The 1,153,433-nt window shown below is 39.9% G+C and overlaps 3 protein-coding genes, 4 long non-coding RNA genes and 2 pseudogenes across 29 annotated transcripts in view; 3 read left to right on the top strand and 6 right to left on the bottom strand.

Moving 5' to 3' along the window:
* The window catches only part of LOC118528435 (uncharacterized), a 1,879,419-nt gene extending 1,607,140 nt beyond the window's left edge, over positions 1–272,279 (top strand). Inside the window, exons 7-9 of the long non-coding RNA XR_013446214.1 lie at positions 6,286–6,448; positions 119,131–119,211; positions 272,197–272,279. This is a non-coding gene — a long non-coding RNA (uncharacterized LOC118528435). The remainder of the gene's footprint in view (positions 1–6,285; positions 6,449–119,130; positions 119,212–272,196) is intronic.
* A 97,968-nt stretch (positions 272,280–370,247) lies between these two features.
* On the bottom strand, positions 370,248–373,263 carry LOC144381425 (uncharacterized). 3 transcript variants are annotated; one of them, XR_013446671.1, is made up of 5 exons: positions 373,125–373,263; positions 372,436–372,535; positions 372,168–372,266; positions 371,822–371,965; positions 370,248–371,643 (listed from the first exon to the last, which is right to left on the bottom strand). It is a non-coding gene; the product is annotated as an uncharacterized LOC144381425 (long non-coding RNA). The 3 variants fall into 3 exon arrangements; XR_013446670.1 differs by lacking the exon at positions 373,125–373,263 and having other exon boundaries at positions 372,436–372,683; XR_013446672.1 differs by lacking the exon at positions 373,125–373,263 and having other exon boundaries at positions 372,168–372,261; positions 372,436–372,683.
* TENM3 (teneurin transmembrane protein 3) lies at positions 372,146–974,510 on the top strand. Of its 18 annotated transcripts, none has more exons than XM_078069852.1 (31): positions 372,146–372,282; positions 530,121–530,427; positions 550,706–550,984; positions 788,434–788,671; positions 814,127–814,365; positions 839,290–839,412; positions 857,770–857,984; positions 863,473–863,683; positions 864,124–864,225; positions 864,421–864,615; positions 865,800–866,000; positions 872,397–872,582; positions 896,421–896,447; positions 898,020–898,037; positions 898,953–899,099; positions 910,143–910,359; positions 911,380–911,499; positions 912,069–912,330; positions 917,491–917,758; positions 919,067–919,210; positions 923,345–923,594; positions 924,437–924,457; positions 933,452–933,684; positions 934,775–934,929; positions 935,715–936,589; positions 952,763–952,938; positions 953,480–953,715; positions 960,824–961,120; positions 964,212–965,823; positions 968,516–968,646; positions 970,892–974,510. In XM_078069852.1, the coding sequence occupies exons 2-31, from the start codon at positions 530,196–530,198 to the stop codon at positions 971,645–971,647; spliced, it is 8,166 nt and encodes a 2,721-aa protein (XP_077925978.1). In that variant the 5' UTR covers positions 372,146–372,282; positions 530,121–530,195; the 3' UTR covers positions 971,648–974,510. The 18 variants fall into 18 exon arrangements, with proteins under 18 accessions (XP_077925978.1, XP_077925979.1, XP_077925975.1 ...); XM_078069853.1 differs by having other exon boundaries at positions 898,017–898,037; positions 933,455–933,684; XM_078069849.1 differs by having other exon boundaries at positions 898,017–898,037.
* Positions 629,810–640,668, bottom strand: LOC144381426 (uncharacterized). 2 transcript variants are annotated; one of them, XR_013446673.1, is made up of 4 exons: positions 640,217–640,668; positions 632,467–632,672; positions 631,118–631,213; positions 629,810–630,386 (listed from the first exon to the last, which is right to left on the bottom strand). It is a non-coding gene; the product is annotated as an uncharacterized LOC144381426 (long non-coding RNA). The 2 variants fall into 2 exon arrangements; XR_013446674.1 differs by lacking the exon at positions 631,118–631,213 and having other exon boundaries at positions 629,810–630,654.
* LOC118528441 (T-complex protein 1 subunit zeta pseudogene) lies at positions 772,823–773,943 on the bottom strand (annotated as a pseudogene).
* On the bottom strand, positions 867,032–871,294 carry LOC118532696 (uncharacterized). Of its 2 annotated transcripts, XR_004915858.2 has the most exons (4): positions 871,061–871,294; positions 870,555–870,816; positions 869,931–870,081; positions 867,032–868,919 (listed from the first exon to the last, which is right to left on the bottom strand). It is a non-coding gene; the product is annotated as an uncharacterized LOC118532696 (long non-coding RNA). The 2 variants fall into 2 exon arrangements; XR_013446213.1 differs by lacking the exon at positions 870,555–870,816.
* Positions 974,511–1,033,469: 58,959 nt separating the features above from the next.
* Positions 1,033,470–1,033,775, top strand: LOC118532693 (NADH dehydrogenase [ubiquinone] 1 subunit C1, mitochondrial pseudogene; annotated as a pseudogene).
* Positions 1,033,776–1,036,183: 2,408 nt separating this feature from the next.
* On the bottom strand, positions 1,036,184–1,060,441 carry DCTD (dCMP deaminase). Of its 2 annotated transcripts, none has more exons than XM_036087408.2 (6): positions 1,060,342–1,060,441; positions 1,058,694–1,058,808; positions 1,058,194–1,058,329; positions 1,040,259–1,040,375; positions 1,038,839–1,038,935; positions 1,036,184–1,037,517 (listed from the first exon to the last, which is right to left on the bottom strand). In XM_036087408.2, exons 2-6 carry the CDS (start codon positions 1,058,799–1,058,801, stop codon positions 1,037,439–1,037,441), a joined length of 537 nt encoding a protein of 178 aa, XP_035943301.1. In that variant the 5' UTR covers positions 1,058,802–1,058,808; positions 1,060,342–1,060,441; the 3' UTR covers positions 1,036,184–1,037,438. The 2 variants fall into 2 exon arrangements, with proteins under 2 accessions (XP_035943301.1, XP_035943300.1); XM_036087407.2 differs by lacking the exon at positions 1,060,342–1,060,441 and adding an exon at positions 1,059,493–1,059,852.
* Positions 1,060,442–1,114,683: 54,242 nt separating this feature from the next.
* Positions 1,114,684–1,115,064, bottom strand: LOC118522361 (cytochrome c oxidase subunit 5B, mitochondrial-like). The gene has a single exon (XM_036071349.2). The coding sequence runs from the start codon at positions 1,115,036–1,115,038 to the stop codon at positions 1,114,727–1,114,729; it is 312 nt and encodes a 103-aa protein (XP_035927242.1). The 5' UTR covers positions 1,115,039–1,115,064; the 3' UTR covers positions 1,114,684–1,114,726.
* Positions 1,115,065–1,153,433: the final 38,369 nt, after the last annotated feature.

Below are 1,153,433 nucleotides of genomic sequence, written 5' to 3'. Positions count from 1 at the left end.
GAATTAAAATCGCTATGCAAGCAATTTCTTCCCGTTACAGTTATTACCATGGAGGGAAGGTAGAACTTTATTTTTCCTTGACTTCTGAAGATAGATAAATAGATAAATATTGATACATGTAAATCGACATAAATGTATAATTAAGTCCAATCTTCTGAAATCTATTTATGTTAAAATATGACCTTATGATGGAGTTATTTTACAGAATCTTCTCCATAGTGAATTTAGGTGTATCTTTGAAACCCTTGGAAAGCTTACCTATCTTTATAACCCCAGCTGTTGTTTATCTCTGTAGACTGGTGTCATTTTTCTGTCATCATTTTCTCAGGAAAGGGTGACTGGATTCACTGAGTCTCAAGAGAAGTTGTTAATTCATGCATCCTCTTATGGTTTCGTTTTTAGCTTTTCATAATACTTAAGCACTTTGAGGTCCACGGGTCAACATCAATGCTGTCCCTAGATGGCCATTTCCTTTTGTGGGCATCACGTGTAGTTATTGGCATGTTGTAACCAGATCTGAACTAGTTTGTAAAAGGCAGAAAAAGACAGAATTTCTGCGTATCTTATGGGGCAGAGGGGTAAGGAGAGGGGAAACTCCAAAACTGAGATCAAAGCAAAGATATTTTACTATTTCAGGCACTTGGGAGTCTCTGAAACAGTTATGTTGTTGAGTGTTTTTTTCCCATTCTTTGTGTTTTTTCAGAATCTTTTGGATTGTACTTGAATAATAATTCAAGACTCCTTACCATGAAATTTTGGCATTATGCATTTACAAAAATGTAAAATCTATTAAATCCTAATATGCTGTGACTCAAATCTTGGAAAGAGAAAGTTCTTTGTTTGCAGCGTGGAACCTGCCATTCTATTTTATTATTGCAGAAGTTCCCAACAGGCATATTCACGCAGATTTAATTATTAAGCCATGAACGTATCTTTGAAAATTTCCTTTTATACTGAATGCCTTGGAGTAATTTAGAATTGCTTTTTCAATCATCTTAGGTGGCAAATCAAACTTCAACACAGAGTATGTTTTCAAATGTTTTTTGGAAAATGAAAATCACCAAATTGATAAGGGCATCAGGAGGCCATGACGCATAAAACAGATAAAAGAGGAGACCAGATCAATGTATTGAGGTCTTAGGGAACGACTCCATCTACACATCTACTGGAAGAGAAGCTCAGTGAGGGCAGGGTCTTCATCCGGTTTGCTCATTACCTTATTCTCAGAACACAGAAGAGTGCTGGGCACTTACATGGGGGCTAAATAAAAATTCATTGTATAAATACCTGTGTGAATGAGCCAGTTAAGTATCATTTACAACCCCCACCTCATCGCCACTCACACACATTTCTGAGACAAAGGGAGATGTTGAAGGTTTCTACGTGACATTAAACATATACATGCAAATATACAGAAATATACGCATATCTGTATATACGTGTGTGTGTGTGTATATATATATATATATACAATCTCCAATTATAGACTTGGGTGATGTTGACTGTAGGAGACCAATATTCAAAGTGATTCATATTTTATATGAAACTATAACTGACTCTCAGTAGGACCCTAATATCTCAAGATGTTCTAGATCGCTGAAAAAAAAGTCTCTATTGTTTTTCTCCTTGATTTGAGTTACTGAGAATATGAAAACAGGAGAAATAAGGCTTTACTGTTGATAGTAGAAAAGGACTATAGAATAACCCAAAGCTCTTTTAAAAAAATATCCCGTGTATAGTTTCTACAGGGATTTTAAGGAAATGGCCTAATAAAAGCGAAGCTTTCTGTACACAAATACCAAATCATTATGTTCTACACTGATTCTAATATAATGTTCTATGTCAATTATACCACAATGAAAGAGTGAAGCTTTTCAAATGTCATGACATTTACAAGCTTATTTGGAAATACTGAATATTTGTTGAATATTAAAAAGTTCTCACTCTCAATCTTTCATTTAAATTAATAAAAATGTAATTAACAGGTGTGGGTGGTGTATGCTAATATGCCCATATATAGAACCCACATGAACACAGAAAGAGGAGAGTATATGAGAAAACATGCTGTTTAAGAATATAAATGACTATGGACTTCCCTTACTGTTTTTCACCACTTGGGTTTTACCTGTAAAGTGTCTAAATAGTTTCACTAACTGCCAGACTTTTCATTATGAGGGACTGATCTTTAATCCCAAGATCACATTCAAATATATTCTCAATAGAATACATTAACTACTGCCCCCTTTTATTATTAAACTTGTAGAAGAGTTACAGGAACACAATTTGGTACTTGAAACATTCAATACAAGTACATATTAGTTGGTGTCACTTACATAACCTAATGCCCATGAAACTGTTGGAGGGGACTCTTCTCCGCCCGGTAATTTAGATGTCAAGAAAGTAACTAGAAACTAATTTTCCTAAGTCAGAATTGGGAAAAGGTTTAAAAAATATGAAGCTTACTACAATCCTGACATCAATACTGGACTAAATCATCATTTATTTATTATTCTGTCTTATATCAAAGCAGAAAACCTCTAGGCTCATGTACAATAAAATATTTTAGCATTAAAACTAAATAATAAAATGTCAAAGATAAAAGACTGATAACCCACTCAGACATCTCTCCTCTACGGCTTAGGGAAAAATCTATCTAAACAAGTAGATTTTGCAGAGCACTGACCCAGTCTCAGTCTCCAAACCCACCCATTGTAAGGACACTTAGACTTGCTTTGTCTTTCCTTTGCTTTCCTAGGTTGAATTCGTATCTGCCAAGTTTTTTATATGGAGTCTCATTAATGGAAATATGAAAATATCTGATAATGCATTTTGTAATTGCCAATGTGAATTATAAAATAAACTCAGAGTTGGTGTTTTTGTCCTTTGCAGGCTGCTGGAAGTCCCAGTTTATACTTTATTGATATATGTGTTTTTGAATCCAGTGTGCTATTTTGATGTCCATATTTTTTCTCACGATATATTCAAAAAATGAATTTCTGTTCCTTCTAATATAATTTCTCAGAAAGAGTAGAGGAGGTCAGACAATAAACCTGTTCTTTCACACTTAATCACCAGTGATAAGACAACAGAGAACTGGGTCATTTTATCGACAGCTTCATTATAGTTTGCCTTTGGATACGAGTCCCATGAGTATAGAAAATGTAGCAAATTAATATATACTAGTTTGACCGATTTCACTGAAGGAATTAACTAAATGTTCAAAAGAATTTACTGGCCCATACATACTAGTTTCACCAATTTCACTGGAGGAATTAACTAAATGTTCAAAAGAATTTACTGGCCCATACATACTAGTTTCACCAATTTCACTGGAGGAATTAACTAAATGTTCAAAAGAATTTACTGGCCCACCTGGTAAAAACTATTCAATGAGTAAAATGTACTCTAAGGCTTTGTTTCCTGGACCACATAGCTTCATGTGACTGTATTCACTCAGATATAATTAATAAAACAATAATGCCAACTCCAACTCTGCTATTCTTACATAGCAAATGAATTAAAATTGAAATTGAAACAAATGGAGCCTAATGATGTCACTACCAGGGCTCGCTTTTTTTTTTTTTTTTTTTGGATGAACCCCCAGTTCATCAAATTATACTTTTCAATGACCCCTGCCAGAATGCCAGGAAATAGGGGAGGCTCACCAGAACCTTTGGAGAAGAGACAAGGCCATGTATTTTCTTGTCCTGCCGCTGTCCTGGTGGCCGCTAAGGGGAAAAGATGAGAAGTGTGTAGTTGGTAACACAGAATCATTCTCGGAGCATAGGAGAGTCTTGGGCAATGACGTGGTGGAGTCGCAAACTCAGAATCTGAAAAATGATGTGATTTCTTATAATAAGGTAGGGCAGAAGATGAAGCCGGATCTTCCATCGGCTGCCATTCCCCACACACAGACCAAGGTTTCTTCCTTGGATTGCCATTGCACCACTGCCAGCAAGTTCAGAGCAAAGCACAAAGCCTAGTACGGATCCATTGTTCCAGTTACTATGTGAGCTGGTTTCTGCTTTAGCCGATTCAACAGGTGCCATTAAGTGGAGAAAACGGCTTATAGAAAAACAAGGAAATTTCATTTAGGAAAAGGCTTCCTTCTACCTCCAGCAACATCAAGTTGGGTTCTGTTGAAGCTGCAAATTAAGTAGTAAGAAAATTCATATCTTTGGCTAAAAGCACACTAATTTACTACCTGCTCTGAAGCCTATTCCTTCTACCAGGCGCTTAAGAAACACAGCCCATGGAAACTGACAGGGAATGTATAACAAAGTTGCCATGGTCAGTGTTGGGAAAAGGTGCTTTCATATCACAAAACTAATTGCAACTGATTTGGGGGAGGGAAGCATAAAAAGCTGACAGCTCAGGGAAAAACACATCATGGTGTATTTCTTCGAAAACAATTGTACTAAATACTCATTAACTTTAACATGTTCTGTCCTCAGTCTGTCATAAAGAGAATTTAAACATTGTTTGGAAAACAGAGTCCTAAGGTACACAAATTGCACACAGTCATAAAACACAAACTATGTATATGAATATTACCATTTAGACATCCTTTAGTATAATAAAAGAGTAATTTGGCTCAGTAATATACCTTGGCTTAAATGCAAATAAAAAGATGCATTGAAGGACACAAAAATGGTACTCAAATGCAGGATGTTGTATTACATAAATTTTTCAGGCGCACAAGATTGGTGTAACCAGCACAATTGCCAGTTTGTATCTGGGGAGTACTACTCTATGTATTGTGCAATAAACATTATACAGCACAATAAATGAGGCAAAATAGCTGGGAAAATATGTGAGGGGAAAGAGTAGAGAAAGGATTATAAAATATCTTTATGAACATTAACATAAATGATGAGTTACAATTTTCCAGCTTTATTCTTTTGACAAATTTTCTACATAGTAATGGTTTCCTCATATACTATCATTTAGAAACATACTGCACAACCATATACCTATAAAATCTATAGTTTCTTTTGTCAGGTTTGTTGCTGTTATTCAGTCTGCGTCAAGTATGCTAGCTAGTTAGGTGGTAAATTTATAGCATATACACTAACTGGATTTTCTAAACACCCTCCCTTAGAAAAACAACATGAAATATAATAGCAATGCAAAACACTGGAACGCAGTTTCTGTTATGTTGAACCAGGGAGCAGAGCATCCCTTGTGTTCTGTGGCATCTGCCCCTGAGCCAGTCGTCCCTGTTAGAAACCCCCTTATAATTATTACATCATTTATTTTGTGCTCCTCATGCATGGGTTTATATTTCCCCATTGTCTACAACCTTTCTGAAAGCACGAAATTTGCATCCCTACTTTTTCTGGGACTGATTTTTTGGAATGTTTTAGCTTGGGTAATGTATTCATCATATCTGTGACTTACGATGGTGTTTTATCGTTTGTTTGTTTGTTTTTCCTTTTGCTGTCACTATTTGATTTTTTTCTTGACATTGGCAAGCTCATTCGGTTTTGTTCTCCCAAGCATGCATTCTAACCTCCCCACCTTCATTATGATGAGGGAGGGGTTAATAGCTATTAATAGATATATTGCCCTTCTAGATTCCAAACTAGCTTTTAAAATTTGTTTCCCTCCCTTAATTTATAAATATTTTAATCAATAATGTATCTATTATTTCCCAAGTGAGCCCTAAGGAGTGTGTTTGATGGCCTCACACAAGCCATTCCAAGAGAACAGCCTCTCTCAAGCAGCTGACACCAGCGAGCCCCGCTAGTTTTTACCTCTCGCTAGTCCCTGTATTTTTGGGTTAGTGAATAACGGCACACTCACTCCATCGCTGAACCAATGAAATTGATGTGCTGTGCAAGTTCCCTCACTCTTGTTTTGCTGAACTTGCATTGTATCGCCCACTGCATATTCAGTCTGAAGCTAGCCGGAACAAAAAGCCAGCCATCAGAGAAAAACACTGTCTGTCCTCAATGCTGTAATTCCACTTGATCAGCATCAGCTCTGCATCAATAATTAGACAGGGGTCCAATAATTATGTTGGCAATGCAACAGCACAGTCAAAACTTTAGTTATTTCCATGAAGTGATTTCCAAGGGCCGAGACCAAGGTTTGAGATGGATGCTCCCCCCGCCCCCCTTTACCGATAACATCGCAGATGATTGAAAACGTGTGCCCTTTGTATTGTTTGGAATACCCCCTTCCAGTTGTTGCTTCGCATACCAACTAAAGAACTATACTTGCTTTCATATATGACATACTTGCTTTTAAAAATCTAATTAAAACTTTCTTTTTGGTCCTTAGGTAGAAAGATGGCTCTGTTGAGATGAGCTCTTAATTAATGCACTGAGAGCTTACGAGTCCCACCTCTCAACAGGAATGATTGACGTCCAAGGATACATAAATTACACTAATTGAGCTCTGCCTCTACACAGGCTTTCCACAGCCAACTCATCAGAGAAGCTAGGTGAGTAGACCAGCATAAAGAGTTATTTCAATATGTTCTATGCTTTCCCAAAGGGGGAAACAGAAACTTTCCAGACTGTTGCACATTTATTATCACAGAAGGCAGTTCTTTTCTTCAGTTTTAAGATGTAAGTTTTGTGTTGTAGTTTTTTTTTTAATTATAAAAATTAGCATTTTTAACATAGCCATTTAAATTTAAATAACCGCATTCTCTTTGCAATTTTCAAGCAGCAAAGCTCGCAAGCCAATTACAGTATGCAAAAATCACTTGGCATCATTTGTTGATATTAAATTGTGTTGCATAGCAACCAACGCGTATGCTACGGAGGGATTGTTTGAAATCAAACCCAACCTTAGTCCTTGAGTTTGGTTTTGAGAAATGTACCTAATTGTAAGCACACCTAATCCCCAGCCTCACCAAAGACCATACTGAAATGTTTCTTTTATGTTCATTTCATTCTGAGGCTTTCAGTTCATCCATTTCTTCTATGCTGTTATAGGTATTCGGAGGCTCTGACTTTCCTAAGATCTAATAAACCACTTGGTATAAACTAGATGGCTTATTAGTCTAAAATAAAATTAAGAGACATGCTATTTGATAGAAATGAAGACAATTATATCATATTAAACATCTCCATCTATATCTTAAATTTTTATTCACAAATTTTTAAAACTGTCTCAACAACTGTGAAAAGCCCACCATTTTAATTATTTTCAAGGACAATATGAATAATATGGGAAATTTAGGATATTGAATTATTTACTTAAAATTTATCACTAAAAATATATGTGTCATTCAGACAAAATGAAAATAGGGCCTGAGTTCTACTGTGTAAAATTTTAAATGGCAAGAGTAAAAGGATGAAGACCACAAGAAACCTAGATGGAGAAATTATCAAGCATAAAGTGGATACATCAAAGTGAGTAGAAGTGGAAAAGCAAACAGTGAGAACAAAAGGGAAAGAAAATCCAAATGATAGAAATCGTGAAGTAGGTTTTAGAAATAATAAATAAACTGCCAAACCTAAACATACCCCCAAAATCAGTACTGGCAAAGGTAGAGAAAATAAGTGATAAAAGGAAACAGGACTGGATTCAGAAAATATTTCGGGGGACCATCGTGTCCTAGTACCAAAAATCAAACAGAATTTTTTTTAAGATTTTGGGTTCCTAAAACATTCCGGAGAACATGTTGCCCCCACACTTTCTCTCTTTCTATTCCAGCGCACTTTGCTGTGCCTACTGTTCCAAATTGTGAAAAATGTGGAGCCCCACTTAAAAAGAAAATCATAAGATGGCCACATTTCTATCAAATAGCTATATCATTACCTGGGAGAAAACCTGAAGTGGAGAAAAATTGAGAGAGATCAGAAAATCCTGAGCTTATAATCTCGTAAAAAAAAAAATAAAATGCTTTTAACATCAAGACTATCTTGCTAAGACTGAAATGGAATAAAAATGGAACAGTTTCTTGACTGTTAGATGCTTTTATTATCTGGTGGCTACCAGGACCCAAATATAATGTATCGAGACCATTGAGGTATAAGTCATATAACATTTTCTGCTTAAAAAAAATTATTTAGGTGTAATGAGCATGAAGCATGTCTCTCAAAAAATCCAAGCCTTTAATTTTCTGTAATTATGTGTTTATGTCCCATTCTTTCATCAAATGATATGTGCTGAGCAAGGTAAGGTACATAAGGTAGTTTTCTATGAAGTTGTGCTTGGAATGACCTAAATCTATTCATCTCTCTTGAGAATCTATGTATTTAATAATCATGAAAAGGCAGTATCACTGTGTGCTTCATTAGTCTCTTATCTGTAGAAATATTTATTAGGAGAAAAAGTAACCATATGCTCATCAGTTGGCAGATAGTCCTACTTGAATTCACATATTTTTAATGCAGTTCACAAAAAACTCAACATACTTTAATAATACTATATTAACAATACCTTTGGATTTAAATCGGTAAAATGTACCAGAATTAGTATCAACGTTTTTCTTCATAGATGTTGGGTCATCAAAGTGCTGATGCCTGCCAGAAAACCGTAAGTCATTATGAAATGGAGTAGTCAGCACGGTGGTGAGCCAGGGCCACCGTGCCTCGAATGGAACCATTAATGTAATAGCCTATCACTCAAGCTAATAAAATCAGCTCTTACTCTAATCTGTTTCCGAACGTGGGCTATCAGATCCAAGTTTCCAGTGACTATATTGCATCATAGTCATATTATTATTATTATTTGATACATGAACGGACAAACCCAGAGACGTGTTGGTTATCCTCTACTATTGTACTATATACAGTAAAATAAAACCTCAGTGAACTCTTCTCTTGTCTTCAAAACAGAACACTTTTCATATACTTATTGCTTCAGTAGGTTGATAGGTTTCTTAAACTCTTTCCTCGTTTAGAATTCATGTCATTCTTCAGATGTGGGACTATTCAGTTAGCTGGACAACTCATTATTCTACCACTGTTTGGTCACTGGGTGAGTTGCTTGTTTGTAACTGCAACAGCAGTTTTAAAGGTTTTGTGGATTTATGTAAAATAAAATTTGTTACATTTTTTTAAAAGACAGAGTATACAGAAAAAAATCAACAAATACACTATAATATCCTGTAATATCAATGCCAACATAGTTTTGGTTATAATTTTAAATAACAAAAACTAACAATAGAAAAAAAGACACATTTATAAAAGCCTCTCCCCTCTAAAATAATGGCTAGTTATAATGTCTTAATATTTCCTCCACAGAAATGCAGAGCCCTTTAATTATCTACATACCATTTATGCCTCCACTCTACAAGTTTTACTCATGGATTTTTATGTACCAAGCACTATTTTTAGTGCTAGGGTTGTAACCGTAAGCAAAACAGATTAGAAAAAAACAAAAAAAAAAAAAACAAAAACACCCTGGCCCTCATAGGTCATGCATTCTTGTGTGGAAAAACAGACTGTAAACAGAATAAATGTGTGTGTGTGTGTGTGTGTGTGTGTGTATGGGTGTGTGTGTGAGAGAGAGAGAGAGAAAGACAGGGACAGAAACAGAGAAATAGTGGTAAGTACTCTGAAGAAAAATAAAACAGGGGAGGATGCTTGGAAGTGCTTTTGTCAATAAAGAAGGTTTTATTGAGAAAGTGATACTTGAGCAAAGACTTGAAGGAGGTGAGGGAAAGGCCTCTGTAGGCAGCTGGGGAGCATTCCAGGCAGAAAGAAGAACATGTGCAAAGCTCTGAGAAAGGACACTCGTCCCGGAGGCAAGTGGCACGAAGGGGCTAACGGCTGGAAAGCAGGGGTGTAGGCAGGAGAGGAAGAACATAGCAGACTCCTAGAGACAGACGGCTAGAGGCTACTAATCAATTTTAGCTTTTAATCTATGTAAGATGCGAAGCTTTTAAAGTATTGTATTTTGTTCTGTGTGTGTGTGTATGTGTGTTTTGTTGTTTGTGTTCTGGATGTAGAATAATACTGGAGGATTTTGAGGAGGAAGATGGCATGAGCAGATGTATGTTTTGCAAGGACGGCCCTGGATACTGTGCTGGGAATAGATGGAAGAGGAGAAAGGGCGGCAGCAGGTACACTAGGTAGAAGACCATTAGAATAATCCAGGCAATGGCTCGGACCAGGACGGGAAAAGAGACCGTGGCGATACGTGGTTTCACATTCCACATATGTTCTGGAGGGAATACCGACAGAATTTTCTGATGGGTTGCGTCTGAGATGAGAGATCTAGAAGAGCCAGAGATACCCAAAGTTTTTGGTCTGAGCAACTAGAAGGATGGAGTTGTAGGTTGTTAAGGTGGGGAAGGAAAACGTTTGTAGTGTCCTGTTTTGGACCCATTTACTTTGAGATGCCTATTAAGTGTCCAGTCGGAAATGCCAGGAAAACAGCATTAATACAAGAATCTGTTCTTTAGGTCTTGGTTAGAAATAGGACTTTAGAAATTCCCAGCATAAAGAAGGTATTGAAGTCACCAGACTGGGGGGAAGTCACTGAGGGACCAGTCATGGGTAGAAGCAGAAAGGAGCATCAAAGGCTTAGACATGGGCACCCCGATGTTTAGAAGTCAAGATTCTGAGGTGTAGTCAGTGAAGGGGGAGGAAACCGGAAAAGGATGGTTTCCTGGAAGTCCCGTGGAAGCCATTTGTAAAATGCTGTCCTCACATCAAGGAACATGAAGATTAGATGGGATTAGCAATGTTGGATCATTGGTGGTGTGGTGGGAGAGAAAATCTAACTGAAGTTGGCTCAAGAGAATGAGAGAAGAGAAATTGAAAGTTCTCTGTACAGACCACTCTGAAGGAATTTTGCTATAAATAGGAACCAAAAAAAATTACATGGTAGCTATAGGCAGAAGGTTTTTAACCCAAAAACTTTAGTATCACTTTGTCATATTAAAAAATGTTGATTTTTAAATTTTTATTGAATCATTGTTAAATTCATAGATACATTTGTGAAAAATCAATACCTTTCTGCTCTGTACTTTTCTTACTCATGTGTATGCTTGGTTTTATCATTTGCTCATTCTGTCTGAATTCTTCAGAAGAGTTTTAAGGTTTTCTTATATAGAGCCTACACATTTATTTATTTAAATTTATTTTACAAGTATGGGCACATAAGCAACATCCTTAGTGTTTACTTGATCAATAATAGAGCAGAGAAAAGAAACTGTTATACTCAGAGGCCCTCAAATTCATACATCAATTTGCTTTATAGATATTGGACTGTTATTTCAACACCTAAATTACTAATTTCTAACATACAATATTTTGCCCATGTTTTTGCAAGTGGCAATTTGTACGGTAGCCAGAAAGTAAGTAAAGAAACAGATTTTTCATATTTTCAGAAGTAGATGTACCTGAAATGAGCATCATGTGTACATAAAAAGAGTAAGTTGTAAAAATAAAATATGCTAGGTTGGATAATCATCTATAATGTTAACAGTCCAATTGCTTGTCATGTAGAGGAAAGTTGTGCTTTAATTAAGCAATAAGACATGACAGGGTGTGAATTATGGAGTAATAATTCTTGTCTAGTGTATTGTTAGACAAGAGGCCAAGGGCCAGGTGTCATTGCATACACCATGCATAAATTATTACACTGTAATTTAAATCTAGAACTTTGTAGAATAACTCTAAATTATTTTTCAAATAATTTTGCAAAATAAGAAATATATTGACTATATTAAATTCTGTGTTAGAGACTATATTGTAATGTGGTAAAATTAAGAAGCTGAAAGAAAGCACTTATTTCAGGGAGGGATGGAATATAGCAAGACAATATAGTAAAGTTGGCTTCATAATTTGTTACTCTCCACACAATATTTTTACAGAGATGATTCCTAGGAAGTTGATACATTAATTTGACATTTCTCCCCATGATTAGAAAACAAATAGTGGGAGCTAAGTTTTGAGAAATTTTAAGAGGGGGTCCTTTGGGGCTTTTTTTTTTTTTTCCTTTACAAAGTAGTGCTAACTAACAAATAACTCTAACATAAATCTTCCAGAAAAAAAGTGCATCTCTCTGAAAGAACTTGGCAAGGGGTGGAGCAATTCTACAGAATCTGGGGTCCTTTTAAAATCAGTGTGATTTGTAATCCTAACGCTTTCCCCCTTAACATACCATTTTGAAGGTCCTCTTTTATAAAGACATTAAAACAGATCTCTTATCACAAGAAAACACATTGTTTGAAATACTGCTTTTTTAAAAAAGAAAACTCATTTCTGCCCATTCAAAAGAAAAATGTTTGAGGGTGTGATGTGATTGTAATAAAGAGAAAGTCTACTTGCTTTTCATCTGTAAAGTAGTGTTTCAAAAGACCACTTCCTTTTAAAGTCATTATATTTTGTGCTCCTATTGCTAATATTGTATACTTTCATAATGGTTGAGGGGTTAGCAAGTTCGACTTCTTTTATGAATATCGCAAGATGGGTGTTATATATTACAACCTGAGACTGTTACTTTTGTCTCAGGATTTCCTTTAAATTAGTACATTTTATCATCAAATTTGATCTCTTTCTGTAACTGTGATAACCAGAGATAGCTTAATATATAGATCAAATATAAAGTATTTTTGAAGGGTTCCAGAAACACTCACCTGTCCAGAATATATCCCTTAATATCTTATCACAGGATCATTAATATTTACTCCTCTGGATTAGTGTTTGTGTCTCAGTCTTTTATTAAAATAAAATCCCTTCCAAAGCAATGATGGAGAATCCAGTTATCAGTTATTAATCCCTCAATCTATCCATTTGATAAACCAGTAGATTATTTATCTATAATTGCTTTAGTCCATGACAGAAAGCAGAGAGGAAATGAGACACAAGAAAGGAATATTGTAATAGATATGAGACAAGAAAATTTCCAGCATGAAATGTGGGCAAGGTATTGGTTGGCAGGCCCTTAGGTACTAGAAGGTGGCTTGAAAGCACACTTTTGACATGGTTGGGGGTAGAAGAACCCTAGGAAAGGGAACAGAATTATGAGTTCTTCAGGCAAGGATGGACTGTGTCTTATTCGGTGCCTAGTATGTGTCTTAAATGAGGAAAGAGGTGGGAAAAGCCAAAGAAAATTTTATCTTCAGTACCGAACAGTCTCACCCACTTTGTAACTTATATTAGGTCCGTAAGTCTATCACAATGGTTAAATAAAACCCATTTTTTTGTACGTTTGTTTGTTTCTGTTCTAACTGAATTGGGCAAGGTTGACTTTTCTACTCAGTGGCTTCAATTGATCCTTTTCTGGAGATACATCTCAATAGGATTTTACTTTATAATTCTTGATATGGGAGACCACAACTTTCTTTCAGTCCTTCTCCAAGGTTAGTTGGGTCAGTTTTGGGCAACTCATATAATGGGTGGCTTTTAAAAAGCATAACAGCCACCCAGAGAGTTATCTTTAGAGGACAGTATTCTAAAATTATGCCATTAGCTCACAAAGAGTGTAAATGAAGAACACCTATGTATTTTAAGAAAAAGGTAATCAATTACTGTGTTTTAATTTTTATACTGTCATGTCCTTGACTTAGGCTTTATCTACTTCTGCACAGACTTAATTATTTTAAGATATTTTAGGAAGTAATAATTTGTGAATATAATCATCTCATTAGTTGGTTGTCATTGGGTCTACAAGCTTATTCAAACAGGCACCAAATGTACGTTGCAGCTGGCCACACCACTCAGTAGGATGGTCAAAATTGCTTCCTATAGATTTATGTTTATTAGGATAAATTCTTTGTGCTTACTTTGTAAGAGGCTCAACATTAGGGACTCTGCATCACTGCCTCATTAATGTTTACAATAACATTGCAGGATTAGCGTTGATTTAGAAACTGAGACACAAGTTCATAGGGTTCCTCATTAAGTAAGCAATGGATACAGTCTTTCAACCCAAGACTATGATTTGAAAGCCAGAATTATTTCCAGTGAACCATATTGTCTCCTGCTGAAGTTAGAGTCAGAATGTTGTTTGTTTGTTTTTTTTAATTAAATTTAGCCCTTACTAAAGCCTTCTAAAGAAAACAAAAACAAAACCAAAACCAAACTCAATTGCCCAGTCAGCAATCCAAGACTCTTAAATTCCTCCCAGTGACCATTCTAGGAACTTTCTCCTCTCATGTTGCTATATACCCCTTTTCCGCTCTAGAACCCTTACACATTTTCAGAAGTGCAACAGCAGAAGTAAGTCGTGAATTAACAGGCATGAGCACCGACTTCATCACGTGCAGAACCAACAGTCAGTTTAACAAAAAGGACCCCATGATTCTGGCACAGAGCAGGAGCATTGCTAACCTTCACTCACGTTTCCTTGTAGTCCATTTCGATGAACTGGTGTCACACCTTGTTTGTGCATTGGAGTAGGGTTGGGAGTTTTGATTATTTGGGGGAAAAACAAGTACTCCCCTCTAAATTAAGGGCAGATAAAAGAAAGAAGACACAGAAGCAATATCAAAGTGTTTTTGCCCATGCCTGAGCCCATCCCTTTCTACCAGGTATGCTTAACATGTTTTTTGTAATTCATCCACTTGACCCCTATCTTATTTCCTAACACGGCTTCCCTGCTTTTTGTTTCAGTTTTCTTCCCTATAGTTGCTGTTTCTAAGGTTTTTGGCTTAGAAAGCAGCAGCCCGGGCTCCTATTCCTAATCTCTCTCCCGTATAGACAGTTACTTCTGATATTGACAACCTCAGGGCTGTCCCAATCTTTGATTCACTCCACCGTAGCAGCTCAGTGGAAAGGACATGAGTCCTCCTTTGTGACAAGGTCACTCATTGTGTAAGTTGGCGAGGTTCCTTGTCACTGCATTTGGATTTAAAGTGCAATGTACGTATCAATCAAGACCAAAGTAGGGAAAGGAATCCTTCCTATCTTGCACTACAATGGTATCATTTTAGCTTTTGGGGTGAGAATTATTAACAACATACCCCAGCTTTCTTTACTCAAAAAACCCCTGCTACAAAGCCAGCGCAGAACAGAAAGCAAAATTATGAAAAACTAAGGTCAACAGTTGCTAGAAATTTCTATTTCTGCTTCTAAAACAGAAAAAAAAAAAAAAAAACCCTATCTTTCAAATCATGGCATACAATATAACCAAGAAAAAAAAAGTACTGAAAAAAATAAGACACTAAAAATAGCTCAGTGGCAGTTTAATAACTGACAAGACTTATTCCATCAGCTGGAAAGAGTTTAAAGCCTTTACCTGCTCCACTCACATGATAGAGATTTACAGTTCATGGCTGAAAGCTCACATGTGATGGGGAAGTATGCGATCATGATTCATCTGCGGATGCATTTTTCTGCTTAATAAGTGGGATACTGTTTGTTTAAAGGAAATTAAAAAATCCCCAAGTTTTCAGGTGTTAAAAAAAAAAATAAGACACAAAGGACAGGAAGGAACGAAAATACTTGTGTACAAATAGCAGTAGGACACCTGAAGGTAATCAGAGCTGCACCTGGTACTCCCGCGAACTCGAGGTCAGGTGTTCTTCACACAGAAATACGTTGGAAGAGAAGAGGTGGGTTGGAATCCTCTAGCATAAAAGAGAAAAACATCTCCCCTGTGAAAGCGAGCGCAGAGACAACCTATGCCACCGAGTCCTTATCTCTCGGATCCCCCTCCCAGCACTCCGTAATTCAAAACAGACAGGCAGCGGGGCTGCACAGATGGTGAGACAATACCCCGAGTCCGCGTGGAGCATCATAGATCTGGCTAGTTGTCTAATTAACAGTCAGCTATTTTTGGATAATACCCACAGTTATTTTACAAAAATGAAAAAAAAAAGATGGATTTATCCTGAGTTCAGATATAAAAATATTTGTACAGGTTGGTGCTTGGGCTTGCGCCATTGTCCTCACATTTCGACTACTGGCCGATTACTCAAACCGACTTCTTGGCGATCGGCAGCAAAGAGACTCTGTGGAAATGATACCTCGCACCATATTAGTGGCATATGACAAAATTTTCGGTCCCGAAAGAAATGTTGGAGGAGGTGATTTTTTTTTTTATTTGCACGTAGTTTTGTTTGTTTTTGACTTTGAACAAGCAGATGGCGGAGAGGCTTTGAGACTTCTTGGCAAGTCGTCCCAACACACAGTACTAGGTTAGGTACAGAGGAGACATTCTGTTAAGTATGTGCTCATCAAAATGATGACCGGGATTCCTGAGTCAGCAGACGATGTTGGGGAAAGTTCTTCAGTTAATGGAATGTGGGGGTTTAATGAGGCTTGATTCGTTCATGTAGAGAAACAGTGTGGGGAAAGGAAGCAACCATATGAAACCGACCAAGTATGTTCCTTGTAAGATTTTTTTTTTTTTTTTTTTTTTGAGAGAGAGAGAGAGCCAGAGAGAGAGAGCACAAGCAGGGAGAACAGCAGAGGGAGAAAGAGAGGCAGGCTCCAGAGCCTGATGTGGGGCTCGATCCCAGGACCTGGGATCTTGACCTGAACCGAAGGCAGATGCTTAACTTACTGAGCCACCCAGGCGCCCCCAAGTATGTTCCTTGTAAAACACTTTTTACAGATGTAGTTATATTGGCAGATATTAAGCTACCTTTCAAGCTATAAATCAGTTTACTAATCACAAATCTTCAGTCTAGTAACAAGACCAACAATCACAATAGCATATTTGACAAAAGCAACATTGAAGTTATCTGTGCTCATTTTAACAAAAAAGGAAGAGATGATAACAATTCATCATTTATTGAATGCTATTACTTCCCGGATTGTGTTCTATATTCCTAGTGATTTGCATTATGTATATGTGTGTATATATAATTATCATATAATATTATGTATATTACATATATATTATTACACACATGTTCATATATATAAAATCACACAATCTTGCTTTCTCAAGTTGCTTATAATACAATAGATAAAGACCGATGCAAAGTAACCTGTTTTTGTAAAAGTGCAGATAGCATGTGTTAAAAGTTCAATAGGGAGAGAAATATTTGGGTGGAGAAATGAGAAAATTTTTCGTGGATAAAAAAGATTATGAAATCTGCCTTCAGAAGATGGATACCATTTCAAATGGTGACGAAGAGAAGGGCATTCCAAGAGGAAATGGTATTAACAAAGGAATAACCATGTGAATTCACCAAACTTATTTAATAAATAATGACTAAGCCAATCTGGTGGAACATGAGGATTGTGGCTGGGAGGTAGTTAGAGCAAAGTGGGAACAGTAGGCAGCATTGAATCCTGGAGGGCCATGGATGGCAGGCAAACAGGACTGTGGTCATGATTTTTATTTAAGAACTGGACAATTTTAAGGAGTTTTGTTTTTGTTCCGTTTTTAATTATTTATTTGTCAGAGAGAGAGAGCGAGCACAAGCAGGGGGAGTGGCAGGCAGAGGGAGAGGGAGAAGCAGGCTCCTTGCTGAGCAGGGAGCCCGATGTGGGACTCGATCCTAGGACCCTGGGGTCATGACCTGAGCTGAAGGTGGACACTTAACCAACTGAGCCATCCAGGCGTCCCTGTTTTGTTTTGTTTTGAGTAGGCTCCACTCACGACCCTGAGATCAAGACCTGAGCTAAGGTCAAGAGTCGGACACCCAACCGACTGGAGCCATCCACGTGTCCCAAGGAGTTTCTAATGGTCCCATAACAATCCATGTCTGACATTTGTATTCTGTTATTAGTCAAGACCCTTAATTAATCTAACCTTTCTGGGGGTTCCCAGAAAACTAAAATATTAATTGTACGGGCCAACAGGCTACTCTCTACCCTTGGTTGTTGTTACCTTTCCAAAGGCATTATCAAGGTCACCAGTTTTGTTAGATTTTAGACAGTCAGCCCTCAATTGCAAACCAGGGTATTTCTTCGTTGCCAGTGAGCACTTCCCAGTTTCTCCTGCTTCAGATTTCAGGTTCAGCTCAGTGACAGTTGTTTGGACAATTCTCTCACTAAGATGCCAGTAAATTAGGGCAATGATGTCCTTGGTCGTCCACACATCTCAGACACCAGTTGTTTTTTTAATGCTTTTTATACTGATGCTAATTAAAAGGAGAAAAAAAATCCTCCTAATCTTATACCTAGTTTTCACAGTTCAGTTATTTGCAGAGTATTCAGTTCATTATTTTTTTAATTGTGTTCTTTTTAAACTTTTAAAGGTATTAGTTTCATGAAAATGGTTTCCTTTTTTATAGTCTTACTCTTTTTTTGCTCAATAAAATATAAATGAAAAAAATATTTTCCAGTATAACATGATTGTAGAGAAAGAACTCAGATTGTTCTAGTCATAAATCCATCATACCCTTGAATGCTAAGAAGTTTGAGTCAGCCCATTTAAAAAAAAAAATTGAGTATACACTGTGCTAGCTGGTTTGAATCTGAACATAAGAAGTTGAAGTGGCCTTTCAGAAATCAGACCAATTAGTTATATTTATTATCTTAAATCAGCTTATTTGGCCAAAATTGGGCAAATTTTAACCCAAACAAGTGGTCCAAAAGAGATCCATGAACACATGGCCAAGTGACATCAATGCATAAAATTCTGTCACTTCACTCCTTGGTGATGTCTCTCTCCGCCCTGCTCATCCTTTGTGGATCATTGTGAGGGTAAATAGCAAGCAAGGTTTGTTGGATCTTCTTGATGAGTTCAATACTAGTAGTGTAGACAAGACTGTTTAGATTTCTCTTCCTTGTGGAGGAAGCATATAGCCCCTGATCACAGTCTCTTAATGAGCAAAAAGCAGACCGGTTGTAATCCCTGGTGTCTGTCACCTCATCAGCTCCAGTGGAGAGACCTTTCCTGGGAAATAGGTGATGACATGCCCAATATCTAACTACTGCTCCGTGAGCACCTCCGTGCCAGAGGAGTTGGTCCCTGACCAGGGTGTGGGACTCTCCTTATTTCACAGATCCGAAGAGCAAATACACGGATGTAAGGCTATCCCAAACAAAGGGTGAGTCGGGGAAACACTGCTAATGTCTTTTCCCAAATGCTCCCTGTAATCAAGAAATAACAGATTCTCTTCTGATGTGTTGTCCTCATGGAATAGAGGTGTTACCGCTCCCCTTCTCCACAGCACAAGGAAGGAGATAAGTAGCCACAGTTTGAAGAGGGAGGAGAAAGCAGCCTCCTTCCCATCTTGGCTTAATTCATAATTGATCCATCTCAGCATTATTGCTTTAACAAAAAAAATAAATAAATTTCTCTGATTTTTTTATTTCATCAGAATAATGTAGCTTATCACTCTGTGGCCAAAAACCCAGTGGACACCTCTGAAGCAAGCGCGGTGGGGAGGGTAGAATTGCACGCTGTGTGCATCAGGGTGGCCCGTGAAGGCAACAGGAGTAATAGGAATGATTAAACCCTGTCGGACAGGGTGAGGTTGAGAGCTATCTTGCCTCATGACAGGCTGTGACAGTCAAGTGGCATTGAAGCAGAACGAACAATAGTGGCAGTTTGCTGAGAGCAAGGCAACTGTCAAAACTGCTGTCCAAAAGCAAATGTTGGTGCTCACCACCAGCAAAGTTTGCAACCTGGTGACTCAAATGCTGATGGCCAAGATGTCTTCCCAGTAAACTCCAGGTTTTCATCCTTGTCAAGGGCGTCCTGTGGTTATCATCCTGACCGCCAACTCTCCCTCTCTCTCTCTCTCTCTCTGTGCTCTGGGTATTGTCCACTTTCTCTATTAAAGAAAGCCCACCTTCTTTTAGAAAAGTGCTAACCGACCACCACACAACCCACGTGGCATGCTCAAACTCCTCTCCTGATGTGTGATCCACGTGTAGCTTACCATGTTCTGCGTTTGGAGCGGTTGCACGCAATCCACAAAGAGAAAGCCTGTCCATGTGTGAAGTCTTGTTCCAATTATGTTGTTGTAAGAATAGGTTGCAGCACAGATGTAAACCTGCCATCACAAATAGGGTGAAATACTTCACACCCAAAGCTAAAACAGCGAACTTAGCGTTGTCACCCGGTTCTTGAAAAGTTGGAAAAAAAAATTGCTTTACACCCATGTGGTTTCACAGGTTTTTATTAGAAGCCACAATAGACACTTTTCACCAGCAGTAAATGAGAAACCTTTCAACATTGTAATAACATGGGGAGAGTTTCTCGGCCTCTATCATCCTACGGGAATTCTCCCATTGAGTTTCCATAGGTTGAAGGGATAGGGAAGGTTGCCCATGGTCTCTCTATCATACACGGGCTCAATTTTAGACTTGCACTCTGTCATATTTTTCATGTTTGGGGGAGTCCAATAGAGAAGGTGTAATTCAAGGCTGCAATCTTCAGGGTGCTAGGTGTCTTACAAGACTCTGATGAGGTCAGATTGGCCAGGTGTCTCACCAGCTAGGAATTCCCAGATCCGAAGATCCATCTTTCTCTCTGAGAAATATAATCTGAAAGACCTCACGAGTGCCTCGCTATAGGCTTTAACAAGCCGGTGCGCTCAGCACAGTAACACTCAGAGTAAGCAAAAAGGTTACCACTTACATCTCTATAGTAAAATTAGTGACTGTGGATTTATCAAACACCCCTCACCTGAAAAATCATCTACACACACTTAGGTACCTAAAATAGTTCATCAGACCTGTGATGTGGAATTTTCATCCTCCTTACCTGCAGCTGCAGAGGCAAACAAAATCATTCCACTTCTACTGTTAGGAAGGAGAACATATTTTTTAAAAGGGTAGTAAATTAGCTTGTGCTGGAAGCATCTGTTTTCCTGCCTTCATCGCTGCCAACTCCGTCTGTTTCCTTTGATCTATGGTTTGCAACTACTGTTATTATTTATGTGTTCTACAATTACGACCAGTGACACCTCCCCTTCTCCAGCCCTAAGCCACAAATAGGAAAGGAATAAATGCCGTTTACTGGGACAGTCTGCCTTTTGTCTGTGGGGCGATGACAAACGACAGCACCGACAACTGGCTACTGTTTTTATCCTGCTCCCCAGCTTACTTCTCAAGTGTTCTCCGGAATGTGGCACTAGATGGACTTGAATAAAAATGCCTAGTGAGAATCTTTTGCATTCATTTACCTCACAATGAGCTCCTGTGGGGACAGATAGTGGCAAAAGAACAGAAGGTCCAGCAGTATGAGGACATTTTAAAGATTTTGTACATCTTTTAAGGGAGGGAGGGAAGAGACTCCCTAGCTTAACAGGGATCTCTAACCACGAATGTACTTAACTTTTTAAATGTATTTAATTTTAAAATCACACAGTCTACAGACAGTGTGAAGAGGGAATGCAGATCAGAGTCGTTCACGAACTTTTGGAACGGTTTCCATTTCCTCAGCCTGGGAACTTTGAGCCGAGCGGCACACACGCAGAATGATTGGAAGAACCAAAATGAGGTTTTCCGAAGGGCCTGTACTAATTAGCTTTTGAAGCTGTGTTAAGATGATATGTTTACTGGATAATTGCGCTTTACAAAACAGAATAGATTAATAAGTAAAAGAGTCGCTGCAATTTTTGCAAAGGCCCAACTTTGAGCTAAGTGCAGGCTTGTAAATATTTGACAGCCAGCCTGCTTTCGTCTGGTGGCGTTAGTCAGAAAAGGTCACTAAAAGCCAGCACCTACTATGGTCTCAGAGAGATTGCGTTTAGGGACACGCGGTTCTGTTTCCTCTTGTTTTTAGGGGTTGTTAACAAAATATTCACCACTCTCTGGAATTCCGCTCCTAAAGAAGTAATTTTTCTTTTTTTTTTTTGTTTTCTAAACCGACTGTGTTTTCTACCAAATTTCTATTTTAGGAAGAAAAAAAAACATTAAAAAAAATCAGTAACGGTTTTCTCCATTGTTAAAAAGACGCTCATAACTTGCAAAAATTGTTTAAATGTTTTCTCTTGTTTTCATTCTTTGATCAAAGTCTTCTAGCAGCAGCTTTTAAATATCTGAAGTACAGTTTAACCACATAAAGTCCACCGCATAGAGAGTCGCCTGGCAGAATTCTCATTTCTTGGGGGAGGTGAATGGAGAATACAAGATGAATTAGAAGAAAGATGATTAAGCAGGCAGACGTAAGAATGAGGAAAAAAAAAAACAACAAATCTAAGCCATGTATAATATTAGTTAATAGTTTGTTCAAGGGAGGAATGGAATTAAATCGGCCACGTAACCGTAAATGGAATGTTAATGTTCCAGTAGAGAGCCAAAGACTTTCAGACTGGGATGAAAGACAAAATCCAACTGCTTATAAAGAGCACGTCTAAAATGTATTTTTTTACTGTTTGGAAATACAATCATAAATAAGATGTGCCTGGTAAATGTAGAATAAAAACAAAAGTTGGGGTTGCCTTACTCATACCATCGAAAGTGGAATTTCAGGCTCTACCCATTAAACAGAACAAGAGAGGTATGTAGAAGGAAGTAGGAAACTTTGTGTTCATAGGAAAATGAAGAATTATAAACTTTTTTGTACCCTGCAATGTAGCTGTGAATACATAATACAAAAATGCACAGAAATACATTTGGATAAAACCTAATGATAATGGAGAATTGATTTGCAAAATTCTGAAAGAATTATAATTAAGTAGAGTGAAAAAAACAAGGATCTGAATAATACAATCAGCAGATACCTGTGTGTATATGCATATGAATAGACAGTAGATGGCTAAAATGCTAGATATTTAATAAACAATGACATCATGCTTACTACGTGCCAGGTACTGTTCCAGAGTTGGACATATTAATTCATGTAATTCTCATAACAACGTTTTACAGATAAGGAAACTGAGGCACCAACAGGTAGCTTGCTCGGGGCTCCCTGGCAGAGAGAAGTTCTCTGTTTTTGTTTTTTTTTTTAATTTTTTTAAAGATGTTATTTATTTATTTATTTGAGAGAGAAAGAGCATGAGAGAGGGGAGGTCAGAGGGAGAAGCAGACTCCCTGCTGAGCAGGGAGCCCGATGCAGGACTCTATCCTGGGACTCCAGGATCATGACCTGAGCTGATGAGACTCCAGGATCATGACCTGAGCTGAAGGCAGTCGCTTAACCAATTGACCCACCCAGCCACCCCCAAAAGAGGAGTTTTAAAGGAGGATTTAACCCAGCTGGTCTGGCTCTAGGGCCTCTCTGGTCTTAAAGACTCTTAAAACACAGCTTGCTGCCTACAGAGAATCTATGTGTTGTTTTTGGTTTTTTGTTTTCTTAGTCCATGAAAAAATGTGAAACTACTCATGAACTGATCAAAACAAACTTTTACAAATTTCAAAACATAGAGATTTACAGATAATATTTTCTGACCATAACCCAGTAAAACCAAAAGTCACCAACAGAAGATCTCCCCTTCCTCCAACAACAACAGAATCTCCACCTATAGATTTAAAAACCTATTGTAATTATTTCCAGGATCAAAAAAGTATCCCACAACTAAGATTAAAGATAATTTAACAATTAAACATGCCACAATTATCCCTCTTAATACATGACACTTTTCACTCACCATTCTATTATTTTTAAATTGCTAATAAAATTTCTAAATATTGTCCCTAATTCCCTTTATTTGTACTAATCTAGTCACTTAGGTATATCTATGCTGAATTTGATAGACCACAATTGGATAATTTCCCACTATTAACACAGAATTAATTTTATACCTTTGTAAGTATATAATATTATTTGTAATTTAATTTCTCCTAAGTTGGATCCATTACGGTTATGATAGTGAGATGTGTGACCTAAAAATTTTAATCAGTCCAATTCCAGAAGTCATTTTGTAGCTTCAAGGGAGGAGGTGGGGCTTCCTAGTCACTACCAAGGAGTTCAATAATGAATAGGATATGGCAAATTTAACCAATTAGCTTTTAGTTCTCATGATTTGCCAACCCATGATTGTCCATTGTATGGTTGATGATTATCTCTTCTCACATTTTACTACCTTCTTTACCTAAGGTTTTGACCCATGTGAATTGTTATACTTTCTTTCATTTTTGTCCCTTCCATTATGTTTTTTCATTATGTTTCCATATATAGCTAGAGAGATCCATAGATACGTGTCGTGTGCATGTATGCATGTGTACACACAATGAATAACTTTTTTGGTAAGTCTGGTCTATGAAGAATCATTCATAATTGATTTAATTGTCTATATTTTAACCAAATTACTCCAAACATCTCTATATCATCAATTGCTTAGTCAAGGCAAGAGTTCACAGTTTTGTTGATTTTTTTTTTTTTATATTTACTATTAGTTACACTAAGCTGGTTGAAAAAAAGCCTCATCATTATCAGTCTTAGAGTGTATTATTATTGTCATTGTTAATGATGGCTAAAATAAAAAATGTGTTCATACAGGGGAGATGAATCATCTCTCATAACTGCCATATAAAGTAAATAGCAAGTTGGAGTAGTGATATTTAGGAATGAGGTCCAGCATAAACAAATGTGCAGCATTGCATCCGTTGTTAGGTCACTTAATTTGTGCACAGTGGGATAAGCACTGGTAATTGGTGTGCACAGTCCACTATTGAAACAAAATGGAGAAATCTCATATTTTCTAAATCTTTATCACTAATAATAGATTAAGAGAAAAAAAATGATCCTATGGAAACTTGATTTTAAAGTCTTCTTTCCACAATCGTATTCCACTAAATGTATATATCTAAAAATGTATTTGGCATTCTAAGATCACACCTAAAAGTTGTTTTTTTAAATACCAGAACCATATTATAACGATTTTATTATACCCCTCACTCACAATTATACTTGAAAAAATCCTCACAGTCTATGTATGATTTACTAAAATGTTTTCAATTACATGCCGCTTCCTGTCAAGTATTCCTAAGCATTGGATATATATGTTAAATTTCTATATTTGGGAAAGATTAGAGATAGTCTACTTTAAAATGCCTAGTAGATTCTCTGGCACACAGGGTTTAAATTTAAAGCATGAATGCAATTGTCCAATATATTTTGACATTTGGAATATGTCACTCATCATCTTAAATATCAATTCAAGACAATATTTCTAGGATATGGTGATTCTTCACCATAGTATCTTCCTTTTCATTGGTAGTAGACAAGTTTCAGTGGCCACTTTGTTAGTCTGCTTGGGGTCATTGGATGATAAGCTCTCATAAGAAATTCTTGTTTACCAGCACACCTGAGGAACACAGGCCCCTCCAGTTAGTATCAGAGCTCACTATACATTTTATCTCACAATCCTGTGAGAGCAGTTGAAAATGCCTCCCAGGTCATTTTGTAGTGATGTGAAAAATGAACATCTTCTGGTCTAATGGGTGGTATTTCCTACGAGGGAGTTGAGATTGTTAGTAGTAGAAGTTGACGTCATGGTCCTAGACCATCTCTTCCTCACTGCCAAGCAGGTAATAGTACATGATAAATACATGGATAAGTACATGAATGATGCAAAGGGTCTAGAGTGTACATATATTCATTTAATTAGCCATAATTGCGCCTCGGATAAACCCTATTGGCTATGATACTGCCACCTGGACTTCCTCCCACTTCTCCCCTCCACACCCCAAACTGTTTTTAGGGGCGTTGGTGTTTAATGCATTTCCACTAATGCTTCTCTCCATTAGAAAAGGTCAGCGTGATGCCAAACTGGATGGTTTGAGACTCCAACATAGTAGCAGTTGATTTGGGATGACTATTTTGCCTTAGGCAACCAGATCAGCTCTGTTTTATACCAGCTAAAGATATAGCTTCGAGTTTCACATCAGCTGAAGTCCAGCTTCCCCAGTTCCTGGGTGAGGAGTGGGGAGGGACAAAAAATTCTGTGTCTTTCTTCATAGCATCAAAACTGGTCTGGTCACTACTGCAAAATGATCTAAATGTTCCCCCCATCATTAAGACCACTTCCTCACCAGTGACTTTTGCAGCTCAAATCAACTACCAACAGAGTACAGCAACTGGGGAATGGTATAGCTAGACATGCAATACCAAATTCTCGCTTAGTTTTTAGTTTGATTGCATTTGAACTAGGGTGGGGAAGGTATTATTACTTGGGGGAATTTCAGGTGCAATCACAGGTAGATACCAATAGTTCTGCCTTACAGTATGTATATTAGAGACAATGGTAGCTTAGAAAATTAAATTAATTATGTTCACTAGCAAATTGTATTCAACTTTCAGTGGAAAAGAATTCATCAAATGGAAACAATATAACTTAAAACCTGTGGAACAAATATGACAAATGTAGAATACTTTCTGTTGCAAAATCTTGGCAAGTGGATGATGATAATTATGAATGATGACATCCATTTACATTTGATATGAAAATAGGAGTGTGGACTACTGTGGAGAATTAAAAGACCATAATAAAAAAATAAGAAATTTCTATCAAAGGAATCATAGTGTGACCTCAAGAAATTTGACCTTCGTATTATAAATGGCGAATGCATTGGATTGTTTCTAGTGTTCACACCAATCGCTTTCTTAGTTGTCACCATCAGTTAATCGTTTTCTTTGTCATCATAATCATCCACATAATATTTATCATAGCTCATAAAATAATTAGTATAATTTCCTAGATAAGGGTCGACAAACTCCAGTCCTTGGGCCAAATCTGGCCCATTGCCTCTTTTTTTTTTTTTTTTTTTTTTTTTGTAGCTGATGATTTAAGAATTGTTTTTCCATTTTTATATGATTGAAAAAAGTTAAAGGAAGAATAATACCTTGTGAATTGTGAAAATTATATGAAATTCAAGTCTCATTGTCCCTAAACAATGGGACACTATCACTTAGATAGCCTGTGTCTACTATGTTTGCTACACCTTCAGAGTTGAGTACTTAAAACAGACACAGCGTGCCCTACGAAGCCTAAAATATTTACAGTCTGGCCCTTTACAGAAAAAGATTGACAACCTCTGTCTCAGATGATTCATATCCCTTTTAGTGTTAACTCTCGAATTAATTCAAAACCAGAGTCAAAATTATTTGGTGAAATCAGGTTACTGTTTAGTCTGGGAATGTTTTATTTGGGAACTTTAATTTGGTTTCTTATTAAATTGTGGAAGGTTTCATGAACACAGAGAGTGTGTTGACATGCACATTGGCAGAACTGTTATAGATCATTTTGATTATGACTTTCTATAGAGCCAGCATTTATTGGTTGCCTAGAGCTGGTTTGTCCAACTGAAAAATATAAATGAATAATTGTTATTATTCTTTTTCCTTGCTTATAGAACAGTGTACATGTAGTGGAACAATTTTAATTTGACTCAGGGCTATATTATAACATTCTGCTCCTCTAAAAGAAAGATTTTTCAAGTGGAAAATTCAAATTAAGATTTCATTTGTCATAGCTTTTTTTTTACAAAAGAAAAAAATCATATTACATTCAAAAATTAAAAATGTTTTAATAATTATAAAACATAGACTAAGAAAGAGAAACATGAGAAGACAGAATTCTGTCCCTTGATGGATGGCAAAAATGGTAAAATGAGTAATCTATGAATGCTTTTTCGTTCGTTTCCTTGATTTACCTGCTTATACTTAATTGCATGTTACCACCTTTTTAAAAGTATGACTTAGGGACACAGAATATCCTATCATGAGACTGTAAGCAATAGCGTTTTCAATGTTTTCATTTAACAACAACCGAAGAAGACCATTAATTTCTGAATGTCTAAGCTTTGAGTAGTTATTTTATTTTATTTTTTTTTTAAAGATTTTATTTATTTATTTGACAGAGAGAGAGATAGCGAGAGCAGGAACACAAGCAGGGGGAGTGGGAGAGGGAGAAGCAGGCCTCCCGCCGAGCAGGGAGCCCGATGTGGGACTCGATCCCAGGACGCTGGGATCATGACCTGAGCCGAAGGCAGACGCTTAACGACTGAGCCACCCAGGCACCCAAAGCTTTGAGTAGTTATTTTAGAGTTGATACTTTATCTGGTCATTCTGTGGGCATGTGGCTGGTAAATCACTGTAATATATTTATTTTCTCTATTTAATTTTAAGAATTATTTTACAGCAACTAAACTATGGCAGATGGTTATTTCATATTTATCTACAATTCTTATGAATTATTAGAGAACAAGTGTAAATATGTGAGTTTGGACATGACCCAGAATCATCACTTTTTTTTAAATTAATTTATTTTTTAAATTTTATTATGTTATCTTAATCACCATACATTACATCATTAGTTTTTGATACAGTGTTCCATGATCCATTGTTTACATACAATACGTGCCCTCTTTAATACCCATCACCAGGCTAACCCATCCTCCCACCCCCCTCCGCCAGAACCCTCAGTTTGTTTCTCAGAGTCCATAGTCTCTCATGGTTTGTCTCCCCCTCCGATTTCCCCCCCTTCATTTTTCCCTTCCTACTATCTTCTTCTTCTTTTTTTTTTTTTTTAACATATAATGTATTATTTGTTTCAGGGGTACAGGTCTGTGATTCATCAGTCTTACACAATTCACAGTGCTCACCATAGCACATACTCTCCCCAATGTCTATCACCCAGCCACCCCATCCCTCCCACTCCCCACCACTCCAGCAAGCAATCATCATGCTTCTTAAAAATGATTTGCCAAGTTAAATTTGCTTAGGTCTTTCTTTTTGAGGAAAAACAGAATGAGCAATTTTTAAATTTATCCTGTCCCATTTGATTCACAAAGATTGTCTGAGCTTTATATCCCCCCTGATCCACAAACTTTTATTTTGTCATATAATACTGTCCTTCACTTTTTCTTTACTTTTTTATTTGATTATGAGGATTGATCTCTTGGGAAGTGGTTAGTATTTATTTATGTGTAGAGTTGACACATATAAACTTAAAAAGCAGGATCTATGATGTAAAGTTCTTTAAGTATGATAATGAAAAATATGGGATTATTTCTTACTTTATAAAACTATTTCTTTGTTGCTCATTCAAAAGAAAATAAGCATTCATAAAATTACTTCATTGATATTAATGATTACAAGAACAGCCTTTCATGAATCTCTGACTCCTTGAATGACAGATAGAAAAAGAAAAACTCGATAGGTTGCTACACATAGAATAACATTATTTAAGATGACTTCACAAATGTTGATTCAAGAAGAAGCAAACTGTTTTCAATGACTTTGGGGAAAAACTGTCTCCTCTCCAGTCAAGTCATCATAACATACTGTTAAGCTTTCCTTCCCTCATCAGTAAGAATTGAGAAACATATAAATAATGAGACACAATAGATACACACTTACACTGCAGAGGATGTGAAATTATGTTCAGATTAAACCCCTAAACATCACTGCCAAAATGAAGTACAGCTGCAGTCGTAGAGGGAAAGGGTTTAGAACGGAAAATATATGCTGTTGTTGTTTCTGTTACTATTTGCCATGACTTAAAGACATGGTACAGTGTGGAAGATGGACTAATGTAGTTTTGTGTATATATGTGGGTTTGGAATTTATAAAGTGTTAAATTAAGTGGACAACTGGAAAAAAAAAATGCAGATCTGCAGGAAGAAGAGGAGGACAAGAAGACTTTGTTAAAAGGGTAGTTTTCCTTCTGAAATAAGATTGACCCACCTAGTTGATATTAGAAAGAAGCATGGGAAATAGAATCCTGGTGGGAAGGGCCAATGTGCATAAATAAATTGGTGCTTTTAAGTTTCTCCCCCTGCCGGGGACCCCTCATTTTTACCACCAGATGTGCCACCATGCCTGGACTTCAGGGATCATCCTAGTTCCTCATGAAACGCTGCTCCCCTGAAGGATACGAGCACCCAGCCACCCCATCCTTCCATAAATCCTCTTTTAAAACAGGGGAGAGAGAGGGAAAGAAGAAGGAGAAGAGAAGAGAAGAGAAGAGAAGAGAAGAGAAGAGAAGAGAAGAGAAGAGAAGAGAAGAGAAGAGAGAAGAGAAGAGAAAGAAGAGAAGAGAAGAGAAAGAAGAGAAGAGAAGAGAAGAGAAGAGAAGAGAAGAGAAGAGAAGAGAAGAGGAGAGGAGAGGAGAAGAGAAAAGAAAAAAGAAAAGAAGAGAAATTAGTGAGAGCTAGACAGAAGTAAGTACCAAATTCCAACAGAGCTTCTGCCATTGCTACAAGCCGGTGGATACAGAGAATGGGGGAGCACTTAAGTGATTCAACTGGAAAGAGAAGCAGGACAGACGAGATCACTCTCCTGAAAGTCCAATACTAGTTGCCAAAATAGTAAACACAGGTCTGGAACAGGGAAGTTCACAACAGCAGTAGTTATAAGAAGAGGCTCAAGAGTCAGCAGAGCAGAACTACAAACGTTGAAAATGTATTTCTTCTGAGACAACAGGAGATGAATAGGAATAGGAGTAGTGCCCCTGAGAAGAATTGGAATGACAGAATTCAGAGGGGGATGAAAAATTCCTCAGAAACATAAATGAAAAGAAAAAAAACAAACAAACACTAAACTGACAAAAGAGGGTGCCCTTGAACTAGGAACCCTGCCACGATATACACAGGTATTCAAAGGAAAAAAAAAAAAAAAGTAGACTACCATGCAAAACACATACAGAGAAAATAGATGATGTGAAGCAAAATAATACAGCTAATAAAAAGCAACCACAAAGCAGAAGAGAGTTGTTAACACAACACTTCAACTTGAATTTAAGATCCTCACACAAGAATTTGGAGGTACTTTTAAAAGTGGAATCAGAAATTCAGAAATTAAAACTAGAAATGGAAAAAAATACAATGAAGGTTGATTAAATTCAGGAAATATATTTAAAAAAATCTTAAAAATAAGGAATAATTTATTAGGTGCCTTAGGGAGGATATATCCAAATGAAAATCTAATAAAGGACATCAAAGGTAGTCAGGAAAATAACCAATAAAATTAAGCTGAATAAAGAAAAAACAGAAAAAAAAAAGAGAGCGCGAGAGACAAAGTAACTGAAGTGGAGGGTAGGAAAAGAAGTCCAATATACATGTAATTGAAGGAGCTGAATAAGAAAAATATAATAGTGGAACAGAGATGATATTTATAACTACAGTCTAAGAAAACATACCTGGAAATTAAAGAAACCTGAACCGTACTAGATTGAAAGACCTCACCATATATTCTTGGGAAAACTGCCATGAATTAATCAACTCCAAAACATATTCTAGCATTCTAGACTTTAAAGATTAAAAAAAAAAAAAATCTCCAGAACATCCAGGAAAAAAAAAATCAAATTCATAGGGATACAAATATTCAGATAGCACCACACTTCTCAAGAGCAAAATTTTCAAGTAATTCAAAGAAAAGTATGAAAAAGGATTTTATATCAAGGCAAACTTTCAAGAGTATTAATTTCTATATTTTTTCTAGACTATAGAAAAGCAGTTTTAAATTATAAGAACTCAGAGAATACTATACTCATTAACCCTTCCTTACAAACTACTTGAAGATAGGTTCTCTACAACCAAGAAGTAACTGGGGAAACATGAACAAAAAATTGATGATGGACATTTATTAATTTTTATTTTTTTAACTTTTTTTAGTATGTTCAGTTAATACATTTAATTGTAGAACAAAGACTAAAATGAGTATGGTGACTCAGGTGGGAAATAGTATTGAAACACTGTATAGGTTATATTATATTATATTATATTATATTATATTATATTATATTATCTGTCATATTATATAGTCTGTCCATATTCTTGACTCTAGTTTTGTGCCTGCACTTACTGGATTAAAATTTATTCTCTCCCTTTCATTATTTTCACCAGTCTTAGCAAAAAGACTATGTAAGCTATCTGGGTTTTTACAAATTATTGTGGTACACAAGGGTACATTTTTCTAAACTTGGATTAAAGAGGAAAAAGTGGAAAAGCTCCCTCTCTTACTCTTCCTCAGAGCCACCTAGAAGCTGTCGGGTTTCGGTGTGAGACAGTAATTGTCGTCTTGCTCTTTTACTTAAGAGAGATAAATGGAACCACCCACGCATTAAAATATGTCTTTTAAAAATTTTACATAAACATTAAAATTATAGTTAGCAAAATCGAGTTTGGTGCATGATTATCTGAAATAACTTAAAATTGGAAATGTGACATGGAAAGAGGAACTACGAATATTGGAACTTGGCATTCTTAGTTTCTTCGAATTTTCAAATGAGTATTTTTAAATAAAAGGTAATTATTGGTCTAATGTAAGTCAATTGCAAAAATTTTCATAGACAAGCAATTATGTTACTGTCCATTGGGGAGCTTAAGCAGATCAATAGACTTTTAGTTCAAATGTTACCTGACAAAGGAGTAGCCTTATGTAAGTGAACCAAATGAGAGTTCATCTACTCCATGCCCAGCAACCCAATAAAAACTGATGCCAAGCTTTTGCAGTGAACAAAGATAGGCTATTTACTGGTGTGATACCAGAGGACAGAGAGCTAATGCTGGAAAATCCTGAACTCCCTGATGGCTTGGAAGTGAGGGTTTTTAAGGGCAAAATTTGGGGTAGGGCTCTTCTGAGAATGTGGACGCCATTGACTGGAGGCCCATGAGGTCACACTAGCAGGTGTCTTGGTACATCTTTGTCTGGTCCCTTGGAGGTCTTAAGAGACTTGGAATCTAAAAAAATATTTTTATTCTTTATGTTAGAGTATTTTTTTAAGGGGTTGAACTCACAACCCTGAGATCAAGACCTGAGCTGAGACCAAGAGTCAGACACCTAACAGGCGCCCCTGTGTTGGAGATTTTATTAGGTACATCTGATGATCCTAGTTCTCAGGTAGTGCTGATTAACTGCTTGTCCTGCAGGGTCCTTTGAATGATAATCAAACATCCCTATCCCTTGAGCCTGGGCCTCTGTGTTACTTGGTTGGTCAAACCATGCCTGGGGTTGATGTGATCTCTAGTGTTCATTCTTCCATCTGAACTGGTAAGGTGGACACTGGCTTTACTTCCTAAAGGACACCTATCTTAAAATTTGGTGAATTCTAGTGAAAGATCTCAAGTGTTTGTTATTAATCACCATAAAGTAGCTAAAATATCTTAGAATCAGATTGGGTCCATAAAAAATAGATGCATTATAATTTCCATTGAATGAATAACTTCAGAAACACATTGCTTGGAGCATCTGGGTAGCTCAGTCGGTTGGGCGTCTGCCTTCCGCTCAGGTAGTGATCCCAGAGTCCTGGGATCAAGTCCTGCATCAGGCTCCCTGCCCCTCGGGGAGCCTGCTTCTCCCCCTGCCTCTGCCTCTCTCTCTCTCTTTCTCTCTCTTTGTCTTTCATGAATAAATCAATATTTTTTTTAATTAAAAAAATAAATATATTGCTTTTCTTGTGTCTACGGCCTATGTCCATGACTATTGAAGGTGTGGGTCTTATTAAACTATGGAACACTGGATCTTGTTCCAGAGAGTGTCACTCAGTATAACGGCGGAGGAGACCAATAATCCATAATATTAACAGGCATCGCAGGAAATCCTGAGACAGGATACTTTTGAGAAACCCCAAGATAGGTGTTTATTTTTCAGAGAAATTGTGATTTTTTTTTTTTTGGCTAATTCAAATCTGCTTATCTTCAGGTCATATTTTATATAGTCTATCAATTTAGATGAGAAAGAGAAAGTCATATTGACCTAATTAAAAAGATTAAGAGAAATAAGTGCATATGAAGGTATTTATGAGGATGGTTAGGCATCCTCAGATTTAAGAAAAATCTATATGTGTAATGGATTAGAAATTTAAATTAATGCATATTGACAAATAACGTCATCCTAAATGTAGACGACAAATGCTCATTCAGTTGGAAACTCTGGAAAAGTTAATTTAATCTTTGGTCCCGTGACCTGCAGACTTGAATATCAAAAACTAGTCACTTTGAAGATTATTTCACAGAGTTTTGGACAGAGAACATAAAGTGCAATTATTTGATCTTGTAGGCTATCACTTTCAAGCAGATCTCAACAAGGGGAAAATTTGTGCCCCAGGAGACATTCCCAATGTCTGGAGACATTTTTGATTGTCACAACTGGGGCAAGTGTTTTTTGTGTGCTACTGAATCTGTCGAGACCAGAAATGATGCTAAATATCCTACAATTCACAAACAGCTCCTCACATTAAATTATCCATCCAAAACGTCAATAGTGCTGAAGTTGAGAAACTCCGCTTTACAGTTTTAATTATTATGTGTTAAAACAATCCTGTCTAAAATATTCAGACTCTTTACTCATTCGTTTTTGTAGAAAAATATTTCTGATCCTTTAAAGGTAAAAATGTAATACTTTAGCAGTAAGAAGGATGTACCAAACACTAGGTAAATTAAATGCCATATTTACCATAGAATTTTTAGTGTTTTTTTTTTAACCTCACTTGTATGTTTCAATATGTTGCAATATCACTAGCGATTTATAGTAGAAAACACTATGTCTTTTTTCCATCAAATCAAAAGTTATTCATAAGTATACTTTTATTACATTGGTTACATTCCCATCAAAGACACAAATATCAAATGATTTATTATGATGTGATAGCAGGAGACATAAAATATTTATGGGCATAGATGTTTTCACAATCTTATGGGCAATTAAAACATAAGAACAACATGAAAACATAAAATATCTAGAGAAGATGAGACCCATCTTGCCATCCCTCTCATTTGCTTTATCTCCATGTCTTTCCTTTTTTTGAATCATGACTTAGAAATTTTGTTTTGTTGTGAATGTTTGAAAGCTTTCAAGAAAATGACCTTCATTATAACTTAGTTCATGTTTTCAAGTGCTTTCTCCTCTTTTAGCAAGGGGTGCTTATCTAAGCTTTTTGATATGTGAATTTCATTATGAAATTGATAATAGTTTGGATTTTATAGAGTAGCCACCATTTTAAGGAGCTCATTTAAGTCAGCTTTACTCATTATCTATAAAAGATATTAATGCAAACAATCTAGCTCAACCCTTGTGAAGAATCCCCTGGAAAAAGCATAGGGCTTATAGTCATGTAACATAAATTAAGCCTTAGTCCATCGCTAACAAATTTATATAACCCTAGATATTAAACCCTTCGGGTTTCAGTTTACACATACAATGAAGAGACTGTGGTGTTTAAAATTTAGACATTAGAATCACACAGTCTAGGTTTTATCTTGGCTAAGCCACTTGCTTTAGTGTGTGACCCTGGGCACATCACCTCTCTAAACCTTCATGCCATCGTCTGCACAATGAAAATAATAATAGTTTCTCCCTCATGGAGTTAAATCATGAAGACTGTTTAGCATTTAGACTATAGTTAGCATTTAATAAAAATTATTTGTGGGCGCCTGGGTGGCTCAGTCGTTAAGCGTCTGCCTTCAGCTCAGGTCATGATCCCAGGGTCCTGGGATCGAGCCCCGCATCGGGCTCCCTGCTCTGCAGGAAGCCTGCTTCTCCCTCTTCTACTCCCCCTGCTTGTGTTCCCTCTCTCACTGTGTCTCTCTCTGTCAAATAAATAAATAAAATCTTTAAAAAAAAATTATTTGTAATGATTATTAAAACATTTTGAGTCTAGGGGCACCTGGGTGGCTCAGTCGTTAAGCGTCTGCCTTCAGCTCAGGTCATGACCCCAGGGTCCTGGAATCGAGCCCCACATCGGGCTCCCTGCTCCGCGGGAAGCCTGCTTCTCTCTCTCCCACTCCCCCTGCTTGTGTTCCCTCTCTTGCTGTCTCTCTCTCTGTGTCAAATAAATAAATAAAATCTTTTAAAAAATAAATTAAAAAAAAAGACATTTTGAGTCTAAAATCTGATAATTCACCAATGGATTAAAATGTTAAATACCTACATAAACCTATTAGGTATATTCGTATCCAGATATAAATAGTTGAATTGGTTCAGATCATTCCTGTAAAGCTTCCAATATCTAATTCATTGGATTTTTTCCCCATCATCAATCAATTGTTTTGGCAATGAGATATAATCAAAATGCACTATTATTCACAGACATAATTATGGGAGGAGTTGGATGTTACTATTACTTGTCTGATCATCTACTATACCCCATTCTGGAAGAGAATAATCATAATTATTGAGTTAACAAGCATCTGTTAAATTTACAGAGCATAAACTGAAGGGAAAACATGACATCTATGTTTAATATTTAAGAATCTGTGCCTGGAACATCAAAGCTCTTAAACATTGCATATGTAGAGAACGACGTGTTACGGGAATGCCTGGTGGGATGCGACTAATTCTGCTTAGGAAAGGTTTTGTGGTGGCAATATACTTTAATGTGTGGCTTTAAAGTTGTGAAGAATTTCCACAGAAATAGAAAGGAAGAAAGGAATCCCAAAATGAGAAGACAAGAGTAAGGCACATAGATGAGAAACACAGAGTATTTTGAGTGATCTTTCGGGAATGGAGGGTGGATAGAGAGCAGGAAGATCCGTTAGTCAAAATGTAACATGTGATGCAACTGGAAATGTAACTATTACATTTTATATGTTATAATTTATGATATTTATAATTTGGCCACTGATTCCCAAGGGGTGAACACTAGCAACCTTGGTTAAAGTGGATCCTAAGTACATGAGAAGTTTCCAAGTGGGATTCACGATAACAGGGGGCCAGCATCGATGATAGGAAAGTATGGATCCCTCCCTCCCGTGGAAAACTACAGCCCTGCCTTCTCAGACATGCCTGGCAGGCACATTCTGCATCTCAGCCCTGCTTTGACTGAAAACCAACTCTCCTCTACTAAGAGTTCTTTATCACGACGCTTCTAAAACTTAAATGTGCATCCCAACCCACTGGGTGTCCTTTTTAAGGCAGGAGAGAATAGCCAAGCATTAAATGCAATGGACATTTTTACATAGGCACTGAGATTTTCTCTTAAGATCACATTAATTATGTAAGTGGCATAACACGTACTGTGTAACAGGTATTATGCTAAGAAAGTAATTTATGATATTGCTGTACCAAATAATAATTGTAAAAATAGAAAATATTTCAAACTGTGTGAAATAATAAGAAAAAAAAATCAGTGATATCACTCTAGCTTCTTTCTCAAATATGTGAGGAGAGTGACTGATATAATACATTGATCTTTAAAAAATTCTTAATGTGTTATATGAATTAAAATATAGAAGCAACTCCATGTATTGTTCACCGAGACATATTTTATCATTATAATCCCTGGTTTTTTCAAGTTATGTAAAAAAAAAACACTCAGTTCTGACCTTTAGGGGAGTAAACCATTTCTCAGATACTAGAATTAGACAATCAGTGTCCTAAAAATTTTTGAGAAACCAAATGAGATCACAGCATCATCAGCCAGTCTCCCACAAATCTCGGTTATTTTTCAAGATGGACCTACTTTTGATTCCATATGTTATCTGAATTTTCACCTTATTGTATATTAATACAGTAGAAAATATCATGAGGTCATCCAGGACTGCACTTACATCTGGCAGAGAATGCCCTGCAATTTTTCTTAAAACCTTCAGATAAGTAGATTAGTCAACATCCCTGGTAACATATCTCATTATCTCAAAGATACTTAGGGACATAGGGATGCCAAAAAAAATCGCTCCCACATTACTCTAAATCCTTTTCTCCTGTTCTGCTCTCATCTAACACAAAAAAACATCTGCTCACCAGCACCCATGTGATTTCCTGTGAGTACATGAGTACATGATTATCGTTGCGAAGTGGGATCCAGACTTTGCTTCTTCAGGTTAAACCTTAGCTCCTTAGCCTTCCCTCAAAAACTCCTTAGCCTAAGGAGTATTTCCTTTAATGCTTCAACATCAGATAGATTCAAAATTATCCATTTCACTTTACTTAGTGGAGTCACGGAACTCTCAAGGATATAATCAATAACAGTACAGTGAGAGCTGTTGCTTTATAAAATAGGCTCCTATTTCTACATCCCAGAACCCTATGAGTATTTGCTACGGTGGATAGCAAGGATTTCAGCTATTCTTTAGGACAGAACTACTTATAAATTTATAGAACTGAGACTTTAGATATACCTTAAAGGCCATCTGGTCCAACTTTCTCATGTAGACGTGCTATATGAGAGGCCTCACAGATTTAAATTACCTTCTGTTCCAGATCACAAGGTTTTAGGATATTGAGGCTAAAACTCTTAACTTTGGATTTTTTCTCCACCAAAACTCTATTAAAATTATTTTTAGGAACAATTTCCCCTGCCTTACTCTATACAGTTGCTTCTGTGGTTGATTTTTTGTTGCTTTATAGATGATGGGTCTAGTTTTGTGTTGGAGTGGGTTTCTTGTCTTCAAGTAGAGGATTTTATAGGTATTCCAATTAGATTTTATTTCATTGGTTACAGCCCCCAAATCTCAAAAGGTTGATATATTTTTCTATAATTTGTGAATTGGCCATGTATTAATTTGACTTAACAATATGGGGAAATTGAGTAAGCATACTATGTTTTCTACCAAGTATTGATAAGCCGAAGACAAAGGCCATGAATCTGCTATGGATTCCTCTTTACAAGGTGATATAGAACCATCATTCAATCCTGTTTTGGAGTTTGGTCATTTGCACAATTACAAGTTCACCTTCACCATTTTGTTACCCAGTCTACATTCCCTCCATGTTGTCACCAAGATTGCTTTGTAAAGCTTCCCCAGGTATCTTGGTTTTTAAAAATTGACTAGTTTGGGGGCACTTAGTGGCTCAGTCAGTTGAGCGTCTGACTCTTCATTAGGGCTCGGGTTGTGATCTCCGGATCCTGGGATGGAGCCCCGTGTCGGGTTCAGCAGGGAATCTGCTGGGGATTCTCTCTCTCTCTCTCTCCCTCTGCCCCACTCCTTGCTCATGTACTCTCTCCCTCTCTCTCTTTCCCCCACCCCCTCTCTCTCTAAAATAAAATAAATAAGTCTTTAAAAATTGACTACTTTCTACACTTAGTAACTCCATAGTTATTTTGGATAAACATGTGCTGATTTCTATTACTAATTGCTCTGATTTCTTAAAAATCACTGAATATACTCTAATAATACCATATGGAAATTTTTGGATGATTTATGTCAAATTGATATCTATAATTTGTGAAATCCCTCTTCTTCCCACTTTGGAAATCATGACAGTGGTTCCATTCTATCCTATCTAACATCTATCTTGTTCGCCTTGGTCCCTAAGAGAATACAAGTAGATCATGCATAATCTCCTTAGCAAATTATCTCCATACCCTAAAACACAGCTCATTTGGGACAGGAGAATTGGCTTAGAAGATCATACAGTTAAACTTCCTTTTACTTTCTCTTCACTTATGCTGGAACTAAGCTCTCTCTAAAGTAATCCTTCTCTGCACAGGAGCCAAACCAAAAGAGAGAGAAAGCGGGGAGAAAAAAAAAAAAGCATTTACTCAACAATATACATTACACTTTTATTTTATTTCAGGTACTATTTTGAGAAGTACATTTCATTTTTTCTTTCCATTGAAACAGGTAATAAACCCATGAAAAAAATCTATCTTCTTACAACTTGCATGCCCTATTTAGCATGATGTTTTCTTTTTTTTTTTAATGTTTTTTTTTATTTATTTATTCATGAGAGAGAGGCAGAGGCAGAGGGAGAAGCAGGCTCCCTTCCTAGAAGGGAGCCCGATGCGGGACTCGATCCCAGGACCCCGGGATCATGACCTGAGCTGAAGGCAGACGCTTAACCATCTGAGCCACCCAGGCGCCCCCGTAATGTTTTCTTTAATAATGCTTGTTGTCACATAAACTACCTAACTCAATGCTGACGAAATTTCTACTACATAGATATTACCCTCCTTACTTACAGATGCAGAATGTGAGTCTCCAAGAAATTTAGTGATTTGCTAAAAACCACAGTGCCTCAGTGCAGGAAAAGATAGTATCCAATCTAGCGCATCCTTATTTCTTATTCTTAGTTTAAATCAACATTTCCTAATGTATTGGCACTTACATTATTATTAGTGATTTTGCTGTAAGAAATATATCGTGTTGGTCTTACTATAACAATTCTATTCTTGAAAGATTTCCTTCCTTTGGTCTGCCCACCGTTTCAGGGAGTCAGACTAGGAAAGCTTATCAACCTTTTTATCTAAGCAAAAATAAAAAGTTCCCCTGCCATTTCGGCCATGCATCTGATCTTGCCCCATTTCCTTGTCTTGTCTCGGTGTTTTCATAACGGGATGGCCACTTTCTCCTAGAATCCCATTGTTTCCACTCCACTAGGCAGTTTTGACTTGGAAGTCACAATCCCATCCAGAAATAAGTCTTTTCTTCCTCTGCTCAGACATCCTTAGCGAGGCAAGAAAAAACATTGTCAGAATCTTTGCTTTGAGCTGGATCATAAAGTTTAGCTCACTATTCTCGCTGTAAAAAGAGATCTGGTGCATGTAAGCAACATCCATTTCTCTGAATAAAATTACCTCTGTTCCTTAACCTTTTCTTTTGTATCCAAGAACTTCTCACAGAAAGTCTGCCCTTAGGATGTCTTTCCTGAGTGCCGGAGTCCAGGGTTCAATCAGGGAAGCAGAACTACTGGAAGTATCATGGAAGAAGGGGTTATTCTAGGAATGAGGCTGGGGCAGTTGGAGGACTAGCCAGCCCCGAAGCAGGCATATCCACTTGCTGGAGTGGGTCTACTCTACAGAGGAGAGTAACAGATAGATCTGAGGGGATTGGGGTAGAATAAGGACAAGCTGGAACCTACCAACATATTTGCATCTGTTCTCACTGCCTCTCCAGATTGCACTTTAGAGAGGAAAATCTGCCTTCTTACTTTAACCTTCCAACTTTTCCCTTTTAGCCAATGGTCGGTTTTCCCTTTTAGCCAACTCAAAACCAGAACAGGGAAATGGATTCTGGGAAGTATAATTCCAGTTTAGCCAAGTGGACATGGTACAAAGCCACCATACTGGGATGCATCTTCAGAATATGGAGTTCTACACTCTCTCTTCTATCAATTCTGGTTCTTTGGCATGTATTTTCAATTAATTTTATATTATAATTCTGATTTTATTATGTTACACATTTAAATCTTCAACACTTGCGTAATTTTCTAAATCATGAAGGGAAGTGTTCTGCCTGTCTAATTTAAAATAGACGTTGAACCATATACCAAATGTCCACTTGAATCTGTCTCTTTTGATTACTCTGTTTTCTTTGGTACTTTATTTATCAATTCCTGGGACAATACCATACTGTTCTACTCACTGCATCTCTGTAACACATTTTAAAATCTCCTGAGGGAATTTCTTCCCTCAACATTTGAATTATACTTTTTCTTTGTGGCTGTCGTCATCCAGTTCCTCTTCCATATGCATTTCAGAATCATTTTATCTTTATTCACCCCTCACAAGTGTTCTATTATTTTTTTAATTTTATCAGAATTACATTCTTTTAGATTAACTGTGAAAAATTTATCTCTTGAAAATATAGAATGTTTGGAATCAAAAAACCTGCATAGATTGATCTGGCATAATTTTTAAGGTTATTACTAGATTACTAGATTTCTGGAGGTGACAGTTTTTGCTACTATGATGAATCTCCTGTTTCTAATTTATTTTCTAACCAATTATTATTTTTAGAATATTAAAATTAAAATTTAGCATTAATAAAATTGAATTTTAGAATAATAAAAGTTAATATAAAATTAAAATCTATATATTAAAATATATTAGAATATTAAAATATTAAAATAGAATATTAAAACTGACTGGGTGGCTCAGTCATTTAAGCATCTGCCTTCGGCTCAGGTCATGATCCCAGGGTCCTGGGATCGAGCCCCGCGTTGGGCTCCCTGCTCTTTGGGAGCCTGCTTCTCCCTCTCCTGCTCCCCCTGCTTGTGCATCTGATCTTGCCCCATTTCCTTGTCTTGTCTCTAATAAATAAATAAATTCTTTTTAAAAATAAATAAATAAATAAAATTGAATTTGGCTAACTCCTTGAACTCTTATTTTTCTAATGGTTTTTCAGATGATTCCTTAAATGTAAAATCACAGCATTTTCAAAAATGTAATTTTATGTATTATGTTTTAATACTTCAAATTTACTTTTCTTATTCTATTGCTCTGGCAAGGACACCCAGAACAACAAAAACTAATGGCTGCAAGAATGGCCATTCTTTTACTCAAATAGGAATGATTCTATTATTTTACCACTAAGTGAACTGTTATTTCCTGAAACATGCCCTTTATCACTTAAGAAATGCTTCTTCTTTATGTTTACAGAGTTTTTGTTTTTATTTTAATCAGAAATGAGTGGTGAGTTTTATCAAAGGTTTTTTTTTTCCAGTATCTATGAAAATAATCATGTGATTTCTGTCTCTGTACTCCCCAATATGTTATATTAATAAAATACCTTAATATGCATATTTACTGCATTCCCTCAACAAGACCTATTTAATCACATTTTCTTCATATATTGTTAAATTAGATTTGTTAATATTTTATTCATAGTTTCTCCACCTTATATTCACAAGTGACATTGGCGAATAGTTTTCAGGTTTGTTTTTCTCTCTGTTGTGTTTTTGTTTTGTAGTTATTCTAGACTCGTCAAATGAATTGGAAAGCTGTCCAATTTATGTTTTTTCTCTTCCCATGATTTCCTGCTGTGGATTCCTGGGCATCAAATTCATTGTTTTTTGAATTTTCAGTATCTAAAAAAAAAGTTTCTTTTTTCTTCTTCTCCTTCTCCTTCTCCTTCTCCTTCTCCTTCTCCTTCTCCTTCTCCTTCTCTTCTCCTTCTCCTTCTCCTTCTCCTTCTTCTTCTTCTTCTTTTTCCTTTTTCTAATGGGGAGGATTTTTCCCTGTCCTTATTTTAGATAATCATTTCCTGCTAGTTTCTCATGAGGGCTTTATTATTTGGCCAAGATCACAATCACCCCATTGTGATAATCCATGATTAGAAAGTACATATACTCTATTGCCCCATAGCCATTTTTAAGTTTATTCAACTAACACTGCTGAGTGTGTAAGGAGTATCATAATGGAATTTAAGGTATGGGAGATAAATTATTTTAAGATAGACTTGAAAGACGTCATCTGGCCTTTAGAGACTTGTGTTTGGAAAAATGACATGCACTCCTGAAGTAATTTAATGAAAGTACAAATAAATGTATTCATAATATTTCATGATAAAGCATAAAATGAGTATGGAAATGCAGAGAGGATGTGCCCAAGTGATGAGTTACAAAAGTTAAGAGGAATTAGTCAGAAAACACTTAAGAGGAGAGGTAAGTTCTGAGCTGAATATTGAATTAGGTGGTACACATGAAGTGGGAGCTCTGAGATAATATTCTGAATAGTATGCGAAAAGGCAGGAAAACAATAATAAGCAAATCTGTGGGCAGATGATAATATATGTTAGTTTACCTGAAGCTAAAGGAAGCATTTTAGAAAGCTTAATAAATGAACCCAGAAAGCATGTTACGGCAATCCTGTGGTGGATCCAGCAGTCTAGGTCAGACCCTGACTGCACCAGGAGGTGAGTGGTACTTTCAGATTGTCTCCTAATGTTCCACTGGGCTTTGTTCAGGTCCAGCAAGAAGTAAGCTGACTATGGCATACCTGCAAAAGTTGGTTTATTTAATTTTTTTTAAGATTTTATTTATTTATTTCAGACAGAGAGAGTGAGAAAGAGAGAAAGCAGGAGCGGAGCGGGGCCGGGGGAGAAGCAGACTCCCCACTGAGCAGGGAGCCCATTGCCGGGCTCCATCCCAGGACCCTGGGATCATGACCTGAGAAGGCAGACATTTAACCAACTGAGCCACCCAGGTGCCCCAAAACTTGGTTTAAATGTGACCTTGAGTTGACATATATTATCATAATGAATATGTACAAATAGATGCACATTTCGCACACATGTTCTGTCTCTGGAATAGTCTTCCACTATCTTATTGTATGAGTGGCGGAACAATTGACCTTAACAAGTATGACTTAAGTGTTATCATACATAAATGAAACAATGTCTGGATATAAACCGGTGTCATGAAAGGTATGAGGCTCTCCTCGGTATAAGGAATAAAACTATATCTGATATCATTTTGCCACTTTGTGACCCCATACTTATGTCAGACCATATGGGATGGTAGTTATTAAGAAAGGAAAGAAAAACTCTAACTGATATTCTCATGTCATTTTTGTGATTCCATACTTATGCCAAACCATGAGAAGCATGAGGGGGACAATGGTACGCCAGTTGAATTCTCAGAGAAATCCTCTGTCTCAAAGAAAAAAAAAATCTGATAGTAATTATTAACTCTGGTACTTCAAAAACTTTAAAGAGTTACTGCACAAATGTGGCCTGCTTCACAAAGTTACATGGTACCAGGAGCCCGCGTACTTTTGACAACCATAAATTATCACAAAACTGCACACAGATGAATCTGCTCTCAGCTTTCCATCGACCAAAAAGGGCTTTCTACGTATTGAGGAGTGTCCTAAAAAATAAGTTACCTCTGCCACACAGGAAGCTGTCATGTCCCCTTTCAATTAAAGAAAGACCAGATGAGGGAGTAGTGTAGATCCGAATCTGAATCCTGATCATCCCCGTATCCTCTTCCGACCTTGGGTGATTATTATGAACAATGTATGCTAAGTATACATAGCACTGTGTTGGAGCATAAGAGCTTCATGAATGGTAAATCTTTTATTTTCTTCCTCATTATGAAGGGAACCATTTAAAGAGCATTCGCTGGATGCCAGGCACTGATCCAAGCACTTTACAGGCGTGTCCTTATTTAACCGTCACAACAGCCTGATGGAATCAGTGACTATTAATACCCCAACTTGATGAATGGGAATTTGCCTGAGGAAACCCAGTTAATAAGGGGAGGAGCTAGGATCAAAACTGATGCCATCTGGTTCTATCATCACCCCTGCCTCACTACGCTTTCTTGGTACCATGCAGAAACTGCCTCTGATCTTTTAATTTTGATCATATCATATCTGCTTAGCACATAGCAGAGTGAAGGTACCAGGTCCACCTCTGGCAAAGTCCAACTGTCATTAATTCTGATGTTCAGGTGCACAGGCAAGGTCTGCAGACTGTTAGAATACTGGCCGGTGCTTTATGAAGCATCTCACTTTATTCCACGTATGGAAAACAATTTGATTTGCTAAGCATTAAAGGGAAAGTTGCTACTAAGAATATTTTCAAGGTACTGTGTTCAGTGTGGTGCTTTATAGACGTAAACTCTAACAGTAAGTCATTGCATTGTACATACTATCAGTTAGCATTACTTCTTAAGTTTCCCTCATGGTTAAAGCCAAGACTATGAAAGTTACGAAGTATGACTCCCATCTTAAATGATAGGAGAGAAAGGAGAAATAGAAGATGGACTGCTTATGAGTAGAAAGAAACAAGCAATTTCTTAATAGAGAAGTGAATCTTTTGGAAGGAAGCTCATCCATCCCATCACAGACATTTCAATCTAGGCTCAGGAGAATGAGGTTTTCTGAGTTAGTTCATTCCTAGCATTTTTTAGGCAAGGACAATAAAACATGCAGAGGCTTCTAATATCAAGAAGTGATCCTAGACTGAACTGTATTTTTCTTACTCTGTGCTCATGGAGTGGGGAAATGGAAGCCATCTTCAGTGGTCATGGAGAATATTCCTCAGTGGGCATTTCTAGTGATACTTAGTGACCCTTTCTTATTTACTCTGTGTCAGATCCTTTACTTGTACCTGGGGGTCAAAGATGAATAAAACCTGGCTGTCCTCTAGCAGCTAAGAGTCTAGTTGTGGACACAACGATTACAAGATAAGTGTGTGGCCACATGATCAATGTGTTAGTAGAAGCATGTCCAGAATATACTGAAAAGCCTAAGGAGAAGGGTCCAGTTTCCTTGGGCAGAGTTGTTAAAGCTTAGGAGCTTAATAAGCGAGATAAGCTGCAGAGTGGGCAAATCAGCTTGAATAAAAGAACTGTGCCGGGACACCTGGATGGCTCAATCGGTTAAGCGTCTGCCTTGGGCTCAGGTCATGATCCCAGGGTCCTAGGATCGAGCCCCATGTCGGGCTCCCTGCCCAGCGGGGAGCCTGCTTCTCCCGCTGCCCCTCCCCACACCCATGCTCGCATTTTCTCTCTTTCAAACAAATAAAATCTTAAAAAAAAAAAAAAAAACTAGAAAATAAATAAAGGAATGATGTTTCCAGCATAGTTGTTCGTAAGAAACGTGGGCCTCTCTCAGCCCCTCAAGCTTCTGCTCTCTTTATGCCTGGGTCTTTGTATTTTATATTACCACATTTACAAGATTCCTTTTACAAATTCTTTTAAATGTGTCAGAATTTTCCTACTTAATGAAATAATGGAAATTTAAAATATTTTTTTGAAGTTTTTACCCTCCTTTGATTTGCTCATAATAGCAGAAATTGAATTACAAACCATAAATAATACAAATCATGATTTTTAAAGGTGAAACATGGAGATCAAGTCGGGCATCCAGGGAGTTATCTGTAAACGTCACGTGAACTGTTTTAATGTGAGTTCTGGCCATGTTGATGCTCCAACATAAATCTCAGAAAAGGAAAATAAAAATAAAAGCAGTTAGTGGTCTTGGCCTACCTTTTACCTCTAATTCTTCACCTGCCTGATACATTGTAGGAAAGGAGAGTAGAAATAGCATTGAGCACTAAGGACTTGGTTATCATTGGGAGCTATGTTGAGTGTGAATGCAATTTTACTCAATTAAGCCTTAAACAACCAATGTAGGCAAATGTGGTCCGTGCACTAGAGACCCTTATTATATCTAATATAAAATAGTTAATTGCTTCCAAATGAATCTCAAATCAGACAGAGAAATGTCTAGTCTGACTAATAGTAAAATAAAAGTAGGCAGTGGGCACTGTTGTGTTTTTGCTTGACTCTGTGGATTCTCGAGAATATTCATTTACTTAATAGGCAAAATTAAGGCACGTGTCCTCCAGGGATGGCCACTCTTGGGACACGTGGACAGAAATGCAATTTTCTCTGTAATTTCTTCGATGGATTTAGTAAAGATCTCTATTAGTCCATATGATAACAGTGTTTCTGGGCAGTGTTGCTTACTGAATTTTGGCGTAAATATATTAAACACATTCAAATATAAAACTTTACTATCAAAATAATCTGAAAATCTTTCTCTTTATTATATTGTGAAGTTATCATTTGAGCTATAGATATAGTCTCATGTGATTTTTCTCTTAAAATTGTTACGATCAAGGGAATACCCTAAAGATTAACTTTATTAGAAGAAAACCATTACAACTGCTTATAAATAGGGAAACAAAAAATCCTGGTGTATTTTGGAGCTTTTATTTTGTCCAAAAAAAAAAAAAAAAGGAACTTAAATTGCCATAGAAGTCACAGAATGCCAAAAGGAAATCCTACCAACAAATTCACAATTTATTGGTAAGCTCGTCATTGTGAGTTATGTTTACTAAATCTCAAGAGCATTACAGTGGAAAAGAAGATAAAGACGTAAATAAGTCTAGATTGTGGTATTAAACTAGATCCTGTCAACATAAATTGATAGAGGAAAAAATAAGTATTTTTTCATCTACAATTATGTTTGAAAATTTGATTGCTAATGGATTTCTTTATTCCTATTAAGGTCAGATGGGCATTGTTTGTGAGAAATCTGAAATCCCTTATAGCCTTTTCCAACAAGTTTTATAGCATCTATTCATGTTAGACATTTTGCCATTTCGAATGTTTCTCCCTTCTGTTTTTTTTGTTTTTTCTTTTCCATAAGAGCAACGCGGTACATTTTATCAATTTTGCACTTGTTTTCAAAACCCTCCTTTATTTTACTGGAGAGCATGCAATTAACCCACTTCTCCCTATTGAGAAGCATCTTTATAATAACAGCTTTCCTGGCAGAGCTTTTGTTAGGCAGATTTTAAAATCAAGAGCCCATAAAGGTTGGAAAAATTCCAGTCATATTAAAGTTCAGCAAATCTCTTTCAAGGTCATATCCCTTAAAGTTATAGAGGTTTTGTTCCTGTAAAAAGATTGCCAAGTCATTTTCCACATTAAAAAAGAGAAGAAGACAAACAGTGTTACCTGTTTTACCAAATGTTGAGAGAAAAGCTGAGGTTTTACTTCTGTCAATGAATTGACAAGGAAGAGATTTTCTGCTCCCTTTGCCACTTTGAAGCTTGGTTGTAGGAAGGGCGAGACTCTGTAAACTGCCCTACAGACTCATTCATGCAGCCGGGGCCGGCCAGCGATCCAGCTGCATCCAAGAGCTTAATAGTCAAAGGGCATGGTAATTCCCTCCATCTGCCTTTTCTTTCTTCTAAGGCAAAATCTTCACCTGGTGTTTTTGATTCATGTGTTCTAATTATGATGGCTGCCATCAGCAGCCCTGTGGGGGACACCACAGACTCGCTGAGCCCACAGAGCAGACTGAAGCTTGTTAAGAGACCATGTCAGCCTGATTTTAGGGCCCATTTTGCAGCTCTCCACAGGCCTATCTAAAAGCATCAGGAGTCTCAGTCTTGCAGGACAAGTGCATTGTCTTTCTAAATGTCTCTTCCTGATAAGCAAATCCAAATATGGTTCATTCACTGTGGCTTTGAAGCCACAGTGGGGAACTTGGCTTGCATGGTGGATACAACAAAATGCTTAATATTATCACTTGGTATAGAGCTAAAGAACTCAATTTCCAATTCCAAGATAAAAACCTTTGCTCCCCAGCTATGATCAAGAGTTTGAAATTTAAATCAGGAGTCTTGAAAGCTATTCTAACTCTCGAAAGGGCTGGCTTTCCCATACATACAAAGAAGAAAATGCTGTGCTTGCATTAGGATCTGAATCAGGAAAAAGCTCACATCATTTTAGAAAATGTAATACTTGCCTCTTTCAATTGAAATGCTGTTGAGTATTTTCAGTGTTTTCAGTTCATTTGTTTTATTGTATTTCCCATTATTTAGATTATGATTAGGGCTGGTCCCATAGTCCTTTTTTATTACTTTATATACCTCCTATTGTTTTAGTATTTCCACACTAATAATACCTGGCCACATCCAAAAACATTTTGATTTATTTCAATATAAGTACAAAAGCAGCATCAGAAAATAAACTTAGCAACATCCTCAGCACCACACAGACCCCTTGTCCACATATATTACATGTCTTGAGTCAATACTTTTAGTTACTCTCAAAATAAATGCCAAAATGAGAGTTTCTTTATGTATGTGGTACTTTGAAGAATGTTCTAGTTCTGTTTAGGTCAGGTTGGATAAAGGAAATTTAGTTCAAATGAAACCTAAAATCATCCCCAGTGATTTGTTAAGTGGTGGTTCAAGGTACTTCACGACTTCTCATTGGCTGTCATTCTTATCCCCACTCCAACTCCTGACTTCATTAGTCCAAGGATTCAAAGAAGAAACTCACCAGCTTGCAAGGTAATTTGGGTTGGCAACCCATCCTATATAGTTAACATCTAAATTAACAATAGCGACAATGACTTGAAATTCCTTACATTATTGGTTATTCTGGTACTTTATTTTGGGTAAGAGTCATTACTACCCTTGCATGCTTGCTATTGGTTCTTTGTCTCTGCTTTTTTTCTTTTTTTCTTTTTAAGATTTATTTATTTGAGAGAGAGAGAACATGTGCATGTGTCTGCGTGAGTGGGGGGAGGGGCAGAGGGAGAGAATCCCAAGCAGACTCCCCACTGAGCATGGAGCCTACACAGGGCTCCATCCCACAACCCTTGAGATCATGACCTGAGCTAGTTGGACGCTTAACCAACTGAGCCACCCCGGTGCCCCTATTTCTTTGTCTTTAAATGCTCACTTTGGCCTAAATGAACAGTTGTGTGATGTGTTGCATCCAACCATCTCTCTTCCAGGATGACTGATGCCATTTGCTGAGCTACTGAGCCATTACCAAGTGCTTGATGCAACAGGGTCATATCAATGGTAAAAGCAGATGTTTCCTCAACCAATAGATAACTCAAAAGAAAAATAATACATAAATACATGCGTACACACACACTTCACTTCCAAATTGAAAAATTCTCAACGATTTCACCCCTAAATATTTCTCAAAACCACTTCCTTTCTCTTCTCCACCATCACTACTGTATTTCAGGTATTCCTCATATCTGGCCTTAATGCTGGTAGCATCACCCAATGGATCTGTCTGCTCTTAGTCTTCCCCTTTAGACTCACCTTCCAAACAGATACCAGATCAAAGGGAATAAAATGCAAACCTACCATGTTCCTTCCTGTTTGGAATCCTTTGGTGACCACTACCTGGCCCCTGTCTACCTTTCCAGTCTCAGCTCTCCCTGTCCACCTGCCACTACCACACATACCTTACACTCCAGTAACCCCAGTGAAGCTGGTTTGAGGCATATTAATTTTCTCTGCTTTCTAGTTATTTTACATTAGTTTTATCAGTGTTCGCTTGTTCCCAGTAATAAAAGTTATGTTTGATTGTCACTGTTTAGATAGCTTGTATTCATACAATATTGTATTAACGTTCATTCATTCACCAAAACATCACTGAGCACCTATTACGTAAGGTATTATGTACAGGCACTGCACTGAGCCTTAGGTATTCAAAGACAGAAGCATATCATCAAAGAGCCCAGTGACAGATTTCTAGGCAGGTAATTATAACAGATGGGATATATGCAGTGATGGGTATGTGTACAGGGAAGTCGTTAAGAGAGGACCTCATGGGAGTCTGAAGTCTTGAAGAATGGAGGAGAGAAGGTATGTGGGAATAACTTTGTAAAAGCTAAGATTCTCAATGAATAGAAGTTAGCCAGATAGTGACCATTTGTTGTCAGGCACTCAGAACAGAGGAAAATGCGAGAAGACTGTCAAGGTAATAAACAGCATGGCACGGGGCACCTGGGTAGCTCAGTCGGTTAAGCGTCTGCCTTCCGCTCAGGTTGTGATCCCGGGGTTCCGGGATCAAGCCCCGCGTCAGGCTCCCTGCTCAGCGGGGAGTCTGCTTCTCCCTCTGCCTCTGTGATTTCTTTTGCTCTCAAGTAAATAAATAAAAAAAAATTTTTTTTTTAAAAAAAGGGATAAATACCTCAGGAAAGGCACAGAGGAAAATTAGTGGTGTTCAGTGGAAGAATGGTTACTTTCAGCTGGGGGTTCAGCTGGAATAATGGAGGAGATAGTATTAAGGAGACCCTTGAAGCTTATATGGGACTTAGGTATGTGGAGATTGGCCTGAAGAGCTTCTGGGTAGCGGGAACCACACTGATGGGTGTTGTAATAGGTTAGAACAAAGGAAATGAACCCCTGCACTAGAAAAGTGGGATGACGTGAGTAAATCAACAGGATTACTAATTACTTGAGCATGAGGGGCAAGGGAGAGGGTCAGATACGATGCAACGTGGACACACGATAGGATCGAGTCCGTAAGTCACGGACACGACCAGTTTGGAAGCCACCTAGACCAATGACGCTGGGTGTAAACTGACAACCACAACTGTGCTATTTATCCTCCATTCTAAAAGGCCCTATTCCGGAACCACTGCAGCTGGTCTTACTCAAAGATATCAATCCACTTTTCAATCTTTTACTTTTGAGTGTCGCCGACGCAGTGTTACATTAACTTCAGGTGTGCTGCATAGTGACTCGAGAAGTTTATACATGACGCTGCGCTCACTGCAAGTGTAGCTAATATCTGTCACCGTGCAACACTATGACAATCCCATTGACTATATTCCCTCTGCTGTGCCTTCTATTCTGGGACTTACTCATTCCGTAACTGGAAGCCTGTATCTGCCCCTCCCCTTCACCCAGTTTGCCCATCCCTCTCCCCACTCTTAAGGAACTGTGCCATCCTGGAAGGGCAAGTCCGGAGACTGCCTTTCGTATTTCTGTTAAATGATTGTCAGAAGTTACGCTGCTTTCGTTTGGGGGTTTCATGTATTTGAGATGATGGTGGACGGGGGGGCGTTCCACAGCCCAGTTCTCCATCCTGGGCAGAGTAGGATGCACTGCCCCGCCTGCAGCCGTCTTGCTGTGTGAGCCAGAGTGTGGGCCCTCCCCCTCCAGGCCCCATAGTGCCCAGTCCCGCAGGCTTTTACTGTCTCCAAATATGTTCCCGCCCCTTTTCTTTGTAAGTCTGTTTTTATCTTTTTTCCCTCTTTTTTTCCTGCTCCCTTCCTCCCAATCCTAAAAGAATTCTATGAAGCTTACCTTGCTACTGATGATGTGACCCCATTCCTCACCATGGTCAACATCCCTTTCAAAGTGTTGAACTGCGGGAAGGAAAAGAGTACCCAGCCGCATAATGGCAAAAGGGGCACCCCAGGAGAACAGAGAAGGGGTCTTGGACTCCTTGCCCTTTGATCCAAGCTGACCCACCTTCTACTTCCTCTCCTTTTCCCTCTGGTTGCTTTTGATTTCTGATTTAGTACGATAGACTCTATGGGCCCGGCTAATTCAGTCCTTCAGTAAAACATACGTATGTGTATATATGTGTGTATGTGTATATAAACGGATGTATTTATCTCTGATGCTCTCTGCCTGTGTTCCCCCCATCACAGTATATCCAACAAATTGTAACCTTGTATTTAGTTCATGGGCATGCACAAGTAAAATTTGCAGAGGTAACTGGGAACAAGAAAAAAGACACACTGTATCTGAAGTGTCTGAATATGTGTTTTCAACTCATCGCCATAGGCTTATGCAGTGATCATTTATTTTTAATGAAGTAGCACTAGGAAGAGCTGGGATGCCAGTGAGTATTCTGTTATTGCCATACATCATACTGTGATGTGGGGGCTTCTCTCTGGCACAATCATAGGGTCGCCTTGATGCTATTTTGGTAACAGGCAGAACTACGAGGCATTAGCCCTACCTATGTTCTGTGACTATGAGGGTAAATCGGGAACCAGCTGTCTCTATGTATGTTCTCTGGGAGACTTTTATGGTTCACCTAGGAAATAGGAGAAGTAGATGATAGGATCTACATTTTTCGGCAATTCTCACTGTTCCATCCTTGACCACGATTTTCTCTTTCTTTCCCAGTTTCTTTCCTCTCTTGAAAGAAATATGTTAATGCATATATTAAAATAGGAGTGTGTATACAGTATATTTTTTCGTTTATTTTGACTCTTAGGTATCAGAATTATAGAATTTAGGAGCTGATAGTACAAGAGCTAATTCTTTAACCAATCCTTCATTACATCAATGAGGAGACTGAGGCCCAGCCCAGCCAAGCGAGCCAGCTTGAGTCATACCACAGCTGAGGCTGAGTTGGAATCCAATTCTCCTGACTTCATATTGGCTTCTCCCAGCACAGCTGGGGTAGGGTCACACAGTGATTGGGAAAAGACTCTTCTGGGCTTGCAGGAAAAAAACCCTACATAAACATTTACCTTCTCTTCTGAATTCTGAATGTTTTAAGGTGCATTCCTTCTCACAAGTAGAAATCCATTCAGGCTGATGTAATTCTGTTGTTCCACATTCTGGTTCCCAAGTAATTGTTTTTATTATTATTATGTGGACTTTCATTTCCCTTCTTTATAGATTTGGGTTAGTGTATATTACGTTGCCTTGTTGGGCTGTCATTATACATCAAGACTGGCATGAATCCAGAGGCAACAAATTAGAAATATTGACTTTTCTGCTGGGCTATAAAAACAATGGTGTGTGAGTTAACAAATGTAGTTTTAATTTTATGAGAAATGTAACAGTGCCTGCCAGGGAGATCCCTGCAAATACAAGAAAAGAAAACCTTTCTAAATAGGAAGAACCGGAGGAAGAAGCTATGATGCATAAAGAAAGGTCAGCCTGAGTCTTTTCACGGGAGTAACCCGCTAAAACAAAATTTAGAAAGCCACTTATGCACTATTTGCCATAGAATATATGTAAGTTATATGGAGTAGAGTGGAATAGAATATGTATAAAAATTGGAAGCCTCTCTCTTCCCAATAGCAAATCCACCATGCTCAGGAGCAATAATTCCTCAAGAGAGATAGTGTAAGTGCATTCCTGGTTTCTCAGCTTTTGAGCAGCAGCAATTAGATAATCTTGAAACCAGTGGCTATAATCCTCAAGGTTGGATCTGATTAATCAAGCGAGTGATAGCCTGCTGATTCTAAAATAAAAAGCTAAATAAATACATGTTGCCATTTTCAGCAATAAAGTAATAAGCAGTTTGCAGTAAATGTGATTGGCATAAAACAATGTAGAAAATAATGCCAAATACATTCAGGAAACAGCTATTGCTGTCAAATTTACAAAATAGGATGTTGCTTCCGCAAATGTATCTACAATTTAAAGCTATTGAAAGAGGTGGACAGTTATGCTAACAAATTATTCATGCCATATTTAAATTGTGTACCTAACTCCTCAATAGCATATTTATTTAATCAAAGCATGATCATTTCTGACAATTACTTTTATAAACTTTCGTAAAATATACCAGAAAATATCCACAGACATGTATTACCTAAGTCACGTAAGCAATAAGAAAGCTGACACAGCTATTCAAAACAGCAAAGGAGGGGCACCTGGGTGGCTCAGTCGTTAAGCGTCTGCCTTCGGCTCAGGTCATGATCCCAGGGTCCTGGGATCGAGCCCCGCATCGGGCTCCCTGCTCAGCGGGAAGCCTGCTTCTCCCTCTCCCACTCGCCCTGCTTGTGTTCCCTCTCTCGCTGTGTCTCTCTCTGTCAAATAAATAAATTAAAAAAAAAAAATCTTTAAAAAAAAAAAAAAAAAAAAAACAACAAAACAGCAAAGGAATGGGAAGAGTCTAGCACATTAAGACCCTGCCAAATGCTTCCTTAGCTAGTAAATGCCTGGGATAATAATAGATGAGTACAAAGGAAAGCATGGGGAGGTTATTAAATTATACTACTAGGATGTAAGTCTCTAACATGGCATGCTTTGACTGTGTCTATAGATTTTCCAGAAGAATCACAGCACAATGTGCTTTATTTGGGTGAACAAGTCAGCAGCAGTGTGTCTGTTAGGAGTTGCAAATTCAAAAGCCTCAGAGCGAGGCAGATAATGCCAAGCAGTAGTGTGGTCTGTGGAGACAGGCAAACTGGAAAGCACTTGCCCAGCATAGAGGCAGCTGATGGAGCCGGTTATCGTTCTGCTAGAATGTAAGCCCGGATTGCAAGATCTTCTGATACTTCAAGAAGAGCTACAAATTAAGATTTTTCCTGTGAAAGTGTACGTAGTTATTAAAAACAACAACAATTATAGCAGTATGGACTAGATTCAGATGGGAGCCACCTGTTTGGCAACTCAGGGTCCTATAACGATATAACCAGGATATCTTTATATTCTACGTAGACGGTACCATGATCATTCGTTGAACAACTTATGACCAAAACCACTTTGGAAACAATCATACTAACAACACCAGCCCAACCAGAGTATGGGTTGGGCTTTGAGGAAATACGAAATTTCTGTGAACGAGAATAACTTAGCTATAGTATGGTGTAGAAGGAGAAATTCAAGTGACCGTCGCTGATCCTTGCCCCTCACTTCCTTTTCTGTAAAATGGAAATAATAGCAATATCTACCTCTTCAGATTGTTGTAAAGACTGTATGAGTTACTTATACAAAGCACTTAGAACACTACCTAGCATATAGTAGGTTCTCAATAAGTGTTACCTTTTGTTGCTTTTATCATTATGAATAAAATGTGAGCGCGCTCCTTGAATGTTAACGGCAAGATGCCATATCCAGAATGTGGCAACTCAGTGTCACAATACTTAAAAAAAAAAAAAAACCTCTTAAATATAACCTCTGCCAAAAAGAAAATAACAGCAAGATATCTAGGAATTGTGTTATGGTGAGTTGGGAAGCAGCTGAGAGGCGAGAAGAAATAGTTCAAGGTTACAATGAAGCACGGTTTCCAATAGTGCTCTTTTGGACAACGAGGTAATTATAGTAGACGGGCTGGCTGGGCATGCCATCATTAGCAGTCATTAAGTAATATGTATGTGTATGTCTGGGAGGGAGCGTTCTCAACTTTTTGGTGGGCTTTTGTGAAAAAATCTTTTTTTACGATTTTTGTTTGTTTGTTTTGTTTTCTCTAAGACCCTTTACAAGACTGAGAGAGATAAACAGCGACAGGTTTTGCAAAGCCCAGAAAGTCTGCAGACGCGCGCAAGAAGAAAAGTACTATTGCCTGCATTTATTTTCCAGCCTTGCTTCGTGGAGTTAGCCTTGGATACTGTTCTCAGGCATTGGTCTAAAAACTAGAGATACCCTCCAGATCATTGTTCCAGGTGGATGGGGACGGGGGGTGTATAGGAGATCAAAAGAGACTTTTATTAAAATTCACAACTTGTAAGCATTCATATAAATCAGGGGTCTGCAGACGGCACACGGCCAAGTGGCTGGCCCATGGTCTGTTTTTGAACGCCTGGTTTTACATTTTTTAAAGGGGGGAGAAAAAGAATATACAGCAGTGACCGTCTATGACCCAGAAAGCCTAAAATATTTGCTATATGTCCCTTTGTCATTTTCATTTACTATTACAAAGGAAGAGTAGCATCGGTTTTCTCTATAACATGATACGATAGAGACTAGTCACCATTCATATTTGGACTTTGTCCTTGTTCATGCATTATTTCTTTTTAACCAGGAGGCAGAAAAATGCCCAGATTTTTTTTTTTAATATAATGTCTATTGTACCTCGTTGCCTTAAAGAAAATTTAGTTTAGTTAGCCAAGTGACTTTAGTTTTGATAGTATGTACATGCTGACTTACCACCAGGATGGCCTGTTCTTGCGTGGTTGCAAAATTATGGCACAAATACTTTTCATTGATCGCGATTTAACAGCCAATCAAGGCATAGCTTCATCCCCACGATTTCACTGTGCCCTTACAATTGAGAAGAATAGCGGCTATAATGGGTATTATTATGGCCATTGGGTTCCTTCCAGATGAACTCTGAGACAGTGCTGAAGCTGGACAAGTTATATAAATGTCTGCAGCCGGGACGTTACGGAAAGAATTATATAACCTCACAGGATATAAAGATTTTGCCATAACTTTGCACTCCCTGGAATCTCCTCTAGCCCATAAAATCTGTTGTGTCCACAGAAGACTCTTTGTAACACAATACTTCTTATCATGATCACAGTTTTCGGAGCCAAGAAATAGTCTGAGAGGAGAAAAAAAATCTCCTTTTGGATCAGAAGTTGGAAAGGTTTATTTTGAATAACTAGGTCTGAGTTTGAAAGTAAACTTCAAATTTCCCAAGGTCAAAAACTCAAAAATGTTTTACCTTTTGATATTTTTCTTGAGTCTCTGTCTTGATGCATTTTTCCCCTGGTCTCCACATTGTCAGTGAGGTACTCAAACTTAGTTGATTTTTTTTTTTTAATCTTACACATTTAATTATCTGTTTATACCTTTGTGAGTCGTCAGATGCTCTAGCTACCTATTTTTATCATTTGAACTCTTAATAGTTCTATTTTTAGAAAATACCAAGATTCCCAAAGATTCAAAAACATGATTTATAAGCTTTAAATTCCATTTTATGCATGAAGGTGTTAAATTAATTAAATAAGGAGGCCATTAGACTGAGGTGATTCTAATACCTCCAACACCCAAGCAGGTAAACCAAAACTTAAGCCTGCAATGCTTCAAGGTTAAGAAATAAAAACCTAAAGACAATCAATCACAAGCAGCCAACTAGGCTTTTCCAAATAAGGCAAACACTTAAGCTACGGCCAATCAAATAATTTCCTTGCTTTCCTTCGGTATCTTCCCTGTGATGAAAGTCTTTCCCCTGGGTCCTATCTGTGGAGCACTAACCACTTATGGTTTGGCGCTGCCCTATTCAAGTCAATTTTTGCTCAAATTCTTAAAAGCTTAAAAGTTTAATATGCCTCAGTTTATCTTTTAACAGGAAAGGATGCTTAATACACAGGAATGTCAGCGAATTTTTAATTCCTTCTGTAATTACTCCATTTTAGAGGGTTTTATTTTTACTTTCCTCATCCACCAATGGATGGTGTTAAATCTGAATCATTTGGATGAGCATATCATTAGAAGAGAGGTTCTTTTTATAACATTGGAGCACAAGGAATTAAGAATGATATATCCTTATTTCATCGTTACGGATATGTGTTAGGAAGAATTCCAAACTGTCAAGTTTCCATCACTAAAACCAGTTATTATATGTACTTGTAAGATATTCCAACTCTCAGACAAATACCAGGTATGGAAGCCATGCTAACTCTGCTGTAGCAAATTATCTACAACACAATCTCCATCAGGTAAAATCCAGCCTCCTACCTCATGGTTACCACATACATCCAAAAAGTTATAAAGCAAGCAAGCACTATGCTGATTCAATCAAGAGTTTATCCAGCCTTCTGTTCCTTCCTCACATTTATATTTCTTTACACTGGAAATTGAGGTTTAGACTAAGGACAAAGAGGTCCTATCAGATTTTGCCTATATGCCTCCCTCCCTCTAGTTAAAGGCACCACCATTAAAAGAAGATAATAACCCTAAAGTGATATTTGACAAATTTTCCTTCAGATGACCTAAATAGTCAGCCCTGGATTAAGTAACTCAACACTCAATTGTTGGTTAAATCCAGTAGGAATTTTATAGCCAGGATCCCAAATTCAAACACCTGCAGCCCAGGCTAGTAATGTAAATTAATAGACAATAAGGTATAGTGAGGTGGGCGATCACAGGGCAGATGGCTACTCCAGCTGATGGCTTTTCTTCTCAAGAGAAGATGAAAATCTGAGTTTTTATGTGAAATTAATTAGGAAACAATACAAAAATTTCAGCAGCGTCAAAATCAAATACTGCAGGGCACCTGGGTGGCTCAGTCGGTTAAGCGTCTGCCTTTGGCTCGGATCATGATCCTAGGGTCCTGGGATCGAGCCCCACATCAGGCTCCCTGCTCAGTGGGGAGTCTACTTTTCTCTCCCTCTGCCTCTCCCCCTGCTTGTGCTCTCTCTCCCCCACTCTCTTTCAAATAAATAAATAAAATTTTTAAAAAATCAAATACGGCTGCAGCCCATCTGCAGCTGGTTGCAGGCTTTGGCATCAATAGCTAAAATATAAGATCTGCTCTAGCTGCCACTATAGAGGAGGGAGACAGACACACAAATGATAATATAAGGGGGAAGTGTGAAGAATATACAAATAGAGGTATGTGGATCATTAAAGCTGACATAGACATGATGAGCAGAGGAAGGGAGGAATTATTTCAAATTCAGTAAGATTTCATGGAGGAAGTGACAGTGGATCTGGGACTTAGTGAATGGACACCATTTTGAGATGCAAATACCGAGAAAAGCAGTTCCAGGGAGGTTGAAACAAATAGAGGAAAGGCAGATCCATGGAGAGTGTTCAACAGCTTAAAACGATTTGAACTGCACTTTGGGGTAAGAGCAGGATTTGTGTTCCTCCCTTATGGTCCCATATACCACCATCCAGCCTCCTATGCATCCTCAAAAAACATGTTTCTGTCTAATTATGCTGCCATCGTGTAGCCTAAATCTGGACCTAGAGTGGCCCTCAGAAAGACTCCCCCTATATTTACTTTCTCCACAGAGTTATCTGTAAATAAAAATCTGATCATATCAACCGCACCCTCCATTAAAACCTTCATTGACTCAGTGGCTTTCCATGGCTATTAAGGTAAAGACCCAAATCCTTTCATCCTTCACAAAAGCCCCTGCTCCCCACCCAACCCCCTGTACTCTTCTTTCAAGAGTACAGTACAGAGCACACTGGCCATCTTTACCTCCCTGCCATGGAAGCCTCTTGCCACAGATTTTTACTCTACTTTTAGTCCCCTAGCCTGGAAGGCTCCTCTGTAGCCCTCCCCCATACCATTGCCCCCCTCCCCATCACCTTGCCTCCTCTGCCTTCATCTAAATGCCAACTGAAAGGTCATCTCCTCAGGGAAGAGAGTCCTGATTCCCAGAGCAGCTTGAGTTCTGAGGTTCTATTCAGAGGTTCTGTGTTCTCAATGTTCCATTGTTCCTTACAGACAAACACTTTATCCACCAAGCGCTCTCCACTCTGAGAGCTGAGACCATAAATACCTCACTGGGCGTTTATAATCCATTGGAAGTAGACGCTTGGGGGAGTTCTGCTATGGAGTGTGGTGGAGTTGGGGCTGCATTCTGAAGCAATATGGAGTCAGAAGTTTGCATTTTTGCAAATTTTGCATTTTGCACCATCTCACATCTCGTTTCCTTTCTCCAAATTTCACTGATATGTTTACATTGATGTAAAATTATCCACTTAGTTTCTAGCCAGCCCTGGCCCTGTGCTTATCCAGCTCTTCATCTATGGAAGTATAATCTAATCTCTTTACATCTCTTTTTCAGTAACAGTGATTCCCCTAGATTATAACCCAGCCTAAATATCAGATACCCTCTCATTTTCCCAATGTAACCGTTACATACCTGCAGTATTATTTTAGGGAACTCATTCAACTTTTAAAATCTTACTTCTCAATCTGTAAAATAAGAACACTGCGGGTTAAATGAGGTAATGCATGTTCAAACCCTGATATAATGCTGGACCTATTGTTGGGGACCAATAAGGAAGAGTTCACTTTCCCCCTTTTCAGTCCTGCTTTCCAGAACCATAAATTCTTATGCCGAGTCATGAATTGCATGATTCACCGAAGCTCCGGAGAGTTGTGTTTACAGTGATCATGGCAGCCATTTTGTACGTGTTTTGGGACAAAGTGGATCTTAATTCTACCCATCTTTCGTTCCACTTTGCTATCAATCTCTTCTACTTCTGGCTATCCCCACACCCAACTTCACCACCACATAATCAGAGAATCCTTAAATTAGGGCCTCTGGTTCTATGTGCTCATCAAACCCTGTGATTCCTCATCGACTTATTTGTAATTCATTAATTTTTGTGCCAAGTCTTATCTAAGGTCTTTCTCCCCTGCTGGACTCCCTCTTGTCCAGCCCTGCCAGACACAGTGTAGGTACTCATCAGTGACTGTTCAGTACTCAGTCATGTCATCACAAATGCCCCTCCTTTATGAAGCCTTCTCTGATTCCCATTCTTTTTCTGAAGATACCCCATCCCAGAAAACTGATGGTTCTTCATTTATAACTCTGTTAAGCCATTTGCTATTTTCTGCCCTGCAATACAGTTATTTGTAAGCACGTCTCTTTCCTCTTACTAGATAAATTGTAAACTCCTGGATAAGAGAGGATGTAAATCCATCACCCTCCCATCACTGTGACTATGTTTCAACATTAGCATATCCTTAATAATAAGTGTGGATAAATGAGCAAACAAAAATTAAAAACAAATAAATTCTTAAAGGTGACAGTTACTTACCTAAGACACGTTGCCAATCCTGGGAACACTTTTATGATAATTTTCAGCATAGTATTGTTTTCCTTTCATAATCATCAAAATAGCATTATTGAGACTATTGCTTGATGTCAAATTAGTATGTCCCCACTGGAATGGCAGGTAAGGTTACATGATGTAAAATTGTACACTGAATTAAAATAATAATCAAGGGTGAAGCAGTAAGTCCCTCTGGCTTCAGTCATGCAGTAGAAGGGTGTTCAGTAACCAGAGGAGAGCTATACCCCAGAATCCCCCAGGGAAAGTGACTCTATGAGACAAGAATGTGTTTGTGGTGAACAGGATACAAAGAGCAGATTTTTCACTTCCTAATGTAAACAGGCTCAATCTAGGTATAGTATTTCCCATGGGGGCTCCCTAAATATTTTAACAAGAGGACGAGCGCATTGAGGACAGAAAATCCACCACTGACTTCCACTGCCTAACCACAGATAAAAAATTGATTGCATTTCTGTAGATTTGAGAGGTTTCCAGGTAATGATTTTTTATTTCTAAACTGCAGCAGACCATTGAAATTGTAAGCTGATGTAATGCCCCCTACATTGCAATGAAGGACCATAGCAAAATCAATATGCTATATCTCTTCATTCACAGTTGTTCATGGATTTGAGCATATAGATAATGAAGTTTGTTTATTCAAGTATACACTGCTGTCCCTAAATAATGGGCCTCAAATAGGTTTGTGCTGCCAAATAGTTTGATGACATATGGCATTTTAGATAGGTCATTATATTCCTGATTATGGAGCAGAGCAATATTTAAATAGTAAAGAAAAAAACTGATAGAAGCATTTAGGTTGGAAGGCATGGAGAAGAATATTACTTTCTATAATCAACCTTTAAAAATAAAGCCTCACTGGTGGCCTGAGATGTCTAGCTATATATTTTGTCCTGCATCCACTACAAAGCACATGCTCAGAATATATAAATTTATTTTCCTAAACAGCTAGATGTCTGCCCACATATTCCCTTCAATTCATAAAGAAATTGCATGTGAAAATGGGTTACATGCCAGCAGGCAAGTGAACAGCTCAGAAGCTGAATGTATATTGGTATGAAATTTGAAAACACACGTAGATTGGTTCTAAAACACTTCTCCACAAGCCACGGAATGGAATTCTATTACAATCACATAGTGGATGCGCACAAGGGGGTATATTTGCTTCTCAAAGCTAATGGGCGTTCATCAGCAACAGGATAATATGTCCCATCATCCTTTTCCACTAACAGGGGAAAGGTATTCTAGATGAGATGGGTGAAGAATTGGACAAGGTAGTTTATATTAGCATCTAAGCAATTTCTATTTTAGGAAGGAAAAAAAAAATCCACACCAAAGATTTGACATAAACCAGAGAACTATTCAATCTGAAAGTTACTGTTGATGTGACTGATAAAAACATCTTGACATTTGAGTCTTTTAACTGCCAGTCTATCACATGAGTGGCTCCAATGATTAGTTCACTTGAAGAAGCTAACAAAGAAAGGACTTAAAGAGAGCCATTTTACCATTCAGATGAGTAGGAGACAACGTTAGAAACACAATACATGTACTTAGAGAAAAAGTAAGCATTTATGTGGGGGATTTTGACCATAGGGCATTTATTTAAATTCAAAAAACACCACTACATAGCAGAATGGATTAAATAACATAAATTTCTTTTTTTTTAAAGATTTTATTTATTTATTTGACGGAGAGAGACACAGTGAGAGAGGGAACACAAGCTGGGAGAGTGGGAGAGGGAGAAGCAGGCTCCTGGCCGAGCAGGGAGCCCGATGTGGGGCTCGATTCCAGGACCCTGAGATCATGACCTGAGCTGAAGGCAGACGCTTAATGACTGAGCCACCCAGGTGCCCCAACATAAATTTATTTTCTAAAACATAATGGCTATGGAGCTTTTTGACCACTTATATGCCACTACACAAGTAACATCAAATTGATTTTGAATTATATGGAGTCAGTAGTCCTTAGGTATATATTTCACGATTATCCAGAATTTAGGTGTCTGTTTAAACAAGTGTCTCTGTTTGTGGCCACTTGCTTTGCTGTGTGTTAGTTAAACCATGCTACTTACAGAGCTGGAAATTCCTGGTTCAACCCCATGGTTGACCAGTTAGCTTCCTGCACTACTACACTGAAGAAAGATCTTATTTTACTAATACACATTTCAATAATAAAGGTGTGGTAGGTTGAATAACCCCCAATGTTGCCCATATGCTAATCCCAGGAATTTGCAAATGCTACCTTATATGGTAAGGGACTTTGCAGCTGTGATTAAATTAAGAATCTTAAAATGGGGAGGGCGCCTGGGTGGCTCAGTTGGTTAAGCGACTGCCTTCGGCTCAGGTCATGATCCTGGAGTCCCGGGATCGAGTCCCGCATCAGCTCCCTGCTCAGCGGGGAGTCTGCTTCTCCCTCTGACCCTCCCCCCTCTCATGTGCTCTCTCTCTCTCATTCTCTCTCTCAAATAAATAAAATCTTATAAAAAAAAAAAAATCTTAAAATGGGGAGATTATCCCAGATTATGCAGGTGGTCCCAATGTAATCAGAAGGGTTCTTATTAAGAGGGAGGCAGGAAGGTCAAAGGCAACAGAAAGCCCTGGGTTGGCAAAGCAGTGACTAGAGTGATATGGCCCTTATCCTGTAGAACCCAGAATGTCCCCTGGAGCTTCCAGAAGGAATCAGCCTTGCTGACACCTTGATTTTAGCTCCTTAAAATCCATTGTGGATTTTGAACCTCCAGAACTATAAGATAATACATTTGTGTTGTTTAAGCTATTAAGTTGGTAGTAATTTATTACAGCAACAATAGGAAACTGATACAAAGAAGGATGAAGAAGAAATAAGTAGATTACAGGGACTGCATTACCCATTACCATGCTCAGTGGAAGAAGGGGGTTGTGGACAGGGTAATTCACATAAAAGGAAACAAGCACAGGATCCACTGTTGCGGAGTGTGGTAGAAAAGCAGTGCCCTTTAAAGTCAAACAGAAGCGGGGCGCCTGGGTGGCTCAGTCAGTTAGGCGTCTGCCTTTGGCTCAGGTCATGATCTCGGGGTCCTGGGATTGAGTCCCACATCGGGCTCCCTGCTCAGTGGGGAGCCTGCTTCTCCCTCTGCCTGCTGATCCCCCTGTTTGTGTTCTCTCTCTCACTCTCCTCTCTCTCTCATATAAATAAAAAAAAAAAATTTTTTTAATAAATTAAAAAAAATAAAGTCAAACAGAAGCAAGCTCAAAATCTCTTGGCTTATTTACTGGTACCTTGCCCTTTGGCAAGTGACTTGAGCTGTGATCCTCACTATCTGCAAGATGAGGTGGGACCAGCAAGCACAGCTATGCAAGATTGTGGCAAAAGAAACACCAAATCAGGGGACGGGCACATAGTGAATAATGAACAAATCTAAGTCTCCTTCTCCCTCTGTCTTAAAAATCCAAAATTATTAGACGTCTCACAGGTTCTGGATTTCAGGGGGGCAAAAAGTATGTTTGCACTGTAACAGGTTTAGAATCAGCACATCTTCTGTTGGTTGTTATGTTATTTATAAAGGCCCTGTACTTAGACTTTGGGAATCAAAAGCTCATTGAGACCCAACCCCTAGACCCTGCAACTTATGATCCCATAAGAGAGAGATGTGTGCATGTAAAATGAACAAGACGTAGACAAAAAGAGTTATAATACATTCACAAGGGCCCATGAAAGTATGGGGACAGAATTGTGGAATTTAGATTAGGAAACTCAAAGATACCAACACAGGGTCAGTGGCTCTGGAAGTAAGATTTGAAGGACGAGCAGCCTTTCTTCTAGTAAAATGTTTTTGGAAAATTCTTGGGTTAAAGAACTGCATATACAAAGCCAGGAACCTAGGATGTTCAGGGGCAGGCAAGTGGTCCCGTGGGGTTGGAATTACAGAAGGCAGGAAGATGAGGTAGGCTTCCCACTTTTCCGGTGTGGGTGACTAGATGGAATTATCAATACATAGAGAGACTGGGAGAGGAAGGATGAGTTATGAGGAAAGAGAGGAAGAAAATATATCCAAATTTGGATGACTTGATTTTGGAAGACTGGCAGAAGCACCATATGGGGATATGCGGCAAGCAGTTAGGAATTTGGAGTAGGTTGGATTATTTTGACTCAAGTAATTTGTCTGCCAAACCAAATGTCCTTCCTATAACTATATGAATATGCACCACAGAATATTTTAGAGATAACAGCCTTCAAAATTGAAAGAATCACTTGCCAGGCTATTTTTCTACCCCAAGAGTTGAATACCTTTGTTTCTAACTGTTCTTATTTATGTATCTTGTGACTATTTCACACACATTCACTGTTATATTTGTTTTATATACCTGTTTCAGATAGCATGGAAAAAAATGCATTATATAGTTCTTCTCAATTACGCCCCACAGAAGTGATAATTAAGGCTGTATCTTTCTAGATACACTAGTTCCAACATTTTGGCCAAAAAGTTCTTGGGGAATAAATTTATGCAAAAGTTCTGAAAGTACTTTCAAAGTCAAGAAAATGAGTTATGAGTTAAGTTGGCCTACAGAATACTGTGGGTTTCATTGTCTTAAATATGTGGACTGCGAATTACTTGTAGAAAACTAGATAGAGGGTGGTTAAGCATGAATGTTTAATGCTCAGGACAAATATTGTTTGTTGATGATGGTTGATTTCTCTTCCCTTAAAAATAATGTGTCTCATTGGAGTGAACCCCATTTTTGTTTCTTTCTTTCTGTTAATTCTAGCCAACAGGAACTAAGAGGTCTGGGTCAAAATGACATAAATCAGACCAACCAGTTTGGCTAAATTAAAGTGTCCTGAAAATTTCTCCATAGAGCTGGTGGCCTTTATTAAGCTTTGAGATATGATAAAAACTATAGAAACACTAACTTCTTTTTTCAATATCTTAGAGAATAAATAGGGAATTTCCAGTTACTGTTCTAAGGATGCAAAAACTAACATGAATAAAATATTATTTTATTCATTTTTTCCATGCTGCTTTTAACTCTAGGAAAACTTTAACTCATTATTTATATCTACCTGATGCTGCTCCAGAGCTTACATGGTCAAAATTAGTTCTGCTGGTAATTTATACTTGCAGAGAGTCAAGTCAAAAAAACAAAAAGTCTTTCTGAAAGACCACTTTTGTATATGTTTTCAAAAGCATCACGTGGAGAAGATTCTGAGAGACAGTGTCCGGGCTTTAACAGGCCACTCTCTCTTTACTCTGAATGCCAGTTTCTCTGGCATTCAGATGCTGGGCTTGTGGACATATGGGTATCATAATATTAGCAATTAAGAATCAAGCACAGTAACAAACACAACAAAACAAACTGACAGCAAACAGAACATTAAAACACATATGAAGGTTATGACTTAAAAATCCAATGGGTTGTTTAAAGAAGAGAAACACAGGGGCGCCCAGGTGGCTCAGTTGGTTAAGCGTCTGATTCTTTGTTTCAGCTCAGGTCATGTTCTTAGGGCCGTGATCTCAGGGTCGTGAGATCAGCCTCCAGTCTGTGCCCCTCTTCGGGCCCCTAGCTCAATGAGGAATCTACTTCTCTCCCTCTGCCCCTTCCCCTGTCTTGCATGCTCTCTCTCTCTCTAAAATACATAAATAAGTCTTTGAAGAAGAGAAAGATAGCATTGACATCCAAAGTGGTGCACTTAAAGAAGGGTATTTTTTTTTATCTTAAACCCAGAGCCAATGTACACAAATGAAAATATGAAGGAAAAGATAAGAGAACAGGAAGTGAGATCCAGGAAGATCAAAATGTCCACAAGTGGTATTCCAGAAAAGGAAAAGGGAATCAACGTAAGAAATATGAAAAACAAATTCCAACAAAACCTACAATTTGGGGGTGTCTCTACTGGGGAGGGAGACTGTAAAGATGGGAAAGAGAGAGAGAGGATTCTGCAGGCTTCATCTCACAGAGGTGATGGGAGGGGAGGGGAGTAGTTAGTATCTTGTTTTCAAAGAACAGTAGTTAAATATGGGTCTGCATAAGTGTTAGGGAAGGGAAAGCAACCTTTAAGGGAACAGAAAATGAGAACTTCCAGTTAATAAGGGAAAAACTGGAGGAAAAAAAATAATAACTTGATGAAAGAATAAAAACTGAGAAAGAAGAAATACAAAGTGGGTGCCTGGGTGGCTCAGATGGTTAAGCATCTGCCTTTGGCTCAGGTCATGATCCCAGGGTCCTGGGATCGAGTCCCGCATTGGGCTACCTGCTCGGCGGGGAGCCTGCTTCTCCCTCTGCCTCTCTCTCTCTCTCTCTCTCTGTCTCTTATGAATGAATAAATAAAATCTTTAAAAAAATTAAAAAAGAAGAAATACAAAGTAAAATATATAATAGCATAGAGAGAAATGGAAAGAACAAAATCAAGTGTCTCAATTACTACACTAGGTGCGCATAAAGGAACACCTCCCATTAAAAGGCAGAGGCTTTAGAGAAGGTTAAGAAAGACAATTCAGCTTTATGCTGCTTGTAGGAAACACATTTAGGGGCCCCTGGGTGGCTCATTCGGTTAAGCGTCTGATTCTTGGTTTTCAGCTCAGGTCATGATCTCAGGGTCGTGAGATCGAGCCCCGTATCTGGCTCCGCACTGGGCATGGAGGCCGCTTAAGATTCTCTCTTTCCCTCTCCCTTTGCCCCACCCCCCTAAAAAAAAGGAAACATTTAAAACAGTGATAAAAGAATCTGGAATTAAAGAAAAGGCAATGCACATTGGACATAAAAAAAGGCAAGAGTAGAAGTACTAATGATACATGGGGAACAGGTGACTTCAAGAGAGAAGGCGTCATGAAAAGATACAACATAATATGTAATTTACAAAGACAAAACTTAAAATACTGGCCATAAACCAGTATGGACAAAAATCCTTCAGCAGACAGAGAAAAACATTAGAAATGCAAGGATAACTTGATAAAAACATACACTTTGTGAACATTTTTTTTAAATGATTTAAGTCTTTTTTTTTTTTTAAAGATTTTACTTATTTATTTGAGAGAGAGAGACAGATAGTGACAGAGAAAGAGAGAGCACAGCGGGGAGGAGAAGGAGAAGCAGGCTTCCCTACTGAGCAGGGAGCCTGATGCGGGGCTCGATCTCAGGACCCTGGGATCATGACCTGAGCCAAAGGCAGACACTTAACTGACTGAGCCACCCAGGTGCCCCGTGAACATTTTTAAATATACATCTTTCTGTACTGAAAGATCAAGTAAACAAAAACGAAGCAAAGACATGAGAGTTGAGCAATACTACCAATAAGCTTTATTTAATAGTTATCTGCAGAACTCCTCAAATAAAAAGGTAGATTTTTAAATATATATGTTTTTAAATATATGTGTGTATATATTTATATGAAACAATTACAAAAATCCATTGTTTATTTGGCCAAAAAAAAGAAGCCTTAACACATTTTTTTAAAGTAGAGATTTTATATGGGCAACTTTCTCTGGTCATAATCAGATACAATTATAAAACAATTTACAAAAAGATGACCTCCCCCAAAATATCTTCCCCCCAAAAAAATATCTTGGCCTTATTGTCATATAAATCATTTGGGACTTAGCAACATTTGTAATCAGAGAACAAGCATAAGAGAAAAGAAAAGAAAAAAAAGAAAAAGAGGAAGGAGGGAAAGAAGAAAGGGAAGATGGGAGGGAGGGGGAATTTTAAAAACAGGCAAAGTGCAAAAGTTTAGGAAGGACAAAATTACAAAGAAAAAGAACCAAAGAGAAATGTGATGATGATTAAAAACTGGTGCTAGTGAAATTTACCAGAAGAGTAGAAAGCATAATTAAATCTTGAAAAGACCTATACAAGATGAGAGACACCTGATTAGGGAACTTACGAAAAGAGAAAGAAGAAAACATGTCTAATGATGGTTAGGAATTAAAGAGGCATAACCAGAGATGCAGAAGGGATGGGGTAAAATGGTAACGGAATACGACATTCAACTCTGGCAGGAACACGAAAGCAGAGCAGACATGCATGATGTATCAACAAAATAAAAATTACCTACGTTAGTCCCCAAATGCAGTGAACTTGAACAGTGGAGATATTAAAAGAATATGGAAGATTATTAGAAACATAGTCCACCTCTTCTTTGAATTGGGTCTTGGAGTCTTGAAGGTGTTGTGCTCTCCAGGAGTAAGGGGTCCTCAGACCACACCCCCGCCCAGGTGACCCAAGTTTGTTGTCCTCCCAGGAACTAGACAGAGGGTGCGGAGGGGGGTGCTCAAATGAAAATTTCAGAAATTCAGATCCAGAAAATCTAAATTAAAAATGAAACTTGTCTCTTTAGTGCACTTTTGAATATGTGTCTCACGTCCAAAAATAAGTCTTCAGAAACATTTCAACTGTGAAAAACAAACCTGTGAACACCCAGCCTTTTCAGAGCTCTTCCTCAGAACAGCATGCTTTACATCGCTATTGGAATGAAATAACATCAATGTTCCGAGATTAAAATGTGTCTCAGTAAATGCGTTCCTAAAAAGTTATGGGTAAATCAAAAAAATTTGTTCATTCATATCTTTCCATTGATTTGCATTATCATTTCACAGATGACTTATCTTCATTGCAATTTTTTTTTTTGAATTGGCAATGTGTGCTAATATTTTTGATTCAAGTTTCTCTCATCCCCTTTGTTCATGTAGTTAACGATCTGTAAAGCATTTCCACTTAGAGTGTCCTCACCAATCCATACTGACCTCTCCAGGTATCTTGTCTAGACTCATCTCCAGAGCCTTCCTGAATGTTCCAGTCTTCCTAAACCTCCACAACCTTTGAGGAGCAGGTGCAACCCCTCACAGACAAAACCCACTAAAATAAACGCGTGTCCCTACTTGTTTGCCAATCTCACAGCCGGCATTTTCCTTTCTAAAATCTATTATTGAGAGTTGGAATCAAGAAGAATGGCTACCCTCTATGGTTTTCATGGTCTTGAATAATTCACTTGGCCTCTCTGAGCCTCAACTTTGTCATCGAAGGAATATAGGTAATAAAGCCAGTTTGTTTCATCAGATTGTGGTGAAAATCAAAGTTTCAGTGGAACAATACATGTGCAACATCAGTATCCCACCATGTTTCCATCCAGCTGTCCTGACATTATGACACCCAAGACATTATGTGTCTGAAACTGATTTCATCATCTTTCCCCCCAACAAACTGGGTCCTCTTGGTGGATTTCATATCTCAGTTCATGGTAATAGCATCCATCCACCATCCCCCATAATCATCCTTGGCTCCTCTTCTCCTCTCTTCTCATCCACCTCTCCATTCAACAAGTCTTATAGATTCCAAGAGATATTTCTAAAGTCGAATCCCTTCTGCACAGTAGATCATTACTTAATTTATGGTCTTATCCTCTCTTGGCTGTGTTATTGCGGAGCTGCTCAAATGTTTTCTCGGGGTAAGAGCAATATTTATCTGGTAATGTTATTGAATTCTTTGAATAACAGGCTGAGAACGGTATTTTCCTCATTGTACAGGTAAGTTTATTGAGGCTCCAAAAGGTTAAGCATCCTGCCTGAGGTTCACAGGGGAGGTAGATGTCAGAGTTGGCTTTGAATTTAAGACACTTTCACTCTGAATTCATGCTTCTTCCACACTCTTCCATAATGCCTCCAGAGACATCAGAGGGCTGATGCTGCTTCTTTCCTCCTCATCTTCTTTTCTTCTGCATAGCTCTGTAGATAGTCAATAGTCATATAAAAGTTAGGAATTCATTTAGACTGAATATCAAGTACGTTCTACCTATATTCATTGTATTCTAGGGTTTGCAAACTTGGCCTATTGAGGCTGAATGATTCTTTATTGTGGGGGCTAATACCGTGCATTGTAGGAATTTTCATCTGCATCCCTGGTCTCTAATTACTTAATGTCAGTAGCACACACCTTCCTCAATTTGTCACACCAAAAACGTCTCCAGACATTGCCAAATGTCCCCTGTGGGGCGGGGGGGTGACACAAAATCACCCCTCGTCCAGATCTGCTGCCCCACTCCTAAAGATCTCCTTGTACTGTAGATTGTACTTTTTAAGCCACACCTCCAGATGAAGACTCAGGGACCAAACATTCCCATAGGCTGGGGTTTTATGAGGTTTCACAATTTTGTAGTGGTTTGTTGCTGGTGTCTTTGGTCTTGATATCGGGTTTTTGACCCTCTGTCCTCATTTGCTAGCTCCAGTAACTTTGTCCTTAACTCAACAGACTTAGTAAAAGTTGTACATTGTTTCAGCTTAGTTGTGCTATTTCTCCAGGACTGGGATATCCTACCTTGCCTTTCTCAGTTCTGCAGACATGAATTGTGACTATCAGTTTTGGCTGGATTATACTCCCCAGTTATTCATTCATACACTAATCTAGGCATCACTGTGAGGGTATTTTGCAGATGTGATTAAAGTCTATAATCATCTAGTTTAAAAAGTGTGGGAGATTATCCAAGATAATCTGAGTGGTCCTTATTCGATCAGGTGAAAGACTTAAAAATAGAATTGTGGCTCCCCAGAAGTTTTGCTGGTGGACTGCAGTGTCAGTTTGTGCCTGGTTGTTCCCTTGCTGTGATAGGACTACAGAATTTGGACTCGCTTAGCCAACCCCCACAATCATGTAAGACAGTTCCTGGTGATAGATCTCTTATTTTACGTCTGCTGCTGGTTCTGTTTCTCTGGTTGAACCCTCACTGATAGGTGAGTCTTCTCCTTAGACTTCCATGTCCATGGTTAGGTCTTCCCTACCTGTTACTAGAATTTACCTTACTGCCAATCATCTGGCTCTGGAGTTCCACTTGCCCTTGGCAGTAGCCATTGAAGGACTCACCTGCCTACCTGGCTGTATCTGTTGTCACCTTCCATGAGATTCCTTCTGATGTCAGTTGCACAACCAGTGATATTGCCTTTTGGAACTATCTTCCAGAGCTATCCAAACCACCTCCTCTAAGTGGTGGGTCTGTCCATTCTCAAGTTATTTCCATTCCAAATCTGTCTGTTCCCATCCAAAATGACATTCAACTACTAACTTCACATATGTAAATTAAACAAGGTAATTAGAAGTTCATAGAAAAATGAAAGTCCCATTTCTTATGCAATATATTTCAGCCCCCAAAAAGGAGAAAGAACATGGGCAAAGAGGAGGCAGTTTTTTGCCAGTGCACTTCCCTAGCCACTGAGAAAGGTTGCTATAATTTCATTGACACTCCATCGAGATCATTTGTAATTTTCCCTGGAGAATCACTTACACCATCCAGAAATAACTATGGTTCCTGGAATTTGTATCAACAAAACAGAATTTGGAGTAATATTATATGTTTTAAGAAAAATTTCCCAGCCTCTACTAATGGCAACACTGAAGAATATCCATTGATGAATGCAATTCTTGAGCAAGTTAATTTTTTTATAAAGCATATTTATTAAAATGGGTTTTACCTATGCTTGTGCCCAGTAGATGTGTGGCTATCCAGGTTTGTGGAGCTTGCAAGTTGTCCAGCAGGAGTGTGGGGCATCTAGATAAGAAGGCTGGAGCAGCTTATAACTCAAAATTCTGAGATCACTACCTTGGCTGTGCTTTCAGTATAGAATGGGTAAGGAAGAGTATCCACCACTGGTCAAGTGATTTATTTCCCAGAACAATTTGATTTAGTTTTTGACTAATGGGGTAAGCAAATGTTAATCTTATTAAATTAAGAAGTAAAAAAACACCATTAATTTGGACTATTTTTTTTCAGCAGACACTTTCACAATAGATTAAGTATAAAAACGTTTCATATTTCCTTGGTTGCCATGATTAGCAGTAATCAGCACAGTTAACAACAAGTGTTCTAAAAACAGTCATTTGGGACAAAATACATTTACTCCTCAACATCAGCTCTGATCATACCATTTCCTTTACACCATGTGCCATTGCTCACCAAGCATAATAACTTAAATATTTGCAAGGAAAACTTGCAATCCCATGGCGAAAACACCGCTGCTGTAAATATTTTCATGTTCTAATGGGAACCTTGGGGTGTTGTTCTCTGAAACAGTATCCCTTCCTTATGTACCAGAGCTGGAGAACAGGGTGTTTGGGTCTTTTTTTGTTATTATTGGTTCAGTATTTTCTTGAATGCTAGTGTCAGCACATGCGGTTAAGTGGATCATGTTTTTCCTTCCATATTTCATATCATTGCCTTTTTTCTGATTCTTCCCTCCTGTAGGATTTTATACCCTATTCAACACAACCCAAATTCCAAAAACAGTCAGATACAAGTGCATATTTTAAAACGTTAAAAGAAAAAAATGCAGTATAAATAGCCATAGAATTGACACCTTTGTTTTAAGTTTCCAGGTTGGGCAGTCCTACTAGTTGTATAGAATGTTCCCTGAGGAAATTCGGATTGGTCCACTCCGGCCACGGCTAGATGGCAATATTTAGGGTGCTTGCTCTGGCCTTGCCTCCCATAACGTCCCTTCTCTCTCCCCCACGCTTGCCAAACTGGACACCCTTTTGTTCTTCGAACAAATTCTGTGCATCTTTCCTTCAGTGTCTTTATATCTGAACCAGGTAGTATCCAGGAGTTCCCTTTCCCTTCCCATCCCTCCAGGCCTGGCTGAAATGCCACCAGTTGCTTAGAGCCCTCCAAGAATCTGCTAGGAGGAAATCATCTCTTCTCCCTTGAATTCCTTTTGGCATCTTGTCACTGTTTTCATCTTATATCCCACATTATAATCATTGGTCTATAATTAGATTCCTTGAAGACACAACTCTGTCTTAATTATTCTTTAAAATGCCACAGCACCTAGCAGAGTGCTTCGTACTACTGAACACTGAGTAAATATTTATAAATTGAATGAATAAATGAATTTGAGGCACAGTTTACCTGTTTGTAGCAGCCTTGTCCTATTTGCCAAGAAGTGGTTTCCATGTGAGATATTTAGACAGCTGTTTTACAAAGAGGTTTAATGGAGTAGCGTATGTGTATGTTGAAACAAAAATAACTTACAGAGACTGCAGTGATAAACCACTTTAATGAAATTCATCTCTTGAAGGCCTACTATGTCTAAATTACTCAGAAAATTTGGCCAGACACCAATGGGTAATGATAGTATCTCACACGTGTACGGTGCCACGGAGTTTCCACGTGAGCGCCTATGACGTGCGAGCCTTTGTTGGTTGAATTCATACTGTTACACAGTAATGTTTCTACTATTTCCGTGAATTTTTTCACTCAGAATTATTTTTATCCATCTCATACAAAAAATGATTTGGGTCAGAATTATTCTACATATCCCATTATATAATGAGAGCTGAAAACCACCAAGAGAGCTTTTCTTTGGTAAATGAATAGGAAACTAGAGAAGGTGTATTATTTTGAAACCATAAACGTTACTCTATCAGGTTTGTGTGTGTGTGTGTGTGTGTGTGTGTGTGTGTGTTTTTCCTTCAGGTCTTTGATATCTTAGGAAATCTTTCGCCCTTCTCCCACCCCCCACTTCCGGCTGCTCACCAAAAATTACTTGTCAGTGGAAATTTGCTCACACAGTGAAATAAAAGCCCTAAGCAGATAAAGGAAAAGAGATAAATCACTTGCCAAGCTAAATGACTTAATAGTGAGTTTATTACCTCTTGTTTCTTTTTGATACTTTAAAATCCTCAAACTTTGCAACTGAGACAGCATAACTGATTGGGGTTTTTTTGGTGAAGTATTTGAAGTTAGAGTCACAAAACCGGGGGATTTTACACTCTGTTATAAGCTTCGAAAGGAAGGGATTTATTTAAAGGAAGACACTGCGTGTCATTAATATTTGTAATCCGTACATTTTCGTAATTTTAAAACCCAATGTATTTGTTGAATTGAGCCCTTACAAAAACTAAGGTGTAAATAAAGGCTTTATCAAACTTTATCTATTCATTCTCCATATTGTTCAGAATGATGGTTTAACATAGTTTTTCACTTTTCCCCGATGCACCTGAGTGAGGCGACGCAGCTTCCTATCCCGATTATACTGCCTAATGTATGAGAACTAAGTATGACACTTGCAGGATGTCTTTGAGGAGAAGGTAATGATTGTCTTTAATGCACTTTTACACAGAAGACATCTACTGCTGTGGCAATTTTGGAAGACAACTTGAGCTCTTGGGAATTTCCAGGTTTTCTGTGCTTAAATTTGGGAACTAAAAGAGGGAGTGCTAGCTCTCCTACGTGATTCAAGAAAATATATTTCCCCTAATTCTATATAAAATGAATTATTCTATAATTCACTTTAGTTAGAGCGTTGACATATAAGTGTATGTAAAATTGAAGCAAAACATATACCGTTTAAGAAAAGGTGAAAAAGAAAAATCTCAAGAGACAGTAGAGGGATTGAATTGAGGTAGGTGAGAAGCAAGCAATGAGCATTTTGCCTCTTACAGGTGATATTCAAAGGATGAAGTCAAGCAAGATGGTGGGTTTTTGCTAAATATTTGGAAGGCATGAGCAAAGCATGTCTGTGGAATGAAGAGTGTTTGGGTAACAGGTTAGTCAACAGTGATTACTTTCTTTAGCCAGAGCTGGAATGAGTGAAGAAGCACCAAATGCTTGAGTCTTCTTTTTTCAGGGATGGACCTTAATTACCGCCTTCCCTTCCATCCTTGTCGCCCCACCCACACACCCCCACACCCCCGACTACCCTGCTTGGTGTTATTTTGGTGTCTTTTTCTCTCTCTCCTCTGTAAAGTTGTCTTGAAAGAGTTATTGTTGAAGGATGTGAACCATTCATATCGAGACCCTCCTCCCATCCAAAAGAATGGCCTTTTTGAAGTAACTTCAAAACTATTCTATCAATCAGAAATTTGCTTTTTGAGTAGGAGTCACAAAGGCATCAGGAGGAAAATAGTCACTTAGATCTCTGTTTTGATTGGCTGGACCCCTTTAAATAATTTATATACGACTTGTAATCACAATATTTCTTGCCTGATGAGCTTCTATACTTGAATCAGTGATGGGGAAAAAAACCAATACACTATACTAAATTGTTGATAGTAACTCCTGGGGAAAATATTTCTCTACTAAAGCATTCTTACTAAAACTATTGGAAATCTGGAAATGTAACAAAAAAAAATTGAAATTATGAAACCACTGAAGGAAACTATTGCTTGTAATCGTCCTCTTTCTCACAGCTTGACTTGATGACAGCTTGATGGGTTTATTGCAGTTGGCATTGGATTGCTTTGGCTCACTAAATGGCAGCTATCTCGTATGCCCTTGATTGTGCTCAAATTAATCAAAGGCTTTTGAAGCAATGGCTTTTGTGTACAAGGTGAAACAACATCATTTTAAAGATTGTTGCATTTTGAAAAGATACAGATATATGAAGACACTTAAAGACAGAGTTTCTGCTAAGCTTCCTGCTTAGCTTTACAAAGGGCTTCTGTCTGTGGCTTTTTCATATAATCCATTAAAAGTGCCGCGAGTATATTAGCCCAATATACACATTGCTAAGAGCAGTCCCTCAGCAAACATTTTTTTGAATATGATATAGCACGAGGTGAAACAATAACCCCAACTGTCTTGATTCTACAACCAGAAAAGTATACGCACTCAAGTGCCATTTCTTTCCATTTTTATATGTCAGGAGGGGGAAAAGTGAAAAATGGCTAAATTGTAACAGCATGAGCTGCTGATCAGGCCAAGACTTAATATTCAAAGCACCTGTAACAATGGGGGAAAAATCAAAATTAATGAAGAACAATCCTCTACCTCACTGGACTCTATTGTTAGTGCCCTCGCCATGCTGTGACAGGAAATAGATTGCTTAGGGATGGACATTAATTATTTCAGGCCAGTAGGTTACAGTGCATTAAGACCACTGGGCACTCACTGACATTTAAGAACAGCCTTAGTCACTGGGCATATAGAGTCCATTTAATTGACAGTTATGTAAAGTTATGGGCTGCCTGTCACATCTTTAATTTAATGCTCAGAAATGACTTCAGTGGCCTTAATAATATGTTTTCCTATGTATAATTAACCTACGGATTTGTAGTATCTGACTAGCACTATGAAACTATTACTTTAAAAAAATTCAGGGGTACCCGCTGGCTCAGTCGGTAGAGCATGCAACTCTTAATCTCGGGGTTGTGAATTCGAGCTCTGCTTTGGGTGTAGATGTTATTAATTTTTTTTTTTAATTTAAAACATTAAATAAAATAAAAAATTCAGATTAGTTGATATTAATATCATTTTCTCCAAAAATGTGAGTAAATGAAATCAGGTATTTATCCACCATTATATTGGTAGATAAATTGACATACAAAGAAAATATTTCTTTGGAAAGGGGTTCCAGCTTGTAGTATCAATTGTAGCAGATTGGAAAAGGTTTTATTAACTTGGTGTTTAGATATCTGGTAAACTTCCGAAAGGAAATCTAATTCAGCAAATGTAATATCGTATTTTATTGACAGTAACACCCTCAATTATAAAACACACAGTTAACATAGTTTTTTCAAAAAGAAAAAAAAAGGATTAATAAACTTCCTTTTTTAGCAAAAAGTATGGAAAACATATGCCTTACAACTCAAAGAATGTCTCGATTTGGAGATTCAAGACCAAAAGTATCTTTTTAATTAAGAAATGGCTTGCACAGACTCAATGAGAAATCAAGTCCTCCTTAATGTCGTTGTCTTCTTCACTCCTATTTATTTATTTATTTATTTGAGTGAGGGAGAGAGAGAGAGAGAGAGAGAGAAGTGTGTGGGGGGTGGGTCAGGGGGAGAGAGAATCTCAAGCAGACTCCACGCTGAGCTTGAGGCTCCTTTCGGGGCTCAGTCTCAGGACCCTAAGATCATGAGCTGAACCAAAATCAAGAGGCAGAGGCTTAACCAACTGAGCCACCCAGGGGCCCCTTCTTCACGCCTCCTTTCTGATATCTGCATAATAGCATTTGCCTCTCATAAGGAGACATCCGTAGGGTATGCCTATGTGTGGTCCCAGAACCCAGGACAGGACAGGACACAGAGGTAAGCTTGCCAATTAATGAATATTTTAAAGAATTCCATAACAAGAAACACAATTAAAGTAACAGAAAGGGAATTTTTCATGTAAATACCCAACACAAATTTGGTGGTAATAGATTAATTGTAAAAAATATATATAAAAGCATTCCAGTTATATATACATATTCTTATGAAGCTTTAACTCTTCAAGAACGGGATGTGAGCAAAAGCTAATTACTAAGTTAACCTTGAAATGAATAAAGGTAGCTATTATTATTTGAAAAAAAATACGCAGGGGAAAATCAACCACTAGTTATTTAATAAAGAGAAACAATGGTTACATGTTGATAGCATTATCAATGATACATGTTAATTTTCTGGTCATCAGTAGTAAAACTGTTAAGGTAGCGTAATTAAAAGGTGTGAAGGAATCAGAATGTAATTTATTTAGCCCACAAAGTTTCTGGATTGACAGCTCTGCTGTTGCAGATCCAGGCTATAAAAGTATTTCCTTACCATCTCATCTGTCAGTCAATCTCTGGATAAATTTGAATCCCTACTAAGAACCAAGGTCAGGGCCTATCTTCTGAGGCTGCTAGTAAAGTTGCTATTAGGATTTCTCATTACTATACTCCCAGAGTGGTTTGAAATTGGAAAAATGCAATTAGTGTTTTGTTGATTATGACTCCAAAGCAGTGAATCTCAGCCCCAGCTACACATGAGAGGCACCTCGGGAGCTTTTGAAAAATACAGATGCCTAGGCCCGCCCCGAGAGATTTGGACTTAATTGGCTTGGGGTGGAGTCCCAGCAAAGGTATTGTTTAAAAGCTCCCAGATGATTTTATGTGCGAGCAAGGTTGTGAACAACTGCTCTACAGGAAGATAATGTTAACTGATTCCATTGCTCATCTTCACTGAAAATGGAAAATTTGAGCCGCACTTAGACCCTCCTCTCTTCCCCAGGATGGCATGATGTTGTAGAAATGGGATAAAATTTGGAATCTGGAGGCCTGGCTCTGATCCCATTCCTGTCATTTCCCAGCTGGGTAACACTGGACAAGCGGGTCTTATAAAACAGGAATCACAGGAATGCTTCTCTCCCTTACTTTCCAAGATTTGGAGTAGAATGAAGACAAACAAGGTTATAGATAGGAAGGCCCTGTGGAAATGGCAAAGCCGTGATTGGTCTTCCAGGCTGACTGCCTAATCAGTCACTAGCTAGTCCCTATCTGCAAACAGAATATCACCTCAATCATCCCCAGCACTAATTGACAGGTGTAATAGGACCCCGTGAGACCAGGATAACTTAAAAATCAGGACTGGTGAGTCTTCAAATGGAGTATTTTGTCAGATCTTTTTTGCCCTCTCCCTATTAATTCAGGGCACACATATTTGCAAAGGAGAAATACACCGCATAGGGTTCAAGTTTGGCTGCATTCCTCTTGCAAGCAGCTGGGAGCACGCTGCAGAGCCCGAAGCAAGCACTGCTCCCTGGGCCACCAGAGGGGTCTCAAGGGAGCTCTCTGAAGCCTCATCCAGTGGGAGCGATGCTCTCTGCAGCTGTTGTGTCTCCAACACTGCTATCTGCAAACAACGTCTGCTCTTCGGTGAGGACCGGCCGAGGGACCCATGCATCACCAGGCTTTGTGGCCGATGGAGGAAAGCCCCGTGGCAGAGTGCCTCGCACCAGGGACGAGAAAATCTTAACCAGGCCACGAAACAACCCAAATGAAATAACTAGAGAATGGGACAAGGCCTAACCAGGCTATGAAGTCTTTTGTAGAGAGAGCAAGTGTGAGAGCTGTTGCAAAGCAGACCAGCTCTTTGCACGTTGACTGTTTTCATGCATGAAAACAAGACAGGAAGAAGGGAGTGTTTACTTTTGGAACAGTAATAATAAGCAATTAATTAAAAGAACAAAGAAGTCCCTTCCTTTTACTTTTCTGTAAGGAATATCAACTTTGGTATTGATGCCCCGACTCAGGCTTCCAGAAGGAAAGAGAATGCCGCTTGCTTGGAAACTGGTTTTCTGGGAGCTTAGATCTGGGCCTTGAACCTTTTTTTGAAGGAAAAAGGGCAGAGCCATTTTCTCTGACTAAACCAAACTTATTTGCAGTCTCCTGGTTAATGGTCTGGTTTCAAGAGAACACGCTAGAGTAAAGCCGCTCCTGCCATGATATGGCCATTGATGAGCTTCCGTAACTGCCAAGGATGCAGTCCTGATGAATGGACACTCTGCATGGTCCAAGCCGAAGGCTCCTATACCAGGAAAGCTCTTTTGGTTTTCTTTGGTATTTGGAAGATACTGAATGGCATTTCTTCTCATTTGTTCTCATGCTAACAATAGTTGTATTGTGCTTTAGAGTTTACAAAGCCCATAATTTGCACCAGTCCTTGACATATCCCAATGAAGTGGCCTATTCGATCGATGCAGAAATTAAGCCTCCAAGAGTTCATGTGTCTTGTCCAGGTTTATACACTTAATAACCAACAAAACTCTAGCCACATGCACAAAATAGTGACTGATAAATCAGAATGATAGTCTCACTCAACAGATGTTCATTGCATATCTATCATGCCATTGGAGGATTCTGTAGCAGATGCTGCTGGGCCCACCCTATCCCCTCACCCTTACCACTTCAGACACTGGTCTTACTATCCTCCCACTTCCAAATGCCGGCAGCTGTGTTCCTTGCCACACAAGAGCAACCCTCCATCAATTCCCAGTGGAAAGTTGGGGGTGGGGCGTGATGGGGTGGGTAATGGACTTGTGTGTTGGACTTGGCTCCCAGAGGTTCCCTAGCATGAGTAAGCTCCAGTCACCCACAGTGATGGCTAGTTAGATAATGCACCTGTTACTGGTTACATTCCCTTCCTTACCTTCCAGTGACTTATTCACCTTCCAAGTAAAGGATTTACAGGGAGTCATTGTCTTGAAGTGTGCTTCTAGGGCCCATGGGGACCAAGACTCAGCCCTTTCCTTCCATGTCCTAGTGGAAGAGAGAGTATATTATGCTGGTAAGTCAGACCCTGGGGACACATTCTCACACATTCTCAAGTGTGAGCAGAGCATGCCATGGGAAAATGTTGATGAGCATCTTGGTCTTCAAAGAAAGCTGTCTGTGGAGTGGTAGGTTTTTTCTACGAGAACCGTGGCATCTAGCGTACATCTTGTTCTTTCACCCTCTCTAATCTCAGTTTTCTCATCTATAAATTAGGAAAAATAATATTGCCTCAGAGTAAAAAGATAAGGATGGAATGAGGTCATGTTATTATATAAATTGCCTTGCATGGTGCCTGCAACATAGGAAGCATGGGACAAATGTTTAATAATTTTGCCTTTCCCAAATGGACTGAAATACTTAAAGTCTTGATAGTCCTGGAAAGACTCCTTGGGTGATCTCATCATCCAGGTTTTCCCAGGGAAGGCCATTCCTGCAGATGTTAAGCTTATCCACACTGATTAGATTTTTTTTTTTTTTTTTTAATATTTTCAGTTTCAGGGTATTTCCCTAACTTTGTGCCTAAATTCTGGGGGGATTTTTTCCCCTATAAATTCTCATTCATATGCAATCTCAATTAGACATTAGCCTAATGGGAATAAAAATTATTCTTAAATATCTTTCCCCTCTCCCCCGCCCAAAAGTACTTTTTCACAATCTATAAAAATGTTTTTCTGATTCAATATAAATGATGTAAGTTAAAGCAGGAAATAACCTTTTTTTTTTTACTCTTGCAAATTATTTAAAAATAGATTTATTGTGACTTAGAGATATTTCTCTCATTCTTATCCCTTGCCCACCACGTATTTTAAGAATCTATGATTAAATTCTCTACTTTTTCCTAACTTAAGTTTAAAGATTACAAATTTACAAGGTGATTTTTATCATGTACAGGTGTTAATTCTAATGGGTCCATCCTTGATAGTCACAGAATTTTTATTTCTCCAGTTTGGTTTTCTGCTATAGAAGTTAGAAAATCCAAATGGTTTATCATTTAATATAGTTCCATCAGTTCTTCGACCCTTAAAGCATTAACCCACATTTTAATTAACATGTGCCTAATGTGCCAGTAAAACTGATTTTTGAGAGTTATAAAAGGCTAGACAGAAAGAAATATTATCTCTACTGTCAAAAAATTAAAATAAGATATCCCAGTCTTCTTCAAAGATCACTAGTCTTAATTTCCATATTTTGAAAAATATGGGAAAATGTCATAAAAATCTGCTTTCAAGCACATCAATCACAGGGCATTGGGTAAGGAAGAACAAAGCTTTGTAGAGAACAGATTCAGCTGGGCTGGTTGAACTTATCAAGTGGTATTGCTGGTCTGGAAACCAGCCAATATTTAATCAGTTACACAAAGGATAAAATAGGGACTACCAAGATGATATTACAGAGAGAGACAAGTTATTTACCAGTAGTGATAAACCAAGAGTCTAAAAGGATCCCAGAGTTAACCCAGCACACTCTGGGCTGGCCCTGCATGGAGCATGGGTGATGTATACAAATGTATACATATATACACAGGTGATCAAACATGGCTCCTGCTCTCAGGCCATTCATGGTATAGAGGAATTTGAAGAAACAATAGGAAACAATTGGCAATTATATGGGCGGGAGAGAAACAATAGGAAACAATTGGCAATTATATGGGCGGGAGACTTGGTGTACTTCTTTATAGTCTCTGATTACATGATGCCTTAACTTCCCTGCCTAGTTTTCAAGACCTTCATTCAACCTTGTTTCTCTTGGCCCCCCAGGGGGTAGACGCTGCTCCAGACAAGTCCACTTCCTAACTGCGTCAAAAACATAACACGCTTTTGTTTCTCTTTCTCCCTTCACTGAAATACCATCCAGTATCCTACCTGACCAAAAGCTACCCAGCATCCCAGGGCCAGTCCTTCCACACCAATCCCTTTCATCTCTGAGCAGCCATGACCTGACCTATGCTGTTTGCAAAGTGCATGGTGTACAATAGGTGTGTCTCTTGTCTTCCAAACGACATTATGAACTCAGAGTAGAGAGCATGGCTTTTCACCTTTATTTGTGTTCTCCACAGTGGGTGCCAGAGTGCTGAGCACATGGTGGATTAAAATATGGCTGTAAACATGCCAAAGCAATGAAATAGGAGGCTTATAATGGGGTCTTCGTTAAGAAAAGAAAAAAGGAAATATGACATCATCATGTGTCCATGAGAATATAATACATAAAAATTCAGTTTCTTTTAGATGCCTACTAGTGAACCTAATTCTAACTAGCTTAAAGCCCAAGAAAGCCGATTGGTTCACCAAATAGCAGCACAGAAGTAAGGGTGGAGTTTCAGTGTTCCATTAGCCTTATAGCTCTTGGGTGCATCTTTCTGCAATCCTCTTGGCTCTCCCTGCCTCCATAAACCAGCTTCTGCCTCAGGACAACAGCGAGCTGGCTATTTCTAGGCTTCACATCTATGACATATCTACCTCCATGACTATGAAGTATCATCCTTAAGAACACTAAGAGACTTGTTATTTCTCTCAGAGGAGCCAAGAAGAACTTTCCCAGCTGCCTCTAGAAAACCTCATCTCATGCTCTCAGACCCTGACCAACCACTGCCCATTGGGATGGGATTACTCTTAGATTAATGGGACAGCCCCTCCTGGGACAGGCTGAGGGGTGGGGGAACAGGTGACATCACGTGAGGCACATGGGTTGCAATGAGGGTGGATCAGTGCCTGAAGAGAGGCAGAGATACCCAGTGGGCAATGAATATTCTTCACTCTAACATCAGATTTTTCCAAGGCATGGTGATGCAAAAAAATGAAGAATGTCCTCAAATTAGCGTGAGAGACAATCATTCCAGATTTGACCTGGACATGTGAAAAACTGATGTGAATATGCAACAAACATTGAGACAAAGAACAAAACAAATTCAGTACACTGCCCTAGCTTCGGAAGAATTGAGCCTGCATAATCTAGACAAGGGAAGGTCCAAAACAGTTGCAATAAATGTCTTTGATTATTCAACCGGTCTTGATGAGCATGCTGAGTATCTGTTTTCTGTTTCTCCAGGGAACTCAACAAAGTCTTATACGAGATCAGAAGTGGGTGCAGTTTGGTATAGGAATAAACTTCCCAACCATAGAGGTGACAACTCCAGGAGAGTCTGTCAGAGATTCTTAAAGCTGGCCTTGCCCTCCCTCGCCTCTCAGGCCTCAAACCAGTGATCACCAGATCTGTCTGTTCTAGCTAATAAATCCCTTTCCTCTTCCTCCCCTTGTTCTCTTCATCTTGAAGCTCACTGGTTTAACTCAAACTTCTACTTATTATTTTTCACCTGGGCTACTGTAGTGACTTCCTGACTGGACTCTTCCTCTATTCTGTTTACATTAGCCAGAAAAAATGTGGAGTTAGCTCACTAAAAGAGAAAAAAAAATCTGACCGTGTCACTCCTAGGCTTCAAACCTCTGAATAGTTCCTGACTAGCTTTAAGATAAAAATCAGACTCATTTACAAGTTTGCCAGGCCCTCCCTGCATGGCACCAGGTCTCCTAACTCTCCTTTCTTTTTACATTCAAGCATGACACATTCACACTCCTAACAGGAGGGAAAATCTCTGTTTTTACACCTTTCATTTCACTCTCCCCGCTGATCTTCTATGGGTATCTACTCCTTTTGCAACTTTTTCTTGCTCTCTCTGACACAATTAGTGATGTTCTTAACAACTTGCACTAACCCGTGTATTTAATTAGATCAGAATTACTTCGTTATCTGTCTCTTTCCTCCGTAGGCTCTTTGCTTCTCAAGGGCAAGGGGTGTCCTCCTCTCTTTATCTCCCTGACTCCTAACATAGCACCAGGTACCTGGTGGAGAACTTAATAAACCTTGGTTTAAAAATCTATCTAATTCACTAAGGCAACTCCAATTCGGAGAATGTTAAAATACGGGATTTTTTTTTTTTTAAGTCCGCTTTAGATGTTTTAAGTAAAAGACCAACTGACATGCATTTTAGATACACACATGCAGCAGGAGGAAGACTAAACTTACAAGAAAAAATAAATATGCCAAAACGAACGAAGGGAGGATGGAAAGGAATTTGTATTTGCCCATTGTGTTCACCCCTCCCACCTCACTCATGGTGGTTGCTCTACAACTTCTTATTGAATCAAACTTTTTATTCTCCAGCTCAGACATATGGCATTTTCAATACCATATTCCCATGTCATGTTTGTTTGTTTTAGACTAAAGAGAGATGCCCAACTTATTCAACTAAATCTGTAAAGAAAAGTTGTGCTGTTATTTTAAATGCATTGTTTTCCTGTCCTGTCAGTCACAAACCATTTTAAATATGGGCCTAATCACCAGTATTCCAGGGGGCTCGCCACGGAAGGGAGCTGGGAGGTAGGAAGGCTCAGAATCACAGCGAGTGTGTATCTGGACTCCTAGGCGCCAACTGGCATGTGAGCAGCGTCCAGCTGGCGTGCACCTGCACCTGGGATGCCACCTCCCCAGGACAGATTCAAGTTCAGCCTTGGCATGGGGTGGAGGGAAGAGTTGGCCTCTAAGCCAACCTGTAAGTGATCCTGTCAGGTGCTCATGCACAGGCTGCTTTTTATGAGGTGGATTTAAAAGTCAGGCAGGTGGTTATCCTTTTATCAGAGAACGAGGGCTGCGTACCATCTCTCAGCTAGCCTGATGGGGACAGATTTGGGGGGTTGGCCCAGAAATAGATTTTTTTTAAGAAGAACTCTAAAGAAAATGATTTCTTGTTCCTTTTTTTTTTTTTTTTAAGATTTTATTTATTTGCGAGAGAGAGAATGAGAGACAGAGAGCATGAGAAGGAGGAGGGTCAGAGGGAGAAGCAGACTCCCCACTGAGCAGGGAGCCTGATACGGGACTCGATCCCGGGACTCCAGGATCATGACCTGAACCGAAGGCAGTCGCTCAACCAACTGAGCCACCCAGGCACCCCCTCGTGTTCCTATTGTTAATTTCCAAGTGCCATTTTTCAATTCAGATAAACCAGAATTTTGATGTTTACCTAAACAGAAATCAACATAGAAATCAACACAGAAAGTTATATAATATATTTTCTTAAAAGTATCTTTTTGACCAAGCATTTTGTTTCAGGAAGGACAGACATTAAACTGTGAGGGAGAAAGTGGACACCCAGCAAGCCAGTAAGATCAGTTGAAAAAACACTGGTGATCAGTGGGGTGGCTTGTCATAGCCAGGTCACCCTCAAATTTTAAAATGTGTCAGCATATTAGGTCACCTTTGTGAATTAATTTATTTTAGATTCAAGAAACTGAGCTAGATTTTCCAATTTAGTCCGTTAGAGAAGAGTTATATGTACTGGGAGTATTCACTGCCATATGGATTAATTGTATAACTAAATTTAACCAGGGTCACTCTCTGGTTATACTCACTGGTCATGCGCATACCCTACTGATATTGTCATCTTGGTCCTAATTTCTCATTTTTAACAGAATACCAAAGTTTCATTTCCCATTTTGTATACTGTCCTTTCATGGACACATATTTACACTTGTTAGTGAATTAATTTCACACATTTAGACTTCAACAGTCATTAGTGTCATAATGATTATAGTAATTATATGAATAATGAGGCCCAAGTGATCAAAGAAAGATGACTTCCTGTAGGTGATGAGCAAAGTCAGCCACTGTTGGTGACCAGTGTAATGAGTTTCAGTTTGCTTAGTATGCATTTAAAGATGTTTTTCTGTGATCCAGGAAAGTATACTGTATATTCAGCTAAAATTTGATGGATCTGATGATTTAATACTATACTGATTTAATGAAGAGCATGATGAGACCTGCATGTTTACTAAACCTTGTTGTTTTCTAGTTATCAGTACTAAGACCATTAAGGTACATAATTAAAAGAATTAAAAGGATGTGCGTGTAATTGATATAAATACTACAAGTGATCTTATCCAGTAGCCAGTAATTATACTCAGTTAATTGTCTGATTAAGAATTCAAAACAATGGATTCATTTTTTTTTTTCTTCAGAAAGGTTCTGTGTGAGGTCATATTTTCAGGGATCTATTCTAGGTGATTCCAAAACCTTGGACTTTTTGACTTTTGTAACTACATTTGACTCTCTCCCCTTTCTATATAGCCTTTGATGATATGGAGGATGGAGGATGACGGTGGTGATCAAAATAGCCAATCAAGTTTCATGGGTAGTATCTGAGGGACTGTGAACCACTTGAGGACAAACTGATTCTCATGCATCTTCTTCAACCATTATAATCATGTTTGTTACACTCTGCTTACATACACACATACCCCACCTTCCCTTTAAAAATGCCCTAAGTAATACTAATTCTAGTCACAATACTCATATTCTTAGTGGATGAGTTGACATACTTGTCTGTATTTAAGATGAAATAATAGCCATTTACAATTTCACACGTGTATACCACTCCTGACTCCTAACTTCACGTCAAGGCCAAGTATAATGCACCACTGCCACTTAAAATTTTTATAATAATATATGGCATAAATACATTTAGATCTCTCATCAATCTGGAATTGGATTATGTGTGCTGTACATGAGGGATGGGTCCAATTTCTTTTTCATGTGAATAACTTATCATAATACCATGTATTGAAAGTCCATCCTTTCCTCATTGATTTCCAATACCACCTTGTCATTTGTCAGTTGTTCACCTATATGTGGCTCTATTTCTTGGATATTACTGTATTTCACTGGTCAGCTGGTGCCAATATTAAAATATCTTAATATTCTAGCTTCATGATCTGCCCCAACCCTATTCTCTTGCAAGTTTTTTGTTTGTTTGTTTGTTTGTTTTAGCTATTGTTGGAACTTTTCACTTCCATATACGTTTTAGAAGCGGTTTGTCAAGTTATAGAATAAAAAATGTTCTTTGGGAGAGGGGAATTTAAACTAAATCCATAGTTTAATTTGAAGGAAAATTGACATCTTTAAGACACTGATTTTACCATCTATAAGCGTAGTCTATCTCTACATTCATTTAGGACATTTTCATAAATTTCAATAATATTTTGTATTTTTTCTGTAAGTTTTGTATGTATTTTATTATATATTTTTCGTAAGAATTGTAAGTTTTTGATGCTGTTGTGAATGACGTATTTTAAATTTAGGTTCTATTTGCTGTAATATAAAAATGCACATAATCCTATATAATAACTCACTTTCTGGTAACCTGACTAAAACCTCCTGTTTATTCTGATAGTTGACATTTGAAGAAATACAGGCAGGCGTATCATTTGTTAATAGGAACATTTTTGTTTGTTTGTTTTTACAACTTTTTTTTTTTCCTGTGATCTTGATTACATTTATTTGTTTATTTTCTGTTTTCATCATGGAACGCAGTAACAGGGGAACCAATGTGCCATGGCACATTGTTTTTACAACTTTTAAACTAGTTTTTCTTTCTTGTCTTACTGGAACATCTACAGCTTCCAATATAATGTTGAATGAAAGTGGTTTTGGTAGCCACTCTTAAAGAGTGGGCTTAAAAAGAATATTTTCAATGCTTCAGTATTTTGTATGATACTGTTTTTTTTAAGGTACTTCTCCAAGTTTTTAAGAGTTGTTTTTTTGTTTGTTTGTTTTGTTTGTTTTATCATGAATGGACATTCAATTTTATCACAAGCTTTTTTTTTTTTTTTACGTGTATTAAGTTTATTATTTTTCTCCTTAATCTGGAATGTGATGAATTCCATCTAATGTTAAATCAGCCATATTGCATCGGTCATTACAAATTAGGCTGTGCTGCATTAATAAGCGTCTCTAAAATCTCAATTAAAACAATGACTGCTACATGTCCAACAGGTTTTAACAAGGGACCTATGTTTATTTTAGTCTTATTCTAAGACCTGAGCTGGTGGACGAACCATCTTGACGCATGCTTCCATTATCATCATCGAACAGGAACAGAGCATCAAAAGATCTTTCTTTGGCAATTCTGGGCTCTAGCGCAAGAGCAGTTCATGTCGCTTCTTCCCACAGCCCTTTGCCTAAGCTACTTGTGTGAGTGTGGGAAATGAAATTCTGCTGTGTGCCTAAAAAGAAGTGGGGAACCTGGTATGAGTGAACACTAGAAGCCTCTGCTACATTTGCATTTCTACAAACAACTCCACTTTGTCATAAGAGGTACATTTCTCTACGTTACTAGATGCCTTTTGCATCTATATTAGTGAGTGGAACTGATCTGATATTATACTTTTGGAGGTAGGTTTTGGAATCAATGATATGTGAGCTTCATAAAATGGGTTTCAGAGTTTTCCCTCTCTACATTCTGGAGTAAATTGTATAGGATAGGTGCTATCTGTTATTTGAATGTGTGGTAGAACAAATAGGTATAAAAGACTAGGCCTAGACCTATCACTTTTATTAGTGAGAAGATTTTTAAGTGCAGATTACATTTCTTACAAGACAATGTTACAAGATTTCCTATTCTTTCTCAGGTTAGTATGATAAGTTATATTTTAGGAATTTTTTCATTTTATGAATTGTCAGATTCATTGGCACAATTTATTCATGTGTATTAAATATTTGTATCATTCTTATTTTTTTATTTTATTGTTATTTATTTTCTCTTTCATTTTTCATGCTGAAAAAGTCCCCTGAAGTTTGGCAATTTTATTAGTTTTTTAAAGAAAAAAAATGGGGTTCCTCTCTTTTGATTTTTGATTTCATTATTTCCCCTCTTATCTTTATTGAGTTCTTTATGTTTTTCTTATTTTGCTGTTCTTTTTACAGCTTCTTAAAAATGCATGTTTGATCCATTAGTTCTTAGTCTTTCTTCTTTTCTAATATAAACATTGAAGACTACAAAGATCTCTAATGCATCTTTCCCAGATTTATTCGTTGTTAGCATTTCTCTTTCTCTTCGTGTGTGTGTATGTATATGTGTGTGCAGATATATATGTGAGTATATATACATACATACATATGTATGTATGAATATATACCTGTGCATATACATACACATAGGCGTACATACACATGCATATACATACAGACATATATAATTATATATATTATAAAAATAATTGCACACACTTGTAGAATTACTTTTGTTGTGGGTATGCAGGTAGTAAACTCAGTTTTTGTTTGGAAATCTTTATTTCACCTCAGTTTTTTTAAAAACTAGGATTTTATTTTTTTTTTTATTTTTGAGAGAGAGAGAGAAGGGGCAGAGGGAGAGGGAGAGAGAAAATCTCAGGTAGACTCCCCATTGAGCTCAGAGCCCAATGCGGAGCTCAGTCTGACAACCCTGAGATCATTACCTGAGCAGAAATCAAGAGTTTGACACTTAACCGACTGAGCTACCAAGGAACCCCTAAAAATCTAGAATTTTAGATTGAGAAGCTTTTGTTTTGTTTTCCTCTGTGCACAGTAAAAATATTATATCACTGTCTTCTTTAGTGTATTGTTTCTGATGAAAATTCACAGGTTATTCTAACTCTTGCTTCCAAGGTGTTTGTCTTTTCTCTCTGGCTACATTTAAGATCTTCTTTCTGTCTTTGGTATCTTGTAATTTCACAATGGCATGTCTAGATACAGATTTCTTCTTATTAACACTACTGGTTATTCACTGGAATTCTGGAATCAGTGGATTGATAGCTTTCCAATAGGTTTGAAAAATTCTCAGCCATGATTTCTTCAGATCCTGTGTCTGCCACCTTCTTTTTCTTCCTCTTCTGAAACATCAGGAAGTATGTTAGACCTTCTAACTCTATTCTCGATATCACTAAAACTCTTTCATATTTTCACTGTCTTGTGTCTCAAGGAGGATTCCTAAAATATAAATATATATAAAATATATATAAAATATAAATTCGTGTGTGTGTGTGTGTATACATACATATATATATATATATATATATATATATATATTCTTCAGTTCTATTTCCAAGTCACCTGTTCTCTCTTTGGCTGTATCTAAACTATTGTTAATCAACTGATTTTTTTTTTTTTAGTTATTACTCTCAGTGTTAAGAATTCTTTTCTTCATTAGTTTTCTTTTTGATTTCTTGAGACATTTTAAACATAGGTATTTGGTATTCTGAGGCTGATAATTCTGATACCTGAACATTTTATAGTCTGAATTTGCTGTTACTTCTGCTGGCTCTTGATTATGATGTCTTATTTTTCTTATGTGTTTCATGTTTTATCTGTTTGTTGTTTTTACTTTTTGGATTGTGAACTATTTTTTTTTAATTTATAGTTATTTTTTGAACATTAAAATAGATTTCTTAAAAAAAAAAATGCAAAGTGCTAGATTTCTCCAAAATGATTGTAATTGCTATTGGAACACTACAAGTCTGGGTCTATTCTAAACTGAATTCTCATTTTAAAGTTTTTGAGTAAGCCTCAAAATTATGAATTATGGATATTCAGGCTGCAAACATTGGTGAGGTCTGTCTTCTGATTATGAACTGCAGGGGTAGGTTTCCCACCCTACTCCTGCTTAATTCCTAGTTATGATGTACACAATTTTGCTTGCAGTCTCAAGGGCTGGGGGTTATTTATTTATTTTTTTATTTCCCGTTTGGCTGAAGATGTCCAGGTTCATGGATGGAGGAAGATTTCCTATTAGAATTTACACTGTAGGTGAGCCTTAGCTTTAGAACTCCTCTGCTTCTAGAAATTAGATCACAAATCTCAAGGTCACAATTTTGACATAAGTTCCCTCAGGCAAAAGCATGCTCTAATGCTTTGCTTACTTTTCTGATTTTCACCTTCACTCAATCCCTAGCTTGAATATTTTCTGGAATGACTATAATTGAGAAAAAGATTTATTTCCTTGTTTGCTATTATTGTTATTTTAATTTTCTTTTCTGAGAATCCATGTTGTCTTAGATAATGCCATGTTTAACGGGCACTTTAGTTCAATCAGTTTCTATTGTAAATTTAGAAAGGTTCTAAACAAGACTAGAATTAGAACAGATTCTTCTTACGGTGTGTAGATATACTTATCTAAGGGCTAAAGTCTATGTATTTTCATTTGAGAATCTTTGTCTTTATAATTACCTTCTACTATTTGAAACTGCAGGTCTTAAAATGAATAGACTTATCTTTTTCCTACTAATGATCAAAAACATTGTATACCTTAAAAACAAGTTAAAATTCAGGGGACAGCAATTTGTAATACCTCTTCTTTGACTGTATAAATATTCACATTTTAAAATTGCATTTCTCAAAGTGTATCAGCTGCATCTGAGAATCTTGAAAAGGTAATTTAAAAATGAACATTTCTAGGTCCCTCCTCAAATTTGCTGAATCAGAATCCCCTTAATGATGCATTTAATCTCCATTTCTTTTAAATATTTATTTATTTATTTTGAGAGAGAGAGTGAGAGTGAGTAGGGGGAAGGGCAGAAGGAGAGAAAGGTATCCTGAAGCAGACTCCCTGCTGAGCATGGAGCCTGATGCAGCTGGATCCCAGGACACTGGGATCACGACCTGAGCCGAAATGAAGAGTCGGCCACTTAACCAACTGAACTACCCAGGTGCCCCTATAATCTCTATTTTTAAAATAATAGTGTACTTTGTTTCCATATATCATAAAGTTTGAGAATCACATGCCAACATTTGTTTTAGGAATACAGATTTGGTTTTATAAACGTATTTTTCTAGAACATACATACATGCTTTCCATTCCTTACAGTTTTTTTTAGTGTTTCAGTTCTTTTATATTTTTGGTATTTTTTAATATCCTTTAATACTACTTCATTTGAAATAGAGTGTTTAAATGCCATTTAAAGCTGTAATAATATACTCCAGATATTTTCTTTGTCCATTTATTTTGAATATACAGAAAAATGAAGCATAGAGCTTCATAGATTTGTGGACTTCTTGAGAAAGCCAAAAAATTCTGTCAATGTATCAGTTAGTTTATGTGCTACTCAACATGGAAAGAAACCAAAAATTGACATCTATAAAAATAAGGCCCCTTGAATGTTAGTATCAGACTGAGTTTAACTGTTGAAACCTAAGGATCCAAATCAACTCAAAGAGCATTGTTATAGATAAAGTAACCTTCAGTTTCAATGTATTAAGTACATATTTAGTGATACATGTGATTTTTTTCTTCATCTTTCATATCTACACATATGTTTACTAATTTCTATTTATGAAGGGTTTTTTTTTTTGGAGACTGTTGATTACATGTAACATTATAAGAATATCTTTTGCTGATAATATTTTTTAATTTATTACTAAATAAAAAGTTTAGTTAAATGTAATTATTTTTAAATTACAAAATTAATCAAATAATAACTAAGAAGCTTTGTAAGATCATCTGTGATTTTCTAGAATGGAAAGACTGGAAATTTGAAATATTTTTCTTTTTATTATCCATGAAAATCAAGGGGGGAAGAAGGTACTTTTACCCTTTACAATATTATAGTTTCGCTTGATTAATAATTATTTTACTCTAAGCCTCTATTCCATCTTGAGCATCTAATTCTAAATCAGGCTGCTTAATTTATTTTCTTGTTTTATTCTTATAACAGTCTATTTAATTAGCATGATTTAAGTGCATAACTAACCAATTCCCCATATATGAGTTTTATAAAAATCTTTTAAAACTTAATATTTGCACCCCATAATAAATATTTCTCTGCAACTCCCTTTTGGCTAATCCATTTACTATTTAATGCTCAGGAGTAGCAAATCATGCATGAAGCAGGTGTTCTCTGACTGAGCATTCCATAGCTGGGTCAATTAGCTTAAGATGTTAAGAGGTCACCAGAGCATAATCACAATTGTTTTATGATAGACCAAATCCAGATATCTCTAAGGTGAGTTGCATAGCATGGTATGAAGTATGCTTCAAATTCTCTTTTTCAAGGAAATGTTAACATTGAAATTGTTTATGTTGATGTTATTGATCACTAATGTATCATAGACAGTATGACGGCTGGACAAGGAATACCACTTACATCTTTCCTAATTTTTAAATGAGCCCACAGAATCATAATTCAGAAGGAAGCTCGTAAATGAACCATTGAGGATAGAATGGAGTGAAGGACAAATCTCTATTTTTACTTACTCTACATCCCCCGAGTGTTCTGTTACAAACAAATTCCATCTTCTCTAAGTTCCTTTGACTAAAATCTTCTCTTCACTTTTAGGGACTATATTAGGTGAACTCGTTATTATATTCCCTGTTGTATTAGCTAAGCTTTTCCTTCAGTAACGCAATTTATTTTTATCTTGAAATTAGTAGCAGCTTTATGACTTTTGACAACTTCATATCACCTTCAAACTCTCATCCTTACACTCACCTTTAGATACAAAATGTTCAAATTCAAACTATATTCTCTTTTGAAATACCAATTAAATTTAGAGGTGATATTAAGGTAAAAAATGAAAGTAGAAAACACTAGAGCTTTACTTAATAATGTTATCATCAATCTCCATGCCTAGGGACCAACTTATGGTTAAAACATAGTCCTAACAAGTTCCTTCTGATTTGTTCAATAACTCACTTCCCTTGGATGGGGTCCAAGGTAGCCCCTGTCATATACTAACTTCCGTGTAATATTGACTTTTGTCAGGATGAGGATCCAGAATACTAAGAAAGTCGAGTCTTATCTTTTAGGCATGTTTTTAGCTTTCATCACATTAGGTGCTATCTGCAGAATGAAGGAGATGTTTTTTTAATTAAAGTGCATAAAACTTGAATACCAAAAAGAAGTGTGCTATGGAGGAAAACCCCAGATCAAAAGACCATTATTACCAGTGATTGTATATAACTGCTTCAAATTAGTTCTACTTTTTCAACTCATAAAACTTGTTATGTAAAGAGTACAAGTTATCTAACCAATGTGAGTTTCAGATACAGAAGGAAAATCATGACAATCTCCCAAGATGCTCTTCGGGGTAAGTGGGATCTCCTTGGGAACCACTTCCCAGATCAGTCTAGCCTATCCATAAAGACACGTTTAAATTGCCCTCCGTGAGCCTGCTGCTAACAGTTGTGTTCTTACATTATGTATGAATCTCTGCTTGTTGCATGAACAGACTGCACAATGTTCCATTAGTGATTTTCAATTTCATGCTAAGCTTTGCAATTTATTAGTGTTATTTAGACGAATGTACTATTATTTTGCATATTTTATATCATTTGTTATTCATGCAATGTGATATTTAAGTATTGGGGATCAATAAGTCTTCTGCATGGTTTATAAATTTGTACGCTTAAAAAGTAAATCAATTAAATATACTACTGCATTGAATTTGTTTGGGGTGTTGTTTTCTAGACATACATGCTGTCCTTTTCTTTTCAAAACTTGGGACTATTTTTTAGTAAACAGCATTTTTAAATATTTTAACATGAGTACTTGAGTGGCTGTATTGAAGCTATATGGTTATAGTTTACATTTGAATTATGAGGTGCTAGTGATGAGTGAGATACTTTGGTCTAATTTTGCTATTAGCCAGTAAATCCATAGAATACTTACACTTTCTTTTTTACCTTTAACCACCATTATAGTGCTTGTTTTAAATGTTGGAATGTAGAATGTATTTTTCAGACTAAATGTTAGTGGATGGGGAAGGAAATATATTTCATATGTTATATATACATATACACATATACATATACAAAAATACATATAATGTTGTAAAATTAAGTGTTTGAGAAATCCCCCTATCTAGCACACTTACCTTGCCATTTTTCTCTATTAAGTGCATGGGTGGGTACATAGGTCCAGGTACAGAATTTACACCTGGTTTGATCTTAGGACCTAGTGATTGGTAAGACCTGCCTGGGTTCATGTGTTTATTAATGCTCTAGTCAGGACTTGTGACAGCAAGAAATTTAGTTAGTCCCACCATGAAGATAAACCATTCCGAGTCTACTGCAAAACATTGCTCGTTCCATCCTGAGTTCCTGATCCCTAGTCAAGCAGGAAGAGGGCACGTGTGCTTCACTCAGGGAGGATAACTCAGTGGCTTAAATCTGTCCTGTTGGCATATTGCACCTTCCTTCACTTCCCTGCTTCCCAGCTTTCCGAGTTTCGTCATTCCTCTTTATACCAAGGGTTTTCATCATTTCTGAAAAATACAAACTCTCTTTCTCACATGCATCCTCTCTTTCTCCACTGTATAGTTCAGTTTTTGCATTTGAAGTCATTTTCCTACTTTTATTTATTTATTTTTTTTACTATATTTCAATCTCTTTCTCCTGCTATTCTTACTGCTTTCCTGGACTGTATGACTTTCGATGAGTAATTTTAAAATGTTAGAACAGTTCATTGTCCAAAACTCCTGAATCACTTGAAGCCTGTCTATATGTAATTTTTGAACACATGTATACAAATATTACAAAATTTTTAAATGCTATGTTACATTTTTAAACTCTAGCTTTGGAAAAGTATAGAATATTGCTAAAGATTTGAACGTCTCTGCAGGAATGCTACTGAGAGAACTTCTAGAAAGAATTAGATTGTTTAAAAGAATACTTTATGTCTTTATAAGATTGTCTCCAGGGTGGATTATTATAAAATAAGCCTAATTTTCCCATTGACTCAACTTAAAGATTTAGTAGGAATTTTCTTTGAATTATTTTGGTTTCAATTTTTAAAGATTATTAATGGTAACATGACAATTTTGCTTGGGTTTGCATTTGCTCACTTGGGTTTTTCTCTTTACTATAGAGTAATGGTTCTTCTTCTTTACTGTTCATTCTTTGAATACATATTTATATGAGCCCATTTGTTAGGCTCAGGCCTGGATGCTGGGGACCTATGAAAAGAAACTCCACACATAATCTCTGCTGTGATCCTGGGCTTGGAGCCCAGGAATCTGTATTACAACCACCACCACGGTGATTCTGATGCTTATGGAACGTGGACCACCCTTTAACAAACAATATTCTAGTGACAAATGCATTGAAATATAGAACTGGTAAATTGCAGGCTATGTAATTACTATTATTTTTTTAAAGAACAGTCACACTATTTCAACCAAAATGACAGCTGAAACCAAAAAATAAGTTTTGTTCACAGCAGCAAAACTAGGAACTGCCCTCCCCTTGCGAGGTCCTACCCGCCAAGGTACAGCAACAGTGAATAAGTTTTGTTCACAGCAGCAAAACTAGGAACTGCCCTCCCCTTGCGAGGTCCTACCCCCCAAGGTGCAGCAACAGTGGGCTTTGCAGTGTCCTTGATCTCCTGTAGTGAGACATTGCTGCTTGCAGAACACCTGCAGTTGGAAGCTTAGCTGCTACATCAGGAGGAAGTTCATGGTTCCAGAATTTCCATATGGATATATTTTAAATATGAAAATCCTACCCATATGGGAGGCATTATACCAGGGAATACAGCGAATTAGTAATTTCACACTTTTACATACCTAAACCTTTAGCATCGAGGTAATTTTACCTGGGTTAAATAAAAACTTAATTAATTAATTTAAAATAAAAAATAAATAAATAATAAAAAATTTTAAAAAAGGAAACCTGTCTTGCTATTGAGGTACAATATCTCTTAAGCAAAAATAGCTCTTGTGCCATAATCATATGAAAGCTTAAGGGATAACTCTTAATTTGACTAGCTATCGTTTGTACTGATCTCTCTTCACTCTGTCCCCAAAACTACCCCACGCATGGGCTTTATATGACCCATATTTTTTCCAGAAAAAGCTAAATCCACTTAGTAACCAAAATCTTGCATTTACTTTTTCTCTTTCCCCCACTGAATTGGGTGAATTAATTGTCTTGCTTATGACACATATGTTAATACACTGTATATTAGATAGAAAAATGTGTATATAAATCGGATGTATGTATATTTACAGATATACTGAATATACAATATATAAACAAGAGAGGCATTTTTGGTAGATATACTAATATATGTATGTGTGCATGTGCATGTATACACACACATATATAATATTAACAAGGACTTCCTGAGCTTAAAAATTAAAACCCAGAAATTCTACACTGTGTGACAACATGGACGAACCTTGAGGAATTATGTAAAGTAATGCTAGTTCAGCCAGTCATGGAAAGGCAAATACTACATGCTTCTACCTAAACCTGGGAGGTAGAAATACCCAAGACTCGGTAGAAATACCCAAGACTGGGTATTTCACACAGTCAAAATGATAGACTCAAAGAGTGGAATGTCTGGGGCAGGGGGAGGGGAGAAAGGAGAACTTTCTTTCTCTTTCTTTCTTTCTTTCTTTTTTTTTTTTTTAAGATTCATTTATTTGTGAGAGAGAGAGAGCCCAAGCAGGAGAGTCAGAGGGAGAGGGAAAGAATCTCAAGCAGACTCTGCGCCCAGCACAGAGCCCAAGTAGGGGCTTGATCTCACAACCCTGAGATCACGACTGGAGCCAAAACCAAGAGTGGGACGCCGAGGAGATCTGATTAGAATGGAGAGCTTTCTAATCAAAGGGCATAATTTCAGTTAGGCAAGATAAATACATCCTGAATATCTGCCGTACAGCATTGCGCCTATAATTTATACTACCGTATCGAACACTTAAAATTTTGTTAAGGGGTAGATCTTCTGTTATGTGTTCTTACCATAATAAAGTAAAATTTAAAAATAAAATTATAAGGGAAGAATAAAAAAATGAGAGTCCAAAATAAGATTTCCTTCAAAAATTATTATAATTGCTTCCTTCAAAAATTATAAATAAACTTGAAAAAACTCCTATATTAGACTATAATTGTTAAGCCAGAAAATTCTATTCCAGTGTATGTGTAATTAGAGAACTTTTCTTTTCAAGACTAAAAAAAAAATTTCACAGTTTCAGTCCTTACTTAAAAAGTGAATATTATTTGAACCTAGACTTAGTTGTTTTAGTTTTTTCCAGGCATTGTTGTTAACTGGATGCACATGGAATATATGAGCACTTTAAAAATTGTGCAGTGTATTCCTTCTATTGCCAATAGACAGATCAATGCATTCCTATTTTTAGAAATTATGTGATTTAGAATCTTATCTTAAAATTGAAGTGAATTAAGAAAGAATACAATCTGCCAATGTCTATAGTGTCCTCCTATGAAGCCGTAAACCTACACTCCAGCATACAGGGCCCATATGGGCTGAACATTCCAGCTGGAAGATTCATAGGTCATCTAGTGACTCTTACTTCACAAATGAAGAAACGTGGACACAGAGAAGCTTGCTCTAAGATTGTTTGTAATGAAGCCAGAAGTAGAATCAGTTTTTAGATCCTACCAATGAGACACAGCATAAATGTGATTTGATAGAAAAGTTTATATGCTAATATGTTTATGAATAACCTCATTGCAGTATGAGATGGAGCGAAGTAGACACTCAATTTATAACTCAATTATTATTAATCCAAAAACAGTGTTCTACCTGCACTGACCTGCACTAACACTGGACATAAATGGAAAGCTGAGTGCTCTACCGTGACATATGCCAATCATCAAATCAATCCCAACATTCCTCGCAAACTGAATACCAGGGTATTTATTACCAGGATTCTTGGTGATAATAAGAATAATAATATGATAAATATTGGAAATACCCAAGGCCAAAAGAATATATCTGTTTAAGGAGGAAAATAAATTGAGGGGCTTAGGAATAGATTTGCGATGGAAACCTGATGAATTAGCGTCAGCCCTGGATCTCCAAGGTTAATTTTCAAGTGCACAACATAGTTTCAGGAACCTAGAATAACAAGGGAGCCCTGAACCTCCTTGACACAGGAGTGTTGGTGGAGGGTATAGGCTGCTGTTAGGGGCCGTACGAGCTGATGACACAATTCAAGAGGAAGATCACAGATTCCTTTGTGAGTCAACTGGCTCACCCATTTAGAACAACCCACACATCCATTTGTTTTGTGAGCTCCAGATGGATACGCAGAAAATAGCCATGTGGTACTAAAATTTACAGTTCACTCATAAACAGTATGAACAAACATTCACATTTCAGCTACAGTAAGGGGGTCTTCCAGATAATTAAATCAGCACTGAAACTGTCGTGAGAAAACTGCTTAATATTTGAGTCTATAATGGGGGAACATCATTCCCCTAATTCACAAATGGGGAAGAAATCAATATAGTTGAAAGAGCCAGTAAATCAGATTCTTGTTTTAAAAGATAAAGAAATAATGCCTGTCCTGAGAAAGATGTAAGAGTCCCTGGCATCTCAGCTGGATGGTTACTTTCTTATGTAAATTGTGTGAACATAACTAATAAAAATGTGTACAAGCTTTCACAAAATTATATTGTCGCCCCAACTGAAACATTTTCAGTGGTGATGAGCAAAGTCATTTTTCTATTGTTGTCACAACAGTTGTCTTTTTAAAAAAATCTCCAGAGAAAATGATTAATTAGATTTCAATTATGCTGCAGGGGAAAAAAAAAATGTACTTTACATACTCACACACTAAAAAGCATTATAGTGTTTCTTTAATGTGTTTAAAAATTCAAAAATGTTTTTAAAAGCCACTTAAAAAGTCAAAGCAAAAGCAAGCTAATGGAATATGGTGTCATCCTTCAAGTTGATGTATGTTGAGTTTTCCCAGGTCCTTTTGTATGACATTACACAGACATTGTTGGAATTCTTCTGAATTTTCTTTGAACATTCTGAAATACCCATTATGATCTGTTGATAGACACAAAGGTAATCTCTGTAGTTTTGCCATGACTTGCAGGAAACGCTGAAATAAATGTTGCTCCTTCTTCAGAGGAAGGGGGTGCGGTTGGCAAGGCAAAGCTGCTATTTGGGGCATGTCTGCATACTGGGATTAAAAGTATTTCCCCCCACCTCTCTTATCATTTCATTAATGAGGTATGTCCTCTCAAATTTCATTTCCCTTTCTCCTTTCTTGCATTTTTCTTCTCTCCTACTTCTTTCTCCCTCTTCCTCCTCCTTCTCCTTCTCTTACTTCCCCAGTTTGTCAGTTTCTTTTCCCCTTCATTGTCTCTTTTCATCTTTATTTTTATTTATTTTTAATTTTTGACTGAAGTATAATTGACATACACTATCCCATTAGTTTTAGGTGTGTATCCTAGTTATTCGATATTTCTATACAGTACCAAAGGACCGCCACGTTAAGTGTCGCTCCCATCTGTGACCATATAAAGTTATTACAGTATCGCTGACTATTTTCCCTGTGCTGTGCATTTCATCCCCATTTGACTTATTTATTTTATAACTGGAGGTTTGTGCCTATTTCTTCCCTTCACCTGTTGCCTGTCTCCCTGCACGCCTCCCCTCAGGCAACCACCAGTGTGTTCTCCGTGTGTACTAATCAGTTTCTGTTTTGTTTGTTTTCTTGTGTGTGTTTTAGATTCCACATGTAAGTGAAATCATATGGCGTTTGTCTTTCTCTGATTTATGTCACATAGCATAATACCTTCCAGGTCCATCCGTGGTGTTGGAAATGGCAAGATTTCTTTTTTTTTTTTTTAATTTTTCTTTTTATTTCTTTCCACTTACCTCTTAGCCCTAATTCTCATTTGTTCTTGCTTCTCAGTATAACCCCTTCCTTGATTAAGTAAGGATTACAAATATATTTCTAACAGCTGTAGCTGTGCTTTGTTAGTCAATATGGCTTGATGAACAAGATAAAGTTTTAATAGCACAGAATAAATCATCTTATATGCTCTTAATAGAAACTTGATACATTTTTGTATCAAGAGTGTCTAGAAATAAATTTTGGTATTTACTTTTTTCAGATGACATTTAAAGTATTTTTAAATGGCATTTGTTTGAAAAAGCTACACAGGAAGCTTTATTTCTCAAAACTTGTTTTCAAAGTTTAACAAAAATCTGTATTTCTACAGTGTAGTAATACTTGTTATATTGAGAGTTTTAACATTTTCAGTTATTATGCTTACAAATCTGCAAACCATGTTCCTATAATAAAAACCCTGATTTGCATGAATACAGTTATTCTCCTTAAGTGTTTTTTTAAATAGGTGAGTTACTGCTTTGGGGATATGTTCTATATGTTCCAAGTCTTAAGTTTTAATGTCAAAATATTCAAAATATCATTGGCAACATATTTTTCTTAACATTTCCCTGTTACCCTAATAGAGCATCCTTGATTTTTTTTAAGGTTTTTTAAGACACAGCTCAAATTACCTTTCTTTGGAAATAGCCCTTAAGTATGCTGCCTTATTTTCAGTTTCCTCCTTCATTCCATTCCGCACATCCAAAATTATTTAGGTTCCAAATTCTGTTGCCACTGGAAGGGAAGCAGTTTCATCTCATATGGCCTGGTTAGCTGTTAGAAGAACATGTGAAGCCAGGAAGCCAAGCCAGGAAGTACACAGATGCATCAAGAGTTGAGATCATGGAGGCAGAGTAATTATTTTAGACTAGTGAAGATAGAATACTTCAAAAACGAATGGAAGTTCATAGATAGCCACTGTTGTCGTGTCTACATACTTTTTAGCTTTTAGAAAAACTTGAAGTTTATATATTCGACTTCAAGTAACTTCATTGTTTATCTGATCATTAAATACAGACCTCCTGCACATGTGTTATATGCCCGATCTCTGAGAAACAGAAACATATCTCCATGAACTGAGTAGAGTTTTTCAAACAAATATCTAAAATACTCTATTTTCTGATTCCCACCAAAGTACTCTGTTTTATACTAACTTACACTTTTAAGAGGCCAAATGAGAACTATTCATAAAATCCTTGAGGCTATGTTGGGTTATGTGTATTTAAACCATGGTCTATTCAAAATAAATAAATAAATGACCCCATAACATTTGCAGTCTAAGCGTAATTCATTTCATAATGGCGATCTCAAAACACGTTTGTTAATTTTGTTAATTATATCACTGTCGTTGACTTTCTCAGCTCAGTTTCGCTTTTGGTGAAGAGATACTGATGACATTTAGTGTTTAATGTCATTAGTTGTTATGTTGGGTTTTTTTTTTTTTTTTTTCTGACTGAGGATGGGAATATTGTTTGTTAATTTTGTGTCTCGCAGGAGTAAATGCAGGATATGAACATACATGTTGACTGTGTACATGCTAAAAATCATGCTTGGGAAGACTTAACTGCAGTCTGAAAGGAACGGAAGTATACTGGGGGAAAATGGTCCGGGAGGGTTAAGAGGAGGTTCTCTGGCAGATTGCTTTGCCCAGCGTGCTGTAATATCTCTTTCCAAAGCATATTGGCAAACAACACTGAACAATCTTGATAAAGGAGATTTAATTAAAATGCTGTAAGCATAAGATCTCTGTCTCCTTACTATAGAAGGTTTCATCTAAAGAATTTTATTACAAACCTAGCAGGATTTTTTAAATGTTTTATTCACTTTTAGCCATCCCACTGATTAATTTACAGTTGGAAGTATAACACAACCAGTCGGTTCTTAATAAGGGCTTTTAAAAATCACAGCGTGTTCTTCAGTCCCTCAGTACAGGATGAATGTGGCATCAGGGACACAAATATCATTACCTTGATAAATTACTGACGGCATAATGATTATGGAAATCGTCATCGACTGATCATCAGTCACAATTTATTTCAAATCAATGTCTACAATTTGTAGCCTGGATGGAAGTTTTATCAAAACCCCCTCTGGTATAGAACGGCTCTTCCTAGCTAACTTCCTCCTAAGAGCATTACAGCTTTGTCATGCATCATCTGCTGTTCATGAATGGAACCACTCAATGATTCCATGGCCTCCAGCAATCCAAATTAGTCAGGAGAACATTGGGCTACCACACACTCATAGACAAACTCGTTCAGAAAAGCAGTTTAATTTAAGAACCAGCAAATGTGCCAAACTATAGAATCCCTCCCTAGACACAGAGTTTCCCATTTTTTTCCCCTTTCCAATTGGCAATAAATGGTAATGTTTGACTTTACTCTGCTGTTAAATTGCAAATAAATTGTTGCAGAATCATGACATAATAGGCATTTACATCTTTAAAACAATCTCTGTAACAGGAAGCATAATTTGCATGTGTTTGTCTGAGAAGTAGTATCTCATTACTCTTTTTCTAACACACTTAACACCTCAAGGAATTTTAGGCCAGAAGGGCCCAATGACTCAATCCCTGTGGTGCTTTTCTATAATATTTATCTAATTTTTAAGTTAGTCATCATTTATTAAGTATCACAAAATCATCATTGTTAATGCTAGCTAATGATGAACTGATAGAAGGAAACTTTGTCCCCAGAAGGTCGCCTTCTCAGAATAACATTATAGATGGTGGATTATACTTTAGCTAGGATGGAGATTTAGTCTGAATATAAGCAAGACCATTTTTGTTTTGTTTGTTTTGTTTTGTTTTGAAGAGCTGCCTTTTCTACTTTTGCATCTTTACCAGACAAATGAAATAATTTACTGAGTATCCACTTTGGTTTGGATAGACAGGCTGACATGGAGAAAATACAACAGAAAATAAACACAGAAGCACTGAGTTCAGATGTGCTTTGTGAGGTAAAACTGATGACAGTGTTTCTTGGAGAGAAAAAAATAGTAATATCTGTATAAATTGGCCAATGCAAGTAAGGTTGAGGTAAAATGTAGTGTTTAAATTGTCATGTTACTAAACACTGCATGCTTTCTTTGTGCTTTAGAAAGTGTTTCATGGTAGTAATATTACTCCTTAACTTTATAGTTTTACTTTCAAACCATGACACGCAATTAGACACGTAAGAGATGCTTTCCCATAAAGATAAGATTACTAGTTCAAGAGTGATGCATACTTCTCTAAACGTGTATAGCAATTGTCAAAAAGCCAAAACAGGTAGAATTGAAAATGAATACTATTAAAGACTTATCACTTATTAAGCATCAGTTATGATTCAAGCATCCTGCTAAATGTCCCAAGTATATTATTTTTCTGTAACTCTCACAAGAACTCTGCAGAGGTTGGTTTAGCCTCATTTTCAAATGAGGAAAGTGAATCACAAATGCCTGAGGTTACCAGAAGTGTAGGAGGCAGGATGGTTTGCCTCTAAGGTCATCGTTCTTCAGCTTTTCAAATCTCCTTGGAATATGGGTAGTAGTGAAGATACAGAGTCTAGTTAAATTTTGCTTTTGGAATCTTTATGGGTCTGACATTTATGAATGGTTTCTCATATAAATAGTTGCATATGAATTGCTATGGAGAAAGAAAGAAAAAGGTAGGAAGATGAAAGGAAGGAAGGGAGGAAGGAAGGAAGGAAGGAAGGAAGGAAGGGAGGGAGGGAGGGAGGAAGGAAGGAAGCAAAGAAAGAAACAAAGAAACAAAGAAAGAACAAATGGAAGGAGCAGACAGACATGGTCTCAGACCTTACGGAATTTACAGTTTCCCTACCTCAGTTTTCTCCTTCCTCCTAAAGAACATGCATTTCCCAAGGGGAAATGAGGACATTGGACAAATCTTTTATGAGCACTAACAACATGCCAAAACCAGTACGTCTAAATCAAGGCTGAAGATATTCCCTGGCTTCATCAGCTAAACCTCCTCTCCTTTCTAAGTGTCCTAGCTCTGTCGACGACACCATCATCTTCTTAATCAGCCTGTTTTGTGACTTTATTGTTGTCTTTGACTAGTCTGTCCAATATCTAATGAATGAGTGCATGTTGTTGACTTAACTTCTTTTGTGTACTTCACATAGATGTTTTGCCTTTTACCCATTCTATCCATTCTCCATGCCTTACACACTGGGGATAAACACTTTTTTCTAACACTATTTGTTAGTGTCCCCATTAATAGCATATGATAGCCCCTCCAGCTGACACTGATGACTTCCTAGTGTGTGATGAGGTCTGGGTCGCAGTTTTGTCAGAATGTCTGGGCCAGGGTGATCTTCCTGGACAGACAGGCATACTGACTTTCTCTGGTGTCTTTATCTTAAGTCTAAGGCCTCTGTTCTGTATATGCCAGGGCAAGTTAGCTCTCAGCAACAAGGACGGTGAAGCAGATATTTGTGGCGGAGTCAGCCCTGGACAGAGTGTGGGGAGTGCCATATTGGTCAGAGAGATAGACGGACTTGGGTCTTGGCTAGTCCCATCACTTACTAGCTGTGTAACTTTTAAGTTTACTCCCTTGACAAATAATAATTGACCACACACTCTGTACTAAGTCATTTTCTGGGGGGTTCAGTGGTGATCAAACAGACATGGCCCCCGACTCAGTGGTATTTACTTCGAGTGGAAGGCAATAGATACAGGCAAGTAAACAACAAAATAAGATTATTGCAGATACTAGTAGGGGCTATTAAAAAAATTGAGTGATGAGAAAGAGAATGTGGTGAGGAAACGGGAAACACTGAATTTAGATTTGGTGGTAAGAAAGGCCCTATAGAGGTGAAATGTTTGAGCATGGCCCTAGGGATCTGCCAGGAAAAGATTGAGGAGCACAGTGTGTAGGTCAGAGGAGCTGTAAATGCAAAGACCAAGGAGCAGAAAGAAGGCCAGCGTGGCTGGAGGGTGGCTGATGAGGGGAGGGATAGTGGAGGGTGAGATCTCATCAGCAGGCCTCGTAAGTCATGGAAAGGGACTGGATTTGTACTAAGGCATGTTGGGGAAGCCATTGGCAAGGTTGAAGGAGAGGCATGACATGATGTGATTTTATTAGAGAAATATGCCTGTGTGTGCTGTAAGAAGGATGGATGGAAACAATGGGCCCAATTAGGCAGTTGTAACAAAGAGTTGTCTCCTCAAGCCAGGTCCTACCAAGAGCTGAAACAGAAACCAGTAATTCTGATTGCACGGTGTACTCAACTACTTTGGAATATCTGAAGTATTGTTTATTACTATTTATAACATAATTCATTAGAAGTATTTAATCAGGGCATATATTTTAAGGTGCAATAATTTCGATTTAGATTTCTCACAAAGTCAGCCCAAATACTTGGGGAGATTTATGTGCTTTACTCTCTGCCTTACTCTTACTTCAGAGAGGTTGTAGAAGAATTTGAGAGGGTGGGGATCCTATATTTTGGTCCTAAAACTGGCTATTTCCAAATGACACTGGTGAGAAAGATCAGATGTTGTGAAACACTTGGCAGTATTGACAGGGTTTTGGAATATAGGTGAGGTTCAGTGTGGTGGAGTCCAGCCGACAACCAAAAAAGAATTCTTGAGACATCTTTGGTGCAAATAGGTGGTTTATTCTTAAAGCAGGGGCACAGGACTCAGGGGCAGAAAGAGCTGCTGCCCCAGGGTTGTGAGGGGTGGCTGATTATATACTATGCAGTTGGGGGAGTTAAGGAGAAGCGAGGTTTCAAGAGAACTTTCATATGCTAAGGAGGACCTACAAGATACCTATAAGATATCGAGGCCTTACCATTGTCAAGTTAAGGTTGTTTTTCCCCCTCTAGCAAGGCGTTAACATTAAGATAGTTGGGAGATTCCTGGAAGAATGTCACACATGTCCCACCCAGGAGTGGGGGGTGGGGGGAAGTTGCAGGGTGTCAGCGTATGCTTGGTCTTCAGCCAGCCTTCTGTCCCTCATCAGTTATCAATCAGTAACTACTCATCGCGTGCCCCCATAACATGCGCGATACTGCGCTGAGAACGTGGGAGACACACAGGCTCTACGAAGAAGTACAACGAAGTACAAAATCCCTCTCACAGGGAGCCTGCAGTCTCACACAGAACCTGTCTGCATTAGTTGACCCGGTAACCTGTGACCCAAAGCAGTGCTAGAGGACGCAACTGAGTAAAGCCGAGAAAAGGACGAGGGGAACACTTTAGGCAGTGAACAGCTTGAGGAAATAACAGGAAAAGAAGGAGGCGTAGAGTCTTTTCAAAGGCAATTGAGTCGTCTGGAGCAGAGAATTCACGGGGCCCACCGCATTATAAGGGAAGAGTGGGAAATGAGGGCAGAAAAGAAAATTGGAACCAGATTGTAAAGGGGGCTTAATGCCTGGCCAAGGAATGTGGACTTTGTACTGTTGGTATTGAACAGCTATTGAAGGATTTTGAGCAAAGGAGTGACATGCCGAAAAGGTATTTGGGGAGATTAGTCCAACAGCCGTCTGCATCTGCAGGAAGATAGGAGGGGAACCGATCTGGAGACAGTTGCTGTAGGTGATCTGGCGGTGAGCTGTGTTTTGATTGTGTTGGTTCTAGGTTTTCAGAGTAGACTAATTTTATGAGTGTGTCAAAAATCCTCCTCATTTGTGCTTAGACTGTGAATTCTCTGATGATGTGCTGGGTTTTTATCAAGAAGCGTTCTTTCTATATAATTAAAATGAATATTCCCCTTCTAGAAAAATTACCCTTTTCTCCATTCTTTTCTTGATTAATAGTGACAAGCTAACTAAGAACTGACGAGGAAATAGTAAAAGAGTAGGAAATTATGAAAACAAGTGAATGTTTTGCTAAGGAAATGTTTATTACTGTGGTTCTAATCAGTATGAGTTAATTACAGGCTCTCAACAAATATCCCATTGTGAACTCAGAGGTGCAATATGTTTTATTTGAAAAAGTGAAATAGCGATTTCCTTTCCAGTATTCAGTTGTGTTTCCTGCTATTTTAAGACTACTCAGTGGTACCAATATACTTTGACAACCAATTATCCCAGCATGTCTTTGCCGTGTATCCTAACTACAATGCTTTTTAAATTCTTAAATTGCAAAAACAGAATTCTATCTTAATTGATCAGATGTGCAACTAGAGTCGCCTGAACACTATTTGTGTAATATCTGAATAAATTAACCGGCTTACAGGAGCAGAAACAAACAAACAAACAAGCAAAAAAAGAACACCTGTTAGAATAAGACATACTTTCTTTGAGGCTTATATTTACATATTTCCCCCCAGACTTTCTCTTTTCCAGTGTCTTGACTCTTGGGGAAAGATGACACATCGTCCTTGAGTTCTAGCCATACTGAAGAATAGAATGAACCATAGACCATCTCTGGGAGTTCATAATCTGATTTACTGAGGCCAGTAGCCTTCTGTCTCGTAGAGTTACAAGCATTCCAAACCTTCGACTTTGCCCATATCAACTTATTCTGGCAAACCTGGTTCGAAGAATAGCATGGTACACATTCTACAAGCAAAAGGTGACTTTACAGAGCAAGAATTCTCCATGTGAATGTTGCGCTCACTCCTGTGAACTACAATTCATTGTTTAAAAGCTGATGTCTGTGATTGATTTAGGCACGGGGCCATTGCCTAATTTACTTTGGTTTGATTTTTTTTCTTCACCCTCCCAGCTGGCTTCTCCAGGGGAGGAAAGTCAGACAGTAGTTACTGCATTGGAAAGAAAAGATAAGCTGAACACTTTGGAATGCATTTTTCTAACACCCCAACGCCAAGTGTTACATGACTCTATCAAATTTCTTTAGACTTTGATAATGAGAAACAGACAATTCCATAGAAAATACAACCAAGAGATTTGCAGTAATAGAGGATTTCAGAAATACACATGGTTCTAAATGGCACTAAGATTATGTGCTTTAGAGTTCTGAATCTTTCATTTTTTCCATGTTTGAGTAGGCACTATGGTTGATTATCAGGTTGAAGAAGGGCAGAGGGCCTGCCTGCTGATTATAAATGTGCATGTGTGTAAAATTTTCACACATAATATAATATTTCAAAGTTATTTTTATGGAGGCTCAGGGGCCCCAGAACTTAAACAAAACTGCTGATCATTGGCTCCAAGAAATACTTAGAAGGAATCATAGCTTTTTTTTTTTTTTTTTTAACATCATATAGAGTCATTTGCAGACTTTTGGGCTACAGATCACGTAATGTTTATTTATTCAGCTGGCTTTGGAGATTTGAGGGATATTTGGAGACACAGGAGTCTTTGCCTTGCTTAATAAAAAGTATGCTCAAAGTTATAGCTACAGAATTTTTATATACAAAAGGTTCTCACAAGCAGAGGTTGATATTGACAAAAATGTAATTTTAAAATCAAAAAGACAACTAAACACTCCAGGAAAAAATTTGTCCAGCATTGTCTTTCTTAAGCAATCTTTGGCAGACCTTACCTCCTGAGATCTTACTATAATGCTTGAAAATACAAGCATTCTTTCTGTTCTTTCACAAGAACACTGTAAACAATATTTACATTATTCTACTATGATCATCTCCAACAAACAGGACCTGGTTCACCTTCTAAGAATAATCATTTAACAGAAGATGTGTAATTTTGTTGGTATTAGTAGAGATTTATGTCACAGAGTCAACTCATTCTTTTCTATGAAAGAAGGGGGAATAAATATTTCATAGCTATAGCTTTTGAGGACCATTCCGCCTTTCAATCTTGAGGCAGACTTTCAACATATATGCCAATCAGAAGTCTTTAACAGATGTAAAATGCATCCTGTCTACTTGTCTTTGAAAAATATAAGGATCTCAAGATGCACCTGAAATATTCATTATGTGGACACTATTCCTAGCAGAGCTGGAACTTGCTGAGTGTTTCAGTCGCTGCTTATTTATTCAGATTTTTCTTTCTTTTTCCTTTCTTCCATCTCCTAATAATTCCTTAATTTATGAATTGTCAAAAAGTCTTTATAATTTAGCTACATAACTAAATTTATTGACAGTACTCATCATCACAGTTTTATTTGGTTAGCTTAACGATGGTTTGTTTAATGGAAGAATACTTTTTGTACCATGAATCATTTCTGTTTCTTTTGCTTCTGTTTCTCTTCTTTTTCTTTTAACTTACCTGTCCCTATCAGTTAAAGAAAGCAATGAAATTATCCCTTCTATGAGTTTCTCTGTTAACATGGACAGTAAGAAGATTAATTTGCACAGTTTGCCAGTGTGATAGTTATACTTTGCTTTGAGCCTCTTGAAAAACGTGCCCAGAAATTGAATCCATGACCCAGTCTTCTGATCCATGCTCACCTCTCCAGTATTGATTTATCTTTGTTTTGGGTGAAAACTATTACATTTTATGTTAATGTTTAAGACTTTTTCATAGAAAGTGATGTTATTTGATAAGGCGTTTAAAAGCAAAGTCCCTTAAAAGGATTCTTTAGAGAAAAAGTAGATATGTAATTCAGCATTAAAAGGATCAGGGCAATGTCCTTTAATTACACAAATTCCCTTACACACAGACACATACACACACACACACACACACACACTCACGCTCCTCTATAAATACTAGACTGGGAAGAACTGCATGTAAAAGAGCTTAGGATCATAGAAGACCACAAGCTAATGTTAGTTTGCCATATACTACTATATTTCTTGTGAAGTGCAGTAAAACATTTATATTTCCAGTGAATCATTTCATTTTTTTCTGATGAGGCACTAAAAAAAATATTTTCAATTTCCCTTTTCCATCTTTTTTTTTTTTTTTCCAATACCAATGCTTTCTTTTGGTCACCTCAATCTGAGCTTCTTTCAAACTTCATAAACAGAAATGCCTTCTTACAGAAAACATATATGTGTACATATGTATGTATATACAAAGCTTTGTCATGGACCAAACTGCTGTGAGAAACAAGTCACAAAAGGGGAAAAATGAAACACTTGGGGGAGCCTTATGACATACTAGACACTATAGTAGATAACTTTTTACATGTTTTCTCAAAAAATGGAATAAAATAGATTTTTTTTTAAATTGTTGCTTCATTATATTCTATATACAACTGCATTATGTTTCTTTTATTGTTACCTGATTATTTTGATTACTGAATTACCGTTTCCAGTTTGGAGCAACAGACCTCTGTTTCCAGAAGAATAAAACGTAAGAAACATGAAATGGAACCAAATGAATTTAATTTGTTTGTAGAGCAGTATGTTTAATAAGAATATCTCAGTTCCCAATCAAGTTATTGTAGGGATAAGTACAGGTACAAACAAAAGAAATTTAGCTCAGACACCAGGAAGAATGTTCATGTGAATAATGTAGCTCAGAAATATGTCATGAAAAATGTTGGTAAGTTTTTGATATTTTTATGGAAAACTATACAACTGTATTTATGGGCTGATTTAGATACACTGTTGCCTAGATGACTTTTTTTAGATACTACTTTAACCCTGGTTTCACACTTTTAGAAGCTGAAAAGAATTGGAGGTCAGAAAAAAATTAACCATTCAGCTAAAAATATTAATTTCACCAATGCAAAGATGAATTAAATTCCTTCTGTGACGGTATCTGTTCTTTTGTTTGATTGTTTGTCTTTTTAGCTGAACATTCATACTTCTTCAAAGAACTGTAAGCCATGCATTTTTAACACAATCACAATGACTCTGTTACTTTCATGAAGATTTATTAATACTGACTACAAAATAAAAATGTCAAAGACACAGTAAATATCATGCATAAAAAGCATAAAGAAATGCTACATTGGTTTGAGGACAAATAGGAAACATAATTTACATTCTGAGTAGAAAATGAATTTCTAGTAACATTAGGCAGAAACAAATTATGGGCAAAATGCTAATGGTCCTCATGATACCTAGATAAGAAGGCAAAATTGAAACAAATTTTGGTTCTCTGTGATGTACAAACAAGGCTGACCCTGGGCAAGACTTCAAGTGATCGCCTGCCCTTGACATCGTTCCTTGGGTACCTAGCCCCCTGAGCTTCTCTCCTGGATCCAGGCATCTACAAGTACTTGGTCACAAACAAGAATTGTTATTTTAAATCCCTGCTCAATGAAACTTTTTCTGCCCTCATTTCCATCCTTTTATGGCAGTCGTGCTCAAACCTTTTGACCATGGTCCACTTACGGATTTCTATATCCTAGTCTATTTCTACTCTTCAGAAGAAAAAGACATAATAATAATAATAATAATAATAATAATAATAATACATAGTGGAGAGGGACAAAATAACAGTTAACATATTACCAACCTAGCAATTATACAACAAACAAATGATGAACAAATATCAAGTCAGATAGTAATGTTACAAATACATTAACTCATATCAAGACCAATTCAAAACAGTAGTATTAACAGTATTATTAAGAATAGTATTAACCACATATCCCTTCCCAGATTTCGGGAATTCTAACAATTTTCACGTGAACATGAATAGCAGGAGTATTGCAAGGCATTGAGTTGCAGTCAAATGGTTTTATGGAATACTAATTTAGAGTTCTCAATTAATTCTGGTGACATGCTAATATTAGTTTATGAGTAGTACCTTCTAGCAACTCAGCAAATACTAGTGAGTATCCGTTAATCTCTATGAAATTGCATATTATTCAACTCTAGGAGTCAAAGATGAGTTTTCTATCCATCAGGCTGAACTTTGAAGTTCCACAGAAGTCCATAGGGCATGCTTTGAGCTTTAGGGCCCCAACATCAGCTCACTGATAATGAGCTGATAGAGTTTGAGGCTTTCCCAGATAGAGATTACATTTTCACCCTTGTTCTCTAGGGTGCTAATGACTATAAAGTTGATAGCCCCAGGCTACCAAAAAGAAAAAAATGGGGGGGGGTAGTGAGAAAGACAGAAAAGAAAAAGAGAAAAGAAAGAAGGAGAGAAAGTTGTATCTTAGTAAGCCACAGAGATATGTCTGATCTTGAAAAAACATCTTATAATTGGGCCCTTATTAGGCCACAAACTGGGGAACCAGTGCAGGGAATGATTAAAGTTAACAGCAATATAGTCACTGGTCAAATCAGCCAAGATATTGATCAGGATCAAATAAAATTGAGGGAGGTCTGATAGGAAGAAGATGTATCAGGAATGATTCAAGATGGTGGGTAAACCACCTTTATAGGTTTGAAGTCTGAGATCCTAGAGCCCTAATTTCCAGACGGGGAATCTCAATATGCAGAGATTCCTTAAATGCAGCAAGTTGCTCTTACTCATTTAAGTCAGTGTTTTTCAAAGGCATCATCCTTTTCCCAAGACTTTGAATTATCAATGCCAAATTATTGGGCTTCTTCTTCCATTTATTTTTCTTCACTTGCTCTATGGTGAGTTGATCCTGTGACTCAGTTAGGGATCTGATGACATCTACTTGTCTGAACATGTCAAACCATCTGTACAAAGTGATTTAAAGTGTGTTCTAATGTGAGATTACTATTTTTTTGTCCTGTTATAATTTCTAACGTTATTCAAGTATTACCAGCATCCATATACACACATCTTTCATCCATATGCAGACTTACAAATGGGAACATGACTTAATAGATTTCACCTGAGCTATAAAGTAAGCTTTGTTGGCCGTTGATTAGCAATGTGTTGTTTGGATATCAGCTTGGAGCTTGGGATTTAGATCTTACTTACTGTTGTCAGTAGTTGTTGTTATTCTATCGATAAATGTTTAAAGGAAAGATTTGTCTTGAGCATTATAGATTTTATTTCCAAGGAAGCCAAGGACAAATGTTAATATGGTTATTGGTTCTTTTTTCCTTCCTTCCTTCTTCTTCTTCCCTTTTTTTTGTTGTTCTTGATGATGATGGCTTTGAAGGAGACAAGGGGTCAGGAAGACATAAAATGCATTATTTGGAGTAGGTTTTAGACAGTCTAGATGTTCTGATAAAAATTCTGGTTTAGTTGACCCTGAATGCTCTTTGTGTTTGATCTTGGACACCCTGACAGTAACATCATCCACATACTTACACAGAAGATGGTAAAAATAAGGGGTTGAAGCCTTGCTAAAGCACTTTCCTCATTGATAAAATTGGCAGTGACCTTAATCAGTGACTCTCTAAGCTTTTTAGCACTGACAGAAATAACCATTTCTTTCCACTCCGTCTATTTTCATCATAGACACTTTTTTCCTGTGATCTTCAGATATGATACATGTCCCTAGGTTTGTAGAGCTTTAGAAATCTGGTTGCTTCACTCTTCTTCTGTTTGTATTCTGATTCTTACCAGAGTCCTCCCAAATATAAGGTTAAGGAGACTTAACTGGAAAAAAAAAAAAACTCAGAATGTAGAAAAATTATGTCAGTAAACATAGAAATTCGTAAGTTTAAGGCCATTTAAAATAATCAGTTTGGTTACCACTGTTTATAAACCTGCACAGAATATGTATTGCTCTAAGTTATATATGCTATATCCACTTTTTTAAATCCCTAGATCTTGGTTATCTTCTAAATATTTGTGAGGCATTTAAAATTACTGAAAGCCGAAAATAGTTTTTGCAAGGGTAAAGTTAATAGTAAATGATTATTTTAATTCACTTGATATTTGGAAACTATAATCTTGATTACATGGCTAACCTCAGTAGCACCCTTTAGTAATTACTCCCCACAAATTAACATGCTATTTCTATCTTCTGTAATTTTCAAGAAATCAAGGCTGTTAACTATAAACTCTAGGTAAGTCACCTAAGTTACAGTCAATCTGGAAGTTTCTAACACCCTCATGATTAACTCTATGGTGATCAGGTGTATGTCAGTCTAATTCATGATTTGTATGGATGGAACAATCCCACCAACTATCCCACTATTGAGTTATTTATTTTAAAGATGGTGACTTGGGTTATCTTTTGGCATATAATTACACTTAACAAAAATCCTATAATTTTAAGACAGTGGGAACTCACTGAAACTACATATTTACAATTGATAACTTTAGGAATGATTATATTTTAAATTAATTATGCTGACCTGTGAACCCCAGGAAGGTTAAGTCCTGAATCACTGCATAATGTTCAAGATCAGTCTGATGGAGGGCTGCTTTCCGGGAAAGAGAGCTATGGTTCAGCAGTGATATTAAGTGCTAGGACCGTATAAGAAAATAATTAATATATTCTCTAAAATGATATAATTATAAGCAATGAAAGATTGATATTATCAGTATATCAAGGTTAAATAATTACAACCAAAAGCTATTGTGTTTACCTTTTTTTTTTTTAGATTTTTTTTTTTTTAATTTATTCATTTGACTGAGATACAGAGAGAGAGAGAACATGAGCTGGGGAGAGGGAGAGAGGGAGAGGGAGAAGCAGGCTCCCCGCTGAGCCAGGAGCCCAATGTGGGGCTCGATTCCAGGACCCCAGGATCATGACCTGAGCCGAAGGCAGACGCTTAACCATCTGAACCACCCAGGCGCCCCGTGTTTACCTTGATATTGACAGGACTCTTAATGGAGAATGCTTTAATATGATGTTTGAGTAAATAAAAATAACATGTTGACAAAGTCAGTGGTAATCATTATCAATATTTAAAAATATGTACTTGTATTTTTCAGAAGTCATAGCAACCACAAACAGTAAAATCTCCTTCAACATAGTTGGTCAATATCTCTGACTGTCTGTCTATGCTGGCCACTAATTGTAAAGAGCCAGTGATACCCTTTGGGCATAATAAAGGAATCTCTATAAAAAAGGAAACTGACAGAGGTTACCCACAGTGCTACTCAGGGACACAGCAAGATAGGTACAGAGCTGCAAACAAGAGGCATCATGGTCTTAGTGGAGAAAGCATGTTCCTCAGACTCAACCAAGTTAAGCTTCAAAACAGGGAAAGCATCAGCGACTTCACAGAATTGTTGTGGGGACCAAGTACATTGCATGTGCCCAACATCTACCAACGCCTGACACAACACATGTGCCATGTTCTCATGAGTTCATTTCTTTCTTTGCTACCCATTGCTCTCTGTATGATTGTTCTTGAGTAACAGAAGGTCAGGCTTAGACAAAAATAGTAAGTGGTCCTCTAGAATGCTAATGGCATTTTAAAGTGTCTTTGCAACTGGCACATTTAGAAGTTTACTTAGGCCAGTCACCATACTTGTTTTTGCTGAGCACCGGATAAACAGTATCTGTCTAATACAGTGCCAGGGACATAACTGATGTGCAATAAATATTTGCTCGATGAACAAATAAATGGGAACCGTGGAATTTTCTCATAGAAATAATCTTAGATGATATGACTGGATTCTTGTGCCAGATGATAAAATGTACAGAGCCAATAAGATAACTAGGAAAGAGTATTTAATCAGCACAGCTATAGAATGAGGCCCACACATTTTTATGTGGAAACACATTTAAGTTTCTTCCGTTGGAAATCCAAACAGAAGAGCCCATAGCTTCTCCCAAATGCAGTGGAACCAACGGCTTCCTCTCCCAGGCATTTCCAGTAGTCACGTGAGAAGCAGAGATCCTCCAGTGCCAAGCCATTTGTGCCAATTTGTAAAACCCAAGGGCCTGACTCCAGAAAGAAGAATAGCACCATTCTCCTATAACTGCAGTCTTTGGGGTCACAAGTGACCATGACTCCCTAAACCTAATTGGGGAATTGGCTTGTCCCCACCCCACCCTCTGCCATGGCACTATGTACCACCTACCCTACCATCCCAGGATCTCAATGGGACGTCTGATAACCAGGAATGGAAGAAATAGAGTGTCAGCTACTTAAACTGTAAAGCATAAGCCATGGACCTGTGTGTTCCACAACATAAAAACCCAATTTTTCATCAAGTTAGAGACGATAAAGAAATGTAACAGGAATCCACTTCCTACTTGTTCCAGCTCAGGATGCTCCAGCAAGCCCCAGGATGGCACCCTAGTATGGGACTTGGATCTTAATTGGAGAATTGTGTAGAAATCAAGAGAAATACTGAACAGTAGTTCCAACTCTGACCAGGAGAAAAAGCACTGATCAACGCTGGCTTTGGGAAGAGTGACCTTTGGCAAATTCCTTAAATTTTCTCATGTTCAGCTACCTCCTCTGTAATATTTGGGTAAAAATAGTGCTTGCCTTATAAGGTTGTTATGGAGATTAAATGAACTAATCTTGGGGTGCCTGGGTGGCTCAGTCGGTTAAGTGTCTGCATTTGGCTCAGGTCATGATTTCAGTGTCCTGGGATCGAGCCCCTTGTCGGGTTCCCTGCTCAGCGGGGAGCCTGCTTCTCCCTCTCCCTCTGCATGTTGCTCCCCTGCTTGTGCTCTCTGTCTCTCAAATATATAAATAAAATCTTAAAAAAAAATAAATGAACTAATGCTCATAAAACACTTAGTACTAACATGCTCAATAAACATGAACTCATCACTTTGCGGCTATCTCTAGGGTTCCATGTCCAAATATATCCAAGTTGTGGGAAAGAGTCACGGTGCTGGGGGAGGAAAAAACACTTTAATTACCTGCAGGGACCCCTATCCACTGAATTTAATCGTTTGCAGAGATCCTTGATGCGCTAAGAAAATCTGTAAAATTGGTGCTGATGTTTGTGTGCAATGGCCAAATATTACGTCAGCTTCCATCGCCCCACAATTTTTGTCATCAACCTTAAATACCTTGCACCTAACCAAGTCAATAAACAAAAGAAATAAACCACTTTTTCGTATTAGCCCTGATTGAATTTCAAAGCATTCTGCTCTTGAGCACAGTGTCCTCCATAAAGTTTTTTCTCACTCTTCTTTCCTGTTTCCTCTCTGATTGCTTCCTCGCTTACCTTTTCCTTTCCAGTAAATGTAACTGAGTCTGTCCCTATCCCTCCTTCTCTGTACTCTAACTCTCTCCCTGGGTGACCGCATCTAACACCATTGCTTTTGTGATCACTTCTCTGAGACTTGTAATTGTTTACCTCTGACTGTTGGACCTCGATTGGTTTCTCTGCTACCCACTCCCAAAGGAACCTCTACAGCTCGCCACACGTTGTAATAATCTTTCGGATTGGCTTGTCCTGATGAGCTGGGAGCTTCATGAGGCCTGGGCTCCCATCTTTCTTTTTCACAGCTGAATCCCTGAGTCTAGCTAGTGCCTTGGTCATTGCGATTGACAACCTCTAGGCTTAGAGCTTCACTGATTCCAAATCCTCTGAAAATGTTCCCCAGTGAAACTGAAATGCATTCAGCTCCCCTGCCCCCTTTTCCATTATGTTCAAACTCCGTACTTGGTCATTTTGTCTCATTTACCTGGATTGCCCTCCCCATCCATTCTTCCCTGTTCGGCTCCTTCCCACCATCTTTAAGAAATCAGATTCTTTCTTAAGGATCAGCTTAAGCCCCACCTCCTCCACAAAGCTTTACCCAGTCTCCCTCTTGGAAGTAACCTCCTGATTCCCATAACATTTGATCTATTCCTCTTTCATGGTATTCTCAAGTTTGGCACATTTTTTATACTTCTTTATTTACCTCATTTCTCCTGTACCACCTGGTACGTGCAAAGATACTTAGCAATTGCTTGTTACATGAGTGGTTAGGTGAATGAGTTATCATTTTATAGTTATACATATATTATAGTATAATGTATACAGTGATAGTGAAATAAATAGAACAATTTTTCTATTTATACTGTTTCTCCAGGTTTGTAAGACAACCAGCGTCTTTGCTTGGCAACGCTAATGAGCGATCTGATACAAAATTGAAGGAGAATACACCTTTTTGGTAAGTAACATTTAAATTTTAAATCTGTAATCAAAAGCTAATGTTGCGTCTCCATTTTGTTTAAAGCCTATTTTATAAATTTTTAAAAATACTCTGCTGTATTTTCTTGAGGATTAGAAGAATTGGTGAGGAAAGTTTTCAAGAAAATTATTGTCTATTATAGACACTAGCATACTACCTTTCATTTTTGACACAATGCTGAAGTGATTCCCTATAGTTATGGAGGAATTGATGTTTTTGTGTAAATTTTATTGAAGTATAACATTCAGAAAAACGTGCAGGTTGTAAGTGCACAGCTTGATGAATTGTCGCTATGTGAACACACCCATAAAACAGGACACAGTTAAGAAACAGAATGTTACCAGCACCCCAGTAAATCCCCACAACCCTGTGCCCTTTTTAACATTCCCCCTGCCCCCACCTTTCCCCCATCCTCACCAACGTTAATTACCCTCATGACTTCCAACACTGTGAATTAGTTTCCCCTATTTTTAAATGTTAGGTGAATAAAAGGACTATCTTCTTAAATGACTTAAAAATAAAGACAAAATTGAAAAAGTGAGCAGGCCAAGTGATTTTTCTATTTATGTAACAGCTGTTTTTCCAGATGATTTGACAGCTAATTGGAGTCATATTGCTTTTATTCTTAAGCCTAGAAAATATCACCTGTTTTAATTGTGGGTCACTGCTGATTAAGCACTCCACTCGGGTTTTTCCTCATATTTGTGCTTAATAAATTATAGCCTGCCCAAGATCAGGAAAGGTACTCACCACGTCAAATGTTTACAGCAACTGTCTTTTATAATTAGAGCAAAAGATTTTCTTTTAGCATTGACTGATTAAATTGATAATTAACGTAGGATGAAGATTTTGCACGGTTTCTTAAAGGAACCAAGAAAACAGATAGAGGTACACTTAGATCAGCTAAAGGCTTAATGACACGTTTGTTAAAGGCGTTATTGTATTTAGCATAATAAATGAGACATGGAATCACATTTATTTCAAGAGAGATAACTGCCTTTCCAGTTATCTATTCAAGGGAAGGCCTTACTAAGAGCCTCCTAATCTCTGTTAAATTTTAGGAATCTTCCCAAGAAATAGTAATTAAACCTTAACACTTCAACTGTTTCACTTAATGACTTAGATAGTATCTTATTGATCAAGATCCTGGAGACAAAAATATTAGAGTTTCTACCTAGCCTACATTTCCCAAAAAACTGTCACTGCTTGATTTCTTGTATACTGTTATTAAATGTTATGACTTGTGCTACTTAATTAATTTTCATTTTAGGGCAATTGGTGCTGCTTTTAAAAATAATTTCTGTAATTCAAATCATCTTTTTATTTTACCTTTAGTGTCATTAATTATCTGCATATTTTATCTAGTCTTGTCCATTATGTATTATTTATCTGTTACCCAGAGAAACTTCTTGACCAGCTCCTAAATTTTAAGATACATTCCAGTTTAGAGAGACCTGTGGTCTTCTATATACCTCTATCACCTCAACCTGTTCTTGAACATGTACTTAATTGTCTTTAATTATGTGCATTTTGCATATATGAAAAACATTTAAAGTAATACTTCCTAACCATCTTATTTAAAACACTTCAGTGGTTTTTCTATTTATTTTAAAGAATATGTATGTTATAAAGTATTTACAGAGTTGCAAGATTAAAATTGGCATAAAAAATGCAATTCGGTAAACTCTCAACTTTTTAAAATGTTGGGAATTACAAAAATAGCTACTTGGTATATGTTCCATTCAGTTATTAATATGCATTAAGTGTGAAAAAAAAAGGAGTTCTTTCTGTCGTAAAGACAGGGTCGATCCCTAACCACTCTCCCTCACCAGTACGTTTCTATCTGGAGATAGTTTTTGCCTACCCTTGAACTTCATTTAAATGTGGTCATGCAGGGGCGCCTGGGTGGCTCAGTTGGTTAAGCGACTGCCTTCGGCTCAGGTCATGATCCTGGAGTCCCAGGATCGAGTCCCACATCGGGCTCCCCGCTCAGCGGGGAGTCTGCTTCTCCCTCTGATCCTTCCCCTCTCATGCTCTCTGTCTCCCATTCTTTCTCTCAGATAAATAAATAAAATCTTTAAAATAAATAAATAAATAAATGTGGTCGTGCGGTGCGTGTGCTTTTCTGCTTCTGGCTTCTTTCATTAAATGTAATGTTTTTGAGTCTCATCTCTGTTGCTTAGTTTAAAAGTAGTTTAAGTTCACACTTTTTTTTTTCTTTTACTCTTCAGTAGTATTTCATTAAATTAATATACCGCTATATTTATTTTTATCATTTTCTCATTGGGCATTCGGATTGTTTCCGAGTTTTACATGTTATGAATAAAGCTGTTACAAACATTTCTGTAAAAGTCTTTTGTGGCCATATGTATTCATTTCTCTTGGAATAATATCAAAGAGTGGATTTCTGGGTCATGGAGGAGGTGTGTATTTAACCTTAGAACAGACTGCTCTACAGTGCTTCAAAGTCTTTGTCCCATTTTACATTCCCACCAGAAATGTATGAGAGCTCCATTTGTCCCAAATCTTTACCAACATTTGATGTTATTAGTCTTCTAATTTTTAGCTTTTTTGTGATCTCACTGTGGCTTTAATCTGTATTACCTTTGTGATTAGTGGTGTAGGCACATTTTTATGTGTTTGTTAGACATTTATATATCTCCTTTTCTTTTGCAGTGTCTATTTGAGTTGTTTGCCCATTAGCTGTGTTTGCCTGATTTGTGGGAGTTTTTATTTTTATTTTTATTTTTTTTTAATATTTTATTTATTTATTTGATAGAGACACAGCGAGAGAGGGAACACAAGCAGCGCGAGTGGGAGAGGGAGAGGCAGGCTTCCCTCGGAGCAGGGAGCCCGATGCGGGGCTCGATCCCAGGATCCCGGGATCATGACCTGAGCTGAAGGCAGATGTTTAACCACTGAGCCACCCAGGCGCCCTGTGGGAGTTTTTAAATACGTTTTGGAAATAAGACTTTTGTTAGATTTTATGTACAGTGAATCTTTTCACTCAGTCTGTGGCTTGTCTATTTTCTTAACTATCTCTTGATAAATAGGTGCTTTTATTTTGATGAATTAGTCACTCTTTTTTCTTTTATGGTTAGTGCTTTCTGTGTCCTTTCTAAGAAATATTTGCCAACATCAAATTTGAATTCATTATAGTTTTGGTTCTACATTTGGATTTATGATGATCTTGAATTAATTTTTGTGCATGGTTTGAGGTAGGGGTTGAGATGCATTCTTTTCACATTTTTATGCAATTATTCCAGCACAATTTATTGAAAAAATAATTCCTTCCCAAATTGAGTCGCTTTGGCACTTTAGTGAAAATTAATTGATCATATCTATTTCTGAACTATTTATTTCATTGATCTGTTTCATTATCTCTATACCAATACCATACTATCTTGAATACTGTAGTCTTGAAATCAGGTAAGGTTAAGTCCTCCGATTGTGTTATCCTTTTTCAAGATTGTTTTAGCTACTTTAGATCCTTTATATTTCCATTTATATTTTAAAATGAACTAGCAAATTTGTACAAAGAAGGAAAAAAGGAAAGAAAGTAAAGGAAAGAAAGGAAGGAAGGAAGGAAGGAAGGAAGGATGAAAGAAAGAAAGAAAGGCAAAAACAAAAAGTCCTGTTGGGATTTTGATTGAGATTGCATTGAATCCCTAGTTCAATTTGAAGAGAAATAACTTTTAACAATGTTGAGTCCTCTAATCCATGAACATGGTAACTCTCTACTTAGATCTTTCTCTTTTTTTTCATATTTTATGCTTTTCACTACAGAGCTTTCACATATTTTTAAAGCTTATTCTTAAATATTTTGCTTTTTTGCTATTATAAACTACATTTAAAATTTCATCACTTGCTGTCAGTACACAGAAATACAATTGATTTTTTACATATTGACTTAGTATCCTGCAATCATTCAAATTGACTTACTACTCCTAGTAATTTTTCTACAAACTCCTTTGGATTTTTATGTAAATTGTCATTTTGTCTATGAATAAAGAATTTTACTTCACCTTTTCCAATCTTTATTCCTTTTATGTCTTTCTCTTTGCTATTGTATTAATTTGGGCTACCTGAACAATATGACGTGGAAGTTGAGAACAGACATCTTTGCCTTGTTCCTGGTCTCAGAAGGAAAGTTTTCAATGTTTTATCATTAAGTATGGTGTTAACTTTAGGCTTTTTGTACATGCCTTTTCAGACTAAGGAAGTTTTGTCTGATCCAAGTTTAAGTGTTTTTTATAATGAATAGGTGTTGAATTTTGTCAAAAGCATTTCTTCCTGTACATATTGAAATGACAGGACTGTATGGCCTTTCTTCCTTCCCTGATGATTTGGTGGATTGAATTGATCTTTTAAGTGCTAAACCCATCTTGCATCCCTGGTATAAATCCCCACTTGGTTGTAATGTATGACTGTTTTATGTAATCCTGGATTTGACTAGATATTTTGTTCATAGAACTTATCCAAGTCTACATTCTGGAGGACATTGGTCTCTACTTTTCTTTTCTTGAAGTATTTTTGTCAGGTCTTATTATCGGGGTACTGCTGACCTCATTAAATGAACTAGAAGGTATCTAAGTATTCCCTCCTCCTGTCTTTTCTTGTAACTTTTCTGGATTCATTTATCCATAGAACTTTGATAGAATTCACCAGACAATCCATCTCAGCTTGGAGTTTTCTTGGTTGGGGGAGTTTGTAATTACAAATTTAATTATTTAAGAGATACAGAGCTTTTACGTTGTTTTCATTTTTTATGTTAATTTTGGTAAATTGAGTTTCTCAATGTACTTATTTCATATAAGCTGTCAAACATTTTCCCACAAATGTTCATAATATTCCTTTATTATCCTTTAAATCTCTGTATCATTTGTAGTCATATTTCCTCTGTCATTCCTGATATTGGTAATTTGTGTTTTTTTTAAGTATTTTTTCTTGATCAGTTTTGCTAAGGTCCATTCAATTTATTAGTCTTTTCAAAGTACCAGTTTTTGGATTTGTTAATTTTCTGTCTTTTTTAAATGTAATTAATTTTACTTTTATTTTTACTATTTTTCTTTTCATTTTAATATGATCTTCTTTTTCCAGATACTTAAGACAGTAACTTAGATTATAGCTTTAACTCATTCTTCTCTTCCTATATAAATATTATAATAATACAAATTTCCCTTGAATCATTACTTTCGCTGCATGCCACAAATTTTTATTCATGATATTTTTATTGTCATTTAGTTGCAAATATCCTCTGGTTTCCTTTATGATTTACTCTTTCACTGCAGATTATTTAGAAGGATGTTGTTTTAATTCTAAATACTTAGAGATTTTTATAGATCTCTTATTCTAATTTAATCCCTCTCTCTTTAGAGATGTATTTTGTGAGATTTCTATCTTTTGAAATTGTTGAGACATTTTATTTTGTAGCTGATAACATCATAAGGTATATCTTGGTGAATGTCCTAAGTGCATTTGAAAGAAATGCATACTACGAAATTGTTGGGTGTCATGTTATATAAACATAAATTTCTTCAATTTGTTTGATCATGTGGTTGAAATCCTCTTTATCCTAACATTTTTTTAAAAATCTATGTGTTCTATAAAATACTGACAGAGAGGTGCTAACAGTCTCTAACTATGAATATAGACTGATCAGTTTCTTTGTTGTTCTGTCAACATTTATTTCATGCATTATTGAAGCTCTATTGTTACCTATATACACATATACCTGTTGTTAAGGTTGTTGTAAGTTCCTAAAGAATCAGGGCTTTTATTTACGAAATATTCCTCTTTTACTCTAGCAACATTTTTTATCTTCCTGTCTGCTTTGTCTCATACAGATAGAGCCATATCACCTACTTTTGCCTACTGTTTACATGATGTATCTTTTCCTAGTCTTTTACTTTCAGTCTGTCTGTATCTTGTGATGAAGGTGAATTTCTTGAGATAATATATACTTCTTTCTTGTATTTTGTCTGGTATGCCTTATAATTGGAGTGTTCAGCTCATTGCATATAATAAATTGTTGGGATTTAAATCTACAATTTTGCTATTTATTGCATTTGGTTTTTATTCTTCAGTTCCTCGTTTCTTTGGGGAGTAATCAAAAAAATTTTTAAGATTTATTTATTTATTTGAGAGAGAGAGAGAGAATAAGGGAGAGGGAGAGAGAATCTCAAGCACACTCTGCACTGAGTGCAGAGCCCAAGATGGGACTCCATCTGGCAGCCATGAAATCATGACCTGAGCTGAAACCAAGAGTCCACGATTAACCAACTGCGCCACCCAGGCGCCCCAACCAAAAAATTTTTTTCAATATCCACTTTAATTCCTTCATTCAGGCTCTTTAGTTGTACCTAATATAACTTTTTAAATGTTTACAATATGCAATCTTATCACAGTTTACTTAGTATGCTTTGAATAACATGTTAAAACATTATAAAAGTAAAATTTCACTTGAACCCTCATTTCTGTGTTTTTTATCATATATTTTGATTCTACACACAGTAAGACACTGCAATGTAATATTATTATTTTTGCCTTAGGTCAGTTGTTGTTTAGAGAAACTAAGTATATTCGTTTGCTAGGGTTGTCGTAACAAAGTACCACAAGCTGAGTGGCTTAAACAAAATCAATTTATTGTCTCACAGTTCTGGAGGGCAACAAATCCCAGATCGAGGTGTGAGCAAGGCCGTGCTCCCTGTAGGTGCTGAGGAAATGCTCTGTTGCAGATCTGTCCCTGAGCTTCTGTTAGTTCCTGGGCTTGTGGCAACAGAATTCCAATCTTCACAGGGTGTTCTTCTCGTGTCCATACGCATGTCTCTGCATCCGCAGTTTTCCCTTTTTGTAAGAACATCAGTCATATTGGAATAGGGTCCAGCCTGATGATCTCATCTTAACGTGATGATATCTGCAAAGACCCTATTTCCAAATAAGGTCAAATTTACAGATACTGGGGTTTAGGATCTCAACATATGAATTTAGGGAGATTCAGTTCAACCCATAATATTAAGAGAAGAAAAAAAAAGAGTGTATGTGTGTGTGTATGTGTATACATACATATGTACACATATGCATATATAATTATATGTAATAATATATAATTATTAAGTTATAATATATAATCGGTCAATATATGTATGAAATATCAGATATATATATATATATCCCCGTGTATTTATCATTTTACACATTCTTCATTCCTTTCCATAGATCAGCTTTCCATCTGGTATCATTTCCCTTTAGCCTGAAGATACTTCTGTGTTATTTTTGGCAGTGCAGGTTTGCTAGTGACAATTTTCTCAGCTTTCATTTATCTGAAAATCTTTAATTTAATCTACTTAAAAGAATTTTTTTTTTTTTTAACTGGACGTAGAATTCTGGGTTGAGTGACTTTTTTTCCTGTCACCTTAAAGGTGTCATTTAATTATCTTCTGGCTTCCATTGCTTCTGATCTGAAGTTGGCCATCATTCTTATTATTATTTCTTATAGCAAGATTTCTCAGGTTAGTGCTTTATATATTGTAAGCCACACAATTCTTTGTTGTGGGTGGCTTCCCTAAGCATTGTAGGATGGTTAGCAGCATCTCTGGCCTCTACGGGCTAGTTGCCATTAGCACCCCACAACCACTCCCAGTTGTGAAAATCAAGTATGTCCCCAGAAATTGCCAGATTTCTCCAGCAGACAAAATTGTCCCCAGTTAAGAACCATTGCTTTATGGGGCACCTGGGTGGCTCAGTCGTTAAGTGTCTGCCTTCGGCTCGGGTCATGAGCTCAGGGTCCTGGGATCGAGCCCCACATCAGGCTCCCTGCTCAACGGGGAGCCTGTTTCTCCCTCTCCTCCTCGCTCTGCTTGTGTTCCCTCTCTCGCTGTGTTTCTCTCTGTCAAATAAATAAATAAATAAATAAATAAATAAATAAATAAATAAATAAAAAAGAACCATTGCTTTATATGTAATGAGTCTTTTCTCTCTGACTAATGTCAGGAGTTTCTCTTTATCCTTGGTTTTCAGCTCTGATATGACTGGGTACCTCTTTTCTTGTTTTTGTTTTTGTTTATATTTCCTGCATGGTTTTTGCTGAGCTTTTTGGATCTAAAAATTAGAAAGTTAGTTTATTAGTGTGTTAAATATTTTTTCCTTGTTTTCAAGTATTTTCTCTTCTCTCCTCTGGACTTCAGTGAAATGTATGTTAGATTACTTGATATTTTCCTATAGGTCACTAAGGTTGTGTGCATTTCTTTTATTTTTTTTAACTTTTTTAAATTTTGAAACAATTATAGATTCAAAGGTTTCAAAGAAATTTACAGGAAGGTCTGTGGACCCTTCATCCAGCCTTGCCTGTGTTTGTAGCTTGCATAACTATATTGCAATATCAAAGCTAGAAAATTGATACCAGTGCAATCCACAGAACTTATTCACTAGTTACATATACACTCATTTGTATGTACGTGTGTGTCTGTAGTTCTGTGAAATTTCATCACATGTATAACTTTGTGTACCTACCACTACAACCAATATACAGAACTGTACCATCAATTAAAATTACAAGTAATTAAAAATACAAGGATCCTTCATTTTACCTGTTGACAGCCACACCCATCCTTCCCCATTCCTAACCCCTGGCAGCAACTAATCTGTACTTGGTCTCTATAATTTTGTTATCTAAAGAATTTCATATAAATGGAATCATATAGTATGCAAACTTTGACTTTTTTTCCTACCATAATTCTTTTGAGATTCATCCAAGTTATTGTATGTGTCAAGAATCCTTTCCTTGTATTGCTGAGTGGTATTCCATGTTATGAATGTACCACAATTTATTTAACCATTTACCCTTTGAAGGACAGTTTCCGGTTTGGAAACTACTAAAGCTTCTATGAACACTTGTATACAAATGTATATGCATGTTTAATGTTAAAAGAAAATGTCAAATACAGCCACTCTGGAAAACAGTGTGGAGGTTCCTCAAGAAGTTAAAAATAGAGCTACCTTAGGACCCAGCAATTGCACTACTGGGTATTTACCTCAAAGATACAGATTTAGTGGAAGGAAGGGGCACATGAACCCCAGTGTTCATAGCAGCAATGTCCACAATAGCCAAACTGTGGAAGGAGCCAAGATGCCCTTCAACAGATGAACGGATAAAGAAGATGTGGTTCATATATACAATGGAATATTACTCAGCCATCAGAAAGGATGAATACCTACCACTTACATCGACATGGATGGAACTGGAAGGTATTATGCTAAGTGAAATAAATCAATCAGAGAAAGACAATTATCATATGGTTTCACTCATATGTGGAATATAAGAAATAGTGCAGAGGATCATAAGGGAAGGGAGGGAAAACTGAATGGGAAGAAATCAGAAAGGGAGACAAACCATGAGACTCTTGACTCTGGGAAACAAACTGAGGGTTGTGGAAGGGAAAGTGGGGGGTGAGGGGGCAACTAGGGTTTGGGCATTAAGGAGGGCATATGATGTGATGAGCACTGGGTGTTATATGCAACTCATGAATTATTGTACACTATATCTGAAATTAATGATGTACTATATGTTGGCTGATTGAATTTAAATTAAAAAAAAAAATGTCAAGCTATTTTCCAAATTGGCTATATTATTTTACATTCCCACTAGCAGTGTATGAATGGTACATTTTTTACATCCTTCTCAGCATTTGGCATTATCAGTATTTTATTTTAGCCATTCTGATAGGTCTGTAGTGATATCTCATTATGATATTAATTTGCATTTCCAAAATAGCTAATGATATTGAACATCCATTCAATGTGCTTATATTCTAGGCATATTCATCTTTGGTGAAATATTTTTTTCCTGTCTTTTGCCCATTTTATTATTGGGTTGTTTTGTTTTTTAATGCTGAATTCTGAGAGTAATCAATATATTCTAGATGCAAGTCCTTTGTTGATATGTGATTTGCAAACATTTTCTGTAGTCCTAAAGGAGTCTTTCATAGAGCCTAAGTTTTTCATTTTCATGAGGTCAAATTTATCAACTTTTCCTTTCATGGGTAATGCTTTGGGGGTCAAGTGTGAGAATTCTTCACCTAGTTTTAGGTTCCAGACTTTTTTCTATGTTGTTCTTTTTTTTTTTTTCCTAAAAATGTTATACTTTTATATTTTACATTTAAATCTCTGATCCATTTTGAGTTATTTTTTGTACAAAGTGTGAGCTTTAGGTTAAGACTAATTTTTAAAAATTGCCTATGGATATCTATTCATTTATTTTTAATCTTTTTTTTTTCTTCTGTGTTCTTGAGATTGGGTAATATCCTCTGATCTCTTTTCAAGTTTACCAACGCTTTATTCTTCAGTCTCCAATATTCTGCTAAGGTTATCCAGTGGATTTTCACTTCAGATATTTTACTTTTCTACTTAGAAAAGTACTTAAATATTCTATTCTCTACTGATAGTCCTCCATGTGTTTAATCATTGTGTTCCTATTTTCATTTAAGTCCTTGAGCATATTTATAGTAGCTGTTTTAGGTTATTGTCTGCTTACTTCAGCATCTAAACTAATTGGGGTATGTTTTGATTGCTTGCTTTTCCTCTTGATTATGGATCACATTTTTCTGCTTTTCCACATTTCTAGTAAATTTTATTTATTTTATTTATTTTTTTAAAGATTTTATTTATTTATTTGACACAGAGAGAGAGAGAGGTCACAAGTAGGCAGAGCGGCAGGCAGAGGCAGAAGGAGAAGCAGGCTCCCCACTGAGCAGAGACCCCAATGTGGGACTCGATCCCAGGACCCTGGGATCACGACCTAAGCCAAAGACAGATACCTAACCAACTGAGCCACCCAGGTGCCCCTAATAATTTTTAATTATACACTGGACACTACTGGTATTTGTCATAAGGAATTATGGAATCTGGTTTATGTTATCTTCCTTCAAAGGTGATGGGTTTGTTCTGGTAGACAGTTAAATTAAGATTATTTTTAAACTGTCGGGATGATTTTACTTTTTGTTAGGGTAGCTGTATCTCCTTTTTGTCCTATGCCTTAGGGCATATCCTCTACTCTAAGTCTTCATCTTTACTCTCAATTTGTAGCCTGTCTATAATTTCAATTCAGTGCTTTGAGATACTCAATGCATTCTTACCACTCAGACTCAGTTGGCTTTAACATCTCTCTATCCTGCATGATCACAGATAAAAGAGATAAACAGAGATATTAGTTCTCAGCCTCACAACAAATAGCCCACTCTATTCCATCACCTGGAGTGTCGCCCTCCATATGTGCAACCCAATCCTTAGCCAAAGACCCCCAGAGAATCTCCATGCAGACTTTTACTCCTTGCTTCTCCTATTCCTACCCTGCAGCATACTCCTTCTGGTACCCTACCATGCAAGTTCTAGAGGCCTCTGCAGTCCTGAACTCTGACCTCTGCCTACTCTGACTAATGATAACACAGTGCTCTACTTTGGCTCTACTTCCCTATATGCATTCTGGACACTGCCATAAGGCACGTAGCCATGACAAATACTGAGTTACCTTTATATGCTTCCTGTCTCTCAAAGATCACAGTCGTCTGCTGCCTCAGAACAGCTGTTTTATATATTCTGTTCTCTTTCTTTGTTGTTTAGGGTGAAAGATCATGCCCAGTGACCGTTATCTTGTCATGGCCACGTGTAGAAGTTCTAATTCATTATAGTTTTCCACAATAGACAAAATAATTACAATGAATCTGTTTTCATTTTGGCAGAGTTAAAGGACATCTCATGGTCTTTAACTACAGCCAAATGAAGTACCCCCCCCCCCAGTCTCTTATAAATAGAGTGAACACATCTCTTGGTTTTCTTCACATTGTCCCAAGTAATGCCTATTACTAATAGTTCCCCATTTTCCTCTCAAAAACTCTAGTTTGGGCAACAAATTGGCTACTTTATTTATAAATATTAATAATGTTTACAGCGAGAATCCTATATAAGCTAACTTTCTTTATTATATAACCATTTTTATTATGTAGTTTACCTTCCCTGAATTTAATGTTGTTATTTCTTTCTAGGGCTTTTTTTTTTTTTAACCAATATGTAAGTTTGCATGCCACCTTCCTGTCCACTCACTAGTGCTTTGTAATAAGTTTCAAAGGTAGTCAAAATATGTTTTGAGAAAAAAGCTTCACAACACAAACCATACTTTTATTAGAATATTTCTTACATAAGCAAAGTGTATCCTGTTTACTCACAGTTGCTTTTATTTTTTCTTTTTAGAGGCTTTTTTATTATCAAAAGATAGAAGGTTGCTCTTACTCACCATGGTTGGTTAGGTTAACTCCGTGGACCCTGTGTCTAGAGCCCTGGCTTAGTACCAGAATGACAATGAACAGAGGCACTGAAGAATTTTGGGGAGGAGGAATTAAGACTTTTTCTTCTCAAATCTCTCTTCTCAGTTCCTCTAGCAGTCATTTACATTTAGCTATGTGACCTGGCCTTCTGAAAAACACATAGGGACATGGATATGCTCAAACACTCTACAGAAAAGAAAGAAAAAAAATTATGCAGAGAAAAATGTCCTATATTTCCTTATATTTGGAAAAGAATGAATTACTTGAGTCAGGCAGAATTCGAGAGTAAATGTGGTATCTCTCTGGCCATAAATATGATTCCTCTTATTTAAGAGTATCGTGTTTTCTGAACTGCATTTCTGGCCATGTAGTCAATGCCTTTATAGCTTAGTAAACATGATGTAAGGCGGGTACTTTTGTTCATTATTTATTTTCTTTGACTATACACCTAGTTAATGCAAACTGCCAACTTGAATAGTCACCTAGTTATTTTTCAATTGCCAAGTTATATATCATATTGAAGATGGTAATAAATGCTGAACTTCCAAATCTTATGCAAATGTGTTGTATTTCCTATATCTCCTGTTCAGCAATTTATTATTTTTATGTTTTTATATTGAAAACTATTCATAACCGATTTAATGTCAGGCTGGTATCTGCAATGATATATGGAAAACGCCTTTCATTAACTGGAAGGTTTTCTTTTATGATAGTCCTTATAGAAGATTCAAACTGTCAGAGACACTTATTTTGAGAGAGTAGCAGCTTGGGTGCTGTAATACGTTCCCTCTGTTTTAAAACATCCCAAAGAAAGCTGTCAGCTGGAAGTTTCCATACCTAGTATCTACTAAATCATATCAGACCATTTTTTATTGTTATGTTAATCCCCATACATTACATCATTAGTTTTAGATGTAGTGTTCCATGATTCATTGTTTGTGCATAACACCCAGTGCTCCATGCAGAACGTGCCCTCCTCAATACCCATCACCAGGCTAACCCATCCTCCCAACCCCCTCCCCTCTAGAACCCTCAGTTTGTTTTTCAGAGTCCATCGTCTCTCATGGTTCGTCTACCCCTCCGATTTCCCACCCTTCATTCTTCCCCTCCTGCGATCTTCTTCTTTTTTTTTTTCTTAACATATATTGCATTATTTGTTTCAGAGGTACAGATCTGAGATTCAACAGTCTTGCACAATTCACAGCGCTTACCAGAACACATACCCTCTCCAGTGTCTATCACCCAGTCACCCCATCCCTCCCATCCCACCCCCCACTCCAGCAACCCTCAGTTTGTTTCCTGAGATTAAGAATTCCTCATATCAGTGAGGTCATATGATACACGTCTTTCTCTGTTTGACTTATTTTGCTCAGCATAATACCCTCCAGTTTCATCCACATCGTTGCAAATGGCAAGATCTCATTCCTTTTGATGGCTGCATAATATTCCATTGGATATATATACCACTTCTTCTTTATCCATTCATCTGTCGATGGACATCTTGGCTCTTTCCACAGTTTGGCTATTGTGGACATTGCTGCTATAAACATCGGGGTGCACGTACCCCTTCGGATCCCTACTTTTGTATCTTTGGGGTAAATACCCAGTAGTGCAATTGCTGGATCATATGGTAGCTCTATTTTCAACTTTTTGAGGAACCTCCATACTGTTTTCCAGAGTGGCTGCACCAGCTTGCATTCCCACCAACAGTGTAGGAGGGTTCCCTTTTCTCCGCATCCCCGCCAACATCTGTCGTTTCCTGACTTGTTAATTTTAGCCCTTCTGACTGGTGTGAAGTGGTATCTCATTGAGGTTTTGATTTGGATTTCCCTGATGCCGAGCGATATTGAGCTCTTTTTCATGTGTCTCTTGGCCATTTGGATGTCTTCTTTGGAAAAATGTCTGTTCATGTCTTCTGCCCATTTCTTGACTGGATTCTTTGTTCTTTGGGTGTTGAGTTTGATAAGTTCTTTATAGATTTTGGATACTAGCCCTTTATCTGATATGTCATTTGCAAATATCTTCTCCCATTCTGTCGGCTGTCTTTTGGTTTTGTTGACTATTTCCTTTGCTTTGCAAAAGCTTTTTATCTTGATGAAGTCCCAATAGTTCATTTTTGCCCTTGCTTCCCTTGCCTTTGGCGATGTTTCTAGGAAGAAGTTGCTGCGGCTGAGGTCAAAGCGGTTGCTGCCTGTGTTCTCCTTTAGGATTTTGATGGACTCCTGTCTCACATTGAGGTCTTTCAAACATTTTGAGTCTATTTTTGTGTGTGGTGTAAGGAAAAGGTCCAGTTTCATTCTTCTGCATGTGGCTATCCAATTTTCCCAACACCATTTGTTGAAGAGACTGTCTTTTTTCCATTGGACATTCTTTCCTGCTTTGTCAAAGATTAGTTGACCATAGAGTTGAGGGTCCATTTCTGGGCTCTCTATTCTGTTCCATTGATCTATGTGTCTGTTTTTGTGCCAGTACCATACTGTCTTGATGATGACAGCTTTGTAATAAAGCTGGAAGTCCGGAATTGTGATGCCGCCAGCTTTGCTTTTCTTTTTCAACATTCCTCTGGCTATTTGGGGTCTTTTCTGGTTCCATACAAATTTTAGGATGATTTGTTCCATTTCTTTGAAAAAAGTGGATGGTATTTTGAGGGGGATTGCATTGAATGTGTAGATTGCTCTAGGTAGCATTGAGATCTTCACAATATTTGTTCTTCCAATCCATGAGCATGGAACGTTTTTCCATTTCTTTGTGTCTTCCTCAATTTCTTTCATGAGTATTTTATAGTTTTCTGAGTACAGATCCTTTGCCTCTTTGGTTAGATTTATGCCTAGGTATCTTATGGTTTTGGGTGCAATTGTAAATGGGATCGACTCCTTAATTTCTCTTTCTTCTGTCTTGTTGTTGGTGTATAGGAATGCCACTGATTTCTGTGCATTGATTTTATATCCTGCCACTTTACTGAATTCCTGTACGAGTTCTAGCAGTTTTGGGGTGGAGTCTTTGGGGTTTTCCACATAAAGTATCATATCATCTGCAAAGAGTGAGAGTTTGACTTCTTCTTTGCCAATTTGGATGCCTTTGATTTCTTTTTGTTTTCTGATTGCTGTGGCTAGGACTTCTAATACTATGTTGAATAGCAGTGGTGATAGTGGACATCCCTGCCGCGTTCCTGACCTTAGGGGGAAAGCTCTCGGTTTTTCCCCATTGAGAATGATATTTGCTGTAGGTTTTTCATAGATGGCTTTTATGATATTGAGGTATGTACCCTCTATGCCTATACTCTGAAGAGTTTTGATCAAGAAAGGATGCTGTACTTTGTCAAATGCTTTTTCTGCATCTATTGAGAGGATCATATGATTCTTGTTCTTTCTTTTGTTAATGTATTGTATCACGTTGATTGATTTGCGGATGTTGAACCAATCTTGCAGCCCAGGGATAAATCCGACTTGGTCGTGGTGAATAATCCTTTTAATGTACTGTTGGATCCTATTGGCTAGTATTTTGGTGAGAATTTTTGCATCCATGTTCATCAGGGATATTGGTCTGTAGTTCTCCTTTTTGATGGGGTCTTTGTCTGGTTTTGGGATCAAGGTAATGGTGGCCTCATAAAACGAGTTTGGAAGTTTTCCTTCCATTTCTATTTTTTGGAACAGTTTCAGAAGAATAGGTATTAATTCTTCTTTAAATGTTTGGTAGAATTCCCCTGGGAAGCCATCTGGCCCTGGGCTTTTGTGTTTTGGGAGATTTTTGATGACTGCTTCAATTTCCTTAGTGGTTATAGGTCTGTTCAGGTTTTCTATTTCTTCCTGGTTCAGTTTTGGTAGTTGATACATCTCTAGGAATGCATCCATTTCTTCCAGGTTATCTAATTTGCTGGCATAGAGTTGCTCATAATATGTTCTTATAATTGTTTGTATTTCTTTGGTGTTGGTTGTGATCTCTCCTCTTTCATTCATGGTTTTGTTGATTTGGGTCATTTCTCTTTTCTTTTTGATGAGTCTGGCCGAGGGTTTATCAATCTTGTTAATTCTTTCAAAGAACTAGCTCCTAGTTTCGTTGATCTGTTCTACTGTTCTTTTAGTTTCTATTTCATTGATTTCTGCTCTGATCTTTATCATTTCTCCTCTCCTGCTGGGTTTAGGCTTTATTTGCTGTTCTTTCTCCAGCCCCTTTACGTGTAGGGTTAGGTTGTGTACTTGAGACCTTTCTTGTTTCTTGAGAAAGGCTTGTATTGCTATATACGTGCCCCTTAGGACTGCCTTTGCTGCATCCCAAAGATTTTGAATAGTCGTGTTTTCATTTTCATTGGTTTCCATGAATTTTTTTAATTCTTCTTTAATTTCCTGGTTGACCCATTCATTCTTTAGTAGGCTGCTCTTTAACCTCCATGTATTTGAGTTCTTTCCGACTTTCCTCTTGTGATTGAGGTCTAGTTTCAAAGCACTGTGGTCTGAAAATAGGCAGGGACTGATCCCAATCTTTTGGTACCGGTTGAGACCTGATTTATGACCTAGGATGTGATCTATTCTGGAGAATGTTCCATGGGCACTAGAGAAGAATGTGTATTCTGTTGCTTTGGGATGGAATGTTCTGAATGTGTCTGTGAAGTCCATTTGGTCCAGTGTGTCATTTAAAGTCTTTATTTCCTTGTTGATCTTTTGCTTAGACGATCTGTCCATTTCAGTGAGGGGGGTGTTAAAGTCCCCCACTATTATTGTATTGTTGTCGATGTGTTTCTTTGCTTTTGTTATTAATTGCCTTATATAATTGGCTGCTCCCATGTTAGGGGCATAGATATTTACAACTGTTAGATCTTCTTGTTGGATAGACCCTTTAAGTAGGATATAGTGTCCTTCCTCATGTCTTATTACAGTCTTTGGTTTAAAATCTAATTTGTCTGATATAAGGATTGCCATCCCAGCTTTCTTTTGGTGTCCATTAGCATGGTAAATGGTTTTCCACACCCTCACTTTAAATCTGGGGGTGTCTTTGGGTCTAAAATGAGTCTCTTGAAGACAGCATATCGATGGGTCTTGTTTTTTAATCCAATCTGATAGCCTGTGTCTTTTGATTGGGGCATTTAGCCCATTTACATTCAGGGTAACTATTGAAAGATAGGAATTTAGTGCCATTGTATTGCCTGTAAGGTGACTGTTACTGTATATTGTCTGTGTTCCTTTCTGGTCTATGTTGCTTTTAGGCTGTCTCTTTGCTTAGAGGACCCCTTTCAATATTTCTTGTAGGGCTGGTTTCGTGTTTGCAAATTCCTTTAGTTTTTGTTTGTCCTGGAAGCTTTTTATCTCTCCTTCTATTTTCAGTGACAGCCTAGCTGGATATAGTATTCTTGGCTGCATATTTTTCTCATTTAGTGCTCTGAATATATCCTGCCAGTCCTTTCTGGCCTGCCAGGTCTCTGTGGATAGGTCTGTTGCCAATCTAATGTTTCTACCATTGTAGGTTACATATCTCTTCTCCCGAGCTGCTTTCAGGATTTTCTCTTTGTCTCTGAGACTCGTAAGTTTTACTATTAGATGTCGGGGTGTTGACCTATTTTTATTGATTTTGAGAGGGGTTCTCTGTGCCTCCTGGATTTTGATGCCTGTTTCCTTCCCCAAATTAGGAAGTTCTCTGCTATAATTTGCTCCATTATACCTTCTGCCCCTCTCTCTCTTTCTTCTTCTTCTGGGATCCCAATTACTCTAATGTTGTTTCATCTTATGGTATCGCTTATCTCTCGAATTCTGCCCTCGTGATCCAGTAGTTGTTTATCTCTCTTTTTCTCAGCTTCTTTATTTTCCATCATTTGGTCTTCTATCTCACTGATTCTTTCTTCTGCCTCATTTATCCTAGCAGTTAGCGCCCCCATATTTGATTGCACCTCATTGATAGCCTTTTTGATCTCTACTTGGTTAGATTTTAGTTCTTTTACTTCTCCAGAAAGGGTTTCTCTAATAACTTCCATGCTTTTTTCAAGCCCAGCTAGTATCTTTAAAGTGATGATTCTGAACTCTAGATCTGACATCGTACTAATGTCCATATTGAGTAGGTCCCTGGCAGTTGGTACTACCTCTTGTTCTTTTTGTTGAGGTGATTTTTTCCGTCTTGTCATTTTGTCCAGAGGAGAATAGATTAATGAGAGAACAAAATGCTAACAGGGTAACAACGTTCCCAGAAAATATACTCTAAACAAATCAGAAAAGACCTGAAGCAGTGGGAAAAGAAAGGGAAAGAGAGAAAAAAGAAAAAGAAAAAAAAAGGAAAAGAAAAAGATAAAGATAAAAACAAACAAAAACAGAACAAAACAAAAAAAAAAACAGAATGTGATCAAATATGATCAGGCTGGTATATAGATCAGTGCCACACACTAGATTTTGGATGTATTTGGTCTGTTAGAAGAAAGTGCCTCCCAAAATTTTAAAGAAAGAAAAATTTATATTGTACAAAATTAAGGGTTGATATGATGAAGGGATGGAATATGACTGTAAAGATGGAAATTATAAAAAATTTTATAAAAGGAATTGATAAGAAGTTGTTTGAAAAAAGAAAGAAGAGGATTTAAAAAAAAAAGAGAAAAAAAAAGGGAGAGAATGTGATCAGGCACGGGAGTAGAAAAAAATGATACAATAGAGATTTAGGGTATATTTTGATCTGTTAGAAGAAACTATCTCAAAATTTTAAAGAGAGAACAACTTATATATATATGCCAAAAATACGGGTAACTACTATGAAGGGATAGAATATGACTCTAAAAATGAAAAGTAAAAATGAAAAATAAAAATTTTTTTTTAAAAAAGGGATTGATAAGATGTTGGTTGAAAAAGGGAAAAAGAAAAATTCAAAAAAAAAAAGACAGTTAAAAAAAAATTAACTTTGAAAGACTAAAGAATCATGGTAAAAAAGCCATGAATTCTATGTGCATTATTCCCCTAGCACTGGAGTTCTGCCGTTCTCATTGATCGGTAAACTTGGTCTTGGCTGGCTGTTCTCGCTGATCTTCTGGGGGAGGGGCTTGTTGCCGTGGTTCCCAAATGTCTTTGCCGGAGGCGGAATTGCCCCGCCCTTGCCGGTCCAGGCTAAGTAATCTGCTCGGGTTTGCTCTCCGGAGCTTTTGTTCCCTGCAAGCTTTCCGTACAGCCTTGGAGGCGGAGAGTGAAAATGGCGGCCTCCCAATCTCCGCCCGGAGGAGCCGAGAACTCGGGGCCCCTGCTCCTCAGTGTGCCCCCAGAGAGAAGCTGTCAGTCACTCCCGTGTCCCCGGTCTCCGCCCGCACTCCGTGCTCACCCGGCCTGTGACCGAGCATTTCTATCTCTGGCACCCGACCCCGGGTGGAGTCTCCAAACCCAGTAGATCCCCGCGGTGCACTCCCGCCGCTCCTCCCGGGGGAAGAAGGTGAGTCTCCCCGGATCTGCCGCTTGTTGGGTCCCTGCTGGAGGAGCAGTGGCCCGACTGTGCCGCGGATCACGGTTTATGACAACCCCGAGCTGAGAGCCCGCGCCTGGGCTCCGTCTCTGCAGCCGGCTTCCCCGCTCCGATACCTGGGAGCTCTGCCGCACTCAGGCACCCCCGCTCTTTCTGTGACCCCGAGGGTCCTGAGACCACACTGTCCCGCGAGGGTTCCACCCCCCACTTAGCCACCAGAGTGACGTCCGTCAGCGGAGCAGACTTCTAAAAGTCCCGATTTTGTGCTCCGCGGCTCTATCACTTGCCAGAAGCGGCCGACGGAGGCCCCTCCCCCGCCATCTATCCTCCCGAATATCGCCTCGGATTCACTTCTCCGCACGTCCTACCTTCCAGAAAGTGGTCGCTTTTCTGTTCAGAGAGTTGTTGCTCTTCTTTTCTTCGATCTCCTGTTGAGTTCGTAGCTGTTCAGATTGGTTTGATCCCTATCCAGCTGAATTCCTGAGAGGAGACGAAATCCAGGTCTCCTACTCCTCTGCCATTTTGCTCCGCCTCCCCCCCCAGACCATTTTTATATAACGGTTGCAAATGTGTTTTTTTGAATGTTAAATCTGTTTCTATTTTTCAATCAACTTAAAATGTGTAGAAAAAGTGTTCTGATTGTATATTATCCAATTTTCATCAGCTGCCGGAAGGAAATGCTGTGAAAATCTGTGATTTAAAACCCTTAAAACTTCTGCTTGAAATGCATGTTTTGTTAAGAACATTAGCGATGCAAAGTATGTTAAACAGAATTTTGATGTCTTTATTAATAGCATTTAAAAGTTTTAGGATTTCAGATATTCATAGATTTTGTTCTCCTTGATTTACAAGGTCATGTATTTTAGACCTTTGTTTTTCATGTTTTGGAGATAGTTGGAACTGTGAAAAAAACTGGTAAAATAAATAATTCCATTATTAATAATAAGGCTATCCTTTCTAAGATTTAATGGGAAAGACATTTTACATAGGACAGATAAATAACCATAAATACCAGTAACATTTAAAACCCACTGTGTATATAAATCACTTGCCTATGAGCTGTGTGAAATACTAAGATCTTGTCTTCCATGAGTTTATAATCTAATTAAAAGTAATAATAGACGTGTCAAAAGAAGGATACATACACAAGTGCTGTTTGGGTTTGGAGGAGCAAAAAAGCAACTGTCTTCTAAAATGTCAACATAGGGCACCCGGGTGGCTCAGTCAGTTAAGCATCTGCCTTCGACTCAGGTCATGATCCCAGAGTTGTGGGATCGAGTCCCACATTGGGCTCCCTGCTCAGTCAGCTTCTCCCTCTACCCCTCCCCCCTGCTCATGCTTTCTCTCTCTCTCTTTCTCTCTCACGTGCTCTCTCTCTCTCAAATAAATATATAAAATCTTAAAAAAAAATTTAAAAAATATAACATCAACATAAAGGAATGAAAGTAATGCATAATAGTAATTCATGATGAAAATGCAATTGAACAGTAGCAAATTTAAATGGAATATAATTTTTATTAAAACCAAGCAACCTACGTGGATATGAAAAAAAGGTGAAAAAAGTAACTAATTAGAACAGATGCTTTTCTCTTTTATAACTATATTTGGTGTCATACTAACAGAAAAAAAAACAAAAAAACAGAAGCACTGAAACTGTGTTAATTAGTACTTTAGTTTTTCATGTTTACTTTTACCTACTTTATCAGTATTTGTGTTCATCCTCAGGTAAGAGATTGCCAAAGATTTGTGACTTACCTATCCAGGGATTTATTTTTGCACTAAAGTAAGTCCCAGGTTATGGCAACTCCATAGTGTCATTTGGGTTTTTTTATAACCCTTCACCCTTCTGCCACTGAGGTATTGGATCAGGTCCGAAATAGCATCTCTCTTCCTGGCCTACAGTAAGTGGAGGGGACAAAGCAGGATGTCAGCACATCCTTTAAGAAGGCTTCAAGGAAGTAAAGCACTCTGCTTTATGCGGTATATCAGTGGCCCAACACCGGTCATATCAGCACATCTACTGCCAATGCATCTTTTAGGTGGGTGCGGGACTGCCTAGCCTGAAGGTAGTGCTTGGTTTTTTGTTATGGGGAGGAAGGAGATCACTGAAGCCTAGGGTAAGCGTATCACAGTGTCTGTCATTCCTGCTAAACATTTTTAATGTCCATGTGGCCAGTTGTAGCACTGGCCAGTCGAAATGAGCCTGGCTGACTCTGTCCTCTAGTGAGGGATATCTCTTGTGGGGGTGATTACTCCAGGCACTGGACTCAGGGCTTAGGTTGGTCCCACCCATGTTAGTCACTCGGTTTTATGCAGATCATGAAAAATGTCCTCGGAAACGGCTAAGGAAAATGATCAATGTCCAGAATGTGTAGTTAACACGTGCAAAGGAGCTTTGGTGTCTTTGAGTGGATGGATAGACAGGTAGGTAGGTATATAGGTAATAGATTGTGTAGTTAGGTTATTAGAAAGAAAGAGGAAAGGAGATGAGAGGGCAATGGGGGGAAAAGAAAGAAAACTAAGGAATTGGAGGGAATGCTTAGCAGTCTGTTAAGGATGGTCTAGTCTAATCAAAATGTACATCTCTGTATTGACCTACTCTGCCGATCTTTTATTTTCTCAGTGTGACACATCACTCTGCTCTGGCATGCTTTTTTGTTTGTGATCCTTACTATTATTTGTAGATGATCCTGTATTTCCACATTTGTAAATGCTGAGCGTGTACCTCAAACATAGCCCTGAGGAAGCTTTTTTTCCTAATATTTTATCATATGTTAAGTTCCTTATTTACTTCTTAACAAGGAGATGACTCTCTCTTCTGAGTGCTTTTCTGTGGCTCTGCTTGTATGTCACCCTCTTTGTTGCTTCTGTCACCCTGGTGGAAGGGTGGTGCTGGAGTCTCCTCCCCCCCTTTATTTTTTAAAGATTTATTTATTATATATATAGAGAGAGAAGGAGAGAACACGAGCGGGGGAGGGGCAGAGGGAGAGAGAGAGAATCTCCAGCAGACTCCCCACTGAGCCTGATGTGGGGCTTGATCTCAGGACCCTGAGATCATGGCCTGAGCTGAAATCGAGAGTCAGTCCCTTAGCCCACGGAGCCACTCAGGTGCACCTCTCCTCCCTTTTCACAAGAAGAATCAGCTCTCCTCACTTAGCCGTGGATGAAAACAGGTCACCTGTGTTGGGCAGCTCCAGGATACTCGGTGGGTTATCCCATTAAACATCTCTCTGCCATGGGAGAGCAGGACTGTTACCGTTTAACTATTACATACACAGAAATAGATGGGCCAGGCTACAGAAATCAACACTGTCTGCTGACCTACATTCAAAAGAATAATATTCTGTGCAATTTGCACAATGAACTACTGTCTTCGTACATCAGAGGGGAAAAAAAAAAAGTTCTCTGCAGAATTTTCAGTGAAAGAGATTACCTCCAACCACATTAAAATGTTTTCAGTGACCCTCTTAGCTGGTTTTGAGGAATGTAAATTCCCCATTTCTCTCAGCAGTATGTACCGTCTAGTAGAAATTAGGGAGCATTGAGAGAATGTCGAACAGCCATGAAGGGGAACTTAGAAACAAAGAGCCAAGCTAACTTAGAAAACAAAGAGCCAAGTGAAGACACTGCTCGTAATCTATTCTCATGGGAATGCATTTAATATCTGCAGTACCATTTAAATTTGTGAAGACATTATTTTTAAATTCTCGTGTACAGCAGTAACAATAGATAATGAGATAAGTTTTGCTTTTTCTTTAAAATATCCTATACTCATCTGATTCATTTTGCGTTAGAGATCACTATGTGGAAACCCCAGATGTGATTCTTGTGATGCTTAGCAGACGCTCCTTAGTCTTATTCCCTCTTATAAAATTAGTAGACACTCTTGCGGCGCATAGTTGATTGCACATTCCGAAGTGATCTGTCAAATATCGGCTCCTGCGAGCATGCCTTCGTGCACATTCTGAAGAAAAAAAATAGGCGATTTGTTTTTTTGTTTTTTTGTTTTTTACTTGCTGAGCTTGGATTTTAAAAATAAAATAAGTGAACTTTTTTAGTGTGTCTAAGTTAATTTTTCAAAATTCAAGTCTTGCATAGTCAATGGGGATGGGATAAATATTATGGGATTTTCATTTGCATTGCCCTTCCTGTTCTCTGATATAATTTATTATAATTTTCATGAGACTTCATAATATTATTCATTCACTTCATAATTGAAACGTTGTTAAACGCTGCCTCATGTTGATTCCTGACCCATACCAGCCAAAGGCACCTTCCTCCACTCCTTCTCTCCTTTCCAACTAAAGAAGTTAGCAAGTCTGATAGCCAATGATAAACTACATAGATGATTCCGGTCTTATTTCTTTATAAAATGGACTTGAAATTCCGGGCTTCTTAGAAAGTTACGGCAGGTGAACTGATTGAAAATGATTTCAAATGTTAGGCAAATATTAATAATCATTACTGGAAAAAATGTTTAAAGATAACAAAAGATATTGGGGAATTCAAATGTGATTGTAATTTCATCAATGACAATTAGTTTATCGTTCTGACTGGCATAAAAGATGATGTAGAAACAAATGGTGGCAATTTATTGTATTCATGTTTACTACCCAACTTTTAGCAAGATAGCAGAAGGAAAAGTAATTTTTTTTTAAGGTCCTAGAATGTCAGGCAAAATGTCAACAACAAGAAGAGTGCCTGGTACTGAGTAGGTGCTGGAAGAAAAATTACTTAGTGAGATCTATCTCCTGGACTTTGAAAGCAGATGAGGAAAAAATATGTACCCTTGCTTCAGTAAAAAGTTTATATAGACTCACAAAGGAGTTCCAGTTAGCCTGGCAAGCCCTTTGTCTCTTGATGAAGTTGGTAAAATCTACAAAACATTGAGCATGGCTCCTCCTCTGGCCAACTTCCAGCACTAACCCAAATGGGTCTAATAAAGACTAGCGTCAGATCAAGTCTTCTGTCTCTGAAACATAAGTCATGTTTTTTTATTTAATTTTGTCATTCTGTTATTTTACCCAAGCTAATTTGGGTATGTGATGAGATTAACTCATTTAAATAGTATATGATACAACAGCCTTGAACTAGAAGCTCCAATTCTAGGGGAAATCCCAGATGTGAACATCCTCCTCCCTACTCTCCCTATTTAACCATAATTGGCTCTACTTCTGCTCCACATGCCCAGGAGGATTTATTCATTGCCCACATGTGTTTAGAAGGGTAGCACAATGTAGGATACTGTTTGGGGACATGAAGTTTTTCCAAAATCTTCACAGAGGCAGATGCAATAAATCGATCGGTGATGTTACATCTTACTAGTTTTCTGAACCTGACACCAATAAGGGGAAGGAAACTCAGTAGAAGTCATTAATAGAGAGAAGTTAAAGAAAATGAGAATTTAAAGAGAATAAGTTTAAATGTATTAGTCCAGAGGCGCCTGGGTGGCTCAGTCGGTTGAGTGTCTGATTCAACCGTCGTGAGTTCAAGCCCCACAGCATGTAACCTACTTAATAATAATAATAATAATAATAATAATAATAATAATAAATAATAAATATATTAGTCCAGAAGGCAGACAAGAGGGTCATGAATAAATATATTATGCCAGGGAAAAATGATATCTGAAGCCAGAAAGAGGAGAGTAGTGTTTATTGACCACATATTATTTATGAAGCATTATTCTAGGTCCTGACATGTATTCACTTGGTCTTAATTTCTGACCCCCTTAGCTTATTTTGCTTTACTTTTATTAGCATTCATAGCACATATTAAAAGTGGGACAAGTCAATGAAATATAACTGGGTCTAGGTGTGTTTCCTGTGCCTTGTAGAACTGTGCCCCAGACAGTGCGGAAAAACTTAACTATCAGATATTAACCCTTGAGCGGCCTGTGTTTTCTGACTTCAGCAGCCAAATGAAGTGATTGCAGGAATTCTAACATATAACCGAAATGATTCATACATTCATCTCCTTGCCAGGCCTAGTCTAGACCATGAAATTCGCCTAATTTTTAGTTGCAGGCTTTGATGACATTCTTCCCAATTAGAATTACCTTTTAAATTATTCTGCATCCGTGTAACTTCTATGGTTTTGTACACTTTGGATGGAGGGGGAAATATGCATACAGTTCAGAAAGTCAAAAAATGCAGGGTGGAAAGACTCTAGTGTAATGTTGAGTTAATTCTGGAAGTTCAAGGTTTTACTTGAAAGCACATGTGTTTTCAAGGACTTCTGCAGTCCCGCTGTTTGTCTGCAGAGTCAGGTGGTAGTACCCGGACTCTCCAGGCTCTGACTTCATTATGAGGAAAACCCTTTGTAGAGGGCATCTGCTCAATTCTAATAATAAATTTTAAGGGAGGTACAGAATCAAAATGAGAAGCAAATGGATTAATTATTCCTCTACATGGGGCCTGGGAATTCATTCATTACCTTTGTTCCTCATCACTTTGTGTACTCTTAGGTTTCTGCAGAAAAGAAATGTGAAATGAGAAATGAAAGGGGTGAGCCTTTATTTCTCGGTGTTGGAATTTCAATTTAAGCATTCCAGAATAGATAAATATCCCTATTGGGACCTGTGTACGGTCTGGCACTTAGGTCCTCCTCTCAGGATTGGAGTTTGAAGATGCGTGAAAGATGGTACCCATCGGGCGCCTGGGTGGCTCAGTTGGTTAAGCGACTGCCTTCGGCTCGGGTCATGATCCTGGAGTCCCTGGATCGAGTCCCGCATCGGGCTCCCTGCTCAGCAAGGAACCTGCTTCTCCCTCTGACCCTCCCCCCTCTCATGTGCTCTCTCTCTCTCATTCTCTCTGTCTCAAATAAATAAATAAAATCTTTAAAAAAAAAAAAAAAAGATGGTACCCATCCTCAGGTACACCATAGTCCAGCTGTGGGGCGACAAAGGTGAGGGGCAAAAGACCCGGATTGCAATCCAGACCTTGCCTGTGGTGACAATGATAGCACCTTGGACACTTAATGTCAAAGACCTCAAAGACCTCACTTGTAAGATGAGAGGATTAGAACCAATTATTTCTGCTCTCCTCTAATTCTAAAATTTTGAATTCCCGTATCATTATAGACTTCTGTTTTAGAAAGGACTTCAGTCATAATTTAACAGTCTGGTCACCTAGTCCAATGCTTTCTCCCAAATTGGCCCAATAGGTTAGTAAAAGTTGAAAATGGGACTTGTAGCTTGAAGTCATGAGCATTAAGGTAATTACTTAAAATATCAGATTGAATCAGCCCTTAAAAGGTATGATTAAGAGAAGCAGGGTGTGGAATGATTGCAAAACAACCACCAAAGTGAAAGTTAACGGTGATCTACCTCGCACATTGTTAACCAACAATGTTTAAACTATGATATGAAGTTTAAAAAAAATATGCACATCCCTGGAGATTTTATCCCTATTCAGAGTTATGGCTTGTTTTTTTTTCATTTGTATGCATAAGCAGTTGTGCTTATCAGATATTTTTGTTTAATAACAGCTCTAGTTCATCTAACATTTCCAATAATGGGTAAAAAGGCTGTTTTTCTAACCAAATTGTGAGCTTTCTGAGGGCAGCACTGAGGAAATGGGACACAGAAGGTTGGACTAAGTATGTGTGTATGTGCGTGTGCACATATGCATGTGTGTGTGTTCCATTGAGTTGAGTTGAAGAGGTTCACCAACTCATCCAAATCATCCATTTAGGCATGCTCTGCAAATTTAATTAGCATACTCATAATATTAGATTCTATGCCACTGCTCAAACTGCATTATTTTTTACAACCCGCCTCATTTCACAAAGAATTTGAGACAATATCCAGTTTTTTCAAAACCTCCAGTGAAATAAACTATAAATGGGGATAGAAGATTAGTACCAGGGACAAGGAGAATAGAAACATGCCAATCATAAGATAAGTCTAGTTGCTGAGCATCCTATTTCGTTTGAGCTTTCTGGTAGCCAGAGGAAATAAATGGAAGCATGTTCAGTTTAAGTTCTCATTTGTGGATAGGAGGAAGCATACTGGCCCCTCAGGGGAAATAACACATTTTGATAAACACAGTAAATAGTTGTGTTCTGCAGACAAAATCCTGTGGAACTATCTCATTATTTACACTTAATTTTAGATGAATTGATTATCTCTTTATGGCACACTGATCATTTTATTTACCAATTGGGCATCATACAGAACCTTGCTTCCCAGGTAACCAAGTAGTTATTTGGCTAACCCAATTAGTTCAAGGCCACTTGTCTTGAAAATAGGAATAATAAGATTAACTGACTGTAATTTATAAGAATTCCTCTTTCTTTTAAAAAATTAATTTTTTTTATTGTGGTAAAATATATACAGTATCAGACTTACCATTTTAACCATTTTAGGTGTACAATACATTGGCATCAAGTACATTCACAATGTTATATAACCATCACCACTATTTCCAGAACTTTTTTTTTTTACCATCCCAAACAGAAACTCCACACCCATTAAACAATAACTTCCCAATCCCCCTCTCTCCAGCCAGTGGTAACCTATGTTCAACTTCCTGTCTCGATAAATTTCTCTCTTCCATATACCTCATGTAAGAGGAATCATGCAATATTTTGCTTTCCTGTCTGGCTTATTACACTTAGCATAATTTTTTCAAGGTTCATTCATATTGCAGTACATATCAGAGTTTCGTTTCTTTTTATGGCTGAGTAATATTCCATTGTATCCTTTCTTTCTAAAATATGTAAGTTTACCTTTTCAGTCTTAAGGTTTTTCCCTGGGTTTTTTTTTTTTTTTTGAGTTGTCAAAATGCTAGCAAAAGATTCTAAAATGGCATTGCCAATCTCTTAAGTACCCCCACATTATAAATCATTGTTTCAATTATTTTTGTTTACCCCAAGATTTTACTTTGATATTATTTCCTTATGTATTATAATTTGACTTTAAAAGAAAACACTTTTTATCTACTCACAACACTTCTGACACTAAATGTGTGGGTTTTCCACACCAAACAATTCTCCAATCCTCTATAGACACCAACTGGGTATCTTACAGTGTAATTCATTTCTGACACTACCTACGTAGAGTAGGTGCAGACCCCACTGGTTAAGCTTTCAGTCCCATAAGACTCTCCCCCAGATTGACATGCCAATATCAATTAGTGGGTCCCCAGGTTACCCACACTCTGTCCAACTTGCTACGAATCAGGGTTTCCCATGACCCTCTCCTCAGATTTGACAATTTGCTGTAACAGCTCACAGAGCTCAGGAAAACACTTTACTTACTTTACTGGTTTATTATAAAGGATATTATAAAGGATACAGATGAGCAGCCAGCTGAAGAGGTATATGGGATGAGACCCAGAAGTGTCCCTAGTGCAGGAATGTCTGTCCTTGTGGAGTGGGGGGTGCACCACCCTCCCAGGACATAAATGCATTCTCCAACCCTGGAAGCTCTCTGAACACCACTGTTTAAGATTTTTATGGAGGTTTCATTTTGCAGGCATGATCGATTACATCATTGGCAGTTGGTGATTAACTCAGTCCCCAGTCCCTCCCCTCTCTCCAGAGGTCAAGGTTTGGGGTTAAAAGTGCCAATCCCCTAATCATATGGTCTGTCCCAACCAGCCTCCATCCTGAAGCTACCTAGAGGCTTTCAGCAACCAGTCATCTCATTAACATCAACTGAGACATGGTTGAAATGGGCTTATTATAAATCACGAAAGATGCTCCTCTCATCCCTATCGCTCCAGAAATTACAAGAGTTTTAGGAGCTCTGTGCCAGGAACCAGGGACAAAAATCAAATATATATTTCTTATATCACAGTATCACAGACTTAGAACTTGCATTGTAAGCAAGCCTTCCTCCTTTGTCAAATCTGAGGAGAGGGTCATGGGAAACGCTGATTCGTAGCAAGTTGGACAGAGTGTGGGTAACCTGGGGACCCACTAATTGCTTCCTCTGGCTTCTGTGGACAAAATTTAAAATTCTATTTTTGTTTGTTTATTTTTTAAATCCCAAACTTCCTAGATCTTGGTATCTAATGTGTTTCATGTGACATATTCCTGAGAACTCCTATCTGATCAATACAATTATCAAATATTTTCATGTTGCCCTTTCTGTAGTTCATAAGCATTGCAAGTTTGTATTTTGTTTCCCCTTGATCTGAACAGCTACTTCCCTCCTGAGAATATCCATGAGCTCTGGATATTGAAATCTTCTGTTAATTCCTACAGTCTCAGAAGAAACTCTACAAAGTATAAAGAGTATGGAGGTTCAAGATTTTTAAACCATGATTAGAATTTAAGCAACATGACCATTTCTTGTGCCTGAAAATAAATCAGTCCTGTATGCCTCCATTTTACTTGATTGAAGTAAAAACAATGCATAGAGACCAAGGCTTATATCACATAGCAATGTCTTAAATCAAGTTGAAACTATGAAATGCATATTGAATGCTAATTCAAAAATTCAATATTTCAAAAATTACTGTTTATAAAATATTTTTATTAGGTATACTCACTTTATAATCTGCTAACATGATAATAGGATGTATATTTTCACTGAACCCTTAGAGATAAAATTTTTGAAGAACTTAATGAAATTAAGCTTGTTATTTTTCTAAATATGGATTTGAAACTATAGTCATTTATATGTATTTTTGAGTCACGTCTTCTTTTCTATGAGCACTTCAATAACTAGAACAACCTGCTAGCGAAATGTCTTGCAACATTTGCTCGTAGAACTTTTGCTTCATTATGTTTTGCTAATAATTTTGGAAGTAGCTAGATATTAAATTAAATACAAATGTATCCTAATTTTGAAGCAAACATTTGAAAGAAACGTTAGTCCAGTACATGTAAATGCATTAATTAAATGCATTTTAATCATTTAAATTCTTAGAGATTTTTTTTTCTGAAGTCTTAGATTTTTGGATTTTGGGAAGGATTCCTTGATTTGTGGTGTTAATAACATATATGTAATCTATCTAATATATGTGATACAAATCAAGTACATTATGGACGTGTACTTAATATGAATAGTCAGCTCTCCATTACCATTGTTAAGGACAATATCTTAAATAACTTTTCCTAATTTTTTTTCTCATTTTCTAATTTTTTTCTAATTTCACATGCCTTCATTTCATATTCAAATCAAAACCTCAAAGTCATAAAAAAATGGTTTAAAAATCTCACATTGTTACCAGTTTAAGTTTGCTATTACACCTTACTAATAAACTTTTGGTTAATTATCAGTTTTAATTCAGTTTAATTCCATTTTAATTCAGTGATATTTCTAAATTGGGTAATTAATATCTGACATTATTCTCAGTGCCTGACACCTGCTTGAATGTCCTTTACTATGAGGAAAGTTTTCCATTGAGCCAATGTAAATAAAATCTGGAAGGTAGAGAAAATAGCTACCTTGAAGAAATTTGGCACTTAAGAACCCAGCAAATACTTTAAATACTTTCCTGTTTTATTTCATGAGTTCCTACACACTACACTTGAAAAATTTTGCTTCCTGCTTGCCTTATTTACCCTAAGTGCCAGTCTGATAGACTCAGTTATAGTGGACACTATGAAAATAGACTGTCTATTCTGGATGCCAGACTTGAAGCTTCAGTTCTGCTTGGATCTACCCAATTTAAGTAGCTATTGTTACATATATTTAAATGGCTTTTTTTTTAAAAGGGACATTTTTCAGCTAGAAAAAGAACTTAAAATATACAGGATGGGTTAATAGCTAATTGTGGTTTCCTGGGTTGTTAACATAAGCATAATGATATACGCAACAAAATACACTGTTTCTAATGAATATTTCTAATTCCTCTTCATTAGGAAATTTGTGATCCCCTTTAATCTAGATGGCTACAAGTCTATCCCAGTTCTTCCAGGTTCTCATTTTTCATTTTACTTGTCTTCATTGTCCTTCTTGTTCAATGCCTTTCTATCCAATCTGTACTGGAACGGACGCTTCCTTGAGTCATGCCTTAAATAATGCCTGCAACTGCTTCAAGTATTTCTAAAGACATTTGCTTTCCTTCAGTATAATTCACTAAAAAAATCCCAAGTCTGCTGTGCACACTCATCAGCTCCTGAGACTCCACAACGCACTTGATGATTTATACCCCTTGGCTTTTTGAAGATAAGATGCAGCTTCAAAATTGGAAACAACCTAGAATAGGTTACTGTATGGTATAAAAATCCTGAATTCAAATCACTCTTTCTCTTTTAAGCTATCAAGCATCCTCCATTGATGGGAGAACCTCAGATATTTGGCTTTTAGCTATCTCATGCCTATGACATACACACTGTAGAGGTACATGTGAGAAAGAAAGCAAACTATCAAAGTCACACAATAATCCTAAACAGTTTCCCAGATCAGGCTCAGCTGTGGTTTGTCGTTTCCCAACCCTGCTGTCTGAGAGAGCCCAGGTTAAAAGGACAAATTCAAATCAAATCAAATTCACCAACTTTACATGATATGCATTTGGGGCATTTGTTGGCACACAGTCAATGCTATTTAATCGTGGTGGTAGTGATGGTAGAGAAGAGACGTGAACAATTAATTGAATAGGTATAGGTATAACGATGCTCCTCTTGACTGTGTTTTAAACAACAGAGATATACAAGGCTATAATCTTCGGAACTATGCTCCCCATTGCAGTATTTTCTGGTTGCATTTTGGAAGAGGGCTGAAATCCTTAACTTCCTTTACTGCTAATGGAATCTACGTATATAAATGTTAAAGTTATACCCCAGTATAAAAGTAATTTGCTTTTATTTTTCTTCTTGATTATTTTAATTAATTGGGATTTTCCATATAAACCAAAAATCTGAACTCCACTAGCTCTTAATGAATGATACAGGAAAATATAATTTCTCTGTGAATGTTAGGTTGATTGGAAAATGTCATCCTCTGACCTACTCAGCCTTGCTAATCAAGGGAAGTCTTCGGAGGAACTCAGAGTTAGATTAAACAGGCTGCAATCCATCTGCTACCCCCTTTATTTGTTTAAATTACAGTTTTTGTCAGATATCAGGTTTAGTGTATCTGAGGAAAGCCACGCCAACGTGGTTGAGAGCGTATATGCCATGTCTCGGGTAATTGGATAGTGCGCTGAGTTTCACCTTAAGCTGTTTTGAATTAATGCAAGACAGCCGCTGGCTTTAGGTGGTTTAATTATCAGAATTGTCACAGTTTAGTTATCAGCCCAAAGGGTGCATGCTGGGGTTGATTGTGAACATGTGGTACTACCTGATACAGGTTACCTGATGGCCAGATATGGGTCACTTCGGGAACAGACTTAATTTAAAGGAGCACTGTCCTGATTTCGAAATATTTATGGATAGGAATCAGATTTTCAAAGAAAAAGAAAGACTACTTGAATACAAAGCTGTTCAGTGGGAAGAAGGAAAAGACATCAGTTGTAATCTCGGTCTCTTATATACAGGATTTATGTTGAAATTAAGAGGTATCTAAATGTCAATATTCATTGTGGGTTTTTTTTAAATTTTTGCACTTAAGACTATTAAATTCAAGCCATTTATTCTAATGTGTTAGACTAATCCATGCCCCACTCTATTATTAGAAAAAAATCAGTTCTTATCAGAAGTCTCTGTTATAAACCAGGTAGAATATAGTCCTACCTTTATTCTTAGTTAAGGGAACCTGAGCCGTTTATCTGAAAAATCTTCAGTGTCTGAAGAGTTGGTACAGTTTTCAGTTCTACGAGTTTAACTGTACTTTTACAGAAATTCTGTAGTGGGAATGTTCGATTGTAGAGCATAGGATCCCAATGACCACCACGATGCTCTAAATTCCATTGTTTTCCTGGATGCTATTGCTTTCCTGAAGCCTCAGTAAAAATAATGGAACTAATTCTTCTGAATCACTGCACTCTTAATCCCAGTTCAGTTCTAACAGTATTGACTACAATCTAAGCATTTTTGCTTCACTCAACACAGCTCTTAAAGGGCTTTCCCTTTTGAAGGCATACTCTCTGTGGGTGGTCAATACCCTTATGAAATTGTCAGACTTGAAAGTAAGATGGATTGTTACTGGAACATTAAGTAGGACAGAGAGCAGATGAAATTTAAATACAAAGTTGCAGCTGTTCATAAGCTCAAAAACTTAAATTAGTTCAGCTAAACTGCTGAATTCCAGTAAGAAACAGAAATGAGTTGGTTACTCATGCCCTAATAGGAGGAAAATGCATCTAAAATATAAATTGAAACCTTGCCATTTTAAGAAACTAACATTTGTGCTAAGTGATCCCTCCTGAATCAGCCCCTTTAATCTAATTTTTACACCCCCGTAGAATAAAGAACCTTAAATCCAGATGGCCTCTCCTTACACCCTCCTCCCCCTACCTCTGAGGCTTTGCACAGGTCGATCCTCTCCTTCTTAGCAATCTCCTCCTTGCCTTCCCTTAGATCTTCTAATAGCTTTCTTATTTTCTCTTTATTTCCTTCTTTGCTTCTCTTTCTACTAGATCTCTTCTATGAAATTCCCAGAGTTTCCATTTCTGCTCCCTACTTACTTACTTACTTACTTACTTTATTTATTTATTTATTTATTTAGGCCCCTATCCAGTTTCTTGGATTGCTAATCCACTCTTACACTCTTAATGGTGACCTAGGTGCTCATTATTAAACTTGCAGTTCCTGCTCAAACCTTCTTAATTTATTTCCAGTTGTTCACAGAACATGTCCAACCAGGTGGCCGTGTTTGTGAAGTCAAGCTCGAGGGTTTGCCATAATCAAGAATGCAGCCCTCATCTAACCTGCTGTTCCTATCCATGGCTCCCACATTACCTGCTTCCCTGAGCTGCATGATTTCAAGTCCCCTGGATTGCATCTCCCTCACCCCAAGCCTGGTTAGCCACTGAGTCCTAGAGTGCAACCTCCATAAAGTTCTGCGTTTGTTTCTTCCTTCCTGCTTTTCTAATTTGGACAATCATCACCTCATTTCTCCTTCTCACTAGTTTACTACCTCGTTTCTGGTTGTTACCACTTTGCTTCTTGCTGGCTATCCAGGTTAGCACTGGAGTCTATTTGCAGATAGAGCAAATGTAAAACCCCCAGTCCAGCATTAGGGGCCTGTCTGAACTGACCCCATTCTACCTTTTCAATCTTACCGTGTTCAACCTAGAGCTTCTTGCCTCTGTACAATGCTCATACACGGCTTAGCGCTGTAGCGTGCTCACATTGACCTTTGATTCTGTTCCTCTCTTCCCCCCTCGACTAATAGCAGTCCTGCACGTTTTTAACACTCACACCATTTGCCTTCCCCACAAACGTTGCCTGAACTAACACCAGCCCACGGTGATTTTTTTCATCTTCTGAATTGTCTCAGAATGACACATACAGGCTGAAACTCTCTATAAATTTTATAAGTTGCTTCCAAATTGTTTTCTAAGTCATCATGAATATATGAATTTCCTCTCAAACAAGATGTAGCATTCCTAAAGAGGAGAAACTGTGAATTGTACCATTTTAAAGGTGTGAATTCTACCATTGAATTTAAAAATAACTATTCCTAGTTTCTGGGATGTTTCCCCAATTCAGTTATTTCTAATCCCTGTGTGAGTATCAGAGGAACTAGGTCTTTAATGGCATAATCAGATCCCATGTCAAATAAATGACATTAAGAGTGTTATTAATATAATTCCGTATTCCCAGAGATGTTCTGGAAGGTTTATATGTACCCTCATTTATTATAAATACATTGAAGCATGCTTAAATTAAAAAGACTGAATAAAAATGAATTTCAAATGACAAAAAAAAAAAGATGTTCTGTAAATGGAAGAATTAATGTCTACATTCTCATGTAACTCTAAGCAAATATATAGAACTGTGATCTTGCTCATTAAACCACACTCTGAACTCATTTCATGTTTTTCTGCCCATAAAAATTGCACAGCTGTAGAACAGACTTGACCATTATCCCACCATAATGTAGCTAATGAATTCTAGATATCTAGGATGTATTTGGGAAAATGTGAGGGCAGAACTTATTTACTTCTCCATTCCTCTTCAGACCCGTCAGGTATTTTGTGGGTTCCAAATTGCGGATCAGCAGATGCAAAGATTTTTGCCTCCTCAATTGTGTTTATATAAAATTCATTGACATTTATATTTGTGATTTTATGAAACTACCAATCTCAGATGAAGTGTTCTCGAGAACACAAAAGGAAAATGCTTTTGTTAATATTTGGGCCTGTTTTACATTCCATTTGCATTAGGCTTGATAAATGCTTCATCAGAATAAGAAAGCACAATTGTAGGTTCAAATGTTTCAGCAACACAAGATGGTCTAACCCTCCTGGTGTGTCACTAAAACTTTTGAAATAATTTATAAGCTTTCCACACGCTTTTAAAATATGTGTTGTAGAGTCCTACACATGGAGCAAAGCATTTTTATTGCTCATAAAAATACCAATAAACAAGCATCAGACATAACATGTTATGTTTTATACGTAGGAGGAAAAAAAAGCAGGCTCATTAATCCTGTATATATCTTGCAGAAGTTAAAAAAAAAATGTGTTCTAACAGATCAGAAAGATAGTTTTTAAACCGGAAAACCTACAAAGAAAATGCCACTGACTATAATTTCTAATGTTTTTGGCCAATGAGCTGAACTTAATTAATTAATTGGATATGCAGCAATGGTATTATTACCAAAGTTCCTAATGGCATAGTAAGATCACCCTTTAAGAACATATATGGACTGGTCATCATATTGACAAGTATTCCTTTATTTTTTTTAAAGATTTTATTTATCAGAGAGAGAGAGAGAACAAGCAGGGGGATAGGCAGAGGCAGAGGGAGAAGCAGACTCCCCACTGAGCAAGGAGCCCAATGCAGGACTCGATCCCAGGACCCTGGGATTATGACCTGAGCCAAAGGCAGACTCTTAACCGACTGAGCCACCCAGGCATCCCGAGAAGTATTACTTTATATACCCTAAATATATGAGGGCTGAGGAGACAGACACAAGCATTAGGATAGTTCTAATTCTGTCAAATGTCCATGCCTTGGAGATTCACCTGTCATACTCAGACTCCACACAGGGATGGTCTCATTTATAGGCCTGGCATGACCGGCTTCACTGAATAGTTATCCATTATTTGCTGGCAGCCGATAAACCCATCAAAAGGTAACCAATAAGCAAGACCTTATTTGAAGAGTGACATTATCTTACTACTGTCAGGGAACAGAGCAAAATAGCCCTCGGTCTATCGTATTTACAAAGACAAGGGGTGTTTGGAAGTAGAACTTATTTTTTTAAGGTTAGAATCCTTACTCCAAAGCTGCAGAAGGAGATTTGATGTTTTGTAAATAGTTGCTTTTATCAGAGATCTGGTCAGGGGCTTTGCCAAGTAAACTGTCGCCAAGTCAGTGACAGTAAAAAAAAAAAAAAGAAAGAAAGAAAACACAAAAAACAAACAAAAATAAGGAAATTAGAACTTCCCTCAGCTTAAGATGCAATGATATGGCAGAATACACAGATGCCACAGAATAGATATCTGAGCATCATTTGCATCCAGTTACGGGCGTCTCTAGTTGTTACGCATGCATATTTATGCACACAGTGTACAAACAGGGGCTAATGTTCATAAACATGAAAAAGATTAGAAAATTCATTAATTAGGGTCATTTGTACAATTCCATTGTCAACTTTAATCACTTGTTTCAATTGATGTCTCCTTTAGAAAGTCTGTCTGCTAGTAGTTATTTATTTATTCAGCAAGACTATGGTGTAGGGCCATCTTCTGCCTGACCTAAAATGGGATTTCTAATAATGCGTTCATTTCATTCTAATAAGCAGGAGGTGAGGATTTAACACATTAACATAAACTGTTAAATTAATAAATACTTATTAACTCTGTTAGATTTCATTTCCTGTCAGTAGAAATAATGTGGCTGCATTTTACAAGCATGTGTCAATTGGCTGCTTTGTGTCTTTTAGTGAGAACCTAACCAAAATTAGCATTTTTACAAATTTAAACATTTCAAAAAGGCTTAGGTCGCTCTATAATAAATTTCCTTCTGAATCCCTATTCGTTTACCATTATTATTACTATTATTAATTTACTATTTATTAGCTATCCCATTTATAAATATTGACTCACCATACACGGGCACATAACAAAGCCTAAACACCTTCATTTACTACACACTCACTTTTCCAGGCAGCCATTATTTTGTTTCTATGTATGCAACATTCTCCGACTGTATTCTTTGTATATGTCTTCTCTTTCTCTCTGTCTCTTTCTATACCCATCTCAAACTTCCATTTATTTTACTTAACCACGTCCCCATTAGCAAAATTCTATTACATACTCTTGCTTTCTTTGGCTTGCTTAAAGGTAATTGTACTTCATAAGCTTACTCTTTGACTCCCCCACCCCCCCAACCAGTCTTTTTTCTACTATTATTCATGTTGTGTTTAAAATGTAAGAACTACTTTTAGCGTATACTCTTCAATAGGATGCCCTCCCCCCCTCCACGTACAGTCAAGTTCTGGATCAAGGGAACACTGGGCATTGGGAGAGAGCAAACTTTGAACTCGGGAAGATGGAGTGAGTGATTTGTTAGGAAGTGAATACAGAAATGGTCTTCTCTCTCTCTCTCTTTTTTTTTTTTCCAATCTAAAATTTAGAGAATTAGTTCAAGACTTTTTTTCCCCATTTTTATGAAAATGACCTAAGGCAAGTCACTTAATCCCTCTAGACTTCCATTTCATTGCCTGTAAAATGAAAGTGTTGAATAAGCTCATCATGATCCCTTTTAAAATTAAAATTCGTGTTTCTGAGATATCATGCAAAGAAGTTTTAAAAGAACTGAAAAGTTTTACTGAAGTAGAGAACAATGTTCTCAAAAACACCCTGCTATTTCTACCAATTAAAATTTAGCTTCTGCTTTTCATATTGGAAAACGGCAGCTCCAGCTTTTTCCCAGATGTATCTGAAAGCCAGATGGGAACATTTAAGTGTGAACATTCTGGAGCCGTAGAACACACGAAATATGCACACACGAAGGGTGAAGATTCTTACAAAGGGGGCAGAGATGCTGGGGCTGTTTCTTTAAAAGTGGACAAGTTTATTGGATGGTGGGATGTATTTCATGAAACTGGAGGACCTGGGTTTATGGATTCCAGCTCTCTCTTCTTTGTTGCCACAGCGGCTGGGTCAGATTTTCTGAAGGAGTGTTATCTTTATTTTTTTATTTTTATTTTTTTAAAGATTTTATTTATTTATTTGAGAGAGAGAGAATGAGAGACAGAGAGCATGAGAGGGAGGAGGGTCAGAGGGAGAAGCAGACTCCCTGCTGAGCAGGGAGCCCGATGCGGGACTCGATCCCGGGACTCCAGGATCATGACCTGAGCCTAAGGCAGTCGCTTAACCACCTGAGCCACCCAGGCTCCCAGGAGTGTTATCTTTAAATAGACACCAGCTCTCCAGGCCCTTTGCTAGCCTTAGCCTGGATGTTACATCTATTCCCCTCCACGCAGCTGGGTCTTGATTAATCCCAAATGGCCCTGCCTGGTGGTAATAATTTGTGGAGTCACAGCCTGTTGCAGGATGAGTGCCAACTGGTAAACACCAATATTAAGAAAACTGAAGGTCCGTCTCGGTACGGGGGAGCACTCTTCTTGGAATTCCTCCTTCAGAAATGCAAATTCCTGTTCCCTGCCTTGGGCAGCTTTATTATTCCTCACAGGCTAAGAAAAGGTCTCTCTTTTTCACCCTGATACCCCCATCCCCTTCCCGAAAAATTCCGACATCGGTTTTCACATAGGCTCATAGTTCCTTCTCTCTTTCAGCTTCCAATTTCAGAGCTGGCTAACTCGATGTTTACGAGTTCCGTCCCCAAATCCGTAACCCAGAATTTCTGTGTGTGAACTCAACATTTCAAACTGATTATTTTGCCACAAATGTCATGTTTAAGTGGAATGGTTCTTCTTGGCATATTCCAATATTCATCCCGTCTTTTATTGATTACTCATGTATTTCAGCTTTGACACAGATGTAAAGACATGCTGAAGAGCATGGAATGTATTATTAGTCGAAAGAAGAGCACCTCTATCATTCTTTCTGGCTGTGTATCCAGGAACACATTTGCAAGCAACTACATCCAATCAGTCTCTTCTGAACCAGTTTCGTAGTAACCAAAGATGGTAACTTCCAACTTTGAACTAGGCATTCCTATGATACCAGCTCTCAGTTAAAATTTAGAAGGACTGTGGTTTTCCCACAGGTCTGCTTGTGCTTCAAGAACAAAATTCGTAACTTTGATCAAGGTCTTTGATTCAAAAAGCTTATTATCTACATCTGGCAATATTGGAGGTCACTGGAAATACTGAGCTTTATCTTCTTTCAACTTCAAGTGTTTACAGAATCCCTCTTGGGTGAGGAAAACCTCAGTGCCGTCAATGGTACTGATAGATTAGTGTAAAGAACATATTTAATAACTGTATTTAATAACTGTATCAATGGCACCTTCTAATGCTTTCAGCATTATACTACTGATCATGAAATATACTCAGTCTTCTCCTGCCTTTTCAGTCTTTTTGTCTTAACCTTATTCAATAGGTATATGGTTATGCTTCCATCAGAAATGGGCTTAAAAGACTTGCTTTGCCCTCATGGACTCTTGTACCTTCAAAATACTCACGAAAGCTCTCATTGTATTAGATCAACTTAGTAGCCATATGACTCATCAACAAAGCTATTTCTCTAACAACTGTGGTCAGTGACGTAGGTGCCATTAGAAATTCTCACTTCATCTGCTGTAGTCTGATAAGATCAAGTAAAACAGCCGTATTCTGTTCATGCAATCCAACTTCATGAGAAGAGAAAATGGAAAAGGAACAGTTCATACTAAAAATAGTTTAGTGTTACTTCATCACTTGTTTTTAAATATAAAAAGTGGATAAGCCAATATGTCTGCGGTTAAACACACAAGTGCGCTTGCGTACACACACACACACACACACACTAATTTGTGGTAGTTTTAGCAACAGATAATATAGCAGTTACCCCTTCCTGTGTTTTATTTTAGGGTTTTCACTGTTTTGTTCCACATTTTTGCTCATCACTGCTATGTTTACATCTAATGTCTGTTGATGATTTATTTGTCCATTGCTTAAATTTCCTCTTATTATTAACACGAAAGGTGAAGGGTTATGTAAGACCTATCATCTTTGCTCATAACCTTTACGATATTTTCTAGTCCCACTGAAATCTACATTGCTGGTGTTTCTACTCAGCAAATTCAGTATCTTCCCACTCATTAAGCTTCCTGGCATTCTTCTTTTTTAATTAGGTCACCTAAGGTTTCAATATAACCCAAATGATAGCGGGCCAGATCTCTTCCTAAATATTTGCTGGGGAAATAATCCTCCTTTCATATTTTTCATCCATCAGGTGTATCCAGTTCCAAGTGCCCAGACTTTCAGCTTGCAATAATATTTCAAAATAGTCACCCCTAAATATGTTGTATCCACATTTTTTTCAATAAAAGTAGTGTTTTGAAGATATTGCCACTCAATAATTTTGTTGTCTACTGGTTCAAAGGAAAAAACATTCAGCTGAAAAGATGAAGCAGTCACTAAATTATGAGATAATATTTACTGGATCATTTAACTTTTGTTTTATTTTTTAATCAAAAAACTCTCTTCTCTGGGGATAGTTTGCCAAGAAAAAAAAAAGTAACAACATTTTTACCTTACTGTATTTTTGCATTTTAACAGAGATTTTAGTGTTTACATATTTAAATATTCATGTTGAATATTTCCAAAGATTTGATATTAAAATAACACAAATTATTGGGCTATTGTTTTTCTCAGAGAAAATGTGAAGTTTCTGTAAAGTTACTTTTGATACTGTCCCTCCTCAGTTCACAAAAAATTTTGTTTTTTTAACTAAAATTACTAGATTTAATAAAAGACTAGTCCTAGGTCCACATGATATCTGAGAAGTAAAAAAATCAAATATTTGGAAATACATTATCTTTGTGTCTTTGAGACAGGTAAAACAACTCTGTTGTGTGTGTGTTTGTTTTTTGTTGTTGTTGTTGTTTTGGTAGTTATTTGCTTACAGATGAAAAAATAAAGGGGTCGTTAAGAACTGCAGGAATTAGAGAAACACAGAAAGAAAAATACTTGGTATCATGTATACAAAAGTAAAAGAAAACCAAGAAAATTTTATCAATTATTAAACAAATTTTATTAATTATTAAACAAATATTAAACAAATTTTATCCAATTCTTTATTTTTTATATAGGATTCTAAAAGTATCTCATCAACTGCCCTGCATATTTTATTGTTGAAATAGACCTCATTTTTTAAATTTTAGAACAAATTTTCCAACATTTCATTTTATATTGGTTGTAGTATTTATTTCTCTAATTAATTTAGTACACAGATGTTCTCAGACACTCATAATTTCATGAAAACAACAACTTCCATGCTAAATTTTTTGACACTTCATCACAACCCAAGTATGAGTTTGTCTTCAAAATTTGAGGAAGATCTTAATTCTTAATGGATTTATTTATTTATTTATTTATTTATTTTAAGATTTTATTTATTTGACAGAGAGAGACACAGTGAGAGAGGGAGCACAAGCAGGGCGAGTGGGAGAGGGAGAAGCAAGGCTTCCCACCGAGCAGAGAGCCCAATGTGGGGCTTGATGTGGGGCTCGATCCCAGGACCCTGGGACCATGACCTGAGCTGAAGGCAGACGCTTAATGACTGAGCCACCCAGATGCCCCTTCTAAATGGATTTATGAGAACATCTTAAAGAAGGCTCTATTGCCAATGCCAAAAATATTTTGGCTGTTTAGATTAATTCAAATTTAAATATAGCTTAACTTAAACTTCAAATGTAGTATATACACTTTTTTCATTAACTGACCGAAAAATGTGCCATTTGCTATCACTTTACCTGGTTTTCATCTTTCAAAAATTCATAAAAATCTAAAGGAAAATAGCAGCTCAGGATGTATTACAATAATGTTACAATGAGAACTTAGACTCTTCTTTCACATAACATGTTTAAATGGTCCATGCTATCTCATGGATGATACCAGATGTCAGCAGTTCCAGTATGTGGATTTGTCCTTTGTTTCCCATTCAAGATATATATCTCCAGTTCATAACAGACAAATCCAGAGATTTAAAATTTCAGTCTCTGCCTGAAACTGACCCTCTTGCAGTATACTCTTAGAGACCCCAAATCCCTTGAGTCCTCTTTTCCCTCCAGTGCAATTCAATACATTCAATTCCACAAGCATTAATTGGGCTTCTGCTGTGTGTAAAGCACTCAGTGTGAAGTACAACAGAGAATAAGCTTTGGTCCTTCTCCATCATTTCAGCACAGGAGAGGTATGCTCCCTTGCTTTCCCCCTGGAGAATGAAAGCTTCCAGTAATATTACTGGGAACAGAAGTAAATATCGGAATATTGCTAGTTTCTTTATTCTCAAGTGGCAGATCACCTCACTGAGTGTGCGTCAATTTCTGCCTGAGTTTCTGTGCACCTGCACATGTATGCACACATACTCATCTCCATCAGATTCTCCCTGGCAAATAGGCTTTCCTATTTTTAATTTTCTTTCAAATAATTCCCTTCTTACAGGCCACCAGTTATTTCTCATTTCTGTGGTCATGGAGACTCATTCAAAACACTCTTAACATGTCAGAGAGCACAGTAAAAATTACTTTCATTAATTTGGAGAAATAGCAAACCCTCTACATAGGATGACAGGTTGGAAGAAAGTAGAAAGAAGAGTGAAAATTAAAGGCATCAGACTCCCTCAAAGCAACATTAGGGTTGCCATTTTTAGTCTGATCATTAGACGTTTTCTATCTATCATTATTACTCGGCAGAGTGGTAGAAAACCAATCTGAATAAAATTTACAATGACAATATCATATTTGCCCATATTTTTAGTTAGTATACATAAATGCACACTGCCATCAGAATAGTTTCTATTCCGGGTAGGAGAGTGCAACTCTGTGGATATCCATTCAAACTATAAATAGGGTTGGACGCTAATAATATTTCAAAATGGCGGAGAGGTAACCCATGACGAGTGCACTCCCTGCCTGGTGTGCACTGACACTGGTTCAGAGAGTGATATTCTGCCAGGAGAACTGGGTAATAACTCTTGTACAAGTGCACAGTTAAGACTGGAACTCAATTTTGAAGTACAAAGTGGAGACCAGGGATGCTGACTTCCAGCATCCCTTCCCAGTCATGACAAGAGACAGGAAGAATTTGACACTAAGCTTCCCCCACCAAATCACAACCCTTTCATAACCAAGAAACTTGTACTCTTGTGAGGGGTCACATCTATATTCTACCTCTATGCCAAAAATAGATGCATCTGTCTGTAATGATGAGTCAAAATTACGGGATGGGATGGAATACCATGGCTGAAGGGATCTGGTGAGTTTATTCATTGAGTGACCACATCTACTGTCTGTGCCACCCCAGTAAGAATCTGGGAACAAATGTTTAAATTCCTTTGCTGCCAAGAAAACAACAACTAAAAAAGAAATAAAAACAAAAAAGCATCTCTTCAGTTGTTTCGCTGAGGCCCCCGAGAATATGATCCACTTTTGAGGCTAAATTCAATATCTGAACTGCCAAATCAAAGGAAGAGGAATCCAGGTTAGCCAGAAATTCCTTAGGTGAGTCTCCCATCCTGTCTACAAGAATTATTTGAGAGATATCCCATGGAATCTGTGCATTAGGTGGTGAGACTCTATAAGCTTTGTGATCTTTCTCCCAGGGTACGTCCTTTATATGACTTGCAGATATTTACCAAAAATACTCACAGCTGAAAGCTCCTTACACACCCCTCACAGCATCACACGCATTTACACCCTTTCCAGCTGCCCGCTATATTTAAAATCATAGAATTTTACCACGATGTTTTCCCACTTTTGGATCTTATTTTGTGAAAAGTCATGAATTAAAGTATAAAATCCCACCAAAACTACTGGTTATGTAAGAATCATCCAATTATTATTATAAAGTGAATTTTTATGTTTCCATCAAGTTTTCTCATCTTTCACTTCCCTAAAACAAACTGCAAAAGGATCATTATAGCAGTTCTTTTTTTTTTTTTTTTCCTGCTGCTGTAATGGGAATTCTCACTCACATGATTTAGATAATGTATAACAAAGAAGCACGCCACAGGACTGGATAGTTTTAATCATATTTGAGCCATATGATGCCAGACAGAAACGTATGGCTTGGCATAAAAATCTGTAAGTCCATATGTTCTAGATAAAGAGGTAACTGTGTGTGTGTGTGTGTGTGTGTATGTGAGTGAGTATGTGTGTACACACATACACACACACATAATCTGGATATGCTGTCATCTTTCAAAGTCTCAGATGTTTCATTTCTTCCTTTTTGACAATTTAGATCTGTTTGATGTTCGGGGACTAACATAGATTTTATAGCCACATTTTTAAAGTCATTCTCCAGTGTGAGAGGGAAGGATTGCCTTCGTGTCAGAACTAAAAATTGAAGGGACTTCAATGTAAAGAGTAACTATGGCCAAATAAAACAAAACAAGTAAACGAAAACAATCAACAACAAAACTAACTAAAGAAAGAAAGGAAAAGAAAAAAATACACTAAAATACTACAAAATGATCCCCAAATATAGTCATAGTCAGTTTCTGTCAGTGTCATTGGCTTTCAAGCCCAACACCCCTGCTCTGTGATGCAGGTGCACACATATTTAGATATTTAAAGCATGTGCTCCAGGACGACAGAGGGATTTTCATGTGATATGATATGATAGAATGAAGGTTAACTGAAAGTAGTCATTTATCATAGAATATTTAAGAAAATTCTGTTTTACAGTAGGTATTATGCTTGGCATCACCTGGATGAATATAAATTCTTAATTTGAAGTTCTTGGAAAAATCCTTATGTCCTGTCACAGTTTGTTTGCTTCAGCCCATTAGTGGTCTCTTACTGAGAAGAAGCAAAAGGCATTAATCTACTCAGTAAATATTAATTGGATGCCAAATCCTGTGCTAGTGAACCTATTCAGTGTACTCTTTTATGGAAGCATCCACATTGCTTGCTTTAGGGTCTACTTCATTTCTGATTTTTTAAAAACCTAACTTCTGAATTAGTTTTTATGTGAAAATTTATGTTCGCTCTAGATTGTTCACCTCTTCTACCAATTAGAAGAGTAAAAATCTTGGAGGAGAGAACAATTGTCTTCCTCCTCGGCAGCTTACCACTGTCTGAATTGTATCATACTACCGAAAGGGCTTCATACAAGCTTGCTATGGCTGATCATTGGGAAGGAGTGTTTCTGAGAAAAAGGATCCACATCGGATGCCTGTGACTGTTCCTGGTCCCTCCCTTTCCTGCCCAGGGATGGGAGTGACTGTTAACAATTCCAGCTTCATTATGGGATACTTGCCTCTGGCCCAGTATTTTATCCCTCCAATTGAAAGCATGATCCCTAATCAACTAAAACCGATTACTACATGACTGTAAGGGATTAACCTCCCCAGGTTCCAGTCTCAACTTCTATAAAGTACAGGGATTGCAAAATATCACTGCTAGGATACTTTTATATCGAAAATGCTGTTGGTGTAAAATCACATGACCGTGGAGGACAAGCTTGCCTTCCTCACATATGAGGATATGAACACAATCTGTGGTCCAGCTGATGGCCAAACTCCAGGGTTTCCTCCGACTGCACTGGCCACTCCTTCTCATCTCATCTGATGGATCTTCATTTTAGGCCTGACCACAAAGTGCTCAAATAGCTCGGGGCTCAAGGCTCATGCCTCTTCTTTTTCATTTTATAGGATTTCAACCAATTCCATGACTTTAAATGCCATCTCTATAACGTAATGATTTCCAGATATGTATCTCCAGCCTTCATCTCTCCATGGAACTCCAGACTTCTATATAACTTCCTATCCAACATCTCCTCTTAGGTGTTCTTTGGGCATCTAAAACCTAATGTGTCTAAAATGAACTCTTGATATCCACTCCCACCCTCACTTCAAATGCTTGGCATGCTTCCAGTGTTCTAAAACTCATTAAATCTTACCGTGATCCAACCAGTTTCTTGGGTCAAAAACCCAAGAGGCATCATTTGCTCTTTTCTTTTGCATACACCCCATACTCACCAGGAAAGGTGCTGCCCTAATAATCCAACCATCTCACACCCTCCACTGTCACCACCTTTGGCTCAAGCCACCAACAGCCCTCACATGGTACATGGCAACACACTCCTGATTGATCTCAGGCTTCCCCACCACCTGTGATCCACGTAGCAGGCTTTTAGGACAAAACAGATCTTGTACATTGTGCAATTCAAATACTCCAGGGTTTTCTGATCATAGTTAGAACCTAAGTGTTCACCTAAGACCTACAACATAATATGGCTCCTAGAAAAATCTCTAGCTATCTGTCTCTCACTTACTGGTCTCCTTATAATTGATTGTAACACCCAGCACACTCCACTCTGGGGACTCTGCCCCTGTTGCCAGCAAAGCTCTCCAGTCAAGTGCTTCTGTGGCTCTCCCCTCACCTCATTCATCTCCCTGCTTGAAACCACCTCCGTAGTCCACTCTATGAAAGAGTACACACCTCCATTTTTTCTCTACGCCTTTGCCTTGCCTTACTTTTTACAACACATATTGTTCCTGGCATAATATTACATAGTTTAGTGTTTTTTTTAGTATTTATTGTCTCCTCCTCCAGTATGTAAGTTCCATTAGAACAGGAGATAGGTCTGCTTTGTTTGCAGTATAAATACCAAATGTCTAGAATAAAACCAGGTAGACAGTCATTGTCTATTAAATATGTATTAAATGAGTGACTCACAGTATTAATTCATGAGTTCCAGCCAGTTAAGATCACTTGTGTGAGAGCTCAGTTCAAAAGAATTTCTCAACTTTAAACGTGGTCAGGAGAGTCCTACCATCTATCATTTACTATGTGCTCGTTATGCTGCAGATAATGTGCTAAGTATTTATTATTAACTTGCCTTACTTAATCCTCAAAAGGAAACTACCTGGGGCGCCTGGGTGGCTCAGTCGTTAAGCGTCTGCCTTCAGCTCAGGTCCTGATCCCAGGGTCCTGGGATCGAGCCCCGCATCGGACTCGCTGCTCAGCGGGAAACCTGCTTCTTCCTCTCCCACTCCCCCTGCTTGTGTTCCGTCTCTTGCTGCGTCTCTCTCTGTCAAATAAATAAATAAAATCTTAAAAAAAAAAAAGGAAACTACCTGGGATTACTTCCACTTCTGAGATAAGGGACAAGAAGTATGGGCTTCACAGTTAATAAGTGATAAAACAGGTATAAAATCCAAAGGCTACCCAAGGCTACACGGACTATGTGGTTCAGTTTCCTACTTTAACACAAAGCCCAGACTCAAATGCCTGCAAAGGCCAATCCATGTTGGAAACCATCCAGTGGCCTTCTTGCTTTCCTTTGTTGACTCACTTTTGATAGAGATCTGGGCACAGATAAATATTCCTCTGCCATGGGACAAAAAAAGAAACAGTCATGAATCCATGATGATGCTTCAAAGTAGGTTTCAACTGTGAGCCCGGAAGAGAGCACACAGACACATCCTAAAAAGGGAAGCCACCACTTGGCCCTAGCCAACTGTAGGATGAGGGAAGATGCATCCAGAGCTGTACAATTTCCCACTTCCTCAAAAGAAAGTAGAAATCCTGATTTTTAAATGAAATTTCCCAAAGTTGTACATGATAGCTGAACACTCTCAAGCCCCCGAGACCATACAAAGCCCACAGATCCCCTAGCTGGACATCCTGACCAAAGTTCTGTGCCAAGTATTAGAGTTGAGGAATGAAAGGTGGGGATAGGAAGGGGGAAGAGAGAATACGTAGGACACGGTCACAGACACGTGATAAGGAAGGAGGAGAAAATGACACAAGGTCACGCCATTGCCATATGAGATAATCAAGTCCCAAAGCTTTAGGAAGGGAATTACTCCCATCCGGGACAGTCAGAGAATCACAGAACAGGTGCCATCTGAACAGACCCTGCTTTGTGTGAAAAGATACTTACGTCACTGTTGCAGGGTTCAGATGAAATCACGAGTTACGTGTAAAGCTCCGAAAAGCAGGAGGCGCTTACACGTTTCAAGAATCTTAATTACAAACTAGAGCTGGCATCACAGAAAATATTTGCAATGTACATAAAATCAGATGCTTGCACAGAATGATTCTGTCACCATCTTTTTAAGATAACGTGTATTTCTTAGGTTCTTGATTGTAACTACATTTTAGGACTAGGGCATTAAGCCACGCAAGTTCTATTTTTAAATAAAATCTTTGGATCTTTCTGTTTCATACCCCGGGGGTGCAGGGGACTGCATTTGTTTTATCTCTTCCTCCTTTCATTTAGTTACAAGTTTTATGTTGAAAAACTAAGTTGATTCTCATTTTGTTGGTGACATGGAAACAGCTTTGAAAATTCATTGTGCCCATTTCTTGAAAGTGACTTCTAGTGATCAGGAACTGATTTGAGATGTCCAGCGGTAATGGTCTCTCTCTGGCTTTTCGTAACCTTCCTCTCCTCAGTCCAATAGCCGAAGGTTTTCGGTTTGTGGCTTTTAAAATGATGCTAGCGTACCTATTTCTGCACATGAACAGATCTGTCCAACCACATAGCCTAACTACACTGTGCTCCTGCAATTATAAATTAAATAATAATTTAATTTTAAAATATTTAAATTTAATATTTACATTCCATATTGGACAATATATTTTGAAGACAGCCATTTTCTGATGAATGTTTTTAATTTGAAGGACTCTAATATAAGGAATAATAAAAGTGACATTTTAGACTATTCTGAATTTAGGAGCATAAATAGGAAACTTCAGGCCTAGTTTTCAAGAATAGACGCTAACAGGATCAACAAAATTAAACCTGTTATTATGCAAAAAATGCTTTTTCATCCTGCACATATTTTAAGATGCATTTTTGAGGTTTACAGAGAGCTTAATTTTCAGTTTAGAGTAAAAGATAGTGTTATCCAGTGTAGGTGATAGATTAGGTTATCACAGTTATTTGCATGACCCTTAAAAGGGTTTGAGCAAACCAAATACACCTCAAAACAGAGCTATTAACCTTAAAGTGCATTACAGATTTGATCTGTGGGGAAAGACATGCAAGCAAATGTAAAGGATTTTGTTAATACTCCCACTATTTGGTTACCGGTATTGGAATATTTGGACATAACATCTGTGGGCTAGCTCAATAGTGTATACAGGGAATTTTTATCTGTTTGGTTTTCCAACTTGACTTCTGCTTTTCCTTTCAGAATTCATTTCTCACTACCTGACAACTAGTACCTGGAGGAGCTTATTTCTACTACTTTAACAAGCCTTCAATTGGCTGTTTTCTCTGTATACCTTTTTCATTCCCACTTATATATCTTTGGTCATATTATTGAGGCCACCAGCAACAAGGGGAGTCAGACTTGAGTTTAAATTCTGCTATTCATAAACTGTGTCTTTGTACAAAGTATTTAATGTCTGAGTTTCCTTATTCACGAAATAAATACCATATACAGTTATCATAGGGACTAAATCAGGCAGGTAGCTTATCACAATGCCAGATGTATATTTCATGCTCATTAAGGAAGACAGTCACTCTCTTTAATGCAACTAAAAATTTAACTTCCCGGAAACCTGCTAGTGACTCAGCTTGAGTGCAGAACGTGTTTTGCGTGGACAAGGTATTATACTGACATGGGGCAGTCAGAGACATAGTCCATATTCAGCCCATCTCGTTCACCTTGACAAACCATCAAAATTCCCTGGGTCCAACTACCCTATCAAAAAACTCAAGGGGTAAACGCTGAGGCCTCTTTCAGCTTCCAGAATCCTGTGACTGGGCTCCAATTATTATTCCAGTTCTGCAGGCACTTTTTACCTAGGGAGAATATTCCCATATTCTGCTGTATTTTTTCATATATTACCTAGTAACTATTCTTCAGATTATAAAAACCAGTATAATGCAATGAACAAGGTTATGCCTTTTGTGCCTAAAAAGTAGGATTTTGAGAGCAAAGGGGAAAAATAGGTACTCAGAAAAACCTAATTACATGAATATTCTCCCCGTGACCCAATCCCCAATAGCATTAATCTGTTCAGTGCCATGTTTTTACAAGCAACACATCTTCTAGACTTAATTCTTGGAGTCTACTGCTGAATTTTGATATTATTTGTGTGATAAAACAATCTTTTACATCAATATACCCATTGAAATTTTATAAAATTTCTTATATTTATTTTTAGATAATAGGTATTATGTTTCTTAAACATATATAGAGGAAAAGCAAAAAGTCCCATTATTATATTATTCACACAACACTTGCTACTTTATAAAGAAAATGAAACACAAACAGGGGTAAAAAGGTGTAACACGTCAGGGTGACACCTCCCTTGCCTCAATTATTCTACCCTAAATTGGTCATTTTATCAGTTTTCCGTTTTAGTCCAGAATGTCTATGCAAACCCAGCATATGTGCACAGATTTTTTTTTTTTTACAGTGTATAATGTCTATATAATGTATATGTCTACATAAGGTCTCTCTCCACTTTTCTTTTTTTACTCTTAGTTCCACTTCTTGGAAATATTTCCTGATAAGCCATGCAAAACCACACGACTTTTAAAGAATGGCTCCATAGTATTCCATTATATGGATAATCTGCAGTTTACATCCAATACCTTTCTAATAGGCCCCTTAGTTGCTTCCAGTTGTTTGTTATCATGAAGAACATAAGAACAATGGAGAACAGCGTTTTACTTATATCTTGGCAAACCTGGGTGAATATATCCTAGCTCTGTGATTGGGCTCAAAGGATATGCAAATCCATTTGCAATTTATTTTATTTAAAAAGAGGCCATGTAATCAGTTTTAGTCTCTGATCCTCTCAGAATCAATGTCCATTTTACAGATGAGAAAAAATGGGGAATTCAGTAAAAACACTTGATTAGTAAGTGTAGAAACAAAATTAGATGTTACACGCAAATAATGAATCATGGAACACTACATCAAAAACTAATGATGTACTGTATGGTGACTAACATAACATAATAAAAAAAATTAGAATAAAAAATAAAAGAGGAATGATAATGATAAAAAAAATAAAGAACTTTCCTGTCAAAACAAAACAAAAAAAACAAAAGAACAAAATTAGAACATATCCCTCCCTAGGTTCTTCATCTCTTTCTATCACCTCAAACTGAATTTTCAATGAATTCCAAAGAAAAGGTCATTTGAAAAATTGAGCATCTTCAACAGATGGATTAAGGTGGTGGCTGGTAGGCCTTTGAAGAAATGCATAGAAAGAGACGCAGAGAAAGACACACTGTGCTTTTTTTCTCCCACACGGACCTCTTTGGAGTTACAATAAAGCCAAGCTTTTCTCTTTCCTTGTTTACCAGGTTCTATGAAAGAGAATAGAGAGAAAGATATTCCTGTTGATGAAAATGATGACAGATAAAATGTGTTTGAAGGCTATAAAAGCTTCTTACATCTGGAGCAGCTAGCAGCCTGGGATTGGACTCTAAGGGAGCTCATAGATATCTAATTTGAGCAATGGTTAAAAGTAAACTTGGGAACAGCTGATTCAGTGCAGTTATCTCTGGCTCTGGGAAGTTTTTGTTATGTTCGGAGCCTGGCCCATAAAAATCCACATGACACATATTTGCTGAGTCTAATATCCTTATGAAAATGAACAGGAATGATTTACAGGGATATATTAGGCACAGCTGTTCTTATATATACCAGGACATAACATGCTAGAGCAGGTAATGAGCCATTAAAATGGGCAGAAAAAACATGCTAATGTTTCGATAATTATGTATGTTAAAATATACAAATAACATACAAATACCAGTAGCACAGAAATCAGACTGGATAAATTGCTAGTCGTTCAGCAAACAGTCATGGCCTACCACGAATAAAGCATTTTGCTGAGATCCAAAAAGGACACAGAGTCTTTGTACCTCAACTATATTTCAGAATCACACACCAGAGATGCTGTCTACAAAGCGAAGCAACTTAGTGCTATAATGAGAACAGAGATGGAGGTGGGCCAAGGCCAAGCACCAAGGTCATTTAGTCACAAAAGCTGTCTTTTGGAAAGCTATGACATAAACTATGGTGATTTTGAGCCCCAGAGATATCTGCTCGAGTCCCACATCAGAGCTTTCAGGGATGCACACAAAGAGGAAAAGTCAAGAGAAAGAGAACACTTGGTTGGAGAAATTTACATGACAGGATTCTAGCATGACGGGCCTCCAAACTTCATTAGGAATGTGGATCCTAGGCCTGAGAAATGCTTTCCTCATGATGCTCCAAATCTAGATATGGATATGATGTACATGCACCAATTTCCCTAACAGGAAGCAACATGCAACAAATGTGATTTGGGGCAATGGACTAAGCATTGCCAGGCAGATAAAGGTGAGGGCAATAGACTCTTCACTGAAGTGGTCAGAGACAGTATTATTGAGAAGTGTACTCAACTGAGCCCTGAAGTGTACTAAGGTTTTTTACAGATATTAACGATGTTTGAAAGGAAAGGTAAAGAAAATAACATAAGCAAAGTCATAGAGATAAAATAGTACAAGGCATATTTGGGAGACAAGGAATAGTCCAAAATGGCTAAAGTATAAGAAATATAGTAAGAAATCAGACTCTAAAGGGTTTGGGGCTGTCAGGCTAAGGAATTTATATTTTAATTGAGCAGACAGAGAGTTATTCAATATTTTGATCAGGGAAACAATGTGATTATAATGGGCACTTTTGGAAGATTACTCCTGTGATTATGAAGTGGTTTGGAAAGAGGGAGTTCTGGAGCACGCCTATTAAAATAATCCAAGGAACAAAGCTCAGAGCTAGAACAGTAGCAGTGGGGATGGGACTGAATGGAGTGAGGAAAGAACTGTTGCTCGGGAAAAGGCAACGTGAGACTTTAAGGTTGGTGAGAGAGAACGAGAAGAAAAATAAGAGGCACAGCTCATCACGTGGTTTTGAAGCTCAACTTAATAAATGAGGAGTTAGAGAAGACACGAGGAAACGTGAGTCTGAAGGAGATGTACATCCTGAAGTTGCTACGTTGGTGGGGCTTCTATGCAGAGACATCCAGCAGACCTATAGAAATATATCAATGGAGCTCAAAATCAGTAACACGGCTGGGATTGTATGTTTGGAATTGATTTTGCTCTGCTTAGAAATGATACTTGAACACATGGATGAGGGTAGGAGAATATGCAAGGTAACACAGAAAGGCTAAGAAAACAGGGGCGCCTGGGTGGCTCAGTTGGTTAAGCGTCTGCCTTCATCTCAGGTCATGATCCTGGGGTCTGGGATCAAGTCCTGCATCAGGCTCCCTGCTCAGTGGGGAGTCTGCTTCTCTCTCTACCCCTTCCCCCTGCTCGTGATCTCTCTCTCTCTCTCTCTCTCTCAAATAAATATATAAAATCTTTTTTAAAATGTCTAAGAAAACAGACCATCTCATTGGATCAAGAGGAAGAAGCAGCAGTCAAGGAGTCAAAGAATGAAAGGGATGTAGGGACAGCGAACCTAGGTAATAACACAGTTGCCAGGACAGAAAGGAAGGGTGAGGAGAACTAGATGATTCAAGGTATAAAATATATCATGCACACAGGAGAGGTAGAAGTCTGAGGAAAGACCACTGAATTTGGTCTGTAGGGTATGATTGGTTTAAGAAAATGGCGGCAGCAAGAGCAAAGAGCATCTCAACCATATTCTTTGAAATAACCTTTCAATGGGGCTTCCTACTCTAACCTTTCCCTTATCAACCATCCTTCTTTCTACCCCAAGTTATCTTTCTAAAATCCAAATTTAGTGATATCACTACTTTGGTGAACATTTTCAATGGCTTCCATGACCTACAGACTTCAAGGCTCTTCCAACTGGGGCCACACCCAACTGACACCTTTCACTGAAATCAGCTGCATTTTGTTTACCTTTCTTAAACAGGTGTCAACTTTTTATACTTTTTACCTTTGCTAATGCTGGTGGGCTTTTGTTTTTGTTTTTGTTTTCCAAAATAGAATACTTTCCAATGTCTCCCAGCAGCCTCATGGTCTACCTCGGTCATCTCCTAGCTGAAGCCCTCCGGGCAGAACCGATTCCTCACTTCAGTGCTTCCATAGGCCTTTTCAGGGGTCCCACCTATGCTATTAGATCACATTTACTGAACAATGATTTGATCATGCACCTTGTCTCCTCTACTGTGGTGCAAACTTAAAAACAGTGTCATATTCTTTCCTAGAGTCCGGAACCTAGCATTGTCCACATATGTTAGTGTTCATTGCTTTTGAATGAAGGAAGGACAAAGGGTATAAATAGCTACTAAAATGCAGGATGTTTGAGGATGGGGAGAGCTGAGCATGTTTGAAAGTAAAGCAAAGAAGGAGTAAGTAAAGGGAAAGAGACATCTGATGCTAAGAGAGAAAGGAGGAGATAACTAATGGAGCTACGTCCTAAAGAAATCAGGATGTTTCACATAAATAGTATAGACGCCTGAATGACTATTGGAGAGAGAAAGAAGCACCTTACCACCTGAAGCAGGGGAACATGGACGGGGCCCATAAGTAAAATGATGTATCAAGTACTGTGATAGGTGCTTTAGATACCTGTGCTCATCATTTATCATTATAAGCCATGTAACCTCTCTATTTATAGATGATAGGACCAACCCAAAGGGTTTTAGAACCTGGTCATAATCACAAGCTAAAATTTGAATCCAAGGCTCTTTCCTCCAAGGCTCATGCTCCTTACATGGAAATACAGAAAAATTGGCCCTGGTTGGGGGCATCATAGGATATCAGGAGAACAAGGCATTTTAGATTATTAGAAGGCAGAATTAAAATAACCTACAATGAGTCCACACTGGGTTTGTTTGAAGGCAAGTGAAGCCAGAATGCTACTTGTATGAATGTAATCATTTATTTTACTACAGTCACCAAGTTGAACTAAGAAACAAAAAGGTGCCTGTTATGTTTCAAGGTGTGCAATCATTTTCTGAATATTTCCAGCATTTTTGCTTAGATTCAGGAAGAATGTATTGGTTAATTTATTTTACAAATACTCAAGAAGCGTGTGCTGTTAGTGTTCAGTATTGTGCATTTCCTATGAAGTACCAAAGCAGAATTAGGTATAGTACTTAACGAAAAGATATTTTAATGGTGCTTAGATATAAACAAAATCACTATGTCATGAAGTAAAATATGCATGCCATAGAGTGATTCAAACGTAAGTGAAGACGATGCGTTAATTGATTTGAGCCTAAAACTTCAGGTGGGATATATGCCATTGAGAAGCAGGTGGGTGGTATAGGCATTCCATAAGAAAGAAGGGAAGAGAAGGGGAGGGGAAGAGAAGGGAGAAGAAGAAAGAAAATATGGGACAAAGGCTGGGGTGTGGGCAGGTGGTCCTGGGAGCCAGAGCTAGTCCAGCGTATAGAGCAGGAAAAGGCTAGGATTAATGACAAGGTCCAAGGTATACAGTTTTTCATTACAGCTAAGTTGTTAGTAAGATCTGTACTCAACAGGCAATAGGGAGCCATGGAGGCTTGAAGAAAAGTCCAACAGGAACCAGGGTGATTTTACAGTTTGGATCAAGTTTCTTCACCCACTAAAACCCTATAGCAGTTTCTCCTTGGTGTTAGAGTAAAGGTTAAAAATCTGTATCTGGACCCTCAGTCATACATCATCGGGTTTCCACCTGACACTCCGGGTATAAATCATGATGCTCTACCACTTCTACCTCAGAGCTTCAGCATATTCTGTTCTCTCTCTCTCTCTCTCTCTTTCTCTCTCTCTCAAATTTCATCTTATACCCCACTTTCTCGGAAAAAGATTCTTCTCTGAGATTCTAGGCTAGATTAGTTCTCTATTTATACTATCTTCCAACACCAAATTACAATTGTAATTCTATAGAATGTGGGTCATTACTTGTTAACACCTGTATCCAAAATTAAATTATAAATTCCACGAAAGCAGGGACTGTGTAAAACCCCCAGATCTAACACGGGAAAGAAATACGTAAATTGGTTTGAGACTGTGGATCATTGGACATGATTTATTTGATGTAAGGACTAGAGGTGAAAAAAACAGGACATTTTTGAAATGTCCAGAAGAAGGGTTATTGGAGATGCGATACACATAGAAAAAGAGAGGTATGTTTATGAGGTATTTTAGGATTAAAAACAATAGGGCTTGGAGATTAATTGGATGGATTATGTCTAAACTTGGGGGGCCCTATAAATAAATTCGATAATAAATATTTAATATTTTTGTAAAGATTTTATTATTTGTCAGAGAAAGAGAGAGAGAGCACACAAGCGGGGGGAGGAACAGAGAGAGAAGAAGAAGCAGACTCCCCACTGAGCAGGGAGCCAGATATGGGGCTCGATCCCAGAACCCTGAGATCATCACTTGAGCTGAAGGCAGACGCTTAACCAACTGAGCCACCCAGGCATCTCTAAATATTTAATATAATATTAACATTTTATGTTCAATATAATATTTAAGTTCCATTATTTTCCCAACTTGCCTGATTTTGAAGAAATCCTTTCTCAGATCTACAAAATCTCTGAATAGTCCAATTTTTTTTTCCTATGTATCTTTTATAGAACTTTATGCAAATATTTATTAAGAACCTATGCCAGGCACTCTTCTGGGTACTTGAATGTCAGTGAACAAAACAAAGATCCCTACATTCATGGAGCTTATATCATTTTGCAGAAAATAAAGAGTAAACAGTATATATGAATGTATTATATTGTCTATTTGAAGGCAGTATGTGTGGGACAAGGAAAAGTAGAGTGAGGTAAGGCGGAATCCATACAAGTAGCCCAGTGGCATGACACCCATTATCTATAGCACATACCATATATTAATTTTAGCATTTTTGTTTTATTGTTTTACTTCTGATGAAACCCAGAAACTTTCCAATTGTAGGTATTCGATGAAATATAATTGCTCTTTTTCTCATCTATGTCCTGGAGATAATATCCTCAAGAGCAGGAAAGGAACAGTAGGTAGAAAGCTTCCTTCCTGGGCAGCCTGTTGGGGGCGGGGGGCCGGGGGCCGGGGCGGGGTCCCACACCAGCACCACAGCTTGCCACTCCCCCGGCCTTTGGTAAAGGCGCAGCTCTCAGCACCTCCCCCGACTTAGCATCGCAGCCTCTGTCCTAACACTTCTGGATGATTCCTTGATTTTGCGATCCTGAAAATAATAAATTTTTTCTTAGGCTACTTTTCTACTTGTCACTTTCATCAGTTCCTTGTCCTTATAATCTTTCATGGCCTTATTTACTCACATGAAAGCACGGGACAATGTATTTCACATGTAGGTTAAATTTGTTTTCCAACTAGCTTGTTACATTTAATTTTTCATTCATGAATTATAATTTTTTCATGGCTTTCTGAATAGCATTAATAAAATTTGCATATTCATCATAACAGTAAATAACACAATACAAGATGATAAATATTTAATAGTTTTTTCTCAACTTTTAGAGAACAGTTGGAACAATTCAAACTGTTGAGACACTGTTTACTTAGAAACTGACTTTCTTGAAACAGAAGGTAAACATATTTTTTAAATTTGTTCATAGTTTAAACAGTAGGAAAAGAATAAATTAATCCTTTAATTTATCCTCTTTCATGAAAATTTTGTCATCCTCTGCAATGTACACTCAGAGTCCACAAGAAGTTTATTTTTTTTCAGCTGAAGAAATTTGTTAAGTACATCCTATTATTTAAATTAATTTAAATTAATTAAAGCTTAACCACAACAAGTTTAGAAGTTTCATTATTATTTTCCTAATTCCCCAAGAGCGAAATGATATTTTTTCATAATAAATTAAATGTACTGATTATTTTGGCTTTATGCAGACATGACTTTAAGGTGTCTATATGTTTTCAATTAATGAATCAATCAGTTCCACAAAATTCTAGATTCTTGGCTTCTCTTTAAAAATAAAAGGTAACCTCAATATCTCTCATTCCATTTCTGGCTTCCTCATTTAGTCATATATTTATATCACCTTCTGTCTCTGAAGGCATATAAATTGACAGTCCACTGATCCAGAAAATAAAGTATAAGAAGTGTCCCCCCACTTTCTCAAAAAGCTTGCAACATAATAAGAAATAAATATAATCTGTAAAAAATAAAGACAAAAAAGGTTTAATGAGTTAATAAATGTATTTCCTCTGCTTGTACTAATTAGACACCCCACCCCCAAAAAAAAACCCTGAAACCAATGCTGTAGATGTGCAACCCCCTTAAGGGTATAAAAGGGAAGTTGAAGATTGATCAGATCAGAGAGGATAAGAATTCCTTTAGAAATGGTACCATGACACTCAGGAGGGGAGTGTTTCTCATAAACTGAATCCAATTGAGGGGAACTTAAAGATAGTCACCCAGAAAGTTGAGTGTATGTCTCCTGGTGTTCGAGGGGCCCAGGGACTGAAGTCTGACTTTTTCTAGGAGTGTTCTAAAGGTTAAGGGCTGCTGGAGTGGCCAACCCAGACAAAAAAAATTGAATTGGAAGTGAGCTGTATACTCTTCAACAGGGGCCGTCCCAGCAGCAGGGGGCTGGGAGGAGATATGTTGAGGAAGGGGGAGGGAGCCTTCCAGCGCCCCTACTCCAACTTTAGGCTTCCCAACATCCCCAAGGGTGTGTGTGTGTGTGTGTGTGTGTGTGTGTGTATGTATGTGCATGCATGGGCCTTGGGAGGAATAAGTTAGATAGATTTGAGGTTTTCATTTTACACTGAATTCAACTTTTTAAAACCTCACCTAAGGGATTGTTTATTTATTATCTGAGAGTAATCATAAAAGGTACAAAATTACTTGAAATTTTAGCCCAAGTCCTAGAAATACAGCTTGCTGAGAGTAGGTTGAAAGGTGGCCAGAGAAGGAAATTATAAAGTTTTCTTTCAGTGCCCTTCCTAGTCCCACTCATCCAGTGAAGTTATACAACACAAGATGTGGCGCAGGGGACCACCAAGGCTGTTCATCGTGGAGTATAGAAAATTAGTTAAAGCAAAGAAATGAACATGTATTGCAGAGGATGACAACATTTTCATGAAAGAGGATAAAGAATTGGAAGAGAGCTGGGCACTGATTACAGATCACTGTAGCCTTTTTTTTTAAGATTTTATTTATTTGAGAGAGAGAGAGAGAGAGAAAGCAGGAGAGGGGGGAAGGTCAAAGGGAGAAAGAGACTCCCCGCTGAGCAAGGAGCCCGATGCGGGACTCCATCCCAGGACCCTGGGCTCATGACCTGAGGTGAACTAAGTCGTTTAACCAACTGAGCCACCCAGGTGCCCTCATTGTAGCCTTTGACATAGGAATTCTGTGGGTACATCAAAGTGTGGCCCCATTGCCCAAATATTTCAGTGGATCACTCTGCATAACTCACTAAAAGCTGGAGATTGTCTTTGGATGTGAGAATAAAAATACATTATGGCTTCATGTGTTTTGCTTTTTCTTTAAGAAATATGGATATAATGGCCTACCAAGCTTCCTTATCAGCTGCCGCAATTAAATATACCAAGTAAATCAACATAGGAAGAAGCATATCAAACCACCGTTTCAGTAAGAGTAGGATTCTAAAGTTAAATGGATAAGAAAAGTGAACTGAAGCCAGGAGGGGAAATGATATGAGTAGATAGTTTCAGAGTAATAACAGACTAGAAGCCAGTCACTTGAATAGTAATAAAGAGAAGAGGTACATCAAACGATAGCTCTCCAGGAGTTTCTTGTGTCATTTTGAATAATATTTAATTAAACACATGGAGGTAACCATGGTCCTGGGAACAGAGTATTGAACTTGAAACCAATGGATGAAGGCTGTCTTTCTACCTAGTTGTCCATCAAATTCCTGAATACGTGTATACTGATTGTTGAGAAAGACAGTCTTCCACACAGGTCTCCTGGGCTCCTACATATCTTACTGACTTTGTCAATTAGGCAAAGCCTTGACTGCTCTCTACCCGAGCCATTTCTCAGGGTCGTGTTTACAGACAGCAACCTTAAGAGATGATGTAAAGTCTGCTTCCGAAACCAAGAACAGGTTTGCTTACTGCTTGCTATAAAAATGATGCATTCCCCAAGCACAGTGTTCCTCAGCTGAGGTGCAAACCCACTATGTGTATAGCATCGGTCTGGGCCTTTCCACAGCACCCCCATGCAAGGATGAAGGAAACCAGCACAAACATGATGATGTTCATGCTGCTTGCTGTGCTTCGAGTGACAGTATCACTGACATGGGTATCTTGTATCTTCTGCCACCTTCCATGAAACATTAACAGGCAAACTTACTAGCTTGCAAGTAGGGTAAAGTCTCTGACCCAACATTTGTCACTGATGTGTAGTCTCTGCTAGCTTTCCCCTGGCTGGGTATAACATTCAAATGTATTCAAAATATTATATTTGGAATGCTCTTATGTTGCTAGTCTAAACTGTCCTTAATTTTTGGAACACTGTTACTGTTAATGACTCAAACAAACTAATAACATGAGTATACATGGGTAAGTCAAAATCCTCTTTTTACTTGTTTGTTTCTTTAGTACTCATCCTTTAAATATTCATCTTTAAACTAAGCTTCAAGATATTCTAAATTCAGATCAGCATGTTCTTATCATCTGGACTTTCCAGCTGCCCCCCTTCTACCAACTTCTGTTAGTTCTTTCTCCTCCAGAGACCTGTTCATACACATCCACACAAGTACACATGACTTGAGTTCAGGACGGAAAGATGATCTGCTGGTCTTTATTCATCCTGTGACATTGATTGCAACTTGCACATGTCAAGGAGTTACTTCAACATGAAAGCAATCTATAACATAATAAACAGATGCGGCAATATAAAAACTATTACTAGAGTCTTATAAGCAGCAGGCTGCAGTAGGATAATTATGAGGATGAATGGCCTTATTAACGTCAAACACAATAGTATTTTCAATAAACTTACAACAAAGCATCTCCTATTCCTTTGCAACCAACATTGAAGACTTGTGGAATTATGAACTTTTTCTCAGATTCATAAGGGCCTAAGAAGAGATAGTGACATAATTATAATTATAGTAAGAAACACGGTTGATTGGTTGTCAGCATACTTTACATTTAACAATCCTGGCTGTTTTTACGTGATAATGGCATAATGACAGTAATGAACTTAGAAGTTATTCTTAGAAGAGTATCACAGCAGAGTGCAATCGATTTCTGCATAAGCTATAAATGCAATCCCCAACCTTATAGGTTATTGTAAATGCAAAGCACAAATTCTCATTCATAACTACTTAATTAAAGAACATTATTGGTTTACCTGTAATTGCTTTAATTTATCACAGTGTTACAATTTATAAGTAATGTGTGTTATTCTTCAGTAGTTTTATTGTAATTACACATAATTTACAATTCACATTACTGGATTTCTAATTAGCCTCTAAATATTCTTGGTTATAAAAATGAAAATACTATTTTAAGGAGAATAGGATAATTAACAATGTATTAAATCTATTGGCTATCAAGCATTTACCAAACAATAAAGTCAACTAATTTAGGCTATTTAGTTGGTGAGCTGTAAAATTTTATAAAGTTATGGAGTACAACCTAGTCACTCCTTGAGGTACTAACATTGATAAGTCTGTTTCAAATTAATCTCGGTGGCAGTCTGATCCACATTATACTTAGCGAAGCAACACATTTACTATCTCTTTTTGTGTTGGGCTGGATGGTGCCAGAGAGGGGGCCAGGATACACACCCATCATGATATTCTGAAATGCGATTGTCTACTTTTACAGTTTTCAAGTTACTCTACTCTGTAGGTTGAAAATTCAGTTAGTTCAATCTTCTTTGTTCCTGAAAATTCAGTGAAAAATTCAGTCAGTTGAATCTTCTTTGTTCCTGAAAATTGGGAAAGATCATGTGGTTTGTTCAGTAAAACCACTATTTTGAATTTTTGTTGGAGTTTCTTAAAAGCCTTGTTTTGGCATGAAATATCTATAAGCCAAAGTCACATGACTTGGCCATTTTACTTAAAGATGACTAATGAAAGACACATGACTGGCTCTAAATGTTCCATAGAATATGCAACCACCTGTACAATGTGTTTTGAAAGGTCTTCAAACTCCAACATCTCCTCTGAACCAACCTGCCATTTCTACTAATGGAAACGGTGCTTTGGGTTAGGCATTTACCCAGAAAGTTTCTGTAAATGCAAATATGCTATGTAGCATGGATGAAACATGAATCACTGGTCCTTATTACTGAATTCAGGACAATTCATATTTTGGATGAGCTAGTATCAGGCAGAAAGGGCAAGAGACAGAGGGAAAAAAAAAGTCAGAAAATAAAGAAGAAGGACAATAGCAAGGAGTTGTGTTGAGGGCAGAAGCCTGGGCACAGTAACAAAAGGAGCATGCATGGTGGAGGTCTCTAGGAGCCCAAAGGGCCCCGCAAAGTCTTTAGGTACCAGGACGGAATAGAAAAACATTGGGAAGAATGGAGACTGGCACCAAAAACACATGTCCCTTGCGTGGCAATTTTGCCTAAGGCCAACCTTAAAATCACCCTGCTAAGATTTTTCTTTTTGTTCCAGCCCTTAAAACTGTGGCACTTCTGTATCTTTAATGAAAATGGAGCTTTCCATAATGCAGAATAAAAATAATTGGCTATCATTTTGTAAATTGAATCAAAAGATAAAATGCTGAAATCATAAATATCATTTACATTTCAAGCCATATCACCAAAACTGCCAATCATCTTCTAAATACATCAGCATTAAATTTGGTTCTATATTCCAGCTATAGTCACAGCCATCGGCAGATACGAACCATTCGTGGGGCAAGTCTATTCTGGGGATTTTTTGTCTGCTGATATTGAAAATACCACATCCCCACCCGGCATCATTTTATATTCGGAGACTAAGTCAAAGATTCCAATGACTGTGGTCATTTCAAGCACCCAAGGGTTCATAGGTCTGTCCTAGGCTCTTCCATTAGCAGTGTCACTGTGATGAAATCAACAAAGCTCTATTCTGAGGACTTTGGGGACTGGCTTGGAAGCATTTTGTGATAATGGTGCTCATTGTAACTGGATTTGACCCATGGTTAACTCATAGCAGCAACTAAAAATGCATGCATTTAACCACACTAAATAGACTTCTAGCCCAAACCAAGCTGTGTGTATCAGCCTACTGATGTCACAAAATATACTGTGAAATTGATTAGCTAGCTGCATTCAGTTGGACTCAATATATTTTTTGTGTGTTTTTAGGCAAGAAATGTGCAATTAAGATTTGTGGGCTGTCTGCTTTTCCTTCTCTTCCAGACTGTCTATATTCAATATGTTCAAGCCAGTTATTAGTTTAGATTATAAATGTGTCTCACTTACTCCTAGAAACAGGTTGATTGAGTTGATTTTTCAACAGCAAAACCCCCTTTTCTTTCTGAGTGTGTGTATGTGTGGTTTTAAATCATACTTAAACATATATAGGAATATGATGTTGGAAATCTGCACTAATCGAAGCAAAGAGTTTAATGGGCCTTATAAAGGGTAAGAATATGCCATACCTCAGTTGATTGCTGCTCAATTAGGACTCAGAATGCTACCCCATTCTTCCTTTTGGGTATGACTTGAGTCTGTACAATGCAGTACATAAATGATTTTCCATGGCTTTTTAAAAGGCGGTGCATATTAATATTTTAAACTGAAGTAATTGCTTCTTGCTCAGCAATGGGTTTCATTTATGAGTGTTTATCCTCAGCAAATGGAAAGTATGGTTAATCTAAGTTAAAAATGGGTTCTTTAAATAGCTCTAATTACATTCTGTTTATATTTGTATGTATTAGACACTTAAGATTTAATCGGTAGCAGTTCTAACAAACCATAATGTTTATTAGCTGGTTTTAAATTATTGTTATGGATGGCAGTTGAATGAGAAAATAAATGATTTGTCTACTATAAAACACAGTAAATAAAAGATGGACCAAGGTTAAAAAAAAATGATTTTTAGCATCACTTCAAATCTTAAAATAATTTATCAGAAAGAGGTTATATGAGATAGATTCTTCTTTTTTCTTTTTTGTTTTTTAATACTTAAAGATAAAGAAGTAAGGTGGTTTCTAATGGTATGAAATTAGTGGGAGTTTTGTTTTCAAAAATCATTAAGATCTTGGTGTTCAAGTATCAGAAGAGAAGGGACCAAATTTTACCTTTTAATTTATATTTATTTTACTTTGAAGTGGAATAAACATCCGAAATAAGAGGTTGATTTTAAAAATATTAAAAACCCATTTGTTTTAGATTGATGTGACGCTAGATGAAATCAATTTAACGTGCTTAAATTCTATATTTTCATGAAACAGAAAAGGCTTTGTTGGGTTCTGTTTCCTCTCTAAGAAATCTGTGAAAGGACTTCCCTTATCTTTGGGGAAAACTTTTCAATTGCACATGAGTATTACTCAGTGAATTAGGAGACCCCCAGTCATTTTCTTGACATTTCATTTCCCATTCATTTTATTGGGATTTTCAAGATATGCAAAATGAAGTATAAATCAAAAGACGATTTATTAATAACAACACCCATGTCTCTGTGGGACTACAAGAATTTATCATTGTTTTTAAAATGTGATAGTATTCCCAGAAAAGAAATCTGTAAAATTATTAGCGTCATTTTATAAATAAGAAAGAAGTGACAGAAATATTATGACTTCTCTACATGGTAGATACGTTTAAAAATTAAAAAAAAAAAAAACAGAACAAGATATTATAGTACACTTTCTCATTGACAAATATTTAGTTAGAAACCTTGGTCCATCTTTTATTTCCTGTGTTTTATAGTAGACAAATCATTTGTTTTCTCATTCAACTGCCATCCATAACAATAATTTAAAATCAGCTAATAAACATTATGGTTTGTTAGAACTGCTACTGATTAAATCTTAAGGGTGCTGGGCTCCCTGCTCAGTGGAGAGTCTGCTTCTCCCTCTCCCTCTCCCTCTGCTGCTCCCCACTCTTGTGCTCTCTGTCAAATAAATAAATAAAATCTTTAAAAAAAAAAGAAAGAAAGAAAGCTGTGTGACCTTGGGCAAGTCACTAAACCTTTATGTGTTTCAATTTCCCTATCAATAGGAAAGTAGGGAAGTAGTAGAAGTAGGGATAATAATAGCACCCACTTTATAAGGCTGGTGTTAGAGGAATGTAAACAAGCACACAAAATAGTGCTTTCATAGAAACATTAGGTATTAATATTGCATTCATATTATCTCTCCGTCTAGCTCTGAGCTCTGTCCCAAGAGCTAGGAGCTACCATAGTCTGCCAATTCTTTCTTTGCAGAATCTCTCTCATTCTGCCTTTCTTTTCCATTCTGGTTGCTGCTTTCTGGAGAGTGCCCTTGATCCCTCATGCCTAGAATGTAAACCTCTCAAATACAATGTCATGTCTCCCTGCCCAGCTCCCCTACTGCATTTGTCTCCCAAAGCACCCCCAGCCAGGCCACCCTCAACCTCAAACCGGCTAAAAGTTTCCTCTCTCTGCTGAGTACAATCCCACATGCTCATCTCAGCACGCAGGGTGCTCCAGTATCTGGCACCTTCGCCTTCCCTTCCAGACTTATACCCCAAGGTCTACAAAACCCCCACATCCCAGCCGGTCCTCACTGCCCTGCTCTGGTGTTCTCTCCTCCACACTCGTACCTTTGCATTTCCTTGGATTACACTCTACCTACATCTGGCCTTATAGAAGAAATGTTCCCATCCTCCAAGAATGCAACACATGCCATTTCCATGACCAAACCTTTCCGTATCTGCTCTGGGTTCTAAATACATTTGTTTTACGCCATTCATATGCCACTTACCCTATTTGCCTCTTAGCATAAATATTCATAAGCATGTCTCTTCTCCCTACTGTATTGTATTCCTGTTCATATCCCCAACAGGTAACTCGGGCCTGGCACATATAGCTACTCAATACATGTGTATCAGTAGGTGTTTGTTACATGACTAAAAGTTGCTCGGTGCTAAGTGCCGTATCTTGCACGATAGGAATCAGGATATGAAAGTGGCCATCAATAGGTCATATTCGGAATTAATTAGTGGATTAATAAGTTAGTCAATTACTTAAAAAACATTGTGAAAGCTTTATCTCTTTTGCGACTTTCACACTGTCTCTCATGGACCATTTCTTTCTAATAATCATTTCCTGATTTCTTACTACATGTCCAGTATAACGTTGGTGCCCGTGATCCGGGGCCCCAGTGAACACGTCACTACTGGGTCACTACCGATAATAATCTCGGAGGATAGCAAGGAGGACAAGCACAGCAATCATGACAGTGAAATGTGATGAGCGTTATGACAGTAACTATCCAAAGGATTATGGAAACAAAGAACGGGGATCTGACTTAGTCGGGGGTCAGGGAAGTGCTCTCTGAGGAAGCGACTTTTAAACCAAAACCCAAGGAAAGCACAGGGTGAGCCCAGCAGAAAGGGAGGGAGGCAGGCCAAGATAATTCCAGGGGCCCATACTAGGCTCCAGGCACAAAGGTGAAAAGAAGAAGAAGAAAAAAAAGCCCCCGCCCTCCCCAGGGCTCATAAATAATAAAACAATTTGCAATAACTACAATGAAGAAAGCAAGAAGCAAGCAGCTTGTTATAAGGAGGTAGCATGTGGGGGAATGACATCTCATTACGTAGGGTGGCCTGAATATCACTTTCAGAACAGGTGCCATTTAACCTGAGATCTGTACGATAAGAAAGAGGCAGCCATGGGAAAAGTAGACATGAGAGTCTTCTAAGCAAGAGGTTTAGCCTGTGCAAAGCTTTGATGGTGGAAAAAACCTGGACTATTCAAAGAATAGAAAGAAGGCCAATGTGGCTGGAGAGCTGAGCTGGCCTGGGATGAGGTTAGGAAGGTAGACTTCACCACACCATGGAGGACCTCATAAGCCAAGAGAAAGAACTCATTTTGTTTTAGCACCCTGGGAAACCATTAATGGTCTTTCAGCCGGAATGGCATGACCCAGCTTATATTTCAAAGAGTTTGTTTCTGCCAGATGGGACGGAAGACTAGAAGCAGGACACGAGGTTGACGTGACTTAGATGAGGGTGGGAAGTGTAGAGATCAAAGTGGAAGACTCCCACACATGCTTGGGTAGAATATTGAGTGGGAGATGGGGATTGGACTGGGGTTTGGCTGGAAGAACACTGAGGAGCTTAAGAGCAGTCGTGATCATTACTGAAAGAAGGTCTTTTGTCTCACTCCTCCCTCTGGGCCTCTTTGTTCTAGAGTTGTTTCTTTTTTAACCTGGCTCTACAATAAGGAAAAGAATTTTCTTGGAATCCTTATTATAAATTTAGCTCTTAAGACCTTAAAACCAGGGATGCCTGGATGGCACAGTAGGTTAAGCATCTGCCTTCGGCTCTGCTCATGATCCCAGAATCCTGGGATTGAGTCCCGCATCGGGCTCCCTGCTCAGCGGGAAGCCTGCTTCTCCCTCTGCCTGCCACACTCCCTGCTTGTGCGTGCTCTTTCTCTCTCTCTCTGACAAATAAATAAATAAAATCTTTAAAAAAAAAAGAAGACCTTAAAACCAGTGCGGAAGAGAAGGGTTGTGAATTCTGGTGTCAATGTCACCATCCGTCTTAAACGTGGCTTCTCACTTATCCTGGTCACCTTTCTCCCAAAGTGGAAGTTGAAAGGAGCCTCTTCAGGCTGCCTCCATCCCCCCATGAAAAGACTGTGACCTCACTTACTATGTGGTTCTCAGGTGAGCTTGAAGGGATGCCTTTGAATGATTTCCTCCATATTTCATGCAGGACTCCCTCAGGCCCCCTGCATGTGGCAAAACCACTGCGGACAGCGGCTGGGCCACGTACAACAGTCTTGCCCCTTGTTAACTTCCAAGTCCTAGCGTACTTTGACTCTGGTTGTATGAATAAGAAAATGCAAGTGAATCCTGATGTGGAACTAAGCTTGCTTTAATTGATGTTTGCTCCTGCACGAGGCGCTGCTTATCTTCTGGACTTTGTAACGTCTTATAGCTGGAAGGAGCCTTAGATGCCATGCTATCTAATACCTTCATTGCATAGGTGGGAAAACTAAGATGCACAAAATTAAGGTGATTTGGAGTACATCATGCTATTCCAGAAAAGCATAACCTTTGGAGCCAGAAATATCTGGTTAGATGTCTAATCGTATCTCCTATTAGCTGGGAAAATTAATCTCTCTACCCTCCTTCAATGTCCTCATTTTCAAGCAGAGGTAACAATTCCTATTTTGCAGAATAGTTGGGGGTGGGGAGCACAGTTAGTACCAGTGTGCTTATAAACACTCAATAAATGCTAACCATTATTGTATGTTCTTACCATTGTCTATTACTAAAGTGCCCGGCCACCTGGCCGATGCGAGCCTAGAACCCACATTTCATAACCTAATCCATCTTTCTCGATGCAACATACAACCAGATAGAAATTTTCATGGGTTCATGGATTCTTCTCAGGTCTCTTTAGGAATAACAAACAAATGTATCCCCCATTGTGCACATTTCAAGCCCTTTGAGACTCCTCTGGGCCCTGGAGAATCGGGTACACAATTTGTAATTTTATTCAGCAGTGAAATGCCCCTGTGGTAGCAAAGAGGCTAAGGCAATATTTCAACCTAAGAACCAGGTCTGGCACCCAGAATAAAAGACTCTTTTAATAGGAAGAATAATCTATCAATTTTGTGAAAGAGCTGTTAGAAAAGGCTTGAAGTCCTGCTGCAATATAGAACATAAATGGTGCATTGTCCTAGTTTTTTTTTTTTTTTTTTGCTGGAAATTGTATGTTACCACTAAAGAACAGAATTTTTTTTTTCTTTTGCCTCAGCCTGCATTTTTAGAACATGCTACACAGACAACTCTATTTTCTAGGGGTTAATAAGCAATATAAGAAAAAGAGATGGTATGGAGTAAATGAAGATAACCATAATAATTATAATAATAGTCTTGGGCATTTCCACACTTAAAGTGTAAGAAAAATAATCTACGTTTGTGCACATGAAAGAAAAATGCTCCTTTCATTGCGGCTGTTTTGTGTACTTTATGGTGTTTTACTTTACTAAGGTATGGCTAGAGTCCGAGTCCTGCAGGAGGGCAGGCAGTCCTGTGTCCCCGCGTCGGGGTCTAGGCAGCTCATTTCTGGTATCAGCCACTTGAGTGTGCTCTAGAGTAGGCCTGTAGCTTGTGTGGTCACCAAAAAGGTGGAAGTATTCCTCGGAAAAGCTCCCGGAGATTATGAAGTCACGTCCTCCGTGGGGAATGAGCCAGGAGGATGGAAGTAAGAACCCCAGAGAAAGAGCTGGGCCCATGTTCATCTTTCAGTGTTTTCTTATAGTCAGGAGTGCCTCTAAGACAAGAAGAGAGCAAAAATGGTAAGATTAGAAACTCATACTCTAAAAGCAAAATTGTTTTATGCTTCTTACAGGGTATCTATGTATTTCTCCATTTTTTTCCCCTAGTTTTTAAGCGCTCCAACCTCGGTGGAGTTAAGAGGATGGGGATGTTGTCTGTTCTTGGGTGAGCTATATAAGGGAAGAGAGAGGGAATACAGAATGTGCCTGGATCAAGGTGACGGGAACGCTCAGCTGAATTAGGGAACCCAAGGCAGAGAGGTACCAGCAGCATCCTCCATGGTCAGTCTTTTAGGGTCTTGGTATTGCTTTATTAATTTATTAAAGCTAGTGTTCTTTACCAACCAGTATTTCATCTCAGTGCTTCCAGTTATATTCCTAATATTCCTTCCTTTTTCCTTGACCTCAGTAATAAACACTTTCAAAATAGAGCGACAAGCAGTTGACTAAGGAGAGAAGCATTGAAAACTGCAGGCATTTGAGCAGAGTTGCACATCTCATGTAGATGTTCTTTATGTTCTAGCTTAGATTTCTTAGGGATTTTTGTTGCACTGTTTTGAAAGGAAGCCTTCAATAAAAAATAATGTTAATAATAATTTTGAAATACACTCAGTTAAAATATAATATCCCTGAATACACAAGTTGTTTGGTTTTTATAATGTGGAGTTGGTGTGTTCCTTGTAGGAGTGTAAAATATCCAGTTCCCCTTTTCCCCATGATCTGAACATTAATATTTTTTAACTTATGAAATTTAAATTAGCTTTACTAGTGAAATACTTCAAACATATGGGAAAATACAGATGTCTTCTAAACAACTGGGTTGTATGGCATGCATATATTTAGCTTCTCAGAACTATTGATTCAATCAATTATCTATTGAGTGTTTACTATGTGTTGAGTACTGTTGTACTGAACAAAACAATTCCTGTCCAGTAGAGTACACATTCTGATAGGAGAAGACCGATAATAAATAATGATCATAAGGAATGAATTATACAGTATACTGAAATATGTAAATGCTCTAAAAATAAAGCAAGGTGTAGGGAATTGGAAATACCACAGCAGGACATGGGAGTACGGCTGCAATTTTATATATGGTAGCCTCACTGAAAAAGTTACATTTGTGCAAAGTCTTAAAAGAGGTGAAGGAGTGAACCATCTACATGCAAAGGCCCGGTGGTAGCCAGCTTCCAAGGCCAGTGTGTACGGCATGAACAGAGTGAAAGTAGATCAAAAAGGAGGTCAGAGAGGTAACTGCCTTACAAATTATTGAATGGTATTGTACTCTATTGACCTGATAGCTCATTGTAGGGCTTTGCTTTTAGTCTGAGTGAAAAGGGGAGCCACGGGGGAGTTTTAAGCCCAGGAGTGACATAGTATAACTCTTATTTTTAAAAATTCATTTGGGCTGCCTGTGTTAAGAATAAGGCAGAATTAGAGAAATCTATGTGGAGGGTATTACAGTAATCCAGGCAAGAGTTGATGAGGTCTCAAAACAGGGAAGGTAGCAGCGTTGGCCTTAGGAAGCGGTCAGACTCTGGATGTGTTTTGAAGATGGACCCATCCAAATTTCCACATAGATTGGATATATATATATATAGGGTGTGAGAAAGAGAGAAATCGGGTATGACTCCGTGGCCGTTGGCCTGAATAACTGGAAGGATGGGGTTACCGTTGCCCAAGGTTCAAAAGACAGTATGATTGGCAGTGGGAAGCAGAACCAGGTTAGACATTGCAAGTAGCTTCTCTAAGGAGTTTGGAGAAACTTAACACTCCCATTAGACATGTATGAGCGTGCATTATGTATATCCCTACATCAGTGTTAATTTCTATAATATGAGAACTCCTATCTTTAAATTCTGGTATATCCATAACCGTTACCACTCAAATATCACCTCTTCCCCATTCTCTACTCTCTCTTTCCAGAACTTTTATTAGAAGTTTCTATATCTATTAAGCCTTCATTCCCTATTTTATCACTTCTTGATTTCTCTGCACTGCATTCTGGATGATTTCCTTAAATATATCTTTTAAATTAATAGTTCTCTCTACCTGTTGCCTGGTCTGCTATTAAGCTCATTTACTTTTAATTTCAACGAGTATAATTTTCACTTATAAAGGTTATATTTGGTGTTTTGATCCACCCATTCTTTTTGTAGATCAATGTGTTCTATTATTTGTTTTATCACTTTAGTTGTTCTAACCAAAATTATTTTCTGTTTTCTTAGTATTCTATTATCTCAATTCCTTGAGATGCTCATTTTTCCTTTTCCATACCTCTGACCACTCCCCCTCATTGTGAATGATTCCCTCTAACCATTTACAGTTTCTTTGTTGTCATTGTTGTGAGGTTATCAAGAGTATAGTTGTCCCTTGGACCTGGATCGTGGAAATGATCCTATAGGTTTGGTTTGGCCTTTGTATCACTTAAGGCCCCAGTGGCTTTTACACGCTTGAGATGAGTCTTTTAATTCATGTCTCATGGATTGGAATTGGAACTTCCATACCCTGAGTAAATATTGTCAATCTGATCCCCACACCTGCACTTCAGGGAAGATTGGAGTTAAAATTTCTCACAGGAGACTTTTCCACCAGACCACCAGAAAGACACAGATTGCCTTGCCCCTTCTTGGAGAATGGGAAACATTTTTGTAGACTATTTCACAAAGGGGCAGTCTTCCCAGTGTCCTGCTTTAGGTAGTGATCTTGGTTCCCTTCCCCTTTCAGTGTGAGTACCCTGACCCCGTAGGAGCCGTGACCTTCAGCGGACAGTCCATCTCAATCTCTAAATGCCAATCTGCCAATGTGTGCTTGATACTCCCCAGAGGACTTTGGTGTCCAATTAAGGTCCTTTTTTCCTTTCTTTTTTAATAACCTAGAAATTCCTTATTCTTTCTTTGAGCAATATGTGGTTTATTTTTTAAAGTTTTGGTTAGCTTTTATCCAAAATGCCCATCTATTTGGAGTTAGAAGTTGCTAAATATAATTTATATTTAACAGTCTGTATGACACATAAACTTCAGGCCTCTTGCATCCGTAAGGCATTAGTGCGTCAAGCATTCCAAAATGTCTGGATTGTAGGGAAGTCTGGGATCCTGAGGGAAGGACCAGGGTGGTGGCCATGGACCAATCAATACCCAAGATTTTCAATATTTGAACCACCAATACAGTTTACATGGATGTGTATCAGCCAAATATCAGACAGCATATAGTGAATTTTCTTTATTGTTCTCTACTCATAACTCATATTGTCATTTATTGCAATTAGCTAAAGAGCTCAAAGGAAAAGCACTACCCCCAGGGGATAAAAGACTTGGGAAAAATATTTGGTCATTAAATTATTCAAAACTACACAGAGCTATCTTAAAGTGTGTTTAGACTGTTTTGTTCTTGAAAGAAGATAGGATGGGAAAAAACTATTTTTAAGACTGAAAGTCAATTTCACGTACTCATTCTGATGCAGAATAAAACACACATGGTGAAGGTATTTAGGATTATAGTTGCTTAATTTTAATTAGTTCCAGGCACTTCAAAATTTAATTACAATAAAAAAATCATTAAATCTGTACCTTTGAAAATAGGTTAATAATGTTAATACCAGTGCTTATTTTCTAGAAATTATGAAGACAGTTTTGGCCTGTTCAAAGAATCACATAGATTACGGCTGTAAAAACTGTGATTCCAATATTTTTGGGTATTGGAATCCAAAGACGTCCAAAAATATCTTTTGGATAAGTTTTTGTTTGTAGTCAACAAATATAATTTGTAGATTGTAGTAAGGGTTTTGGTTTGCAGGCTATTTTACATACTGAAAGTGTTATAGTCCCTGGATCTTGAGTAAATTGTAAAACCCCTGTGTATTTAAGCATAAAACATTTGAAGATTAATGAGAAGGTTGTCAATTATACCTGGAGGTGGGCGATATTGTGTTTGCATTATATTGGAAACTGTTTTAAAGGACCTATCCTGTACAAATTTTCAGTTTATAACTTTTAAGGCTCTAATGTATATAGTATGGTGACGCTAGCTAATGATACTGTATTGTATACTTGAAATTTGCTGAGAGTAGATCTTAAAACATTCTCCTAAAAAATAATTATGTGAGGTGAGGGATATGTTAATTAACTGAATTACGTGAATCATTTCACTATATATATGTATATGTATATATATATATATATATAATCATGTTGTACACTCTAAATATATAACTTTTTATTTGTCAATTATACCTCAATAAAGTTGGTGGGGCGGGGGAAGATCTGTCCTAGATTGTTCCTACTTGTCAGTTATTTCCAGCCCTCCGCCAAACAGACTGCAAACAAAGATTAGAGCAAGAGTTGGGTTCATTTAGATAGTCCAACGTGTTGTCAAAAATTGTCTCTGGCTCCAAAGATCATTCTTCTAGCGTTAATAAGTTATGAAAACCCTTAGGACAAAAATATACTATGAATTCAGTAATTGTGGTAGGTGAATTTTCACTTCAATGTAAATTCAATATGTATTTGAAAAATAGTGGAGTGTGCAAACCATTATTAATTAAATCTATTTATTTAATCTATTTCTTTGGTAGATAAACAGATTCTGGGGATTCCTGCAATAACTCTTTGCCTGCCCAGGATCTGGAGTTAAATGCTGAAAACTACTGTTTTACACACTGTAGAAACAAATGAACAAATATGTAAAGGCTTTATAATTGATATTCAGTCTTGGTTCAGTTTTACTGTAGCCTGATCAGCTGACACTGTGTAAGAGCCACCACCCCAATTATTCAATTGTTTAATATAACAAGTTTCTCCAGGGCACACAGTCTGTGGCTACAGAGCGGATACCGACAACCATAACCACTCAAACTCTGTTCCTTTCCTCAAGTCCATCACACAGAACCTCAGCCTCCGATAAAATGCTCCTCAAATGTCTGAGGGTCCCAAGCTGTGTCTCTCTTATGCTCGCTAATAAACCGGATCCCACAGAACTTTGTCCAGTTCTGTCCACTGCGCATACCCCATTTGTTTCAAGGCATTGACAGGGTATAAAGTTATCCTTCGAATCTGCCCTGTGATGGCCAGGCGGATGGTAAATGGCGTGCTGGAGCTTCATGTTCCTCTCCGAAGTGGGAGCAGCACCTGCCTTCCCATTCACTCTGTACTGCACTGTCTTTTGTGTTCCTGTGATTCTGAGTGACCTGCACATTCATAGCCACTTGACTTTTTCCAAAAGCCCACCCTCCTAAGCATTTGCAGATAGAACCTGGGTCCCAGGACCGGACAGATACTATGCTGTCCTTCCTGCCGCCTCTTTCTAACACCTACATTCAAGTGTTGGTTTTTCTTCTTTCTCTTCAGTCCAAAACAAAATCCTTACTGCAAAATTCCTCATGGAACCCTCTATTTAAACAGCCCATTTATTTGTCAGATGACTGAAACATGTTTGCATCTCAGGGAAAACACTGTCATTGATTTGACATAATATATTGTTGGTAAGAGAGTTTTCGCATTTATTCCCCTACTGATAACAACCTTAATGTGATTAAATCAGAGGGAAATTACCATTTCACTTCCAGTTTTGGGAGGCGATAATTTTGAGAAAGGGAAATTGAATGCCTTGTTTAAATAGTGATAGGTAAGCAACTTAGTGCTTTGGGAGGATGTATAAGGTATAGAAGGCAACTAAATTTGAAATTAGGAGTTAAGAATTGGCTGATTGAGCTCACCTCAATAGGCAGTAAATATTCCTAGAAAAAAAAATGGGCAAAACTGCCTGAGACTCATGGGGAAGAGAGAGCTAAAATCATTCAGAACAGAAGGTTTCTGTTTTCATCTGAAAAGCAAGATGGCAGCTTAGACATAGGAATGGGATTATGGTTGGGAAGACTTTTCTTTCCTCATTCACATTGTGAGTTGGCATGAGACTATTTAAAGGATGAGGGCCTAAACTACAAATGTAGCTGAATCATGTCTATAGTCTGGTCCTGCTATCCTGAATTTTAGCTCAGATTGCCTGAAGGAGACTTCAGGAGATGTACAGCTTCTGTAATCAGGTAACTTAGTCAAAACTGCTTACATCTGGGGTAGGAGGACCAGAGCAGGAGGCGGAGTGGAATCAGGGAGCTCTGTGAAACAAAGCAGCGAAGGTTCTATTCTCGCACTGACAGAGCATTGACATTTTATCTTTTATTTCTTTAATTACCGGCAAAATACATACGTGCTATCGGGGAAGAAAATTCCAACAGGCAAAACAGAAGTTCTTGACTTGTTCCCAAAGGTATGTAATCAGTTCAGTTAGTAAACATCAAGCAATCTGTCCTATGCCCATCTCTGTATCCACACATGCACGTGCTTGGACACACGCCCACACAGTCTAGATGATATCTACATATTTTGTCATTGTTGTTTTGTATGTGTGATAGCTTTCTATTTTTTTTTTTTTTTAAAGATTTTTATTTATTTATTTGAGAGAGAGAGAACGAGAGACAGAGAGCATGAGAGGGAGGAGGGTCAGAGGGAGAAGCAGACTCCCCGCTGAGCAGGGAGCCCGATGCGGGACTCGATCCCGGAACTCCAGGACCATGACCTGAGCCGAAGGCAGTCGCTTAACCAACTGAGCCACCCAGGCGCCCTCTATTTTCTATATATGAATAGGCCCCTCTTCTATAGCTCAGGCTTTTTGCTGTTTATCTTAAGGATAATTCCATGTTGTACATATTCATTCTTTGTAATAATTCAGGTCACTTAACTGTCACCTCTATAGGTCGTTCTTATAGTTCACCTTTACAAATGATAAAAACTCTCATATACCCATTTGGGTATACTTCTAGAATATATTCCAAGAAATAAATTGCTAAGGCAAAGGTGGTATGTATCTTAGCTTTAATCAGCGACTGCTAAATTTCTCTCCAAAAGGCTCTATCAATTTACCCTCACATCAACTGTGCATAGAAATGCCCATATAATAGTACACTCTCACCAAAAATGGATCTTTTTAATCTATCTTTTATCTTTCTTTTTACCTTTTGGCAATATGAGAGAAAAATATTCCCCACTTCTGTGTTTATCAGAATCTACTTGTCTTTCACAGCCTGGCTTGAATGCCATTACTTTCATCAGCACCTCCCCTGGCCACCTGGAACATCGCTGAATTACTGCTGCGATTTGTCCAACCCGTCCTCGTTACATGTCGCATTCAGTTCTGTACTATAGTTATTATTAGTGTGTATTCCTAACTCTGCCTCTGGGTTGAAAGCAAGGCCAGGTTCTATGTCCAGTTGGTCTTTATATCTCTCTCAGGCCCTTGTTTTAGTGGCTTATACAAAGCTGGGAGGTAAAAAAAATTATAAATGCACAAACAGTCCAAGAAAAAAGGAAAGAGTGGAGCTCTATTCTAAATGAACAATGTTTTGGGGCGTCTGGCTGGCTCAGTCAGTAGCGCGTTAGTTTGACTCTTGACCCCGGGGTTGTGAGTTTGAGCCCCACATTGGCTGTAGAGATTACTTAAAAATAAACTCTTAAAAATTAAAAAAAAAAGACTAATGTTTGATAAGGAAATTTGGTTGCATACATTTATGATTTATCCTGAGAAGACCAAGCAAACAGTGAATATAAAAAAGAATCATCTAGTCAGAAGAAACCTCAGATAAAATCCATCCCAAGGTTCTTATCTCTAACTATAACTACGTGTTAATTTACGTAGAATAAAATATCTAACTTATAAGTCTTTTATTGTGTATGAAGTGTAGTGAGCACTGTGGTTGGCACCAGAAACACCGAGTTCAAATCCTATGTAAATCACTTACTATCTTGTGACTTCAGAAAATTCATTACCCGCAAGATGATACTTATTTTCTTTTTTTTTTTTTAAGATTTTGTTTATTTATTTGACAGAGAGAGACACAGCGAGAGAGGGAACACAAGTGGGGGGAGTGGGAGAGGGAGAAGCAGGCTTCCCGCGGAGCAGGGAGCCCGATGCGGGGCTCGATCCCAGGACGCTGGGATCATGACCTGAGCCGAAGGCAGATACTTAACCGACTGAGCCACCCAGGCGTCCCAGATGATACTTATTTTCACAAGAGTAGTTGACTAGGTGTCTACCGTGAGTCAGGCACAGAGGCAATAAATATGAATACATTGTGGGAATCACAAGACATGCACGTGAACACACTTTTAGAGTAATTGATGTCTATGCACAAGGAGGTATTATACACTTGAGACAAGGTCTGCTCTTAAAAAAAAAATTGAATACATAGTCTTTTATTGAACATTTTCAATCCCATTAGAAAAGACAAATGTTTATTGTTTTAATAGCCAAGTTTTTTGAACCACAAACTAAATATTTTCCATGAGTGTTTTTGGTTCAGAGACCTATGTGAGTGCTGGCACTTCTGCAGTCTGTTTTCTTTATTTCCACTTACTTTTTTTTATTACATATTTTTAAAGATTGTAGATTAAAGCAATGAAAATGCTGAACGGTATCTCCATTTTCTTCTTTACGTGTTAAGCATCTCGTGTGTTCGGAAAACAGTATTTATAAAACTGCAGCAATGTGAGGTCAGTGAATGGGATAGAAAATAATGAGGTTTCAGAGATATTTCCATCTGTTTTGATGGGAAGTCTTTGCTCCTCAAGTTCTCGGGAGGGAAAAAAAAAAGAAGAAAAAAAACCCCGCCCTTTTCGCTCTAACATGTTGACCTTTGAGTCTGAATTAGTGCAGTATCAGTGGCAAAATCTGAACTGTAAAATGAATCTGTTAGGATTAAGGGTTTAGCTGTTGCATGGCTAAATGGGTCAAGCTCTCTTAACTGATGGATTTACCCGATGCCACCCAAAAGACGAAAAGTTTGGATTCAGACAAACCTGCCAGTTTTCAATATTTCTAGTATATCACACTTTTTCCACGAGACTCACAGCCTCTCAAGCTTTGGAAAGAAAAAAAAAAAAAACTTCACACTCCCAACTTCTTTTCTGAGCCAGCCTTATTAAAGGAAAGTGAGCACTCACTCTCATAATACCTAACCGCTCGGGAGGGCACAGTTTTATTTGGTAACTGAAGTTTGAGAAATGTAACCAGTACCGCTAATCTGCCTTCAACCCTACAATAATTTATTCCAGCTTTGTGAGTGCTCCAAAATGTACTTAACTGGTAGGAAGAATATGAAATTCTTCATTTGCCAAATTTGATTCACAAGGGTAAAAAATAGAGTACAATGCTTCTATTAATCATATGCAGAACATTTTAATAGGACAAACGGGTATAAATTGAATTCAGTTTCTTGTAGCCTTAAGAATAAAGAAATGCTTAGACACATTTATCAGCTGATGTAGGCAGCTGGTAAATGGTTATCTTAAAAAAGCGAAATCTTTTTATTTCTAGAGCCCACACTAAATGCCTGTATCATCCCCATAGTTGTTTCATAGTTTTGGAATACATCTCACCTGTCTGTTAATTATAAGTGCCAAACCTAAGAAGTCGCCCAGGCCTTGCTGATATCCCCCGCAATTCTCTATCAATTTGCTTACAATAATGAAAATTAGAATCAGATGTAATGGTCACTGTCAATTTCTCTAAACAACGGTAGGTAAGCGCGCACCTCTGAATGGACTTAGGAAAATTATCTTTATGAAAGCTTCCTCTCAAGAGACCTAGATTCTCTGGTGGCTGCGCTGTACCCCCCACTGTCCTCACCCTAATGTAAGTGAAATTGTGGATGAATGCAGATTTTTCCATTTAATTTCCATGAAGTGTCCATTCTCCTGCATGGGTTTATATTGCTGCCTAATGAAATAATCAGATAGTATGCAGTGGGGGGGTGGTAGCACAAGAGGGGAGGAACCATCCTAAAAGGTCTATTATCCTGTCAATATGTGCACAGAACTCTCATTAATGTTAATTAGATTTACCCGCCAGTACAAAGGGGAGGCTAGACCTTAAACAGCAAGTTTGAGAAATCCTATCTAGCAATGCAAAACATGGGGAAAAAAAATTAGAAATCCTTCCTGCCTCTAAGCAACCTTAACTCGTGTAAGAGACATTTATGTGGCCATTAACTCAAGCAGAAATTGAACTTGTCAGCATTACATGCAGAATGTATAGAAGGGTAACTGTTTATGAACAATTTCTCCAATGAATTAAATACAAACTGGATTTGTTTCTTGTCAGTAGATGTACTCTGTCCATCATCTTCTTAACAGAACAACTGCAAGAGCTATAGGTTGGATAGCGCTTTTATTCATGCGTGCCTTTAAGGTAGAAGACGAGGGATCAAAAGACAGAACTGTTGTTGAAGATCCGGCTTATGAATAAAACCAAAAACCTGGGGTCATCCTTGTCTCCTCTCTTTGTCACATAGCCCATATCTAACCCATCAGCAAATCCTATTATTTTCCTTAGAAGAAATGTGAAATCAGACCACTTTGCTTCACCTGCCCCTCTCCCACCCCGGGTTGAAGTCAACACATGTCTCACCCTGATTATTCCAACAGGCATAACTGGGACTACTCTCTACCACCATGTAAAGGCCACACTATCCCTTTTAATATGAAAGTCAAAGTCTGTCGTTCTCTCCTTACTTCCTTCACTGGCTGGCTGTCTCATTCAGAGTGAAAGCTGCACAGTGGTCCTCAAGGTAGCCCCCACCCCCACCCACAACCTCTCTGAACTCGCCCACTTCAGATCTCCTTCTCAGTCACTTCTTTCCAGCCACACTGCTTCCATGGGATTCTGTGGGCATGCCAATCATTTCTGGCCTCAAGGCCTTTCTATGTGCTGTTCCTCTGCCTTCCTCCCTGTTTCCTTACTCCCTCTGCCTTTCTCTGTCTTATTTGGCTAGATGGGACATGACACCGTAATAAGTACACACTTACCATCTGTTGGCAACTAGCTGCCCCCCGTAGGACGTAAACTCCATGAGAGTACTTTGTCTAGGTTTCTGCTGCTGTTGACCCAGAACCCTGGACGTTGTGCATAACGTAGTAGACACTCAACAAAAATTTCTGGAAGGAATGAAATTAAATATTGTGGCAGTTGAAAATACACTATATTCATTCTCTATTACTAACAGACAGTGTACCCATTTTCTTAAGCATCTGGAAATTTCTTCATACTACATCAAGAGATTATGTAAGAAAATATAGCCACAGGTCAGCTTTGGATCCCAGATTTCTTTATTGGGTCCCACACTGGATGCTTCAAAATATCTTTTGCACTCAGTACCTTTTATTTTTAAATATCTTACTTGAAGGTCACGCATTTTTTTTTCCATTCCAGGTTCATTGAACAAAACCTTGCATAGACATGGTAACCTCTTTTTTTTTATTTTTGTTAACCCTGGACCTGTCTCAAAATCAGAGTTGCAAAGAGAAAAGAACCATTATCTTCTATAGCATAATCACAAGTGCTAGAAACAGGAGCTTTAGCATGAGTGTACAGACCTGAATTATGCAACCTACCAGTTTTTGTATGTGACATGTTGACAGAGGTTGACACTTAGTGGGTGAGTACCGTGTAGTTGTCAACTGGCATTAAGACTTGCAGTTCATTCTGCAGTCAAAATAAAGGAGGAATGACAAAGTCCATATTTGAAATTTATACTCCAGCACTGTGGCAGCCTAAAGCATTTCTGATTGCGCTATAGAACCCAGTGCCCCTCTGCTTTGCTAAGCACAGAGATGGATGCATTTAAGCTTAAACAAGGTATCTATTAACCATCCACATTTAAGTGCATTTTGCTCATTGTGATAATTAAAAGTACATTTTTTATCACCAAACTTTTACGTCCTTTTGTTAATTACAATAATATATAATAGAAAATAAGCAAGAGAGAAAACCAGGGAGCGAACGTATCTACAAAAAGAGAAGATGCCTATTATGATTTTAATAGTTCAGAAAAAAAAAGTATAATGGAAAGCTATAAAGCTATGGTAAAAGAGTTCAAGGGGTGGGAAATTTTCTTTATATATTATAGGGTTTTTTTTTTTTTTAATGCTTGTTGCTTGTCTAGTAGGATTTAGTTTTTTGTTCCAAGAAATATTTACTTGACAGTCTACAATATTACCATATTGTATTGTGTGGTATTTTAGTCACAGAATTAGACTTTATAAAGAACTGTGGTTTATTCTATCCTTGTCATAACACTATCATGAGTAAAGCAAGCTTTTAAACTCATAAAAGTAATTAGGGATTGATTTGTGGAAATACTTTTACATTGTTATAAAGCTATTTGTGTTGCCTTTCTTTTAGAACTGAATTACTATGTGTTTCTAAATTGGGGTCTTTTTCTTCTTGTTCTTCTTCTTTTCCTTCTTCTTCTAAATCATAGAGGTTGTGCTTTCTTTGTTTGTATAATGAATAAGAGCCTTATCCGGAAATTGTTACATAGCCATGTTCCATTTGAGGTAGACTTGGAAATTCAGTTCCTTCTTTCTCCTCCTAAGTGAATGAATAGACCAAGGAAGCCTTCTACCTGCCTGACGCTGGTAATTGAATTACCATACAACACATTAAGCCAAGAAAATCCAGAGTGGCAGCAATTAAAGTATGTGCTCATGTTCCTGAGAGTAGGCTCTCCATAGACAGAGAATGAGGAGACAAACGGGTATAAAATGATGGACGCCAAGATCGAGAAGCGAAGAAAGAAGACATTAGGTTTTGAGCTGGGCCATCTCACAAAGGACTAAAAAGAAGAGACTCAGACTTGGCTGAAGTTGTTTCCTCTCTGGGCTACTTTCGATTCAGCCAACAAACAGTGCAAAGGATATCTGAGATCAAGATATAAGTTCCTAGGTTTTCCTGGAGAAAGATTTTAAGTTTGGGGATCAGTTGAGCTGGCACAAAGTGAACCATCAGCCAGGCAGGAACATCCAGAGCAGAGCTCTTACTGTCTTAACATAGGCTTCTCAGCTGGGGAAGGAACCTTATCAGCACTGTCAAGTCTTCCTGCTACCTGAAAAGGCTTTTCTGCCCTGGGCCACAGTGACATACATCCCGCAGTCCTGCTAGCCATGGCCTAATGGGGGCTACTAATGCTCGTAATTTCACATAAATAACTTATTTGAACTCATTTGACTCATGTAACGACCTTGAAAGGTAGATTTTTATTTTATTTTTATCTTAACATGGCATATAAAGATACTGAAGTATAAGTGACATCGGATTAATAAAGGTAGTTGCCATTTATGATGTATTTACTAATTGCTAGGCACTGCTCTAAGCATGTTGGATCTGCTATCAAATTTAATCCTCAATATAACCCATGAGGTGGATGCTCTTATCAGTATGTGGGCTTTGGTTCTCCATCATCATCATCATCATCATCATCATCATCATCACCACTTTTGCAAAGCCAGGGCACCATACTTAAGCACCCCCCAGGTGGATGGATGCAGCAAAATGCCAACAAAACAAAACCTATTCATATTTAGCTCCACATGCCTAAGGTAGAAAGTAAGGTATGTGAAGATGTTTTATAAACCATGAATGTAGTACAAACTCAGGTTTGTATTGTTTAAAAATATTTTATTCAACTTCATTGAGGTATAATTTACATACAATAAAATTCACTCATTTAAGTGTATATTTCACTGAATTTTGGCACATTTGTACAACGTGTAACCACTACCACAGTCAAGGTATAGCACATTTTCATCCCCCCAAAAATGTCTTCTTTTGATCCTTCCCAGTGAATTCTAGCCTTCTCTCTTTGCAGACAGCCATTGATCTGTCCTCTGTCACAATGGATGGTCCTTTTCTAAACTATCGTTAAAATAGACTTATACTGTATATACACTTTTGTGTCCATGGAGTTGTATGTCAGTATCTCATTCCTTTTTATTGCTGAGTATTATTCCACTGAATACGTATAACACAATGTGTTTACCCTTTTACTTGCTGATGGCTAGTCCATTGTCTCCAGTTTAAACTATTGTGAATAGAGTTGCTGTGATCTTTTGTATAGAAGTCTTTGTAGGACATACATTTTCACTTCCAAATGGCATATCTAGAGGTGCAATTATTGAGTAGTATAGTAAGTCTGTGTCAATTTTATAAGAAACTGGAAAATTGTTTTCTGAAGTAGTTGTACCACTTTGCTTTCCCACCTGCATTCTATAAGAGTTCCAGCTGTTTCACATCCTCACCAACACTTGGTACGGTTAGTCTTCCTTTTCGTTAACTTCTTTTTTTGTGTTTTTTTAGGTATAATAGACATGCAACATTATATTAGTTTCAAGTATGCAACATAATGATTCAAGTATTTGTATATATTCAAAATGGCCACCACCATAAGTCTAGACGACATCCATCATCATACTTAGTCATAGAATATTTTTTTCTTGTGATGAGAACTTCTAGGATTTACTCCTTTAGCAACATTCAAATATGCAATACAGTATTATTAACTATAGCTGCCATGCTGTACATCACATCCCCATAGCTTATTTATGTTTATTTATTTGTGTTTATTTTTTATTACAAACAGAAGTTTGTACCTTTCGACTCCCTTCACCCATTTTACCTACTCTCCACCTGCACCTTTGGCAACCACAAGTCTCTTCTGTATCCTTGAGCTTAGTTTGTTTATTTGTTTTAGATTCCGCATATAAATGAGATCCTATAGTATTTGTCTTTAGTATTTGGTTAATCTTTTTAATTTTAGCCATCTAATGATTATGCAGTGGTGTTTCAGTATGGCTTAATTTGCTTCTCTCTGATGACTAATGATATTGAGGTTTTTTTCTCATGTGTTTATTTTTGGCTATTTGTGTATTTGCAAGTGTCCATTCACATCTTTTGCCCTTTTTTCTTTTTAAGTTGTCTGCATTTTGTTAGTAAGTTAAAAGCATTTGTTATATATTCTGCTGAATACTAGTCCTTGGTTATGGGCTTAACTTTTTATTTTCTTAATGATTAATTTTGATGAATGTTAACTTTGACAAAGTTCAATTTCTTTTCCTTTATGGTTTCTTCCTTTTGTGTCCTAAAAAATAATTTACCTATCACACAGTTGTGAAGATCCTCTATATTTCCTTCCAGAGGTTTTATAGTTTAAATTTTTATTTTTTATTTCTATACTCTACTTTGAGTTAATTTTTGCTTATCCATTATGGTTAGGGTCTAGATACATATTTTTTTTTTCCATAAGGATATACCATTTTCCTAGCACCCTATCAAAAAAAGTATTCTTTCCCTATTGGATTACCTTCACACCTTTGTCGAAAATCAGTTGACCATGTGTGTATAGCTCTATTTCTTAGGTTGGTATTTTTAGTTTAAACATTACAGATAAATATTGGATGAGACTTTTTTAATCTCCTTAACCGTTAACTGAGAAATTTGTCTCACAGATTTTGAGTAGGCCAAACTCAAAAGTCACAGTTTTCTTATCCTAGGATATTAATAAATCCAAGATTTGGAAGAATTCTTATTACTCACATTTCCAGATAAGGAGATTGCCACTGATTATCCCATTGGGGAGGAGAGGGAAGAATTTCATTTTTTGCACACATTTCTAGTTTCTCTTCTTACCTCCTTTTTGCCCTTCCCTATCACCGAGATTGTAGCTAATTAAATTGATGTGAGCCTGAGGCCCAGGCCTCTCTGAACAAGTGATATCTGGGCCCACACTTGAAAAGAATGATTTCGGAAAATATCTGTCAGACGGTCCCAAGCAGAAGGATAGCAAGTAGAAAGAACTAAGTCCTCTGATCAGCTTGTGAGGGCATCTGTGGTAGAATTACTGGAGGTGGATCTAAGCATGGGGAAAGGAGCTAATGAAAGAAAGGATGGTTTTACTGTAATAGACAAAACTATGTGGGAGGTAGAAGGGTAAGAGTTTGGAAAGACCACATGGGTACAGTTAGGAAGGGACATGAATACCAGATTTCGCAGATGAGTTTGAATCCCGAGGCAGTGGGCAACCACTTACCTCACGGTTGCCATGATAGAAAGGGTATTTTAAGAAGATTAATTCAGAGCCATCTTGTGTATAGTCACCACTGAATAATTAACTCTTTAATTAAATTGATTTTCTAAGTGAGTTTGAATCAAGAAAGTGTTAGGTGGTATCCCATCGGGAGGCTACTACAATGATGGAGACTAAAACAATTTCCATGGAGACTAGGATGAAAGGAATCAAAGAAGGTGGAATGATACGTCAAGCATCAGTATCTCTTGATAAATAAAATAAAAGAACAACATTTTATGTTATTATAATATCCCATAAGTTTCTTCAATTTCCACTGGACACCCATGAACGACAAAAGTTGTATGCCCATCTCTCAAGGTATATCTATACCTTTTAATGTATTTTTCATGAAGGCAGGTGATTTTTGTTGTTGTTGTTGTTGTTCTTTGGTTGGTTTTTTGTTTTGGTTTTTATTTTTGTTTTTGTTTTTTTGCTGTTTGATTCACTACTATATTCCAAGTATCTAGAATAGCACCCAGCACATAATAGTATTCAATAAAGGTTAGATGAATGGAAAGTATTCAAAAATTAGCTCAGTCATCTTGAATCTGAAAAGGGTACTAAAAAATGTCGGATCATCATCACTGTGCCAGGGGCTTACAGAATGTTTCTTTGGTTGATTGCACAAATGTAAAGAAATCATCATGTGGCATTCTTCAGATTCCCCAAGTTAAAACTTGTTTTCTTGGTCTTGGCCAAGAAAAAAAAAAAAAAAAAGCCACACTGTATAATAGATTTCAGATGCTATAGGCATTTGCTTTATGATTAACCCTGCACATGTGTTATATTTACCTGGACTACATACATTTCAGAGCAACAGGCCACACATATTTATTAATTCAAATCCTTCTCTTATTTAGAAAGGAGTCCAGTTACATAAGAAGAGCTGATGTTCTAGGGTAATATCTAAAACAGCAGAAAGAACTAGTCAGTTTCTTTTCAATGTTAAGTGATAGCACGGCTTTGTAAATCATTCTTACTAAGATAACAATATTTGGAAAGTAATATTTTTCGCTTATTTACTTCACTTGGCATTGCTGGAATGACCTACCTCCAGTGTAATCTCACACTGCAGGACTGGATGCCAACGCACATGCTGCATTATGAGTGTTTCAGACCGTTTGCTCTAGTGTAAATCCATGTGGACTGTGTAAAGATGCTGTTCTGCATAGTTTATTTTGTCTCTCGGCCATAGAGCACTAAACCCTGGACATTACTGTGTACAATGGGTTTTGAATTCCTTGCCCATGGACCACAGCCAGCATTACACACAGAAGTTAATGACCGATTGTTATCTTAGCCCATAGCTTGCATTCCTTTTGATAAGACTATTTCAGCAAGGGGGTGGATCACAAAGTACAGGATTAATTAAGGTCAAATCCCAATGAAACGTGCAATCTATTTTCTCAAGGAAAGAACTTGGAAGAATCACAGGGTGAATTTTATATACCAAAACCCAATTTTTAAAATAATGTTTAATTAAACTTGAAGCTTAATTTCCTTCTTGTTAAAGAGACAGAATAGTCATGCAACATAATTTAAATGTGCCCGTATATCAGCAGACAGGAAACATTTATCATTGCTGTGAACTACTGTCATTTACAATGGTGATGAACCACCCTGAACAGCCTAACAATCCAGGCACATCTAAATCATCCAACTATGCTGACACTAGTTTATTAACATCTGACAGTAAAAATTGGTCTCTGGGAAACCATTGCATTTGGGTCCAGTGGTGTACTGTTATTTAGAAAATGTGGGTTTTGATGGAGAATGATCGGCAAAGTCAGCCTTGTGGCTCAGTGCACTAATCATTGCTGTTTTAATGCATTGCAAAATGCCAATCCCAACTGGGATTCTAACTCAAGATTGTGCTGAATTTCTGGATCTCTTATAAGGTGTTTTTCTTCCGGGATTGTAATGCCATTTTCTCCTCATTATCTCTGATAATTTTTCCTATCATATTATGAAGTCCTTTAGAAGAAATCAGTTCTCTTTGTTGAAACTCCATAAGGAAGCGCCATTGAGCTTAAGCCCTTTGCACATTTCAGGCTTTCTTTTATGCTGTTAGAGAAGGTAAGTTATACTTAAAGACGATACTTAAAATAAGAATTTTTAAATGAAAGTTGTCTTCCTTCATTCCTGAATATGGTCACAAACTCCTTCCTGTCCTGATTCCATCTTCTTCCCCACGACGGGTAGCTTGCAGGGATCATTAAGTCCTCCTGTGGAGAAAGTTGGCGTGCAAAAAAGTTCAAAGCTAGATGTTAGGTTTACGGGTCTTTTTGTTTATGTTTATTTTTGTTTCTAGGACTCTGTTATCAAACAGTAAGAATCTGCCTTTCTAGCTGCCTTGTAGTTTTACAAACTATGTAAACTGGAATGTAAATATCATCCTAAATTAAGATTAGATTAACTATACCAATCAGACAGTAATGATTTGAGTAAATAGTACTTAATTCCCTCTATCTCAGATAAAATGTTTAAAAAATTTGAAACTGGGCAAGTCTTCTATCTTTCATGGGCTTCAGTTTCTGCTCCTGTAGAATGAGTGTTCTGGTAACTGCCTCACAGGATGTGTCTCCTGACCTCAAGCCAAGAATGCGTGGCCCTCCCATGTGCTCCAAACCACCCTGAGTTCATCCCCAAGAGGAAATTTGGCTCATAGGATCTCCCTACCCCTTGTGTGTCTACTAGATTGCACGTTATGGAAGCCAGCGGCAGACTCTCCTTCAATATCATATTCCCAGAATCCAGCAGAAAACATGTTATGACATAGAATAGAAAATCAGTATTGATTAGACAAAAAACTACTCGTTACCTACTCAGGGCACAGGGTTAATGTACAGTTAAGTAGGAGAATATATATGAGGGTGTTTAGAAAAACTCTGCTTATAGAAACTACGCACTAATTCATTATTAAGATTCTACTACCCAAGTATAATCATAAAGATCCTTGAGGGTAAGAATCAGAGCTTTGCATGTTTTTTGTTTATTCGTTTGTCTTGGTCTGCTTTTTGGCCATTATCAATTTTAACATCAGAACTCAGCACAGAATCCTGTACATATTATATCCTCAAAAAATTGTTTTTATTGTTATTTGGTAATAATGCACTATACTCAAACATCCTTCTTCAGAGAAGCCTTTCCTCAACTCTTCACCTAAACCAGATGTTCTGGTGTACTCATTCCTGGTCCAAGCAATTTTCACTCTGACTCTTACCCCACTTTGTAATTGTAGGACTTTATGAATATCTACTGACTGTCCTTCTCTCACTGAATGACTAGGTCCCCGAGGGTGGGGGCAGCCTCTGTTTTGATAACCCCGTGGCTCCCACATCTGATACAGTCCCTGTTACAACAGGAATTGTGCAGGATGTTAGAAGGAAGAAGGAAGGGGAGGAGAGAATAAGGTGGGGAGCTGGGAGGGAGAGAGAAAGGAATAAAATGATATGCTTAAATTTAAATTGTTAGTGAATTTGATAAATCCAGGCTATTGACTTTGTTTGTGCATTACCTGCATGTGAGCAGCTTAGACCTCACCTACACTCTTCTCTCTCTTTTTGTGTAGGGGTGGGGAAGAACTATATACCAACAAAAAGTTGAGAGAAAAAAAATTTAATTCAGATTGCAAAGTGTACATTGTGGGTGATATATTCTCAGGTGAAATAGTCCAAATAGAATTTTTTAAAAGCCTTCAGAAGTAGAGCAATATGGAGTTTGGAGAGGTAATAGATGTGAGCCACATACAACTTAAATTGGTACTTAAATTGTCCATATAAAATGGACATTAAGAAAAATAAGTACCGATACCCTAAAAATGCAAAAACAAAACCAAAACCTAACATTTACATCCTTTAAACTGGAATCTTGGACTTTATATTGCAAAAGCAAATGAGAAATGTCAAATAAAGTTCAAGGGCAAGTAATGCAAATGGAGAATTAATGGCTTTATTTTTCTCTGTGTTAGGCATCATTTCCTAAACATTTGAAGCAAAGTGTATATTTAAACCACATTTAGATTTATCTTTGACATCTTTTTTACAGAAAAAAAGGAATTATAATGCAATTTGTGTATATTCTTGCACTTCATACTCTTTCTGTCTATTATAGGTTTAATGTAGGGAGAGCTATTCTTTTAGAAAATGTCACAAAGAACAAAGTACTCAAAATGGTATTGTTGATTATAAGTAGGCTGTTTGGCCTTAGACTAATATAATGAATTCTCTCAATAATAGAATTTTTTTTCAATTTTTCAAGATAATTTTAGTGACTCATGATCAGAAAACTGAAGGATAAGGAGAAAGTTATCTCAATGTGAAATATTTCAGTGCACTTATATACCAGCTAGCTATTTCTTGAGGGCAACTTTAAATCTAAGTCAAGTCACAAATGGATTGAGACTGGTGATCTCACTTCGTCCTTTGGAAAACTATGTATATCACAAAATCAGTATACATTTTGACATAGTTGGCAGCGTTTGCTTGAAATAGGCTCTGAACCAACTGAGCATGGAAACTCAATTTGCCTGGGGATATACTGGCCTTTAAATAAAAAGGGTTGATATTCTCTGGGTAGAACAATGGAGCAATGTACCAACATCTATAATTTTGTGTATACTATAACTGTAATAGACGGTCTTGGTTTCAAGTCATCAGCTGCTCATAAAATGATTATAGATACTTTTTTGGGCCAGAAGTATAATAAATGGGCTTTTAAGCTTACTTGAACACATATCTTTTTTTAGAGTACTGATTTCATTACATATTTTCTTTTATTTCTCCCAGAAGATTATTTTTGCGTTATCTCTCCAGCAACCGTGGTCATGCAGAATACCACCTGCTGATCCCAGAGCTCTGTGACAACCATTGCACATTGCTAATGGTAACACTGTACTCATGAATAGATGACTTTGGATGTCTGATTTAGCCCAGGGGTGCAAAGGGCCTGCTCAGAGAGGGTATGATGAAGCTACTTAGGAACAGTGAGACCCAAATTAGGAATAAGTAAATGTGTAAGCAATTATCCATGGGCACATACTACCTTAAAATAATTGGAACCACTGTGCACATTGCTTAACGCTGCCTGACGCCGGCTCTCAACTTGGATCCTCACTTCTATGCTGGCACGGAACAAAATAAAAGAAGAAAGGGAAAAGCACCACGTATACAAGCCAGACTTCAGTGGGACTATGGAACTATTTTCAGTGGTTTTCTATGGTGCCTTTGATTATTCTAGCATTTAAAATGACTATGGATCGTTGCACTCAGAAATTTGGGCGGCGAAAAAGAACTTATTTTTCAAGTTACCAAACATGATTTTAAAATAGATTTTTGGAAGTTTTTTCAAGATAGCTGAACAGTAAAAGTGTATTGTCTCTATAGGATTTCCTATAAAATCTCTTATTTGGGATATTTCAAAAGTTTGGTTCATACAACTTCAGGAAGGTGGCTTTGAAAGAGTAAAAATCTTGCTTGCTCTACACTTGGCCACCTGCTGGCAGATTTCACTTTTTCTTACGTAATGGTGACCTGTTAACATAGCTCTTGGAAAGATAAAATTTTAAATTTTAAGCCAAAATCCTTATTCGGCGGAAGTGAAAATATTAAACCAAAACCCATGACAGACTGGGGAGGTTGGGAGTGGGAGGAAGAGAGAGACAGAAAGATTGAAGGAATAAAGGAGGAAAGAAACTGGTCTGCTGCCATGGTTAGATTATGATTTTTACAGTAACTGTGTTTTCACTTTGCAAAAGACCGTTTAGAGACGGGTTCCACTCTACTGAGGTCGTACTCCAATCTATATGTACGTATAACTAAGTAACTAACATAAATTAGTCATAGGCAAGGCACCTAAAATAAAATACTCATAGTGTATTTTAAATTATTCTAATTGCCTCTTCCACCCTAATTTTAATGCATCCAAATCATTTTTATCATATAAATGAAGTTTGAAAATGTCAGCCAAAATCCAAATTCCAGCATTTTATTAACGGCAAATAGTTGAGTAAAGTACTTGTGAGATAGGTAAGCAGATCCCTTCCCTCTGCTTTTCGTACTGTGACTTAGCATCTGTCTTATCTGTTTCCCGCAATCAAGGTGTCAGTGTGTTGGTGTTAGCAGTCTGGGTATTGTTGTATCTGTGGCTTGAAGTAGAGATCATGCAGGAAAGTTTGCTTCCCAGCTGAATGGGTGAAGAACAGGAATTTGGTTTCGATTAAATGGGTTGTATCGCCGCCAAACAATATCCTGCCGTACAGCTTAAGAGTCCATTATCTTACGTGTGACAAAACCAACCAGCCAAAATTATATGGCATGATGATCGCTTTTAAACTTGCACACACACACACACGCGTACGCACATGCGCACACACACGCACACAAATTAGCTGCTTGCTGTCCGCCTCCAAAGCTTACAGTCTCAGCTAACTGTATATAAGACACTTGAGTGGTGCTTAAAATAAGAGGTACTTTGTTCTTGCCAGGTTTTTAGCATCTCAGAATTCAAATGCCAGCACTCAAATACCAATTTCCTTATCAACACATAGATGAAAGGAAATGAAATAAAACTAAATAAATGGTACGTGAAGATTTTTTAAGTGAACGGACATCTGTCTACTGAGTGATTAGTGATTTTCTTTGATATTGAACTGTTATGGTGACTCAAATGAGAGCAAGCTCATTTTTATCCCAACCCTCGATTTTTAATGTATCTCAAGACTTATCCAGACAGCAAAGTTTATTTTATTGAATGCTTTGACGTGGATGGTGGGCTGGTTTCTTTGAATACATTTTAGAATCGATCGCTTCTGAAGATACAGCATATTACCGCTGTAGCAAGAGAAATAATTAGATTTGGTCATACCACTTGTTCGAGAGCTGTCTCAAGCAGATGGGGAGCCCAATCCTTCAATAGCTATGAACAAATAAAATTCAAAACAACACTGTATTTCAGTAGGACAAGTAATATATTAAAATAAATCAATGGCTACTTGAATATAAAGAAGATTCTAAATGCATATTTCTGTTTTCTAGACTCCACCCCCCCCAATTCTTTCTCTCCCTTTTAGTCTGTTATATAATTCTTTAGAGCTAGTGCGTGCACACAGCGATATTTCTTTATGTTAAATTTCAAAGCGCAATTTGCCCAGAACAAAGCAAGCTGCTTTTAAACTTTGATCTCATCATAAGGTTTCCATTCTAGAAGGGATATAGACACTGCAGGCCAAATTTGTCCCCGATTCCCTAAGAAAATATAGTAGTTTCAATTCAGAGAGAAGTGGAATTTGGGGGATGTGTTGGCCTCATAGCTTCAATCAACAAGCTCTGAACTCGTATGGCCTAAAGTAAGTCCTTCAATGAACTGCACATATGAAATCCAAATCTCCATCTTCAAAGGCCTCTAGCAGTGGATGGAACACAAAGATGAAAGGCTCAGGAGAAGAGATAATTAAAACTTAATGGGTCCTTGTTGTATAAGCAGGTGCAAAGAAAAATGATCACTTTAGGTATTCACACGGAATTTATAAAGAGTTCTATGTGTTATGAGTAATTAATTTTGGATAGTTAACACTAGGAAGATGACCCTTAAAAGATGTGGGTCAAGGCTAAGTGCCCAACTCTCTCTTCTGTTATGTTTTATGGGGTGTTTTATACTCAATTTAAGAAAATGACACTAAATCCAAGAAAGCCAGAGAAAACCTGACCTCTTCTGAAATTTTCTGTTGAATTGATTCAGATTAAAGCAATGACCTTTTGATTTTATGAGGTCTCTCCTAAAAAGCCTCCTAAGATTAAAGGGCAAGGTACATACCTTGGGGAGGGAAAATAGACTGATTAGGACCTCTGAGCTGATGGTTCCAGGAAAGAGAAGTATCTCTTCCCTGAGGGGGTGGCCACAGAGGCATTTGCTCTGAGGGAACCCAGCCATGGTCTCTCAGGAAATGGCTGGTCCACCAACAAAGTAAGATATGGATGTAGGGTGTCAGCAAGATGCGGGATAATTTTACAAAGCTCTCAGAACTTCAATCTCCAGTGAGCAACTGTGTCTGTCTAGTGGCAGCTACTTTTGTTTGTGGGTGTCAGATGGCTCGAGCTGGAATGAGCTTTTCATGCACACTCCGTTTGAAGCCAAGGCTTGCTGTGCTTCCTTTTTCATTTCTGTGTCTGTCCAATGGCATTCCTTCTCCCAGCCCAGCCATCTCTCCTCGGCTCTGCTCCTCCTCTCATCGTCCCTCAATTCTCTTTGAAGTTCCTTAATGTCGCCTGAAAACAATAGCCGTTCTGATATCCAATCGTGAATATGTTGATGGAGTTTCTTTTCCTCTGCACAGCCGTGCACTGTGACTTGTGCGCTGCACGCACGGCCGGATATTGTCAACACAGGACAAGCAGCAGCAGGAACTCAGCTCTAAAACATGTATTTGCCACAGGTGAGAGAGTAAACACAGATACGGGGGCAAACACTGAGGAAAACAAACAGGAAAATTAAAACAGAAAGGGGAAGAGAATGGAGAATAAGATTTGCATTGATTTGCTGGGTTTCAGGATTTTTCCATCTGGAAAGCAAAACACCGCCTTCATGAAAAAGTTCAATATGGTCTCTGTATAAATGACCTTGATTGAGGCTTTTTCCTAACAACCTGAAGACTCTAAGCCAATGAAACCTAGGCATAGTGAGTGGTTCTTCAGGGAAGTAGGGGTCAGAACATAAAAGTTAAAAAATAAAATTCTCAAACTTAAAAATCATGTTTTTTCCTGTTAAATGTCTTAAATATTTCCTGATGCAAGTTTCCTCCTGTAAAAACTTAATTACAAAACTATGAAAATTAATCCATTTACAGAGGTAAACAGGCCGTAATCTGTGCCTGCCTTTGGAGGAAAAGGTGAAATGTTACTTCTTACTTTAAAAAAAAAAAAAAAAAAAAGGGGGCAATCACAAGAAGTCCCATTCTGAGCACTGGGTTCCTCCATCTCCTTGCTTCTCTTTATGGGTAAGAGGCCACAGGACTTCTTCTGGGCGTGAGTACTTTGAACAAGACAATAAAAGCCCTGAATGCTTTAGCTTTTATTACGAACATTCTCGAGTATATACAAAAGTAGAGAGTATATTTTGCAAGTCTCATTTCATTGATTCTGTCCCCATTACTTATTTATTATGTTTTTATTGCTGAAGAACTTTAAAGCAAATCGTTTCATTCACAAATACTTTAACGTGTCAGTAAAGACGCTTCATTACTACGTTACTCGTTTGTTTTGAGAATACCACCAGGCCGCTATCACACCTTACACAAGATCAGTGCCTAGTACCAGCTAATGCTCTGTCCATATGGAAATTTCTCTGATTGTCTCAAAAATGTCTCTTCACAGTTTGTTTAAATCAGGATCCAAACAAGAGTCATGCAGTGCATTTTTTTTCATCCTGCCTTTTGTATTCTGTGATAATCTCCTTCCTTTTTGATGTCATTTATTTGTTGATGAGATTCAAGATTCTTTTTTTGAAAGGCCAAGAAATTCCATACAGGTGGACTCCCTTGGAGGGATGCTGAGAGTGCTTGGCGGGTTCTGGTGCCGTCTGCCTGATCCGTCCATTATAGACGCCCTTGTCCTTTTACCCAGAGGTCCTAGTATCCTCAGATGATTATTGCCTAGACCCGTGATTCCATTAGGAGTTACAAAATAGTGACTTTCTGAATCCGTCATTTTTTATCAATTCATTAAAATGCCTGCACCCAGTTTGACTGTAAACCATCAGCTGTGTCCCTCTTTCCAAAGATAACAGAGACGGCAGTTAATTTTGCCACCAAGGGCGCCTGGGTGGCTCAGTTGGTTAAGCGACTGCCTTCGGCTCAGGTCATGATCCTGGAGTCCCGGGATCAAGTCCCACATCAGGCTCCCTGCTGAGCAGGGAGTCTGCTTCTCCCTCTGACCCTCCTCCCTCTCATGCTCTCTGTCTCTCATTCTCTCTCTCAAATAAATAAATAAAATCTTTAAAAAAAAAAAAAAAATTTTGCCACCAAATGAAGTCACAGACCTGGTGAGGTGTCATGGTACGCAAACCTCAGAAGGGTTGAGGGGAGTGGGTTATCGAGGAGATTTCTTCAACAGATATCAAAATGATCTCTGTGTCATTCAATTTGGGATGCTGGGGATGAAAAAAAAAATCATGCCCCAGTCGTGAGTCTGTCCTCTAGCTACTTGGTAAAGGGCCATATGGTGGAGTATTTTTCTTTACCTCACTTACTATTAGGAAGTTATTCTCAGGGCTCTCCACAGGTTTTCTCTATTAGATTATCGCAGAAGGCCACAGCTAATGCTGAGCCTATTTCTCACTTTATATAAAAGTCAGGCAGGCAGAAGGCTGAGAAATCCATTCAAGATTTTGCTTGGTGTTTTCTGTCTTCTCCAAGTCAAGCCGATCCAGAAGAATAAAATGTGAGCTGAAATGAGCTTATCTCCCAGAAGGCCTGAGGGCAAATGTAAAGTGCTGGCAAAGAATTAGTAAAGGCTTAGAGAATGAAATAAATGCTTGTTTCAAATACAATTTAAGGCATTGTGGACTAACACCAACCTAATCTCTGAGAGTATAAAAACAAGTCCATCTCTTAAATGGGTGAGGCCCTTTCCACAATAGCCAGCAAATTGACTCCCGGCTCTATAGTGCCACTAGACACAAAGTAGCAAAACATTATCTTTACTTGACTGATGAAGACTCTTTTTTGACTCACCTGTGCCACCTATTAGAGCTTTTGAGGAACACAGTATTGTTTCTTCGCCCCCTGTGGAACTCCCTGTGAAGACTCCCTCTCTCTCTCTCCCTCCCTCTCCCTTGCCACACCAGTCCATATACATGGATTCATATACATATATACTTTTTTTAATGCAGCTATTTAAGTAGGAGGTACTATGTATGAAAAGCTTTCTTCCACTCCTTGCTTATCCAGTATCTACAATTACGGATGATTTGTCTATTTGTGAATGCCATGCTTCTCCTCAATTTTGCAGTTTCATTTGAGATACTAAAAGGCACATAACAGGATCTGCGCACAGAGAGGATGGGGCTTTACTATTAGTTCAGCATGCCAGCGGACTGTCACGTGACCTTACCCAGTTCCCTCGCCTGTAAAATTGTGATTATAATATTTACTTTGCAGGATTATTACAGAGGCTGTATGCTATGTGTGCAATGTACCTAGAGCAGTGCCGAGAACATAGACGATACTCAAGAAACGACCCAATAAATGTTATTTACTACTCTTATTTTTAGAAAATGTTCAATTTCTAGAACCAACTTAAACTCTGTTGTTTCTTTTACCATAAAGCAAATCTGGTCTTGAAGCAAGACCTGCCTTTCCCATGCTCACTTTCTATGGGACAGAGGGCATTTGCTTCCTTATCATTACGTTTCATTGCTGGCTTGGACCTTGATGATGCTGATGGTCTCTTCCTAGGAGGAATAAGAGAGCCAGGTTAAAATCTCTAAAATATGCCCCTACGACATAGCACAAACTCAAACCTCGGAGATTTGTAACTGTTGCTCAGTAAATAAGGTGAGGTCAGAGTCTTCCTACTCAGAGCCGCTGACAAGGCTGGGGCTACTCAGTTCAACCCGCAGGCTCAAACCTACAAGATTTAACCAGTTTAGGCTGCCAGGCTGCCCTAGTCCAAGTGCTTTACTTGACATCATTGGACTTTTGCCTTGTAAAGCCCAAACTCATCCTCTCTATAGGCAGGGATGTGCCTTATCCTCCCCAGTCCCCTAGTTCTAGTCCATTGGTTTGAGCCTTACTACATGCTGACAGATTTCCTCAAGGTCTTGGTATTGAGTATCTGAGGATCACCTTGTTTCCTCTGTCTCTCAATCTACAAGGATGGATGGAGAGTATCAAACCCCTTCACTCACCTGAGAATCTGTTTGCCTGGTCTGAGATCTCTTGATGCCATACTTTCTGAAGACATCTCCTGGACTAAAGCTTCCTTCATCACCTGCAGGGGAAAGTGGTTGCCCAGAACCTATAGGACCCTTCTTGGTGGGCAAGTTCCTGGCTTGGCTTTCCTCAATAGGTCCTGTCCAGCCATACATGAGTGAGCCTTAAGGCAGAACATCTAAATGCAGAACTAATATCTGGGACTCATATGTTACTGGCTTTTGCCAGGTGGGGGTCATCTGCTTTTGAGATATGAGATATAGTGGAGGACTCTGGGTTAGGAATCTCTTCATCCATGATGACGCCTCTGCCAATGGCAAGAAGCAAGGATAGAACCTAGTTCTTTCCTTTCTTTGGTTTGCATCAAGTATTTTTACCTGGCTCGTTAAAAAAAAAAAAACCTCAATGATGAAAAGCATCTAGAATGCTAATATTGGGATTAACCCAAAAGAAAACCACAGAGAATACAGAATTTTTGCTAATGAAAGGAAGAATGGCCAATAATAATAAATGGCCAATAATCATTATCATAGTTACTACTTCAGAGTATCTTTTTTTCAATTTTACAGGTATAAAATTTCAGATATGTAAGATTATAAGTTCTAGTGACCTGCTGTACAACATTGTGTCTACAGGTAATAATACTGTATTGTGCACTAAACTTTTGTTAAGGGAGTAGATCTCCTGTAAAGTGTTCTTACTGCAATTTTTTAAAAAAATATTTGGAATCATTACATACACACACACTACGAACACAAACCACATTCATATATTTTTGTACATACATCTTTTGAAAACTTGATATTAGTTTATAAATTTTTTTAACTTCAAAATAAGAAATGAAAAGTTACAGAAAATCCAATTGAGTACATTGTTCTGCTGCTAAACATGTTAAAAATGTTTACTAAAATTGATGCCTATTGATAATCAGTTGGAAACTTGATCATTAAGAATGATTAAAGGCATTCATTTTTTAAATGATTTATTTATTTGTTTGAGAGAGAGAGAGAGAATGAGAGAGCGAGCAGATGGGAGTGGGATTAGGGAAAGAGGGAAAGAATCTCAAGCAGACTCCCTGCTGAGTGCAGAGCTGAACCATAGGGCTGGATCTCATGACCTGAGTGGAAATCAAGAGTTGGTCACTCAACTGACTGAGCACCCCAGGCGTCCCAAGGCATTCATGTTTCAAGCAATTTTTGCAAATATTTTTATTTTTTCAAAGATTTTACAGTTAACTAATTGGAAAGTTCTAGTTTAACTCCTTTCCCTTTCTTGTGATATGAATCAAATTATTAAATATTTCTGAGTTTCTGGGCCTCCCTCTTTTAAAATTGGAATATTGGGGGCACCTGCGTGACTCAGTCAGTTAAGCGTCAGCCTTTGGCCCAGGTCATGATCTCAGAGTCCTGGGATTGAGTCCCTCCACCGGCTCTCTGCTCAGTGGGGAACCTGCTTCTCCCTTTCCCTCTGCCACTCCCCCTGCTTGGGATCTCTCTCTCAAATACATAAATAAAATCTTAAAAAAAAATAAAATAAGTGAAAGAAAATTGGAATATCGATATAACTGACCACAAAATATGTTGGTATATGTGTCATCAGTCTTTCTCAATTTTTTGCCACCATGAAATGCGTGACACATGACATGTTCATGCGCATCACATGCCCTGAGCATTAACTGTAGTACCCATATTGTCTCCCATGTGAGGTATGTTAAATGCAAATGAACGTGAACGAGTTCAAGATACCTCAAATATAAAGTCAGTAACATTTTTTTTCTAAATTAAACGAAGATGCTGAAATCTATAGTGTTAAAATACATAATTAATTGGTCAGTGCCAAACCAAATAAGGTGCTATTATTTCAGTAATTACATGAAAGTGGAAGGTCTATTTCTCACTATGCAAAAATCTCACTCAGGTGGGTAAATATATTGCAACTTTGGATACCGCCTGAGAAAAAACAATTAGGAAACTCACTGTTTAATTTATTAATTTGTTACCCGATTTAAATTAAAGATAAATTAAGCTGTGTTCTTTAGTTATTAGTGAGATTCAAGTAAACAAGGTTTAGAGAAATAAATAGTATTGAGTTTCTTTGTGCCTGATTTTAATAATGAAATCACTTTCAAAGACAAGCTCCTCACTTGTTCCACTTAGAATAATTTTGAAAGCAAATCTCTGAGCCATAATTGATAGCTTTCAGATAACACCTTCATCTCAAATGCTTGCTTATTGTAAAAGCTAAATAGTCTTCTTGTAGGCATAAATTCTGATTTTATTGATTCATAAAATGAAATTACCAGTAGTCATTTAAATAAGAATGAGCATTAAAATATGTAAATAAATAATGGCTATATGTGAAATTTCTGAGATATTTAGAACTGAATTATAATTAATGGGAATTCACTGTCAATTTCCGTGGCATGTTTACTAAAAGGCTACACAGCAATATAATTAAGCTTTTTAAACCACCTAAAATTATTTTTTATCATTGCTGACCTTAGACTTTTTGGTAGAAACTTTATCCTAACCATCAAAGAAAAAAAAAATACTCTTTTGTCTATCATCTTAAAACTTTCACTTCCTGTGGTTCAATCCAAAGGATAATGCATCTGCTTAACATCAAGCAGTTTTTAGAACTCTCCTTGAGAATTTTTACACCATCAGTCATTCATAACCACCTCCTTTATGTGATCGTATGATATATCTTTTAAAGTCTACATTTTAAAGTTATTTCAGGGGCCCACTTAATCAGAGTTACAGAGCCCCGTGGGCTCTCCTTCATCTTTTCTTCACATGCATTTTGTCTCGGCATTCCTGGACCTTGTCTGCTGCTGGCCGCTCAAACCATGGTTTGCCAGCATGCCTCTTTGGCCAAAAGAATAACTCTGGGTTTGATCTATAGCATGCATTTGAGGATTTTCAAATAAATAAAAATAAACACTATTTTTAGTGAGCTGCAAACATATGTCCTACAGTAAATGCTTAAAATTATGTGTGTTGGAGGGGAGGGTGTTAAAGATTTGTTTATGGTACAGGTTCCTCATTGGCAATTTTTAAATGATACTCGGGAGGTAAAAAAAAAAAAAAAAAGAGAGCAAGAGACTGCCAGAGAAAATGAGCATTTATTATCCAACACAACAGGTAATATTTTTAGATAAGGAATGCAGTTGGAAAGAAGAAATGAAGCCCCCCCCCCAAAAAAAAGAAGAAATGAAGCCCCATGAGGACAGGGATTAGATCCGTTCTGTTTGCCGCTTTATCCGCTGCACCTTGTGGGGTGCCTGTGTGTAGGAGGCACTCAAAAAATATTTGTTAAAGAAATAAACAAGCAAGGGTTGGGGAAGGAAGAGGAGAGAGTGAGAAATAACAACCACAAAATATTATCCTCCTCCAAAATCATGATGCAGCCCATGTGGAAAAATTCATGGCTATTTGCATGCAATTATGGTCATAAATATCTAATGGAGTTAGCAAAGGTTAACATAAACAGCAGATAGAGTTGTTTTTAAAATAATTAATAATTGCTTCATCCCCGTGTCCATCACTTGTGTTATTGACCATTTCCAGCCAACCCTCTCCTTTTACCTCTGCCCTTTGTTTGCCAGGGTGAGACCCAGTGCAGAAATCCTGAAACCAAGAAGGAGGAAGTGACTTACTCAGTGGAACCCAATTATAAAGTTCAACTGTGAAAGTCATAGGGGTTATCCTGGAGGTACACACGAGGAAGAAAGCCACCCGCAGGATCCTGCCCAGCAGCCTTCCCCCATTTTCAAAGGAGAAATGGAAGTTATTGGGGGGCTAAGCCCTCCCTTTTACTCCTCTACCAAAAACAAAAACAGTAACTAGTGGACTAAGTGAGGCATCAGATGTATAAATAAGATGGTTTGGGGGAAACTGTTTTAAGACATTTTGAGGTGGGACGCCTGGGTGGCTCAGTCAGTTAAGTGTCTCCCTTCGGCTCAGGTCATGATCCCAGGGTCTTGGGATCAAGTCCCGCATTGGGCTCCTTGCTCAGCAGGGAGCCTGCTTCTTCCTCTGCCTGCCGCTCCCCCTAACTGTGCTTTCTCTCTGTCAAATAAATAAATCTTTAAAAAAAAAAAGGCATTCTGCAGCTGCTGTCATGGAAGGCAGAAGGCGTGCGCCATGGCTGTGAGCAGGGCCAGCGAGGCAGGACTTCGGTGCTAATGGAATCTGGTTGTCATAAGTACTTGAAATTGTGTGGCATCTTCTGGCTGGGGTTCCCGTCGACGCAGTCCCTGAGGCAAGATTGGAGTGGTTTAATTGGGAAGTGATCCCAGGAAGCCCTCCAAGGGAGGTGGGAAAGTGAGACAGGGAAAGGGGGAAGGAGACAGAAAGCACATTAAAGAGGAGGTTAACTTGACTACGTCGGGTGCCCCGGGTGCCTGGCACGGACCCCTAACGCGGACCTCTACCTCCGAGAGGCTGTGTGTGCCGAGCTGTCCCACCCGAGGGGCAAGGAAGCCAGTTCTCGTCTGTCATGAGCTCCATGGCATTTTTGGCCGGTCCAGCACGTTTCCCTGCCGCACCCCTGCCTCCAGGCAGACAGGTGCGAGCGCAGTAAGAAACCCAGTGTAGGAACTGTGGGCGCCCAAGGGGTGCGGGCGGAGCAGGGGCGCTGCCTCTTACTTGCAGCAATACAACCTTTTCACTTTTTACAAATAAACTTGGTTTCTAATTTCCTTAAATCATGAAATCTTGGGTCATCGATCAATAATAACAACAGCCATGACAACTGCAGCAGCGAATACGCGGTGCTTATCTTCAGGGAGTGAGTCTCCAAAAAAGCTGCCAGCGCTTGTTACCCCCACATCTATGTGGGGGGCACTCTTTACCTGGCCTGCCAGGGCCCCGCCCGCATTGCTACTCCTGCAAACCCCCCTTCTCTCCTAGTTCATTCTGCTCCTGGTCCTTTATCATCTCCCAGCTGCCCTTCATCGTCAGGGCTGCTTACCTGCATCTGGATGATCATAGTCGTCTGTGGGCTGTTCTTCGTGCTTACACCAACCCCTGCACAGCACAGCACGCTCATGAGCACAAGCACGCTCATGGCCAGAATTTACAGAGCTTTGTTACTGCCTATGAATCAACCCAAACTTCTCTGACTGGCACACGGGGTCTCTGATGAGGCGCCCGATTCCCCTCTCTCACCTGCTCTTCCATTGCTCCCGCCAAGCCGTTCTCTGTGAACCTCCAGCCGCTCAGTCTTGTCACCATTCCTTATTCAGAATCCTTTCTCTGTCTCTGCCTCCCCAACCCGTCCGCAATGCTTCCCCCAACTCCTTTCCTTGTACCAGCTGTGAAAAAACTACATCCGTTTTTAAACTGATGGGCTTTTTACATTCTATCGATACTCTTCTATCAAAAAAGACCTTTCTCCCTTTAGTAAGAAGCCAGATAAAGTCAAGGTTGGTAATGCTTGACCAGGGCAAGAGAGCTGCTATGGACTAACTTAACAGGAACAGTTGGGAAGAGAACCCCATCCTCTTATCTCTTAATAATGTGGAATGTCCAGGGGTGGGGGAGATGACATAGCTGGTGAGAAGCCTGTAAGTCTGATATAATTGGATTAATTTGATCATGCAAAAGGGGCAACTTCCATGCTGCCATTTTGGTAGGTGACTTGTGGTTCCATTTGGAAAGATTACTTAGCAAACTAGCATTTTTTTTTTCTCTCTTCATGCTACAGAGGAAGTGGAGCTAAAAGGCATGGGAAACCACTCTCCAGAGACTTAGTAGAGAAGGAAAATAGCATAATCTCTCTGTGATAAAGAATGCAAACACATTATCCCATCGTTAGAAGCAGAATACTCTTTTGAAATGTTAACGTTGAAATATTAGTTGGTGTTCCCCAGGAAGATCCTAGAGAGTATGGCTGGATGACACTTTTAGCGAGGCTAAACTTGTAGCAATGAATTCCAGTCTCCCTAAAAATTCTCAAACTTGATATCCCAGAGACCCGAGACCGAAGAAGACCATAAACCTAGGGAATATCTGAGACTGGTGCCCAGTGATTGCAGGATTCACTCCAGTACCTTACTGCATTGTAAGACCCAAGGTCTTAACGTGATCTTGACTGAGATCCAGTCTCCTGATCCCAAGGATAGCATGTGTTGAATTCCAAATTAAGTTGATATAGAGAAAATAAAGAAATGCAGTATTCTATGCTCAACTGAGTCTGTGGATTAAGAGCATATCCAGTAGACATTATTATACACATTAATTGATTCGCCTGCTGTTTATGAAAAGAGAACTTAGTTTTGCCACAGAACCATCCCTGACTGGAGGGGAAGTGTTAAGCAGACCTTAAGATATGAATCCAGCCCATCAGTAGTCCAGGTCGAGTAACATCTTATGGGCAAACCTAGAATGAAGAGCTATAAATAGATTATAAGGAAGGCAGTCAGCATTGTTATCTGTTATAATATCAACAGTAATGGTGCAACATCAAAATGTAAAACCCGATATCACAGTTAGAATAGTAATTGGTTTTTAGCTCCTTCCTCTTACAGTAGAGTTTTAAACATATGTGCAAATAAATGGAAGATATAAATTTTAATGTTTTTTAAAAATTTATTTTAGAGAGTGAGAGAGAGTCGGGGGGGGGGAAGAGAGGAGGGAGAGGGAACAAGAATCTCAAGCAAACTTCGCACTGAGCACGTAGCCTGATGCGGGGCTCAATCCCACCACCCTGAGATAATGACCTGAACCCAAACCAAGAGTTGGACGCTTAACCAAATGAGCCACCCCAGGCACCCCAATTTAACATATTTTTAATTTGCTGGCATTGGTCTAGGTACTGGGATACATCAGTGAACAAAAGATAAAGATTCCCACATTCTACTGGAGAGTGTAGAAAACAAGATAAATAAGTAAATTATAACAAGTTAAAAAGTGACAAGTGGGGGGAAAAAAGCAGAAAGTAGACCTGAGCACAAGAATCCGAGCAGGGAAGATGGAGTCATAGCACTGTTTTGAGCAGAGTGAGTGGTATTTCAGCAAAGGCATGAGGGCGACATGGGGCCAGCCTAGTAGGTAACTGGAGGACAAGCATTCTGGGGAGAGGAAATGCAGGAACAGAGGGGGAAACACCTGTGAAGAATCAAGGTGAGGCTAGGCAAGAGGGAGAAGGGAGAACCTTCCCACCACAGCACTGCTTTGATCCCTGTGGAAGGACAGAGGGAAGGAAGGAAGACCGGTTACGAAGAGCGTCAGAGGACACTACAGCTCTGAGGGGTTTCAGCGCCCTCAGTGGGGAGCCCCCAAGCACACCCTGCTCATGAAAGAAGTCACACATGCAGAAGAAACGTCTGGCTCCAAAACTCCTGCCTTGCTCAGTCACTGGCTGGGTGGGAACAAAGCCTTGACCTGAGCCTCACTCAGCTGGGAGCTGGGAGCCCAGGTTCTCTTCAAGACCTGGCATGTTCAAGTAACAAAAACAAGTCGATGAGGCTAGAGCAGAGCGAGCAAGAGGGAGAGCAGTGGTGAGGTCAGAGAAATAAGGGGGTCAGGGGTCAGATCAACCATGAGACCGTGGGCTATTGTAAGGACTTTGGCATTTTACTGAGTGGAATATATTAATGCCAGTGACAAACTCTGGGCAGTTTTGAGCAGAAGGAAGTGACATAATCTTACTTCTGTTTTAGGAATATAAATTCTGGGGGCACCTGAGTGGCTCAGTCCTTAAGCCTTTGGCTCAGGTCATGATCCCAGGGTCCTGGGATCGAGCCCCACATCGGGCTCCCTGCTCGGCAGGAAGCCTGCTTCTCCCTCTCCCACTCCCCCTGTTTGTGTTCCCTCTCTCACTGTGTCTCTGCGTCAGATAAATAAAATCTTAAAAAAAAAAAAAAAAAAGGAATATAAATTCTGGTTACTCTACTCTAGATTGTGAGGGGGACAGGGTAAAAGTGGAGAGACTAGTTGGGAGGCTATAACATTGATCCAGTGGTATGGGGTTTGGGTAGCAAAGGAAGGCATGAGAGGAAGTCCAATTGTGGATATAAATGGAACAAGGATATAAATAGAACAAGGAGGTGAGCTGAAAGATTGTATGTGGAATGCAAGACAAAGAAAGAAATCGAGGATGTATCAGTTTCCTAGGGCTGCCTTGACGAAGCGCCACGAAACGTGTGTCTCACAGTTCTGGAGGCTGGAAATCTGAGATTCAGGTGTTGGTGAGGTTGATTCCTTCTTAGGGCTCTGAGGGAGCATCTGTTCCTAGCTTCTGTTAGCCTCAGGCATTCCTTGGCTTATTTATACCTGTGTTCCTGTGTCTTCACATTGTCTACAGCTAAGTGCATGTCTCTCTGTGTCCAAATTCCCCTTTTTGTAAGGATACCAGCCATATTAGAATAGGGCTCACTCTGATCTCATTTTAATGTCATCATCTGCAAAAACCCTACACTCGGGTATGGTCCCATCCGCAGATACTGGGGATTAGGACTTCAACACCTTTTGTGGGGGGGTGCACAATTCTGCCATAATGAGGATGAATTCAAGAGTTTGGCGCTAACCCACTGAAAGGATGGTGTTGCCGTCAACTGACATGTGGAAGGCTGTGGCTGGTACAGGTTTGCATAGAGTCAGCTTGAGGTGTTATGAGACATCGAGTGGTAATGGCAAGCAGTGATGTCAACGTGGACAAAGGCTCAAGAGACAAGTCTGGGCTGAAGATAAGAATTTGGGTGTTGTTAGTGTAGAGACGGAGTAGATTTAAAGTCATGATCCTGGATGAGATGGAGACTTAGCTGAGGACCAAGCCCTCTGATACTTCAAAGTCAAAATAGGAGAGAAGAGAAGGAACCGGCAAAGGTGATTGAGGAGGAGTGAGCAATAAGAGCAAAAACAAGGAGGATATGATTTGCCCTGTATTGGGAGCCGATGAAGGAGCAAGCACTGGGCCATACGTTGTGTACATAGGATCTCTAATTCCGACAGCACCACTCAGAAAACGTTATCCTCCTTTGTTCAGATGAGCGCACTGGGGCTCAGAGGCAAAATGGTATTATGCTTAAGAGCATACCCTGGATGGCCTGCTTTCAAACCCCATTCTCCTCCCTCATTAGCCCTGCCATCTTGTGCAGGATACTTGATCTCTCTGTTCCTCAGCTTCCTCAACTGCTGAATGGTAACAATATCTACCTCATAGGATTGGTATAAGGATTACATACATAGATAAATTAAAAGACTCTTAAGAAATGAATTATTTTTCAAGTGTTTTGAACAGTCCTTTTATATGGCAAACACCGTATCATTGCCTGTTAATTAAGAAAACTTGCTAAAAGTCCCACTGCTCCTCAGTAGCAGAGAGAGGATTTGAACCTAAGACTTTTTGTATTCAGAGCCCATCTTCCTTCTATCATCTCACAGTGAATATGACTCTCTCCTTAGCATTAACATAGATTAATTAATCTAATTAAGGGAATTGATCATCTGGAAAAATGGAGAGACAGATTTGAAAGGCTGCATTAGAGATGTTTCACTAAATAGGAAATGAAGTTTTGAGAGGCTACGTCATGTAAACGTGAAAGCAATAAAAGGGAACCGTGCGAGAGCCTGAGGTACCCGGGCGTCAGGTGGGAAAGGCCAGGTTTATGAGAGTCTCTCGGAAAAACAGGACCCGCTGTAGATGTTCACAGGGCCAAGGAGATAAAGGATTTTGCTTCCTTCCTCTCTCACCTAGAGCTGACCCCTTTCTTCTCCACCCCTTCACCCTTATCATCAGCGGTGGGATCACCAGAAATATTTGTGTGGAGTTCATACTGAAACCGATAATCAGAGAATCAGGAACCGGTTGAAAAGGATGGAGGCTCAGAACAATCAGCCTCAAAGACACTAGCGAAATCCAGGAGAGTGGCCGCAGGGAGTCATGTGATGGTGAGGAGGCCAAAGGTCATCCAAATAAAGTTGCAGGAAAGTGCAACACATCATGTCACTGTCCCAAGATCTGTAAGCAGGACAGTAGATGAAGGCTAGAAGCTTCATCACGGAGAGCGGAAGTGGATGGAATGAGTCATTATAAAGTAGCCAGAAGAGAACATTAAGGCAGTGCACCTAGAATCCTAAAACTGTAGGGCTAGAAGGGGCCTGGGGCGTCATCTACTTGAATGTTTTGTACTTGAAGGAGAACTGAGCCTCCCCATGAAACCAGCGACTTGCCCAACTTCTCAAGTAGTCCCAGCTGAAGGACCAGCATGTGGAAGGCCTAGAGCACATGGAAGGATCCACTGTGACAGGGGAAGGGACTTGACTGACTAATAGTTCTTTTCAAATGGGAAGAAAGACTTTACAGCCTAGGTGGAAGGTTCAAGTAGGAACTAAACAACAAAAGGACACTTCACTACCTGAAATGGGAAAGTATCAAATAAGGCACAGGAGTGGAGGAGGGAAGCAGGAATCAGGACCTAAAAAGACTTTGAGAAGTGGCATGATGTCCAAGGGCTTACAAAATTTAATATTTGGGAGTGGGGAGACTTTGAAAACCATAGATTAGCTTGTCAAGTAAAAAAAAATTTGATGCTTATTTGTACAAGGAGAAATAGTATAAATATTTGTGGGGGTTTTTTGTTTTTTTGTTTTTAAGCTTACTCTTCCACAGTTTTTGTTGAAGAAGCAAAATATACACTAAATTAAGCCTGATTTTATATATAAAAAAAAGTCCTTGGATGACTACTATGGTACGGACTAGGGAATTCAGCTCAAAATTTATAGCACTTATATAGAGTTTTTTTCCTCCGTATTTCTTATGTTTGTATTGCAGTAATGAAGAAATATGGAAGCCGTCTGGTGGCCAAATAATATCTGTAAATTCCCATGGATAAAGCTTCCCCTTTATATTTCAAAGTTATTAGGTTCAAGTCCTCTTATGGTTCTACTTTTATTGGTTTTTTTCCCCATCAACACAATTATTGATTGATTAATTCTTATTGGCTTTCTAAAGTAGAAAAAAAATTATGGCTGAAGTAAAACACTTCATAGAGTGGAAAAAGTAAAGTACATAGAAGGTGAAAATCTGAGAGGGGTGGTAAAACCTTCATTCTAGCCATGCTGCTCTCCTGTGCCCAGAAGATTGGAGACGGATGGGGAACAGGGGAAACATTTGGCCCAGGCACAGGCTGGGAGGGACCAGGGTGGCCTGCTTGGGAACTAGTGTTGTTTGTCAGGCTTTTGGCCAAATCATGACATTCAGCACAGGCACAGCCCTTGAATGATGTACGGTGTACAAAGCACGTGTCCTCACTCAGCCCGACAGTCTGTGAGACCCATGTGGCAAATTGTGCCTTCTAAGCAAACTGAGGTTCAGAGAAGTCAAATGATTTGTTCAGTATCACACAGCTAGACATGACAGACCCAGAATTCAAACTGAGGTGGGTAGTCTCCTCCTCCCGCTGCAATCCTTTTTTTCTTTCTTTTTCTTGTTTAACTCCTGACCCATGCGAAAGGATGAGTTCCCCGAAAGTTATGGCTGGGGTTCTATGGGGCTAGCAGGTCCACCAGTCTCAACCAGGATCCGAAAAGGACTTGGGAAGCCAGGCAGATTGAAACCTTTTTGAAGAAAGTTGCCTTGGCCACAAACAGAAACTAGAAAGCCTTCTTCCCTGAGGTCCCGGATGTTTCTTATCAGCTTTACCTCAAAGGTGACAACTTCTTTGGTTGAAAGGAATAAGTCTTTTTTTTTTTCTTAAGGTTTTATTTATTTATTTGGGGGGGGCATTAGCAGGGATGGGGGAAGTGGTAGAGGGAGAGGGACAAGCAGACTCCCCACTGAGCAGGGAGCCTGACAGGGGGGCTTGATCCCAGGACCCTGAGAACATGACCTGAGCCAAAGGCAGAGGCTTAACCAACTGAGCCATCCAGGTGCCCCTAAAGGACTAAGTCTGGAGTTTAAAAATAGGGATGGAGGGGTGTCCATTTCTCAATGTCAAAGGCAATAATTTTATCCCTTGGATCACATGTGATCTGTGTATGTAGGCAGTTATTTCTCAGATACATGGCGGTCTCATCTGGGGCATTACACGCCTCCTTGTGTGAAAAGGTTGTTTTCTACATAACTCATCTCTCCCACATTGGAGACTTCTTACTCCATGGTCCTATTTCCTCTGGGAAATTGGGGTCTAGAAGGAGAGCCCAGACCAGGGCTGGAACAAAACTACATCTATAAAATAGATTTCATATCCAAACATGATTATTTAAAATGTCTAACTTGAGGGCGCCTGGGTGGCTCAGTTGGTTAAGCGACTGCCTTCGGCTCAGGTCATGATCCTGGAGTCCCAGGATCGAGTCCCACATCGGGCTCCCTGCTCAGCAGGGAGTCTGCTTCTCCCTCTGACTTCCCCTCTCTCATGCTCTCTCTCAAATAAATAAACAAAATCTTAAAAAAAAAAAAAAAGTCTAACTTGAACCCTACGAAATTGCTATTTAGAGAAGATCAAAAATGGTTGAATGGTGGCAATCTCATATGCTCGATCTAATAGTTACATGTACCATAATCCCACTTGGAATGCTTACTAAATGGTAGAGTTGGGCCAGATCAGCTTACTCACATTAAGTCACGTAATCTTAAAAATCACAACTCTTTCCATATGTCTAATTTCTAATTTTTAAATCTAAAATGCCCACTAGCTATTGAACAATGACTAGAGAACAGAAATGAAAATATTTACCTTGAATTAGGTATGGTAACTCCTTTGCTGCTATATAAGACAGCATTTGATTTTGGCTCTCATCTTTGCAAAATCTTAAAACTTAGCCCTGTTGTTTTCTTTGGAAATTGTTTTTACTCTGATGAATTAAATATACTCCAAAGAAATATACTGAACTAAGCATTAGATGGTATTTCAAGAAACATGGAGAAACACGGTAAAAATGGATGGAGATTGAGTAAGTCCCATCATTGTACAAGAGGAGGCCCATGGCTCCTGGTGCTCCAGTATGTGCCATACTCATTTCTACTGTCATGCTTCTCCTCCTTGCACTGTTCCTGTCACCTTTTGTGACCTCTGCTGTCTATTCTGCCTATCCAGATTCCACTGTGTCCCAAGTCTTTTCATGAAATATTCTTTTATTATTATAGCTGATATGCTCTGTTGTCTTGCTCAAAAGTCTCTACGTAAAATTCAGTACCAATTTCTCCCTTAGGTGCACTAACTTACGCATTCTGTTACTTCAGATACTTGATGCACGTTTTGATTCTTCTGTTTGCTTTTGGGTCCCTCCGGTAGTGTTGGGCTCATCCGCAGAGAGACTTTGAGGGCCTATATAATGAATAACTATGATTAAAATGTAATAGGTATGGTTCCTGTGCTTTAGACATTGACATAATACAAGCCAGCATGAATATCCAAATCTATTGATACCAACACGTGGACGTATCAAAGATTATAGACAGATTACACAAATATTATATAAGCCTTTTAATATATAATTCTGTTTTTCATCAAAATAGATAGAAAAGAAGTATTAAATCACTGCCCTTCAGTCAGGTAGTTGGAATTTGGTTGCTTTTTGGAGAAATGGATAGGCAAAATGAGAATTTCTCATCAGACATAAAAAGGGAGTCAGTAAAAATAGTCCAAAGTGACCCTGAATGAGAGAGGAATGGGGACATTCACAAGAGATCATCGTTAAGGGTAGGCAAAGAAAAAAAAATGTGGGAAAAGGTAGCAAGTCCTTGACCAGCTGGCTTTATGAGGCAAGGAAAGGTTTAGTTTTATTATCAGTGTGGCAACTACTCTAGGCTTCTGACAGGTGCCCCGTGGCTGTAGAAGATGAGACGTGATGAGTTGATCCATGAGAGAGGCTCCATGTTTTCATTATGTGCTGAACCAGTGGTGAGACACCTAGTTGAAGATAACCCATAGACTCAAATTGAATCTCAGATGGTATAAAGCGGGAAGTGGATGGTTGCCTGGAGGAGTGGATCACACCCACATAAGACCCTGAACTTGGGAGAGATCAATAAAGCCCTGTGGGTATAGATACCGGGAGGGAGCCAAGCTGGGGTCCATAATAAATATCAGTGGGGATAGAAGAGAAAACAATATGAAAGAAAGACGATGGCTATCAAAGAAGTAATAGGAAAAGCAGTAAGGGATGATTTCAGAGGAGGGAATTTCAGAGAAGCGATTAAAGCAGAATGAAATCAACTGTGCCAAAATGACAAAAAGACCACGTTGAACTAATAGTTACTGTGATTTTTTTTACAGGGAGAGGGGTCAGTGAAAACCTTTCCAAAAATAAACCTTGTCTCCGATAGGAGAAAAAAAAAAAAATTCAAGTCCTTTGTATGTATGCTTTGGGGAGGGAATGGGTAATATTGAAAATGAAGGTAACTTTATTTTAAAGAATTGTAAAGAATACCTCCTTTTACAAAGAAGGATTAGACGCAAGCTCCTTCCATTCAGTCAGATGCTCTCCCTGAGAGGAACTTAGGCACTTCTAGAGCTACATTAATCTTTTTCGGTCCCTGGAGCACCATTACATGCAGGCAGCGGTAATTTACTAAATTGCATACTCGAAGCCTGAAAGAGTTAATGCGGCTCCAGAAGTGCCTAACATTTACCCAGGGAGTAATTTACACACTGGAAGCATCTGGCTGAATATGGATTCAATTGTTTACTGTACTGTGGGTCTCACGGAAAGGAGGTCACATGCTTTCTCTTATTGAAAAGTTCTGGGGAACAATTTCTTTCATTTAAAAAATGTGCACCTCCTGCCACATTTTCCTTTGGTAATCTGTTTTCCTAGGACTAAAAGAAACGATGTTGCCAGAAATCAACTTAGATTCCTTGAGTTGCCAAAGCAAACTACTTTATTTTAATTTTACCTTTGTTACCTGAAGGTTGGGGGTTTAGAGGGCTGAAGTGATACCGGGGAACTAGGAGATATTTGGGAGCCGTCTTTATTTCCGCTCTGGAAGGGGTCATTCTGGAGATTTGTACAAATGTTTGTATTTTGCCCCTCAGCATACCAGAACATTTTAACACAATGCTGCTTAATAAAGAATAGAAGAATAGGAAGACAGTCACACACGAATCAATGCCAAGTTATTCTCAGCCAGAGTGCATCACCGTACGTGTGCAGGAGTGCTCCGACGTCCACAGAAGCACCTGAGTAGGTATTAATTTTTTTTAAAGAATTCCTTCTGCATGTTCTCTGCCCAGCACCGTGGACAGTATGTTATACTGTCACATACTCTCAAATGCAAAGAACTTGTGACCTAAGGAAAGGGATACCCACAAACGAACAAGATTTGATAGGATACACTTCCCAGATAGCTTTTAACTGCCGAGATAATCATATCCTTTCCCAGGATGAGCGAAATCCAAGACTTAGTATATAATTGCTTATACATCTCAAGTGGTTATATTCGCAATCAACATCTTCTAGCTCAGCAACAGAAACGCATGATCATTTTTACTAATATTTTGTCCATTTGCTTAAAACCTGTAGGGTTGCTAATTCTTATAGTTTCTGGTTTCTTGTTTTTGTTTTTTGGTTTTTGTTTTTTAATTTTGGTTCCCTATTGAGGTCAAAGTTTATTTTACCTTTTCCACAGACTTATTAGGGACAGTAGTTACAAACATACGCAGAGGTTGTGATGTTGGAGGATTCAATTTTTTAAACCATTTCCTGTTATTTATCAACTATATTTCCTACATGATACTCTACTTCCACTGACAAGTCTATATCCACTGGGATTGATTTTTTTACAGCTAAAATAATGTTTATTCTTTATATCTACTTGGAAAAAAAATGTTCTATGGGACACAGCTGAGTTTAGTTTTAATATAATAAACTCTTCTCAAAATCCCAAATCTTTGTACTCTGTATCAGTGCAGTCAAAAAAAAAAAAAAAAAAAATTAAAAACCCAATGAAGTGTTTTTTTGTTTGTTTGGGTTTTTTTTAAAGATTTTACTTATTTATTTGACAGAGAGAGAGAGACAGCGAGAGAGGGAACACAAGCAGGGGGAGTGGGAGAGGGAGAAGCAGGCTTCCCGCTGAGCAGGAGCCGGATGCAGGGCTCGATCCCAGGGTCCTGGGATCACGACCTCAGCTGAAGGCAGATGCTTAATGACTGAGCCACCCAGGCTCCCCTCAATGAAGTGTTTTTAAAACATGTGATAAGATGCCCCCTTGACCTCTACTTCTTGAAAAGAGAAATAATTTTTTTTCACTCTGATTATCCTAGTCTTTGCGAGTATAAATTCTTCCGTATATTTTAAGTGTTATTCTGCCTTTTCGGTGATGGAATAATGCTCCCTGTTGCTGCACTCATTCTACCCACTCCTGCTTCTCTCTGTCCCTTTTTACTATGGGTCTCCTAAAGCTTCCTGGAGTTCCTTTAATCCTCCTCGGTTCTTTGCATTTTCCTCTGATCTCACAACAGTTACACAGCATCCCTTCTTTCCTGACAGCCCTCGGGCCACTGTTCTCTCCTTTGGACTCATTCTATTGCTCACACGTTGTATTTAATACAAATACAAGTAAATAAATGTACACACCAAATTTACTGGAGCATATATATGCATGTTTCTTTAACTGTGAAATCCAGGGCAAGTAACAGAAAAAAATGTATGCCTATAATAGTCCTATAAAATAAATGAAGGCAGAAATGGCATTATTTTCTGTTTTGTGGATTTTTAGACATTTGCACAAAGAAAGAAAAATTGACTTTTTCCTTTCTGGAATTCTTGAGAGTTGTCCTGAGTTGCTTTGAGTCATGCATTCTGCATTATTTGCTCACATTGGTGTTTATACGTGTTTCGTTTTATTGTGTATTTGAAAAAAAACCTTTTGCAAAGGATTATAAACCATATATTTTTTTCCCCATTAACCTAAAACCAAAAGGAGCAGAGTAGCATGTTCTCAAGCAAAGCAATCTCTAGTAAATTGTGGAGTAACAACATTTGGGATTACTGCGACATTAATGTACCAAGGCACGAATTTTACATAAAAGGAATGCCAAAATCATATAGGCTTTTGTGGTTTGCTTTCTGCCTAAAAAGGAGTCAAGGTGTGTGTCCCTTTAAAAGAAAGAAATGATTTTCACTCTAAATATGTATGCTGCTAGGTGAAAGTAAAAATAATTCACTAGAGAGATGATTAGGGAGAAACCTTATAAACAGGAGAACAGAGAAATAGAATTATGCTGGGGGAAAAAAAATGACCACTTCACAATGGTTGCACTGGCCAGTTGTGAGTGCCACTAAGGGGAACACATTGGATAGAGTCTTTAAGAAAAGAGGAAAGAGATGCTCATTCACTTAAGTGTCCTGGTTCTTCACCTGAATTGCAGCTCATTTCTTTCAGAGGGGTAGCAATACATAAAATATGCACTTGGGTACTTTGAAAAATTTCATTCGAGAAAAAGAATTTTTTATAATTGCATCATTTTACACGGTAACATTCATGAAAGAAAAAAAAAATCAAACACATTTTAAAATCCCATGCCCCCAGAACATCACTCGCCCCCCGGAAGAAACATCCCAAGCCTTTACCGGAGCAAATCGGCTAAGGTTCCCATGGAGGAAAGACAATGAACTAATATAGGAATCTCGGGACACGTACTTTTTTATCTGCAAGAAGCTGAGACTGCTGTACTGATATCAGGTCATTAATCATCACTAGGTAAAATAATCCTCATCTCTGAAACAGGCAGAGATTATTCTCTTCGTTTTATGAATGAGGGGAATGGATCAGAGTTTAAACGGCTCACTGCAAACCACATCCTCGGGCAGAGCCAGCAAAGAAACTGATGATCTAAGTCCGAAATCTACACGCTACCCACCTTTGCTTTCATTTCTGCATAAGCAGAACAATGGGAGTAAACCTCACTTTGGATAATAGGCATGTCTCAGAAAAATGCTTGCAAATTGAGTTTTTGTCAGGCAAATTGTATTTTAAATAAACAATGGACCAGGGAGAGAAATGAGGGGTGGGTTTTTTCTGTAACATAAAGAATTCTTTTATAATGTGAATAATACTCCATCGTGTATCTATCTTACAACTTTGTGTATGGTATAATGTTTGTTTGTGGGTGTGTTTGTTGACAGTAACTGCAGCATATATAGCATATAATTCAATCCTTGTCCCCTTGCTCTGCCAGTTAAGGTCTCCTTTTCTCTCTCTTCACCTGCCTCTAATTACCTGCTTTTTTCTTTCAGGCATTTTTCACACGCCTGAATCTAAGATTGGCCCAGTAGTTCCGGCTCTACCCAAATACTTAGCAAGACTCGCTAGCCAAAATGCACTGATCGGACGGGCTACAAATTGACATTACCCTGTTAGGACTCTGACTGGCTGAACGACTGTTGGTTTCGATTTGTTGAGTACCTAATGCCTGTTTCACATGGCTCTTCCACTCACCTCCTGTCTGCCAGCCTGTCGTAGGTCTACTCCCTATTGCACTGACAAGATGAAGCCAGCAGATTGCCCTCATCTTTCCCCTTCTGCATTTCAAACATGTTCATTTCAGCTCACCCCCTCTCCTTCCTTTACTCTTGAGGAACAAAATGCCCCCACTGCTTGCAGAAGACAACTTTTTTGTGTGTGCCCTTGACCCCACTCCATGCTGCATTCCCCACGCTTTTGTTTCATCTTTATCCTATTTCTCCAGCATGTTTGGTGTCTTCAGCGTGTTCTGGCTCTGCTGTGTTACTGCCAACATGTTCAGAAGGTCGTTTGTTCCCAATCCCAAAGGTGACTGTTTTCCAAAAACCATTAATAACATCCTTACCTCCAAATCTGGGAGTGGTTTTCCTCGGCATCAGTCTCCATGAGCCCTCTACAGTATTTCCTAATGTTCATCCCAACCTACAGCACTATGCGGGCTTTGGTCTCCATCTTGCTCTAAGGGTGTCTTCTCCCCGCCCTTCTTCACAGCCCATTCTCATTTCTCCTATCACCCATGTTCTCCCTCTGCCTGTTTTCTCCAGGATCATACCTAGAGCTTCACGATCTCCTTAGGTTTAATGGGGAACGTGAGAAGTTACATGCAACCTTTAAAGAATAATATAAACATTCATCTGGAGACACAAAAGGGTGTTTATTGCATAGTATTAATGAGGAAAAACCGAATAAATTGTACAAAGAAATTCATAAAACTATGATTCATGAGCAGTCTTGGTGCAATGATGGGGGAATGGGGGGATTTCATTTTCTTCCAAAGCTTTTCCAATGCCCATGACCCCTAAATCCATATCTTTGATTATAATATCTCTTCCTTGAAGTCCCAGCAGAATTTCAACACCAACTTATCTTAAAACTAAATTCATCAAATTCTGGCCTAAACCAGGCCCCTTTCTAATGTTTCCTGTTTTACCCTTGGTCTCAATTTCCTCTTCTGGCCATGCCACCATCTTAATCTCTTACCAAGGTCATGGAGTTAGTAGGTGGCAGAGATGGGATTTGAATTTAGGCTGTCTGACTCCAAATGTCCTGCTCTTTCCACCGTCCCAAGCCCCTGGCAATCAGGAAATGTGAACAAAGCTTTCCTTGCAATTGTGTTAGGGCATCCAATAAGAAGAAAAACCAACGGAGCCCCTGAGAGAGGGATAAAAGACCATTCCCCCTCTTCATCCTGCAGTACACCTGACTGTAAGGCTAAACAATCTTTTTCTCAGTTTGATACAAATTCAAAGGAATTGTGCTTCCCAGTTTCTCTGGTTGACAGTTCTTTTACAGAGCCTTGACCATTATTCACTTGATCCGCTTGGCCACAGGTTACAATTGAAACCTGAAGAACCAGAAACTCATTCTTTAAATATGCATACAGCGCTGTCCTTCAGCTTGCCACTGAAAATGCAGAACTCTGGCAGAATCACCTTTTGGTTTAGTTATTTTTCTAAATTTCTGTCAGACAACAGCTTAAGGAAAATGTCATAGCCAAAGTACGCATTGCTGGTTTCCTTTGGCTTAATGGTGCTAAGTGAAAAAAAAAATCTTTTTTTCTCTGGGTGAGTGACAGCGTTTAAGCAAATGTAATGAGGGTGGGAGGAGGAGCTCAGGGGGTAAGGCATTCATAAACAAACACAAGAAGGAACAGAAAATGGGATCATGGGATCAGTATCATTGGAGAAAGTGGAGGAGGATGCTGACCTGGAGGAAGACAAAGGGGCAATCGAGAAATGGAAACAGTGGTTGGTCAGTAATTAAATGGGGGTAGGGGGTTAAACAAGGAAATCAATTTTTTTTTAAGAAAAATGAGAGTCAAAAGAAATTAAAACTCCCAGCCCAATTTCCAAAAGAAATAGGATCTCTCCCTTGCTTCTTGTCCTCATGCCCTGGGTATCTCTGCAGCCCCCCTATCTCATTTCATCTGACTCCTTCCTTCGCTGTCATATCTTTTTACTTCTTGAACTTCCTAATGTTCTCTAATTCCTCGTGCTTTATTTTATGTTGCCCATATCATATTTCCTGCTGTGCCATTATTATCATAGCTTAGTTCTCTCCACATAACCGAATATAGTGGCTTAAATTCTTCCATTGGTAATCATCGTACTCCGCTAGGACCCCTTAGCCATCACTTTTTGCTAACCCTCCAGTAAGCTGTAGTTGTTCACTTCTTTGGGGCTTCGACTCAGCAACAGCTCTTCCCACACCAATGCCTTTGCGGAATGCAAAACTGCAAAAACTCTGCGCTTAAATCACACAGTCTCCTTCTAGACTGGTATTGTAATTACTCCCAGTTTAGAAAGGCAGGAATACAAGTATGTTAAGTGACTTGCCCAAGGTCACACAACTCTGCTCGTAGCACCAGGGGTCTAATTATTTTAGACACCCAAAAGGGAGTCTGCTCCTATTTTTAGAGTGTCCTCTCTTGGGGACATTGGGACAAGTTTATCAGTACTGAACTGACATGCCGGAGACGGCTCTCCCTGCCAAAAACATAACAGTATCCTGGGACTACCCACATCAAGTTTCCTAATTTGAGGGTGTTTCCTACACAGTGGAGCCCCCTTTAGTGATTAGGGAACATCTTTCCCTTCCTGTTTTTTTTTTTTTTTTTTTTTTGAAATTCTACCCCTTGTGCACTTGGCTCTGACCTTAATTGCTTGAATAGCAATCCTGTATACGCAATCAGATTGAATAGGTGAATACCACATCCCAGCCGACAGATTTACAGAAACCAGAACTGTGTTACTTTGACCCTGAAAAAATTGCCCTCTTCACATCCAGGATGTGAGGCACTTGATGCTACGGAGTGATGGGGGGCCATTCTAAAACCACGGAGGGAATTACGTACAAAATCCCACTGAACCGGCTTTTCCCCATTGGGTTAATGTCATGTCCTCGTAAGTGGCATGAAGGAGGCTTTATCGGTAGATGGGTACTGCTCCCAGCAGCCCACCACAGCCTACTCCCTGAGGTCTGCAACTAAAGGAACCTGAAAATTAAAAAATAATAATAATAAATAAATATCAGTACTGAGCCATGGCACCCCTTGCCTCCTTACCTGAGAGAGCCAAGTAGACAATTTGAATGAAGGGAAAAAAAAAAAGGAAAAAAAGGCAAAATACCTGTGTCGTTGACTAGCATCATTGATAGGAAACAGGTTGACAAAATATTTACTAAGAGACCCAAGCAGACAATAGATCAGTAGAAAACAATTTCATGCGGTAAAAGCGTATCCGAATAAAATAAACGAGAAGAACATTCAGCAAATTGTTAACAATAATTTGTCATCTCTGCACTGGGATTATAAGCATTTGGGGGAGGCTTTTCTGTATTTTCTGAAACTGCAGCATTAAGCATGAGTTGCTTCCCTAATTAGGAAATAATTTTAAGGCAAAAATACATACGAGTTAAATGAACCATTCTGCCAAATATTTTCTCATGGAAGAAGGAGGAGATCGCCTCTTTTAATTCTTCTTAATCAAAAATTGAGAGGGGACTTTCTGGCCTCTCTTTCAGAGTTGACTGACCCTTTTTCCCTTCCACTGGCAGACAGGAGCAAAAAAAAAAAAAAAAAACCGATGAAGCCACTCTCAGCTTCAATATTGATTTGCACGAGCTTGCCTTTTCCATTTCGGTGATCCTGGTGGGCAGAGCAGTGGAAATAAGTTATGTAAAAAGGTTTCTGCCTAGTTGTTGTTTTAATTAATCTGGGTCCCTGAATGACACACAGGCTTAATGGGGTGGCATGGAACCTGTCGCCGTTAAGTAATTGGTTTGAACCCAAACACAGGTTGTGATCAAAAGTTGTCACCGTCCAATGGCTACTCATTGGCCCATGTGAAATGGGTTGGTGGTCTCAGTCTCATTCCTTATGGACTAGTGTCAGTCTCATGAAAAGCATTACGTAAAGTAGCGCTAATTGGTTGACATTCTCAGCATGAAAGGGTGAATAAAGAGACTGAAATCTAAAATAGCCTTCAAAGTTAGGCTGAGGGTGGAAATAGGCAACATGGCACTGAAGAGAGTGACTTCCGGTGCCGGCCATGATGCCGGACTGGAATGGCAGCACCCGTTTCTGACGATTTTAGCCCAAGCCCTGTTTTCATGGGCAGTGGAACCGAACCCAAGGAAACTGAAACTCTTGCGGACTTCCAAAATCCTCAGCCTTACCCCATCACAGTCCTGCCTTTTACTCAGAAGTCCCTGGGGCAGTTTGAGCAAAGATTCTACTAAAAGGCAACAGGCTGAAACAAACTTTGCTAAACCTTTAAAAAATTCTCCAAAGGAGATCTGGCTTCATTATGACCAAACAGTGTGTGTTCATCACTTTAATTATAGGAAAAATCGATAGGGCATATAAAAGTACATGGCATATTTTACCTGACATTTGTGCTTCTTCACTTTATTAAGCATGCCTTTCTGAGCAGAAATAACAGGCTAGAATTTACCGAAAGTCTCAGTATCTGAGGGCAAAGATTTCTCTTGCACTCCATTCAGCCCAGGTGGGTCTTTCCCATTTAAAATAGCGTGTTTTTAGTAAACGAATATGAAAACAGATTGAAAAGACAATAATGGATGCATTCTCCCATTAGTGCAACCAGCCAGATTACTAATTCACAAATATTGAAACTAGCACTGATTGAGATGAATGAATTTTCTATAATTTAATAATGCAAATCACACTAACAGCAGAGACCTCCAGGAACTGGTGGCTCTAGAAGAATGACTACAAATGCCAACTGATAAATGCACCGCTGATAGGCTTATTTATCTTGTGGCTTTACTCAAAATCTTTTCTGCCTTTTATGATATTTAGTGTTTACTCCGTGTCGCTTTACCTTTTACATGTTATAAACGACTCTTTTCTTCTGAAGATCAGATGCCTGGAATTACGGCAGCTAAATAATACTGCAAGTTCATAATTTTGGGTTTTTATCAGGTATATTTCAGCACATGACACATCGGAGAGCCAGCAGCTGTTTTAAGTGTGTAGTAAGCATCACTAGAAGCTATTTTTCAAAAATTACCTTGCAAAAACAAAACAAAACAAATCTGGCAACGTCACTTTATCAAAACAACAAAAAAAGTGGGGTAAATGCAAAACCTGGTTTTAAAGGGGAAAAAAATCCATCGAAAAGCCTTTATTTCTAGACCTTCTTGACAGATAAAATGTACTATTTAAGACATGGTTTAAGTAGCTCTATGATTCCAAACTTCTACCATGAAGCTTCATTAAAGTATATAAATTAGTCCTACTGTCAGAGATGGCATTAAGTATTCAATAAGAGTAGACTTAATGCAATTAATAGCAATTAAAATTATACTTTTATGATGTCAGCCCCCAGCATTGTAAAGACATAATTGCCTATAAGGACTTTTGTACCATATTTATCCTCTAAAACTGTCCAATTTATATGAAAAATGCCAAAAACATATCCCATATGGGTACCATTATCTTCTCGGATTTTTAGAAGTAATCTGTCTTATCCAGCATGTGCACATTAGGCTAATTTGCTTTAATTAGTTTTTTTCTCATTTTGTTAATAGGCATGTTGATGTTAAGGTTTTATTTCGGAGGTACAAATGCTAACTTGACTCATTATGTTCCTATTAAGGGGTCAGTATACTTGGCGATAAGCTGGACTCACCAACTTAAATAGCATCTTTCTCCGAAATATTAGATGACGGAGCTTATCAAACGTAAAAACTATATTGCTGTTATAGTAATCGTGAGCAACTTGAATTCTTGCTAATTAATTAGTAGTTAAATATGAAAGAACAGCTTCACTGTTTCTGCTGTGGCAAGGCATTTCTGTATGGCCATAAAAAATTAGATAAACTAATGAACTGGTTTCAGAAACACAGTCATTTGTGACTCCTCAAAGCAGCCATAAGAATTACCATGAATCGATGCCCATGTTTTGCATTTAAGCCGGGAGGCTTAAAAAGCCAAGAGGCTACAAAATAAGAAACTCTCTTCTCTTTTTTTTTTTTTTTTCCTCAACACCCATTCATGCCTCATGCCTCAAAATTTAAAGATATTTATTTAAAACTGATCTATGAAAATAATTATATTAATTCTTATCATTGGTTATCTGATCTGTAAAATTTTCTAACACTGAACTCCCATAAAGAAAAATAATTACATATATGCAAGGAGCAAAACATATAATTAAAAATTTTGTCAGTTGGCTCTCTGAGGACAGATTTTTTTTATATACAAGTAATTTAGAAGGTTCAGCAGAGTCCCCAGATGAAACTTGGAGGAAGAAGGGGAAATATTAAGAGTGGGTGTGCTTTTTTCTCCATTTGATGGATATGTTTAACTCCGAGTTTCTATATATGCCTTTACATCATGAAACATTCATTATATTCATACAGTCATTTTCTGTTCTTAGGTTACTTTTCAATTTTTCAATATATCAATTTCTGCTGTCATCATGAATAAACTTAAAATGCCATCTTAAAATTGTAAGATGATAATAAAATCATAGAATTTATTTAAAATCAGAAGTGCATTGTTTCACAATAAGCAATAAAATAATTATATTAGTTCAGGTGAGTTTGTTTCAGGAAATTTCCCATGTAAAGAGTATAAGTTGGGTAGTTGAATGGATAATCGAGGGAGTAAAAATTAAATTATTCAGATAGGCTTGACTAGGAAGGAAATACAGTAAGAATGTTGTTAAAATGCGTAATTTTTTAAAATAAGTCACAAGGTATACATGCATTATTTTATTCTCAACACAAAGAAACGTACTTCTTTTTTTTTTTTTTAAGATTTTATTTATTTATTTGAGAGAGAGAATGAGAGAGAGAGAGAGAGCACATAAGAGGGGGGAAGGTCAGAGGGAGAAGCAGACTCCCTGACGAGCAGGGAGCCCAATGTGGGACTCGATCCTGGGACTCCAGGATCATGACCTGAGCCGAAGGCAGTCGTTTAACCAACTGAGCCGCCCAAAGGCCCCAGAAACGTACTTCTTCATATAGCTGTCAATAAAAAGAGAGTCTCAGGATAGTATTACAGAATCATTTAGGAGCTTCCTGAAAAAGCAGCTTCTGTTGTTTGTTTGTTTTTGCTTTGTTTTTTTGGTGAACTCAATTTGTTCTCTAGGAGGCCTGAATTATCTTCTTGAGGCAGCCCGTAGCTGTATTGATAAAAATCTATACATTAAACATTTTCGTGCAACTAAAGGAAATAATTAAGAACTCAACAAAACTGAAAGACGCAAAAACTCAATTGCATGCTGCATCCTTTAACTGTTAGTCTCCAAGATTAAAGCAGCTTTCACAAGTTAAGAATGTTTAGCTAATGAAAAATAGAGTAAATAACAGAAAGTAGAATAAATTAGGATGTAATGCTTCCTCACAGCCCTACCACATAAGGCTTTCAGATACAATTTGAATGTAACAAGTTTTTCTGTATTCCTTTTGTCTCAGTTGGATTATAAAGCATAGTGATTACTGTTCATTGGAATTGAATTACTCTTGTTTATATTTAGTTTCTGGTTTCTTAGAAAAGTAGAATGAATGACACATCCGCCTTTGTCCCATTTGTACAGTGAGCATACACTCTAAGTCAATTGTTCAGTAACAATGGATGGGTGCTAGAAAAATAGGACTATGAGAAAGTGTATACATGGAATCAGCTTGGAGACAAAATGTAGCACAAATATTTTTCATTACAAGTAATTCTCACATTGAAACCAGGTTGTATTCCAAAAGGCATTTATAGGGAACTTGGTTGTTCAGGTATATAATTCCCCATAGAAACTATTTTAAATGGCGGGCTTAAGCTTAATTAACCCTGGATATAATTGAATTCCTAAAAGCAATCATCTGTGTTTTTGTGTGTGGTGGGTGAGCGGGGTAGGAGAGAAGGTTTTTTTGGGTTTTGTTCTTTTTTTAATTGAGCACTTGCTATAGATTAGCCTCTGTGGCCAGTATTTTATTCCCATTTACAGTCCTATGAGACAGATAGTATAGATCTGTCCACTTTATAGATGGCAGAATCGATATCTATTTTAGGATTCAAACGCAGATCTTCATCCTTAGCTCAGATGTGGCTCAAAATTCAAAATAAGTGGGATTTACTGGTCCCAGATGTCTCTAGACTGAGACTGTGTTTGGTCCCCACAGTGACAGCTCGGACTTTTCTTTCCTCCCTGAAGAGCTCCATACTCAAAAGTGGACTTCCTTTTTTCCTCAGGCAAACTCAATAACCCAGAGTAGCTGATCGTAGCTGGGTAGTGAGAGGAAAGCATTGTGATAGTGGACCGCTGTTTACTGAGCACTTAAAATACATCAGGCTCCATTGGAGAAACCAGGGACACGGTGGTAAAAACATAAAATTCCTGCCTTCAAGTTTACCTTCTCTTGTGGGCAGAGAAATAAGCATAGAAACAAAGAAACAGACAGGGAGTGGTCAGAGGCATGCAGAAAATAAAGGGTAGGATGACTGGTCGGGGTAGGAGAGCAGGAGGAGAGGAAGGGAGCCCACTTTCCCTGGTAGAGTTTGAGCCGAGACTGAATGAAGGAGAGCGACAGCCATCTGAAGACTTGGGTGAGGGGCTTAAGGGCAGAAAACACCAGGCACGGAGACTCTAAGAGGTGAAAGAGCCTATCCATTTTAAGAAACAAAGAGAAAGCCAGTAGGGCTGAAGCAGAGAGTGGAAGGGGGACGGTGGAGGAAACCAAGTGGGGAGAGGAGTCTTGGTCGCCATGGGAGCAGTTTTAGGGAAGAGCTCCTGACCTGGCTTGCCTTGCTTTTGCCCCATTGTTCTATCTGTTAATGGAGAACAGACTATGAGAAAACATTTCAGAGGAGGATGGAAAATTCAAGCTGAGGCAACTGTGACTTAGATCAAGATCACTCCAGCGGCACTTAGAAGTGTTCGGCTTTGGGTGTATTTTGAAGAAGAATACACAGGAATTAATAGTACCTGATGTTGTACTGGATATGGGATCAAGAATGGCCACTCGCTTTGTGGGGTGGTCTGAAAAATAGTGTGTGATGGTGGTGTTGACAGAGAAGATGCGTGAAGGTTCGGGTTTGGATTGGCTCCTCAGCGGACTGGATTATGATGGAGTGACCCATGATGAATGGATGACTCATGGTCCTGGAAGTCTCCTTTGTAACTAGTAAGTTCTGATGCAAAGACATCATTATTTGATGGAATTTTCACCATTATGGTAGAGAAGTAAATATAGATTTAGAGGATAGGATATAGATTGGAGGCTGAGGGTAATTATAGAGTTAAGTCTCACCTACTATGTACACCAGTCTTACTTTACATCTCTAATTGTTTTCATTCATTCCACCTCCAACATCACAAATTATCAAACATCTCCATTCGATTTCTGAATAGTGGGCATTTATTGGTGTCAGGTGGAACAAAGCTTACAGTAGCCATTCTATCTTGATGGGTTATTTCACAGTCCAGTCCTTGGTAGGTAAGAGAGAGGCTGCCTGTGTAAGAGTGATGCCTTTCAAGTGAAAAGAAAAACAGGAACCAGCTAAATGGGGTGGGTGAGCATGTGCATCCACACATATGCTTAACGTCCCCGAAGTGCTGTCCAAAGGAAGGTTTCTGTTTAGTATCTTGGCCTCATATTCTCTAAAGGGGAATACGGATGCCTACTTGTAGGGCTCTTTGTTGAAGACCAGTTCCATTGCATGAAAGACCCTATCAAAATGCCAAGAGGAGAGAAATAGGATTAAGGCATGTTTGCCAAACTCATGGAAGTCAAGTCAGTGACAGAGCATCTCACTGAGGTAATCCACAGCCTGAAGGGTGTCTTGCTGGGAGTTTTAGTACAAGCTGTGGTAGAGATGTATTATATAACACAACAGAAGTCATAAGCGCTCTGCTCCTCAGTTTGTTTATCTGTAAAACGGAAACTGTAACACTCACCTACTCCATAGGAACTTACTTTTTTTTTTTTTTTTAAAGATTTTATTCATTTATTTGACGGAGAGAGACAGCGAGAGAGGGAACACAAGCAGGGGGAGGGGGTGGGAAGGGGGAGAAGCAGACTCCCCACTGAGCAGGGAGCCAGATGTGGGGCTCGATCCCAGGACCCTGGGATCATGACCTGAGCCGAAGTCAGATGCTTAACGACTGAGCCACCCAGGTGCCCCCATAGGAACTTTTATGACTAGCTAACAAAAAGGAACTAAGGTATTTATGGTGCGCACACACAAAAAAATGAAAGCCAGGGGCACCTGGGTGACTGGCTCAGTAGGTTAAATGTCTGCCTTCAGCTCAAGTCATGATCTCAGGGTCCTGGGATCAGTCCCACATCAGGCTCGCTACTCAGCAGGGAGCCTGCTTCTCCCTCTCCTTCTGCCCCTTCCCCCTGCTCGTTTTTTCTCTCTCTCTCTCTCATTCTCTCAAATAAATAAATAAAATCTTTAAAAAAAAATGAAAGCCAAACCACTTTTATTGCTGCAAGAATAAGGCTTATGATCTTGCTTAAATAGTTAAATTAACTTGCATAGACATTGTGCTCTTTGAAAAGTTATCTGAGATTTCATCAGGGCAAGAAGATCCTTACAGATGCTTCTAGTTCAAGGAATAGATAGGCAAAATAATAAACAACTGGTTTCTACAACAGTTCTTCGAGTAATATTGTTGTTTGCCACTAAAATTCTTTAAATCACTGAAGAGCTGTAGAATATATAATTGGTTTTCTTTTCTCAGGAACATCTGATGAGAGTCATTGTCATTTCCACATTTATGACCCTTTTGAAAATCATGCACAGAATGCAAAAGTTTTTATTAGCTGATGATTGCCTATTGATCCATGTGTTAACTGGGAGTGATTTGGGCCATATGGTAAAGATTTTGCCAAGCTAAGAGGGATCACTCTTACAAGTAGTATTTAGATGAACATCATTTGCAGAGGCCAACATTAAAAATTGAAAAATAAAAGTATGAAGCTCAAAAAGTTGAGCAGTTAGGCTTTGTTCTCTCCTGTACCTAAATCCATCTCCGACCCCAGGATATCCAAGAGAGAGACATTGTTTCCCCTAGACCCCAGCTAAGCATCAGTACCAAACAGTACCTAATTAGGCTAACTGGATAACCTTTCTCCTATTTATGATGTATAATTAACTGCCTGGTTCCCTATTCAGTAATTCCTGGATTGCCAAGGTTCTGAGAAACCACTTAAACCAGACCTGCCAACGCAACCCCACCTTGGATGGTGAGATCAATTCCTCTATGTGATCTCAGTGGTTAGCACAGAACTCACCAGGCCCTCAGTCATCATTAATCTACCCGTGTTAGGATCTCCACCATAGTCCAATAACTGTATTCTTGCCTCTTTTATTGTCAAAAAGCCTTGAGCCTTCTAGAGGTATCTTGAGGGAGCATACCATACCATTTAGAACATAAGCTTTCTATCAGACTGACCTGATTAGATTCCCAACTCCATCAATTATTAGTCTGTGAACTTGGGAACAATATTTAACCTCCCTGAACTTCCGTTTTTTCAAAGGTAAGATGGTTATAATAGACCATTCTTCACCCACTTCTGGAAAAATTAGAAATGCTGCGTGGAAAGCATCTAGCAGAGCTCTTGGCTCATGGTTAAACGCTAGTGACTATTCTGATTCTTTTACAAAGACTTCCTTTCGATCTCCTGAGTCCTTCCATTTAAGCTGAGGTTTTGAGCCCCTGTAACAATTGCCAGATTTTTCTAGCACCAACAATCTTGTGTCTCATCCTCCTAGTATAGGATATGCGTGATTTCATTTATCGTGCTATATGCCCTCCTACTAAAATCAGACTCTTTGAATGGTGAGATGAGCATGAAAAGAAAAAGTCAGAACTTAAAGACTAAACAGGTGCTCCAGGACATAACAACTTGGATGAGGATGTCCAATAAATACTGTTGACCATATGTACCATGTTGAACAATGTAAGGGTTAGGGGTGCCGACCCCCCCCATGCAGTCAGAAACCTGTGTATAACTTTTGACCCCCCAAAACCATGTAGATGGTACAAAGGAACCAGGACAGACAGGCAAAAATCTGAGGTTGGCCCAAGGTATTGCCTGCTCTGACTCATTTGCGCCGTGCGCTTCTTGGACATTGCCCCAGAGTGTGCTTTGCCATTGACTCTTTTAAGTGACTTTGCAGAGATGAGAAGGAATGTTACACGTATACAAAACTTGTGAAGCAATGAGAATATAGTGCTTGCATGGAAGAGAGTCAGCGTCATGGCGTTCCAGAGATAATATGAGTTTCTATTAGCATATGAAAATGACAATATGGCATGAGTTACTAAATGTCATACAAAAACATCAGAAGTAGAATGAGGGAAAAAAACCTCCAGTATTCTTCAATATAAAAATAGCTTATATCCTTCTTCAAAATACAACTGATCCATATGTCTACATGACAACAAAGTCTAATAACGATGTTTTGTGTTATGGAAATGGTAATAGAACAATGCTTTATTCACCATAGGAATAATGAGGAATTTATTTTCAACCTAAAACCGAGTCCTCCAATTTTGATATAAATTCATTATGGAAAGGAGCAGCAGATCATTAACTTCTAGAAACTTTATGCTTATTAAGTATTTAATGAGTTTAACCTTTATGTTAAATATAAAATACTAAGAAACCATAGCTTCCAAACCTGCAAAACTCCTAATCCGTAGTCACTGTAATCCATGTAATGGGAAGTATCGTCTATGAACTTTAGAGATTTTAATTTGGTGAAAACTTAGTCTGCACTTTAGCTTGGGGCTGTCTACCGCACGCCAATGGGTTGTATTGTCTCTCTTTCACTGTGGTCAATTAGATGGGATTATTTCATTTCCAAAGACTGTTTTTACACAGGCTGTGTAGCCGTTCAGTGAAATATAATCCAACTCGGCCCCTTCTGCATCCAATAAAATCGTCAGTCAGTGTTGGGGGAGCAATCATTGAAATGATGAAATAGCAGTAGTGCTTGAAAATAAGCAATGGAAAATTCTGCAAAAGCTGAAATTATACCACCGGGACTTCCTTGATCACCACAGCCCATCTCTGGCCGAAAATCAGTTCTCCCTAAGAACGGAAAACCTGTCCTTAGAAAGGAAAGTGTTCTCGCGCGCTAAAATCACCTTCTAGGGGAGCATTCTCCTTGACGTGACTATGTCTGATATTTATAAGGTGGTCTCCACTTATCTCTCTCACATTATCAAGCATCTGCTCTTGCTTTGAGGTGCTACTGTTGTCAGAGATATTTGGTTCGATGGGTTATTTATTAGGAACCCACGAGGTCTGGGCATTAGTTCGTGCTTTGTCGTAGGCAACCCTTGGACTGTTTAAACCAGTACAAATGTGACATTAGGATAAACACGTAAGAAACAATATATTTTTAAAAGCCTAAAATGTTTCTTGCTTCCTCTCTGGAAACAAGAGTCTACAGCTGATCTGGGAAGGATAGAAAAGTTATCATTTCTTGGGTTGGAGAAAAGCATAAAGGAAGATCAGTAATAAGTTAGACTCTGTTAGAGCTATCTATTAAGTCCAAAAGACCATTATCTTGCCTTGATTAGAGAGAATAAGTTGAAAAAGGGTGACTGATTGCATAATAAGAAAACCTAAGATAATAATTTCGAACACGAAAGTTGAAAACAAGAGCAACGTCAGGAATGCTTTGAAGAATTAATCAAAGTCGTCTGAGGACTGGCCAAAGCAGGGACAGTTTTCTTTCTTTTAATTTTTTAAAAAAATATTTCATGCAATAGAACAAACCAGAAAATCGTATTTGTTCTAAAGCTTCAGAACTACCACCATTACCACAACCCACCACAGTATTTGTATTTAAACCCGTATCTAGAATGTCTCACTTTCATCCTGTTATATAACCTGTTTGTGGTCAACCAGTTCGGCATTAGGTAGTTGAAAGATAAAATATTTCCCCTAGCTTAATGGACCTTGGTGCTTTTAAATATAACTTTAAAAAACAAAAACAAAAACAAAACAGTGACATTGGCTGCACGTTGAAGAAACAAAATAACATAGTTAGCGGGTATGGGTGGTCCTTCAAAACTATCATTTGTCTTGGCATACAAAGAAGCCGTCTCTGTTTCTTGTTCTCTCTTTATGCTGTGGATGCTGAACATGAGTGGACTCTGGGTGTCAGCATGTCCAGCTGTTGCACGGAATCTGCCTCAGCTTGAATGTGGTGTGTCACACCAAGTTACCGGGCAAGAACTAACCAAACACGAGAGGAAATCAGACCTTTCTCATGTGAAAGCTGTTTGTTTTAAAAGCTGTCAATGACGGGCTGACAAATAGGGTAGAACAGTAAGTTCCAGCTCCATCAACCACTCCCTACTTTCCCCTTCTGAGAAAAATATAATCGCCGTGGCAAGTATGTGAGGAGCAATTCATGCACTTAGAGAATTCAGGGGTTTGTCTCTAAAGTGCATTGGGTTTCTTAAAAGAACGTTAGCATATAGATACATATTCATTACGAATTCTGGAAGATAAACAACGTATAAAAGGTGGAAAACAGCCTCTTCCCAACACTATTTAGGTGAATTTTATTCTATATGCAAGATGTAGAGTATTTCTGAAATGAAGAAAAAAGGGCTAGTTAGATTAGACAATTGGCTCATTGTTTGTGACTTCATAAATTCCAGAGATCATTCAGCATTAGGAACCTGAATTCCATTTATAATAGTATAAAATTCACATACCGATAAAGGAACTTTTCGCAAAGGCTTTAAATAGCACTAATGTTTTCCCAAATTCCAATTGAGCTTGTTGTCTGGCCTCTCTGGGTTTGGGGCTTCTTGAGGAAAAAAAGTTAATAACATTTCTTTTACATTAGGAAAATATATAAATGTCTCAAAAAGCAACCTCAACATCCTTCTGTTAGATCCCTGCCAAAAACAAGCTCTTTTAAAATAGACCAAGTTTCCATAGAGAGAAAGCACATTTACTTCAACTCATTTCTTGATATTTCATTAACACTGAGGTGTAGGAAGCTGTGCATGAAGTGAGTCTGAGTTGATGAAGATCAGGGGTTCAGATAATCACTGGAGGTGGAGAGAGAAAGGGCTTCTTCCTTTGGGTAAAGACTCATCACTGACAGCAGTAACGGTCTTTGTATTGGGGCTTTTTGTTCTTCATACCTGTAGGTCATGGGGCACCTGTCCTTCCTGAGGACTTACCCTCACGTCTCAACTCTTGAGTGCTTTTCCCAAAAGCAACCAGCATTTGCTTGGCTTTCCTGTCATCTCTTAATACCCGGCCTTCTTACAAAAGCTCATATTGGCCTTGACTCTTGACTTTGCCTTTCTTATGACATAGACCATTACATTGAGTCTGATACCAATGTCAATAGACTTCATTTTTTATATAAACTTTGTCACTGGATCAATTGACATATTATACTTGTTCAAGTGAATACATTGGTTATTTTTTCGTAATTGGATGGCCACTAGTGATTTGAATAATGGGTATTTTCGAAATACAAATAGTGGATGCACAGCATGTAGGTAACTTAAGTACCAACTCTACCTGGGAATCAGCAGGTATTCTTGATGACTAAGTACCCACATTTACCTTCTGGTACTTCAGCATCTCTCTAATTACAATTATATTTCATGTCCATCTTATCAGGTTCTTGGAAAAGAATACTATATATAAATCACCATAAGCAGGTGGGCTACCAACATTTTCTTGTAGTTTAGAATAGTGTGATCCAAGCCTGTGACCAGTGCTTCCTCCCAAATCTCCTGAAATTAGAAAGCTCGGTATAAGGGTTTGGAAATAAAATTAGACCTAACATATTATACCCATGGGTCACCAGCTTAAAACTAACTAAACATACACGCATATTAATTATTTTGACAAAATATCTCATGGTTAATTATAAGAATATATTTTAAGTTAAGTAGCATTCAGATAAGACTGTAGGCTTTCCCATAATGATTTTCTTTCTTTCTTTTTTGGCTGCAGTAGATACATACTGTTATGTGCGCAATTGACATATTGACTTTGTTTTCTTGTTATTTAGTCATTGTGTACTTGAGGTTGACAAGGGCAATTATGTCCCACAATGTTTACCAGTCACTACATGTGCCAACTCTCCCACTTTTTATAGGGCAATGATTAGATTTATAATCCTACTCCCTTTTATTGCTATGTGCAATTATCTTAAAACTACTTTTAACCTTCTGGATCTTTGAGTTTAAACAATATTTCCCAATAGACATGTTTGCTGTTCCAATAAGCATTTTAAAGATAACATATGGTTTTGTTTAGTTAATCCATTCATGAATACTGAAAAAAGAAATAAGACCTTTTAAAACTTAGCTTGTTTTCTTATCCTCATTATTTTAACGCCAGTGGAAAAGAACATTCATTTTTGTAAGTAAAGAGATATGAGGAATATTGGATCTATAACCATATTGTGGTTCGCTTATGTTAAAAATGTTCTAGTCTTGTTAAAATACAGCTCTTTATAAAAACATAATGAAGTATTACTTTGTTCTTCTCTTCAATTTTGAATCACTGAATTGGATTTCATTCTGAAAAAGACAACATTCACATTATGCTTACTGGTTTCTCTGCATGCATACAAATATATATATACTTATATATATATACACACACATATATGCAAATATATTAAAAATTGACCAACTGGAAATAGAAATGGGCTTTAGAGTAATTATCAGAATATGGTTGAAGAATAATTTATATGTTGACATATGTTGCACCCATAATTACACATATTCCAACATATATAGGAGTTTCCAGTTTAAAAATAAACGTCTATCAACTGATGTGTTATATAAAGTGCTGTAGGTTAAAATCAAGTAATGAAAACCTGACTTTTCAAAGAAAAGATTAGTATTAGTATGGTTAAGTTCCTGAGGAAACACCTGATACTCTACGTTGAAACATTCTCTTACTTTCTGATGCCTATAATGGAATAAATAATAGTGTGCTTCATATAGCACAGTATTATATTATGCTTTATGAAATTCATACCTTTTTAAAGTAATTCCTCTTCTATTTTTAGTGTAAAATATTAGAAAATGGAAAACAGCAACGAGGGGTGCCTGGGTGGCTCAGTCAGTTAAGCATCCGCCTTCAGCTCAGGTCATGATCTCAGGGTCCTGGGATCAAGCCCCCCATCGGGCTCCTTGCTCAGCAGGGAGTCTGCTTCTCCCTCTCCCTCTGTACTCTGTCTCTCTCTCTCTCAAATAAATAAATAAAATCTTGAAAAAAATAAAAGTAAAAACAGCAACAAAAACTCTAATGTATTAACCAAGTTTCTGTATCTCATGCTTGCATCCCAGAGGTCATTAAATCCAGTGAACATGTTTAGACCACGTGTGATGTGAACTCTTGCATTATACACAGTCGGTGGTGACCTGTCTCCAGCACCCCCTTCTCTGGCTCTGAAGACACCACTCTGTTCAGTTTCCCTCTGGTTTCTCTGCTGTGTCTTCTAGCTGCTTCGCAGAACTGTCTTTCCACATGCAGCTGAAATCCTATACAAAGTGTTTACACTCTCTCAAGAAAATCTTATTCATGCCAGGCCCTACAATTATGGCCTATACCTGCGTGTCTCAAATGCATATCTCCAGCCCTGGCCTCTTCTTGGAAGCCCAGCCCCATGTACCGCACTGCGCACTTGCACGTGTCCGTTCATCTCTCTCTCTGAGGCTCAAAACTGAGCTCATGATCTTTCCCTTCAAGCCCGGTATGTGCTTCCATTTTTCCCTTCTTCCGATGGACGCCGCCATCTTCAGAGTTGCACAGCCCAGATATTGGGAGTCGTATTTTATACCACCCTCTCTCTCACTTTCCATAACCAGATCCACATGATTTTATTCACGCATTTTCTAAATCCATTCACTGCTCCTTCTATCTTGCCACAGCCTTGGTCCAAACACCCCTATACCTTGTCCTGTTTGTCCCCTGAGTTTCCTAACTGGGCTCCTCACACCCAATTTCACTTCTCCCTCATCCATTTTCTATGCTGTAACAGACCATAGTTTGATATTCATGTGCTTTTACTTCCTGAAGACGTTCCATGTGCTTTAGAAAAGAAGACTGACGTTCTTAATGTAATACACAATATTGTGAATCATCTGACCCCTGCCTACCTTCGTAGTAGCTTCGTTTTAAGCCACCTTCCCCATGGCTCCTGCACTTCAGTTGCTGTTGCACTGTCTTCCAGAAGTAGCCACTCTACTCTCTCTAGACCCATGCTGTTCTAGAACCTTGCCCTTCTCCATCAAGACGTGGGGTCTCTTCACCTTTCTTGGACGTTGAGTAGGCTTGTGGCTATTGCAAATAGTAGATGAAGGTGGATGTGATGCTGTGTGACTTTCAAAGCTAGGTCATTTTAAAGGAATGATGCTCCCACCCGGCTCCTCACTGGAGAATGCAAACCCAGCCCTTCCAAAGAGACTTCATGGAGAGGCCTAGATGAAGGGGAACTGAGGCGTGAGGCCAACAGGCAGCATCAGCTCCCAAGTGCGTGAGTCACAGGTCTTCAGATTATTCTAGTTTCCAGCCTTCAGGTCTACCAGCTAAAGCCCCAGAGATCATGGAGTGGAGACAAGCCATCTCCACTGTGTCCTGTCCAAAATTCTGAGCCCCCCAGATTCATGAACATAACACATGGTTGTTTTGTGCCATGAATTTATGGGGTGAACTGTTACGCAACATTAGATAATTTAGAATGACCATCCTGGCCTTTTTCACTCCCCTGCTCTTATGATACCATCTTCTGCTCTAGCACTTTCCCTCTCCTGGACTTTTTTACACAAATCCTCCCTAATCACTCAACAGTTAGTGTTTCCTTATCTTTTGGAAATCAGCTCGTGTTTCAGCAAAGAGCAGTATAGTTACGGAGCATAGGAAGAACACATTACCAGAAGACCATGCATCCTGCACCGAAGGAATAGATGTAAATAATAGTGGAATTATCTGGCATGCCATGGCTCTCAGACACAGGCCTCGAGGGTGTCCTGGAAGCTAAAAATCTTACTAAAACCTAAGAAAAAAACAACAGGAAATAAACTCGAATTTCATGGGCCATGCCCGGGAATATGTGCCAGATAACACTTTTGGGGTCATTTTTAAGTTCTTAGTAATTTCTTTCCCCCTGCAAAACACTCTTGCTCACCTCAGGTCAATGTTAGGATAAACCACGGCCAAATAGTGGCAGCCGTGGCACCCTCCCTGTGGCCGGAGGACAATTCTTACAAGGATCTTGGCACATAGAGGAAGGAGCTTTGTTATATTTAGAATATTGGGAATAACTATAAGAAGATACAGGACCATGTAATAATTTTTTTACCAAAAATCTGTTTTATTTTTGTTTGTGCTTTCTTTTCACCAATTTTCCCATAGCAAGCGTACACGGTTTCTTCTTACAGAGTCTGTATATCATCAGAGCAGTTTCACATTGTATCTTTATGGTATTTTAGGCATTTTTAGCCTGTCAAATAACCCTCCCACCAATTTACTGGTCCATCATATCAAATTTCTCCACTTTTCTTTCCAAATAAATGGTGGGTATGCAAAGAGGTATGTTTGATTCAGAAACAGCATCCAAAGAATTTTGTCTCAGTCTTGAGCCCAGTACTTTGCCTTATCCCAGATTGCTGCTTGTTACTCAAATGGAGCTTTGGTTTGGTGTGGTTTGGTTTGGTTTTTCAATTTTTTTTAATTGACGTATAATTGACATATAACATTATATTAGTTTCAGGTATATGACGTAATGATTCGGTATTTGTATATACTGCAAAACAATCACCACAATGAATCTAGTTAATATCCATCACCATAACATAGTTACAATTTTTTTTCTTGTGATGAGAACTTTTAAGATCTACTTTCTGAGCAACTTTCAAGTATGCACTACAGTACTATTAACTAGAGTCATGGTGATGTATGTTACATTTTAAAATTGAAAGTTTGTACTTTTTGACCGCTTTCATCCATTTCGCTCACCTCCAGCCCCTGCCTCTGGCAATCACCAATCTGTTCTCTGTACCTATGAGCTTGGTTTTCTGTTTCGTTTTGTACCTTTTAGATTCCACATATAAATGAGACCTTATAGTATTTGTCCGAATTATTTCACTTAGCATGTGCCCTCAAGGTCCATCCTTGTTGTCACAAAGGGCAAGATTTCATTCTTTATGTGGCTAAATCATAATCCATTATCTAAATAGACTACATTTCCTTTATCCATCATCCATTAATGGACACCATGTCTTGCCTTTTATAAGTAATGCCACAATGATTGTGGGGGTGCAGATATCTTTCTGAGTGAAAGATCTTCTTCAGATAAATACCCAGAAATGGAATTGCTAGATCATGTTCTATTTTGATGAACGTCCATACTGTTTGCCATAGTGGCTACCCCAATTTACATTCCCACCAACACTGTACAAGGGTTCCCTTTTCCTCACGTCTTCATCAACACTGGTTATTTCTTGTCTTTTTGGTAAAAGTCATTCTAACAGGTGGGAGGTGATATCTCATTGTGGTTTAGATTTGCATTTCCCTAATGATGAGTGATGTTGAGCATCTTTTCATGTGTGTTTTGGCCATCTGGATGTCTTTGAAAAATTTATATTCAGATCTTCTGCCCATTTTTTAAATTGGATTTTTTTTTTTTTTTTTTTTTTTGCTATTGAGTTGTATGAGTTCCTTATGTATTTTGGATATTAATGCCTTCTCAGATATATGATTTGCAAGTTTCTGCTTCTTTTTGAGATAATGTATAAGGATCCAACTCATGACTGCAATAATAACATGGACTTTTTTCCTAGTAGATATGCTAGGGCTTATACTGTCAAATAAGTGCGCTCCTCCAAACTAGTCTGCTTGGGCAGCCCTTGTCTTGTCAGTCTGTATTACCTTTGTTCAATGCACGTTGCAATTGCCATCAGAGAGTAGATTTCAGTTACAGAGGAGTATCATCAGGGGTTTTTGGGTTTTGTTTTGTTTTGTTTTGTTTTAGAGAGAGTGTGTGCATGAGCAGGAAGAGGGGCTAGGGGAGGGAGGGAATCTTAAGCAGGCTCCATGCTCAGTGCAGAGCTCGATCCCACAGTTCAGAGATCATAACCTGAACCAAAATCAAGAGTCAGATGCTCAACTGACTGAGCCATTCAGTGCCCCAGAGTTTTATTACTCTGGATTCATCGAACACTTTTCCTTGTTCTGGTATATTTTTCTTTTTTTCTTTCTTTTTTTTTTTTTTTACTCCCGTCCCTTGTTCTTCTGGGCCACTTTACTCCAGGCCTCCCTTTCTCCTCTGATGCTGAAGTCAGCAGCTCAAGGACTTCTAGGGACCAGTCTAGAACCGAAAGCAACACCTCTGGGAAGAAGAGCGATGAGGCTCAAGGAGAATCTGTTGGATCATCATCTATGAATAACATGGATACAATTAACTGAGCACTCTGAATTTGACCAGTAGAAGTCAAATTTTGTCTAAAGTTACATTTTCATTTTGATGAAAGACCTAACCTTTCTCTGTGAGTCAAGTAGTCTACATAGAATTTTGAAAAATTTGGTTACCCTAAAATTAGTAAAACTGGGCGCTAATACACTAACACACCGCAGCTACCTGCCATTAACCTCCTGCTCTACTGGATAGAGCCAGGGCAGCAAATCCATGGCCTCCATTCTCGACCTATGGGGACGTCACTAATCAATCAAAAAACCCTTTCCCAAAAAGCCCCAGCTAGACTTCACCATCCTCATCACAGCCATCCAGCCAGGCTCCGCCAGTCAGTATAAGCTGGCCAAAAAAAAAAAAAAAAAAAAAGGAATTTCTTTGCCATTTCAGAAATAAAGATAAGCCCATTTTCTCCAGAAACGTATTATGACAATTGAGAGATTTTCTGAGGAAAAGAGGATGCGAGCAGGGAAAGAAAGGACCTAGAGGTGACAGGAGGGCCCCTCCTGTGGTTCTCACAGCAGCACATTAGACTAAATTAGATTTATTAAATTAGCTAATTGTCACGTTGGAAGGCCCAGGCAGGCTGATCCTGAGATGAGGAACAAAACAAATAGGTTGCAGCCTTGCAGATGCGGCACCGGGGAAGCATTTAGCCTCGCTCGACTCCGGGCAGCCGGGCCTAATGAGGTGCACCGGGGGCTGTGGGCTCCCTAGAAGTCTCTGAGCTCCAGAGGACAGGCCCCGGGACCCAAGACCCGTCTCAAAGGGGTCAGCCTCTCCAACTGACATGCAGAGAGATTAACAAAATGTTTAATTAATGGTAAAGTTCATCAAGCCAAACAAGCCCATCCCGGCTGTACTTACAAGAGCAAAAGTCTAGTCTGCCAGGAAACATTTTTGCACAAATAGTCAAAATGAGACTTAGGATTTTTAATTCAGGGATGCAGGACATACCCATTTGTAAAGGGGAATTCAGGGGAATTAAATTCCACTCTACTTTTTTCTTTCTCCTCTGTCACTACAACTGGTGTTCAGGGCAAGCTCTAAGGGTCAGCTGATGCATGATGCAGGAGGGGTCTCGGGGGGCTGGTGTGGGAGCACAGGTCTCCTCGGGGACCGCCCACAGGGGCCCCCACCCTCCTGCAGAGGCCATTTAGTTGTCAGCAATGACTGAGAACCCAGCTCTACATAATGGCAGCCAGGTGGTCTTCCAGTCCTTAAATCCCCTTACCTCTTGTTAGAATGTTAATAGCAGGGGAAAAAAGAAAAGTCACACTTAAAAATAGCATCCTGAACATCTTTGTTTTTCTCCCATTGGACTTCCTACTAGATTCATAAAATGGCAGCACTCACCAAACACGGCCGTGTCTTGTGCAGGTGTCCCAAAACCCCCATCATTTCATTGTGGTGCTTTTTTAATTCCTGAGTTTCACATTTTAAGGTGACCGCGTTAATCCTACCTTGCCCCGAATATCTTAGAGAACACTGGCATGGTCCTTAAAAACACCGAGTTTGTTCTTTAAAAATCTTGGATGTTCCTCAGCATGTGTCAGGGAAAAGTTTCATAAATCAGTTAGTCTTTACTGGTGATTTGGGGAGCCTGATATTTCTCAGCCACTTAAAATACCTGAGTGGTTAAAGATCCCTCTCTGATGATTCAATTTACTGTGGGGTATGGTTTTTCTTGCCCCCTGTCCTAGATACATGGATACTTCCATGTGATATTACACAGATGATGGAGATAAATAGGGAAATGTGTAGAAATGTGCTATATAAAACAAATTATTACATCCATTCTTCTATTTTTCTTTCTCTGTAACGAATTTCTTAAATTTCTCGTGCTACGTTCGAGACACTTGAGGTTATCTGATCCAGGGAAGCTTTACTGGCAGTAAAACTCTTTGCTCTATTTATAAAAAATGTACTTTATTCTCAATCCTCTCATAGTAAAACATTATTTGCTCTTACTGCCTTGTTAGCTTGGCATCGTTTTTGTTTTTTAGATTTTTACCTAATGCCGTATTTTTTTTAAGATTTTATTTATTTGAGAGAGAGAGAGAGAGAGCACGAGCAGGGTGAGGGGCAGAGGGAGAAGCAGGCTCTCTACTGATCAGGGAGCCCGACACAGGGCTAGATTCCGGGACTCCAGGATCATGACCTGAGCCAAGGGCAGACACCTAACCGACCGAGCCACCCAGGTGCCCCCCTAATACCATATTTTTAAAGGCAGTTTTCACAACTGCTTTGTGCTCAGCCCCATTGATGTCCCCCATGAAGCTCTTTGAGTCTGGTCTATGTGGTCTCTGGAAAAACCCTTGACTTCAGGAGGAAACTTGAGAGCAATTAAAGCACTGAGGTCTAACTAGAAAGTGTGATAAGATCCACTGGCCAAGCTTTTGTCTCCAACATTCTCCACAGGCACCGTCTACTTGCCTAGAAGAGCATAGGGAGTATGTGATTGAGTCCATCCATAATTATCTTTAAATAATAATATCATCAAGTAAGAATTTTTTTTTTTGCCAAGGAACATAGGTCATTAGCATATAAAATTAGATACTTTATTTCTTTTTTAAAAATTATCTTGAAATTTGTTATTAATATTTATTTTAGGTTGTTTTCCAGCATATTTTTATGTAAAGCAATAAAATAATTTGTAATGGCACTGTATGAATTAACCTACAATTTTAGAACAATTTAAAATATAAAATGTAGCATTTATAATTTGGGCCCTTTCAATTTTTCCTGGATTCTCTCAGGAATTAATTTACCAAATGTCATAAAATCCTCCAAGTATGCCCTCATTGTTTGCCTTATAATTAATACATATTCCAAATATAGACAAGATGATATGCAAAATTAGGTGGTCTGTGGATTTTAGATATAGGCCGGAGAGAGCAAGTTTTGGAATTGGCTACCTTCAGCCAATCTCCCTCACAGACAGCCCTGCCTCCCCAGATCCTCCCTACCTTGCCAGTGTGCCCTGCTGCCATCCTCATCCAGTCCCCTGACCTCCCAACTATGGCTGGCACTATGGATGAAGCTCTACTCCAACCCAGTCCTGCCAAAATACGGGTATGAGCAAAGCAAGAAGTTTGGTAGATTATGGACCTAGGTTGTTAGAGAGGTTTGTTTGTCTTTAATCTTCTATCACACGGAGTGAAAAGTAGCTTGGTGGTATGTATAATAAAATGGGCTTTTTCCTGGATTGAGTTCTACATGGTAATGAAGATGAGTGTTGTAAAGATCAGTGTTGAAAGAGGTGGCGCTCTTTCTGCTGGTAAGCAATATTCAGCCTGTTCTGTTTTGAAAGGGGAATATGATTTCTGAGACTCATTTCTTCACTCTAACCTCTTTATTAGGAATTTTAATTGTGGCAACATATAAAATCCAGATACAGGGGCGCCTGGGTGGCTCAGTCGTTAAGCATCTGCCTTCAGCTCAGGTCATGATCCCAGGGTCCTGGGATCGAGCCCCGCATCGGGCTCCCTGCTCGCCGGGAAGCCTGCTTCTCCCTCTCCCACTCCCCCTGCTTGTGTTCCCTCTCTCACTGTGTCTCTCTCTGTCAAATAAATAAAATCTTTTAAATAAATAAATAAATAAATAAATAAAATAAATAAAATCCAGACCCACACACAACTTACTTAGATAAGAACTTAAGAAATGCGGTTCCCACAGAATAAAATAATGATTCAGGCTTTTTAAGGCATTTTTCTTCTAGTCATTGTATGCTTTGCATGAGGACCATATGAAGGGAGTGGTAGAAGCCCGTAAATTACCATAGTATTAATTTGCATAACAAAATTCCATCAGAGACCCAACTGGAACTTCTTAAGAGACATTTTCAGACAGATGGACTGAGATGATTTTCTCTTGCTCTTTTACAAGCTAAGGGCACACGTTATGATTTATTTGTGATGTCTTTAGAGGAAGAGAAAACAGAACAGAGATCTTAAAGCTTCTGAGCAAGGAGCTTATGATGTTATATCAAATGATAATGCAAACCACATGAAATTTATGGTGACGCAGGAAAATACATTGTATACTTCCCGAGAGCTGGGAGTGGCGTTATGAACATCTGGGGTTAGGGAACATCTAATTCTGAATGAGTAGTTATTTGGTTTACACACCCAGATAAAGGACCATTTAGTTCTCTTCTGGTAGGGGATGATTCTTTTGGTTTTCAATATTAATTAATGTATGTGGAATGAGATCAATTTGCTAACTTTCTCCTGGTCACCTTGTGAATTTATGCCGAGAATCCTGAGCCTTCGGTCCTCTGCAGCCAACCACCCTGGTGAGGGGCGGCCACCATCACACAGACTTGTAGTATTTTTTTTTTCTTAACTATTTGCTTAATTCAGAGATGTGAGCTGAATGGGAAAAAATGTGGCTGGGTTGTAATCACTTGGAATGTTTGAAATGCTTTGAATGGACGGAGATATTTTGCTTCAGAGAACCTTTATTTAGCAGTGTTCGTAGGCGCTGAGAAAGCCAGCATTCCAATCTCAAACTCACACGTTCTTTGACAAGTTACTTGAGTCCCCAGCATCACTCAGACCTTTGTGTAATGAGGATAATAATATTTATCTAGCTTGGATGAAACCTTCTGTTGCACGTTTCATAACACTTCACATTGACCAAGTGGCATTCCCTTTAAGATTCTACGTGCTTTACAAATAAGATTGATTGGATAGTTTGGCGCTTCCTATCACAGAGTTGTATAAACAATAAACAAACAAACAAACAAAGAAATCACATTTTACCCCAGATCTTGAGATATAAGAATAGCTAATATTTGCTAAGCGGTCATCTTGTGCCAGCCAGTATACATGATCTCATTTAACTCTCCAGCAATGCTGTGTGGATTTTATTCCTATTTTTATTATAAAAGATGAAGAAAGTTCCCCCAGGATTGTCCAGTAAGTGGCCATGTTCAGGTCATGGCGCAAACATCCGCAACCTCCCAAGATGGCCAAAAGCCAACGATGTCAGAGTTGTCTCTCAGCAAGGGCCGCAGGAAACAAGCTCATGGAACAGCTGGATTTGGATTTCGTCATCCAGTTGCCCGAGCCAGTTACCTCATTCATGATAATATATTAGGGTATTTCCCTTTGTACTTCTCAAACTACTCTGACGGTGTAATGTTTGGTGGCTGTTTGGTGTTTCTTTGGCTGCACGGCACCCTATTGTCCTAGTGGTGGCCACCCCTGGCCCCGTGGTTTGGAGATCTGCCCCCATCGCTCCAGATCCATGTGGAACTGAACATAGAAATAGCAGATCCCCTCTGAGTCATGTTCGCCCTAGCCTGCCAGTGTCCCATGGGCTGCTTCCTTGGTTCCAGCGCCCCTGGCAAGAGCTGCTTCTCATCCTGTGCTCTCATGTCCCATGTGGGGGCGTGAAATGAGGCACGAGGACTAGCGTGTTCACCGCGTGGGCACCTCCTCCTTTACTCTACACACAGGGTCTTCACTTCACTACATTGTATGGCCAATACCTCCAGTTCAACTAGTTAGACCAGTTCCCACAGTGTTTTTCACTGAAACGTCTTGCTTGTATGTACCGATTCTGTTATGAAAGGATACCACCAAAGGAAGACTTAAAAACTAAATAAAGGAGCCATTGAACCTCCAAACCAGAACTGACCTGTAGTCTTGACCTCATTTCTCTTGGAAATATTATAGTAGAAAAAATATTTAAATGTTTGGATTTTGGGGAGAGGGGAATTTATTTTTGTTTTTGGGGTTTTCTCGTTTGTTTGTTTTACTTTGTTGTATAAGACTCAGAGGCCTGAAGGAGCCAACAATGAACAGTTTCTGTCATTGCAGGGAGCTGAGGCTCTCTGACCAGCTCCATTACAAAAGTATCCGTAGCTTCTGCTCTGCCATGAAACGTCTGGTGAAGCTGTGGGGACAGCTTGAACATACGTAACTATGTAACAGTTTAAAGTGATCATTGGAATTGAATCACGAATCGTGTTATCTACCAACTTCAAAATCTTCCAGTGGTTTTCCATCACTCCCAGGATAACAAAAATAATTTTCACAGTAGGTCTCAAGGCTCAATGGGGGCAGGCTCCTCCCCCCACGCTCCAGCCTCACCTGGCGCCATGTCTTCCTGGCCCATCAGTCCTGCCGGTTCCTGACCCTGCAGCAGCTTCTGCTGCAAGATTTTTGCACACACTGCTGTCCTCTTTCTCGCACTGCCCTACTTCCCCTCAGCATTTCTTATTTGTCAGCTCTCATTCCAACTTCCACAAGAAAACTTGAAAATGCACCCAAAATTAGAATAGACCCTCTGTTATACCCTCCCGTACAACATCGTTCTTTTCCCTGAAAAAACTTACCAAAATGTGTAATTATCATGTATTTGCCTACTGGTTTAATGTTCTTCTAGACTTCTTGGCCTGTGAGAGCCTTACCTTGTTCACCGCTGTGTCCCTATCACCTCGGAATATTCTGACAGACATTAAGTGAACAATGAATATTTGGTGAATGAAATAAATTTAAGTGGGGAAATGTAATATCCAAATGTTAAGAGTAGTCAGTCTTTTACTTTCTTCCTTAAATGTGTACTTATTGAAAAGAAAGAACATGTATCATCTTTCTAACAAAAAAAATTAAAAAGTTCCAAAAGAAAAGAAAGAAAAAGAGCCACTTACCGAATTCCTAAACATTGGTCTCCACAGATGAATACACATATTCTAAAAATATGTTTAGGCTAACAAATTCATATTTTAATAAATATAAAGCTGAACATAATTCCTACCATGCTCTTCCCAATTCATTTTATTTCTTTTTAAGTCTACCTTGTTCACAAAGCATTCCAGAGAAGGAAAACAGTGTGACCATTTTCTAGCCATTTCTTAACTATCAAATGCAACATGGAATGTTGAAATTTGTGCTCAGAGTATGAATCAGAAAATTATTTTCAACATACTTTAAACATGTATAAACTGTAATAGTAGTTCTTCACTCAAACCATTTTAGCAATATTAACAGCATTTGTGGGCCGAAGTGGATAGTGGCTGAGGGGAGGAGGGCGGGGGTACCACCAGAAAACAAAAAAACAAAAAACAAAAGCCCTCTTCCAGCTTTTTAATTTTTTTTTCAAATATAAAAGCTTGCCCTGAGCAGAGGCATTTTTCACAGTGCTGTCAGCAGCAGACCTAATTGCTTTTCATGTAAATTAAGAATATGTACCTTTGTTTAAACAGTAATCTAGGTCAAAGTGAGGTGGTTTATTTGTTTTAGCCTATTTGGAGCTTTGAAGTGGCACTGAAAGCATGCCATGAAAGTTCCTCCTGAGCTGCATTTATTTAAGTAAGAAAATGTTTCTCTCTTTTTTTAAAAAAAAATGTTTCTCTTTTTAACTTTTTTTTCCTCCAACTTCCACCAACCAATAACTGCGATCCACTCCGTGCAATACTTAAAGATCCCCAACAGCTTTGTTATTTGAAAAACTTGGGGTTTGGGGTGGCTGCTATTTATTTTTTAATATTTTATCTTTGTGGAAGCTTGATGAATCTGAAAATGCCTGCAGAGGGGAAATATTGACTTAAGACCATTTGCGTTTGAGTTTGCCTCGGTAGAATTATGATAGGTTTTTCCTGCCATCCTGGATACAGACACATTTGGGTTTTCTTGTCCAAAGAGATAGAGAACTACCCTGATTATCAGAAAAATTTTGAACATAGATTATATCACAGGGAGGAATTTCTGACTGACCCCTTCTGGTTTATGGCACCAGTGATTGTAAGTGTGTACGACCGATCATTGGCCCCCTGCGTACAGAAAATTGTGTCTCAGCAGGTTTTTCTACCTGGGATCTGACAAAAAGGCTTGTTCGTTTGTTTGTGTGTTTGTTTTGAACATTTCATGACAGGGGAGTATTCTGTGGACAGGATGCCACAAAGGGAGCTTATTTTTAAAGATCAAAGAAATGTTTTCTCACTTACATAATTTGTAGGAGCATAAATTCTCATCTGTATCAGAAGTCATTGTCATTGTGATCTCTTGGTTGTCATGCTCTCATGAATATGATGCATTAATTAAAAAAATAATTTAGAGGCATTCCAGGTCCCGTGGAGGTCACAGAACTCTAAGTCTAAAATATAGGCACTTTATAGAGAGGGAACCAATTCTTCACTGCTATGGGATTGTCATGTTATTTCACCCACCATAAGAGAACATTACAATAATGCAGTCCTATTACACATGTCATTCTCTGAATATGTGCTTAATAATGAAGGAAAAATATGGAATGTAAACTATAGCTCTGGGGAAAAAAGCAGTCATTCTAAAGATTAACTACTGGTCAGAAAGAAAATGCAGAATCAGGATTCTAAGAGAAATGTTGTTTTTTTGTTTTTTAAGAGGCTATAATAATTTTTTTTACCAAAAACAAATAAATAAATAACCCACATCTTGTTGTATTTTGTATTTGTTTTGTTTACCAGAAAGTGGATATTTTTGATGTCTATACTAAATACTTCCGTCCAGCAAAAGTTTAATAATGGGGGTAGAGAGGAGGACAGAAAAGTTAAGACACTGTAGCAATTTAATTATGAAAGAATAATTCTTCTGGGAGTGGGGTGGATCTGGATAGTGCTTGTTTGTGTTACGTTTATGTATGTGGTATTTATTTATAATCCGCCTTCAAATAAATGATGTACAGTGTACTTATTTAAACTCAACTTTCTATCAAAAATGTTTAGGGTAGTTAATCTTGCTGTCACTAATTTATAAAGTGAACTTCTGTTTTTATTCGTAAAACTGTGAGATGCACGTGGAAAACTGAAAAACTCTTCATGTTATCCTTATATTTGCATGAAAAATGAGAGTTGTGAAAGGAAAATATACTGGAATGGAATATGTTTAACATCATAAGATTAGAAGAAACTAATAGAAGTTCCAAAGATGCGTAGTAGAAAATTGAGGTTGAGTTGGATCGTTCATAATACCCAAGTGCTCGCATTCTTTATTTTGGACAAATGCTCACATTGGAGCTGGTTAGCAGGTTCCATGAACAGTCTAAATGGTAACTTCGTTTTCAGCAGAAAATATATTTCATATACTCTTGTAACGTAGTGAAATATCCTACAATAACATGTTGCAAAGTTTCAAATATCAAGAAACCTGAAGGTTTGTTTCTATCAGGAATCACGCAGAGTTCGGTTTGTTATTTAAATTATTTTGTTCTGCATATTGAGTTCAAAGTTTACATTTCATTACTACTGCATTACATGGAATTGAAGACTTGGTAAGACAACCCAAGTGAGCAGGTTGAACTTGTTATCAAAAACACCAGCAAGGCGGCGCCTGGGTGGCTCAGTCGTTAAGCGTCTGCCTTCGGCTCGGGTCATGATCCCAGGGTGCTGGGATCGAGCCCCATGTCCAGCTCCCTGCTCAGCAGGAAGCCTGCTTCTTCCTCTCCCACTCCCCCTGCTTGTGTTCCCTCTCTCTCTGTCTCTCTCTCTGTCAAAAAATAAATAAAATCTTGAAAAAAAAAAAAAAGAAAAAATACCAGCAAGATAAACAACTTAGTTCAATGAAGTTGTGGCTGAGAAGCAATCTTGTTTTAATCAGCAAAATCAACGGCATTTTTTAAAATCTCACTTGCCATTTTAGTACTAGCATTTATCCTCAGGATAGGCAACAAACTTTAGTTTTTGAGACTTTAGCATGCATAAGATGATAAATTCTGGAACTCACCGCCCTCAGAATTAACAACTCTGAAAATTCTGCGCGAGCTCCCCATGTGTGACGTTATCTATGGACTGTTGTTAATGTCACCTCCTCAATTTCACCTGAATCCTTTTCATGTTTTTCATCTGTAAGGGTGTCTGTCGTTTTTATGGTTCTCTTGCTTCTGCTCTGGCTGTTCTGGCTTGGCGTAGTTCCAAGCTCTCCAAGTTGTAGCCAGACTAATATTCTCAGAACACAAATATGACCATGACACCTCCTGCTTACATCTCTTGGAAAATTCCCATTGGAATCAGGATACAAACTAAAATCCTTACGGTACCCTACCTTGTGCTGTCCGGTCTGGCCCCCTTGTGGCTCCCCGGCCACCTGCTGCCCCACCTGAGTCCCCTCCATCGGCCTTCTCAAGTCTTCAACCTCACCCTTCCTTCCATCACAGGGCCTTTGTTCTGTCCGGATGATGCGCCACTCCCATTTCTCACTCTTGCACCATTGGGTTCAAGTAAACCCTACCAACTTCTTCATAGAACCTTCTCTGAGCTTCTTAAGTCTTTCTGCCAAGTGGTCTTATAGCACTTACCCTTCCTTGTTGTATGTCTACAGCTATAGCTCTGTGATAGTTGGGTTAATATCCATCTCAGCTGCATGAGGACAGTGGCCATTGTCAGCTTTTGTCCATCTTTATATCCCTAAAACCTAAAACAGTGCCTGACCATATGCACACCATCATATCTGCTGAGCAAACGAATAAATAAGAGGCTAGCATTTCAATCATCTAGTTTTGTCTTTCCAGCATGCAAAGACCACTTGAGCCAATATATTTTAAAATAGTTTTTAGAGGATCCACCACCCTCACTTTTTTTCATGTGTTGGTGAAAACAAAAAGTGCTATTCATTTGCTGAGTAGAAATACATTTCTTACTGCTTGGCCACAACTTTATTGGACTAACTTGTTTAGTTTGCTGATATTTTTTATAACAAGCTCAGTTTGCTTTTTGCAGTGGTTTTGACAGTCAGCAGACCTTGGTGTGTTGTTTGCCAGGTTATTTCTTACTGTGTTAAAAACAGCTGTAATCTCCTAAAATGTACCCCCCTCTTGGTATGTTCTGTATTTCATAAACAGTCTTCCTCATGTTTATCTACAATGATCAGATAGAAAAAACAAAAATAAGATGAATAGAGTTCTACATACTTTCTTTCATTCTGTTGAGTTATAAATATTTCAAGCTATCCCCATCTCCAAATTTCTTTACTGAATATTTTGTATGTACGGTTTTAGAGTCTTCTCTGGACTACATTACTGAAGTTTTCTATCAGTTGTATTTTCATAGTAGGTAATTGTCTGATATCAGCAAAATAAGGTTTAATAATTTCTCTGCAGGAGTGAGCTGCCCCTCTAGAACAAGGCCGCAACTCTCTTTAAATGATGTTATTTGTCTTTTTGCATAGGCAGATTTAAATGCCGTTTGCACCTATTTCTTATCTATGGTGTTAAGCTAATCAATGGACACAGAAGGAATCTGCCTCTTATTGTTATGCTCATTGTGCTTTGTTTCAAGAAAAAATGGAAGCCTGGCGGGGAGTATAGGATATATTCACTACGTAAAAACCTTGAAGATTTAAGAAATTTTTAATCACCCTAAAAGATGAAACCTAATGATACAAATTGTCATTATACTTTCTCTATTTTACCCGATTTTGCATGAGCATTCTCAACACAACTGTTCCATCCTGCATTGTGTGTTTCAGGATGCTCTATACTAACTGAGAAGGTAGTTGGTTCTGGAAAGAATATGAGTAGTTTCATTTTGAATCCAACCAATCTCAAACGTTCCTTAAAAAACCACCTATTGAAAATTTCCCGTTACCAATCAAGATTCTGTTCCTAGTCTTAAAAACAATAATTTCACCTAAGACAAAACTTGTATTTCAATGTATAGATATAAATAATGATTACAGTGTAGAATTTAAAAGTATCTCAAAATATTAGCCCTCGAAGTGCTTTACAAATATTAACCCTTTATATCCTCACAACAAACCCAAGGGAAGGTGTCCTTTTATCCCCATTTTAGAGATGATGTAATTAAAGCACAGAAAGATGAAGTGTCTTACTCAAGGTTATCTAGGCACCTGGCTGTTCCACGGCAGAGCTCAGGCGCATTCCCCAGCACTTTGGTTTCAGAACCTGCATCTTAGGCATTCTATAAATGTGAGGTGAAGAAAGTAGCACCAAAGAGATCACCGTCAAGTAGCCGTGAGACCATCAAGCGTTAGCCCCAGAGCTGATGGTCTGAGCCCAGCCCTGCGCCTCGCTGGACCCGCTACCTGCATGCTCTATAGCAAGGCTCACGCGGCCCCAGTGACACACGAAACATCTGCCCAGACTTGAGTTCAAGACCAATGCAGAGCTGTAAACTTCTGGAATCTCTACAAGAAACTAAAATATACATTTTGAAAGATGAAGTTCCAAATCTGACTCTCTAGAAACCCTACAACGCGTCCTCAAAATCTGGCTCTTCGGGGGCCATTTGCGGTCCCCTGAACCACACAGCGCTAAAGCGCTCGCTCGCCCAGCTCACTCTCTTTCCACGGCACGGTGGCTCCAACATTAATGCCATCAGATGCTTGAATCCTCTTTTCCTGGGTAAAAGATGATTTTATTTTATTTTTTTCTTTCAATAAAGGAATACTGATCTGTAGGCATAGACTACCACAGACCGGAGTTGAATTACTTTTCTCCGCTCAGAAAATTATTTCCACTTTCAGGATGCCTCCTCCCCCCACCCCACCCCCCACACTTTATAGAAAGCTCCCTTCCTTTGGGATCATCTACAGCCGTTATTGGCTGTGCAACTGGAACACTATTGGCAAACAGCATCCTTAGATACATAGCAGTCAGTCTCAAGGAGTACGGAGGGGTCAAAATGAAAATACTGAGGACCTATAGATGATACCCACTCTGCGAAAAGATGAGATGAATTAACGTGAGACAGAACACAGACACGAATAATGCTATCTTATATATGTATGCATATACACACATATTATACACTTACATATATGACACATATATGGGAGCTAGATGAATGTTGCTGACATGATTCTGGTGAAAAATGTGCTAAGAAGTTACCTCATCCCCCCTTCTTTCTTATCTGGTGCCTAGCCCAGTGCCTAAAAGAAAAAAAGGACTCAGTAAATATCTGAAAGAAAGAAAAGAAAGAAAGAAAGAAAGAAAGAAAGGGAGGAAGGAAGAGAGTGGAGGGAGGGAGGGAGGAAGGAAAGAAGGAAGGAAGGAAGGAGGGAGGGAGAAAGAGAGAAAGAAAGAGGGGAGGGGAGGGGAGGAAAGACTGAGAGAGGCAGGGAAGGGGAGAGAGGAGGGAGGAAGACAAAGGGCTTAGTTAACTGATTGAAACCCCCAACCCGATCTCCAAGTCATCCAGTTCTTTACTCTTTTCCACGTTTTGTACGCCCCCTTGACTTCCCAATTTTTTTTGTTTTGTTTTGTTTGTTTTGTTTTTTCTGTTTGCCAAGTAGATCCCCAACTTTGGGTTAGCCTCACTTTGATTTTCTCAGATGGTGGTTCATGCAGTTTCTTGGGAAAATCATGAAAATCTTCCAACGAGATCCTGGATAACCCTATCCCACTCGAACTTTTGTGTTAATTTATTTTTAACACCTAACCATATTGCCCAAGCAGCCTCTCCAGTCCTTTCACATTTTACAATTTCTCAAGTCACAAATGACTTTCTCTTTCCTGCCTCAAATCAAATGGCATCCCTCCTCCTTCACAGCCAAACTTCCCACCCACACTTGATCACAGTTTCTCTCCCCCGCACACACACCCACCTCACCTTTCTCTAGCATCTTCAGCTTTTCCCTTACCATTGGGCTTTACTTCTGTTTCATCAGCATGCCCAGGATGATCCATCCTTAAGCAGCCCAAAGCAAAATGAGTACCAAAACACTATTTTCGTCAACTCTAGCATACTTTTTTTTTTTTTTTTTTTTCCCATTCCTGTCATGATCTGGCTTTCCTCCTCATATTGGCTGGCTTTTGTACCCTCTCTCTGACCAAAATACCTGTCTCATAAGTCACAAGTGTTTTTCCAAAATCAAATCCAACAGCTTCAGACAGTTCTCATCCTTTCAAATCCACCTATATAGTATTTAAAACTGTGGACCAATTATTTCTTCTCAGAACATTCTCTCCATGGCCTCTAATGTGACTCCTTGATCCTGAGCCCCTTCCTCTTGCCCAGTTCTCCTGTCTCCTTTATGGCTTATTCTTCATCCCCCACCCCCACCCCAACACTCTGTTAATAGGTATTTCCCAAGTGTAGACCAGCTTTTCCCCATCGCTTAAAGAGTTACATCCGTTCCAAGACTCCCACCTTTATATCTTAACTTTTCAGCTAATATATTAACTAGACAATGATCTGGCCCCTCAATATATTTAAACAAACAAACACCAGCTTTCTGTAAAACTAGTTCTATCTCTCCACTTCTCTTTTTCCCATGATTATATCAATTATCTCTTAGTCAACAAGGTTCAAAACCTAAAAGTAATCTCTTACTTATCTTTGCCTATCTTAAACCCTCCATGTCTTTTGTTTGTTTAGTTGGCTTTATTTTTATTTTTTGTTGTTTAGTTTAGAGTGAGGAAAAGGGAAAGAAAGGGAACAGAGAGAATTGGACTGTTTGACACTTAGAAACTACTGTAAAGGACTGTGTAATGAGAAACTCAAGCATTTTCGCTGTGATTGCTCTTTAAAATGACTAAATAAAATGGAAAAACAAGAAACTCATGCATTTTTTTTTTCCCTTCAACAGAACCAGAAACAAGTATTTGTAAATTCGCACAGTAGTAAACGTAATCCTGGGCTCTGGGAATACGATCTGACTAAAAATATCTCCTACTGTTGACATAATTCTCACAGCCCTGTAATCAGAACTAGCAGCAGAGACAGAGATGGGAGGGGCTTTTAAACAAGATAGAAAGGTGGCAGATCTCAGATAAATTCAAAAACATTTCACTCTTCCTCGAGATAAATATGCCATAAATTTCTTACTTTTACTACAACAAAAAAAAAGCAAAAAAGATTACATGGACATGTGAAATAAACTTTAGCTTAAATTACTAGGGTAGCCACACATTCTTTTTATGATTATTAGTATTGTTTATGTTGAATTGTTATAGATCAGTATTTTTTATTATAATGCATGTCTTAATATTTAAAGGGTTTCCGAACTGAAATTATTCATACAAAACATCAGATCAAGTTTTCTTTCAGTTTATATGTTTTATTACTTTATTCTAGAATTCCTGCTCTTCTAAGACAAAGGGATTTGCAATTTCTGCACAACCCAGACAACCAAACACCTCTTTAAAGAAGAAGAGAAGGTAAGTCCCAGGCACTAAAATGTCTCCAGACCTACCAAATGAGACAAAAAGGCTTCTTAAAATATACAACTTGTTTGTCTTGACAAGATACACTTTTGCTAAGCTGCACTGTACTCTAGCCCATTTCTTAAGGTATTAACTTCCATGAATCAGCTCTAGGAAGATGTTTCTAAAAAATGTAATTAATCTGATTTTCATATTCTTTCTGATAATATGAAAAACAAGGGCATTTCTACAGTCTTTTTTTTTTTTTCCTGGAAAATTAGATGAATGAGGACATTCTAAAATACAGAATCTCTACATTTTAACTAGAGGGAATTTTCTACCAAGATGGAGCGGATCAGACGCAATGGGTTATAGAGCATGTGTGTGTTTCCCCCACTTTGTAAGCGATGTGTTTGGGAGCTCTCTTGTTCTCAGGAAATCTTAATCCTTTTTGAGCAGCACTTACATGGCAACCTTAGAGAATTAAACTTGTACCTGGTTTTTTTTTTCCTCTCTCTGTCTGTCCTTGATACAGCTCAGTGCCTCTTCTCAATGGTAGCCATAGCCTAGTAATTTAAAGCTTTTGAACCTTGTGAACGGATCCATTTAAAACCATATTCTGAGGGGTTTCCACAGAATGAAAAGCGTCTTCTACCAGGAAGCTATAAAAGAATTTACAACAGAAAACCTGAGAAGTGTCCTGCTCGTGGTGTGTGTATAGTAATGTACCCGCAAGATCCAGTTTCCTGGAGAAAATCCGTCACCAAGTGCCTCTTTTGGCTTTATGGGTGGAGTTCTTTGAGTTTCTTTGCCTTCTTCTGATTGATGTTTTCATTTTTCTTCTTGTAATATAAAATTCAGTGATAAGTTCTCCACGGAGGAAAGGACTTTCTGAGTTGTGAAATAATTATGAAATACAAATTTGTAACATTTTTACGTCAGAAAAACTGAGTTACTTGAGCATATATCTCTTTGATGTTCTTCATTCAAAGACAATATTTGGCTCTTTTTTAAGATAAAAAAAAGTCATTGCAGGAGTTTAGAGGTGAAGTGCCTACTTCTTAAGGGTCTACGACAATCGCTGTAGTGTGTTGCTGAGGTGATTTTAGATTCAGGTTACTAGAGTTGCATTAATTTTATATCTAAAACAGGTCATCTTCCCCCCCCCCCCACATTAAATTTGACACAAATTCAGCACTTGCAGAAGAGGATTTTGGTGTTCAGCTTACGGAAGGGCAAAGAGAATAGAGAAGGATGTGTTTTTAAGAACCAAACTGTGGTTTCATTGTTAACATAGAATAGTAGCAACTACGCTCGTTTTGAGGATCGCTCTCAGGCACTGACTTTTTTACTTTTCCCTGAAGGGCATCTCAGTGAAAAGTGATAGGGGAACCCTTCGAAAAAAGTTCTCACATGTCATATGGTTTCACTTATTTGTGGAACATAAGGAATAGCATGGAAGACACTAGGAGAAGAAAGGGAAAAGTGAAGGGGGGGACATTGGAGGGAGAGACGAACCCTGAGAGACTAGGGACTCTGAGAGACAAACTGAGGGTTCTAGAGGGGAGGGGGGTGGGAGGATGGGTTAGCCTGGTGATGGGTATTAAAGAGGGCACGTGCTGCATGGAGCACTGGGTGTTATACGCAAACAATGAATCGTGGAACACTACATCAGAAACTAATGATGTAACGTATGGTGATTAACATAACATAATAAAATAAAATTAAAAAAAAAGTTCTCGCATGTATACCCATCCTTACAAACTCAATGGGTAATGAGTAGAAACTAAAGCTCTGGAAAGAATGGCTGGACCATAAGCCATGTCCTGCATGCGGGCTCTCTCTCTTCCCTGGATCTCAATTTGGGTAATGGTGAGATTTTCCCGTTAAGATAAAACAAACAGTTCATACGAAATAGACTTATAATGTACCTTCAAAAATTTCCTCAGTTACCGTTCTTTTAAGAGCCTCTCAGAGAATTGTAGCATCAGGTTTTGCAGTCTGTGGAAGCAAAGACCCTAGAAATGTATGTGCATCATATATCGCCGGGATAAGAAGTGATTTATCTAAGTTGCTCCGGGGGTATTTTCCTCAAATCCTCCCCCTGACTTTTCTTTTCATTCAAATGTGAATCACGCCAAAGGCGCACACTGTGAAAAACCTATCTGTGTAGTTTAAGAGTAGACTTCAAATAAATTAAACTTCGGGGATAAATTATGGCGGAAGTGTCCCGGGAATTAGGTGCACAGCTCCTCTTCCTAACGGGAGCCACGCACCTCATTTCAGGCACTCTAAGCTGAAATGTAATCACCTGTGTGGTTTCTCCTATAAAAAGGTAAGTCCGTATTCAGTGCAGAAGCAGGACTTGGTTTTGTGCGACCCACTGCTGATGAGGGTCCTTCCGCTGTCCAGCATTTCGCCTTAGAAAAAGCGCTGCCTATGAATGCCGCGGTAATAAAACACGTCAACCTCCTCTTGTCTTTGAAGTACACTCTCTTCGCACTCTTCTCTTGTCAGTTCACGGAAAGCACTCTGCCCATCCTGGGAGGTTCTCTAGGACAACCATTTAGTCTTTAATAGCTAATACATAAACTCGAATGTTCTAGTGCTCCTCTGAGATACACATTGAATGGTAACTTTTATACGAGACAGTCGCTGCTCTGTAGGTAAGCTCCAGCCTTCAAAGCACACCTCTCAGCATCCATCCTGATGAAGAAACAACAGTTAGCATTCACAGACCCCCCAACTCTTTCTACATCAGGCAAAACAACATTTTCTAACATGGGAAGAAGATCCCAACAAAAATAAACAAAGCAAAACTACTCAAAGAGACTGCTCTCCAAACTAGGAGATTAGCTAGGAAGGTTTCTTGGGTTGGCCTGGGCTGATTTATATGAGTTACAGTGAGTGTGCTTTTAGGGCATTCTAGTATTTTTTCAGTGTGATTGTAAAGCCACTTTCAATTTCCTAAGGTTACCCAGATATTTGAAGTCAGCCGAATGAATACTCAGAAACATTTCCTAAATGTAAAAATTACAAAATAATGTTTTGCAAAAAAATGGCCCCGAGGGCTACATATCCCAACTTCACGGCACGGAATCCTGCTATTGTTTAAAGGAGTCAGTTGGAAGAATGGAAAACATGTAAAATGTTCCGTGGTCTGCTTTGGAAGTGGAGAAAGGGACCATTATAGACAATTGAAATCCACAGATAAACCAGAGCTATCATTTTTAGTCAGCAAACTCCACCCTTTTCCAGGCCTTTGTAAAATTAAACCCAAAATTCCACAGCCTTTGACTTGTATAAAATTTTTATCTCTTGTTTTTCCTGCTGGGTCAACATTGACCAAAAGGGAAAGGGAAAAGCAAAGAACCCACAAAATCCCCAAACTGAATTGTCCCTCTCTGCCGCCACTGGGACTGGAGGCTGATTGTATTACTATCCGGCAGATAATCAAAGAATTGGAAGAGATGAAAGAAACACTATAAATTAGCAACGTCAAACCACATTGTAAGCACCCCTGATGATTATAAGTGGCTCTATGTTTGCTGTCTCGTGGATCAAAAATCAGAATGGCTGACTACAGGTTTTACTTCTCATCTGGATGTTTTGGTATTTTGTAGACACAGCGTTTGGTGCAAGGGGAAAGTTAGGGTTTTAGATTTGAGACGCTGCGGTAATTTTCCACTGTGCTTCTTGGTCCCTTCCTCCTGAATAAGCAAGGTTCTCTCCGAGCCTGGACATAAGCTGTGTGGTTCAAGGCCACCTGTTTGACCTGAGACGTAGAGAAGAATGATTCAGCTTTCTGAGGCTGCCTGTCTGATTGCAGAGTTTTGGGAAGCCTATACCCAAGGGACTGTTTAGACTGATTGGGTGCTTGGACCGTTCGTGTTTGCATCTGACTTATAGGAGGGGGTCTGAAGTATGATGTCCATGTCTGTCTTCTGTCATAGAGCCAACGTGACACTTTGCTTCAGTTAAAAGAAAAAGAAAAACTCTAAGGGGGCACAAACAGATTTTCTTGCTAAAATGTATAACCTACGGGGGAATAAGAATAAGAGACAAGAAGTTTAAGAAAAAAAATTCCTCTTTTTAGGTCACCCGTTTTTGTTTGTTTGTTTTTTGGGGTTTTTTTTTTTTTTTGGTTTTTTTTGGAAGATTTTATTTATTTATTTGACAGAGACAGAGATAGCGAGAGCAGGAATACAAGAAGGGGGAGTAGGAGAGGGAGAAGCAGGCTTCCTGCTGAGCAGGGAGCCCGGTGTGGGACTCGATCCCAGGACCCTGGGATCATGACCTGAGCTGAAGGCAGACGCTTAACGACTGAGCCACCCAGGCGCCCATGGTCACTGCTTTTTTTAAATCATAAATTCAAATTGCAAAGCAATTCATCTGTATTAAGAAGGTAGTGAGCAAAATGGATTTGTTGGGGCTGTCCCAGGGACAGTGAAGAAATGGCAGAAATAGCTGTTGAAGACAGAGAGGTCATTGGCAAACTCACTTTAAAACATGCGAAAAAGTACCATGCTGAAGTTTACTATTTCAGTTGAATCTTATATCGGATGTAAAGCATTGCCCTCACAGAGTTAAAGTCAGTAGAGATTTCAAGACCCTCTAAAGACTACATTGTGATTATGCCTGGACATTGATAGGGACCGTACTATAAAATGATATAAGTAAATAAATGATCCTTTAAAATGTCATCAGCAGAGAACAGTTAGAAGAGGGACAAAGCAAGAGGTCTAAAGGGAAACGAGTCTATTTATTAACTCAAGGATCAGATAAAATATTTCCTCAGGGATTCTATGGACAATTGTGTGTGTGTGTGTGTGTGTGTGTGTGTGTTTCCCTAATAGGTGGTACCTTTTTGCCTTCAGTTTTCCAATCAGTAAAAACAAATAAATAAGTGCAATACTACATGGGGACAGTTTGATATAATGAAGACAGCATGGGCCTTGGAACTGAATAATTTGGGTTTAAATTCTCATTCTATCACTTTCTAACCTGGAAAACTTGGCAATATCATTTCATTTCTCACTTCCTGAGGTTCTTGATCAGTAAAATGGGAATAATAAACCTCCCTACCGTGGGGGCGGAGCAAGATGGCGGAGGAGTAGGAGACCTGGATTTCGTCTCCTCTCAGGAATTCAGCTGGATAGGGATCAAACCATTCTGAACACCTACAAACTCAACAGGAGATCAAAGAAAAGAAGAGCAACAACTCTCTGAACAGAAAAGCGACCACTTTTTGGAAGGTAGGACGTGCGGAGAAGTGAATCCGAGGCGATATTCGGGAGGATAGACGGCGGGGGAGGGGCCTCCGACGGCCGCTTCTGGCAAGTGATAGAGCCGCGGAGCACAAAATCGGGACTTTTAGAGTCTGCTCCGCTGAGGGACGTCACTCTGGTGGCGAAGTGGGGGGTGGAACCCTCGCGGGACAGTGTGGTCTCAGGACCCTCGGGGTCACAGAAAGACCGGGGGTGCCCGAGTGCGGCAGAGCTCCCAGGGATCGGAGCAGGGAAGCCGGCTGCAGAGACGGAGCCCAGGCGCGGGCTCTCAGCTCGGGGTTGCCATAAACCGTGATCCGCGGCACAGTCGGGCCACTGCTCCTCCAGCAGGGACCCAACAAGCGGCAGATCCGGGGAGACTCACCTTCTTCCCCCGGGAGGAGAGGTGCGGGAGCGCACCGCGGGGATCTGCTGGGTTTGGAGACTCCACCCGGGGTCGGGTGCCAGATAGAAAGGCGCGGTCACAGGCCGGGTGAGCGCGGAGTGCGGCCGGAGACCGGGGAGACGGGAGTGACTGACTGCTTTTCTCTGGGGGCTCGCTGAGGAGCGGGACCCCGAGTTCTCGGCTCCGCCGGGGCGGAGACTGGGAGGCCGCCATTTTCACTCTCCGCCTCCAAAGCTGTACGGAAAGCTTGCAGGGAACAAAAGCTCCGGAGAGCAAACCCGAGCAGATTACTTAGCCCGGACCGGCAAGGGCGGGGCAATTTTGCCTCCGGCAGAGACATTTGGGAACCACGGCAACAGGCCCCTCCCCCAGAAGATCAGCGAGAACAGCCAGCCAAGACCAAGTTTACCGATCAATGAGAACGGCAGAACTCCAGCGCTAGGGGAACACTGCACATAGAATTCATGGCTTTTTTACCATGATTCTTTAGTCTTTCAAAGTTAATTATTTTTTTTAACTGTCTTTTTTTCTTTTTTCCTTTTTTCTTTTTTTTTGAATTTTTCTTTTTCCCTTTTTCAACCAACATCTTATCAATCCCTTTTTTAAAAAAAAAACATTTTTATTTTTCATTTTTAAAGTCATATTCTATCCCTTCATAGTAGTTACCCGTATTTTTGGCATATATATATAAGTTGTTCTCTCTTTAAAATCTTGAGATAGTTTCTTCTAACAGATCAAAATATACTCTAAATCTCTAGTGTATGGTTTTTTTCTACTCCCCTGCCTGATCACATTCTCTCCCTTTTTTCTTTCTTTTTTTTTTTTTTTTTTTAATCCTCTTCTTTCTTTTTTCAAACAACTTATCAAATCCTTTTTTAAAATTTTTTATAATTTCCATCTTTACAGTCATATTCCATCCCTTCATCATATCAACCCTTATTTTTGTACATATATAAGTTTTTCTTTCTTTAAAAGTTTGGGAGGGACTTTCTTTTAACAGACCAAAATACACCCAAAATCTAGTGTGTGGCACTGATCTATAATCCAGCCTGATCATATTTGATCACATTCTGTTTTTGTTTTGTTTTGTTTTGTTCTGCTTTTGTTTGTTTTTATCTTTATCTTTTTCTTTTCCTTTTTTTCTTTCCTTTTCTTTTTTCTCTCTTTCCCTTTCTTTTCCCACTGCTTCAGGTCTTTTCTGATTTGTTTAGAGTATATTTTCTGGGGACGTTGTTACCCTGCTAGCATTTTGTTCTCTCATTAAACTATTCTCCTCTGCACAAAATGACAAGACGGAAAAAATCACCTCAACAAAAAGAACAAGAGGTAGTACCGACTGCCAGGGACCTACTCAATACGGACATTAGTACAATGTCAGATCTAGAGTTCAGAATCATCACTTTAAAGATACTAGCTGGGCTTGAAAAAAACATGGAAGTTATTAGAGAAACCCTTTCTGGAGAAGTAAAAGAACTAAAATCGAACCAAGTAGAAATCAAAAAGGCTATTAATGAGGTGCAATCAAATATGGGGGCACTAACTGCTAGGATAAATGAGGCAGAAGAAAGAATCAGTGAGATAGAAGACCAAATGATGGAAAATAAAGAAGCTGAGAAAAAGAGAGATAAACAACTACTGGATCACGAGGGCAGAATTCGAGAAATAAACGATACCATAAGACGAAACAACATTAGAATAATTGGGATCCCAGAAGAAGAAGAAAGAGAGAGAGGTGCAGAAGGTATAATGGAGCAAATTATAGCAGAGAACTTCCCTAATTTGGGGAAGGAAACAGGCATCAAAATCCAGGAAGCACAGAGAACCCCTCTCAAAATCAATAAAAATAGGTCAACACCCCGACATCTAATAGTAAAACTTACGAGTCTCAGAGACAAAGAGAAAATCCTGAGAGCAGCTCGGGAGAAGAGATATGTAACCTACAATGGTAGAAACATTAGATTGGCAACAGACTTATCCACAGAGACCTGGCAGGCCAGAAAGGACTGGCAGGACATATTCAGAGCACTAAATGAGAAAAATATGCAGCCAAGAATACTATATCCAGCTAGGCTGTCATTGAAAATTGAAGGAGAGATAAAAAGCTTCCAGGACAAACAAAAACTAAAGGAATTTGCAAACACGAAACCAGCCCTACAACAAATATTGAAAGGAGTCCTCTAAGCAAAGAGAGAGCCTAAAAGCAACATAGACCAGAAAGGAACACAAACAATATACAGTAACAGTCACTTTACAGGCAATACAATGGCACTGAACTCCTATCTTTCAATAGTTACCCTGAATGTAAATGGGCTAAATGCCCCAATCAAAAGACACAGGCTATCAGATTGGATTAAAAAACAAGACCCATCGATATGCTGTCTGCAAGAGACTCATTTTAGACCCAAAGACACCCCCAGATTGAAAGTGAGGGGGTGGAAAACCATTTACCATGCTAATGGACACCAAAAGAAAGCTGGGGTGGCAATCCTTATATCAGACAAATTAGATTTTAAACCAAAGACTGTAATAAGAGATGAGGAAGGACACTATATCATACTTAAAGGGTCTATCCAACAAGAAGATCTAACAATTGTAAATATCTATGCCCCTAACATGGGAGCAGCCAATTATATAAGGCAATTAATAACAAAAGCAAAGAAACACATCGACAACAATACAATAATAGTGGGGGACTTTAACACCCCCCTCACTGAAATGGACAGATCGTCTAAGCAAAAGATCAACAAGGAAATAAAGACTTTAAATGACACACTGGACCAAATGGACTTCACAGACATATTCAGAACATTCCATCCCAAAGCAACAGAATACACATTCTTCTCTAGTGCCCATGGAACATTCTCCAGAATAGATCACATCCTAGGTCATAAATCAGGTCTCAACCGGTACCAGAAGATTGGGATCATCCCCTGCCTATTTTCAGACCACAATGCTTTGAAACTAGAACTCAATCACAAGAGGAAAGTCAGAAAGAACTCAAATACATGGAGGCTAAAGAGCATCCTACTGAAGAATGAATGGGTCAACCAGGAAATTAAAGAAGAATTAAAAAAATTCATGGAAACCAATGAAAATGAAAACACAACTATTCAAAATCTTTGGGATACAGCAAAGGCAGTCCTAAGAGGAAAGTATATAGCAATACAAGCCTTTCTCAAGAAACAAGAAAGGTCTCAAGTACACAACCTAACCCTACACCTAAAGGAGCTGGAGAAAGAACAGCAAATAAAGCCTAAACCCAGCAGGAGAAGAGAAATAATAAAGATCAGAGCAGAAATCAATGAAATAGAAACCAAAAGAACAGTAGAACAGATCAACGAAACTAGGAGCTGGTTCTTTGAAAGAATTAACAAGATTGATAAGCCCCTGGCCAGACTTATCAAAAAGAAAAGAGAAATGACCCAAATCAACAAAATCATGAATGAAAGAGGAGAAATCACAACCAACACCAAGGAAATACAAACAATTATAAGAACATATTATGAGCAACTCTATGCCAACAAATTAGATAACATGGAAGTAATGGATGATTTCCTAGAGATGTATCAACTACCAAAACTGAACCAGGAAGAAATAGAACACCTGAACAGACCTATAACCACTAAGGAAATAGAAGCAGTCATCAAAAATCTCCCAAAACACAAAAGCCCAGGGCCACATGGCTTCCCAGGGGAATTCTACCAAACATTTCAAGAAGAATTAATACCTATCCTTCTGAAACTGTTCCAAAAGATAGAAATGGAAGGAAAACTTCCAAACTCATTTTATGAGGCCAGCATTACCTTGATCCCAAAACCAGACAAAGACCCCATCAAAAAGGAGAATTACAGACCAATATCCCTGATGAACATGGATGCAAAAATTCTCACCAAAATACTAGCCAATAGGATCCAACAGTACATTAAAAGGATTATTCACCACGACCAAGTCGGATTTATCCCTGGGCTGCAAGGTTGGTTCAACATCCGCAAATCAATCAACGTGATACAATACATTAACAAAAGAAAAAACAAGAATCACATGATCCTCTCAATAGATGCAGAAAAAGCATTTGACAAAGTACAGCATCCTTTCTTGATCAAAACTCTTCAGAGTATAGGGATAGAGGGTACATACCTCAATATCATAAAAGCCATCTATGAAAAACCTACAGCGAATATCATTCTCAATGGGGAAAAACTGAGAGCTTTCCCCCTAAGGTCAGGAACGCGGCAGGGATGTCCACTATCACCACTGCTATTCAACATAGTATTGGAAGTCCTAGCCACAGCAATCAGACAACAAAAAGAAATCAAAGGCATCCAAATTGGCAAAGAAGAAGTCAAACTCTCACTCTTTGCAGATGATATGATACTTTATGTGGAAAATCCCAAAGACTCCACCCCAAAACTGCTAGAACTCATACAGGAATTCAGTAAAGTGGCAGGATATAAAATCAATGCACAGAAGTCAGTGGCATTCCTATACACCAACAACAAGTCAGAAGAAAGAGAAATTAAGGAGTCGATCCCATTTACAATTGCACCCAAAACCATAAGATACCTAGGAATAAATCTAACCAAAGAGGCAAAGGATCTGTACTCAGAAAACTATAAAATACTCATGAAAGAAATTGAGGAAGACACAAAGAAATGGAAAAACGTTCCATGCTCATGGATTGGAAGAACAAATATTGTGAAGATGTCAATCCTACCTAGAGCAATCTACACATTCAATGCAATCCCCATCAAAATACCATCCACTTTCTTCAAAGAAATGGAACAAATAATCCTAAAATTTGTATGGAACCAGAAAAGACCCCGCATAGCCAGAGGAATGTTGAAAAAGAAAAGCAAAGCTGGCGGCATCACAATTCCGGACTTCCAGCTCTACTACAAAGCTGTCATCATCAAGACAGTATGGTACTGGCACAAAAACAGGCACATAGATCAATGGAACAGAATAGAGAGCCCAGAAATGGACCCTCAACTCTATGGTCAACTAATCTTCGACAAAGCAGGAAAGAATGTCCAATGGAAAAAAGACAGTCTCTTCAACAAATGGTGTTGGGAAAATTGGACAGCCACATGCAGAAGAATGAAACTGGACCATTTCCTTACACCACACACAAAAATAGACTCCAAATGGTTGAAAGACCTCAATGTGAGACAGGAGTCCATCAAAATCCTAAAGGAGAACACAGGCAGCAACCTCTTCGACCTCAGCCGCAGCAACTTCTTCCTAGAAACATCGCCAAAGGCAAGGGAAGCAAGGGCAAAAATGAACTATTGGGACTTCATCAAGATAAAAAGCTTTTGCAAAGCAAAGGAAACAGTCAACAAAACCAAAAGACAACTGACAGAATGGGAGAAGATATTTGCAAATGACATATCAGATAAAGGGCTAGTATCCAAAATCTATAAAGAACTCATCAAACTCAACACCAAAAGAACAAATAATCCAATCAAGAAATGGGCAGAAGACATGAACAGACATTTCTCCAAAGAAGACATCCAAATGGCCAACAGACACATGAAAAAGTGTTCAATATCGCTCGGCATCAGGGAAATCCAAATCAAAACCTCAATGAGATACCACCTCACACCAGTCAGAATGGCTAAAATTAACAAGTCAGGAAATGACAGATGTTGGCGGGGATGCGGAGAAAGGGGAACCCTCCTACACTGTTGGTGGGAATGCAAGCTGGTGCAGCCACTCTGGAAAACAGTATGGAGGTTCCTCAAAAAGTTGAAAATAGAGCTACCATATGATCCAGCAATTGCACTACTGGGTATTTACCCCAAAGATACAAAAGTAGGGACCCGAAAGGCTACGTGCACCCCGATGTTTATAGCAGCAATGTCCACAATAGCCAAACTGTGGAAAGAGCCAAGATGTCCATCAACAGATGAATGGATAAAGAAGATGTGGTATATATATACAATGGAATATTATGCAGCCATCAAAAGGAATGAGATCTTGCCATTTGCAACGACGTGGATGGAACTGGAGGGTATTATGCTGAGCGAAATAAGTCAAACAGAGAAAGACATGTATCATATGACCTCACTGATATGAGGAATTCTTAATCTCAGGAAACAAACTGAGGGTTGCTGGAGTGGGGGGTGGGGTGGGAGGGATGGGGTGACTGGGTGATGGACACTGGGGAGGGTATGTGTTCTGGTAAGCGCTGTGAATTGTGCAGGACTGTTGAATCTCAGATCTGTACCTCTGAAACAAATAATGCAATATATGTTAAGAAAGAAAAAAAGAAGAAGAAGAATGTAGCAGGAGGGGAAGAATGAAGGGGGGGAAATCGGAGGGGGAGAAGAACCATGAGAGACGATGGACTCTGAAAAACAAACTGAGGGTTCTAGAGGGGAGGGGGTTGGGAGGATGGGTTAGCCTGGTGATGGCTATTGAGGAGGGCACGTTCTGCATGGAGCACTGGGTGTTATGCATAAACAATGAATCATGGAACACTATATCTAAAACTAATGATGTAATGTATGGGGATTAACATAACAATAAAAAAATTAAAAAAAAAAAAAATAAACCTCCCTACCGTTATTTTATGAAGACAAAACTTAATTACTATACTAAGGTAGCCGTATAGATCATACTCAGTAAGTTGTGCCTATTGTTATTATTGGGGGTAATTATTTCACAAGGGCACCATGTTTCAGTGTTTCTATAACAAACAGATCATTTCAGTGCTCTTATATTTTATCATATTTTATTGACAGAGAAGGGGCAAAATTCTAAATTTCATGAGCGGAAGAAAACTATGGAAATAGACAATGCCGAGAATATTTTTTTATTTATTTTATTTTATTTTATTTTATTTTATTTTATTTTATGTTTAGTAAGGCAGCCACAATTCAAGGAAGCCACAGTCTACCTCTTGGATACACTGCAATGAGAAGACTTAGGGAGGTGCAGTGAATGTTGAAAGTTTTACCTCCAGGAAACGTAGCCAATCGCCAGTGTTCTCTAGAAGTCATCTTTCTTGTGAGACTTGGAATAGAAAGCTCTGCTTTCTGGAAGATTACCAGAAGTAAATAAGGCTGATAAATAGGAGGGTGAGAATGGATAGCAACAAAGCTAAGCTTCCATGTCTAGCTTCAGAGAACGCCACTACTCAAAAGGTGGCGATCGTTCTGTTTGCTACTCCATCCCCAGCTCTGCAAAAGGACAATGTCAAGTACATAGTAAAAGTTCCATAAGTATGTGTTCAATGGATGAATAAGTGAACCGTTTTCCTGGGAAATAATAGACCAGATGGTCTCTATTCTAGGAGCTTAGAGACAGATTCTAATAACAAAGACTAATATCCTTAACCTTGTGTGGAGGCAACCACTCACAGTTACTTGACCTTGACTATTTTGGATTTCAACGTTGCATTTGTGCATTGTCGCCCCACCCTTCTGCTCTGTGTGTCTGCAGACTGAGCCTGATTAGAGAGGGCCTCCTCTTTCCTTTGTTTTACGCACGTCCTTTACCGTTATGGAGTTATTTCTAAGCATAACTGATTTGTTCTTTGCCTGGTAAGCCTGACCATATAAGAAATGTCATACCAAAGGAACCCAGGGATCCATGCAGCCAGCAGTGGCCCCAGGGAATATTCCACATGAGATTGTGGTTACCATCCAACTATGACCTAAAGAGACTTCATCAACACCCCCTGATAATTCATCAATAGTTGATCATATCAGAATTCATGTAATCATTTTGAATGTTATGAGCTGAAAGTTATTTTTCCTATGTTTCCACCCCTGATTTTAGTAAAGTTCCTTATCGTGCAAATTTAGATATTCTAGAGTTTAAATAATGATGAATACAAAACTGTGATAAAATGTGATGGTCCGGAAAGGGATTGTTACATAATAACACAGTATTTTTAAGTAGTAAGTATTACAAGTATAGGTGAATACGTAAGTAAAATACTGATTTCATGGATTTCTACCTACTTCTGTTCCTCTTTTTCTCCTTACCCCTTCCTCTGAGAATATATAGGATTTCTTTAGTTCACAGGTATTGGGATTTTTGCTTTATCCAGATACGTAGATATCACCCTCCTTGTTGATTTGTGACATCTAGACGAGACTAACAGTGATAAATTACGCCACTAGAGAAAATTCTTAGAAGAGTCAAATGTCAAAAATTTTTTAAAAATCAACTTTGTGAACATAATACAACTCAGCTGAATTAACAAAGGTGACTTCGATTGAATAGCATGTTCAGGGTAAGAGGTTTTTTTTTTTTTTTGTACCTCTATAAAGGAAACTTTCTTTTTACACATATATCATTCAAGTGCCAAAAAATAAAAACATCTCTCTCAGACACTGTTTATTGAAAAAATTTCACAAGAGCCAACTCACTTTTCCAGCAGAGCAGCAACCTCTCTTTGTAAAAGGGGAGCAGGTGATACTTTTGAAAACACTGCCTGCATGTTGCAAGGCATTTATTTAAAAATACCGCTTCTATTCTTCTTCCACACGCAGAGTAAAACCTCATTGTAAATGGTATTATCGCCAGGAATGCTAAGTTGTTTTCATGCAAGAAGTTCAAACCCTCCTCTGATGTGGTCAATTAGGGGAGCTTTCTGTAACTCCTTAGGACCAGCTTAGTACATTTTGCTGTGATTCTTTTTTTTTTTTAATATTTGGGTTCTCATATCCTTCTGACCTACATAGCATGGGGGAGTCAGCCGTCAGCTGGTGTTTCTCAGAGTTGCTCAAGGAGAGTTTCTACAGTGGGGACTGGGCAACTTGTGAGCTGGCTTCTATGCGCGTCTATTTATATGTCCGGCTACAGATCTACCTATCATCCCTTCCCTCTGTTCAGTTGCTTACCATTGACACACTTCATGAACAAAAGTTCTTTGGTGTGAGCATGTTCTTAGAGTAGATTTAAACAAAGTGGAATAAGCCTTTATCCAAAGAATGAGATGTGCAAAGAAAACCCCGCATCAGGACTCCCTCTTCTGTATCAGATTTTGACCTTAAGACCTACCTTAGTAGAATTTGGAGCCGGTTTGAAGACTTCCTTTCCTCTATCCTGGAAAGGGACAGTGGGAGGCAGGCGGAGGAGGCACTTCAGCTATTCTTCTCTGCAGAGCAGTCAGCAACCTAGTGCCTCTTGGAATTGCCTCCTATGAGCTCCACTCCCATTCGAACACCACCCGTTAGATTCAGCGAGGAAGTTCAGTGTGCAAAGCACGAGAGTATGATGCACTTGCATGAACCATATTCCTGTTCTTGATGGATTTTTCAGATCACAATTACATTAAATGCCAAAGTTGAAAATCCAGATAAAGTGATACTCAAAAAGAGATCTGATCACTGCTGAGGAGGAAAATGGCCGGGGCGGGGCGGGGAGGGGGGGGGGTGCGGCGGGTGCCTGGCTGGCTGAGTCAGCAGAGCATGTGATTCTTGATCTTGGGATGTGAGTTTGAGCCCCACATGGGGCATAGAGATTACTTAAAAGAAAAAAAAAAAAAAGCTCACTTTCCTAAAAAAAAAAAAAAAAAAGAGGAAAATCTAAGAAGAATTTGAGTGCAAATAATCGATGACAGTATCTTGGTCTGCGTGTGAGACCTGTGGTCATACAGAAGTATCTCGTGGGGAGAATCATGTATAAGTCAAGGAACAATGAAGAACTTGATGTTGGTCCTTCCAGACTAGAAGTGTTAAAACTCAGACATTGGTAAGTGCGGGTTTTGTCTGGCCTACATTTGGGGAAAAAAAGAAAAAAATGGCTTAGAACAGAAATGGAGTCCTTAAAGACAAGGGCACACCCTTAAATATGTATCTATTTATTTTTGTGTGGCATTGTGCTAGGGCCTTGGAGAGATACAGAAAATGAATCAAACATATATCTGACCCACAAAGAGCTCTCAGTCTGTTAAAGGGAATAAGCCATAAGCAAAACACATCAAATAAAGTGATTCGTGACACAGAAGTCCACATGACATGCCATGGGAATTAAGAGGAAAAGGAAGATTAGTGCAGAATTTCTTAAAGAAAATTCTGTTGTGTAGAGCATTTGTCACAGGGATATTCAAATGGTCTCCAGAGATCACTGGCTGAAGCCAGTGAAGTTTCTAGCGGAAGGTTGGGGACGAGAAATGCCCACACTCTTTGTATCCTTAGTTCATGTCTGCTCTTACGCCATTTAACAGAGTATTTTTGAAGACCTCTAGGACCAGAGTTAAAAGCAAACGAGGCATTTTCCTGTTCTTAAAGTGCATCATTTACTCACTTAACAAATATTTCCTAAGTGCCTACTTCTGAGGAACAAATGTGGTATTGTCTGGACAAATAATGTATAGTTATAGTAAAGGTCGCCCTGTATAATACAATTAAATAGTTCAAAATTTTAAAGTTGAAATACTTTGAGTACTTAAGATCATTGGAATAATCCCATTACCTCATCAGAATGTCATGTCACAGATAAAACACTGAGGGTTGTTCTAAAGTATTGTTTCCAATTGTTGGATTAGGTAAGTGTCCTCAGCCCAGGACCGTTTGGCCCTTTATGGGGCATTTTGCAATATCAGGAGACCTTTTTGCTTGTCACTCTTGGGGAGTGGATGCTACTGGCCTCTAGTAGGTAGAGGCCAGGGGTACTGCTAAACATCCAACAACGCACAGGACAACCCCCCACCCCCACCCCCACCCCCCAAAAATGTCAGTACTACCAAGGTTGAGAGACCCCATAAGTCACTAATCGCAAACAATGAAGGTTCCTCATGGAGGAGCCTGATGCTCATCTACCCCTTATGAAGGAACAGGCACCCCAGTTAAATAGAGAGTCCAGCTAGATTTTGATCGTGTCATCAGAAGGAAGAGCAAATTGTCAAAGAGATGGAGAAGAGAAAGAGGCAATAAACACAGAATGCAGACTCTGCCGGGCTGGAGAGGTGGGCAGGCTGAGGTCCCAGTCAACAGGCTGAAAATGGGCTTCCAGACGGTAGTGGCTAGCAGTAGAGCTAAATTAAGAGGCATCATTTCTCAAGGAGCAGCTGGGTTGTTGAATGCTCACCAGCCATTGCTGCTTGTTTATTGGCGGCAAAGATTCACCTTTTATTTTCATAGCTGCCAACCACGCTTCTTTGCCCTTCAATGATTTCATTCAGACCTTCACCTCAGAGCTCCTGCTCTGAGATCCTCCCCATTCGCCCTCACCACAAGACCCCTTGGCTCCATACTTCCCCACCATGCCCAACCTTCCCCCTGCAGGGTCCTCTCCTGTGAGCTCCTGAGTCACCACATGATCATGGCAGATGGGAAATGAGAACAGAAGGACCATTGGGAACAATGTGCTCCTGTAAACCAAAAATGGGAATATGGACTCATTTCCCCAAATCAGTATTTGTACACATGGTGATCAGACTCTGGTTCCATTAGGACATTATAATACTTGTGTGTTTGTATATTTCATTGTATTTTAGGTCTCAAAGACCTGACTTAAAGATGGCATTTCAGCAATATTTTCTGTGACCAAATGATACATAACACTCCCAGGCTGCTTTGGGCAGCTTTGCAGGCTCTCCTACCAACTTAAAATAATTCACACTGTACACGGATTTATGGTTGGAGAACACATTTCCTCTCCATTACGTCATTTGTTTCTCCTATGAGCCCAGGAAATTTGGGCCTCTTTCAGCACTGTGCTTGGCCATTTAGTGGATGCATAGCAAATAGCTGATAAATTAACAAATGCCCAAGTTTGGAAATGGTAAGGCATGCTGATCATTAAAATGACTTGCCCAGTGAAACGTGGTTTCTTAGTGACAGATCGAGAGCCCTGGGCAGCTGATCCGTCATCTGGGCTCTTTGATGCTTCCTCTCTGGGTGTGTCTGGACCAGGCCAGACACACAGCCATAGGGATCTACAGTGGGACCAAACTAGTTCCTGGATCCCAGAGTAGCCAGGTCACTTCACAGACAGTGCTCTTTAGGGAGGGGTCCTGGGTACCTGAGCTTTGCCTGATTCCCTTGCGCACCTTCAAGTGTGGAGGTCACTCCATTAGAGCTAGCTCTCTCCTGCTCTTCAAGGTTGGGGAACCCTGCTTTTGATTTATTTTGTATTTCACCACAGGACTGAGCACACCCTAGAGACATTTAATCTGCTGACTTGAATTGATCTCAGATGCTGGGCTTGGCCTGATGTGAACCTTCACACTGTAGGACTCAGCAACTCATTGGAACTCATTTCAGTCTAAATTCAAGACCCCCGACAGCTCCAGCTGACTCTCTCTGAGGTCCATGGGTCTGACCAAAAGCTCAGAGCTTTGACCCCAGATCTAGTTAAAGCAAAGAAATGCTCTTCCTTCCAAGTCTGTAGGTTGAGGACCCAAGATGTTCTAGGGGCAATAGCATCAGTCTCCCACTCAAAAACCATCAGTTACCTGAAGAGTAAAGTGCAAAATCTGTGTCCCACCATTCTGATTCCAATTAACCTTTTCAAATTTTTTTCTCATTATTCATTTTCATCTTCCATGTGTTTCAGCCAAGCCGAACCATTTTCTCAACTCCGGATTAGAAACTCTTACCATTTGCTCTGCCAGGAATGGCTTCTCCTGTCCCCCTCCACTCACCTCCACCTACCTCTATATAACCCAGTCCATCTGATTCATTCACTCTCCTGTGTTATAAAGCATATATACACACACATGCAGTGAGAGCAGAAAGGTTTGAAGGAAGGTAAACAGAACAATGATAGAAGAAAACTCGTTCCCAGGATAAGAATGCAGGCTTTGGAAAACAAATCGAAGTCACCGGTAAATAAAAGAGTTAAAAGCCATAGCATGAAAATTGGTTTCATAAAAGAACAGTGTTCTGCAATTGCCTTGTTATGATATTGAATTCTACTTGAGTAAATTAGGAGTGGTGTTCTCTTGTTTAGCTGTCATTAAAGAACTCAGTGGTAAATGTCAGTATCCCCACCAAGATCCCACTGAGTTTTGTAAAATTCTCCAAAAACCTCTCCACCAGGAGAATTTATAAGCCTGCATGTTCGACCGTCTTAATGTGTGAAACTGACTGAGAGATCTAAGACTAACGGTACACAGCTCAATTCCAATTTGTTTGTTTTTTAACAATGTCTTTGACACGTTACATTATGACACGTTCCAATTTGATGGAAAATGACTTCCTGTGTCCAACAAGAAATACATTTTAAGAAGCATGCCAACTACACTGTTATTTTCCTTGCTGTTTTCAATGGCAGGCACTTTGCCACATCTTTCTTCAGAAGATCATTTATCAGCGCCAGAGTTAGCTCCTGATAAAGCAGGCTGGCTTAGGCTGGTGTCCTTCTCATCTGCCCCAAGTCTTTTGCATTTTGCACACTCTAAGCAACCTTCCAAAAGACTCCACAACCTGAGCTCCAAGAACGGTGTGAGAAAATTTGCAAGTATTCCTTTTAAGAAAGGGCAGTTATCCTTTTGTGGGCTAAATGCAGGTAGCCACGTGCGGCCTCCTCTCAGAACAGCAAATGTCCTTTAGCTTCTTTTATCTGTGGGCTGCCTTGGCGTTAGGCGCTGTTAATTCTTAGCAGCATAGAACGAACCTTTAGAGGAGCAAAGACATTTCATTCAACCCCAGTCAGTGAACTGACAGTGAGGGGAGGAGTGGCGGGGGAGGGGGAGGTAGGGCTGGGAGGAAGAATAGGAATTCTCACAAAAGTTTGGTCATATCTAAAACTGAGTTAGGGGTCCTAGTGGGATTCCTCCCCTTTCAACAACAAAGTGCAGAGTGAAAGAATATGCTCAGCTCACTTTGTCTTCCTACTCCATTTGATCTGAAAGAACAATCAGATACGGCTGATTTCTGAAGACTGCTCAGAATAGAGAGGTTTCGGATGCCCCCAGTGATAGCCCTCGTTGTCAACAGGACGCACTGCAGGTAAGGATGCGAGCACCTGAAAACACTCAGATGCTCAACACTTTCTCTTTCATTGTAAAATCCACCGCTGGGAATTCTCTTTACACAGCGCATCGGATGATAAGTGTTTAGAGGAGGAATGATCCTGAAGGAGAATAAAGCCTGAACCTCAGAGGCCGTGAATGGACACTAGAGGAATCACATATTTGAAGGTTGAAGTAGAGAAATTTCTTGAGGGGTGAGGGGAGGTGGAGATTGAAAGGAAGGAGCCGCAGAAAGAAAGAAAATGAAGAGGTTCCATCCAACCGGAACCGAATCTCTCATCTGACCTCTGGTTGTTGGTGGTTCTCTCCCCACTTGCACCCCGACGAGCCTCATTAGGCGATCAGACAGGTCGGAATAAATTTCACCCTAATGAGCAGGACGCTCCACCTCAGAGGAGTCCAAGACAAGCTGGAAATCCCGTTGGAGGGTTTCTGCCAAGAAATGTGGCACCTTCGTATCCCAGGTAAAGGCCTGGAGGTTTCAGGGATAGCGCCGATGAACCATTATTTTAAAAACCCGTTTTTAAAGATATATATGTCACTGACTCTGTTAAATAATCGGAAGAGCCATCTTAACAAAAGCACAGGATTGGATTTCATGCATAATAAAGTCATAGAACAGGTTATAAGGCCTTCGGGCTTTGCTAATTCTTAATTCGGTGGGAAAGGAATGCCCCTCAAAAATAGCAGTGTGGTTCTTTTTAGTGATATAAGAGGATGGGTGTTTTTTGTTTGCCTTTTAGACAAGAACGCAATTCCCCTGGGATACATTTGATTTTTATCTCCAAATAGGGCTACTTCTAGGGTATAGGTTGTTGTATGGCTACCAATTAATTGCATATGAAAATGAAGAGATAGGGTCTATTTCCTCTGGTGGCATACAAACTGCACTTTTTTAAAATCCAAAACTTAGTTTAAGAAGAGTCAAAAAGCCAGTAAGATTTTAGGTCGTATATTGACCCTGCTTTATACTATCCAATTCAGTAACTTACTGAATATATTTCATAAAATTCCGGTTTGGTTTTTAGATTCTTGCTGGGCATAAAACTGGTCCCAGACATAGAAAACCAAAAAATCACCATATCTTGAATAGTAAAGTAAATGGGTCACTAGTCAATGTGCCCTTGCACCTTTATTAATAAAGAAGTGAAAACTATAATAAAAACGATAAATATGCCCTCCTTCCACTATCTTTATATATCTGTGATTCAACTCTTCAATTATATCTAAACCTCTAAGAAATACATCAATTTTTTTTTACCAAACTGATTTTTAGTTAGTTTTTCATTCCCTAAGAAACTACTTCAAGCTCCTAATTTGTGATTAGTAAAATTTTCCTTTCCGTTTACGAAGGACAACATTTTAATCATCGAAGAAGTAAAATGATTAAGATGCTCTGGGGTATAATAAAAGCAGATGATAGAAATTTGAAATAGGTTTCCTTTTCCTATTTTTGAAGGAGCTAAAACAATAATTTGGGGGAAGAAATCTTAGCTCTTCAGTGCTTTTTTCTGGGAAACTAGAGCTGGCCAAGTGAAGAGATCAGAAATAGTATCCAGAATCAGACACTGAGTGTCTGGAGCAGCATTGAAGCAGAAAAAAAGTAGAGAGGTAGGTGGTGCACGCTGGGATGTGTGGGTGCCACCAGCAACAGTAGCGAGGGATGAAAACTGAAAACGTGGTCCATTTTATAAGCAACTAAATGCAGTCTTCATGCTGCAGCTATAAATTTAACCCATATGTCTTCAACGTATGATCTCCTTGATTTTCCAGAACAATAAGCTTTAGTACACTTATTATCATATTGATTTCTTTAAGCTTCGACTTGCCCTTATCAAAAAGATGTGAATTGTTACAGCAATTGAAGCAAACCCTGTCTCCTAAAGGAGATCAATGTCAAAATTCCTAACTGGTTTACCCAAACGCACAAAGAGAATCACAAATTCTTTTTGCTATGTTGCTTTTTTTCTTAATTTCGGTAACATTTCTAAAATAAATATTAAGGTAATTTTACATAAAATGGGAACAAATGTTTTGGTGCCCTGTTGGAAGGGAGGTTCAACTAAAAGTATAAGGGATTACATACAAATGCGCCCATTCATTTTGAGGAAAATATTTTCAGCACAAGTACGATGGCATTTTCTCAGGGATAGTCCGCGAGGTGCCTAAAACAATCACCTAAACTCATTTTCTATAGCAAATCCCAAATTATAAAAGTTCAGCTTGCTACACACCCACACACACTGAAGATGAATTTTAAGATACTATGAAGCTAAAATCACTGACATAAGCCAAATGCATATTTCTGATGCTCACTTGCTAAGGAATTAAAATCCCCAAACTGGGGCGCCTGGGGGGCTCAGTCGTTAAGCGTCTGCCTTCAGCTCAGGTCATGATCCCAGGGTCCTGGGATCGAGCCCCGCATCAGGCTCCCTGCTCCGCGGGAAGCCTGCTTCTCCCTCTCCCACTCCTCCTGCTTGTGTTCCCTCTCCCGCTATCTCTCTCTCTGTCAAATAAATAAATAAAATCTTTAAAAAGTAAAATAAAATAAAATAACAATCCCCAAACAATGACCTTGAAATATTATACATCACATATACTTAGAAATTAAGAAGCATATGTTGCCTAGGCAGGTATACGCATTACTTCAGCTTTGTGGCACCTGTAATAGACAGCATTGGAATGTATTTGTTAGCTCACTGTTTGAGGGCCAAATAAATGCGTTACATATCTCGATGTGTCACCTGTCTGTGAAATTTCAGGATGTAGTTCAAATTTTGTCTCCCAGGTGAAACTCAACCAAAGGAGATTTCACTTGCCTGATTCCATAAAATTGTCATTTTCTACAAATGCCTACATTTGGGTTGCGCTGCACTGCTGACCAGAAGTCCTTCAAGGAAAAAGCAGAGAAATGGTTTAAGATGGTGTTGGAGCTGATTTTTGTCCTTTGACTTATCTTGGCCACCTCTAGTTTCTTGTACAGCTTTCGTATTGCTAATGACGGGCAAGTGGGCTCCTGATAAAGATCAATGACCTAGGGATGGAGAGCAGTTGTCCCAGCTGATGCGTAAGACTTCAGCTGGTACAGACCCAGTCCTGGGACAGGTGGCGCTCCCTTCCTCCTAGCCACTCACTTTCCATCTTAGAGCACTTCTGCCTGCAGTTCATTGTTTTAAAAAAAGAAAGGAAAGGAAAAGAAAGAAAGAAAGAGAGAGAGAGAGAAAGGAAAGAAAGAAAGAAAGAAAGAAAGAAAGAAAGAAAGAAAGAAAGAAAGAAAGAAAGAAAGAAAGAAAGAAAGAAAGAAAGAAAGAAAGAAAGAAAGAAAGAAAGAAAGAAAGAAAGAAAGAAAGAAAGAAAGAAAGAAAGAAAAAGAAAGAAAGAAAAACTGCAAAGTTATTTAAAAGACTCCTAAGTTGTTTTTGTACCTTTTTTTTTCTTTCTGGGATGTCACCGCAGACCTTGTGTGAATTTCACACATCAGTTTTGATTACCCTCAGTACTGTACAAATAAGCCCTCTTGCAAGACATGATGAGAGTCTAATGTGATTATATCCTCCTCCAACTATTTCATGAAATGCTCCCCGAAGTATCCACATTTGTATTTATTTAGTAATTGTCCCTGGGTTAGGCAAAATCGATCGCAATTAATTTTCTTCTTACTTAGATCTGCTTTTAACCTAAAAAATAAAACGAAAAATGAAGTATTTGATGATCCTGTCGGTCAACAGTACTGTGTTATATACTTAAAAACTGGTTAAGAGGGTAGATCTCATGGTAAGTGTTCCTACCACAATAAAATAAAAATTTAAAAACATAAATATCTGTATTTTGGGGGCTTTTAATATTTTTGCCAGTAGGTATCCTAGGGACACATTTCAGGGGTTACTTTTTCAATCCACTCCACTGGGACTATCAGCATGTATCTGACCGCATAGCCTAATAGTATGCCAGCCTTTCGGGCTAACTTATATTTTGTGGAATATGTGTCCCATAAGCAGCACTAAGATAAGAGCATCTGAAGCATCTGTAAAGAGGACTAACCCAAGTTTTGTATACAAGCCTCCTTCACAGTTGGGTATTGGTGTATCCGAGTTAAAGATACAGCCGAAAGCGTCCATGTCAAAATAGAGCAGTCAAATTTACATATATTTCCCATTTTCGCTATAAAATCAGTCAATACATGTCCACGCCGATTCGTTGTGAATGACATTGATTTAAAGACTGTCTTGTTTATTTTTCACATGATGACTGAAATATCTATTCATAGTATTACTTTTATATGTAAAGTTATACCGTGTTGATGGATTTTGTAGTCTTTTTATGACAAGGCAGTAAGAAAAAAACCTTTCTTTCCATGACTACTACAGAAAGCACCAGGGTTAGATGACAGTGCTCCCCTAGCTATTTATCTGTCACAGAGAACGGTAAATTGCAGCCTGTCTGAAGGTTGGTGTTTAGACACATTCTGAGATTAATGGTTTTGCATAGACACTTTGGACTCCAAGTGATTTTGAGATGAGCTCTATCAAAAATATCCTCTGGTCAAAACTAAGCCGAAAGGCTTTTTGAAGTTTAATATTATGAGCGGTATGTAAATTATTATTATTATTATTTTTTTTGGTCAACAGGCTGCACTGACATTGAAAATTATATAGCTTCCTTTATGTCTTAAAAAAAATGAAGAAGGATCTTTAGCTAAACCCATAGTAACTGGCCTCATTAAGGTCTTGCTTTTGTAAATCCAGACCAGAGTTATTTTATTCTTCTACTGAACATTTTCAACAAGCTTGTGCTTTTGTACTCAAAGAAGCAGATGTCCAAAGAAACTTTTGATATGATAAATGAACAATCACAAAGAAAAAGTTAGTTAAGTAGTATGGGTCACATGAGAAAACAATGCAGCTAAGAATGTGCTGACTCATTCATTTTCAAGAACATCAGTTTATTTTTAGTGCTGCTCTATAATCTGATAAGTATTCTTACAGCTGGTGAATTGGAACATCTTAAAGGTGATGAACTGAATATTGAAATATGCAGAAGTCACACAAAGGAAAAAGTGCATAGTAGTTCATGCTTGCATTTTTTAGCAGTTCTGCTGACTACTTGTGTAAATTAATTTCTCTATATGGACCTATCACGAAACTCATGAGAATAAGAGGTTTAAAGTAACAGATTTACAAAGAGTAATCTCTTTTCCCTTTAGTCTCAATGTTGGTTCAAGTAAGCACTTGGATAAAAATAAGTTTTAGCACTTAATATTTTAAGCACTTTAGTCATATGTTAAAATTAGGAATATTTCGCCTAACGTTCACCCTATTTATTTAATGCTACCAAAGCATCAAAAATTACATTTAGTAAAAGACTGAGAAAATAAAATACAATTTCATGAAGAAGTTTTAACAAACAACTCTATATAAGAAAATGTTTCTCCTGGCAGATAATTTGTAAGAATCTTTGAACAAATAATTACTAAACTATTGTGAACAAGGTATTGTGCTAGACAAGGTCAGAGATATAAGTATTAGACATGGTCCCTTGCTCTCCTTAGTACTCTCACAGAATTAGTAGTGCGATGCTTAGAACAAAGCAAAGACAAATGCCAGCGAGACAGAAAACATTTGTGTTCCAATGAAGAAAAGACCCTTCTGACGAGAGTCAGGGATATTTGTTGGAGAAAAGCAGGAGAGTGAAGGAAGCCATTCTTGGAGGTGGCATTAGGGATAGACTGGAGGAGCAGAACTTAGGAAAACAGAAAAGGAAAGGAGAAAGGAGAGGAGAAAGGGGAGGAGAAAGAGGAGGGGAGGGGAGAGGAGAGAAGGGGAAGGGAGAGGAGAGAAAGGGAGGGGAGAGGAGAGAAGGGGAAGGGAGAGGAGAGAAAGGGAGGGGAGAGGAGAGGAGAGGAGAGGGCAAAATCAAAACGGATACCTAAAACCACAGGATTGGACACCACGCAGACATGGGTTCAAATCCTGACTCTGATCTTCACCAGTTATACAATTTTTTATTCTCTCCAGCTACCATTTACTCACTTGTGTGATACCTAGCTGGTCCCGCGTTGCAAAAGTTAAGAGAGATGAAGTATGTAAAGCGTGCCTCATTGGGCCTCGCATAAAGTAAGTTTTCAACAAATGTTAGCTATTGCCTAATGGTGTTATTAAAAAAAAAAAATTGTTGATTTGGTTGGAACTAACTCCCTAGGTATACCTTCTCCTCACTGAAGCCTTCCTCTGCAAGTTATGTATGTGGCAGTCATTGCAGACAAACAGCAACAGAACCCTGATGGTGTATCTTCTTGGAGATGCATGTTTGTAAAAGAGGGTGGATGAGGAAATGTCTCTCCAACGTCCTTCCCTGGGTTTCTCCCTTCATCACACACATCTGACATCCCTCGGAAACCAAATACTGATGGAAGATTCTGTAGCTCAGAGGAGGATGAAGCAAGACACGCCTTCGCCCTTATTCCCACTCTTGTTACCAACCATTTTTCTTACCGGTTAATGCAGTGCAGACTGGTAGGGAAGGCGGTCTTCAAGTCTTGGCTAGGACTGGGCTTCCTGCCGACATGCTAATGGCCAATGGGACTTGGTGGCAAGCGCCAGTCATTTTATGCCTTCCTCAAAAGGCATATTCCTATATTTCCTATCATTTGTCAAGTCCCATTCTGAATATAATGCCATGTGTCCTGCTAGAACTAATATATATTTCAGTGGGAAGAATACATCTGAAGAATGGGGGAAATAGTGCCCACATCACAGGTGGATCATATGGATCAAATAGTTTCCAACTTTTTTTTAATTGAGGCAAAATTCACATCATATAAAATGAACCATTTTTTTTATTATGTTCAGTTAGCCAACATATAGTACATCATTGGTTTTTGATGTAGTGTTCAACGGTTCGTTAGTGACTAATTTGATGGCATTTAGGGCATTCACAATGTTGTGTGACCCGCACTTCTATGTACTTCCAAGCATTTTCATTACCCCAAAAGAAAGCTCTGTATCCATTAAGCTTCCTCCCCATTGCCCCTTCTCCCCCCTTAGCCCCCGGCACCCACTCATCTGTTTTCTGTCTCTACAGCTTTCACTCTTCTGAATATTTCATATAAGTGGAATCATACATTATATGACCCTTGAATATGGCTTCTTTTACTTGGCATAATATTTCTGAAGTTCAGCCACATTATAAGATGCATCCGATTTTATTCTTTTTATGGCTAAATAATATTCCATTGAATGTATATACCACATTGTGTTTATCCATTCCTCTGTTAATGAACATTCAGGTTGTTGCTACCATTTTGTTGTTGGGAATAGTGCTGGTGTGAACTTTGTTTCAGTACCTGTTTTTAATGAAGGGTATGTACCCAGGAGTGAAACTGTTGGGTCAAATGCTAATTCCATGTTTAACTTCTCGAGGAACAAGGTGGCTTACACCATTTTATACTTCCACCACAATGCACAGGATTCCAGTTTTTCCACGTCCACGCCAACACTTTTTCCCCTTTTCTGTGTATGATAGCTGTAAAAGTGGGTATACAGTGATTTCTCATTGTGGTTTTCATTGGCATTTCCCTAGTAACTAATGATGTTGAGCAACTTTTCACTTGCGCTGTCCATTTGCTTATCTTCTTTGGAGAGATAACTATTCAAGTCAACTCAGATGTTCTTATGTATAAAAAGTACTCAGCATACTGCAAAGAAAACAGCAAGCAGCCTACAAAGATTAACCAGTTATAACAAAATCAGTGATAGTGACAACAACAATAATAACAAGAAGGTTTGGATTCTGGTCTGTGTTCCACTGCAGCCAAGATCTGTGCTGTTAGCCAAGTCCATTAGGAAATAAATTTAAGAATAAAGACTGAGAAAGTCCTATCTAGGGCTCTTTTAATGTCTATTTTTTGCACATGTTAAAATGAGGATTATAGTAAAAACATGCGCTTGAAAACAGAGGACACATTAGCAGAACCAGCCACATTTTCCAGGGGCACTTTGATAACCCTTTTCACGGACCAAGGCTCTTTTGGGACCTACGGTGGGTCTCTCTGTTCTGGGAGCCTTCTTATCTCCAATCTGCCCTTTCTGTCTTTCTCCTCTGTCCTCCATCCTCCCTTCACATCTGCAGCTCTTCAGATCTGAAAGAAGGACAGCAAGATTTCAGTGATGACAGTCTAACAGCGTTCCGTCTGGGAGCTTTCAGAGATATCACCTTATCTGTTTGTCACTGAGTGATGCTGAGTTACAACTGCAGAAGTTAGATAGAACATCTAGCGCAGGGACCCACCTCACAAGCAGGGAGTATTCACTGAGGGACCTGTTGCTGGCGGGCTGCATCAGCCACCAGCAGCTTATTGGTGGCCAGAAAGAAGTTCGCCCACCCCCCAACCCCCACCCAGGGTTTAGACTATCTCAGTGAAGGCTACTCTTACTTACTGAGTTTGGTGATTAAGCCACTATGGTGTGCGTTATCACCAACGTATAATGTGCCTGACCAATGCTTTGAAGATAGGACCCAAAGCAATAATGAAAAAAAAAAAAAAAAAAAGAATATTCCTGTCTATATTAAATCCCAGGAGTTGCGAAGGAGAGAGGAAACCCCTAGTGGGCTTTTTAAGAGCTCTGAGTTACCTTGAGAAACCTAATTCTGCCTCCTGAGATGAAGCCTACTCTCCGTTGCTGGAATATTGGTGATTTCTCCAAGGCCCTTCAAAGTGCTGAGACTCCCTCACATGGCTTAGAGACTCAGCATTCCTGGTCTCCGCAGTATAGGATGATTTTAATCTACTTACTTTTAAATATTTTAATTACGGTTAAAAAGTTTGTGTCACCGTTAACTGACAGTCTGATTTCTCTATTTAGGACTGCTTTTTTAGGGTTGGTTTTTTTTTTTATTGTTGTTTTTTTCTTTTCTGTTCTGTTCAGTGACATTACCATGATTGTAGCTATCGTTATTTACATCGCATTCGTTGACTGCCAGGAAAGGAATGAGCAGGTGCTGGAGTACCTTCTGAAGCAAGCACCATGCAAAGTATCTCATTCCTGAGATGATTACTTGAGATGGGCAGTGACAATATCACCACTTTAACCAGAAGCTGAGGGTCAGAGAGTTTCAGTAGTTCCATCGGTGGTGGGTGGCAGAGTAGTGATTTGCATGCACTTCTGTCTAACTCCAAAGCCTTCGTGCATCCCACCAAACTCTCTGCTGTAGAAGAAAAACACCTTTCTAAAGGACTTGGAGCTGAGAGTGAGCTGGGCAATGACATCCGTATTTCTTTTCACCTAAAGGCCACACTTGTACAATTTTGCACGAGTGCAAAATTCAGAGTTTGAGAAAGGCAGTGGGGCTTATTTCTTGAGAAGCGAGAATAAAAGAAGCTTTATCTTTTAACATTAAAAAAAAGACTTCTATGTCGAGTTTCATTATGAATCACATTTTTTAAAAACCTAGATTGCTTCTACTAAGCAATAAAAGCCTTTTGGTCCTTAGGATGAGAATTAAGGAAAGTTTTCATTATGGCAATTACACCGTCGATATGCAACTGATAAATGAAAAAATAATCAGGAAATATAATATTTTTCCTTGTTTGATGAAAACAGGCTCCAGTGTTATCTTCTTAAAAGAATATTCAATTAACTTGTGAATAACAGCATAAATTCTACTTTCCTTTTTATTCTAAGTTTTCCTAAAAGATTTTGGTAATAGGTCTTTCCTACCCACACATACGCACAAAGATGTTGTAAATAAAAACACATTTCTGGCGGTGCATTTTGATGAATCTTACAAAACATTTGAGTAATAATCTATAAACATGAAGAACTTTGGTAGTTAAAGATGAATAAATGTATTAATGATTTAGATTAAAACTTGATGATATGCATTATCTATGAGTACAAACATTAAAAATGAACATTTTATAGTATACTGAAATCAACGTTGTAAATCAATATAAATGAATAGGTGTTAGATTTTATACAAGCCCCCACATGGAAATTGGATTTAAAAATTAAAAGAATATGATAGAAAAAATGAAATAAATCGCAAGATGAAATAAAATATAGAATTAGAAAATCTCAACTTATCATCAGTGCAAGAGTTCTTCCTCTTAAAAAAAAAAATAAAAAAGCTTCATAAGTGCAGTTAAAAGTAATAAAGCAAAGTAACTAGTTCCATGTCAGTGATGGACCTAGTAATAGGCAAAGTAAAAAAAAAATGAATTTAAAGTATTTCCAGAGATAACTTTGGGGAAAAAAAAAATAAATGAGGAAGCAAAAGTACAATTTGTTTCATAGGGAGCTGAATATTCCATTTTCAGGTATGGCATTGAAATATCAGCATTCCATCGCACAGTATTTGATATTATATTACATTGTTTTGTATCCTAACATCGTAAAATGAATTCAACCATTCTCAGTGCCCCCTTCCCCTGGCCTTTATCTTGCTCACTGTAATTGGAGGAGCCTCGCAGGAAGGACATGATTAGAACCAAATTTCCAGGAAATCCTCCCAGCCCCTTTCTGCTATATATCACTAATGCCTCCTTTTGGGGCCTCAATTTAAATGCACACCCCATATTTGCTTACTTGTCTAGTGTGCAAACGCTTTATATCCAAGGTTTGCCAGCTGTGTTATATACCAGGTGAATGTGAATTTTTCCCTGTATTCCAAAAATCTCAGAAAAATATATACACGCATGCAGACACACACACACACGCGCACACACACACACACACACACACACTTCGCACATACAAGATAATCAAGTCATGACAACCCTCCCTCTACTCAGAAATCTTGAAAAGCCTCCTACCTCCTTACACACCAGACGCTGGGACTGCAGATAAAGGAGTTTCTGCCCCTTATACTTTATGGTAAAGACAGCCTATTAAACAGACCTTTGTCATCCAAGGCATTATAACACAGCCTGATATTTAGGATCACTGACATCAACCTGGGATGTCAGGGAAAGGCTTCCCAGAGGTCAGATTGAAGGTGAATGTTAAATCAGAGTTTGGTGAGGCAGGAAGGAAGCTGAGAAGGTTGCTAGGCGGGGGCTTCAGAATGTGTGGAGATACAGAGGCAGGACGTGACCCACTCTATCATGGGACTGCAAGAAATTCTGGATGGCTAAATCTCGGAGTATGGGCCGCCGGGGAAGACAGGCTACAGCTGTGGGCAGGGACAACCCCCTGTTCTTTGTTATCCTCCTATCCTTCTCCCCTTGACTCGAAGTGCTTTAGGCACAGGCAAAATATCTTATTTGTTTTTGCATAGCTCAGCTGATGCTTTACAAATAGAAGGTATTGAGTTGAAGATTAAGAATACACGTAGACAATAAAAACACAGAAGGAGAAAAGTACTTTAAAGCAGTGGAAGATGAGTCAGTCACACAAAATTCTAAGATCCAAAGATGGAGAATTCCGGTTAGTAAAATGTAATTATGGAGAACACACTGAGGCTGAGCAGAGGGGAGGAGGGTTGGGGGATGGGGTGCAATGGGAGATGGGGATTGAGGAGGGCACTTGTTGTGATGGGCACCGGGTGACGTATGGAAGTGTTGAATCCCTATATTGTACACCCGAGACTAATATTACACGGTATGTTAACTAATTGGAACTTACATAAAAACTTTAAGACAAACAAGTAAATAACCTGTAACTGGTATTCAATTACTTTCTGAGAAATGATGCTTCTTCTTCTGAATCTCAATAATGGTAGAATGCATTATCTGGAAGACAGACTCTGGTCTGAGTCGGATGCAGGTATGTCCCAGCATGCTCTCATTCTGTGACCTGGCCACTGCTTCTATTCATCACCTCCTGAATCCACTCTTGGTTCCTTTGAGACAAGCCCTCATCCATTGTTTTTTGTTGGAGAGGTCTGCTCTCTGCTTCTTCCAAGGACCTGAACCTAAGACCTCCTTTTGCCTTCATTCCAGCCAGTGCTCTAGCTTTGTCTTGGTGGTGAACCCAGAAATCTCAGGATCGCCTTTCAAAGCCAGCTACTGGCAACATTGGTCCCTTATTCCCAAGAGAAAAAGAAAACTCTGCAAATATAAATTCAGGAAGAGCATACTATTCAAAGAGTATTGATACATTGGGGGTATAGTTCAGTGGTAGAGCATTTGACTGCAAAGAGTATTGATACATTAATGTAGATGGCTGTTTTACTTTCAAAACATGTTCTCATTTTACCCAGTGCCTGCCACATTGCTTGGTACTAATAAATCTACACTGAAGATCAGGGTTACTGAGTTATTTCAGGAAAGGCTCAAGGCATCTCCAAATGTAAACAATTGTAATTATTCTAATACCTGGTTAGCCACCTCTTGGATCCTGCCTAATCATGCATATTTATGGCAGAGTCAACATGTGTCTGGATCTTCTCTCTGTCCATTCCCATTATTCTAGATTTAAACAGTGAACACCCTCAATGTCTCTTCTTAATCATTTCTTTTTTTTGCCCAACTATTATACTTCAGAACTTTTAAAATGTGATCTTATGGCTACAGAGAGCTAAATCATATTCAAATGATGGGGGTTTTGTTATTATTTAGAAGTCAGAAGAACCTTAATGTTTGAGTCAGTATCAACACATTGCAGAAAAATTTTCTTACTCATTAGGAGTTCATTTCAGCAAAAATGATAGGTAATACTATCATGGTCTGATTATCCATACACAGCTTGAAGACATTTCTGGCCCCCCAGTTGTCTTATCTTAATGCTTTTCTTTCTGTGGAGGTATTCTTTACTACTTAACTGCCTTTGGGATAATTTTCAACTATCAAGCCTGTCAAGTCCATCTGGGATCTCTCTCTCTCTCTCTCTCTCTCTCTCTCTATGTCTCTGTCTCTCTGTAGACAGAGAGAGAGATGTTGACATACTGGCTTTAATTATTTCCATTATTTCTCATGGAAAACAATAGCGTAGACATTGTTCCTAAAATCAGGTAGCAGGCCTCAGATGAGCTGATGATGTGGCTACACTCCCCAGTTGGGCGGACAACTGTCAGTTGGTACCTGCTAACAGAGTACCAGCTGTAGAAGCAAGAGCTGTTTACTGCAAAGGGATAGGCACTGGACAGCATCCCTCTATGCAATGTTTCTTGTCTTAGAAAAACGAACTAAGTCTAGAAGCTGAATAAATTTCTAATTACTAATAATAAACCAAAAGAAATGATTTTCAACAATGTTTAAAGAATTAGACACCCTATTATGGGCACAATCAGGTATTTTACATAGTAAACTTCAAATTTATTGATTGCTGCTTGCTTTCTTGTCTTAAGTATATAATGAGGGTGAATGCTTTCTTAAGCAATACATCCTTTGGGGTGTTCATGTGCTCCTTGGGGCTGTGCAGGGAGCCAGGAACTCTGTCAGGTGCTTTGCATATGTCATCTCATTTTGCTCTGTCTCATCTCCACAACAGCACTCCAAGAGAGGTGTTGATAACTGAACTGTGCCCCCCCCCCCAAAAGTCATATGTTGAAGCCTTAACCTCCAAAATGACTGTGTTTGGAGATAGGGCCTTTTGGGAGGTCACTGAGGTTAAATAAGGTCATAAAGGTGGGGCCCTAATCTCATAGGACTGGTGTCCTTATAAGAAGAAGGAGAGACACCAGACATCTTTCTCCATATATGCATAGAAGAAAGGTGACATGAGGATGTAGGGAGAAGGTGGGTGTCACCAGAAACCGGGAAAGAAGGCCTCACCAGAAACCAAGCTTGATCTTGGATTTCTAGCCTCCAGAACTGTAAGAAAGTAAATTTCTGTTATTTAAACCGTTCAACATGTGGTATTTTGTTTGTGGCAGCCCAAGCAGACTAATGCAGTAAGTATCAGCCTCATTAGCAAAAGAGGAGACCAAAAGGCAGAGAAATTGAATAAGCAACATGAGGTTGAAGAACTCAAATAGGGACCTCAGTGTGTCTGAGGTCAAAGCCTACATTTTTTTCATCACACAGGCTTTCTGTATAAGCACTCAGTCTTGCCCCATCGAAATCCTTACTCCAGGGAGAAATTGGGGCTTTCAACAGCTTTTTGGTCCAGGCACTGTGGCTCAGGCATCGTGAAGACCTAGGTTCCCTGTGGACAGATACAGCTCCACCATCCATCTCTTCACTCACAGCTGGCATAGAACACCTGAGGATCATCCACTTTAACCCATTCAGTATGCAGACAAGACAGGGGAAAGTTAAGGTCAGAATTAGGTCAGTGGCTATCCTTTTCCAACTAGGATGAGACCTTGCCCAAAGTGTTGGGTGCTCAACAGCTCAGAAATGCTGTAATATGCATTTTTATAAAACACTAAAAATTAGTTATTAAGTCATCTGGGCAGGATCCCAACTCTGTAACAGCCTGCTTTTGACACAAAATTCTGGCCTGAACTGCTCTGCAAGGGCCAAATCATTTTTCTTGAAACATAAAATACATGTGCGCGGATCGCAACCAGGCTTTATACGTACACATGTGTCTATAACACTTGCTCGGCAGGATACAACGTAGGGTCTGCTACCTCGTTATAAAACAGTGCATCGACAGTAAGTTCAGTGTCCCAGGTAGGGGTAACAGGGAAGTACCCCAGTTCAGCAGAAGGGCAGATTAACCACCATTTATAGCACTTCCTTCCCTTGGAATCACTTATCATCAAAAGTTATATTGAAATGCACTGTAGTCTATCTTTAACAGCCAGGCAAAGGGAGAAAAGGATCCTAAATAATTTTGGAGGGAATGTACCATAAGCTACCCTCTTTAAAAAAACTTTCTTGGAGGAATAGTTTTTGACTGAGGATGAATTAAAAAAAAAAAATCCTAAAGAAATGAGAGAGCCTGTTTGGCAAACTGAGAGTAGCTTAGAGCAGCCCCTCCACCTCCTGCCCAGGACAGGGAACTGAGACATAGCCCCACCTGCTGTAGAGAGTGTCTTCTGACCTGTCCCACCAGAAGGGCTAGTGAAAGCTGCACAGCCCAGCAGTACTTGAGCTGAAAGAAAGGAAGACAGAGCCAATAGTTTGCAAAGCAAATCAGTGGCCCAGTTTGACCAAGGAACTGGGGGCACAGGGTCAGCTTGAGTTAAGACAACAAAGCTTTACCAGTTTTAGAGCTGCTTTTTTCATTGTGCCTGGGCAGGGCATTTAAATCATAGCCCTACTTATTGCTAAATATAGCCCTCAGTCTGTTCAACTGGGGAACCTAACCCAAGCACATAGGAAGCTGCATGGCCCACACAACAGTCCTACGTACAGTGGCACTTGAACAGAGAGCACAGCCTGTAACTTCCCCCCAGGTGCAGAGCAAAACCAGTGGCCTCACCTGACCAGAGAATTCAGGTCCACAAACAGTAAGCTGTACAGGCCCTGAGTCCCGTCCTGCTGCCTTGCCAAGGCAGGGAAGCTAATTTTTAGCCCCGTTCAGTAGGGAATATAGTCCTCAGCCCCACCCCTCTAGTAAGCCTGACAGAGAATCCAAGGAACATGAAACCCATCCTTCAGCCTCACTTGGATAGGGAAGCAAGCCAGCAATCCCATCCAACTGTTGTCAGCTAGTAGCATACCCTCCTCCCATCTTCAGAGCTCAAAGTTGCCTTCCTCCAAAATAGACCATAATAGCAGGTCCCATCTGCCCAAGGGTATTACCAGCAGACACACCCAGAAACCCAAACTAAGCTGTCTAGTGAAGAATTGTCTCTGCCAAGGCAAACCTATAAAGTCTGGAAGAGGAGCCCCATTACTCAAATGCACAAATACCAGTGTAAGGAGTCAAGGATCATGAAAAAATCAGGTAAACATGACACCACCAAAGACATCAAAGGAAACTAATAAGGCTCCAATAACTGACCATAAAGAAATGGAGACCTATACACTGTCAGACAAAGAATTGGGAATAATCCTCTTAAGGAAGTTAGTGAAATACCAGAAAACAGATAGATAACTCAATGAAATTAGGAAAACAATGCATAAACAAAGTGAGAAGTTCAACAAGGAAATAGTAACCATAAAAAAAAAAAAAAAACTGAAATCATAGAGTTGAAAATGTAATAACTGAACTGTAAAATTCAACCGAGTTTCAAAGGTAGACTCAACCATGCAGAAGAATCAGTAACGTGGAGGATAGGACATTAGAAATCACCTAGTCAAAGGAGCAAAAATCTAAAAGAATGAAAAAGAGTGAAGAAAGCCTACTGGATTATGGGACACAATAAAAAGGAACAATATTCACATTATGGGAGTTCCAGAAGAAGAAAGCATATTTAAAGTAATAATGGTTGAGAATTTCTTGAACCTGGGGAGAATATGGGACCTCTAGATCCATGAGTCCCAAAAGACTCCAAATAGGTTGAACCCAAATAGGGCTACACTGAGACATATTATAATTAAATTGTCAAAGGTCAAAGACAAAGAAAGAATTTTAAGAGCAGCAAGAGAAAAGAGAGAAATTACATACAAGGGAGCTCCCATAAGGCTACTGGTGGATTTCTAAGCAGAAACTTTTCAGTACAGGAGAGAATGGGATGACATATTCAAAGTATTGGAAGAAAGTAACTATCAACCAAGAATTCTATACCCGGTGAAGTTGTCATTGAGAAATGAAGAAGGGATAAAGACTTTTTCAAACAAACAAAAGCTGAGAAAGTTCATTACCCTGAGACCTACCTTACAAGAAATGCTCAAGAGCGTTCTTTAAGTGGAAGTAAAAATGCTAATTAACATCATAAAAATGCAAAAAAGGAGCCTAAATCTTGCTGAAAATGGTAAATAGTCATAGTTAGAGTCTGTAATATGGTTATAATGGTGCATAACTCACAACTCTAAAAGTTTTTTTTAAGGGTATAGCAAAAATAACCATAAGTACAATAATCTGTTATGAGCTACACAATATAAAAAATATGTATATTGTAACAGCAATAACCTAAGATTTGAGGTGGAGAAGAAAAAGTATAAAATATACTAATTCTATTGAAGTTAATTTATTACCAGCTAAAAATAGGGTGTTACAAGTTTAATATATTTTTGTAAGCCTCATAAGGAAAAATCTTGTGGTAATTACACAAAAGAACATGATAAAGACATCAAAGCATACTGATACCAAAAGACATCAAAACACACAAAAAAAGACAGGAGGATAAGAAACAATGGATTTACAAAACAACCAGAAAACAATTAACAAAATGGCAGTAGCAAGTCCTTATCTCTCAGTAAATGCTTTAAACATAAAAGACTTAAGTTCTCTAATCAAAAGACATAGAATTGCATAATGAATAATAAAATAAGATTCAACATATGCTGCCAACAAAAGATTCACTTTAGCTTTAAAGACACATGTAGACTGAGAGTGAAGGAATGGAAAAAGATATTTCAAGTGAATGGTGACCAAAAGGAAAAGAAAAAAAAAGCAGGAATAGCTCCACTTACATCATACAAAATAGACTTTAAACTAAAAATGGTAAAAGAGACAAAGAAAGCCAATATATAATGATAAAGCATCAATACATCAAGAAGATATAATAATTGTAAACATTTATGCATGCAGGATCGGAGCATCTAAATATATAAAGCAAAACTAACAGACTAAAAGGAGAAATAAACAGTAATATAATAATAGTTAAGGAATTTAATACCCCACTCTCAGCAATGGATAAATAATCCAGACAGAGAAGCAGTAAGGAAACAGTGGATTTGAACAACACTATAGACCAAATGACCTAACAAACAGATACAAAGCATTGTGTCCAACAAGAGCAGAATACACATTCTTCTAAAGCATTCATTCATGGAACATTTTCCAGGGTTGACCTATGTTAGGCCACAAAACAAGACTTAGTAAAATCAAGAAGATAGAAATCATACCAAGTATCTTCTCTGACTACAGGGGCTTAAAACTAGAAATAAATAACAAGAGAAAAATTGGAAAATTCACAAACATATGGAAATTAAACAACATTCTTCTGAACAACAAATAGATCAAAGAATGAATTAAAGAGAAATAAAAAAAGTCTCTAGACACAAATGAAAATGGAAACACAACATAGCAGAACTTATGGGAAACAGCAAAAGCAGCTCTAACAGGGAAGTGATAGCAATAAATGCCTGCATTAAGAAGCAAGAATGAACCCAAATAACATAACTCTGTCTTAAGGAACTAGAAAAAGAGGAACAATCTAAGGCCAAAGTTAGCAGAAGAAAGGAAATAGTAAAGATTGGAGCAGAAATAAATGAGAGAATAGAAAAACAATAGACAAGATTAAGAAAACTAAGAATTGGTTCTTTGAAAAGATAAACAAAATTGACAAACTCCTAGTTAGATGAAGAAAAAAAGAAAGTATCCAAATCAACAAATTATAAATGAAAAAGAAGACGTTAAAATGGGTATCACAGAGGGGGACCTGGGTGGCTCAGTCATTGAGCGTCTGCCTTTGGCTTGGGTCATGATCCCAGGGTCCTGGGATTGAGTCCTGCATCGGGCTCCCTGCTCAGTGGGGGGTCTGCTTCTCCCTCTCCCTCTCCCTCCGCTCATGTGCTCTCTTTCTCATTCTCTGTCAAATAAATAAATAAAATCTTTAAAAAAAACGGATATCACAGAAATAGAGAGGATCATAAGAGGCTACTATGAACACCAATATACCAACAAACTGGACAACCTAGAACAAATGGAAAAATTCTTAGGAACGTACAACATGCCAAGACTGAATCAGGATAAAACAGAAAATCTGAATAGACGAATTATTAATAAGAAAACTGAATCAGTAATCAAAAATCTCCCTATGAAAAAAAGCTTAGGACCAGATTACTTCACTGATGAAGTTTACAAAATATTTAAAGATCAATTAACATCAATCCTTCTAAACTCTTAAAAAATTGAAGAGGAGGAAACACTTTCAAACTCATTCACAAGGGTAGCATTACCCTGATACCAATACCAAAAAAGGACAGTAATAGAAAAGTACACACCAATATCCCTGATGAATATAGATATGAAAATTCTCAGTAAAATACTAGCAAACCATATTCAGCAGCACATTAGAAGAATCATTCACCATGATCAAGAGGGTTTTATGCCTGGGATGCAAGGATGGTTCAACATACACAAATCAAGCAATGTTAATAGAATGAAAGAAAATAATCATATGATCATCTCAATAGATGCAGGAAAATCTTTTGACAAAATTCAACATTCATGCATGATAAAAACTCTTAACAAATTAGGCATAGAAAGAACATATGTCAACATAAGAAAAGCCATATGACAAGCCCACAGCTAACATTACAGTTAGTGGTGAAAGCTTCAAACTTTCCTCTAAGATTAGGAAAAAGACAAGGGTTCCCACTCTCACGACTCTTATTCAACATAGTACTAGAAGTCCTAGCTAGAGCAGTCAGGCAAGAAAAAGAAATAAAGGGTATCAGAATTGGAAAGGGAAAAGCAAAAATTTCTCTATTTGGAGATGGCATGATGTTATAGTTATATATATAAAATACTAAACACTCAACCAAAAAATTGTTAGATATAATCAATGAATTCATTAAAATTGCAGGATAAAAAATTAACGTGCAAAAATCAGTAGCATTTCTGTACACTAACGATGAAATTTCTGAAAAATAAATAAATAAATAAATAAGTCCCACTTATAATAGCTTAAAAAACAATAAATACTTGGGATAAATTTAACTAAGGAGATCTCTACACTAAAAACTGCAAGGTGTTGATGAAAGAAATAGAAGGTACAGAAAGGTATCCCATGTTCATGGAATTGGAAGAATTAATATTGTTAAAATGTTAGTACTACCAAAAGCCATCTATAGATTCAATATAATCCCCATCAAGATTGCAATGGTATTTTTTACAGAAGTAGAAAAATACTACTAAAATGTATATGAAGCCTCAAAAGACTTCAAATAACTAAATAAATCCTGAAAAAAGAACAAAGAGGTCTCAGACTTCCTCACTTTAAGCTATACTGTAAACCTATAGTCATCAAAACAGTATGGTAATGGCATAAAAACAATCAAATAGACTAATGGAGCAGAATCAATAGTCCAGAAATAAACCCAAGCATATATAGTAAACGAACATCTGACAAGGGGGCCAAGAATACTCAATGGAGAAAAGACAGTTTCTACAATAAATGGTGCTGGGATAATTGGATATTCACATGTAAAAGAATGAAACTAGACCCCTACTTTACACTTCTCACAACAATTAATTCAAAATGGATTAAAGAATTAAATGTAAGAACCAAAAACATGAAATTCCCAGAAGAAAACATAGGAACAAAGCTCCTTGATATGGGTCTTGGTAATGATATTTTGGATATCACACCTAAAGCTCCAGCAACAAAGTCAAAAATAAACAACTAAGACTACATCAAACTAAAAAGCTTCTGTACAGCAAAAGAAACCATCAAAAAAGTGAAAAAGCAGGGCGCCTGGGTGGCTCAGTTGGTTAGGTGGCCGACTCTTGATTTCTGCTCAGGTCATGATCTGAGGGTCCTGGGATTGAGCCCCATTTCAGACTTTGTCTGGGCAGAGTCTACTTGTCCCTCTCCCTCTGCTCCTCCCTCCGCTCACACTCTCTATCTATATATCTCTAAAATAAATAGATAAAACTTAAAAAAAAAAAGTGAAAAGCAACCTACAGAATGGGGAAAAAATATTTGCAAACCATTCATCTGATAAGGGGTTAATATCCAAAACATTTAAAAAACCTCATAAAACTCAATAGCAAAAGACAAATAACCCAATTAAAAAATGGGCAAAAGACCTAAGTAGACATCTCTCTAAAGAAGATAGATATATAAAAGGCCAACAGGTACATGAAAAGATGTTCAACATCGCTAGTCATTAGGAAGATGCAAATTGAAACCACAATGAAATATCACTTCACACTTGTTAGAATGGCCATTATCAAAAAGACAAGAGATGACAAATGCTGGCATGGATGTGTGCTGTAGGTGGGATTATAAACTGGTACAGCTAGTATGGAAAACACTATGGAGAATCCTCAAAAAATTAAAAATAGAGCTACCATATGATTCAGCCATTCTACCTCCAGGACTATACCCAAAGATAACAAAAACACTAATTCAAAAAGACATCTGCATCCCCATATTCACAGCAACATATTTACAATAGTCAAGACATGGAAATGACGTAAGTGTCCATTGATGGATAAATGCATAAAGAAGTTGTGGTATATGGGGCACCTGGGTAGCTCAGTCGGTTAAGCTACTGACTCTTGATTTCAGCTCAGGTCATGATCTCAGGGTTGTGAGATCGAGCCCCAACAGGCTGCATGCTAAGCAGGGAGTCTGCATGGATTTTCTCTCTCCCTCCCCCTCTGCCCCTCAGCCCCCCACCCCGTGTCTCTAAAACAAATAAATAAATCTTAAAAAAAGAAGTTTTTATATATATATATATATATAGTGCAATATTATTCAACCACAAAATATGAAGAAATCCTGGGGCACTAGGGTGGCTCAGTTGGTTAAGCCTCTGCCTTTGGCTCAGGGTCCTGGGGTCGAGCCCCGCGTTGGGCTCCCTGCTCAGTGGGGAGGCCAGCTTCTCCCTCTGCCGCTCCCCTTGCCTGTGCTCTCCTGCTCTCTCTCTGTCAAATAAATTTTTTTAAGAAATGAAGAAATCCCACCACTTGCAACAAAATGGATGGATCTCAAGGTCCTTATGCTAAGTGAAATAAGTCAGACAGAGAAGGACAAATACTGTATGATCTCACTTATATGTGTAATCTAAAACAAACAAACAAACAACTCATAGAAAAAAGGGATCAGACTTGTTACCAGAAGCGGAGGGTGGTGGTGGTCGGGGGAGTTAGAAGAAGGGAGTCAAAAGGTACAAGTTTCCAGTTATGAAATAAATATGTGCTTGGGATATAATGTACAGCATGATGACTACAGCTAACACCTCCCAATGATATACTGGAGAGTGAGAGAGTAAATCCTGAGAGTTCTCATCACGAAGATAATTTCTTCCTTTTATCCTTTTCATCTTTCTTTTCTTTTCATTGTATCTATATGAGAGGACTGATGTTAGCAGAACCTACTGGGGTCATCATTTCATAAAACACAGAAATCAAGCCATCATGCTATATACCTTAAACTTATGCAGCGATTACTTATGCAGTCAATTATTTCTTAGTGAAACTGGAAGAAGTAAATTTAAGAAAAAAAAAAAAAAAACACCTGTACCGGGAAGCATGAATGAAATTGTTGTGGTTCTTTACAAAAGAAGAAATCGGTGGAAACTATAATATTAGAGGATGGAGAGAGGGCTCAGAAATCCCCAGCATCTACAAATGAAGGAGGTAGATCTTCCGAAAGCTTCAGGAAGAAGTCAGTAGATACGAGTTCAGGGCAGAAAGCGAGAGGTGAATGTGGTGGCTCCATTCCAGTTAAAGACTTTGTCAAACTTCATGTCAAACTTCACATGGCAAGGACTAAAGCCCCAAGTCCCAATACCCACAGGGGTTATGTTACAAGATTAAATGGGGCTTACTCCGGCCAACTCTACACCGCACTGCTGAGCTCCCATCCATTGCTGCATGAAAGAATGCAGGCCCGGTGTTGCCAGATGCTCGGTTATTTTAAGAAACCATACAAAGCTAGATTTTTATGTAAAATATCCTTTAATAAATGTGTACAGCTATATATTTTTTTAATGTTCAAATGCCATGTGGTCAAAGACCTGTCTATAGGTGAAATTTACTCTCAGATTTCTAATTTCTTCTGTCCCCCTCTGTGGTCTCCCTGATTACCTCCTGATCCAAGTCATCAGACTCAGACTCCAAAAATCTATTCCCTTCCTTTGTATCATTGCACTAAACAAGAGTCCCTTCATTACCTTTATGGTGAATTTTAAATGTTTCAGCCTTACACTCAAGTTTCTCTGTATAGTTCTCTTAGCCTCATTCAACGAAGTTTTCACCCTGCATTTCCCAATGGGAACCTGGGATCCCAATTGGAAATTATGTTTATTCCCCACCCCCAAGTGAGATTTGTTCATTACTGCATTCTTACCTTAGTTCTTAGTGTATCCTCTTTTTCCTTCTTATTTTGTTATAATCAGTTCCCTACAGATCATCTGATCCTTCCAGACCTCACTCACACTCCTGGACTCCCTTTCCTGATTAAGCTCTTCCTCTTTAATTACTCTTGCATGAAACTTCCGACATAGCTTTACTCAGCCCATATCTCATACAATTTTTGGTGTTTTATGGCTATCTCTCACATTCAACCTGGAGATTTTAACTCAGCAGTAAGCAAACCTTTTCTATAAAGAGCCAAACAGTAATTTTTTTTTTTTTTTCATTTTGTGAGCCATGTGATTTCTGTCGCAACTACCCAGCTCTGCTGTTGTGGTGGGAAAGCAGCCATAGACAAGATGTACATAAATAGATGTGACTATGTTCCCATAAATCTTTCTTTACAAAAATAGGTAGCTAGCTTTGGCCTGAGGTCTACAGTTTGCCAACGCCTAATCTACCTGGGCAAGGACTGTGTCTTAGTCTTGTTGTTACATAATAGATACTTAAATGTTTGTTAAAGAGTGAATCCTTCAAAACTCAATTCAAGTTTACTTCTTTTATAATCTTTCCTTGCCGCTCAAGGACACGGCAATATTTTTCACTTCTGAACCTCTCAAGTACTGTTATCCAGATACTTCATGTGACTGTCACACTCGCTGTGTGATAGTCACTTAATGCTGCTATGATGAGTGAGGGCTGATCTATATTATTTCTAGGGTCCTTTGTTCTAAAATTCTGAGTCAATCCATCATCTTGTGCTGCCACCTACTTGTGTATTTTTGTCTTTTCTTCTCCCTCACATAAATTATAAGCTTCTAGAGAATAAGACCTTATCCAATTTTTCTTAGGATTGCTAAAATGCCTAATATGGTGCTCTTGTCACTGTTCATTCATTTATTCATTCAACACATATTTTTAGATCAGTACGGTATGTGGTACAGACACAAAATTAAGCAGAATGGAAAGAGTCCTTGTTCCCATCGAAGTCAAAGTCTAGTGAACTAATGATTGAAAGATCATAACTAAGATAAATGCTCTGAAACAAGGTGCATGGCTTTATAACAATATTTCATAAAGAAACTGAACAAATCCTGGGGTAAAGGCAGAATGAAGGGCAGGCAAGTTTTCCCTGGGGAAGTCATGCTTGAGTCGGGACTCATTCAGACAATATTTAGTCGGTGCCTGTTATATATGTCAGACACTGTTCAAAGTGCTGGGAATACAGCAGTGATCTGAACAGACAGAAGTCCCTGCCTTCTTTGAGCTTGTTTTCTAGTGGGATCTGAAGAATGAATAAAAATTGAATAGAACAGAAAGAAGGTTTGGAAAATATTCCAGAAAGAAGGAACAGCATGAACAAAAATTCTGGGTGGGAGGGAACATGGCACATCCCAGGAACTGCTGGGCAGCGCAGCTATTAACTCAGAAGGACTCAGCTACAGAGGCAGACAGAGGCCGGCCGAGGTGAGGTCTCATAGGTAATATGACCATATAATTTATTCTCTAAAACACAACACTCCTGAGAGCAACAGAGGCATTCTTAATCATTACAGCAAGCAAAAACTGGTATGGTTCCAGACAACTGGGAGGTATTGATATCCTACTCATAGGTCACATGAAGATTTTTACATGACCACAATACATTTTTTAAAAAGATCACTTGATTCCTGTGGATAACTGATATGAGGAGGAATGGTATCACTGTGGGGAAGCCAATTGCTATGTCATTGCAGAAATCCAAGCAATAGGTGAGTGTGGCTGGAGCTAGGCAGTGAGTAGCAGTGGGAATGGAGAGAAATCAACTTTGTAGGTATTTAGGAGGTATTACTCTCCTCTTTATATATATATAAAACTTGTTAAAGTTTTAACAAGACTTTGTTGATACTCATTATTTGTTGTAGAAACGAATGGAGGAAAAGGTGTGATGGTGGGGAGGAATCGGAAGGTTGTATTAGAAAGAAATATAGGCACGGAGACCTACTCTTAGCATCAGGGTCTAAGCCCCCAGGGAGTGTCACAAACGCTGATCTTGATGAATCTGGAGACTGCGATGAGCACCACCACTTCCATTAGTGATTATTATTAGTGAGAGTTATCACTGAGGCTTTGATACTGGAGAAAAATGGATAGAGCTAAGTGTTCCCACTGGACAACGAGTACCCATGCATGCTTTCATCACAACTGCAGACAGAGTTCATATTCTTTGAAGAAAACTGGAGACCTTGGCAGCTTTTGTGGCTCAAGACAAAGACTGAAGAGCAAGGCTAAGGATGCGGAGGGTGGTTAAGTACTGAAGGTTCAACCCTCGGTGCTAGAATGTCAGGGTCAAGAGTAAAATGTAATAGGAAATGACAACCGGACCAGCAAATAAGAGAGCCAGAGCCGTGATATGTGGACATTGATGTCTCAGAGACATTTAGCTGAAATAGTCAACCAAAGCTATATTTGGGAGCTGAGTTTAATACATAATTCAAAAGCCACCTTAACTCACTGCAGTTTTAAATGAGATGTTGAAATGGTTGTCCGTTAATAGTGCAGAGTGACTCTTCATGCGTCATTTCTCCGGCCAGTGTGGAGAGAATTCTGTTTAGTTCTCTGAGAGCTTTCAGTCAATCTGATTGCATCTGACCAGGGAGGCCTCAGTAAAGATGTCACTTCCTCCCTCTACCCTCAGGCACAGTCAGGGAGGAAAGCAAAAGAAACTTGAGTGAACCACGGCTCTCAACGGAAGGTCAAGAATCCTCTACCCCTTGCTTCCAAGGCTTCACACCGCTTCATTCTTAGCCAATTATTTTATTCTGTTACCGACGAGTGCCCGTTTACAATACTGTTATATGTAATATGTCCCTTTTTCTTTCCATGCAAAAAATACTAAAGGAAAAAAATAAGCTTGAATAGTGAGTATTTATGTGTGTCCATGCGCTGTACTTGTTCTTGCAATATCCTCCTGATCCCCTCGCCCCTCTGGAAAACCGCCACTTTAAAACTCTCTTGAAATAAAGATGTGACAATAGTTCTACCTGAGACCAGAGGTGAAATGCAGATTGAGGCTGTAAAGTGTGGTACCTTGACTGTTCTCAGAATCAAAATATTCAAGTACACAGCCATTTTAAAAGATGTTGAATATATTTCAAAACCTTGGAAGATGTTCATGATAAATTATTAAGTCAAATACTAGATTATAAAAGAATATGCTCAGTATGATTAAATTTTTAGTCTTCAAAGAGGTATAGAGAAGGGATTGAAGACTATAAAGTAAAATCCTAAAAGTAGTCACCTCTGGGTAGTGAAATTAGTAACAATTTTTACTCTCTTCTTTTGGATTCTCTCATCTCAATTTCTTACAATCATGCACTACTTGTGCTACAAGAAAACATATATCTTAAGATCTAGCACTCAATATTTATAAATATGCATGGGAGCCTCACCATAATGCCATCCAGTAGGTGAAACAGGACCATTACAAGGCCAATTTAGTGTAATGACTGAGAACATTGACTCCAAAATTGGGCTGCCTTGCATTGCCTCCTTTGGTAATTTAATTAATCTCCTGGTGCCTCAGGTGTCCCATTTATAAAACAGGGATCCTAATAGTTGCTTACTCTAGAGTCGTTACCCAAATAGATGAAAAACGTGCTTATAAATTCTTTGTATATAGTAAGCTCCCAATAAACATTAGTTAACCTCACTAGGACTTAAAGTTATATTCATCTTGAATAGGTGTCAAAAAGGTTCTACACTGGTGTGTTGCATTTTTTGGACAAAAAGTAATTTAAAGAAGGCAGGCTCCAGGGAAGACTGATGCCAAGCACATTGTAAAAGCAGTGGTTTATGGGAATCGTTAGCCAGAGGGACTGACATTCCTTGCCCCTTGCATGCAATTATCTCTAAGCCTTCTTGATACTTTTAAGTAGCTCTGGCTGCCCACAGACTCTTGATCCATCCAGTGCAGAAATTCCAGCACTCAACCCAGTGCAGAAATTCCAGCACTCAACCCGGAAAGCACGTTTTTCCATGCCTGATTTTTTAAGGTCACTCTACCCTGAACTGGGGCCTCTATTTTTGGACTGTCCTTGATGACTTCAAGGACAGTAATTGATAAAAACAAAACCTTATTGGCTCTGTCATTTTGTTGGAATGAAAGAGAGTTTGGGGTAAATCTATATTTGTGGAAATATAATTTCATAGGTTTTTTTAGGGCTATGTTCAAAAACAAATATATTCCCTGAAAATTTCCGAAGCACAGTTAGATAATTTCCCCCCTTTCGTATCTGACTGGAAAAGTGTGGGAGGTGCATCTGAGTTTGGAGCTGGTCCGGCAAATCTTGTCTTTGACCTCCAATGAAATATACAGCAGTTACTGGCCAGTCTTACTACCAAGGGCTCCTGAATGCCACAGACTCAACAGCTGGACATTGACAGCCTCCAAATATACAACAGTTGGATGGGAACGTGATATTCTCTGTGTTTTCGATGCCAAGGGCACACAGGAACCTATGTTTTTCAAGAGATTCCAAAGCATAAACATGCCCATGAATATACAGTACTCAACCCACTTCATTCTGACTAAACTTAATGGACTTTATTATGGTGAATTTTATGCGGATTTTGTGCAGTAGAGAAAAAAATTTCTACTTCTTGACAACGTAATATACTAGACCCGTTCTCTTTTTTTTGAGATGTCAAATACCTACTTTATTATAGTGAGAAAGTGACAGTCAATTTAAATCAGAATTTATGGAGAACATTAGGAGCTGGAAGGACTTTGGCTAATCACTGTAATGTCCCCAACAAATGGTAAATGAAAGCATAAGGAAATTGAGTTAACACAAGTTAAAAGTTCACATACTTATGGAATTATATTAGAAGACCTACAACTTAATTAAATTATCTGAAACTGCTCATTTAGCATCTATTGTACTAGTGAACATTTATGCAATTTTACTGTTAGATATATATTAAGTAATAAGTTTGGATTGGGTCAAATTGGGAGAACCCTAATGAGGCAGAACAGGGGAAAGTTTAATCCATCATGAAACATCATTCTGAATCTTTATATTGAATATTATTAGGCAGAGATTTCCCTAGTTAGCTGGTTACTCTCTTATATCTATCACTCTGACATTATGAATAATTGAAAAATCAAACAAGAATTTTGTACATGAAAAAAAAATAATCTGATGGAGAAGAAATGTGTTATTGATCACCTAATCTTTTATTTTTCTAAGTCTCGTATTTGCTTTATTAACTATAGAAGTTCAAGAAGTGGTGAATGTGTGCAATTTAAAAATTAAAGACATAGTTAACAGATTTTACACCGACGATAATTTGGTGAGATGCAGAAGACAGAAATTTTCATATAAAATCACATAATTAATATTTGATCCTCAACTCTGAATTCGTTTTAGGCTGGTAAATTCTTTTGTTGTTGTTTTTAGAAATATTTTTTGGAGTACAGTTGACATAATGTTTCAGGTGTAGGACTTAATGATTCAACAACTCTGTATGTTTTGCTAGGCTCACCACAAGTGTAGCTGCCATCTGTCACCATGGAACGTGGTTACGATTCTTAAATCCAAGGGACTATGCTGTAGAATTGTTACTTTCAGAACACTTTTAAGACACAGTGCAGGATATTCAATAATGGAATAGATGTGGCATTTCTTTCTCGTATGGCTACTAACTTAACTTTGTTGAGAAGAGTAGAAAGCCTTCATTACTGAGGTTTACCACAAATTACAAGTGTATGGCTTTTTCAGAGGAGATTCGCAGTAAACCCAGAATGCCAAGGCAGCTGGGAAGCTTGTGCGCAATTGAAGAAATGTGACCTTTAATTCAATCTTTCATAAACAATTTAGTTGGAGAACCGTACATATTTTTTTTTTTTTTGAGTCCTAAAACGTTTGGGGGAAATTCTGCCATATTTTGTTTCTTTTCTGATGCAACTCTAGGTAGAGGATAAATTAATTGCCATAATACTTGGTAACATATACATGCACACACTAAGAAATGAATAAGAAAAAATATGGTCTCCCGCAGACTTGTTTCTAGCTGCTTGCTGGGGGGAAAAAAATAAGCTGCCTCCTCTCCACTGCATTTAGAGAATTAATTCTCATATGAAATGAAAGGTCCCGTCCAATCCTATTTCACGGTAGCTTTGAGCGCTTGACTGTACCAAAGCAAAGGGCATTATTTGATTGCTCACTGTTGACATCACTTTACACCAGAAGGTGGCAATTGTTTTAATAATCACACTAACAAATCTGTTTTGCCTTCAGATTAGATTTTTAGAGATAGCGTTCACTTGGTTCTTGTCAAGAAGATGCCTTTTAAAAGTAGTGTTCGGTCGTAGGTTTATTTTCTTAAGATCGTTGTTCCGCTCCCACTAACTGGCTAAAAATATTGTACCTTTTTTAGGACAATGAAAGCTGCAAAATGTCTGTATTTCTCCTTATTAAACCTTGCTTTTTCCACCTGGAACAATTAAAAGAATGCCGCTCAAGGTGATAACCTAGTGAAGTGATATCGTGATAAAGTTTAAGTATAGAGTAGCAATAAATAACATGAAGAATGCACTGCATTTCTCACAAGGAAAACTGGTGAAGAATTTCTTCAGTTGACCATGGCATCTGCGAAGTGTAGTATACTAATAAGATTTATGTCAATACACAATGACAAATCGTTCACATATAAATCACACGGCATTTATGCCTAACTTACCTCTCAAGGTGGCAAAATCCCATAAATTCCTCAATTAAAACTGAGTGGAAGATAAAAGCCTTCTCGAAGCTCAGCGGTTCACAAAAAGCCCATCAGCCTCCTTCCCGGTAGGACAGAATGCACAGAAGCATCCAAAATACCAATACACCCTTAACTGCCTGAGGATTTATCTCCTAAGACAATTTTCCAAAATCTGTCATCCGAACACTGCTGTCCATAATGAGGGAGGAAGAGGAAGGGGTAGAGACCCGTAGGCTCTGTGAAACCGCAGGATTCTTTCCAGATGGTCTTTTTCCCCAGCTTAGGTTACCTACATGACAAAAGAAGAGGAGGCCAGGGGTGAGCACTCCTTTTTTGTAAAACTGAGAACTCCAGACATTTGTCATCCAGAAAAAATGCCTGCCTCTCAGCAGGATGGATTTTGTAAAATTTTTCTCACTGCCTTTCTCTAATTGGGCTTCCTCGACTTTTCATACATCCGTTCCCCCCACAAGCCCACAAAAGCCAAAGTTCTCCCACACCTAGTCACCAGTGGCAGGCCCATAAATCACACAGAATTGCAAAGAATTTTTTCACATTATGCAATTAACGCCTATAATGTAGAAAAACATTTTATAATATATAACATATTAAAGCAATAGGACATAGCATGTCAGATTGCTCATTAGTAAATTCTAATAATGGCTGACATAAAAATGTAACTATCTATTAATATTTTTCCTCAATTTACGTTTAAAAGAAAAATATTGCAATGTCTTTTAGTATCCGTGCAATAACCATGTAGGGATTTATTATACCAAAATGATCTGGCGTGCCTAAACTAGCGTGAGCAATATGAAAATTTAAAGATAGCTGAATGCCCATTCTTTAATTTTACTAAAATAATGAAAAACATATATTATTTGCGCTTACAAAACATGTAAATACTAATTCAAACGAAGCATCTATTTTGCACATATATATTGCATTCTTCTACTTAGTATTAAAAACCATTTCTCTTTTTATGCTTTGCTTGCTTTTATCCCTTAAAAGTAACAAGAAATATGAATCTTGAAAATCATCCCCCAACCCTTTCTAACCTCTGTCATATTTAGCAAACTTTTCTCTTGAACTTCGAGGAATTACTCTGAATTGAAATGTGTAATCTAAATAATAGCTTTTAAGTTTGAATAGCATAAGTGGCTTCTAAATAGTTGTTCTTCCTTCAAAATGGGTTGGCATCAAAAGTTAAGGTGGTTGAGGGGTACCTGGCTGGCTCAGTCAGTAGAGCATGTGACTTAATCTCAGGGTCGTGAGTTCTAGCCCTAAGCTGGGTATAGAGCCTACTTAAAAAAAAAAAAAAAAAAAAAAACTGAAAAAAAAAATGTTAAGGTGGTTGGGGGGGTTGTTTATTTGGGGAGAAACACATAGATGTAAGTATTAAACTATTAAAATGAGACATAGAGCAAGAATTGTCTTTTGCCTGACCCTGACTCAGGCCTCCCAGAGAAGCCTTCTCTGGAGTCACATACAGATTGTGACACACCTAAACAGGACATCTCCCAGACACCACACACACACACACACACACACACACACACACACACACCTCCTCAGGGCCCCAACCCTGCAGGATGCTAGTGAAGACACCATTACCCAAGGATTAACATTTGCAAATTCTAAAAATCTCTTAATGTTAAAAAGAAAAGAAGAAGGGGAGAGAAAAATTTGCTACCTTCCATGTTTCTTCTTCCTTGTGCATGAGTATACTTGCCGTCACGCACGCCCCTTTAATACTGCATGAAACAACAGCAAAGCAGCCCTGGCTGAGGAAGAAAACTGGGAAGATCTGAAATATATTCATTAGTTGTCTTTCAAATTCATTTTATGTGCTTATAGGATGGTGTTTTCTCTTAGTTTTGGTTGTTGGGTTTTTGTTTTATCTTGGGTTTGTTTATTTGGTTGGTCGGTTTTTTTCTGGCATCAACTAGGTTTGAGTGTGCTGTTGAGTAAGGAAGGTTGAGTGGTAGATTACAGGTAAGGTACAGCAATAAAGCGCAGTAGGATTAGGTTATAGTTGCAAAAACCTTCTTACTCGCTTGCTTTGTTTTGGGTCTGAGCACTCTTAGAGATAAATTAAGATACATCTTCTAAATATAAAGACCGCTGCACTGAAAGGCAGAAGGTCTTGGAAGTTACCAACTTGGCCAGTTACTCACTGAGTATTTGTGAACAAGTCATACAACCTCTGTAGGCCTTGGTTCTTTATTTCTAAGATTATTCTAATATTGTAAGTGAATATTTTGAGTTCTACCCAAGTGTATTTGGTCCAAGGAAGAAATATAACACAATTTTTTTCTTTAACTTGTGTTTCACAAAGAAATTCAGGACAGAATTGTTAATCTGTCATGGATAGAGTCATGAATCCTCTAGCAGGTCACTCAGATACATTCCAAATTTCCTCATGTCCGCAGGACGTTCATGCTCGTGGGCTACAGGGTTATAGCTCCCATGAGTGAATTCAAAGAATACAAATGAAAATGCACTGATTTTTAAAACTGTTTATTTTATGCTGATTTATGAAATTAGTCCTGTAAGCTAAGTCTGTTTTCATTTAAGGATATTGTGGGTCAGTACATGGGGCAATTGTTTAAAAATTTAAATAAGTACACTTTGGGGGAAACACCAAAACCATGACTGTCACCTGTTCATAACTGAAGGGAAATTCCTCTGCAATGGATAAAAATGAGGGCACATGATACAATATGAAACCATTTGGTGCTTGATGGCAATGAATATATAATAAGGAAGCCTCAGAACTATTTTTCTTATATTAAGCTTTTAGGCTATGTTGTGCCAACATGCACCGGTTGAAGAAAAGCATTAATATTAATGAAGGATGGAAGTCTGAGATTTAGTGACTGTCAATGCCCGACCCCACCTTACTTCCTTTCATGCTAAATCCATTAGTATAGATGGATCGACATTAATAAACAAGAAGGACAAAATAGCTCTCCATTCAAGGGACAGTTTTACTTGACCCTTGGTCTGCATTGCCCATCCATGGCCACAAGATGTTTGACCTATTCAATGTCATTTATTGATTGATTGATTGATTCTATGTACTTTAAGCCAATGTTTCCCTAGATACCTCACACTTCTTATACTTAAAAATGTATTAAAAAGTTAAAATCTCTGACAGGAAATGCTTCAAAAGTAAATTGAGGAAAGGGTCTGCCATTCATCTCTGTAACCCTCGGGAGCCTTACATACAGTTTTGCACAGTAGTTTTTGCACAGTAGGTGCTCCATAAATGCTCACCGAATGGAACTGAACTGAATTGCATTGTCAGATTCTGAACCATTTCATATGATCTTCTTATCTCCTTTCTATCCCCCTGTAGTTATAGACACATACCTGAAGATATATGTGTATGTACACATTTCTAAAAATAATTTTACGGCAGCAAATCCGGACAAAACATATAGTGAATTTTTCTATAATAAGCTGATGCTGAATACTTTAAACCTTATATTTACAAATGACTTTTGTTATGAATATGAAAATAACCATAGGGTTTTCTGGATCAGATGTAAGCTAAAACTCTATCTTATAATTGGAAGGGAACATATAGATCATCTGACTTTATGGTTTTCAAAAGGTATTCCTTATCACATAGAGGTTTCTCCATGTACCTCAAGGACCATCAAGAGGCAAGAAGACAGATAAAGGGACACAGGCAGTGTTTAAGGCACTCAGGCTCTGTCTACCCCTTCAACAGAGAAAGTTAACTTCAGTGCATTTGATATAGTAATGCATTGGGCTTTTCTGTAAGAATGCATTTGAACATCAGTATCCACTGCTTTAAAAATATTAAAATTTTTAATATAAAGAGAAGGAGAGAGAGAGAGAACACCTCTCACCAACAAGTAAGCTTAGGCACAGAGACTTTAGATAGCTTTGTAGGTTACATCACATCGCTATGGAGTGTATGACTCATGACCAGAAATCAAGTCTCTTGGCTCCTGGTCCAGTCATAGCTTACCTAGGAAGCAAAAAAACAAAAAACAAAAACAAAAATAAAAATAAAGCAAAACAAAACAACAACAACAACGAAAACGGGCAAGAGAAAAATAGACATTCACAGATTAGCCTGGGTTACCCCAACATGAATCTCTACAGCTATGACCACAGGAACTAAAAAGGAACTAAAAATCAACTAATAATCAACTAAGACAGTCACATTGACCTGCACTCCCTGCTAGTCACAACAGTTTGCAAGAGGCTCATGCCTAGTGAGACTTCATTGACTGTTTAAAAACTATGACTCTCTCATACTGCAAAACACAAAATTTTTCTGCTTCTTAACCCTATGGCTACTATGGCTACTAAAATATATATACAATCATTCAGTTACTTCAGGATGCTAGGATATTGTTTTACTTCATTCCGTGATGTCCAAAATACAAAATTTTGCTTAATTTATAATTATACCCTTCAATTTGATACTACTTGTACATGAGGTTTTATTTTCATAAACCAGTATTATATTTATCTAGTGTCACATTATTTATTAAGAGTTTTTAGCCAAAGCTACCAAATATAAACTATATAATATATATATATATATATATATATATATATGCACACACACACACACCCCATATATAGTATTAGCTATAAGTATCTTTGAGAAAAAAACAGTTTATTACTTCATAGTAAAATTTAATACTTTTAATATGCTATCGTATTTATAAAGGCAATTTTGACTCAGTCTATCTGATACTGGGCTACAACAAAAAAAAAATCATTTTTATTATTAACCAACTGAAATCTCATTAGACTTTAAGATTTTCAGTATCTGAAGAATTATTTATTTGATGTTCAAGCTCATGCTTTTAAACTCAGAAATGCTCAATGGCAATAAACTTTAAATTCTTTATATAATATCTTAGGTTAATTCACATTTACCTAATGATTGCTTGAAGTGACTGGTAAAAAAAATACTTTTAAATAAAACACTACCCCCATCCCTGGGAATATGTAAGGGTGTGCTTTTGCAATGGACAGCAAAAGCAGTCATGTTTAGCAACAGACCACCCCATAGTGGGAACCGCTTTCCAGCCTGCTTTTTGTCAGACCAACAGCTGTTCCATCAGTCAATTAGTGACCAGGGACAAAATGCATTTTTTTTAATCAATTAGCAGCCCCTCCAACTGAATAAAGATCCCTGGGTATGCTTTTCACCAACAAAAACAAGAGCTAAGAGTGAATAAAGCTGAGGAGATCATAAATTCTTGGAAGTACAGTCCTAAAACCTGAGAAAGCCATACAGAGGTTAGCAGGTCATACCGTGCCCTTGGCAGGACTCTAATAACTCATCCCCGGCAGACAAGAAATATATATATATTTATACACACACACACACACACACACACACACACACTCACTATATGTATATATATATATATACACATATAGTGTGTGGTGTGTGTTTATATTTTATGTTTGTGTGCCTCCATTCAGGGAATCGGATGACCATTAATTCTGATTAGCTGATTTTACCAACAACCTTCACTATAAGGAATCCATTGTTATTCAGTCTCTATTCCACATTCAGCAGCAGAAATGCAGTCAGGTGTCATTCTATGATGGATATATAGACTAGTTATTTATTACCTTCCAGAAAGTCATTCATAATTTTAGTATTAAACATCCTTTCTGCCTTCTTTAGAGAAATAATGACAGTTATTTACTCTTTCTTCTTAGGTTTTTATCTTCTAATCCCTTTGTCCTACTTCTAAAATAGCATGGTTATCCTAAATCTAATTGTCTTAGTATCATGGCTTGAGTATGTTAAGATGATTTAAGAGTACTGAGTTATAAAATTATAATTTCCCTTTGTGAGAATATATTTAGTATTCAGATACCTGTCTATAAAAGCTCTCACTAAGCACACATCAGTTGCCCAAGTATCCGAATGGGGAAAATTGAAGCACGTAATTCCCACTCAGTGAAAAGAAGGGCATGAGTCTGCCCTTCCTGCCAGCACGCCAGCATGTGTCCACTGGAAAGTGTGGAGGACCAATTTGAGAAGAGCAGCTGAAAAACCAGTAGCTCTTGCAAAACCAGTTCAAATAACCAGTCAAGAGAACAAAAACTATACTGGGTATTTAGAACTGAAGAAATGTCATATGAGGAATTAGTGGGAAGGATGAAAAGCAAAGAAGGGAATACTGAGATAACCCGAACAACAGCGATCACTAGAAACAACTATAGCCCCCAGAGCTGAGGTTGTCCAGGTAACAGTAACTACAAAAAGAAGTTTGCAGCCCTAAGCTAGGGGACCAAAGGAAAGAGGTGACATTTCTGCAACCTAGCAGCTGAAAGGAGAGGCCCTGCACATGTGGTGTTCCACCCCTGAGGTAAACCAGTAGAGTGGTGGTTCCAGCAGCAAGGAGCAAGTAGCTGGCAATGGTACCTCTGAAGGGCTCAGCATGGCTGATCCGACAGGGCCAAAAGAAGCTGGAGGCTGGAGCCGCAGCTTTCTTCTTCTACTGGGTTGGTGCTAACAGGATCTGGGGATCAGAAGGCAAGGTTTTTTTCCCTTCCTCCTGCCTTCCAGTTGTCCGCCATTTGCAGAACCTTACAGGAAGCCAAGCACAAGGGAGTGTGGGAAATGTAGTTTGTAGACTCCCACACCTGGCGCCACAAAGCAAAAATGTGGAAGGCACTGGAGGCCCAGAGACAGTTGGTAAATATCCAGCATGCATTTGTGATGGAAACAACTTGCCTGGACTTGATTTTGTTCTCTAAAGAGACAGGTCATAGCCAGGTTTACAGTTGCAGATCTACCATTTGGCCTGGCAGTTGGCGAGTTAAATAGATTACTGCATTTTTTGAGGAGGCACAAAACATCAAGAGTAAGCCGGTATCTGTGCATTGTGAGTTTTTCTGCCCGCTGGGTGATATAGGCAACCACCATTCCAACTACCAGGGGTAGAAATGCAATCTTCAGTCAGTACAAAATATTTAGTGACGTAATGCACTACAAGTCAAAGTTAAGGTGGAAACCTCTGGTCTGCATAAAGGCTTTTCAAGTATGTAGGGCACTCTGAGGTTTGGCTGATGATAGGGAAAATTCAAAGAATATAAAGTATGTCTAGTGAATCCATGCTTATCTTAAAATCCCCACCCCTTGTCCACTGTGTACCCAGAGGCTGGATCTCTGCCAAATGTCCCAACTTCAAAATTATCTCTCATCTCCCCCTCGCCTTCAACTCTTAATGCCACTCTTCAGATAGGAAAGCCAAGTTCTCTGAAAACAATTCGCTGCATGTTAGGAATTAACTGATTACTCTCCTGTAACCATTTCAAAGATACTTGCATCTTAAAGTATGCTAGGTAACTCCACATCAATCCTTATTGTCAGAATTTTAGAAAGGAGGGCATATTGGAGAGCCATCGAGTCTTACTCTGGATTTATTGGCAAGTGAGGAGGTTCTCCTCAATTATTGAGTTTGGAAGTTTATTAAAAGAGAAGGATGGTGGTAGTGTACAGGTTTTCTGTCTCTCTAAATCCACACGTAAAAGCAGACAGAACAACTGGATAGCAAAACCAAAAATCCCTGGACAACATTTACCGCAGAGCTGGCTGATGAGTTATCCCATGCACACTGCAATACAAGCAGGTGGAGACAAGCCCCTGACAGCCAAAGACGTGCAGGGTCCTAACTTCTGCAGAGAGGGACACAGAGTGCACAGACAGGGCGGCATCTGGGGAACCTGAGAACATGAGTACCCCCACGATAGCCAATGTGTCAACTTGTATTCACTGGAAGGCATGATGGACCACTTTGAGAGGTGCAGCTGAAACTGAGAGAGTTTGGCACAATCTGACACCAGGTGACTGGAGGGGCTCCCACAGGCTGGAAGGGGTTGGGCGGTCTGGCCACTAGGAAGGCTCAAAAATGACCCACTGGGGCACTCTTCTAGGACAGGGCCCATCCAGGGCCAAGTCATCCACCAGGCACAGTAGCCCCACCGTGCCAAGGGCCCACTGTCCTTTTAGGTACCCGTGGAATGTTTGTATTTCTTTAAGATCAGAAGGAAAAAAAAAATGTGCTTTTAGGTCAAAGAAAATGTCTTAAGATATTTATCTTCATATCAACACAGCTGTAAAATATAGTTTTGGACATTTTTAGTGGAGGAAGGGACTCACAAAGGCCTGGGGCTCACAGAAGTCATAATGCAGCCCCGGGACCCCTTCAGAGTAGAAACAGCTGGGGGTGTGACCCATGGGGAGCAGGACAGGGACAGTAGAGATGAAGTCAAGGAAAGTTCAGACCCAAGGCGAGATGAGAAGAGAGCCAGGACCTCTCAGAAAGCCAGCCACCATACTTATACAGAAAAGCAACAGAAGAGGGAGCTCTGTGAAATTAGAAAAACTGCCTTGAATGCAGCCTCCTTCTTGAAGTTTAAGAAAACTAATTTCAGGTAGAAATACACAACAGAAACGTATCAAGGTTAAATCCCACATAGTATTATGATGAGAGAAAGAAGAGAACAAGTAGCAGAATAACATCCCAACAGACAATGAAGGCACACTAGAAGGATGTGTCCTCAAAAACGATCCTAACAGCAACCTGCTATTTCAAAATAAGCTAAGAGACATTAAGAAAAGGATCCAGTACATGAAGGAACACGAATCAGAACCAGAAAATCTCAGAAATGAGCTGACAGACTTTAGGAAAGAATGCTAAATTAAAGTAAAAATCATATCAGAAACGAAGACTCAACCAAAAGGAATGCGAGAGCTTATCAACACAATAGACTGTGTTCCAGGATAAATGGATAAAGTGAAAAAGAGGAATTTTGAAACATCAAAAAGAAATGAAAAAATAGACAATAGACAAAAAGGGATTCAAGAGAAGATGATCAATACTGAAGAGAAGAAAAGGAGATCAAACAAATGGTCAATAGGAAGTTTCTGAAGAAGCAAACAAGAAAGTAGAATAAATACTGAAAACACTAACTCAAGAGAAGTTCCCTGAAATAATAATTTTAGAACTGCATCTTGACAGAGCACACTGCATTCCTGAGAATCCAGAATGACCAACATCACCACAGAGTTTAGCAAAATTACTGAACTGTAAATATAAAGAAAAAAAAAATCCTTTGGGCATCTTAGAAAAAAAATCATGACTTATAAGGAAAAGAAAATTAGGTTATCATCAGACTTCCAATAGCAATGCTTTATGCCAGAAGAAATTAGAGTAGCATATTTAAAATATTCAAGGAAAGAAAGTGTGACCCAAGGATTTGATATCTAGCAAAACTGCCTTTCAAGTATAAAGGGCATGGTTAAACTGTTATCAACATACAAGAACTCAAAGAATATTGTTCCCATGAGCCCTTCCTGAAGAATCGAATGGAGAGAATGAGCTTATGCCTAGAGAGACATTAACTTAAGGGCTAGTGGTAAGCATTAAATATATATTTACCTGGAAAAGTAAGAGGAAATGAGGGTTAAAAGGCAGAGAGTACATTGTATAATGGTTATGTACTCTGACAAGGTAGATACGACTATTAAAAAGTGGGGGGAGTATCGGGAGAACATATGCAAAAAACTTTTTTTTTTTTTAATTTTCAGTAATCCCATTAGAGGTGATATATGTGTTGTTATTTTGAGACTGTTGTGTGATGAAATAAAAACAGGTGCGTGATTATGGGATTTTCTAATTTTATCATTTGATCTGTCTTTAAGAATTAAAATTCAAGGTATTAAAAAAGGAATAAGGTATAATCGACAGGCACCTACAAAAAGAAAGGAAGAGATATTGATACAATAAAGAAGTTAAGTACAAGCTCTATAATCTCAAGTTTGAATTAAGGTATAAATAGGAATTCATAAAATATTTTATCTTTAAATGTCTGTATATATTTCCTAGTTTTGTGCACTAAAAAGGACTAGAAACAGTGATCAGTCTAGTAGCAGTGAGTGCCTTGTGGCTTTGAATATCTCTTCTCACTGAAAGGATCTAGAATTTCTGGGACAAATGGCTAGGGGGAAGAAATGTACAAGATCAACCTGGAATATGTTATATTATAATAGGAAGTAGTAAAGAAGCTATCAAAGACTACTAAGGTCATGTCAAAGGATTCAAGGGCCAGCAAAGAGGCCCCACCAGCCAAAGACTAGACAAATTGAACTCCAATAATGATAATCATTGCTATAGATTTAAACTCATAAGATTTGTTTAAATTTATGAGTTTGTGATAATTTTTTTAAAAAACATTGGTTATCTTCTGAAGATAAGGAATGAACTCATTATCTTGAAAAATAATAAATGGAAGAATCCACTGAGTAGCTAAATAGCAGATGAAGGGAAGTATCTATATAAGTATTCCAACTAATAAATGAAAATAAAATGACAGACTAGCACTATTTTTGCAGCCTTCATGAATGAATGAGTATATATGGGCATTTAGTATCATTGGCTGCTAAGATCACTGAAAGTGAGAGAACCAGACATTGTGTGCCTCATACAGTCTTGCCAAAAACCATTATGGAAATGATGACTAAACTAGAAGGAACACTAGAGTACATAAAGACACCTTCAGTCTTGCCAGAGGGATCGAACCTGGGTCTGATCCAGTCTCTGCATTCAGCTGCCAATCTGTAGGAAATTCAAAAAACAGAGGAACGTGTTGAACGGCACCAAGAGTACCAGTCAGCAAAACGCAGACGATGGGAAACTCTACAGGTTAAACAGCCCACGTTCTTCAATAAAGCGTTAAGAAAATGAGAGGGAGCTAGGAGAAACCTAGAGATTAAAAGTGACTTAAAAGACATATCAATTTTTTTTAATGGGCAAGACTAAGCTACAATTTCTAGGAATGCACATGAGCAAGATCAAACTATGAAAAGAAAGCTCCAGGGAGAGATTAGTATAAAAGTCAGGGTAATAGTGACTTCTGGTGGGGCGCCTGGGTGGCTCAGTCGTTAAGCGTCTGCCTTCGGCTCAGGTCATGATCCCAGGGTCCTGGGATCGAGCCCCGCATCGGGCTCTCTGATCAGCGGGAAGCCTGCTTCTCCCTCTCCCACTCCCCCTGCTTGTGTTCCTTCTCTCACTGTTGTCTCTGTCAAATAAATAAATAAAATCTTTAAAAAAAAAAAAATAGTGACTTCTGGTGAAAGAGACTGTACTATGATTGGGACGGGTCACATGGAAGGGCCTTCTAGGGGGCTGCTAGTGTTCCATTTCTTGACCTGGGCGCTGTTCACCTTATAATAATTTATAGAGCCGTGCATTTGATTTGTGTGTTTTCTGTGTCTCTGTTTTGCTTTACAATGAAAAGATTTTAAAACTTAGAAAGTCCTTAAAGCAGCTTTCTGTTTCGCTGTTACTTCTCTTGCTAACACAATTTTGTTTATGTCAATGTCAACAACTCTACCCCTTCCATACCTCCCTATGCTCCATCCTCTGAAATGTTTTTTGTTCCCCTCTTCCTTATTATATTAGATGATCAATGAATATGAGTCATGTTCATAGACCCCAGTATGATGGCTTGAGTACTGGCCTGCCCACATACCCCTTCTCAGAGAGCTATAACCTGGAACAATTTATATGTAGGTCACTTTGCTTTGTTTCATGGATCTCTGCTGCCCTACTCATAGTTGCTAGAACTAAGGATGTATAGATTAGTTCAACTTATACTTACCAAGTTCCTAATACCATGCAATAGAGCAGTGAACAACACAGACCAAGGTCTTTCTCTTCTGAGCCTACACTGCGTAGGCTCATAGGTTGTACCTGTTGGAGAGCCCTGAGAGTCACCACCACCACCACAGCTAATATCTACTGGGTGTTTACTCTGTGCCACGTACTGAGCTAAGCACTTCAACACCTTTGTATCTCATGTGATTCTGACACCAATCCACAGAATTAGTGTTAACACTATCCTCATTTTACATAAGAAAAAAATGAAGCCCAGAAAATCTAAATAAGTTGCTTTGGATTGTACAGCTAAATAAGTGCTAAAATCTGGAATTAAAACTCAGGCAATTCAACATCAGAGCCCAAGAACCTAAACATAATCACTAGTTAAACCAATAAATATCCTCCCTGTTGGAAAATAAGAATGTGGATTAGAGAAGGATATAGAGCAATGATAGACAAAGGACGGCCCTCTGACCATGTCCATGTATGCCATCAATTTTTATATGGGCCACAAGTTAAGAATGGTTTTTACATAGTTAAATGATTAAAAAATATATATGAAGGGTAATATTTTGTGATGTGTTAAACTTACATGAAATTCAAATTTCATTGTTTATAAATAAAGTTTTATTGGTACACAGCCATGCCCATCTGTTTACATGTTATCTGTGGCTGCTTTTGTGACACAGTGGCAGTTGAATAGTTGCAACAGAGACCATGTGACCCATCAAGTTTAAAATCTGTACCTTTTAGAAAAAAAGTTTAGTGACTCCTGGCCTAGAGAATAGATGGGCGAATTTAAAGAAAAAGGAGAAAAGGGTAGTAATCCAGAAGCAGTAAGGCAGTGGAATCCTTGAACAAACAGAAGCTCTGAGAAACAAACTGAGGGTTCTAGAGGGGAACTTCTAGGGGGTGGGGCGATGGGTTAGCCTGGTGATGGGTATTAAAGAGGGCACGTACTGAATGGAGCACTGGGTGTTATACGCAAACAATGAATCATGGAACACTACATCAAAAACTAATGATGTAATGTATGGTGATTAACATAACATAATAATAAAATAAATAAATAGATAAATAAAGAGCAGAGCAGAGGCAGGGTGGCCTGGGAGCAGCAGGAACAGTAGAAGAGAAGGCAAGAGGAGCTGAGGTACCATAATTATAGAGGAGCACATAACACTACTTACCCTTGTCCCATAAGAGTTACTCTACAGTGGTTTTACAGTGGTTAACTATGGCAGAGTTAGTCTTCTATCTTATTTCTGTTTCCATGTAATAAACTCCAAGTCAACTGGGGATAAGTTAAGAACAACTCTGTTTCTGATAACATGAAAAAGTCTAACACATAACTTGGCTTTAATTCTCTTCTCTGACCCCAGATTCCCCTGACTCTGTCACCATGACCACCAATGATAAAGTCTGATTTGAGTGCATGACTGCAGAGGTTGGTGAAATGTTTACCAATTCTCTGAAATTAAGGATCATAAGCCATCTCTTCCTTTCCATTCCAGTGCTCCCACCCAAGATGAGATCTTACAACTTCAGTTTAAATTGTCCAAACATCCATTTCTTCATGTATCTCCCCTACTCCAAATCGTCGATGACTATACCCACTGCTTATAGAGTGAAGCCCAAACTCTAAGCTCTTTTCCGTAGCATGTTGCCCTCCCACCCTCTGACCTTAGCCCAACCCTCCAGACCTTTTTTTATGGGAGCCAGACATCAGAACAGTTAAGACTGTTGTGGGTAGAGTCTGGCAGTTGGGGTTGGGTTTACAGATCTACCCTTATACACTGTGGCCCAAAGGGAAACTCAAAAGTAGAAGCAACTTGGCTGGTACATCCAGAGCTCAACTCTAAGGCTGAAGCATTCCTGGGGGGAGGGGAGCTAGTTCTCATAGAGCCTGGGCAGAGGCTGAAAGTGTCTTGGGGTCCAGCCACCCTAGTACAGCACCATACAATCAGGAACAGTATCTGACACTGAACATGTGGATATGAACTACGTGACTGCAATCATCGGTGGGACATAGCTGTGCAGGTGCCCAAGACTTTAAGAAAATTCTAGGGAGTAGGCTGTGGAAGGAAACTTTGACCTTCCAGCTAGTAAGAGAATGGAGGCTCCAGCAGTTCATTAAAATAAAAGTCATAAATGATACTTACTATTCATAATAATCATAATAATATTTAATGAATAAATTTTAAATAAAAGAGTCATAGCCTGTTGGTGCTCTGGAGAGGTGAAACCAGTTTTGACTGTGGCAATCAGACAACCTCTAATGGGAGTTATCTTTCCACATGTCCTCACGAGATTGGAAACTCCATGAGAATGATGCAATTGAGTTGCTAGACTTGTCGATTGATCCATCCATCAATTAATCACTAGCAACGATTAGGAGACAAAGATTGATATTTGAGTGTTTGGGATGCCTCATCTAACATCATGGCCAAGACTCAAAATGCTCTTTTTAGGAATTTCATCTCATTTTAGCAAATGATACAGGGGAGGTCCTTCCTAGAAACTCCTCAAAGTGAGCTAAAATTGTTTCAGAATCACACGTATGTGGTGAATCAATTCTGGGATCTTCTCTTGCGCCATAGGGTCTGGAGTCTGAGATGAATTAGGAAGAGAGTTAAGAGCACAAGCTTGGGTATCAGACTGTCTAGGTTGGGCCTGCCTCTGCCTCTCAGAATCTGTTTGACCTTGGCCAGTTTCTTAGCCTCTGTAAACTGCAGTCCCCTTATCTGAAAATTGCGATCAGAACTGTGCTTATCTCCGAGGGTTAATGGGAGGATTAACTGAGAAAAGCTACATCAAGTCCTTAGGAGAGCATCTCCCACTCAGTAAGTGCTCAATAAATGTTCCCTATCCTCTCAACAGCATTATCTTTTACACCAGAAAACCATATTAGGAGTGGCCGTTTAAGGAGATGGCATTAAAGTGAATTAGCTTTATGAAAAATTATGACAACTTTTGTTTTTCTCAGTTAAAAATAAGGAATTTCCAAAAGAAATCTCTTTTTACAAGTCTAAAAGTTGACACACTTCAAAAAAGTATTTCACAAGAGACGAGAGGCTAACATAGAATTAGACTCGACCGATGATATTTGTAAAATTTTTATAAATACATATATTAGTCTGAACAATTTGTAAGAAGTAGACTCACCATCTAAAAAGTCCCTGGTCATATAAATATGCCTAGTGAGTTCATTTCAGAGAATTAAAATGTAAGCCCAAGTAAGACACACATTTAATATTGCCCAAGGCATTGGATAAATATTTTAAATACTAAAATCTGGTAAGAATAAAGGCAGAAATCAGTTTTTCTTTCATTTCACCTGTAAGATCATAATTAAGTGCAAAAAAAAATTGTACATTTATCCAACAGCATTAGTTTTGAATTCAATCGCCCTGATAATGAAATTTCTTAACTCAAACTTATAAATTACAATGAAAGATGAAATAGGATGGAATACCCAGTGAACATACAACCCTTGGCTCACTTACATCTTCACTATTAGACAAAACTTAACTCTCAAAGACCTGCCGTCCAAGTCTCCTCATCACTTATCACATTCTTCTAGGAGGGCCTTTTTTCTGCTGACAGCAAAGCCAAAAGAAAGGAGTCCCCTTCAATCAACTTCAGAAAAACTCCCCCCTTTGAAATCAAAGCCTGACTGTTAAGGCTCTTTTTAAATGATTACGGCTGTACCATTATAATAATGGTTATAAGAATACTGAGTGACAAATAATACTTGATATCCAAATGACCCCTTTCAAGTTTTCTGTAATGTCACTCATAAAATTAAGATGAGCCCTGTCTTCCTCAGATTGACACAGATATGCAAACGACCTTTATTGTGGCAGGTGTCCTTTCTGTTTGCAGATACTGCACTCTGCATTCTTCTGGAGTCAGATTCTGATTTTTGAAAGTAAATCACGGCTCTCTCACTCGATGCGTGTAAGAGGATGGGAAAATGTCAATGCCTCCCTTTGGCACCAGGCCAGGCTTGCACGGGTGAAGTGCTGGTAAATATTTAATAGCCAGTGGGGTTGGGGCCTGATTGTGTACAATTTGCCCATTTTTGTGACCAACGTCAACCTTCCATGTGATGTCACTGAACAGGAGAGTGGGAAAAGATACATCTCCTATACAAAAGATACGTACACACAATCAGTCAGCTCCCAAACATGCTGTGAACCAGTGCCAGCACATTACTGGCTGGAACCCAAATTCTTGCCTGAACCAGTGTGTTCCGGTGGGAAACGTGACTTCAGACTGGAAAACCAGAAACCCCAGTGAAACCAGGTGTTTATGATTCAATATGATCCCTTGAAGCAGAGTCCAGCTGCTTCTATTTCTGCTCAGTAAATATCTCCACTGTAGGTGAAGCAGGGACCTAGAAAGTGACTATCCCCCTTTTCTTCGAAAAGCCAGAGAACTGAGAAAGGACTGACTCTTCCCTGGAGGCTTTCTACCGGATCACCCAGGGTCATCACCTTTAGCTCTTCTTTTACACGTTGGATTATTTTCCAAGCACTGACATGACCCAGGAAACGGAACAGGTGAAGATGCTGGGAGTCCTTCTTCCCAGGATTTTCTGGCATCTTTGTTGAAGTGGGTCAGGTTAATTTCTTCTAGGATTGGGTCCTCATTCTCTGGAACAGTGGTACTCAGCTGCAGAGAGCATCTGGAAAACTTGCTAATAATGCACCTTCCCAACCAACCCCCTTCTGATTCGGGAGGTTTAAGAAGCAATGGGAAGCTGCATTTTAAACAGTCACCCCAGGGACTTCTATTCCTGGGGGTTGAATCTGGGCCCACTGGGAAGAGTTTTGATCAATTGGGAAGTTTAAAGGGAACACCGAACACAAGACTACGCTCAATTCTGACACCAATTGCCTATTCAGGGGGTTCCCAAAACCTCTGCCACTTCTGATAACTCCTTAGAAGGACTCCTAGAACTCACTGAAAACTATTACACTTGAACAGTAGCAAAAACCCAGTTATGGTTTATTACAGAGAAAGGATAGAGATTAAAATCAGCCAAGGGAAGAGCGCATAGGGCAGAGGCTGAGGAAGTACCAAGCACGGTGCTTTCACCGTCCTCTCTCCATAGAGTCAGGACTCCCCAGTATTGATGTGTGACGGTTCACATGGCTACTGCCAACCAAGGAAGGTTTGTATTGTATTGGAGCTCCATTATATAGGCAGGATTGATTGCCCCGCATGGTTATCTCAGTCTCCACGTCTCTTGACCCAAAACTCTCACCCTAAGTCCCTGGGTGGTCTCTCTAGCTGCCTAGCCTCCACCCTATGGTGTAGTCAGCTCCCACCTAAATCACATTGTTACTATCTGCCAGCCCAAGGTCCCCAGGCAAACAAAGATCACCTTCAGGGCAAAGGACAGACTTCTTCCAAGGCAAGGCTATACTCTTTACTTGCATACCCCCCACCTTCTTTGCAAAACACTCTCAAAAAGTAACTTCGACCTTCCCTCCGGAGTCAGACTTTTTTGACTTTGAAAAAAGCTCCCTGGCCGTCTAAAATAAATTTGCTGTAGCTGAACCTATCTCCTGAGGCTGGTGAGGGGTTTGCTCAGATTTTGTTTCTTCTGTGTGGTACCAATCCATGAGCCAAGATCTAAAATAGGTTGTTTAGAGTTTTCAGGATTATTTAATAAAAATATCAAATATCAGATCCAGATCTCCGTACCTGTTAAGCTTGGCACATAGTAAGTGCTTTGTAAAATTGCTAAGAGTAGTATCAGCTGTGGAAAACCGCCGGAGTTGGCTTACTATGTACAGCAAGAAAACCAGAACCATAGTCCAGATCATGGATGAAAACGGGGAGTCAGCCCAAGGACCCTGCTACAAGGCAGCCACAAGGATTAAGCTAAGATTTGCTTGCATAGAGCAGGGACTCAAACCCACACTTCTTGGCTCACCCCAACTTTTGACCCTCTGCATCTAGATTGTAGTCATCTGAAATGCATTCTACCATAGGGACCTTTCCTTACTGAACAAGAAATAGAAACCTTGTCCCTCTGGAGTCACACAGCTTGTTATTCCAATGAAGGATAAGCCCATCTGTGACACGTACCTTTTTTTTTTTTTTCCTGTTAATGACATTTTCTGAGTGAGTTAAAGAAAATCTGATAGGAAGTTTCTTGATTTACTGAGTAGGCTTAGATATTCTCCTTATGATGCTTAACTTCAAGAGGCAGGTTCAGTGGGAGTCACTGTGTAACTAAAGGACTTATTTCCAAATAGCTGTGCAGCCCTTAGAATAATTCAATCGTTACTTTACCCATTTTTTAGATAGGTAAGTGCATTACAATGAAATGCTTAGCATTTTCAAGGAGCATAAATCAAAGTTATTGAAGTCACTTTACATTTGTTTTGACATTTTCTGTACTTTATCACCATCGAAGAAGCACCTCATATATAGTACGAGGAAAACAAGCGACGTAGCTCTTGATTCTGTGCATTAACCCCTCCAATAGCTTGAATCTCTTCAGACCTGGCAGCTTAGAGGAAAGTTTCCAGTCTCGGCACATGCAGTGGGCTGCATGTGGGTACCCTCTGCCTTCCACATTTTGCTCTCACCCACAGGCTAGTCAGAAGTTACAGAAAACTTTGTACCTGCTGCTAAAATGTCTACGGTTGTGACAGTTCACATTTAGATCTTTAACATACCTGTATTATGAAGTCTTGATGGTAAGACTCTAATAAAGGAACTTGAGATAGAGGGAATTTGTCCTTAGCTTCATGGAAACTCTTAGGCCAAAACAACCGAGTCAGGATCACTGTTTGCTCTATCAAAAGGTAGAATCGAGAATATAAGCTGGTCTTGCGATTCATCCAAATAAGGGTACTCGCAAAGTAATGCAATTCACTCATTCTATAAGAACGTGTTAAGCATTTCACCAGTGTAAGCATTTTGCTCAGTCCTGGGAGTATGAAATGAGTAAGACAGATGCCCTCCCTTGCAAGAGCTTGTAGGCTAATATAGGGAGGGATGGGTAGACCATAGAAGCAAATAATTCCAAATATATTGGCCAGTTGCTATTCAAAAAGGATTAAAGAGAAAACCAAGAGGTTGTAGGATGGAAATTATAACTACTTGTGAGACTCAAAATATAACCTCTGAAGTCTTTCTGTTTATGTGCTTTTTATTAAGCAACCTAGGAACTGTCATTATTAATCATTTTAACTAAGGGATATTCTTACTTTGTTTTCACATTAGCATCATAAAATAGAGAATTTATCATCAAAAAGCATATTAATGGTCATATTTAATTCAATTTATTATACCTAAAGTATTTTACTGTCTACTAATATTTCTCATATTAATTATTTCATTAGCATGCCTATCATACTAGCTTTAGAATCTGAACTTCATTGATACAGCCAACATATTAGGCCCCAATTCTACAAAATACCCATGTAGTAAATGGAATTTTGGATGATTTTACCAACATTTTGACGAGGAAGTATTTCATATCAGAATGTTGCAAATATAGTGATTATGCTGTAATTTATGTAGAATCAGTGAGATTTGGACAACGTAGACAAATAGTTTCAGGTCTGGTACACTCTTACCACAACAGGAAAAAAAAAATTAAACTTAACCTCACACACTATGAAAGCAACTGTAATTAATTAGAATTTTGGGAAAAAGAACTGATAAGGAAATCAGTGCATTTCAGCGTAAAGACAAGGTGAAAAGAGATACACTATCGCTTCCCCAGTGTGGCTACAGTAATGTAGCCTAGGACAGGTGCACATGTGCACCTCTCAGATGCCTTGGTTATGCGACGGAAGTCGGGACACCATATCGAGGTTGGATTTTCACTTTCCTCCTTGTCCTCAAGATCTTGTCACAGGGGCACCTGGGTGGCTCAGTCGGTTAAGTGTCTGCCTTCGGCTCAGGTCATGATCCCAGGGTCCTGGGATTGAGTCCCACATCGGGCTCTCTGCTCAGAGGGGAATCTGCTTCTCCCTCTCCCACTCCCTGCTGCTCCCCTTACTTGTACTCTCTCTCTCTCTCTTTGTCAAATAAGTAAATAAAATCTAAAAATATATATATCTTGTCATAGAAAGTACCCTATACAATGTGTTGGTGATTTACAAACGAAGGTGAATTAAAATTAATAATCCTTTCCTCTCAAATAACATGAGTAGATGAGGCTTGAACTCATTGTAATTGCATCTTCAAGAATAGGGGTTGGCAAACTATCACCCATGGACCTAATCCAGTATGCCACCTGTTTTTGTAAAGTCCCTGAGAGAAGAATAGATTTTACACTTTTTAAATGGTGGGAGATAAAAAAAGGATATTTTGTTGACATGTAAAAATTATATGAAATTCAAATTTCGGTGACCATGAGTATAATTTTGCTGGAATACAGCTATGTTCCCTCATTTATATGTTATCTATGATGGTTCTCATGCTATTATGGCAGAGTTGACTAGTTGTGATAGAGATCCTATGGCCTGCAAAGACAAAAACTATTTACTATCTGGCCCTTTATAGAAAATGTTTGCTGACCCCTCTTCAAGAAGACAGATAATTTGAGCCTCTCTTCTAGGATCTAGAAAGCCTAATCCGGAATTAAGGAATGGGGTCTTCAATTTTGGCAGGGGGAGTAATGGTAATAAGAAAAATCTTCCTATATGTGATGTTAGTATAATGCCTGATGTGCTTTCGGACTAAAATAGTGGAATTTTCTAAAGATGTGAGAAGACTGAACAGACACCAGCAATTTGGCATAATCTAGATTTAGGCTTGCCTGAAGAGGCAGGGCTGAATCCAAGGACCGAAGAGATGACCCATACCAGAGCAACTCTAAAACCATTATAACTTATTTAGACTAAGCAACTCTTAGACTATGATTTTTGTGAAAACATATACTTTCCGGGCCCTTTAATCAGCTAAGAAGTGAAAGTGACATTGTTAGCATACTGAAAGCTTCCACATAATTTTTTGTAGGCATTCTCAACTTTTCATGATCTAAAATATGTCCACCAATAATGGAATGCAAATGGCTACATACAATTTTCCTCATAGTTTCATAGGAAAATTATATAGATTTTCATTGAAATTTTTGGAAGAAAAGGACTCTAAATCTGTATTTACAAGTTTTCTTTCTTTTTTTTTTTTTTTTTAATTAGCATTCCTTCAGAGCCAATTTAGTCTGACAGGTAAATCAACATTTAGGGACTTCTATCGTTCAGGCACTAATGCCAACTTCTCTTCACACACACTGTAGTACTTGGCTCCCAGAAGCAATAAACCATAATGGTCTCACTCACCAAGGCCTTTTAATTCATGTATCATAGACATGATAAATCATAAGAACTCCTCTGGTGCCTTTTCGTCTAGAATGGCCAGATTCTTGAAAGCCAAACATAGAACACCTTTTTAAATGGCATCCACCAAGCTGAATAAGGATGTTCATGTTCAAGAACAGAGAGAAAGTGTTTACGGATGCATGTGTGATAGAAAGATAATACATTTTGAGACAAATGTTGACCCCCAAATAGCTATGCTTCTCTGGATACATGACAAAGGAGCTTTTTCCTAACATGCCTTTGGGATTCTGCTACCATCCCCTAAAGTGAGTTTCCCCATTTCAAGGAGGCTGCAAGGGATTCGTTTTCTTTTCTTAATGGAAAGTATTTGGTTTGTTTGTTTTCAACTTTATTGAGGTATAATTGAAGTATAACATTGTGTAATTTTAAGGTGTGTAGCATGATTTGATACACATAAATATTGCAAAATGATTACCATAATAAGATTAGTTAACACATCCATCACCTCACATAGCAAAACTTTTTCTTTTTGTAGTGAGAACTTGGCAAATCCATTTTCTTAGCAACTTTCAAGTATATAATATTATTAACTATAATTGCCATGATATACGTTACATCCCTAGAACTTATTCATCTTATAACTAGAAGTTTGTGTCCTTAGATCATCATCATTCATTTCCCCTCGACCCCCACCGCCTGCCCCTGGCAACCACCAATCTACTCTCTGTTTCTAAGAATTCAATTTTTTTAAGATTTCACATGTAAGTGAGATGATACAATATTTGTATTTCTCTCTCTAACTTAATTCACTTGGCCTAATGCCCACAAAGTCCATCCCTGTTTTTGCAAATAGCAAGCTTTCCTCTTTTCTGTGACTGAATAATAATCATATTCATATATATACACACTGTAGTTTCTTTACCTATTCATCCACTGACAGATAAAGGTTGCTTCCATATCTTGCTACTGTAAATAATGCCGCAATGAACATGGGGGTGCAGATATCTTTTCGAGTTAGTGTTTTCATTTCCTTCAGGTTAAAACCTAGAAGTGAAATTGCTGGATCATGTAGTAGTTCTATACAAAAATTTTGGACGCCCCGCCATACTGTGTTCCCTAGTGGCTGCACCACATTCCCCCAGTGGTGCAGGACGGTTCTCTTTTCTCCACATCCTTGTCAGCGCTTGATATTTGTTGTTTTTTGATAATAGCCATTCCCACAGATGTAAGGTGGCACCTCGTTGTGCTTTTGATTTGCATTTCCCTGACATGTAGTGATGTTGAGCTTATCATGTACCTGCTAACCAACGGAAATAGAAAAATATCTATTCAGAGCATTTGCCGATTTTTCAATCATTTATTTTAGTTTTGTTTTTTCTTTCTATGAGTTCCTTATATATTTCAGATATTAACCCTTATCAGATATATAATTTGCAAATATCTCCTCCCATTCTGTAGGTTACTTTTTTGTTGTTGTTGATTACTTGTGCTTCTGATATTGTATCTAAAAATCATTGCCAAGACCAATGTCAAGGATCTTTTTCCCTACATTTTTTTCCCCCTACCATTCTCCATGTGGATTTCCAGCCTTGTGACACCATTTATGAAGAACTCTCTTTTCCCCATTGAGTATTCTTGGGTTCCTTGTCCATTATTAGTTGACCGTATACATATGGGTTTACTTCTGGGCTCCTGATCTGTTTCACTGGTCTGTTTGTCTGTTTTATGCCAGCACTGTGCTGCTTTATTCACTATAACTTTGCAGGATAGTTTGAAATCAGGAAGTGTGATGCCTCCAACTTTGTTTTTCATTTTCAAGACTGCCTTTGCTATCTGGGGTCTTTTGTGGTTCCATATAAATTTTAGGATTTTTTTTATTTCTACAAAAAATGCCATTAGAATTTTGAAAGGGCTTACCTTGAATCTATAGATGGCTTTGGATAGTATGGGCATTTTAAAAGTAATAATTTTTCCACCCCATGAACATGGGATGTATTTCCATTTATTTGCATCTTCTTCAATTTCTTTCACCAGTGTCATCATTATTAGTGTACAAAATTTCACCTTCCTGATTAAGTTTACTCAAAAGCATTTTATTGTTTTTGATGCTATTGTGAATGTAATTGTTCATTTTTTTCAGATAGTATGTTGTTAGCATATAGAAATGCAACTAATATTTGTACATTGATTTTGTTTCCTGCAACTTTGCTGAATTGGCTTATGAATTCTAACACTTTTTTGGCAGTCTTTAGGGTTTTCTATGTATAAAATCAGGTCATCTGCAAACAGAGACAATTTTATTTCTCCCTTTCCAATCTGGATGCTTTATTTATTTTTATTGACTGATTTCTCTGGCTACAACTTCCAGTACTAAGTTGAATAGGAATGATAAGAGTGAACATCCTTGTTTTTTGTTCCTGATCTTAGGGGACCATTGATGGTGATGTTAGCTGTGGGCTTGTCATATACGGCTTATGTTATAGGTGTGTTCCTTCTATACCCAGTTTGTTGAGAGTTTTTATCATGAAATAATGTTGAATTTTGTCAAATGTTTCTCTGCATCAGTTGAGATGGTCATATAGTTCTAATCTTTCATTCTGTTAATGTGACATACCACATTTATTGATTTGTGTATGTTGAGCCATCCTTGGTGTGGAACCAAGGTAGGAACATGGTGTGTGGTCCTTTTAATGTGTTGTTGAATTTAGGAGCATTTTGTTGAGAATTTTTCATCTATATTCACCAGGACCTATAGTTTTCTTTACTTACAGTGTCCTTATCTGGCTTTGATATCAAAGTAATGTTGGCTTTATAAAATGAGTTTGGAAGAGTTCCTGATGGAAGAAGTCTTGGCAGAAGTCAGGACAGGTCAGAAGATCCAAGTTTACTTTGCTATAACAGATAGCTTCAAGAGGGTACAGTAATAGAGGAAAGATCAGTTAACACTCTGTTGTAAATAGAATTAACATTTAATTCATCTTGTCTCCCAGACCATATAGACCCCAGGCTGTGTCACAAATAACATAGTTACTTGGTTTAAAAAAGTTCTGTCTATAAAGCTGGAGAAATTCTACCCATGATATACAATGCCATATCTCTTTTTCTTTCTTCTATTTTACATCAATAAAATTACTACATTTTTCTCCTTTCTTTCAAATATTTGACTTTTTATTGACATGACCACAGATAGAGTTTGAATTCCCTACCCGGGGGGGCTGCCTTGTCCTCTCTTTGGGAGCAGTTTCTTAAAGCACATTCACAGACTAGCTCCACTTCCCCAACTTCATCATCTGATGGGGAACACAGTTTTGTACACACTACTCACCTGACTAGGTTCTTCAGATGAATAATAATAAAAAAAATCACCATCAATAACAGTGTTTTAAAATATTCTGACCCTTTGTAGCATCAAAGTTAACGCTAGTTCATAGGATTTCACTGGGTCTTCACAAAGAAAGTGATCAATGACTATTGACATCCCACAGCACAATGGGTGTTAAATTATAGTGTACTTTTCTATGTGTCTGAAAGGATTTTATTTTACTCTTTATTTAGTGAAGATTTTTTGGGGGGGGAAGCTAGTTCTGGTTCCCATTTTCCTCAGTGTTCAATAATTATCAAATATAAAAACTGTATACAAATTTGAGCACATTTGTTTCACACAGTCATTTCATTTTTACTTTTATGCTAATCACCATCCAGAATCTCCACTCAGTGATGTTCTTTAGGATTAGCTGTTAAGACCTTGGAGTTTCAGCTCGATATCGATTCCTCATTGGATAAATGCTGTTCATACTTAGGAAAAAGGCCAATATTATTGCTAGTTAAGGAAAGGCTAGGAAGCCTGTTCTAATAATGACAGTATGGATAATATGTTTGTCAGACTTTGTTAATTCTATTTTAACAGTGTTATTAAATAAAGACTTGCTTGTCTTCTTCATCTGCAGATCATAAAATGTATAATGATATTCACATTTTAAAATTTAACTGCTGTTCTCAAGGTTAAGGCACATTTATGCTTATCTTATAAGAAGCTGGCTTTTAAAATGATTTTATGATTTGCAAAATAGTTGGCAGAGTTTAATAAAGAGCAATCAACTTTTATCTAGAAATGACCCATACTTCCAGAGACAGTATTTGAAAAATCATCCCAGTTTGTTTTCTTTGATAAATCATTAGAGATTTCATTTGTTATCTTCATTTTAGGAAAGGATTTAAGATCATCTTGTACTTTGCTTCTTTTTCTCTCTTGGGTTGCTTTTCTTAAGGTCATTCTACAATTGAAATGAGTCTACAAAGCAGGGGAAAGGAAGTATTGCTGTCTTGTAAGGAACTCATAGAGAAGAGATTGAAAGCTGTGTTTTGGGACTAGGAATAGACTCCATCCATTCATTCTGTACTTACTCTCTATTACCAGAGATAATTGAGAATTGACTGGACTTAAATGAATAATGAATATACACCAAGGCATCTTTTAATATATAAATAAAAATGTGAGATTACTCTTAAGGAAGTAAAATCTTATTAAATTTGTATTTTCTTAAAATATAAGCCCACCGTGCTAGCAAAGTTAGTCTGAAATAAGTCAAACATCAAATAAGTACTATAAATAAAATAAAATGTGGGTGTGTGTGAGCGTGTGTAGAAGAGGAAGGAGGGAGAGAGACAGAGAGGGAGAGAGGGTGAAGGAAAAGGAGAGAATGCGTGAAAGTTAAATTTTTGCACTCTTAAGACATCGAGAAGTGATTCCCTCTGACTACTTTTAACCATTTTGATGGGGCTTTCTCTAAATGAACTGTTTCCAAATGTCTTAACCAGAATATGCTGAGATATATACATAATGTAACCTTTTCCTAGGAATGCAGGGCCATCATTATAAATATCGCACAATGTCGCTCTTGTAAGATACTGAAGAACGTCCAGATAGTTGCCCTTTATTTTAACTAAAGTCAGACAACCAGCTTTTTTGAAGAACTGTCTCCTTTTAATATTGTTTTTGGTCAGTGTTCTTCTTCTTTATCTTTTTAAAGATTTTATTTATTTATTTGAAAGAGAGAACACAAGCAGGGGGAGTGGCAGAGGCAGAGGGAGAAGCAGGCTCCCCGCTGATCAGGGAGCCCGATGCGGGACTCGATCCCAGGACCCTGGGATCATGACCTGAGTGGAAGGTAGATGCCCAACAGACTGAGCCACCCAGGTGCCCAATGTTCTTCTTTTCAATGCCTATAGGTAGACTCTCTAATTTTCTCTCTAAACCACTACACCTTTCAAACCCATATAACGAAGTTTATTAAAAATATACACAAAGTTAAAGCAGTTGCTGAGAAAGAACTTTAAAATTTCTTGTGAGTGAGAGGCACCTGGGTGGCTCAGTTGTTAAGCGTCTGCCTTCGGCTCAGGTCATGATCCCAGGGTCCTGGGATCGAGCCCCACATTGGGCTCCCTGCTCGGCGGGAAGCCTGCTTCTCCCTCTCCCACTCCCCCTGCTTGTGTTCCCTCTCTCGCTGTGTCTCTCTCTGTCAAATAAATAAATAAAATCTTTAAAAAAAAAAAAGTTCTTGTGAGTGAAATGCAGAGAATTTAGACTGGGAACTTTGAACCAGTTAAAATAATTCCTTCCCCTCCTTTCCCCATCCTCTTTCCTTTCTTTTTCCCTTAATCATAGTCCAAATTGCTGTACCATTGAATTCCATATATGAAATTCAGTGTAAATTTGGGGTGAGACTGACAAAGGGAAAATTGCAATAAGGTGACACTAAAGACTGTTTATATGATATATGCATATATAAAATAAGTGACTCTCAGTAAGAAACATATACCTGTGTATAAATGTACACATATAATGGCATATAATTGATGTGTAAATAGTATACATTTTTATTAAGTAAAATTAATCATGATGAGAATGAGAATAAATGAAAGTTCCTGTTGCTCCACATCCTCATCAGCATTTGGTATTGTCAGTGTCTGAGATTTTAGCCATTCTCTTAGATATGTAGCGGTATATCACTGTTGTTTTAATTTGCAATTTTCTTTTTTTTTTTTAAGATTTACTTATTTATTTGAGAGAGAGAGAATGTGAGCAGGTAGGGGGAGGAGGAAGGTAAGGGAGAGAGACAAGCAGCCTCCCCACTGAGCACAGCGATCATGATCTAAGCCTAAATCAAGAGTCAGTCACTCAACCAACTGAGCCACCGAGACGCCCCTGAAATTCTTTAAAGACATATGATGTGGAACATCTTTTCATATGTTTATTTGCAGTTTTGTACAGTTTATGTACAGTTACTACTGTACATCTTTGGTGAGGTGTCTGTTCAGGTTTTTTGCCCAGTTTTTCATTTGGTTATTCATTCTCTTATTGCTGAGTTTTAAGAGTTCTTCCTATGTTTTGGATAACAGTCTCTTACCAGATTTGTCTTTTGCAAATATTTTCTCCCAGTCTGTGGCTAGACTCCTCATTTACTTGATGTTGTCTTTCACAGAGCACAAGTTTGCTGTTTTATTTTTTTTTTTATTTTAATGAAGTTCAGCTTATTAAGTATTTTATTCATGGACCATGTTTTTGATGTTGTATCTAAAAAGTCACCGTTTTTATATGCAAGGTCATTTCGTTCTCTGCTATGTTATCCTTTAGGACTACTGTAGTTCTGTGTTTTACATGTAGGTCTATATCCATTTTGAGTCAATTTTTGGGAAAGGTACAGGACTGTATCTAGATTCATCTTTTTGCATGTGGATGCTTAGTTGTCCCAGCACCATTCGGTGAAAAGACTATCTTTGCTCTATTTTACTGCCTTTGCTCCTTTGTTGAAGACCAGATAATTATATTTATGTGGATTTCTGAACTTTGTATTCTGTTCCCATTGATCTATTTCTCCATTTTAAGACCACACTGTCTTGATGACTGTCACTTTATAGTAAATCTTGAAGTTGGGTAGGGTCAGTCCTCCAAGTGTGTTTCTTCTCCTTCAATATTGTGTTGATTATTCTGGGTCTTTTGCCTTTCCACATAAACTTTAGAATCAGTTTGTCAATATCCACAAGTCACTTCCTGGGATTTTGACTGGGATTGTGTTGAATTGATAGATCCTATGATAGAAATCAGTTCATTCAACAAATACGTATTGTGTACCTGCTCTGTGCCAGTCTCCATTCCAGATGTTTAGGATGCTCCTGTGAAGATAACAAAGATTTCTATCCCATGGTCCTTACATTCTTGTGGAGGTGACCTAAAAAAATAAACAAACAAATGCATACGTACGTGTGGTATATGTGTATATATACATAGACATAAAAAATAGGTAAATTATCTGGACTATTATAAAGTATTAAGAGTGATGAAAAGAATATGTACAACAGAGTAGAGTAAGTGAGATCAAAAGTACCAGTGGTTAGGGGAAGAGTGATTTGCAATTTTAAATATGAAAGTCAAATGAAACCTAATTGAGAAAAAGGAATTGGAATAAAGACTTCAGGGAAGTGATAAAAAGAAGTGAGGGTGTCAGTCAAATGGGTTCTGAGCAAGTGAAGGGTGCCAAGCATGCCTGGTGAGTTTAAGGATCAGCAAGACTAGGATGTGCACAGTGGAATGGAAAGAAGGAATGTTTTAGAGACCAAAGGGGTAACAAGCGTTCAGATCATGCAAGTCCTCGAAGGTCATTATTGGGATGTGGCTTTTGTGCTGAGTGACGTAGAAGCAGCCACAAGACTTTGCGCAAAGATGTATTATCTGACTTATATTTTCAAAGATTGGCTCTGGCTGCTGGGTTGAGAATTGACAGTAAGGGGCAAGTGTAATTACAAAAGAATAGTTAGGAGGCTATTATAATAACAGGCAACAGATTATTGTAGCTCAGCGTAACAGTGGAAGTGTAGAATAGCTCAAAACCTGGATCTATTTTTAAGGTAGAGCTACAGATTATTTCCTCATAGGCTACAGAAGGGGAAGGAAGAGGAAGAGGAGGAGGAGAGAGAGAGGAAGAGGAGTCCAATATGACCACCAAAGGTTTGGGCTAGAGTCACTGAAAGTGTTGGAAGTGCCATTGGCTGAGCTGGGAAAGACTGCAGAGGTAGATTTTATAGTTCAGGAGTTCTGTTTTGCACATATTTATTTAAAATTACCTAGTTAGGCAACCAAGTAAAAATGTTGAGTAGATAATTGCATATATGAATCTGAATTTCAGGAAGCAGGGTAGGGAAGGGGAGAGAGAAAGAGAGAGAGAGATCTGAACTGGAAATGTCAGCATGGGACATGTCAGCATATCAATGGTACTAAAGCCTCGAGACTGGAGAGTTCCCCAAGCGTATGAGTCTAGAAAGATAAAGAAAGAGGAAGGAGGACTGGGCCCTGGGATACTCCAAGATTAAAACGTTGGGAATAAGAATCAGTGAGGGAGCCTGAAGTGGAGTGGCCTGGGCATTAGGAAAAAAATCATAAGAATATGGTATCCTGAAAGAGGAAAATCTGTCAAGGAGAGGGAAGTGGTAAACTGTGTGAAATGCTGCAGATAGACTCAGCACAATGAAGACTGAAAATTGACCTTGGGATTTAGCAACGTGGTGATCTCTGGTCACCTTGACTAGACTGGTTTCTTGAAACGGCAAGAATGAAAGCTTGATTGCATTTAAGGAAGACAGATGTAGAACATTTGGAGACATCAAGTATAGGAAATCCTGTAAGGATTTTTTCCTACAGAGAGAGCATTAATTAATTAATTAATTAGTTAATTAAATTTAATTAAAAAGAGGCAGCTGCTAGCAGGGGAATCAAGATAGGACTTTTTGTTGTTGTTGTTTCAATTTTTTTAAGATGGAAGAAATAACTACATCTTTAAGAAAATGGCCAAAAATAAGTGATTTGATAATGTTGACAAAAGGGTGAAATTGCTGATAGTAAAGTATGATAACATATTTTGGGGGATTTGAAAGACTATGTCTAAAGAAATTTTTAATTACTAAGTGACAAAGTAAGGTCTAGTCTGCAAATTTACCCTTTTTCTTTGCATCCCATTCAAAATTCTGATCCACTTAAGAATGATACATGTTAAATAATGATCTCTTATCTGATCAAAATAACTAATATTGAATGTGTATGAGGCTTAACATACCATCTAAAGTCAATTATATTTTTAAAGATTTGCAATAAAATGCATCTGTAATTATAAGTGGCATTTTTGACCACTTGCGACATTACTCATTCCACAGTTAGCTTTTCAGAAAGTAAAATAGGTTGAGTCAGCATTGTTATCCAAAGTAAAAATGCCCCAAACTCAACCCCAGACCCAGGAGCCGGACACAACACTTTAAAATGAAAACACAGTTCCACACTTCTCCAGCACACTCACGGCTAATCTCATCCCCACCCTAAGTGACATCGAGCAGATTCTTTCTAGAGTCCAATACCACACACGAAAAAGTCTATTTGTAAGATCAAGGAATCAGACTGGAAAGAGAAGGCAGGTGCTTTAAAATGAAGAATGTCCTAGCTTGGGTGTAGGTATAATCAGGTGGATTCAGGAGGCTTCTCACTGAGCTCTCTTTCAGGGAAGCAAAACATTTTCAATCCGAAAGTATATTTGTCCTAAAATAAAGTTATCTTCTTGCTTTGCCCATGAAAATCGGTTGGCTGAGCCGGGACCTTATGCACATAGATAAAATGGCTGCCTTTTTTTTTTCTTTCATCTGAAATCACTTTGTTTTAACGTCCATGGATGAAATTAACCATTGAGTTGAATCTCCAAAAAGAATCCCAAACAAAACTTTGCCTGGTTGACCATGACCATGACCCATAAAGTCTGATCAAAAACTCTACCTATAGACTTGACACCCCTGGGCACAGGGAAGCCCAAGAACTAACCACTCCCACCACATTGTCCACACAGACGCTTCTAAAGAGAGCTTTCCTGGGCAGATTAGAGCTAGCATACTACATTTCATACTACCACAAATCACCAGTCTCTTTTTACAAAGGGTGCTTTTCTCAAACAAGGCACAGCATATGTACATTTAAATGCATATGTGGTAATAAACACATGTTAATGAAATCAATGCAAGGGAACTTATTGGTAGGATAGCACATACTGCACCTATGCATAAAATCATATGAAAAATCAAGGACTTTCCATGTACATGATTAAATAAAAATGACTTCAAAAATATTTACCCATGCAAGCTGCCTTTCTGTTTCTTAAGAGTGTGCGCCTAAAGGGTTAATATTATATACAAGGTAGACATTTAATGGATAATTTTAAAAGCAGCTAAGAACATAGCATCCTGTGTATAACTTTCATAATTGTGCGTTCCTCCAGAGATAATGGATATCATTATCAGCGGCGCCTGTCCTAGGAAACTTGGCAAGGTTATGATTGTTTGTTACAGCTTTGGTTATATTAACATACACATTAATATTTATAAATATTTGATGTCATGTTAATTTTTCATATAAGATGATTTATGTAATGTTGTGTGCCCTGTTAGAGGGCATTTGCAATATGCTTCAAAAGGGAACTGAATTGATGCATGTTCTTTAAGGGAACTTGCCTGTATATCACTGTTCTTACAATGCATTATTCTGAACAAAAGTGTTTCAAAATAAATTATGTGAATTGTGGATTTACTCCATTAACATTTTAAATAAAACCTAAAGGAAAAGATCATGCTGAAACTATCCGCTGCATTTTAAAAAGGAGCTCTGTTCTCCAGAAGCAGGACAAAGTTTACTGAAATACTCTTTTTCAAAAACGAAGTCATCAAGTAAGCAGGGCTTTTGAAATTTAGTCTTAAATATTACATAGTCTATATAGCATGCAAACTAGAATATTCAGTAAAGGATATTAACTTGGGATGGAAAAAAAAAACATACAATACTCTCCCTTTTCTTAGTTTTCTTTTGCTAAAGTATATCTTGCTGTGACCAAATCTGAATAGTAAGAAAATTGAATATAAAGTAGGCAGGATATGTATAATAAATAAATCAGCTATAAGTTATTAAATGAATATTTGCCCTCGGTGAAAAAAATTAATTTGTTTTTAGAAAGTTTAGGCAGTTTTAAGCAGAAAGTTAAGCTTATGTATTACAGTGACTTGAAACCAATAATATATAGTATGAAGAATTATAGGTTTACTTAATATTACAGTAATGTTTCATAATATAGTTCATCAGTCCACATTACCAAGTGGTATTATTAATAATGCTTTAATTATTTTTTTCATTTAGGTCAAAAGTGCCATTGAATAAAATCTGTAGAAAAATTCTCAAAAGCCCTATTTTATATGATAATTCATTTCCCTATTATATGATTGTTATCTATTTATTGTTTTTCTTCTATTTAGACATTTTTCAGTACCAACTATAGTTATGCTATTAGCAGAAGAGCCATTAATAAAATTTGCGTTTTGATGTACTTTTATCTTTTCCAACATCTTTAAATATCCCTTTGTTTCTTTCTGCCTGTTGAGATTCAAGTTTTCTTTAATGAGAACAGTTCAACATGAACTTATTTTTCTCCTTCTGTATATCCAAAATGAGACATTAGCCTGTGGTATAACAATAAGAATCTATTTAGTAAATTTCAGAATTTTGGAAATCTTGATGTAAAGTATATATATGCCTTGAATTGACCATTCTTCTATATTTATCATCAAGTAATAATAGTTACTTTTCAATTCATCTCTCACACTATTTTAAACTTTGAAAAACTGATAAGATCAACTTGAGAAATTAGCTTTGATTTGACATTATAAAATTCGTTAGCTCTTACTATCCAGTTCACGAAATTAACAATTAATTTGAATTAAGTGTAATGACTTTTTCCCTCATATTTTCATACACAAATTAACTCTGTCATCACAATTATTCACATTACAAAAAAATTGCAACAGGTCATGAGGGAGAAAAATGCTTTAATTTGAGGTTACCCAGAAAAATCTGTGACAACAAAGCATGTGGAAAAGATGAGAATAAGGGTTATATTCCCAGGTGACAGACAGCTAACATTCCACAAAGTATATAACTATCAGTCATTTTGAATTCACATAATAAATACCATGTGAAAAAAAGGTTGCTAAGGTAAATAGTCAAACAAAGCAGTAAGCAGTGTATATATTTTGTTAAGCATAAATAATTTGAGCTTAGGACATTTATGTTACAAATGTGGAAATCCACTTATATTCCGTAATGTGTAATACAAAGAAAAGGCAAACATGGACATAAGTATTTTTAGAGCACCACAAATCTGTATTGTCAAATATTTATCATAATTCACTGCAGAATTCTTGCTTCTTGAATGAAAAAGAATCAAAATTTAAGAAGTACAATATTGTGTGTGATCAAAAGATTCCAAAACAGAGTAATTGAAATTCTCAAACACATCAACAGAACCACCTTGTTTGAAAGAGTATAATACATCATCCATTAGGAAAAACCCAGAAATTAAAAACTGTAGGTATAAAAGAATAGATGACTGGAAAAGGGTAATCAATGAGTGGATCCCACATAAATGTTAGTATTTTACTTTATATTTGCTGAAAAAAAAAAGCTTTGAAACAATTGAGATTTACAAAGAAATCAGATTGACAATTTTCTATGTTGCATTGATTCTTTTATACATGTAAATATATATTAAGAAAATCCTAAAGATTATCAATTGTAGCATTTTTAAAGCATCTTCCTTAAGAGATTATATGCTGCCAAGAGACTGGGCTAGCTTAATTTATTTAAAAACAAAGGTTAACTTTAAAACTATTCTAGAAATGTAGGGCGCCTGGGTGGCTCAGTTGGTTAAGCGACTGCCTTCGGCTCAGGTCATGATCCTGGAGTCCCAGGATCGAGTCCCACATCGGGCTACCTGCTCAGCAGGGAGTCTGCTTCTCCCTCTCCTGCTCCCCCCTCTTGTGCTCTTTCTCTCTCTCACTCTCTCTCTCAAATAAATAAATAAAATCTTAAAAAAAAAAAAAAAACAAAAACTATTCTAGAAATGTAGATATAACACATCTATCTATCTATCTATCTATCTATCTATCTATCTATGCTTACACAAAGATACACACACACATGGATATATATGCATATTTGTGGGCATCTCCAAATATTCAAATTTATATTGAGTTAGCTATTATTGGTCCAATGGTAAAATTTCTAACCTAGTCATAATATTTCAAGGAAATAAAACCGTAATCAGAATAGTTCACCACTGCAATTAGATTGTATTGTTTTTCTAAGTTTAAGCAAATAAACTTTTTTCTTAAATATACTTCAAAAAGAGAGAGAGGTCTGAGAAATCATATTTATAAAAATAATGTACAATTTGATCAGAACCCAGATTTTTGTATTCAGGGACAAGTTAGTTATCAAAATTAAAGAAATGATGGCACTTCTAGATAAAGATTTAACTGACTTAAAATACTAAACTGCAAGGCAGTTTTTTAAAATAAACATGAAAAAAATTCCTTTACTGGTATTCTCACCAAAATTTGGTATAAAAAAAGATAACCCATAGCAGATCAGTACCAGTAAGATTAAATGGATCAAAGTCACATACGTACAAATCACATTTCTTTTTCTAACTGATTAATACTCAGCCATACAGTGTTAACTGTCACCAAAATGTCATACCAGGTGTTTGAGTAATAGTGTAATAAATTAAGGCTTCAGATGAAATGCTATGTAGGCCACTTTTTGAGAAGCATACTTCCCTAGTCCAAGATACTAAACTCACTCAGGTGGCACATTTTCATCACTAATTAAAAGAAGTTGTGGAATGAGCATGGAGGGCTCAACATAATATATCATTACAGGAAGAGAGAACAAGTTTATCAATCCTGTGTGCTTTGTTTTGCACCTTTAGATCTGTGCAGATGGTCTTAAATAAATGTTTAAGATTAAGACAAACCTGAAAGATAGTAGCATCTCTTCGCACAAATTATTATATTAACCCTAGGCCTAAAATATTTTATTTTGGTTTTTGCTACATGAGTTGAATGAAAGAAAAATTGCTTAGCAAATGAAAGATATCAATAATAAACTCTAACCCTTTAAAACTTAAAATTGCTATTTCATTTGGTTCTCACGATATCTTATGACATAAGCAGGTATAGAGAGGACTTTCTGTTACTTCTTGTGTGGTAAATTGAACCCCAAGATGAAATGGAATTGTTATTTGACAAACAGCTCAGTGTGTTGGTGATGATAGTGATCATTGGTGTATCGAGTGGATTTTTGGCCATGATCATCTTCATAAACTAGTCTAACCCTTTAACTAGTTCTCTATTACATGAATGTGTTAACATAAATGTAAATCTAAAGGTGGGGGGTGTTGAGGGAGTGAAGAGCAGACAGAGGAATTATTTTTCTCCAGTTTAACTCTGAACATACAGCATGTCCGTCACATGTAAAGGTAATGTTGGCCAGTACAATCATATAATAGTTTATTGGTAATTACAGATCACAACAAAATATGTTTATCTGTACTAATATGCATCCATTATGAAGATAATCAAAATTAATAAAGTAAGATCAGGCCATGGTTCACTTCTGTTCCAATTTATGTTTGTTCTTTTACTAAGTCCTTTGTAAAATAACTTTCCCATCATCAGATATTATATCCATAAAAAAGCAAAGATAATGTGTTTATTTTCTACTCCAGTTTCAGTTGTTTATACTAAATTCTGCCTTGAGGAAGAGCTATGGGTAATAATTTTAGGGTTAATCTGTTACTACATGATTAAATACAAAAGGAAACCATTCAAAAGTCACAAGAATGAATACTAACAGAATGCACAAGGGGTCAATAAGGACGTGTATTTTTTTTCCACTGTGATCTATTGCTATTCAGAACAATTGATTAGACAGGTTCATTATTGTTTTGCAACCACATATAAACCATTATTATCCACATTTACTCCCTAAGGTGTTCTCATGGACAGTTTTTCAATGATTTGTAATTTCAAGGAGCAGCAAGCTTACAATTCACTCTGCTTAACTTTCCTGTCCTTTAAAGAGGATTTTACCAACTTCTGCAAGTTAAAAGCCATTGGAACAGCAACAACCTTCCTGAAAATGTTGTATCAGAGTCACAAATGTTTATCATCCCAAAACTATATCGATTCCTTAAAACAGTGATTTAACTCTATCTTGCATAGATTATTAAAGAGAGAACCATCATTCTGGAACTGAAAGCTTTTGCAGGTTTAGCCTTAAACCATCATTTTAAAATATGTGCTGATGGTTGCAGTAATTTTGTTTAGAGAAATAGGGGAATTGTGAAATATATTCTATTTGGGGCAATTTTATTTTAAATCTGTACAGTACATAAAATATGGAAAGATGAATAATCTTGCTGTGGAACAAGACCTAAAGATTTGTCAAGTTCAGTTTTTCACATTGTAAAATAACTAACTTTTCTCAAAAACAGACTCAAGCAACAAAAAGATATCACCTTTGTGAAATTCTCATTAGGGTCATGTTGAGTTTTTTTTTTTAAGAGGTAATTCTCTTCCATTAAGGTCAAGTTTCTATTTCTGATGGTATATGATTTTATATATGTGTATAAAAGGTAAACTAACTGGGGCACTTGGGTACTCACCTGGTTGAGCATCTGGCTCTTGATCTCAGGGTCATGAGCTCAAGCCCCACATTGGGCATGGAGCCTACTTAAAAAAAATTAAATAAAATAAAAGGTAAACTAACTTATGATCAGAACTGATTCTATTTCTATTTCTGATAAAGAGGAAGTATATGTCATTATTAAGTGTTTGGGGTCTGGAATCAAGCTTATTAGTCCTGGCTCTTCTACTTACATTGGACAAATTGCTTACTGTTCAATTTACTCATCTTTAAAATGGGGAAATAATAGGAACTAGTTTTGAAGTTACTATGAGGATTATGTGAGATAATGCATGTTACATGCTCAGCACACTGTCTGAATGTATGCAGGCACAGTGAGTCAGGAGGAGTCAGAGGAGAAAGAGGACCAGGTACACTAGCAATAATTATAGTAAAGACAACATAAAAAGACTTATTTTTAATGTTTTCCCCACTATCTGCAATAAGGACTTTAAATTTGTAATGTAAGGGAAAACAACATCACATCCTTCATATATTAATAGCACTTCGTTAAAAGTCACATCCTTCAGAGAAGGAAGTGATGTTGGCAGGGTAGAAATAATGATATACATTAAAACTTAAAGACTTTTAATGTGAGCAATACTTCTGAAAACCATCCTAGAAATAGTGTGGGATACTGACCTTTAAATGCATAGCTTCCAAACGAAGCTTTTAAGTTTCCCCCGCCCCAGTTTCGTTGAGAAATAATCGACATATATATCACTGTGTGACTTTAAGGTATACAGCATGGTTTGATTTGATCTGCATATGTTATGAAATGATTAACACAATGTGTTTAGCCAACATTCATCTTTGCATATAGATACAATAGAAAGAAAAAGAAGGAAAAAGGGAATTTTTTCCCTCGTGATGAGAACTCTTACGAATTACTCTTTTAACTTTCCTATACATATGACATAGCAGTGTTAGTTATAGTCATCATGTTGTACATTCCATCCTAGTACTTATTTATCTTACAACTGGAAGTTTGGACCTTTCGACCCGCTTCCTCCAATGTTGGGCACATAAATATTTACAATTCTTATATCTCCTTGATATCACTTATTAAACATTACATAATGACCCTCTTTGTCTCTTTTTACCATTTTTCGTTTAAAGTCTATTTTGTCAGATGTAAGTATGGCTACCCCAGCTTTTTTTTGGTTACCATTTGCTTGACGTGCCTTTTTCTAACTTCTTCACAGTCAGTCTACATTGTCTTTAAGATAGATAGCATGTTGTTGGATTTTTTTTAAATCTATTTAGCTATTCTGTGTCTCTGAATTATAGAATTTAATCCATTTATGGTTAAAGTAATTACTTACTATTGCTATTTTGTTAATTGTTTTCTGGTTGTTTTGTAGATTCGTTGTTCCCTATTTCTTATCCTGCTTTGACTTTTTTATTGTGGTTTTTTGTTTGTTTGTTCGTTTGTTTGTTTTTTGTATAATAACTACAAGATTTTCCCTTGTGGTTACCATCAGGCTACATAAAATGTTTTGAACTTGTAACACCCTACTTTAACTGATAGCAACTTTACTACAACAGAAATTGTAAATTTCATACTTTTACTTCTCCCCGTCACATTTTAGCTTATTACTGTTACAATTTTAGGTTATTACTGTTTTATACTGTGTAACTAATAACAGATTATAGTAATTATAATTATTTTATTACATTCTTTTTTTTAACTTTAAAGCTAAAGTAGTAAATGATTTATGCACCACTATTACTATATTGCACAATCTATTATGACTATATATTTATCAATACCCGGGAGATTTACACTACCTTTTTGTGGTTCTATGATGTTAATTAAAGCATTCTTTCACTTCCATCCAAAGAATTCTCTTTAGCATTTCTTGTAAGGCAGGTCTGATGATAATGAACTCCCTCAGCTTTTGTTTGTTTGGGAAAGTCTTTATCCCTCCTTTGTTTCTGAATGACAGCTATGCGAGGTATAGGATTCTTGGTTGACAGTTACTTTCTTCCAGTACTTTGAATATATCATCCCATTCTCTCCTAGGCTGAAAAGTTTCTGCTTAGAAATCCACTGGTAGCCTTATAGGGGCTCCCTTGTATGTAACTTCTCTCTTTTCTTTTGCTGCTCTTAAAATTCTTTCTTTGTCTTTGATCTTTGACAATTTAATTATAATATGTCTCAGTGTAGCCCTATTTGGGTTCAACCTATTTGGGGTCTTTTGGGCCTCATGGGTCTGGATGTCCCTTTCTCTCCCCAGGTTCAAGAAATTCTCAGCCATTATTGCTTTAAATATGCTTTCTATCCCGTTCTCTTCTTCCTCTGGAATTCCCACCATGTGAATATTGTTCCTTTTCATTGTGCCCCATAATCCATAGGCTTTCTTCACTCTTTTTTATTCTTTTCTATTTTTGCTCCTCTGATTGGGTAATTTCTAATGCCCTATCCTCCAAGTCACTGATCCTTCTGCATGGTTGAGTCTACCTTTAAAACTCACTGTTGAATTTCTCAGCTCAGTTATTATATTTTTCAACTTTAAGATTCCTGTGTGTGTGTGTGTGTGTGTGTGTGTGTTTTGGATGGTTGCTATTTCCGTGTTGAACTTCTCATTTTGTTTATATATTGTTTTCCTAATTTCATTCAGTTGTCTCTGTGTTTTCTTGTAATGCACTAAATTTCTTTGAAAGGATTATTCTGAATTCTTTGTCTGACAGTTTATAGATCTCCAATTCTTTAGGGTCAATTTATTGGAGCTTTATTAGCTTCCTTTGGTGGTGTCATATTTACCTGATTTTTTTCATGATACTCAATTCCTTACATGGGTTATCTCTGCATTTGAGTAATGGGGCTCCTCTTCCAGATTTTATAGGTTTTCTTTGACAGAAACGGTCCTTCACCAGTCAGCCTAGTTTTGAATTCTAGGTGTGTCTACCGGTAATACCCTTGGGCCAGTGGGGCCTGCTATTATGGTCTGTTTTGGGGCAAGGAACTGTTCGAGCTCTGAGGATGGGGATATGGCAGTGTGCCACTGGCTGAGAAGAATTGGATAGGACTGTTAGCTTGGTTCCCTACCCAAATGAGGCTGAAGAATGGACTCCATGGTTTCCTGGATTCTCTGGTCATGCTTATTAGATGGGCTTAGCCTCACCCCCCTGCCTCCATGTTCTAGAATTTACTCAGTGATGTCCTGTTCTTGAATAGTTGTTAGTTGTTCTTCTTGTGAGGGAGAGTGAAGCCAGGAACAACCTGTGTTGCCATCTGGATGACATTGTTCTCCTAGCTCTTAATTAAAAAAATAAATTATATATATATATATTTTTTTTTAAATTTCTCTTAAAAGCTACACATGTTGAGTCAGTTCCTATACCATCTCACACAAAGAATTGTTTAATTTCCAGTAATAAATAGAACTAATACATATTTAAAGTTTCATTCAAAATCTATATAAGTTTGGTCTCATACATATGCTATTGAACAATATAGTCAGCAAAAATTTGTACCCAATAATCCAACTACAGAAGAGAATTGAAAATTCTATTTGAATTTACAACTTATTGATTTTACTACTCTTAGAATGATTCAAGATCTAATTTTGAAGTGTCACTGAATTTTCAGCTGACAGATATTCTCACCCTCTTAATATTGTAAATTTTGGTTTCTTCCTTAAATGGAAATGTGTCACTTTTGAAAATAATTCGACTACATTTATTTGCAACAACCTCTCTTTAATAGGCTTATGATAAAAACTGAAATATCTATTTGCTTTATGCAAAATATTGAGCCCTGGCAATACTTCTCAAACTTCCCTGCAAATAGGAATACTCTGGAAGCCTTGTTAAAATCGCTAATTTAGTGGTTGCATCCTTGGAGATTCTGATTCCATAGAGCTGAGGCAGGACCCAGGAATGTACATGTTATTAAGAACTCCCAGGTGATTCTGATATAGGTGGTCTAAAGGTCGCAATTAGAACACTGTTGATCTAGGGCTACCATAGATTTTGTCACCCTGTTTATTATCAAGATAATCTTCACATTTTAATATAGAACCTCTTTATTATCACAATTTCCTTCAGAGTATAATAAAGGTTGATTTCTAATAAGTTTGAAAATAAATATTACTCATACCATGGCCTGATTTAAATGTAGCTTCTAAGGAACACTATAAACTCTTGAGGCAAGTTTCCAGGACTCACTCATCGGTGTAAATAGACCAAAGGTGAATGCAGAACTCCATTAAACCAGAACTCTAACCTACGAATTTCACACACACTCTCTCTACCTTTCAGCATCCTCGTGGTTTATCTTCAGTTTAAGCTGGTTCTCCCTTCTTTCTCCCCTAACTCAGATTCTCTCTCTGCCAATTTCTTCCCTCTTTATAGACTCTTAGCTCATAATCTTCTCATGGCCTACTTTTTTTTTTTTTTTTTCTCTCCTAGATATCTTATCCAAGGATAAAATAGGGGAGGGTACATCCTGGCCTTTCATAGATTTTGTGGATTAAAACTGGTGGATCTGGAGGCACGGGCTAGGAAAAAAAAGTGTTAGGTAAACAGAGAGAAACTTGGATGGTTCCAATGGCCGGCCCGGACTCTTCTCCCAGTCTGCTTGAGAAATGCTGGCTTCTTACATTTTTCCCTAAACCAAACAAAACCCAGAGTCACATCTTCCTCAGGGAGATGAAAACTTAGATCATATGGCCTGTCAGAACTTGCTTATTCCAATCTGAGTCCTGTAGCCATTTCATGGCCTTAATCTACAATCCTCCTCTCTTAGGGATTTATCATACCACTGAGCAAACCAGGGTTTGCTGTCTTAATGTAGTGTAAGGCAAGTACACTGAAGTTTCAGCCAGAAGAATACCTAAAATGTTGTTAGAAATACCTTTCCGTGCTCCATTGGGAAAGCTTGTACTCTGAAAGTAATGCTATCTCGGGTGTCATCTTTAAAACAAACAGACAAACAAATCAACAATTCCACAACCCATGAAAATGATTGCTTCGCCTTCCAGACACAAACTCATGTGAGTTTGATCTAATTTACTTGTGAAATCTGGGTTTATGAATGATCCAGTTTCAGTCTCTTAGAGAAATCAGTTCTGAGTCAAACACAGACTTGGAGTGAAAATAAAGAAGACACAAAATACCAAAATCCTGTGTGTATTTAAATTTTCTGAAGTCTTAAGGAAGCCATGTGTCTCACCATCTCCATTTCAAGTGGGTACAATGGTCTATGATATGCCTTGCTATTTTGAGAAAAGAGGGTCTGAACATGAACTGCATCATAAATGTGCATGTTGGGAGTAGCAGCAGCATCAGTGATGTAAACAGCTTCTCCTTCCTGGAATTTTCAGACAGAAATGGGACTTCTGAAATCAGTCACATACACACACACACACACACACACACACACACCCGTAGGCAAAATATGAGACTCACCTCTCTGCTTACATGTCTTTAGCTGATATTTCACAGACAAGACGTTTTGTGAGCCTGAACCCTAAGTGATCTGTTAATGATTTGGGATTTTAAACAGTGCCCTCTGAAAGCTGGTTCTTGTAATCAAGTTTGACATGAAAATAGTACTGTCATTAAATTCAAGGAAATGCCATAGTTTAATGCTTAATCACATTACATTTGAGATAATTTGTATGTCATGAAGCTGTATTTTGGAAACATGAATGCGAACTTTACTACTGAGCAGACCATATATCTACCTAGACTTTTAGCCTCAGAGCACTTCGGTATTGGGTTGTAGTTGCAGGAAGTTGGTGTGGAAAAAATACCTATTTATTAATTATACTTAAATGCTTTGGAGAATACATACATGTAATTAAAATGCCAATGATGACAAATAATAGTGCCATGATTAATTTCTTGCAGAACCAGTGTCTTTCTTTCAAGGGAAAATTCTTGCCCCTTCACCTGTCTGATGAATTCCCAGGAGTATTCCTAGCCTCCGATTTGAAGCCTTTGAAGGTTGTTCTTTTTTTCAAGCAGTTCTGATTGTTTGTCTTACACATTTTTGTGTGTAGATGTTGTCTGGATGATGGAAGGTAGGGATTAAGCTGGGTTTCTTACAAGGTCAATTTACAGGGTAAATTCAGAAAGGACTGAGCAGATGATTTACATTTTCAAGCTAAATCATTAAAATTATGGTGAGTAATGCATCTTAGGAGGATATTAACATACACCTAATAGGTCACCCACACCCACAGCGGAGTTTTAGTACTTCTTAGTAATTCCATTTACTTGACATAAATGGTTTTGTCTGATTGCTCTAACCTATCATGATACCTTGAACAAAACAACTGATGTCATTCAATAAGAAGTTAGGATCCATTAAAGAGAAGCCCATTATAACATTTTATACAATCTACAATGCAAATGAGAACACTGTTTAAACATAAAAATGGGGAAGAAAACCTGAAGGAGGCTAAGTATTTTCTAAATTAAAAAAAAAAACAAAAAACTAGTCTTTACTCCTAAGATTTTAAAAATATTCTTCACAATATCAACCCAAAATTGTGGAATATGTCTTTGTCTTCCCAATCTAAGGATTCAAAGTTCTAATAATGCATAGAAAGATCTTCCAGTAAGAACCCCCCTCTACACACAACGTTGTGTTAAACTTCATCCAATTGTTCAGCTAATTCTTATGCTTCTCCAATTTTACTGGATATGATGTTTTTATTGGGGTTCAGGGAAGCATGGCTAATGACATCAGCAAGCTTTGTAATTTCTCACTGCCAGTTTTCTACACAACTTACACTTTTGTCACTCAAACTGCACCAAATTGCTCCAACAATTAATCTTAAAGCGCAGGAGCAGGGGGACTTTTAAATGGACCCCTTCTTGGGATTTTGTGTTAAAAACAGGAAAGTTCCCATGAGTGAAGGGGGGAAAGTGAGCTTCTCCAGCCCCTGCTCTCCCCCAGGTCTCACTCTTCTCTGCCAACCCCCAAAAGGAATGAATTACATTTCTCTTCTTGTCCTTTAAATGAATAGCATAGTTTGGGTGAAATTATCGGGCAATTGCATGCCTTTTATGCAGATAATGCTATTTGATGAAAGCGGTGTTTTGATCTGCTAAGGATAATACAGATCCAGGGTTGGATTCATTGGTGAGAGTAAAGCTGTCTTCTGTGATAACTTCATCTCAGCATGAGGTCAGACGGGGAAAACTGGGATGGGGGATTAAAAAATGACACAGTCGGAGCAGTATTCAGTTCCCTGCTGTGCTCCTGGCTGCACACTATGGCTTATGTTTCTGATCTGTTATGGTATTGTCTGCCTTTCTCTCTCAGAGCAGAAAGAGATTGCTTAAAACTTTTCTTTTTTCAGCTAGAGGGATTAGTTCTGTGCAGCTTTTTTAATTAAAGAAACTGTATCTTTTTCAAGGCAATTTAAAGCTGCAAGGGAAGAAGGACCATCAACATCCATAACTCAGTACTATTATCTGTAACAAAGTGTGAACTCTAAATTTGATATTCAAAAATAGGAGAAGGAAGCTCTAGGATTCTGTTGTGTTGTGAACCTTCTGTGATTGTGCGGATCCCTAAATGAGGAATAGCAAATAAATTATTTTGTATAAGTCCTGAATATGTTTCCATAAGTAGCAACTTCCAGCCGCTTTGCTTTTTAGCGTAGCTGAGCTTGCTTAATTAAATCTTCATGATGATAGCGAAGTGCACTTGAAAATTGTGTAAGAGGAAATAGGTTTGACTATATATCTTTTTCTTTACCCAGAGATCATTTTTAAACATTTCCATTCTGCTGAAAGTGATAACAGTAGAAAATGTCTGCTTAATAAGGGCAATTTGCATTTAAACAGTGCAAAGTACAACATTATGGTACTTTATCACAAAGAACCTCCGCGTTTGTGATAAGTGGTCATCATCTTTATTAATCTGAGGGGAGCACGGATTGGATCTATCCAAAGTGATGATGAATTTGTCAGGACGTATACATTTGAGTTGAATTTATAGCTCAATTTAACCCAGGTTAATGTCGAAAATCCTCAAATGTTTCAAATAAGGCCCATATGGTTATCACTTTACAAAGCACACAGGCTCTGTGCTTTGGTTGCTACATACACATCTCCAACTAAATTCCATGCCAGATCAATTAGAAACAGTCCTCCTGAGCAGAGAGGAACAAACAGAGATTGTTTCCCCCATACCAGCTGAACCCTTGTCTTGAAGAAATGAAAAGCAGTCATCTTAGGCTCTACACTTCTTACCATTAAAAGTCCAAAGGAATTCGGTAAACAATAAGGGTGTCATAGGATCATATTTAGTGGAACATACTTAGAGTATCTGCATTTGATCAGTGCTCACTACCAATTTTTCCAAATTTCCGTATATGCTACGTCTTACTGAAAAAGAGGAACACAAAATTTGATCTCTTTCCTTTTCCCCATTATTTTTGTCTTTACTTCAAACTGTGTGTCTGAGAAGTCAACCAAGTGCAGAGGTGAACTGATGTGGCTTGATATCATAACTGGAATTTTTAAATGATGTGCCATTAAAAAATGGATGGGCAGAAAAGTGGAAAGGGTACTTAATAAGTATATTCTTGAAGTCAATTTTATTTATGACCTATCCTTTAAAAAAAAAAGTTGGAATGACTGAATAGGGTGAAAATATTTTATTCATGCATTCACTCATTCATTCAACAACCACTTAATGAACATCTTCTGTATGGCAGCCCTTTGTGCTGGACCCTGTGGTCTTAAAGAGCTATTGCAAAAGGCCCATTTAATAAAATAGTGCCATCGTTTATTACATGCAGAAAATACTATGGAAGCACTTCCAAGGGCTTAATGGGTGCTCTAATAAATAGGAGTTCCAGAGGCTGAGAGTACAGGACGTCCCGGACTCAGGAGTCGGCAAAGGGAGGACGGAGTAGGACACTCCTGGGAAATGAGAAGATGCTCAGTGGGTCTGCAGCTGAACGTAGTCACTTGATGCCTACGTTTTTCATCTCTGTCTGCAAGTTAACTTATAGACTGGATCCCGAAACATCTAAAGGACATCATATTCTTAACAAAATTGTCCTCTGTCATGAATTTATAAGCCTTGCACAGCTAGCGTCTGCCTTAAATACACCATAGACTATATGTATATAGCGTATACCGTAAATATGGTATATATACTGCTTATCAAAAAGCTGTCCACAGAAAACATGACCGATTTTATTTTATTTTTAAAGATTTTATTTATTTATTTGACAGAGACAGACACAGTGAGAAAGGGAACACAAGCAGTGGGAGTGAGAGAGGGAGAAGCAGGCTTCCTGCGGAGCATGGAGCCCGATGTGGGGCTCGATCCCAGGACCCTGGGATCATGACCTGAGCTGAAGGCAGACGCTTAACGACTGAGCCACCCAGGCGCCCCAAAACATGACAGATTTTAAAGGGTACTCCATGGTAACTATTAATTTTAAAGGTTTTTTATCTTTCAGTGCGGGAAAATGTGGCATGCTTTAAACACACATGTGGACTGAAACCAAAATTGAAAGTGCCACGTGTGGCAAGACACTTCTGCGTCCAAAATCCTTCGAGGAACTGGGTTTTCTATGTGACTGAAGCAAAACCAAGTCAGCAGTGGGGCTGGGTTCCATGCATGCCTTTTCACCAGAGATCAGAGCCACGTGGAGGCTCTGTTTACGCAGTGGAACACAAACCAATGTACTGGAAAAGCAGGGCCGCATTTAAAGGTTGGTTTGTCTGATCACCAGTTCACTGGGTAGCTCCAAAATGCATGTGCATTGAGAGAGGCCTGTCGTGCTTTAATGAAGGTAATGAAAGCCTGTTTTCCACCGCCAATAGTCATTTAACTTTATGACTTGATCAGTGATCAAATCAGAATATTTGTTTTACAGTTTCCCTCAACCTAACGGCCAAGGGAAATCAGTTGATTATTTTCCCAGGAGAAGAAACAACAAACACCTGACAGTAACTTTAGAGCTACTCGAGAGGCTTCTGTGTAAAAGTTAAGTTCTAGTGCTGTGCATTGTTCTAGGTTAGTGGTCTGCTACCTGCAAACTGATTTGTTTAACCAGCATCCTCCAAGTGCCTGGGACTCACCTTCTTCTCCTGACTGCCAGCCTTCAGGCTGTTTTAAGCTGCTCATCACTTACTGTTCTCAATTGAGACATAACCTCCTTTTGGAAGTATATAGATTATTGGCTTGCCTGATCTTTTCAAAGGGTCAGTGGGAAGGTCTAAGAGTCCCCACTATGGCTCCTTCAGTCATTTCCCGCCTTCCTTCTCAGTGCCAGAACCCTTCAGGCCGGAGAGGTTGCAGCCGGATTTGAGCCCTACGGTCAGGCCATTCTTGCCTCCGTTTGCTAGAGCCGATGTAGTAAGTCCCAAGAATGCCCATGAAGTGGAGCGGTGCCCAGGAGCCTCCTTGGAGAGCCTCCTACCTGCCTGACCCGTGCCCCCTTCTGCACGCCTGAAAGCCCCGCCTGTCAAAGGAGGATGTAGCCTTGGAGCCCCGCTGCGCCCCACGGGAGGGAGGCCCAAGCGGCGGCTTCAGGCTCGACCTGGAGAAAACCGACAGTCCCCAAAACATCAGCCTCCAGGGAAGGCTTCCGTGATGCTGACTTACATGGATAGGCATCCCCTTCGAGTGGGGAGCGACCCTCGCCTGAGGTGGGGAGTTGATGGCGCGACAGAACAGCGCTGTGGGCCCAGCCTCCGCAGCAGGGCAAAGCACCGGTCCCTTTCCCACCCCACCTCAGTCCTGAGGGCATGGTCAGTTCCTAATCCCAAAGTGGTTCGGTCCATTATCTTCCTCCCCAAGCATCCTGTAGAGGTTTGCAAGGGCCACAGGCATGCATTTCCAGGGGTGGGGTGCGGGCTGCAAGGGGAGCTCGGCAACATTTTTTTTTTTCCGGAGAGCCGCGTATCACTGTGACAAGGGGGCCCCACGGGAGGGCGATGCCGCCAGCTCAGCCCCATTATCCTGTGCAAGACCGGCTGCCTTCACGCGGCAAAGTCACACCAGCCGCGCCCGGCAGAGTTTGCTGTGAGCGGCCAGAGGTTTGCAAAACAGCCAGCCACGTCTTGCATTTCTTCTCCCGCTCGAGTTTTTATTGCAGCCGAGGGCACGGCGTGATCTACCCACCATCCCCGCCCTCCCATGACAGGAGCTCAGCGAGGCAAAAAGCCTGATGGTCACGTAGCAGGCTGCCTCTCTGCTTTCCAAGGATGCATTCGGAGGAGAAAGCGTCTGGTATAGTTTGGCACTGTACAACATCAGCTTTTCCTAAGGACCTCGAATGATGGAACTTCTTTGTTAGTGGGGGTAGAGGTTGGGGGGGTGGGAACCCAACCCACGAAGCCTCAAACTTAGCACACATAAACTGCCTGGATTTCGGGCTTCGCCTTGCGCTCACAGACGGTCGTTGAGGACACCCTGCGCGCTTTGTCCACCAGTGATGCCTGCCATAGAGTGCACGGGGCTGTATGAATGAGTTCTAGAGTATTTTGTCTGCATTGCATACAATTCGTGTGAATGTTCAACATCCCGCACTGAAAAACTTTGAATATCGTGTAACAGGGAGCTGGGCTAGAGACAAGCTTCAAGATTTATTACCATTTCTAAATTTTATGAGTTCTATTGTTTCCTATGCTCATTACCAGCTTTAGCTATAATGAGGGCTGAAAAGAGAAAAGAGCTGCAAAGAAGAAACATGCCACTCCCCCGACCCCACCTCCTGCCTGTTCTACCAGCAATTTAGTTCTTCTGTTCTGGCCTCTTTAGGATGTGTCTTATCTCTTTTTTTGTGTGTATTCCTAGATAGTAAGGTACGAAAGAGCAAGGGGGAGTGTTACATGGACACTTAGCAAAGTTTTGAACACTTAAGATGTTTTTCTGGGAACTGGGCCACAAAGGTGATTTATGAAACACCCATCAAGTTTCCTTTTGATCACATCAGGAATGCAAATTTTAAGTAGTTGGTGTGACTGTCATATAATATCTGGGGTATGCCTCCACAATTCAGGAAGTTTTCTTGAGACAATGAGGATGGTTAGAATGAGAGGGGAATAATCATTCGTTTGCCCCCGCTGCCTTACTTTATTTTATTTTATTTTATTTTATTTTATTTTTTCAAGTGTGAAACACACAAAGCAGGAAAGAGACTGATCCACCCCAGGGCGACTCTAGATTCCTGTAGTGCTTAGCGTCACTGGCGCCCCAGGAATGGGGTCGTGGTGGTCACGCATTACCGTTATTTCTTAACGAGTAGGTGAAGTGCGTTTGGTCATTTGACAACTTCGGGAACTCAGGTGGTGGGACTGGGCACACTAATTCAAGGTCAGGGACTCTCCTTGTCAGTTCTCCCGAAAACTTTGGAGAAACTCTATCCTGAAGCCTCAGGCTTTCCTAGGAGGCACTGCTCTTGTTTTCAAAGCGCTTAGTCTGTTTCGTGTTCTGCACGTAGTTACAAATACAGGTGTTTTCCTTCCAGCCCGAGTCCCCGTTAGGTGCAGGTCGCTGGAATCCTCTGCTCTGAAGTTGAAAGTGGGAGATGGAATGAGAAGGCTGAGAGCTCGCTAGTTCCTCTGCCACGCTTCCTAGGTCAAGTTTGCTAGCGCCCCGTTAAGGCCTGGGGAACAAATTCAGAGCTCCTCCCGGGGGAGGGGGAGGCAGGGGGGAGGACGCTAGGGTGCCCGGAGTGGAGCCCATCGGGCTGGTCCGCCCCAAGCGCGCACGCCCCAGCCCTGCTGCAGCTGGGTGCCGAGCAGGTTCCAGAGCGGCAAAGAGCCGGAGAGCGGCTCCGCGAAGGTCGCGGATTGGGTGTTCCAAAAGTCCGGAGCAGCCGGAACTGCAATCTGCCTCGGTGGGCTTCCTTTAGGCCGGGGCAGAGGGGCTGGGGAGTCGCGAGCGAGGGTGCTGAGGGGAACTTAAGCGAGTAGAAAGTGGCAGCGTCTTGTGGAGAGCAGTAAACTTTTATTTTCCTCCCACAGCAAACAAAGTCGAGGTAGAGGTAGCGTTTGGCTGCTAATCTGAGGGGAGAACGGGGATGGGGGGTCGGAGAATGCGGGGTGTGGAGCCTTTAGAGGACTCCAGAATCCGCCCCCTGGCCGCTGCGCGCTTGTTGGGGAGGACCTGGTGCTTGAACCCGAGGGCAGACACTTGTTCTCCGCCAGCCCCGAGTTGGGGCTTGCAAGGAATCTTGGTGTTCAGAGCCCCTTCCCGCGTGCGAAGGTCATTTGCGCTTTTCAGTTTCGGACGAGAGGACACTCTGGAAGGGAAGGCGCAGGTCATTTTCAGAACCTCTTGTAAAGGACGGGCCGCCTACCGAGAGTGGAAATCCTTAATTACACCCTTCTGCCTCGAAATCCATCTTCCCGGCAGTGTCTTGCACTCCTACCTCTTCGGGTGACTCCGCTGACCTGAAATGCCCACCCTATGAAAGATCAAGCAAAGTAGTTTTCTAAGAAGGTTAGAGGTGTGATTACATAGAGAAGTGTTTCCACTTTGGTCCAAAGCAATTACCCGCCCCCTCCCCCGTCCCTCTCCCCCACCCCCATCCCGCAACCCAGAGAAGAAAAGGACAGACGCCCCCCTCCCCGGCACGCACGTACCCCTGCACTTTGTAGGTGCGTGTGAATTTCAGATGGCGCTGTAAGTTCATTAGTGTTTGCAATCAGCGGCGGGCAGACCCCTCATCAGAGCCGAAAGCCGGCAAGAGCCATTCATCAGGGTGAAGTGTTATTCATGGATGACCCCTAAATCACGGCAAGAGTAGTAGATGCACTGATTGGTCACAGCATGGGAGCCTTGGAGCTTTCCCGTACCCGACGCGGCCGGGAGGAGGGAAGAAGGGAGGGGCGGCGAACGTGGTTCAGTCCGGCAAATCCCATTTGACAGAAAAAGGCAGTAAACGGGGAATCTCTTTTTTTGAATAAAGAAGAAGAAGAAATAAAGTACCTGTCATCTTGACAAGTGGCGGAGCGGAGGAGTCCAGGATTATAAATGATCGCAGCCCGGTCCAGCTCGCCCTGTGATTGGGCTCTCCCGCGATCTGCACTGGGGGAAGCGCATGGTAGGCTCCTCTCCTCCCGCACACACACTCGCACACACACACGGACACGTGTACGCGCCTGTCTCGGGCACACTCGGCCCGGCGCGTCCCCCCGTCACACAATTAAGGTCCTGGATGCTGCTCCCTGGCACGGCGCCCTGCTCGCCTCCTCACCTTTTCCTCTTCCTCTTCCTCCTCCCTCGCCGCCACCGTCCTCCGGCTCCCCCGCCGAGAACCGAAAACTCCGGCGCGGCCTCTCGGGCTGAGCTGGAGGCTTAGAGGGGCCGGCGGGAAGGGAGAGGGGGAGAGCGCGGGGGAGAAAAAGAAAGTGAACTCATTGGCGCTCCGGCGCGCGCTGCCCTCCCCTCGCCGCGTCCCTCGCCCGCCGCGGCCGGGCGCTGGGCAGGGAAGGAAGTTGTAACACTTGCTGTTCTCTCCCCCTCCCGCCACCCTCCCCCGTCTCCCACGCTCCGCTCCCTCGGCGGGGCCCCCTCCCCCGCGCCCGGCTCCTTTGAATTTGGCCAAGTGCTGTGTGTGCGCGCTGCTCGGGTGGACGCGGCGGCTGCGGCCGGGGAGCGAGCCGGAGGCGCGGGCGAGCCGAGCGCGGTAAGTGCTGCGCCGCCGCCGGCGCGCCCTCCTTCCTTTCTGGGGTCCTAGTGCCCGGGCCGCGGCGCCGGGAGCGGGAGGGCGGGCGGCCGGGAGCCGGCGCGGGCGGCGGCGCGGTTCCCCGCGCTGCTCGGGCAGGCGGCAGCAGGTGGGCCAGCCCGGGGTGGCCCGGGAGCATCTCCGCGGCGTGCGGTCGCCCCGGGTCTGGCCTCCCAGTCCCGGCCTCTCCGTCCCCGCCCCTCCCTCGCGTCTGACACCTCAGGCTGCCTGCTCAGGTGGGAACTTCGCCGGCGCCTGGCGCCGGAGGAGCTGCGCACGGCGCTGCGGTTCCGGGGAGCCCCGGGCTCGCGGGTAACCCGAGAAAGGCAGCCCCGGGGGCTGGGCGCTCAGTGGGGGCAGGGAGCCTAGCCCGTCTGGCTCTGGTCGGGGTGATCCCCAGTTTTGTGGCGGGGCGCCGCGTCCTCAGAAGGTGTCTGAGAAGATCTTGGGGGCTTCCAGCGAGCGGGAAGCCCTGAAATGTCACCACTTTCCGGGGCAAGTGAAAATGAGGCTTCAACTACCAGGCAGCCAAGTTGGGAATGGAGAAGGACGGGAACGAGGGGCTGGGGTGCCGTGGGGAGGGGTAGATCTCGACTGAAACTTCATCTGGAAACTCCGGATGGGGCTGGAAACAAACAAATACCCTGAACTGGGCATTTGAACAATTACAGATTTACGAATCTGCAACTCAATCTCCGGCCGTGTGGTGTTTTCCAACCAACTGGAAGAAGCTTCAAATATTTTAGGTTGAGGTGGGCTATATCTGATCTCTGCTGAACACCTTATGATGCAGTTTGGATTCCATTCTTACTGCCTCACCTTTAAGGTAGTTGTAATGGTAACCTGCTACTAATTCTTACTGAGGAGGAAGGGTACCAGGTAATTCCACCGTGCAATGCAGCAGATACATTTGTTTTCTGAAGTCATGATAATCTAAAGCTAGAGAAAAGTTTCCAGGTACTTTTGGGTAAGTGCTGTGGAAGTGAAAGGGTGAGGGCTGTCCAGGCACTTTTTACAGGGCCCCAGACAGCTGGGATTCCGGAGAACAGGACTGTCTCTTCATAATGCTCTTACTTCTTATCTTCTGACAATGTATTTGTCAAACATTTGGTGGCTCTGGCAGAATCCACTGGGTGGTCTTTTCACTAGAAATACAAATATGTTCAGGCATTACCTTTCCTTTCTGTTGTCAAAAACAAAACAAAACAAAAAGGCAGGACTAGCATCTTTGGAAAGCCTGGAAGGGTACCCCAGAAGGTGGTATTGCAACTGAGCAGAACTTGTGATTTGATTCTTTTAGTGAATTTGCTTAGAATACGATGCATACCCCCCCCGCCACCCGGGTGCCTACCTGGAAAAGTATTTGTGGTCTATCTAGGATATTAGGAACAGAGTTGAGAATATAATGAAAACTCATTATAGATTTTAATATTTCAGTTGAAACAAAAATTTTACAAATACACCAACGATCTTGCTTTGTGCACTCCTTAATACATTCTTAATTATCTAAAACTTCTAGCTTTTATTTCTTAATATATGAAATGCTTGTAAGAGCCTTGAAACTTTCGATTTGTGATTCTAAATGCAGAGCAAATATTTAATTCTTGCTCTAAGTGTGAGAGGTTAGTTCAGTAATAAGACTTGCTAATCCCACTTTAAAATGTCAAGGCATTCACAAATTATTCCTAAATTCTTCAAAGTTGGGGTTTATAATGAGTTTAGTTAAGTTATTCTGTTGTGTATTTCAGGATTGAATGTATCTCTCTTCCTGTTGCATTTTCCTTAACAATCTGCCTTTTTTTCTTGTTTGAATTTTAGTATTCTTCTTAACTCAAAGATACTGTTTTTTGCTAGTGGTCAATATATTTTATTTTAGACAATTTAAAAGAGAATATATATTATGAGAGAAAGTAGTTCCTTTAAGTAAGACAGGTATATTTTTACATATACTACACAATTTTTATGAAAATGTACTAATAACTATACCAGTGCTTATATATTTGAAAAATACATTAGTATCCTATACCAACAGCATTAATGTTAGCAACTCATTGACAGGGAGTATCGACCCTAGTGAGGATTTCTTAATTATGTAAAATAAAGCAGATAAAATTATAGTAGAATTCTGACTAATTTTTTTTCCAAATTGAATCATTTTGAATGGCTGAGTTTATTTTCTAGAAAGAAATGTTATAGGTAAATTATAGAGGCTTTTCTTACTCTGATCTTGTAGGCGTGTCATGAGTCTTTTGGTTAGAAAAGAGAACCTGCTTTATTAGGGTGAAGACAAAGAAAGATAAGGATGCTTATCTTTGAATAGAAGAAAGCACCTAAATAGAGTGAAAAGTTTTACATTTATTCGGAAAGAAAACCTAGCTAAACAATAATAATCCAGTTAGCAAGTTCAAGCTACTCTTCCTTAGCTTTGCTTCTGAAAGCCAAGAGTTAAAATTATTTCCTTTGTAGAGAGTCAAGCAGATAAGAAACCAGGCAAAAGTGTATGGCTATCGTTGTGAGTAGAATGACCTATCAGGAATACTTGATCAACTTTGAGCTTCATGTACCAAAAATGTTTTTCCCATTGCTGTGAAAGCATGTTTGGAAATAGCCAAGTTTGTTCTGCCTACAATGGTTTTGGGAAGTAAGTCCTGAAGATAGTCATAGTCTAATATAAAAGCACCATAAAGACAACTTTGTTTATTAATATTGATCATTTTAATAAATACATTACCTCCTTTTTATTAAGCTCTATTTATCCCTTTAAAGTTTTTATTTCTGGGCAGCTGAGGAATGTCATCAAGGTATTTTACTTACGTGAATCAGTGTATTCAGCAGTGTTAATGAATTGTCTGCCCTTTTCCTGAAGATGTGCTGTAGAAACCTGTTAGGCACGTCCATTGACGCATTGCTTATCTACCCAGTGTTTTATTTGATAGCCAAATGTCTACTTTGACTTTTAGAACATACTCTCTTTACTTCAATTGAGAATGTGAGCAAAAAATACAGTAATTTGCTATCAAACTTTTACTCTGATCCACACCCAATTATATATCTCTTTGAATTTTCAGTTAAAGCCAGTGTTAATGATAGTCGAGAAGAATTTAACACCCACTCAAAATAAAGAAGTGTACTGAAAAGACAGCATAATAATGTTATGCTACTTAAAAGTTTTAATAACCGAGTCCTAAAAATTATGTCATGTTAGCTTCTTTCAGAACACATTCAAAACCTTATTTTGGAGATAACAGATGTTTTAAGAATCCTGATGGACATTTTGTACTTAAAAAAAACTTGTAAGTTTCAAAACTGATTAATTGTTGTGTCTTATAAAAACTGATTTATTTCATACTTTTTTATATACCAAGCATTACCATTATGAAGCTCTCCTTCTAATTGAGATTAATGTTTCTGAGCAAAGAAGTGGTTTAGAGGGCTGCATTCATTTTGAGTGCTGTTGTAATCAATTTTAGATACAGCATTCCACAGTGGGTCAGTTTGCATCCAAACCTGCCTTATTATGTAGAATTAACTTGTTGGTGATTGATAGTAATACTTCTACATCTTGAGAAGTCATTTGTTTCCAAACAAGTGTGATGGCTTGTATGAGTTTTAAAATATTGCTTCTTATAATTAAAACATCCTTTTGGGGACTTAATTTGAACTTTCTCTAAGAATTGTATAAAGCATGAGGAAGCAATTCATTAATACATATTCAACTGCAATAGCCTTTTTTCTTCCAAATACAATATGCCTCAGGTGTATTTTCTTGTTCGTCAAAGCGCTTTGTGGTCTTTTGGAGTCATAAATGGTAAACATTATACAACTAGGTTATTTCCTTTTTTGTTTATATCAATATTCTAGTTGAGTTTTTCAAGGAATTCTTAGAATTATAGATCCACGTCTTGCACATGCGTTACAACTTTTATTTTATAAGGTGGTAGGTATAATCTTGACAATGAAAGGTAATGCATGTGGAGGTAATTCTTTATCCTCTTTGGAAACCTGGAAAGATGGAGCCTATGATCATCCCTACGACGATGTTTGCGTTTGTACATTAGCTGTGTCTGGTCTCAACTTTATCAGCATTTTATTCTCTTCCGAAAGACCGTGTGAAGATTTTCTTGGACTTTGGTCCACATTGCATTGCTTACTGTGATGTATGCTTATAGTCTCAATAAAATAAAGTATCAAAAGCACAAAATCGAAGATTAATATAGATAACTCTTCTAATATAGCCATCATCTCTAGAATTTTTAAATAAAGATGTGACTGCTTTATAGTGAATATAAAGTTCCCACAGTGCATTGTTTTCTGCTTTCAGAAAAAAAAAAAAAAACTTGGTAGGAAATATGTTTATTATATTTTAATTTTCTTCACTGTAATGATAGATTATGTACACTGAATTAGTGTTGTTCCATTTAAAAACATTCACTAAAAACAGTTCGAAACGCTAAAATAATGTACTTAAAATGCCATTTTCAAAGCATCATCTTAGCCCCCCATTAGAATATAAACTTTCAAAATGCAGAAATATGCTCTAAGATATAGAGCTGTTTCAAACACCAAAACCATAATAGGATTCCTTCATTGGAAGGAATGTTGGTGTGTGTGTGTGTGATTTCGATTAAATAACTCAGGTGACTGGGTAGTTAGAATAGCTATGTAGAATTCCTGTAAAAGATAATAATCTACTGAAACCTCCTTCCTTCTACTTCAGATAAGTTACCGAGCAAATTAATGTCAGTATCCTAGAACGTACTCACAGCCGCATGAATATATGATTGAAACCGTATAATAATAAAAAGGAGTTTTTACTACCCTGTTGACATCCTTGCAGTCTAGAGGTAGCACTAGGGTAGTACTGACTTTTCTAACAAGTTTGGGATAGGTGGCAGTCTTAACTGAGTTCTAAGACTTCAAGGAGGTAGTAGACGGCTTTAATGTTTCTGCAGCATCTGTAGAATACAGCGTACCACATCCCCAAACTATGGTCATCTTCTTTCCTGTGAGTTAAGGAGTGGATGATCACTTATGGAGAGATGGCAGTTTTGAAAATGAAGTGTTTTGAGACAATCAAGTGCCCATATTCACACTTGTATTGTCATATTCAATTATATAAAAGTTCCTGTGAGATGCTCTCTGTTGATAAAGTGATTTCCAGTATGGTGGCATACTTTTTACTTCGATTACAGAAGTTGGGGAGCAGTGGGATGCTGTGATTTGGTTTGCCCAGGGGTGGGGTCATATTATTTAATAATAAGCAGCTATTTTATAACTGGGTCTACTGGGTCTCTGCCTCAAAACCACTGGGAGATACAGAGAGAGAAAGAGGTGGAGAGGGAGAAGTAAAGAAGAGGAAGAGAGAATATGAACATGAAAATCGTTTATAAAGAGTGATGGTTCTTTGAGCATTTTCTGTGTGTAGCAGTGTTTTTGACAGGAAAGGCGATCTATAGGGGGCAAATTTGGTCATTGCAAGTTAATTGGGTAAGTACAGGAGAAAATTAACTTCTAAATTTTTTCACTTTTAAGTATTTGCATTTTAGATCCAAGAATACGAGCATCATTAGTTTTTAAAAATTAATCCAAGAAATTCCAAATATTGTTTATGGTTCTTCATATTGACAGAGAAAAGAAAATGTGTTAACAGTTCTATTTTATAGGTATATTTTCTTTGTATATGGGACTGAACACCAAATTATAATTTTATAATTCTCAGATTTATATAGACTTAAAAACAAACATTCTGATTATTTTAAATGATAATTTAGGAGGTGACTTACAAGGTCACTTTGAAGATAAAGCTCATAATCAATAGATTTTAGTCATTCTGTCATTTCTTCCATTATTAGTTACACTTACCAGAATCTTGTGATAATTCTCTTCAGATTGCCATAATTTAGAAAGAAATAACAGCTTGGTAATGACTCTCTGCCTTCAGCCATAGTCTGAACCACTTCTAAATAGTAGGATGACAAAAAAAGAAAGGAAGGAAGAAAAGGTATTCTTTTATGAGAGTGGATTATTTCATCTCGAGTTCAGTTAAGTTCAACTAATACTTTACAGTTAGAATTGCGGACCCACTATCATTGCGAGGAAGTGAGGTGTCTTTTTGATGACAGGGGCATTTCCGAAGAGAGGTCCTTCCTTCCCCCAGGAAGCTCTAGCATCCCTATTGTGGCCAGCATTTGGCTTCCGTACTAGGGAGCTACCTTAGGAGAGCTAAAATGCTGGGACAGCACGTTGGAAGGTATGTTATGCAGAGACTGAGGAGACAGGACCGGAATTAACGTAATTTACAATGAGAAATGCATGAAGTATTTTAATGGGTTTGCACGAAGCACTTACAAATATGTTAATATTGGGATATGTTTATTTCGGTGATTATGAAAGCGATCCTACTGAAAAGTGTACTTGTTTATTCTCAGTCTACCAAATGCTCTTTTAAAATGTGACATCTATGCTAATACCTTTATCAGAGAATTTGAAATTTGTCAACATGTAGGTGGAAAAAATTGGCAAGGGACTGGTCCTTTTTGCATAGCTCTTTTCAAAAAGAAAAAAAAAAGCTGGCACACGGCTTGTCATTTAAAATAATTATGAAAGCCAGAAGACAGCTGTAAATTTTATTTCCTTCAGAATTTATAATAACTTCCAGCTAAAGAAAACTGTCAGACCTATAGTTCTTGAAGAGCAAACCTGACTTTTTATTTCCTCTGAAGAACAACAGAAAAAAGTCTCTTAAACCTTTTTCTATGTTTATAATAAAAAATGAAATGAATATTTAAAATGTAAACTTTTTCACTTAATTTTGTGTAATGATAAGGATAATAAATGTCGACAAAAACACTGCAAGTCATAACTAATTTAAATAAATACCGAAAGTGATTCACTGTAATATCGAAAAGGAGTAAGAGCTATTGTACACAACCGTATTTTGTCTCTTGATTGTCACAAAAATGAGACATTCTTCCTACAGCAGTCTTGCTGAATTTTATGATAGCATCAATAATAGTTTGGAGGATAACTTGACACAATCAAATTAACGAAAATATTAGTCCTCTTCATGTTCTCTTTAGGAAACATTTCTAGAGAATTAGAAAGCCCTCGAAAATAATCATGCCTTCCAGCAAAAAGATGTTTGTTGCCTTACAAAGCTGTCGATGAATTTGGGTTCAGAAAGGGGTGAAGGTCGAGGAGAACTTCTGCCAGAATGTTATCATTCAAATTAGAACAGACGTGTTCCATCTGTAATATATTTCTAAGTGGATATTTCGATCTTAATTTTCAACCAGTCTTTCTCTGATGACGCTGCTAGCATATTTAACATTTAAAATAAATTTCAGTTTAAACAAAAGTTAAAGTTCTTACTCATAGGTCATGTGTACTGTCAAACCAGAATTAAATCCTCACATTCAGAGTAATTTTTATGCTCCCTTCTAACTTTTTCTTGCCGAAGAGAAATAGAATAGCCTATTCTGCATTTCCTGTGATTGAAAAATTAAATGGAACAAAATTCTCCCTTACCGTTTACTTTTGCCCTAGAGTATACAATCTCTGAATGAGAACCTGGCATTACAAAAAATTTTATAAACAATATTGGCAAGTTAAGTTGATTTGCCAAAAAGATTTCTTTCTTTGTTACTAATTTTAAACATTACATGTGTGGCAGAAAGAAAACTTTTTAAATGTTTTCTCTCTTGTGTTTTGATTGTGGTATTATTTTTTAAATTGTGTTTCAATTTGTATGATATTAGGTGGTATAGTATATGTTTAGTGTTCTACCTTTGAAGGAAAATAATATGGATAATAAGGAGGTAATTTAAAAATTAAATAAATGTAAAATTATCCATATAGGATTTGAAGCACAGTACATTATAGTTAAAAATGCAGTGCCAAACAGAAATCTTCATTTTATATGTTCAAATTCAAATACTGTTTTATTGATGATGTAAATAATTAGATCTCAGTAATTTAAATTATTTACACTTACAGCTTTTATCTTTTACATGGTTCCACCAATCAGAACTTCATATTTTTATTTAAATCGGTATTATGCTCTATAGTCCACAGTTAAGAAATCCAAAAATATTAGTAATCAAAACAAACAGTAATTCCAATATAAGTTTTTAAAGAGCCTAATAGAAATTAAGATGATTAGGTAAATCTGGTGTTCTAGATATCATAGAAACACTAATGAATATCCCCATCTTACATAGTCTAGACACTGGGAGACTATTCATTAATATATATGTATGCAGTATCCACACAGGTCACCAAAAAGTTATTTATTACAAAACTGAAAGATGAATGATGTATTGATATTATTTTCTTTAAGTCAGACAGCAGGAATGCATTTGTAAAATAAAAGTTACATTTTAAGATACATCATTTATTGGTATTCTGGTTTAAAGTTATCTCAATAAAATCCATATTATCTTTCATTTCATTTAAGTATGATGTTAGCAAGTTGAGTCAGCCCTCAGTCAGTAGAGCCATGGCAGAAGTCTAATCTTTTTTACTTCAAGTTTTATATAAAACCTGCACTTTCCAGTGACATACTTCATCTCCACTGTGCAGGTGTTTTCTGAGATTTTGACAAAGGAGAGATCTGAAGGAGAGGACCGAGTGCTTGTTTTAAGAGATGCCATCAGTTAATTCTGTTCACATCATCTGATGAAAGTAGCATTTAAAACAGTATTATACTTCAGATAGGAATTTTAACATATCAAGCTTGGTGAATTTCATATTAAGCTATGAGCAAAGGCTAATTTCGAATTACTTAAAACAAATCATTAATGTATCACGTATTTCATTTAAATGTGATATAAGGTATATGAATTGGTAGTGTAATTACCACTTGAGCTTTGAAAAGGCTGTAATTCACATTAAAAATTTTAAATGTTGAAGAAAGCAAAGTACTAGTAATTCTCAGTCTTGGAAATTGTTATCAATGTAAGCCTTCTAGGGACTGCATTATTTTTTTGTTACCTTGCTTTTACCTTTTTTAAAAAAAAATTGTACCTTCTGTGGTATTATCACTTAATTTTAAGTCTGAAACATAAACATTTGACTTAGGAATAGATGTCAATTATTAGTACACATTATGTATTTTTTTTTCCCAAAGGAAAGTTTCTCAAGGCTTTCTGGGTGAGGTTCTGGTTCTTTTAGGATTAAGAAGCACTGGTATAAATGGCTAATTTTGGTAGAAGAGTGTTACATAGTTTTTAAGTCCTCCTTATTACTTTTAAAAGAATATCCCATCAGGAATAGGAAGCTTTGTGGATAAGCTGCCACTCTTTGATGAAGGATTATGCATTCTCCCCTAAATCTGTGATCCCAGAATGTGTTACACAATGGTTTTATCAAGTAGCACTGGACTAGCTTGGCCATCATTTCATTTCCTTGAATAAGTTAATTGCTTCCTTTCCTAAATCTAATATTTATGTAGAATTTTAGTCTAAATATACATTCTAGGCATTAATAGATCCAACTCCTAAAATCCAGAGGTTAATAATTTGATGCAAGATAATGAAGCCAGAAAAGTTGGGAAGGGTGCTTTTACATTTATGCCAAATGACAAGTGAATTGATTATTGTGAGGTACCCAGTCACTTAAGTGGTTTGCCTCCTCAGTCCAGTCTGCAGGGTCCGTGACCTGATTGAAGTTCCTTGTAAGCTTTTCCCATGTTAGTGATATTCAAAGCAACTTGAGACAGAAATAACAGCGTATAAAAATGAAGCCATCACATATTATTAGTTAATTTTCTCTGAACATGTATGCAAAAAGTGAGCATATCATAGCATGCTTTGGTTATGGGTTAAAAAAAAAGAATGACTATTTTGTTATGTGATTATATTCCCATTAGCATGAATAATTTCATGCAGAGCATTAAAAGTATGATAAAAAATGTGTCATATTTTAGGAAGATTTTTTTTTTAGTAAAAGAAATATATTAAAAATGGAATGGTCAATTCAGCCTATTAAATAATCAAGTATCAAATATTGGTTAATTAAGACACTAACTGTAGGATGCAGTGATGCCACATAAAGCATAATTTATTAGAAAATTAGTGTTCCTTAATAAATGGGTTCTTATTTCTGAGCCTACTAGCTTTTAAAAGTTTTTTAAAAAAGATGGCAAAGTTTACTATAAAAATTGCAGAGTGCGGAAGTAAGTAAATTTTTTTGCAATTTAAATAATTCTAGTTTTTGTATACTTATTCATTGAATCATACTATGTAAACTTCAGAAGATGACTCTATAATGTTAATATTACTGTTCTGAGTTATTAGCCTCCTAAACTTTGATACATGCATAAATATATATATCCATTGCGGAAGACATATGAATCTAAAAAAATGGTTTTATTTTTAAATATTATATAGAACATATTTATGAAAAGCTATTTAAAAAATATCACTTTTAATGATCACCTTAATAAAACAATTGATTATGTAAACCTTCATAAAAGATTCTAGGCTTTTATAATTGGTATAAATATGAGGTTAAAAAATAAACAGTACTATTTGGAAACTAGCTAGATGTAACCAAGTTTCAAATACTTCATAAGATTTTTAGAAGAATTTAATTAATAGCTTAAAATATTTTATGTAGATATTTGTCCAGATTTCCAATTTGTTATTTTTAGGAAAACACAGGGTTTAATACACTGCAAAATAATTGGTTGAAAAACATTTGTCATCTTGTTTCCTGTTTTTAATTTTTAGAATATATGTGTTTTAATTTCACATGTAAAAGTAATACAGATTAAGGATTTTGAGGAGCAGGGGCTTTTTTTTTTTCTATTTTTCATCAGCTCTGTAGCTGAACCCTTACAATCTCTTTCTTCATTATTCTAAGCCACTATCAGATTCTAATCTTTGCTGTGTCCACAGCTGTTTGAGGATTTTTTTTTTTTTGCAAATGTAATTACAAATACATGTGTTTTGTGCACCTCATTTCCTATAAATGCTTATAAAGGAAGATGAAAGGGCAGAGGACGGGCTGCTTACAGGTGCATGGGTGATTCTATTTGTTTTCAAATTGTTATGTCAGTGGTTATGAGGAAGAATTGCAAAGATGGAAACCCAGCAACTTTAGCTTCAGTGATGTTTGGCAATAAAAATCACTGAAAATTTAATAATTTCTCTACAACGAGTACCTTTTTATGGAGTTAAGTACCACCGAATCAAGTGGTTTCCATATTTCTTTGGGTCACGTGTCTACAGTGATGGTCATAATTTAAACTCTAAGCAAAATATGATAGTTTTTTTTTCACTTCTTAAAAACCCATTAGAAGATGACATTGTAGAGAGAGATTTATTAATCCCTCGCATTTATTTGGATGTGCCAAATTGGAGAATGATTGATGTCACATGGGCACTTAACAAATGTACAGTGATATAACCCTGAAGAAATTAGAGTGCTTTCTGGAGAAAATTCAACGTATTTGCTTGCATTAATATTATTTATAGAACAAAATTGGAAACTAGCTATATATAAACCCTAAGAAATGTGAAGTGTGTCAACTTTTAAGGACAACCTGTCTTCATTATTTATAATATCTCTCTTTTGTACTATCGGGATGTTTCCATCTCTGTGGATGGTGGGATTGGCTCTCTCTAGGAATAAGTAAAGGTACTTTCTGTGATTAGAAAAATGTAGAAGATGACTGAGTTCAATACTTACTACTTTTAGGAAGGTGTCAAAGATATTGCAAAGAAACACAATTATTTTTGTTTTCCTCTCATTTGAGATTCTAGAGAATATCTGTTGCCTGATAAAAATTCTTTGGAGAACAGGGCGGGCAGGATGAGGAGTGGGATAAATCAGGCTTCATTTGAAAAAGATAGCAAAATGGTCTGCCACTTTTCATGTAAGCGTCTTGATTGGGGAAGAAGGTCTTCAAAATGAAAAGCAAAAATAGGAAAAAGTGCTTTAGTTTCCAGAAAGCTTTTGGGAGTTGTTCAGGGGAGGAAATGTACTGCTTACCCATCAAAACTTGAAAATTTTCCCCTTTTATATTTAATATAATAGAAATTAATAGTGAACTGCTGCCAGTGAACCTATAAAAATCACGAGGCTGTGCAGATGTAGTAAAGGTCTGCCCTGATTTGAACGTCCATCTTTATTTTTAACGTGTGCCTCACTTCCACAGGCATTTTTCCCTCTCCCGATTCATTTAAATCAAACCCCAAGTGTTTTGTCAGTGTTCTGTGTCCAAGTGACTGTGTCCTGGGGAAGATTAGAAGAAACAAGACATGATCTCAGACCCCTAGGAAGTTTTCACTTCTAGCTGAGGCATGATGTAAGAGATAACAGACAGTTATTAAGGTTATTAAGAAAGCTGAAAGAGGTATTGGAAGAATTACTGCTTTGGGCACATCGTACTCTAATAGCCCATGGGTCTTTGAAATGGCAGAGAACTGAAGGGAGTACAGCATCTAAGGCTTTCAGCACACAGCTTTCCTGCAGCCTACAGACATTAGCAGAGCCTTGAAACTCCATGGACGTTGGGAAGGACACGAGGCAGTAACTACTGAAAAACAACAGAAGTGCCCTGGGGTTCACAAGGGTTTAAAAGGATAGACAGCCGAGTGAATCAGAACATGGGCCTAACACTTCTCCACACAGGCATGGCCGTAGACATCCATCAAGAAGGATCATGAAGAGCCACGGACCTGGGAAGAACAGAGAGTGGCCATTTGCCTCCTTCCCTGTGGAATAACTTGGCAATGTTCGTTGCAGGCTTACCCACAAAAGTGCTGCGAAGGCAGAGACCCTTCTCTCCCTCTCTCTCTCTCGTTCTCAGCACAGCTAGTTTCGAGCACAGTGCCTGGCCCATCGGTAAACAAGCGACGTGGGAATGAAATCTTCCCTCCCTGCATGTCAGTGTCAAGTGTCCTCGCTAAAGAATAACTCCTCCCTACAAAAGCTTTGTGGTCTCTAGACTTAGGTCGTCCCCTAGGACCACTAAAATTCTCAAAGTGTATATTCTGTTATTTTAAGATTGCCTGTGATTCATGTTAAGTGTGTAGTACCAACAATAAGTTGTTGGCATTCAAATGAGAACAAAAGATACCACGGTAGAGGATAGATCTCTGAAAAAAATTAACCGTCGACACGGACAGGTGAGGGGATGCCGAGACAGGGAAACCGAATGAGCAACAGAAATCAAGCACAGCGAGCCCAGATTAGCGAACAGGTGATGACAATGCGGGCAGGTAAAGGGGATGAATGGAATTGGCCATTGTTAGTTGCGTATGGCATTTGCGCTTCTACACAGATACACGTTCTTTCCTATTTCCTAAAATATGTAGTTCTCTTTGTCTTTCATTTTTCCACTTTTGAAAGAGACATGCACACAGAGAAATGTTTCCATACCATTAGAAAAGCAGCAGAGCGTGTTTGATAATAAATAGCGTTGGCATTGCCTCAGAAACGGAGACACGGGGTGACGGGAACCGGGCACGGAAGGACACACGCTTCGCCCAAAAGGAGACACCACGTCACACCTCTAGACTGGTTGTTACCATGTGGGGGTGAAACAGTGTAGCCAGATTGCAAGAATTTTCAAGAAATGCCAGAATATGAATTATGTGAAATTTCTAGATTTTGAAATGTTGGCTCATTAAAAAAAAAAAAAAAAAGGCAACGCACAAAACACACAGATAAAACAAAACACGTCTGCAGGCTGCGTTTGGCAGTTGGGCCCCCAGTTTGCAACCTGTGATGTAGATGCAGAGATCTGCATGATGTCTTTGGGAGATCGTGGGTGAGCAGCAGGAATGGAGCAGAGGATCCCCCATAGAAAAATCTGTGATGAGCTTGGAGAGAGAGCTTGGGCCCAGATTGTGGATTATCTTAAATGTCATCCTCTTCTACCCATTTTTGAGGGAAAAAAATGTTTGCAGTTTGTGGTACACTTTTTCCAGCTTTGAAACAGAAACTCAGGTTGCCAGCAAGCCTTCTAGAAGCATTATTCGTGCTAAGTCAGGAAAGGGTTAAGTGACAGTAGCAGTTACAACCCATACTCTTGACCTTTCACTCAGATCCTTCAGATCCTTCTCTCCCAGTCCCCCGTCTTCCGCCCACCAGGGACTGAATGTACGATGAGCAAGCTGTAGCTAATCTCGTTTTCTACTAGCATTTGAATATTACCTGAATCCAGATGCTAAATTCTATAGGAGAGGAAAATCCAAAGTTAAAGATGACATATTGGATTAGGTCATACCCATTACATTAATTGAATAAAAAAGAACACTTTAATTCTAGAGAGGAATTTAACTAGAGAAGGCTGCTCTAATCGCATTTCTGTCATTTATTTCCTGTGTGACCTTGGGTAAAGCCACCCTGTCTCTGAGCCTCAGTTCCTTATCTGAACAACGGATGGCTAATAATGGTTGGTGGCATTGCTACCTATTGTCGAGAGCCTGGTACTGAGCCCTGCACACTGTAGATACCACGGTGCATACAAAAATCGGGGTTGTTGACATACCCACTTGAGGGGTAGGTGAGAAGATGAAATGAGCTGAAGCACAGAGAGGGATCACGTGGTGTGTCCGGTGTGTCGTGAGACGTCCTATGTGCACGGAAGAGAGTAGGGGACGCTTACCCAGCAGCGAGACCACTGCAATATCAGCTCTCCGAATTAGCCAAGAAGAACCAAACAGGAGTGACAGAGCTTCTTCTCTTTACTTGGGCTGTCACCTTAGAAGATCTCTCTTAATTAATGGACAGTTTTTAACAACATTCATTCTCTGGCTTGCCACGATACTGATTAGAAGTGCTAAGTTCAGGGGGAGGAGGAGTGGAGATACCCTGCTCAGGTGCGGGCTGCGGACAGCCAGCAAAGTAACGGCGCGCAAGGGCCCATCGGAGAGCAGCGTGCGCAAGAGCGCTGATGAGAGTCGTGAACGCTCATCGTGATGGTACAGAGTCACTTGAAGAGGAAGAGAGGGCAATGTCTGTGATATTTTACAAACATTTATAGGAAAAGGATGAAAAGATTTTTGACATTTCAAGGAGAATAAGACTTACCTCTAAAAATTTATTCGAAGACACATTCTTTAATGATGTCAGATAACTGGACTATTTTGTGTGTGGGGGGCGAACCCGTTTTGACAGGGTCAGCATTTTAAGTATATTCTGGTTCGTATTTTTAAAATGAAAGTAGGGGTGCCTGGGTGGCTCAGTCGTTAAGCTCCTGCCTTCCGCTCAGGTCATGATCCCAAGGTCCTGGGATCGATTCCCACATTGAGCTCCCTGCTCAGCGGGAAGCCTGCTTCTCCCTCTCCCACTCCCCCTGCTTGTGTTCCCTCTCTTGCTGTGTCTTTCTCTGTCAAATAAATAAAATCTTTAAAAAAAATTAAAAAGAAAAAAAGAAAATAGTCATTTTTTCCATGGCTGTTGGAATTATATATGTATATAAAAATATCCATAAAAGAATAATAAATAGCATTAATTAAATAATATGATATAAATATAAAAAAATAAAAATAAGCTATATAGATATGCATTATATATTTATAAATTATTTTCTATATTATATATAAATTGTAATATTTAGAGATGCCAGGAAACTTCTCATGGAAATTTTGTGCTCAAATTTAAAACATATATTTAAAACCTATTGATATATTAAGTAGAAATAATTACAAAACAAACCGGAGTGTAGTGAAAAATGTTTCCGTTTAATTAACAGAATTACTTAGCATTTGGATATATCTTGTTTGTTTCTTTCAAAAAGATAGGATACAAAACATATCCACTAGCATATTAGTTAGCCCAGTGGATTTCTCAATGTTTTGCTGAAAAGCAAATTTTAAACATTTGTCTGAAATGTTCGTTGGCTGCAACGGAAGGTGGCCGCCTGTGTTCTTTTTTAGCTCTGATGTCTTTATTACATTATCATTTATAAAGCATCTGTTTTGAGTCTAACATTGGTTTAGGCTTTGTGAGGAAGGGATGCAAAAATAAAGAGGATGTATATTTTAGAAGCCCCAAAGAAACAGGCGCTAATTAGACAGGAGTACTAACAACTCAGAGCTAGAATGAAATCTGAAGATGTCACGCAAACTGTCCACCCCACAGGAACTCAAGGAAGAGAGAGGGACGTGTAGGGTGGGAGCCGTTCTCTAGCACTTCAACTTCATCATTTCCAGGACAATATTCTTGGCGGCTTTTCTTTCAGGCTGGAGGACTACAGCTGCCCCTTCAGTATCCACACCACCATCCTCTTTGATCACACAAGGTAGAAGTCTAATAGCCATCTTCAAGATGATCCCATTGCTCCCTACTTACGTCTGACCCGTCCTCAGATCCTGCTGATTCTCCCTTTGCTGAGTTTCAGTGCGCTGTTCCTTGCCATCCTCACTGCCAGTTTCCTACTCTGGGCTCTCATCATCCCTCATCTTCATTACGAATGATGTCTTCTAACTGGGCTTCCTGCCACCCAACTCACATCTCTCCCATCCATTTTTCTAGATTGCCCCCAGGGAATATTCTTCCTAATGTCCTGATCTGGTCATGTCACTGGCTCATGAACTCACAGTGGCTCTCTTTTTTCTGTAGGGTGAAGCCCAAACTCCTTAGCGTGGCCGTCGGGGTATATTCTTCATGGTCTAGCCAAGACCCTGTGAAGCCCACCTCCCAGTGGGGTTCTCGTGCACAGCATGCTTTTACACAGGTTGATATGCTGGCTAGTTCCCCATGCACCAGACAAGCCTTCCCATCTCTGTGCCAGGTTAAATATTCTCTGTGAAATTGTTCTTGATTTTCTCAGTAGAATTAATTGTTCATCTCTCTCTCTCTCTCTCTCCTATACTGTTATCATAGTATATGTCCACCTATATATCATTTAGCTCATTCTGCATTGTCTTCTAGTTCAATAGAATGAAAATGTTCCAGGAGTAGGAAGGAATTTAAAAGATCATACAGGTGAAGCACCTGATTTTAAAATGGGACGAAACTGAGGCTGGGATAAATAAGGAGCCATACCCAGTGTGTACTGCCAGTCGTCCTTGCCTTTGACTTCAGTAGCATCCCCTGAGAAGCTCGAGCTTCCCTTTGCTCTGTGGCACGCTGCTCCCTGCATCTTAGCAAGTCTCTCTTTACTGCATTGGTGTCTTGTCCTCTTCTAGTTGGTCTGCATATACTGGAGTTCCTCAGAAATTAGCCCTTAGACATTTAGCCGTCCTCGTTGTGGCCGCTCTCCCAACCCTGTGATGTCAGAGATTCCCAGGGCTTCAGTGATCCCCTGTAGGCAGACAGTTCACAGATATTCTACTCTAAAGCTCTCCTCTTAACTCAAGATCTACATATCTGGGGTGTGGGGGGCTTATAATCTGTCATCCAAATGAGGCTTGGAGTGAAAGTGGGCACCAAATGTCAGGAAGCCAGGACAACTGGTATGAACTGTCCTGGGCCAACAGATCCCTGTGGTTCCCGTAGGTACATTGAACCATCTGACATACACTCTTGGATTTCACTAATGCTCCTAACACAAACATTTGATGTGAACTTGTGATCTTTCGCTGAAAACCTCAGCCTCTCCGGGTGGGCTCAGACTCAGTGAATGACATGAGTATCCATCAAGTCATCAAAGAAATCTTGACTGCATCTTTGGCTGTTTCTTTTATCCCATCCCATATATCACAATACCTAGTTTACTTTTTTTTTTTTTTTACTTTCTGAATACCTCTTTGAAACCATATACATTTTTTTGTCTCCACCACTGCCACGTAAATCCAAGTGCCCATGACATTTGGACTGGACTACCGCATTAGCTTTCTAATTGATCCTCTGGCATTCGATCTGGACCTCTCTCCAACTCACTCTCCGCATCCCAGCCAGAGTGATTATTCAAGCATGCAAAAGGATCATATCATTCCTTGTTTAACACAATACATAATACAAAACCCCTTTTACATCTTCCTTTTACACTTCACTGTAAAGCCCATAAAGCTGGGGACCTTGTTGGCTTTGCCCCCCTTCGCTTTATCGGTAACGTGCATAGTACCTTATACATAGTCCTTTATAAATACCAAATGAATGAAAGATCCAGGACTCTAAAACCTGACTTCAGACTACTAATTCTAGAGTCTCTATATTCTTTTTTTCTCCAAAAGCTTTTAACCATCTGAACGTGGAGGCTATGCCATTCTATTATTTACTGTTCTCTTCTTTCTCATTTTGGAAAGCAGGATATCCCCATCTACACTTTGTTTATTCAGTACTTTTCAACCACAACTACACTTTAGAATCACCTATCTCAAAAAATACCAATGCCAGGATTTCATCCCAAACTAGTTAATTCAGAATCTCTGGGGTTAGGGCCTGGTCATAATCTGTAACTTTAAAAAGCCTCCCAGGGGTTTCCAACACATAGTCAGGGTTGAGAAACCAGTGCTTTGAACCTAACTATCTTTCAGATGCCATCTCAAACACCATCTCCTCCAGGGAAACTCAGAGATGGCTCATTTTTTTTTCTTAGAACTTAGTAGTGTGCAGTGAAGCAATGATAAGGTCAAGACTTATTTCATTATTTTAGGATTTCCATTCATATGTTGAAGGCCCATTAGGGCTGAGATTGTACATTATATTCAGAAAGTTGCCAAGGCTTGAGAAGTTACTTGGTACTACCCTTTGATCCAACTGATGACTGCTTGTCACGTGGCAAAGACTTACAGGTAAAGAGCCAACATCAGCCTTCTGATTTGTGACTGCCTCTACCATCGGACAGAGCAAATTTTTCTTATCTGTCCCATCTCATTCCTGCCCCTCTACTGGGCTCTCTTGAGTCACGTGATCAGCTGAGGCATAGATGCACTTGCTCTTTTTTTTTTAAGATTTTATTTATTTGACAGAAAGAGAGAGAGAGACAGAGAGACAGAGAGAGAGAGAACAATCAGGGGGAGTGGCAGAGGGAGAGGGAGAAGTGGGCTCCCCGCAGAGCAGGGAGCCTGATGCGGGGCTCGATCCCAGGACTCTGGGATCATGACCTGAGCCGGAGGCAGACGCTTAACCTACTAAGCCCCCCAAGCGCCCTCACATGCTCTGTCTTTAGGTAGGAGGAGCAGGGACAGATGTCTTCTTATAGGACTTAGATAACCCACTTTCCATCAAAAGCTCTGAGGCTTTTAGGAAGTGTTCATCCCGCTGCTACATCTTCCCTAAAGTTTTTATCCCATTGTTGTAGATGCAGCAAACTGATCGAAACTAAAATGCACACTCGGTAACTTCTTCTTGCTCTCAGTCTGTGGGGTGGGGCCGCGGCGGGTGTAAAAGCACCTTCTTAAATGTATGCATGTGTTTGTTGACCCAGGTACTCCACTGTCCCCTTAGTAAAGATCACCAAATTTTAGTGTAGTTGCTTTGCAAGGGTATTTCTCCACAGGCTTGGGAAAACAGGAGGTTCTAAAACAGTTTCTTCAGGCAGTTGTAGCTTTCCACGGGAAACTAAAAAGGCAGACAACATCACATACACCTTTTTATAAGTCACTCTTGGGCGCTTCAGCACTGATGCTGTAACTAAGGGCAGAGGGAAGCGGCACTGACCCACGCCCCTCACCCTGCTTCTGCGCTGACATGGAGGGAGGATGACACCCCCGAGTCCAGCCTTTCACGGGAATCTTGGAATATCCTTTTTAGTGGTGTCATAGGCTGGAAGAGATTTTGCCATCATTTTGTGGCTGCCAGGGGAATCTCTGTGGCACTTCCCCCCCAAACCACAAAACATTCAACAGAAATGCCTAGAGTATGGGAGTAATACCTTTGAGTAGTTTTATAATGGACTTTGACATTTATTTCTAATCAAATTTCTGCTACCCTTTTAAAAAAAAAAATCCAGATATTTACTCCTGTGTGATTATTTAGTGTAATTGTTAAATTCTCATTTCTTGAAGACTGAGAAAATCGCATAAAGGTAAAGAGAAAGAGCAAACTATGTTCTAACTTCAGCTAAATTTGTTTTGTGGATGTTATTCGGTGTTGGAATTAAAATGGGGTTCAAATGTGGATTTCGGTGTGCTCTATGGTTGACTGGATCCCAAGAAAGCCACGTGTACTTGGAGTTCAGTATTTATGTAAAACCACTACGATAACATCTCACTCTGCAATCTTTGCTGGGGCTCAAGCTGACTGACTACAATGGCTGGCATTTTCACTGTTCTCACACTTACAAAAATAAAATTAGGAAGCAGGAGAGGATACAGAAAGACATCTGGTAGTACAAAATGAAGACATTTATCAGAAAGGATGCCTTTTTTTCCTTTTAAAAACTACAAAAAGTTTGTTTCATCCAATTATGCTTCAAAATGTAAGTTTCACATAATTAGAAAGTCGAATGAGTAGCAGGGTTGAAATAAATATTTTCCTTTGTATTAAATCAGAGCTTAACTTCCTTTTTCTGTTAAATATCTTGCTGCAATACATGGATTATCCTAATTCACAATCTAAGTGTATAATTAGATTCAGGAAGTGTATCAGTGGTAGAATTTGATCAAGAATGGGAGTGACACACTGAGGAAAAAAGAACTCTGGGGTTTACCTGAGTCTTTCAAAGAAATGACTTGTTACTTCCCTTGTGCAGCCACTCTTGTTCTATGAGAGAGGACATCAGTCATGGCAATAAGTTTGGATATTATTATAATGGTATGTAGGACAAGGAACAAGCTTGAATTTCCACTGATGTTGTTATGCCTCTCAGCTAGAGATTACAGTTAGACTTACAAATTAGACAAGATTCAGAAGCTGCACGTGAAACTGACTACATCATCTTCCAGCTCTCTTTCAGTATCCATGAATGTCTCTGTTGTTAACATATTGTAACTAACCAAGAAAAAAAAAGGTCATCTTCAAAAAGTCATTATAGTGTATGTAAAATATAACTTTACAGGCAATGCGGATTATATGGGTAAGCGTGTGCTCTGATTTTGGTAATTTGTGTGAAATTTTCTTCTCTACACTGATTCCTCTTTTATTGCTGCTAATCAATCAGCCTATTTTATCTTTTCATTTATGTGGGCCACTCTTCATTTACTACATGTTCTGAAAAAAGAACATACTATGTATCATTATTAATTGTATTTGCCCAATTTTTTCAGAACATTTATTTATATGTATATTTATAGGCTTAAAATTATTCATAAAGTCCATAGTGATTAGAGTTTAAAAACGAGAATTATATGGGGGGGGCTGTGTGTGTGTGTGTGTGTGTGTGTACTTTTGTGTTGATGAATATCATCTCCAAAGATCTGTACATTTGACTGCCATTAATCAACACTTCTTGAAAATTAGATTAGATTAATTCATAAATCAAGTGATTTTGAAGCCTGCAGTCTAGCTAGTTAGGTTGGTTAATTCTGCTCTCTTAGATAGATTAACTGAGCACAAGAGTCACAGGGCAGCATTTCCAGAAACCCTGCTGACTTTACCATCATTTTGGAACACTTATTGTAAAGATCATTTTAAACTCTAATGGAAGAGACACCAGGATTCTCCCAAAAAGTCAAGTAAAAATCTGCACCAGGAATAAAAAAAGCCTCTTGAGGCAGATTGAATTCTTCTGAAGAGAAAAATATATAATTTACTACCATCTAAAATATTAATGAAGATATATGTGAGGGGCTTTTTAGAGGAGGATTTATCTTATATTATGAGGAAGTGCTGTGCATTTAAAATCTTTCTCTTGCCCCAATCAATTTCCAGTAATAATGAAAAACTTTTGATCCTTGACCATTGTGTTTATCAAATACGTAGTGTGAACTCTCTCTACTGGAATTACAACTTCCGGTGTAATTTACACTAGCGTTTGTTAACAGCAAAAGACCTCTCCATTGGGGTTTAAGAATATTTAATCCTTTAAAGCTGACATATATAACATGTAGCTATGTCAGCTACAGCTGTTTCTAAACATCAGTAACAAAATTATAGACAGGTTTTGAAGCTTCTGTGGTGGGAATGAATACATCTGAGGATTCAACTTGCTGACAGTGTTTATGTAATTTAATCTTACCATCTGGTAGAAAGTAAACATTTTTTATAAAATTAAAGTTTATAAAGTGAATCTCTTATACTTTCCAATTGTTGCAAATGATAAATTCAAATGTAGTTTCATGAAAAATAAATGGAGATTCTGTATCCACCATTTCGAGATGAATACCGATGAATACCGGCTGCAGTTGGTGTTGCAGCTGAATCCGCATTAGCTCCTTTTACAGTCAACAATTGGGTACTTTCATCTCAACTAAAGATTCTGCATTTCACGCTTCTTGCATTCCTCTAAGATAACATGCATGTTTTTATTTCTATCTTACACAAAAGAAACCAAGACTCAGCCGTGTTGTATGTCAGTAATCTCAGAATCAGTGATGTCACAACTATAATGCGTGTCTGACCTGAAATAAATGATTCCTTCTTTTCATTTTTCCATAACATAATAACCTTTGTATATTGTGCATTTAGCTATTATGTAAATTATTTGGCATAATCAAGTGTGTTCACTTTGCAGGTAGCACCTTTCCCTTTTCCTTAGAAGTCGGCAAATTAGTACATTTGTGAAACTGACAAATTAGTCTACAAGTCCTGCCAAGTTCAAACTTTATAAATCTGACCTGGACATTTTACTTGAAATAAATAGGCAGGCTGCTAGACTCTTGTGTTTATAGTTGTGCCCTGTGTTAAATTGGAAGTCTATGCTCTATGTTGATGTAATAAAATTTAATTAGTTGTAAGTCAGGTTTTGGTTTAGTGGTAATTAGTTTAGTGTATAATTATTACGTCTAATAGCAGTCTGAAATCTGCAAGTATTTTGATCTTTTTCCAAGTTAAAAAAAACCTGTAAGATTTATAACAGAAATAGCAATAATAAAATCACATTAGCTAATTTCGTTAGACGAATTATGGAAAATGTTAAGTGGCAAAGTAAAATTTCAGTGATGATGTACATGTGTCATGTTGAGCTAGTACATAAAATATATTAAAGTGGGTTTTTTTCTAATTAAATTTAAGGCAATCTAATGAGACTTCTGATGTTTCTTACTTTTTAAAATGTACTGTCTATAATTTGCATAACAAAATTCAGTGTTATTCATGTAAAAGCTATAGTAGAATGATCATCAGGCTCAACAAACCCATTATAAATTAAAAAAAACTTGAAAATTACCTTTAATTCATTGAGTTGGTAAAAAGTGTCTAGAAAATTTTACATATAAGTATTGCCTACTTTCAACACGATGCAAAGTACTTTTCAGCCAACAATACAACAGTGCAAAAATATGCAATATAAATAAACCTACACAACTTGTTAAATTGGTGAACTTAATAAATTTTAAAATGTAATGTCTCTCTGTGTTACGTAGATACTATTCTGTTTAAGTAGTCTATCAGAGTCCTGGACTAAATTGGGGACTGATGACATTTATTTGGGGCATTTTTGTACTTCTTTCAATCCCTTTCCCTAATGGGAACCTTCTTTCTTGTATGAGCCAAGTGCTATCCCACTTCTGTTTTCCAAATTATATTTAGCAGCTTTTTTTATTTTCCGCAAAGTTATTGTTACTTTTAATTTAAAATTTACAACCCAGATAGATCTGTTGTAAATCACAACACAGTTCAGTACCAACTGTTTTCCACATCAAAGATCATGTTTCTCATCATTTGTCTGTTTCACTTTAAAGCATTTTAAAAAATGAAAAATTTAATAAATAGTGTGTATTGTAAATAGTGAAGTCTTAGTAAAAGCATGCGAGTTGGTATCACATGGCTATTAAATAGTTTAAAATGAATTTTTGTAGCTTACTGATTTTTATGAGCAGAACTTAGGCTTACTACAAATATACAGAAAACATTAAAATTTGCTATTTCTTTGATAATTTTCTGTCATTCTACTTTATTAGCAAAGGGTCTACTTTGACTTCAAAAGAGGTCTTATGATCATTTCCATTTGGCAAGGAGAAAGAAATGATTTGAAATAAAATATTCATGAACTGACATAATTAAAAATATTAACAGAGACATCTGAATTGACTTTTATAGTATACCATTATAAATATTTATTTAGACCTTTGTGAATGTCTGTCATGATATATGCCTTTTACATAGGATATCATTTCAGTTTTTTTAAAAATATGAATTTATATTTATTTATGTTGAATTTGTATTAACATGTTGATTTGGCGTAATGCTGAGTATTTATTCAAGAAGTATTTACTGCAGACCTAGTAGATACACAGTACAGAACTGAGAGGAGATGGAAAGAATGCTAAGAAGGAAACCCATAATCAGCGGACAGTCTTCAAAGTGATAAGACATGCCTGTTAGAGTTTTCAATACAAAATAATATATAGTTCGGAGTCAAATTAGAAAGATTAATAAAATATGAAGTTGGATTGTTGCTTTAGGCTATTTCTGAATAGAGTTACCACCCATTTTTAGTTTGGTAATCAACCTTATAGAAATTGACTGCATCAGTTCCCTGGCTGTGGAAATCAAATGCACAAGATATTCTTTACTAAACAAATGATCAGTTTACTAATTTATACTGGGGAATAACCCTGTGTCCAAAAAAATTTTATTGATTACTTTAGGCACTGGCAATCAAGGAACCCGCAAAAGAGAAATCTATAATCATAAAGTTACTAGGTAAATTTAAAATTATTCCTAAGTTCATTAAATTACCAAGTCCTACTATGTGCAAACACCCATGTTAGGAACAAAGAGAAATAGAAACATACAAGGTGGTGAAGATCTCATATTAAAATATTATAAGCAGAGTCCAAACCCAATGTAATGACTATAGTGTTTTGCTGAATATTTTACCTGAACTATATACTAGAACTTACTGGAGAATCCTTACTGCTCTATTATGAAGTGGATTTGCCTGATGGGGACTAAATTTAATAATTCTGTCCTGAATATCAACATGAATAAACATTCACAGTTGTCTAGACTTCATGACCACGTGAATAGGGATGAAAAAGAACCCAGAGAAGATTCTTAGATTTTGTCCTAGGTCCTGAAAGTAAATGTTAAAAAAAAAAAAGGAAGGAAAAGAAAAACAAAGAAAAGTTATTTCTATTCCTAATCTCTCTAACTTTCATGGTTCTATCAAATAAGCATGGAGAATGATAAGCAGTGTTTAAAATATTCAAATGTACCATGCATATAAGGATTCAGCACCTAAGAAACAGCACTTGGGACACTTAGGGCTCTGAACTGAAATTTCAAGACATTTCTGCCCTCCTGCCTTTGCAGGTGACGGTGGGACATCAGAGTAAAAATCCAGGAAGATTTGAAAATTCACGACAAGAGTTTGGGGAAAATACATCAGATGTTTTAGTGACAGGCATTTAGAAGCTAAGTCCTAGTTAAGCTTTGAGAGTGGAAGTGTCTCTGGAAAGAGATAAAAACGAGGTCGTAGGGACGAAAATTTAAGTACGGCCTTCAATGAGGGAGCCATGAAAAGGTGAGGAGCCAGTCTTGGGAATGGAACTTATGTCTACGGAGTTTGGAAAAGCGTCAAGGTCACATGCACGGACATTGGCCTGTGTCACCTGAAAATTTCAAAACAGGAAGATTGAGAGATAATACTGAAAGACTCTAAAGAAGAAGTTTGGAGGCAAGCCTTCCTCCTTGATTAGGGGGGAAGAGCTGTCTTCTGCCTGTGGACTCCAGGACCAGTGGGTGACAATGAGACATGGAATATGGGAAGTAGGGGGCATCGTACATATAGCTTGTTACGAGAAGCCAACAGTAAAAGGAGAGTGACAGCTTGTAAGTGGAGTATCTGTGAGAGGTTTAGAAATAACATGTGGACAAATAGTTCTCCTTGGCCGTGTCTGGAGTACTGATTAAGATTTTTAACATTATATTTCCTAAATCTTGACTTTCGGATTCCTTCTTTGGTGGTACTAAATTGAAAAAATATTGCTATTTTTATTACTATGTTCTAGTTACTTTTTTGTAAATCATAAAGCATCATTTGAAAAGGACACTTCATACAAATTGATAACTCAGAAATAAAGATTAATTTACTCAGAGATTGTGATCTGTGTATCTAGTTTATCTTGATGACCAAATTATGTTGTCTCAGGAAATGTCTCTTGACCCGTTAACTAAATCAACTTTGATGCCAAGGGCAGTATCTGTAAGAGTAAGAATTGCTTCCTAAATTAATAGGTTCTTGAAAATAAAAGCAAGCTTACATATCATATTAGAAATTTAATTTACGTACAGTATAAAATTAGAACTGGTTTCTTAATTTCCCTCCTTATTATTTTGGGATTCTTGAAACACATATGTAAGCGTATATGGCTGCAAAGCAGAAGTTCTGGATAACTGCCTACTTTCATTCCATAGCTGGCATTCTTTTTGTATTTTTTCTTCTCCTGCTTTGTCTTATGATTTCATCTAAAGAAAACCTCCTTAGCTACTAATTCACGCATGCACGTGCACACACACACCTTTTATTTTTATTTATTTATTTATTTATTTATTTTTTACACACACACCTTTTAACAAAGAGGTTGTAGCCTTCCAATTCAGATTACTTGAGTGACCCACTGTAGTGGAAAGAGTCAGTTAAATACTTTGGGGCAATAGGAGTCAGATTGAACCCCACCAGGGAGAGGGGGGCAGTTGAACTGAAATTAGGAAGTAGAGAAAATAATTGAAATGGAAGAACTCTAGTCCATTAATCTGGAGGTTCCTTGTATAACCAATGAGCTTTAATATCCAATTTAATGAAAGATGCTTATTTCACTTTCCAGAGCAGGAAAATTAATTGGTAGCTATAATTTAAGTTTGGTCTCCTTTCTAATTGAAAGAATGTCTAAAGGGAGGGAGAAAAGAAAAAAAAAAGAAAAAACATTTTCATTCTACTCATTTTCATTTTTTAATTTCTTTTTCTAAGAAAAGTTTTATTACAAGTATTGACATTTTCATTATTTCAATTGGATATTTAATTTGTTACACACTATCTGTAAGTAGGAAAAAAAAAACCTTTAAAGACAGCAAACAGTTTAATGAGCTTGCAATCTATTCTCTGGATTTGCAAGGTGTGAGGATTAAATTTGTCTAGGAACAATCTGGCACATGACAATGTTTCCGAAAATACATTTTAAAGCAGATAACATGATCGAATCTATTTTATCTTTTCTCTAGATATTAATTCTATGAGTGACTCTTCACAAGCTACTGTGGTATTTTTTCTGAAGGATGTCACGAGCCAAGCCCCGAACCTGTATTGAGTTACTGATGCTCACACTTTAGAGGCATGTTTCTGTTTTACCTTGATCACTTCAGGTCTCTGGTCTGCCTAACTTAAATATATGTATGTGTATATAAACGTATACATATACATACATACACACATATTTGCAAACCACAAAAAGTCTATATGCTAGTGAACATACAGAAATATTTCACACCCTGGTTTGTCTGTTTGTTTTTTCTAATGCTGCTCTTTTCCTATTCCACTGCCTAATTCTAAAATCAAGACAAAATGCCTCCGAGTGCTTGCACAGAAGTGCCACCAGAAGAAAGAGGCCCATAGGAGTATGGCCTACTTAAAACATCTGAAAATAACTTGAGAGGAGACCCTCCTACATTTTCCTCTGCCAAAGAGACACCGGCAGCCCAGGAGAGCTGTTAGCTGTTTGACTTGTCAATTTCTGTCCTGGTGTAAGGACATACGGTGCTAGAATGATGTGTCCATGGACAGTGATGGTTTCTGTAAGGCTTAGCCAAGTCTGTCTTCATGAGGGCAGTGTAGGGAAAGTCAATGTTGCTGGTCTGCAGAGCCCCTAGATTTGAGTTAATGAGTTAATCGTCTTCTAAACAAAGCCAACATGCCTTTGCAAGTCTTAACGCACATAGGTGCACACGAGTGCTTATGGAACTCGGGAAGGATGCCTCCGTGGCTCTGAGAATATGGTTTTGTCTACACAACTGAAGTGACCCCCTGTCCAACAGTTAATGAACTGCTGTATGATTGCTTCCACCTTTGTGTGTTGCACAGTGAATGGTTTATTTTGCCGAAATTAACAATGCCTTAAACACATTAGATGTTGTAGTTAATGGTTAGGTCTGAGGAAATGTACAGGATAAGTCTCATTCCGTGTGGCCGCGTACTATTAGACCAGCATCGTCATACACAAAAGACATGATGCTTAGGATAGAGCCTGGTTTCCAGGAGGCATGTAATAAATGGTAAGAGAATGAAGGATTATATAAATGACCCATGGGAGAGGTAATACAGAATAGTAGTGAAGAGTGTGGGTATTTGAATTACAGTTCTGCCACTTACTGCCTATATGACTTTGGGCAAATTACCTACTTTCTGTAGTCCAATGTCATGTACCTCAAGTGGACATAATCATAGTATCTACCTCATAGATTTGTAGTGAGGCTTAACGACTTTATACATGTAAAGATATTATAATCATGCCTGGCACATAGTTAATGCTGAATAAGTGTTAACTATTTTTATTAATATTATAGAAGTGAATACATAGAATATTCTTTGGTTTGAAAGTGAATATTTTTTTTTAGAATCACAAGTTTAAACTGTTGTAATTGTTTGTTAAAATGGTCACCGACATTTGAGTGGTGTTTTATAGTTGGCAGAACTCTTTTCACATATATATTTTTTAAATGTAATACACCATCTTTTCAAGCCTTTTGAGATGGGCAGGAGAGATGTTCAGATTTTAGTGATGACTATTTTAAAGTTACTTCCCAGAAGAAGAGGTGACCTATGAGAATCAATCATGAGTGCCATGAGGCCCATGAGAGGCCCCCCTGGGGTCAAGCCAGGAGCAGAGGACTCTATCCCATGTTCATGCAGCATGGCCAGTGCTGGTGTTCACGTGGTGCTTAATAAAGTCTCATTGTTTCGCTTTGCCTTGTATGAGGTATTACCATCCTATCATCAGATTAAAGCACTGAGACTCAATGATAAGTTAAATTGCTTTTGATGTGCATTTGGGATGATCCAAAACTGAGCCAGATGAAGGAGTCCTAAACGTTTTCCTTTTCTCAATGTGAAAATAGATCTAACAAATCCTTTTGCCCAGCTGACTCTGGAGCTCCCACTCAGCATTACACTTGGAGCTGCTCAGAGAATCACGTCTCCAGGCCCTGTTTCCACCCACTATCCTTTGGCTTCAGCCAAGCTGATGCTTCTGATTCACTGTGTTTGGGGAAATTTTCTGCTATGAAAGCACCCTGAAAAGTCTCAAGTTAGGTGATTTCAAATCATAATTGAAATAAAAGATGATTTTTTCTTTTATTAACATTATAAAATATTAGGCATATATGTTTTCTTTTGTTCTGCTCTCAAAACTACTTTAATCAGTGTTGTGTATAGAAAGTTTTGAGGTTGGGGCACCTGGGTGGCTCAGTCGTTAAGCGTCTGCCTTCGACTCAGGTCATAGTCCCAGGGTCCTGGGATCGAGCCCCGCATCCGGCTCCCTGCTCCAGGGGAAGCCTGCTTCTCCCTCTCCCACTCCCCCTGCTCGTGTTCCCTCTCTCACTGTGCCTCTCTCTGTCAAATAAATAAATAAAATCTTTAAAAAAGAAAGAAAGAAAGAAAGAAAGTTTTGAGGTTCAGATGAGCCAACAATTAAACTATTCCAGGGAAGTCGTACGATTTAGTCTATGGGCAAAAGACACAGGCTTCCGTACAATACTTTGGTATACAGTTTTTGCTCTGAGGAGAGTCCGCGCCTGTTAAAACACTTTTTAAGTGTTTTATGTATGCAGAATGTACGTATCTTCCTAACAGATTACAAGTACTCCATGGCCAAGAATGGTATTTTGTAATTATCTCTCATCCTACAGAACAGAGCACCATATTTAATACATATCAGCTATTCGATAAACAGATGATGGAATCACACATCCGTAACTTAAACTTCTGTGCCTCTCATAACCCCCAATGTCTCCGAGATTTGTGGAGGCTGAGTACGTTGAGATAACTAAATTGCCCACTTTTATTCTTTTAGATAGATGGCATCAATTTCTACTGCCTCTCCAAAAAATTATGTAGGCCAGGGATAGAACTTGCCTTATAAATTTTACAACCAGCTCCAGAGAGGCCAGTGGAAGATCATTACCTTCACAGCACTGTTGATCTTCTCCATGGCTTTTGCAGTGATTCAAACAATGTGACGGTAGCTAAACCCCAAGGAAAAGTTTAATAGAATTAAAGAAATATGAACCTACACATAGACATACTAACTCTGCATAAAATCCATGTCTTACATGTTCAGGAATTCTCTTTTTGTAGGCCTTCTAATTTCTCATAACATGCGTGTTTCCCTTCTAAATTTAATAACGCTAATTTTGTTAGCTATGGAATATGTTAGTTGAGTGGTTTAACAACACTAATAAGTTGAGCTCATTACTTGTTTCTCTGGAAAAAAAAAACAATTTCATAATCATTTTCCTATAGTTTCTGTGAATCTTTCCACTTTTCCCAAATAATTATGACTACTTATTTTATCCTGGGACCAATTAGGCATCCTAAATTTTTTTTCTACTTAATGTCTATAGATCAGCATTTTACACAGGTGATGTGCTTATAATACTTCATCTAGACGTACCTGTAACTTTTTCATTCCAGATAGTTACAAGCGAAAGTCAGTACTGGAATGAAGGAAATGTACCAGAGTATCTATTTTATAGCAGTAAGTGAAATCATTTGTTCTCAGCCATGTCCTTTATACGATTTTAATTCTTAAGTATTCACCGACTGAAGAACAGTTTAGTGTCTTCAAGGTGAGAATTTTTGTATTAAGTAACTAAAATAAATCGTTAAAAATGCTGAGCAAAAATGTATCTAAATCTTGTATTTAAGTTAGATTTACTTTCAAACCGCTTTTAAGGACCCCTTTTACTTATTCTCTTGGTGGTCTTTCAAAAGCCAGGTGTCTGGGATTGTCTCCAGCCTGCTCTAAAAGCACCCCAGGCTTTGGATTAATACACGAGGGCTGCCTTTTATTTAGCAATGCCTATTTACATAATGCCTGTTCATTTAAACTCACTTGGAATGTATGGCCAAGATGAACCCCGACCAGAGTGTGTCAGCGTGCATGCTCTTGTTTTTTCCTTGAATTAATTTTAAAATATCCTTCCGTCCCACAGCTGGAATGAGAGAAAAGTAATGCAGAGGCATTTCTTAATTCAACTGCTGCATCCAAACTTCAGAATAAATACTGTGTAATAACAATATGTAATAGAACAGGAATTTTTAAAAATCAATGTCTGCTATTAAACATTTCATTACTATGAACTACGGCATGGTAATTTATACAGTAGAATAACCAAATGTATCGCAAACCTCAAAGTACTCTCCGCTCTGAAATCGTCACTTCCTTCTCACAGAATACATTTACTTAATCCTCTGATTCAACTTTCAAGTTCAAAAAGCGTCTTTGTGCGTGTATGTGTATGTGTGAAATACGAAGTTTTTAAATGTGATCTCTGTCTTCTAAATATTGTTTCTTTTTAAAACACAGTAAGTCACTTTGGATATTATGGGATAAAATGCTTCTTTAATTTTAGGCTTTTACATGAGTTTTGAGTATGTTTGAGGCTTAGTGAAGAAACCTTAACCTTTGTCATTATTTCAGACCTCACATTCAGATCCACTTTTGTGTTCTTCCCCCGGAAGGTTGGATCGTCTCAGCTTTGTATTGTGGGTAGGAATCCACTTCACTAAATTACAGCTTGTTTTAAGTATTTACTTAAGTATTTGTGGGACTGAGGTCCTTAATAGTTGCAGTTGCACGCACACTAGAAATTTGGATAAAACCTGCTTTCAGGGTAAAAACAAAAAACAAACAAAAAAAACACCGAAGGGTTTTCTTCTTAAAATAATGTGAACTTTGAATTAGGAAAATGTGGCTTTGAAAGGTTTGTTTTCATTTGTAACATTTTAATGCTTGTTTTTCCTTGGTTTCTACCCAATGACTTGAACTTGAAAATGTTGCGATTTAGTTACATGTTTATGGAGAATGATAATCCCACCCATGCGTCTGCATTGCTTGCCTGTGTTTTTCCCCAAGCGTCGAGTTAATGTGATGTTTATCTGCTGTTATACTTTAGTTATCTTTTCGAAATCCTACGTTGACATCTTTCTTTAGCATACATTTATGCAGTGATTAAGTCTTCTTGTCTTCCTTTATAGCATCTCCAGATGCTACATGGTAGAGAGAGCATTTTTTTATACTTCTTTAAATTGAATAAGTTTCATAAAGTCATTGTATGTGAATAAATGTCCAGGCCTTTTTATCTCAATATGATGCTGTAGGCATGTAACATATAAATTATTTTCTATTGTGCTCCTTGATAGCAGTCATTTTTTTCCAGGAGTATTTTTATTAGGAACCTAACACTTGTTAAGTTACACTTAATTTCACTTTCTTTGATTTTAATGAAATCTCATTGTTCTTCTTCATGAAACACATCAATTGTTTTATCTTATTTTATTTTATTTTATTTTATTTTATTTTCTTCTGTTGTTTCACTTATGGGCTATCATCTGGTCTTAGAAAACTTCCTGATGAATTTGTTTAAAAAATTTATTAGAGATAACCTCATTTTTTTATCTGCATGGATATATGAATTAGCCAGCTTGTGAAACAAATCAAAACCCAGCAACCAAATAAAGTAACAAGGCAATTAAGATTTTGAAAGAATAAAACAACTTTCTCAGGAATTGCAATCTAGTATTCTGTATACATAAACTAATCAGGACTATTTCATTTCTTCCTTTACAATTCCCCTTGAACCTTGAACCTAACAATAAGAAATAATAGAAAACCAAAGCCCTGCTATGGCTCACTAAACTAACACCCTTAAAAGGCATTTGGCTGTGACTGGATATGAATGAGAATGTTCCCCAAATCTTCTGCTGAAAGATGGGGCCTCCTGTGGGAGTCTTTAATTGTTTTCCTCTTTTTTCTCTGCGGGAGCCACGGAGCTCAGCTTCTTAACAAAACCCGTATTAGTGAGGAGATCAAAACCAAACCTCTAATATGGTCAGTATTTGACCACCTTTTTATAAAGTTAATCAAACCTGTTAAGAAAAAAAGTAAAGTAGCAGAATGTAATATTCTGGAAGGAAATTCCAGAATATAATATAAAATTCCAATAGTTTGACCCTGTGGTGGGTGTTTAGTTAAAAATAATTAACTGATTTTCATCAAAGTCAGTCGGTCAGTTAGGTTGAATGGATTCCTTCATTTATGTGTAGGTCATCTTTATAAATTTAAGGCAACTGTTTACAATATGAGTATCAGATTGTGTCAGATTATGCTCAACATTGCTTTATTTTCATATCACCTTTGACAAGTGTAAAATATAGTACAATGCATAATCACCAATATTATTTCATTAAAAATAAATCAGTTGTAAATGTCGCATTACGATTTTGGTCAATGTTTTTGCTTGCTTGTTTATTTGTTTTAATTTGGTCATAAAAAAAAATTAGGGATTTAACCTAGGTAGCATGTGCTTTGGCTTTAGAATGTAAATCAGGGGTCTCATGTATGTGTGCTCAGATGTACACAGTTATCTGACTGATTTAAGGAGATCCTAGCATACATGTATAAAATTCAGTTTCTCCTTTTGAAGAATTATTGCTGATGAAAAATATTGCATTGTGCAATTGGGTATTTGTACTCTCCTAGTTCAGCAATGAGAAAGGATACGAAAATTTTAGACTTGGTTCTAACAAAGGGCCAGTTTTTTGTTTTTTTCTTTGGATATGATATCATTTGAAGGGCAACTCCTTCCTTTCAGAACCACTTGTATTATTCTGTGATGCCTAAATTATCCCGATAGAATTTCATTCCTATTTTGTGTGAATGAACTACTCCTTATTAAAATGTTAATATCTCCTGGTCACTTATGTCTAATATCTTCTGGTCACTTATTTCTAAGCTTTGAAACTGTTAAGTATTGAATTTTGTCCTGCGTGAAGGAGAGAATAAGTTCAGGGTGATAAAGTACAGAAAACATGAAGGCATGGATTTCTTGGAGTTGTGTAGAAGTTCCAGGAGGTAGAATAAGGGTACCAAAGGGGGAAAATGGGCCATCACTAATAATAAGATTGCCCTAATAGAAAATTTTGTTGTGGCAAGTCCTTGGCACAGCAACAGTGCATTCCTAGACTGACAGGATTATTTTTCAGATTACGTGCATCTCTTGGTGATTTAGTTCTTCCAAATGGCAAACAGTATGAGCTTGCCTACTAAAGCGCACTAAAGCAGCGATATTCAGGAGCGTGATTCTGAACTTAGACCCCCTGGGTGAGTTCTGAGCCAAGCTGCATTATTTATCTGTTGTGTGTTCTTAGGCAGGTAACATCTATGAGCCTCCGTCCCACCTCTGTAAAATGCCTACTTGCTAGGATCGTTGGAAGAATGAAGTGAGACTGTGTGTGTAAAAAGACCCTACCAGGCGCATGGCTAGTTATTTTAAATCTGACTTTTCAGATTATCCAAATGTTGCGGACAAACAGCCAGTATAACGTAAACGCAACATACCACTAATCTATTACGATGAGCTAAGACAAACCCTTTTTCATACTTGCATATGGGTTTCTTTTTAATGGAATTATTTTAATGAGGAAAAACAAAAGACTGAACTCCAAAGATAATCAAGTAAGTGTGGTCCAGAATGGAATAACTTAAAACTACATATGTTGTGATTTGTTACACAAAAATATTAGATTTCATCATACCTTCAGGGACAAGCTTGCTGTTCGGTGTCAGACATCTGGAGGTTTCCCACCAGAGGTTAGAACATTTAGTTAACTTCATCTGACTTTGTGACAGCTCTTTAGTGAATCCTAAGCAAAGCAGGATTCATTGCAGAGATAACTTCTATATTCTGCAATTTTACTAATTATAATATTTTAAACATTTTCTTTCAGTATTTTTCACCTGTATAAGTATCACTATTAACATTTTCGAGGGGTTAAATGACTAGCTGAAAGTAAAAAAAAAAAAGAGAAATCAGAGGTGCCATCACATTTCTAAACACGACATGTTTAACTTAAACCCAACTAGAGGCAATTTACCTCATGATGTGTGACTTATTGTTTTCTCCAAAATGTTTTCACTTCAGGAGACTAAAAAAGAGATAATAGCAATCACTATAGGAAATGCCAAAAAGCTGTGGAATTTGAATTAAATGTTTGGTTGGTTTGCTTTTGTAATCTATAGAAAAATAAGACTAGATGAATAAAAACATGTTTATAGAACTGAATCTTTCTTCCCATGAGGAGGAATATCCATCAGTTTGATGAGAATATTAGATGGAACTTGAACAGTTAACTTATATTAACAACTGAAATAGTGTGGAGTTGCAGAAAATTAAGGGTGAAATCGGTTTTCAAAGATTAAAACTGCATTTTAGAGGAAACCAGAATATCCTGAGAAATAATCAAAAGCTACCTTCATCACTAGGGAACCCACCTAGGAGATGTTGCATTGTTTTTAACCAGTTACCTAAAGGATTTGGTGCTTTTGTGCTCCAAAAGGAGGAGATAGAGGTCCTTGTCTATATTTCTTGGTTGAGGAAAGGACCTTGATTATAATTCATTAATATGCAGTTGCAGAACCAAGGACTACTTTGATAGAAATAATTTCTACTCCCATGAACTCAGGGGAAGTCTCCAAGAATGATAAGAAATGGATTGGGGAAGGATAATTTCCTTTCCTTCTTTTCTAGTTATTTCAGCTGAAGTTTAACATACTGAGAGACCAGATAACATATGTCCATTTTTTTATCAGCATTTTCATTTCTACCATGTCCTGAACCATGTGCATATTTACAGAACTGTCCTGAGTAGAAGCATGCCAAGATTGTAGGGTTGTTTTTTTGTTTTTTTGTTTTTTTTGAAAAACCAGCAAACCTTACCTAGATCATAATCTATTACTACAGCATGCATTTATTTTAAATATTTGTTTCTATTTTTTTTTATTTAAGTGGTCTAGTGTACTTGATCTTTTGTGGAGAATAAATAACAAACACCTAAGTATCCCCCAGCATCTGAGTTTATAGTAAAGTTGAAAATATATTCTATATTAAAACTAAAAATGTAGTTTGCTACATTTATATAAAAAAACCAATAGTTATAAGTTTTCATCTTGATACAGAATGGTAGTTGTGCCTATTTTATTATTCCAAAATAAATGTTTTATAAATTTTGTAAAATGCTGACCAGCAGTTTGATTCCTCAACTTCAAAAAGTTCAATATTGTAAGAAATGGTTTGAAATTACAAGAGTGCTTTAGGTTAGACAAGCAGAATATTTTTGTACAACAAAGATTTTTAAACAGGCTGTACTAGAAGATTATTACAATTGCATTCCCAGTAGATCCCCAGGTTTTTAAGACTGAAATTTCTGGGATAGAAGTTAATCAAATCCTTTTATTGCGTATGCAAATCACTCTACGGGGCCTCTGGGGACTTACGTGGGATGTTTCTTTCCTTAAAGAGTTTACAATTGGATATAGAAGCAAGATAAGATCATACGAAAGCACCAAAAATCTCTAAAAATGACCATTATATCAAAGATGTAAGCACTTTAAAAAACGTATCTGATGATGCTGAAAATAGCATTACGACAATAAAGGGATGTATGGTTGAATATATTTTAGAAAAGGAGTCGATTTCTGATGGCTTTAATGCAGATTTTTAGTGTCTGAAAGATTAAAGTGTGTTTGAAGATTTAAACAAATCTTTTCAAAATAAACAGAGCCAGTCTGTTTCTATTATTTGCCATTATATTACCCAGTATTCGCTGTCTTCTTTTGGAGGAAGTATAGGTTGAACTTCCTGTATAATCCTCCCAGAAAAGAAATGATACGGTCTTGGCAAATGGAAATATTAGTCTCTTTTCTTTCTTGATTTAAAATTAAGTGTGTTATAGTCATGTGGAAACCATCTATTTCATTCGGATCTTTGGAAGGACAGAAGCTGTCAAAAGAAGGGTGGCACTTGGGGTATATTCCATCAGTTTTTTTCTCTTCTTTCTCTTTCTTTCTTTCTTTCTTTTTCTTTCTTTCTTTCTTTCTTTTCTTTCTTTCTTTCTTTCTTTCTTCTTTCTGTCTTTTTCTTTCTTTCTTCTTTCTTTTTCTTTCTTTCTTTCTTTCTTTTTCTTTCTTTCTTTCTTTTCCTTTCTTTCTTTCTTTTTTTTTTTTTTTTAGTAGGCTCTCCGCCCAGCATGGAGCCCAAGGCAGCGCTCGAACTCACAACTGTGAGATCAAGACCTGGGCTGAGATCAAAGGTCAGACACTCAACCCATTGAGCCACCCAGGGGCCCCGTACCTTCTAGCAGTCTCAGTATCATTTAATTTACTCTTTTTTGTATCTATCTGGTCACTGAAGCAAAATAACCCATTTTCTCACTTCCATTAACTTCACTGCCATCTTTGGCTTCTGATCAGCAGCTGAACAAAGCTTTAAGTTGATGGCACCATCGCATAAACAGAGAGTTCTTTTCAAACACTTAGCACTGTTTGAACAGAAACTGTTTTACATATTTTTTACAATGATCTGTTATTTAGACTATAGTGGGAACCTGATCAAAGGCGGTGTGAGTCACACTGAATCTTTGGCTTTTCTGAATTTGAGGTCAGCATTTGAGTGAAGAAATCAAAAAGGAAAAAACAAAACAAAACAAATCAACTTTCATTCTTACCTAGACAACAAAGGCCCTTTAGCCATCGCTATCCTGTTAGTCTTTTCTGGGTAGTCTCACCAGACAGAGAGCTCATCAGTTACAATTCCATCATTACTCTTTCTAACAGCCCTTCAAGCCCCGTGCTCTTCTAAGTAGTGCAGAGCGGTGCAGAGTGCTGTATGCATTTGGTCCCACCACTCAGAGCAAGAAGCTGAAACAAATTGATGCCAACTGACTTTAAGGCAATTTCCTTCCCTCTGTGGAAATTTCTGCTTCTCATATTGAATCGATTCACTGAGTGAAACTTGACCTCTTGTTACAGTGCATACACTTTGCAATGTGCTCAAGTAATTCAAAATGAAATACCAGTTGTATATAGAAAAGACAAAACCTGACTATAGTGGGTCCAGCTTATTTTGAAAATGAAAATGCCTTTAAAATCTGCTTTTCTATTAAGAGAGCTACACTTACCGTACATTAGATTTTTCTGTTCACTGTAAGATAATTAAAGTAATGGAGTCTAGCCTGAACTATAATTGTAAGCACATAGTTAAGCTTCCTTTATATATGGGAGCTGAGATGGGAAAATGATGCAGTTAATTCAAAGAAAAGAAAAACTTTCTCTGTTAAATGGTGGTTCTGACCTCAAGAATTATGATGATCAGATTTCCCGTGCGTGTGTGTGTGTGGACAGTCCATAGGAGATGTAACACTCGTGTTAACTTTTTGTCGGTATCTGTTAAAAGGCAGGCAAAGTTGGTAGGTTTAAGTGTGCAAGAGATAGTACTTTGATAAAATTGATATAGTACCACTTTAAAATATGTACATTGTTTAGATTATTCCTTCTACAGAATTTTCCTATTTCAAGCAATAACTTCTAATATTTATTGATCAATACTGCTGAATTTATGCTGCAGGAAAACAGGCTTATGTTTTTAATAATAGATGATTACTTGCTTGTTTTTAATAACAAATTACTTCTCTGGAACTTGTTACATTTATTACGTATTGCTTATGTAAGTAAAGCTAAACCACACTTACATGCACAGAATGAACGGGTCTCAGGGCAGCCAATTTATTGACCTCTTGCTCAATACTGATCACTACAGTTGTGGTAACTGAGTGCCAATTCATGCCAGTGAGATTTTTTTTTAATTCTGTTTATATGAGCTCAAATAGCTTGGGTAGGAAATATACTAATGTATCTCATAAATAGTATATATATTTATATAGAATTTTACCCTGTTGAATAATTTGTGTTAGGCATCTCGTTTCTCCAGATTTTTCTAATATCCACGCAGTTGGTGTGAGGGTGGAGGTAGGAGGTTTTGGCAGAGAGAGCACTGCTTCCTCAGATCTTTAATAAAATTAATTAGTTGAGTTCTATGCCTTGCCTTTTTTTTTAATAGTGAAGCAATTGCAGTATAAAAAAGAGCAGTTGTTTGACTATATTATTTAATTAAACAGACTTTCCTCCCTTATTCTTTAAAAAGAAAAGCAGTTATTCAAAGCATAAAAAGAAAAAAGAGATTAAAAGTAATGGTCTGTAAACTTTGCAAAATACATAAGGAAACCTCATTAATTCTAGATATTTAAAGTATAATCTAAAATCTAAAATAAATATGAGAAAATACAAGAACAGAAACTTTTTGAAGAAAACAACATTCTGAATTCATTCTAGGTTTTTTTTAACACTTTAATGAATAATTATAAACAAAAGCAAAGCTATTATCAGAAGTCATATAGTAAATTTATTAGTAGCAGATGCTTCCCTATAGGACCAAGTCTGTGAAGCTGTTAATATCTAAAAATGGTTACATTTCTGTTTCTGAACACTGTGTCCCTCTTTGAAGAGCAAAAGACCTAAATGTTTCTAGAGGATCATAATTATTTTCAACTCTCCTCAAAGGAAGAGCAACACCTAAATGTGGAAGTACCCTTCTTAGAAACGTTTTTTACCTTCTGTGCCTGTTTTATTTTATTTATTTATTTATTTATTTATTTATTTATTTATTTGAAGAGTAGAGCTCAGAAATGGGCTTGCTCATTTTATGACGGCACTGCTATGATAGCAGAAGCCATAAAAGGAAAGAATTCTTTGGTTGAACAGAAATTAATTAGGAAAAAATGAGGAAGGAAAGGAAAGCTCTTAAGTCAGTGGCTTAAAAAAACGTTCTAACAGCTGTAATATGAGAGAACACACTAGCACATTTTTTAATATAATTATATGAAAAAGACATTTTTATATTTCCCTCTTCTAGCATAAAAAGAGTTTTTTGTCAAGCAGTAACAATTTATTCCTTATGGAAACTGCTGTATTATTGTCTGATGGCCATTTTAGATCCATAAAACGAAATGGATTAAAGAAAATTAAACAGTATTTTTGAGTGTCTACAGCTTGGGCATGTTAAAACAACCTATGCGAAACAGCACCAAAAATTAAGCTTGTGTTTCCAAGGCTCTTTTGTACTGTAATATAATACTTAAATGTTTAACTCTGAAAGTTTGTTTTAAAATATAATTGTAAAAGCCTCGATAACTTAGGAGAGATGAAATGAGATATAACCAAATGTAAGCATGTATTATACACATGTTATGTATCACATATAATATATATGTGTGTAAAAATATTTTTTTTATTCTGCCTCACATGATTTGTTATAGGTATTTTAAAACTTAGATAACTACGATGAAAGACTTTTTGAGAGTCAGGAAAACTGCATTCTAACTCAATTTGTCACTAAATGTATGCTCTTAGCTAAGTCAATTAAACTCACTGGGCCTCAGTTTCCATTTTTGTAGATGAGAGGATTGGATGCCTCTTTGAAAATCTCAGGATACCTCCAGATTTTTATTAGTATTCAGGTCATCTTCCAACATTAAGTTAAAAGCCCAGAAATGGCTCAGTGTCTCTCAGGACACTTAATGCCCTAGTAAAATCCTGTGCTTGTCCCCCAGAGGTGTGTAACCTACTCTAGGTGGGTATCACTTACATGTTGCAAAGAATGGCTAGGGGTAGCTATTTTGAATTGGATTGAGAATAATTTTGTGAGCTGCTATGCTTTTGCATATAATTAAATGAGCGATTAAAAAAAGTGAAAGTGACAAGAAATAAAGGGTAATGACTTGACCGTATCAAATGGTCAGGGTGTCAAAACTCTAAGTAATTGCAAAGAGGAAAGCATGATATGGTACGTGAGACCTCTAGTAATTAGGGCTCCTTGGGGCAAGCCAGCAGTCTTCTCCAAAGCACTCAGTCCTGCAGAGTATTCTAGATGTGCAATGACTATTTGCTGATTGACTTACACCCACTTTGCTTGTCACATGTCCGTATGTCATGTCCATGTGAAACTTGAACTTAATTGCTAATCACTCAGCAGCTTTTTAAAAACTGGATGCAATAATTAAGAGAGGATTGTGTTCAATATTTATATGGTAAAGCATATTTAAGGAAAAGCTGTAAGACTTTGTGAGAATGAAAGTCAATTGAGAATCTTGTAATATGAAAAAATCAAAACATTAAAACTGATGTAGTTCTGTTATGTATGTTTGAAACCCACCAAAATTTACTGTGACATACCAGTGTTGTTCGTCTTCTTTTTCACATGCTAGAGTGTAACAGGCGACTTTGATGTGTGATTCTTGGTGGTCCTCCTTTTCCTTGTACTGGAAGACTATGTAAGTCCAGCCTGGTGAGGTTTTTCTGGATTAAGTGGGTATGATCGTTCACATGTCACCAGTACATCAGTGCTTTACAGTTTTGTCTCCTACAACAAAAAAAAGTTGTATGACACATAGACTCCATAATGAGTGGGCAATTTTAACTCGAGACACTACACCCATAGTATTACAGCACAACCAGACACACTAAGGTGTAGATTTTTTAGATGTATGTATATAAGAAAGTCAAAAGTTGAGGGAGAAGATCCACTAGGAAACCAGACCTGGGGACTTTGCGATGTGTGACCAGGAGATAAGAAGCCCGATTTTGTGTGTGGCACAAAGTTTCAGGCTCGCCCCAGACTCATTACTGAAGATTTTCTAGGCACGGGTCCGGGTAAACGTGGTTTCGGTTCGCCCCCTACACATCTCAGAAGTTGGTGCATTTGGTGGTCTGGAATCCTTGCAAAAGGGTGTGAACTGCAGTTTTTGCATCATTAGTCATGCCTGTAATTCAGCTGGAGTGCGCGCACACGCGTGTCGGTGTGTGTGTGTTGTGTGTGCGTGCGCACGCCAGCCTGCGTGAGTGTGCTCCCACAGCCCACACGGCGGGCTGGCCCGGTAGGGGGCCTTACTGCGAACCGAGTGATGCTCAAGTCCTCTCCGTCCAGAATTCTGTCACCTACTCAGAGTCAGACTTATGAGCGGGGAAGGCAGGTATCTTACCTTCTCAAGTTCACTTTTGGGGGTTTTACCCTGAAGAAGTTTTCTTTTTAAGCACTTTAATTATTCTTAGAAACTGTTTTATGGTTTCCTTTAAAAAAATCACTAAAAATGACTAATGAGATGGGAAGATTAACGAAGATTATACTTTGAGTTCTATAAATATATCATGGCATGCATAGACACTTCCTAATAAAAAATGAATGTAGTCGCAAATTTCAAGAAAAAGAAACTTACTGTTCCCTCATTTGAGTCCTTCAATTTTATTTCCCCTAAACATTAATTCTAGACGCCTAGAATAGGCTCACCAAATACTTCCTAAATTAATTTGCCCTGACAGTACAGACATTCTTAAGTATTTCTAGTATAGCTCTGGGTATATCAGTAACTCAGATAAGCACAGAAAACAGAGTCACAAATCAGCACACAAGCAGTTGAACAAATATTCACTGTTTCCTATGTACCCCTGACCTCTGAAAGCTTGCGGTAACATGGGAACACAAATAGAATTCCTGGCCTCTCATTCAGTGGAGTTATAATTGGACGTCCTCTAAAACGTGTCATTTCATATGGTTTATTATAGTACAGTGCGGTAACAAGGTTCACACAGCGGCTGAAGCCAATAATCCATTTATAACTGTACTCTGATGACAATGAACAGACCAGTGGATATTTGAGAATTAAAGTTACCTGGAGGTGACAAGTTTAAATGTTAGGACTGTTTCTAAGCTCTAGCTTTTTTTTTTTTTTTTTTATGTGCCGTGTCTTACTAAACGAAATTTTTCGTTGAAAAAAATTAAGGGCGATATCATCAATGAAATAACTGTGGGGTAATTTACACTTTGCCTATCCAAATAAATATGTTGAGAATGGGGATTATTTGAGGTTCCAAGATTTTCATATCATATCGAAGAAAACATTTCTTTTAGTTTCTCTTCAACTTCAAAATTAGATTTTATTTCATTTGCCTGACGTTGGCATAGATCTGAAAGGTAATATAAAATTATTTACCTATTTATTGAGCACCTGCTCTGTGCTGGGCCCTATTCAGAAATCCACAGATACCTCGTTCAACTGTTTTAACCCTGTGTTATAAAAGCCAAGTTGATTTTTATTCAGAGCAGTACCAGAAGGATTTTAGAAATAAATGTATGGTGTTAAATTATTTTATGAAAGTTTTCATTTTGTGATTAGAGTATTATTGAACTTGGGTTGTAAAGAAGATTTCAGCTCTCCTGAAATTTCATTTGTATAAGAAGAGCTTGAAATTCTTGGCATTCATTTGCATAAAAATTGAGTCCAAACTTTTCCGGGTAGTGTTCAAAGCCCTCTTTAATACAAATCTATCCTTATTTCTTGCCTACTACCAACTCAGCCCTTGAGGTGCTCTGAGTCTTCCTTGACTACTGTGTGCTCCCCATTCCTTTGCTTTTTCTCAAGATCCTTCCTCTGCTGAGACTGCCCCTTGTCTTCATCTCCACTCAAGGGCATGCCCATGATCACCAGTCTCAATGGCTGCCTCCCTTAAAATGGCAGGACAAATCATCCCATGGGGAATTATCCTTTCCCAGCACGTGTTATATCTAAGTGGCTAAACTTCATGCAGTTGGTTTTATCTAGAATCATTGAAACCAGTATTTGTTTATCCTTTTAGGATGGTTGGAAACCTAGACTATAGGAACAGTTCCTGCTAGTTCACCTCTACATCATGGTGACCAATAAATGCTTCACAATTTTGGGGAAATCAATATGGATTTCCAGCCTCCTGTGCTGAACTTGAGCCTGAATACTCCCACCGCATGCCAGGGACTCTGCTATATATCAAAGATCCAAAGCCCTTTTTGTATTGGGGTTCCATTTCCAGTGTTGCCACCAGAATAACCGTATTGTCTTCAAAGGGGTGATAACAGCCTTTTAGATTAGACTATAGTAAATCTACTTTTGCATCCCTGATGGCTTACACTTGAAATTTTATGGTGGTATGAGCCAAGAAATCATTATGGTATTACATAATTATTTTAGAGAAAGGTTCAGCAAACTATGGCCCAAAGGTCAAATCAAGCCCTCCACCTGTTGGGTACGGCCTCTGAGCTAAGGATCAGTTTTCATTTTTAAACAGATGAAAAGAAATTGTAAAAATGATCATATTTTGTGACGTGGGAAAATCACACGAAATTCCAATTTTAGCGTTCATGACTAAGTTTACCAGAACATAGCCACCTGCGTCTGTTTGCATATTGTCCGTGGCTGCTTTGGTGTTCCAAGGGCTGAGCTGTAGCGTTGTGACAGTCCTTGTGACCCCCAAAGCCTAATTAACTCTCCGGCTCTTTACATAGAAAAGTTTTTCCACCCTGTTCGAGAGTCCCTGGAAGACATTTTATTAGATTGTAAACTCTTTGAAGACAAGGGCAGTCTTTCTGTCTCCCACTGGCCCCTTCGAAGGTATGGCTTTTTGGCACTTCCTTAAATATTGATTTATTGATCGGCTGGTTGACATTTGCTGGAAGGCAAGTCAGAGCCCCATGGAACAGCAAACAGGGCTATTTACTTCAAGAAGATTTGTGCCTTTCATTACCAATGGGCATAAAGTGAAAGTCAGCAGAGACCCAAGTAATGTTTGGCCTGCAACATGTTGATTATTCTTTGGCTACTTTGGCTACTTTGCTGACATGTCATTCTTTCATGTTTTACAGAAAACACTAATTCTCACTTTGCAATGTGGTTTCCATTTATTCCCAAGGGGGTTTCTGCATTAGTTTTTGATTAATGGAATGTTTTCTCCTCTCCCAAGATAAGTGTGGGGGATGCAACCTATCTAAATTGCATCTGGTGTGTATGTAAGGGCTGAGCAACTGCTTTGTGAGCTAAGCACAGTTAAGTCCACGGATTTAGGTTAAAAAAAAAATAAGTAAATAAATAAAGAGGCCCTGGATCTTTCTTCTGTAGGCCAGCCGCCAAGCGATCCTAAACTTTTCTCCGTCACTAGAAAAATAAAGACAGAATTCCTGTGAAATCTCCTTCTATTCAGGCATAGGTATGGAACAAGGAATTACTCACCTAATCCTCCTATCATTACCATGTTTTGTTTGCTTGCTCAACTTTAGCAATAGGGTTCCAGTCTTCCTTTTATCCTGACATTAAGGTAAGCATTGTATGTGTGTCCCCGAGTGCGCTGTTTGCCATTAAGTACACCATCGAGGGCTTGGAATGTGAGGAACCTAGGAGACTGTTCTTAGGGAAGTATGTTTCATTGATAAACAAGGTTCTGAAAAATGAATGGGAAGAATATGTCAGCAGTATAAAAAAAAAAAAAGTGTGTAACATTCATTAAAGTGTTTGTTAAATAATGTATTCAGACTGACTATGTTTCCTGGCCCCTTCTTTGCCCATTATATGTTCTAGTAAATTAAAGCTCGGAAACCTTTGTCAGAGTTATAATACTCAAACTGACATCTAATTCCCCCAGACAATAGGTACAAGTCTGCAAGCCTCTCTAATTCTTTCCAGTCTTTACATTTATTGATTCTTTTGTAGACCTGTTTCATTCAATCTATTACAAACAGCACTGGTTAAAAGTGTGAAGTTTACCACATTTGACCGGAGGCACATTAGAAACAATGGCATCCTGGCACACATTCTATGCATCCCAGGGGTATAGCTCTTAATCTGAACAACATTTTCATCTATAATTACTACATTAGATTTGAAGTGCTGGCTTGATTAAGAAGATTGACATGTTTATTTTTTGGCTGACCTATTTGGGTAGATGTGGATTTGATTCATCTATTGTGTGTGACCCCGTGTTACAAATATTTTATTAGTCGAGCAAGAATCCTGTTTTGTCTTGAAGTCACCATTTTGTCATAGATTTGAAATCCTCTTATTACGGTTATGCAAGAAATTGTGTGTGCAGGGATTCTTACATACCTAGACATTATAAATAAATATATATTTTAGAATGCTTTTTTAGAGTTTAGTATTATTGAGATGGTTACTGAAACCTTTATAAATACTGCATAAAATGGCCTCCACAACTTGATGGCCCATGTTAAGCTTTCACAGAATTAACATAATATACTTTTTATTGTATGCCATTCCTCAGGATTATGCCTTTTCTACACATCTGATATTGTAAAACATACTGTGTAAATAATTGATAGTAAACAAACAAATTCTTCTTCTTTTGCCCTGGTATACTTCACCAGTTTCAAGACTTTGAAGTTCTGTAAATAATTTATGGCACTTATTAGTGCAGGCAAATCAAACGGTATCCTTGATCCGAGAGGCTTTTTGTCCTCGTTGTTTCTGAGCAGAATTGTTAAGTGATCCTTCTGATTGGTAACTAAACAGAATGCTGCTGAAAATCACTGTGGCATGCTTGCTGGTGTATATCGATGCGCGTAATGTTGCCAGGCCATTTGTATTTCCCCTCCTGGAATTTGTAGAGTAACCAGAATATATTCGGAAACTGGAACTTGCTCTATTTCTTGAGAAAGAGAAATGCCTTTCCCCATGCTTTTAGTTTACCTATGACTTCTTGCGTGGCGCGTGTGAAGAAGAGAATTTTGCCTCAGTATGCATTCCTTGGCAAAGATACAAGCTTGCTGAAAAACATGAACCTAAATATCAAAAGACAGATTATATGATCTTTTTTTAACTCATAAAAGCTTGGGCAGTATGCCAGCTAGCCAGACTAAATAATCCACAATTGCACAATAGTCTTGCTTGGGTGTGGAAAATGTAGCCATGTGATAATGAGTAGTGAAGTTTCAGAAATTATGAAAGATTTATGACTGAAACATTTTTTCCTCCTCGTGGTCTTCTGTGTTATTTATAATTACATGAATCTTAACCAAAGGTTCCATTGATTTCATAATGAATTCAAATAAAGATTTTAGTTCCTGGCTGACCTTTAAAGGTTAGGCTGGTTATGCATTTTTTTTTTTCTAAAAGTTTTCTGTTGTGAGGAAATTTATTTTTTACCCTGGAACTATTCATAATAGATATGGTCACTTTAGACTGTGGTTATAACTGCAAGTCAGATGAAATAAAATGTAATGAATGCAATTACACGTACACATGTGTACTCACACATATATTCAGAAGGACTTCTTTATAATAGTTTCATTCAAACAAGGCACATAGGAGAAATTTTGTTTCTTTTTGAGGGGGTCAGTGTAAGATGAGCAATCTATGATACATTACTTTTTATGGTACATGCCACCTCTTAGAAGGGTTTGATTTGCAAGGAAAATCCCATGGAAAGTGTCTTTTCCTGCACCCTACCATGTCAGTGATAGCCCTCTTCTAAATGGTGGGGCCCGGGTTGTTGGGGAGGGTCAGCTGGTCAACCTGTTCTTTTGAAGTGAATAAGAGAGAATATTTTAAAGTGCAATACCACACTAAAGCATGGCTTTTAAAAAATATCTTTAAAACTCTTGAAATAACAGTATAAATACAGCTTCACTACATTTTGAATATTAATTACTAATCAGAACCCTAAATTAATGTGTCATTATGCTGTGTAAAGACATTTTAAAAGAAATGCAAATGCCAAAAAAAATAAAAGATTTGCATTTGTTGTAAGCATTAACTCACTTAACTTCAAACACTAATTATTACTATTTATGAAGGAAATCATGGTTCTCCTTTATATTCTCAGAAAAATCTCTAACCTTGAAAACCTACCCAAGGCCCTGGCTAGACCTCAACTCCTGCAAGCAGCTTGTAGCTTTGAAATCAATAACCCTTCTGGCAACTTCTTTTCAGGGCCAAGATTAACTGCCCTAGAAAGAGAACTTATCTTGGATTGAACTCCAGAAAAGAGCTAACAATCCTATTTGGGCTCTACTTCTCTGGTGTTTCTCTGCTTGGGGCCTCCGAATATTTCTCCCTGAACGGGACTGCTAGAGAACAGTGTGTTCTTTCTCATGGCATCCCCTAGGAGGAATGAATTTACTTGGACTGTGGTAGGCACCATGTAACTGTTTCCCCAAGTCTCTTCTGCCTTGAGGCTCAGAGCCAAAGTGAAAGCTTTTTGCATAGAGTTGCTGAAGATCATCTATTTACTAGATGTAACATTCAGGGATGCCTGGGTGGCTCAGTTGGTTAAGCGTCTGCCTTTGGCTCAGGTCATGATCCTGGGATCCTGGGTTCCTGTGATCAAGCCCTGCATCGGGCTCCCTGCTCAGTGGGGAGCCTGCTTCTCCCTCCCCCTCTGCCCCTCTACCCTGCTCGTGCTCTTTCTCTCTGTCTCTCTCTCAAATAGATAGATAAAATCTTCAAAAAATAAAATAAAATAAAATAGACATAACATTCAGATAGGTCAGAGAACTGAAGCATGTCCAGTTGCAGGACAACTTTGACGGTGTGGCATCCGGAAAGTCATTGTGGGATTACCAATTCAGAAGGTCAGGAATAGGCCAGATCTTATCTGGGAAGCAGGAAATAAAGCAAACGAGAAGGACGAGCCCCTTCTCAGGGATCACTATGAGCAAGGACTAGGGTGGCAGGAGGTAAGCTGGTCCTTCGCACTGGGATCCTCACCTTGTCCGTCTCTGTTTCATTGTGATCCTGCTGTCTGGTATGGAACGCTCCATATGGACTGGAGTCCTCAGGTACTGAAGTGAGTAGGGCTGGAAAAAGAACAGAGGGCTCATTCTTGCTTCTGCTAAAGATTTCTAGCGGCTCCTTTTAGCTAACCTGTTACTTTCAAAGGACAATTCTGATCATTGAAGACTCTTTCATATATATCATTTCCTACACATTTCAAAGAAACAGACCAGGAAGTTTTTACAGACAGTCATACCTTGTTAGTCTCACATCTCCGCACCAAAACAAAAAAACCTTTAGAGCATCACTTCTTTCAAACCAAATATCGTTACTTGCCTTGGGCCTTTGGGTTTCTGCATCTCTCACTATGACATGCTAAGTATCAGTTTTGGTCGTCTCTACCGCGGCAAAGGGACTCCACACCTGGCTGCCGAGAAGTCCGTCTTTAGCTTCTTTACCTTCGGTCACAATTTTTCCCATCCTTAGAAGCCCCCATGCAATCAGTGTCAACATGTTACAAGTCAGCCACTTAAATTCCTTCCAGGAGCTTCTGGAATCTGCCTTCTGCCCTCCTGCTGCTTTCCTTGTGAATCTATTTCCTGTACAAATTTCTTATTTTTACTTTCTACAAAATCTTTAACAGAGGTTGCATTGAAGAAGGAGGCTGGGAGGAATGAATTTCCGTGGCACCACATCACTATTTCCCCAAGTCTCTCCTGCCTTGAGGCTCAGAGCCAGAGTAACTGCTCTGGCAGTGGGGATAAGACTATGTCATGGGACCCTCTCCAGCCAGATGAGGCTGGAATTGGGAACAGCCAGCTGTGTTCTGGGAGTTGCACTCCCCATTCATACAAGAGCAGTTCTGCTTTTTACCCCCTAAGAGTTCATTTCATCACAGATATTATCCAGAGGGTAAAGAAGAGTCTCCCAACCACTGCTTTAATTACCTAATAAGTACTCGATAAATAATTATCCCGACATGGTATGGCATCAGGAAATAATAAGTTGCAGCTCAGATAGCCCCCTAAAACGTTATAAAGGGCCATCAGCGGGTACTAGGGTAAAAGTAAGGATCTTTTGCATATAAATGGTTGAAATAGTGACAATAACCTTAATTTAATTATTTCATCTAACGTATTAGAGCAGCTACATACTTGCCTATAATCTGGGGTGGCCTTTCAGTAGGGGTTCACGGCTTCGTAGAAATGCAGTGCTGGCTTCGTAAAGCTGTTCTCCTATTTGGCAAGGAGATGAAGAATCAGCGAGAGGCCCGGAGTAGATTCCTGATCCCAGAATGTTTACCCTATTCCACCATACATTCTACAGATCAGAGATTCGTTTGCTCTAATAAATTCCCGAAAGGACTTCCTGTAGAGATGGCTTATCAGCTTATCAGTCATGTACACCTTAGTGTGTGTTGCTTTAACCGGGTGATCAGATTACTTTTACTGAGGGAAGAGGGGCACTGTTGAAGGGCAAGGTGAGGGGAGGCCGTATGTGAAGTCAAGGCAGTGAGAAGGAAGGGCACCCAGGTGGAGTGCCAAAGCCAGCCAGGTCAGCTTGGGGGGGCGGGCGCTGGATTGGCTTTAAGGCCCAACTAGGCCTTTCGGGTGTTGGTGGGAACTGTGAGGGAATGTTGCTGACAGCCTGCCACTTTGGTGAGCAGAGAAAGACAAATAGCATGAAATTTAAATGGCTTGTGGCCATGGGTGACAGACAGCAGGGGAATGAAGCCGATGAGCAACCTCAACGGCAGTGGGGATGGGTGCGAGCGACAGAGGGAGGCAGGTGTCAGGGGTGCAGAGTAGAAGGGAGGATGTTTTCAGCAGCTCAGTCGGGGCCAAGCTGCATAGACACTGAAGAGCCAACAGAGAAGGACAGAGAAAACGGAAGAAAAGGAGTCCTGATAAAAATGTGATTTGAGAGATGTGTGAACCATGGTCTGAGATATAACGTAAAGGTACCAGGGGAGGTGGGAAAGAGCTAGATTGAAGGGACGAGGGGCATCTACTCCAGCAGGAAGAAACCAGAGTCCTATCACAACCTCAAAAAGTTCCGAACAGGTACAGGAAGATGATGGGCCCTTGCCTACTTCTGTGTTTATCTCATTTTGAAAACTCTCTGAAAGTGCATGTTACTCACATTTACAGGAAAAATTTAAGTGTATTTTAGGAAGTGTTGGGACACAGTGGAGAAAGCTAGCCCGTAGAAACGTCACCATAAACCTCAGAAACAATAGCGTGGATAATTGATGGTGGTCGATCAGGTATGGAGGAAGAAGAGCGCACATTTCATTATTCAATAACTTAGAAGCAAAAATCGTTGATGGTTAGTGAAGAAAATTACATTTACATAGACAAAGCTTTAAATGAGTTGAAAATTGGTGGAAAACTATTTGTGTTACTGTTTCTGTTTGTTTTGTTGGAAAAAATAATGGCTCAGCATCCAAGTTTACTATGGGTGTGAGAATCCAGGTACAAACCTCAAATCACTGGATGTATACTACTAGTATATGTATGCACGTACGTAATATAAACATAAGTAGATGGCTTTTATAAAACATCATCACATAGTTTAAGGTATATATACCTTATACTTTGTCTCCGTTTTCCCAGGATGTAATTAGATATTTAGCTTATGAAAATATTATATTAAACAGACAGAGACGTCAAAGGAAGAGCTATACAAAGTCTAGAAATGATGCATGTGGGACAAAACAATATACGAAAATATCAACATTTCCCGCATGATCATGCAAAAAGGATCAGGTCACATAGTCCTTTTTTTTTTTTTTTTGCTAGAGATAATAGTACAGAAATAGAAACTTTAAGTATTAGCAATAGTATTATTGAGCCCAATTCATCTTTAAAACTTGTTCCACTAACTCAGAATCAAACACTGAGGATAAAAGGTTTAAAATAAAAGAAAATATATCCAATTCACACTTCAGGAAAATGAAAATACTACAGACCAAGAGAACATTCTTATTGAGCTTTTTTTCAATGCTCTCATTTTAACCAGCTGGAATTATTTTTAAAGTACATCCAATTCAACCTTTTAAAATGACAGATTTGCCTTTTAATGGGAAATATGTATGTCATCAGAAAGATGGAGCACGGTGTCCTTGGCTAAGTTATTCTCTACAGAAGGATGCTCTTTTTTTTGTACTCTAAGCTTCTCCTATAAGGAAGAACACATATCCTAGAAAATTTGCTCCTGGCATGGTAGATTAGAAGAATACAGACAGACTAATAGAGAAAAATTAAAAATGCGCACTGTTTCTTCCAGTATCCTGGATTCCATATGTAATGTTAATTGTTATGTAATGAGCAGTCCCTACAAAACAGAACCAGCCAAGAAGAATAACCTTAGAAACTAGCGTTCCTTTGTAATGAAAGAAGAGACAACGGCAACTCTAAGCAGCCAAAGAATACATTAGCAAAAGTATCTTGCAAGTCCCCTTACTGGGAGACAGACTGTCTCACCCAAGGAACCTCTTAAATCTATATTCGCTACAAGTTTTCTTTTGGAGTAAGAAAGCATCTCCAGTTTCTAAGGAAAAACAAACAGTTAGCTGATAACAATGAAGCTGGATTAAGCTATCTCAGTGTTTATGTTAGTAAAACTGACACATTTTCAATTACGATTGACATTCCTGAGACATAGGCATGACTGATGCCCTTTGACAGAACAGCATCTGTGAGCAGAGGATCAATATGCCAGGACTGTGTACGAGAGAGAGGGCTGAGGTCAGCCAGAGATGCTTATCCAAAATAGGGCGTGGGGGGGGGGGGTTGTGGGGTTGTGAGCTGGTGCTTTAGAGCTGAAATGTGGGGCCAACTGGGGACGAAAGGAAGGGAGCAAAAGATCCCAGAGTGAGGGCAGCAGCAGGAGGGTGGTCTGAAGTCACGGGGGGGACTTCAGTCTGGAGGGGAGAGCCCGATTGCCACCGGAAGCCCTCCCCTCTGTGGGAAACAAGTGGACCACGTATCTCATCATAGAGCTCTTTTATAAAAAGTGGATTTATCTCAGAAACTGCTGCCTCTGAATTCCAAAACACGGAATCGGGTGCATCGGTATGAGGCGTGCCGTCTTACCAATTTAAGCACTAAAATTGAGTAAAAGCGCCCACGGGTCTTGTAGGAAATCGAATAATAACTCCGCATTTGAAGACATTTGATGGAGATTCGGTGTGTCTACACAGTCTCCAAAACTTGTTTGCAATCACGGAAAATGAACTGTGCTTCTGCTTACACCATGTAAACAGAAACACTCGGTTTGTGGGGAACGTTCATTCATTTGTTCCTCCATCCATTCATTCATCAGAGGGAACATTGTGTCACACGTGCTAGGTTACAAGTGCCGTCAGACCAGGAGCTGATTCCAGCTGAAGGATCCAGCTGAATTTGAAAGCTCTATCTGGCAGATACTTGGTTGTCTGGCAAGCGGGTTGCAAAGGGGAAACTAAAAGTTTTTTTTAAAGCAGTTGGAAGTTCCTGGTGAATTTTGAATGTGCAACCAAGGCGTGTGAACTGTACTTTTTTTTTTTTTAACTTAGGTATTCAGTCCTGCCTTCTCCACTGTGCCCTGACCTCTGCTTGGGAGCGGGGCCTGGGAGCTGGAAGACAGAGAGGATGCTGACGGGCAAGCCCACAGGCAGACAGACAGGAAATGTAGGTGGTAGATCCAGAGAGACCAGGCACGCATGCGGAGCCTAGGCAATGAGAGGAAAGATCAAGAGGGTTTGAAGAAGAGGGTGGGTGGGAAAACCTGCATGACTTTCCTAAGCCTTGGGAGGTAGTGGCGTCATTATTAAAAGAGGTTCAAATATAATGTCTTGTCCCTTCTCCTCCTGCCCCCACCTAACCATTAACAGCATAAACTCACACCCCCAACTCCAAGGCGACAGGTAGGTTTGACTAAACGTGGTTAATGTTTAGGGCATTGTAGAGAAAGAGATTGAGTCTTGGCTTCCTTCACACACATCCCCTCCCAACCTTGCACACTGGTAGAAGGGAAGGTAGTGGAAGGAAATCTCCCAAAGAACACAGGGCAAATGCCTCATGGTTTAAGGAGCCCTGAGAGCTGCCGTAAGGTCTTCAATAAATGACAAAGGCAGTTGGGAGACTTGTGCTACTGTTTCTGGGGCCAAGAGTTTAAGCCAACAGACTTGGCTTTGAGCAGAGGTTGCTCTTCAGAGGCCACATCCCCCAGCTTTGCTACGCCTTCCTCCTCCTTCCTTCAGAACTCACTATCCCCCTAGGCCGCGAGCGTGGGCTTCCATGGCTGCATTGGAGGGATTTGCTGCAGTTCCTGCACCGGTGGACTGTCTTTGGCAGGTGGCCTCTCGCCGTGGGGACAGCCTCCTAGCCCCTCCGGAAGGACATCTGCTGCTAAATTTCACCATGGCCCGGGCATATGGCCCTAGGCCTCCTTCCCGAATATGGTGGAAGCCCAAAAGACCTCCTGAGGTCATGAAAAGTTTTAGAGCAGGGGAATGGCAGAAAAAATGAGCAGGGTTTCAAGAAAATTAATTTCATCCAAGGTGCAAAATGGATTCAAGGAGGGAGGAAGTTCAGAGGCTATTGCTGTCAAGGTTAAACACTAATGAAGCATCATCGAGCCGCTAGAAATGGATAGAGGGCAGCGATCCTGAAGGACCAAAATCAAGTGGATTCAGTAATTAGTTGGCTGTGGGGGACGAAAGAAAGAAGAGGGTCAAAGGGTCTGGTGAGGTTTTGAGCCTCACTATGATGACAAAAAGTAAGGACAAAGAGACAGCTGGACGTAGTGTGGGAAGAAAAGAGTTCAGTCTGATACAGATTTCAGAGGGTGTTACGCTAACGCTAACTGGCGGGGTGTTATCTTTAGGCTCACATAAGGAGTTAAAATATTTTCAGAATGTTTAAGAGCATTATTTTAAGTGTGGATGGTACAAGAAGCCTAAAACCTGTGAAAACAGTTACTCCAAACTGATTCATACTCGGCTTATTTTATTTTATTTTATTTGGAAAGAGTTCATTTTTTTCGGAATGAGTTCATCTTGAAAATACACTTGAAGTAAATATGTGATCACGTTTGAGTTTCCCTGCAGGATTTTGTCAGACACTGTGCACGCGATTGTGTCTTAATTCACCATTTCTTTTTGACTCGGCTTCTCTCAATCATTGTGTCCCAATCTGTTCTGCTTGATGACTCAATGTAATCAACACATTACTGTCTTTCCATTCATTCATTGACTTTCCTGGCCATTATTTTAATAAGAGACACATTAAACGGCTCTTGCAGATTCCCAAAAACGTCTTCCTACAAGGCTTATACAGAAGTCAAGAGTTAAATTCCCTTTCGTGGAAAATAATAATTAAATGCAAATTGGAAAGAACTCTACCAAAAAAAAAAAAAAAAAAAAGGCAGAACTCTCTGTTCAATTAAAATTATAGCTTTACTCTTTCTTCATCCAAATATATATGTTTGTATTAAATGACCTGGTGAGCGATTTCTCTAAAAAATAAATTCACATAAGATATTAATGAAAATTGAGTCCGTATTGTTCCCCATTTCCAAGCAAGCTTTGTGACTCTTCAGTTTTCAGCAGCCGGGGATCAGCTGATTCCTAGTCCCATAGGATTCACACTCTTGTTCATTCTCTTTGGCTCCTCTGGATTTGGGAAAAAACCCCAGGAAAATACAGTTTGCAAATAATTCTGTAATGCTCACTGGGTCACAGAATTTGGACTTAAGCTGGGACTCTGAGCGCGCACATTGGCCATGGTTTACAAAACAAATGTAAACTCTCCTATAGCTTTTCTGCTCTCACCCTCTTGCCAGCCAAATACATTTCACAACTGCTCCTTCCTTTGTGGAATACTGCTGTCCCAACTTAAGACAGTTCACATAAGCTAAATGCTTCCTTACATTTGATTAATAAATCGTCGAAGCCACTGACTTCAGCTATTTGCGTGATCACTTACAGAAACGTGGGCCCCCCCTCTTCCGGCCCACCTCTCACGTGTGCATCTGATAGGCCCCCTTCCCCCCACCTCTTCCCCCCGCCCCCAGCCGTGTGGTTGATCCCGGGGCCCTGGCACCCTGCTCCGAATTCACTGGGACTCTATCTCCTTCGGGCCCCTCGGGTGCAGCGGAGCATTTGTAGGACTGATTTACACCCAGCCTTTCTCCTCATGGGTGCTCCCCCGGGCCTCCCCAAATCACCATGCTGCATCTGGCAACCTAACTCATGCTAAAGCTTCACTTCTGTTCATTGTGCCCTTGACACATTGTTTTCATGTAGACGTGTCATGAACAGTTTTATTTATCTGTCATTTATTTATTTGTAAATTCTTGTCACATTTGGCTGCTCTCGGGGCCCCATGTAAATTTTCCCCCTGCAAGCTCAGGGGAGACCCTGCGGAGTAGATGTGGATGCCCTCAACTCACATCAGGCTCGGAAGCTCCCTTCATACCCTTGTGCAAGTTAACATACAGTAGGTAGACTATTACCCAGTTAAACCCACTGACAAATAATCCTGAGAAATCATGCTTCACGTTCGAAATGTGGACCACCTTGGGTTTATTCTTCCCTGAGGCTGGCCAAAAGACCTAAAAGCAACTCATTGGTTTGGACAATTCATTGAAAGAAGGAATACATAAAATGAAAAGAAAAAAAGGGGGGCCAAACTAACATGGGGTGTCATAAAAATGGTTGCTTGAATTTTTCGTACATTTAAAATGTCTGCATTCATGTTTAAAAACATTCCCTCAGAAAATAGAGCCCGATTTAATTGTGATCTAACCTGATGGGATGATTACCCTAGCTCCTCAGAACAGATTTCCTAGGTCCCTCATGCCCACAACTGTAGGGACTAGAGAAGCCCAGCCCTGCTCCGCTGTAAGTTTTGTTTTCCTGTTGATTACTTTCCTCACGGTGTGCTCTCACTCTTCAAAGGGCAAGGGCTCCTGTCACCCTGATTCTCCCCACTTTAGAAGCATCGCGGACTCTCTTTTGGCCCAGTCCTGTGAGAAAAAACCAGGAGGCTGCTTACTTGTGATTCGAGAAAATGTCTCCCTCTTCCAATCTTCAGGCCTTGAATTCCAGACACTGGAGAGTGATTCCTTTATGAATGCCTAACCCCCATTCCTAACCCCTCTTATTCATTGAGAATTCGGCCAGCATTCTTTATGATGGGGCTATTTCCCATATGTATCATAGACTTGGATTCATTCATTCAGCAAATATTTGTTGAGAACCTTTCATGTTCTGTCCTGGCCGCATGTCAGTTACTAATGCTCGAAAATCTCATGATTTCTGCTCTGTTCTTCCTTCCCTGGAAGCCAGTTCCAGATTCTTTTGTCCTTTCAGCTTATTTGCTCAAGGAGTACAAAATTAGCAGGAGTTACTGAGTATCCATTTAGGGAACTTCTTTCTAGAAAGAGACTTTGGCTTATCTGCCTAAGTTCTCTGGACCTTAAAATTCTCCATCCCCCTCTCTTTTCTTTTTAAATTCGTAAAACTCCTCTCTCCTATTATGATCTCTAAGTCTCCTGCATGTTTTCTCATGTTATGCACTCAGCCTAAGTGTGAGACTCTCAGAAATTTGTTTGCTAAATCATCTGGCAAATGGTCTTGTTGATGTCTGCTGGGCTGCTCAGGCCTACAGTTGTTAAGTACTTATTACGGGAATCCAGCCGGGCAAATTAAGAAAGCTACATGTTTGCTTGTTATTTTAGGACTATTATGCTCTGCTTCTGAGGGGGCTCCATATTGGACCTTCTGACTTGAAAGGACTTGCTGTTCTTTAGTCAGAGGTTGCTCTGTGGAATCTCAATCTTTGACCTGGCAACAATAAAAATGATTATCTTCCAGGGGGAGAATGTCCGCTTGTTGCTTTCTATAGTTTAGCCTGCTGGAAAATGTAAAACACTTATTTAAGCAGCTCGAGGTTCACTTGGTATGTCATATTTTATAACTAAGCTGGGAGCTTTTTACACTTACAGATAAAGTTATTTACTTCCTTTTTTTAACATAAGTGCTTTATATAAACAGTACTCCAGCATTTATGCTCCCAGCTCAAGGTGAGCATCAGCCCCCGACTCCAGTCCACACAAAAAGATCTGTAGTGTGGTAGAGCTGTTATGTAAATTATAGCCAATGTTCCTGGTGGTTTTCTTGGAAGTACACATTACAAACTGAAGCTGCCATGTAGGTAACTTACACATCACATAGGGTGTGTTAAGAAATAACTAAGAAGTTCTGTTAGCCTTTCGAAGAACCATTATTAAAGCAGATTTGGGATGTCTGAAAAATTTTGCAGTATGTTAAAGATTGGGAAAATATGATGAGGTCATTTAAGTGTATTAACTGTTGGGGTCCCTAAATATGCTGCTTTTCTAGAAAAACAGGAATTTATTATTGTCATCATTTTCACATTTCATCTTTTGTGTGGCATTGTATTCTACCCAACGCTTTGCCTTTGGCACCTCCTTTCTGTGTAAGAAGCATCACAGCTGTGCCTGAAATCCCTCCCCATCAGTTTAAGTGGTTGCTTGTAAGTTATTTCTAAACGTTCATCTGGTTAAAAATGCTGATGCTGCCTCGATTTGTAAGAGAATACCCTTGTAGTGGGATATCAGTGTGTTTCCCCACAACAGCCGGGTCCATGAGCTTTAAAAACCTAAGTGATGCAAAAGAAAGTAGGTTTTTTCCTGTCTACTGTAGGCCTTTTTTAATAATGCAGGCTGCTTAAGCCCAGAGTTCATGTCTAACATGCCTTTTTCTAGCAACAGACTTTGTACTTTATGAATGCTTTATGATGTTAAATATTTGTGATAAGTAAAGGAACTTGCCTTTTCAAAATAAAAAGCATCAGATAATCTCGCAGCAATCACATTATTAAGAAGTCAGATGCCTGGGGCGCCTGGGTGGCTCAGTCGTTAAGTGTCTGCCTTAGGCTCAGGTCCTGGGATAGAGCTCCCCCCCCCCCCCAACCCCGCCGCATCGGGCTCCCTGCTCCCCGAGAAGCCCGCTTCTCCCTTCCCAACTCCCCGTTTGTGTTCCCTCTCTCCCTGTGTCTCTCTCTGCCAAATATATAAATAAAATCTTAAAAAAAAAAAAAAAAGAAGTCAGATGCCAAATCTGAATGTACCTACCACATCATTTTCTGTGAATCTGCCCATTGTTCATTCTCCATAAATCTGCCTGTGGTTCTCTGGGCTGGAGAGTAAAGGTTACTTCTCATCTAGGCTCGAAGGCTGTTTCTGAAGAGAGCTAAAGTGTAAATATTTGGGGCTTTGTGTGTCAAGATTCCAAATCAAGGATAGTATGTAGGTACTAAACAAAAGAGAGAAAACAAAGTTCCACAAATTTTTTTTTTTTTTTTAAATTTTATTTATTTGACAGAGAGAGACACAGCGAGAGAGGGAACACAAGCAGGGGAGTGGGAGAGGGAGAAGCAGGCTTCCCGCTGAGCAGGGAGCCCGATGTGGGGCTCGAACCCAGGACCCTGGGATCATGACCTGAGCTGAAGGCAGACGCTTAACGACTGAGCCACCCAGGCGCCCCTCCACAAATATTTTTTGACAAAATTTAAAATATGGTAGTAATAATAATAAAGTATACTCTTTGTAATACAGGTCTACTATTGGGATGAATGGGGTCTTTTGTGGAGGAGTTAACATTTCTTTGGGGTTCAAAGTTCGTATTCTCTAGCATCAAAACTATTGCGATGCCTGGCGGTAAAAACCCTTCTTATCTCAAGGGCCATACAAAAGTAGGCAGCAGGCTGGATTTGACCCCAAGACAGTAGTGGGTTGACTCCTCTAGGATGTGGTTTTTCTTAAAGTGCAGTCTTGGGACCGTCTGGTGACCCATCACTGAATTGGTTTATTGAACATGCTGATCCTCGGGCCTCCCTGAATATTCTCAAGCTCATCTGAGTTTGTCTTTCCTTGTTGCTCTTGCAACCTTGGTTTAATTGGCAGAGTATACCCCCTATCTTTAGGAAATCCAGCTTGCCCTTCCCATAGACTCTTTTCCTTCAGCCTTCAAATTGGCTCAGCTCCCACTTCCCCCTCCTTTTAAAAAAAGGTCCAGTATACTTAATATACAGTCTTATATTCATTTCAGATGTACAGTATAGTGATTCAACAATTCTATACATTACTCAGTGTTTATCATGATAAATGTACTCTTAATCCCCATCACCTATTTCACCCATTCCCTCCCCCCCCAACCTCTTCTCTGATAACCATCAGTTTGTTCTCAATAGTTAAGAATCTGTTTTTTGGTCTCTTTTTTTCTTTGTCTGTTTGCTTTGTTTATTAAATTCCACACATGAGGGTAATCATATGGTATTTGTCTTTCTCTAACTGACTTATTTCACTTAGCATTATACTCTAGATCCTTACATGTTGTTGCAAATGGAAAGATTTAATTATTTTTTATGACTGAGTAATATTCCATTGTGTATATATGCCAATTCTTCTTTATCTATGCATCTATCAATAGACACTTGGGCTGCTTCTGTAATTTGGCTATTGTGAATAATGCTACAATAAACATAGGGATGCATATATCTTTTCAAATTAGTGTTTTCGTATTCTTTGGGCAAGTACCCAGTAGTAGAATTATTGGACCCTATGGTAATTCTATTTTTAATTTTTTGAGGAACCTCCATACTGTTTTTCCCAGTGGCTGCACCAGTTTTCATTCCCACCAACAGTGCACAAGGGTTCCTTTTTCTCCACATTCTCCCCAACACATGTTGTTTCTTGTGTTTTTTTATTTTAGCCATTCTGACAGGTATGAGGTGATAGCTCATTGTAGTTTTGATTTATATTTCCCTGATGATTAGTGATGTTGAGCCTCTTTTCATGTGTCTGTTGGCCATCTGGATGTCTTCTTTGGAGAAATGTTCAAGTCTTCTGCTCATTTTAATTGGGTTATTTGTTTTCTTAGTGTGGAGTTATATAAGTTCTTTTATATTTATATTTTGGATATACTAACCCTTTGCAAATATCTTCTCCCATTCATTCCATTGTCTTTTAGTTTTGTTGTTTCCTTCGCTGTGCAGAACCTTTTTATTTTAATATACTCCCAATAGTTTATTTTTACTTTTGTTTCCCTTGCCTGAAGAGACATACCTAGAAAAATATTGCTACAGCAGCTTCCCCCTTTTAAAAAAAAAACAAACATGATTTTGACCCTACTGTACTCCAGCTACCATCCCGTTACCCCCATTCAAAGCTAGACACTGCAAATGTACTTTCCATGCTCATTGCCTACACCACCAATATGCTTTTCACGTCCTTCTACAATGCAGTTCTTGTCCTCACCATTCTATCAAAACTACACCCCAAATTTGCAAATCCTTAGTCTTTGTTGCCCCAGACCTCTCCACATCATTGACACTGGTTGCAAGCCCTCCCTTGGCCAATTATCTCCCCTTTGTTGATTCCTATCATGATATAGCTGGGTAAGGTCCTTGAAAGAAATGTTACCTGATCCTGTAGATTATTTCTTCAGACTCTGTTAGTCATTTTGGAAATGTGTCTTACACCATTTAAAGGGAGTATTGACTAGGCTTAAGAAGATGGGAGATGAATAGGCCCTTGCTTGGGGCAAGAGTCCAGGGCTCTGAGAGGTAGCTGGAATCTGAAACATTTGAACATATGAACATATCTGCCCCTGTGTGTCCTAAAGTGTATTAAGTACTCAAAAGAATGTGAGATCCAAGACCAGATCTCTATTTCCCAGCTGATGAGACCTGGGTGAGTAAAGTCTCCCAGGGAGCAGGTGGGGCAGAATGAACTAATTCGTGTCTCAGTCTGTGACTTCTCCAAGCCCTGGCTGCTCAAGACACATAGAATGGGACGTGGCTTCACAGCTGTCATCCACCAACCCCTTAACCTGCCTCCTTCCCCATCCTCTGTCATTAGATCCTTCTGCTTCCTCCAGCCCCCCTCACCCGCCCCAGCCCCAAAGTGTGGTGCTTCCTGCCCCTCCCCGCCCCGTGTGCTGCACCTGCCCCCATCTCTCTTCTAGCTTCTTCTACCTGTGCAAACCCGCCTGCTCTTCTGCCTTCAGTTTTCACCATGTAGGTTGACTGCACATCTACAACTTCAGCTCTGACCCCTTACCTGCAAAACATCTTATTTTCAGTGGTCTGAGAAGCAAAAACAAACAAACAAAAAACAAAACAAAACAAAAAAACCAACTTTACTTGGATTCTGAGCAGTTACCTCTAATTCAATTTATCAAAACTGGAAGAAAAAAAAAAAAAGGCCCTTCAAAATACATGTCTTCCCATGTAACTCATTCTATTCAGTGGCTTTCCTGTGATTTTCATCTCAAAACCCAAAAACTTGGCAGTTATTCTTCACTCTGCCCCATTCCGTGTTTGGCATCCCAGTCCTTTGAATATTTTATTTGGTTATTTTAATTATTTTCTATTTCTTACCTTATGTAATATTGCGATTATGTTTATTTTATATTTATGTTTCCTGGGGGTCATCTAATTGCTATGATGTCATGGGTTTGCACACAATTTTTAAAAGAAGTCTTGCTCCATTTTCTCCCTCTCTAATTTTATGTATTATTGTCACAGGAGTTGTCTAAAGCTCTTTGTTCATCAAGCTCAGTACCTACTAAAGCTCATTATTACCCGGTTGGTACCAGAGCCTCTGTTTCTCAACTCATTTCCCACTGATCCCCAAACTGCACTCATTCTTCCAAGCACATATCCCTCGTCCCCCCACCCCTACTCCACACTTACACCCATGCTCTTTCCTCAACTAGACACCCCCACACCATAGATTCTGCCTCCTAGCAAAAAGAATGACCTGGCCAGGTAGAGAAGGACAGCGTTTTTGCATAGGGCATCTCATCTGACGTCTGTTGTCTGCACGTGACCCCAGAAGGGCCACCACTCAGGATGTCTAAGCCATCCACTTCCTCGGTGACCTCCAGTAAGTGGGGTGATGTGTGGTGAGTCAGACAGGACCAACCATGGTCAACACTGGCCTTCCACTATCATGGCCCCTCACTCTCTCTTCTGGATTTATAATCCCATCCTCAGACAACATGCCATCAAAACTGGGCAACAGCCAAGAGCCAGGATTCTTTTAAAGGGTAGAGATAATATTCATGAAACCATTTGAACCCATGAAGGAAAGATGTGGCTCTCATTTACAAGGAGTATAAATATAGTGCGTGCATTGTTTTTATACTTTTGTCTTTTTTTTCTGGTAGAAATCGAAGATGGCATTTTGGGGGAGAACATTAATAAATTAGATTCATATGAGCGTCTATGATTAATTATGCCATAATTAAATATTAACCACCACAGTATGTCTTATATTTATGCAGTGGCTTCCTTTTCTATTTAAAATTGCTTAATTATATACAGGAATATATCTAAAATATAGGCTGTATTCTGAAACTGAATTTGAAAAGAAACTTGATGTGTATATGAAAATAAACCCCCAATGTTAACCACTTAAGACTTGGTAGATTATTCAGAAATTAAATCTACTGCCACCTATAAAAAAAATCATTATCAAATAATTCAGCCTCTTAATTTTTTAAAAGATCCAGAATCCTTGCATCGAGAACGTGTACTAAAATTAATTTTTTTTGGCAGTGCTGAAAACATTTAATTTCCTCATGATGAGGCAGATGCAGTATACACTCTTGAAGTGCTTTCTAATTTACCAAAGGAAATTCATTTTATTTCAAATATATGTACCTGTTGTTTTGAATTCCGTGGAAGTTGGTTCTTTATTTACGATGGACTCTGCACAAATTCCTTCATCCTTGCAGGGCCTCAGTTTATCTACCTGTAAATTGAAGATAGAACAGGTACTGGAATGTCGGTTGCTAGGATTAAATGGATTATTGTATGTAAAGCATGCAAGCATGGACCCTAGCACATATGAATCACAGCAAATGGGAGCTCTAACAGATACTTATTAAACTAAAATGCACAGTTAACTAAACCCCATCCACGTCTCTCCACTGCTAGCAATAAATATGCATTTTCTGAATTCTCATGATTAGACTACTCTAACACATGGAAGGAGAGATACAAATGGACGGGGATTCCCTTGTCTCTTTCATAGCATTTTCAAAAGTTCTGCACATTTTCCAAGTGAAACCAGACCAATCCTGAGTTGTGCCTGGCTCCCTGGGAGCATGCAGCAATGTGTCCCTTTGCAGTTAAAGTCCAGACTTGACCACCACGTGGCTCCCACACTGCTTCCAGAGATAAACATCAGATACCTGGAGCATCGGGTGGTGAATGCAACAAACAACGTGAACGAGAGCAGGGCGGCCACAAATATGGCAGGGACAGCTAAGAACGTGCCCGGTCGCCTTGCGGGCGCCTCGTGGCCCCCCCTGCTCAAGTACCCAGGGCTCTGACTAATAATAAAAGTCAGCCATTGGAGGCTGTCTCAACTACTGTAAAAAAAAAAAAAAAAAAAAAAAAACTTATGTCAAGTGAGCACTTTACATGTGGTTCACCCACTTAGCCAGTGCTTCCTCTGAAGCTGAAATAGATTGCTTACATAAAATGCTCAGAACTGCCTCCACAAAGTCTTCTCATGCTGCTTGCTTCCCTTAAAGCTGCGCTTCCTAATCCTTTGATCCCCACACCACTGAACTCTTTGAGAGTGTAACAGAAAGGACAGAGTTGAGATTTTCGTGTGACAAGTGGAAGAAAATCAATTTTGACGTCCCAAAGATAGAACTAGTGGTACAAAAGATCATCAGTCACAAATAGATGTTCTCTACCATTGTCTTGGGTGACTAAAAATGCCAAAGAGGCTCAATGCAATGTGCACAATAGGGAGGCAATAATCTTTTTCTTTACTCAAAGAATAAAAGAAATGAAGTCTGATGTTGAGGGCACATCATAAGGATCAACAAGCTGTCCATTCTACTATCTCTTGTATTTTTGCTTGATGTTACAGATTTTAAGCATACTAGCATTCCGTGAGAGGATTTGCACATTGATTAGCAGTTAAAAGCATTTGTCTGTAAGTTGAGTTGGATGACTATTTCCTATTTCAGGAAAACCAGATCTTCCCTGTAATTGGCAGTCCTATTATAAGTGGATATTCTGTTAAGCTTCTGAAGAACTTCTGAGAACTTATTAAGTAATTGAATAAAGCAGAGTGCATTTAGTCTTATAGTTGCACCATATTTCAGAATATCATATAACCTATGAGTCAGTTCAAATGTTATATATGATTGATAAAACATGGGATAAAAAGCAATACGGAAAAAAAATGGCACAAATTACCATGCCACCCACTAATACATTCCGTAGCAATGTAGTCATCCTTTTTTTCTAATTATACGGTTAAAGGTTTGGTTACAACTATTTTTATCCTTGGAATAAAGCTATTATCCCTGAAAAGGTGTAAAGAAATTAAGATAGGTTTTCCATAATTCATAACAAACACGGTTGTTTTGAATGTGCTTAATTATTATCATGATTCAATTCAATACAATGGTGATTTATTGCCTTTTGAGAGCTGCTTGTGAATGTCTCATTAGGAAGAGCTACTAAATGATACAGCACAATCCATAGGAAGGCATATTTAATGTCATCTCAGTAATAGAAACACTGCTTCTTAAACTCTATTTGCATGCCCAAAATTCTAAGCAACAAAACAAACCCCACTACGATAATAGAACTTAAAAATTAGTCTATATTTTTTGGCTGTTGTCTAGAGATAGGAAATGCAGCTTTTCTTAAATGAGAGGAAGAAATACGTGCAGTTTAGGTAGCCAGGGTTTAAATCTACATGAAAATGTGAATGTATTAGGGAAGCATAATACATCACTTGTTGGAAATAAGAGAGAGAATTCTAGTTTCTCGACCCCTAGTGTTTCTTAAATATGCACTTACTTTGTGATCTTCAAGAAAGTGAAATAAATTTCACTGTAACATAACGAGTAGATTGTGTGGGCCTGACATCTGATCTGTAATTTAGCTGCGTCTTTTGTAAATTTGAAAACTTGAATGGATATCATGGCTTCAAACGTGAAGACTTAATTACCTTCCCTTCTTGATCAAAAACACATATTTAGTACTACCTTTGCGGATGCCCACAATTAACCTTCATTTCAGGAGCTTATATTTTATTTATCATATTAATTTTTTAAAATTACCCCACATGAAGTAATTCTTCCTAAATTTTTATAAGGTTTTATAGAAATGATGTAAATAGCACACCAACAGATTTTGACAGATTTTGATGGCGGTTATATTGTTCACATAATCATATTTTAATGACAAAGGACCATCTTTCTTACAATTAAATTCATCTATAGAGCTAGAGTAGACTAGGTGTTATCAGTACACAAAGAATGCATTGTAGATTTTCCTAATTTATCCACATTCTTGGGACCGAAACAAATACGTTCATTTTCTATTATACCACCCTTTAACTAAACCATGGTACACAAATGAAATTGCGGCCAGAGATACGGAAGGTGTCTGCAAGACTGTAATCATTTGTCATGATTACAGGCGTGAAACTCTGCGGTAAAGGAACACATCAGAAACTTCTGGAGAAATGCTCCCAGCTAGAGTGCATGTGAAGTGCAGAGAGCCATTCCTGTCACCGGGGCAGCAGGGTTGTAAATGGTATTTTCAAGAGCTTTAATAGTGGACAAGGACAAGCAGTTAGTCTCGTTGACTCCTTAGAACAAATGTCATTAAAGGGAAAGGGTTGTGCAAGTGACTGACTCAATCTTTATTAATGAAAAAAAAGAAAAGAAAAGAAAATATGATGTCTCCAGAATGAGGCAGTTACAGCTAAATTGTGGTGAGCTCCATCTTCACTGACTAAATGACCACTTCACTCTCTAGTTTTGAAAAAAGGATGCACCGAGGTCAGAGAGAGGTGTTCTGTTGTTCTGCTTTAAAAGGCTGCTTTCTCAACATATATGATTTAAAAAGAAGAAGAAGAGGAGGAAAGAGTTGCCCAGTTTCCTATAGCCAATCAAAATGTATTGAAAATATCTTTATCTATTCTTTTTTTATAATAGTAGCAGTCATGGAGAGAATATTTGAATCACGGTGTGTGTAGACAGTAGGATCATGGAAATCCGTGGATTCTACGGGTCTGAGGCATAAAAGTGGCAACAGGGATTTCCTTGAATTTGGGGGGAGATTGCAGGTTTTTGTATTCAGACCTCGAATACGTCAACAGAGAAATCTTTGACTGCCAGGGATGCTCTTCCACTTACATTCTCTTCTGACTTGCAATCAGGTGTCAAATTCCATTGATCTCTAGATACCTGTCTAAGATTAGGGCTCTATGTCTCCATGAATCCCCTATTAAAATTCACTTTTGCAAGTAATAAAACATTAATTGGAAAATGAACATCTAATAGTGACTGAGGCAAGGAAAGACAGAGCTGGGGGAAAGGACTCTGCTCCATCTCCCTCCACCCCGTGGGTGGTCTCAGAGTCTCTAGAGAATTTCCTGTTCTCTGCTAAAAATCGCTTTTTCTTTGGTTTTGCTTATTTCCCCCCCTTGTTGATTTCTCCAAAGGCTGTTGTACAACATGCATGTAATCATTACAAAACAGTGGAAGTTCTGCTCTGTGTCTGTCCTCGTATTTACCAACCAGAAATGATTGCCAGCACATGGGCCTCAAAACGCATGGTTTCCAGCTAAGTCAGACCACATCCACAAAGGAGACAGAAATATTCCTGACGCCACACCTTCTGGCAGTTTCCTTTTGGGTTCAAACGACCGTGCTTGCGTAAGAGGTACTAAGCGGTTACCAGGGGGAAAGCATTGGTGCCTTCAAGGTAGTGTGGCCTGATTCCAGCTCCTTCCATTCTCACCAGACCTTCCCACCGGTCCTTGCAGGGCTGCAGCATCGGTCAACAAATTCATGGTCAGTCTGATGTGCCGCTGTCCTTGATCCCCATGGCCATTCTTAAAAAGCATGAATCATCCTGGCAGCAAAGTCTGGTGCATATAATACCCTGTCAGTTTGACTACTCTATCTCCATCATCAATGGTACCTGAAGAGGAAAAGTAAAGATTTTGTAGATACAAGCCTCATTCCCTTTGAAAGAAGGGGATATACCTTGCTAGGAATGTTGTTGTAATGTAGACAATATTTACTGGAAGCTCTCTGAGAGTAGACTGTATCTTTCTTAATTACCCTTGAATTCTTAGCTCCTGGCATTTTGTCCGGCACGGAGTTGGTGTTCAGTATGTTGAACCGAGTATTGATCCCTGGTAATAGCATTTTGCCCCAGTTTTCAGACAATGCTGACATATTTTGAATCCTGTAAATGATTTAGGCCTTTTCTAGAAAAATGGCAGGCTCGCATTTCATTAAAGAACTCCACTGACCCATCTTTCTAACCAAAGTGTTTATAGAATGAAAATGGGTGTGATTCAGACCATTTCGTGGGTAAATACCAAAATCAATGTGTAAGTACATTTTTTTGTTTTACCATCATTTCTATTCATGACTTTTCAGCAAAAATTGTCACAGCAAAGATAGTGGCCTATGTGTGAATCACTACATCAGATCAGAGTATCCAAAGTACATATTAAATATGATTATGGTGTCGGAGTATTTTTAAAGAAAACTATTTAATGAACACTTGCCTGACTAGTACCCATGATAAGAATAACTAACATTCATTGAGTGCTTACTGTGTGGCAGGGACTTGTTCTAAACACTTTACATGTATTAACACTTTTATTCTTGTAATTTTTAGATTATTTTTTCATTTTAATTCCAGGTGGTTACCATACAGTGTAATACTAGTTTCAGGTGTACAATTTAGTGATTCAACACTTCCATACATAACCCGGTGCTCCTCACAAGAGCCCTCCTGAATCCCCATCTCCTCTTCTGCCCATCCCGCCACCCACCTCCCCTCTGGTAATCAATCATCAGTGTGTTCTTTATAGTTAGGAGTCTATTTCTTGGTTTACCTGTCTCTCTCTCTTTTTCCCCTTTGCTCTTTTAATTTGTTTCTCTTTCCCCATTTGAATGAAATCATAGGGTATATTTCTTTCTCCGACGGCTTATTTTGCTTAGCATAATGCTCTCTAGCTCCATCCATGTCCTTGCAGAAGGCAAGTCATTCTTTTTGATGGCAGAAATCACTTCACACCTGTTAGAATGGCTAAACTCAAAAACACAAGAAAGAACAAGTGTTGGCAAGGATGTGGAGGAAAAGGAACCCTCATGCACTGTTGGTGGGAATGCAAACTCATGCAGCCACTGGGGAAGACCGTATGAGGTTCCTCAGAAAGTTAAAAATAGAACTACCCTATAATCTAGTAATCACACTACTGGGTATGTACCCCCAAAATACAAAAATACTAATTCGAAGGTATATGTACTCCGATGTTTATTACAGCATTATTTACAATAGTGAAACTGTGGAAGCAGCCCAAGTGTCCATCAATAGGTGAATGGATAAAGAAGACGTGGTTTATATGTACTATGTAGTAATGCTTTCAAACCTCAAAACACTCCTGTGACATGGGTGGTACTGTTATACCCATTTAAAGATGGGGAACCTGAGGCACAGAGATATTAAATAATTTGCCCAAGGCCACAGAGCCAAAAAAGATAGAATTGAGACTTGGATCCAGATAATCTGGCCTTATTTGGGTGCTTTCAACCTATTCACAATATGACTAGTATTATTTTATGATATTATTTGGGATTTCCCTTTTAAATTATTCTTTATATCTTTGGGACAGAAAAAAAAATGACTAATAATGTTACAGGTATTAAAGCCCCATAAAGAGAAAGGTATTTTGCCTAAGAAAAATAAAGATTTCAATTAAATAGGGAAAGCATGTCAGTAAAGATAAAATTGTTTTCTTGGAATTCAGCCACAAATAAAGGACTTGGGTAACACAGCCATCATGATAACGATAACGAAAAGTTAAGTAACAGGTAATATTTATTTAGTACTTTCTATGCAGTGGGCAATGTTGTAAGTGCTTTAGGTGCATTTTCTTATGTGTAATAAGTCCTATTTTTATGGACAACCAAGTTAGTTGCCCCGAGTCACATAGGTTATAAGCAGCACAGCAGGGTGCCCAGTCCAGATGTATCTGATCCCAGACTCTGTTTTGAACAACCAGTCTGTCCTACCTCCACGCAACGGTGAGAGAAGACAGCCTGAGGGTTTCTTATTACAGCTGTATCTTGGGCACGTGGAAGAAAGGATGTTTAGTGTTTTGATGAACCTATTAATCCTTTAAAGATATTTTTAACGTAATTATGATTGAATGTGTTATATAGGCTACTGTTGCTCTTCCAGTTTTTGCAATAATTTGTAGTAGCTTACTGGGTGTTAGTCATTGTCCAGATTTCATGCATTACCTCATTTAAATTGCCTAATGACCCTGATGAGTAGGTATCATCAACCCTCTCTTTTAAGCATAGGAATTGAGGCTTAGAGAGGTCATTCACTAAGCGACTTTAAAGCCCACAACTTTTACTGCTTCATACATAACGTTCTACCAAATTATATTAAGCCATATAAGAGTGCCATTTTGGTAGGTCAAAAAATGTTCAGTTATTGGCAATTTCCTATTACACAACCTAATTAAGGAATGATAATTAACTTAACCCTTCCCTATATTTAACTGCTAAATACACTGAGGGAGCACCTAATATATTTGCAAACATAATGCATAAGAAGAAAAGAAGTCGTTAAAATTTGACAGGTGTACTGATTAGCGTGAAGGTGTACTGATCTTAATAAAAAGGTGATCAGAGATTATGTTAAAATTCACTTCATGCACACATATTTCATATGCGGCATTGTATTTTTTAAAAACTATGACAGGGGCGCCTGGGTGGCTCAGTTGGTTAAGCGACTGCCTTCGGCTCAGGTCATGATCCTGGAGTCCCCGGATCGAGTCCCACATCGGGCTCCCTGCTCGGCAGGGAGTCTGCTTCTCCCTCTGACCCTCCTCCCTCTCATGCTCTCTGTCTCTCATTCTCTCTCTCTCAAATAAATAAATAAAATCTTAAAAAAAAAAAAAAAAACTATGACAAATTTTGAGTAGGAACTAAGTAATTGAAAATGAAGAAAAATAATTCATTTCTATTAGTTTGAATATTGTCCACAAATACATTTGCTTAAAATCACATATTATGAGTTAAAATCTGAAAGCTTCAAATACTGGCAGTAAAAATCCAATCTAAGAAAACACATATGAGTCTGCTTTTTTAAAATCCAATTTTAAAATACCCAAGTGATGGTTTAAAATAATTGTTTCAGTTTACATTGCAAACTCATGCAAATTGACATTTATCAAGTTTCGCTGTCAGTCAGTCTAATGGTGAAGTCTGCTCACTCTCCTTGAAAAAAGAAAGTAAGCAAAAGAAATCTCTGATTTGGAAAATCATTTTTTAATTATTTGTCACGGGTTTTTGTATTGTAGATGGAATCCTTACTATTTCTCTGTATGTACTGGGTTTTCAATTTTCTGGAAAACGTTTTGCACAGCTCAACTTTAAATTTGGCCATATTAAATGAAAACAGGTATGGCCTTCGGCCCTTAGGAGCATCTTCCATTTTGGTGGCTTGTAAAAACTCTGCTTGAGAAAGAAGGGCAGTGACTGGTCTCAGCTCTCTAACGCTGAACATTGAGGGCCCTAATGGCTGGACCCTTTCCTCACCCTTTTATTCTTCCTACAATCTCCTCTGGGATTGTGCAGCGGGCTGCCCTTCCAAGCAATGTCCAAATGTGGGAGGACAGGACTGGAACCAGTGTCCCCACAGATGGATAGTAAACTGCTCTGGAGGAGGTTCGTGCCACCTGCTAGGCAGAGATCACTTGACAGGTAGAAATATTTACTTACAAGTCGAAAACTTAGGTAAAAATAGCAATTTTGTGATTACATTACATGATCTTTTTTATAATTACTTAATAGCTGGCAGATGATAGAGTGTACATTTTATGTGTTTACTGAGACCATAATTTTTCCCGTTTGGGGGTTTTCTTTAGTAACTGGTAATGAATAGGGTGTGATATAGAACACTAATGGACAGCTATACGAAGGTCATCATGTGAAGAATATATTTTTCTTTTTATGTTATTATTGACAAGTTATTATTATATGTTTAGGTGTTATTATTAGAAGTTATTATTATATGTTAAAAGTGTTATGTAGAAGTTATTATATGTTATCTTTTATATAAGCTATTATTATATGTTATAAGTGTTAAGTAGAAGTTTTGGGTTCTAGCTTTAAGAGACTGAGAAAGACCTCTCTTTGCTGATTAGAAAAATGCCAGTGGATTTTACCCACCAGCACCATCCCAGCGATAGGGCTTTAGAGTGCTTTAGCTTCTGTATCTACGAATCTTCTAGCAGAGTTTTGTTTTACCCCTCCACTTAATCAAAAATAATGAAGATTTATGTATGTCAAGTTACTCAGAATTCTTGATGAAAGGCGTGATTGTTCTGTCTGTCCTTAAATACCTGAGCTCAAATCCAGTTACACTGCTGCAGGAAAAATGTTAACATTTTTAAACAGTTCTTGATTTCATTTGCACTGATTTTATCAAAATAAGGGGTGGGGGCAGGGGAAAAGGACACTGTGCCTTTATTACACACCCTAAACAAGCACTGTTCCCTTTAAGAGCCCCCTGCTAAAAGTTAGCCGCTTTAAGCTCAGGGAACCAGGTAATAATACTAGAATATTGGATCTTTGTAAGAATTTGCCATGACATTTATTTTTTAAAGACCAGAAACTTTATTGAAATTGAACTTTAGAGAAGTGGCCTTAGCACTGTGTTGCTGTCCCCAAATGAAGAGATAATCTAAGGATTGATAAAAGGTGACCCCAACAAAGCTGGTGGTGGGCCACACGGGAGAAGATTTTAGAATAAAAATACCAGAGCTAAAATCACAAAGACGCTGGCAGCCTAACAGTTGAAACTATATTATATTGCTACCTTTCAAACCACATCTTGTGTAATTAAGACCAGTTCAGCCACCTTTCAATGCTTACTCTATCTTCAGGGGATCACGATGCCATATGTAAATTTAACATTTAGGTAAATGTTTAATTAGAGAAAGACATCAAGAAATATTTTTAAATCTAAAATTTTCAATCCTTTTTCTTTCTTTATCCTGGCATTTGATGTCATATAGACTCAATCTACAAGTAAGACATTTTGAGCATATCATCAGTGTTCAGCACATATTGTATGCAAATGTCATCCCCGCTTTGAAAATACCTTTTGCATTTTAAGCAAGATCCTATTTTGACAGTTCTTTATGCTTTTGGGGGAGAGTTCTCGTGGAGAGTTTGAAAAAAAAAAGCATCTTGAGTTTTTGCCTTGGCATATTCATTTTAATTTGCTCATTTCTGTTCTATCAGAGTTAACCCCTCAATCAAATCACCTGGGAACCCTTGTTAAAGTTCAAGGCTTCCATCAACCCCCATCCGTGATTCCAAGCAGGAGGTTTACACATGTTAAACCACCAGAATGTAAGTTGTTCTTCAGGATTGCCCTGGGGAGTTTTCTACTGCATTTTTGCCAATTGAATTACGATGTGAGATGGCATGAATATTGATCAAATTTCTAAACTGAATTTCCCAATTTTTAGACTGTGGGGTAAACTAACCCACAGGTTGTCATATCCAATTCAGTATGTTTTTAACAATAACCAGTGTAGCATGGAGGTCTTTAAAACTCATTGAAATGTACAAAAGTATCTGCACAGATGCTGTCCCCAAACCCCCTTAACTCCTTCTTCCCCACATATCAAAACAACGACAAAATTCCCATACCCAGGGAATTGGTCAGTGTGTATGTGGGCACGTGCTTATGTGTGTATTTTGCTTGTTCATTTGTTTTTTTCTTTCCCAGTCATGTATATTTAGAAGTATGGGGGAAATGTGTTTATACACGTGGTGAGCACAGACGTATTCTCCAAAGGTTGGGTAAAGGAACCTACTATTGCACCTGGAGACTATTTCATCATTGCAAAGCGGGTTTGTTTCCTCTAAAGAGAAAAAAAAAAAAAAATCACACGTCATGAGGAGCTTTTATTTTCAGAGGCAGGTTACATATTTTAGTTCTATTAAGAATTTTTCTTCTATCTTCCCCATTTTTTCTGACTTTTAGCTCTTTTCTTTTAAATTTTATTTATTGATTCGAGAAAGAGGACGCGAGCAAGAGAGTACAAGCAGGGGGAGCAGCAGAGGGAGAGGGAGAAGCAGGCTCCCCACTGAGCAGAGAGCCCGACGCGGGGCTCGATCCCAGGACCCTGGGATCATGACCTGAGCCGAAGGCAGATGCTTAACCAACTGAGCCACCCTAACTTTTAAAAAGCTCTTTACTTTTTTGCCTTGGCATATTCATTTTAATTTGCTCATTTCTGTTCTATCAGAGTTAACCCCTCAATCAAATCACCTGGAAACCCTTGTTAAAGTTCAAGGCTTTGTATGTCACCCTAACTTTTAAAAAGCTCTTTACTTTTTCTTTATTAATATACTTTAATTTGCAGCGGGATGGGAGGAGGGTCTTCTACAACTCTACGCCCGCTCTGGAGAAGTTTGCTCACGTGACAGCGTGGATTTGGGTTTGCTGTAAGGCATGGTTGCACCAGCCTGCTCCTGGTGTCACCCCCAGTGACCACCAGCTCACCCCTAGGAGATTTCTGGAACAGCCATCCTTTGGACAGGGTTAGGCACTGTTGATCTTCCAGACCTCCCCCAGGGGTTGATCCAAAACAGCATGATCTCCAGAAATGGGCAGGGGATTCTGAGGATCTGAACAGTGTTTCCATGCACTGAGCACCTTGCCAACAGAGAGGGGAAAGAGAGACAGGGAAAAGAATGGAATAAATACCTGTGAGAGAGTGTGAGGGAAAAATGAGATGGAAAGAGCACAGTGCCTTCCATTCTTTGGTAAAAACCAGTTAATCACTCTTAATATCCCTTTTCCTGCCCACCTAGGTTCTAGACCTATCCGCCGTGCCACCATGAATCACATCTTCTCCTCAAAAAGGAAATGTACATATAAAATCAGTACTACATTTAAAATATAACAAAAATATGTTACAGATACTATGTTTAATGACACTTTCGTTTTCTGCCTATGCTGGCATTGGAAAAGAGCAGAATCAGCCGAATAAATAATAATAATAAATGTATATGTTTTATTACATGCTTCCACCTTGCAGTTTATAACCTGCTTTGACACACCTGGCATGATCCTATTTGTTCCCAAAAACAAAAAAGCGTTTTAGGAAGTGAGCAAGTATGGGGGCACCTGGGTTGGCTAAGCGTCCAACTCGGTTTCGGCTCAGATCGTGATCTCAGGGCCCTGGGATCCAGCCCTGCGATGTCCTCAGGTCATCGGGCTCCGTGCTCAGTGGGGAGCCTGCTTGAGACTCTCTCTGCCCCTCCCCCTGCGCATTCTCTCTCTCAAATAAATAAATCTTTTTTAAAAAAGAAGTTAGCAAGTATTATCTCCCTTCTATAAATAGGAACACTGAGGCTCAGAGATTAAGTGCCATGAATAAATCTTCATAGTCGCCCTTTGCACTGGGTGTTTCTAGAATCCTGAGAGCATGTGTTTGGGTATGTGTGTATGAATGTAAGCACAGAATGTGGCATAGGACATTGCCACAAATGGGAGTTAGATTGGTACAAAAAAAGAATAAGAAAAAGAAAGAAATTGAATCGACGGGTAAATTATTAGTATTTCTAGATACCACTTGGCAGCTAAGGGATTGCCCTCGGTGTGGTAATATAAGCAGTAGAATGTCCAACAGATCCTTTCAATCCAATTAAAGTGATCTGTTATGACTGCATTTGACTGGAGGCAATAGGAGAAAGATGGTGAAAACGTCCTTCCAAGGTTATCCTTCTTCCGAATCCAAAACTTGATAGAATTTTTGTTGAAAAACAATTATAGCGTGACTTATTTTATGTACTCCACAATATATATTATTAACTCATAAATCAAGCTGCTTTCTAAAAGATGTTAAGTATCTCTGGATAAATTCTTTAATATTGTAATTGAAATACAAGGCAACCACTTGTCACAGTTTGTATTTCTGATGGGCATACAAAGTCCTTGAAATAGTTTATCCGTACTTTTTCTTGCTGAATATTCTCTTGAATAAGAATAAAAGTGGCAAAATTAGACAGCAAACGGAAAAGGAACTCCTGGCTTACTTGTTTTACCAGAGAGAGTTTCCAGACCCTATATTTCTGGCTGAAATTCTCAAATGGGAAAAAAATACTTTTCCAGGCATGAATGGTGTAACAGTTGTTTATGTACCTTGTAGCCTAGAACACTCTGTCAGAAGTAGTCCCCCAGGGAACTAAGCCTCTGCTCACCCATTGCAGAGGTAAAAATTGTGTGTATAGATTTTTACATTTTATTTCTAAATTTCAAAATTATTTTTATTTACACACATACATTAAACATTTTTGCATTGTAAAATTGGGCATATAAACAAACCGCTTCCCGGCCCCAGGTAAGACGGGGGAGATGTTAGGAGCTATGTGTACCTGTCATAATAACCCACATCCTGCTGAGCTTGTATATTTCTTCAGGAAGGCAGCGGAGCACAAAAATTAAGAATATTAGCTTTGGAGTCAAGACATCCCTACTCGTTGTGAAACCTTCCAGAAGGTATTTCACCTCTCTCTCCTGACTTCTTCACCTGAAGAGGGAGTTGCAGATACCATCTTGTCGGTTCGAGTTGTGGACTGAAGAAAACAAACTCTGAAAATCATGTAGCTCGGTGCGTGGTATAACCTGTTTGCATACTTAGTACGTGACAACAATGATTATTGTTTTGATCTCAGGGTATATCTAGCTTTTAAGTATAGAAATGGCCCCTGAGAACAGATATTATTTGGTTTCGTCACAGAGATAGGGACTTCTAAACATGGGAAAGATCAGTGTAGAGGGGAGGTGAGGTGGGGCCTTGTCAGAACGTCAGCTCGAGGCATGAGGCCCTTGGAGGTTTGCCCTCAAAATGGAGTGGTCACTGTGGTCCTAGAGGACCACAGACAGAACAGCCAAGCTTCATTGAGAGAGAGGACATGCCAGCGTAACTGGTACTGCACACTCCAGAGGTAAATCGTATGGTAGATAAGAAACTGACTCTCTACAGTGTGTGGAATGGTTAGGACCTCCTGGAGCTGGAACCATGGGGAAGTCAATGAAGAGCAGAATGGACACTTGGAGATGAACTCAAAAGGATCTGATGCCCAGGGGGAACATCTTGGGGTCCTTGGAAGAAACGATCTTCCTCCAGAAAGAGGAACCACAGACAGTCGTAGGATTTAAAAGAGCCAACTAGGGAGATGAGAGGTATCTCCAAAGCCAATGAAGAGCTTCTTGCACCCCATGGGGAAAAGCTTTGGGGGTCAGGAAAGAGGATGGCTTTCTTACCTAAGACATCCATTAGTCTGACAAAGTGCTGGGCCAAGCATGGCGTGAAGGTCAGAACATACGGTCTCTCAGGGCTCAGAACTTGCTAGATTGAAGCAGTGGCAACTTTTAAATCCACCATCACAGAGCTCAGCCTCTCAGCTTGGTAACAGGCACCATTTCACAAAGACCTTGGAATATCATCTAAGAAAGGAATCATCAGGAAATACAGATCAAGCACAATTAACCCTGAGTATTTTGTAATATACCGGAAACTTTAGAACTTCCTCTTGTCTGTGGCTTTTGTTATTCCATCCATAATTCTTTGTGAGTACAATCCTTACGTGAAAAAGGCCTGTGTGCGTATTTTCAGAGACAGCAAAGACCTAAAAGCTGGGTAGGATGTCCTCCTCCATAGCCCGGCCAAGAGATAGGAAATTGGAAAAGTAGAGAAGGTGGCAGCTAATAGGACTGAGTTCCTGAGAGCCTATGTTCAGGAGGAAGGCAGTGCGTGGCGAGCCAGCCCTTGAAGGAGACATGAGTTCAAGGGCCAGCGATCTATTTTATTCCTGACTGCCTCAATCTAAGGCACCAAAATTGTGCAAGAAAGATGACTAATAGAATTGAATGAATGTCTATTTCAACAATGCCCAGATAGGCTTCTTCATCTTGGTTTGTCAAGAACAAAGATGTTGAGAAAAATGAAAGTACCATTAAGATAAACTGGAATCAAGCCAGTTATGAGCAGGTTTAGATAGATGTGTAAAGTCACTATATTATATACAACGTAGCTGTGAAACTTAAAAATCACCAAGCCCTATTTGGTGACCAAAGGATGGAGAGGCTGAGCCACCCTCCACCTTGGCTGCATGCTGGATTGTTCTGCTGCAGTGACTGGGTACCATCTTCGGTCATAATGCATCTCTGCAAGAGTTACTAGAATCTTCCAGCAGTTACTTAATGGCATCTTAAACCATTCTGTCTTAACTCACCCTTTCTACCATAACTCCTACCGTTGTGGTTCTTCTTTTATCTTCTAACAATCTCTATCCCTTTGAATTTGTAAATTCAGTTATTGCAGAAGAGGACTCAAGCAGTAGACACTTCTTCCCATGGAGCAAGGGTGTAATGACTTTTTCTTTAAACTTTCCCACTTTGCATTTGGTGAGCTTGATTTCTCTCATGTGACCTCAGAGAGTGGGCAACGCAGTCCTCTTTGTCTGGTTTTCCCCACTGGCTTCCACATCCTGGAGTGTAGGTCTACACTGTCCTGGTACCCTGAGGCCCACTGATAGTCACGTGACCACAGGGTCCCTGTGACTTCATGGTTCCACAGTACCTCCAGGTAATATGGCCACTGTTGGCCTCACAATTACAGCTCTGTGATCTTTTCTGAATCTTTGGTGTCAACGATCACTCCAGTCTCCACCTCGAGCACCTGATCTTTGAGTGAGAAGCAATGGTTTCTGTGAAACTAGATACTTGGAAGACTACCTCCAGTCTCACGTTTTCTTTATGTCTGTGTGCAGTTTTGTTGATTTTCTTTTTCCTTTTGTTGTCCTTCCAAAGCACTCCTTTTTTTCCATGGCTTCAGGACAAAGAAAAAAATAGTCATGCATCCAAACCACTCCTGTCCTGATAGAAAATTCCTTTTCAGCACTTTTTTTTTTTTTTTTTAAGATTTTTAAAGAGAGACAGTGAGAGCAGGAACACAAGCAGGGGCCGAGGCAGAGGGAGAAGCAGACTCCCCGCTAAGCAGGGAGCCCGATGGGGGACTCGATCCCAGGACCCTGGGATCATGACCTGAGCCAAAGGCAGCCGCTTAACAACTGAGCCACCCAGGCGCCCCTTTCTCAGCACTTTTAAATCTACTTTTTCTTGTTACACTAGCTCCAAGGTGCAGGGCTTTTGAAATCTTCCTTAAAGGAAAGTGTATTAAGGGTAAGGCGAGTGTCTCAGTATTCTGTGAGAATGGGCAGAACAGCAAAGAGGCACCTTCTAACTCCAAGCAAATCGCTTGACTTAGCGCTGCCTTTAAGCTTTCTTGAGAGTGAATGAAGGTGGACGTGGTGTTCTTTAAGACCCATCTCAGCTCTCCACTCCACGACTCAGAGGTTGCATATTGGAAATTGGACCACCGAGTCTTTAAGAATAGCTATTTCCCTTCACATCCCACCCTATTGATTTCTCTCCCAGTGCCTCTGCAACGACATACCAGCGCCTACTGGTTCGAAGATGAGCGTGAGAAACGAAGTCAGCCTTGTCACTGCTAATTGGTGTCTTCCGTAGATAAATTATCTAGTTATCAGGTGTCTCTTCGCTTTGTGACAACATAGCGTCAAGAAAGTTCATTAAGAATGCATGGAGAATGTATTCTTATACTCCCAGATATTTTTTTAGGGTGAATTATCAAGCTTTTGAGGCATGGGAGCAGATGGAAGAAATTCCACTTTCACTCCTAGCATTATGGTGGGATTTCTACCTCTGTCTCGTTCTGGGGGATGAAGTGCCTTTGCAGGCTTTAGCATGGAGGCACCTATGCTTTCTCCTTCGTCGTGTAGAAGCTTCAAGCGCTGATGGGCAGGCATGCCCCAGTATCTGCGTATCCTGGAGGTCACGGTCAAGCTACCCTCAGGTGGGCTGGTAGACGGTGCTGACTGCCCTGAGTCCCCCCACCCCGACCTCGGCCGGCTTGGAGACTGGCAGCTCCGGGGGGGGCAGTTTGTGTAAATGAGTTTTTCATAATGTCGGTGATGATGACTCGAACACCCAAGTAGATTTGCTTTCTCTTCTGTTTCCCTGCACTTCAAAAATATGCTGTGGAGAACAGCTCGCTGGAGTTTCATTGAGACTTCCTTGACTTGGTGCCAACAGCATTTTTATCTCAGCTTTAACCTACTTACTTTTTTTTTTTCCCTTTTCAGTAAACAAATACAGTGCCTTATGTTGAAGCGAGGGTTTGGGAGGAGTTTCAGGAAACTCATTCTTCACATTTTAGAGGTTGTTTGTAATAACTTTGCTTATGCTATAAAAATGTTAATAGCTTTTGAAGAATAAAAGCCCTGTAATAATTGCCCATCTATAAGCAGAGTCTTATGGTTTTAGCTTCAATCTATGGTCCCAAGTGTGAAAGAGTAACATAATACCTTCTATTTATGCATGGTTTATGAACTGATTTGCACAAGGGACTTTGTATTTATAAAAATGCACCTTACTTCATATGCATGCTAACCATTTAATATTTGATTTGCCAAGAGGGCAAAATTTTGTTTTTAAAATGCAGCCGTATGACCTGAGACTATATAGATGCCATTAAGTGCATCTCAAAAGACTTTTGAAAGATGACTTTGTAAGATCAGACCCTAACTATAGGGCCCTCAGGCATTTTAGAAATTCATGTAGCTTAATTCCATTCTTCTTGCTGATACGTAAGTCATAATAAGAGTAACAAAGACTTTCCTTAATGAATTGATTGAATATAGTGCCTATAACACTGAAGAATGTTTCCAATTCTAAAATTTGGAAGGATGGTGTTTAAAGGCACTGTAGTTAACTATCTCAACAGGTGGTAGCTGGTAATTGATAATTATATTTAAAGTATGTGCATTCATTGTGGTTAGTAGTAATACAGCATTTTTATCCACAGATCTCAAAGCATGTGTGAATAAATATGCATTATTTCCCTATTTTAAATAGCCAGAGACTCACTGAACGTTAATTAGATATAAGCAGACAGAGAAACTTCATGTCCCCTGCTTGCTTGGAGCTACTAAAAAAAAAAAAAAAGAAAAAAAATTCTTCCCAGACACTGGGATAAAGAACACAGTGTACCTGATCTCTAAATAACTACTCTTCAGGGACATGGTTCCAGCTCCAAGCGCGGCCCCATGGAGTGCAAAATGGCCCTGTGCACATCTTCCTCCAAGCTCTTCACACCTAGGCCAGCAAAGCAGTCTTGCAAATCTCAGCCAGAAGAGACCTCAGTAATTATTCTTTTGAATCCTGGTCTGTTACCTCTAGCTATGCAGCCGGTGAACCAAGGACGGGGAGGTGACTGCATTTCTTCCACCCTTCATAGGACTTCCTTCTGCAACCCGCTTAACTTCCTGATTAGGAAAATATTTATTGGAATACCCACTATGTGGCAAGCTCCTTTCTGGGTCAGACAGCCCCTGCTGCCGTGGGACTGGCGATCCAGGATAAAAAGAGGATCTGCATCCTTCTATTATAGCTTTAACACTTCCATCTGCCCCCGTCCTCCGCCAGTGAAGCTGTCCCACCTTCCTTAACGAACGCTTTCCCATCCTGTTTTCCGCGTAGCTGCATCAGAGAGGGAAATATTTTTGAGCCTTATTTCTGTCGCTTGTATTATTTTAACTTTTTCAAATTTGTGTTATGAAAACAACAGCTATATGAAACCTGGTTTCTCAAACTATACACACACCCCCCCACCTTCTACCTCCTGGTGTCCCATAATCATAGCAAATGAAGAGGCACATTTCCCAGCAAAGGAAGGGGTGCAATCTTGCCTTATGATTTACCCCGCAAACAATGAGGGTCTTTCCTGGAGCAGACCAGGAGGTCTCTCATACTCGGTGGCTCCCAGCCCCCAGACCCAAGGCTGTTCTGTGCTGGAAGAAGGAGAGACTTGGCCACCAGGCACTTCTTGTGTTGCAGGATCACAACAGCCCCTGAATCGCTTCCTGTTTTCTCATTCTCCTTTCTTCCCAGAAGATTCCAGAAATGTTTTTTTCTGATTTCAATTCCCCACCCTCCATCTTCTTTCTTTGTTCTCCTCAGTATTGTTTTCGCTCACCGAATATGTGATTCTCCAAGGAAAGGACCTGACTTATTCTGGTCCAGTCCTTACCGAACCACAAGGTGTTGGCCTTGGAACCAAGAGTTGGGGCAGAAGAGCTTTGATTATCAACTGAGATGACCCTGGGGTGGGGGGGAGGGGAAAAAAGCAAGGAGTGGTTACCTTTGGGCCCACAATGTCTTCTACCATTCATAATTATGTCTATTATTAAATAGGGATCAGCCCAGCTTCGCGATAAGCTTTTTACTTGAGCGCAGGCAACTCTGGACCTCTGTGTTCAGTTGCTCAGGTTCATGTTTCACGGGCAGTTGTTCACAACCCTAAAATGTGGAGTGAGTGCTGATGGGCGGCAGAGAGAGGTTTTGGCCAAAGGGAGATGCCCAGGGCAGGAATGTTCCTGGCTCTCACTCCATGAGGACCTCTCAGCTGTTCAGGAGTGGTTCTCCTCCTAGAATAGCAGTGACGTGCAGCTGAAGGTTGCCAGCCATCCCATGCCCTTTGTACCAGGGCTGGACTCCTGGAACAGCTCTATGTTTGTACATCACCGACATTCCAAGCCTCAGATGCACTGGGGCTTGGGCAACAGGGAATTACTGGAAGATACCCAGCCTCTCCCAGCAATTTCAAAAGATCTGGGTGGGATCTGAATCTGTGGGAGAAGATATAATAGCTGGAAAGCACCTTAGAGATTAAATGGGCCACAGCCCTGCCTAGTTTGCATAGTTTCTGTATGTGTCTGTGATACGCATTTCAAATCACTTGCTTAAACTTTCCACTAACTCTTCAGGAGAATTCAGGATTCTCATTCCTCTTGTTGTCATCGTTGTGTTGGGGTCTTGGGAAATGAATCATTGGGAGTTTATATTCAGATGTCCATTCGGGCAACCGGCTTCGTAACTCGCCTGCCCTACTGGCTGAAATAGCTTAGAATTCCACTTTTCTTTAGAACCCGATCTCTTGCTTCTCACCTGGCCCCAGCGTTGGAGAGAACTCCTCCTTCACTGCAGGCTGAGAAAGTCAAGGAAGGAAGGGAAGAAGTACCCCAGCACCTGCCACCACTATTACCAGACTAGGTATATGGAACGTTAAGAAAAGGTCTGTTGTGTACCGATTATGTACATCTAGTAGACTGTTACTGGTGAGTCGTTAAGGACACGTAAGAGATATTCCACATCGTAGTCTCAGAAATACGCAAAAGAGGGGTCTCCAGGGGGAAGGAGTACCTCTGTACACCACCTTAGCGGCTCCTCCAAAAATAATCCACTTAAGAAAGCACCAGCATCGAGAAACTGCTACCAGGGACCTGAAGCATCCCTACCTTTACTGGCTTGGCAAACCAGGAGTAGGGGGAGCCCACACAGCAGCAGGGAAATTCCCCAATGCCTCCGACCAGTTGTCCAGCTGGAGACAGTGTGATGTCCACCCACATCCCCACAGTGGCATTGTTCTGGAGGCTGGCTCCTGGCTTTTGCCAGTTGCATCTACTCCCTGCACAGCGTGGGTTAATTTCACACGGGAAACTGACCATCTCGTATGTTACAATTTCAGTGGGAAATGCACATTCCAGATTCTCCCAGGACTGCCTCAGAAGCAAACTTCTGAAATACAACCTGTTCGTCTGTTGTGGACTGCCTGTATTTAATACTTTTTTTTGGCAGTACGACCCACTTTGGAAATGTTATGCTTCTTATGGAAGAGGACGTTCTGGAAACTGTTTAAAATTCACAGAACTTTGGATTCTCTCTCTAGCATATATTTCATTTATTCTTTGGCTATATATTTGACACATGCTCAGGTCACCATCATGCTTAATCTTCAACAGATATGCCAGCATTGCTGTCTTCAGAATGTATCAAGATGAGCTTGGGTAGATTCTTTTACCAAAGGACAACATCCTAGGTGACAGGATACTCCCAAATGTTTTCCACTGAGCAAACAAAGGATCACCCTAAGAGGGACCTTCATCTCCTACTTCAGAAGAAGCTGCAGGTATGCAGTGTCTGGTAGAAATCTCTCATATTCTCTTGGATGGAAGCACAGGCTTTTGCTCCAACTATCTGGGAGTGTTTTATCTTGCTAAAACCACTCTTTACACTTTTCCAGCTTTTCCAGGTTTCCAGGTCTCTGATTTTGTTATCACGGTTTCCCTTTTAACATGGGGAGTTGTGACATGGGTGGTTGATTACTTTGATGAGTCTGAGTAGCCACAGGGGCAGATCTGGTTTAGAGTTTCTGACCAATGCAGAAATGTCTGAGTTCACCGGGAAAGCCCACCTGTTTGTTCATGGGACCTGTCCGTTCTTTCCGCTTCAACAGCCCTTGGACGTCAAAAGTCCATCTTTTTCTCCAACCTCTGTCTTAGAGGTGAGAATACAGGCTCAGCTTCCCACAAAGCTTTGTCCACCCCCTCCGAGCCAGTGGCCCACGTTTCACACGGGATCAGCCCTGCAGGGCACAGTTGCCTTCTTAACCACGGCGTGGCCTCCTGCCCCTGTCTCACTGCTACCGGCTATTTTCATGGGAAGTAAATTCAGCGACAATATCCATTCATTCCTTCCACCCGCAAGCCTACTATGTGCCACATACCGTGTTAAATGCTGGAGTTGGAAATACGAGTAGGACACAGTCTGTGTTCTCAAGAAAGTGTCAGTGACCTAGGCACAGAGAGAATGATCGTAGAGCCTCAGAATGCACTGATAGAGATGCCATGCAGAGTGCTGCTGAGCAGGAGAAACCAGCTTGCAGGAGGACAGGATCGGGGAGGCTTCCTGGAGGAAGTAAATTTAGTCTGAGTTTTAAAGGATGCATGCAGAACAGACACGGGAAGGACATTCTTAGACAAGAGGTCACTCTGAGCCAAGCAGAGACTGAGTCAGGGCGCTGGCGTGGAGGGCAATGAGAAGCACGTCGCCTGCTGATAGATAAAACCTCTCCTCAGTTACCCCTCCCCCCCCACCCCGCCACGTCCTGACCTCACTGGAGGCCAGTGGGCCCCCATTCAGCGAATATCCCTAGTGGCCAGTACCACACTTGTTGGCACACAAACACCTGTGCTTATTATAGCTCTGAGATGCCTCTGGGGCATAGTAATGATTCTGGATTGAAAGCATATGGGCTTAAATAGGAAAAAAATAGTAATCGGTTAAAAATGCTCTCCGAGTCTGTGATCTCAAATATCTCAAAATATATGTGGTTACACATGGTCTTTATATGGGCCTTGCAGCCTTCCTAGTGGTGGTCCTTCGGGAAGATTGCAATATGCAGATCGCCAGTATTAATCAAGAGAAATGTTGTCTAGTGATTTGTGCACAAATTCTGAGTTCTGAGCATTCTGCAGTTTCTAAAGAGTAAAAGAACTGGCCTCGACGTGCTCCAGGATTTGGGGTTAGAGTGACAGAGGGCAAACTTGCAGAGAGTGTGTCTGTCCTGGAACCAAGCACACACATACACAGCCATCTTTCGTGGGCAAATGCACACAACACTCATCCCGGTGAGGTACGTAAGCCCAGGCACCAGAGGGGGGAATGAAGGCTGATCAGTGCTTTCATTCATTCAGCACATGTGTGTTGAACTCCTACTGTGTGCTGAGAGAAAAAAGGACAAGATCAGTGTGGTCCCTGTCCCCCTTAAGCTTACAGTTTTGTGGGGAAATCAGACGTGGAGTAAGTCATTGTAAAATCACGACTATTTCAGTAGGGAAGGGAAGGAATAGAGCAGGAAATGGTAACACAGAAAATTAACCTCGTTTGGGGTTTCAAGGAAGACCACAGTGATGGACGTGAGGACAAAACATGATTGATGAAATGGGGAATGGGTTATGAGGAAGACATTGTAGGCAAAGGGAACAGTCCGAGCCCCACCACGAGGCAAGGGAAAACGTGGAAGGGGCTAACGCATGGACTCCTTTCTGTACTGAAGCATTCAAGAAAGACTTGTTGAGAACCTAATTAATATGCACAAGCTCTCCCCTAGTCACCGAGGATAGAACGGTGAACAGCAGAGTCTAGAAAATTCTCTGTCCTTATGGAGCTTCCTCTTTGGGGGAACTTTGTCCCGAAGGCAAAGAGAAGGACTGATGAGTTCCATACAGACAGGTGACACTATCAAATTTGCATCGACCTTGGCTCATCATATGAATACATGTTAAGGAGGCACTGTTTGTGAATAAAGGAAGAAAAACTAGCAGAATCCCTTTTCACTCAATACATTAACCAACTTACAAGCTTCAACATGGTATGTACTGTTTTCTCTGGGAACAACAATTTACAGAGAGTTTGTGGCTGTTTTTTAAAGATACCAAACAAGGGATGTATAGCGATCTAAACGTTCATGCTTTACACTGAATAAGATGTCATATTTCTGAAATCAGCACTTCCGGAATGACATGTTTAAGGAATGCCTCTTAATGGACAGTTGCCTGCAAATCTGCCCTCGGTTACTCTTATTCCTCCTGAATCAGTGCGGTTGATAAGAAATGCCAAACTATAATATGTTTGGTTAAGCAGGCCATCTGCCTATTCATAATATGGACATTAATTCTCAGAAACAGTGACTTCAGCTATGTGAAATGCCTGATTTCCTTTCATGATATGTTTATTCATAGGCAATTACTTCTCTTTCATGTGATTTTATAACGGGCCATACAAACTTTTTTATCCCCCAGTATAAATTTTAAATAATCTTATTATTTACATGAAATTTACATGTAAAATGTTTATGAGTCAGATCATTTATATGTGAAATGTTTTCACAAGGTCGTTTTGGTATGAAGTAAGATACCTTTTTGATGAAGTAAAGTATGATGTCCAGAAGGGTTTGCAAGGGTGACAGACAACCACAGGCATTCAAACGTGTGGCAGTATAATTTTAATAGTCGTTAATAAAGTGGTAGCAGTACCGTTGACCTTGCTAAGAATTTTGGATACAGTATTAAGCCCTGTGGTTCCTTGCAGAATCCTTTAAGCCCAAACTCATTCAGAATTCAGGATTTTTGGATTCTAGGAAGGTAATTGTCTACTATATAACACAACTAATGAAATCTAGGGCCACCTCTAACAGTTAAACATAATTAGCACAAATCTCATGAATATTCAAAGTTGGTGAGATAAGAGTATAAGGGAGTGTAGGTTGTTTTATCATGAAATGAATTTCCTTCATCCTGTTTTCAGAGCTTTCCAGATTTAAGAATACAGAGAAGAGATTCTGGACCTGTCATAGAATCCCAAAGAAATTTTGGAAAATTCCCAAGTCCAGTCTGTGGCATTCAGACCAAGAAATGACAGATATATGTGGAAATACTAGTTACCCCTATTGGAATATACAGATTTCTTATGTTTTCCGTATAGTATGACTATAGGTGGCTTGGTTAATAGTGTTAATTTAAAGAAGTTGAGGGGGCGCCTGGGTGGCTCAGTCGGTTAAGCGTCCAACTCTTGGTTTCGGCTCAGGTCATGATCTCATGAAGCCCCGCATGAGACTGAGCGTGGAGTCTGCTAAAGTTTCTCTCTTCCTCTTCCTCTGCCCCTTCCCGCCTCGGGCACACACACACACTCTCTCTCTCTCTCTCTCTCCCCCTCTCCCTCTCTCTCCCTCTCTCAAATAAATAAATCTTCAAAAAAAAAAAAAAGTTGGGGAAAAAATAAATGACTGAGTGAATGAATGTGGGCATGAAGGAACAGTGACAAGGTCCCAAATTGTAAATATCATCCATGCCTTCTTTGTTTCTTAGCTGCTTTATCCTCAGAATTGAGGTTCTGGGACCACATGAACCCCAGACTCTTCCCTGCCGTATAGGGATTCTGCGTCAAAATGACTTCTCAAAAGTGTTCCAGCAACTAAGTACCAAAGGAAGAATTTTAGGAACTAGAACAAGTCAAGCTCATTCTTTCCTCAAGACCTTTGTGGTTGCCTTCCCTCTGCCTAGAACCTTTCCCTCCTAATTTCCCATGGCTAGCTCCATATCATCTTTCAGGTCCCAGCTCCAGTGTAGTCCTCAGAGTCCGGCCCTGCGCTGCTAGCTGCTGGCCCCTTACCTAGCTTTAGTTCCTCATCTCTCTCTGACGGTCTCATGTGCGTCCCCTCCCAGTTGATCTGAATCCCTCGCTAGCATGTGACTCCTTAGGGCAGGAGCTTTCTTTCTGGGCTGAATCCCTTAGGGCCCAGGACAGTGACGGACACACAGTAGCTCTCAACAACTATGTATTAAATGAGTAAATAAGTGAATGAATGTTTCCATTATCACCGGTACAGAATAGAGACCTGACCTACGTGTAAGGACCGAATCATCTTTTCATTTGTAACATTAAACTTACAATTTGAGAGGAGGATGACAGTATTACAAAAATTATTAAGGGTTTTTTAAAAATTCAAGCACAAATAATTTTTCTCCTCTTTTTTATTCACTTAGCTACTCTAGTGACTCATACCATCGTCTAAGTCTTTTTATGCCAAAAACAAACAAGAGAAAAGAGAGACAGAGATAAAGGGCTGAGGTCGTAATTTTTGAACAACTCTTTCTTCTAGATAAATGCTCTTTCTGTTAAAAACAAAATGAAACAAAAAACAACTCTCTGAGAATATTCTAAGATGTATGTGGGTATTGAAAAATCTCCCTTGTAATCCCCTGTAATATTACAACTGCTGCTCCTATTAGTGTTGGATTCTTTCCATTTTTAGTAAATGATATTTTTGTTAGTTTCTTAAAATTGAGTAAAGCTTATTACAATACTACAGTCTAATGTTCAGTATGCTGCAAAAGCTTGGATATCTGTGTCGTACAAAAAGGTGGTTTCCTCAAAAGTTAAGTTTATCTTGCAGTGGAAAAAAAAATTATTTACTTTGTGGAGTTTTTTCCTTGAAAGAGAGCTAGTTGAAAATTAGATTGAAAAGATTTAAAACCAAATAGAGACAGAGGAGGCAGAAAACAGCATTGCTGGCACTTCAGATGAAATAAGGAAGAAGGACACTAATATCTGATGCTTGTTGCTTATGGCGATATTATATCCCAAATAATCCTGAAGAGGTTTAATGGAAAAAAATCATTCCGCATATCTGATTATAAAGGAAAACCAAAAATTGATGAATAGTTTGCTACTTTCAAAGGGTGAAAATAGGGTAATTAATTTTAGATTGCTTGACACGTTTTGGCTTTCTAAAATTAAATTTCTCAGAGAAATAGACTCAGAAGAAATTTCGCAAAACAACATTAATTAAAACGGTTAGAAAAACCAATAGTATAGTAGCAGTTGTCGAGTGTGAAACTGAGGAGAAATGGAGTAGTGTTTCTGGCTTTGCTGATGACTTCAGTGAGGGAAGCTTCTGGGGAGCGGGGAGGCCTTGCCTTAAGTTTATTATTTAACAAGACCGGGGACAGCCATAGCCACCAAGAACTTCCAAAGCGAGAGTCACTGTCACAGACCCCAGGTTTGACACTATAAATAGACCCCCTTATGTCAGGCTTGTCATGGCCGTCAACTGGGATGCCCGAAGGAACCTGGGAAGCCGGAGAGAGCTATGTTCATATGAGCAACCCAGAAGCACGCTCGCCACATTCTTTAAATATTTTCTCCTGACTATCATCATAACCTCTGTCTTATCTGGATTAATCCTTTTCTGGCTGACTTTGATCCCAGTCCCCCATTGGGCCCCTCAGATGCTGAATAAATTGTGAAATTGTGGTGTCAGGATTAGAGATAAAAGAGGAGATGTAGACCATGTGTCATCGGCATACTGATCTCAGAGTGAAAATACCTCCGCTTTTCCTCAAGTTATCTCACATGAACTTGGAACAGGTGGGTGATTACCATCAGATCCTAGCGGCAAGCCCTGCAAGGGTGGGTCTGGCAGCCCGCGCTAGCGGGGGAGGGAGGATGGGGGGGCGAGGATCTGGGTGGGGGGCAGTCTTCTTTTGTGCCGGTCCCCATGGGGGCAGCTTCCTGGGTTTCCCTGTGCACTCATGGAGCTTTGAGTGCAAGTACAATAAATACCCCACAGAGACTGCAACTCAAGAAGCCCCTTGTTTGCCTGCTTGTGATATGAATACCCTGTCCCGTGGCTTAGAAACCAGCCCCATTGATGGCCCCTCAGATTTGGCCTCTGAGCCCTTGGGCAGTAGGGCACTTTCACTGTGTCCTTTACACAATTATTCTACCAGTCTCTGTTCATTATTTCCTCCTCCTTTGAAGTCCACTTCCCATCATCATCTACCAGCCTCAGTATCATCCCCTTGTGTTCTTTGAGGCTTTGGGCATCTGGTTTGAAGGTTTTCTTTACACACGTTTCCCTGAATCTGCTCCCCTCCTTGGTGACTTAACATGTGCTGAAATCTTATCACCTGGAGAGTTGCAATCTTCGTAGGAATGGTGGTGGCTTCTCTCTGGTTTACCACCCAGTGCTCAGCCCATAGGAGACACTCAATAAATACATGTTGAATCAATTAATTATCCAAACACTTTGATCTCTTCTGACAGCTTTCTTTTCCATTTCTGATACTGTTTCCTTCTAATTCACTAAGGCGCGCCTGGGTGGCTCAGTTGGTTAAACGTCTGCCTTTGGCTCAGGTCATGATCCCAGGGTCCTGGGATCGAGCTCTGCATCGGGCTCCTTGCTCTGCAGGGAGCCTGCTTCTCCCTCTCCCTCTGCCTCTCCCCTTGCTTGTACTCTATCTCTGTGTGTCAAATAAATAAATAAAATCTTTAAAAAAGAAAAAAAAAGAGAGAAATTTACTCCATCTCTTTCTCTCTTCTTTATCAAAAAAAGATATCCCTTCATCCATTCTTCTTCTTTAGTGATGCTCCATCTTCCTGTGCCCTGGATGGGACTCCCTCTACTTCCTCTGAATACTTGTGGATACTTGTTCTGTTAATTCTCCCCCATGCTCATAGCTTCAATGGTTTCCTTTCCCTGTCAGGTTATAAAATGCACAAATCTCAATCATCCTTTGAAAAATCTACCTTCAACTCTGCGTCCCCCAAAACACCTGTCTCATTAATTTCAGAGCTATATCCTTGAAAGAATAGTTTGTACTTTATTACTGCATTATTCCATTGTCATTTTACCTCCACTTCTACTTTTCTTCTGAGGTCTCAGAGGTCACTGGTGACCTCCTCATTCCTAAATCCAGGGGCCTCTTTTCAGTCCCGATCTAAAACACAGTTTCCATTGTTGGGCACATGCCCTTTCCATCAGTTTGTCTTCTTAAAACTTTCTTGGTTCTCCTGCCTGACCGCTGTCTCCCTCAGTCCTACCCTGGATCCTCCCACCCTCAATGCCCAGGCAAGAGATGATAGTGGCTTTTATTTGGTTAGTGGTTATCAAAGACGGAGAAAAATGGCTGGTTAAAGAAATATTTAGATGACAAACTTGACAGGAGTTGATGATGGATTGGAAGTGAAGAGTAAGAGACGGAGATAACCAAGATAACCCCTAGGCTTCTGACTTGTGCAATTGTTGCTGCCATCAGTCACTGACTTAGGAAGCACTCCAAGTGGACCATGGGATGGGAGGCTACCATGAGTTCAACTTTACATAGGCTGAGATTGAGATGTCTTTAAAATCTCCAAGAATATATGTCAAGTAGGCCTTCAGTTAGGTCTGGAGGCTTGGAGGAGCAGATTGAACTAAGGGTAAGTGAAGGATATATTGCTGAGTCACCTGAGTCACCTAGATAAGTTAGGAATTGAGGGCAGGAATGAGACAGTACAGAGTAAAAGGAGAGGATGAGAAGGGGAAAGGATCAAGTCTAAAAAATTGGAATTCTGGGTGGGGCAAGACAAGTCTAAAGGGCAGACTGAGAGGTAAACAGAGGTGTTGGGCGGGGGGGAACTTGGGCAGTGTTGGGGCATGGAAGCCAAGGAGAAGAGTGTTTTGGTTTTTTTTTTTTTTTGAAAGTCTTTTTTTTTTTTTTTAAGATTTTATTTATTTATTTGACAGAGAGAGCAAGAGAGCACAAGCTGGGGGAACAGTAGAGGGTGAGGGAGAAGCAGGCCCCCCACCAAGCAGGGAGCCCGATGCGGGGCTCGATCCCAGGACCCTGGGATCATGAGCTGAGCCGAAGGCAGACGGTTAACCATCTGAGCCAACCAGGCGCCCCAAGAGTGGTTTTTAAATGAAGATATTTCATGAAGATATTTAAAATGAAGTACAAACCAAAAATACTGTTAACTAATTCAGCAAGTTGTGCTTCCTTCTGTAAAACGTAAACTTGATATTCACCTCAGCAAAATAATTTAAAATATATGCCTGTTGACTTCAAATATTGTTTTTCTTTTTATTACTTGAGCTTCCAGAACTGAGATTAGGAAATCAAAGAAAGGCAGGCCACTCTTGGCTGACTCTCTTCTTCATGTACAAACTAAAAGACCATTTCAAGAATGAAACCATCTGTCTTTTCTAGTATAATATACAACCAAGAGTATTAGAGTATCGTGGTGGTCAAGACAATCAAAAATGGTTTTAACTGGTTTGCTTTGGGCTGACTTCACTTTTTAAAAAAAATTATTATCTTGACCAATGGAATTGTTAGAACCAGCCGTACATGTCTGAATAATTCACAAGCTACTCATTGGAAGGGTTGTTCTGGAACATGAGTACCATGCAGATCACTGGTGTTCATAATCAGGTGCGCTTATTTACATGACCTCCAGGTTAGCTTTTATATCTGCTTTCCATTCTGCAAGTGGTACATATGTTAGCTTTGGCAATTGGCCTGGCTCCCAGACTGATAAGGAAAAGGAGATTATGAAGGGGAAGACATGGTCTTCTGGAATCCCTGACTCCCAAGCTCCTCCATCCAGGAGTTCAGGAGCTCCATTGTGCTTGTTGAAGATTGGTGTAACCCCTGTGGTGAGTAACATAGAGAAGAAGACCAATATGGGTGCAGCCTCGCAATATATAAACCGTTCAGGAAACTTCTACTACTACAAAATTTTCTAAGAGGTGGCAAACATCACTTGATTTCTCATATTAATATATCTTCTTGCAAATCAAATCACATTGAACCTCATTAACTATGCTTGATGTTATTTATGTTCTACTTAAATTAATGAGCAGCTTGCATTTCTTCACAAAATTAGATTTCCAGAATCTCATTCTATGTGAATGTCTGCATTCTATAATCAACGAACATCTTTAGTCCCCTTAAATGATACGATACTCTCCAGTGTTTGGGGAATGAGACAGGGGCTTCAGAATCATTAAAAACAAAAGCAAAAACAAAAACAAGCCATCGACTTTCACACTATTGTTCCGTTTAATGAGCAGAGGTCAATTGCTATGGGGATATTGACGGTCTGTGGCCTGTTGAAATCATTCTCTTTTTACCCAGAAATGGGTTATTGGATGAGTTTACTTAATCTGTGGGCTTTGTTCCTAAAAACTACTTCAAGGAACAGATAGAGTTGTTTCCAGCAGTAGAGTTCTCTTGAGAGCGTGAGCCCTAGCAACTCTGTTGTCTCCTCTAAGATAGCATCCTCCAGCTTCGTTCCGCAAAGTGGAAGAGCAGGTGGCCAGGAATTTATCTGATCTTCATCTCTTTGTTGTTGTTGCTGTGTCTTTGTGTCACATACTGCTTTTCAGGTGGTCCCGAGTGTAAATCACACAGTTTTCGATGGAGGTTGTAAATTTTGTTTTGATTTTTACTATTGCTTTTCGAGTGTGCAGTACTTTTCTTTAAATTCTGCCACATCTCCTAAATAAAGGCAGCGCAGCGGCCCAGTTTATTTCTCTGTTTAGCAGCTGTGGTCTTTCTGAACTGCGGCGAACCAGATGTTATTTAGAGCCTGTAGATGAATGTGACAAGTGTGCCTCCTCCCTGCTACAGCCTGTTAGAAATAGGTAGTCTGGGATGCTGACATGCGACATGGCCACAGGACAGGAAACTCACTCCATTCTGGGGCCAGCCACACGGGGGAGAGAGGGCTCGAGAGGCCGCTTTGTCACGTCAACGCTGAGTTTGCTTTAGGACTCTGAGCTGGTCCCTTAACTTTTCCATCATCAGTCAGTAAAACCAGTAGAGTAATAACTGTCCTCCTTGATTTTATAGAACGGTGGTAATTGAGGAAACCAAGAATTTGGGGAAAGCAATTTCTGATTTCTGTTCCGTACCAACATAACAGTTTAGTGGAGGAGCTACTATTAGATACTCTGTAGTTACCAGGAACTCCTTTTCCTGTGTGCCCTCACTGATCCTACAAAGAACAGCAATTACCATAAGAGCGAACTTGTGTCTCGTGTTGAACAGAGACGGTAACAGGGTGGTGCTGACAGGTATGTGGATCTCATAAGCGCCTGTGATGGGGTTCCCAGGAGTGTTCTCATTGATGCATGCTAAGTAATCTAGGTGTCAGTGAATATTTAACCCCAGGATCACCAGCAGGGTTTCCGACCACCACCAGCAGCCCGAAGGGATAGGGAGAGAAAGAATTAGAGGGAGAAGGAGGAGAAAACAGAACAGTGTTTATGGATCAGACTCATGCTATAACCCACCTTAACCCCCTAGAATAACATTTTTGATACAGTTAAGTATCTACATAAGTAGAAACTTAAGTGTCTACATAAGTAGACACAATGCATGCCTCGCTTGTGAAAGAGTCCCTGAGGCGGAAATGGGCATATGTGTTGTAATTATCAATGTCTTTGTTGGCAGGAGGTAGGTAGAGGTAACAGTGTTGGGTGAGAGAATCAGAACCGAGTTAGGCTAATGGGGCTGAATCCAACAATTCCAGCCCTTGTCTAGAATTCACCAGCACAAGCATGTCAGGTATGTCTGTGCATGAAAAAGGAACGGTTTTATTGCCCCAGTTGAAATAGCCAACGTGGTCTGAGTGCCAGTCTTTTTTTTTTTTTTAAGATTTTATTTATCTATTTGAGAGAAAGAGAGAGAGAAAGCACAAGCCAGGTGGGCAGAAGGAGAGGGAGAAGTAGACTCCCCGCTGAGCAGGGAGCCCGACACGGGGGCTTGATCCCAGGACCCCAGGACCGTGACCTGAGCCGAAGGCGGGCGCTTAACTGACTGAGCCACCCAGGCGCCCCCTGAGTGCCAATCTTGACCGTATTCATAAGACATACAGTGACATGGATCCATACAGGTCTGGCGCAGAGTCAGTTCCCTCCTGCCCTTTCTTTCTTCCATTTGCCTGGCACTGTTCTAGGCTCTGGCAGTGTGGGACTAAATAAACTTCCTTTCTAGGGAGGAAATGGCCAATAAATAAGTAAACAAATAAGCAGGGTAAGTTCAGAGAATGGGAAGTGTTAAGTTGAAAATAAAAGAGAGATTGGGGTGCCTGGGTGGCTCGGTTGGGTTTCTGATTCATAATTTCAGCTCAGGTCATGATCGTGGGGTCGTGAGATCAAGCCCCACATGGGGCTCTGCACTCAGGGGAGAGTCTGCTTGGGGTTCTCTCTCTCCTTCTGCTCCTCCCGCGCGCTCTCTCTCTAAAAATAAATAAATAAATCTTTAACCAAAAAAAAAAAAAAAAAGAAGAAGAAGAGAAAACAGAGTCACAAGATAGTGACTGGAATAGAGAAGTTAATGAGTTAGGATCATGAGGGATGCCTCTCTGAAGGGGTGATTTGTACGTGGGAGCTTGAAGGATGAGAAAGAACCAACCAAGTGAGAAGCTATGGGAAGACACAGAGATGGGCAACTGTAAAGATTCACAAGTTAAAAAAAATGGTGTTTTTGAAGAACAGAAAAGTATCAGCTGGAATTCAGTGAGCAAGGAGACCATGGTTTGATATGCTAGATGTTGGAAAAAGGAAGACAGTGCTTTTCCCTGTGTGCTGATCAGGACCGAGGTGCCCCAGCAAGCACTGATCTATCGATGTGAACACAAAAATGAGGAGAAGTTACAAAAACCTTATGCATGATGTCTTTGTTAAAATTTGCCAGGGATCGTTCTCTTGAAAAGAGAAGACTGGCAAGAAGAGCCATGAAAAGGTCTTGGAGTGTTTGCCAAGTGTTCCATTGGAAGACTGCATGGGTGACGGCTGCACAGAGTAACCTGGGGCCCCTGGATGGGCCCATTGCACGGCAGAACTATACCACTGACAGGGAAGGACTTGACCCCTCAGCCTTATCCAAAAGTGAAACGAGCAGCCCCATAAGACTGTTAGTGTTTGGTCACAAAGGGTTGTCAGGCAGGGCTGGACATGAGATTTTTAAGGCCAGTAATTATTATATTATGTATGCGTGCGGTCACTCCAACACAGTACATGGCGGGTTGTGCTTAGTAAATGTTTGCTAAAGGAACAAACAACTAAAATGCAGCAGCAGTTGTTCCAAGGATTGATCTGGGTTGACCCCTGAGAACACACCTAATTCTAGGATTTTATAATTTAGTGATATGAGTAAAGTCAGAATTGTTTTCAATACTAAATATATATATATATATATATATATATATATATATTGGGGGAAAAAATTATTAACTTGGGTGGGAAGTCTTAAATACTAACCTCTCTAACTGTTGTAGCAAATACTCTATTATTCTTTTCAGTCCTCAAAGCCACCCAAAGCAAACTCTCCTCCACTTCCTAAAGCTATAGACAACAACACCATTGCTGCTTGGAAATTATATCAGAAATCTTATTTAACTTACAGGGGATTTCCTGATCATTTGGCCTTTAAGTGTGGGGTTTTGAAAGTTGATCTGAAACATACCACTTATATTTGCCTTTGGGCTTTTAACCAAGCACACATGAAATAAATTTCACTATTTTATTCATTATACTTTATTAGTTAAAATTTGCTTTTAAAATATGCTGTCACCCCCTTTTTTAAAAAAAAGTATAATTTCAATAGTCTTAGCCTTAATGTCAAAGAAAAAAAAAACATTGAAATTCTTAGACTAGTTTCATAATTCAGAGTATAAAGAATGTTGACATGTACTCTATTGTACGTTGATCAAAGACATTATTACAGTATGTTCTTTAATTTAAGGTGATTCTTCTAATGTGTAGCACCAATTATTCTGATCTCTGCTGAGAAGGGATGACATGTGGTATTTTTATTGAACATAGATCTAGTAAGTTGGATAATTTAAGTAGATGGTTAAATATACCCAATACCTGAAATAAGCTTGCATATAGGAAGCCTTCGTTTGTGGAACTGGCTGAGACTCCATCAGTAAGAATATCATTTAAAGATAGCATCGGCATTGAATGGATTACAAAGGAGACCGTGATTTTCCTTCATTCATTCAGCAAATATTTACTAGCCTGCAGTGTGCCAAGCAGTGTTTGAGGGCATGGGATAGAACAGTGAACCAGCAGGTGAAGCTTCCTGCGCCTGGAGAGTTCCTCGTAACTATAGAAGCTCGCAAATGAGCGATGAACGAGCTGTTCATTAGAATCCTATGGGCCGTGTGTGTCTATGTAACACTTTATAGTTTACAAAGTGCTTTCCCAAAACTAGTAGCTTAAAGCCTCCCAAAACCTACAAAAAAGGAATAATAATAAAAACAATACAACAATAATCTAATCAACCTGTGCTGAGTGTTTACCACGTGCAGGCACTCCTCTGAAAAGTTCACATGTGTTGGCTCCTTCACGTTTTACAACAACCCTGTGAAGCAGATAGTATTATCCCCGCATTGCAAATAAAGAAATTGAGACACAGAGCTAAGAACCACTTGCCCATAACTGTGCAGCTAGTAATTGATGAGACACAGCCTCGGATCCGCTACACTGCGGCTGTTCAAGGCTCTGCAGTGACCCGGGGCACATGACCAGATGGATGTTGGATTTAGGTCTCCAGATTTTCAGGCCAGTGCTTTCCTGAGCACCCCACAGCTGCCTAGCACAGGCAGTCACGCCATCGGATGAATAATGAGCTTTGGCTGTACTTATGCTATGGGAGCAAACAACTACACAGTCTTGTGGCTTACAACAACAAAGGTTTATTTTTTTTAACTCATATTCCATGAGGTACAGGGGTGGCTGTGGTTCTTCTCCGTGTTGTCTCCATACGAGAAGGACAAGCTATTCTCTCAGGCATGCTGCTCTCCCGGCAGAGAGAAAGAAAGATGGCGGACCATGCAATGGCTCTTAAAGCTTATACTTGGAAACAGACTGCGCCACTTCTGGTCACGTCTTGGCCGGAGCAGATCATACAGCCAGTGGGGTGGAAAGTGTCCACGTCCCCCAAGGAGGGCACCAGAGAGGTACCCTGTAGGATGAGTGTCAGACAGAGGAGTTATAAATATTTGAGCAATTGTGACCAATTTTTTTAAATAAACATGTTAACTTTTGACAATAATTTGTTTACACACTGCAAAGTGCCTGGTGCTGTTCTAGTCCTTTTTCAGCTGTTACCTCTTTGATTTGACCCAGCCCTGCCGGCCACCTTATCCCCAGTTGATAGGTGAGCAAACTGAATAGGAAGAGAAACAGAAAAGTTGCATAACTTGCCTTAAGTGACACAATTCTTAAAGGATTGAATCAGATTTGGAACACAGGTTTTCCTTTCTCAAACCCTACACTTTTCACTTCAACATACTGCCTGTTGGTGAAGAAATTGCTAGTAAATTTGATTCAGGTTTGGGCAGATGAAAAATTCTTGTACGTGAGTATTTGCCAGCTAATGGTGAAACCTAAACTGTCTATAACCCACGAGGCGATTAGTCATTCTGGCTGAGTTTTCCAGATTATTGAAGACTTACTCTTTTAAAATAAGAACTTTTAGATTTCTGCTGAAAAACATTCTATCTCTATTGAAAAACACTGAAAAACAAACATATTTGTGAGGAATTCTCAAGTAGTCTTCAGGAGACTATACGTGGAACAATTAATTGGTAATATTTCTTACGTCAAAGCCCACTTAACTCTAGCAGAAGCTTTAATGGTGCAGAATTTTCAGCTGGGTGTCATAATCAGCTGTGCAAACACGGGTTTGTTTACCTGTGATTGTCTTAAGTACCTAAAGGTCCCTAAAACAACACAGCAGATTTGCTCAGGATGATGAGGACTTTCTCCATCAAGTCAGAAGTTTCTTCCCGATGTCCATAGTCAAAAAGGTATTTGCATCTGAAGAGATCTGTGGCCTTAATTAAATGGCTGCCTTTTGGGATCTGAGTTTCCTGGTGATTCTTCTCCAGGGGTGTCAGTTTGGGAATCGAAAAAGCTCTTCCACTGAGAAAGTCATCCTGAGAAGTTGTATTTACTGTTAATATGGAAGGGTGTGGAGACAAAAGGATCCTCTTCTATGCTTTTCCAGTATAATAAGAGTCACCATTTTACGACTCTGAATTTAAGATATAAAACGAGGTGCTTGATTGTATAGTAATCACAGCTGTATAGTAATCCTATAGTAATAGGATTCTCTAGAATCCTATTTTCCCCCAAGGCAAAGTTTTATCTTCTTTAATGGGGAGAAATCTGTCTGTGTTCATAATATATACTAACATAGTTTATATCTTACACGTAAAGATACTCTCTCAAATTTTGAGTTAAAATGAGTACAGGACATAAAATTATAGTTCACTGTGAATGAGATCGATCGATGATAGTGATTTCTTTTAGTGATATTTTATTAATTTCAGTACATTAATTGGAATACTTGCATTTGAATTAAAATATGTGATAGCTGATAATGTCACATGCCCAGACTAGTCAATCACTCTTAATTATTTAAGTAAAGACACAACTTTCTTTTATTATGCTCCTTCTAAGTCAAACAAATATGAAGTGCAAAGCTTTTAAGACCTCTAAAATCTCTCCATCAGATGTATACTGCTGTGAAAGTAGAAATTGCTTTCATGGAGATTTGGAAGGGAAAAAAATTTAAATAACGATGTGATTTAGTGTGCAGTTGGCAAATCAGCATACTTAAAATACATGAATATTAAAATAAAGAATGCAATAAACATAACTACTGACTTTCTAGTTATTGAGCAGCTGACTTTTAAATAAGATCTTTTTCCACTAAAATTTTCTCCGTAGACCTTCAGAGTTCCTCCTATTGTTATTTTTCAAGATCACTGTTAGGTGAAAGCTGATTCTATTCACAGGATTCACCTGCATATTTAAATGGACATAATTACTGTACGAAGGCTCGGCATACCTTTGGGCTCAGTACTTTGAGACATTTTATCCATAAAATGACATCTAGCTAATAAAAGGAATCAAAATGGCATTTACTCTGTGTGTATTAAGTCCCAGGAGCTTGGCCATGTGTCTCAGTTAATCACACCTCAGAAGTCCTTGCACTTTAGAATGATAGCTACCCTTTGTATGGCACACGAGGAAACCTGGTTGTTGTAGGGTAGAGGTCTGTCCCAAGTCACAGAATCCGTACAGCGAGACTTTAGACTCCCGATTCCTGGCTTCAAAGGCCTGGCTATATACTTCCTTATCACCACTGCTTCCAGATCCCATGTTACCTTCGGAAAGATGACGTTATTTTTATTTTCTTACAAATAAATAAAGCCTTTGATCTCTCTTGGGTTGCACATTTAATTTTAGGGTTTAATATGGCCTGTGGACATCCAAAGGCACTGCTGTCTTTTTGATCCATTATTCCCAGTAAGAACCAGACAGAGAAGTTGATGGGATTATTCAAAATTTCTCAGGCTTCAGGCTAATTGGCTTCAGGCAATTCCAATATCTGAGACAAAGAAACATTTTCATTGATCCCAAAAAGCATGAGACTCCCCTTATTTGTTTTCTTCAGCTGAGTTCCTGTTTTCTCCTCCTCACAATCTTCAGGCTCTGAAAAGTAAATGATATTATCTTTTTTTAAATGGAAGCACACATTTAATTTTTTACAATTAATCACCATTATCTAATCTATTTTGTTGAAACCAAGTTAATACTTACCAGAGGGATTGAAGACGACGTGACATTTGCCTCAAAATTGAGATAGGAGGTGTCACACACCCAGCCAATGCTTTTTTTTTTTTTAAATACACTTTATAACAAAGAGTGGACATGTCTGAGTCTTCTTGAAATGACAATTCACTTGACTGCCTTTACAACAGATGTGTACATTTTGTGTATCTGTGTTTGCTGTTAGCCCAGCTCCGTTTCCTCGGGTCAGGCTGTAGGCTCATTGCCAGGGCCTCTGGTCACCCTCCTGTGAACCTTTCCCTGTCATACTAGTCCTGCAGGGAAAATGAGGTTTGAATTACTGGATCGTAGTGGACATCAGTTTCTCAGTGCCAATGCGCGTTCTTTCTGGTGGAGCGTGTTTTCTCACGAGCGAAAAACCCAAGGCTTATTAATGCCTCTGTGTGAAGTTGACAAGTGTGTTGTAAAACAAAGGACTGTCCTGAGTTCTGGGAAAAGCAAGGGATGGATTTTGGATGGCTTCTTACTGCCCCCAGACGACCCTCTGAGCCAGCCACCTTCAGCCCTTCCTTGTTCTCTCTTTCTTGAGAACTTTCTTCTTCTTCTTCTTCTTCTTCTTCTTCTTCTTCTTCTTCTTCTTCTTCTTCGTAGTTATTGAAGCTTTAAAACATGATCTAAAAAAATTTCTCATTTAAGAATTTTTAAAAGAGAATAAGATAAAAATATTTCACAAGAATATCAGTCAGCTTAAGAACTAGATTGGAAAGTCATTCTCACGGTATTTAGTACTGTTCAAGTACAGATGCCTTGAGGAAGGCTGGAATACTTCTTATCCTTTTAGGTCTTTATAAGCAGCAGAAAGCTTTGGTTAACAGAGCAAAATTTCCCTTATTTAGGTAGATGTTACACTGAAAGTAGTAATCCTTTTGAAGTGCAAATTTTTTTTTCGTTTAAACATATTAAGCTGGAGGAATTCAGACGTGCGTAAAAAGCCTTTTATTTCTTTGGTCACAACCTATTATTTTCTTTAACTTTGGGATCAGTTCCCATATTGTGTGTGTGTGTGTCCTCAGTTTCAGATCTCCAGAGACATGTGACTAAAACAATCCAGCCAGTAGTGGAGGTTAACACAAAATGCATCAGAACCCATTGCTCAGACGGGCGATAGACCGTCTGCAGGGCCCTTCCATCAGCGCTCATTTAACTAAAGACTGCATACTTTCCGAACATTGGAAACTGTCGCTTATTTGAATGCAGCACAGAGGAATCCGTTTTTACCCTAAACTTTAGGAGTTGCCTATAATTTAGATTTTAGAGCCTAATTTTTGTGTCATTTGGCAGGGAGGACAGCCCTCTGGGACCCTGTTGGCTTTCCCCTTCTGCATGTTAGCCAGATCTATGCCTCTTTTATTGGGTAAATCTCCTAAGACAGTTTGAGTCTATAGGAGCTCTATAAGCCCATCATCATAATGTACCCCCAAAGCACAAACCTCATAAACATTTTCAAATGTTTAATAGAAGAAATCATTAACCGTGTTTAGGAAGAAAGCTGATCAACAGTGAAAGACAAGAGCTCATTATTATAAGGCAATTAACCTAGGACCTGCACCAGGGCCTGGCCCTGCCTTCCCGTATGTTTACTCACCCAGCATTGTATTGGAAAAGAAATTAAATCCCAACTCTTGGAGAATTTTATTATTTGCTACTTTCCAGCAGAGATTCTAAGGCTCCAGATTTGCGGGCACCTTCTGCGAGCTCAGAGGTCTGGGTCTGAATCAGGATTAATGTGGAGCTGCGGCGAGTCTCCAAGAAGCATGTCTTCCTAGGGCCAGTGGTCAGCCTGTCGGAACTGGACTTGTTTGTGGGAGAGGATGGATCCAGAGAATACGCCTCATCAGACTAGTTCTTTCACAGCCAGTTCTAAAATCTGGGTTTTTCCATAGTTATCACTTTTTTTTTTTTCCTAAATGATATGACTGAAGGACTGATGCGTTGTATTCTAAAGGTGTTGGATATATACCGTCCACTACACCGTGCCTTGGTTCCCATACCCCCATACCCCTTTTGTGCATTCCCTCTTTCCTGTTCTTTCTACACCATTCTATGACTTCATCTATTCCATTAGAAAACGTGGGTTTCAGTGTTCCTGCAGTGTCCATTAAGGGCATACCGAGCCCTCTGGGGCACTACTCATGGGCCCTGGTCACTCCGCACTATCCACTGGACAGACACGTAGGTTCCAGTCATCCCGCAAATGATGGGGAAACCAATGCTTCTTCCCTTCTAGGGCTTCTCGAGGTTATTCTGATCATTCTAAATGATTTCATTCCAAAAGTTATAAGAATAAAATGCATGAGATAATTGTCTTTTTCCCCTTTGGCCATAGTTATAAAGAAGAATGGATCAAATTAGAATATATTATGGGTTCCATTTCAGGCTGTCTTAAGTGTGGGACTGTTTCCAGGTAAGGTTTAGGTAGCAGATAATGTCATAGTCAGGAACGACTTAATAACCTCAAGACTTTCTTCTGAACTCACAGAACTGCCCAGTCATATACTGAAGCCGATGACCACATTGCAAGCTATGTATGTTAGCAGTTGAAATTTTTTGAGTGTGCATTTGCTGCTGTATGCTGTAGATAACACTTTAAACTGAAATGCATTCATCTCCTCTTCAAGATTCTCCAAGTCTTAAAATTTTAATATATTGCCCATGAAGAATCTCAACACCAGTTTTTAGGAGTGGGTTAGCATAATCGTCTGTAATTTTGCTTTTCTGCTTTTCTTTTGTGAAGTGGCCTTTGGTCTTTGTTTCACTTGTCTAAAAAAAGACCATAGCATTGCAATTATAGATTTTATTTCAGGTGTTTATTTTAAAATTCTTATGAACTTGGATATTCTGGTTTCCATGTAGAACAAGATTTTAGCTGCAGTTGGAGCATTTCCATTTGTAATATAGCCCAATATAAAGCCAAATTAAATGGAAATAGTTGTAGGCCAAATTCTGTTGGATCATTATTTTTAGCTTACTCTTTTCTTCTTTCAAACACTGCTTTAAATATATATTTAAAAATATATATATATATATATATATATATATAAGCTACTACCCCCCACCCCGCCCCATGCCATGTTTTTCTCCCAGCTTCACAGAGAGCACCTTTAGAGTAGAAATGGTGTCAAGAAAGGTTCTGAATTTATTCAAGCGTTCTTTGCAGTTTGTAGCTACTATGGGGCATAACGGTTCTCAGACATGGGCGTGCCCCAGAATCACTTGAAGGGCTGGTTAAGGGTGCTGGTCGACCTCAGACTCTGATTGAGTAGATCTGGACTGAGCTTCAAGAATTTGCATTTCTAACAAGTTCTCAGGTAATGTTGAGCCCCCTGATCTGTGACCACATTTTGAGAACCTCTACTTAATGATCCTGTCTGCATTCATATGTAGCGTGTGTGTCCATCCATCCATCCATACATATATATATACACATATATATATGTGTGTGTGTGAGTCTTATATACATACATATTTTTGCAAGTTACACAATGCTGTAATGTAAGGCACATCCATGGATCTGATCATGATTGCCTTCTAAACCTAGAGGACACTGTGGACAGTGGTTCTTTGGAAGGAGCCATGCCAGTAATGTCTGAAACAATTGGTCTGTTGGGAAAAAGGACACTCACAAAAGTGAATTTGGAGAATGTAGAATTTGAAGTAACAGAAGTGTGAGCATCTAGAGGACACAGTACACTATGCATTAACACTGCCCAAGGGTGCATTGCATTGGCTGTAACTAACTTGCAAAAACCTGGGGATGAGGCATAACTGGTGATGAAAAGGGACAGCCACCACCAAGGCGAAATGGATCCGCAATGGATCTCCCATGCATATCTTGTTTAACTTGTTTAACTGCAGCCCTTGGAGATGGTTATCACTACCCTCATTTTACTGATGAGAAATTCATATTCAGAGAAAACACATAAGGTCGTAAAACTATTATATGATGGAATTGAGATTCAAACCTGTTCATCTGGTCCCCAAACTGCTACCCTTTATACAATACTGCATCTAGTGGAAAAGGAAGAAGACTTTGCCATTTATACAGTACTCCATCCCCCATCCACCAATAAATGTTATTGCCAGATTTACTGTATTGTTATTACAAATTGAGCAACATATTAATATATCCTGATTGTAAAATGTTTGCAGAATTCAGGAGTATATAGTATGAATGTAAAGAGAAACCGTACGTACTGTGTAGTGTATACATATACCATATAAAACGTGGTCCATAAACAAATGTATGAAGTATATAGAATAATACATAGTGTGTGGTATATGCTTCCAGTTCTTTCTGTGCATATACAACATGTATATGCATGTGTATGTTTTTTAATCTAAATGAAATCCTATTACGTGTGTTATTCTGGTTTCTGAGCATATTACTGAATTTAATCTAATATATTGTTTGGTAAAACTCACCAAGTACTTTATATGAAATATCTTAAGTGGTTTATAATGACTTCATTAGACAATTAATAACTTATATCCGAAAGAAGTACTCATGGGGAAAAGCAGATTCAATTTTCTTGTCTTATAAATGCAAAAAGAACGATTCAGTAGAAAAGTTCCCTGCACTTTTCACTTAGGTATCCAATGACCACGTACTTTTAATTGCTTAGTGTGTGCAGGAAAACAATTTTCCCCCTCAAAAAAAATACAGCAAAAAAAGAAAACTGGCCAAGGGCTAATTTGCAATTCAAAGAAAAAGGTATTGTTATGTAAGAAGTCAGAATAGGATCTTTCCATTGCTTTCTGAGTTTCAGCTTGTTACTTGCAAGGACCCAAGTGTTAGAAACTTCAATTCTGCCGTGTAAAAAGCAACTCTTTGATTTTTATGACCATCTTACACAATCTTTTTTGTACAAGACCATGCAGTGACTATTAAACTCATGTCAGGATTTTAGAGAGGTGGTTCTAACAAAGAAACCTACCCTCTCTTCTCAGAGAGCGTTTGTAACATCAACATCAATCTGTGAAGGACAAAGCTTTGGTTGTCTGAAAATGGCTCCGGAAACTCAGCGTTGAAAATGCTTACTAACCTCACGTGTGTATTGCAAAGTCTATTTTTGCAGTGTTGTGCTTTCTGTTTGGTTGGCTTTGAATTCGTGTGGGAGACTAACAACTAGCTTTTAAATGTGTTAGTAATTAGATAAGGCAGATACCTTTGTCTATAAAGCTAGTTTTATTTTTCACAGTTCAATAGCACCCCAAGCTAGAAGACAGCAAGGAACTATTTGAGAAGAATAAAGCCAAGTAATAGATGGGGTTCCCTATGCATAGATGTGTATGCTCTGATTCTGGGGATCCTGGCTACAGGGTAAGGTCATGGGGTCCTGACCGTGATGCTTGCTTTCTACAGATAATTTATGGAACATTCCAGGGAGCCACTTTCAAATTTTGTGAGTTATAAGTTTTTAAGAATATTTTAAGGAAGTTATTGTTTTAGTTCCTTTTTTCCTTTTTTTATTTTTTTTTAAGATTTTATTTATTTGAGAGAGAAAGAGAGAGAGGGCGTGTGGTGAGGGGCAGAGGGAGAGAGAAAGAGAGAAGCAGACTCCCTGCTAGCAGGAAGCCCAACACAGGGCTGGATCCCAGGACCCAGAGAGATCATGACCTGAGCTGAAGGCAGACGCTTAACTGACGCAGCCACTCAGGCACTCCTTTAATTCCTTTTTCTGCTATGGTCATTGGTAATATGAAAAAGAGCAGGCAAATCGGTGTTAAAACAAACAGTTCCACATAGCCAACGTCATATCCTAATGTAATAAATTTATTGCCTACTAATAGTGCTTAGGTTTAGATACTATAGGATTACATAATTAGAAGGATTGTCTATAATAACAGCTTTTTAAAAATGCTTTTGTTTGTTTTTGACAGTTTATCCCCAATTCTGAAACAGTTCTACTAAAAAAAAAAAAAAAATGTGCTTTGCAACTACAGGTTGTTTCTTATCCACACAGTTACTCTTTAAGTAAGTGTAGCTTTTACTGACAAATGGGTGAATTATTCTTACATATTATCAACAACCTAGGAAAGCGAATCAAGAGGCTGAACTCAAAATATACTATTGATAACTCTGAAAAATTATCAGTTACTGGATCATAATGGTTATTCTGATGTCAGGAAATAGTAAACAGTATTTGTTATCTAGAGCTTAATTCATGTATTTGTAAAATAGTCCCATATTGAATATGCATTAAAAGCACTAGGTGCTGATCTGGACTTTCGTTACAGGGAGCTAGTAAAATATTCAGCATTGTAATCTAGTAAGTTGTAATTCTAAACATCTGCATATTTTTTAAACAAAATCTTCCAGAATTTCAGCAGAAAATGAACGTAGCCCTTCAGAGAATCATCACCGCTGGGGAGTTACGTTCTAGCATTGTGGTGGTGACAGTCTTCTCCATCACCACCTGATTAGGTGACCCAGAGGAGCTCCGTCTGATGAATGTGATTACCCAGTGTTTGTACCTTGGTGTTGAATCAGTTACAGAATTACTTCGTGTGACTTAACTCTGAACTTTTCGGTTTCTCAAATAACAAATCTACTTTAAAAGAATGACGGTTTTCATCAGAGAGAAGAGGAAAAAGTAAGAGAATGTAGTATCAGCTTTGGGGAATATGTGCAAAAACTTGTTCTGAAGAAGGCTCCTTTTAAAAGCAGTCTTGCCCAAATTGGGGGCAGTCCTCCCCCCCCACAAGACCGCTTGAGCAGCACCCCCACTCATCCAATTCGCATGTGCCCATATGTTGGTTTAAGCACGGGAGTGGCCTCTGATGTGTCTCATCACACATTACACATCCTCACTCAACCTCACATAGGCTTCCCGATCATGGTGGGTCATTGTAGCCAGCCCTCCGCCGAGGCCAGAGAAGAGGCTCCTTTGAGAACTCCCATAATTGATTTCGAGGGCCCCCAAGTTGTTCTAATCACTTTTCTGAATAAAAATTGCCAAGATCACAAGCGCAACCACGTATTATTCTGCAATCAATGCATCTTTTGTAAGAAAAGAAAAGGGGGTAGGCATGAACAGTCTGCTTCCAGGTGATTGATACATGTGAAGATAAATAATGAAGAACTACATTTTTTTACAGCAATTAAGTGCCATACCTGATAATCTCATGACTACATGGCATTTGTAATAACTAAATGACACAACTAAATGAAATTTAAAGGGTTTAATTAGGCAATTTTATTAAAATGTCAAAAGCTATTTGCTTACTCTACAGAGATGGTGAATATATTCAAACTTTATTATCTTTTATTTTGTTTTTAATTCAAAGAACTCAGAATATTAAAACAGAGATCTTGAAATGGACAGAGTTTGGTAATGCTAATTTTTTGACAGGTTTGAGAGACCATCATTACTTTCATGTGTGTGAATATATGGTAGTATCTGCATTGATCTGCAGCCATCTCTCTGTGAGTAAAGAATCGGAATGCTGGGGGCAAGTCATGTCACAGCCACGACCACTCAGTCCCCAAGAGGGTTCAGGCACCTGCAGGGCAAGCAAAGAAAATCATAGATAGGAGGGAGAAGTTAAAGGAAAATGATTCATTTTCACAAAGTAGGCATGTGAAGGTATGGAGACAGTTGACAAAGGGAAAATGGAAGTATGGTGCTTGGTAGTGACTCTCCAAATGCTCTTGAGTGGATTGAAGGGATAGGACAGGGGGTGAAGTAGAGGTTCACTGAGGGGAGAGAGGCAGAGGTGCCAGGGAACTAGACCCTCCTCATGCAACCCTCTCCCCCTTATGAATATAAAGTCGGACAGACGACCTCCACTGTGGTCTCCCATTTGCCTTTCTCTTCTTACCCATCTGAGGTTTAAAAGTGGGAGACTGGGCCTTGCAAAATGAAATTGAGGGGTGCCTGGGTGGCTCAGTCGGTTAAGCGTCTGTCTTTTGCTCAGGTCATGATCCCAGGGCCCTGGGATGGAGCCCCGAATCGGGCTCCTTGCTCAGCAGGGAGCCTGCTTCTCCCTCTGCCTGCTGCTCCCCCAGCTTGTGCGCTCTCTCTCTTTCTGACAAATAAATAAATAAAATCTTTTAAAAAAAATGAAACTGAAGGAAATCTCAAAGAGTATCTAATCTCTACGCTTTCGCTAAGGAAAAGCACTTTCAAATAATCCTCAAAAGTTTACATGAACGAATGAATGAATAAACAAATAACTTGGGGAACTAGGATAGAAGGACATATGCAGAAGCCCAAACCTCACACTCAAGATCCTCACTTTCAGGAAATGCTCATGTAGAGTCTGTGGGTTCAATTCAGTTCTACTTATGATCTGAACCCTCTAAAGACAGACTCTGTAGTCAGAATATTCTTAATGCTTCCTATTCTTAGAGGCCACTTCAACATTGCAATCTCTATAGCACTACTATGAAACCTCTCTGAAAATGGTATTGTCCCTACATGGGACCTAAGTAGTGGATCCTGACTTGATTGACATCTCTGTTAAAAAAAAAAAAAAAAAAAAGAGCTCAACACAAACATGGACCGTAGGTAGTGTTTTTCATTCTACTGCTTTATTTTGCTTTGGGGGAAGAAATCAAGCTTCTACCTTCCTTAATTCCTACAGGGCCTATATTCTCTTATCTCTGGCCATTTTAAAACTGCAGTTCAGGATGTAGAAATTCCTCCTGCTAAGACAACCAGCTTCTCTTGGGCTCCTAGTGTTTGCTATACCCGATCGTGTTTCCTTAAAACGGGCTCAATCTTTATAACCAGTTAGTTGTCACCTTACAGCAAGACTCGTTCTTCTTTCTTGACAGTTCAAAGTCTGACCACCCCCTTCCTAAGTGCTGTGGAAAAGACCTTTCCTTAAAATTTAGTCTTGAGGGCATCCATTGATTTGCAAAGACCTTGGTTCAGGGTCAGAAGACTTGCTCCAGAAACAAAAGCTCTCCTTTTGCCCCCTTGCAGTTCTTGTAAAAGAAGGCTGTTGTGTCCTTCCGTTGTGCATGGGGGGAGGCACGGCACATCATGCACAGGTGGATCAAGTGGTGCATTTCAATTCCTGTCACAGAAGAAGGGGACGTGTCCTTGAAAACCATGCTGCCTCCTTTTCACCTGCGTTAAGAAGGAGGGCACTGGGAGAGAGGGAAACGGGAGGGATTTTGATGTCTTTGCTGTGTGTGATGCTGGGTCTTTGGACCTCAATCCCATAAGCAGTAGCAGTGTTTGACTTCCCATTTCCAATAAATAGTAACAGTAATTAATTCTCACAGCATCCATTTGACTAAAGCATTATTATCCCTGTTTTACAGAGGGGAAAAAAAAAAAAAAAAACTGATTTGCCAAACCCACAAAGAAAGTCAGTGTCGGGAGTAAGGATTATCGCTCAGGAGGGTCTAAAAGTCTAATCTCAGCTCTGAGATGACTTTTTTTATTTTTAATTTTTTTTTTCCTGTCGGAACAGATGCATTGGGGATTTACCAGGTAAATTCACTAAGGGTGTGTGAGCATGGAATACAGCTCTGCCTTCGATGAGTCTCTGTGACCACTAGACCAGTGTAAGCTGATTAGATGTCGCTTGTTTTCAGAAAGTCCCCTCAACAAAGATATAAAAATATAGGATGAATTCTTGTATGATGAACGTAGCCAAAATGTGGGTCTACCCATTTCCACATCTATCCTGTCAAGGTGTAGGCTTGTTCTTTATTGAATAGACTTATTTTTGCAAAGATTGGATAGACTAAGATATTTAATTCACGTTCTTTCCCATAATAACAACTCATTTATCTGTAGGACATTAATGTCAAGAATCCGGAAATGAACAGAAGAAATGGCCCAGGAGTCTGAAAACATTCCCCCCTATTCTGTAAACCAATAACGCATGGCCAATACACGTTGCTCATTGAAAAACTCTGCAGAGCTGACTTACCACACACTCGGACATAGTGATCAGAGACTCGCACCAGGCTCACCAGGTAAAGAAGCAAAGAAAATGAGACAAGGGCAAATCTGCTAGAGGCCAGTACGCAGAAAGCCAAAGCTGGCCCTCCGAGAGCGAAGGCAGAAAGAGAATATAACAAATACGTAAACACTCAAAACTCTTGCCAGTCTCAGACAGTATTGTCCTGTTCAGGCAAGCCGTTCACGCTCTGTGGGTAGTCTTGAAAGACAGGACGTTATAACCCCTTTAATGGTTACAGTTTGTAACGGTAAACGCAAATAGGCATTTATCCGGTGAGTATTGATTGAGCTCCTGGGGGCTCTGACCGTTAACAGGACAGACGTGGCACCTGCCCTGATAGAGTTTATAGTCCAGGTCGGGGAAGACTCAGTATGCAAGAACACACGTGATGGAATGATTTCAGCTCGTGATGTGATGTGATGTGATGCGATCTGATGTGATGCGATGTGAGCGAGATAAACAGAGCGCTATGAGAGAGAGAGCGCGAGGGCGAGGCCCTTCCAATGCGGGGTCAGAACATCAGCTTTGTGCCTGCCTCTGTGGTGAAGACTGAGAAGCCATCCATACCAAGATCATTCCTGACTTGGAGACGAGCGCAGTGCGGGAGCGAAGGGAGCGGAGCAGGAACAGAGGTCGAGGCCACAGCCGGCCCCTGTAGGGCCTGGGAGGGTCTCACACTGGGGAGTGACCCGATCTGATTTCAGTGCCTAAAAGGTGATTCACTGTGAGTTGGAGGGTTGAGGAGGGTCATGATCGGGTGGGGGATCAAGGTGACTTTAACCAGGATGGGGATGGGGAAGAATGTAGGGCACAGTATCCTCTGAGGAAACCAGAATAATCTTCCAGACATAATAACAGAATGACTAACACTTGCTGCGCTGAGACCACGTGCCAGGCACTGTGCTCTCTGGCTTGGCCCCGTAGCATCCCTGAGAGAGCCAAGTGTGATCATTATTTTCTCACGCAGCTGAAGAAGGTGTGGCTGAGAAGGTGCAGGCTTTTGCCTGTGATATCGCTGCTAATAAATGGGATAGCCTCGGGGTGGGGGGGGTGGTTTACCCACATGGTTTGGCTCCAGGGTTCGCGGCATTTCCCATGGGAAGCCCTACCTGGCAGATTTTTGAAAGCTAGATAATTCAGGCAGGGCGGGTAGCCCCAAGAAGTCTGACCAGAGCACACTATTCTTTACTCCTGTGAGTGAATCAATAACATGATATGGGTACAAGTCCCTGCTTTGTTTCCTTTAAACTCGATATCTTTATTCTCTTAAACATCTTCCGGGAAGGCGGTATTGATTGTACCACGTTTCAGTAGTACATGTTGATTGTGAGGGGGAGAAGATGTGTACATTCTGGTAGTAGGCAGGTGCAAAACAATTAAAGAAAACTGGGGACAAAAGCCCTCCAAGAGTTTGGCTTACCCTATTCAGACTTGAGGAGGAGGCCACATTCAACACCAGGCAATTTCAAACAGTGAATACCCTGTTTTCCACGGACAAAGGGACTGTGCAAATTGAGAAATGTGAAGGAATGCCAATTCGGAATTTGAGCTTTACAAAAATATTTTGGTTTAAATTTAATTAAGGAGCTTTGTAGTCTAAAGATTAAAGCATAAAAATAGTTATCTCTCTAAGAAGGATGTTCCTGCTGTTAATGCTTTAACTGAGAAGAGCATCTTCTTGGGCATGCATACGGGTCTTCTTTCCTGCAAAGACGGACGTCTTTGAGCAAGAGTCAATAACAATGCGAAAGAAGCCTATAGGGGGCAGTCTTGCTAGAGGCCAGAATTACAGAGGAGAGCAATCTAGAGGTAAAGACGTGGGGAATGCTAGCATGATAATGTCAGCACTCGAAGGAGCTTCTGGAAAAGCTGAACTAAAACAGTGTTTTGAGTTGGTGGTGATTCCTACAAGCTAGCTTTGGTTTTAAATTATAATCTTCTTATTTCTGTTTAGTGTCATAAAGAAAGAAACGAAAGCCAAGGACAAACAGCATCTCCTCAGAAAGGAGAAAGGAGCCAATCCTGAGCACAGACATCTTTGTATATACTGATCCCTACAATCTAAGAAGGGACATACTCCTTGACATAGCAACCAAGAACATGATCTTGACAGATTCGCCACCTTCAGGGATGATTACGCAGAAGCAGAGTAGACCAGAGGCCCTGTTTTGAGAGAGAAAGAGGGAAGTTAGGAGGGTGAGGCTGTTCCCCCTCTGCTACCTCCTAGGTCACCACCTAAAGCAGGCTTGCTTAATGGCAGCATCCTGTGCATGCAACCTCTGTTTCTGACATGTAAGTAAGCTTTGATACATAGAAATTCTGTGGAATGAAAAGCAGAATTTTTTGACATTGTACTTGGGTTCTGAAACTTGCAAGATAATGATTAGGGTTTTTTTTTTAAGATTTATTTATTTTATTTTAGGAGAGAGAGAGAGATTGAGTGGGGGGAGGGGCAGAAGGAGAGAGAGAGAATCAAGACAAGAGACTCCGCGCTGAGTGCGGAGCCGGACGCGGGGCTCGATCCCAAAACCCTGAGATGATGACCTGAGTTGAAAGCAAGAGTGGAATGCTTAACCGACTGAGCCACCCAAGCACCCCGAAAATGATTAGTTTTAAAATACACATAATATGCGGGATAGCCTCAGGTTAAAGGACTACTTCAGAGTTTAAGTCCAGTGGTCCCTTATTTGTGTGTTCAGTTTTTTTTTTAATTGATTTGATCGTTGATTTCTTCTACTTTATTTTACCTTATTGATTGTTCGTTGGTTGGTTTTCACTGTTGTCTTGTGTAATAGTGAAGTGTTCCCTGCTCTGTGCCATCTGCCCCGAACCTGGTTGGAGGACCATTCTTGGACATTCTCCCTGTTGAGCAGGAAAGACTGAAGAGGGCTAGTGGCAGGTCATGATACTGGGCATGCATTAGACGTCTCTTGGACAGCTGGAAGCTCTTCAAGGGCAGAGATTATGTCACATTCCCAGCACCTGCCATATTGTAATTTCCCGGCACCCCAAGATCTATGGAAATATTATTTGACTTTTTCAAATGACATATGCATTCATTCCCAGATTTTGACTGTACATCTATCACGTGGCAAGCACTGTTCTAGGCCCTGGGAATAAAATGGAAACAAGGTCTTCATTCGCATGGCATGTATATTTTGCTGGGGTAGTAAAGAAGTAAACAGATAAGACAACAAAATCATTTCAGAAGGTAGTAAGAGCCGTTTTATTTTTGTTTTTATTTTTAATTGAGGTATAGTTGCCATATAATATTGCATTGGTTTGAAGTGTGCAACATAGTGATTCAACAATTATAGACATTATGAAATGCTCACCATAATAAGTATAGTTACCATCTGTCACCATACAAAGTTATTACAATATCATTGACTATATTCCCTATGCTGTATATTACATTCCGTGACTTATTTATTTTATAACTAGAAGTCTGTACCTCTCAATCCCTTTCACCTATTTTGCCCATTTCTCCCCATCCCCTTCCCTGTGGCAACCACCAGTTCGTTCTCTGTATTTATGAGTCTGTTTCGGTTTTTGTTTGCTCATTTGTTTTGTTTTCTATTCCACATAAAAGTGAAATCATATGGTACCTATCTTTCTCTAACTTATTTCACTTAGTATAACACCATCTAGGACCATTCATGTTGTCCTGAATAGCAAGATCTCATTCTTTTTCATATCTGAGTCACACTCTATCGTGCATATGTACCACATCTTCTTTATCCATTCATAAATCGATGGACACTTGAGCTGCTTCCAGATCTTGGCTATTGTAAATAATGCTGCAATAAACAGAGGTGTCTATATCTTTTCGAATTAGTGTTTTTATTTCCTTCAGGTAAATACCCAGATGTGGAGTTACTGGATCATATGGTAATTCTATTTCTAATTTTTTGAAGAATTTTCATACTGTTTCCCATAGTGGCTGCACCAGTTTGCATTCCCTCCAAACGTGCATGAGAGTTCCCTTTTCTCCACATCCTTGCCAACATTTATTATTTCTTGTCTTTCTTATTTTAGCCGTTCTGACTGGCGTGAGGTGATATCTTATTGTGGTTTTGATTTGCATTTTCCTGATGGTTAATAAGGTTGAGCATCTTTTCATATGTCTCTTGGCCATCTGTATGTCTTCTTTGGAGAAATGTCTATTAAGAGCTATTTTTAAAAAGCTGTTACGTGGGGCACCTGGGTGGCACAGTCGGTTAAGCATCTGACTCTTGGTTTCAGCTCAGGTCATGATCTCATGGTCGTGAGATGGAGTACCCAGATTGGGCTCCCCACTCAGTGGAAAGTCTGCTTGAGACTCCCTCCATCTCCCTCTGCCCCCCACCGCTCAGGCTTTCTCTCTCTCAAATAAATAAATAAATCTTAAAAAATAAGTTAAAAAAAAGGTGTTAGGTGTTGGAGTAATAAGGAAGCTACTTAAATTGGCTGATCAAGGGATGCCTGGGTGGCTCAGTCGGTTAAGCATCTGCCTTAGGCTCAGGTCATGATCCCAGGGTCCTGGGATCGAGTCCTACATTGGCTCCTGGCTCAGTGAGAGGAGTCTGCTTCTCCCTCTGCCTGCCACTCCCCCTGCTTGTGCTTTGTATCTACCTCTCTCTCTGACAAAAATAAAATCTTAAAAAAAAAAACTTACAAAAAAATAACAGGCTGATCAAGCAAGGCCTCTTTGAGAAGGTGAATATGTACTGAGGCCAGAATAAGAAGAAGTCACCAGCTATCCAAGGATTTAGGGAGGGGGCCTTCCAGGCAGAGGCACCAGCTGGCCCACAGACCCTAAGAGAGATGGCCTTTGTTGTTTTCCTGGAATGGAAAGGCCAGCGTCACCAGGTGGACACATCATTTCCCACTTAGGCATAGGGCATGAGGGTGTTTTGTCCTTTATGGTCAAAACCAGACATCCCTCATTGACCTTTCATCAAGTGAAAAGAGTAGAATTCAAGTAAACTTAAATAGTTATCAGGTAATCATATGTGACATCATGTTTTAGGATTTCAAAGGGTAGAACACTCTTCAGGGTATTTGCCCCTTAGCTCTCTGAGATAAACATTTGTGTTAGTGTGTTGAAAAGAGCATAAGGTTTCATCAGTCCTTTGACTAGAATGCTACCCTCTGTGAAAAAAAAATGCACAGTGGATCATTTGTTTAAATGCCAAGAATCAGTAAATATTACAACAAATTCTCAATAAAATCATCAAAGGTATTTTTCCCACTGCAAAGGAATTAATCATAGCCATATTTTTAAACACTGCTGTCCAATTATTTTAAATAATGTACAGCATTTAGCTTTGTTACTTGCCTAGAGAAAAGAATGTTTCAATGAAAATTGTCAGCTAAATTTTCTTAGGTTATCTGATTTTCCGTTGTTTATCTTGTGCTTATTACCTTTCAAAGTGACATATTTAGTGTAGTCTGTATGTATGTATGGACCTTTGCACTTGGCAAATTTCGATACCTCTCTGCTATGCATAGAGTCTCCTAAATAAAATGAAATGAACTGAATTCTGTGTTGGTGACAGCACCACCTTGTTAAACAGAGCTGGGTTAGTTTCAATTATTATTATTATGAAGAACAGTATAGAAAGAGCAAGAAACGTTTATAAAAGACCTACTTGGCAGTGGCCTCTTAGGTCTATGTTGGGACAAAATGTCCTGACTTGAAAATATAATGGAAATTTTAAAACATAGCTTTACTATGAGGTCAGGTCCCATTACTTGGGAATGTCTAAAGAGAAAGCATGAATGAGGCAATAATAGATTTAAAAAATCTGCAATGCGGTCAGAATAAGATTGAGTTTGGTAGGATTAATTTAGGTTGAATATTCAGAGCAAGATTCGATAGCAATGTTAACCAAATCCACAGATTTTCCTGGGGTGAACATATCTCATTTCAGAGAAACCTTATGTTAGGCAAGTATGTTCGTGGAGGTAGAGGGGTGGTGGCGGGGGGGGCGGTTGTTGTTTTTCAAAAAAATTTTTTATTGTTTCCTTTTCCATCTGTTACAGGGAAATCAGGTATTTTCAAGCACTCTTTAATATGACAACTGTTAAAAAACAAAATTATGCATTACCTTTTGGGCTGTGGGCTGTTCAAAGGTAGACAGGATAATAAGCTTCCTGTTTAGAAAAAGGAGTGCTGTTATCATTGTTTATTTTTATACTCTTCGCTCATAATCGTGCAGACCCTGTTGACGGAGTCATTTGCCTAGACCTCTCCTGGGGACAGATGAGTTATTGGAGCCCTACGGTGCTGCCTTATGAATGGGTGACAAAAGAGGCTAGAGTCCCAGTTCCCTAACATGTCCAACTGCCGAAGGCTCTATTTGCCAGGAACATCCCTGTTTTTCCCTTCTTTTACCAAGTGGTCCAGCTCTATCAATAGATGCTGCTCAGCAGGCAATTTTAAATTCCAGGCACCTGAGGAAGTTTCTAGAAAAAAACCCCTATTTAAACAGTAGTGCAAAATTACTTACATAATGTTTACTACTTAGGGAGAGAACATGCAGGGGCCTGGGGGGGCTCCCCCTGCCTCCTTCCCCTGTCTCTGTGGTTCTCCTTCGTCCGGCATCAGACCTGTCTCTTCCTTCCTCTTTTGCCAGTTACATTTTTCCTCCGTAGACCAGAAGTGAGGAGTAAGGAACTACCAGTAAGAAACTCAGACCAGCTGGGTGGCCTGTGCAATGTAGCCCCTCTGAGTTTTTGTTTCCTCACTGGTAAAATGGGGGTTATATTAATCACCATCTCTTGGGGCTGATGGGTGCCTGGGCCACCGTGAAGCCCCAGTAAATGGTCGCTTTTGTTACTCCGATGGTGAAGGGGGCTGTGTAAAGGACAGGAGACGTGCCTGGGAGCCAGGTGTTCTGGACCCAACTCTGCCCCTGGCTGGATTATCGTCTGACCCCTCCCAGTGCCGAAAGCCCCTCGTGTGCAAAAAGAAGAAGCTGCAGTAAGCGCCATCCCTCCGTGGCATTTCATGATTTGATTAATTGAATGCAGCAAGCTCGTACGGTGGAGCTGGCTTGTCATCAATAGAGACGGAAATTGGTGGAGCACCAACAGTGTGCGGCGTGGTGCTAGTGTACGTTTGGGGGATAAAAAGAGATTGCAGACAAACCCCTGTGTCATGCCCAGCGTGCTCTGTGTTTTGTGCTAAAACGAACAGCACAGTCAGTACGTGCCACAGAGGGGAGCCTACGAACAAACCCCAAGGGGCCAAATGCAGAGAGGAGGGGAGGGGAGCAGAGCAGTTGGGGCACAGAGGCCTAGGCAAGATCTGATATAAGACCGAAGAATAAGGAAGCCTCCACGCTGCATTGTGCAAACCAGCCATTTATTTAAAGATGCTTAGCTAGGCTAAGAAAACCCACATCAGTTACTAAAATTACTGCCTTGTCTTTAATGATCTACAGTTTCCTTATTTGCTCTAGCGCTTTGCTCAGAGTCACATATTTGTTTCCTTTCTTTTTTTTTTTCTGGTTGGGCGTTAAAAATATTTCTGTTGAGTATGACTGAGTGTACATATAGAGGTGTGTGTAGATGTCTGCGTGCACATGTGCGTATATAAATAGAGTTACTGCTTATGATATGATTGCTTGGAATTAGTTTTAGTATCATCTTTAGGATAAAATGGGGCTGGGTACTCTTCATACCCTAGAAGGGCAATGAAATTCAGTACCTGCTAGCCATCTATCAAGACAGACACTCATGTTTACATCATTATTAAATATATAAAAGAAAATGAGAACAGAAAATAGGGATGTATGTAATGTTTATGAGCCATTTACAGTCCCTGTTTCCTCGCGTTCTTTTTTTTTTTAAATTCTCTTTTGGATGCTTTTATTTTTCTGTGCTTCTTGGAACGTGCTCTCTGCTCATCGTGGCTGATCCTAACAGTCCTTTTCCCCACATGCTTTATGAGACTCGTCTTCAGCCGGAGCCCCAGACGCTCTGGGCAGCCTTCAGTGTCCCTGCAGAATGCTTTTGCATTTGCCTCTGCTGGGCCCTCGGGCTTTCATATCCATTTTTATTTAATATCTTAGTCCAGGCTTCACAAGGCTGTAAAAATATAGCCTTGACACACGCACATTGCAGAGATTTCAGGTTCCTCTCTTTCTAGAAGACTCTTTGTCTGCCTGTCACGTGGAGCACCTCTGCACCCAGACCACGGGCCTGTGGGCAGAAATTTCTTCCAGTCACCTTCTCAGAGATGGGATGGTCCTTTTACCACCTAGGTTCGTGCAGAGAGCAAATGCAGCTTCCCCGGTACCCAGCGCGCCCGTGCAGGTTATCCAGATCTGTGTGTGCTGAGCAGCGGCCTGTAGGTGAACAGCCATCTATCTATCTATCTATCATCTATCTATCTATCTATCTACACACATATATACAGTTTACTTAGTGTAAAATTTGTATTTTATGCAGCATTTCTGTGGGCTTAGTCTTGGGGGGAAGGCACACTGCTTCTAGTCTGTCCATGGTATCCCCCAGAAGTTGTGGTCCCCAAGGTTTTATATTCTTGAATAAAGCAGACAAGAACACTGAGGCTGCTTCTCTTGCATAGAATGGAGTTCTTTTCCATTTTGGAATAATTTCTATTTTTATGGAAAATCTATTCTTACCAAGTATGAACCTGACTCATTGCATAAAAATAAACTTTTCTGCTCCCTTTCATGTTGTGCATCAGAAGCCTTATTTCGGTAGCCAGATCAGGCTGCGAGTCAGCAGGGTTTGGAAAAATGAGCCCCGTCCAGACACCTCTTGCTGCCTCCAGCTGTGGCCACGAAGCCGGTGGGTCGAACAGACTTGTAACTCGACTTCTCTGGGGGTCATGTCTAAAAAGGGGGATCTTCGATCTCTTTTAGCCACAGAATCTTTGGAAACCTGGTGTAAAACTGAGAAGAATGGAGGGACAAAGAGAGAGAGAGAGAGAAGAGTGGAGGGACTTTCTTAAGTGGGAGTGAAGAGCTCGCCTCTTTGCTCAGCAGCCTTTAAGACATCTCCAAGAAATCCTCCAGGGAGCCCCAGGGATCAGAGGGTATCAACCAGTAGGCCAGGTCCCTCTTCTCTGTCTAAACTAAGATGGTTCTGGAAGAAAGGAGTGATTGTCAGCCACTCATCTGTCTTGGGTAATTTCTCCCGTATTCTCCTCCTGTTCCTTTTTAATAAAGTAAAAAACTCATTGAGTAGGAGACTGACTTCTAGTCTCTTCTAGATCTTTAAGTTATAAAACCGTCATTTTTTTCTTTAATAGGGACCGTCCCAGGCAAACTGGCACATCTGGTCACTCTATCTCTGATGATTAACTGGGACAGTTTTGGTAGGGTTTCCTGCAATTGGGAAATATCGAATACTATAGTAGCATTCATTTTCTTACCATTTGTCTATGTAATTGTCACTTTAATAACAGATATATTTGAAGATATTCCCATAGATTGAACATAAAAAAAAAATAAGACATTTTAGCCATTATAAACTCTTTCCAATATTAAATTGAAGATAGCCCAACACTGAAAAGAAAACAATACTACTGGATTCTCCATTCACCTTGAATATCTTCCTACACAGAAACAGAAACCAACACATTTAATTATAACTCCGATGTGCCGAATTTCTAAGATGTTATAATAATACATTGTCGTCTTAAAATTTAATACTTATCAGGAGTGTGTTAATTATTATCCAACAACCAAGTTTTTTTATTATTGCCAGCTTTTCAGAAATCAACAAGAAAAATATGGCTTTACAGCAACTCTTATAAAATGCTTTATAATTCAGATACCGGTAGACTTGGGTCAGAAGTCAATAGGTCTCAAAGTGCAGTCGGCTTCCATGGGCACGTCCATTCCTAAACTGTTTCGGAGGGACAGACATCTTCAAGTTCACTAGTAGGTTATTTCAAGGAGAGTTGTCAGGGTTTATATTTTTATACTGAGTTCCCTGGCTTCTCCATTATATTAGTATGTTCTTTGTCTTCTGTGCTGTGTTAAGAAGCAAAGATAAAATTTTCATTATCCTTCTATCCTGAGGTTTGCATTATTTTTTTTTGAGAGTAGTTTCAGTGTGTTAATAACATGTAAATATAACAACTGAAAGTACTTATCTGTCATCAGGAAGTGAAAGTAGGTGTGGAGCACCAATGTTCCTTTCTTTGTCTGGGACCTGAAATTTTTGTCATAAAACTATAAAAGAAACTGGATAAAAATTCATAGTCAGATATCTCCTGGCATATGCTTACATCAGTAATATATTTCATGAACTATTATTTTAAACAAAGAATAAAATAGAATTGCTTCCACTTTGTCAATCTACTGGCAATTTATAACAATGAAAATACTGCCTAGTACTTGGATAATCGAGTAAGCTGTGGGTTTCCTATTTTGATAGGTTTAGGATTTATTTATTGCATTTTAAAGAATTAAATAGCAACAGCAAATCTTTTCCTTGGTTTTCTTTTAAAAGTTTACTTTTAATTGTATTGTAATTTCACAGGTCCATTCTTATAAAAAAAGTAAATTATATAAATAAAGCACATCTATTTGACCTGCACTTTTTTTTTTTAATTTTTTTTTATTGTTATGTTAATCCCCATACATTACATCATTAGTTTTAGATATAGTGTTCCATGATTCATTGTTCGTGCATAACACCCAGTGCTCCATGCAGAACGTGCCCTCCTCAATACCCATCACCAGGCTAACCCATCCTCCCACCCCCCTCCCCTCTAGAACCCTCAGTTTGTTTTTCAGAGTCCATCGTCTCTCATGGTTCTTCTCCCCCTCTGATTTCCCCCCCTTCATTCTTCCCCTCCTGCTACATTCTTCTTCTTCTTTTTTTCTTTCTTAACATATATTGCATTATTTGTTTCAGAGGTACAGATCTGAGATTCAACAGTCTTGCACAATTCACAGCGCTTACCAGAGCACATACCCTCCCCAGTGTCCATCACCCAGTCACCCCATCCCTCCCACCCCACACCCCACTCCAGCAACCCTCAGTTTGTTTTTCAGAGTCCATTGTCTCTCATGGTTCTTCTCCCCCTCCGATTTCCCCCCCTTCGACAGATGAATGGATAAAGAAGAAGTGGTATATATATACAATGGAATATTATGCAGCCATCAAAAGGAATAAGATCTTGCCATTTGCAACGCCGTGGATGGAACTGGAGGGTATTATGCTGAGCGAAATAAGTCAAACAGAGAAAGACATGTATCATATGACCTCACTGATATGAGGAATTCTTGACCTGCACTTTTCTTATTAAACTGAATGAGTTTAAGATGGTGGTTAAAACAGAGGGGAGCTTTGTTTCCATATGACGTGTGCCTTGCTTTGTTGCAGTTATTTGTCATTGTTACGTTGTTATCAATGGCCCGCGTTCCTCATTCTGCATTGTCTCCCATCCGTTGACATTAGAACAGTGAAGGCTGTGCTATCTGTACGCAGTTGTTTCTGGAGTAATTCAGACGGAGCAGTTCATTCTTAGCTCCCAGTAGACTCTCCAGGATCAAGATGCATCTGTAAACAGTTCTGCTTTGCCTCTAAGAGGAAAGCAGTAGCACTCACCCCGCTAACTCCTGAATAAATTGGAATAAGAAATCGCATCCGCCAATTTGGCTTCTCCAAAATTAACAGGAATGAAGAAAAACAAATGAATGCCTTAATACTGAGGGATACGTAGTGAAATAAAAGGCTCTCTGGGATTTGCTGTGAAATACTTAAGAAAAAAAAGGAATAGGAAAGTAATTTTTGAATGTAGGTGGTGGGTATATGGCGGTTCATGGTCCGTTTTGGTTTTTCTGTTTTGTTTGTTTTTTGTTTTTCCTTTTTTTTTTTTTTTTCTTAAAGATTTTATTTATTTATTTGAGAGAGAGAGAATGACAGAGAGCACATGAGAGGGGGGAGGGTCAGAGGGAGAAGCAGACTCCCTGCCGAGCAGGGAGCCCGATGCGGGACTCGATCCCGGGACTCCAGGATCATGACCTGAGCCGAAGGCAGTCGCTTAACCAACTGAGCCACCCAGGCGCCCCTGTTTTTCCTATTTTTGAGTATGTTTGAGATCTTTCACAATAAAAAAGGAGACGGGGGAATTCTTTTCAAGCATTATAAGAAATATTAACCCAGAGATTTCTCTGAATGCAGATCTTTTGACAGAGTTTGTGATACTTGCAGCCTTGGAGGGAGGCATGTGCATTTACCTCAATATTACCTTGCGGGGTTGTGTTTCTGCGTCACGTGTTTATTGTATGGCTGTTACCTTTTAAGAACTTTAAAAATATTTCCCCTTTACCGAGTCTGAATATATAAGCCATGAGAGTGTTTAATTAAAGTAAAAAAAAATAATTGAACACTTACATTTAGAGTTTTATTTCAGGGTTACAAAAACTTGCCTCTCTCCTTGGACCGGTGTCGCTTTCAGATGGGAATGAATGAATGAAACTTGAACATTGCCAGATTGCCACTTTCCTTTCTACTCCAAGATTATAGGTTGCCTGACTCCAAGTTTGCAAGATTTTCCAGGTGACCCCAGAGGGGCATATTCACAGGTGTTAATCTCCCATAAACAGCTTATTATCATTTTGATTTTGGGGGGGAAAAAATGCATGTGATAAGTAAAACACCATGAATGTCCAGGCAGCCTGGTCTTTTATAATATTTGTGGATTGATATTGGTCAGTATTACCACAAAAGGGTATGCTGGGGTGTTTTAAGTGTATCGAGGTAAAATGAACGGGAAAACGCTGAGCCTGTGTTTATGACTGTCGAAGAAATCTGACACTCCATTGCACCCTTATTATTTTTCATATCCTAAGCTAAATAGACGAACGGCTGTTAAAAAGCTGTCAGGGGAAACGTGTCAAACACTAGGTGGATCATGCAATCAGACTGGTGTCGGGTTGGAAAAGTCAGTAGTCGGGAAGGGAAAAAAAAAGTGACCTTGTCCTCTCAACATTGTCTTTACACTGAGTAGAACAGATGAGACTGTGAATTATTCAGAGCACTGAAAGCTTCTAATTGTTAGCAGTGGTGACGGCAATAGAGAAGAGAGACAGGACTATTTTAGTCCAAATGTCTGAGTCTATTAAACATCAAAAGAATCTTTTTCTTAAAACCATCTTTGGGAATTTGGGTGGCGTGGACCCCATGAAGAATCCTTTCCCCTGTTTGATACCTTTTTTGGGAATCTGGGTCAAAGAGGCACAAATTAATATTTAGCATAGATTTTTGGAAATGCAGAGTAAAGGAACAAAGACACTCCAGGGAGAGGATTTGCTGTTTCAGCAGGTAATTGTCTGGGGAGTGAGTTCCCCGTGTGACATAGCAGAACCTCTGAACTCCAAGGGGGTCGCACATTTTATGGAAATGATCTTATCTTATTAGTAACAGGTTGAATACAATTTTAGGCCTAAAAGAAAGTATTCTTCTCATAGTTACTAAGTGCAATTTTTTGTTTTTAATGAAGTTTGTAAGGTAATCGTCATGTAGCCTTTTATAGTTTTAGCAATTTTGGATGGAAAACGGTATGGTTTTGTAAACAATTTTATTCTATTCGCTTATCTGGAATTTATGGAGGTAGCCTTTACTTAAAACTAGTTACCATATTAAGTTTAGATTATTTTGAAGTTTACTGTGGATTTTATTTTTTTATTTCTATTTTTTTATTTTTTATTTTAAAAGATTTTATTTATTTATTTGACAGAGAGAAACACAGCGAGAGAGGGAACACAAGCAGGGGGAGTGGGAGAGGGAGAAGCAGGCTTCCCACCGAGCAGGGAGCCCGATTCGGGGCTCGATCCCAGGACCCTGGGATCATGACCTGAGCCGAAGGCAGACGCTAACGGCTGAGCCACCCAGGTGCCCCTACCGTGGATTTTAACTTTATGGGTTTAAGTGGTATTATTTTTAAAAGTTCCTTTAAAGTTCATTTGGGATTTTTCTTTCCAAACTGAAAAATATTTAGATTTCTCTCTCGAAAAATCGTAATATTGATGGCATTTTAAAATTTCCATGACATATCTAAAGAACTGTCGGTGCCTATGTATAGAATTAAAATTTAAGATCAGAATTACTTTTGAATGTCAAGACTTGAAGAAAGACATTTTAATAATATTTACTGCATATTATAAAATGGTTTTTTTTTCTATTTTAATACATTTTATAAAGAGTGACTTGCAATGTCAAAAGTCATTTTACTTATGGAATAAATGGCTAAAATACTTACATTGCCTAAAAGAAAATCACTTGGTTTGGTCCCAAATCTTCCATCTCCACCAATAATGTCAGAATAAGCATTTCAATAAGCATATCATGTCCCTGTGTTCCAGATTCTCTTCTAAATTTAGAATTAGCATGGGTTTTTTTTTTTTTTTTTTTTTTTGGTGCAAAGACTATTTTAAACCATGTATCCTTCTCTCCATATAATCCTTTTATTAGGGTGAATAGAAGAGCTTCAAAATGGTAGTGTTTCATGGGACAAGAACAGATCAAACGTTCCCTTACAAAGTAATCTTGATCACTGTTTTCATCCATTTCACTGTCAGTAATAATTACCTCCTTGTTCTCTGGATCCACCATGGAGTCTTCATTTATATAGATTCCAATTCCTAAATTTAGTTTTGAAAAAAAAGGCCAGCATTTGATTGTTGTAGAGCAAACCTTCTACCCAACCCCTCAAAAAAATCTCCTCTGAATCCACTCAAATAGTCAGACCATTTTTATATCAGACAGAAAATATGATCAGGGGCAATAAATAGTTTTCTGTAGAAAGGTGTGTGTTCTATGTCCCTGTGCTCTGATATTGGGTGTGTGGGGGCTAGAATGGATTATACACTTACTGATCCAAAGAAGACTCCCAGTCTTTTAGCTAAATGACTTTGTAGATTTTAACATAATAACTTGTTTTTCATGAAGGAGCTCCTTGGAAAATGATGTATTTTTCTCATCTTAAACCTCAGGTCCTTTGTTCATCGACTATTGGCGTAACACATATTATTTTCTAATTGGGGGGCTTCTAGAGAAATATTGCACCCTGCTGTCTTCCACATCAGTGTTCAGGCTGAGTCTCGGGTTCCTAGTTCCCAGCTCTTGGGATGCTGTTGTATCTCTTCCTTGTAGCTTAAATACAGGCTTTGGGTCAAGCATAGATAGTATTTGATTGTTACGTAGTGGAGAATTCATTATACTTAAGTTAGTACTTGTTTGTAGATATTTGAGAGGTTTGGTGGGCGTGTCTATGCATGCTCGAATTCAGTACAAAGAATTAACCTTTGTATCATAAACATAATTATGTTTCCTATTTAATTTTTTGTTGTGTGTATGTGTGTGTGTGTTTTGCAATGACATAAATGTTCAGCATTTATATTCCACATACATCTGTCTAGGCTCTAATATGTGCCTGGCGCAGTGAAGTACACAGGGACAGTATAAGTCCAGGTTCTTGCACTTCAGAAGTTACCACCTTAAGGCACCGTGTGATTATAGGTCAGTACGAGTTATAGGATGCAAGTGCTCTGAAGTGAATGAGGGAACTGATCATTTTAAGCCAAAGGAGTTGGGAAAGACTGCATGGAGGTCAACAGAAAGAACTGGTTTTGGAGGCTGGGAAGATTTGGATAGGTAGGACAAGTGATGCATGCAGCCTGGGCAGAAGCATGGAATTGTGAAAGGACGTGTCCATGGAGCTGTCGGGGGAGCTCAACCTCTGTTCTCAGGGAAATTGATGTTTTCAGAGATGGACCAAAGCCGGTCCAAAGTCACGAACCATTAAAAAAAAAAAAAAAAAAGGTTTTCAAATACCAATTTACTGGTATTAGAAAATTCTGCTTTCTCCTCCAACTTTTCCTGAACTGGGTGAAATTCCAATCTTCTTGGATGGCTTTTGATGTTTCCCTTACTAACAACAACTGACAGTTGATAATCATTCTGTGGCAGGTGTCTCCTTGGGAGACACTTCCTGGGCCTCCCCACACATGGTCTCCTGATAGGGAAGATACATTCTTCCTTGAACTGTTCACCCAGAACCTCATCTCAGCAATTCTGACCGGCAGTTGGCTTCACAGACTGTTGTTTCTGAGATTTCCTAAATTGGAGGGCGATGCCTTTCCTTATGGCAGCCCATCACTATGTATTTTAACTGACCCGTTACCCGTTGATCTCCTTGAATTGACTGAGGTCTAAACTACAGGGACAATGTCATGTATGTATCCCAGATCCAAGCATAGGACCTGGTACATGGTAAGTGTGCAGTGAGTGCTTGTTAATGGAAGGAAGGAAGGCAGGCAGGAAGGAAGGAAGGAAGGAAGGAAGGAAGGAAGGAAGGAAGGAAGAGAAGGCAGGAAGGGAGCCAATGAATGATCAGCTGGAGCAGTACCTGCTTGCTCGCCTACTGCTGCTTTCTAGGGCAGCTCCAGAAACCCGGATCTAGCACCAGAGCCTAGCTTCAGAACCCTGAAATTTTAGGAAATTGCCTGCATATTCCCTGTCCTTGGGATAACTCTGCCACTAGCTTGTCTTTAGAATTCCTAGAACTACTGCTAGAAGTTAAATGGTCATCAAACCAAACTAAAATTATAAGGTTTTTTTCTAGTTTTAAGTCCAAAAAAAGCCTTTGAATGAGTACTTTTTTTCATAAACTCTTTGACCCGTAAGAGAGTCATAGAAAGTGGGATACGTGGTCACGGTGACTCGGGAACATTCCCGTATGCTGGCTCACTCTCTGACAGGGTCCCCACAGCTGAACGCGAGCATGCACGTCCCTGAACACCATCTGTCCTTGACTCCAGGTAATTTTCCAGAGCCTCCTGAAAGAAGGTGTTCAATGGCAACTTGGAGGCCAGGAGAGAAAGCATGAGAGAACTCGGTCACGTTGGGAAATATAGTCATTGCAAGAGAACAAAGACAGAACAGCACAGAGACTAAATGCCAGGAGACCCTGGGAAATAAGGGACAGGAATGGAAGTAAACATGGGCTTGAGCTGTGAGAGCGTCTGCCGTGGGCCGACCCAGTGTTGGACGCTTGCACCTGTTCCCTCATTTAATTCATCACAGCCGACAGCAAGGCTTGGTGAACTTATCACCCCTATTTTATAGTTGACGAAGCAATCTCAGAGAGGTTGTGTAAGCTGCCTTGGTCACACAGCTAATTCATATCAGAACCATGACTGAAAGCGAAACCGATCTGACTTCAGAATAGACATCCTTCCCTCACCCTGCTGTCTTCTCTGAGCATGGGATGGGTGAACACAGAGACTTCTCCAGAGACTGAGGAGCAGAGCCCAGGACACCAAGATGCCACCCAGCAAGAGGCAGCCCACAGAGGTCGCGTTCACGGGAATGTTCTCTCCCGGTGCTCCTTGCTCCCAAACGCAACTGGAGCTCAAATTACATTCCATGACTCACATTTATATTATTCTCACGTAGAGTGATTTTCTTAGCAATCTTATTAAAACTTGGACGTCTCAGCTAAGGACCCATAAAAAAGTTTTCCCCAAAACATTTTTTTTCTGTTCATCTGCCTTTTTCAGCCCATGAAAAAGCTGTTTTTGACATATGAGTACCTTCTGTTGTTCATGGGACAGCCTACAATGCTAAGGAACAATTGGCACTGTTATATTTCTTCCAGTGAAAAAAATACGCAGCTAAAAGGATGTTTTGTAAGAATGTAAGGTATTAGTAGGTGGCCATATTGGTACCTGCAACTAAGCTTCTAGAGAAACAGAAGCATAGAGCCATTTCCAGAAACACGGTAGTTCAGTGTGGCATTGTGGGAGCCGTCTGTCCATAGAGTTCCACCCTGACACATACGTGGCGGGTATTTTCTATGTAAAATTCCCCTTTAAAAACCGAGAAGTGCACATCTTGGTAATAGAATCGCTTATTCCCCGGAGTTCGATTTTCTTCTGCTAGGATCCGGCCAAGGAGCGGAGATGTTTCCCTGAAATATTTTGTGTTAGATTTTTTTTCTGGTGTGACAAAATGTTAGTATTCTGCGCCTGTTATTCGTATTGTTAGAAAAGGACTGTGTCTACATCAGCCACGGATTCAAACAGACGTGTTTTTGTCACAGCTCCTTTGAGATCACAGATCTGCTTGGTCCTCTGGGTAAATGCGTCGTGCTTTGATCTTTTATCTCCTTCTCTCTGAAAATAGGCACCAAGCGCTTGCTATGTGCTATAGGGTCGGGGGATGCAATGCGCAGGTGATGTGCTCCCTGCCCTTAAAGAACTTGCGATGGACTTGAGAAGAGATGAACAGACACCGTGCGTCGTTCTAGTGTCACGCATGCAGGGAGCGCCCTGGAGGCCAGGTGCGCCTGGGGGAGTGCTCCGAGTTACCCCACAGCCGGGGACATGCAGCTGGGAGCACAGGGATGGAGCAGGGCGGGGCTCGTTAACATTTACATCATTTCCTTAGGCTCTCAGAGCCAGTAAATTCCATGGTCAGGACACGACTATGGTCTGCTAACCATCCTAGTATGCTGCCCCAGGGGTGTCTTCAGGGGGACCGTCCTGGGGGATTGGGCAGCAACCTCCAGACAAATCAGATTTGGTAAACAGTGAAGCAGTGGAGAGTGGCCCATTTTCAGAGTACACCCAGCTGAAGATGCTGGTGGGTGGACTCTCTTCCAATCAGGGATAGCTGGAGACCAGGGTGCGGGACCCACTGCGAGTGAGGACGGTGGAAGGACACACCTCTCTTCCTCCTCCTTTTTCCTCCTTTCTTGAGATAAAAACATTGGCCAGACCCAGGGAGTTCCAACTGGGCAAAGATGGGGCTTGCAGCCTTTGACTGAATCCTGATGCCTTTAACCAAGGGGCGAGAATGGTGGTGATACGTGGCGGTATTCTGGTGCCCCAAGACTCTGGACAAAAGAGAACAACAGACAGAGTTTGCCTTTGACACCCGTGCACTTCCCTTTCTGGACTCCGACACCCTGTAACCCACTCCCTAGTTCTTCAGAGGCCCCCACCTGAGTCCCTTCCAAATTTTTCCTCCCTTTGGCCCACCTCAATCAAAACTCTCTTTCCCTGAGCCCTCAATTAATTAGATCTGATTATCTAATTAAACTAATTCGCACTGAGGTATGAATGAGGCTTAACCCTCCCGGGGGCATTTGTATTTTAAAAGAGGAGCTTGTTAACCCAAATGCCTTGACAATTAGTGGAATGTGTGGGGAGACTTTGGGGGGCTTGGAGCTTTCCTGTGCCCCCTGCTTCCCAGGCCATCCTAGGCCTGGGTGAACCTAAGGATTTCCCCAACCAAAGGAGTTAAGAAGGTTGGAGTGAGCATTGCAGGTGCCCACCATCTATGTCCCACCCCCTCTGCCTTTGACGGTTGGCAGAATTGGAAAAAAAAAATGTCATCACTTCTTAGAGGTTTTCTGCTAACTGTGAATCTTCAGTGGTGGCTGTGAAGTGCTTTCTTTTCTTAGAATCAGCCTTCCACAGCCGAGGTGGAGAAGGTCTGAGGATTCCTAGTGGCAAAATTAGAACATTTGTAGACCCACCCCCCACAGCAGCCGCCCTAGCTACCCTGAAATATTCAACATTCACTCTGGCTTTTTCACCCTAATTTTTAATCCCTAAACAGATTGTGTGTGTGTGTGTGTGTGTGTGTGTGTGTGTGTGTTTAAACTGGAAAGATAGAAGCGTTTGTGTTCCAGCCCTGAACTGACGAGAGGCAGACATTGACCAAAGCAAGAGGGTCAGGGTTAGAAGCATCTTTGAAAGCCGGGCTGGTGGTGTCTCGTTGTGGTCCTCTCTGTGAGGAGATAGAAAGGCCATTTTGTTCCCCAATGCCCGTGAGCTAGAAGCAAAGTCGTACATTCCAGCAAGATCCAAACTAAGGAAATGCCCTGGGAATCCAACCCCAAAGCTGCTACATTACTGACCACTGCCTTGCGTTTTCTAAGACTGCCAAATGTTAGTATCCTTTCCCATCGAACTTTGGATTCTCATGTATAGACGCAGACTAAAAATGTATGGGCTGCTCTTTTTTAAAGATATGACTCAGAATTCCTGAAAATGAGAACATGGGCAAGCATAATTTATATGCTCATTATTGATCATTTTAAGTCCTTTCTAGATGCAACACTTATTTGTACTTTTTGCATCTTTTCCTGTTTTTCAATGCATCTGAAGGTCCCATGTTCTTAACATGTGGAGACACAAGACAGAGGCAGGGGCTACTGTTTGATACTATTAACAACGAATTGGCATTTTCCATTCTATTTTGAGTGATGGATTAAGAGAATTATTTTATGTGAATGCTAGCTGATTTTACGTACATTCCTGTAATATTTAAATTAATTAAATTTCCTGGAATGATAAGAAAAAGTGATGCATATTACTAATGGTATTAGGCACGATGTTGCATTCACTCTGGAATATGTATGGAATCAAGTGGGGTGTTTGCTTTTCCAGCCCTCATATTTTAAGACTGTGAGTCTTATAGTAAAAACAGCAATATTAATATAGTAAGACTTCAGAAAGCAGAGCCTATGTGCAAAAAGCAAAACAAATAATACAACAAAAAGCAGTAAAAATTGTGATTAAATCTTTCATCCGGTTATTTTTCATTTCATATGCTATTTGAGTTTTTATCTTTATGTTTTGCCTCGTGGAAGAAATAAGTATGACATCTGGACAGGCATTCACAAGGGAGGCCCTAACTGTTTACCATGGATGTTTTAGCTGTCAGGGCCTAAAAATTGAAGTAGGGGAGCTGACCAGCTGGGGACAAGCAAAACAAGGTTGTACTTCTTAAGTGTTTGGGTTCATATCTACATAAAATAATTTTTTAAAAATTATTATGAAATGATCAATATCCTGTCATATTTCATTTTATCCACAACTGTTTGTCTCACTGTTAAATAAATGGAAGCTCTTGTAGAGTGTCTGATCAAAGTTGATTTTTTTTTATAAAGATGCAACATAAATCATTAAGGGATTTTTTTCAACTGTACTTGAAGCCTATGGGTTATTTTGGTTTATCTGCAAGCTATACATCACGCAAAGAATTTCTGAAGCAGAGATGTTTATGATCAGATGTTTATAATCCTTGGTCTACCAAAAGATTCACCACATGCTAATTGTGGAGTTTGTCAGAGAGGGGACAGTAGGGTTTCTACATGGCGTAGACTCATAGTTCAAGTGTATACCTCCTGTTTTTGGATCAGTTAATGTAACTGGCACCACTGTGTGCCCAAAGAGTCGACTTATTTAAATTGCTGCCTTTGATTATGATGTCTTACTTACTCTTTACCAAAAACACTTCCTTAAAAATACAGGATTAAAAAAAAAATCTCATTTTCCTAGAAACAAAGTGCTTGTGCTAATTTGCTCTTAATTTTCTGTGCTGTACTTCTTTGTTTAGCTCTGATTTTGATAGAACAGCCTCCTGGGAAATAAAAATTTCCATTTATTTGGAAAGGAAAGGAGATCAAGGAGAGAGAAGAAATCAGAGACATACATAAGTGAGGGAGGATGGATCACATATTATTCTCATTTGACGTAATATTTTATAGTTATTTATAAATATATATATATATATAAATTTATATATATTTATATAAGCACCAGTGATAATATTGTTCACCTTGTTGTGAGGTGTGAATAAGACAGTGTGCAGAGAGAACCCATACATGCTGAGCTGTCCCCTCTCTCCCGGTGAAGAACTCAAATTCAGAGAATCCGATTGGGGTCAGAATGGAAACCCAAGTCATGTGTATCCGAGAGTCCTGTTAGCCCGTTTGCACAACTTATTTGTCAAACCAGGTGGCAGCGCCATTTTCATAGATCAATAAAAATAGAATATTGGTATTTCATATGGTTTGACCCAATATGGAAATAGAACATTGACACAAATTATTCAGGTAATAGAGATAAATACATTCTTCTTCTGAATTGTTTTGATCTTTGAAGTAAATATACGGCTTTTACGTGAATGGATTGTTTTATTTCTGTACTTCCTTTCCACAATACAAGGTGAAAGTGGTAGTTTACCGTCTTGTGGTTTCTGCTCCTGTCTTCATTACCTCTTAGAGAAAAAGACTAAAGTATCCCTTGACCCTCGGTGTCCCAGACCCACGGAGCTGCCTTGTGTCAGGATACACCTGCTTGAATTTCCAGGACCATATATTGACCATACACTAATAGTGGCCCCTCGCAGTGCTGAAGCTCCCTACTTGTGTTGTTTCGGCTCTTTTAGGAGGCAAATCCAGATAGGGTTAGATCGCCTCATTAACTGTGGTTTGTTGTGTGATGCAGGGGGGAGTGTAGAAACAGGGCCCAGGGCAGCGAGGCCTCAGAGAAAGCGGGAGGGTCATTTGTGAACATCCGAGATTCTAGCACAGTGCTGGTTACTGGGTCTCAGTTGCTGGGGCTGTTTGAGTGAGTCATTTCTTGCCCCTGCGACTCTTCTTCCCACTCTCACTGCAAGACTCTCCCTGGCCTCCTCTCTGCTCCCATGCTTGGCCTGTGCACGGCTTCTCTCCAGGCCTGATGATGGCTCAGCGCCCTGCCTTCTCAGCCTGTGAACGGAGCTGTGTCATGCCTCGCCAGTCTCGGATTAAGTGTCGCCTCCTTCAGCGAGAACCATGCTCTCCACCACACCTACTCGCCTCCTCATTCTCCGTTTTAGTGACCTGATGTGTTCACAGGACCCACCACAATTTGTAATCATTTATTTGTCTGTTTCTTTGCTTATTTCCCCCACTGAACTAAAAGTTCCGTGAGGACAGGGTGTCTCTGTTCTGCACTATTCTGGCACAGTGCCTGGCACGTAATATAGATCCTTGAAAAATAACCTGAATGACTGAAATATGAACTAGCTAGAAACCCCTTAGAAGGACCTCGAACGCCATGGCAGACACTCCCAAGATTTCTCAAGGAGAGAAACTGTCCAGTGGATTCTCTCTGCAAATGCAAATATGTGAGCTGCTCTTCCTTTGGGTGTGTCACCTACCGTGGGGCGCATTTTGTCCAGTGGTGTGTTTTTCTGCTGAGGTACTTCTTCCCCGTTGGCTAGGATGTGCATTTTCACACCGTTAGCTTTGACTTGGGGCTTGCTCTGAGGAAATTGAGAGTACAGAGGAATGAAACTTTCTGTGACACATTAAATAAATGAAAACGGACCTTAGATCAGGAGAGCTAAAGATTGTTCAGGAAATTCAGTCTCAGAATTACGTAGTGAGGTGGAGACGCACATGGGGGGAACCAAAAGGCTGAAAAGGAGGAGTCCAGACATCAAAGGGCAAGTGGGGGAATCCACCAGGAAAAGACGGTGGGCCGACCAGCCACAGAATTGGCTTCTGGAAATTAAGTGAGGCTGAGAGAGAGGAGGGGTTGGAAAACCAGGGGCTGGGGCTTATTCGGGACAGAAAGAATAATGGGACCTTAAAAACCCCCGGATTATCTGATAATCTGTGGCAAATTTTCGGCTGAACTAGTTTCTTCTAGTTATTAACATCCACTCTGTTGAAAAATGAGAAAGATTCAAGCAAGGGCATTTGTACATCTCTTTGTAGAGCTGGGTTTGAAATTGAGTCTTCTTTTATTGACCCCTTTTTGAAAGGCTAAAGCAAAGCTTTACCTCTTACAACTTGAGTAAGCCATAAGAAGGAAGAGGGAGCCTGCGTTACTCTAATTGAAGAACACGGGTTTGTAATTTATTTTAGAGTAGGAGATAAGGAAACAAACAAAAACTTGGGAAAAAGGAAAACAGATGACGACACCCACAAGGCTGCCGATCCTCGCTCACGTTACACAGGGAGGTTGACATTTCACCGTGTATCAAGGTCATAGAAATTAGGAATGAATGGTGTCTTCGAGAAATCTCTAAATTATAGATCTTAGAGTTAGCGGGAACCTCAGGATCATTTAAACCAACCCTTTACTTCCAGAGAGGCATGATGTTATTATCCCCCATTTTAGAGAAAAGACAAGTAACTAAAGTTGCCTGCTGTGGTCACATGACTGAAAAATGACTGATGGCTGAGGATGCAGGGGACAGTGGGGTGGCAGGGAAGGTGGTAAAAAGCCAGGCTCCAGGGTGTTATTAGGGTGTGCCTTCCATTACCCTACAAGCAGGGCGATTCTGTCCCATATTGGTATGGACCAAGTAGAGGACTTGCCCGTATTCAAGTAGGCCACTGTTTGCCAAAATAATTTCCTTTCTGAAGGAAGAGAGGGAGGGAAGAGGAAGAGAGGGAGGAAGGAAGGGAGAAAAACTCCTAAAAATGACAATTGACTTCTAGGCCCATATGGTTGAAAGGGACAAATTACCTTGACTTGATCTTTTCTCTATTTTGAATTATGGGATCTGATGCCCCCCCCCAATTTTAACAAACAAAGACATTAAGACGTTGGGTATTTATTACCAGGTCACAGATCTGACAGTAGAATTACACACCTGGAGAATTTTAATACTGAGAGTGATCAGGCCTTATGCTTGTTTTGGCCTTAGAAATGGGGGTCGAGGATCAGCACTCCTGACGTTGAGATAAATTTTCTCCCATCTTGCATTTGCTACTGTGTGCATACGTAAATAATATTATTAATTTTATGGTTTTTCATTGAGGTTTCATGGGTGTACATACCAAGAGGGAGTCTCTTTACACTTTACGTACAGAATTCTCTAGCTGCTTTGGTGTATTTGCCATACCTGATTTCTAGAGCTTCAGTTCTGCCGGCATAATAATCAAGAAGCCAAAGCTTCCCGACTGCCTACTGCGAAATGGTGAAATTTTAGAAAAAGGATAGAAACATGATGACAGACTTTTCCATTTGATAAACAATTCAATGTAATGATAGATTACAAAATAATTGACTTCAGTTTGTGCTGAAATGACCTTTGCTCTCTCTCAGCCTGGCATTTCCAGCCAGCTGTGTTTTTTTAGAAAAAAAATTAGGTATTCCTTTCATTTATTAGTTTTCTGTTGCTTGTGAGTCATAAAGCTATCCTTTATAAAGAAAAATATGTATACATTTGAAAGAGAAATGAAGAGGGGCTGCATCTCGGACACGTTGAATCTCAGTAGCGAGGGTGATTAATATGCCACGTACGTGTTTTCTTTCATGGTTCCCTACATTTCCTTTGGCTTTCATAAACATGGTTCACTTTGGCAGGACTTTTTCAATCAGGTAGAGTCTACCATGTGCAACGAAGGCCCATCCCCTCCTCCACCTCTCTCTCTATGGACTCCCCAAATTTCTTCCTTCCTTTACCTACAATTGCAACTAAACTTTGAATTCATCTGCATGATGGTTTGCGCTTTTAAACTAGTATCTATGAAAATAATATATCTCTCCCCATATTACTAGTTTGCATTCCCTCCCATTCCGTGCAAGGTATGGTTTTGACAGGTAGCATGATGAGATTTAGAAGAGAGGCTGAAGTTAATTGAGGTTAGCAAGAAAAATATTACTGTCAATTTCAGATTTTTTTCTTTAATTATTTTAAACTCATGAATAATCAATTAAATGAAAAAAGAAATGTACATTTAAGAGCATCTTGAAAATTCCCACCCCTAGAAGCATCAGAGGAGAGGAACCCCTTGTGACACTCTCTACAACAGAACACACCACTGGCTTTCTACAGATGACATACTTTAAAAAAAAAAAAAAAGATGCTTCTTTTGAAATGACAGAATGAATACACTAGCAAGAGGGAGTTGAGCATAGACAGCCATAAAATGCAATTTGCCTGTTCAGGGACAGCCTGGCTGCCTTGCAACACCAGAAATAAGTACAGCACGGAGCTCTAAGGACAGGGTGTTGGGGGTCTACACCGAGAAAGACAGCCAGCCAGTAGGTAGAGTTGTGCATCTCGGTAAGCTTCATATCACCATGCTTCCTCGGTGCGTGCTACTGTGCTCTTGGGGCTTTAATATACAAAAGAGGCTGGCCTAAAAGAATTCATTTGAGGGCGCCTGGGTGGCTCAGTCGGTTAAGGGTCTGCCTTCAGCTCAGGTCATGATCTCAGGGTCCTGGGATCAAGTCCCGCATCGGGCTCCCTGCTCAGCAGGGGGTCTGCTTCTCCCTCTGCCTCTGCCCCTCTCCCCTGCTTGTGCTCTCTCACTCTTACTCTCTCTCTCCCTCTCTCTCTCTGTCAAATAAATAAATTTTTTTTAAAGTTTTTTTATTTATTTGCCAGAGAGAGACATAGCAGAGAGCAGGAACACAAGCAGGGGGAGCGGGAGAGAGGCTTCCCACCGTGCAGGGAGCCCAATGCGGGGCTCGATCCCAGGGGATCCCAGGACCCTGGGATCAGGACCTGAGCCGAAGGCAGACTCTTAATGACTGAGCCCCCCAGGCGGCCCAAAATAAAAATCTTTAAAAAAAAAGAATTCATATGAATGATACATTGTCTTTTAAAGGCCAGTGAATTGTTTTATCAACCCTACCAGCCAAGTCTCTTAGACTCTGGACTATTTAAAAAATTATTACTGGAAAAAATTATTATTTTGCCAAAAATTTAGCAAAGAAGAAACTCCATCTGGGGGAAAAAAAGGGACTCTTCATTAGACTTCTCCCACAGACTATTTCCCTTGGCCTTTTCCCATTTTAATGCCTCACCCCCAGCTTTTTTTTTTTTTTTTATGTGCATGATTTGAATACCCTTTCCTTTGTAAAATGAGTTAGCATCTTAGTTTTATGTTGCTGTCTGTGGGAGGCGAAGGTCATGTGGAAGTTGCTTCTTGTGATCCAGACGTGAAAGCAGGTGTTTCCTGTGGGTCATTCTTTGTCAGGGTCATTCTCTCATATTTATTCAGCAAACTTTCATGGAGCATCCACCACTATTCAGGGCGTGCAGCTCTGCTTTGCTGAGAGTCCACGTCGTAACTGTTCTAAAAGTAAGATACATAGCATGGGATGTTTGGTCATCCGTGACAACTACTTTTCTTGTGTACATCTGCAATATGCTCTCTTTAACAAAACCGTATGTCTTTTCCTTATAAAAAGTTAAACAGCAACATCACTGATTATGGTTGGCCCAAAGCAATGGTAAAAGAGGATGTAAAACTCAAAGGCAAGACACCGCTTCTGAAAACAGTATTTAAAGAGCACATGATAAATTTATATTTTCCCTAATTCTAAGATGGAAGGAGAACCCTGCCTTTCTTATGGTTCAGATTGAGAGCTGTGCATCTGACAAATCATTTTTTCCTGGCAAGTGCTGGCTTTGGAAGCATTCTTTCTAATTTCTATGTGAGGAGACACACTTCTATCATTGAGAACGGATCTTCCAGGTATGAGAACCTGAAATATCCATGTACTGAGAGTCATCACTTTGACTAATGGAGGAACCTGACCACATATCATCCTAAGCACCTCTTCACAGTGTGTCATTTTTCCAGCTCAGTTGATTTTTGATATGTCTCACTTTATCAGTCATTGAAGCGGAAATTTCATCACTCTTATATGCTTTGTGAGTTTTTCTTAGTGTTTGTTTGTAATAGGTTTTATGGGTGATTAGTTATGTGAATTGCGGCATTCTTGGTGATGGGAACCTATCTTAATTTCGCTCATGAAACCTGCTTCTCTCATAAACTCTGCCATAAACCACGGGTAGAACTTGTTTTTCATTTAAACATACCTTGTTGAAATTAGTATATGTACTTTTCATCACTGCTTAGTGTGAAAATTAATAGCCGAAATTATTTGCACAAGCTCTAATGTTTGAGCATTGGCCTTTTCAACTCTGTGATTTCACACATTGGTTACTAGGCTGGGACACACCACTGACTGATTGCTCCACTGGGCACGATCAGGTATCAGAATTTTACCAAAGGCCCACTGAACAATATTATGACATAAGAGTAATATTTCTGTTATTTCTATAGATGATCACCTTTGCCTTAAAAGCCTTCCTAGTAAAACACGAGAAGTGACATTATCCACCATTCTATTTTACCTGATGTGACTGCATGTACGTGCCCTACAAGTCAACACAGTGTCATGGTCCAGTGCATGGGTTTTATGGCATGCAGATCTGGGTTCGAGCCCTACCTGTGCCGCTTAGCATTTGAGTGACCTTGAGTGAGTTACTTAATTTCTCTGAGTCTAGGTTTCCTTCTCTGTAAAAGAGGGTTAATAAAAGAACCCACCTCGGAGTGCCTGGGTGGCACAGTTGGTTAAATGTGGACTCTTGGTTTCAGTTCATGTGGTGATCTCAGGGTCCTGAGATCAAGTCCCGTGTTGGGCTCTGTGCTCAGCTAGGAGTCTGCTTAAGACCCCCTCTTCCTTTCCCTCTGTCCCTCTCCCTGTCCCTCTGTCTCTCCTTAAAAAAAAAAAAGAACCCACCTCATAGGATAGTTATAGATGTTAAATGAGATAATACATGAAAACTGAACACTACTGAGTGCTCTCAACACATTTTAGCTATCTATGCACGGTAAACTTCCTTTAGTCTCTCCCTGGCAACACTTCAGGCACCTTAGGACTACAGAATCCTCAGGTTAACTGTATATTGCAATTTTTAATGGCTTAATTTTTAATTTGAAAGTTTCTACTTTTGCTTTTATTTGCATGATCATAATGAGTAGTACTCTGTGCAACCATTATTTTTCCAGATATAAATTTTATCAAAATAAAAGTTATGGAGACATATGAATATTATAGCATGATTTTCTTATAATAGCTTCCCTTCTAGATCATCGCATTCCTATTATTCAAGAGGAAAATTTGAAATAGAACATGAAGACTCTTTGGGGGATAGTGAAAAAAAATTACACAAGAGCAAATGAACTAAATCTAGTAGTGAGTGGCAAGCGAGAGATGCCCTGAAGACAATATTATATTATCGTCTCTCTTTTAAGATAATTTATTTTTCTACTAAAATTAGCTTTATTGTCTCATTTGGGACATAAAAGTTCACATAAATCAGGAAACATTACTGATCATTAAAGACCTACTGTGTGCAAGAAATCAAAGTAGATAAAACTGATATCGGGGAGGGTTTTTCAGATGAGGTGATTATGAATTTTGGAGTAGAGAGCATGTGGAGTAGTCTCATAGAAAATGGTGGCCCAGTAAAACTTCAGGTACAATCAGTGCTCTTCCCACTTCTCAGCTGTGATAACCAAAATAGCATTCAATCTGGAACAGGAATGGCATAGCTTAGGACTGGTCTGCATGGACACAGACCAGAGAACTTGTGCGGTTGTACAAATCTATTCTCATCCTGCAGTAGCTGTCAACCACTGTGCCTTGGCTTCTTTATGTCCTGCACATGAGGAAGGGTTGCTGCCAAGTTGAGATCATTTTGTCAAGGTTCTTTGTTTGTTTGTTTTTTGGGTTTTTTCCCACACCAAGAAGACCCGGGTTGATTGGGTCCAGCATCCACAAAGCTGAGCTGCGCTGGTTGTAAGCACGCTCTGCTAGCCCTGAGTATCCCATTGTCGTGCGCTCCAGCAATTATTATATACTTACTGAAACATGATAACATTCTATGATGAAAATATAAAAGAGGATATGGTCCGGGCCATAAACAGCTCTCCTCAAAAAGCAACAAGTGGTTAACAAGTAACAGGTTCTGAAGGGCCCGCGAGTGAGGTGTGTGATTAACCAAGACTACTTCTATTCCTTCATTGACACTGGAAGGCACTGATTTGCTGTAGGAATAATTGCATTGTAATTGTGGATGGCTTTTCAACATCGTTGTGTGTCTTTTATTCCTTTCAAGATGCCACCAAAATGTTTAGTGTTTCGAAGTATGCCAGGACCAGTGTGGTGGAGAATTTGCTGAACTAGAAAATTAGGTGTGATCAAACCAATAAAGTGTTCTTTCAATGAGCCATTGGGGATGTGCAGGAGTTTTATTATTCAGAATCTGTCATTTGACAGTATTCCATTTACTCACATTTTAGCCATGGTTTATCCTCTTTTGCTACAATTTGTGAACTTGGCGCTTTAGATTTGTGTCCCAGTTCTGTTTCTCTGTTATACTCCTTTGCTTCTGCAAAGCTGCCCCTTCCTGCCTTTCTGCCTTGGCCTGAGATGGAAGGGTGACTCCTGTCAGAGTATGAAACGTGCAAACCACGTCCTCGTTATCTGGCCTGGTGGAAAGACCCAATACCAGTTTGATGAGAGGTACGTACACACAGGAGCCTAAAGCATGCCTTTTGTTGTAGGGCTTTGAAGGGAGTGGTTGTTATACTACTTGTTCTTATACAGAGTAGTCACAGTAGGAAAGGGATTCTTATAACTTTGTTATTAACTCCTCACATTCTGCAGATCTGACCCAAGGGGGTATGATCCAAGCCATTTGGGGGGTGGTGAAGACTTCGCGCCCATCTCTTGCCCTCTCTGTGAAGAATGCTGTACCATCAACTCAGCTCTATCACGAGAAGGGGCTCAGTCCAGTCCGGTAGTAGGGAATCTGGTTCATCTAGACTAGGGTCCCCTAGCCTACCCCTGCCACGACAGTAAGCCATACTTACAGTGGAGATACATCTTGTTTTTTGTGGCTCATACTTAAGGAACCAGAATTTCAGAGCCAACATACTATCAGCATAAATGAAAATGTTTATAAATGGCAACATATTTTCTAAGTATCTTATAATCATAAGTTAATCTTCTAGATATTTACTACTTGAATCTTTTCTTGAACTGAGTTATCTGGGTATATTTTTCATGAATAATGTATAACAAGATATTTTAATGGGAAATTAAGTTATAATAATTTGGACACTTTCTATTTATTTCTATTTATGATTATTGGACCAACATTTTGATACTCACGCGTGTCTGAACTCCATCTGAGCAAAGTCCTGTAGTAGCCGAGGACTTCTGCCAATAACATAATGGTAAATTGCCTCAATTATATAGCTCTTCATCTGCCTAGTGTTTCATGATTTTCAAGTTGTACATACTAGAAAGGTTCTGTGGATAAAGTATGAGAGGAAAAAAGCATTATGTACATTAGTTGAAATTGGCATCATGTTGCCAAACTGTAATAAGCCTTAAGGGACCTCAGTGTTGAAACTACTCAATTGAATGCTGCAATTTCCCATAACAATTTAAAAGGCCTGCAGGCATGCTAAAGTCATAGCTGGATCTTTCAGTTAACGCTCTGTAACATGACCCCAAAGTCTCATTTACATCACAGCAATTAAAATATATTCAGCATTACATGTTTACTACTATATACGGTAGAAATAATCCAATGAGATGCGGCTATTTTCCACAAATAATCATGGAAATCTTTTTGTTCACCATTTCTTCTTTCCAGAGTGGTATTAGCATTGCATGTGTATACACAGAGCATGATGGCCATTGCGAAAGGGGGAAGACGGTGGGACGAGGGAAAAGGAAGGCAATCTAGACGATAATAACTAGTGGTCATTACTACTTGGTGATCCACTTGAAATTAGGTTAGTAGGCTCGATCTGGTTCATAGGTGACAGGTGTCTGTCATGCAAAATAACTATCATAATCAGGGCTAATTGACCCCCCTACTGGTAATTAGAAGTAGAGGGACCAGAAATTAAATGAGTATTAAAACAATACACCTCCCGGTTGCAGAAGTGCTGCCCCTAGTCTGGGACAGAAATGCCAGTGCTCAGCTGGGAAGGTGTTGGAAAAGAATAGCAGAACTCACCTGAGGAAGATGTTTTCATAAGTGAGAGTTCTTTCCTCAGTGTTCCATCCAAGTTAATTTAAAAGTCCTTCTGGCATATGGATTATAACCGTAACTATTAACTGATATCATAAGTGTTTCATAATGACGTGAATAGCAAGTTAAATTATTTTAAAGCAAAGCCACAGTAGCCAAAATTGGATCATATTTTCTCAACAGTGACTGTTGGTTTTTGTGATGCCTTTCTTTCCAGAAACATGGACCAAATTGACTTAGTCCAAATTGTTGTTGTGGTTTAATGTTTATCGAGTAGCCACCATTTACCAGCTTACCTTGAAAATGTGGTTTTTCACAATGGTCTAGAACACATCATCAAGGTATGAAATACCGTGGCTAAAGTCCAGATTCTCTGGTTGGCAGGTAGTCAACAGGAAACCAAGGAAACTGAATTTCTGTGTGTGCTTGTTGGAACGCTCCCGCGTGCGCTGCCCTTTTGTGGTCAAGAAGAGCGTTGAAAGAATCCTACTTCAGCAGACATCTGAGAAGGCAACAATTTCATCTGCTGCCTAAGTCCGTTTTAATCCTGTGCCTTGGCTGATAGCTTTACCCCTAGTAACTGCATGAAAAAAAAATGTCTTTGATTGAGCCACTTACTCCAGAGATGTTGTGCTAATTACGGCAAGGGGCTTCCTTTAAGCAGACACAACCCCCCTCATTGCAGACATTGCCCCACCGTTGGGCTGAGCAACAAAACAGCTGGATTGCAGACCCTCACTCACCCCTCAGCAGGTGCCCCTGACAAGGTAGGCCTGGGTCAGGCCACGTGCACCTGACTGATAACATTTCTTATAAACATTACAAATTATGCACGTATTTGTCTTTGTGATATAGAACATTCAGGAAATCAGAACAGCTGACTAACTGGATACACTTTTCCTATTTTCACTAGAGTATTTGGCAGCATTTATACGAAGTCAAAAAATTTGAGTATATTATACATATGTACTTTAAGGTGTTTTAACTAAATTTGAGATGTCAAAACATTACATTTCTATGTGAGCTTATACTGAGTCAAGCATATTTATATACCCTGAGAGTGTTGCATTAAAAAAATATTTAAAAACAGACAATAAACACCAAAGAAGAAAAATATTAAGGAATTGAATCTTCTACGGTAAGTGCTTGCCAGACAGGTTATAAAAATGTTGGTTTCTTGGGGCACCTGGGTGGCTCAGTCGGTTTGGTATTCAACTCTTGATTTTAGCTCGGGTCATGATTTCAGGGTCATGAGGTCGAGCCTGGCATCGGTGGGCTCCATGCTGAGCCTAGAGCCTGCTTGGGATCCTCTCTCTGTCCCTCTCCGCCCCCCCCCCCAGCTGCTCTTGCTCGCTCACTCTCTCTCTCAAAAAAAAAAAAAAAATGTTGGTTCTTTTTCCCACACCCATAGAAGCTGAGTCCAGACCTGACCCAGCCTCTACAGTATCCATAGCAAGCTAAGAGGGTGCACCTACTTCTCTGGGCACTCTGGACACAAGGACTGAACCCAAAGCTACCTTGAAACCCTGAAGCAATTCTGGATTTGACCTCTCCCCCAAGTTCCCCTCTTCAAGGAGGAAGTGAGGTTCGGGAATCTCAGGAATCTCTGTCCACATCTCCCTCCTCGCTCCACAGGGAGATGCCAAGTTGCATCTCACCTCCAGCACTGACCCAGAATTTCCTGCTCCCCAGGGGTCTGTGAAGAAGGTGCCATTTGGCTGGTTTGGTGCTTTTCAGACTGAGATGAAAACTATCTGCTGGGCAGCAGACAGAGGATATGTTTATTATAGTAATTTTGCCTGTGGGTTCCAGAGGCATGAATAACTGCAGTTAGCCTTCATTCTCCAAGTACTTGTGGGTAGTTACCAGGTCTCCACCTAGTTGTTACTAAAATAAACCTCACATAGTTCTTTCAATCGTAAGACTCTTAATCGGTTTCATTGCTCCCCTCGAAAGTTTTTCCAGTGTTAGCCTACTGCTTTCTGCTACCGAGACATAGACATTTGATAGAAATATAGATGGAGTTATTTTGAAATTATCAGTGTGGGAATTATTTTTTTTCTCATTGGATGGTATAGTATTTTTGAATAAGCTCATAAAAATTCAAACCCCAAATTCCCTTCAAACATTTAGCAAAATACCGTTTTCACAACAGTGAGAGCATCACCCCATGCTCTCAACTTCATACCACTGAGCTCTTACTGTCTCTGTTCCAGCCTCCTCAAAAAAGCCTAACCATACTGGGCACTATTCTTGGACCCTGGACAATGTTTTGGAATTTAATTATGATAACTGGCCCTTATCAAGCAGACATTATATTATATGCCAGTCACAGCGCTAAATGCTTTTAAGACTTTATCTCATTTCATCTTCATAATCCTTTCCTAAGAAAGATAATGTCATACGCCTTTTAGAGAATGAAATACAGGAAACTACATCTCAGAGAGTTTAAGTAACCTGCCTAAGGTCCTAAGACACATAGGTTGTAAATTGTGCAGCTAGACTTTAACCCAGATCTGTCTGATCAAAACACCTGTCCTCCCAGGTGTGGTAGTATCGATTTTTTTAGTTGGAACACCCAGGGTAAGAATTTGTGGGTTCAAAATTGTATTTCTCTCGCTCTCTCTGAGGTCTCTTTTCTTCTACACAGACTTCAGTGGCAGGCACGCTTTCTCCCATGGTGACAAAAATGTACACAAGACCCACGTTTACATCCTCCCATACGAGCGACTGCACATTTGCTGGTTTTGAGTAGGCATGGAGTTTCAGTGCGTGTCCTTCAGCTAACCTTATTGGCCTGAGTCAGGTCCCATGTTCATTCCTCAACCAATCCCTGAGATCCCTGGCAGGCAGGTCCCCGACCCCAGGACCTGGGTCCGCTTCACCTCAACCTCTGGAAACCAACATCAGACGCAAGCGTTTATGCAGAGAAATACAAGGCTTGCCCAAAAAATCCGTATGACCACATGGGCTGTGATGTAGGAGAGCCTCCTCCTCTGGGAACTGAACCATGGGGGCTGGGAGACAAGCCAGGGGAACAGTGCCTGAGTCCTCCTATGAAACACATGGTACCATAGGAAGGTATCATTTATTTCTTCCTTAACTGTCTTTCCTTGAAGACAGGCTTGAAAATGTGTGCAATATATTTTATCTTTTCAAGTTGGTCTTGAATTTTCCACCTTTCTTACTCCTCCGGTGAATTTCATTTGGCTTTTACTTTTGCTTCTCCAATACTGTGACCTCTGCAAATTATTTTTCGTGGTCTTTTCAACATGGTAGCCTCTATGGACTTTCTTAATCCTGGATCTGTTGGCATCCTGACACAGGTTGTCGAACTCTGCTGTCATTTCTCTCTCTCTCTCTCTACTCTCTTTCTTCGTCTGTGTTTTTTGTTTGTTTTACCTTTTTAAAAATTTGTTTGTTTTTATGACTGCTTAAAGCCCCCATTTGTTCTAAGGTTTGGAAGTACAGTCTAGTGCTTTAAGAGTACAGGTCTGGAATTACACCGAAATATGTTCAAATTCCTCTCGGCTACTTCCAGACTCTGTGACCTTGGACAAGTCAATTAACCTCCCTGGTCTTCGTTCTCTCGTGTGAAAATACATAGCAAGCTAACAAACTTGCTGTGAGGATTAAGTGAGGTCATATATGTAAAGCACCTGGCCTATCTTAAGCACTCAATAAATAATCAAGACTGAAATTAATAATTCATCAAGGAGCTTTTATGTCCACTCTTCAAGAGAGGAATATGCTCAGCACTTAAGGAAATAATATTAGCTCTTCATTTAAGAAGCTTGTCCAGTTTTCCATAGCATTCCCAACTGTCCCCTGGTCAGTAATACCCATTTTTGAGTCACTTCTCTGATATAATGAGCTATAGTTGTTAAGCCATCTAGAAGGTTTGCTTATTTTTCTTTCATTATGATGAAAGGTGTGGATTCGGAGTTGATGCTCCATAGGACTTACAGTTTGGCAACTTTTCAAAGAAGTGAATGGAAGACCAGGGTAGGAGACTATGAGTGCCTGCCTCACCAGGCGCTGGTTGTCTGACTTGGAATTTTTTATTAATTTTCCACATTTCCCCATCAATAAAACAGATAAATCACACGAACTTGATGAGCTGTTGTTAAAAGTAGAAATACTATGCGTAAAATACCTAGCATTAAAAAAATGTTCTGTAGGGCGCCTGGGTGGCTCAGTTGGTTAAGCGACTGCCTTCGGCTCAGGTCATGATCCTGGAGTCCCGGGATCGAGTCCCGCATCGGGCTCCCTGCTCGGCGGGGAGTCTGCTTCTCCCTCTGACCCTCCCCCCTCTCTCTCGTTCTCTCTCTCTCAAATAAATAAATAAAATCTTTAAAAAATAAAAAAAATAAAAAAATGTTCTGTAAATGGCGGTTCTTGGTTTTATTGTGTATTTAACTGTGGCTGGTGTGTCCACTGAGGTGAGCATGTTCATATGAAGGTAGAATGACAGTCTGTGACCCAGTTCAATCAGAACAATACATCGAGCGATAGCAAAGTTATCTTTTTGGTTGTTTTTTGTTTTTTGTTTTTTGTTTTAACCCAGTGTATACTTGAGGCCATTTGGATAACACAGTATTATCTACATGACACATAACTGTTTCCTGGATTTTTCCTCTGAACCAGATAGGATTGCTGGCAAGATTTTCAGAGGCCTGGCTCATGCTGGAACACAGATGAGTACAGCGGTGGCCTCTATATTCAGGGTTCTGGTTTAAAACATCATAAAAATACTTAAATTGATGATGGATATCCAGGTGGGCAGTCAAATTGAGAGATACTATTTACACTTTACCCACAAGGTCTGTAAGGTAGGAAAGCTGCATTTAGCTCAGCCTTATTGGATCCTAATGCCTTTCCCCATCTGTTCGAAGTATGGAGATTATGGCCTTCTCCCTACCATTCCTGGTGCAGTTGTGACCCTAGACCACATAACTGTATTAATATATATTACTCTTATATTCCTATTGTCCATAGTTATTATAGGAAAAACAGAATCACTTTTAATTTCAAGCTATATGAGTGAATTGTTTTATTTGTTTTTAAATCATAGAATAATATTCTTACTTTACATTACTGAGTGAACTAGCCTCATTATCCCTATTTTTTTCTTTTTTGATCATTTCCAGTTTCTGTTTCCTTCTCTATATAAATAATTTTAAAAGAATTTTTAATGATTTGATGAGGTTTAAGCCACTTTTCTTATAGCCTAAGGCACTGTTCTATATATTTTCCAATTAGAAATTTCCCGGTATTCACACTTATTCAGTAGCTATTTTAGTATATTATTCCTATTTGCTTCATTTTCTAAGTTTGCATATTTGCTATCCATGATAAAGCATGGAGAATAATTTTGAGTTTTAAAACAGTAACCTTCCAATTTGTTATTTTTAAAGTAGACATAAATATATCTTTACTCACATGAAACTGTTCACAATGTTAAGTAGAAATGAGTTACAAGATCATATATTATATGTATGTATTTATATGACACGCACATATATTCATACAAACACATGTACACACACACATAGATAAAGGCCGAAAATGTGAAGAGGGTAGTAATTTTAATGTGGTTTTTTTTTTTGGAGGCGGGGCACTTATCTGTATTTTCTAGTTTCCAAACATTACGGCTTAATACATGTTTTCAGTGAAAGAAAAGCATGAATTGGGAGCGTGCATTGGGAGCGTGCATTGAGTCGTGATGAGGGATGGCCTTCTCTGTGTGTCTCAGAACCGTCCCTCTCCACCAAATGCTCAAGCCAACAATCACCAGTCCTTCTCAGCTCCTCGCTCTTCCTCACTCTTGTTTCAGCCCATCCCAAGTCTTGCTGATGCCATGGCTATTTCTCACATCTGTCCACTTCTCCAAATCTGCACTGTCCTCTCGGGTCCCCCTAGTCCAAGCTAGCATTCTCTTGCCTGGACTTCTGTGCTCTCCACCCTGTAAATCTGATTGAGCGCGTCAGTGGCCCATTTCAAACTCTGCAGTGGTGGCCATTTTTGATGCACTATGGACGAGGCTGCTTAGCCTATTTAGGAGGCTCTGCCCCGGCCGGCAAGTTTCCTCTGGGCTCACATCTCCTCACTCACTGTGCCCCAGCCCTGTTGGCATTTGTCCTATCAAGCTGTTCTCGGCCTGCATGCATTTGTCGGAGCAGGTTACTCTCTCAGCCTGGCCTGTTAGGCTGTCAACCCCTTTCCTGTGACACATATGCTTGTGACCAGGCTAAATCCTGTTGATCCTATGGGCCTCCACCTAAATGTCATTTAAGAAAGGTCTTCTTTTGGCTCTCAGTCTCAATTAGACCACACTTTCTGTTCTCTCTCTTTAAAACTTGCAATTTTTTTGCAGTTTTTGTTACACTTTTAATTGCATATTTATTTGTGGGATTAATTATTTAACACCCCCCCCCGCCCCCGTCTCCCCACTCAAATTGAAAGAGGATAGAGACTGTGGCTTGTTCATCTCTACATTTCCAGTGCCTCTCACCGTGTTTGACATGTATGACGAGTGAATAAAAAAATGAAGGAACACCAGTCCTTGTGCACAATTTTATACTAATGCATGTAGATCCACCCCACGCTTAGGTTCCTCTTTTTCCATCCATTTACTTTTTTTTTTTTTAAGATTTTATTTATTTATTTGACAGAGAGAGACACAGTGAGAGAGGGAACACAAGCAGGGGGAGTGGGAGAGGGAGAAGCAGGCTTCCCGCGGAGCAGGGAGCCCGATGTGGGGCTCGATCCCAGGACCCCGAGATCATTACCCAAGCCGAAGGCAGACACTCAACGACTGAGCCACCCAGGCGCCCCTTCCATCCATTTACTTTTAACCTATTTATGTCTTTATGTTTAAGCATGTTACTTAGAAGCAGCGCAAAATTTTTTTTTTTAACCAATCTGAAAATCTTTGCATCATGTGGGGTGTTTAGACCATTTACATTTGATGTGATTATTGGTCTCGTTAGATTTAAGTCTGTCAACTTGCTATTTGTGTTCATTTTGCCGCATCTATTCTTTGTTCCTCTCCTCCTACCTTCTTTGGATTAGTTGCATATTTTTTATGCTTCCAGTTTTTATGATTCCATCATTTGTTTTGTTGGCTTATTAACTGCAACTCTCAGTTTTCTTATTTTAGTGGTTGCTTTAGGGTTTAAAGTATGCACCTTTGATGTAACACAGTATCTCTTGAGGTGATATTTTGCCACTTCCCATATAGTATAAAAACCTTACAATAGTATACTATTTCTCCCCTCCCTTCCTTTACACTGCTGTTGCAATATACTTTACTTACACCTCTGTTATAAAATTCACAATATACTGTTACGATTTTTATGCAACTAGTCATCTATCTTTAAAAGAGATTTAAATAATAAGAAAAATACCATACATGTAACCACATAGCTGCCACGTCCGAGTGCTGTTCTTTCCTTTGCGTGGATCCATATTTCTATCTGATGTTCTTTTCCTTCCATCTAGAATGCTTCCTTTACATTTCTTGTAATGAGAGTCTACCAGTGGTCAACTTTTGTACATTAGAAGAGATAGGTATTTTGCCTTTATTTTTGAAAGATATTTTCATTGATTATAGAATTCTAGAATGACAGGTTTTTTGTTTTTTATTTTTTTCCTTTCAGCATTTTAAAGATGTTACTCTACTCAGTCTTCTTGCTCACATTACTTCCAGCAAGGAACTCTGTATGTAATGTGCCTTTTTTCTGGGTCTGCTTTTAAGACTTTCTCTTTATCACTGTTTGTTGTGTTTTTTTTTTTTTCATATACATATATAATTTTGATTACAACCAAATGCCTTGGCATAATTTTCTTTCTCTTTCTTGTGCTTGGTGTTTGCTGAGCTTCTGGGAATCTGTAGCCTTATAGGGTTTATTGAATTTGAGAATTTTTCAGTTATTGTTTCTCCAAAGTTCTTCTGTTCACTTCCTGTTTTCTCCTTCAGGGACTCCAGTTACATCCGTATCTGTATTGATCACTGAAAGTAATCCCACATCTCACTGATGACGTATTTATATATATATATTTATTCTCTTTCTCTGTGCTTCATTTTGTTCAGTTTCTATTACTATATCTTTAAGTCCATTTACCTTCTCTTTAGCAATGTGAATCTGCCATTCATCCCATCCACTGTATTTTTCGTCTCAGACATGGTAGTTTCATCTCTAGAAGTTTGACTTGGGTCTCCTTTTTATATCTTCTCTGTCTCCATTTAATTTCTTGACCATATGTAATTCAGTTATAATAGCTGTTTTCATGTCCTTGTCTATCTTAATACCTGTGTCAGTTCTGAGTCAGTTTCAGTCGACTGATTTTCCGCCTCATTATTTTCCTGCTTCTTGGCATGTTAGAAATCTTTGATTGTATGACAGACATTGTGAATTTTACCTTGTTGACTGCTGGGTATTTTTGTATTCCTGTAATATTCTTCAGCTTTGTTATGGAATAGTTAAGCTACTTGAACACAGTTTGATCTTTTCTGGTCTTGCTTTTAAGGCTTCAAATGAGACCAAAACCATGTTTAGTTTAGTGCTAAATTATTCCCCACAACTGAGGCAAGACCTTTCTGAGTACATTACCTAATAAATTCTGTGTTTTTTTCAATCTGGCTAGTGGGACTATACATGACTCTTGTCATCGTGTGAGCTCTGGATACTGTTTCCTGTAATTTGGTGGTCCTTTAGAAGGGCAGTTTTCCCCCCATGGGACATTTGGTGATGTCTGAAGATATTTTTTATTGTCATGACTGGGAGTGCTACTGGTACCTAGTGGATAGAGACTAAGAGTGCTGCTAAACATCCTACTATAGGATAAGGCCCCAACAAAAAGGAACTTTTCTGTATAAAATGTCAATAATGTTGAGGTTGAGAAACTCTGTTATAATCCTTCCAAATTGCTCGTTCTCTGGCCCACTGTAGTCTCACACACGTGCTGATCAGTACTCTGCTGAATTCTCAAGAAGGATCCTCGGCAATCTTCCAGAGTTCTTCTCCATGCAGCTCTCTTATTTACTATTGTTATCAAATGTCATGTTTAAAGAAAGAAACTTGCCTTGGGGCGCCTGGGTAGCTCAGTTGGTTAAGCGTCCAACTCTTGATTTCGGGTCAGGTCATGATCTCAGGGTTGTAAGCTCAAGCCCTGTGTTGGTGCTCAGCAGGGAGTCTGCTTGAGGATTCTCTCTGCCCCTTCTCCTACTTGTACTCACTCTCTCTTTGTCTCTCTTTCTCTGTCTCTCTTTCAAATAAATAAATCTTAAAAAAGAAAGAAAGAGAGAGAGAGAGAGAAGGAAACTTGCCTTGGTTTAACTTTCTCAACCATTAATTAATTATTCACCATATTTATTTTTTTCTGTATCTGTATCTTCTCAATAAGCATCACTTTAGTTACTCCTAGTAGACTCCTCTTTCACCATATTTCTTTCACAGTTTTGTTTGTGTTTTAACTTTGTGCTTCAAACAGGATATCTTAATTCACTTGTATTCTTCTATTTAAAACTGTAAGCTTGGGGCACCTGGGTGGCTCAGTTGGTTAAGCAACTGCCTTCCGCTCATGATCCTAGAGTCCCAGGATCGAGTCCTGCATCAGGCTCCCTGCTCAGTGGGGAGTCTGCTTCTCCTTCTGACCCTCCCTCCCCCACCCCGTGCTCTCTCACTCGCTCGCTCACTCTCTCTCTCAAATAAATAAATAAAATCTTCAAAAATAAATAAATAAAACTGTAAGCTCAAATTTTAGTTGTGCTTGGGTTTAGCATTACAAATAATTCATCATAATATAATTTTATTTTTGCACTTACTTGTTTTAATTCTTGGATTTGTAAATTTGCCTCAGGAAACAAGATTTCCTCTAAAATGAACAATAGCAAATGATTTCCTCTTCTGCTCAATTGGCATTCATCTGGCTATTCAATAAAGGAAACACTTAGAGATTCTTATGGTGTGGCAAAGTTGTACTTACTGTTTGATTAACATAACTGGTAATAAATCATAAATACTAACTTATTAGGGAAAATATGGATTGTGAATAACAAAAGGTAAAATTTTCTTGATATTGTGTACAAATAGCATAATTTAGATCTGTAATCTAAAACATGTTTGAGTAAATTAGTGTTTTTCTGAAGCCCACTTATTTTTTTGAGTGAGCTTTTCAAACTATTATAAATGTAGGAGGACAATCTGTGCAGAAGATATTCAAAGTGACATTCAGGAATTTGTAGTTCTTACAGAAAATAACTAACAGTGGGAGCATGAGTGAATTTGACCAACAGGTTACTTAATCCTTTGGGCTTGAATATTTGTTTTTATTTCAGTTGCTAGATAGACACATAAGCTTATTGAATTTTTTGAAGTACAAATGATTCCTGGGATGTTTGTTATAAGCCGGATACATTGTAATCATTGGCTGAAGGGTTTTAAAGATATACTAAGTCCAATTAAAATCAGATTACATGCTAAAAGTACAATTAAAAAATGTTTCTTTTGAATTAGGAACATGTTATGAAACAATGTAAGACTGTTGCTAAGTTCTGTGGCCAAGTTTCAAAGCAGGTTTAACTAATATATCTGAAATAGATGATATGAGTACCCTAAATCTGGTGTCCTGCGCATTCATTTAGTCAATCAAATACTTTGCAGAAAAAATTGAGAAAAAATTAATAACCCAATAATGGAATTTGCTTTAAGACCAGCTATATTTTCCAGAGGTGTGCTGTGGTTAGTAACTGAGTTTGATCAGTTTGATATTGTTATATACATGCTGTAGCAAGTTGAATCAGAACTTTTGAGTCAACTTTATTTCTAATAGTTTTTCCTTATTTTTTCAAATGGCTTGCCCACCGTTGCAGCTAAGATCCTGTTCATTAAATGTTTTATGTGGAATATGTGCACAGTGACGCTTTTCCTGTGTAGGACTGTGCAATCACCATCAAAGTGCTTCAACAATTTAGCCCTACTTAAGCAGCTGCATTTTTTAACCTTCAAATCCTTAGCTGTGAGTGCAGAAGATAATGCAGAAAACTGCCTTTTGAAGTCATATTGAACTCATTGACTTCCATCAGAAGCATTATAGTGGTTGCAAACATTACAGTGTAGATTAAATCCTTGAAGAGTTTGAACTATGTACAAAAATGGAGAGACAGATGCAAAAGACTTTTTATTGTTTGGAATTGCTAAGATCAAAATGTCTTTGTCTTTGATGGTATATTTGAATACTATATCTCTATCATGGCGTTTCAAAATTGCTTCACAAATAAAGAAAAGTCATATATTTGGTGCTAGAGATATTCTATAAAGCTCAAGAATACCTAAAATTATCTTTTTATTCCTCATTTATTAACATTTTATTGATACTGATTTTTAAACATTGGTAACATCACCATAGGGATGCATCTTTACTATTGATGATATATATTTGTATTACCACGTTAAAGAGCTTATTATCTAATTTGCAAGATCGTGATACTGTATCGTGGGTTGTATAATAGAGAACACATTTTGCATTCTAAGATCCAAAGGGACAATTAAAGACAGAATGGAAATATGAATGATCATTTTTTCTGTAAGAGCAAGACAGGAAATAGTTGAAACTTTGCAGGCCATCAGGTCTCTACATTGGTTTCCTAGGACTGTGGTAACAAACTACCACAAACTCAGTGGCTGAAAACAACAGAAGTTTATCTTTTCAGTTCTGGAGGCAAGAAGTATGAAAATGAAGGTATGGGAAGTGCCATGCTTTCTCTGAAGTTCTTGGGAAGCATCTGCTCTATGCCTCTCTCCTAGCTTCTGCCGTTGGCTCCCTAGGTGTTCCTTGGCTTATAACTACATCACTCAACCCCCACCTCTGTCCTCACGTGGTCTACTCTCCTGTTTGTCTGTACATCTCTGTATCCAAATCTCCTTCTCCCGTCTCTTAGAAAGACACCAGTCATTAGATTTAGGACCCACCCTAATCCAATATAACCTCATCTTAACTTGATTGCCACTACAAAGACCATAAGGTCACATTCACAGACAGGTACTAGGGGTTAAAACTTCGATGTATCTTTTTGGGAGGCACATTCGGTTCACTACAGTCTCTGTTGCAACCATTCAACTCTGTCTTTGTAGCGTGAACACAGCCAAGGACAATACGTACATAAATACATGTGCTGTGTTCCAATAAAGCTTTATTTACAGAAACAGGTGATGGGTCAGATTTGGCTGAGGTACTAGAGTTTACCAGTGTCTGGTCTAACTAGCTGAAGCAAAACTGCAGTGGAGAAAAAAAAAAACAAAGAAACAATTTCCTCTTGCTTCAATCAGTCCATTTTTAAAGCATAAAAATGCATACATATGTGTATATATAGCAGTGCTTATTTTAAAATAGATGTCAACTCAAGGCAAGAACTGGAACTTTTGTAATAATTTCAAATCCCAAAGTTCTGTTACTAAAAATGCTTGAATTATGATATTTATCTGGCCAGCTGAAAGCTTTTTGATAATCATTTAATTATGAGAGTTGATATGGCCTTTTCTCCAAAGAGATTGAGATCACTATGGAAACAAGATTTTTCTTGAACTCAGACATACACATTCACTCTGTTAGAAAGAATGTACCTGATTCCCCTCCACAAAAGGTAGGCTCCATGAGGGCAGGGACATTGTTTTATTTAATGGTATGTCTTCAGTATGTGGAAGAGAGCCGAATACATAATAGTCATTCAATAAATATTGACCTAAAGTAACTTTTGTTTTCCCCGGAATAAAGAGAGTGAATTGGTGTGTTATTTTAAACATGTCATATAAAAATATGTCCTGTTACAGTATCTTGAAATTATTTATTATCTTAAACTCAAAGGAGAGCTACAATAAGAGAAATTCAATTTCTATTAAGAGCGTTTGGAAGAATTTGTAAAGAGAATAATGGGGTAATGAATCAGAAGGGGTCAATGAAAAAAATGTAATTTTTTTTTTATTTAATCAGATTCATGGAAAATCAGAAAAGGGTAGGGAAGTCAAGATGTGTTTCAACAGCCAAGGTAAATATTAGCAACTACTTTTAACAGCCCAGCTCAGTTCGGTAGCAGGGAAATGTGGAAGCCCATGTGAGCTAACCCCTCATGGGCAGTAGGGATAGGAGAAGATACAACTTGGTTCAAGAGATAGCAAGAGGAGCCATCCAGATTTTCTAAGCATAGGCTCTGGAACTCTGTGATCATTCCAGCTCAGAATTTCACCACTCTCCTTATAGCTGTATGGAAGGCAGAAGTTAGAAAGTGAAAGGTAGAGGAGTCATAATGTTGCTCAGACAGAACAGAGGGTTGTTGACAGCGTAGATGTAAACTGAGCCGATGTGAGAGAGTCCGAGTCAGCGCCATGACGCCATGTTGAAAGCACATTAAAGAGAGGTGTGATGTGTATAATGACAGCCAAAGATCAAGAGAGAGGGAGAGATTCCTTGGGAAAGGGATTCTCCATGGGAGAAAATATCTAAGAAGAAGTCACAGCCCTAAGGATGTGGAACCAAGAGAAGATCTGGGGCCACCAGAAATAATTTGTTTCAAGTTGATTATGGAATCACTCCAATAAAAAGTGAATTTAGGAAAGAAGGAGTGGAGTGGGAGCAAACACAAAAGGTCTTTGGGGACCTTCAGATTTAAGAGAAAGATCAAATGAGAAAGAGTAGAGACAAGGGAGGATCATTTAAAATGCAGATTAAGCACGCCTGGCTGGCTCTGTCAGAGGAGAGTGACTCTTGATCTCGGGGCCTTGAGTTCAAGCCCCACATTGGGTGTAGAGATTACGTAAATAAATAAATAAACTTTTAAAAAAATTAAAAAATGAAAGCTGATTGGTCCTGGGCAGCCATCCCTCCTTAGGCCCAGTCACTTTTACCCCTGTCCATTGAGCAAAATCAGGAAGAAACAGTTGCTAAGCAAAGAAACGTAATTCGCCTTGCTCCTTCTAACTTAATTTTGCTACTGGCCGTTGCAAAAACTAACCCATCAAATTAGCCACTTGAATTGCCTTAAAATAAGAATAGCACGTTTTGTTTTTTTTTTAAGATTTTATGTATTTATTTGAGAGAGAGAGAGCACACACACCCGCACGCAGGGAGGCAGGGAGTAGGGGAAGGCAGAGAAGCAGACTCCCCGCTGAGCAGGGAGCCCGATGCGGGACTTGATCCCAGGACCCTGGGATCATGGCCTGAGGCCAAGGCTGACACTTAACCAACTGAGCTACCCAGGCGCCCCTGGGATAGCACAGATTAAATTCATTTTCTAGAGAGGAAAATGCATTTTTAGGAGCGGAGTAGGAGAGAAGGATCTGCTTTTTCCATGGTTGAAGACCTTTAGGTCCTTAAAATATGAAAATTGTGCCGACAGAAGAAAAAGTCTTTGCAAAAATTAATAAAATGTTCAATGTATTTGACAAAATTTCACTTCCAAGAAGCTCCCAATTTGCTCCTGCCCTTAAAAAAAAAAAAAAAAAAATCAAAAGAAATAAAATAGTTTAATTTTTGTAAGAAAAAGAAAGGGAATTTATTTGTGAATGGAGAAAATGCTGTGAGAGAAAATTGTCCCATTGTGGAAAATTTAACAAACATATTGAGGCCAACTTTGAGCCGGCTTCTGTAGTGAAATTTGATCGTGGCTTAATTTTTTTTTTTATTAATGTGAAAAATCAGTTATAGTCCTTAAACAAGCATCCATAACTCTCAGTAACAGAAAGTGCCTCACTTCCTGGTAATACTGGATATTTTACAGTGATTTCACAAATTTTCATTTTTTTTTGTTATTGAAAGCAAGTTTTCTAGACAGGCGATAATATTACTTTCCACCATTTTCCAGATTGAGAAGGATGTAAGGCAGTCCGTTTTTAGATGAATGTTATGCTGACATTATGCAAACCTTTTATCTTCACAGAGAGGCCAATGAGAGTTGAACCCTGAGTGTAATCTGTGCCAGGCTGGACTGATGTGCGCCCAGAAGGAATGAAGTATGGATGTGAAAGAACGTAGGCCTTACTGCTCGCTGACCAAGAGCAGACGAGAGAAAGAACGGCGGTATACAAATTCCTCAGCGGACAATGAGGAGTGTAGGGTACCTACACAGAAGTCTTACAGTTCCAGTGAAACCTTGAAAGCTTTTGATCATGATTCCTCACGGCTGCTTTACGGAAACAGAGTAAAGGATTTGGTTCACAGAGAGGCAGACGAATACACCAGACAAGGTAGGTCATGGTTCTCATAAAACATGGCGCGCTCAAATGGTGCCAACTTGTAGGTGTCACTTTTTCTCCCCACTCCAAGTCTGATGCCTATCACTCTGATTCAGATTTTTGAGATATGAGATGGTCACATCGTATTCCAGAGTAAAGGTAGAAAGCCACCTACAGGAACACTGACTCCAGATAAGGGGACCGACACATGTAGAATCACTGTACACAGTTTGTGTGTGAGCTTTGCGCTTCTGCACATGGCCACTGTGTGTGCATAAACCGGACACCCAGGTCTCTTGGGCTACCTCACTGTCTCATGAAGGTGCTCACAGGCATTGTTTCTACAGTTAGAACTGATGCGAGGGAAAAGGAACAGTGGTGAGAAAAGCCCTGTTACCCTCATTAGAAAGTAAGAATCCTTATTCTGAATAATCTCATGATCCATGCAACCTGTCTATAAAGACAAGAACCCGCTATGGGAGGGTTCAGTTTTCTCTCTGGCAGGCAATCTAGAACATTAAAGTTACACCTAAAACATCCTTGCTTCTCATAATATAATCCATGGTGGTTTTGTCATTCGCATGTATTTGTTGAACATTTTTATGCTGTTTGCTACCCTGCATATTCTACCCGCGGCATAATGACTTCTGTAACTACTTCACAATCTTAAACCTACCAATTTCCACGCTTTCAGACAATAGTTTATTTTAAACTTGGCATCTGTAGTCCTATTTTGTTTCTTCTAATACATTTTTGAAATGGGGGCAAGATTACTCCTAATAAAAATAAAATCCTCTTACATTTGTATTGCTTAGTCAATTTGCATAGAACTTAGCATCCCTTAGCTAATTTAATCAGGAGATGAGGAAAAACAAATTAAACTTCAAATGTAAAGAATATCTTCATTCTTTTCCAGTCACCTTACAAACAGTGTGACTAACAGTTTGATATTGAGCAGGAACAAATTTAAGAAAAAGTAATAAAGCAATAAATCATTCAAAAGTTTGGAAATTTTCCATGGTTCTTTTCTTCTCTACCTTGTGGAAAGAGCCATCCTAACTAGATTGAAACAGCGTTCACTCACCCAAACCAGTTTACCTCAAAGAAGACTCATCTGACTTGCTAAAGAGAGACTTTTTTTGTCCCTAAAGCATGTCTTACAAATATTACAAGTATCATAGTTTATGAAAGGGGACAAAGTAGCTTAACATTTTTTAATCCAGTTTTTAAGGGAAGATCTAAACCATATATTTGAGATATATTCTCTGGGTCAGTCAGGGGACTTTAAGTCATTGTACAATGTCTTATAATTCCCAACCCAATTGTTTTCTTTCGTATTGTCTACACAGCTGATATAGATTATCAGGGCACATTTTTTCACCAATTTAAAAAATCATAGGTACTGTGAAATGCATGCAATCTGAGCCCAGTGTGAAGCCTTGCTTTTTGTAACAAAAACAACTGCTTAGTGCCCTCTTGGAAAAAAAAAAAAAAAAAGACATTGTGGAATACCATTAAAGGAAAAAAAAAAAACCCCGCACATGTGGTGTGATGCGTGGAGGAGGCTCATCTCCACCCCAAGCAAGCATTTAGTTTTGGCAGCACAGAGGATGCTTAAACGGGTTAAAAATAGCGAGCTGAAATTTTCACCTCCTAGGCAGCGCTAATCCAGCGCAGACTGTTGGGGATGACATGGCAGTACCATCTGTGGGAACCCTGGAACCCAAGCTCTTAGGGGACCGAAGAGGACGATTACTCAGCTTCTCACCAGCCAAGGAGGGGAGAAAGAAAGGGGGCAGAGGAAAGGGAGAGTGAGCAAAGAGCAGAAGGAGGCCCCTTGTCAGGAGCCGCCGAATGGAGGAAGGAGAAGAGGTTTCAAGGCAGAAGAGAAAGGAAAAGCGAGAGTCTGACAGTGCTGCAGTCCACCTGACATGTCCATAAATCAGGTCATATTAAAAACATAAATGGAATGTATTGCTGTTTATAGCCAACATGCGCTGATTCCTTAGTAGGCTCCAGTCGGCGCTGATCAGGTTATGTGCACAATCAGCTAACCCTCCCCAGTCACGGGGTGTGTGTGTGGGCAGGGGACGGGGGGGGGGGGGTGGCCAGTAGCGCCCTTCTTTCCCAGATGGAGAGGTCTCACATCCCGCGGCCGGCCACAGCTGAGCTGGGACTCGAACCCGGGCCGGTCCACCCCTAGCGCTCGGCTTCCGACCTCTGGGCAGGGACCACAGCAGAAAACGGGCAATTCCATGTAAGAATCGCCCTTTGCTTGAGCGGTGTTAATTTTGGCCAGTTTGGCTGGTGTGGAGAGAGAGAAATGGGGAGACATCTTTAGGAAATAAAATTGATAGGATTCTTCGTGACCAGGTGGGGTGAGGATGAGGGAGAGGCTGATGCTGCGGATACTTTCTCTCTCGGGTGGATGGATACAGGGAACGTGCGTGGCCAGAGCAGTAAATGTAGCAGAGCAATGACTAAGGAGAGTCTGCGATCAGATTATGTGTTTCTCAAGCAAGCCTAATGCAAAATCCTCCCAGGCTTTCATTTTCTTTGAACCTGACAAATGTCAATTTTTCCTCACTGACTATTATGCTGTGGGATTAATTATTTAATTGACAAAATGTGCTTCCTGCCACAGCTCCTGACATCATGCACATAATAAAAATGAAAGATGAAAAAATATTACGAGTAGCCAGAGATATTTGAAACAATTCCAAAGGATCATGCTCATTTAGCTTGTCCGTGGAGTTTTAAAACAACTTGTCAATTCTCCATCCACTGATTCTTTGAATGACACGGGAAAAGCCGCTCCAGCCGGAGGAAGGGCTAAGTAGAGACCCCTGTTAATGCAATTACGTGGAGAATTCAAATCTAGAAACACAATGTTTTTATGTTTCTTGACCAATATTGTGGCCTGTCATCAAACTTGATTTTAATCATTTTTTTGTGGCTTTCCTGACTGGCAGGTGACTCTCGTTAATTACATGTTCTATTTAGATGCCATAAAGCTGGGGATGATTTCGTTTTCACAATGGTGTGTAATCTGACTGGATCTCACAAAGGTCTCTCTGTCTTTTCTTTTTTTCAGTCTCTTCATGTGGTTTATTAGGTGATGGAAATAGTTGTTCTTTTAGCAGCTGTGGAACTCTCTCTAGGTGTGATGGGGTTAGGGTAACAATGGCTTGTTTTGCATTCTTGGATACTATTTTCTTTGATTCATCTTTGAAGAGAATTTATCCTGTCAGGTCTGAGACACATTTCTCACAAAACAGCTGCAGAAGATCATCCCACAGTTTTAGAGAAATGATAAAATAAGAGATCTTTTTTTTTTCTCTGCACTATATACATTGTTTGTAGTGTCCTTAACCAAATGACAATGCTTATCAACTCCAACAAGGAATATTGGCCGTGAGGGTGACTTTTGAAACAAGGTGATGTCTGGAAATCAGAACGCTTTTGTTCCCCAGAACCATGAGCCTGAAAAGAACAACTCTGAGACAGTCTTCACCCAAAAACGTTTACCAGTCAGTCAGTCATTGGTGTTGGGTGGTGAATTGCAGAATTTTAAAATGAAAAGACCACCATTTACTCTTCACTTATAGAATGGCAATGGGGAGGAAGGTTATCCGTTTTTAAATTTGAACAACAGATAACATTATGTCTGTATTTATACATACCTGACATCAAAACAGAACATAAATTTGCAAAGTAGGAAAGGGAAGCAGGAGGGCAGGTTGACAAAGATAGGCACTCGTTGATGTCTCAGTGTGGCTCAGTGCAAGTCTTCCCTGACAGCTTGCTTCCGGCCCTAGAAACTCTCCTTTTTCCTTACCGCTGCTCTGGGATTTGCCTTCTCTCCCTGCTTCCCTTGTCAGTAGCACCCCCACCCCCGGCTCTCATAAACATGGCTTAGGCTTCTCCCCTCATCACATTGCTGGTCTAAGACCAGTTCAAGTGTAGTAGATCCCACAGACCCTGATTTTTCACCGCTGCACCTCCTTAATGGGCTGCATCCTGAGTCCATCTTTTCTACAAATATTCCTCCTTACCAAGGATAACCCCCTTTTGTGAAACAAAAGCACATTAGAGGAGGAGTCCAAGTTTTCTTGTAAATATGTGTCCAGGATTCCGGCCCAATGGGGGCTTGAATAATGCCTCATCTGCCCATCCCCTAGCCAACTCCTTACCTCCTCCGAGCCAAGCGGTGATCCAGGGTGCAAGGGAGATCTAGAATTCTACAGGGCCCTGAAGGACAAAGCTCATGCGGGCAGTTTTTCCCTTTGGGTCAGATGAGAGCTCAGAATGGGGGTGCAGCCCTGGGGTGAAGATCAGAAAGAAAGCTGTGACTTCGTGGCAGCAAAGAGGCTGACCTCCCTCTCCACGGTCCTTCCGGGAGTGAAGGTTGCCTTATGGGAGCAGCTGGTGTCCTTGGTCCCTCAGGAGCTGGGGAACCCAAGCAGATGCATTGTCTCCACTCTGATATTGTGAGAGTGCCAGGCAAGGAAACAGGGAGGAGAAAGATTTGTCTCTAGAGTCTAATAGGACTTACTGCTAAGGCACCCCAGGAAAGCCACAACGTGCTTAATGGCACCCAAAAGGCAGGAAGTGGGATAGGATGCAAGGCAAGACAAACAAATCAGGAAGCTGCTAATGAAAATGAGCAATGGAGATAGAAGAGGAGAACTTGAACCCAAACAAAAAAGTAGAAGAGCGCTTACAGAAATCTAAGTACAGAAAAAGGCAGCAACAACAAAACTGACAATAACCACCAAATGCTGGGGCGGGGGGAGGGCGGAAGCCATCATTTACAAACGAAAAAATGTAATAGATTCGTTGAAGAAGAGTATGTGCTCATCAATGAAATCCAAATTAATAGTTTTGAAGAACAAGTAGAAGAAACAACTCAAAACAAGAAACAAAGTTCCAGGTAAAATAAAAAAAAAAAAAAACACACACACACATGTACACATACACACACCCCTAAGCCCATCCTAGAGAAATTTTGTGACTTTTGAGAGAAACATATTTTATAAGATTCTATGGAGAAAAAACAAGTTACTTTTCTTGTTGCTTACAAAAGAAACAAAAAGATGGGGCGCCTGGGTGGCTCATTTGTTAAGCATCTGCCTTTGGCTCAGGTCATGATCTCAAGGTCCTGGGATCGAGCCCCACATCAGGCTCCCTACTAGGCGGGAAGCCTACTTCTCTGTCTCCCACTCCCCCTGCTTGTGTTCCCTCTCTCGCTATGTCTCTGTCAAATAAATAAATGAAAACCTTAAAAAAAAAAAAGAAACAAAAAGATTAATGAATTTCTCATCTACAACAATGAAAGTAGAAGACAATACAATACCATCTACGAAGAGAAAAGAACCACAGCCCAGGGATTCTCTATGCAGGGAAGACATCATTCATCTCTCAGAGAAAGTGCAAGATAGTTAGGGCCCTGCAAAGAGCGTATCAGCAATGTACACCATCGAAGGAAGTATTCAAGAAAGCAATACCGACTGAATCAGAATCACAGCCCATGAAGAGGAGAGGAAACAGTGATGAGCAGTCAACTTCGCAGTACATATGTGGATAATTCCCAAATGATGATGGCAGAGCAACTGGAAATGTATACGAAGCATTACAAGGGAGACCTTAAAAAAAGGCTCGAGCTAAAACTGATCACTTATCTCAGCAATATCCAGTAGCTGGAGGAAAGTAAACGTGTTCCAAAATCTCACCTAAAGAGGAAGAGGGGGAAACAGTCATGGAATAGAGTTTTAATGGAGGAAGATAATTGCTACCTTGCATTCATATAATAAGGAAAAACATGTATTTGAATATGAATGTCAGGAAAGGGAGGTAATCATTAGAGGAATGAGAAAAGCACAATAGACCTACCTAATTAGCAAGAGGGGGAAAGGAATGAATAGCAATCTGATCAGTTTAGCAGAAACCGCTCCAAGGAAAAAGAGAAAGCAAGTACAATCATGAATAACCATAAAACAAGATGAAAGAAGGCAAATCTACTATATTACATGTTACATGAAATGTAAATATGCTGAATTTTGACACAAACAGAACTATTCCGTTGGTTTATAAGTTATTGGCATTTATAATAAATGGACTTAAAATGGTAAAAGAATGGTTGAGAATAAAGAGATGGATAAAGAAGTATCAGGTAAATACCAACAAAAACAAAAGGAAAGCAAGAATGGCAGTAATAATATTAGGAACAGCAGAATTTACTATTAGAAACACTAAACAAGATAACAGAGGACCATAAATCAAATGATAAAAGACAGAAGGATGAATACTCTTCAACTGCACACATTAAACAATGTAGTAGCTAAGTTTATAAAGCAAGAAGTATTAAAAAAAATGGTTGTTAAAATACATTTATTGAGGGATATTTTGGTTCACCTCCTTCAGCATTTTGTCAAAAGACAAAAATAAGGGAGGAATTATATAATATTAATAAAAATTTTCAGCTGAGATATATGTACAGACATTTATAACCAGGAGATGGAAGGGATATGAATTTTCATAATTCCGTAGAATGCAGAAACCGATTGTGCATTTAGCCACAAAAAGAAACATTTAAAAACATCAGAAAAGTAGAGACTTTATAAGTCAAAACGTTTGATCATATAATTCAGTAAAATTTGAAATAAATAACCAAAAGATAAACAAAAACTCTTTCCTTCCATGCATTATGGCAACCCTAGATTTTGATAAGAAGCAATGGAAAGCAAGGAAAAGAAAGCTCTGCTTTTTTATAGGAGACAGAGAAAGCCATAATCATAGGAAAAATATGTTGTGAAGGAATATATTTAAAGAATAAAGACCAACAAACAGGAATTTGCTATACATCCTAAGAAAGGAATAAAATATCAGAAAAATAAACCAAAGGAAATGGAGGTGGGAGATAACCAAGACAAAACTGAAATTAAAAACAAACAAAAAAGCTGATTCTTTAAAAAGACCAAGGAAATAGAAAGCCCTGGATGATCCCAATTAAAAAATAATGAGAACAAAAATAGAGATACTGAAGACTGCGTAACAACTAAAAGGGACTGCTCCACACAACAGTTTAAATCTAGAGGAATTTATTTTTTCTTAGCAAAATATGATTGACCCCAAATTATTTCAAAACAATGGAGAGAACTCATCAAGACCAATTACCTCAGAAGAGATTAAAAAAGTTGCTGAAAGGGCACCATTACCCAGGAAAGAGTTCCTTCTGGTGAAATTTCTGTTCTAGGTGAATTTTACAAAACCTTTAAAGTGTAGCTCAATCCAAGGTTCAAAAAGCTATTTAACACCAAACATAAACACCCAAAAGATTGAAAGTACTGAAATTCACATTATGAAGCTGGTATAACCTTAATAACCTTAATACTAACTTGATTGAAATAGTACATAAGAGAGTCTATCTAGAACAAAATTACTTCTCAGTATATGTGTAAAAATTAGTCTATATAACTATTCGCATGTAAGAATCTAGCAAAGTATGAAAAGGGTAATAGTCTAGGCCAAATTAATAACCGAGTAGTTACTAATCCTTGGTATAATGTGAGGATTTTTCAATGTTAGGAAGTCTATTAAAATAATTAGATTAATAAACCAAAGTAGAAAAACATTATCTTATCAATAAATGATGAAAAGGTTTGGAATAAAATTTAGAAACCATTCCTTATTAAAATAAAACTAAGGAAAACAAGAATAAAAACATTTAAATATCTTAGTCATAAATAAGATGATCAGATCATCAAAAAAAAAATAAAACAGTATTCTAATTGGTGAGATCCTAGGACCATTTGAACTAAAATCAGGAACATGAGAAAGGCTCACCTACTCTCCCACAATCAAAATTCAAAATTGTTTTAGATGTTTTAGCAATTGCAGTAAGAGAAGAAAAATAATTGATTTATATTTTGGAAAAAGTTAAAATCAGCACTTCTATTAATTATATATCAATTGTATACATACAAAAACTATGTGTCTCTAGAAGTTAAAAAAAATATAGTTTGAAGCAAGGTACCTGGAGGAGTACAGGATAAATATATAGACATCATAGGTAATGTAGCAAAGTAGTTAAGAGTATAGATTCTGATCTAGGTGATCTGTGTTTGAGCCCCAGATCTGCCATTCATTAGCCAAGTGGCAAGTGACCTGATCTTGGCCAAGTGACCTAATCTTGGCCAAGCAACTGGCTTGGGCTAATTACTTAATTTCTCTGTTCAATCTATAGTTTGTTGAGAATGAAATGAGTTAATATATGTAAACTGCTTAGAATAATGTCTGGTGCATGTTAAATACTATTTTTAAGTAATTATTAAGTAACAATTGGCTAGATTTGGAAGTCAGAAAAAAACTTCCTATCCCAATAGCAACAAACACTATAAAACTCTTTGGAATAAATTTTATAAGAGTGGTATGGGACCTAATATGAAGGAATCTATAAAATGTTATTGGAAGACATAAAACAAGATCCGAATAAATGGGAAGACAGTCAATGTTTTTAGATGGGAAGATTGATATCATAAGACTCTCACTTCTCCCAAAATAAATGTGTGGAGGTCAAGGTTTGTTTTTATTTGGAGAATGGAGTCTTAAAGTTCACATGGAGGAATAAATCTGGAAATAGCCAAAAATATATTTAAAAGGCAAATAATGAGGATAAAGTGGCCTTAACATATATCTTTTTTTTAAATGCTATGAAGCGGGCACCTGGGTGGCTCAGTTGGTTAAGCGACTGCCTTCGGCTCAGGTCATGATCCTGGAGTCCCGGGATTGAGTCCCGCATCGGTCTCCCTGGTCAGCGGGGAGTCTGCTTCTCCCTCTGACCCTCCCCCCTCTCATGTGCTCTCTCTCATTCTCTCTCTTTCAAATAAATAAATAAAAAATCTTAAAAAAATAAAAATAAAATGCTCTGAAGCCACTGTAATCACATCTATATGATATTGGCATAAATAAAGACAAGTCAGTCAGTGCAAAAGACTAAAATTTCAGAAATAGATCCTAGTATATAGGGAAATTTAGCATAAAACAGAAAATGTTTTTTCTATTCAGTGGGATTTGATAAATGGTGCTGGCACAACTGGTTATCCATCTGGAAGGATATAAAATTGGACCCATATCTCTCAGCATATTCAAAAATAAGTTAAGATGGATTAAAGACAAATGTAAAAAGAAAAGCAAAAAAAAAAAAAATTCTAGAAGTTAATTTGAAAGATAGAATAAAGGAGGAATGACTTGATCTGAGAGAGGCAGGAAGCTCCCAAAACAATGGCTTAAACATCTAACAATTAATTATTTCCTGACAAAACAAGAAGTCCAGAGGTAGACTCTTCAGGGTCCGAAGATGTAATCAAGGACCCAGGTTCCTTCTGTCTTTGTTTGCTCTGCCATCCTTAGCGTGTGGCCTTTGTTCTGTGGAGCCCCAGATGTTTGCTGCATTTTCATATTCCTGGCTGAAACAGGATAAAAGCAAAGGGGAGAAGGCCTTCCCTACTCTGGACTGTTTCTTTTTATTCCCCAGAGACGTCTTCCTACATCTCTTTTTTCAGAACTGTTATACTTGGCTACGCTTAGCTGTGTGAGAAGAGGGAACATTTACTATTTTTGCTTTCCAGCTTTTATAACAGAGGAAGGCAAGGAAAAAGTGGTTGTGAATCCACACGGCCTGCCCTAGAGACCACACGTACACCTCGAAAATAGGGGAGACCATTCTAATAGAAACAGAAAACCCAGGAAGAAAAGCTTAAATGATTAATTTTTTTTTATTTAAAACCTTCTGTATGTAAATGAAAATACCATAAACAAAATTATTATTGGGACGTGTGTTTACAATTCCTGTGACAGATGTAAGATCTATATACATAATATACTAAGAGTAACTTTTACAAATTGGAAACAGAAAGACAAACGATCCAATGGGAAAATGGCATGAATAAACGGCTCGCTGAAGAACAAATTCAAATGGTCAGTAAACACATGGAAAGGTGATCTGTTTTCCTGTTGGTCTGAGAAAGGCGGGAGTTGATCCCAGCTCCTGCCCCCCCACCATACAGCTCGTATCCTGGCTTCCGGCGCTGAGCATTTGTGTACCTCGTGACTACCAGCAGTGTGCCTGGGGAGTTCCTCCCACCTTGGAAAGCAGAAAATTAATGGAAGAGGCTATGGTGATGAGAGGTTTTCCCTGTTGGAATTCTGAACACATTTTTTCAAGGAGACAGCCTCCTTAGCTGGATGTCATGCTCTACTGTGCTGTTAATCCAGTTCCTCGGATACAGCTAACTTAATAGACTTACACGTTCCATCATGGCTTATTTTCATGGGAAAATATACCCAGGTGACCCTTGAACAACATGGGTATTGGGGACCCTGACACCCCACACAGTTGAGAATCCATGTCTAACTTTTGACTCCTCCAAAACTTAACTACCAATAGACTACTATTGACCGGAAGCCTTACCGATAACATAGTCAATTAACATATACTTGTATGCCTGTATGTTACATGTATTATATTCCCTATTCTTACAATAAAGTAAACTAGAGCAAAGAAAATGCTATTAAGAAAATCATAAAGAAGAGAAAATACATTTATAGCACTGTACCATATAAAAAAAAAATCCACATATAAGTGGACCCAAGCAGTACAAACCTGTGTTATTCAGGGGTCAACTGTACTGATCCCTATCAACTTCTGAACACAATGCATTCCTAAAGTGAGGACTTTCTAGACAATTGTGAAGTTTGGGCTTAGGAAGAAGCCCCCAGAAAAGAGCAATTTATGAATTGCTTTACTCAAAATTTTACTCAAAAATATTTATAAAGGTATATGTAGTAAACACAACAAAAACCCATTCATAGAATTGGTGAGAGAGAGAGTGAGAAAGAGAAAGAAAGAAAGAAGAAAGAAAGAAAGAAAGAAAGAAAGAAAGAAAGAAAGAAAGAAAGAAAGAAAGAAGAAAGAAAGAAAGAAAGAAAGAAAAAGAAAGAAAGAAAAAGAAAGAAAGGAAGAAAGGAAAGAAAGAAAGAAAGCTGCATGTGTAACTGAATATGGAAAGTTTGGGGTTTATATTCCTCCTTTCATCAGCTTCAGCCAGGGTGAGATTTCATTTGGTGCTGGGCAGAGGCACATTGTCTCAACTGAACCATAACCACAGTCCTCTTAAAAACAACTTTTGCTGGCATTGCATTATAATGTTTTGCTGGATAAAGACATTTTGCCCATTAGGATAATAGCATCCACAACATATCCAGGATTGTGCTGAGGGAGAGAATGAAGAGTTGGTGGCAAAGGGGTGGGACCGTGCCTTTAAAATATTTTCATCAATTTCCAAATAGGAAAAGGCCCATTTTTAGCTCTTAGATATAGATCACTTCGGGGGAGGGGAGCAGTTTTATTGCTAGAATATTACTAAAATGATAAATAATTTCAAAATCTTTTTGTATGCTGTATGTTCCAGAGAGGTCAAAAGAATTAGATTCGTATTTCTTCGATGTAGAACATGAAGGTTGTACATATCACTTTAGAATGTCACCAATAGCATTGGGCAGATATAAAAATAGTATTGACAGTGTCTTCAAGATACCAATTAATGTGTCTTTCTATACCATTTTATCCTGCTTCAGAAGGGAAATGGAATGCATTCATTTTTTTTCTTACTCCTCTTATTTTTATTTTATTTATTTGTGTTTTTTGCATTATGAAAATATATTAAACATCCCAGCATGTTGGAAATTGTGAAAGAGGAAGATTTGAGAGCCAAGAGCAAAATGCTTTTAATTTTGAAGACTGAGATTTAGTTTAGTCTTGGATGCCATTATAGTGAATAATGGGAACTGATCCTAGACTTCAAAAGAAATATGACCATATGGTCTTACCATTCAGCACTTAATGCTGCTATGAATTTCCAGTTATACCCCAAACTTTTCATTTCTCCAGTGTTCCCCCTCACCTCTGTCATCATACAAAAATGAAAGGAATCTGAAACCCTTTTTCTGAAATACTTCTGAAAATACTTACTGGTGCCGAGAAAACTTTTTCTTTGTGAGAGCAGGGTTTTATGAAGAAAGACAAAAATCCGAAGCATTAATCAGATCCACCAGGCTCATTACCGCAACTCCAAAGTTTATTACTTTTAAATATTAACTACTTAAAATGATTCATTTAGAGATCACAATGATTAATCCTTCTCAGTCACTATAAATGTCAGCGGCGGGATTAAAGGATTTAGATGGTCATGTTTACTCAACCTTCCATTTCTGTACTTAAAGACACAAGTTAAATAGCTTCAGTTTATCATCACCTCACGTCCATGTTTTCCTCTGAGCTCCCTCTTTTAGCTCCCCTGCCTGAGTGTTAACTAATTTGGGCTGTTAAGGAGGGAAGGGCTTCGTTCAGACTTGGCCAACCTGCTTTGTGGATTACCTACCAGAAGGTGTGAGTAGATAGATGTAGCTTATAGCCCTCCTCCGGCCACAGTGGGGGTAATCCTTTCTTCCTGCCTCAGCCTTTATTGGTCTGATGTCTTGAGCCCCCGGCTTCCTGCTAAGTTTGCATCCGGTCCTCACCACGTGGCCAGTTTTGGATCCACGTTGTGAATCACCGCGGTGCCTTCAGTACCAATTATTAAGCACCTGCTGCTTCATGCCTGCCATACGCCCATTGATACCAATACCTACCGTGGAGAGACTCAGACCTATCAGCAGATAGGCGGGAGCCAGTTATCATCCGTGGGTCTTGGATTGTTCCCAAGAAATAATTACTACGTGAAAATAAGAAGCAAATTCATTTCAGAATGCTTCTGATAAAAACCAGTTGTTAAAGTTATTTCTCTAATTACAAATGGCCGCCATTATCAAAGTGGCACTATTTCGTGGTTGGGTATGTAAATCCTTCGTGATTCATGCTCACGAAGATGCTCTTTCCTTCGAAGTCAGCAGACTCGCAACCCAACGTTTCGGAGATTTGAGCCACCAAGCCTTCTCTTCGGTTTCTGGGTTTGCCCTCCCCTGGAGCTTCACAAATCTTCTCTTGAAGAAAATGTGGATTCTCTGGGCCATTCGTTCTAACCCTGCTTTCTCTGCCTGTTCCCTTCCCACTCTCCTCACCAAGTTCACCGTGGCACCTCCGCCTCCTGTCCTCCGTGGCACACAGGTGCCCTTCCCAGCTGAGTTCAGGATGAATGCCATCGGGGCACCCTGCAGTGGCTTCCATTAGATTCGTGTTTTGAATAATAAACCGGATTACAATTATGACATACAGTGGTCATGTTCTCTGTCTTCTAAGAATTTGAGATTATCAGTCTGTGGTGATGGATGTTAATATCACATTAACAGATAAAGGGAGCAAGCTGTTAAAGGTATTTGCGTTTTACATACAGCGTAACATGGGGTGGAGCGGTTAAGGTATTTAGTGGGATTTAAAGTTAATTCTTAAAATGTAGTTTTGTGTAGTGCCTTTTAAGTAGAGATGGCTACCATCACTGAAATTTCTATTGCATGTTCAAGGATGGGTATTCTATTCAAATAGTGACAAATTTAGCATAAGAGGGTGAAAACGTTTGGATTGTCCCATAAAATATGCATTAGGTCTCCAAAGGGGAAAGAGTTACATGCATTTCTACTGTTGTGTGATCTTATCATTTTGCAAACACAGCAAAAAAGGGAACGCCAGATAAGATGGTGGGGACATTAATTCCGCAAGCACCAAGTAAGAAATATTTGCCCAACTTGTCGTTTCGTGTTCTGCTCCGCCTTTGGAAGAACATCACTCAGTGCCTGAGAATGGATAATCCATCCAAACTCACAGCAACCAAGGAAAACATTTAAAGAGAGTTGTAGGTTATTTTATTTCAGTCTACTGAGTGTATATTGATTCTTCTATCCATTTCCCAAACTCAGTTTGGGGCGTTGTTATTATAGAAGAAATGGATGGGTATTCTTTTTGGAAAGCCTTATATGTTGAAAGAAAGGGCAGAAAGGAAGTGAGAGACAAATATTGCTCCAACCTTTCTTACATAATTTCACTTCTTTACGATTAACGAGGAAGGATTTTTAAAACCCAGCTTTTCCAACAGGAGCTAGTAAGTTAAAATTCTAATTATTGAATAGGAGCTATTAAAGAGCAAATCAAAAAACTATATATTTGTTTTTTTAAAAGGAGATAGGCTTTAATTCTCCTTTATTATGTTTTTTAAATTAAGGAAATTATCATGCAAAGTAAAAATTCAAAACTATAAAATAGAATATCACTAATTTCCTTCACTTGCAGTCCCTTCTAAATGATCATCACAACAGTTTTCTTGCCTTCCTCACCTTCATTCACACTCAAAACCATAAGCACTCACATAATCTGTTGGTTCTCTCTCTTAGTTTCCAAAAATGGAATCAGACTGTACACACTATTCTGCAACTTGTGTGTTTTTGCTTAAAATATGTATAATGGGCCTCCCTCCAGATCCAAAGAGATAGGTCCAAACTCACTGTTTATGCTAGCCACATAATGTTCCATCGAATGGGCTATATATAATGTATTCAGCCATTCCCTTTCTGGTAAGCATTCCAGTTATTTTAATTCATTCAACAGTGCCATAGGAATCATTATTTGTACATGTATGTTTAAGATCAGGTGATTTTAGTCTCAAAGGTAGACTTTCTGAGCGAAAGAGCAGTTTTCATTTTAATAGAAAATCATTTTCAAAGAATAAATCAGCATAATAGAAAGCAAAGAAAAATAATAGCATAAAATTATAATGAATTCACATAGCAGGCCCACAGAATCAACTACTGTTTAAAGGAACAACAATTCTCAGTTAGTCTCCCAAATTTCAGTGCCACTGACCTACATCTCAGTTCCCCACTGCAAACCTGCTGTGTGATATACTCGCTCGCAGTGTGTATAAGAATCTACCGATAATAGCAGGTCCTGGGGAGGAAGGATATGCAGAAATGGGACCCCTCATACACTGCTGGAGGCAATGTAAAATGTGCAGCCATTGTGGAAAACAGCCTGGCGGGGCTTCAAAAGGTGACACATAGAGCTACCATATGACTCAGCAGTGCCTCTCATGAAGACATATTGACAAAAACTTGTACACGGATATTCACAACAGCACTTCATAATAACCAAAAAGTAGAAACAACTCAAATGTCCATTAACTGATGAATGGATAGGTAACTGAACCCAAGTCCACCTGCCTGATGTGCAGCAAAGCCAATCATGGAGACATCGGGTGTGTAGCAAGGGGACAGTCTATTCAGGAGGCAGCCGGAGGAGGAGATGGAAAGGTGAGCTCAAATCCGCTTCCCCAAAGGGGGACAGAATAGGTTTTTTATAATCATAGGGGGTGAGATTCCATACATATTGATGAAAAAGGGCCGCGGGGAAACTTAAGGTTATCCATGAAGAAAGATGGAGCATGCGCATTGAGCAAACATAGATGTAACATACAACCCGTGTTCACTTTGGGATGGAGACTTAACATCAGAATGAGGCAGAATTCAGCCCCTGACGTCCGGAGGTTATCTTGGGACAAGGAGAAGGGGCTGTGGGCATGCTCTGAGAGCTGGTGTAAGCTGGATGGGGTCTTGGGCTAGTTACCCCTGGGTAAGGAACGCGGGGCCTTGCTTCTTCCTAGGCTGGAACCATAACAGTTGACTTTGAGTCCAGGCTTCTGCAGAGAACGCCAGTGAGTTTGTTAGTGGGGTCTGAATGACACAATAACTGATTAAGGGAAACAGTCTCTGGAAAACAAGTTTAAAACTCTCTGCTCATTTTAACCTCGTTAACCCTATGGGGCACATATTCAATTCCCCCCTGCATTATGGTCACTTCTCAATCTTGAGGACTTGGGACGATGACCACTCTGGCACTTCTTGATCTCTTCAGGGGTAGGTGTTGGGTGAAGAGCACTGTTTGTAAATCTTGGTTGTGACATGCCCACGGGCCAGGCTAAACAGAATAGAAGCCAGGTGGGGTCAGACATGCTGAGTTTTTCCCTGTTAGAGATATTCCATCCGTTGGAATACTATTTGACCATAAAAATGAAATACTGATATATACTCCAGTATGAATGAACCTTGAAAGCATTATGCTAAGTGAAAGAAGCCAGTCACAAAAGTCCACATATTGTAGGGTCTCTTTTATTTGAAATGTTCAGAATAGACAAATCTATAGTGACAGAGAGTGGATCGGTGGTTGCCTAGGACTAGGGTGAGGACGGGTGGGTAAGGGGGACAATGGGAGGTGACTGATCACGGGTACAAGGTTTCTTTGGGGGTGATAAACGTGGTCTAAAACTGTGGTGATAGTTACACACCACAAGGCATATACTAAAAACCATTGAATTGCACATTTTAAACGGATGCAATGTATGGTTTATGAGTTATGTCTGAATAAAGCTGTTTTTTGTTTTTTGTTTTTTTTTAAAGAACAAACAAGGGAGAGAGAAAGCAAAATCTTGGCATTAGAGAAATCTAGACTCTGGAGGGGAAGAAAATACCATGAGTTCGGAACTGGACCACCCAGTAGTGCAGCCTGTTACTTTTCAACTCACACAGAGATAGTAGATGTCTTGCTTACTGGTGAACATCACTTGGCGTTGCAGTTTTGAAAAATCCTTCCCTGCTCTGACTGGGTTATAGATGCGGTGTGAGGAAAAGGCCAAGTAGCTAAGCCGTTTTTTTCAATCCCTTTCTTTTACTGCTTTGTTGCTATGTGCTGACCTTACCTGAAACATTTGTTCTTATCTGGTCCTGCCCACTTTGTCACAGACCTTCCCTCCCTTTTTCAAAATGTGAACTTTTTTTTTTTCTAATGATACACCCTGCCTACATTGTGTTTATTCAGTTTTTAAAATAGATTTTCAAATTTATGAATGTTGTAAAACACAAATGCCTAATCCAATCCAAGCTAACCTTGCCTTTTAATCACAATGACGCTCATGCTCAGGTATACTTTATTCTTGCTGCAATTTATTGTTTGGGTACTCCTTCAAATTGTAATGGGAAATTCTGTGCTGGCCCTGCTGATCAAGGTTACCAAAATTTAATGTGCAGGAGATAAATACTTATTTCACCAGTTTCAGCCAAGTAGAATTAATGTAAAGACTCTAAAAGGCAGAGAAGGAAATTAAGGACATGTTGTTAGAACCAGAGCAAAGAACACAATCTGAAGAAACCCTGGAAAATAAGGATAAATGTTTCATTATCTCTTTTGTGTTTCTTGAAACCAAAGCAAGATGGTCAAGTTTTTAGCTGGTTCCAGAAGCATCTTTTCTGCCTTTCTCTTTGCACTTTCCTACATTGCCTTAAAGCCCTCCGGAACAACCTCACCCAGCCCAGCCCTCCCACCTCCGTGATACTTCTGCCAACTGTCTCTCTTCCCCGAGTCAGAAACCTTTCTTCTCTCCATCTTCCCCCCGTTTGTCGAAACTGCATATGTTTTCCATAAGTATGGCCCATCTTGCTAACACTGCTAGATTGTGGGAAATAACCCGCTAGAACTAATTTATTCTCGTTTGATTGCTAGATCTCCCCAGTGGTGTTTGCATTAAAACAAGGGATCCCACGAGCGAGCAAGAATCCTTAAAACCAAAGAGGGGAATTGACAACAATAGAGCCTGAAGCTCTGAGGCAGGTCTGGGCTAGAGGTATTTTTGAATAAAGGAAAAGGAAAAGTCAACATTGGTGGTGGAGTGCCTATTCTAAAATTATTTGGAAATGATCCTCTCCTCGTCGTCAAAGTATACGCTTCTCTATGATTGTTAATTACATTTGTCCAGGTGTTTATTTTTTAAACTGTTCTCATTAGCCTTGCTTTATGGTAGTCACATTTACAGAAAGCATCTCTTAAACCAAGTCACCAGAGCCCTGAAAGACAAAAAAAATAGAAGAGTGAAGTGACTTGACCAGAGGAATGAGTGGCTTAACCGTAGATCTGCCGGAGGTCAGGTTTAATGTTCTTTCCTAGAGGAAACGAAAGCAAATTTTTTAATTCAGGAAGGCAGTCTAACAGGGACTCCTCTGCTTGCGCTTGCTTTCCAGCTTGCATTTCAGAAAGAGCCTGCAAGAGTTTTGAATTATTGGGAGACACTGATTTCAGAGGGTCAGATGTTGAAGGAGTTCGGAATACACATATCAGTTCACAGAGATGGTGCCTTGGATATTTATTTGCAAACTGAACTGTGTTTACATACCTGGATAACAAACACTAAAGATAGCTTTCTGCTTTCCTTCACCTCATAGATTTTTGCATCAAGATGTTAACAGTGTGAAAAGTCAATAATGTGGAAAATGTTTTCAGTTGCATTTCAGAGATTAGAAAGGAGTTTTTAACTGCTTTTAACCTCCCTCTTATTTTTATTCTCCAGTGGGCACCTCCCAAAGTAGAGGAGAGATGCAGAGGGTCTTATCATCCGTTTTTGCCCCTTAAAAATTATTTAGTATTCTTATTTTGAAAAATCAACATGTTTAATGGTACTACGTAACTTGTTTTAGACCCCTCTCCTCCCTCGCCCCATTTAAAATGTGATGTATAAGTAACAGTGGGTAAGTTCTTCTACCTCTGTTCCATTAACTGTCCATGACATTGACCTTTTTGGGATTTACTTTCGTTAAGTACAAGCTACACTAATTATTTAAAAACTACTGATGGTGCTATGCCTTAATTCATTAAACTTGCCCACTTTTTCACTGTTCCATGGGCTCTTTTTTCCTTTTCTTCTTTTTTTTTTCTGACATATTTTTTGGTTCAGATATTTATTCAAATCTCTCTGATAAGCAGTTTGATTTGTAGCTAATTGTAGCAGCCGATTTTCATTATTTATGAGTGTCATTGTCAGAACCCATTTGGAAGTCTGACCAAGATAAAGCTGATTCCAACTTCTGATATGACCATAGCAATAAAACAATTAACCACACTAGTTAAAATGTGCTGAGGCCTGGAGGCTACTGATATCTTTACAACCAAATATATACTATATCGGGCATTATGTTTGACTCACTTTCTAGAAGATTCCACATGTTATTATTTTATCACAAATAATTTATGACACCCTCTTTTTAAAAAATATAATGTATATTACTTCTCACACCAGCCAATTAACTTTAAAGTGTTCGTAGATTGAAGAGATAGAAGTAGGCAAATGAAAACTGTGAGTGATATAAATGCTTCATATTCTTAAAAGGTTGGTATGATATGGCAGCATCTAAATCAGTCTTTGTGTACTGTTATTCTTTATATGTATTTTGATTCTGGTCGGTGCCTAAATCTCAGACTCCATCATGCCAAAAAGAGACAAGAAATGGAAGAGCCATATATCTGCATCGTACAAGCAGACATATTTCTCTCTCTTCTCATCCGTACTATCATAAAACATATGTGAAATTTCAAGAATAAACACATGATTGGCAAAGTCATTAATAAGAGGGGTCATTTTCAAGTGTCACCTAATTTAAATACTTTTGCTTGAAGTTATGGCCTTGCCGTGAGTTTTATTATGCTCCACTTTATTAGTAAAGCCCTGTAGGGTTCACAGGAAACTTGATTTTACCATTAATTTTTAAATACATATTACTCCCGCTTTATTTTTGGAGTGCATCTTATTTGCAAAAATTGGTTTCCTCTGATCCATACAGATGTTTCCCAGTGTTATTAAAGCAGAGTGTCTAGAAAGTCAGATGTCTGCAAATTTTCGAGATGTTACACTCCAAAGCATAGTGAATGTAGGCACACACAAGTGATACATGTTTATGCTAGTAGTTAACTTAAGGAGGGAAAATGTAATAAAGACTAACCAAACCCCTGCTTCTATTTACCAAGTAATTTGCTCTCTTTTCTCCACCAAGGGAGTGACATCTGGGTGGGAAAAATCCCATCGTTTAGGACTAGAGCCAAGACCCAGGAAATAACTGACAATTTCCGTTGCTTCACATGTGGCTAAAAAAACCTCTATCATTGGTAACTAGTCCTTTCTCTGGGTTGAGTTGTCATGGTCTGCGCTCCTTGGCTTGCCCCTCTCTCTCTCTCGAGGTGCTTATGGGCGTAAGTGGTTGACAGAGGAGCTCTAAGTGGGGGTGTGTGGGAAGTCAGCGGAGGAGCTCCACCCAGCCTCCCCTAATTGCACCCACTTGACCATCTGCCACGCGATGCTAGTGTAAACACCTGGTGCCGATAACTGAAAAACCAAAATGCTTGAGTGTTTATTTTAGGGAGATTTCGTTAAAAAAAAAAAATGATACATATACTCACTAGTTGTTATCTTTTTTTCCCCCTAATTAGGACAGAATTTTACCCTAAGGCAGTTAGGAGTTTGTGAACCAGCAACTCGAAGAGGACTGACATTTTGTGCGGAAATGGGGCTCCCCCACAGAGGTTACTCTGTCAGTGCAGGGTCAGATGCTGATACTGAAAATGAAGCAGTGATGTCCCCAGAGCATGCCATGAGACTTTGGGGCAGGGGGGTCAAATCAGGCCGCAGCTCCTGCCTGTCAAGTCGGTCCAACTCAGCCCTCACCCTGACAGATACGGAGCACGACAACAAGTCCGACAGTGAGAATGGTAAGTGCCGTTTCTTTTGCTCTATCATGTTGGCCTTCAGTGCTTCTGTCTGTTCTAGTTGACTGTGGGGGGCATGCTTCTCTTCCTTTCTTCTCTCCTTCCCTCTCTTTCTTTCTTTCTTCTTCCTCTCTTTTCGTTTTAATGCACTAGAACTCAAGAAATGTCCTTGAATCATGCCTTTATTTTTTCCTGGAGAAAATCAATAGTCGACATCAGATTGTTAAATTATGCAAGCGGTCTATCATGTGTTAGCTATAGTTTTGAAAAACAGTTTAATGATGTACAGAAGAAAAAAAAAAAAAAAGATTAGCTTTGACTTATCTGGGACCATGTCACCTGGTATCCTCCGGGGAGTAGCAAAACCAGTGGTGGTAAAGTTTACCCCAGAGCCAGCTTGTAATCAAACATGTCTTTGTAGATTCCTCTTGAAGATATCTCAAAGAAGTTGCAGAATCTTAGAATGGATGAGTGAGCACACAGAATAGTTTATTAACAGGGCTCAAGTGATTGAAGAACAAATTTGATCATGCTTTAAACTTACTAGTTGATGAGAGACAAAGTTTGGTAAGGAGGGAGAGTATGGTTTTCGATGTGCTTTGGGGACCACAATCAAGTCTACACAAAAAAGTCGGATTTAGGATATCCAAATGGCAGCTTTACATATTGTAAGAAAGGTATCTTTATAAATTATTGGGACTTTTTTCTTACAGATAATGCAGGATCATAAAAACAATTCATTTATATGCAATAATAGATTTCAAAGGAAACTTAATTTTTAGTCAGTATTGCTTCTAAGAAGAATTGGAGCATCAGTGCCAACATACCAGATAACGAAAGGACATTTCTCCTTCGGCATTTAATATTAACATTGCACTTGCTACTTTCGTCTAGTTATTGATGCTATGTGAATATGATGCATCAGGAAGCAGGGAGAAAATTAAAATGGAAGAATTGCATGACATTTGAAAAGAAAGATGGTTGTTTCACCAACGGTATTTCATTTGTATTATTTATTGAGCAACTTTGTCAGCTTTGCTTTGCAGTACGAAAGCAGGTCTATTCAGCTTTCAGTTTTAGCTAAGTCACAGTATGAACTGATACCTATTGCTTCCCACTGTTTATTACCCATCCTTTCTATGCATGAAAAAAAGTCTAATTTAAACCAACTAAAGCAGTGTGTTCTCTTATGTAGAATGCGTTAGTGCGCTAAACCAAAGTCAAGATCAGTAATAACATGCAGTCGATGTGTTCATTTTGAAAGTGCCAGTTCTTGGTGGAGGCTGACTTTATTCCAACCCCACACAGGAAACAAGGACAGTTCTTTCTGGCAAAATGAGTCTTCGAATCAGGCTGCCAGTGTTTCCCTGAGCTAATCCATTCACCTCAGTAAAACCTGTATTTATATCAGTTTTCATTGTGGATTCAGAAGTTACTAACCTTAAATGCATAAGATTTGGTATCAACTTTGTTTCCCGCCTATCCGAACCTTCAGGTACAATGGTTATATTCAAATGTAGCGCTCGGTATTTGATTTCCCTAAAATACAATTTAAATAAAATTTAAATAAAATTTATGGTAGTTATAGAAAAGAGTAGAACGCAGCAAGATAAGGCATTTGGTTCGATTCTCTGCATCATATCCATACCCGTATCCATTAAATATTTTCTCACATCAGGTCAACTTGTTCCTTCCACCCACAACCTTTGTAGCATCTCTTTCTCCTCCCTAATAACAAATGTATCCTGTATTGTATCTGTAGTGGTAAAATGTAAGTTAATGTAATGATTTTTAAGATTCTGTATCTGCTAAAGCTATCCCACAGTGAATGCCCCAACACAGGCCATTTTTTTTTTCTCTTAGGAAAATCTAAAACTTACCAAATTGTCAACTTTGAGTTAACAGTATAAAATATCCAACTGGTAGGGAGGAGGAAAGGGAGACTGAGTTTCTCCCACCACTGGCCCTCACCATTTGCATGGATTATCATTATCTAGAGGAGGAACGTGCTTCCCCAGGATTTCATAGACCTTGTTCATAGAGTGATGTCAAGGCAAGAAGGTGCGCTCTTTCCTTTGTCCAGGTGGTGGTTATGAAGCAGAATGAAGAGAGACAGGAAGAGGGTGTCAAGGGCCTTGCCTTGAAATTCAGAACATTTGGTAGCATTTGTTGAGAGTAAACAGGTCAGCCAAGTTAAGAGTATAAAGTGTCAAAAACAATGTTTGTTGAGCTGGGCAAGTGATGACTTAAACTTGTGTTTACTCTTGTCCCCAAGGTTTGGCTGTGGTTGTTTTTAAAAAAAACATTTTGATAGTCCAGGAATTCCCAATGAGGTCAGCTAAGGGAAGAAAACAAAAGAGGAAATAAAAGAGATATGGCCTCTTCATGAACATTGGCTATTGCTTAGATTTAATATGTATGTCCCTAGGAACGTTTCAGATTAGTTTATTTGTTCTGAATTTTCAGTGATTAGTCAGAACAAGCAAGATTCCACTGATAGTAAATAATCGCATTAAGAGGTGGGAAGGCATAATTTTCTGAGATATTTAGCAGACCTTTTGAATTGTGGAATGAAACAAGAGCATTGAGGATTTTTTTCTGATATAAAAACTATGGTTATTTTTCTTAAGCTGAGTTATAGGAGAAACTAAAATTTGTAATCCTACCATATGGTCTTCTAACATCTTTCTAAGCAATAACCTCAAAACTATTATATATTTTTACTATTACTACTTCTAGTCAAATATTTCTAATGTAAAATTACGGAAATAATTCAATTCTATCCTGCTATTTTTCATTGCTCTAAGTTTGAAAGACTATTGATTTCCCAGCGATATTTTCCTTTGCCTTTCATTAGTTTAATTGTCTAATATCATTCATTGTTGTACTAGCTTCAGATGCATCCTTGGAAGGTCTGTTATACCCTTCTAGGTCGAAACAAGAAGGACATGTGTGAAATAACTCACCAAAATGAAACTAATTTAGGAACCAGACACTGACTTGTTTTCATCCGGTTTAGCATGGGAGTTCTCGTTGACTGTTTTCATCATTTGAAATAACTGTGAATAAGGCTGCTTTCCCCAGAAAAAGAATGTTATTCAACATTTGTAAAATTATGCAAGCCAAGCGCCCGATGTTCTAGTTAGAACTTCAAAGAAGAGTTTAGTCACTAAAAGGGATTAGGTTTCATTTATTTATTGATAAAGAGGCCAACAGTTCAAGTTTAGAAGGCGCTAGCACTGCTGTGAGGCTAATGAAATTTTGATGGCCCGAGCATCCCGCAAGAGTAAAAGAACATTCGGACCATGTCACACGTCTCTGTGTTAGCAGAGACTCAAAACAAGTGATAAAATTTGTTCTTTTGCAAAACTAACTCTTCACCAACCATGGGGATTTGAAGTTAAAAAGCATTTAAGGAATAAATGTTTCCAGTCTGTTGAGTTTCATATGGGATTCCAAATGTTAATCTTGTTCCGAGTTCAGGATCTTGGAGAAGTCCCTTCTTGACACACAGCGCTTACTGTGGTGGTCGTCATCATTCTCAGTAGTGAAGGGATTGGTTTGTGGCCACCTAGCAAGCAGCAGTTCTGGTAAGCTGTTGAGAGGTTATGAAATAACACGATGAGCCGCCCTAATCAAAGGTAGAATTACCAGTATGCTCTGGATTGTTTTAAGCGTCTTTCCTGTCTCTGATGTGTCGTTAAAAGACCCCTGGCTGAATTTCTGCTCTGAAACTTTGCAAGTCATCTGATCTCAATTCCAACTGTCTATTTAAATGTCAGAAACAAAGGACTTCTTTTTTTCAAGACATCAACCTCTAAGCTTTAAAAATGTTTGTTTGTGCATCGTTTCCCAGAAGCAGCCAAAACGTATTAACATCCTTTGTCATCCAGCAGTGTGGTATCATGAAAGTTTCCTGGATTTAGAATCACCCGGGTCAGGGTTTAGGTCTTTTCATTCAACCAGTGAGGCTGTTGGCTCCTGAATCACCCAGAGCTCGAGTTCCCAACTTTTCCACTCTCCTTGATACTTTGTCAGATGTACAGCAGTCCCAGAGATGTATGTGGTCCCCCGCTGGGGGTCCTCATCTTTTCCCCTCTCCCTGTCTCTACAATCTGTTATGCCCCTTGGAAAGCCATGACCTTTGAAGTTGGACAGACCCATAGGAGCTGGCACTCCCCTTCTGCCTCGTGGTGATTCCTGACTTCGAGGGCCCCCACTGAGGGCAGTAGATGAGAACATGCTGTAGGGGGGCAGATCGCCTGGGTTTGATTTGGTCCCACCACCTCCTCTGTGACCTTGGGCAAGTTACTTAACCTTCCTGTGCTGCAGTTTCCACAAGGGTAAAATAGAGAAAATACTAAATGACCCCCTTATAGGGTCATTGTGAGGATTAAATGAGTTCAGATCTAGAATGTGCTTAGAACAGTGCCTGGAACCTAGTGACTTCCAAATAAGTGTGTGCTCTTCTTATCATCTGTAAAAAGTGAGAAATCACATCTTTGTAAGTGGCAATGAAGATTAAGTTAGATAAACAATATCAAGTACCTACATGGTTCTGGCCCACAGCACATCTCTCCTCCTTCCCACCCCCCACCCCTTTATACTCTCCCTCTGTCTGCGTTAGTTTTATACATGTGGCAAGATGAGGGGGAGATAGTGATCTCCAGAAAAAGCACTGATAATTTGCATAGTCTGGAATTTCTGTCACCATTTATTGACTCTTTTATTTTTCTCCCAAACCCCACATCCTTCTTAATTTACTGTAATTAAATGAATGTACATTGAATGGTGCTGATAATTAGTCTGATGGCTGTAGACTTCAAAGACTTCAGCATGCTCCTTCCCCTCCTGGCCAAAGGAAATTTCAAAAGTAGTGTTTCCCTCAAAGGCATGTTACTTAGACAGCCAGTCAATTAAAAGGCAATTTAACTGATGCTCATCAGTTCACACGATAAAATAAATCATTCCTGGAAGACTTTATCTCTCACCTGGGGTCTTAGCAATATACCTATTGTAGGACCCAACTAATGCCACAGTAATTGTGCATAATACCAAAGTATTAAGGGCTAATTTGGTGGACAAAGAGGGTATAACAATAAAGGGCAATATTTTTAGGTGTAATAGATACTTGCTTTGTACAGCTAAAACATTTCAAGGAACCAATTTACTTGTCCTTTGAAATACTGTTTTAAAAGTCTACTTTCTGTATAGATAGATAAAGTCTAAAAGTTGAGTTATTATACTTTAAAACGATGAAGATATACTTCTTAAACCAATTTGACAAACTATTGCAGTGATAACATTTAAACCAATCTCTCAACAGAGAACTTCTCGCTGTTTTGCAATCCAAATTACCATGTCAGGCTGAATATATTCTCTGAAAGAGTGGGCAATGCTCTTTCTTCTCTTTCTGAGAGACCGCATATAGGTGAGAGACGAGAAAGACTGCATATAGGTGAGAGAGGTGTAGCTACTCTATTACCAATTGAAGTCTAGAGTAGTTTGGGAGAAACTCTTGAATGGCACTGGAGTATCCCATTACGTCACATAATTGTGATGCTTCCAGCAACGACCCAGATATCATTTCTCTCCTGGTTCTTTTCACAAAGGGGCTATTTGAGTTTTCTGAAGATATTTGAAGAGAGGTGTATTATTTTGCCTACCTTAATTCCATTACTTCAGCTTTATCCATGAACCTTTCAGCCTACTTTGGAAATTGATTGTAAGAATTAAGAAGGAATTCCGTTGCTGCAAGAAATAAATGATACTTCAGTGTTATTCTAATTTTATGAGATTCTATTACACATACTAAACTCTAACTTGTATAGCAATTCCATTATGGGCTCTCTTCTGGCATGTAATCGTCACTTCTGGTGTGCTCTGCTGTTATAAATTATATTTTATGTTTTAGGTGCTCTGGGATGGCAGAAACAGCAAAAGTAAGATGTATGCTTACCAAGCCGAGCTCAGAATTAGAGTGCTGCTTTGCAGAATACAGTCAAATAGTTTCTAATATATACAAATAATTGCATTGCCTTGCTATGTATACATTTATGGTTTAATAGCAACTTGTCATTCTTGTAACAAAAGCTTCCATATGTCATTTGAGAATGAAATATATTTATTTCATGGATATGTTACAAGTCACTCAAGCACAGAAACTAAGATTTAAATTCATTTTTTTTAATTTAGCACTATGAAACTGGAATTAAGAAGACTATAAAGTCCACTGCCTTTGTTGTTATCACTTAAGTATTTATATACATTTATATTTCCCATCCTAAGAGGATTTTTGGAACCTCTTGGCAGTTTGCTATTCTTCACATGAATATTGCCATTTCTACAAAATTCAATTTGTGTTCTAAGTATTTTTGTTCAAAGTATATGGAGTATATGCTCTCTCTCTTTATATTCTAAATGTTCTCTTAATTGTAGAGTTGAAATCAAAGTAAAGCATACCATGCACATATCAAAACTGATGATGTATGCTATTTTGATTTTTGAATGTGTTTTTGATATCCTTGAAAAACCACAGTGGTAGCAGTAAAAATGTTTTAATTAATGAATTGAACAGCAGCGAATGCTGAATCAGGTTTATTGATGTAATTATCACAGAAATAGAAAAATTAAGTGTTAGAGCCATAGAACCTTAGTGTATTTGCCATTCTGGGGGTATTCAAGTGTTTGAAGAGAGACTTAACTGGTGGGTCTTTTTTGTTTTTAGTGTGTTTTTTGGTGCTATTTAAAGAATATTCTTCTCAAGTCATAACAATTCTGTTTATTAACATTATATGCACATTCAGGTATAAATGTGAACATCTTATACATTATTTACTGAGGAGTTTGAATGACGGTTTACTATATGGAAATTTTTTATATTCATCAGTGGATTTGGGATAATTTTCCATAATGAATAGACTGTACATAAACCAAATGTAAAACCTTTTAAAATGCAGATGGAAATTCATACAAATGCATACAAGCTTGAGAAAAGGACAGTTAAAACATCTTATGAGTAATACCTTGCCCTTAAATATCATCACACAGCAACTGAAAAGTGAGTAAAGTTTAGATGTGACTTTTTGAATTGATTTCTTATTTAGTATAGCAACTACATCTTCATTCAATGAGTAATAAGGGCTGGAAAAACAAAAATGAGTAAGTGTAGTCCCCGACTTCTAGACATTCGTAGGCTAGTTGGGCAAACAGGCAAGTAGACACTGTAATTGGATTTTAATCTGGTAAATGGAATTACAACACAATATGCAAGGTCAGTGTCAGCAGAGAGCAGATTGTTGCCAAGTGAGACTGGGGAGCAGGACGGGAGAGGATGTTTCATAAAGGAAGAAGGAGATGGCATTGAAACAGGGGCTCAAAGGATGTATAGAAATTCAAGATGTAGACAAAGCAGCAAAGGAGAAAGTGTAAAGTCTGTGAGGACTCTTGAGAGCCATGAGCTGTTTGGTACCTGGAACACAGGATGTGTGGGTAGGTGAGTGATGAGTTGAGGCGGTATAAGCAGCCCAAGCCATTGCAAAGGGCCACATGGCCATGCTAAGAAATCTGTACTTTTTCCTGGAGGTAATGGAGAGGCTCTGAAGGATTTTCATGCCGAGGGACAATGCAGTCCTATTTACATGTTACAGAGCATTCTGAAAGCAATACAGAATGTCGACTGTCTTTCCCACAGGGAGTAAGCCCTGTAGGGGCGTGGCTCTGTTCACCATTGTGTCTCTGTGCTAACCTCACAGTGTTTGCTGAGCAGAGACACAGTGGACTTGTAGGTGCGACTCGAAAGCAGATGGACCAGTCAGATAGTATTATAACTATCCGAGTGAGAAAATATAGAAGTTTAAGCCAAGAACTAGGGAGGAGAGGAAGACTGCTTCAAATAGAAAGAATCAAGAGTTGATGATTTCTTCATCACGTTGGGGTTAGGGAAGAGGAAGACATTTTAAAAGACCCTCTAGGGCGCCTGGGTGGCTCGGTCGGTTCGGCGTCTGCCTTCGGCTCGGGTCATGATCCCGGGGTCCTGGGATTGAGTCCCGCATCAGGCTCCTGGCTCTGCGGGAAGCCTGCTTCTCCCTCTGCCTCTGTGATCTCTCACTTTCGCTCTCTCTCAAATAAATAAATAAAATCTTAAAAAATAAAAAAAATAAAAGACCCTCTAAACATGGAAGAATGGTAGAATCCAAGTGATGGTATAATTCAAGTTGGGGGTTTGTGATAGAATTAGTAATTCAGACATGAGTCGGTTGTATTTAAGGTGTCTGTGGGACATCAGAGTTCAGTAATCTATTAGTCAATTATATAGAGAGATAAAAAATCAAATAGATTTTGTTTAAGAACGTTTACCATATGATCTATATGATTGCAGTTAAAGCCATGGGCAGCAGTAAAACTCTCCCCAAAAGCAAATATGATGAGTCAAGAAAAGCACTGAAGGTAAAAACCCGAGTTCACCAATATTTACCTAAGGGTGTAAAATAAGTACCAATGAAAGAAACAAAGGGGACCTTCCATAGAGACAAAAAGAAAATCAACAAGATCAGTTCATGGGAGACAAGAGAGATAGGTCAGAGGAAGCGGAATCTAAACTTCCAAAAGTCTAGTAAGTTAAATGCAAGGATACTTTTTGGATTGCATAGGAGGTTATTCACTTCTGTGTAGGGGCATTGCAGTAGGTGGAGGATAAACAGAAACCTAAAAATATGGCACCAAACAAGTGTAGATTATTCTTTCCAAAGCCCAAGTAAGACAGGAGGGAGGTAGGCTGCTAACTCCTGAGACACAGAGGGGCAGGAGTATTTTTATATTGGATGACATTTCAGCATCTTTATAAGGAAAAGGAAGGAGCCATCCAGGAAGGAGAAGGGGAAAGGAGAGGAGATTAGGGAACATTAATAGTGTGTAACTGTGAATCCCTCAAAACTTTTTATCCCTTAAGGTACTTTTCGTCTTAAAAATTTGTGTGCATAATAATTTTAGCTTGTTATAGGAAGGCTATACTTTAAAAAGGTAAAATTCTATCTGTATTGATTGAAATCGTAGCATAAGTTGATGATATTTGATGGAATTGAAAGTCCATGACATCAAAAGGTTTGCGGGAAAGTACATTCTTACACAAAATTGATATTTTATTTCAAATAGTTCTATAAAACTGTAAAAAAAAAAAAAAAGGCACATCCAGAGTCCTATGGAAAACCGGTAAAACAGGTAGCTGTTGACTTTGGAGCCTGAACTAACAGGACTGTTCTCAGTACTCCTCCAGATACACAGGTGACTTCTTTCTTTTCCTTTGCTTAAAAACAAAATGCATGTTTATGAACATAAAATTGTATAACCAGATTTTATTATTAATGAATACTGTCAAGACCTTATCAAACATTAATTTTAAAAAAATACAGGGGCTCCTGGGTGGCTCAGTCGGTTAAGCGTCTGCCTTCGGCTCAGGTCATGATCCTCGGGCTCTCTGTTCCGTGGGGAGCCTGCTTCTCCCTCTCCCTCTGCCTGTACCACTCTGCTACTTGAGCACTCTCTCTCTCTCTGTCAAATAAATAAATAAAACCTTTGGAAAAAAAAAAAAACACAAGGGGGGAGGGCCAGAAAATCATATCACAAGTGATATGTCCAAGAGAAATAGAAATACGCTGTAAAAAGCATGGAGCACAGGGTGTTATACACAAACAATGAATCATGGAACACTACATCAAAAACTAATGATGTAATGTATGGTGATTAACATAACATAATAATTAAAAAAAAAAAAAAGCCAGAGCGGTAGTTGTTATCTGCATATTGCAGTTAGGAAAATTGTGACTCTGTGAAATGATTATTCAGACTAAACTGAATAAATTGATTTGCCTTTAATTGGTTAACATCAAAGTGATCAGTAGGAAATAGGCTTGCCCTTCCAACTGGTTTTTATAGGGGTGTTGAAGTTCACAAAGAGAGATCTTAAATTTTTGACATACAGCAGCTAGAGATTCCTAGGGGATTTGAAAGTGCTTGAATGAAATGTCAGTTGCTGCGGAAAACAAGTAGAAAACATTCCCTTATAATGGACTGTGTCTCATGTACTGTGACTAGAGTACCACTGTATAGATTGAAGGCTACAAATTGTGCTTAAAGGTGCTTATTCATTGTTTAAATGAACCTATTTAAAAAGTTTAAGCATTCAGATAATCATTAGAATTTTTTAAGCTTTCAATCATTGTTTGCACTGCACTGTCTCAATAATCCAAGTAAAATGAAAGGTTATAACAGACGTGATAAAAATAGAACTTCAGATCAAACAAACTTAAGTCTAAAATATTATGAGTGTTTAAATTCATGCCTTTAATGTATCTATTTTAATTATTTAGCATTACATGTTCATTGGACAATGCAGAGAAGCAAACGGATGGTATTCTCTGGTTTCTCTTTTGGCATTTCCGCTTTTATTCTTTCCTGTGTGTTTATTTTTTAAAAATTAAAATCGCAATTTATGTTTTGACCCTAAGCTTCCCCATGTTATCCGACATTCTTCTAGACATAATATTTTTCCATGCTGTGCTTTATCAGAATTTTTTTAACATATCTACTACTTTCGGACATGTAGGTTGTTTGAATTTTCACTATTATAAACTGTGTTGTAGTAACTATCATAGTAGCTAAATCCTTGCCCCTAATTCTGTTATTACCTTAGGATAAATTCTTGGAAGTGGAACATCAGAGCCAAAGGGTACATACAATTTAAAGCTTTTGATATACCCTGTCAAAGTGCCCTGCAAAAAAACTTGTATCCATTTACTCTCCCACCAGCAGTACAAAAAAGTGTCTTTTTCCACAAGCGATTGACAGCAAATATTGCCAAGCTTTAAGAATTTTGGCAACTGGATGGATAAAACATAGTATCTGACTGTTGTTGTAATTTATGTTCGTGTGATTGATAGGTTGAATATATTTTCATGTATGTGTGTGTACGGTTCGTATTTCTTCTTTTGTGAATTGCCAACTCATGCCCTTTGTCCGTCATTCTATTGGGGTAAATGAAGAACTGGGTATTCTGGGACATAAGAAAAACGAAGGGACAGTGGAATTCAAGGACACCGGGACACTGACACTGCTTTTTTTCCCCTTGTATCCATGTAGCCTTGATGAGACAGGTTTGGTTATAAGAGGACCTGATACGTATAATCATCTCCTGAAATGCAGACCTTCTGCTCGTAGACATACGGATAAGCTGCAGGATAGTGATGAATAGAGATGCAAACTTATGTATCAAATGTAAGATCCTCCAGTCTAGCAAGACACTGCCTTGCTTAAGTAGCTCTGCACTCTTTATTAGAGATTCTAGGTGCCAAGAAAATCTGCATCTGCTCCAGCTCAGAGTAGCAGATTCATTTCTACCAAGTCTCTGCCTCCTTATTAAATAAATTAAAAACTTAAAGAAAGTGATGATAGCAGTAGGAGGTAAATCTCTTTTCATCAATTCTTAGCCTGATGGAAAAGATGCAGAAGATAGAGATATAGAGATACCGTACTTTTTTTCTTCTTGAATTGCAGGTACTTTCATATAATAAGAATCTTAATAATTCTTTGTCTCTTTTGAAATGTTTAGATCTTAATCTGTTGCAGCTATTTTCCTTTGTTTGAGTTTAAGATATTATTTATATAAGGAAATTTTTAAGAAACCTTTTAAAATATATTTCAGTTGTTATTATTTACTTGTGGCTTTTTTATGGTTAGAATGTTGACTTTATCCCTAGAGCAAATTATCATTTATATTTTCTTCTTTTAAAAAATATTTCTTTCATTTTATTTAAATTTATTCTATCTAAATTTTGTTAATATAGTCTGTGGTATCGGGATTTAAAATTATTTTCTTCACACAATTCATTTTTCTAAGTGTCATTTAATTAGGCGATGCTTCATAATGTCTAATAAATGTATCCTACTATACTTAAATTTTGGCAATGAGACATCAATAAAAAATTGTGCTGTTAAATCTTTGCAATGAAATAGGAAAAGATTTATAAAATATCTTATATAAATAGTAGTTTTTAGATACTAAATTCAGGTTTCTGATTTTTTGAGAGATCTAGAATGCTAATAACTAAGAAGAGACATTCTCAGGAATACACAATTAGCTACTAGCAGCCTAGTATGTAACCTCTTTATGCATTGCAAAAAATGCAGTAGTAGAAAAACAGAGTGAGATAGGTTTATGGAAGGTATATATAATGTCGCAAGCAGTTGCTAAGATCTATTTTTCATTTAAAAATCAAGCATTCATCCTGCAAACAGTTAGGATTTACTCTATTTTGTGAGCATCCTTATATGAAATATTTTGAGAGATATTTGGGAGGAAATAAAATATATCTCTCACCGTCAAGCTTATAGACTTGGAGATACAGGGCTTTACAAAGAGGAAACAATTAGAAGGCAAAGCAGCTAGATGGACTACATTGCTAAACTGCACATTGGAAAGAGAAAAACAATGAAGATTCAGAAAAGGAAAGATTTTGGAGATTTTTAGAATTTCAGCAGGACTTGGAAAGTGGTGAAACATGTTTCACTATAGCAGAAGGGAGTGCCTGCTTACAGTTGGGACAACTTGAAGAAATGCTTGGAAGCAATAAGAGGAAATAATAGTAGCATCCTGGGGAGGCCACCCCATCTAGAAGAATCCTCTCGGGAAGCAATGGAGATTAAAGTTGACAGTGAAATGGAATCGATTTATGGGGAACTGTAAATGTCATGCTGAAGGTCTAAGCTTGTCGCTGTGGGTAATGTCTGGCCAGCCCATGTCCTGAAGCAGAGTTGAGACATGATGGACAGATGATATGAAGGCGATCTTGGAACTGATGAGCCAGGATCCCATATGAACCAGGAAGGGGCTATTGTGAGCAAGGAGGAAGGAACAAGTTGTAGTGCTGTTGATGGGGCTTTGCAATGTGAGAAAGAAAGATAAGGAGCTACACATGACTCCCAGCTTGTGAGCACCCAACCAGGGAGAATGTTGCTATCGCAGTAAAAGGGGAAAGGCCAGAGATCAATAAAATAGACTTTCATCTAAACAATTACATAAAATCATAGTACAGAAGAGTTCACGCTACAGTTTGGGAAATAGTCAACAGTGCATTAAAGATGTCCTTGAAAACTAAAAATAAATGTGGATTTAAAGGACTATGAAGTGGTTTCATTAGAAAACAAGATGGACAGTGAATAATAGTAGAACTAGTTCAGACTCAAAGAGAAAGTTATTTCTCAGTATTTCCTGAGTCATCCTTCAGACCAGGACACTCATTTATTGTTCAGTGTCCAGCAAGAACACCCCACCATGATGTTCCACCGAGCACTGATCTGCTACTAGAAGAAGAAGCTCAGCGACTGAAGAGCAGAGTCTGAGAATATTTTATCCCCCTACATTTTAGTTGCTTCCTGCCAGATCTCAAAACAATCACGGCGTGAAATAGACTTCCTGTACTCTTGATTGCGTGTTTATCTTCACCACAGCCATGATGAGAGTTTTGCAACTGATACATTTTCCATGGCAACCGCCGGAGAAGCCCAGGATCAGTGTCAGGATGATGCAAGGAAGAAGGCTGCAAGGTTATTACTCCGCTTGCACCTGGGGTCTCAGTTCTCACGAAGATTGTAAATCAGGATAGTTGAGTTCTGGAGATAGCTTGATAAAGGCACAGCAGATGCCCTGACACTTGGCCAGTGGCCCCTCGATGCTGGAGAGACAAAGGATGTAAATTCCAGTAGTTCTTATTATTCATAATTGCATCTTGAAGGGTCTAGATGTCAATTTCCTGGTTTCATCATTAGCGCATTGAGCGTACTCATAATTTTCTCTCAAAATATTAAGAGATTGGTGCAGAGGATCCGAGGGGAAACGTAGACTACAACATTTCTTTAAAGTGTTGTCATATTTTTACCTGTCTATTCCAAGAGTGATCTCTAAAAGGATAAAAAGTACTGAAAAGCAATCTATTTGGAGGTGAAAGTTTGTAATTTAAGAGATAAGAATATTGATGCTATATACCCATGAGTTTGGGTTGCTTTCCCCATATTTCAGGTAGTTTGTGCTGAATGTATAGCTCATCAATAGTTGATAGCTGTCAGGCAAGATTTCTTTTCCTGAAGAAATATCAGAAAGGGTGAGAGTTTAGGGTGACCCTTTCCATGAGATCCATTTCTTACTCTATTTTAATTAGAAATTTTCAGCCACAAAAATCCTCTCCCCCCAATCAGTTCTGGTTTCACTATTCAGACGTTGTTCCTTGATGGAGTAGTTTGTATTCTCTACAAAATCCTTTGACTTCCCATAGAACGTGCCGTTACTATACCGAAGCATTTCGAAAACAGTCATTTTGTTTGGACGTTTCCAATTATAATTGCTAAGGATTTGGGTTATGAATGTTGTTGTTATTGTCCTTTAGAAAAAATTATGATATGAGAATCCAAATGGCAGAGTAGAAGTTTGATAAGGATATAGGCAGAGACAGATATTTGGTTTTTATTGAACACCTATTATACTCAATCTACCGCCCTCTTGGTTTAGTCGTATTATCTCTATTTTACCATGGAAAGAAAATTAAGGCTTAGAGAATCCAGATATCTTGCTAAGGTCTCACAGATACTAAATGACAAAGCCAAGATGTAAAGCCACTGTTTAATTCCAAAACTCACTGTAATACACCTCCTATTCTTAAGTGGAATCTATCAGTACCAGACAACAGTAGAGTGTAGGTCCCTCAGATCACTTACTTTTCAAAGAGCAGGAAAAAAAAACTCCTGCCAATGTAAATGTCTTCCTTGTCACCATGAGCTTCTGTGTAGTTGAGTTTATTTCACACTTCTTAGTTTAAGACGTAATTCTACTATATTTAGACGAGAGTTTCATAGGCGCAGTGATAATGACACTTGATTAGAAGTGCAGACATCTGATTTCTTATTCTGGCTCCATAATTAAGTCATTGCTTGACCTTGGACCATTCACCCAGTGTCTTTGGGTCTGAGTTTCTTCAAACTGTGTCTTCTTATCAAATAATTTTAAAAATCCGCATTATTTTATCTTTGGTTAACATTACAAAGCTAATATTGCAAAGTTTTCTCTTGAGGGTTTCCCTCAAGGGAGAGAAGTCATGTTGGGTTAGGATAGGTCCAGCAGAGTGATGATACGAAGCATAAAAATCTAATAAACCGCCTAAAGTAGCAAGAAAAATTAGATTTATTATATACATCAATCAAACATAATCCAAGCTTCCTTTGCTTGTGTGCATGTCTCTGAGAAGTATTCTGTCTACGAAGAATGGAACTACGACCCTTGAACTAAGATAATATACATTATTGCCACAAAGTTTTGTTATCTTTTGTTTTGTTTTGACTAACATTCCATCTATATTAATTCAGTCATTTCAGATTCCTAAAATAAATTTGTTTCAGTGCTAAGAGTCTTATCTAAATAAACACTAAGAATTTCTATGGGGTATTTTATTATATAAGTTTAGAAAATTTGCTTAGTAGTGATATTCAGGAAAAACAATTTTTATTTTTTTTTTTTATTTTATTTTTTTTTTTTAAAGATTTTATTTATTTATTTGAGACAGAGAGAATGAGAGAGAGAGAGAGAGCACATGAGAGGGGTGAGGGTCATAGGGAGAAGCAGGCTCCCCGCCGAGCAGGGAGCCCGATGCGGGACTCGATCCAGGGACTCCAGGATCATGACCTGAGCCGAAGGCAGTCGCTTAACCAACTGAGCCACCCAGGCGCCCAGGAAAAACAATTTTTAAATACCTTGCCATACCTAGCAAGGAGGTCCTTAATGTTTATTGGTGAATAAAAAATTAAGTGACATTACCTAAATATTTCAATAAATCTTTTTTTTAGAAAGATAACCAGCCAGTTTTGGCCAACAAAAAATAGGCAACATTTTCTCTTTCTTCTTTCTCATCTACTTTTTAAAGAGGAAGATCTGGTTTGGAATATACTATTTTGTTTTGACTATGGTCATACTGGTTTTCATGTATGAATCATTCCTACCCCCAGTTTTCCCCATGTATTATTACCTGTGTCTTTCTTGAGATGCTATAGACTCTCAAAACACAGTGTGGCTCAGGTTATTATTTCACTAGCTGAATGTTCATGTGATAATCAGCTTGTTTCTAGGGGAAATGATCTGTGCAAATCAATTCTGCTTTATGTTGCTAAAGGACCTGCCAGATAATTGAGTATCATAATCATAAGTCTGACAGAGATCTTATGAGACGTAAGTTCTATTCTCTGTAAGGCAGCCTAGAGAGACATGACCGAACTAGATATCATGATTTTCTGGAATTTGCCCATATCTGTGTTTAATTGGAAATTTTTTTCCTGATTTTTATCCTAAGTTCGTGGATTGAAATAGAAAAATTTCGGTGCTTAGCTTCATGTCATAAGCCTTCTTATACTTGAGAAACAAGACTATTGTCCTTCTTTTCTCAAAACTAGTTAGGCCCAATATTCATTCCTTGTGATAAATTGATCCTACCACGTAGCCCTAATCATTTTCATTATTCACTGAGCTTTTTCCCAATTTATCATGTCTCCTTCATTTCTGATGACCTCAAAACACACACACACACACACACACACACTTTCTCTTGCTTTTTTAAAGGCAGTGACACTACATTTCTGCTCGAAGTTATTTTTAGTGTCTATGATATGTATCATCAGTTTGCTAAAAAGCATGATGTCAGTCCTCAAAATATGTTTTCAGTGGTTAAATCCCCGTTTAGAGTGCTTTTATTCAACTCTGATCTAAGTGTTACCATGCTGTTACTCTACCCATTGAAAAAATCCATTACGTATTACTTTTCCTTTCCATATAAATATCTTTGTAAATGTTTCATCAATTTCTTTGTAGTTTCAACTCTGGATTTCTTTTTTTTTTTTTTTTTTTAATTTTTTTTATTGTTATGTTAATCCCCATACATTACATCATTAGTTTTAGATATAGTGTTCCATGATTCATTGTTTGTGCATAACACCCAGTGCTCCATGCAGAACGTGCCCTCCTCAATACCCATCACCAGGCTAACCCATCCTCCCAACCCCCTCCCCTCTAGAACCCTCAGTTTGTTTTTCAGAGTCCATTGTCTCTCATGGTTCTTCTCCCCCTCCGATTTCCCCCCCTTCATTCTTCCCCTGCTGCTACATTCTTCTTCTTCTTTTTTTCTTTCTTAACATATATTGCATTATTTGTTTCAGAGGTACAGATCTGAGATTCAACAGTCTTGCACAATTCACAGCGCTTACCAGAACACATACCCTCCCCAGTGTCCATCACCCAGTCACCCCATCCCTCCCACCCCACCCCCCACTCCAGCAACCCTCAGTTTGTTTCCTGAGATTAAGAATTCCTCATATCAGTGAGGTCATATGATACATGTCTTTCTCTGTTTGACTTATTTCGCTCAGCATAATACCCTCCAGTTCCATCCACGTCGTTGCAAATGGCAAGATCTTATTCCTTTTGATGGCTGCATAATATTCCATTGTATATATATACCACATCTTCTTTATCCATTCATCTGTTGATGGACATCTTGGCTCTTTCCACAGTTTGGCTATTGTGGACATTGCTGCTATAAACATCGGGGTGCACGTAGCCTTTCGGGTCCCTACTTTTGTATCTTTGGGGTAAATACCCAGTAGTGCAATTGCTGGATCATATGGTAGCTCTATTTTCAACTTTTTGAGGAACCTCCATACTGTTTTCCAGAGTGGCTGCACCAGCTTGCATTCCCACCAACAGTGGAGGAGGGTTCCCCTTTCTCCGCATCCTCGCCAACATCTGTCATTTCCTGACTTGTTAATTTTAGCCATTCTGACTGGTGTGAGGTGGTATCTCATTGAGGTTTTGATTTGGATTTCCCTGATGCCGAGCGATATTGAACACTTTTTCATGTGTCTGTTGGTCATTTGGATGTCTTCTTTGGAAAAATGTCTGTTCATGTCTTCTGCCCATTTCTTGATTGGATTCTTTGTTCTTTTGGTGTTGAGTTTGATGAGTTCTTTATAGATTTTGGATACTAGCCCTTTATCTGATATGTCATTTGCAAATATCTTCTCCCATTCTGTCAGTTGTCTTTTGGTTTTGTTGACTGTTTCCTTTGCTTTGCAAAAGCTTTTTATCTTGATGAAGTCCCAATAGTTCATTTTTGCCCTTGCTTCCCTTGCCTTTGGCGATGTTTCTAGGAAGAAGTTGCTGCGGCTGAGGTCGAAGAGGTTGCTGCCTGTGTTCTCCTTTAGGATTTTGATGGACTCCTGTCTCACATTGAGGTCTTTCAACCATTTGGAGTCTATTTTTGTGTGTGGTGTAAGGAAATGGTCCAGTTTCATTCTTCTGCATGTGGCTGTCCAATTTTCCCAACACCATTTGTTGAAGAGACTGTCTTTTTTCCATTGGACATTCTTTCCTGCTTTGTCAAAGATTAGTTGACCATAGAGTTGAGGGTCCATTTCTGGGCTCTCTATTCTGTTCCATTGATCTATGTGTCTGTTTTTGTGCCAGTACCATACTGTCTTGATGATGACAGCTTTGTAGTAGAGCTGGAAGTCCGGAATTGTGATGCCGCCAGCTTTGCTTTTCTTTTTCAACATTCCTCTGGCTATGCGGGGTCTTTTCTGGTTCCATACAAATTTTAGGATTATTTGTTCCATTTCTTTGAAGAAAGTGGATGGTATTTTGATGGGGATTGCATTGAATGTGTAGATTGCTCTAGGTAGGATTGACATCTTCACAATATTTGTTCTTCCAATCCATGAGCATGGAACGTTTTTCCATTTCTTTGTGTCTTCCTCAATTTCTTTCATGAGTATTTTATAGTTTTCTGAGTACAGATCCTTTGCCTCTTTGGTTAGATTTATTCCTAGGTATCTTATGGTTTTGGGTGCAATTGTAAATGGGATCGACTCCTTAATTTCTCTTTCTTCTGACTTGTTGTTGGTGTATAGGAATGCCACTGACTTCTGTGCATTGATTTTATATCCTGCCACTTGACTGAATTCCTGTATGAGTTCTAGCAATTTTGGGGTGGAGTCTTTGGGATTTTCCACATAAAGTATCATATCATCTGCAAAGAGTGAGAGTTTGACTTCTTCTTTGCCGATTTGGATGCCTTTGATTTCTTTTTGTTGTCTGATTGCTGTGGCTAGGACTTCCAATACTATGTTGAATAGCAGTGGTGATAGTGGACATCCCTGCCGCGTTCCTGACCTTAGGGGGAAAGCTCTCAGTTTTTCCCCATTGAGAATGATATTCGCTGTAGGTTTTTCATAGATGGCTTTTATGATATTGAGGTATGTACCCTCTATCCCTATACTCTGAAGAGTTTTGATCAAGAAAGGATGCTGTACTTTGTCAAATGCTTTTTCTGCATCTATTGAGAGGATCATATGATTCTTGTTCTTTCTTTTGTTAATGTATTGTATCACGTTGATTGATTTGCGGATGTTGAACCAACCTTGCAGCCCAGGGATAAATCCCACTTGGTCGTGGTGAATAATCCTTTTAATGTACTGTTGGATCCTATTGGCTAGTATTTTGGTGAGAATTTTTGCATCCATGTTCATCAGGGATATTGGTCTGTAATTCTCCTTTTTGATGGGGTCTTTGTCTGGTTTTGGGATCAAGGTAATGCTGGCCTCATAAAATGAGTTTGGAAGTTTTCCTTCCATTTCTATTTTTTGGAACAGTTTCAGAAGGATAGGTATTAATTCTTCTTGAAATGTTTGGTAGAATTCCCCTGGGAAGCCATCTGGCCCTGGGCTTTTGTGTTTTGGGAGATTTTTGATGACTGCTTCTATTTCCTTAGTGGTTATAGGTCTGTTCAGGTGTTCTATTTCTTCCTGGTTCAGTTTTGGTAGTTGATACATCTCTAGGAATGCATCCATTACTTCCAGGTTATCTAATTTGCTGGCATAGAGTTGCTCATAATATGTTCTTATAATTGTTTGTATTTCTTTGGTGTTGGTTGTGATCTCTCCTCTTTCATTCATGATTTTGTTGATTTGGGTCATTTCTCTTTTCTTTTTGATAAGTCTGGCCAGGGGCTTATCAATCTTGTTAATTCTTTCAAAGAACCAGCTCCTAGTTTCGTTGATCTGTTCTACTGTTCTTTTGGTTTCTATTTCATTGATTTCTGCTCTGATCTTTATTATTTCTCTTCTCCTGCTGGGTTTAGGCTTTATTTGCTGTTCTTTCTCCAGCTCCTTTAGGTGTAGGGTTAGGTTGTGTACTTGAGACCTTTCTTGTTTCTTGAGAAAGGCTTGTATTGCTATATACTTTCCTCTTAGGACTGCCTTTGCTGTATCCCAAAGATTTTGAATAGTTGTGTTTTCATTTTCATTGGTTTCCATGAATTTTTTTAATTCTTCTTTAATTTCCTGGTTGACCCATTCATTCTTCAGTAGGATGCTCTTTAGCCTCCATGTATTTGAGTTCTTTCTGACTTTCCTCTTGTGATTGAGTTCTAGTTTCAAAGCATTGTGGTCTGAAAATAGGCAGGGAATGATCCCAATCTTCTGGTACCGGTTGAGACCTGATTTATGACCTAGGATGTGATCTATTCTGGAGAATGTTCCATGGGCACTAGAGAAGAATGTGTATTCCGTTGCTTTGGGATGGAATGTTCTGAATATGTCTGCGAAGTCCATTTGGTCCAGTGTGTCATTTAAAGTCTTTATTTCCTTGTTGATCTTTTGCTTAGACGATCTGTCCATTTCAGTGAGGGGGGTGTTAAAGTCCCCCACTATTATTGTATTGTTGTCGATGTGTTTCTTTGCTTTTGTTATTAATTGCCTTATATAATTGGCTGCTCCCATGTTAGGGGCATAGATATTTACAATTGTTAGATCTTCTTGTTGGATAGACCCTTTAAGTAGGATATAGTGTCCTTCCTCATCTCTTATTACAGTCTTTGGTTTAAAATCTAATTTGTCTGATATAAGGATTGCCACCCCAGCTTTCTTTTGGTGTCCATTAGCATGGTAAATGGTTTTCCACCCCCTCACTTTCAATCTGGGGGTGTCTTTGGGTCTAAAATGAGTCTCTTGCAGACAGCATATCGATGGGTCTTGTTTTTTAATCCAATCTGATAGCCTGTGTCTTTTGATTGGGGCATTTAGCCCATTTACATTCAGGGTAACTATTGAAAGATAGGAATTCAGTGCCATTGTACTGCCTGTAAAGTGACTGTTACTGTATATTGTTTGTGTTCCTTTCTGGTCTATGTTGCTTTTAGGCTCTCTCTTTGCTTAGAGGACCCCTTTCAATATTTGTTGTAGGGCTGGTTTCGTGTTTGCAAATTCCTTTAGTTTTTGTTTGTCCTGGAAGCTTTTTATCTCTCCTTCAATTTTCAATGACAGCCTAGCTGGATATAGTATTCTTGGCTGCATATTTTTCTCATTTAGTGCTCTGAATATATCCTACCAGTCCTTTCTGGCCTGCCAGGTCTCTGTGGATAGGTCTGTTGCCAATCTAATGTTTCTACCATTGTAGGTTACATATCTCTTCTCCCGAGCTGCTTTCAGGATTTTCTCTTTGTCTCTGAGACTCGTAAGTTTTACTATTAGATGTCGGGGTGTTGACCTATTTTTATTGATTTTGAGAGGGGTTCTCTGTGCTTCCTGGATTTTGATGCCTGTTTCCTTCCCCAAATTAGGGAAGTTCTCTGCTATAATTTGCTCCATTATACCTTCTGCCCCTCTCTCTCTTTCTTCTTCTTCTGGGATCCCAATTATTCTAATGTTGTTTCGTCTTATGGTATCGTTTATCTCTCGAATTCTGCCCTCGTGATCCAGTAGTTGTTTATCTCTCTTTTTCTCAGCTTCTTTATTTTCCATCATTTGGTCTTCTCTATCACTAATTCTCTCTTCTGCCTCATTTATCCTAGCAGTTAGCGCCCCCATATTTGATTGCACCTCATTGATAGCCTTTTTGATTTCTACTTGGTTCGATTTTAGTTCTTTTACTTCTCCAGAAAGGGTTTCTCTAATAACTTCCATGTTTTTTTCAAGCCCAGGTAGTATCTTTAAAGTGATGATTCTGAACTCTAGATCTGACATCGTACTAATGTCCGTATTGAGTAGGTCCCTGGCAGTCGGTACTACCTCTTGTTCTTTTTGTTGAGGTGATTTTTTCCGTCTTGTCATTTTGTGCAGAGGAGAATAGATTAATGAGAGAACAAAATGCTAGCAGGGTAACAACGTCCCCAGAAAATATACTCTAAACAAATCAGAAAAGACCTGAAGCAGTGGGAAAAGAAAGGGAAAGAGAGAAAAAAGAAAAGGAAAGAAAAAAAGAAAAAAGAAAAAGATAAAGATAAAAACAAACAAAAGCAGAACAAAACAAAACAAAACAAAAACAGAATGTGATCAAATATGATCAGGCTGGATTATAGATCAGTGCCACACACTAGATTTTGGGTGTATTTTGGTCTGTTAAAAGAAAGTCCCTCCCAAAATTTTAAAGAAAGAAAAACTTGTATATGTACAAAAATAAGGGTTGATATGATGAAGGGATGGAATATGACTGTAAAGATGGAAATTATAAAAAAATTTTTTTAAAAAAGGATTTGATAAATTGTTTGAAAAAAGAAAGAAGAGGATTAAAAAAAAAAAAAAAAGAAAAAAGGGAGAGAATGTGATCAGGCAGGGGAGTAGAAAAAAACCATACACTAGAGATTTAGATTATATTTTGATCTGTTAGAAGAAACTATCTCAAGATTTTAAAGAGAGAACAACTTATATATATATGCCAAAAATACGGGTAACTACTATGAAGGGATAGAATATGACTTTAAAAATGAAAAATAAAAATGTTTTTTTTTTTTTAAAAAGGGATTGATAAGATGTTGGTTGAAAAAGGGAAAAAGAAAAATTCAAAAAAAAGAAAAAAGGAAAAAAGAAAAAAAGTTAAAAAAAAAAAATAATAATTAACTTTGAAAGACTAAAGAATCATGGTAAAAAAGCCATGAATTCTATGTGCAGTATTCCCCTAGCGCTGGAGTTCTGCCGTTCTCACTGATCGGTAAACTTGGTCTTGGCTGGCTGTTCTCGCTGATCTTCTGGGGGAGGGGCCTGTTGCCGTGGTTCCCAAATGTCTTTGCCGGAGGCGGAATTGCCCCGCCCTTGCCGGTCCGGGCTAAGTGATCTGCTCGGGTTTGCTCTCCGGAGCTTTTGTTCCCTGCAAGCTTTCCGTACAGCTTTGGAGGCGGAGAGTGAAAATGGCGGCCTCCCAGTCTCCGCCCCGGCGGAGCCGAGAACTCGGGGTCCCGCTCCTCAGCGAGCCCCCAGAGAAAAGCAGTCAGTCACTCCCGTCTCCCCGGTCTCCGGCCATACTCCGCGCTCACTCGGCCTGTGACCGCGCCTTTCTATCTGGCACCCGACCCCGGGTGGAGTCTCCGAACCCAGCAGATCCCCGCGGTGCGCTCCCGCACCTCTCCTCCCGGGGGAAGAAGGTGAGTCTCCCCGGATCTGCCGCTTGTTGGGTCCCTCCTGGAGGAGCAGTGGCCCGACTGTGCCGCGGATCACGGTTTATGACAACCCCGAGCTGAGAGCCCGCGCCTGGGCTCCGTCTCTGCAGCCGGCTTCCCTGCTCCGATACCTGGGAGCTCTGCCGCACTCAGGCACCCCTGGTCTTTCTGTGACCCCGAGGGTCCTGAGACCACACTGTCCCGCGAGGGTTCCACCCCCCACTTCGCCACCAGAGTGACATCCCTCGGCAGAGCAGACTTCTAAAAGTTCCGATTTTGTGCTCTGCTGCTCTATCACTTGCCAGAAGCGGCCGACGGAGGCCCCTCCCCCGCCGTCTATCCTCCCGAATATCGCCTCGGATTCACTTCTCCGCACGTCCTACCTTCCAGAAAGTGGTCGCTTTTCTGTTCAGAGAGTTGTTGCTATTCTTTTCTTCGATCTCCTGTTGAGTTTGTAGGTGTTCAGAATGGTTTGATCCCTATCCAGCTGAATTCCTGAGAGGAGACGAAATCCAGGTCTCCTACTCCTCCGCCATCTTGCTCCGCCCCCTCAACTCTGGATTTCTTTAGAATTTTGCATAAAGCTCTTGTTTTCCGGATCTAATTTCCTACTGTAGATTATTGGATCAGAACTTTTTTATAACTCTCTTCTCAGATTGGCGAATCTTACTAATCTAATAACATTGTATTGTAATGTGCAGTTTACTCTCCTGCTTAAAATGTCCCACTTTTTCCTCTCTCCTGTCATCTCTAAATTTCTTTGTAACTGGCGTTTCAAATGCATGTTACTTTCAACCCGCAGTTCCTAGTAAGCCAGGATGAGCAGTAAATACCTGTTTGAAGGACTGACTTAGTACCTTTTCAAATCTTTGAATTTGAAAAGTCAACACTCGAAAAGTCAATGTAGTTTTCAAGAGGTCTAGGTTTAAAAGCGAATACAATATGTGTGTTGGTGAAAGCCTGCTCCACAAACAGGATTTTTTAGTTATATCTGTTTTAAACAACAATAAGAGTACCTTATTTTAGTTTGTAGCTTAAGGTGTTATATAGGTAAATTATGCAAACACTCATTAACAAAAATAACTTGTTATCTTTTGCAAATATCCTTCCCGTTGGAAACCTCTACTGAGGACTAGAATGGTAGCTGTCTTTTAGTAGCCTACTTGTTTTTTCCTAACGGGTATAAATCATTAGGAATAAATTGTGTTCTGTCATTGTAGCCAGTAATTGGTGACATTTTCTTGTCACTACAGGATTATAAATAACAGCAATATACATACTGTCAACAGATTCATTATGTTATGAAAAACATAAACTGGGAGTCTTTTAACTACACTTTGCATATTTTCTATATTAAGCATATTTTCTATATTAACTATATTTCTATATACACTGACATCTTTACAAAATTTTTAGGAATACTCGACAGAGCAGTTTTCATCGTTAATAACTTCAAATTGTTTTATTATGCTTTAAATGAATTTTAATTATTTCTATTCCTTCCGTAGTTCACCTGGAAAGTATGTTCTTCCAAGGGTATTTTGTTTGCAAACAGATATTTGATCAATAAAACAGATAGGGGCGCTTTTTTTTTTTTTTAGCAGTAAAACACACAAGAGACATGCAAAAGACTGTAAGCATTTGTGATGCATTTAAACATAGCTCATGTGATTAGGGTAACTAAAAATACAAGGGTCTCAAATTGTATATAATAAATAGTGATGCTCTATCCCATGCTCAATGAAAAAAAAATAAGGCATTTGGAGGCAACACTAATGTGGACCAAATCTCTTAATTACTTGCTTCCTTGATTATTAAATCAGCACATTACTTTCCAGTTTGAGGGTCCTAGCAATATTATATACCCATCACCTCTTGGACCACCACTCCCTATAAAGGAGGGTATCCCTCGCCTCCGGTAGCTTTAGTACTTTCTGGAGGGGAGGTGTTATTTTTCTTTGCCTCTTCAAAATTAAGACAGAAAAGCCCCTGTTCAATTATGGGCCCAACAGGCCAACCCACTCCAGCTTTGATTTGATCGCCATCTTCCTGAACACGCTTATCAGCCTTTTCTTGGAAGCCTCTGCAGTAAGACTTGAAGGATGTTGCTTCTGGCCAGTTCACTGGAATCGTGTTTGGGAGCTCTTGGCATCCTGACTTCCCCACCGAGAGGATGTCTTCTATGCTCTCTCTTGGATTCTCTCTTTCCAGTCACACAACATTTTTGATGTTTACCTCAGATTCCTCTACTTTGTGAAAATATCACTGTCCACATTTTTATTACTCTGTTTTTTACATATTTATTCAACAAATGCAGCCAAGGCATTGCTCCTGACTGTCCAGGGGCCACAAGCTGAAAACACAAGCCCTACCAGGGTGTATTGCAGAGTATTTTAGAAATGACTCTACCAAGAACTAGAGTGTTTGTATATTTCAGACCTCCTCAGTCATGTTTGTCTCTTAATAGTTCCGCATTAATTTCTCATTATTTCAGTCAATACATGGTTCAGATGTTCCTTTTTTTCTCCTAAAGGTTAGCCCTTTAGCAGAATGTTTTGTTTTGTTTTTGTTTTGCTAATGGTGTTTCCAAATCTTTTTTTGTTTGTTTCACAGACTGACTCTGAATTTTGAATTCTGCTTTTTCTTTGGCCTCCTGATACTTCTTTGATATCCCTCCTATTCTCTTCCCTCTTAAAATTATGTTGCTAACTAAAGCTACAAATATGAGCTGTGAACTAAACATAGTCTCTCACAATGGAAATTTTTAAAAGAATTTTGCAAATATAAGCTTCTATAAAAATCTTTTAAACTTTATGAACTCACAGGCCATGCATTATATATTTTTCATCATGGTAATCAAAATGATTTCCCAAAGTGGAACTCAGTTTTCTCTTTTTTATTCCCTCTTATCATTTAAAAATCACTTCCGAAATTTCAAGCTTATTACTTCATCTTCTCTACTTGAAATCTTTCCCTTTTCATGTCCTTTTATCAAACTCAAACAATGTATTTATTTCAAAGCTCTCATTCACAATTCTGCTTTTCTTTTGTCCTTTCCTTGCATCTAAAAATCTTTATTTCTTTCCTGCAATTCTCTTGATTCCTGGCTCAAAAAAAAAAAAAAAAGGTCTATTCACCAGAGAAAACAGTATAGAAGTTAAATCAACCTTCTTAGGAAGACTTAAATTCTCTGAGCTTATCTTTTCTGTTATTTAAACAGCAAATAATCTTATCTTCCTCTTTCCTTGAGGTTCCTTGTGAAAACATTATAATGGACTTTTCTTTTATGACACCATGTGCTTTCTTGCCTCTTTGCCTTGATCATGCCATGCTTGACAATCTACAAAACCCTCGGAGCTCCTTTTTCCTGATCAAATTCCTGCCCATCTTTCAAGGCTCTGTTTAGAGTACTTCTTTCTGTTCGTGGTTCCTATAACCCAAAGGCTAACTGAGCTGGCCTGCCTCTGAATCACATTGTGTCTGTTCACTCTAGTTCTTCCATGACATTTAGCATTCACTACATTATTTTGAGATTCTCTGTGTATCTTAACTTTCCTACACTGGGTTCGTCTAGAGAAGAGGAACTCAGCTTCTAAATCTCTATCAGGGATCGTGTAGCAATAGAACTATACCCAAGATAGGTGCCTGCTTAAATTTTTGCAACAACTGAATGAATGAACAAACGAATGAATGAATGAAGTGTCCATTAAACTAGGCATAATGTCAGAAAATGTTGGGAAGACTAAATGGAAAAACTTAGCTCTCTGCAGACAAACGTTGTAATCTTGGTAGGAAAATGCATATCTCTATACTCTGACTTGTAAAAATATTTTATGAAGAGTTTTATGCTGCAGATGTTTTTAAAATCACACTTGTAAAAAGGAGAATGAATGCCTTGACTTCCATGACATACTGTTTTAATTAGAATTCAGACCATTTGTGCATCCCTTATTGTGATTCCTTCTTATTTGCATTCACTGAGTTTTCTTTTCTAAATGATTTATACACTTGCAGAACTTGAAATTTTAAACATTAAATTTATTGTACATTGTCATTATATATTATATTAAAGTTATTTTCATAATCTTGAGTACTTTAATATGTCAAATGTTCTTATATAATTTATGTTAAGAATTTCCTTTAGCAAGCTTTACAGTGTCATTTGGAGCACTTTAGAAATCAATATATTATAGAACACTATATGGAGAAAAAAATATTTCTAAAAGTACTCCCCTGTGTTCCCATTAATTTGTTTATTATCAAGGTCTTTATTAGGAGTGTAGTTGCTAATATAAGCCTATAATAAACAGAGTATAATTGAATTTTCAATATTTTGTCACCTGGGAGTAATTTTCTTACAAGACCTCTGTTCCGTCTTCTGACTAATTGTCAGCAGTTACTCACTATCACCACATTAATGTCACCAAACACTGCAGAAATATCTACCTGATTGCATTATATTTAAAGATACTCATTTCAAGCCCTTGATGTTTTCTTTTTAAATTATTTACCTCAATTTTAAATATCATTTAAAATGCAATAAATGTAATGAGCCGACATGTTTTGAAAATACAAATTCAGACATAAGCTAAGATTTGTTTGGTAGACGAGAAAGACAATGATGTTGGGAGTCCCACGGCACTGTACTGATGACAGGGGAGAGCAGGGAGCTGTCTGAATGAGAGTCGGTGCTCCAACATTACAAGGGTAGGCTTGGCACCCTCTACTCCACTGTGGTCAGGTGGGTTTTTGGTCGTTACTATTACTTTTTTTTCTGTGAACCTCACCTGGGGTGAGTCAGATGTTATGCTGATATTATTTTATGCTGAATGATATCTTAATATTGTATCATTAAAAATAAATGAAGACAATAACAGTTAAAAATGCTAGACACAGGTGGATTGATGGGGAAAACAAAAACCTTTGTTTTTGTTGGTGGTGTGTGTTTAGAAATGAGTTTTTAACAAATCCAGAACACAAGATAACAGCCCTGGGACAGTCCAGGTTTATGTGTATTATCCCAATATAATCAATACTGCCCCCTCTCCCTCTTAAAAATGTTTCAGTTTGGTCATTAAATTAAATGGTCACCCCACCTATAATGCATTTTTTGTTTAGCACTCCCTCTGTCTCCCAGACAGCTTGCTAATGATCCATACAGGAAGATTAAAACAAGTATGTTCCTGTTCAGGAATCCTACTCTTGACCTACTTTGCAAAAATTCTCAAACTCTCTTTGTTCAACAATTAAATGTTGTTCAACAATTAAATTTTGAATTTGGATATAAGCACCGTTTATTTTTTGATCCAGACATTTTCATTGTTTGCTTGTCTGTGATACAATATGTATATAAAACAAATCGTATAAATATAACAAATCATGTAAGTGTGTGATCAGATACACTTATATGATTTTAAATTTTTAAATAGAAAGAAAATTTCCCAAGGAAAATTCTCACTGTATGTGAAAGCAAGAGAACATGGTGATGCTAGCATATCATTGTATACTCCTACGTGTGTACTCTCTTCACTGGCACTGTGCTGAGTTTTATCGAGGATGCAGAGAGAAAGCAGTTCCCCGGGGGGGACTGTGGTTTGGAATGGAAGTGGGGGTAGCTACCAATTATCGGGAACCGACTCTGTGCAGACTCTGTGCTCAGCTTCTTAAAAGCAATGAGAAAACGGAGGTGAAGAGAACTGTAACTCTTTGTCTGCCTTGAGCATCTACATGGGCCATAGTGCAGGGCACAGGAAATGACATGATGAAGCAAACAGGGATGTCCCCTGTCCTTATGGGAGCCTTCCACGTCCAGGGGGAGAAATTGACCTGACACAGTAAACTACAAATATGAAATTATATCACACATGAGGAAAGAAACTGGCTTCAGTGAGAGCGAGTATCCAGCGGGGGAGGAGGAGGGACGTCCTTGGATCAGATGGTCCAGGAAGTCTTTTCTGAAAAATTGACAAATTTAAAGCTGGGACTTGAGGGATCAGAACAAACAAATCCGATGACCCAGCGGGACAGGTTAGGGAGAAGGAGGGCCTGGTGCCGGCCTGAGTTATGCAGGAGCTTGCTCTGGAGCATTTGAGAATCGGAAAGCAGGCCACAGAAGGGTAACTAAATGGTCAAGAAGACTGGATGAGGGCGCCTGGGTGGCTCAGTCATTAAGCGTCTGCCTTCGGCTCAGGTCATGATCCCAGGGTCCTGGGATCGAGCCCCACATCGGGCTCCCTGTTCGGCGGGAAGCCTGCTTCTCCCTCTCCCACTCCGCCTGCTTGTGTTCCTGCTCCGCTATCTCTCTCTCTGTCAAATAAATAAATAAATAAAAAAAATCTAAAAAAAAAAGAAGAAGACTGGATGACTTTTGAAATAAGGTTGGAGAATAGAGTTGGGTTTTGTAGGTTGGCTTTTAAAAGAATTTGAATTTTTTAAAAGTTATGTTGGTTCCCAGAAGTCAGTCTTCACCCAAACAGCAATAGGAAGACACAAAAGTGTTTTGAGCGGGGAGAGATCTGCTATAACTTACCTAAGATTTCGGCGCTAAAAATTCCAAGAGCTAGAATGGCTCTCAGGCCAATCTGACTTCAGAGCCCAGCCCCACAAGCTGACACACTGCTTCCCCTGGGATTCGGCAAATAACTGAGTGCATGGCAGAAGGTACATGCATTACCAGGCACCTACAAAGCACTTGGTGATTCTAAGCAGGAGGATAGAGCATCCATTTGGACTTTCATTTAAAAAAATCCAAGGGTGAAGGTGCCACATGTCTGGAGGCTAGCAGAACAATTCAGGAAAAGAGAAGAACGTAAAAACAGGGCAAGAAGTGGGGAAGGGGAAAGTTGGCTGTTTGGGGGGAAGAGTGAATAGTTAAATCCCCTGAGTATCTCAACCCATGGGGGATGGGCCAAAAACTGCTGAGGTTTGTTGAAGACTGAACAGGGCTTTTTATGCTAGTGTGAGATCTTTGTATATAATTTGGTTAACTAGTAAAGAGTCAATGAAGATATCAAGGAGGAGAATGACACAGTCAGAGCTGTGCTTCGTGTATATGTCCTCCGAGAGTGTAAGGTGTATGAAGGAGAACTTTATAAGAGGGTTGTGTACCCAGAGGGTACACTGGGTAGAGTCTAGCTCTGGAGCCAGACTGCCTGGCCCCACGTTCCGCTAACTAGTTCTGTGGCCTTAGAGAGTTGTCTTCATCCATGGGTGCCTGCATTTCCTCATCTCTAAGTGGGGCTAATAATAGTACCTACTTCACAAGTTTGTTGAGCAACGTAAATTAGAAGATCCGTATAAAAAGTGTTACCAGGGTGGTTGGCATATGGTCAGTACTGGATGCATGTTTGCTACCTCAAAAAAAGAACTAGAACAATAATACCCCCAAAAGGGGCACCTGGGTGGCTCAGACGGTTAAGCATCCTGCCTTTGGCTCAGGTCATGATCCCAGAATCCTGGGATCGAGCCCTGCATCGGGCTCCCTGCTCAGCGGGGAGCCTGCTTCTCTCTCTCCTTCTGCTGCTCCCCCTGCTTGTGCTCTCTCACTGTCTCTCTAAAATAAAATCTTTTAAAAAAATAAATAATACCCCCAAGAGCTACTTAAGGTACAACTGGAGTGAAGGCAAAGTGAAGAGGAGGGAGGAACGGTATGAAGGGTTACATTAGACCAGAAACAACATGAGGACAGGTGCCGTGTCCCCTTTGCTTCCTGTTACATCCTCAGGGGCTGTAGTACTGTACCTAGCATTGAGTAAGCGTGCAATAAATATGTGTGGATTTGGATTGAACTAATAAATGACATATAATAATTGCATGTGTGTTCTGTTATGTATAAATTATGCTTGTGTAGAGCAGACACATACGCTGCTGATGACATTGATTAGCTTTGAATCATAGCAAGACAAACACCTTGAACTGCATATGATAAATAAACTTAACAGAAGGAAAGGTATTCAAAAAAATACTAAATTTTGTCTCCCAACTGTGGGAGTTTATGCAGCTCACAAAACTCACCAATTTCCCAAAATTTAACTGAGGCCACATCTCGCTTTCCCATTTCAGCAGGAGGGTGATTCGTTTACCAGTGACGCAACTGAGGTTAACCCGGGGTTTGGCTGACATCCCAGAATAATTTAGTAAAATCTTCTTGAAAGTCTCTACCGCATGCCCTCTCTGCCTTTCTGACCTCGTACCAAACCTCTTCTCATTTGGCCCCCAGAACATGGGGGAAATTGATGAGGGGGCGGCCACGCTTGTGGGTTGGGCAGCTGCTGTTATCCCACTATGCTCAGCTAAGGGCCGAGGTTGACCAGAAGTCTCCTTGTGCTGGAGCCTTTCTGTGGATGTGGCTGCCTGGAGGAAGGCATGTGCTCTGACCAGGGATAAGATGGGACAGCTGTAGGAGAGCCCGACCCGTACTGACCTGAGGAGTGAGAGCAGGTGCTTTTGACAGCTAAGGAAAGAATCGGTCTGGGAATCTCCCTGACAGGAGGGAAATCACAGAAATTAGAGACAGAAAAAACCCTATTAGTCAATTCTCTTGCCAAAGATAAATTGATCCCCGGCGTGTATCCCTAGCTACCTGGCCACTCCAGTTATATCTCTGTCAACATGTAAGAATGAGGAGCCATGGGGATGTGGACAAAAGATTCAGGGCACTAGCATGGCTTAGGTACTGGGATGAAAAATGATTGGTAACCATTGAAGGAAAAATAATGATTTGGGGGAAGAATAAGAATAGTTGACTTTTTTTTGTTTTTGGGACTGAGAGTTGAATAGAGATAGAAAATTCCACGCCAGGTTCTGTGGTTATTGTTTTCTTAATAAATAGCTAAGTAATATTTATCCAAAGGGAGGAAGTGTTTTTATTCAGATTTTGTTCATTTTTTGCCAGGAATTAAAGGTGTCGAGTAAGTATTTTTGACATTGCAAGCCTAGAATTAGAATACACATTTTGCTTCTGGAACAATGATAGCAAAGAAACTTCATAGGATAGTGCTGTGACAGAATTCACTGAAGAAGGAATTGTATGATAGTTTGTTAAATATATGGATTTGACTGACTATAGACCTTTAAGAGAGCCAAAGAATTTTATTGCAAAGATAAGATCATATTTAGATGCAGGTAGATAGAGAATGAAATCTGAATTGGTTCTTAGTGGCTTAGACCATTTTAATCCTCATTTACAAGGGGAAAAAAGGAACTAATTGTCAAAGAAACTGCGTTAGCAATTTATCTTGGTTTTAGTCACATTAAACTAGATGGCTGATTAATTGAACTGACTTGGATTATCTGATATTTTTTCATTACTTCATGTTTTCTGGATATTTTCAAATTATACGCAGTCATCTTGTTGCGTATTTCACATTCAGAATAGCTCCGCTGAGCAATGTCATTCCCAGCCAACTTCAGTGTCTTTCTCAGTCATGTTGGGGAGCAAGACATAGGCAGGAAGTATTCATTCGTCTTGTAGTATATTCATTTTCCAAGCTCATGATCAGAGCGTTAACTCCTGCCGCACCCTCCTTCGGAGGATTCAGGTCTTCTGGACTGAGGCTGCCTCTCAGATTTCGGCCTCCTGGGATCCGGATGCTGGCCTGATCCTTTAGCCACATCAACTCTGGGCATCAGAAGGCAGGCAGCGGTTGAAACCCTGAGCTGCAAATCCAAACGATCTTTAAAAACCTTTTCTCACGCACCCTTTGCCTCGATCACACATCTGACACTGACGCGTAAGCTCACCCTCTCCAAGTCCAAGTCCAAGTTCCCCGATGCCACACCCAGGTGACATCTTGACCCCTGACTTTTGGGACCGTGCTTGTCACTCTTGCAGTGGTTCTCACCTTTCCAGTTCTTTATCTGGCATCCGGCTCCTTGTCTGGGACCACGTACAGTTGATGTTAAGGAAAAAATTATTCTGACACTTGTTAAAAGGGTAAGGAAGACTTTATTCAGGACGACCGCCATGGGTGTCAAGTTATTGCAGTGTTGTGTTTGGGTTCAACTCTGAGTACAAGAACACATAGGGATTTAGAGCCAAGGAGCAGGTTAGTCAGGGGAGGGGGCGTGGGGTGGATGGAAAATTACTAAGAGGAGGCACCAAGAGTAGGAGGATTCTTGCCAAACTGACTTAACAGGATTCTTGCTGAAGGCAGGCCAAGGACTCATAGATCAAAGGCAGGGGATAAGGAATTTAATCAGATATGGAGGGTGAGCCCAGCAAGGATGGGAAAGGGGGGGGTGGGGGGCTCAGGGGAACCTGAGGGAAGTGTGGTCAAGGGAAGTCATGGTCAGGAGGACAAGGAAGTAACAGTTTTGTCCTGAGAACATGTATCTAGAATTCAGCTAATTAGGGCCCTGCTAGTGGCAGGACTGTGTTTGCATGCTCTTAAGCTCACTTCCTTACCACCCCCCCACCCCCACCCCCGCCTTCTGTCTGAGACATTTTGCACACACCCTCTACCATCCTCACAGGCCTGAGAAGTCTGGCCATCAGGTTTCACTGGAGATGGATGGGGCGGGGGGGGGGGGGGGGGGGGGGGAGGCGGCAGGAGGGGGTTGAGAAAGCCTTGAGAAATGGCTCAATAATGATGCTTACACATCTTTCACACTCACCCTGTGAAGCAGATCTTATCAAATGAAGAAATATACACTACTCACATGTGATTTTATTCAGAGCCAAAACTGTAAGGGAAGGGAGTTAATACTCAGAAAAATTTATGCTCAAAAATTGGCAGTCAAAGTTTTCTTTAAAAACATCTTGTGCCCTTCATTTTTTTTTTCTTCTTGAAAGTATAAACTGTTCTTCATTTAGGACCATTACGTTGAGAGAAGTTTGCAAAGGAAATGCAGGTAGGTGTTGCTGAAGAATTTTATTGTTATGTGTGTTTACAAACAAAGAGCATAAACAAAGAAAGACATTTGTTATATTTATTGCCCTGAAAACAATTTGTACTAAAGTAGCCCTTGAACAAGCTAGAAAATCAGTAGAATAAATGTGCTGGTTAAGCTCCTTTCCATTGGCTTTTAAAAACACCACCGATATTGAAATATTTGTGTTTTCTTTGCTGGAGTGCCGGCAACATAGTAGATGAGGAGTGGATATTCACCATTCTCCAAAATAAAACTTAGCCTCTTTTTGCAACTTGAGACTTCCTTGTCTCCTGGACTTCCTGCCTGCTCCCTCCTCTAATTACTCTTCCTTTTGTCAGACTCTTTTCATGACTCTTCTTTTTTCTCCTTCCCCTTTATTCCCTCTTGCCTACATTCCACGTTTCTTTTCAGCGCCCCCCCCCCCACTTTATTTGGTACAAGTGCTTAAGACTAGCATTGAGTCTCAAAAGTGAATAAGCTCCTCTCCTAAAAAACAGTTTTACGGATTTTCTATTGGAAAAGTTAGCATCCCGGCCTCAGAGCAAGGAAGTTTAAAACAGAGATCAACAACCCCAAAGAGAAGAGCTTCCTAAGAAGGGTAGCAAACTGTTCTTTAGCTTTAGACTCATTTTTATGTATATTAAATTAGCTGGCCCTGATCTTTGTAAGCACCAATGCATCATCAAGCATCCAGGATAGAAAAACCCTTTTGCTTTTCAAAGTGAAATTCAGAATTCATCCAAACATTAAACCAAGAGAACATTGAGTGGAGAATGTGGAATTGTACGAGCCGGGAATCTTACAAGGTAAATCTGGTGAATGGAAGTTCTGTTGTACATCTTATAAAAATAAGACACTACTATTATTACTCTTTTCAAGAAAAGTCCCTTATAGTACTTGGTAGTAGCATTTGGTAGGGGCTTTTGTTAGAAATGATTTTTAAAATAGGTAAAAGCACAGTGAATGGGCAGTGAAATGTAAAATATGTGAAATTTTTATGAATTTGTTTATCCTGTTCTCCACCTCTAAGATATATCATTCCAACAAGTAACAGATACAAATTGAGAGTTTCTTTGACCTCTTAGTAGATGAGGGGTGTATATTTTTAAATTATTTCAGGAGATAGTTTTTTGTCTCTTGAAAGAATAAATTGTCATTCATATTGTAATTTTTTCTATGGCTTTCTTGTAAAGTAACTAAACTGATACCCAAGTATCTTCCTGAAGATGAACACAACAATGAGTTACTGTTTGGAGAAAATCATTCGTGCAACCAATCAGAATTCACAAAAGTATCTTTGTGCCTTTGGCTTTTAAAAGTTTAGTAAACCTAGCACAGGTATGATTTGGACCCTAATAATTGTGAAAAGCCAATTTATTCCAGTAGGTTCTCATAAAAGAATCTCACAAGAAAGTCTGGGTACTGTTAACACAGAAGGGATAGAATTTTTTACCTTATATTTGTTGAAAATGATATATGAAATAGGCCTCTTAAGTTCTAGGGGATAATAATTGGGAATTAAAAAAAAACACAATAATTCCATCTTGGGGTGCCTGGGTGGCTCAGTTGGTCTTGATTTCGGCTCAGGTCCTGATCTCAGGATCCTGGAATCAAGCCCCCTGTAGGGCTCTGTGCTCAGGGGAGAGTGTGTTTCAGGATTCTCTCTCTCCCTCTGCCCCACCCCCGCTTGCATTCACACTGCTCGCTCGCTCGCTCTCTCTCTCAAAATGAATACAATCTTTAAAAAAATAATTCCATCTTGCTTTGGGATATTTCTTCTCCATGTGGTTAAGCAAATCTATGAACACGCATCTGTTTGTCTGAATGGTGAATGGGCTTTCAAAATTATGAGGAGCTAATACCTTGGATTACTTTTCTTTTCTCCATGACTGCCCCTTCCTCTCCATTCTGGTTGCTCCCACCCTGGCTCAGAGCTCCATCACCACTTCTCTGGGATCCAGAAACCACTTCCTACCTGGTCTCCTTAACTTAAGGACATTCCCTCTCAATCCTCTGCCTTGGCCAAATCAAGCTTCCTGAAACCTGTTTCTATTATGTTATTTTCCTGAAAAACAATCCTCTGGTGATGATAATAATAGCAGTAGTAATGTAATAATTATGTATGGAGCAGTTCCATACATAAACCTTGATACGTTGTCCCATTTAATCCTCCGAGCAATCTTAGGGAGTATGTTTGAATATTAACTGCATTTGATAGGTAGAGACTTGAGGCATAAACAGGTCTAGGTACTTTGCAGTAGACACCATGCAACTTTTAACCATCCCTAGTTCTCTTACACCGTGACTATGAAATGCTCTGCCTGACTTTCAAGCACCTACAGAATCTATACCCATCCTACTAACTTAACAACACGCGTATTGTTTTAAATGTAATTTTTTCCCCCGGGACATTTGGTAGAAGATCAACTTCATAGAACATCTGGAAATTTGCTATTATTGGTTGTATTATCATGCTTTTAAATCTAAAGTTTAGATCATAAACGAAATTGAATGTGAAACTCTCTAGCCACCCCAACTTCTCGGAAATATTTATCTGTATCACAAACCCGAGAGCCATTTTGAAAGGGTTAGGAATCTATGACCAAAAGCAGTTGACCTGCAGACTGATAGCCAGCACAAAGACGGGTGAAAAGGATGCTCTAGGTAGAGGTTGCTTTAAGACCTTCCTTGGCACTGCAGTCCTTAGTCAGTGTTATTAAATCTGCTCCCTTCCATAACTGAAATTTCAAACATAAATTATATTGTAACGTCCCCATGGAAATGTCTGAAGTCATAAATGAAGAAGGAAGGAAGATGCTGTTCTCAATACATCCCACATCATTAACATGTCAAATCTCTGTCCCCCTATAAATGAAACTGGGATGTTTTCCAACTTTTCATCTTGACTGTAAGTACAGTTGCCCGCGTCGGGGAGAGAGGGAGGCGTAGATGAAAGTACTAGTTTTGTGTTTCGACTAATCTGATCCCCTCAACCAGCTGGCCTTCCCACCTGCCCCACCAACTCTGCTCAGAAGCTGCACAAACAACCTGTCAGAGCCAGACCCCTGTTGTAACCATTTCTGCCAAGGGAGCCAATTCGCGTTTGGTCAATGAAATAAAGAGTTTAAGGAGCAATGCCCAGGCCACAGAAATTAGGCTGCAAAAGGGATCTAAAGTAATTTTGAGGCCATTTTACCTGTCAGAAAAAAATAAATTACGTGCAATAATTTTAAGAATTAGTGACTTTAGCTCCGTGTCTGTGGCACAAGCAAAGAAATCGGAAATGGAACTATCCATTCCAACAAGGAATATGACAAAGTAGAAATGTGTTTAGCCGTGTGTCCTGTTATAAGAAGCAAGTCACCAATCTCAATTAAGTAATTTCTGTGCAAGCTCAATGTTGTAGTTTCCAAGCTACATTTCAGGAGATGACTCTTTAAAAGTCATTTTACGAAGCCTAAGGTAAATCCTTTGAGGGTGCCCAGAGCCCACCTGCCTCGGTCTGGTTTTATGTTTCATTGACTGTATTAGCATTAAACTCTTTAAGAGTGACAGGCTGCAGTAAGGGGATCCCAGGTGGGCTCTGGGATCTGCAGGGCCAGCTCTTCCTTAGCTCAGATAATTCTTCTTTTTGAGATTTACAGATCTGTTTGCATTTGACAGGCCATGGCAAGTCTTTGTACTGCCCAGTCCCGATGTTTTAAAGGAAAGTGGCTTAATAATTTATTAACTGCTGCATTTCCTCCGGGCTTTATCTGTGTGATGCTGTTGAGTCACAGAGCATTATAAGTATGAAGAACTTAGCAGAAGCACATTCTTGAAGAGAGCTATGGCCTTTTCGTTGTTGGCGTTGCTGTTGCCAAGGACCCCTCTGAGAGCTCGTGTTGGTTTACCTGGTTGTAAAGTTGCAGAAAATGATCAGCCTTGTGAAGTGGGACTGCAGGATCGCTTTTGGGGTTGCTAACAATATGATCCACAAGACAGCGATGTAATGACAGTAAAATGTGGTTGCAGCATGCTTTTAGATGTTTCTGAGTCGCCTGCGTGCTCCGGTGACATCACACCGTGCACACTTTCCCACCTCGTGCCTTGCCCACCCCCCCACCCCCCCGTCCTTCAGCGGGATGCCCACTGCGGTCCCCACGCCTCCACCCCTTCAAAATCTTGTGCATGTTTTTAGACTACTTCAAAAGTGACTTTTTGCCACACGGCTTTTATTGATCCTCTTCAAAAATGGATGTCACTTTGGCCTTCTTTGACTTGTTTATGGCACTTCCATACCCTATTTTATAGGTTAATAGCTACTGTTACTTTTGCCCAGTATGGGATCAGAATGCCGCAATGTCCACGGCCGTATTATCCCATTAATTCCTGTATGGCCCAACACGATATCCTACAGAGGGTAGATGTTTATTCACTTCATCAGTTTTAAGAGCTGCTGCTAATTCTATGCCCTAATCCTCCTTTTCCATGCTTCTTGTCCCTTTCCTAATCACATGTAATTACATAATGGTGTTTTCACAACTTTGCGAAACTTATTTTGGTGTGAAAAATCAATCGCTTTTAGAGACTTTTGTGTTAGACTAATAAGGAAAATAACAATACGTGTGTTTGTAAACTGCTCTTCAGCATACAGAATATTTTCATGTATATTATTGGCCATCACATGATGCTTATGACCATGCGAAGGACTAAGGAGAAGGCTCCTCTTACAGATTAGGAAGCCGAGACCTGGAGAAGTCAATTAACTTGTGCGGAGTTGCATATGTAATAAATCTCCATGGTTAAAGTCAAACCCAGATGTCCTAAACATTCCAGTAGGATTCACTCCACTTATGTATATTTTTTTTTCATCAAATGCTATTGAGTGTCCATTTTTAGGCCCTGTATAGACACAGTCCAATAAGACAGAGGTCTATGTGAATAACGTAACTACAGAGCTGGTAGGACTGATGGTACTGCCGCGTTGCCTCCCTGTCCAGACTAATGCACAATTAAAAGGCAACATTCATTTTCAGTAACTGAGCAGATTCAATAAATGTAATGGCATTTAATGATTATTCAACTTGTAGCATCTTTTACTCAAAGGTCAAGTCCAGTGCATTGTAAACACTGTTTACTCTGTTTATAAATGGCAGGGATAAAAGAATAGACAACTGGCTACGTTGAAGAAATACTGGGCAGTGCCCTGCATATAGTGGGTCCTTAATAAATGTTTATTACCTAAGTAGAAATCTCCTTTATGTTTCTGAACTTATCCTCTTTACGCTTGGCCTCTTCCTCTACAAAATGGACCAAAAAACTGACTTTTGAAGTACAATGGGGACATATGGCATAATATTTAATTTAAAGCAATTTCAGGCAGATGCTGAACAAATTACTCAAATGTTTTGTTCCTTAATATTAAAAGGGATGCTCGAGAGAATAGGATCTGACCAGAGCTCTCCCTGCTGTTAGCTAACTTTACTTGTATTTCAACTACAAGTATTCTCAAGTCACTGATATACCAAATTGAATGGCTGTTTTATCTACCGTGTTCTCTTATATGAAGTTGTTTGTTTTTTTTTTTTAAATCACATTTTCAGTATAAGGGCCATGGGATTTAAATAGTTAAGGGTAATTCTTCCTCAAGGCTGCTTTATGTCCTTACAACCACCTGCTCTGCCATACAGAGTTGAGGTAATTAACGAGAGGCATTAGCACGTCTAGTATCGCCAGAGAGACGGAAAAACTGAAATCTGTTGAATAGTTTTTAACTGAGAAACAGTAAATGTTGATTCACTCACCATCTTTCACTTCACCTCCCAACTTGAGATCATTTTTGCAAGATGAAATAAATGGTAAGCTCACACCCCAATGGAATGTTAATGGGTCTAATTACATGTGACTTGAAATATATGTTTGGCTACGTGGTGTATCCGGCCACTGGTCCATGACCAGCATTTTGGAAAAGCAGAGCTCGTGCTCAGGAGAGAAATGGGGAGCTGGAAATGCAGACTAGGGATGACAGTGAAACTGTGTAGCATGAGCTATTGTTCCGCAGGGGGCCGTGAGAGCAGAAGGAAGGAGACAGAAGGTCTCCCAAGACACCAAACCTAGAGGAATACTGCATCCGGAGGGAGGGGCGGAAGAGAAAAGGAAACAGGAGGGGAACAGTAGAGAACTAGCGACAGACTAAAGAGAGTGCGTGTTACCCAATTAAGAGAGAAATTAATTTCTTGAGGAAGTGGGTCTGGAATGCAGGGGATACGTGAGGATGCAATAAGAAAACTAGAAAAAGCTCTCCTGGCTATTTTTAAAAGAAGTTTAATAGTGAATGAGAAGAGCTATTTGGGGTATAGCATCGAAGGGCGAGGAACTAAATAAGGATAGAAATGTATTTTTTGAGAATCTGTAAGATCTGTGACTGTCCATGTGGGCTGAAGTTGAAGACCCGATGGGGAAAGAAGGAGTAAAGGATGATCAGTGGTAGTTTGTCTTAGTGGGGTTTATCCTTTAGGACACCATCAGAGGGTTGCCTCCTAATGAGGTCCCTCACCATCACCATATGTGTGTGGCTCATCGTTAAAAGTAACTAACAGAAAACGTCTTTTTAAGTGATACATTAGTTTGCTTAAATCTTTACATCTGAGTCCTCTTCCTACTTATTTTCTTGGACTTTTTGACAAGTCATCAGCAAAGAGAGTGTTTGGTTCAGTATTACCTGTCATCTGAGACCTGTATTGCTTCAATAAAAATTTGATGCACTAATGCTGTTTTTAAAACAAAAAGCAAAATGCTCTGAATGGTCCTGCCTCTATTCACAAGCCGTAAATCTATGCATCTTTAGACATACCTAAAAGTAAAATAAGAGGTGGGAGAAGAGTAACGTACAGAAATCTAGGGAGTTAAAAAAAAAAAAATGAGGTGGTTGGAAATGTATGCAAATATTATGTAATCAAAATATAGAAATGATCATCGCAAAGTCTAATTTATTTAACATATATCTGCTGCCAAGAAAATAATTTTTTTATCTTAGAACTTCATAATAAGCACAATAATTAAATTACACAGGGTGGACTTCGACAAACATAGCTAACGGACTTTGCAATTACCATGTTTTAAGATACAAGATTCCTTTACCCTGATCCCTTGCTTTGATATTATTTTTAAATACCATCTAATATCCTGTTATAGATTTTTTTAGTAGACTAGTTAACAAAATGTCACCAATCCATGAGAGTTGGCAGGAAGTCAATGACACTTTATCACAGAGGATTGTTGGCATGTTCATAATAATAATGATACCTCTAATATGCATTAACAGTTTCCTTCCGTATCTCAAAACTATTGGATATAATAGATACCACTTGAAATGTGGCCAGCTTGATATTATGACACATGAGTCATTTAGAGCTCTTATTCACTGACCAGAAACCACACACCAGGGCAGAGAATAATTACAATTTTATAGTTGTAATCCCAGGGAAGAATAGTTTGTAGGTAGCACCTGGTGATTCAAAACAAAATTTAGTAATAGAATAAAACAAACACCACCCTTGGGCTATTTCCAAACCCACAGTGTAATTATTAGGAAGGTCACCGGTGCCTCTAAGTTATCAACAAGAGCTGTGAGTGGCCCGTAACTTACGGAACAATCCCCGGGTTTCTCTTGAGCTGCCTAGTTTATGTTTATATTTATTTCTCTAGAGAAGAAATCTGAGGATGTTTTTTATTATGGGGACTTGATTAGCAAGAGGGAAGAACCATGTTTATTTACCGCACCCCGCCCCACCACACTTAACTACAAAAATAAAACCAACCTTGCACAATTGAAACATATATGCATACAGAAGCAAAAACCTTATATGAATTAGCATTGACCACATACGCATTGGTTGACCCCACTTAGCTTATAAGAAACGTAAGATCACACGCTGAAGTGATATGGTAATAAGCAATTAACCAATGACTTGGGGTGGAATTTATCCTCTTAATAACTGAAGTGTGGTTTTATTGCATTTGAGAGCTGTACAATTTCAAAGAATTCTATGTAAGCTCTGGAGCATGAAGTTCTAAGGGTTTTTGTTTGTTTTCGTTGTTTATATAGTTTAGTTTTCATAGACACTGGATTATCTTATGCCATCCTTTCTCCAGTGGCTTGAAAATCTAGTCTAGAGAATCGGATTGATTTTTAATTATGAGTTCTTGATTTTAGACCTCGGATAAACTAAATTGAACCAGAATATTCTTAAAGCATGAACAATGGATTGCCTAAATTCCCAGCTCTCATTTCACGTATTTGCTAATGTGGCATTGATCAATCTACAATTCCCAGACTGAGGAGAAGTGATAGGAATATTGGATAAAAAATGCTGTACAGGCCAGAAAGATAAATTGTTTGGGTTGTCTTTTTCCAAGTTTGAGGTCACGATTCATTCATCTTGTTACTTTGCTATATCCCTTTAGTGACTTCAATTGCAGGATTAAATATTGAATGGTGGCAGATCATTCAGTATATAGGCTCTCATAGTTTGGCATTAGAAGGCTTTTCATGCTTAAAATGGAACTGTGCACACAGAATGCCAAAGATAATCGTGCTGATGATCTAGTCTGTGAGATTAATCCCTCAACAATATTACCAGACAATTCTTAACACATTGATTTGTCCCTGATACGACACTTCTGAAACAAATGGATATACTAAGCATTTTAGGAATAACATTGAGCCTTCTGTAACTACCTGGTTCTTTGAGAAAATTAACCCATTAGCAGATTTGGCTGGAGACTTCCAACACATTACCATGTCCAAGGTTTGTTACCACAAAAATAAAAGTATATTTTAAAAAGCTTCAAAATGCTTCGGAAGAGTATTAAATAATAGAGGATGAAAAAATAAAAATTGCCATGGGTGAAATTTTGCCCTCGTGGCTAAATATGGCGAACGAAAATACTAAATTAATATACTCTCTAGTAAATCTGATTAGACCAAGAATATCAAACCTCCTTTTAGCCTAAGATACTAGACTTAAAATATTTAGTTTAATTACTGTTCTCCTTATACATTTTGGGGATTGCCTACATTCTAAGCCCATTAAAAGGGAAATGAAGACATTAAGGGTTAAAAATATGGTATTTAACCAAGAGACCCAAGGGGCTTGAGGGAGGAATGCATATACTTTTTAAAAATAAAAATGTTTTTTTATAAAACATAAAAATTAAACTTTGACAGGAACTAAGAGGTCATTCAGTGTCTCTCTGCCTGGGCAGAACTTTTTTCTTCCACATTTATCTGGATTGTCTAAAATACCCCAGATGATAGTTTTTCTCTTCTTTCTGAAGTTGCAAAAATCCAGAAGTTCTTCAAGGTAAAATTGTTTGGGGGTGGTTAGGGAAGGGGAAAATTTTCACTAAAATGTTCTTTTCTTAGAACCAGTCCATTCATTCTCCCTAGATATGCTATTTTAAATCATTATAATAATTCCATTTTGCTCTATAAACAGTTAGGTCATATTTCTTTTTTTTTCCCTCAGCCTAAGCACATTTGGATTTTTGTCATTTTCTCATAAGTCATCCATACTGTTCCTTTCATCACCTGGATTTATCTCTGGCCTCCTTCCAATTTATCTACATCTTTGTGGAGCATGAGGGTCTAAGTAAGGTTTCCTTATTACGATGAAGTCTGAAAATATTTCTCAGGGCAGTAGAAGAACAGTCTTCGGAGTCAGCCCTGACTCTGAATTCTGTCTCTGCCACTTAGGGCTCTGAGACATTCCTCTAGTTATTAAAACCACCCTGTGCCTTGGTTTTGTTATCTCTAAAATGGGACTAACACAAGGTAAACAAGCAAAAATAACTGTCATTATAATTGTGCATTTTTAATTGACATGTTATAAATTATTTCAGATTAATTATGGCTTCCCTGTAAAATCTTTTCCTTGGATTTTTTTTTTTAATAGAAGAGATTTTTGGATATGCCTATGACTTCTTCTGAATCCAATCTAGTTTAGGTTGGATTTTATAAAAGAAACAAATTCTTGAGTCAGTACACAAATGAAAAACCCTGAGATTATAGAATTCCGGAAACTTCAAGTCACATGTACACTCAGACACAACTCATACATCATTATGTGTTATGAATTAAGAATGGAAAGGTGAGCTGTGTAAGGCAGGGGAAAACCTAGAAGGATATAGGCCAGAAACAAGACCCAACGAGACCCTGACTCGATCCAAGACAGACAATGTGAGCAGAATATGAAGACAGTTAACAAGAAGTTTTGACATTAAAAAAAAAAAAAATCAAACACAAGATAATGGGGAGTGATCAGGACAAGGCAATGAATGGAGAGTCTAGGAGTAGAGAATGTAGTTGAGTTCTGACTGTGTGCATCATATGAAGCATTTGTACCGACCCTATGATGGACATTTTATCCCACTTTATAGATGAGTTGTCCAAGGTCGCGGAAGGTTAGAATGGCACTTGCTCAGAATTTACTGAAGCAAGCAGTGGAGTTGGAGTTCCTCACAAAATCATAACCCTACATTGATGTTCTCAAACTTCAGTGAGCATGTGAATCACCTGGAGGGGGTGTTAAAACCCAGACCCATCCCCCAAGTCTCCGACTTAAAGGGTCTGGGGTAGGGAAGCTGAGAATCTGCTGTCACCGCTGCTCTGGGGACCACACTTTGAGAACCACTGCTCCAAATTAGTGCTGTCCTTTTTCTGCGGGTTCATAATTATGAAATGGATCCCTATGCCAGGCCCAGCTGTGATTCCTTTAGGTTTTTTTTTTTTTTTTTACATAAGGCAATCCATGTGAGCAGGCTTTTGTTCTCTGTTTCAGGGACATCTGGCATTCCATATTAAGAGAAGGACTTTCAGTCCTGGAGACACTGGTGCCCTGGCCAGCCTGTGAAAAGAGAAATTCAAATAAAGTGACTCTACTTACAGGGACCCTTTGTCTCACAAGAGAAGCAGAAGCCCATTTAGTAGAAAGTGAAACGCAAGGTCAGCCCTAGCATGGAGGGCATGTGTCACTGAATCCTTTCCATATTAAACTAGAGCACATTGAGCTCCTTTTTACTAAGGGTGAGATTGATTCCAGATCCGGGACAGGCATTAGGCTATAGGGTCACATGCATGCCTATTGCTCCGAGGAGAAAGAGATGCAGGGACAGAGACAGGGACACACATACCAGACACCCACCCCTCTCCTGGGGCCACTGGGGATACTGGACAATTATCACGCTCTCCTCTGGATAGTCCCCGCTCTCGGTGGTGCTATTGAACGGACCGCACGGAGCGGACCATTTAGAGGTTGTTGACTGACTAACTGCCCAGGTGGTGCTTGCCGACTTCAACCTGATCGACTCTGAGAGGTGAGGGTCCAAGAAAAGCGAAAGTGTCTCGTGCTGATCTTTCTAACTTACTCACTGTGCTGGGTTCCTGGGAACGAGCCACATGCAAAGAGGAGCTGAATACAATCTGTCTACATGCTTGAAATGTGGTTATCAAAGCCGCTGGAAAGCCGGAGGAAAGGCAAAATGTTACGTTTTCAGTTTCCATCTGGCTAAGAGCCAGGATAACCAAATACATCTGTGGCCAGAGCTCGGTGCCTTTCTTTGGGGTAAAAGAGAAGGCATTATCTTATCACCAGAAAGCGTGTGGTAAGCGCCTCTTTAAAGGGGACAACACCTTGGGTCCTCTGTAGAAAAAAGTCCAAAGACTTGGCCTGTCGTTTGAGAGTTAATATGGGTTAGTTGCCAGCTCTTCAATCCAATTCCATTCAGTTCAATCCAGTTCAATTCAGTTCAATTCACTCAGCATAATCCAGCAAGTATTTATTGATTGCCTGCTTATGTTTACATGCGGCCCAGTCCCAGACTTGGTCTTCTGATGGATAAATACAGGACCTGGCAGGCTACCGAGCTACCCTGTGCACTTTTGGAGGACCATTTCAGTTCTCGGATGCATTGACTAGTAAGCTCATAAATCATTGCATATAATTTAGGGGCCGAGTGGCACCCAAAGAGTTAGTGGACCTCAAATGCCAAATTCACACCGTAGTTAAATTAAGAATTATATGAGCAAATATTGTTGGTAAAATATCTGGGGTCAGAATGAATGCAGACACTGTTTTGGAATACTTAAGCTGGTCATTTTTTGTTTTGTTTTGTTTTCAAAATAGCCAAGACTCTTATTTCCTTGTAGAGCCTCCTAACTGAATTCTAAACACGTCAAGTGTTGCCTCAGAGTGGAGGTACTGAACACATGTCGGCCACACTGGTTCCCTCTGAATTAGCCTCATGCGGTGACAGTCAACAGCGTGCTTTGTAACTAGTACAATTTGTTCACGAGGATATATTTTTTTACGTGTGAAAATTAGCTGTAAGTTTTCTTGGCCTTAGCGATGGGTGATATTTCAAGTACCTGATCAGAGGAACATTCTGCAAATCCGCTCGCTCCCACAGACTAAGACAAAACAAGTTTGCCCTGCAATCTCTGTATTACGCCATGGCCCATTTGAGCTGTACAATGCACTACTTGTTCAGTTTTTGTTCTAACCTTCATAGAAGATGGAAAACGTACCCCAAACTGCGATGCAATAAGATCATTGCTTGCCTGCCAGTCCGAGGTTTTATGTACAACGTGTTATTGTTGTGAAGGTGAAGTTTATGGCGAGTGAGTCTCTGACAGTCTGTCACTCCACCTGACTAAGGTAAAAGGCTCTCCAGATAGGCTGTGTTTGCAACCACAGTAAATACGCCTACATCCGTAGCATCTTGGTAGTGAAATTTATGATTAACCAGCATTCCTTCTTTGCTGTGTTAAAACTGAAGTTATGTTTCAAAGGCCATTACCTATTTTACTTGTGTGTCTTGGGGGAAAGAGGAGACAGCAGTTAAGATATTGAAAATATTTTCTTTTATTTTCTGTCTCGAAATTTTTTTTTGTTACACATTAGAGACCTTATGTAATGTTTAATGTTTCAATTTACTGTATGCATTTTCAGCTTTAGTATTTGTCATCTTGTTCCAATTTAATGAAAGCCTATTTGGCTATGGTTTTCATTGGAAAGCAGAACACACGTACAACTTTCAGCAATAATATATATTTTTCCTTTTCTTTGGATTTGAACAGCCTTCTAAAATTTTCTCTGCTGAAATTCTGGCAGAGTTGTTTCTTCAACATTTGGCTGAGGGTTTGGAATGTTTTAAACATTTGAAGTGACTGGGATCAATTACTGTAACCTAAAATGGATAACCTTTAAGACACAAAGCTTGTGTTTTTCTTAATCATTTCATTACATGACATTTTTCTGTTTGTATATCGATAAAACACTGTGTGTTGGCTAAATAAGGCACATTTCATTTATTTCCAAGTGCTGTTGATATTGTAAAGCTAGCATATTACATATAACTTTAAAGTTATTTTTAAGATATAACATCTTTGTGGATGAAAAAAATAAAATTCAGAAGATGGATAAACTTGTAACAATTTAGCAGTCTAACAAAGTATAATAAATAGCAAAATCGTGTCTTTGAAATGAATCTCAAAAAAATGATTTACAAAACAAACATATTTTTTAAGCTCTGTTTTTCTAATTAAGGGAGTGCCAGGAGTTTTCCGATTCATTCTTACTAGTGTTACTTCGTTACCGAAAGTTTTTCTTTTTCCACTATAAAATCATGGCTTCCCCAGAGAGATGTTTACGGAGAAAGGGTTATGGAGTAATAGCCTGTTATTTTTATTTATCAGGTTAATTTAGGACTCACATTGCACTTTCAGGTTGGAAAGAAAGTAAGGACTTGGCAGTTTTAAGATTTGACTTTTGATAAATATAAATGCGGAGCAACCCTGTGCTGATGGTACGTAGTGGATGTGACCCATGACGGGCAGATGGCTGTAGCGATGGAGAGAAATATTACAGCCAGAACATTCCTGCTTCTGCTCCAGTGGACTCAGAATACATTAGCAGGGCTCTCTCTCAGTTTGGAGTTTTTTCCTGATGATAGATTAGTGATAAACTCATATGCAAGTTATTCCAGAGTTCCTTTGAGACCTTAGCTTTTCATGAATGAAAGGTCATTTGTAAGTGTTCTACATTCTTTCAGTATTTTTCCCATGGAACCACATTGCCTCCTACAATTTTACATCGCTGTATTTTCTTTGAAATAATAGCTTGCAGTTGTCCAGTCTTAATGTCCTAATTATTTGTTTGGTGGTTTGGAGAAACCTACTGTTTCTTCATGAAACAAATTCTATTTAGTAAAGAGAGAACTTGGAGTTGAAACCATTCTAGAAACTAAAAGCTCAGACTTTCATGAGGCCAGAAGTCTCCTTGCTCGTTTTGTCCTAAATGACTTTTGATATAAGGCCAAACTTTGTACCAGACGTGTGGTATTTTATAATAATTACATGGTGCAAACCTTCAATAATTTTCCGCTGAGCCCATTCAAAATCTGCTTTATCAAAATGGTTTTTAGTTGTTTTTTTTTTTTTTCTGGGCTGCAGATGACTACGAATATTAAGTAAGACACTGTGTCACAGATTCTCTTATAATGTGAATTTCTCTTCCATGAATCTGTTATAAATGGCCACAGACCTGGATTTCCTTTAATGACTAAGCTTAGCAGAGTTGGTTTCTCTGATATTTAGGGGTTCAAGTTTTTAAAGTCATTCATTTAAGATTCACATTTATTGTTTTCTTTATTCTGTTATCAATTATAGTTCCACATACAGATGGAAAGTTAATAAGGAATGGGAAAGGAAGTGGATGGGAAAGGGATAGGGTGGCCCACTGTTACCATTTCCACTTGGAGATCACTCTATTTTACAAGCCCACTTCACTCTAAGTCTTCTTCTCCGCGCTAAGCAGAGTTTACAGATATTGATTAACAAAGACAGTGGTCAGAAGTCATAGGTGGAAGAGACGTGAGAATCAGGTGACAGCAGGGAGCACAGATACCTGTCAGCATTTCCTACACGGTGCGAAGGGTGATTCAAGAGCTGCCCACAGTTCTGGTGACGGGCAAGTCTCCACCTCCGAACTCAATAGATGCTCATTTCACTCACTCTGTGTGGGATATCAAAATGCATGGGGACTTTGCTGTGCTATTCTCAACTGCTTCATTTAAAACTCTAGGAGGAAAGACATTTGTTTTAATTGTTTCTAACTTAATGGGCAAAATACCGTCTTTGCAAAAATGTGTACTTCCTCATCATCCAGGTTTGTGGTCCGGTCGTTCCACATGCCTCAAAGCTTTATACACCAACTGGCTACTATTACAGTAAAAACAAAGTCGGTGCAGCTTTTCAAAGCACTTTGCTTTCACATTGACACTAGTACAGTAGTCTGTTTTCTGGGCCAACGTAGACATAACCAGCCATAAAAATAAACATGTGCACATCCATGGCCCAAAATAAATCAATGTGGACATAATGAAAATATTCCAGTGAGCTTAAAAGAAAATTTAATATACTTCACCTCCTTTTTGAAAGGTCGAGGGAGTTGGTTTGGTTTTTGTCGGAATTTTGATGTGGGTAAAACTTCCTGTTTTCTGCGCCTGCCTAGAATTTTCTTATCCTACGATGACCACGTGCACAAAGAGTTATGAAATTATGTTCATAAATTCTGGTGAACCAAAGGAGTGTTTCGTGAGACAACTCAATTTTTTGTAAGCTATATGATATTTGAGTATAATTTAAAAGATAATGAAGCCCCGAGAAAGGAAATTTATTTAACACATAACTTTTTCCGGACGCCTCGGTGGCTTAGGCGGTTAAGCGTCTGCCTTCGGCTCAGGTCATAATCCTGGGGTCCTGGGATCGAGTCCCACATCAGGCTCCCTGCTCCGCAGGAAGCCTGCTTCTCCCTCTGCCTGCCACTCCCCCTGCTTGTGCTCTCTCCCCCTCTTTCTCTCTCTCTGACACATAAATAAATAAAATCTTTAAAAACAAAAACAAAAAAACCCATAGACTTTTTTTTTGGTCATTTCTCTGACAAATTTGATTTGAGAATAAAAGGAAACGTATAACCAGGATGGAAATATATTTATGTCCCAAAGCTGGTTTGTGTCTTAAATGTCATTGGTCACAATTCAATTAATTCAAAATTATGTTTAGATTTTTAGAGTCCTGCTTTGGTCGCCATCTAGATTTTGTTCCCAAGTTCTGACACGAGGGTAATCGCGAGCATTTCTGAAGTCAGGCTATCCACCATTCCTATCATTCAGACACAATTTGGCAAAAATGGCAGTTCAGTCAAGTGAAATCTACTTTTAAGTCCTAAGGTTGATCGGTCAAGAATAAGATTTCTCCAGTAAGACATTTTTACAAAGGCACAATGACTATACTTTCATAGTTCAAACAGAGCATAAGGAATTATTTCGAAATATAATGATGGTACAGCTGTAACAATAAAAAGGTCTGTAATAAATAAAAGATTGTGCATCTGTTTTGGAAGACCTCTGACTGTCATTCCTTGTAACTTACCACAGGCACTAGACGCTGTATCTTAACTCTAAGTACAAATGCTAGAATAGGATACACCCCATAGGATGTTTTGTCTTGAAGACTTTCAGGCAGTTAGGACATCCTATCTGATGAATGGGAGAGTGAAATGGAGTTGCAACATTGGACTAAATTAAGTTGAAGTATATCTATTCTTCAGAAAAGATTAGCTTTCATCTGTTTTCCTAGAAGTGGTGGTGGATCTTTGCTAAGATAGGCACGTTCTTACCCCGCAGGACAATAGGATACCTTTGCAAAACATGATACAGTTTAAGAGTAGGTTCTTTTTACATAGAGTTTATTTTCTTAATTAGGAATAAAAACTTGCGCTTGTGCTAAGAATTTTCTAGTCCATTTTCTCAATAACCATGAACACAGTCTGATTTAAAAAAAAAAAGTTTTCTGAAACTTTGCTTCCCCTCTCGTCTGGTAAAATAGGAATAACCACAACCCTTATATTATTCAGGGCAGTAAGATGTCACGAGGACTATTAGATACAAAGTTCGTAACAGTTTTTTAGTGCATAGCCTAAACGTGAAAAATCTAGGAATGCTTAAGAGGAGAGTATTCCATCTAAATCTTTCCCAAGGTCAGAAATACTATTGTGGAATATGAAAACTACATCTGCAAAGTGAAGTAATTCATCACTTCAAAAAACAAGTTTGAGTTTTTAATAGAAGCAAAACTAACTCCGACATCTAAGCCATCAATAAATCTTGCCAGAATTTGAAGGGAATATCACGATGCGACTCTTTTAATGGATCAAGTACCAATGGAGTTGACAGCGAATGCCTAATCAGAGTGCCGAGAACTGGAAGCTACAAAGACTAGTATTTCCACTTTCCCGTGTTGACACGTTGTGTGTGTAGGCCGGGCAGCCAGGCTGATTAAAAATGTCAAGGCTTTGCTAATGTAAGGCACGTGCTTGCTGCATCTGAATTCTTTGTTCAAGAGGCCCCAAGCCGCAGCGTGTAAATAAAGCACATTTATTAATTAATGCATCCTATTACACTGTATTCAAACAGGATGACACTTCGGAAATCCCAACAACGTAAGCTTGCCATTGATTAGAATATACAGCTCCCCATCAAAGGAGCCTGAGAAATGTAGCCACGGTGCTGTCAGCTGAGGACAAGGCCAAGGTGGCGGCACATAATCATTGGCCTCTCCTTGAATGCTCTTCATCATCACCAGTCATGGTGCTGACCCCTGCCCGTGGAAGGCAGTTCTCCTCATAAATGGAATAGAGAGCAACAGGAAGGCAGCTGAAAGTTGCCCCTGGTGAAGTTTATTTTAATATGGCACCCCTTTCACTCCCTTCTGACCGGCTTTTTGCATGAGGAATCAAATCCAGCCTCCAGATCTGAAAAAAGGATTAGGCATAATTACTCGCAACTCCCCACCAATAGGCTCCATCTTGTACCTGGTCTTTCAGAAGGTAGAATCTGCTCCCAGCCTCCTCTCTGGAACCTGGCCTTCCTGATCTCTGTCCCACACTTCACTCAGCTCTCCTGAATGTCTCCTGTTGTGCTCAGAGTTGAGGTTGTGTGAAGAGGGAGTGGTCAACTCGGGGACTGACTGTCTTCGTGGTCTCATCCCCTGTCCCTCTGTGTACTGATGAGACTGTGCTGGGCATTACTCATGCAGCGGGAATAGAGGGGATGCGTGCTGAGTGCCTGGCACTATGCTAGACACGGAGGTGCCAGGGGGATGGGAAACGTCATCTCCATCCTCAAGGAACTTGACGTATCCTGGAGGCTGAATACCTGGGGCATGATTCTCTTTTCTCAGTTTCTAAACTTGTCAGATTTTTCAGATAATTAATAAGCACCATTCTTACTTTTAAAACAAGATGCTTTGAAGGTTACTTGTTATTATTGTCTGGACATCAGATTCCCTGTAACTTCCTCAAGAGCCTATGGAGATAGAAATGTCAAAGACAGTGTTTTAATGCTGAAAGATAATATTGCAGAAGCACATTTTAATTTTTGTCTCTATTTCCACTGACAAAAATAGACTGGAATGATGTTCCATTAATTACATTTCAGATGTTTTTAATTCTTGCCCTGTTCGTGACAAGCAGATTTGCTATCTTCAGATTGTTAGGACAAAGGAAAGCAGTGAAACAAACTTAGATGTACAGCGGGAAACAAAAGAGTGACAACCTTTATATCTGGAGTGCTGTTTGCTTTCATTCCATTTGTAATGATTAGAATTATAAGGAGGTGATTTGAGTAACTTTCTATCCATGGCGTGGCTATAAAATGAGAGGATTGATTTTTGATGTGTGGCCTCTGGAAATCAGTTTTATTGTTTTATACTCATTCCGTGAATATCTCAATCCAGTTCTGGTGGATAGAATTCTAACATAAAAGCCAGTTTCAAGGGGCGCCTGGGTGGCTCAGTCGTTAAGCGTCTGCCTTCGGCTCAGGTCATGATCCCAGAGTCCTGGGATCGAGCCCCGCATCAGGCTCCCTGCTCTGCGGGAAGCCTGCTTCTCCCTCTCCCACTCCCCCTGCTTGTGTTCCCTCTCTCGCTGTCTCTCTCTCTGTCAAATAAATAAATAAAATCTTTAAAAAAAAAAAAAAAAGCCAGTTTCACATAAAATAAATGCAATAATATGAAAAGGAATAAATAAACTTTTGGTTATCAATTTAGAAACCTAATTTCTTATTTGTAGGTTGGATCTTACCCTTTTCGGTTGAATTTTAATACAACCCAGATGTATCCATTTAAAGATGAATAGAGATTCTCAGGGTCAGCTGCTTCATTTTCTAACAACTAAATTTATCAAAATATGTCAAAATAACATATTATAGGGAAGTGTGACCCTTGAAACCTCTATGAAGAAAAAGCTAGTAGTAAGTAGTTCAGATCTTTTAAATAATGTCATTCCCACAGGAAAGAAAATGTCACGTTGTTTGTTACTTTTTATAACATTGTAACCTAAATGACTTTGGTGTTGGGACCTGGGACCTTAAACATTTGTTGGGTGAATGAATGAATGAATTTTGTTACATCCTGACCTTCAATAAGAAGGAACACTTAGGGTGGAACATTTTAAGCTATAAAGAATGACTCTGAATTTTAAAAGTTTCAATAATGAAATTGACATTTGTTCAAAATATATTGCATCATTTTAAAAGACATCGTAATAGATTGTTAGCAAATGATCTGGTTTTCCATAATACCTCTGCTGCTTTCTGCTATATTAAAAAACTTATTCTTCATTCCCAGATCTTCTGTTTTGTCAAACAGTATTATCAAGTACTAGAATGGTAATACCAATGCATCAAAAAATTCCCTTTCAGAATTAATATACAAGTAATTGATATGAATAACCTTGAGATTTTCTCAAATGTTTATAGCAAACTCCTGCCCATTTTTATAAACCTGAACTACCGAGTTCAAATGTACCTGTCATTTCTTTCTTCAGAGATGAACTCATCTTTAATCCTGACTCACTGACTTAGTAAGAGCCATCTAGAAGTATAATCATCAACTCACCATGGGAAAAAGGCAAACAGGACTATAACCTAACACCCCAGTGTGTAGTAGGAGATATGATATTGACCAGGGAGCTGTCCTTTTCAGGTCCTGTTGCTAGTCAATCATTGTAAGAATAGAGATAAATATTAACTTAGTTCTATTTAAACTTTTTCTCCCCAAAATGATACCAACTTATCAACCATTCCTCCCAGAGCCCCTTCATCCAAATTCCTTAGTAGACACTCCCTTCTGTGACCACACACCATAAATAAAATACAGACAAATATAGGCCATATTCCTGTGAGTTTAGGGTAAAGGTATGAGAGAGCATTGACTGGAAAGATTGTGTTCTCCTAGAGAAAACGTCAGGACCAATTGCAAATACCTATCCTCTGTGTACTTCTTGAAGAGGAGAAAACAAAGGGATTCTTGACATGAGAACGTGGTGGAGATGGGGTGGCAGGGATTGAAGATAAGGCTGCCAGCTTTGGTTAGCATTGAGTACCACTCTGAACCTCCCCAGTTGAGAAGTTTAAAATAAAGAGTAATCTTTTCTATTCCCCTCTTTTCTTATGAAAATTCAGTGGGCTCAGTGTGGATGAAATAGAATTCATCCATTCATGGAAGAGGCGTTCTTCCCGAGGAACCCACGTCTCCTGGCCAGTGTTACTCACAGTGAAATACTAAAAAAAAAAAAAAAACCCTATCACATGAGGTGACCTACATGCCTCTTAGCAGCATCCTTCCTATAAAGTTAGCAGCATGGGCATTGTTTACAGAAGTGAAACCTCAGTCTTCGTTGGATTAAGTCAACGAAGCCGCAAAGAGGTCGGTTCCCGATAACTGAAGCCATTCAAGGAATCAGATGCACACGGCCGGCTGGCAGGGGTTCAGATAGCTAAAACTTGGTTCATCGATGCTGTGGCAGTCTGACATGTGAGGTAAACACACCAAACTGAGAGGCAGAAAAAGTAAGGAGTCCGGACGAATAGATGTGTCTCCTAGCAACGTCCACTTTTTTTTTTTTTAAGATTTTATTTATTTATTTATTTGAGAGAGAGAGAGAGAAACAGCATGAGAGGGGAGAGGGTCAAAGGGAGAAGCAGGCTCCCTGCTGAGCCGGGAGCCCGATGTGGGACTCGATCCCAGGACTCCGGGACCATGACCTGAGCCGAAGGCAGTCGCCCAACCAACTGAGCCACCCAGGCGCCCTAGCAACGTCCACTTTTAACACTGGATGGGCTTTGCTGGTGATCTTCTCTGTGCAGGGAAGGGCTCTGCCACACAGGCTCTGTCGCCCCATCAGGACATTTTTGGTCTTGTCTCCCAGCCACAGGCTGGCTCTTATCTGATCGGGGCGCCTGGCATCTCTGTGAGGTCATCTCTCAGGATGCGCACAGTATCCTAGAGAAATGAAAAACGCAGTATGTCTGTTAAGACACAATTTCTAGGAGAAACTCTTCCAGTTTGAGTTACAGGGAGCATATTTTCGTTCATCCCAGCAGCCAAAACAGAGGCCTCCTGGTCTCATTTTAACTGAAATAGCCCCAGGAGCTTTGGCTGCAGTCTTTTTCCCTGTTGGGAGCAAATCCAGCACTTGGGCTAGATATTCCGGAGTACAAATACCCACATCCCTTTCCATGTGTGCATTGGTGTAGGATCTTGTTGGTCACATCTCCCTCTTCAGAACTGGATGAGGAGGACTCTGCCTCAGCCCCCCTGGGTAATTTGTCACCTAGATACTGACAAGAGAGGGGGCTTCACCATTTTATATATCGAAGTCCACCATGAGAACAATACCGTAACGAGAATATTGCAAGAGGCAAAAAATGGGGATATTTTCTCTGGTTATTGCCATGTCCTCAAAAACGTCTCTCTGATTGCCATATTGTGTTTTATCATTTTAAGCTCACAAGGATCGTGTCCTTCGATTTAAAATCCCTACGGTATCTCATACAGAACATCAAAAGTTATGGGTGCTACCAAGATGTCAGTAATGAAGATGACAATAAGGACAATGCGGTCAAGCGTGTAACAATTAATCAGGCAACAGTTGCATTTTCTTGTTCTGAAAATGGTGCGGCATACTCGGAAAGACTTTTAACTAGCTGGGTACGCGGTCTTGACTGCACTTGTGTCCACACCCATGACAGCTGTGAAGGAAGGCACCAGAACCTTGAGAGACAGGAGTCGGCTTTCCCTGTGTCTTTAGAAAAACACACTGTTTCTCTTTGCTGGGCCTTGCTAATGATTAGCTCTCAGCTGGCATGTTGCCCCACAGATGTTTTTAAAGGCATTTTTTTTCTCATGTAAAATAATTTTGTGACTTTCCAGTTACAACACATTGCTCTAATTAATGGGACTCAGTGCCTACTTGGAAGCTCTGTGTCGGCACCACATGAAAATTAAGATGCAGTAAGGAGGGAGGGGTTCACAGCAGAGAGAGGACAAAAGGAGAATTTGTCTTTAAAAGTAAGCACCACAAATGAAAAGCACATGAAAATGAAGATGAACAAGAGAAGTTTTCCCAAGTTATGGAAATATGTAGGTATAAGCTTCACCCTTTAATTTTGGTACACCATATTGCATGACTGGTGGGAGAGAAGAAAACATTTCTCATTCGCTCTATTTGAACTCAAGGATATTTGGAATATTTCCTCCTTTCTTCTTTGAAATGCATTCTACTTGTACATTAATGTGCTTGGGACTGGCACTTGTCATCATTTTTATTTGATTCACATTTCTTCCCTTATCATTGCCTCGGTGTGCTCAAAAGCAGGTGTAACAGAGGGAGGTAAAACGGGGCATTAGCCTGCTGTGAGTCGCCATCCGCTATAGCGGTTTGATACATGGACTTATCCCTAAGCCCTGCTCCAGTGGTCAAGAGCCGTTCTGTAAAGCCTGTCTCTCATAGCTTTCTTCATTCTTGAACCTCACGATGCCTTTTCAGTCGCTAGGTAGGCATCATGGTGATTACACAGCAAGTGATTTCTTGATAGTAACTAACAAGATAACCATTTTAGCATACCTTTTTCTTGCTTTTAAGATCTTTGTGGAGGGTTTTTGACTAAGTGTTTACTTTCCTGTATAGTCCAGAAGGTAGTGGATTGTTGTGTTACACACCTTCACTGTCCGTCTTGGGATCAAAGGAGACTGCACCTGGAGGATTCTTAGAAACAGGATTTTACAATGGGTGTGCACTAATACTCAGAACTTCAGTTTGCAGAGGAAACGGCTAAAGTGCAGTTAAAAATTTCCATATGGTAAATCTGGAGAGGGGTCCAAGAAGGTGAATTTTTAAGTGGATGTTTCAGGTTATTCCAAGGCAAGTGCTCTGGGGTCCTTGATTTAGCTAATGAAAGAGGCGAGTGGTATGGTGGTGTTCCTTTTCCAAAATTCAGACTCCAACAGGAGACACTGTCCTCAGTGTGCATTATATTAATACGTTGACATTGTAGTTTGGAAGACAATGATTTCCTGTGAAGATGGCACTACACCCCCCTCCACCCACTCATATATTCCTTATTGCCTCCTGGATTCTGAACATCAAAACTGATAAAATATAAAAAGGGGAAAAAAATTTAAAGCTGTATCTGTCACCAAAAGCAAAATAAATATCTCTATGGCTGAGAAAAATAACAGAAATGCACCAGTCAGTGAAACTGAAGTGAGAGTCCACTGGAGTTTGGGGAGGAAGCAGTCAGAAGCAGGCGGGAATCTGTCTCCTACAGAACGAGTGGGGCTAAAAGTGCCCCATCAAAGGCCTGGACCCAAGCCAGCCTCTGTGCTTGAAACCAGGGACTGAGCTGGAGCTGAAAAGTAGTGGAAGGAAGCTGGAAAACAAGTTCTATAAATTGCTCCCTAGAAAGCAGAGTATCTGGGGGTAGCTGGATGGAGCAGATGCAGCCTGCTAGTCAAGCCCTGAGCCAAGATACTCCCTGACTTGGAGACTGTATGTGTAATATCTCCAGTTGCATGACACATCAAAGGCTCCAAGTTACTGATCTGGTTCTGGACCAGGGGTACAAATGGCTAAAGCAACCAAAATACCATGAAACAGAAAGAGATGAATGCAAAAAGAGAGACAGAGTCAGAGTATATATAAAATACTCTTCCAAATGAGTATGTAAATCAAAATTCCAAAATATAGAAGCAAAATTAATGCCAAGAAAGCAGTGAAATTAATGTTTGGGGGATGAGTTCACTGCATATGAAATGAAAATAATTTGAACTAAATATGTTTTTTCAAAGTGGTAAGAGAAGGAATAATATCCATGAAGAATAAGAAACTATGAAAACAAAATAGAAATGAAACAAGAGCAGAATATATGAAAAAGTCCCACTAAAAATTCTGAAAGATGTGGTCCTTAAAATTAAAAACATTAATAGATAACATAAATTCCAGGGTGCCTGCCTGGCTCAGTCAGTAGAGCATACAACTCTTGATCTCAGGGTCATGTCAAGCTCCACACTGGGCATGGAACTTACTTAAAACAAAAAATAAAAAAAATTTTAATTAAAAAAATAGATAAGATAAATTCTAGTTTCAACATAATTAGAAAAAATTAGGGAACTGGAAGATAGTATGAAGAAACTCAACCAGAATAGAGCATAGAGAAATTAAAAGATTAAAAAATATGAGAGGGCAAATAATAAACATGGAAGATAAAATGATAGGCTACAAAATACAAGTTAAAGGAATATCAGAAAAAGAATAAATGAAATAGAAGAAAAGGAGCATTCAAAGGGATAGTGGCTAAGGATTTTCCAGGACTAAAGAATGACATGAATGTGCAGGACTGACTGAACACACACTGTGCAGAGCAGGAAAAAACAAAAGACACCTTTGGTAAGAAAATATGGAATGTTAAAGATAGAGAGAAAAATATTAATGTAACTTGAGAAAAAAGATTATCTCCAAAGGAATAATTCTGAAACAGAAGTCTTCTCATGAGTATTAATAAAAAACAAAAGATTTTTCCAAAATGCTTTTGAGGTACAGAGAAAAAAAATAAGTGATTTCTATTCCCAGCTAAACTGCCATTCAAGGTATTTAATTCAAGCTCCAATAGAAAGGGATAAATAATCTCTCATTTAATAAACATTGCACAGGGTGTAGATCCAGAACATTCCTGTCCTAAAGGAGATTTCAACCAAGTTGGGGACTCAGTCCTATAAACATCACTCTTTTGTTTTTAAGATAGATATTTATTTATTTATTTATTTATTTATTTAGAGAGCATGAGTGGGGGGAGGGGCAGAGGGCGAGAGAAAGAATCTCAAGCAGACTCCATGCTGAGCATGGAACCCGGCCCAGGGCTTGATGCTGGGCTTGATCTCACGATCCTGAGATCATGACCTGAATTGAAATCAAGAGTCAGTCGCCAACCGACTGAGCCACCCATGCACCCCTGCTTATAATAAATCTCTTGAATCAAGTAGGTAATAATGTCAGTGAGAATGTAATTTACTCCATTAGCACAAACACACACTAAGATTGGTATATAGTGTAATGAGATAATCATGGAAGCTATAAGATCATAGTTGAAGATTTTTCTCATTATTTTATACACACAGAACTCAATATATTCCTTCCTGAGTTTAGTTCCTAGAAAAATTTATCTTTGCAAATAAATTTGATTTCTTCTTTCGTAAAGTGGAAACCATGTAACTATTTTAATTTTTGCTGTAATTGCTAAGAAATTCCTAGTCAAATTTTGTGCCTAATTGTGGTGATTGGACTTTTTGGATATCACACCAGAATAAATCAGGATTTATTTATTTATTTAAAGGATTTTATTTATTTATTTGACAGAGAGAGGGTGAGAGCAGGAAAACAAGCAGGGGGAGTTGGAGAGGGAGAAGTAGGCTTCCCGCCGAGCAGGGAGCTTGATGTGGGGCTCAATCCAGGACTCTGGGATCATGACCTGAGCCGAAGGCAGACTCTTAACGACTGAGCCACCCAGGCACCCCACAAATCAGGATTTATTTTGCTAACAGTGCATCCTCTTCCCTACCTGTATTTCTATCAAAATGTATCCCTGATTGTATATGTTACTTTGCAAAGTACTCGGGATCTATTTGGAGGTAGATACTGAGCTTAATTTCTTTTAGGAGAGTTCAGTGAAATCTACCATTTTTATAACTAGCATGAAATAAATACTATGGTTTACAGAAAAATTAGTTCTTAATAATCTAGTTATTTTATAATGTGTGTGCAGGAGAAAAGAAAAATGAGCTTTATTTTTTAAAAGCATGCAACTACATTTCCAAAAACTACCATAGCAGTTGGGGGTTGAAGCAATGGTTTGAAGTGATTCTTTAAAATAGGAATTCTGATTCTGCACTTGCATAGAAATGCAGTTCATTTAGAACATGTATAATACTAAACTAACCTGAAGAACTGTGTGAGATAAATTCTAAAATTTCTCAGAGATCTATTGTGAAGCTATTTAAAAGCTTAGTATATGTGTACATAGTATATGAAATGATTGTTCACAACACACACACACACACACATACATGCACATACCTGATAAATGTAGGAACCAAACTCACATAGAGAAAAAAACTATATAAAATAAATCTCAGCTTTACATTTAATTTTTTAAAAATCTTTTATTACTGGGACTGAAAGATTAAGACAGTTTTCAGTGATTTCATTTGTGCAACTTTGCTAGTTTTCAACCTTCATCATTGTTGAAACCAGTGGGTAAATTTCCTGCCTTGAACTCTAATTGGTGACATTCTATTAATCAGCATAACATTTTAAAATATTTTTATGCCCCTTACGTCTATTTTTTTTTTTCTTTTCCACAAGCCTATGGATTTCAGATGGATCTTTAACAGGAGGGAGAAGAAAGATCAGCTTTTCCTTGTTTCTTTTAACGGTGCTTTCTGACCACAGCGATTTTCAAGCCTCATGGCACATTTGAATGCTTGGTTGTCTCATCATTCTGGCACTGTTGTCTTTGATTCCAAAAGAGATTGTAGCATTTCAAATGTCGGAAATGTGCTATAGATTTTTTGGCAGTAGGAAGGAAGTCAGTTTGACTTTCGTGTCTTTAAGAAACATATAATGTTATGACCAAAATTAGTACTCAGAAATTATTTTGCTCTGAAATTGCAAAGGACTAATATACATCTATTATGTTATACATGAACACTTTGACTGGCAGCCAGGTTTGAACATTTTTTACTAGAAATCAACTTTCATATATTCATGTATTCACTTGGCGTGAAAAGAAAAACAGACAAAGATGGAAACAAAAAAAATTGCTCGTAAAAATTTTAAACTAATGTAAAGTAAGGTTCATTAGCATAGAGGAATCATTTACCTATTTTCATATATGACAGTGAATAAACAATCATGTATAAGTATTTTAAGTATAGCAAGTTGCCAGTATATCAAAAGACTTAAAATACATCAAGATAAAATAAAGTATTGCTTATTGAAATTTTTAAAAATTATTTCAATATGGGACGCCTGGCTGACTCAGAGGGTGAAGCATGTGACTCTTGATTTTGGGGTTGTAGGTTCGAGTCCTCCCCTTGGGTGTAGAGATTACTTCAAAATAAAATCTTAAAAAAATTATCTCAAGGTAAAAATTGACATATAATTTAGATACAAGTTTTTTAATCATATCTGATAGACTTTTTTCTCCCCACGTTATGTAGTACAACTATACTAGCTACTTGTAGTCATTTAAAAGGAGTTGTGTGGCATGCACATCATCCTGAGACACCTTATAATAAATTCAATCCCCCACCTCCCCAACGTACCATATGTTAAATTAATTAAAAATAAAACTTTTAACTGTACTTGTGAATGTACCAAGAAATCGTCTCAACTAAAATGCACCTGAAGCCTACGTTTCAGAATCCCTACAGTTAGTTGCTGTAATATTTGTGAAAACCGAGTATTTTAGGAAATGGGCAGTCTCCACTCCCACCCCCAGAGATGTTGCCTCTCTCTTATTGGGTCTCCATTTTCATAGCCACAATGTGTTTTTATTTTCAACAGCTGCATGATCTCTTATTCAAGTTAAAGCATGGTCAAGCTTAGTCACAGAAAACCTTTTGAGACATCAAGGAATGTGATATTTCTGACCAGCTGCAAAAACGGTAACCTCTCAGAAAAAAAAAAAAAAAGGAGCGTAATAAAACAAAAAGGAGGCAGCGAGCATATTAATCTCTTTTCTTCCTTGTATTTTTCCTTCCATACTTCTTTCTTTTTTTAAAAAACCTCTAATAGAGCTCTAACCTTTAAAAGTTCTTCGAATCAAGCAATTTTTCATGATCTGGCTGTCTCAATGATTGTTTTTATTTCAGTTTAACATTTCTTCTGATTCACTACAATTTTTCAAGGTATTTATGAGATTTTACTCCTGAGTTCAGTTGAGGTTAATAACTCTTGATTTAAATCAGATTACTGAAGATATGCATGTGACCAAGTCAGTTCTGTTTCTAAGGTCACAACTGATTTCCCCAAGTAACTGTAACAAAATTGTTTCTAGATAGAATTTGCTGTAAAATAATGGATTTGTCTATAGAGTTATGCAAAACCTGTTGTAATAAGTGTCCTTCCATACTAATAACATGGAAATGATTGTATTAATCAAGAAATACCTAAGCCTGCAATCCAATTTTTTAATCTTACAGTAATACCTTGTCTGCAGTCCTGTCTACATCAATATTATGTTTTGATCAAAATTTTGTCACTCGGCGTATTGTTAATCTGAATGACAAAATACTTAATTCTGAGGTAGTGAAGCTCCAATATAATATGCAGAATGGAAAACAATAATAGCGAATAAATCTTCAGTTTTCTCATCGATCCATAATTTGTAACATTAATGTCCTGATAAACATAAAAACTGTTATCACCAGTGCGAAACCTTACCCCATCCTTCTACTATTGTGAGTGGTATATTTTTACATTGCATATTTTTGTTGGTATTTTGCTTGCATTCGTTTTTTTATAGGTTGCTAATATCAGTGTGTAGGCCAATGATAGAAAACACATTTATAAAATATAGTATCCTGTAGCTAAAAATAATCAGTGCCAAAAAGGGACTTATTGTCTCATAAAGGCCTAAAAACTACTTTGAGGGGAAAAAAATTGTCACATTGGCATCCTTGAGGATGAAGAAGCAAAGATAAAAATAGATATCAGGAAGAAAAAGACATTTTTTTTTTCTAAATGATAGTTATATATTTTCACACAAGTTTAGTAAAGAATTAAAATCCATGCTCCAGGGCAGACCCAAAGGAAAAGCCAGATAGAGTCAATCATTTTGATGTTTTGTTTATGTTTTTAACATAGCTCTTTAGAAATGTAGATGACCGAGCACATTTTTCATGTTTTAACTCCATGTTTGATATCTGTATGTCTCTCCAGAATGAAGATTTACATTTAAAAAGTTGAATTTATGCCTGAAGATGTGTATGTACATGGTTTTTTAATATTCCTAATTTTGGGGGAAAAAACCATAATTTGGCCCTACATTGTAATAAAAATGAATTACGATACTATTATTTCCAAAACATTTATTCATGCAGGTGCTAGCATAAAAACAAAAATATGCTCTAAGATCTGCCTTGGGAACAGATGTTTTCGAAAATAGTGGTGAACAAAAGCAGATCAAAAAAGTTGGAAAACATTTCAATCCAAATGTGTAGGATGCTGGGATTGCTATTGATGGTGCAGCTGGTCCAGAAAGCTGGGCATTCCTTTTAGGAGCCCTGTCACTTTTCTTTTCAAGTAACAAGCAGGGATAATGTGTCAAGGAGATAGAAAACAATGCCATAGAGCTGGTTCTCCAGCAAGCGTTATCTGTTGAAGCCTAGAATTCATCATGTTCTGTGCTTATCTGGAAAGCAGGCTTCTAGAATTTGTTAGGGGTTCACAAACACAGAAGTAATCAAACCTGAATGACTATAACTGTAACTAAACTATAACCTAGTTTGAGTGTGGGGGACCCAGGGGGAGACAGGAACTGAGGACGTAAGAATTCAAAGGATGGTAATCCGAGGCAAGTCCTAAGAGTGATAATGTCAGTGCCCCACCCCTCAGTCCTCACATCTGTACCACATCTGTCCTCAAGGGGTAGGCATGGAAGTTACAAGGAGATTATATACAGAAGATGATTTCTTAAAAACGGTTTTAGAAAATCTGTCTTCAGTGCTGAAAATTCTGAATTACGAGGACCTTCTCTGTATGAATGTGTTTATGTATTTAAGATTGTTATTATTCATAGTAACCATCAGCAAATTGTACTTCCTGAGCCCCTTGTGCTGCCTCTATGCTAAACGTATGTTGTCCATGATCTTATTTAACTTCTACATAAAGCCTCTGAAGTAATTACTATTATTATCCACATTTTTCAGATAAGAAAATTGACAGATGGAAAGGTTAAGAAATGTGTCCAGTTGTATCCATCTAGTAAACGGTAGAAATGGGATTTGGGCAAGTCTATCTGTTTCCTATATTGTTGCCCAGTTTGCTATGCAGTCTTCTATTTTGGATGGATTTCTAAATCTCACAAATTTGGTGTTTTGTTCTCCAGTTCTAAGATGGCTGAAATTTTGCATTACATTAACTTTTTTTGTCTAGGAAATGGACTGCATTTGACTTGGTTCAGGCACTGGGACTTGTATACTATCTACTGGAACCCAGACACCCATGCAGAATAATCCATTCATACAGATCTCTCTCTCTCTCTCTCTCTCTCTCTCTCAAACACACACATATACTATACGGGTGAAGATTTATTATTGCCACATATGGCCCCTAATTTGGGAGGCATGACCTCCGGGACTTTTCTGTGAAATGATGAGTTTTGCCTGGAAGTTGCTAGAGCCATTATAAAATTGAAAAGTGGAGCATATGTACAATTATTCCATGGTAAGCCTTACTGAGATAAATCAGTTGCAGGAGATTAGGCTCAGAGCAATTAAAGGAAAATTTAGTTTCCCCGTGGCTGCTTTGGGGGCAGCATATCGAAGATAGGATTGCGTCGCACTAACATTCATGTGAGGATTGATAAATGCATATATACCAAACCGTGGGTATGTCCCAGGTAGTGACTGTTATAAAGACGTGCTGGGTTAGAACCATACTAGCAAACCAATGATAAACAGACAGTTTGAGATTGTTTTTTATTAGACCCACTGAGAAGACGCATCAGTGTGAACAGGTGAGGAGTTTTCTTATATCCTCCATCAGTCCATTCTGGAAGCCAGTTGCTTAGCCTGTATGTTGTCCTCACGGCCAGGGATTGACATAAGTGCAAGACCAAAAAGTAAAAAAGTATAGCACCATCGAAGTGAATCTAGTTCTTCCAGAGATTGAAAAGGTCTCATCACTGAACAGCTTGTAGAACAGCTTTCCGAAGGTAATTCTGAAATGCATGCAGAGACGTGAGACTCCCGAAGGAAAGTTTCACTGTGAGACTAGGTCAATTCCAAATTTCTGTGAGCCAATGTATCCTCACCCATCTTCATCTTCACCTTCATTATCATCATCCTTCATTATTTCACGGTCTCCTTGAGGCCAACCACCCTGAGAAAAAGTAGTTGGAGAACGTACTATTCCCAAAGCAAGTGACAGCCTAGAGAGATGAAGGATTATACATTGTCACTTACTTCAGCTTGTGGTCACGTCAGGAAAACACATGAGCCCTGGCACAAGAGAATCACCCTTCTAGATCACAGTGTCCCCCCTTCTTACGTGCTTTATGGATGGCTTTGAAACATGAACTAAATGAGAGCTATCCGGTCTTGGTTCCGATTCATTGCTGTATGTTCTCTGAACGGTTCCAGAAGAACTTCTGTTAGTAAATGTTTAGCCTCTGGCCATAACTATCATCCTCTTCAGTGCACTGAGGGCAAGCAAGAAGGCCAAAATGTGACAAAGAAAGAATCAAAGAAAACTCAGATTTCTGCTCTCACATTCATGTGGATCAGGTCTATTTTTATGCTTATTAGGATTCTTTTAAAACAAAAGAAAATACAATGAAATGAGCTATTCAAAAAAAGGCAGAAGAAACAATCAAAGCTCTTTCTAATCAGCAGGGAACATTGAATTCTTGATTTGCAGCTTAACTCGCTCCAAACCGGCTAGCCCAAATCTTCCCAACCGTGACCTCCCGGGCCATAGTGGCCCTCCTGGAATTCCTGGGTTCGGGCTGGAGCTCATCCTCCTGGATTACCACCAGCTGAAGGTCAGATTTAAATGCCAGTTTTGCAACTCTGTCTCTCTGTTGTAGGCAATTGCCCTGGGAAATGAATCCCACTGTGGTTAGGAAGAAGCTGTTTTAAGCTATCTTCTTAAATGCTTGTGGTAAAACATCCCTCATCTCCAAGCTCAGTCTTCCTTTTTTGTCTGTGTAAAAACGATTTGTAATGCAAATGCGTTCCTCTGTCATAAAACACTTCTGAAGCCATGCCAATTTTTATATTGCCAAAATTTTGTAATGCCATAAAGGTGCTTATTTATCAATGGATGGCTAGACTTTAAGAAACAAAGATTGCCTTTAGAAGAGTGTCGATTGTAATGTTAGAAGTGACTGATGCCAAGCAAGCAATGGTCTGTAGTGCTTTGAAAATGGCCTCCTGGAATGAAGTTGCATCTTTTGAAACCAAACACGGTTCTTCAGTGGTGACACGCAAGGCAGAACTGAGTTGTTTTGACCTATTGTCACCCTGCCATTGCGGCTTCTGTTGTTGGCTTCAGGTAACCTCATAACCAACTCCCTGCTGCCTTAAAAATTAATTATGATAAGAATTTCGTTTCAGTTCAGACTGTTCAAGAATGCCTCACGTGCAGGCTGCAAATTATGAAGTGTAAATTAGGGCATCACTGAGCAGGAAAGGTCCCAAGAAACCAATTTAAGAATTCTCTCCGGATTTAGGGGAGACCTGGAAATCGTCCCTTCTGGAGAAAGAACTTGAAATTAGAGTCGACTTGCCATTCAATTTCACCGCATATTGGGATCAAACTTCTTGGAAAGAATGTGCTAAATGTATGTGGACAAAAAAAAAAAAAAAAATTTTTTTTAATTTTACTGCTTATAGAGTTACTCTCACAGCTTTATGAAAAAATAACCACTAATAATTGCCATGTGCCATTCTAAGAATGGTACATATGTAGCAGCTCACTCAATACTTCTAGTGACTCTAGGAAGTGGGTATTATTATTGTCACCCCCATTTTATAGATGATGCAACTGATGCACAGAATGTTTAAGATGTGAAGACCACAGGGCTAGCAGATGACAGTCTCACTCCACGGTCCTTGCTCTTAACCTTGAAATATTAGTTTGAGTAACAAATAACTTAGTTATTTGACTCAGTTTCGGTACTCTCTCTTATGATATTTACAAAACAAGTGGTAGATAGCCTCTAAGGTGTGATCAGGAAGATACTTTAACAATTACTTTTCCATGCACCAAACTTTGGGAGCACGGGGAGTCTCTTTGCCAAGCTTCTCGGACGTTCTAGAGCAGGAATCCGCTTGCCCTGGTTGGTTTTCCTTTCTGCTGACCCTTGCTTGCTTTAACTTCCTCACCCGGCCTTGCCAGGTTTCTTTCAACTGTTCGTTTGTTTTCCACCTTCCAGAATCTGTCCCCATCTCTTGTCTGCTGGCTCCGCATTTCCTGTTCCCTCTGTTCTCCTATGTGTCTGTGAGTTTTTAGGAATGTTCTCTACTATCACTTTACTTTCAGAGTTCTGCTCAGGTTGTATAAAATATTCTCTCTGTCAGACTTTGGGAAGAGAGGGGGACAGAAAAGAAAATATTCGTGAGACCTTCGCATCCTGAAAACTCTTTCTTCCAGATCACCTCGTATTTGCCGAAGTTAAAGTTTAGTCCCAAATAGCTCTGGATATATGAAATCCATAGTATAAAGTTTTCACAGCTGTGGTCAGTATGTGCATATTCTGTCAGGCTGTTTGGAAATGTGCTGCATTAAGGATGTAGTGTTCTGAGAAATTGTGCTTTAAAAATGGAGTCAACAAAGCCCAGTGAAATTGTAAATCGAAAGTTCGAGATCAGCAATACGCGAGAGAACAATACTACTACAAAATGCTCTTGTTTTCTCAAATATACGCAGAGCTTCATATGTTAATACCCCAGACTCCAAGATGGCCAATTTATTTTTAAAACAAGAAACAAGAAACACCTGTTTATTATCAACCATAACAATAATATGTTTAATTTTGAGAGAATGTTTTTGGCAGTTGCTAATAAGCTGTAGTTTAAGATTTAGAATAGTTTTAATATATTCTAATGGGCTACTTATGAGGCACGAGGAAATATATTTGGATGCATTTTAGTTTTACTTAAGTTCAGTGAGTATTAAATGTGTACCTTACATTGACTTTAGTCCTTATTTTACCAGATTCTAATTATGGAAAAAAAGAAATTTAAAGTTCCATCCTGGGGCACCTGGGTGGTTCAGTCGGTTAAGCATCTGCCTTAGGCTCAGATCATGATCCCAGGGTCCTGGGATCAAGCCCCGCATCAGGGTCCCTGCTTAGCGGGGAGTCTGCTTCTCTCTCTCTACCTCTGCCTCTCCCCCAGCTCGTGTTCTCTCTCTCTTCCTCTCTCTCTCTCGGTCTTGCTCTCTCTCTCAAATAAATAAGTAAAATCTTTAAAAAAAAAAATAAAGTTCCATCCCTTTATCTTACCATGTTCTATTACTCAAAGAAATAATTAAGGTAGGGTTATCATTGCCCCACAAATACATTTTTGAAAAAGTGGTTTCACTCATATGAGTATATGAATGTTTAAATAAAACACTTGGAGGGATGCCTGGGTGGCTCAGTTGTTAAGCGTCTGCCTTCAGCGTAGGTCATGATCCCAGGGTCCTGAGATTGAGTCCCGCATCGGGCTCCCTGCTCAGTGGGAACCTGCTTCTCCCTCTGCTGCTTCTCCTGCTTGTGCTCTCTCTCTGTCTCTGACAAATAAATAAAATCTTAAAAAATATATATATTAAAAAAATAATATAAATAAATAAATAAAGCACTTGGGAGGGAGAGAAACCCTACAGGTGAACAAGCTACAGGTAGTCACTCCATTCTGTTTCACAGGGTTGACCAGAGCAATGTTTCCTGTATTTTCTTTGGTTGCAATATGATGATTGCCTACAATCAAAGAGAAAGAGCTAACTAAAATTTTTAAAAGCACATGTGACAATTCAGCTAGGAGCTCTTTTTTGAAAAAGTGCAAAAGCAAAAACATAAACAATGTTTCTTAGAAATTTCTGTGTGAAACTATCTTAATAAATTTTTAATGGCAATTTGCATTTTCATCTTTCTCAGATTTAAGGCTTTCAGTTAAAGTCACTTTCTTTCTAGTATTTACCCCTTAGAAAGCAAATATTGAAGGAAATTATTTTCCCTGTTGATTTTGGGTTTGGTTTTTTTTTTTTTTTTTTAGTTTATTCTGCCTTTTTAAATTTTGACTGTTTAAATGCTCTCATCTCTGGTTTAGGCCTGATTTTTAAAAAATGTACATGGCCAAAAAAATTTAACATAAGAATGTTCAAAGCACATGTTTTATCTGAGGATTTTGCACAAATCTTGCCATGTCACCACCCTTAAAAGAAATAACCCTTGGACAAAAATGAAGCAGTCAGCCTAAGATAAACTAAATTGACCTCTTTTTTAAGTTAATTCCACAGAAAAATGAGTATGTTTGCTAGGGGCAAGATAGAGCATCACCCTCCCCCTCCCCACAATCCCTAGATTTGTTGTTTTTTTAAACAATTGAGGTTAAGAAGAATTTAAAGGGGGAGAGAGTTAGTAATGTAGAGAAAAGTGCCATTTTTATAAGCTAATTAAATTTTTGCTGACATTATCTCTTAAAATTATATTGAACCTCACTAGGTATGCCCCAAATGAATATAGAAATATTATGTAAAAACTGACTATTCTCTTTGATGATATGGCATGATATAGATATGAAAGATTTCTGGGATGTCTCATCAAAATGTAGTGCTTGCATATTTAAGTCTTATCTTCAGATTTTTTGAGAATATCCATTTCTTACATTAGTTGACTTTTTTTAATGAAGAAAGTCATCCAAGGAGATAACCACATGACTTTTTATTTTTCATTAACTCTTTTATTTTTCACTCCATACTCACTGTTGTGCTGTTTAAATACTGGCTTCAGAAAATAAACAACGTTTTGTATAATTTGGGGCATTATGTTGAACTCAATTATAGTCTCTAGAGGAATCAAGGAAGATGTTTGTTGTTTTTATTTCTTTAAAAAAAAAAAGAAAAAAAAGGAGTTGAACAACCCAAATTATTCTGCTTGCTTAAGACCACTACTGGAAGCATTCATATTTTTTACATATCCTAAATGTTGATCCTGTCTGACTCATATTAACCTTTCCTGTAAGGATCACAAATCTTCAGATAATCTCCTATATCTTAGTAATTTATTTTCTGTCAAACACATAAAACAAAGCTTGGTAAAACATTCCATTAAAAAGGGAGAGAGGTTGGAGGAAATTTTTTCATTGTGGTATGTACTGCATTTTCTGGAGTCTGATGAAACCCAGATGTTTCAGAGTGCCCACAAGGTTGGCTAGTCCTAACCTGCTGGATCCCTGGTTAATCTCTGAAACCCTGTGCTTCCATCCTATCAAATAGAGTGCCGCCTTTTGCTGAATGAACTCAGCTGAATTTGTGACCAAGAGTTGAATCGAAAACAAAGTGGAAATTGAACATAATAGAATTTCTGCAATGGTTTATTATACATTCCTTTCCAAAATGGTCCATATGTAATTTAGTTTGGGAGTAAATGTCTCTTTTGACTTGAAGCAGTGCCAGTATTTACAAAGGGACCGTAAGTCCCGTTCTCATGAATATTTTACTATATTCTACAGTAACAAATAATGGATTTACTTGAGAAAGTAACTAGTTGTATGGGTAGCTCCTCCATTCACATCTTGGAGACCCGCTGAGAATGTAGTTGTCTGGGTTGAAAAAGTCTCCTCCTACCCTTCTTGCTTCTTTGGCTTGTCTAATAATTAAATTGACATAAGACAAATCAATGGGAGAAAAACAAATTTAATTTTGTACCTAAAAGAACCCCAAAGATATGAGACTGAAGGACAAGTCAGAGGGTTGAGACTTCTATGTCATCCTGAGCTAAGGATGGGAGAGAGGCCTGGGGCTTCAAAAGGGATTCACAGAAAGATTAGAAAGCAGATGTTTGGTAATCAAATGTTTGCCCTGCCATACGGATAGGTCTTTTAGATAAAGTTATCTCTGGTAATAACTCTTTTCCTAGGTCAGGGCCCCTATCTAAATTCTTTAAGGTGGGTAAGGGAGAAGGAAAAGTTTGTCCTGAGTCTGCTGGGTCTTAATTGACTTCTGATCAAAATAATCCACATGCCAAAGTGGCACATTTTGGGGTGGCATGCTGTGCTCCCCTTCATAGTATTCTATGTAGTTTTGAATGAAGAACAGATGCCCTACTCTAGAAAAATTATAAAATCAAAACAACAACCTGAAAACTGGCAAAACTACCAAAGACAGCGACTGAGGACACTTTGCAGAAATGTGAATAATAAAGGAGTGAATGATTTTTTTAATCATCTTGATTGTGTTATCAACTTAGAATAATTTGTACCACAAGTTAAAACCAAATAGGGATTAATTTAGTCATTAATGTATTTCTCAGTAAACTAATTGCATTTCAGAATAGTTAGCCCTTATTTCAGTGCCTTGATTTCTTTAGGGCCCAGATCATTCTCTCATTCTCCTTAACTAACATTGTATAAAAGCATGTGATCATCCCATTATCTGACCTGACAAGTATTTTTAAACTTTACATGATTCTGAACCTAAAGTTAATACTTTGATAAGTATAATTCAAAATAATGAGTATTTATTGAATTTATAGAATAATGGCCAATCTTTCAGACAGAAAATATAATACCTCTATGTTCATTATCTTTTGAAAAATATTGAATTTCCAAACATGTTTCCAAAATATTTGCCTTTCGGTTTTGCATATTTGTATTTCTAGTTTTCTTCCATGCTGAGGCATCTGTTCATGATTTCTAGCTTATTTTCAAAATCTTTTTGTGTTAATGTTTAGATTTGATATTCAAATTCTTTATATGCTGGGTGAGTTCTAGAGATCCGCTCAATAAGACTTTTCAGCTTCATAAATTTTAACTTAAAACATTGTAGGGTTTTTTTGCGCTTGGGAAAATATTCATCTTTTTCCTTATACCAATTAAACAAAGTCTGTGTCATTACTTTTAACACTTAGACTTCCAAATACATTAATGATTGAGATAACATTTACAGTCTTTCTGAAAATTTATTTTTTAAAATATAGCTTTGGTTCCAGAACACAGAGAAACTTTAAACAAGCAAGAAGGAGCTTTTTGTTTGTTTTATGGAGGGATAGTCATATTTTGAGAGGAACTTCTCCTTTGGGAGAGAGAGGAAGCTGGATTCCCCAGGATGGAACTTCTTGTCTCTCTTTTCTGCAACAGGATTGCTACTCATTAAGGTAAAAGGCTGTGGTTTTGGTTTTATGTATTTTCTGTTAATTCACTTAAAAATGCTTTCCCCCTGTAAATATTCCTTATAAACTGTTAAGTCTACAGGATAATATATGTGCCCATTTTTATCTACGGCCATAGAAAATGACATAGATAAATATCACTTTGTGCTAAAAATAAGTCTGTAGTAATTCAGAGGTCAGTCCTGATTCATATGGTACATAAAACAGACTGGATTTTGAGTCATGACATCTACACAAAATGCAATACTGCTGAATTTTCATATTAAGAGGTTTTGGCTGAAGGAATTCAGACACATACACAGTATGGCCCCAGAAATCTTGCCAAGAAAAGTTGAGTTTAAAATGTAGGGGAACTGATCCAAGAATAGGCCTCAAACATGTTGCATTCATTACACGCAGCTGTGTACATGAGAAGTGACTTTTTATCCCACCTACCAAAACCCTAGCCAGAGCTGTCACTTTTTTTTTTTTTTTTTTTTTTGCCAACTTGCTGACCTTTCTGTTCCCACAAAAGGGAAATGTGATTGACAGATGATTATTCAAAACATTTTGGCAATAAAAAAAAAATGTATTTGCTATAAATACAGCACATTTTTAAAGAGACATTTCTTGTGAGTAAGTATTAACGAACCCAAGATATGGAGGAAACCAACTTGGATTCAGAATATTGATGGAGACTACATGAGGGGGTTTTGGCAAGTAAGGATTTAGAGGTACTTGGGTTACCAAGGCGATAAAGAATTATTATAAAGACTTGGCAAAGAAAGAGAAAAACAGAGACCCATTTCAATATGCCTGGAAGAAATGAATGTCAATCATGACACATCAGCAGCTGTTCAGTTGGGTTTTAGGGAAGTGGAGTGAGTGTTAAGAGATATCCATAGTCACCTATTTATAATTACCTGGTTCGGTCACATGTTCTTTCCTTCTGCTTCTGCCTCCGCTGCTGATTGATGTTCTCCCGTTTTATCTCCAGATCCAGCTTCCCAAGTATAGGATCTACTCGATGGAGAATAGACTCCATCCATCCCGTAGACAGCATAGCCATGTTGGGCAGATCTATCATGGCAGACCATTTTATGGACGCTGGCCTTGCCGATAGTTGGCTTTCTTTGGGTCAGCTACTGATTCAGTCAATCAATTGGAACGGGAATCGCAGGAGTGATGCCATGAAACCCAGCAGGGAATCCAAAAAAAGGGGGCTTTTGGAAGGCTTTGTGTGACTTTGGCAGCCCATGTATTTTATCATAAATGCATGCATTAGAATAATAAGAGATATTTCTAAAAATATATGATGAATTTTAACAATATTTTATTTTGCTCAATTTTCCTCACCTGATGTTTCAGTTTCTCCAAGAGGAAGTAAATAATATCAAACAAGATAATGAGGGAATGATTTGTATTGTTATTTTTCCTATCTCTCTGATGGTCACTAATTCTTATTACGAAGATTATGCTAGCAGAAGTGCTTCCCTGGTCCAGGAAGCCCAACAGATGAATACAGTTTAATCTGTGTGGAGATATGCGTGACATACGGAGAGCAAGGTCCAATATTTCCCAGCACTAGGAAATGTATTCTGTCTTTTGACCCAACAGATCCTGAGGCTACTTCTTTCCAAAGACTCTAAGCAACTCCATTATTTTCTTTGGGGAAATATATTTGGGGATTTTATGACTGTCGCTATTCTAAAAACAGGAAAATAATCTTCGCCTCTTCCAGAGTCAAAGAATATTTGCCAATTCACACATAGCTAATTTGTGTCAGAAATAATGATGCACCTCTGTCTCAAAATCTTTTTCCAATTCCATAATATCATAGGACTGTTAAGCATTATTTGGCATTCTTGGATATTAAGAACTAACTTTATTTTTATTTGTGTCCATCAAAATTATTTAATTTTTATAACTTTTAAATCAGTGCTGTGCTTAATTGTACTACCTTTGACTATGAAATCTATTTGCATGCATATATATAAATTGTATGAGCAGCTTCTTCGATATTGCTCTAGATGAGTATGATAGAAATAGAAATACTTAAATACTTGATTTTACTCATATCATACCTATATTTTAAACTCTTTAGATGCAATATTAATTTTTAAGTAATTTATCGCCTAAAGTGATTGATTGAATTAATATTTCCAGTAGTGCCATGGAGTAAAACTATTCTGCTTTAACAATTTAAATCCAATTCAAATTATTAGTTTTGACATTTGGAAAATTTCTAAATCTTTATTACTGTAGAACCAAGTGATCATCTAACAGCTACAGTTGTATTAGCCATGGTAATTTAAAATTTGCCACAAATTCAGTTCAGATGAAGCAACTTTATTCAGTTGTGTAGACATCCTAAGTACGGTGGGGGCTTGAACAATGAATGAAATGTGAACCCTGCCTTTGATGTTCTACTGTATTTCAGCTCTATGATAGGTATGTGTCAGAAATTACCTCATTTAATTTCATAGCAAGCCAATGACATAGGAATTACATTATTTTTATTTTACATACATTGCTGAGACTCAGAAATGTCAGTTAATTTCCCCAAGATCAGACATCTAGTAAGTCTGAAAGTAAGGCAGAGGCAGAATTTGAACTCAGGGCTGTCTGACTCCTGGGCCCATGGTTTCTAGTTTTCATCAGGCCTCCATGCAGTGCTATCGTAGAGGTAGATGATACAGCTGTGGTTTTGGTGTGGTGAGTAACAAAAGGTGGCAGGTAGAAGAAACATTTGATTCCTTTGAATTTGCTAGCTCACATATACAAGAATGTGCATAGGCCCCTTACCCTGCAAAGAGGCAAAGAATATTTGAGGAGCAGTAGGTAGCAATTTTATGAAGGAAGATTCTGGGGTGGGTTGAAGAAAAGCAACAAATGAAGATTAAAAAGAAAGGCCCAGGACCTGTTATATAGGCCTAAGGCGTCCTGCTAAGGAGGTTAAATTTGGCTTTGTAGGAAACAAAGTAGAGACACAAGCAGGGTTTGTGTTATTAAAAAGTAACTCTGGCAGGAGTGGAAAGAGGGCACCAATAAGGCTGAAGGGAAGAAGAGGGAGAGAATATTTAGGATGCTATTGTAAAAATCCAGACACAAGATGATGAGGATCTAAATGCGGACAGCAGTTGCATGGACAAAAAATGAGGGGTGAGATTCAAGACCTATGTAGGGAGTAGGAGCAACAGGATATGGTGATGGATTCTCTGTTGGAGTTGAAGAAAAGGCAGTTGAAACTTTACCTTGGTCAACTAGGGGGAAAATATATGAATTGAAATACGAAGGGCAAGAGGGAGGAATGGCTTTGGGCATGAGTGTGACATGTAACATGTTTGACTTTGGATATGTTGCATTAGAATGGTCTCTGAGACAGCCACAGCAAGTACTGGGAATTATGCAGTAATACAATCAGAAACGAAGAGCCAGGGGAATACAGACAGGAAGAGATTAATGTCAACTTATTGGTCAAGGAAGGCTTTGAGAAGAAAATGACATTAAATGCCAAAGGACAGATAAAATTTCTGTGTGCAAAAATTGAGTAAAAGGACATTTGAGGTAGGTTGGAATTCAAAATATGTTTTTTGTTTACTATTTTATTGGATATCCACCTGGATGTGTGCACAATGTGATATATTTTTATTATAATTTCCTCTAACATGTAAAGTCTTTATGTTGGGCAGTAGTCAAGTTAAACACCTTATATATCCGTTCTTTCGTTTAACCAATATTAAGCCAATCATATTTAACAACAGGAAGTATGTTGAAACAATAGGTACAGTGTAGTAAGGGCTGTGGTTGTTATGTTTTCTCAGTATAGTGAATTTGCAATAGTCCAGTGGCATCTAGCCATGAGGGGACAGGAGACTTTCAGGATAGAAAGAGGAGGCATCTGAGCTGAGACATGAAGGACAAAGAGGAGTGAGCCAAGGAAGGATCTAATCCAAAGAGAAGCAATAGCCTTTGCGAAGTGCCAGAAACTGTTAACTATAGTAAAAACTGCAAGGAGAGGCTAGGTCCCAAAGGATCTTACAAGCCCAACTAAGGAGTTTGGAAATTACCTTAATGGTAGTGGGGAGTCATTTAAAATTTTTCGATCAGGAAATCGATATGATTATATTTCTCATTTTGAGACATCTTTTCGGAATGTTGTGTAAAGAATGTGTTGGAAGAAGCCAAGAATGGAGGCAGGTAGGATATTGTATCCAGGTGTAAAATGAGGATTTCATTAATGAAGGCAATGACTATAGTGAGGAAACTAGTGAAGATGGTGGAAGGCTGCTGGAGCGATGTGGTGTGGGGGGCAGGGCTGATAGAAGAGAGGACAGTGGCATCCGGGTTTCATTCTTGGGCATTGGGGGGGTGGGGGGGGACACACAGGTTTCGCTCACTGACACAGGGAATACAGAAGCAATAGAAGTTTCTGGAAGATGATTATTTTAGCTTTGAACATGTTCCATTCAAGATGCCGGTAGGACATCCTGTTGAAGACATTAAGTGATTGGATATGAGCCTGGCTGGGAATTGAAATCATGGAATAACATAATTTGTGAGACGGCAACGATTGTGCAAGTCAGAGACGAAGAAAAGGCTTCTTGGGCGGGGGGGGGGGGGGGGGGGGGTCCGGAGAGAAGAGGGATGAAGGGAGGTAGAGGGGAGGGTGTCTAAGCAGAGGGCGCAACGTGACTCACAAGTGGCAGAAAGGGTAGGGTTATATTTGAGAAAAATCAGATCGCCAAGGGCGAGTTGAGCCTGGAACAGTCTCTTAGATAGTAGACTGAGGATTGGATTTATTCTGGAGTCAGGAGATAGCCAATGAGGATTTGAGCGTGGGAGGAGCATTTGCAAGAAAGTCGTTGGAAGACTCGCCTGGAATACGGATTGGAGTGGGAATGCAGAGGCCATGTCAGAGCTATGGACACATCCTAGGACAGAGGTAATGAAATGAGACTTGGAATAAAGAGGGTTTCAGAGGAAAGAAAAACAAAACAAGGGTGCGAGAGAAGAGGAGGCACCTGTGAAAATACGAGCATTGTCGCAACTTCCGCCTGAACACGGCGAGCACGGGGAGAGCAGGCAAAGGACACGACCCCTAAGAGTCGAGAAGTTTCGGAGGGAACGGGAAAATCAGAAGAGGAGTCTGGTTTCAGGAAATAAGTAGCTTGTACTGCAGTGAGAACTGTATGATTATGCTTTATTGAATTAAACGAGAAGAGTAATAGATCAGTGTATTTTATTTGTAAGTTGCTTTTCTGTCCTGTTTTCCTTGACGTTATAAAACTATATTGCAGAGATTGGACCAGATGATTTTTTTCCTTTTGCTCTATACTACAAAAGGGAAAGGCGGGGGGCGGCTTAGAAATCCACGTGGAAAGAAACTCAAAGGAGAGAACCGCGTAGCCCTTACCAAGAGTGCCAGGCAGTCACCTTCGCGGGGTGGGACCCCCCCCCGGTGGGACCCCCCCCCAGCGTCCCCCCCCCACGCCACCCCACCCCCGGGAAATTGTAGAAGCAGCCACAGCCGCGGGACTGAAGGTCTGGGCACCCCCTTTGGCAGAGATCCATCAGACACGGGAGACAGAGATGTGCGGCATTTCCAGGGGAATTGCCCGGGTGCGAGTCGTTCTTCTGAGCGGGTCATCTTTGAAGTCCACAAAAATATAATTCCGGATATATACCGAGAGGAGTCTGGTGACCAAGTCAAACACATCAAGAAGGCTCGGTGCCATTTCCACTTAGGGAGCCGGCTCCTCGAGGGTGGAGGTGGGCAGGGAAATCTTTTCACGGTCTCTGCTGGTGGTCTTCACCAGTTCCACGGTTTTATGGAAGTTTCGGTTTTGTTCAGGAGAGTCCATTCTCCCTGCCAGACCTGCCAGAGAAAGCTATTTTATTTTTTAAAGATTATTTATTTATTTGAGAGAGAGAGAGAGAGTACAAGCAGGGGGATCAGCAGGCAGATGGAGAGGGAGAAGCAGGCTCCCTGATGAGCAGGGAGCCCCCTGCGGGGCTCGAGCCTAAGACCCTGGGATCATGACCTGAGCCAAGGCAGACGCCTAACCCACTGAGCCAACCAGGCGCCAGAGAAAGCTACTTTACTTCAATTGTATTGCTTCAGGCACTCTACAAATACAGTGTTTATTTCATGACGTCTTCCATTCTTCAGTATTTACACTGCAGGTGCATTTTTTTTTTCCTTTAGTGACTTAACTTGCCAGTTGAATATTGTGATTGTTTTCCTTTTTCATAAGAGTCTTTATTCCAAGGGAAAAAAAAACATTTTTAATTCCCACTGAAAAGAAAGTCGGGGGACCCCAACCTGTGGACCCAAGTGTGAAGACGCTTTTTAAGACGGGGCAGTTGGAAGCTGCTGGTAATATGGAGATTAGACATTCTGTCTCCAGCCTAGGAACAAGCCTGGCATCCGCTGAACAGGCAACTGCTTGCCTGCCTGTCTTCCTCGGCCAGGTAAAGGCCCGGAAGGAATAGCTGCCAGCCTGGAGGAATGCGAGAAAATAGGAAATTGATTTGAAATAGGATAGGGAAAAAGGCAGAAGACTGAATTTAAGAATTTTCAAATATTCCCTTTTTAGGCATTTGTAGTTGCTGTCTCTGCAGGGGAAGGTGATCCTTAGTCTCTCACGAGAGCAGCAAATTCACAGGCAGTACACATATAAGAAAGACCTGAAGTTGGTTTATTTCTTCATAATTGGAGGAAAATTGAATATTGATTTGTATTTTACTCTTTGGAAAGTCTTCTTGATCCTTTAGAAGTGAAAAAAGAAGTGGAAAATTATAAACGTTCTAATTCTAGGCTCAGGAAAAGATCTTTTTTTTTTTTCCCTGCCAGTGACAATGACATTAATTAAATTTCACATTAACCAGAGGGGGCGGGGCAGTTTCATGTTTGACTGTGAAGGTCGAGGAGATTCTTAATTTCCTATCGACAGTGGTTCTTTGGCTTGAACAGATGCCTTCAGGCAAATGATAATGCTTCTGTTTCTTCACTTAAGGAAGTATGGGGTGGGTGGGGGTCATGCCAACAATATTTAGGATCAGTGATAAATAGGAGGGATGTCTGTTTTTTAGGGTCATATACACTCGCTGCCCTGTGAGAAGGTAAGAGGTTTGAGCAATAAGCTCTAAGTTTCTCTTGGGTCCTAACATTTGGTGATGTTGTGTGATCTCTTCAAGACCGGAAACTGGTAGTGATACTGACTACACTTACCAAGAGCCTCTTACTTGTAGAACAATTTACTTGAAGTTGTCGATAGGACACGGAGGCATTAGAAGAATGGGATCTTGCAAGATACGGAAATCTTAGCTAAAAAGAATAAACACACACGATGGCCACCAACAATAATGTAACTCACATACACCTTGTCACCTCTCTTGGCTTCTGAAAAAAATCACCAATGTTGTTCTTAGGAAAGAAAGAACCTTTCACCTCTTAAACTCATTGGAATGTGGCCAGTATCACAACTCATGGAATGTTAATATATGGAGTCAAATAAAGATGAAAATACCTGCTTTCTAAATCACATCTGCCTTAAGAAGTCAACATTTGGAAATGACCAAGTGGGCCCCTGAACTTATTCTTCCAAAGAAACAAACAAAAGTTTGATCTGTAAATTGATATTGGATGGACAGGCCACAAAACAATCGGGAGAGTGGAAAGGCAGAGTAGAAATAGAAGAAACGTTAAGAAAATGCAGGAATCCAAATATCCAGTAACTAAAAACTAGGATCCTAAGACATCAAAGAAACTTGAAGAAACTGCTTGATCATTTAAAGGATTCAAAAGACTGAGAGATTTCCTTTTTTAGAGAGAAAAATTGAGGCCCAGATCAGTGAAGGCTTAGCAAGGTCACACAGCCTGTCAGAAGAGTCCTATCTGGACAACAGATTTCCTGATTCCTAGAGAATTTGTAGAGAATCCTTGAAGGGCGGGCTGTGATGTTTCTTCCCTGGTTCCAGTGTACCAACTATTGAAGCCTCTTTGTGCCTTTTAGGTTCTTTTAGTCTGCAGCGAACCCATTTGATTATCAGCTTCAGTGGTGCCTATTCAAGAAATCTGAAGATACCTGCTTATCTGAATTACAGCCGTGGATTTTCTTGACACTGATTATGACACTACATGTTTTTATTAAATTTGCTAGAAATAATCACCACGCAATAGAAAAAGCTTTTTATGGAATAAATGCCCAGGTATAATTTAGGACCTCTCTCACTAATCATAAATTGCTGTTAATCACAATCTAATCTAACTGCTCTTTGCCAGACAGAAAATTCCTCATTCTAACCATCTTTCTGAAACCCTGACACAAATTCCTTGAATGGTAAATTTCACCCCACATCCATGCTAGAATACAAACAAAAAAGATACACTCAACATGGACTGTACCTAACTACAAGAGCCTGGCTGCTTGTATCATCTGCCCTAAAGCTGGAACTCTGGTTAAAGTGACACAGTGATATATTGATCTAATGAGTAATATTATGAAATTAATTCTAAAATACTCTAACTTGTTCTGCCTTAATCTTTAAAATTCATTTGAATGATCACATTGTACAAACCTTTTGTTGAAAGTCTTGCAAAGGCCTTCAGCCAAAAATAACATAGAGCTCTCTGTATTTTCACAGTAGTTTCTATGTCAAAAGCCAATTGCCACCGAGGAGGGGAGGCATTCGAACACCTGTAGAGTCTAGTGCCGATATCTTCACCTGGACACTTGCCTCGGGGGTCGGGATCTTTTGTCTTATGTATTCATCTTGCTCAGCATCTGTTAAGGAGATGTCCTTATTTTGCCTTTCAATTACTCCAGACCTCTGGAAAGAGGTCTTTTTTGCCCGTTTTCCAAAGAAAGAGACAGCTCCCCAAGCTTGCTATCACTCAGAAGCTGCCAGCCCCCGAGACGAGGAACACTACAATTGGAGTTCTCCTTACCTGACAGCCTCTGACTCAACCTGTTTTTTACTTCGTACTCCCCTCCCCCTTTTTAGAAAACTCAGTTCTCCCCCATGGGTGTCTTTGTATGATTCCCCTTATGCTGCCGAAGCTGCCCCTAATAAGACGCGTGAAGCACGTTTGTTTTTATAGACGGAGAGAGACCTCGGGTAGAAATTTGCCTAAAAGAACCAGTATATTTTACCCTCCGGAGTATTTTAAGTAATGGAAATACAGTTTTCTACACTAGGTTTAAACTCGTCTTGCCCCGGGAGGGTTAAAGAAGGCATCTCATGTGAAAACACCTAAGGTGTTCCAGGCACATAATAGGCATTCAATAAATGTAAGTCAAGTTCAAATCTAAAAATTTTGAAGAAACACACTCATTTGCAGATGAGCTGTCTCCGTTTCCCCACCATCTTGCTTTTAAATCTGACATTCACCCCATTACTCTACTAAACAGTCTTCTCCTTTAGGCCACAAATTTCTGCTTCCTGCCAAATTCAGGCGTAAGTATTAATCTGTGACATGGAGCTTTGGTAACCATCGCCTTCCTTGTTCTCTGCCTGGAGTCCTGAAACCTCTCTTCTGGGGTTTCTTTGTTGTGCTACACTCTTGATTGTCGCCGACTTCCTAGACCTCGCCTTCTGTCTCCCTTGGTGCCCCCTGGATGGAGGCAACCCCCGTGATTCCGTTCACTTGGTGCCTCTCATCTCATCTATTCTCAGAAATATCAGGGTGACGGAACGGGTTAGTAAAGGCGCGTCCCAGAACAAATTCTCTTCTCCCTACTTCTGAACCCCTCGCTGGCATGTTTAAAGAGCAATATCCAATGAAATGCTTGCTTCACTCTCTTTCCCTTCTTTCTGGTTCCTTGGCCTAGAGCTGTAAATCTAGAGCCTGATAACCCAGTCAACGTGGTTCTCAGCAACTCCCCACTCCCACGACATCCTGTGAAGGAGGTTCAGAGAATAGCCATTAAGATGCTGAAAGAGATGAAAATTAGACCCATGAGGAACTGGTAAAATAAAGTCAAATAAAAATAATCGAGATTATTTAGCCTGACAATATGGATCTTAAGGGGAGATTTAAGAATAATCATCTTCAAGAATATGAAGGACACTGTTGACAAAATGGTGACCAGCTGCTCCTTGTTTCGATTGAAGACAGAGCAAGAGCATTTGGGCATATCTCGTGGCTTTAGAGATTTAGAGACTTTCAAAATAGAATTGCTCGTTGTAAACAATGTGAAATATTGTAATGTATCACTTAAAGTGGACGTGGCAGGGTAGGGGTTAAAAAAAAAAAAACCCAAAAATAGGTTCATCTGTGTCTGGGAACCAGAAGGGTATGACCAAGTTAGATCAAATGTTAAGTTTATGTCCAGTTTTATAATTCCATGATCTTATAATGAAAAAGTATACATTTATAGTTTTAAAAAATAGTGATCTCAAACTATCAATGGTGCTAGATTGGAGATCTAAAGAAAGAGTCTTAGGTCTTCACATAGTATCAGATTTCAGAAGGCATTTGTGTTTTTGGTGAGATAACATCTTTACAAATAAAGCAGAAAACTTACCTTTTAGAAACGATTTTGGATTTCAATATTAGGTCATAGTCTCTGCCCTCAAAATGTGGGTTCGGTTAGATTGGGTTAGGTTAAGTGTGTGTGTGTGTGTGTGTGTGTGTGTGTGTATGAGAGAGACAGAGACAGAGACAGAGAACCAAATAATTACAGAATAGTGTGATAAATACAAATGATAGACTTGTTTTGATTAGCAAGCAGTTTCTTCAGTCTGGACTATTTGTTTCTCATGATCCATCCATCTACCTGTTCCTAAATCAGTATTTATTTAGTGTGTCTAGTGCAACACACTATGCTAAGTGCTGGGGAATCAGCAAAGAATTGGTTCCTGCCCTCATGTGTTTATGGTCTGGAGGGAGTTACAGACAAGTCGACAAGCGGCAGAATATAGTATGAAAAGGATATTTAGAGTTCAATGGGAACTCAAAAAGGGGGCCCTTAAACTATTCTTAGTGGATCAGGAAAAGACTAAATGGAAGAACTGTCTTCCAAGCCAAGTCATGAATAAGCAGAAATTGGCCAGGTGAAAAGCAGAGGGATCAAGCATATACCTACATCCAAAGTGACATATAAAAATATGTGCTTAGACATGATTTATGTTCACAAAATAGGAAAAAAAATCATTAAAGAAGTGTTGCATGGGACTATGTCATGAGACACCTGAAAATAATACATTATCTAGATTCATCTGTCAATAAAGACTTGTTAAATAAACTATTTGCAAAAATGATCTTAATACATACGGGTTTATGTTATAAATTTTCAAGAGTGACTACAGAAGTTTGTGGGATTCTGTGCTCTGTCGACTGCATAAAGGATTTGACCTGTGGATAGCTTCTTACTTCTATAGACAACTACACACCTAAAAACATCAATGAGTACCTAATTCTTGGTATCTGAACAAAGAAGACAAAGTATTTATAGTAATATATTTAACTTCAAAGATATATTGCCTAGCTTTTTAACATTTAACTGAGAATGTGTTTTTGAGAACTAACACTAAAATACGCTTTGGGGTTGGGTAAATGGAATGATGGTTGGAAAGAGAGTTCAGATTGACAAAATGACTGCAATTAAAAGAATTCAATCATTTTTATTTATCACCTTTACATCTCTTACACATGGACTGTCAAAGAATACATTCAAAGGACCCTCCACCCGGAATGTATTCTCATTTTCAAAACATAAAAATAAGTTGAACCCAGTAAGTTGCCAAGCATGGACAAATACTGCCATCCCTGGGTGGGCCTGAGAATTAGTCTTGCTGCTTGCAGCCCTGGTCTCCAACCAGCCATGGATGAGTAGCACTCCAACTTGCCCTCTCCTGTGCTTCCCCAATCATGGCAATTTATACGTGGAACTAGGGTTCTACGCACTACTCTACTACAGACTCCCTTCTAACATTGCCCTTGGACACTTGGTGGTTTGACTTGGGTCCTCGGCTCTTGCTGTATGCCCAGTTCCTGGCATATTTACCCCCAGCTAACTCATGCTGACCATCTGGATTTCTCTTGAAGCTCTGCCCTCTTGCCCCCTGTCTTGCTCTCACCACTAGAGAGGAATGATCTCCCTTCCTTACCCCCTTCCCTCCCGCTTGGATACTTGCCAGCACAGGGCTGAAGCTCACTAAGCCTTTTGGATACAGTGCATTGCTTGATTGCCCCCTGCAAGGAGTCCAGACCTCATCACACACTCCCAGATCTTGCTTCCTCCTCCTTCCTGCCTGCCCAGGCTGTGGAGGACCCAGCATGCTCCTGCCCAAGGTCACCTGAATTAGGACAAAAATAAGAACCAGTTCTTTTGACTCACAACAAACATGATTGGAGATCTAAAGAAAGAGTCTTAGGTCTTCACATAGTATCAGATTTCAGAAGGCATTTGTGTTTTTGGTGAGATAACATCTTTACAAATAAAGCAGAAAACTTACCTTTTAGAAACGATTTTGGATGTGGGTCATTGCAGATAGTTGTGAAATAAAAAGCTATATTGTGGGTGGCTTTTTCTGTAGGTCAAATCAAAGAATCACCTAGCTATTATACTATCCTTTTAGATTTACTGTAAACATCTGTGAAAATTATGAATTGGACTTTATTATGAGCCTTTTTCGCCAGCCTTTATTTTGGTTCCAGTGTAAATGATAATTGAACTTTATTGGAAAAAGGACCCAGAAATATGATTTTAAATACAGCTTTATGTCAGCTTATAACAGCATCCACATAGCTGTTAGAGACTTTCTTGCTACTGACAAAATAACACTTTGGAAAACAGAAGATGAAATCTAAAATTTTATTCACAGCATGTAACAAAGTAATTGTACAATTATTATGTACCAATTGATGTCAGTGCACTGTAATTTTGGTGACATAAACAGTGTCTTTGACATATTTGTTTATTTAAAAAAGAAAAAAATGTTTACAAATAAATGTGTAATCTTTAACAAAGTCCAAACTAAATTCTAGAGTGACAGATACATACTGACCTATGCCAATCCCTCAATCAGGAATGTTCATTAACTCTATTTTATTCCTCTATAAGATTCCAACTTGCAGAGAATACTGGTATGAGCACTATTGTTTACCTTAACTCTTAGAGTTGACTTCAAGACACAGGGAATACCATGTGCTGTGTCTCTTTTTCGTCCTCCCAAATCCACAAATAATTTAGAATTGAATATCATGTTTTCATATCCTTGGTGTGGCTTATCCTGACACATTTGATTTCAAAAGTGAACTACATGCTTAATACCAGTTTTAACTACTAAATACTAAGTATTTAGTCAAACAGCTTAAGCATCAGGCTCAGGACACCCAGGGCTGAATTTAAGCTCTGGTATTCTCTAACTATTGGACCATTATTAGCCTAAGTTCCAGTTTCCTCATCCGTAAAATGGGATAACAATATTACTTTTTCATAGGGGCTTGCTTAGAGAAATAAAAATGTGTTAAATGCTCAAGAGAGTGACAGTTGTATGAAGTGCTCAATGTTAGTTGTTATCATAGTCATATATTTAGTATAGCAAAAAGTGTTTGATTTTGATTTTGTACTAGCATCTCTGACAGTATGGATTCGGTACTTAATCATTAGCAGGAAAGGTAATGATCCTAGTTTTGGTTAAACTGATTTTTTTGCCCAAGATTTTTGGCTTAAGTAGAGAGAGGTCAGAAGAATTCTTAATACTAAAGCTAAGTTGGTGCCAGTTTGAAGTAACAGCTCATTCATGGACTTTTTTTTTTTAATACAATTTGCTTTGATTTGGTTTGGTTCATGCATTTTTAAAAAATCTTCCTTGTGGTGTGCAGTCATTAGGCTTTTATGCCTAAAGAACTGAATTCAGTTATAAGTAAAATTCATTTAATAGCTCAAGTATGATTCCATGTGGTTATTTATTCACAACATAAAATAGCCACATAATTCAACATATTTAATAGTGTCTGCTCATGGAACTGTGGGGAATTCTGCAGATCTTAGACAAGAAATGCTTAAGTTATAAAAGGCAGTATCCATAATGCTCATTATTCCTGATATCATCAAGATGGCAAACCGTAGCAGATGAAAATACAAGTTTAATGTGTGCCTTATTATATGTCTCTATAGAACTCTTTAGTAGACTCCTTTATTTACAAGATAGCAGTGATTTACTGTATGGATGGGGGTGGGCACAAAACTTTGCGTCTTTTCTTGGGAAGATAGATGTGGAAGCCATCCTTCACTTTTCAGTGAGAGAAACCGTTTAAAACCACATCTCTCCGTCTTCTTCCCCTTGGGTTGCCACTGCTGCTCTACCATGTTCAAAGAAAGCCCTTGATTATTCTCAAGGGATACCGTCTTTGTGCAATTTGGAAATAATTAGTTTTGTATTCAGAAAAGGTAGAACTAGGTATATATGTAGAATATTCCAATATAGTCCAGTATAAAAATTTACCTAACCTGTATCTGATATGTATAAATTGCTTAATTAGCATTTTAAATTGGAATTTTAATAAATGCTATCAATCAGTGGCCAATTTACATAGCAGTTATCTGGGGAAATGAGTATGCCAAATATCCGTCTTCTTGAGATTCATCTTGACCCAAACAGTGATTTAAGTTTTTAAAACCTTTCATTCTTCCCATTAGAGTGTTCATCTTTCTGTCCTCTAATGTTCCAATTCAAATCCACATCTGCTAATGCGTGTCATTAAAAATCCAGGGGTACATTTCTGACACATGGACAAGACCTGCAAGTCCTGAAAAATTCCAACTGTGCAATGTTTTACCTATTTCATTCTTCTAAGAGTCCAATTGAACAACACCCCTCTTCATATTCCAGCTCAAATAGTTATATAGTGTTTATTTGCAATTATTTCAGGCAACCCCCCCCACCGGAAGAGTCACACACATCACAGTGATCTGTGAAATGATCACGTTCAAAATATTATGACTTAGGAAGGTATTTGCTTAAGACCTTAGAAGTCTTTTGGTGCCCCACAAAATATCTATTGTTCTATTTTTTTGACCCAATTTTACTAAAGAGAGTTTCAAAACCCTGAAATAACTTTGATGTTTAGACTGTGTCAAAGAAATGTTTAAATAATTTCCAGGATATCTTACTAATGTCCTAATTAAAGGGTGAACATATTGACCATTCAGGGAAGAACAGACGTGATGGTTGTCATAATCATGTTGTAACAGAATGCTTGTGAGTCAGGATTTTAGCGGAGCCATTATTACTGAAAGGAGAGAACACTACAGGATAGAGACTTTACTTAAACGTTGAGTAACGTCAGACATTTCCATGTATGATGATGCATGTGTTAGATGGTAATGAAAACAGAGAAGGAAAAGTATCCACCAAGAGGCAGATGAGCTCTATTCACATTACTGTATGTAGCATTCGATGTAAAAAGTGACAAAAGTCAAGGTAAAAGGAGAATGCTAAAGTGGAAAAAGAACTTACTGTTTTTGAATCACGGATTGAGGTAAGAATACATTCATTACTGGATCTTGTTGATAAATGGAGAACACTAATCCTTTCTTGAGGTATTAATTTTTTGGTTTAAGTCCATATTTAGAAGACAGTTCGTTCAAATGTGGAATGACAACTAATAATATAAAGGTGTGCTGATTGATATGAATATTGTAATGTAAAGTGCTGCTTGTTGTCTTTGTTTCTTTATTTATAAAAAATACTTCGACGGGTTAGGAGGAATTGGGAAGAAAGCACGCTGAATCCCAAAACTCACGAACACACAGTCATTCAAGTCTCAGTTTAATGGAGGAAGAAGCTGAGAGGGATGGAATGTTCTAGAAAAAAAGAGAAATTAGGAGGAGGGACGTTGGACTGGAGGCAATACAAATATCATGAGAAAAGTGGATCTGCAGGGGGGAGGGGGAAAGGACAATTTTTAAAGAAACGTTAAGTGCTGCAATACTGAAGTATCTTTCGTTTCAAAGTACAGCTAGTTAGAACAGCGCATTAGCTATTCCAGGTCAGGCTCGTCCAGCCCTGGCACATCAGTGAGAGTTCGCCCCGACCACTGGAGCACACCCCCGCCCCCAGCCCCAGGGACCGTCTTCCCTCCGCGGAGCGCGCGCCTGGCTCCCTCCGGGGCGTTCGCGGGGGTCCCCAACCGCAGCCGGAGGAGGGGCGCGCGGCGCGGCCCCCGGCCTACTGCAGTGGGCGAGCCCCGGGGGGCCGGCGGGGCCGAGCGGGTCCCCGCCGCGTCCGCCAGCGGCACCCGCGCGAGTAGCGCGCGGCCCGCGGGCGCTCGACTGCAGGCCGGGTCCCCGACCCCTCCCGCCGCCGAGACACCCACCTCTCCCGAGCAGCGCGTCCTGCGAGCGAGAGCACTTAGTTTCGCTGAGGCCGGGGGAGTGTGGCCACCAGTCTCCTCTGGACTAAGTAAACAGCTCCGCTGGGTGACGCCTGAATGGTGGCGGATCGGGGGTCGGGATTCATTCACGTGCTGGGAAAGAGGTTCTTTTGTGAGCACGGCAAAGTAGTGCTTCTAGAGAAAACCGATTTGGAAAAATCTACAGCAACCCGCAAACCCACATTAGAGAACAGCGATGTTTTATGGCCTGCCTGTGGGCGTGTGTGCGTGCGTGTGTGTGTGTGTGTGTGTGTGTGTAATACCTATCAGGGGCTTTAAAGCATGCCTGTAACCAGTTTTTGGTGCAGTTTTCGCACTCTTCGTTTGGGGCACGGCTGTTAAAATGCCCCGGCGCGCGTGTGTCTGTGTGTGTGTGTGTCTGTGTGTGTGTGTGTGTGTGTGTGTGTCTGTGTGGAAGGAGGGGTCAGAAGGCGGCGGCCGTCCCGGGCCGCCTCCTCGAGCCACGGCGGCGGCGGCGGGGCGCAGGACTGGCGGGGCGGCGGCGGCGGCCGGCCCGGCGCGAAGGGGTTAAGCGCCGCCGCCGCCCCCTCCGCGGCCGGGTGTAAACAGAGGAGCCTCAGCCTATCATGTCTGGCTGCCGCTCGCAGCCGGAGCCCCGAGCCCGGCGCTGTAACATGATACGCTCCAGACCGAGGCAACTTGGCAGCGCCGGGCTCGGCTCCGCACGGCCACAGCGAGGGCGCGCCGCGGCAAGGTGGGTGAGCGGCGGCGGCGGCGGCGGCGGCGGCGGCGGCCGGGGCGGCGGGGGCGGCGGCCGGGGCCTGGGCGGCCGGGCGGAGCGCGACTCCCCGCGCGGTTCCCGGCGCGGTTCCCGGCGCGGCTCCTCGCGCGGCGGGGTCGCTCGCTCCTTCGCCCGCTCGCTCGCTCGCCCGCCCGCACTCGGGGACGGCGACGGCGGCGGCCCCGCTTTTCTCCCTGGTGGTGTCGGAATGGGAGGAGGCTCGGCGCGGGTTAGAATCGCTGCAGAGGCCACATTAGCATCAGAAACGAGGTGGCTTTTTAACCCCTGAGGGACCAAATTTAAGGGTTTAGAGGAGGTAAAGGCTGAACTTTCTCGATGACTCTTCGTCACTCGGAGTGGTGCAGGTAGCCGCGGGGAGAATGGAGTCTTTTGTTCCCGGTATTTTTAATTAGGTGGATTTTTTTTTTTTTTAATGGGTAGTATTCAGTCCTAATCCGTGAGGTAAAGCTGTCTTTTCCCTGCATTCTGTGACTTCTGCGGTGGATCTTGTTGGATTCGTTCGGAGCAGATGTTAGCAGTAGAGATTTTTGATCATTTTTGTCTTGGATATGTTTTAAAATCGGCGTTGAGCTTAAATTAATTAGCCCTTTGGTTCCATTAACTAAAATCCATCATACTGATTGCTTAATGGGGAAAGAGGTACAAAATAATCGTGCTAATTAAAAGAGCGGTTTTTCTCTTGCGAAATACTTAGTGTGTGATTTTTGCCAGGAGAGGGTTTTAAACAGCAGAGTCTGTAGAAGAAATCCAACTTTGCCGTGGTGCCTCCATGCAGGTTACTCCTGGAAAAGGAGTGGGGGGGGGGGGATGATTGGGAAGAACGTGCGCACTGTCTGTGAAAGTAAAAATAATGTTTTACCACTTATGTGTGTATGTCCATAAAATAAAACAAAGATCTGTGGCAGCTCTGAGAAGGAGAAGTCCCATTTCCTCCCTTTCCGTGCTGGCGTCTCTATCTCTCCGGAGTATCTCAGAAATGATATCTACACTATATGTGTGCCTCTGTCACAAAGTCATTCTGTCTTCTGAAAGCCTAATATAATCAAATTCAGTGCCTTAAGATGGTGTAGTTGAAGATTTGATCCCTTTCCACTGAAGTGGAAATACTTTCAGTAATTGAAAGCAGATTCACGTCTGGAGTTGTACAAGCCAAGGTTTTCATTTTTAAAATAAACCTTTTGTTCTCTGGTTTTAAATGTTTCAGAGCTTCATCCAGAGACCTCTGTGTGCTAATTGTTAAAGTAGTCCTTAAGAAAGGACAGAAAATATCCAGAGAAGGCATTTTAGAAAGACAGCTAACTTAGTAAGCCTCCCTCTCCGGAGGAGAATATTTTAGTGCAGATACACTGTCTGTGCCACACATTTTTTTTTTCCCCCAACGGATTCCCCGGCATTAAAATGCAACTGTATTCTTCAAAACCCCCAAGCCCCAAACAATGTCCATCTGTCTTAAGAGGTTAAAAAACTTGTGAAATTTTGGTGTTACTCATTTTAGACTGTGATTTGCACGATTTGGTGATAAATTTGAGATCAAATATGAAATACGTTTAATTTAAAGAGATGCTGATTATATAGTAACTGATACACTGAAACTTTAAAAATGTGATTTCAGGTTGTTAACCTGGTTTCTTTCTCATCTTTGGAGGCTGAGTGTTAAAAACTTTAAAAAATTGGCCATTAAAGACTGAAATTAGGGTACCTTCTAGACAAAGAGGGAGTCACTTGATGTCTTATTAGCTGTGAACATAGACAGGAATGGTGATAGGAGAGAGTGTCACCTTCCTTGTCCAGGACATGAAATCTAAAATGAATTGTGTCATCAGGAGGAAAAAGTTAGGAGAGTTGTACTTCTAACAATGATAACTGAGATCAGAGAAAGAAGGGAGTGTTCCAAATGTTTTTAATTACTAGCTTCTTGAACCTGTTGTGCTGATTATCAATAAGAGGTGAATGGACGTATTTACAGAGTGTAACATGGCAGTTCGATTTCTTAAAAACTACTTGGTAGCTTTTTATTTTACCTTGCTTCCTTGTCTTCCTGGTAGTTGATCATTTGGGCATGTTAAAATAAACATAAAGTGGATAACTTGGTTGTAATTTAAATGATATTCTTGTTAACATTTCTCATGTACAAGTTTTCATAAAATCAATATTTAAAACCTTCTGCAAATCTTTAAGTACCAAATAAAATCTGATTACATGTTGGCTGTGTCGCATCACGTTTCCCAGATATCAACGGCCTAATGTGTGGCATCATAGAATTTAATTCCTCCTGAAGACTTAGAAAAATAAGAGTGACTTAATATGGACTCCTGATTTTCAGTGGAAGATCCTTGTCTAAACATTTAAACTAACCCTCTCTGTGACTTCTATTTACTACTAGTTTTTATGTCCTTATTTTTTTTTCTTACTTGGAAAAGGGGGTGCACAGGATCTTCTGTCATCTGAAATAATACATTCAATTAATCACGGGACTCCTTTCTTTAATAACGTAGGAAAGTGGCAAAGGAGGCACTGTCTAAAATACAGCGATCTTGATAATTAATGCCATAAAATAGATTAAAATGCTGTATTCCAGGTATTCATTTCCTTAAAAGGGCCACCAGAACAGCGTTGCTAAGCACCCGTCACTACTGCAAGTAACAGAAAATGACCCAAATTAAAGAACCTGTTCTAAGCTGTATTCTTGCATTTTCTAAAGTGCATTTCAAAAGATTTAACAAGACTCATTCAATTAGTGGGGAAAAAAAGATCTATTTTCAGCTCTGATCAGCAATTAAGAGATTGGGCGTTGGAACATCAGTCTCTTTATGTTTATAATTTATTTTGTTTTTTGGACTTTAGACAATTTTGAATAAAGATTTTTAACCACCTTTCTAACGATCCAGATGTAAAAGCTAAATATAGGACATTATATTTGTTTTAAATCCTTATCTAAATGAGTAATTTTTATTAAGTTTTCCTCATATTGAAAAAGTTTAAATTTTACACTATTATTGCTTTACTATGGATTTCTTATTCTCTGTGCAAATATATATATGTATACGTGCAGTACCCACATAGATGGGTAGTTTAAAGTATGGCTGAAGTTACTGCATCTTATCCTGGATGTGAGTGCTTTCGTGCCAAACTCTTGAGAAATAGGATATTCTTCCTTAAGGATGTTTGGACGTTGTGAATTTGGTACCATGAAGGAGATCGAGTGATATGTCCAAGTGAAAAAGTAAGTGATACAGGTCATAGTTTGTTTGTTTGTTGACTATCAACATAAGCTGTACCCTTCTGAGTTAGATCAGAACTTCTGCATAGTTTTGGCTAAAAACCTAAATCACAACTGTGAGAGTGTTTAAAGAGTTAGATCTTGCAGTGACCTGATTTTTAACTAATCCAAGAGCAGTCACAAATAAAGGTGTTGGAACTTCCGGGCAGAGAGAAAGGAAGGGAAGGATGGGGAGGTTAGAGGAAGAGGAGAGAAGAGCCAGGGCATTCAGGTTCCCACAGTTTTAGATGAGTATTACCTAGCACAATTTTGCTGTATCACATTGATTTGAAAGAGTCTCAAGCATACAAATATGGATGTTAAGTTATCAATCCTAAGTGCTGTTTTGGCTATAATCATATTGAAGTAATGCTATATCCTCAAATAGGGAATATGTTAAAGCCAAAATAACACTTAATTCTTTCTTTAAATAAGGTATTTTACATTAGACATTATATTTACATTTATCAGATTGGCATTGCAGATTTCTCTAGTAATAAATAATATAGAATAAATGAAAATAATATGACTCTGGTAATAGTTTATCTTAAATAAAAAGTTATTGTAATACTCAATTATATCTAAGGCCTTTTAACCTGTGTGAGTTTAGGTATTGATAATGAGTTGTTTTCTGACATGTCAAAAAAAAATTTTCCCATAGGGAATAATAATTTGATGTGTACCAGTTATTTGATTATATATGTTTTTAGCAGTTTTGACATGGTACATATTTTAATATTTAAGAAACCAGTTGTCTTAAAATGTGTATGTTGATTTTTAGTTACAGACCTACCTGTTCCGTTACAAATCCTATGTATTTAAGTTTTGAAATATCTACTTTTAATTTTTACTACTGTAGGGTGAGAATAACTACCTCTTTGGTATCCCAGAAATAGTTTATGGCATACATATTACTGACGATAAATTCATTTCACAAGGGAAGAATAAAAATTAAAAAGTACACACAGATATTTGAGTGTACATCACATCTAAATAATAGTAAGATTTGGGAAACCACGTACTACAGTATTTAAAAGAAAAAGAGTTTCTCTCTTAAGAGTTATTTCCCTCTCTTAACATTAAATGCTGGTTCCCATAAACATCTTGCTTTGTATATTTCCAAGGCAGAATGGATTAGAGAGCATACCAAAATGACTAATATAGAACTAATATGGAAAAACACTTCAGGCTTATTTATTTATATATATACATATATATGAGCCTAAAATTTTTTAAATTAAAATGACATTTGGGAGTTTTCATCAATTTTTTTCATGTTAGTTTCTGCATGGTACATTTTCTCCATAGTCTTCCAACTATTTCCGGCAGAGAGAGAGAGAGAGGACCTGCTGTCTAGAGACCTGTAAAATGTAGCCTGGAACTCTTTTTATGCTTTTTCTTTTAAAGAAAACAATACCGTATATAACAAATTTAACATTGTCAACCTTTTATAATTATTTAACCATTATTTCATTTTACCTCCTGCTTAAAAGTTGTGCATTAGTGGAATAGACACCTGGCTGTGCTCTTAAAAGTTTGTTTGTCTTTCAGTTCCTGTGATCGTAGGGGGCAGTACATCTCCTTAATTATCTTTGTTCAGGGAAATGCTGAAAGGCCAGGGTAGTTAAACAAGGCCATTTGGATTTGTGAGGTCGAAGTCAGATGCAAGGAAAGTGGTTAAATGCATTATCATCTTATTGAGCCCATCATCAGTAAAGTGACCTTGATGGAGGTGGAAAAAGCCATTTGGCTACTTTATGACAGCCACCCTGCTTGTTTTATCACTGACAGATTGTTTGATACCGCTTTATCATATTTCCTTTTTTTTTTTTCTGTTTTCAAATATTATTGCCTGCAATTGTGGATCATCAGAGTGAAGGTGAACAGTAAAACTATTTTTTTTTTCATGACAGGAGATTTTCCTTCCCACGTTTGTTTCATACATTGATATATCTGAAGATATTCCTTCATTAAAAATTAAGGCGATCAGGCGGACTGACCATTCTGTATTTGCTTTTAAGGATCTTTTAATCATGATGATTAGTCTCTTTGCAAAGAAGCTGCTATCCTGCTGCTTTTGAAACTGTTTTTAAGCTATTAAGAGGGTAGACTTGCGAGCCTCAATTTTAGCATTTGGAATAATGTTTGTTTTAACAAGTGCCTAAGTATGTTTACTTGAAGGTTATTCAACTTTTAATAGTTCTGTTGCTGCTGTCTGCAGTCATCACTTTGCTTAAAAAGTTAAAACCAAAAGATTTATAATTTATATTTCTTAACTTTATGGTCAATACATCCCTCGTGAGGCATTTTCTATCAACTCCATTAAAATGAAATTCCTGCTTCAATATTTGAACAAGTATTGTTCAATAATAGGAAGAGTTTTATTAAACAGTACAAGATCTAACCTTTTTGGAAACCCTAGTTAGAGCAGTTAAGTGCTGCATACAAGATTTTTGTTTTCCTAGGCAAAGCTGTCAGACCTTACTGATTGGAGGTTAGCTTATGCTTTACTTTTTACTGACTTCTCTTTTCTTATATTTAATCAGAACGAAGTACAGATCTTATCATAAGAAAGAAAAAAAATGGCCCATTATCAAAATACCTAGAATACTATTTCAGACCTTATCGGAGATATCGCCTTATCATCTTGCTATGAATTATGTAACAGTAAAATCTAAAAGGAACTCAAAATCGCCAAAAAGAGTTATGACAGGAGACAGACTTTGTGGTTCGCCAGGGATTTAGTACTTTAAGGATTTCTTAGTTTAAAAACAAACATACTGAATTGAAATGCATTTGAAAGGAATTACAAACTCCCCCCAGTCTCCCCCTACTCTTCCCACTGTCCAGGCGAAGTTCAGGCTCTTTTCATCTGGTCCTTAGATTCTTTTGTTAGCCCTAAACCTGGTCTCCCTTCTCTGTCTCTTCTTTCCTCCAGCTTCCAAACTGTCATCGTAGTTGTGATTCTGACTCACAGCTCTGACCCTGGTACAGCCCTGCATCACGTCTTCATTATGTTTTTCGGATCAAGTCCAAATTCTTTAGTATGTTTCACCAGACTTTTCATGACCCCACCTATCCCTCCATTTCTCCTGCGGGTTCATACCTCTCCACCCATGCTTCGACATTTTCCCTTAGTCCATGCTACTTAGGCCCTTTCTTGCCCTGTCACAGCTCTTTCAAGAGCCAACTTCTGTTGGCATCTTGTGTCTGAAGCCTTCACCGACTGCGTTCAGCAGAGCTGGCGTCTAAAACTTCGGTAGCACCTGGTGCATGTTTCTGTACCGCACTTAACACATTGTACTCTCATCATTTCTTTAAGGTTCTCTCTCCCCCACTAGGGGGACAAGTTCTTTCAGGTCACAGCTCTGTCTTGTTCATCTTTACATACCAGCACTAACCGCAATGCTGAGGAAACAGTAGTCATTCCACAAGGGTTTGCTGAATACGTAGAGAACAAACTAGATTAATTATAGTTTAACTTCTCGGTACAGATCATCATCACAAACACCAGTTCTATTGTTCCATGTCCCAATACAATAATTTACCCAGGAGCTGGTGAGGGCTAACTATTCCCAATCCAAGACACCAGATAATGATACTTAATATTATTATTACCATTGTGTATCATCTTGGGGCCCTTACTTCATCTTACTCTCGCAACCTCCCTTTTAGAAGGGGTTTCTCCCTTTTACTGATGGGAAAATTGTTACTTAAGAGAGGTTAAGTTAATTCAAGGTTACACAGGTCTTAAATGGTAAACAGTGATCTGAAAGTGGTATTGTGTGATTCCAGACCTGTTCCAGATATCACATTCCTTCTTGTAAGAATTGTTAATTCCATGTGCAGCTCTAGGTGTAATTTTTAAGACAGGTTTTCCATTTTTCTTTCTTGCCATGCTCCTACTTTCACTTATTATCCTGTCATTAAACAGCCAAGGTTATTTTGTTGTTACTGTAATTTTTGCGTAAAATAGGAATAGGAAGCTTGTGAGCAAAGACTATTCTCAGAGCTACTTTTATTAGCTTTCTTAGTTTTGGCCTCTTAGAAAAGCCTTTTTGGCTTAATACCTTCATTTCTTTGCATTTATGGTCAGGCGAGAATTTGGGGTAGCAGGGTTCCAATAGGTGTTAGGTGTTCAGGCGAAGCAAAATGTTAATTTCCACAATTAAGGACTTTTAAAAGGATCCAGGGGCTCATTGAGTCATAACACTAAATTTGAATAAGAAAAAAAAAAAGCTGACATTGCATGTAGAGATACATTTGAAACTTAAGCGTACCAATAAAGATACCTGTGATTCTAATTTTTTTTTTTAAACTGGCAAACGTCCTATCTAATGAGACTCTTCTAAGTGACTAATGTAGGGAAGATGTATTCTTTAACGTGATCAATTGAAGGAAGAACTAGTATACCTTCAGGGTTTTTGTCACCAGAGGGTTAATAGATGGGGAGTGTTGGAAAGGAAACCCCATCTTTCTGCTCTCTTGCCCCCTCTTCTTTGACCTTAGGAGTAAAAAAACCCACCAAATTTTAAAAACCAGTTTTACTAACTTCTGTGAAAGTGAGTAGGATTAGACATTTTCAGAACCGAAGTGAAGCTCAAGATCCCCTAATCCAGACTACACATTTTATAAACTGGAGAAGCAAGGCCTAATAATAGCCAACGTTTATTAAGTGTTTACTAAATGGTAGTCTCTGTGCTAAACGCTTTGTACAGATATTTTATCTCAAGAACAACTCATGGAGGCCAGTGCTCTTATAATCTCCATTTTAAAGATGGGGAAACTGAGGCATAAAACAGCTAAGTAAGTTGCTGGTTAGAGGTAAAGCACACACCTGAGGTGAGCTCCTGCCTCCCTTGGGAATGACAGAAGGACAGGACATCCCTCCCTTACGAAGTAACGGGGCCCCAGAGCCCCTGACTTCCAGTCTGCTTTTTACATTAGAAACTATTATTATGGCATTTTAAAAGACCCAAGATGTAGTAGGCAGTTTATGAAGTAAATATTCTTACTCCCTATTTTATAGATGAGAAAATTGAGGCTTAAAGAGATTAAGTAATTTGTGTAAGGTTATTCATTTACTTAAGTACAAGGACAGGTTGGTCCTAATTTCAAAGTTCTATCCTTCATGACTGAATTCTGCCTCCAGTTTAAGTCAGATTGGGTTTTGTTTTGACTTTAGTCCTAACTTTGCTTCATGTGTAAGTTCTCTTTACTGTTGTAGAAGAGAAACATGCCCGTTTCTAACCTTGTGTAAATGTTGTAATCAATGAATGTTACAAATATTTCCATTTGTTCAAGGCAAAGCATTTAATTTATCAACAAGTACTTACTGAGTGAATATGTGGTTAGTATTGTACTCTGTTTTTAATATCATTTAGAATTTTTTTTTTTAGTGAACCATAATTATAAATGATTATCTATACTATGGCTAATGTCCACTCCCTGATTAATATCCAGCAATGATTAGCATCATTGATTAGAAAATTAGTAGATTATGCCTTTATTGACACTTCTGTTCCCTATTTAATGGTTTGTTTATTTAATTGATGGCTAATGCCTTAACTGTTAAAGGCTATTAACACATCAAAATGGTATTTATTGAACCTGGCAAAATGATAAATTATATTTGTGTTTACTCCTTTGTGCCCAAGGCTAATCTATTGGTGGTCTTGTTTTTTTCATAGTTTTGGTCTGCTAAGAACTTCTGCTTAGGAGTCAAACAAATTAGCATTTAAACTATTATCTGGTTGTGTGACCTTGGGAAAGTTGCTTGAGTTGGAATTGTACTTGTGAAAGGAGATAAACCAGATCAATGGCTTCAAATTATGGATTCTAGTAGAGGTTCTTTAAAATTTCTTCAGTGGATTTAAAATTATTGGGAAAAAAATTGAAATGGTAATAAAACATGCACAATAAAATATATAGTAAGCTTTTACATATTGGGCTACCGGGTTAGCTTGTTTTTATGTACATGCCACATCTGCTGCTTCTGTGCATGTTATATTTGCATTTTTTGTGAAGGTGTCATTGGTTAGGGAATTTGGGGCTCTGCACTGGCTTTTTTTGTTAATTCAGCTTTGCCTAAGGAATAAGAAGAGAAAGCATCCCCTGCAGAGGAACTCTGGGGGAAGGATACCCTACTCACCAGCTTCCAGGGAAGTGGCTAATGTACTGTGGGCCATGTATGCTTGCTAATTTGGCCTTTAGTTGTAATAGAGGTCCTGAAAGTGAAGGTGGTTGTCCTCATTATAAATAGATTGTTAGGGGCGCCTGGGTGGCTCAGTCGTTAAGCGTCTGCCTTCGGCTCAGGTCATGATCCCAGGGTCCTGGGATCGAGCCCCGCATCAGGATCCCTGCTCCGCAGGAGACCTGCTTCTCCCTCTCCCACTCCCCCTGCTTGTGTTCCTGCTCTCGCTCTCTCTCTGCCAAATAAATAAAATCTTTAAAAAAATAAATAAAATAAAATAAAATAAATAGATTGTTACTCTTCCCATATTCCCGTCGTAGTACCTTAACCAAACTTCTTTGAAAAACCTCTTTTGAAATTGAGTTTATTTGCAAGACACAGATAAGAATAGCTCTTGTCATACAGGCATGTCTCATTTTGATCAAATACCAGTTTGGCTAGTTTGATTGTTTACTTCCTTCCCAGGCCTCAACTGACCAACATTTGGCTATTTCATAAAATTAGATCTATATTCAGAGAGAGCGTATTTATGACAGTTAAATATGTTCCGTGAGTCCTTTTCAAAAGAGAAGAAAAGGGGATAACCCCTGAGATGGCCCTTTGAAGGCAATAATAGTCATCTGGGTGAATTCTGGTATTTTTAAGAGTTGAGTGGCATTACATTAGAGCTCCTTTTTACATGTCGAGATTCAAGACTGAGCCCACAATGGTGTCCTTAATGGGCAGAACAATTAAAATTTCAGAATTTAGAAACTAAAGCTTTATAGTTGATTTTAATGTACAGTTGTTTATTTTAAATGGTTCTGAGACCTTTTTAAACTACTAAGGTCTGTGAGTGTCTGATAATATGTTTGATTTCTTTAAAGTATATTTAAATTTCATGCATATTACATTTCATACAGAAAGCTAAGCTCAATCTTTCCTTTTATGCTTCCAGTTAGGAATAGGGGATTCAGGTGCCAGGTCTTTCATAAATTGAAAAAAAGTTATTTACTTTCATGCTCAGATATCAGTATAAACACCTGAAAATGCTTATTAATAGTGTTTATTTCAATAATGCCTCAGTTTCTCAAGAGGGAGGCATTAGAATTGTAAACGTGTAGTATCTTCCCACCTCCACTGAGGAAGAACATGGGTAGAATTCAATATTAAAGATTTTTAAAGTATATTCATGGAGAAAGACAGCTGATAGTATCTTTTCATTTAAAAGAACATCTCCTTGTATATATTTTGTAAAATTCTTTTCTGACCCCCCATTTCCAGAAATATGTCAACTAGCAATACCAAGATATCCACCTCTGAGTTCCTAGGGTATACTTCAAACTCTAATGAGATATCTCATTGGAAGGAGACCACTTGAAGATTTTATTAATCTCTGCAGTGTGGAAACAGAAATACTCTGAAGCAGAGATAAGTAGTTCCAAGCTCTGATACGAGAATAGGTCACCATCGTGACCGTAGGACAGAGGACCTTAAGATGGAATAAAGGTAAATTTGGTATATTACATTAAATTATTTCTCTATTTCTTAAATTCACCAAGAATAAAATTATGTATACATAATTATATATATGTATATATAATTATATATACATGTATATATAATTATATATATATATATATATATATATATATATCTGCCCTGTTTAGGAGAATTCCTCAGTTACATTTTTTTAAAAATGATTTAGTCAGTCATAATTTGATCAAATGTCAGTATCTGAGCGCCTGATTCACATTGCCAAAATAGATGTCAGCCACCTAAATCAGCCTGCTTTTACAATAGGCTAACACATTTGAGGTGGCGAGTGAAGCCCACTGGAAAATACTGAAGCTGTGGGCCTGGGAGGGGTAAAGGGCAGTCACACGGAGCGGCAGTCTGTGGAAGGACAGACGAAGGGAAGGGGAGAAAGACAGGAGCAGGGACAGTGGTGTTTCGCTATCTCTGTAACATTTGATTTCTTTCAAATAAAGCAAGAGATCTGAAGCTAACAACCTTTTATGACCTGCTTCTGTGTGTGCTATTTATTACACACAACTCATCCTTAAATGCAGGGAAATTGTTAGTGAAATTGTTAGCGTTGAACCCGATTTCTCTGTAAAAAGAGATTTTTTAACCCAGTAATCACTGAGCGTAAGTCACTGTACTTGGTCGTGATTACTATATTGCAGTTTTTATCCTCTGTCTGTAAAATCAGAAATCAATATATAATATTTAACCATCACGTATTTTAGGAAGTTACTGGTTTAGTAAGGAAAATCAGTTCGTGAATTTTAAAAAGTGAATTTCGTCAACATTTATTGAACGCCTACTACATGCCACCTGGTATGCTCTTTATCATCCTATTCATAATCATGTAATTTTGAGTCCATTTAGACTAGTTTCTTTCCATTTATTTATAGATATTCAATCATTAGTCATAAAGTAGTGATTCTACAAACCAGAAGTTTTTTGGATTTACCTATTATAATGCAATCACAGTCATGTTTTATAATATCTCCTCATTAGTTTCGCTGCCTTTAACTTTCCTCTTCAATCCAAAAAGACAAATTATCTTTCTCAGGGATCTTCTCTCTCTCCTACTCAGAAAGTAGCGCCAAACTCATAGCACCATATCAAGAAAATACCGAGCCCAGATGGAAGAAGGGGTAGGATTATGGACAGGTGACAGAGAGGAGGCATTCTAGGCAGAGGGAAGCCCATGAGCAAAGTTGCAGAAGTTGGAATGTGAGAAGTATATTTGAAAAAATATCAATCTACTTGGAGCATGAAGTTCATGGAAGAGAATTTTGGAAGATGAGGCTAAAAAAGTCGGTGGAAGTCAGGACATGGAAGACCTTGAATCTCAGATGAAAGGATTCAGGTGTCCATCCGGAGTCCACAGGGGATTTGGTATAGAGCACAGTGATAGAATGTGTTTGGGGGAAGATCTCTCATGTCACTGAATGACAAAAGGAAGGTGGCTGAGAGAAACCAGCAATGGATTTTTCCTAGCAGCATTTTCAATTCATGGCTTTCTCTTAAATTTCTTCCGTTTTATGGGTTATCAGTGTAAGCTGCACAAAGACAGAACTTCTGTTAAATTTGATATCCTCAGAGCCCAGAACTCTGCCTGGCGCTTGGTAGCACTTGGTGCTGAGTGAATCCTTGTTGAATTGAATGAATGAGGACATCAAGATGCAAAAAGATTAAGTGACTTTATTGATAGTGAGATCCAGGACTAAAAATCGCCGCTGATGCCAAGTTTGGTGACTTCTGAGTATAACATGCTAAGCTGTCAGGCGTATGGGTCATTTTCTCCCACGTAGCTTCTCCTTTCTTCCTTGTCAGCCTTAACTTCTCAATCATTTTTTCCAACAAAGGATAGCAAACTACCTCATGTCTTACGTACTCACTACAGCCTCCCCTGGGCTCTCAGTCGGTTGCCTTCACGTCCTGATATAATTGGTTAAGGTATTTATTCCATTGCTTTCTTTGGATGGAAACTCACGGTTAGAGACTATGTCTTCTGTTTGGGGTTTTGTCAGTTTGCTGTTTTACTTTGCAGCAGCCCCTCCTTTCCCAGAACACATATACTCAGAACACCTTTGTCTGAGCAGAGAAGCTTGTTGAGTGACTGCCTAACCTTCACGTCTGTCTTTTAGTCCACGTTCTTGAGAAGTTACAAACACGCAGTTAAAATTACTTTTGTCTGGCTGGAAAAGGACCACTTACATTTACTTGGTATTTTTGTAGTAGTTGGAAAAAACAGTGATGAAATTTTTAAGGGTTCCTAGCTCTATATGAAAACCATTGTCTTGTGAATTAAAAAAAAAAACAAAAAAACGGGTTTGTCATTTTGTCATTTAAAAGCAAAAGGAAAGAAATTCATGGTGTTATTCTGTCTGATTCTGTGAAACCACCTTGAAATGAGATGTCACATAAAGAACATTATTGGATGAAGCCTTTGCAGAAACTGCGAGGTAACACACTATTGTCTGAATTCTGCTCACAATATTAGTCATTGCATCTGTTGCCAGCGTATTGCTGTACTTTAGTTGAATTGCAATTGGTGGAGTACGTTAGCCCAAGTATCTCTTATTGGTGTAAGTCTTTTCCTGAAAAAAGTGCTATTCATTAAATGTAACAGAGGCTCTTACTGTGATTAATAAAATATTAAGGAATAAATGTTCTTAAATAGACCAAGAAATTGCCACTCTTTTATAAACATTTGTAATTGTCAGCAAATCATTAACCTTTAGATTTAGAGATGTTTTCCTCACAGTTGAAAGGATAAAAGGTAGAAATACTGTACTCATGAAATAATGAGTTTCATAAAATATAAAATATTCATCTGTGATTCAAAGGAGTCCTGATATTACTACACTTGCCAGATTTAAAACTTTTTAAAGGAAATTTTACAATAAATTTAGTCTCAAAATGAGTTAAAAGTACTAAAATATGAACCAGGCTTACGCTGAATACGGCAGTAACGAGTAGTTCTACATGATATTGAATTAGAGTTTTAAAAGTTATAAAATGACAGAATAAAAGCCTTTAGGCTTTTCATGCTATAGAGAGATTATTTCAAAGAAATAATATGTTTTAGATGGATTCTGTGAGAGAACCATAATTCTGTTTTTATTTAATAATCTTACTACTTTTATAATCATTTAATGTCATTTTGTATATAGGTAAGATTAATATATTTGTATTTTTTGTTTGTTGATTCGAAGCTTTTTGAATATACACCTCCCCCAGTTATCTGCCTAAGCATGTGCATTCTTTTAATACTTACTCCCTGAATTTACTTGGTTTTTAGTCTCTGAACTTTCCTTGGTATATTTTAGAGATGGAATTTCTTTGTAGTGCTTTTGACATTTTTTTGGGTGGGGAATGGGGAGGGGGATATTGATTAAAAACTCTTAGGAGAGTTGAGTAAAATATCTCCATAACCCATTAAAGTTATCTTCTAATAGTTAAGTCTTTCTTAAGGAAAGAGGTTGCTCATAGTAAAACAAATGTTTGTGGTGGTTTTATACAAACTAGTAAAATAAAACACTAAAATGTTTTGGGGGCAGATAAATGTCTTATTAAAGCATTAGGGAATTGGAAATCACTGTCCCCAGGTATTTATAATAGTAGTGTACTCTTAGAGTATTCACTCTAATTTAAGAAATACTTATTGAGTACTTACTATGTGTTTGGCATCAGTGCTTAATTAATATAAGATAGAAGAAATTCACTAATAAGTATACCGCATAGTAGGAAAGTAAACAAAACAATAGTTCTTTTATAACCCCATAGTGCTTATAACACATTAATACATATTGACCAGTTTCTTGTAAAAATAAAATGGTTTTTGTTTTTAAATTTTTATTGAGAATGTTCTGTTCTATTTCTTATAGAAACAGAGGTGGATCCAGATCTCATTTCTATATCAAACTTTATTAAACATAGACCAAGCTAAATCATTACTGGAAGTTGAAGCCAAAATGTAATACCATTTGAGTGATAGTACTAGACTGTTAGGCTGATGACTAAGTTCCCATTTTAGGGTAAATCACCAAAGAGTAGATGAAAACAAAAAACAAGGCCCTGTACTGGCCCAAGAAAGATGTACTGCTTCATTGGCTGGTTTCTTAGGCATTTGAGGATGTATGGTTCCCTAGGGCTACTTTAACAAATTATTATAAACAGGGTAGCTTACAACAACAGAAATGTATCCTCTCACAATCCTGGAGGCTAGAAGTCCAAAGTCACAGGTCAAGCACAGCCCGCCATGCTTGACCTTGAGGCTGGAGGGGAGAGCCTTCCTTGCCTTTTCCTGCTTCTGGTGGCCCAGGCATTGTTTGGCCAGTGGCTGAATCACTCCCATTTCTGCTTCTGTCTTCACAGGGCCGTCTTCCCTCTGTCCCCTTATGTCCTCTCCTCACTTTGTTATTTATTCATCTTACAAGGACACCAGTCCTTGGTGGATTTAGGGCCCACCCTAATGCAGTAAGACTTCATCTTAACTAACTATGTCCGCAGAGGCCTAATTTCCAAATATGGTTGCATTCTGAGGTTCTGGGTGGACAGGCATTTTGGAGAGACCCTATTCAACGTACTGCAGAGGGATAGAAAGTAGCATAGAAGAAGTAAAAAATGACTTTCTTTGCTGGCCTCAGTTTTTTGCTTCCTCATTTCTTAGGGGGTTTAGATAAGTTAGAATTGAGCATTCATACCCTCATACTGTTACTCTTTTAAAAAAAAGATATTTTATCTGCCAGGGCACCTGGGTAGCCCAGTTGGTTAAGCATCCAGCTCTTGATTTCGACTCAGCTCATGATCTCAGGGTGGTGAAATTGAGTCCTGCATAGGGCTCGTGCCCAGCATAGAGTCTGCTTGAGATTCTCTCTCCCTCTGCCTGTCATCCCCTCTCAAAATAAATAAAATCTTTAAAAAAAAAAAAGATATTTTATTTGCCAAAACTGGCGTATGCTTCTTTTCTCCTGAGTCTCACATTATGGGTAACTAGTAAGAGAACCATAGAATATTGTTTGCTGTTCAGTCATAGGGGAACTGAAAATTTAGTTTTTATGCTTCTTGTTTGTTTTGAGAATTTGAAAATCTAAGAAGAAACAAAAAACTATTAGACTGTCTCACTACAGATCTGGCACTCAGAAAATATAATTATAAACTTTCTAGTTGTAAATTTAGCTTTATAGTGTATGCTGGTTATTAGTTATAATAAACATTATGTGAGTATGGTCTTGTGCCTCCCAATTTCCCTTTGTGTTTTAAACTTATGAACTATTTTTTAATGAAAAAAATAAGTGGTATAATAAATGAACTTTATGATTATCAACAAAGCTTATTTGTAATTTATTCAAAAAAATTACCCTTGGCTTTCCATTTAAGTTACAAAATTGAAATACCCATACGTACCAGGAAATTGTTTTAAAATATCAACCATATTTTAATAAATGCTTGAAATAGTTCTCTGTGAGAATGAATAGATATCTAGGTCAGGAATTTCAAGAGGTTTATCATCATCTTTCAAGACAATAAATGATACACTGAAGTCTAAAGTGTTATATTCCCAAGGAGTGATGGATGAGATCCTTTCCTAGGAGCGGCTGTTGGTTAATTAGATGGGAAAGACCCTTTCAGGGTAGTGGGCTAGAAGGCTGAGACAAGGGAAGAGCCTCGGGGCTCACACTATACCTGGCTTGTAATTCTGGCAGGTCAGCCCTGCCGAGTATCTGTATAAAGTAGAACACTATGGAATATGGCTTTACCCCCTCTCTGTGAACACACTCCCTGTAAATATCCAATCTTAGAGTGTTAGAGTGGTCTCTGCCTCTTTGGGGAGGTGAAGAGTGGAGAATAAGAAGGGGTTCTGAATCAGGAACTTCTCTACCAATCAGATGTTTTGCGGTGTTTATCAATGGGGTTCACCTCTGAGATTTCTCATTTAGACATGAAAGCATATCTACTTATGTTGTTGGGTCATCACTCAGCTTTCTCTTCAACTGGTGGGATATTTTTACTACATTTCCACATTTCTGAAGTACATGCATGTTTTCCCCAGGTGTGACTTGCCCACCCACAACTTAATGTCAGCCCAGAAGCTGGTTGGGGGAGAGCGATAGGTTTTAAATTACACACCTTTCCCTGTCTTTCTTGTCTACATGCCATTTACAACTGCAATTAATTTTATAAAATAATATAAATTTTAAACAAATATTTGACAGGTTTTCTAACAAGTATATTTTGCCATATGAAAGTGTATCTGAATCTTATTGCAGAATATTTTTCTATGGAGGATATTCCAAAAATGACTGGCCTGGGAAGATTTGGGTTGGGTACTCCTTCCTCACTCTGTCACTCAGTTTACGTCCTCCGTTGTGGGAATTGACACCATCTTCCTTGAAATGAACTTGAGGTACACTCCTGTCAAAGGAAGTCAGGGACAGCCAGGTCTCACCTCATGAGTTCCTCAGGTCGCATGGGAAAAAGAGGAAGGAGTGATGATCTGACATACAAAACTTAAATTTCTAATACTATTAACAGTATTACAAAATAAAAAAACGTTTGCCAGTTTAAAATGTTTCAGAGCTCAGAGGCAACAAATAAAAGGCATAAAAATATATCACCGTCATTTATTTTATTAAAAACCTAGTTTCTCACACTTTGTTCAGAACCAAGTTACTTTGTTAACTTGTTTTCCTTATAGTATTAAGATCCCCAGTATATTTGACAGTGGTCAGATCTCTCCTCACATGGGCCATGGAGTGTAAGGACAAGGTTTACCTCACTGGATGTCAGAGATGTGGGTTCTAGTCTGTGCCCTGCTGCCCACTGCCTAACTTGGGTTGGATAACAAAATCCCAAATAATGACTCAAAAGACCTTTAAAAACGATTGGTTTGGAATAGAAGATCTCAGAGATTCTTTCAGCTCTGAAATTCTTTTATTGTACTTTAATTTAAACTGACGTGTAACACCCCTCTTTTCAAGTGTACATTATCATAAACCAGAACTGTGCTCTTTCCCTATGCCTACATGGAAATTTTCCTGATAATGATAACAACTCATTCCTTTTTTATTTTTTTTCTTACATCTCCTTTTTCAGTTATGTTGGTTTGTTTAGGAATAAATAACCCAATTTGATGTATTAATTTTATTAAGTTACCCTTCAGTCCTCTATTAGGCTTTGTAGCCACAAGTTCTTTAATTATTTCCCAGGAGTCTTTAAGTAAATTGAAAATAAACAAAATCTCGTGTGTGTGTGTGTGTGTGTGTGTGTGTGTGTGTTATAATTAGCATATTAACATTATCTCTTTTTTGTTTCCAGTAATAATAGTCACTAATTTATCTATGTTTTAAGCTACTGGCCAATTAGTTTGGGGGAAAAACTAATCTCAATGTGGATATTTAAAATAAGTGATTTAAAGCAAAGATCTGTAAATCAATGATGATGATTTGGGGATTTCTTTTAACCAGAAGAGTCAGCAAGTGATTTTTTTTTTAAAGTTTGTGTTTATTTGTACAAATCTCCAATGGAAGCATTGTTTCTATAATTTTTATTCTTGAATATGGATAAGCATCTGAGTTTCTGCATAAATGAATTCTTAAAACTAGAATAAAGAAACAAGCTGAGATTTTTATCTGTTTTGTTTAGTATTAAGCTCTGCTACCATATGCCCCAATTTCATAATTTTACAGTGGTAAAATAAAATTAAAGCCTTGATTGCCACGTTTTCTATTCACCTAATTCATATTTCATGTGTTACAGTTCAAAAGAATTATGTAACTCTAGATAGTGAAAGACTTACCAAGATCATGAGAAAATCAAGACCCAGAGAGTTTAAGAAATTTGACTGTGGACATCTGTAGGTATTGGTGGAAAGCGAACCAGAAGCCAGTTCTGTATTCTTACCTAGTATTCTCTCCCTTGGACCAGTGTTTTGTTAAAATAATGGCACCGGCCTTAGAGAAAATAAAATAGCTATCTTTCTATCTGTGTAATATATATGTAAAATCCTGCTATATATTAAATATAAAGGAGTGATTTTAATCATGGTTTTTTTTTTCTTCTGTTGTGTCAGATATCCCTGGACATTTGGAAGAGTTCCTATAAATTTGAATTTTTTAATTACAAAATATCCAGCTGGGACTGGGCCATTTTTAGAAATGAGTAATAGAATTGTAGAGTTGGAAAGAACCTCAAGTGGCTGTGAATACTAACTTATCCCTCGGGTAAGGTCATCATTAAAAAGTATGGAAGTTTTTTATATACTATTGGAACTAGTTTCATGCTGGGCCCCTAAAGTCATTTATCTGGCTATATTGTCCTAAGTGACTTATTTATTCACCAGTAAGAATAATATATAAATGCTGTGCTATAAATTTGATAATTAAACACTACTTAAACAGATGAAGGCAACCCCTAATTTATTTAAATCTCTATTTTAAAACTGTGCTTGCAACTCGGAAACTATTTCCTCACAATACCTAAAGTTTCACAGGATAACCCGCAAAATCTTGTTTAAGCCAGAGTATAAGGTAAGAAGAACAATTCTAAAAAAAAGAAAAGAAGAAGAAAGAAAAAAAAAACACAATTCTATAATATTCATTCTCAGTCCTGAATGCCAGGAACATGGCTCCTTTGGTTAAATATTTGGACTTCAACCTTACCACTTCCTGTAGTATACTACAAAAGAAGATGTATATAGATAATTTCAATGTGGGGAAAGGAAAGGGAACAGCAAACCTTAATGACTGCAAAGAGGAGAAAGCGTCTAGGAAATTGAAAGGGTCTTTGGTTAATCTTTGCCAGAAGTGAGAATAAAATACATTGGTTAACACTACCATGCTTTGGAGCTTCTGCAAACACCAGGTGAGAGTTTGCCATTAGAGATTTGCTCTGGTGTATATCCATTATGCAGGGGCTCACAAAACTCTTCACCACGAGAGTGGGTCAGGTCTGAGATCTTTTGAAGCTTTGCAGGTCCTTAGAGAACTACCCTCAAAGCAAAACTCCCCATAACCTACTCCAGGTAAGTTGCACATTTGGTTGCAAAGCCCTGAAACTTTTCCGTTTGAATAAAAGAATTACAGCTTTTAAATAAGTGAGATTTGGAGCAATATTTTAAGTAACGTAAATGAAGATTGGTCTTGTTCTTCTGGTGTAGAAATCCTCCAGTAACAGAATTTGCCATATCTGTCAATAAGAATAGGATTATATTTGCCTTGAATTTTATTTGGGTTTGTTTCACTGACCATTTTCTTGTGGAAATTTTAATGAGCAGTGAAATGACCAAAAGCTGGACAGCCAGTGGGAGGAAAATAAAGATAATCTAAAACATGCTTAATTATCCTTAGTATAATAAAAACTTGTCTGTAATGGGAGTAATGCAAGAACATTCAGACTATGTAAAAACATTTTAAAGTGGCCTTCTGCTGTTAGGAGAGCAAATATGCCACTGTATGTTGTCTCTATTGGATGAGCTTTCTCATAGATATAAAAATAAATATATTGTTACTTTTGTATGTCTATTATTATAAATAAAGTAGGTTACTTATAAAAATAAGTACTTAAGAAATAAAAATGATATTGAGATAATCATAGATGAATAGATCATTTAAGCAATATTTCTTATATCACAGTGCATCCTATTTTCTTTATTTTCTTAAAGATTTTGTTTATTTATTTGAGAGTGGATGAGCAAGAGAGCATGAGTGAGGGGGGAGGGGCAGAGGAAGAGGGAGAAGCAGGCTCCCCGCTGAGCAGGGAGGCCGATGTGGGGGCTCGATCCCAGGACCCCAGGATCTTGACCTGAGCTGAAGGCAGACGCTTAACTGACTGAGCCATCCAGATGCCCCTTATTCCCCCAGTTTCTTAAAAATTATATTCAGAAGTCCACTTTTATTTTTAAACTTCATTAAATCATTATTTACAACCAGACATGATTAAGATAGTCAAATTTCATTTTAGTGGAACACAGCTATCTGGACTCCTCCTATCATTATTTCCAATTAAACTTTACCTAGAAGTTAAGAGTAGTTTATTTTAATTACTAAAGATACCCAGGTTGGGGTGGGGGCTGGTTTTCTTGAGTGAATTCTTTAATTGTAGAAATTTCGAGGGATTTTTTGCCTTGTGCATAAATTATAGAGGCTAAGACCTCCATTCTTTCTAGAACCTTGAGTTTTTTATATTATTCTGCCTAAATATAATTGTAACTGCCTTTTTCTTATCCTGAAGTTTTTATATTTATGTTTTCATGGGGTTTTTTCCTGATTAGACTAGCAGTAGGTCTCTGTTACATTTTTTTTTTTCAAATCTTACCTCCCATAATTTATAATTGTTTTCTTTTCTCTCTTTTCTAATTAGTAACCTCTGCTCAATCTAATTGATTCCCCTTTGCTTGTTTTCCTTGGACATAATTGTGGCTGTTAATATGTTGGCGAGTACAGCTTTGTCCCCATTCCATGTGTAGGTGTTCTTTTTTAAATCAATATTCTACATACATTTTGTGACTGCAGATTTTATTTTTCTAGGTTTTTTTGTAGGCCATTGAAATCAGATAACGTGACTTGGAGAATGTTAGCTTTTAAAAGATCAGTTGAGATTTTCTTTGCATTTTTTACAGTGGTCTTCAAACTTTTGGCTTACATTCTCACTAAAAGAATTTTGAAAAACTAAATACCCCCTCACACATTTTTTAGCTAAAATCTAATGTTTTCATCACAAGTAAGAACAGTTGCAAAGGATTAATTTCCATGTGTGACAAATATTGATATTTTGAATAAAACTGTTTACATCACAGTTTTAAATGTGCATTACTAATAATAAACGATAAATGTCCTCTAACAATTTCATGCTCACCATCATTTATTTACAAATAAATTAAGAAACTGACAGTTGGTTACTTAAACTATTTTATGTTTTCTTTGAGACACATTTTCATTCCACTTTCCCAAGAATATTTTATTTTAATGCAATTTACTTTTATTTACTAAATAATATTATTTATTCTTGAAAGTCCTTTATTTGCAGCCATATGTAAATAAAAATTTGAATTAAAGTTGTTTTCTATGGCACAAGATTCTAAGAACTAGAAACAAAATTTCTGCTTTCAGTTTTTAATATAATCAGTACACACTTGATCCAAAACCAAATATGCATATTTGATTAAAAAAAATGATTGACCATAAAAATAAAATTCTTTTGGAAATGTATCTCCTATTGAAATGGGGTATTAAGTGTGTGTAGTGCTTTGTTTTATTGGGGTACACTTTAATTGTTCATTGCTCTTCAGTTTGCTGCTCTATAGTATATATTGGGGTATTGCCCCATGGTACGGTTTTGGATAGTTGTCTTTCTTTTTTTGAGTGTAGATAAGAAAGTAAAATTTCTTCTGCACCTGCATCTTCAGGCAAATCAATATCAGGGCCTGAAATTGACTCCTTTGAAGCTATTCAGGCATGCACAACTCTTAGAATGGCTTTTCTTATTCCCAGAATTACAGATATCACAACTTGAAGACCTTTTATATAATATATGGTATGTTTTTATGAATGATTGTATTTTTTTTTTTTTGAAAAGGAGAGAGGGCAGGGGGAGGGGTAAGGGGAGAGGGAGAGAGAATCTTAAGCAGGTCCCACACCCAGCATGGAGCCTGACGGAGGGGTTGGTCTCACGATCCTGAAGTCATGACCTGAGCCAAAATCAAGAGTTGGATGTTTAACTGACTGAGCCACCCAGGCACCCCATGAATGATCGTACTTCTTAAAAGGTGTATTCTTTATTTGTAAGTATCAACATTTGCTCTGTATCTACTAAAGCAAATTCAAATTTATTAATTATTTAGATGACTGAGCATAATTCCACTGGGGTGCTGTTCAGCATTGTGGATGAGGCAAGTCTTCTATTTGAGGAACTGTCCCTTGTGTTGTAAGATAACCTAGGGTTCTTAGCTCTTGTCCATAGACACCAAACAGATTTGTGGCTACCCCTCCCCACACCATCTTCCCAACCATTCTCAGGCAGGTGGGACTGTCCCTGGTTGAGAATCACTGATTGAAATCCAGAATATTCTTTTGAAGTCTGTTAGCTTTTTCATATATTTAAAAAACCTGTTAAATTTTTAAAGTCTTCCACTACAGTTTTGTTTCTGTTCATTTTTTAATGAGTTTCTTACTTTCTGCTTTATTTGCTATAGTTTGTGCCTACTATTATCTTCATTGTAGGTTGCAGCCTTAATAGATCCTTTTAATCCAAATTAATGCTTTTTTTATATCAGATTATTACCTTATCTGATATTAATACTGTATCCCCTGCTTTCTTTTTAATTGAACTTCCCTGGTTTATGTGTGCCTCCAGCTTTACATTTAACCTTCCCACTGCAGCTGCTTCTTTGTACTGTTGGCCCTCATGAGTAAAATGGGTTGCAAGTCATGTTGTTCCATTTTTCCTAGACCTACCCCATCTATACACCTCAGCTCTTCACTGGTGGTGACGTGAGCCACGTTTCATCAGGATTTCCCCTATATGAGTCCTCTGACTCTGCAGAGGTTTCTCAGGATGGGCAGTGCAAATTCATTGGAAGAATCTTCCAAGTGGTCGCAGCTACCATGGAACTAGCTGAGGTACCACGACAGGTTTTGTCATGTGATGGGCTCCTTCAGTGCTAGATTGTCGTCTCCTGGCTTTATACCCATTAGCCATTTCAGTTGTTTCTAGGAGAGGGAGAAGCAGAGAGCCTGATGTGGGACTCAGTCCCAGGCCCCTGGGATCATGACCTGAGCCGAAGGCAGATGCTTAACTGACTGAGCCACCCAGGCATCCCTTCAGTTACCATCTTATTTGAAAGTTAGTTATTGGACAAACTGAGGGTTGCTGGAGTGGGGGGTGGGGTGGGAGGGATGGGGTGACTGGGTGATGGACACTGGGGAGGGTATGTGTTCTGGTAAGCGCTGTGAATTGTGCAAGACTGTTGAATCTCAGATCTGTACCTCTGAAACAAATAATGCAATATATGTTAAGAAAGAAAAAAAGAAGAAGAAGAATGTAGCAGGAGGGGAAGAATGAAGGGGGGGAAATCGGAGGGGGAGAAGAACCATGAGAGACGATGGACTCTGAAAAACAAACTGAGGGTTCTAGAGGGGAGGGGGTGGGAGGATGGGTTAGCCTGGTGATGGGTATTGAGGAGGGCACGTTCTGCATGGAGCACTGGGTGTTATGCACAAACAATGAATCATGGAACACTATATCTAAAACTAATGATGTAATGTATGGGGATTAACATAACAATAAAAAAATAAAAAAAAAGAAAGTTAGTTATTGGAAAATTCTATTCTTTTAAAAATATATCAGTGATTTTTCAATGTAAGTAAATTCAGAGCCCTGGACAAAGGGATGGAGAATGGGTATGTCTACAACTTACGTATATTATGTATTTAAAACTGGTCCCTTTTTTTGCTCTAGTTTTATGAAAGTTTAAATATTCTATAAAATTACTAGACAGAAGCTTCAGAGAACAAATCACATTTATGATAGAGGATATGTTTTTATATATTTAACATTCGACTGAAATGCCATAGCATCAGAGGAAACGCAGAAAGTATTTTGCAGTTCTTACAAGATGGGTACTTCAGTGGCTTGTATCATTAGAAACCCTAACATCTCTTCATACATACATATGCATACTTCTTTTTTCTCTTCATAAATTTAACTTATGTAAATGACAAGTAGTAGCAAGCCCACACTCAGGGATTTTATCTTCACTGACTAATTCATCAGACATTTTACCTTTCTGTAGTCACAGATGGCTTTAATATCGTCTCTACTGAACAAGCACTCGGATATGTCCATGTCCATCTTTATTAGATAAATAATAATTCAGTATCCCTCATGTGACTATGATAATTGGATTCCAAAAGAGAATTCAATTTTTGTAGGTACTGTCCTATTCATAATTTGTGCTCCATGTTCCTGTCCGTTTGAATATATTCCAGCTTCAGTGGAATACATGGGATGGTACTATTTCGTGTAAATTACTTAGACTGGATTTTGTGAGGAAGCCCTAGGTGGAACCTCTTTGCTTTCTAAAAATGGCATTTACCATTCCCAACTCTGTCCTTGGTGGTATTACTTGACTCATTCCAAAGTGACGTACACTTGATTAAGTGAAGCCTCATCTAATAGCTGAACACCACAGAGATTTTTAGCGGGTGTTTAAAATGAATACATTTATGTAAAGCCACTTTAGTCTTTACCAAACCTTTATTTTTTCCCCCTATTTTCAAATTTAGAAAACAGGTTTCTTTTTTCAGTCACCTGTTGGTAAAAACAGATGACGTGGCAGTGGTTCGTGTGCATGGTTTTAAGTTGAACTGTTTGCTTGGTGAGGAGAAAAGAACTGGTGAAGAAATAAAGTTTTTAAGACTGGCTTGTGGATTTCCTTGATGCTGGAAGAATGTTTTGTTTTTAACGTGAAAAAATTTTTTTAAGAATTAGAAAATGTTAATTTTTAAAGCAAAGGGTGGTATTAAAATTAAGCATCAAATTTCAGCTGCCCATTGTATTTTTTTTTAAGTTTTTGAAACTACGTGCAATGCACGCATGTATTTAATTTCTTAAGTTTTTATTGTGCTGATTTAATCCTCCGAATGTACTCCCTTCCTTAAGTAACCCCGTTATCAACTGCAGAAGTGAACTGTTGGATCTGACAGGGAAGCTGAACCACACTTCTCAGGACGGAGTGTGTAGTCTGGAAGATCAGATTTTTTTTTTTTTAAAGATTTTATTTATTTATTTGAGAGAATGAGGTAGAGCGAGCATGAGAGGGGGGAGGGTCAGAGGGAGAAGCAGACTCCCTGCTGAGCAGGGAGCCCGATGCGGGACTCGATCCCGGGACTCCAGGATCATGACCTGAGCCGAAGGCAGTCGCTTAACCAACTGAGCCACCCAGGCGCCCCTGGAAGATCAGAAGTTTTAAGTGTTACAAGAGCATACTGCTGATAGGAGAAGCTGGCGGACAAGTTTCCAGTTGGCTCCCAGTAGGTCATTACTGACAGTGGCCCGGACACCTGCTCAAATCTTCAGAAAAGTTACAAATGTCTCCTGAAAGTTCAAGCTGTTTCAGATGGACGCCATTTCTAAAGCCACATTTCTTCACCTATCACATTTAGCAGTTTATGTGTTTAATTAGCGTAAGATTTGGTGGCAAAGATATTAGTAACACTTACTATGTTTATATACTTTTTTATGTTTCTGATTATGAGATAACACCGAATGTTAGCTCAGTGAACCCATTTACATGATAGTCTGAGCACTCGTTTTTCTTCATTACTCTTAAAGCCTTTTTAAATTTGATACATGCTGAATCTTAGAAAGTGAACGTAGGGTTGAAATTATTTTGCCAAAATTTGTGTAAAGAGAGCAAAATTGTCCTTGATGCGTCTCTGGTCTTTCAGCTACTCATTGCTCATTTCCTGTCATTAGTCCCTCTTTGCTCTCTGGATTCGATTGGCGACTGATTTCTTTCTGCTCTTTCTTCTCAAAGACTAATTGTAATTAGATTATTGCTATAGAGATATATTATCCTGATTTCTTAATTCTGGCAAACTTCTTAGAAAACTTGCATCCAAAAAATAATCTGGTTTTTGAAAGCAGTCTTGCTCCGTTTCTGAACATATATTGGAACTCAATTGGAATGCGTCTGTGTCGAACGGTTCAGAAGGTTCTCCACACCAGAGGACAGCTGCTGTCTATAGTGCAATGGGAACGAGACAGATCTTTCTGTGAGATATTTTTTACTTGAAATATTAATTTCAAGGATTGTGCCATGGTTAATATTCTTTAAAAATTTTTTTTATTCGTGTCCTTGTCTGCTGTATTTATTGCTAGAATTGCTCCAGGTAGTGCTTTTAAAATGTTCTTTTTCATTCAGAATTTTCCATTTGATGAAAATCTTTAAGCACTTTACACTTGAACCTTTGAAATGACTAGATAGCTGTTCAAGATTGTGCCACCTCCCATGTAGAAAGCGCCTCGTGGACCTCCTGATGGTTTTCACGTTTGGGCTCAGAAGAAAGTGTGAAGACACTTTTCTTCCACGTTTTGACACAACCAGCCTTAAACTTTTATTGAAATCCCTAGAAAGAAGGGCCTGGTGGCCGGGGTTTGCAGGCACTGTTTACATTGTGTAAAAACAAACAAATAAACAAAAATCATCAAGCACACAGTTTATTTCCCATGATCCTAGGGCTCCTGAAGGTGAGAAACTGAGAAGAAGGGATATGCACAGGGCCTGTCCTTCCTGCCTCTGGTATCCATCCTCCTGCAGCTTTTCCGTCAAGGGTTAGAAGTTTTTTTCTTTCTTTTGGGTTACTTCTCTCTTGCATTCTACAGTTTTCCTCTAAGACAAGTCATGTGAATAAACTACATACATTTCCAAGATGACACTTTTTTTAATACAGGAAAGCTATTTGCAGATTTTATATCTGCGATACAGAAGATCACAGTTCATCTAATACTTTATTTTCAGTAGCTATTTTAATAATCATAAGTAAGCGTTTTGTGTCCTAAAAATACCACTATTTCTGATTATGGAAAATGAATATTGAAAAATAAAGCAAAATAATAAAAATGATGCAGATACTTGGAGAGGGCTAATTTGGTAGAAAACAAAAGTTAACTTAGTTTAAAATTATATATGCTTTTATAGCCTACCAATTGTAAATTTTATACATGGTATAACTGTTGCCTAAAATCTACTTTGTAAAATGTCTTTCATGCACAGATCTGAATATTAATTTAGTTTACTTGGTTCCGTGGAATTTTCTTCACACTTCAATTTGTTTAGAATTTAACATTTTAGAGAACATTAAAAGTAACTTTTGTAAGGTCACTTCTAAGGTCTAAAAATAGCCAGTCCAGTAGAATTAAAGAATTGGTCAAGTATTCGCTAATGTTATATAGAAAAAATTGATTTTTTTCCTTTTTTGACCAGCTGACTGTGCTTAATGGTTGATGCACAGTGTTGTGACTTTATTCATGCTGCTCATGTAATTCTTACAATTTTTTTAGGAAATAGAATTTGACTTTCATATATACAGTTTTCTTTTGTTTAATAATTAATCTCCAGAAAAGAAGTGTGACATATGGTGTAAAATTTTACTGTTCTGTTTTTCAAGATCTTTTTATAGCCCCCATGTGTCTTCCTAATTATAGGCTTTGATCTTCATACAGTGACTGACTCTCTGCCACTAGAGGGCAGTAAAAAAATTGATGTTAATAAACATCACTGTAGAAATAAAAAAATTTTTTTTCTACCATTGTTCAAGACTCTCAACCCTGAAAATTTTATCTAGATGTCTAACTGGAAAGGAAATGCACAAACCTGAGTAAAGTTTATCTACATACCTTCATAGATTGTAATTTAAAATCTTCCCTTTTTTGTTAGTGGTATTAAATTTGTTATGATTCTGGACCAAATGTTATTTAATCATGTAGAATTTCTAGAAATTTATGACTTAAAATATTCTTTGTTTTATTAATGTTTGGGCTTATTGTAGGAATAGAAAACCTTCGTGGTTGATGGTTGTTGACTTAATTTTATTGGTTAGATTCTAATTTGCCACATTTTATTTACTAGCATATTTTACTTGAAGGAATATTTGTCTTATAAAATATTTTCCAATTTTACTGGAAATTGGAGTTAGAAAGTAAAAGGTTCAGCACTTACCCATATTTTTCAATAACTTCATACACTAAGTGTCCATTTTAATTTGTTAGACACGAAAATGTACATTTTTAGCTTGAAAATGTAAAACTCTCTATGATTTTTTTAAAGATTTTATTTATTTATTTGACACAGAGAGATCACAAGCGGGGTGGGGAGGGGCAGAGGGAGAGGGAGAAGCAGGCTTCCCACGGAGCAGGGAGCCCGACGAGGGGCTTGATCCCAGGACCCTGGGATCATGACCTGAGCCAAAGGCAGACGTTTAACCGACTGAGCCACTCAGGCGCCCAAAAACTCTCTATAATTTTGACTGTTACTGCTTTTCTAATTCAGAAGTGGTAGAATTACTAAGTGATAGAAATATTAAAATTCTCAAATGATACTACACGTATTTATTATTTATTTAGTCTTGTGATGAAATAGCAAAGACCACTTTTAGGGATTTTGTATTATTTTAACTTACCTTCTTATTTGTTTTATTTTTATGAATTTAAATTCATTAGTTTGAAAGTTATAAATATATTTATCATAGTCAGCCCATCATCCCCAGAACACTACCGCCTAAACTCAGGCTTATGAATACTTAATTACTAAATTTGAAAGTGTTAGTGTCTTGTTAAAAAAAGCAAAGCTTATGATATCAAATGTGCAATTTTGAAGAAATGAGGAATGCCATTTGTTTTTATTAAGCTGGGATTTGAATGTTTGAAGAAAGCATTGAGGGAGGCATTTCTTTAGAAATTGAGGTAATAATCCTCATTTGTAGTGTTGAAAATATTATTTTTACTGTACTCTCATTTTTTATAAACACAGGAGTCCATGCTTGAAAGAAATAGGTTTACTTTATGTGTCTACTGATAAATTGCTTTTTGTCATTTTCCATTCTATGGAGAATTCTACCTAACTCCAAAATTGAAGTAAACATTTTTGATCTCTAAATGGGGTATCATTTTCTTCTGATGGAAATACCAATATATTGATTTAGGATTTCCAGTACATAAGAAACTGTCTTATGGTGGTGTTGTATTAATTCTTTGAGGATAAATAAATGGACAGAATTATAAAAAAGCTTTTCCCCTGACTTTTGCCTGCACATTTAGAAAATAAATATAAAGAGAGAAGATAAAAGCAAGGTATAGTGATTTTTTTATTTTTTAAATAGAATCTACACCACATTCTTTTTTGGATATGATTGATAGCACCAGGAAGTATTTCCATATATTTTCAAAAATCGTATTGTTTCTCCATGTTATTGGGAATGGGATGGATACCAGTTACTCCGTTTTGAGAAATATTCTCTATATTACTGCAGAATTTTCAAGCTGGTTTTCAAACCATCACATTTTTATTCCCTCTAAGCTGTGTAGAAGATTAACTTATTTTCATCATGCTAAGCTTCTTTGTGAAATTGATACTAGAAATAAAACAAAAACCAGTAATAATTTAACAAAATGTTAGGCGGAATGCAGAGTATTATACTAATGTGAGAGCACATCATAGATTTCAGTCTCTCAGAGAAAGCTGTTTGCAGCAGAAGCTAGAAGAGGCTGTTGGCGTAGTTAATTGTTTGCCAAAATTTCCTGGAAATACAAGCAGGCCAGCGTCCTAATGGTATTTTTCAAAATCACCATTTCACTTCTGCTAAAGTGGGAAAAAAGCATTTTTGAAATACAGTTTTTGAGTTTATTTGAAGGCCTTAAGTAACAAAGTTGTTTTAATATATATGTCCATATAGATATACACACACCCACACATATATATATATTTAATTTAAAAAGCTGTGTTAGTGAAGATGAAAAGTTAAAACTTTGGTTCTAATTGTATTCGGAAATTTGTATCTTTGAAAATACATGAGTAAACTATAACGAACAATTAGTTGTGTCATTTTTCTTTTTCTTTTATATTTTTGAAAAACCAAACTCTTAAATACTTAGTGAAATTTTCTTAGGCTTCTTTTTTTAAAACTCTGGATTTGTGTGGCGGATTTCCAGATGCAAAATGAATTCTTGTGCAATGACTCAAGTATGGTTTTAATATGTTAGATGTCAGCTGACATCTTTTCAGGTAATTATTTCAGAGAGGGGAGAATTGGGTATTCAAGGAGTGACTTTGAGGTATATACTGTCATTTTATTGGTTTTGAAGGAAACATAATTTTCTTTTCTTTCTATAGCCTTTTTGAAGATCAGTTTTGTTTGTTTTAATATAATCACCTTTAAGAATTCTCTATTTCCTGGGGCTTTGAGTTGAGAAATTTTGTTTTGTCAAAGTGAATAATTGAGTATTTATAAACAAACTCTGAAAAATAATTCAAAGAGAGACTAAGATTTTCTAAACCCAAATTTAAATGTAGTTTAAAATAGAGACTGAAAAAATATTTTCAGAGAGAGGCTAAGATTTTCTAAATTAAGTTTTAAATGTAACAATAAACAAGGAGACAAAAAAATCCTGATATAAACCTAAAATTTAGTTTTCCTTCATCTTTTACTTTTTAACAATAAAAAAGACACTGAAGTATCTCTTCTCCTTTACCTTGACTTTTCCTAAATTCTTATATAGTAAATATTCCTCAGATTTGTTTTCTGTGGTCTTTAAGCAAATTTTTGTGCTAAAGATTCATTATACTGGGTAAATCTTCAACTTTGTACTTATGTTGGATATTTTTTAAATGATAGTTTATTTTAAAGTATAATTTATTTTAAAAATAGTTCAGTGATTTTTTAACTTTATATCAGAATTTAAGAAGTGATACTTGCTTTTGTTGTTTATTCTCTCCCTTCCATGGTTATTTTGATGAGAAGGAGACACAACACAGCAAAGAAGCAAATTTGTCTCACACAATTCACAACATTTTAGTAAATGCAGATCCTGTATCTTAACGAAATACTTTTAAAATGCAGTGTAAATTAAGTTCATATTTTATTGTTGCTCTGTTAACCTAAAAACAAAAGCCATAAATTATAAACTGAATTTTATCAAATATTACACTTTAACTAGCAGAAATATATTTATATCTTATCAAAAATAGTATAAATTAGTTTTCTTGTGGATATCCTGAACTAAAAGCACTCACTGAAAACTAGGTTTGGGAGGATAATTATTGTTTTATTTTATATACACATTTTTTGTTACAATAATGCTTTTGGTTTTATGACTTCTTTCAAAATAATGACGAAGTAAACTCAGTCATTAATATGCCTAAATCCGCATTGTAGATTTATTATGTATTCTTACGAACATAGTAATACAGACTGATTTTGTTTTTTCCCAATAACATGGAGAGACTATAGTGTGAAGAGACCACCACTAACTGCGATTTAAAAAAATACTAAGTCTTATCCTGCAAATATTATTGTTGAAATATTAATATGATTAAATTTTGGCATTGCAGAAAAGAACCTTCACTACATTGTAGATTAAGATGATAGTCTTTCTTTCTTAACTTTTTGTAATTTTAGCATGATTTTCATTGCTAACCTGTAAAAATATCTACATATAGGCCATTATCTTTTATGTGGGAGGGTAGCATTACCTCTGAGAGATTCACATTATTTGAGAAGTGTATGTATACTTCATGTCGGCTCCTTTCAGAAACCACAAGTAGGTATTCCACAGGAATATGATCTATTTTTATGGTCTTCTCCCATAGGATGCCTTCTTTGTAACATATTACAATGTTCTTAAAAGAGGTCATTTTATTAAAATAAAAAGGATCCAAGGAAGCAGATACTTGTGCAGATCTTCAATATATGAATCACATTAGGATTTTAGATTCATCTCTAAATTCAATATTTTTAAATTTGTATTGGTTTTGTACCTGTCATATGCTTCCAAGTTTTCATTGAAACTAAGACTACCATCCAAATTCTTGTATTATTTTAGGAACATATACAGGAAAAAAAAGGTACTTGTTTGTTCTTCAGGTAATTTTTTTCTTTATAAATGAGTACATCACCATGATTTCATATTCAGGCTTTTAAAGCAGGACTTATTAATATGTGTTATATATGTTTTCCCAAAACACAAAGTTGGTTTCTTGCTTTATCTGGTGATGACATTTTTAAGTGGAATAAAAGCATCGTGGTTGTCTCCATGCAGTATTAGAAATATGTTTTTGCATATTTAGTAGATGATAGGAATAAATAGTAGGCGATAGGAATAAATAGTACATTTGGACTGTAGAGTGTGTGTATGTGTACAACAGTTAAAAATTTCCAGAGCCTTATGTAATACCAACACTTTATGCCATATTGAAGGGCAGTTGGGAACCCACTGCTTGATGTTAGTTTGTAGCTGAATACATAGTTTAATAAGCCTAAGTGATCAGCAACTCAGTTTCTTTGATACGAGGGCCATTTAGACCCCAGCTGTCATGGAGGTGATCTGACCATTGTTTGTGGAAATCAGAGATGGAACTTCCGATAACAAAAGGAGCATTCCGTCATGTGCTGTACTCGGTAACCTCCCATATACCTCAACAGCGAGATATACGTAGAAACACATAGCAATATGAAAAGGTTGTCAGAGTGTTCATTAGTACACCTGTTAAGAACTTCATGAGCTCAGGGGTCATGTTTGTCTTGCTGGCAATTTATTTCTAGCTGCACAATACCTGACATACAGTAGAAAAGAAATGATAGTGTGAAATATTATGTGCCAGGTACTATTCTAAGCACCCTATGTAGATTAATATATTTAATCTTTACATCGACCCTATAAAATAGGTACTATTTTCAATCATCTACTGTACAGGAAACGGAGGCACAAAGAGATTAAGTAACTGGTTTAGGGTCACAGAGGTGTGCAGCTAGAACTTGAGCCCAGGCAGTATGGTTTAAGGGTTTGTGCTCTTAATCATTACCCTGCTACTTCTCATATTAATGGAGTGAACCCTTTCTACAGAGGCTTAAAGCCTTGGTTTACTTGTCCTCCCTTTCACAATTGATAAAATAGTGATAAATATTTTACCTTATTTTTTCTACATGGTGATTTTTCATGCATAGAGAGAGAATGAAAGAAAGTTGTTAGCTGATATAAACTGCCCTTTGAATAGGATTCATTTTATCTGATTGTGTGCCTACAGATGAGAATGTTTGTTAAAATTTTGTAGGTCATGAGATTTAGGAAGTATCGTATTTTTAATGGAAATAATAATGATAAAATCTGTCATGTATTATTTCTGGGTATGTAGCCATTTTAAAATGTATTAAAATTTTTGCAAATTGCTCCTTATTTGAGTTACAGATGATTGTCTGCTTTACTGTTAATCTCAAAATCTACTGCAGTTTGTATGATCTTTGCATTATTTATTTTAAAACTTATAAGTGAAAATTAACTTTTTATTCAGTATAGTTGATAATGCAATTATTATTATTAAATATATAGTGATAAATTAAGAGTTACCTAACTACCACAAATACTCTCTTTTAAGCCATAAATTAGAAGTTTTAGGTTTCATTTTAACCAAGAAAGGTAAATAATACTTTTAAGTACTGTTTTTTCATAGTATTTTATATTAATAATTCAAATACCTGTTTTTCGTAGTTTTTTATATTAATAATTGAAATACTTTGAAGAACTTATTTTATATGTGCTATAAATAAAGTTATAATTATGTTTTTTTCAGACTCACAAAAGGTTTTGATATAATGTGTAAATCAGTATTTTTTGGTAATGGCTATGCAAATGGCTTTCACCACATTGACCACATTTATATTTTTAGGAGGAACATAATAACTATATGTAACAAATTTCCTTAATTACAAGTGTTTTACCCAAACTGCTGATATTGGACTTGTAAGAGGAATTTCTTAGGGTTTCATTTGTATCTTAAACAGTATTAACTGGTTAATTTTTTAAATGAGAGTGATAAAGACACTCTCTAATGGCAACTTTATGGAAATGAACATTTCAGATGATTTCACAAATTATTTTTTCTTTATGCCCCCCCCCCAAACAAACGAAAAGTATCAAGTATAAACCCAGCAACTCTGCCCAACAACATAGGCAGTCACACCCAGTTTCAGTCCTGACCAGGCAAATAGTAATCAATTTAACTATAAATAAATGTTTCACTAGAATCTCCCTAAAATTTTCAATATTTGATCATTGACTCCAGAGGTGAAGAGTGAGCAAGAGGCCAAAAAGTGAGATGTGATTTGATGTGACTCATCTTTTTGGTTTTTTGGAAGCAAATGTGACAAACAGTGTTTTAGTATATTAAGTATTTATTGAGGAACTGCTGGTATTAGGTACTGTGTGAGCCACTGGGATATGGGGCCGAGGAAGACAGAATCCCAGTTCTCCAGGTCTTCACATCTGTTCGTAAATATGGTCAAGTAAACAGGAAATGTTAGGGTGGCCCCAGTTACGGCAGTGTTGAGTGCAGGACTCAGTGGGAACCCAGGAGGTGGGCACCTACCTGCCTTGGAGGACCCCAGGCAGATCTGCGGCAGGAAATCACCCAGCTGCTGAGACCCAAGCCGGGAAGAGAAGTTAGGCCGGTGGAGACGTGTGTGTGCTGTGAGTCTCCCAGAGGACACAGCGTGTGCAAAGCTGGTGTCTGGACGAAGGGTGGGAGAACGTGCACGGATCAGAGTTGATGGAGCGCCGTGTGAAGGAAGAGTGTCAGGGATGGAGCTAGAGAGAAAGGCCCTTGTAAGCCGATCTGAGATGCTTGGACTTTATCTGGAGGCTGCTGGAAAGCCATTTAATAAACCTTAAAAAACAAATTTAGGAAAGAAAATATTTTGCCTTGCTGCATGTCATTCTTAAGAATTAATTTTTAAAAAAAGAATTAGCTTATTTTTGTGGGACCACCCTATGGGAAATACTAGCTGCTGTGATAAATAAGCTCCCAAATTACAGGAGAGCAAGTAACTATATTACTACATCCCCGAGACACCTCGATTCTAGGAAAGGGGAGCGTGGAGGTTTTGGTTCACAGCTACCACTGATAACGACATGCGACCTAAAGTAGTTAATGCAATTCTCATGCAGTGAGCAGCTACTCTTAAAAAGAATTAGGCAGATCAAAGTAAACCAACAAAAAGTGTGGTAATAAAAATGTTATGTAGGGTCCAGGATTACAGAAGCCACTGGAAAAATATGAGAGTGGAAGAACTCCCTCCCGTATGCTGTACTTTTATTTCAGGAGAGTCCCAAGAAATTCAGCTTTACTGTGTCTTCCCTTATCAGCCAAGTGCATCAGGGCGGTCCGGTTGATTTCCAGGCTTGTCTCATTTTTAAGGGCTACCCTTTGTGCAGACGGCCTTCGATGTGTGTGTGTGTGTGTGTGTGTGTGTGTGTGTGTGTGTGCAGACGGCCCTCGTGTGTGTGTGTGTGTGTGCAGACGGCCCTCGATGTGTGTGTGTGTGTGTGTGTGTGTGTGTATTATATATACTGCCCTGTCCTCAGAACTATTGAAATTTCTTAAATGGTTTCATGGCAAATCTCCTTCCTTGAGGTCTTCCAGATGGTGTTAGCGCACCTAGGAAGAGCTCCAGTTCCAGGCAAAACCAAAGCCAAACAAAGAACTGTATTCCATGATCAGGCACATGGCCTCTGTCTTCTTACTCTCCTCCTCTCTGCAGTTTGTCCAGTGCTGCACCTCACCCTGTGTCCTAACTTTGTTCCAGACGTCAGCAATGCTAAAGGAAATCCGTAGTGGATATTTCCTTTAGCTTCCGGAGTCCCGCACATGGTTTCTAGGATTTGAAGAATCACTGGGGTATGGGATATGATGGAGAGGTTTGTATAGCTGCTGCAAATCAGTGTCGAAATATAATTGTGTGTTCCTCTCATCTGATGCCAGAGTATCTCTGTACTAAAAGCCCCCTGATAAAATGTAAAGTGCCTTTCCATTGTAAGTGCGGGCTACTCTTGTTATCATTTTATGTGTGTATCTCTATCTTTTTTTACTCTGCATGGAGATTGCATAAAGGCAGGTATTATATAGTGTAATGCATGGGGAAACCAGAAATTATTGATTATGTGGAAGTTCTGGAAGTCTTTGCCCCCTCGGGGGGCAGGGAGGGATGGTGGACAAGGGGTCAGGAGAGGTAGCAAGAAATGAGGAATTGAAGAATTAGCCCTAACAGTACTTCACAACTGCTAAAAAAAAAAACGGGATTTACTTCATCTTCACTTTTAAATGACTCTAATTACATAAATGTTCTTCAATGGTTGAAAGATCATTTTGTATTTTCTTTATTTTAAGTGAATTTCAGATTACTTTTTGGAAAGTGATTACATACTCTTGAAAGCATACACGCTTTCATGGATATAATATGAACATGATATGTTTGGAATTCTGGATAGTTTTTGTTTTGTACAGTGGACAGAGTTTTATGTTTAAGGTGACGGTAGACTCTAAAATTGATAGGTGAACACTAAATTGACTCTCGGAGCCACAATTTTATTTTGAAAGAGCAAAACTTTATGAAAGGTACTACATTGTATAGTGTGCTCTAATAAACCAAGGGAAAATGTATCCTTGCAAAATAATTTAATTCATTCTCTAATTTTTTTGTGTTTACACGATCTCCAAAGCTGCATGTTCATAATTATATTTACCAGAGAGATATTACTATGAGTTAAAGTGGTATAGAGTAGAAAGATCTAAACCAGTATTGTGTCTTTCTGTAAGTGTGAACTGTGAAATAACCTTTGGTTATTTTAGTAGTAAATTACACATTCAGGGTTTGTGTGAATTTGCAGGGTCGGGGAGAACATGCCAAGTCACACAGTGGGCATGTATAAAATATTTAAACTTTAATAGAAAGAAAAACCAACCTTTATTGAGTTAAGTGTGAGTAAGAACACCACGCTGTTGGAATGATTGATGGTTTTCTTGTCACATGTAACAGACTAACATAATTTCACAAAACCTTTGCTTACCACTTACAAATTATCCAAAATGTTTGCAGTAAAGATAGCAATATGTGCTCCCTGAGCAAAACATTGCCCCATTCTGTCCTTATTTTTTTTTCCCTTCCTTCCTTGTTTCTGATTTCAGAGGTTTTTTTAAAAAAATTAATTTTGTATCTTTCTTTAAAAATACAATTTGATAAATGTTTTTGGTCATTAAATATTTTATAGTAAAGAAACTACACATAATAGAAAATGCACTGGAAAAGAAGGTAGGAAACTAGAATGATTGGTCTCTTCCTTTCTCTTTTTTTTTCTTCCTTCGTTACGCAAATATTTATTTTCAGTGGCAATGTATATGAAACAGAATGCCAAGAGTGGTGAGAGATAGTGAGAAAATTTCATTACTTCATTTATTCAACACACAGTCTCTTGAGTGCTTGCTCGGTGCTAGTCATTGGTAATTTATCATTGAACAAGACAGGGTAAGTTCCTGCCGGAATGGAAACGTACATTCCAGGTCCGCAATCAGATAATAAAGTAATTATGTGAGGAGGAATACGCCACTTAACAGAGGGGGGTAGGCAGTGAAGGAATTGAATCAGTGACGCAGAAGGGAGCCACTGGAGAGTCCATCGGTGGATGGAGTGGTCAGGAAATGCCTCCCTGAGGTTCTGATGTTGGACCTGAGAGATGAGGGTGGGCCAGCCAAGCCAAGATCTGGGGGAGGGTGTTCAGAGCAGAAGCTTAGCCCGTATGTAAAGGCCTGGGATGAGGAAGAACTTGGTACTGTTAAGGATCAGAATGGACGCCGGTGTGGCTCCAGTGAGTGAGCCAGGCAGAGAACGGTATGGAGTGAGGTGGGCAAGGTAGGAAGGGGATAAATCACGCCGGGGGGGTGGGGGTGCGGTGAGGGGTTGGGGGTTGAGTTTAAGCAGGGGTTGATGTGGTCAGGTATATCTTTTTAAAAGATAGATCACTCTTGGCCGATGGGTACAGATGGAATAGATGTTACCTTAATAGAAGTTACAGTGTAATAGGGAAGCTCAAAACATGTAGGTCATATAATACAAAGTAGGAAATGATGAATTGTGTGAGGTAAAGACCAAATTCAGTCTGAGAGAGTGTAAGGCTTAGCTAAGAAGGTCAGAAAAGACTTTAGTGGAGACATGTTTCAAGGAGTGAATGATTTAGATATCTAGGAAAAAAGAGAAGAGTACTCCAGGAATGAGATGGAGCCCCTAGAAGAAATGTTCAGGGATCTAGTGAGTAGTTCGATTTCCTTAGAATTTAATGGAAAGTAAGTTCGGGACCAGATCATGGAAGACCTTGAACTCAGGATTAAATGTGAACTTTGCTGTAAGCAGTGGGATGCCAGTGAAGAAATTAATTGTAGCAGTGTCTCACAAACATTAATTTGGAATCTGTGTGTAAAATAATCCTGTGGAGGTTTCAGCTTATTAACTTTGCCACTGACCTAGCTGTGCAGCCTTGGACCAAGTTTATTTAGTTTTGTCTTTCTCATCTGTGAAATGAGGTTAAACTAGGTGCTCTCTATGGTCTCTGTTATTTTTAAACACGGTGTATGGTAAAAAAACCCCAATATATTTTTTAAAATATTATTTGAGAGAGAGAACAAGAGCGAGGGAAGGGGCAGAGGGAGAGAGAGAATCCCAAGCAGAGTCCCCTCCAAGTGTGGAGTCTGATGTGGGCCTTGATCTCATGACCCCGAGATCAAGAGTCAGGCGCTTAACTGACTGAGCCACCCAGGCACCACCCCCCCAAAAAACCCCAATATTTTTAAAGTACAAGACAGTTAAAGTCATTCATCATTTTTACAAGAACACTGATTCAAAGGGATACATGCGCCCTTATGTTTACAGCAACATTATTTACAATAGCCAAGGTAGGGAAGCAGCCCAAGCGTCCATCTATTGATAAATGGATAAAGAAGGTGTGGTATGTATACACAATGCAGTACTATTCAGCCAGAAAAAAGAATGAAATCTTGTCATTTGCAGTGACGTGGATGGAGCTAGAGGGTATTATGCTAAGCGAAATAAGTCAGTCAGAGAAAGAAAAATACCATATGATTTCACTCAAATGTAGAATTTAAGAAACAAAGCAAATAAAGGGAAAAAATGAGAGAGAGGCAAACTAAGAAACAGACTCTTTTTTAAAAGATTTTATTTATTTATTTGAGAGGAAAGAGAGAGAGATCAGGGGGAGGAGCAGAGGGAGAGGGACAAGCAGACTCCGTGCTGAGCGCGGGGAAACAGACTCTTAACCATAAAGAAAATCTGATGGTTACCTGAGGCGGGGGGAGGATGGGTGACATAGGTGATGGGGATTAAGGAGTGCGCAAGTCACAATGAGCACCGGCTGATGTATGGTATCGTTGAATCACTATATTGTTCACCTGAAACTAATATACCACTGTATGTTAACCAACGGGAATGAAAATAAAAAATAAAAATTCATTCATCATTTTAACGGGTTAGTTTACAGAGGAAGACTGCGGACAGCATTATTAGATGAGCTCATTATAGAGCATCTTTATTGCCCTTTCCCCAGCTTTGTATGTCCTTATGTTTGTTGGTCTGCTTTTCAAACAGCAAATCTGCAGTGATTGCTGGGCAGATTCCAGATATATGTTTTCCCAGTGCAAAATGCAAAATATTGAACACAATAATTTTTCTCTACAATAGCAGTGTTTTGTTGACATTACCTAAAAGAGGGGTGTGTATTGGTTAACCCAAGCACTCACGTCAGAGTATAACATTCTGGCGTTGTATGGATTTGCCGTTGGTTCTCACACTGTAATTTGCAGGCCATGCACCATGGCCCTCTCCCCTACTTAGAAATCGGTATAAACCATTCCCCCCACCTCCATTCTTCTGCAACAAACTAAGCTGATGGTGAGCAGCAAGAAGCCACCATCTAGCGCAGGTACAATCCTGTAATTCTCACTATGTTCCACTAGAAATTTTTCACCACCAGACTGACAACAGAGTATTAGAAATTGTAAATATCTGGGGGACTCTATCTTTGTAACTATTATATTAAATAAAATACTTTTCCAGCTTGAATAATTACATTTATTCATTTATTCATTACATTTATTACTCATTAACCTATAAGAGTGTTTACCAAAGATATAATATAGCTTTATTTTTGTCATGATTAAATAACCATGATGACCACCTGATGTTGATAGGAGTTACATAAGTTACTCTGTAATTAATTCCTGCACCTTTAATCATATAAGGTACTTTGTATATCATCTTTACAATGCTGTCCTTTTCTTTTTTTTTGCATTGGTGAGAGAGAGTGAGGGATAGCAGCATCCCTGGTGCTCTTCTCCACTGGGCCTTGCAAGTCAAGAGCTCACCAAATAGTAGGTCATATTGTCATATCGTACTGGGTACTTAAAAACATCAGATTATGGGGAAAAAACTGGTTATAATTTTTGATTTGGTGGAAAGGAAGACAGGATGGGTTGTGCTTGGAGTATTGTGTGAGGTTAAACTTCTCCATTATTTAATAATACCAAAAGAAATACATTTGTAAGGATTTTGTGAATGACGGGGTTTCTGAGATTGTGTCCCTAGGCATATTTAGTACAAAATGAAGGGATTCCTCGGCAACTCTAGTGGAATCTTAGCCATCCCAGTGAGCTTAAACTTGGGAGCTCTTGGCCTTGGAGAACCAGCAATCAAATTGATGCTGAGCTACAAACCTACAGTTTCCTGAACCTTTTCTGCCCACTGAAGTTTCAGCTCATGCCTACGTGTTTTTCTCATTTGTCCTCTTAACTTGCCAGTAGAGTGCACATAACGGATGCAGGAACAATTTCAAGAGAAATGATAAAGCCTAGAACACATGCAGGTGTGTGTGGTAGTTTGCATCTACGACTTTAAAACACTCTAGCAATTCAACAGAACTTTAAATTTTGCTGACCTCCGTTGTGAGGCCAGTAAGCCTGCTCTTGGTTTTTATGTACTGTTTTGCAAAGAAATATCTATAATGAGGTTAGTCTTTGAATGCAATAGGGTCAGTATGTTTTCTCATTAGCAAAATAAACTTTAAGGCAAAAAACTACCTACAAAAATGATTAAAGGACTAGTATTTTTATGTAAACTTTGGGAGATATTTGCTTATCTTGGTTCAGTTTGGGACACAAAAGATGTTGGTCAGATGAGGAATGAATTTCACTACATGTGTGTCCCCAATATTTTGAAATAACTCTATCTGCTTAATTTCATTACATTAAACATTTCAGGGGTGGCTCAGTCAGCTGAGTAGCCGACTCTTGATTTTGGCTCAGGTCATGATTTCAAGAGTTGTGAGATTGAGCCCCAAGTCAGCGTCCACACTCAGTTCAGAGTCTGCTTGGGATTCTCTCCTCCCTCTCCCCTGCCCCTGGCTCGTGCATGCAGGCTCTCTCTCTCTCTCAAATAAATAAATAAAATATTTTTAAAAATTCAGTGAAATTTATGTATATAAATATATATCCCACATATATTTTTTCCATATATATGAAAAAGCTGTTACAACTGATAATCAAACTTACTAGCTATAGGCATTTTGATGGTCTGATATTTTCCTCTACCATTTTGATAATGTTTCAGATCCTGATTTTTTTTAATTAACTCCTGCAACATGATACTTTGTTTATGGTATGTATCCCTATTTATATTTTCATCAGCGTATTTTGTTAATGTTAAATTTGTGAAACATGTTAGTAAAAATTGTGTTATTTTTTTCCCCCGTTCTTTTCTTTTGGAGGTGAATTATATATACTCAGTTGATGATAAGAAGTCTCAGGGTAGTGCTTTTTGGCAGCTTCAAATTGTTTACCGTAGATTTTAATGTGGGACACCTACAGAATCCACTTTTGACATGGGAAAGGTTGTGATAGGATTGCATTACGCTGTCAGCAGTTGCTGCCGTGGACATTGGTGTGTAATGCAAGAAGGAGGGGACTGGGATGCAGAACAGTAATTGGAAAGAGAGAAATAAATCCTTCCCTTTCAGTTGCTTTACTGATTCCCAATATTCCAGGTAAAGTGCACCTGCTGAGTGGCTGAGAAGAACAGGTAGATGCGGGCATTCCATTAATTTCAGAGGAATGTCAGTGAACTGCATTTACTCAGCAGGTGTGATGAGCTGAAGGAAGAAGATGGACCGAGGGCAGAGGATAGAGCAGAAAGTGGTACGCCAGATGGTGCGGTTCTCAAAACAAGGGACGGTGCGGGTAGGATATATCCTTCGAAGCTTATATTTCTAATAATTCGCCTGCCATTCCTAATGGTACTCACAAATTCTTGTAGTAGATGAAGCCACATTAGAATCATGACAGCATATGTTAAAATAGTGCAGTGTGGTTCGGTAATATAAAGCTAACATTTCCTGAAATAATTTGAAAATCTAGCAGACTGTGAAGTTATCCTGATAAGGAACTTGGTTTTGATTACAATAATGAGATATACGGTGTGGTGTCAAAAACTGTCTTCCGGTTGACACAACAATCCATAATTTATAGATTGCCTTAAAAATTAAAAGACGAAGTCAATTATAACTAATTATAAAGCTACATTTACTCGAGAAGTTATTATATCCTTTGGGATAAAGGAAGTAATATTCGTGTCAGTCAGGAATCTTTAGCTACAGCTTCCTGGTTCTATCTTAAGAATTCTTCAGTTTCGTTTCATGAGAATCCTAAGCCACTGAAAGCCTGAAACCCCTGCTATTTTTAGAAATAACTGTAGTAGCTTCTGTACGTCGTTGCACATTTGTTCCTATTCTGAATTTCTTAATGGTGCCAAATCTTCAGAGAGGTTACTGGAAGTTTTCACGACGACTGCTGAATTAGTCAGAAGCGAATTTTAAATCATGCCGGGGAAAATAGTAATAATTAATCTGAGTTACAGCATCAGAGTGTCATCGTTATTCCTATCAGCAATGGTTTCAAATACTCAATAGAAATTAAAAATCCCAAATCCTGCCTATTTATTAAAGCTTTATCTCACGGTGGTCAGCATTTTTTTTTTTTTTACAGACAGACGCCAAACTACCTGCAAACGATACTCTGCTTATATGAGCATCTCCTAAAGAAGTGAAAAGGAGTAGTTTGTATTTTCCAATAATTTTATGGCATAAGGAAAGGAGATCTACATCCTTCCTTCTTCTAAGAACATGAGTTGTTAGAAGAAAAGAAACACTCATCCTCATATCAACTTCCTAGAAAATTTAATGACTTTACAAATTAAGAGCTGAGTATCAGGTTGTTGGCGAGACCTTCTTTTGCGTACGCTTTGATCGTGAAGCCGTTTATAAGTGCAGCACCTTGTCTTACGTTGTGAAATCAGACACAATGCATAGATTTCTTTCCTTATCTGGGGGTTGGCGGGGTGAAAGAACATTCTGGGGTAACATTAAGGTAGTATGTACCCCAAGAAGACAAACTACAACATCCTAGTTGTTTGAGTAAAATTATAAGTTGTGATCCTTTTTATATATTTAAGATTTCATTTTGTTGGAAAGCTTTCAAAGGGTGACCTGGTACACGTGCCAATGACAAAAGCTCCTTGTAACAATTCAGAGCATGCTTTATGCTTTATGAAATGGGATTGTAAAAATCCTCTCAAAAATGGCATCTGAAATAGCATTAAAACACAATTTCCTTTGATAAGGCTTTAAGGCACTCATATGAAAAGTGATACCACTTTGAGTGAGCCTATGTCAGCATTACTCAATGTTGTGTTGCTCATAACTGACATTAATCCATTAAGGGTGCGAGGGTCATTTATTTTCCTCGTGAAGTCATTAAATACCATTATTGATTTCTGTTCAGTCAGTTAGGTTGTACCTTCATTTTATGATCATTATATACATTAATGCTAAGTGTTGATTTTGTGCACTTTAAATACGAGATATTATCATATTTAATGTTAAAGTTTAAAATTAAGTTAGAAGAGTAACAATTACGAGAAAGAAATTCTGTAATTGGTTCCCTAACCAGGATCATGTGTATTAGGATTATAAAAGTGATAGTGATGTCTAAAAATTTGGAACTTACACATTTCTAGTGTATTGTTTGCTCAATAGTGAAGAGATAACTTTTTATTCATTTTTAAATTAATAAAATAAAATTAATTAAACTGGAACACGGTCTTTATAATACTCTTTTACTGCTGCCATTTTTTAACTCAATACACTACTATCTGCTGATTTGCAGATGGGTCTAGTGCTCTTCCATTTTAACAATTCCCTACTTTTTGTCCCGTAAAAAAAAACAAAGAGTAAATACTTAACCAGATTCCTGGTTCTTTGGAGTGTTAAGCAAGGAAATGGGGGGGAGGACAATGAAAAAACATCAGTATGTGATACTCTGTTCCAAAAACACAAGATGGATAACGCAACATGGTTTTTGTTACAGAATTCATTTTATGATAAGTTCATTTAATTGAAATGATGTAGAATTGATATTTCATTTAATTGAAATGATGTAGAATTGATATTTCTTTACACTCCCTTGAAATAATTTTGTCAGAAGAAATGGCAACATAGAGAATTCTGTTCTTTCTGATTTCCGTCATTTTTTTTAAGACCAGTCATTTTTTCCTGAAACACAAATCCATTATACCTTGTGCTTTACCGGAAGGCATACTTGAATAGTACCAGGAACTTGGTAATTCCCTGTTTTGGCGGCATCTTGAATATGTCTCTTACCCATCCTTTTGGAACTTGATACAGAAATTCTCGGTTTATACAGAGGTGCGATGATGTGTATTAGATCACCGTTCTCCCAGGAAGTACTGTGGAAGGTCCTCAGCGTCCAGTGCAGTAGAACCGAGTGGTACCACGTTTTTACAAACAGCATCTTTGGAGAAGTTGTATGCTCAGCACTTTTTCATAGGCTTCTTGCCTGACTCGTTGAAGGCAACCTGAGCAGAGCTGTGATATTAATGAATTATGACAAGCCTTTTGCCTGTCAGGCAAAGGTTCCCGCCTTCCTCCTTTAAGACAAAAACTTAATGGAAGATGCTCAGATGGGCAAGCTCTCTGATGATACCGCTTAAGTGCTCATCCCTTTTCTGATGTGAATATTCAGAGAGCCGTGAAGCTGCAAGTGGCAGCATTTAATATCGTCTTTCTCATAATGCCTGAATAATTTTCCGGAGACTGATCGCTGCAGCTACTGTGAACATGATTATTTGTTTATTTTTCACCTTGCTCCTGGTGGAATGCTGACCTAGCTAATCCTCAGGACTCATGGGGAAAATGGTTTCATATTCGTAGCTCTCGTCTGTTCTCTCAAATAAACACAAAACTGAAGCTTATAACCAGCCACTTTAATAATAGAGAAACAAGGAGGACAGGCTCTTTAGTTTCCTTTAAAAGTGTAAAAAAAAAAAAAAAAACACCTGTTAATGAAGAATTTGGTGAAAAATGAAGACTGTCTTGCACATTTTTAATGGATGTTTGTGAGAGGAAAGGAGAAAGCGTAGGCTGTCGTGGTGAGTTACAGAATGTTTTCGAGATTTCCCTCTGGTCGTGCTGCTCATTATGTCAAACAGCCTAGCTTTTAAGCTACTGTAGTTTTCAGTTTATGTGTATTGGCCTTCATTTGCTGAAATGCTTCAAGTTCACAGCACTAAAGTCATTTTGAAAACGGGATGTAATTACAAAGGTATCTTATGCTTACCAACAGCTTTTTTGGATCAATTTAATTATCATTACTTGTGGATACTGTAAATTGAATATCCCTTCCCTAATTACATTAAACTCAGGGGTTAGCTGCTTAAACATCTAAATGAGAAAAGTTCATCCTTCGCTATAAATAGGAGAATTGTTCTCGTATTTAGACTGACCTTAGAAGCTAAGCATTTTACATGATATTGTCAGGTGAGCATTATAAAGACAGTCTGTAATGAGATCTGTAATGAGGAACTAAGGTATAATGGCCCTTTGAAAAAGTTAATTTATTCAGCATTTTCTTATTGCATGATGGAATTAAAGTTTGTATGTATGTCCAGACCCCTTTTTTTAAAAGGGCCGGTCACAGCGTTCTTGCTTTATTCATATTCTGCCAGTAGTCCGAAGTGGTTTAATATTACTCTTCCAGCTTAATGGAAGCCACCATAAAAGTAGTGAATTAGTCTTGCCCTTTTAAACAGAGCTAATTTATTTAGAGACTACGAATGCTATTTGCCTGCCTTCCCCTTACCCCCTTTTACACAAATGATATAGAGGAATTTATTCAAGCCACAGAAAGAGTGTATTTTTCTCAGAGGGGAAAAAAATGCTTTTAGACACCTACAAACAAGAACTGTTTTTTCCTGTTGTGGAAAATCGGCCTTTAATTAGTTGATGTGTCTTTTAGTATTTGTTGTTTGTTTAGCTCAAGTGATTTTGTGCTTTGTAAGGAAACAGAGATTGTTTTTGGAGAGAGATTTGATTGATTTCTGCTTGTTATAGTCCTTGTAAATTTTAGTGCATGCGTAGCTACTTGCTTTTATTTACTTTGTTTTCTTCCTCAATTGTAGCTTCATTAAAAGTCTGTCTATTACAGTTGAAACTTAAAAATGTAAGCATGACTACTTATTTTCACAAAGCAGGCCCTGAGTGTGCTTTATGATTTAGTATAAAACTTGGAAGATAGGACAAATCGAGGCTAGGTGTGTTACGATCTGAGGCAGTTCCTGGGATAAAGTAACTAGAAGAGGGTTTTATTGTGCAAACAAGTAGCTAAAATCATTAATGGGTAATGGCTAATTTTGGATCAAAACCCATCCTGAATGGTTTCTGGATTTTCTATTGAGGTATATTGTAGAATACAACAGAATCAAGAGAAAATGTACACTTAGTACCGTTAAAGAATTAACAAGTGGTTTTGAACTCTGGGTTTTCAAAAAGCAATTACATGTTATATTAAAGTATACCGGGCGCCTGGGTGGCTCAGTCGTTAAGTGTCTGCCTTCGGCTCAGGTCATGATCCCAGGGTTCTGGGATCGAGCCCCGCATCGGACTCCCTGCTCTGCGGGAAGCCTGCTTGTCCCTCTCACTCCCCCTGCTTGTGTTCCCTCTCAAGCTGTCTCTCTTTCTGTCAAATAAATAAATAAAATCTTTTTAAAAAATTAAAAAAAATACAGTATACCAAGAGTGGTGTATTTATAGCTATTTTGAAATATTTTCAACCATACCACCTTGTAGAAACTTACTTTTGCTGGGATGCTGAATAACAAAATGAAAATTCTTTGGGTGTAGGTGTGTCTTTTAATACCGTTTTAAAACTAGTTTCTTAAAAATAGTCTCACAGAGCGGTTTAGTGGTTAAAGGTATGAAATTGAATGTTCGTACAAGTGGCAATTTTCCTGATCAATTCAAACAGGCACTGAACTCTGGAATTGCATTTCTAATATTAGAGGACTGACCATAGGCATGAAAAATACAGGCAGCAATTTTATGCATCTGATACAATTAGACACAGTTAGCAGTGACATCAGCCATTATCAGTCAGTCAAGTTTTATTCTTCATAAAAAGCAATCAGAGGTAGGCATTTAAACATAGATGTGTGTAGATACGGTGGGAATTTCAAAGAGCCCTAAACGTACAACTGTTCCAAAGAAGGAATCTTTGTGAAGATACTATATATCAGTAGTCACGTAATGAACACTCAGGATCTTGAAGAGTGAAGAAGCAATGATTTGAATCTGATTTAATCATCAGTGTATATGATGCTTTCCCTGTTACATGAAGTAGGGACTTGTGTGAGTTTTGTTTTGTTTCATCTTCGTGGTTTTATCTCCATCAGTACATGAAAGCTCAGAGTCATAAGAGTTGAGGTTCTCAGTCCAGAGTTTATGAGAACAAAGTGTATGTGAGCCATAGGCTTCTTGGAAGGAAGGTGCTGACTCATGTAATCTCCTTCTGTAATATCTACTAAAGCTCCAGGATGTAAGTGTTTTTGATGTTGATGATGATAATTGACACACATTAAATTTAGCTCAGAAATTAAGGGCTATTAGCAAAACTGCTCCTAATCATTTATCCTCCCTTCTTGAGAAATTTTTATAGATTGTGGACTACTTTTACTGCTCTGCATGCCCAGTTAATGGTGTCACAATCCCTTCTGATCACTCTAATTATGTTTCACTGTGATGGTACCAAAACCAGCGATATCTTGCTAAAACTTTCCTCCCGTTAGCTTTTTCAGTGGCTTCCTTTGCACCCTCAAACTGTAAAACAATTCGTTTCTCAGAAATTTATTAAAATTCTACATTTCAGTACAATGCACAAGATGGTTTATATAGCAACATCTGCATAAACTTGGCCGTAGGGAAGTTTCCTCAAAGAGCTCAGGAGTCTTGTCTTAAGTAATATTAAGCATTTACCGAAATGTGTAGGTGCTTCGTAGGATAGTTCTTGTAGCTTGTTCTCTAGCTTGAAAATGGAAGTATTGAGTTTTTACTTGGCACAGTGGGTGGTCCCTCGGTGTGCATAAACAGTGATAGGAGCATGAAACCACTGGACTCGGTAATGAAACCATTTGTCTGGTCATGAGGAAGTATATGGGGAGGCTGAGGCTATTTAAAGTAGGATGATCTGAAGAATGTCATTTAAAGTTGGAGGTAAAATGGGGTACCTGGGTGGCTCAGTCATGAACCCAGGGTCCTGCGATTGAGTCCTGCATCCGGCTCCTTGCTTGGCCAGGAGCCTGTTTCTCCCTCTACCCCTCCCCGTGCTTGTGTGCTCTCTCTCTCTCTGTCAAATAAATAAATAAAACCTTTAAAAAAATAAAATAAAAATAAAGTTGGAGGTAAAAATTCCATCTTAACTTTAGGGAAGAACATAAATTAGAGCCTCAGTTGAAAAAAAAAAAAAAATACCATGACATTTAATTTTCAAAGTTACTCTCTGAGGTGTTGGTCCCACTTCTCAAATGGCACAACTGAGTCTCACAGAAGTGAAGACAAATTATTTTCCCAGGATCAGAGCACTAATGTAACTGTCTAGTATGTGAACCGAAGTCTGTGTCTTTCTGTGAAACCTGCCTGCCCGTACTCTGTGGCCCATGGATGTGGCGTCAGTATAAACACAAAGATGAAATATTAAGGAAGGAAAGCCTTTCCCTCTCCTATTTCTTCTCCCATTTCCTATTTGTATGTTCCTCTCATCACCTCTCATTGCCCATTCTTCTCCTGTCATCGTCATTACTTGCCCCAGAGTCATTACAAATAAATAAGTGTAAGAAAGAAGTGTGCTTGCAGAGCAAATGCATCTTCAGGACAACTCCTTAAGCCTCCACTATTAAGAAGTTCTAGAACTCTCACTGCCACAGAACTGAAAAAAATAGGCAGCTGGTGACAGGACACACAATTCCTGCAGGTTAGAGTTTACTGACTAACTGGCAATTCTGTAAACCCAGCCATAGGCCAGATTCCCAACTACAAAAATCTCTACCACCCTTCTCCCAAGATATATTATTTCCCTCTTTAAACTTTTGACAGACGGTAAGAAGGCTGGATTCATAAACCTTGGGTAACAAATGTCATCATAAAGTATCAATGTATTTTTAAGGGGAATCTTAGAAAAGCTTCTTCCAACATGTACCTCTTTAAATAGCAACAGAGCCAGAATCCAAAAGAGTGAAAAATAATTTTTAAATAAGGCACTTATATGACTTCTGGTTTACATAACCATCAAAATATTGTTCCTAAGTGTCAGAAATAGTTCTGGTTTATGTCTGAAGCCTCTACGAGAGACATGGAATCCAGGAAATAAATACTCAAGTCACTGAGACACATAATAAAGTGAATACCTGGAGTTTATCAATGAATTTTTTAATTATTATAAATATTGAGAAGGTGTCATGTTCCAAAGACCATCTTTAACAAACGTGTATTGCCAATTGTATTGAAAGTTAAAGGTGATTCTTCCATGATGATAACTTATTTTTACCTTATTTGTACTGTACACTTGGCATGCATTTTATTACCCCCTCCTTCCCTATAATCCATTTCTCCTTACCCCCAACTGCATCCTTGTTTGTTTTTTTTACCCAGAGACTAAGGAGTAAGTTAGTACAACCTTGAATAATTCTTGTTGTGCCAGTCCCAGCCATTGTTTTTAATTTTTATTCCTGAAGCTAGATTTACAGTCCACTTTTTTCCCCCTTTTTTTTTCCTTTCTGGTTCCCAAATTATGGTTTGTGCTGAAAATCTTGTGCCAGGTAGGTTTGTCGACTAGGAAAAAAATGGACATCAAATGGCAGAGGAGTGATTGTGATTGATTGCTGTTTATCTTCCTACTGCCTTAGTACAGACACATCAGCAGACCTGAGTTAATACAGCAGCCATAGTCGATCATATGTTTCACTTACTAATCATCAAAGGCACAAGTCAATGGTGTTTAACTCCAAACTTTGCAAAATAGCTTTGTGTACTGACAAGAAAGCATTAAATTTTCATCACAAACTCTCCATCCAGAGACTAAATGTGAAAAAGAAGCTTTAGGAAGATGCAAATAAATGAGTTAATTATTTACAAATATGACAGAGGCTTGATATTCTTAATATACAAAGAGTTCTTACAAATCAATGAAAAAGAGACAAAGAGAAAGATGGAAAATTTATAAAAGGTGACATGGATAGCTAAGACCCATGAAAAAGTGTTCAGCATTATTAATGATCAATGACTTTGGACTAAAACAGCAGTGTAGTATCTTATTTCATTTCTCACATTGGCAAAGATTTTCAAAGCTTATTAATGTTACTGTCATACACTTCTGGTGGGAGTATTTCCTGGTGAATAGTTTAAGGAGCACAGCTTAGCAGCATATGTTTTAAATTTTTTTTAAGTATTTATCATTGGGTTTAGAAATTTATATTTGAAATTCTAAGTAAACAATTTGGAAAAGTTTTCGTGTATATGTGTGTATACAAAAACATTTATCAGTATTATTTGTAATGTCAAAAAAAAAACCTTCAATGGCCAGCAATAGGGGATTGCTTAAAGTACAAAGTTGAACATCCCATAATCTTTGAAAGTACTGATTTAGAGCTATATGATCTCTAATAATTATTGATGGAATTTATGATAGACTAGGTAGAAAAATGGGTTATAGGAGAACACATGCAGTATGTTCCTATTTAATATATATGCAGTGCATATTTGAATGGGAAGAGTCTGAAAGAGAACACCCAAAGTTATAACCATATATATTTCTGGATGAAGAGAGTTGGGAGGTTTTACTTTTTTTATTTTATCTTTTGATTTCTTTGATGACTGCAACTCTTTTAGAATGATGAGCATGTACTTTTCATATATGTAAGCAGTGAAGAGAAAGCCGTGCAACACTGGTAATTGGAGATTTAATCAATTCTTATCACCTCAGAAAGTTCTGCCGAGCAAATATTTGTCTTAGGAGTAAGAGCCAAAGAATACAGAGTTACTTAGTGTAGTAGTACCTGTTGTGTTTAGTAACATGCTTACCACAGCCAGACTGACCGTCAAGATTAAATCAATCAATAAATAGGGAATAAAAAGTGGAAAAATTAGATAGAAAAATCCAGTTTGAAAGAGATATTGAGAGTAAAAAAATAAAGTTGTATCTGAAAGCAGAGGATTTCTGTTGAACACTGTATCACATACCATTAACCTTTGCAATTTATCTTATTATATGACACCTTAGGTGTAGTAATAGGGTGACTTACCCAGACTTTATAAATATCCAGGGGCTTTTACAAAAGTAAGTTGGATTATATTTTAGAATATTTATTCGTTCATAAATTATTTTTAATATAAATAATTTAGGTACATAGTTAAAAATTCAATAGTGCTGAAAGATCTATCATAAAGAATGGTAATCGCTCACCTCACCCCATTTCCATATCCAGAAGCAGATACTCTTAACACTTCTAGCTGTTTATTTGGTGCTTAAATCCATGTAACTAGATCATATACCATTATTTCTTAATTTATCAGTTTTAGGTATTATCTGTTCACATCTTATGACATGAGGATACATATCTTTGCAGTTTGTCCACTTATTTTTTTCCTCCATTCTTCCCAATGTAGTTAAATGACTATTTAAATTTAGTCATTCAGTACATATTGTTCATTTAGAACCACAAATTGTATGCTGATGATATGTATTCTCCCATACAGCTCTTTGTTTTTTCCTCTTTTTCCTCAAGTGTATTCTCAAAGTCCTAAGATTCAGTACAGGGAAGTAAATTCCTTGAGTTCTTATATATCTGAACATTTCCTTTTCTCTGCCTTCACATTTGTGTGATGGCTCGTGTAGAATTTCCAGGTGAAAATTATTTGCTCTCTGAATGAGGAAGGCCTTGCTCCATTGTCTTCTACTATCCAACTATTAGTGTTGAGACCTCCTGTGCCATTCTCATTCTTCTTTGATTAGATTCCATTTCCACCCCACCCCGTACCCCCTAGAAGCTTCTAGAATGATAACTTTGTCCCTGGGCTTAATGACATTTTGTGATGATGTGCCTTGTGGGGGGGTGCGTGTATGTGTGTGTGTTCATGTGTTTCATTCACTGTGCTTGTTACTCCATGGGTCCTTTAAATTTGGAGACTCTGTTACGATGAATTTCCTTAGGATCTTCCTTTAAGAACTCCCCACCTTCCATTTCAGTTTTCTCTTTCAAGCTCTCCTTTTGAGTGGATGTTGAACCCCTTTTGTTGATTTACCAGTCTTCTCTCTTCTTTCACATTTTCTCCCTGTCAGGTTTTTTGTTCTACATTCTCAGAGATTTCTCAACTTTTGCTTCTAATCCTTCTATTGACTTTTCTTTTATTTTGACCTCATGCTTTTAATTTCCAAGAACTCTTTCACATATTTTTTTTTTTTTTTTTTGCTTATTTATCATAGCATACTGGTTCTGTCTTTGGATGTAGTGTCTTAATTCTTGAATGTTAAAATGTTTGGTTGTTCATTTTAATGTTTTCTGTCCCCTGCATTATCCATTTATTTTGGCCTATTTTGTTCATATTAAGATTTTTTTTTCAGATGATCTTTGATTATTCATATGTGTTAAATTGTGAGGTGCTAAAGACTCAGTGGAAGCTCTGTGGGCTGGGTGTCATGCACTGAATGTTTCTGTCCTCTCCAGATTCACTGTTGAAATCCTAACCCCCAATCTGATGGTGTGTGGAGGTCCAACTTCTGGGAGGAAATCAGGTTTTGATAAAGTCGTGAGCCGTGGGCCCTCATGATGGGATTAGTGCCCTTGTCAAAAGAGGGGGGAGTCGTGGGACCTCTGTGTCTGTTCTCTTCCATGTGAGAAAACATTTGAGAACACAGTCATCTGCCAACCAGGAAGAAGGCTCTCATCAGACACTTGGATCTTGGACTTCTAACCTCCTAAGGCATAAATTTCTGTTGTTTAAGCCACTCAGTCTGTGGTATTTTTGATATAGCAGCCCAAACTGCCTAAGAGACATGGGTTGGAGGTTTTAACTGGTACACTTCACTGTTTTATGATTGGATGAAAGTCACCTTTTTTTTTTTCCTTTTTTCCAAATGTCCATATTTGGATATTTGCATATGTCCAAATGAACATATTTTATCTAAAACAGGTTCATTTCTCTTTAAAAGAATCTTCTGCTCTCTTGCCTTAAGGGTATGCAGACCAGCTACTTATGTTTCTGTGCAGAGGTTGAGAAAGGGGCTTCTGAGTCCCACCGGTCTTTAGAGCTGCCATCCGTTTAGCTTCGACACCCCATCTCACCTCTGCCTTCCTTCATGTCTGATGCCCCAAAGTCTTCCCCATTCTCCTTCTCCAGGGACTATGCCTTTAGTTTCCTGATTAGGGTGGGAGTTGGGGAGAGTGTATACAGTTGACTGTTGGGAATCTCTCCATGGGATGGGGTGCGAATCGACTGGTTATATATTTAGACTTGTAGCTTGTTTTCCAGTGTTCTGTCCCAAATGTCTTCTCCATTTGTCTTACCTGGGTTTTCCCAGTCTTTAGCTTCTCTAGGGTGGTAAGGACTGAATCAACTTTCTTCTCATTGCCTCAGTGGATTCAGCGGCAGACTCTGCCCCTCACTTATTCCTCTTCAATTTCATTAGCTCTTTGCTGTTTAATTTTTCATTCATTTATTTATAAAATGTCTAGTCTGCTATAAGCCAGACATTGTTACTAGGTACTAGGTATACAACAGTGAACAAAATAGACAAAAATCTGACTTTCGGAGCTTACCTAGAGGAAGAAATGATTTTGAACAGTGTTAAAATAAATTTCCAGGCCCAAGGAAGGGGGAGCTGCTCCCACTTGGGGTGACTTGTCTGCTTTTGCTGTTTCTTATATAAATTAGGCATACTCCTACCTCAGGACCTTTGCATTTCCTAGTTCCTCTGCCTAGAATGCACTTAGTACATTTATACTACCCCAACAAACAGTCCTCAGATATCAAGAACTTGTATTACTTGAAGGTTATAGATTGGCAGTGGCTCTCCTGGGATTGGCTGGGCTCAGCTCCACACATCTCATTTTAAGATCTGGATAATCTGTCTGGGGTATATGGTTTATGGTAGAGGGCAAACACTCAAGGGGGGACAGAGCCAAAATTGGCAGGTGCATTTAAAGCTTCTGCTTAGATGTGACAAGCCTCACATAAGTTCATATTCCATAGGTCAAAGCAGCTGACACAGCCAGACCCCAGATCAGTGTATCAGGGAAATGTGATGAGGCCAGGAGGAAAGATATAATTGTGAACAGATAATTTAATCTTCTACATCCCAGATAACAGCATGACTCATCCCCTCATTTCCTACAAGTCTTTGTTCAAATAGCATCATCTTTGTGATGCCTTCTCTGACTCTACCTTATCTAAAATTTTATTATTCTCCCACTTCCTCTTATCCTTCCCTGACTTCCTTTTCTCCAAGGCACTTCATACCATCCAACATATTACGTAATTTACATATTTTTTTTTTCAGTTGACTGTCTTCCCCAACTAGAATCTAAGTTCTATGAGGGTAGAAATTTTCTGTTTTGTTCCTCACTGTTTGCTCAGTGCACAAAACAGTGCCCAACACAAAGAAAGAACTCAAAAATATTATAAATATCTAGAGATCCCTTCTTTGGAGCTCCTGGATCCTTCGAAAATCTTTTACCAAATCTCAACAGTTTGTTGACATAACTCATCCACTGGTGTATCTGCCTCCTATCTCTTTGACTTTGTGATTTATACCTTCACTCTTATTTTAAAGGACCTGCAAAGGGACAGGAGATAAATACTTTTTTTTTTTTTTAATCAAGTTAGCCACCCTTGGCTAGAAATCTGACTTCTTAAATATTTCTTAAATAAAGAAGAGACTCTTGATTCAACATTCTAGCCTTCATACAAACTGATGTCCAGTTACAGATTTGATTGGGATGTTTTGTTAAGGTAAAGGTAACAGACTCCGGTTGTCTCTAAATACTAGAGTAAGTAAACTGCTTAACATAATAACTGTTACAAGATAAGTTTTGGTTGTGATGCCGCTCCCTGTGAATAGGTGATTCTTGCTTGTCCTTCATTTCAAAAAGTAACGTAATAGTCCTCTTGCTTGAAAGTGAATCAGTTCTTGTGTGGGGGTGAATGAAGGGGCCTGTGTGCGATCAAGAGCATTTTTATACTGAGCACATATGACATTTGTAATCCGTATTCCAAGGACCCATTTGCTATTTTTGGCATGCTTCTAACCTTATAAATGCAAAAAGCAACCCTACTTGTAGCTCTACACCAGCCTGTCTGTCTGATATCATCATTTCCCATCAGATAGTCATCATTGCTTTCGACAGCATTTCAGTGCATTGTTCGCGCATTGTTTTCTGCCTTCGCTGCTTGTGATTTCCCCAGCCCGGGCCCCTGTCCAGCCGATATTTGGATATCATGCTGTTACATATTCTTTTCCAATTCAGCATAGCGATACTGTGATGGTGATCTTATTCCTTTTATTCATATGTGAGACTGATGAAACTTGTTTCTTTATAACACCATAATACCTGTTTGTTGACTGTCAAGGGACCCATAAACTTATATCAATATCATCAATATCAGTCAAAACATTTTGAAACTCCTCCTGTAGAAATACTTTGAGACAGCTCACGAGCCACATTTAAAAAGTAATGTTATCGTGTATCAGCCTCTTATTTCTAATAGACAGTGTTAACTCCATATGAACATGTACGTTCTCTAGCATTTTTGTACTTTGAATAATGTGTTTATTCCCAAAAATAAAATCCATTTTGCAAAGATGAAAATCTATATCACACCTAAAATTGTGTGATAGAGTTCTCAGAACTGCCTGATAGCATTCCAAAGTGCTTATTTTGAAGGGAAAATCCTTATTTAAATGTCTAAATTATAATATGATTTTTAAATCTACTTACTTTATTTCTGTGCCTCTTATTACCTCTTCTGCTTTTATTTTTACACTCCAAACTTACTCTCGTTTCCTCATGACATTATCACTGACTCTACATAAATCATTCCTTTGGCCTTGTCATGTGCGTACTGAAACATGCCTTACATTACAAGGTAGAAGGAGACAGATTTCATGTTTCTTCTCATTAAACCAAAGCATTAAATTTCTCTCAGGAAAGGTAGATGTTGATTATGAAATAAACTCAAAAGATGATGCTTCACATAGTAAGATCCCAGAATGTTATAAATGGAAAGGGCCGAAGATAATTACTAATGAAGAGAGATACAATAGCTCTGGTCTAGAAAGGAGCAGAAATTACTAAGACCTCAGGAAGACAGAGCCCCGGAAGAATCCTGATTGAGTATTATCAGCATGTTGCTTATAGTCAGTTAGCATTAGCTTCACTTTAGCCTGAGGTGGATGCGTAAGATCCTGAAACCAAGTGGTCTGGTACCCATCAGGGCCATTTGTTGTTCCTGTTTTTAGATACCTGTGATATTTGAAATGTTTTCCATATTTAGAGATAATATAGTATGGTTGAAAGAGTGCATGTTTGGGAATTGGGAAACCTGAAGCTTAATCTTGTCTTCACCTTCAGCTAAATATCCCCATCTGTAAAATGGGTCTATTAACATCTAAATGACAGAGCTAAATAATAATAATGGAAACAGTGTATGAGAAGAGCCAGAAGATTTAAGCACGGGCCTGGTACAGGTGGATGCTTAAAAAACAGGCTGTTGGCTGTTCCTTTCTGCCTTCTTAATTATGTAATAACATTTGTGTGGAGTGTATGTGTGTGTGTGTGCGTGCACGTGCGCGTTAGGATTTATACATCTCTATCTTACGTGCTCTGCGAAAATGGAAAGTGATCATAAGCTGAATGCCTGCTCTCAAATATTGCCAATATTTTACACTCTGGTTGGGATTAACATAAGTACGTGTACTCCAAGTGTATTTATAAAGTAGGTTTTATTAAATGAACTAAGATTTATACACAAAAGACTAAAGTTAAAAGAATGATCAGAGTTTAAGGAGGTGAGTTTGGACCTGATACTGAACCTTCCATGGAAGAAGTCCATGTCATCTTTTTGAATTTCCTTACCTGTGCTTGAAAGTACTTTGTCAGTTATTTCAGTGATTCTGACTGTCTTAGGGATGGCTGGCCTTTATTGCCCCAATAGTAGTGAAAATGGGCTGGTTAAGTTTATCAGTGTTTAATCTTCATAGGCAAATACTATGGAACATCTTATCTGTCATATTCATGATCCATAAAACCTCTTTTGAAGTCACGTTGCATATTGCAAAAAGTAGAGCTCTAAAGTAGGTCACAGTCCTGAGAGACACGCTGGAATCAACATCTGAAATTGAAAAGCTATTCTCCATTCGTATTAAGTTTTTAGGTTACCACCAAAAAAAAAAAAAACAAACACACTCAAATGATGAAATAAGGAGGACTGACTTATTCAAAATGTAAAGACTGTAGAATTATGCTAACATTTTTCTTGTGTCCTTTTTTTCTCTTCTGTCATTATGTCTAAAAATTGATATATAACGTTATATAACATTAGGTCTCAAGATCTGAGAATTGATCAGCTCTGCTGTGTTCTTTTTTCTTTCTTGTCCAAGTACTCTTGCTCTTGTGCCTTTTTCTCTGTTCCAGAAACTCATTGCCAAGTGTCTTTAAAAATCAGTTACTGTGTTGGGCGCCTGGGTGGCTCAGTCATTAAGTGTCTGCCTTCGGCTCAGGTCGTGATCCCAGGTCCTGGGATCGAGCCCCAAATCGGGCTCCCTGCACCGCGGGGAAGCCTGCTTCTCCCTCTCCTACTCCCCCTGCTTGTGTTCCCTCTCTCTCGCTATGTCTCTCTCTGTCAAATAAATAAATAAAATCTTTAGAAAAAAAAAAATCAGTTACTGTGGACTTACATATTTAAGAACAGAATCAACTCCCCAGTTTGATTTTTCAGGGGTCAGTCTTTCACAGATAATTGCACCAGCTTTTTCTATAAATCAATGTATAAAGGTTGGATTTTCTTCATTCATTCTTGTCCAGGGAGCTTTTGAAGCCTGATGCTGAAGGAGAATGTTTTTCCATAGAAAGGAGAACACAGTAAATCACCAATGCTGTACCCTTTTTATGAGAGAGGTTTTGAAAGCAGAAGTTTATAAATTTCAGTTTAGGGAAAGAGACACTTTGCAAAACATTTAATCAAGGATCTGGGAATTTCTCACTTTTGAAATGTAGTTCTTCCAAACTCATTTATTTAAATGTCTTCTGTATAGTTATTGTCCTCTCCTTTGGCAGATTATGGCAAATAGAAACATGAGAAACATCATGGAAGCATACTGCCTTAATAGTCCTATCTTTATGTTACCTTCTTATATATTGTGCACTGATTATTTCATATACCTAAGTTGTAAATAGAATTTTTATCCTAAATTACAGTTTGGTCACAGAGACTTCTGCTTCCATGTGCCCTGGAGTGGATGGTTTCTGACAACTGAGTGGTTAATACTGTGGGTTTTGGCGTAGATTCCCTGTGTTGAAACCCTGGTTCTGTCATGAAATAGCTGATTGATCTGAGGCAGTTTATTGAACCTCATGAGGCCTCAGTTTCCTCTGTCCAAAATGGGGGCTAATACGCTTCCTTCCCTGAGTCATTATGAGGATGAACCATCATATGTAATATTGACAACGCCTGGCTCACAGTAAAGGTATAATACATGTTAGCCATCATTAGTATTGTTGGGGTTGTTGATGGTCTTTGAAGGGCTAGCTTGCATTTTCTCAGTTATAAATAATTTGTAGGGTAGGCCCCACGGACCTTGGTTTCAGATACTCACAAGGAATGGTTTCTTTCATTTGAGATTTTCATAGTATATTGCTTTCATTCGAGTAACTTTTTCCATAAGAGTTTGCTCATTGTGATTGCGATGCTATAAATCCCATTTGGCAAGTAAGCACCAATAATATGATATTCACAAATTAGGTGTAGCTACCTGAACCCTGACCTGCTGTCAACAACGACTGAAAGTCCACTTTGTAAAATATTGCCACTGTGATTATTATTTCAACTTCATGAAATACTTAGCTTTCTTTATAGCAGATCAGTATAGTTCGCTTTCATACACCACACAGGCGAGTAACAAATGATGCAATGGGATCCTTTTCCTCTAACAGATTGTAGAACAGTGTATTCGGATACACTGTATCTTGATAGACTTGTGTGCTGATCCGTATACAATTAGTCAGACTTCGTGCAGGTGAATAAGAAATGATGAAACCCCGTCCTTTCTTCTTTTCTTTGAATCAAAGTGACAACCTAACTTAGACTTTCAATTAAGCTTTCCAGCTTCCTACCTGTGTTCTTGTATTGGTTTCTTAGGTGGGAACATTTTCTCTGCATGGACAGAAACAGTTGATAAACTCAGCTCCAACCGAGAAATAAATTACATGCCAGCTATAATGAGACATCAACGCCTAGTAAATTTTCTTTTGCTTGTAAAAATGTGGCATTATGAAGCAAGAGTCAATAATTATTTATTGTTAATTCCCTAATGTCGCCTTCTGATGCACATGTAAATTGTGATGTGACTCAATTAGACAGAATTATCAGTTATTTAACATATTCACTCTGCTGCACATGGATGAAAACGACTGTGATAATCTGGCGGGGATCTTTTGTGTTGTAGTGAAGCATGTAGGCGCCCATCCTGCAGTCCTGCACAAATGTATCTCTCCCTGAATTTAATGGAAATTACCTTTGCTGGCAATGAGCCACACACTCAGATCAAGGAAAAGTCGCTTTCTCCTCAGATGCGTTTATCTCCATTTCAGTGGTGCCCCCTTTTTTTTGTTTGCTTGTAATTTCTAGTTATAGATTCTTGTGGGAGGTCCGGGGTCTATTTTAAGCAGTTCTGTCTTTCTTAACAAGAATACCATAATAAGCACTATAAAAATATAGGACACCTTATATAACATAACATAATAATAATGTACTAAGTGTTGATATTTCTTTGTCCTTCTTGCACATTTATGTGATGCTTCAGTAATAATGCACAAACTACCTTATAAATAATGATTCCATTTTCTAATGTGTTTGAGGAAAATACTACATAGAATTTTATTTTCACATTAGAATTCATCTCAATAACTTGTCAGAAGACAGTGAATATTTCTCATGAACAAAGACCATGTATGTAATCAAGGAGAGAATTTTCTCCCCATGAGGGGAGAAAAAATGAAAAACTCACCTTGAGGAGATACAGATATATAGTGTATATTTCATATCATATTTCATTTCATATCATATCATAGGATCATTTCTGGCCCTAAGCCGGAAGACCATAAACACTTGACACAAAAATACATTGTGCCACTTAAGATCTTAGTTGCGCTTTTACCAAACCCTATAAAATTTTCTTCAAATTATCTTTCTATCTTTTCATCTCTAGTTCATTGCCACCACCATAGTGTAGTCCTTCCAGTTGGTTTATTTTGAGTTTTTTTCCCCTAATAAAGCAGCCATATTAACCTGGCTTAAATACTGCTTTGTCAATCACTGTGTTGCTTAGAGAATTACAAAAGTTGCTTTTTCCTTCTCCGTCAGTACTAAATGTCTCCCTGGGTCCAGGCCTCTGTAGATCCAGCTCCACTCTAGCTCCCCAGACTTATGTTCTTGACTCTGAAGACAAAGCTGTGCTTCACCTGGTTCCTTTCCCTGTATGATCCCACTTGCTTAAAAGACCTTTCACTACAACCCTCAGTTTTTCTTTTTTTTTTTAATTTAAATTCAATTTAATTAACATAGAATGTATTATTAGTTTCAGCAGTAGAATTTAGAGATTCATCAGTTGCATGCAATACCCGGTGCTCATTCCATCACGTGCCCTCCTTAGTGCGCATCAGCCAGTGACCTCATCCCCCACTCCCCTCCCCTCCAGCAACCCTCAGTTTGTTACTTAAGAGTCTCTTATGGTGTGTCTCCCTCTCTGTTTTTATCTTATTTTATTATTCCTTCCCTTCCCTTATTTTCATCAGTTTTGTTTCTTAAATTCCATTTATGAGTGAAAGCATGTATTTGTGTTTCTCTGACTGGCTTACTTTGCTTAGCATAATACCCTCCAGTTCCATGTGTGTCTGTAACCCTCGGTTTTGAAATCCTCATTATCCTTAAGGATCAGCCTCCAGGACTGATGAATTTTCTGATGATTCCAGTTCTTATTGACAACTTTATGCTCTTAAATCTTCTTGCACATATCGTTTGTAGCATCAATTTAGCATTTAATTATACTTATGGATAATGTGAGTCTTAAAATCAATGACATTTCTCTATTTGTTCTTCCCACTCGGAAGCACAGGGCTGACTTACTGGCTTGTCTTCAGTAATTGCAGAGAATCTTTGATAACCATTTCTATGTATTTACAGTTCTATGTAACTTTCCCTACAGTATTATATTCGTTGTGATTCTTTTCTTTAGCAACAAGTCCAATTTTTTAATCTTCTTATATATTTTGTCTTCTTGTAAGCCACCTCAGATTCTTGTAAGGAGAGGTAATCTTCCAAGGTCCCTGGCAGCCCTGCACGTTCTTGCTGCTAAGCCAAAACTGCAAGACCCTGTCTGCTTGTTATCCAGACCATTTCTCAGGGTTGTGTTTATAGCGAGAAACCTTAAGGGATGGGACGCCCGGGTGGCTCAGTCGGTTAAGCATCTGCCTTCAGCTCAGGTCATGATCCCGGGGTCCTGGGATCGAGTCCCGCATCGGGCTCCTTGCTCAGCGGGGAGCCTGCTGTTCCCTCTGCCTGCAGCTCAGCCTGCTTGTGCCCCCTCTCTCTCACCAACAAATAAATAAAATCTTAAAAAAAAAAAAAAAAAAACCTTGAGGGCTGAGGTGTTAGCCACGAGCGGGCTTGCTTACCGGTTACTAGGAAACAATGGATGCCCCACACTCAGTATTCAGCTGTGAAACAAACCCACTGTGTGCACAGCATCTGTTTGGGCCCTTGGACTTGGGGGCCAAGGAGCTAAAACACACTGATACGCCTGTCGCTGGCCGTGCCGTAAGCAATAAAATTCTTTGCCCCTGACCCAGGAGGCTTGTGTCTTCTGTGCACGTTCATGACAGCAATAGGCCAACTTAGCTTGTGATTCAGATAAAATGAAGTCATAGACCAAATAAATCATGCTTTATGGAAAGACAGAAACTATCCATAAATTAATATAAATAAATGTGTTTCGAGCCTCTTAAACCAACCCACCGTGCATAGCACTGTCCTAAATATGCTGAAATGTAATTAGATGTAAGTGTATATACTTACTCCGCTTTGCAGAGCTAACATTTCATAAAATCGTGGCAGCAGTAACAATAATTAAATCGGTCATTTCTTAGCATTATGTTGAGGATACTCAAGCTGTTAAAATTGTTTGGACTTTCTGCTTCACCTAAAAAGATGAATAGAGAATACATTTTATGTCAGCTTTCTTCTGGGGAGCTTTCTGAAGAGCATTCCAGTATAGAGTAAGAGTTCTTTATTTATTTACCTCGGTGTCTCTGTTCCCACTCCTTCTGTTCTCTTTGTTCTTTTGTCATTTTTTGGTTTTTATTCTCACTGAGATTTTGAGAACGTAGCACCTCTATGTGGATAAAAAGCAGTAACGTATTTTCAAATTGTTCAGTTTTTTTTTTTTTAACTCCAGCCTGAAAAGATAAAAGGAAATGATGAGCATAGAAATAATGATATTGACCTCTGAAGGATTAGGATAGAAAAACATTAATATTTATTGATTAGTTGCAAAGGGCCAGGTCTTTTTATAGTGCTTTACATGCATGATAATGTTAAACCTCCCAATCATCTAAGAGTTAAGTATTATTCGAAGAAGAAACTAAACTGTTAGAAAATGAAACTAGGGGCGCCTGAGTGGCTCAGTCATTAAGTGGGTGCCTTCAGCTCAGGTCATGATCCCAGGGTCCTGGGATTGAGCCCCGTGTCGGGCTCCCTGCTCGGCAGGAAGCCTGCTTGTGTTCCTGCTCTCTCTCTCTCTCTCTCTCTGTCAAATAAATAAATAAAATCTTAAAAAACAAAACAAAAAAAACCCTTCCTATCTAAGAAACAAAACAAAACAAAACACGAAACTAAATTCCATATTATGACAAAGCATGATTGGAGGAACCCAGAGAGATCAGCCATCAACACCAAAGGTGCGTCACATCAACCATTAGCTCCCATCCATCCCCTGTGATAAAGTAAAGGAAGCTATGGCAGGGCTGGTGTGCACTCCCCAGAACCTCCTCTCCTACCTTGTTGGGCTCGACTACATATCCCAGCCCCCCCACCCCCGTGCATCTGCACAAGGACACGCGCCCACTTCTCTGCAGCGGAATGTGAGCAGAAGTGATGAACCAGGCCCACAGCGCACCTCTCTGTGGTCTCTTTTTCCATCTGCTTGCTACAAGCACAGGGCTTCAAGGATCATAGCAGATGACAGAGTCACAAGACAGAAGGAGCTCAGGTCTCTGAGGGATCACATGGAGACCACCCTGCAGAACACCAGCACTGGGCTACTATTAGAAAAAGAAGGGCACCTGGGTGGCTCCATCAGTTAAGCGTCTGCCTTCGTCTCAGGTCATGATCCTGGGGTCCTGGGATGGAGTCCCGAGCAGGGAGCCTGCTTCTCTCTCTCCCACTCCCCCTGCTTATGTGCTCACTCTTTCTCTCTCTCTGTCAAATAAATAAAATCTTTAAAAAAAAAAAAAAAAGAAGGAAAAGAAAAACTTCTATTATGTTACACCGCTAATATTTCAGCTTATCCATTATAACAGCTCATGTTACCTTACTATGGAAATGATCACATATCACCATTAGGAGCATTAAGATAGTTAAATATTTGATGAAATCAGGATGGCATTGTTTTTGATACTTCTAAAAGATTTGATTATTATCTTGCATATATGAAAGAGCAAATATTACTTTTATGAAAAGAAGAAAAACTCTGAAAGTATAAGAATATTGGGAGTGTTGTCAAGATACCGGAAGCCTGGTCCATGAACTAACTGCCTCTGTTTAATCAGGCAACTGCTTTCATCTCTACGAGCCTCACTTTCCTAATCTAAAATGAAATAATCCAGCCTCTTTTGGGTTGCTGTAATATTGCTAGACTAGTAGTACTTAGAAACACAGTGGTGGGTCCACTCCTTTGGGATAGAAATAGTGTCCAGTTTATTTATCTGTCCTAGCATTGTTTTAGCACACCAGACAGGTTAATACATACAGAATAAATTTCTAATGGACTAGAACATGCTTTTAGAAAGCATTTTGACATTTTGAGTCAAAAGCCATAAATGTATCTATTCTGGTTGGCCCAGTATTAACACTCAGCATGATTTGTGAATAATCCAAGCACAATAAAAAGTGAGATAGGATAGGGTCACAGAAGCCTTTGCCTTTTCACTTTCAACCTGATGTGATGGAGGAATCCGGTCAAGTATGGTAAACCTACTGCAAAGCTTTCCTGCTATTGAAAGGTAAATAATTCACGGTGATTATCGTTAATAGTACCGTATTGCATATTTGAGAGTAGCTAGGAGAGTGGATCTTGAAAGTTCTCATCCTGAAAAAAAAAAATTTTGTACCCACGTGTGGCGATGGTCCTTAAGTGGGCTTTCTGTGGTGATCATTTCACAACATACACAAATATCAAATCGTTACATTGTGCGCCTGAACTAATATAAGTGAAAAAGGTAAATAACACAAACCATATTAGCATCATGAAAGTTTACATTAGATAACTAACAAACACAACATTGGAGCTATATTTTTATTGAAAGCACGGAAAAAATTAAATTACACTTGGTAAAGAATTAGAAGGGAACACACATAGGAAATTGAAAATAATTTGATATGTTGGTGATAGAATTATGGATTTTTTTTTTCCTTCCAATCAATTTGCAGGATGAGATGAGAGAAGCTAGGAAAGAATTTAGGGGCTAGCTCTTTAAGGATCTCAAATTAAAAAAAAAAACCTTTGGATTTCATTTTGTAGGTCCTGGGGGGTGCATTACTTAAGAGTTTTCTATAGATCTGTGATTGGATCTGGCTTTTAGAAAGGTAATTTGTGGTAAGAGAGTTTGGTAATAAGGAGATAGGTTAGACCGTTAGAGCAATAATTCAGGTGATGGTGGCAAATGCGAATTAACCATGTCTTTTATTTTCTGTGTCCTGATGCTTTGACTTCTGGGGCCTTGCTGTCCTAGAGGGACTGCTCCTCCCAGGGTTAGCTAATTCCTAGAGATAGGAAGCAGCTGGCCCAGGAGGATGTTTTTCCGTTGGGCTCTCACACTCTGGGCCATTATTCACCTGCCCTAATCACCCCCCGCCAGATACTAGACATCTAGAGACAGCCTCTCTGCCCCCAGACTCTGCTGAAATTATTCCAGTTAGACAATCATAAGCCTTGTTTACCCACTTTGCCCATTCCTTCCTGCAGAAACCATAGTAAAGGCTCTCGGTCCCAGGTTCCCTCCCGCCCCCGCCTCCTGACTGATTCTGGTACTCCCCCCCGACTCCCCCCGGGGCCCCACGTGGTGTGGCATGCCCCTTCTGCTTGGGAACTGTGCACTACAACTATCTTTTCAATTATAATAGTCTCCTGATCTGTTGGCCTTACTGTACCTCAAATTTTCTGGGAGTCCTCTGTATTTTAAAATAAGATGTTGTGGGCCTAAGTGAAAGCAGCGAAAATGGGGATAGAGAGGAAGGTTGAGAGATGTTTAGGAATCAGAATTCTAGGTTTTGATGGTGATAGGATGTGAGGAATAAAAAAATAGAAGGAGCAGGTGATTACAGACTTCTAGCTTGATGATATTAACTGTGCAAAGTGAGAAACAACAAGTTTTGAGGGGGAAAGATTATGATTTTGGTTTGGAACTTATGGAATTTAGGTGCTTGAAATACATCCATGTAAACGTATCTAGTAGGCATTTATAAAGATGTGTCCTGAATCTTTTATGACCATGACACGCAGTAACAAATACATTTTATATCTGATACTATACGAAGATGTGATTTCCTATTTCACAAAACAATGCCCCTTTCTTTGTGTGATGCACTCTGACTAGTTTCTGTCTGTGACATCCATTTTGTTTCATTTTGAAATATGTGTTGTAAGCCACTAAACTGAATTCACGAATAACTAAAACATCACAGCCCATTCTTTGGAAAATCCTTGTCTGGAGCATAAAAGAAACTTAGACTTGAAGAGATTTGGAAGTCATAAATTTACTGATGTTAGCTGAAGCTATGGGGCATTTTCTAAGGGCCAATGTGGGGAGCTAAAAAATTTCCCAGATTATAGCTATATAGAATAGAAAACATTTGGGGCACCTGGGTGGCTCAGTCAGTCAAGCATCCGACTCTTGATTTCAGTTCAGGTAATGATCTTAGGGTTCTGGAATCAAGGCTTGTGAAATGGAGCCCTGTGTCGGGCTCCATGCTCCGCGTGGAGTCTTCTTGAGATTCTCTCCCTCTCCTTCTGCCCATTACCCCACTTGCACTCTCTCTCTCTCTCTCTCTCTCAAAAAAAAAAGCAAAACATTAAAAAATTTTAAAGCTGATAAAGAGGAGACAGCTAAAAAAAGTGGGATAGAATAGTAAATCTTAATAGTAGAGTCAGTAAAGTAAGGCTGAGAAACCAAGAAAGCACATTTCAAGGAGGCAATAATCAGCAGTAACAAATGCTGAAGACACAAATAATCTGAAGAATACCAAGATTAGATTTGCAATGTAAGATGTCAGTGGTGGTAAATGAGAAAACAGTTTTAGTACAGCACACCAGGGAGAGTAAGTTGCAATGGGGGGTAAAGAAGTTAGACTTCTTTTTCAGAGAGCTTGGTCTTGAAGGGAAAAGGATGTAAACATATATGTAATAAACATATATATGAATGACAGTAACTAAGGGGGCAGAAAGAGGGTTAAAGGGAAATCCTTGAAACTGGCTAATTTGTTTGCCAGGGATTCATATTTAAGACTGAGTAAATGTTTGCTGAAGTTTTTGAAAAAAGAATTTACAGGGTTTAAGAGGAAATCGATGAAAGTAGCTGACAGGCAGAAAGATAATATGGAACAATTAGAATAAGATTGCATCCATTTCAGTTATTTAGCTTAAAAATGGACAACCTGAAACTAATAACAAGAATCATATAATAGCTATGGTTCAGATTAAGAAAGATCAAAGAATATCTTTAATTAATATTAATTAATATAGTAATAATATATATTTAATATATATTTGAGTATATATGTATACAAGTATGTGCACATGATTATATATTTTATTAATAATTAACATATATATAATTCCTTTGATGTAAATTGGTTTGGAGAGACTTAATGAATATAAGCTTTGTTAAGCATAGGAATGAGGTTTAATGGAGATTGAGTAGGCTTTCTGAAATGTGTATTATTAATACATACTTTGGATGATTTAGAATCAGTCATCTAGAAGAAATGATAAATTACTACTGGAAGTTATTTACAATTCTGTGAGTTTGTGATCTTCTTTCCTGTCTTACGGCAGAAGTCTAATACTGAATAAAAAGCTTTAAGTAGAACCTGCTCTATAAACTTCTTAACGTTTTAAACAAAAAATTTTTCTATTCCACATGCAGCTTAAAGAAGAAATTTTGGGGACTCCTGGGTGGCTCAGTCGTTAAGCGTCTGCCTTGGGCTCAGGTCATGAACCCAGGGTTCTGGGATCAGAGTCCCGTGTCATGGTCCTTGATCAGCGGGGAGACTGCTTCTCCCTCTGCCCTTCCCCCTGCTTGTGCTCTTTCTCGCTCTCTCTGACAAATAAATAAAATCTTAAAAAAAAAGAAGCAGTAATTCTGTAGTAACCACACTTGCACCCTGCACGAATGTCCATTTTAAACGTGTACCCCTCGGTCATGCCAGAGCAAAACGTTGGTTGTTGACTCGGCGGAAAGCATGTTGATGTAAAAGTCTAACATGAACCTGCTCATTTCACCACGAATTTAAATACACTGTTGGTTGGCTGTGATCATGAGCATAGAGTTGGCTAAAAATCTCCACCTGATTTGTTGTGGGAGAGTGGAACCATGAAGTAATGTGAGCTGCGGGAAATAGCCCCGGGGTTCTGAGTCTAGAACGGCCAATTCTATATTGCCTCCAGCAAGTCAATCTCATTAAATTGGATAGAAATAACCATACTTCCTCTATCACAGGACTGTGATTATTATTCAATGAGATAATGAGTGTGGCAGTACTTTAATAAATTTAAAAAAAAGATTACTGTAAGGTAGTAGTAATGTGATTATTGGGGTTAGATCTGCCCAAACACTGATCCTGTCAGAGTGGCTTAAACAGCAAATTCTGGGGTAGGCTGGCTCATCCTCTGCCTAAATCCTGAAGTAGCCAAGTGGACTTTTTTTTACTAGGGTTCTTTTTCAGAGTTACTGTGAACTTTTTTAGAGACGACTCTACTTCCCCTATTATGTATTAGTGATAGAAAAGTTTTGCAGGACTCTTTTGAGCATAACTTCAGAAAGTCTGTGATATGTAAGCAGATGAAAAACATTATGTAGCATTAACGTAGATCACAGGGGAAAACCCAAGAAGTGACTAGCGCATGTTTTCTCTGAGTTTCCTCTGGTTCACCCTCATTGAAGTAAGAATTGAGTGTATTTTATATCAGAAAAAGAAGATTCCAAGATAGGTAATTCCTACTGGATTTTGAAATATGAGGCAGGTAAATGATTCTTAGGTTTTTAAAAGAAAAAAGAGAAGGGAGTATAAACTCTACATTTTTAAAGATCTTCTTTTCATCACTTTAACATGCAGGCAGAAGCAAAGAAATGTCCAAACCCAACCAAGAAGGATTTTAGAAATATGAGTTGGGCAGACTTGGTGGGAACTGCCAAAACCCTAGTTTAAAAATAAGGAAAAAGGTTCCAGAGCGTCATCATTTTTGGAAATCTCAGAGCTTCACAGTAGTGTTGGACTCCAACAGAGTCTTCTTCCTCTTTTCTATAGTCTCTCTGGTACTCTGTTTTTAAAAAACAAGGTTCATAAAAAAATAGTAATAGGGGCGCCTGGGTGGCTTAGTTGGTTAAGCGTCTGCCTTCGACTCAGGTCATCATCCCAGGGTTCTGGGATCGAGCCCCGTGTCGGGCTCCCTGTTCGTGGGAAGTCTGCTCCTCCCTCTCCTCCCTGTTCATGCTCTCTCTTGCTATCTCTCTCTCTCTCTCAAATAAATAAATAAAATCTAACAATAAATAAATAAAGTAAAAAAACAAACAAGGTTCATCATAACATAATAGATTGTTAGTAAACATAACACAGGTCTAGGAGAAGAGATTGATGTTTAGCCAGTTTGTACACTTAGACCTAACATTTGTCTTTAATCATTGCAAAGTATATGCTGCAAATATCCATAATACCCTGAAAATTTGAAATCCTGTGAATGCACATAGGACAAATGTAGGAATAGATACCTCATGAGAGAAAACTACATGTTTATCTACATGGAAATAAGGGACTCCTGGGTGGCTCATTTGGTTAAGCGTCTGCCTTCAGCTCAGGTGATGATCCTGGGGTCCTGGGATCCAGCCCCACATGGGGCTCTCTGTTCAGTGGGGAGCCTGCTTCTCCTCTCCCTCTGCCCCTCCCTCCCGCTTATGTGCATGCTCTCTCTCTCAAATAAATTAAAAATAAATCTGCATGGAAATAAATACAGGTAATCCCCAGGTGTCCAAACCAGTGGCCCATCTCTACTGGGTTTACGATGTCATTACTTGATAAAGACACCCAGATCCTTGATCTTTTATCCTTTTTCTTGTTCTTTTGGATTCGTAAGCCTTCAAAGCCTCCAATCCAGATGCATAGATCTAGATCAAAAAGTCAAGTGGGGGGAGAAAGTGTGTTAACTGTGTTACTGGGACCTCAAGGTAATAATAATCTTTGGAAATACTATTTGAATCAGGTACACTGGAAACACTCAAATGGTCAGGAAACACTGGCCACTATACTAGAAGATGACAGTGTTAGGCAGAATTCTGTGATACTCAGGATTCCCGCCCCTCGCTGTGCCTATTCTATATCAGCTTCTCCCGAGTGTGAGTGGGATCTGAAATATGGTGAAACATCATTCCTATGATTATCTTACATTATATGGCAAAGGGATTTTGCAGATGTAATTGCGGTCCCTAATGAGTTGACTAATCATTAATCTAATGGGAAATTATCCTGGGTGGGCCTGTCCTAACTAGGAGAGCCCTTAAAAAGGTAGATGCAGCAGATCTTCTCCAGGAAGCCTCAGGGTTAAAGCAAACAGCAGTGTTGTGAACTTGCTATGGAGAGAGGCAACATCCAGGGGCCCAGGGCCTCCATCCTGTAGCTGCAAGAAACTGAATTCAGCCAACAACCTTGAGGAGCTTAGAAGGGGACCTTGAGCTCAATGAGAACAACAGCTTGGCTGACACCTTGATTTCAACCTGGTGAGATCCTGAGTATAGAAGACCCAATTAACCTATGCCTGGGAGGTAATACATTTGTTGTTTTAGAAGGCCAAGCTTTCATGACAAATTGTTACTCGGCAGTAGAAAACAAATAGAGTAACACAATGAAATCAAAGAGTACATGAGAATCCCAAAACTATTCAGAAAAACAACTGATAACAACTGCAGTTTGTTTAGCACCTACTGTGTACTGGGCATTATGCTGGAAGTTTTTTCTCATTCTCAGTGTATGTTTTGTGAGGAAAAGTAAGACTGAGCAAAAGTTGGAACTTGCCGGGCTTCCTCCCTCGTCCATCTGTTGCATGGACTAGTGTAGTATCCACTGGCCACGTCCGGTGCTCTAGCATTCTGAAATGTGGCTAGGCTGCACTGAGATGAACTCTAAGTGTGAAACAAACACTGGATTTTGAAGCTTTCATGCCAAATAAAAAAGAATGTAAATATATCAATTATTTTTATATACTGATACCATGCTAAAGTTTTATTTTGGACATACTGAAATAAATTATATATTATGATCAATTTTTCCTATTTCTTTTTACTTACTGTGGTTACTAAAATTAAAATTATATGTGTGGCTCCCGTATATTTCTCTAAGATTGAGGAGAATTAGAAAAACAAGAAAGAAAACAAAACTCCCATCCCACTACCCAGAAAGAACCATCGTTAATATTTTTATGTATTTCCCTTTTGTTAGCGTGAAGATGTCAATTTTTCTGTCCCTCTACAGTTTATTCCAATATGTCAAGCAACATTTGCAGGACCAGAGAAAGAAACCCCAGATGAGCTTAAAATGTTTGCCTGAGATGTTACATTTGTTAACATGAAGAAGCTAACATGCAACCCCATGTCTTTCTGACTCCAAATCCTTTTGCCTCCAAAGCCTGTGTTCTTTCTACGATACTACAGTGAGTGCCTCTCCTGAAAAATCTTTACCAGAAAAATTAAAAGACGACTTGTATAAGTATATTACAGAAAGCATTAAACATAGAAGAAGAAAAAAAAACTCGACAGGGCCTGAAGATTTACATTTTTGTGAATAGTTTTATTTGGAAAAAAATAAATTTTGGGATTTCTAAGTAGTTGCCAATGTTTATAGGATTGATTATAAATTTTTTTCTAGAATATATTGAAGAGGTGGGCAGAGGATGGTGGTTATAGTTGGTTTTGGCTGTTAATACTTGCAGTTATTACCAGGTATGTATAGAATGGAGTAGATGATTAACATAATAAAAAATAAATAAAAAAAAACAAAAAGAATGGAGTAGATAACCACTTTAAAGATAATTCTTGTCACATGAAGTTTGCAAGAAAAAGAAATCATAGGCATGTAGATAGGAGGGAAAGAACCAACCTTTGTTGATCTTGTGTGTAGATCTTAAGGAATCTTTAAAACTTTTTCTAGAACTAATAAGAATTGAGCAAGGTCATAAGACGTAAGATCAATATGCAAAAATCAGTTGTGTTTCTATATGCTAGCAACAGACACAAAATTAAGAAAACAGTCTGTCATCAGTAGCAGATCTGGTCTGTGCACTAGTAAGTTCATTTCCATCAAAGGAGATACAGTTCTTTTGGTGTAGAGGCATTTACCTTAGATGTGTGGTTAGGGTGTTTTACCCTTAGAACATTTCATATGGCTTTGATTTCAGAATCTGTATTACTCACTTGGAGTATTCATTTCTGAATTTAGCTAAGAGTAGCTTGTTTCACATACTAGCTTTTTCAAAAAGCAAACACAAGAAAGTTACGCACTAAATTATTCCTGCCGCATGCATGAGTTGACATGACAGTTTGTTGCTGCTTTTTATTGCACAACAGATGTTAGCATTTCAAAATAAACACAAACTTTTCCCCCTAGAAGTGAATTTCCTTCTTTATGAGTCAGGTTTGGACAAGTTAGCATAGGCTTGTGTCTACTAGAGAGTATGTGATTTATTATTTTTATAACAAAATGGCTTAAAAGAAAAATAATTATAGTACCATGAAATTCATACATCAGCTCTTTCCTTTTCTCCTGGGCCATAGTTCTAATTATTTTTTCTAATGGTAATTGATAACCAGGTGAATTCCCTTGCTATTGCAGCTTTATAGAATTTTTTTGCTCTTAGCTTTCTAGGGAATAATAGAATATCTCCAAGTTCAAATATATGTCAAAGTGATGTACTCCTTCTGTACATAAATAATAATGGTACAGAAGCCTGTTAAAGGTGGCTTTCATTTTTTATTTCAGATTTGCATCAGAAAGGTAATGACAGTTCATTAGCACTTTTGAAGTATCTAAAACTTAGAAAATATATTTCACAATTCAAGGTTAAATGGGTCACCACCATCAGTTATAAAGGGAAGTCTCATGCGCTCCGTGGAACATTTCACATATTTCAAAGCGTTATCTCTTGCAGGGAAACACAACTCACCATTCTTCAGCGAAGCGACGTGCCGATAGGAAGATCTATACTGTCTTATCCCTTAATATATATGTATAAAGAATTGGCTATGCACATTTTTCCTCAGGGAAAGTTTCCTACGGACTCTAGTAGTCGTAGCCGGTATGAAAACATTAGATGAAAAGGATTGTATAGGGATTATAAATTATCATGCTTTGTATGTGCTTTTGCACCAGCACGTTTTAATACCGCTGTATTTGCATGTAGAGTTTTAATTAAGAGAGAACTGTCGCCACAGGTTGGCTGCAGAAGGCTACAGTCTCCAGCAGAGAGAGAAATGCCAGTGCCAAGTCCTACAGGTTGGGTAGCAAATGGGGGGTCGGTAACATAAACTAAGCTTGTAATTAAAAGCATAATAGTCACTTCTATTTAATTGAATGAATAACATAAAAATATTTAAATGCCATCACTTATTTTTTTAATAACTCCCTATTCCTTTTAATCCCTATTAGGAGTATTCTGAATGTTGCTCCCCCTGTAGGATTTTTTTTTTTTTTTAAGTTTGTTTTCTGAACTGGGTGATAATAATTCTTAATCACAAAAGTTATGATCTAAGAAGATTTAATCTTTTTTTTTTCTGATTGATTAGAGTCAGGATTGAATTCTATGTTCACAAAAGAACTTTTTGCACAAAAGCGACTTAGATCAAAGGGAAGATAGTCTTCACTTCCTCTCTAGAAAAATCACTTAGAAAAGAGACTCGTGTGAAGTTCTAACTCCGATTAGCTATCAAGAACTAGTGGCTAGGAATATTTTATACATAAGGGGGGAAATAAACTTTAAATAATTCTGCATTATTTATTTGTCAAGTCTGTTATCCTGTTTTTAGATGCATTTTGAGTAAGACTTCATGGAGATTTCCAGTCTTAATCCAGACCTACACACACCTACAAGGAATGCTCCCATCTTGAGGTTGTAATTCGGATCGAGTCTCACTATTTTTCCTTTGTGTTCACCCTGTCAGCGAAGTAATTATTGCTGCTTTGTCCTCCCTTATTTTAACCAATTATAACCCTTTGGAACAGGTAAAGTTCCTTTATGCACAATATGATGGATGCATGGTAAATTAATGAGTACTAAGAAATTAATTGCCATCGTGCTATACCTTAACTACTTAACATAATACAGTCTTCTGTTCTTGATTGAAGTATTAAAATTTTGGCAAACTTTTTTTTGCCCCAAGAGGAGATTTTGGACATTGTGAAAATGTTTGTGTTCATAACAGTGTATCTTTCCACGTCTCCTGTGATTGGCTTTGGTTTTGTTTGAAACTTCTTTGCATCATTGACAGCACACTTGCGTGGAGCCAACACTCACTACTTTCTCCCATAAAAATAATTCTCAGAGTGAGAGCCAGACTGGATATTTGGAAAGAATAGAAATAAGGCATTTTACTTTCTTACTTTCTTTTATGGTATCACATAAATATTCTAGAGAGTATTACTTTCCTCATTCATATCATAACCTGCAAGGGACAGTAACCAGTTTAGAGGGAAGAATTTGCCATAGAAATAAAAGTAACTAGAACACCTAGAAATCAAAGTGTTCCTGCAGTCCCTGTCAGATCCTTTCTTCCTACTACTTTTGTTATCCATCACCCTCCTGTGATTTGGATGAAGTCATCATCCTTTTATGTTTACAGTTCAGTTGGTTAAGAGGCAGCAGTTACTTAGGTTTATTTAGACAAGGGGAAGAACATGCCCATAACAGAGAAGCAGAAGTCAAATTACGCCATGTAGTATTTTGCCAAATATTTGCATAAGTTACCATTTCAGATGGTGACGTCCAAAATCTTTCTTTGAGAACCAGAATAATGACTGTCAGTTAATTCAGAATAATGACTCACCTCTGTACTGATGACTCTTTAGAACGAGCCCAGTATATGTAAGTCCAGACTTAGCACTATAGCTTTCTAAAACAGGAGGGAGTCAGATTGCAAGCAAACAAACAAACCAAAACCCAAGACTCAGGAGAAGCTCAGTAATTTACATAGTCACATAAGGAGGTACTAGATCCATTACTACTGGACCCTTAACTACTTTCCACGCGTTGACTCTGCCTCTGACTTGAGTGAAGAGCAAACGCAGTGGTCCAAAAATTTGCAAAAGGACTGACCTTGGGGTTACTTTACAAAGCAGACTCCCATAGTATATTAAAGATGGAATTTTAACATTGTAAAAAACAGAAACTATAGTAGCAACTGGTTCCAGACATAGAGTTAACCATTACAGCCATGCTGTTGGATACACATTATTATCTCCAATTTTGCAGATTAGAATATGGAGGCATAGAGGGGTGAGTTAGATTATTTGCCCAGGGTAATATAATAATTTAAGCTGCCAAAACCCAGAATTTGTTGCCTGGCTAACTTCAAGGAGCAGCCACTTTCCGTTACACGATGCTTTCTCTCCTTTGTATTTTCTACTTTTTAAAAAAATCAATTTCTTATGCAGCAAAGCATATCTGTTTGGATAAAACTGGAATACTACTACAAAGTAGTGTAGAACTGTATTTATGTCCACCCATCCCACAAACATCTGCCCTATATCAGTTACGTCGAGGACTTGCTCTACCTGGAAGAGCTCTACACATCGTGCCAATCTCCTGGGCCTCCATGCTTGTAATTCACTGTGTCCCCACCATCCCACGGAAGTTCATAGGTCCAAAATTACTCCAGTCTTTGTCAACAACCCTGCTTGGGTGGTGAAGCCAGCAGGACTTTCAAATAAATGAGGACATTTTGATAAAGAATATGGAAAATGTTGAAACCAAGTAAGAGGACGTAATCAGGAAAAACATAGAATGACTCATGATTGATGTGGCTTATTTTTCACCATTTTCAGCGCCTGACACACCTATTCCTATCGTACCTGCCTCTTTCTGGTGCATCTCTCAACTTGGCAGAGGCTGTCTCGGACCATCGCTAGCACTAGCCATTGTGGTTTCTTTGTTTGTTTGTTTGTTTTCCTTAAGACTTCATTTATTTATTTGACAGAGAGAGCACAAGCAGTGGGAACGGCAGGCAGAGGGAGAAGCAGGCTCCCCATGGAGCAGGGAGCCGATGCAGGACTCGATCCCAGAACCCCAGGATCATGACCTGAGCAGAAGGCAGACACTTAACCGACTGAGCCACCCAGGCGCCCCTGCCATTGTGGTTTCTGATCCTCCTGAGTAGCTCTGTAACCTCAGTCCCGTTGTTTGGCAACCCCCTTCTCTTTTCACTGACCTTTTGCCTGAGTCAAACATACAACTCTCTCTCCTTCCTCAAATGGGAACGCATACCCAACATGGTTGTTAATGCATTCTAGTTACAAGGAGTGACATCAATAAAGGAAAGATTGGGAAGGAAGAATATCATTCTGTTTAGTGTCTGCACCTCACTGGAACGTAACCTCCATGAAGGTAGAGCTTTGACTGTCTTGTTCGCCTCACCATCCCCAGCCTTGCTCAGTGAGCACTTTGAATGAGTGATTGAACGGTCTGTGGTCATTTACCGGAAGCCTCGGTAGCTGAGCATTGCTCTCAACCATTTTACTCTCTAACTTGCAGCATGGCAACACATCTTTGTTCATAGAACATACAGATAGTTGCCATTCTTGTGCTGACTTGTTGGACTGCATCTGATTCATCTTCAGACTGTGATCTGTCTGGGGATGGTCCTGACTTTATAATCACTACTATGTATAAAATGGTTGAAGTGGTAACTTGTCTATCTTTTATCTTCTTGAGACTAATTAGCCCTTTTTCCTCCTCCTTGAGTTCATTGATTTTTCCTGAGCTCCTAATAATATGTGAAATTTGCTGGTGTGTATAATACATTCTGACAAATGAAATTTGGATAATTATATTGTTTTTCTTTAGAGATATAATATATTGTCTATAGTGTTAGATTTGAAAGCAGGTATTTCAATTAAAGGAGTCAAGAGCAGTTAACAGTGGAATACAAGCTTAGGAAACCACTTCTTGTCCTATCTTTGCCATTCCTGCATTATTTCCTTTAATTTTGAAAAAATACTTGTGTTTTGTTTTAACTTTCTGAAATGGCGACGTGGTTTGTTTTTCTTTTAATTGATGTCAAAAGACACTTGCTGGTGGAAGAGTAAATTGTGACATGCTTGTCACCATGTGTTATGCCTAATTACTGATGATCAGAAGTGATTCAGGAGGGTCATTAGGCTTTAAATGAGGAGAAGGCCTGTGATTTTGTTACCAGTGCAAAAGATGGCATTTAATTATGTGTGCTAAGGGGAGCTATTACCTGTTGGTATTAAAAAAAAAAAGAAAAGAAAAAAGAGCTGTGTACATGTAACGTAGCATTTTACCCCGTACAGGATGTGATTAAATGGTTGATTGAGGTTGCAATCCATGACGTCACAGAGGAAATGGAGTAGTTGTGTGATTTGGGGTAGGTTGTTGAAAGTCTCTAAGCTTTGATATCTTCACCTTAGATATAAGGATTTAGGCCAAGGATATTTCAAGATTTCTTCCAACCCTAGTTTTCTGTATTTTTACGTTGACAATGAATCTTCAAAACAAACTGAGGGTTGCTGGAGTGGTGGGGGGTGGGAGGGTTGGGGTGGCTGGGTGATAGACATTGGGGAGGGTGTGTGCTATGGTGAGCGCTGTGAATTGTGTAAGACTGTTGAATCACAGACCTGTACCTCTGAAACAAATAATACATTATATGTTAAAAAAAAAAAAAAGAAGATAGTAGGAAGGGAGAAATGAAGGGGGGAAATCAGAGGGGGAGATGAACCATGAGAGACTATGGACTCTGAGAAACAAACTGAGGGTTCTAGAGGGGAGGAGGGTGGGAGGATGGGTTAGCCTGGTGATGGGTATTAAAGAGGGCACATTCTGCATGGAGCACTGGGTGTTATGCACAAACAATGAATCATGGAACACTACATCAAAAACTAATGATATAATGTATGGTGATTAACATAACATAATAAAAAAAAAACTTACTAAGATTTGAGAACTCTTAGTCCCCATCTGGTGTCATATTCTCTGTAGCCCACAAGGGTTTCTCCAGTGCCTGCTTCTAGGATGGTTTCAAAAAAGGAAATTATAGAAGTATTGTAAGGCATTTAACAAAATCACAAAATTCTGAAGAAAAAAACCCAAACATTTTCTTTGATCTATTTATGTATTGGGTGAAAAAAAGAAAGAACTACTTATTTATGAGCAAGGACCTTAACCCAGAAGGTAAGGACAAGTGGGGGTCCCATTGATTCATGCCAACATGTTTCTTTTATTACAACAATAGTTTATTATGGGAAATGATGTGTTAATGCTAAACCCAATCTTGTCACAATAGGAATGATTCAGATTGTGAAGTCAGATGACCTCCAGGATTTTACTTTGATCATAGCTGCCTGGCACTCATATCTGCTCTGTATCCTAAGTACTTAGTACATCATTGTGCACTGCCTAACTGCATCAGTGTTTAGCTCCAGTGACAAATTTTTGTGATTGCTGTGCTTGCACCTGAAACTCACCTTGGCTCCTGAGCTTGCCAATTTCTATTCCCATTGTTCCGAAGTGATTTCAGGATAGATTCCAGTTCCTCCTGTTTTCATATGGAAGGGGGGAGCACGTGACATATTGAGGTCGGTGCAGCAATTGAACTTGAAAGGATTGGGAGGCATGGAGAAGAGCACTAGAAAATTGGTGTTCTAGAGAGGAATCCCAAAATGAACCAAAATTTAAATATCACTCTGTCCTCAAAGGATTTTCTTTATGGCTTATTTTGTGTTTTATGGGTAAGTCTCATGTGCTTCTGAGTATATAAAAATCACCCAACAGGTGTGTTATTAAGCACTAACTTTCTTATTACTTGGGAATTTGTGAGGGCGTAATAAGAGACATACATTTTGGAAAGACAGGCCTCTTCTCTCTGTTATGTTCCGCTAACTTTTCATGTTTATCTAGGTCTCCGGACCAGGATGAGTTTTTGGGTCCCATTTCATTCTTCTTCCCTTTGTGCTAGAGTCATATACATTTTCCCCAATCCATTCCATTTGCTTCAGGAGCCTAGAGAGTACCAAAGGCATACAGACCTTTCCCCTGCCATTAGCTATGAGCAGTGCCCTGTTTCATATCCCTCTGTACATTCGTGTGTTTGTTTGTATATTCGTATATATGTTCAAATACTGAATAAATACTTGTACAGCACCAATTTATGGGCCAGAGTTTCCTGACTATAAAATCCAAGTTTGCCACTGACCTCACGCTCATGGCTTCTTGCATAACTGGGAACAGAGTAAGTCAACAATTGTCCTACAGTGTGAAAAGTACAAGAGTAGACATCTGCACAGGTGCCTGGTCTAAATTAGACTGGAGTGAGAGACAAACATCGTTTTAAGCCTTTGCTCTATCCTCTGTATCCGTAGGATTTTACGTGATTAGTTGGTTTTATGTGTTTAGTTTGATACGGATGTAGGCAAGATATCCTAAAATCAACCAGGAGGGGCGCCTGGGTGGCTCAGTCGTTAAGCGTCTGCCTTCGGCTCAGGTCATGATCCCAGGGTCCTGGGATCGAGCCCCGCATCGGGCTCCCTGCTCCTCGGGAAGCCTGCTTCTCCCTCTCCCACTCCCTCTGCTTGTGTTCCCTCTCTCGCTGTTGTCTCTCTCTGTCAAATAAATAAATAAAAAAAATAAATAAATAAAATAAAATAAAATCAACCAGGAAAGGAAAATCACTTCTTGAGATAAGTGGGAATTTCAGATTGGTCAGTGAGACATTTCCTCTGCTTTAGTTATAGGTGTGGCTGGTGTTGCAGCCTGTTCACAAACTTACTCATATCAGATTAGTGGCTTTTTTTTCTAACTTTTTTTTTTTTTTTTTTTTTTGGTCCATGTGGCAAAAAATATTACTCAGAGGAACTAGGATGGCAGTCTCGTATTTTCTTTTGGTCACTGAAGCCATCTCTAAATGTTATGCATGTCACACTTCTTTTTCAATAGTCCTCCTCTCCAGTGTATAGCTTTAGAATCACTGCAGATTTTGGTTCAACTTGCCCCTTCTCTGTTGATAGTCCTCAACTTTACTTATACTCTGTCCTGTTCCAGACAGGATCGATGGCAGTTCAGAAGGATATGTAAAATAGACACAGAAGCATCGGTTAAGAGCGAAGCAAGTGAGTGTGGCAGTGGTCTATACTGCTTGGTCTCTAGCACGGATCGTCAGCCTTAGCACTCCTGACATTTAGGGCCACACTAGTACTTATTATGGGGGGCTGTCCTGTGCATTGCAAGATGTTTAGCAGCATCTCTGACCTCTACCTATCCTCGTAGTCATGACAACCCAAAATATCTCCAGACATTGTCATATGTCCCCTGAGGGGCAGAAGTGCCCCCCCCAACGAGAACCACTGGTATAGAGTGTAGATGTAGAGAAGTGGATCTGTTTGGGTAGAATTGGCAGAACTTGCTTATGGATTCCCTGTGGAGTGGAGGTTGAGGAAAAGGAAAGAGTCAGGAATGTGTCCCAGATTCTTTGCTCACATATTCAGTGGCAGTTGGTGCCATTTTCTGAGATGGAAAAGAATGGCGGACCACAAGGTAGTATGGGGGTGGGATGAGGAAATCACAGAGTTGTGACTGATTTGTACTTAACCAATTTCAGATGTGTATTAGAGATCCTGGGGAGATGGCAAATGGACAGGTGAATTGTAATCCGGAGCTCAAAGGAGAATTTTCTGAAGCAGTTGGACTAGATGAGAACACTTATGGAGAGAGTAGAGGTAGGAGAGAAAAAAGTGATCTTAGAACCAAGGCCTATTTGGGGATAGAGGCAACCTGGCCAGGGACAACGGAGATGGGGCAAGAAGGAAACAGGGAGGCTGTGCTATCAGGGAACCAGGGGAGAAATGTATGTCAAGCGGAAGTATTCACCTGTGTAAAATCTTCTGAAACATCCAATAAGTAATGTTAGATATTATTTTATTATTATAAATAACAAAACTTATGCCCAGCTACCAAAATATTGGGTCCAAAAGCAAATAAAAAACAGTAATAGAGATAGAAAATGGGCCATGGAACGAAGTTAAAATGCTGAAATTTGTAGATACTAAGGACCTGAACCCTTGCACTCTCTAGGTGTGCTACAGATCTTGGCTTTCTGCCTTCTATAAAGGCAGTGTTATTATTTAGGTTCAGGGACCATAAAGCAAAAGCAGACTGTGTCAGGAGACCCCTAGACCACCTTTAGATGAGATGATTTGCCAGGAGGACTGACAAGACTCCGTATCTAAACATCCCCAAGGCTGAGATGTCTTACAGTGGAAGGATCCAAAGCAAAAGCAGCAAAGGGAAAAGGCACTTGGGGTGAAGTCCAGAGGAAATCAGGCATAAAGCTCCCAGGAGTTCTCTCTTCACGGGGGCAAGCAGGACACATTTCTGCAGCGATGAGTTATGACCACACGTATGAAATGTCGTCTGCCAGGGAAGCTCACGGGAGGCTTTGTGTCCAGGACCTGCTGGGGGCTAGTCATGTAGGCACTCTCGGCCTGGCCTATACCAAAATTCCAGACTCACAGAAGGAAAGCAGGTAGTCAGTATAAACCACACTGTTCCTATAAAATAGTTTCAGCACAGTGAGCCACTCTTCAGTCTGGGAATGCTGGGAACTCATCCAAAATCTCACTTGCCAGGTGCCAGCCAAGGGCCAACCACCCGAGCAGCCCTTTCTAAGGGTAGCCATCCCAGGCCTGCTGTGTTAGTTCTTTTTTTGTATATGGGACAACACCCAGGAAAAATAGAAGCGTTATTGGTACTAAGACTAATCAGAATTTCTCTGGAATGGACGTTTGAGTAATAAACTGTTTCCAGCCTATTCCAGGTCTTTCGGAGAGCTAGTAAGCTAAAATTGTTGTCTTTGTGTATTGGAAGGCAGTCTGGCATAAATATAGTAACCATAGATTGGGATATGGGACAAACCTGCCTTCTAGTTAAGGCTCAGCTACTTGTTACCTCTTTATACCTCCATGTCTGCTAATAAAACCCACCATTTTGAAGATTCAGTGAATTATACACAGTGCCCGGGATAGTGACTGGCACGTAAAAGACATTCAATAATAGTGGTGGCATTGGTATTGGTGCTAATAATTGCAGTAATAGTTGTTGTTTTATTATTGTCTTTCTTCAGTTAGCTGTGCCATTACTTTCCTTGGATTAATCGGTTGTAATATCCATCCTACCATATTTTCAGCTAAATGGCTTCCAGTTTTTCAATTAAAATTTCAGTTGAACAGTATCAGAGGCATTTTAATAAAAATTTTACTGAGCTTGATTAGTTGATGAGAAGTAAATTGCTCATTTTTGATTACCACATTAACTCTTTCTGGCCATTAGGGTACTATTTAGTAAATTACCTCTTTTAGTACAGTACTCAAAATGTCACCCAAGTGACCAGAAAGAGTTAATAATGTACCAACAGACTGAGCAGTTTACTATCTTCTTACTATCAGATCAGTCTCATTAGATTAAATGTTTTCCTTTCTATGATTGTCATTTTCCTTAAAAATGAAATATTGGATGCTGTTTTTTATTTTTCAAAGATCTTATAAGCGCACTGCAAAGTATGGTGAGTTCACTCGCAAGCCTTCTAAGGGGATTTAAAGTATTGGTGCTCGCTATACAATATAGAGAATAAATCTGATGGGGATAATACATCCTTCACAGTGCACAAGAAGGGCATTATTTCCTGAGGGCACAAGTGATTCCCTGATTATGATCTTGAGTACTACGGAGTCATATTAATATGTCTTTCTAAGTATTTGAGCACTGGAAAGAATTATGTCTCATGGAACTGTAGCAGGTAAACTTTTGTGTGGGCAGGAATCTTGCCTTTTTATAATGTATACGTTATCAGTTCTCCTGCGGATGTGTTTTTACCACAAATTCTAATACAGCTCTTAATTATTCAGGAGCGTTCCTTACTTTCTCCTGAGTGGGGACCTGCAGTCAGTTCCTAAAATTTACCTCTGTAACTCAAATATTTTTTCAGGTAGCCTGGGAAAATCATTACCCTCACCTGGAAAGAATACTTGACTCCGGAAGTCCTAGTTTTTTCACATAAAAGGATGTCTTTTCATTGGTATGTTATAGTCTGATAATGTATGAGCCACTAAGTATTTATTGAGTCATCCCTGTATGTGTAACATTATGTTGAGTGCTTGGAATGATACAAAAGTAATATATGACTGGCTCACTCAGTCATTTATTCAATAGATAAGTTATTGAGCCAACTGTGTGCCCTGTAATCTAAGAACATAAAGATGAGTAAATGGCATCAAAGAACTTGAAGTTTGGTTGGGAAGATGATTAATTATGACACCATGTTATAACTCCATTGGGCATATAAAAGTGTCTTAACAAGAATATGCCCAGCTATTTAGAAAGGTCAGAGAGGGAAACCCAACTCAGCTTGGAAGGAGTCAAGGAAAATTATCTGCAGGAAAGGAAGGTGAGTTGAATCTTACAACATGAACAGGAGGCATCTAAGGTCAACGGGCATTTCTACCACAGAGGACAATATCGAGGCACAAAGTTGAGCAATGAAGGGCAGGGGGCTGGTGATTGTATAAAGCTTGTTTGTTGTTTGTTGTTGCCGAAGTAATGTGCAAAGCAGAAAGCAAAGCTAGAAAAATAGGGAGCTGTCCGATTAGTGATAGTCCGTGGTTTAAATTTGCTGAGTTTTTTTTTTTAATTTTTTATTGTTATGTTAATCCCCATACATTACATCATTAGTTTTAGATATAGTGTTCCATGATTCATTGTTTGTGCGTAACACCCAGTGCTCCATGCAGAACGTGCCCTCCTCAATACCCATCACCAGGCTAACCCATCCTCCCACCCCCCTCCCTTCTAGAACCCTCAGTTTGTTTTTCAGAGTCCATCGTCTCTCATGGTTCTTCTCCCCCTCCGATTTCCCCCCCTTCATTCTTCCCCTCCTGCTACATTCTTCTTCTTCTTTTTTCTTTCTTAACATATATTGCATTATTTGTTTCAGAGGTACAGATCTGAGATTCAACAGTCTTGCACAATTCACAGCACTTACCAGAGCACATACCCTCCCCAGTGTCCATCACCCAGTCACCCCATCCCTCCCACCCCACCCCCCACTCCAGCAACCCTCAGTTTGTTTCCTGAGATTAAGAATTCCTCATATCAGTGAGGTCATATGATACATGTCTTTCTCTGTTTGACTTATTTCGCTCAGCATAATACCCTCCAGTTCCATCCACGTCGTTGCAAATGGCAAGATCTCATTCCTTTTGATGGCTGCATAATATTCCATTGTATATATATACCACATCTTCTTTATCCATTCATCTGTCGATGGACATCTTGGCTCTTTCCACAGTTTGGCTATTGTGGACATTGCTGCTATAAACATCGGGGTGCACATACCCTTTCGGATCCCTACTTTTGTATCTTTGGGGTAAATACCCAGTAGTGCAATTGCTGGATCATATGGTAGCTCTATTTTCAACTTTTTGAGGAACCTCCACACTGTTTTCCGGAGTGGCTGCACCAGCTTGCATTCCCACCAACAGTGTAGGAGGGTTCCCCTTTCTCCGCATCCCCGCCAACATCTGTCATTTCCTGACTTGTTTTAAATTTGCTGAGTTTTAAAACCTAGTCAGAGATAATAAACATGACGTACATAGTACTGCATGTGCTTAACAGTTGGTCACTGCAGTTCAGTATTGTGTACATTCTTTCCCAAAACCCAGGAGGTAGCATTATTTCCCTCATTTTGTGGCCGAGGAACCTATTTTTTAGAAATATTAAATAAATTCCCCCAAGAAAGCAGAGAAAACAAGTGATGGAGATAGAATTCAATTCTACAACATTCCAGAACACAAATCCGCAGAGAGATCGAATAACTTGCCCAGGATTATGCAGTAAATGCCTGAACAGGTATTCGATTCAAATCTTTTTTCCTTGCGCAAGGGCAGTATTGACGACGAGTTCTATTTACGTAGGAAGCAGGGAGGCGAAAGCTCAGAGTCAACGTGGGGTGTAGGGGAAGGACACTGGCGTGCCAGCGTCTTGGGGCCAGGCACGCACGCCGGCTTTCCCCCAAACAGTGCCTGCTCGCACTCGTAGCCTTGGCGTAATGACTAATAACGTCCTCTTTCATTCCTAGAAGTTTTCTAGTTTGGATGAGAAATCCTATGATCATGCTAACTATAGAACGTTGTACAAAAGTCAGGTTTTGTTCCAAATGCAACGGAGAGTGCTATTGGGGGAGGACTTAGAGATGCTGGTTTGGGAAGAGGGTACGGTGTATGTTTTCCAGTTGTAATTGAATTAACTAAAAATGGAAGTGGGACAGTAACTGCTTTCACAATGATATATTCTTAGAGACGGAGAACAAAATGGATCTTTTTTCCTCATATACTCTCTAGCCCCTGGGATATCCATGTCATTCGCTTGTCCAGGCAAGTTGAAACTTGGTGGATGATTTTTTATAGCCAACTTCTTTGACATATTCACAGAGCCAGGATTCCTCTGGCATTTTAAGTTGCACCCTTCTCCTCCAAACTGGCCCATGAGCTTCAGAATAGATGTATCTGGAAAGGATAATATGGAGGATTGTAGGAAAACAGCAACCGAGTTATAAATTTCCCTTAGATTATTAGCCCTGCCTTAGAAAATCCTCTAGAGGGTTTCAAATAGAAAAGCTTCGACTTTTCCTCTGGAAAACAAATTCTCAGTGGGACTAGGTACTTATTATTTCCAGCTATCCCCCATGTACGTATTTGGGTGAATTTTGATATTTGTCCTGAAATTCCTATTGGTATGTCTGTTTTTAAAAAAGACCTTACAATTATTGTATTCTTTGCATACATTTTATAGCAAAGACAGAATACTGTTTAGGCCAGGATAGGAGCAGAGGAGAGAATCTTACCTGATTTCAACAGTCTCTCAAGTGAGTGTTCTTTGTTGCCATTTTATTTTGTTTTGGCAAATATTTCTTCAGATATGTAGGTCAAAGATTTATGCTTATAAATCTGTATAGTTTTTTTCACATTTTTATTTTAATGGCATTTGATCCATAATTATGTTATGAGCCATAATTGGCATTATGTATTATTATGTTAATAATAATAGTACCTACCTCTACCTGTCACATTTAATGTAACAATTAAATGAGTTAAAATATGTTAATGTAAGTAAGTCACTTGGAACAATGACCACTATACAAGGACTGGCTATAATTATCCCTTTTCCTAAAATAGCATGTTGACCTCGTAACAGTGAAGAGCACTGTCCAATCCATAGATAAATGCTACAAGCAAATGTGGTGTGTTTTTATTTACATTAGATTCAGATGGGTTAACTGCTGTTGTTTCTATTTTTGTTATCACTACTACCTTTTTTTCCTGTTTAGAGCAAGCTTTTCTTCTGGCGAGATCAAGTTCGTAGCTGGTGGTTATGTTGGGGCACCCAGAGTCCACTGGTGCGCTGTCCAGGGAGAAAATGGGTTGAGGTTTATAAGCCATTCTTACAAAATTAACATCCAAATAGCTTCCCGAGTCTTTCTTCTATCGGGGTGGCCATGTTCTAACAGTGGGGCTGCGGAACCACTGAATGGGGATGTCATGACGAATGCCTCCTCCGGGCATCTGAGCCCAAGAGCTGCCAATGTGCATGCCATGCTTTTTACTTCCGTAAGATTCCAGTTAGAAAGTCTATGAGGTTTCTTAGTGGCTGATGACAGCTCGCAAGTGGGTCAGAGGACCAAATCCTGGCTGCTAGGGAAAGCATACACTTTTTTTTTTTTCTTTCCTCCTGCCAAGTAAAAACCCCCACCAACTTGCTGGAAAAATAAGCAGAAGTGACTGCCATTCCTCTTTACGCGGGGCTCCCGTGTTTTCCTGCTCCGACAACTTGGAAGAACCCCATGCGCACATAAACATTCCGTGTTATTTTCGGCTGCATTCCTTCGCATGGAGCCCGCCCGTGCGCCAGCTCACGGTCAAAGTTGCCGTGAAGTCACTGCTGCTCATCCCATACGCCCGAACACTGCCTCTCCTGGTCTCCGAAAGCCGAGATTGAACTCACCTGACTTACTAGCTATTTAATTCGTTTGTTAGCTGGGATATCGTAACTACCCTTTCACTGTATGTCAAGGAACCTCTTTTTCCCCCCTGCTTGTTTATATTTTTATGCATTCAATGATTATTCACTAAGAGCCTGATGGTTGGCAAGATATCAATATACTGGATGTTGTGGAGGAGTGTCCAGAAGAATGAAAGGCATAAATAGAGTTAACTGTGTGTTTCAGTTAGGAAGAATAAGACTCCTAAGGAAGTACAGTATGGTTGAAGTGGCGTGCAAGTTCTGATTCTGCCATCTCTTTAAGAGTATCTCGTTTTGGGGGGTGCCTGGGTGGCTTAGTCAGTTAAGCATCTGCCTTCGGCTCAGATCATGATCCCAGGATTCTGGGATCGAGCCCCGCATCAGGCTCCCTACTCAGCAGGGAGTCAGCTTCTCCCTCTGCTCCTCCCCCTGCTCATGCTCTCTCTCTCTCTCTCTCTCTCTGTCTCTGATAAATAAATAAAATCTTTTAAAAAAAGAATATCTCATTTTGGGGTGCCTGGCTGGCTCAATTGGTAGAACATGTGACTCTTGATCTTGGGGTTGTGAGTTCAAGCCCCATGCTGGGCATAGAGATTACTTTAAAAAAATTTTTTTTTAATCTAAAAAAAATATTTTATTTCTAGACCTTCCCCATCTCATCCTTCTCCCATTTTCTCAGTATCCTGTGAAGCTCATGCTTACATCAAAGCATGCCAGGGCTGGTGTCTTAAGTCAGTTTTCAGAAGGACTGTCTCACATGGTTTGCCGTGAACCAAGATCTGTAATTGCAGAATATAAATTCTCACTATCTCAGTATCCCTGGGTCCTTTCTCTTCTGTGTAAGCTCTCTCTTGTCTAGTTCCATTTTCTAATTATATACATTGAAGCTTTTTACCAGTTGTTCACACCAGGTACTTAATCTTTCTGCTTTCATGGTCCATTCCCTGCAGTACCAAATTCTCAGTTTCCGTCAAGTCAGTGATTTATTTACCATTCCCCACTCAGGCAGTTTGCTCTCTGCTCTTTCTTGGCCTCTGCATTGCAAACCCTTCTGACTCCCATGCAGAATGCCTTTCTTTCTTCTCCACATGAGACCATTTTTTTGCCTTTGTTCAAAACTTTTCTTCTTTGCTGTTCCTGCATAATCTCATTGCCTCTAGGAATTCTAAATCTTCCACTTGTGCTTAATTACATAGTCTTGACTAGTTACTTAATGTTGATTTTGTATTGGGTGTCCATAGGTCCATTTGTGTCTCTGTTCTGTTGTATGCTCTAGTGTCTTCTTCAGTTTCCCAGTGCCCCAAACTGTGTTCTCTGTACACAAAGGCAAACTGACTACACTTGTTTCACGGTGGAAGAATTGGTTCTTACCTTGCCACTTGCTGACCACTATTTTAAGGAGTGCATTGTTTGTAATATTCCCAGAGGCTGAACTATTTTTCATTGAGTGAGGCTTCTATTAAGCACTTTCACTTTTGACTCTTCTTTTTGAACAGGAGTAAAAATGCTGGTAATGCCTGACATTTGAATGTTAAAATATAGAAATTAATTGGTCCAGGATAAACTTTTGGATAGTGTTTTTTTTAATTCACATGTCAGACAGGTAGGTGCCTGTCCTTTACTTGGCAATGGGAGCAATAGACTGTAATGGGCAGAAAGATAGCTGTTTGGCCAAAAGTCTGCCCAGGAAGAATTTGATAAAACAGTTTCATGAACAAGTATTTATGGAGTTCCTAGAGGCATGAGACATTTTGCTAAATGCTGAGAATACAAAAGTAAGCAAATCCAGAGAAGGGTCCCATACCTTGAGGAGCTTATAATCTTACAAGGCCTCTCAGTGAAATGATCACAGAAATAGATGTAAAGTCACCACTGAGATAAGACTTACTCAAGAAACTGTTACCCACCCTGAGATTTGAAGGGTGAGTAGAACATAAATGGGGCACAGGAGGGGGGAAAGCAAGGGGATTAAAGGTAAGGCGTAGGGCACATGCAGAGGGAGCAGGAGGGGATCGGACATGTTTGAAAATTGAGAGATAATAATGTGGCTGGAACACAGCAAAAGGGAGCATAGTGCAGTGGTAAGCTGTGTCTGAGGATTTGGCTCTTTAGCCAAAAAACAACAGGTGCTGGGGCTTAGAAGGATATGTGTGACCAGATTAGTATTTTGAATTATTACTTTGACTACAACGTAGAACAAATTGGTGACTGCAAGGAGGAGGTGGTGAAGATGAATTTAAGTAGGTGGAAGATATTTATGAGACAATATCAATCTATATTGAATGCAAGAGCAAGGGAAAAGGAGGTTTCCAAGATGACACTGACATTCTGATTTGCATGAAAGGATGGATGATGGCACCATTTTCTGATAGGCAGTAGACTAGAAGACAAGAAGGTTTGGTTTGTCATGAGTTTTGTTTTGAACATACTGTGTTTGAGGCATTTTGCAGCATCTCACTGGAGATAACAAATAAGCAGTTAGATGTAGCTCAAGGGAAATGTTAAGGCTATAGATATAAATTTTAGAGTGGTCATTATATGGATGATAATTGAAGCTGTGGGAGTAGATGAGGTTGCTTTCACTTAATATATGATTAGTTCTTACCCAGGTGGTTGTCGGCACATCTCTAACCTCTTCCTGGCCCTCTGTTTTCTTACCTGAATGATAGTTGGGGTAGATCAGGAGCTCTGCTTCAGTACATCAGAATGTAGCAGTAGAGTCTCAAAACTTGCATGCTGATCTCTTTTGACTAAGTCCTCCCCAGGGATTTACTTTTATTCTACTTCTGCATGGAAAGTTGCTGCTCCTCATAAAATAGATCCCATCCAGTTTTGTAATTATGGAACTGTAATTCCATGAAATGATTAAAATAAAATTGAGGAGGGTTGCCTGGTTGGCTCAGTCAGTTAAGCATCTGCCTTCAGCTCAGGTCATGATCTCAAGGTCCTGGGATCGAGCCCCATGTAGGGTTCCCTGCTCAGTGGGGAGTCTGCTTCTCCTTCTCCCTCTGCCCCTCACCCTGGCTCGTGCTCTCTCTCTCAAATAAACAAAATCTTTAAAAAAAATAAAATAAAATTGAGGGAAAAAATGTTAAGACAACAACAACAAAAAAAAACCCAAATGGTTTATTTGATGTGCTTATGGTTTGCATGGAAACACCTCTTTTTGATTTGTAACTATTCATTAATAGATACATTTTTTAATAGATAATATATCAATAACTGTTGTTATCCCCTCTATCATATATCTCAAATCTACCAACTGGTCTTCAGCTCCACCTCAACCACTCAGGTCTGCGTCACTCACCATCATCTCTTGCCTGGACCACTGCAGTTGCTTGCTGGGCTGGGCTTCTAGCAGGCAGACTATCTTTTAATTGAAAAGCCTCATCTTAGTTCTGTACTGCTCAAAACCTCCCACAGCCAACAAGACTCTGTATAACCTGGCCTTTGCCTTCTTCCCATTCTTGTCTTGTTCTCCTTTTGCCCCTGCCCTCTGACCTCCTTTTGGTTTTAAAACTTGCCAACAGACGCATAGTTCAACTGCATATTCGGTTTCCTCTCCCTGGAAGACTCTGCCTCTCTGGCTCAATATGGCTTCTCTTTCTCTGTATTTAGTTCTCAGCTTAATGTCAGCTCCACAATGATGAAAAACCTTGCCTCACTGTTTTAAATGGGGTCCTCCACTTTTACTCCATTTCTTTGTCCTGTTTGTCTCTTTTCATAGCGATGAATTTGTTTCCTTTTTTCTTACTCGTTTGTCTTTCTAGAAAAATTGAAAGCTCTTGATAGCAGGGGACAGGCCTGTTTTGTTCACTACTCTACACCTACGACCTGGTACCATGGCAGGACCAGGGTGGGTGTTCTACAGATATTTGTTGAATCATTGGACAAATTGAACATTTACCTTCTTATTTGTGTTTTGCTTCAGTTAATTAAAATACATTTTTATTCTCTGAAAACCCACACTGTCTGGGAACTGACATAGATAGTCTGGAGATGTGCGAAGAATAGGGAAGCCCACCAGAGATTTAGTCTGTCCACAAATCATCCAGAAAATGGATGCGTTACATATGGATAATCTAAGGAGCGTCCAAGAGGTATCTGTTTTTGGACAGGTTCTACACATGCCCCTTCCTCTAGTTGGTGGAGATCACCTCAAAAGATATGCATATTAGAATCTGAATACATAGGAGTTAAAACATATCTTAATAAATATCTGAATACATAGGACCTAAAGTCTTTAGCTGTAGGTTTGCAACATGTTTATATTTGTAATATCTGATCTGCATGATTGCTACTGAACTAATCCTATGTGTTAGTTTTCTAAATCTTGAATATACATATTTTTACAAAACGAATATCTCCTCTCCCATTTCTTGATCTACCTCATGTGGTAAATTCTTATAAACAAGCAGGGATCTTGACCTGTAGCTATTACATCTGCCTATTTGTTTAATAGGTTAGAATTATGGTAAAGCAGAGGAATGGTTCAGATGTATGTGTTTGTTTTGAAATACTTCTCTCTTCTTGGTCTGGAATATGCTGTGAGCTCTTAATTTTGGGTTTTCTTGGGTTTGCTGTTAAGAGAAAATAGACTGTAATGTTTTATAAATATATTTCTAAACTATATTTAGTTTCTTTCTCTCCTTGTGCTTTTTAACTATTTGATAAATTGTTTTTATGTTATCACGAATGCAAATTCATTATTATATCCTAATGAGTAACATTCTGTCAAAATAAAATGGTGATCCTGTGCACTTTTCATCTATAATATCCTAACGCATATTTTAGTTTTTAGTTCTTTTCCCGTAGTTCCTTCTATGTCATCTTTATCTGGTCCATCAGTTATCGAACCTACACATTCCCTTCCTCCATTATCCAATCTCCATGACAACCAGAGGTGGTTGCTAAGTGCTGGTTTCATTCAGGACATTTTGATGCCAGTGCTGAGTACATGACCAGCCCCTGTGTCATGTGGATTGGTACACTTTCCATTGGAGTTCCATTCCATTGAGAGAAGATGACAGCTTGTTCCTAGTTTGACTAAATTCTCTGTTTTTCACATCATGTAAGAAACTGAAATCTTATTTTATTTTAAGATTTTATTTATTTATTTGACAGAGAGAGACACACAGCGAGAGAGGGAACACAAGCAGGGGGTGTGGGAGAAGGAGAAGCAGGCTTCCCGAGGAGCAGGGAGCCCGATGTGGGGCTCAATCCCAGGACCCCGGGATCATGACCCGAGCTGAAAGCAGACAAAGCTTAACGACTGAGCCACCCAGGCGCCCCCCCCCCAAAATCTTATTTTAAACGTGTTACTTGACGTTCTTTATATAAATATCCTGGCAATATTTTGTCAGTGTAGATATTAAGGGGTTGAGAAGAAATAAGTTCTTTATGGTATAGCCACATAAGCCGTTTTCGTGTTTTACTAAATTTTTTGCCATCTCCCTCAACAAAAAACGCCCTTCCCATATCAGATTGGAATAGAAAAAGAGACCCACCGTGACTCACCGTTGAGAATTCCTCCAGTCCAAATCTGGATTTTGCTCTCATTTTAGGAAAATAGGAGATGCCTTCAGACGTGCGATAATCATAGTAGACACACGAGTTTTAGGAACTTGAAGACTGTCCGTGTTGAGAACACAGACTCTAACAACTCCAGCACAGGTTGCTAACACTTTAGAGTGAAAAACAAGAAGTTCCCTGACCTTCAGGTCCCTGTGTCTCTGCTGGGGACATCCTCCGGGGCGGGTGAGCCTACTGACATTCTTTGGTTAGTACGGCCACCTCGAGGGCTCGTAGCAGATAGCAGTAACGGATCGTGGCAGACTTTCCTAGGCAGCCTTGGAATCCTTCTTAACACAGCCTTCACTAGCAATTGCCAACCTTGCTTTTAAAAAGAGGCATCAGCCCTGCCTGAAATTCTTTCAACTCTTAAGTTATTTTGTTCTTATGCTGTCTGTCTCTGCTTCTCAGCGCACCCCGGTACCACCCCACAATGGCAACTCGACTCTTATTCTCGTGGTTGCTTTATGATATTTTCTAAAGGACCTGTCATTTGCTTTTACAAAGTGAAAAACAGATGATGTGGGTTTTTTTTTTTTTTTCCTCCTCCTTTGCAAACCAGCAATAACTTACCTAAATGAGCAGGAGAGGAGGTAAGGTAAAATAGAAGTTAAAAAGTCTGTCCTAGGTATAATTCTTACGTGTCCAGTGACACTGCAGGAAATTTTAATTCTTTCGAAGCAGTGTGTTATTCTGGTTCGTGTGTGAGAGAGAGACAGACTGACACAGAGAAAGAGAGAGAAGAAGGGAGGGAGGGAGGAAGGGAGATGGGAAGGGTGTGCGTGTGGATGTTACAATCAAGTAAAATGTCAGCATAGTAATTATAGACCAAAGAAGTTCACTCCAAAGAATTAATTCTGTTCAAAGGCAGATTCATGATCTAGAGACTCGCGTTTTAAAAATAAAGCATTTTCTTCTAGTTCCTCTCCAATCAGAGATGGGTGGAGTAGTTACCCTTCTAAGATGAAGTCTGTAATGGCATAACAATCCCCCTGGATAAGGAGGAGTGTGTTGTTTGAGTTTTCCAGCTCATCTTGGGGGATTTCAGAACTCTTTAAGTGCTTAGCCTCTCGTGTTTTTCAGATCAGGACTGTGTGTTGGGTAAGCTCTTGTAGAGGATCAGAAGGCAAGTGGTAGGCTTGTCTGCATCTGAGACCCACAGAAGCAAGCGGGCCCCGCATTGTTTGGGCCAGCTTCCAGAGCTCAGCACTTGGAGCCAAAGAGCCTGCTTTTGAAGTCTTTTCCTTGCTTAATTTTCTGCACCTTTGAGATCCTTTCAGAGGTATTTTCCTTTTGACATATCAGGCATTCTTGTTTAGAAGAATTGGTCTTTCAGATAGTATAAAGAAGCGCAGGATACTTATAATCTGTCAAGTATGGCTAAAAACCTTAGGGCATTAAGGACAGACAGAATGAGGGGTCTGGAAGAAGCAGCTTTGCAATCTCATTATAGATCTGGTTTTTTTTTTCCTCCTTTTAATTTAGTCTGATCAGAGAGGAAGCTATGTAGGCAAAGAAAGTAAGAAATTTTGGTTTCATTTAGGAATTAACAGTTTGTTCTTTTCTCACGTAGTGGGAAATCAAGGTGGACTCCCTCTCTGGAGATGTATGTATCAGAATCCTCCTTGTATATGAAAATAGTGAAAGGTCTTATAAAAATTCCACTCACATCCAACACCTATTTTAATAAGGAGTAACTTTTAAAAATTATCAAAGATAACCATAAAATTATTTTAAAATTTTAAGTTTAAGAAAGCCAGCATTAATTGTTAATGTGGGAGTCACATTGAGAAACAGCAATTCCTAGAAGAATTCATGTGGTCGTATGCACGTATGTAAATGGATTTATAAATTTAAATACAAAATTTAGTAATCTGAATATACTCTGATTCACAAAGTAAATGAAAAGTATTTGTCCTTACAGATCTGTCTGTTGAGGGCTTATCCACAGAATAATATCATATACTGCTGAACTGTAGCCTCTCTATCTTTCCAAAAATAAACACTGGGGTCACAGTCCCTGAAATAACTCCTACTTCCTTATTCTCTTTCCTGTTCTAATTAATCTGTGTCTTTTCTCTCAGGTGGTAACGTCTCTTACAGATGTTAATAATTTCAACATCTGGTAGGCTTGTTCTTGATTCTGCTCTGTGAAATCGTCTGGCTCTAATTGCTGGCCAGTGACACTTGCTTAAAAGGTTTATTTCAGATTTTGTGGGTTTTCATCACTAGAGACAGGTTATTAATACCTCTAACACTCAGGATATATGGAGGATCTTCTATTACTATAAATCTGCCCTTGCTTGCTGTGAACTGTTTGAGGCAAAAATAAAAGGTTTCTGTTTTTTGAACCCCAATCCCTAATGTAGTACTTAATATACAGTAGTTAGTTACTGAGTAAATGTTTGTTGGATGAAAACATGTCCTGAGGTGTCGGGACTGGAAGGAAAAATATTCGTTTCAACTTCTGCAAGGGCTGAGCGGTGCTTTAAGGAGTAAGCCAGGTGGGGAACTGGTTTAAGTAGTTTCTGTTAAATCTTTATATATATTTGCACGTCTCTCCCCGCTCAATAAGACAAAAAAACAATAACACATCCCCCTTCTTCTAAACAGAGCGCTCAGGCTGACTTTTCTGACACTGACAATATTCTGTTCGTGCTACTCATCATTTTTATAAAAATGTAAGGGCAGGGGTTTGGGGATAGCTGAATAAACTGCACAAGTACATGCTCAACTAAAGTGAATTTGCGTGAAGAAATAACTTTTCAATCTGACGACTGGAAATAGTACTGCTGACGTGCATTAAATGTATTATAAAGTATACAAAAAGAGAGGAATAGTCATATTCATAACATAATAAAATTAATAATGTACATGTAATTGAATAAGACTCACTGAAAACATCGTTACGATTTTACCTGACTTAATGCGACCCCCCCATCCATTATGCAGACTAGTAAAATTTGATAATCATGCAGAAGCATTCCAAGGTTTCCTCTTTTACTGTATTTAAAGCTAGATGAGACATGACATTTGAGAGTGACAAGACCGTTCATCAGCTTGGGCCTTGGCAACGGTTTTTCCAGTGTTAGCATTTTTCCTTTTTCCCACCATCACTTAAAAATAACAACAAAGAAATAACTCTTGATTTGCTTTCCAGTAGTGAGTGACATTTTGAGCTCCAATGATTGCACAGCCATTAATTCATCATTTATTGAACACCTGCTATGTTCCAGATACTGCAAAGGCATGCAAGACTTGGTTTCTACTCTCAAGGATCTCTTAGCCTGGCGATTCAATATTTGAACTATTTTATTTTGCATCGGTTGGACCTTTATCAGAATTCAGTTTTGCCGCACCATTCTGAAACTTGACGAGTGTTCTGAGGGCCACGAAGCTAATTAGAGGAATAGAAAATGAGACTCATGTGAAAAAAAAAAAAAAAAAAACCTCAAGAATTGAATTATTTAGTAGAGAGGAGAGAAAGCTAAAGGGAGATGTATTAATCGTTTTTGAAGTGTAATAGATGATAACCATCTGGTGTAGCGTTGGCCAAGGATGGGAAAAAGAAAAAGTGGATTCAACTGTAAAATGAGATATTTAGGTTAGACTTGGAAGGTTTAAGACCAAGTGCATTATTTTAATATGGGCCCTACTAATTGAATGGACATTTTTAAAAGATACTTTACAATTACATAAGATACCTGCTGTTTCCCTAAGTTGAATCTTGACTGAATTTTGGGATCAACCACAGAAGAACATTCAGAGTTCTCCACAGTCATTCAGAAAATCTTAGAGCCTGACCAGGGAGAAAGCAAACACTCAGTTCCAGGACGTACGTGACAGTGAATCAATAAAAAAACAAATGGTCACAGCAAGGGCAGCCTTGTTATAAGAAGTAAATCTTAATTCACTTCTATCATCTTAAGAAATCATTTAGAAAATTGAAACTCATTTACTCTGGGTAAACGTAAGGGCATGATTTTGATCCTTTTAATGATTACAGTTTCTTTTTAAACAGTTTCTCACTTCTTGCTCAGATTGCATATTGCTTGGGAAGATGTGTGCCCAATGAGGTAATGCCTCTCATTTAGGATCGAGAGGCGTTCTTGCTGTTGGCTTTTCTAAAAGCATTTTTTCAAATGACAACAGCTTGATAACTTGGGTTAGGATCTCACCCTTCAAAGAAAACGGAGAGTTAATGTCCATCTGCTTCGTGATTTAACTTATTTCAAAGCCTCGGATTTTAAGCTCTTTCACAGGTGCCAAATTTCCACAAAGGACGAGACTCCTTAACTCAATCTTTCCTCTTTGCCAAACGAACAATTGTGTGTCTACTCCCTTACCATCCAGCCCCTGGCATCTAATATGCAGTAATATGCTTAAGACGGTGTCTCGGCTTTTTTTTGTCCTAAAAACCTTCTGTATCATATTACTTATGGCCAATTGTAGGCACTAATATCCGTACCTATGTGGTGCCGGACCAAAAAATTAGCCTGGGGGAGGTGAGGATCCCTTAGGGTAAAAAGCTATTCATTTTTCCTTTCTTGTGCTTTGGGAGAGTAGACAAATGTTTTAAACATAACAAGGGTTTTCTGATGACTAGCTGATTTTTGAAAATCTCTTCTTGATCTTTGATAGGATTGATCTTTCCTTTTGTGCTTTTACTCTTTAGTTGCAGTGTCAAAGCTGTTTGTACTTTTCTTCTAATATATGAAAAATACATATTTGCTCAGTTTTATTACACATTCTAACTTTCGCCAAGAGGTAATTACTGTCCTCATCACATCTAACCATTGACTTGCAAAAATCAGTTTTTTTAGTGTGGTTGAACAGTTAGTTGAACTGCATTATCCTTGTAATTCATTTTTTTTCCCAGGAATTACAGATTTCTACTTTTTTTTCCTTAATGACAGAGACAAAGACCAGTTCTGTCCCCCAGTTATGAATGTGGACTTCTCCTCTCTCAGAGAAAAATGTCCTCTACACCTCTGTCATTAACTGCATATCTATCTCTAACAATGATTTCATCCTAGTCACAGATCAAGAGGTTTGGAATAGCAAATGATTCCTTCCACAAGGAGACTATCTCCCAGATGGGCTAACTTGCCAAAAGTATATATAACGTGCTGGAGACATGATGACATCCAAAGATACAGTCCCATTAACATGTAATAAGAGAATGTGAAATCCAAAAGAATCTAGAAAGGGCATAATTGATTCCATAGTGGAAGTGATGTCAAATTTTTGTCAAATTTTGTCAAACTCAAATTTTTAAAAAGCACATCTTCAACTAAAGGACGCCATTATCTCCAAATATCAACTAGGTTAGGATGCAAAAACTCGGTTCCAGATAGCTCTACACAATCGACGCTAAATCCATTCACGTTTCATCCGAGCTACTCTGAAATGTGCCATTAACAAAAAATCATGAGTATTAGAAAAATAAAATTCAGAAACCTCCACAATTAGAAGGGTAATTCAGGAGGCCAGCTTAATTCTTAATCTAACTTTTAAACACCCGTGGTGATGATTAATTTTAATGTTTCTTTGCTTCTTCAAACAAGAGTTACCTTAAAAACATTACTGAGATGAGAAATGTAAGGCTTGTTATTTTATGTGTGTGTGTATGTTTTGTTTAGCTTTGGTGACTTTCCATGTGCATCAGTAATGTGAATGCACCAGGAAAAGAAGGAAAGGAAACCAGTATTTATTGGTGCCTACTATGAGCAATCCAGTACACCCGACTGTGTGTGTGTGTGTGTGTGTGTGTGATATTTAATTTAATTTTCATAGCCCTGAGGAGCTGGTATCATTAACCCTGTTCTACAGATGAAGAATCTGTGGCATGGAAAGGTTAAATAACTTGCTCAAGGTCATAGGATTATGAAGTGGCAGTTAAAATGCAGATGTATCTAAAAGCCACGGAGAACAAAATAATCAAAAGAATTCGGAAACAAAGCCCACTTCATCATATCAAGAGCACTTGGGAGACCAGGAGCGGTTGCCTGATAAGTCTTTTTGCAGCTTGAATTCCATTTCTGCTGCTCTCCTTTTTCCTTTTAAGCTTTCCTTTTTCCTTTGTCATGATTTACGGGTCTCTTTTTTCTTCACTCTTCCTAAAGCCAAAGCAGCGAACGGCTTAAAAGGTTAAGGGAAAGAGAGAATAGGGAGGCACAGTTGTGGTTCTCTTTGTTTTTTATGCCTCAAGCGTATAATGCCATCATATCCCGGGTCTTCCAAAAAAAGCAGCAAATGTGGTGACGTAGCTCACATTATTGGCCGTGTGAGTACCTACTGAAAATATATGGTAAATGCGAAGTAAGACCATAATTAACATAACAAACCATTCTAATAGAGTTAGTCTATCACTAAATGAGGCAGGTGATTCCAAATCATTCTGTATTGTTTAGTACAATTCTCTCTTGATACCAGGTGTAAGTTTAACTATGTGTTGTAGCCCACTGACAAACTATCTTCGTTTTTTTTTAAATCAAGAAATATTGTTTGACTTGCCCCCCCGCCCCCCCATTAGCTGTACTGCTATTTAAAGCTTATTTAAAATACCATGCTTATGTTGTAGACGTTATGTTAGTATGATTCTGGAAAAAAAAATTCAGTTGCCTGGTTGTCATAGTGGTTGCTTTTAAAAAATTATTTTCATTCCTTTTAAAAAAGAACAGTTGTCTGTATGGCTTGGGGCTTCAACATAGATTTGGGGTTTACAGTACATTTAAAACTGCAACATTAGAAATAAAAATTTTGTGCCTGATTCATAGTAGGTGCTCAGTAAGTAAGCATTGAATGAATGTTCTAATAAATAAAATGCTAGTATAAACTAAACAGCCATACAAGTAAATAGAATGTCAAGGAAAATTCAGTAGCTCAGAAAAACAAATGCAGATAGTAACAACAGCACTATATGAATTTTATTTATTTTTTTTTTAAAGATTTTATTTATTTATTTGAGAGAGAATGAGAGAGAGCACGAGCGGGGAGAGGGTCAGAGGGAGAAGCAGACCCCCCGCTGAGCAGGGAGCCCGATGTGGGACTCGATCCTGGGACTCCAGGATCATGACCTGAGCTGAAGGCAGTCGCTTAACCAACTGAGCCACCCAGGCGCCCAGCACTATATGAATTTTAGATTACCCTTCCGAATTCAATATATTCATTGATTTTGATTTTTACTTGTAAAACATTAATCGTTTTATATAATTTTCTGAAAATTAAATTTAAAAATTTAATTCACTTATCCAGGACTCTCCTGAATGAAATTTTTTTTTTTTTTACAAACACTTAATGCAAAAAAAAAAAAAAAATAGTAGGAATATATATATATATATATATTTTTTTTTTCCGCATAGTCTCTTTCCCTGTCCAGATGCATCACAGAGGTCAACCTCATGGTCCCCAGTCCCTGCAGAGCAGCTTCTTTTACCCCTTTTCTGCACCCTCTTCTGAGGAATGTAGAAATCTGGCAGAAAGTCACCGCAACCGCCCTCCTTCCTAGTAGACCAAGGATTCCTATTGTCCCATGCGGTGGGCATGAAAGCAGCAATTTCCCTGCACAAAAGCTCCAATAACATTTCCCTCCTATGGCTGAGATTGAAATGCATACAGGCACTGCTCAGTCTTGGTTGCTTAAGCACCAGCTTCCCTTGGCTTTTTGCCACTTTGTGCATTTCAAAGAGACAAGTCCTTTAAGGAAAGAGTTTTCCTTGTAATTTGCAGTGGAGTAAACAGACCATTCAGGCATACTTTATTGCATTACAAACTTAACTCTGCAAGCTATTCCAAATTGAATGCAACAAAGTAATTAATGAAATCATTTGCTCGTTAGAATTCATAAGCATGAATTGTCCTATTTAATAAAGTTTTTCTCTTCTAAAGAGTCACTAAGTTTTATATGTAGAGAAGGATGATCTGGCTCTAAAAGTTTTTCCTTGCTCAAGTATTGAAGTTGAAGGTTCTCCATGTACAAATGTCTCCTTCCCCTTCCCACTCCCCTATAGCCAACCCTTTGTTGAATTAATGTGGGGATTCCTAAGCATGCACATTACATTGCAAAGCAGTCATCGAAATGAGGATGATCTGTTTCAACAGGATAGTGTTGACCACACCAGCCCCATGTTATTATATAAAGAATAAGCAGAGAAAGGCCTACCTGATAGACCTACAGAAACACTTAAATATCCTGACTTAATGCTGAACTGGGTAAAATTGCATCCACATTATGGCCCCTTACTTCATCAGAAAGGCCCTAGAACATAGGCAAGGAAAGGCAAGAGTGTACCTTAGGTGAGCCTAGAATCAGTATTAATTTAATCAAGAATGAATGATTCATTCCTGCAGCCAAATTTTATTATGCATCTAATGTGTGCTAAGAATGAGTTGCCAACCAGCCACCCCATTCCTCCCACCCGCCACCACTCCAGCAACCCTCAGTTTGTTTCCTGAGATTAACATAACATAAAAAAAAAAAAAAAAGACTGAGTTGCCAAATACTGTTACCAGACATTATCTCCTTTCTATAGGGTTCCTAGTTTCTGTATCTGTTTTTGTGGGAGTGGGGGCCCAGGGGGACTTTAAAATTATAAAATGTCATGTAATTGTAAAATGAAAGGACTTTTCTCATTTCTACTCAACATTGTCTCTAATGATTATCTGTTTATAAATTAGTTCTGTTTATACTAGTCAGATCAAATTGCAAATTTCAAAAAGATATTATCAAAACCGTACAAAATGATTAGTACATTTATTAACTGGGATCCTGTTTACTGTTCATATGCAAACTCGAATCACCTGTTTGGGTGAACCAAGCAGTCTGAACTTCGTTAAAGTCATTGTCTTTATTAAGTAAATTAATAATAAGTATCTGAATTTCTGCAATTGTGTCTTTTTTCGCATTTTGTTGAATAAGCTAGGGTTCAGTCCCTAATCAATATTTTCAAGTACTCCTTTCTTTTAATAAAGGACAAGTGTCTCATTTTAACTAAACAAATGAGCCATCATTCACAAAGAACCCTAAACAAGGCCTTATTAATCCATGCATTTATAGTTTCCCTTGTGGATGGATTTGTCCCCCTGCTCTGTTTAATCTGCCTGTTGTCTCCATCCACTGATACTCAAAGAGAATCCAGAAGGCACAAAATTATGGGAGTTGGAGTTCTAACCTCACAGTCTCCCTTTTCCCACCCTGAAGATTCGAATCACACCCCAGGGCAGACAGATGTATACAAACTCTTCTCCCCACCCACACCCACCTCTGCTCTCCCTCCTCCCCCCCCCCCAGCCTTCCGAATTGTCAGAATTGTCACCAACCGGCTGAGAATCAGAATCAGTTCTGCATTGATCCTGTCCCTCAGGTCTGCTTGGGTATAAAAGGCTTCATGTGCATCAAAAACACTTTTACCTAGATGTCTACACCTTTCGTACGCATGGCTACTTCTTTTTCTGGGTAAATATATATAACTATCAAAATTTCCAATAGTTACCTGCCGCTTGCGGAGTTGCAGTCCTAGTTTAACTCTGGTTTGATTGGATTGGTTCCATTTTTTTTTTTCCAGAGTCATTAGAAAGAGAGAGAACTTACAGATGAGCTTGATAGGTTTTGCCTCTTTACCTTGCTGTGTTTTCGTCTGTGGCTACAATCTGATTTCCCGTGAATGTATCAAGGAAGGGTTTCAATGGCATCTGAGTCATCTTGAGTTTCTGGGTTACTTTTCAGTGGTTTGCCCTCCTTGGAGTGCTGAAGAAGAAAGAACGGGAATAACCCTGCCCTCTCGGTACCTGCCCATAGCGTAAATGCTGCAGAAAACCAGTGAAGCCCTCCTAGTGAATTGTGCTTTTGGTTCCTTGAATTTGCACAGCATCTCCATCAGGTTTTTACAGCTGGACTCTAGCTGTAATTGCTACTGGGATGAGATGCACGACATGGGGTGTTGAAGCTAAGTACTACAGTGTTTTAGTGGCCGAAAATATATGGCATGGCAGGAGCATCAGGCTCCATGAAATTCACACTTGTAGATCTTCATGTTCCTCACCCATTTCTGACATGCTGCTGATTTGCCAGCAGGCACTCTAGATGAAGGTGATAAAAATGGCAAAGCTGAAAGATGCTGTTTCTTAAAGGATACTGTATATCAATTGAGCAAGAGGAAATAGATTGGGATTATAAACGTATAAAAAGCCTCTGAGGCCCTTCATTCCTCAGTACCGAGAGTTGATATTAATCTCATCAGTGCAACCAAACGAAAAAGATAATCGTTTTAATCTTATTATAACATGCTACGAAATAGCACACATTAAAATATTTCTCCTAATATAAACAGTAATTCTGTATTTCCGTAGCATCAGCTCTCAGACCCCTTGTCCTGATTTATCCTTAGATATAAATCAGTTTTTATGCTTCTTCCAGAGAAGCTTTAAAGCCTAATGTTTTCTTATTGGAGACATTCTAATTCTAAAGAGGGTAAAATTGATAGTTTCGCTAGTGAAAAGTATCATATCCAAAATTATAATGTATAAGAATAATCCAAACATTCAGGTTGATCCACCCTTATGGTTATTTAAGGCATAATCAATGAGGCTTTGAATTTAATGCAATTCACTTGGCATCATAATTCTCCAGGGTGTTAGCTGTGACCACTGAGTCTCCAATCAAGTTAGATTATCCTTTAACATTACTCTCTTCATTTTCTATTCTCTTTCTCTTTTTTTTTCCTGCTTCATATTTTAGTCTTGTTTTCTGAAAATCAACCCTTCTTGTGTCGACCCAGCAGAACGTTTTCATGGTGCTTACATTAACTTGTATCTTAAAAGCAATTTATATGTATATATTAATTATTCCCAAGAATAATGCAGTACACAGGATTGAATTATTTAAATGAGTCAAAGGGGGTAGAATGCAAAGAGTTCCCTAAAACCTCTGAAAGGAGTTATTTTCTTGTTGCCATAGAAATGAGTTCCTTGTGCTTTGGGCCTTACCCAGATCACACTACTTTTGTTTAATTACAATAAAATACTAACCACTAATCAAAAGAGCCTTTGTTCTATTTAGAATTCAAACTTTTGTCCTTCTGAGCATATTTACCTGCCTTGCTAGGATTACCTTCTGAACGCAAAGCCAGCAAATGCTAATATGGTAGCCCAAATGGAGAAAAAGGAATGCATACCTTATGCAAGTACCCTACGATAAACTTTAAGATTTTCTATTGATCTTTTTAATGCCCAAGCTTTGCTATATTCTTTCCGTAAAGTATTTTTCACTCCACTGGTCACTTTAAGCTTTATTGCATTCGGAATTGCTTTAAAGCACATGCTTTTATTGACATTTAATTTGAGAAATGGGGAATTGAGATTCCTCCTACAGTATGTCAAGAGTAACTATCCCCACAGTAGAATACGCACATGCACATGGTCCCCTTAATCCTAGGACACCACAGTCCGCACTGTGTCAGCTGTTAGAATGAGAATTCCGAGAGTATTTTAATGCAAACACACACTATCCTGGGTAGTCACGTACACTTCTATGTGTTACAACCCAAAAAGGGAAGCCAAAAGACTGAAAACGTGTAAAAAAACAGTTGGTATAACCATATACGCGTATTCCACGATATTTTTCAGATTTCTTCACTAATCATTCATTTGAGAGTGAATTCAACTTTGAAGGTGTTTCAGCCATTTAATATTTCAAAACTTGGGTTATTCCCTAGAGTTCACTTCCTTTGCTGCTTCTGCCAACAGTGATTTCCTAGTAATGTCCTCAGAAGCAACAGAGTGAAGCTAATGCAGTCACTTTGCTAGGGAAGAGAGGTTTTCAGGGGAAGCAAAGGCGGTTTCACTCCTTCTTTCCTACTGGTTAATGCCATCAGTGGGTGGTCATGCCTGCTCTGTTCTTGAACAAAGGACTTCCTTCCTGGGAGCAGCACGAATAAAACTGACAAGTATCACATCTGTTTCCTGCTGCTTTTCCAATTCCCAAGGGCTAGCGCCACATACGTATATAGCAGCAGTTCTGATGGTACCACAAGGGAGACAAGGCAGTAGGGCATCCTGAATGAACATATCCTGCTTGAGTGAGAAAGGGACGGAGAAAAAAAAAAATTAAACAACAACCATATAAAAGAACAGCATTCCAGAGGTACAATAAATGGGCAAAGACACAACTTGTCAGAGAAGACAATGCTTTAGAAAGAGTCTCTCCATTTGGTATAAAATCCGATTTTTTTTTTTAAGTCGCATAGGATAGGGGGCGTCTGTCTCTCCATGTATGTGCAAGGATCTGGTCCTATATAAAGAAAGCGTGGTAGGCACATTTAAGAGCCAGAGAGGATTTTACAACTCTTAGTTAATAATTGAACGAATGGAACATCGGGAGATGGGCTCAAAACAACATTGATGGAAATGTTCTCAAAATGGATTGGCTGATGGGTATAAAATTCTGGCAGTTTCTTAAAAATTGCTGATTTTTAGTTCAAATTTCAAAATTACAAATTTTACAGTACATTAATGATCCCTAAGTAAAGGTGTTTAAAAAACTGGCTCATAGCTCCATAGTTCATGACAGTTGAAAAATTCTTCCAAATATTCATTGACATAGGAAAATGCTTACAACATGAGGATACGTGGAAAATAGCAAAACAGAACTATATAGTATGATTTCAGTTGTGACTATATCTGTATAAGAAAAAGAAGACAGGAAAGAAATAAGACTGCCCCTGGGTGTATGGATTACGGATGATTTTTGTTCTCTTCTTTTTCTAATTTTCTTTATTTTTCTATAGTTCTGTTTTTCCCAGTATTCATATTGAGCATGTGATATTTTATGATGAGAAAATGAAATTATTGAGAAAGTTTTTTGTCAGTACCTATCAAAATTGTTTATGTGGATGCGCTATTAACTCAGGATCTTATTTGTCTGTTTGTATCCTAGAGAAATAGTTATAGAAGTGATTAGACGTTCTAGAGAGACTTTAGAAGTCTTATAAATGCCCACCAAAACAGAATTCATGCTGTGTAATAATAGTGTTCAGTTATTAAAGAACTTTTAAAACTATACATATACAAGATTATTGTATACATCTGTATGTCTATAAACAAGTGTGTGTGTGTATATACACACAACTTGAAAAGACACCTATAACCTGTCATACAATGGATAAAAAAGCAGTTTGCAAAGCTCAGTATGAAGAATGATTGCATTTTCAAAAAACATATGGGTACAGTGCATTCAGACAAACTAAGTCTACATAAGAAACGTAACTGTCTTTATTCTTTTAAATAAGTTTTTAGGGGTGCCTGGGTGGCTCAGTCGTTAAGTGTCTGCCTTCGGCTCAGGTCATGATCCCGGGGTCCTGGGATCGAGCCCCACATCGGGCTCCCTGCTCAGCAGGAAGCCTGCTTCTCCCTCTCCCACTCCCCCTGCTTGTGTTCCCTCTCTTGCTGTGTCTCTCTCTCTGTCAAATATATAAATAAAATCTTTAAAAAAATAATAATAAGTTTTTATTTTGAGCCTCCATTCCACCAGGTGATAGAAACTCTTCAGACGGACATAGTCAAATCAAGGTTTCTTACCAGTTTCCTGATCCCATTTTAGGAATAGGATTATATTAATATCACATTATGCTGAGTGCTATGGATTGAATTGTGTCCCCGAAATTCATACGTTGAAGCCCTAATCCCAATGCGATGGTATTTGGAGATGAGACTTTTGGAAGATATTTAGGTTTAGTTGGGGCCATGAGGATGGAGGTCTCATGATGAGATTACTGCCCTTCTAAGAAGAGACATCAAAGCCCTCTCTGTCATTTGAGGACACAGCAAGAAGGCAGCTGTCTGCAAAACAGGGGGCCGAGAAGAGAGCACTCACCAAGAACCCAAGTGGCCAGCACTTTGATCTTGGACTTCCCAGCCTCCAGACCTGGGAGAAGTAGATGTCTGTTGTTTAAGCCCCCCAGTCTGTGGTATTATGTTACAGCAGCCTGAGGAGACCAATGCAGTTCTAAATATTTGGTCTTCTTTCACACTTCATCGACTGAAGTCTATCAGTATCTTTGCTCAGATTATAATCACTGCTGCCTCAACAGTCCATAGTGACCACAACACCTTTAAAAATTATGACTTGCGGGGCGCCTGGCTGGCTCAGTCAGTTGTCCAACTCTTGATTTCAGCTCAGGTCATGATCTCAGGGTTGTGGGATTGAGCCTCGCCTCGGGCTCTGTGCTCAGCAGACTCTGCTTGAGGATTCTCTCTCTCTTTTTCCTTCTGCCCCTCCCCTGCTCTCACTCTCTCTCTCTCCCTCTCTAAATAAATTAATAAAACTTAAACTATATTAAAAAAATAAAAATTCTGACCCTCTCTCAGTGGTTTCTGTGACCCAGTGAAAATGTATGGCTTTCCCAAGTGACACACTGGGCATGGTGGGGACTGGGGGCAGGCATGGGTTGTCTCTTGGAGGCTGCCTCAGTTTCATCTGCTTTAATACCCAATACAACCATCTTCAGTCTCATACGCATTCACCAGGCTGGGGAAAGGGAAAAATCTTGTTACTCTTGGGTCCATCTTTTGTTTCTGCTCTATCCAGCATGCTAGGGGTTGACATTGAGTAGGGTCCTCCTCAGTGCATCAACATCTCCCAGATTTTCTTCTCCTCCTATCATGCAATCTTAGTCAAGTACTATGGGGTAAGTTTAGGGGGTTGAGTGCTGGAAAAACTGGCTCTGCATACATAAGAATTCTTCCAGAATCTTTTTGTTTCTTGCATAAATCTAAGTTTTTGAAACTCAAGAGATCAAGAATTTATTTATATGTACTCTACTTCTGCTTTAACAACTTTTTTTCTAAGGTACCGTGTATTCACAGAATATCGAGAAAGATACAAGGGACAAAGGCAGTGGTGGTGATGGTAGGGAACTTTGATTAATATTTCAAAATATTACTCTGGTACAACTGGTTATCTTCAGAATTTAGGATTAGAGCGGGGAAGGGAGGACTTTCACTTCCTGCTTTATATAGTTCTATAATATTTAAAATTCGTAAGCATCCCTTTTATTTTTTTAAATTTTATTTATTTGTCACAGAGAGAGAGCACAAGCAGGGGGAGCAGCAGAGGGAGAGGGGAGAAGCAGACTCCCTACCGAGCAGGAAGCCCAACACGGGACTCAATCCCAGGACCCCCCGGGATCATGACCTGAGCCCAAGACAGATGCCTAACCGACTGAGCCACCCAGGCGTCCCAAGCATCCCTTTTAAATAAAAAGTTAACCACATCCATAAGTTGCACATCAATTGATCCTTACCACAATACCATGACCTAGGTAGGGCAGTTACTATTATCCCCATTTTAACAGGTGAAGAAACGAAGTCATTCACACAAATTATAAGTATCTTTAATCTTGGACAAGTAAAAAATGAGAGGCAAACATAGAATGAGCATCTCCAGTGTGTAAGGCATGTGCTAGGAAAGAAGCTGTTAAAAATGTCTTAATGCATCGTGTTTCTCTACAGCCTTATTGATTAAAACGCATTTCCAAAGTTACTTTTTTGATTGTTTTTTTCCATTGAAATCGCTGTGTCCATCCTTTCGTTCCCAGAGGCATCTCCTTCATTCTGGTCCTCGTGGTTTCATGTTTCAACTCCTGCCTTATCCTTCCCTCCTGCTGTGTCCATTCCTGCTCCAACACATTCTTCACACCAATTGATTTTACTAAAACATGGCTCAGATCATATAATCATGAGGGCCTTCGAATTGAAAGAGCCTCACAGGCACCTCCTTTGATAGCTCAGGAATCTCTTCTGGACGATCCCTGGCGTATGATTTTCCAACTTTTGCTTCAGCCATGGGATAGAGATTAGCTACTTTATGAGGCAGCGTGTCCTATTTTTAGCAAGCTTCAAGGGTTGGAAGATTCCTTCTTCTTGCTGTACCGAATGTCTCCCATTAACTTCCACACAGCATGAGTTCAGTCTTCCTTTTAAATGACGATCTCTCCACAAAAATAAGAATGTCTTCCTGTCTCAATTCACCAGCTTAGGTATTCCTAGTTCCTTTCTTGTTTTATTTGTTCCTGTATGCCTGAGACTACCACAGTTCTTTTTTTTTTTTTTTTAAGATTTTATTTATTTATTTGTCAGAGAGAGACAGAGAACCCAAGCAGGGGGAGCAGCAGACGCCCCACTGAGCAAGGAGCCCGACGCGGGGTTCGATCCCAGGACCTGGGGATCATGGCCTGAGCCGAAGGCAAACACTTAACCGACTGAGCTTAAAATGCCCAATCGTTACAATATTCCTTTGGTTCTAGTTTTATAGTCTGTAAAGGAAAGCATCAACACATCTCCTCCATCTGGTAGGTGATCTGTAGTAACTTCTTGCAACGATAGAACATCTGTTTCTTCTTTTGGCTTCACAGAAATGTCCAGTATTTCTATGCCAGGATAATTTTTAAATCTATACATTTATTCCCTCTTTTGCTTTTATAGCTGTTGTTTTTGAACAGGACATTCCAGCACGAGAGTATAAATATCTTAAGAGAATATGTGCAATCTTATTTATCCCCTGTATTGGAGACATGTCCCACTCGGTTTGAGTTTTTACCCATAGTGTATGAGAAGTTCCCATTTTGGTTGGTGTTCATATGTAATTAGGTCATCGCTGGAATGAAGCGATACGGTTTTTATTAAAATGTGCAGTTATATCATTAGTAAAGACACTGTGTTGCACAATTTATAAAGTGCACATCCTAAAGGAATAGGACTAAATTATAAGAGGTATTCCTGGTGAAATCATAGTCTTGATTACCACTTACTTTTGCTTATTTATCCTCCCGTCTAGACTTTTTTTTTTAACCTAGATAATAAAACCAGAAAAGCTGAGAAAGTAACAGATCAGCTAATTCTTGTCTTGTGATAGGTGTCTTGGCTGTGAAGACTGAAGCTACAAACGAGATTATATGTGACTTTTAACCATACCCACAACCACTTATCACAAATAGTCAAGGATTTTCTGAAGTTGAATTTTTTACAATTATCCAGAAGCAGCTGTTTCAAGTCCTCTCTGCGAGAATGTTGGAGTGTTGCAGCTATATGTTGGTTAGTCAACAATAGAATTTTTTAAAGAAAAATACAAAGCCAGATATCTCAAGAAATGATTTTAAATTATCACCTTCGAAATCAGCATCCCCTCATACCGATTATCATTTATCAGTACGTTTTCAAACCTTCTGTCTTAAATCACAGTGTCTATTTTTTATAGTGCCCCTTTATGCATCCAGATTACACTGTTAAGTAAAATATTCAGAAAACACATTTCCTCCTTGCCATACATAAATGGATTAGACATCTAGAGTATTCTGCTTTAATGAAAATTCTTCTTGGCATTCTTTAAAGAGGAAGGGAGAGAGAGAACAGTGGGATTTTCACATCTGTTAAATAATCATTAGCATGGAGGATTGAAACTCTATCTTCTTTTTCAACTTAAGACCAGCTGTTGAAGTAAACTTGAAGGGCCCCTTAATTATTGCATATTTCAATAGCTTGTAGAGGATTCAGTTACCTCGTTCCACCACTCCGATCAAAGGAACTCATTTACTTGGTGCACCATTGTTATTGAAAGCATTCCTCATTTGATTGTTTTGCTTCTGAAATGTTCTGTAAAAGGTCAGACAGGGTGTCTTTCTCTGAGTTCATCATGCCTCTGTGAATAACCTCTGCTACCAATTATGTGTTACTTGGATGGGTGCTAGGATACCCCAGGGCTGCTTTTCTTGGCCTTAGTATGTGTTTGCTTTTGTCACTTATATTGCTGAGTCAAAGATGTTTTAATGTCCATATGATATTTGGAGTCCGTGAAAAACAAATTCAGACAAGTGAACAGATTTTTTCTGTTTGTAACATGACTTGGTAGTGGTGCCAGAGACATATTTACCATGAGCTGTGCCTCCTAATCAAAGGCTTTCATTATGTTGAAGGCATCTCATTGCCTTTGGCTTCATGACTTTTTGTAACCATAGAGTAAAATCTTACCCTGGCATAACACATGGCTCGGGGAATGGACAAAAAGCGAAAACAACGCATAGAACTTTGGCCCTCCCACAGGACAGCATGTGAATGACTAAATATGAAAATCAAATCTTGACTACTTCCAAATAGACGGCAATACTGAGTTGCCGTGCTGGTGTTATGTTTATTGGTTCTTTCTCCCAGAGCGTAATGTACTATGTCAAATTGGCAAACTACGGAGCTGGCCCCATAAGCTCTTGCATTTGGCAAAACGGGTGCGCTCCCTTTGTGGGTAGCCTATGGACTGACTGTTGATACAGAGTTAAAAGCTGTATTCTGTTTGGAATACGCTGTCATGTCTGCACCATGAACAAACTTGGGATCTAAAGTTATTTTCTCAAATAGTGGATGTCAAAAATTTTTCAGAACCCCTCTATAGCAGATGTACAATAAACTGCTTACCTGGGCACAGTTCTTTTCTATAGATTAAATTTATTGGTAGATACAGTGACATATTTTAAGACTTAAAAAGACCAAAGGCTTCTTACTGTGCTGAAAGGTTTTTCTCCCCTAAAGATGTGTGAAAGAAATGAAGCAGTGTATTACTTCCCACTACAAAGAGTACATGGAAAGGGAAATAAAATAATAATAACTTCTCAATAAAGAGGTAAATATCAGAGACACAATCTAGTCTATGCTCTTGAAATCCAAATTTAGGGAGTGAAACTCAAAATGGAGGTTGCTCTTCAAGATTTACTTTTTTTGTGATGGAATGACTTGTATATTAAAATTTTGAGTAGTTTGGCGCTATTGGCAAAATATACTCAGAATCCAGCAATTTCCTATCATCTCTACTGCTAACACGTTAACCTTAGTCAGTGACATCACGCGTCTGGATTTATGCAGAATTTTCCTCTGTGGTCTTTCTGCTTTCACCCTTGACACCCCCCCTCACCATCTGTTGTCAACACAGTGACCAGAGAAGATTCTTTTAAAATATGTTAGGTTATGTGTACTAATCTCAAAACTCTCTCCTGGCTCCCCATTTCACTCAGAGTAAAAGCTCGCCTTTACAATGACTGACCAGGTCCCATGTCATCTGGGACCATCTCCGAACCTCCTCTTACTCCTCTTTCCCCATCCTGATACTGCTCTAGGCATGTGGACCTTTCTCCTGTTCCTGGAATACACCAGGCATACCTTTGTGCCATTAGTCCTTGCCTGGAACCCTCTTCAACCAGATTTCCTCCTGTTTAACTCTCTCATCTCCTTCATTCAGTCTTGGCTCAGTGAGGCTTACCCTGCTGCCCCTGTTTAAAAGGACAGCCCCTCCCCCCACGCCACACTCTGGAGTTTCCCTGTCCTACTTTTATTTCTCTAAAGCACCTGTTGACTACCATGTTACCATGCAATTTGCTTTGTAATTATATTTATTACTTGTCTTCCCTCAAAAGAACATAATCCTCAAAAAGAGATTTACTCTGTTTTGTTCACAGAAGTAATCCACGTGCCTAGAACAGTGCCTGGCCCATACATAGTCAATACTTAAACAATATTTACTGAGAGAATGAATTAAATCAAAAGAACCAGTGAGGTTGGAGAGTTGGCTTTAACAGAAAGCTACGAATTCACTACAGTCCTACTGAGTTTTAGAAGTTAGCAGTAGAGCTTTGGAAAGACAAAAACTATACATGCACTTACGGGAGTTGCTGTGCATCTACATCACCAGCAAGTTCTGTCCATTCTACCTTCAAAATACGTTTAGAATTTACGTTTAGAAAAGAACCACTTTTCACCACTTCCACACTCCCGTAAGCCACCATGGCTTCTTACCTGAATTACTGCAGCAGCATCCCATAATAAACCCCCTTGATTCAGCCCTTACCCCTCTCCATATTGTAAGCTCAACACAGGGAGTTGGACGGTAAGGATCCAGGGAAGAGGAGGGCCAGAAGCTGCAGAAGAGAGGCAATAATTAATGACGAGGTGTCTGAGAGGAGGCGGGAGAAGGTTAGCTTAAGAATAAAAGCAGAGCGAGGAAGAGCAGGCCTGCCTGTCCTTTGCAGCTGCTGGGGAGTGACGTAGGAAGATGGAGGAAGTCTGAGTAAGGTTCCCCCACTAACACCAAAGAGGCTGGTAACACCAACTATCAGGTAGCCTGTGACATGGCTGGAGCCGGCATACACCACTGTTGAGGATTTTGTATGATGCAGACACCTTCGAGAACCATTTGACGGCTGTTTGTAAGCTAAACATCCACCCCCTGACCCAGTATTGCCCTCGTAGGTATTTACCAAAAAAGACATGAAAACATATGTTTAAAAAGACTCGTACAAAAATGTTTATAGCAGCCTCGTTCGTAATAACCTAAAACTGGAAACACGTCCAGCGTCCATCAAAAGGAGACTAGGTTGTGGTGTATCATACAACGGAATACCATTAAACAATAAAAAAGACCACTGCGTTCACAACACAATGGATGAATGCATCTTTTTTTAAGAGATTTTTTTTTTTTAAAGATTTTATTTATTTATTTGACAGAGAGACACAGCGAGAGAGAGAACACAAGCAGGGGCAGAGGGAGAGGGAGAAGCAGGCTTCCCGTGGAGCAGGGAGCCCGATGCGGAGCTCGATCCCAGGACCCCGGGATCATGACCTGAGCCGAAGGCAGACGCTTAACGACTGAGCCACCCAGGCGCCCCTGGATGAATGCATCTTAAAAACATGTTGCGCAGTGGGGCGCCTGGGTAGCTCAGTTGGTTGGGTGTCTGGCTCTTGATTTCGGTGCAGGTCATGATCTCAGGGTTGTGAGATCGAGCCCCGCATCGGGCTCTGTGCTCCGTGCGGAGTCTGCTTGGGATTCCTCTCCCTTTCCCTCTGCCCCTCCCGCCGCACGCACGTGCGCTCTTTCTCTAAGGAAAAAAACCAAAAAACAAAACAAAACAAAACAAAAACATGTTAAGCAAAAGAAGCCAGACATGAAAAAGTACATGTTGTTTCATTCCAATTACATGAATGTATATAAAACCCGAGAACACACACAAAATAGAGGATGACAGATCTCAGAGAGTGGCTGTCTGGAGTGGGGTGGGGAGGATGGAAATGACCTGAAAGGGGCCACAAGGGAACTTTCTGGGTGAAGGAAACATTTAACGTCTTGTTTTAGGTGGTGGCTATAGATGGATGTGCACAGTTGCCAGACTTGTTGAACTGAACTCTTCGGGTCTGTGCAACTTAGTGTACGTTAATTCTACCTCCATAAAAACACATATAATAAAAATGTAATGAACCCATATCATGAGATTCTGAGCTGTGAATAGGAAGGAGAACGGTAGAATAATGCGATGGCTCAAATCTTAGAAAAAAGTAAGATACCAAAGTCATTTCCTGTGCTTGATGCACAAGTGATTAGATGGGGAAATTAAAAAAAAACGCTTAGCTTGGCTCCTTTAAGGAATGTGACAGGAAGTCGAGAAGAGAAAACACAAGTATTAATAAGCAGAAGGGAGGGCAGTGCTGAAGCAGACAGTATGACTGTGGAACCAGTCAGTATAATTTTGTGATTAGGAGTGAATAAATTAGGTAACTGCTACTTAGGAAGACGGGGGGACAGTTAGAGTCTCGGGTGTCCATGTCTTTCTAGAAATCCTCTCAGTGAGGTGGGGTTTGAATCTGCCTCCAAGAGTGAATTGAATTTTCCCCAGTAGAGAAGGTGCAGATAGGATACATTGGGTTAAATGGAAGGTATTATTAAAAATTAACTCCACTTCTTTTTGCTTTCTTTAATAGAAATCCAAAATTATATATATTGCTCACATTATATTTCTTTTGGACAGTGCTGGCCTTGAGGCACGGAGAGAAGTTAAACTATTTCCATAATCAAAGCAAATGATGATGAATGTCTGGCCAAGGACCATGGCGGTAGGGAAAAAGAGGAGCAGTGAAATTCAAGAGATATTTCTTAGGACAGTGTTGACTGACTTGGTTAGTGATTGCATTTGGCAGTCCCCGGGTTATGGAGTGGGACAAATCAGAGATTGCTCTAAGATTTCTGACTTGGATAATATTGGTTGGGATGGGATGCCATATTTGACATTAGAGAAAACACGAGGGAAAAAGAGAATCAGATTTGAAAGTTTAGGAAGAAGGAGAATAATACCACATATTGAGTTCCAGGCGCTTGTCATATATTAAACCATTTTAACGTCTGCAAACATGGAAGAAATTAAGACCCAGAAAGGTTAAGTTAGCCAAAGATAGTCAGCTGGAAATGGTAGACCCAGGATTCAAACCCACACCAGTGGCGGTTCTAAATTATTTCAAAATTTGGGAAGCAAATGATAGTCTGGCTTCTCTAAGTAGTGATAGGGGTGTTTATCCTAAGTCACATTTCAAGAATGCTGTGTGTACCGTAATTATAATTTCCTGTAAGAATTGACAGACAAAACCCAGAATACGGTAATCAGAAATGGCAAGATTCCTTTCAGGGGGGTGGGGTGGGGATGATAGTTAACTAAGTGCAAGATTACAAAATCTGTACCATTTTGTACAGTCAGCTCCAAACAAATACGTGTAAAGGACAATGCCTATAGTAAACAATAAATAGTAGCTGTTTATTACTGTCTTAGAGGAGTAAAGGCATATGCCGTATGAGGATGAATGTGTACTATCACAAGGACAGGCCCTAGGCAGGCTTTGTATTGTGTTTTCTCGTCTTTCAAAAATTGAAAAATAGGAAAAATACCAGTTAACTAAGAACTCTAATTATTTTGGTTAGTATTTCGTGGTGAGACATTTTGGTAATATGGCCTAGGTTTTAGACAATATAAATTTCCACTATAAAGTAACTCGATAAGAAACCATTGGTGTGAGCATTTTAAAAATGCGTATTCCCCCGTCGTATATAATTAATACACAAGACTGCAAATTTTCAAGCATTGTGACGTAAGTATAAACTGTTAGAAAACAAAAACCAAAGACCTTTGGCACATAGCAATCAGGAATGATGTGAACTGTTTTAAAACAAAGACTTTGGACTGACTCTGGAGTGAGTGGTAGATTTGCACACAACAGCGTATTTTATGAACAGCCACAAACTAAAGATTAGACTTAAAGTGAGAACATTGTTGTAAAGACAGTTGCTTACCTATCAGATCGGTCTTTTCATGCACACGTAAGTAGCTGTCAATCTGGAGGAGCATGTATTTAAATGCCCAAGATAACAATATAATACTTTAGTGCACTGAGTCACGTATCCCAGCACCATCTGGTATTCTTGGGCCCAGGTCTACATTTCATTATAGTACCTTCAGAAACTCAGTACCTTTGAATAATTCCAACAATAGAGTTGACCTTATGACATAGTCAGCATTGAGACGCCTACTTATTTGCAGATGGGTATACCTATTCTCAGTGACCTGTGACTCTTCCTAAATTTAGCCAAACTGGTATCTCAAGAACTAGGTAGAAAAACCAGAAGATATTCAAGTTAAGGAGACTTCTTTTAGTGGATTTATTTTTTTTTTTTTAAAGATTTTATTTATTTATTTGAGAGAGAGAGAGAATGAGAGACAGAGAGCATGAGAGGGAGGAGGGTCAGAGGGAGAAGCAGACTCCCTGCCAAGCAGGGATCCCGATGTGGGACTCAATCCCGGGACTCCAGGATCATGACCTGAGCCGAAGGCAGTCGCTTAACCAACTGAGCCACCCAGGCGCCCTCTTTTAGTGGATTTAAAAGACACTAGAAATAGTTGTCCCTAGGTTTGATAAAGAGGCTCAAATTCACATTCATTGTTGGTAACTTCCTGATTCAGGGTTTTGAGACACTTTTAAGGCCCTGTTGGGGGCCAAGAGTGCCATATATATTAACAATACCTGTTAAGGTCACAGACCTAGGGTGGACATGAGAGAATGGGAGAGTAAGTAGTGAGGGCTTCATATAGTTCACCTCTGTTCTAGTGCTTTGCTGATTCTGCTTAGGTCAGACTAATTAAAAAGCTATTATTTATTGATCATCTACTATCAATTGCAAATTGTGACAGATATTATTTCATTGAGTTTCATTCTCCTTGAACCTCCAGAATGGTAGCTGTTAAGCCACATTTTCTACGCTAGAAAAATGAGACTCAGGGATTCAAACCCAAGTTGACTGGATTACAAAGACATTGCTTAGTTTTTGCGTATCAGTGTCATTGAGATTTGAGTAGAAGGACCCATCTAAATAATAAGATTTTTTGGAATATAGCCAGTACTGTGGCATGTACTCATGAACTAAACGTGTTTCTGATACTGACACCATAAATTTATCAAATCTGTTTAAAATATTAATTTTGAAGAAATTTCTATAAAATGTTTTTGTCAAAATTTGTCAGTTTTCAGATATATTACTGTGAATAAATAATTAAGTTTTTGACATGGGAATCAAGTCTCTGAATTCCATTTTTGGGAAAGCACCACAATAATACAATGATGAAGTTCTGTAGACACCATCATAAGCCAACTATTTATAAAAAGAAACAGGGATTTAGTAAAAGTGAAAAGAAATATGGAAAATCCAGTATATTTGTGGTTTAGCCTAGTTTCCCACATTGAATGAATTTCGTAGATATTTGACTTTGAAGCACTCTATCCGTTGAAATTTCTGAAGACTTTCTCAATGATTTGAGACGGGTCATAGAGAAACAGATATAGGAAAATGGAGTAGTGAAGCTTTACATTAGAATTGGATTTTTGTGTGATTTCATATTTAAAAGAAAGTTTATTTATAGTTTACTTCTAGATATTCCTAAAGGTTATAATATTTTATTTATTACTAAGGAAAAATATTGAGATTCATATTTCACACGTCATCAAAATGATTGTACTTAAGCAGGAATTCTTCTCACATTTCTCGTGATTTATTACTACTTATGTTTATACAGTTGAAAACATAAATTTTCTTGTTCAGAAATAAAAATAAATTAATTAACTACAACAAAATACCAACAACTAAAATGAATTCTTAAAGGCCTTTAGCCCAAAAGGAAAAAAAAAAAAAAAGCCGTACCTCAAAAGTATTTCCCATTTCATTTCAAGCACTGGAAAGTATTTTAATTCACAAAAACTTAGTTCTTGAACATGCTGCCTTCTGCCTTTGTCTTAGTTTATCCAAAGTCCCATAACCTTGGCAATTTAGATTTGTTATGTAAGGCTGGAAATTTATGTTCTTTCATATGCCTTTTTTTAACCTTTTAAAATGACCAGTCATGTCAAATTGATTCCCATAACATGTAGATTTCTACACTTATCAGAACTGCAGTTTACCACAGCTTTATTATTTATTATTTATCTTTCACTTTTTTCCAGAAAGGATACTCGTAAGAAGGGTTTAACTTATGGATTGTTTTCATTTGGCATGCCTTACTTCATGCATTTATTTATTGCCATTTCTACTAAATTGTATTTTTGAAACTTCTGCTTCATTAGTTCCTTGCTTTAGGAATGAAGGAAGCATCTTTTTTTTTTTTAAGATTTTATTTATTTACTTGAGAGAGAGAGAATGAGAGAGAGAGAGCATGAGAGGGGGGAGGGTCAGAGGGAGAAGCAGACTCCCCGCTGAGCAGGGAGTCCGATGCGGGACTCGATCCCAGGACTCCGGGATCATGACCTGAGCAGAAGGCAGTCGCCCAACCAACTGAGCCACCCAGGCGCCCCGAAGGAAGCATCTTTAAGCAAGATAACTTTTCTGAACTACTATAGGAAGAATTGCTTAAAATGTTAAAAACATTTCATTGAGCCATTCATAGATGCTATCTATTGTATTTTTTTTAAGATTTTATTTATTTATTCTAGAGATAGAGAGGAATGACAGGGACAAGCAGACTCCACGCTGAACGCAAAGCCTGATGTGGGTGCGGCTTGATCCCAGAACCCCAAGACCGTGACTGGAGCTGAAACCAAGAGTCAGATACCCAACTGACTGAGCCACCGGGCGCCCTTCTATTGTATATTTTAACTCAAATGAAACACGGAGTAAAATATATTATCTTTGCCTTCTTGATAATAATTTCAAATGATACATGTAGATAACGTTTTAATTTTAACTGACAAGCAAATATTTAACTGACAAATAACCTAAATTTGGTTACATTTTGTTCCTCTCTTTCTCTTCCCCTACCCTGCTACTGCCCCCCAAACCCTCCATCCTCCCCACAAGATTGGGTAGTGAGAAGGTAAACTTCTCAATAAAACGTATTTCAAAAGGGAAAATCTTTACAATGCAATTGCAGATGGTAAAACAGTTTATTCTGCTCATAGATGTCGAGCATATGTTTCCTTTTTAAAAAATAACTTCACAGATAGGCCTGAAATCTGGCTGTCTTTACAGGTTATCTCACCAACTTCTGCTAAATTTCAAGCTAACATGAACTTTACAATATCTGGTTTAGTAACTGTAATTTTTACCTTATAAACAAAGGATAAGAAAAAGTTCTTATTATTGAGGAAGCAATTAACAGGTTTATGTTTAAAACTGGTCAGAATAGAAATGTGGAAAATTGTATACAATACACATACAGACATACATATATATATGTATGTGTATATGTGTATGTACATGTATATATCCAGGACTTCAAGTAAAACTGGGGAAATCTGAATAAGAAAGGTGGATTGTATCAATGTCAATATCTGGTATAAGTTTTGCAAGATGTTACCATTGGGGGAAATCAAGTGTACATACACCTCTCTGTATTATTTCCTTTTTTTTTCTAAGATTTTATTTATTTATTTGAGAGAGATAGAGAGAGAGCACAAGCAGGGGGAGGGGCAAAGGGAGAGGGAGAAGCAGGCTCCCCGCTGAGCAAGGAACCTGATGAGGACTCTGGGATCATGACCTGAGTCGAAGGCAGACGCTTAACGACTGAGCCACTCAGGTGCCCCTCTCTGTATTATTTCCTAAAACTGCATATGAATCTACAATTGTCTCAAAATTCAGTTAAAAAAAAACTGGTTAGTAATTTTCAAGAGCCAGATGGTGAATATGTTAGCCTTTTTAAGGGGGCTTGAGGTGGCAACTGCTCAAATTCATTATAATGTGAAAACAGTCAAACATAAACAAGTGGGTATGATGGTGTTCTTTTGAAACTTTATTTAGAAAAAGTAGACTTGTAGTTTGCAGACCTCTGGTTTTAAAAAAAGACAGGAGCTTTTAATATTCTATATGCTACTCCCTTCCAAAAAAAATGGTAAGAAAAGTAAATCTTATATTGTAATGCTTTAATTTGCAGTGTCTCTCTGTCTTCATGATTTCCTTAATTTGCATAAATATTTATACATACAGTATGCATACACACTTATATTTATCTTAAATATTCTATAAAGCACTTCTTGGGTATCATGTTTCTGTATTTTGGGAAGTCAAAATGAGTTAAAGTTGTTTGACTTAAAAAAGTAAGAAATCCTTTTTAGGCAAAGCACTGTATTAAAGGAAGATATAACATGGAATTTCTATCCTAAAATTTTCATCTGTAAACATGAGCAGTAATCAGTTAAGGAGTAAGAGTCGAAGTTGAAAAATAGCCACTTTCTGTGCTTTCCTTTCTTTTTATCTATTATGTCCAAGGGTTGAACATCCTCTGCAAAGGTTTAGACTCTGTTCAATTACTTTCATTTTCAGGGTGCGACAAAGCATTAGCACAAGCAGAATCTAACTTCAAGTAAGAGTGCACTCAGGCTTATGTTTCAGACCATTTCCAAAAAATCCACTCTACAGGATATCAGTATTTATTCTGTAGACATTTTTGTTAACTTTTTCTTTCACTCCAGCCTGCCCCATCATGAGCGTAGTTTTCAGAAATCAGCTTCAGTTTCCATTGAGTCCAATTGCTTTCTTCCCATATGATTCTTTTTCCTTCTGCTTCTTCATCTTTTTTTAATGTGAGTGGCTTGTGTGGAAAAGCACCTTGAAGGTGGGATAAAAAAAAAAAGAATATGCTTTACAGAGACATGTGTATTAAGTTTTCCTCCGCACCATGGGGAGTTATAAAGACTTTGCAATTTCAAAGAAGAGACGATATAAACACTACGAGGCACTGGTGAGAAAACAATTTTAATGCCCACAATTGAGCAGAAATATAAACCAGTTCTGGATAGATTTCCAGAACGATTAGAGTAGTGAGAGCCAAGTAGGGTTAACATGATGAGCTTGTGTGATTTTAAGTAATTTTAAAAGATGAAAGATATTTCTGAGAGTGTTTTGAAAATTCCATGCACATCCCTCTCTTGTACCCTACCCTTCATTTAATCCTTTGCTAAGGTAATCAGTTTACTCTACCTCTTCATTATCTCTTGAATGTGGCCCTACATCTTTATCCCCATTGAGGGCCTTTGTTTATGTACTCCGTGCAATACTGTAAATATCTACTAACCTTCCTCACTCACCACTCATGCAGACACAACACAAACACACACACACACTCACTTGTTCATCCCACATGCATCCCCCATGCTGCTGCTAGAGTGATCTTCATAACATGCATCCCAGACCTTGGCATTCATTTGCTTAAAACCATTCAACAGCTCCCTGTCATAGTACAACACGTGTGTGAACTCTATAGCCGATAGGCAAGGCAAGTCAAAGTCTTTTTCCGTCCTATGTTTCCAACTTCATTTCCTAAGTCATTTGCCTTTCTCCTGCCTTCCTTATCCCAGCATCTGCCCACACCTGTTAGGGTTCAGCCACTCTGAACTATGGCTGTATTGTGCGCCATGCCATCTTCTTGCTTTTGCTTCTTTCCCAGCTGTCCTGAAGCCTTCTCTGCCTGAAAATACACATTCCTCGGGACAATTCAAGCATTATTTTAATCGGAAAAGCCTTGTGTGATTCTTTCAGAATTGAACATATTTCATCTCTTAGATTATTTGCCAAATAATACTTGATCTCTTTGTACGTTTATACCCAGGAGTGGGAGGGCAGTATGGTATAATAGAAAAAAGAGCTTTGGAGTCAGAAGTAGTGGGAGCTCCAAAAGGGCAGGAAAGAATCGGTTTAACTCAACACTGAATTACTAGCACCTGGCAGGTACCTGAAATACTATAGGTATTCAGTGTATCTGTCTTGTATGAATTATTGAATGAGTCAATCAGTCAATAAATAAAGGAGATTTATTTGTGTCTTACTCATTGGAATTGGTTGGAATATCAGCCCGGGAGGCATTTCTAAAGATATTAAGGGTTTAAAGGAAGACCTCCTTCTATAGTATTTCTGTAATGAAGGGGTGACTATCTAAAGGGAATTTCTAACCATTTGGAAGAAAAAATATATAAGTTGGGGGAATATATTCTGTTTTAAACACCAATAGTTATGATTATCATGCACATAACTAATGCACTTCTTTTTTTCCAGTTTCAGCTACCCTTAAATTCCTCAAATATTCAGCAACCTATAGGACATCTTAACAAGATATCCTAATATGTAAACATTTCAAAACCATTATCGACAAGGCTGAAACCTAATTTTTTAAACTAATATATCCCTCATGCTATGGCAGGTGCCCAGTAAATACGTGTGGAATGAATAAATGAACCATTACCAAACGAGTCTATTCAGCTCCCACACTTAAAAAGATAGTCATCATCTCAGATCTGTACCTCTGAAACAAATAATGCAATATATGTTAAGAAAGAAAAAAAGAAGAAGAAGAATGTAGCGGGAGGGGAAGAATGAAGGGGGGGAAATCGGAGGGGGAGAAGAACCATGAGAGACGATGGACTCTGAAAAACAAACTGAGGGTTCTAGAGGGGAGGGGGTGGGAGGATGGGTTAGCCTGGTGATGGGTATTGAGGAGGGCACGTTCTGCATGGAGCACTGGGTGTTTTGCACAAACAATGAATCATGGAACACTATATCTAAAACTAATGATGTAATGTATGGGGATTAACCTAACAATAAAAAAATTAAAAAAATTAAATAAAATAAAATAAAAATAAAAAGATAGTCATCACTTCACAGCCAGATGCTGTCCCAAGATCCTTGGACCCTTGACAAGTACCCAGGTTAATCTTCCTTCCTCTTCTTTTCTCATAATAAATCCCTTGCAAGGCACCTCTGCGTAGCCTTACCATATCAAGTAAAAATTCTCCTGCTTGGATTTTAAAGTCAGCAACTGATCGCACGTTGGTCTATCCAGAACTCTCTCTTCTCTTGCTTTCCAAAGCAGTGTCTTTGCTCACCTCCTGGTCTTCTTTATGATGGCCCCATTGACTTGCCTAATCCTCGCTTCCCCTTTTGGTTTATCTAAGGTTTAGCCTACACTTGAAGCCTTCTAGACTAACCCAGCACAAAGCAAAGGTTTCCTTATTTGCTTTCCTCATATAGTTTGAATTTTTTTTAATTAGTTTTTTGCACTTGCCTGAGATTTGTGTTGTAGCTGCTTCAAGTATGTAAGTCCCATCTCCAAAAACAGCATAAGCTCCATTAGGCCAATCAACCTGTCTTCTCCTTCTGTATCTCCACAGTACTTGAACATTATTGGGGAAATAAAATTTGTGGTTTGGCAGCAGTGAACCATTGTTGATTCAAGAAGAATACATTTATGAAAACAAAGTTGTCCATTGTATGCAGGATCGACTTGCGTGGAGAGATCAATAGACAAAGATGTCAGCATACAATTTTTTACAAGGTTTATACCTAGTCAGCAGACAAGGGTTTTTATTTAATAAATGAAGGGTAGAGAGGGAGGGATGATAAGGATCTAGATACAGTGAGGCAATGGGAATCCAGTGGAGGGTACATAATCAAGGTACATTTTTATAATCAGCTAACAACAAACTTGTTGATGATTAAGTACAGAGGATCAAAGAGAGTAATAAGCCAAAAATGTCATCAAACTTTCGAGTAGAAAGTGGTGATTTCAGTGGAAAAGTGAAATGGTTGAGAAAGAGGCCAAGTGTTGGGCCTCTTTGTGTTGGGGTATGGAAGGAGCGGGATGACTTTAGTTTTGTGCAGATTGGCAGTGTACATGCAGAAGACAAGAAATATGATTCCTTTAAGGTGCGTTTGGCTACGAATGATGACATTACGTTGGCTACAGTGGATTTTTGAAATTGTATCCACAGATTTGAACATTTCTCTTCCTCCCCACCCCCCCCCATATAGATGTGCTATCTACATTAATCTTCAGGGATCACACTTTACACTGATTTTTCTTTTTTTTTTTTTTTTAAATCACATTGGTTTTATTTTGGAGCAAAGTTGTTACGGTAGTCTGGTATAGAGAAAGTTCATTGAAACACTCATACTAGTATAACTTTGTTGTAATTCTCATTTCAAATTTAATAGATCGGTGCCTGCTAGAAAGGAGGAGACACACTAGGAACTAATTTACCTGTAAGAAGGCGAAGAGCAGAGGCTGAAATCCTAGTTCCTCTAAGAAAATTGCAGGCTGAGGTTTGTTTTTGCTGCTGGGGTTTCTCTTGCTCTGAATAGGCTATAACTATGCTTGAGGACCACTAGAGGACAGAAATCAAATCTTAATCAGTCATGATGGTTTTTTTTTTTTTTTTTTTTCTGTTTAAAAGAAAGTTTCAAATTTACTTTAAAGCCTAGGGAGTTTAATTAAAGTAAGTAGAGACAAAAGTACTCTTTTGAGAGCTGTCATTTCTCTTAGTATGACACTATTAATAATATAGCATAATGCTATTTTGGAAGTTTGATTCTTTCCTTGTCTTTTGTCTTGTTCTGACTCTTTTCTGTGTTCTAAATGAAAGGGAGAATAAAGCACTTAAAGGAAGGTACTCTACTAAATTCACTGTCTCCTCCTGCACTGCATTATCTCTGACCTTAGCTGTAATTCTTTGAAGAAATAACCCTTGCAAGCACTGTTGTTGTTTTTTCTTTCCCTTCCTCTTTTGTTGCGAGCCTCTTTAACCAACAACATTTACAGGGTTCTTCACAAAGAACTTTTTTTTTCCCAATTAGGATGAAAACTAGATCATTACGTGACCATTTCATTGTGAGTGTAACTTCCCTTTTTGACAGCTCCATTAGCTCTACCCGGTTCTAAATCTTCATATTTCTGACTTGCCTTGAAATCAGAAAGCGTTTTCATTATGCTAGTCTTTGTGAGCAACAAGCATGAATGAAAGCCTGGCAGACATCACAGCCTCTTCGGGGAACTTACCTGCCTTACAACTCAGGGCCAGGGCGAAATGTTTGCCGCTTCGACCTGATGATTGAGCTTTGATTCCTAATTAAGTGTGGCACAGTTTTGAATCTAAAGAGTGTTTCTGAGGTCACTTTTCGTTTTTGTGTGCACCGTAATGTTTTCCCTGTAACTTGGATTTCACGATCTCCGTTGTTTGAAAGTTAATTAGTATTCTTTGTTTAGAATACCTTCTCATTTGCCTAAGTGTGTCATTGCATCTGCCTTTGTCACTTGATTTTGGTGAATATTTTTTAAGCCAAATGATAGTTTTAAGGTGTGCTCCCTCTAATTGCATTGACTTGCAGAAAGCCGGCTATTAAACGTGATAATATAAATTGCACTTTTATTCTGTTCTCATGCTCTGTTTTTATAATATGCGTAAGGTTACAATATTAGAATTACCCAGTATTTTAACATGATAGGTAAGAAGTAAGAAATTGTAAGGGAAGCAGAAATTATTTTGTTCTAAATGTAATATATGAAATTGACCCTAGTTTGATGTCCTCACTACAATATAAACCATGGCAGTGTATAATGAAGGTAAGAAGTTAAAGAGTTAACAGTTCTTGATAAACCAGAAGGCCATTAACTTTTAATAATGCCATCTCAAATATTTGTCTGTAAATTGTGGTGATAATCAAAGATGAGCCTATGGGATTGTGCTTTGTAGTACTATTTGATTTGATAACTCTGGTAATCCCTTAAGCACGTGAGGAAAAATATTTTATGCTTAACATTAGCAACTATCGTGAGTTTGTAAAATAACCTGCTAACCCCAAGATGTATTATAAGGACAAGAAGAAAAACAATTATATCTCAGATTTTGCGGGGTTTTTTTTTTTTAATGATTACTTTTAGAAAATTTTTTTCAACCTAATACATTTCTGTTTCTTGCTGTGAGAGAGATGAACTGGCTTCAGAAAATTAAAAAATGAGACAGAATGCTGTCTACATACTAAAAAATGTTGAACTCTTTATGAAATGAAAATAACTATCCAAATTATCTTTTTATCTGTGTTTCCCATTTAAAATGCTGTGCAGTTGCCCTGTAATAAAGCAATGCTTTCTCTGTCACTGCTGGGTTGTGGTCTCTTCCACAGCCTTAACTAGACGGCACTCTGACCCCAGAATCAAAATAAAGCAAGCATTTCTTCATTTAAAATTGAATTTCTAAAAAGTTGAAATAAAATAAAATCGAATTTCTACAGTACTATTTTTTTAATGGCGGTAAAATTGATATATAACAATATGTAAGTTTCAGGGGTTCAACATTCCCATTCAACATCTGTCTGCCCTACAAAGTGGTCACCACTAAAAGCCTAGTTATCCTTCTCCACCATAGAGTTGGTCTCCTTCACCCATTTCACTCATCCTCCTCCCTCTTTCCCACCTGTAACCACTGATCTGTTCTCTGTATCTACAGGTTTTTTTTCTTGTTTGTTCATTTTGGTTTCTTTAGATTTCACATATAAGTGAAATCATACTATATTTCTCTTTCTCCATCTGACTTACTTCACTTAGCGAAATACCTTCAAGGTCCATCCATGCATGTTGTTGCAAATGGCAAGAGTTCATTCTTTTTTATGGCTGAGTAATATTCCATTCCATTCCATTCCATTCCATTATACACACACACCACATGTTCCTTATTCATTCATCCATTGATGGACGTTTAGGTTGTTTCTGTTTCTTGGCTACTGTAAATAATGCTGCAGTGAACATAGGGGTGCATATATCTTTTTGAATCAGCATTTTCATATTCTTCAGATAAATACCGAGAACTTAAATTGCTGGATCACATTGTAGTTCTATTCTTGATTTTCTGAGGAACCTTCATACTGTTTCCACAGTGTCTGTGCCAATTTGCATTGCCACCAACAGTGTATGAGAATTCCTTTTTCTCTACATCCTTGCTAACACTTGAGTATGTATTCTTTGGAAAAATGTTTATTTTCTCTGTCCCATTTTTTAAACAGGTTGTTTGTTGTTGTTGGGTGGTATGAATTTTGTGTATATTTTGGAAATTAATGCCTTGTCAGATACATGATTTGCAAAAATCTCCCATTCAGTAGGCTGCCTTTTCATTTTGATGATGGTCTCTTTCACTGTGGAGAGGCTTTTTAGTTTGATATAATCCCATTTATTTATTTTTGCTTTTGTTTCCCTTGCCTTTGGGGTCAGATCCACAAAATACTGCTAAGACCGACGTTGAATGTTTTCCTTTAGGAATTCTGTGATTTCTGGTCTTTCAAGTCTTTAATCCATTTGAATTAATTTTTGTGTATGGTGTAAGATAGTGGTCCACTTTCATTCTTTTGCATGTGGCTGTCCAGTTTTTTCAACACCATTATTGAAGAGGCTGTCCTATCTCCATTGTATGTTCTTAGCTCCTCTGTCATAAATTAACTGTCGATATAAGTGTGGGTTTAATTCAGTTCCGTTCCACTGATCTGTCTGTTTTTATACCAATACCATACTGTTTTGACTCATGGTATAGTTTGAAATCAGGGAGCATAATGCCTCCAGTTCTGTTCTTCTCTCTCAAGATTGCTTTGGCTATTCAGGATCTTTTATGGTTCCATAAAAATTTTAGAATTATTTGTTCTAGTTATGTGAGAAATGCCATTAGAATTTTGATGGGAATTGCTTTGAATCTGTAGATTGCTTTGGGTATGATGGACATTTTAATGATACGAATTCTTCCAATCATGAGCACAGAATATCTTTTCATTTATTTATGTCTTCAGTTTCTTTCATCAGTGTTTTATAGTTTTCAGTGTACAGGTCTTTCACCTCCTTTGTTAAATTTATTCCTAGGTATTTTATTCTTTTTTGGTGCAGTTGTAAATAGAATTTTTTTTTTAATTTCTCTTCCTAGTAATACATTATGTAAATGCTACAGATTCCTGTATGTTGATTTTGAATCCTGCTACTTTACTGAATTTACTTATTCTAACATTTTTTTTGGTGGAGTCTTAAAGATTTTCCATGTATAGTATCATGTCATTTGCAAATAATGACAGTTTTACTAATTCCTTTCCAATTTGGATACCCTTTTCTTTCTTTTTCTTGCCTAATTGTTGTGGTTAGGAATTCCAATACTATGTTGAATAAAAAGATGAGAGTGGGCATCCTTGTCTTGTTCCTGATCTTAGAGGGAGAACTTTCTGGTTTTTACCATTAAGTATGATGTTGAGTAGTATGAATAACTTTGGGTTTGTCATATGTGGCCTTTATTATATTGAAGTATAGTCCCTCTATACCCAGTTGGTTGAGTTTTTATCATACATGGATGTTGAATTTCATCAGTACTTTTTCTGTGTCTACTGAGGTGATCATATGATTTTTATTTGTTTTGTTGATGTGCTATATCATATTGCTTGATTTACAGATATAATGTTGAACCAACCTGCATTCCTAGAATCAATTCCACTTGATCATGGTACACAGTCCTTTAATGTATTATTGAATGAAGTTTGCTAGTATTTTGTTGAGAATTTTTATCTGTGTTTGTCAGTGATATTGGCCTGTAATTTTCTTTTTTTGTGGGGTCTTTATCTGGGTTTGATATCAGGGTGATTCTGGCCTCATAAAATGAATTTGGAAGTGTTCCCTCTTCTTCAATATTTTGGAAGAGTTTAGAAGGATAGGTATTAAATCTTCTTTGAATGTTTGGTAAAATTTACTGGACCTTTTGTTTGTTGGGAGATTTTTGATTCCTAATTAAATCTCTTTACTAGTAATCAGTCTGTTCAGATTTTCTATTTCTTCAAGACTCAGTCTTGGAAGATTGTTTGTTTTTAGAAATGTATTCATTTCTTCTAGGTTGTCCAATTTGTTGGTGTCTAATTATTTGTAGTAGTCTCAAATGATCATTTCTATTTCTGTGGTGTCAGTTGTAAATTCTCTTTCATTTCTGACTTTATTAGAACTCTCTCTCTTTTTTTCTTGGTTGGTCTAAAGATTTGTCAATTTTGTTTATCTTTTCGAAGAACCAGGTCTTAGTTTCATTGGTCTTTGTTATGTCCTTTTTTCTGTTGACTGAGGGCTTTGTTTGTTCTTTTCCTAGCTCTTTTATGTGTAAAGTTAGATTGAGATTTTTCTTCTTTTTTTGAGGTAAGCCTGTATTACTATGATCTTCCCTCTTAGAACCACTTTTGCTGCATCCCCAAATTTTGGCATGTTGTATATCTGTTTTCACTTGTCTCTAGGTATTTGTTCATTTCTTATTTGATTTCTTCATTTACCCATTGGTTGTTCAGTAAATTGTTGTTTGATTTTTACATTTTTGTGATTTTTCCAGTTTTCTTCTTATAATTGATTTCTAGTGTCATACCTTGTGGTTAGAGAAGAAGGTTGATAGGATTTCAGTCATCTTGAATTTATTGAGCCTTGGTTTGTGGCCTAACATGTGATCTCTCCTGGAGAATGTTCCATATGCACTGAGAACAACGTGCATTCTGCAGTTTGGGGATGGAACGTTCTGTATATATCTGTGAAGTATATCTGGTCTAATGTGTTGTTTAAGGCCAGTGTTTCCTTAGTCTGCAGTACTGTATTAAGGCTAATATTTCATCTTCGTTTTCTTCTTGACAACAGGTCTACATCAAAACTGACAAAAATAATTATCCGTGTATAAATTAGTATGGAAAGGTTTGGAGTCATTTTCTCTGACCATTGCAAGAGCTCTTAATTTCTCAGAACTTTCTTTTCTTGCTTATGAAATAGGAATAAATACCGACAGCTTATGGTGGCTGTGAGATTAAATAAAATAATGTATGTTGAGCACCTAGCCTAAAGAATTTAATAACCTTTAATGAGTATAAAATTTCCTCTGTAGATTTCTCCCTTCCATTGTGCCCCTCCACTTTTGCATTTCGGGTCTATAGAGTTATATTAAGCCTAGATTTTTAGAAACTCCCTTTTAGATTTATAGTAACTTCTTTCTGAAATTACTGGGTAAAGCAATTTAGTTATGGCTAGCAAAAGAAAATAGAGAAAAATATGTAGTTCCTTTTTCTTTATTTTTTTTATAGTGAAGAGCATTATCTTTTAGGCACACAATGTTTTTGAGTATGAGGGGTTAAAGGAATTGTTATAGACTGGATATGGATGTGTTGGAATGCTTTAGAAAATCGATTCTCGCTAATGGAGAGAATGTTTTTAAAGTGAACTATTGCCATTCTTTCAGTGAGCCACATACAGCAGAAGAAATTCAAGTAAACATTGAAGGAGAGGCAAGCTCTTCCTTATAGAATTAATGAGAATTGCAGTGATCTGCCATGGGGAATTCGAATTGGAAAAACCTTTTCCATGTGCATTATTCCCTAATGTCTAGAACCAGATAAGTAGACTCTAATTTTAAATGTGCAATTATCCAAACAAGATGAATGGGCAGGGCAACGCTGGGTAGGACTGTCGATCTTCATGTTAATATTTTTATTCTCCTTTGTAAGAGACATATAGTTGGCAAAACCCACATGTCTGTGGGATCCCTGAAGACCACAGCTAACTCAGGAGAGATGTAGCCAGCTTCATCCTACATCAACGATGGAGATATAGACCAGGGGAGACACATCCCAGAATAAACCCCTTGCTGTTGTCCTTTATCATGTCTTCGTTCAGTTGTTTTATCTTGGGGAGATTGTTTTGTTTTGTTTTTGAAGGAATACTTAATAACAAGTTAGATCACATTTGCCGATCTAACATGTATTTTTTAGATCACGGAAGCTAAAGCCAAGCATCCTGTTCCTTGGTAAAAATGGCCTGCTTAATGTATGTACACTGCAGCGCAATTTTTAAAATGCTGTAATTATAATTCCAGAACTTAAGAATGCGAATAGATGTCAGAGTTTTCTCCTTTATATGGGAAATTCCTTTGAAAAAGCATTTGAAGCTTGGACAAAAATTCCATAGCTCTATTCTTAAGAGCACTGTGTAGAGTCTTCATGATTCGGATGATACAGGGGAAGCTTCGGTTCAACCTTCTAGAGAAGACATGGCAGCTTGCACGATCTCATCAACCGGGAGAATGCTGGCAGCCATCACAGTGCAGGAGTGAAGGAGCTGTCTCTTCACACAGTAGTTATGCCATTTGCCAACGTCTGCTGCTGCCATTGGCTCACCTCTGTTTAAGGGCACACCTCCAGCAAGTTGACCTGATTCTGAATGTTCTGCTTTCACTTTAATTTTAATTCGTGCTTCTGGAAAGTCAAAACCAGAGCTCTGAGCAAGAACCATTGGAATAATGAGCAGCGCATTCACAAATGCTTGGACTCCAAGTTGCTCTTTACTGGACTTAGAATCGGGGCTTCTCCCATTGCCAGCTCCACTGCCCCGGGACCTGGAACCACCCAGACATCAGCCATAGCATTTTTAACAGCCCTCAAGCCATCTCTTACTGCATCCTTGACTTGAGCGAGGATGTGCTTATTTGGTCCTTTGACCAGTAATGTGACAGAGCGAGGATTGTTAGATTTCTCACTAAAGGTGAACTTCTCTTCTCCCGATGTATACTCAGAGGCGAGACCTGCATGTTCCAAACAATCAGGATTTAGGTCATCAAAAGAATTTAGGGCTCCCCCCCAACACGAGCAAGAGTCAGCCTTTCTATATTTCTCTTTTCAGCTCTGCACAGGACTGTTACACCTTTTTTTTTTTTTTTTGCAAGAGCATCTAAGGAAAAGGGTCGGTTCCCTTTTGATTAAATAACAACAGATCTTTTCTCTGAATCACCACAGACTTTCTTTTTCAGTTCTATCATGTTTTTAATTGTTATCTTCAATGAATTTTCTTTCAGTTTTTACTAGTTTCTCTCTCTTCTGAATTCTTATTTTAAAAAAAGCCAGAATTTGCTTCTTTTTTTTTTTCATATTCCTAGAACGCATTGCACATACGAAGACGTATGAATCTTCTACTCTTTTTTTCACATTGGGATGCCATGCCCTTTGGTCCAAAACAAGACCTCTGATTAAGCTTGTATTCATTTCAGATTTATGTTTAATGTCTATAACCTCAGCCATGAAAAGGTCAGTAGGTTCATCTTGTTTTGTAACAGCCAAAATGGAGGCCACCCCAGCCTCTGTTAGGACATACAGCATATAAAATGCTATAGAATTGTGGAATTTTTTTTTTAAAGTGGAAAACATATTAGAAATCCTGATCTATCCCCCTAATTTTATAGATAATGGTAACCAAGGCTGAAAGAATAGAATATGTTAAAGATAGAGCCAAGAGTATACATATGTTGGTTTATGTTCAAAGCAGTATATATATTTATCAAATACAAGAATTTCTTTTTTTCACTTGTATCCTCCTAATTTATATATAAGTAAGATTATGTTATGACTCTGGGTCTTTAATAAATGAAAATGAATTATATATGATATGATTGAGTTTCAGAAATTAAGATTAATGTCAGGACACGAATTTCTGTTAAAAATAAATTAGTAATTATATATAAAAAATAAAATACATAATTTTGCAGCACAAACCCAGTCAGCATTCAATAGTTAATGTATATGTACATCCACATACTACATATTTTCCTTACTAGGCAGAAAATGCACATGCTTACAGATGAAGGGTTTTGTGAGCGATGTGTATTTGGCACATATTTTGCATATATTTAGAAGAAGTGATTTAGTAAAATATTTGGGTAAAAGCAAATATATTCAAGACTGTGCAAATGGGAACACAACAGATTCCGGGAGAAGAATTTTTTATTGATAAGTAAATCCTAATAATACAGATTTCACCTCAGTTTTAAGAATCATCATGATTTTCAACAGAAGGGCCTATTTATTGTAAATTCTAAGCAGTCTTTCTGAAACCTGAAAAAGATTTGTGAAAACAGCCTGCAATAAAAATCACGCATGCTTCATAAAACACTACTTGATAGATATCACTTGCACCATTAGGAACTAAACGACAAAGGATGTAATTTCAGTTCTGGCATGCAATATTAATCTAAAGCCTTTAAAATATCTTGCTGATGGGAACTATGACAACGTGACATTGAAGAATTAGGAGCTAAAGACATCTATCTTAATCAGATTTTCAAAGTAAATGCCGTAAAACACAAAGTTGTTTCATTCATTTCTACATTTGCACATGTGTCGGCGGGAGAATCATTTTCTTCTGTGTTGCTTTAAATGCAAAGAGTACAAACTTTGCATTTGCATAGTATGAGTTCATTACCCAGCATGGAAGCACATTTTAGCCACCATGCACACACATGGAATTCTTTTGGCATTAATGTACATTCGTTCCATCTTTTATGCTAGTGATACATTATCATCCTCAGCAAACACTCTAAATGATGTTAGAAGATACTTCTAAAAATATTTAGGGGGGCGCCTGAGTGGCTCAGTCATTAGGTGTCTGCCTTCTGCTTGGGTCATGATCCTAGGGTCCTGGGATCGAGTCCTGCATTGGGCTCCCTGTTCAGTGGGAAGCCTGCTTCTTCCTCTCCCACTCCCCCTGCTTGCCTTCCCTCTCTCACTGTCTCTCTCTCTCTGTCAAATAAATAAATAAAATCTTTTTAAAAATATTTAGGTTATATTTGCCTTTGTAAGTTTAGAAATGAAAACGGAATGTTTTTAAAACCTTGTAGAAAGAAATTAAGAAATTATCTTAGGGACATACTCACATATAAACACCTTCTTTGGTCAAAATATATATATATATATATGTAAATATATATATTTTTACATATATATGGTAAAAATATTTTTATTGCTTTATATGAATAAATGGGGAAGTCTGGAAAATAAAACCTTACATTAAAATAACACTTCACAGTTTATAAAAATACTTTAGTATACATTTTCTCCTTTAATCCTCTGTATAGGAGTAATTATTAATCCCACTGAACAAATGAGGAATCAGAGAATTTAGAATAGGAAATTGATTTGCTCAAGTTACATAGTTACTAAATTTTAGACAGGGAATTTGAAGCCAGTGGTTACAGACTGATTTTGTTTCTCCCCAGACCCATATGTTGAAGCTGTTACCCCCGCCCATGTGACTGTATTTGGCGATGAGAAGTCTAAAGAAGTACTTACGGTTAGATGAGATAATAAGGGGGAGGCCTTGATTCAATAGGATTGGTGTTCTTATAAGAAGAAAGACCAGAAATAAGTGAAACCATATGATAATTGACTTTCTCTGCTTGAGTTATTTCACTTAGCATAATCTCCTCCAGTCCCATCCATGTTGATGTAAAAGTTGGGTATTCATCCTTTCTGATGGAACATAAGGAATAGCATGGAGGACATTAGGAGAAGGAAGGGAAAAATGAAGGGTGGGAAATTGGAGGGGGAGACGAACTATGAGAGACTCTGGACTCCGAGAAACAAACTGACAGTTTTGGGGGGGGATAGGGGGATGGGCTAGCCTGGTGATGGGTATTAAGGGGGGCACGTATTGCATGGAGCACTGGGTGTTTTATGAAAACAGTGAATCATGGAACACTACATCAGAAACTAATGATGTACTGTGGTGACTAACAAAATAAAATAAATTAAAAAAAAAAAAAGAAGAAGAAGAAGGACCAGAGAGCTAGCTCGCTTTGCCCAGTGAGGACACAGGGGGAAGGCAGCTGTCTGCAGCCAGGAAGAGAACCCTCACTAGAAATGGACTCTGCTGGACCTTGATCTTCAACTCCCAGCCTCCAAAACTATGGAAAAATAAATTTCTCTTGTTTTAAGTGCCCCAATCTGTAGTATTTTGTTATGGCAACCTAAGCGGACTACTATACCAGCTCATTTTTACTCTTCTCCACTGTAAATCCACTTATCTCTTCAATGGAAAATTTTAATAAACTGGCCTGAAAATGCTTGTGGACTCATGAAAGGAAAGATCAGAAGATCTGTGAAAGAATATCTTAGTCACCTGCTTTCTTTTGAACCTCTATTGTGAGAGGAAGGTTTCTAGTGGCAATTAGCATCCTATAGAAAGTCCTAGCCTTCCAGCTTCAAAAAGTCATGCTTACTACTATTTTAAAAGGCACAACAAAGCCTCAGGAACTCCAGATCATTAATCTCCTAAACAATAGTACCTCGCATTTCTATAGTACTTTGCAGTTCTTTTCACTGTACTGTCCTTTCTGATGGTGCTAAGTCATTATAGCAGCAGAAAAATATATACTGGGAAGAGGCTTTTAGTGTTGCATACACACAAAAAATTATCCCAAAATTATTGACAGGGAAGGGCATTCACCAAATATCAAGTGTCAGCTTAAACGATGACTTGTTCCCTTTTAATCAAAGAGCATCATTGCAGGGGTTCCACTTAACAGATCAGCCTCATTGTACATGCCAAGAACGGGAAGGATACCATGGGTTCTGTTGAAGTTTTTTGCATCTACATAATATTTAATGTTTGCGGTAACACACTTCTCTGTCTGGAGGCCATCATGTGATTGGAAGGAAACTTAAAAGATTTTATTCTGTTTCAATGTAAGACATTTATAGATAATGTGGACTCAATAAATTGCAGATAACAAATATGAGATCAAATAATATGCTAGGGGAAAAGTCAATGGCAAAGGTAGTATTTTGGGGGAAACAAGATCAGCAGTGTTGTTGGATACTTTGAGTGTTTTCTCCTCACTTAATTTTCCTATAGTTGCTGAAATATTCAAAAAAGAAAAATCAGAAAAAGGTTTCAAGTAAACCAAATCTCTTTTTCCTAAAATTGATTAACTGTAATTTTTAAAATGCATTATAACTGTCATCATAACTTTTAAGAGACTGGTTAGTTTTCTTTTAAGTTTGAAAGTTTCATGCTGGATTTTTTTTTTTCCAGTTGTTTCCATAAGCAATTTTAATATTGAAATCTGAAGCCGGGGGCGCCTGGGTGGCTCAGTCGGTTAAGCGACTGCCTTCAGCCAGGTCATGATCCCAGGGTCCTGGGATCGAGCCCCTCATCAGGCTCTCTGCTCAGCGGTGAGTCTGCTTCTCCCTCTCCCTCTGTGATCTCTCTTGCTTTCACTCTCTCTCAAATAAATAAATAAAATCTTAAAAAAAAAAAATCTGAAGTCAATTTAAGTTTGATACAAAATGATTTTGACTATACGTACCTTATGATGTTACTAGTCACAACATGTGTAATACAGAATGGTTTATTTTAAAAATAAACATATTATTTTTAATATTAATAACAAGATCATATGCTAGGATATCTGTGCCATGAATTAATATGGTCAAGTTCTCATAATACTTCAGTTGAAATAAAGTAATTTTTTACTGTATGTCCCTTAAATGTTTTATATGTATGACTTGAAATAATACGGGGCTTTTAATTACCTTAAAATTTGAATATTCATAACATAATTTAATATATTTCAGGAAAATATTATATAGTACCTAAAAGAATTTTGGAGCTAAAAAACTTCAGAATTCATTGCCTGAGCCCACCCTTCCCCCAAACACCCTTTTTTTACAGAGGAGAAAAACTGAGCCCCAGAAGTTAGTTGATTTATATGAGGTTATGTGTAGTTAAAACGGGCACTAGGAGTGCCTGGGTGGCTCAGTCCATTAAGCGTCTGCCTTCAGCTCAGATCATGATCCCAGGGTCCTAGGATCGAGCCCTGCATCGGGCTCCCTGCTCAGCAGAGAGCCTCCTTCTCCCTCTCCCTCTGCCGCTCCCCCTGCTTGTGCTCTCTATCTCTCTGTCAAATAAATAAATAAAAATAAAATCTTAAAAAAAAAAAAAAACACCAGCACTAAATCCTTTATCTTCTGTTTCCTCTTATAGTACTTTCTTCTGTACAAGACATCTTCTTTGTGACAAAGAATATATTATCTGAGAAGCATAGCAAATTTGCATTATTTGGAATATTCAAATTGCTTTTCTTACTCTTTAAAGCCATTTGTTATATTGTAATAACTTTTAATTGCCTTCTAGCCTGTCCTTATCCATATCACAAATATGTGCTTTATTTATATCATATCATGTACTCCATCTAAAGTCAATAAAATTTAATTGCACTAAAATCAAATGCTCATTAGGCAATGAGAGAGGAGAGAAGTATTTATTGATTTTATGTCAACAATTCTTTATTGTCAAGATTAGGATAGCTTCTTCCCTTTTTGCTTACTCTCTTAGGTAAACTATTTTAAAATGGGTGGGAGAATATATTGAAACATATACTGAGACATTTTTGAAGGTATTTTTATCCAGTTTTCTATGCATGTATAATAAGTAAGTTTTATGTATGTTTCTGTGAGAAATGATTATGCAAAACTAAGAATTCCATAGAGGATAAATCTGTGGCATTACTGGGGTTAAGTATAGTAAAAGATGAACTGTTTTACAAGCGCAAGGTAGCCATTTACATTTGTTTCCATCCACTGAAATAAATTAGGGTGCTTGACATTTTAGATTAGCTGCAGGCTTTTGAACAGCAACCACAGAGGTCAGAATATCTTCAAAGAGAAGTTACAGCCATTTAAGAGAAGTTACCTTTTATAAAATATGTCCCCCCAAAAGCTGTCATCCAATAACAAAAAAGACAATAGCAGAGATAATTTATATGAAACAAGAAAGAGATGAGTAAGTCCATGTTCTGTATAATTTGACAGCCATAAACATGGTATTAGGAAGTTTGGAAAAAGCTGTTTAAAGAAAGCTCTGTTCTTGCCTTCTGCAACTCTCTCTGGATATATATTGAGCTCCTTTATCCTATCTTCTTTCGTCTTAGACCTACTCTTTCATATTTAAGCACTCTTCATCTTTCTGATGCCATCATCTGAGTGATTTCCTCAGATCTCTTTTCCAATTCACTGGTACTCCCTACAGTTGTATCTAATATACTGTTTAAACCATCCAGTAAGTTTCTGATTTCAGTGGCTGCATTTTTCCTATTTATACACATTCCACATTTTTTAACTTCCTTTTTCTCATACTATCTTACTCATATGGTTTTAATTTCTTTTAAGTCTTTAATCATTCTAAACATACTTAAGTTTTATCTGATGGCTATATTATCAAGTTTTGGGGGAGATCTTTTCTGGTACTGTAAATTTACTGAAAGCTGTGTTTTATTTGTGGAAATCCTTTGTGACTTCAGTTGAGAGCATATTCTTCTAAAGAAGTTTTGCTTTTGTTTCTGCCAGGTGCCCCAGGGAGGAGCATTGCACTTTTAGTATTAATTTATTGGCTTGGGGTTCCAGAACTACGTTGAGAGTATAAGCTTCAACCTCATATGACAACCCCAGGGAAGCCCAAGCCAGTGGTTAAAATTTTCAGGAGTTGGTTTCTTCCCCATGCAGGGCTTAAGAACCACAGCAAGAATCCTTATTGTTCCATTTGCAATGAGATTTTTAAGTCTACTCTTAGACTGAGGGTATAGCGCTTCAGAGGGCCCAAGCCTCATATATGTAGGGGTCTCAGTAACAATTGACGTATTATCTCTTGTTTCTTCGTTGGACATTAGAAAGTTTACAGAGACAGGCCGATCTCCTCAGATCACCTGATCTGAACAATTTTTCTCTCCCCTTGGTTTCTGGCCTATTCTTTCTTTCCAGTTCAGTCATATTAACCTAAAGTATAAGTTGAAATGGTAGGCTGAGACTGTTGGCTGTTTTGTTTGCTGTTACCTGGAACAGTGCCTGGAACAGAGCCTGGTAACTGTTAGACACTCAACACGTATACTAAATGAATCAATCCAAAAGGTATTTATTATATTTTACCCAGAGCTTCCAGCATTTTAGGGCAAGGGAGTTGATGGGTCATCCAGATGGCCACATGGTTTGAAATAGAAAGTACAGTGGACTTTCAAAGGAAAAGAATGCAAAGGTTTAAAGTCTTTAAATCTTTCTTCTAATCCTCATTTCAAGGTATGACCCTAAGGAAACTAAACCAAATTCTCACTAACTCAGTAAGTACAGTAAATCGGTTCATCTGTGCTCACTGAAATTATACCCTCTGGTCAGTACAAGTTTTTCTTTTGTATCTTCTCATTTATCTCTCAGGTTTTCCTACTCAAATGTCTTTATATAAATTATCTTGCAATCAGTTGTCTGGTCATGAAGGTGGGTGATGAGAACAATATTATTTATTTATATAGTATTTTATGGTTTTTAAAGCACATTTAAAATTTTCATTTGATTTGCATGCAGCTGTGTGAAATGTTTAAGTGACAGATCATTTGTGGTGGAAATTTTTACATGGTGCCATATTTTAACCAAAGGCTTATAGAGGTGCATCAGTAAACAGTTGACTTTCAAAGACTTGTCTTATGTGAGAATCACTAGATAAAATAACAAACCAGAAGAACAAGTTTATGTGAAAGTCATTTTCTGAGTGAGGTGAGGCCTTTCTTTTCCAGTTTCCCCTTTACCATTTTAGTTGGTTATCTTATTAGTACAGCATTGTGGGGGGAAAAGGAGAGGAGGAGTCACCCTGAATATCTAAGTACTTGTGCTCTAATATGAGCTCCACTGAAGTGTGGTCTGACTAAAAAGACGTATCTCCTTAACTCAAATTTTCCCCATTTATAAGGAAAAGTCTTGCTACTTAACTTTTTTTCCTCATAGGGAAATAATGACAGCTAAATATCTGTAAAGTATATATGAGATTTTCTGGGCAAAGGAAAAAATTATGTATAATTTACTATTTTCAGTGTCTTAAAAATTTTTGAATTTATATTATACCCTTCCTAGTAGCTCCTGGAATGTAGCCAGATGAAAGAGATGTTGTTACCTAAATTTACCATCAGAATTAATTTCCATAAGGCCACAGAGTTAGTTGATAATGGAACACAAGATTAAGCTAAATCCAAGAATTAGATTGGGATTTTAAAACTCAAGAGCTAACTATGATTTGGTCCTTGTACATTTGGAACATCTACTCCAAGCTCTGGTCACTACAGTTAAAACTGATACGGTAATAAAATGTACAACAAAAGATTGTTTTCTTTTGGTGATGTGGTTAAAGGAAGAGGTCAGCTTTGAAGAAAATTCAGGTTTCATTTGTAACAGGTAAGAGAAGATTAAAGATATAACCAGGAAGTGAAGTGAGAATGAACACATTTTATGGTATAGAAACAAGGGCTTTAGCCCCATCTTTGCTAATCACCAATAAATGGGTTGGCTCCTTCTGAATGTTTGTCTAGTTCAACATGGTCTATGTATCATAACATTAAACTATTAGAGGACCAGAACCAGAATCTATTCCTTTATTCAACTTGCTGATGGTGATATCCAGGGGGACACCAGCCCTAGGCAAATGGCTGCCTAGAAGGTATTTTATCTAACAGCACTTCTCTGGGATTCAGTAAAATTAAAAATGTTTTTGTCCTTTTGTATTTCTTTCTCTCTCTCTCTCCCCCCTCCCTTCTCCCCACCCCCATTTGTCTTTTATTACCAGACTTTACTCAAATTGCAAACAATTGTTTTAATTCAACACAGCTGTCAGCTCCTCGCTCCTATCCCCCTTGTGAAGTAGGGTATTCCTTCTCTAGGGACCTTTGCTGCCCCATAACTGAGATCCAGGGAAGGAGAAGGACAGACTCATGAAGGAAGTGTGTGGGACGGGGCAGTTTGGGTGACTGTGGGGATACCTGCTCAGTCTCCCCCTCACCTCTCACCTGACACTTACTTTCAGCCCCTCCCACATGAACAGGCACGTGCACATCCTGCTCAGTGGGGAGCCTGCTTCTCTCTCTCCCTCTGCCCCTCCCCATCACTCATACTCTCTCTCTCTCTTTCTCTCTCTGTCTCAAATAAATAAAATCTTTTTAAAATTTTTTAAAAATAAAAATAAAAATTATCTGCTCTAAATTATGTTTACCAAATAAAAACAAGCAGCTGCTAGGGTGTCATGAAGTTATATGAGCATAAGAACTTGAAAAAAGTCAGGCACGTAAAATTTAAAAAAGGAAGAAAAAGAAAAAAGTCAGGCAAAAAGAAGGAGTATAGTGAGTAAAGACTTTCGTTGAGTATAATACATGATTTATAGTAAGCATTATGCAAAGAATTTTATTTTTAAAAAAAAGCAGGGAAGAATATTTTGAGAAAATAACCTACACCTTTTCTAAAATACCTAATCTGGAACATTTCTAATCATAAGCTTTAAAATACAAGGAAGACATAACTGTGTTTGGTTAAGCTATACTATATATAGGTACATATATATATTTTATATATTGTTTCATATCTTATAGGTTTATATTTTATATATTCGTATTTATGTAATCTTTCCATTATTTTCACACCTTAAAAGGTAGATTTTGAATATTGGAACATCTGCTGTGGTTCCAAAGAAATATTCCTAAAACCTGATGTCTGGGGGAAATAACATGGCGCCCTGCCTCTGTGGGATGAGCCCCAAAGGTGCCCTTATTGCCTAATTGTTACCAATCAGACAGCACATTTCTAGGAGTCTTCGAAGTACAAAGCTGAGCGAAGATATTGAAAAGTCCAAAGAAATTTAAGTTAGAGTCCTGGCCTTTCAGGATCTAAGAATTGAGCTAATAAGGAAGTGAGACAGGTCGCAAATTACCTTACAATCAAAGGTGCTTGGGCAGGCTCTGCTCTTTACCACCTCAGCATTCTCTTCATTGAATTCTTCACAAGTATTCATTAACCAAATATGGATTGAGTGAATGAATATTTATTTGCTGACCACACATCTATCCCCATGTGCTTCTTAGGGGTTCCAAGGTGAATCCGATGTGAATCCTGCCCACACAGAGCCTAACAGGAGACATGAGACCTCTAAAGTTAATTGTAATTGGGGAGATGAAAAGAGCCATGAAAAAGGCACAGATAAACTACTCTAAGACTCAGAGAAGAAATAACTGATTTCTACCTGAAGAAAACAGGAATGTCATCTTTCTTAGAGCTTGAAGTATGTAAGATTTGGATATAGAAAGATGGAGGAAAATGTCTTTCCAGTTAGAAGCAAATATGCTTGTGTGGAAAGGTGTGAGTTATACGGTGGATACAACAAGCTTGACTAGAACAAGATACATGAAGGGGCTTCATGGGGGAAACATTTGCAAAAATATTTTGAGGGCTAACTGAGGAAATACGACATTTGCCTTTAGAGAGTGCATTTTATGTTTTATAGGTGCCAGGAAGCCATTTGGAGTTTCTAAGAAGGAAAATGACATGTTCAGAGCTATGTCTCAGGAACATTAAACCTGATAACTCTGTGAGGTCTAACTGTCCCCTGTATAACTCAGAGTCATTATATCCAAAACTTTCTCGTATCCACCGAAAGCCTCTATCAATGAATCAGCTTAAGGCAAAGGCTACAGTTTTATATTTTGGTTTTTCTTATGTGGATCTGGTCACGAGTGTTAGATTCTAAGTGCTTGTCTCCAAATCTAGACCCTATTCTGTTTCCTTGTGTCCATTTTTTTTTTTTTTTTTTTGGTAGGGGAGGGGCCGAGGGAGCAGGAGAGAGAGAATCTTTTTTTTTTTTTTTAAAGATTTTATTTATTTATTTGAGAGAGAGAATGAGACAGAGAGAGAGAGCATGAGATGGGGGAGGATCAGAGGGAGAAGCAGACTCCCCGCTGAGCAGGGAGCCCGATGCGGGACTCGATCCCGGGACTCCAGGATCATGACCTGAGCCGAAGGCAGTCGCTTAACCAACTGAGCCACCCAGGCGCCCGGAGAGAGAGAATCTTAAGCAGGCTTCACACCCAGCACAGAGCTGGTTGCAGGGCTCCGTCTCACAACCCTGAGATCAGGACGGGAGGCAAAATCAAGAGTCAGACAGTTAACCGACTGAGCCACCCAGGCGCCCCTCCTTGTGTCCGTTTTGAACCCAGGTCCTGAAATTTTCCCTGGATATTCAATTTTTTTTCCTATGAGGACTTAGAATTTTCTCTCTATTTTCAATATCACTAACAGTTAACCCTTTTCTCAAGCAAACGTTGTGATCTTAAAAACATCCCAAATCATGTAACTGATCATGTTTCCCTTTTTGTGTTGGCAACGAGATAAATAATTTAGAGCCAGATTTGTATCCTACTTAAAAAATGTACAGAACTGTGTAGCAGGCATTTTGTCCACTCACTTTGGATCTGGCTTTATCTTATCTTTCCCACTTTATTTTCTTGTATTCTCTCTTTCTTCCTTTCTGTCTGTGTTTAATTTTCTTTTATCTTGTTATATTTTTATATTTTTTAAATTTATGCTGTCTTGAATAAGTTGGTAGTACTTCCACTACTTCTTACATCCTGTAAGCCCAAGTCCCTAGAGGTAGCATGCACCTCCAAGTGAATCCTCGGATTTTGCCTCTGTTTGTGGACTGCTGCAGAATTTAAATTTCTGGCCGCCCACCTCCTCTCACTCAGGATCTGCATTTGTTCTCTTCCATAAAATTTTAGATTGAATCTAGCTTTTATTATCTGGATTTATTTTAGATTGAATCTAGCTTTTATTATCTGGATATATTTTATAGGGAGACCTCCTGATTATGTAGTCAGATCAAAAGAGGTCCCAGCAGATCCAACACGTTGCGCTGAAATCACCTGGATAGACAGTTGAAAAGGGCATGCATCTTTGCATGATGTCTTGTTCATCATAAGTTCTCGACAAGTACTTGCCAAATGAATGAGTGAACTTAGAGAAAGCCACCATAGTACTAATCATTTTTGAAACCTTAAAGGGAAGTTTTTTCTCACTGTTTAAGAATAAGAATCTTTTTAAAAAAGATACAGTTATTGGGGCGCCTGGGTGGCTCAGTCGTTAAGCGTCTGCCTTCGGCTCAGGTCATGATCCTGGGGTCCTGGGATTGAGCCCCACATCGGGCTCCCTGCTCAGCGGGGATCCTGCTTCTCCCTCTCCCTCTGCCTGCCACTCCCCCTGCTTGTACTCTCTCTCTATGTCAAAATAAATAAAATTTAAAAAAAAAAAGATGTATTATTTATTTGAGAGAGAGAGAGACCATGTGCACGCGTAAGTGAGGGGAGGGGCAGAGGGAGAGTGAGAATCCTCAAGCAGACTCCCCGCTGAGCACAGAGTTCGATGTGGGGCTAAGAGTCGGCCGCTTAACTGACTGAGCCACCCAGGCGCCCCAAGAAGAAAAATCTTAAATTCAACATATTTAAATACATGACAATGGCAATAGATCTTAAAATCGTTCCCTCTTCAAGAACAATCGTAATATCCATGATGCCTAACCATTGCACAGTACTTTTCACTTGTTGACTTAGCGTAGCTTTTTAACATAGGGGCTTGATAAATGTTTGTGGGCTGAGTGACTCAGTGGGCGAATAAACGAATGAAGGAGTGCATTTCACTGAATCCTTAGATTAAACTAATACCTAGATGGGACAGTGTTATTTCCCACATCACAAATGGGAAAACTGGAGGCTCACGATGGTAATGCGTGACAGAGTTAGAAATTAAATTTGGTATCAACTGCTACCATACATTGCTCTCTCCTCTAGTTAGTATAATATCCAATACATAATTTATATATCATATGTATAGTATAATTCCGTCCTTTCATGGAGCCAGGCTTAAAAACATGGAGTCATTTGACATTTCCCTCTACTTCTTTTTAGAAACAATCTTAATGCTTTTCACTTTGAAATGTTTCTCTCTTTTCTTTGTTCCCATTGCATTGACACCAACCTAGTTAAGGCCCTCCACTTATGGTAAAATAAATATATACATAATATATATAATATGTATATAAATATATATATTATGTATATATTTTATATATAACATTTATATATTATGCATATATGTATATATTATATATAACGTTTATATATTATATATTATGTATATGTCTATATTGTGTCTATATTATATATATATTTATGTATATATTATATATATTTATAAAAACAGCTTTGAAATGCTCCTTAAAGACATCCATAGAGATTCTAATCATATACACTAATGCTGGGGAAGAAAAAATGAATTAATTATATGATACCTGAATAATAAATCTTCTTTGAGTCTTAAACTATTTCTTTTTTTCTAACACCATTAAAACTGTATGGGTAGATTAGCCCTCTCGTTACCTCCAAGGGTACTTTCAGTTTAACTGAGATGTAGATACTCTTTTAATTTTTCATGAGCACTAAAGCAATGGACCACGCAAGCTTTCTATAGTTTCTAGTGTAAGGATTCTCAAGAACAGAGACTGTGCAAGAAAGTAAGTGTTGTCTCTGTCCCTCATTTCAAGAGTAAGAAATTATTAGTTAAGTGATATTATATGGATTGTTAGAGACCATTAGAAATATGCAGTAATTACTGGTATTATGTGCTATGGGAGGAGTTATTTTAATTATTGTACCCTGTAAAGAAACCTCTTTACAGATAATATATGTTCAAGCTATTACATATCAAGTATTCATTTCATGCAATCAGAATTACAGTGTTAGACTCTATTTGGTATAACAATTACTGCTGGAGTTCACACTGCAGATGAAAGATAGTCCCTGTGTTTCCTATTCTCTTTTAATACATGCATTTATATTAATAGCATGATTTAATACATCACTTTAAAATTATATTGCACTTTGAACTGCGTTTAGTCAAAAACGGACATTTTCTATGTGTGGAACCATAATAAGTTTAGCGTTAAACTAGGGAGTCATCTGTTTGTTAAAATGTGGTATTTGTGAATTCTGGCATGTCCAAAGGCAGGTAATGAGATTGAAAAGTCAGTCTCATGTTACATTGATTTGTAAATTTTAACTTACAACTTATTAAGTTTTAGGGAATTTTTCCATGGTTATAACCTAGCATTGTGTTTCTATTTTGAAGTTGCTGGATCCCTTACGATTGTGGTTTAGAACAAAATATTTGTACCACTGACACAATGGCATGAGTCACTCTGGTCACCTATGACTTACTCCAAAATGTAGTTATACTGCATACTGTGAAATTGGAAAATCTGTTCTGTGTGTGTTCTAATGGATGTAACGGTCATTAAGTATATGAGCCTTCTGACGTCGTAATCAGATGTGATTCAGTCTGTTAAATATCCATGAAACAACATCTGCTTCACAGAGTGACCTTCTGCTAAAGAATACTTAGTGTCTATTAGTGGATCATAATGCAGATCTGCCTTATTTGAAATGCACTAAACTAGAGTAGTCTACTGCTGTTTAGCAACTAGCTTGTAATAATTTATTGCAGTTAAATAAAGCTTAAGAAAACTCCATTAAATAATTATAGGGATTATATGCATTTCGAAAACCTTTGTGTTCAACCGAAATTACCCATTTAATTTCAGGGTTGGTTTGTTAAAAAAAAGCTGAAGTCTAAAGGCACATGAGGGAAGCTGTCAGATACTGTTTTCTGTAGGTGTTAATAAAACCAGTTGAAAAAAAATCTGAAACAAATTAAAACCAAAACCAATTTTACCATCTGTTGTATATTAATTAGTACTTCGTGTATCAAGGGTAAACTTGCTCTTAGAGAATGTCACTGAACACCCGCTTAATAGAATAATATGCAGATTTATTAGGTTATGGATTTAAATGCAGGTTTTAATTCTAATTCACCTGCAGTGGATCCCCCAAGAAATTGGTGGTGTGTGTAGCTACGTATGTACATATACATATATCAGTATACGTAATGAGTTTCCTTTTCTTTTTTCAGAGCAACCTGCAAACAACCAAGGCCAGCCCACTCTGCAGCCTTTGCCACCGCCCCATAAACAGCACCCCGCACAACACCATCCGTCCATCACTTCTCTCAACAGAAACTCCCTGACCAATAGGAGGAACCAGAGTCCGGCCCCGCCGGCTGCTTTGCCCGCCGAGCTGCAAACCACACCCGAGTCCGTCCAGCTGCAGGACAGCTGGGTCCTTGGCAGTAATGTACCACTGGAAAGCAGGTAACTCCTCTGTGGGAGACTCTCAGATCATCTGCTTGCTAGGGCTGCGCGATGGATCTGCTTGGAGAATGGGTATCCTAGCATAGTCAACAGACCGTGTTGTTTTAGCGTCGAACATTTAAAGATACACTAGTCTCGCCCTTTTCTTGCTAAGAAATTTAGTGTACTTACATACTCTGTGTTTGGTCTTCTCTGAGAACAGCTCCAGGTTATGGGTAATATTTTAGTTGCTGGGCCCGTGAACGTTCTCGTCCGTTTTACACATTGTGTAGGCTACAAGAGACGAGAATAAATGCCTTCAGTGAAACTCTTCCTTACTACTGTCTTTCTCTTCCTCATTTACAAATTATCAGGCATGTCGAGAAAAAGATGGAGATGTAGGATGTGATTCTGCGTCCCCTGTGTAGCTTGATTCAATGAACGCGTTTAGCAGAGACTTGGTTCTAGACATCCCTCCTTTCCCAGGATACGTTGTGTTCATTACATCATAAAATCATAGTAGATTCCTAAGTAGGATAGTGAAGCACAAGTCAGATGACCATTTGTGAAGGATGTTTTAGTTTCTTGCCATAGAAAGGAGATGGGACCTACCCTCTAAAGTTCCAGCATTATTTCCTAAGACATCCCACTCATTCTTAGTAATATTAGACGGTAATATTCTTCCTTATGATGAACTGAGATCTCTAACTCCTGAAATCCCATCCTCTGTCGTAAACCGTGCGACACATAATCTGTCACGATACAAAGTCATTTTGCCCCATTTCTGTATGATGACCCGTGGGCTTCTCTCAGTCTTGTGTTCCAGAGGCTTCCCCAGCTTAGTGTCCTTTCTCCCAGGTGTGTTTCAGTGAGGTTCTTAATTTAAGACTTGTAACACGGGTTGGCCCACAGGGAGCAAAGTGCTCAGACGAAAATGTAGATCAGGAAGAGCTGTTTCGAGTTAATCCATTGCATTTGTAAATATCTCCAGGCACAAAAAATTTTACAGAATGCCCTGTCCCGTAGAGCCCCTGGCTAACGTCAGCATTAAATGAGTTTCTGGGTGAAGAAACAGGTTTCACAACGAATAAATTGTCATTTTTTTTTTGCCATTAAATGCATGATCTAAACCAATTCTGCCCTGAGGATGAGCTAGCAGGAGGTCCTCACAGTTAGTTATCAACAATAAAAATCTTTTTCTTTTCTTTTACTCTTGACCTAAGTAAGAACATGGTTCCAAGGAACTCTTGTCTTTTTATCTGTAGTGTCAGCCAAGACTAGTTGGCCTTTATTGTTTATTTTGTATTATTGAACACTCGTCTGGGAGAGATTAGAAAGAGAAAATACAGAAGAAGTAGGCAAACAGGAGATTTCTTCACTTAAGACCAAAAGTCATGTCTACAGATCTTTTTTTTTCCTGAGGTTATTAGCACAGAACTAAATTTACCCAGTGTAATTAATTAGCACACACTGAACAACTCATCAACACCAATTCACTATTGTCATTTGGAAGAATTTTATTAGGAAAAAAGTAATTTTCCAGTTGAGTCATCAAATTGAATATGGATAATTGCATTGTAGTCATCAAATTGAATATGGATAATTGTTTTGACAAATATGTGTGAAATATGTCGAGTTCAGTCAGCAGAAACGTGTTTCATTTTAGGGATGTTGTATCGTTCAGAAGCCTCAAAAACTGGGTCAGTAGAAGGGTTGATATTCCTTGAATCCATGTTTTCTGGTGGAGATATTTGGAATCATTTGGGGGGAAGATAAGGTGTGTTCTTGTTATTCCTCATATTGTGCTAATGAATCTTGGTTGGTGGGACATTAGGAGAGAGAGTAGTGGTTTAGAGGACAACCCATTCTACCCATTTGTGTACTTGTAGCTGATTTCTCTGTATTCAGACCGTGTAAGAAATCGCTCTCCGGGTGATCTGAAAGCAATACCATTTGAAATTCCATTTCAAAGCGATGCTATTAGTGAACCATCCATGGAATTACATTGTATAGTTTTATGAACTGACATGGAAAGGAAAATCTACCGGTTGCTATTATCTCACGAACTTGTAGGTGAAGAATAATGAATCCAAAAAATGTAGAAACTTTCCGTCGTCTAGTTGTGTTGTCTTCTTGTTTTCAGGTGTCCACCTCTTAGAATATTGCCAGTCAAAAGAAAATGGTATTTCAGCTTACCACATACTCAGTGTATCAACCTCAGCAGCGGTGTGAAAATCTCACACTGTCCTAACAGAGTACTACTGTGGTTTCCTTAATAGTCTCACTTGGTTGGAACTCTTGAGGTGAAGAACCAGTCTTATTTATCATTGATTTTTCCTTTTTTAGTTAAGGTTCCCTATTGAGTATGATTCTCAGGCTCCATTTCAGCTATATTAACAACTTCATCCAGACATGTGTCTGCCCTTGACTAGTCTTTTAATCCAGGGCACAGTTTCGTCTTTGGCAATTATTTCTATTTGCGTGTATACTCATTTTACAGATTCTCACTTTTCTGAAACTGTCGTTTAAAGGGTATCAGTTATGAAGCATGGCATTCCGTTCTGTGTGTGTAAGATTCTGCAGGCTTTCTTTGTCCCCAGCCCTTTTCTCCTCCCAGCATATGTTATTGATCATGGCTGCTAGCAGACTGGCACGTAATCATCCACGAAACTCTTGGTAAATCGCAGACTTCGTCTATGCGAATTGGTGGAGAAAGCATCAGAGACTTTCCACCTTGCCCTGTTTCAGTGCAGTTTCTAGTCTGATTTATTAAAAGCATTTATTTTTTCACCAGCAGTTTCTTGCTTCCATACCAATGTTTATTTCCTTTCCCTAATGAATTTAACATTTGTTGCTGCTGGAGACAATCGATATTATTGTGTACCGTACATTTCTACTTGGTAAATAGAGCCGTTCTGGTCTGTAATCTCTAGTGAGTTTCAGATCTCCTAGAGTCACATCCAGACCCGGACAAGCATTTGCAGTTTACAAGCATTTCCTTATTATCTTATCATCTCCAATAAATAATAGTCAGCACCCACATATACTACCAGTCCTTGCTTAGAATTTTTCCTTCCCAATTCCTTTTCTTGGCACTCAGTATTTCTTATACTTTGTATGATTTAGTTTTAGGGCATTTGGTAGCCTGCAGCTCATCCTCTGTTTATTTTATACGGTAGCTGCTTCAGTGCAAGGTAATAGCTACTATTACCGGAGTACAGAGCGGCTGAGGAAAAGCTGGGACTCGACCCAGTACAGTGGCAGCCCTGAAAGGTGGGAGTACAGCAACTCTCATTGGGAGCCCTGACCTTCAGCAATTGTGAAGTTAATTGCCTGCAGGTTCTTCACTTATAGATGTGAATTAAGTAGCTTAGTAGTTACCTATTAGATGTTAACAAAATGGTTCATTTGTAGCCATTTAATAAAAGATATATTAAAGCCTTGTTTTATTATGAAGTCTGCTTTGGCATCGATAGTTCATTAGTTATGTTCCCCTAGCTCTTTACCTTGCAGTTCAGTAATGCTTTGCTAATTATTAATGTATGAAATTGCATATTAAATTACCTCTTTATTATTGCATTTTTTATTTAAATATTGAAATGTCCTGGGCTGCTTTAATGTGAGATCAATTGCTGTGTCTTAAAAAAAAAATACCTAAGCAGAAGTATTACTTACTAAATTAAGATATTCTCCTTTTTTTCCCCTCTTTTAATCTTCACTCTAAATGGTTCTAGGGAAAGGCAAGACTCCCGTACAAGCTTTGGGTATCAGTCATCCTTTCCTATTAAAAACCCAGACAGCAACCTACACGTTATGGCCTTATCGTACCAGGGAAAGCTTTCCCAGGTGAAAAATGGTACCTGCATGCTGGTAACCAACTACCTTTAGCAAGATACTAAGTAGTTAGATGCTCCATAATTGCAGATATAGCTCTAAGTAAAATATCCCTGGGAAGGTAATCCACTGACTTAAGTTTACGGACTGATGCCATATCCTTTTGTTAAAGATAGTTTGCGGGGGAAGGAGAGTATCACAGAATATGGAAAAGAGATGCAAAAATGAAGCAAAGGTTACTGAACACCAACCTCAAAATTGGATCTGGGCCTAGGCTAAGAAATTCTTAAGTAATCTTTGAGAGTCTCACCATCTCTGTTCGTTAAAAACAAACAAACAACAACAACAAACCCTGTAAACCTATCTAAAATTATATGCCAATAAATAGTAAAAATCAATTGGATTCGAGATCTCTTGAAATATTTCACTTTCAATAACTTACAGTATTTCTTAAAAGGCCTGTAAAAGGACATGTGTGCATTTGTAAGACTAATAGGAAGAAGGGCCACCTGGGTGGCTCAGTTGGTTAAGTGTCTGCCTTCGGCTCAGGTCATGATCCCAGGGTCCAGGGATCAAGTCCTGCGTTGAGCAACTTGGTCAGCGGGGAGCCCACTTCTCCCTCTGCATGCCACTCCCCCTGCTTGTGCTCTCTCTCTCTCTCTCTTTCTGACAAATAAATAAATAAAATCCTTAAAAAAGGTTAAAATAATAAAAATAAATAAATAATAAAAAAGAAAGGTTTATAAGAACAATTGGACTAGAACTCTTATAGGTGTAAACTGAGACTATCCTGGGCCCTGGAGGGACATATTGTTACCCAACTAAGTTTTATTTCCACAAATAAAGTTGCATATTAAGCCCATATTATCTTATGCCTAAGATAAATAAGAAAAAGAAACCAAATGAGAGAGGAAGTAGAAAAGCAGCCATTGGTTGGAATATAGCCATTGGTTGACTCTCAACTTGAACTTTCCTACTTTCTATGCCAACTTTTAGCAAATATTTAACCCTTTGTCAGGGAAAAGCTTCTTCACAGAAAAAGCTTCTGTTTTTCTCTAAATATGTAGTTCTTAAAATAATACATAAAATATTTGTTTTTATTTTCTTCTCACAATACCAAGAAGACAAGAGAGAACATATATTGAAGCCAACATATTGAATGAAATTTTGTTCAAGAAGTTCAAATTTAGAATTTTAAATGTAAAATGTTAGATTTACAGGTAAATCATGTATTCACCAAAAATGTAAAACAAAGGTAAAATTTGGTCCTGAATTTACTCAAAGAAGGAACAACTGTGTGTCTCTAGCTCTCTAGCATTGTTATAATTTTTGTTTCCAAAACTCTGCAGCTATACTGAAAGAGAGACCTCATTCTAAAATAAAGTATGAGATTAAAGGTGATTACTAAGATAAGAGAAAGCAAAAGCATGATTTTTATTCATATATTTTTAAAGATTTTATTTATTTATTTGAGAGAGAGCGAGCACAGGCAGGGGGAGGGGCAGAGGGAGAGGGAGAAGCAGATTCCCCGCCGAGCAGGGAGCCCAATGCTCCCTGGGGCTCGATCCCAGGACCCTGAGATCGTGACATGAGCTGAAGGCAGACGCTTAACCAACTGAACCACCCAGGCATCCAAAAAGCATGATTTTTAAAATGAGATTATTATTAACTAATTGTAATGCTCCTGCCTCAGGTTGCTTGTTTAGGAGGTATCATGCCAAACATTAAAATAGAAAAGTAGGCTGTGGATTGATAGTAGCTCTAAAATGAAGGTCATTCCCAGGAGTCAATATTGATATATATTCCTGAATAAAACCTAGTAGTTTTACTTTTAAATATCTTTTTTTTTTCTCAGAATGGTTTTATGGAAAAACTAATCTGTCACAAAAGCTTGGCATTGAGTGTGAAGGCTCCACCAGTTTTGAGTGGAGCATACAGAGGTTCCTCGGGGACAAGGTAGGAGGGGGACCCAGGCATTTACAACAACAGGCATTTTCTCTTCGTCTTCTTGAGAGGTGAGCAGAAAACCGCTGGAACAGTTTCCTCAAACTCCATCCTGAAGCCTCGCTGTGTGAGAGCCAAGAACTCCGGGTATTTCACAGTCCGATCTAAACCCTGTGGGTGGGCGATGGGGGTCAGCTGCTTCTCCTTCGGTTTCTCCGTCCTGTCTTCTATCCTCCCTAAGATAGGATTTAGCTCCCCCAGGAGGATGGGAGTGCTGGGACAGGGGAGTCACACTTCAGGACATCACTTTGCACAAACATTTTCTTTTTCTTTTTTTTTTTAAGATGTATTTATTTATTTGGGAGAGAGAGCGTGCACACAAGCGGGAGGGGCAGAGGGCGAGGGAGAGAGAAACTCAAGCCGACTGAGCTGAGCACAGAGCCCAACTCAGGGTTCGATCTCATAATCCCGAGATCGCGACCTGAGCGGAAACCAAGGGTCTGACGCTTTTAACCGACTACCCGCCCCAGGCACCCCTGCACAGACATTTTCAGATGAAGCAGGACTCCCAAGAGAAAAGAAAGTTAAGAATACGTCTGTTTACGGATAGGATAGGGGACGTAATCTAATCGGTCACAGTCTTGTCCGGCTGTATCCATAAGCCCAGATACAAACACAGTTGAGCATCATAAACAGAGCCTGTGCTTTGCAGTCAGACCAGGGCTTTCATCCTAGATCCATCATTTGAATGATCTATATAATTGTCTACAAATTATTTCAATCTTAGGTCAATTTCCAATGCCATACTACTACTTACTAAAAAGAGTGTTTTGACTTAAATGAGATAATGTAAGTAAAGTACCTGGCAAATGATAGGTGTTCCATTAATGTTTTTAAAATACGACCAAATAGGGGCACCTGGGTGACTCAGATGGTTAAACGTCTGCCTTCGGCTCAGGTCATGATCCCAGGGTCCTGGGATCGAGTCCCGCATCGGGCTCCCTGCTAGGCGGGGAGCCTGCTTCTCCCTCTGCCTCTGCCTCTCTCTCTCTCTCTCTGACTCTCATGAATAAATAAATAAAAAACATTAAAAAATAAATAAATAAATAAATAATAAAATATGACCAAATAATAATAGCAACCATTGCATAGGATAAGATAACCTAATTAGTTAACAGTTGAACAAATATAAATATCATTTATCATCAAGTAGCTCTCTTCTCTCCAACGGACAAGAAGAGTATTTGTCTCAACTGGAATAGTTACAGTCTAATTTATCTTCATGGGGTAGGTAGGTCGAGCCTGCAGCCACAAATTTATCAGAATAAAATCTCTTGCTTCTTTCACTATTTCTATCATTCAACAAAAAGTAAGGTGAATTTTTGCAGGTAGGAACCCCAAGTCTGCTCATTTCATTTCTGAGAAGGAAAAAAAAAATCTTTAAATTATAATGAAAGGCAACTATTCATATTCTTGAAACATTTAATTAACTAAAGTAGTAAATGTTTGGAATGAATCAGCCCAAGCCCTGATAGATGCTTTGTCTCCACATCAGTCAGAAGTGAGACCTCAGTTTTACTTAAGGTATTTAAAGCTTTAGGTGTCTTTTGAGCATGATGAAGATACTGTGCAATAGAGTAGGCGTGTTATTTTGTTTAATTGAGGTTTCTTTATAATAGCAATTAAAACACCAAGAAAGCATGCATTAATTATTCGCTATGGGCCTTAAGTGATTTTTTAAAGCATAATTCCAACTAATTGCAGTTACTGTATACTCTGATAATGTCTGGTTTTGGATAACCAGCAATCTGTATAAAATATTCATACATGATATGGGGCGCCTGGGTGGCCCAGCTGGTTAAGCAGCTGCCTTCGGCTCAGGTCATGATCCCAGAGTCCTGGGATCGAGTCCCGCGTCGGGCTCCTTGCTCAGCAGGGAGCCTGCTTCTCCCTCTCCCTCTACTGCTGCCCCTGTTTGTGCTCTCTGTCAAATAAAAAAAATCTTTAAAAAAAAATATATATTCATACATGATAACCTTAATTTCCCTAGTACCTAGGAAAATGAATTCTTTATTACTTCTAACACATTTCTAGTCACTTCTCTGAACACGATCAAAGTATAAGGTCATCCATGCCATTACTCCGGTCACAGCTAATGACTGTGATTCAATCCTTATCTTTTTCTGAGTATGACCTATTCATTTTGAGGCACCTCTCTTCCTCTTCCTCAGCAACCGTTTTGTGAGGTTTTTTTTTTTTAAATCCTTTTACCCTTCCCTAATATTGTTTGAAAATGTTTCAGTCCTCTTTTGTGCGTGCGCATGCGTCTGTGTGTGTGTGTGTGTTACCTCTTCCTAACGTCACTACTACAGGTGATTTTTATCTTTTTCCAGAATTAATTTCTGTCCAGTTCTAAAACTGTGTTTTGCTCTAAAATTTCATCCTCTGGTTACATCACCAATTAACGAACACCCTGTCAAAGACGATTGCTTCTCGCTTCCTCTGTTTCTTCATTTTTCCCTTGACATACTTTTGCCTTTTGTATTTCTTTCTTCAAACCTGAGGTGAAGTCTGTTTTCTGTTATTTTCTCAGAATGCTTTCTCCTTAGCCTGCAAGATCACATTCTTGGGCATGCAATTAACCAGCTAAGCTTAATAAATTCTATTTGATAACCCCTCTGATTCTACTGTGACCCTCTTTATGATTTCTTAGCATCTCACCTCATATTGTGAACCACTTGAAATATTACCACCAGAAGTCATCTTGTTCCAATCACACCCTGCACTTACTAAAAAGAGTGTTTTGACTTAAATGAAATAATGTAAGTAAAGTACCTGGCAAATGATAGGTATGACCAAATAATAATAGCAACCGTTGCATAGGATAAGATAACCTATGATAGGGCTTCTTCCTGCTCATGGCAGGGGTGGAAAAAAGCATTGGTTTGGGGACAGACAAATCTGGGTTAAAATCTTAACATTCTACTAACTATGTAACCTTAGGCAGATTACTCATGTATTTTTATCTCTCTTTTTTTTTTTTCACAAAATGTGTTGGTAGTATTTCTCAAAGATTTTATAAGGATTTGTTGAAATGTCATTGCAAAGTATCTGGCACTTTAGTTTCTTTGCTTTTCTTTATTCTTTTCCTCTGCTATATATTTAAGAGAAAAATAATTCCGTATTTAGAAAGATGAATAATAACTTGGAAAGCAGTAAAGGCTTAGCAAAGGAAAAGCAATGACAACTAACAAGAATTGGCATGTTGATTAATTTTTGTGAACGATTAGATAGCCTTTTCAACTTTGGAGATAGGTATTTTTTGATTGAGAATAACCAGTATTTTTCCTGTTTAATTGGGGTGACTTCCTATAGGAGATCAACTATGAAGTAAATATTCAAAGACAGGTTTGCTTTAGAAAAAAAATAACAGGGGGCGCCTGGGTGGCTCAGTCGTTAAGCGTCTGCCTTCAGCTCAGGTCATGACCGAGCCCCGCATGGGGCTCCCTGCTCAGTGGGTAGCCTGCTTCTCCCTCTCCCACTTCCCCCCGCCCCGCTTGTGTTCCCTCTCTCGCTGTGTCCCTCTCTGTCAAAAAAATAAATAAAATCTTAAAAAAAAAAGAAAAAAAATAACAGTGATCCTAAGGGATGGGAATTATCTGAGATCATGGTGGGGTAGTGATATTTCATAAAATGAATCCTGAATGCATTCACTCATTCAGTGGGTATTTATGAACGTCTTACAATGTACCAGTATGAAACACTCAAGGTTGTTGTAGAGGACCTGGAGAAGTTGTGACTGCTTTTGAGAAATATATGGACTACATTCCAGAACAAATTCACAGTTGGAGTAAATTTTGGAGATTACCTGATCTTACCTTCTTTTAGAGCCCATTGAGATCTAGCAATCTGCTCGAGGTCACATGACTGGTCAGTGGCAGCTCTCAGCTAGATCCCACATTCTAAATTTATTCCTTTTCTTCTTGTAGTGACTCCAATTTTGTTAATTACATATGAAAGAAAATAAAAGCACTCAACCCCAAAATACATGAATTTATTCAATTATTAATTGTACAGATGTAGCAATGTACTAATCTTATGCATGTTATCATATGTATATAAAACTAAAATTTGAAAGGATGAAATGAAATAAATAGCATTTCTAAATAATTTTATTTTCTTTCAATCTGTCACTTAATTTTGTTTGTTTAATAAATTATTTATTAAATATACATTTATAAGATAATTACATACAAATATTAATCATACGTAAACATTTTTTGACCCTAACAACTATATGAACCTCCTTTTGACAAATAAAAATTATATACATTTAGATTGCACAGTTTGATTTTTTAAGGTGTGCAACCTGATCATTAAAAATATATATATAGGGCGCCTGGGTGGCTCAGTCGATTAAGCATCTGCCTTCGGCTCAGGTCATGATCTCAGGGTCCTGGAATCGAGTCCCGCATCGGGCTCCCTGCTCAGTGGGGAGCCTGCTTCTCCCTCTGCCCTTCCCCTCTGCTCATGACCTCTCTCTCTCTCTTTCCCTCTCTCTCAAAATAAATAAATAAAATTTTTAAAAAAATAAAAGTATATATATTTTATATATATATATATACACACACACACACACACACACACACACATTGTAAAATGATTAATATATCCATCTCCTCACCTGGTTAACCTTTTGTATGTGTGTGTGGTGAGAGCACTCAGGGTCTACTCTCAGCAAATTTCAAGCATCCAATACAATGTTATTAACTATAATCACCTGGCTGTACATTAGATCACGAGCACTTACTCACCTTATAACTAAAAGTTGGTACCCTTTGACAGACATCTCCCCAATTCCCCCACCTCCCCAGCCCCTTGCAACACCATTCTGCTCTCTTGTTCTATGAGTTGGACTTTTTTAGATTCCACACAAGTGGGATCATACAGTATCTGCTGAAATTTGACTAATGCCTCTGATGTTCTAGCAAACTAATTAGAAGTTGTTACATTTGCACATCTTTAAATAAACAAGGACCAAACTCACTAACATACCGTGTTTTGCAGACTTTTAAGCAGTTTAGAAAATTAAAAATTGTTATAGATGGCAATCATTCTTCTTGGCAACAAAATAATATAGATGGGAATATTTCCAAATGTGAGTTTTAAAAAATCCTGTCTGAACTAAGAGTTTCTTTAAAGAAGCAGTACTTCCTTCCTTGTTCTTGAATACTATTTTACCTTGAGGGGGCAGATTAATAATTTCCTCAAAAACAGATTCTTGGTAGCATGCTCCTGACAGCCACTTGTAGTCCCAGAAAAGGTCATCAAATTTGGACCCTTCTCCTTTTTTATATATGTAACTCGCTTGTAAGGTTTATAACTCTTTTGGGTACTTTGCCATGAGCCAGCTGGCTCACCTTGATGTGGTTAAAAAAGATTTTCAGAATCACCACACAGCTCATCCAAAAGTATTGGGAAGAGTCTTGTATTTAATTAATCACGTCCAAGCCGCGGAAGTTAAAAGGTGAGAGCTGTTGACTCCTCAACTTGCTGAGTTCTTCCTTCTCTCAGGGAGCTCATAGACATCAGTGCCTTTCCCACAAAAGGACCAAAAACAGCCTCTGCCATCGTCCCTGTAAGACATATTATTAAAGCTGAGTATCTTGCTTATTCTTTATAGACAGGAGATAAGCACAAACTGAAGTGTGTTTTATACACGAGTTAAGATACATATCTCATATAGAAACTACTACTGTATTATGTAACTGGTTAAGAACAGTAATTTTAGGGCCAAAAAGACCTGGCTTTGCCTCTGTATAAACTTTGAGAAATTAAGGCTCCATTTCCTCATCTTAAAAAAGTAAATTTTATTACATACATGCACACACACATAGTGGGGATTTTGTGAAGTTAAGATTAGATAATAGCTTCCTTGCACATAGTAAATAGGTGCTCACTAAGGTTTATTTAAAACACCTTCCTCTCTTTGGACTGGTTGTTTTATGTTTTGTTTTGTGAAATACTTATGGTTCACTAGCACATATGTGACTGACTGAGATACCACCTTCAGCATCTCTTACAACCCTGAAATTCTTTTATTCTTTTTTTTTTTTTAAAGATTTTATTTATTTATTTGAGAGAGAGAATGAGAGAGAGCACATGAGAGGGGGGAGGGTCAGAGGGAGAAGCAGACTCCCTGCAGAGCAGGGAGCCCGATGCGGGACTCGATCCAGGGACTCCAGGATCATGACCTGAGCCGAAGGCAGTCGCTTAACCAACTGAGCCACCCAGGCGCCCAATTCTTTATGAACTTATATCCACACTTGAAATTCTTCTTTTTATCTAGATCATACTTCCTTCTCAAACTTATCTAGAAACTCTGAACAGTTTTAAGCATAGATGGCCATCAATAATTGAATGAATTAATAATTAAAATCTTGTCCAAATAGCACATAGGAATTTTAAGACGTTCTTTTTCGTTCCTATTTTAATTTTAATATATTTAGTATGTAATTGCCAACGGTAGGTGTAATTGATAATCTTAAAATATGCAGGAAAATACCTAGTATAGTTTTGTGCATTGGATGCTATGGCCACACCATTATAATAACCAAAATTTGAAACAAAGACTGTTAAGCTATTTTAGCCTTCTTGGTAATGGTAAAAGGGAAAAAAAAAAAAAAGAAAAGAAAAAGTCTGCATATTTAACCTGTTGTTCAGTTCCTAATCCTCCCAAACTCTGTAACATGATTTTGTGCTTGGTTAGAGATGTGTCTGTGTTTAAATAGTCATAATAAAAATATTTTGCTTCCTGTTATAACCCTATATATTTTTATACAGCTGTGGTTATACTTAAGTTTTATACAGGTTTCTCACTTAATACTGAAAAATAAATATGAATTCACTAAAATGCATTTCCCACAAATCACGTTAATGCTCTAGAATTTGTCTTCCCAGTTTTCAGAGATCAATGCTGTACTTACCACGCACATGTTTGTGTATTCAATATAATTACAAAATGATACAGTGACAATTGGTAAAATATATAATTATTCATACATTCATATTGCAGAATTTTTTGGTAAAATATTAAGAACAGGTTTTGTCTCAAAGCACTTTTTTGTACAACCACTAATAGCTCATACTAATTCAGGTAACAGCAGTGAAATGTATATTGTTTATAAGCTTTTCATTTAAGACATTTTTCTTGCTGGGATCACCTCCTGGTGTGAAAGTTGTCCGAAGATAATAGCACATCAATTCAGAAGTGTAATAGATTGGAGACCACAACATGCTCTCAGCATGAAGAAGTAGTTTATCAGTCTCACTAACTCACTGTGTCACAGCTAGAATCATTACATATTTGTTCTTTTGTTTTCACATCAAAATATATAATTTATATTCTAATATTGATTACTCACTTGGGGGTGTTTAATTTTCTTATTTAAAATATTTTTCTTTAAAATGCATACCGTAATTAATTTAGAGGTAATAAAAGAAGAAGCATTTTAATTAGTAGGACTTTAAAAAACATTTTCTTTTTACAATTCAGGGATGCATAGTATATTACTTACTATAAAACATTTTCAGTTAAGTTTATAGTAATAGTAACTTCATATTAGAGGCAAAATAATTAATCCATTTTGAACCAGCCCTGGCCGGTTCTTAGTAAATTTGCACACACATACACACACGCACACATACACCTATGCATGGATTCACCCTATTTCAAAATTATCAGAGATTAAATTATCAAAAGCAAAAAGAAAAAATATTGAAGTTCAGTCTATTATTCAGGCTCAATCTAGGTAAATTTTATTATTTCTTAACTGTTTCCCTTTATGTCAATCCTTGACGCAAGCCTTTTCAGTTTTGAGATCCCATCTTGCAAGTTTTTATTTTTAGTTATAGCTTTTGTCGAGTACTGTTGCTACCAGAGTGGTTATCGAAGTGAATTAAGACCTATTCCTCTAAGTACTTTCTACTTTCCTCATCTGGGTGAGTACTCTTCTCGGTTCTCCTGCCCCCACCCTTGAAAGCATGTTTGAAAATAGTATCGAAAGACTGAGAGAAGAAACTGTCTTTAACTGTAATAATGACGGTTCAGTATGGGTTTTGTGGTTTGTTTTTTTTTTTTTTCAAATATGCTGGAATTCTGCTCCCTCTGAGCCTTAGTAAGAGGATTTTTTTTCATCCTGTTGTCTGGTAGATCTGAAGCTGTCAGGGTTACAACCTTGGTCAGGGTGTGGGGGTGCTTCCACAGTGGCCTGTACTAAGAACACCACCTTGATTGTCACTCCTGGTCCTCAACAGCTTCAAAGAAGGAGAAAACTAGAAGAGAAGGCATTTATGCAGGAAATATTTTTCTTTCCCTTCTCCTCAATAGAGCAGATGTGTAAAGGGGCTAAGAGGATATATTTATGTGTGTGCGTGTGTGTGTGCGCGCACATGCCTTAAAAATATTTATAACTGAGCTTTCCAGAAGTCTCTGCTAACAGATAAAGAGAAAGATGAGAAGTAGCTTTTTTTCCCTATAAATTTTAATATAGGTTGTAAATTGAAGCCAAGATTATAGAGGAAAAAAGAATGTATAAAAACGATTCCAGCCAGAAAGGTTAAGGGTAGAGAAATAGCATTTTCTGTATGAAGACAGTAGGAACCTTTTGGGAAGTTGTAAATACCCACAGTGAATTATCAGCTAGACTTCTACATGGCTCACAAATCCCAACTATTAAGTTCGAAGAGAGACTGAAAGAGAACCCCCAAAAGAAGGGACTTGTGGAATAAGATAGTGTTTTGGTGAATGTCTTAGAGACACACGGAAATATAGATAGTGTAGGAAACACAGAAGAACCAAAAGAGAACAGATACTCGTATCTCATTTAAAGATAAAGTCCCATAAACATGCTAGATACTTAAAAGTAGCAACGGGATGAGAAGGCATGAAGGGCCTGATTTCTTAACAAACAGATGAATTTGAAAGGGAAGTACAACAAAGGGGAAAGTTGGAAGTAAAAAATTAAGAGTGAGATGATGTAGAACAATGAAAAATGTTGAAGCCATTTGATCCTGGGGTCAGATGGATTGAGCCCTCGTATTGTAAAAATTCCATTCGTTCTAAGTTGACCGCTTGAGGTGAGCTACCAGCCGTTAACTTTCTAAACAGGAATCTTTTGAACGATTTTCTGATGTGTTATAGAATCTTGATGAGAGTCTTGAATGAAACTAAAGCTAAAAAACCAATATGCCAATACGTTACTGTAGCGGTTCTCAAAGTGTGGTCTCTGGACTGGCAATAAAGCTGCGGGGTTCCCCCGAGACCTTCTCGTTTAACAAGCCCTCCAAGGGACTGTGATGTGAGCTAAAGTTTGAGGACCATGGCTTTAATGTATGGCATGGTCTCTAAGTAGATCTTGTTCATATCAGTGGCCACTAAGTTCGCCAGGCCTTACCAAAACCTATGATTCCATAACCAGTCTGGTTGAAATGTTTTCTTGTGAAAGATTGGAGATTGCAGAACACCTCGTACAGCCTTCCTCAGCTGCTAGTGTGGGTGGGCTTCTCCCTGAAAATTCACAGCAGCCTCTGCAGTCTCTTCGTTCAGGAATCTCACAGAGCTCCCGAGGGCCAGCATCCTCAGCTGATGGAGATTTCTTTCCAAATAGCTAGGTATCAAGACACAGTAAGTAACTGTACTAGACGTCTTTGGATACCTATTGAGAATCAGTTGCTAAAAGGTAAAGAAAAACAAGCAGGAACCCAGCCTTGAATAAGAACAGGTAATTTTCTATATAGGCTTTTGCTTTCTTTAGTTTTCTTGTTTAATAGCTGCCACAAATTTTGTATTTCGCTGCATTAATTTTTTTTTATTTCGCTGTGTTATCTAAAGCACATCACTTGAGTAAACCGCTTTTTCAGTCTTTTAATTAGTTATAAATACAATACTAAATATACATTTAACAGATTATCCAGTTGGCTTTGGAACTTAAAATTCAGGATCTGGTAGTGAAAATTCGGAAGACTGTGATAATGAACCGCAGGTTATTGGTAAGTTTTCAGAGTGTTTGGATAGTAAGTTAGTATCATCGTTCAGGTATATCATGTCTTTCAACTATATACTGACAAATACTGGAGGCTGTTTCAACAATTTAATCAATATATTCTCAATTATAGACTACAAGCCATTAAGTAAGTGGTAATGAGCAATATGGAAGGAAGATAGCGCACAATAATTAAATTTTATATATTTTGACAGTTCTTGCAAAGTATTTTATCTTAAAATGAATTCTAGGCAAGCCGCCCATTGTTTTGGCATCGTCAAGTGACTAAAACTATTTTGAACTCGGTAGTTAATTTTAGCCTTCATATATTTCCAGGTAAATTTAATCCATAAGTGTGGGATTCATTTGCTTTAGATCTGAAAATGTCATTTTGGAAGAGTCGTTTGATGTTGAGGAAATCTTGTGAGACTTTTAATAAGCCTCTTAAATCCAGAAAGTTATGTTTTGCCTGCAGGAAAAGGAACCTATACCTTAAAATTCCCTCAGCTGCTTTTTTTTTTTTAAGCAGTTAAACACATTTTATTTTTTTAATGAGGAATTTAAGAACATCGCCACTTTCCATTGGTTACACCAGAGTCCTTGTATTAATAATTACAAAGCAAAATTTCTGTTTATCATTACTATAAGGAAAACTATGCCATGGTTTGTTGTGAGGAAAAATATAATCACATCATTTGTTTTGTTTTGTTTTGTTTTATTATTTTATGTTAATCACCATACATTACATCATTAGTTTTTGATGGAGTGTTCCATGATTCATTGTTTGTGCATAACACCCAGTGCTCCATGCAGAACATGCCCTCTTTAATACCCATCACCGGGCTAACCCATCCCCCAAGCCCCCCTCCCCTCTAGAACCCTCAGTTTGTTTCTCAGAAGTAAGAGCTTTGGATTCTGAAAAGGTTGTAAATGTGACCAAATATAGTCAATCTTTCTTCTCATTGGCACACTGAGAGCACCCAATTTGAAATAAGCAATCTGTATTCCAGGTAAAAGTTTTATTAATTTGCCCAGAAACATAAGGAGAAAGCAGGACATCAAGACGTTTTATTTAAGCAGTTCACATTAAGTTTGAAGTAGATTACTCTCTTTGTTCAACCAAGAATATAAGGAGAGCAAGAAAGCATTCACACCTCCTGGGCCGTAGTGTCTTTCTCCCCATAAGACCTAATAGATTATATACAAAAGAAATAATATTCCAGGTGTTTGTATGTCACTAGTAAAGGTTTCAACTTGCCATAGGGACAGCAGTAAACACTGTGACACTCTTTTTAGTCGTTTGCTCTGTTTGCTAATCTCTAAAAAGGTTTTTAACACTGTATAAAATATTGAAGAAAAGAAACCTCTTTTGTATGAAGACAGCCAGTTCTGAAGTTGATCTAATTAAAATTTCATTCGGTGGCTGCACACTTTCTTTTTGACTCTTATTTTCTCTCTTTAATGTCCCATTGAGGAAATGACTCAAACCACTTTGAGTAACGCTGTATGTTTTCCAAGGATGCTTTTCATTTTGGTCCCTGTAATTTGCAACTTATGAAACTGTGCTCTTGATATTAGAGGAATAACATGATTATATTAACCTCCTGAACAAAAGACTAGTATGAAACTGATTGTTTCCTAGCGACTCTTGTAAGCTTACAATTTTATTATAACTTACTTAATTTTGTACTTGATGTCATGATCTTTTCAAATGAGCATTGATATGCTGATTTATAATATAATATAATATAATATAATATACAAAAGGACACTTAAATTTACTTTAAAAATCTGATTACTTTGCCATTAAAAATTTTATGGTAGTAAGTTTTGTAGTTTATTATTTTGAAAGGCAAAACCAATCAAAAGTGAAGTTCCTTATCTAAGGAACAAAGCATACCTGCTAAGAGATGAAGGGAAAAAAGCAAAACAAATGACAAGAAGCAGTTGTAAGCGGCCTGAGATAAGAGTAGGTAGGCATTATGACTGGCTGTATAGAAGTAGTTCAGCATACTGTGCAGATCTAGTATTTAAAACATGAGGTTTCATTTGAGAGTAGAAAATGTGAAATGAAAATGTTACTTTTGCCTCTCCTTTGCCTCTGCCAAATAGGTTCAAAAGAGGACGTTGAAGTGTAAAGAACTCCGAAGAACTTCTCAACCCCACAAAAAAGACAGACAGACAGGAAGGGAAGGGATGGGAAGGGAAAAGGGAAAGGAAAAGGGAAGGGAGAAGGGAAGGAAGGAAGGAGGGAGGGAAGGAGGGAAGGAAGGAGGGAAGGAAAAGAGGGAGGGAAGAAGAGAGGGAAGGGAAGGAAGGCAGGAAGGCAGGCAGCCATAAAGGAAAGACTGCAGGGTTCTCTGGCAGGGTAGATACTGGGCTGGGGGGTAGGGGACTGCACAGGGCAGGCAGGCTAGAAGACTAATTGAAATTTACCCCTGAGTCCCTCAGTGAGACCTACAGGATAAAGTTACTAGTAACCCAAAGGCCTGAATGGGGGCAGCAGGAAAGATGAGGGGATTCAGTCCTTGTCCCTACTAATTTTAAATTTGTGACATGACCCGTAAAAAGATCCATCACAGGATCGGTGGGAAATATAAGCTAGGACAGAAGGCGGAAGCTGAAATGAAAAGGTCGGTCCCGAAGGCCGGTCAACAAAGAAACAGCTCTTTCAGCTTCAGAAGAAAAACGATAAGTTATTAATTGTGCTTAATGCAGACTAATTGTTTCCATTGCTGTTGGAGCGGCTACACGGCGAATATGAATAATGCGGTGCGTGCAGCTCGCCGGCTCCTGTCTGCTTGTTGTTGTTGTTAAATAGAATCCCCCCTCAAGATTCCAAAGCCACAAAGCAATGGTTAGTGTTCAATGACCTTCTGCACCGACCGTCTTTGGGGCTTTGAAATTGATTTTCCTCCTCTCAGTCTCTGATAGTCTCTCTCCAAGTGTGCCTGTCTAGTTCATCACCAGAGTGGAAACGGTGGCTCGGAGAGCTGAGGGAGTGGAGGTAGGCGTCACGCAGGGCATCATTAGAAACATCAGTACAGAATCAGCCTGCGCCCGTGTGCTCTGTGTTAAAAAAGAAGCAGCTGCTTTATTGCCCAATACAATGGGGAATATTCTCACAGGATTCACTTTTCTCATTCCCAAACACGGGCTGAGAAGTAAAGAAAATTCCTCCCTTTCTTCTGCAAGCCTCATGGGGATGCCAGGTCAAAACCGTATGTTTTTGATGGTAATTTTTGCAGAATTTTTTTTATACATGAGAAGCATATTCCCGAGGCTGGATGACCTGGCAGAAAGTCACAGGATCAGGAGAGGCTAGAATGACACAGGGAAGGATGTGCCTGATGGAGAATTCGGTGACAGAATAATTCTCTCGTAAGAAAACTCGTGGGATACTCTTCATACGGCTGAATTTCAGTGCCCACTGGGCTGTTTCTCTATTTGATCGTGGTGGAGTGTACATACACTAAACGTTGTGTTGGACAAAGAAGTTCTGGGCTTAAAGATGTACATTAGTCCCAACATACTCTCGTCAGCGTTTTACATTTTCTGTGTTGCAATGGAAAAGCCATTTTTGACCTTGGAAAGAAGTCGTCTTATCTGAACCTAAAAATCAGATTTTTACCAAATCTGAAACCACATGTCCCACTCTATACAAAATAGGTTGACAAAGACCTTTTCTGCTCGTCTACTTTAGTGTCCAAGAAGTTTTTGCTTGTGTGTTTTAACATACCTGCTTGGAGGCCTAATTTTATCTAAAGGAATCGCCCTTACACGGATGATACCATTTGTCTGTAAACAGTTTCCCAAAAATACATTATTTAAACCATCTTTGCAACTTCTTTCTGTGCTTACATACTAGAAAGCCATGTAAAATTATTGAAGACAAGTGATTTGATTTCATTTGATGATTTGATCTTTTGAGAGAGAGAGAGTGCCAGTGGGGGGTGGAGGGGCACAGGGAGAGAGGGAGAGAGAGAATCTTAAGCAGGCCCCACACCCAGCCCAGAGCCTGATACAGGACGCGATCTCACAACCCCGAGATCATGACCTCTGAATCAAAATCAACAGTCAGACGCTTAACCGACTGAGCCACCCAGGCGCCCCAAAGACCAGTGATTTTAAGATATAATAGATAGTGTCTCCAGGGCATTACTTTGATATGGATAGTCATTTAGACAGAGGAAAGGGAGATGTACTTCTGAGTTTTAAAGTCAGTGACCAAAAAAAAATACAATTAAATTCTCTCTTCTCTTGCAGCAACAAAATTAAATGTATATATGAAGTCAGAAACTCTTCCAAAGTATAGAGTTACTCTCCAGTTCCACTAATATTGATGAAGTGTATTTTTGAATATTACCTCTTTGTTTTCAACAATATCTCAAAGTTGCATTTTGGTTTAAGAAAAAATAATAATTTCATAGCAATTCACACCTAGCTTGTGAAAAAGTTCTTTGCCAGGGTTACCAAAGCAGAAGGACCTCATGTTGGAAACTTTTCAACTTTTGGAATTTGAAACCAAGATGCCTGATTCGAGGTTGGCTCATAGTTTTGCACATGGTAGATGCGTGTTTGCAGGGTCGGGGCTATGATCAGAATCTTTAGGGTTGCATAGGTGCAGCCTCAAATCCCATTTCCTATTTGAAATGACTCAAACTGCTTTGAATAAAGCTATGACACATTTTCCAGGGATGGTTTTTATTTGGGTCCCTGTAATTTTCAACTTTAATTTTATGATTAATTTATTGGCTATAGGTCTTTAGCCAAGGTTCGTTCTTGATTTCTCTGAGACTCACTTTCCCGATCAGCACAGTGCTCACCATTTTATTTGTTTTACATTATTTATTGAGCAACTACTATGTGCCCAGAACTTTCTAACTTGTGAAAATACAGAGGTGAGTAAGATTTCATGGAGCTCACATCCTAATGGGAAAAGACCAACAATAGATTAGTGCTGTGGATATATCATTCTTATTCATCACCTCAGTATGAAAGATAAACAGTTTTTTAAGTATATTTCTATCTAAATGTTATTTAAAGCTCTCATGCCTAGAAACTTTACGCAGGTGACTTTGGTCTCTCCCCATCTCTCCCCTGCTATTTCACACGATGCTATGGGCATAGCAACAAGCTCCTCATCTTTGAGTCTTCTCCACCAAAGCACTGAGTTTTCTTTTTCTTTTTTTTTTTTTTTTAAGATTTTATTTATTTGAGAGAGAGAGCACAACCAGGGAAAGTGGCAGGCAGAGGGAGAGGGAGAAGCAGGCTTCCCAACGAGCAGGGAGCCCGATGTGGGACTGGATCCTAGGACCCTGGGATCATGACCTGAGTCGAAGGCAGACGCTTAACTGACTGGGCCACCCAGGCGCCCCCAAAACACTTGAGTTTTCATGCTGTCTCTTCCTCCATTGTTGATGGCCACGTTATTGCTGAGACAGCCTTCATTCCTACCTGCGTGGCCTCTTCAGGCCCAGCGGGCACTCTGCTATATCCAACCTACTCTTGAAGCCATAGAAGTAATTCTGCTTCTTACAAATGATGCTGAGGCCCAGAAATCTCAAGGAGGCTCTCTCTGACTGAAACACCTACATGCTCCATGCATCCGTTTGCTCTTTGGGATCCTGATGCCCCCTCAGGCCTCTGTCTGCGATTTAAGATACAGGTTTCTATTTCTGTCAGGTTTGCGGACACACTCTGTGGTCCCTACTTCTCCAACACCAGGGAAGCCAAGAGCAGGGCCTGTGTCTCTGAGACACGGTGAATCTTCTGCCCTCATCGAACCTCTCCGCATTTCCCTCCTACATAATAAAATGAGAAATTTTTTCTGATCTAAGGCAAACCTTTAAACTCTTAAATTCTGTATCTTTCACACATTTTGGTTATATCCCAAATCCTCTCTATGTCTTCTTTTCCCCAGAGGTTCTAAGGCAAGGAAATGGAATCTGCCTTTGGCCATGGGCCACCATACTGGTTGCTATTCAAATGTGTCTTGTTTCTGTCCATAGTTTCATCAGGTAGCGCTCTCTGCTATTTCTGTACCCTCATGCGTGGCATAGGAGTAGTAGAGAGAGCCTCATACCTCCCTGGAGTCATGCCAGCTCCCCAAGATGCTGCCTACGAAGCAGAGGGCAGGCGTCTCTCCCTGGGCCCTGTGGAAGCCTCTGTTTTATTAGCTCGCCTCCCGCAGATTTCCTCCTCATCTGGAGGGAAACCCCCTTTCATCTCACCCCGTATTTCTCCCAAACATTATGGCTGTTCCCCAGTAGACAGGGCTGTAGGAAACCAGCTAGAGACCCAGGCTGTTTCTGCTTCTCATTTTGTCTCCTCTCTCCTGGGGGCAGCATGGTGAAGCAGCCACTGGACTTGAGAGAAGTGAAGTAGAGCAAAGACAGCTGAGGGGGTGGGCAATTTCAGGAGGAATAACACACTTTAAAGAGTATTGTACAATTTTAACCCCCCACGCAAGTCGATAAACAAGAACTGATTGTAAGAAGCGCTTTGAAGAAAGAAAGCGTGATGGTGTGGGTGGGATGGAGAGTGACCAAGTCAGTGTCACCTTCTCCAAGAGCTGTGCATATGCATCCTTCAGACTGCCTTGTTAAATCCTCTCCAGCGGCATCCAGGAAATAGTCTGTTCCTCTGGGCTGCTGAACATCTTGCTCACTCTTCATGTATAATCCTAAAAAAAGGTAAGAATTCAGATCAGAGGACCAACTACCACTCACAGGTCAAATCCAGCCTGTTACTTGTTTTTGTAGTGATTGTGAGCTAGGAATGGTTTTTATATCTTTAAGTGACTGACAAAAAAATAAAAATGAGAAAGAATATTTCATGACTTGGGAAAATTCTATGAAATTAAAATTTCAGTGTCCATAAATCAAGTTTTCTTTGAATACAGCCACACACAATCATTTATGTATTATCTGTGGCTGGTGTCATGAGCGGGCATGGCCAGAAAAAGCTAAAATGTTTACTGTTTGGTCCTTTACAAAAAGAGGTTGCTTGCAGCTCATCTGAATGATCAGGTTCCTCCTTGGTCTGGTACAACCCGTCTTCTCATCCGGAGTCCCTGCCCGCGTGTAGAACTGCCAATATCAAGTTTGTAAACCTAGGAATTCATTTTGCAAACATCGGTTTTAGAGGCTGTTAACATTTTGAATTGGAATTTAAAGTCCTCAAATGATCCTTTTTGGTCTTTTGGAATACAGGTTCTAATACGTGACTTGGGGAAGACAAATAGCTACTGCTTGTTGAGCCCTTACCTTGTGCTAGACATTAATAGATACATGGCATGTGTGTTACTTCCATTTAATCCTCATAAAATGTCTACACAGTAGTTACTACTCATATTCCCATTTTACAGATGATAAAACCAAGACGCAGAAGATTTGAGTCATTCACTAAACATCATCCAGCTCATTATAGGTGAAGTCTGGATTTGAACCCAGAGCCCACATTCTTAATAACCGTGCTGAATAGGGATATGGTAGGAGATTCAAAAAATGCTGTTTCCAATATAACATTTAATTCAGACTATAAACTTTAAACCTTGCCTTGGGGGAAAATGGATTCACAGTACAGTTACTAGTATAAGTTATAGAAGTAGCAATTGGTCATTTGCATCTGTTCTATTTTTGTGGTTGACACAGCATTCTTTTAAGATTTTATTTATTTATTTATTTATTTATTTATTTATTTATTTGACACAGAGAGAGAGAGAGCACAAGCAGAGGGAGCGGCAGGCAGAGGGAGAAGCAGGTTCCCCACTGAGCAGGGATCCTGATGGGGGCTCGATCTCAGGATCCGGAGATCATGACCTGAGCCAAAGGCAGATGCTTAACCGATGAGCCACCCAGGCATCCCTGACAAAACATTTTTAGATACATTAACTGGTTTTCAACCCTGTGAGATAAGCAACTCATTACCTCTATTTTACAGATGAAAACCAACAAAACTGAGGCTTCGTAGGATCACGTATCTAAGAAATGATCGACCAGGAACTTAAACTCAGATCTGATTTCTACTCCAGAATTCTTTCCACTATGCCTGTGTTAGGCAAACTTACATGACTTTTGCCCAATTTCTACTCCAGCTACACAGTTAATCACTTAGTAACTTTCTTGAAATGGATTCTTTGGGACTTAAGTACCTGATTAGCCCTCACAATAATATACATAAGCAGTAATGTACATAAAATCATGAGTTTGATTCCTCTTTTATTTATCCAACACTTCTGTTGTGCTTACTATATTCCAAACACTTTACAGTAAATATTAACTCCTTTGAGCCTCATAGCAACCCCTGAAGGGTAGAGGTTAGTACTGTCCCCATTTTACAGATTAAGAAACCAAAACACAAAGAGATGAAGTAACTTGCCCAAGGGTGTATACCTGCTAAGCAGTGAATCAGGATTTGAACCTCATAGTCTAGCTTCCAAGTTCTGTCCTTTGAACCCCTTAAGTTATTTGATATATTCAATTTATTTTCTAACACATTAAAATAAGTACATCAGTAGTAAAATTTAAAATATTCAGCCATGTACCATCCGTCGTCATCTTTCATAAAAACTGTATTGTACCATAGTGGAATATGCCAGAATACCCACAACCTCCTGAATATGTAAGAGAGAACACAGTCTCTTAACTTCACTGGACATGTTATTAGGGAAAATAATAATACATGTTAGGACACAAAGTGAATACACAATAACTTACTGGTACAATATGAAATATAAACCATGAAAAACATGGTGCTTTGTTCTTTAATTGGGGGACTTTTATTGTTAATAGGAATTTTAAAATAGCTGTCTTTCCTGAAGAATTTCTCATACAGCACTCTTGTCATGTGAGCATTTAATTTTTGCTTACACATTTTCAAAATAAGAGAATGTACAACTTCTAGAGGCAGCTTCCTCCACAGCCATCCAGCTCAGTTGTTAAGAGACTGTTTCTGTATTTGATCTAAAACCTGCTTCACTGACTTCTTCATTTATTTAGGTTGGTTTTAGAAGTGTTCTGTGATTCCTTCCTCTTTCTCCCCCTTCCCCGGTTATGTTTGACATAAGCTAAAAATAAAATTAGTTTGCATCCCTCGAGACCTGACCAGCTGCCTGTGGCCAAGCTTGATAGTGCTTGTTAGTGGGAGAGCAGGCTGGGGTTAGAATGTTTCCGTGGACTTCCAGAAAATAAATCAGTCTGCAGAACATCAACGTGATCAGGCATACTTCTGTTTATACGAGTACATAGTCTCACATAGTGATAAATACACATGTAGCTACAAAGTAATGTGATTTGTCTTAAGTGGAATGTGACTATGTTCTTAATGCAGTTCATACGAGGAAGTTCCAGAACGGTTTTGTGCAGGAAATGGTATGATTAGAATAACTTTCTAGCATCTCAAGATATCTACTTGAAAGGATGGTCATAATCGGTGTTCTTCAATACTTGTATATACATTACAAGTCAATTTCTGTCATCAGAGTCACCATTATGAGTTGGTTAAGATATTTCCTTAATTTCTATTTTTTTAAATTACATGAGGTAACTAGACGGAGACAGAGAGAAGACGGGGAAGAGCTAATGTATAGGTGTGTCTGTCTCCCACTCGTTAGCATATTTGTATCTTCTGATTATATTCTCCTGTTCCGCAGGCATTTCCTATTCAAAACAGGAACAGGGACAACGCCACTGTTCAGCACTGCAGCCCCAGGATACACAATGGCATCTGGCTCTGTTTATTCGCCGCCTACTCGGCCACTGCCTAGAAACACCCTATCAAGAAGTGCTTTTAAATTCAAGAAGTCTTCAAAGTATTGTAGCTGGAAATGTACTGCCCTCTGCGCTGTAGGGGTCTCCGTGCTCCTGGCAGTACTCCTATCGTATTTCATAGGTAAGAACACAGTTTAACAGTTACTTTGTCTGTATGTCGGGATGTTGTATTGTTGTCTTGTTGGTTTTATCCATTTATGTGGCCAAGAAGTATATTACCAGGTTTATTTTCTGGAGGAGGGATTAGCTAATACCGTATCAATCCGCAGAGCGTCTTCAGTAATCTTCGGGCAAATTTGGATAAATAGAAAAGCTGTATTTGCACAAAAAATGAGGTGTATTCTTGGCCACAGACTAGAGTGTGAACTTGTGTTTGGCGTATCCCTCTTGAAACATGGGTAGGTCTGTGACATCTCATATATGCACAGTCATTCGTGCACTTGCAGGAAGGGACACGACGCAGGAGTCCCCTTCGATGTATATTCGATGGGGAGCTCTCCACCACTTGTGCCACGTTACACACCTTCCAGCGAACTCAGCTATCTAAGTGTAAAACTCATCACTCAGCACCGTCGTCTTGCACTCAGAGCAGCTTGCACTCAACATCATCATCATCTTGCACTCAGCAGTCTCCAGAGAACGGTGCATCCATAAAACAATGAATGGCTCACATACTCATACATATATGTGGACTCTTCATCTTTTCTGACGTCGTATTGATCATGGTTTTCAGTCCATAGTAACCCCCATGATGGGAGCTGCTAATAGAAGTTGTAAATAGTGCTTTTCTTTAACTGTTTAATAACATGTATGAGCGTCTGGACTATTGGAAATGGCTTTTGTAAATGCCAGAAACGACCACATCAGATTCTGATCTGTTTGTGAGTGTGGAAAAGGCATTCCACATCGAAATGCTAATGGGGTCCACCGAGATTCATCACCAGCGATATGGTTTACCCAACAAGAGCCATAGCCAGTGATGCGTCCTCAAGTTTATAACGCGATTTGTGATGCCCATGAAATTCTAGAACCGAATACGAGTATTACGGAGCCATATATGGAACAGGATGATGCTTTTGCCGTGAACCCGTTTCTGTCATTCGCTACCATACTCCTTATAAATGATGTATTTGGGGAAGTGAAATAACCATTTTGAATCACAACATTTAAGAGAAATACAGAATTGTAAAGCATAAGGGAATTTTAGAGATAATTGAGTCAGGGATGGCAACTCTGGGGCGTGTTGTATACTGTAACTTCCAGTTCTTTGGCCATGGCAGATATCACTAATGAATCAGGGCACTCCTTCCCACTGAATCTGGAGACAGCCTCATTATCCCCATCACTGTGCTTCATACACCATCTCATAGAGCCACTGTCCGTCAGAGATGAAACCTTCTTGTCATTTTTCAATCCGAGTTAACTCCCTCCTCGTAAAAATGCTCCAACCAGGTACCACCAGGGTTGTTGCTTGGCCAAGATCCCACACTCATGAACCAGCACTATGCTCTTTCATAATAACTCAAGGTAAATGAGGAATATCACAACAAAAAATCGGTATTCAGAGACAGATTTCTAGTATTCAGCTAGAAAATACCTAGCCATTAAGAGAATCTCTTCTAGTTAGTTGTATAAATTACCTGTATCTGTCAGCGGTGTGCTGCTAAAGAATTATAAAAGGTTCTGAAATGCACCAGGCATAAATGGGATGTAATAAAATAAGCATACATATTTGTTGGGGATTTTTTTTACCATGGTACATGCCAGACAGATCAAGAACTATGTGGGGCTGGAAGTCAGGGTCTGTGTTTTTGCTCTGTTGTTAGGCGTCCTTTCTGATCGCCCTACCAGATGTGCAATATTTGTAATATCAGTTCTGATACCATGTAGTTTTATTTACAGTGGGTACTAGCAGAAAAAATAGCATTTTTTAAAAAAGATTTTATTTATTGATTTGACAGAGAGAGAGAGAGAGAGACAGCAAGAGAGGGAACACAAACAGGGGGGAGTGGGAGAGGGAGAAACAGGCTTCCCGCCTAGCAGGGAGCCCGATGTGGGGCTCAATCCCAGGACCCTGGGATCATGACCTGAGCCGAAGGCAGACGCTTAACGACTGAACCACCCAGACGCCCCGGAAAAATAACATTTTAATATGAGATTAGCTCCCTGTTATTTGTGAGACTTGTCCTCCTTTCAAGGGCCCCTTAGTGAATATAATTAAGTATCAGACTTCTAAGTAAAAACTCAGAATGTTCCTTTTCTTCAAGCTGCCTGTTTTCCTGTTTCGTAATTAGCACATTATAGTTTATTCCACTGTCATCAACTTGTCGCTCTGATTTTATCTCGCCCCACATGGAAATACACAAATTATATAGTTAATGTACTCAGTTCAACAGGTATTTGTCGAACATTTGTTATGATCTAGTTCTTGTGCTAGAACTTAAGGCAGTGCGATCCAACTGTTCTCTGGCAAAAATTACTTTTATCATCAAAGAATTATCTCAGATTTCCGTTGCTTTAATTAAGTCCAAATATACTTACCATTTTTACTGGTCTTCCTGTACTTAAATGACTAACACACTAATGCAATGATTTTTTCGTTGTAGTTAAAATCAGGTAAAGGATTTGTTCATCAGTTAACACGATACATTTTTTCAGGCCGAAGAGACTGCCTCTACCCTTGAAAACAAGAACAGGGCGCTTCTCGTCAGGGAAGGTTGTCCTTTTCTATTGAATGTGGCATACAGCAGAGATAGAGACAAGGGACCCTTGCCTGTCCAGCTTAGATCAGTCTGATAAACCCCAGAATCAATGGGGAGACCGATTTCCTCATCAGGTTGACCTCACAACATTTAACAAAAGGGCAGCCATCCTTACACTTTTTTTCCCCATTTCCTTAGAGGTCCCTTTTCTCATATTGACTGTCAATATAAAGCCAAAGCCTTAAGAAAGAAAGAAAATAAAAAGCCTGAGGAATAACTTCTGTTCTTTGTCACCTTCCAGGAAGGTCGTGAGAAGTTAGGAGAATGTAATATTAGCATTTCTCTTCTCTAAGATAAAGTTATCTCAGCAGAGTAAAGGTGAATAACTTCTGAAAGGGAGAGAGTGGGGGAGGAGAACAGGCTTTGTTGTTTGTTTTTCCTATTCGTGTCAAAATTCCAGAGAATAAGGAAAGAGTGAAAAAGAAAGCGAAAATACATTCCCATAGGTCGCTGTGAACTTTTTGCATAGGTAACCACTTGTTAACTTCTTGGTGTGTACCCTTCCAGATATTTGTCCATGCGTATGGTACCAGGCTTTCTCACTTATCATTTATTAAATATCATATGTGTATGATCTTATTTAGTGGCTATGTTTAACCAGTTCCCAAAAATGCAGTGACTATTTTTTTATGTGTGTGTGTGTGTGTGTGTGTGTTGAGTTGATCAAAATTTTTTATTTTTTTTTAAAGATTTTATTTATTTATTTGAGAGAGAGAGAGACAGTGAGAGAGGGAACACAAGCAGGGGGAGTGGGAAAGAGAGAAGCAGGCTTTCCAAGGAGCAGGGAGCCCAATGCGGGACTCAATCCCAGGACCCTGGGATCATGACCTGAGCCGAAGGCAGACGCCCAACGACTGAGCCACCCAGGAGCCCCGATCAAATATTTTTAAAAGATTTATTTATTTATTTTGGAGAGAGAGTGAGTGCGTATGCAAGTGGGGGAAGGGGCAGAGGGAGAGAGAGAATCCCAAGCAGACTCCCCGCTGAGCACAGAGCCCCACAGGGGGCTGATCTCAGGATCCTGAGACCATGACCTTAGCTGAAATCAAGAGTCACACCTCAACTTACTGATCCACCCAGGCACCCCCAGAATATTTTTTATCAGAATAAATTCTTTGAAAGGGTGTACCAAAATAGTGGGTATGTTTTACATTTTGCAAAACCATGGCCAAATTACCCTTTTTGCACAACTACAAATGCTACTTATTATCAATATTTTTGGCCCTTGACAGTCTCAGGCTAAAACATTTATTGTTGTTTTCACTTATTACTGAGTATCTTTTCATAGACATATTGACCATTTCTAGTTCTGTGTGTGTGTGTGTGTGTGTGTGTGTGTGTGTGAATGGCCTAGTTTCCCCCGTTTTTCTACTGGGGCTTTTCTCCCTTTTTTTCCCTTTGATTTGCAAGTGTTTATTTAGGGTATTAGTCATTTGTCATATGTGCTATATCTTTTCCAATTTGTTATTAATTTTGCTTATAATTGTTTTGCCATATACCATATAGAATTTTTTAGGTGATTAAATTTATCAGTTTTTCCCTATAATTTCTTCTTGTTTTGAGAGAGAGAGAGCATGTGAGCGCACAAGCCAGCGGGGAGAAGGGGAGGGGCAGAGGGAGAAAGAGAATCTCAAGCAGGTTCTACCCTCAGCGCAGAGCCCAACATGGGGCTCAGTCTCACGACCCTGAGATCATGACCTTAGCCAAAATCAAGAGTAGGACACTTACCTGACTGAACCACCCAGAAGGCCCTCTCTATGATTTCTGATTGTCATGTTATACCTTATAAAGTCTTTATTCACTCTAAAGAGTATTTTTTAAAATTCACATAAATTTTCTTCTGGTACTTTTATGGTTTTTCCACAATTATTTTTAGGTCAACATTTTTCTGGGCACTCTGATAGATGTTAGAGGTTCAAATTAGCTTTTTTCCAGAAGCTCATGGTCAAGCGACGTACACAAACACACTTTTAAGAGTACATAATTTCATAGCAACTTGAACCTTATGAACAAAAACTAGAAGAGAAAGGAAGGAAAATACCAATCTCTGACTAGAGATGTTGGGGAAAGACTTGATCTGGCAGGTGATGCCTGAAAGATGAAGAAGAGTTCAGTTCACTAGGTTGGACAACAAAATGGTCAGCAGGAGATCACCTTGAAGAGAGGTCATCGGAAGCGGGGAAAGGAAGAAACGTGAAGTACCCACAGCGGTGCACGTGGAGTGCTCACAGTGGGCCAGACATGGTGTTTGAAGCTGCATGGGAATTGCCTTATTTAATTTTCACGACACAATGAATTTAATAAGAAGCATCTATCATTCATTTAACAAGAAGAATCTATCACTTAGGGAGGCACCTCGCCTGGAGTCACACAGTCAATGATGGAAGCTGGACGGGAAAGTGTCGAGGACCCCGCTCTACTATACCACCTCCCCTGAGGTTTGTAAAGAACTGAAAATAGGGAAGAAATTGAAGATATTAAAGCATAGCAATGAAAAATCATCATTTCTGTTGTTGTTCTTCTTTACATAAGATTACTTTAGTGGTATTCCAGAACACGTAATTTGAAGACAGACTTGCGCTTCGTAAACTTCAGTCTGCCTAGGAATCACCTGGGGATCTTTTTAAAATGCATATCATGACTCAGCAGAACAAAAGAGTATGTGTTTTTTTAAAGCGGGGGAGCAGAAGGAGAGGGAAAGAATCCTAAGCAGGCTCCAGCCCGGGCCTCAACACAGGGCTCGATCTCACAACCCTGAGATCATGACCTGAGCCGAAATCAAGAATCGGACACTTAACCGACTGAGCCACCCAGGTGCCCCGGAGGGTCTGTATTTCAAACGGGCTCTCAGGTGATGCTGCTGTGGTCCATAGACCACACTTTTAGTAGCAAGGCCATAGGCCAGCACTGTCAGCTGTTCTGTTTGATGATGGAAACATTCTGTTTCTGCCCTGTCCAATTCAGTAGCCACGAGGCACATTGACTATTGAGCACTTGAAATATGGCTAGTGAACTAAAGAACTGGAGTATAAATTTTATTGTTGATTAGTTGAAACTCAAGCAGCCACATGTGGCTAATGGCTACCATTTTGACAGCATAAGTGTAGACCAGCTGTTAGAAGACTGGCCTAGGTAGGAGATCATGACCCTGTTGGGATAGAGGAGTGAGCAGAATTGAGAAGGTACAGCTGATACATAATAGAATAGATGGGCCATGATTGATCACACCCCAATTTTAAAAATCAAATGTTCTAAGCATGTACCCATGGCAGACTTCTTTTCGGCAGAGTCACATTATGATTTTCTTTAGATGAATGAACTCCCAATTAAAATCCTCCTTTAATGCATTACTCTTTAAGTTGGTGTATCTTTACACAACGAAAGTTCTACTGAACACAAAAGTGAAGCTCAATGATAATACTTAGTGATACAGACCTATCAAAAAAATACCTGTGCCACTTTTTCTGGGCCTGAATTTACTCATTCTTCTTTTTTTCTGTTCTAAAATTAGAAAATTATAAAGATGGGCAGATATCCAGCAGTTGTTCACCAAAGAATGGATAAAAAAGGGATGATCTGTTGGTTACTTTTGCTTCTGTGCACGGTTACAGAATGAGTAAGAACCTTGATTATTCTTTACTCACAGAACGCTCTTTTTCCTGGGTGGGAGCTAACCTGAAATTTTGATGTTGCACACGCAGAAAATGCCCAGAAATCTTACCATAAATCATAAACATTATTGAAACATTATTAAGTCAAAATAAATGTTGGAATAATTATGTTAACACCATTTAAAACAGCAACAAAATCAAGTCAAACTTCCAGTGACACCCTGAAGGACATTTAGCCTCATTAACATTTCCGTATACTTTTAGGCAGAGTCTGAAAATTCAAATAATTTCCCACGTAGAGTAGCATCAGAAGTATTTGCACATGTTCTTTAAATTTCAGGAAGATGAGAGAAAACAAAAATCTTAACAAATTATATTTTGCTAACATATTTTCTCAATTTTTGGCCCAGTTTATCCCAACAAATAATCCCTGGGACGACAGTTGTTTTTTTTTTAAATATAACAGCTTTATTGAGATATAATTCACATATCACACAACTTACCCATTGAAAGTATATGATTCAGTATTTGCAGTTTGCAACCATCACCACACTCAATTTTAGAACATTGCCATCACCTCCAAAAAGGGTACCCTGTTCTATTAACAGTCACTTCCCATTTCCCTCCAAATGCTCCATAGTCTGTCCCCCCCAACCCCCCACAAATAACTTTTAAGGGACTGGTCTGTCAGCCCATTTCCTAATAACAAGAAATAACTCAGCATTGTTTTTCTTCTGGACTCCTGACATTTGCTGCTAAGCAAAGAACTACTTGCATTTTCAGTATTCCTTTTCGGTTAAAAAATACATGTTAGTTATTTATTTCCTCTGAACAGCTGCTACCAACCGATTCCTAAAATAGATGTTGTCACATGTCTGCTAAAAAGGCTGTTTAACAACATAAGCATTCCCTAGATCTAGCAAAACATAACCTGTCGAATTTAGGTTCATTGCAGTTATGATTCCATGGCAGTTATCTGTCCTACTTCTGTGTCGATTTGCATTTTATGAACATTTTTACCTCTCTGTGTACCTTGAAATTGATTATGGTCCTAGCTATATACATGCAAGTCAGGGTTAGAGGGAAAACACACCAGCCTTTTATGCTTCATGAAAAATCAACCATTTAAATATATATGGCAAAATAAAATGTGTTGGGACATTCTTTTTTCTTTTTGGACATGTCTTCGTAATAAAAGTGCTGTTTTATTAGGTGATAGAACACAGCCAAGCAATGAATTACATACCATTTTTCACTATGGCTTCTTCCCCTAACTCCTGGTTGCATTACATTCAGAAAATGCATTTTGCCTGAGATGGAATGCTAGCTTTTTAATACTACTAATGTGATTTCATCACATTGGAGAAAAAATATGTTGCCTATATTTTAGAGGATTGAAACGTATAAACTAAAAATTTTAAATCAGTATATCAATATTTTATTTTATCCTTGGCCACATGAAATTAGGACATATTTAAGCCTGATTCAGCGTGGAATGCAGGATTAGAATGGAACAGTTTACCTCTAGAAGAGGAGGAAAATAGTAATACGATAAAGCATACTACCACAGCACTCTGAAGTGAGTCTGTAAATTCAAAAAAGAAAAAAATCTACTAAGAACCCATTCTAGATAGTTGTATTATTTTTTTCCTTATTGAGGACAGCACTTTGTATGAGTGAAATTGTGTTTTCATATATGTGTGTTTGTGTATGTGTGTATGTGTGTGTGTATGTGTGTTTGTGTATGTGTGTATGTGTGTGTATATATGTGTTGTATGTATATATCTATACACACACACATATATATCCCTCCAGCATCCACAGAAAGTTTAGCTCTTGTCATATTTGCACTCTATCCTGACTTTCAGTATAAACTATAGAAATTTATAGAAAATATTAGTTTAATTAATTATAGAAAATATTAATTTATAGAAAATATTAGTTTTCTATGTCTGGCATATCATAAAGAAACCTAGTAAAGGTTGAGAGGCCACTTAGAATTTAGTTCCTTTATAGCCAAACCTGTATAATTCATCAGTGACTTCTGAATTGAACCTACAGTGAGAAAAATGTTGTATACTGCACACTCAACTTTTGGACATAATTTTTTGTTGCCTTTTATTAGCACAACATACAAATGTTCAGTTTTGAGTTTATCTTCATATTGTTTATTACTATCCATAAAAGAGAAATCACCACCAATTTCAAGAAATTAATACAAATGTTGGAAATAAGCTCCTCCTCTCCTCCCCCAAAATAATTTATTTTACTCTTAGCTTGATACGGGGTCAGCTAAAGTAAATAATATATGAGAAATACTCTATTTACACAGACTGTTTTTACCATTCAAATATAAAGATCTCCCTGACTTGAAAAACACCCAAGGACAACACCAATAATGAGAGATGCCTTTAAACTCCAGTTTCTGCCAGACATAAATATCTTCTCTGTGAAAGACGGTGCTGTTTTCTCTGTTTTAGGCTATCATTTTTATGGAATGTAGCAACATCTCCTGCCTAATGACAAGTGGAAAGCATAATACAATATTTACCATTTCAGCGCTGCATTGCATAAATATTTAATTGGTGTTGCATATGCCATTTGCTTTTACATTAGTGGTACTGAGAGCGGTGTGTTCGGAGAGAAATATCTACATACAGAGGAGTGAAAGGAAAAGTAACTGGCACATATATGATTTTTTACAAACTTGATAGATGGCTAGGAGTTTTAGGAAGGAATTCATCATAAAACCTTTAAGTTCTATTGAATCTATATTCAAACAAAGGTCTCATCCTAGTATAACAGGTAAAATAAAACTCAAATATGTATCCACTCTTTTATTGTTTCTACATACCCTTAGAATGTCTACTGACGCCTCACACCTCGTCTTTCTTCCTTAAAATTGAGGTTCCACTGCTCCTTTGTTAGTGCTTTGTAATGTCACTCTAGAGAAGGAAGTGACCGTCCATTCATCTATCCATCGTTCATTCAATGTTTATTTATTGAGACACTGTGAGAGTTACAGCAGTGAACAAGATAACACAGCCCTTGCTCTCTTGGAGATTATATTTTAGGGCATGCAAACAGTGAGCATTTAATTGTCATCCTGAGGCCTATTTAAAAAGGAGAAATGGGGCGCCTGGGTGGCTCAGTTGGTTAAGCGACTGCCTTCGGCTCAGGTCATGATCCTGGAGTCCCGGGATCGAGTCCCGCATCGGGCTCCCTGCTCGGCGGGGAGTCTGCTTCTCCCTCTGATCCTCCCCCCTCTCATGCTCTCTGTCTCTCATTCTCACTCTCTCTCAAATAAATAAATAAATAAAATCTTTAAAAAAAAATAAAAAGGAGAAATGTAGGAGACTAGAGACTGCATAAAAAACAGAACTTACTGAATTTGAGCATTAGAAAAAGGTTTTCCTGCTAAAGCCTGAATTAAGTAGGATTATGTGTTTGGACAAATGCTGACGTTAGGACAAATTTTAAGTTTGACCACATAAACCTAAATGTGGCCCCAAAAAAATCAATTCTCAGGAGTATTAAAACCAATATATTGTAACATAATAAAGAAAATCTCGATGTGTCTGAGGGGGAAAAAAAGTGATGATATTCATTTGTTTTCTTTGTTGAGTTAGTATAGCGAGGAACCTATCTGTAGTTAATACCTAGAAGGGGAAAGAAATGTTACTTTGGAAAGTTGGGGCAACTGGATTTAAAATTGTCACAGAAATTTATCGTCTGTTCTGATTTATTATGGTCTTTCTGATTGTCCCTTTCCCTTAATTGTAGATAACAAACATACATACTTTAAGAGTTTTGTTTATCAAGTATGCCCAGAAGATCGTTTTAAAACTGTTAAAAGAAACAGTATCTGAGTTGTTAATAAACATTCCTGAATACTCTATTAATCTGTTCTGATGAAATTTAAGAAATATATGCTTCTTGTATTTCAGACGTTGCTGGGAAAAGAAAGTCACATTGCTCTGCATTTGATAACCAAAGAGCTCAGCATGTCCAATTTCCATTAGTGAGTTGCACCTAAAAGGCATTACTTTGAGACCCTTCCATTGTGCATTTTAAGCACATACCAAACGGAATCAAAGAACAATTAATAGTTTTATCTAGACCCACTTCTGTATAATACCAAGATGGTTTTTGAGATAATATTCAGTGTTTTTAAAGATAAGAACTTCCAATCTTTCCTTCACCTGTTGAATGTCCTCACTGGGGACTTATTCAGGTTTCTAGAGACAGAACTAGCGCTCCGTTCCTGGTGGCGGTCTTCATCAGCAGGGCTGCCATGACATTGGCTGGCTCCCATCCTGGAATTGTCATTTCTCCCTAATACTTGACCTACAGACTGATCTTTCCCATTCTGCCTTCACTAGTGAGTTTTTTGTCCGCTTCATCACTTTTCAGAGGCCTTCTTGTGCCCCTAGAGAAGAGAAAGCCTTCCACATATTCACCGTACATTTGCCAGGGCTGTAGAAGGACATCCAAGGCTACCTTGAAGATCACCGCATTTGATTCTAGAATATGGGGCCCTTCATTCTTTTTTTTTTAAAGATTTATTATTGGGGCACCTGGGTGGCTCAGTCGTTTAAGCATCTGCTGTCGGCTCAGGTCATCATTCCAGGGTCCTGGGATTGAGCCCCACATCGGGCTCCCTGCTCCATGAGGAGTCTGCTTCTCCCTCTGCCTCTGCCCCTCCCCACTGCTCATTCTCTCTCTCTCTCAAATAAATAAATAAAATCTTTAAAAAAAAAAGATTATTCATTTATTTATTTATCTGAGAGAGAGCATGCCCGTGCGCACCAATAGGGGAAGGGGTAGAGAGAAAATAACCTTCAAGCAGACTCCCCGCTGAGCGTGCAGCCCCAGGCCAGGCTCAGTCCCAGGACCCATGAGATCATGACCTGAGCCAAAACCAAAAGTCCGTCCCTTAACCAACTGAGCCTCCCAAGTACCCCAAGGAGGGGAGGGGGAGCTTCATTCTGAGAAAAAAATGATGCAGGTAGTTTTGCATTTTGCATATTCTAATTTGTTTTTTCATAGGCATTTCCTTGTAATTATGACCAATATCACAGTCAATTTAATTCCATTAAGTTTAGCAATTACTGAATTTCCCTCCTAAACACTGAATTCACAAAGGGAAGACATAGTCTTTACCACGATGATCTCACAATCTTATATGGAAAAATATAATGTCCAATTTGCATATCCCATTACAACATATTTTTAGAATACTGTTTATAAGTGCAGAACCTCAAAGCAGTAAGATTTGAGTGTTTTTTTGTTTTTTTTTTTTTTTTTTTATTTATTTGACAGAGAGAGACACAGCAAGAGAGGGAACACAAGTAGGGGGAGTGGGAGAGGGAGAAGCAGGCTTCCTGCTGAGCAGGGAGCCCGATGTGGGGCTCAATCCCAGGATTCTGGGATCATGACCTGAGCTGAAGACAGACACTTAATGACTGAGCCACCCAGGTGCCCCAAGATTTGAGTTTTGTATCCCACCTCTGTTACTTACTAGCTGTGTAATCTTGAGCAAGGTACTTAACCCTCCATAAACTGGAGTTTCCTCATCAGTGTAGACAGGATTAGTAATAATACAGCTCTTGGAAATCTTTAATAAAATAATTAATGTGCCTGATAAAATGGAAGTGCTCAATTAGTGTTAGCTGCTATTATTATTCCTTATAACAATCTAGTAAATCAAATATTATTATCCACACTTTTTAGAAAGAAAAGTCTTAGGCCCAGAGAATCAGTGGCTTGTCCTGTGTTAAAGTCTGAATGTATTTAAACCGGGACCATAATCCAGGTCTTTTTATCTTGAGCCTGGGACTTTTCCCCACTATATCAAGGGCACTGTTTCTCATAAGGATTTCAGAATTTAAAGGTGGTATGTGGACAATAGAATAAATAAGACTGAAGGACAAAATGAGGAATGTACTCCCTTTTGTCTTCTTACCCCATGGTATCTGATTATGTCACAATGAAGGTCTCAGTAGATGTTTGCATGTCATGACCCATCTCTTTCACAAATAAAGAACACTTCTGCTGGCTATCATTTCTATATAGATTTTAATAATGTTGCTTATAGTTTACTCCATTTATTCTTACTGTTGCCTTCTGTTTGTATCAAGAAGTGTTGATGTTTTCCTTTAAAGTAGTGCTATAAAATTTTCTTTTAAAATGTATTTAAATTTTTAAGCTAGTCATCTCACAAAAAAAATAAACATATAAATGTAAAAATATATTTAGTTATAAAATAAAAAGACATAGATGGTTCAAATTAAATCATAAAGATGATAAGCACTTTTTTTTTTAAACATGTACAGGAATCATTACTGAGGAGACCGACAATGCTATCGGTCTCTTTCATTGGGCCTTTTAATTCATTCTAGATCCTTAATCTTTTCATTAACTACATTTGTAGTTTAAGAACCGAACTGCATGATGTAGTTAGTGAGCCCGTGTGAGTTACATAGCATTTGTACATAAAACCTAACCCGTATTATTTCAATCATTTCAAATAGTCACAGATTTTACCATTATTTTCTATTTTTAGAGTCAAGATATTTTTAGATGCTTTTTACTACTTCAGAGAAATTCTTTATGATCTTAGAAAAGAATCACATAGAGAGAGAGAAGCAATGCATGTTTAAAGTGGAAAAGTGGGCCACTTATTTCTAGGAGAGGAGCGTGAGACCACCAAATACAAAAGCAGGTTGGCAGTGTGAGCAGGTGTCCTGGGGATCAGAGATGACGACTCCCTTTGTATCTTGCTTTGAAATAGATGTCCACAGGTGCTTCATGAATATCCATTAATAATAGTTAAGTTCATAAGTAAGGAAACCTGCTCTCCACGATGGCCCAGATTAATGGGGGGGCAGCTGGAAAACTGGCTTCGGAGGATCTGTTTCCACCTGCGTGATGACGCAAGCAGGTCAAGGAAAACTGATAAGATCTGTCAAAGTTACCATCATGTACTAGATACCAGAAGTGGGGAAGCATGGGAGTCCATGCAACAGAACTTGATAAGGGAGATGGTGACCCCATTTTTGTTGATGTACGGATGGTGAACAACAAACTGCATGAGCTGGTTGTACCTAGATTCCTGAAGAGTCATTGATTTTGTTTAAAGTTGCCACCTGAGAACCATGCACACACGTGTGCACATGCACACATTCCCAGATCACATTTTCCCTTTCAAATGTAACCGCTTAGAGAAGTGAACTATTTTGAAGGGGCTGTTTTTCTGGATTTTGCCATATTTTTTTAATTTATTTTTTTATGTTCAATTAGCCAACATATAATAATACATCATTAGTTTTTGATGTAGTGTTCAAGGATTCATTAGTTGCATATAACACCCAGTGTTCATAGCAGAAATGTCCACAATAGCAGCCAAGATGCCCTTCAACAGATGAGTGGATAAAGAAGATGTGGTCCATATATACAATGGAATATGACTCAGCCATCAGAAAGGATGAATACCCACCATTTGCATCGACATGGATGGAACTGGAGGGGATTATGCTAAGTGAAGTAAGTCAAGCAGAGAAAGACAATTATCATATGGTTTCACTCATATGTGGAGGAAACCATGGATTTTGCCATATTTTAATATACCAGTTTTCCTCTAGAAATCTCCATGTCCCTAATAGTTGGATCTTTTAATAATGAAGATCAAAGTGTCTTAAAATTTCAAAGACTTGTAATTTTCAGATCTATTCTACTACTTTTTCAAAAAGTCAAAACAAGCCGGGGCACTTGGGTGGCTCAGTCAGTTGAGTGTCCGACTCTTGATTTTGGCTCAGGTCATGATCTCAGGGTTGTGGGATCAAGCCCCATGTAGGGCTCCACGCTCAGCATGGAGTCTCCTTGAGATTCTCTCTCTGCCCCTCCCCCCTGCGCTCTCTCTCTCTCTCTCTCTCAAATAAATAAATCTTTTTTTAAAAAAGCCAAAACAAGCCAAAGAAAGTTTTATGTTTAAGTAGATTATTAACATACATACACATTTGTCACATAAAAGGAGGAGGTAGCTCTTAAAGCTATTATGGAAGAAAGGAATCCAGATGAAAACTGAGTCAGTACAACAGGCTTTTGAATAATGAGTGGATCCATGGCAAAGCTGCTAATAACTGTCACTAATGAATCTTATGTTACATACATTTTGTGATAACAGCCAAGTCAGTATATTGGCATGTGGGGAATCGTCCACAGATCATGTAAATAATTTCATTGTGTATTTCGAATGTTCTTGAAATAGGTCCTCTTGCCATATTCCTTAACGTTGACAACTGTTACCTCAAAGTTGATTGATAATGACTGGCCCCTTTGGACAGCCTATCATAATGGTGAACACTTTGTTCTTTCCACAAGATTGGAGAGGGAATGCTTCTTTCATTCAGAGAACAGAACCGGGACATGAGAGAAAACTAATGAAACATTAGGAAAACAGCCTGTTTTCAAAGTCCTGACTTAATTCCCTTGGTGACAGACACAGCAGCTTGATTTTCATAAGCCCTGTCAGCTTCAGCATTGGCCGTCAGCGGACAGGTAGAATAACTCTCCTCAACAGCATCCTTCAACGTGTGATAACGAACCTACATAGTGAAGAAAGAAAAAGTGCAATGCAATTTAGAAGTGGAATTTTTAATGTACATTTAATTTGCAAAAGAATATGAGTCAGATATTCTGGCAAATCCACATAACTGAATCACTGTCCCGTCAAGACATTTCGATAGCCAAAGTGATTCTACCTTCCCACTAATGCCATCCTGCCAAAAAAAGAACAGAAAGGAAAAATACACAGCGTGGATATATAAAATATCAGCAGCCACTCCTTGTCTCCTTTCCCCTCTCCCCACCAAAACTATTAGTTTACATAAAACCTATGATTTTAGTATGTTATCTTACAATACTCAGAGAAACTTGCTACCTCAAGTGTTATTAGTGCCTTTGCATATCAAAATATCCTATAGTTAGGATAATCCCCTTCTTCTTAATGACAGCTTGAGTACATATTAATATGAAAGCTTTCCAAAAAAATATCGATTTTAAAATGACCATATTTGGAAAAAATAAAATAAATAAAATGACCATGTTTGGGCCAGTAAGATATAGACTGTTCGGATAATATTAGACTTGAAAGCTAGTAACAAATAACAATGGATTAGAATGCCAAAATATTGCCTCACACACTCCGTCAACATGTATATGAACACAGCAGGAAATCCAAAACAAAAGCTAATTTATGGAAAACTATGTATTCCTAATGACAGTTTAGACCAGTAGGGGTCCAAGTTACAAACTGCATCTTTACATGAGATGCTTTCATTTTACATTGAAAACCTGGCTGTATTCTCTAAGCATGTATCAAAGCAAATCATTGTCCTATATTTAAGAGTATTTTTCTTATTTTATTCTGTAAAATCTAATCACTGCACATACGCATCATGTATACTTATGTATTTCTGAACTTGAAACATAAAATGATGAAATTTTGCTTTCGAAACCCAAGATACCGAAGGAATTGTATGCATGAAGTGGTTGTTTGATCCCATGCAATTTTATTTTATTTTCAAATTTTAAAAAAAGGAACAAAAGCATTGCTATTCTAATATGTTGATATCTTATTGATGCCAGATGTCTTTGCCTCTACTCAGTGATGTAACCTAATATTTATATTTGAAAACATATTGACGCATCAAAGAATTTAAATCTGGAAGAGACCTTAGAGATCATTTTGTGCAAGCTCTTTGGATATTTATATAAACGGGAGATCTAAGCCTCAGAGAAGCCCAGTGACTTGCCAAGGTCCCACAGCTAGTTCGAGCCAGAATGGAGACTGGGACCCAGTTCTCTTTTATTATCGACAAAGGCTCCACAAGACTCCACAGGCAATCTGTGTTGGAAACTGTGCTCTTAACTATAAAAGGTCAGATTCTGATTTTCTTTTCCTGTAACTTCTGATAACATGTTCCTAATGAATCTTTCTCAGGAAGATTATTTTGGGGAAAATGTACCATGGTGGATGTGAGGTGAATTACAAGACGGGGAGAACTTTAGACCTTCGCTTGCCTCCATGATGAACTTTCAGGGTTTGGGAGGCGGACACAAAACTGCATTGCAGACACTTTCAGGATGATATTTTTTAAGTCCATTTTTTCTTACCACATTCTGGTTCTCATATGATCTCAGATTTTTTTTTTTTTTTTTTTTTTTTTTGGTCTTTGTGAGAATGTTTGCTTGATCTTGTAATATTAAACAGCATTTAGCCAATAATGGCAGGCATGCTAAGAACTGTGTTCCAGGTTGCCAAAACGTCAGAGTGTTACTCTTCAGGGTTCTGGTGGCATAAGCTGCATTCGGGTTTCTGATGGCAAGGGTGCTTGCTTCTGTGTTCGCTTCACAACATCCCCTGTAATTTACTCCAAGGTTCTGGCAGATTGCTGGACCCTGTCACCAGCTGTCGCCAGCCCGCCTTCCCATCCATATTTGGCAGTATCTAAGAACACAGGCATGCCGGGAGAAATGATAGTAGCTGTGATAACAACTTCAGCAGCATGGTCCCCAGAGACAAGATCAAAATCTGGCACCTTTTCCCTCAACACAGAACTAAAAATGGCACTGAACTTGCTACTTGGTGGTATATAATTTTCTTTAATTACACATTTTGGTTTCAAGTGTACCACATGCTGGCTTTTAAGTATCAAACCAACATACATTGGTTAAAAACAATGGCATGCCCTTTTTTTTTCCTATGGGGAAGAAGTGGAATCCTAGAATATCGTGGATTCCTTTCATCTCCATCAGCCTGGAAAGGTAAAAGGAATGTATGCTGTGATTTCTTTCACTGGAATGGTCTTCGAATCGGAAAGAAAATGTCGTCATAGAATTTCACTAGCATATTGTCTCAAAATTATCTCAATTAGTGAGGCTTTTTTGCTCAACATTAACTGGAAAAGCCTACAGAAAAAAACTAGGAGGCTTTAGAATGAATTTTTTTAATTATATAAGAAATATTTCATTGTAAACATCTTCAGATTGGTTGAATCCAAGAATACCATGAGACGGCCTAGAAAGCTATAGTCTATAAAAGTAGACCATTTGGCTGTTAGTAACAGAGTTTGCGATAATGACGGATGGCTTCACATCCATGTGTGTTATTTCTAGAGTTGATATCATGGTAATTTTTATCATCAACGTGGGTGATAGTATTAAAAGTATGCTCATTAAGTTTGTAGATGACAAATGTTAGATATATAACAACTAATTTAAAAGGGTTCTGGGACGCCTGGGTGGGTCAGTTGATGAAGCGGCTGCCTTCAGCTCAGGTCATGATCCCAGGGTCCTGGGATCGAGTCCCAGATCGGGCTCCTTGCTCAGCGGGGACCCTGCTTCTCCCTCTGCCTGCCACTCCCCCTGTTCCTGCTCTCTCTCTCTCTCACTCTAGCAAATAAATAAATAAAATATTTTTTAAAATAAATAAAAGCTTTCTGACTGGGAATCATCTTGGAAATCAATGTTCTCTTGCCCCGAGAAAAAGGGAGGAATTAGACGAGGTGCCCCCAAGGCTTCTTCTGACTGTTAACAGTCTCAGGGGCCCTGTTGGTCACCCCCTGTTTCTCAGGAACCAGTGCAGCTACAGAGATCCAGGCCTCTAAAATCAACTTTCAGCAAAATATTGAAAAAGCTGAATTATATATTAAACCTTTCCCTTAACTATCCTCTCTTATTTTTTCATAGCTAAAATCCTATCATTTATTCTCTTTCTTCCCAGAGTCCTCTCTCTTTTTCCCCTTGAGGTGCCTGTTTTACCCCCTCACCGCAAAGATCCATTTCTGTTTCTCTTACAACTCCTCGCTCCTCACAACTGCAGAAAGTAAAAAATTTATTCAGACAAAGAGTGGGATGTTTTAGGTAAAATACTACAAAATGCTATGGTAGGACAGGGTAGTTATTCATTCCAGAAAGGCCTCGTGAACAAATGTCATTTCAACTGGACTTCGAGGTATTGGTGAGATGTCATCCAACAGAACTTGGGGGCGGCATCCCAGAGGCCAGGAATGACAGAAGCAAAGACATGGAAGCAGGGAAATTAAGGCCATGATTTAAATGGTGGACAAGCAAATCTGGCCAGTTCATGGGCCCTGTGATATATTCACACGGTTGTGCAACAGATCTCCAGAATTTTCCATCTTACAAAACTGAAATTCTACACTTTTTAAACAACTCCCCATTTCCCCTTACCCTGACCCCCTGGTAACCACCATTCTTTCTGCCTCTATGAATTTGAACTACTTTAGATACCCCATATAAGTGGAATCAAAACCATATTTGTCTTTTGGCAGCTGGCTTATTTCACTTAACATCATGTCCTCAGGGTTCATCCATGTTACAGCCTGTGACAGGGCTCCCTTCCTTTTTAAGACTGAGGAATATTCCTTTGTGTGTATATATTCTTTATCCATTCTTCTGTTGATGGACATTTGGGTTGCTTTTGCCTCTTGACTGTTATGAATAGTGCTGCTTTGAACATGGATGTGCAAATTTCTCTTCCAGAGACCCTGCTTTCAGTTCTTTGGCGTGTATATCCAGAAGTGGGATTCTGGGTCATATAGTAGTTCCAGTATTTATTTATTTATTTATTTATTTATTTATTTATTTATTTATTTATTTTGAGGAACCACTATAGTGTTTTCCATAGCAGGTGAACCACTTTACAATCTCATCAACAGTGCACAAGGCTTGCAGTTTCTCCACAACCTCACCAAGACCAGTCATAGTGTTTTGAAACTACAAATCAGTCTGGGAAGGCCATGAGCTGACAGTCATTAACCCCATACATGAACTTGTTTAATCCGATTGCTTTCCGTCTAACCCCCGAGATTGCCACCGAGCAAGCCTTTCCTCGCTCTCCCCTCTAGCTCCTATCTGATGAAGTCACTTGCCATTCTACACTGGGTATCTTCCCTAGAGGAACACCTGGGAACCTTGTAGAGACGAGCACCTGCAGGGACGGTGTAGGGAAGGTGAAAATATACATCCTTTAGTTATGCTATGTGTTAGATGGACTACTTTTAAATAAATATTTTAATTTAGAAAAGTGTACAGATCGTAAGTGAACACACCAGTGGAACCACTTCCCAGATAGAAAAATAAAAATATTACTAGCGTTCCAGAAGTCCCCTATGGCCTCTCCCGGTCATTACCTAGTCCCCCTCCCTAGAGGTAATTACTCTGGTGACTTCTGTTCCTACCAGTTAATTTTACCTGCTTTTGAACTTTATGCACATTGCCTTATACAATATTCATGTTTTTTTGTGACTGGGTTCTCTTGCTCAGCACTATGTTTGTGAGATGTATTCATGCCATTGCACCTGACAGTGCTTCGTTCATTTACGTTGGTCTGTAGAGTTCCTTGGTTGACTCTGATGATATGGTATGATATATGATAAACACTATAATTTGTTTATCCTTTTTACTGCTGGCGGACATCTGGGTTTCCAGTTGGAGGTTATTACAAATAATGCTTCTGAGAGCATTCTTGTTCATGCTTTTTGGTGTTATGTAGATACATATTTCTGTTGGATTATGTAAAGAAAATACATTCTAATTCCAAACAAGCAACTTACAAATGATTTTGCAAAATGCAGCCATTTTCAGTGGGTCAACATCTTGTATTTAGAAGCCCATTTCAACAAATGGACAACCTCTGATTATATGTGCTGCTGTCGAAAAAGAAATAAATCAACAATTCGTGTTAAGATTTTTTAAATTTCTTAAAATTTTGATTCAAAACAGTTGCGATTAAAAAGGACAACAGCTCAGTATAGGAAAAGGAATCCTGACATCGGGTCAAGATATCTGGTATTGTGAGTCCTCTTTATACACTAACTTTTTTTAAAAGGTGTTGAGTAAGTCACTAACCTGCTCTCTGCCTGTGTTTCACTCGTACAACAGGAATGATGACTGCTGTCATACACCATTCATTCATTATTAGAAGATAATAGACATCGGGGCACCTGGGTGGCTCAGTCAGTTAAGCATCCGACTCTTGGTTTCAGCTCAGGTCCTGATCTCAAGGTCCCGAGACCGAGCCTCGTGTCAGCCTCTGCACTAGGAGCAGTGCGTGCTTGAGATTCTCTCTCCCTCTCCCCCTTCCACTCGTACGCTCTCTCTCTAAAATAAATAAATCTTTAAAAAAAAAAAAACAAGTTAATAGACATCAAGGTATTTTTAAAGGTAGAGAACACACTTGAGCCGACATATAATGTTACTGCTGTCATTCACAAATTCCCCTCTTCCTTGGATAACATTTCAGATATGAATCCAGCCCCCACCCCTCATTAAAATCACCCAGAGATACATGGAAATAACAGTATGAAACTATGAAACATGATATCAGAAACAAATTTTTTAAGATTAAATCTACATGAATGCTTTCTATAACTTTAAAATACACACGTATAGGGTTCACGTGTAATTTTTAAATTGTTGTTTTAAAGAGTCTTAGAGGGGCGCCTGGGTGGCTCAGTAGGTTGAGCATCCAGCTCTTGGTTTTGGCTCAGGTCATGATCTCAGGGTCCTGAGATCTCTGCGTCAAGCTCCATGCTCAGTGCAGAGTCTGCTTGTCCCTCTCCTTCTGTTCCTCCTCCAGCTTGCACTCGCTCTCTCGCTCCCTCACTCTCTCTCAAATAAATAAATAAATAAAATCTTAAAAAAAAAACTACTCTTAGAGTTAACCAAAATAGCCTGTTGTGAATTTTCATCCTTATCAAATTACTATAAAATTTTCTTCTACAAAAGAGAATTCAGTAGAGTGGGAAAGTTCTTGTATGGAAGAACCGTGCCTGGATTACACAAATGTTACTTAGAAGAATCTTTGCCCATCCTCGGCCACCAAATACTATCTCTGCCTTCCGTTTTCTAGATCTAGTAGAAAAACCTTATCTAGCCTGTGGCCCTCACTGAAGGTACATTTCACTTCCTTCGGTACAGATTTTCACATTCCTCTGCCCCCTGGGAGAATAGACAGGTGTATTGGGCTAAGCCCTTTGTGATCAGAAGCTCTGGGTTGAAGGGCAAGGTCTACTGTTTGCCTGCTTGAAAAGTTAAGCTCCCCAAAAGCCTCAATTTTCTCAGATTTAAAATGAAAAAAAGTAATAACAGTAAGTATTCATTGGAGTCTTCATGAAGATTAAATGAGATAAAGCAGGTGAAACACTAGCACAACATTTGATATATAATAAGTGCTTAATGAATGTTTTCTCTTAAAAAAAAATACTGCATCGTGATGTCCTAACACCAGCACAAGAACAACATTCCTGCCGGCCGATACTCCTCACCTAAGCTATGTGCCCAGAGGGGTGAGGGACCCCGAAGGGCACAGAGCTCCCAGCCACTCCTGGACCCTCTCCCCCCACCCCCCTAGGTCATGCATACACCAAGGATCGATTTTCACCAGTCATGAGTAGTGGTGCCACAGGCCCTCCCGTGGGTTCAAATCTTCTTTCCAATTCGGGTATTGAAGAATTGGGCTCATCCTTCTGTATTTACATATGTATTTTATTTCACTGATTTTCCCTTATTTGTCTGCCAAGACCTTCCCATACAGCATTATTGTGCAAGTGCTCAGAAATCACTCTAGCATTTTTGACTTTTACGAGTTTGCTGCCTCCCTTGGTCTCCCCCTCTCTCATTTTTGGAGTCAGTTTTACTAACACCCTGTATTTGTAGAAGAATCTCAAGTTACACATAACGAGTGTCAAGAGCATTGCTAAATACCAAACGCCAAGATTTTCAAAGTACATAATATCCCAAGACCAAACAACTTGTTGGTCTCCGTTTTCAATGCAGTGTTAAACAAGATATAATATTATTTGGTATGGTTCTCATTATACAGCGTCTTAAGTAGACTGGAATTTCATTTTACTGAGATTTACTGTAAGAAGAAAATATGTAATAAAGCTATTGCCCATCTGGCAAAAAAAAATTAAAAAATAAAATAGCTTTCCAAACAGAAACATAACATTACTTTCTAATATTTGACATCTGTGCAGGATCCCGTGGATTATCTCTCTTCTTCAAAGTCTATTAAAACCAATAATATAAGCAAATCTATCATTCAGGAAGACTTTTTATGTTACATAAAAGCTCACAATGATGATGAATTATTTTGTGTAGAAACTTTGACCCTTTTGGAATATTTATCAAAACTATGCCGAAGTATGTCTGTCAAAGCTTTTACTGTATGCAGAACAAGTTCCCATTATTTTATTCAAAAATTGCTGAAATACCTAAAACCTTGAAAAAATGCATGAAGTGATAAATGTTTAGAAAGCTCCTGACATTTTGCCACTCAAACACTATGTAATTTAATGCAAAATGACATATGAAGTTATACCTCCTTACAAGTTGACAATTTGTGAATTCAAGGATTCTACAACCTATATCTTAATCCTTAAAAAAACCAGAGCTTGAAAGGAATTGCTGCCAGATTATAATTTAAGAAGGGGGAGTATATACATTTTTTAAAAATATACAGAGTAGATGTAGCTATGTTTGTATCTGTGTTTGCTGTGTTTCTTATTATAGCATAATTTTATATCAGGAGTTGTTAACAAAAGAATGTGAAACGTGTAGAATACCCTCAAACTATCGAATCTTTTTTTTTTTTAATTTTAATTATATAAAGTACTAGTGGACTTCCACTCAACTGCTTTTCATATACCATTATGCTAATATAGTCATTAATTATTTATTAATAATATAACACTCTATTCTTGGCCATTTACTTATTTATGTTTATTAACTGTTCCCTTAAATTACTATATTTTTATCCACAACAGTGTTTTCTTAGATTTGCAAACATCAGAACATACATTTCATTTACCTACAAACACTTATTAATACCTACTAGGTATTGGGCACCAGATAAGGTAACGGAGGTACAAAAGTGAATGAAAGCGGTCTTGGAAGAGATGCTTAACCCAGTCAGGGAAGGCTACCCCACAAAGTTGGTGTCTACCATCTGAGCAATGAATGGGTATTTTACAGTGGATGAAGAGCCTTACAGACAGAAGGAACTATTTATTGAGAGGCAGCGTGGTCTGGTCAGGTGACTTCAAAGAGTTCAGTAATCTAGGGGTACCTGGGTGGTTCAGTCGGTTAAGTGTCTGCCTTCAGCTCAGGTTGTGATCCCAGGGTCCTGGGATCGAGCCCCACATCGGGCTCCCTGCTCCATGGGGAGCCTACTTCTCCCTCTGCCTCCCTCCCTCTCTCTCTCTCTCTCATAAATAAATAAAATCTTTAAAAAAGATAGTTCTTTAATCTAGAGTCAATAAATAAATGAAGTCCCTATGTACTAAGAACGGTCCTGCTATGTATCAGCTGTCCGTGATATACCCCCGTAGACCTATCCTGTCTAGAAAGTTCACATCAATTAAGTAAGGTAGGTTTAACCAACCTCATTTTTTAAGTAAAACGAATGTTAATAATATTCCATCATTTGTCCAAGGCTAAATCCTAAGTTGAAGATTAAACCAAAATCTAACGCCATCTAAAGCCCCTGCTCTTTACCCTGCCAATTTAATTGTGTTACTACATATATTACATATTTAATAAGGACTTGCCTTTTGACAGTGGTAGTCATCACACTATTTCTAACAATACTTCTTGAACACTATGTCTTTGTTCACCTCTCTGGTAAATTCCATATATATATATGGTGAAATGTCAAATAATGTCCAAAAAAAATCTTCCGTGATACGGTAATATGATCATCCCTGGGTTTCCCTAGGGGTATTTAGCCTCCTTAGGGATTAATTCTGAAACTGTATTCTGTGGAACACAAATGAAAGTTTAGTTGAGGGTTAGTGGTCAATATCACAGGGGTTATTCTTGTAAGTACTTCAAATAAATTAAGAAAAATAATATAAAAAATTTTAAGTATATTACATTTATAAATGTATAAAGTCTTATAGTTGTCTATTTTCTAAATATTTCAAATAAAGAAAATTAGTAAACACGTTTACAAAATTTTTATAAATTTCTAAGAGTATCATACCCACATCAGAAACTCTGCGTGAAATTACCTGACACATAGCGTGTTGCTTCATCTGTGCCGTTGATGAATTGAATGTCATAAACTCATCTTAAGTCTAGACTATTCAAATATTACTACATTTTGTGCATAAAAATCCATTCTGATCATTTCATATGCCAGCAGATCTATCTGGGAGACCAGTTGTTACTTTTTACCTTAATCCAAATGAACAGCATCATGTTTCTTGAGAATCTACAGATGTTGCAACTAAGTATTCCGCCTGTGCAAGTGGCCTGAGCTCCAGCAGGTTTGGCGGACGCTGCTACAGAGCATTCGACCACTTACCTAAATGACAGAGAGGAGTGGAACTCAGACAGAGCAGAGCAAATAATCATTCATTCCTGAGAGCCTCCTGGTACCAATATTGCACAGCATCGCTACCTAAGCTGCATTTGTTTGAGGAACGGTTTCCTTTCTAATTTTTATGTGCAATTATCTTTGGTATTCCAGAACATGGAAATTTTCACTTTACATATGAATCTTGTTATAAACATGTTTACCGTTTGCTCTACTGCCTAAAAACAGCAGACCTTTAAACAACTTGTATTCTTTGCCCCCAGCAATGCATCTCTTTGGCCTCAACTGGCAGTTACAGCAGACTGAAAATGACACATTTGAGAATGGAAAAGTGAATTCTGATACTATGCCAACAAACACTGTATCATTACCTTCTGGCGACAATGGTAAGCGAAAAAATTATGTGTCTTGTGTGTTTCTTTTAACATCTCTTTTCCATAAATTTATTTTTATCCATGTCACATCCAGTTATATCTGGGAGAGGGAAAAGATTTTGGAAATACGGATGTCATCTTTTAATGAGGGGGTTTTTATTCACTTACTTGAAAGATTGGAAGTTCACATTTTTATTATAGGAATAATACGATTTTCTGCCTTCTGATTTGATGGCTAGGCTTTTCCGGCTTTCCCTCTGCAAGTGTGTATTTTGTCTTATTTTTAGTCTGTAAATAGGCTATACTTCAGTATATCATCTCGTATATTATATCTTGGGTGTATTAAGCTTTTTTCATTCAACTAGCATATGGAGTTGGAATACTATATTAATTTTGTTATAAAAGCTTTCAAATACAAGACACATTAAAGGATTTTAATTTATTGACCTTTCCTCTGCTTGTCCTTTCTGTAAACCTTCAAAAGTTTGCACTTTGGGCTAACAGACCTTCAGATCATTTGGTTCTGAATTAAAAACAGAATTTAAGAAGTTCGAGAATGCTTTCTTTCGTTTTTCCATATAAACACCCAGGAAAATGTATATATACATGTGTATATTTATATTATATGTACTTGTCCGTTATTTTGATACGTGTGTTTGTGTGTATTTTGACGCTTGGCAATCTCTGACTTTTTGCAAAATGTCATAATACTTTATATTTCAAAGCAACTGGATCAAGATACCTTTTTTTGTGACATAAATATATTGTCTGCCTTTAAGCATTTCCCAAGCTTTTCTTCCCCCTTTGTTTCTTCTTATCTCGTGTATTTGTATTCTGCTTTGGCATCAATTATGTCCGTCCTCATGTGGCTAGTTTCTTTGCAAGACTAAAAAGAAGCTACTGTGTATTTATAGATAACATAATATATATTTATTTATATATATATATATATATATATATATATATATATGCTGCCATTTGACACGTCCCCATTCACCATGACTAATGCCTTTATCATTTTTCTGTTCTCTGTTTTCTCATCTTCTGTTTTATTTTAACAACATAACTTTATGGCATTTCTCTTCCTTCTTAGGGAGCCTGAGGAATTTTATAAGATGTTAGATTTTCATAGTAATAATAAACACCCTTTGCCCCACACCTGTATGGAGCCTTTTGATAAAAAGCTTCACATGTTCCAAGAAACTATACGTGGTAACGTATTAGTAATGAAAACTGTAGGTGGGGGAAATTGCAATTAAGTAAACAATTGTTTAATTTTTTATACACTGATAACACACAGATGAACCGCTAAATTGCGATTAAGTGAACAATTGTTTAATTTTGTATACACTGATAACACACAGACGAACTGCTTAAGAGTGTTTATTTTGGGTTTCTGTAGATTAAAATGTAGCCTGTCTCTTAAAGCGGATGGTTTCTATGAAAAGAGCCTGATGGCACGTACTAACCACACGTGGAGGAAACTTTTTTTTAGACTCAAGAAATTAGACTAAAAAGAGAAAGGCTAATTGTAGATATGTTTAGTTTTACAACATCCTAACCTTTTATCATGGTTAAGATGAAAATAGAGCGCAGCTAATTAGTTTCACAATACTTAAGCAGCATAATACCAAGAGAGCTATGGATTGAGAGATGCTCCCACAGCCTCATGCTGGTCCCTGGTATTCTGCCAGGGAGTACCTTCTCTGCTTGAATCGGCAGCATTCCTCAGCTCACATAAACCATGTTCAAATCCTTAGCTTCTTTACCTGTTTACTTTGTAACCTTGGTCAAGGTGCTTTCGTGGTTCAGATCCTGCAAGAAGATTTCAGGACAACCCTGGAATAAACTGGGATCATTTGAAAGAGCATCATGGGGGCACCTGGGTGGCTCAGTCAGTTAAGCATCTGACTTCAGCTCAGGTCATGATCCCGGGGTCCTGGGATCGAGCCCCGCATCGGGCTCCCTGCTTGGTGGAGAGCCTGCTTCTCCCTCTCCCTCTGCTGCTCCCCCTGCTTGTACTCTCTTTCTCTCTCTCTGTCAAATAAATAAAATCTTAAAAAAAAAAAAAAAAAAGAACATCATGTACATATGGCTTCAGAAATTCTATGGAGCTAATAGAGTTTTAAACTCTTCTCTATGACTGCAGTAAGAAATCCACATTATGTCAAAATCCACAGACCCATGCACATACCCATCTGAAATACGTTTCCCAAAATAGTGCTTCTCCTCATTTTGTGACATGCACCCTGGTTTTCTCACTCTGCTGCATTTCCCATTTATACAAGTGCTGGTTGACACTCCCAAAATTTCACAGTTTACAAAGGATGCTGGCCCACAGTTTCAGTAACGCTGCTCTGAAAGTCCCCTCCTCTAGGAGAGACTGGAGTTCCCCCACATGATCATAGAATGCACTGCGGACAGTTGACTCCCATGAGCCTGTAGGACTGTACGTACACGGAAGGAAAGAACCTTCTTCCTAGCCTTGTAAAGAAGACCCCCACGTAAGGAACAGGCACCAGATGCCCCAGGATGAGTTAGGAGCTCTGGAGAAAAACTGATCCTCCAGCTGTCAGCTGGACTGGGGATTCATAGTCATTTCTCCTTATGGAAAGGAAGGCTATCTCTGGGCTCAGACCTTGTCCACAAAGTGGGACCTAATTAGTAGTCACTTGTCTTCTTTATTATTTCTCGAATAGCACCCCCCCCAAAAAAAAACCCTAAATTATAAGGAATTCTTATTTCTGTTTTTCCAAGTAAAGATTCTTGGTATGTATCTCTTAAATACTTACAGTCATGGGGTTCAGGGGGGCAGGAGGGGACTGTATTTACAAGACAGAGGAGGTACCTGAAAATCACAGTTTTTAAACCCCTGTGATGATCCTGCACTGTCCAGACACCATCGTCCATGACCTCAGCTTTATCCAGAGAAGCCTGTGATCCTGCACTGTCCAGACACCATCGTCCACGACCTCAGCTTTATCCAGAGAAGCCTATCACATCATCTCTTTAGAAATTCAAGATTACCACCGTTAAGAGAGCCTTAGAATTCAGAACAAAGCTCATTAGGAGAATTAACTGTGCTAAACATAATGAGACAATTGAGTCACGGCTTCTAAATACAGTACTTTTGTTTATGCAGTCCTATTTTATTCTTTTTTTATAAATACAGTTCTAAGGAACACTCATGCTGTTAAGGCGTCAGGAAACTCCAAGCTAGCTTGTAAGCCCATTTGAATGGAAGCGTCTGTGTGGTATTTAGTATATAAAAGAAGAATTTCTGTTATATTCCACAAGACCATCTTTGACTGCCAGTTTTAAAGATGAGATGTCAGAAGTGTGGGGTCTCAGGCAAAACTGATGGAAGTGGACAATGTGAATATAGAGGTGAGAATGAGGCTTTTCAGCTTCCAATACCAGTCTCTTTCCAGAAATTAGAATTATTCCCTGGGACCAAGGAATTCATTTAGCCTAATGTACTGGAAAGAATGACACAGGCCTATATTCAGATCCTAGCTCCTTCATTTATTTACTTTCTAACCTTGAGCAAGTTACTTAACCTCTTGGAGCCTCAATTTCCTCACGTGTAAAGAGGGAATCATAATACCCATCTCCTGGCTCACTGACTCCAACAGTCTGGCCGCCCTACTTTATTTCCCTTGCAAACTCTCTTCCACATTGTTCCAGATCTTCCTACTGTCCTCAGAACCCCAGCTCTCAACAGATGGACCCTTCTATTCAACCACAAATAGAAACCTCCCCAGGAAGTTCTCTTAATTTCTTAAAAACAAATCCTCATTCCTCTGCATGTCTGGATCTGTACTTCCACTCTTTGCCTTGTATTCAAGGCTCATCTTGCCATGAGCACTCTTGATCCCATTCTATATCTTCCAAATTTGCCCACTGTTGACACCTCCCGTCAACATGTGAACCTATGGAGGCCTCTCAACGTCTTTAAAAAAAAGCGAAAAACCCCTTGACTCCCCGTTCTACCATAGCTCTACCCTATTTGTCCCTTCTCCCTTCACATCCAGCCTTCATGAGCAGAGCATCTGTATTCACCATATTCATTTCTTCGCTTTGTACATACCCCTTTCTCATGGCTGTTCTCTACCACAATGCATTGAAACCGATGTCTTCTTGGGTTATCAGTTGCTATGTTGGTAGCATCTGTGAATACTCTTCCATCTTTATCATATTTGAGTTCTTGGTAGCCTATAATTGTTAACCTATCCCTCCTAATTGAAATGCTCTTTTCTCTTAGCTTCTGTGATCCCCGTTCACCTTGGCTCTCTTCCTGACTCTTTGGCAATGACTTCTCAGTTTGTTGAGTTGACTCATCTTTCTCTGTCTGATCCCTCAGCATTGCCGTTACTCAGGACTCTGCTCTTTTTTGGAATATGATTCCTCGAGGTTCTCTTAACTGCTCTCCAGGCTTCGGTCACATTCTGTATGCTATGTGCTACGTTACATTCTACCTACTCCCAAATCAGTATGTGAGGCATAGATATTTCCCTCTCTTTGAGCTCCAGACATCCCTAGGCAAAATCTATCCAAGGCCCTTTGGAACTTCTCCACCTGGGTGTCTTCCAAGCGCCTCAAACTTCACAGGTCTAAAACTGAACCCATCGACTACTTTAGTTCTCTGTTACTGCATAATAAGCCACATCCAGATTCAGTGGCTTAAGAGAACGGTTGATATCACCTCTCCTGATTCTGTAGATTGACTGGGAAACTCTGGTGATAGTGCTTGGGTGTTTTCATGCAGTTGCTTTCAGATGTCAGCTGGGGCTGTTTGAAAGCTTCACTGAGCTGGAAGTCCAAGGTGGCTCACTCTCATGGCTGGCACTTGGTGCTGTGTGTTGGCTGGAACTCAACTGCGGCTGCTGACCAGAGCATTCTGTGGGGCTTGGAATTCTCAGAGCATAGCAGCTGGTTCTGAAGAGAAGTATCCCAAGAGGGAGCATTCCAAGAGACCCACACAGAAGTTACAAGCCTTCTCACCTCCTACAATATTGGACGCTTGAGGATGTCACTTCCATTACATCCTGTTGGTCAAGAAAGTCAGTAAGATCAGCCCAGATTCGTGGGAAGGAGAATTAAACGCTGTCTTGTGTGGGGAAATGGCAGGGATTCATTTCATGAGAGCATGTGCGATGGAAGATATCGTGGTGGCCATCTTTTGGAAAACACAGTTGCCGTATCATCTCTCTTTCCAAATTTGCCTCTCCTTTGGAGCTTTTTGGGTCAGGAAATGGCATCGTCATTCACCTACTTACCTGGGCCAGAAGTTCAGGAGTCATGTCTGGCTCCTCCTACTCTCTCACCTCCAGATTCAATAAATTCTCTAGTCCTGTCAGTTCTAACTCCACAGTATCTCTTGGACCCATCATCTCTCACCTGGATTATAGAAGCCCACCTTCTGTCTGGGCTGTTTTGTCTCTAGTCTTGCTCACAGAGTCTTCAAACACAAATTTGAGATATCAGTACCCTGCCTGACACCCTCCAGTGACCTAGACTCCATCAGATGCCTTTAAATGATTCACAGGGCTCTCCACAATCTGGCTGTTCATCACGCCATACTCTAATAAAAAAACAGTATAGGAGGGAGATAGAGTATAGGCTTTTAAGCCAACCCACCTGGCTTCACATCCTAGTTCTGATCATTAATGGCTTTGTTACTTGGGACAAGGTATATATATATATAGCTTCTTTGGCCTTAAGTTTTCTCATCATTAGAACAGTTTTAAGGATTCAATGGAAATACTTAAAACGGTGTGTAGTATGTAATAAATGCTTGAAAAATGGTAAGTGGCTATCACTATTACTACTTAATGTATGTCTTCTTTGCTAGAGTATGAAGCACAGATCATATCTGTTTTCCACTGCTTTGTCCCAAGCCCTCAGCACAGTGATAGACATGTAAAAGGTGCTCAATTAGTATTTGTCAAGCGAATAGGTGAAAATAGTATGACTAAATGCTATAAAGTATATAAAGAGCCCAACACAGTGCCTTGCAAAGTATACACAGAGCAAATCTTGGTAGATTTGGTTAAGAATTAAAGCTCTGTCACTTACTGGGTGGCTTTACATAAATGACCTTCCCTAACCTCCTGTTTCTCCACGCAGTAGTACTGAGGTTTAAATCAAATCATGCATGTAGGCTGCCAGGCAGTGATTGGAACATGACAGGTATTTGATACATGACAAAAATTATGAGTTCACTCTTTTTAACAGAGTTTTAGATCATGCGCTTGTAATTTGTAGCTAAATTTTTAAGAAGATACATCTTTAAATCAGCATCAAGATTATTCTCTAAAGTAATGATGGAAATCCTTATTATTAGTTATTTGGATTTTATGAAAGGAATCATATCCATAATATCCCTTTGAATGCATAGTATTGTACAGTTATTTATTGAGCATATATTATGTGCCATGCACAGAGCAAGGCTTTAATATAGCAGTGAAAAAAAATAAAAGATAATCACAGTTGTTCTCAGAGCATGTGAATTGCTAGGCAAGATAGAAATCAAGCAGGCAATTATAATGAGTTAGCAAATGCATACCTATAGGGAAAAATAGAGGGTACTGTGGCAGGATATTTCAACACTACTTTATTTGAAAGGAACAATAAGACAAATGCCAAAATTTAGCATAGAATAGTTTGGGATCATATAAGACAAATAAAAAGCCATAAATTTTGGCTAGTATAACTCTGGCAAATTACTTCTCCAATCAAAAAAAAAAAAAAACAAAAAACACACTCCTTTTGTACAAATTTCCAGTTATAAAATAAATAAATAAGTAATGGGGTATAATGTACAGCATGGTGATCATAGTTAATAATACTGTATTGGATATTTGAAAGTTGCTAAGAGAGTAGATCTTTTTTTTTTTATTTTAGTTAGTGAACATACAGCGCAATATTGGTTTCTGGAGTACAGTTCAGTGATTCATCATTTACATACAACACCTGGTGCTCATCACAGTGCCCTCCTTAATGCCCATCCCCCATCTAGCCCATCCCCCACCCACCTCCCTCCATCAACCCTCAGTTTGTTCTCTATCCTCTATCATTAAGAGTCTCTTATGGTTTGTTTCCCTCACTAAGAGAGTAGATCTTAAAAGTTCTCATCACAAGAAAAAAGTTGTAATTATATTAATTACATAATTGTTAATGTTAAAAAATAACAAGACTCACTATGGTGATTACTTCACATTGTATACAAATGTCAGGTCATTTTATTGTACTTCTGAAACTAATATAATGTTTTATGTCAATTAGGTATGAACAAAAAATTTTTCAACTCCTTTTGTTTGAGTACGAATTTAAAAACTACATATATATGTGTGTATGTATATATACATATATATATGATTCATCCTGTTTAAACAAAATAATTCCAGTGCTTTTAAACTTTACATTATTGTTCATCATGTATGAATATCCTCAAATACTGGACAATTTCAGAGAATCAAATTTTATAGAAGTTAAAGATTGACTATGATTTGAAGAAATGGGCTAACAGAGCTGCAGGTGCCTTGTGTTTTATTCAATATTGTTTATACACTTGTGTTACCATGTGCAATAGTTCCTTAATTAGGTGCTGTATTTATTTTGTTCATTAAACTATGTTCGCAAGGTAGTTATGTTTTAATTCACTCCGCTTGTGATGTCACACTCTGTGTCCACAATGTTAAGTTGTGGCATGTGGTTGTTTATAAAAAGATATGTTCTGGGGTGCCTGGGTGGCTCGGTCGTTGGGCGTCTGTCTTCTGCTTGGGTCATGATGCCAGCATGCTGGCATCGAGCCCCGTAATCGGGCTCCCTGCTCGGCGGGAAGCCTGCTTCTTCCTCTCCCACTCCCCCTGCTTGTGTTCCCTCTCTCGCTCGCTCTCTCTCTCTGTTAAATAAATAAATAAAAATCTAAAAAAAAAAAAGATATGTTCTCTTAGAGATCTCAAAGTCAGGGTGTGAATCCAAGGTTAAGTCATAGAAGTGGAGGGTGGGCTATTGATTGTAAATGCCTACCTTTGCTTCCTGACATCTTAATTATTAGTGCCTCTGTGGGACTTCAAATGATATCGTCATTCACCCTCCTCAACAACTGAGTTAGACTTCTACAGTTGGATGTCTTTTCTGCCTTTCCATTTTAATAATTATGGGCTTGTTTACTCACATATGCAGGCAGCAGTTTCCTGATACGGAATGGCAAAAGAGTATTTTGCATCTCTGTTTTTTCTGATGTCACAAAATAATTTTCAGACAGATACCAAACCTCCTAGTTACCAGTCTGATTTAAGTGTTCCATTTTGTCCTTATAACATCTAGGGTTGGGTAAATTATTATTTATACAATATCTCAAAGTTCAACGCATGGTTAATGCAGTATCTGAAAAATGCCAATTTTACTGAAAAAATTTTCTCGATGCGTTTTCCTATAAACGGGGAATCACCTAAGAGGGAGAGGAGTAACAATAGCTTTGGGGATGTGGTCTCTTTATGTGTTCACACTCTGAAGAACCGTGTTTTAAGACGTTGAGACTGTTTTGACACATACTTACTGATGAAAGGGAAATTCACAGTTAGTAAGTAAAAAGACTGCTAGTGGTTCCCACATTCAGACGCAACAGGACACGTTGGAAAAAAATCTTCAAGATGATACCCTGTTGTGTTTGAAGACATGGTAGACCTCACTCTTACTGTGAAGGCTTTAATTAGTTTGATTCCTAACCTACACGCTTTGAGTTTAGAATAACTACAGGGCGCTCTGCTGCCCTGTCTATTTTTTCCTCCATTTTTCCTCCTCTTTCTCTTAGTAAAGCCTACAAACAACCTTCCCATTTCCTATGATCATTCCCAAGTTCAGGCTCCGGGGGCTTAAGGATGGAGTGATCTCAGTGAGGGAGGATAGAGAGCACCAGAACTGTCCCTCCTTTTATTTCCTCTGAAGCCAAAGTGTTCTGGCATTCAGGACATGATGAAAGACATCTGTGTCCAGGCTTTTATCTGGGAGGACTGATGAGCTTCAGAGGAAAAGGTTGCTCGAGTATTTACAAGTTTATCAAACTGTGTCAATGGCTCACTGACTTCCAGGTGTGGTGCCAACCAATAAAGAGCATTTGAAAACGCTAACAGGAATGACCACACTTGACTTGGCCAAATGAGAGAAGAGCCAGGACTTGAAAAGCAGTAGTGCAGAATTTAGAAAGACAAAGTGCCTTCACACAACTACGGTCCCCTGACATTCACACTGGAGGCTTTAGCAAGAATGTTACACTAACCTAAGCTGCTGGCTCAGTGGATTTAAGTAAAGTCAGCCATGTCCCGCTACATCACTTGATTATAATGAGAGGTCAGGTCTGCATCTACCTTTTAGAAAAGACACATTGTAAGACTTCAATTCAAAATAAATTCATTCTTTTTTTTAAGATTTTATCTATTTGAGAGAGAGAGAGCATGTTTGGCGGGGAGGGGAGAGGGAGAAGGAGGAGCAGGCTCCCCGCTGAGCAGGGAACCTGACATGGGACTCGATCCCAGGACCCTGGGATCATGACCTGAGCTGAGGGCAGATGCTTAACCGACTGAGCCACCCACGCCCCCCAAAATAAATTCATTCTAAATGGCATAACAATTGGAAGCAAATAGAAGTGGATGGGCACTTTAAAGTGAGAGTCCTATTTCAGAGGAAAAGCTAGACTAGATACATGATCTTCAAACTATTTAGTTCTTGCGCCTGAAGACAAAATAGGAATACACATTTAAATTAAAACGTATTTCCTGCAACCGTAAGACTTATAAATATTTTAAAAACCTGTTTTCTTTTGTATGGAATTTTGTGCTTATAATTATTAGTTATACACATTTGACTAAAATCAACCTAATTATTATATAACTATGTGAACTGTTTTTATAACTATTAAATATAAAAAGCAAACCGATACCTCTCTGAATGAGATGAATGGGGACTTTTCCAAAGAGTTCATGTAGTCATGGGTGGATGTTATCTATTACAGAAGCAAAGGAAGGTGATTCACTATCAATTTTATTCCTGGATTTCTTCTTTTTTATAAATATAAATATAAGAAGTCTTGCTACAAAATAAGCAGATGGGAAGGAAAGGGTTTTTTTAGAGTGATGCCGTTCGACTATTTGAAATCCTTATTAGTCATATGTCAAGAATCACGTTGTGATCTATTTCTAAAAGGTGTGTTTAGCGGTCTACAAGCTGTCGGCTCCATCACATTTCTTTGTCAGTCATATGGAAAGAACAGAAGTGACAAATACCTGCTTTCAAAAATATTTGTTACCCAGTCTCCCAAATCCACCCATTTCTCAGCTTCTGTGAAGTATACCCATAAAAAGCATTCCCAAGGCTTAGCAAAACACTACTAATTGTGCCTGTTACTCTTTTATTTAGTGGCTGTGTTTAATCTGGTATACACAGAATGGCATGGAAAATGGGAGTTCTGTTCATTTTATTTTATTTTTTTAAGATTTTATTCACTTTTTTGACAGAGAGAGAGAGAGCACAAGCAGGGGGAGCAGCAGAAGGAGAGGGAGAAGAAGGTTCCCCGCTGAGCAAGGAGATCATGACCCCAGCAGAAGGCAGATGCTTAACCAACTGAGCCATCCAGGCGCCCCAACTTCTGTTCATTTTAATTCACCTTTTTTATTATAACATCTTTTGAATGCTTTTGTTGTAGCATATGCTTTAAATACCTCTAATTGGCTCATTTACTTTATGAGAAATACTATATAATTTACTGGCAGAGCTAGGACTCATTAAAGTGAAACTTTCTGTCAGAAAAAGTCTGACTTACTTCTTCAGTTCAAATAAAGTAATAATACATTTTGTCACAATCATCACAGTTCTGAATTCCTACTCTAAGGCGATAGTAGAGAGACAGAGCACAGATCCTTGTCATGAGTTTGGCAGTTGGATCGAATAAGGCATCACTGCCTTAATATTTCTTACCTCACGGATGTTGTCTTCATAGTCATGAAACTTTTCTGCCAGTGAAGAGCATTCTCTGCCAGTGGTTGGGATGGATAATGAGGTCACCAAATAAACTTGTTCTCTCTCCCTCTTGATGTATCAGACTTCAAAACCTAACAACAGTCTTAAATATTCCAGTTCTTTTTTTTTTTTTTAAAGATTTTATTTATTTATCTGAGAGAGAGAATGGGAGACAGAGAGCATGAGAGGGGAAGGGTCAGAGGGAGAAGCAGACCCCCCGCCGAGCAGGGAGCCTGATGCGGGACTCGATCCCGGGACTCCAGAATCATGATCTGAGCCGAAGGCAGTTGCTTAACCAAGTGAGCCACCCAGGCGCCCAATATTCCAGTTCTTAATGCCACACTTTGGCCTTGATAGAAATACATGCAAGACAGGGAAAAACACTGAAGCCCTAACTTGGGTTTTTTTATGGTGTCTCAAATAAAGGAGGCTTCACCGACAAAAATACTTTCAATTTTGCCTTTGTTTGGCACATTAGAAGCTTTATTTTTTTTAAAAGGTTTTATTTATTTATTTGACAGAGACACAGCGAGAGAGGGAACACAAACAGGGGGAGTGGGAGAGGGAGAGGCAGGCTTCCTGCGGAGCAGGGAGCCGGATGCAGGGCTTGATCCCAGGACCCTGGGATCATGACCTGAGCCGAAGGCAGACGCTTAACGACCGAGCCACCCAGGTGCCCCACATTAGAAGCTTTATGCTCAAGACAGTGTGTCATAGTAAGATTCTGAATATGTGAGAGGTATGCCCTTCTGTTGTAAAGAGAGTCTACATATGGAAATTATTGAGGTTCTAGAAATTACTTTCCTTAAAGCAGACTACTCCTTTTCTCATTGAAAATCTTCCCAAAAAAAGTATGGAGGGAGGGAGGGAGGGAGGGAAGGAACGGAAGGAAGGAAGGAAGGAAGGAAGGAAGGAAGGAAGGAAGGAAGGAAGGAAGGAAGGAAGGAAGGAAGGAGGAAGGAAGGAAGGAAGGAAGGAAGGATGGACGGACGGAAGGGAGGGAAAAGAAGTCTTCACATAGTCTTCATACCTAGGTCTATGGGTCCTCTTACTTAAAGACTCCTGGAGTAAATGACTTCCATGGGCACTTGAACTCTGAGATGCTGTGATGTTATGATTAGTCAGTCTTTTTCATTACAGGGAGACAAGAAAACAATTATCTCAACTACTATTGCCCCCATTCAAGCACATCCAATCAACCTTGGTTCTTTTGTTTTACAAATGAAAGAACCTTCTTTGTGAAAAAGAGCCACCTGTTTAATTGCTGTGGGACTAATTGGTTAAGTAAACACACATATTGACACAATGGTACACACACATATCATTTCTGTGAGAAAAATCTTAACCCCTTGAAATCAGTATATAGAGAAAGCAACAAAGCAAAACCTGAAACCCTGCAAGTCACAACTTGATTACTATTTCCACAGCTAATGCTTGGGCCAAGATGATGGTTGGGGGAAAAAAAATTCTGTGATGAGCACCATTTTATGCTTATGAGCATTCAAAGCACAGGTATGCTATTAAAGCTGCTAAAAACGCTTTATAGCAGCACTGCATAGGATCAACACCATTGAGTAGATTAAATCACATAAGCCTTGGAAAGTAACAATAGAACTTATTAATAAAGTATGATGATAGCCTTAGTGATGTACGAACTTGACGAATGAGTCCAAATATGAGCCATTTCCATATTTAAATATGACACGTATACAAACCAATCTTCGTGGGAAAAAGGACTACTACTTTATTCAGTATTTTAAAAATAGTTTCATGTGGAAGTCAACCAAAAGACAAAAACCTGTTAGGAATTTAGTATAAATTATTACTCAAGGAATATCATGTTATACTATCCATGGCAGTTTTTATTTCATAAGAACTGGTCATTTCTTCTAATAAAAATAAGTATAGGGGCACCTGGGTGGCTCAGTTGGTTAAGCTTCTGCCTTCAGCTCGGGTGGTGACCTCAGGGTCCTAGGATCGAGCCCCGTGTCAGGCTCCCTGCTCAGCGGGGAGCCTGCTTCTCCCTCTCCCTCTAACCCTCCCCCCACCCCGCTCATTAGTGCGCTTGCTCTCTCTCGCTCGCTCAAATAAATAAATAAAATCTTTTAAAAAATAAGTATAGAAAAACCTATAACTGTATATCCTAAAATTGAAAGCCAAGCAGATTCTCTAGTGTGGTTCGATGGGTTTTACCACATCTGATTTTATATGAATTAGACACACTCAAAACTTAGTAATTTAAAATAAAATTTTTTTTTAATAAAAAAATGAAGATTTTACTGATGACTATGTAAGACACATAGTTTTGGAGTTTTGCAGACCTCACTTTGAATCTTGACTCTACCACTCACTTTGGGCAAATAATTTACTTCTCTGAGCCTTAGTCTCTTCATCTCAAAATAATATCAATCTCATGGAGTTTTTTTTGAAATTCAAAACAGATAAAATAGGTGAAACTACCTGACATATCATAGGCTTTCAGTAAAGTTAGTTCCATTTCTCTTTCCGCCCTCTTGAATCTTTTCATTAAAAACTAATTTATGGGGGCCCCTGGGTGGCTCAGTCGGTTAAGCAACTGACTCTTGATTTCAGCTCAGGTCATGATCTCAGGTTTGTGAGATCAAGTCCCGTGTCCTCCGCGCTGAGTGTGGAGCCTGCTTAAGATTCTCTCTCTCCCCACTTTCTTCCTCCCTCTCCAAAACAAAAAAAGGGGGGAGGGGCGCCTGGGTGGTTCAGATGGTTAAGCGTCTGCCTTCAGCTCAGGTCATGATCCCGGAGTCCTGGGATCGAGTCCCACATCAGGCTCCCGGCTTGGCGGGGAGCCTGCTTCTCCCTCTGATCCTCTCCCCTCTCATGCTGTCTCTCTCTCTCTCAAATAAATAAATAAAATCTTTAAAAAGAAAAAAAGCTAACTTACGACATATGTAGGTGCTAAGTGCAGAGAAACATCCAAAATGTAAAGTAAAATTTGGCCTCAGGTATTTAAAATTTTCTATGAATAAAGAATGATGTCTGATTAGAGAGGAAATGAACATAATCTCTGGGTGGTCAGATTATATGTTTTTATCTTTGTATTTAGCTCTATGTTCTAATTTCGCTAGAATGAATATGTATTACTATCGTAAATAAATATTTGATATTTCAGTGAATGATGTAGTTTATAATCTGTGAGCTGATACATAAAAAAAATTACAAGGATTGCTATAACCCAGTTTTTAATTTTTATTCCCTAGAGCATATCATATTACTAAATTATTAGTTAAAGAAAAACAGACCCGGTAGCTGATGTGTTAATCACTGCCATGGTTATGGACATCAAGAGAAAAAGAGGAGGTGGGACTGGAAATAATGACTTTTTGTTAAGCTTTCTTGTACAGCCCCCTCCTGCCTCATACCTGGGTTCTGGCAACCATATCCTGTCTTGTGTCTCTACTTCCAGGCTTCTCACTATGGTAGACCCCCTTACCTGCAAGAGCATGTGTCCGAAGACCCCCAGTGGATGCCTAAACCATGGATCCTACCAAACTTTCTATGTACTGTGTTTTTTCCTATGCGTACATACCCATGATAAAGTTTAATTTATAAATTAGGTGCAATAAGAAGTTAACAATAACTAACCATAAAAAAGAACAGTTACAATACAGTAAAATAAAAGTTATGCGAATGTGGTCTCTCTCTCTCAGAATATCTTACTCTCCTTACTCACCCTTCTTTCTGTGGTAATATGGGGTGAGGTAAAATGCCTCTGTGGAGAGATGAAGTGAGGTGAATGATGTAGGCATTGTGATGTAGTGTGAGGCTCCTATTAGCCTTCTGAGGATACGTCAGAAGGAGGATCATCTGCCTTCCGACCACAGTTGACAGCAGGTAACTTAAACAACAGAAAGTGAAACCAGGGATAAACAGGACTACTGTATGCCTTTAATGTCCTTGAATATGACTTCATTTCACCTTTAGCCAGATGGTCTTCCTTTACCTTATAATTCCTTTGCAACCAAAGGTTCACTTGTCATTGTAGGATATGGTAGGCCAGGTAGAAGACAATCCCCAGCATTTACAAGTAATATACTCTCCCTCAAACTTCACATTTATCTATAAGCGTGAATTTATTGTGAATTATTCTAGACCCCAGTGGGCATAACTTGGATATCTGCCATACTCATCTGTGATCACAAGACACTTACCTTAGTAATCCGGAATTCTGTTTCTCCTGATTATAAACACGTGTGTGTGCATGTGCCCACACACACACACACACATGCATACACCACACAACATAGGAAAAGTAAATGCTTTTATGGCACTGAAGTACAATTTACCCATATTAAGTCAACTTCAAGTATCGATTTTTTAAGTTTTTATTTCAATTCTAGCATACAGCATAATATGAGTTTCAGGAGTACAATATAGTGAATCATCACTTCCATACATCACCCTGTGCTCATCACAAGTGCCCCCCCTTAATCCCCATCACCTATTTCACCCATCCCCCACCCACCTCCCCTCAGGTAACCATCAGTTTGTTCTCTGTAGTTAAGAGTCTGTTTCTTGGTTTGTTTCCCTCTCTCTCTTTCTTTTTCAACCCTACTCACTTGTTTTGTTTCTTAAATTTCACATATGAGTGAAATCATATGGTATTTGTCTTTCTCTGACTGACTTATTTCACTTAGCATTATACTCTCTAGCTCCATCCACATCATTGTAAATGGCAAGATGTCATTATTTTTATGGCTGATTAATAATTCCATTGTGTATATATACCACATCTTCTTTATCCATTCATCTGTCAATGGACACTTGGACCACTTCCATAACTTGGCTGCAGTAAACGTAGGGGTGCATGTATCCCTTTGAATTACTGTTTTTGTATTCTTTGGGTAAATAGTAGTGTGATTACTGGATCATAGTATGGTTTTATTTTTAACTTTTTGAGGAACCTCCATACTGTCTTCCACAGTGGCTACACCAGTTTGCATTCCCACCCACAGTGCACAGGGCACCTTCTTCTCCAAATCCTCGCCAACATCTGTTGTTTCTAGCATTGTCGATTTTAGCCAGTCTGACAACTTTGAGGCATTGTAGTTTTGATTTGCATTTCCCTGATGGTATGTGATGTTGAGCATCTTTTCATGTGTCTGTTGGCCATCTGGATGCCTTTGGAGAAATGTCTGTTCATTTTGGAGACCAAACTCTTTAAGCTGGCATTCGGGGCCTTCCACAAGCTGATCTCATTCTCCCTTTCTAGCCGTATCTTCCGTTACTCCCATGACAAACCTGTTACCATCTCAGTATATACTGACAGCCAAATGCTTTATGTATAATGCCTTATGTAATTCTTACAATAGTTCTGCGATTGCATTATTATCACCCCCATTTTACAGATGAGGTTTAGAACCAGATATTTAATATCTTCCTTAAGAGCACACAGCCAGTTATTGACAGAGCCGGATTCAAACCCAGTTTGACTCCAAAACCAGTTTTCTTAACTTCCTTTCTAGCCAAACGGATCTCTCTGTTCACCATCACTGTAACACATATCCGATTACACGTCCATGGTTTTTTTTAAATATTTATTTATTTGCGAGAGAGAGAGAGATGGGGGAGGGGCAGAGGGAGAAGGAGAGAGAGAGAGAGAGAGAGAGAGAGAGAATCTCAAGCAGCCTCCCTGCTGAGCACAGAGCCTGACGTGGGGCTTGATCTTACCACCCCGAGATCATGACCTGAGCTGAAATCAAGAGTCGGACACTTAACTGACTGAGCCACCCAGGCACCCCTACGCTCCCATATTTTTAATCAGAATGTTTACTCCAACTCAAAAACTGTACCCTACCTGTCCTTCAAAGTTTACCTCAGACTTTAACACTTCTGTGAAATCTTTCAACCACCAGCCTACAGTGATATCACCTTCCTTCAGCATCTGAGTTTTTATATTATCATATGACCTAACTGTATATGGTTTTAGATTGTCATTAGTTCATTAGGTTCACGGTGTTGTCTTCCCAACCACATAATTAGTTGCTTGATGGCAGAAACCATGGAAGCCAGGTTAGATACTCATATAATCTCTAAGATTCTGTTCTTTGGTTTATATTTCTATCACCTGTAGTCCTGTGTCCCTGGTAAATGCTCAAAAATGGACTCAGTGTTAAACTAATAACTTTTCATAGAAGACTCTCTCCTTCTATCATTAAAGTAAGATAGTTCACAAGTCTGAGTTGACAACTTCTCTGGAGGCTATTATGTAATAGATATTATGTAATATTATGTAATACTTGAATGAATATTCAGATTAATATTTTTTAAAAGAAAAATCGTAGTAAGTCATCTTTGTGACTTTAAATAGTTTGAATGGATAGAGGATAATTTTCCAGTTTCATCCTGTCCCTCAGCCTTCCTGGGCCTTTTCTGAATAAAAGACAATGTGGTTTTATTTCTATTTAACACAAATTGTAAAACCTCCTCTATCAAGTGCCCTTTCAGACCGCTGAGAAAGAACCTTAGCAAAGAGGGAAGGAGGGGAAAACCATACCCAAAAATATGAGTCTTGGATCTGTTTCCTAAAACCAGGAGGTGGCAGAGACTCAGGGAGGAGAGAGGTTGTGTTCCTTGGTTGAAGGTCATTGAAAGGGGTAATGCAGGTATGCTTGGTGAGGCTGTGAGTGAATTTGAGGTCAGGGTCAAAAGAAAAAGGTTATGGCAGCCTACTTGAATATCTTTGTGAGAATTTGAACTTACTCCTCCTTCCCTCCCCGGCATAATGTCCCCACTCCCCCTTCTCTGCCTCCTTTCCAGCATCTGAGTTCTTATTCATTCTAATGTAGAGTTCAGAGGGAACTACGTGAATCTGTGCCATTGATTGGTTTTGTTGTTTGCTTGAAGATTGATTTAGAAATCTCCATAATCCATTCTGCCTTAATTTACACTTTGCAGTGCTATGGTACGTTTAGAAGGACTGATTAGTAACAGACTTAATCTCTCCCAAGAAATAACAAGACATATATTTGTAAGATAATTGCGTTTCAAGTGATCAAGAAAGACTGTAGGTGTGAAAAGAGTTTCAGTAATAGGCATACCTTGGGGGAAGTCAGAGAATTTTTACTTAAATATCTTAAAGGCTAAATCAGAATTCATTGAACAACAGTAGCTCACAAAAAAGCTTTTAAAGTGAAAATTATATGAGAGCATTTCATTTTTCAGAAGATGGAATGCCTGAGCATTTAGTGAAAAGAACTTTTTGAAAGGAAAGCTGTTTTGTTGTTTGAGGCTTTTGGGGGGTATTGTTTGTTGTTGTTGTTGTTGTTGTTGTTTTACTTTTTCATTGTTTTTCGATGGATCTCTTCCATTCAGGAAAATTAGGTGGATTTACACAAGAAAATAACACCATAGATTCTGGAGAACTTGATATTGGCCGAAGAGCAATTCAAGAGGTTCCTCCTGGGATCTTCTGGAGATCACAGCTTTTTATTGATCAGCCACAGTTTCTTAAATTCAATATCTCTCTTCAGAAGGATGCATTGATTGGAGTATATGGCCGAAAAGGCTTACCACCTTCCCATACTCAGGTAAAAGTAGGCTTTGTTGTCAATAAAAAGGAAACTGCTAGTTTGCATTTTTAAAGTTATTCTGTTTCTTAAGTTCAGCTGTTTAACTGTTGGACCACTTTCATATTGATCTTTTACAGTGAAAAGAATTTTGAATGTAGGTTACACTTGAGGTTTTCGAATTAGTAGAAGAACGGCATTTTCTTCCTGACTTGGGTTAATTGTTATTGATGGATTAAAATGTACTAAAATTTGTGAGTAACTAAATGAATATCGAACATCATCTGAACACCTAGGAAAACATCATGGATTTTCCAAGTGTTCTACAAAGATTCTGTGAGGATTTCAGAGGATCTTATTCCTTTCATGTAATAGATGCATAGTATTTTCATCTCAAACATTGTATTCATGGAGTTGAAAACATATTGTATTTTTTCTACTTAATGCCAGACTTACTGTTAGTAAAGAAATTATGAGAACATAAACATAAAGAGGATGACATGAACTTTTATCAACTCAAGCCACAATTCCTCAAAGAGGCAAGAGAACTTTCATATATAACCAAGGGTGATCATCTAAGTGGGGTACTCAAAACAATTCAAATACCCTTCAGTCATGCATTCAAGGAACTTTAAAGTCAATCTGCTTGCATGAAAATTATGTCACAGTAACAGTCACAGAGAGCTGCTATCAGTAATTCTATAGGCTTTTTCATAATCTAATACTGGATCAGGGTATGTAAGTTGGAAATTGTGGTTTAAAAGAGGTCCCATTTTTGGGGCGCCTGGGTGGCTTAGTCAGTTGGGCATCTGCCTTCCACTCGGGTCATGATCTCAAGGTCCTGGGATCGGGCCCCATGTCAGGCTCCCTGCTTAGCAGAGAATCTGCTTCTCACTCTCCCTCTGCCTCTCCCTCACCCTGCTTCAGCTCTCTCTTTCTCTCTCTCTCTCAAATAAATAAATAAAATCTCAAAAATAAAAAAATAAAAGAGGTCCCATTATGTCTAAGAGAAATTATTTAAATTACCTACTATAAATTTGGAGCTCAGACTTTCCTAGGGTCAACTATTATATTAGTCAACACAGGAATTCCACAAATGTAATAGATGGTTAATTAACATTGACAGTTGGATGAACCTAAAGTTATACTTGATAACCAGTTTATGTACCCATAGAATTTCATGCAGATTTTAATTTGATTTATGAGATGAGGACTGGAGGATTTTCATGTATGCTTTAGAGTATGTAATTTTGTGAGAAATTCTTTTTCTATAACCTAGGAATATAAGTTATGAAGAAAAATTGATCATATATCAATAAAAGAATCGTATCTTCAGAGAAAGAGGAGTAAGAAACTTTGAACATGCTTTCTCTTATGTCATTGTAGATCAGGGAAAGTTTCATATGCATATATAAATTACATAGCTATGAAATTTTTGAATGTCATGCTTTGGTACATTCATTTTTCTGATAACATTTTTTCATATCTACATTATTAAAGTAAATGCCTTTGATCCTTGCATATTAAATACTCCCCATTGTGGGGGCACCTGCATGGCTCAGTTGGTTAAGCATCTGCCTTCTGCTCAGGTCATGCATGATCCCAGGGTCCTGGGATTGAGTTCCGCATCAGGCTCCTTGCTCAGCGGGAAGCCTGCTTCTCCCTCTGCCTGCCACTCCCCCTGCTTGTGCTCTCTCTCTCTCTCTCTCCCTCCCTGTTAAATAAATTTTAAAAATCTTAAAAAATAAATAAATAAATACTCCCCATTGTGTACTAGTGTCCAATTTAAATTTTTTATTACAGTTATGTTTGACACCAGTTTACGCTGTAGGTGACAACACAGAGTATGATATAATAACCAGATTGACTTAAATGGAAGTGGATCTCTCTAACTTCACTGAAAGCAGAGAGATTGCATTTATATCAATAGTCTGGTGAAATAGAAAAAAATATATTTTTTCATTGGAACCATATACATAACTGAAGAAATATACCTCCAAAGCTAATAAGCACAACAGTGAGCATAGAACCTATAAATTCCAGAAAATAATTTCAAAAGAAAATTGTTGTGTACTTTAAAGATTTATTTAAAGATTTAGGGTTGACTCTTTTCCAAGTTATATATCCATATGAGATTAGGGAAGTAAAAAGTGCAGTTTCAGGTTTTCCCATAATTCTTCTGGTATTTAAATACAGTATACATAATATCCACTTTTCCTTTCTACCACAATATATGTGTTTAACCAGGTTACGCGTTTTCTGAAGCTCCACAGTTATTAGGGTTCCTTCCTCTGGTTTATTCAAGATCAGCAGAGCAAACAACTATTTCTGAGTTCAGTGTTTAAACATGAAATATGCTATAAAGCAGCCCAAATTGAACATTTCTCTATTTCTGGGGAACATTAAATAAATCAACCTGAAATAATTAAAATTGGCCATCCATTCAGAATAGTCACTTGAGTTTTAAAAGTCTTTGTGACCCTTTATAAAACTGTCCATTTGATTGTTGCCAAGGAATCAATTGACTTTCTTCTCCCTGATGCCCAGTTCATTCTCCTGGACAGTTAGAAGCCTAAAGAAGCAATTTAATACTTCTCATTTAAGTACATTTTAATTTAATGCTGTATCATTTAAGTACGTTTGCATGAAGGCTGTTTCAGAATGGTAGCTGGAGACCTGAGCTCTGGAAGCATACACCCCTACCACTCTTTGACCTTGTGACCTTGAAAAATCACTTCACTTCTCTGCACCTCTTTTTGTCCAGAAAATGAAATCGTTGGATCAGATGATGCCTAAAATCTCTTCCTCCTCTATGTGCCAATGATTTACAGCAAGACCATGCCACCACCAAAAAGTTTATTTAAAAATACAGTTAATGGGACACCTGGGTGGCTCAGTCAGTTAAGCATCTGCCTTCAGCTCAGGTCATGATCTCAGGATCCTGGGATTGAGTCCCTCATCGGGCTCCCTGCTCAGTGGGGAGTCTGCTTTTCGCTCTGCCCCTCCCCTTGCTTGTACTCTCTCTCTCTCCAATATTTAAAAGGAAATACAGTTAAGTATTCATAGATTCTGAGTTCTCATCCTTTTTTTAAAAGATTTTATTTATTTGTTTGAGAGAGAAAGAGAGCAAGCATGAGTGGGGGGCAGAGGGAGAGGGAGAAGTAGGCTCCCTACTGAGCAGGGAGCCCAATGCAGGGCCTGATTCCAGAACCCTGAAATCATGACCTGAGCCACCCAGGTGCCCTAGTTCTCATCCTCTTAATAACTGAATTAAATTGAGCATATGGATAATCTAACTGCTCAGAAATGAACCAGGAGGATAGCTTTATCAAGTCTAACCTTGTTTCATGATCACTTCCCCGAAGTGGTGAGACTGAATGTTATCCTAAAAATAGCATAAGATCCTAAGGCTTGCCCTCACAAAAAAAAAAAAAAAAATTCCATGTCTCCATCTTATGAATAGGTATTACAGAGTTAAGCCAGTAGCCCAAGTTTGTTCATAAGTGATTGCTTTTTACTTTACACCCTGAGAACAACAGTTATGAAAAGTTTTTGTTCCGTATAATTTGTTTACTTTTTGTAGACATAGGCTTAGTGTTAAGTAGAGGACTTGTCTTTAGGTATTTGAATAACCCTCCTGAAGGCATGTGTGAAATGCCCTACAGAAGAGCCTAGGCAGATTCTCAGCAACTGTGGCCTCCCGCCCACCACCACCCCCCTCCATGCCCAGCAACTCCAACCTCATTTTATTGTTCAGGGTGTGATGCAAATGGTGATTCCTACGAATGAAGGTGGTGACTATGAGTATGAGCTTGAAAGACCAGTTAAAACTCAAAATTTCCTCCCTTTCAATCTTTCAGCTACTGAGTTTAATGTCAGAGGAGAAAAATGTTTATATGCAAAGGAGCCATAAAAGAAACTTTTCCTTGCCTCCTTGCCATGCTAATATAAATATTTAAATCTGATGAGAAAACGAATCGCTTATTTGAGATACAGGCACCTTTAGAAAGTGCTGCATTCATTTTCCTCTGATAATTTTGGAATACAATTCCAGTGAAAAATTTGCAGGTTAAATATCCACGCCAGTGATTATTTTCATCCTTGTAAGATAGAAATGAAAAAAAGTTATTGAATGCTAACCAACTTATGGCTTTTTGTGTGTATTTCTCACAGCTGCGTGATGTCATGAGGTAGTTTTACTACACACACACAAAAAAAATAACAAAAAATGCTTTTACATTTAAATAAAAATTTTAATATGTTGGAAACTGAATTAGATATTCTAAATTCTGTCCAGTAGTAACGTTAGAGGTCTGATCAGTACAGTGGCGACACATTTAATCATGAATCTCAGAATCCCAATGGCTGATTTTATTCCAGTTTGGTTGTATTAAGGGATTCATATAATAAACTTCTCTTCAAACAGAGCTCTGATGAAATTCCATTTCAGAAATCTATCAGAAAGTAGAATATTGGTAATTCACGTAGATAGTGCTGTAACATTATATATATTGCACTGTGGTGTATTTTTCACCCTCAGGAATAAAGTGAAACTGGATAAGAGTCTAAAGCAACTGAATCACTTAGTGATTTAAAACTCAAACAAAAGTTTAAGGAACTTTTATCCAACAAGTTTATTAAAACCATGTTGGAAAGTCTTTGCAGTGTCTTCCAAACTCACTGCGTTATCTCTGGTTACAGAACTTTACTCTTACCAGTCACCCTCCATATTTTTAATTATCTAATTATCTTTAAATGCTCCAGTTCTTCTAGCTACCCAATGTTCATGATTAATCTTACTAAACCAAAACTTAAGCTTAATGACGTTGACTTCATAATAATAATTGGGCGTAGCTGCTCTTACTGTCATCCCTTCAGAACCCATCCATTGTTGAATTTTTTGGACTTCCGATAAGAGATGTACCAGCGTCTTGATACCGGTTTTTAGTTTCACCATAACTGAGGACAAAGCCACGGATTTCTCCATGGTGCCTGGGATGGTAACATCAGGGTCACAGAGAGGAGCACGGTGGGTGGTTGGAAAGACCTGAGCTTTCTCACAAACCAACTCCACCGCTTATGAGGTATCGAACCCTCCTCAAGCTCCTCAAGGGTTGGTTTCTTCCATCTTTACGGTGGAAATATCAACACCATCCTAGAAGGGTGGCCACAAGGATTCAGTATGATCCTGACACAGAGTACTTATCAGTGATAGTTGTTACCACACAGGGATTAAGTAGGAGATGACCCGAAGAGATGATCTCCTGGTCTAGGATTAGGTTGCCATGTTTGAAATGTTACAGGCTCGTGGTTGTATCCACACATGGCCTTGCACTCATCAAACTCTGTATCAGTTGCAAGGCTTAGCTCTAACCCTGGAAACTGACTTTGTATCAGAGCAGAGGGGAGACGTTGGAACAATGAATGAATGAATGAATGAATGAAGTGAGAAGCAGCTACAACCGCAATGTGGCTGAGCACTAAACATCTGTACTTGTCCTGCCCCCAGTATGACTTTGTCGAGCTCCTGGATGGCAGCAGGTTGATTGCGAGAGAGCAGCGGAACCTGCTGGAGCCCGAGAGAGCAGGGCGGCAGGCGAGATCCGTCAGTCTGCACGAGGCTGGCTTTATCCAGTACTTGGATTCTGGAATCTGGCATCTGGCTTTTTACAATGACGGGAAAAATGCGGAGCAGGTGTCCTTTAATACCATCGTCATAGGTAAGAATGGTCTTCAAAAGCATCTTTTTCCCGGGCTGCAGCCTAAACAGTGTGTTGAATGGAAGCTCGGTTGTCTTCACCAATTTGGAGTGATTCCGAGGGTGATAAAGCCTGAGGTAAAACGAGACATATTTTTAAATCGTTTATTTATGCATATGTGACCTACCGTGAAGCATTGGGAGAACCTGTTCTTTGCAAGTATCTTGGAGGACGCTGCATCTTGAAAACACTTAAAAACATCTGCATTTGAGATGGCAGTGCTTTGCTTTTTACTACTCGAATAATCTGATGCAAATGAATCCTTTTTATTTTAATTTTGGTGATGGAGCGGGCCATCCATCACTCCTTCCGTGCGGAGCTAAAACGATCAAAGTGACACAGTTTACCTTGTGCGAGAAGCAGGCCAGACCATAAGTGTTCCTTCTCTCTCTTTTCTTCAGAGTCTGTGGTGGAATGCCCCCGAAATTGCCATGGAAATGGAGAGTGTGTTTCTGGAACTTGCCATTGTTTTCCGGGATTTTTAGGTCCGGATTGTTCCAGAGGTATGCGAGTTAGAGCCTTTTCTTAAGCCGGTATAAATAAGCCATAGAAACACGAGTAATGCCGAAAACCAGCCAGACAAGAAAGGAAAGGGGAGAAAACCGGCAAACTCCCTGTTCCAGCGACGCATCGCCTTGCTCTGGGGCTGTCGCCTGAGAACGTGGCCGTTAATCCCTCTGTCGTGTTTTATTTCACAGCAGCCTGTCCCGTGTTGTGTAGTGGCAACGGGCAGTACTCCAAGGGCCGCTGTCTCTGCTTCAGCGGCTGGAAGGGCACCGAGTGCGACGTGCCCACCACGCAGTGCATTGACCCGCAGTGCGGGGGGCGTGGGATCTGCATCATGGGCTCTTGCGCTTGCAACTCGGGATACAAAGGAGAAAATTGTGAAGAAGGTAAACTGTGCCAGTGTATGCAGAGGTCTGTGCTTCTCTTCAGAGAGAGATTATCTCTCTAATCTTCACTTTGGCAGATGCATCTTTTCATGTGCCTCCTCGTGAAAGTAACTTTGATTTCCATGCTTAGACAGATGCATCATTTTGTTAACATTTTAACTAATAAAAAACACAAATGCCAGAGAGCCCCTCGGCTTTCAGTCCTGTGAATCTTTTTTTTTTTTTTTTCCACTCTGAGGAAGGAAGCAAACATTTGTGCCTCGAAACTAACAGTGGACTGTTGTTTCGTTTTGTTGTTTTGTTATCTTTGCTTTTTTGGGTTTGTTTTGTTTGGGGTTTTTTGTTGTTGTTGTTGGTTTTGTTTTTTGGGTTTTTTTTTTTTTTACAGTTTTTCACATTGATGCCAGCTTGTAAGTCTAGCATTTTGGCATCCCTAGAAAGAGGTACTATATATCGCGTAATATACTAGTGGAAAAAAGTACGCCGTGGGCTTATTGCATAACTGTATGTAATGGTGATAGTCAAGATGCTATACTGTAAAGTGCAGTTGAATTGTTTTTTCCAAAAGCAGAAAAACACCATTTCCGTTCTTCAATCAAATTGACTTTATTGATCTGCACACAGAAAATAATGCAATTAAGTCTCTGGAATTAAATTTTCAGGCCATTGACCCTACAAGTGTAAAGTTTTATTGAGTCAAATTGCTAAATTAAATCTCGTCATCTAAAGCACATTAAAGTGAATTAAGAAGGATAGAGAGTATGCAACTCATTTATTTCTCAAACAGTTTGAGAGTCCCATACAGCTGTCAGGATTCAGTGGTTATGGATTAGGTCAGCTGATACAATTTTGTTACAGAGAAGCCAATACTTATTACTGTCTGATTAAGCAGAACAGAGAGCAATAGTCTGAAATCTCAGGAGCTTATGTGTGTGCAATTCGTGAAAATTCCAAATCCTTGCAAGAGTCACCATTACCTGAATGGCTTGATCCTTAATGCTGTATTGTATGATTCTTTGCGTTTCCAGAAACAGGTTCTTGAAAATAGTAGGTAAATAGTTGAGTCTCCAGAATTTTCATATACATTAGACTGGGATTTAATTCTTTATCCTGCGTGCAATGTGTATGTGTGACATCTTCTAGATTTAATTGTGAAATTGTTCTCTTTTCTCTCTACTCTCCAGCCGACTGTCTGGACCCCGGATGTTCCAATCACGGTGTTTGTATCCACGGGGAATGTCACTGCAGTCCAGGGTGGGGTGGTAGCAATTGTGAACTAGTGAAGACCATGTGTCCAGACCAGTGTTCTGGTCATGGAACGTATCTTCAGGAGAGCGGGTCCTGCACCTGTGACCCTAACTGGACTGGCCCAGACTGCTCAAATGGTAAGGTGCATAAGTGCAGGGCGATTGCGTGCTTAATATTGTGTAGCTAAAGATTAAGATACTTTAATTTTAAAAACACACTTATTAAACTTAATATAGATTTTATTAAAGTTATGATTTATAGAAATAAATGTTAAAAATAATGAAATTCCGTTGCCTTGTAAGAAGGAGTAGGCTAGGTCAATTTGTCATTAAAATTTCTCCTGTGGTAGCATGGTAAGGAATAATATTTCATTTGTGCAGAATACTCTGTCTTCCTAACTCTCAAGGCCTGTGTAGAGCTTGGGGATTGAAAAATGCACATTATCTCATAACAGAGAAGCCTCAATTAAAAAAGTATTTGCCACCATAAGGCTAAATGGGATCACAATAGAGTATACATATATAGATATTATGATGTACAAAACGGTCCGACACTGATTTTTTTTTAATTATGATAGTATGATTGTAATAAAAATGGCAGGTAGTAATTTTTTTTCAGTCAGTTCGTTATTGAGCAGCCAGCTCTGTGCATGGATGAGCCCCGTAAGAATAAAGAATAATGAATCATTCTTACCCTCTAGGATAGCGGCTTTCGAATTTTTGCTTTCAATTTTTTTTTTTTTATTTGACAGAGAGAGAGAGATACAGCGAGAGAGGGAACACAAGCAGGGGGAGTGGGAGAGGGAGAAGCAGGCCTCCCGTGGAGCAGGGAGCCCGATGCGGGGCTCGATCCCAGGACCCTGGGATCATGACCTGAGCCGAAGGCAGACCGTGACCCACAGCCTCAAATAGTTTTACATTGTGACCTACTATGCATACATATACACTCACATAACTGAAACAAAGCTTTACAAAGTGGTACACACTGATACTTTCTTCCAAGTATATTCTATTTTTTTTTTAATGCTGGTTGTATCCCATGAATTAACTCCATGACCACATTAGTCCCACAGTGTGGAAAGGTGCTGTTCTAATCTAGAAGATGACAGTTTAATTGGGGAGATGAGATTGAACACACATGAAATACTTAGAAACCAACACATCCCAGTTTAATCTTTTATTGCATATTACATGGAATAATATGTAAATACAACCAGCGTTCAGAGGAATGCTCCAGCCTCAATGCACATTGGAAGTTTTCAAGGAGAGTTTGATTCACATACGTTGCCTTCTTTTAAAGATGGCAGTTAGTGTGGGGATGGGAGGAGGTATTTTCTGACTCAGGGAACAGGATGAGAAAGTACTTCAGAGCATAGACCCTGAGATTAGATGCTTGGGTTCATATCCAACCTCTACTATTTAACAGCTGTGTAAACTTAGGCAGACTACTGTATGTTTTAGTTTACCCATCTGTTAAATGGATTTAATCAAGACATCCTTTACAGAGATGCCTTGGGAATTGCTTGAATGAATGTATATCAAGTGCTTAGTACAACACTTAGTCCAGAATAAATTCCAAATATAGCTGCCACCTCCACCCCTACGATTTTTACTGCTACGACAACTACCATTGACAAAGATACAACTGTGAGAATAGTGTTCTCTACACGGGAGAAGAAAGGAAAGGTATTTGGAGGCAAAGGTTGGGTTGCACCCAGTTCTGAGGGACGCAGCTTAGCAATGATGGTTCAGACAATGGAGAATCCACTCGTCATGACGATGTGTGCCCACCAGTGTGATGAGAACAGGATGTGCAAACTCCCCAATTGATTCTGTGTCAGAGAGGGTGACTAGTCGGAATTTGATGGCTGGGAGGCAAGTTTGAGAGCTTTCCCAGAGTGTGAAGTGCTGAGAGCGTGAATTCCTCTGGAGTTTGTAGACATGAAAAGAATAAATCTGAGGGCCATTTTAAAGGAGGACTAGACAGAGCTTGCTGAAGAGACAGCACAGGAGTTGGTGCGAAGAGCTGAATGTCTGCAACCAGGGTGGGATGGGGCAGTGGTAATGGCTCTGGAGAAGGCAGGGAAGGGGTGAGCGGCGAGGCAGGATGCAGGGTAGGTGATGGTGAGACACGGAGGAGAGGATGCCTTCTGTATGGGAAAGTGGAGGAGGAGGAGAAACAGAAGAGGGAGAGGAGGGGAGGGGAGGAAAGGAGAATGCAAAAGGACAGGCCTTGTTAACACTGTTGAGTAAATAAAAACATTCTGCGTAAGCCTTGGCTTCAGGGAAGGGGGCTGTCTATTCTTCATCCCATCCGCACTGATTGCCTTCTTCCCTGAAGCCCTGTTTGCAACCAAGTGGTTAAGAGCAGGAAATCTGGAGCCTGGGTTCAGGTCTTGGGTTGGCCTAGGTCTATGGCATTCGATCAGCTATTTAAAATGCTTCTTTGTGCCTCAGTTTCTTTCCCTGTAACATGGGGACGACAATAGTACTACCTTATACAATCGTCATAAGGATGGAAATGAGTTAATATGTGAAAAGCACTTAGAATAGTGCCTTATACATGGCAAGTACTTGATAAGTATTATCCATTAATAGTGACGGTGATGGTAGTCATAGTTATGGTGGTAGAATCCTAAAGGCAATTTTAGCCTTTACAGTTTGTCTCCATTGATTCAGAGGAGTACTTCCACATGAAAGTACTGCTTGGTTACAGTTCCTCCAATTGTGAAATTTATGAAATGCAAATTATTTCATCTATTAGTATAGCCTAATGGCATTAACCCAAGAGAAATCCCGCTAAGCAGTGAATTAACATGCTTATTTTAAGAAGAAAAAAAAAAAGACTAGTAATTTTTACAAATCACTCTTTCCTGGCACTTGAGAAACTTGGATGACATGACTGCTACCCCGTGAATCATCATCAGCATGACAGATTTGTGTGCCATTCTTCACCGGCGACAGACTGAATCCTGGAAGCCCACACTAGAGACAGTCTTGTATAGGCTAAGTTGTAATATTGATGAAACACTTCTGTTGAAGCCCCAAGTAGATACTCTAGGTAAAGGGACAAAGGGACAAGTGATGCACTTTCTTCCTTACATAATCACTCTCATTGCCCCTCCCTCCCCCCTTCCCTTCTTCCCTCCTTCCCTCCATCCTTCCCCCTCCCTTCTTTTTCCTTCCCTCCTTCCCTCCTCCCTCCTTCCTCCCAGTCTCCTTCCCTCCCTCTCTCTTTCCCTCCCCCTCTCCCCCTCCCTCTTCTCTCCCTCCCTTCCTTCCTCCCTAACTTCCTCCCTCTGCTTCGTTCCCTCCTCCATCTCCCTGTCTTCCTCCCTGTCTCCCTCCCTCTCTTCCTCCCCACCCTCCTCCCTCATCCTCTGCCTCCTCCCTCATCCCCTCCCTCCTTCCCTCTCTTCCTTCCCTTTCCTCTACCTCCCTCAGCTTTTGGCCATACATTTTTGGAGGCAGACAGGTTTATGCTTGTTACTGCTTCATAGAAATACGAGTTGATTCACATAGTTTGGAGAACTAGAAACTGGTTAGAAAATTCATGACCCATAGAGCAAATAATATGTACAGGACAAATGAGAGTGAAAACAAAAACTGAGCGGTGGGATTATAGAGGACCTTGAATGCCCCACCAAAGAGTTCTTGGAAATCATCACCACCCAGCATTACCAAGCACAGGTGCAAGGCATTATTTAAGTAACACATTAACTTGTTTTGTCCTCTGTTCTTAAAAATGTATTTTATCATCACAAGCATCAGAATAGGCATTTAATTATTTCTGTTGAGTTTTTATTTCCCTTTCTGGCTTCTGTACTAAAAAATACATCCCACCAAAAAAATCCAATTAGTGTTTATAGATATAATTATTTTTATAGTAAAGCTCCTTGGTTCAGGTCTCTTATGCCTTCATCAGTAAAATAAGCATAATAATACTAGCTGTAAAATAATACTGGTTTGAAATATTGCCATTCTAATTTGTCTCCCACAATTATCAGAGTAGGAAAGAAATAATGAAACAACCCTTTTTGTTTCATATAACGTTATTTAATACATTACCTGAATTATTTTATAAAGGATATTTTTGTAATTGATACGGTAGCTCAAAAGATAATTCAGCCTTGGGCCACCTGGCTGGCTCAGTCAATAGAGTATGCAACTCTTGATCTCGGGGTTGTGAGTCTGAGCCCTCCGTTGGATATAAAGATTACTTAAAAAAATTTAAAAGATAAAATAAAATTTAAAAAGATAATTCAGGCTTCTTCATAAAATGATATTGCCATGAATGGCAAAAAAAAAAAAAAAAAGGTATAGATGTTAAATAAAAAATTAAACTGGCTGCCAAAATCACCTATCATTATTTTACATTAGACTGATTATTTTTCATGCCAATATAATTACTTTGCCAGTTGAAAATCTAAATTTACGTGTAAACAAAATGACACTTAGACATAGTGGGCAAAGATCTTCATCCTATTCATCTTTACACACCCAGTGCAAAGCAGAAAAACATATATTAAACTCTCAATATAGAGAGTTGAATAATGAATACAGTAGTCTTTTTGGAAGAAACCAATTAAGCACAGGGAAAAAAAGACTTTATTAAATTTTGCTAGTAGCTGCAAAAAGACAGAAAACTTACTTAGAATTATTAGTAAAGATATCAAATATGCATATACTCACCCTGTGAAAATATCCCGGTTCATGTGCCTGAAATTTATCTGCATGTCTCACAGCTGTCATTTGAAGTTTACAAAAACACTGTTGGTGACTTATATTTGTGGCTGGAAAGTTTATTAGCAGCATTATTGGGAATTTCTACCTAACTGAATCCCAAAGCAAAACACTTTACCAGCTGCCTCTTTTGTTGTTGTAAAAATGACCTTCAGATATCCAAATTCAATAAGAGTAGATTCTACACCTGCAGAAACATTTGGTTAAGCTGCTAAAAGAGAAGAAATGAATTATTTCCATCAGAAAGTTTATAGGTTTAAAAGCAACAGAGCTTTCCTCTATCTTCATCAGCAGTTTGTCCATTAATTAGCCCTTCAATTCCACTTCAATTAAATTAACTCTAATTAATAAGTTCATTACAAAGATTGACGCACCTTGCTCAAAGCTAGTGTGCTAAACGCTGATAAACACCTTCACCCTAATGAAAAATTGATTAGATTGAATAAAAGGGGTACCTCAGAAAGAAACCTCTCTCTTCTGGAGCTGAGTTGACGTTCTGTTCGTCTGAAGTTAATCACCATCTTGGATCTCTTAATCAAAAATTTAATTCAAACGAGATGGAAAATGTGGCATGAAAAAACATAGACCACTCTCTTCCAGTTAATAGTCCTGGCTGTTGTTTATAAGAAATGTTACAACTCTCACAGTGCCTTGATTCCGGGTTTAAAATTCTGCAGGACTGAGCAGCAGAATGAAGGTGTCTGAGAAATGTTACTTGGGCAGTGAGTAGGGAAAACAGGAGCATGTGACTACATAAACAGTTACTGTTTTTTCATGTAAAAACAAGGCTGCAGTCCATCTTCTGTTTGTTAGAAATGCTTTCAGGTTTTTATCGTTCAGCGTTTTTATTTTTTGCAAGGAAACCGAAACCAAGCAATGGTCTTACAATTGTAGAAAAAAGAGGCAGTTGATTTTATTTAACTTTATATGTAAAAAGTAAAATATAAAATACCTTCGGAACTCTTTTTAAAGATCGAACCTATTGTTAGGGTTTTGAAGTCCTTTGGTCACTTGTGCTTTTAGTCCATTCGAGTACCTGAAAAACCTACTTTTTCCAATGACAAAGTCAGTAGTTACTTATATTTTTAAACTGGTTTTCTACTGTGGTGTGTATCTGTCCACAGTACGAATTTACTGAATAGGAAAAACAACGATTTCTTTTATTTAACCAGCATGTGTGTGCGTCAGAAGCAAGCCGAAGTGGGTACTACAAAAGATTCTTTTTAATTAAAAGTTTCTGAGTAGTTTAGAAATTTAAACATTAGGAGTAGAAATAACCCCTTTGCAATTCTTGCTATAAGGGTGAAACCCAACTCCTGTTAAATACCGGACATGCTTAGACACTGAAATATTTTATTAATTTTATATGAACTTGATGTGTGTGTTTGTATGTGTGCATGTGTCCTGGGCTGCCAAAAGATATTCTCAGATAAATTACGTGTGTATTTTCCTCTCCTTATGAATCATGTGTTGTTTTGTTAGTCGCCTGTGTGTGTGTGTGTGTGTGTAAACAGAGGGAATTACAACAAAATTCTCTTGTGTATTTCATGCACAATCACAGCGGCATTTGAAATTAAATGACTGACAAAGTAAACTTTGACCATGTATAATTCTTACGAGTCGATGCTAACATGTACTGAGTCTATAAATACTTTTTATTTATTTTTCAAAACGGTTCTGTTGAGTTGAAGATGCAGTCCTTCTGATTCACGCCCCTTCTCACTCCCCTGCCCCCCCCCCCCCGCCCCCTCTGCCCTGCCCTTCGTGCTCTGCTTCCTCTGTTCAATGCAGAAATCTGTTCGGTGGACTGCGGCTCGCACGGAGTGTGCATGGGGGGCACGTGTCGCTGTGAAGAGGGCTGGACCGGCGCCGCCTGCAGTCAGAGGGCCTGCCACCCGCGCTGCGCCGAGCATGGAACTTGCAAGGACGGCAAGTGCGAATGCAGCCAGGGCTGGAACGGCGAGCACTGCACCATCGGTAGGCCCCGCCCCCCGGCCGCCCGGCGCGCGTATCCGGGGGGGGGCGGCGGCAGGCCCCGCCCCCCGGCCGCCCAGCGCGCGCATCCCGGGGGGTGGGGGGCGGCGGGGAGGGGAGCGCTCGGGTTGCTGGCCGTTTGACCCCCGCTTGGACAAAGCTGATTTCCTCTCATTAATTTTCACTCGTCTTTCTTAAAAAGGAATTGTGTTTTCAAGTGAGACCATCATGTTGCACAGGCAGTTCGGTTCTTTTCCCGCGCATATGTCACGAGCAGGAAGTGTAAGGATTTTTTACTCACTGTTTTGTGATGGCCACAAAAATGGACTCACCCGAGGATGATTTCATTTCTTAAACAGACGCTTTCACTGACTATTATTTTTCGGTGTTCCATAGGGCCGTTGCATAACCGCAATATTTTTTACTTTAAAATAGATGCCACCTAGGGGGCCTTTTTGGCTTCTCTAGATTCGAGCACCACACACCTTAGCACCTGTCGATATATTTGAGTCTTTCAAAAAAGATGTTTGATTTTTTTATGACTTTATTTTGTAGTAGCACAGGAAATAAAATAGAATGAAATGCACAAGCCTAGATGTTCTTAAAGTTATATGCTAACACTTCTTCAGATACGATGTTGGTGAAAGTCCGTAGGTTAAATAAAACAAGCAAGTGTTTAAGATCAGAATGTTGGTACAAAAACGGTAGTTAGCATGGATGCAGAAGTGTCCAGAACATACACAGTACCATATTTTCAGGGTATTCAGTGCCTTTGTTTTTTACTATTTGAGTCACTGAAATTAAAATATAACAAACGTAAGTAGCCAATGTCTACCTTACTTCCGTGAAAGTGTACAATGTCCATTATAAATGGCACAGTCCCACAAAAATTTCACAATCTGAGGTATGGTGTTTTATGTCCATAGGGTATAATTTGATAAAGCTGTTGGAGGGAGTCTCACTATCTGAAAAGATTTCTTCTTCCAGTGCAGCTCTGAGTATTATGTACTTTACTCTCCTGCTTACAGGAACTGGCTAGCTAGGAATTTTTTCATGGGAAAGCTGAAATCACATACATCTTATAAATTGTCACAGTCTTTACAGAACTTCAAGTAAGGTCCTTTCCCATCTTAGTGACATTCCTGGCATCTGTTTTAAGGGTGGTGATGCCCCCTACTCCCACATGTGATGATCCACAGGAGGGCTCACAGACTCAGGGCGCTTGTGCTCATGACTATAATAGTTATCAGAAAGGGAGAAGACCCATCAGGTGGTGTTTGGAGAAATCCATGCACAGGCTTCCTGTGTTCTTTCTCTCTCACCAAGAGAGGTCACGTGGAGCATGTACGTTTCTCCCACAGTGAACTATACCAACATGTGTGCAAGGAACACATGCTTCTGCTGAGGGAAGCCCATTTGAGGCTGAGCTTTTTATTAGGGCTGCTCAAAGAAGGAGCCTCTGTCAGCCACAGCCACCAAAATTCCAGATTCTCCGAGGAGAAGATTCTCCCGGTAGGCAAAATCACCTTGTCATTGTAGAGAACATCCAATTTTCCAGATGCCAGCCGACAGCCAGCCCCGCAGACTTCTGCAGGTCAGCCATGTTGTGTTAACTCTTACCTGGGAACCGTCCGTAGGGTCTCACTGTTGAATGGGAGCTTACCGCCTTACATCCAGGAAGCGTAGGGTTCCCACAGGGGAAACCTGCAAATGCACATATTCCTGGCACTCGCAGAGTGCTCATCCCCACGAGTTTGTTACGGCTTTCCCCTCCTCTACTCTTTAAGACAGGAGTCTAGGGCAGTGGCTGCCTGTTGTTTATGTGAACCACACTTGTGAACTCCAGGAAAACAGAAAAAGTTGACAGCCACAGTCTGTGTATCTTTCTGTGGACATAGAGAGGATAATGCAGCGCCCCTGAGACCAAACAGCTCCATGCCCCAAATCTCAGAATGCCCATATTACCAGAGGCAGGGCAGGACAAATAGACCTCTAATCATACTCCATCAAATTATGTATGACCCCACCGCCCCCATACCCATCAGAAATGAATTGATTCTAGCTGGGGCGGGTGGAGGGGGGAATGTTTTTGACCGTATGGATCCTAGGAAGTACAGCAAACACATGAATATACAGCTTGGAAAAGCAAGAAGTGTGCTGTAAAGTTTCCATAGGTAAATTTAACTTGCCAACCTATAGTTACTAAATAAATCATCCTGTTGGTGTCCTCACTGACCATGACAATAGTACATGGTTAGTTTCCCACATATGAACTCTTCTTGAACAACTTCTCAGTTGTCTGGGAACACATAGGATGTTTGTTAGTAGCAGGTCTTTTTTGGATAACTTAGCATATCTTGCTGTGGTTGTTAACAATTCCATTTTCTATTGTTTTATTTTATTTTCTTGCTCTTATACTCCATATGAGTAACGATGTGGAAATAAAGGACCTGCTTCATTTAAAAATGAATCTTCAGAATGGACCTTTTAAAAGACGTAGAGAACCTCAGATCACCGTTTTGCTCTCCTATACTATTAGAGCTACTTATTCCAAGTTTCAGCTTGCAAAGGATCCAATTACTTGTTTCTGTCTATTTACAACCTGTGTATATGTCCACAGTGAAGCCTAAGGGGCCATTTAAAAAGAGGCCTTTGTGAGCCACAGATTTAAACAACCCAGGAAAGTACAGTACATTTTCTCATTTGGGATAGATACTGCTCTGTGCATTTCCTCTCAGTTTCAACACTTACACATCTGGCTGAAAGAAGCTGCCACTTCGTGAAAGAGCACTCATAAATCAGCAAGATTTTTTTTTCTTTCTCCATATTATGTGCCATCTCATTGAATACAAACAGGGAGGTTAATTGAAAGAGAGATGGAGGAGAAATTAAACAGTTAGAAGCAAACAAAAGTTCCCAATAGAAAGCAAAGAATATTCTTCATTAGTCGTCTTACTGTCTTCATAAACTGTTCATGCTTTCATAGGCATTTTGATAGTCAAATAGGCTGTGAATTTAGAGTGTTCGCTAAAAACCCTATCTACCTGAAAATATTCCATCTTGGTATTTTTATTAATGTGTTCATATTTTCCTCTCATTATGAATCACGTGTTCAGCAAATTGGGCACCCTAATCCTCAGGTTCATTGTCCCAAGTCCTTCTCCTTTCTGGGGTTATTAGGCTTTGACTAGTGGTGCATGCAGATGGAAAATGCAGCAAAGGGAAATCTACTTTTTTTAAGAGCAAGAGGGAGGGGTGGGGATAGGGGTAGAAGGAGAGGGAGAGAGAGAATATCAAGCAGACTCCATGCCCAGAGCAGAGCCAGAGGCAGGACTCAATCTCATGACCCGGAGATCATGACCTGAGCCGAAATCAAGGGTCAGACATTTAACCAACTGAGCTACCCAGGTGCCCCAAGGGAAATCTACTTTCAGCGATATTATGATTAAAATAAAGATTTCTCCCTTCTTCCCCAAAAAGCATTTATGACTGTTGGACCCTTTCATAAATTAAGAGAAGTTAGTTACATGATTGAACCGCAGCAGTTAACCACCAGCAATTACCACCACCATCGTTTAATAGTAATAGCACTGGTATAGATGCTTAATTACCATAATGTCATCCTTTGTATGTGACCGTTCCACAGGAGGGTCACATGATTATCACACTCACGTTCCTATTTTTGTTTCTCATGAGAAAGGAAAGATGTAAGAATATTTAGAGGACCCAGGAGCAAGTTAAAGCATATTAAATATAATTAAGTGGTTTATAAATAGGAGTTGACATAATTGGAATATTATGTGACTATCTCTATATAAAAGACCAAAACAGTTCTGTATCGATCAAGGTCAGATCTGTGAACTGGGACATACTTGTCTTGGCCGAATTCAGTAAGTTCATTGTTAATGCATTTAACCGAAACCAGAATCTATAACCACGTAAAGGCAACCTCAGTTGCTTCGGCCCTCCCTATTCTTGGTTAGAAAGACAGGAAAACAGCTCTCTGGCCTGTGGCTGGAGTTCATTGGCCATGGAAGCAAGGCAGGTGCCACACCAGGCTCTGCGGAACAGATGTTTGAGGACAGAATCCCCAGCTTTTGAGTGCAATACAGCTAAATATTGTGGACAATGATAGATCCTAAGTTACCACATTTTGAGTGTTACTAACCTGTAGCTTCCGCCAAGAACTCTTCTTTGTAGCAGTTGCTGGAAAGAAATTGTCCCTACAGCCATCCATTTGTATTTGAGAACCCTGGAGGTTATAGGTGAGACTGTGACCTCAAGGGGTGAGGGGAGCTGGGTAGCACGTTTGATTGTCATCTACCATGAAGCGTTCTTACCAATGTGGGGAAGGCTCAGATCTCTCCGTAGATGGGAGAACTGTCTCCTGGAGGCTGACTGGGAGTTCCCATTTCCCCACAGACAGAAATGGAGAATATGGGCTTAACACTGTTCACATGTTGGTTAGATAGAATGAAGAACCTCAGGTTGGAAGACCTATTTAAATCCTGGAACAAGATCCCAAAGAAATGTTTTCATCTCAATCCCTATAAGCTTTGGCAACACCATAATTATTTAGTTGTGGAACACTGGGGTTTTTGTTTGTTCTTTTTGTTACTTTGGGGAGTATTCTTTTTTTTTTTTTTTTTAAAGATTTTATTTATTTATTTGACAGAGAGAGACACAGCGAGAGAGGGAACACAAGCAGGGGGAGTGGGAGAGGGAGAAGCAGGCCTCCCGCCGAGCAGGGAGCCCGATGCGGGGTTTGATCCCAGGACCCTGGGATCATGACCTGAGCTGAAGGCAGACGCTCAACGACTGAGCCACTCAGGCACCCCAGTTTGGGGAGTATTCTTAAGAGGGGAATTCTGTTTAACTTTTTTCCATCTATTAAGTCTCTTGAGTAGTGTCCCTATCTGAAGGGCCCCTGGAGGTCTCCTACAATTCTAGAATTTATTGATGATTTCTGCTTTATTTGGAAAATTATGAAATTTAAGCAGGGGATTCCCTTTTTAGTCTCAGTTTCATTTAGCTTTTGATTTTTCCTGTGTCATTTACATGCCTCCGTTACCTTCCGTTTGTGAATTTCTTTCTTTATCCATTAAGCGATTATTGATCAGCTCCTCTGTGACATTTTAATACTTCTTATGCAAGTTAGTGGTAACATAAATGAGAAAGAGTATGAATGAAAAAGAAGATATGTTTTCAATCAGCTCTCTAATTTATACACTGTAACTTGTATCTTAACTGTTCCTAGCCCCAATTGGGTTTTTTTTTTCCCAAATATAAAATGTCTAGAATAATCTGTATCATATGTGATTTTGAAGCAGAATACTCTAATGTTTAAGAGCTTTGGGGGAAAAAAAAAAAAAAGACGAAGAAGAAAGAAAAAAGGGGCTTTTCGAATTTGAATCATGGCCACACCATTATTTACGTAGTGTGTTGCCAACGGTTGAGTCCTGTTTCCCAGCCTTGGTTCTTGAGTTGGACCAAGAGAGAATTCAGAGTCAAACTCTTCAGCAAGCAAGGGTTTAATGGCAGTTTAAGCAAAAGTACACTCTCCAGATGAGAGAGCTGGTGGGCCCAGAGGGGGCAGCTGCATTGGGGGTCAGGGTTGTCTTTCCTTTTTATGTTTGAATAGGTGATGGGTCATAGCTAGGGTGGTTCCTGAGTAGGGTGCAGCCAGTCATCTAAGGGACTCCTCCTACCGGTCAGGAGGGAGAGTTTTTGGCCCTCTGTGGTCCTTATCAGAACTGTCATGGCAGCCTTCCTCCGTGGGGGCGTGGTGTTGAAACTGTAGGACAGTGGTCGTTCGTATGCGTGTCCCCTGGGGTCTGAGCCGGCTGACTGTTTGGAACCTGGTTTCCATAGGAAAGCGCTTGTTCCCTGCTCATATCTAACTGCCTACTCTATCAGTGTGACCTTGAGCAAGTCATTTAACCTCTCTGAGTATGTTTCCTCATATGTAAATATTATGTACCCCATAGGGTTGTTAGAATCAAATGCACTACTGTGGTGTAAATCACTTGTGAAAATGCATATCAAATAGTGTCCAATACATGAGAATTCTTAGAAGTATAAATGAGGCAAACTGCAACCCAGACAATGTCTTTTTGGGTGCTGAAACTTACAAAAATAAATAAATAAAACAAAATTGCCATCCAATGTGAAATTTTCACTTCATTGTTATAAAATGTAACCTAGTCTCAATGGATGTGGCTTAATAAGAAGTTAATATGTTTGAGGGTTTTGAGAGGTGTTGCTTTCAGAAAGAAAGAAAAGGAAGGAGGGAAGGGAGGGAGGGAGAGAGGGAGGGAGGGAGGGAGGAAGGAAGGAAGGAAGGAAGGAAGGAAGGAAGGAAGGAAGGAAGGAAGGAAGGAAGGAAGAAAGAAGGAAGAGTTTATTGTGGTTTTGTCTTCCAGTGATGTCTCAAACACAGAGTTGTTTATTGAGCTACATTGATTTTCATGTACTTTCAGGCAATTCAAATGGAAATTTGGCCTAGGGGAAATCCTAATTCCTTTAAGCTACAAAAGACCAGCTATTTGTTTTTATTCTAATTCTTTAGTACATTGGGAACCGGGATCATTAATGATCACAAAGGCATGCTTTGTTTGTTCGGACAAAACTTAGACATACAGTACTCAGCATCCCTCTATTAAATACTGTGCTTGCTCTGGGCTTTGGGATGCAGAAGATTAGAAATTAAAGATGAAATACACAAAGCTGAGGGAGTTATCCACCAAACAGTATGCGGGCAAAAGAGAGAAAGATCAAAACTATATCAGCGTGGACAGAGCTTAGCCTTGTTGTTCTAATTCTTATCTCAGGATAATGCTGAAAGAATAGTATTTTCGTTGTTAAATTTAGAAATAGGTGACAATTTGGGAGAAAGAAAAATGACCACTCTGATACATACTTCACTTAGATTACAAAATCAATATGCTTTGTAACTTTGTAATGTTCCCAACTTGGGAATCATATTTATAATAACACAGATCATGGAGATTCTCAAACTATCTTTTTACATTTTTATTGGAACTTTATAAGTCCCCCTTAAATGAATACAGGGTACCACATGACACCTGCAAATGAGTGCTCTGGGAGACATTTGGCTTCACATCTGTCAGAATGATGTAGTAGTTTAAAAAAGGGGTGTCCAGTGCCACCTGCCTTGGTCCCTGGCGGGTCCAGTGACATACTTACCATCAAACTGGAAAAGCTGGAACATCTCACTTGCACAGACCCTTCTAAGGTCTTGCAAGGGGACCATGGGTTTATATGGTCACATGTTCATCTAAAACTTGCAGATCAGTTAGGACCTCGATCTTTTTTCACTTCACCTTCCTTTCCATCACACCTTTTCTTGTATAGGATGGCCCTGGAGTGACTGTGGGCACTTTAAGGACTCAGCTAAAGAGACTTTGAGCTGGGGATACATTTAGTTTAGATTTAATTGGATATATTTATGAGGTGTGAAATCATTGCTCTCTGTGGTTGTTATTGCTAGCCATCCAGGAATATTCCTACCACCTGCTGACTCACCTAGTGACAAGAAAGTCCAGGGTCAGAGATTATATGAAGCTATGAATTTGTCCTGCGGAGCCCTGCACCAGAAGTAAATAGGTAGTGAAGGAGAAATAAGGTTTGAAATGTACGGAAACGGAAGTTAGTTGGTGGAAAATTCCTTTTGTCATCACAGGTATTATAAAATACCTAAATCAAAAGGGAATTTTTCTCCTGTCAGAAATGTACTTGATAATGGAACTTAGATAATTATAAACTTGCCATAATTTTCTCCTTTTTGATGAATATTTCTTTTCTGAGCAATTTCTCAGAATTCTTGCATTTTGAGGGCACAGACCTGTAAGCAGTGTTGCAAAATTGAGTCCATCAGCGTGTGAAGTCACACGTGCTGTGCATCGCAGGGTAGCCCTGAATTGTAGGAATGTCGCAGAAAAAGATTTCTTGTTTATGTGACATGCAATACTGATATTGACAAAGATAATATAAAACTCAATATTCTGTTGTGTTTCTTTTTGTTTCAAGTTTTTATTTAAATTCTGGTTAGTTACATATAGTGTAATATTGGTTTCAGGAGTAAAATTTAGGGATTCATCACATACATACAACGCCCCATGCTCATCACAAGAAGTGCCCTCCTTAACGCCCATCCCCCATCTGGCCCATCCCCCACCCACCTCCCTCGGGCAACCCTCAGTTTGTTCTCTAGAGTGAAAAGTCTCTTATGGTTTACCTCCCTCTCTTTTTCTTTTTCTTCCGTCCCCTATGCTCATCTGTTTTGTTTCTTAAATTCCACATATGAGTGAAATCATCGAAAACTCATAATATTCTGTGAGGATATCACAACAGAGCATCTAATGAATGTCATCAATTCAGAGTATTTAAGATTTGTTTATTACATAATAAAGTCTTCCCAGCTTAGCAATAAAGCCAAAAATTTACGTGGCATTAATAATAACACATTTTGAAGCCAAATGAAACTTTTCTAAGCTATCAATAATGAAAACTAGATTAAATAATTACATTGAATAAAGGCTGAATTATCTTTGCTTTCTCTCTATAGAAAATATTACAAAATCATTATCTTATAAAGAAGCAATGAAAGAGTAAATATTGCCCAAAAATATAGAAGAAAAACGTTTATTAGAGACCAGTCAGGCACTTAATAAAAAAATGTTATGTGCTTTTCTGACATTTGTTAATCAGCTCAAAAATAATTTCCTGTGATTTCTTACTCTAAATAACTCCTCACCTTATACCTAATTTCATATTCATAATTTGGTATTCTTTTTCTTAATGAGGGCCCCCCCACATTATGTAATTTCACACCCCACAAAACCTGGATCTGCCTCTCTTCCCAGCTCTGTTACTTGATACCTGTGTGATCCTGGGGAAATCACTTACGCTCTCTGTGCTGCAATTTCCTCATCTCTAAAGTGGGAATGAAAATAGCACAGCTTCAGAGAGTCACCGAGAGTGTGAAACGACTTCAAATGTGTAGAAGAACACTTAGAACAGGACCTGGCACAAGTAAACACCATCTAGATGTTTCTTACTGTAACTGTCGGGAGCTGAAACTCACGTCAAGGTGACAGTGACTGATTCTTCCCTCCTGAGTCTTCTCTGTCTGCAGAGGAATTAGCCAACAGAAAGACAGGAATGCATGCTGGTTCCAGAACTGCTAGCCCCTCCACGTGCTGGCCCACTGACACTGTGGACAGGGATGCCTCATGATCCGTCAAACATGGTGGAGGGTGGGTCCGCAGGAATCAGGAGGCACGGAGTGGAGTGGAAGGAAATTCTTCTAAGCCGACTTGGTTGGCAATAAAAATCCAGAGAGGCCAGGGCGCCTGGGTGGCTCAGTCGTTAAGCGTCTGCCTTCGGCTCAGGTCATGATCCCAGAGTCCTGGGATCGAGTCCCACATCGGGCTCCCTGCTCGGCGGGAAGCCTGCTTCTCCCTCTCCCACTCCCCCTGCTTGTGTTCCTGCTCTCGCTATCTCTCTCTCTGTCAAATAAATAAATAAAATCTTTAAAAAAAAAAAAAAAAATCCAGAGAGGCCAAAAAGCCTCCCATGGGGCGTGCAAGAAAGAGAAGTTCTTAAGATCCTCTCTGCTCTGCAGTCCCAGCTACTCTAAGTCATTTAATGTGACAAAGAGGACAGCAATTCCTAAGAGAACATTGAAAGCCCCCCCAGAGCTCATTGCGTATCCCATGATCTGAGAACCAGGCTGATTTTTAGATATCTGATTTTTCCTTTGAGGTAAATTAGTGCCCAATTGGGGCCTTCCCGTGTTATTTTTTCATTTTAGTCTTATGTATTCAGTTCCCAGTTTAGACGTGGTAATCTAAATCCCCTCAGAATGGGTTGGGTTTTTAAAATTTTATTTGTTTTTTTAAGCAATCTCTACACCCAGTGTGGGGTTTGAACTCACAACCCTGAGATCAAGAGTCACGTGCTCCACGGACTGAGCCAGCGGGGTGCCCCTGGGGATTTTTTTTTTTTTTTAATGAGGCCCTTTGGTCTCTTTAAAGAGGCAAAACTAGTCCCTTGACCTTTCTGAATGGTGGAGGCCCTATTAGGTTGTCACTGCTCCCTCTGCTTGGTTTCAGTCTTTTTAGAACTATCCCAGAGATAATGCTTATTTTACTAGTTAATTCAACGATGCTGCATTTTGCTTCATTTTGATAAAGAAGTGCCTGCTGGTGACAGTAGCTGGGTAGCTGTTTTTATTTTATTTTTTTTTAAGATTTTATTTATTTATTTGAAAGAGAGAGTGGGCGCACAAGCAGGGAGGAGGGGCAGAGGGAGAGGGAGAAGCAGGCTTCCCGCCGAGCAAGGAGCCCGATGTGGGGCTCGATCCCAGGACCCTGGGATCATGACCTGAGCCGAAGGCAGACGCTTAACGACTGAGCCACCCAGCGCCTGTTTTGGTGTGTTAATGGACCTAGCCTTTGGGTGGTTTTTCTCTTCACTGTACGTTGTTCTGTTGTAGGACTGTTTCCTTTATGTGTAAGGATTTCAGCATAAAAGAACAGGAAGCTGTGGGTTCGGTGAATAGGCAGCACCTTTAGCAGGGGCAGCTCGGCGCTTTGGGCTGAAGGAGTCTTTCACTCCAAGCTTAGTAGCCGGTTGCAGGAGAGAGTCATCAACCAGCAGAAATGAATTTAGTGGGGGGCGCCTGGGTGGCTCCGTCGGTTGAGCCTCCAACTTTTGATTTCAGCTCAGGTCGTGATCCTAGGGTTGTGAGATCAAGCCCCGTGACGACGGACTCACACTCAGCGGGGGAGTCTGCTTGGGATTCTCTCCCTCTCCCTCTGCCCCCCTCCACAAACGCATGTGCGCTCTTTCTCTCTCTAAAGTAAATAAATCTTTAAAAAAAAAGAAATGAATTTGGTGGTTGAAATTTGAAACTTTAGTAAGTTTGACTGTGTTTCTGTCACATTTTAGTCTTCCGTACTGCGTTTGGTCAAGGTTTTTGCATCACTCTTAATTTCTACTCACTTTAAGAACCTGTATCCTATAAAGCTTCAGAGTTGTTAAAATTTGACTCTTCTACTAACATTTTGTGAAGTCCCTTGCAACTTTAACTTTGTAGCATCCCGTCCCCCCTTACTTTGTTAACCTGCCTATGCAAGTCACACAATGTCTCAAGAGCCCCCTTAGAATTACATCCTCCAGTCCGACAAATCCTCCAGAAGATTTGGATTCGAATCTTCACGTAACTTTTGCACCTGATTTGCTGTGTGACCATCAGCAAAATCATAGTCCCGAGGGCCACCTTGATAAATGTTCTCTCATCATCTTGATGATTTGTTTCCCTAGACTTCATTTTCTTTACCCCTAAGAATGGGAGTAGCTGTTGTAGACATAAACAACTTTTACGTTGACATCAGGCGTTTGAGTCCCCCTTCTGCTCTGTCCTATCTTTCATGCTGTAATTTATCCCCAGAGAAAAGAGAGGCAGTGACCTAGCCGTGTCCCCAAGACGTAAAACCTCGGTGATGGTTATCCTCTTTCGGGAAATGTTAAATGTGTTCTATATTTCAGAAAAGGGACCTTTTATTTTTTTTGGATTTCTAAAACTCAGTTCTGAATGTAGTCATTGTTTTGTGGGTGAATGTATTTGGATTAACATGTATTTTTCCATGTAGATGATTTATACATGGCCTTACAAGGATGAGAATTTTGAGTTCTTTAGAAGGAATAGGCTTCATATACTTTAGAGTCATACGATAATGAATTCTATACTATGATCGTTATTTGTGTACAGATTTTCCCTCCCATCTACCCCCTGTGATAGAACTTGGTTCTCAAAAGCTGCTATAAATTAAGCTGATTCCTGCTCAGCTTTCACTGTAACTGCCACCAGTTATAGAAGCAGTATGTTTGGGAAAAAAAATGGAGGATTAAATCCACTGTCAATGTTTCTCAAATGGCAGCAGTATATAAGAAAATGCTGATTGTTTGTGTTGTTTTATGATCACTTCGGTATCACTGAAATATGCCTGATTTCTTTAAAATTGATCAACCTCATTCCTTCCTTTCTTACTGTCTTGTGTTTATTTTTCACCGTGAACTTAGTGGTTTTCTACCTAGCTTTTTTTTTTAAGTCTCCCCAAATAATTCACTGTGTAGGTGTTCTGCATCTTAGACGAACGATTTATAAATTATAATTATTATACCAAGGAAAATTTTGAATCTGTTAATTTGAGTTAAAATGTTATATGCCATAACGTTTTTTAGGTATGAATATACCCATACCTAGGAGTTCCCTTTTGCTTTTTTAAACTTCATTTCTCGTCTTGTCAATTTAAATTCTTTTTTTAATGATTTTTTAAAATTTACTTATTTTAAAGAGAGAGAGAGAACAAGCAGGAGGGGCAGAGGGAAAGGGAGAGAGAGAAACTCAAGCAGACTCCCAAATGAGCACAGAGCCTGGATGCAGGGCTTGATCTCACGACCCTGAGATCATGACCTGAGCCCAAACCAAGAGCCGGATGCTCAACCAAACAGAGCCACCCAGATGCCCCTAAATTGTCTTTTAAAAGTTTATGGAGAGACATGATATCTGAAAAAGAGCCAGTCATATGTCAAATTTTTATCATACTGTTTTATTAACCGCCTGCCACTGTGTTCCTTTACTAATATACCACAGTATCTTTTTCTATTTGGAACACCTCATTGATTTGCATCCCTTAAAAACCATCTAAGACCTGAAATTCCACCAAAAGCTAGTATACAGGAGGTTTTAAAGCTCAATTGACTGGATATACAATTTAACTAGAAATAAAGATGGAAAACCCTCCTTTCGATTCTTGCCAAGTTCATCAGAAGGCTTTTATTGAGGAGGTTAGGTTCAAGGCATTTGGGAGTGAAACCAGCTGCAAAATAATATGGTGTCAGCTATTTTACAATGGTAGCAAGGAAGAGAAAGACTGTAAGTAGTGTCGGATTATAAATATGTCCATTCTCCTTACAACTCAAGCCAGGGAACTGCAGAGTGCCAGCCAGCTAATGTAGTGTTCTATGTAGAGGTCCTTACTACCCTAGTGGAGCAAATAAAAAGTCAGAACTTTGCATCCCGTTTAATCTAAGGGTGGAAGAATGAAGCCCACAATTTTAAGGGATATGATTCCTTCCCGCAGTGGTACATTGGTATCCTTAACAATGGCAAAATTTACCTCTAGCATTTCTTGAATGTGACAATTTGAAAATAGCCTTTTCCCATCCTGAAACAGTTTCTTTCCCACCTCCCAATTTTTAAACTGCAAGTGTGCTTCTGGTGTTAGTCCACACAGAAGCCATGCCTCCCCTTTCTTTTTGTATTTAAGATACTATATTCACAGATTATGGTGTGACTAGAGCCAGTTTTTTTTCTATTGCTCTTCTTCATGATGGGTTCACTGACCCTCTCCTGTCTGAGTGCCTCTTTAGTGAAGCTGGAAAACAGCTGTCTGAAATATGGCTATTAGTTCTAGGGTTTCGCCGACATGTGCCTTGGATAAATTAAGGAGCAGTCAAAGGAAGTCCATAAATATGAATACTTTGCCAGTTGCTTTTCCATTAAACTCTGTTGGTTGAATGAAATTAGCAAATAATTATGCTGGTGGGGAATCTACTACATCCAAATGTAATATAATGTCTTCCTTTAACGACAGAGCTTTTTTCCTGTACACCAGATTAGTTTTTAGGGTAATCTACATTGCAAATTGGCCGATTTGCATGAGAACCATGCCTACTTGTTCTGATTTGTCAACACCTCTTTTTTTTTTAAAAAGTCTTTACCATTGAGCATGGGTGGGTAAGACCATCTGCTTGTGGAGCTCGCCCGGCAGCTCCATCACTTAACACATGAGACAGGGTACAGCTGTTTAATTGTTATGGTGCTGAATGATTACCATTCTATTCAAAATTAATATTTATATATGTGTGCATAGAAAGCATGTGGTTAAACAGAAGTGATCTAATTGTGAATTAATGGCATTAGGTGTTCATTAATTAGTCCCCCCATGAACAATGAAGGGTAAAATAATGCTTTTCGCATACACTCCCAACTCTTGGCTTTTAAGATGAGTCCCCAGGGGTGATTATTATGCATGTGAGTAGTCCACTCCAAATGCATTGGTGTGTAGAGAGAAAAAAAAAAAAAATCACAGTATACCTGCCGTAAAAAACAAAGAGAAAAGTATCTATACGGTGATGACACATGCCCTGACTCTTTCCTGCCCCCAAAAGCGTGATCCTCTGAGCTGTGACCAGTGTAGGTACAAGCCATGCGTGCAAGCCTACAGGTATGTCTCTGATTGCACGTACCAGCATGTCACCCACAGGAACCACCACAAGCTATTGGGAGTGCTTGCTCAGCTGAGAGTGGGTTTCCTCCTGTACTTCGGAATGGTGACCCACAAACTTAACAGCATTCTGCTACAAAAAGTTAGCAACCTATATTCCATCATGTCTGCTCAGTACATTTGATAATGAGGAACAAAAATGAAAAATTGTCCGCAAAATTGCAATGTAAGGTTAGAGAAATGCATGTAAAATAGGATATTTAGATGTCTTCGTTTCCAAGTAGCTCCTATAAAAAGTGACTTGTATTTATAGATATTTATACAGATATTTATACGCCTTCAGGAAATACTGACTTGCCTTGCTCAAGTACGATTACTAATGAGGGAACACACAATATATAAGGACAAGTTGTGATGTGTTCTTTATTCCCAAAAGCTGAATCACATTTTGATTGGGAAGTATGCATCTACGCCAGCAGAGGGTTTATGGGAGACAAAGAAGAAAACTTCTGGCACAAAAGTGGAATTATCCCCACTCTGGGAATTAGCCAGTTCACATAAAGAATGTTCCCATTAAAAGGAGACTATGTGGAGGAGGTAGAGAATAAGGGAGCTTATCCTGACATTATTGGGGTGGAGTGGGCCTTCATGGCTTTGAAGACAAAACCACTGGCAATTCCCAGCTCCTTCAATTAAAGTCAGATTTCTTTCATTCTTCAGAGTCTCTTAAAAGATACCAATTACTTCCTGCATTGGTCCTTTCTAAACTCTTATTAATAAGATGAATTAATACTACCTAGTATTTATTGTTTACTATGTGCTAAGGCATAATGCAACATTCTCTGCATACAATACTTTTTTAATCCTCACAACCTCAACAGATAGTAGCTGTTAAAATCTCCATTGAGGGGCACCTGGGTGGTTCAATCAGTTAAGCAGCCGACTCTTGATTTCTGCTCAGATCATGATCTCAGGGTCCTGGGATCCAGCCCTGTAGGCCTCCGTGCTCAATGGGGAGCCTGCTTGAGGATTCTCTCTCCCTCTGCCCCACCCCCTGCTCACAAGCACAGGTGTGGCCCTCTCTCTCTTTCTCGCAAATAAATAGCTCTCTCTCCCTCTCAAATAAATAAGTAAAAATCTTTTAAAAATTAAATTAAATTAAATCTACATTGGAGGAACGCAGGCTCAGAGAAGTTACCTAATTTTTTTATGGTTGCACAGCTAGTAAGTAAGAACCTGAACCCACAGGAGCCATTCCCAAGCCCATTCTCTCGAGCAATAGACTATGCTATCTCCTTTTAAATTGTTTTTGCACGTATGTGTATAGGGGAATAGGCAAAAATTAATTTTCTTCTGTGATAAAGAGAAATTAATATCTATGAACCTGTCACAAAAGACTGAATTTTCATAGAAACTGGTGCAGTAATAATGTCAATGATGTCTCAATAATAAAGTGTCAGTTCTTTTATTCAGCAAAGTTTAAATTATAGCTGATAATAGGAGCCATGGTTTGCCAAAATAAAAGTAACAATTGCAGCAACAAATAACAGCTTGAGGAAAATGAATTTATACTGTGAGAGATTTAAGAAAATTGTAAACTATTTATTGAAAACTCCATATACCGCCTTCCAGAATTTAAACTTACTTCCAGTTCTTTTCTCAGCTGAAATTAGTAGGTTAAATACCATGTATAGACATTGACCAGTGAAAAACACTCACAGTTTGTAGATGACATGTAACTAGTATCAGCAAAGTGAAGTGCTAAAATGCAAGTGGTAAACATCTGTGCATGCTCTTCTCTCACCCACAAATAAAGAAAAATTATTCTCTGTGTAAGTTGCGTTTGAAAAGAGCCAAGATTATCTATGATTTTCCCAAAATAAATTACAGTTTATCTTAGGTGAGTTAAAGATTGTGCAGTTATGTTTATTGTCTTCCCTGGTGTGTTCAAGAAAACTAATAAGAGGAAGACCCGATACATTTTACGTAATTATTTACAAGTCTTATTCTATAAATTTTCCTTAAATATTAAATTTTACACGGAGGCAAAAGCAATGATGGCAGCCCAGAAATTATATTCATTGCTATTGATCAGATCGGTAGGTTATTTTTATGGTTTCCTGCCACTCGACTTGTTAGTACTATACGGACATGACTTCAGTCATTTTCATAACCAAGTTCGTTGTATCAATTTAAAGATCCGAATATTCACTGATGTAAAAAATGTTTGTGTTACAGTTTTTATTTATTAAGGTTGAGAGCTGTCTCCAGATAGTTTCGTTCCCAAATCAAGGTGCCGAAACGGACCTGATAATTTTTAAATCTAGGAAACCCTAAGAAAATGTGGTTTTGCTTATGTCATTCAGTGAGCTCTGCCAGGGAGTGCAGATCTAAAGGAGACGTGCGCTACCGACATGTTTATGTATGTGGTCCAGGGGATGAAATCCCACCACGTGTGGAGACCACAGAACTCCCGTATCACATGCTGAACAACACTCATCTCCGTGTAAACTGTGCACATGCCAACCTCAGTGAGTCAGCGTGCTGTCCCCATTCTGAGTGTGCCACGCTTCCTTCCATTATGTAGACGTAGTCCACGGTGAGGCACGAAATTCTAAACTGAGGGAAAAATACCAAACATTTTTCTACCGGTTATCTTTACAAAGCTTTGCAGCTTATGCACTTTTCCAGCAATGCTGACTTGATGAAATTCGGTTTATCTCATAGCCCCTTTTCCATGGAATCTCTTTTTTTTCTGGACTGATGTAAATCAAGAAAATATTCTTTCACTCCCTTGGAATGTCTTAGGGTAGTGTTCCAAACTGAAATACGGTATTTCGCTGGGGTAGGGCGCGTGTAAGAAGCCAGTGTATTTGTACAGATAATTTGTTCACCAAACTTCCAATCTATAAAAAAGAATAGAATATGTAAAGTTTCAAAAACAATTTGTTTGAGACAGGTTTTCAAAAATGCATTGCCAACGTTAGGGGAGCAGAAGCTCTTCCAAACACATGTGCACACGTGTGTGTACACACACATACGCACACAAACTGGTTTTTTCCCCCACTGGCACACCTCACTTTCTAGTTGTTAAAATTCAAATTGAGTGACTCTTCTAAACAGGATAAAATATTTGTGATGTTTTATTCTAATCTTAGAATGAGAATTCTATGGTGAGGGAGAACATAGTCTAGTAAGGGGTCCGAGTAAATTGTTTTATGACATTTAAAATTAGATCACTGCCATAATCCTTTATGACAAGGTAATCAGTAATTGGCAGTGTGTACCAATTAAGGAACATCAAACCAATGGGTGTGCAGCTTGCACACTGATTTAAACAGTTACTGATTGGAATAAATGGATTTAATATGTACTTATTTGCAGACTGTTGCTTTCCTGTCATCCTCCAGGAACTGGTGGTGAACAATCTAAGAATGATACCTACTTACAATTTTAATGAGATACTAATGTGAATCATTTTTTAAGTCTGGGTTATAAACTATAAGGAAACACACGATGCTAAATAAAAATTTGTCCTCGATTCCAAGGACGTTGCGGTAATAGCCATAGTGAAGAATATGGCTGTGTTTTATTATGTACTCATCTGATTGAATTATCCTCTTTTGAAGACGGGCGCCTAAGATTTTATTGTTGTAATTAAACTGAGAAATATTTCCAGCTTCTGGATTCTGTGCTGTTTGCCTGCATCTAGGCTCTACCCAGGAGTCAACTCCGTGGCCCAGTGAAAAGACTGTACCATTTAATATGCTCCAACCAAGCATACTGTCAACAGTAGAAACAATGTGAATAGAATGGTTTGTAACTATATACATCAGCAACTATGTATACACAAACTATTTCTGTTTTTCCCTTGTGAGCTGTCTAATGGATATACAACCAACTTGGTTTACCCTTGTTTCTTCTTTGTGTTTTTAAGAATTCTTTTGACACTGAAAGGAAAGCAAATTTGGCATTGATCCCATTCTGTGTAGACCTCCAAATATCCCAGCTCTTCCCCCAAAGTGGACATATATCCTCTTCTGACCTCTTTTTTTAAATGAGCAACCTTCTTTTGGACTACCACTCAAAAGACATTTCTTATACAGAATTGATACCTTAACTGGAACTACTTCTGTTCTTTTATTTTTCAAACTCACTTGTTTTAATTTTTTCTTGGTTTTCTCCCTCAGTTTTAATATCTTGCAAGTTGGTTTTCCAAACTTTGGGTTTCTAGAACAGGTTCCAGCAATTTTTTTTTTTTTAAGATTTTATTTATTTGGGGCGCCTGGGTGGCTCAGTCATTAAGCGTCTGCCTTCGGCTCAGGTCATGATCCCAGGGTCCTGGGATCGAGCCCCACATCGGGCTCCCTGCTCCGCGGGAAGCCTGCTTCTCCCTCTCCCACTCCCCCTGCTTGTGTTCCCTCTCTCGCTGTGTCTCTCTCTGTCAAATAAATAAATAAAATCTTAAAAAAAAAAAAAAGATTTTATTCATTTATTTGACAGAGAAAGAGCACAAGCAGGGTGGGTGGCAGGCAGAGGGAGAAGCAGATTCCCCGAAGAGCAGGGAGCCTGATGCGGGGCTCGATCCCAGGACCCTGGGATCATGACCTGAGCCGATGGCAGACACTTAACTGACTGAGCCACCCAGGCGTCCCCGGTTACAGCAGATCTTATCATAAAGCTTTCTTTAGTCTACATAAAGTACTCTCATATTTATGAAGCTGTGTCAATAGATTAATATTTTAAATTAGTTTGGATTTTAATACTACTTCCTGGTGTCTCCCTTTAATTGTCAGTGTTGAATTAAGGATTTCCACATTTTTTTCATCTTATTTTTTCATGCAACCAAGTAAATTTATTGACCATTCCAAAAACGGATGATGCTTCTAGTCTTACGTAGGTACATAGTTCTGATTCTTCTGAGTTGTGACTTTAACTGATTATTAAGTGCATGGACTTTGGCCACAGACTACCTGGTTGGGATTTTGGCTTTGCCACTTGCTGGAATTTTGACCTTGAGAAAGTTATTTCACTGTACCTCCGTTTCTTCATTTATGAACTAGGGAAGATAATAAAAGTACCTATTACCCCATAGGGTGGTGAAAATTAAGTCATCTCATGTAAAATGCTTAGCATAGTTCTCAGCACTTAGTAAGAGTAGTAAATGGTAGTTATTGTTAATACTATTGTATGTAGTTAGGATGGATGGATGGATTGGATTGGAAGAGGGGAGAGGAACAGATGAATGAAGAGAGGGGAAGGATTTTGGAAACGAGGTATTGCTCACACATGCTTCTCAAAAAGCAGCGTCTGTATTTTCATAGAGTTTCTTCAAAAGCTGCAAACACATGTAAAATATACTAGAACCACCATAATAAGGACATTTAATCATTTTATTCAGCAGATATTAAGAATCCCTTATGAACCAGGCAATGGGAAGACAGGGATTAGCCTGGCCTTGGAGTTTACATTTCTAATGGAGGAGAGTCACACATTCAGTCCTATATGTCTATATATCATTAAAGCCTTAGATTTTTATGGAATCTCTTAACGAATTGATCACACCTAGTTCTTGTTTCTCCTCTTCTCCTTTCATATCTACCCTAGTGTCCATACTCCTAGACTTCTTCCATGACAAGGACTCAGTGGAAGAATCAGATAACTAAAGGAAACGGAGGGAGGTGGGTGCCCATAATCTTGATAGATCAGCAGATGAGGCAACAACATGTAGGTAGACTTTCCGTTGCTCTTCCTTTCTTGTGTATCCATTAGGAATTAAAAACCGTTCAAGACTAAATATGAGCAAAGTCCCCCCTACGGGACCTTAGACTCCAGATCCTTCCTATGGGGTACAGACAAGAGTAGATCATTTTGTGTCTACCTCCACCCATCTTCCCCAAAACACAGAGGGGAAAATACGATCATTAGGGGCTTTGAATAAAGGAATAATTCTTTTTAAAAAGAAATATCTAGAGGGGAGTGTGTGAAAAGAATACAGTACTTCTCATTTGCTTGGGTGATACTGGAGGCCTCTGGGCTACTCATATAATAAAAATATTCTTGATGACCCAGACTTTCTTCCACATCTACAATTGCACCGAATCTTTGCCCACATGAACCAGCAAGTAGGCCACGGACCTCCAAACCCATGGGCTTGAAACCCGAGCAGTCGTTTCATCTGTTATGTTCTAGAGATGACTGTGTATCTGAATGTATTTTGAGAGACAATACAGACCAAGAATTAGCTCTGACATTTAAAAGACAACTGCATTCTGCCATTTAAGTTAGGTCCACCTGGCCATTTCCCAAGGAAGCCATGTAGAAGACATCTAAGAGACAGTAGAACTACCCTCTGGCTTTGTAGCTATCTACTTAAATTCATGTTAGGTCAGGAATAATTGCAAAGTACTTCTGAGCAAGAAGAGGCATCATGACGGAGACGGTGCCCTTGCACACACTCCTCCGTCTCTCTGTCTGTACTCAGTGTATCAACTGTGTTTATATCATAGGGTTGTGGGGAAGATTAGGTGAAAGCCTAATAGGGCTGAGAGCAGTATCTGACACAGAGTGAACCTTTATTATTATTTTCAGGGAACAGAGCTGGGATCAGAGTACTTTAGGCATGTCCCCTACATTCTTCTGAATCTGGTCTGGACCTGGACCAGAGCTAGAAATTTGGGGATCATTAATACATTAGCGAGGTGCTCACAGTCTGCAATTTATAGGACCAGAGCCCATGGAAGAGCTGAAACCACAGACAGCATTTTGTGTCTGTAAGCACGCGTGCATTGTGGTGGGGGGCGGGGGGGAGTCCGTAGCTCTCACCACTTTTCTGAGACGTGAGACTCCAGAAGGATTAAGAATCACTGTCTTACAGGAAATACAGTAATTCTCACCCCCTGTGTCCCACGCGGGTCTTTTTAAAAGATAAAGAATTGAAACTCCAGGGAGAGTGTTTTATGAATACATTTTCCTGGAGAATAGTTTTCTTAAGAGGTTCCATCTTCTACATCTAGCACTGATGTTTATAAGAGTTTTCTTCTATAAAGCAAATTTAAAACTTTTGGTGAGTAGATCTAATAGGAAGGACTTTGTTTTAGTGTCAGAGCACACATTAGTTTCCAAAGCAGTTTTTTTGCAACTTAATGTGCATTTCAGCCATTGTTAGGTATATTAATTTTTAAATATACTGTATTATTTTTACGATTATTGTTCCTAATGGCTTCTTGCAACATGCCTGCATTTTTCTGATAATTTCCTATAGTGGCTTATGTAATGATGTTTTTACTGTAGCAATTATTATTTTTAATAATTATTTGAACCTCATATATCGACATCTCCTTTTAGCGTCTTTATTATTTAGAACGAGGCTTTTGTGGGATTGTCAGAAATTTTCATCTTCGAGGACAAAATATACGTGGTGGTTTTTACCCCTTCCTGTCTTGGTTTGAAACGGTCAGCCTCACAGTTATTTCCTATGATATAAAATGCAAATGACAAATCTTGGTATCTCTTACTCAGTACGGATCCTGTTCTTATGGTTGGTTTTAACTGTTTGCAATATTTGTGTTAAATATTTTTAATATTTAAAGTGTTATATAACTTTACGTTATAAAGTTGACCTGCTGTATATTTGAACTATATTTGCTAATTTCATCTCCACTTTCGTTTGTTCTTTTGACCCAATGACAAACCTAACTTCACCTGTAATCAGTCCACTGTTTTGTATAATTGATTCTGTTTGCTAAGATAATAGGATTGGCTGGATTAGAAATAATCCATTCCTCCTTTAAAACTACTAATCCAGATCAGAATTAATTGCATTCCTTATTTTGGTTGTGTTAACCGAAGTGGACCACAGGTAAAAGGAAAAGACTCTCCAACTAAGATCTGTGTGATTAATTTTTATAAATTAAGAATTCCTTCAAAAATACTACCCTGTCTGAATCAGAAACTCCAGAATTTTTAAACAAGGCACTTTGTTTATGTTTAGATCATCAGTTGAGCTATTATGAGTCTCTACTAGATTATATAATGTCCGCAAGGGATCATTGAGAAATCATATGCATGATGTTATACAATAGTACATTTTTATTTTAACATTTGAAAATAGAATTATTTTCATTAAGTTCTCATTTCAGAGTCGTACCTAGGAGTGTTTCTTCTTCACCTTAATTTCCCCTGCAATATATTGTCAATTAGTTATAAACACTTATATTTAAATGCAATTCAAAAGCCTCTAATGGAATCCTGTGGCAACGTGAAGAATCCTTTTATATCCACAGTACAGATGTGTCAGAAGCATTTATGGTTTTGTTTATGCACATGACAGAACTACCAGATCTGAGTGGCTCGACTGGAAGTTAGAGTTTAAATCATTCTGTTAGGAGTTCGGCTATTACTTGCATGTGTCAGTAATGAAAAATCATCAACATAAGCATCTTTGAAAAGCAATTTTAGATCATTAAAGATGTATGAATTTTGACAAAGCAAGAAGATTTCAGGCTTATTAAGAATATATTCCATCTCTATGCTGAGTGAGGGGAGACAGGTTGTATGCCTCCGTTCAAGAGGAAAGGTGTAGCCTAATTGTAACCTCATGAAAGATTAAATGGACAGGTACAGTAAAAGACTTCAGTCTTAATCCTGACTGTTCCTACAGAGCTTTTGTGAGAAACAGAGCTGTTCCAGGACGAATCCTGAAAAGAAACAGGATCTTAGGAGAGTCGTATTTCATAATAGACTACATATGCGATACACCACTGTCCATCCGACATGTAGTCAGGGGCCACGGGGTAATCATTCTCTATAGAATTTACACATGCCTTTTTCATAGTATATTAAGTTTGCTCCATTTGCTCAAAGATTCTCAATTACTTCCTTTTTTTTCTTACTTTCTAGACATTAAAGTTTAATAATATGTAAATACACAAGTGGCTCAAGACAGAAGGTGAGGGCAGGAGGATTTCAGTGGGTTTATCTCACAGGTTGAAGAAAGACAGCATCAGAACACAAATAAATGGTTCCTCCACGGCTTCTGTGTTGTCCTTTTTGCCCTGAACCATGCAACCCTTACAAAACTACTTCGTTAAAAGCAAACGTTTAAAAATTAGCATTATTTTGTACCTCCCCCCAAAAAAGTTTATTTGTAACTCTCATCGGCGTAAATTTCGCAATTTCTTTAGTAAAAAGAATTGATTCCATTTGTTCTACTTAGCTATTAAAGTATAATCTCCAGAAGGATCAGGGTGGGTGCATTCCAGGTAATCTGTGAAAGGTAGTTGTTAGTTTACCTGCACACTTCTCTTGAAAATGCTGAGTATTTCCTGGAATCATGACCACACTTACTGAAACATGAATATATTGCAGTTTTAGAAGATAATGAAGTGCATCTCTGTCGTGTGATGTGAGTCTCGTATTAGCTACAGCTCCTCGATTTGCATGTGAATTCTGAAAATTTCCTTGTCCCATGTGACACTTCTGAAATGTCTGTCTGTTCTTTTTTCCTTTTTAATTTCTCAAGCTCACTATTTGGATAAGATAGTTAAAGGTACTGTATACTTGCTCTTTGTTGACATATCTAAATCTATATCTATATATAACCGTGTATCAGACTGTACTAGGTATGAAAATAGACTGTTTCTCATGCATATTTTTGTAAATTATAAATCAGGCTTACATTATGTGAAATGCCTTGGATTTAAAGTATTGAGACTTCAATGTCCGTGTCTCATTTTTATAATTTTGGGTTATCACAGATTTCATTCCTATGTAAAAGCATTAGTTTTCACTGGAACCAAAAACTGAAGATAACAGTACATTTGCTGTTTTTTGTTTGTTGTTTTTTTTTTCTTTTGCCTTAAGATCTTCATTGTTGGCAATTCAGCTAATGAGCTTTAAATTCTATCTTGAAGAATCACAAATGCTCACTCTCTTATCACAGAATAAGAAATTGTCAATCTAAAGAAGATTCTGGCTAATATATGTTGAGAGAAGTCTCATTTATCCTTATATGGAAACTTCTTTGGCTTCTTCTAAATGTTTCAAAATATACGTGATATCATAATTTCTGTTCTGTTATTTTCTGAAAAAACGACAAAATTACAGTGCATTCTGCCAAACAGAAATGATAACTTTGCTCAGCAGAAAACAGCAGATTCTCGTCTCTTCAGTTCTCGTAGAAATAGGTGGAAAATATTTTTTCAGAAGAGAAAATTCCCTCTCCCTTTCTCCTCAGATTACCTATTTTCTATTCCTTGTTTGTGCTTTTCATTAGAATATGAAAATATTCATGGCAATATCCAGGCTTTCATATAATAACTCTTGTGTGCATGCAGTCAGCTGATGCACCTCTTCTTCAGTGGGGCAATTAAATCTTTCTTTTTCATTAAAAACAAAACAGAAAACATCTGGAAGGAAAACTGACCTTTTAGGTATTGGAAATCCATAGATACAGATGATAATTGTCTGAGAGAAAAGAAGCAGCAAAATTAATCTTCTCCTGACCTGCTGGTATCCATAAGTATAATTTCATTTTCTCCTGCCACAAGAGACTGTCAAAATAGTCTTCTTTCTCTTAGCTCTCATCTTAAGAGACAGAACGTCTCTTTGAGATATTTTCATTTCAAGTTCCACAGTGGAGGAGGGGAAGCCAGTATATGAATAATTCTTTTAAAATGACATAAAATAAACATCTTTAAACAGATCGTTCCCCTAAATTTTGTCACTGAAACAAGAGTAGCATTCTCATTATAAGAAGCTGAATAACCCCCATCGCTCTAGCAAGTATTTTTGGCTAGTATGTATTTTATGTCAAATTATAAATAATTCTGTCCAAAGAGATCTGATCAATAGCTAATTATTCTTAAAGTTTTGGAGCATCTATATCCTTGTTTCTGCCAGTGTCACATCACACTCATAGACAAGAACACCAAACTCTACCTAAGTGTCCATCCTCATAAACAGATCATGTTGGCCGCATGCCAGATATCATCAGTAGGAAGTGGCAAAAAATGGTTTTTTTTTTTTTAATGTCATGTTAGACTGAAACAATTATAGATTTTGGATATATTAAATTATTTTAATTGTTTCCCAAATTTTCCCTCCTTGCCCATAAAAGCAGACAAGATAGGATATAAAGGTAACAGCATAAAAGCCTTAGGGAGATTGTCACAAAATATCACTCTTCGCTCTCTGTCTTGAAGCACGTCACTACCGTGTTTTTGTTCAGTCTATCAATGTTTTATTGTGGTCCTTATGGTATTTCATTTTGTCCGTCCTAAGTAATCAAATATGCACAGCTATTACATTTAGTTGGAAATCCTGTCGGTCCTGTCCCATCCGTATGCAGCCTGAATCCTGATGTTTGTTAGAATAGATGCTAAGCTGCTTCACTATTTCCTGGGCTTTGCTTATTCTGTGAAAAGGAATGTACTCTTGGCATAAAGTATAGTCATCAAGACTGGCCTATACTTTGTGCAGTTATTTAATGCACTGTAATTTCACATGAATGTACGGCAACTCTGAGGCCAGATAAAATTAATGTTCTCTTTTTAACATCGTTCACATCCTCATAGCTACTTCCATGCTTTTGAATTTAGAGGGAATTTTTTAAAGCAACAAGGTGCTTTAAGAAGGCATGTCCTGATGAGTAGCTGATAATGTCTACAACAGATTAAAAATCTATACCAGGGATTCTGAAATTGTCTTCTCAAGATGTCTTTTGACACCATACAATCAACCTTGTTGCTTTGCTAAAGGGAAAAAAAAAAAAAAGTTAATTTTGTCTGGCCTGCGGCTAGTTAGTGGATCGTTGCATATATTTCTGTCCTGCACAGGTAAGTGGTGTCTCAAGGGTCAGGCCAATCAAAGATGCCACTTGGATAAGAATTAGATTCCTTAGAGACTGTTGCTGTTTCTATCCATGTGCAATTACAGTATTTGTGCTGTTTACAAAGGCCTGTTCCCACTAAGTGTCCCTTATCTGTTTATCTTAGGTGCAAAAACTTTCAATACTCAAATCACTTGTGCTTTCCTTCTTTGTCTCCTTTGACAGAGGGTTGTCCTGGGCTGTGCAACAGCAATGGAAGATGTACCCTGGACCAAAACGGCTGGCATTGTGTCTGCCAGCCGGGGTGGAGAGGAGCAGGATGTGACGTAGCCATGGAGACTCTCTGCACAGATAGCAAGGACAATGAAGGAGGTAAGAAATGCTGAGTGTGGAAACAAGTGTGTGCCAGAGCCCAGGTTTGTAAGTTGCATAGTTATCTGGTGCCAAAAAAAATCAGATCCCCATAGATTAGATTGATTGAAAAATTTATGAGTGCTGATCCAGTGATTTTGCTCCCTATTTTCCCTGAAACAAATGCAAGATTATTATCATTCAGGGAAAAGGCAAGGTAACCAAGCTACTGTATAATGTCCATTGTTCTCCATCGCTTTTCCTAATCTCCAGATGACGATTCTCCTCATCACGGTATATACGGCCCTGTGAATTGGGAGCTCTAAAGCAATGTTTTAATAACTAAACATTCCAAAAGATGCAGGGCATTTCCCAAGCTCTTCTGAAGAAAGGCACGGGTGGAAAAAATAAAATAGTAAAGAAAACAGCCTCCTTGAAGCTGTACTCCCGGTGTCTATTTATCCTAAACTTCACAGCCTGCTAAAGGATTGTGATATTCCACCCAGTGCAGGCCCTTGGTTAAGAAGTAGTTCTTTCCCCTGTTGTGCGCATTTTCATTTCAAAGAATAGAGAGTGAGAGCCGGTGAGTTCTTCTCCAGTGATGGAATGGGTGCCCCCGATAGCTGCTCGGTTTCGGCGTACCTTTAGGACTGAGTTTTTAGAAGGGATTTAGTTCCTCTCTGGGCCTCTGTGGCCACTTGCTCTGTGCATCAGGCTGTGTTTCCCCACCCCGTCCTTCGTTCCGCCTGCTCCCTGGGAATGTCCACAGGAGCAGTAGTGTTGGTGAAGAGTGCAGATCTTCACTCTGCCTTGTACCTATGTGACTTCACAATTGCTTCATCTGTGACATAGGAACAAAAGAGGTTTTGAAAGGGCTAAGTGAGAGAATGCAGGACTTAGTACATTGCCAGGCACATAGTTAAGTCATAAGTAGGAGCTGCTAGGACTCCCGTTTTCCTTTTGCTTTCGTCTTGGCTAGCTGAAATTCACAGGAGGTTGTCAGGGAAGGTGAACAGTCTTTTCTTTCCTTCCTAGTGTGGATCTAACTACTGTTCTTTGGGAAGGAGAGGGATTAGAACCGACCCTCAGCCTCCCCTCTTCCAGCTCCCCAACGCACATGCGCACATACTACACGCACGCGCACATGCGCACATACTACACGCACACGCACATGCGCACATACTACGCACGCACGCACGCACACACGCGCGCACAGGTATGAGCACGCACACACGGACGCACATGCGCACGCTAGCCCACGCCTACCGTCGTTCTCAAACTAGATGTTATTTGTGTCTCGTCTTCGGCGCAGCGGGCTGCCCTTCTCCCTTTTAGTTTCTAGCTAACTGTTCAATTTTCCCTATTTTTTTTTTTAAACTTGGGCTGTCAAGAAACCGGAGCCAAAGCTTCTCTTCCTTTTGGTCCTGATAGATATGGTCGTCCTTAGCCCTCAAACCTTTTCCTGCGTAGTGATACCTTGTTGCCTCAACTCCCCCTTAACGGTGCGCTTTGTAGAAATGGCAGCATTAATCCTCCCCGACCGCAGCCCAGATGGCAGCTTTCCTCATCGTTTTTCCCCAAGAAGCCCCTGCCCCATTGTTTTCTATTGCCTAGGGAAGAAGGGGAGCTTCTTTCCCTCCTTGATCGTATATTCCAGATTTTGTCTTCTAAAAGGAGATTACATTGAGGTGGTTACAAACTCTCTCAGAGGGAAGCAGACTGCAGGGCCAGGTCTGCAGAGACACGGCAGAGTAATTCAGGGGCTAATCAACTCTTTAGTATTGTTATCAGCTAAGGAGGTTTTTCCCTTGCCTCAAAATTTATCAGCTGTGAATTGGCCTGTTCCCCCTTTGTTTATTCTTATTAGCATGAAACTATGCTATCTCTAGGCTTCCGTCTCCAAGGGGAAATCTGAGCCAATAGAAGACCTCCTGTGGGTTCTTTACTTATTTCATATAAATAATTTGTATTCTTGTTCCTAACCTAATTTTGTTGATCTTCTGAGAAGGAAACTCAATGCCAGCTGTATTATATCCTGAGATCATACCCCGGCTGCCTCATAACCTAAGCTAGAGGGTTGTTTGAACTTAAGCATGGACTGTGTGAATAAAGGCAATATTTTCCACACCAAACCCCAAATCAAGGCATATAATCTGGCCATTAAGGCTATCACTGGCATCATATGAGGTCAGTAGAGCAGAATGTTTAAAATAAGACCCGTGCATGCCTAGCCTTGGCTTCTAAATATTTCTTCTTCAACTCTTTCCGCACCTACAGAGTCAGCCTCCCTCTGGGCTGAGCCATTTTCCTGCTCATATCCCAGAACTCACTCTGATGGTGACGTTGCTAAGATCAGCAAAAAGGCAGGTGAAGAGCCGGGAACCGGTCACCATTAAGTGCAGTGTGACCGGGACTGGGGTGTCAGACCGTGAGTGTCTGCTGCCTCATTTTGTAGCTACTGTACAGAGTGTCCCCCTGTCAACTTCTGAAAATGGCCCCGTCTGTCTCACAGCTACTCTACCACAGGCTTCTGCTTCCTCTCCACAAGGATATCCCTCGTGTTTGTTATTCTCACCAGGAGAGACTCTTGGGTGGCGCGTGATAGAAATTCCACTCAAACGGTCTTAAGCTTTTAAAAGAGAAAACCTTATTAGCTTATATAACTGAAAAATTCAGAGATAGCTGCACCTAGGTGTTTAAACAATGGTAACAGAAATCTGGGTTAATTCTTCTGTCAGCTCTGCTTTATTCCACGTTGGCACCATTCTTTGACTGTCTCTTCCTCAGAATGACCCCCCCAGCAGCTCTGGCTTTTACATCGCACCGCATAATAACCCGCGAACAGGGAGACAGCCTTTCTCAATGGTTACAGGAGGCCTGGGTCTGAGCCTGACCTCGTCCCCTGGCCAAAGAAAAATTGACATTCTATCACCAGAACAAAGGGGTATGGATGCTGGATAGGCAGAAAAACAGATTCTACTACGGGAATATTAATAGTTGTCCACAGCATTTAGTCTTAGTATACCCAGGGAATATACTCCATTAACTATTTCATATAGCTCATAGACTTCTGTTACTCTCAGGAGAAATTCTTCTTCTATTCTTTATTTCCTTCTTTCCCCCAGAATTATAGCCTTCTCACATGAGAACAAGAAAAGCAGCGCCGAACCTCGATACGCTTTCCATGACCCAGGTTGGCAAAGCACTCTCCAGTTCTCCCTGCATACTTTTATGAGCATCCTTGTTTTTACCTAGCATACCCACTGAGAATCTCATTCAGTAGAGGGTTTCTTGATTTTAAATAGCTCCCCATATGGTGGCCCCACTATGAAAGCATCAAAATGCAAAAGCTTGCCAGAAGCAATTCTACCTTTATAACAACTTAAGATACTTATTAACAAGACAGTTTCTTGGGGCGCCTGGGTGGCTCAGTTGGTTAAGCACCCGACTCTTGATCTCAGCTCAGGTCTTGATCTCGGGGTTGTGAGTTCAAGCCCCGTGTCGGGCATGGAGCCTACTTAAAAAAATTTTTTTAAATAAATAAATAAACAAGATGATTTCTCCAAAATATGTTACCATTGTTACCATGTTCCCATCCTCCTAGTTAGAGTTCCTTTTGACATCTTGCTTCCCCTGTCTGGTCTTCCAGTGGATAGCTCCCCTGTGGGTTCTTAAGGCATGGGACTCAAGCCCTGTCTTAGAGATTGGGTGGTTGAGGACACAAAAATACCAACCTTTATGTAAGAATAGGGGCATGCCAAAATACAATGCCAGGTGTGATCCATCTTACTTGTAATTAGATAGTTATTTTTTTGTCCTTCAGAGGTATTAGTTTGTGGGAATATGTCAGGAAGATGGACCTAGAACCGGCTTTTTTTTTTTTCTTTTTTTTTTAAGTGGAGGCTGATGATAATGAAGAGGAAAGTACAATTCAATTGAGGTTATTCAGAAATTAGAAAGATAAAAACAGGAGAGAGAGGGAGACAGAACACAAACAGAAGTTTCAGACTGCAAGAAAATGTGGGAGTGCACTAGCAGTAAAACCCAGAAGTGGAAAAATGAATGAAATGTTAACGTAAGCAGCAGAATGAGTATGGCGAGTGGGCAGGGCCATCTAAGTTTGGAGATTACCAGATGAAAATAAGGAACTATTTGAAAATAGATTCCTTAAAAAGTCCTAGCAGGAAGATGGGACTACCGTGTTCTCCAAACACATATTAAAATAAAATTTAAATAAATAAAATAGAGAGTACCAGAACTGGGAAGAAAGGGGGGATGGCTTAAAAAAAGAAGGAGAAGAAGAGGAAAAAGAAGCAAAAGGAAGGGAGGGAGGAAAAAAGGAAATTAGGAAGGAAGGAGGGAAGAAGGAAAAGAGAAAAGAAAAGAAAAAAAGGATTATAGGAGATCATAAGTACTTCCTGAGAAAAGATTCCAGATATCAGAACATAGGAGTGGCACTCAGAGTCTCAGAGCAATCAAATATGTTTTCCTGGTAGATCATAATCTGGGGGGAAAATTACTCCCGAGTTTGTAAGACTTTACGGGCTCCCACTTTAGGGGAGAGACTCGGGTTCGTCTGAACCCTTTTGCTCTGCACGGAATTTTTAGAGCAGTGTCAATTGCATTCGAGGAACGAGAAGTCCAGCTTGTGCCCTCCCGCACAAGGCACTCCAGTAGTTTCCCGATAGTACACAAGGAACACGGGGCTTTACCACTATACCGGAATAAGCTCCGGGGGGAGAGGAAAATCATAGCCACACAGGCTGGAACTAAAAGTCCTCCCTATAATTCACAGCCAGTACCAGTAGCTGCTACTTCAGGTTTCAGAATATAGAAATGGGCAGGACCCGGGATGTCTTCAGAAACAGGTCTCTTTGATCCACGTGTCTCCGCCTTAAGAACCTCTGCATTAATGGCGAGAGTTAGAAGTAGTAACCACAGTGTACAGTGAGTGCGTTCGCATTGTCAAAGAGTTAACTTGCTGTGCATATTGCTGCTCCTCCTTCAGTGAATTTATAGGCACATTTATGTTTTTAAACTTAAGTGCGATAGGTGCTGTTCTAAATTTGATTCTGCCAAAGAATCTATCTTTTTAGAGATTTTTTTCAAGCCAGTACATAGAGGTCTACCTCATTCTTTATAATAGAAACCCAGATGTAGTCATTAATCTTACCACTACTACATTAATAATAATTATTAATAATAACCTAGTTGTTTCTTTTTTTCTTTTCTTGCTCTTAGTGTAAAGACAAATATGTAGCGCGTCTCTGTGTCTCTGTATGTGTGTATCTGCGTATAAATCCTTCTGTGAATGTACAAGGATTTCTTTTGGACAGATTTTAAGAAGCGAAATTCCTAGGTTAAGGGGTATTTAAACTTTTAAATTTCATAGCCAAATCGCCATGCAGGTGGGTTTTGCCACTTGTACTTCATCAGTACAAGAGTGTTTATTTTCTCCGTGTCTGTAGTCTGTACGTAATCATCGTACACAAACAAATTGTCCGACAAGTGAAAAGTAGGAATGTTGTCTGACGGGTGAAGACGATTCCATTTTTATTGTTTTAATTTGCATTTCTCTAATTACTGATCCAATTGGTGATCCTTATACATGCTTCTTGGCCATTTGTAGTTCTTCTTTTTCTAATTATTTATTTCTCTTGCCCATTTTTTTCCCTATTAGTGGCTTGACTTTTCCTTTTTAATTTTTAGGACTTCTTTGTATATGCTACTTATTAATTCTCTGTTAGGCGTATTGCAGGTATTTTATCCCAGGTTTTCACTTCTCTTTTAACTTTCTGAAGGTGTCTTTCATCATGTAGCAGTTTTCATTGATATGAGGTAAATTTTGATGAGGTGTATCTTTTTGCGAACTCTGGGTTGTGTGTCTTCAAAAATAAATAGGGCCTTTTCCCTTTGAAAAATCATACATAGTGTTTCATATCATTTCTTCTAATGCTTTTTTATAATTGTGTGGATTGGTTAATGTCAAATTAATCAAGAACATTTTAAAATAACTGTTGGGGTAAAAAAGAAACCAGAATTCAAGGGTGAGCATAGTACTGAGGGTTGGAGAAGGGTAAGAAAAGAAAACCAAGAGGGTGTCTCTGCTGCACCTTTAAGACATCATTTTGATCTGTTTCAATCTAATTATCTCTAGGAACTGAATCCATTCTTCCATTCTTTCAGCAAATACACTGTATGCTGACTTGGTGCCAAGAAGTGTACTAGATAACTGCAGATACAGTGGTGAACTCAGCTCTCAAGGAGCTTCCTGAGCCATTGCCTGAGCTGCTGGCTTAAGGAATGGGGAGAGGGGATGGGGGTCCAGGAGTAGGGAGCTAGAGGTCTCCAGGCAGAGGAAACAATAATGATGAAAGCTTTTAAAAGCCCCACGGTAAGGAGTTCTAACTACTCAGAAGGCAGTAGAGGACATATTTTAGCTAGAGAAGTGAAGTCATCAGATCTGATTTCTGCAAAGATGACTCTGACGGAGGTGTAGAGGATGAATAGTGGGGACAAGGCTGGAACCCGGGAAACCAAACTATTGTAGAGATCTCCTCGAGAGATGACCATGGTGGCCTGAAGGGCGTTTTCAGTGAAATGGAAAGAAAGAGACTGATTCAAGATATATTTGGGGTGAAGAAAAGAAGGACCTGGTAATTGATTAGGTGCAGAGGAAAAGGAAGAGAGAAGAGGAGTCAAGGATGACACTCAGGTCTCTACTTTGAGAGACTGGATGGGTGGATGATGGAACCATTCATCGAAATAGGAAATAATAGAAGAAAACAACGTGTTTAGAGGAGATTCAATATGCTGTGCTTTAGATCCACTAAGTTTTTGCTGCCCGTGTAATATCCAGATGGAAATATCTAGAAGGCAGTTTGTGGATTTGAAATGCAGAAGAATGATCAGCCTGAAGACATATGTGAACATAGAGACACACACACAAGAAAAACAGGAATAGTCAGAAAGCCAAACATGATTCCAATTCAGAAATAAATGGATTTCATGCATATCACAGAATGGTGACTTTAAGAAGTAATGAAAGGCATACCTATACACTTTGAAAATTCTGAAGTCTACAGATAAATTATTCCATCAGAATTTCTATGTGTACCTCTAACTTGGAATAGGGGAAAGGGGCTTCCAAATACTGTGGGGAAAGGTGGTGGACATTAATTATCTTTTGAGTAAAGAAGGAAAATTCATTGAAAGGAAATTCATGACTTTTTATCCAGTCAGTAAATCAAGGTTTTGAAAAACAGGTTCAGGTATCCATAGCTACTTGAAAGAAGCAAGTGAGTTTTGACAAGCAGATCAAAGCCAGCATAGGAGTAACCTAGGAGAAGACCTGGAGTCAGAAGTTTTAATAATCTGGCAAAATATGCATTGTCTAAATTTGCCAGAAACAATGTCAAGAATGCTCGGAAGAATACAAGGAAATCGAGCAGGATAGAAACATTAAAGCAAGACCAGAGGCTGGCAAGCTATGACCTCTGGGGCAAAGGCCGTTTTGTAAATAAAGTTTTATTGGAACACACCCATTCATTTCCATAATGTCTACGGCTGCTTTAGCTCTATAAAGGTGGAGTTGAAAGGTGCAACAGAGACTGCATGGCCCACAAAGCCTAAATTATTTACTATCTGGCCCTTTGCAAAGTAAGTTTGCCAACCACTGTTATAGTCCAACAAAAGCCTAAGGTAAGATGAGAACATGTTTTAAAATGATAACTAGAGCAATAATGTTCAGGATTGAGTGGACAGAAGCGTAAACCAAATTCTCTGCTTTACATCAGAGTACCACTTATATTGCAAAGAAAGAAAAGCTCTTAACTGATCATTGAAGTTATTATTCAGTGGGTTTTGAACACTTCTGATTTTTTTAGATTTTTTTTATGATTAATTCTATTAGATATGATGTCTATACCAGTATAAATTTATACCAACTGATATTCCTGGTACTAAAAGGAATCTCAGTGATTTCGAGAAGCTATTCCACAAAGACAATTTTACTACGGTGTACATTTGGGCAAGTGGGTAATCGACTTAGTTGTACTAGATGGCCCTAGCTATATAAGCACAAAGAATGAAAAATGTTTTCTCAAGTTATAGGGAGCCAGATTCATAACCATCCGTCACTTGCTTGGGCAAGTTACTGATAAACTCTGCAGAAAAATAACAAACTGTGTGTCCCTGCATCTTGGCTGTTGAAAATGAGATTCTTTCTCTGATTGATGTTAGCAGAGAGGCTTGTAAAAATGCATTTCCAACTGATTAGTTCAGAAGGTGTCAATCTCATGCAGTTTTATGACCTGCAGACTACATGCCAGACGTACATTTGCTTTTTATAAACTAACAAAGATGAATGACTAAATTTGAGCATTCCTCTTTGGCAACTGCACCATATATTGCCTAAAGGGAGATACTCTAGTTGTAGTGTGGGGGGAAGAGAGGACGAGGGCATTTAACCTTTAATTTATAAGATTAATGAAGATATAATAATTGGAAGTACTTTCTCTAGTGAGTAGTTTCTGTTTAGGTTAAAGAATGAATGTAAGGGAAAAACCTGCAAGAATATAAAATATTTGTGTTAAATGATTCTCCCAAGCATCTGCTCACCCATTCAAAAGTCATGGAGTAAGAACTCTTAAATATATCATAAAACACGTAATTGAAGATTCCCTATAGTCTCAATATATAATCATGGGTTGTTACTGAAGGGGTTTTATTTTTTAATTGGTTTCTTTTGAGGCCAGAAATGATACTGGAGCAATAGTTCAATAGTCTACTACTTTAAAAATCCAAGTCTTAATAACTGCTTCTATTTCTTTGAGAGAGATAGAGAAAAAAATATATACAACGTATTGCATTATTATAGCTTTGTGAAAAGTAAGCCTGCAGCGTAGTTTTATCTTCCAGAAATACAGAGAAATATTTAGACATTTTTCATCTTCATGGCCTTTTGGCTAAGAAAGTAGTATTTTGATAAATTTATATAAAATTTCAAAGCTCAGTTTCATTTGATTTGCTTAAAACATTTAAAATTTTTATCAAAGGAATAAAACTACACTTTCAAATAATTAACACATTTTAAAAAATATAACAGCCATCTGCATAAAAATGTAACTATCATAAAGGAAACAATATATAAGAAGATCTGCCTGTCAGAAATTCTGACTCATCGTCATAACAAAAAAATTAAAATATTAATGTAAAAAGGAGTCCAACACCATAAATTTAATTCACATATTCACCTCTTAAGCTTGTTTTTCGACTACAAGGGAAATAGTGAAGAGATTTTTAGTTGCTGTCTCTAGATAAACTAAGTCTCTTTCGGTTTTAAGTGACAGAAAATCTAACCCAAACAGGCGTAAGGAAGAAGAGAATAGCTTGGCTTCTGTAACTGAAAAGCCCAGAAGCTCAGGTTCAGGTTGTTGCAAAAACCCTAAAGATGCCACGATGACCTCTTGTTTTTCTCTCCAGCTCTGGGCTCTGCTTCTTGAATGCTGCGCTGCCAGACAGGTTCTCCTGTAGGCAGCAACCCCAACCTCACAGCCTTACAGCTCCAAGCCTCGGGGGGAAAGGGGAGGGGGAGTCTCTGCAGACAGTTCCTGAAATTCACTCCAGATAGACCAGTTAGGTCAAATGGACACATCTGAACCAAACATGAAGGGGGAAATGCACACAGACTGAGACAGGGGGACGGATGGGTATGTAAATGAAAGTGTGGAGCTGTTGCCCAAAGAAGAGGAAATGAGCGTTGGGAGAACTCACAAGTGTTCACTACATTCTGCTTCAGGTGGGCAAAATGACTTAAGGACATTGATCCAGGACCCCTCATCTCTTGTTTCGTTGACCTACTTTTAGACTGGACAACATAACTCAATTTAGTCTATTTTCTTGCATCTCGGTTTGCTGTCAGATAATGAAGGGGCAAACTTGTATTCTATTAATAAGAGTGGCCTAAAGCCAAAACAAATGGCTAGTGTGGTTTGTTTTTGTTTTTTTCCAAATAAAAGTTATTTTAAAAAGCCCTTGTGTAAATAAAATATGTAGGTCAACTAGATATTTTCAACTGAGTTTGCCATAATAGGGTCACACTAAGACTTGAGACTTAGGTGTGAAGATAACCATTTGTCCGATCTCTCAAGAATGATTTAAAGTCTTCAGAAACTAATGTTTTTGTTAATCTGTACTGAGAAATGTCATTGCCAAGCAGATCAAAATTCATGTATCAGCTGGTCAGTGAAAGAAAGATCTTAAGGGGTAACGTCACTAAATCATCATAACCTGACACTCTTGTCCACTAATGAGTTGGTTTATATGTTTCGAACAAAATACTTATGTGGACCATGGAATGTGGTTTCCTTTTGATGTTCCTGGAGAAGGCACTAGCACATTCTTTCTATCCGTTACACTCTTCACGTCACCAGCACTATAGGTCGGTTTTTTTTGTGGTAGGCTTCTAATTTTCCAATATTAACGACTCACTTACATTTGCCACATTTTAATGTAACACCTCCATTTTAGCAGAGGCATACGAGGGGCTCAGGATCCTGCTTAACACTTGAGAGATGCCTTAATTTTATTTGGAACACACCTTACCTTCCTTGAGAAAGCTATTTCTTTGAAAAGTGGTTGGCTTATCTCAATAGGGTGAAGTTATTTTAGAACTTCACCCTATGTAGGTCCCAAACCACTGACCCATCGCGCTCACTATGTTAACTCCTAGTGCATTTTCTATAAAATAGAGAAGGCTTCAGCAATTATACTTAAAATGAATCTGTAGTCCTTCCTAGTCCTAATAGATTATTCTTATCAGCAGTGTTTTACTCGTACTCAGAATCAGCCATCTCCAATCCAAACATTTACTCTATGTGAAAGAGGCTGCAAGTCTTGTATTAATATTTTATCTGTTTCCAAAAAGCGTGCCTCGTAGAAATTACTCTCAGATGGGGGGAAGATTCACTGGATCTGAAAGAAAACGAACCAACAAACAAAACGCGTCGCACGTCACCGCGTAACAAGAGGGATTCTCTTACTGGCTTGCACTTCTCTCTGCAGATGGGCTCGTTGACTGTATGGATCCTGATTGCTGTTTACAGAGCTCCTGCCAAAGCCAGGCTTACTGCCGCGGCCTACCTGATCCTCAGGACGTCATCAGCCAAAGCTTACAGTCCCCCTCGCAGCAAGCTGCCAAATCCTTCTATGATCGAATCAGTTTTCTTATAGGGTCTGAGAGCACCCATGTCATACCTGGAGAAAGTCCTTTCAACAAGAGGTTAATGCATTTTCTGCTTACATAGATTTGTAGTGATGTTATTATCAATAGTTCCGTGCACTTTCGATGAAATGCTGATGACTGTGAATTTGAGGAAAGAGCTTTTTCTTTTAATGCAGTTGTTCCTCTTTCGGCAAATTCCTCACCAAACTTCGCATTTCAAGCATTTTTGACACAGTTCACATGCTTTGTCAATTTCAGTACCTGAGCCGGAACAGGACATCCCATTAAGGAGTCAATAAATCTTCATTTAACTCGTTGATTTTGTTAGCGCAGTTGGAAATGTTTCAAAAGAAGCAGTGGAAAGACCCCCAAAAGGCAAAACAGAAGTGAGCTTTTTTTTTTTTTCAGCTGAGCTCGCTAAATAATATAAATTATGAATTAATGTAATAGAACTGCTAATGGCATGGCAGTAAGATTGCATAAGCTGTTTGACTGGTGCTTTACAGAGCAGTAAGGACCCGAAAATAAACCAGTAAGTGAAAGCAGGTGTCTTGTGTCTCACTGAGTAAAAGAAGATGATTTACACTAGAACTCCTGGATCTGCAGTAATTTAACAGCATTAATGCAGTTAGACCCAGCAGTTGATTAAAAGTTGTTGTACAAATGTGCCTTATTGCCCCTTTAAATCTTGTACTTCTTGGTCCCTGCAGATTTACAGATTGCCTCGGAATTAATTGGAAGGTACACTTTCCTTCATGTAAGCACCAGATATACGACTTATGAAAAAGCGCAGTTTATAATTTTAAAAAACCCATCTCTAAATTATGGGTCTTGATAACTCTCCAAAATCCAGATTGCAACAAATTAAAACCCAGGATAAACACCAGGCATTTAGAGAACGTGAATTGCCCTGAATTAAAAGGGGCATTGTCTTGGGACTCTTTCAGGTCTGGTTTTTGTGAAGAACAAGTATGTGTGACAGTGTTATTTTATCCTTAGGTTGAATTATCTCTAAATCATGATAATGTTGGCCTGAGAAGACAGATGTTCATTTTAATTCTTCTACTTTTCCCACAGCCTTGCATCCGTCATCAGAGGCCAAGTACTAACTGCTGACGGAACTCCACTTATTGGAGTAAATGTCTCGTTTTTCCATTACCCAGAATATGGATATACTATTACCCGCCAGGATGGAATGTGAGTTAGTCCCACCGCACTCTTTCTGTGTGAAATATTTTCAGTATAAAAGCTAGGCATTCTTATATCTCCCAATATGTTTTATTGTCCCTTTTAATATAGAACTGCAACAACTTTTAGGCTCCAGAAATCTGTGCATGTGGCAGAGACTTAAAGTCACGTGCTCATGTGGTTCCTTAAAAGTTGATTTCATTTGCCAAGACATGATAAGAGTGTTGTGGTTTCATAGGAGAATTTTCTTTGTTTTAGAAGATTCATGTTGAAATATTCAGGAGTGACATTCGTAATACCTACAACTTAAGCTTAGATGGTTCTGAAAAAAATAAGTAGATGGGTAGATAGATAAAGCAAATTTGGGAAGATGTTAATAAGTTGGTGAATCTAAGTAAAAGGTATCTGGGTGTTCATTGAATGGTTATTTTAATATTCCTATAGATTAGAAACTCTGTCATATACAAGTTGGGAGAAAAGTTGGTTTTCTTTGTAAAGCATATTTATTTAAGGAGCTGAGTGTTGTTGGAAGCTGTATGGGATCCAGATAATTCACTAAGTAATCTTGTTTTTCTTAGGTTTGATTTGGTGGCAAATGGCGGGGCGTCTCTTACTTTGGTATTTGAACGCTCCCCATTCCTCACTCAGTATCATACCGTGTGGATTCCGTGGAATGTCTTTTATGTGATGGATACCCTCGTCATGAAGAAGGAAGAGAATGACATTCCCAGCTGTGATCTGAGTGGATTTGTGAGGCCAAATCCCATCATCGTGTCTTCTCCTTTATCTACCTTTTTCAGATCTTCTCCTGAAGACAGCCCCATTATTCCCGAAACACAGGTAGAATGTTCTGGCAGGCAGTACTTTTAAGGGACCTGTTTTCAGATCATGTGGTTTCCAAAGAATCTTTAAAAAGGATTGCAGAATTCCAGTGCTATCCCAAATAATTCTATAGATGGAAATACAGAATGTGGGGTGTGTATGTGTGCGCACACGTGCGCAAGAATAGGTAATACTGTGGTAGGATTATTTAAGAAATAATCTAGTTATTTCTTAAAGATCTATTCAAAATACTTTTTTGTTCAGGCTATACTATATCTGTATATATTTATTAGTTGTAGCCAAATGGAAAAACAGCTTAAACTCAACAGCTAATAATGTCTTTGTTCATGTAGTCATTCACCAGAAAAAGGTTTTGATACCTATATGCTCCTGACCTCCTGACTGATGTGGTAACAAGTGCTATTGTATGTGGTCATTACTCTCAATGACTTACTGTTTAGTTATACTTATAAGTAAAAAGTGTTTCAGAAAAGATGATTTTTAGCAGCAAATGTTCATTAATTTTCTCAAGATATTTTTATCTAAAAAACTTGGTATTATGTCTTAAGTTCTAATAATTTATGATAAATCCTATTCTCCTCAGGGGGGAAAAAACTATATAATTTTTCTAAAAATAGCCATACTTTCACTATTCCTTTTATCTACTGAAATATCTGGAGAAATATCTGGAGATTGTTTTCCTTCCTCTTTATTTCCAATTAGAAATAACTTTGAGGAAAAAAAAGAAAGAAAGAACTTTGAGGTCTTAAAGATAGGACATTAGGTACAATAATAATAGGCTTTATACATAAATAGCTAAGTAAAACTATGTGCTCTTTTTTTTTTAAAGATTTTTTTATGTATTTATGAGAGAGAGAGAGAGAGAGCGGGGGGGAGAGGCAGAAGGAGAGCGAGAATCATAAGCAGACTCCCTGCTGAGCACAGAGCTGGACGCAGGGCTCCATCCCACGACCCCGAGATCATGATGTGAGCTGAAATCAAGAGTAGGTCGCTTCACCAACTGAGCCACCCAGGCACCCCAAAAATATGCAGTCTTTAATAAAATACAGCAGCACATAGCAGCTTTGTCCCATTCACTCTTCAAATATTTATTTGATATCAGGCACTGTTAGAATTGAGCGAAGCAGTAAGCCAATCAGATGAAGTACCTGCTCTCAAGGCGCTTCCCAGCTAATGGGGAGAGAGACAACAAATGTGTAAATATATGTCAGCTTGTGAATACGACTTATTTTTCAAAGATAAAACAGGGTCAGTTGACGGAGGTACAATTTTGTAAAGTGTGGTCCAGGAAGATCTCTTTGATAGGTTGATGTTTCAGCAGAAATTTTAAGAAAGTGAAAGAATAAATCCAAAAATAGAAGGGTATTCCAGTAAGCACTAGGAGCAAGTTCAGAAGCTCCAAGGGAAGAGCATGCTTGGCTGTTCACAGAATGGCACAGAGGCCAGCAGGTGTGGCTTGAGTGAAGGGGTGATAAACCACAAATCATTGAAGACTGTGGCCTTCTTCTTTTCTTTAAGATTTTATTCATTTATTTGAGAGAAAGAGAATGGGGTGGAGGGGGCAAAGGAGTGGGAGAGAATCTCAGGCAGAGATTCTCACTCCAAGCTGAGTGTGGAGCCCGATGCAGGGCTCGATCCCACAACCCCGAGATTATGACCTGAGCCAAAACCAAGAGTTGGACACTTAACTGACTGAGCCCCAGGTGCCCCTACTGGTTTCCTTCTTAAAAGGATCACTGTAGTTGCCACACTAAGAATATTTCCATATTGGGCAAAGGTTGAAACAAGGAGACCAGGTAGGAGACAATCTCAGTAATAGGAGAAATAGTGGTGGCTTGGACAAAGGGAGTTGGGGAGGAAGGGGTAAGAAGTGGATGTGTAAGAGTGGAGTCCAGGGCAGAGGTTGGAAGTAAAACGGAAACTTGGGGGTCATCAGTGATACAGATAAATATAAAGCGTAGGATGAGATCCCCTAGGGAGGGAGTGCAGATGGAGTGCAAGGCCTAGGATAACAGGTAAGAACTATCACAGGCAAATACAATGCACAAGAGACACCTCAATGATTTACTGCATAACAGTCAAGCCAGCTTTGAGCTGAAGCTTTTGGAAAGTCATTGTAGCCTTATGCAATGTAGTACTTCCTCCCCAGGGGCCATCTTGCAGTAACTCTGAGCTTCTTAGCCACTCCTTAAATAGATTTAATCTTGAGGCTGTGTCTGTGTGTGTGTAGGTGGCAAATTGTTAGCAAACTGAGTCATTGTAGTCAACAGTTGCAGGAATACATGAAGGGTTTGTTTTTTTTCTTTTCCATTCCATCAAACAGTCTGCAAACATTTAGTAGAAATTTACTGAGAACCGATTATGTATGAGGTACTCTACTAGGATAAAAAGAATAATAAGACATGGATTCCCACCATTCTAAATGTGATCAAGATTTGAAGGAAGAACTCTGAAAGTTCAAAAGAGTGGTCTATTCCTAAGGAAGCCAAAAAAAAGCATCACTGAGGAGGTTGGCCTTCGAAGTGGGGAAAGGATATTCCAGATTGAAGAAAATGTGTGAGCAACCACAGGGTGGTAAAAACAAATGATGTCATATTAAAACTGGTGAAGTACGTAAATGTAGGGCATGTAAGAGGAAATGTTGGGGCTAGATTATGAGTGGCCCCAAAATACCATACAATGGAGACCTTGAATTCCTTAGGCAATATGGAACCAGGGGGCCAATGGCGTCTTTTCAGATTTCTGTAAAGCTAACTCGAGGCAAAATGTGTAATTGATAGAAGAAGACAGGTAAATCAGTGAACTGACTAGTGTTCACTATATTTCTATACATATCCAGCACTGAGATGGGGAGGGCCCAACACTCACAATGGTGATGGAGGTGGAGAAGAGAGAACAGATTAGACCTAGATTTGGAAGGTAGAATTGACAGGATATAGTTTCTGGTTTTTTTTAATGATGATATGTGATTTTATTTATTATAAAATAAAATATTTATTAATTTATTATTAAACAAAACAATAACAAAATTAAAGAAAGTAAGTCTTTTATTACATATTTTTATTTTAATTGTAGTTTCTAACTGAATGTTTAATGGGGTGAAGAATGGGGCTTACAGATCACATAGCTGGCAAAAAATAGACTTGATGGTTTATTTTTCCACTCTGGCTGGATGTCCTTTTCCCACTAATGCAAAAATAACATGGTCACGTCAAATTACATAGGAGAAACACATGTTTTAATGAACTAAACTCAGATATTTGTTCCATGGAAGTAGGTTAATGATGACAAAGACAATAATCCGTTATTAAAATTGGGAATAACATATGATATTTTGAATTAGAGAAGCAGTTCTTACCAGATCACAGGAAATATATATTTAATTAATGAAAGACTGCCTTACATATAGAAAACCTATCAGATTTATGAGAAATTATTTTGAAAATAAATTATGAGGAAACAAATTATATGCCTTAGGGTTCAATCACTTACATTTTCAGAGAGCCATTCAAGAGTCACAGAATCCATTTTTCAAGCCAACCCACTGATACTTCACCCCAGTGATGGCAGAACAAAGAGTCCTATTTAGATTATTCACCCTGTAGCCTACAGCCACACAAAAGTGCTGTCAATCTTAAATGTAATGTTCTCCGTGAGTCGAACAGAGCTCTGGAAAGTTTCTGTATGGCCATAAACTATTTTGCTTCAGATAGTCTGCAGCTGAAGTCAGTGCACATGTTCGGTAAGGAAACCCCCACTGTGCTGAATAGGAGCTATGAGAGCAGAGCAGTGCCTTCTTGGTCCATGGTACCGCATCCCATTGCTCTTGATCCCTGATCAAGACAGCTCTGGTCCCCGATCACCATGGAGGTTTACTCAGCCCATCCTTTGGTGCTGCTCACTTATACTCACACTGACCACTACAAATATGCATCAATCCCAACTGTTCTGTGCAAGAGGAGCTGGATCCTACTGACCACTGGGTTGCTATGTTAAGATTTTTCTAACACAGTCTGAATAATGAATCTCGATAAGCCAATATGAGGAAATCTTGGAGAATGTTATTTAATTCTTAGTGGACAAAATGGTGACTTCCTGGTGCAGATTCTTGAGCCTAGATGGCCTTGCACTTCACGATATATGTATTGTAGTAAGCCTCTGGAGAGCTACCTTTGTTGACCAAACTAATAGGAACTTAGCAGTAGTTCTTAGCATCTGCGCTGTCTAGAAAGATGTTATACGCTACATAAAATCTAGTTTTCAAAATAATTAAATAATGTTTTGGCGTAATATACTTTGGTATATGTCAGCATAAATTTGTTGATGTTCATTGAGCCAGCCACATTGATAGATAAATTGTGGGGTTAAGAATATGATTTTTTAAAATCTATAAAGGAGATCGTTCTTAGGCAGGGAATTTTATTAACTTTTCACAGTCCAGTTTCAATTCAAAAAGTGTACATTGAGGGTCTTGCATGTGCATTCAATAACACATTAGTTGCTCTCTCAGGGAGAATTTATGCAGCTCTCAAATATTAGTCCATCTACCATCATATCAAAAATCAGTGATGAGTCCTCGCTCAACATTTAACCAATTATGAGAATATGCTGTTGTTCTATTACCTTTCCACATGGATATAGAATTCAGTACAATTTAACTCAAATGAATTGGTCTTTTCTGTTACCGCTCCTGTCTTTCTAGGCTGTGACCAGTCAGCTGCCGAGGCCATAGACGCAGGATTAATCCCTAAATGAGCCAGCTGGCGTAGGCCAGATCTTTGGCCCAGACCACATCCCTGCTCTGAGCTAACCATCTTACAGATGTCGGCTCTGATTCTCCAGGGTGACGGGGGTGAAGGATGGGTTAGTGAGAATCCGCTGTGACCATGAGCTAACAAGTCAGTGCATGTCAGTGCTGTGTCCTGTATGAGGAGTAGCACCTACTCCGAATGAATGACAGGAAGCTTTCAGCAGGAGAAAAATTGGGCTGGCGGCAGAGTTACTTTTAATTATCGAATAAAGTAACAGCTCAGATGTGTATTTGTGAATAGTGGCTCTTTGGTGTCTTATTTTAGTTGCTCTCCTCGCTTTTAAATCGGCTTTACCTAATAGTTACCTGTGATCCCAGTTTGAAGCTTCTGCTTTGTGCAAACCTAGGTACTCCATGAAGAAACGACAATTCCAGGAACAGATTTGAAACTTTCCTACTTGAGCTCCAGAGCGGCAGGATATAAGTCAGTTCTCAAGATCACCATGACGCAGTCCGTTATACCATTTAATTTAATGAAGGTTCACCTTATGGTGGCTGTGGTAGGAAGACTCTTTCAGAAGTGGTTTCCCGCCTCGCCAAACCTGGCCTATACTTTTATATGGGATAAAACAGATGCCTATAATCAAAAGGTCTATGGTCTATCGGAAGCTGTTGGTAAGTTCCATATCGATATATTCTGTGTCAAAAACTATCACGAAGTTGATTGTCACCCATGGACATCAATGGATAAACAAATTGGAAGACAATTAAGATTATCCTTGGGGAGTTATGAGCTGGTTGACTGAGACCTACCATGGGAAAATGGAATGTATTCCGTATGATGAGGAGAAAGTCTCCCTTCTTTTCTGGCTGAAATTCTATCTTCGAAAATGTTCTGAATGAGATTCCAAGCTGTCCTATCCTTTCCTTCATGTTCTTTTTCCTTACTGCTCTCCTTCCCTTTTTCACTTTTTGTTTCTTTCTAACTTTATCTCCTTAGCTTTCCTTATCCTTTTTTTATGTTTTCTGTATCTAACTATTAGGGTAGTTTCAACTCATAATGATATTTAAAAGGATATAGACAATATTTGTGCCCCAAAATTATTTCAGCTCTTTTGACTAGGAGTCAGTTCGGTGGAATGACATTCTTAAAACATCATTTAAGCCCATTGTTTCACTGAATGATGGGACAATGCGATCAAAGATTGGCATGTTGAGATACATGGTATAGTTTCATGCTCAGGCTGAGGACAGCCAAAACTAATGGATGCTTTTTGTTCTATTAGTTTTTATCTGAGAATATCATAGATATTTCATTCTGAAATTAATATATAACTTGGGCTTGAATTAGTTCACATCAATCAGATAATTGCCACTTCTCCCTTCACTTTGTTCTAAATTTTAAAACCCATGCTTCATTATAACTCTGAAGCTTTTTATTGGTGATTTGTTCACAGTAATTTACTGCTAGTGTTATCGTTCAGTCCTGATAGTAACATGTGAATATAATGTTATAATCAGGCTATCTTCTCTGCTGTATTGAACCTTACTTATCATAAACATTTTGCACAACTTTTAATACTCTTGGAAACTAGACAGCTCTAATTACTCAGATAGCAAATACTATTTTTAGTTGTTACCATCTGATCACCCCCTGGGGCTGATTTATCTGATCTAATTACTTAACCAGGTGCCCAATCTGGTCTTCATTTTGTGCTGTGAACCCCTTGTGAAAAAGTGATGTGGGGGGAGAAAAATACTAGTTTCCTATCAAATCAATAGAAAAATAATATTTGAAGATCATTTCTTAGAAAAACACCTTTTATGTGGTCAGATCTTCTCATATAAAAATAATTTCTACACATAAATGAGTGGAAATAGAGTCTTAGAACACAATTGTGGAAAAAAGCAGTTTTATCAAAATAATAAATTGCATTTCTGCCTGTAATTGAGAAGATGTACTGTGATTTCTCTTGATTCCAGTGTCGGTTGGATACGAATACGAGTCATGTCTGGACCTGACTCTGTGGGAAAAGAGGACCGCCATTTTGCAAGGTTATGAATTAGACGCTTCCAACATGGGTGGTTGGACATTGGATAAACATCATGTGTTGGATGTTCAGAACGGTAAGATCTTGTTCATAGTTAATATCACTTACCTTGATTAGATTATGGCAACATTTTATCCTATGCATGCTGTAGGATTAAAATTAGTAGAAAAAATAAAGAGAGATTTTTAAAGACTGTACATGTCTGAAGTGGGAACTACCTGATATTCTTCTTATGGACTTTGAATCATTCATAAATTCATCACCAAAATAGTTCTCCCACTTGAATGTAAGTGACCTTGGTGCTGCACTGAAGGTACTCTGTGTGCTGGTCTTCACGACAGATTCATCTAGAAGCATCTAGTTCTATAGTAAGCCCATGAGTCGATCCAGAGTGCTTTAGGAAGGTTTACCAAAAATGGAGGGAGGGGGACTTTTTTAAGTAAAGAAAAAAAAATCCGTGTGACTTTACCAAAATATTTCTGATAGATCTTAATTCTTAAGCAATTAGCCTATTCTGAGCATGTAGTTTTTTTTCAGTTCTTAGATTGTATGTGAGAAAAAAATAGTTCTCCCGCTGAAATTGGGTTCCATATACTCTTATTTAACTTCGTAATTCTTGGGAAAAAATAAAGGAATAATCTGAGAAGAAAGCGAGGATTGAGAGTTATTACTTATGATAAACCTTATACTATAAAGGAATATGCTCTGAAAACACATATTTCAGGTATCACAAAAGACATAAATTATTTTACAAAACTTGACCAGCTTAATCTCATAAAGGATATTATTTATATTAAACAAACTCTGTTGTCCTTACTGTGTTTGACATTTTTGCCCACATGCTGGCTACACCTCAGATAATTTACCGGTACTTTTCTAGAAAAGCGGAACCTTAAGGTGACTTCCTCTAACCCCCTATCCTAAACCATATCATGCTGGTAACTCTCTACTCTCCCTTTCCAAATAGCCAAAGGAGATTTCACAGTCGTGGCAAATCATCTAGCTTTGGCTTCGCAAAGGTTTTTGGAAGGTTCAGAATTTTGAACTGAGCATGTAATACAACTAAATGTTTATGAGTAATGGTCACTTTTTCAGATTAATGTTACTTTGATATTTGTTATTTTTATTTAAAAAAATTTATTGTGGAAGCTGGAAAAGGTGCATTTTCAACTTACAAATGTGATAAATCTACAGTAGTGTCCAAGCCAGTGCTCGAGAATGCTGGTGTCTTACCTCTAGAAGAAAATAGTACTCAGCAAATCAATAGAGGAAAAACAAAATGGAAAAACCCTCCACCCCTTTCCTGCCTTACAGCAGTGCTGAGCTCTACCCCCGGTCCAGCTGTGTCCTGGACATCAGGTTGCCATTCAGTGAGCATGCCAGAAGGTTGGGAGCAGAGCCCATAGCTAGTGCCACGTGCAGCTCATGCTTTGGAAAAGTGAGACTCCCAACCAAGAAGGATGCTCCGTATGTTATCCCTAATCATCAGCAGTGCCTGAAGCCGTGGTATTTCAGTCTGTCATGTCAGCAACACCAGGCGTAGTCGTAGGCTTTCAAAATGCAAAGCCATGTGCCAAATGTGCCCCTCCCTGGCTGCTCTTGATTAAATGATGTGAAATTATATTTCACACAGTTTGACATATTGCTGGATTCCTTCGGAAGCTCTTGATAAACAAAACCAGGGGAACCTCTCTAGAAGCATTTTAGTTATCGTGAGCATATAGGGTCAAGTTCGTAGCCCCAGGATTTCACCAGGAGATTATGAACTGGTAGGGGTTCGACAAGCAGAGAGCTCCAGGAAGGCCCATGCCATAAACCCACATCATAATAGTGTTGAATTACACTGTAACGGTACCCAAAACTGAGTACAGAATTCAGGTGGATTTGAGAAACATGTAGGTATTCTGTGTATGTATATGTAATAGAAATACGCACACAGACACACTGTCTACCAGAATAATATATAGTCTGCTTTTATTAAAATATCAGGTCAGCTGTAGAAACTGGGCTACCCCAAATTCTGTCCTCCAAAAAGTGCTATAAATTATAAACTCTATGTTGTTTTAAAATGTGAGGTGACCTAATTCACAGGGTAAACTGATTGTGATTTCAATTTTTCCCCAAGAACCGCTTGACAAGTAGCAGCTTCTCAAAGTGACACGTGTCTAATTGAATAAACAAAGTGATTTGTAATCGTGACAAGGTGGATGAACTGTGAAATGTATTAAAGAGGAAGAGAAGGCCAAAATGGAGACAGTGACAGGTGTTTGCAGGCCTGGGATGTGGAAATAAATATTCTAATGTTCATCTTTGTCTTCTGTCACAATAGAGGAGAATCATGAAGGACCAATCCCTTAAAAGAATGACTGAATAAATCAGGCTGAGCAGAGCAGTAGGTTGGCTTGTAGGATTGGCTCTTACAGGAAAATATAGTTCCGTAATTGTCAAATAACATAAGCACAGAAAGAAGGATCTTAGGTATCATTAATGTATTCTTGGAATATTCAAGGCAAAAGGCTTTTCACGTGTTATGATCCAGCCTTACTTGGCTTATTTTTCCTTAAATTTGAATAAACCTGTTTTATCTCCCCTGGTTTCTTTATGTAAATTTTCTGTGATTATTACATCACTTGAAAAGCATTTAAAAAGGAATCCATAGAATCCACCTAAAAATGTGGTGCACTGTAAGAGGAACATAATCATTCTGATCTCTTCTTCACCTTAAAATTATCCCAAAGTGGGAGGAAAAAAACACGTTCTTGGGTTTCCTGTTTGTACTTTCATGGATTGATTCTTTTAACAGCATAGCTGCTAAAAAGTATAAGCATTGGCTTGAAGAACTGCTTTGAAATAGAGAACATTCAATAAATATATAATACGTACAACTCCAAAGTCCAAGGAGCAGATGGTTTATACAGATGATCGCCCTGTGCAAAGTGTCATGAAATATGTATGGTATAGTAAACAGCTGACCAGCCAAAATGAAACCATTGATCTGCCGTCTATACAATAATGGCAAATGAATAAAATTAGAATCGCAACTCAAATCTAGTTTCTAACTATGAGAATGTTTAAACTCATTTGGGATTTTTTTTTCCCTCAGATTTTCATTGAGGACCCAATGGAGCAGACTGGCATTGTGTCTTAAAATGATTGGCACTTTCATGCCATAAAGCAGAATTCTCCTTAAATAATAAGTTGCCCTTCCATAACAGTTTTGTTACGTTTGGATTTTTGAATAACCGCATGTGTATGCATCCTCATGTCAGATAAGAGTCTAAGCAAGAAGAATGTTCTTTGACAGCATAGTAGTATAGAGGGGGTTTGATATGTATTTTCCTAACTTTATTTTCCACAAAGTATTTTTAACGTTTTCAAAATCAGTGATAGACTTATAAGGAAGAAATTCGTATTTTTGGTGCACATTTTTATTGATTGGATTAATATATAATATTATAACATCATTTTGCAATTAGGCAAACTTGTTATTCCCTGAATAATATAACAAGTTCCCTGAGAACATGTAGACCATGGTTCTCAAACTTGGTTGTACATTAGGGTCGTTGGGAGGTTTGGGGATTTTTTAAAAGATTTTGTTTATTTATTTGACAGAGAGAGAGAGAGAGAGAGAGAGAGAGAGAGCACAAGTGGGGGGAGGGGCAGAGGGCAAGGGAGAAGCAGGCTCCCCACTGAGCAGGGAGCCTGATGTGGGACTTGATCCCAGGACTCTGGGATCATGACCTGAGCCGAAGGCAGACCCTTAACTGACTGAGCCACCCAGACGCCCTATCTGGAGGGTTTTTTAAAAGGCTGCCCCAGACCAATTAAATCAGACTCTCTCAGGATGAGATCCAAGCATTGGTATCTTTTACAGTTCCCCAGTCATTCCGATGTGTAGCCAAGTTTGAGAATTGTCAATGTTGACAATTTGGGCTTTTAATTTTTCTGGTTAGTCCTTTGTTTCTTTCACCAGCCCTCCCTTACATTCATAACAGACAGCATTTTTCGTATATATCCTTTATATTTTGCCAAATATTTTGCACCAGGTAAATGAATAGAGTTCTTGTTCTTTCCAAGAGAACTTGAAATAGTGTTCCCAGGCTATACCTACAAAGCACTGAATTATAGTTACATCTAGAGCGAACGTGTTTACTTTTCATCTTTCTACTTTTTATCGCAAGAAAATTCTTATGCATTTTATGTCTTCTAGGTATACTGTACAAGGGAAATGGGGAAAACCAGTTCATCTCCCAACAGCCTCCAGTAGTCAGTAGCATCATGGGAAATGGCCGAAGGCGCAGCATCTCATGCCCAAGTTGCAATGGTCAGGCCGATGGTAATAAACTCTTGGCCCCAGTTGCATTAGCTTGCGGGATCGATGGCAGTCTATATGTAGGGGATTTCAACTATGTTCGGCGAATATTCCCTTCTGGAAACGTAACAAGTGTTTTAGAACTAAGGTATGTCTTTCCTTAATTTGGATTTGGTTTGTTTTTTTTTTTTTAAGATTTTATTTTTAAGTAATCTCTGCACCCAACATGGGGCTCGAACTTATAACCCTGAGATCAAGAGTTGCATACTCTGCCAACTGAGCCAGCCAGGCACCCCCTTAATTTGGGATTTTTACCAAAGCTAAGCATGCCTTTATAAGAGAAAGTGTTTAGTCTAATGGACCAATTTATTTATTTAAGTATATCTTCCCAATGTTTAAAATTTGCCCTGAAAAGAAGTTAGATTCTTGGTTAAAGTTGGGAAAAGCACAATACATATATACTGTGCCATAAATGTATAAAAGAGTATAAAGTCACCCAACGTATAAAATGTCTCACTGATTTCAGAGCATTTTCTGTGCTTCAGTAGGATAGAATTATGATTTTTAAATCCCTTTAGTTGTTCTTTAGAATAACTTCTTGATAGAGGTTGTTACCTTTTATTTCACATTGGTTGAAATTAAGAGAGAAAATATTTCCCTACAGTATCGGGACATAATAGTAAGGCTATAATTTTTCCATAGAATATTGGATCTTCAAGTTGGGTTAACCCATTAGCCATAATACCAGTAGTTAAAGTAACAAATTGTTGCTTTGCTTTTGTTCCTTTAGGTGTGATTATTAAAATCATCCTATTCTGTAAATTATTTGATAAGCCTTGGCCTACAAAATTCATTTCCAGTGTTATTTCTGCTTAAGTTGGCAATTTTCCATTCAAATAATTAAAATCTCAGTATGCAACTCATTATATTTTAGAAACTTTTTCTAACTGTGCTTTTTTTCCCCCACCTTTTTTATCTGCTTCCACCAAGAAATAAAGATTTTAGACATAGGTAAGCATCTTACTGAAAGGTTACTGTATATTTTCAAATGTCCTTTTTACATTTTGATGTGACTCTCTGACATTGTTTTCTAAGAACATTTCATCATGAGAGAGGAAACTCAGTATCACAGAAAATCTAAGGAATTAAAACTGCTTATATGAACCATTATTATGTGGCGTATTACAAATTATATTATGCAATATAATCTGAAAAGCTATTTTCAAGTTGGTTAATAAAATAAATTTTGTCACAAAAAAATACTATAATGAACATGTCCGTAGAACAAAAAATATTTCTAAACTTCAGTTACTGGCTCACATAATCTAAGCCATATTGAACAGAACCAAATTTGAAGCAGAGTAGGAGAGTTTAGGACACATTTAATTTGACCAATAATCAGGGCAGATCCTGGCTTATTCAATTGGGGGATTCTGTTTAAGAAAAAGAATCTAAAAAATATTTTACTTTGGCAAGTTTTTAAAAACCTAAGATCATGTGATCATGTTCCCCAGGACCTCGCTGGGCTTGCAAGGAACCATACAAAGGAACCCAAATGCTTAGGCTTTGTTAACTTCCTGCTGTCGTTTATATTTTCCCAAGTTGAGAGAGTTACTAGATTTGAGTACTACTTTTAAGAAGTAATGTTTTCATGGACAGTATTATGAAAGAAAATACTTTCTTCAAAGCTAAGGATGAACAGTTGAAGCAAATATGTAGGCTCAGAAGTTTTTTAGATTCTATTTGCGATGTATACCTAGCTAGCGAAGGTGTAGTAAAAGCTTGTTACGGACACTTTTGACTGAAAAACTTTCCCCAAGGCAACAAAAAAGAAAAAAAAAAAAAAATATATATATATATATATTTTAAAGTAAAGCTCACCAAAAAAGCTAGACATATTGGACCTGCTGGATCTAGTTTGGCCAGTAAAGTATCTAATGAAATGATATCAGATGGAAAAATTAGCAATAGTTTTTGTGACATCCTTAAGATGAATACATCAACATTGCCCACTGGAACTGTGTTGTAGAGATGGACAACTAGGAAATAAGAGACAAAGTTCCACCGGAAGATGAGTAGCTGTTGCATATCAGTATGACCAGGCATGGCCCCGTGACCCTTCCCTGAGATCCCCTGTTGATCTTGTGCTCTCAGCTAATAGCTCCGTCACGTGCTAAGATTAACACTAAATTTCTCCAGACTGCTGAGCACGCAGAGCTCTGCTATTAGAATCCATGGCAGAATATCAGAAGTTTTCTGGCCTCACCTTCTTGGTAACTGTGGAGGAAAGAAAAAAGACAGACACATGTGTCCACCAACTAAATGTGAAAATGCTGGAGGCAATAGATAAAGAACTATCAAAGCAGCTCCCTTTGAACCAACCAGCCTATTACATGCCAGGCTCGGTGCCAGGTATTTTATACACGTTACTGCAGATCCACACAGCAGTCCTTCAGGATTACAGATGAGGTCATTGAGGCGCAAGGAAGCCTTGGGGAAGCCTTTTCTTCCCCAAGACACATAACTAAGAAATGGGGAGCAGGGATTTGAACCACTCTAAAAAGTATGTTCATTGCATTATACCACATAGCCAGTTTTTATGTATCTTTTTTTTTTTAAAAGATTTATTTACTTGACAGAGATGGAGAGCACAAGCAGGGGGAGCAGGAGAGGAAGAAGCAGACTCCCCGCTGAGCAGGGAGCCCAACATAGGACTCAATCCCAGGACCCCGGGATCATGACCCGAGCGGAAGGCAGATGCTCAACTGACTGAGCCACCCAGGCGCCCCAGTTTTTATGTATCTAAATGGCTAGGTTTCTGTGGAATAATTCCCTGGGTATACACAAAGCTAGATTTATTTCACAGTCATTTGACAAATTGCTTAGAGCTATAATCTCTCTCTCTGGGAAAAAAAAAAAAACACATTGATTAGAGGTTAGAGCTCCATTATTATTAACAATACTTTCTAATATGAGCTCATTATGTAGTAGCTCAGGCTGTCTGGCAGTGATACTCACTGTAATCCCTCTCTCATGATCCTCCTTAACCTTTCCCCCCTGTACGTTATCCTGGCTAAATGTGAGTTCCTGCATTTCCCTTATGCTCCATGCATGTAAAATACACTGTTTGGGTTTTATATTGCTATTCATCCTTGTTAAATTGATGTTGACTGATCACTTCCCATGTACTGGGCACTTTGACAAATAGTAATATAAGAAAATCCATGCTCTCAGAACTCACAATCTAGTAGGGGAGACAAGATATATAAGTAACAGACCAAGTAACATGATCAGTATTCTTTGGCACTTTATTGTATCCACGGCTTATACTGTGAGAGTAATTCTATGGAGGAAAAGATTACTGGGGTTAGGGGTGTGGTAATGGAAAGTTCTCTGGAAGGTTGATGTTTGACCTAGGTCTAAAAATGAAGTCTGCTTAAACAGAACAACAGGAAGAAAGGCAGGGGGTGGAAGAGGGTCATGAAGAAAGAATACAGAACAAGGGAAGTTACTGGGGTTTGTGAAAGACAGGAGCAAGACATGTTCTGGGAGGAATCAGATTTACCTGGATGGAGCAGGGGATCCGTGTAGGAAATAGTGAGAGATACAGGTAAAAAGTCAGGGTAGCGCCAGATTGCTTAGGGCCTTGAGTGCTGTAAGGAATTGCTCTTCCGTCCTGTAGGACAACAGAGACAGTGGACAACATTTTTCTGACCTTGAACAAGACGGCGGCATACTCAAAATGGCCCTTGAGGAAGATGAATCTGATTATCAGTGTTCAGGATGACTTGAGGGTCATTTAGAAAGCTGTTGGCTGAAACCATGAGATGCTAGGTACCTAAATGAGTATGGCTAGCAATGAAGAAAATCCACCCGTAAAATAAAGGAAGGCAGAAAATGAACACACTGTATAAGGGTGATAAGGAAGAGAAAGATGTAGAAAAGAGATGACAAAAATAGGGATTCCGTTTGCTCAATAACTAATTAATCAAAACTGACTTCATAAAAGCAAAATATGTCAACTCACTGGAGCTTCTCTATTTAGCTTAAAAAATAAAATTATTTTCATATGTTTCTTCCTATTTGCCTGTTATCTTCCTCGTCTTAGCTGATAGGATCCTGCTGGCTCTTACCTTATCCCCACTGTGCAGGCTAGCACCAAAGTCATGAAGGGCTTAGGGACAGATGATTGGAGGAAAAGGAAATTGAAAAATGTGTCTAAATATACAAAAATGGACAGTGTAGTCAGTTGATTAATGCTTAAGTAATATATAAAAATGCATGATTCTGGTCCTTTACCATGTTTCGTATACTATTAACAGTCTCATCAATTGAACTGATGGGGGACATAATTAATGAAAATATATTAAATAACAAAATAAATATAAAAACACATAGTCTTGTTATTTTAGAATTCAGAGTATTCTGTCATACCAAATTTAATAAGTACTGCCAGGATATCATATCAAATAAAAGTCTCTAGCTATACTTGAATGAATGGATATAAATACTAATCAATCAACATATTAAACTTTTTACATAAAGGGAAGCTTCTGAAATCCTTAAAATTTAACATTCTCTTAGCTATGCTAAACATTTCTCCTTATGATGGCTATAGTATGAGTTTGCTAACAAACTCCTTTTGTAGGTAGTAAATTTTAGCTCATCTCTGTTCCAGTTCTCTAAAATTCCAAAATAAAGGAACTTAAATTAATTAACTAATACCAGCTAAGAGGCAATAAAACATGCAGGACCAAAAATCAACTTCGTGAATTTTATATTACCAATTACAAGATCAAAGAAAAAGTCAATCACAGGTCTGTGAACTGGAATCAATTAAAGTTATATCGTACAAAATTATAAAAGCTTGATTCAGCACTTCTTATTGACTTATTATTTAAAAATCGAACAGGCACAGAAATACCCCATCCCAAAGCCCTGTTTGCAAGTATAAAAAGTTTTAGTCACCAGAAAAGAGGCATTTTATTGTTATCCACAAATATAATTCACTCTTTTCTGTCTTCTAAGGGCTATGGCACAATTTCCAATAAAAAGATGGAAGTGCTAATGAAATCTATGCTATAGCTTGTTCTTTGCAAATATTTCTCTAGTCTAAGAAGGTTGAATTATGACAGAATGAATAAGCACATCTAGTCTGTGTTTACTGCTGGATCTGTGTCCATGGAGAAGTTTCGCTTGGGAATCGTAATAATCTAGGCAGTGCAGGATGGATGCATCAGGGTGCAGGATATTAAAGGTTCTTAACTTGCTTTGATTTTGCTGCCCTTAGTCAAAAATCTTAATATTATCCTAAACCTCTCTGAAATGAAAATCTCAATCAATTGTACAAGAAGGCCATGGTGCTTCTCCTGGTGAACAGGGACTCCTGCAAGCCATCCATTTTGTTCAGCCACACTCAGTCACTGTAGCCTCACATTTTCCACATGAGACCTATTACTGACCTAAAAACTCACCACCCATTTGTACTAACACACCAGCCTTTCGAGGGCTTTGGCTTTTGGGAAGTCGGAGCACAAGGACTAGCTCAATCTGTCAGAAAGCTCTTGCTTACATCTGGTGTCCTTGAACCCCAGACCCATCCCATATATTGTTCAGAGCTTCTCTGCGTCCAGTCAGCTGAAAGGTTCCAAACTCACCTTTTTTTTCTTTTAGTGCTTTGGTACTGACCCTCTTTTCATTTAGAAGGGGCTGGGCTCTAAGAAGCAGCTCTAGTCTGCCATGCTAGGCTGCACGGCGGAGAATTCACCCAGTTCTCATTTCCTACCATTCCGTGGGGTAATACGTCCAGGGGTAAATTCTCTTCTCCAAGACTCTGTCCTCCTCCACATTTGTTATTCTGGACAATGGAGTTGTGCAAAATTAGAGCTTTCATTTGGCAGACATTTTTTAAAACCATTGACATATGTTGCTTGATTTAGACATCTCTGTGTATTCAAAGAAGGAGATGCTTCAGGACAGGAAAGGGCAAATGTAAGCACCACTCTGGACATTCTCTTATTACTATCCCACTGGAATAAAACTACGTCAGTAAAGGCAAAGCTTATGACTCGAATGTTCGTTATTTTTGGACTCATGTCCTATAGCTCAAGCAGCCACTTCAAAAATCTGTTTTTTATTCTCAAAATGAGGCACACCATGAAAAATCATGTATAATTTTTTTTAAAGATTTTATTTATTTATTTATTCAACAGAGAGAGAGAGAGAGCGAGAGAGGGAACACAAGCAGGGGGAGTGGGAGAGGGAGAAGCAGGCTTCCTGTGGAGCAGGGAGCCCAATGCGGGGCTCGATCCCAGGACCCTGAGATCATGACCTGAGCTGAAGGCAGACACTTAACGACTGAGCCACCCAGGCACCCCTAAAAATCATGTATAATTTTTATATAATTCTTTTCTTTTAAGATTTTATTTATTTATTTGAGAGAGAACGCACGCAGGCAGAGGGAGAGGGAGAGAGAGAATCTCAAGCAGTCTCCCCGCTGAGTGCAGAGACTGACACGGGGCTCCATCACGACCTGAGCCAAAATCAAGAGTCAGATGATTAACCAACCGAGCCAACCAAGCACCCCTTTTTTTTATATCATCTTCATCAGGGTCCTGAAGTTTTTATTCTCCTTTATTGTAAAGCCATGATTTATATAGTTAGAACAGCTCAGTATTAAAATTTTCCCTTATACGCTATTAAATGAAAAAGGCAAGGTGCAGAACAGCTTTTGTGCAAAATGTATTTATAGACATATGTGTATGTCTATAAATAGATACGTCTTTTAGGGTAGATGCTTTTTTTATCATGAAATATTGGAGATAAGGCGCAAGGGAGAGTCCTTTCACTTTTCATTTTGTACAGTTCTATATAGTTTATAAGTGGGTTAAATAGATGGGGAGATCATGATCTAAGTTTTGCTTTGTTCTTATACATCTTTGGACTGAAAAATTGAATTAGTATTCTTTATTTTTGAAACTGTCTCCTAGAAGTTGCTCTTGAAGGATTTTTCTATAAATAGCCTTTTCAACAGATATTTTAGAAAAGATTTGTAAAGAGGGTGAAAAGGATTTCATGATTAAGTCCCCCTAACCCCGGGCTTGGATGTCATTTAAATGAATAATTCTGCATATTATCCTCTACTTGAAAAATTACTGAATATTCCCAGAGTACCCCAAACAAAGGTCTTTGTCCTTGAGCCAAACCATATGTATTTGAAGACCAAGTCATATGGCTCTGAAAATTCAGAGGAACGACTGATGATCGTACTTCAACACTGAGAAACAAAAAGACCCTGGCCTGCTCTCCTGGAGTTGGTACCTTTACACCCTTTGTACATGTGAAAGCGAGAGAGACTTCTTGATACTATTTTCTTAAAAGTGACCTTGTGGCTTTATAAAGGTATTTCATACGAATACCTAACTCCAACTGAATTTACATTGGATTGCATTATTCATTTACCTTTATCATCATTACTCTAGAAACAATTCCAAGTGGATGTTTAAAGAAGGGTCTGCATTGTTTTAATAGTTTAGGATCTTATAGCATAACAGCAGGATCAAGGAAACAAATTTGAACGTATCCAAGTTTAGCTAGTTATTTTTTCCTTAGTAACATTTTCAGAAAGCTAGTCATACTTGAGGTCATTAACAATAATTATATTACACTCCTCTACTGTAGAGAGTTACAAGGCAAAAGACATAGAGCAGTGTGAGAGGGGCAGAACAAAAGCAAATATTAAGAATAGCTAATGCTTATTGAGTGTGTATTATGTACAAGGCACTGTTCTAAGCTTTTTCTCCGTATTAGCTCATCCTATGAAATGTGTACTATTGTTATTATCACCTGTACAGATAAGGAATCTGAAGCACAGATAAGTTCAATAGGTTGCTCAAGTTCATACAGTTAGTGAGTGATGAAGCTGATTCACACCCCAGCAGTCTGGTCTAGGGGTCATGCTCATAGATACACAGCCGACAAGAAAATGAAGTGTGTGTGTGTGTTCGTTCTCATAACCAGCTATCCGACTATTTATAATTAGTATATAATTGGGGAGATAGGAAAGACTAGAGAAGTCTCTCCAGTGTCACGTCTCTCAAAATAGACCCAGTTTGGATGAGTTGCAACCTTGTCACCAACTGTAGATCTGAAAGACCAGCTCTGTCCATACTAGGCTGTTTTTAGGGGGAAAATAACCTCTTAAAATTGCCCTGAAGGTTGTATTGATATGTTGTAGCTTTTCACTTAGTTACAAAGTAATAAACTACCACATCAAGGAACACAGTATGTCTGTGCATTTAAAATTTCAGGCATCAATTTAGAAAAGTGACATAATAACACTTAACATGGCAAGGTGATCATTTGGTAAAACCCAGTAGGTCTGAAATGTTTTTACCTCAAATGACTTGTATCTCTTTGAGTCCTTTGCTTCGGTATTCACCCTTTTACACATATTTACCCACTCAAGACTTCTTGCTCAAAAATGTCTCGTCACTAAAAGATATTGAAGAGTAGAAAGGAGACCCGAAACCTGAAGTTATTCAAGGCTTTGTGTGTCTCAGTGTTTCCATGTAAATCCACATCATAGCCATAGGCCTTTTCAGAGTTCCAGAAGATTCCATGCAGATTCCACATGTGGCCAGCTGTGCGCCCACCAATGTGAGGCACACTCGTGAAACCAAGAACTTGCTATTTTAACAGCGGTCTCTCTCACAGGACCCATAAAGTGCATGTATTCACCACTTAAGAGGAAGAGCATTAAGTAGTGAGAATTGTCTCGTTAGAACCTAATAGTAATGAGAAGACTCCTACACCATTATTTAGAATCAACATTTTCATATAGTTCGATTGTTATTACATTTTTTAGATGTTCACAGATAAAATAAATGGAAACAAGAATAAAAGTGTGTGTGTGTGTGTGTGTGTGTAGAGAGAATGAGAGAAAGTGACTTAGTAAAGCAAGTTTATCATCAAGATAATGTGCAATCTGATGGATTCTTATCTGTTGACATCTTTATGGGGACACCAAATTGTTTTAACTCTTTTTGGAAATTTTTTTTCCAGAAGGCATTATTTGCACCATGTACAAAATTACACTAACCCTAAGAACGTGGTGTTGAGTGTTTATCAGGAGATTAACTTTCTCATTCCAGCTAAGTGTCGTAGTTTGTCCAGTCCTTGATGATGTTTACATTTGCATTCCTTGATATGTATAAAATTCAGGCACGGTATTTTGTGAAAAAATGCCTACATCTCACCAAATTCATAGAAAGGTCTCAGAGCCGCTTAATTTACAATTTTAAAAGTAAAACTGATGGGTTTACCATTCTGGCTCACTGCACTGGGCCACCAACTGAGACGGCCTCCTGCACATGAGTAACCTCATTTTAGTATTTCACCCCCTAGCTCCAGACAAACGTCATAACTGCATCAGATCGCCTTTCTGGATGATGCTAGAGCACCCAGGACAGACACGATGCTACCTTTTGTAGGGGCAAGTGTTCGTGTGATTTGGATTGTAGCAAAACAGGAGAATTCCCTGTGATGAGGTGTGAGTGGAATCATTTCTACTTGCCTGGAGTTGGACAGACACACCCTCCCCCCGGAATAAGCTTCATGTCTGTCACTCAAGGGCAATTTATTAATGGCTTTTCATCAAACCAAAAGGATTTTAGAGAACTTGCTTCTCTCTTTGTTTTAGGCTAAAAGCATATTGCCTTCTAAAGGGGATTATTTTCAAGGTGGCTGTTTTAATAAATTTAATAAATTAAATCCTCCACCACAAGCAGGGAAGGACAACAGTCCTATCAGAGTTCGCTTTCAATTCTTCTCAGTCATTCTTTGAAGTCGTTACTAAATATGCTGTTCATTTTCCAGTCTTTAATAATGGATTTCGGTTTATAATCAGTTCCTCATGATCTGTTTTGTTTTGCTGTTAATTCTCCCCCGTGTGTTAGGAGTAACTGTCTTGGGATGTTTACGTATGATCCTTTATTTTTTTTTCAGCAGCAACCCAGCTCATAGATACTACCTGGCAACTGATCCCGTCACAGGAGATCTGTATGTTTCTGACACGAACACCCGCAGAATTTATCGCCCAAAGTCACTTACGGGTACAAAAGATTTGACTAAAAATGCTGAAGTGGTCGCTGGGACCGGGGAGCAGTGCCTTCCATTCGATGAAGCCAGATGTGGAGATGGGGGGAAGGCTGTAGAAGCGACACTCATGAGTCCCAAAGGTACTGGCATTTATCGATTTGAGGATTCCTTTTTATTAAAAAAAATATATATGTAGAAAACCCAGTTAGTGCCTGATTGTGTTTAATGCTGAGTCTAACATTTTACCCTCAACTCTGTTCTAGAAAGCTGTTTCACATCCAGTGTTTTTAAAAGCCGTGAAGCGAGAAACTGCCAGAATCCTAAGTTGATTTTACAGTAAATATTGGGTTCGTGGCATTTTTTATCATATCATTTTTTTTCAACTTTTCAAAGAATAAAGCAACTAGTCCATATTATTCAGGTCACATCCTGTTAAACTTCAAGGAAGTGTCCAGATTCTTTCATTGTCCTGGAATCTCTTTGTCATGAATGAGTCCCAGGCCTCTTTAAAAACCATCACTAAGCAACGCTATTAGTCCTCACCCAGTCTGGAGCTATTAAACTTTTGTTTCTATGCCATGGGAAAAAATGCTTGCTGTGAGGAATTTCTAGAGGTAACAAGGGCTAAAATTCTATGTGATAAAGGTTTCTAGCTTTTAAACCACTTGGGACTGACTCCTTGCTCATGTATTATGCCATTCATTACAGTGTTTTTTGGTTTGGGGCTTTTTTTTTTTTTTTTTTCATTATAGCTAGCAACTATTATGTGAACAAGGACTGGAAAAAAAGCATTTGTTGTACTGAATTATTCATAATAGCAAATTTCATTGTAACAAGGTCAACGAAACGCTAACCTTGGCTCAGATCTATTTTTGTTAGAATACAGTTATTCTAAGTTCAGAGTAAAAGAACTTGACCTGTTTCTATAATTGATAGACAACAGCATTATACAGAAGTTATAATTTTATATTTAGGATGCAGGGAGCGCCTATATGATTCATACACTAAGTGGAGATTCTTACAAATTTCGGTTATTTCTTTATTACATTTTACATAGATTTGTGTTTTTATAAACGCCTCTGTTGGGTTTTTCCTAATGTATTTGCAATCTACAACCTTACCTGGTACCTATCACCCATGGTATCTCTGGAGTTGAATGTTGAATTTAACGATGGGCCTAAAAATGAATCCCGTTTGAAAAGTTGGTCATGCTTACTTCTCTTGGAAAAGGAATGGCGATTGATAAGAATGGATTGATCTACTTTGTTGATGGAACCATGATCAGAAAAGTTGATCAAAATGGGATCATATCAACTCTCCTGGGCTCTAACGATCTGACTTCAGCCAGACCTTTAACTTGTGACACCAGCATGCACATCAGCCAGGTAGTTAAAATCTTAAGCTGCATTGTTTGTTTTCCCTCTGAGCGTCTCGGTTGACTAGGTCAGTAGTCTGTGATGGCCCCATATTAAACTGGATATACGTGTGCGGCGTTCGTGGTATTAAAGCTGTTCCATCTAAATGTATCTCAGGAGCTAATAAAAAGCTGTTTTCTTCTATCATTCTGCGTTTGATGAATTCAATGAGATTACAGAACAATTAGCACGAAGAAACGCTAAAGCATTCGTAATAAAATACCAGTAAAGTAGCAACAGGCAGATATTCCAGAAAGAACAAAACAGCTTAAATCTCTAATCTTTTGATTGCACGAGCTCTTTAAGTAGTAGAGAGAACCCACTATGATTAGTCCCACGGGACTTATATTTAGCATGAGGAACTTTACTGTTGGCCTGATTGAAAACACAATAGAACACTAATGTATTCATAACCTAGAAGGCCTCGACGTTCGGTGGTTATTATAGCTGAAGGAACATATGTGTTCATATCTCATTGATACCTATTAACTCACTGCTTAGAGGTTCGTTTGCTCATTGGCTATAACGTGCAAATCTCCCAGTGAGCTGTCTTTTTAACTAAAATGTTATTTCCTCCATTTGTCTCCCCTCGAAATGTTTAAGTTTATTTTACAGTAGCTATGCCAGAAAACAATTTGTTTTAAAACAGTTTATCAAATTAAGGGTAATTTCCTTGAATGGTTCTAATTTACTCCCCTGGCAAATTAACTGCCGCACAGTAACGGACTAACCAGGCCATTTCTTTTTTTATTAAGGTGCGTCTGGAGTGGCCCACTGACCTCGCCATTAACCCTATGGATAACTCCATTTATGTCCTGGATAATAACGTAGTCCTGCAGATCACTGAGAACCGCCAAGTGCGCATCGCTGCTGGACGGCCCATGCACTGCCAGGTCCCGGGGGTGGAATATTCCGTGGGAAAGCACGCGGTCCAGACGACCCTGGAATCCGCCACCGCCATCGCCGTGTCGTACAGCGGGGTCCTGTACATCACGGAAACCGACGAGAAGAAAATTAACCGGATAAGGCAGGTCACCACGGACGGGGAGATCTCGCTGGTGGCGGGGATACCTTCCGAGTGTGACTGCAAAAATGATGCCAACTGCGACTGTTACCAGAGCGGAGATGGGTACGCCAAAGACGCCAAGCTCAGTGCGCCGTCCTCGCTGGCCGCCTCCCCTGATGGCACCCTGTACATCGCGGACCTGGGCAACATCCGGATCCGGGCCGTGTCGAAGAACAAGCCCTTCCTTAACTCTATGAACTTCTACGAAGTGGCCTCCCCAACTGACCAGGAGCTCTATATCTTTGACATCAATGGCACTCACCAGTATACTGTAAGTTTAGTCACTGGTGATTACCTGTACAACTTTAGCTACAGCAACGATAACGATGTAACAGCTGTGACAGACAGCAACGGCAATACTCTCAGAATCAGACGGGACCCGAATCGGATGCCAGTTCGAGTGGTGTCTCCAGATAACCAAGTCATATGGCTGACAATAGGAACAAATGGATGTTTAAAAAGCATGACCGCTCAAGGACTAGAATTAGTTTTGTTTACTTACCACGGCAATAGTGGCCTTTTAGCCACTAAAAGCGATGAGACTGGATGGACAACATTTTTTGAGTAAGTATATCCAAATTCTGCTCTGATTATAAAATGCTGTGATAAGAGTAATGTAATCTAAAAATAATGATACAATCTCAAGGGCAGGTGGGGTCCAGGTCTGGGGGGAGCTGGAGCTTCTATAATTTGGGGATCCCTTGCTTTCTGAAAAAGAAGACAAAATTAGACCAAAGGAGGGACCCGCGTAATGAGAGGTTCTAAAGCTTCCACGTCATTGGCCTCCCTGTCAGTCTGCTTCTGCTTAAGGATTAACATTTTCCTTCACGCAGACCTAATCTATTAGCAGCAAACATTTGGGAGAAATACGCTACAGCTTTGGTTTTTGGTATAAACGCTTTGGGTTTACATTTGCCCCTGTGAGAAAGCTGTCACTGAAGAGGACCTTTAAAAACATTCACGATGAATTTGGCAGTTTATATCAATGCTGCCGACGTCATTCCTATCCAGTAGAAGGCCTTGACTTTTTATAATCAGTTATGGGAGAATCTAAACTGCACTTAAAAGGACGTTTCCACTAAATGCAAATCAGCAAGTGCTGGTTGCTGTGGAAGGCGTATGAAAAAGCATGAGTTTCATGCTGGCAGGATATTCTTCTACTAAATATGTGAGTAGTGGCCCAGGCGGGGTGCTGTTTGAACAGTCACATTCTGTGAGGTCAGTCAGAATGAAATGAGAATCGGCCATTGTATATTTTATGGGATATGTACTTTGCAGTGAACGCATAGGTAAAATCATTTTCGATTACTGTTCACTTCACTAACATCACACAAACCATAAGGGGAAATTAGATGTACAGAGATGGCATGTTGACAAATGCAAAATAGTCCTTGAAATGAATATTGAGTTCCTTGGTGTGATTTTTACAATGATATGCTGAAGCAGAAGTATTTTCTGTAGGAGTATACCTCTAAAATTATAATAAAAGTCGGTAGGAAAAAAATGATCCAATATACAAATATTTTCCGTACAACTTTTCGGGAATGGATCTTATACATAAAGCTGAGTTCTCCTGTAGCTTGAATTGCTTTTCTTTTTTGACAGCTTCCCTTTTAATAAAATGAATGTTCCCCAGCAGCGTGATTTTGTCAGAGGAACAAACCTTTTCAATTGAATTACATTAAAATTCTGTTCTTAGCATTCCTTTTGCTCATTTTAGGATCGCAATAGGAAAGGAATAAATTGGAAGTTAATGGAAAGCACTTCCTTTGCACCATTTTCAAAGTGATAGCAGGCTATATTGCCAAAGAGGCAAAAAAGAGTGTAGGAAAAGTGCTACCATCAGATGAGACTGGGCAGGAGAGCTGCTCTGATTATAAGACCTTCAGGAAATGATGGTAGCGTTGGTAGGGTTTCGGTTTAGTTCAAAGCAGGGAGGAAAAAAAAAATAGAGCAATAAGTTTTTAGTACAGTCTAGGACTCAAGCTCTGCTCTGTGGGCCACTTTTGAATGTGTCCTTATTTGTTCCGGGAATTGACACTGCATAGAAGTTTATCGTGTGGGTTACTGCTGACACATGAACTTCTTGCAGCAGATAGAGTGGTTTACTCGTGACCTACAAAGGAATTTTAATCAAGTTTGGAAAAATTAGAGAAAGGGATATACTCGATTGGTAGAGTTGATCTGGACTGGTATAAACAAATTCAGGATTTTTGCCTTTTTTTTAAAAGTGTGGCACACAAAAACCTATATTTCTCCAGTAGCAGACACTCTCCAAGAACCCCAAACTTAGTTCAGAATCAGCACAGCAACAAAAGTAGAGGTTGAATTGGCAAGCCAATCTCGTGACTATAAGGGGCAAGCATTATTTTATGAGATTTTTTTTTTTATTATTTGCAAGACAGACAATGAGAGACAGAGAGCATGAGAGGGAGGAGGGTCAGAGGGAGAAGCAGACTCCCCGCTGAGCAGGGAGCCCGATGTGGGACTCGATCCCGGGACTCCAGGATCATGACCCGAGCCGAAGGCAGTCGCTTAACCAACTGAGCCACCCAGGCGCCCGGGGCAAGCATTGTTTTAAAGAATAAATTTGTAATTAAATACATCACAATCATATCTTCACCAATACAAATTCATTACACATCATATTTAAAGTATAACTATTAAGTCATATCTAAATAAGCTAAATAAAGGCAACTTATTACCAAACCCATCATTAAAATATTTTTCCATATATAAACCTGCATATATTTGTACATATAAATATACTCACATATATTGGGGTTATAATTTAAGAATGTAGTGGTTTAGTAAATCAGTGCTTGAAAAATCATTTCTCTAATAAAATTAACAGAAATATTGCTTTTTAAAAACCATGCTTTCATCACTTGTTCTCTAGATGTCTGCAGCAAAAGACATGACTAAAAAATGTCTAAGAAACATTTCTGCATTTTGCAAAACAGTGTGTTACAGTATGAGAACGAAAATAGGGCACTTAACCCAAGTAACTCAGAATCTTCATATCAGAATAACAAATGATCTTTTTTTTTTTTCTTTCTATACATTTTCACACTTTGGCTGTGAAAGAGGAAGGGCCCACCTCTTCTAAGCTTCAGAAACTTTAATTTTTTTTATTTTTTTAAAGTTTTTTTATTTGTTTATTCATCAGAGAGAGAGAGAGAGAGAGCACAAGCAGGGGGAATGGCAGGCAGAGGGAGAAGCAGGCTCCCCGCTGAGCAAGGAGCCCGATTCAGGACTCGATCCCAGGACCTTAGGATCATGACCTAAGCCGAAGGCAGCTGCTTAACCGGCTGAGCCACGCAGGTGCCCCTAAGCTTCAGAAACTTTAAAACACATTCAGAAGTAAGCGCACAAAAGAAGGGAGGGGAGTGCCATTTGCAGGCGGCCCCTCCGATAGCCCGCTCTGTTGACACAGAACAGCGTGATTGTCTGCGTCGGTTGGCAGCTGTGGGTGGGTAAGCTTAACCCCTGTCTCACCCATCAGAGTCTTGATGAGAGTTTCTGCTTACTACCTCCTGGCTTGGGCACGTGACTGGGTGACGGTGCTGGGGGCCGGGGGCGCGCAGCAGGGGAGTCTGAATTCCCTGCCAGCTCTCCCTGGTGTTGGACGTCGTTGATGAGCCAGCACGCCCAGGATGCTAGTAGTATCTGTCCCATTCCCCTTCGTATCTGTGCAGTACTGCGTGTCTAGGTTAGACCTCAGAAGGGTATTTGGTGATTTCATGAAGAAGCGATATGGGAGGTTTGACAATGGTCAGAATTCTACGAAAACCACAACGAGATTGGGGGTGGGGGGGGGATCACCATTCCCAACTGAAAAACACCTGTTTTCTGTGACTTTCATGACCCCAGTCCCTAGAGCGGATACAGGCTTTATAATCATCTTTCTGCACAAATTCCTCCTTCGCAAAGAGAAATTAAACTTTTCGGCCCAAATTCCCACCTGTACATGTCCGGCTCTCTTCCTAGCCTAGTGCCTTAAAAGCCTTGAAATTAAAAGCTTTCTAGGACAGAAACAGCTCGCAGAAGACCCGAGAATCGGTAAATCTGCCTACTGATTAAAGTACAGTTGCTGTCCTCTCTACCAAGGAAATTTTAAGAGTGAATTAGCTCAATTACTTACCTTATATGTTTTAATTGTATTCCTTTTTTCTCAGTACAAACTTCAGTTTACCAGTAATGTACCCCAGTACTGCTCTGAGTACAGAATAAAAGTTTCGTTTGCTTTGTACGATCAGGACTTCCTCAGTCGGTGTATTAGTAAAATAGTTCATGAAAAAATTACTTCATCTGGATGGCGCTGTCTTCTGAAATGTTGGTGTTAAGGAGTCAGCTTGGAGGAAAGACAGAAAATGTGTCCCAGGAAGGTGCAATTGAAGTACATCGTTGTACCTGCGATCAGAAAGGATGATTCTAGGAAGAGAAAACCCAGTTCCCAAATTGAGATTCTTATCAGTCACCAATAAAATAGGGTGATTTTTTAGGGTACACAGATAGTTTCCAAAGTACAAGAACCTTCATTTCAAAAACTAGAGGTAGCATCTTCTCCTTGGCAGCAGTTTCTCTCCTTGCTGCTTGCCATGATTATGTCCCTATTGTGACTTGTTAGAGAAGTGGCCAGTATTCTTAGACGTGCTGCTGGACGGGATGATAGGAAGACGGCAGTAGGCAGCAGAGGGTTTGTAGCTCAGCTTTGAAATCTCGGAGGTAGACTGATCTGTTTCGTGAACTAACTCTGTGTTACTGATTGAATAAGCCATCTCGTCCAAGATCTCCTCTTCCATTGACTTGCCAGGCAGTACAAAGGATGTCCAACTAGCTAATGGGGCCCCCCTCGTGTGAGGACACTGGGATAAGCCTCGTTACTCCCTTCCCTTAGTATTAGGGACTGTTTCATGCTGGTCTTCACACCTTTTAAAAACAATGATCACATATGACAGTTCCTTAGCTAGAATAATTCCAGGATGGTCAAAAAGATCTCACCTGCTAAAAATGTATTATTTGAAACGTTGAGACCCAAAGTGAAACCACAGTTCTTACGCTTGAATGCACACAAAAGCAAATCCGGTGTATTGAAATGGGGCAATAGAATAAATTATTGAATAGTAAATGGCATTTCACAGTTCTCTGCTTGCTCACCCCCAGAAAAGACAAACTGTTTGGGCATAGCTTTCTGATGCTCTTCTGTTTGGTTAAAGAAGACAACATTTTTTTTTAAATGCTGTGAGTCCTGACTGATGTGAACAGATACACCAGCAGGTTGATGGTAGTTTTTCTATCTTGGGACTCTGGGTGTTTAGAGCTTTGTATTTGTGGAGCTGACTCTGTGATCTTTCGTGAGCTATATTCAGATGCAGAGAGTAAATAAATGAATTTCAGCTTTTACACATTTATGTAGGTATATCTGGGTCTCTAGCTTCTCATTTGGGTGCTGTATCATCCCTCATCCAAGCTTAGCAATTTCAGAATGAGCTTCTGAACCATTTCTTGATAATGAACTTACCTCTGCGCCCATGGCAAAGCCATCACTCCCACTGACATCAGTTCTGGGACTGGGAAAGTATCCAAGAGGGATCTGAGAGGAGAGGAGACGGGCAGGGTAAAGAGGGTCTGGAGCACAGACTCAGCCTAGTGCATGGAAGGCGCAGGTAATTTGGAAAACTCAGTGACAGTTACCCCAAATGAGAAGAGATGCGTCCGTGCCCGTTGACACCGAATCTTGTCTAAACAGCCTGGCATCCGTGCCGTGGTGTGTCCTCCTCACGTGTGTTACCACAGGAGCTTGTGATGTCAGGGACACTGGACAGGCATCTGCCACAGGCCAAAACAGAGAGAACCGCCTTCCCTGTGACGGGCAGCTGATATCCGAGCCTGAACACTCAAGCCCGGAAACCACGTTGCCGGGCTGTTTCTGTCAGAAACTGCGTTAAAATCAAAGCCCATTTTATAAATACATGTCTAACAGTGGTACCGCCCCCCCCCACACCCTTTATTTTCTTTTTTCTTTTTCTTTCTTTTTTTTTTTTTTTAAGTTTCTGTTTTCATTCCAGGTAGTTAGCGTACCGTATAATATTGGTTTCAGGTGCACAATGCGGTGATTCAACACTTGCATGCAACACCCGGGGCTCCTCACGACAAGTGCCCCCCTCGGCCCCCATCACCTGGCTCCCCCATCCTCCCACCCACCTCCCCTCCGCTAACCTTCTGTCTGTTCTCTGCTTACTTTGTTCATGGAAGGAAACACTTAAGACATGGAGAAGGATTTTTAAGAGATGTTATCAGATCACTTAAAATCATGGGGAAACACTACGGTTGATTTCCGTGTTTGCTATTTTGTTTAATTGTTTAATAATTTTGCTTTAAATTTTTAACCAGAATGTGTATTCCCAGGGACATCAGTAAAAAAAAAAAAAGAAAGAAAGAAAGAAAGAAATGTGCAGGCCTTTGAAGAAAGGGGCTGCCATACATTTCAAACATTAACCTGAGCTCTACAAAAGCAATGCTTTTATTAATACTCGACTTACTCTAATTTTCTTCTGCAGTCTAGTTTTTTTTTAAGATTTTATTTATTTATTTGAGAGAGAGAGCATGAGAGGGGGAGGGTCAGAGGGAGAAGCAGACTCCCCGCTGAGCAGGGAGCCCGATGTGGGACTCGATCCTGGGACTCCAGGATCATGACCTGAGCCGAAGGCAGTTGCTTAACCAACTGAGCCACCCAGGCACCCTGCAGTCTAGTTTTAAGATATAGTTAGTTCTGTCCAGGTTTGAAAACAGAAAGCGGAATAGGGTGTTTGTATGTTATTCATAGTACTTGAAAAAAATCCCAGCAAAAATAAAAACAGGTTAGTCAGATTTTTTCAGTAGATCTCGGTATATAACGTAATAGAAAATTTCTCAGATTTTCTCAGGATAATCTGCACTGTTTCAACAGTTGCAAGCCTACATTAACCCTTTCAGTGTGTTGTTCCATTTAGCAAATTAATGTTCTAGATGTGTTAAATTGCTCCATAATGGTTCAAGAGTGAGTAAATGCAGCTTCCAAAAGTGTTGAATTCCCTCTTTAATCATGTAACTGTCTAAATCTGATAGCCTCATATGTGTGCAACTCCCCTTTGACACAGTGATTATCCAATGATTTACTCTAAGACTGAGTTATGTACACCAACCATTTTAAAGGATCGTTGGATAACAGGACAAGAAATTGCACACTGACAACCAGTGAAGGGGAACTTCTTGTTTTTTAACAATCGCAGAACTGAAGATCCACAGTTGGGTATTTTCCAGAGCGTCTCCAGTATCTCGGGCTCATCCATGTTATCAAAATAAAAGCAGCTTCAGCGGCCCCCACCCCCTGGCTACCCTAGTTTCTCAGCCTCCCAGAGAAAGCCCCTTGCCTATATTCCAAGGGCCTGGACTGCTTTCAGAATGTCTAGGGGCTGCAAATGCAGAACTCATGTGACAAACTCTCTCCCAGGGTTGGGGAAGGCAGTCTGTGAAGAAGATAAGATGATTGGGGGTACCATCCACATGCTTCAAATCACCCCAACTCCTCACTTAGCATCCCTCCCATCCATCACTATCCCATCTCAAACATACACATGCACACACTTCAGAACACATTTCCCAGACCTTGGTTCATCCCAAAGTTTGGTAAATCTGCAGTTCGTAAAGTGAGACCCCCCCCAAATAAATAAATAAATATTAAAAAATTAAACTTCTGAGAAAAATGTTAATGTAAAGAAATACCACATTGTATCTCTGGCTAAAAACTAGGTTTTGCTCAGGTTAAACCTATTTTAAGAATTTAAGTCTTATATAAACTAAGATTTTCCCATCTCTGAGCCTCATAATGAAAAGCAATATATAAACAGCAAAAGCTGAACAAACTTGTAGTTTATCTAAAGGGATAGTTAATAAATTTTTAAGTACTTAGTGAATGTAAGGCAAGCATCGGCTAGAAGGAAGACTTCTTTCTATTTCCAGCTCTAGGAAAGGGAAAAAGGAACCAAGTTCTAGCAAAGGCAAGCCAAGGCTGCCCGGAGGGATTGGAAGAACATTCTTTACTCACAGATGCGGTTTTTAAACTGGATTGTTAGAGTCAAAGTAACAAAAGAAAGATTTCAAGAGTGTTCTAATCCGGGGAAACAAAATGGCTGAGTATCCGGAAGCATCACACAACTCCTACGTGAACCAACACCTAGTCAGGATGACTGGATAAACCTTTAAGACCCAGAGGAATGTGTTTAGGCAGGGGTTATTTGTAATTTAGAGCTAGTGAGAAAGGTAACACCCTGCAGTTTACCAATCTGTATGTGCATATGCAATTCAAGATGAGCTCACTTAGGGGCACCTGGGTGGCTCAGTCGGTTAAGCAGGTTAAGCATCTGTCTTTGGCTCAGTCATGGTCCCAGGGTCCTGGGATCGAGCCCCACATCATCGGGCTCCCTGCTCAGCAGGTCTCTGCTTCTCTCTCTCCCTCTGACCCCCACTTGTGCTTGCTCTCTATCAAATAAATAAATAAAATCTTTAAAAAAAGATTAGCTCACTGATGCTTTATTAATTTAATAAAGAATTCTGCTTTTTTAATGTAATTTGTAAAATATACTTCATTCTCCTGAACACGGAGGTGTTCCCACAGGCCTAGTTAGTCAGTCCCACTTGGGACTGGTCCAAGCAACACCAGCCTCAAGGGAGGTGCTTTTTCCAAAAGTGGTTACAGCCCCTAAAAGAAAATGCAAGTCTTTAAAGAAAAGGAAAGTCGTTATGTGTGATGTCCCAGAGGCACACTGATTTGCAAATTATGAATTTATTTCAACCCTCCTAGGCGCTGATGAGCTGGGAATTTGGTGCTTGCCCTTGGGACATCAAGCACTTCCCATTTTCCCGCTGACTTCCTGGCTTTCATTTACTAACTCTGTACGGTGTTCGTTCAGTAAGAATGTATCGTGCGCCGGATGCTAGTGTTAGACGCCGGAGAATGAGATGCTAGTGTTAGACGGAGGGAATCGGATGCTAGTGTTAGATGGGGGGAATGGGATGCTAGTGTTAGACGGAGGGAATCGGATGCTAGTGTTAGATGGAGGGAATCGGATGCTAGTGTTAGACGCCGGGGAATCAGATGCTAGTGTTAGATGCCGGAGAGTGCAGAGTGAAAAGGCACATTGGCTCCTGGCAGGGAGCTCAGAGTCCACGGAGGGAGACAGAGAAGTAAACAATCATGCGAATGACAAGCGCCAAGGTAGAGTGTTAGATGCGCGGTGAGAATAGGGAGGGGGACCATCTCCGTCAGGTTGGGGACTGGGACAGGCATGAAGCGGGAAACACTGCCCAAGGCAGGTCATTTTTAAGCTTTGTCTTAAGGATTATGAATAAAGGCTAGCAGGAAGAGCTAGAATGTTCTAGGCCAGAGAAAGCCTCTACTCGGGAGGCAGGATGGCAACTTCTGGAAAGAACATACGGCCCGAGCATAGAGCATAGCATGCATGTGGGGCAGGAGGAGGGTGGGACCCGGGCAGGTGGCTGTCCTGCTCGAGTCAGGCTTGTAGTGATGTGTGCAGCGGGCCTTCCGTCCTGGGGCTCCTGTGAAGGAGTTTAACCGGGAAGCAATATGGTCAGCCTGGTGACAACAGGAGGATGGCTTTCACGTAGGAGAGGCCAAGGGAGGGTAGTGCGGTCGGGTAGGAGACGGCGGATCCAGTTCAGAAAGGAAGGCCTGAACTCGGGCTGGGCACTGAAGGTGCAGGGAAGGAGGCTGACCCGCCGTGAGGAAAGGACTAGAACTTGGTGACTGAAGGCTAGCGGAGAGGGAGAAAGCACCCCCCCCAGCCCCCCAGCTGAGGTGACTGGGTGGAAGGGAGAGGCAGGGAAGAAGCAGGATGTGGGCAAGCCCTGAGTTCCGATTTGCAGACTATGAATTTGAGCTTAGCATAGTGCAGTCTAGCATGTGGTCCCAAATGCCCGGGCAGAACGTGGCAGAAGCCAGGGTGGCTGGGGAAAGGCTCGGAACCTGGAAACAAAAACTCTGGCTTCCCGAGTGACTGATTTTTTTTTTTTTCCCGAGTGACTGATTTGGTCACTTCCTCCAAACAGTGTGACCCTGGGCAAGTCACAGCACCCCTCCTAAGTATGCCTTCACCTGTGAAATGAAAGGCTTTTTTTTCCTAAGATTTTATTTATTTATTTGTCAGAGAGACAGCATGAGCGGGGGGGTGGGGGGGCGGCAGACAGAGGGGGAAGCAGGCTCCCTACTGAGCAGCTGAGCAAGGAACCCGATGCGGGGCTCGATCCCAGGACCCTGGGACCATGACCTGAGCTGAAGGCAGTTGCTTAACCAGCTGAGCCACCAGGCATCCCAAAATGAAAGGCTTCTTAATGATCAAAACTCCCTTCCCATTTTAAAACCTCTGTTAGATGATTCCAACATTTCTCCCCAGCTTTTCACAGAGGTCCCTTCCAGGCTGATTGCAAAAAAAAGAAAAGAAAAGAAAAAAACATTTCACCAGTTACCAGTCTCCTTTGCCAAAATAGTTAGGCACGTTTCTGTCAGACCTAGTATCTTATATATGATGCTGGTGTTAGTAATAGCAACTTATAATAATAAATACATGTTATCTTTCCAAATGGGCTCCCTACCTTTTTTTAGCTTTTCCAACTGACCCTGAGTCTCCTTGTCAGCGCACAAGGCAATGCCCTTTCCCGGGTGGGTGTCTATTTGTCGGAACAAGGGCCAAAACACAAAAGAGGAAGACAAAAGAGAAGCGTGGTTTTGTCCTCCGAGCACTTCCCGGCCCCGTGGAGTAGATCCGGGAGGAGGAGGGCATGCACGGTTCTGTCTTACAGATTCTTTGAAGCCCAAATTTCCCTTGACATCAGCTCTCTAGCAGGCCGAGACCTGTTCTCTAAACAAATGAGTCCTGCTCATCTCAACCCTCCTCAGTCAATAAACAGAGTTGTTTTGTTTTGTTTTTAAGAAAAGGGACTTAAATATGATCCTTCTCTTAATGATGGCCAATCCAGAATCTTCCAAACCCAAAGGGAACTGATTCTGGAACGTCCTGACTTGGATGCCTTTGTCTTGAGGCAGATGAATTTCAAAGTTGGGCCGTATGTCCTTGTCACGACTCCCCGATGTGGTCATCATAACTGTGTAAGGAAAGAGGCATCGGGTTGCTTTTCTTGGATTTGATCTCTGAATGATATGTCCTGTCCGACTGTCTGTCACTAGGCTCCATGTTCACAGAGAGGGCTGGACCAGAGCGCTGAGGAAGGAAAGGTCCATCAGGCCTCTGCCTCTCTAAACTCGTTTTCTGAGGTGTTAGAACAAGAGAAGAGTGGCTTGGTCCCGGTTTGTCCCCAACAGCAAAGACCTGTGACTGAGACACAGCATGGCAGTGTAAATAGGTCTAGCCATGTCCCCAGCCCCGTGCAGTTCTCCCCCTGTTCATCGAGATCCTCCTAGCACCTGAGACAGAAATCATGTAAATTAATACTTTTGTCTTTCTTCTTTTGCATTTTCCCTGTCGTTTTTGGTAATATGTAGGGAGCAGTCAACCCAGGGCCAGATGGACTCATGATTTAGGAGTTGGTTGATCGCTCTACTTTCCTGAGTGTTGGAAGCATTTTACATTTTCTCTCCAGAACCTGATTTGTGCGGATTTTTTACTGATGATATTGCTACTGAAACTCAAAGAAATTATGACTTGTCTCTGAGATAATTGTTAAAATGCCTAAACCTCGGTTTCATTTCTAGGATAGGTCACTGTAAATTCTTTGGCTGTTAACAGTGTTACAAATCACAGTCTTGTTATTAGGGTTCCCAGTCAGTCCACCGTTAGAAGTTTAAATCAGGCTCCGCTCTGCGGTTTTTACTGTTGTGCACGCCCTTCATCAGGAATGAGGATCGAGGAAGGATTTGGGCACCCGTTTTGCTATGAGAGGGTTAGTAATTCTGCTCTCCTGCACTGAAGCGACAGATAAGATGTGCTACATTAGGACTGTGAAAAAAAAGTATTGCCCTAACAGATGGCGAGATTAGGGGAGGGTTTTTTTGGCGGGGGGGGGGGGAGGGGGGAGGTGGTGCTGGCTGTTAAACTATGGAAGGAAATTTGAACCTAAGGAACTCTAGTAGTTGGAAGGGAACATTCTCCCTCACAGTGGGGAGCAAGGCAGGTTAGGTAGGTCTCCTTCGTAGGCATCCTTACTGTGTCACAAGCCTGAAACCAGAGGATGTGCCCTCACTAAGCAGCCCCCAGAGTGCTGGGATGGCCCCGGGAAGACGGGGAAGGGCCAGTCTTAACTCGGACTTAACTGGAACATTTATCCCCGCCAGAGGTCTCCAGAATGTCCTCAAGCCAACATCTCCTGCTGTCTTAACCTTCTTGGAGCAGGTTAAGGGCTGGAGAAACCAGTTGATAGAAAGCATACACGTTTAGCTTCACTCTTCTACAGGTGAAGAGAATAAAGGTTTGGGAGAGGGGCATCGCCAACATTATATGAGTAAGTACATAAGCTTGGTTCATCTTTGAGAAGGACCAGCTCAGTGTCAGGCTGAATCATAAGCCCACACTGAGCGTACGTAAGGGGTAAAGAACGAACCGCTCCCCAAAACAGCCCCACCTCTCCAGAGTGATCATTCCTTCTCTTCTCTGGTTTACTTGCTTCTCTGAAGCCCTACTCTCATTTACACATATTTTTCTCAAAAGCAGAAGATAACTTTAGAAAACATAATGAAAGAGGCCATTTTATGGGAAAACACGGAAGACAACAGATAATCCTGTTGTTGAGTTTTAAAGCAAGTTTTCCAGAAGGGCACATTGTCTCCACTTGAATAAATTTGCAATATCAATAGTCTATTGACATTGTGTTGGCAGCAGTCTGACTCAGGCGATTTTTCTCTCAGTTGAGGAGCCACAGAAGATGTGTAAGCAGGGAAGTACTAGAATTGTGGTGTTCCAGAAGATTAATCAGCTATCTGTGACTGTGGGGATGGGCAAGAAGACGCGTGTTTACATGGAGGGCGGCCGTGGGAATGGGAACGGAGGTATCTGAGAGATGGGGAAGGGAAAAATGGCGAGTGGGACCCTCCATCTACAAGGGGGGAGGAAGGAAATTTCATGTCAGGACAAATACAGCATTTCAACTGACAAGGGCTGCAGCTCTAACTCTCCGGGGCATTGGTCGATAATCGCGCTGCCAAGATTTAGAAATACACCACAAAGGCTAAAACAGCAAGTCTAGGCAAAAATGCAATCAAAATTAAAGACGAACAAATAGATAAACATCAAATAAGGGCATCCCATCCGTGAAAGAGCAGAAGGTCATGAAGAGCCTGAGGGAGTCTGTCTTTACCCAGTGCGGGTCTTTTGTGAAGAGGAGCAATCAGGAGCAAAAAGAATGTGCTGTGTTATGAATTTGAAGCTATGAGGCTGAGACCAGAGGAGTGGAATGGAGAGCGTGAAGTTGATATTCTAGTCAAATTCCCTGGAGCCTATTGCACTGTAAATTCAAAAGGCTAATAAAAGAAAGCTACGTGTCAGATGCACAAGCTGGGCAGGGCTGGTTCCCCACCAAGGCCGAGCAACATGAACCCGAGTCACACTTGTACAGAAGCAGAGGACACGTCCTGAGGCATGTATTTGATGGGAAGGCCTCTTTGGTACGGAGGGTCGGAGCATTCCAGCGGACAGTTGGACATCTGCTGGTGCTTTGTTGTCTCTTCTCCTGCCGAGGTAAAGAAGGGTTCACCGGCCACTTCTGAACGTCATCCTTGACTACTTCTCTTCTCTCCGGCCCTTCTCCAGAGTCCCCTGGTAATTAATGTCAGGGTCTCTCATCCATCTTGTTTTCGGTTCTCCTGACGTGGGTGCTAATCTGTGGGAAAAGTTTTCACTGATCCACGCTGAAATGAAAAACATAAACGATGTGGAGAATTTTTTCACCAAGCTTTACTGATTCCTTTTAAACAGCGGTCTCTCACCCCCGAAGTTAGGTCCTTTCTACCTTTGGTTTGCTTCAATGGCCTTTTCTTCATGAAAGGAAGGGGGTAACAGGTATTGCTTCTTTAGACAAAAATGGCTCTGTTGGTCCCTGGTTTGTTTGTTTGTTTTTTTCCCCTGGTTGGTAAAATTGGCAAGTCTGGGAGGTACTAGCTGCCTGACCTGTGAGGGTGACTGGGAAGGCCACACCTCCGCCCTGGCACCCGTCCTGACCTGCCTCGTGCAAGCACCTCAGCCTGCCTGCACCTTCATGTCGACCCAGCCCCTGCTCGGAAGGCACAAATTCAGGACGCCCAGGGCCCAACCAGGAAGCTGGGCCCCTAAGATGCCGGCTTACCCCTGTGTCATTCTGAGTGTACCACCTACAAAGGCTACTTGTATTTGTATTTTCCTTAGAACCAAAGGCTAATAGGTTAGAGTCTGGATGTGCGGCATCCCGTGGTCTGTCCCAGATGTGCTCAGCATCCCGTGATACGGAATGCCTGCCCAGCAGGACGTGGAGCGCGTGGTCAGCCGATGAAAGAGCAGAGGCAAAGGTTGCAGAAATGCTTTCTGCAGGAGGAAGGTGACATTCCCGCTTAGATTAGAAAGGAGCTAGAAAACATAAACCAGCAAACGGGTCAGAAAGGGCAGGTGAGTGACGGCAGCGAGAATGAATCAGCAAAGTGCTTGCAGGTGGCTCTTCTATAAAAAGCAGTAGCCTCTGTGATTTACAGAAGGATCCTGGACCTGGGGTCCAGCCCAGGGGAGCCCCTTTAGGGCCCAGTCATTGGACGCCATGAGAGCCCGATCGAGTCACTGGAGCGCGGCGTGTTTTCATTTTTCCATCTGTAAAATGGGAGGGGGGTGGGGGAGAACGCAGTACTGAACTACCTTCTGTGTAGGAGCATTTCTTCAAAACACGAGAGCCCGTGAGAAATGTAAAGAGATGCCAGATTTCCGTCCAGGTGAAGATTGAGCCTGAAGCTGGTTTTGTCAATAATTCTGCCTACACAAAGCTACGCCTTGTTTGTTTCTCCAAGAACAGTAATTTCTTTTAAGAAGCAGTGACAGCAATAAACCATGTTGGATTTCTTTCATTGATGTCTTCATCTGCTAGGGGCATTTGGGTTGGTGGGGAGGGGAAGGAGGCTGCTCTTTTTATTTCAGCTCTGCCTTTTATGGGTCCAAACAATGGTTACACTTAACGGCGCATTTCCTTTCTCTTTGCTTCTCTCTCGCTTGCTTGTCTCTCCTGAGTGCCCATGCCTGCCGCTGGCTAAGCAGCATGGCAAACTGTCAGATCGGGTCAGTCAGACCCTCCATCTGACTGATGCTGTCCCCCCAGAATTAATGGGATCACCTCCTCCCTGGGCCCAGAGCAGACATCCTCTCTCCCCTCCTTCCTTCCTTCCTTCCTGTCTCTACCATGGCATTGCCCTTGCTGAATCTTCTCTACCTTCATTACCTAGAATCTTCTCCCTAAGTACTAACCACAGTTTCCAAAACTACTTGTTTTACCCTCTAAAACCCTCTCCTTTTATTGCGAAGTATCATTTAAGTTCTTCTTTCTACCCCTTATTCCCTGTTGCCCCATATTTACACCTATTATTGGGATCGTCCCCACCTTTTTTCCCCCTCCCCTGGGAACTTCTTTCGCTAAGAAGACCCCTTCTCTACCATTCTGCGTCTGGGCTTATTGTAAGTAGGACGTGGTGCAAGTCTTCATCTCGCTTAGGCCTTTTCTTAACGAACAGCCTTGGTATCAGGCTGAAATCCAGGCTTACGTTGTGCTGGAATTTGCGATCTGTTTTTTTCTTTCTTCAAACCACACTGTCACTTCTGAAATTTTCTCTGGTGCCGCCACAAATAGAAAAGTCACCCAAAAATCAACTCTTTATTAAAATGTTATATCAATGATGCATATTTATGATTATAGGACAGCTTTTTAAAATATATCCTAACATTTTAATTATATGTCCCTCTTCTATTTACATGCTAAAAAAAGTAAGTGTATAATTGGAAAAGCAACTAATCATTAAATGTCAGGAAATAGTACATCACATTTCAGTAAACATAATAAATCATCATTCAAGAGCTCATTCCTACAACGTCAGTCCAGACGAGATAGAGTATCACCACCCCTGCCAACATTTAGGTCCCATTTTTACCATTCTAAAGTATGTCAACACTGAGGAATAAGAAAGTCTTTAAATGGCTTTATTGTATTAATTTGTTGAAGATGTCACAAGCTACTACAAGAATATTTTTACATACCGTATACAATGTATACATACCGTTTTACAAAGTTTCATGTATTCCTATGGCACTCCTATTCCATGGAGGGCGTAAGTTAGTAAAACTTTAAAAACTGATATAACAGCGAGTTAAATCTACTTTGTAGAAAATATGGCGAAGACTAAGGAATTTAGTATCAGTAAATATGTTCCCTTTGAAACAGCAAATTGGATGTGCAGGAGGATTTTGGTCACACTTCAGAGAAGAAGATGCTGAGGTGGAGACCTCTTCTGTTTACTCGTGCTCTCGCCGGTGAGGTTTTTCTCTGTTAAACAGGCTTTTGATTACTTCAAAGCACGTTTGAAGTCCTCACTCTGCATGGCTCATGCACAAAGGCAAATATCCTTCCAAATCTCTGCAGCCGATATCGCCGCCCCTGGTATTTATACGTAAGGAGAACCTGCCGTTTGCTCTTTAACACCGAGTCGATGCCTCTTTTATGTAGCTATGACAGCGAAGGTCGTCTGACAAATGTTACATTTCCAACTGGAGTGGTCACAAACCTGCATGGGGACATGGACAAGGCCATCACGGTGGACATTGAGTCATCCAGCCGTGAAGAGGATGTCAGCATCACTTCAAATCTGTCCTCGATCGACTCCTTCTACACCATGGTTCAAGGTAAACATGAAAGCATAATTTGGGATGGGTAACCTTAAATGCCACTGTCACCCCCCATAGAATGTGGTGACCCGTGTTCTAAGATGAGCCAGAAAAGGGAGGGTGAAAACATAAACCTCTAGAGATGTTGGTGAAACAGCCCCGTGTCTATAGGTACTGTTTGTTTTGTGATATCTATATATCTTAGATCACGTAGTGTATACTCCTGCTTCCAAAAGCAACTTCACTGCAACTCTTCACACGCGTCATCAGACCCTTTGTGAGTCGTCTGCTGTAGTTTTGGGGAGTGGGTCCTTTTCATGGCCATGGAACTGCAGTCATTTGAGACGGAGCACATTCTGAGTCCGCACACGATGCTTCATGTCAGTCCACATATGACGTTGTTGTGATATGTTCTAAAAGGACAGCGTTCAGTACTTTTTGTTTCCCTGTACATGGAGTCGGTCAGCATTTTAGAAATGTCTATCACTTCCAACTGCACGGACCAACCGAGTGTTTAATCCATATCTGTAGTTCCTGTTTTCGGCTCCTTGTTTTTCAGATCAGTTAAGAAACAGCTATCAGATTGGTTATGATGGCTCCCTTAGAATCATCTACGCCAGTGGCCTTGATTCACACTACCAGACGGAGCCCCACGTTCTGGCCGGCACGGCTAATCCGACGGTTGCCAAAAGAAACATGAGTCTTCCTGGTGAAAACGGTCAAAATTTGGTCGAGTGGAGGTTCCGGAAAGAGCAAGCCCAAGGAAAAGTCAACGTCTTTGGTCGGAAGCTTCGGGTAAGCCAGTGTCAGAGAGTAGGTGATGGCCGCCCGGCCGTCCGTGTCCCCGAGGGGGGGCCTAGCGCTCATCCCCTCCTCATCCTCATCTGCCCAGAACCACATGCAGGGCGGCGCCTTCCCTGCCAGCACGAGGTATAGGCAGCCGTCAGGCCGTTAGGTCATTCGTAATAAAAGCCAACTGTTGGAGAAAAGCTTTTCCTCAGTGTGCCTGGGGTTAAAAATCAGTTCTTCCCTGAGAAATCAGGCAGTTGCATGGCACACAGTCCCAACTATCCTGGATGTCAGTCCATTGTTGTTTCACTAATATTATCTTGATCATCTTATACTTTTCCTTTAGCCACTCAGTAAAGATTGATGGCTTCCTAATGTGGGGATGAGGATAAATAAGAGTTAGCTTAAATACTGAAAGTTTTCCAAATCATAAAGATATGGGCTGGCCGTTGAAAAGCGGATTCTTTCTTTGCATTCTCGATATTTTTAGAGTATACAGAATATATTCACATGGGAGAATATCAGTGGCAGAACCTAGGTGCTGCCTCCTCGCTATTGATTTATATTGTGTTTATGAGAAATGCGATGATATTTCTGATTATGCTCGTGTAATTGATCTTTGCAAAATGTTCTCCACCGTATCTTGTTGGGTGGTTTCTTTTTCCCTCCCTCACACTGTGAACCAAGTATATCGAGAAGGCAAGCTGTGATTTATGACAGCTATCTGGTAGAGACAACACAGATTAGGTACTAAAACACAGGCTACACGAACCACCTTCAGACACTATAAACTGAACTGATTCATTCTTTCTATTAGCAAACAGATTTTAGTTTATCAGATGAATGGAGATGACTATTCCTAAAAATACTTCCCCTTGCCATTTAAAAAAAGGACTGAAAGTCAAGGAGAGAGAACAAAACATGGAGCATACCATTAATGTCCTTTTTCCTGCACCGAAAATGGTTAAATTATTATCATAAGAGGCCACCATGATTTACCTTGACAGTCCTTGAGGGTAAGAAACAGCTACTATATATGATCTCTGGCTATTTCCAAGAAATAGAAATAAAGGAATCAGGGATCACTGGGTCACATACAGCCTGCAGCCAACTTCCAGGTCACATTCTGATTTCACTTCAATTTCAAGGCAGGTGTTTGGGCCTCTAAATACATGACCTTCTGGAACCAGTGCTGTGTGCTCCCACCTCCCCCATCTCCCAGGCTGCGGGAGCCAGGATGCCCTAACTCCAAGCCACCTGGCTCCGGAGTTGTGGCAGGCAAGAGCTAGGGGACACTGGAGAGGGGCTTGTTCAGAGAGAGAAGTGAGGAGGAAAAGCAAGAGAACCCTAGAGGGAAGAGCAACAGTAGAGTTGAAGGTAAAGTGACAGGAGAGGAAACCAGCTCCTGGTTGTTTCTGGTCCCTTTCCTAGGGTTGGTCTGTTGCCTGAGTAGACCCCAGCTCCCCACCTTTCCCTCTCCTGAACCTAGGAATCAGTGGTGGCTGCCCCATCTACTACTTCTTTCCAGGACCCCTGCTTCCTTGGGCCATTGCAATCTGGAAGCTAGTTCACAGGCTTTATCTTATCCAGCTCTCCCTATAATGGGCATGATGCACGTGGACATGTGTGCATGTGCGTGCGTGCACACACACACACACACACACACAGAGTCACACCTACCCTCAGACACAGGACTTCCTTCACCAAAAGATACAAAGATGCTGCTCACATTTGTGCTCCTCATTCCACACACCAGAGAAGACACAGCATTAACTAGAATTCCAGAAACAAGGGTTCTAGATCAGGCTCCACTTTTTGCTAATAATAAACCTTATGGGAAAATCATAACATCTCTGAAACCTGTTTCCTTATGTATATCATGATAATCCATATAGGATATAAGTAATATAATATTATCAAGATAATATCATAACATTATGACATTATAATATGGACATTATATAGGTCATTGACATACGCTTCATCACATAGACAATACACGGGATACAGATAATGGATAAATACAATTTTACCCTGCCCTGCCTGCACGTCACACAATTGTTACAGAATCAAATGAGACAATGTGAAAGTACTTTACAAATAAAAGGTGTGATTATATATTCCCTAACCGTAACCCGGAGACTCTCTACCACATAGGCATATGTTAGGCATTTACCCACGCAGCGGGAAATAGGACAGAGCCCTTTAGCACACTGGTTAGGAGAACAAGGGAAGAGTGTGGGACACGCTTTGCTCGGAAACCGACCGCAGAATATGCTGCCTTCTCTTCTTTGAGACAAGCTCTAAGCGTGTCCTCTGTTTCTTTGTAACATGGCTTTTCTAGGCATAAAAAGAAATCAGGAAGAGTAGAGGAAAAGATGAAATCCTATCTTGTGTCTCTGGTTCTCTGCCTGATTCAAAATGAAGCAGATACCTCACTTTGGGGGAAGAAAAGACAAGAGCGCACAAGCATGGGTGTTAGTTTCTTCTAAATAGTGGGCCCACAATGCCTCGGCAAGTCGTTTCGGAGAATGCCCTGTTTAAAGTAGCCTGTTCAGCCACACTGGGAGGAGATTTCCAGCTGATACGAGCGATTGCTCTCATAGAGACAATGCCAAGATCACAAGGGAGGGTTTCTTACTTTCAAGATAAGATTGGATGTGCCGGCTTTGACTGCTAATTTCATTCCTCTGTGGTTCTAAGGGAGAAATTCTAGGGAGAGAGTGATGATAGGAAAACCTGGCTTAAGGACTAGACCGGAGTCTGCCAAAATAGGGAAGAGAAGTGAAGGGTGGGGGGTGGCGGGGAAGGACCGAAGGCCCGGGAGGCACACTGGATCAGTACTCACCTGCATCCCACCCTTTCCTGAAACAGAACATTCCCTCGCTTACCTTTATTTCCTAGCAGAAACTTCTTTTCATTCTTAAGGTATTTGCCTAAATTCAGCGAGCTGCCTGACACAGAGTGGGTCCTCAAATATTTATTCAGTGAATGAATGAGGAAAAGCCAGCCTTAAAATACGGATTACCTCACTGCATCTAGGTCCAGGGGAGAAACTGTGTGGATAGCACATCCTTGCAGATGTTTGACTGCGATACACAAACCGAACTCTAAATAGATGGTGGATCTATAATAGAACACCAGATATTGTAGTTTAAAGTTTTGTAAAGCAAAGAGTAGAAAAGGAAAACTAACAAGGAACTAGCAACATGGAAAGCATTTGCTCTGAAAAGTGCATTAAGAGGAAAGGGAAATACAGTCAGGAGTCACAAGCAAATGAAATGGTGAGAGATGTGGGAAAGCATTGCAAACTAAAGATTAGACATTTCCAGAGCTCACTTGTTTGTGGCTAAGTTGGAAAAAAAAAAAGACACAGGCATAAAAATTTCTTGTCTTTCTCTTGTTTGGTAAATATTCCTTGTTTTTTTGTCAGTGATGGACTTTGGAACCAGCCTTTCATCAGTTATAAAAAAAAACTGCTATGGCATTCTAAAAAGAAAAATGTATCTTCTAAACTTGCCCAGAATTCAGATGCTTACAGGAAAAAAAATCAGTGAATCACTTAAAAAAAACAAAATTCTCAAAATTTGAAAGCCAAAAGCGTGTTTTAAAGGCCTACATGCATATGATAGCATACTTGAAGCTCATTCTGCGAGTCACGTTCGCGTGCTGTGCTGCTCCTCACTCGGAGCCGAGCGGCGCGGCCCGCAGTGGGATGGTGCCATGCTATTAGCCCTGGCTGACATGCAGAGAGACACAAAACCGTCTGCAACCAGCTGATGTTCCAACAGGGACACAGGGGAGTCGTGATGTTGTCACCGAGTGTACTGGGTAATGAGCCAGCCCTTCCTCACTTCCCTCCGTAACATTCCAGATACATGAATATAATCTGATGGTGCTTGATGTCTTTAAACATAAAGGCGTTGTTTAACATCTTTACACCTTAGTTTTTCAAGCATTCTGGAGGGAACATGATCACTACCCCCGTTGCCATATCCAAGGGATGCTGTGATCTCCTCACAGTCATGCTGGACATGATCTTTGAAAATAGGGACTTTGCATGCTTGCTTAAAAGAAATGCTGTATATCACAAAGGACTTCATGGTGATCTCTTCTCCAAACACAACATTTGGGTGCATTTTCATATAGCTGGAGGTACAGTAATGATCTAAGGTTTTTCATCTTAGATGAACTATTCAATTTAAATTGATATTTTTTATATTAAAACTATTTATTAAAAGGCAACTGGGACATGGAACAATGCCAGGACTTTATGATTGTCCAAAAAAAAAAAAAAGCAGTAGAAACATTGCCATAATTTCATAAAGGTACAGTTAAGTAGGACTGTGTCCTAGAATGGAAATGTCCCTTGACTTCTGCACTTTGTTTATAATACCCGAAGGAGAAAGTTTGGGCGTGTATGGGAAGAACAGAGGAAACAAAAGATCTATTCGTATCTTTTGAAATTTTACATATTCAGTAACAATGACTGGTATCTGGAAACAATCCGAAAACGGCTAAAACCTTGGCTCGTGTTTTGGGAATGTGGGGGGAAACAGCCACATGCTAATTCTTTCCTCATTGCTCTGATCTGAGGACACAAGAAAGCCATTGCACCCACGTTTGTCTGGATAAAAAGGAAAATTGGAACTTGTACCCAGATGTTCAGTATCCCAGCGCTTCTAGATGTTTCCATGTGGCGGCATGTTGGGTATGGTGGCACACAGAGCGGCTACCACGTGATTTTCTCCTGGAAGCTTTGGTGTTGCGTAGCCATATCCACGAACCAGAGGAAGAGGAGGGCGGCAGGGTGCAGGCAGTGGGAAGAAGGGGCCCCGGGCTGCTCTCTGCCCAGCTCCCTTGAATACCCACACAGTCGGAGCAGGCCTGCAGTCCAATCTGCCGTCCAGATTGCTCATGCTCTAACCAGAGGCAGCACTGCAGAGAGCAAGGGTGCTTAAGGAAGGCAATAAAGAGTTGAAATACAAATTAAAATGAATACAAAGTAAAATGCAAACAGATGGGGCAGTCCTGCAGGCCACACAGTCCTTGGAAACTGCACAGGCAGTCCCATGGGGCTGGTGCAGCCTGGAATCACCTACAGAAGGAGGAAAGAGGGCAAACCTAAACGTTCAGAGGTGGTGGTTTTGTTTTTTCTTTTAAATCACAATCAGAGAAATACGTTCAAGAACCATAGGAAATCATTTAAATCGTGCAAAACCTCATCCTAAGGCATCAAAAATTTTGTGCCAAGATAAGCTGAAGAAGAGCTGGATCCTGCCAGTTGACTGTTGAGTTCGTTTGATAACAAATCAAATCTTCCTACAGGCTTTAAAGTAGGTATTTGTAATATTAGCCAGCAGCTTCTTTTTGGGGTCCGCAAAGCATTCTGCAAGCCTAACCTCGTGAAGTTCCACAAATTCACAAAAGGCAGGAACTAACATGCAGGCGTTTCCACATGGGAGAATGGAAGCTCCGAAAGCCTCGAGTGGGCCAGGCAGAATTCGGTCAGATCGCTGACAGGGCCTACAGCCTCTCGCCCGAGCACCTCACAGATGGACAGACAGCTTCAGAGGGGCCAAAGCCCAAAGTCATGCTGCCTCTAGACCCTGTCAGGTATGGAGATGGGGCTCCTTGAGTCCCGGGCTCCTCCCCGCAGCGCACCCACACACACACACACACACACACGCACGCCTTACACACCAGATTCTGCTGTGGCAACCAGCTGGATCTGCAAGGACGGAACCGGAACATTAAGATCTCCGGATTGCCCTCCAGGGCTCTACCCTTTCTCAGTTTCTGTGACTTGTCTGGGTGCTTTTTTGCCTCCAACATCACCTAGTTCACTCCATGGGCTTTTTGGTAAACCTTTCCATACCTTTCCATGGACATTACGGTACTCCCCTTGAACCACTGATTGGAAAAGTTTAAGCTTAAAGAGTATCTTTTCATGGGGCTTGGTTAATGTCAATAATAGAATGCACAGATTAGTTTTATCCCAGAGTTTACATAAATACACATGCATATTGTGTATGCGCATACACATCAGCATGGATGTCCGTGCGGAAGTGGTGTGCGTGCTTACGTGTGTATAACTGATCAGCTGCAGCTGTCCACTTTGAAAGTTCTAGCTAAGACATGGTTGTGTAAAATTCAGATTTTCCTGTTTAATGTTTAACAGTCCATTAGTCGATGCAGATTTTTGGTATGTCCAGGCTATCACCGTCCGAAAGCTCCTGTCTTGCTACAGAAAATCCACTCTTCGGGGTCCTCAGTACGCTGCAGACTGTTTCTAAAGTAGAGTGTAACCACGGCCACATTTCCTTTGCAGTAACGAGTGCTGGTCTGTATGAGCCTTGGATCCCAGACAGTAACAGCCAAATGTAGTCAGAGATTCTGGACATGGCACAGAGCCACACGGAGACCCGATTACAACAACGTGGTGCTAGATCTGTACCCTAAGCATAATTGTCAGACCCTGTAGATGTGGGAGCGAAGCATCTGAGGTCCCTGCCAGTTAACCAGATGTTATTAAAGGGAAGGGCATTCTAAAAACTTGTGACATTTCAGCACGGGGCCAAAAGCAATGATCATGTTTGTAACCTCCTGCTATTTAGACTCATTAATAATTTACTGTAATGTGGGTTCCAACTTCTACTTAACTATTCTTCAAAGGGCCAGAGTCACATTTACTGCTTTTATTTAATAGAGCCATGATTAATCCACTAAGCAGTTATTGTCCAGTGTCTTACAGAGGGAGGGGCTCTGAGTAAGTTACAGAGATGTCATGTTGACCACCTTCCTATCTTCTGAACAAACTTTAAAGCAAATACATTTTGGTATTTTTCTTATCAGTTGCTTAAGTTTACAACATTTAATTGAAGAGGTTTTGAACAAATGCCAGGCTTCTGTTTCTGCTTAATGAAACCTTTTAAAGGAGCTGTTAATCTACTGCCTTGCACTTGTACCCAAGAAGTTGCTAAATTAATTTACTGACAAAGAGAATCAATCATCATAAATGGTGTTTAAACAACAGCAGGGCCTCTGAAGAGTAATAAGGGACTGGCGTTGGAGTAGCGTGATTCACGTTATCATCCTGTTTGCGTTGTAACAGGTTAACGGCAGAAACCTCCTTTCAGTTGACTTTGATCGAACAACAAAGACAGAAAAGATCTATGATGACCACCGTAAATTCCTGCTGAGGATCGCCTACGACACGTCAGGGCACCCGACTCTCTGGCTGCCCAGCAGCAAGCTGATGGCGGTCAATGTCACCTACTCGTCCACCGGCCAGATTGCCAGCGTCCAACGGGGAACGACGAGCGAGAAGGTGGATTACGACGGCCAGGGGAGGGTCGTGTCTCGGGTCTTTGCCGACGGTAAAACCTGGAGCTACACATACTTGGACAAGGTATGCCCGCACGGTGAGAGTCAGAGGAGGGGAGCCATGATCAGTATTTTTCAGCAGTCGCGCAGGGCACTGTGGGAGAGGAGAACGGGGGGCATGTGCTGGGGCTCCATTTATTATTCTAAGTATCAATGTGCAAGTCGCATTGGTACAGCGGGTGATGAATTTCTGCATCAGCCAAGTAGTTTCTCCTTAGTTAAGTTCTACCTGAGACCCTTTTAAGTGATGTATGCCGCAAACAAACAAGCAATAACACTGTCCACCTGCCAAGTTTCTACGTCGACAACATTCACAAGTTAGACCTTGAGCATGTAAGTCGTTAGGAAATAACCTCCGTGCTAGCTCTTTCCTTTAGGAAGGAGCCTACGTCAGCTCAGCTGAAGCTGTGACTGTCGTGTTGTTGCTAGCAGAGCTTCCACATAACCGTAAAAAGCACGGAGATCCTATTTATGCATTATTAACCTAAAGAGGCTATTATTTAGGAAGCCACATTTCAGGCACTCTGGCATCTCTCCTTTCTTGTGCATATAAAAGGTGTAAGCATCCCCGCTTAGGCTTTCCCCCCTCCTTAAGCACTAGGTACGATACCAAAAAAGACTTTAAGTTACCCGTGTGCAAAATGCTCGGTCGCACTCTGAGAGGTTTGGGATGGTGACTGTGGTCCAAAGGGATGAAAGCAACAGAAAAGGGACAGGGAACCGGCCACCTCCCTGCCCTTCCCTACTGAAAAAAACAGAACCCGCCAAAGAGCATATTCGTGGAACGTTCATTTGCCCTTGAGACAAGCATCAGCCCTAGGGAAGGGTTCTGTTTTGAGTCCCAATGCCTGTCGCACCTCAGAGCATGCCACCACCAGGCAGGCAGCAACCCAAGTTACAAACACAGTGATTACTGCCTCCAGCCCTTACGTGCATCGGCCAGAGTGACCTGGAACGCAAGTCCGCGCCACTGTCGCTCACGCTGTCATCCGCGCTCACCTCACACTGTCTTGTTCTTCATGAGAGGCCTTCTGCACAACTCCTCAGTCTACACCTAGCTCCACTGCCCGGCAGTCATCCCGTCTACGTCTAGATGGCCTCGACACGGACTAGCCTTCCAGAGAACCAGTGTCAGGTTCAGAGCTCACCACGGATGCCTCCCAACTCTGGAATGCTTCCCCTACTTGCCAGTCTCTTCTCTCGCAAACCTGCTCATCTGCTCTCCTTCGAAGAGACTCACCTTGAGACAGTGGACTGGCCCACTGGGTGACTGTTCCCCTCCACACTAATCCTCACACTCGACAGTTACTCCGCTGGTGATTTGATGAGAGACCACAGAGGAAGCCCTCCTACACACATCCCTTCCTGGGAGCAAGTCCTCATGCCTGGAAAACACTTCACCCTCCAACCTAACAAGCCCCAAGACAACTTCCTCCTGAAGAAACTGGGAGTGGGTCCCCACTTCATCCTGGAACACTTTTCCCAATGTAAATTAAGTACATTACAGAGAAGTGTAACAGAAATACCCAGACCTTAAAAACTGATAGTAGTGATCATAATGTCATGGGAAAATGTTTAAAAGGAGACAAAGGGCATGTCATTGATAAGAGCCACTACCAGCAGTAACTGAGGTCACATTCATGTATCAGTGGGGATCAGAAAAGCCAGCAAGTATTTTCATCATCTCTCCCAAATCCCTAAAATCCACCCAAACCATTTCCATTTCCTTGCTAGGATAGGCACACTAAACCAAAACCTATTCATAGCAGAAGTAGTAATATTTTACTATCATCAGATGTGATTTTAAATGACTACACAACTAGGTACTAATTCCTGTGAATTCAGCAATAATCCAACTTGGCACAGTGCAAACTATTAGGAACAATTCTCAAGACATCTACTAGACAGCCAGCAGACAAAGACTGCCCCTAGATATGCCCACAGAGGAGACTCTGCAGAACCTGGCTTGCAGGCTACTTTCAAAGATGGTGGACGGTAAAGAGAAAGGGAAGGAGCCTTGGACAAGGGATTATGTGTTTCTCTGGCAAAAGCAAAGCATACGTCCCAGGAGGGCGCCTAACACACGCATCCTTCCAGATCTGCCATCACTGCGTTTGGTCTAACAGGGTTTGGGGGAAGCTTCCTCAAAGGAGAGAATCACCCGTGCTCTGTATTACTATTGAGCTGTATTATTCACTATTGAGCCTCAGGGTTGAGCTTCTCATGCTGGCCTAATGATTGTCTTGTGTCTTTCTGCAATTACTTGCAAAATAAGCAGAACTCATTTTAATTTATATATTTATTCACTGCGTTATTTAGCACCAAAGTAGAACGTAGCCCAGAAACCATTCTTACAGCAGCTGAGACACAAATCAGATTTGGTACTCGCTAAAGGACATTTCAAAATGTAGATTTTATTGTCATTCCAGATGACAGGTAAGAATTTGCAAACAAACAAACAAAACTCGTACCTGGATCCATATTTCAATTAAGGGCCTTTCCAGCTCTCACTCCCCGTGTGATTTAGCAATGTTTGTTGACGTTGATGCTTTATATACACATTATCCATTTTTGAGTAATTTTATGTCTCTTCTTCAGAAAGTAGTATTTAGAATGCTTTGCTCCTCCCCCACATGCACTGGAAATTAAAACATGATTTGAGTGGCTCTTCAATCAAATGAGGGGGAAAAGCCACCTTCCTAAATAATTGCTAATTATGGATAGGATTGCTTTTCCCATATGCTGTTTTCTCCTTGAAATACTGTCTTTAAAGCAGCTTTGCCCGTGCCTGTATCATGACTTACCCACATCCATCGACAATCTGCTGCTTGGCTGTGAATGCCTAGAAAAAGAATGGTACAATCATGACAAGTGGCACATTATGAACCTCGAGCCACTAACCGCAGAACCCCTCACAATGAAGCATCCAAGCAAATTAGGCAAGGGATCGTGAACATGTAAGGTCAAGGATAACTCAATTAAAATGAAAATAATTTTCTCAAGCAAACTGTTTCTGTGTACTTGTGGTCACTGGATCTGCTTTTGCCCCCCTTCCCCACCCTTACCCCCCCGCCCCGCCCACAAATATTGAACAACAGTCTGTTCTGTCTTTCCAGTCCATGGTCCTCCTGCTTCACAGCCAGAGGCAATACATCTTCGAGTACGACATGTGGGACCGGCTGTCGGCCATCACCATGCCCAGCGTGGCTCGCCACACCATGCAGACCATCCGGTCCATCGGCTACTACCGCAACATTTACAACCCCCCCGAGAGCAACGCCTCTGTCATCACGGACTACAACGAGGAGGGGCTGCTTCTGCAGACGGCCTTCTTGGGGACCAGCCGGAGGGTCTTGTTCAAGTACAGAAGGCAGACCAGGCTCTCCGAGATTCTATATGATAGCACGAGAGTCAGTTTTACCTATGACGAAACAGCGGGAGTCCTCAAAACGGTAAACCTCCAGAGCGATGGTTTTATTTGCACCATTAGATACAGGCAAATTGGCCCCCTGATTGACAGACAGATTTTCCGCTTTAGTGAGGATGGGATGGTAAATGCGAGATTTGACTACAGCTATGACAACAGCTTTCGAGTGACCAGCATGCAGGGTGTCATCAATGAAACGCCACTGCCCATTGATCTCTATCAGTTTGATGACATTTCTGGCAAAGTTGAGCAGTTTGGAAAATTTGGAGTTATATATTATGATATTAACCAGATCATTTCCACGGCTGTAATGACTTACACGAAGCACTTCGATGCCCAGGGCCGCATCAAGGAAATTCAGTATGAGATATTCAGGTCACTCATGTACTGGATTACAATTCAATATGATAACATGGGCCGGGTAACCAAAAGAGAAATCAAAATAGGGCCCTTCGCCAACACGACCAAATATGCTTACGAATATGATGTTGATGGACAGCTCCAAACAGTTTATCTAAATGAAAAGATCATGTGGCGTTACAACTATGACCTGAACGGAAACCTCCATTTACTGAACCCGAGCAACAGTGCCCGTCTGACACCTCTTCGCTATGACCTGCGAGACAGGATCACCCGCCTCGGGGATGTTCAGTATCGGCTGGATGAAGATGGGTTCCTGCGTCAAAGAGGCACAGAGATCTTCGAGTACAGCTCCAAGGGGCTTCTGACTCGGGTTTATAGTAAGGGCAGCGGCTGGACAGTGATTTATCGTTACGACGGCCTAGGAAGGCGCGTATCTAGCAAAACCAGTCTGGGACAGCACCTGCAGTTTTTTTACGCTGACTTAACTTATCCCACGAGGATTACTCATGTGTACAACCATTCAAGTTCAGAAATTACTTCTCTCTATTATGATCTCCAGGGACATCTCTTTGCCATGGAAATCAGCAGTGGGGATGAATTCTACATTGCGTCAGATAACACAGGGACCCCGTTGGCTGTTTTCAGTAGCAATGGGCTTATGCTAAAACAGATTCAGTATACTGCATATGGTGAAATCTATTTTGACTCCAATGTTGACTTTCAGCTGGTAATTGGATTTCATGGTGGCTTATATGACCCACTCACGAAATTAATCCACTTTGGAGAAAGAGATTATGATATTTTGGCAGGACGATGGACAACGCCTGACATAGAAATCTGGAAAAGAATTGGGAAGGACCCAGCTCCTTTTAACCTCTATATGTTTAGGAATAACAACCCCGCAAGCAAAATCCATGATGTGAAAGACTACATCACAGGTAAGCGGTTTGTTTTTTTTTCCCCTTTCCAAGTGCTAAATTACTTTAATCCTTATATGACTACACACAATAACGGGAGTTGCTTTCTTTAGCCTTACACTTTACTCCTGCAAAATCAAATGCCTAGCCTTGTAAATGTGTCTATTTACATAGAGAAACCAGAAAGGGAAACTGAGGCATGGTTTGTTACTTCCTATTCTGTCTCCAATGCCCAAGGCCACAATTTTCTGAAATGACATGGAATCCAGTCACTTAAGCAAGGGAGGTAACATGGGGGTGTGGAAAACAGGATGAACTTGGAGCCCCCAAACTGGAACTCCAATCCCAACCCCTCTCCTGTAAGTCGTGTGGCTTTAGAGACAAGTCAGAATTTTTTTTTAATGTTTCCTTAACAGTGAAATGGGGAGAATAATGCCTCCCTTAATGGTATAAAATATATGCAATTCTGCTTTAATTACTAACTCCCTTACAAATGTGTAACGTTGGTTTTTCTTTTATACACGTGTGAAGTTCTAATGGAGCAATCGTGAAACACGGCAAAGTGCGATTCACCGTCTCATTCCCGGGATGTTTAACTCTCCACCACCGTCACCTCAGGACAATAAAGGAACAGTTTCTCCCACCACTTTCTTAGCCAGCGGATCCTGTTTGTTTTCACTACCGTCTGTGCGTGGTGGCGCTACTAATAGACACGCACTAATTTTTCTGCCCATGGGGGCTAGTAAGACCTTTCCAGGTTTGGGGCATGATCTGATTGAAACCTCTCATCCCACTTCTGCCACCACAAAACCACCAGGATGAGAGAGACACAGTCTTTGCAAGCACTGCTCTGGCTCACTTTCGTTCCTGACTTCTCCACTCATCCTCCACTGCGTGGATTCTGAATCCTTCTGCCCCCACCTTCCTTTCCTGAATTACATACCATATGAACCTCTCTACCACATGTATGCTTCCTGGAGGAAGGTTCTTTCCTGTTTTCTTTTTTGTTGTTGTTTTTGGTTTGGTTTGGGGTTCTCTGTTTTGTTTTGGCTTGTGTTAGGTCCTCCTTCAGGCTGTCTCTTTTCTTGCTCAATATTTGAGGCATAGTGAAATGCCTGTTTTCTCAATTCTTGGTACAGCTCTCAAAACACTGCCCCCTGTTCACTTCACATCTGCTTCCTGCTTTCCCAGACTGCCAAAAGCTTGTCATAGCTCTCCTCCACGTGAACCAGCTGAAACTCGCTTCTTTCACAGTCCTGGTTCAGCAACACCCTCATGGTGTTCTCCTTCAGCTTACTCAGTACACATCGGCATCTGAGTCCCATTATTTTGGCAATGCTTTTCAATACTTAAGACCCTGTGATCTTTTTTTTTCTTTTACTGTTACACAGACATTGTTCATAGTAGGAGAACCTTTGCCCCCAACACTACCATTCAGGAGAATTTTCTCCAAAACATAAGACCCCCTGTAATCTTCTATGTACTCACACACACACACACACACGCACACCCCCAAAAAAGTATCACTCTCTATTCTACATGATGACCTTGGGATTTCTCTCTCCCACCACCACCACCACTCCTCCTTTTAAAAGAGGGAGAATACCACTGCTTCTATAGCCATATGATGTTTGGACAAAGGACCTGCCAGCCTAGTGATGAGGTGAAGTTTGTGCCCTAGAGGAGGAAATAGGAAGCAAGTGGCTCTCCATCATTCTGACAAGCAGTTTACCACTGGTTATTTAAGAGGTGTTCACAGGGTTGCCTGAAAGGCGGGAAAGCCCACAGCTCCTGAATCCACCCTTTCCTAGCAATGTGGACTACAGGGAATGCCATAGCAGCAGTTTCTGAAAAACATCAAAAGAGAGATGGAACAGCATAAAATATATGAGGTGAAATGCAATTTCAAATTTTCCAGCAATGTGCTTAATATATAAAATAATCTACACCCAACTGTACTCATAAAGCTGCAAGCCTGCTGAGGCGTTCCGTAACATTATAACCTCCAGAATAGAATAAAAGCCTTATTCTGCGCTTAATGGCTCTCAGAGTCACGTGGCAATATTTTAAAATACCATTTTAAAGGTCTCCAGGTTCTCTCCCCAAAAAGTTCGTCCCCACCTGTGCACAAGTGAGCCTTTGAAGTCATAGCTGATGGTAATCAGAACTTCTGTGCCCTTGGCCAGTTCTGCCAGTTTTCAGCATTCATCTTTGATTAAGAATCAACTCTTGATTTTAATTCTCTCCATTTAGGGTTTTTATTAATAGAAAATGGGTTGTGGAAGCTGCATATCCTTGGGCAATCGCTTTTGAAAGCTAGTAACACACAACTCCTATTTAAGACCAGTCTTGACTAACTACCAATTCCCTCTGTTTACCTCAACTGCGGCTCTTTCGTGCTGCTGTGCATTGTTACCCCCTTTTACCACTTACCTCTAGCACAGGATGCACCTTCGCACGTGTGACAGTTTATCCAGTCTCAGTGAGCGGCTATCGGACTGTGTTTTCCGTAGCCCTTGCCATAGCTCCATTATGGAGGCTAGCGGCTTCAAGTCCGAGAATAGAGAGTGGGGTCTGAATCGGAGAATGAAGGCAAGCATGGACTCCTCTTCAGGTTACTGTTTGTGAATTTGGGGGTTTCTTAAAGGTAAGAATTTAAATGTATGAAAGCACAAAATAACTCTAACACCGTTCATTTTGAACATTCTCCTAGATGTTAACAGCTGGCTGGTGACATTCGGTTTCCATCTGCACAATGCTATTCCTGGATTCCCTGTTCCCAAATTTGATTTAACTGAGCCTTCTTACGAACTTGTGAAGAGTCAGCAGTGGGATGATATACCGGTAAGAACAAAAAGTAAAAGTGTGAAAGGGTGATAGATGGCTTACCTGTGTCGTATTTACCCATTTAACCAAACTGCCCTTGTGAAAGCTGGACCACAGACCGGTTTTTAATATTTTTTTGACTCTTTTAGGGTAGAAAAACATCACATTTCTGTGCAGCAAAGCAGGGGCCTGTTAAGCAGGCTTAAATTCGTTTTTAGTGATGCTAATAAAAACATAAAAAGACATTATCAGAAGGTAATAAAATGAGGGAGCTCATTTTTGAGCGCAAGCTTTCTACAGAGAACCCCCGTGAAAGCACATTTTATAGCACTTGGGACCTTAAGGCAAAGATACTATAAACGGGAGAGCAGGGGATTCATATTACAAATTAGCAGCCCACAAACAATGCCGCAAAGTTCAACTTCTTTAAAATCTGAACAGTGTTTCATGGGAACAGATTGAAAATAAAAATAAAATGTCCTCTGATAAAGCTCCATCTGCAACTAGGTGTTTATAGAATTTTCCTGAAAATAACATTTCAGGAGGCCTATAATTGTTCTGAGAACTAAAATAAAAGAAAAAGAACGGAAAATTGCAAAGTCAAAGCTGCCATTTCAGAAAATGGCCCTTTTAATTCCTGCCATTCAGAGATCAGAAAGGAATGTACAACAAAACACTAGAATTTCTAGCTTAAAGCAAGAATAATTAAAGATCAAGAAATTGGGTTACCCCGTAATGATAAGGAGAAGAGAGTGCAGAGTTTCTTAGAAAGATTAATTTCTCCCCCCCTTGAGCAATTTCCTATAATTTCAGTGAATACAAAGAGAAAAGGCAATCATGGCCGAAACACACACACACACCACACACGCAGTATATTTGTGCCAATACCTCTGTTTTCTGGTATAGGTTTCATACCTCACATAAAACAATTCCTTCTCCAAGATGTCACCTTTCCATTTAAGAAGCAAAACCCATCATATTGAGGAGGGCACGTTCTGCATGGAGCACTGGGTGTTATGCACCAACAATGAATCATGGAACACTACATCTAAAACTAATGATGTAATGTATTAACATAACATAACAATAAAAAAATTAAAAAATAAAAATAAAAAAAAAAGAAGCAAAACCCATCAAGTTTCCAAGGTCTGGGAGCCATTTTAACATTTCGAACTGCAAATATATCTACGCTGATCAAGTGTCATGAAGACACACCGAAGTTTCCCAGTGTATTTGAACAGGCACGTCCTCACTGTGTCTGACTTTCCAACACGTCTGCGAACACTTAAGTCTGACTGTACAAGTGGATTTGCCCACTTTTCCCCGAGGCAGCCTCCTAAATGTGGTTCAAGTCCTCTGTCAGAGAAGCGCCCCATAAGGACAGCTTAGGGAATCCCCAGCAAAGACACTGGAGGCTGCCCCAAGCGCCGAAAAACAAATGCTTCTTTCGCCGAAAAACAAATGTTTCTTTCACTGCTGCCGATGAAACAGATGTTTTTGGGGAAACACTGGCCAGACAAACACCCGGCAGTAGAAGAAGTGGCTGAGTTCAGATGCCCCCAATTTAAAACGCTTGCCAGCGTAGATGGTCCACCGTCCGTAAGTCTCCAAAAAAGTAAACGTTTTCCTAAAGTAATAAATACTCACCTCCCGCTGTCCCACTGTGCACTCAGCCCTGCACATTTCACTTGTGCCGGTAACAATGGCGAAATTTGGGTGGAAACTGTGTTTGCCGAAAGCACAGGAATTTCAAAGCATATAAAGTAGGACGCGGTGGTCCCGCGCTGAGTACCCCCCAGCCTTTCAAACCCTCAGCCCGTGTTGGCTGCTGAAAGCCGCAGTGACCCTGAGAAACGGGGTTCCCCAAATGGGATGAGCGTGGGAAAGGGGCATCCAAAAAACAAAAGAGGAAAGCTAGAACCATTATTTTGCCCACGTCAGAAACTAAAAAGCCCTTAACTAATACATGATGGAGTCCCCTCTTTTTACGTTTCAAAACTCATTTGGATCAACCTGAGGGGAGGGGACCTCTGAGTGCCTTCCTCTACCCAGAGTTGGTTTTTTTTTTTAAGCCTTTTCATCTCTGAAACCCACTGAGGTTTTAATAAATGCCTGGGAGCTCTCCACAGAAGGCCCCCCACCCGCCTCTTTTTTGGGTTGTTGTCAGGGCTGGGCGCGCTGCCAGGAAGCCTGGCTCCCCGGCAACCAAGAGCTACAGATGTTCTCTAAACCGTCCCCCCGCCCTTTCTGTTTCGCTTTTCAGCCCATTTTTGGAGTTCAGCAACAAGTGGCGAGGCAGGCCAGGGCCTTCCTGTCCCTCGGGCGGATGGCGGAGGTGCAGGTGAGCAGGCGCAAGGGCGGCGGCGCGCCGTCGTGGCTGTGGTTCGCCACGGTCAAGTCGCTGATCGGCAAGGGCGTCATGCTGGCCGTGAGCCAGGGCCGCGTGCAGACCAACGTGCTCAACATCGCCAACGAGGACTGCATCAAGGTGGCGGCCGTGCTCAACCACGCCTTCTACCTGGAGAACCTGCACTTCACCGTCGAGGGCAAGGACACGCACTACTTCATCAAGACCAGCACGCCCGAGAGCGACCTGGGCACGCTGCGGCTGACGAGCGGCCGCAAGGCGCTGGAGAACGGCATCAACGTGACCGTGTCGCAGTCCACCACCGTGGTCAACGGCAGGACGCGCAGGTTCGCCGACGTGGAGATGCAGTTCGGCGCGCTGGCGCTGCACGTGCGCTACGGCATGACGCTGGACGAGGAGAAGGCGCGCATCCTGGAGCAGGCGCGGCAGCGCGCGCTCGCCCGGGCCTGGGCGCGCGAGCAGCAGCGCGTGCGCGACGGCGAGGAGGGCGCGCGCCTCTGGACGGAGGGCGAGAAGCGGCAGCTGCTGAGCGCCGGCAAGGTGCAGGGCTACGACGGGTACTACGTACTCTCGGTGGAGCAGTACCCGGAGCTGGCCGACAGCGCCAACAACATCCAGTTCCTCCGACAAAGCGAGATCGGCAAGAGGTAACCCCCCGGGCCGGCTGCGGCGGGCGGACGGCGGCCACCCGGCGCTGGGAGGCGGACCCCCGGCCGGGGCGGGGCGCTGCGTTCCTCTCGAGCCTCGACCACACCCCCTGCTCGGATTCTTCTGTAGCACAATCCGAATCGGACTCTCCGGCACGGAAGAGCCTTCCAGGAGAACGGACTGCTGTTAAAAAAAAGAAAGAAGAAAGAAAGAAAGAAAATCCACAAAAAAAAAAAAAAAAAAACACTTTTTTTTTCTGAGTGACCTTAAAGGTGATCGGCTTTAAAGAATATGTTTACATATGCATATCGCTGCACTCAGTCGGACTGGAAGTATTAAAAGGAAAAATCAGTAAGTGAAAGGAAGGAAAAAAAAAAAAAAAGGCCGAAACATTTTGCGCGAGGCCATCCGTTCCTTCGAGGCACTGTATTTAACTAAGGTAAAAAATGCATACAGTGTTTCCAGATGTGACCGAATTGTCGACCTTTGCTTACAAGAAGTAGTCTCTCTGCATAGGATGTGATATCTGTCTCTGTTAATTTTAAAATGTGGGGCAAAATTACTGTTTGTAGACATCCCAACTGCTTTCCCTGTGCTACTTTGTAAAAGGACATTGGCACAAGTGACTTCTGCTCTGGAGGGGATTTCATAATGGATTTTACAGCGCTAACGTGGTTTGCCTTGGGGGGAAAAAAAACTGGCAAATAGAATCCTTGTCACTGATAAGCAAAGGAAACCCTGATTTTTTTGTAAATTATGTGAGACAAGTTGTTTATGGATTTTTATATGAATTACAATTTACTGTACATCAAATAATTAGTCTCAGAGGAGTTAATTTATGTAAAGTGTTTAAAAAGTTTATACTTAAAAATAAAATGATAAAAACGTGAACTGTGTGATTTTTTTAAAAGGATTGCACCTTTTGTTATCTGTTATAGCTGTACAGTATAAATTATTATATTGTAGAGATATAACGACTTATGCCTATAATGTCCAGAAGTGTTAATATTTTTGTATTAGGTTGAAAAAAAAATGTGCAACTTTCTATCACTAGATGGATAGGACAGTGCAATCCTAAGTGGGTGGCTAATCGGAGAACTGCTCCTTTCCCTTTCTTCTCTTTTTCATCAGGCCGGTGTCCTCAACCATTATCAACTAAGAGGCATAGTAGAAAACTAAGGCTGGTGGAATGTAGCAGAAGATATGAAAAAAAAAATTAAACTGGGCCAGAGAGGTCCTCTCTCGTCCCTAAAAGTCGAGGGGAGTTGATAGAATTAACCACAGGGTTTTTACTGTTCACCATTCCTTGAAGCTCCATTTCACGATGGAGGCGAGAGACCACATCAGATGCTCCGGGGAAACGTGCGTGAGAAGGAAAGGATCTCATGTAGTCATGACCGTAAACATGTGTCTTAAGATCTAGGAAAGATAGCAGAACCCGAGCAGCGGGGAGCGGGCCAGATGGGGAAGGTCAGGGTCCCTCTGCTAGTCTTGGGTTTGGACCGCCAGGTCACCAAGAGGGACACAAAAGGGAGACAAAAGCTCCTGTAAGCCCACACGACCCACCGGTCCTGGGAGCTGGTTTGAATGGGAGCCTCTGCTCTGTGTGGGGGGAGCGGGGGGGTGGCCGATCCAGCTGGAAGTGAAATGGCAGCCGTGCCCTCCTGCACGCGTGGCGAGCGCGCCCGGGCACAGCGGCCATGTGCGCTCCCGGGTCGGCCCAGCCGCTCTGGCAAATAAATCTCCTTTCGTGAGCACTAAATTCAGCCACAAAAATATTTTTAGAAAAATATTTCTCAGTTCATTGAGCTATAGTACACACTGTTTTCCTCTATGTATAATGGTGATAAAATATAGCAAGTGAACATGTCGTAAATATAAAGGTTCAAGTGATGTATTGAAAATAATTTTCTAACTGCTTTGTATGTATCACATACTCTAAATTGCACAGTAGGCGTGTTTATTAAACAGATTGGCTGGGAAAGTTTCAAAATAGCTGCTGAATTTACAGTATCAGAGCTATTACTGTCTTTGTGTATTTGGTAGAGCATACCGAAGTAATTAATCTTCTAATGAATGCTGATATTTTATTAGAATGAAAGCACAGATTAGCATTAATATTTTTTATCCTGGAAATCCTTTGGCAAGTATTACGAAGCCCCAATTTAGAAAACTATGAGATTTCAAACCACATAAACATGGCTCTGTTTTACATTTTATTTTTTAACCGTTAACTTAGGTGTTTGCAGTTCTGTTCGACGGAATTTCTGCAGGACTGTGTTTAGCATGCTGTTAAGTACTTTTGGTTGAAATAGGCTCTGAGTCTAAATTCTCAGAAATGTTTCTGATGTATTGACCGTGAAAAGCTTGTACCACATGACAGAAGTGAAATCATAATCTTACCCTCTTCTCGACATGGACTGGTCCTTTAGGCTGGCACCGATAAATAACAGATTGGGAGTATCTCCTGGTGCTTATTTTAGATGAAGTCAAATCAACCCAATTAGTGTCTTGTTAGTAGGTATAATGAGCCTATTTCTTTCTAAAAAGACTTGTGATCTGGACATGCTTTTACAAGAAATAGTGACCTTGGGGAAATATGTAAACAAAAGACCTTTTTCTAAGAGTTGGGGGGTGGGGGACTGTATAATGGAAAGAATTCGCTTACAAAAAAAAAAGAAATTGATATTCAAAGTATTTTAGGCAAAGCCAGTCAAAAATGCTTTCATGATATTTTGAGATGTAAATTTTGTCTGATTTGTATTGTTCTTTTCATTTGCCTTCTTAACTTTCTATGTGACCTGAATTTTCCATAACTTGACTATAGATTGCATCTAGGCATTCCAATAAAAGCCAACCCAATGTGTGCGTGTTTATATTTTTTTTAAATCGTGGGCTAGCCAGCGTGTGTTTTAGGGCAAAGGATGCAAAACAGATGCCTTGTTGGGGGTACTGATTCATCTGCAACCCAGTTGGTAATTTCTTTTCTTTTTTTTTTAATTTTTGTGTCCATTGGCCAGACTGCCAGCTCAGCATTGTGCACTTCACAGGGGACTCTTCCCATGGCCTACTTTAGAAAAACGTTAAATACACCCCCACAAAGCCAAACATTATTCCCGTAAAGAAGAATAAAAAAAAACAACTGCCCATTACTGCTGGAAAACAGGCCTTGTTCCTGCGATCCTGGCAATGAGTGCTTAATTAAAACACTTGATTAGAATAATCAGTTTAGGCCTGATAGGCTCCCAGCCTCCTGGAGATATCTAAATCTACATACAGCCCGGCTGATGGGGGGGATGCTTAGGTCAGCAATTCCAGGCTGGAAGGCAGGGCTTTGATTTTAGTCTGAAAAGGCGGGCTTCATCACACTTGCTTTGTAGTGACAACATGTTGATCCAACAAGAATCAGGTCACTCCGCTTGGCAAACGGGTCTATTTTTTTTTTTTTTTTCCTCCTCAAATTAGACTTTAACGCGCTCCAACCGGGGAAATCCAGAAAAACCCAGGTGGATCCCGACTTTCGTTTTCCCCACGCCTCTCCTTAAAAGCCATGTGCGAACAAATGCAAAGGGAAGCACTGTAGGTAAAAATCGTATCCTGGGAAAGAATTTTCTGGGTCTGGGGTACGCTGCTGGCACATCTGTGAAATTCCCGTTCACCTGTTCACATTCATCACTCGTTACCTGATACTTGCATGTGGACCCGAACATAAGCACAGCACCTGATTATAAACACCAGCCCTCAAGCACCTTCAAAGAGGAGGAGAGCATTCTGCCCGGGGTGCACAGACGAACCATGCCCCCTGGCCTCTGTTCACCAGTCTTTTCTTTCTTTTATCTTGGTCAGCTCCCAGATGAAGCTATTGCTCTCGCCTGCTGAACAGCAAATCAGCTGTCTGAGGTGCTTTGAAATGGAGGATTCCAAAAAGGGAAGCAGGGAAGGCAGTGATCCGCATCCTGTTCTGTCTGGGGCAAACCCCCTGGGCAGCGCTCACAGCAGCTCCCTCGCTGGAATGCAGAGAACTGCGCCCACCCTCCCCCTTGGGGACGCTGAGCTCCTGCAGAGTGGAACCACCCACCCCCCACCCCACCCCACCCCGAGGCCCTGAAGGGCGACTCAGCTCTTACTCTTTTCACAAATACCCAGATTCTGTCTCACTTTCTCTGAGAGCAGCAAGCTCGTTCCAGCATCCCAGTCCGGGAAATGCATCAAATTCTAGATGTGGAGTCTGAAGGGACTTAGAGAAATTTGAGTGTGTTGTTCAAGTTCACAGAGGCAGCTCAGGCCAAGGTGAGCAAAGATTTCTTGTCAGCGAGCACCCTCCACTGCATCAGATAGTCTCCTGTTAACACCACCCACCAAGGCACTAGGGACACCCCATTCCACTCTCATTCCCTCACTTAGTCTTTCCAAAGCTGCCATAATTCAGAGTCATCAATTTTCATCGTATAAAAATGCCCAGGCCCTCAAACAGGGCATGTGTCTTGAGCTCCCCTCTGCCTGCCAATATTTCTGGTTCCTCAGCCCCTTCGTCTTAGATAGGAAAGTCTGCCATGCAATATTAATGTCTTCGTAATTTCTCAAAAGGCTTCTAAAAGAATGACCTCTGATTTGCATATATGCACGTGTCAGGCTATTTATCTAGATTTTCCATAAGCTATTCATCTGGCTTTGGTCATCTGACGAAGCCAGTGAAAAAATAAAAATTAGTTATAAGTCATCATGACCTATTTTAACCACAGCGTTAAGCCAGCGTGCCAAGGAGGTACTGATAAGCCATTCGAGTTTTCTACCTTCGAATTTAAACCGCATAATGAATGTCCTCTCTTGCCAGAGTTCCCATTTGCTCTTCACCACCTCCGCCAGCAGTGGTCTCTTGATGTCAGTTAATTACTAATACCTTTTAGGTAAATTGAGAAAACCTTTTCATTTATGAACTGACTTAAAATTCTGTTGTGGAGGGATACAGGCTTCCTAGAGTCCCGTGTGCAGAGAATTTGCTAGAAACTGATTCTAGAACAGCGTCATCATTCAGTTTAGCGTTAATGGGTTCCACAAAGCAAATTTAATCAATCCTTTGGGGACCTAAGCTGAGGAAAATTAAAATTAGGAGCATAAATTGTGACTTCCAGGGCAAGACGGTGGTTCGGTTACATCCTCCTGCTTACAGGGTGAATTGTGAGCTGGACCCCAGCCGCAAGCATTCAGCCTGCATTTAGGAAGGGAAACCGCCTCCTTTTACACGTGTGCAAAGATTTTCTGGATTCCACCCACAATGGCTATTTTCATACAGCGTAACTCGCTGCATACGACTGACAGGATTAAGTGGTCCCCTGATTGGATCAAAATGAATTCCACAAAATGTTCACAAGTTAACTTCATCATTGGGGTCTGAGGGGAGCCTAAATACCCAAGGAGTTAAAATGGCCGGTTCTGTGACCGAAAGGCTGAAAATGGAATGGCTCAGTGGCAGTCTGTGAGGACGAACACCAAAGGCGCCTTTCAACCTGGACTTCCTATCACATAAGTGATTAAGGACCTTCACCTAAGTGCAGAAACTGCCCTATCCCAAATGTTTTCCTTCAGAATTAATGCCAGGGAGATTCCAGAGATTCTAGTCTACCGCTTCTATAGGCTATTCTACAAAAATCATTCCAGGACTCCTGTCTCGACATGCATGAGACCCTTTGCTCTCAGGTGCCTTCTCTCTCTCCCTCTCTCTTTCTGGTGTTACCCTGGTAGAAGCTGTCTGGGTTGCAACCCTTCAAGTGGTATCTAAACATGTCTCTTTCTAAGACAGAGAAGGAAAACCATACACCTCCCTGCGGTAGACCAGATTGACTTTCAATAATGACCCAGGACATCATGGGAAATCGGAGTCGCTTGTCCCCAACTTACTTACAAAAGGTTATAAACAAGCAGATTTTTAAAGTCTCCTCACTTCAGCTATGACATTATTTCTAGTTTTGACCCTGTGGGGGTGGGGGTGGGGGGAGGCTGGGGTTCATGCTTCCGGCTCAAGCATTGACAGGTGCCACGGCATGACACACAGAAGAGGCAGGGGTGACCCAGCGGCAGGAGAGACCCGATCCGGGCTGAGGGCCCCGAGGGAAGCTGCACGTGGGAGGTAGCAGAGGGAAGAGCATCTTTCCCTGAAGTCCCCTGCAGCTGCATCGCGGGGCTGCCCTGGTCTTTCCCTCAACTTCCAGGGCTCTGGCTCCTGCGGACATGAAAAGCCATCCCAACATCCGGTGGCACAGTGGGCAGGGCCTCCGGGACGCGTCCTTCTCCTGAAATCCCAAGGAGGGTCCTGGTTAGGGAGGACTTGGGGCCACGGGCTCTTCCTCGGCCATCCCGCGAGGTTAGTGCCGCTTCCCAGGCACTTTCGGGTAGGGCTCTAGCGCCCCCTAGTGATGAGCATCGTTGGCGAGGACCGTGACAGATGCCAAAGCAGCCTCGCCCGGACCGAAACCAAAAAACAGCCCCCGCCCCTCTCGCCACCTTCTACCGGGCTCCCCGGTTACGCCGATGCCAATCACCCTCCATTTCCCCATCTTTGCTCTGCCCACAGAGTTTCACACGTAAAACGATTACTTCTGCTTCATGCACTTCTTCACTGAGGCCTAGTCCTTGCAAAAATTGCTCCCGGAAGATTTCCCTTCACGTCAGGCAGAAACTTTGTCAAACAATGTCATCTTGCTTGGCAGATCAAAATAAGGCCCTTCCTCCCAGGAATTGTCCGCGGGCTATGTGAGTTTTGCAGCCCCCCAAAAACAGTGATTTCTGAACTAGCACATTGTTTCCCTTTTACTTTTCATGTTTGAACAGTCCTGTTGCCGGGGAGAATTTCCCAGAAGGGCAGATCATTTAAATTCAGAGTGGCGTTTTATTTCTGAGGGAGCCAGGCTCTCACCGTTAAGCGATCGAGTGACAGCCTGGAAAAGTGAACTCCCTCCAGATTCACCGGGCAGCTGAGGCCTGAGCAGGGTCTGCTCCCCGCCTCATCTTGGCCTCCGGGGTGGAGACATCCATCTCCTTCATATGCCCGGCCCTGCGGCAGCCACGGGAGGAAAGAAGGGGATTTCAGCCTTTTGCTCCCTTGTTGTCACCCAGAGAAGCCAATGGATGCCATTTGTAAATGGCATCCTGTTTCAGAAACGGTCTGTGCTAGAGCCCACTGTCATTTTTGGAGGCCTGTGGGAAACCAACAGCCCTTATTCCCTACCCAAGTTTTCATGGAAATAAAAGGACCAAAGTTGGCATATTAAAGCCAAAATATCTCCTTAGATTAAGACCAAGCTGAAGACTGTAGCTTCACAAGAAAAGTAAAGGAGACTGCTAACCAGATGCCAAAAGTAGGTAAGGTCCCCCGACTTCATGGGCAGGGCTGGCCCCTGGCAGGCTCCTCCTGGTGGGGCAGCGAGGCCCTTTCTCTCCCCATGAGCCAAGAATGCCAAGTTCATTCTCCCCAACTCACCCATAAGGGTAAGCCCCTCTCCTGCCCCTTGGGGGCTGGAGTGATGGGGAGAGAGAGCCAAGCATGAGATCTCTCTCTCTCTCTCTCTCACACACACACACACACACTCGGGAGTCCACACCCCCTCAGAGTCACCAGGGAAGAAGAATCTTGCAGCACATCTCAGAACCCCTGGGTTTACCCGATTCTACCACCAATGCCTCCTGCCAGGTCCCCCTGGGCCTCTGCCCAGTGCCCCCTCCCTGCTCTAACACCTGTGGGCTGCTTGGAAACCAATCCTAAAACATAAAGTTCTCGCCCTCGGAGCAGACCGCAGCCCTCCAGATAAGGAGGCCCTGTTTCATAAACCTGCTCCCCGCCTCGCTCCCAAACCCCATCACCCCACCGCCACGTCCATATCCCTGTGAGCCACGATGCTCTCTGGGGGAGGAGAACCAGGGCTCTGGATTCTTAGAAGGCGCCAATTACTCTGGCGCTTGTTAAGATGGGGATGCAGACTTGCCTGGCTCTTGTAAATCACAGGGAAACAGGGCCAGCCTTGCTACAACTCAGGGCTCTTTCTGCGGCCTCCGCCAATTAGTGCTCTAGTTAATCAAACTTAGCAATTCCCCAGAGAGGCTGCGCAGCTGGGAGAAGCCCCGAAGCAGTGGAGAACGGCCTGTGAGTCCCAGCTCGGCCCGGTCCATGTGAGGTGACTACTGCGGGCTCTGCGCCTCGGTCTTCTCCATCTTTAAAGTGGGCCCAGACCTGCGCCCCTGAGCTGCTCCCTCCGGCCTCCCATGCCCTCAGCTGCTTGACAGAGACAGAGAGATCCAGAGCCACAGCGCTTCTTTCCATGGTTAATACATGAGAGCGTACACCTAGGGGAATACCTTAGTTTCTCACTGCGGCGAAAGCCCAGACAGGACAGCATCGGGTCTCCCAGGATGTCCCTGGTTATGGGTCTTCTGCTCCCTGGTGATGGCAGCCACCACAGTGGGCTTAGCCAGCCGGGCGGATCCCTCAGGACGTCCCTGTCAGGAGGGAGCCAGGAGGAAGGCTTGAAGTCCACTTGAATAAGGAGCCCCCAGGGCCCACCACGCCGGCACCCCCTCTCCCTCCCTGGGCACCTCGCCCCTGGAAGCCGGAGGAGACCCTGCAGAGGGCCAGAGCCTGAGGATCCTTTGAGAACCCTCGTCCCGTGGTTTGAATGGTTTTTACGTGTGGATCTCACATGAAACCAACACAGACTAAGGCCCTGCTGCCCCAATTGAAGTAGGAGTCCTACATGTGACCGGCACGACAGCAGGTCCCAGAAGAGAAAGGCCCCTGTCCTCTAGGACTGCACGTCCAGTTGGGAGGCAGACGCGGATTCTTTCTCAACAGAGCGGGGACTGCTGTGAGCACAGGCTGAAAGACCCCAGTCCTGCCTGGGGGCACCCCCCAGCTTCCTGGCGGAGGTGGGGTCCTAGCAGCAGCTGGGAGGACGGTGTGCAGCGTGGAGTGCAGGTGAAGGTCGAGGTACAGCCTCCGGATCCAGTCTGTGGGGGTCTCCCAGCTCGGCAGAGTACTAGCTGCATACACCTGGATGAGTGACTTCGCCTCTCCGCGGCTGTTCCCTTTTTGTAAACTGGGGATTATGGCTCCGTGGGGTTGCAGTGAGGTCTGGTGAATCAGTAGGTGTCAAGAGCTTGGAGCGGCACCCACCCAGGTTCAGGGCTCGATGTGGCCTATGCTGGGGGGCAGGGCTGCCCTAAGGACTAGTGCCCCTGGCCCTCCCTGCTCCAGGGCAGCGCAAAGTCAGTACCCCACTCCACATGCACAGGGATGAAGGCCTGGGCAGGGCAGAGCTGCTGAATGCACATCCCCAGGATCATTCCAATGGTGCAGGTCCAGGAAGGCCCCCACAGCAGGAGTCTGGAGCTGGGCTTCCTTCCAGGCTTTTCCCACCTCCCCCAGGCTAGGAACTGGCCCACGCCCCAAGGCTGGTTCTGCAGGACTTAGGGCTCTATCCTAGTCTGCCTGATGACAAAATCCATGCTCTTCCCACTCATCTTGCTGTACATACCATCCAAGTTCCAAGCTTGATGTCTGAGACCCCAAGCCACGTCGGCCTCCCTACCCACTCGGTCTCTGGACTCTCCAGGTCAGGACGTGCTAGACACATCCTGAAATCCAGTTAAGGTGACTTTCTCCCATTTTCCAGGAAACCCCACCCCTTCACACCTCTGTGCCCATGGGGCTTGGCTGCCCGCTATGCCGGGCTCCTCTCTCGCCTGGCACCTGCTCGGTGGCGCCTGAGTAGATCCGAATCTGGTAGGTGTACATGCCCAAGCCGTGAGCAGGTCTGGCTCCCTGGCCCCCATGAGGCCCCGGGGGTGCTCATGGTTCGAAAAGCACCCCCATGTCTGTGTTCTAGACACCTGCCGAAATCCTAAGTAGGTGCCGTTCCAAGAAACCTTCAGAATGCCTCCAGATTAGCCCTTATTTCAAAAATAAACTTTAAATTTTAAAACATCAGCCATTTATGGTGAAGAAAGAAATGGCCTAAATTATTGAGGAACTAATTAACAGTTAAAGTGAAGCAGTAGCAGGTGATGGGTTCCCGTCAGCCCAGTGGCCCCGAGATGCATGAGGGACACACATTCCACACAAAACACCTCCCCGACGCCCCCATCTGCCTCCATCTGTGTATTGGGGCCTGTGGGTTCCCTCTGACTGCGGGGGGGCCTCTCTCCCCAGGCCTGGCACCTACTGGGGTTGCTCCCTCCTTCCTCACCTCTTGGCCGGCCCTATTAAGGACAGAGATGCCTCCTAGAGGCTTCCGAGCACAGGACTGACCTAAGACTGACCCCCGCCGTCCCAGGCCTGAATGGGCTCCCTTCTGGCCCCTTCTGGCCCCAGCAGAAATCCCAAGTCTCCTGTCTCCCTCTGGCCTTCATTCCTCCCTAGCGGGAGGGAGCCGGGATGAGGGAGCTGCCCTATACCAGGATAAGGAGCCTCCTGGGCCCAGATGCCGGCACCCCCATCTCCCATCCCTGGGCACCTCATCACAGGAAGACCCTGCAGAGGGCCAGAGCCTGAGGATCCTTTGGGAAACCCCGTCCTGTGGTTTGCAATGGGTTTTTCTTTTTTTTTTTTTTTTTTTGCTGGTCTTTACACCAACTGAATTCCTTCATTCGGGAGGACCAGACACTGAGGGGCCCTGCGGGGTCCCTCGTGTTTGCATCACCAGCCGCCACCACGGCGTCGGCTGGGTTACAGGACTCCACGTTTGCTCGATAAATAACTGAGCGAGCAATGAAAGAATGAACTACCTAATTGGCCGACGTGCCCTTCTGTCTAGAAGCGCCCAGACCCCAGTCCCCCTGGCCCAGGAGCCAGGGCACCAACCAGCCCGACGGCTCTAGAACTGCTCTCTATCTAGAGTTAAGGCCCTGCCTCTGCTGCACGGGGGCCCAGGTGGGAGGCCTGCGGACCCACGAACCCCACGCTCACCTCACCGTTCCAGCACGCCTGTCCTCACCTCTCCTGTTCTCGACAGCGGCCGCCCTGGCTCACGGCGGGAGGACCGGCTCTGCGGTCTGTCGGCCCCGGAGACCAAGGCCTGGCCACGCCAGCAGGGGAGTCGGACGGCAGCTGTGGGCACGGGCAGCCCCAGCCCCCAAGGCACATGGACGTTCTCCCCCAGGCCCTGGAGCGTGGGGCGTCTCTGGAGCAGCCTCACGCTGATCAACAAGCCTCTCTTGGAAGGCGACCAGCTCCTCTCTGCCCGTGCACATGTCCACCATGCTGCTGGGCTGGAGCTACTTCCAACTCCTCTTCCTCCTCCTCCTCCTGGGATCTGTTTTTGGGAAATGGCACCACAGCCCTCCTAGAACGCAGGCTTGGGTTCTCAGCATCACCTTGTGTCCATGTCCGAATCAGTTATCATGTCCTACACATTCCTCGCAAATGGGGCAGCCGGCACTCGGACCCCAGCCCCCGCGGTGTCCCCTTGGCCCCCCCCACCCCCAGGCCTTTTAAGCACCCCGGCTCCAGCCAGACTGACTGCCGCCTCTCCCCCTCACCGCGCCCCATCTTCTCTGCTTTTGTCTCACAAGCCCTGTTCCTTAGAATTCCGCACAACTCCGCCAACTGGCTTCTGGGCTTCCAACCAGCCCCGAGTGCCCCTGACTCACTCCCCACCCCCCCCAGTCCCCCCACCCTCTCCTCCCTTCCCCAGGAGGGGAATTGAAGCCCGTTTAATATAGAGCAAATCAAAGTGCAGAGGCAGGAATCACTGAGAGGCTGGCTCCCTCCTGCTGGAAGGCCTCCCCTAGGCAAGCACTGTGCTCCCCTCTGTGCCTCCCCCCGCGTGTTCCAATCCCGCCAGACTTGCCTCCAGCTGGTAGACATGATGTTCAGACTGCAGGCTGCTGGCCGGGCTCAGGGAGCCAGGAGAGAGGAGCATGAATGGGTTTAGAAGCCGCTCTGCCGGGCTTGCTGGCCACCCCCTCGACCTCCCGGGGCCATGGGTCAGCAGGCCCCGGGGGCCCTTCAGAGAAATGGCAGCCTGGGGAGGCAGCAAGCAGGGGCAGCGGGCTAGGAGTGGCATATAAAATGCAGGACTCCCAGGGGCGCCTGGGCGGTTCAGTCAGTTATGTGTCTGCCTTCGGCTCAGGTTGTGATCCCAGGGTCCTGGGATTGAGCCCTGCATCGGGCTCCCTGCTCTGCGGGGAAGACTGTTTCTCCCTCTCCCACTCCCCCTGCTTGTGTTCCCTCTCTCACTGTGTCTCTCTCTGTCAAATAAATAAATAAAATCTTTAAAAAAAATAGAAGAAGAAGAAGAAGGAGAAAGAAAAAAAGAAAGAAAGAAAGAAAGAAAGAAAGAAAGAAAGAAAGAAAGAAGAAAGAAAGAAAGAAAGAAAGAAAGAAAGAAAGAAAGAAAGAAAGAAAGAAAGAAGAAAGAAAGTTTAAAATACAGGACTCCCAGGGGGGCCTGGGTGGCTCAGTCGTTAAGTGTCTGCCTTCGGCTCAGGTCATGATCCCGGGGTCCTGGGATCGAGCCCTGCGTTGGGCTCTCTGCTCAGCGGGAAGCCTGCTTCTCCCCCTCCCACTCCCCCTGCTTATGTTCCCTCTCTCGCTGTGTCTCTCTCTGTCAAATAAATAAAATCTTAAAAAAAAAAAATACAGGACTCCCAGCTAAAATTGAATTTCACATCAACAAGAAATAATTGTTGGTGTAAGTATGTCCCGTGCCCTATTTGGGACATACTTACACTAAAAAATGTGTTTGTCGTTGATCTGAAACTGACATTTAACAGGGTATCCTGTTTTGGTTTTTTGTTTTGTTTTGTGTGTGCTAGATTAGGGCAACCCTAAGGGAAACTCTGATGGTGCCTATTCTCAGACCCACACCTGCCCCTCCAGCTTGATGGAGGGAACGAGAAACGAGGGGGGAGGATATGCTAGGTCCCTGGGACTACCCTAACAAAGTACCACGCACTGGATGGCTTAAACAATAGAAAGGCATCCTCTTACAGTGATGGAGGCCACAAGTCAGCAATCCAGGGGCTGGCAGAGCCATGCCCTCTCTGAACGCTCAGGGGGAGTCCTCCCTCGCTTCTCCCAGCTTCTGGTGGCTACCAGCCATCCCTGGTGATCCCCTGGCTCGTGGCAGCATCGTTCCAATCCCTGTCTCAGTCATCACGGGGTGTTCTCCCTGGGTATCTCCCGGGTAAGGTTTCCCCTGCTTAGAAGGACACCAGTCATTGGAGGCGGGCCCACCCACCTCTCCCAAGTGTCCCATATCCGCTCACAGAGTCCATGAGGCGAAACCTGCGCGACTCAGGGCAGCAGCTGACCTTCTGGAACACCCCTGGCGTGAGGGGGGCGGCCAGAGCTGCCTCTCTGCTCTTCCTGCAAAAAGCCCACCAGAAACGACACCCAGCTGCGCCTGAGAAACAAGCCTCATGCCACCAACCCCACCCCAAGAAAACCCTGGCCTCAGTGTTCATGCGCCTGGGCCCATTAGCTGGCCCGCCCCTGAATGCCGGGCGAGGCTGAGAGGCTGAGTGCTTGCCAAGGAGAAGGAAACATCCGCTGAGGTCAAAACCGCATCTCGATCTGCGTATAGGCTGTGTGGCCCGAGGGGCCCGCACCCCTGGCTCTGCCCGGCCTTCGCTCTGACCGGGACCTGGGGCCTGGCCAGCGAAATGCCCACAGCTGGTAAAAGGAGGTTCAGAGAAGGGACTGAGCTGCACAGGGTTCTGAGGAGCAGATCAGAAGGCTCCCAGAATCCCGCCGAGCCCCCAGAACCGCAGCCCACCACAGTGGCAGCTCCAGCCCCAGGGTCTGGGGTTCTGGGCCTGGACTGTGTTGTGAAAATCCACAATGTTGCAGAGCTGGCAAACTGGGGCGGAGGTGCTTCCCTTATTATTTGGAGCCTCTCTGAGTGGAGAAGCCCTCACTTCAGTTACCTAGTATCAATAATTAACTAATGGAGTCCATCGTCTGGGTAGCCATACTAAATAGGAGAGAGTAGAGAGTAATCCGTGACTTACTGCATTAAAACCACACACACACACACACACACACACACACACACACACACACACAGAGGCATGTAGGCACACCGTGGACAGCTCTTTCTCAGGGGCCCTGTATGCCTCCCTCCCCTTGGCATGTCCCTCGTGCCCCCATGGCACCATTCTGGCCCTGGGCCCCAGGGACCTCTCTTAGGGGTGAGAGTGGTCAGGCTGGGGCTATCTCCCCCTCCACTGAGTCTGCAGGCAAACACTTGATTTTCTGGGCCTGTGACGCTTCTCTCTGGCGGGCAAAGGCCCAAAACATCCTTTGGCCCATCCTCCCGGCCTGAGGCACTCACCCTTACATCCCTGTGGGATTCTTCGTAGAAGCGGGAATTCAAAGCCTTGAATCCTCCATTATGTGGCCTCTGTCAATGGTTTCGTCTGGCATTGAGAGATTCAAAAGTGTAGGTCTTAGGGGCGCCTGGATGGCTCGGTTGGTTAAACATCCTACTCTTGCTTTCAGCTCAGGTCATGAACTCAGGGTTGTGGGATCCAGCCCCAAGTCAGAGTCCATACTCGGCAGGGAGTCTGCTTGAGATTCTCTCCCTCCCTCTGCCCCTCCCTACCCCTCTCTAGCTCTCTAGCTTTCTCTCTCTAAAAATGAATACATAAATCTTTAAAACAAAACAAAAAACAAAAACAAAGGGGTGGGTCTTTGAAGCACTTAGGATGCTCTGCTCTTTCCAGATTCTACGGAGCATTCCAGCACCTTGCACGTGCTCTGGCCTCAAGCGCCTAATGTGCCATGATTTGTGTAGCTTTTCTAAAATGGCATAATGTGAACATGATGGGCCCTGACCTAATTAACAGAATATTTTAATATAAAGAGGAGTAACTCATGTCTGAGTGATCTGCTCACACACATCCACTGGGGCCCCATCTTCAGTCAAGTTAGTCTGTTCAGAGACAGACTGTCTTCCTCGGATGGGGAAGTGACAAAGCAGCCTCCCTGGGGGGGGGGGGGGCGCAAGCCCAGAGAGACCCCTGCATGGGACAGAAGCAACTTCAGAAACTGCTGGAAAGAAAGCAGAGGATCCTCGCGTCCTGCAGTTCCCTGCCTCGGGCCAGAAAGACGAGGACACCAAAGGAGGTCAGCGTCTCTGACAGCAGGGAGACCCCAAAGAGCAGGAGCCAGAAAGGAGCTTTGTCACAAGCCAAATATGGGGTGGAGTGAGGTGGAAGAAGCCTCGAGAAAGGCCGCTGGGTGGGCCATGCAGGGAGTCCTTCGCTCCTCTACACGGGGCCTTCCTGGGTGTCCAGGACGTCCCTTAACAGTGAGCAAGAACGTGCGATTCCAGAGAAGACCATCTGTGCACCACTCAAAACCTCTGTCACCTTCAAGAGATCTCTTCAGTCAGACTGCCTGCCTAGCACCTCACGCTGAACCAAGAATGGCTGAAGGTGGCCACCGCACCCCAGCTTTCCCTGGCACAATTTCTTTGTTCACATAAATATAGAGGAATTCCAGATGATGCACAGAAAATGTGCAGTAGAAATTATTTCGGGTCTGGCCTTTAAAAAAAATCTACTGTATTTTTTTTATCTATTCTATCCAGAAGGAGAGAGTTCAATGCTATAGCAAAATTTCAAAGTAAAGTTGGGCTTAGAGCCTTCTTCCCTAGCATTCAGATCTCCTCGGACTTTGACATCTTCTTCCGTCTGCCTCTTAGGAATACAGATGTTCCGGGTGGCCCTCCTTCCAGACTCACCCCACTCCCGGCATCCACCTGGCCCGAGCAGCCCCCACAGAGCCTTATGACCCTGAACCACTTTCTCTCTCTCTCTCTCTCTCTCTCTCTCTCTCCCTTTCTCCTGAAGGTGATTCTGAGCTAGGAAGCCTCCCAATATTCTACTTTGCTATGTTGACAATAAAGGAAAAAAAGGAAGGGTTTGTACGTCTCTATTTCTTCTTCTCCACCTTTCTTGTTCTTAGGCTCATCTGTTTCTTCATGTGACACACAGGAATACCTTTTGGGAAGTGGATTTTACCTTTAAAACCAGGTCCTGACACCCTGACTGGGGCATTTGCCCCATTTGCCCCCTCTGCCCTGGACACCATTTCCAAAGGTAGGCAGGTCTGTCTCCATGCCCTTCTCCCCCTGGGAACTTCTCCCCTCGCCTCCTGGCCATCTTGTAACCCTCCACACGCCTGAGGGCTCCTCCTGATCTTCAGACCATAACCTCGGCGCCAAACACTCCCATTTACAAGAGTCAAAAACCCCAGCGGGCTCCACTCAGGAAACACGATTTCAATAGAGCGACTTTAACAAAGGAATGGGTCACATGGGTGATGGAGGGCTGAAAGGGAAAAAAACAGGGTGAGGAACACTGGAGCACAAAAGATAATAATAGGAAGCAGCTACTACCCCTAGTGTTGGGGGGGAAATGTAAGGGCCCCTACAGAGCGGGGACACGGACCTCCCGGATGGGGTGATACCCAGCTAGCTGCTGGCTGGTGCCTCTAAGGAGGCATCACGAGGCTGGTTCTGGGAGCAGAGGGTAGAAGCCCACAGCGGAAGGACATCTGCTGCCACCAGGACGGGACAGAATGCCAGTCAGAGCAACAGTGACAAGAACAGTAACCAAAGGAGAAACAGGGAGTCTCCTCTCCCTCCTCCTTCCCGGCCCCTGGCTCCAAGGGGCCCTTTTGGCTGGACCACCAGGAATCAGCCTGCAAGGAGACGTGCGGTTTGCAGTCCCAGCCCAGCAGCACAGCGCTGAGAACAGGCGCCCGGCTTTGGGGTGAGAGAGGTAAACGCACGGGGCGTTCGCTGCACGGACAACGGCTCCGGATTCCAACACTTGGCAGGGAGCCCGGTGCTTCCAGAAGCTTGACAAATACAGTCATGCCAGAAGATATTTCACAGGAGACATGTATTTCATATCAAATCTATAGATTGAGGTCGTTGCCAAAGCCCGCTGTCTTAGGACGTCCTCGGGGAGCACCGTCCTCACTCAGGTGTGGGATGGGGTGCAGAGGCGGGGCCGGGGCTGGGAGACGCCCGCACCATGAATCCTTCAGTCGCCGCCAGCCGGTTTTGCAAAAGCGCTGGACGCCCCCGGCATCCCACCTACATTTAGTCCCAGCACCCCCCAACCCTCTCTGTCTTCTGCGGCTCCCCACCGCCCCCGGGTCTGCGGCCGCTCAGCGTTCGTATCCCCGGGACCCGAGGCAGGAACTGGGCCGGCGCTCCCCCTAGCGGCGGCCGACGAAACTCCTCAAATGACCTTCCCTCCTGGAGAAAAGATCGCGGTGCGCATTTTACTGCGCACTGAACGCTGCCAGGCCGGGCACTCCACTCCTGACTGTCCTTGTCTCGTTTAATCTCCACCACAGCCCTATAAAGGAAGTGCTCTTGTCAGTTCCAATTTACAGATGGAAGCATTAAGTCTTAAAGAAACTAGATAAAGACCATGGACAGGCTGATCTTCTGATTAGGGGAAATAATGAGCGGACCGTTCAGGGTCCTGCTGGGCCAGACCACACGGCATCTGTCAGGTCACCTGAGTCCTTCAGCTTTGTTGGCCACGAAGTGACACTGTTGCAGCTCAGCCTGGCGCTGGGCTGTGGTGCTCCTGGTCCCCAGATCTGGGTTCCTAGGCTATGTTAAGACCCCAACCACTGATGTGGAAAGTAATTTTTCTCTTCCCCTTACAAATTCCTTCGCTCCGGCCCCCCAAATCCCCCCCCCCCCCCCCGCCAAAAGGCCATTTTCTTAGAATACTTAATTAATCTAGAAGATTCCCTGGTTGGAGAGATTTAAACCCATGATTAAAACAGGCTCATTTTCCTGGGTCAGATATTTGTGTTTTTAGAACACTTTGCTCATTAAAAGAACAAGCAAACCAAACAAAGGAAGGAGGGAAGAGAAAGGGGAGTGGGAAGGAAGAGGGACCGGGGGAGAAAGAGGCGAGATTTCTGTCTCCCCATCTTATTCACCTACCTTGCCAAGAAGTAGAAAGTAAAACACACAGAATGCCTGCAAACATCCCCCCCTGCCCGGCGCTGTATTTCTGGTCAGAAACAGGTTGCTCAAGAGTCAGGGCAGTCCCCTCCCCCTTCCCTCAGGCACCTTGCCCACCAGGTGTGCTGTGGCCCAAGGTTCCAGGAGACTTCCTCTGGGGATGGTGCCTGCTGATGTGGGCTCCTGCCAAACCTATTCTGCAAGAAAAATTCTGCAAGTTTTCTGCAAGAAACCTCCACGGGTTCTGGAGAGCCCCTCTAAGAGGCAAGGACCCCCCCCTCTACCTGGCATAGAGGAAGGGCCTCCTGGTCAGAGTGGCCCCAGTCTGGATGTCTCCAGTGACCAGGACACTCCTAACCCCATGGGGTCTCCTAATCTGATGCTGGTCAGCTCCAGTGGTTAGGAGCATCTGGCTTGTACTAACCCAGAACACCTGTAACTTCCAACCTCTGGTCCTCCTTTTCTCCTGGGGCCCTGCAGAATAAGTCTGATCCCCTTCCACAAATGTCTGGATTATCCTGGCTGCCCCCTACCACCCACTCCAGCCACCATCCCCATCAAGTCTGCCTTTCTCCCACTCCTCATCCAGCCACTCTCCTCTGGACACCTACCTATTGAAAAGGTTCATCAGTCTCTGTTAAACTTGACCCACTAACCTAAGTGTGATGGGACTAGCTCAGCTCTGAATACCACACTTAGAGGGCATCTTAAGATGCCAAGCACAAGTCATTGAGTACGTAGTGCCAAGAGCCCTGTGGCAATCCACTAGAGACCCCCACGATCCATTAGGCAACACTCCTTATTCGTTCAGCCAGTTAACTGTCCACATATATCTTCCAGTTTACTTTTTCCCTTTTGTACATAAAAATTGGCCAAAAGCCTTGCTAAAATTCACATTTGTATTCATGCATGCATTCATTCATGCATGCATTCATTCATCAAATACTTACTGAACTTTTAATATGTGCTGGGTACTATCCCAAGGGCTGGAGATACTGTATCGAACACGATGGATGATGATGTCCCTTCTCTTAGGGAGTATAAATTGATGGGAGGGTGGGAGAGGAGAGGAAGCAGTCAACAAATAAGTAAAGAAATTAATGAGATAATTCCAGACAGTGCTTTAAAGAAAAGAAAGGGACCTGGATTGTAGCAGGGACGAATATGGAAGTAGGAGAAGACTTGGGACACCCGTGATGGCTCAAATGCATGACACCTGCCACACACCTCTCATCTCCCATTCTAATCGCCCTAGAACTATGCAGGGTTAGGAGACCAGGTTTGTCCTTGGTGACCTCATGCTGACCTTTAGCACACTCATTCCTCTCTTGATCACAGACCCGGGGTGACGTGTTCTAGCAGTTTATTGGGACCCACAAGGTTGTCTCACTTTCCTGTCTTTCTTCCACCTTGAGAGGGCTGCCCACCGTCCCACCCAGACTTCTGGCAGGAAGGTTCTCCGGCGCTCTCTTACATCCATCTCTGGATGTCCTCACAGCTCCCTCCCAGCTTCCCAAGAGGGGAGAACACAATCAAGAGCAATCAGGATCTTCCCTTCACCACTCTCCCCTACCTTGGAGCTTATTTTCCTATTCTCAAGGTGTCGTCCACCTTTTCCCATCTGGAGATCCTTCTCTTAGAGAGAAAGCAGATGTGGACAGGCCCGGCCCTCCAGATACACCCTGCAAAGCAGTGGGTCGGTCTTGACCTAGTCCCCATCTCACTCAACTTGCTGAACTTCTCACGCCCTTGATGTGACCTTTTAACACCTTAGGACCTGCTCACATCTTGGGACAAGCTTGTGCAAGGCCAGCCATCATTTGGCCCGTGAGCTGATGCCTGCCTTCTGCTGGGCTGCCCAGAGTGCCCTGTTTAATGACCCTGGCTTCCCTAGGCACCTTCCCCTCCCCCTCCTCCAATCATGGAGCAAAGAACCCTCCGGAGCTTTCCTCTGAGAACTTCCCATCCCTCCAGCACAGGGCCAGGGTTAGGATGCAAACTTAGGGGGCTGCCAAATAAACTCAGGAATCAAGATCAATATGATTTTAAGGCAAAAAATTTTTTAAGCTGAATTAATGCAAAAAATCCAATGATGAACAAAATTAACAGATACTACAACTTTAGATAAAGACAGGATCAGGGGCACCTGGGTGGCTCAGTCGGTTAAATGTCTGCCTTCGGCTCAGGTCATGATCTCAGGGTCCTGGGATCGAGTCCCACATCGGGCTCCCTGCTCAGTGGGGAGCCTGCTTTTTTCTCTCTCTCTCTGCCCCTCCCCCTCCCTCACTTGTTCTCTCTCTCTCTCTGTCGCTCTTGCACATGCACATACTCTCTCTCCCAAATAAATAAATAAAATAAAAATAAAGACAGGATCAGTATTTTTCCTTTTGCCTTGGGTGCCAATATGGCCTGGCACGGCCTTTTTCTAAATTGTAGTAAAATATACATAACATAACATTTACCATCTTTGAGCATACGGTTCGGTGGCATGCACACATCCACACTGTTGTGCCACCATCCCCCAGGGAACTGTCTTCACCCCCCCTTCCCTCCTGAAGCCCTGTCACCGACCACCCCGACCCCCTGCCCAGGGGCGATCCGCCTTCCTCATAGGCCCAGGACACTTCTCACTGCCTACCTCGACCCCCCAGGGCAGCCTGGAGTTTTCCCCCGAGTTCTCCAACCACATCCACGTCACTCTGTGTCGGTCAGAAACGGAGTAGCGGTTTCCTGGTCTGTTCTGGTACCTTCGGAGGAGGGACCGATCGGCCAGGGCTTCTGCCTCTGCCAAATGAACCGCCCAGCAGCTGTGTGCACAGATGGGGCCCCTCGTCTCCACAGGCGCCCCCCCTCCACGTCCCCACGGTGCATCAGCAACCCTCCATCCCTGTCCAGCAGGAGGGAACCGGTCCCACCTGAGGCACAGATCCTGAAGGCCAGATATTAAAAGGTCAGGCTGTTTCTTCAGCTGCTGAGAAGGCTTTTTTGTTTGTTCTTACCAAGTGCTGGAAAAGGAAAAGGAAAAGCTGTTCTGGATAGTTGACTCATTCCCCTGATTAGAAATAAGAACAGGCTTTTTTTTCTTTCCCTCCCATCTTCTGAGGCGGCCACTGTGGGAATCCACCACCCAGTGATTAGTGAGACAATCACAACCATGACCGAGCACCACGAAATGGGCGCTTGGCTCGAGCGGACCGAAGAGTTTTCCCCTTACTTGGCTATTTATCGATTCGGTGTACCCTCCCTTCTACCTTAATGATTCATAGTTTCAACTTGTCTACATGATTTATAGAGAGGCTCCGAGACAACTAGTATTTAGCCCTGGCTCTGGAGCAAGCACCCAGGGGAGCAATGCTTTGCATCACTCCCGCCTGGCCCGGGAGGTAGGGGAGCCAAGGAAGCCGCGGGCCGACCCCACCAAGGGAGGAAATGGGTCAGGAGCGAGTCGGTCTCCAGGGACTAGAAGCCCCCGACTGTTAGGGAAGTGAGCACGAAAGCTCAGGCAGAACCAGGCCCACCACCCCCCAGTCCTTGGGGGGGCTGCCGTGTCCGCAAGGCCCCCCGACCTGGCGGGGCTGGCCTGGCTCCAGCCATCCCCCCTCCCTCCCAACGCAGGGACTTGCAGCCACTCTTCCAGCCTGGCTGGGGGACAATATTAATAATATTGATTGTGGGCCTTTCTTTTTTTTTTTCTGGGCACTTATTACCAGGGCTACGTGAGTGCTTATTATTAATAATAATAATTTAGTGCAGACTTTACTGCTTTGTGTAACACTGAGTACCTGGATTCTAATTATCTGTCTTATTTTAATATTTATGGAATTAATCAAACTTTTTAATGGAAAACCCCACAATGAAATTACCGAGAGCATGCTTCAATGAAGACAGATGGGACGTGCTGGGCGAAGAGACAGCTAGACTTGATTAACATCCCTGGAACCAGCTCGGAGAGGCAGCCCGGCCCTCCCTGCCTGGAGGCCCCAGGACTGGCCCGCCATGGGCCCAAGAGCACCCCGTCTGTGGAGCTCAGACAAGGAGGTCTCCACAGCCCCGTCACCCCATGTTTCAGAGGCCGGGGCTGGCCTGTTCACCACCGCCGACCTGTCCGTGCAGGTGGCCCCACGGGCCAGGCCTGGTGCTGACAGAAGCTGCCAGCGCACCTGACGCCCCCGTGGTAGACGCGCAGCAAAGCCAGACCGTGGCCTTGAGGCCTGCGTTGACGTTGGCAAGGTCAGAAAGGCTGTCACTCGCCTGATCTCAACCCCGGAGGACCCTCATCCTGGGCTGAGGGGGTGAGCCGATGGTCACCTGAGACCCCGCTAAGGTTGTGCCGCTCCCAGGGCCTCAACAAGAGGATGACAAGCAACTCCAGTGAATCAGCCAGGCCGCCATTCACTGAGAGCTTACCCCGGGCAGGTGCTGTGCAAGATGCTTTCTGGGCATTTTTGAGTTTGTGTTTTACAGCACCCTGTGCGTGGGGCAGTCCTATATGCCTCTCCCAACCGGGAGAACCAAGGCTGAAGAGGTCCATCAGCTTGTCCGACGTGGCAGGGAATGCAGAGGCCCCACGCTGAGCTCTGAGCTCGGGCCTTGGCTGCCAGGCTCCCTGCCCTGAACCGGTGCCCTCCACGGCCCTCACCTGCTCTTCGGAGCCCCTTTCTCTACAGCTCCTCTCTCAGGGGCTGGGACCTCTGGCTTCCAAAGCGTCAAGCTCCTAGAATCGTGGGGGCCCTTTCCAACCCACTTTCTTTTTTTTTCTTTTTTGTAAGACTTTATTTATTCCTTTGACAGAGAGAGAGCACAAGCAGGGGGTACAGCAAGGGGAGAGGGAGAAGCAGGCTCCCCGCTGAGCAGGGGCTCGATCCCAGGACCCCGGGATCACGACCTGAGGGGAAGGCAGACGCTTCACCGACTGAGCCACCCAGGCGCCCCTCCAACCCGTTTTCTACCTTACTCTGCACGCCTCACCCCAGACACCTTGAGGAAACTGAGGAGCTGAAGGAAGCCAGATGCCCAGGCTGCACACTCACCCACACATCAACCCCCCGACCCCCGCCATCCCAGGACCCAGGCGAGGCCAGATGAGATGAGACCATCCACGTAAGGCATCTAGCTGATTCCACTGTGCAGCCAGAGTTACACTGGGGTTCTCAGTTCTGACTTCTCACGGGGAGCTTTTCTAAACACCCAGGTTGGGGCCCAACCCCCGGAGAGTCTATTTAATTGGTCAGGGGCTATTCTTTCAAATGCCCTGAGAGTTGGCATCTATCTTTTGAAGCTTACCAGTGGGTTTTAGTGTGTCATCTATGTGGAAATGTCCTGGCTTCAAATGAAAACCTATTGTCTAGAGGGGGAAAAAAATGACAAAAAAAAAATTTATAAAGAAATGTATTATAAATTCTGAAAAGAAATGTTAGGGGGGTGAGTGAATAATACTGTCTTGTGTATTTGCAAGTTGCTGAGACGGTAGATATCACAAGTTCTCATCACCAGATACAAAGTGTGTAACCATGTGTGGTGGATATTAACTAAACTTATCATGGTGACCATTTTGATACATAGATACATATCAAAGGGTCATGTTGTACATCAGAAGCTAATATGTTATATGTCAATTACATCTCAATTTTTAAAAAAGAAAATTAAAAATTGAAAAAAAATAAATTTACCCTAAGAAGTAACTACTCTTCCCGCAGCAGTCACGGACCCTGTTGGGAAATAGGGTCTTTGCGCCTGTGACACAGTTAGAATGACGTCATCCAATGATGGGAGTCCTTATTAGGATAGATGTATTTGGATACAGGGACACACGGGGGATAAATGTCAGAGGCAGACACAGAGGCTGGGGTGACTCATCTCCAAGCAGAGGAATGCCCAGCATGGCCGGCAGCTCGTAGAAGCTGGAGGAGGCAAGGAAGGACCCCCCCACCCCCAAGCCTTTGGAGAGATCATGGCTCTGCTGTCACCTTGATTTCAGACTTCTAGCTCCAGAACTGTGAGACAATAAACGTCAGTTGTTTTGAGCCACCCAGTGTGCGGTAATGCGTTGCTAACACAGTCCCCACGTGAGCCCATGGGTTGGTTCCCGTATTGGCTTGTCCTTTGCCCTGCTCCCCAAATGGCACGTCGGCACCATGATGGAAGGGGCTTTGTCTTTCTATTCACCACTCCAGCCTCAACACCTAAAACAGTGTGTGGCGTGGGCGGGAGGGGGGGGGAGGGGGCGGTGCAAAACTTTTGCTTGAATGGAGAACTAAAACGATAAAAGGCATAATCCTGCCTTGTAAGGCAGACGGGCGAAGCTCTGTTAAAACCATGTGGGCCATAAGGGGAAACAGTTGTACTTTCACACTTCTTATAAGGGGATTCTTGTTCTGAATGCTTTATACGGATGTTATCGTTTAACTTCTTAACGAGCCTGTGAAGTAGATGCTATGATTATCCCCGTTTGATAAGGAAGGAACCACGGTTCAGAGGTGAAGTCAGCTGCCACTCAGGTGGGAAAGTGGAAGAATGGAGCCCAGGGCTTGTGACACCAGAAACCCCCTTGCTTTCCAAGGAGAGGGGCTGTCCCTGCCCATGCCCACTCAGATGCCACTGCGAACACAGCCCCAGAGGCCAGGCTGAGCAAGCCGGCCCCTCGCGCGGAAAGGCCGTGAGCCTCGGCCTTGACAAACAAAGGTCTCTCCAAATTCCTCTTCTCTCAACGGTATTTCTCTATCTCGTTCGGATCGCTCCTGGAACTGGAGCTAGAGAAGGAATTTATCAAGGGCCCTGGAGACTTCTGAAAGATCACCTAAATAGGACAAGCCCAAATGAGAAATGTTTATCTTGCTTCATCTGACGTTGCATTTCAGCTCTCCCTAGAATGGACTTTTTTAAGGGATGGAGAAGGTGGACAGACCCAACCTACATTAATGTCCCAGGTGGGGAGGGGGCTGAAGTGCCACACAGACACGGCACTCTTTTTTTTTTTTTTTAATTTGAGAAAAAGAGGGACAGTAGTATCCCCCACTGAAGCAGATATATCGGATCCTGGCTGATCCTTTCACGGGGACCTTAAGGACCTAGAAGAATCTGGTCTCTCCAAACTCCAGAAGCCCAAGTCAGCTCTGTCTGAAAATTACTAACAAGGACATGTTGATTCTCCCTTATGATGATAATTGAACATGCTGCTAAATCGAGTGTTCTGTGATTTACCTTTACCGTGCCTCTAAATTATTCTGACATCTTCTCTCTCCTCTTTGCCTCTGCTGGAGTCTAGTTTTAATTAATTTTCAGTAACAAGTCAATTGTCCCGTTTGTTTCCCCTTCAAAACGTGTTCATCACCAAAGCCACATTAGTCATAAGTGACAGTTACCAATACAATCAATAGCCACACAACCATGGACTTTGGAGGTACCAAAGCCCTGCTCCTTTCCCGTCTCATTGACTACCTGTCCTCGCTGGAGAGGCCGCACCGGACGAGGGTGACCGCCCCCATCCAGTTTGTTAGTCCCCTAATCAAGGAAGGCCCCAGAACTGAGGGAAGGTTGGAGGGAAGGAGGGAGAAGAACAAAGGGCAGGGGAAATGAAGTTGCTGGTAGGGAGAGTGAGCAAGGGGATGCAGATGGAGGGGAAGGAAAGGGATTCAGGTTTTAGAAGGTAGGAGCCTGGGAACCCTCTCTTCTTAGCGATGTTAAGGAATGCCCACCTCCCCCCCGGGGAAATAGGAATTGAAGAAGCTGGGTGGATAAAGAAGATGTGGTGAGTGCGTACAGTGGACTGCTACTCAGCCATGACAGAGGACATCTGCTATCTGTGACGTGGATACACCCTGAGGGCATTACGCTGAGACGAGCCAAGCAGAGAAAGACAAATCCTGTAGGATCTCACTTATATGCGGAATCAGGAAAAAAAAAAAAAAAAAAAAGCCAAACTCCTAAAAACAGGGAGTAGAATGGTGGTTACCAGGGGCTGAGAGGGGGTGGAAGATCTGGGGAGATGTGGTTTAAGGATATAAACTTGCAACCAGTAGATCAGTGAACCCCGGAGAGCTAATGCACAGTATAGTGATTCTAGACAAGACTGTATTATAAATGTCAAAGTTCCTAAGAGACTAGATCTTAATTGTTCTCACCACAAAAAAGAAACAGTAATTATGTGACACGATAGAAGGGTTAGCTGACGCTAACAGGGGTAATCATATTAGAATATATAAATGTATCAAATCAATACCATGTACACCTTGAACTCACACAATGTTATATGTCAATTATATCTCCATAAGAAGAGAGTAGGTTGATTTTATTTTACATGCTTTTGAGTCAGTGTTGGAAAACTAATCACAAGCAGTTTTTAAACCAAAAATGACATGTTGTAAAAGGACAATAAACATTGGGTCAAAATGGAAAAAAAAAAGAAGAAGAAGAAGAAACCCGGCTGCCCCTCTGCCTCCTATCGGGTCCTTCCCTGCTCACTCCATGCTCTCCAGCCACCCAGACTCTTCTCCCTCCTTCTGCTTCTTACTTTCTCAACACCTAGCATCATATGTATATACGTATGTATGAATGGCAGGTGACAACACCCCGCCCAGGCGTTGAAGAAAGACCTCCCAAGGGAAACACAGGAGACCTGAGAGGTGAATTCCAGGTGTTTCCCTGCAATGCTCCCAGGAGAGGCTAACCCTGGTCTCTGCTGGTCAGAAGTAGCATCCTTCCCACCGGCGAGCACCACTGAGGATCAACAGCTCTGTCCTACCCACGAGGAGACCCTGTCACCTGTCTCACGGCCCAAGGTACCCTATGGCCCACGACGCTTCCTTCTCTGCACGTCTGGTGGCCCTAAGACCAAGGTCTTCTGATTTCAAGAAACGGCAAACCAATTCATTCATTCAACACTCTTCTGCCACAGTACTGGTGTTAGAGTGCCCAGGATTCACGTTCAAACCGTTCAGTAAAGATGGAGCCGATATATGTGTGTGAATTAACTCTAATCCATTCTCAAGGAGGGCTTGGTTAGCATTCAGAGAACTACACTCAGGGGTCCGCCCTTCAGCGGCAGAGACTCCACGTTCTGGTTAAATCTGCACCACAGGGCTCAATCGCTGGTAGTGGGGTCTTAGAAATGACTTTCCCTTGTGCGCTTCCTGGTGTTGAGGCTGTGTGGTTTCCTGGAAACACGTCTTCTGGACTTGCATGAATGGGCTGTGCCTGTCTGGGAGCCTCGGACTTCCCTCTGGGGACAAACCCTCCACCCCCAAAGACATTTAGCAGAGAATCTACTGCTGCATTCGCCCAGAAGTTTACTTGATCCTGCCGTCAGAATGTTCTTATGTGTGTCTCAGAGTAAATCCTTCCTGAAGGGCGGTGAGCGGGGACTTGCCCAAACCACAGGTAGAGGTGGTGCATTTGTTTGGGGCCTGCTGGTAACTGTTCTTTTGCCAAGAAGCAGCTAGAGATTTGCTTTCATTATAAGACACCACCTGGTAGGGAGGATTAGGAAAGAAGACATAGAAGGTTCTGCAATGGGAGGATGCTAGCAACACTTTCCATAAAGTATGGACAAATTGGTTTAGGCCTGTTCTTACCTGCTTGAAGAGGCGAGCAAGTAAGCAAAGGTTCGGATCTCACACCTTCAAAGCAAGGGGGAACTGGAGAGAATTATTCAAATAAAATGCTTACTTTTTGCCAAAGCTCTGGCTTTTTGCTTGGAGACCTCTGCACTGGAGGTCCAAAGACCAGCCAAGCCAGGACTTGTGTGGCTACAGCATTCGTGCCACTCACATGCTGTCTGGACGGCAGAGGCCGGGTGGGACAGACCCACTCCCAGGAGCACGTGGGGGGCGGGGGCGGCATGATGCTCCCCACGCCCTAGGGCTCGGGGGGTGGGGGGATGGGGGGCCTGTGTCTGGCTCTTCCAAGCCAGAAGAGGAAGACTTCATCCCAACACGGGCATGAATGTGGAAAGTTCCGGAAGGCCTTGGTCGTGCCCTGCTCAGAGAGTCTAGCTGAGGCCAGTGAGCAGATAGTCAACAGAAGGGAACCGTTACCATCACAATGTGCTGAGAACACACCCTGTTCCATTTCCTTCTGTGTTTGTTCAAAATTCCCCATAGTGAAAACACTGCGGGAGCAATATTATACAATCGAAATAAATACATTATTTAGTGATATGCATTTACTTATTTTGTTATTATATTCGAAGTATGGAAATATAATGTCATCTAATAACCATGTCGTTGTTATATAATAAATACGTTGTAAGTAATAAAATCGATATTATAAGGTAAATATTATTAAGATAAAAATCAATAAAACACATATCAATAGATCTGGCTAAGCCCCTACCCATTCTTCCTATCTCGGTCATTTTCTGGAACTGAGGGCCCTTCTTTAGGATTCATGAAATCCAGGAACTGGGGCGAAGACTTGGTCTTCAGCCCCTTTGGGTTTATAGAGATTCACCGACAAACCAAAAGCACATGGCTCTTGGGCTCCTCTCCCTCACAGCCAGGTCGCCCACCAGGTCTTTCCAGAGGCTGCCAAGGCCACTCTGGTCCCTCAGTCCCTTAAGGTCTCTGTCACCTCCGCCCAGGGGCGTCCTGCTGTCCTCAGGCTCCGGGTGGGAGTAGGATGTGGATCTTTGCCATTCTCATCACCTGCCACCTACCATCCTCCCTGTATAAGTTACCCTCCCTCCTTCACTCTCTCCACCCCAAGCAGCAGCTCCTACCCCCACCCAACCTACACACACACCCCAAATGGTGTCATTTAGATCAAAGCCCTAAGTCAGTAAACCCAGACTTAATACCTAACCTAACTGCAGTTTCACACCCCCCAGAACTGCAACCTTCAACCAGTGGCCATAGCAATTTCCTGGTTGGCACTAGGAAGTTTACTGATAGACCCCTTCCATTCCCCGGAGGAAGGCAGCCTTATGATGGACTGTTTGCTAATGATTTCCTTTTTTTCGGCTCCCTCTCTACCCTTAAAAATCTTTCCTTTTCTGTAACCCTTTGGAGCAACCCTCTCCTTGTCAGATGCGACGCTGCCTGATTCATGAATGGATTAATAAAGCCAATTAGATCTTTAAAATGTACTCGGTTGAATTTTTGTTATTTAACACTAGGGAAACTCCAGAGCTAAAGAAAGGGAGCAATCTCTTTTCCTTTCCCATTTCTGAGGGCACGGCCAAGTAAATGAGATACTGTTAATTTTTCCCATCAGGTTATTGCATTGCTCTCAATTTGTGACAAATCACTGTGCCTCAGAGGATGCTCCAGGGCTGGGGTCAGACACCTGGGGCCGCCCTGTGCGCGGAGGACACACCGACACCAGCCCATCTGTCTGCAGCCCAGCAGCGAGCCACGTCCCCCGTCTCTGCCGCCCTTCAGGCCAGCGACAAGAAACCCAGCGTGGTTACTGGCCCCTGGGGCTGTGAGGGCTTCCAGCCCCTGCTTCCCTGCAAATGCCAGAGCGAGGTGCCTCCCCCTTCCCTGAGCGAGAGCAGCGCTCCTTCTCGGAGAACGGCCCTCTGCAGAGAAAGTCCCTTTGGTCGGGCTCTCCGCAGCAGTGTCTTCGTGAGGAGGGTGCATTCTTTTTTAATTTTATTTTATTATGTTAGTCTCCATACATTACATCATCAGTTTTTGATGTAGTGTTCCATGATTCATTGTTTGCGTATAACACCCAGTGCTCCATGCGGTACGTGCCCTCCTTAATACCCATCACCAGGCTAACCCATCCCCCCACCCCCCCTCCCCTCTAGAACCTCAGTTTGTTTCTCAGAGTCCATAGTCTCTCATGGTTCTTCTCCTCCTCCGATTTCCCCCCTTCATTTTTCCCTTCCTACTATCTTCTTTTTTTTCTTTTTTTAATATATAATGTATTATTTGTTTCAGGGGTACAGGCCTGCGATTCATCAGTCTTACACAATTCACAGTGCTCACCATAGCACATACCCTCCCCAATGTCCATCACCCAGTCCCCCCATCCCTTCCACCCCCCACCACTCCAACAACCCTCAGTTTGTTTCCTGAGATTAAGAATTCCTCATATCAGTGAGATCATACGATACATGTCTTTCTCTGATTGACTTATTTCGCTCAGCATAATACCCTCTAGTTCCATCCACGTTGTTGCAAATGGCAAGATTTTGGGTTTTTTGATGGCTGCATAATATTCCATTGTATATATACCACATCTTCTTTATCGATTCATCTGTTGATGGACGTCTTGGCTCTTTCCATAGTTTGGCTATTGTGGACATTGCTGCTATAAACATCGGGGTGCACGTACCCCTTTGGATCCCTACAGTTTTATCTTTGGGGTAAATACCCAGTAGTGCAATTGCTGGGTCGTATGGTAGCTCTATTTTCAACTTTTTGAGGACCCTCCAAACTGTTTTCCAGAGTGGCTGCACCAGCTTGCATTCTCACCAAAGTGTAGGAGGGTTCCCCTTTCTCTGCAGAGGAGGGTGCATTTTAAAAGTGATTAAAATGTTGTGCTGAACATTAGGACTTCTGCCGGGTCACTGAGGGAAAGCCCATAACTGGGTCCTTGGAAAGCTTCAGTCATTCAATGGCAGGTGCAGTGACAGGGAGCTGGGGGCCTAGGGCAGGGCGTGGCCCCCCGATGTCATGTCTCTCCCCACTGTCCTGCCAGCAGAGCTCACTGATCAGGGGTCCACGCACCCTTCCCGATGGGCAGTGGTGGGTGGGCTGTATTGTGTTTCCCCCACCATCCTACTTCATATGTTGAAGTCCTAACCCCCCTTACCTCAAAATGGGACCTTCTGTGGAGATGGGGTCTTGGCAGAGGGAATCAAGTGAAAATGAGGTCATCGAGGCGGGCCCTGATTGGACATGACTGTGTCCTTATACGAAGAGGAAATTTGGACACAGAGACAGACACAGAGGGAGGATCATGGGAAGACACGGGAAGAAGATGGTCGTCTGCGAGCCAAAGAAAAGCCTGGAACAGACCCTTCCTTCCCAGCCCTCCGAGGAAATCAGCTCTATGGATACTTTAGTTTTTTCACTTCGCTTTCAGCCTCCGGAACGATGAGACAATAAATGTCTGTTGTTGAAGCCCCTGTTCTGTGGTGCTTTGTTACAATAGCCCTAGTACAGGCAGCCCCCCTGTTCTTCAGGACGCATCCCCCCCACCCTACAAGCCCCCCACCCCACCCCCACTTGCTCTCCGCTAAGATCCCAGGCGAAGACCATGTTTTACTTGCTGCTCTTCACACACACACACACACACACACACACACACACACACACACGGTAATAACAATAGAAGAAAACAAAGAGAAAGGGCAGCGATGAGCAGGAGGAAGAAAGGTGAAAGGTGCTCATCCCCATCAGAAGTGACCAGTCCCTCGGGAGCTGCACATCAGCTAGACTTCTGCTGCGTCTCCCCTGGCAAAGCAGCAGGGGAGATCCAGGGCACCCCACCTCCCTGGTCCCCAGATCAAAGACCTTATCAAAGCACTACTGGATTCCTCAGGTCGGAACAATGCAGGTGCGGAAACCAAAGGGGTAACGAAGTTTGAAATTCCCAAGGATCTGTCCTGTCTGCCCAGGAGAGATCCAACCACTGCTACCTGATCTCTATCCCAGCACCAAATAAACATTTTCCTCCCACAGATTCCTTGGAAGCAGCTCCTCTCCGTAATATGCAGATGCTAATGTGCTTTCGGCCGCCAGTGTTTTCAGAAAGCATTCTCAGTCTATGACAGGTAGGAAATTTGCATTTCCATTAGGGAGGCCTTTGTCAATTGTGAGTCATAAAAGCCCCAGAAGAATAGGGTTGGGGGAAACGTATTGTACTTTAAAAAGGAGACTTTATTGCACGGTTCAGCGAAAGGTACCGGGGGAGATAAACGCTGTGCAACGGGACTCAGGACTCACCCCGCTGCTGAGGAAAGTCACAATGAGGAGAAACTTATTAATGCCCACGCCTGTCACCGGACGACCGGAGGGGGGCCAGCCTGAATGTGACTTTACTAGTTTGCAATTTACTGTGTTTAACATTAAAAGAATACGCTCTCCGAGGGTGATAAGGGGCATTCGGTGCTGCCGGCCCAGTACAAGTGCTTCTCGTTCCCGCTCCATTAGCTGCGGCTGTAATCTCCCCATTTAGAATTGTGTAGAACTGTGATTTGTGTAGGCGATTTGTTTTACTCTTTACGTCGGTAAAGTCGGGATGCCCAAGAAATATAAAAGCTGCAGGATCCCCGGCAGCCGAAAGAACGATGCCCCCGTGCCACTTTGTTTGTTATCTTCTTTGCCCTGCAAATTGGGGCCCAGCGCCCCCCAAGTTCAGGAACTCAGAGGCCGCACTAAATCCTGGAGAGAAGCAGGGGGGGAGGGGGAAGGGGCCACGAGCCTCCCTGGGAACAGGCATTTCTTAAGAAGCAGGAGCCTCCAAACAGAGGCCCTCTGGCCTTTCCAGGACTCTCCCAAGGCAGCCTCTTGTTAGAGACAGGAAGTGAAACTCAGAGGTAAGTGACAAGCAGAAGGGCATGCGCTCATTAGTGGTGAGCAGGGTAAAGCCAGCCCCACTTCTCTTGGTTCCTACACTGAGTGTGTCCTAGCGATCCCGCTGCTTCTCCCCCACACTTCCCTCTTTCATTCACCGCAGGGGTATTTATTGAGTGACTACTGTGTTCCAGGCTCCGCGGTTGCAGAGGGAATAGAGAGGACCAGACCCCTGCTCCAATGGGAAGGCGCCCCCTCTTACTGAGGGAGACAGACAGTGAGGACGCCCATGAATACACGTGATTATGTCATCAGTGATGCGTGCTATCAAGAGGACCGTGTAGAAGAGATGGGGCAGGAACTAGTTTGGAGCAGGAGATGAGAGAAGGCTCTCTGGGGAGGCTAGCTTGTCCCAAAGAACATTCCAGACAGTGGGAACACTACTGCCAAGTCCCGAGGGCCCTGCCAAGCGTGGTATGGATGGTGGCAGGAGCCCTGAGTGCAAGTGGGAGCGTGAGCTGGGCCAGGGCTGGAAAGCAGAGGCCAGATCCTGGGCTCAGGGACAGGAGTTTAGTTTTACTCCAGTTGCAGTGAGAAGCCAGTGCAGGATTTTCAGTAAGAAGGAGTGTTATGTGATTTGTACTCCGGAAAGCTCCCACAAGCAGTGAGAATAGATTCCGGGGCAGCAAAAGTTGGAGATCGTTGTGATATTGTTGCAGCCAGACTGCCGGGGTCTTGAAGGGCCCCTCAAATGGCATTCCTGTTTCTTGCCTAACTTCTCAGTCATTGGATAATAAACAGTGGAGAGGCACTTGGAGGCTAAACTCTCATTCTCGTTGTCGATAAGCTAGGTATAAGAGCGCGAGGGCTTCCTAATACTGACCCCATGATTGATCAGCCTCCCACCCCCATGGAGGGGTACAGCTGGTCCCTTGGAGGATCGGCAGAGAGCACCAGCTCCCTGCAGGTGGTGCTCCCAAGAGGAAGAAGGGCAAAGCTGAGTCGAATGTATCCAGTCCATGCTTCCTAAATTTCCCCGCCAGCCCGGGCCATGGCGGAAGGAGTCCAGGGCTGAGAGGGGCCAGGAGGCGTCCTGAATGAGCTCCCCCAACATGCAGGCAAAGGCCTGCTCTGGAGGAGAGGCATGCTGCCTTCCCAGGCGAGAAGTGATAGGATGTTAGTGCAAAGTGTTGGTGACGAAAACAGAGAGCATCTCAAGAGAACCTCTGATCATTTGTGGACTTGGAGATACATGGGCCAGACATTGCGCTGGCCAGTCCAGGCCCCTGTCCCTGGGGGGCCCGCAGCCCCAACCTAGGAGATGGTTATTAATGAAAACGTTAACCACCTTCCACGTCCCTCCCCACACATACCTCCTCATGCAGGAATGGGAGCTCGTGTCCACCTCTTCCGTCCTCTGTGGAGCTGAAGGGTCTCCCTTCTTGTCATAGCTCCTCCGGAGCAGGAGAATAAGGCCCTGTGTTCTGCAGTCCTTACATCTCTCTTTCACAAGTTAAACAACTTCCAACTCCTTTGTCCCCTTTGCTCATTTCTGCTTTTGATTTGCTGCAGTTTTACTTTATTGCTCTTAAAATTCAGAGAGCAAAGCGCGGCGTGAAGTCCTGTCAGCGAGCCTGATCTCCGCTGTGTCCCGAAGCCCGTGGCCTGCTCCCTGGTGATCCCGTGTCACCCCTGTTCGTCCTGGCCACACGGATGCTCCCTCTGTCAATACTGGGGTGGCACTGGCCATCACACCCTGCTTCTGAGACCCAGTGATCCCCAAGGTTTCATCTGCTCTGCTGTCTCCCACTGGAGATGCATAAAATCACTTGTATTCAGTCCCTAAAAGCATGTTATCCATGTTATTACTGAAAGACACCTTATTATTCATCAAACGTCTGTCTCACTTAAGTAGGTTACGTTGACTTCTATTCCTGGCATTTGCAGGAGCGTAAGGAAAGGCCTCACGGCCCCTTCCGGCCTGGTGGAAGCTTCTAGACAGCAGATCTCCGGGGCCTCAGGAAACAACCTCTAGCCAGTGCCCATCACCCCCGGTCTGCGTTGCTTGGGGCCTTTGTCTCCCGAGCTAGAGGTTCTGGGGACATTCCCAGAGCATCACCAATAACGATGAGAGAGTAGACTCTTCTCCAAGGTCGCCTGACCTGCCACCCAGCCTTGTGGCCTGCCACTCCCCACTCCCCACCTCGAGCCTTGTCAGGCTATGCTGGTTTCCTCGCTGTTCTCTAAACCCCAGGAGCGGCATTCCAGGCTAGCTGCCGCTCTGTCTAGAACCCTCTTCCTCCTCCTTCCCACTCATTTCTAGCCTTCTACCAGCCACACTCCTTCCTCACGTTCCTGCCCCTCAATGTGCCCTGAGCAGGAGGGCTGTGGATGTGATGTGAGCTTCTTCCTGCTGGCACCCTCCCCCCTCCGCTGTGTCCCCTCTGTTCCCATGTCAACCCCCCGGACCCTCCCCATCCAGGAGAACATTCGGTGTTGCTCCAAATGCTCTGGGTTGCCCACACTCTTGAAATAGGCTCAGTGAGATGAGGAACTGGATTTTTTATTTTATTGAATTTCAGCTAATGTAAAAGCCACATAAATGAGCTAAATTAGAAGCTCACTGAGGAAATGGACTTCCTGCTCCCCATCTGGTATATTCCCTGAGCAAACAGCCGGGACTCGGGAATGAATGAATGAATGAATGAACACAGAGGCAGGCAGCCCTATGACAAACCCCCTGCTCTCATGCAGCTGCCTCTGCCCCCCTTCTTCCTGCCACCGTGCTGCCCCCTTTGCTCCCTTTCCCTCCTGCCCCCACTCCCCCATCACCCCTCAGGTGCAGCTGTGGTTACCTGTCTCTCCTGCTCTCCCTTCTCAAAGCTGTGGGAACACTGCATTACAGGATGCCTTGTGCCCCGCAACCCGTATTCATATGCTGAAGTCCTACAGCCCAGTGATTTCCAAATCGGGTCTTGGCAGATGTCATTAGCTAAGCTGAGATAAGGCCAAACTGGATGGGGCGGTCCCCTAATCCAATCCAGTGACCTTATAAAAGGGGAAGTTCGGACCTCGCCGGACACGCAGAGGAAACACCACGGGGCAGGTTAAGGCAGAGATCACCGTGATGTTTCTACAAGCCGTGGACCACCAAAGATGACCAGCAATTCCCCAGAAGCCAGGGGGAAATACCTGCACCTTGTCCCCCTCACAGCCCTCAGAAGAAACCAAACCTGCCAACGCCTTGATCTCAGATTTCTCGCCTCCAGAACTGTGAGACAATACATTTCTTTTGTTTTAAGCCTCTCTGTGGTGGTACTTTGTTCTGGCAACACTGGGAAACCAATCTATATTCCAGCTCACTTTTTTGATATAAAGGGATAAATTGGGACAGAGAGAGAGAAATCGCGTGTCCTCTAGGAGCCTTCTAGGTTGAGAGGTCTATTGTATTGGGCTAGGGTATTTTCCAGGATGCCCTGACTTCACATTTTCTGTCCTAATTTTCCTTATGGATACACATAATTCTTACCTTCCAAGCTCCACTACCCCATTATTCCTTAGATCAGAAAACACAGGCCCAGTATTAACAATCATCAACAAAGATATTAAAAAATCTCTATTCCAGTGTGCCAGGGGCTCGCAAAGCATATTAAAAAGACGTTGCCCCTATCTTCCGGGACACTGAGTCTAGGCCAGCATGTGGATACTATCATGCCATTTATTTTAATCTGCTGATTTGTTCAAGGATAGTTATTGAGCACATGGTCTGCATTATGGGCTGTGAGAGAGTCGTCTCAGGCTTAAGAATTAGCAAGGAGAATGGCATATAAAGGAGATTGATATAATATTGTATTTCAGGACCTGCTGTCTCCAGGGGAACACTGGGTAAAAGGACCATTTGCGAGCACAGGGCAGTGACTAGGCAGGAGTCTCGGCCATCCATCTCCCTTCCCCACCCCTGGCTCACACCTGCGGCCGGCCTGTCGCTTCAGCCCCATTAGGACTCGGCAGGTGGCCCACCTCAGCCAGGCTTTCCCGCAACTTAGAAGGCAAATGGAGAAAAATGCGTCTCTCTGGCTAAACGGAGCCCTCTTCACCAGGCCCCCAAGCCAACTACTGGGTTCTGGCAGAGCGTGGCTCTGAGTGCCACACTCGGGTGAGCACAATCACCAGGAGTTGGGTCGTTCTCAGCCTTGCCCTCATCCAAAAGGTAGCTGCTCCAGCAAACCAGAAATGAAAGGAGGCGCATGCTGCGCACCAGCTGACAGCCTTTATAAGACAAAATGGCAAGAGCCACTGCTGCTCCTTGTGCTCCGGAGATGCTCCGTTCAAGCAACTCTCCAGGCGCCCTCCTAGCGTTTCCTGCGGACCCCCAGCTGCCCTGGGCTCTGTTTGTGCCCTTGACCAGAGGCTCGGGCTCCGGCAGCCTCGCCACTTGTGAACTGGCCACTTGGTCAGCTCCCTCCCTGCCTTCTCTGCAAGACCTGGGCACTCGTCCTCTTGGCAAGAGCTAATCCCACCTGTGGGATTTTCACTTATCTCCGTAAAGGGGGGTTGGGGAGGCAAAGCAAGTCAGTATTTAAAACTAAAGCCAAAAAGCTTAACCTCCTCTTGGGAAAGAGTTCTCCTCCTGGGACTGGCTTTGTTGTGCCAAGTTCAGGAAAGAAAAGCAAGAACAAAAGCACCAGGCTGCAGCCGCCCGGGGCTAATGGGCCGGCCACTGGCTCAAGTGGAGACAGGACTGCACCTGCCAACTCTATGGGGCAGGACCTGAGAAGGGGGTAAAAGGGTATGGCTATTGTCGCCCACCGAGAGGCAGAAATCCAGGGCTCCCTGGTGCCCCAAGTTGGAGCTAATCTGAGACAGACTGCCTTGTTTTATTGGACCCCGACTTCCGCCCCCCCTCCCCGATTTGGAGATCATTCTACCTTGCACTCACGCACCTTTAGATTCTTCATTAACTGACAGTGATTAAATACCTTGACATCAAAAACTGCTAGAATAAACAGCACCTCTCGTGTAGAGAGGTCACAGCTCTGGCCTGGATGTCTGGATCGTAATTCAAGACTCGCCACTAATTTTAGTGTGTGGCCTCGATCTTCCTGTTTCCCTGCGATGCGGGCGTCTGACTAAACCTGCCCTATGATTTCCTGCTCTTTGTGTGGCGGGGCTGATGGCGGCACAGCTCCTTAGTATGGGCGCTCCAGCCCCGATCCTTCGCTTAGGCCCCTTCCTCCAGCCGTGGGGCCTCCCCCGCTCTCAGGCCCCCAGCTCCCCCTCATCTCTTCTGGTTTGCTCATCCTGCGCTTCAGGTCTCAGCAGGGACGCCATGTCCCCACTCAGCACACCCTGCCTGCCACCAGCCTGCACTGAGTCCCTCTGCTCCGTGGTCCGCGTCCTCCCCATGACACTGCGTGTGCCTCCTTTTGCGGGCTCCGCAGGCAGGGCAGAAACTGTCACTCGGTTTCCCCCAACAGCCACAACAGTGCTGGCGCAGAGGAGGTCCCCAGTGATGAAGAAGTGCAAAGGGCATGACTGCTAGAAAGAGGTTACCCAACGCAGGACTAAGCCTTTCCTTTATTTCATGGGTCTTCAAAGAAACCAAAGCCCACAGGATCTTTTCAGTGGACGTGGATTGCTTTCAGGGAGTCCGCTTCTAGGTTCTCAGCTTCCTAAACTTGATGGGTCCCAGGCTGTTCCCGCCCATGTTATATGGGCTTTCCCTGCTCCTTCCCCTCACACAATTGTCCTCGCTGTGAGCAAAAGTAAGGCTTCGCTGTCTCTCTCTCTCTGTCAAATAAATAAATACAATCTTTAAAAAAAATAAATTAAGTAAGGCTTTCCTTTCAATTATTCTGGATTGCCCCGGAGTGTATACACCTCCAGGACACCAAGAAAGGGGACAATTGTAGAATACGCTGTTTCCGAGGACACCCAGGGGCAGGTCAAGAGAGTTTTAGACAGACTTGGAAGGGAGCAGCTCCCCCCGGGGCAAGGACCCCTGGCGACAGCCTCACACTTCCACCCGCCATCCGTCTCCACCTGCCGTCTATACCGCCCGCCTCTCTCTGAGTCCTGGCCACGTCAGAATTCGAATTCAGAACTGAGATGGTCATCAATAATAATAAGTGTGGTTTACCTGATTGGTGTGACACCGAGGACGGGCTTCGTCATTCGGTTACATGAACTGGATGAGCTAAAATGTGCAACTCCAAGGTTTTAACAAAACAGGTCTTTAAGCCAGGTAGACAATACACAAGATGCAGGAAAATAAATCTTTCAGAATGATTTAAACATATCATGAAAATTTGGAGCTGTTTATCTAAAAATGTGTATCCCCAAAAGAGATTACATAGTGTTTCAAAAATGTTTGATTACATCAACATGGATGGGACTGGAGGAGATTGTGCTAAGTGAAATAAGTCAAGCAGAGAAAGTCAATTCTCATATGGTTTCACTTATTTGTGGAACATAAGGAATAGCTGGACACTAGGAGAAGGAAGGGAAAAATGAGGTGGGGGAATTGGAGGGAGAGATGAACCATGAGAGACTATGGACTCTGAGAAACAAACAGGGTTTTAGAGGGGAGGAGGGAGGGAGGATCGGTTAGCCCAGTGATGGGTATTAAGGAGGGCACGTACTGCATGGAGCACTGGGTATTACACGAAAACAATGGATCGTGGATCACCACATCAAAAACTAATGATGTATTGTATGGCGACTAACATAACACAATAAAATTTTAAAAAATAAAATAAAATAAAATGTTTAAATAAATAAATAAATAAATAAATAAAAATCTTTGAGGGGCTCTACAAGCAAAAAGGTTGAGGCCACTGACTGATTTCCCAGACAAGGGGCTCGAGAAGGCAGAAGGAGCCCACACCCCAGGTGTCTGGGACCAGGAGGAACCATGTGCAGCCGAAAGCCCAGGAGGATACACTGGCGAGAGGCGCACAGTAGGGCGGGACACCCTGTTACTGAGAGATTATCTAACACGCACCCCGTAGGTCCTCCTCCCTCCCATCTTCTGCCTCTTTTGTATTTCCAAGACATTTCTTTGGATTTCCTATTGTGTTTACAGAACCAAGAGAAGTAAAAGGCTTTTTTTTTTTTAAAGGAAAGGTATATAAGTATCGAATCATGATGTTGTGCATCTGAAACTAATACAATGTCCATTACACCTCAATTCAAGATTGTTTTAAAAAAGAAGGTGATCAAAAGACTGAGGAAGGAATTCTGAGACTGCACAGAAGATGAACAAGAGCAATCAAAGTGATTGGGAAATTAAAAGAACTAAAAAGGCAAAAAAGAAAAAAGAAAGAAAACAAAAACCAAGAACAACAATAATCAATTACTGTTTCCCTAAAGAATCTTGAGGGGAAAAAAGCTAGGCTTTCCCTTTCCTGAAAGGAAGTCCATGAATTCAGGGGGACCCCTCAACTTGGGCAGGAAAACCGTCTTTCTTGTCACTAGCCCCCAGCTGCAACTCACCATTTCCTTTCACGACAAATCTGGGCCCTGAACCATGGGAGTATTGACAGTTGCTGTGGTTTGATCCCAACACAAATCACAGACACGTTCATATTCCGTTGCGAGTTGCTACAGATATCTTGAAATATTATTTATCCTTCTCATGACCTCAAAATGATGGTGGTTTTTAAACCTGTGCTGGATCTTATCTAACTCATTAATTAAAAACCAGTATTTACTCTATCACAAAAGAGTTGTAAAAAATATTTTGGTAACTGTCTATCCATATGACTGGTTTCCTTTGTAATCCCATGGATTTTATTTTATGCATTTAAAAATATTATTCTGAAAAAGGGTCCACAGGCTGCCAGAGGGGTGCCTTGGCCCCCCAAAATGTTGAAGAGCCCCTGCTTTAAAACCACGCTCAAAAAAAGAAAAAAAAAAAAATCACCACTTTTTAAGTGTTTATGGTGACAGCAGGCTGCAGTGGCTCAGGAGGGACACAAAGTAGCAGCCACACTGGAGAAATGGCGTGAGGACAGGCCGAGGACCTTAAAGACCCCGAGGGACCTGCTGGTCACACTCTGGGTCTCAGTGCACGAGAAGCCTTTCCTGTGTTTAGCACATGGACCAGTTCAAACCTGGTGACTAAGCACCCAGTGCCCCGTGTTCTTCTAACACATACTCGAGACCTGGAAAAGCCACTGGAGAAAAGTCATCTCAGGACTCCTGGTTTCCCGCAAAAATCTCAAGTGCTGCTTGGCGTTCGATCCCAGCAAGGACCTAGGATGGCAAAAGTCGAGCTTGGATCCCACGCCACAGCCTCCCTCCAGCTTTGGCTGGGTTCAGTGTCTGAGATCACCGCAGAAGACAGACACCAACCTCACTCCGAGTTCATACCAGGAAAGAAGCCAGAAGGAAGAGTATCCGGAAGTCAGACTGCCTGAGACTGAGAAACTGGATTAAAATAATTCAGTGAAGGGGCATGCAACTCTTGATCTCGGGGTTCTGAGTTTGAGCCCCACATTGGGTGGAGATATTACTAAAAAATAAATAAATAAAATTTAAAAAAATAATAGTTCAGTGTAGCCGGCAGCATGAACTACCTGCTAGAACAGTAATTTTATTCCCACCATTTCCCACCCAGAGGAAACAAGGAAACTCATTTTTTCTGGACAAGGGGGACAAGGGGAAGCCATTTTTCTTGGGAAAGTGGGGGTGTGATGGGAAGAGAATGAACTTGGAGGTCAGAGCTGCGTTTGACTTGGGGCCCAGGGAGAGCTAATAAACATTTCCGTGCCCCAGTCTCCTCATCTATAAAATAATGCTGACCTGCCAGGTTGCAGGAGGACGGGAAGGCCCACCAGTCTCGTGCTCTTTCCTTCTTTCATAATAAAATAGAGAAATTCTTCCCCAAGAAAGGCAGCAGAGCGTATTTCCTCAAGAGAAGACTACAAAATTAATAAAATCGTGTGCTTTTTAAAACAAAGCCAGTCTTTCTTCTCTTCAGAGCAAAAATTCTGTTAAACAAGCCGTGTTCAGCAGGGTTCTCCCCTGGGCTTCAGAAACCGGGAGGGGGGGAGGGGCAGGCTGCCCAGGAGGGAAACTGAGGCTCAGGGCTCCATGTGCACTTGACAGCCGCGGATTGAAGAGTCCGGGATTGACTTGTTGACTGGTGCCAGCAGTGCTTCCCCCCTCACCCCCCGCCCAGATTAAAGCACCACAATTTTGCCAGGTTTTGATCTCTGTTGGCAAACAATGATATGTTTTTAATCATTCATTTATGAATTCAGTTTTCTTACTTTCCTTTCAAAGTACAAATTCACAGTAAAATACTTGAAAAGCCTTTTGGCTTCTTTTTGTTTGTTCATTTTTCTCTTTCCATTCAAATGAAAATAACATTCACCCATCCCAGTAATAGCTCACATCCGAGAGTGCTTTATGCTCTTCAGAATGGTTTTGCGTTCAGAGCCTCTGACGGGCGTCTGAGTTGCTCTCAGCTCAACTGTCCCTAACCTGGTTACACACTTCCATGAGCCAACACGGCGCCCTGGATATCACCAAACCCAACTCATCCGTGACATTGCCGCTCCTTCCCAAGTATCTCTGGTGGTGCTTTTTTATTTGTAATACTTTTGCCAGCAAACATCAACAGTCCCCTTGAACCCTTTCGGGATTGGCCTTTGGTCAGCTCATCTTTGATTTTCATATTCACACATCACTTGGAAACAAAGCTTTGCTACCCTGTGGAAACCACAGTCTTCACCCTCTATGTGAAGCGAGCCCTGGGCTTATTCACAGGGAGCTGCGAGATGGCTCTGCGGTCTTCTGGAAACTGGTGCTTGGCTCTGGAGCTGTTTCTTCTCATCGTGGCCTCATTGTGTGATTATTTCCTATGTTTCTCTCTTTTTACAAATGTAAGAGCTTTAGTGAGATACAGTCACATACCACACAACTCACCTATTTGAAGGGTCCAATTCCGTGCCCTGGAGTATATTCACAGAGTAGTGCAAACATCCCTGCCATCAATTTTCAAACATCTTCATCACTGTTTCATCACTCCAGAAAGAACTCCATACCCATTAGCAGTCACTCCCTGTTTCCTCCCAACCCAGCCCCCCCCGACCCCCACCCCAGCAACCACTGATCTATTTCTGTCTGTAGATTTGCCTATTTTGGACATTCGTAACAATGGACTCCTACAATATGTGGTCTTCTGTAACTGGCTTCTTTCACTTAGCAGAGTGTTTTCAAGGTTTATCCATATTATAGCATGGATCAATACTTAATTTCTTTTTATTGCTGAATCGTATTATATGGGGAGACTGCATTTTATTTATCCATTCATCCAGTTGATGGACATTGGGTTGTTTCCACTTTGGGGCTATTATGTATAATGCTGCTCTGAACATTCATGCACAAGCTTTCGTGTGGACACATGTTTTCCTTTCTCTTGGGTACTTACCCAGAAATAGAATTGCTGGGTTATTTCCAATGTTTTTAAGAATCATGCTACTCTTTCGCCCCATTACTCATTTAATTCTTTTCAGGCTTTTATTAAACAAGTATCCAGAGGTGTTTATGAGGTTATTAATTAGCAGTAGCAACAATAAACCCCAAATTTTCAATGTTATAACATTCTCAACATTTACTACTCACTCACATAACAGTTTAATGTGGGTGCTCCTGGTCGGCAGCCAGTTGCCCCGTGAAGTCACTCAGTGTCCCAGGCTCCTTGTATCTTGTGGCTCAAACATCCCCTCTGCTTTAAGCTAAAGAAAAGGGGTCAGGGAGCATGGAGAAGGAATATCTGCTTCTAAAAACCACTATTCCAGGTTTTTCCATTGACGAGAACTAGTCCCATAACTCCATCCCAATGCAAGTGGCGCTGGGAGAGATGTCTCCAGCGGGGCAGCTGCTGGTTCTCAGAAACAGCTTTGTGCTGTGACAGAAGGAGCATGAACTATTGGTGGTCAGCTGACAGACTGCCACACCGGGGTTCAGGAAAGGCTGTTTGTTGGCAGCCAGAGGGCACAGGGCAAAAGATTTGAGCCAGGATCTCAACAAGGTCAAGAAAGGGGATTTCTCTCTCTCTCAATCTCTCTGTCCATCGCGTCTTCTTAGAAGGGAGTTATGCCTGTGTTCAATGAGACACTGAAATAGGAGCAGGAATTGTTAAACATAGGAAGCTAGCTGCCATGAATGCACCCCCATACAGAGAGGTCAGCCATGAACTTCTAGGTGCCTGGCATTCATTTAAATGGTCTTCTGCTGGGAGCACTATAGACCCGTCTGTCTTCTGGTAGGACTGTCCAGGGAGGGGTCCCACTGCCTCTGGCCAGAGGATGGATCATTGACCCAAAGAAGACCAGATTAACCCTTCTCCATGGAACTGGAACCTTCAGCAATGTGATACAAAAACGGACACCCCCTGAGGGTGGGATCCTGAGGAGGTATTGTGCATTCTTTTCTTCTTGGATTCCTGAATGGTGCTGAGATCCTGGTATTTTGGGAGCCTTGTGTGTCAGCTCTGACTCTGTCGTTTGCTCTGTAGCCCTACAATAAGGCTTGTTAACTAAATCAGAGTTGTTTCTTGTCGCTGGCAACAAAGAATCCCAACCAATACTCTACCAGAGGCAGAAGCCTGAGGCTCATTCCAACATCCTTTCAACATTCTGCATTCAAGTCCTATTGATTCTGTGTCTTACGGAGTGCTCAGATCTGTCTCTTTGCTAATAGAACCTCCATGGCTGATGTTGAGGTTCCCACCATTGTCCACCTGAACTTCACAAGACCCCCTAACTACTACCTTCCTGTCCCCATGGAAACTTTTCTAACATGCAAGTAAGGGTTCAAAAAATGACAATACCACCATCAATGCAGTGAAATGATGCATTCATATATTACTAGTGGGGTTGTAATTTTTATAACCTTTTTGAAAGGCAATTTGGCCATATGTATTGAGAGCCATTTAAAAAAATAATACATCCTCTGACCCAACACTTTCACTTGCAAGAATCTTTTTCCTAAAGAAACAGAGAGATATAGATGTATGCATGACAGTGTTCTCTGAATCATTCATCCATCCGTTTATTCAACCATAATATTGAATGCCCACTCTATGCCTGCCACTACTAGTATTACTTTTAATAACAAAAAAGAATTGTTCAGTTAGTGGAAATCAGTTATGGTTGTATGATAGAATAAAAAAAAAAGAACACTATATAGTCATTAAATGCCATATTTTTAGATGAATAATGACATGGGAAATTCACTTTAAAGGAAAAAGCCAGTTCCAAAATAGTGTATAAAGTATAATCTCAAGTTTGAAGAGAGAAACACACACACACACACATACACAGTACCCACCAAAATGTTAACAATGGCTATTTCTAGGAAGTGAGATTATAAGTGATTTTTTTTTTTTTTGGTCCATGTTTCTATATATTTCCAATTATTAACAATAAACAGGGAAAATTACTGCAAAAATTACTTAAAAAGCAATAAGCAAATATGATCATGCTCCCATTCTATATAAAACCCATCAACAGTTCTCCCCCTGCAGAGTAAATGATACAGAATTAGCTCTTCCAATGTCTCCAAGCCCCCCACCTGTCCCATTTCAGCTCACCCACCACTGCAGAGCACACCATGACCTTTCACACCTCGGGGCCTTCCCTACACCCCCACCCCTTTGGTCCCTTTTCCTGCACTGCCTCTGTGTCTTTGCTCATTCAACAAACACTCATGGGGGGCCATTCCTGGGCCAGCCTCTGTCCTAGGCACTAAGAATATAATGGTAAAGGAGTGCCTGACTGGCTCAGTCAGTTAAGCATCCAACTCTTGGTTTCGGCTCAGGTCATGATCTCCAGGTTATGAGATCGAGCCCCGCATCAGGCTCCATGATCAGCAAAGAGTCTGCTTGAGATTTTTCTCTCTCCCTCTCCCTCTGCCCCTCCCCCTGCTAGCGTGCTCTCTCTTTCTCTCTCTCTCTCCCTCTCTCATAAATAAATAAAATCTTTAAAAGGAAAAAAAAAGACTGAAATCAAGGTGTCAGCAGGACTGGTTCCTTCTGGAGGCTCCAGGCAGGAGTCCATTTCCCTGCCCTTTTTAGCATCTAGTGGTGACCGGTGGCCTCCCATGTTCTAGTGGTTTCCTCCATTTCCAAAGCCAGCTGGGCAGCATGTTCTCTTGTCTTTGAACATCTGTGTATCTGTGTCCATCTGACAAGGACTCTTATGATTGCATCTGACACACCCAGATAATCCAGGATCATCTCCCCATCTCAAGATCCTTACTTTAATCACATCGGCAAAGTCTGTTTTGCCATATGAGCTAAATAGTCACAGCTTCCAAGGATTAGAACATGAACATTTTGGGGGGCCAGTACTCAGCCTACCATATGTGGTGTGTCGTATGTGTTGAATGCTCTGGAAAACAAAAAAAATAAAAGGCTGAAAGTGCTGTGGAGGAAAGGTAATGAGTTTGCTCTGTATAGGGGGGAGTCAGGCAAAGCCTCACTCATCAGGTGAGGTTCGAGCGCAGACCCCAACACTCGGCATTCCCATGGTTGTCCTCGCAAAAAAACATTCATTTTCCAAGAACTCGTTCAAGGATCCCTCCTCTGGAAACCAGAGGTCAATGACTCCATCGACCACCTCCCTGGTGGGTTAGTGTGACCAAGAGTGTTTCCATATGTCCCACTATCATAACGCTTGGCATCCTGGGTGATCATTTTTGGGCTTTCCCTAAGAGCCTCTTTATGAGCTTCTTTAGGGCAGAGTCAATGTACTGTGACCGTCCCCCCCCACCTCCATTCAGCACAGCACTAGGCACAGATGTCCACTGAATGGGTGTAGAGCAGGTGAAGAAATGAGAGAGAACTCGACTTGGAATCAAATGTGACCCCCAATTCTGCTGCCCCCCCCCAGCAGCCCATGGCAAGTTATGACACCTCCCCATCTCTCTCTTCTCATCTGTGAATGAGATGACAATGTCACCTGCTTTCCAGGATGAATCCAGGAATCCAGTGAGGACGAAGTATGTAAAACTTCTAGTGATTGGCTTGAAGGAGTCCCATTAAATTATATAAAAGCTGTGTCGTAAAATTGGAGGCGAAGAGCAGCCAAGGGAAAAGTACATTTTGACAACTTGTGACCAGTTGCTTGAACTTAAGCTGAGGCTCTAAGCTGAGCGCAGACACTTCCCTCCCCGGCCTAAGCAGGAACCTGGTCTCATGTTGTATCTCCCATGGGGCCTAGAACATACTTGTTCAGCCCACCGAGTACGGAAGGTGCTGCCCGTGTGCCAGGAACTGTGCTAGCTGCGGAGGGTACACAGTTGACCTGAGAGACAGACCCATTTCCTGGCTCACAAACAGGACATGCACTAACTAGCATAGAAGCCAGACTCTGAGGCTCAGGAGACTCCTGCGCCTGGAGGGCCTGTGCTTTGGGCGGTATGGGGATGTTACTGGCCTCGGAAAGCGCCTCGGCCAGAAGTCCTGCATTTCCAGCTTCGGTGCAATTTTGAGAAAAGACAGAACTTTCTTAAGACACTCCGGATTTTTCCATGCAGGTTTCTGTTGACAGCAATCCCACTTTGCATCTGTGAAATTTGCTAATGCACAGTTCTGTTCTAATGCATCGTAAGGCGTTTTATGACATTCGTGCAGCGCTGTTAAAGAACATGCTTACAGCTGGGAGAACGAACAACAAGCCAGGAAGAGCGTGGCGCAGGCTCTCAGGAAAGTTCCATCTTCTCCTCACTTAGCGCTGTTAACCTTCGTGCTTGGGGTTCCCTGACTCCAAGACGCTATCGGGGCTGCCCTTTGTGAGAGAACATGCATCCCCCCCCACCCCTTGCAGCTCTCTCTGGGCTCTGAGATGGAGGTTGAGGGAATGCTGAGTTTCTCTGCCCTTCCACAAGGTAAGGGGGGCTCCGGGTGTCTCCCGCTTCCCTCCCTGGGGAAAGGTAACACGAGAGAGCCTTCTCTGACTGCCTCTGTGTGGACACTGTCCTCTTGGGCAGTTGTGTTCCAAGATCATTGTATCATTGGCACTCCTTCCCCAGACGGCCAGAGAAAGGCCACTGGCAGAGCTGAGGCACATGCACCTTGCCCTTTGCAGGGGAGGTGACCTCAGTGGCCCTCCAATCCAGCCACCGGTCCAGTGGCCGTGGTGATGAAGGTGGGTCCTGGGGACACTGACAGATCTGCACAGTAGGGCGTTCCTGGTCTTGCCCAGATCGTTCGGGGCTCCCTCTCCACCTGCACGACGCACCTGAGCTCAGATTTGTGCCTTACTTGCTACCCTCTGTCTCCTTTGCCTGGGATCAGCATCTTCTCTGCGATACTGCTTAGATTTTCTTTCCTGCCCATGGGTACCGGCCCCTGGCTGGGGTTCAACAAGAACGATGGGAAAGAGCAAATGGCCATAGGGTCTGCGAGGACCAATCTGGCTTATTTAGAAATTTAAATTTGGTTTTAAGTCATAAAAGGACTATAAAAACCATACACTAAATAAGGAAAACTATCCCATTCGGGGGCCTAATCCCGGCCCCGTTCTGCTTGGCTTCTCTCCCTCATTACACTTGTATAATACAGTATGGTTTCTACTGAGTCTTTCCTTCCTGTTTTTACACTTATTCTTGCTTCACTGACTTTATTATCGGCAGATTTTTGCAGCATTTTTTTTACCACAGCCATAAATACTATTCAGTTCAACAAATGCATACAAATGGTTTCCATTAGAATTTTAATCTACTCTCAAAATGAAAGAAAAGCTTAATATAAATCTTTTTAAATTACCAGAACATAAATTCAGACAGGGACAGCTCCACCTAGACTACACACAAGGGGTCACATCCTGCTGTCCTCACTCATAAATTAATTGAGGTCTCTTGCCACCGTAAACGAACAGTGCATCCTGGAAAGATCATATCTGTCAAGATTGCAGATTGGTTTCCCTCAGACTTTGTAAAAGTCACAGCTTACAATACCTTCATTATGCCTATGAGAATGGCTGTCTCCCCAACTGGAAAGAAATAGGTGTTTTGTTCTGTTGGACCAAGATTTACAGAAAGCAATTTTCCTCCATGCAGGAGATATGACAAACCTGCTGGAAAAAAAAATGTCATTTCACAACTTCTTCCATTCCATCACCTTTTTTACTGCTCGATGTAGATTCTCTCCCCTGTGCGAATGGGCTGATGACATTTAAAGGCTAAGTGAGGTATTCACCAGTGAGTGGAGGCACCTTTCCGAGGGACTAAGTCACAGAGCTGGCGTTCCCTCCTGTGTCCCCTCCCAGAGGCTGTCTGGAGATGCCCCAGCACCCGCCAGTGCCAGGGAGAGAACCCCAGAGCCCCTCGAGCCCTCAGACCAACTTGAACTTGAGAACTCATGTGAGTCTCCACGGGCTTTTGCAAACTGCGAGGTTGGCTCAGTTTTCCTCCTGTTGGCTGAGCCCAAGAACCATCCCACAGCCCTCTGTCCTTGGCCACGGGCAGCACGCTCTCTCCGGAGGACACCTGAAGGGCAGAGATTGGGCTTAGGTTTTTTTTCCATTTCCTCGTGTCATAACCTAATGCTGTGGGAGCAGAGCTTCTGCATATTAAATTGCCTTTTAGCCACCGGGAAGGGGGTGGCGTGATCCGTGGAGAAAAAGCTCCTCATATAAATGTATGATGGCTGACACCCCCCCTCCCCCCCACGGAGGAGAAAGGGCAAGATGAGCTTGGAGACCGGAGGTCAGCAAACCCCGGGAAACGTCATTCTTTACAGCCACTTCGCTCTCCTTGAGTCAAGAGCCACTGTCCTGGGCTTCTGGCCCCCAGCATCCCCATCGCAGGCCTGTCACCGCCTGATCTTGGGGCCATGGCTGGCGACAAGGCCGAGGAAGTCTATGGGGGAGTGTAGGGAAGTTCTTTGTGTTCTGAGAGCTTCTCTGCAGTTCGGGTACCAGAGAGAAAGCTAAGGCAAAATTAAATCTCTCTCTTGCCAAGGAGGAGGGACTGGATCTTAGGCAGCAATCGTGCTACAAAGGAGGCTTCCTACCTGGGCAGCCACTTAGCTGCTCTGGGCAGGGAGGGCTCGGCCACTGAAAAGCTTAGTGGGGCGTCACCTCTATGGGCTGGTGAGGTTTTTGCAAAATCTTTCTACAAATGATGATCTCTATCCACATAAAGTGGCATAATAGCCTCTTCGCTTTACTGAGTGGTGCTGGCTGTTCAAGTGCTTATTTCTTGATTCTTAGCCCATTTGCTTTCCATTAGCAGTAATTCCAAGCCTGCAAAACTCCAATTACCAAGTGATAATAGAAATGCTGCTCTGCCTCGAATTCTCTGGAGAGTGGGGGTCCAGAGCTGGCCCGGGTTCCATGCACAGCCCCATGACGATCATAGGGTTGCCATGAGAGCGAGACATCTGGCCAAGCCCTGGGTGGAAGGCCCCAGGGCGGTGGGGGGGCGGTATTCATAGCAGGTGTCAGCCCCGCAGGGTCCTAGGAAGCTGGGCAAAACAGGAAAGGTGCCCTTGACACAGTCCAAGGCACTCAGGCAGAGAAGTGGCATCTGGAGGGGCCGAGGCATAAAGCAGGATGCTGAACGTGTGCGTCTTTGAATTCTCGAGCTGGGGGCAAGGATGTCCGGGGAGCGAGTGAGTGTGGAGAAAGACGGGGATACAGTCAGGTGGGGCAGCTCAGAACTACACCCAAACTGAGGAGAAATTTCACCCTCTCTGTGGCCCCTGGTGACCACACGTGGGGGGAGGGGCGGTGACTGGTTTTGTTTTTGTTCTTTATTGTGTTAAAACACACATAACATAAAATTTACCACCTTAATCATTTCTGAGTATGCAATTCAGTAGTACATTCACGTTACTGAATCCAATCTCCAGAACTTTCCATTTTGCAAAACTGAAATTCTGTTATCTATTGAATCCCACCCCCCCAGTCCCTAGTAACCACTTTCTACTTTCTGTCTCTATGACGTTTAACTACCCCAGATAGCTTCTATAAGGGCAGTCATACAGTATTTGTCCCTTAGTGACTGGCTTACTTCACCTAGCAAAATACTCTCAAGGTTCATCCGTTGTAACATACATAAGGGTTTCCTTCCTTTTTAGGGCTGAATAATATTCCACTGTATATAAATATTCTACATTTTGTTTCTTTGTGATGGAGTCTTGGGTTGCTTCCATTTCTTGGCTATTGTGACAAGCACGTGTCTCTCTTTACAGAGGACACAAGTCAGACATTATAGCAGCACTCAGGGGAGTCCATCGGCCCCATCTGGCTCCTCCTGAAAAACTAGCACTCTCTTCTCCTAAGATTTCCTGCCCTTGGCACCAAGCTCCCTACACCCTGATCCGCGCTGTCCCGACTTCTTACTTTCCACGGCTCCTATCTCTCCAAATGTCCCCATTTTCCCCCCTCCTTCTGGCCTTCAAGAATCACTATCTTTTTTTCCACTTCTTCCTCAACCTTAAAACTACTCACCACCCTTAGCTTGTTTCACTCCCAAGCCCTTCTGCTGTATTTCACCAAGCACCGGCCTTGCCTCTCCCCGATTTTTCTTCAAATGTTCTCAACTGCAAGATCCTCTCCTAAATATACTAGAAAGGTAGACTTGTCTAACTTTTATCTATTTCATACCCAGGGACAGATCCCAACAGACAACAGAGTTTCTGGTGCTCCTGATATTTATTTCTGTGATTTAGGGGTTTTTTTGTTCAGACATGTGTACACCTATCCCCCTTGGAAAGCTCATAATTCATTGCCACTGCCATCCTGCGAAAACACAGAGACCTTCTCACCTGAGCAAATTTCATCCTAACCGTGTGTCCTCCCTAACAATGAAAAGTAGCAAAGAAAGTGAGGAGCAGGTGCTCTCTCTCGCTGGCCCCTTCAAACCTTTTCTGAGTGGCTCCTCACTCAAATTGTTAATCATGGCACCAGCCACAACTTTTTTTTCAGATTTTTAAAAAAATTAGCAGACTTAAGTGTTCAGAGCAGTTTTAGGTTTACAGACAGTACGGAAAGTTCCCACATTACCCCCTCAATTCTCTACCCCACACCCCCAGAAATTCTCCTATTATTAACATCTTGCATTAGTGTGGCACATTTGTTACAACTGATGATCCAATACTGATATATTATTACGAACCGAAGCCTATAGTTTACCTTACGGCTCACTCTGTGTTGTACATTCTATATGTTTTGACATATGTATAATGACATGTATCCCACAGTATCACACGGAATAGTTTCGCTGCCCTAAAAATCCCCTGTGCTCCACCTATTCGTCCCTCCCTCCCCCGGAACCCCGGCAGCAGCCATATTTAAAATCACTTTAGACCAATTCTCATGAGACTTTCTACTGGGAGTCTCTGATATGTTTGGCCTCATGTGTCCTTGCTTAAATCCAAAGGAAGGGAGGGGGCATTGATAGGACGCAGTGAACTCTAGTTCTCCTGCCAAGGTTTCTGCCCGAGAGGCCACACACCAGGAGACTGGAGCAGAAAGCTGATTTACAAATCCTTTCTTCTATGTCATTGAGAAAAAGTTGTTCATTGCAAAAAAAAAAAAAAAGGTGGGGCGGGTTATGTATTCTTCTGACACACCATTCCAAAACAATGTAATGAAATAAATGTTCATTACATGGACAATGGTTGTATTTAAGTTATTAGATGATCAGAATTTTTCTCCTACAGTTCTCAGTTGTGATCAGCTCTCCCCAGGCCTTCTTGGGACTGGGTCCTGAGTCCAAGAACTTCTGGCTTCCTTCCCCTGAGCAGCAGCTCCAAGACACACTGGCAGGTGTCTCTACCCTGCTGTCTTAGGACCAGTCCCAGCTCTGGGCCCCAAGTTTGGGTTACAGCCTGCCCGTTCCCAGTCCTGGCAATCATGTTACCTGCCTGATAACCCAGCCCCTGGAGAACAGGTAGCCCTGCCTCGCTCGGGCAGTTCTCCTCTCCAGGCCCTGCCCTAGTGGCCGGGGCCCCATCACCTGCTGACAACCTCTCCCCACTGCCCATTTAGATGTCCCGCTCCTGGGTGCCCCTCACTGGCTCCCCTGGGCCTCCAGTCATCCTCACTCTGGGCTTGTCCCCTCTCTTGGCCACTGTGTCTCGGACAATCGATGGCTCTCCCTCCCGTCCATCATCCCTGGACCCAATTACTGCGACTCCTCACTTACTATTTGATTCTAACTCCTCTGAGCCTATCTCAAAGCTCTAGCTGACCTGTCCCCGCCTCCAGCTGTCCCACTCCAGGACAAGATCTGAGGCCAGAGTCCAGAACTTCAGTCTGCCTCTGCTGTGATTGGCCTGACCTCAGTCAGCCCTACTCTAAGGTAAGAAAGCCTCTGAGGAACACAGCAAGGGCATCATGCATAGAGAAACCAGAGGGCGGTGCTCCCAGGAGCTGTACAACAGGGTGCCTGCCAGGTAGATGCCAAGCAGCCACCAAGGGTGGAATCATAAATACCTCTCTGGGAAGCACCTTGTGTATGGCAAGCAGAATCCCTTTACACCACCCCTCCCGCTGTGACGTTTCCCCTCCGCCCTTGGAGGGGGAAAAGAGAGTCTGCCTGAACTACAGGGAGCGTTTCTGACCAAGACTTCCAGAGATAAGTTCATCCCTTCACTCGATTAATCATTTGATACCTATTTGTTCAGGGACGCCTGGGTGGCTCAGTGAGTTAAGCATCTGCCTTCGGCTCAGGTCATGATCCCAGGGTCCTGGGAGGGAGCCCCACATGGGGCTCCCTGCTCAGTGGGGGGCCTGCTTCTCCCTCTGCCTGCCACTCCCCCTGCTTGTCCTCTCTGACAAATAAATAAAATCTTTTAAAAAAACCAAAACAAAACAAAAACCTATATATTCAGAACTGCTCCCCACCCAGGCCCTGTTCTACGCACTAGGGAGTCAACAGAGAAGAAGAGAGACTTTGCCCCTGCTGTCTTGGGGGGAGACAAGTAGAAAACAAAAAAAGCCAACAGACAGAATAATGAGGATGGAAGGCAACTGGGTGCTCTAGTAGAAACTGGGGGGTGCGGCTGCTGGGAGGGCAGGGAGGCAGGGTAGGCGTCTTGGAGGAGGAGGACTGAGCTAAGTGTGGAGATGGGAAGGGCCGGGGAGGGAACTCCCGTCCAGGAAGGAGAAATAGCAAGTGCGGCAGCTTTGACCTGGGAAGGAGTGCTCAAGAAACAACACAGCAAGGCCGGAGCATCAAGACCAGGACGGTAGAGGGGAGGCGGGACATGCAGCCATCATGGAAAGCCCTAGAGTGGGTGCCTCGTGCCTGCTTCAGCCGCAGAGCCAGCTTCAAGGCACGATACTTAGCCCAGTTTCCCCGCCAGGGCACTGGCCTCCGAGCTGGGAAGCCTGTGTTCTTCTCCTGGTTCTACCTCTCAAGCTGTGGAACCCCGGAGAAGCCCCTTAACTGCACACTCCTTTCCCACAAAGAAAAAGTGCGAGACCAGATGCTTGGAAACCCTAATACCCTCTGGCGACAACTGTGCCCCGCTGCTCAGCCCCCAGCGCGGATTCGGCAAACCGCGCTCCGTGCAGGCGCCCAGCTTGCATTTCGAGAGCCTCGGATCTCCCCTGCAAAGCTGCTGCCATTCCTGAGAGGGTGGAACCCTGCCAAGCGTAGTCCAGGGACACTAACAACTCACTTGGCCGGTGAGCAATGTCACCGTCGTGTCCAAGAGAGGACAGGCAGGAGGAGGGAGCACACAGTCAGGAAGCCCACTCCCAGACAATGAGCCTCTTAAAGAGTCCTGACTGAGCAGGACTCTAAATTGAAACATCATCCCAGCTGGGCGGAGTGACTGCACTCCAGCGGGCTGGCACACCATCAGACAGTAGGTAACGTGGCTGCCCGCGCCGGAGGGTCCCGCTGACTTCTTCCTAACTGGGCCAAAGCACCTCGAGAGTGTTCCGAAGCCCGGAGTTCACCGCCACCGCCGCCACTGGGGGCTGAAACAGCTAATCCTTTACTCAGTTAAGCTGGGCTTCCAAGGCAGCATGTTGCCCTTCCCCGGAGGGGCCGGGGCCTGACTCTCACAATCTGCTCTGGCCTGGAGACCCACATCCGGGCTGCAAACCGGAAGGGGCGGGGCCTGGAGGTCGCGCCCGGGCCTCCAGCCGCCTGGCCTGGGTGCTCTGCACCTCTCTCCTCGCACCGCCGCGGACGAGCTTAACCTGAGTGTTCTGTGATGGGGGAGGCACGCTCCACACTGAGTCCTTTCTGCAGCCACGCACCTAGCCCTCAGTACTGCTCTGAACTCAGGGTGCCGCTGCTGTTCGATGAAGAACCCTATACCGGGGAGGGAGGGGGCGTCCCTGTCCCAGTGCGGCTCAGTACCTCTTTCCTCTCTGCCACAAGCTGCAGCTGCATTTCCAACCCCAGCTCCTGCTTCCTCCCGCTTTTAAAGATAGTAGTAGTTGCTTCATCAAAATATGCCAGGGCGGATGGAGGTGCATCCGCGGGCTGCACAGGGCTGGAGTGATGCGCATGCGTATTTCCGGCAGGCACTTTCCTTAGAGCGGGCGGCACCTGCCCCGGGGATATGGTATAGGGAGGTGAGCGGACACAGAGTCGTGGGCATCACTCTGTGAAATCTGGGGGCTAAAGGAGAGCTGCACTGTGGCCCCTTCCCCAGCCCGTGCTCCCCTCTCAGAAGCCAGCGCTGGGGGGGGGGGGGGCACTCCATCAGCTCCCTGCTCCCCCCCATTTCTGACTCCTCGACTAGGACGAAGGAATCAAGGTCACAAAGCATGCGGTATGGAGTTTCTTCTAAGTAATACTTTCCTGATTCATTTCATTAAGAAATTAAATAGTTGATCCATTTGAACTCTCATTAATAGACACTAAATGTTGCTTATAAAAATGCTAATAAATCATTAGGTTTTTAAAAAATTAACCACCAAATAGCTAACAAATTAAATTTGAATAATTAAGTCCGATATTCCTAGAGAGGGATCACAGGGGGTGGTACATTAGAGAACCTGTTTTTATTTTGTTTGGTTTTAAACAAAAGGAGCCCGTGCTGACTGCTGGCTCGTGGCTCCCTGGCCCCCTTCCAGAAGGCCATGGGCATCTGCGAGGCAGCTGCCTGGGCGGGGGCTGCAGTTTGGAGGGTGGCCGGGCTACCTGGGCTGCGGGGCCGCGTCCGTGACCTCGGCCTCATTAGTCCTTGCTCTAACCAGCCGCGCTAATCAGCGCCGACATGTGTTATTCAAGTGTTGATGGCTCTGTTGCTTATCGCCTCTTCTCGGGCTGCCAGAGATAATTAAAAGCTCTAACTCTACCTCGAAGATGGCCAATCAGACTCATCTGGAGTTAGAAAGAAACTATTGTCCCTACTCAGTGAAAAGGAAGCAGGAAAGAAGAAGGCCCCAGTAGGGGGACCGAGTTTTCATTAGAACTCAGAGCCCACCTTTCCAGTAGCCTGCCAGCGGAACCCTCCATCCTCTTGAAATACAATGCTGTTAACTTGATTCAATGCACTGTCTTCTATTAACATTTGAACACAGGGGCATTAAATAAGAAGAGAGTCTGTGATATTCTTTTTTTTTTTTTTAAGATTTTATTTATTTATTTGACAGAGACACAGCGAGAGAGGGAACACAAGCAGGGGGAGTGGGAGAGGGAGAAGCAGGCTTCCCGCTGAGCAGAGAGCCTGATGCGGGGCTCGATCCCAGGACCCTGGGATCACGACCTGAGCCAAAGGCAGACGCTTAACGACTGAGCCACCCAGGCGCCCCTAGTCTGTGATATTCTAATTTGCAAAACCATAATAGACTTTTTCATTTGTTGAGCTGCAGCAAACCAAGGTAGCCTGGTATGTATCAAGGTTTGGTCTATTTTTTCTTCTCTTAAAGTGAAGATATTAGTCATACCTTGCATACTCACTATGATATTAGAGGAGATAAAAATTATGGCGGGGGGCGGCTGGGGAGGATCAACTCTTAAAAAAAAAAAAATCTCAGACCATGTCACCAGGCCAAGAAATGCATAAATACAAAGGGGCCAAGCCGACAGTGAACAGACAGTTCCAAGTGCCCGTCAGGCTGGCACCACACTGTCATCGAGGGCAGCAGTTCTCAAAGCATGGTCCTGCAGACTTTCAGGGGTTCCACATTGTCACAACTATTTTCATTATACTACTGACATGAAATGGGATTTGCCCTTTTCACTGTGTTGATATTGCATGGATGAGACAAAGCAGTGGTGGGTAAAGTGCTGCTGAATCAAAGCGGGGTACCAACTTGTGCTCCTATGGATCATCACTACACACTGGGGACAGACACGAAGAAAGAAAGAAGAAAACAGGCCCATTTCACCTAAGAATGTCCTTGGTAATGCCTGAAAAAGGTATTATTTGCACTAAATCTTAACCCTTGAGTCTTTCTAACATTCCCTGGATGAGATGGGAATCGGGCACAAAGTACCTGTGGTGGTCAATGATTGTCACCAGGGAAAGCACATGCTCGGTTGTTTGAGTTGCAAGCCAAACTAGCCTCTTAGCTCATGGAACATGTTCACCAGAAAGACTGACAGACCACGGTTACCCAGGTTTGGGTATATGACAAAAGTTTTCTTGAAAATAAACAAAGTAAGCCTATCACTTTAAGGAAAATGAAATGATAAAACTCAAGCTTTGAAGATAAAATGAAATTAGAGTTTTGGAAAACTTGTTATCTGGCACTGTGAGCCAGATGAGTCCATTGACTGTTTCCCAATACCTAAAAGACTTTTCTAACAAGATCAGCTGTGATATTTATATAAGCGTGATTTGGGGATACGGTATAATGAAATGTATTAACATTTGGAAGATCTACCTAACTCAGTGAACCAGCATTCTCCAAATGACCAATGTTATATCATGCATCGGTAAAACATCAATTCAATGTAGAAGATAGACGACTGGATTTTAATGTAAGGTAACAGGAAATGTTCACTGATATGGTTTCGGATTTCACATAGCAACTCATCTTAAGAAAAGTACCATTTATCAAATTGTGGTGTGGTTATCAGAGAATATTTATGGGGTGCCTAGGTGGCTCAGTCAGTTAAATGTCTGCCTTCAGCTCAGGTCATGATCTCAGGTTCCTGGGATGGAGCCCTGCATCAGATTCTCCGCTCAGTGGCAAGTCTGCTTCTCCCTCTCCCTCTCACTCTGTGATCTCTCTCACTCTCTCTCAAAAAACCAAATAAAATCTTTAAAAAACAAGAAAAATATTTACAATTTTCTGAAAAGGCTATTAAAATACTCCTCCCTTTTCCAGCTACATATCTATGAGTAGCTGGATTTTCTTCACATACTTCAACTAAAATATCACCAGACAGCAAGCACTCACAGAAATGAGAATCTGTTTTCTATTAAAACTCATTAAAAAAGAGTTGTAAGACAATGCTACTCTTTTCACTAAATATCATTTATTGTTTTGGAAAATAGTTTTTCAAAGAAGTATTTGTGTTAACATACAAAGGGTTTATTATTGTTATTTGAAATGAATTAAAACATTTTTAAAACTCGTTTTAAACTCTAACATGGTACATATCGATAGCTATAACCCACATAAACAAAAGTGCTTTGGGGTCAATTTTCTTTTTTTTAACAAGGAATAACCTAATTTTCTTCCCTTCTGATGAGAACTCTTAGGATATACTCTCTTAGCAACTTTCCTATATATCATACAACAGTGTTACCTGTAGTTATCATGCTGTGCGTTATATCCTTAGTACTTCTTTATCCTGCCCAGTAGTTGTTTTTTTATCTTGCCTAATAAAGGGAGTGGAAAAGGGCCTTTTAAGAATGGAAAGGGGGGGGGAACACCTGGGTGGCTCAGTCGTTAAGTCTGCCTTTGGCTCAGGTCATGGTCCCAGAGTCCTGGGATCGAGCCCCACATCAGGCTCCCTGCTCAGCAGGAAGCCTGCTTCTCCCTCTCCCACTCCGCCTGTTTGTATTCCCTCTCTCGCTGTGTCTCTCTCTGTCAAAAAATATATAAAATCTTTTAAAAAAAAAAAATGGAAAGGGGTCTTGAGACCAAAAAGTTTGAAAACTGCTGCTTCTAAGGAATCTAAGTCTAAGACAGCAGGAGAAAAGGGCTCTCCGAAGATAAGCAGTGCCACCGCGCAAATGTTCCGGGTCAAAGAAGCTAAAGCCACACGAAACTAAATGTAATTACAACCTCTGGACTGGATCCTGTACTTCCGTGCTATAAAGAAAAATTTTAAGCCAACTGCCAAAATTGGAATGTGAACGGTAAAGTACTGTAACAATGTTAAGTTTACTGAAGTCGATAAATATGCTGTGGCTATAGACGAAGATATCCCCATTCTTAAGAAAGACACACAGTATTTAGGGTGCGAAGTCCATTATATAACTTGCCTTCAAATGGTGTGTGTGTGTGCACACGGGTGCACATGTGTTTTTCGTAGTTCTGCCCAACTAAGAAATGAAGAATTTTTTACACAGGAGTTTTGAAAGTCAGCACAAAGGTCCACAAAATTCCCATGAAGCAGACGTCACTCTCCAACTAAGCAGATATTTTAACACCTAATATGTGAAAAACAGCTAAGTAAATTGCGTAATTTGAGATGCAATTTCCCAAGCCAGGTGTATATTATGGCCAACGTCATTACTAACAGCCGCTACTAAGCCCCTTCTCCCTTGCAGCCTCCCCTATAGACCCTGGAACGCAAGTACCCGGCCAGCCTCCCCTTGCAGCCGAGGGTGGTCACGTGATCCGCGCGGGACCAATGAGACAGAAGCGAACGCCTCCTGAGGCTGCTGAGGCTTCTGGGAAAGTCTCTGCTTTCCTTATAAAAGGACCCGCCCACCCCACCTCCCATCTCCTTGTACTCGCGTCGCATGGAGACGCCTGGAGCTTGACAAGACAAACCGAAAGACATAATGCTAAGAAGAGCCAAGTGAAAATTAAAAAAGCCTAGGTCCTTGCTGAGCGGCTGAACCAACTCCACCAAACTCTTACCTCTGTTATTTCTTATTATGTGAGGAAAAAATACACTATTTGTTTAAGCCACTGAGAGTCAGGTGTTTGTTAAGCCACTGAGAGTCAGGTGTTTGTTATGCCGCGCATACCACCGATGCTTGCTTATTCAGGAGAAAATGGGAAAGAGGCAGGAGAATAAATAGAAAGGGTGTATACCGTGCACCGCTGTGCAGAGAAAGCAATCCCATAACAAAATGCCCATTAAAAACGTGGGCGAAATGGCATTTTCAACAATACCGAAGATGTAACAAGTTTCATTAACAAAAGTTAAAATAAAGAACCCCTGCAACAGTAAGCATTCTATCGTGATTTAAGACCTAAAAAGGTCAAGACATCCTCTAATCAGATGGGTTTAAATGGAAACATCATCTCTGGGTGTTCTGCCAAGAGTGTATATTATTGCCAAATTCCTAATTCAAAACCATATATAAGAATGCTTTATCTGAAACACTGAAGTTAAAAATAAGACATTCAAATAGTAATCTCCCTTCTCTCTCAAAAGATATATGTGCCCATTAACCCTGGATGCTAACAGGAAGATTTCTTACACTCTATTTGACCATTTTTTTCAAGACATTCACAAGGAAATCAGTACAGAAAAAAATAATTTAGGAAGTTGGCTCCTGATCAGCTACTTCACTGAATTAAAGTGCAATGAGGTTCATAACTTTTAAATAGAAATATTAAACGTGTGTATTAAATACCTGTGTGTGAGGTATAGGGCAAACACGTGCGTGGGATGGGAGCCAGTGGGGCCCAAAGATAGACAGGACACAGCACCTGCTCTAGTGGAGTTAATCATCTAGTTAGCGCAGTAAGAGAGCAATGCGGAAAGTTAAAGGAAGTGTTTCAATAACAGTTCTAGACAGTAGAAGAGATGTCATAAAACAGTGCATGATTCATTGCCAAAAAGATTGTTGCTGACAATAACTGCTGCAGGATTTCAAAGAAAAAGGTCATTTTGAGCTGAGAAAGGCCTGGGGAGACTTTACAGAGAAGGAAGGATCCAGCTCACTCCGAGAGATGTAGAGGAGCCTGTGGGTGGGCAAAGGAAACACATCTTAGAAAGGCTGTTTTGTTTTGTTTTTTAAATGTACATATATACACATATACATGCACATATATATACACACATACACACATATATATACATAAACTCCTCCATCCAGGATGTTCAGGTGACTAGTGTAGGAAGGAAGGCACTCAGGGGCCCAAGTGGATGATGCCAGGTTGTAAAGAAACACTGGGACATTCAAGAGAAAATTTGGCCAAAAGCTGGAAAAAATCCAAGTGTCCACCAACAAATGAATGGATAAACCAAATATGGTATACAGTGGAACATTACTCAGCCTTCAAAAGGGAAGTTCTGGCACATGCTACAACGTGGATGAACCCTGGAGGCATTACTGGCTAAGTGAAATAAGCCAGTCACAAAGAGAAAATTCTATATGATTCCACTTTTATGATGTACCTAAGGTAGTTGAATTCAGAGACGAAAGCAGAATGATGGTTGCCAGGGGCTGAGAGGAAGGGGGAATGGGGAGTTAGCTCCTAATGGGGGCAGAACTTCAATGTTGCAAGATGAAACGAATTCTGGAGATGGATGGTGGTGATGGTTGCAAGATATGAATGTACTTAATACCACTGAAGATGGTAACGTTTACGTGCATTATACCACATTAAAAAGTATATTTAAAAACAGAGAGAGAGTGGGGCGCCTGGGTGGCTCAGTCGGTTAAGCATCTGCCTTTGGCTCAGGTCGTGATCCCAGGGTCCTGGGATTGAGCCCCGCATCGGGCTCCCTGCTCAGCGGGAAGCCTGCTTCTCCCTCTCCCGCTTGCCCTGCTTGTGCTCTCTCTCTCTCTGTCAAATAAAGAAATAAAATCTTAAAACAAAACAAAACAAAACAAAACAAAAGAGAGAGAGAATAGCAGCAGGCAAGAGAAGGTAGAGACTGGGGTTCAGGGAGCGCAGGGTGGGAGAGAAGAGATTTAGCAGTTGGCTACAACAAACAGGGGCAGCACCTTTTCCTAGGCTCCAGGCCTGTGAGCCCCATGGGCTCCACCTAGGAATTCCACCACTGAGTGGTGAGCACGTGGTATAGAGAAGCCCTCCCCCCATTTTCTTTGGAAATACTGAACTCAATTTAACAAAAGACCTTTAAAATCTTTTAAAATCTGACCTTGGAAATGGAGTAAGACCGGACACCTGCAGACATTCACTTCTGCCCCCTGTCCGTTTCCCACTGGCCTTACTCAGAGGATGTGGACACTAAAAGTAGACAACTCAACCCCAGAGAAAGTGCACAGGAACATGGACAGTGTTTTCTCTAGCTTAGCAAAGAGGTAGCCAGAGCCAGCTCGGCAAGATGGCGCCATCTGCATTGTTGCACCTGGTCAGGTTGTTGGCATGGCCAGGCTCCTGAGCGGCTCCTCAGTGAGGGTGAAGTCCTGTGTTTGAGAACCACCACATGACAAACCCGAATGGCTGGAAGTTGGACTGACCTTGGGCACCTCTCTGTCTTCTTGTGGATCCATCTCATCAAACAACATAATGAAGATGTTTAGAGTATATAAGAAGAAATGGGTTGGAACAAACTTTGGAAATACTAATACAGTATGTTCCATCAAGTGATGATAGCAGTTCCTTTGGATTTACCAATATGTTGAGTTAAATGAGAAAGGAAAAAATTGTATGTGAATGTATGTCAGGTCAGCACTTGTGTTTCTCATCATTACATGAAAAAATCAAAATAGTTCTGTATTCTTCAGATTATGTATACTGTGACAAGGTGTAGAAAATGTCAATTCTAAGGCTCATTATGAGAAATATTTCAATGTGGAAGTTACCGTCTGGTAACAGGGTCAGTCGTAATTAAGGACACATTGATAAGAAAACTTGTTTAGGAGACAGATTTTTTTTCAATCACTGCTTAAGGATTTACTCCTTATATCAACTCTTAATTTCTAATCAAAATAGTCTTTGGTGGATTAGGGTGTAGAACTACTTTATTACTCAAAATAAAAATGAGCTCAAATACTGTTTTCTTCTAGAGGTGCCATTTTGGTAAGTCAGAAGGTAATGATGAATCCAATTATCAGACCAAAAAAAAAAAGTTGGCAAAGTTGAGCTTCATCAAATGAACGATTCTATTACCTAGCCATCGAGGTCACCTTTAACTGAAAACTAGGAACCACCAGGGAATCCACCTGATGCACAGCAGACATTCAATAACTATTTGGAGATGCATATACTCTCATGGTGAAATGGCTTTAGACCCCTCCAACAGTTAGGAAGGAAAAATTGGTCTAGCTCTAGGTCTTTTCAGAATTCATGGGCACCCATCAATTGGTCTAAATGTGACAAGGTTTTTCCTGTAAGTGTGATCCTGGATCCAAAAAGCCCCGGGCCCAGGGATATTGTGCCTGCCTCTGCCAATGATGATCTGTAATTCAACTCATCAGGGGTCACTGGCTGCTGGAGCTCCGGTCCTCACACTGAGTCTTAGGCAAGGCCTCCCGGCCCATGACTTGCTGAAACTGCCATTTTTTTAAGTGGCCTTACTTTAAAGAACAGAAACAACTGAACTATGAATATTAAAACTTCTTACCGGTGTCACAAATAGGAGAACTACCTCCTCTGCATCCTTGGGTCCTTCTGCAACAATCCATTCTTCGACCTAAATAATTTTAATCCTCAGGTGGGTAAGGACATCGGAAGATCAGAAATTATGCCTGGCCCATGGGAAGTTTAGATCACTGGTCATCCAAGCCTACATTTTTATTCAAGCTCTTCTCAATTTTTCTTTATACGCTTGTTCGTTTATTTTCTTCATTTGTAATTTAGGAAAAGATGGCTAATACATGGGTCTTGTTGGGCTTCAGAAGTCTTTAAGGACAGACTTGTAAAAAAAAAAAAAGAAGAAGAAGAAGAAAAGCATGAAATGTGTCAGGGAAATGGAGTTCCTATCATTTCACTCACAAATTTTGCCTTTTAAATGTAGTTCTCCTGCCAACCGTTCGGTGAAAGATGGTTTCCTTATTGTCATTTATTAGCTGTGACAGGTAGCAACACTATTCTCAGATAGAGTCTCCCTTTGCCACAATTATCTAGTAATGCCTGCAAGGCAGAAGACTGCTCAAAACCCCTTCCTTCTGGAATGCTTTTCCCAAAGGCAACAGTTCAAAGCAAACCTCTATTAACTGGAACACTGACATCTGCAGAATTCTCTGGACAGAAAGATCCCACCACTCCTGCAGTGATAGCAGAAACCAAGACATAATTACTTACACTCCCATCACCAGGAAATCAAGTTCAGCAACCGTTCTGTGTGTGGAAGCCTTATCTACCCACACCGAGAGAATCACCACTCCATAAACAACCCAACCACAGACTGTTGGTGGATGTACTTCCTTCTGAGCAAGGATCTGTCCTTAAACATCTCCCAACGGGGAAAAAAAAATAACCTTTTTTTTCCACTAAAATTCCATGTAACCAATGGGACACAATGTAAGATAGTACCAACATGAACTAAATTAGATGCCCTCCTGGCTTATTAGCCCCTAGACATACTTACGAATGTGACATAAAAATTACACACTCCCCGCAACAGGGCTCATGACTCGTAATGTGCAGCCACATAAAAATCTAATATATTTTCTATCTTTAAGTATCTTTACTGATTTCTTTCTTCTATGTACCTTTTGTTTTATGCATTTTAGAGCTGGGGACAAGTGGCTGGGGGGAGAGAAGAGACCCAAAAAAAAAAAAAGAGAGAGAGAGAGATTTAGAAAGAGAATAAGGCGACAGAAGTGTCACAGGAGGGGGAAGCCTCGGGCCCATCGGAGGGCCGGGATGACCCATCAGATGGCCCGCACGTGAGACTTCCTTAACACCTTCAACCCGGTCCATAAACACGCATCGCCCCCCATCAACCCCGGAGAAAGCACCCAGCACCCATCCCTCAAACTGTTCTCTGAGCATGAAACATATGCGATGTGTTCCACAGACAATACAGAAATGACAGAAACGGAGAGCTAAGCATACAATGAAAACATAAAAACTGAACATACTTCCGTGTGGTAGATTTTAATAAGATTTTAATAAGATTGGTAAGGAGCCAAATTACAAAACGCCCTAGAACACGGAGTACAAAACCTCAGAGACAAAATAAAAGCTCATGAAAACATAAGAGCACTTGAGAACGGTAATAATCTTTAGGATAAAGAACCCACTTTCTCAACAAAGCTACTGAGCACGTTTAATAAAAATTAAGGGAGATTAAAGACGAGGCGCACCGAGCCACATCCCCGAGCCGCAGTGACTGGGAAGGCGAGCTCTGTGCTGCTGAAGACACGGTGCCAGGAGCACAGATGAGCTCCCGTTACCAACAGACCTGGAATAAACCACCGCGAGGCAGGCTGAACTTCTCACATCTCACTTACAGGGTAGGAATTAATCGACTCCCTGGTTGAGCGGCCTTGGACATGCACCGTGTGGGCACGCGGAGGAGCAGCGACTCTTCCACGTGGTAGAAGGGGCAGGTGCACGCGCCACCGCCATCCACACGACCCTGCTGCCCCAGCAGCCGTGGTCTTGGGGGCGACGAGGGGAGACAGGCTGTCTCCGCCGGGAACAACTCATTATTCAGATAAAGTAACATAAGAGCTCCGCGTGGGGCACAAACCAACGGGGGTCCCCACTTCCGGAAGCAGAACGTGCCACCACCCCTGTAGGCAGCAGGACAGCAGAAGCAGAGAAAGTGCCCCGGGCTCAGCAGTGCTCATCATTCCTCAGGAGAGCTGTGCCATCCTGTCTAGGATTTTGGGGTGGGTCGGTGGCGGTTTCCCTCCACGCCCTAAAGCCAATACGTCTGCATTCGCACCTGTCATGGGGGTCCTATTTTTTTTCCCCAAGGGCACTACACGTTATGCTTCACTTGGGCCGGATGTTCAAATCAGTGCATCTGTTCATCCTGCCAGGAGCACAACAACAATTATTTATTTGTCCTTCCAGCACCTTAGCAGCGAGGAGCGGCCGTCTCATGCCGCCAGTGTCCCAGCAAACCAGGACACAGGGGGAGGCACCCCACGCCAGCCCCGTGTGACAGGCCATCTACAGGCTCCTTGATTTTAAACCCTAAATCAACAGTTTAAACAGATGCACATTCCATGTGACAAGAGAGACAGTCGGGAAGATTTGAGGCTCTACATTCTTTAGATGTCTACTTTTGCTGGACTGGCTATTAAAAAGTTATGTGTAACTTCAAGATGAAAGGCATTAGCAGCTTCTTAGAAGAGGATAATCCCAATCTTTTGGAGTTGTAATGAGATGTAACTCACTGAAGCTTCTGGCTCGGTTTGCGGTTAATTGAATCAAAGTCAATGACAACCGTGCTGCACTTTGGTGTGAATTTCCTAAACACAAGAAACAAAATATATCAAGATATTATCCAGCGAGTAGTTAAAGCAATTTGTTTACTTTGGCTTAACCTACATTTTCTGTGGGGGAGGAAAAAAATTTCCGGGGATTCGCTTGATATCTTATCTCTATAGGAGCCAATTACAGTGCACCATACCGAGAGGAACATGAACCAGAAAGGACTAAGACAAAAAAAAGATGCATGGGGTGGCTCGGTCTGCATGTTCTCCAGCTAGCTGAGTTCATGAATTATCAGGGAGTCAAAGGATTTCTAACAAGTTAGCTGCACAACATGACACCCGATTTCTAGTTTTCCCAACAGATTTATCTTCCTTCTTAGGATATTTCTGCAGCCAACTTGGAATCGCTCGAAAGCAAACAAGGGTAAATCTTCTTTTGCCTCTTGTACACACAGCAAGAAAAAAAAAGCAACCAACTAGCTTTAGTGAGGAGTAATTTTTAAAGTCCCGTTCTAAAAATGCAGATGTAAAATAAACCCACCATGTAGTTTTACTCATTAGTGTACCTTCTAAAATAGTTCAAAGGAAAATATTTGGGGACTAATCGTATTCTTTTAAAACCAGTAAACAGTTAATATCTAATTATTATTATTATGTAAATAATCTGGATTTAAAGTCTCATAAGCCACAACACTTCAAGAGATTCATGACGTATAACCTCTCTCCCCAGTGATGAACACAAGGGGTTAGGTACATTACTAATTACAGAACCCCGCTGCTGACCACAGATGCTGTAAAGGAATTGCTTTGAAACCTTTCAGTCCCAAATGAAGTTTCCACCATGAATCGAAGGTGGTTGAACCTGCCTGCAAGTAAAGCATACCTCCCAATCTTTGCCTAGCACAGATAATCATAAAAGTCAAAATGACTTCAAATCTCAATTTAAAACGTTGCTATCAGAAGAATTCCTGGTGTTTCAACCTAGCAGGTTACCTTCATCCTAAATTTCCGATGCCAGAATTGTTATATTTGCAAAATTTACAAAGGTTTAATGTTAATATTACGACACTTGTGATTTTTACAATGTCTCGCTACTAGAGTAATTTAGTCCAAGCCCCGGAAAGCTCCTAATATTTAAGTGCAGGATCATCAGTCCGATTGTCTTCAGATACTTCTGTCACTGCTCTTAAAAATCCACCCCCCACATCATCTTGAGATCCTCAGCCCATCGCATTTAAAAAGATGCTTCCGAGTGTGGATGTCAGGCATCACGAGCAGAAATTAAACGTCAGCCACGGTCAGATCCGTTTCTTCATTCGGCCTTCCACCCCCTTGCCCCCAAGCTCTTCCCGCTTACCTGAAGGCCACCCCAGCCATATCAAACAGGCGCCTCGCGGCCGTCATCTCATCACTATCATGGTATTTATCAGATATGAAAATAACTTCTTTTATACCTTCAAAGGCAACAACAGAAGAAGCCCCCTTAGTATATACACATAACGCAGGGGCAGACGGCGCCCCGTAGTGTCCGTGATGAATCACCATTCCCGGGCGGGCTTGCCCACAATGTCCACTTACTGAAATACACATCTACCCCGTTCCAATACAGCAGACAATGGATTATATTTAATCTGCCCTCCAGTCTTTATGGATTTTTTTTTTTTAACAAATGCAAAGTGAAAACATGTCAAGTAGTCAAGCCTTGATCTGATTAACAAATTTTCTTGACTGCGGGCAATCAAATTTCTTTATTCACAAGGCGACTACTCTTAACACAAGAGGCTGATGGTTGCGGGGGGTGGGGGAGGCGGTGGGGGAGGCGGGTGGTGGGGGGGAAGTGCCACCATGCTTCCAAAAATGGCTCCAAGAACTGATTCCAGCCAGCTCCACCAACAGCAGATCTGTTTTCTTTGCCTGTCCCCCAGGGCAGTGCTAACTGGAGGATCAAGAGTCTGGGGGGCATTTGAGACACCACCCTGCTCCTCCACCAGCCTCCGAAGGGACTACGTGCTGGGTAAGGAAAACTCCCGGAGGGTCACGCACCACCAGGGAGGGAGCCCACGACATCCTTTACCAGGGGCTGGCCTCTGATTCTGATACCACCGGATCTCTTTCCAGAGACCCATGGGCTCGTGATAAACAGCCCCTTTAAACCACACATCTGGCTAACATGATAAGTCTTTAAATCTCAAGCTGAGAGTTTTATGGCGACATAGTGTAGCCGAATCTCAGATGTGACAGTATGAAAAAGGTGAAATATTCAGAATACAATGGTGTAGATTTATGGTAACTGTAATGTAAGGAAAACTTAACAGTAGTACCATTCGAGTCTGATGACATTTATATGCAAAGATATGTTTAGGTCCTAAAACATCTACCATATATTAATACAAATTAAAATTTCATATACAGACTCCCAGCTGACCTTGCTTCTGACAGAAGTTCATTTCTCTCCCGCCCCCTAATCTATGCACGACATGTCAGAGAACAGTAAATTGGCAGTAATTATATGCAATGCCTGTGTTGTTTTTTGGCAGCTTGCAGTTTAAGAAGTTGCAAACTAAATTAAAAACATGCTAAGAATCACAGAGGATGCAATTAGTCTTAGAATACCTGGCACCATACAAAAACAAAACACAGGAAATACCTTGCAAAGTTGATAGTGCAATTAATTTTGATCTAAACAATAGCAATTTCAGATCAAGCGCTTCTGCAATGAGCTGCTGATGAGCAGGCAACAATGCAAATGTGACAAATGGAACGGGCCCAGCTCCTACCTGCCTGGATGATGAGCTTCGCACATTCATTACACGGGAACAAGGCGACATACATAGTGCAGCCTTTCACATCGGCTGAGTTTTTGTTCATGATGGCATTCAGCTCGGCATGGCACACTGTGGGTTTGAAAGACAAGGAAAGAAAAACTTTCATCGCGACTCATGAGGAATTTACTAACGCTGCTAAAGCATTCCACTCGCCCCTTCGAGAAAACATATATAACAGACTCGATTTCTTAAAAATTGATTAGAAACGGAAAGTACTGAGAATACCAAATGAGGGCCACGTGGTCCGACAGGTTGGCGATTAGCAGCAAAACCATTTGCTGTTGCAGCCTTGGGTCTGTAAGCGCCTCGAGCAGCCAGGAGAGGCCAAGGTCAAGTATCTTCATCCACCCTCAGCACAGCAATAGCTCACGGCTCCACAAGACCCTGGGGTATGGGACTGCGCACATAAAATGGCTCATTTGCGTGTTGATATGCACATGCAGGGATATTTGCTGCGACCGTGAAGAGGGCAGGGTGCAATTTTAAAAGCAAGAGAATCAGGAAGTGAAGCTGAGCATTTCTATCCCGACGGATTTCCTTCACCTCACGGCTCTCAGCCCCCATACACACGAGAAAGATGCTGGCAGATAACCAGTGGTTGGACTTACGTTAGAAAAGCCTTCATCCACTTAATGAAAAGTCAAGTTCTTGCTATTATGGCCCATTCCACCAACGATCCCCAAACAGTGATCCAAGGTTATTTGCAGACCTGCCTGAATTCAGAGTTAGAGAGAGCACCCTCCTCTCTTCTCCCGCAAACCTGTAAGCCCAGCCGTCTCCCCAGGCGTTGGCGAGGTGTCCCACCACCTAACCCACAAGGGCGCTCCTCCTCTCTAGGAAGTAGTCCTCACCCCTTTGATTGAGTTGAGAATCCCCTACCTGCGCTATGAGGTCACCCTATTGCTCTTATATTGTTATTTAAGTTTCTGGGTGTGTTGCTAAAACCCTATTATCATCTCCCTGGGGCAGTGATTTGCAAACCGGTCTGCACTCATCTGGGGTGCAGCCTGGGATTAAGAGACTCCCGGCCTGATTCTAACGAGCAGACGCCTTGCAGAAACACTGCATTGCAGAATCCTCTGGTAACTCCTAGGAGACCTAACACATACTAAGCACACAAGTGCTAAAGTAAATGTTTGTTGAACAAATTAATGACAATCTGGCCATGGTCCAAATCACACAAAACTGCAGGAACTATAAATATGGGGGCCCTCAAGGGGGCCCCCACCCCCTGCCCTCTCCAACTCACCAACCTTCTGCACTGAACACCTTCTTCTGGGAGCATGGGAGCCTTAAATGAAGAGTAGCCTACACTCAGAGCTCTTGGACATTTTAGCCCTGACTACTCAGTCAATGAGCCTTTTTTTAAGATCACAGCCCATCGGAGATTAATCCCCCGCCGGCCAGCCACAGAAGGACCTGAGCCACTCTCCCGGGAACGACAAGAGAGAGAAGAAAGTCTCCCTGGCTCAGTGGCCTTGAGGACACTGGCCTTAGAGAGGCCCCTTCAGCCCCATCTACTGCCCTGGTGACCAAGATGTTCCTAAGCGGGGATTAACACTGCTCGGTGTTAAAAAAACAATTAGATGTAATTGTTTCTTTTATTTCCCCCTTGAGGGCAGAGACCGGTCTCGAGGTTCTTTCTAACTCCCCCAAAGTCTAATGCGATGCCAGGAACATAATGGGTGTTAAATATTTATTGAATGAATAAAGGAGGAGATGCAGATTCCAATTATCGATGGTGACGTTGGGAAATACAGAAAGTCCTCTTAAATTCAAATAGCAAGAAGATGCTTTCCCATCTAATAAATATATTTGGATGGTGTTGGTATTAATCTTCAGAACTACAGTTTCTGAGTCTGTGCGGAAACACTGTTAATAATCGTCTTCTTCTGAATCTCTAAAAAACGGTCACATTGACTGCAACCGTCTTCCTATTCATCGGAGGCAGTTTGGGGATAAAACTGAACATTGTATGGTCTGGATTCATTAATGAAAATTACCACATGAAACAGATTCTCTTGAGCTGCATCCAATATCCCCGTATAAAGGGTGGCTGATAGAAATAATACTTGGGGTCATCAACAGAATTCCCTTCTCTTAGCTACAAAATCACGGGAAGAAAAATACAAAGCTTCTTGTTAGAAACATGAGGTCTACTGGGCTGTATGAACAACTGAGTGTCGGGCACGCAGGAGACTCTATTTTTTGTTTGTTTTTTTAAAGTTTTTATTTATTTATTTATTTGAGAGAGAGAATGAGAGAGAGAGAGCACATGAGAGGGGGCAGGGTCAGAGGAGAAGCAGACTCCCTGCCGAGCAGGGAGCCCGATGCAGGACTCGATCCAGGGACGCCAGGATCATGACCTGAGCCGAAGGCAGTCCCTTAACCAACTGAGCCACCCAGGCGCCCCTGTTTGGTTTTTTTCAAGTTTTAAGTTTTTCCTTTTGATCTCTATTTTTTTATTTAAATTCAATTAATTAACAAACAGTGTATTCAAGGCCCAGTTGCCACTTAAAGCTGTGTGACCCTTGACAAGGCGTGTCCTTCGGGTGGGCAGGAAGAAGAGACTCTGAGAAAGTGCACTTCCAGCTAACAACATAAAAGTGAGTTTTGAAATACCAAGTAATCTGATTTCTAGCTTTTTCCTATTGTGTGTCCAGTTTCCTCCCTCCTTCCTCTAGAACAGTGGGATCTTCCCCAAGACAGGCTCTCGACAGCAAATCATGAGCCTTCTCTCCCAAGGCCAAGGGCAAGTGGAAGCCTTGGCCCAGCTCCCCCAGGGGGCACCAGCTCCCCCCCCCCACTCAGGTTTTCTCCATTCTGTGTGTCCTTGGTCTCTACTCTCAAGAGGCCATCTTCTCAGCATTTCAGATCTCTTTCCTTCTTCCTTTTGAGATGAAATTGTCCTGCCTACAACTGCAAGACTTATTTTTTAAATAATCATCTCTTGACTTCATCACGCATATACAAACTCTAGTTTTTGCTAAACCAATACTTTCCAAACTGTAGGTCAAGAAATCAGTTTAGTGAGTTACAAACAGCTTTCCCCCCCTTTTCAATGGAATGGATGAAAACAGAAGAGATCAGAATGCGTCCCACATGGCAAAGGTTAAGTGTCGTTTCTAAAAACTATCTGAGGTGTGTGTGTGTGTTTCAGGTGTGAACTACGTTTGCTGGGTCACCATGTAAAAAGTGTGTAACTACGGGGGCGCCTGGGCGGCTCAGTCGGTTAAGCCTCCGACTCTTGGTTTTGGCTCAGATCGTGATCTCAGGTCGTGGGATCCAGCCCCATGTGGGGCTCCACGCTCAGCATGGAGTCTGCTTCAGACTCCCTCTCCCTCTGCCCCTCCCCGCCTGTGCGCTCTCTCTCATTCTCTCTCTCTCAAAATAAATAAGTAAATCTTTTTTTTTTTAAAGTGTGTGACTACGGAAACCTGTTGACTCTGTAATATGTTATTAATATTTACAACCACTGGGGGAAAAAAAAGGCCCTGATTTGCAGAATCTGCCAATTTCAGTGGGGTGACTACTCGCACATGGCCAATTTCCAGGTCCTGGCATGACCCAGAGTTGGGAAGAGAGAAGCAGCTCTGCTCAGGTGAGCTGGTACGAGCTAGCTCTCACATACACCCCTGGATGGCCTTATCTTCACCCAAACCCAGTGCCTCTCTGGATGCAATCTCTGGATTCGCCTGCCCACCAGGCCCTCGGTTAGTGACAGCTCTCCACTCGAAACCTTCTCAGGCACCAGGCCTTGTGGAGTCTCCTACTTTTCTGTGGGGTCTTTTCTTTCTCTCGCCCTTCAGGTCATTTTCCAAGGTTCGATCCTGCTCTTCCATTTTTCCCCTGTAGTCACTAAGTATTCATGCATTTGTCGATTCTCCGGGAGCAGGTTGATTTAGTCAGACCCAGCGTCCCATCTTCTCCTCAGGCCTTGGTTTTGGATGGTCTGAGTCTTCTCTGTGACTTTTCTCTCTATGATAAATACTCCATAGTTAACTGACAGCAACAAATGAAAGTATAAATTCATCTTTTTCTAGTGCTAGCATTTTTATTGTGTCACCCGGGAAGAACTACAAGAGCTACAAATATATGAAAGCAAAAACCAACCAACGAGGAGGGGTTCTGTTCATGACCTTGAGATGCACACAATTTTTATATTTGTAGTAGGAACAGGACTGGGTATCCCAAACATACACAGTCCCTAGGAAGTATTCATAAGATAGCTAAATCGTCCCCAAAAAAGACACATTTGCCAACTACCTACCTGGAATTATGCATCTATGACTAAGCAATAAGCAAAAGAAATCTCCAAATACTAGAAGTATATTTGATAAGCACAAAGACTGACACAAAACCTTTCAATTATTCTCACCACTGTTTAAAAGGAAAAGAATCAGATGGTGAAAATATCAGATTAATGCTTATAAAGGAGAGCCTCTGCTTCAGGTAATTATAAGACAATTCATACGCTTTGGTCGTTTTTTTTTTTTCCTTTTCTATTACTAACTGTCAGAATTCAGAACTGCATTAACCTTGGACCACTGAGAAGAGATTGTATAATTAGAAAACTGTATTTTTCAAATTCCCTCTTACTAGGGCTTGATTAATCCTTACTGTCTCAGGTAGGCGGTTCTCTCGAAGTTTGACAAATTAACAGGATATATTCCATCCTGGCTAGATTTAAGAGATTCAACATTTTACAGATTTGACTTTCATCTCATTTGATACAAGACTAAGACAACATCTATTTTAGATAGTACTATTATTAAGGTTACTTAAATAGGTTTTTTTAAAGAAAAAAAAAAAACCTGAATAATGCTAAACAAACGTTAATTGCAGTACAAAGAATTCAGCGGTAACAGCGGGGCTCCACCCTCACCTCCCGAGCGCTCCTGGGCCAGGATGGGAAATACTGGGCCTGATAAAATTTGGAGTCAGGAAAACTAAGCTTCTCTTCTAGTTAAAGAAACTCTCCAGGGGCGCCTGGGTGGCTCAGTCGTTAAGTGTCTGCCTTCGGCTCAGGTCATGATCCCAGGGTCCTGGGATCGAGCCCCGCATCGGGCTCCCTGCTCCGCGGGAAGCCTGCTTCTCCCTCTCCCACTCCCCCTGCTTGTGTTTCCTCTCTCGCTGTATCTCTCTCTGTCAAATAAATTAATTAAAAAAAAAAAAAAGAAAGAAACTCTCCGGGTTGGTTAAAACTCCCCCGTTTTTAGTGGTACAGAATTTTACCTGAAGAAAATGACTCCCTCGGGCCTGAGGGGTGTTCTGCCAAGGAGGCCCTGAAGCGGGGGGCAGCCTGGTGTGGCAGCTCGGGGAGGGGCGGCTCGGAGGGTCACACTTGGAGCACCTGCTGCCACCCGGCCGGTTCCTGCCCCACCTTCCGCCAACACCCTCCAGGCTGGACACTCTACGAGCCTCGATAAGTCTCTGGGGAAATGTGCCTCTGCCCCTGACCTCAAAGGTTCTCGGGCTGTGCGGCCACCCACGTGAATAGCACGGACAGTTCGCTCACTGACAAGCCAGAGGGACAGCACTCAGGGGCCAAGAAGCATCTGCTCATGGCCTCCCAGAATGAAAAGGTGGGAGGTTTCACCCTGCAATTAATAACTGACATGACATGGGGTACCCGAGTTCAAAGTTGACCCTGTGCGTTTTTAAAAATAACTGTGTTAATTTTTACAAGATATTCCACTTCTATTCTATCCTTTTTATCATTACCTCTTGAAATAAGGATCTAAGTGCTTTTACTTCAGGGATCCTGTAGCTGTCAGTCACTGTGCCCTGGCGCGTCTCTCTGTCGGGGCTCAGGCACCCTCTTTCCTGTGCTCGAAGCCCCACAGATGCGAAAAGTCCACTGAGGGGTGGGGCGTGTACTTGCCCGTCTAACAGATCCATTTAGGGAACTGGGGCTTCTGGAGCTAAAATGGAGTTTCAACTACTTATTTCTTAATTATTGAAAGATATCCTGACAGCGCCTCATGCATCACTGCCAGCCTCCAAGTACCTATCCTTCAAGTCAATAATTTAACAACAGAGGGGCCTCTGCATTTAAGCCCCCGACCACCACCTCTACGGTACCACCCCAAATGTTATCCATGTTCACTATTCCTGCTACCCCGAAATCCAAAACATTGCTAGAATTTAGCCCCTGGACAAGGTCAAAGCTCAAGTACCTTATCTCCCCTTCATGAAGTTTCCATATCTGTAAAGCAGCAACCAGACTCAGGATCAGAGTTTTCAAAGCTACAGGTGGGGAAGGGGAGAGGGACAAACAACTTGGAAACAACAGTTGCATCACGTCCTGAAGCCAGCCCCAACTACACAGGCCCGTGGACCTCATGCTGCTCTGCTCCCCAACTCCCCCAAGGCCCCCCTCCCCAAAGTCTTCCTCTCTGACACTTCCTGGCGTGCTCCAAAGCATATCTCACTCTTAGGGTTTCTCAGACAGCTCTGCCACCCCCAACCAGAGGAGCATCCCTCTGGACTGCGCAGCAGCAGGGAGAGGAACCAGTTTTAAACTGTAGGCACTTCCCTCGGACGTGCAGTGATGGGTTCTGGTCGCAGGCAGAGCGCTCCCAGGGCTGGGCACTGGGGCTGTAGGAGCAAGTAAGCCCAGTCCTGGAGGGGCTCAGGCCCCGCTGGGCGGGAGATGCCGGAGCCCCGAGCAAAGGCTAGAGACACCAGAGAAGGAGCACCGAAGAAGTAGTGGGAAGGCGCAGGAAACGGGCTGACAGGTGAAGGGTGACAGGTGCCATGGCGCCCTTCTGCCTCACCTGACCGCGTCCAGCTGCTCAGAATCAGACACCCCTGCCCCCTGGCCCACCCCACGCAGTTAGGGGTCTTTCTATCCAGAAGATGGAAGTAACTGGGCCTCACAGCCTTCTGGCTTTGAGGGACACACAATTCCAGCAGAGAGACGATGATTAGGACGGCGTTAAGTCTGCGGGTGAAAATAAAAACAGGTAACAGCGATAAGACAGAAGCCAGTCCCCAGCCTGGAAAATGTCTGGTGTCTGTTCCGTTACTGCCCTGTGCCCTGAGAAGCCTCTAGCAGAAGAAAATGACAGCAGAGAGGCATCCTGGCCAGGCCCGGGAAGACGGAGATGAGTCACTCACTCAGAAGGCAGCCAAATCCTCCAGGCTCTGGGTGAAGCACCAAATCCTGGGGCGCCCCACCGGGGGCAGCGGGACCTTCCCATCTCCACTCCTCCAATGTGCCCTGGGGCCCGACGGAAGGCGCCCGGGTCCTGGAGCCAGCTGATGGCTCTGCCTTCCCCTTGCTTCCTCCCTGCGCGTCCCCGCGGCCACTCCTCACAGGCTCTGCCTCCCCCACCCGCTGGTTCTAGGACCCTATCCCCCCCCTTGTGGAGCCTCAGCCTCCCGGCCTGTGAAATGGAGAGACCCACGATAGTGACTAAGGTCCGTGAAGGCACGGCACCGAGTTGCAACCTGGTACTCGCTCGTGCTCCCCAAGCTCTCCTGCCCGGGCTGCCCACCTGAGACCCGGCAGCCCCGGGCTGCTTGGCTCGGACACCGGAGAGCACACGTTCCTTTTCTCTCCCTCCTACGCTGGTCCCCGTCCCCTGCCCCCTTCCTCGCTGCCTCTTGCTAAGGCTGCCGGTAGCACCGCGCGGCGCCCGGGGGCCACTTAGCCCCAGGGGCAGTGCGTAGGGCTAAGGAGATTTCTGACTGTGGTGCTTCCATTACTGTCATTAAAGCCCCCAGAACTCTAATCACATTGCTTGCCTGTGTGCAAAGGGTACACAATCAGGTCGGAGGGAGAAGGGCGTGGAAATGCTGCATTTCATCGATGGGTAAGCCATGCCCAACTCCCTCCCCACTGTTCACGTGAAATACAGGTTTGATGCCTAAAATGTACTCAAGAAACATGAATAGAAACAGAACACTCATCGCTGCTTGACAGCTTTGTAATGCAAATACACACAATAAAGATTCCAAGCTTCCCTCTCGCGTTAATAGCTTTCAAAGGGTAAACTGGGACTGAGCAGTGAGCACTGGAAGAAGAGTCAGGATGTGTGTGTTCTAATTAATTCCGGCTCTACGAGGCCCGCCTCGGGCAACTCACTGATCCTGTTCCGGCCTGCACAAAATGGGGCTTAACCGACCTGACTCAGGCTTCTGAGATGAGACAGGAGCTGGTGACCCTGCCCTACTTTTCTAGGACGTGACTCTGGCAGGCCTTCTCCACTCCGCACTGCAATCTCCTCCCCGTGTCCCCCGTGTCCCCTGTGTCTGAGCCCGCTCACACTCCTCCTCCCTCCCTGCGGCTGACAGCCTTGCCTTATCCTTCACTGAGAGGCTGCAATGGATCACATCCCCCCTGCAACTAGGCAGACTGTGCGTCGGCTGCCATCTGCCCCCCCACCCCACCCCTACCCCACCAGTCAGTGATCCTCTTCTACCACTAATGAATGTGCCTGGGAGGCCATCTCCTCACACCCTCCCAGACCTTCCTCTTTCTCCCTTTCTGGATTCATCGGTCTCGTACGGACATAGAAACCCTTCTCTTGGTCCCATCACCCTCCCGTCCAGCTGTCCTCACACACAGCCCAAACCCATCTCTCTACGCTGTCCCCATTCCCTCACCTGCCGTTCTTCCTTCAGCTGGCTCTCTGTTGGCCTTCCAACCACCACCACTCCATCAGAGCTGCCCGTGACAGCGTCAATAATGACCTCCAGGTCGCTAACCACCGAGGACAGTCAGTCTCCCTCTCAGACACCCTGTCACCCAGCCCTCTCGACGCTGCCTCCAAGATATACCCCAGATCCACCCATTCCTCTCCATCTCCGACACCCCCACCCCTGTCACCAGAGAGACACACGTGCCAAAGTCACTTCAGGGCTGCCATCCTTGTTTCCACTCCTGCCCCGAACCATCCACACATCCCCCACACACCAACTTAATCTTGTTAATCCAAACTCCTTATCCCACAGCCCCCAACCGCATCTCATTACTCCGACCTTAACCTTAACCGCTAAGCGTGGGCCAAATTCTTTCCCTCCCACATAATGCTCCAAGCGCCTTCCTGCCCAAGGGCTTGCACCAAGCACTCTCTCAGCAAGGAATGTCCTTCCCATCCCCAAACACTGACTAGCCCACCTTGACCTCTGGGAACCCATCAAATCCTTCAGCTCTCAGCCTAAAAGTCACTTCCTCAGAAAGGAATATTCAACAGCATCTGTTTATTTCATTCATGTCTACCTCCATCACTGTGAGTCTGCAAAGTCCTTGAAAACACAGACCTTGTACACTTTATTTACTCCTGCAGAGTGCCTGGCATGGGACGTGCTGAGTGAATGAATGACCACAGGTGAACAGCCTCTGAAAAACATATTGTGATATAAAATAAAGTCGTGATTTTCAAAAAGGAAGCAAGTGACTCGAGAACTCCCCCATCACCGACAGACAACTCATAACTGATAAAAGAAGAGAAGACTCATGAGTCTTTATTTCAATTCCTAAAAAGTTGTAACTCACTTGCAGAAGGAAGAACGACAGTGAGGAATCCCGCTTCCCTTTTTCACCTAAACTCAAAATTAATGGAGTTTTGAACAAAGTCTTTTAATTGCAGAATTAAAAAATTCATGCTCAGTTATCATATTCAATATTTTAAATTTACTATGGCATCTATCATTTGGAAGAAGCACAGAGATAAAATTTACACGTCCGCTAACTGGCTAGGATCGACCCTCCAGAGAGTGTGCTCCCTGGAGTTCTAACTCCCTTGCTTTCACCAATATTCTCCATTCATCCCGGGATTTCCCGATGCCGTGTTTCAATAAACATTGTCACACTGACTGATGCACAAAAGGATTTCTGAAGTGCTTCTTCTCCATTTGGTCTTAGAATACCCCCTTGTCTCACAGAGTTCTAAACCCGCCTCCTCTATTCAGATATTTTCTTGGACTTCGATGTGGGGTCTTTTTCTACCCTCCAACCTCTTTACATCCAGTGTCTTCCAATCTCCACGTTTGTGGGGTAACTGTAATCTTCAACAGCCCCCTCATGCTTGTACGTTCCGTCTCTGTCCGACTTAGAGTCATCTTAGAACTGGCGCAGGGTTCGACCGCTGGAAGGACAGAACGAATAAAACCTGCTTCTCTCCTTATTAATTTGTCCACACACACACAGATGCGTGTCCTCTCCGTGTCACTGCCACCAACAGCTTGTTATAGCTCGGCAGCTTTCGCCCAGGATGGCTTCGGAACCCCCTTCAAGCCCCGTAAGTAGAGAAATGGCGCCCTAATTGAATGCAATCAAAGCTATACTGTTTAATTTTTCCTTAGAATTCTAGCACTGATGGAGTCCTCGGTGATCATTTATTTCATAAAGATATTGAGAAGTAAATGTCAAGTTATGTTTAACAAGCCCACAATCACTGGGTATAAACACTCCACACCTGGACCCTAGACTCCGGAAGCCTGTCTGGGATTCTGCCACTGGAATCTGGTCCTTGATGTTTTAAGCACCGTGGGGGATTTCTTAGCTAATATGCATATCAAAGACATATGTATGATCTCACCCAAATATCAAAAAAGGTCCTAAGAAGTAAAAGCAAAATGCAATATAAATATCTGCAAAAATCTCTAGGAACTGGGTCTGATTGCATATTTCCAGGAGCAAACAATATATACATATTCTACCTTTATACCAGTATTAACGAAGTTAATGTTGACATGTTGAAAATGTTGAATGTCGAAAAATAATGCAAAGTAAGACCTTAGTCATTCAGGCTGATTTCAGAGAAGATCAGCCCAAATCAGCAAAAACAGATACAGATCAACAGAACAAAGAAAGGAAGCCCATCATTGTCAGCTGCTCCCCAGACCCCCACTGTGTGGTAGCCCAAAGTTCTAGGCCAAAGACTTACCGAAATTAAAAAATTAAAGAAGTTCTATTTACCACAAGGAATATCCACTTGTACTCAGAAAATTAACGTGCTCACAAACTTAAAACCTCAAATGGGTTGAATGTGACCCTGGAATTTTACTGATACTATTAAGTTTCTTAACAGACCTTTTATTTTGAGAGACAGTACAAAGATGAACTTGAGCTCACTTCCTGTTCGTTAATTTGGAAACCACTATCCTTGGATTATTTAATAAGGTTTTATTACAAATTTGCATGAAGTAAACCGGCTCTAAAACACTGACAAATGTGTGTATTTTTATGAGTAGGTTGGATCCCCACAGATGAGCATTTTAGGTTTTCCTACATATGCTTTTCTACATATGCTCCCCAGAACTTGTTACTATCTATACATGCTTTGTAGATATTCCTAGTGAAACAGTAATCTGTGGCTCTTCAAAAATAATTAACCCTGAATCTATAGATTAAAATACATAGACAAAAGGGCACCTGCCTGGGTAAGTTCGTGGAGCATGTGACTCTTGATCTAGGGGTCACGAGTTCGAGCCCCACATTGGGCGTAGAAATTACTTAAAAAATAATAATCAATAATAAAATAATAAAACACACAGATAAAAATCAAATAAATTAAACCCTCCCAAATCATGATTTATTCTTAAGTCTATTTATGAACAGTTATACCTGAACATGAAATATCCTTAAAATAAGCTGGTTCATTTCCAGGGGGACCCTCACACATACGCTGTTGTATTGTGTTGTCTAAAGCATCACACAACGAAACCTGAGTTTGTCCCTTGATTCATAAAAATAATGCACTTTCTTTCTTTCCCGGGGTAAACTTGCTCGAAGGTTTCCCATTGATTATATTCGTTATTTCATACAAAAGGTCCTCCTTAGGCACACTGTCAGGGCCACCACTGCTAGGAGGCAGAGCAAGGGAGGCACGGTGGGAATCTGCAAGTGAAATTAGAATTCTGGAGCAAAACAAACAGCAAGTCATCAAATCCACGGATCTGCCTAACAAAACCGGAGGGCGTTCAATTTCAGCTGGCTGAAGGAACAAATTTGATCTTAATTACGAAGAAGCTCTTACAAGTTTTGAGGAAGTCACAGCTTAAGAAGGATCAGCCGCCTAACTTCTTGATAAATTAGTTTCTCAAGACTAACCTTTTGGATGCCAAAGAAATATATCACATGCATGGCAGTCAGGAAAATGTCAGTGTTCAAGGGGGTAAGGTAAATGGCTAAGTCATCACTAAAATGACATCTTTGCATGCTTAACAATATGCTAAATCTAAAAAATAAAGATTAGATTTAAAGGTAAAATTTAAAGAAGCACCACCATACACTAGCAAGCTGTTGGAAGCTGCCAGGCTGCACAATGTCTCATTGAATTCCAGCACTGTCCTTCCCAGCACTAGATCCTTTCTCAAGTTTTCCTGCAGAACTAGGAACTGACCCTGGAAGGAGCCCGACGTCTCCATTTCTGCCTGATGCATCTAGAACATGGCTACCAACCCCCCTCGGGGCATCAGAACAATGGTCCTTCCAGGATGAACAAGTGTGAGCCAGCAGGCAAAGCAATCCTGGCTTCTGGATGGACGGGACAGAAGAGGAGGCCGGACAAAGAAGCATGCTCACCCACACATCCCTCACCAACAGGAAACAGCGCGACAGGGAAACGCAGGAGAGCTTGGTCAGCAGAGGGAACACGATTTAAAAAATGCAAAGTTTTGAACAATGGCTCTCAAGGATGAAGGATGTTGACTCCACTCTAGCTCTCTGGTCTGTAAACCATGTCATCAAAATTCGTTATGAAACCCCAAGGAAAGTGTGATATCTGAATTACCACGAGTATTTTCACCTCCATTTTATAAAATTGGTATTTTGATTAAATGTGCTTCATTCTAATGAGCTTCACAAAGAGAAAGGAACTAAATATGTCACCTGAATACTTCATCCCGGGGTTACCAACCACCCCCGCCTAAAAATAAAAGTCTTCCAAAGCTTTTTCATATGGTTAAATTAGATCAATCTGCTGCTTCCCGGTTTTTTAATTGTCACTCATGTGAAAAGGTGTCACTTTTAACGCTGACTTCTTCCTGCCACTTAATGTTACTGACATCATACTATCTTTTGGATTTTTTAGGAAAAGAATGAGATAAAAAGCAGTTTCTGTGGCAGGGGGAATTTTCATTTTCCATATTAATACTACATTATAATCAAATAGTTTCATGAAGTTTTGATCCTAAGGTTGGAAGAACAAAAACACCCTTTAAAAATGCCTCTCCAGAGACACAGCCCAGAAAAAGCTCCATCTTCCTATTATGTTACAAGTATTCTGCGCTTCTCTCCTTTCCACAAAGTGTCAATCAAGACTAATGACTCTAAATTTACAGAATTAATAAGGAAAATTAAGTTGTATATGTTGTTGGTAAACCCAAACTTACACGGCTCCCAAGCTCCGCTTTGGAGAAGCGTTAAAGCCTCATGCTAGGGGAGGGCACCACCATGCGAGCCCCTGACCTCCGGGGTGTTACTTCGCCTAAGTCTCTGCGTGCCCAACGGCATGGTGCAAAGAGAGAACAGGTGGTCCACTGGGCTCCGACCTAAGCAATCTTTCAGCAAAGCTGAATTCCCTGGCCCCATGGGAGAGGCAGCTGGGTAGTGGAGGGCACTGACCTCAGAGTTAGGAGACGTCTCCCTACCTATGTGGCGTTACAAAGGATACTTAATGCTTCTGGGCCTTTCTTTTCCCATCCATGAAAGAAATGGGCAGGCTCAGACCCTGTGGGCACAGGACTCCGAGGCACTACTCCAAGCATGGTCCACAGGCTGCGGGAACATCATCCCCTTTCTCTAAACACACACAAGTGCTGCTTAATAAAGCTCAGAGTAATGCAAAGTGTTACTGGTATCAAGTTGCTTTTGTCATCCATGTATTTTGTTACTCAAAAGATGCTAACGGGAGCATCTGGGTGGCTCAGTCATTGAGGCCTCAGACTCTTGATTTCGTCTCAGGTCATGATCTCAGGGTCATGAGATGGAGCCCCCCATGGGGCTCTGTGCTGAGTGCGGAGCCTGCTTTAGGTTCTCTCTCTCCCCCTCTCCCCCCACAGCCACTCTCTCTCTCTCAAAAAAAAAAAAGAAAAATGCTAATGATCTCACTTATGTGTGGAAACTTAAAAAAAAAAAAAAAGCTCATTAATGCAGCGTACTGATTGGTGGTTGCCAGAGGTAGGGGATAAGACTGGATGAAATGAGTGAAGGGGGTCAAACTTCCAGGTATAAAATCAGTAAGTCCTGGGGATGGGACATACAGCATGGTGATTGCAGTGAAGAACACTGTATTGCATATTTGAAGGTTACTAGGAAAGCAGATCTTCAAAGTTCTCATCGCACACACAATGTTTTGTAATGATGTAGGGTGACAGACATTGACTGGACTTCTTATGGCGATCATTTTGCCATGTGTACAAATAACAAGTCATTAGATTGTACACCTGAAATCTAATATAACATTACATGTCAATTATACCTCAAAGAAAGATAGGGAGAGTTTAACTAGCATTATATAGGGGTCCTGGAAGTGTTGACATTTGAAAGAGGATCCTCATATATTCAAAAGAACAAAGAAATTGCTGGTCTAGAACTCTGGATGATCCCAAATGCTCCTTTATAGGGATTAGCACATCATCTATCCTTCCTCAGCAGCTTAGCTGCCGATAATGTTGGTGAGAAAGAAAGGGTTCAAATTAAGCCTACCCCGGGGGCGCCTGGGTGGCTCAGTTGGTTAGGCGACTGCCTTCAGCTCAGGTCATGATCCTGGAGTCCCGGGATCGAGTCCCACATCGGGCTCCCTGCTCAGCAGGGAGTCTGCTTCTCCCTCTGACCCTCCTCCCTCTCATGCTCTCTGTCTCTCATTCTCTCTCTCACAAATAAATAAAATCTTTAAAAAAAAAAAATTAGGCCTACCCCATCCCAGACATGATCACTGATTTTTCAAATTAATTTAATCTTAAAATGTAAGTAAAAAAAAACAACAACAAAGAGCTTGCATTTTGGCCAATTATCACCAAACATTTCTATCACCTCCAAGGAGATCCAAACATGTATTTCTCTGTGGCCCCAAATCCCTTATAAAAGAAGACTGAGTGTACGGTTTGTAGCTAGTCATCATTATTTAGACTTAAAGCCCACCTTTACATGTATTATGATGGTACTAACACTAAATGCCTTTTAAAAAGCATTTAATACCGTCTAGGACTTTTATGGTACATCAAAGTACAAGTCTACTCTTGTGAAAGAAAATTGTCTACATTCTAGCATAGCCACATGTAAAATGAATAATTGATAAGCAAAGGCAAAGAGCTTTGAAAACCTAGAGGTAGCGTATGGAGAGTACAGAATAATGCACAGACAGCCAGTGTCCTGAAACCCAGCAACTAGTCAATTAAAAAAAAAAAAAATCAGTGAAGTTGGACAAATGCCTACATGGGTTTTGGTTTTCTTTTTAATTCCTTTTGGAAAGAAGCTCTGTAAGGTACTGCCTCAAAGTTGGGCAAAGCTACTGGACAGGTTTGGGAGCACGGCGAAGGCAGGGGCGGCCAGTGGGTGGCAAAGCCTTTGGCCTCTAGGTCACTGCCCCGATCTGCCCGGGGCTCACAGTGACCGAAGAAGAAGGGGCAGGTCCCGCCTGGAGAGCCGCTAAGGAACCAAGGAGGACCCTTCTACGACGGTCTGACCACCGGCATCTTTTTACAAGAAGCCTCCGCTTTTTACAAGACTGACACCTACAAACTCCTCCATTCAGCAGAAGGCCCAAGGCTCCACCGTGTGGACTGGGTGAAATAACCCTGTGGTTGTCCTGCATCTCAGTGTAGACCTGAAACACATCGACCTTCTCACTCTCGCCGTTTCTACGTGGGACGTTGCCCCGTGAAAAATTACCCTCACCACGTACCTACGAACAACGGATCCTTTCCCTTCTTCCTTACCACGGAAAGCCGACAGAATCACAGTCAGGATGAAAAAAGTTTCTACAATACGTTAGCACGTTATTCATTTCAGGAGCTCCACTCAGCTACAAGGAAAGCTAAGGCTAGAAGATGGTTCTACCTTCTCCTGTCTGGGACCCGGTTCTTCCTTCCCCTGCCAGGGATGGAGTTAAAAGGACTGACAATTAAATCCCCCTAATCACTGAACTATGTTTTATTCCTGGGAAACCCAGAGTGCTTTGCAGCCCCCCACCCCCACCCCGCCCGCATTCCTCAGTGCCTTCCCCGCCTCCAGGAACATTCTTTCTCTTTGGAAAACAGAGCGGTTGCCCTGAAGCAATTTAAAAAGAAACTCAAGGGGTTTATTTAACATGATTAAGGTCCAGGAACATCAGTAAAAATATATAAAAGACATAAATGCCACTAAGTGTAGACTTGGAATTCTATAGAAAACCCCAGAGGCCAGCCTACTGCGGAAGAGTCAACAAAGGAGAAAGGTCTTACATCACTCCTCGACTCGCGTTTCCTAAAGGCCCAATCTTTCCCATTTGGATGGCCTTCATGTGCTGTACTCCCAACAGAGGCGGTCGGTTCATTTGCAGACAGAAACACAGGCCCTCACGTTATGAAAAATCAGCAACCAGCCTACGCAGTCCCATTTGCCTTAGGGCATTGGCCGCATCTTCTCCAGGGAATTAAAGTTAAAGCGCGGCTGTGGCTCGTCCCTCCCAATCTCTGAAGTGGTTCTTCTTGGGGCTCAGATATTCAACAAACTATAAGGAGCACCCTTGCCTAATTTAAACATGAAAACCAGAGCTGGCCAGGCCAAAGGTTTTCGGTTCCACACGTCTGGCTTGTGGTCTGACTACCTGGGAATACAGACCCAGAACAGGAAGAAGACACAGAACCATCCATTCTCTGACGTCCACATTGATGTAGGAAAGATGTTAGGGTTCGAAGCTGATGGCCAAGAAAGAATTCTTGAGATGTCTTAGGTGCAAAGAGGTGGTTTTATTAAAGCCCGGGGACAGAACCCGTGGGCAGAAGGAGCTGTACTGGGGTCAGGAGGAATGGCCCGTTATATGTTTTCAAGTTGGGAAGGGGTTAGGGATAGCATCGGTCTCTAAGGAATTTTGGAAGCAACGTTTCCAGGACCTTGAGGGGGCTAGCTATTGTTGGGAAAAGGTCATTTACTACCGTCTAATAAAACCCTAGTCATGAGACCCTTCAGATGTATATCGGAGGGTCATATGCTTGGAGGATGATTGCCAACATGTATGTTGGGGGTTTAGAGACAAAGGAAGTTTCCAAAGGCATTTTTATATGTTAAAGTAGACTTATAGGATCCTAGGGGCCGGGCTAGGATTGCCTTTTGCCCTTAGCAAAGCATTAACATGGAGGCAGCCGAGTCCCTGGAGGAAGGTCACTCTGCCTATTTCAAGGACTTGTCAGTGGGCTGTAAGTAGTGAGGAGATTTAATAATTCTTCTTCTGCCTTTGTTTCCCATATCACAGCCCACAGTCATTTCCTACTTCTCAGAGATGAGCTTGAGATTTCCTCTGCAGGCACAGGGGCTGAATGAACCATGCTTCTCATCAGAGCTCAGCCCTAGCCAGTCCTTGGTTAGCTGACTTTGCCTCCAGGTGGCCAAGAAACAACCTGTGGAGCCCCCGTGCACATCCCCCGCTACCCCCACCAGGGGCTGTGGCCCTGTGCAGAGAAGTCTGCCATCCATGCTCTGGGGTTGCAGAGCCTGGCAGGCCCTCCACAAGCAGCGGACCCCTGGACCTCAGGGACAGGCGGGGTGACCACTAACATGCTTTCCATTCACGGACAGGGGTCGGCGGCAGGAAATTGAGGCAGTCCAATAGGATTTTTCTTTTGTCCAGCTGTTGATGGCTAAAAAGAGATGATACTTTCTGACCAGCTATCTGACTTAAGCACCACCAAGGCTAGGCCCCTAAAGCAGAAGGAAACACAGACCAGGCCCTACCGTAAGGGTATTTGGTATCCAGCTTGCTCTCCGCCGTCCTCCTCCAAGGCAACAGGTCATCGCTGCACCCGTTTGGCATCCCGTTATACCCGATGCCGACAATCTTGTTTTCTGCATTCACGATGCACGCTCCGACCTACAGGGAAACGTGCCCAAAGGCTTGGTGACCTGGCGAGGCTGGTCTGCCCCTGGACAGGCAGACATGAAACCAGAAGCTTGCAGAGCTCCAAAGCGAGCAGGGGTGTGTGAAGAGCTCTCTATCTCCTCGCTTGCTTTCTGCGGCAGCTCCCACAAGCCCAAGAAAGCAGACCCCCTAACCCCCGAGGATGTCCAAGAAGCCGTGAACGGTGGCTGAAAAATGTAAGCACCTAGGGATGCAGCACAAAAGGCAGATTTACTCTGCCTTTAAGTTGCCAAGCATCCGCTTCCTGCTGTAATTTGTTCATTTCCAGGTTATCTCTGTATCTGTGAGTGTCCACTCTCTTAGAAAACTCACTTACCTGTGAATTTGGATCTTTGCTTCTCTGTGCTGATAAGAAGGCCACAGCCATAAAATACTCAGGCCATTCCAAATAGTCATCACGTTTTTTGCAGGGAACTTCACTCATGCTGGGTCTAGAAGGAAAACAGTGGTTGAGAAAAGCATTTTGGTATACCTGCTTGCCAGGCCAATGCAACCACATGTCAACTTTGGATCTGCAGAGTCAATTTCCGTTACATTTATCTGTCAGAAATCACAGATCATGGGACCTCAGATCGTGTCTGGCCTTAAGAAAAAAATTACTATTTCAGAAGTTTGGTTTTGGCACGTAGAGTTTCACATCCCCAAATTTTACATCTATGTACTGCTTTCTCATAGGATTTTTTTCAACCTACTACAAATGCCTGCTCCACAAATTGTTCTCATCCGTCACCTCCCTCCCTTAGGAAATAGAGCCAGCACAAGAGGGAGGGAGGGAGAAAGGAGAACATTTATTGATCATCTACTATCTTTCAGACACTGTGAAGGGTTATACGCATCATCTCACTCAAGCCTCATTCCTAGCAAAGGCAGTAACATCCCATCTTACAGAAACTCCCCTAAATCACATAGGATTATTATCCATGCCAGTCAGATTCCTCTGGAGCTGTCCCAGCTCTGGTATTAACCAGAGAATCTGTCCCTTTTCTTTCCCCTTAGCTTCCCCAGATGAAAACAGAAATTATCAACTCTGAGTACTGAATCAAGTGACAAGAAACAATCAAAAGTGTCAAGTGCTGTGACTGAGGCTAAGTTTTAGTAACGTGGGCTCTACTTACTCACTCACGGGCAGGCACAAGCTGATCGACACCAGGGGGAGCCCCTGAAACTTCCAGTAAGGGGTGGGGTCCTTTCAAGGGAAAATAAACAGCACAAGGGAAGAGGGCAACACAAGAACTGAGTGGATATCACTGAGCATTCTTGAGCATCTGGGTGGAAGGCAGGTGTTTATTTCCTTGCACTTGGGCTTCAGGCTCCAGCCCTTGGCTTAAGCGGGACAGAGCGCCAGGGCCTCAAACTGGGATGCAGGGAAAAAGTCGCTATTGGGACCCATGATTATCCACTGATTCTGTGGCCCAAATTTCTGAGAAGCCTGTAAGCCCTCTTAACTGCACTGGTTTACCACCGGCTCAACAGTTGGCATCCATAATCGCTGCAGGGTGCCAGTTACGTGCCCACTAAACAGGAGGTGGGAGGGGAAGAAGAGAGGGAAAGGCGGGTATTACTCCAACGTCTGCTTTAACGCTCAGGGGAGCCCCGAAACCCAGCGGCAGCAACAGTTGGGATGCTACTCCAGGGGGACACATCTGGTAACCTGCCCGGACACAACCCGCGCTCCTCCGCCCACCACCCCCTCCCGGCGTCCGACCCCGGCGAAACCCGGCACCCCGAGCCCCCACGTGGGCGCAGGAAGTGCCTGCCACTCCCAGCCTCCCAGGCCCACCCTCCGGAGCCAGTCGCAAGTGATCGGGCCCTCCCAGCCCGCACTCTTTGGCCCGGCAGGAGGTTTCCCGGGGCGGCGGGAGGATGCGGGGGGCAACCTCGGGCTTCCCCGCCCGGAGCCCCGGGCGCCCCGCCCCCCCGCGCCCAGCGCTCGGGCCGCGCCGCGTGGCGCGCAGGCCGCGTACCCGCACGGCAGGGCTGGCCCCGGCTGGTCCTCGGCTCCGGGTCGGCGATCGCAGGCCGCCGCCGCCCCGCCGCCGCGCGCCGGGGGAAAGGAAGTCGGGAGAAGAGGCGGGGCCGCCGCGGGGCCGGAAGGTGACAGCGGCCAGGCGGCCACGCGCTCTGGAGAGGGGGGCCCCGGCGGGCGCGCACCAGGCGGGGAACTCCTGGGCGAGGTCGCCTCCGCTCCCTCGCCCCAGACACAACTCGCTGGGCCCGCGATCTGGCCGGCGACCTTCAGGGCCAGCGCCCAAAAGACCCCTCCCGGGGGCTGGCTGCTTCCTTTTGTTGAGGGGGATGGTTTGGGATTTGACCCTGACCGGGCGCCGGCTCCTGGATACCCTTGAAGCCCCCCGAGGCCCCTGGGCTGGGACCGGCGGGAGCGCCCCGCCGCGGAGGTGGCCCCGCGGACCTGCGCCCCGGGCTCCCCAAGCCCCTGCCCGCGTTCGTCGTCCCGAGCCTGGGCCCCACGGGGGACTGCTCGCGGCTGCTCCCGGGGCTCTGACTTGGTAGTCTTTGCGTTTTTCCGATCTCTGAATCTGAGGGTTGGGTGGTTTTCGTTGGTGGTGGTGAGTTTGTTTTTACCACCATTCACCACCTTCCCCCCCGCCCCCGCCCCGGATCTGCCATCCACTTAAAGCTCTCGCTGTAAATCTATTATTTGTAAATAAAAGACGACCCGAAGGAGTCTAGTGCCATGAAACTGAAAAGGGTAGGAAGTAAGGAGACCTGGTTTTGGTCTCTGGACGGGGCCTGCGGGGTCACAGTGTCGTGGGGAATGCGGACGCGTGGAGCTTCACAGTTTGCTGCAGGAGGGGTAGGGCGGGACGCCATGCCTCGAGGCACAAATGTCTCGAAGTTACATTTGCATTTGCGCTTTGCACGGCCCGCTTAGTTTCCACTCAAACGGTGTGGAAGGGCCCGAGCTGGGCGCTGAAGCCTGCTACCCCTTGCCAACCCCACCGCGGACTACACACCTCTCGGGCTTCCCCCCATGCCGTGGCCGGGTCTAAAATTGCGCACCCTGTGTTACAATTGATTAAAAAAAAAAAAAAAAAGATCAGAGAAAGGGGGCACGGGGTCAATAGGAAAGGCCATCAGGGAGATTTCTGAAGCCATAAGCCCCAAGGAAGTAAATCAGATTTTCTTGAACTTCATTATTCTATTCAAACGTGTAGCCCCTCATCCTGGCGGAACAGGGGTTCCTGCGCAGAGAATGACAAAAGAACCTGTTCTGTGTTACACACAGGGCTTGAGGATATCGTCAGCACCCCACAAATGATAGCTACTGTAAGAATCATGAGTTCTGATCGGCATATCCCAGATCTGAGCCACTAATCCAAACAAAAGCTTGTTAACTATATTAATTTAGCCTAACGGGGGAAGAATGATGAGAGTAAACAGTTGGTTCTACCTAATTTCTCACTACCGCGGACACATCATTTTTCATCTCCACGGTCCAGCCTGTAGATTCAATAATTAAATTATATATGGCGTTTCGTGGATGCCGGGAAAGCAAAGAGAAAAATACTTCATCATTAACTATAGATTTTTTTTTTTTTTTTTTTTGGCTTTGATAAGAGTCAGGTTTCAAAGAGCTACATAGATTAAGATGATGATTTTTAATGTCAAGTTAACTTTACGTGGCTGGCTGGTTGCCACTAAAATGTATTATATACTGAGCCCTTGGTTCCCTTCCCCCTCCCAAATCCACTGCTTGGTCTTTGTCACACTCATCTATAGTCTTTGAGTCTTCATAGATCCATTTCTCTTCTTACCAATCTCCAGCCAATACATCACCAATTGCTCCTGGTCCTTCAACCACAACATCATTAAGCTTTCTTCCTTCCTCTGCTCTGTAAAGACTGTCATACATAATTTAGTTACTTCTCATCATTCTCCATTTTGGTCAGCTCACACGCTCTCCTCTGCAATAAATTCAGGATCCTGCTTGCTGCAAACACATTACCCTGAATGTTCCTGCGTTTCACTCTAAGTCTCTCATCTTACAAGATGACATCATTCATAATACAGGAAACCCTCCTGATTCATAGTCGCAGAACCTGAGGTTTCAATTATTCGGCACCCACAGCCAAGGAGGAAGACAAATGCATTCCTTGGTTTATCTTGCTCATTAACACCTTGTAACTCCCAAGTGTGAGTGTGTTAAATCTCTCTTGCTAATACCTTGTATTTTGGTTTATAATTGACGCTCTTTCTCCACCTACCACAGATGCAGAGGCTCACTAGGTTTTCAGCCAAATCAAGAGCAAGGAGAGGGGGCTTCACCTAAGGGTGAACACAGTCAGACGTTTGTAAGGACCATTGTCCCAGGCTGGGCCTGGCTTCTCTATGTATGAGACTGTGGCTTATCTCTGCCTGATCTGTAGCATGACCTGGAATATAGTTCAGGACCTCGAAGGTGGGGGATCCCAATAAAAAAATCAACATCAAGGTGAGATTCTTTGGGGGCTCCCTCAAATGGGCCTTTGATGGCATTCATGGATGGCTGCTCTACCAAGAGACCACTTACCACTCCCCCCACCACCTCTTGCCCAGAAAAGGATGTGACTTGCAGCCCGGAGACAGGCAGGGAGTCTGGAAAGCAACTGGTGTGTGCATCGGGGGTTGGCATGGGAGAAGGGCACACTTGGACTCGAACCAGAGTTTGAATTCTAGTGCCATTTCTTACTACCCAAAGGACCTTCAGAAGGGACTCACGTTCTTGGGGTGTTTGTCTCCTCATCTGCCAAATCAGTAACATTCAGTCATTTTTTGTTAATTCTCTATGTGCTCAGTGCTGTGAATACCAACATTGAACAAGATAAGCCAGCCCTTACCCTCACAGGGCTTACCCCCCTCTCTCAAACAAATGCCAAATAAATGAACCTCATTGCTGGCTCAGTGAACACAATAAATGTTATGATAAAAGTTTCGTGTTGGAATATGTTGGTTCTTAATCCAGTAGTCATCAGGGTCAAAAATTGCTTTTCATAGCTCCACAACCATACTTAGAAGCAAAGTACCACGGTTTCTATTTTTCAGAGGAATAATTGTTTATATTTCCATGAAGCAGTCCAAACTAGAGAGAACTGTTTAAACCTTAAGTACGGGGATGACTAGAATATCTGCTAACCAGAAAAGAAGTCAATGAAAATTCTAGGAAAGAAATTACATATGTGTTGTTGGATATATATATATTTTTATATGTATGTTAGAACATGAGGTCAGTTGTTCACAATGGAAGACATACAGACCACAGATTGATATATCAGAATATTATTTTTTTCTTTTTTTTAATTAACATAATGTATTATTTGTTTCAGGGGTACAGGTCTGTGATTCATCAGTCTTACACAATTCACAGCACTCACCATAGCACCTACCCTCCCCAATGTCTATCACCCAGCCACCCCATCCCTCCCACCCCCCACCACTCCAGCAACCCTCAGTTTGTTTCCTGAGATTAAGAGTCTCTTACGGTTTGTCTCCCTCTCTGGTTTCATCTTGTTTCATTTTTCCCTCCCTTCCCCTACGATCCTCTGTCTTGTTTCTCAAATTCCTCATATCAGTGAGATCATATGATACTTGTCTTTCTCTGATTGACTTATTTTGCTGAGCATAATACCCTCTAGTTCCATCCATGTCGTTGCAAATGGCAAGATTTCTTTTTTGTTGATGGCTGCATAATATTCCATTGTATATATATACCACATCTTCTTTATCCATTCATCTGTTGTCAGAATATTAATATCAAAAAAATTCAAGATTCTTGGGGCACCTGGGTGGCTCAGTTGGTTGAGCATCTGACTCTTGGTTTCGGCTCAGGTCATTATCTCGGGGGTCATGGGATCAAGCCCTGCATCGGGCTCCACGCTGAGCATGGAGTCTGTTTGAGATTCTTTCACACTCCCTCTCCCTCCCCTTCTACTCCTCCCCCTGCTCTCTTTCTCTCTCTCAAATAAATAAATAAAATCTTTTTTAAAAAATTTTAAAAATTCAGGGTTCTTAAACAAGATTTTTGTTATAAGTTGATGGCCCAATGATCTTTATTGCCACACATCTTCAAAATTATAATGAAGCTCAATGAGGAAATGTTAACTTAGCAGATGCACAGAGCCGGGTGCTTTGCTATTGTATGTCAGTAAATGTTAGTTGACCAAATTAAGGAATAGACAATAATTGCTTTAGGCCAAAAATTTTGGAGCACCCAACACATAAAGAGAAGTCTTCATCAGTAAACTCTAGTTATACCTCTCTATCTGTTTCCTTTTTCTCCTTGCATTTAATGGACCTGGGAAGACATTTGATAAGCGACATCTTGGGGCTGGTGGATTAGGAAGCAAGGGCAAGCAGAATTGCTTTCAAGACATGTAGTATCTCAGTCTTAGGGTTTTCGTCTTTGCCTGCAAATAACCATCTCTAGAACCAGAATGAACGGCAGCTGGGAAGGCTGTCTGCTTTTTTGTGGTTATGTCAGCTCTCCCCACGACTTGCTTCTCCTCTACAGAGCTGAACTTGTAGCCTCTTTCATACATAACTGGTTGAAGTTGATGGAAATTACATGTCTTATCACTTCTTAAAAGAAAAAAAATACATAAAATGTAAATCTAAAAGAAATGGGCAATTTTCTTGTACCACTTTATATTTCTGTGTAAGTTACCAAGTGCCAATCATTCTTACTTTTTAAAATTCAAATTTGTCAAGCAGCATGTAAGCTTTCAATGTTGTACAAGAAAAGATAATGCTTCATGTGGAACAGTCACTTACGCTAGTTCTGCAAAAGTGCCTACCAAAAGAGAATTTATCAGATTGCTGGTTTTATGGAAATATTAATGACCTCATTAAATTGTCCCTCTACTTGGGGGTCACCATGGAATCTACTGAAAGGTAATCAGCAAGGTATTATAGTCCTGGATATAGAATTCTTTATTAACATCAAAGTCACTGCTCAATTTGTAGTGTATGTTCTAACTAATGTAACAAGGTGAGTGCCCAAGAACCATTGTAAATGAAAGCCACCGTTGAACTGTTTTCGAAAGTTAATGGCTATCATAACCTGCTTGACATGTTGTGTCTTCCGCCAGTTAACCGGAGAGCTCATGAAGGGTAAACTTCTAAAATGAGAAATTAAGAATTAAATTAATATTTCAGTATTGCAGCTCCCTGTGTACATGTCTACGGAAGGTAACATCTGGGGTCTGACCATGACAATGATCAATGCCAGGAGGCGAAACATTATCTTCTGCACTCATGAACAAACAAAATAAGGAAGGAAGCCTATCTTATTTGAATAAGTATTGACATTGTTCACGGTAAGAAATTCGAAGCTTTGATGCACGAGGTGACAGAGAACAACACGGCAGGAAAAAGGTCAGAGTCCTCCAAAAGTCCCATTTTTTATCAACCTCTGTCGGCTCGAGTGTTCGATCGACAACCCAGAGGTGAGGAAAGGTAGAAAGCTCTCAGCCATGAAGCATTTTGAGAGAGTTTGATAGTAATGCTATCTTCAAATTAGCCCTGGACTGAGTTAAATATCAAACAAAGAGAGTAGAATGACACTCGTGAAGTCATCCTTATGAGAAGGAGAGAGATTTAATAGTTTGGTGGTTACAGTAACCACTAGCTTGCAAGAAAAATCAATACCGACACGGTGTTAGAATCGCACTGAGAACTCTTGGAGCTGAGCCATTTCACTGAAGAATAAACCCAGATTCATTAAAGTAGAAAGTCAGGATGTGGTAGGAGGTCGGGCACAAACGTACCCTGGGCTCTTTTGTCTGGAAACTCGAGAAGATGTTCTTCTTTCAGGATCCAAGTATTTTTTAAAAACAGAATTGACAGAGCTGGAAGTGACCTTGGCCATCACTGTGTCCAACCCCTTCTTTTTACAGATAAGGAAATAGTGGCCCAGAAAGATTACTTGGCATGCCCCCATTCACATAGCTGATCTGCTGTGATTTCCTCCACGCCACACTGTTTGTCCCCAGTCTTAGAGCCTATGAATCAAACCACCAAGTGTTTATTGAGAGCTTCTGTGGAAGATGCTCTGCTAAAAAATAAAAAGCTGAACCAGCTTTCTCTGAGTCTTTTCCAGAGAAGAGATAAAAACCGCATAACAGGTTAACCAACATTTGCTGATGAAACAGCATGTAAAACAACAATAAAGAGCTGTCCCCAAGTAAGACATGATCTGTCGTGAGTGTCTTCTACTTCAAGAAAAGCCCTTTCTGCCCACTCAAGATGTAGTTTACGGACAAAGCGGTACCCCTGTACCCCTGTACCCCTCAGTATTACTTCCATTTAGTACAATATTCTGTTTATAACCCAGTTTGGTTTTTGTTTTGTTTTTTTTTCCGGAAGAAGTGCAAGATCCACAAGATAAAAACAAAACAAAACAAAAAAAAACAACGAGAGTCTGACAGACATAGAGAAGCATCTGCATCTCACCGAGTAGAAGAGGTTGCCCTAAGTACGGTGCCGTACAACGGAGGGAAAAGAGCCCATCTGAAGAAATCCGAATTTCCTTCTAGAGCTGTGGTGAAGCCCAGACAAGGAAGAGTGAGTGTCACCTCTTTGCATTCACTAAATATTCAGTGGGAATATGTCCCCCACAGAATCGTAGCCCCTGAGAACCAAGGGGTTTCAAGCAAGTGAAAATAGATTCATAGGAACAAGTATACAATCTTTCTGCTTTGTACTATTTAATTCAATCCTTGTTGAAATCCCAGGGATAACATTACCTTTTTGATAGAGTTCTACTATCTTTCACCCACACAGAAAGCTTCTGTGAAATAAATCAGCGTGTGCAGAAGGAAGACCCTCTAGGATTGCCGGGCCAGGTGCCTGGATCTGGCGAAGACACTGAGCTCACAACGAAAGTCTGGCTGCAGAGAACCAACAATATCCACACAATAATGCCTATACTCCCATGTAAACTCCTTATCTTTGCCTTCCACTCCTTTATGTTGTCATATTCATGGCTCCCCGTGAAACCCAGAGGAATCTATCTCTTGAAAGTCTTTGTTAATAGCCTATTCACTCCCTTGCTCTTTTTGCATGCACGTTGCAAATGGTTTGTGTTGGCAAAAGAGGAGATAGCAAGTTTACATTTTAGAGGGTAATTTCCTTACGAAGCCGTCTGTTTGTTTGCAACGGTCTGGCGCTGTGCTAGCCGGGGTCTGGGAGCCAGGCACCTGGATAGAGCAAAGATACTTCTTTTTGTAAAAACGGTAGCAAATTCTATTAGTGATTTCAGTGGCGCATTAAGCAGGTTATTATTAGAACCGACATTTCACATGCAGAAATATTCTTTGCTTGAAAGTCAAGTGTCATTCAAAAGAGGGAGAAATTATTTAGAATTTTGAAAACATCAAAGAAGTCCCCTGCAAACCGATCCTTATAAACACCTCAATGGGTTTAGGAAACGGGGCTAGAACTGATGCCTTTGATTTCTCTTTGATGCAAACAATAATACCAGAATGGAATGGCTTTGCGAAATGCTCATAAGCAGTGGCCAGGAGAGTAGATTCTTCTTCTATCTCCACAGCCAGACCCCAGCGCTGATGGGCCGGAGCACAGCTGAAGGTCGGTGGTATTCACTCACAGTGCACGCCACAAAGAACTCCCCCCTTGCTTCACCAAACAGAATCTCCTCCTCCTGCTGTAGAGACAGATATGACAGCAGTCCCGGAGATGCTTGAAGAGTTTTTCACTGCACACGCCTTTAGAGGTACACATTGGGCTCAGCAGAAGCTAAACATTTTTAAGAGCACAGTAAGAAATAGGCCAGAAAACATCAAAGCTTTATAGCTTTTTAGAAAACTTGATGGTCTTGCTGGTACAACTCCCTATGATATGGTTCAGTTGTAATAACAATGGAAAGTGTATCAGGGCAAACTGCTGATGAGACATCAGAAAATGTAGCCAAGGGTCTTTTAAACACATTTAAGAACTGTTCTTTTGTACTGCACCCCTTAGCCTTGGAAAACCTCTTCAAGATTTTAAACAGGGCTTCGGATGAACTGCAGAGGGAGGACCTGAAATTATCTCGTGCACGGGAATCAATATCAAGCGATATTTTCTCTTGGAGAGAAATTCAGTCTGACAGAGAAGAGACCGAGCAATAAGGGAACTGGGACCCTGGCTAAAACGCTCGCCTTAAAAATACCCTGTAAAGCAGTACAAATTAGGTGGTCACCAGAGGCAGAAAACCGTAGTGACAGAATAAAATGTTATCTGGGCTGCAGAATACTTCATTATCACTACCACAGGTCACTAAGCTTCACAAAATGCATCCATCAGCCTTGATGGCCCTTTGTAAGTCACTGCCTAAGCTAGATGGCGCAGCGAGCGCACCGCCCCTCGGCCACGGGAGACCGGGGTTCAAACCGAGGCCTGGGTGCCCGGCCCCAGCTTTGTTAGTCTCAAAGTGCTCTCTAGTGGCCAGATGAACATAAAATTTCCGACACACTGGAGGTACTTGGGGAGAGGATTCAGAAATTGGCAGTTGTCTTGGAAAGGCAAGGTAGAGACCCTTTCTATTGCAATTGGCATCTCCTGGACCCAAGGGAATGTTTTACAAGCAAACTTGCCTTTTCCAGCTATTGTGTGGCAACCCATACAACACTTCTAAATTATTAAACTCCACTGTGTAATTTGTATACCGTGTATTAGAGGCTTATCAAATTAATGGGGAAGCATTTAGGTTTGAATTAATCCTTGGGCACTCCTGGGAGGTTCATTAGTGAAAGGTATTTCTACATAGAATACAAAGTACATTTCGTTTGTCCGTCTATCTGGCTATGCAAATGCTCCGTACCATGCTTCAAAACCATCTCGAAAGCAAAAGTCACCGTTTTACTGAATGTGATAAGGTTCAAGTATCAGGCTTGGTGGAAGGGAATCATTTTTCAAGCACCTGCAGATTCCAGGTGCAGCACCATATTTTATTTCTAGTATTCATTCAATCCTCACACACAAAAATAACCCTCTGATGTAGGAATCATTATCCGTTTTTTTTTCCCAGATAAGGCAGAGGTTGACAAACATTTTTATAAAGGGCCAGAGAGTAAAGCCCACAATTCTGCTATTACAGCGCGTTAGCGGTCACGGGCCGTATACAAACAAATGAGAGTGGCTGTATCCCAATAAAACCGTATTTATGGGTGCTGAAATGTGAATTTCATGTAATTCTCACAAGTCTCAAAATAGCGTGTTTTCTTTTGGTTTCGTTTCAGCCATTTAAAAATGTAAAAACCATTCTTAGCTCACGGGCCATATGAAAACAGGTAGCATCCGAAGACAGCGAGTGGCGTTGTGCACTGGCCAGAGTTTGCTGAGTCCCGTTATCAGGAAACTGAGTCTCAACCCACAAGCGTGTGAGTGGTGACGTCAGCAGCCAAACCAGCCTATCCGCAGTCTGTGCTGAACTGTACCTCCATTTCTACTACCTTAGACCTCTTCCTGCCATCAATGCCAGAGTAAAATTTATTTTCTTGGGATTGTTTGTTTTGTTTTGTTTTAAGAAAAAGAAGAATCAAAAGAGAACTCCAGGAAACGCCAAGACAAAGACTGAGAAAGGAAGAATAAAAACATTGAGGGAGGGGTCCCTGGGTGGCTCAGTTGGTTAAGCGTCTGCCTTCAGCTCGGGTTATGATCCCAGGGTCCTGGGATCAGGCTCCCTGCTCAGTGGGGGGCCTGCTTCTCCCTCTGCCTGTCATTCCCCCTGCTTGTGCTTGCTCACTCTCTCAAATAAATAAATAAAATCTGGCATCAAAGGAAGCCAAGTAGGCATGAAGAAATGCATCCTGTGCCTTCTTGGAAGACCTCTATATAAGACCTTGTGGACATTTCTGAATCACATAGAAGGCACAGTTCCTGAAATCAAAAGACGTCATATCATATAGGGAACACATTAGAAATTCATGGAAACATAAACAAAAAACTCACAGGTGTATATCCAATCATCTTTACCATTAAATATGCATAGCAAGCGTTGCCTCTAGGAGAGAGACCCCCGGGGAACACAGGTCTCCTGCATGCAAAGGTGTCAGGTGTTAACTCATTCGTAGTCTGAACAACAGTTGCAAGCCACAAAACCCAGGTGAACAAAACAAAAAGGTGCAGTTTCTGATATTTCTAGAATTTAGATTAAAATCTACCTTGAGCTCTCATGTTGTCTAGTGAAAGAATGTAGACTTGGTCACTGAAGGCTTAAAATCAGTCAGATCAGCATTTCCTGTCCCTCTCCTGTCTAGGAAGCAAAACTTCCTTCTAAATGATCGGTGGAAGGTAACTTTGCAGCCTCAGAGTACAGGTGTTTGGTCCTCGGTGGGCATCTGCCCACGCAGGTGCTTGGCCCCCTCTTGTCTCCAATTGCGGGCAGAGATCCCCACCTCAGGGGAGATGCAAGTCTCCTCCACCTCCAGGAGCCCTGGGTCTTCCTCATGCCAGTGCAGAGGCCCTTCCTGTGTGGCTCCCACTTCCTCGCCCCACCAGGCACTGCTCAGGCTTCCTTGCTCAGCCACATCAGGCAGTCCCATGTCCTCCCTACTGCGTGACCCCACTATGCTGGCCCTGTGCCAGACAACCCAGGACCCTGCTCTCATCCCTGCACCACACCAGAAAGCAGGCACAGACTCCACCATCCCCAAGCTGCCAAACTTAAGGATGCATAAGCACACAGCTGGTGACAGGTGAAGGACACTAACTCACAGCACCTAGCTCACTCCCTTCCCCTCCAGCACTCAACCTTCCCTCCACAAGAAGTTCTCCCACACCCCCACCTGCCCCAGCTTTGTTTTTTCCCCTAGAGGATAATGTCAATTCTCTCATGAGAAATCTTCCATATCTATTGTCAAGGTCAAGATCTTGGCTCTGGAAGCTTCACATCTCCTTTTTTCCCCTTTCTGCATCCCCAGCAGCCTTGCCCTGACAGTCTGAAGTCCCAGGTCTAGGTGTAACTGGGGAAGGGGAATGTGACTTTTTAAAAGATGTGTGTTTCACTGGACCAGATGGACTTCACAGATAGATTCAGAGCATTCCATCCTAAAGCAACAGGATACACATTCTGCTTGAGTGCACATGGAACATTCTCCAGAATAGATCACATACTGGATCATAAATCAGGTCTCAACAGGTACCAAAAGATTGGGATTATTCCCTGCATATTTTCAGACCACAGTGCTTTGAAATTTGAACTCAAGCACAAGAGGAAATTTGGGAAGAACTCAAATACATGGAGGCTAAAGAGCATTCTACTAAAGAATGAATGGGTCAACCAGGAAATTAAAGAAGAATTTTAAAAATTCATGGAAACAAATGAAAATGAAAACACAACTGTTCAAAACCTTTGGGATGCAGCAAAGACGTCCTAAGAGGGAAGTATATAGCAATACAAGCCTTTCTCAAGAAACAAGAGAGGTCTCAAATACACACCCTAACCATACACTTAAAGGAGCTGGAGAAAGAACAGCAAATAAAGCCTAAACCCAGCAGGAGAAGAGAAATAATAAAGATCATAGCAGAAATCAATGAAATACAAACCAAAAGAACAGTAGAATAGATCAATGAAACTAGGAGCTGGTTCTTTAAAAGAATTAATAAGATTGATAAACCCCTGGCCAGACTTATCAAAAAGAAAAGAGAAAGGACCCAAATAAATAAAATCATGAATGAAAGAGGAGAGATCACAACCACCACCGAAGAAATACAATTATAAGAACACATTATGAGCAACCATATGCCAACAAATTAGGCAATCTGAAAGAAACAGATGCATTCCTAGAGACGTATAAACTACCAAAACTGAACCAGGAAGAAATAGGAAACCTGAACAGACCCATAACCTGTGAGGAAATTGAAGCAGTAATCAAAAATCTCCCAACAAACAAGAGCCCAGGGCCAGATGGCTTACCAAGGGAACTCTACCAAACATTTAAAGAAGAATTAATACCTAGTCTTCTGAAAATGTTTCAAAAAATAGAAATGGAAGGAAAACTCCCAAACTCTTTCTATGAGGCCAGCATTACCTTGATCCTACAACCAGACAAAGACCCCACCAAAAAGGAGAATTACAGGCCAATATCCCTGATGAACATGGATGCCAAAATTCTCACCAAGATACTAGCCAATAGGATCCAATAGTACATTAAAAGGATTATTCACCACGACCAAGTGGGATTTATTTCTGGGCTGCAAGGGTGGTTTAACATCTGCAAATTAATCATTGTGATATACTACATTAATAAAAGAAAGGACAAGAACCATATGATACTCTCAATAGATGCAGAAAAAGCATTTGACAAAGTACAGCATCCTTTCTTGATTAAAACTCTTCACAGAGTAGAGATAGAGGGAACATACCTCAATATCATAAAAGCCAGCTATGAAAAGCCCATATCATTCTCAATGGGGAAAAACTGAGAGCTTTTCCCCTAAGGTCAGGAACACGGTAGGGATATCCACTATCACCACTGTTGTTCAACATAGTACTAGAAGTCCTAGCCTCAGCAATCAGACAACAAAAAGAAATAAAAGACATTTGAATCAGCAAAGAAGAAGTCAAACTCTCACTCTTTGCAGATGACATGATACTCTATGTGGAAAACCCAAAAGACTCCACCCCAAATTGCTAGAACTCATACAGGAATTCAGGATATAAAATCAATGCACACACACAGACACAAAATCAATGCACAGAAATCAGTTGCATTTCTATACACTAACAATGAGACAGAAGAAAGAGAAATTAAGGAGTCGATCCCATTTATGATTATGCCAAAAACCATAAGACACGTGGGAATAAACCTAACCAAAGAGGCAAAGGATCTGCACTCAGAAAACTATAGAACACTCATGAAAGGAAATGAGGAAGATGCAAAAAAATGGAAAAATGTTCCACGTTCATGGATTGGAAGAACAATTATTGTTAAAATTTCAATGCTACCTAGAGCAATCTACACATTTAATGCAATCCCTATCAAAATACCATCAACTTTTTTCAAAGAAATGGAACAAATAATCCTAAAATTTGTATGGAAACAGAAAAGACCCTGAATAGCCAAAGGAATGTCGAAAAAGAAAACTAAAGCTGGTGGCATCACAATTCCGGACTTCAAGAATTCTGGAACAGAATAGAGAACCCAGAAATGGACCCTCAACTCTATGGTCAATAATCTTCAACAAAGCAGGGAAAAATATCCAATGGAAAAAAGACAGTCTCTTCAACAAATGGTGTTGGGAAAACTGGACAGCCACATGCAGAAGAATGAAACTGGGCCATTTCCTTACACCACACACAAAAATAGACTCAAAATGGATGAAAGACCTAAATGTGAGACAGGAATTCATCAAAATCCGAGAGGAGAACACAGGCAGCAACTTCTTGCTAGACACGTCTCCAGAGGTAAGGGAAAAAAAGGCAAAAATGAACTACTGGGGCTTCACCAAGATAAAAAGCTTTTGCTCAGCAAAGGAAACAGTCAACAAAACCAGAAGACAACCGACAGAATGGGAGAAGATATTTCAAAGGTCTTATCAGATAAAGGGCTAGTATCCAATATCTATAAAGAACTTATCAAACTCAATGCCCAAAGAACAAATAATCCAATCAAGAAATGGGCAGAAGAGGAGCACCTGGGTGGTTCAGTCGGTTGAGTGTCTGCCTTCAGCTTAGGTCATGATCCCGGGGTCCCGGGATCGAGCCCCACATCAGGCTCCCTGCTCACTGGGGACCTCCTTCTCCCTCTCCTGCTCCCCCTGCTTGTGCTCCCTCTCTCTCTCTTTCTCTGTCAAATAAATAAATAAATAAAATCTTAAAAAAAAAAAAAGAAAGAAATGGGCAGAAGACATACAAATGGCCAATAGACACATGAAAAAATGCTCAACCTCACTCGGCATCAGGGAAATACAAATCAAAACCACAATGAGATACCACCTCCTACCAGTCAGGATAACTAAAATTAACAAGTCAGGAAATGACAGATGTTGGCAAGGATGGGGAGAAAGGGGAACCCTCTTATACTGTTGGTGGGAATGCAAGCTGGTGCAGCCACTCTGGAAAACAGTATGGAGATTCCTCAAAAAGTTGAAAATGGAGCTACCCTACAACCTAGAAATTGCACTAGTGGGTATTTACCCCAAAAGTACAAATGTAGTGATCCAAAGGGGCACTTGCACCCCAATGTTTATAGCAGCAATGTCCACAATAGCCAAACTATGGAAAGAGCCCAGATGCCCATCGACAGATGAATGGATAAAGAAGATATCTTCTTTATACACACACACACACACACACACACACACACACACAATGGAATACTACTCAGCCATCAAAAAAATGAAATCTTGCCATTTGCAATGTTGTGGATAGAACTAGAGGGTGTTATGCTAAGCGAAGTAAGTCAATCAGAGAAAGGCAATTATCATATGATCTCCCCGATATGTGGAATTTAAGAAAAAAAACAGGGGGAAGAGAGGAAAAAATAAAGCAAGATGAAATCAGAAAGGGAGACAAACCATAAGACACTCTTAAGCATAGGAAACAAATTGAGTGTTGCTGAAGCAGAGGCGGGGTGGGGGGGAACGGGGCAACTGGGTGATGGACATTAAGGAAGACACATGATGGAATGAGCCCTGGGTGTTATATACAACTGATGAATCACTGACCTTTACTTCTGATCCATCCAGGTGGGAGTGTAGTGAGCTATGATGGACAAGAAAATAAGTTCACATATCATTATGACCCTTGGGAAGAGCTTTGAAGGGGGGTGAAGAGTGTCCCCATCCATTGGGGGAACACCTTCTAAAAACCCAGAGACTGGAGAGAGCTTGCTCTATACCCTGAATGAAACAAAGGGTATCTGGAGTGGCTGAACCCTGGGTGACATAAGGAGAAATACAATGAAGGCAATGTCTGAGAGTAGGGGCAGTACTCAGACCACGGTAATGAGATTCGATTATTCTGAATGTGGTAGGAACCCCAAGAAAGGAATTTAAACCCAAGAATGGCATGATCTGCTATACATTTCTGAGAGAGAACTTGGCCGCTATACAGAGAACAGAGTGGAAGGACCGGTCAGGTGGCTGTCACTGGAGTCCAACAAGATGTGGAGGGAAAGGGAAAGATCTTAGGTAGACTTTGTAGGGAAAATTGAAGAACTGGGTAAAGAAGTTAGGGGGAGTGAAGAATTAAGAATGACTTCCAGATTTCTGTCTTGGGCAATTGAGTGGGATGAGGATGCCACCTTCTGGAACAGGGAAAATGGATGAAGCATGGGGAGTGGTCAATAGAAGGTTTGGGGACTATTGTGTTTGAAAGGCCACTAAATTATATAAGGAGACCCCAAGTCAGCACTCTCCCCCTTCCCCATACTTCCCAACGCCTCTACCTTGCACCTGCCACAGTACGGGGTGGCAGAAACCTCTGGGCTCTGAACAAGCAGGGGTACACTTTGAACAAACCAAAAGATGATGGGTGAATAAGGTACCCACAAAGGGAGGGAAATGCCGAGTGGAAAAGGATGGCTCCACCAATGTGCTTTGTTTATAGAATGATGGCTGCTTTTGGAATGGCATGATAGATATGCAAGTAAGCATAAGAAGTATTTACAAATGATGGGACATATTACCAAGAGCATTTCTGGGTAAGGAGGGCATCCACATTGAGGAATGGGCCCCGTATGGGGTGCCAAAGTCCAAGCAGGATGAGGAGCGTGGCCATGCAGGGGGTGCAGGCTGGGAGGACGGGTGGTCTCAATTGAGGTAAGGAAAGCCACCACTTGTGAAGAGGGGCACCTGACACGAGTGTCAGCCGAGGGGAGGAGAGGTGTGTGCATGCCCCAGCACAGGTGTTGAAACCCAGGTGGGGTAAGGAATGCGCCCATGAGGAGGGAAGAGGGGGCTGACAGTGACAACAGGAGATTTGTTATTTACTGAGTGATTGATCAAATAAATAAATACATTAAAAATACAGGGGTGGGGGCGCCCGGGTGGCTCTGTCGGTTAAGCGTTCGACTTTTGGTTTCAGCTCAGGTCATGATCTCAGGGTCCTGGGATCGGGCATGTGGGCACCAGGCTCTCTGCTCAGTAGGGAGTCTGCTTCTCCCTCTCTCCTCTCATGCTCTCTCTGTCTCTCTCAAATAAATAAATAAAATCTTAAAAAAAAATACTAGGAGCCTAGTTTCTCACTGTTAGAGAAAAGAATGACAAATGAGCAAAGGGGAAACTAGATAGACCCTGAATAGCAATTAAAGATATCACTGTGAACTCATTGTTTTATTTTTAATATTTTATTTATTTATCTGACAGAGAGAGACACAGCGAGAGAGGGAACACAAGCAGGGGGAGTGGGAGAGGAACAAGCAGGCTTCCTGCGGAGCAGGGAGCCCGACGTGGGGCTCTATCCCAGGACCCTGGGATCATGACCTGAGCCACCCAGGCACCCCAAACTCATTATTTTAAATATATAAGCAAATACAGAAATCAGCACAACTGGAAGGACGCCTGGGTGGCTTAGTCGGTTAACCGTCTGCCTTCAGCTCAGATCATGATCCCAGGGTCCTGGGATCAAGTCCCATGCTGGGCTCCTTGCTCAGCAGGGAGCCGGCTTCTCCCTCTGCCTGCTATTCCCCCTGCTTGTGCTCTCTCTCTCCCTCTCTCTCTCTCTCTCTCTCTCTCTCTCTGACAAGTAAAGAAATAAAATCTTAAAAAAAAAAAAAAGAAATTATTACAACTGGAGCCTAGAGTTTGGTGCTTATTACTATTGGAGTGTCCCTGCTCCCAGAACCTCCCAGATGACAAAGCTTGAGAATACATGCACACACAGACATACAACATTCACATTTACATCTATATTAATGTCTATATGCAATCAAATTAGCGATAATTTGAGCATCAAAATAAGTAATGATAGTAACATAGTCCAGCCCATTGAATACAACAGGAAACTCTCAGTTCATCCTGATATTAATTCATTCATTCATTCATTCATTGAAAGCTTATAGAGATAGAAGGTACTCACATAACTTCAAAGTAACTTCCCCAAGAATATTTAATCCAAAGGGGGAAAAAGGAACTTTATAGTGGAAAAGCCTGGCAGACACCACCTTACTCAAGTGTCCAAAGTTAATATGACCGATAATGGCACAAATCAAATTGATGTACCGCTTGAGAAGATTCAAGAACACAGCATCGCCACTGTGATAGTTCTGCCAAAGACATATGACCTGGATCTAATAAAGATGGAACACGAACCACCCCAGACGGGGGGAACATTCTACAGAGTAAATGGCCTCTCATCTTCAAAAAGTGTCAAGGGCACAACATTCAAGGGAAGACTGAGAAATATTCTAGATGGTTAAGGACTAAAGAGACATACCATGAATGCAGGGTATGGCTCTAGATTAAATCCTTGGGACAGCTTGAATGGGGTCTAAGGTTTCAATGGTAAAACTCTGTTAGTGTCAATTTCCTGATTTTGAGGATTGATTTTACAGGGGGGTGTCTTTGTAGAAATACACCGAAGTGTTCAGGGGTGATGGGGCAACTTACTCTCAAATGGTTCAGAAAAAAGAGTGATTGTTCTGTGCTTGAAACTTTTCTGTGAGTTTGAGATTATTTTAAATTAAAAAAATAAAATAGAAGTATGCACGGAAATGTAACAGTTCGGGAATAGTCAAGACTTTGCTGAAGAAGGTGACCAAGTTGAGAGGAGTTGCTTTACCAGATGTCAACACATATTTAAGTATGGTAATTAAGATCATGTGGTGCTTATTGGCACAAGGGGAGATAAGTGCGTTAATGGAACAGAATAGAGAAGCCATAAACAAATTCACTGATAAATAGAGACTTCATAAATTACTAAGCCACTGCAGAGCAGCGGGGGGAAAATAAATAGTGCTGGATTAAGTAGGGATGCATGTGGAAAAAATTAAAATTTACCACTACCAAACACATACGCAAAGATAAATTCCAGGTGGAAGGCAGAACCAAATGTGAAAAGTAAACAATAAAACTTCTGGATCAGTGCTGTCCGATAGAACTTTCTACACCATTCAATACGTTAACCACTAGTCACATGCGGCTGCTGAGCACTTGAAATGTGGTTAGTGCGACTGAGAAACTATTTTAAATTTAATTTAATTTAATAGTCATATATGGTCAGTGGCTATTATATTAGCACAGATCTAGAAGATAATTTAAGGTAATACCTTCATAACCCTGTGTTAGGAAAAAATGTCTGAAATACGACATGAAGAGTACTAACCATACAGAGAAAGTGCTACATCGTACTCAATTAAAATTAAGAACTTCTGGGACATTATGCTAAGTGAAATCAGTCAGTCGCCAAAGGACAAATACTAGATGATTCCATTCATGTGAAGTACCTAAAGTCAAAACCACAGAAACAGACAGTAGAAAGGTGGTTGCCAAGAGCTGGGTGCAAAGGGGAGGGGGTAGTGTTTAATGGATATAGAGTTTCCATTTTAGATAATGAAAGAGTTCTATTGCACAACAATGTGCAATCGATGCCCATAACACGGATGGATCTCACAAACATCATCTTGAGCTGAAGGATCTCTGCAGGTTATTTAGCTGTCGGCTTTCAGCTTCAAGCCCATCCTTCCATTCCCTGCTCCCAGGGCTGGGCTGGGCCTCTGAAGCACGTTTGTGCTCAGCAAACTAGCTCCCCGCCCGGCTCCGCCACTAGGGGGCACTAGCGGGATCCCGCAAGGCTAGAAGAGGGAATGGACCTGCTCCCACCGCATCGTCAAGGGTTTCCACTTTTCGGTTTTCACTCGTCTCAGAAAAAGCAGCAACTTGTTGTCTTCGCTCCCCAGTCCTAGAGGGGTAATTGCATCCTGAGGTTGGTTGCTACCTACGCGCCACCTTAGTGTCCCTTTTTGCCTTCTCCAGTCCCCATGCCAACAGTTCGTGTAGTAAATGAGATTATCTCTGTTAAAATAACTGGTGTGGCTTTTATAATCCGATGCTACCAAACACAAAAGCCTCTCATTCAATTTGTATAAAGTTCAAAAACAGGCAAAACTAGTGGCACCTTTACAGAGACAGGAGGGAGTCGTCCCTGGGAGGGGTGTTTCCCGGGAAGCTGGCCCTGCTGTCAGCTGACCTGCAAGGTGCTTACACGAGTGTGTTCCCAGGTGCTAAGTCACACGGGCTATGAATACACTTACGTTGTGTGCGCCTTTCTCAGTGTGTGTGGCTTCTGCTTCAATAACTTTTTCTTTTAATTTAACTTCTTTCTGTGTAAGAGAGAGAGATTCCTGAAATGGGAAAGTGCCAGTCTTTATAGCATTTTTTTCTCCTTGTGTGGACCACTGGCAGGCGTCAGGATTAAATGGGGTCATCAGTTAAAATGCAGACGACAGGATCCGTCCAAGGTTCCAAGTCAGTAGGTCTGGATGCCCACTCAGAAACTGGAGCTTGCATGGGCTCTCTAGAAGGGTCTTATGAACATTTGAGAAGCACTAATACTGACTGACCTGAGCCTCTTCCTGGAGATCTGATTCATCTATCAGACAGAGCAGCAACTCCCGCTAAACCTCTAGGAAGCCAAGCATTGGCTTTATTTATCTCCAAATTCCTGTTCACTAGGAGGTTCTCATGTATTTATTTTAATAAGGTTGCAGCATAAAGAAGCAACTCATATATTTGAAATAATGGGGCTTCACTAATAACCTGCATCTTCTGCTGAAGAAAAGACTAGAAGTCTGGAAACCCTCAACAGATTCAGGTGTAAGAGTGACCCAGATGGATGATTTGATGGGCCCTTTGAGAATCCGCTGATAGCTCTGAAAATAGGCACAGAAACACACAGTTTGCATTCACTTTGGAGTGTTCTCAGAAGCCCATCTGTAAGCCTCGTCGGGATCCATGGACTCGTGGTTAAGAGCTTCTGCTGTGGAGACTCAAAGCCCACACTAGTGTGAATCTTATTTCAGAAGCAAGGAAGACCTGGCGGTGTCTGGGAGAGGGTGATGTGCCCCAAATTTTTGCTGATGTGTTTTGGATGCCTCAGAACGAGGAGAAGCTGCCAAAAGAGAATTCAGCAAGGGTCAAATTCTAGTCCCACTCCTAACAACTCTGGGGACCTGTTCCTGTTTCTCGATTTCTGTTCCAATTTCTTCTCTTGAAAAATGGCGTAAGTATTTGCCCTGCTTTCTTCACAGGGCTGTTCTGAGGCTCAGACAAGATGTGGAAAAGCGTATGTGCTTTGAAGAGCGTAAGCATCACATACGTTTATTGAACGCCTGACGTGGGTTCTGTGTGCAAACAGTCTTCAGATATTTATACAAATACAAGCCATTATCCATAGTCTATGTACAAGGGGTGTAAGGCCTGCCTCTTCTATTGTGACAATAGAAGAAATAGGTGAAACCAAAAAATACAGAACGATTGAGATTTTTTTTTAAGGGAGAAAAAAGAAAAAACCTCACAGATAAAAATCATAGACCTGAGGGTCAACAAAATGTACAGTGACCACTATTGTGAGGGCACTTAAACGCTCCAAAGGGGGCTCTTCAGAGAAGAGCTCTGTCAGCACGCCTTCCCTTCCCTCACCCCCCATAAGGAATGCCGGTCTGGGGGCCCTGACCCCTTGGGGTTCCATCCTGTGGCCAACCACTGTGCGTTCATGCTCACTCTCCTGTCTCCGTGTTTGCTGCTCCCACCACCTGGAAATGTACTTTTATTTCAGTTAATGCAATGGATCTCAATTCAGCTATTGTAGCGTCATTTTGTAATCTATTATTACCAATGATGTCTTTACTACTCTAGATTATTATAAACCATGGTCTACATAATGTGAAAAATCCATTCCAATTCCTCACCTTGTGTAGACACAGCTTTCATCATTAGGCACCAATCCTTTCCATCAAGAGATAGAGCATAATGTACTCTCCCGCCCCCTAATTTAGCACCAACAGTTGGCTGATGGGTAGCAATTTTAAATATCTCTGTTGCTTTGTTCTTGGCCAGATTCTGCCTTCCACTATTTTTGATACTCCTGGGTCGATGATTTTAATATTTTTGAAAGTTTGTTTGAAAAAGTTGGAATAACTTTTCTTCTCAAATTTTCATATGCTGTTATAGGAAAGTATTACATTAATATAGCCAAAGCTAATTGCTTCGTGCACTGAACAGAAGGTGAAGCAAACAGATCTGACACAGCTTCAAAAAAATTTGAATTACATTTTTAAATTCAGACCTGCATCATCAACTGAGATAATAACGAAGATTCTACCAGGATTTTTCTCTGACAATAAGAGATATTGTATTGAATTCATTAGCACTCGAGTCATCAAATAAAAGATTATGTCGGGGAAAATAATGAGCTTAGTGATCACATGAAAACCAATGTGACATATGCTAGGTCATATTTTTAGCATCAAGGCTCAAAGGCAAAGAGAATATTAATAGATGTGTGTGTACTTTTATTCATCATAAAGTGACATAATCATTGGGCTTACCAAAGCTTCCTGTTTCCAGAAGAGCATAAACACTCTACGTGTGACTCAAAAATAATAAGATTGATTGTTGTGGAGTCCTTCTCATTACTTTACAATCAAATTACATGTTCTCTTAAAGTGGTTGATCTTTTCCTTTGATTCATCAGTCTTACTAAAAAAAAAAAAAAAGACATATTAGTTGTTACCATACAAGTTTTACTTTAGGTGCACCATTTGGAATCTTGAAATATATTTTGTCCATTGGCCAATCAGAGCTCCCCAATTCCTTCCCCCGTTGGCCAATGTAAGCGCTACACTTTCAGTTAACCTTACCCTCTAGAAATTATAAAATGAGTAATGCAATTGGCATACATTGGAAACATCTTAAATATTTGGAAACCCCACCACACCACCACCACCACCACCATCATTGCTAAGATTTACCGAGTACTTCACATGTGTTGTATCAGTTAAATATCATAACAACTCAGGAGAAATGTATCCATTTCACAGGTTAGAAAATTGAGATTATAGAAGTTAAGTAACTCACCCAAAGTCATAGGGAGAGTAAGTGGTGGAGCCAGAAGTTAAACCCAAGTGTTTTGACTCTGGAGCCTGCCATTATGCTGTGCGGCCTTAGTTTCTACATGATGCTCTGACTGACAAGGGACGGACATAGAGTACATAAATATAATGGGATACTAATGGGCAAGTCCTGTGTTTGAAGAATATTTAATAGAATGAGAAATTTTCATGATATCTTAGATAAAAGAGAAAATTTCTTGAGTACTAAAACTGTGTCTGACATTGTGGTAAGTTGCTATATATACATTATCTCATTTAATCCTCATATGAACTGGTGGTAGATTTAATTTACTATTATCTCCACTTAAGAGTGTGGAGACTGGGGGCGCCTGGGTGGCTCAGTCGGTTGAGCGTCTGCCTTCGGCTCAGGTCATGATCCCAGGGTCCTGGGATCCAGCCCCGCATCAGGCTCCCTGCTCAGCGGGAAGCCTGCTTCTCCCTCTCCCACTCCCCCTGCTTGTGTTCCCTCTCTCGCTGTCTCTCTCTCTGTCAAAAAATAAATAAAATCTTAAAAAAAAAAAAAGAGTGTGGAGACTAAGTCATAGATTTAAGAATCTTGCCTAAGATCACACAGCTAATAAATGGTGGAGCCTACATTTGAACTTAGGTCGATTGACTCCAGACCCACATATTTAAGCACTCTGCTATAGTGATTTTATTTTTATTTTTTTAAAGATTTTATTTATTCGTTTGAGACACTGAGATACAGAGAGAGAGAAAGCATGAGCGGGGAGAGAGGCAGAGGGAGAGGGAGAAGCAGGCTCCTCGCCGAGCCAGGAGCCCGATGTGGGGCTCGATCCCAGGACCCTGGGATCATGACCCGAGCTGAAGGCAGACGCTTAACCATCTGAGCCACCCAGGCACCCCTATAGTGATTTTAGGACACACTAGGTGATGTCAGTTTGGGTAATGAATGCATGCACACACATACATGTGTGCACACATGTAGGAAGAAAAGAAGACTGGAAGAATATACACAAAATATTTAAAAGTGATTATCACCAAGAGTCAGATTATTGATGATTTTTACTGTCTTTTTTTATACTTTTGTATATTTTAAATTTTTTCTTTAATGAGAATTTATTTTGCTTTAATTAGTGAAAACATTATTACTATAAAACAAACGTGTTACTTGTGTATGATGCATTCAGCTCTCTGGAACCCGAATTCTGTGATAAGCAAAACTCTCCCCCCATCTTTTTTTTTCTCCCCCCATCTTAAGCCTCTTCTTGCAGGCTCACCCCATTTCCTGCCTGTCACTGAAACCTTGAGCTGACCTTGAGCTCCTATGTACAAGGGGACTATTGGCACTCCAGACCATCACTCCCCCCTCCCTTGAGACTCATAACAGCTGTCGGTACCACCCTCCCGTCCACTGAATGCTATCATTAGCAAAGCCGGTCTCTCTCCCTTATGTGTCCCTCTCCCCCGACCTTCATCATCTTTCTTGACAGCTTCAATATTTACATGGATGACCCACCTAACGCCCTGGCCCATCACTTCCTTGGTTTCCTATGGCAAAAGTATGACCTTTTCCTCCACTCCAGTACTGTCATCCTCTTGCATGATTGTATACACATCACCAAAACTTGTATCACCTTCAAAACATTACACACACTAACCCCAACCTCTCATCTTCTATGACACTTGACCAAGAACTTCCACCATACTTCACATTTATCATGACACAAAATCCATTGACCTCTACATCTCCATCTGCCCTTTCCTTTCTTCATATTCTTCTCCTGATTACGTTCCATGGCCCATCACTGTAATCACTTAGCCTCTCTCTCCCTCCACCACACTTGTCTGAACAGACCCAGATGCCCACCAGCCCCATTGTCTGCACCCAGCAGTTGAACTTTGCCAGATACACACAATTGGGCAAACTGGCTTTACTTTAGAATTCGTGATCCCACACCCCAGATGGCCTTCATTGTAACCTACCACCCCAATGCTTTTTTGCTAGTAAGATTACTGTCCTTGTTTCCAGGAGAACCATTTTTTTCTCTCCTCTTAAACCTTCTACGCTTCCCGGTTGCTCGCTCAAATCTTTCATCACCTTACCTTATACTTGGTTGAGAAAGTAGGAGCTTTCAGATGATTACTTTCTTACCCTCTCACCATCAGATTTACAAACTTACCTGCATCCATGCTGTTATCTTTCCCTTCCTTCAGCAACTGAGGAAATGCCCCCTTTCTTATCAAAGGCTAATCCTTCCATATGTTTTCTGGATCCCACCCCTTCTCAAGGAATTTGCTCCTTAGTAATCCCTTCTTTCTTCTGCAATAACAATTTTTCCTTCACTCATTTCCTATGTCATAACAACACAGAATCTTCCATCTTTTAGCATTTCAGCCTATGCTAGGCAAGGCCAAGAGTTAGGACTCTAGTTATGTCATTGGGCAGACGTCCCATAAAACCAACACACGCACACACACATATGTGAACACAACACCTAACAAGTAATTTTCTGAGTTTCAATTAACTTGGCTTTTGGCCCTGAAAGACCCGTATCCCAGATTTAGATTCAGCATTCTTTTTGAGGTTATTATAAACTGTGGTGACTTTAACTTATGGAATAAACCTTTTTAAATGTATTTTTCTCATTCAATTATTTAGGTTCAACATTTATGTGACAGTGTTGAGAACTCTGAATATGTTTCTATCATATTCAAAGTATTTCTACTCTCTGGACACCTCAGGGTAATTTCTGACATTATGACAAATATAAAAACCTGAATGACTGAACCTGAGAGTCCAAGTAGTTATATTATGGCATTATAAAGTAGCTCTCAAAAGAACCCATTCAGTCATATATTAGAGTTCATGTCTATAACATAAAATTTCACACTAGGGAATCTCAGGAATAGTTGCTTTATGTGGTTCTAGGCTTTGCTTCAAGCACAACTGGAAAAAATGCCTCTGGCATTTCCAGAAGAATACAAGAGGGAAGATGTATCTTGAAACCACTGGCCATAATTGTTAGCTGTAATAGCTACAAAATATGACTATGTGTATTTTGTGGAATTTATTTAAACTTATGCACTTTTATATTTAGTAGCTAATGTAAATAAAATCTAAATAAGCAGATATTTATGTTCATATACATATAAATAAGCAAATATAAATTTGTCCAAAAATAACAATGAAAGTATGATACAAATTTCTTCGGTCTTCCTCTTCACTTTTGATTCTCTCCCTTTTTGAAGACTCCTCCTCCACTGGCCTCCATGATACCCACCTCTCTCTTTTCTTCTGAACTCCCTGTCTACTCGAGTTTATTCTCCTTTGATGGTTCTTGTTCCTCCAGTCCCTGCTTAAACATTACCTTTCCCCGGGGACTTCACCGTAGTTGTCTCCTCACTCTACACTCTCTCTGGGGATCCCACTCATGCCTTTTCACCCACTGAGGATGACTTCCATTTATCTTCTTTGAGCCGATATTGCTCTTCAGAACTTCTGAATCAAGGATATATCTTCCTGCTGGGAATCTCTACTCCTGTGATCCATGGGCACCTCAAGCACAACGCGTCCAAAACTCACACAATCCTTCTCCCAAATATGTTGCTCCTTCTGCATTCCCTCGCTCAGCAGGTGATATCCTTTTCCCGTCATGAAACGTTAGGGGTTATCTGAGACTTCTTTCTCTCCCTTGCCTTAAAATTAATTGTTTAATATCTCCTATTGAAACTATAGCCTAAATATCTTTTAAGTGTTTCTCTATAGTCTCCATCTTCACTTTTGATGACTTGATTGGTGACTCAATATTTCTGTAATATTTCAAAATTTTCTCCCTCTTTTAGGGACCTTTGTGAATCTACTCCTTACATTATTGTCTAGAAGGATTTTCTTAATATGCACATAATATCATGTCCCTTCACTGCTCAAAATCTTTTAATACCTCTTCTTTCTTTGTTTAAGTTTTTTATTTTAATTCCAGTTAACATACAGTGTTATATATTACTTTCAGGTGTGCAATATAGTAATTCAACACTTCCATACAACACCCAGTGTTCATCACGACAAGCATACTCCTTAAAACCCATCACCTATTTCACCCATCCCCCCACCCACCTCCTCTCTGGTAAACAGTTCGCTGTAATTAAGAGTCTGTTTCTTGGTTTGTCTCTTTTTTCTTTGTTCACTTGTTTTGTTTCTTAAATTCCACATATGAGTGAGTCATATGAATACTTCCCCTTTACTCTCAGGAGAACATTCATACTCCTTAGAATAATCTACAAGGTGTTTTCTGATCTTACCTTTCACCCATTCATATTCACTGCATCAAGATCGTGAACTGCATTTGATTTCCAAATCTTGCTCTGCTGCCTCACACCTCTTTGCCTTTGCAAACACTGCTTGCTGTCTTTCCCTGGAGTGACTTTCTCCCATTTGTTTGCCTAGCTGACTCCTGCTGTCCCTGAGAGAGTGAGCTCAAGCAACATCTCATCTAAGAAGACTGTCCTAGTCTGATTAGGTATCTCCCTATGTGCTGACACACTATTCTGTTCATACAGCTATCAAGCAATATAATACAATGATACTCATTTATCTTCTTGTCTGTGTCCTTCACTGGATTGTGAAATTCCTAAGTGTCAAGCTCTGTCTTTTTAATCTCTATCTGTGTTAACAACTTGTATCAAAGAGTTTCAGGGCATTGGGTCATTCAAATATTATAGTTGATATTGAAATAAAACATTGGTGCTGATACCCACAATGAAACATCCATTTTTCTCAGCACCAAGTGACCCCAGATCTGTTGCCATGGAAAGTAAAAAGTAAATTTTTCAAATGGTCTACAGAAAGTTGCCCTAATGATTGTAAATTCTCTAATGGCATTATGGTAGAACCATTAATAACAGATGTTGTTCTGAATTCTCAATGCATTTTTACTTACATGAGAAACCTAACTATTTTCCGACGCTCTAGGTCTCACTTACGGTTTCCGATTTGCATCCAGCTGAAGTGTAGCTAGCTGAAGATTTTGAGAGGAAATACTCTTTCATCATTTATACAACAAGTGCTGCAGCTTCTATAATCTTTATGAGGTTCATGTGAACCACTAATTTGTGACAAGATCAGTTGACATTTTATAGATCATCAGAATCTTCCTCAAGGCAGAAATTTAGTCTTGCTTCTAATAGCCAACAGTCACAAAAGTCTTCATGAACCTGCTAACATTCATATTCCTGAACCTCACTGTACAACTTCATTGTACTGAGCAGCCTTCAGCAGCAATTCTTTCTCTTGTTCCCAATTATTTTTGGTTATGAAGCTATAAAATTATGAACACATGAGGATTAAGATCTTCTTTAACATTTTCCTTGACTATGTTCTTTAATGGAAAAATGCAATCATTCAGCTAACATGGAGACTTACTTAAACCCTCCATTTCTGTTCATTGTCAGTCTGCTTCTTTCCAACGGAAAGAGATACTTTGTTCCTTCAGCATGAAGGACAGAGAATCCCAGTTCCTCTAGAACTCCATTTTAGGAGCCAGAATCCTGTTGAGATTATAGTCCGTAACATCCCCCCTCATTTTTTTTATTTCAAGTGTTTCTTTAAATTCTAGTTAGTTAACACATATGGTAAAATTGGTTTCAGGTGTAGAATTTAGTGATTCATCATTTACATACAACACCAGTGCTCTCCCTTTTGTTTCATAAATGTGAGGAAAGGTTAGACAGGAATCCCCAGTATCCAAAGGACAGGAGACACAATTATGTGGTAGTGTGCGATGATAGTCAACACCACAGACAGTGGGACAGCACTCCACTGCCCCATCTCTGATTTTTTTCAATTCTCCCTTACACACCATCACCCAAAATGAATCATGTTAAATGATCTTTTGGGATGCCAGAAGAAAAAATATTAGAACTCTTATTCATAATTATTTTTTTCTAAAAAAATTTAAAAGTTAAGTTTCATTAGTATTAAGTATTAAATATATGGATGGAGGGGATGCCTGGGTGGCTCAGTCAGTTAAACATCTGCCTTTGGCTTGGGTCATGATCCCAGGATCCTGGGATCAAGCCCCGCATCAGGCTCCCTGCTCAGTGGGGAGTCTGCTTCTCCCTCTGCCTCTGCCCCGACTTGTGCTCTCTCCCCCTCTTTCTCACTCTCTCAAATAAATAAATAAAATTTTTAAAAAAATCCTAAATATATAGATAGACAGGAGCACACATGTGTAATTTTAAAATAAATACATATATATTAAGGATGCATGCTCAAAATACTTCTACTGATATGTACATAGTCAAATGAGTTTTGAGATTGCTTCTAGAGATGATGGGGCACCACTGAAAATTTTGGCCATAGTAAAGGCATGATGAAAGGGGAATTTTAGGAAAAACCACCCCAGAGCAATACAAAGGTCAGATATTAGAAAAAGTAGATGTTGAACCTAGGAAAACTAGTTAGGAGGTTATTGCAAAAATCCAAATATCAGCTAGGCTGGCGGCATTGGGGAAACAGGAAGTCATTGCAAAAGATGTTGTAAAAGAAGGATCTTAAATGTTAGGAGTGAAAAAAAAAATCTCAAAGAATACGTGGAAATTTCAAGCTGGGCTGGCTGGAAAAAAAAAAACAAGGGAAATCAGTTATGGGACTCGAAGCACACTGTAATCGCCACTGACGAAAAGGTCCGCATAAATAATGTAGAATCTACAGTATATTCTTCTGGAAATCCTTATAATAGAAGATATGTAGTTGAATAAAACAAAACCTTACAGGGAAAAACAGATTGTGGAGCAAGGATTGCACTCAAACTTGTGTAAGACTTATGAATATTTATGTTCCAAAAAATAAAACAATAAGTACTCAGGCCCCTCTAAGTACTTTTTCTAAGAGGCAGAGAGGGACCGAAGGAGAGGGAGAGAGAGAATATTAAGCAGGCTCCATGCCCAGTGTGGAGCTTGAGGCGGGGCTCGATCTCACAATCCTGAAATCATGACCTGAGCCGAAGCCAAGAGTCGGTCGCTTAACTGACTGAGCCACCCAGGTGCCCCCAGTAGTCTTATCTCCACAAAATAAGTAATAAATATTAGATAAGAAACAGCAACCAGTTAAGGAAATACCAATAAAGTGTATACATATGCAGTTGATAATAATAATTATGATAAATTAATTTCCACTTCCCAGCTACGATACACGGGGAAATTTTCAGGTCTTTCTTCTCCTGTTTTCTTTTTTTTTTTTTTTAAGATTTTATTTATTTATTTGACAGAGAGAGAGAGCACAAGCAGGGGGAGCAGCAGAAGAAGAGGGAGAAGCAGGCTCCCCACAGTGGGGAGCCTGATGCAGGGCTCGATCCCAGGACCCCAGGATCCTGACCTGAGCCGAAGTCTGATGCTTAACAGACTGAGCCACCCAGGCGCCCCAATTCCTCTCCTGTTTTCAAGATATGCTTTGAAATTTGTTTTTATTTTTTGTCGGTTAAACGGCATAATACCAAAATTGTTTTGTTGCTGTTGAGTCTTATCCTCCAAATTTCTTTCTGATTTTTAACTTAGATATGTTGCCTCCTGCTTCCTGGATCTCCCTGTGAGTCCAAAGATACAAAGTAATTTGAATGTTGAAGATATAAAATTCTGGGGTAGGGACACCTGGGACACCTGCCCTCACCTCGCACCTACAGCTAATTGACCGAGAAGAAAAAGGGGTCTGGTTCAAGGATGAGTCAACGCGCTACATTGAGCTGAGGTACCAGCTCTACTGATGGAATCAGACGTGGCCCTGAGAGCCAGTGATGAGAAAGAAATCCTCCCCTGGGCACTGGACCTCGTGATCCCTTTGTATTGAGCGAGAAGAGGTTCAAGGTAAGTAGATACGTGGACTTGCAGGCAGTGGTGAATGGTTCGGGCTCACTTGTGAAGGGCGTGGAAGGAATACGTGTGGCAGGGGACAAGGAGGTCTAGGGAGGAGGCGTAGGGATGCACCTATGGAAGTGGCCATGAGGTGTGAAGATCTTTGCACTGTACGGTAATGCTTATCAGAGAGCTGCCTTGGAAGAGGCACTGAACAGCCAGGCGGATGGTCCGGGTGATGTTAGTCAGCCTCTAGCCTTGCCACTCCCGCGCTCAGGAACAGAATCATCATCGAGGCACAGATGGAGGACCATGATGGAATTTGCTCTCCCTGGAACGCTCTTTTCCATATCTCTTATGTCCTTGGCTGCCTGTCTCCCCCTCTGTCTAGTCCTGGACAGTCTCTCCTTCTTCACGAGGCACACCCACAGAGGCAGATTTACGTACGAAGCTAGTGAGCAGACGTGGCCGGACCCATGCTTCGTCCCAGCCCCTGTGCGTGCTGAGAGCCGCTGGAAGTCGTAGAGGGTGGGGAAGGGGACAGCGGTTTATAATTAGGAAGCATTTCTATGCAAACATTTCTGGCAAATTGCTGAGTCAGAAGATAGGACCTAATCTTTTCTTCATTGACATAAATATTCCCCTGGAGGACTAAGGTTTTCTTCACTGTTCTGTATGTGTTTCTTGAGGAGGAAGACCCCCCAACTTGTAGAAGCTTTGGGTCCCACCACATCTGGCTGGCCCTGCCTTTCCCAGCTCCTCTACTTAACACCACACCTGCCCTTCTCCCCATCTTGACACTCCTCATCTCACTGGCCCTGCTTTAATCTTTCTCTTCTTTTTCTTCTTCCCACAGCACTCATGTCCTCCGAACATACTCTGTATGATTTACTTCTGCTTGTTGCTTATCGTCTGACTCCCCTCATTAAAATGCAGATGGCAAGGAGGCAGGGATGTTGGCATTATTCGTGGATTCCATGTGCCTGATACGGTGCCTCGCACATGGTAGATACTCCACGGTAGAGGAGAAGGCAGAAGGGAAGGAGAGGGAAACGGAGAAAGGGAGAGAGGAGGGAGGAAGGAAGGGCAGAGGGCAGCAACGATTGAGAGTCACCACAGTCAGGAGTGACAGCCAGAGCTGCGGCAGGACTGAGGCAGCAAGGGACGTGGACGACGCCCCGCCCACACCAAGAGAATAGACCCCAAGTTCATCGGCCACGTGTGATTGGAGCAGCGCCCAGGGAACAGGCGATGAGGACATCGGCAGTGACCAGCAGCGGCTCAGAGGGCAGCCAGGAAGCTGAGCCCGAGGACCTGAAGCCTCCTCTCCTGGCCACCACCCTCTCAGGGAGGAGAAGGCAAAGGGGGAAAACTCTGAACACCTGAGCATTTACCTGGAAGAAAGTATTTATTTTTTAAAAAGATTTTATTTATTATTTATTTGAGAGGGAGACAGACAGAGATAGTGAGAGCACCAGCAGGGAGGAGAGCGAGAAGCAAGCTCCCCACGGAACAGGGAACAGGGAGCCCCACACGGGGCTCGATCCCAGGTCCCTGGGATCATGACCTGAGCCGAAGGCAGGCGCTTAACCGACTGAGCCACCCAGGCGACCGGGAAGAAAGTATTTAACCCGGAAGAGAAAGCTTGAACTGGCAAGTCCTTCCTCCCCGCTCCCACGAGCCTACTACACACCTAGACAGAAGGTTTGAGAACAAGATGATGTCAGTTATAGAAAGAAACCATGTGTTCTTAGCATGTCTCAGGAGTAGTATATAGCTTTTTGAAAGACTGAGTAAAACCAGTGTTAGAAGTACGTGGAGTGAGTGGTGGTATTTCGATATGCTTTAATTGGCCAGTCTTCGGACCGCTCTCCAGTGTATTAACTTGGATGTGGATGATGTCTAAGGGCGTATGTGAGGTGGGCTGAGCTCAGCGCCCTCCTACTCAGCCATCTTCCCAAGCTCCTTCAATATGCTTTATTCTGAACAGGTCTGAGCATCCACGAAAAGGAGGTATGCCATCAATATTTTGGTCAGTTTTACAAAACATAAGCTGCATCTCTTAATTGTTAGGACCTCTGGTTGCATGTGTGCTGACTTCTGACTACTGACAGCAGCTGCCAAAATATGACAGCTGGTGGATTTACCCTGCGTATGATACTTTTACAGAATCTTGCTTTAAATTAGTTATTACACCATTTATAGCATTTTGTCATGCAGTTTTATGGCATGTAGCGCTTGCTAGATTAAAAATGGGATTAAATTAATTTGATTTTAAAATGTTCTGTAAAACACATTAATGAAACAAATACACCTTTTATGGATGGTCACATGTCTATACAGCCACAAGGTAGGGGATACATACTGTGTAGACACACACACACACGTCCTGAGCCTTCGATGTAGAAAATCATCCTCTTTGGCAAAAAAATGCATTTATCTGACATTTTACAAAGCTGGGAATACAAGATATTTGTTTTTCTGAAGTACATAAAAGCCCACATTGCCTTATTCCCTTCAGGAGATGGCAGGAAGCCTTTCCACTCGGACAAGGGCTAATTGCTCAATAGAATACGCCAGCAAAGCGCGTTGTAATGGGATTCTACCCATCGGTAATTTCCATTCCAAGAAACACATACTTTCATCTGTTCCCACGTCTTCCAGAAGATTAGTACCCTCGGTGGTAAAGGGAAATATCCGCAGATTGTCATCTCCTTTTTGAGAGCCATTCAGAAAGGAAGAGACATACTACAGGCTTGGGACCAGGAACAGATTGAATTCATAAAAAAAAGGCACAAGCCAAACTGTTCATCTCTGGTACATGAAAAATTACCACTGTTGTTGTTAAAACCATATGTTCTAGGTAAGGGGACAGGTTTTGTATTCACTCTGACATTTGTTCTGAGGAATGTTAATGTACTTAATGCTCGTATGTGTTTAGCAGCCGTTTGCAACTTTGAAAAGTAACTCAGAGTTCAAAAAAAAAAAAAAATGAGTGAGGAGGATAAAGAAACCTCCTCTGAGATATTTCTCAATGGTCGCTGTGTCTGCAGGTGAGAGCAGAAGTGTGGACCTGTGACACTTGTCATTATCTCCAAGTTTTTGGTATGCAGATTCAACCTTTTAAAAGTTTGTTCACAGGCACCTGGGTGGCTCAGTCAGTTAAGCATCTGCCTTCAGCTCAGGTCATGATCCCAGGGTCCTGCAATTGAGCCCCACTTCGGGCTCCCTGCTCCGCGGGAAGCCTGCTTCTCCCTCTGCCTCTTTCTGGTCTCTCCTGAATAAATAAATAAAATCTTAAAAAAAAAAAAGTTTGTTCACTCCGGAGGAAATTAAAAAAAAAAAAAACCTTAAAAAGTGTTAAGCAGCTATGACGTGAAATCAGTAGAGGCTTTGGTCACTGGAAGTGATAGTGATTTGCATCTTTCGGCTGAAACTCTGCTCAGCTCCTCAGTTCCCAGCTTTAAAAAACCACACTTTCTGCTGCTGTAGAGAGTAGAAAGCGTACATGAGTACAGCAATGTGCACTAAATAGAAAATGGTACAAATCATACGTGTTCATCTTCATGAATGAAAACCAAGTGAAGACAACTATGGAACTTCCTCCCAATAAAGGATAAGCAGTTCCCCAGAACCCCGTTACCCTGCCTTCATTCAGTCACTATTCCTTCCCTCTACCCCAAAGTTATCAACCGTACGGACCTCTAACACCGTAGATTTGTTTTGTTTACATTTGAACTTATAAATGGACTCACGTGTATGTTCACGTACAATAGACGCATAAGCAGACTGATACATTCTTTTGTGTTCAGCTTCTTTCACTCAGCAATATGTCTGAGATAAATGCACACAGTTATTAGAACAATAGTGTGTTCATTTTCATCACTGGTAGCATTCCATCATATGAATCGGGCCACAATTTATTTATCCATGCTATTGCTGATGGGCTTTTTGGTTGTTTCTAGTTTTGGCTAACGAATGCTATAATATTATTGTTAATGTATTTTGATACATAGGGGTCTGCTTTTTCTGTTGGGTCTATACCTGTTAAAAAGAGAACCACAGGCCCAAAACGACATCCGTTAAAGCCCCAAGTCAGTAAACCAAGACTTACTACCTAACCAAACTGCAGTTTCATACCGCCCCCCACCAACACCGCCACCAAAAATGTGACCTTTAGGGGCGCCTGGGTGGCTCAGTTGGTTAAGCGACTGCCTTCGGCTCAGGTCATGATCCTGGAGTCCCGGGATCGAGTCCCGCATCGGGCTCCCTGCTCTGCAGGGAGTCTGCCTCTCCCTCTGACCCTCCCCCCCTTGTGCTTTCTCTCGCTCTCATTCGCTCTCTCTCAAATAAATAAATAAAATCTTTAAAAAAAAATTTTTTTTTTAAATGTGACCTTTAACCAGTCAGCATGGGACCTGCTTGGGCAGCACTAAGACATTTACTAATAGACCCCTTCTATTTCCCTTGGGAAGATAATCTTGCCTAAAACAATGGATTCTTTGCTAATAATTTCTTTTTTTCCACTCCCTTGCTACCTTTAAAAACCTTTCCTTTTCTGTAGGCTTTTACTTGCTAGACAGGTTGCTTCCTGATCCATGAATCAGTTAGTAAAGCCAATTAGATCTTTTAAATTTCCTCGGTTGAATTTTTGTTACTGAACATTCCTCAGAGTGAAATTGTTCAGGAGACGTACAGATATAGTCAACTTTATGTTGAATGCCTGTCTTCCAAAGTGGTTGTACCAATTCACACCACCACCAGACATCCCTCAACATCCCATGCTGGTGTCAGCCTTTTTAATTTGACAATTCTGGTGGATTATAATTGTGTCCCACCGTGGTTTCAAATTGCATTCCCCGACAACTAATGAGGTTGAGTACCTTTTCTTATGTCTATTGGCCCCTTAAATATCCTCTTTTCTGAATGAAACTATTATTCAAAACTATTGTTCACTTTTCCAGTGCATCAACTACCTTTTTCTTACTGATTTACAGGATTCCTGTGTAAATTCCAGAAACAATTCCTTAGTTTGTTATATGTATTGCATATATATTCTGTAGTTTTTCTGTATATCTCTAGCTTTTTAAACTCTTTTAATAAGATATTTTGATGAACAGAAATTCTTATTATTAGTTGTCTGATTTATCAATCTTAGGACTTACTGCTAAATTTCTTAAGTCATAAAATGGATCTTGACTTTTATCAAATTCTTTTCTGCATCTCTTAATTGATTTTATGAATTTTCTTTTTTATTCTTTGAACTTGATGAATTACAACTCCTCAATTTTTATTTTGAAAAATTTCAAACTTAGAAAAAATTTAAAAGAACAGTTGAATGAACACCTATATATCTTTTACTCACATTCACCAGTTATTAACATTTTGCCATGTTGGTTGTATCTATCTATCTATCTATCTATCTATCTATCTATCTATCTATCTATCTGACATTTATTAAAGTAGATCTGACAAAAAGTAGATTAGTGGTTGCCTAGAGCTAGAGGGGATGTGGAGTTTGGAGTGTGACAGCTAAAGACTTTCTTTTGAGGGTGATGAGAATGTCCTAAAATGGGTTGTTTTGATGGTCACACAACTCGGGGAATATACAAAAAACACTGAATTGTGAATTTTATTTTTTTATCTTTTTTTCATTTTAAGTAGGCTCCATGCCCCATGTGGGGCTTGAACTCACGACCCTGAGATTACAAGTTGCATGCTCTACTGACTGAGCCAGCCAGGCACCCATTTTAAATGGGTGACTTGTATCTCATAAAGTTGTTACCAAAAAAATTATTGCAGACATCATGACCTTTTCTCCCCTTAAATGCTTTAGAATGCATCTCCTAAGAACTGGAGCTAAGCTGTTCTGTAAGTAAACAAACAGCATTTTCCTGTGATGCAGAGATCTAGTGTTTCTGCTAGAGTGTGCACGTGTGTGTAACTGTGGAAGTTGGGGTAAGACACCCACAGTTTTAGAGGCAGCATTCCATTCAAAACCTTCCATACACAGACCTAAGATGTAGTGTACAGACTTTCAAGAGACCGTGTGAGCTAGGGTTTGCCTTTTCTAGCCCTCTGCAAGTTGGTGTGCCCAAGTGACTCAGCCCTTGCTAAAGAAACGAGATCAGGAGGAACGAGTACAATTTTCTTCTCACTTGCCTAAGAGAAACTGTCTAACTGTGGACTTGTCATTCCACCATTCTGCCAGCTAAGATGGCGGAGTCCATACTGACCTTGGACGTCATTTACTGAAGGTGGTAGAGCTGATGTCAGCCCGAGTTCTTGAGCGACATGCATACGGAAGGGAGTCACTTTGCCCCCCACCAGGACACATGCCCTGAACTGCAACTTGAATTGATATCTTGTTTGAGCCACTACGTGTTCTTTGTCCTTTGCTGCCGCAGGTAATAGTACCTTCACTGAGGTAGTAGTTTCTAGAATCACAAGGGGATGAAAGGTGTTCTTCTGCCTTCTTCTGACATTCTCTCACCTAATGTGTAGCTTGAAGAGACAAACCCCTCACCTGAAGCCGCGGCTCCTGATATTCATGAATCAGCAGGAAAATTCACCTTGGAAGCCAGGAGGATTTGAAGCAGCTGCTCGACAAGACAAAAGACCTGGCTGGCTGGCCCCCAGACACCCTCTGTTCCCTTTCAATCTTCTAGCCTAGCATGCATACACCTCTCAGGGAAGAACTCTTCCTTCATGTTTGCAACCCTATTGTCTGTTCTCCCACAGAACCAAAAGCTAGCAGTTGTCACTCTTACTGTGACAGCAAGGTCAAAGTTAATTTTTCCGAGCATATCTACTTTGTTAAGTAAATATTGATCCTAATTCTCAATATTTCTTCTTTTACTGTTTTATTTAATTCTGTGTGTCCATGGGCAGATTTGGTCTATGTGCGCAAAGCTGACTGAGCTAATTCCTATGACACCTGCACACTTGGCAAGTTTCCCTTGACAAGAAGTCCTAATGTTTGGGTTTTTTTTTTTCTAGCCTATAAAAGTGAAGGAATCTCCTGTTTTCCCACTAACATTTGGCATAGGCTCAGAGGCATTTTGAAACCATCTGAGATTTTCAGGGAGGACTGTTTTAAAAATATCTGAGCATAGACAAGAAGGCTGGGTACTTTCAAATGTGTGTTCTTATTACTAGAAAGTTTCCAGCATTGTTAAAATTGCATTACAGTCCTAAAATCCTTTATATTTGTTTGTGGACCAGAAAAGGCTTAGATAGAATCCAATATAAAGCCACATGCAACCACATTTCCTAATGTTAATATTCTATGGAGGGGAAAAGGTGACATTACAGAAGGACTAGTTTCTGCTGGATGCACGTTTTTCCATAAATGAATGCCTGTTTGTATGGCTTCACCGCAGAGCTTTATAGTTGCAAATCAAAAACACAGTAAAGATTCATCTTGCCTCCTTTTCCTGTATGCCCTAAACCAACAGTAACCTTGGGGTGCCTGGTTGGCTCAGTCGTAGACCATGCGACTCCCGATCTCAGGGTTGTGAGTTCCAGCCCCACATTGCGTGTAGAGATTACTTAAAAATAAAAGCTTAAAAAAAAGAAGGTAAAATTAAAAAGTAATTTAAAAAATAAACTAGCAGTAACCTCGAATCATGATTTCACTATCAGAGACTGTGGAATTCCACCAAATATCTGTAGCACCAATGATGTCAAAATTATCAAGGTAAAACCAAATTCTCAGTTCCCCTGCCTCAGGCAATGATCTCCAAATACAGTTCCTCAATTCCCCAAAACTTATACCTACTCCGTGACTTCGAGTCTTTTCTAACGCTCAGGTGAGAAGGCAGCACATTTTGCTTTTTTAGATGAAATTCTAGACGGAAACTCAAATAATTCGGGCTGACAGTGAAGGGCACATAGTCATCTTTCCTTTCATCTAAACAGAAAGCCCCAGGAACGGGCCCCAGAAAAAAATTCTTGAAAGCATGTGGAGAAACTCAAGAATGTATGTCTGCACATCCCTATAAATATAGTTAAATCTACCTACAACGATTGCATGAGCTGCACATTATATCACACTAGAGACTTTTTAAGAGGTGATTTTTCACATGCATATAAGTTTAAAACAAGACATTTTCTGCATTCAATAAGTTACTAGCCTCTGAGACCCATAAGAGAAATTCTGAATTGACAATTTTCCTCCAGAAAAGGTATGAAAGAAGGACCCTGGCAAGCAATAATTTAATAATTTTCTCTTCTGTGTAACACTCAGTAAGTCCAGTTATTTTCTCTAACCAAGACCTATAAGTACCTTAAAGGTAGATGATTCTGCATCCGCTGGACATATTTTATATATATTCTGCCTAAAGACCAAACTCAATCTAATTTTCACAATAAATGAAGAATAATTGGAAAAGCCATGCATCTTAAAGCCTTATTGTTTTTTTCATTTAAGGATTAAAGGCAAATTTGTATAAGAAACCATCTTTATAAGGTTTAATCAACACTACAAATTGTCTTTTAAAACCTGGATTTGGTCTGGAATGGAATAATGTGAAAAGCAGGTCCATGAAAATTCATGAACTGCAAAGATAGTTCTCTTTAACTGGCAGTCACACCAGAAACCCATTATTAAATTAATAATTAACGCTGAGAAAAGAAAACTAAAAACTGAGTAAATATATAGACCAAAGTATGACAGACCAAGGCTGAATAATTTTGTACTGGTGCTATTCACCAGCTTTGCCCACTCTAAACATCAGAATCTTTCCCATCATGTTCAGCCAGGATCCTCTCAACAGGATATCAGAGTAGTTCTAGAACCTAAGACCCAATGAGGTTTATGAAAATATTCTATAAGAATGGCATAACCTCGGGGCATCTGGCTGGCTCAGTCAGTGGAACATGTGACTCTTGATCTTGGGGTTGTGAATTTGAGCCCCATGTTGGGTGTAGAGCTTACTTTAAAAAATAAAATAAAATCTTTAAAAAAATGTCATAACCTCACTCTGAAGTGAGAATTTTGTACACTTACTATTACTTTGAGCATCATTATATACAACCACAAAGAAGGTTGAGTAAAGTCGTCCACACTGAAAATGGTGGGATGGACCACTCTATTTATTTGGCCCAGTGTCTACAAAAGCATTTCCACTAATATACTTAACGGTGAAAGACTGAAGAGACTTCAGTCTTCTGAGACTGTCCTTTCTCACCATCTCTATTCAACAGTCTTCTGGATGTCCTAACCAGTGCAACAATGCAAGAATGAAAAAAGAAACACATGTAGATTGAAAGGGGAAAGTAAAACTGTCTTTATTTGCAGGTAATATAATCACATATTTGCAGGTAATATAATGCTACTGCAACTAACTGGTTAATGTATCAGGGTCACAAGATATCTCCACACATCAAAAGCAATTATATCTCTACCACAATAAACGACTGGAAATGAAATGTTAAGATAATATTGTTTATAATAGCATAGAGACACGAAAGACTTAAGGATAAATTTAACAAGATACATCCAAGACATACCTTATACATATTAAAAATCTATAAAACACTGCTGATAAAAATTAGAGACCTTAATAAATGGAGTGATATATTTTGTTACTGGATTGAATACTGTTAAGGTGTTAATTCTCCCCCAAATTTTTCTCTAGATCAAATATAATGTCAGTAAAAATCCCAGCAGAACCTTCTTTTGTAGACACTGAAAACTGATTCTAAAATGCATATGGAAATGAAAAGACCTAGAAGAGCCAAAACTATTTTGAAAAAGAACAAATTTGGAGGACTTACCTACCTGCTCGCAAGGTTTCCTGTAAAGCTACTAGAATTAAGACAGTGTGGTTTCAGTACAAAGATAGACATTTAGATCAATGTTACAGACATAGAGTCCAAAATTAGAGCCACATGTATTTATGATCAACAAATTTTTGACAAAGGTGCCAAAGTAATTCAATGAGGGAAAGGATTATCTTTGCAACAAATGGTGTTGGGACAACTAATTATCTATATGGAAAACAAAATAAACTCAACCTTTCCCTCATACCATACACAAAAATTCCTGTTATGGGCTGAATGGTACTCCCCCCGACCAAATTCCTGTGCTGAAGGCTTAACCCTCAATACTTTCAAATGTGACTGTATTTGGAGATAGGATCTTTAAAGAGATAATGAAATATAAATGAGATCCTTAGGGTAGGTCTTATTTCAATATGGCTGGTGGGGTTTTTATAAGGATTTATTTATTTATTTGAGAGAGAGCACGCGTGAGTTGTTGGGGAGGGGCAGAAGGAGAGAATCTTCAAGCAGACGGCTGAGCACAGAGCCCGACGGTGGGGGGGGGGGGGGGGCTCCAACCCACAACCCTGAGATCATGACCTGAGCCAAAACCAAGAGCCAGACACTTAACCAACTGAGCCACCCAGGCACCCCATGACTGGTTTTTTTTATAAGAAGAGAGGATTAGTCAACTATACTTCAATATTAAAAACTTAAAAAAATATATCCACACGTGTGCCCCCAAAATGTTAATTACTATGAAATGTATTATATTAAAAACTAAAAACTGCCTAAATTTCCTTTAATATGGGATTATGGAAAATAAACTTTACAATCTATTCAAATAAATAAAATGGGAATTAGAAAAAAACTATAATTCTAAAAAAAGAAGAAGAGACTAGGACACAGACACACAAGAGAGCAATGTGAGTACGCAGGGAGGAGACAGCCATCTACAAGCCGAGGAGAGAGGCCTCAGAGGGAACCAACCATGCCAACACCTGGATCTTGGCCTTCAGTCCTCTAGAACGGTGAGAACATAAATTTCTGTTATTTGAGCCCTCAGTCTATAGTACTTTGCTATGGCAGTTCTAGCAAACTAATAAATATCCCTAAAAAGAAATCTCAACCACTAATAAATCTACAGTTTAAAAGTCTCATCACAAATAAGCAGCAGGCTCAAATGACTAGTTACAGTTCTACCAAAATAGTCAAGGAATAGATAATTTCCATTTCTTCCAGAGAACAGAAATTGAGGCTGTGAGTCTAGCCTGCAGAAATACACAAATTTCGAACAAAACATAAGCAAACCAAATGCAGCCATGTATTAAATCCTTGTTGGGCTGATCCTAAGAATTCAAGGCCAATTGATGTAATTCACCCATAATAACAAACCTTCAAAGGAGAAAATTAAAATAATGCAGAAAAATCATTTGATGACATTCAGTGTCCACTCATAATAAAAATTCAGGAAGTTGAAAATAAAGAACAACTTTCTTAACCTCTGTAAAAGACATCCTCCAAAAAAAAAAAAAATCCTAAGAAAACATCATATATAATTCTGAAATGCTGAAAATATTCTCTGGAAGATCAAAAACATCATTCTTTCTCTTTAAGATTATTTTAAAGGCCTAGCCATGCAGTAAGAAAAGCAAAAAAAAAAAAAAAGGAAAATATAGAAGAACTCATCAGAAATAAAAGTGTCATTACTTGCGACATGATACAACTATCTACCTAGAAAACTCCAAGCGATCTGAAGATAAATCATCATAATTAATAAGAGTATATAGCATGTTTGGTGGATAATACCAATCTACAAAAGCCAATATACACTAATGACAATCAGTTAAGATACCATTCACAATAGTAACAAAAATACTAAGTACCTAGGGAGAAATCTAACAGAGGATGTGCAAGCCCTTTAGAGGCTACATTTTAAAAGATCTTTAGGTTAAAATTTAAAGTTTAAGAACTCTCTAGTACAGTGGGTTTTACCCTTAGCTGCCTGCTATATATATATATATATATATTAGAATCATATATATACATATATATATGTATATATATATATTAGAATCAAACCTGATATTATATTATATTATATTATATTATATTATATTATATCTCCCCATTCCGATGTGTAATGTGTAATGGCATCAGGTGATTCTAATGTGTAGCTGGGCTTACAAACCATTACTCCCGGGGAGAGTAGCATGGGCTGGAGGAAGGGCACACGGGGCTTCCAAGGTACCAGAAATGTTCTATTTTTTCATTTGGGTGACAGATTCATTGGAACTTTGGCCTTTAAATCATACATATGTGTCTTATATACTTTGTTGTATTTACATTTTAGTGTAGCACGATTAAACGCCCCCTTAACAGTGGTTGTGCAAGAGTTTTATTATTTATCATACCATTACCTCCCTAATGCTGTGACACATTAATTTGCTGGTTTTCTTCATTGTGGCAGAAACTGAAACTGCTTGAAGTCATACTACTACTCATCATATAAAGTGAAGCAACACCAGAAACAAAACACAAATATCCCTGTCTACCAATTTGAACAAACGAACCCATCACTGAATCAGAGGCACTGGATGGCACCTGGATTTGTCAAATTTATAGAGACAGAAGGTAGAATAGTGGTTACCAGGTGCTGGGGGGTGATGGGATTATGAAAGGAAGGGGAAGTTCTGTTTAATGGGTATGGGTATCAGTGAAGGAAGATGAGAAAGTTCTGGAGATGGATTGGTGGTAATGGTTGCACAAGAACGTGAAAGGACTTAACCATATCTTTAAAAACGGTCAAAATGATAAACTTTGTGTTATGTATATTTTATCACAATGAAAAAGAGGGAGGTTTCTGTTTCAAAGTTGAAGTTGGTGCAGAGGAAGACGTTAGTGAAACAACAACTTATGAGGAAGAGCTCACTTCTAAAGAAACAGGATCTCTCACTAAACCCTTAATTGCATTTGCTCCCGCTCAAAAGCTTGGGAAGAATTGATGTTGAAGCGTAAAGCATCCCTTCCACCAAAGTGGTGGAATATCGCGAGGAAAGCACTGTTATCTTGATCTCTGTACCTGAACAAATCTTCTTCTCATGTTTGTTGTCACACTTTGATGTGTGCCCCCAGCCAGCTAACTCCCCGCGTGGCTGTGTAAACTTCTCGTCTTGCCCTCGACCTCGGGGGTGACCTGGTGTGTTAGTGACTCCTGGCTGAGGTAAATGATACAGCACGGTAATAAAAGCAACAGCTAGATCTTTCGCTTTTATCTACCTCCATCCACTGTGAAGTGTCTCTCCCCCACTCCCTCCTACCAGGTATCAAAAACCCCGATAAAGGGGAAAGAAGTTATCTGAAGCATTGTGTGCCCCCTGTAAGAAATCCAATTATTTACGGTCCCTGGAGACATTTTCTTTTAAGCGTGCTAGTGAGTGACCTAAATGTATAGTTTTCCTCCTACCGTTAACGGAGCTCTTCCTTTATCTCGCATTTAACAATCTTAAATAGTCCTTTCCCTTCTTCAAGATAAAGACAGAAGTTGGTAGAAAACAATTGTGTCCTGTCACGAGGCAGAGAAGGCACAGAGAGTGGAGCCCTGATCTTGAGATTTTGGTGTTTTTGCCTTTTTTTTTTTTAATTGTTCCTAGGACTATAGCTGATTTCATTTTTTAAAGGACAGCTGAGCAGGACCATGATCCAGAGCAGACCTGCCTTAAGTTCTGCTCTGTCAGGGAAGTGACACAAAAGAATTCAGTCATTAAAACCACTTCCACAGTCTCCTGGAGGAGTGAGAAGGTAGACCCCCAAGCTCCCAGGAGTAAAGTTTCAAATCCCACTTTGGTGGAGGAATCTTTAGGCAGACCTGAAGATGAGTTTCATTTTGTAAGAAGCCTTCCACCTAACCCGACCCTGGGTGCCAGTTACACCAGAGCATTGGAGGGTTCCACACGGGGCCCCGTCCTGGGGGCTCCATGATTGGATCTATGTGAGGGTTTGAATCTCCGCCGTGGGGCATGCTCCCACTACAAGTGTCCCCAAACTGCTTAAGGAATGGAGGTGTGTTCATCTCCTTGAAGTGCTTTGCCCTTGCCGTGGGGGAGATAAATCTACACGTGAAGTTCCCAAGGGGGAGTTGAAGAGGGAAAGGTCGGAGTAGGGATCTAGCCACAGACTCTTGTTCCTGCCTTTGGCCTGGGCCTTCTCTGGACTTCATGTTCAGAAAGGGTGAGAAAGAGCAGAAGGAGCCGGGGCTCCTGATCATCCCCGCACAATGGCCCCAGATCACCAAGGGCAACAATGGCGGGTTTGACAGCCACCTATGTCCCTCCTCCCCTTGCTCGGTGTTCTCAACTTTTTTTATCATTATTGCCCCCAGGAGGCGCCTTTTTAGACACTTTTTTCCTAATCGCCCCCCTCCATGAAATTTTAAAAGCACAGGTATACTGGATATCTGTGTGTCCGTACTATATGTACATATATGCTTTATCAGGAGGATAAGGTTTCTGCCACTTTCCAAGAACCAATTTTTCCCCCTTGGGGATAAGATCACCCGCGTTGAAATGCATGCCCTCACTCCTTTAGAGAACCAGTTGCGTAGATGCGGCCTGAAGACAGAATGTGCTGTGGGGCATCATGCTGTGGCCCGCCAGGACCTGCCCACCAGCTCCACCCTTTCCTAGAGGGACCGGCTGACAGAATTTAGGAAATCCCCATATTCTCTCAAGGCTCAGTGTCCTCATCTATAAAACGGGGATAATTACCACCTTCAGGGTTTGTAGGAAAAATTAAATGGCGAGACGTGTGTTATAGCAGTGAGCGCCCTCTTGTCTTCAGTTCCTATAAAAGTATCATATTCTGTCAAGAATACCATATTCTGGTTTATGGGGACTAATTTGTGTTCTTTAGTAAGATTTTACTCTCTTTTCTGGAGATACGCTAGACTGAAAACTAATCCGCAAATGAACGTACAATGTGTTTCTGCCACAGCTCATGTGGAAATGTTAACTACTCGGAGCTAGCAAACATAATCACACATCCAGGGAAAACAAAAAGTTATACACACGCTCACACTTTACAGCTCCCTGAAATTTCTTTGCACTTGAGAAATGGAGTATGTTAATCTCTCGCTTCTCCCTACTTTCCTTCCCCCAGTCAAGTTTCACTAGTCTGTACTTAAGGTTTCTCAGTGAGGAGGCCAACAAAACAGAGTCCCTTCTTTCTGAGGCTAGGCTCCACTGGGGACACCGCTCAAGAATTTTACGACAAGCAAGCCTCTCAGATGAAATTTTCAAAGATGGCGGGCTTTCTCTGGTCTGCCCCACTCACCCCGTACTATCCAGCTAAGAGTCAGAGTTTTTAAATTGAGCCCATTGGTGGGGATACGGCAAGGATGGGGGTGCTTTGGAAGTTTCGTGATGGCAGCAATAGCGCTTAATGGCAGCCTAATTCGGGAAGACAATGAGGCATCTAGAAGGACTTCAAATGATGTGTTTCAAGAGATACTAATCTGCCAGCAAGTACAAAATGTGCTTTAATGCATGCTTGAAATTAAGAAAGTCACAGTTGTTTTAAATAACTAAATAGATACAATTAAATGACGTGAAATATCAAAAGCTAATTTGGGTTTCTGGAACCAGAGCCAATGTTTCCTCCACAAGAGTGGGTGGTGAGCGACAAATCTTCCTGAGTTGGATGAGTTGGATGATCACCAGCCGTCAGATTTTGGGCATCCCTGGGAACAGTGACTGGTGAGTCAGAGTTTCCAAGGAGAAAACACTCCCCAGAGAGAGAATTCACTATTATGTCCCCCTGCATGTCAGAGGGGGGACAACAAATACTTATTGGTTTGTGGTTTTGTTTTTGCTTTAGTCTACAGTATGTATAGGTGATGATATGCTGAGGTAACAAATAAATCCTGAAATCTTGGTGACTTGGGGTTTAATTAAGGCTTATTTCTAGCTCACATGAAGTCCACTACGGGCCTGGTGACTCTCCAGAATGGTGTCCTCCTTATCACTGAGTCAGGCCGCTAGAAATTGCTGGCTTCCCTCAGGCCACGTGGGGCTTCCAGGAACACTGAGGTAAAGAGTAGAAAACTCCTATTCACTCTTAAAGCCCTTGTCCAGAAGGAACACTCACCCACTTCACTTCTGCCCAGAACTGGTCACCACCTAAGTACACGGGGGCTGAGTGTGCAGGGGATCACGGGGAGTGTTTGATGAGCAAACGCTCCCTGCCACACACAGGTAGACTTCATCAAACCAACCTTTCAGCCTCATCAGGTGATGGCTTCCTCCTCATTATGCTTCCTGTTGATTTTTTTGCGGGGAGGGAGGCTAACTAGAATTATTTATTAAAGGACTAGAAACTGGGGCACCTGGGTGGCTCAGATGGTTAAGTGTCTGCCTTTGGCTCAGGTCATGATCCCAGGGTCCTGGGATCGAGTCCCACATCGGGCTCCCTGCTCAGCGGGGAAACTGCTTCTCCCTCTGCCTCTCTCCCACTTATGCTCTCTCTCTCAAATAAATAAATAAATAAATAAATAAAATCTTAAAAAAAATAAAATATAAAGGACTAGAAACCTATTTCCCTCTCGAATGTGTATGCATAGAGAGATTTGCACCTGCCTGCTTTTGAGCAGCAAAACTTCGGCACAGTTGGCTTGAGCAGTGGGAGTTATGAGTTCAACTACTGTGTAGTCCCCTCTACATAAGCCACAATTTGAGAAATTTTAAGCTTAAGAGGTCAGTCGGTATTGCTTGATATAATAAATACTCATCAGCTGACAAATTCAACATCTTATTTACCACTGTCCCTTTCCTTCTTCAGAGTATTTCTGGAAGCAAATCGGATTTAGTCTCCCAAGACGGTGTTGCTTCGGGTAAAAGCCAATACCCAAACCCAAGGGTTTATCTGGACCGTATAGACATCTGGGAAGTCAGATAGTGAAAAATGGGACTGTCCCAATTTGTGCAGATGGCTGGTAGGCCTGTGATACCATGGACCATTTTCAGGTATGAGATCAGTCATGATTAAGCCAAGTTATTTTCTTTTATGAACTTTTAATGTTTTTCAGCATCCTTGGAAAGTGCAATAAAAATGAAAGAGTGCTCATCAATATTAGTATATCTCCATAGTCCTACTGTAGCTTGACCATGTCATTCATTACGGCAGGCTCCCACAGGGCAGTGTGTTTCAAGGGAATGGAAATTGAATACAAAGTCTTTTATTCTTGTTTTCACTCCAACTCAAGTCCTTAGTGCCCGAGCACTTGGCCCCCGCTCCCCCACCCTCACCCACTCACAGCATTTTGCTGGCAAGCCAGAACGCTCTACCTTCAAGTGAACCGGTGGTCTTCCTCCAAATCCCAGCCAGGGGGCCTCCCTCTTTTAAGAAGAGGCTTAGTCCAAACTAGCCGCTCATTTCTCCAAGTGCTAGTCAGCACCCTCGTATTGAGTCTGACATACACATTGAGCCTTTCCCCGCTGAACAGTGTGATTGCTTGACGTTCCGCTGCCTGGATGCGCTTGCCGTTTCTGACCCTTCTCTTCCACATCCAGAACCGAGACAAGCCGGGACAGATGCCGAAGAGACAGGGCTTTCCTCTTCCAAGCGAGTCCTTTGCCCCGCAGCGGGACTCAGTTCTTGACACGCTGCTTGTTTTCTCACCCTCCTGCGGGCGAGAGACCCCGGTTGCATCCCCTTGCAAGGCCGCCCCTCTCCTGAAGATGGCAGAGTGTGAGCAGCTAAGTGCAGCCGCCGCGGGACCCCGGGGTCCCGCAAACCCCTTTCCCACCCGCAGACCCTGAAATGGAAGGAGATGCTCCACCCGGGGAAGTAGAGTGTGTGCCCCGATGGTGAGGGAAGCAAAAGGGGAAAGAGAAGAGAGTTCAGGGCAAGAGCCAGCCATGAGAACAAAGCGAAGTGAGACTGATGGACGCGGAGCGGGGGTCGCGAGAAAGCGAGTGCGGCGCCCTGCCCGGTGCTCGCGGGACCCACCGGGCCGCAGCACGGCGCTGCGGAGGGAGAGGACCTGTCCCGGGGAGGTGGAGGGCGCCCGGAGGAGGCTGCGCCACTCTCATGCCTCCCCGGGAATCCCTCCTTCGGGTTGTGACTCCCAACGGCAGGAGACCTCAGGGCTGGCCATTCTGCCTTCTCATCGCACCGACCGAGCTAGTTGCATTTGAAGATACTGATTTCTTTTCCTTTCTTTTCTTTTTTTAAGATTGATTCTCTCTTCCTTTTATTTATTTTTATTTTTTTTAATTTATTTTTATTTTTTTAACATATAATGTATTATTTGTTTCAGGGCTACAGGTCTGTGATTCATCAGTCTACACAATTCACAGCAAGATAAAGGAGATGGATGCCTCTTCCTCGGTGAAGCCTCCCCTGATTTCCCCCTCTCTTAGCTCTCATCCCACTGCATCGTGTTTTCACTTGTCTACCTCTCCTCCAGGGGACTGTATCTTGCTCACTGTTAAATTCTCAACGCCGCCCCACCCCCCACCCCCACCTGGAACATGGTAGGAAATTAACAAGTCAACTAACAAATGAAAACATTAAACAAATTAACAAATCAATTAACGAATGAAAAGAACAAGTTATTTCACATAAAAACTCAATGCTGGGCGTGATATTCTTCGACCGAGAAGAGAGAGACTGGAGCCCACTGTGTATGGTTTGTCCCTGTTGAGTGGTGTTTTCAGCCCTCCTGGACACCGTACCATGGAGGAAAGGTGTGGTTGGCACATACAGGTCACTCTGGTTCCTTTCATGACATCTCTGACCGCAGTGTTGTTTACTTAATCCTATGAATCCCTTTATTTATGCCTTCTTCAAGTCAACATGAATAGTCACTAAGCATGACTGAGTTTTTCAGACCACGCATCTATCTCAGGATATTTGTATCGGCTGGAAGGCATTCCTAGGAAGCTGCTGGAACAGGGGTAGGAGCAGCTCCGGGGGCCAGAGTTCAGGCCAGAGTGACTTCTGCTGTGACTGCTGACAGCCAGGTGGTGAAGGACTCAGGTGCTGGTACACCTGGCAGATAAAGGAAATTCAATTCAGATCAGATCTTTAAAATAGTTAAGCGGGGTCCTGTGGATGGCAGTATATTGTGAGAGAGCCTAGGCACTCTGGGATAACCATCATAGAAATGGAAATCAGCATATGGTCCTTTGATTTCCAAGGAAATTTAGAACACTGGTTTATTCACTCCAAGCAAAACCTTCTCTGTGAATGATTTAAGGAGTTCCGCTTCTGGAAATGGAAATCTTAGAACTTTCTTTCATCCTTCGATTCATTTTTCTTTGGTTTTAAGTAGTTGACTCAAATTGATCACCTTTAAGAGAAGAAGGATAAGTAAAGAATATGGTACCTAATAGAAGTCTTACCAGCTAGAAACACAGTGGAGCGGATCAAGTCAGACAGACCAGATTAAGCCCATAGAACTATATGCTGAGTGACCGAGTCTCCCAAAATTCCTGCTTAGCAGCTGGGTTATTCCAAATGGCTCAGACCCTCCTCACCCCCGTGTCTGCATTCTCTGGCCTTCATTCTGTGGATCTTCACTACTGTTCTCCATCAAAGATCACAGCCCCGCTATGGTGGGCTGACTATGGCCCACAGACATAATTTCTTTGGCTCGCTCAGCAGTATTGAAAATTTGCATTAGGTGCTAACATTTTTAAAACAGGGAGACCTCACATTTTAAAAAATCTAGATTTCCATCTTCTCTTTAAAAATCAGAAGTTGCAACACTGGGCAACACTATATGGCCACAGTGAGCTCAGATAGGAGTGACTGACCCTTTAATAACACTGGTAACGGTAATAGAGGTGTTACCTAATTGTATCGTAACAGCTTTTATTATGCGCCATACGCTATCTTAAGTGCTTTGCATATATTGTCATTGAATCCTCACATCAACACTAGGAGTGGGTACTATAATTATCTCCAATTTCTGAATGAGGAAAACAAGGCACAGTGAGGTCAAGTAACTTGCCCATATTCACAGCTTTAAATGGCAGAGGCAAGATTTGAACCGAGCAGGCAGGCTCCAAAGTCTGAACAGTTAAGCCCTAATAAATGTAGTCTCCCAGAAGATGATGGCCAGGAATGGACTCTTGTAGGCATATGGATGTCTAGATGTGAAAGTTGTTGCAATCAATGCATAATGATTAAAATTTGTATGGGGTCTAGAGTCAGATTGCCTCCATTTGCATCTGGGCTCGCCACTAGGAGAACTTGGCCAACTTGATTAATATCTTTAAGCTTTAGTCCTATCTGTAAAATGGGCAAGTAGTACCGTCCCCATGGATTGATTATACTTTACAGAATTGAGGTACTAAAGTTCTTATGACAGGTAAGTGCTGACACATAGTAAGTGTTTAATTAATGTTCACCATTATTATTATTTTATCTAAGAAGCTCTTATCACTGAGAATTCCATATGTGTTGGACTAACAAAAGTCTTCGGCATGGAGCACCTTCTCCAATTTCTAACATTTTGGTAGTTTAAAAGAAATGTTTACAGACAAAAATAATATGTTCCATGTCTAGGAAATAGTGTTGAAGTACTATTTAGCTGGAAAGCATCATTATATAAAATAAAATTAATTTCATTTTTTTTAAAGATCTTATTTATTTATTTGACACAGAGAGAGAGGAAGCGAGAGAGCACAAGCAGGGGGAACAGCAAGGGAGAGGGAGAACCAGGTTCCCTGCTGAGCAGAGAGCCCGATGTGGGGCTTCATCCCAGGACCCTGGGATCATGACCTGAGCTGAAGGCAGACACTTAACCAAGTGAGCCACCCAGGCACCCCAAAATAAAACTAACTTCTTTTTTTAAGATTTTATTTATTTATTTGACAGTGAGAGACACACAGCGAGAGAGGGAACACAAGCAGGGGGAGTGGGAGAGGGAGAAGCAGGCTTCCCACCGAGCAGGGAGCCTGATGTGGGGCTTGATCCCAGGACCCTGGGATCATGACCCGAGCCGAAGGCAGACTCTTAATGACTGAGCCACCCAGGCACCCCATAAATCTAACCTCTAACTTCAGTTTTTTTCAGTATTTATTGAGCATCTACTCTTTTGTATATCATTGCATCGCTAATATTTTAGCTCACCTCATGGTAGGAATGTGATAAAGATTTGTAAAATAGGTAAAAGATAAAAGTGAAAAGTTGACAAGACTTTTGTTCTTCTAAAAGGTAGGAAACCAGAAAAAAAAATTCTGAGAATCACTTCACGTAGAGTAAGCAAGCAAACAAACAAACAAAATGTAATCAAAGAAATTTTTCTTGCTAGGATCAGAATACATTAATACTAATGAAAACAGAACACAGACCCCTTCTGACATATTTTATACTGTTTAAAGATAAACATTTGTGCACTGCAAGCCACCAATGGATTTAAACTCCAGTGAGGACTTTATAAGCCATCTGCTAGTCTCCTAATGAGGCTAGTAACTATCATTGTTTACAGTTAGGCACCAGGGGTCATGGATATTTGTTATAATGAAATCTGCAATGCATCACTGGCAGAATCTAAAAGAGTCTTTCTTCACAAGGGCTAATTACAAATATAATAAAACAACATTAAAAAAAACCTCTTGAAGTCCACAGAGAAACCTAACTTGGCACAACAATTATGGACCATAGTACCCGCTCTGTTTTCGTTTTATGAATTCTGATTACAGAAGCCAAATCATATTTAGCTACTAATAATACAAAGCCACCAATGGATCCTTTGCTTCAGATCACTTAATCACGAGATGCTTCGTGAACCATCTGGATCCAGAAGCCATTTGTTCTGACCCTCTAGCATAGAGTGTGCAAATGCTTAGGAAGACCCACAGGTTATTTTAGATGTGTGATTTTAATAAGGTGCTACTTGGAAGTTGTGCTCAAACTGAATTTGCTGATTCATTAATTTAGCTGGGGCGGGGGGGAGAGGATGTGAAAAATTGTTTAGGATCACAGAGATAAGGAAACTCATTGGGTGACTGAATTTTTACCTTCCGATTGGCAGTTTTAGCATCCCAGAAATGTAGTCTGAATCATAATTGCTTTAATTTGCATATTGTGGCAGTATTTCCACAGTCCACTGGGGAAAAAGTATTGGCCTATTACAATGATTGGTGATATCCCCATGAGTCCATTATGCTCAGCATCCCAGGCTAGGAAAATACAGAGTCTCAGTATGAAGGGGTTCTTATAAAATGTTTCCTATTGGTAGCACCATCAGACAGCTCCTGAGATGTCAAAAATGAGATAATGCTTTTTATTTCATTTAATAGAATGCCTGTGAATAGTAATGATAAGACTACAAGAGGGGCGCCTGGGTGGCTCAGTCAGTTAGGCGTCTGCCTTCGGCTCAGGTCATGATCCCAGGGTTCTGGGATCGAGTCCCACGTTGGGCTCCCTGCTCAGCGGGGAGTTTGCTTCTCCCTCTCCCTCAGCTTCTCCCCCCGCTTGTGCTCTCTCACTCTCTCTCTGTTAAATAAATAAATAAAATCTTTTAAAAAAAGACTACAAGAATAAAAATATCTTATATCTATAGAGTGTTCTTCACATATTCCAAAGCCTTGCAAATAAAAACCAAAACCAAAAACAAACAAATAAACAAACAAAAAAAAAACACTAAGTCATGCATACATCCCCTTGGGGAAGAATAAAATTTGCCAATACAATTTTTTAAAATAAGAGAGAATTTAGGTGGATCCTACACTACCAAATATCAAAACATATTAAGCTTCCATAGGCTGTATGGTAAATGCTCAATGAACCCAACAGAAAGTAAAGAAAGATCCACATGCAGGGCTGTTATGAATGGAGCCCGTGAAATTGTGCCTAAGATATTTAAGAAAGTCTATATGATAAGTGTGGCATTTGAAATAAGTGGAGAAAATTAAAATTATTTAACCAATAACACTAAAATAATAAGGTAACATTCTGGGGGGTCAGGGGCATCCTCATATCTATTCATATGCCAAAATAAAGTCCAAGAATTAAGAATTAAATGTAAAAAATGCAACCATGAAAAAAAATCTTTTAAAAATATAGGCAGATACTGATATCATCTCTGGGATGGAAAAGGCAGAAACCACCGAGCCGTGTGGCTTACAGACCACAGGCCATCCCTAGCAGTCCATCAAGCCGCCCGCGGGCGTCTGCAGAGGAAAAGCTATAAACCAATTTTGTTCATAAACATGTCATAAATTTTAAATGTAAGATAAACTAGGGTTTTTGTAGAAATGCTAATAAAGTACTAAAAATATTATGGGTTTAGAGGTTGCACATAGCTGCAAACTGTGTGGATCATTTGGGAGGGAGCCCCATCCAGCAGATAGGATCTACTACCCTCTGGCTTATGTGCTTCCAAATCATTGACATAGTACCACTTGCTTAATTAAACACGCCTTTTTATGTTTACCCACATGTTGCATTTTAGCTCCATTTCACAAAAGTGGATTAGTGACTCAGAATGGTTTATTGAAGTATAAAAACCAATAATGAAATAACATACAAACGACAACTCAGAACGACATTGTCCACATAGGGAGTGCACAAGATTCCAGGGCGAACATAGAATATGAATTTGTGCACGGTGGGACAGGTGAATCTGTGAAGGTCATGATTTCACACAAGCTCTGAGAAAAGGAAAGTGTGAATAAAACTTAGGATTATGAGATCTGAACATTGACTTTTCGTTCCACTAGTAATCCATTCGCTCTTTGTCCCTAGTGTGCTATCTGCGTTGAAATTTTGTCACACGATGACACGAAGCCATCAAATCTTTTGTGTCATTTTCAAAGAAGTCAGTGACCTTTCGAGCATCCATACACGGTTTTCTGGAAGAAAAGCAAAGTACTGCTTTCTAAGTATGAAGCTGATTAGTTTTATCCCTAAAGGCAAAGAAGAGGTAGTGACAGTCCCAGATGTCAGGGACACAACCATTAAGAAGGGGAACAATTCTTGGCAAAATGCCTCCCTCAGAGGCCACTGGTGGACATCGTACCAGATCGATGGCAGACAAAGGGAGAGAGTTATTGCTGCCAGGTCTGTCTGCTGGCAGACATTTCTCTCTTTCCTGCTACACAAGAGCTCTGAGGAACAGAGCACGAATCTGCTCCTGGTAGATGCACGGTCCAACCACGGGAAACACGTTCTTTGTGGCTTTTGATTCTATTTATCTCTGAAAATCCACATGACATAAACTGGTCTTTTCTTGTTTAATTAATGATTTAACCAATTAAATGACAATTTAGCCAGTTTTTGTCCACTGCTTATCTTATTCATGGGGAACAGTTGCTGGGCAAACAGATGCATTTTGACCTTAGTTAAGTGTTGAATAGTGAAATATGTAAATATCCTCAAATTTGCCAGCACAAAGCGTACATTGTGTGAATAAAATGACAGGGAGTGTACACCACCTTTCCACACTGGGGTATGCTGGTAATTTAAGGAAAGAAGAGCACACAAGATTTCAAAGTCTTTAGACAATTTCCGTAACTTTGTTAATACCTTGAACTATTTTATAATTTCCAGTGACTCGTTACCAGCAATTTCATACATTTTATGGGAGAAGGAGCCAATGCAATGGGTAGTCTTTATTGGAAAGAAGAAACTTCACAGCACATTTTCAGTAAGTTAGTGCAACTGGGGCCAACTGGTGGGGCACCAGCTTGTAATGGGTTCCACAGCTGGGGCATCATTGGGCCTCGCCTTTGTGCAGCCAGAACCAGATGACAGTACTATCGTCCCCTTCACAGATGCAGCCCACCATTCGCTTGTTGGTGGTGAATGGGACTAAATTAGGGTCTTCCTTGGTGCCTGCAGCTGCCTTTGGGGCTAGCACATTGTATGGGTCCAGTTCTTTCCATGCAGCCATCATGACCTCCCTCTCCAGCCCAGTCGCCTGGTCATCATCAGTAGGAACACTACCTCCAGATGCCATGGAGCGCACCCTGAGAGCCTGCGTGGCCAGCACTCCAACACCGCGAAGTAACCTTGAAGCCATCATGCCCGCTACAAACAGCAGTACTTCCGGGAGCAGGCTCCAGAAAGAGACGTGATTTCCGGGGGAGGGCTTTCCCTCCCTCACAGACATATATTTACTACCATCTCCCAAGTTGAAAATCTCAGTCTTAGGGCTTCAACTGTGACAAACTCTTGAGTTTGCATCCCACCGAATAGAGAACATAGACCAGCTAAAAAGCTTGTCATGATTTTTGGGTCTTGATTCTATCTTAATATGCGGAACTAGCTGACAAACCTTCAAATACTCGCTGCCATTCCTGAAAACCTGAACTCTAATCAGAATAAACTAGAGTGGGAGCATAGCATAGTTTTGGGGCAAGGAAGTGTGAAAGCATACTCTAGTTCCCATGGAATGAGAACTGGCCCTCCTTCCTGATAGGTAGCGGAAGAATATACGTTCCAGATCAGGAGCTGCACACCATATTCCCAGTCAGAGTGAATCTGCTCTCATAAAGATACCATATCCAGAACAGCAGCTAAAATTGGGGTATCACAGGGGTGCCTGGGTGGCTCAGTCGGTTAAGCGTCTGCCTTTGGCTCAGGTCATGATCCCGGGGTCCTGGGATCGAGCCCCACATTGGGCTCCCTGCTCAGCGGGAAGCCTGCTTCTCCCTCTCCCACTCCCTCTGCTTGTGTTCCTGCTCTCGCTATCTCTCTCTGTCAAATAGATAAATAAAATCTTTAAAAAAATAAATAAAATAAAACAAAATTGGGGCATTACATGTTAAGTTCATGATAGTCCACTGTCATCTGCCATGATCCATCCAGGTTTCGCAGGGGTCAACTGGTGAGTTAAATGGGGTTCTAATGAGGACGCCATTTTGAATTGTTTGGTCAGACTTTGAAGTATGTGAGTCCTTGAGAGTGGCACTAATCTCTGCTATCCCTCTGAAATGATATATTTACTATTGTGGTCAGAAGGGGTAGTGAGCTTCCACTTGGTCTTTCCTTCTATGATAGCTCTTATTCCACAGTCAAGGAACTGGCATGAAGATTCTGCCAGCTTCCAAGTGTGATCAACCCAGTTGTGGACCCTGGAACCAAGGAAATAACCATTGCACGGTGGGAGGTGGAGGTGAGCCGGTGGGCAGGACACATGGACTCAATGTGAGACAGACTTTATCAAGGACTTTATTTTCTGACACCTACATTTCTCGACTCTAACAGAGAGGCCACAGTGACATTTGGCTCCCTGGCTATCAGTGTCGACTCCAATGCTGTTCTCAAGAGCCCTGGAAAGACCCGGATATCCCCCTCTTTCTAGTGTATAGCACCCACATAGATGGCCATAGTTTCCTTTGGGAAGCACGGGGGAATCAGTACCACATAGCCCGGGCAGGATATTCTGTACATACAGGGGCTTTCCTGCCGGGGACCTGGCCTCTACTTCAGACAGTGAGCTCTGGGTTGAGAACCAGCTTAGATCTTGAAATTGGGCAAGAGGTTGTAACTTTCCATGGAAAATGGTTGACTCTGGTCTCCAGATCATCCGATCTTGATCTCTTCTTAAAGCTTAAAACTTTACCAAGACTTTGAGTATATGAAGCAAGACCCATTTATCTTGCCCCTGGAAACACCACGTTCTATTAACCACTATAGACTCCCCCACAGACTCTGCTACAGACCCCATCAGAGACTACCCTCTGGGGAACCCTCCACTTCAGCTGTCATTACACACTTACTGCCCTTACACAATTATGCCATCGAGGTCCTGACAATTAAGTTCTGCCTCTGCTGCTGTGGAGATTCCATTACCCATACTGCACCCAGAGAGAGCAGTTCTGTAACTACATCTCCTACTGTCAGCCCTGGCCTGCGGAAGGCGCCGCCCCTGAGTCTGGTAGTGATGCTGGGGCTCGAGTCTCTCACCACTGCACTCCTGACCACCTTCAGAAATGAAGTGGGTTCTCCGGCCCTCAGGCAAGGAACTGTGGCCGAGGCCAAGTAGAACAGAGATGATCTGTGCCCTCCAGGCGCTGCTCAAACTACCAAAACTGAACAAATAAATCAATTTGTTGATTTCAGCTACAATATTTTGGGATGGTTTGATACACAGCAATAGATATCCTGAACTGTCCCGTTGTTCCTTCTCCTTCATTATTTCTTGCATTTGTCCCTTCCTCACCATCTCTCTTGCTACTCACTTATTTCAGGTGCTCATCATGTCTGACTGCAACAGATTCTACCTGGTTTCCCGTCTTTTGCTTCCTTTCTTCCCCACCCCCCACTTTCCAAAGGCATAGCCCCAATCTATTCTTCAGAGTAATTTTTCTAAAACATAAATCGGCTAGGGCGCCTGGGTGGCTCAGTTGGTTAAGCGACTGCCTTCAGCTCAGGTCATGATCCTGGAGTCCCGGGATCGAGTCCCACATCGGGCTCCCTGCTCAGCAGGAAGTCTGCTTCTCCCTCTGACGCTCCCCCCTCTCATGCTCTCTCTGTCTCTATCTCATTCTCTCTCTCAAATAAATAAATAAAATCTTTAAGAAAAATAAAAAATTAAAAAAAAAAAAAAACATAAATCGGCTAGAACGCTTTCGGTGGCTTCGCTCTGCCATCAGAATAAAATCCAGTCTTCTTCCCTGGGTATGTAAGGCCTTCCATGGCTAGGCTCCTGCTCACTCATTCAGGTTTCAAACCCCCTCCCCCTTCACCACACTCTACAGTCACATTGACCTACTTACGTTCCCCCAGATGGGCCACACATTCCTCAGATTTCAGTGCATTTGAGGACGATCTCTCCACTTAGAATGCCTTAGCTCCACACATGCCGGGCTAACAACTCCAGGCAGACAACGCTCAGCTCATGGACCACCTCTTTATGAGAGCTTTTTCTCATCTCTAGCCCCTTCCCACCTCCATCTTTCTCTTTCTCTTCCTTCTCACGGCCGCCCTAGATGGGGTGACTTCACTGTGTTCCCAGAAAGCCCCCTGCATGCCTCTTTTCAGAGCTTACAACACTCTTGTATCTCTATACTTCTCTTTCTGCCTCCACCCTATTATTATGGGTTCCTCAGTGGTTGGAACAGCCTATCTCTGAATCCCCAAAGCACAGCACACTGTCCAAACAGCACACGTATGTGCAACTCAGAATTTTCTGTTGAGTAAATGAATGCAAGTCTTTGTTTTCCTGTCTCGTGTTCTCTGATTCTGGAAACACGACTTCAATATCCTTTGGAAAACCACTTCTGCTGTAGTCTGTTTATGAGTTTTGCATGAGGCTGGTCCCACCTCTCACAGCAAGAGTGAGTTCACATAGGCTCAAGCCAGTCGCCATTTTCCACTCCCCTGTCCCATGTGCCCCATGATTGATTCCGGGTTGGGGATTTAACCCTAGAAGATCCAAGGGGACAGGAAGACACTTGGCTAAGGTTTCCGGAAAGAGAGGCTTACACTCTTTATTGAATCTGGGCTCCAAAGATGGGAGGCTTGCAGCATCTTACAAGCTTGGGTGAGGAAACCAGAGCTTTTGGGAATTAGGGTCAGGAGTTGCCACTATACACACCTGAGAAAGAGGCCAACCTAGGGGGAGAACTGGGGAGAGGAGAAGCCTGCCACACCGTTCCTTCCGTCAGCCAGGCCAACTGGAGCCGTGCCCTACTGGACATCTCAGCTGTGCAAAATAGTAACTTCCTGTTTCTGCTTAAGCCGGTCTGGGAATTTTGTTAAATGACATATTCATGGTGTCCTCCCTAAAGAAGTTCATGGTGTAGCAAAAATCACTCACGGTTTATGATAATCAGCCTCATGATTTTATACTATTATCTCAAAAACTGCTCAGTTTTGTACCACAATGCAAAACCACCTCCCACCTGTCAGAATGGCTAAAGTTAACAAGTCAGGAAATGACAGATGTTGGCGGGGATGCGGAGAAAGGGGAACCCTCCTACACTGTTGGTGGGAATGCAAGCTGGTGCAACCACTCTGGAAAACAGTATGGAGGTTCCTCAAAAAGTTGAAAATAGAGCTACCATATGACCTAGCAATTGCACTACTGGGTATTTACTCCAAAGATACAAATGTAGGGATCTGAAGGGGTACATACACCCCAATGTTTATAGCAGCAATGTCCACAATAGCCAAACTATGGAAAGAGCCAAGACGTCCATCAACAGATAAATGGATAAAGAAGATGTGGTATATATATACAATGGACTGTTACTCAGCCATCAAAAAAATGAAATCTTGCCATTTGCAACGACGTGGATGGAACTGGAGGGTATTATGCTAAGTGAAATAAGTCTATCAGAAAAAGACATGTATCATATGATCTCACTGATATGTGGAATTTAAGAAACAAAACAGAGGATCAGAGGGGAAGGGAGGGAAAAATGAAACAAGATGAAACCAGAGAGGGAGACAAACCGTAAGAGACTCTTAGTCATAGGAAACAAACTGAGGGTTGCTGGAGGGGAGAATGGTAGGGGGATGGGGTAACTGGGTAATGGACATTAAGGAGGGCATGTGATGTAATGAGCACCATGTATTATAGAAGACTGATGAATCATAGGCTTGTACCTCTGAAACCAATAATACACTATGTGAATTAATTGAATTTAAATTAAAAAATGTTTTTTAAAAAACTGTTCAGTTTTACATATTATTATTTGGTTGTATTAGCTTCCCAACGAGACTGTCTGCTCTGTTGGGTCTACATCTTAGGTCTGCTCCCGCAGAATGTGCTCTTATAGCAGACACTCAATATATACTTACTATATTGATTGTGCAGAAATTAACAAAGGCCAAATGAGAACAAGCAGAGGTGATTTATTCAGAACTTGCCATAGCAAGGGAGGCAGCCATCATCACTTGAGTTTTGGCAGACTCACGGGCAGGCAGAGGAATGGGAAAGCCTTCCAGTGGAAGGAAGAGAAGGTTTCAGGTGTGCCCTGATTGGACACTTGGTGCCGGGCAGCTGGAGGTAGGCTGACCAGAAGCAGGGCACTTGGTGTGATTGGTTAGGGGTCGGATTTGGTTGGTCTTTCTCTGGTTGTCTTAAGTTGGAAGCAGGAACAGGAATTGGGGAAGCTGTCAGTTAGTAAGTCTTGGTCATTTGGGACCGATTGGTACAGAGTTACTCTTTGCTTTCTTGTATTGCTCCTAGAGATAGCTGTCTGACTTTCTGCAAGTCTGATTCATAGCTGGCTTCCGGGCTAATTGCTGCAGGCCGTGAGTCAGTTTTATTTTCACATATGGTCTGGCCATTGCCCGTTTGTACATTTAGTCTATCGATCGAATCCTTTCTCCTACTCACATCAAAAGACGGACTTTTCAAGAATAGTTGGAAATTATTGTCTTTATTGCTAAAACTTAAATAGAAATGTGTCTACTATTTTCAATGCTTAAGGGTTGATTCAAATCCAATCTGGATTTGGAGAATCAAATTCAATCTGAGGTGATATTTAAGACAAGCTCGAAAAGAGAAAAACAACTCTACCCACATAAACCAGACAGTAACGAGTTGGATGCTGCGCCTAGTGGTCAACAAAATTAACTAGAAGGGCATTTCTCAACGTGTGTAGGGGTCTTGGGAGGGGCCTCAGTAGAAGCTGAAAAGTTACTGAAGATTAGGAATGACAGGTTTTCCTTATTAGGCAGAAGTTCTGGAGAGGGGCGCCTGGGTGGCTCAGTTGCTTAAGCGACTGCCTTCCACTCAGGTCATGATCCTGGAGTCCCAGGATCGAGTCCTGCATCGGGCTCCCTGCTCAGTGGGGAGTCTGCTTCTCCTTCTGACCCTCCCCCCTCTCATGCTCTCTTTCTCTATCTCATTCTCTCTCTCAAATAAATAAATAAAATCTTTAAAAAAAAATTTTTTTAATCTTAAAAAAAAAAAGAAGTTCTGGAGAATTCCTGATACATTTCACATAGTAAATAATACACCAAGTATAGATCTCATCTAAGTGCAGCCACCTACCCAGGCCCATAGGGTATATTTTTAGGCTGGAGGGACTTGAAAAGTGCACACCAAATTTTTTAACAAAAAAAGGAACGAGATTCTAGGATAAGTTTAATCTTTGTAAAAATTCCCCTGTTAAAAAAATACAGTTTATCAGTCAGAAAGCCTCCTGATAATCAACTTGACAATGTCACAACTACATTTTCACAGTATATGTTCATAAACTTTAATTACTGGAATTAAAAGAAAGCAGCACATATGGTAAGACCGTCTTAAAATGTAAAGTGACAGATGTTTATAAATATTAAAATTCCGTAATTATCAGTGTAGTTCATTAATTATCTGTCTTTGGATCATAAAAATAAAAACAATACTTATTCCCAAACACCCAGTCTTTTAATGAGGAAAATAAGATGTGGCAAGCTAAGGCCCTTTTAGGTACTATTTTACTTTTAATAATCATGCAATCAGAAGTATTGTGTTGAGGGGCACCTGGGTGGCTCAGTCGTTAAGCGTCTGCCTTCAGCTCAGGTCATGATCTCAGGGTCCTGGGATCGAGCCCCGCATCGGGCTTCCTGCTCCGCGGGAAGCCTGCTTCTCCCTCTCCCACTCCCCCTGCTTGTGTTCCCTCTCTCGTTGCCTCTCTCTCTGTCAAATAAATAAATAAAATCTTAAAAAAAAAAAAAAAGAAGTATTGTGTTGACTTTTGATATAATTTCATAGCGTGGATATGGCAAACCAGAGCTTAATTTGAATCTACACAGACTCAATTTCCTCAATATTTTTTCTGAGGACTGAAGAAAAACAGTGGAACTAGGAGAATCTTGTATATTGATGGAAAAAAATTGGGATATTGTGGGGCGCCTGGGTGGCTCAGATGGTTAAGCGTCTGCCTTCGGCTCGGGTCATGATCTCAGGGTCCTGGGATCGAGTCCCGCATCGGGCTCCCTGCTCTTTGGGAGCCTGCTTCTCCCTCTGCCTCTCTCTCTCTCTCTGTCTCTCATGAATAAATAAATAAAATCTTTAAAAAAAAATTTAAAAAAAATTAGGATATTGCTTGATGACCTATTTGGTATCAACATTAATATTAGAGTCAACAAAGGAGTAATGTTTGGCGTTCCTTCTACTAGGGAATCTTACTGGGGGTTTGGGTAGAGTGATTTATGGCTCCCTGGCAAGATGATCTAAACCAGGGCTTCTCAGACTTTAATGAGCATACAAATCGCCTGGGGATCAGGGTCTAGGGTGGGGCCCGAGTTTGCATTTCTGCAGAGAGATGTTATGCTGCCAGCCCAAGGATTTTGAGTAACAAGATCTGGATCCTCAGCCACCAAAGACCTTGAAAGTGTCTTATAATTACCAACATCTTCATATAGCTTGGCTTGTCAAAAATTCCACGAGCATCTTTAAAGACACGTTCCTAATTTATTGTCAGCCATTTAGCCCTGATTGCTTTAGGGACATTTGTTCTCGTGGGCGAACTTCTCAAGGGAAATCTCTATGAGCCCAGGAGCAGGGCAAACTCCTGCCTATCATTGACCACGGAGCACCAATTGGGAGAGCTTGCTATCCCAGCTCACTAGGAAACAGGGCTGTTCAAAATGGTCATTGATAAGTGTGAACAGGGAAGGGTATTATGAACACTGGTGATTTCAGTAAAGGAGGCTCTATATTGTGCAAGATTCTGAAGTTGTCCAGGAAAAGATTTCTACTTGCCCTTTCAAATTATTCATAAATAAGCGAAGTGGCTTTTGACTACAGAGATAGTCTTATGATTAGATGAGTTCCTTGGCACGGGGGAGATGGCATGCTCCTTCCCCCTGTGCCTGGAGGGCAGGGGCTGGACAGGCACCCTTCTTGTTTCCTGCTTACACCTTGCCAGTCGCCAGAAGAGGGAGGGTTGTGGGCGTCTGGTACCTGGAACCCCAGGACCGCCCCTGACCGGCTCAGCGGCTTCGCTGGACACCTGCGTGCCGACTCCTTGATTCTCCAGCTCATCCTAAGTGTCCAGGGATCCCTAACGGATTCTCCAGTCAGACTTTTGCCTCCTCTTTCCGAATCCAATGCACCTGACCCACGTCCATTTTCCTCAAGGCAGGGATGGATGCCCAGTAAATTATCCAACTGTAATGTGAAAAAAACATTCGGATAATTTTTTTTTTTTTTTTTTGTCTGAACCCTCTCTCCATCTTTTCATAGTCAAGTGCCCCGTGTCCTTCAAGGTCCCAGGGGGACGTCACCTCGTCCTCAGAGCTTCCTGGGTGCCCGCAGCTGACCGAGCTCCACCCGGTAGAATGCAGTTACTTTTCACGGTGCTCCACCCCCCCCCACCCCCCCACCCCTGTCTGCCTGGTAGTGTAGACGAGTGCCCAGTCTTCCCTAAAACGCGGCAAGCCCCCGGAGAGCAGAGACTGTGTGTCTTTCATCTCCAGCAGGTACTCAGGAAAGATTTGGGGATGAAGGAATAAATACAGGCATTAGTACGTACTAACGCCTACTGAAGTGTTATTGCAAAACAGACGCGGGGCTTGTTCTTAGGATACGTGTCACCTTACCTCGGATCGTGGTAGAGCCACTGAGGTAGCATGTTAAAATTTACAAACCATTGTAATAAGCGCTTTTTTATGAACCGTTTTTTTAAACCACTAATTTCCAGCGCTGTGCCATGCACGCGATATTGTGAAGTCAGCGCGTCTGTGTTCTTTTGCCCCCGGAATTACAGCCGACAGTCGGCAGCCTGCACCCCCAGTTGGCAAAGTTGCCCGGTTAAGAGCTGCGGGGTCCCCCACAGGGTCACAGCCAGGGACTCGCGGTGTGAGCACAGCGGCTAATTCTCTGCTGCAGCCGAGGACGGAAGGGGAGTGTTTGCTCCATCTATTACCAGGCTTGACGGGTTTCCCCCCTCTTACCCTTTTTAAAAGTAACGCTCCTTGTTCCCACAAATCTATTCGACTGGATTCAAATTGCTATTTTGTCTTACTCTGATTTTTCTCTAGATTGCCTTATTTTGTTCTATTTCTTTTTTTTTTTTTTCTATTTTGGTACGTTTTCACCTCTTCTTTTCTATTTGCCAATTCTTGGAACTCTTTATGTATTTGTTGTCTAGCATTTGGAACAGACTGACTGCTTATGTCCCCCCCGAAATTCATATTCAAGCCTAATGCTCAGTGTAAAGGTAAACCCATGTCTGATATACTGGTATCGGGAGGTGGGGCCTGTGGGAGGTGCTGAACCCCTCAGGAATGGGGTTAGTGCCTTTATAAAAGAGACCCCACAGGGGCGCCTGGGTGGCTCAGTCGCTTAAGCCACGGCCTTTGGCTCAGGTTATGATCTCAGGGTCCTGGGATCGAGTCCTGAGTTGGGCTCCCTGCTCTGTGGGGAGTCTGCTTCTCCTTCTGCCCCTCCACTCGTTCTTTCAATCTCTCTCTCTCTCAAATAAATAAATAAAATCTTTTTTAAAAAATGGTTGTCTTATTCTCTTTTATTTAAATTTCCTTGGGGATTGTTCATTACCTGTTATCAGTGTCTCAATTCTATGGATTTTCTACATCATCACTTCCTTTATTATCTCAATGGTTTTTCCACTTAACATCCAAATGATCCCAAACCAAAACAAACAAAAAACCAAGTTCAGGGAATTAGAGTGCAATCACCTCTGGGCCCACTGCTCTGATTCACTTGACATTTTGCCAAATTTACTTTAGATTTTTTATTTCCTTGGAAAATGAAAAATAGCTTAAGGAAGTTCTTTTCCATTCTTATTTTAGTAAAAACAAGATGTTATCATGAATTGACTGAATTTTATCAAACGCTATTTCAATGTTTTCCAAGATGCTCTCATTCTTTTCCCTTTTAATCTGTCAACATGACAAAGAACAGAAACACAATTTTCTAATTTTAAGCTATCTTTGCACTCTGCAATAAATCCAATTTGTTCATGATATATTCTTTTATTTACATATTGCTGATGCTCAGTTTGCCAAAATTTATTTAGGGTTTTTGTGACTGTGTTCGCAAATAAGGTTCTTTATAACTCTCCTTTCTCGAGCTGTTCTAGTCAAGATTGTATTCATTGGGAGAACTTCTTCTTTTTCTATTTAAAAGAGTTTTTAGGGGCACCTGGGGGGCTCAGTCAATTAAGCATCTGCCTTCAACTCAGGTCATGATCCTGGGGTTCTGGGACTGAGACCCCGAGACCCCCGTGTCCTGCTCACAGCGAGGAGTCTGCTTCTCCCTCTTCCTCTGCCCCTCCCCCCACTTGTGCTCTCTCTTGCTCACTCTCTCAAATAAATAAATTTTAAAAATAGAATAAAATAAGAAAATAAAAGAGTTTTTATATCATTCAGGTAATCATTCATTATACACTTAGCACTTCTGGGGGTTTGACTGGTTGATTTTTTTTAACCACTGATAAAATTCTTCCAGGATTATTGATACATTCAGGTTTTCTGTTGCTTTTCAAGTCCCTTTTGATAAGTTATACTTACTTTGGGAAATTGTTTTATCTGTTTTCCTATTTATTGGCATCAAATTATGACAAGCACTCTCTTCTGGTTTTCAAAATCTCTTCTTCCTCTTAAGCAGTGTCCCCATTTTAGTCCCTGTGTGTTGTGTGGGTGCTTTAGCTCATTTTTTCCAGCTCAGTCTTGCTTGCATACCTTACCGTTTCATTAGTTTTTGCCCTGAATGAGCTTTGGGTTTTATAATCTTGGTTGTTTGTTTGTTTTCTATTTCATCAGTTTACAATTTCAGTTAGTGATTCAACACTTACATAGCACACCGGGTGCTCATCACAAGCGCCCTCCTTAACGCCCATCACCCATCTAGCCCATCTCCCTCCCACTTCCGTCCAGCAACCTCAGTTTGTTCTCTAGAGTTAAGAGTCTGTTTTCTGGTCTGCCCCTCTTTTTTATTTCCCATATGTTCATCTGTTTTATTTCTTAAATTCCACATATGAGGGAAATCATATGGTATTTGTCTTTCTCTGACTGACTTATTTCACTTAACGTAATATACTCTAGCTCCATCTATGTCTTTGGAAATGGCAACATTTCATTCTTTTTGATGGCTGAGTAATATTCCATTTGTGTGTGTGTGTGTGTGTGTGTGTGTGTGTGTGTGTGTGTATTCCATTATATTATCTTTTTTATCTATTCATCGATCGATGGACATTTGGGCTCTCTCCATAATTTGGCTACTGTTGATAATGCTGCTATAAACATTGGGGTATATGTACCCCTTCAAATCTGTATTTTTGTATCCTGTGAGCAAATACTTAGTAGTGCAATTGCTGGGTCATAGAGTAGCTCTATTTTTAACTTTTTGAGGAATCTCCACACTGTTCCAGAGCGGCTGCATCAGTTTGCATTCCCACCATCAGTGTAAGAGAGTTCTCCTTTCTCCACATCCTCGTCAACATCCATTGTTTCCTGTGTTAATTTTAGCCTTTCTGACAGGTGTGAGGTGATATCTCATTATAGTTTAGATTTGTATTTCCCTGGGGCGCCTGGGTGGCTCAGTCGTTAAGTGTCTCCCTTCTGCTCAGGTCATGATCCCAAGGTCTTGAGATCAAGTCCCACATCGAGCTCCCTGCTCAGCCGGGAGCCTGCTTCTCCCTCTGCCTGCCACTCCACCCCTGCTTGTGCTTGCTCTGTCTCTCTCTCTCTCTCTGGCAAATAAATAAAAATCTTAAAAAAAAAAAAGATTTGTATTTCCCTGATGATGAGTAATGGTGAGCATCTTTTCATGTGTCTGTTGGCCATCTGCATGTCTTCTTTGGAAAAATGTCTATTCATGTCTTCTGCCCATTTTTTTTAACTGGATTATTTGTTCTTTGGGTGTTGAGTTTGATAAGTTCTTTATATATTTTGGATACTAACCCTTTATCAGATATGTCATTTGCAAATCTTCTCCCATTCCGAAGGTTGCCTTTTAGTTTTGTTGATTGTTTCCTTTGCTGTGTAGGAGTTTTTATCTTGATGAAGTCTCAATAGCTTATTTTTGCTTTGTTTCCCTTGCCTCCAGAGACGTTTCTAGAAAGAAGTTGCTACAGCTGCTGTCAAAGAGGTAACTGCCTGTGTTCCCCTTTAAGATTTTGAGGGGTTTTTATATAGCCACTAGATCCTGCCTGTTGTGTTATTAAAACCTTATATCTCTTTTCTTAACTTTTATTTCCTTGATCTCAATTACAGACAGTGATGTGTTATAACTCTGTGTAGCAATTCACTAGGAATCACCCAGCAAGTATAGCATGATTTGCTTATTCTGTTGTTGCTCCACCAAATTTTATGACAAAAACTTCCTCCAAATCTTCAATACTTACCTTGATTCTCTTGAATGCCTCCCAACTCCTCACCCAGGGGTGAACATCTAGCTCTGAAATACTTTGGACACACTGTATATTACTTTTGTCTTTCACACTTAAGAGAATCTGAAGTTATTTCTACTTGAAGTTCTTGGAATGCAAGAGTTGCTTGGTTACTAATGAATCATGTCATGCCTTTTCACCTAGTCACGTTGGTCATCTTACATAAGGCATATAATGAATGGTCATCAAATTCTTGTGAGTGGTGATATGGATGATGCCTGGTGGGTCACCAGAAACTTCTGAGAGCAGAGTTGTGAGTTAGATATGCTTAAAACACATCTTTCTTTTCCACACTGAACTGAAATAAGGCTACAAAATCCACCCGATGTTTTTAACAAAACTGAAAACCTGTAAATATAGTCGTGTCGTGAAGAGGTATGAAATAGAAATCAAGCCCCAGATCAGTTCGAGGTCCAGTGGCTTCTCCCACCTCCTCCCACAGGACCTGGCTGGCCAAGCTTGCATGATGCTGGTTACTGGGGAGTTGCTGATTCCAAACTCCTCAGGCAGAATGGAAAGGAGAAATCCTAGAGCTGTTTCGGTGGAAGGCTGTGAGGTTTCCAGCAAACCATCAGTTGTTTTTTTCCGAAGTATAGCCTGATTGAATAATCTATAACAGTAAAGTACTTTATATGCTGTTAAAGACAGTAATAAAGCAAATATCCACATAACAACCTGAACAAAGAAATAAACACAGGCAGCACTCCCAAAAGTGCCTCCCTCATCACTTCCTATCCCCAGTAGAAACAACAACCATTTATCTTGACTTTTTAAAGAATCATTTCCTGTGCGCCTGGGTGGCTCAGTCCGTTGGGGGTCCGACTCTTGGTTTCGGCTCAGGTCGTGACCTCGGGGTCATGGGATCTAGCCCGACGTCGGGCTCTGCGCTCAGTGCAGAGTCTGCTTGAGATTCTCTCCCTCTCCCTCTGCCCTTCTCCCTGCTTGCTTGCTTGCACACTCTCTCTCTCAAATAAATAAATAAATAAATAAATAAATAAATAAATCTTAAAAAAAATCATTTCCTTCCTTTTCTTTGCAGTTACACCATCTATGAAAGCATAGTTTTGTGTTTTTTAATTTTATGCAAGTGGCATTTTACTATAGTTACTATTTTGTGATCTGCTTCTTTTTTTTAAAATTGTGGAACAAAACAGGTAACATGAAATGTACCATCTTAACTATTTCTTAAGCGTACAGTTCAGTAGCCTCAAGTAAGGGCCCATTATTATGCCAACGTCACCCCCTCCACCTACGGAACCCTTTTTGTCTTACAAAATGGAAACTCTGTACCTCTTACATAATTCTTCAGTCCCCTCTCCTCCAAGTCCCTGGCAACCACCATTCGACGTCTGTCTCTATGAATTTGACCACTCGAGGTACCACAAATAAATGGAATCATACAGCATTTGTCCTTCAGTGACGGGCTCATTTCACTTGGCGTGATGTCCCACAGGGTTCTCGCGTGTCCCAGCAGGCATCAGAATGTCATTACTTGTTAAGGTGGAATGATATCCCATTGTATGGAGAGACCACATTTTGTTGACCCATCCATCCCCCGACGGACACTTGGGCGGCTTCCACCTTTGGGCAATTGTGAATAATAATGTGGTGAACATGTGCGTATGGGTATCTCTTGAGTCCCTGCTTTCACTACTTTTGGGTACAGACTCAAAAGCAGAGTTGCTGGATCATATGGCATTCTAAGTGTTTGAGGCACTACCGTATTGTTTTCCACAGCAGCTGTACTATTTCACATATCCTGCCAACGCTCCAATCACAATCACACTCCAAAACAAACATTCCAATCTTTCCACGTCTTTGCTAACACTTGTTAGTATCTGTTTTTTCTTTTTTTATAGTAGCCTCCTTGATGGGTGTGAGGTAGGATCTCACTGTGTTTTGATTTGCATTTCCCTAAGTGATGTTGAGCATCTTTTCATGTGCTTATTGGCCATTTGTATGTCTTCTTTGGAGAAGTATCTGTTCAAGCTCTTCCCCTATGTCCTAATTGGCTTATTTGTTTTTTGTTGTTGTGTTGTAGGAGTTCTTCAAATATTCTGGAGATCGACCCCTCAACCAGATACATGACATGCAAATATTCCTCCCATTCTCTAGGTTGCCTTTCATTCTGTTAACTGTGTCCTTTGATGCACAGAAGCTTTTAATTTTGATGTAATCTAGTTTACCTAATTTTTCCTTTTTTTGGTCTGTATTTTTGGTGTCATACCCAAGAAATCATTGCCAAATCCAATGTCAAGAAGTTTTCCCTTGTCTTCTTCTAAGAGTTTTATAGTTTTAGGTCTTAAGTTCAGGTCTTTGGTCCATTTTGAGTTATTTTTGGATACAGTGTGAGGTAAGGATCCATCTTCATATTGTTGTGTGTGGATATCCAGTTTTCCCAAAAACATTTATTGGAAAGACTCTTTTTCTCATTGAATGATCTTGGCACTCTTGTCAAAAAATCATTTGGCTCTATGTGTAAGGGCTGATTTCTGGGTTTCCTATTCTATGCCTTTGTTCTAAATGTCTGTGTTAGTGCCAGTACTACCCTATTTTGGAGATGGGGTCTTTAAGAGATAATTAAGGTAAAATGAAGTATGTAGGGTGGGCTGTAATCCAATATGACTGGTATCCTTATAAAAGGAGAAAATTTGGGCACAGATAGGGTTCATTTCCCACCCTCTAGATCACATGTATCTTACCAAGACCTCTTGCTCATCCTATCCTATTGAAATTACGTGATGAGTGCAGTGCATCATTGTGAAATTATATGAGATGTTTTTATTCTCTACCTTGATCAGGGAGAGGGGTCGTTCCAGAGGTTTCCACTTAGCCTTCCCCACTCTGATAGCTGCTACCCCACAAGCCAGGGACCCAAAGTGGAAGTTACTTCAACTGCCAATTATGTTGATTCCAATTATACGCTCAGGGACTAGGGAAATGACTACTGGACGGGTCCATGAACCTGAGATCACTGTGGACTGGACCTTAGCCAGAACTCCCTTTATCACCTGGCCCCTATCAACCCTCATTCTAACAGTCGGGGAGGAGCAAGATGATCCTTTGGGTCTTTGGGTTATCAGTGTCAACTCAGACCCTGTGTCCAATAATCCTAGAAATGTCTGATTATCACCCTTCCTCCCGTGTATTGTCTACCCACTTTTTTGCTCCAGGGACAGCATAGTTTACCGGCCATCTTGCCATCTCCTTGTGGAGGGAGCTGCTCCTTGGCTTTCCTCTCTAACCTTTCAATGGTCACTGTGATTGTAGCGCTCCGGCATCTGGTGTGTAAGGGAGGTCGCCTAGCTTCCATTACTGTGGGGCCTGTTAATCATTCCATGACTGTTAATGAGCCCAGCTCCTCCCATCAGCCCTGCCTGCAGAGGAGAGCCACCGTTGAACTTCCCACAAGCCCCTCTCTGGAGCACATCTCAAATGGCCTTGGTGAAGGCCGTCTTGTAGAACATAACCCGCTAGTGGTTTCTGGCTTCGCATAACCTGACCATCCCAGCATGCTTACATGTCTCAGACTCTACCATTTGCCAGGGCAACTCAGGCACTTCCATTCAGCTGTGTCTTGGTCATCCCTTTCTCCAGGCTTCCAAGAGTCATCCCAGCAAGTTTGCCCCATTGCCTGGGGTCCTTGCCAGGATATTAAATCTTATCTCCAAAGAAATTGTTTATCCAGGATGACATGACACTAGTCTTTTCTTTTTTTTTTAAGTAGACTCCATGCCCAGGGTGGTGCCCGACATGGGGCTTGAACACCCGGCCCTGAGATCAAGACCTGAGCTGAGATCAAGAGTTGGATGTTTGGGGCGCCTGGGTGGCTCATTTGTTAAGTGTCTGCCTTTGGCTCAGGTCATGATCCCAGGGTCCTGGGATCGAGCCCCGCATCGGGCTCCCTGCTCAGTGGGAAGCCTGCTTCTTCCTCTCCCACTCCCCCTGCTTGTGTTCCCTCTCTTGCTGTGTCTCTCTCTGTCAAATAAATAAATACAATCTTAAAAAAAAAAAAAAAAGAGTTGGATGCTTAACCGACTGAGCCACCCAGTCACCTCAACAGCACTAGTCTGGATTGAGCATCCTTAAAATTCACTTCCAGGGCTCCATGCTGGCTAATTCTTGTCAACCTTGTGGCATATGGTCTCTTTCCTCCCTTATCATGCCCAGTTACCCTGAGGTTTAATCCTAGCTCTTATCCTGGCAGCCAGGAGAGGAGGCAGGACCCTCCTCAGGTGGGACAGCTGTTGCCTTGTGCTTCATTGCACATTGCACAAGCCCCACAGGCTTCCCCTTGTGGGGAAAAGACCTCTGCAGTGTCTTCCAATATAGCAGAAGTGCTAACTCTTCCTAGAGGAGGGTGGGCCACCTCTGCAAGCCTGGAGAATGTTCCAGAGCCAACATCTGCAGGTCATCCATTCAGATGTTTTCCCCAACAGGGCCCTAACCTTTGTGTAACAGATCTGCCTTGGCTGTGCATGCAAACCTCTCTAACAGCTCTGTCTTCAGCCCGATACTCCACTGCCTGCTCTCCCATCGCAAGAGAGAGGGTCCCTTTGTAAGCTGCCACAGAGGCTCTCACACTTAGCCATTAACTGCTTGTTAATGGCCCTTCGTTTCTCATTATCCCTCTGTAGGACATCAGTACAATTCAGCAGTAACCAGCCAACTGTCCTTGTAGGCATGGCTCCCCCATCTTCCTCGAACGCCCGCATCTCTGCCTCAGCCCCTTCATTGGGACAGTTTTTCAGATCACCACTGGTGAAATCTCTAGCAATTAAGCCTCCACTTTGTGCCAGGGTCTACTTGGGCCCCACCGACCCATGGGGATAGTGTCAACATGTCCTCCTGGCCCACTTGACCGTGTGCAGAGCAATCTCAAATCTCCATTGTCTTGGAGTATTCCTGGGACCACTTGTGTTAGTCTGGGTCCTCCAGAAAGCAAACACCAAGCCAAGAATGTCTTAGGGGAAATGCCTGTGAAGGAAAAGGAATAGGAGTTGGGGGTTATACTACAATGCAGTTCTGGCCCCCAGGAAGGAGGAAGAGGGGAAAAAAGAAGGTCAGGTGGGAGAGTCTTAAACCACAGTGAAGTTCTAAGGAAGCTCAGTAAGGCTGTTGCGGGGGGAGGTACGGTCTTTAAGCCAGAGTCACCTGTCCCAGGACTCCTGTGTCTCCCAGAAGCAGGCTTCCCTCAGGGTTCTTGCTGTGCTCAGTCAGGAGCTGGGAACAACCTGTGGAAGGTGGGTCCTCTGCATGAATGTGGTGATGAATATCAGAGCACAGTGGCTGACGCCATCAACCATTTCTGGTCCTCACCCAGAGATCTGAGGCATGTTTTCATGGCGGACAGCGTACATATTAGAATTCTTAAGCACAGACTATGAAACAACTACTTTTAGGTATTCAGAAGTAAAAAAAAAAAAAAAAAAAAAAAAAAAAAAAAGCTTGAAAATATCTCCAGGGAACCAGGAACTATAAACATTACATTAACAAAGAAACAAATCGAACTAAAATTGAAAAACTTCATAGCTGAAATTAATTACTCAAATGTAGTTTGATAGCAGTCTAGACAGATCTAAAGAGAAAATTACTGAACTGGGTGTTAGAAGAAATTGTCTAGAATGCAACACGGAAGACAAAAAATACAGAAAAAGAATAAAATATATAGAAGGCAGAATAAGGTCAACTATATATTCGGTGAGAGTTTAAAAGAGGAAGATAAAACAAATAAGTAAGGGGCACCTGGGTGTCTCAGTGGGTTAAGTGTCTGCCTTCAGCTCAGGTCATGATCCCAGGGTCCTGGGATCGAGCCCCGCATCAGGATCCCTGCTCAGCAGGGAGTCTGCCTCTGCCCCCCACTTGTGTGCTCTCTCTCGCTCTATGTCAAATAAATAAATAAAATCTTAAAACAAATAGGTAAAAGACAATATTTGAAAGGTTCATAACTAATAACTGATAAAAGACACAAATTCACAGATTTAAGAAGCTCATCAAATCCTAAACAGGAAAAAATAAAATAAAATCCACATCCTGACACATCAAGTGAAACTAAAACAAAACAGAACAAACAAAATTTTTAAAAGCTTAAACCAACAATAAGTATTTTTTAAATCCAAAGAGAAAAATTTTTAAAGTAACCAGAGAAATAAAAGGAATTACGTTGGAGGGAGTTACAGTCAGATGAACACCTGCCTTTCTAACCCCAACAAAAGAAGGACTTCAGTGTGCTGAGAGAACGTAATTGTCAGCCTAGAATTATTTCAGGGAGGAGAGCAAATAAAGACATTTTCAGATGAACAAAACAGAGACGTTACCCCCAGCAGAATCTCACTTCAGGTAATTCTAAAGGATATACTTTTAAAAAGGCAAATGATCCCATTTTGAGGGCCAGAGAGGAGAAAGAAAGGAAGAACAAAGGATGTTATAAAATGAATGTTTGCATAAGTCTAATAAACTCTGACTGTATTAACCAACAATAATGATGTCTTTGGGAATTAAAAAAATGATAGATGGCGCCCGGGTGGCTCAGTTTGTTAAGCGTCTGCCTCCGGCTCGTCATGATCCCAGGGTCCTGGAATCGAGCCCCACGTCGGGGTCCCTGCTCTGCGAGGAGCCTGCTTCTCCCTCTCTCTTTGCCCCACCCCCTATTCATGCCCTCTCTCTCAGATAAATAAGTAAATAAATAAAATCTTTAAAAAAATGATAGAAACATAACTGGTATAATCTCTGTGGAGGGAAATTTGGCAATATCTATCAAAATTACAAATGTACATACACTTTGATTGAGCAATTCCACTAGGAATTCTAGGAATTTATCTGAAGGTTACATATTTCTTATAATGAGTCTTCCCCCATTGTTTGACTGCAAATAAGGATATTTCAGACATATGCACACTTAGTGAAACTAACAGAATTCTCAGAATCCTGACATTATGTAATTCTCACTAAATTCTTTGATCCTTACTGACTCTGTGTTTACCCTCACTGGATTTATAACTACTTCTATTTCTAAATGTTTTACAATTGAATCACAATTTAAATGCATCCAGGAAATCGTGTCATTTAAACATTCCGTGAGACATTAATCTGTGAGATAACAAATTTTTTATGTTATAAACAAGTCCGTAATTTCTGCTTTTTAATTGCAGAGAATTCTTGTGTTGAAGTGCTCTTTCTGAAGGGTTAGTTACTTGTTTGAATTCAAGATGAATTTTCCCTAAAATAGTTTTATTAATGATGACTATGCTTAGAAATGATCTCAAGAAAATGGATTTAACCCACAACAAGCTGAAATGGTCCATCCTCATGATGAAAAATAGCGAAAAGCAGCATTTACTATTGCTGGAAAATTGAGAATGGACGAGAAGAATTAGAAATCTTTTTCTTCAATGTTGGCGCCTCAGGAACAGTGGGTTAAAGTGATGCAAACACAAGTAGGTGAGAAGACAAAAAGAGACTTTTGTGGAACTCTGGGCCCCTTTGAGGGCTTGAGAATTTATCATGGAAAAAATCATAAAATTTGTGATTTCCTTTTTTCCTGCAACAATGTCTAACAGAGTAACATTTTTGCTTTAAGTCATGATTAGTGCTTTTTTGGTACATAAAGGGAACCTAAGAAAGAAGAAGGGAAATAACCCTTTCTCGGGTAACCACGCAAGAACTGAGGGAGGAAAGAAGGGCAGAGGGTGAAAATTAGGCTATTCCCAAGAAAGCAATTGCATGAGATTAAATAAACTGAATTGCAAAAGGTAAAAAGCAAAAGTAAAGGAGATAGAGACCGGTCTGCACCTGAGTAATTATCACAATGCCTGGTTCTCATGGAAACTCAATAAATGTTTATGGAAGAGAGCAAAACTGAACGGAACTGGGTGAAGGATGCCCTGGAGAAAATAGTTAGGGGGTAAATGTTAGTTACCCCCATTGACCGCCAGGTGGCAGCATCATCTCATGACCCCTCAGGTGTCCCAGGTAAACCACCTCCCCCCCAACCCCCCACCGCAGGCAGGAAGAGCCAGTCTACAAATACAGAATTGTGTATGGATGCTTAGTAGTCAAGTGTTCATAACTGGGGAAGAACCTGTATGAACTCTCAAATCAAGTGAAGTACAGATGGAGCAATCCTATAGATGGAATTTTGGTCCCTAACTCCCCACATATTTTAACCTGAAGTCATTGTTTTTCAAAAATTGTCTCCCCAAAACTACATTTCTACATTCCTAAACACTAGTGTCAGGCTGAAAACACATGGAATGGGGCGCCTGGCTGGCTCAGTTGGTGGAGCGTGACTCGATCTCGGGGTTGTGAGTTCAAGCCCCACGTTGGGTGTAGAGATTACTTAAAAAAAAAAAAAAAATCCTAAAACACACACACACACACGGAATGGGTAACAAAGCAACAGTTTTGACAACCGACGTTCAGAAAGAACGATTGCTTCAAGATGTTACCTTTCTAATGGTAGCTGTGAACTGACCTATTTCCAAAAAATACAATTATTCAAGCTTCATTATTTCAGGCTGCTTCATACATGAATATTCCTGTGGGTATGACTAAAATAAAAATCAAGTGAAACAGATTAAAAACTATATTTAATGCTCCCCAAAGAAACCTTTTTTTAAAAAAACTTTCTCTCTGCCCATGCTAGAGAATGATAGCAGAATAGTTTGAAAGTTTAAAACAAGTAGAGTTAGAAAGTAAAACAAAGTGTTCTTAGAATGTGTTGACGAAGATTTGAATATACCCTTAAGAGGACAGGAGACAACTGAGAGATAGGCTTTTTTTGTCTTGAATCTCTCGTTTATCTAAGTGCTGGTTGCCAGATTGGGATCACTCAGGCGACTCTCCTTGGGCTGTCCCCTCTCCTGCCTCCATGGCTGACAGCACATCCATCAGCACCACTGTTTGTCTCTGGGTGTGGAAAACTCCAAAATTTCTCTCTTCACGCAGATCCATCCTTCTCCACCAAGAATTAGTTCTCTGTCTGCTGAACATCTGCCATTGGGAACCCGTGGATCTTGGAGTGCCCAAGAACAAGATGGAAGTGAGGTGCTATTTCCTTTTCATTGCAGTGTGGGATTTCACACAATAATTCTAATACTTATGCACGAGTCATTAGCCTCACCGGAAATGCATTTGGTTGCAATGGACTTGAGTCTTGTACTCCTGACACTTTCTAAGGAGTGACACTAGGCATTGACCATTGCAATAGGGAGTGCAGGGCCATGGTATTCTTGAAGTTTTATAAATATGCCTAAGATGAATGAGGGATGCAAGCACCCCAATTATTATCCTCAGTTCTACAAATTAATGTGGATAATATGGGGTCAAAACCACAAGGAGATATCACCTCACTCCTGTGAGAATGGCCATCATCAAAAAGACAAGAGATACACAAGTGTTGATGAGGATGTGGAGAAAAGAGAACTCTCGTGCATTCTTGGGGGGAATGTAAATTGGTGCAGCCACTGTGGAAAACAGTATTGAGGTTCTTCAAAAAATTAAAACTAGAACTACTATATGATCCAACAATCCCACTTCTGAGGATATATCCGAAGGAAACGGAAACACTCTGTCAGTGAGATATCACCCTCATGTTCACGGCAGCAATGAACGTTTCCAATGGCCAAAACATGAGAACAACTTAAGTATTCATCAAAGAATAAATGGAAAAAGAAGCTGATGTACATATATGATTTCACTTTATATGTAGAATCCAAACCAAAAAAAAAAAAAATAATAATAACCTAATAGATCAGATTTGTGGTTACCAGGGGTGAGAAGGAGGGTGTATTGGCAAAGTGGGTAAAAAGGTACAAACCAGGGCACCTGGGTGGCTCAGTTAGTTAAGCATCTGCCTTCGGCTCAGGTCATGATCTCAGGGTCCTGGGATTGAGTCCCACATCGGGCCCTCTGCTCAGCAGGGAGTCTGCTTCTCCCTCTCACTTTCCCTCTGTGCTCTCTCTCGCTCTCAAATAAATAAACAAAAAATCTTTAAAAAAAAAAAAAAAAAAGAAACTTATTTTCTGAAAGCTTGAAGTCCAAGATCGTGGCGTTGGCAGTATTGGTTTCTTCTGAAGGCCTTTCTCCTTGGCTTGTAGATGGCCATCTTCTTCCTGTGTCTTCTTCAGGTTGCCTGTCCTCTGTGTATGCATGTCCTGATCTTCTCTTCCCTTCAGGACACCAGTCACACTGAATTAGGGCCTGTCCACATGGTCTCATTTTACCTTAATTACCTCTTTGAAGTCTCTTTCTGCATATACAGTCACATTTTGAGATACTGGGGGTTAGGACTTCCACATATGAATGTGAGGTGGACCCAATTCAGCCCATAGTAGACTGTGAGATCTGAAAATTCCTCACTGGTGAACTAAGAGACATGCATTATCATGATCATAGCTAATCCTTACTGAGTACGTACCGTATGCTGGACCAAGTCTGACCACTTCACATGTTTTAACTCAGTTTATACTCTCAAAAACCCTGTGAAGTAGGTACTATTACAATCACTTCTTTTTCCAGAGAAAGAAACAGAGTTGCCAAGAGATAACTCGCCCAAGGTCACACAGCTTGGCGGATTCCATGAGCTTAGCTTCTACGCATTGAATTTTGGTCAGTAAATGTCTTGGTTTGCTCTCGGCAGCAGCAGAGACCAGGAGAAGTAGAGATGTTGCTGACTCTGAAGAAGAGCAGAAGTGCTTTCCTCTGAGCTAGCACTGACGGCAGGCTTTCTCTGGAGGGGTAGGTGAATTCAGAAGCAGCAATCTGAGGAGAAACTAATAGACAGTTAAAATGCCTCGGATTGAAAAATGCAAAGGAAGCCACCCTATTATGACTTCAAACTTATTACATCTACTATGATCGCACATTTATTTGTGTTTCTTACCTTTGGAATTGTAGCCCCAGAAAGTTCGAGAAAATGCAGTGAGGAAATATTCAACACTGCATTTATATGCTTAAAAGAAAGATTTTTTTAAATTTGTAGGATGTACAAGTATCTTTTAATCCTGTATTTTCTATTGATTTTGGCTTTATTGGTCTTTTAATCAGAGATAACTTTCTCCAAGTCAGACTTTGCCGTGAGAAGACTGAAGAGATAGGAACAGTAAGAGAGGCACACGGGAGATGTGCATGCACACACGCACGCACACACTTAACAAGTACACTCGGAAATAAAGATGTGAGAGGAAAGGAAACGAAGTCGGGTTACTAAAATGAAATTTCAAGCAGCAGCGGGTCCGTGAGGGTTCCTAAGAGAAGTGTGGTAGCCTCTCACGTTTATGTAGGAGACAGATTCCCAAAGCAATGGCACCCAAAACTGGAGAATGGCTCTAGAAAGGTCTTGGAATGCTTCACTTTGTAGATCTCTCTCCAGAAGAGCAGTCTGGAACAGGAAACCACAAGAACCTGGATGAAATTAGCTGCCTGAGGGAGAAAGGGGCCTCTTCCGTGAAAACTGAGAGGTGATCTGTGGCTTGAGCTCTGGCCACTGTTGACCACCTGGCCCACCACAGCCACAAGACACCCATGCCCCAGACCTTGCAGTATAGGCAGACCAGCGCTGTGGCTGCCTAAGCTCTCTTGTTTCTTTGACTCATCCATCATGGTCATATCTCATTGGGAGCATCTGATTGGCAGAGCCAATCCAGTACCACACTGGGAGCATCTGATTGGTAGAGCCCAAGCTAGTACCACACCAGGAGCATCTGATTGGTCACATTGCATTGGTAGCATCTGATTGGCAGAGCCCAATCCAGTACCACACTGGGAACATCTGGTTGGCGGAGCCCAATACAGTACCACACCAGGAGCATCTGATTGGTCACATCTCATTGGGAGCATCTGATTGGCAGAGCTCAATCCAGTACCACACTGGGAGCATCTGATTGGCGGAGCCCAATCCAGTACCACACTGGGAGCATCTGATTGGCGGAGCCCAATCCAGTACCACACTGGGAGCATCTGATTGGCAGAGCCCAATCCAGTACCACACCAGGAGCATCTGATTGGCTGGGCTAAGTTGACGTATGTCGTATTCCCACCCTGGTTCGTCTAGCGGGAGCAATTCCCCGCCTTCCATCAAATCTCCCATACTCGGGCATACCCAAATTTAGGAAGAGGATTTAGATGTTGGAAAAAAGAAAGTCCACTACAATTTTTAAACAGCCGTTGTCAGAGATGGGGCAATGCTTGAAATCATGAGGTTTCTAAATTAGAAACTTAAAAAAAAAAAAATTAAACTTATTTTCAGTAAGGACAAAATATTTTAAAATGTACTTCCAAGATAAAGCGAGTTGCCTGTTGGGGTAAGGAGTTAAACACAGAGAGAGGGAGGGCAAAGATAGACAAGACTGGTAGAGGCTGGAAAAGAAAGGAGAAGGGAAAAATGAACCAATTCTTGCGGTGCAATCCTGTGTTAGACACGTTTAGATACAGTATCTCAGCGCTCACCACGATTGCCTGAGGAAGGTGCTTAAGTTGCCATGGAAGGAATAAGGTCGTTGGGGCTCAAAGTAAAGCGACCATTGGGTCATCCAGCTAGTATGTGGTGCAGCCAGCAATCCCGCAAAGATCTTTCTGGCTCCCAGAGTCTAGGCTTTGCCCCTGGGCTACTACAGCTTCAGCTCTTGCTCCTAAGGAAAGTTGCTGGACATTCCTACACAAAAAGAATACAGTCCGAAAAAGAATGAAGAAAAGGAATACACACACATCTCTTCATATTTATGCCCACATCTGTTCCACATTTACTGAAAGGGAAGGACAGAGGAAGGGGAGAAATTTGGGGAATTCTGAAACAGTAGTCAGACTCTGCAGGTGGATCTTTTCATGTGCCAGGGTCGTGGGATTTCAGAGGGTCCCTTCTCCTCGTGACTGGTCTGTTCCTCACAGTTCCTCAGCAGCTCTTTAGACCTGCTCCTGTATGATCCTGCTCCTGGTCCTGGGTACTCACAGACCCTTACAGCCAGGGAGGTGCTGATCCTCCATGAAGCCAGTGTAACAAATGCATTCACGCCTCCAGGAACCCTCCAATGAAGCCAAATGCCGGACTTGGCCAATCACTGGGAGGTTGCTTCACCCCTTTGTAGGGAGAGTCTTCCAGCTTGCACCTTGGACTTTTCAAAAGGGGGCCAATAGTGCTCTCTGCTAAAAGGAAAAGCCCGTTGTTGACACATTTTTTTTTTTTTTTTTTGCATTGAGAAACCAAAGCAAAACATAGGAGTGAACTTTGTAGCTATTTCACTCAAAAAACAAAGACGAGCCAGATGGTTCACAAGCCAACAGTAATCTGATTGGCCATGACTTTTCACTGTGTGTTTGCAAACACAACATGTATATTGCCTGGTATGTGTTTGTGTACAAAAGTATTGTGAGTATGGACGACCTTTCTAGAGTTCAGTGTAAATCAATACTGGCCCTGTGATACATTTCTCTGCCTTTACAGAGCGAAACAGAAACCCACCCAGAGGTTTAGCTAATATGTGGCTCTAGTGAACATATTTAAGTCAAGAACATCTCAATATGTGATTTCTCTGGGCATTGAGCCCAAATTAGTTTTATGGTGCTCAATGTCCCATATTTATTTTTAATTGCGTGCTTTATAAATGATTGTTCTATTATCCATGATATAAATTTTGATGGGTCAATATATAAGAATGAAAAAGCATAAGGCTATGCAACATACAATCACAATGGCAGAAGAATGGACATTTCATGCTGGTTGCAAGGGACGCGCCAAAATAGGAGAATTTTCTGGCCTTTATGGCAGTTCAGAGTCCATCTGTTTCATCTGCTATTTGGCTGTCTGAATGGTTGGACTTTATTTCCTCTATATCATACTGAACTTTTAAGAACAAACAAAAATTTATAGCTAAGGGTTGTGCACAGAGGTATACCATTACATATTTAAATAGATTTTTATATGTGCCTCCCTCTTATACTTTAAATAATGTAATATATGTTGTTTTAGAATTATATTTTTTTGAACATTTAACCTGCGACTATCACCGGTTCACCAAGTGTACTGAATGGTGTCTTACACACAACAGCCATTCAAGAATACTGGATTTTTGAAAGGCATTTCTTGTCCACAGAAACTTTCTAAAGAAAATTTATTTAGAATTAATACTATTTAAAGATTTTTGTCCATGAGTTTTAAAAAAATTCTAGTTATTCTTATTTGTCCCCAAAAATGTTATTTCGTGAGGCTTGACTGTGTAATACAATAAAAGGTGTTATACATAAAATATACAATACTTCAAAATAGATTATAAGACATATTTCCTGGCATTCATAGATTACTAGCCAACATTGCATGAATTAAATTAAATTAAATTCTTATCAAGCTAGAATCATAGATTTGGAAGAAATTTCAAGACGCAAATGGTGCAGCCTCTTCTCATGCAGGTAGATCGACCGACCTGCTGTAAAAGGCAATGATTGTCTTTGCACATTTAAAGATATCTCAGGGCTCCCCGCTCGCTCAGTCAGAAGAGCAAGCAACTCTTGATCTCAAGGCTGTGAGTTCGAGCCCCACACTGGGTGTAGAGATTACTAAAACACACACACACAAAACTTTAAAAAATATATATGTATATCCATAAGGGGAGATATCACCCGACTTCCTGTCCCAGGACAGTATTTGATTTCACAGAAAAGCTGTCTTAGGTTTACCTGAGCTAATTTTCTTTCAGTCAGCTCTCTACTTTGGAATGATTTTAGGTTTCCATATAGACAAGTTATTGTACAGACTCTTCACATGCACCCTTCACCCAATCTTCCCTAATGTGGAAATCTTGTAAAACCGCGGTCCATCTGTCAAGCTAAGAAATTAACTGGAGCGTTACTATTCACTAAACTCCTGACTTTGTTCAGATTTCATCAATGTCTTTTCTGTTCCAGAATCCGATGAGATACCTTTTAGTCATCATATCTCCTAGGTCCACTCTGGTCTATGATTGTTTCTCAATCTTCTCTTGTCTTTCATGACCTGTTTTAGAGAACGTCTCCCAATCTTGGCTTGTCTGATGTCTTTCCCATGATTAGACTGGGGCTAGGGGTTTGGGGAGAGCATAATGCAGGGTGAAATGCCCTTCTTATGACATCATATCAGGGTACATGTTTTCAATATGACATCACTAGTAATATATTAACCTTGATCACTTCGTGTTGCCAGCTTTCTCCACTATAAAGTTACTATTTTTCCCTCCTCTGTTTTTTTAAAACGAGTCACTGACTCCAACTCATACTCAAGGGCGGGGAGGAGAATGGGCTTCATCTCCTGGAGGGAGAAGTATCGGCATAAATTATTTGGAATTCTTCTTTGAGGAAAATGTGTTCCTTTTCCATGTTTATTTATTCAATCATTTACTTACTATTGGACTCATGTATATTTATTTTATTTGTGATCATAATCCCAAACCGTGTTATTAATTTTGTTGCTCAAATTGTTCCAGCTTTGGCCATTGTAGGCTATTTCAGGCTGGTGTGTTAAAATGTACCGGTAAGACTGTCATTTCCGGGGGTGACCAAGTGACAACACAGAGAGGCTAATGACATGGAAAGAAGAATTTGTTACTTACAGTTCCTGAGAGGAGGGGGCACACCACACCACACCACACCACACAGGGCCACAGGGGGAAGCACCAGGTTTGGTCAGGAGTTGGACGCAGGGGTGAGGGGAAGGCAAGACAGAGCAAAGCAAACACTTTCAGATTCGTCTGAATAATTCAGGAAGGCTTTGAGCTGTAGGGGCTGTCCCTCATTGTCTGGGACCTGGCCCTGGGTTGGTACAGAGCTGGGGAAATACTGACTTCTAAGAGTGTGTGAATCAATGAAGGAGTGGTTGAGGATATGGACTGGGAAGTGCTTAGAGGGTTTTTTGACACACCCACAAACGCTGGATCACTGGGGAGTTATAAACAATTTTGGCCATTCGTGTGGCCCCGAGATGCCAAGTAGACAAATACAGGATCTAAGGAACACAGTTATAACAATAGGCTCTTGTCTATATATATCCCCATTGTTTTGTTCTTTGATTATTTCATTCCTTTCTGGCACTACGAGATGCTCCAGGCTCATCCTGTCCTTTTCCTGCTCTTGCCCTAGAATTGGCCATTTCTCCAAGGATTCCTGGTTCTTTTATCAGAGAATGGTATTCGAAACCAAGAGCTGCTGTGGGTCTGGTCCTTGCTGCTCAGGTATCATTGTTTCTAGGTGCTCTAACAAGACAAGCTAGGAAATACATGTGTGCGTGCAAACCTGCGGATACATCCATAGTTCTTTTCTTTTTTTAAGATTTTATTTATTTAAATGATGAAGAGAGACAGCGAGAGAGGGAACACAAGCAGGGGGAGTGGGAGAGGGAGAAGCAGGCTTCCCACGGAGCAGGGAGCCCGATATGGGGCTCGATCCCAGGACCCTGAGATCATGACCTGAGCCAAAGGCAGACGCTTAACGACTGAGCCACCCAGGCGCCCCAATAATGACTCAATTTTGAATGAGGACAGAAAGTAAAGAGGCTCTGCTGGGATACCACCAGAAGCGCAAGCACTAGAGTCCATTTCCTTGCGCCTGAGTCCCTGCTTCCTCACTCACAAAGCTGCGTGACTTTGTGCAAACGAAATGACCTGTGCTCAGTTTCCTCACCTCTCAAAGAGGGGTCCTGCTGGTACATACTCCATAGGGCCGCTGGAAGGATTAGATGAGTTTGTGTGAGTGAAGCACTTGGGGCAGGGCCTGGCCCACAGAAGTGCTCAATAATTGTTAACTTTTTCAGAAAGTCTATAGCAGAAGATTGATTTGACCAAAATATCCAAAAGCTAACAGAGACCTGATGATTTGAAATTTTACAAGTGTTCTCAAATAGAGTTCGTAAATCAGTACAATACATAGAGAAAAATCATTTCAGTATGGAAAATCTTCGGTGGTTTAATATTCGCTCTGTATGAATCAGTGCGTTCCTCTGTGGCAGACTCTTTAACCATAACTTCTCCAAATTACACATCATTCCTTTAGTGCGGTGGCATAAGATCTACTTTCAGTCCCTTTTTGTCACTATTATTGTTTTCGACTGGACTTATTTCCTTTTTTGCTGAGAAAGTTGACTTCTTTTTTTTTTTTACATGAAGGCTGATCTTCCTTTGGGTCTGGAGTTTCTATTTTATTATGTAGTATTCCATCACTTTAATATCCCCTGCGAGAAAGCTGCACAGAAGTATTAGCATGCAACCTTGACATTTAAGGACTATTTTAAATCTTTCCAGTGGCAGTTTCTTTAAAAATGTAAAAATATCTGAAATATTTAACCTTGACAAAGATATAAAAGATAAGTTCTGAATCTATCATTCATGTATATCTCATTGGCCCTTTACAGCTGCTCTGTCTATAGTCTGCGTGCACTTTTTCCTTTAAAGTTCATGGCTATTGGTTCCTAATTAAATAAGGTCTTTGTATAGTTAGGCGGAATCAAAATATTATAGAACCAGAGAGATTGTTCGGAGTAGTTCAGGGCAACATTTACAAAACTCACTTAATCAAAGGAGTAATGCAGAAGTTATTCAAGAGAAGCTCGGGTTCTTATTAAACACACAGACTCCACTCCTTTCTTCCCCTGGAGAGTCTGATGCCATAGTGCTGACCCTGCAAATCCGAATGTTTATCAAGAGTTCCAGGTGATGCTCACCATCAGGCAAGTCTGGAAACACTGATTTAATCCAAGACCCTGCTTTTATAGTAGGAAACTGAGGGCTTCCTGTCGAGGGTGTGGATTTCAGTCTCATTTCAATGGGTTGAATCAGAGTCTCTGGAAGTGGGAGCTGATAATCTGCATTTTTAACAAGGTCATCAAGAAATTCTTATGTTTAAGAAATGCTGCCCAGAGCCTTAGCGGGGTGAGGAGGGCATCCACACAGAGGGGCAGCATGGTGTGGGATATCGGGGCCCAAGAGGGGTAAGGACAGTATGTGCATGGGTGGGGAATAAAACGAACAGGGTGAAAATGGTGTCCCCATGGAGGGGTGGCCCAGCACAGGGTGTCAGAACCCAGGCAGATGAGAGAATCATCTTTCGAGGGAGCAGGGTGCCTCGGTGTGGGGTGTGGGAGCCCACAGCGGCTAAGGAAGGTTTTGGGAGGGGGTGAGCCAGGCGTGGGGTGTGCATCTCACTGGGGCAGGTACAGTGGCAACCTTTGAGGTTAGTTAGATTCAGAGGTATTGATTAAATACATAAATACATTAAGGATAAGGAGAGTCAGCTTTCTCCCTGTTGAAGAAGGGAGTTACAAATATGGAAAGGAAACAAAATGGGAGTGAATCCTGTGGTGTTGCATGAGAATGGAAGGAATTTGCATAGACTTATAGTTCTTGATATGCATGTGCATGTGTCTGCTAAGAGGGCCTGGGTCGTGCTCCAATAGCGGTGACTTCACCCATGTGTTAGTTTCTAAATACCTCCCATTACAAGCAACTGGAGTCCTTGGAGAAATAGCTGATTCTGGCTCTGGGACAGGGAAAGCCTAAAAGAAGCCTGGATTATCTTCTTGTGTCAGAAAACAAGTGTTCAGGGGTGCCTAGGTGGCTCAGTGTGTTAAGCGTCCTACTCTTGGTTTCAGCTCAGGTCATGATCTCAGGGTCCTGAGATCCAGCCCCAGGTGGGGCTCTGCGCTGGGCAGGGAGCCTGCTTAAGATTCTCTCTCTCCCTCTGCCCCTCCCCCTTCGCTCACATGCATACTCTCTCTCTCAAAAAAAGACAAGACCAGACAAAACAAGACAAGAAGACAAGACAAGAAAAAGAAAACAAGTTTTAGAAGAATAACGGGGATATATGAGAGGACACGTGAGCCAGACTGAAGGAACACCCATTGACCAGAAATTAGCGGGGAGGGGAGAATGGGGAGTTAATGTCTAATGCGTACATAGTTCATTTGGGGAAGATGAGAAAGTTCTGGGGATGGATGTTGGTGATGGTCGCACAATGTGAATGTGCTTCATGCCGCTGAACTATATTGTTAAAAATGGTTAATGTAACAAATTTTATGCTATGTAAATTTCACCACAATAAAAAAATGATGGTAAAAGAAAAAACAATCCCCTGGGTTCCTAATGATAAATAATGATAATGCTACTGCTGAGAATAATAATAATAGCAAGAAGAGATAAGGAAAGTTCTTTACAAAAAAATGCTGGCTGCTAAATGTGGGGGGGGAAAAAACATCATTTTGGAAAACCATCAATGTAATAATTGATGTATGGAAGCACGGATCTTCAGTAAAATGCCAAATCCAGTGAGTGAAAGATTCATTTGGGAAAAGGATATTCACACAATCTCAAAGAACCACCCCACAGATAGCTGTTAACTACAGAGGAGAAAAGCTATCTTTCAAATGGCATCAGATGCACTTGGCAGCTACCGCTGTAACTGAGCAAATCGGGGATCACCAATGGTGGCACAAAACCAGAGACACGTGCCTCCAAGTGTGATGAAGTGGGAAGTCCGTAACCTAACCAGGAAGCTCTCTCGTCACGAATTTTAATCTGAAACTAATCCCGAAGAGCTCAGCTAAAACCTGATTGTGAGATGTTTTGCAAAACTGCTGGCTTAGGCTCTATGTCCTTGTCATGAAAGATTAAAAAAAAAGAAGCAAGGGGACGTTTGAAATTAAAGGGGACTAAGCAGACAGGACAATTAAGCACAATATGATGTCCTTGACCACATCCTGCTTTAAACAAAGAAGCCAATAATAAATAGCTAGAGAGGATGTCTTGGGGCAACAGGGGAAATTTGAATACTGACTGTATATTAGATAAAATTTATTATATCAGTTTTAATCTTTTAGGTTTGATAATAATGCTGTGGTCATATGGGAGGACATCCTTTTTTTTTTGGGAGATACATATTGAGATATTTAGAAATCAAATGTCCTATTTGAAATTTACTTTCAAAAGGTTGAGTAAAAAAGTCTATCTCCATCTATTGACAAATAAAAACGATGTGGCAAAATGTTCATATTTCCCACTGAATCTGGAAGACAGATACATAAATACTCATTATTCTTTCCATTTTTCTGCAGTTTTTCCATATTTCAAAATTAAAAGTAAAGTCTAACTCTCTCAGATATGTCTCAAGAAATAAATGGCTTGGGATTTCTTATTTTAAAAATACTAAAATAACTGTATGACACCACCAAAATGATAGATATTGAAAGACATACAAACAGGGCAATCTATGGGAATAGCTAAATATGGAGAATCAGCGTTGCAATCCAGCAGGGATCTGGTACTTACTCACCTTTTAGTCTTCGGAGTGTGGTTCATAGTAAGCGCTTAATAAACGTTGAGTGGGTGAGTGAGGCATTTGCTTTGTGACTGGATGTTTTAGGCAACTCCTTGAAAAGGGGATTTGGATGTTTTATGCAGAAGGAGGCTAGATGAGCTGAAGGGTAAGAGCAAACACTGGTGTGCACAATGCTGCTGGGGGAGGTGCGGGGGTGGGGGCTGACCCCCACTGGCCTTGCTTGCCATCCCCACCTGACCACCAGAGGATGCTGTTTTATTTTATTTTATTTTTATTTTTTTAAAGATTTTATTTATTTATTTGACAGAGAGAGAGCACAAGCAGGCGGATCGGGAGAGGGAGAAGCAGGCTCCCCGCTGAGCAGAACCCTGGGATCATGACCTGAGCCGAAGGCAGACCGGCTGATGCTGTTTTAAAATGAAAGTGTTTAGTAAGTGGATAGAGTATTCCTTGTGTAGAGCTACTATTGTGCATAATTTATTATGGTTTTAAAAAGTTCTGGCACAGGATTGTAATATGAAGGATATAGTTTTGTTTTATGGAATTATGGTAATTGGATCTTATTTTTATATGTGTCCCCAAAATCTGTGAATAAATAAACAAGGGAACTCTTAGTCTATTTTAGAAAGAATAAACTTTAGGGTGGCATTTGCATTCACACACTAAATGTGCTAATTATAAGTAACTTTTTCATCTGTTCATTAAAGCATGTTTCCCAGGTGTTGGGGTAGGTGGTGGGTATTCCTCACACTTCAAACTATGGTATTTCTGTGTGTGTGTGTGTGTGTGTGAGTGTGAAAGAGACAGAGAGAGAGAAAGAGAAATTGAACATACAGAGAACTATATAAAGCACGTACATATAGTGTAACAAATAAATATAAAGCAAACAAGTGAAAAAACAGAACATTTTTAGAACTCCCCTCCCCATGTCCTCCTCCCCAAGTTCAACATCTTCCTTCTCTTTAGAAATAAGCACTATCTTGACCTTTTGTGTTAATTATTTTCTTGTTTTTCTTTATACTTTTGCCTCCTTGTATACATCTCTAACCAATATGGCTTGGTTTTACCTGTTTTTGTGAACTTTATATGAATGAAATCATACTATACAACTTCTGTTTCTTGCTTCTTTTATCCAACATTATGTTTTTATTGTTTTTATTTTTTTAAAGATTTTATTTCTTTATTTGACAGAGAGAGACACAGCAAGAGAGGAAACACAAGAAGGGGGAGGGGCAGAGGGAGAAGCAGGCTTCCCACCGAGCAGGGAGCCCGATATGGAGCTCGATCCCAGGACCCTGGAACCATGACCTGAGCCAAAGGCAGATGCTTAACGACTGAGCCACCCAGGCGCCCCAACATTATGTTTGTAAAGACTCACCTAAAGTGTTTTGTGCAGTGGTAGATCACCCTTTATTATTGATGTATTGTACTTCATTGTTTAAAGACACTACAACTAATTTACCCACTATGCTCTTTCTTGTACATTTGCATACTTCAGTTTGGGGCTACTGAAAGTAATACTGCTATAAACATTCTTTTTTAAAAAAAGATTTCATTAATTTATTTATTTGAGAGAGAGAGAGAGCCCAAGTAGGGGGAGAGGCAAGGGGAGAGAAACAAGCAGACTCCCCGCTGAGTGTGGAGCCCCACACACGGCTCAATGTGGGGCTTGATCCCAGGAACCTGAAATCATGACCTGAGCCGAAGTCAGATGCTTAACCAACTGAGCCACCCAGGTGCCCCTATAAACATTCTTATACATGGATCTGATGCATATGTATGTATTTCTCTTTCTCTCTCTCTTTTTTAAGTAGGCTCCACACCCAGCATGGAGCTCGACGCTGGGCTCAAACTCAAAACCTTGAGATCAAGACTTGAGCTGAGATCAGAGTCAGACATTCGACCAACTGAACCACCCCAGGTACCCCTATATGTGTTTCTCTAGGGGTACACCTAGGAGTGGAATCACGAGCTCATAAGGTGTGGATATCCTCAATTTTCCTACATAAAGCCAAATTGTGGTTATACCCATTTGTATTCCCATCTGTCATTGATGAGAATTCCTGTTGCTCCACATTCTTGCCAACACTTGATATTACTAAACTTTAAAATTTCGCCCATCTAGTAATTGTATAAGTATCTCATTGTGGTTTGAGTTTTCATTTCATTGGTTACTAATGATGTTGAGCACCTTTCTATGTGTTTATTGTCAAAGTAGATTTCTTTGAACATGTTTTATTCCATAGACCTTTTTTCCCCCTAATCTATTTGAATATTCCCAAATGAGACACATTTAGGAGATTATATTGTAGCTAAATTTCTTTTTTTTTTTCTATTTTTTTAAAAGCAGGCTTCACACCCAATGTAGGGCTTGAACTCATGACCCTGAGATCAAGAGTCACACAGCCTCCCACCTGAGCCAGCCAGGCACCCCAATTGTAGCTAAATTTCTTAAAATCAAATTCACAGCATTGAGGTCAACATCAGAGAACCAAGAAGAGACAGGATGAATGAGGAGAGAGACAGGCTGATAAATAACAACTAGAAATAAATTTTTTTCTTTTTTAATTTAAATTCAATTAATTAACATATAATGTACTATTAGTTTCAGAAGTAGAGGTCAGTGATTCATCAGTTGCATATAATACCTAGTGCTCATTACATCATGTGCCCTTTTTAATGCCCATCACCCAGTTACCCCATCCCTCTAACCCCAACCCCAGCAATCCTCAGTTAGTTTCCTATAGGTAAAAGTCTCTTATGGTTTGTCTCCCTCTCTGATTTCATCTTGTTTTATTTTTTCCTTCCTTCCCCTATGATCCTCTGTTTTGTTTCTTAAATTCCACATATCAGTGAGATCATATGATAATTATCTTTTTCTGATTGACTTATTTCACTTAGCATAATACCCTCTAGTTCCATCCATGTTGTTGCAAATGGCAAGATTTCATTTTTTTTTTGATGGCTGCATAATATTCCATTGTATATACACCATATCTTCTTTATCCATTCATCTGTCATTGGACATCTGGGCTCTTTCCCATAGTTTGGCTATTGTGGACATTGCTGCTATAAACATTGGGGTGCAGGTGCCCCTTCAGATCACTACCTTTGTATCTTTGGGGTAAATACCCAGTAGTGCAATTGCTGGGTTATAGGGTAGCTCTATTTTCAACTTTTTGAGGAACCTCCATACTGTTTTCCAGAGTGGCTGCACCAGCTTGCATTCCCACCAACAGTGTAGGAGGGTTCCCCTTTCTCCACATCCCCGCCAATATCTGTCGTTTCCTGACTTGTTAATTTTAGCCATTCTGACTGGTGTGAGGTGGTATCTCATTGTAGTCTTGATTTGTATAGAAATAAAAATTTTAATAGAAAATTCAGAGGGGTTGGAAGAAAGACGTAAAATTCTCTCCAAATGAGAGGATACATACAATCCTTTATTTATTTATTTATTTATTTATTTATTTATTTATTTATTTATTTTAAAGATTTTATTTATTTATTTGACAGAGAGAGACACAGTGAGAGCAGGAACACAAGCAGGGGGAGTAGGAGAAGGAGAAGCAGGCTTCCCACCTAGCAGAGAGCCCGATGTGGGGCTCAATCCCAGGACCCTGGGATCGTGACCTGAGCCGAAGGCAGACGCTTAATGATTGAGCCACCCAGGTGCCCCACAACCCATCCTTTTAAAGAAGCTGTTTTTTATCGACTGTGAAGTTGGATGGAAAAAGAAAAAAGCAAGCTAAAGGTAGTAAAAGGGGAATAAAACCTCATAGTATTTCGTTATATAAGAAAGAATGTAAATGAATACCCATTCTAGAAGTCTACCCCACAGAGTATACAAGAGGTACCCTCTGAGGGCCTCATTCATATAAATGTGGCATTTAAGCTTTTGTTCCTTTCCATTATAAGATGGAGATTCTATATGTTCAGTATCTTTTTAGCCACCGTAGAATTTGCTCAGTGTGAGGCTTCTGTCTGCAGTGAATAAGGTAAAACCTAATCTGTTTGATGTTGCTTACTATTGAATTGCAGTGATGGTTGTTGAACTAAGGTGTTTTTATAATAATTAACTGGAGGGGAAGTGGTTATGGTTAATCAAGGTTTCTGGTTTGGCCCAGCACTGGGAATTCTTAAAGATCACATGCTTGTCTTCTTAAGGACTGTCTAGACAATAAATTTTAGGAATTGTGGATTAGGGTTACCTAGTCACAGTAATAGAAATGTTATTTATTTCAACCAGTTTGGTGGCAGAAGAGCAGAAACAAAAAAAACCCCACTAGTTTGATTCAGAAAAAAAAGGAACGTTCTCTTTATTAAGAAGTTCCAGTTTATTTATTTATTTTTTTTTTAAAGATTTTATTTATTTATTTGAGAGAGAGAATGAGATAGAGCATGAGAGGGGGGAGGGTCAGAGGGAGAAGCAGACTCCCTGCTGAGCAGGGAGCCCGATGCAGGACTCGATCCCGGGACTCCAGGATCATGACCTGAGCCGAAGGCAGTCGCTTAACCAACTGAGCCACCCAGGCGCCCAAGAAGTTCCAGTTTATATAATCCCTGATCTCCTTGAGGAAACAGGGGATATTAAAATATTGGAAACCTGTTCATCTTGTCCTATACATGAGTCGATTGATTAGCATAACGATAAAGGTTATGATAAGAATTCATTCAGAGATGATTTATACACTAGTAACTAATTCTTACACACATCCTGAAAATGGAGACCATGTTTTACAAAGAGATAAACTAAATCATATCGAATTACTGAGGAGTTAGAGGCCAAAAATAGGATTAGAGATGGGTGGCTTAAATCTCATTGACGAGTACTGAGATTTCCTTTCCAATATTCAGTCCTGAATTCTGAGCCCTCCACAGACTTTCAGATGGATGACGCCCCATCATACATTTGCAGTCCTGGCCTCTTGTTTGAGCTTGAGTCCTGACCTTTCACTTTCTGTTGAGTATCTCTAATTTCTAGAAACAACCTCCATATCAGATCCCCCTTTGGACTTCGTCATTCATTTCACTACTTGAGTCTCTCTTGATGGCCTAAAATCTTGGACTCATACCAGACTCCGCCTTCTAGTCTATTCACTATGCCCTTCTTAATCTAATCAGTAGCAAATTCTTGCTAGATCATTTCTTTTCATCCCTCCTTGCCTTATTTCTGATGCAGACCTTTATCTCTCTCATACCTATACTATCACGCCAGCCTCCAAACTCCATGGCTCCAGCCAGTCTTAGGCTCTTTCGCGCCAGATTCATCTTTGAGCTTTGCACATCCGTTTCTTTGCACAAGCACGCCCTGCCCTGGCGGGCCGTTCTGGGGTCATGTCTGTGCTCATCTCTACCCCATCCCCTTTCTTTAATGATCATTTTCCTCATGTGTACTTCTTTGATGGGACTCCCCCAGATGGCCCCCATTCTCTATAAAAACTCCCTTACTTTACTGAGAACTCAGAGAGTTCTTCCTCTGACACTAAGCAAATGTATAAGACACCGTGTAGTTCTTTACATTTTATCATCAGCCCCACCTCCCACGAAGTTTGCAAGCATCTTTTTGCACCTTGCTTTTTTCACTTAATGTATCCTGGACATCCTTTTTTTTTTTCTTCTTTAATCAGAACACATATGTTTATCTAATGCTCTTTATTTTTAGGTAGGCTCCATGCCCATGCGTGGGGCTTGAGCTCACGACCCTGAGACTGAGAGTCCATGCTCTACCTCCTGAGTCAGCCCTTTAAATGCCTGCTGAGTATGGGTGTTCGATAACTCATTTAATCAGTCCCCTACTCATGGACACTGGTGGCTTCTTCAGTTTTGTTATCA

This window comes from Halichoerus grypus, chromosome 3, assembly GCF_964656455.1.
Source record: "Halichoerus grypus chromosome 3, mHalGry1.hap1.1, whole genome shotgun sequence".
NCBI lineage: Eukaryota > Metazoa > Chordata > Mammalia > Carnivora > Phocidae > Halichoerus > Halichoerus grypus.
This window is presented reverse-complemented; position numbering and strand designations above follow the sequence as displayed.

Coding starts and splice junctions, on each gene's coding strand:
- DCTD (XM_036087408.2), bottom strand. CDS start 1,058,801: ATGAGTGAAGTTCCCTGCAAAAAACGTGATGACTATTTGGAATGGCCT. Junction 1,040,376..1,058,193: donor GGATACCAAATACCCTTACG/GTAGGGCCTGGT, acceptor TCAAACCCACAG/TGTGCCATGCCGAGCTGAAT. Junction 1,037,518..1,038,838: donor ATGGCTGGGGTGGCCTTCAG/GTAAGCGGGAAG, acceptor TCTTGTGTTTAG/GAAATTCACACCAAAGTGCA.
- LOC118522361 (XM_036071349.2), bottom strand. CDS start 1,115,038: ATGATGGCTTCAAGGTTACTTCGCGGTGTTGGAGTGCTGGCCACGCAG.
- TENM3 (XM_078069849.1), top strand. CDS start 530,196: ATGGATGTGAAAGAACGTAGGCCTTACTGCTCGCTGACCAAGAGCAGA. Junction 917,759..919,066: donor TGGTCTATCGGAAGCTGTTG/GTAAGTTCCATA, acceptor TCTTGATTCCAG/TGTCGGTTGGATACGAATAC. Junction 936,590..952,762: donor GGATGGACAACATTTTTTGA/GTAAGTATATCC, acceptor TCTTTTATGTAG/CTATGACAGCGAAGGTCGTC.